This window comes from Oryctolagus cuniculus, chromosome 10 (genome assembly GCF_051225735.1).
Source record: "Oryctolagus cuniculus isolate XC-2025 breed Fujian yellow rabbit chromosome 10, ASM5122573v1, whole genome shotgun sequence".
NCBI classification, from domain to species: Eukaryota; Metazoa; Chordata; class Mammalia; order Lagomorpha; family Leporidae; genus Oryctolagus; species Oryctolagus cuniculus.
In genome coordinates, this window is record NC_142876.1 from 84759559 (window position 1) to 85627477 (window position 867919).

Consider the following 867919-nt stretch of genomic DNA (forward strand, 5'->3'; position numbering starts at 1 on the left):
GGCCCAGCCTGGCTCCACCAATCCCACCACAGCTCACACTTAGTCAGGGATGGGGGTAAACCATACACTCCAGGGGACTCCCCTTTCCTCCCCGTGTAGCTTCCATCACTGACAGATAGGAACAGAAATCAGCCCCCCAGAGCTGCAAAAACAAAGATCAGTGCCACCCCTAGAGTTCCCTTGGGACTTGGGAAGCAGCAGCCTTGTCTGGGCACCACCTTTCCTCTCCTCAGAGGAAGACAAGGTCGCAGACCACGAGAGGGCCTGCCAGAGCCTTGGCAGCCCCCAATCCTCACCACCCACCCCCACAACCTGGAATTCCACCAGGAGGCTTGGCATGAGGGGCTCGGGATCATGCCCTCTGTGCGGCTATTTTTAGATTTTGCTCGGCTCACAGCTGAAAGCACAACATGAAGTGTAATATGAGCACGGATGGTTCTCCACCTGTGTTCCTCCAGCCCTGGTCTGTTGCTGCAATACAGAATTAGGGGCCATTTGATCAGAAGAAACCCCTAGATGACTGGGTCACACTCCACATAGGAGCCATCAATACTTGACGGCATGAGGCCCAATAACCTGCATTGTAAACAAGCACCTCGTTCATTTTTTTTTCCCAAAGTCCTTTTTTGTTTAATAAAAGACTTATTGGTTTACTTCACAGACACAGTGACACAGAGAGAGAGGGAATAGATGGGCTCTTCCATTTATTGGTTTACTCCCCAGATGGCCACAATAGCTTGGGCTGCTCTCCAGGCCTAAGCCAGAAGCCAGGAACTCCATCCGGGTCTCCCACATGGGTGGCAGGGGCCTAAGCACTTGGGCCATCTTCTGCTGCTTCCCCAAGCACATTAGCAGGGAGCTGTATGGAAAGTGGAGCACCAGGGACTTACATCAGAATGCATAAGGGATGCTGGTGTTGCAGGCAGCGACTTAACCTGCTATGTCACAAAGCCAGCTCCAGGCACCTCTGTTAATTTTGAAGTACACTGAAGCTTGAAAACCACTTCTCTCTACTCCACGTTCTCCTACCAGTGTTCCAGAACATATTGCAAATACATCGTTGGTCATGGTTCTCAACCTCATGGATATCAAGGTTGTGGGCCACATAATTCTTAGTGTTGGGGAGAGGAGATTTTCCTGCACTTACGAAGACATTGGGCACCATGCAACCAGACTCACGTCAGCAATAACTCCCTTCCAGTTGTGCAAGCCAAAAAAGGCTCCAAACATTGACAAATGTGGCCTGCAAACCCCTCCTCCCGCTGAGACTCACAGTTTCAAGTCAGCAATTCCCCCTGTAACCACCCATTAGAGTTTCTTGAGTGTCTTCTTTCTTAAGTTATGTATTCATTTAAGAGAGAGGTTGAGGACAAGAGGTGGAGAAGGAAAGAGAAACAAAGTTCTTCTAGCCCTTGGTTCCCTCCCTGAATGCCTACAATAGCCAGCATTGGGTTGAGGCCAAATGGGAACCCAATCCAGATCACCCATATGAATGGCAGGGACCCAAGGGCCTGAGCCTTCATTTGCTGCCTCCCAGGACACACATTGGCAAGAAGCTGAAATCAGGAGACACAACTGGGAATCGAACACAAGCTCTTCAATGTGGGATGAGGGTATCTCAACTGGCATTTTATTCTCTGAGTGAAATGCCCACCCTACCAGCAATCTTCTCTTTCTCTCTCTCTCTCTCTCTCTCTCTCTTTTTTTTTTTTTTTTTACAGGCAGAGTGAACAGTGAGAGAGAGAGACAGAGAGAAAGGTCTTCCTCTGGCATGGGTTCACCCTCCAATGGCTGCCGTGGCCAGCGCGTTGCAGACGGCACATCGCACTGATCCGAAGCTAGGAGCCAGGTGTTTCTCCTGGTCTTCCATGCGGGTGCAGGGCTCAAGGACTTGGGCCATCCTCCACTGCACTCCCGGGCCACAGCAGAGAGCTGGCTTGGAAGAGGGGCAACCGGGAAAGAATCCGGCGCCTCGACAGGGACTAGAACCCAGTGTGCCGGCGCCACAAGGCAGAGGATTAGCCTATTGAGCGCGGCGCCGGCCAGCAATCTTCTCTTATAACTTGGAATAGTGGGCTGCGATCCAAGCAAAATTTCTTATTTTTCTCTTTTTAAAAAAGTTTTCATTAACATGTCATACTTGTACATTTTAACCTAGGAAACTCTGATTTATCTAGGGTAAGAACCAAACACCCGTGCTTTTAAAGTTTCCCAGGTGGTCCTAATGTGATAGAGGTGAGAATGAGTGCTCTGGGTAGGCCCTTGGAGGCCAGGGTCCTTGTACTTGACTATGATTTTGCAGACTGTGCAATGTTTAGGCCACATGCATGGCAACCTCTGAGCCATCCAGTCCACAAGGACCAGGCACCCCAATAGGACACCATCAGCAGCTTCCTCTGAGGCTAGCAAATGGACAACTGCTGGCAACTCAACTGTACATTCTCTCCCGACACACCCCACCTACAACCTAGGTTCATCAAGTCACAGTTGGGAACAGACTCTTCTTGATGACGGGGCAAATAGATGATCTCTTTCCTACTGGAAGGTTCTATGTGATGTGATAGCTGCAAAAGCTGCAGTCATTTTCCCACCATCAAGGGAGTCATCAACTAATGCATGAAAAGGACACTGAGGGAGAGCAGCACCAAGGGAATGACAGAGCCACAGAGCTGGAACCTTTATCAAACTGAGCCTGAATTCAATTTTGTCACATGCCTGTTCACTTATATGACAAACTAAATCATTATTTTTGGAGTAAGCCAGCTCAAGCTGGGTTTGGAGCCCAGAGCATTCTGATATATCACTCTAAGCCAATATCCTCACGCAACTGCTCTGTATCATTGAGTCTTGCTACTCAAAGTGTGGTCTTCGAGCCAACAGCCTCAATATCACCAGAAACCTTGTTAAAAAATGCAGAATATGGGGTGGGCATTTAGACTAGCAATTAAGGTACCCATGTCCCACATCAGAATGCCTGGTTTTGATTCCTAATTCCAGCTCATGGTTCCAGCTTCCCGCTACCCAAGACCTTGGGAGACAACAGTAAAAACTCAAGCATCTGGGTTCCTGCCACCCACATGGGAAATCTGGATTGAGTTCCCCGCTCCTGGCTTTGGTCCTGCCCAGTCCCTGCCACTGTGGGCATCGAGAGAATGGACCAGAGGATAGACACTGTCTCTGTCTCTTAAAACTTAAAATTTAACATAGAGTCTTAGGCTTCTCTCCAGATATACTGAGGCAGAAGCTGCCTTGTAACAAGATATATTTTAGAAGCACTGGCTTCAATAGCTGATCTCCCAGGCTCAGAGCTAGGCAATAGGTAGACAGTGATGAGCAGCAGGAGGAATAGCTACAAGCCCTGATGCATACTTACTAACAGCTCACCTTCATTCATTCATTTATGCATTCATTCATTCAACATATACCTAGCACTACATTTATAAATTTAGCAAAATACTTAAACGTGAGCAAAGGATGAGAGGGAAGGGAAGTGTCTACTCTTAAGGATCACACTGTCTATTTGAAGAGACCAACATTATTTAGTCACATAAACAAAGGTTAAGCACTGGGGGCCAGCTCTGTGGCACAGCAGGTTAACGCCCTGGAAGCGCCGGCATCCCATATGGGCACCGGTTCTAGTCTTAGTTGCTCCACATCCGATCTAGCTCTCTGTTATGACCTGGGAAAACAGTAGAAGATGGTCCAAGCCCTTGGGCCCCTGCACCCACAAGGGAGACCTGGAAGAAGCTCCTGGCTCCTGGCTTCAGATCGGCGCAGTTCTGGCTGTTGCGGCCAATTGGGGAGTGAACCATCGGATGGAAGACCTCTCCCTCTGCCTTTCCTTCTCTCTCTGTGTAACTCTGACTTTCAAATAAATAAATAAATAAATCTTAAAAAAAAAAAAAAAGTTAAGCACCAGTGACATCAGTATTTCCCTGGAGAGGTACACGGGGTCTTGGGAGAGGTTTAAATCTGAGCAGGTGGTCAGGCATGACCACTTAAGAAGATGGAAATGCTGAGCAGGTGAACGGGGTGGTACCCAAGGAAGAAGGGTGGTGAGTGGCCCCTCCACGCAGAAGGCCAAGAATGAATTCAGTGAGCCACTAGGAAGGCAGGGAACCGAGCGTGCACAGCTGCGTGGGGAGGCTCATGATGAGCTTGGAGAGATGGCTTAGAGCCAGGCTGTGGGACACTTTGCACTCCACCTTAGGGAGTTTCATTCCTGAATCTCCAAACTAAAACAACAACATTTTTGTTATTATTATTATCTTGGAGACAGGCAGAGAAAGTTGTTATCTACTAGTTCACTCCTCAATAGTCTGCATTGGCTTGGGCTAGGCTGGGCTCAGATTTCTCACATTGGTAGCAGAAACCCAATTGTGGGGAGCAACTCGGACTAGACTAAGTTACTGGAATTAAGACTTATTCTATGCATCTGCTCTCCCACAATATGGCGCTGGGAGAGGAGTAAAAACAACTTTTACACAGCTGCCTCCAGTTCAACCAGTAACCTGCAGGAGCTGATCCCGCTCCTGATTGGAGGAGAGCAGCATACTCAGCGTGTGGGTAGCAGAGTTGGGATTGGTGGAAGAGGGCTATAAAGGAGGAGAGAGACAACATGCACCAGGAACATCTAAGGGGAACACCTGAGGAACATCTGAGCAGCCCCCCGAGAGAGCTGGCCGGCTGTGCTCCCCCGCGGAAGTGGGGAAAGTGGCAGGGGGAGCCACCCTTCCACGGAGGTGGAAGGACAGCAGCCAACCCGGGAAGAACCAGCAGCAAACCCGGGAAGGGCCGAGCAGACAAAAGAACAACGCAGGGTCCTGTGTCGTTCCTCCGTGAAGAAGGGGAGCGACACCCAATGACTCGAGCCATCACTGCTGCCTCCCATGGTTTGCATGTCCAGGAGGCCAGGGCCAGAAGGTAGAGCCAGGAATAGAAACCAGCTACAATGAAGCACGATGTAGGCATCTTCACCTAAGTCCTAAATGCTAGGTTCAACACACACCTGCCCCAAATGATGCATTTTAAATGCAATGCTTGCTGGCAGGGCATATCTTATCACCTGAGAGCAATATAACTTGAACTCATCCTCCAACACCTTCTACTCTTGTCTTCCTCCCTCTTGCCTCATAACTCAGCTGAGTAGACTAGCATCGCTTAGCAGGTTTACCCCTCCCTTGGTATTTTGGGCTGACAGGCAGAATGGAGCACTGTGGAGTCAAGTGGACTCGGAATTTGTCTTGGCTGTCAATGCCATGATAGCAGGAATTCCTTCCACGTGACATCATCATCACTCTGCACTCAGCACTCCACCACACATCTTGGCCCAAAGGAGGTGATAAATACGCTTTGGATGAATGGCCCAGTGAATTTCAGTGACACTTTCCTTGTCTGCCAAACAGGATAATCACAGTACCTGCTTCCCAGGGTTGTGTTAGTGATATGACCTTGGAGCACAGAACAGAGTACTACGCACACAACTACATGCTCCCCTACCCCACCCGACCCCCAACACACATACCTCCAAAAGAAAGATGGTATGAACAGCTGGTTCCCATCACTGCTATTGCGATCTAAAGCAGAGGGTCGGAGTTGGCAACTGGCCTAGCAATTAAGATGCCTGTGTCTCACATCAGAGTGGGTTCTATGCCCACCTCTGGCTCCAAGTTCTAGTTTCCTGCTAATACAGACCCTGGAAGGCATGATGGAAGTGGTGATGACTCAAGTAATTGGCTTTCTGCCATCCACATGGGAGACTTGGATTGAGTTCCCAACTTCTAGCTCTGGCCCTGGACCAACCCCAGCCATTGTGGGCAACCGGGGAGTGAACCAGAGGATACAAGCTCTCTCTGTGTGTGTTTCGGACTCTGTCTCTTCTCTGACTTTCAAATAAATAAAAAGTCAAAACAGGGACTCCATGGAATATTATCCAAATAACTCCTGAATAATCCAGATAATATGGTGAATGAATGGAAAGAGGCGTGTTCATTTCCAACTATCTCAGAGTTCCTAACACAGTCTCAATTTTATCCTGCAAATTATTGCTCTCACAAGTGCCATGTTATAAATATTTTTTAAAGTTCATATTTTTTAAAAGAAGATTTATTTGTCTGAAAGGTAAAATGACAGATGGAAAGAAACAAAAATAAGAGAGAGAGATCTTCCATCCACTTGTTTGCTACCCAAATGCTTGCAACAACTGTGGTTGGGCCAGGCTAAAGCCAGGAGCCAGGGGCTCCATCCTGGTCTTCCATGTGGTTGTAGGAACCCAACTATTTGAGCACCTGCAGCCTGCCATGCACATTAGCAGGAAGCTGAGTCAGAAGCAGAGGTGGGACTCAATCCCAAGCACACCACATATGTGATGTGGTGAGTTAAGTGGCAGTTTAACCTGCTGTGCCACGATACCTGTCCCTACACACAGATTTTCTTTTAAAGATTTATTTGTTTAATTTGAAAGTCAGAGTTACACAGAGAGGAGAGGCAGAGAGAGAGAGAGAGAGAGAGAGAGAGAGAGAGAAAGGTCTTCCATCTGATAGTTCATTCCCCAATAAACCCCAACAGCTGGAGCTGCGCTGATCCAAAGCCAGGAGTCAGGAGCTTCCTCTGGGTCTCTCATACAAGTGCAGGGAGCCAAGCACTTGGGCCATCTTCTGCTACTTTCCCAGGCCACAGCAGAGAGCAGGCTCAGAAGTGGAGTGGTCAGGACTTGAACCGGCGCCCATATGGGATGCCAGCATGCAGGCAGTGGCTTTACCTGCTATGCCACAGTGCTGGTCCCCACACAGGTTTTTAAATGGAAAGTTCTCAAAAGAAAACTACATGTTAAAAAAAAAAAAAAAGAGAGAGAGAGCTTTCTTTTCCTGTTAAAACAGGCAATGGGGAGGGGGGGCATCGCCATGGCGCACTAGGTTAATCCTCCGCCTGCGACACCGGCATCCCTTATGGGTGTCAGGTTCTAGTCCCGGTTGCTCCTCTTCCAGTCCAGCTCTCTGCTGTGGCCTGGGAAAGCAGTGGAGGATGGCCCAAGCGCAGGCCCCTGTAGCCGCATGGGAGATCTGGAAGAAGCTCTTGGCTCCTGGCTTCGGATAGGTGTAGCTCCAGCCGTTATGGCCATTTAGAGAGTGAACCAGTGGAAGAAAGACCTTTCTCTCTGTCTCTCCCTCTCACTGTCTGTAACTCTGTCAAATAAATAAATAAAATCTTAAAAAAAAAATAGGCAATGGGAAAGTAATATTTCAAGTCAAACTTCAGTCATAAAAAATCAGCTTTCTCTAGCCGGTGCCGCGGCAGCCATTGGAGGGTGAACCAACGGCAAAGGAAGACCTTTCTCTCTCTCTCTCTCACTGTCCACTCTGCCTGTCAAAAAAAAAAAAAAAAAAATCAGCTTTCTGTTTGTATCACAGTTATAATTGTGATAACTCCACTTTTTTTTTCAAAACAATTACAAAATAATTATTTTCAGATTCTCTCTTAAACAAGGATTTAACTTCCAAATTTTACTCAGAGTGGGAGAAATAAATGTGGGGGCTATTTTTGGGTAAGAGTGCTATTCAGTGAATTTCCTCAACTATCATGATAGAAGGAGGAAGGCAGAAAATCAAAATGAGATGGAACATTTCCTAATTTCTATTTCCATCTGTAGGTGTATATTTAGTTCTAAATGAGGATAGAACATCTCCCTAGATATTTAACTTTGAAAGAATAAAAATGTTGCCAAGTGCTGATGAGTATTTTAAAAAACACAAAAGTTATACACTGCACAATTGGAATAGAATGCTGATTTAGCAAATCTTTTTTTGAAAAGAAAAATAACTTTCTCTGCTTTGCAATGAATTTTTAAATCCACAATCATTTAGCATTTTTTAAATTTTCACTTTATTTGAAAAGATAAGGAAGACAGATCTTTCATCTGCTGGTTTACTCCCCAAAAGCACACAACAGCCAGGGTCTGGCCAGAGACAGGATTCAGGAACTTTGGTGCCACATGGGTGGCAGGGACACCAGTTCTTGAGCCATCATCTGCTGCCTCCCACAGTGAACATCAGCAGGAAGCTGGATCAGAAGTGGAACTGGGATGCAAACCAGGCTGATACGGAATGTACACATCCCAAACAGCCCTGGCCACCAGCAAAGCCTTTTCCTTTTTCTTTTTTTCGTTTGTTTGTTTGTTTTTTGACAGGCAGAGTGGACAGTGAGAGAGCGAGACAGAGAGAAAGGTCTTCCTTTGCCGTTGGTTCACCCTCCAATGGCCACCGCGGCCAGCGCGCTGCGGCCGGCGCACCGCGCTGATCCGATGGCAGGAGCCAGGTACTTCTGGTCTCCCATGGGGTGCAGGGCCCAAGCACTTGGGCCATCCTCCACTGCACTCCCGGGCCACAGCAGAGAGCTGGCCTGGAAGAGGGGCAACCGGGACAGAATCCGGCGCCCTGACCGGGACTAGAACCCGGTGTGCCGGTGCTGCAAGGTGGAGGATTACCCTAGTTAGCCGTGGCGCCGGCCTTCTTTTTCTTTTAAGATTTATTTATTTGAAAGGCAGAGTGAAAGAGAAAGGGAAGCCGGCACCGCGGCTCACTAGGCTAATGCTCTCTGCTGTGGCCCGGGAGTGCAGTGGAGGATGGCCCAAGTGCTTGGGCCCTGCACTCCATGGGAGACCAGGAGAAGTACCTAGCTCCTGCCATCGGATCAGCGCACCGGCCGCGCCGGCCATTGGAGGGTGAACCAACGGCAAAAGGAAGACCTTTCTCTCTGTCTTGCTCTCTCACTGTCCACTCTGCCTGTCAAAAAATACAAAAAAATAAAAAAATAAAAAGGGAGAGGGGGAGGGGGAGGGAGATCTTACATCTGCTGGTTCACTCCCTAAGTGGCCATAATAGGCAGATTTGAGTCAGGCCAGAGCCAAGAGGCAGAAACTCCATCCAGGTCTCCCCTGTGGGTGGCAGGGACTGAAGTACTTGAGCCATTACCTGTTGCATTACAAGTGTGCTTGCTGCTAGGGAGCTAGATCAGAAGCACAGGCCAGAATGGATCCCAGGCATGCTTATATGGTATGGGCATCCCAAGCAGAAGCTTAACCCTCTGTGCCACCTCACCTGTCCCAGCAAAAAAAAAAAAAAAAACCTGGTATAGCAAGTTAAGCCACCACTTGGGAAGCCCATATCCCATATGGGAGTGCCACTTTGGGTCCTAGCCACTCAGTTTCCAATGCAGCTTCCTGCTAATGCATCTTGGGTAACAGCAGATGATGGCTTAAGGGCTTAGGCCCCCCAACACATATGGGAGACCCAGAGAGAAAATCAGGCTCCTGGCTTCCACTCAATTCAGTCGTGGATGTCTCAGCATTTGGGGAGTAAACAAGCAAATGGTTGATCTCTGTCTGTCTGTCTGTCATCCTGCCTTTAAAATAGACAAAAAATATGTTTTAATTTACAAATAAAAAATAAGAAAAAAGGACATAGACCCTGTATCCTCCCAAGAGTTATATTATCATTTAGATCTCATAGCTGAAATCAATCACAAATGATGTTCTCATCAATCAGTAAATCTACAAATGAAATGAATACACAGGGCTCTTCAAAAACTGACATAGTGGGGCTGGCACTGTGGTGCAGTGGGTTAAAGCCCTGGCCTGAAGCGCCGGTCATTCCATATGGGTGCCAGTTCTAGTCCCGGCTGTTCCTCTTTCGATCCAGCTGTCTGCTATGACCTGGGATAACAGTAGAAGATGGGCCCCATGTCCTTGGGGCCCTGCACCCACGTGGAAGACCCAGAAGAAGATCCTGGCTCCTGGCTTCAGATCGGCTCAGCTCCGGCCATTGCAACCATCTGGGGAGTGAACCAGCGGATGGAAGACCTCTCTCTCTGACTCTACCTCTCTATGTAACTCTGTCTTTCAAATAAATAAAATAAATCTTAAAAAAAGAGAAAGAAACTGACATGGTGGGCCAGCATTGTGGCACAGCAGGTGCAAGGCTGACATACAATAGGAATGCCACTTTGAGTCCTGGCTGTCCTGTCGCTCCCCCTCTTCGTGGAGGAACGACACTGAACCCTGCGCTGTTCTTTCGTCTGCTCGGCCCTCCCCGGGTTTGCTGCTGGTTCTTCCCAGGTTGGCTACTATCCCTTCCACCTCCGTGGAAGGGCAGTTCCCCCTGGCCGCATTCCCCACTTCCGCAGGGGAGCGGCACACCGCTGGCCGGCTCTTCTCGGGGGCTGCACAGGTGTTCCCTCAGCTAGATGTTCCCCATAGATGTTCCCGATGCATGCCGTCTCTCTCCTCCTTTATAGTCCTCCTCCGCCAATCCCAACTCGGCTGCCCACACGCCGAGTACGCTGCTCTCCTCCAATCAGGAGCAAGTCCTACAGTTTATTAGTTGAACTGGAGGCAGCTGTGCGGAAGCTGTTTACTTCTCTCCCAGCGCCATATTGTGGGAGAGCAGATGCATAGAATATGTCCTAATTCGAGTAACTTAGTCTAGTCCGGATTGCTCCCCACACTGTCCCATTTCCTATCCAGCTTCATTGCTAATACAACCCCGAAAGCAGTGTAAGATGACCCAAGTGTTTCAGTCCCTGCCACTCACATGAAAGACCAGAATGGAGCTCCTGGCTCCTGCCTTCAGTAGGGCCCAGCCCCAGTTGTTGTAATCATTTGGAGAGTGAAACAGCAGGTGAAAGATCTTTTTTTTTTTCTCCTCCTTCTCTCTCTGTCACTCTGCCTTTCAAATAAAAATAAATAAATAAATCTTTTTAGAAAAGTTTAAAAAAGAAACTGATGTAGTGCCCTTTAAAATAAGTTTGAGTGGGGCCAGTGCTGTGGCACAGTGGGTTAATGCCCTGGCCTGGAGCGCCAGCATCCCATATGGGTGCTGGTTCGAGACCCAGCTGCTCCAGTTCCCATCCAGCTCTCTGCTATGGCCTAGGAAAGCAGTAGAAGATGGCCCAAACCCTTGGGTCCCTGCACCCACACGGGAGACCTGGAGGAAGCTCCTGGCTCCTGGCTTTGGATCGGCACAGCTCCAGCCGTTATGGCCAATTGGAGAGTGAGCCATCAGACAGAGGACCTCTCTCTTTCTCTGCCTCTCCTCTCTCCGTGTAGCTCTGACTTTCAAATAAATAAATAAATAAATCTTTAAAAAAATAAGTCTGGGCATACTGTGGGCCCACATTATTCAGAGTGATCTAAGATAATGAAGAGTTTGTCCCCCAAAACTAGAAAGCATTCATTCATACAAACCATGAGGACCACTGAGCCACCCATTCAGTCGCTGATGTGACCTGGCATCCTCAGCTTGTCCTCTCGGGTGAAGACATTTCTGGTTCTTCCCCTTCACTTTGGACTACCTCTTAGGGGAAACGTGGAAACCATAGATGTCCCCTGCCCCTTGCTAATAGTCTCTAGCCCCATGAATTCAGTTTTCTAAGGCACTGATGCTACAGTAATTCCTAAGGGAATTCTTTGGCCCTGCACCATCTCTCTGACTCACTCACTCCTCCTGCATGGCTGGAAAAACACCTTGGCCTGCATGCAAATCCTCCTTCTTGGACCCGCCCTTCCCCAGCTGTAGAGACCTGGGACTCTGCACCTATCCAGACCTTGTTAGTGTTGTCTAGAGTCATGTTCTCCACGTTTTCTGCTTCCTGAAACACTCTAAGCCTCCAGCAATGACTGCAGTGCCGTGTGCACGCCTATTGAGCAACATCTGGGGGCGCCTGTGAGAGGGCACAGTAATCAGTCCACTCTCTCAGCCACAGGTCAGCTCCTGAAGTCTCAGAGCTCTGCCGTCTGAAACCCACGTGCTCTGACCATTGCAGCAGACTGTCTTTGGCACTGGGTTGACATTACAGTGTGTGCTTCTTATTACTCACTGGCATCAAACTGCTCTCCACACACTCTGCATCCTGCTCCTCCCCTGCTCAGCATCCCTCCATTTTTTTTTTTTTTTTTTTTTGGCCAGGCAGAGTGGACAGTGAGAGAGAGAGAGACAGAGAGAAAGGTCTTCCTTTGCCATTGGTTCACCCTCCAATGGCCGCTGCGGCCGGCGCGCTGCGGCCGACACATCGCACTGATCTGAAGCCAGGAACCAGGAACTTCTCCTGGTCTCCCATGCGGGTGCAGGGCCCAAGCACTTGGGCCATCCTTCACTGCACTGCTGGGCCACAGCAGAGAGCTGAACTGGAAGAGGGGCAACCGGGATAGAATCCTGCACCCCGACCGGGACTAGAACCTGGGGTGCCAGCGCCGCAGGCAGAGGATTAGCCTATTGAGCCATGGTGCCGGCCATCCCTCCATTTTTAAAATTTGAGACAGAGATACAGAGACAGAGACACTGATGGAGGCAGAAATAAAGAGACAGATAAAATTCCCATTTGCTGGTTCACTCTCCAGATGCCTGCTACAGCCAGGGCTCGGATGGTCCAAAGCCAAGACCTAGAAACTTAGTCCAGGTTTGTCACATGGCTGGCAGAGACACAGTCACTTCAGCCATCACTTGTTGCCCCCTGGGGTCTACATTAGCAGGAACCTAGAGGTAGGATCTTGAGCTGTGATGTAAACACCTTAAATGGAATCAATCTCTCTCTCTCTCTCTCTCTTTTTTTTTTAAGATTTATTTTATTTATTTCAAAGGCAGAGTTACAGAGAAGGAGAAAGGGAGAGATAGAGACAAAGATCTTCCATCTGCTGGTCTACTCCCCCAAATGGCCACATTGGCCAGGGCTGGACCAGGCCAAAGCTAGGAGCTTCATCCAGGTCTCCTACATGAGTATAAGGGCCCAAGCACTTGGGCCATCTTCTGCCACTTTCCCAGGTGCATTAGCAGGGAGCTGGAGTAGAAGTGGAGCAGTGGGAACTCGAACCTGTGCCCATATGGGATGCTGGTATTGCAGACAGAGGCTTAACCCATTACGCCACAACACTGACCCCTTACAGCACAGTTTAACTGCTAGGTCCAATGTCCACTCTGATCTCTGCATCCTGACAGATACTGTGGGTTCTTCATGAAGCAGAATAATTTGTACACATTAGGCAAAGTCTAGGCCGCAGCTGGGGAGTGCCTGGGGAAGAACAGGGTACTGAGTGGTGAGACCCACAGGTCTAGAGTCTGATGTCACCATGACTGATTTTCACCAGCTTCATTCCAAAGAACAGGCCTCAAGCTTTGATGGCTTAGAAACGAAAATCTTGGGTGCCTTCTGCAAGGAGTGTGGGTTAGAAACCATACCCAGACTCAGGCTGAGGCTAAGCAGGCTCTAGCAACAACAGCCTGGCCCCCTCTCGCTCCTTACCCATGCCTGGTGTATTCACGCTCGCAGGATCTGCTCCAGCTCCCCACTCTGCTTGGTTCTCTGCCCCGAGACCGTGACACAAGCTAGCTTCTTTCCAACACTCAGGTCTCAGTTTAAACACGACCTCCACAGAGAGGCCTTGTCAGGGAAGAAGAGTAGCTCACTCTCTGTCTCACTGTTGTACTCTGTGTACCCAAGGCTGCCTGACATTGGAAATTAAGTGCATCTAGTTTTCTTATTGTTAGCATCAGCTTCATGGGTTAACAATGACTGTAGTCTCTGAGGGCCTGCACCTGGTTTAACACTCAACTCTTGCCATCTTGAAATTCTTTACAACCCTTTAAAACCTTGTGCTTATTTATTTGAGGCAGAGAGACAAAAAGAGAGAGCTCCCACCTGCTGGCTTACTCCCCAGTCTGCTGGGGTTCAGGCCATGGTACCCCACACCGTGGCATCTCAGAAAACTGAAAGGGAAGGGAGGTGACATTCACTCCCCTCCCACCCGTCTGCCCTCAAGCAGGCCATGAAAGACTCCTCTGAAGTTGATCTAACAGCCCTGCTCCAAGGTGCCCTCTGGTCCTCAGGGAGAAGGAATGTCCTTATCTCTGAAGACAGAAGGCAGGGAGGAATGTGCACAAACAGGACCTGCCAGGAGCTCACCACTCTGTCCACTCCTGCTCCCACACCACCAGCTGCCTCTCATCAGCCTGAGTCTGAAAGCCCACGCTTTCCCTGTTTCTTTGGATTTTCACGTCTGAAGGCTCCCGCGTCACATAAATGCATGGGAAGTTAAAATTGTGTGCTCTTCTCTTCCTAGGCTTTTATTGCAGGCACTCAGTCCCGAACATAGCAGAGAGTGAGAAAAGAAATCTCTTCTCACCCCACAACTTTCTTTAATGGCTAAATCATAGTCCGTTGCAGGAACATACCACAATTCTAAGTCCATTCGTCCACTGATGAACATTTAATCTGCTTCTACTTTTTGGCAGTGGCGAATAGAGCTGTGGCAAAGCTTGTGTACAGGTGTTTGACCACCTGTTCTGTTGCCCAGAGCCACAAATTCAACCCATGTAGGTGGGAGGACCCAGTCACCTGAGCCATCACCACTGCCTCCCAGGGTCTGCACGAGCAGGAAAGAGGAAACAGGAGCAGAAGGTGGATGTCCAACCCAGGCCCTCTAGTGTGGGAAGCAATCGTCCTACATGACATCTCAGTCACCAGCCTGCCCGCTTAACACAAGGCACCTGTGTGTTCATTTTGCACCGTCAATTGTGCAACTCTCCTGCTTACAGTTTCTTGCCTTGCTCTTCCCCATTAGAGTATAAGCCCCAGGAGGGCAGGGATCTTAACCCTCTGGATCAATGTTGTGTGGGCAGCACTTACGCACCACAGGGAATACTGCAGTTGCTCAGCTGACATTTGCTCTGTGCCACACAGAATGGTCATATGACCAATGTCACTGGGATGGGTATACTCAAGAGAAGCAGAAACAGGTGACCAGACACCTGTCCACACACGTTGTAGCAGCTCTACTCACCGTTGCCAACAAGTAGACCCAAACAGGGAAAGCGTGGGCTTTCAGACTCAGGCTGATGAGAGGCAGCTGGTGGTGTGGGAGCAGGAGTGGACAGAGCGGTGAGCTCCTGGCAGGTCCTGTTTGTGCACATTCCTCCCTGCCTTCTGTCTTCAGAGATAAGGACATTCCTTCTCCCTGAGGACCAGAGGGCACCTTGGAGCAGGGCTGTTAGATCAACTTCAGAGAAATCTTTGGTGGCCTGCTTGAGGGCAGACGGGTGGGAGGGGAGTGAGTGTCACCTCCCTTCCCTTTCAGTTTCCTGAGATGCCACGGTGGCCTGTTTTGGGGTACCATGGCCTGAACCCCAGCAGACCACCACTTGTGGATGAACTCTGAACACATTACAGTAAGTAAAAATAGGCAGACACATACACAACACACACACACACACACAATTGCATATGGAATGGTATTTATATAAAATGTTGAGAAGAATCTATGGAGACAGAAAGTGTACTGGCTGTTGCCAGAAGCTAAGGGTAGGAGTGTGGAGTCACTGCTTAGTGGGAATGGGTTTTACATATTCTGGGGGTGATAAACATGCTTGGGAATTGGATAGAGACACAGGTGGCATAAGGGAGTGAATGTACTGCAAGCCACTTTGATATGGTTAATGTTATGTGACTTTTGCTTCCATTTTTTCAAAAAGGAAACTGAAAAGTAAATATGTATTTAAGTAGGTACCTGGTGAGAGGGCCTTGTTCAGGAGTCTCTACTGAGACTCAGGGAAGCGTATTGTAACCCCAGCCTAGGGCTTCAGGGGCCTCTGTCCAAAGCTTTTTGGCCTGCTGCAGGGAGGTAAGAACGCATTCACACCCTTATTTGGAAAAACATTTCGGGTATGTGCTTTGACCAAGACGACACAGCACAGGGCGGAAGTTTGGCACAGTGGTTAAGATGCCATGTGGAACACCCACATTCCAAATCAGAGTGCCTGGGTTCCAGTTCTGGCTACAATTTTCTTTTTAAGATTTATTTATTTGAAAGGTGGAGCATCAAAGAGAGAGATCTACAGAGAGATCATCCATCTGTTGGTTCACTCCCTCAAATAAATGGCTGCAACCACCAGGCTGGACCAGAAGGAAGCCAGGAGGCGGGAATTCCATCCAGGTCTCCCATGCAGTGGCAGATGCCTGAGCACCTGGGATACCATCCTCTGCTTTCCCAGACACATTAGCAGGAAGCTGGATGGGAAGTGGAACTTCTGGAACTCAAACCAGTACTCCATTATGGGATGTAGAGACTTAACCTGCCGCTGTACATGCCGTCCTCCCGCCACCTCCACACACACACACACACACACACACACACACACACACACACACACTTCTGATTTCAGCTTCCTGCTAATGGGCCCCCTGGGAGGCAGCAGCGATGGCTCAAGTATTCGGGTCTTTGCCACCCATGTAGGAGACCTAGATTGAGTTCTGGGCTCTAGGCTTCAGCCAAGCTTAAATCTTGGCTGTTCAGGCATTTGGGGAGTGAACGGGCAGATGCTATGAGAGATCTCTGTCCATCTCTCTCTCTCTCTCTCTCCCCCTCACCCTCACCCTCACTCTCTCTCTCTCCTCCTTCCCCACCCCTCCCTCTCTCATTTTCTCTGAATTTCAAGTAAATAAATAAATAGAAATGTTTTTAAAAAAATGATTACATGGTGGGCCCAGGAGGGTAGGTGGGGAGCTGCATCATGGTGTACAGATTAAGCTACCTCTTGAGAACACAGGCATTCCTTATCAGAGTGACAGCTGGAGACTCAGCCACTCCACTTCTGATTCAGCTTCCTGCTAATTCTCCTAAAGAAGATAGGGGAAGGCGGCTCAAGTACTTCAGCCGCTGCCACCCATGTGGGAAACCCAGATGTAGTTTCTGGCTCCTGGCTTCAGCCTGGCCCAGCCAGGGCTATTGTGGCCATTTGGGAAGTAAATCAGCAGATATAAGATCTCAATCTCTCTTCCTCTCTTTCTCTGCCCCTCTACCACTCTGATTTTCAAATAAATAAATAAGCACATCTCTTAAAAATGACACAGAACGTCATTATCATAATGCCAGCCCTATCTTTTTTTTATTATTATTTGAAAGGCAGAGTTAGAGAGAGAGAGAGCTCTTTCATCCACAGGTTCACTCCCCTAAATGGCTGCAACAACAGGGGGCTGGGCCAGGCTGAAGCCAGGAGCCTGGAACCCCATCAAGGTCTCCCACATGGGTGGCAGAGGCCCAAGTACTAGGGCCATCATCTGTCATCTTCCCAAGCACATTTTCAAAGAGCTGGATTGGAACTGGAGCAGCCAGGACTTGAACCGGTACTCACATGGGATGCTGGCATTGCAGGTGGTGGTTTAACCCACTGCTCCTGCTCCACAACACCAACCCTCTTACTACTATTTATTCTATTTTTTTCTGCTATTTTAAAATAATTATCATGAAATGTTTGTAGGTATATTTCCAGTTGTAAAAAACATATACAGAAGGATTCTGTGTAACTTTTCCCAGTTTCCCCAATGGTAACATCTTTCAAAACTACAGTACAGTATGACAAGCAGGAAGTTGACAAGGATACAATGTATCTGTCTCCCTTGGATCTGGACTTCTGGATGTGTGTGCTACTTCTATATTGAAAAGGAACAACAGCTTCTCTTCGTGTTAGGCTGTAGACTAGTAAGAAATTCCTGAGAGATGGTGGCACCACCACATGGACCACAAGGAAATGGACCAAAGCACAAATTAAAGGAAATCATTCTCAACTCACGACAGGGGCTGCATAGCCTGGAATCTGTTAGTCCAATTGTGCCTCTGACTTTCACTTGACCCTTTCATCACAGGGATTCCTAGAAGGGCTGCCATACATTTAGTTGAATTCAACAGAATGAGGGAAGTGGTAGGGAGGTGTTTCCAAAAGTTTGTGGAAATAGAATTAAAAGATACACTTGTGCAGGTGCAAAAAACTTTGAAACCCATGCATAACTTCCTCTCTTTTTAAATGAAAGGTTTTGTCACCTTAAAAATATTTTTATTTATTTTCACTTTACTGGAAAGGCAGAAAAATATAGGTAATAGATGATAGATGGATTGATAGATGGATAGATAGATACATAGACAGACAGATGTCTTCCATCTGCTACAACAGCCAGGACTGGGCCAGGCCAAAACAGGAGCCTGGAAGACAATCCATATGGCTGGCAGGGACCCAAGGACGTGATCCATTGTCTGCTGCCTCCCAGGCCACATGTTAGTGGGAAGCTGGATCAGAAGCAGAGGACCAGGACTTGAACCAGGCACTCTGATATGGGATGGACAAATTCCAAGGGATGTCTTGGCCACTGTGCCAAATGCCTGCTCTCATAGTTTCTTCATAATATGAATTTTCTGTGAATTTTTTGAAGTTGTTGTACAATAAGACTTTGCTCTCTCAGAGGAGAAAATGGGAAATGTAAACCTGGCAGCATTGAGCAGTACCAGTGGAGAAATAAAAGGTGGGTACCTGTAATACTGTTTTTGCTTTCGAAGAACACTTGCGAGCTCAGCCTGCTATAAATGTAACTGGGAAATGAAAATACCTGCAGGGGAATAGACTTGAGAGAACATTCTCGAGTGTTTCCACAGGGGCCATCCTGTGCGTCACCTGACCTCAGTGGAAGGGTCTCACAAATACACCTTTCTCAGCTGCTTTGGCTGAAGAACCAGCCACCCCCTTTCTGCTTCTTGGCATCACGTCCCCTTCTTCACTAACAGTATGTAGACTTTCCTTTGTGGAGCCATTCTCCTGACACAGCTCTTTTGCAGGTGCCATCTCCATTGCCCCGCCCCACCCCCCAGCACTGCAACCCACAGGACAGGTTCTTGACTCTACACAGAACCTGTGGTTCCAAAAAACCCACACATCTTGGTCAGTCATTTGGCTCAGAGTTATGACACCACTCGGGACACCTGCATCCATCGCTGGAGGACCTGGGTGCGAGTCCCCACCTTGCTTCTGATTCAGCTTCCAGCTACTGTGCATTAGGGAAGGGAGCAGGTGGTGGCTCAAGTAACTTAGTCCCTGCCATCGATGTGGGAGATCTGGATGGGATTCTGGGCTGCCAGCTTTGGCCTGGCACAGATTTGGTTGTTGTGGGACGAGAACCAGTGGATGGAAGGTTGCTCACTCGTGCTCCCCCACCTCCCCCCCCATTCAAGCAAGTAAACAAAACTTAAAAAGAAAGGAGAGGGAGGGAGAGAGGCAAGAAGGAATAGAGTACACCTGATCACCCTCCCAGAGTATCTAGAACCACATCTCCCTAAAGCTCAGAACTTCTCAGTTACATGAGCTAATCAGCTAATGAATTAATCACCTTTCTGAGTGTACTTAAACGGATTTAATATTTTTTGCTCCTTTGCAACTGCATGAGAAGGATCAACAGCAACATCTCTGAGGTTAAGCTCAGGGCCATAAATCCTTAAGCTCCTTTAGTATTTGTCCTCGCATCACTCAGCAATGCCCTTATCCTCTCATCTGTCTGCATTACTGCCTGCAGTAATTTGCCTGACCCACAGCTTGGTGTCAAAGAAGTAACCCAAGTAGAGTAAATAAATGGCACGAGGAGTACATGAACGCTCCTGACCCTCTAACGTCCAGTCTTAAGTAGGTTATGCATGTGTAACGCTGCAGCCCACCATCTGCACTGCTTATTTAAGTTCTGTAATGAAATGGCCAGAGCCCTCATTGTTTATTTATGGGACTCAGGCAGCCTCCCTCCAAACCTTAATTCAATCTTCAGCCACTGTTTGGGAGGCAAGGATTTCTGGGGACGGCAGAAGAAATGTTTGCTGCTTCAGATGGTGCTATTAAAAGAAAATCATTCCCAAAGAAATTCTTCTCTCCTGATGGGGGCCGGGGTGGGGGTGGGGGGACTAAATCATAAATTATGGAAAAGGAAATGGCAAATGTGAGTTGCTTTCTCTTTATTGGGGTTGTTGTTTTCTCACAACTGTCAAGCAGAGTGTGCACCTATTTTGAAAAGCTTTTTACAGCTTTGAATTAAGCACAAATGGGGAAATAAGAGGCTGTATAATTAGAGAAGCCCATGGAAGTCTGTTTTACAAAGCCAAGGCAAGTTTCACCATTTCGCTTTTGTTCACAAATGGCACCAGCAAGCAGTGGGGCTCTGGGGTGGGGTGGGGTGGCACAGGTGAGACAGGAGAGGAAAATTGCAACAAGACACAGTTAAGACACAAGCTCACCCTCGGTCTGGCAGAGAATGCCAAGAGCCTTGCAAAAGCAAGCTGAGACGTCCAGTATTTCACTCCCCTGGGGCAGGGGAGGAGGGTAGGCGGCACAGGCAAGGCTTCCAATCTGTTTCAACTCAGTAAGCACAGCCTGTCAACCCACCAATGTGGACGTACAGTTTGATCTTAGAGAAATCACAGAAACGGTGACTCTATCTCACGCAATTTCAATGGACTCAGGTCTGTTGTTCAGGTTATTGGTGCGTGAGTGTTCTCAGCAGTGCCAGCAGAGGGAGCCCAAGATTAATGGGTGGGTTCCAAGGAACCCAGTTCCATTATCAGGGATCTGCCCATCTGGTTCATGACCGTGAACCTCTCTTTGTCCCAAGCCTCCTCTCTGTCCCCTTCTGTCCAGCTCCCTCTCTTTCCCTACGCTGACCGCCCAGCATTCTTGCCCAGCTCACTCCCAAGGCACAAGGCACACGTGAGCATATACCCTCCCACTCAGAACGGGCATTTGGAAATATTTTAATTGACGACTTCACACCTTGATTTTCCCTTGGCAGATCCCATAATCAGTGACAGGGAAGGAGGGACTCCTTGTGGGTAAAACACTGAAATCCACGAGAATAGGAGAATTTTGTCAGCCAAGTAAAAACGCTTATGATTGATTGTTAAATGAAAATAACAGATTGCAAATGTTTATACAGTAGGATCTCAAGTGTTTAAAAAATTTTATTAATTGAGAGATGAAGAAACAGAGAGAGACACCCAGAGGGAAAGAGAGAGAGTTCACTCCCGTCTACCGGTTCACTCCCCAAATACATGCCACAGTTAGCAGCTGGGGACTCAATCCAGGGTTCCCATACAGGTGGCAGGAGCCCCATGCCTAGAGCTATTATCATCTGCTTCCTCCCAGGGTGCGAGAGTTAGGAGCCAGAGCACCGCCCTGAACCCAGATCCTCCCATGTAGGATGCACATCTTAACCAGCACTTTAACAACCAGGCTACATTTCTGCTCCAGGATTTTTTTAAATCATAGAGAAATAAGAATAGACATATTTTCAAATCACGAGTGATTGCTCCAGAGTGTGATGTGTAAAAAGGGGTCTCAGACGTGAAGGATGATATTTTTTATTGCTTCCTTATGTGCATGAACTTCAAGTATTCTGGCATCAAAATAAACTAATCTTTTAATTAAATTTTCCACAAACTTTGGGAAATACCCATATATTTCTCTACTCCAAATATATATACTGAACATACTCAATATATGTAATGTAAATATTGGGGATATATAGCTTTGATCATTGTAGGGAAAAATGAAAGGCTATAAATGTATATATTTTATGGGATCACATGCAATATTTACTTTTCAAACTTTTCTGTATATTTTTTATTTGTTTGAAAAGCAGAGAACAGAGACAGATGAGAGAGAGCAAGCAAGCTTGCATCACTGGTTCACTCCCCAGTTGCGCACAACAATCAGAACTGTGCCAGGCTGAAGCCAGGAGCTTGAAATTCAATCCAGTTCTCCCAAATGAGTGGCAAGGACTCAAATACTTGTGCTATCACCTGTCACCTCCCAGTACACATTGGTAGGAGGCTGGAATGGGAAGCAGAACCAGTGTTACGGGATGACAAAGGTGATCTTAGTTGAAGAATATCCATGTGGATAGCGACCAAAGCAAGATTTTAAGTGAGAAACCTCTTGCCACAGCAGTCAGGAGGGGGGCTCCAAGGGAAGAACTGCTCTGGGAAGCCTGGCTATTTTTATGTACAAAAGTGGAAACTTAGATTTAATCAATCAGTGGAGAGGCAGAATAGCAGCTAATAACCAATCAGAGGGCTGGATTAACAACCAATCAGGCCGGCGCCGCTGTAGCTCAATAGGCTAATCCTCCGCCTAGCGGCGCCGGCACCCTGGGGTTCTAGTCCCATTCGGGGCACCCGATTCTGTCCCGGTTGCCCCTCTTCCAGTTCAGCTCTCTGCTGTGGCCCAGCAGTGCAGTGGAGGATGGCCCAAGTGCTTGGGCCCTGCACCCACATGGGAGACCTGGAGAAGCACCTGGCTCCTGGATTCGGATCAGTGTGGTGCGCCAGCCCCAGCGGCCATTGGGGGGTGAACCAACGGAAAAGGAAGACCTTTCTCTCTCTCTCTCTCTCTCTCTCTCTCTCTGTCCGCTCTGCCTGTCAAAAAATTAAAAAAAAAAAAATCAGAGGAGTGGGATTGGTAATCCTGTCTATCCTGCTATCAGGATAAAAAGCCCTCACTCTCCCAGAGAGGTGGGGGAGTGAGGGCTTTTTTTTTTTTTTTTAAAGAATTGTTTATTTATATTTATTGGAAAGGCAGAGAGACAAAGAGGAGACAGATCTTCCATCTGCTGGTTCTGTTACAGGTGAAGCATTGGCGAAGAGATTGTTATTACCCCGGTTGTCTCTCTCACATGGAAGAAGAGTTTCTAAGTGGGCAAGCAGAGAGATGGAAAAGCGAGAGTTATTAGAGTCAGAGACCTCCAGCCAGGTGGCATGGAGCGGGCTTCCAAGTGAGGAAAAACCTGAAGGGCCCCAAAGCACTGGGGATTTTTAGCACAATTTTGGGGAAAAAAAAAAAAAACTTGACAATCACATTGACATTCAGTTACAAGACAGAGACAAAACCCATCTAAAGACCTGATTTTGCAATCCTTTATCCTGTATGGCTTGCTCGGAGATAAAACAAAAGAGCCAACACAAGGGTGCGGCACCTAATGGGTGAGGGTTCTAATCCATTGAGGTTGGGCCTGAGAGGTGCATGCTTAGCTAGAGTCCAAGTTCTGGGTTGGTCTGCAATGACAGGGGCCCTCTTTCGATTGGTCATCAATAACATGATCGGGAGGGAATTTTGACAATGGTACAAGGGGCCTCCAGTCAATGTAGGGACTATGTGCAGGTGCCTGTTACTGTTTGCTTGGGGCGGGAGTTCCTGGGGGGAAAAGCCCTCAAGACAAGAATGACCATCAAGACATGATGTACAGAGCAGATAAAGGATCTCCTTAGTCACGTGATTAGGGAGCCTGTAGGGCCAGCTGCACCACTGCCTCAAGTCAGTGAGCCAGGCTGAATAAGAGGCTCATTTGCAATCACAACAGCAGGACAAATAAACTGGTCCCTAAGGAGGCAGGCTGCCCTGAAAGCACTGTGCAGGGGCACACTGGTGATGAGGTTTCAGCATATAAATGCTAAGGAGGCACATTCAAACCATAGGCCCAGTGGTAGGGAGCCGCACCCTCAGTTATACACACACGTAAGTGACCAGGGGCCACTTAACTATTACACAACTGATTATTTGAGAGGCAGAGTTACAGAGAGAGAGGGAGAGACAGAGAGAAAGGTCGTCCATCCGCTAGTTCACTCACCAAATGGCCGCAACAGACACAGCTGGCCACAGCAGGGAGATGGATAGGAAGAGGGGCAGCCAGGACTTGAACCAGAGCCCATATGGGATGGTGGCACTGCAGGCAGAGGCTTAACCCACTACACCACGGTGCTGGCCCCTACACTTTGACTTTCAAGACATTTCCCTTTCCCCAATTTTGAGCCATCTGAGAGTCATGATTTTTTTTTTTAATTTTTTTTTTAAATTTTTTTTTTTTTGACAGGCAGAGTGGACAGTGAGATAGACAGAGAGAAAGGTCTTCCTTTGCCGTTGGTTCACCCTCCAATGGCCGCCATGGCTGGCACACCGCACTGATCCGATGGCAGGAGCCAGGTGCTTCTCCTGGTCTCCCATGGGGTGCAGGGCCCAAGCACTTGGGCCATCCTCCACTGCACTCCCTGGCCATAGCAGAGAGCTGGCCTGGAAGAGGGGCAACCGGGACAGAATCCGGCGCCCCGACCGGGACTAGAACGCCGTGTGCCGGTGCCGCAAGGTGGAGGATTAACCTAGAGAGCCGCGGCGCCGGCAAGAGTCATGATTTTTGATATTTCTTTGCTCATAACTATTATCTGAGCTATATAAGAATTAATTTATATACTTTATCTCACTGATTTTTTTTCAAAGTATTTATTTATTGATTTTTATCTGAAAGAGAGACAAAGAGACAGAGACAGACCTAGATGCCGATTCACTCTCCTGATGCCTGCAATGGCTGGGGCTGGGCCAGACCGAGGCCAGGAGCCCAGCACTCAGTCTCCCACATGTGCAGCAGGAACCCAGCAAACTGATTCATCACCTTCTGCCCCCCAGGGTGCACGTTAGCAAGCTGATATGGAAGCAGAGCTGGGACATGAATACAGGCATTTTCATATGACATGCGGCTGTCCCAAGGCACTTCTTAGCGTCTGGGCCAAATGCCTTCAACTGAAATTCATTTTAAAATAGGTTTAGTGCTATTACTGTAAGTGCAAATCAGAATTATTTTCCATAATCAAAGACAGTCAATAAGACAAGTCAATACACACACACACACACACACACACACATATATAAGAGCACTTCAAAGAGTTCATAGATGGGGGGATGACACTGTGACGTAGCAGATAAAGCCCTGCCTGCAGTGCTGGCATCCCATTTGGGCTCCTGTTCAAGTCCTGGCTCCTCTACTTCCAATCCAGCTCTCTGCTATGGCCTGGGAAAGCAGTAGAAGATGGCCCAAGTCCTTGGGCCCCTGCACCCACGTGGGAAACCAGGAGGAAGCTCTGGCTGCTGGCTTCGCATTGGCTCAGCTCCAGCCATTGTGGCTATTTGGTGAATGAACCAGTAGATGGAGAACATTCTCTTTCTCCCTTCTTCCCTCAATCCCTCCCTCCCTCTCTGTAACTTTGCCTTTCAAACAAATAAATAAATCTTTTTTTGTTTGTTTGTTTGTTTTTTTTTGGACAGGCAGAGTTAGACAGCGAGAGAGAGAGACAGAGAGAAAGGTCTTCCTTCCATTGGTTAACCCCCCAAATTGTTGACACCCCCAGCACACAGCACCGATCCGAAGCCAGGAGCCAGGTGCTTCCTCCTGGTCTCCCATGCGGGTGCAGGGCCATCCTCCACTGCCTTCCCGGGACACAGCAGAGAGCTGGCCTGGAAGAGGAGCAACTGGGACAGAACTGGCACCCCAACCGGGACTAGAACCCGGGGTGCCGGCGCTGCAGGCAGAGGATTAGCCTAGTGAGCTGCGGCGCTGGCCAATAAATTTCTTTTTTAAAAATGTATTTATTTATTTGCAAGTCAGAGTTACACAGAGAGAGGAGAGGCAGAGAGAGAGAGAGAGAAACAGAGGTCTTCCATCGAATGGTTTACTCTCCAGATGGCCGCAATGGCTGGAGCTGCGCTGACCTCAAGCCAGGAGCCAGGAGTTTCCCCCTGGTCTCCCATGTGGGTGCAGGGGTCCAAGGACTTGGGTCATCTTCTACTGCTTTCCCAGGCCACAGCAGAAAGCTAGATCAGAAGTGAAGCAGCTGGGTCTCAAACCGCACCCATATGGGATGCCGGCACCCCAGGCCAGGGCGTCAACCCGCTGCGCCACAGTGCCGACCCCCAAATAAATAAATCTTTATATAAAAAAAAAGGTTCATAGATGGGCCAAGCAGACTAAACACTGCTTGTGACGTCAGCATGTCACAGTGAAGTGCCAGTTTGAGGCCCAGGTGCTCCATTTCTGATGCAGCTCCCTGCTAATGCACCTGGGACGGCAGCGGAAGAGCATCCAAGTACTTGGGCCCCTGCTACCTGGCCCCTGCTACCTGACTGGGAGACCTGGTTGGGGTTTCAATCTCTGGCCTGACCCAGCTGTGGCCGCTGTGGCTATGTGGGGAGTAAACCAGTGGATGGAAGATCTCTTTCTGTCTCTCTCTTTCAGTTTGTTATTCTGCTTTTCAAATAAATAATTTTTTTAGAAAAGAGGTCTATGGAAAAATGTTATGAAAAGATAAATTTATTTTGGTGCTCCAAGTTCTTTGAATCCATGCATAAAAGAAGTCTACAAAAAGTTAATGAAACCTCCATATCATAAAAACACTATGCATAGATTTAAAAGCTTTTTTTGCACCAAAGGAAAATTATCTTTTAATTCCATTTTCTTGCAGATTCCCCACCTGCGATGGCCAAGGAGGCTTTGCTTCCATGATCAGAACTTAGAGGGAATAGCTTTATATACAATGTAATGCATCCCACACATGATACTCAAGCAGGCTTTCAGAAACCTGGTACCACACGATGCAAAGCCAAGAGAAACACCCGAGCCAAACAGAACAGAGAAAGCAAGCAGCCAAGAAAGAATATATAAATCAAATGTCACCACTGAGAATCTCAAGCTTATAGGAGTATTTCTGGTATAACAAGTAATTATTTTGGAAGCATATACATCAACTGGAATGTGACAATAAAAGCCAGTTTTTAAAGATGAGAATGTATTTGTCTGTGAGGAGGCTGTGCAGTGAGACAGAAAGAACAGCAGTTCGGGAACCAAATAGACTTGGATTCATATCCAGCTGAGCAATTTACGACATGTGTGCCCCGAGTTTCTCCAAGCTTCCGTGTTCTCAGCTGCAGGCCGAGGTAGAGGATGAATAGTTTTCTATTAAGGAATGGTCGTTTGTACAACTTGGGCTACAGAGTAGTGCTCCCAAAGAGAAACCATCATGACTCTCATATAAAATAACACCTGGAAAACATTGTATGTGTCACAAATGAGAGAATGAGGGAATTGGTACAACCCGGTCAAAGGAGAAGCAAACAGCAGAGACCTGGGTAGGAGGGAACCCTGAAATGAACTCTGAGGTGGGACACAAAGCTGTCTTCTTTCACGGGCGGAGAGAGAAAGCAAGAGGCAGAATTTCTTTGCATGACTACAGGTAAGAAATGTCTGCAAAACTATTGGTTTTATCATTGATTTCTGAATTGTCCAGGTCCATCAGAAATCTATAATAAAACAGCTTTCGAGTTAATTTTTTTCTCAACAGACCCGTAAAACAGCCTAGTCAAAGACAAAACCATTTGTCTCTGGAGCACACGATGCCCAGCGACTTCGATGTTCCTCTTAAAAAATGCCAGCGATCCTTTATGTACTCCAGAGTCGCACATTTCTTCCTTATACTTGTGCTCAGACCAGATCGGCTGCAGTTATCACCACTTTTCAAAACAGCAGATGTATAATACAAAACATATCTAATAGAAAATAATTGTTCACATTTAAAATATCACCAGTGTGTATGATTTTGCAGTCATCATTTAGATGACAAAGATGGAATAGGTGAACTTTAAGGCTCCATCCAATTCTAAAGTTGTAGGATTCTGTCATCCTTCATAATATGATATTTACTTGGAGCTCATTAAAGCTAAGACTAAAAAGGGTTAGATGCAAACTGACATATAACATGAAACAAAGATAGCAAACATTTCTGAAATTAAAATGCAAGTTAAGAAAAATAAAAAATTGAGAATATTAAAAGAGTCTCAGTAAAATTTGAATGCCATCAAACCCAGGTTTCACCTTATTTTAAAAATACCGACGACAACTATCAAAGATGAAAAAGTGACAAAATCTCGAAATCAGTGTCTTGATCAATATAGAAATTTATAGCCAAACAATTTCTAACACTTTCCTCCAAGTGACGTATATAAGCCTTTTTAATGATTTTAACTCAGTCCATTGCAAGTTCTGAAGCAGGGTTTCAAAAACAAGATAACCCAGAATGCATTTTTCTAAAGAACTCAGGTAGCCAGAGGGTATCTGAAAGTTGATTTCTAAATTTCATGGTGACTCAAACTCAGATTTTGCAGGAAGCTCTGTAAGTCTCTTAACATGTTGCCCCTGACCCCAGATTCTCATGTTTGGTATGGGGCAGTTCTGAATGACAACCCAACTCAATAATTCTTTTAGCCATTTAAACTTCTCAAGCTTTTGAATAAATTTAGTGAACACAGCAAAGGAATTCAAATGACATTTCCTCCAATTCACAAAAACTTCAACTTTTATGTTCCATAATTAATGGCTTGCTCAACCAGGGGGAGCATTAGAAAATAGGAACAGTTATTATTTACCGTGGCCGTGTAATATCGTGTCAAAGGTTACCCCAGCAGGATATCTGTGTTTAAATGGAAAGAGATAACGAGACAAAGTCAAGCTAGTTATCCCTGTTCTGTTCTTCAGCTGGGGGGAAGTCCACTAAAATAGACTCGGGAAGAGCTGAGACTGCCAGCTCAGCATAATGGCAATTCTTATCATTCCCGCTCTTCTTTGCTTCCGGTTGTGGATGACGGACAGCGCATGTTAGAACGGGACAATTCCCATTAGTACCTGCAATGGGTGGTATTCTCCTGGCACTTCCTCACGATCTGGGGCAGTATGCATTTTTCTTAGCAGGGTGGGACCAGGGCGACAAAGCCTCCTCTGAAGCTTGACGCGTGAGCCTGAACCTTGTCAAAGTCCCAATTTCACCACCTCTTCTGTGTATCTCCTCTCATGACCTTGCATCCTCAGAGTCCTTTAACTTTTTTTTTTTTTTTTTTTGAAAAGTAGAGGGACAGAGATAGACAAAGAGCTCCCATCAGTCTGATTCACTCCTCAAATGCCCACAGCATCTAGGATTGGGCCGGGCCAAAGCCAAGAGCCTGGAACTCAAAACAGGTCTCTCTCACAGTTAGTAGGGGCCCAAGTCCTTGGGCCATTAGCTGCTGCCTTCCAGGGTGAGCGTTAGCAAGAAGTTGGAACTAGGAACAGAGCCAGGACTTGAATCCAGGCGCTCCAGTGTGGAAGCAGGCACTCCAAGCGGTGTCTTCACGCCATGCCAAACCCCTGTCCCTCCTCTGACATCTTTTCACTGTGATCCTAACAGCTGCCACCTCAACCCATCATCTGAATACTGACTGCAAAAGATACAGCTGTTGGAGAACCACTGTTTCCTTCCCCTGGATTTGCAGATGAAGTCTTGGGAGCTCTGAGAGCTTTAGGTGACATGATAATAGACAGTCACATGCACTTGGACCCACATCTGCTCAGCTCCAAGCTGATGCTTTTCTCTCTCACCCGTTGTCTTCAATAAATGTCTGTTCCTTTTTTTTTAAAAGGATTATGTATTTGGAAGGCAGAGTAACAGAGAGGCAGAGAGAGAGATTTTGCATCTGCTGGTTCACTGCTCAAATGGACACAATGGCCCAGACTGAGCCACACCAAATATAGGAGCCAGGAACTCCGTTCCTATCTCCCATGCGGATGGCAGGGACCCAAGTGCTTGGGCCATCCTCCGCTGCTTTCGCAGGAGCATCAGCAGGGAGTTGGATTGGAAGTGGAAAACAGTCAGGACTCAAAGTACTGCTCCAATATGGGATGCTAAAGTAGTTCAACCTGCTGTGCTACACCACCAGCCAGATTTCTGTTCTTTTCTGAAATCAATGTGTTGTGCTCACATTGTAAGAATATTCAAATTATACAGGATAATACAAAATTAAAAAGCACTCAGATTTCCACATTGCAGTCCTTAATACTTGGGTATATTGTTTTCAAGTTTATTTTAATGCATCATTCAAAACTGTAATCATGGGGCCAGCAACATGGCACAGTAGGCTACGCATCCCATATGAGCACCGGTGTGAGTCCCAGCTGTGCCGGTTCAAGTCTTGGTCGCTCTCCCGCTGATCCAGCTCCCTGATAATGGGCCTTGGCCCAAGTGCTTGGGCTCCTGCCACCCACGTGCTAGACCCAGATGGAGTTCTGGGCGCCTGGTTTTGGCTTGGCACAGTCCTGGCCATTGAGGCCATTTGCAAGTGTACCAGTGGATGGATGATCTCTTTCTCCTCCTGTCTCTATAACTCTGCCCTTGACATAAATAAATAAATAAATATGGAGGAAAAAAAACACAAAAAGCAATAATCTCTCACTGATTGCATTCTATGGGCTTGTTATTTCATTCAAGATCAAAACTATTTTCTCATTAAATATTTTAACAGCATGGTTGCTAATCATAAATAACTCTATATACTAATTTATTTAAATCATTTAAGTAACCTTTTAAAACCTCTCAGAATCTTTCATCTTTGATACTTATTCCATAAGTGGAATCACTGCATGAGCAAATGATCCTGGAGCAAAAGGAAAAGAGTAGGCATTTCCAAAACAGAGAAAATTATTACCTCACCCAGAAAAAGAATTTTACATGCAATAAAGATCATAATATGCCTGAATTCATTATAATACACATTTCTTATAGTTAAAAAGAAAAAAATTAGAGCAGGTTGTCATCCATACTGGAGCACAGGGGTTCAAGTCCCAGCTTGCTTCCAACTCCAGCTCCCTGCTAGAGCGCATCCTAGGAAGCAGCAGGCGGTGGCCTAGGCACCTGGGTCCCTGTACTGCCATGGGACACCTGAGTGGACTTCGTGGCTCATAGCTTTGGCCTGGCCCAGCCCGGGCTGCTGTGGGTGTTTCAGCTGTGAATCAGCAGGTAGAAGACCTCTGTCTGTCTGTCTTTCAAATAACCAGAAAGAAGAAGAGGAGAAAGAGGAAGAAGAGAAGGAGGAGGAGGAGGAGGAGGAGAGCTTTTCATGTAAGCAGCCATTACACAATACCAAAATAACTAGATAAAAATAAAAAATGCTGGATAAAGATGAAAAATCATGTGAATGTGACAGTTTAGTAGACATCCTAAATCATCTCTACAATCGTGGGGACATCCTGGGAGAACGTGTATTAATCTTTAAAGCAAAAGGGGAAAAAAAGCAGTATAACAACACTACAGCCTACAAATGAAATACAATGGGAGGCATTCTGAGCATTTCTACACGAAGCATAAAAAGCACTGATCAACGTTATATATTACATCCATGATGCCCACTGACATTTTCCCACTCTCCTCCGTGCTGGTGGCATGCACCTGCTAATTCTCTCCTGGCCAGGATTTTTTAGGGGCCATAGTTTTCCACTTACATAAAGGTGTTTCTATCTGTAGCACATATCAGATAAAGGGTAGCTAATTATAGTATCAAAAATACGAAGGGGAAAGAATGGTGGCAAGAAGCCATGCAGCAGTTGAGTTGCAAGAAAAATAAACAAATATGATAGAATTCAAATTCGTGTTATAACCAGCAGAACTTCCAAACACAGAATGCACACTTCTCTGTAAGAATTGACTTACATACAACACTTGAAGCAAATGAGGTAAGGTCGGAAGTGAATTAGATTGTAACAAAAGAATACTTTTATTCAATGCCTCACAGAGACTCTTGAAGTCAAAACACTTATTACCTAAGTTTACCAGACCGGCTTCTGGGTCAGGGAAAATCTCACAACAATTACTCCTCTCTTGTAAGTTGTCCACATCTGGCTTATTTTCCTGGACTATTTTTTGTGGATTTTAACTTTGCTACATTTTTTAAAATTAATTATATTTATTTGAGAGAAAATCTCCCAGTTGCTGGATCATTTCCCCAGCCAGGGCTGGGCTGGGCAAAAGCTAGGAGTCAAGAACTCAACCCAGGTCTCCCACCTGAGTGACATGAACCCAGTAACCTGAGCCATCACCACTGCCTTCCAGAGCTGGGAATTGAAGCCCGGTACTTGTCAAACACCCACCCATTTGCCAGACTGATAGGACAACAGCAAACAAAACCCCTTCCCACCCTCCCTCCCATGATCCTTTACCGTTGTGTAGGAACAAGCTCAATGTTTTGTTGTGTGTGAGAGGGAGAGAAAAGACGCATAGAGGGAGAAGCATTCTGTCACCACACTGCAGGAACGATTAGGAAGGATGCTCTAGCCCACATCTTAAAGGCTGGATTTTAAAGAACTGGACTGACATGGCTATATTGCTCCGCTGTCTCAGACTGAATTATCACCAACAAGCAATGAATAAAATCACAGTTGATGTTGGCAAGGTTGTCTGCCTCGTCATCCAGAATTCAGCTCCAATGTCACTTCTTAGTAGAGTCGCTTCTCTAACTTCCAGGTATAATAAACACAGAATCTGAGTCAACGTCTAATTTCTCCTCTTATTTTACTCCTCTGCACAGTGTTTGTGGCTATTTGGCACAGTCTGCAAGTGTCTGTGTGCTTGCTTGCTTATTTTCCATTTGCCTACACCGTAGTACCAACACTGCGAGAGCACACTTCGCATTAGTCTTACAGCAGTTTTGCTGGTCACTTATTCAAGATGCATTCCATTGTGCCTGTCTTCCCAATTTTGTTTACAGAAGCAGGGAACCCCTCAAAGATAAGAGAAAAAAAAAACAATCACTACATTCCTTAACCCATCTGCTGGGTGGTCAGGAGATAGAACCAGGAACTGCTGGGGGCCGTTTTGCAGGAAGGCATCCTCAAGTGAGGCAGGAGTCCTCTGGAATGCAGCCCTGCCTTTTGCCATTCCCCTCTTCTGCCTGGAATGCAGTGTGTAGCAGGCTCGGGGCTACAGTGAGGCAGTAGAAGCACACACCATCCCTGATGGCCCCTTGGAGCCACTGTAAGATCGTTAGGTCACCTGTGTTAAGACTTCTAATTACATGGGGGAAAAAAAAAAAAACTCTCTTGCGGCGCCGGCACACCGGGTTCTAGTCCCGGTTGAGGCGCCGGATTCTGTCCCGGTTGCCCCTCTTCCAGGCCAGCTCTCTGCTATGGCCAGGGAGTGCAGTGGAGGATGGCCCAGGTGCTTGGGCCCTGCACCCCATGGGAGACCAGGAAAAGCACCTGGCTCCTGGCTCCTGCCAGGATCAGCGCGGTGCGCCGGCTGCAGCGGCGGCCATTGGAGGGTGAACCAACGGCAAAGGAAGACCTTTCTCTCTCTGTCTCTCTCTCTCACTGTCCACTCTGCCTGTCAAAAAAAAAAAAAAAAAAAAAAAAAACTCTTGCTTGGTTTAAGCCACTGCTTTTGGTGTTTCTGTCACTTCCCACCAAGAGCCATTCCCAGCTGAAATACTGCAGTTCCCTTGTGCTTGAATGGTGCCTGGCACATGGCTGATACTCGACATCTGAGAAACAGAGAGGAGGGGCATTTAAAGCCGTTCACAATCAGTTCTGACTACAAAATAATAGATACACACTGCGTTTGAAGATGGGAAGGAATCATATTTTTATTTTTGTAATTTTAAAGCTATTTATACTTATTTATTTGAGAGAGAGAGAGAGAATCTTCCATCCTCTAGTTCATTCCCCAAAAGCCTGAAATGTTTGAGGCTGCATCAGGCTGAAGCCAGGAGTCAGAAATTCAATTCAGGTCTCCCACAAGGGCAGCAGGGACCCCAAGTGCCATCATCTGCTGCTTCCCAGGTCAGTTAGCAGGAAGCTGGATCAGAAGCAGATCTCATGCACTCCTATGTAGGATGCAAGCATTCCATACAGTAGCTTAACTCATTGTTCTACAACTGCTGCTCACATTGTATCTTTCACCCAGAAAAAATTACAAGTGTATGTGCACGTGGTTGTGTGCTTCCTTGCTCATTTTCTGTTTGACAAACACAGCTGACTGGTAGACACCGGAGCCGAACAGAGTTTTTTTGTTTGTTTGTTTTTTAAATGATCATTCATGCATTCATTCACTCCTTCAATATTCACTGAACTTCTACTGTGTACCAGACACCTGGCTGGGGCCTGGGGATAGAGTAGCAAGCCTAAATGATCGGCATCCCTGCCCTCTGATGCCTCTCTTAGACTCACATGTTCATTAGGAGTGGGGGTGAGTTAGGAGAGGTAACCAGATAAGGCCTTGCTGAGGAATGAGCAGAGGAGAGCTTGGAGGAGCAGGGTGGGAATACCCATGGGAAGAGTGTTCTAGGCAGCAGGACAAGCACACTCAGGGCTGTGGGGGATCCTTTCAGGGTCCTGCCCACGCACCTCCAGCGTTACCATTTAGTGCCGGCCTAATGTCAAATAACCAGGACTCTTTTTGCCTGAGGGCTCTCTCTGGGCCCCAGACCCTGCTCTGCTCACACACACAGCTGGCTAGGACTGGAGGGAATTAGCACAGGCCAGGAACAGGTGAGAGCTGGTGTATAAATAGCTACACCAAGACTTATACGCTTATCCCTGCCAACCCCAGGAGAGCCTGTGATGTGTGTGGACTACTCTGGCCCCTGGGCTTTGCCAGGGGAGTGAACACTCATTGCCTGCAGTGGTAGCTGGCTTAGAACGCAGTGCAGCCCCTTTTCTGCCTCCTTTCCAATTTCCTAAACTTTCCAAATATCAACACTCAAGTCTTGGTCTCCAAGTCAGCTCTTGGTGGGAGACACAAGCTGACGTGGGGGTAGAGAAGGGACTGGCTACACTGGGGCTGAGGGAGAGAGATGCTGTTATAAGGGAAGTCTGAGACTGGCAAAAGGTCACAAGGTCCAAGGCTCTGCAGAGTGAGGGAGACTTCAGCTTTTATACCAAGTAAAATAACAAGCCTTTGGAGGGCTGGGCTGGAAGAGAAACAGATTCTGACTTATGTTTTTTTTTTTTTTGGGGGGGGTGGAGATTGTTTAAAAAACTTTCTATTTTAGTGTCTTATTCGATCTATAAACTAACATTGTTACTGAGTGCTTTACATTATTTATTTGAGAGACAGGACAGACAGACAGAGTGCCCATCTGCTGCCTTGCATCCCAAAAGCTTGCAGTATCTAGGGCTGGACCAGAACAAAGTTGGGAGCCAGGAACTCAGTCCAGGTTTCCCACGTGGGTGGCAGGGACCCAGCCATCTGAACAGTCACCTGCTGCTTCCCAGGCTGTGAACCAGCAGGAAGCTGCAATCGGGAGTGGAGCCAGGACTCAAACACAGGCACTCAGATATGGGACACGAGCATGCCAACTGTCATCCAACCACTTGGCCACTCTCTCCTGATGTAGTTTTTTTTTAAGTGTTGCTGTTATGTTGAGAACAGATTATAGAGGTAGTAATGCTGGAAGCAGGGAGACTTAAATGGAAACAATTGCACTATTGTAACTAAGGCAGAGAATGAGAATTTGGACCTGGGCTGTAGCTTTGTGATTGTCAAAGCTGGGGTGAAGAACACTGCCCAGACACAATGCCAAAATGATCTCCTTGTCCCTCTGCACTCCAGAGGACTTCATCCTCCAACAGAGCATCCTTCAGCACCAGGAAGTCAGCATTCACTAAATTTCACACCCTTGGGTTTGAGTACTTGCTGCAACGCACACTATCAATGTAGCTCTGCACAGCTGCCTGATTTACTGACCATCTATGGCCGCTGTAAAGATTAAATGATGGAGCAACTCATTAGCCTAGCAGTTAAGATTACACATTACGGCTGGCACCGCGGCTCACTAGGCTAATCCTCCGCCTTGTGGCGCCAGCACACCGGGTTCTAGTCCCGGTCGGGACGCCGGATTCTGTCCCAGTTGCCCCTCTTCCAGGCCAGCTCTCTGCTGTGGCCAGGGAGTGCAGTGGAGGATGGCCCAAGTACTTGGGCCCTGCACCCCATGGGAGACCAGGATAAGTACCTGGCTCCTGCCATCGGATCAGCGCGGTGCGCCGGCTGCGGTGGCCATTGGAAGGTGAACCAACAGCAAAAGAAGACCTTTCTCTCTGTCTCTCTCTCTCATTGTCCACTCTGGCTGTCAAAAAAAAAAAAAAAAAAAAAAAAAAGAGAGATTACACATTTCACATCAAAGTGTCTGGGTTTGACATCCACTTCCAGTTCCTGGCTCCAGCTTCCTGCCAGTGCAGACTCCAGGAGGCAGTGGGGTGGCTCAAGTGATTGGGCTCTTGCCACCTGTGGAGAAGATGTGGTTTTTGTTCCTGGTTCCTGGCTTCAGCCCTGACCCAGGCCCTACCACTGCATGCGTTTTGGTAAGTAAATGTGCAGTTGGAGGCGCTCTCTCGTGGATGCTCTTTATATGCTCTTTATTTCTCGCTGTCACTCTTTTGTCTTTCTCTCAAACAATAATAAAAAAGATTAAATTACATGAGAGAATGTTTCTAAATTACTGAACATAGTGCTTGGAGCAATAAATAAATGACAGCTCTCATGTTATCATTCTGATTACCACATTTCATCAACTATAAAATGTTTTTGTGATGAAATGCATCGCTATGTACCTACCTTCAGCGAAGAGTAAAAATGCTGCCAGTGAAACTATGACACAAGGCCTGAATGACAGTCCTGCATGACGTGGGAGTGAGGTACACCCACTTCTCGCTGCTGTGAAGGGTGTTTTTTGAGTCCAAGGAATCTGGCCATCTCTCCTGCCCTCCGTGCAGAGCTTGATGTGTGATGGGGAAGTTTCCAATGCATCTGAGGAAGAGCATGAACTCAAGTACAACTGGCAGCTTCATCTCTCGAAGGGCTAGGCCTCCTTAGGGTCCTTGACTAAAACACTGAGAGGAGTGGATGGTATTCCTCCTGTGACAGATATTTGTTTTCATAAAATCACTTGCACCTGACTACTGGGCTTCTGTATCCACAAAACTGTGGAGATAATACTTTTAATTTAGTGTTGAATCAGTGAGAACTCTTTTGTAAAGTTCTGTGTATCAAATGTTGAAAGAATTCTACCTCAATGTTTTTAACAATAGGCAAAACATCACACAAGCAGCAGCTATGAACAGAAACACCCACGTATACAGATTCACAGACAAGAACCAGTAGACCATGACCTAACAGCAATGCACGCAGTGGAAGGTGTTTGCCCTATAGATTAAGATACCCGCATTCCAGACCTGGATTTGGGTCCCAACTCTGCTCCAAACTCCCTGTTCCTGATGTTGCACTTCATAGTACATCATGGGGACAGGTCATGGAGTTGGGTCCCTCTGCACACATGGATACACAGACTGAGTTGCTGGCTCCTAGCTGCAGCCTAGGCCAGACCCACCTGTTAGAGCCATTTGATGAGAGAACCAGAGAATGGGAGCTTTCAGTATCTTTCTCTCTGCCTCTTAGACAACTATCTATTTTTTTTAACTTTTATTTAATGAATATAGATTTCCAAAGTACAGCTTATGGATCACATTGGCTTCCCCCCCTGCCCAATGACTTCCCTCCCACCTGAAACTTTCCCCTCTCCCGCTCTCTCTCTCTCCCCTTCCATTCTTATCAAGATTCATTTTCAATTTTCTTTATATACAGAAGATCAGTTTAGTATACATTAAGTAAAGATTTCAACAGTTTGCACCCACATAGAAACACAAAGTGAAATATACTGTTTGAGTACTCGTTATAGCATTAAATCACAATGTACAGCACATTAAGGACAGAGATCCTACATGAGGAGTAAGTGCACAGTGACTCCTGTTGTTGACTTTACAAATTGACACTCCTATTTATGGCATCAGTAATCTCCCTATGCTCCAGTCATGAGTTTCCAAGGCTATGGAAGCCTATTGAGTTCACTGACTCTTATCTTATTTAGAAAAGGTCATAGTCAAAGTGGAGGTTCTCTCCTCCCTTCAGAGAAAGGTACCTCCTTCTTTGAAGACCTGTTCTTTCCACTGGGATCTCACTCACAGAGATCTTTCATTTAGGTCCTTTTTTTTTTTTTTTCCAGAGTGTCTTGGCTTTCCATGCCTGAAATACTCTCATGGGCTTTTCAGCCAGATCCAAATGCCTTTAGGGCTGATCCTGAGGCCAGAGTGCTGTTTAGGACATCCGCCATTCTATGAGTCTGCTGTGTATCTCGCTTCCCATGTTGGATCGCTCTCTCCTTTTTTAATTCTATAGTTTAGTATTAGCAGGCACTATACTTGTTTATGTGTTCCCTTTGACTCTTAGTCCTTTCATTATGATCAATTGTGAACAGAAATTGATCACTTGGACTAGTGAGATGGCATTGGTACATGCCACCTTGATGGGATTGAATTGGATTCCCTGGTATGTTTCTAACTCTACCATTTGGGGCAAGTCAGCTTGAGCATGTCCCAAATTGTACATCTCTTCCCTCTCTTATTCCCACTCCTATATTTAACAGGGATCACATTTCAGTTAAATTTCAACACTTAAGAATAACTGTGTATTAATTACAGAATTAAACCAGTAGTATTAAGTAGAACAGACAAAAAAACTACTAAGAGGGATAATGTATTAAGTTGTTCATTAACAGTCAGGGCTATGCTGATCAAGTCACCGTTTCTCTTAGTGTCCATTTCACTTCAACAGGTGTCCTTTTTGGTGTTCAGTTAGTTGTCACCGATCAGGGAGAACATATGATATGTGTCCCTTTGGGACTGGCTTATTTCACTCAGCATGATGTGTTCCAGATTCCTCCATTTTGTTGCAAATGACCGGATTTCATTTTTTTTTTACTGCGGTATAGTATTCTAAAGAGTACATATCCCATAATTTTTGATGCGCATTTAGGTTGGTTCCAGGTCTTAGCTATTGTGAATTGAGCTGCAATAAACATTAGGGTGCAGACCGCTTTTTTGTTTGCCAATTTAAATTCCTTTGGGTAAATTCCAAGGAGTGGGATGGCTGGGTCGAACTGTAGGGTTATATTCAGGTTTCTGAGGAATCTCCAGACTGACTTCCATAGTGGCTTGACCAGTTTGCATTCCCACCAACAGTGGGTTAGTGTCCCTTTTTCCCCACATCCTCGCCAGCATCTGTTGTTGGTAGATTTCTGTATGTGAGCCATTCTCACCGGGATGAGGTGAAACCTCATTGTGGTTTTGATTTGCATTTCCCTGATTGCTAGTGATCTTGAACATTTTTTCATGTGCCTGTTGGCCATTTGGATTTCCTCTTTTGAAAAATGTCTATTGAGGTTCTTGGCCTATCTCTTAAGTGGGTTGTTTGTTTTGTTTTTGTGGAGTTTCTTGATCTCTTTGTAGATTCTGGTTATTAACCCTTTATCTGTTGTATAGTTTGCAAATATTTTTTCCCATTCTGTCGGTTGTCTCTTCACTCTCCTGACTGTTTCTTTTGCAGTACAGAAACTTCTCAATTTGATGCAATCCCAATAGTTGATTTTGGCTTTGACTGCCTGCACCTCCCGGGTCTTTTCCAGAAACTCTTTGCCTGTGCCAATATCTTGCAGGGTTTCTCCAATGTTCTCTAATAATTTGATGGTGTCGGGTTGTAGATTTAGGTCTTTAATCCATGTTGAGTGGATTTTTGTGTAAGGTGTAAGGTAGGGGTCTTGCTTCATGCTTCTGTACATGGAAATCCAATTTTCCCAGCACCATTTATTGAATAGACTGTTCTTGCTCCAGGAATTGGTTTTAGATCCTTGATCAAATATAAGTTGGCTGTAGATGTTTGGGTTGATTTCTGGTGTTTCTATTCTGTTCCATTGGTCTATCCATCTGTTTCTGTACCAGTACCATGCTGTTTTGATTACAACTGCCCTGTAGTATGTCCTGAAATCTGGTATTGTGATGCCTCCCGCTTTGTTTTTGTTGTACAAGGTTACTTTAGCTATTCGAGGTCTCTTGTGCCTCCATATGAATTTCAGCATCATTTGTTCTAGATCTGAGAAGAATGTCTTTGGTATATTGATTGGGATTGCATTGAATCTATAAATTGCTTTTGGGAGAATGGACATTTTGATGATGTTGATTCTTCCAATCCATGAGCATGGAAGATTTTTCCATTTTTTGGTATCCTCTTCTATTTCTTTCTTTAAGATTTTGTAATTCTCATTGTAGAGATCTTTAACATCCTTGGTTAATTTTATTCCAAGGTATTGGATTGTTTTTGTAGCTATTGTGAATGGGATTGATCTTAGCAGTTCTTTCTCAGCCGTGGCATTGCTTGTGTATACAAAGGTTGTTGATTTTTTTTTTCTTTTTTTTTTTTCTTTTTTTGACAGGCAGAGTGGACAGTGAGAGAGAGAGACAGAGAGAAAGGTCTTCCTTTGCCGTTGGTTCACCCTCCAATGGCCGCCGCGGCCGGCGCGCTGCGGCCGGCGCACCACGCTGATCCGATGGCAGGAGCCAGGAGCCAGGTGCTTTTCCTGGTCTCCCATGGGGTGCAGGGCCCAAGCACCTGGGCCATCCTCCACTGCACTCCCTGGCCACAGCAGAGGGCTGGCCTGGAAGAGGGGCAACCGGGACAGAATCCGGCGCCCCGACCGGGACTAGAACCCGGTGTGCCGGCGCCGCTAGGTGGAGGATTAGCCTAGTGAGCCGCGGCGCCGGCCCAAAGGTTGTTGATTTTTGTGCATTGATTTTATATCCTGCCACTTTGCCAAACTCCTCTATGAGTTCCAATAGTCTCTTAGTAGAGTTCTTTGGATCCCCTAAGTAAAGAATCATATCGTCTGCAAAGAGGGATAGTTTGACTTCTTCCTTCTCAATTTGTATTCCTTTAATTTCTTTTTCCTGTCTGACGGCTCTGGCTAAAACTTCCAGAACTATGTTAAATAGCAGTGGTGAGAGTGGGCATCCCTGTCTGGTGCCAGATCTCAGTGGAAATGCTTCCAACTTTTCCCCATTCAATAGGATGCTGGCTGTGGGTTTTTCATAAATTGCTTTGATTATATTGAGGAATGTTCCTTCTATACCCAATTTGCTTAGAGTTTCCATCATGAAAGGGTGTTGAATTTTATCGAATGCTCTCTCTGCATCTATTGAGATAATCATATGGTTTTTCTTCTGCAGTCTTCTGCAGATAATGTGGTGTATCATATTGATTGATTTGTGAATGTTGAACCATCCCTGCATACCAGGGATAAATCCCACTTGGTCATGGTGGATGATTTTTCTGATGTGTTGTTGTATTCTATTGGCGAGAATTTTATTGAGGATTTTTGCGTCTATGTTCATCAGGGATATTGGTCTGTAATTTTCTTTCAGTGCTGCATCTTTCTTTGGCTTAGGGATTAAGGTGATGCTGGCTTCATAGAAAGAATTTGGGAGGATTCCATCTTTTTTGATTGTTCTGAATAGTTTGAGAAGAAATGGAATTAGTTCTTCTTTAAATGTCTGGTAGAATTCAGCAGTGAATCCTCTGGTCCTGGGCTTTTCTTTGTTGGGAGGGCCTTTATTACTGTTTCAATTTCTGTTTCAGTTATGGGTCTATTTAGGTTTTCTATGTCTTCATGGTTTATTTAGGTAGATTGCATGTGTCCAGGAATCTATCCATTTCTGATGGATTTTCCTGTTTGCTGGCATACAAGTCCTTGTAGTAATTTCTGATGATTCTTTTTATTTCTGTGGTGTCTGTTGTTATGTTTCCTTTTTCATCTCTGATTTTATTGATTTGGGTCTTTTTTTAGTTAGTTGGGCCAATGGGGTGTCAATTTTGTTTATTTTTTTCAAAAAACCAGCTCTTAGCTTGTCTGATTTTTTTAATTTTTTTGATTCAATCCTGTTAATTTCTTCTCTGATTTTAATTATTTCTCTTCTCTTACTAGATTTGGGTCTGGTTTGTGGCAGTTTTTCTAGGTCCTTGAGATGCACTGAAAGCTCATTTATTTGGTACCTTTCCAATTTCTTGATATAGGCACCTATTGCTATAAACTTGCCTCTCAATACTGCTTTTGCCGTATCCCATAAGTTTTGATATGTTGTGTTGTTATCCTCATTTACTTCCAAAAAGTTTTTGATTTCTCTTTTGATTTCTTGAATGACCCAGTGTTCATTCAGGAGCATGTTGTTCAGTCTCCATGTGTTTGCATACTTTCCAGGGTTTCCTGAGTTGGTAATTTCCAACTTCATTCCGCTGTGGTCTGAGAAGCTGCATGGTATGATTCTAATTCTTTTAAATTTGCTGAGACTTGCTTTATGGCCTAGTATGTGATCAATCCTAGAGAAGGTTCCATGCGCTGCTGAGAAGAATGTAAAGTCTTTAGATGTAGGATTGAAAGTTCTGTAGATATCTGTTAGATCCATTTGGGCAATAGTGTCGATTAAATCTGCTGTTTCCTTGTTGATCTTCTGTCCGGATGATCTGTCTATTTCTGAGAGTGGAGTATTGAAGTCCCCCAGTACTATTGTATTGGAATCTAAGTTTCCCTTTAAGTCCCTTAACATATCTTTTAAATAGACTGGTGCCCTGTAATTAGGTGCATATACATTTATAATAGTTACATCTTCCTGTTGAATTGAACCCTTAATCATTATATAGTGCCCTCTTTGTCTCTCTTAACCGTTTTTGTATTAAAGTTTATTTTGTCTGATATTAATATGGCTACACCTGCTTTTGTTTTGTTTCTGATGGTATGGAATATCTTTTTCCAACCTCTCACTTTCAGTCTGCATGCATCTTTGTTAGAGAGATGTGTTTCTTGTAGGCAGCAAATAGTTGGGTTTTGTTCCTTAATCCATTCAGCCAGTCTGTACCTTTTAACTGAAGAGTTAAGTCCTTTAGCGTTTAATGTGACTATTGATACATAATGACTTTGCCCTGCCATTTTCCCGAAGATATTTTCTAGTATACACTTTGAGCTTCCTATGCTCTTTTAATGGTAAGTTTTCTTCCTTTACCTTCTTTCATATTGATGGCCGTGTTTCTGTGTTTCTGAGTGTAGCACATCTTTAAGTATCTTTTGCAGGGCCAGACGAGTGGTGGCAAACTCTTTCAATTTCTGTTTGCTATGAAAGGTCTTTATTTCACCTTCATTCACAAATGAGAGCTTAGCAGGATATAATATTCTGGGCTGGCAATTTTTCTCTCTTAGCACCTGTGCTATGTCTCGCCATTCCCTCCTAGCCTGTAGTGTTTCTGATGAGAAGTCTGCTGTGAGTCTAATTGGAGATCCTCTGAGAGTAATCTAACGTTTCTCTCTTGCACATTTTAGGATCTTTTATGTTTCACTGTGGTGAGTTTAATTACAACATGTCGTGGTGAGGATCTCTTTTGGTCATGTTTACTAGGGGTTCTATGAGCTTCCTGTACTAGGATGTCTCTGTCCTTCTCCAAACCTGGAAAGTTCTCTGCTAGTATCTCACTAAAAAGGCCTTCTAATCCTTTCTCTCTCTCCATGCCTTCAGGAACTCCTAGAACTCAAATGTTGGTTTTTTTAATAGTATCCTGTAGATTCCCAACAATATTTTTTAGATTTCTAATTTCCTCTTCTTTTCTTTGGTTTGACTGTATGTTTTCCTGTGCTCTGTCTTCTAAGTCCAATATTCTCTCTTCTGTTTCACTGACTCTGTTTTTTAGACTTTCTAATGTGTTTGTCATTTGATCTATTGAGCTCTTCATTTCATTTTGATTTCTCTTCACTAGCACACTTTCCTGTTCTACTAGTTTCTGCATTTCATTTTGATTCTTCCTTAAAATTTCATTTTCACGAGAGAGATTTTCAATCCTCCCCTTCCAGCGCCGATGTGTGGACTCGGAGCCGTGGGCGTCCCTGCTCTCCCCACTGGTCGTCTATGTCACATCCACTCCCAGATAACTATCTAAATAAACCTTTTAACAAAAAAGAAAAAAAAAAGAAATTCATTCACATATGTTCCAAAACTCACATACTAAAGTGTAACTTTTCCTCACCCATCACAAGGTTCATTGCTGAGGCCTCAATAAGAGAGATGAACACAAAGTAAATATACACATTCAGTGTGGTTTTTTTTGTGACAAGAGGGCCTAGAGAAAGGAAGATCCAAAGAAACAGGGAAAATCATGCATTTTCATGGAGAATCATACTCCAGTATGACTGGCTGACAAAAGGGTGTGATGTAATGGAGACAAATTGGGGGAAACTTAACAATGACTTGTTCAGCTTTGCCTCCCGATAGAGGGAGGTGTCTGGAAGAAGGGCTATGACCTATGGGAGGGCTAGGTCAACCAGACCTTATGAACCACTTCAAGGGAGAAAGGTAACTGAAGGTTATGGAGCTCCTGCCTCTGTCGTTTTCTCAAACGCCATGGTTCCCTGTTTTGGGACAGCTTATTCTGAACCTCATCACAGTAATATTTCTAAGAACTTCAAATTTTTTTATAATTCTTTTTTTAAACTTTTATTTAATAAATATAAATTTCCAAAGTACAGCTTATGGGTTACAATGGCTTCCCCCCCCCCCCAGCCCCGTAACTTCCCTTCCACCCGCAACCCTCCCATCTCCCTTGCTCTCTCCCATTCCATTCGCATCAAGATTCATTTTCAATTCTCTTTATATACAGAAGATCAATTTAGTACATATTAAGTAAAGATTTCAACAGTTTGCACCCACACAGAAACACAAAGTATAAAGTATTGTTTGAGTACTAGATATAGCATTAATTCACAATGTACAACACATTAAGGACAGAGATCCTACATGAGAAGTAAGTGCACAGTGACTCCTGTTGTTGACTTAACAAATTGGCACTCTTGTTTATGGCGTCAGTAATCACCCTAGGCTCTTGTCATGAGTTGCCAAGGCTATGGGAGCCTTTTGAGTTCACCGACTCCAGTCTTTTTTAGACAAGGTCATAGTCAAATTGGAAGTTCTCTCCTCCCTTTAGAGAAAGGTACCTCCTTCTTTGATGGCCCAAAGAACTTCAAAGTGAAAGCTTCCCATGATGGGAGAATACAGTTTAGTAAATGTATGCTATGAGATACACAGCATGGAGAAGGGATGAAATGTCCATCTCACAGATATAACAGGGAGAAAAAGAAGCCAGACAGCAGAATTCTACTCCATCCATAGGAAGTTCAAGAACAATCAGAACTCATGCATGTGATTACAAGTCAGCAGAGTTATTATTTTGGAGGGAAGTTTAATGACCATATTAGGTAAGGCTGGAGCATTTAGGGTGTTGGTAAAAGTCCGGTTTGGGAGCTATGTGCTGCCTACATGGGTGTGGGTGGATTGTGAAAATAAAAATTCCTAGAGCTGTACATTGAAGGCTTGTGCATTTTTTTGTAAGTATAATATATGTCAAAAATTTAAAATACTGAAGACCTTTTGTGGGTATATATGAGGGTACTTCAGAAAGTTTGTGAAAGTATGAAATTAGAAGCATGGCTTTAGGGAGCCGGTGGTTAGCTCAGCAGTAAGGACTCCTGCAGCCCCCATCAGAGTACCGGTGTTCAACTCCAGGCTCTGGTTCCTGACTCCAGTTTCCTGACAGTACAGACCCTGGGAGGAAGTGCTGATGGCTCAAGTAGTGAAGACCTGGATTACCGGTTCTTGGTTTCCACCCTGACTGTTATGGGCACTTGGGGAGTGAATCAGCAGATGGAAGATCTGTCTCTGTCAATCAAAAAAATTAAACAAAAAAAGTTAAAAATATGAGATTGTTCCTGTGCAAAAAAAAAAATCTAGAAATTGAAGTACAGCTTTTTCATAATACACATTTTCAATTATAAAAAACAATTTTACACCAAAATAAACTTAAATTTGATTCCATTTTTCCACATTTTTGAAGTTCCTTTGTATATAACACAGAAATATATATACACATACACACACATGCATACATGGGGTGTGCATGAGTATATGCAAATGCAAAACTTATCTTTATTAGGGTGGAAAAGTGACACTTGAATGAAGGATTTCTTGTCACATCATTTCATAAAATGTTATTGATGGCCAAACAAAACAATCAATATTCATTTCATTCTTTGCTTCTTATATGTCAGTGTTATCACAAGTAACAGGTTATCGAATAAGAAAAAAATCATTTGACTTTCCTTTTCTCTCAAGGTGATGTCCCACTAAACGTGCCCTTGCCCCCACGTGATGCACTGACACTTGCTCCTCCTTGAATGCGTCTTATCTAGTGGCAGTGTTCTTCAGAGAATGAGGACTTCCTGTGAGGAACACAACACAAGAAACAACTATTTCCACCCAGAAAAGTCTGGAAAGTATCCCCGAGAAGGGTGCAGAACTGTGGCTTGCAGCACACGAATTTTCGGCCCAGGAGGTCAAGGCTCAATCGTTAGAGGAGAGAGTGATGAGCAAGTGGCAAGCCCACGCTCCCATGGGATTCTGATTTCTCTATACACTGCTGAAGTTGTCTCTACGTATGGATGCTGCACTTTACCAAACTGCTGGTCACGTCCCTCCACTCCTGGAATGGGCCTGGAGGCGGAGGAGAGGGAAGGCTTCTCCCCAGGAACCCGCAGCCTTTCTTCCTGCACACCACAGAGTGTCTTCTTTCATCTGCTCTTGCATGCTTAACTGCAAGGTGCAGTATACATCCCTCCTTAGTGCAGATGTGACTTCCTGCACCAGCTGAATTCCACCGCTAGACGTCCAGCTACCCCAAGTGGATCAGAAGAATCACCCAGCCCAGCCTAGTCCATACTGTGCACCTGCAAGATCACGTGATACAATAAGAAAGCGGGTGATTTCAGTTTTGGTGAAGTTTGTTATTCGCTGATAGATAACTATAACAGGCACAATTGGGTGCAAATGATGAATAATTACAAAGAAATTAAAAGAAATACACTGAGTTTGTAGATAGAGGGAAAGACTGAGGAACTTAATAGTATCAAGAGGACTATGTTATAAGACTACCGAAATGCAATTTTTACCATAAACGTTTCTACGGCTCTGTTCTTGTTCCTCTCCGCTAAACAAATTCAGTGCTTTAGTAGTTTATTTCATTCTCATAGCCTTAAAAACTGTCCATATGATGGTGCTGGCATTGTGGCATAGCAGATAAAGCTACCGCCTGCAACGCTGGAATCCAATACGGGCACTGCTTTAAGTCCTGGCTGCTCTATTTGCAATCCAGCTCCCTGCTAATTGGCCCAGGAAAGCAGTGGAAGATGGTTCAAGTCCTTGGATACCTGTTCCCATGTGGGAGACCCAGAAGAATCTCATGGCTCATGGATTCAGCCTCACCCAACCCTGGTTGCTGTGGCCATTTGGGGAGTGAACCAATGGATGGTTCTCTGTCTCTCCTTCTTTCTCTGTAACTCTTTCACACAAATAAATAAATTTTTAAAAAATTATCTGTGTGCTGCTAGTTCCCAAATTACCTCTAGCCAAGACCTTCTCCTGAACTCTAGACTCACCTATGAAACTATTTACTCAATGTCTCCCCTGGACTTTCTAATAGATGCACTGGAATTAGTATGGTTCAAACTGTAATTCTGTTCCTCCACCCCACCTCTGACATATTCCATGTGCAATCTTCCATAACTCAGCAAATTTCAACTTCCATCTATCCAGCTGCTCTGGCTAAAACCTTGGATTCATCCTTGCATACTTTGTTTATCTCACTTTCTACTTCCTGTCCATCAGGAAATCCTGTTGGCTGCATCATCACAGTGTATTCAGAAGCCAATCACTTCTAACACTTCTACCAACACCACCCTGGGCCCACTATCATCATCTCTCAATTGGAGCAAGCCACTGCTCACAGCAACAGGAAGATGGATAGCCTTCCAGGTAAGGGCAGGCAACAAATGCATGATCTGTGGGGCACCATATGGGTGCTGGTTCGAGTCCCAGATGCTACACTTCTGATCCTGCTCTCTGCTATGGCTTGGAAAGCAGCAGAAGAAAGCCCAAGTGCTTGGGTCCCTGCACCCACATGGAAGATCCAGCAGAAGCTCCTGGTTCCTAGTTTTGGTCTGGTCCAGCCCTGGCTTTTACAGCCATTTGGGGAGTGAACCAGCAGATGGAAGCACTCTCTCTCTCTCTTTCTTTCTCTCTCTGTAACTCTGCCTTTCATATAAATGAAATAAATCTTAAAAAACAAACAAACAACAAAAAAAACAAAAAAACAAAAAAACAGGCCGGCGCCGCGGCTCACTAGGCTAATCCTCCACCTTGTGGCGCCGGCACACCAGGTTCTAGTCCCGGTCGGGGTGCCGGAGTCTGTCCCGGTTGCCCCTCTTCCAGGCCAGCTCTCTGCTATGGCCAGGGAGTGCAGTGGAGGGCACTTGCACCCCATGGGAGACCAGGAGAAGTACTTGGCTCCTGCCATCGGATCAGCGCAGTGCACTGGCCGCAGCGGCCATTGGATGGTGAACCAGCGGCAAAAGAAGACCTTTCTCTCTGTCTCTCTCTCTCACTGTCCACTCTGCCTGTCAAAAAAAATAAATAAAATAAAAAAATAAATAAATAAAATAAAATAAAAAACAAAAAAAAACATGAAGTAGGATGATATCACACAGCTATACCTGTCACCAATGTCTTCTAGCTTTCTGTGTTAAAGTTCTTTCAACAAGCATATTATGAGCACCTATTGCATGCCATTCACTTTTCCAGGCACTATGAACACTGAACTGAGAAAGGACTGTCAGGTACATTTCTTGGAGCTCATGAATAGACCCCCTTGTAGTCTAGAGTAGGTCACAACAAACCTGAACTCGGTAGTGACACTATTGGGTTTTTACTGTGTCTAGGTTTCAGTCAGAATTATTTTAGAGTTTTCCTTATTACTCTGTGCAGTCAAGTGATCTCCAACTGAATAAGAAAAAATATACTCATATACATATTGTGTATATGTGTTTGTATATACAGTTGTCTCTCCAAATCCATGGGTTCTATATCCACAGGATCAACCAACAATGGATTGAAAATGTTCAGGAAAAAAGCTGCATCTCTCCTGAAGAATGACAATTCCTTGTCATTATTCTTTAAACAATACAGTACAGCAACCGTTTACATAGTATTTACATCATGGTGATACTGTAAGTGATACAGAGATGATTTAAAGTAGATGAGATGATGCACACAAGTTGTATGCAATTACTACACCATTTGGTATGAGGGACTTCAGCATCTGCAGATTTTTGTTCCCATAGGGGTTCCTGGAACCTGAGGATACAGAGAGACAGTTAAATATGTGTGCATATGTGTGAGAGAGAATATGAGGAGGAAACAACATGTATATGTATATATAATTTTGAGTTTTCTCTGTCTATAAACATTTTCCTGACTTCTGGTACTATACAGTATATACATACTCACCTCTCAATGTTGGCGGGCCTTAAGGAAGATCCTAGCTTGGTCCACTGTCTTTTTTTTTTTTTTTTTTTTTTTTTTTTACCTATTACTCTGTTTTCACCCAGTCCCTTCACTTTTAAATTCACCTACTTAATTGTAGATTACTCTTGATAAGGAAGAAAAAAAAAGATACAGGCATTCCTTGGTACTATGCATCAACAGCTGAGGGGAAAAGGTTTAGATTTCACATGGTAGCAAAATCTTCAAGTGAACTTGGTGAACACAGAACAGACCCTGCAAAGCCTTTCTCCAAAGTCAAGTGCCATACAAAGGGTGTGGACTGGAGTGAAACTGGTTATCCTATCTTCATTTCCCACCAGAAGGATTTAAGGACTTTCATGTGCTCCACTGGCATATTTGTAGGACAGCCCAGTTGGGTGTCAGTGAAGTTACAGATACACAGTAAACCCAAGCCCTTGGCAATGGTTTTTAACTGAGGGAGAGAGAGGGGTTAACCTCTGAGGACATCTGGCAAAATCTGGAGATATTTCGGCTGGCATAGCTGGAGGGGAGATGCTATTGGCATCTAGTAGGTAGAGGCCAGGGATGCTGTTGAACATTCTACAGCAAAACCCTCCACACAACAGCCTGACCCCAGAGTCAACCATACGAGGTTGCAAAGTCTTAGACTAGGAGTAAGAACATTTTTTTCCTCCCCCTCATCCCCAGTGATGTCCCACAAGAAATCTCTCGTTCCTCCAGTGATCTAATTTGAATAGTATGACTCTCCTGGCTTAGACAGCCAACTATCATGGTGTGGGTCTCAGTTTCTGTAAAACTGCAAGATTGTCCCTAAAAAGCTTTCCTCCCACTACTTATGCCCATGAGTAATCGTCTGTCCTTGAACTGAGATGGTCCGCTGACTCATTTTATTACTTTCTATTTATCTAGTGAAGAGTCAGAGAGACTGAGAGAGAGGTCCATTGACTGGTTCACTCTCCAAATGTCCACAATGGCTCAGAATTGGCCAGCCTGGAGCTGGGAGCTGGGAACTCAACCCAGGTCTGGCAGGAATCCAATCACCCAGGCATCACTGCTTCCTGTCACAGTTTGTATTAGCAGAGCTGGAGCCAGGTATCAAACTCAGGAATCCCAATGTGAAGGTCAGGGTATCCTAATAGGCATCTTAACCACTAGGGAAAATGTCCGCCTCCTATGATTCATTTTAACCAGTAGGATGAAGCAAAAGTACCACTATGCCAGATACAGGATCAAGCCCCAGGAAGGCCTGGTAGTTTCTCTTTGGGGCTTTTGGGAGCCCTGAGTGCCGTACGGGAAGTTCAACTTCCTCTAGCGCGTCAGCCAGCTGTAGAGACCAAATGGAGAGGCCACAGACCGGAAGCAGCTCTGACATCGTGTGAGGAGGAAGGCCTGGTGTCCCAGCTAAGCTCAGCCTTCCAGATTTTCCTTCTGCTCCTGCCAAGGCATTAGGTCAATGAGCCCACTGAGGCTTGTGATAGCTGGAGCCTCAACAACCAGCCAAAGCTGCAGCAGCAGAACCAGCCAGCTAAACTCAAGACTGCAGAACGTTAAGGGGTAACCAAAAGGCTGCTATTAGAGCCACTGAGATTTCAGGTAGCTTTTAATGTAACAATAGAAAACTGAAACTGTCTTCTTATCTCTAGGATGAGATCACGGTCTTTCACTTTCTTTTTAGCCTCAGAATCCTTGATCTAAACAAAATCTTATCTGAAAGCACAACACGTGTCTATCTGTTGGGATGCAACTGACAGGAAACTCAAGTAAGGTGGCTCAGCCCACAGTGGCTTCTTCCTTAGGTGGCGGTTGCTGGAACTGGCTCAAAGGCTCCCTCAGGCAAGAGTCACTGTTCCTGTGTGTCCCGGCATTCCCATCATGCTGACCACCACGGGGCCACCAACCTGCTGCTGCAGTGGCGGACATGCGATCAGCGTCAAAGGGAGGAAGAAGAAAGGACGGGTGGGGAGCACCAGCCACACGCGTCTCTGTTAAATAAGGAAATCAAAGTTGTTCTACAGACACGAGTAATAGCTGGCTTCTTCTCGTGTTTCAGGGGCCAGGGAGCCTGAGAAATCAAGAAATAGGACTGCAGTGAATGACCCTGACCACGCCCCACAGCCTCTTAAGGCCATTGCCACTGCAGACAAAATTAGGATCTAGGAAGGAAGAAGAGAAGGATGGGTACTAAAAAAACAAGTAAACAGCTCCTGGAACAATACACAAAGCATGGCCAGAGAGCTCTCCAGGAGCTGATCTGATTGAATCAGGGAGGAAGGGCATGGATTTCTGTCAAGTCGGCTGTCCCTTCCTTCACTGTTCCTTTCTCTTTAAAAAAAAAAAATATATATATATATATATATATGTGTGTGTGTGTGTGTGTGTGTGTGTGTATTTCATTTTGACCAAAACTCAATTCTCATCTCCCAAGCAGGTAGCAGGAACTCAAGTACATGAGCCATTACCTGCTGTCTCCTCTCCCAGGATGTACATCAGCAGGAAGCTGGATCAGAAGTGCAAGAGGCAGGACTCAAACCAGGCACCTTGATATGGGATGCAGGCATCCCAAGTGACAGTTTAACCACTCTGCCAAATGCTTGGCCCCTCTGTGTCTCTTTTTACTACAATAAGTCCCTGGGGGTTTCCAAGAACACTCAGGACTTCAAAAAGTCAAGTTCAAAATAACCTGACTATACTCTGACATCTCTTCCTGCTTTGACATTCTGGAATCTGTATAGTCAAGTGATATAATTTCCTGCAGTATCCTCTTCCACACTTTTTCTTTTATTGGTGGGATGAACGTGTTAAATCTGATCCATCTCAAATTGTAAGCACCCTCTCCAGGATCGTGAAATTTCATTCAATACTTCATGTGTCAGGAGCCCTTCAGAAACCCCGATCAGTGACAGATTACAGAATATTTCCAGTATCGTTGTCCCAAAGATCAGGAACATCCTCCTGTTCCAATTCTCCCGGAAGTAGGCATCATCATTCCCCTTCAGCAGATGAGGGCATGGACAAAGGAGCTGAGGCCACACAGTGCCACCGGCCCAAATCATCTGAGCCCATGCCAAGTGCTCATTACATTCACCAAATTCCAATGTGTCTTCTAGCATCCAAGAATAACATGCTGACAAATCAAATGAGACTTTTGCACTAATGGAATGTATGTTCTCGATTGGGAAAGATAGAAAACAAGCCAATGGGTAAGTGAATAAAGCCACAATTGTTGATAGTATAATTGGTTAAGGAAACAATGAAACTGTGTGAAGTACTGCAGAGATGGAGTGGGCAGCTCCTTTTAGCTGGATGGTTAGGGAAGCTTGTGGAGGAAGGGGTGGTTTGAGATGAGAAAGCACCAGCCATGGGCAGTGGTGGGAGGAAGAGCTTCAGGTGGTCATGGAAGAACTGGTACCTCTGAGGAATCATAAGGAGACCTGTGTGGTTGGACTGCAGGGAGGGAAAGCGCATTGAGAGGGAAACAGAGAGGTGAGAAAACTCCAGCTGGGCGTTTGCCCGCCACTGTCTACTTCCCAAACCTCATCTCTGTGAACAACCTTTTTCAAGAGCTTGTTCTGGTTTCACTTTGATCTTCCTAGAAGGTTTGGGGCGGGGGGTGTTTGCGGCAATGCTTTAGTGGTTGGTTGGGACACAGGCATCCCCCATGAGAGGGGCTTGGATTTGGATCCAGTTCCAGCTTCCTGCTAACACACACCCTGGGAAGTGATGTCTCAGGTAATTGGGCTCCTGCCGCCCATGTGGAAGACTTGGTTTGAATTCCCAGGGCCTGGCTACAGCTTGGCTTATTCCAGTTGTCACAGGCATTTGAGGAATGCCTTTCAAGTAAATAAAATACATTTTCAAAAGAGAAAGAACTAGAAACGTCAGACCCAGTGTTGTTGATTCTGGAACCGAGTGGTTTATAAAAGAAGGCTGGGAGGACGAATGGCTAGAGATTCTATGGATGCTTCCTCCTAATGATCTTTCTTGCTCCCTTCTCATTTGGAAGCTGGCATTGGTCAGATAAATCACTGTGTCTGCAGCTAAGAACTGCTGAGTCAAGAAAAGATGGCACTTTACTATACGGGACACACATCCCAACTAAAATACAACTGTCCTGGGCTGAAGGGACTCAACACAGTGATATATATGCTCCGAAAAACAAAGGGAGAGCCCTCAGTTCTTAGTATCACAGCTGCAGGATTGATGGGATTTCTCCCAGATACCAACAAATGCAATTTATAACTGCAATATCATCCCAGGCTAACTGTAAACAAACTGATGAATGGTGCCTGCTAGGAATTAGCAGTTCTGCAGGATTATTGCCTGCACTGTCCACATAAGGTGCTGTGTTTTGCTTTGTTTCTATGATAGAGGCTGGGAGTAGAAGACTGGATGTGCTCCTTTTGGGCTGCAGCAGCAGAGCTAGTCTCAGTGGACAAGGTGACTCTGAGTGTGCAGGTGAGACCAGGAATCTTCCCAGGGTGTGCAGCAAAGCCCTAACACCACTGACTAAGCTTCCTGAGAAGGCTGCAAAATTAGGTAACCACGTGTGCCCCGTGATAGGAAGAGCTAAGATACTTTAAATGAAGTTCGAGATGACGGTACCATAACCTGTAACAAGCCAATGCCTGAAGGCTGATACTCTGCAGGCACCAAGCTGACACGTCTCACATGCCCTGTAATGGCTGTCACTATCCCCTTACCAAAAGGAAGGGTCACAAAAGTCACTCATGTGAAATTCCTTGACCAGAGTTACATTTACTTCCGAAGTTCTCAATGGGACAGTAGTGAGCCAGACAACAAAATGGCAATGATAATGATGACAAAGGTAATAGCTCCTGCCATCTACCGGAAGTGCAGTGTGTGCCGTGAGCTTCACATGCTTTTACCTCATTTATTCCTCACAACATCCTGGTTCAGAACAATGTTGTTATACTCCTCATTGTACAGAATATAAAATTAAGGATCTAAGCATTCAGTAGCATGCTCAAGGTCACTGAGACATTTAGAGGAAGACCATGAACTTGATTGTGGTCTTCTGAGTCCCAAAGTGTGAGAGTAACCACTAAGCATTCTCATGTCAAACAGCATTTATGCCAAGAAGATCAAATCTCTGCTTTCAAAGATCCTTTGAAAGCATAGTTAGATTCTTCAAAATCTACTACACTAGCTTCTCATTTAGGGGAGGTCTTTGGTTAAGTTTTCCTTTAGTTTCTTCAGAGTTCACAGGTTCACAGTAAGCAAACATATCAGACACAACCAGAAGCAACCTTAGGTATATTGTGACTGTTAGCCAGAAATCCACACCCAGTGCCACTCAGATCAGTCTGTACACTGGCTGCCTTCCAGGAAAAATGTCACACTGAGGAGTTCAAACTTCCCAACAGAACAAAGGTCATCACACACCAATCTCCCTCTTGGCCAGAAAGAAGGAGGTGGGAGAGAGAAAACTCTGACAGCACCCTAACCGGCACCCACGGGGTGGCAAGGGCAGGGTCAGAACACCCTCCTTTAGGTTTCTGAGATGCCTGACAAAATCCCTACAGAGATGCCACCTGATGTTGGGAGAATTCCTGACCAAAATCAGGGAGGCTCCTTTCCCACTATCAGCTTCTGATCAATTAGATAATTTTTAAAGATACTGAGCAATGAACAGGTTGAGAACTTGGAGAAATCAGTTTAAAAGGTTTTCAGCGGGGCCAGCACTATGTCGCAGGGGGTTAATGCCCTGGCCTGAAGCACTGGCATCCTATATGAGTGCCAGTTTGAGACCTGACCACTCCACTTTCAATCCAGCTCTCTGCTGTGGCCTGGGAAAGCATTAGAGGATGGCCCAAGTCCTTGGGCCCCTGCACCCACATGGGGAGATCTGGAGGAAGCTCCTGGCTCCTGGCTTCAGATGGACACAGCTCCAACCATTGAGGCCAACTGGGGAGTAAACCATCGATGGAGGCCCTCTCTGCCTCTCCTCTCTCTGTGTAACTCTGACTTTCAAATAAATAAATAAATCTTTTTTTAAAAACAAGGTTTGCAGCCACATTACTGTTGTTTCCACCCCAGATGACATAAAGTCACACAGTGGAACACAGCTCTGTGCACCAGCTTAGATCCTTTCCTCCCTTCCGATCATGTCCAACTCACAGGGGGTCACCCTTCCTCTTCCAGGGCACAGAGTCAGCGCCTGAGAGGAGAATGATCTCCCTGTGGGGGTGAACCTCCAAGAACGGGAAGTGGGAGGGGGCAGAGCAGCAGACACACCTCCCCACCTCTTCCTCTTCCTTGGACTTCCCAGTCACAGTTCCTCCTTGCAAAACAGGGCCATGTGCAAATCAAACACGCCTATGGAGGGCTCCACATGTCTCATCATAACCCACCTAAAAGGCAAAGCATCACGTCAACTTGACCTTTTTCTCTGCCTGGTTTCTATTTTTCCCTCACTGCCTGCCCAGGCTTTAATCTCTTAAACCACAGCTTCAGGGCACTGGACAGGGCTCTGTATGGTTGTTTGACCAAGTTGTTTATAGTGGGACACGAGCACAAGTGGTACATGCAAATTTAGGTCTTGCCTTTGCAAATGATTGAGTTTATGAGTCTGCCTGTCTCTCTCTCAATCTCCCCGCTCCTTTCCTTCCAACTCCCCAACCCACTGGCTAGGAAGTATCAACAATGGAAGCATCTTGGAGGCTACAAACCAATGACAATAATGGACTATTCAGCAATGAGTTTTTAAATGAAAAAAAAAAAGTCTATGTTTAAAAGGAAACTGTGGGCTAGTATTCGGCATAGTGATTAAGCTGTGGGTTGGCATGCCCGTATCCCATATCAGAGAGCCTACGTTTCAGTCCTGCCTCCACTTCTAATTCTAGCTTCCTGCTAATGTGCACTCTGGTAGGCAGCAGTGAAGGCTCAAGTAGTCGGGTCCCTGCTATTCATGTAGGAGACTTAGAATTGAGTTCCGGGCTGGCGCCGCGGCTCAATAGGCTAATCCTCCACCTTGCGAAGCCCGCACACCAGGTTCTACTCCCGGTTGGGGCGCTGGATTCTGTCCCAGTTGCCCCTCTTTCAGGCCAGCTCTCTGCTGTGGCCCGGGAGTGCAGTGGAAGATGGCCCAAGTGCTTGGGCCCTGCACCCTATGGGAGACCAGGAGAAGCACCTGGCTCCTGCCTTCGGATCAGCGCAGCGCACCGGCCGTGGTGGCCATTGGAGGGTGAACCAATGGCAAAGGAAGACCTTTCTCTCTGTCTCTCTCTCTCACTGTCTACTCTGCCTGTCAAAAAAAAAAAGAATTGAGTTCCAAGCTCCCAATTTTGGTGTGGCCCAGTCCCTGCAATTGTGGGTGTTTGGGTAGAGAACAAGTGGATGGGAGATCTCTGTCTTTCAAATAGAAACAAAATTTTTGAAAAATAAAATAAAATATTAGATGACCCAATCATTGCTTCTGCCTCTAATTCCAGAATAACTGAAGCCAAGAGCAGGAATGATCAGACATGGCCTGCATGGTACTTGTTAGCTAGCTTCTTGTGAGGATTCCTTTTTCTTTTTTAAATTAAATATACTAGAAGTCTCAGCTGAATTGGATGTGCCACTCTGACTGAGGTGGGCTGAGGCATCTGAAGATAAATTCTCCCATGGTCAAACACACATTTAAACTTGAACCCAGCTTTCCCCCTGCAGGGTGACCAACATCTATGTTTGAAATGATGGACAGATGATATCCAAACGCAGTATCTTTCCACCTCTTTGGAGTACGGAGCAGTTGGTTGAAAGGATGATCAAATACAGAGAAGGACAGCAAGGCCTCTGAAACTGTGAGGCTCCCATTCTCTCCCTGGTAATGGACAAGCTCGGGGCTGGCAATGCCATGGTCTCTCGAGTTCAGTACTTTGAACATGAAAGAAAGACTACTTCAAGGCAAAAGGCCAAGGTCTTGGCCTGCAGAGGCAGCATCACCAAGAGGTCCCTTGGCAAAATTTCTAAAGCTAAGAGCAGTATAACTAGAAATAGATGGTTATGAAGCTGGTGTGAGAAGAATAAAATCCAACATTTTTCCCTCTGATGCATCAATTTTACTTTTAAAGATTTGTCTTACAGAAGTCACTAAACAGTCAGTATAAATATAAAATGAAAATAATATAAATATTTTAAGAATTTCAGAGGCCAGCATTATGGGGTAGCCGGTAAAGCCATCACTTGCATCAAGGGCATCCCATACGAGCAACGGTTCATGTCCTGACTGCTCCACTTCTGATCGAGTTCTCTGTTAATGATCTGCAAAAAGCAGTGGAAAATGGTCCAAGTGTTTGATCCCCTGAACCCACTTGAGAAACCTGGAAGAAGTACCTGGCTCCTGGCTTCAGCCTGGCCCAGCCCCAGCCATTGTGGCCATTTGGGGAGTAAACCAGTGGATGGAAGATCTCTCTGTGTGTCTCTCCCTCTCCCTCTGTAACTCTGATGTTCAACTAAATCTTCTTTTTTTAAAGTCAAATTAGTATAAAAAATGATACTAGTGTCAAGATTATTCATGTTTATGTGATAATGCAAAAAATTCCATAAAGTAACCAAAATATCTACTATTAGTACATACAAATATAGTATTTTATATATTTTGATACATTTTTATATTATATACATTCATGTATACAAATATGGCATTATACAAATTCTGGTATATCTATATAACATAAAACTAGGCAATCATTCAAAACAATGAGAAACACTCATATTTCAAAAAGTTTGTGGGCAACAGAAATACAAGTTTATTGTAGTGCACAAATCCATGCACAGTTTTTTTTCATAATATACATCTTCATGAACTTTTCTGATGATCACTTTTCTTTCTTTCTTTCTTTTTTTTTTTTTTTTTTTTTTTGAGAGGCAAAAGACAAAGAAACATGCACTGAAACTCTGATCTGCTGGTTTACTCCTTAAATGCCCACAATGACCAGAGCTGGGTTGGGCCAAAGCCACGAACCAGGAGCTCAATTCAGGGCTCCCACATGGGCGGCAGGGACCCATCACAGCTGCCTCCTGAGGCTGCACTGGCAGGAGAGGCTAGAACAGGAAGTGGAGACAAGACTCCTACACAAGTACTCTGATGTGGGATGTGGGCATCTTAACCACCAGACTAAACATCTGTCCCCTCCTCGTATTTCTTGACATGAGAAAGCAGTCCATGACTTATTTAACTTTTGCAAAAACATGTTACTGGATGCCATAAGATGGGGTCTACATGCTTCAGCAGTAGTGCTCCAAGTGTGGTCCTTGAAACAGCAGCCTGGGCAACACTTGCAAACCTGCTAAATATGCAGATTTCTAGCCTTATCCCACACCTACCGAATCAGAAATTCTTGCAGGAGGGTAGGACAAGCAAGCTGTTTTCAAAAGCTGGAGTCACTGTGCACTTACTCCTCATGTAGGATCTCTGTCCTTAATGTGCTGTACATTGTGATTTAATGCTATAACGAGTACTCAAACAGTATTTTACACTTTGTGTTTCTGTGTGGGTGCAAACTGTTGAAAGCTTTACTTAATGTATGCTAAACTGATCTTCTGTATATAAAGAGAATTGAAAATGAATCTTGATGTGAATGGAAGGGGAGAGGGAGCGGGAAAGGGGAGGGTTGCGGGTGGGAGGGAAGTTATGGGGGGGAAGCCATTGTAATCCATAAGCTGTACTTTGGAAATGTATATTCATTAAATAAAAGTTCTTTAAAAAAAAAAAGCCCTCTAGGTGATTCTGATGCAAGCTGAAGACTGAGAATCACTGAGCACAAAAAGAAAGCCCCCATACAGACATGCAAGCAATAAATCAGAGCCCAATACCTGGAGTACGCACAGGTAGACCCATCAGTAGTTAAAACAAATGAACAAACAAAATCTCAGCCCAGATGGCTTCAGACAACCCATGAATTGCTTCACGCAAACTCGTGGAGGGGAGAGGCAGACACTCAGCCTAGCAGTTAGGATGCTGGTTAAACTCCTGATTCTAGCTCCCAATTGCAACTCCTTTTTTTTTTTTTTTCCACAGGCAGAGTTAGGCAGTGAGAGAGAGACAGAGAAAAAGATCTTCCTTCCATTGGTTCACTCCCCTAATGGCCTCCACAGCCGGCGCGCTGCACCAATCCGAAGCCAGGAGCCAAGTGCTTCCTCCCGGTCTCCCATGGGGGTGCAGGGACCCAAGCACTTGGGCCATCCTCCCTCCCGGGCCACAGCAGAGAGCTGGACTGGAAGAGGAGCAACTGGGACTAGTACCCAGTGCCCCAACCAGGACTAGAACCCAGGGTGCTGGCACTGCAGGCGGAGGATTAGCCAAGTGAGCCACGGCGCCGGCCCCAACTTCTTCCTAATGAAAGCCTGGGCGTGGGCATAAGGTGATGGCCCAAATACTTGAGTTTCTGCCACTTGAGGTAAAGACCAGGATTGAGTTCTTCGCTTCAGCCCTGGCAACAGCAGGCATTTGAGGAGTGAACAAGTGGGTGGGAGTTTCTCTCTCTTCCTTTCTTTCTCCTCCTCTCCTTGCTCTTCCTCTTCCTCTCAAATAAATAATTTTAAAAATTTTTCTTGAAAACTCTTGGAACAGGGCAGGTTCTGGTCCCCTGCTTAGCCCTCCACCTGCATTTGTTCTGCTTCATTCCTAGGTTTGATGCACTTCAGGCCGGCAGCCGGAAGGCTGCAGAAGCTCCAGGCATCGCAGTTATACCTCAGCCAGAGGCAAAAAGGGACTTTCCGTTCTGAAGTCACCTTAGGAACTGCTGAGACACCCTCCCCAGGAGCCCTCCTCTGCCCCAGCGGGCTTTTCCTGGGCCATCAGCCAGGGCGGACTGGGTCACATGCTTGTTCCTAAGCTAATTACTGGGGAGAGGAATAGGAAAACTACAGTTAGCTTCAATCAACCCAGAGTCACCTACAAACTGCAGACAGGATCTCTTTCCCTGAACAGTGCATGCTAAACAAAAGTGAGGTTCTGCCAGGAGGAGGATGGGAAAATGGCAACAAATTCTCTGCTGTATCTGATGTAGGCTGGTAACAGCTCCTCTGTATTTCCCGCAAAACCTAACTAAGCAGGACCAGCACTGTGGCATAGGGGGTAAAGCTGCTGTCTGCAATGTTGGCATCCCATATGGGCACCAGTTCCAGTCTCAGCTGCTTCCACTTCCAATCCACCTCTCTGCTATGGCCTGGGAAAGCAGTAGAAGATGGCCCAAGTCCTTGGGTTCCTGCACCCACGTAAGAGATCTGGAAGAATCTTCTGGCTCCTGGCTTCGGATCAGCACAGCTCCAGCCATTGTGGCCATCTGGGGAGTGAACCAGCAGATGGAAGACCTCTCTGTGTGTGTGTGTGTGTGCCTCTGCCTCTCTGTAACTCTGACCTTCAAATAAAATAAATCTCAAAAAAAAAAAAAAAAAGCCTAAGTATGCATCACTGATGTGAGTAATGTCCTAGGTGTGTTGAAAAATGGAGCCTGCTATTGTTTTTCTTTTTAGGATATTTCTGGTTTTGGAAATGGTTCTTGATTCTCAAGAGGAAGAATAATCTATGTTATTCAGGCATCTTCAACAACTGAGACTACCAAGTGCCCATCGGCTGTGGAGCAGCTGAGAATCTCACGCACGGCTGGGGGACTATCATTCTAAACACTTTGAAAAGCCGTTTGGTGCTGTCTACTGAAGCTTAACACACAGGGCCGGCGCTGTGACGTAGCAGGTAAGGCTGCCGCCTGCAGTGCCCTGCATCCCATATGGGCCCCAGTTAGAGTCCTGGCTGCTCCACTTCCTATCCAGCTCTCTGCTATGGTTCAAGAAAGCAGTGGAAGATGGCCCAAATACTTGGGCCCCTGCACCCACGTGGGAGACCTGGAGGAAGCGCCTAGCTCCTGGCTCCTGGCTTCGGATCGGCGCAGCTCCAGCCGTTGTGGCCATCTGGGGAGTGAACTGGCGGATGGAAAATCTCTATCTATCTATCTGTCAATCTATCACAGCCTCTCTGTAACTCTACCTTTCAAATAAATAAAATAAACCTTAAAATAAAGCTAAACATACAAGTGTCCCATAATTGAGCAATTCCACTCAGCAATTAGGAGAGACGTGTGCTTGGATATGCACAAGAATGTCTCTAGCAGCTCCCTTTCCAACAGCACCCAACTAGAAAAAACCTGAGGGTTTGTCAACAGAAGAAAGGGCACAAAAGTGGTACAAGTATGTAAAGGACTATTGCACAGCAATGAATTAGCTGCTGCTACATCCAACAGCATGATGCACCTTGCAGATATAAGGCACAAAGTAATGGATAGTCTATGCTTCCATTTAGAGGAAATTGAAAATAGATAAAATCAACCTATGATGACAGAAGTCAGAACAGTTCTTGCCTACGCTGAAAAGGAAATATTTCAAAGGTGTTTTCTTGTTTGTTTTGATTTTAGGTGTTTTGTTTGTTGGTTTGTTTTGGTGTTTTGTTTTGTTTTGGCAAGGAAAGAGAGAGAGAGAATGTGCAAGAGAGAGCAAGCACTTTCATTGGCTGGTTCACTCCCAGCTGCTGACAACAGACTGAACTGAGTCAGATGGAAGACAGGTGCCGGGCGCTCCATCTGGGTCTCTCATTTAGGTGGCAGGAACGGAGTTACCTGAGCCATCACCACTGCCTTCCAGGGAATACTTTAGCCAGAAGAAGCTGGAATAGGGTGCAAAGCCGGGACTCAAACACGGAAACTCCAACATTGGATGCTGGCATCCCAACCAGCAGCCTAAATGCTGTACCAAATGCCTGCCTGCCCTGGGTCATCTTGCCCTGTCAGACAAACTGCTTTATAATCAATAGAGTGTGGTGCTTGCAAAAGGCAAACAGAACAGTGGAGCAGAATGCCTCACAAATAGATCCAAGTATATATGAGAATTTAGTATGTGATAAAGGGAGCCCCTCGATTCACCAGGGTAAAGAAGATTTTTACAGAGTAGTGCTCAGATTACCGGGTAGCCAATTTTTTTTTTTTTTATTTGACAGGTAGAGTTATAGACAGTGAGAGAGAGACAGAGAGAAAGGTCTTCCTTCCGTTCGTTCACCCCCCAAATTGCCGCTGCAGCCGGCGCTGCGCCAATCTGAAGCCAGGAGCCAGGTGCTTCCTCCTGGTCTCCCATGCGGGTGCAGGGCCCAAGCACTTGGGCCATCCTCCACTGCCTTCCCGGGCCACAGCAGAGAGCTCAACTGGAAGAGGAGCAACCAGGACTAGAACTGATCCCCATATGGGATGCTGGCAACGCAGGTGGAGGATTAACCAAGTGAGCCATGACACCGGCCCCGGATAGCCAATTTTAATAGAGAGATTACATGTCTACCTCCCACCACATATAAGCACAAGCTTCAAGTGCTTGAGGGAGACCAAATGGAAAATAAAAAAAAAAAAATACATGCAATCACATAAGGAATAGAAGGGAAAGACTTGACAACAATGACTCAAAATTCCATAGGCATTATCATAATTACAAATTCTGTGTTGTAAATTTAAAATTAATGATTAAAATATAGAATCTGCAATCCATTAAAAGTGAAAATTTTGACTACATAGCACTAGCAATTTTTTTTTTGAACAAAGTCAAAAGACAACTGACAAGCTGGAGAAAGTATTTGTAACATGTATCACAGATTAACATCACTAATATGAAAGAATATTTTCAAATTGATTTAAAAATCTAATAAAAGGAGAAAAACACATGTGCAGACAATTTACCACAAAAAAATACATGTATATAAAGGACCCTTAATGGTAGCTCAAGGTATTCATACTCTCTCCCAATTAGATAAATGTAAATTAAAACACCCAAATACTATTTCTCAACATCCAAATTTGCAAAAATAACAAGCACTACCCATCGTTGTGCTAGTGGGACTGTGAGAAACAGGCATTGAGATGTGTCGCTAGTGCCCACCTGATGGAGGGGAACTGGGAACTATCCAGTGAAACTATGTGTCCATGTACCTTTCAACTTGGCAATTCCCCTTTCCTGGGAAATCAAATTGAAGATACATTTCCAACAACACAGAAATACACACCAACAAGTTGTAATAGCATTGCTTGTTACTGCAAAATACTGGGAACCACCTACACCCCCACACGGAGGAGAGAAGTTCAGTAACTCACAATGGAGCACTGTGTGGCTGTAAAAGAATGAGGAAGTTCTCCAGGAACTGGTACAATTTCCAAGAATATGCTTCAAGTGAAAAAAGAAGAAAAAAGCCCAGAGTATCTGCAGGATGCTACCTTTCCTGTAAGAAAGCAGATGTAAGAACACTTGCCCATAGTAGAAGATGGCCCAAGTCCTTGGGCCCCTGCACCCACGTGGGAGACCCCGAAGAAGCTCCTGGCTTCGGATTGGCACAGCTCTGCCGGTGCAGCCATTTGGGGAGTGAACTAACGGAAGGAAGACCTTTCTGTCTCTCCCTCTCACTGTCTGTAACTCTAACTCTCAAATAAAATGAATAAAATCTTAAAAAAAAAAAAAACTTGCCCAAAAAGGACACCATGGAAACCAACAAGAACAATTAGGTACAAAGGCAAGCAGAAAGAGTTGGCAAGAGTGGGGAAGTGGGAAAAGAGGTAGAAGAGGTGAAGGAAGTGACAGTTCTGAGTGAGGTTCTAGATTTCTACCCGTTAGTATTTCTCAAAAATAAATATGCAATTGAAATCAACTGGGCGGTGGGGGTTATCAAACAGGACACAAAAAGTAATAATTGAACCTATGTTATAACAGGTGCATAATCACCAGCTGATGAGGGCGAGAAGAAATAAATGTAGAAAACAGTTTTGGGTTTTTTTGTTTTGTTTTGTTTTGTTTTGCCATACATCACAAAACTAAACTGGACACAAATATCATCTTCTAGCTCAATTTAATTTTTAGAGCAGTGTGGATCAGTAAATCTGAAACTATGTCATAGATAATCAAAGAATGAGCAAGCTAGTGAATATATTATGGATGGGATACAGGTTTCCTCCTGACAGAGAAGGGAGTCACAAATTAGAAAATGAGGAAAGGTAGAATAATCCCAGGGGTGTTGGACTAGAATTGGAGTTACCAGAAAGGGCCAGTGGTTATATATACATACCTATACTCTCATACAGTGAGATGGACACAAAAACAGAAGTATGTATGTGTGTATGTGTGTACATGTATGTGTGTGTAAGTGTATTCCATAGAGGTCCCCAATTTACAGTGGTTCACCTTACGATTTTTCATGGTGCTGAAATCATATATTTTCAGTAGAAACTATAGCATGAACTTTTTTTTAAAATTTTTGACAGGCAGCGTGGACAGTGAGAGAGAGAGATAGGTCTTCCTTTACCATTGGTTCACCTTCTAATGCCCGCTGCGGCCAGTGCGCTGCGGCCGGCACACCACGCTGATCTGAAGGCAGGAGCCAGGTGCTTCTCCTGGTCTCCCAAGGGGTGCAGGGCCCAAGCACTTGGGCCATCCTCCACTGCACTCCCTGGCCACAGCAGAGAGCTGGCCTGGAAGGAGGGCAACCAGGACAGAATCCGGTGCCCCGACCGGGACTAGAACCCAGTGTGCCGGCGCCACAAGGCAGATTAGCCTATTGAGCCGCGACGCCGGCCAGCATGAACTTTTAATCGGGATCTGCTTCCTGGCTAGTGACACATGGTCCAGTCCTCTCCTGGGATGTGGCAATGAACTCAGGCATCAGGAGGGGGGACAACTGATGGCCCACAGTGCACTGTGTCCTGAGTTAGCACGTTCGGCAGGTTAGGTATATCAGCAACTTAGAGCTGGTCTTCCAGAATGTAACCCAGCCTAAGTTGAGAAGCATCCATATGCATTTCCCAGCGTTTTCCGCTCGGAGGACGCAGAAACAACAAAAGCAGTAACATCCTAGGAGCAATGTGCACATGCTGAACCCGAATCCTGCTCTCTGTGCCACACCCCAATGAAAAGACCAAAGGCTTCTTAAACAAATGCCTGACTCCAGGGCTAGGGCACTGAAAGCACAACAGGAACCTGGAACATGTTATGGTACAAGCACTTAGGGAAGCACCAAAAAAATAAAAATAGAAAAATGATGAGGCATGTTTTACAAAGACAGGAATGAACTGAGAGGCATTCCTAATAACCAAAGCTGGGACTATTTGTGCAATAAACACTAACACTAATGGATTATAACACACAAAATAACTATGATACTAAATAACTGATAAATACATAAACTATATAATTGAAAATAAATTAAATATAATTTTTATTTACTAAAAATTTACTTGCTAAGTAAAATTAATAAATCAAAAATTGATAAATAACAGAATAGGGGCTGGCACTGTGGCACAGTGGGTTAATGCCCTGGCCTGAAGCACTGGCATCCCATATGGGTACCTGATCTAGTCCCCGATGTTCCTCTTCCAATCCAGCTCTCTGCTATGGCCTGGGATAGCAGTAGAAGACAGCCCAAGTCCTTGGACCCCTGCACCCATGTAGGAGACCCAGAGGAAGCTCCTGGCTCCTGGCTTGAGATTGGTGCAGCTCCAGCCATTGCAGCCATCTGGGGAGTGAATCAACAGATGGAAGACCTCTCTCTGTGTCTCTACCTCTCTCTGTAACTCTGTCTTTCAAAATAAATAAATAAAACAGAATAAAGAAATAAAAAGAACAGTTCTTTCTTTTTTAAAATTTATTTATTCATTATTCATTATTTTAGATTCATTTATTCATTTGAAAGCCAGAGTTACACAGAGAGGAGAGGCAGACAGAGAGAGAGGTAGAGAGGTCTTCCATCGGCTGGTTCACTCCCCAGATGGCCACAATGGCTGGAGCTGTGCCGATCTGAAGCCAGGAGCCTCTTCCGGATCTCTCCTCGGGTACAAGGGCCCAAAGACCTGAGCCATCTGCTACTTCTATACCAGGCCATAGCAGAGAGCTGGATTGGAAGAGGAGCAGCTGGGACTAGAACCGGCACCCATATGGGATGCCAGCGCTTCAGGCCAGGGCATTAACCCACTGTACCACAGCGCCAGCCCCGAACAGTTCTTTCGTAGAGCAGATTTTTACAATCTTTCATGATTATAAAAAGAATAATAAAAAGTAATAAGGGATGCTGAAATTAGGTAAATGTATGATGAGTAACAAGATATTAGCATGTTCCCAGAATATCTCCCGACAAGACATTTAGTATTTATGCAGAAGGAAATAAGGGGGCAGTCACTGTGGCACAGCAGTGAAGCCACGTGCAGGACACCCACATCTCAAGTCGGAGTGCATGGCCTGAAGTCCCACCTGAGCTTCTGGGCCAGCTTAGTGACGATGTGCATCCTGGGAGGCAGCAGGTCAAGTACGTGGGCTTTGCCACATTTGTGAGAGACCTGGAGGAAGTTCCTGGTTTCTAACTTCAACCTGGCTTAGCCCTGGCTGATGTGGGCATTTGGGAAGTGAACAGCAGATGGAAGAATTCTCAATCACTTTGCCTTTCAAATAAAAAATAAACCTTTTAAAAGATAAACAAGGGGGAATTAGTAACTCCCCATTTGAGAAATGCAAAGAGCACACCATCATCATGTGATCCAAGCTAGTGTCACTAAGAGCGAGACGTTATCACGTTATCTCTAGGTAGCAAGCATAAAGAAGGGCACAAAATCACCCTGTTGCATCTTGGGAATTTATTCACGAGGAAGCATCGCACAGACTTAAATTGTACAACATAACTGACCAATCTCTTTGAAAATTCATGAATCCAGAAAGACAAAACGTGCATCCCAAATTGGAGTAGACTGAAGAGGCATGGCATAAGCGTACCCTGTACACAACTAGCCTGGATGCTGGAACAGAAACAGGACATTAGTGGAATAATTGGTGAAGTAGGAATGAAGTCAATAGTTTCTAGTATAATTTCAATGTTAATTTCCCGGGTTTGACAGTTGTCCCATGATTTCGTAAAGGTGGGTGAAGAAGGGTAGGCAGGAATTCTTTGTCTTGCTTTGCAATTCTTTATGTAAGTCTCAAATAATCTCAAATGAAAACATAGAAATGGGTGTTTGACCCAGTGTTTAGGACACCCACATTCAACACGGGAGTGCCTGGGTCCAAGTCCCAGCTCCACTCCTGACTCCAGCTTCTTGCTAATGCACAATCTGAAGAGTAATAGGTGATGGCTCAAGTAATTGGTTCCTGCCACCATATGAGAGACCTGGATTGAGTTCCCAGCCCTGGCCATTGATGGTATTTAGGGAGTGAATCAGCACATGGAGAGTCTGTCTTGTCTGTTTCCTCTCTGTTTCTCTCTCTTTGCTTTTCAAGTAACACCTCTGATCCAGCTCCCTGCTAACTCCCATTGCCGTCATCTGGGGAGTGAACCAGCAGATAATAGATCTGTGTGTGTGTGTGTGTATGTGTTTGTGTTTGTGTGTGTGTCCCTCTCTCAGTGTAACTCTTTGAAATAAATAAATCTTTTAAAAAAAATAAAAAGCTAAAACAGAAGAATACTTGAGAGAGGAACCAGCCAGTAGGGGCATAAAGAAACTCAGGTGCTGGGAATAGTCTCTGTCTTGGGTGGGGGAATGTGACTGTGAACACATTTAAATCTCATTGAGCAGTGAATGTTGAAGATTTATGTGCTTTTCCGCAGAATATTATTCCTAAATTTTTTTTAAAAAGTGTTTTTAGAAAACCAAACACAAATCAACTTTGGCCAATAAAGCTAAAGAGTGTGCTCAGTGATTTATATTGGACTAGGCTCCTAATAAAAGCCCAGAACGTACTATTCATCATTATAGTGCTATCAATAAAAGTGGCAAGTCCCCAGAAGAGATGTCAAATGCAGGGGCCGATGCCGTGGCACAGTGGGTTAAGCTGCCACCTGCAATGCCAGCATCCCATATGGGTGCTGGTTTGAGTCCCAGCTGCTCCACTTCAAATCCAGCTCCCTGCTAATGGCCTGGGAAAGCAGCAGAAGATGGCCCAAGTGCTTGGGCCCCTGCCGCCCACGTGAGAGACCCAGAAGCTGCCGGCTCCTGGCTTCAGCCTGACCCAGTGCCACCACTGCAATCATTTCAGGAATGAACCAACAAATGGAATCTCACTCTCTCTATCTCTGTCTCTCCCTCTCTGTGTGTAATTCTGACTTTAAAATAAATTTTCAAACAAAATTTTAAAAACCGAGAGAGTAATACCAAATTCTGACTTCACAGCCCAATTCAGCATTTAAAGGGTGCTTATAATTGACACACAGAGCATGAGGGGACTTTTAAGTTCCTTTTTTAAAAAAAAAAATTTTTATTTGAAAGGTAGAGTTACAGAGAAGGAGACATGGAAAAAGAGATCTTCCATCCATTGGTTCACTCTCAAAATGGCCACAATGGCTGGGGATGGGCCAGGCTATAGCCAGAAAGCTGGGCTCCATCTGGGTCTCCCACAGCCCTTGAGCCCTCCTTCACTGCTTTCTCTTAGGCCACAAGCAGGGAGCTGGATCAGAAATGGTGCATCCTGAACTCATACTGGGGCCCTCAGGGATGCTGGTATCACAGTAGATGGCTTAACCAGCAACACTGCAGTGCTGGCCCTAAGTTTCATTGCTTGTTCAAGGCGTAACAGTAGAACAGCATTTAATACTCCCACCCAGTGAGAAATAGGTAAACCCAGCATTTCAAAGTCTGTGGCAGACTTCTAAGCCCAGGAAAATTGCTGCTACCCCATTCTTTCTCAAACAGAAAGATTTGGACTGAACTTTTTAAAAATAAATTCTAGGAGTGGGCATTTGGCACAGCAGTTCAGATTCCCACACCCCGAATTAGAATGTCTGGCTTTGAGTCCTGGCTCTGCTTCCAGTTACAGCTTCCTGCTAATGCACGCCCTGGTAGCCAGCAGGTGATATCTAAAGTACTTTGGTCCCTACCACCTACATGGGAGACCCAGATGGAAAACTGGGCTCCTGGCTTCAGCCTGGCCCAGCATTGGTAGCTGCAAACATTGGGGGAGCAAATCACCAGATGAAACTTTGTCTCTGTCTCTGTCTCTATGTGTCTCTGCCTTTCAAATACAATGAAAATAAAGAACAAATATCTAACTTAGTTTAAATAATTATAATTGTTTTTTAAGATTTATTTATTTATTTGAAAGTCAGAGTTACACAGAGAGAAGGAGAGGCAGAGAGAGAGAGAGAGATGTGTTATATCCGCTGGGTCACTCCCCAATTGGCCACAATGGCCGGAGCTGTGCCAATCTGAAGCCAGGAGCCAAGAGCTTCTGGGTCTCCCACGTGGGTGCAGGGGCCCAAGGACTTGGGCCATCTTCTACTGCTTTCCCAGGCCATAGCAGAGAGCTGGATCAGAAGAAGAGCAGCTGGGACTAGAACCAGTGCCCATATGGGATGCTGGTGCTTCAAGCCAGGCCGTTAACCCACTGTGCTATAGCGCCAGCCCCATTAAATCATTATAATTGTTAAAACCTTTGTTACAGTCTTGAGTTTCAGCTGCACGATATTAAAAAAAAAAAAAAATCTTAACCAAAAAAAGTTGGAAACTTAAGTCTTCATAAAGAAATGTGATTTCAAACTCTGAAAGAAAAATTTTGAGTTTTTAAGTATCAGCTAGACTTTTCCACCTCCTTTTGCTAACTTTCAGGTTTTACTTCATTAACTTTCTCTTGAGTTTAAGTTGAATGCCTGTCATTAATCATAACGAAGTAACTGAAGAAGTTCAGATTCACTGTCAAGTCAATGCAAAATGGTTAACTCTTTCACAAAGTGATCCTGCATCTCTTTGCTATACATGTATTAGAGGCTGATCTATTGCACCTCAACCAACTTTTAATCCAATTAGTCCAGGTATCCTTAAATCATTTCACCCCATCCACACAGTTTAACAGTCTTCTCTGTGGGCAATGCAACTGGTGTTTAAGACAAACAGTTTTAAAATCTTATATTCCTGCTTCAAGTCCTGACTATCATTTTCCAGTGGTATCAACCTGGGACACATTATTTAACTTCTATGAGATCCAATTTCCCTATCATGAATTCTGGACTATGACTACTTTTTGTCCTTGGGTTGGAGGAATGCACTAATCTGTTTTCTCTTACTTTAACAAAACACCTGAGGCAAGGCACTTTATAAAGAAAGCAAGTTTGTTTAGGTCACAGTTTTAAAAGTTCCAGGTTACAGTATCAGCATGAGTTAAGCTCTGATGAGAACCTCATGGCAGATAGTGTCACATGGTGGGAGTACATGCAGGAAAGAGATCATATGGTGAGACAGGAAGCCAGGGAGACAGGGAGGGGCCGGCCTTGGTCTTATACAACATTGCTCTCTGAAAAACTAACAAGAGTCCCATAAGAAGAGAGAGCGAGCAGGAGAGAGGAGCGAGAGGAGCCGAGAGAGAGGGAGAGGAGAGAAGGAAGCAAGCCAAGAGAGAGCAAAAAGAGAAAGAGAGAGCCATGTGTTCAGGAATAGGTCCTTTTAAAACTTTGCCAGAGGGCGGGCAGGAAAGCAGGAGCAGCGAACCCCATTAGGATGGGGGTGGAGCTTGACACCGGTGGTTGGGCCATGGGGCCACCTGGCTTCCAGCAATGGTGTGGGGGGTGGCTAGAGCCTAGGATGGAATCAGTGTAGATTGTGCCATAGATAAAACTGCACCATTTTCCTAACAGTGCCCCGACTGGTCCCTATCTCTTAAAGTCCTACTCCCTCTTATCACCATCACAATGGGGAACAAGCTTCCAGCACCTGAAACTCCAGGGGACACATTTAAATGACATCCAAACCAGAGAAGGAGAAAATGAGGTACAGGAAGTAGAACGCTTTACATATTCCTTGTCATGTGATCATTGTCAACTCTTACCTGGCACTAATCAAAACTGATTCATTCTGGTCATCATTGAAGAGTTAGTGCCAGGTACTGAGATTTTTTTTTTTTTTTTTTTTTTGGTTGTTGTTGTTCCACTTTTTTTACTTATCTGAAAGACATTGAGAGAGAGAGATGGAGTTCACTGTGAAGATATTGAATGTGTCTACAACAGCCCAGCCATCATATCAGGTTTGATAATGACGAGTCAGAAAGTCCCAGTACTCCTGAAGCTTACAGTCTCTGGGGAGGAAACAAACAATAAACAAGTAAACAAAGACACAAGATGACTGCAGTTAGTGGCGAGGTTTCTCTGATGGATGACGCCGTAGGGAACTGCAGGTTCACTATGGAAACCTCTTGTGCCTTCTTCGTTCTGCCCTGAACTTTCTCACGGCTCAACTGCTGTGGACAGCGGCATTCACAGCGGACACTAGCATTCCAGCAGGAGACTCAGAGGGGCCATCGAGCCTGGGCACCACACCACACCAGCTTCTCGTGTCTAAGCTACTATTCATGTTTTTCCCATTCAGAGGCCAGCTTAACAGAACCCAGCACAATTACTCCCTTCTGAGATCATTGCTGCACTCAAATGTCAAATTGGAAGTTTAGAAGAAATCCGAATTTGATGAATGAAAGTCAATAGAACAGAGACTAAAGTAGCAACAGTGTAGGTTAATCAGTCGCTCAGCAAATCCAATGCATTTCGACTCCCCTCTTATGCATGAGGGATCAATGTCTTCTGCTGGCCACCTGTGAATCTACACCATGGGACTCTTCCGGGATTGTGTAAGCTTACACCCTCCTACGTGCCCACCACCTTGTTGGCAAACATGACTGTAGCGTCAAGTGTGTTACAACCCACCAGATTCAAAGCGCACTGAATCACAATAATCTTCACTGAAGGAAAATGGAGAGATTGGCTGTAAGGATGATGGTTTTTACACTGCAATGGGTAACTAAGGTGAAAAGGGGCACCTGGGCTTTATTTTTGAACTGGCAGAAAACTGTAGTGATTGCATTATTCAGGAGTAATATAACACTCGCCTACACTTACTCCCGGAGAGGAGAACCTGGGGCTTAATCATTTAGTAATGCACTCGCGTCAAATCTTGCAAATTTGCCAAATGCCATAAACGAACCACAGTTTTCTATTTTGCACTTTGGAGGCCACTTCAATTTTTCACCTACAGTGCCAGCAGCTTGAGGCAGAGAGGACACATTAGAAGGGAAATTACCTGAGCCTCCAGGTGCTGGGCCAAACTGAGAAATAATTTGGCAAGGGATTTCAGACACCACCCAGAACTGTTTCCCCTGGGACCTCCTCCATGGCAGCAGGGGCAGAAGCAGCTACCACATTTAAACAGGTTCCAGGTCCCCAGTGGGAGGCCGGCCTAGGAGAAGCATACTTGATCCACGATGGTCACATGCACTTTGGGATGCCTGAGTTGGTATGAGCCCTCTGCTGTGTAATTTAAGCCACTTGTCATGTCTGCCTTCAGCCACACTGCCATGAGGCCTTCCTGCGGGTAACACCAACATTCTTGGGGCTCAGTCACCATATGGCATGGCGGGCTTTCATGTCAGCTAGGCTTTCACATCACCCAGCCTGAACCGGTGCCACGTTCCTCCACCACCTTGTGTGTTTGAGAAACGAACATCAGTGTGAATGAGTTGACACTGGCCTCCTCCTAAGAAAAACAGCAATACTGGATGAATAAGAGGAGCGACTTCAGTAGTAAGACCAACTTGGATCTGAAGATCACTTTTGCCTCTTCCTGGCTGTGTGCCCTGCAGTCAGTTATGGAGATATTTTGAACTTCAGTTTATTCATTTTTATAAAAACCTTTTTTAAAAAAAAAAGATTTATTTTATATATTTGAAAGGCAGAGTTACAGAGAGAGAGAAAGAAAGAGGAGAGATTTTCCATCTGCTGGTTCACTCCCCAAGTGGTTTTAATGGCCGGGGCTGGGCAGGCCAGGAGCCAGGAGCTCCATCTGGGTCTCCCACAAGGGGTAATAGGGACCCACACACTTGGACCATCTGTTGTTGCTTTCCCAGGTGCATAGCAGGGAGCTGGATCTGAAGCGGAGCAGCTTGGACTTGAACCAGCAGCCATATGGGATGCTGGCATTGCAGACAGTGGCTTAACCCATATGGCGCAATGCCAGCTCAAAAAAAAAAAAAAACTTTTTATTTACTACTTTATTTATTTGAGAGAGAAAGAGAAAGCTACCATCTGCCTACAACTGCCAGGGCTGGGCCAGGCTGAAGCTGGGAGCTGGGAACCATGAGGGTGGCAGGACCCAGTTACTTGAGCCATCACCTGCTGCCTCTCAGGGTCTCCAGTAGCACAGCTGGAACTGGGAGCAGAGCTGGAACTCAAACCAGGTTCTCCAATATGGGATGCAGGCATCCCAGCTGATTTTATGACCACTAGCACAAATGCCTGCCCCTCCTCATTTTAAAAATGCGTCGATAGTACCCAACTTCCAGGCTTGCTGTAAGGACTAAACGAGTATACACATAAAAAGAATGTAGCTAAGTTCCTTATAATAAATGTTTATGAAGAGTAAGTTTATCTTCTAGAAATTGTGTAGGAAAAAAAGATCAACAAAGCAATAGACATACGAATGAGAAACACCAGCATGTCACAGAAAAATACAAAATTGCTCTTACCCATATAAAAAGATGTTCAACTTTGCTTATAAAAAGAAAAATACAAGTCAAAACTGAATAGGGATATCACTTTTCACCTATTAACTTGGCAAAAATCCAATCCCAAAATTTTACAGCACATTTTGTAATATATAGCAGAATTAGGCACTCTCATACATTGCTGGCAAGAGTGTAAAATGGGATAGCCCTTTGGGGAACTAATTGGCAATCGCTAACAAAATTACAAATGCATTTACTTTTTACTCAGCAATTTCACTCCTGGGAATAGGTTTTACAGCTATGTGAGTACTTAAACCAGCACTAAGTGAAGTGACAGATGCACCCTCTAGCCAACTGCAGAGTGGGTGCATGAGCTGGAAATACCTGTCTACCCAGACGCCAGTGGGCAAAGAAACCATGGCACCTCTGCACAACATCACAGAGCCAGGGAAGGAGAATGAAGAGCCTGTGGAGTTATCTCAGGAAAACATCTATGTGAAAAAGGCTTGGTATCAAACAATGCCCCGTATCCTCATTTCAATATAAATGGGGGCAAGTAAGAATATAGCTTCACTCACACAAAAATAAACACAAGAGTGCACAAGAGATTAAAAAGAATAGTTGTATATAGGAGGCCAAATGGTGGGAAATACAGTAGGTAGGTGGTGTGAGAAGTTAGAATAAGACTTCTTCTGATTTAATTTCTATTGTTGAACCATGTGAACATATTGCCAACCCAAATAAAATAAAAACCAAACTCAAATGTTTAGCATATCCTAAAATAAAGGACTTCTGAAATCAGTTAGAACTCAGATTTCAATGATCTGTCATTTAGATTGTATTTATGGATTGTAAACCTTGAAGAGTGGCCCTGTCTTATGTAGCACTGTAACTTGGGAGGCCAGCCATGTGTCTTACATTCAATCAGAGAGTTAGATGAATACTTTTTATTTGACCAACGAATAAATGAATGAACAGATTATTTTCAGTTGTGGAGAGAATAATCATTAGGTGATTGCCTATGGGCAATCCATACCACATGGGATACCCACATACTATAATTGAGTGGCTGAATTTGAGTCTTGGCTCTGCTTCCAATTCCAGCTTCCTACTAATGTGCACCCTGCGAGGCAGCAAGTGATGACCCAGTGTTTGAGTGCCTGAAACCCACATGGGAGACCTGGATTGAGTTCCTAGTTCCCTGGCTTGGGTTTGGCCAAGACCTGGCTGCTGTAGTCACTTTGCAGAGTGGACTAGTAGATAGAAGATTGATCCCTCTCTCTTGCTTTCTCTCTCTCTCTCTCTCTGCCTTTCAAATAAATAAAAATAGTAACAAAAAGTTCCCCAATTCACTTTTTAGAAAAAACAAACTATTTAACAATCAAAGAATTATATGAAAGCTATGAAATTCTTTTTTAAAAAAATACATATTTATTTATTTGAAACATGGAGTTAAAGGAGAGCGAGATCTTCCAACCACTGGTTCACTCTCTAGAATACCACAAATCCAGGGCTAAACCAGGCTGAAGCCAGGAGCCAGGAGCTTCATCCAGGTCACCCACCTGCCACAGTCCTGGCATAGCCTCTGCCACTGCAGCTATTTGGGGAGTGAACCGGCACTTGGAAGATCTCCCTCTCTCTCTCTCTCTCTCTCCCTTTCAGTCTGTAACTTTGCCTTTCAAATAAATAAATATTAAAAAGGGGGGGAAAAGATAAGGAGAAAACACAGCCCCCTAGTGAGAACTCAGACAGAAAAGGGAGCAATCCACGCCCACACTAACGGTACATGTATTCCTTCCCTGAACTGCTTTAATCCAGTTTCCTTTGGGGGAGTTAGATTTGCAACTGAGATCCAAACAGCGCTTTCTCCACAAAGCTGGAAAAATCCACTTATCTACTCTGGTTGTGTTAAACCTGAGGAGGGAGACTTGTTAGGTCAAAGCCCGAATTTCTCGGGGGAACTTTCAACTCTTTCCCCATTATCAGTTCCCTTAACAGAAATGGGGACAAGATCCTCGCACAGAGATGGCTGATAAAATGGCACGCCAAGAAACCGGTAACAATTTGTTCATCCACGCTTCAACTTCCCCAACCCACAATAATTTATAAAAAAACGCCGTCTTCCTTACTGCAGGGTGCCTGATTTATAGACTGGGCATCTGTTTCATATAAAGAGCCCTGAATGGAACAACAATCTATATTCTAACAAAACAGAGGATTCATTTCATAAATCATTTTCCACCTATCAGATATCTCACACTAAATTTCTCTGAAATCCAAGCACATTTTTCTTCTCTTCAGAGTTTGTCCTGCATGTTGCTATCAAGAACACAAAAACACATGTGTATTTCAAGCTGTTAAAAGACTCCAACACAGCCAGAGAAAATCTAGAGATCAGTCTACTTCTCTTCAGTTTTATCCTATAATAAAACCCTTTTATAAATGTTTTCAGATGAAATATTTAAAACAGTCCATGTCCTCAGAGAACTTCCAGCTCAGGAAATTGCAAACAAATGGAATTTACTTGATCTCTCCTTCTCCCTCTGCTCAGAGCAGACATTACTAATTGATCAATTATTTCCCATTAAGCTTGCTTGAGGCCCTGCTGTACTTCTCAACCTAAGGATCTAAGCAACCTCTAGAAAGCAGAAATTAACATGCAGGACAGAGTAGTCCAATCTAATTACTTTAAAGAAATATTTATTTATTCGAGAGTCAGAGTTACAGAGAGGGAAAGACAGAGAGAAACGTCTTCCATCCACTGGTTCACTCCCTAAATGGCTGAAATGGGCGGAGCTGGGCCAATCCAAAGCCAGGAGGCAGGAGCTTCTTCTGGGTCCTCACAATGGGTGCAGGGTGCAGGGTCTCAAGCTTTTGGGCCATCTTCCACTGCTTTCCCAGGCCATACGCAGAGAACTGAATTAGAGGAGGAGCTGCCAGGATTTGAACCAATGCCCACCAGAGAAGCCAGCGCTACAGGCTGAGTTTAGCCCGCTACGCCACAGTGCCACCCCAATCCAATTACTTTTAAGGCAACAAAACTGAAACACAGGAGGGGAAAGAGACCTTGCCAAGGCAATACACGAGTCAATCAATCATGTACCTGAAACATTGCTTTTGAAAATTTTATTTATTTATTTGAAAGGCAGAAAGACAGAGAGCTCTCATTCACTTTCCAAATGCACACAACAACTGGAACCACAACCAGACCAAAACAGAAAGCCAGGAACTCAATACAGGTCTTCCAAATGGGTGACATCAACCCCATCACTTGAACCATCACTGTTGCCTCCCAAGGTCCACATTGGTGGGAAGATGGAATTGGGAGCAGAGCAGGAATTCAAACCCAGGCCCTCTGATGTGAGATGCAAGCATCTTAACCTCTACACTAACCGCTGCTGCACTAACCTGTGATCAGCATTCAAAAGGTCTGATATGTTTGTTTTATGTGCGATTTTTCTTTTTCAACAGAGAAATTCCTCTTTTCTTAAAAATAAATTCTTATGCAACAAAACAATCCCAATTAGCCATGTTTTTCAAATAAAGCATTTATTCATCTTCTAATACAAATTATTCGGAAGCACGGGCAGCCTGCCACTTTAAATGCAATTTTGTTTTACCAATAATCTTTCCTTATCAAATATGCTTCCTCCTCAGTGCAGAAACTATAATTACTATTAAACAGGAAATTACTTTTCACAGTAGCTCACACAAAAGACTGTGATTGAATGTACTGGAGATCTCTGTCTCTCTGGCTGGCCTTTCAAGTGACATTAAATATCTTTAAAAAAGCAAAAAAGGAGTATCAAACAGAGTATTACTCTTGTGGCTTGAAACCCCCACGTTGGTCCCTGGTAGGACTGAAACACATTTCCAGGATGGGTTATAACTGACAGTCACACAGCGGTCCTGATCCTACCAGCACTATAGCTGGGCTCATTGACATTTACTGTCTCTTCAAAGCTAACTCATAAAATAACATTTCTAGGGGGCTGGCACTGTGGCGCAGCAGGTTAACGCCCTGGCCTAAAGTGCTGGCATCTCATACTAGCGCCGGTTCGAGACCTGGCTGCTCCACTTCCAATCCAGCTCTCTGCTGTGGCCTGGGAAAGCAGTAAGAAGACGGCCCAACTCCTTGGGGCCCTTCACCCATGTGGGAGACCCAGAAGAAGCTTCTGGCTCCTGGCTTCAGATCGCTGCAGCTCTGGCCATTGCGGCCAACTGGGGAGTGAACCATCGGATGGAAGACCTCTTTCTTTCTCTCTGCTTCTCCTCTCTCTTTGTAACTCTGATTTTCAAATAAATAAATAAATCTTTTTAAAAAATAACATTTCTAGCTTAGATACCAAGCTCCAAACACTTGGCAAAGAGGTAGGATACCAAGTCCACATTTCAAGGAGATGTCTGTTGTACTCTTTTAACAACTGCAGGTTGAACGACGGTGACAACAGTCACGGGATCCTTTGACCAATGCTGCTTTGTCTGATCCTGGTTAAGGGACTTCAGCAAACCAGCCAATGTCAGTACAAGCCTTACTCAGAGTCCGTTTGTAAGATATGTCTGCCTTCCCTTAGACTACATTCGAGAACCATGTGGGGCCCCATCACTCTGCTCAACGCTGAGTGGAGCTGACAAGAGCAATTGAGCCCGCAGTAGCCGGTCGTAAGCTGGACAGTGCTCTGCTGATGGTTTGGTTCAAGAATTATAGAGGCCCCTGATTACTTTAATTTGATTTTTCCTTAGGGATACCCAGCTTCTTTTCTGGAAGATAAAACCCTGAATTATCTTTCAGTCTCAACTTGTCAAAAAACTAACAGGAGGTGGTGGAGGGGTACAGGGGATAATCCTACCCATAACCATATGGAGTAAGTCATACTACAAGTAAAGGGTCCCGACAGCTGGGGGCTTACTGTTGACAGTAAAACAAAAACCTGGGCCAGTGCCATAGCTCACTTGGTTAATCCTCTACCTGCGGCGCCGGCATCCCATATGGGTGCTGGGTTCTAGTCCCGGTTGCTCCTCTTCCAGTCCAGCTCTCTGCTGTGGCCAGGGAGTGCAGTGGAGGATGACCCAAGTGCTGGGGCCCCTGCACCCGCATGGGAGACCAGGAAGGAACACCTGGCGCCTGGCTTCAGATCAGCGCAGCGCCGGCCATAGCGGCCATTTAGGGGGTGAACCAATGGAAGGAAGACCTTTCTCTCTGTCTCTCTGTCTCTCTCTCTCTGTCTATAACTCTACCTATCATATAAATTTTTTAAAAAAAGTAAAACAAAAACCTAACCAAAATGGAACTATATCAATCTATAATTTTGCAGCTCTGCTATCTGGCCCAAGAATCCTATTTCTAGGAGTGAATTCTAAAAAAATAATGAGGCAAGGACCAGGAGATGTGTGCATGAGGTCACTGACAGCAGTGGAATTTTCATAAGAAAAGAAAAAAAACTGCAATCTAAATCAGGATTAGATGGGATAAATAAATTAAAGTATATTTATGTGAGCAGGTGTTTGATGTAGAGGTTAAGATGCCACTAGGACACTTATGTCCCCTATGGAGTACCTAGGTTTGAGTCTTGGCTCTGCTTCCAATTCCAGCTTTTCATTAATATGACCTTGGGAAGCAGCAGGCAATGGCCCAAGTAGTTGGGTCCCTGCCATCCATGTGGGAAACCCCATTTGGGGTCTGGTTCCAGGTTCCTGGCTTAGGCCTGGCCCAGTCCTGGCTGTTGCAGGCATTTGGGCATAGAACCAGTTGATGTGAACTCTCTCTCTCTCTTTGCCTATCAAATATAATAAATAGATAAGTAATTTAAGATGCATTTATATAGTAAGGTATCTACCTATACATTATTAGGGAAAGAAGTCAATGACAGATTCAGAAAAAAAATATGGAGCAGACTATATACATGGTATATGTACTTACATAAGTTATATATAGTTTATAGGTTTATCAGTCACAATGTTAATGAAAATGTTGACTCAAATGAGTTTTGCTTCCTAATTTATGTTCTTCTATATTTCTGATTTTATTATTATATCATAATATATTCAAAATCAGAAAAAAAATTTAAAAACAACTTATGATACCCTGAAATGTAAGCTCCAGTTTTTTGCTTTGTGGACATCTTTTTGCGAAGAACCTGCAACACATCAGATTACCCTACCTAACAAAAATGTTACATGACCTACAAGTAAAATTTTGTAGATTTTAGCAATTCCAATAATATATTTTTAACTCAGCATGTTCCCCAAAGTACCATTTTAAATATAACCAGTATAAACCAGCAAAGGCATTTACATTCCTTTTAAAAATTTATTTATTTATTTCAAAGATAGAGAATCCTACCCACTGATTCACTCCCCCAGTGCCCACAACACTGGGAGCATGGAAACTCTAGTCTCTAACATGGAAATCAGAGGTTCGACTACTTGAGCCATCACTGTGGCCTCCCAGTGTCTGTATTAGCAAGAAGCTGGAGTACACAGTGGAGCCAGGACGAGAACCTAAGTACTCCAATATGGAATGTCGGCATCTTAACTGCTAGGTGAAACACCCACCTTTAGTGGTTGTGGTTTTTTTTCTTTGCTTGTTTGTTTTTGCTCCATATGAATAGATCATTAAAAAAAAAAAGGTAAGACATGCTCAAGAGTTACCAGTGGTGACTTTGGATGTTTTTAATTTCTGAAATTGTTTGAATCTGTACGAGTAATTGTGTGATGTATTGGTAATCTTTAAAAGACTTTTTTAGTGGTTTTTAATTTTTATTTCTTTTGATTTACTTTGTTTTGTTTTAAAATAAATGCTGGTCTCATGGGCCCCATTTTTGGTACACGTGCATCTTGAATGAACTCTACTTTCATTCTCAGTTGTGGACCAGGGAGATCAACAGTGAGAATCCTTAGCAGATACAAGTGTGGCTGGTCCACGGGGGGAGGAGGAGGAGGAGGAGCAAGGAGACAAGCAGAGGAGGTCACTTCCTGCTCTACTCGAGAATGATGGACACAATCAGGGTTTCCTAAGTCATCAAAACAAATTCATCTCTAAGGTCTGATTCCTGCTCAATGGCTAGTCCTCATTCTTTTCTTCATTATTTCACCAAATCTAGCACCACCCACAGCACAGAGGATTCAGGTGGAACCACATTTGAGGGCCTTGGAGCTTCCCCGCCTTCGACTAGAGAGATCATAATATATAACCTACTTCAAAAGGTTGACTTTTAAACAGCTTTTTCTGAAGAAGGGCAGGTATGCTTTTCTCTGCGTGTAGTCTAGATGTATAGCACGATGAATATTTACAAATTAAATACACTCAGATAAACTGCCATGTAGACCAGAAGAAAGAATGCTCCAAGTGCCCAGCGCCCCTGCCAGTCCCCACCACGTGTGTTAGTTTTTTATGACTATGGAGCCCACTCTCCCAACTCAGTAGCTTACACAGCACAGATTTAATGCCTCAGTCTTTGTGGGTCTGGAGACAGCACATAGATGATCTGTCCACTTCAATGGATCCTCTGCTTGGATCTCACATGGTGGCATTCTAAGGGTCAGCCTGGTGCTCCCATCTAGGACTTGAACCCATTCAACTTGCTGGCAGAATTCAGTTCTGGGTGGCTGTGTAACTAAGACCCCATTTTCTTGCTAGCTGCAGATCGAGGACCAGTTTCTGCTTCTTCAGGCCATCTACAGTTGCTTGCCAGTGGCCCACACAGGCAGTTTAGGGCTGTTCCTTCCTTCCAACCAGAAGGAGCTTTCTCTGACCTCCAACTGCTCGTTTATGAACGCACCTGATTAAGTGATGCCCACCAACTGCCTGGGCAGTTAGGGACCTTAATTATAGAGTGACAGCCCATCAAGTCAGATTCCACAGATACTCACGGGGCAGGGGTTATACAAGGGAGTCACATTATGGTGCAGGAATTTTATGCCATCTTAAAATTCTACCTCCTACACTATCCCCTATGGCTAAGTACTATCTCTTGCCTAACACAGTATTTTTACCTGTCTTTAACTATAAAAATGGAATCATATAGTATGCTCTTATATCTGACCTTATTGGTTGAATATTCCATATGTGAAATACTCTTGTTCCTTTTCATTGCACAGTGTTCCATTGTGAACCAACCACAATATCACGTTTCACTCACACATTTAAAAATTGATGGCATTTGAGTAGCTCCTATGTGGGTGCTATTACTAACAATGCTTCTGTGAACAATCTAGAACATATTTTTGCAGTAGCCACATGAATGCATCTTTGTTTATATAAACTGAGGAGTAGAATTTTTGGGTCATAAGAGGCACAACTGTTAACTGTTTAGCTTGGGAAAAGCTACCAAGCTGGACATTCACCAGCAGTGGAAGAACAGTCCAGTATTTTCCGAGTTCATTAATTATGATAAAGAACTTAGGAGGATCTGGGATATCGTAATCACTAAATAAAAATATTCTCAATAGAAATTAATGTTCAGTGTTAGTTTCTGCAATACTGGTAAGTCTACAAGGTGTGTATATGAAGCTTATTGATATCACTTTAGGGACTAGCCAAAATATATAAACAGCCAACGGACACATCCACGTTGTACAACCTTCTGACTATGAAGGTCTTCAGATTTGCATTTACTTTCCTTTTCCTGGGCTCCTGCACACAGTAAGAGAGTCCTAAGGGCTCTTCAGTACTCTGCTGTGAAATGATTCTACAGGGGACTTTGTCAGAGTGCAGTTTCTTGGCAGGTGACAAGATGCAGACAAGGCATCATGGAGCCTTTGCAGAAGGCAGCTATTTCTACAACCAAGAACACTCAGCCTGTGTCTTTGCAAGATGAGATTTAAAGAAAGGGAGCTCAGTTGCTGGGATCATCAAGCTACAAAAATACCTGGCTGTGGTTGGCGTTGTGGCACAGAGGGTTAAGCCACTGCCTGCACCGACAGCATCCTATATGAGTGCCGGTTCCAGTCCTGACTGCTCCACTTCCCATCCCGCCCCCTGATAATGCACCTTGGAAGGCAGTGGAGGTTGGTCCAAGTGGAAGACCCAGATGAAGCTCCTGGCTTCAGCTGCTGCAGCCGTTTGGAGTGATGAACCAGGGGATAAAAGATCTCTGCCTCTTCCCTCTCCTGTGGTAACTCTGCCTTTCAAATAAAAAAAAAAGAAAGAAAGAAAGACCCTGCTTTATAATCCTGCCTAGAGAAAGCTTTTGTCTCTTTCTGCAGGGGATAAAGAAGGAAGTGAAACTCGGGCCACAGAGCAGCGAAAAATGCTAATCTGTACTTGGTTATCTTTTATCCAAGGGCTCTGGCATGTTAATCAATTCTTCCTAATTGTTTGTTAGTCATTATTCCTGAGAGGGAATGAGTCATCAGCTTCAGCAGCTTGATGCCAGGCCTCCGAAGGCCAAGCGAAATCAAGAAGAGTAATAATAGGGAGCTCTACAAACCCTTCCTGGGATAAATCAAAGCTCTTACCTAGACTCAAAGCTCTTTAGAAACTGATTTTAATTTGATGGTCACTTAGCCTCTCAAACTTCTGATTCCTCATTTGTAAAATAGGACAAATGATGGCGACTACCATGCAGTGATTTAACAAATATTTAATTCCCACTCTGCCAATGAATACGTATTTATTAAAGGCTAATCATGGATCAGCTATTCTCATTGTCAACAATTCATTATTTGCATATCAACCATCAACCTTGAGGAAAAGAAAAAAAACCACATTTTTTAGATGAAGATTTATTTTAAGTATTTGAAAGGCAGAGTTACACACAGAGAGAGAAACAGAGAAAGAGAAAGAGCGAAGAGAGATCTGCCATCCACTTGTTCACTTCCCAAATGGCCTCACTGGTTAGGACTTGCCAGGCCCAAGCCAGGAGCCTGAAAATGTGTGGTTTTGAGCTGGCTCTATGCTCTCTTCTTCCAACTCACACCCACTCCCACAAACAATCACTAGTTCACTGTCCGCCACTGGTGTGGACTCAACTCAAGCCTGAATCTTCAATTATCGCCGTCAGAAAATGCTAACTAACTTTATTATCAGTCCAAATGCTTCATAATTTAAAAAAGACAAATAAGCCACATTTCAGTCACAGGGGAAAGTTTTGGGGATTCAAAGATATCTGATGATCTGCCTCACATGTCACCTTCCATTAGCTAACACTTAGTGGGTACATCATTAGGGATGGCTGACAATATACTCACTTTGGGAGCAGAAAATCTATTATCCCCAACCCCCTCCTGGGATGGTAGTGAAACTGTACAAAAACATTTCCAAAATTCCTCCCCTCCCCAACCCTTTGATTGAGATGTCACAAAGTTTGCTTTCAGCCTGAGTCATATGGTTGAAGACCAAACATTAAATTAATGTTGGCAGAAGAACCAAAGAAGACCAAAGAAGCAAGAGAATAGGGCTGAATAGAATATTCATGTTTTGGAGGCAAAAATGCTGAGGTTCAAATCTCAGTTGAGAACTGACCGGGTTAAGGTTTCCACATAAAATGCAGGACACCAGGTTACATTTGAATTTCAGATAAGTAACAAGTACATTTTTAGCAGGAATACATCCCAGATCCACAAAAGAGCTGTATTTCTACTAAGATTATTTGTTGCTTATCTGAAATTCAGATGTAACTGTATGTTCTGTTATGAGCTGCTAACCCTACTCCCTTCACTAGTTTTGTGACCTTAAGGCACGTTCCTTACACTCTGTGTCTTCTCGCCTGTAAAAATAGGAATAATACAAGCATATTCCTCATAGAATGGTGGCAGTAGTCGTTTTTGCTGTTTAACAAAGATGACCATACTTTTAAAAGTTCATGGGAAATATCTATTAGGTAAAAACTGTGCACAAATTTCAAACTTTTTGCATCAAAAAATTTTTTAAGGTTACCTGTTTATACAAGAGTGAGACAAAGAGAGTGAACTCCTATCCACTGGTTCACTCCCTAAATGCCAGCAAGGGCCAGAGCCAGAAACCAGAAACACAAGACAGGATTCCCAAAAACCCAATTACTTGAGCTGGCACTGTTGCCTCCCAAGGTCTGGAGTGAGATACTAAAGCCAGGTACTGAATCTAGAGACTCCAGTGTCGGATGTAACCTTCTTAATTGCTAGGCTAAGCATCAACTCTGAATCTATTTTTTCATTCCATTTTTTCCCACAAACTTTCTAAGGTGCCCTTGTCTGTCTGGGTCTCCTCCTTTGAGGAACATGGTCGGCAGGGCAGGTGCGCAGCTCAGCAGGTCAAGCCGTTGCTTGGGCTGCCCACGTCCCACACTCAAGTGCCAGTTTGAGTTCCCTACGGCTCAGCTTCTGACTGAGATTCCTGCTACTGCATCTGGGCAGCAGTGGATGATGGCACAAGTACAGGAGTTCCTGCCATGTGAAAACCAGGATGGAGTTCCTGGCTCCTGGCAGCAACCGGGCCACCCTCCAGCAGCTGTGGCCATGTGGGGAATGATCTGCCTGTGACTGTCCCTCTGTTTTCTTTCTTTTTCCTTTTTTTTTTTTTTTTTTTTTTTTTTTTGACAGGCAGAGTTAGACAGTGAGACAGAGAGAAGGATCTTCCTTTTTCCGTTGGTTCACCCCTCAAGTGGCCGCTATGGCCATATGGCCGGCATGCTGAGCTGATCCGAAGCCAGGAGCCAGGTGCTTCCTCCTGGTCTCCCATGGGATGCAGGGCCCAAGCACTTAGGCCATCCTCCACTGCACTCCCTGGCCACAGCAGAGAGCTGGACTGGAAGAGGAGCAACTGGGACAGAATCCGGCCCCCCAACCTCTGTTTTCAAATAAACAAATTTGGAGGGATAAAAGAGAAAACAACATGGTAAGAAAGTACTTCTTCATCCCCCTGAAATGATGGCTGTAACTTGCATTATTCAGTCAATGGTAAGTGAGCAGGAAGGATTTGTTACTTCCCAGTGGAATTTTCCCACCTACCTTCCCCCACCAGTCTCCAGATACGAATATGATGAAGAAAGACACACAAATGTGACAAAGATTATAAGCTCTGAAGTGTGGCAATTACTGCAACACAACTTAGCCTGCTCTGTTCTTCAGAGTTCTTCAGAAGATTGCATTTAGATTTAGAACGAGTCCGGCACATAGAAAGCACTACACCAGTATTTATTAGGTTAAGGAAAAAGTGGTATGAGTCAAGTTGGGCTGTCGTAACAAAATTCCAAAGACTAGGTGGCTCAAACAATAGCCACCCCCACCCCCAAACACACACACAGTTCTGGAGGCTGTAGGATGAGGGCATCAGCATGGTCGGGTTTTAGTGAGGGCTCTCTCCCTGGTTTACCAAAAGCCACTTTCTGCCTGGGTCCCCCATGGTCTTTCAGTGCACAGAGTGCATGAAAATAAGCTGTTGTCCCTCCTTATGTAAGGCCACCAATCCTGTTGGATTCGGACTGCACTCTTATCACCTCATATAACCTAATCACCACCTTAAAGCCCTCTCTCCATATACAACCACACTGTGGGTTAGGGCTTGAACACATGCATGTTATGAGCACACAATTCAGTTCACAGCCCTGTACACATCTTGGTACTAAACATTTATGGTCTGGTTTTCTGTCGCCGGGCCTAGGAAACCAAACCCACCCCTTCTTCATAGGGTTTGGTAATAAACCTTCTAATGCAGCAGCAATTAGGTGAGGGAGTTTCTTTCATCATTAGACAGCATTTTTATGTCTAAAACACTCCCAACGTGGATGCGCTCAAATTGCAGCATGCGTTGAAACAGAACAGTGGACTCCACTGCCGATGACCGAGGCTGAGCAAACTGCAGAAGCCAGCCCGCGCACAGTAATTCAGAGAAGGGCAGAGAAACCGGATCCAGGGGAGGGGAAGTCACAGGCAGCTAATGAAAATCAGATGCAGGATAATTCAGACCGCAGCGCACATCCCAATCTCTGGGCAGAGGGAATTACATCCATAAACAGATCAGACTTGATTGTGTGCGGCACTTACAGCCCCCCAAACATGCTCTTCTTCCTGGCAGCTCAGGGATGTGCAAGGCAAACAGGGAAACGCTGTGTTCACAACTCAGAATCCGTGCCATGCGCATAAGCCAGCTTGCAGGATGCTGGGCGACCCTTTATTGTTAGGAGAAATTTGTTCTTTTGTCCGTTTAGATAAGAAGCATGCTCATAAAAGAAATTCAAATATGCACTAAAAAGGTTTGCAAACTCTGAACATGAACCACCGTAAAACATACTGCGCCTGGGAATATAACAAGCTCTCTCCACATCATCTGATACAGTTTCAGACTCTGAACATACATATCTATCTAAATCTATACACGTATTTTCATGTACAACAGGATAAAAACGTCTCAGAATTATCACTTGCCCTTATTGTATCTGATGTATTTTGATGTTTTTTCTTAAAAAATAAAAACAATGACCAATACTTGTTGATTTTGCAATCCACTTCTGTGTTGCATCTTCGATTTTGAAATTCACGTCCATACAAGACAGATGCTCTCTCCATGAAAGAGAGCATCAGACTCTGGTACCATGACATTCCCATGACACCACAGCATTAGGCCCTATGATGGCCACTTTGTCTTTTCAGGTCACTAACTGCCTCAGATTCCTCTGTTACAACAGGCTGAGATTTTTATGTGTGACAATTGTGTACAGATAAAGCAAAAAACACTCTGAAATCATCTTCACATGATCAGATTTTTTTTTTTTTTTTGACAGGCAGAGTGGACAGTGAGAGAGAGAGGGAGAGACAGAGAGAAAGGTCTTCCTTTGCCATTGATTCACCTTTCAATGGCCGCTGCGGCCAGCACACGACACTGATCTGAAGCCAGGAGCCAGGTGCTTCTCCTGGTCTCCCATGGGGTGCAGGGCCCAAGCACTTGGGCCATCCTCCACTGCACTCCCGGGCCATAGCAGAGAGCTGGCCTGGAAGAGGGGCAACCGGGACAGAATCCGGTGCCCCGACTGGGACTAGAACCTGGTGTGCCGGCGCCGCAGGCAGAGGATTAGCCTAGTGAGCTGCGGCGTTGTCCCAGATTATTTCTTAATGCTTATTTTATTTATTTTCATCTACCAGAAAGGTAGAGAGAGACAGAGAGAGACATTTTCTAGCTGCTGGTTCACTCCCCAAATGCTCACACTAGCTAGAGCTGCACCAGGTTGAAGCCAGGAGCCAGAAACTCCTTCCAGGTCTCCTGCATGAGTGGCTGGGATCCAAGTACTTCAACTATCATCTGCTGCCTTCCAGGAAGCATTAGCAAAAAGGTGGATGATAAGCAGAGGTGCCAGGATCCAAACTAGCATTCCAACACAGGATGCGGGAGTCTCAAGTGTGACTTGACCCACTGTATCACAATGCCTGCCTGAGACTATTGTGGAACCCTGTGTTGAGTCAGCCATGGGGGTTAAAAATAGGCAAAAGTCCAAAAATTAATTAGGTTCCTAGATCGGTAAGAATTTTTTGGTTGCATGTAAAAGACTCTCCCTCCACCCAAACACTCCATCAGGTCAGCCAACCAGTCGAACACACAATACATTGGTTAATCCAAGGTGACCCGAGCACTTAAATTTGTAGGCAAGCCAGCTGCAGTAGAACCATGGAGGCAATTACAGCATTCTAAACACAGACATAAACTTAGAGAGATGGTTTCTAAAAGGCCTTGAAGAAACGATTGGCTCAACCAAGAGGGGGCCAGGGACTCCAAAGGCTTCAGCATAGCCGGCCCTGGATGCTGAGATGACGGCTCTCATTACCATCTCCAGAATCAGATTCTTCCAGCCTAGCCATCCAAGTTCAGCCTAGTAGTTAGGACAGCAGGCTCCAGCTCCTGAGCCCAGCTTCCTTCCAATGCAGGTTCTAGGAGGCAGTGGGGCTTGTCCAGATATGTTCAATTATGTGGGAGAACGGGATTGCGTTCCCAGATCCTGGCTATGGCCCTAGCCAAGCCCCAGCTGTTGCAGATATCTGGGATATGAATCAGCATATGAGAGCTCTCTCTTTCTGCCTCTCAAAAATTAAAAAAAAAAAAAAAACTAGAAAAAATTATTTCATCCTAAGAACTCAGAGGAGAGAGGCCTCCAGTCTTCTCACTATCCCAGCTTGGATCAATACCCATTTCTGAACGCATCACCATGAACCTATTAGGGGCCAAGTTTTGGTCATGTGCCTACCCCTGGGGAATAATGATGAAGCCAGGCCCACCAACCCACATGAACTTGAGAATGGCATTATTTTACAAAGGAAATTAAAGGAGACATTTCCATAAGTTGGAGACCAGAATTTTAAACAGATAACGAAACACATGCCACTACCAACCTCCACACAGATGTATCACCAACCCCTAACCATCACTCAATCTCAGACGTAGAGAGAGGAAGCTGGAGTTTCATAACCACATAGAGAACAGTTTTCATCGAGAGGGATCCTGATATTTTCTCTCTCTGATCACTTTTACAAGTTGTAGCAAGGGATTCTCGTAGTCTTCAAATGTAAAACTTAATGTGCCATGAACTGCTGGTTGTGAGCCTAAGCAGTAAAAACTCTCTTTGGGCCTTTTCGAAATCATCTCCCAGTACTCCCGTGGTTTAGAATGTTGTAATTGCCTTCATGGCCTTACTGCTGCTGGCTTTGCAAACAAATTTTAAATGTGTAGGTCACCTTGGATTAACCAACGTATTTTGTGCTCCACTGATTGGCTGACCTGCTGGAGTCGTGAATACTTGTTCTGTCTTGCACTGAAAAGCACACACAGAGAGGGAACACACATGCGCACAGCAACTTGAACGAAATTTGACAAAAAGGGAGAAAGTATAAGCATACTGGCGAAATATGGCTTGGCTGTGATTATTTCCCCATTTTGCTGAATGCCGTTTGTCTTTTGGGAAGCAGGGCAAACAGAGCTGTGGCTCTCAGACTCTGCAAATATTATTGGTATGCATGAGAGGTAATTAACTTGCCGAAACACAGAAAGAGGAGTACTCATGGAGTCTTTCTTTGGCACCAGACTATCAGGGCTGGAGGTTTGGCTAATGTGCTTGCTTGCTTGCTTTACCTGGTTTTTAATTAGCTGTGGTTTTTAAATTTGATTTCCCATAGAATATTTCAATCCCAACTGGGAAAAGAAACCATGCTGTGATACGAGCACATTTATCATCTTCAAGGAATTGACGGATTTCCTTTGATAATGGTATCCAGCCTTGGGTTTTAGATGCAAAATGCAACAATTATTTCTGCATAGTGTAATCTAAGGAACATAAAAAAATATGCTTTTCCCACTGCCTAGCCCACTTCGTTTGCATTTCTCTTGGCTGTTGCTTTTCTTAGCATTGACTTGTTTCTTAAAAAGTTTCTTAAGTTAAGCTGCTGCCTGCAGCACCAACATCCCATACAGGTGCTGGTTCAAGTCCCTGATGCTCCACTTCCAATCTCACTCCCTGCTAATGGAGGGAACCAGTAGATGGAAGATCTCTCTCTCTCTCTCTCTCTCCCTCCCTCCCTCTCCCTCTCCCTCTGTCTCTCCCTCTCCCTGTGTAAGTCTGCCTTTTTTTTTTTTTTTTTTTTTGACAGGCAGAGTGGACAGTGAGAGAGACAGAGACAGAGAGAAAGGTCTTCCTTTGCCATTGGTTCACCCTCCAATGGCCGGCGCACCGCGCTGATCTGATGGCAGGAGCCAGGTACTTCTCCTGGTCTCCCATGGGGTGCAGGGCCCAAGCACTTGGGCCATCCTCCACTGCACTCCCGGGCCACAGCAGAGAGCTGGCCTGGAAGAGGGGCAACCGGGACAGAATCCGGCGCCCCAACCGGGACTAGAACCCGGTGTGCCGGCGCCGCTAGGCGGAGGATTAGCCTAGTGAGCTGCGGTGCCAGCCTAAGTCTGCCTTTTTAATAAATAAATATTTTTAAAAATTCAGCAAAAGTAAACAAAGTTACCATACAATCAAGCAATCCCCTTTCCAGGTATCTACTTCAAGAGAAATGACAACATACATTCACATAAAACTTCATACATGACTGAAGCAACACTACTCCCAATCACCACAATGAGTGGGCAACACCACAATCATTACATGAGTGGGAAAACAAAATGTAAATGTGGCATAGTTATATAACAGAATATTATTTAGCCATCAAAAGGAAAAATACTGATACAAGCTGCAACAAGGATGACCCTAAATCTCAACATGCTAAGAAAAAGAAGCCAACACAAAATATCACATTTTGCGGCCGTCATTGTGGCATAGCAGTAGAAGCCACCACCTGCGATGCTGGCATTCCATACGGGCACCAATTCAAAATCCGGCTGTTCCATTTATGATCCAGCTCCCTGCTAATGTTCCTGAGAAAGCAGCGGCAGATGGCCCAAGTCCCTGGGTCCGTGACCCATGTGGGAGATCTGGAAGAAGCTCTTGGCTCCCAGTTTTGGCTGGCTCAGCTCTAGCTCTGGCGGCCTTTGGGGAGTGAACTAGTAGGTGGAAGATTCTCTCTTTGTCTTTCCCTCTCTGTAACTCTGCCTTTCAAATAAATAAAAGTAATTTTTTTTAAAAAGATCACATTTTGAACAATTTCATTTCTGGGAAATGTAGAGGAAAAGCAAATTTGTAGAGACACAAGACAGATTGCATAAAGCTGGAGGGAGGAATAGGGATTAACTTCAGATAGGCCTGTGAGATTTTATTGCAGGTGACAAGAATGTTCTAAAACAGAATTTTAGTAATGGTTATGCAATTTGGTAATTGTATTAAAAAATAACTCTAAAATGAATAAAAACAACACAGCCAGGTCTTCTTCTTTCTTAAACCTGAGACTGAATGCAATTTCCTTGCAATTCTCTCTTCCTGAAAGCCTAGCCACACTTTAAAGTCCTTGGACTTGGTCTCCGCCATGGCTGGATGCTAGTCCCAGCTGTGCCATTTACCAGCACCACCTAAGACAAGTCACTTTCTCTCCTTCAATCCTTACCACTACAGCAACCAGGTGCATTTGTACTAAATAATTTGCCCCTAGCCTCGAAATGTTATGTGTGCTTGTGTTCTTTCTACCTAATAGACCAACATTCAAGGCCTACTCTTTCATGGTTCTCAACTCTTTTCCAATGAGTATGTTAGGTCTTTGGGTCACCCAGCAAAGTGAGTACCAATTCTGGCACCAGGAGTGAATCCATTCCCTAGTTGTATTGCCATGGGAAGGTTATTTAACTCAACTATCTCATCATTAGAAAATGGGAGTTTTGTTAAGATACTCAAGTTCTTATGAAAACTAAGTGATACACTTATAAATGAATACACTTGCAATACTTCGAACAGCACCTAGTCCATAGATACATGGCTACATACTTATTGGCCATACCCCATATCTGCACTGCAAATTAATGTACGAGTGGTGGGCTTGCTACTGCCTGGAAGTGTCTGTGTCCACTACAGACCTGCAGCCTCACCAAACAGGATGTGAAACACCCTTCAGCAGCAAACGCTCGCCCTGGCTCAGATCAACTTTGCAGGTCATGCTTCCCTTCCAACAGACCTGTTAACGCCTTGCCTTGGTTTCTTGAGAACACAGTTCATCTTTTACTAACAACTCAAGTCTTTTGTGCATTTATTACACTTACCTGTTCATCGACTCATTGAATCATTGATTGAATATGCATTAACTGAATGCCAATCACATGCCAAACAATGTCCCAAGTGCTGGGGGTTAAACACAGAACAAACCGCAATCCCTGTCCTCTCAAAGTTTACGGTCAGAATCAGATGTTTCCAAATATCGCTAATGTCCCAAAGAAACAGCAGGGTGGTAAGGTGGAGTGTGGAGGAGGAAGGACTTGGCAGTTTTCCCTGCCCACAATAAACTCCATCAACTTCACAAAGCTACTCCTAATGCAGAACCCTGATGGGAGAAGCTGTGAATGAGCACTAATGCCAGCTAAGGCTGCAGTGGACAGCGGATTCAGAGCCTGGTGCACAGTGGCTCAGCTGTGTGTGAAGACGACCTGGGCTCCTGCAGCCGGTCACTATTTTCCAACTCAGTAGAGCTTTAGGAACGGGAACAGAGGCTCAGCCAGTGTTTAGCTTTTCCCCATTTTCAAAGAGAAAGAGTCCCAACAAGCAAATGAAGAGTTCAACAAGATTTACAAACGGAATATTTAAACCACTTCAAAAAACAAACTGCTCTTAATCACTTTCAAACACTTGAAAAGCACTGTCTGTAGGCCAACTGAGGAGTCGATGGAAAACTGTTCCTAACTCTTTATTAAATCAGAGCTCTGGGCCATCATTTTAGAGCCTGGTTCTGCTTCTGGGAAATAATAAACCTGTTTCCTTTCAGATGTTCCACCATGCCGCCTTTCCCTGCTTCTGACTTTTTCCTGACAAGGAGTTGATGACGCTTTGCTGGCTCTTTCCTGCCACAGCTGTTGTCCCAACACCTGTCCCTGCCAGGTCTGGCAGAAACCCAGGGCCAGCCCTCGGCACCATCCATACCCTCGTCCTTACCAAATTCATCGCCAAAACCTGATCAACTCTGTCACTTTCACTCTTCTTCAAGGTTTATTTATTTGAAAGGCAGAGAGAGATACACGGACCGACATCTTCTGTCTGTTGATTGACTCCCAAATAACTACAACAGCTGGGGCTGGACCAAGCTAAAGCCAGGATCAAGGAACTCCATGTGGGTCTCCCACATGGGTGGCAGAGGCCCAAGTAAGTGAACCACCATCTGCTGTTTCCCAGGTCTTTCAGAAGGGAGCTGGATTGGAAAAGGAGCAGCTGAGACTTGAACCAGCACTCCAATAAGGGACGCAGGCAGCCCAAACAGCAGCTTAACCCACTGTGCCACACAGCCTGCCTCATCTGTCACTTTCTTCTATCTTCATCTTCCAGAAACATTTTAAAATTTTTGTTACAGAGACACAGTGACAGAGCAAACTCCCATTCGTTGGCTCAGTTTCTAAATGCCTTCAATGATGACAGGATTCGAGATGAGCCAAACTTCAAGTCTCCCATGAAAGTGGCCCCAATTACATGAGCCATCACCACTACCTCCCGGGGACTGCATTAGCAAGAAGCTGGAATCAGGAGCTAGTGCCAGAAATCAAACCCAGTTCTCCAACAGGGGGATATGGGCATCGTAACCACTAGGCTTAACATCTGCTTCTATCCTCACTTTTGAAATTCTAGCCCTGGCTCCCATCACCTCCTAGACAGACATCCATGACAGCTCCTCTGGTCTCCTGCATTCATTCCACTACTCCCTCCCGGTGACAGCAAATCAGATGTACCCAGAACGAAGTGTAACCTCCAGAGTGAGAAAAAATGAATCATCAGCTGTGAGAGTCTGGCTCAAGAGCAGTCCTGAGCCTGATTGTCTTCATCTAGAAAACCAGATAATGACAGTAACTGCCTCTGAGGTTTGTGGTGAGGATTAAGCGAGAGCCAAGTGCTACCCACAGTGCCTACAAATAGCAACTGCTCGGTAATTGTTAGGAGTGCTTATTATTAACACTGCTCCTGCCCACCAGCCTATCAGGCAAGACAGTGTCATCCCAGCTATTATAAACGTGCACATGTTAACGATGCAACATGCATTCATCTGCTTATATAGGTAAAGTGCAAGAGGAACCTTAAAGACTACTTACTCAATTTTAGGAGCCTGCCTGAGTAAGAGACAAGGCATATATTTAAATGAAATCAATCTTACTTATGAACAATAGATCATAGATATAAGGAAGCATATAAAATATGGTGGATGGACAAGTTCATGATTCTTCCCTGAAACAAGTTAACTAAATTCCTTTCATAACTCCAGCCAGCCTCTTCCCCCAGCTTATTCCCCAATGGCCTTTGGTTAAAAAAACACAAGAATGTTTAAAGAAATAAAAATCAACTACAAGCAGAGTGAGCTTTGAAGTACTGAGAAGGCACTTTATCAGCACACGAAGACAGAATTTAATCCTTAGCTGACCACATATAAATGAGGAAAAGTCAGATGGTAAGGCTGAAATGTCCATTGCAAGTCGCCCCACACACAGACGTGTTTTCTATCAGGTGATTCCGTTTATCTGTGGCGCTCTTGTAATCGCTCCAACTGTGCTCTGAGTTTCATCATTCAAGAGCAAAGTCTCTCTCACAATTGCCTTTTGCAGGAAAAGCTCATTAACTCCATGTGAGAGAATTTTTCTCCAAAGTCACAGAAAGGATATTTTTTAGTGAAATGCAGTTGTATTCCTTTTAAAGCACCCAGGGCTGGAGTTACAGCTTTAAGGGCACTTAGAACTGAAGAGAAAATGATGGCCACATCCCACATCCTACCTTGTATTTAAAAATAAATCAACCTCAAAATAACTGAAAAGGTGTCCATGGGTCCAGTGCTATGGCGTAGCAGGTAAAGCCGGGCCTGCAGTGCCAGCATCCCATGTGGGCATGTGTTCAAGTCCAGGCTGCTCTACTTCCCATCCAGCTCTCTGCTGTGGCCTGGGAAAACAGTAGAAGATGGCCCAAGTCCTTGGGCCACTGCATCCACATGGGAGACCCAGAGGAAGCTCCTGGCTCCTGGCTTCGGATCAGCGCAGCTCCAGCCATTGCAGCCAGTTGGGGAGTGAACCAGCAGATGGAAGACCTCTCTCTCTCTGCCTCTGCCTCTCCTCTCTCCATGTAACTCTGACTTTCCAATAAATAAATAAATCTTTAAAAAAAAAAAAAGTGTCCATAGTTCTTCGTTTTCCCACAGCACTATATTACTGATTTTTCTGAAACAGTATACACTTAATTTTTGTTAAAAATGTGATGTTGTTGTTGAAATTGCTTCACTAGGAGCTAAGCATGTGACTCTAAGCACCTACATATTCAAAAAGCCTAGTGCACAGAGGTCAAGCAAAGGTGGGACTCAGAGACTGGGGTTCCAGTCCCAGCTGTATAACCTTGGGCTAATTACTCTCTCCAAGCATCACTGTTTGTGGTTGCAATAGCCATGTTGGGGTTAGAGCAAATTCAACCAAAACAGAGCAAGTGTCCCCTAAAAAGTAAGTAATAGCATGGGGTTGGTGCCATGGCTCACTTGGTTAATCCTCCGCCTGCAGCACTGACATCCCATATGGGCTCTGGGTTCTAGCCCCAGCTGCTCTTCCAGTCCAGCTCTCTGCTGTGGCCCAGGAGGGCAGTGGAGGATGGCCCAAGTGCTTGGGCCCTTGCACCCGCATGGGAGACCAGAAAGAAGCACCTGGCTCCTGACTTCGGATCAGTGCAGTGCCAGGTGTAGCAGCCATTTGGGGGATGAACCAACAGAGGGAAGACCTTTCTCTCTGTCTCTAACTCTGCCTGTCAAATAAAAAAAAAAAAGTAAGTAATAGCATACAGCTAATTGCAGTTAATCTAGCACTTGTATGGAAAAGGTGCCAAAGCAAAGCAATACTTTAAACTAAGTGGGGGCCCTTACAAATGTTTCTTTTTACAAAGTTTTCTTATAGGACAGGTATGGCACAGCAGGTTAAGCTGCTGCTTGGAATGTCCACATTCCATATCCGAATGCCTGTTCCAAGTCCTGGCTACTCTGCTTCTAACCCAACTTTCCTACTAATGTGATCCTGGGAGGCTGCAGGTGGATGGCTTAAGTGGATTAGTCCCTGCAGCCCACTTGGAGGACCCAGAAGGAGTTCCAGGCTCAGCCGGCCTAGCCCTGGCTGTTGTAGGCATTAGAGAATAAACCAGCAGATGGAAGATTCTCTGTCAGTCTGCTTTTCAAATAAAGAAATTTTTTTAATTGCTTATCATGTTCAGATGACAGAGAACTTTTGAAAACCTCTACAAGTTTCAATTTAGCAGAATCTACGTGAATGAGTTTTGGTATCCTTATGTGCAGAGAGAAGGAATAAACAAAGATGGGAAGAAAATTACATATAATGTCTAAGGAAAAGGTAACAGAAAACACACTGTGTCAGTGGATGTCAAGCAGTTCAGAAGTCAACAAAATTTTCTTTGCAGGAGTGTGCCTGATGTTTTCTGGGAAAACCCACTTCTCTAACAATATAATGGCTTTCAATGCCTGCTCAACTATTTTATGGCTTGTAACTATTTTCAGGGTGACTAAGAGAAAAAAAAAATGATGCAGTCATTTAACACATCTGAGTGTGAGGTGTACTACCCCTGTGGTACTCATTCATTGAACAAACTATTGGATCTACCAAACATCAATCACTTGACAGACGATGTGGAGAAAATGACCAGTGAGACTCGGGGTGCCCCTCACTCATTGGAACATAGAGTTGGTAGTGGGGAAGCTACCCCTGGGGACATTTATTGGGTAGTAGCCGTGTGCCAGGTACACAGTAAGAGTAGATTTACGATGGACTTCACTGATGTTATAATTAAGCTACCTAGTTTCATCTTTTTCTTGCATTTGCCACTCAAAGCTGTTAGGTAGAAAACAGCAACAACCATAACACCTAGATGTCTCAAAAGATTTTTTATGTAATCTATTGTAAAACTTCTTTGTATTCTTCAAAAATGCCACTGTTGCCAAATACAAAGAAAGGCTGAGTAAATGATCAAGATTAAAAGAGACATAATCACAAAATGTAATATGCAATTTCAGTCTTGAGCCTGTCCTAGATGAAAAAATCCAATAAAAGGCTTTATTGGATCAATAGACAAAATTGGAATATAGACAGTCAATTCAATAAAAGCACTGGTCCCTATTTCCCTAAAATAGGTAACCGTATTGGGTTGTATAAGATGTCTTTGTTAGGAAATACACACTGAAAAATTAAGGGCAAGCCAGAATGACAAATACAGCATAATTACAAATAGTCTGGAAAAAATCTTTTTTTTTTTTAACTCATCTGACTTATTTTCAGAGGTGACAATATTGATTTTGTTGAAATTTTTTTCATTGTATATGAAAGGCACAAAGACAGAGATAGAAACAGGCAAAGGTCTTCCATTAGCTGGTTAACTGTCTAAATGCCTAGAACAACCAGGACCAGGCCAGGCCAAAGCCAGGAGCCTAAAATAGTCAGTGTCTCCCACAGGATGGCAGGGATCCGACTACTTGAACCACTACCCGTTTCCTCCCATGGTGTGCATTAGCAGGAAGCTAGACTCAGAAGCGGAACTGGGACTCCAACCTAGGCACTCAAATATGGCATGTGGGTGTTCAATGCAACATCTTAACTGCTGTGCCAAACTCCCATTTCCCCCCACATTCTTACATATGACAAGTGGTAAAGTAAATGGGGCAAAATGTTAACAAATTGTGAATCTATGAAAAGAGCCTGTGGGAGTTTTTTGTACTACTGCAATTTTTCTTGACACTTATAATAATTATTTGTGAATAAAAATTTAAAAACTGTGCAAATCTAAAATTAGGATCTCTGACAGCACAGAGGTAGGGATAAAAATTCCAAGCACATACGCTCTGCAGCTGGGTATCATTAAGAATGATGTCCTGTTGTGACCAGATATTAAAAGTTTGATCTGCCATGGTGAATTTCCATGGATTTGGGCAATAAAATGAAACACTCTCCCAGTCTAGGATTTTATTATCATTCCTCTGAGACTGTATTCTTGGTCAGATATGCTTTATTTTGGCTCCAGGTCACCTGCAATTTCAGAATGTGTCCTGAAATCAATTCATCTCTTAGGCCATCCGAATATCGGAAATGTTATTAAAATATGAAGTAGAACCAAACAGTTTTCTGTCTTGAAATCCCTCCAATCGCTTCCCATTTGCACTCCTCACTAGGGAATTTTTGCCTGAAATCTGAAGCCTCTAATAAGCCTAATCTCTTGATAGCCCAAACATAACTTTGCGCTGAGTTAAAGTTTTTCCAGCGTCACAGTGAGATTTATGTGCTAACTTACACATATCTCCGGAGGTGAAGGAGTCAAACCCCAGCCGTGACTAGGGACCTTGGGGGAAATAATTTTATGTAGGTTCAGTTATAAATGGAGGAAAAAATTCTTACCTCAGAGGGAATGATGTCAGAGATAATTATCATTTGCAAAGTCTCAAGGTGCTGAGATGAAAGGGTCCATTTGGGTGTATCAGATTGTCATTTTTATAATAGGCTGATTTAAAAAAAGTTTATTTATTCATTTTTTATTTATGCGAAAGGCAGAATGACAGAGAGAAAGAGAAAAAAAGAGAGTGAGAGAAAAAAATACATGTACTGGTTCACTCCCCAATTGCCCACAACAGCAGGAGCTGGGCCAAGCCAATGCCAGGAGCCAGGAACTCCATCTGAGTTTCCCATGTTAGGGCAGGAATCTAAGTACTTGAGCCACACCTGCTGCTTCCTGAGAGCTTTGGCAGGAACCTGGATCGAAAGCCAGGGCAGGACTCAATCTCAGGCACTCCAATATGATATGCAGGCATCCCAAGCAGTGGCTTACCCTTTCCCATGGGCCACAGCACCTACCTCTGTCTTACATTTCTTTGACAGTATATAGAGCAGAATCATTTAATTTTCCTTAAGTTTTATTTATTTATTTGAAATGCAGAGTAACAGAGAGAAAGGGTGAGACACGGAGAGAGACAATTTTCCTAATTTTTTTTAAGATTTTATTTATTTGAGAGGTAGAGTTATAGACAGTGAGAGGGAGAGACAGAGAAATAGGTCTTCTTTACGTTGGTTCACTCCCCAATTGGCCACAACGGTCAGAGCTGTGCCGATCCGAAGCCAGGAGCCAGGTGCCTCTTCCTGGTCTCCCACCCGAGTGCAGAGCCCAAGAACTTGGGCCATCCTCCACTGCTATCCCAGGCCACAGCATAGAGCTGGATCAGAAGAGGAGCAGCCGGGACTAGAACTGGTCCCCATATGGGATGCTGGCTGATTAACCTACTGTGCCATGGTACTGGCCCCAGAAAGACAATTTTCATCTGCTGGCCCACTCCCCAAAAGGCTGCAATAGCCTGGGCTGAGCCATGCTGAGGCCAGGTGCCAGGAAATTCTCCTGGGTCTCCCATGTGAGCGTAGGGCCCCAACCTCCCGGACCATGTTTGGTTGCTTTCCCAAGTGCATTAGCAGGGAGCTGGATCTGAAGAGGAGGAGCTGGATCTGAAGAGGAGCAGCTGGGACTAGAACTGCTACTCCTATATGGGATTCTGATGTGCAGCTGGTGGCTTAACCCACTAAGCTACAAACCCAGTCCCAAACACAGTTAGTTTAGGTTGTTTCCTGAGAAGCCTGTGAAATCTCATGTCAACCCTTGAACCAACTAATTATGTGCCCTTGGCCACAGGTAGGTTCCTGCCAAGGGAATACAGAATCAATCAATGCCTCTCCTTCATGTTCACTGGTTTACTGAGTTGCTTGTTTTCGATTTATTCCTTCCCTTTAATTTTTTTATTACTATGTTAGTTTAATTTAATTACACAAGCCACTCTTGTCTTTAGGTTATTTGAATAACAAGCTCATGGCCAAATACATTGAGTCCCACCAGTACATACTAAGCACCTGTCATGTGTTAAGCCCTGAGAGAAACCTGCTTATTCTTACAAAGCTCTCAGCCAGCGGAGGAGAAACACAAGAAATCATCACTCAGTAAGTTTCTGTAGACTCTGCAGCCACAAATCTAACCAGCCATGGATCTAAAAGTGATTAGGATGGCTGGTGCTTGGCTCAGAGGTGAGGATGCTGGCTGGGATGCCAGGGTCCTGTATGGTGGTGCCCAAGTTGAGTAGTACCTCTACTTGTCATCCAGCTTCTTGTTAATGCATACCCTGGGAGGCAGTAGGTGGTGGCTCATGCCCTTGGTCCCTGTTACCCAGGTGGGAGACCTGGTTTGATTTCCGGCATCATAATTTTGATCTGGCCCAGCCTTGGATGTCACAGGCATTTGGGGAATGAACCAGCCTCACATGGCAAATTTCCCTATTTGCCTCTTTCTCTTCTTTTAAAATAAAATGAACAGGGGCCTGGGATGTGGCGTAGCAGGTAAAGCTGCCGCCTGCAGTGCTGGCATCCTGTATGGGCACGTGTTCAAGTTCCAGCAACTCCACTTCCAATCCAGCTCTCTGCTATGGCCTGGGAAAGCACTAAAAGATGGCCCAAATCCTTGGGCCCCTGCACCCACACTGGAGACCCAGAGGAAGCTCCTGGCTCCTGGCTTCGGATTGGCGCAGCTCTGGCCATTGCGGCCAACTAGGGAGGGAACCAGCGGTTAGAAGACCTCTCTCTCTGCTTCTCCTTCTCTCTCTGTGTAACTCTGATTTTCAAATAAATAAATAAAATCTTTAAAAAAAAAAAAAGAGAGAGACAAGAAACAGCACCAGCAGACAATGAATTTATCAAATAAAATAAAGTGAGTAGATTAAAATTTTAAAAATGTAGTGATACCTATATCCATTATACCTGTACCAAACATTTACAAGCTTTTTCCATTTGCATATCATTTACACTGTATTAGGAATTCTATGCAACCTAGAGATGATTTAATGCATGTAGGTTATATGCAAATGCTTAGACCATTTTATCTAAGGGACTGGAGCATCAGAGGGTTGTGGTACCTCTGACCTCCCAGAACCAATCATCAAGGGATACTGAGAAATGATTGCAGTTCGTTTTCAAGCTTGACAAAAGTCATAAACAGAAAACAAAGGATGGCATCTGAGATTATCAAGAAAGGCCTGACATAAATTAACATTTAATAATAGAGATTTCCAGTTCTGCTTGAAGTGACTATGATCACTGATTTGTTAGAAACAGTGTATCTTGGGGCTGGCACTGCGGCATAATGGGTAAAGCTGCCAGCTGCAGTGCCAGCGTCCTATATAGATGCCGGTTCTAGTCCCAGCTGCTCTATTTCTGATCCAGCTCTCTGCTATGGCCCGGGAAAACAATAGAAGATGGCCCAGGCCCTTGGGCCCCTGCACCCACGTGGGAGACCCAGAAGAAGCTCCAGGCTCCTGGCTCCTGGCTTCGGATTGGCACAGCTCTGGCCATTGCAGCCATCTGGGGAGTGAAACAGCGGATAGAAGACCTCTCTCTCTCTGCCTCTGCCCCTACCTCTCTGTATATCTGCCTTTCATATAAATAAATAAATACTAATAAAAAGAGAAACAGTGTATCTGGGCCATAGAAAGAGATCAGCCTCATTTTCTTAGCAATGTTTCTTGTTTCCTCAGATTTGTAATATTTTTGATAATCTTAACACAGAATAGAATACTGCAACTGTAGAAAAAACTGCAAATGCTGAGCCAAAGATTGTTTTTTTTCCTAAGCTCGACAGCAAGAAAATCAAGAGGAAATTAAACATTTTTAAAAGCACAAAATAAACCATACTGCAGTGATGAATCTGGGGACAGACTAGGGGACTCCTTGCTGTTCTTGAGATATCATCAATTGTACAGAGTAAGGGTTCAATCAATGACGCCCCTACTACAGTGTCCTTTGGGGGCCCATACTGCCTCTTACTCTCAGAGATATGGAATGGTCTAGCAGAGAAATGACTCCTTCTGATACAGGTCCACAAAGTTGGTTTGTACTGAAGTAATTTGAACAATGTTAAAACCAAAGCCCCTTCAGTATTCATGTGTCTAAAAACCCACACCTGCTTCTCAAATGAGGCTATGAGTATAATGTTAGCCCCTAAAATGGAGAGCTAGCCCCAAATACCCCCTTGGTATGGGGAAAGTATCCAAGAGATATTTGCTTAATAAATGAATACATGGATCAAGGAATGAGAAGAAGGAATCCAACTATTTGTAAAAGAGAGCTACATGCCAAATACTAGCACCACCACCAACAAAAACCAATTGAACTCTTTTACTATTTTCTAGGTAAAACTTTTGGTTCGACACCTTATTTTTCACTTACATTACTCAGGCTGTTGTTGTTAAGCATATTTTATACAGCTGTCGAGCAAACCAGCACATGTGACATTTATTGCAGCTTTGTAAAAGGTAGCTAAAGGTTATAGCCTAAATGATTCTCTATTGCAGCTTGGTTAAATAAATCACAGAACCAAAAAAAAAGGAACAGTTTGCTGCTGCTTAATAATTTTAAGTGAGCTTCTTCAGCTGTCTGGGAAGGTGTTTATGGTTACTTCATTTCACAGATTAAACAAACTAATCTACTCACCCCCTATTTGCAGGTAAGGCTTGTAGTAATAAAATGAAGAATAAAATATTTCTAGTCGTGTTGTCATATTTAAGCAGCAGCTTAAATATTTTCTGATATGGATCAACCTCTAAGATATATTTCTAAGCAAAGCAACAACTAGGTGACTGGCATTGTGCCATTTGTGTAGATTAAAATGGAGATGTGTGAACATGGTATTTTAGGAAGTAGGCACAAGAAACTGAACAACTGTAGTTAAGGTGTTGCCTGTGAGGAGGGGAACTGAAAAGAGTGGGAATGATGCTCTTTTACGACTATTATGTCCCTCTGTAATGTTGGCATTTAATTTTAAAAACCACTGCTGGGCTTTGGGCCTAGCAGTTAACTTACTTGCATGCCGTATTGGAGTGCCTAGATTCAAGACCCAGTTGCTACTCCTGACTCCAACTGCCTGCAAATGCACACTCTGGACAGCAGTGTTGTGGCTGAAGTAAATGGGTACCTGCTACCGACTTGAGAGATCTGGATTTAGTCCTTAGCTCCTGGCTTGGCATGGCTCAGTCTTTATAGTTGTGAGCATTTTGGGAACCAATGGATGGGAGTCCTCGCTCTGTGCCTCTCAAGTAAGATAAAATCCAAAAACTACAGCATTTTCACTTATTCAAACTTTTGTTAATATATTTAAGACATGAACTCTTGGAAGACTTCACTTAAACAATAATTAAAAAAAAAAACCTTAAGATGAACGTGGGAGGAATTCCATCTATATTCTGTTTCCTCATTCATGCTGTTACATTTTTAGGGACAACAAAATTGTTCCTCACTTTCCATCATCCTTGCTACCTGGACAATCTGACCACTGGTTACAGAGGTCCCAATACAATCAACTGAAGGGATGTATGAACTTACTCAGTGGAAGATTCCAGACACAGGCCACACTTCAGATGTGATTTGATTCCAGGTTCCATCACTGCCTTCCTGCTGTCAGCTCCTGATCTCCTCTACATTAGCACAGACCCCAAGCTGGCGTCCCCTGTTGATAGCACCATGGGCCCAGCAGGCTCTGCACCACCAAGGGGTGCCGACTGTGAAAGAAGGTGCCTCTGTCTCAGCGTTCCCAGTACAACACAGGAGATTTGCACCAACGCCCCTGCCGCAGGTCAGCGACCACGGCCAGGAGAACCGAGCAGGCCTGCCTGGCTACACCTGTTCTGACTTTCCCAGCCGCCAGACGTATCCTGTAATGGAAGACGAGGCTGCTGGGAAGGCGGGAACAGGGGAGTGGAGGCTCAGAAGACACACTTCAGATCCCATACATAAGTCCCAAAAGGCAAATCTAGATCCAAAAAGTTGATCTTCGGGTTTACGAAAATAAAGGTTTGACTGCATCTCTGCACATTTTCCCAGAGTCGCAATAAGAGCCCCCCCCCTCGCCCCCACACAGTGACAAGACCTTGGAAGTCAGTCTGCTGGGTGGATGGCAGGTGTCTTGGATAACGTAAGTTCTCAACAAAGTTTTAACTGAGCCAGTGAGCTCCTGTCCAAAAAGTGTGCTGTCACCCAGTTGTGACATGAACCGTGTCTCATCCCAGTAGTGTGGAGGGATCAATGGACCTGGGTTCTGCTGGAGTTCTCTATGGCTATGGGCAGCTTTTATCTGAGAAAACACAGCTTTGAAAATAGCTAACTCTATTGGCCTTTTCTCAACCCCCAGTCTGCAAAACCAAATACTTGGAAAACTCAAGCTGCCTTTCTACTATTGAGGCTTTTGGGTGGTTGGGTCAGCCAGGCAGTCCCTAAGAACAAACTACACCTGTGTTGGGGAGGTGCTGGGGATATTGTTGCACCCTGATTCCACCTCCTAGCAGCTTGGTCCCTTGGGGAAGAGAGACAGCGAACATATTTGAATAGCTAAACAAATACAGAACTGCCCAACACCCTGGGTGATTTGTCTCTGGCTCTTACCTTCCAGTTCCTAGGAATGGCTTCCTCCCCATTCTCTGCAGGCCATTCACCCTGATCTTTGATTTCTTAGAACCACTAACCTTGTTTCCTTTCATCCCTTTAAACGTACTTGTTCTTTTTTAATGGAAACACTTTCCCAATACCTTCCCAGTCTCATTCCACTTCACCAGAGTAGCCTCTACTTCTTTGGATTTTGGAGTAAATGCCATTTCCTAAAGGAATGCTTCCCTTAAATTGCATCAGGTATGTTTATTGGCTATTTCAACCCTACTTTCATACATAGCCCCTTTAGAAAAAGACATCCAGGGGCCGGCACTGCGGAGTAGCAGATAAAGCCACTGCCTGAGATGCCAGCATCCCATATTGGAGTACCAGTTCCAGTCTCAGCTGCTCCACTTGCAATCCAACTCTCTGCTTTGGCCTGGGAAAGCAATGGAGAACAGTCCAAGTACTTGGGCCCCTGCACCCACATGGGAGACCTGGAAGAAGCTCCTGGCTCCTCGCTTCAGATTGGCCCAGTTCTGGTCATTGCAGCCATTTAGGGAGTGAACCAGCGGATGGAAGATTCTCTCTCTCTCTCCCTCCCTCCCCCTCCCCCTCCCTCTTTCTTTTCCCTTTCTCTCTCCCTAACTCTGCCTTTCAAGTAAATAAATCTAAAAAATAATTGATCTCTCTCCTAACTCTGCCTTTCAAATACATAAATCCACAAAAAAAGCTGAATTCATGTGTATAAAAAGAGAAAAAAGATATCTATAAGGGAGAAATTTGATTACTGTTTGTTTCTTCAACCAGACATTTCACTCCATGAAGATAAGAATATTTGCATAATGCTTTCACTGTTGTGTTTCCAATGTACCCCCATTGTCCTCGCTATGGAATAGGAAAGAGGGTTTCAGCCCTGTTGTGTTCGTCCAAGCAGGGCTGGGAGCTCTACTCCCACATACCCCTGTCTCCCACCCTCCTTGCTCTTGAACATACTTTCACTCAGCTGGCAGTGTTTGTGGCTCTGCAGTTCCCTGCCAAGAACGGAGATTGAAAAGTCTCATGGAGAAATTAGCATCAGGTTTGACCAACTGGAAGCCAAAGCCTGCAGCTATTTTCCGGCATTCCTCAACTCCCAGGAGAAGCAGGGAGGAAAAGGAGCAGAGGTTAGAGGGAGGGTTCTAGAAGTGTCATTCTCTTACTGTAATGGCTGAGTTGTGTGGGCGGAGGAGTTGTGTATGGAGTGGAGCAGAGAGTCCTGTGCCTGAGGGAGGAATTTTCTTGCTTTAAATGTTTTGGTCTTTTAGTTACCACCAATACTAAAGAAGCTACATGGTTTCTTCCCACGCTGGGTTAGGATTCACTCCATAAACTACCTGGGAGGATGCCATATGCAAATACAGGAAGACATAGTAGTCTTGATATTCGTGGTGACAGGTTAGTTATCCTCAAGGGGAAGGGAAGGAGAAATAGGTGTCTTTTTTCTTAATAAAGTCTTTCCTGTCAAATCCCAGATCCCATGACTGCTCTTAGTTGGTTGGGATCAGTCTAGAAATTTTACTAAAAGCAATTTGATCTAAATTTCAACACAATCCTGCATGGTAGTTGGAGTGGGTTTCTATACTCCTTTGGAAACTAAAGACCTATGCACAGAAAAATTTTCCCAAGTTGTAGGAAGACTCTTAGAGAGATAAAAGCCATTCAAAATGGGATTGTTATCTCCCCAAACCCAGATTACTTTGCTTTTAAAGTAATGATCACTGGAAAGATTCACAACACTCAGTTCACATTACAAAGAAAAAAATGAATGAGTTTTACATGAACCTTCATCATTATTGTTAAGCTAAGAGATAACTTACCTGAAAAGTGGTTTATGATATCCAAAAGCAGTCTTACTCATTTCTACGGGTGAGGACGCTGGGGCTCAGACAGATGATAAAATCTGTCAGATGAGAGATTTTTGCGTGGCAGAACAGGGATTTTGTTCTAGAGCCACCAGCTATAAAACTCTGCTTCGGCTGGGCTTTTAGACCAGTGGCTAAAACCTCAGTTGGTGGGGACTAAGTGGGTATTTGGCACAGCGCTTGAAACACTGGTACACCTGTATCCCATCCTGCCTCCCCCTCCCATCCTCTTTTCTCCAAATGAGTATCCAGGGAGATAGCAGATGATAGCTCAAGTACTCAGGTCCCTGCCACCCACATGGGAGGCTCTGAGTTTGGGGCTCCTGGCTTTAAGCCTGACCCAGCACTGGATATTGAGGCATTTAGGGAGTAAACCAGCAGATGAAAGATGTCTCTGTGTGTGTATCTACTCTCTGTCTCTGTCTCTCTGTTTCTCTGCCCCCCACCTTTGAGTGTGTGTCTCTGCTTTTAATACAAATCAGAAGATAATAAAAAATATATACAATGGCCAGCATTGTGGTACACTGCATTAAGCCACTGCCTGCAGGGCTGGCATCCCATATAGGTATTGGTGATACACCTGGGAAAGCAATGGAAGATGGCCCAAATGCTTGGGTCCCTGTACCCACGTGGGAGACCCAGAAGAAGGTTCTCTTTCTTGGCTTTGGTCTGGCCCAGCCCTGACCTTGTAGCCATTTGGGAAGTGAACCAGCAGGTGGAAGATTTCTCTCTCTGTCTGTGCCTTTCTAAGTAAATAAAATAAATCTTTTATTATTTTTTTTAAAGAAAAAGCTACTGTTTTGCAACTCTGGCATCCCATATAAGCACTGGTTTGAGTCCTGGCTGCTACATTTTCAGTCCAACTCCCTGATAATATGCTTGGGAAAGCAGCAGAGGATGGCCCAAGTGCTTGGGCCCCTGCACCCACGTGGGAGATCCAGAAGAAGTTCCTTGCTCCTGGCTTCCACTTGACCCAGCCCTGGCTGTTGTAGCCATTTCGGGAGTGAACCAGCAGATAGAAGATCTCTCCTCTCTCACTCTCGCTCTCACTCTCTCTCTGTAACTCTGCCTTTCAAATAAATAAATAAATCTAAATAAATAAATCTTTAAAATTAAATAAATAAAATCCCAGTTGGTATATCTGTGTCCTGTATTGCAATGCCACAGTTTGCTCCCTGACTTCAGCATCCTGCCCAGGGAATGGCTCGGATGATTGGGTCCCAGTGATCCACACAGGAGACCTGGATTGGGTTCGGGTCTCGTGGCTAATGTCCTGGTGTATCCCCAAACATGGAGAGTCTTTGGATAGTGAACCAATGGATGAGAGCTCTCTCCTCTCTGTCTGTCTCTCTTTGTTTCTTTGCCTCTCAAAAAAATAAATAAAATTTGAAAAATAAAAAGCCCAGGCTCCAAATCAAGTCAATGTACTGAGCAATGCTATTTCCAGTAATGTTTACTTTTCCTTTTCTAAGTTATTTTCTATATCCTAGCACATTTCGTATAATTGTAGTGTCACAATTTTCAATGATGTCACTGTGATTGTTTTAAATTTTAAGTAAAATTCACAAAAAGTTTAACATTTTAACCATTTTAAAGTAGACAGTTCCATAGTATTTAGTGCATTTATAACACTCCAACCACCTGTACTATCAAGTTCCAGAACCTTTTTCAGCACCCCCCCAAAAGAAGTCTCCTGTCTGTATCCTTGCTCCTCCCTGAGCAACCACTTCCTGACCAACCACTCATGCAAATGGACATTTCATGCAAATGGAATCATATGATATGTAACCTTTTGTATTTCCTTCTCTCACTTAACATCATGTTTTCAGGATTTTTCCATGCTTTAGTCTGTATCACTACTTCCTTCCTCTATGTAGGTGAGTAATAATCCATTGCAAGGGTATGCTGCATTTGCTTTACCATTCATCCATTGAAGGACATCTGGGTTGCTTCCACCTTTTGACTATTTTGAATATTGCCACATGAATATTCATGTATAAGTTTTTGCTTGCCCACCTGTTTTCAATTCTTTTGGGTATATATACCTAGGAGTGGGATTCCTGAGCCATACCATAATTCTAACTTTAACTTACTGCCAAACTGTTTTCCACAGAAGCTAAACTATTTTATAGTCTCATCAGCAATGTATAACAGCTCCATTTTCTCCACATCCTCATCAACATTTGTTATATTCCATTTTTAAGAGTATACCCATCCTAGTTGGTGTATCGTGTATCTCAGTGTGGTTTTGATTTGCATTTCCCTAATGACTAATGATGCTGAACATCTTTGAGTGTTTTTTTTTTTCAGGTTCTATTTTAATTTTAGAATGGTTTTAGATTTGTAGAAAATTTTCAAAAATTATATAACAGATTTTAGTAATACAATCCCCTATAAAATGTGCTAGATAGAATCCCTAGGCCTCTTATTTCACATTTGGTCATTACATTGCATTGTAGGTTTTTGGTTTTTTTTTTTTTAAAGATTTATTTATATATTTGAAAGGGAGGGAGGGAGATATCTTTCATCTGCTGGTTCACTCTGCAAATGGCTACAATGACCAGAGCTGGTCCAGGTTACAGCCAGGAGCCCGGAACTCCATCCAGGTTTCCTGTGTGAGAGGTATGGGCCCAAGGGTTTGGACCATGCTCAGCTGCTTTCTCAGACACGTTAACAGGGAACTGCATCAAAAGTGGAGCAATCAGGGGCCAGCACTGTGGCTCACATGGTTAATCCTCCACCTGCGGCACCGGCACCCCATATGGGCTCCGGGTTCTAGTCCCAGCTGCTCTTCTTCCAGTCCAGCTCTCTGCTGTAGCCCAGGAGGGCAGTGGAGGATGGCCCAAGTGCTTGGGCCCCTGCACCCACATGGGAGATCAGGAAGAAGCACCTGGCTCCCGGCTTTGGATCGGCACAGTGCCGGCCATTTGGGGGGGTGAGCCAACGGAAGGAAGACCTTTCTCTCTGTCTCTCTCTCTCTCACTGTCTATAACTCTACCTGTCAAATAAATTTAAAAAAAAATGTAGCAATCATTGTTCAGACTGGTGCTCTGTTATGGAGTGTTGGCATTGCAGTAGGCAGCTTAGCCCATTGTACCCCAATGCCAATCTCCACATTAGAGTTATTTATGAAGGTTCTGGTACATTATTTATTTTGCTTATAAAACTATGGGGAAGATACTATCACTGTAAGATCATCACACAACACATCAAACACCGGAGTAAGGGAAAGGGTTTATTGGAGAAAACCCAGAAGGCCGGAGGGAAGGGGTGAGGAAGGAGAAAGAGGGAGAAGGAGACAGAATTTAGGAGATGGAGAGGAAAAGAGAGAGTGAGAGATTGAGAGAGAGAAAGAGAAGAGAGAGTGAGGAGAGAGGAGTGAGCAAGAGACGAGAGGAGAGAGAGAAGCTGAGAAAGAGAGAGAGGAGAGAGTGAGAGAGAGGAGGAGAGGGGAAGAGAAGAGAGCCACGTGTTCAGGAACAGGTCCTTTCAAAACTTTGCCAGAGGGCGGGCAGGGAAGTAGAAGCAACGAATCCCATTAATATGAGGGTGGAGCTTGACACCGGTGGGTGGGCCATGTGGCCGCCTGGCTTCCAACAATGGCGGCGGGGGCTAGAGCCTAGGATGGTGTCAGGGTGTAGATCACACCATAGATAAAACTACGCCATTTTCCTAACAATCACAGTGATGTTAGAAGTTAATAAATGGAAGTTAATAGCACAGTCACTAAGCACATGGTCCCACTGCATCTGAATACCGGTTGTGTCACTTCAGGCAAGCTACTTAACCACTCTGAACCTCATTCTCTTTATCCCTAAACCAAAGATAGTATCTACCTCATAGTGTCATTATGAATAAGAGCCGGTATTGAACTCATGGGTTTGCGGTGTTTGGTAATTAGGAAGTCCTCATTAAATATTTGTTATGTTTTGTTATTTTTAAAAAACAGAGTAATCCCCTAATTTGTCTGTTTCTGTAGCTGGTCAGAATCCACAGAGGACCATCATTCTATCTCAGAGTCCTTCATTCATTCGTGTATATGTTTATTCATTTTTTAAAGACTTACTCATTTATTTCAAAGGCAGAGTTACAGAGAGGCAGAGGCAGAGGGAGAGGTAGAGAGAGAGAGAGAGGAAGAGAGAGAGAGAGAAGTCTTCTATCTGCTGGCAGATAGATGGCCTCACTGGCCGGAGCTGGGCTGATCTAAAGCCAGGAGCCAGGATCTTCCTCCGGGTCTCCCACATGGGTACAGGGACCCAAGGACTTGGGCCATCCTCCACTGCTTTCCCAGGCCACAGCAGAGAGCTGGATAGAAAGTGAAGCAATTGGTACACAAACCAGCACCTATATGGGATGCCATCCTTGCAGGTGGCGGCCTTACCTTCTATACCACAGCGCCGGCCCCTATTCATTCCTCAAATATGTCTTGAATCCATGCAATGTGCTATGTTGTGGGCAAGAGGCCACTCCCCAGGTGTGTAAATTATAAACATCATCTTGTTAATCAATCTTCTGTTTCCTTATCAGTAAAATGGAAATTCTAATAGCTCCTGCCTTGCAGAATGGAAAAGATTGAGTGAGTGCAAGAAATAAAGCACTTACCAAAGTGCTCAGCACAGTGAGCACTCACTGAAACACTGTTAACTACCATTGCTATCACGGTCATGGTTTTGACTGAGACAAAAACAAATGATTGTGAAGATTTAATGAGACAGTAAATACAAAGATGTACAGTGGTGTGTGCCGTGTTGTAAATATGTCGCCATGAAGACGTTATTCTTCTTTTATTTCAGTTTAAAATCTGTAGCCATTCTCAGCTCATGAGTCAAAGAAACAGGTTAAGGAATGGGTTGGCTGTGGACTATAGCCCTTGGCATATGTGCAGAACGCCTAAGAATGGTTTCATGAACTGTTTGTTTGAGAACTTTGTCTATGTGCATATGCATGTACTAAAGAGTGATAAAAACACATTTCATGTGGTGAAGAGCAATCAAAAAAGTTTGGAAGACATGAGACTACAGAAGTTTTCTAGCTAACTGCAGAGCAATGTCAGGAAATACCAGCTTGCCTTAGCAAGTGGATGGCATGGCTTTACTAGCCTTAGGCTTTAGTGGTATCAATTCAGAAAGTACCGTTATACTGAGACTATATGTTAAAATAAAATTAATAAAGAGTCTGTCTGAAATGGGGTAACCCTGGGTTTACATGGGAAAAAAAGAGAGAGAAATAGGCAGAGGATTAAGAAGGAGAGAACCGCTTTCTGTCTAGTTTTTGCTCCCATCACTCAGCTGTGAGTGTTCCCAGCACTCTCAGAGTTCTAGAGGCAAGGTCGAAAGATCAAGGTCAAACATCTGAAAAATGCAGATGCTGTGAGTTTGGAAGCAGAAACGTTCCCAAGCATATGCCAGCTTGTGTATTCACTACAACAGAGGGCTAACTAAATAATTAACGCTGCAGCGTCTTCCAACACTTAGCTTCACTCGGCAGCTCTGGAGCTGCTGCATCTGAAATCCTCGGGGTACTCAAACTCAGGGAAGCCGACTTTCTCAGCCAGTAGCGGCAGGAATGTTCCGGATACAAGGACTCCAAATTTGGGCACTGACTCCCTGAGGGATGTTGCTCAGCACCACTCTGGGTTTGGCTATGTCTTCGCTCACCTGGGCAACGGTCCATAAAAATGAGCTTAAAATTCTAGGAACGTGCTAAATCCGGAAATTGAATAATACATTTTTTTTTTTTTTTTTTTTGGCGTCCTTGTTCAGCTGGCTGCACGATTTGGTGGGGAACAATTTCCCAAAGATGGCACAGTTCAAGGAGCAAGGTCGCCGAGATTGCCTCCTCATCCTGAGTCATTTTGCAAAACCCAGACTGGCTTGCTGGCTCAGCGTCGTGCAAGATAGAGTTGCGCTTTACAGAACCATATTATTCACGCTCGGGGTGACCACAACCACCTGGGAACGCAATGGATGACTCCATAAAACACACCTTCAAGTACCTTAATGGGATCATAAAACTGGACTTGGTCTGTCACTTCTTAAAGTACTGTTAAAATAAATTAGAAGGGAAGAGGCAAGAAATTCTCCTAACAGTGGCACCTTTAATTTCTGAAGTCCCGTTTATGAATTGCAATCCTCTCTAATGAGAGCTCTTCTAGGATCAACATGGATGTCTGTGCCATTGACCTTACCAACTACTGGTCCTTTTTCTTGTCTGAGTACCAAATTACGAAGCAGATTTCCTCTGGGAGAAGATAATGTATCTTTTAGTTCTGTACCAGGAATCGACAAAATAAGTATTCAATCAATATTTGTTGAAAGAATGAATGAATGAAAACAATCTGGCAGCTGTCCTGTGTCATTCTGGAATATTTAACTTTCTTTTTCAGCTTACCCGCAGAGGAAATTCAAGACTCGTTTTAGAACTTTCAAAATCAATATTCCGTAGTTTAACAAGCCATCTGTACTAAACAAGTACACCACTCGGCTGGCTTCCACTGTAAAGGGTTCAATCCTGCGTTGTCACCAGACTCAGAAGATCTTCAAAATATCTACAAAAATATGGGCCAACTACTGTAGCTTTGATTGAAATCAGACTCCCACTGCATTTGATTTCTTGGAACTTTTTTAGGTGACAGCAGACAAGAGTCTGCAGAGGAACACCTCCCTAATGAGGTCTCCCCAAGTCATCTCAAGTTCACACACTCTGCCAGCTTGATCAGGCAACCGAGGATGCTCTTGTCTCACTTGTCTTGACTGCCAAAGCCCCTGGAAATAGGCAGACCCTACTACTAATCCACTGAACCAGCTGTACCAGAGACTGGAGTTTCTCCTGTTGCTTTTCCCTCCTGTTAGGGAAAGTGTCCTTTCTGCTGGAATTGTTCAACAAGCACTCAGCAAACCACTTGCAAGTAACTCTCCTGGCTGGCTGGAGAAAGTCAATCTGTTTGTGATAGAAGAGGATGGGGAAACAGACAAATAAAAGCAGAGTCAAGAGATGGCAAGAGAGAAATCTGAGGCTACCACTTGAACCTCTTCATCTAGACATGTGGATAACTACTTTGAGCACTGGTCTTGCCAGTTATATGGGAGAGGGAGAGGGAGAGGGAAAGGGAGAGGGTGAACACATTTCCTATTACAAATGAATCTTAAATGATTATTCACAGGGATTTGGTTAATGCATTTTGGAACTTTCAGTGAAGAGGATATTATTTGGCCATGGAAAGTGAGAAGGAGGTTTATGTTTACAACTAGAAAAGTAATGATATGTTGATGAGCACAAAAGGATAACAATGATTACTTTATTTTATAACTTAACAATGAATCACAAAATGGAAAAGAGAAGAATTTAAGAGGGTAGAATGTGTGTGTTAGAGAGAGAGAGGGAGAGAGAGATTTTGTTGGGAAAAGCCTTTAGGGAGATTCACTCAAGTGATTGGTTCTTAGTAGTATGATGGTGAATGACTTAATTTAATATGGCCTTTTTATTCATCTGTTTTTTTCCCAAAGAAACATTTTATTTAAGGAATACAGACTTCATGCATTTCATAAGTACAGCTTTAGGAATATAATGATTCTTCCCACCATACCTGCCCTCCCACCCACAGTCCCACCCATCCTCCTCCTCCTCCCTCTCCCATTCCCAGTCCCATTCTCCACTAAGATCCATTTTCAATCTTTATACACAGAAGACCAACTCTATAGTAAGTAAAGATTCAACAGTTTTCACACACACACACACACACACACACACACACACACACAAACCTGTTCCTCAACAGTCAAGACAAGGGCTTTTCAAAGTCATTGGGTCTTGAAGTTAATTTCACTTCCTTTTTGTTTTTTAGAAGCTTAATTAACTTTAAAGAAGCACCCAAGAATGATACATCATTTGTGAGCATTTAGACATAATTTATGAAACATAAGAGTATCCTCCACTTAATACATTAAAAGAAAGTAAGTCTTTGAGAATGAGTTTTATCATTAATTAAGGAAGCACCTAAGAAAATAAGCAATGGAGTTGGACACTTAGGCATAACTAAAATTTATGAGACATAAGAATATCCTCCACTTAATAAACAAAATAAATCTTTGAGAGCAATTTTTACCGTTAATTCTCATAATACAACTCTTTGAGTGCAGAGGTCCTGAATGGGAAGTTAGTGCACAATGACTCCTGTTGTTAATTTAACAATCAACACCCTTATGTATGACATCGGTGATCACCCAAGGCTCTTAACATAAGCTGCCTAGGCTATGGAAGAGTTCTGAATCCACCAACTCCATCAGTATTTAGACAAGGCCATTAGCAAAGTAGAAGTTCTCTCCTCTCTTCAGAGAAAAGTACCTCCTTCTTTGATGACCACTTCTTTCCACTGGGTTCTCACCCACCGAGGTCCTTCATATAGGACATTTTTTGCCACAATGTCTTGGCTTTCCATGCCTGAAATGTTCTTGTGGGCTTTTCATCCAAACCAGAATGCCTTTAGGACTGATTCTGAGGTCAGATTGCTATTTAAAGCATTTGTCATTCTATGAATAGTCTGCTTGTGTGGACTGCTTCCCATGTTGGAAAATTCACTTATTTTTAATTCTGTCTGTTATTATCACCAGACATTTAATCCTATCTATATGATAACTTTGACACTTAAGATGGTGTTTTTACCACCCAGCTTAAGGGGATTTAGCGTCTGATGGCAAGTTTTTAAACTGTACCCTTAGAAGTAAGTCTGTAGGAATGTATGCAGATCTATACAGCTTTACAGTTTCAAACTTCACAAACTTCATAATTACAACTTTAGGAACATGGTTATTCCCACTGTGCCCACCCTCCTACCCATACTCCCACCCCTCTACCTCCTCCCTCCCTTATTCCCACTCTTATTTTTTGCTAAGAACTATTTTCAATTGACTTTATACACATATGATTAACTCTATGCTAAGTAGAGTTCAACAAATAGTATGGAAAAAAAAACTGTTCCTCAACAATCAAGACAAGGGCTGTTCAAGTCATTGCTTCTCAAAGTGTCAATTTCACTTCTACAGATTGCCTTTTAGGTGCTCTATTAGGTATCACAGGTCAGAGAGAACATATGGTATTTGTCCCTTTGGGACTGGCTAATTTCACTAAGTATGATTTTTTTCAGATTCATCCATTTGGTTGCAAATGACTAGATTTCATTTTTTTACTCCTGTATAGTATTTCATCATGTACATATCCCATAATTTCTTTATCCAGTCTTCAACTGATGAACATTTGGGTTGGTTCCATGTCTTAGCTATCATGAATTGAGCTGCAATAAATGTGGGGGTGTGGATAACTCTTTCATATGCTGATTTTATTTCCCTTGGTTAAATTCCCAGGGGTAGGATGGCTGCGTCATATGGTAGGTCTATGTTCAGATTTCCGAGGTATCTCCATACTGTCTTCTATAGCAGCTTTGCTACTTTACATTCCCACCAACTGTAGATTAGGGTACTTTTTCCCCCACATCCTCACCAGCATTTGTTGTTTGTTGATTTCTACATGAAAGCCATTCTAACTGGGATGAGGTGAAACCTCATTGTGGTTTTGATTTGCATTACCCTGGCAGCTAGTGATCCTGAACATGATTTCCTCTTTTGAGAAATTCCTGTTTGAGTCCTTTGCCCATTTCTTAGCTGAGTTATTTGTTTTGTTGTTATTGTTTCTTGATCTCTTTCTATATTTTGGTTATTAATCCATTATCAGTTACATAGTTTGCAAATGGTTTCTCCCATTCTGTTGGTTGCCTCTTCACTTTCCTGAGTGTTTCTTTTGCAGTACAGAAGCTTCTCAATTTGATGTAATCCCATTTGTTAATTTTGGCTTTGGCTGCCTGTGCCTCTGGGATCTTTCCCAAGAACTCTTTGCCTATGCCAATGTGTTGCAGGGTTTCCCCAATGTTCTCTAATAATTTGATGGTATCAGATCATAGGTTTAGGTATTTAATCCATGTAGAGTGGATTTTTGTGTAAGGTGTAAGGTAGGGTTCTTGTTTCATACTTCTGCATGTGGAAATCCAATTTTCCCAGCATCATTTGTTGAAGAGACTCTCTTTGCTCCAGGAATTGGTCGTAGCTCCTTTGTCAAAGATAAGTTGGTTGTAAATGCTTGGATTGATTTCTGGCATTTTTATTCTGTTCCATTGATCTACCCATCTGTTTTTTTTTTTTTTTTTTTTTTTTTTTTTTTTTTTTTTTTGACAGGCAGAGTGGACAGTGAGAGAGAGAGAGAGACAGAGAGAAAGGTCTTCCTTTGCCGTTGGTTCCCCTCCAATGGCCGCCGCGGCCTGCGCGCTGCTGCTGGCGCACCGCGCTGATCCAATGGCACGAGCCAGGTGCTTCTCCTGGTCTCCCATGGGGTGCAGGGCCCAAGTACCTGGGCCATCCTCCACTGCACTCCCTGGCCATAGCAGAGAGCTGGCCTGGAAGAGGGGCAACTGGGACAGAATCCGGCACCCCGACCGGGACTAGAACCTGGTGTGCCGGCACTGCTATGTGGAGGATTAGCCTGTTGAGCCGCGGAGCCGGCCTACCCATCTGTTTTTGAGTCAGTACCAGGCTGTTTCAATTACAACTGCCCCAGAATATATCTTGAAATCTGGTATTGTGATGCCTCTGGCTTTTTTTTTTGTTGTTGTTATAAGATTAGGGTGTAATGTGTTGTTATAAGATTACTTTAGCTATTTGGAGTCTCCTGTGTTTCCATTTAAATTTCAGCATCATATTTTCTATTTCTGAGAAGAATGTCTTTGATATTTTGATTGGTATCATACTGATTCTTTAAATTGCTTCTGGAAGTATGGACATTTTGATGATATTGATCTTCCAATCCATGAACATGGAAAATTTTTTCATTTTTTTGTATTTTCTTCTATTTCTTTCTTTAATGTTTGTAATTCTCAATGTAGAGATCTTTGACATCCTTGGTTAAATTTATTCCAAGGTATTTGTTTTTTTTCTGTAACTATTGTGAATGGGATTGATTTTTAGAAGTTCTTTCTCAGACGTGGCATTGTCTGAGTATACAAAGGCTGTTGATTTTTGTGCATTGATTTTACATCCTGCTACTTTCCCAAACTCTTCTATGAGTTTCAGTACTCTCTTAGTGTTTTAATGTTTATTTTCTTCTACTTCAAAAGCAGAGTGACTGAGAGAGAAGAAAGAGACATTTTTCACTGCAATGGTTCATTGCCCAAATGCCTGCAACAGCCGTGGCTGGGTCAGGCCAATGCCAGGAGTCTGGAACTCCACCAGGATCTCTCATGTGAGTGGCAGGGGCCCAAGCACTTGACAATTCACCTGCAGCCTCCTAGGATACATAAGCAGGAAGTTCAATCAAAATCAGAGGAGCCAGGACTTGGAGTCCCAAGAGGTAGCTTAACTTACTGTGCCATTACACCCTAAAAATTCTCCCACAGAAACTTATACAACTAGCATACTATTTTTAAAAAAGATTTATTTATTTGAAAGTCAGAGTTACACAGAAAGAGCAGGAGAGGTGGGGAGGGAGGAGAGAAAGAGAGATGTCTTCGATCTGCTGGTTCACTCCCCAGTTGGCTGCAGCAGCCAGAGCTGTGCCGATCTGAAGCCAAGAGCCAGGAGCTTCTTCTGGGTCTCCCATGTGGGTGCAAGGGTCCAGGGACTTGGGCCATGCTCTACTGCTTTCTCAGGCCATAGCAGAGAGCTGGATAGGAAGTGGAACACATGGGACTCAAACCGGCACCCATATGGGATGCCAGCACTACTGGTGGCAGCTTTACCCATTAAGCCACAGCGCTGGCCCCTAGGGCACTTTTCAAACTATGGGCATTCTAACCTTGGTTTTGATGCGTACATTCCTCCTCTCCCAGTCAGTTCTGTTTTGGTGCATACCTTGACACACACACAGGAAAAGGAGGAGTAAGAACTGTCAGACAGTCAACGGCTTCAATCCCAAACTGCTGTTTCCTCAACATCTACTTTGTGCAAGTAACTGTATGTTTAAGAAATTCCTGGAAGATGGAAGAAAAAAGATAGACAAATGTCTGTTCTCAAGAAAACTGAGTTCCTGTTCTCAAGGAAATAAACACTATTGTTAGGTATATATTTGCAGTGGAATTATGTAGGATTATATGCTCATTACATATTTAATATTTTAAATATCTGAATCATTGGGGAAGTTTTAGGAGAGATACGTAGGATAAAACTGAGGGTTCTTGTTGGTTCCCTGGACTCTCAATATAACTTCAAATCTTGCTGTTATTATTATTCACTTTTTGAAGAACGTTTGCAAAACTGTTGGTGTACCAGAGCACTAACCAGTAGATAAACTCTGGAGTTCCTTCTCTGGGGTATTAAAATAATGGTTCACATGTGATGTCTTGAAAGGTCACAAAGGGGCCAGCCCCGTGGCATAGCGGGTAAAGCCACCACCTGCAATGCTGGCATCCCATATGGGCACCGGGTCAAGATCTGGCTGCTCTACTTCCGATCCAGCCTCTGCTATGGCCTGGGAAAGCAGTAGAAGGTGGCCAAAGTCGTTGGGCCCCTGTACCCACATAGGAAGACCCTGAAGAAGCTCCTGGTTCCTGGCTTTGGATGGGTGCATCTCTGGCCATTGCTCAATCCCAGGGACTCTGATATGGGATGTGGGCCTCTCACATGGCCGCTTAATCCACTGTGCCACATCACTTGACCACCTGTGTGGTTTTCACTGTGTTATTCAAACAGGCAAGGTTGAACTCTTTTTATGTAGTTACGAGCTATTTTATATTTCTTTTTCTGTGACCTTTCAGTGTTTGTCATTTATATTTCTGTTGCTCTAATATTGCTCTCTGAACAATTTCTAGAAGAAAAAGTTTCTCTTCAGCATGAATACTTATCTAAGGATCTAAGCTAAATCCTCTTCATATGTGCAGAGCTGGGACTCCAACCCAAGCGCTCCAACATGAAATGGAATTGTCCCAACCAACTGACACGCAGAGTTAGTGAGAGAGAGAGAGAGACAGACAGAAAGCTCTTACTTCTGTTGGTTCACCCCCCAAATGGCTGCTACGGCCAGCACGCTGCACCCTTCCGAAACCAGGAGCCAGGTGCTTCTCCTGGTCTCCCATGCAGGTGCAGGGCCCAAGGACTTGGGCCATCCTCCACCGCCTTCCTGGGCCACAGCAGAGAGCTGGACTGGAAGAAGGGCAACTGGGACAGAATCTGGCACCCTGACCGGGACTAGAACCTGGGGTGCTGGCGCTGTAGGCGGAGGATTAGCCTAGTGAGCCGCGGTGCCGGCCTGTCCCAACCGATGTTTTAACCACTAGGCCAAATGCATGTCCCTCCTCATTTCAAAATCGGACCTGCAAAACCCAGCTCCCAGGCTTGCTGTAAGGGTTTGATGAGGAAACTATGCACCTGCCTTCCAGGTGTAGAAAAGAACAGGTTATCAAGTGAGTCATAAAAATACCATCATGAAAGGACTTGGAAAATAGCCTATGCTGCTACTGACCATGTAGCTGCACCAATGGCTTCAGTCTTCCCTTATGACTTTCTGTCTGAAAATCCTGTTTTACTGTCTATAAAGAATTTATATGAACATCTCTGATGTAAACCTCTTGATAGCATGTTTCTGAATTCAAAAGATAACCAAATTATATGTCTACCTCTGTCCCACAGTCAACCAACTCATTTTCCAAACTCGCATTAAACACGATTAAAACACTTTAGACTGCAATTATAAATTTCCTGGGGCAGGCATTGTGGCACTGTGGGGTAAAGCATCATTTGGGATGTCTGCATCCCATATCAGAGTGTCTGTGCTGAGTCCCAACGACACCATGCTTAACATCCAGCTTTCTTCGCATGCATACTTGGGAGGTAGCATGTGATAGCTCAAGTACTTTGGTCCCTTCCACCCTGTGGGAAACCTGGACTGAGAACTGAGCTCCTGGCTTCAGACTGGCCTAGCTCTGGCTGTTGTGGGCATTTGGGGAGTGAGCCAGTGCTCTGTCATTCCCTCTTTTCTCTGTAACTCTATCTCCCAAATAAATCTTAAAAAAAAATAAGTGTCTTTAATAACAGCTGGAAAACTTAGGAAGAAACGTATTTGAGAGAAGAGGCATTGCACAATCTGTACTTGTGGTTTGCTTTTCTTCTGTCTAGTAGAAGTAGCAGTACAAGAATCAGATCTTAGCATGTTGAGTGCTTATTGTGTTGCCGTTTACTTCTCTTCCAAATCTACCGTGTTTATTGAGTTCATTGTTGAAATGCTTATGTGATAACAATATACGGATGTTTGACACATCACCTGTACTAAGGCCCACAGATTCTAAACACTGTAGAAATGTTTGCAAATTAATCCTCTTTACATTCCTGTTAATTATTCCATCTTTAGAACCTACAGATGGGTACTGGGAGATTAGATTCCAGAGTGGAACACTGTAGTCCCGCCAACTAAGGGAAGAGAAAGGAGGGTGACTTAATGACTATGCACATACTATGTGGAAGATTCCAGAGCCAAAAAAATGCTGCTATGCAAAACATGCTAAACAGACAGGCCTTACACTCTCAGGGTGCAGCGGTTTTTAGTATGGGCTCTGGATTGTGCCTTTGGGTTTATGAATTTCTTCACTTCTCCAGCTGCAAGTTTCCTCAATGGTAAAATCAAGGTCATTCCTGATCATTCTTATCTCACACAGCTGTTGTATGAATACAAAAAATAACACATATAACTGTCATGTACATATCCTCAGATTTAGGCATTTTATGCATTTCTTCCATCGGAGCTTTCTGCCAAGTGGCATCGTGGTGCAGTGGATTAAGCTGCTGCTGGCAATGGTGGCATCACATATGTTAAGTCTCTGCTGCTCTGCTTCTGATCCAGCTTCCTGTTAATGTGCCTGGGAAAGCAGCAGAAGATGGCTCTAGTCCTTGGGCCCCTGCTACCCACGTGGGAGACCTGGATGGACCTCTGCGCTCTTGCCTTTGGCCTGCCCCATCTCCAGCTGTTGCAGCCACTTGGGGAGTGAACCAGTGGATGGAAGATCCCACCCCCACCCCTCACCCCCCACTCCGTAATGCTGCATTTCAAATAAATAAATAAATCTTTTAAAAAAACCAGTTTATTTATCTCAAAGACAGAAAGATGGAGAGAGACAGAAAGACAGACGAAGATCTTCCATCCACCAGCCCATTGCCATGTCTGCAACTGCTTAAGCTGGGCTAGGCTGAACCACGAGCCAGGAACTCCATCTGAGTCTCTCATGTGGGTGGCAGGGACCCAGGCACTTGAGCCATAGTTTGCAGCCTCTCAGAATGTGCATCAGGAAGCAGCTGGAATGGAAGCAGAGTAGCTGGACTTGAGCCATGCACTCCAGTATCAGAGGCTGGTACCCCAAGCAGCAGCTTAACCTGCTGTGCCATAATGCCTGTTCTTGTACAGTCAAATTCATAGCATGAATAACAGAATACTAGAATCCTGCTTTACGACTACCTGAGGAAAAAAATCTACTTAAAAATAAAGCACCTCTAAGTTCTTTTAAGAAAATAATCAAATTCATTGGTTTTAGGTTTGGGTTCAAAGTCACTTCTACAACTTAATGTCATACTTCATTCATTCATGTGTTCATTCAACAACTGGATATGGTGCATACTCCATGCAGGGCATGATTTTTTGGTACTGAGGATTCCTTCCAGTCTGGGGCAGGGCACAGGAACTAGCCCAGGTGAAGCAGAGGGAACATTCCAACCTTGGTGCCTAGAAACTGCTAGCCTGTGGAGCTTCCAGCTGTTGTGTTTTCCCAGATTGTGATAAGCCACTCCCTTCTTCTCTCCATTCTGCCCTCAAGCACTCCTTCTCTGGGGGGGTGGGGGGGGGTGGGGTTATTCCACATCTAGACCCTGAGGCATGCCGAATTTCTAGTCCTCTCCCCTTCTCAGCCCTTGAGGCCACAACTGGAATCCCAAAAAGGGAAGATACTGCTTCCGTGGGAGGAGTCACAGACCCCTGGTTTCACCTCATCTCTTGGATGTGTCTGGTGGGAGTGAAAGTCCAGTGGGAAGGCCAGGACCACTACTTGTGGTAGGCAGGAGAATTCTTGGCAAACAGGTTACTAGCAAAGTGGGAAAGCATAGCAGGTCAAGGCTACTGATGATTTACGGGGAATCTGCAACTCCTCTCTGACAGGGGATCCAGAAATGTACATTTTCCTAGGAAGATTTACTTGACAAACATTTGAACATTCACTAAGAACCAGATGGGATTCTAGGCACTGGGATTAAAGCAGTAAACAAAACGTTAAGGCCTCTCCCCCCCCCCCCCCCCCCCCGCCCTCTTGGAATATACATGCCTGAGAGAGGTGTGGATAACAGACTTCTTATCTAAAAGACCATGACGTCAAAAACTGTTTAGGGAGTGGGTGTTTGGCTCAGTGTTTAAGACATTAACTGGAGCGCCCGGCTCAATAGGCTAATCCTCCGCCTAAGGCGCCGGCACACCGGGTTCTAGTCCCGGTCGGGGTGCCGGATTCTGTCCCGGTTGCCCCTCTTCCAGGCCAGCTCTCTGCTGTGGCCCGAGAGTGCAGTGGAGGATGGTCCAAGTCCTTGGGCTCTGCACTCCATGGGAGACCAGGAGAAGCACCTGGCTCCTGCCATCGGATCAGCGCGGTGCGCCGGCGGCAGCGTGCTGGCTGCGGCGGCCATTGGAGGGTGAACCAACAGCAAAAGGAAAGACCTTTCTCACTGTCCACTCTGCCTCTCAAAAAAAAAAAAAAAAAAAAAAAAGACATTAACTGGGGGGGAGGGCGGTGCTTCGGCATAGCGGGTTAACGCCCTGGCCCGAAGCGCCAGCATCCGATGTGTGCACCAGTTCAAAACCTGGCTGCTCCTCTTCCGATCCAGCTCTCTGCTATGGCCTGGAAAAGCAGTAGAAGAAAGCCCAAGTCCTTGGGCCCCTGTACCCAAGTGGGAGACCCAGAATAATCTCCTGGCTCCTGGCTTCCGATTGGTGCAGCTTTGGCCGTGTGGCCAATTGGGGAGTGAACCAGTGGATGGAAGACCTCTGTCTGTCTCTCTCTCTGCCTCTCCTCTCTCTGTGTAATAAACCTTTAAAAAAAAGGACATTAATTGGAACACCCACATCCTGTATAGGTGCAGAACTTTCACTGATTCAACTCTGCTTCTGAGTCCAGCTGCCCTGTGAGGCAGCCATCATGGCCTGAATGCTTGGATGTGTGCCGCCCATGTGACAGACCTGGATTAAGTTCCCAGAATGGCCCACCCTAGGCCATTGTGTGCCTTGGGGCAAGTGAACCAGAGGAGGGAAACTCTCCTTCCTCCTCTCTCTCTCTCAAGAATAAACAAATTATAAGAACTTTAAGAAAAGGAAAAGCTCAGGAATTGAGATACTAAATTTATAAGCATCTAAGCACGACCTCCAATGTCTAGGTGGCATTGCTCATCCTCGGGCCTCAGAGTGGCTGGATTTGGGATTGGGTTTGGGAATCCATGTTTTGAAATCCCTGCTAATTTTCATCCATCAGGATTGAGATAGATTGTTTCCAAAACTGAGGCTGAGATGAAGTTCCTCTGACCAAGAAGGGTCATGGAAAATACAAGGCAATGGCATTTTCAGATCTGGATATCCCAAGAGAGAAGCATTTTTTTTTTTTTTTTTTGGACAGGCAGAGTGGACAGAGAGAGAGACAGAGAGAGAAAGGTCTTCCTTTGCCGCTGGTTCACCCTCCAATGGCCGCCGCTGCAGCCGGCGCACCGCGCTGATCCTGGCAGGAGCCAGGAGCCAGGTGCTTTTTCCTGGTCTCCCATGGGGTGCAGGGCCCAAGCACCTGGGCCATCCTCCACTGCACTCCCTGGCCATAGCAGAGAGCTGGCCTGGAAGAGGGGCAACCGGGACAGAATCCGGCGCCCCAACCGGGACTAGAACCCGGTGTGCCGGCGCCGCAAGGTGGAGGATTAGCCTATTGAGCCACGGCGCCGGCTCGAGAAGCATTTTTAGTTTAAAAAATTATTTGAGAGAGTGAGGGAGAGAGAGCTCCAATTGGCGACTGGTTCACTTGGGCCTGGGAAGCCAGGAAGCTGGTGCAGAGACCCAAGTACTTGAGCCATTACCTACAGCCTACCAGGGTGCACATTAGCAGGAATCTGGAAGCAGAATTGGAAACGGAGTTGGGGCCCCATGCAGGCACAGTGATAGGGATGTTGGAGACCCAAGCCAGGTGTCAAAACGCTGTACCAACAGCTCATCTCATTTTTATTAGCTCAGCATCCTACAAATCGTGCTTAAAAGTACATCGAAATGTATTCTCCTAGTTCTCAAATTGTAGAAAGTAAAGGATGAATTATCATCACCACTTAATCCAAAATCCCAAATGATTTCCTACTTCTTTTTCGAAACACTAATACTGCGGCTCCCAATCCTGTTAAAGTTTTATTCAACGCCACTTCATTAGCATTCACTCTACAGGCGTTCTCCATGGAATTCTCCCAAGACCGCGGTGACGTACTGTTACACGGACCCCTTTAACTGTGCAGAAGTGTAGACCCTGAGAGGTCGCGGGGTACCCGCTAAAGGTCACACCTAGGTGCGCCAGGGGGAACCTCAACCCAGAGCCCAGCTGTCCACCTTCACCGTTGCAGCAGCCCATCCGAGTCGCTTCAAAAGTCATCTCCCTTCTTTCTTGGACTCTTTTCTGTGACCAAAGATGAGCAAACATCTTATAAATCAGCGAGGAAAAAATTAGTTGCTGGGAAGACACCTCGCAGCCCGGAGTGGGGCGCATTTGGCCAGGGCCACTTCCAGGCTCCGGCACTGGACTCCCCGGGACTGACGGCCTCTCTACCCAGCGCGGTGCGGCTGCGACCCCGGGGCTGCGGGTTCCGAGCTGTTCCCCGAGCCCTGAGCCCTGGTGCACCTTATCGCCGCCCCGTGAGCTGCTCTAGGGTTGTCCGTCGCGCTGGTCTTAGGTTGAAGATCATCCACGCTTTCTGGCTGCCCTCTCCTCATCTATAGTTTTTTCTGCGTCCCAAAAAGTTGGCCCCCAAGTTTTAACTTTACGCGCGCGCATGTGTTTTGGAGCAGGGGGACGCGTGACCCGCAACGGGATGTCTGTTATGGGCCCGGGGGAATGCAATGTCCAGGAGCTCCCCTGGGACACAGGGACACCGGCAGGACGCCGCGGGCGCAGGGCAGGCGGGCAGCAGACGCGCGCCTGGGGACAGGTCCTGGAGGTTCCAGGAGGCAAGGCGGCAAGGTGGCCGCGGGCAGGCCAGCTGCGTGACCGACAGCTTGGCCAGCCACTGGCCGAGGGCGGCTCAGGCCGGGCGAGGGCGGGCGTGCGAGCCTCCCCAACCCCGACCTGTTTGCGATGGCTTTAAAATGCCCAAGTTCTTGAAGTTGCAGACAGTGGGAATGAAACCTGTGCGAGGCCCTTAAGCTCCCAAAGGGACCTGTGGCGTCGGGAGCTTTGGAAGAAAAGAAAAAGAGGAACGCGACGGCGCACTCGGGATAGGGCATCCCGCGGGGTCGGCTTTAGGACCCAGCGGGCGGCACGCTGGAATCGCTGCCTCTGGGGAGGAGGGGTGGGGCGTCCAGGCCGGCAGGCGGCCGCGGGGCGCATGCGCGCGCGTCTCCCCTGGCCGGCCGCTGCGCTCCGCGGCGCGGAATAGAATGAACTGTAACAAAACAAGCCGAGCCTTTGTATCTGCTTAAAGGGGCCGCGGGCACTTCCCTCCGGTCGCCTCCACCCCCGCCCCGCAACCGCGTCTCCCGGGCTCCCAGCAACTGGCTGGAAGGGCTTCCCTCGTCTTCAGGAACAGCCCGCCCGCCGGCGAGGAGAGGCGAGCCAGGCGGGAGGCAGAGAGAGGACACAGCACATTTCCAAAAGGCAAGAAAGAAAGGAAGGAAGCAAGGGGGAGAGGAAAAAAAAAAAAAAAAAAAAAAAAAAAAAAGCCAAGCGGCGCAGAGTGGACTCTGACCCGGGAGCGCACGGGCGGGCGTCGGAACGTGCTCCCGGGAGGCACCGGCATGCAAACAAAGCTGGCGGGCGCGCGTGCGGGGCTCGCGAGGAAGCCCGGAAAGTTTGTTGGGTGATGGCTTGAGCGCGCGAGCGCTTGCGGGGAGCGAGCCTGCTAAGTTTCCCGCTCCCGTGTGGCTCTTTGGGGGGACAGATGTGCCTCCCGTGAAAGCCCGCGCACCCCTGGAGGCTTCGGCCGTGCTGGTGGGGGGCGCACCTGTCTTCGGGTTACTTCTCATTATTATTATTTTTTTCCTTGGGGGGGTGGGGTGGGGGAGGAGGGTCGTAACGCATCATGTCGAAAGTGATTCAGAAGAAGAACCACTGGACGAGCCGGGTTCACGAGTGCACCGTGAGACGTGGACCCCAGGGCGAGCTGGGGGTGACGGTGCTGGGGGGCGCCGAGAACGGGGAGTTTCCGTACGTGGGAGCGGCGGCGGCCGAGGCGGCGGGGCTGCCCGGCGGCGGCGAGGGCCCGAGGCTGGGCGAAGGCGAGCTGCTTTTGGAGGTGCAGGGGGTCCGGGTGTCCGGCTTGCCCCGCTATGACGTGCTCGGAGTTCTCGACAGCTGTAAGGAGGCCGTCACCTTCAAGGCCGTCAGACCAGGTAAGACGGGGCGCGCCCTTGGCTGGGGGCGCCCCCTGCCCCCTACCCCTTGGCTTTCCCGCCTTTCTCTTCCCGAGCGCCGCCGAGGGGGAGCAGTCGAGGCCGCACGCCCTGTGAGGGTGAAAAGTTGTGGCGACGGTGCGGGTTGTTGGCCCACCTGCGTTGGGAAGGGGGCGCTGGGTCTGCGCAGGGCAGCGGGGAGACGTTGCCCCAGCCCGGGCTTGCGGAGCTGTTACCCAGCGCCCAGGAGCGGCGAAGCCTCCCCGCCTCTGCCCCCACGCCGGACTGAAGGTGGGCGCTCCCCGGGCCCTCCGGGGCTTCCATGCAGAGCGCGCCGCTGCCCGCGGGCGTTTGCCAACACTCAGTGTCCAGACCTGGCGAGTGGGTCTGCCGGCCAGGGTTATGGTTATGGTTATGGTTATGGTTATGGTTATGGTTATGTTGGATCTCCTCCATGGGAATGTGGGCCTCCCTTCGCCAGAAACTCCAGGTGGGCGGGCGGTGAGCGCCCGGCGGTCCCTAGGCCGGCCGCCTTGGAAGCTGCATTCACCACCTCTCCGCTGATGACGCGTGCTGTCTCCACGGTGTGGCCGCAGCACAGGCTTGGGCTGCCGTGGGGGAGGGACGCTGCGCCCTGAGCTCCGGTCCAGTCTGTGTTTACCCTGCTGCCAAGTCCGCCGAGGGCACTACGGATGACAGGAGTGCGGGGCTGCTCTACGTGTGTAGCTTACTCCCTGTCCGGCTCCGGGTGCAATGCTTGACCTGCAGTGTCCCACTCTGATTCACAGTTCTGAGTTGCTCCTATAAAGCTCATACTGCAGATAAGGAAACCGGCACTGATACTGGTTAAGTGACTTGTCCAGGGTGACGCAGGGACCAGAAGGGAGGGTTTGAAGCTCACTGCAGAACCAGAAGACTGAGGACCAAGGAGTTTGGGGAGAGGTGATTGGTGAGGGAGGGGTAGGAAGCACATTCCCCCACCCCACAGCAAGTGTGTACAGTGGGCTGCTGTTGGTGGTAGGGCCCTTCCCTGTCCCTGAATGTGCCCAACACAGGTGACTGGGGCCCTTTGAAGGGTGCCTGGAGCCATCAAGTGCCGTGACTGCAGAGTCTCCCCAGGAAGGCACGGAAGGAGGTGGTGGGGCTGAACGTGGTGAAAAGTTCCCATATGTTTCCATAAGGACAGGCGGCAGCTGGAGGAATGTGTCACAGGAAAGGAGCCTGGGCTGGGCTGGGCTGGGCTGGTCCCCTCTTGGAAACAGACTTGTTCCAGATGAAATGGGGGAGGGGGCAGGGGAAACAGCTTGGCCTTTTGGTCGCTTTGAGAGCCGAGAGGCTGTCACTCAGCCTTGGAAAGCTCTTTCCGTTGGTATCCTCAGCCTCCGCTTGAATGCTTCCTCCAGGAAGCCCTCCAGCATCCTGCCAGGATGAACAAATTCTTCATCCTCTGAATTCCCTTAATGTGTGCCTTGTGCTTTTTTTTTTTTTTTTTAAACTTAACCCTGAACTGGGAGTTAGGTCCTTATTTCTTCATTTCCACAGAAGCAGGCAGAGAATGTGCCCCATTCATTGCACGCTGCCCCGGGCTTTGAGGTCCTACAGCATGCCTCTCCTGCCAGGGAGTCCTTAGCTGTAAACTGGCTTCCCTATCCGTGTTATGCAAGCTTAATATGTGCCAAGTGTGCAGAATAGTGCCCGTACCTAGTAAGTGCTCAGTAAAAATTAGCTGCCATTGCTATGTCTGGGTGACATTTGAGCACTTATTTATTTCTGAGGCTTAGCTTTTAGTGTCAGGAGCGATGATTTTGACTTGCTAGCGCTACAGAGAAAATACTGGATCATGGGATTTGACGGGTGCTACTGCAGGTCAGGCGGTTTGGGAGAAAAAGGGAGGAGGGAAGGCGGTCGGGGTTGGGGGACCTGCTCATCTCCTGAGGTTGCCTAATGGGCCTTGAGTGGAAGTTTGCTTGCAGCGTGCAAGGTTCCGTGCATGGCTGAATCTCCTACCAGTGATCAAAGAGCTGGGGGCTACTGTCTCAGGGCTGCCTCCTCCATGGTGCTTGAAAGAGTTGGTGAGTTAACCACGTGGGTTTGGATCCCGATGCCTCTGGTTTGGAAGGACTCTGTGGTGTCTCCAGGGTTAATTCCCTTCACCCAAGACCATTTTTTTTTTTTTAAAGAATTTTTTTAATTTGAAGGTTACAGAGAGAGAGAGGGAAAGAGCGAGAGATCTGCTAGGTCTTTCCCTAGATGGTCACAATGGTCAGGGCTGGGCAAAACCAAATTCAGGAGCCAGGAGCTTCTTTTGTATCTCCCCTGCCAAATGTGTGGCAGGGACCAAGCGCTTGGGCCATCCTCCACTGCTTTCCCAGATACATCAGTGGGGAGCCAGATTGGAAATGGAGCAGCCGGGACTTGAACTGGTAACTGGTGGCTTAACCCAGTAGGTTAAGGCCTTAGGCCCCACCCAGGACTATTCAGTGGGCACAGGAATGTTCATACCAGGCACAGGTGTGTGTGTGTGTGTGTGTGTGTGTGTATGTGTGTGTGTGTGAGAGAGAGAGAGAGGGAGAGAGAGAGAGACACTGAGACTCTACTTGGAATGGAATAGGAAGGAGGACAATTTGGAAAGTTGAGTGGCCTGGGATCCACTGCACTATGAAAGCAATTTCATGTAGTAACCACGCAGGTGCAGTTAGCTCTTCTGATGTAAAGATGGCCTAAGCCGTTTCACCCAGCTTTTCTGCTTCCTTCTTTCTGACTGGAAATATGATTTAAGTTACAGGGCAGAATTGCTCTTGCTGTGTCTCTATCGTGTCTTAATCATATTAGGCCGGCTCTTACTTGATGTGTGGAAAAGAAGAGTGTTACCCCTGTGTCGTCTGCACCCGAGCTAGCCGATCACAGGGACACAGCTCTCTCTGGGGACTGTATGGAAAGGTCTTGTGGGAGTACACTGTGCTGTTTCTATTTCCTTTCTCTGGAAAGATGCATGGACCGAAATAGTCTGTAGCAAATGGTATTATATGAAGCAAGATTGCATTGTGAAGGAGTCAAACTAAATGGATCTATTGGATTGAGGTGTTTATTTTATTTTTAAAAGGTTGTGTTTATTTGAAAGACAGAGTGGCAGAGGGAAGGAGGAAAGAAAAAGAGAGGGAGAAAGAGAGAGGGAGAGAGGGAGGGAGGGAGAAAGAGAGAGAGAGAGAGAGAGAGACCCCTCTTTCATGTGCTGGTTTACTCCACAGATGCCTGCCATAGCCAAGGCTGGACCAAGCTGAAGCCTGCCAGGAACTCTTCCACATCTCCCATGTGGATGGCAGGAGCCCAGGGACTTGGGCATCTTCTGCTGACTCCCAGGCACATTAGCAAGAAACTGAATAGGAAGTATGAAGTAGCCAGGACTTGAACCGGGCACTCCCTTATGGGCTGCTAGCCTCCCAAGCCTGTTAACCCCTTGTGCCACAGTGCCCACCACCAGAGTTGGTTCATTTTAAATGGAGAAGATGGTTGTCCTGTGTTATAAAATGACTTAAAAATCATATATATCCACAGAGACATATATTGCATAATGATGTTTTGGTCAACAGTGGAGCACGTAGTGGATGGTATTCCTGTAAGATTTTGGCACCTACAGATGTTGGAGCTGTCCTCATTTGTACAGCTGCATTCTGATGCTTCCACAGTGCCAGCATCACCTAATGACACATTTTCCAGAACTCAGCTCTATCACTGACACACAGTTCTGTGTGTGTATAAATACATTAAGTACATTAAGATTTTGTTTACCCATAATAGAATGCACGAATATGTTTTTTTTTTTTATAAGATTTATTTATTACTTTGAAAGGCAGACAAAGGGACAGAGGTAGGGAGAGAGAAAGATCTTCTCATCCATTGGTTCACTTCCCAAATGGCTGCAGCTCTTGAGGCTGGGTTAGGCTGAAGCCAGCAGCCAGGAACTCCATCCAAGTCTCCCACGTAGGTGGCTGGAACTCAGTTACTTAGTCATCATCTGCTGCCTCCCAGGCACATTACCAGGGAGCTGACTCAGAAGTGGAATTGCTGGAACTCCATGCTGCAGTCCATTATGGGATGCAGGCATCCCAAGCTGTGTGTGGCTTAGCCCACTGCACCACAGTGCCCACCCCAAATGCGCAGCTGTTAAGCATCTGATGAGTTTTGATGGTGTATATGCTTATGTTATTACTCCTTATGTTTTTTGTTTTTTGTTTTTTTTTTTTTTTTTTTTTTTTTTTTTGACAGGCAGAGTGGACAGTGAGAGAGAGAGACAGAGAGAAAGGTCTTCCTTTGCCGTTGGTTCACCCCCCAGTGGCCGCCACGGCCTGCGTGCCGCGCTGATCTGAAGCCAGGAGCCAGTTGCTTCTCCTGGTCTCCCATGTGGGTGCAGGGCCCAAGTACTTGGGCCATCCTCCACTGCACTCCTGGGCCACAACAGAGAGCTGGCCTGGAAGAGGGGCAACCGGGACAGAATCCGGTGCCCCGACCGGGACTAGAAGCCGGTGTGCCGGCGTCTTAGGCGGAGGATTAGCCTAGTGAACCACGGCGCCGGCCCTAATTTTTTTTTTAAATATTTATTTATTTATTTGAAAGTCAGAGTTACAGAGAGAAAAGGAGAGGTAGAGAGAGAGAGAGAGGTCCTCCATTCACTGGTTTACTCCCTAATTGGCCACAATGGCTGGAGCTGTACCTATCCAAAGCCAGGAGCCAGGAACTTCTTCTGGGTCTCCCATGTGGGTGCAGGGGTCCCAGGACTTGGACCTTCTTCCACTGCTTTCCCAGGCCATAGCAGAGAGCTGGATAGGAAGTGGAGTAGCCGGGACTCGAACCGGCATCCATATGGGATGCTGGCACTGCAGGCGGCAGCTTTATCTGCTATGCCACAGCGCCGGCCCCTACTCCTTATGTTAAGATACAGAACATTTCTTTTTCTTTTTTTTTTTTTTTTAATTATTTATTTTTTGACAGGCAGAGTGGACAGTGAGAGAGAGAGACAGAGAGAAAGGTCTTCCTTTGCCTTTGGTTCACCCTCCAATGGCCGCCGCGGCTGGCGCGCTGCGGCCGGTGCACTGTACTGATCCAAAGGAAGGAGCCAGGTACTTACCCTGGTCTCCCATGGGGTGCAGGGCCCAAGCACCTGGGCCATCCTCCACTGCACTCCCTGGCCACAGCAGAGAGCTGGCCTGGAAGAGGGGCAACCGGGACAGAATCCAGCACCCCGAGCGGGACTAGAACCCGGTGTGCCAGCGCCACAAGGCGGAAGATTAGCCTAGTGAGCCGCGGCGCTGGCCCAGAACATTTCTTTTATCCCAGCAATTTCTTCCCTGCCCTTTCCACTGAATTCTCTCCCACTCATTTCAGAGGCAAAGCTTGTTTGATTTCTTTTCCATGGGTGAGTTTGTCCTGCTTTGCTTTATCAACAGGAAATAATGTAGTCTGAAGTACGCCTGACTTTTTTGATTTGACAGAATGTTGGGGAGCTTTCATGTTGTTGTGTGTATTACTGACTTAGTTCTTTTTTGTTGCTGAGTAGTATTCCATTGTGGTTCTTTTTTGTTGTTGAGTGGTATTCCATTGTAGACGTACACTGATTTGACCTTTTGCTTGTTGCTTGACATTGGGACTGTTAACTGCTATAAATGTATTCTTGCTCCTTATCTTTGCCAGTTTCTTATCTGTCTTGACTTTTTGCTAGTCTAGTGTTTTGGGAAACAAATTATTAAGGAACTATAGGAAACAGTTGGTATTTATTAAGCATGTGACTTAGAATTCGTTGAGTTCTCTGCTAGGCATTTCTCTGCTTTGTGGGCATTCTCTTCTTGACCTCCTAACTGGACTCAGATGTGGGAAACTGAGGTTCAGGGGATTTGAGTAACTTATTTTTTAAGGGTTGTAGCGCATGTGGCAGGAGGTAAGCTATAAATCAACTGTGTCTGAATCTAAAACCCATGCCCTAATTCCTGACCGATTGGGTCCTCTCGTGGGGTTCCCTGACCAGTGGCATTAGCATGGCGTGGGGGCTGGTTAGAGATGCACATTCCGGGGCCTCCCCCAGCTCTGCTGATTTGGACACTTGTGGGCTGTGGTGGTGCCTGGGGGATGTGTCACTGAGCTCTCAGGGAGTCTGGTGCTTGCTCAGTTTTGCGAGCCCCTGCCCTAGGGTAAAGACAGAAGTTGAGGCAATGACATCACATGAAACAGATGACCTGGCTCCCAGAGCAAGCCCTTGCCAGCTCATGCTGTCATCCCAGCGAGTCAGCCCCTGTGGGCCCAAGTGTCTTCACTCCAGACAGCAGTGGGCGTGCCGCCTCTCTTGTCCACAGGTGTGCAATGCTGCGTTTCCCTGAATAACCCAGTCTGCAAAGGTTTTAAATGGTGTGACCGAAGTTTCCCAAACCGGTTTATTATGGTCATGCTTCCATATTTGTGTAGGTGAATTTTGCGGTTTTGCAAATGACCCAGGAACCAGACCTGTCTCTCTTCTTTTTTAAGGCAGAGAGGAGGCAATGCACAGGATACAATTTAAAAGCCAAAACACCACCACAGCTCCTTCCCTTACCGCAGTGAGGGTGTTGCGACCACATCCAGTTAAAGATACTTATTTGTTCCATTCTTTGGTTTTGCTTTGATGTCGTGTGTGTGTGTGTGTGTGTGTGTTTTGACCGGTTGGTACGTAGGACACAGCTCTGTAAAATAACTGTGTCCTTGCTATAAGCTACAGTGTTTTGTCTTTATCGGTTCCCCCCAGGCACTCGCAAGACTGCTTCTTTTCCAGGAAGTCTGTTCAGAGAGACTCATGGATTCCCTTGAAGAGCTCTTCCTGGTGTGATTCTATATGCACCAACAGCCGACTCTCGTAGCTGGGAAACCGTGATGAGTGGTATAGCTGGAGCTGGTTGGTTCTCCAAGTTTGAGCTGATCACAGCACATCACTGACTCCATATCACATAGTTCCCTGAGTCTTTGCGAGCCCTCTACCTGTATGTATGTATGTATGTATGTATGTATGTATATATTATTCACTATATATATATATATATATATATATATATGAGTGATTTATTTGAAAGGCAGAATGACAGGGAGAGGGAGAGATAGATTTCGATCTCCCATCTGCTGGTTCGGTCCCCAAATGAGCTCAACAGCCTACTCCATTCAGTACTTCCACGTGGGTGGCAGGGACCCAGGTACTTGGTCAGTTGTCTGCCACTTCTAGCACATTGTAAGGAAGCCGGGTTGGAAGCAGAGTGGCTGGGCTTTGAATCTGCGTTGTCATGTGGGAGAACTGTGTCTCAAGCATCAGGTGTGCCACAGTGTCCACCTCCCTGTTCTGTTTCTTTCAGAGCTTTGACACAGTCTTACATTATCTCCTGTTTCTTCTTTATCATCGGTCTCCTCTCCCACTGGAATGCAAGTTCCATGAGAACAAGAATCTAATCTCTTGTTCAGTTCTCTTATCTCCCAGTGTCTAAAATAGCTTCCAGCAAATAATAGATGCTCACTAAAATCAGTGGGATGCATGAATGATCATTTCATTGTTTCTTCTTACTGAGATAATTGCTGCTTGGCCGTGCAATGTCTTTCTTGCTTTGCTGTAGTTCATCTTTACTTCTCATTTAAGATCCCAGGATCTTCACTTTCTCATCACCAGCTCCTCCAATTAGCTGACACCCTGTGTCTTATAATGCATACTGGACTACAAATGACAGATATCTAGTGTTTCTGCCTACTGGCTGTACCTGAAGTTTAACAAATGGCTTTTGCAGTGTGAAATTTCAGAATTCAGCAGGTAGGATGATGGAGGGATTTCTGTTTTATGTGAATGTGGCACCTGCTCTGTGTCAGGATTTCTAAGAGTGACAATCTCCCTCTGTTTTTGCAACATTGTCCATGTGTACAATTTTCTCAGCTAACAGTAAATGAATCCTTGCTACAGAAAGCAGTCATGTTTTAGTTCTCTTTCTAGATTGTGCTTTGTATTTATATGTCTTTTTAATTTAGACTTTTAAAAATCAATTAGTTTTTGTTCTTGGTGCCAAAAGACCACTCTCAAAGGAGTATTTTTAGGTTATGCTGTAGAACACTCCACAGCTTTTACAAAAAAAAAATAATGCAAGGACAGCCAATCCAACTGGTCCATTGTTTCCACAGTAAGCACCCTTTGCCACTGGCTGTGTTCTTTAAAAATAGATTAACTTGACCTTATGAGGCAATGGCATACGGTTGGCTCACTGCATGTGTTGGCATTCGTTACCCGGCTAGTTTTGGATGGCAGAATTGATGCTATCCACTAAGGGGAATTAAGTGGTTTATAAGAGAAAACATTCTGACATCTCCTTACCACAGGGGTTTACATGAAGGATGTTGCCTTATAAATGATGGTTATTTAATGCAAAACACCGCTGTCTGATGTTAGTGGTCTTTTCCTTGAGTTTGTATATACATGTAACGGGATATACTGATTTTGTATATACTGAGAATAAAGGCTGTCAAATTCGTTAAGGGCTGACATTCACATCCTCCCCCCAGAAAAGTAGGTTACTGCCTTCTTGCCTGTTTTTATGCAGCTCGTATGTGACATCTGTAACCTTGAACAATCCCTAGTAAATACTGGAGCTTTGCTGTACTGTGCCCCTATGGGTGTCAGCACGCATCGCTTATTTCTTGTGAATTCCTTTGTTGATTTTGCAGTTGAAACTCATCGATGTCAGGGACGTTCCCAGCATGGTGACTTCAGCCTTATAGTAAAGTGTCCTAGGAAGAGTCCAGCATGTTCTAGATGTCAGCGTTTCTGAGGGCATGGAGCAAAATTAGAAACTGTAATTTGGACAGTGTCTTTTATGATTAAATGGTCATCTTCTCTTCTTATAGCCTAGTAATTAATTAATGGAATAACTCATTATTTATAATCGTTTCTTTAGTCTCTGTATCAGAGTGAAAGTCAGAGTCCTTGCAGAAGCTCCCAAGGCCCTGTGATCTGTCCAAGGATATTATTTCTGTTCCCTACCTGTGGCCTGCTGATCCCCACATACACATCTCACAGGCTCACTCCCTGGTGAAGGTCACGTCTTTGTCAAATGCAGCCTTCTCGCTGAGGCCTGCTCTGACCACGTAATTTAAAATCCTATCCCCACTGTCGTTTGCCATCCCCTGTTCCCCTCTTCTGCCTTCTTTCACTCCATTCCATGTAGACCAGTTCAGAATATGTAAGTTTTTGATTTTCTGTATCCCTCTAGAATATATATTCCCAGAGGGTAAGGTTGTTGTCTTTTTCCCCTGCTGTGTCTAAAGTACCAAGAACAGCGTCTGGCACGTGGTAATGGCTGAAGTTGTTGTTGACTGTCCATTGTCCAGACTCAGAGCTAGAAGGAATCTCCCCTCAGTTCATTTGCCTCTGGAAGTCACAGATTTGAAAGTCTCTTAAAATTAAGGTAATGTGAAATGGGTCACGTTAAGCTTTAGAAGAGTTTGAGGTTTGCAGTCTATGAGGCTTAATAGAGCTTAGCTGATTGATCCAGGAAAATTCTGTCTCAGAGATGCAAGATGGAGCAAGAGTGAGTGAGAGAGAAGAATGAGTTTCCGTGTTTCCATCTGCTGGTTCACTTCCCAGATGCCTACTATGGCCAGTGCTGTGGCACGCTGAAGCTAGGATCCAGGAGCTCCATCCAAATCTGCCACACAGTGGCAGCAGCCATCACCGTCGCCTCCCAGGGTGCGCATCAGCAGGAAGCTGGACTCCGGAATCAGGAATGGAGCCAGGCTTCCAAAGCAGGCTCTCTGATATGGGTTGTGGGTATCTTCAGTGAGGTGCTAACCGGCCCTTGATCCAGGAATGCTCTTCCAGACACTGAGCATTGTTGGCCTGCATCAGCTGGTCTTAATATGATGTATGGGTGTACTATAGTAAGAAGCTTGGGTCCTGTAAAGAAGAGGAGGGCAGAATCCATTGCAGTCTCCTTGGGGTTAGTGATGAAGGTCCCATGTAGCTTATAGTTCCAGTTCCTTGCATGGAAGAGGACCTTGACTTTTTTTTTTTTTTTTTTTTTTTTGACAGGCAGAGTGGACAGAGAGAGAGAGGGAGAAAGGGCTTCCTTTTTGCCGTTGGTTCACCCTCCAATGGCCGCCGTGGCTGGCGCGCTGTGGCCGGCGCACCGCGCTGATCCAAAGGCAGGAGCCAGGTGCTTATCCTGGTCTCCCATGGGATGCAGGGCCCAAGGACTGCACTCCCGGGCCACAGCAGAGAGCTGGCCTGGAAGAGGGGCAACTGGGACAGAATCTGGCGCCCTAACCGGGACTAGAACCTGGTGTGCCGGTGCTGCAGGTGGAGGATGAGCCGATTGAGCCGCAGCGCCGGCTGAGGACCTTGACTTTTAAGAGTTATTAAGTACCCTGATTTTGGGGTTACTTGGATTTGGAAAATGGCAGTAACGGGAGTTAGCAGGTGGTTGATCCCAGCAGGAGACTTAAGGCTATTCAGGTCACCATGAGGATCTTGTTGACTTATGCACAGCATCTCTAGCATAGCCAAATCACTGACCCCAATCCACTTTTAGTATGTCTGTCCTTTACCAACATCCTTGTCTTAGACTGAATCCCTAGAAGCAGACTCATGGTAAGGATTTGAACGCAAGCAGCTTATTTAGGAGGTGGTCCCAGAAAGCTCTAATAGAGGAAGGGGCAGGTGAGACGGGGAGGCCACGAGGCCAGCAGAGGTGCTTGAAAGAGCCGGTTGCTCCCCTGTGGGGGTGAGTATTGGGGTAGGGGGGAGTAATCCTTAGGGCAGTCCTGTGCTAAGCAGGTCAGGGAACTTTGCAGTCGTTGCAGACTTTGGAGAGGTTCTTCTGCCGCGTGGGTAGACTTCTATTACCATCTCCAGTATCCTGAGAGCCAGTTATGTAAGAGACATTCATGGCCACAGCTATGATCGCAGGAGGCATTTGTATGGGGCTTTAATGGGCTGCAGTTAGGTTTGCCACAGGAAGGCTCATCCTTTAGCCTGTTAAGAGACGGAATACAAGCCTTTCTTTACAGACAGTGGTGTGAGGGTGCAATTAAAAGGCGATTAGGCACTGATTATAAACCATGTTTTAAAATTATTGCTATGTGCAATGTTAACCTGCCTGCAGTGCTGCTCATAAAATCATCCACAGATACCAGTTTATTGATGTGTTGTAGATTCAGATGTTAGACAAAGGCTGGCTTGAATTATGCAAACCTGGATGGCCTGGGGCAAGGTGTCTTTGAGGCAGGATTTGCCCCCTCTGTAAATGGGGATAATAAAAATACTATTTTCTTCGGTAGTTGGAGAAATAAAATGAGAGTTAAGTAAATCAGACAGTGCATGGCCTGGCGTAGGGTAAGCGCTCAGTAAACATTGCCCCGTGCTACTGCCTGGATGTTCCTTGTTTGAAAGCACGTGGGGGAAGAAGAAAGAATCTCTTGAGAGGTAGAGATTGTGCTACAGAGTTCTCCAGAGAGCTTTTCACAGCTAGAAAAAAAGCCCTTGTTTTTCCCGGTGTGATTCGGTTGCTGTCTTTTTAAAAGGCTGAGGCAGGGTTAGTTGAGACACATTGGAAGGAAGCCTGTCGAACTCATCCTTGCTCTCCGTGGAGGTCCGAACCACCCCTCCTTCTCTCACGTTATCACTGGTGACGAATGGACTCTATTTTTATTATTATTTTTTTTATTTATCAGGTAGAGTCAGACAGTGAGAGAGAGAGAGACAGAGAGAAAGGTGTTCCTTCCGTTGGTTGACCCCCCAAACGGCCGCCAGGGCTGGAACTACGCCCATCTGAAGCCAGGAGCCAGGCGCTTCTTCCTAGTCTCCCATGGGGGGGTGCAGGGCCAAAGCACTTGGGCCATCCTCCACTGCCTTCCCGGGCCACAGCAGAAAACGCAGAGAGCTGGACCAGAACCCGGCGCCCGTATGGGATGCCGGGGCCACAGGCGGAGGATTAACCAAGTGGTGATCCACGGGCTCTGGCCCCTGACGGATGGACTCTAATGATGTTTCTTAGCTTCCAGGTCGTGGCGGAGTGAGGAGGCAGGGCGTGTTCTCTGATACTGGGGTGTCGCAGGCAAGCCAGGACCAGCCACGATGATCTTTGCCAGTGTGACACTGAGAATGTGCCCCTGTCTATAGCAAGCATTTTGAAACTGAACACGAATCTGGGTTTCCTGGGGCTATGTCTGACCTCCCAGATCAGGAACAGCTGGTGAGATAATTTGGAGTTAGGCTGCCGTGGTTCAAATCCAGCCTCTGCCATTTCCCAGCTGACCCCAATGAGCAGGCTAACCCCCCAGCACCTCACTCCTCCAGTTGAAAATGAGAAAACCATTTCCCTTGTAGGATGACTGTGAGGACCCAATGAGGCAATGTATGTAACACAGCACTGAGTTCTAAAGGGTGGCTCGCAACTGGGGGTACTTTTGCCCCTTGGGGACATTTCACAATGTCTGGACACATTTTTGGTTGTCCTGGTTCAGGGATGGGGAGCTCTTGGCATCTTTTGAGTAGAGTTCAAGGATACCACTAGACAATGTTCAATGCCCAGCACTACCCCCACAACAGAAAATTGTCCAGCTCCTGTAATGTTGAAGAACCAAGCCAAGGTTGAAGGATCCTGCTCAAGAGGCGTAACTCCATGGCTGAGACTGGGAATCTGAATTAGGGCTGGGAGATGCATAATCCTAGTGGTGATTTATTGATCTTCTGACATGTCATCAAGGCCCAAGTTTAGAGTTTTGCCTGGGAACATGATCCTATTCTCCTTTTAGCCGTGAGAAAGTTAGCTCAAATGGTCAGGTTATTCATCCTGACGTGGGAGACTGGCACTCAGATCTGAAATTCTTATCCTTGCTTTACGTGTTAGAAGGATCTGACTCTGTAACATGGAGCCCTCATGTCCTTGGCACTGCCTAGGCCCATGTGGGTGCCTCTGTTGTAGGTTGGCCCTATTGCTGCCAGAGACAGGCCCATAGGCCTGGTGACTCCACTGAAGATAGTCCTAGAATCAGTTTGGAAGCAGATTTCTGAAGTATTTGCCAGGCAGGAAATAGTGTGCTGCTACATATTTTCAAGCAATTCTGCTTAATTGCTGCCTTCTCCTGTTCTTCCTGTCTGCTGCACCAGCCCCGTGCATCCCTTGCTCTCCTGTGCTCCCTCCATGTTTGGCATACACGTCATTATTTCAGTAGTCACAGCAGTGCTTTGTAACCGTAGACTTACCCGCCTTTCACCTGTACAGCATCTTGTGTTTCTTGAAGCCAACATTCCTGGATTTTTTTTTTTTTTGTATTTTATTCAATTTATGTATTTCAGAGAAGGGAGCTCTTATCTTCTAGTTCACTTAATTCCTGCTAACGAAGGAATGGCTGGTGATGGGTGGCTATGGGTGGCGATGGGTCAGGACGAAAGGTTGCAGCTGGGTGCTCCATCGAGGTGTCGCATACTGGATGTCAGCACCCCAACTGCTGGAGCCAGGAGCCATCTGTGCTACCTGCCAAGGTTCACATTAGCAGGAAGCTGGTGTCGAGAGTCGGAGCCATGTATCAAACCCAAGGATTCTGAAATGAGATGTGGGCGTCTGAACTGCTAGGCCAAATGCTTGACCTTTTTTTTTTTTTTTTTTTTAATATATTTTTGTAATCTCTGTCCTCTGTAGGTGCCCACGAATATCTGTTGAATTGAATCTTTTTGAGGGTAACGAGTAGGCATGATTTTTAAATAAAAAAAAGTTCTTGCCTAAGATCTTTGTTGGCTGGAAAATCCGTGTCTTATTTTTAAGGCGTATTAAATATACTTAGCCATATGTCTGACTTTTCTGTAATGATTTAAGATGGTTGCCTGCCAGTTGTTGTAGCATTTTGAACTACAGAGAAAATATTGAGTTAATTGTGTTGAGGGTCTTTGAGGGCCTTTATCCTGCCCAGATGTGTGTGGTGGCTGAGCCTGTCATGGATGGAGTGCAGCCATGGCCGGTATCCCTTTGGCTTGTTTTAAATAGCCGCAGTGTCGTACCACCTGGATTCTTGGCCTCGCGTTAGGGCTCACATCTGATAGGCAGTTTGTTCATTTCCCCCTCCAACTATCAGCCTGTTGAAGTCTGTGTGACTTGGTTAAGAATCCAACGCTCGCGACCAAGTTGTTAAAAAATGCTCTAGTGTTGGAAAATGCATTTTTTTTCTGAATATAAAAAATACAGGCATCTTAATTTGAGTTTCTAACTTTTAAAAACTCAGGCAGTATTGTGACCTTATGGGACTATCCATTGCTTTCCAGAGTTGATCTCTGCTTCCATAGTTTATGTTTTTTTTTTCTCATGAAATTAAGATCTTTTCCCCGTCTATAAATCAAGTACACAATACAGAAGGATGTAAATGTGGAAGGAAAATATATCCACATTGCCCATCATCCCAGCCCAGAGAAAAACATGTGCTAACACTCTATTTTTATCCAGAAATACTCACATACATACATATGCAAACTTGTAAATTTTTTGGGGGGTTATCTTGTTCTTATGAAAATGAGACTGGCTAGTATATGCTGTTTTGGTGGGTTTTTCTTTGTGTCTGACAATATATCATGGACTTTGAACATATTACATATAAATTGACTTTACCATTTCAATGGTGGTGGAACCTATTTTTAGTTGTTCTGTAATATTAAACCATGCTTTGAGGATAGCATTTAGATTGTTTTTAGTTCCTAATTTTATACAACATATTGATGAGTGTCTTGTACGTATATTTTAGTGAACATCTTCAGATGTTTTCTTTGGATAGATGTCTAGAAGTAGAGCTGTTGGCTTATATGAATTACATCATTTTAAAGCTTTTAATAGCCACCATCATATTGTCCTCCAGAGAATTTATCAATTTCTGTCCCTGCTGCCTGTATTTGTGAGTCCTGTGGGTTGTCATTTTCCTCACTTGTAACAGATAATACCTACCACTCTGATGGTTTATTTATAGTGGTCATCATGAACTCAGAGACTGAGTAGGCTTTTAGAGGGCATTAGGGAGTGGGACGGTCTGGGCAAATTGGAAGCACTTGTCTTGTTCAAAGGGGAAAGTTGCCATTCTGCTTTAGTCTGTTGCTTCCATACATGGACATTGGCCAAGTGTTGCTAGTTCTTTCAAGGTTTTAAGAGAACTTAAGAGCTTAATTTTTTTTTTAACCAGGTTTGCCAATTTTTAAATGTTGGCTCAAAGTTCCTTGAGAAACTTGGGTGAACCAAACAAAACACATCTGGGAGCCATATTGGGTCTTTAGGTGACCAGCTTGTAACTTCTGGTTTATGTGTCTTTGTTACCTAATGTCTCTCACCTTTCATCTCATCTGCAACATATTCACTCTCAGGGCCAAGGATAGGGACTGACTCATAAGAGGGGCCAAGAAATGTGTGCGGAAATGAATCTTGTATTCTGGAAGTACTAGTCTGGTTTATCACTGTGCTCCATGTGGGTTTGTTGGAAGCTGATGGGGGATGGCTCCCTAGTTCCAGTTGTGAAGAGCTGAGGAAATAATCTGTTTTGACAAAATATTCTTTGAATATTTTGCTTTAGGATTCCCATTCTGCTGAGTCTTGGAATTGGGTGCAAAATCGTGTCTTGAAATTGATGTTCAGGGTCCGGCACTGTGGCATAGTAGGCTAAGCCTATGCCTGCAGCTCCGGTATCCCATATGGGCACTGGTTTAAGTCCTGGTTGCTCGTCTTTTAATCCAGCTCTCTGCTATGGTCTGGGAAAGCAGTGGAAGATGGCCCAAATTCTTGGGCCCCCACACCTGCATAGATCTAGAAGAAGCTCCTGGCTCCAGGCTTTGGATCAGCCCAGTTCTAGGGATCATAGCTGTTTGGGGAGTGAATCAGCAGATGGAAGACCTTTCTGTCTCTGTGAGTCTGCTTCTCAAATAAATAAAATGTTTAAAAAATTGCTGTTCATAGGAATATGCATTCCCTGTATGGGAATCAGATCAGATCTATTCTGTGCTCCGAGTTGATTTTAGTGTGAACTGTGCAGCCTTGCAAATAAAAGAGTAAATGAACTTTATGTATACCACGTAGGGAGATCTTAAATATAGAAGGAAAGTTTCTCATACTGCAAGTTGTTCAGACACTCTAGAGATGAATCAGGGCTGTGACCTTTATTGAAAGAGTAGGCGCTGTCAGAACGCTATGGACTTCTAAGGCTGGGTGTCTGTTCCTTAATGCCAGCATTACATGGTAGAATTTTGCATTTGAAAACCAGTGCAGCCCTTCTTGCTTTCCTGCCTGCATAATGGATTGTTCTGCATTGCATAATTCATGTCGGGCACTAGGTTTGCTGCACTGGGATCAGGAAAGGGACTTGAGTTATTCTGATGAGAAGTTTTGTCAATGTAGTTTTTCTACAAAGGAGCCAAGAAAGGAAAGCCCTCTATGAAATTAAAATTATAAAGTAGTCAGCAAAAGCATAGCTAACGTGCAGTTTAAATTTTCCTAGGTTTGGATTTGGGTTATTCATCTCCTTTCACCTTCTGGTCCCATTATCCCCCCTCTATATCCAATCAGAATGGAATATTCCTCTGCCCTGTCTAGGAATTCAAATTTTAGATAGGGTATTCTATATGTAATCCAGAACTTACGATGCGAGACAAAACTGAAGAGAGTTTCCAGGTTTAGATTCTTGTGTGTCCTGACCTACTTTCTTCATTATGTAAACCACTTTTGGGGTGCTAAGAAGTCCCCCAACTTGGCATAAAACCTGGCTTCTGCTGGCTACTTTAAAATGCTCAAGGTTTGAGATGAGGCATGGAAAGATAGGTTCTGTGGTCTTTTAGCTGGGCTGTCCTTGATAAAATTTCTGTGCTTTAGTCTTTGTTGAAGAGATGAGTCTAGCTGTGCCATGGTGCAGACCTGCAGTTAAACACCTGCTCAAGGTGTATGAGAACTGGCTGGTCTTCCTAGCCAACCCTGTGCAAACCTTTGGTGCAGGTGTAATAAATGCTGATGGTGTATGCCACTGAGGTTTGTGATTGTTACTGTGTAGCATCGTCACAGCAATAAGTAACCAAGGAAGTGGGAGTTCATGTCCATGTATCTGACACATGGCCTAAATTAAGGTCCGTTTGGGACTTGGACTCTTGAGTTTAGTGAGGCAGAGGTGGCAAGAAACCAGTCGTCATTCATTCCAGCCGAAGGACATCAGACCAGGCTGTTTCTGATAGCTGCTTCAGCGTTTCCCACATGGGTGCCGGAGCCCAAGCACTTGGCCATTTTCCGCTGCTTTTCCTAGGCGGTTAGTAGGGAGCTGGATCAGAAATGGGGCAGCCGGGACTCTAACCGGCACCCATATGGGATGCTGGCATCCCAGGAGGTAGGTTTTACTCACTGTATCTCAACTCCAGTTCTGAAAGAAGGCTTTTGAAAGCACAATATGTTGATTTCTTTATGTATATATTTAAAGATTTTTATTTAGTTATTTGAGAGGTAGAGTTACAGACAAGAGAGGAAGAGACAGAGAGAAAGGTCTTCCCATCCCTGGTTCACTCCCCTATGGCCGCAACGGCTGGAGCTGGGCCGATCTGAAGCCAGGAGCCAGGAGCTACTTCTGGGTCTCCCATGTGGGTGCAGGAGCCCAAGCACTTGGGCTGTTTTCTACTGGAGCTGGGCCGATCTGAAGCCAGGAGCCAGGAGCTACTTCTGGGTCTCCCATGTGGGTGCAGGAGCCCAAGCACTTGGGCTGTTTTCTACTGCTTTCCCAGGCCACAGCAGAGAGCTGGATAGGAAGAAGAGCAGACAGGACTAGAACTGGCACCCATATGGGATGCCTGCGCTGCAGGCAGAGGATTAGCCCACTGTGCCACAGCGCTGGCCCCGTTACTTTCAATTTTAATGTTTTATACCCATATCATTACTTGTAAGAGAAAAGTCAGGCAAATAAGATACCCAGAAAAGGAAAAATTCTTGTACGTGCTGCCTATTTATGTCTGTCTAACTCTCTGGGAACACAGGGCTGCCAGGAAGAAAGACCCTGTGTTGCTCAAGCAATGTGTATGTGTTTCTGTGACATCGCAGCTAAAAATGTAAGCTCAAGCTAGAAGCTAGTCTCTGAAATAAATTATCCCAAAGAAAGATAATTGTGAGAAGGCGGCATTAATGGGAATAGGATAGCTGGCTGTTACTCTTGGAGGTTTTTTTTTTTTTTTTTTTTTTTTGGTGGAAGGAGCCTGTTGGTGGGGTTTAGTGAAGCAGAGTGAGTCACCCTCTGCCTGAAGTCCTGAGGGAGAAAAGGCTGCAGGGAAAATTTGTGCTCCTGTGCACCTGTTACCAGGCACTCACATTCACCTGATGGCTGCAAACAGATTGCAGGCAGAACTGCCTGGAGAAAATGATCAGCTCTGGAAACATTGGCTCACAAATTGGCTTGGGTAAAAGGAAGTGCATGAGAATTACCTAGGAGAATTGGCAAGTTACACGTGTCTGGGGGTGGCTTCATTAGTGAGTCCCACTCAGGCCTCCTCCCCAGCAGTCCTGAGGTCCCAGCTTCCAGGAATGGTTTTGGAATGGTTGATTCAGGGTTTTGCAGAATGTTCGTTAATTAAGGGGATTCCTAGTCCTCAGGCCAGACTCATGGGTCAGAGTCCTGTGTGTGTGTGTGTGTGTTTTGGATAGGGGAAAGCCCTTTGAAGCCACGATATTTTAAGAAAAGTTCTGGCTCATTTTAGGAAGTCTGGAGTTTGAGGCTCTAGACTCTAAAATACTACTATTTTTCAAATGACTTCAACAGCTGGGGCTGGGGCGGGTCTAGGTGGAAGCCGAGAGCGAAACTCAGTCTCCCACTTGGCTGGCAGGAACCCACCTACCTGAGCCATCACCTACTGCCCACCGGTCCAGGCACTACAAGAATCTAGAATCAGAAGCAGAGCTGAGATTGAACCCAGGCCCTCTGATATGGGATGTAGGCATTTGGGGTGGTGTCTTTTTTTTTTATTTTATTTTTTGACAGGCAGAGTGGACAGTAAGAGAGATAGACAGAAAGGTCTTCCTTTGCCATTGGTTCACCCTCCAATGGCCGCCACGGCTGGCGCGCTGCGGCTGGTGCATCGTGCTGATCCGAAGCCAGCAGCCAGGTGCTTCTCCTGATCTCCCATGGGGTGCAGGGCCCAAGCACTTGGGCCATCCTCCACTGCACTCCTGGGCCACAGCAGAGAGCTGGCCTGGAAGAGGGGCAACCGGGACAGAATCCGGCGCCCCGACCGGGACTAGAACCCTGTGTGCCGGCGCTGCAGGTGGAGGATTAGCCTATTGAGCCATGGCGCCGGCCTTGGGGTGGTGTCTTAACGAATGTACCAAAAAGCCCGCCACAGTCCTGGCCTTTTCAGTTCCAGTCACCTAATACCTAATTCCAGTTGCCCAGTCTGCCCTTGAATGAATATTAATTGGGGAAGTGGATCAAGAATAGAAATACAAGCTGAGTTATTTGAGCTATTTGTTTTAACAGTCCTAAATACTGTGTGTGCATGTGTGTATGTCATTTCCTTGTTGTAGGGCCCCCGAGGCAGGCTCATAACCAATACCCAGGACATTTCCCTGTGTACCATACAGGAAAAACAGTGTTGACTATTGGGACATTTTGTGATGATGGAATATTGATCTACATCATCCAGTATTTTATCTATAAGCTGCATGTAGGGCTTGTACACTGGAAATGTGGCTAGTGTGGTTGAGAAACTGAATTTTAAATTCGCTTTTCACATAGCCAGTTTAAATCAAAGTAGCCACATGTAGCTGGCATCCACCATATTGAACAGGACGGAAAACAGGACCATTGCAAGTGTTGAGGACAGGCACAGATCTTTAGTGTAACTTCTGATGAGGTTAGAGTGCCACTTGGGGTTGATGCTTCTTAACTTTGAAAACTTGGGATAGGTTGTGTTTTAGTGGCCTTTTTGTAACCAGTGCATTTGCCAATGATGATGTTTTTGAGTTCAACATGGAGCAGTGTGCCATTCTCTTAAAGAAGGTAGTTTTTGTAGAGCAGTTGTGCTCCATGAGGCTGGGGATGACATTTCTCCTGTTGACTGTCTCCAGCACCTTCTGCAATGGATGAAGGTAGTAGAAAGTCAGAAGATGATTGCAACATGACTGTATTATGTAGGGAGGCTTTGAGCTATCCTAATGTTGTATCGCTTGACACTTTTGATTGCGGTTAATTAGAGAAAAAAAAAAAACCAAGTGGCTACATGACAGGGAGATTAGCTGATGCACATAACTTAGAATTTCAGCAGGACAGTTTCAGGTAGTGTTTGATCAGGGTGATTTGCCCATCACCCATATGGTGCCCATACTCACTACCTGTGAGGGTAGAATCTGCCTATCTGTACGGCCAGCCTGGATTTTCTTGATTCTCCGTGCTGCTCTCTGCACTGTCCTGCCTTCAGCCTCATGAGGGCTTCTCTTGTTTGCAGATGGGTTACCGTGGCAAAAGAGATGATATGTCTTCTTATTCACAGCCAGAGAAGGAGAGACCCATGGGAAATGCCACGCGTGTGCTAAGTGGCTTAGTTCTGCAACCCACAGACCATTCAGTGAGGCTTAGACAAATGTGCCATTTGCAGGAGAGTGCCAGCATCCCTGGTCTGGGCTGTGTGATTGTTGCACAGTGCGGGAGAATGGGTTCCCTAAGGACCAGGTAGAGGCTGTTAAGAGGAGGGTTAAAAATTAGTAACACCTTCTATGTATTGACCCTTTGTGACCCCAGTCCTGTCAGACTGTTTCCAAACATTACCTTATTTTTCTCCAGAACAGCTGTTCAGGTAGGGAGTATTTTAGTGATGGAGAAACCCAGACTTAGGGAGGGTCAGCAATTGGCTGTCGGTCAGCAGCTTGTAATCTGCTGTTCTCTGGTTCTTGCTCCAGTGTAAGTAGCATTGAAGACTAGTGGTTTTCAGTGGGAGGGTGGTTACTTGAGGGCAGCGCCTGGACAGGTGAGCCGCACCTACATGTTTGGAATGAGTGAGTAGACCAGTCCGGGAGGCTGCCTTCTTAGGGTGGGTGGGTGCTTTCCCATGTGGAGAAGGCTCAAGGAAGACAGAAGAATTAGCCAGAATCTTTGGGCAGTGCTTAGGAACTCTGGAGACTCAGCCTGGGTTCCTAAAGGGTCCAGTGAGGAGTGACAAGAAGATAAGTTCTCATTGTGCCGGCAAAGCTCAACACAGAGCAGCTTGAAAGAGGGGAGTGGGGAGTAAGTAATTGGGATCAACTCATGCTGTGCAGGGTGAGGTGAGAGCATGAATCAGAAAACTGGTTAAGAACCCTTTGCACTCACAATGCAGGGATGTACAGAGGGCCACCCATCCTTCTGAGGCCATCAAAGGTGGTGGCAGGTGCACGTGGAACCTAGACCACCAGGGGCTGTGGTCCCTGTGAGACAGGATAGCTTAGAGGTTGTAGTGGACTTCCATGGTGTGCAACCTTGAGTGCTCTCCTTAACCTCTCTGGGCCCCAGATTCCTCATCTTTAGTGAAAAAGAGAACAGTGTCTGGTTCTCAGTGCCTGGAGGTGACTGCAGAGCTCTGTGCTTTAGAGTTTTGGAGTGTCAGGGTTTAAATGTACCTGGTTGGATGATGGATAGGAGGAAGTCATCTTTGGTGGGGAGAAGGCATAGCCGAATGCTGTCCACCAGGCCCAAAGTCTTTGGAGGAGAAGAGTCTGCTCTTACAGTTCCTGTGTGGTGGCAGCAGTTATACATATGGAAGTGTGCAAGGACTGTGTGTGTGTGTATTAGTGGTTAAGGGTGTTGTAGGCTTGTAAAAGAAAAGAACGCTAAATGCATGTGTGTTCACACACATGCACACCCCCCCCACCAAAGTGTCCTTATCTTGTCCTGGTTTCATATATGTTTGTATGAAGCATATCCAGCAGTAATTTACGGACCCTATCTCTGACCAAGATCAAAGGAGAAGTAAATGATTCTAAGATAATAAAGCAATTTGTAGCTATTAATGCCCTCAAAAGCAGTGACGCTGTTTGCTTATTTTTTTAATCATGTTGGTTCCTGACATTCTTATTATTTGACTGCTGTATCCTCTCCCCTTGTGGTTTTTTTTCTCATAAGTCTTTGTTTCTTTCCAAGGTTGGAAAGACTTCTAGCTCTCATCTGCTCGTCTTGTCATATCACTTACCTGTTGGGCTTCACATATGGGAGTGGAAATTGAGTGAGAAGGGCCCTGTTGCTGCTGATCCCATCAGAGAGTTTGGTTCTGTTCCTTTCAGCTCAGCTTCTCTCAGCAACGTGCACCTGTTTCTAAATCTTCAGCAGTAGGGGTGGGTGTGGGGCCTAGTTCTTAAGATACCATTTAGGGGCCAGCGCCGTGACTCAATAGGCTAATCCTCCGCCTGCGGCGCCGGCACACCGGGTTCTAGTCCCGGTTGGGGCGCTGGAGTCTGTCCCAGTTGCCCCTCTTCCAGGCCAGCTCTCTGCTGTGGCCCGGGAAGGCAGTGGAGGATGGCCCAAGTGCTTGGGCCCTGCACCTGCATGGGAGACCAGGAAAAGCACCTGGCTCCTGGCTTCGGAACAGCACGATGCGCCGGCTGCGGCAGCCATTGGAGGGTGAACCAACAGCAAAGGAAGACCTGTCTCTCTCTCTCACTGTCCACTCTGCCTGTCAAAACAAACAAACAAACAAACAAAAAAAAACCCACTTAGGATGCCCGCATCCTGTATCAGAGTGCCTGTTCGAGTCCTGTTCCAACTTCTTGCTGAGACACACAAGGAAAGGTTTTCCATCTGCTGGTTCACTCCCCAGATGGCTGCAACGGCTGGAGCTGAGCTGATCCAAAGCCAGGAGCCAGGAGCTTCTTCTAGGTCTCCCATGTTGGTGCAGGGGCCCAAGGATTTGGGTCATCTTCTCCTGATTTCCCAGTATGTAGCAAGAGTCGGATTGAAGAGGAGCAGCCAGGACTAGAACCAGCGACCATATGGGATGCCTGCACTGCAGGTGGAGGCTTAGCCCACCATAGCACAGCGCCGTCCTCTGTTGTAGCCATTTTTAAGTTTACTGATAGCATTAAGTGTATTCACATTGTTGTGTGACCATGCCAAGGTGCATCTCCAGAGCTTTGTCGTCTTTGCTAACTGAAACTCTATCCAATAGCAACTTGCCATGCTGCTTTCCTCCTAGTGTCTGGCAACCTCTAAGTTTGTGTTGTCTATGTATTTCACTTCTCTAGGAGTTTCATGTACATACAATTTCATAGTGTTTCACTTTTTGAAATTGTTGCCTTTTTCTCTTAGCATAGTGTCTTCAGTATTCGTCCATGGTAGTGCCGGTGTTGTCACGCAGTGGGTTGAACTGCCGTTTGTGACATTGGCATTCCCATATGAACTCAGGTTAGAGTCTCAGCTGCTCTACTTCTGATCCAGCTCCCTGTTAATGTGCATGGGAAAGCAGCAAGGGAAGGCCCAAGTTCTTGCGCCCCTGCCACTCGTATTTGGGAGACCTTGGTGGAGTTCTGGGCTTCTGGCTTCGGATGGGCCCATCCCTGTCCATTGCAGCCATTTGGGGAGGGAACGAGCAATTGGAAGATATCTCTCTCTTTCTTTACCTTTTTCTCTCTGTTACTGCTTTCCAAATAAACAAATTTAAAAAAAGAAAATATTCAACCATGGTGTATCGTGTATCAGAATTTTCCACCTTTTTTTTTTGAAGTGAAGATGCATTTTATTTTTGTTTTAAAGATTTATTTATTTATTCAAAAGTCCATTACAGAGAGAGGGAGAGACAGAGAGAACTTCCATCCACTGATTCACCCCGCAACTGTCTGCAATGGCCAGGGTGGAGCCGGGACCTTCTTTCAGGTCTCCCAGGTGGGTAGCAGGGGCCCAAGCAGTTGGGCCATCTTCCATTGCTTTTGCCAGGTCAGTAGCAGGGAGCTGCATCAGAAGTGGAGCAGCTGGGACATGAACCATGCAATGTTGGCATTGCAGGCAGCAGCTTTACCTGCTATGCCACAACGCCAGCCCTGGAAGTCCCTTCCTTATTAAAGCACCAGGATGTTTCACTGTATGGTAATGCCACATTTTGCTTATCCTTCATCTCTTGATGGGCATTTGGATTCTTTCCACCTGTTTCTGTTTGACCTTTGTCTTACCATGCCTCTTAGAAACAGTTGTCAGATTCTCTTAATGTCTTCACCTCCTCCCTTCCCTTTTCTTCTTTTCTTGCTTTGCCTGCAATTCTGGGGCCTTTTTGGAAGCACCTGCTTGCCTACTGTACTGTGTTCTGCAGGTGGGGTCTATATTGCCAGGGAAAGCTATACCAGGAAGGTTTCCTTGTTGTTTCTTTGGTACTTAGAGCAGTTTGCACAGGATGTGTGTTTGTCATCTGATCTTCAGTCTTCATTATCTTTCAGTGGGTCAGCCTTTCTTCCTTTCTGGGTTGGAAGCTACGTGCTCAGTAGTTGTGTGGCTAAGATTTGGGTTTCATGTAGTCCAGGTTCAAATTTAGACGTTGGGAACCTCATTCTGCTTCTGTGATATGGCAGTAAGAGTACCTGTCTTGTGTGGTTGTTGTATAAATGAAATGATTTAGTGGTCTGTTTGCATGGAACATAGAGCCAAGGCAACACTCAATGACTAATATTGATTATTGTGTGAAGTTTGTTGGTTTTCTTCCTTTGAATCTGATAACTTTTGATTTTAGGTCTGTGAAGGCACTGAATTGACTGTGTAATTGACTCAAAACACTTCTGTTTTACACTCTGGGGTTTATAATCTTTCTGGCACCACCACCGCCTCTGAGATTTTATGGAGCTGAATTTGTTGGATGGAATTACATGGAGCAGATTTGATAGAAACACATTCTAAGTATACCGTCTTTATGGTTCATGTTATTTCCCTTAGATCTCTTAAAGTCTGAATTTAGTCACCCTTCTCTGTAGGAAGCTACAAATGATGATAGGGCAATGAAATGATCCCCATGTCTTCAGTCTTCTAGAATGATTGATGTAAAGAGAGAAGGGTAGAAAATGCGTATGGACATTTTCCAGTAAACTGGCTGCCAGGGTCCTTGTCTGTCCTGTTCAGTTTTTCTTTCTGTCCATTATTCTGGCTATGAATGGGATCAGAAGTCAGCCACTAGACTCTAACGTGCCAGCCCAGGGCCCTGTGGTCCGAGGACTTGTAGCCGTCTACTATGGTGGTTGTACACAAGGCTCACCTTGGAATTGTTCCAGAAACTCTGCAGTGCCCAGCCCACGTCCCCTGCTTAGACTTAGTGTACCGCATGAGAGCTCTGTGACTGTGCCTTTGGACCCAGAGCTACAGTGTGAGGTCAGGTCTAGGATCCATTTGACTGCAAGAGGCCCGAGTTGAGCCTTGCCTAGAAAGCATGGCATTCTCGTACCACCCCCTATGCTGATTTATTTTGAGATAAATTATTTTTATCATGGGGGGAGATCTGGTGGGTGTGGGTGAGTAAAATGTGGGGAATGGATGAGTGGTAAATGCTTTAAGTGGTAGGTTTTCCCTTCATGAGAATGCAGGCTACATAACTATAGAAGTATCTATGTGTGCTGTAAAACACTGTGTGGGCAGAACTAGGAGTTGCCTGTTCCTCTGTGTCTAATGTGATATTTGATGCCATGTGAGGTCACAGTTAAGGGGGTGCAGACTTCAGAGTAAGGCAGGTCTGGGTCTAAATCCTCTATCTACCACTGGCCTTGGTCTTGCCCATAATTTCCTTAATCCTCAGTTTCCTTGTCTGTAAAAATACCTTGCTCATATAATTGTGAGAATTAAATGGCATAATGCATGAGAAATAGTTGTCAAGTATGCCTAGTATGTAGTAAGCATTTTATATTAGATACTATTATTACTATTAATGTTTTTTGACCCATTGAGCGATTAATGAATGGCTATTTTAACAAACATATATAAAAGTGCTTCAAAAAGTTCTTGGAAGATGAGATTTAAAGATAAGTTTATGGGAGCAGGCATTTAGTATAGCAGTTAAGATGCCCTTGTCCCACGTTGGAGGACCTGGGTTTCACTCCTGGCTCCAGCTCATGACTCCAGCTTCCTGCTAGTATGGCCACTGAAAGGCAGCAGTGATGGCTCAAGTGGTAGAGTCCCTGCTTTGGCTCGAGCCCAGCCTCAGTCATTTGGAGAATTAGGCTGCAGATGGGAGCTCTCTGTTTGTCTCTATCTCTGTTTCTCTCTTCTCAAATAAATTTTAAAAAGTATGTTTTGGTACCAAAAGATTTTCAAATCTGTGCATAGCTTTTTATACTATGCATCTCCCATGAACTTGTTGAAACCTCTCATATTGTGATTTCTCTATCCAGAATAATAGACCAGTTACAGTTGAATGAAACATGACAGGGGATCTGTCCTGTTGCTAGTCAGTATTCAGTTACACTGCTACCAATTCTTGGTCTCGTATACGCACTTTGTACATTTGGTCACCTAATCTTCAAAATAGGCCTTGGAGTAGGTGTTACTCTAAGCCCCTACTTTACAGGTATGGATATCAGGGCCCGGAGTTTGGGGCAGGTGATTTGGTCCAAGTAAATGGTGGAGTTGGGAACCTGCCCTAGGTTTTGTTGATTCTGTACCTGTGTGTAGCCACTTGTCTCTGTTCCCACGATTTTGAGTTAGCCATGGACTCTGATTTGTGTTATAGGGTAGGTGTGGGTGTGGGGGTGTAACAGTGCTTAGGGCATTCCCAGGAGAGAGGATTATGGGAATATGATTTGTAGTCAGTTGAGCTCAGCACTGGCCTTTTGGAGGAGGTTGTATTTGTCATCAGTAGGACATTTATAGAGATGGAGTGAGATGTTGTTCTGAGTGGAGGGAACAGTAGGCGCAAGGGCCTGCAGGCAGGAGCATTCCAAGTGTGCCCTAGGCTTAGTGCACGTGGAGTTGAGGCAGCAGGCAAGGAGATAGTGGAATGAGCCACATGTTTCCTTTACCAGATGGGCAGAATTTCAGAAGCATACATTAGCTCTTTGTCCTGAGAAGATTTGATAAAGCCTTTTTGGAGAGTATTTGGCAAGAGTCCTTTGAGATTTGTAATGCTTTGGCCTAGCATTTCTACCGTGATAAACTTTTCTTTGGAAGTGTTCAAACTCAACAAAGATCTTTGTCATGTTCCATTCTCAAAAGCATTACTTGAAGACCAAAAATTGAGGTTGACATGGATGTGTTACAAGTGTTAATAGAATTATGATATTTCCCTGCAGTGGCATATTCTGTAGTCAGTTTAAAAAATGAGATAGATCTCTGTGCCCTGACATGTAAACAGATGATGATATATTATTATTTTTTCGTTTGAGAATCAGAGTGACAGAGAGAGAGAGAAAGAGAGAGAAAGAAGTGCAGATAGACCGATCTCTCATCCAGTGGCTCTGTCCTGAAATGCCCGTAATCATGGGGTCTGGGCCAGACTGAAATTGGGAGCTGGAAACTCAGTTCAGTCCAGGTCTTCCATGTGGGTGGCTGGGACCTAATTACTTGAGCCACCATCTGCTGCCTCCCAGAGTCTGCATTAGCAGAAAGCTGATCAAACCCAGCATTCCGATGTGGAATGTGGGAGTCCTAACTGGAATCTTAAGTCGTAGACCGGGGCCAGCATTGTGGCATAGCAGGTAAAGCTGCCACCTGCGACACCGGCATCCCATTTGGGCACCAGTTGATGTCCTGACTGTTTCACTTCTGATCCAGCTCCATGATGATGATCTGGGGAAAGCAGTGGAAGGTGGTCCAAATGTGTGGACCCCTCCCAAACATGTGGGATACCAGAAGAAGCTCCTAGCTCCTGGCTTTGGCCTGGCCCAGCCATGGCCATTGTAGGCCTCTGTAGAGTGAACCAGCAAATACAAGATTCTCTCTCTCTCTCTCTCTCTCTCTCTCTTTCTCTCTCTCTCTCTCTCTCTCCCCCCCTCTCCCTGTCTCTCTGTCTTACCCTCTCTCTCTGTAATTCCTTTAAATAATTAAATAAATTTTTAAAAAATTGTTAGATCAAACCCACCCAAATAAAAATATAGATTTAGCATCTATGGGATGGTCCTGTTAACATAATCACAACTGATCTGTTTAGGTGTGTCTGTGTGTGTCTTAAATGTAGACTGATCTGGAACAGTGTGGGTCCCTTACCCATGGCTGCTCTGAGAGGGGCGACCATATGTCTCAGTTTGTTTGAGGAATATCTGGTTTACACCTGTTGTCCTGGTGAAACTCTAGTGTCTACTTTTCTCCTTCAGTGTCCTGGTTTAGATGGTGAATTATATGGTTACTCTGCAGTTTTCTGAGGACTGGAATTGAGGCAAGAGTAATGTGAAACTGAGCCTTCCACATGTCACTTGTTGGTGTAGTTTGTGGCAAGAAAGTATTATTTTTTTTGTACGGTAAATTGAGAATTGTGGCCCTAAAACTTTGATGTAATGGGTTACTGCTAAGCCACCATTGCATAGTTATTACTAAGGGAGAAATTGCCTTTTTTCTCTTTTTGTCAGAAGTGCGAGCATCTGTTTTGTTCTCCTTACATAAACCTTTGATTAAATCATGGAAGATTTGCCTTGTCTTTGAAAGTGTGCCTTTGCCACCAAAGACTTAGTGGGAAATTTTGCATTTCCTTCTTTCATTTGGCTCCTACGTGGTTGAATAGAATTCTCCTTTGGGAAAACAACACACCTTTTTAAAAAATATAAAACTGTGGCCTTCCCCACCCCCAGGTTCCTCAAACATAAATTTAGACACAATGTGAGTCACAATTAATAAATGAGCTCCATGCAAACGACCTAGAGTGGGCTTTACCGTTGGCCGCGTTCCTCTTTTCTTTGCTTCCCGGTAAAATCCCAGAGGAAATGAGGATGGGTGGGAAATAACTAAAGTTAAAAAATAGCAGTGATTCAGATTTACCAGACGTCATGGGCACTTTGGATGTGTCGGGAGTGGACCTAGGTGATTTCGCATCTCTCACCTCTTTTGTGTTGTTGCTGACGCTCTTGAGAAGTGTTACCCTCATTTTATATATCTGGAAACTAAGGCTCAGAGAAGCACCTGCTGAAGGCTCCTTTGTTTTGGGATTTTAGTGTGCTTTTTGCTACACCAGAGTCTTAACCTTGGCACTAATGACATTTGGAGCTAAGGAATTCTTTGTTGTTGGGGTCTTTGATGGGTGTTGTAAGACGTTTAGCTACATCCCTGGCCTCTATCCACTACATGCCGGTAACTCCTACGTCTCAGTACTCACAAGTTGTGACAACCAAAAAATGTCTGTAGACGTTGCCAGAAGTCTTCCAGGGGACAGAAGAGTCTCTGGTTGGGAGTGACTCTAGTATATCGAAATACAAGAACCACATTGCATCCACACAAATCAGGAACTAAGAATAGGCGTCAGGAATGGGCATTTGGTGATGAAGACCCTGGCTGGGACTCCAGTGTCTCACGTTGCGTACCTGAGTTTGGTTCCCACCTCCAGCTCTGGACTCCAGCTCCTTGCTGATGCAGAGCCTGGGATTCCCTCTTTCTTAGTGCAGTGTTTTTGTGAGGCTTCCTAGAAAGCAAGCCCAGAGATGGAGATTACCATATGGCAACCTAGAAAGCAAGTTGATGCTACCGAATGTGACAGTGAAAGAATTTCTTTGAGCCAGTGTGAGGATGGCCACCCGGAAACACATGTTCTGAGTGCTCAGAATAGGTGCTCCCAAGTGACGTCTGAGCGGTTTGAATGCATAGACCAAGGCGGAAAATAAAAGGAGGCGCTGAGGGGGCTGCCACACATTGAGTGTGACGGTTACATTGGTTAAGAATATCCTGAGCTGCTTCTCGTTCTCACTTACTTCATGCTGTAGTTTCCAAGAGAAATAGCACTAAGGGAGGACATGCACTTTCCCTGATCGATTTCAGAGGGCACATGCTTTCCTTGAGTTATTTGTTATCCAGCTGAGATCAGTGAGTCTGCAAGGATTAACCAATACTGTCGTGTCCTACATGAGTAGGGTCCCCTAACCTCATCCCCGCCCCCATCCAGGCCAGTGATTTCATTGAGTATCAATCTTGTGTAGTTTCAGATATTCCACACACACACACACACACACACCCATGATTAGGATTTTTGTTGGGGAATGCTGTTGGGATCAGCCCCTTGGAGAAGTTGGTTTGTGAGCCACACTCTAGGAAGCAGCCACATTGAGATGGTTCGTCAGCGTTGTCCTGTGTTGAGAGGAGCGTGCTGGGCTTGTGGACCCTGGTGATAGCCAGGCTGCAGCTGGGCTGTCCCGGGAGGGGGTGTGACCTTAGGGAAGGTGGGTCCCTCTGTAGCCAAGGTAGGTCCTGACTAGGGGGGTGGGTCTTGGAGATGGATGGCACATTGTAGCACAGCATTCTGCATATGAGCTTGTGATGTATGTGTGTGTGTGTGTGTGTGATTAGTGCCACTTTATTCATTTGACAATCCACACATTTCTGGGACTTGGATGTGGACTTCAGCTCATGTTTGAGTAGCCCTCAAATCTGTATTTTTTCACGTTAGTTGCCAAGGAAGGAATACGTAGGGCAGTCCTTTTCCTATTCCTTTTGGCTTTGTGCACACTGCCTTGTAGGGACACCCTTGAACTTTGATGAATTGGCTTTCTCCAATGTCTCCAATCTTTAGTGGAGAGGAAAGGTAAAATCATTTGTCCTAAATAAAGCAGTAGCTGGAAGAAAAGTCTGAATTCTGGCTTTCTGTTAGGTTCCCCAGCCAGGGGTGACTTAGAGCAAATTGATGTCTGTCTAGTTCCCTGGGGAAGCACTTGCCTCAGCAGGCCCTTTACCATTTAGGTCCTACAGGTAGCGTCTGGCCTACGAGAAAGCTTTCAAGTCCTGGTCTTTAGCCTGCAGTTGCCTGGCATGCCATGTACCCCTACAGCAACACCATAGAATCAGTCATCACATAATCACCCTGTGCTTTTATCTCTGTCTGGAAATCCCAAGGATACAATAGTGCTTTGTTAACACCAAGTTGCGGGTGACTGTGGTATGCACAAAATTTCAAAGTACCATTCAGTTCCTGATTGGAATAGAGCAGGAATTCTGCAGCTTCAACAAATACTGGACTGCAAATCAGAAATGTCAAGAAGGAAGTTAGTTTTTTTTTTTTTTTTAAGATTTATTGACTTGAAAGACAGAGTTACAGAAAAGCAGAGAGAGAGAGAGAGAGAGAGAGAGAGAGAGAGAGAGAGAGAAAGGTCTTCCATCCACTGGTTCACTCCTCAGATGGCCGCAACAGCCAGAGCTGGGCTGATCAGGAGCCAGGAGCTTCTTCTGGGTCTCTTACACTGATGTAGGGGCCCAAGGACTTGGGCCACCTTCTACTGCTTTCCCAGGCCATAGCAGAGAGCTGGATTGGAAGTGGAAGCAGCTGGAACTGGAACTAGCACTATATGGGATGCCGGCACTGCAGGTGTGGCTTTACCCACTGCACCACAGCATCGGGTTACACTCTTTTTTTTTTTTCCTTGTCTGGTGTAACCTGTTGATAACCTCCTCAAGGATTCCCTTTGTTCTTAGGATCAAGTCTTTAATCAATCTACAAGAGCCCACATTGTGGGGGTCCACCTCCCTTGCCAGTCAGTCTTAACTGTGGACATGCTGTTGTTTCCTTGTTGTTCTTTTGGTGTGCTATGGCATGGGGGCTTTGGTCATGCCTTTGTGTTCTGCCTGGATGCTGTGCCCTCCGCTCCATAGCGCCTTGATGTCGCCTCATCTTGCCGATCTCAGTTCTAACATCAGTGCTCTTATAAGACCACGTGCTTCCCTTTTGCAGCTCTCATCACATGGTTACACTTGGGAGTGTGTCTGTGGTTTCCCGAGTCTTGGCTGGTCCCTCCTGTGCTCAGCTCTCTGCTGCATGAAGGAGGGCCCTCACTGGTGTTTTCCCTTCACTGCTGGTTTCACAGTGCCATTACGTAGCGGGTGCTCTAATTTTGGGGACCAAATGAAGCAAGAGGCGATGAAAAGATTGAATCTTGTGGACTCACCAGATGTTGGACGGGTCCAGCCTGGTGTGTCCTCAGCTGGGCCATACAGGCGAATTGTCTGGGGATGCAGCTGTTGCAGGAGGTCCGGGTGGGGTCTATCTCCAAGGTGATGCTGATGCTGATTCTGGGACCACACTTGGAAGAGTAGAAATCAGTGGAGCCAGGTGCGATATAGAGCACAGCTGTGGGTGATGCTCCCTCCTCTCACTTCCTGCTCTTTCCTCTTCTGCCCTGAGAAAAGCATCAAATACACTGAAAAGGTGGCCACCACGCTGTGGCTTGTGTCACTTTGGCGTTCTCTGCGTTCCTCTTCTCTGCAGCATATTTTCTCATTTGCATCAAGCCCATCCGTTCTCCTGCCGCAGTGCCCTTGATAAATGGTCCTGATGTGTTTGCTCCAAAACGATGACAACAAAGCTAACTGATAGCAGCTGCTTGCGATGCATCTCAGAAAGTTCTGTCCTACACTTGCACCATTTCCTTCCACCCGTACCCTTACACAGTTGCATTTCCTTTTCCTCACTCTGCTCCTCTCCACTGGACTTCAGCTATGTGAGAGATGTGTTGTCATCTTAGGCAGTTTGGGGTCCGCTCTGGATTTCTTAGGAACCAGTTGGGTTTTGAGTGTGTTGCCCAGCTTTTCTGACTCTTGGTTTCCTGATTCTGTTGTTTGCAACTTGATTCTTGCAGGTGAGTAAGTAATAGAGGAAAAGAGTGCATCACGGGGAAGATATAAGATACGAATCAGATAGATATGGTCCCGCTTTACCAGGGCAGGGCCATGCTTTGCCCTCCCCTCCTAGGCTCTGGCATCTGCACTGACCCCTGGGTGCAGTGGAGCTTCATTGAGTTTACAGCTGTATATGTTCTTTGGAGATGGGCTTGCTAAGCTCCAAACAGGCTGAAACAAAATCCCAATACCATTCCCCAGTAGTATTTATGGGCCTGTGTTCTGTTGTTTTTAGGTCATACTTTCTTGAAACAGCCATGTTATTTGTGACATTATTGGAAATGTCCTAGGATGGTCAAAGTCTAAACAAATAGAAAATAAAGCATTCTGTCAGCCTTACATAGGGTTTGGCATTTGCTGAAAATAAATCATTCTAGATTGTATCAGTTATCTGTATATATACCCCACATATATATACACACACACACATACATACATACATAGCTACATAGAAACACATACAGTTTTGTAGATACATAGGAAAGTACTTCAACAGATCTGTGGAAAAATGAGATTAAAAGATAAAGCTTGGCGCAAAAGCATTTTGAAATCCATGCTTACTTTTTTTATAAGATGCATTTTTCATGAATTTTTTGAAAACTTCTCCTGTGCATGAATTTCAAGTTTGTTTTTGCACTAAATTAACTTATTTCTAATCCCATTTTCACAAATGGCCTCAATATGTGTAGTAAGAGGCAAGGCAGAGGGGTAGGAGGTTGAGGAATGTACTTAGTACTGAATGGGAAATGCCAAAGATGTTCTTTAGCAGGTGAGGAAAGACGAAGAGGCTGTGAATATGGATGATGGAACAGCTGGGGGTTGGAGCTGTTCCTTCCTCCAAAAGAGGGTGTTAACCTAACACGGGATGGTCTTGGGTAGTGATGCAGCCAGAAGTCTGAACAGTGGGCTGTTAAGTCTTTGCAACACAGAAAGGGCTGGAGATGGCTTTTAAGTTTAGGAAGTGGAGAAAAAAGGATGCTGAACATCAAGGTATGGGACCCTCATTGCAGATTGTCTTGTCTGCCTCCTGTTCCCCTGCCTGGCTTGCTGAAATTGCTGCATTATTGAAGACTGAGTCTTCCTTGCGCCCCATCCAAAGATCTGTAGGTCACATCAGCTCCCAATTAAACCTAACCCACGGCTTTGCATATGCGGCTGCTTTATAAACAGCTGTTCTCTGTGTTCCATTAAAAATAAAAAAGCTATTCTACATGGCAAATCCATAGTTTCATAGATTTCATCTTGATGTCATCTGAACTTTGGAGTTATAATTCCGCAGATGTTTTCCTATTCTTGTACACTACATTCAAATCACATGTCAGGGGATACAGAAGGGACCCAAACAACAGTGAAGTGGCAAGAGACATAGTATATATGTTGGGGACCCTTTTTTTTTTTTTTTTTTTTTTGACAGGCAGAGTGGACAGTGAGAGAGAGAGAGACAGAGAGAAAGGTCTTCCTTTGCCGTTGGTTCACCCTCCAATGGCCACCGCGGCCGGCGTGCTGCGGCTGGCGCACCGCACTGATCCGATGGCAGGAGCCAGGAGCCAGGTGCTTTTCCTGGTCTCCCATGGGGTGCAGGGCCCAAGCACTTGGGCCATCCTCCACTGCACTCCCTGGCCACAGCAGAGAGCTGGCCTGGAAGAAGGGCAACCGGGACAGAATCTGGCGCCCCGACTGGGACTAGAACCCGGTGTGCCGGCGCCGCTAGGCGGAGGATTAGCCTAGTGAGCCGCGGCACCGGCCTGGGGACCCTTCTAATTGCCACCAGGACTAGCATTTGTAATCATGCCTTCAAAGGCCTTGGTGGGCTTCTGTGGGTAACATCCCATTCCTCTAGCTCTCTGTCATGACATTTTCCCTAGCTGAGTGTTTACTTTAAACCTGCAATAGCCAAGGCAGTATGAGAGGCAGAATGTTTGGACTCACCTTGTTTGGAGATTCTTCTCCCAGTGGTCAGGCACCAGGGCAGATTGCATTTTCCCAAAATGGTACAAAAACAAACCCCTGGGGCCGGCACTGTGGCACAGCGGGTTAAAGCCCTGGCCTGAAGTGCCGGCATCCCATATGGGCACCAGTTCTAGTCCCAGCTGCTCCTCTTCTGATCCAGCTCTCTCTGCTATGGCCTGGGAAAGCAGTAGAAGATGGCCCAAGTCCTTGGGCCCCTGCACCCATGTGGGAGGCCCGGAAGAAGCTCCTGGCTCCTGGCTTTGGATCAGCATAGCTCCAGGCGTTGCGGCCATCTGGAGAGTGAACCAGTGGATGGAAGACCTCTCTCTCTGTCTCTATCTCTCTCTGTAACTCTGTCTTTCAAATAATAAATAAAATACATCTTTAAAAAAAATACTCCCCATCCCTTGTCTTCTAACATGACAATAACTGCCTTCCCATGGTGGTGTGGGGGGGCTGTATCCCCTTCCCTTCGTCTGGGGAGAACTTTGTGGTTATCTTGACCAACAAGAGGGTGACACATTGTGTGACTTTTGAGAACAGACTGTAAAAGTGCTATTCACTCCTGCCTTGCTTTCTTGGGATGCTTGCTTTTGGAACCCAGCCACCAAGCAGTCAGGAAGCCCAAACTGAGCCCACACAAAGAGACCACAGGGAGAGGCCATGTGTAGGTGTTCCGGCCCACAGCCAGCATCACCCTGCAGACATGTGACAGCGGCTGCCTCCAGACACTCCAGCCCTGACCAGTGAAGTCATGCACAGCTGAGGCCCTGGAGCCTGCAGAGTCCCACTGTCTGCATTGCAGTCTGAGTTCCTGAGCCGCAGGAGGTGTGAGTGTAATGAGATGGTTGATTTGCCCCACAAAGTTTTGGAGTAGTTTAATTTGGAACATTTGTAGCAAGAGAGGAAGACTGGGGAGAGGCTTCACCTTCTTGAGAAATCTGAGTGGGATGTTTTTCCCACTTGAATATTTTGGAGCACTCAGCAGTACTTTATGAACTGTGTTGCTCGGGTTCCCAGATATAAAGGAAGACAGAGGACAGGGGTAGACAGTGTACACAGAGCTACGACTCAGTGTCTGGCCTCCTGGCTCTCAGATGAGCACTTTTTTTGGGACACTGCGCTGTTCTTTTTCTTAAAATTTTTTAAATTTTTAATTTAAATTTTTTGACAGGCAGAGTTAGTGATAGAGAGACAGAGAGAGAAAGGTCTTCCTTTTCCATTGGCTCAGCCCCCAAATGGCCGCCACGGCTGGCCTGCTGCGGCTGGCGTGCTGCGCCGATCCGAAGCCAGGAGCCAGTTGCTTCCTCCTGGTCTCCCATGCGGGTGCAGGGCCCAAGCACTTGGGCTATCCTCCACTGCCTTCCAGGGCCACAGCAGAGAGCTGGACTTGAAGAGGAGCAACCAGGACAGGATCCGGCGCCCCAACCGGGACTAGAATCCACGGTACCGGTGTCGCAGGCAGAGGATTAGCCAAGTGAGTCGCGGTGCTGGCTTGGTCTGTTCTTTTGACCAGAGCCGGCCAGGAGCTGGGCTTTGTGTTAGTAAAGGTTCTTTGCATTCATTACAGAAGCCTTGGAAACAAATGTGTTGCTTTCTTTCCTAGAACATGAATAAGTAAATACATTTTAATAATTGTGTTTGCAAAGAAGAGAAATGTATAACAAAGCATTGAGTTTTCCCATATTCTGTGTGGGCAGAACTCTTATGCTTACCCCCTCTTAAGCTCGAGTCAAGAAGCCGCGTCTGCACGCCGCACTGCACTGTGGCCAGCTGCCCTGGGTGTCATATGTCCTGTTTCCATGCACAGTGGGAAAGGGGTGGCAAATGGCTGGGGAGAAGGCAGAGGGAAGGTGGCGATTGGTGGCAGCTTCTTAGGACTGTACTGTTCAAAGACTTTGCAGTTTAGCACCAACATTTTTATTAATTTCCAGGCTCATATAGGAGACAGTTATTGCTGCTGCCTTCATATGTTCAGGGCAGGCAGGTCAAAGTAGTTTAAGGAAAAGTTTTCCCTAACTGCTTGTGTATGAATATAGATTTTATGTTGCCTGTGTGTGTGTGCGTGTAGTGGTTGTTATCATTCATTCCAACCCTATTCTAGTTCTCCTGTTAGTGTCAATCATTAGATGGCATTTACCTTCCTAGTAAATGGCCTGTCCCATGCCACTTGTTCTTGAAAACATCGGGGAAGGCAACTTTGGAGTATAGTGAATCAGAAGCACTATTTTTGGAAAACAGTCCATCTGGGACAGATGAGTCTTAGCACCAAGTCATTTCAGAAGAAGATACACATCTCCCCCCTCCAAAATGTCTTTTGATTAGGCTATAGTTCTTGCCTAAGAGCTGTGTCCTTACAAATCAAATTGGAGCTGTATATTTGCATTAAAAAGAAACAAAATGTCAAGTGATTAAAATGGGTAGTTGAGGGAATTCTTTGTTAGACATTTAACATTAGTGAGATATCCCCTCCCAATCCATCCCCTGTTTCCAGAATGCTAACAAAGAATGCTTTATTTGTAAGCTAAATATTAAAGTTAATGTTTTGCCTGAAGAGGACTGATACGGGTCCCTTTACTGGCCAAAGCTTTCTGTGCGGGCATTTGGTTTTGTTTATGAGACTCAGTGTATGAACTAGAAACAGCCAGCCGTGTCACATGGCTTCAGAGGGTCTGAGCACACTGGGGCTTAGAAGACTGGAGGCAGGAAGTGGTTTATCAAATCTGAGCTTGCTGTTGGCAACAAGTACAGAGACAAGGGGGAAGATCTGGACCTCGCTAGCCACCATATAGGGTAGCTTTCTGTTTTGTATAAACGAGAGCTTTCGACATCCATCTTTCTCTGAGGGCTTTAAGAGCTTGGCCTGTGGGCATCAATTATTTCATTACAATTGGCACAGATGTTCCAGAATGTCTTTGGACTTTTTTTCTTTTTTTTTGATTAGGAGGACTCATGATTATGAGCCAGACAGGAAGCAAAATCAGAAGGGCCCATAGGAGTAATCTCGAAGCCCTGTGAGTTTCTGCATTCTGTAGGGATTTATGGGATCACTTACTCATCAGGTGATTTTAATTTCAACTCTCCAAGCCTCAGTTGTTGCCTCTGTAAGATGGGGTTAATTATAGGGCCTACTTCCTCCAGTTATTGTGAGGATTACAACAGAATGTTTATGACAGTGCCAGGCACATGATAGTCACAATAACTTTTAGATGCTATGTGTATATTTTGAGTATTAAAAATTTATTTCAAGATTTTATTCTCAGCCGGCGCCGTGGCTCAATAGGCTAATCCTCCACCTTGCGGCGCCGGCACACCGGGTTCTAGTCCCGGTTGGGGCGCCGGATTCTGTCCCGGTTGCCCCTCTTCCAGGCCAGCTCTCTGCTATGGCCAGGGAGTGCAGTGGAGGATGGCCCAGGTGCTTGGGCTCTGCACCCCATGGGAGACCAGGAAAAGCACCTGGCTCCTGGCTCCTGCCAGGATCAGCGCGGTGCACCGGCTGCAGCGGCGGCCATTGGAGGGTGAACCAACGGCAAAGGAAGACCTTTCTCTCTCTGTCTCTCTCTCTCACTGTCCACTCTGCCTGTCAAAAAAAAAAAAAAAAAAGATTTTATTCTCGGGGTCAGTGCTGTGGCGTAGCAGGTAAAGCTGCATCACCTATGGGCGCCGGTTCCAGTCCTGGCTGCTCCACTTCCGATCCAGCTCCCTGCTAATGTGCCTGGGAAAGCAGCAGAGGATGGTCCAAGTCCCTGGGCCCCTACACCCACATGGGAGACCCTGAAGAAGCTCCTGGCTTTGGATTGGCCCAGCTTTAGTCATGTGGCCGTTTTGGGGAGTGAACCAGTGGATCGACGATCTCTGTCTCTGCTTCTGCCTCTCTGTTACTCTGCGTTTCAAATAAATAAATAAATCTTTAAAAAAAAAAAGTTTTTCTTCTTGAATGCCCTGTTGTTTTCCTTCTTTCTGAGAGATTTGGTTATTTGCTTCCTCTATCCTAATTGCACCAACCCCTGCTTGCTCTTTAAGACTGAGTTCAAGGGTTAGCACTGTGGCATAGTGGGTAAAGGTGCTGCCTGAAGCACAGGCATCCTGTATGTGCACTTCTTCGAGTCCTGGATGCTCCATTTCTGACCCAGCTCCCTGCTCATACACCTGGGAAAGCAGCAGAGGATGGCTCAAGTGCTTGGGCCGTTGCACCCACTTGGAAGAACTGGAAGAAGGTACTGTCTCCTGGCTTCAGAGCGGCCCACTGCTGGCTGTTGTGGCCATTTGGGGAATGAACCAGAGGATGGAAGACATCTCTCTCTCTCTCTTTCTGTAATACTAGCTTTCAAATCTTAAAGACAGTTCAGGGGCCGGTGCTGTGGCGTAGCGGGCAAAGCTGTTCTCTCCAGTGCCTGCATCCTATATGGGCACTGGTTCAAGTCCCGGCTGCTCCAGCTCTCTGCTATGGCCTGGGAAAACAGTAGCAGTTGGCCCAGGTCCTTGGGCCCCTGCACCCGTGTGGGAGACCCAAAATAGCTCCTGGTTCCTGGCTTCAGATCGGTGCAGCTCCGGAAGTTGCAGCCAGTTGGGGAGTGAACCACTAGATGGAAGATCTCTCTCTCTCTGCCTCTCCTTCTCTGTCTGTGTAACTCTTGACTTTCAAATAAATAAATAATATTAAAAAAAAAAGACCAAGTCCAACCATGGTGGTCTGAGAACCTCTACCCTGAGTGCCAGTTTGGGGGGCCTCTCTTGGGCAACTTGTGCTTACTTAGTTTTTTTTTTTTTTTTACTTTTTTTTTTTTTTTTTTTTTTGACAGGCAGAGTGGACAGTGAGAGAGAGACAGAGAGAGAAAGGTCTTCCTTTGCCGTTGGTTCACCCTCCAATGGCCGCCGCTGCAGCCGGCGCACCGCGTTGCTCCGATGGCAGGAGCCAGGATCCAGGTGCTTTTTCCTGGTCTCCCATGGGGTGCAGGGCCCAAGCACCTGGGCCATCCTCCACTGCACTCCCTGGCCATAGCAGAGAGCTGGCCTGGAAGAGGGGCAACCGGGACAGAATCCGGCGCCCCGACCGGGACTAGAACCCGGTGTGCTGGCGCCGCAAGGTGGAGGATTAGCCTATTGAGCCACGGCGCCGGCTCTGTTTTTTTTTTTTTTTTTAAACCAATTTATTTATTTGAAAATCACAGTGATATATACAGGGAGAAATAGAAAGAGGGGGAGATAGAGACAGGAGCCAGGAACTCTGTCTGCTGGAACCCAAGTACTTGGGCCATCACCTGCTGTCCTCCAGACACATTAGTAGGAATTTTTCAGAAGCACAGAGTAGCTGGGACTGGATCATGGCAGTCTGCTGTGGGATGTGAGTGTCCCAAGTGCTGGCTTAACCAGAGCACCACCATGCCTGGCCCTGTCTCTTGGTTTTTCTTGCAACCTTTTATTGTCCGAAAATTATGATAGCAGTCCCCTTGGGAAAACCATTCCATCTTTTTCTGTTTTGCCATCTCCTACACCAGGGCTGGGTGTCTTCCTAGTATCTTAAGTTGAGAACACATCACAAAGTTCCTGGGAAAAATCAATTTAGTTGGGCATAACACACTTGGCAACCTGTGTGTTCAGGCTGACAGCAACTCTTTGAGGCTCAGTTTGTAGACTGCTCACCAGGTCCTTGGGGTGATTGGATGGAACAAGAATGTGAAACTGTTGGGAAGAGACTTAGTATGCAACAGGTAGACTGAGAGAATTAGCGGTCACTGTTCTTCTGTAAAAACCTGGTAGGGAAGAGTTAACTCATGTTGCAGGCCATTGCCCTGGTGCTGATAGGGGATACATATTTATGAAGTAGCCGCTGTGGGCATAGGCTGAGTCCTCTTCCCCAACAGGAGGTGAGAGGAGAAAGCCTTGTTCTCAGCCACCTGCTTCCTTATTGAAATACCCCAGTTTGGAACCCCTTTCATTGTGCCTGGTACCTTCAGGCTTTGTGTCCCACCAGCCCTATCTTGTACCATTATTTACTCTTGGCTGGTAATCAAGATATAAATATCAGACTGTGTATCAGGGTTATTTTTGTCTTAGTCATATTAGATTCTTTTGAAAAAAGCCTGTTTTTATTGCCATAAGACGATTTAATAGAGGTGGGGAGAAAGAGAAGCAGAAGTAGGGATTAAAATTAAGGTTGGCTGGCAGTCTGGTTTGCTGAGGCCATGGGGAATCCTTCAAAGGTACTTGGGCCAAGGAATCTTGAGCTATTTTCATCATTAAAAAAGAACAAGATCCAATTGAGAAGAGTACATTTTCTAACGATTTAGTTACCTGGGTTAACCACAATGTCACGTTTCTTTGCTTTGAGGTGGAATTATCTCAGCTCTGTGTGGTTACCCTGGCTAACTCAGGGGCACATTGGTTACTCATTAGCTCCTAAGTGCATTTGGGGAATACGGATTTCTCAACCCCTGGACTGTATTTGCAGAACATGATGCAATTAGTTCTAGATGGCCAAAGGATTGTGAACATCTGATGCTTCCCATCATGGCTTCAAAGGGACTTTAGCAGCCAGATAATAATAATAATAATAATAAGGACTAAACCAACATTAATATCATATGTCCAAAAGTGATTTGAACTTTACCACATGGAGAAAAATGATGAATTTCCCAAGATGGCCTAGAAAACATTTTGAATTCATCTGAATTTTAGGTAATTAAAATGTATGTAAAAAATAGATTTGCTTTGTTCATGGAGTATTTCACCATAAGGCCTGGGCACTCTGCTGGCTGCTTGGCAACTCCTGGGATGGAAGGAAAGATCTTAATTGGTGGATCATAGTTAATCTACCAACTAAATGTGGTATTTTGAAATTTTGGTATTTCATATGCTTGGCACGTTCAGAGTGATCGTTTTAGTACCATAGATGTGGAAGCATATTGGGCTCAGACTTTATTGGTCCTGTCTCTTTTGTGTCCATCTGTCTGTTTTCTGCCTACCTACACCCATGTTATAATTTCTTTCCTTTTTTTTTTTTTTTTTTTTTTTTGACAGGCAGAGTGGACAGTGAGAGAGAGAGAGACAGAAAGAAAGGTCTTCCTTTGCCATTGGTTCACCCTCCAATGGCCGCCGCGGCCGGCGCACTGCGCTGATCCGAAGCCAGGAGCCAGGTGCTTCTCCTGGTCTCCCATGCAGGTGCAGGGCCCAAGCACTTGGGTCATCCTCCACTGCCCTCCCAGGCCACAGCAGAGAGCTGGCATGGAAGAGGGGCAACTGGAACAGAATTCGGTGCCCCGACCGGGACTACAACCCGGTGTGCCAGCGCCGCAGGCAGAGGATTAGCCTATTGAGCCGCGGTGCCGGCCAGCCCCCCATGTTATAATTTCATGGAAAAACAATTCTCTCATAGCCATTGCCTTGAGTGATAGGGTCAGAATGAAAGAGCCCTTACAAAATGTAATGTGGTTTTATCCCCTTTTAGCTATGATTCTATTCTCAGGTAAGAAATGCAGTAGTTTTAGGGTGAATATTGTGGTGCAGGGATTAAGTCACCCCTTGTGATGCTGTGTTGGGGTATGTGGGATCGAGTCTCACCTCTGCTTCTAATCCAGCCTCTTTCTAATGCACGTGGGAGGTAGCAGGTGATGGCCTTAGTACTTGATTTCTTGCTACACATGGATGAAGTTCTTGGCTCCTGGCTTTAGCCTGGCCCAGCCCTGGCTGTTGCTAGTATTTAGGGAGTGAACCAAAGGATGGAATAGCTCCCTCCATTTGTCTCTCCTTTTCTCTCTCAATTACTCTGTATTTCAAATAAATAAATCTTTTTTAAATTAAAGAAATGAAGTAATTATAAATACAGTATGTAAGTGAACTGTAAAACGACCTCCATTAAGTGTTTTCAAGTAATGGAACTCCATCAACAGTAACCTATGAAGCTCTTTGCTTTAAAAGTTTACAGCCTCCCTCAACTTTATGAGCTTCAAGGCTTTTTGCACTAGATGAAAGGAATACTGCCCTATAAAAATTGGTAACGTACGGCATTTTAGGAAAGGAGAGGATAAAGGACATCAAATGGCTGCAGAGTATCATCTACAAATGGGAGAAGTGGTCGTTATCTTTTGGCTCTGGTTAATCACAGAAAGCCTGCAGGATTAGTCTTGCTCTTAAGTCCCACTTCCAAAATATGGATTTTTCATGAAAGAAGTACATTCCAAAGCAAAAACTAGGCTTACTACTTGGTGTGTTGTGTAACTATTGCAAGTAAGGGGGTTTTTGGAGGTCTGATTACAATGATGTCTTTTCATTTGTGACCTCAGTAAACGTCTGTTAAGATCCCTCTGCATCGGTTGTCTCAGCACACAAGCGCTGCTCAGTAAAGCACCCTGAGCTCTGTGAAATTCAGCAGGATTTCTTCTGCCAGGTCTGCAGGTTGGCAGGAGAGCCCTGCTCTGTGTGCTTCATTCCGGGGCCTGATGTTGGAACTGGCATGGCAAACAGTATGCTCCCTTCCTTCCCTGAAAATTTATTTGAAAGTAGAGAGACAGAGGGAGAGACAGTGACAGAGATTGGTCTTGCATCTGTTGGTTTACCTCCTAAATGCCCACAATAGTTGGGTCTGGGCCAGACCAAAGCCAGGAGCCTGGAACCTAATCTGGATCTCCCACATGATTGGCAGGGACCCAACCACTTAGCCCATCACCCAGTTCTTTCCAAGGTGCATGCTAGCAGGAATCAGAGCTTGGACATGAACCTAGGAAGTGTCTGGTATCTTAAGTGCCATGCCAAACACCCATGCTAACACTGTCATTTTAAGCACATGTCCAAAGCAAGTCACTGAAGTGTATTCTTCCTGTACAAGTTAGAGGAGGAGGGAGACAATATTTGCCACAAAATAATTGAATCCACCACAACCACCATTTGCTGTGTCTTGGGAGACCAGAGTTGCAGTGGGGAACCAGACTGGAAGTCCTTGCTCTCAGGAATCTTACATTCTTGTGTGGAGTGACATGAAGGGAGAAGTTGGGAAACACGAAAGCAAGTAGTTGCACAAGGTAATTTCCAAGAGTGGGAGCCTGTGGGAGCAGTAGGATGTGACTCATTGAATTTAGTTGCATAGGTGCTATTTTCTTAGTTTTTTTGAGATCTTTAGGGCTGGTAGTCTCTTCTTTCTAGGGAGGCACTGCTGTAGTTTTGCACGTCTTGGCACATCTGAACTTGGTCTGAGGGTGATTTGTTGGAGGTTACAGTGGTTTGGATCTTGGAGAAAGTCTTAGTGCTGATCAGTGTCATTGGGAAGTGGCTGCCAAAACCATACCATGAAAGGGAGCGTGTACACATCCATATTTTTAAAGTACTCCCTACAACAGAGACTTCCCCAGGAGTGCAACATAGAAGGAAATCTGAAGAGCTATATATGAGGGTGCCACAAAAAGCTTGTGGGAAATGTGCATTAGCGTGAATTTCAAAATCACTTGCCCTAAGACAGAGTTATTGTTTAGTTTTTTCTCTTTTTCTTTCTTCCCTCCCTCCCTCCTTCTTTCCTTCTACAGACACACACACACACACACACACACACACACACACACATCTTCTACCAGCTGGCTCACTCCCCATACATAGGCTGCATTGGCAGGGACTAGGCCAGGCTGAAGCCAGGAGCTTCTCCTGGGTCTCACACCCACGTGTGAGGGCCCAAGTGCAGGGTGCAGGGCCCAAGCACTTGCCCTGTCTTCCACTGCTTTCCAGAGCATAGCAGGGAGCTGGATTGAAAGTGGAGCAGCCAGGACCAGAACCGGCGCCCACGTGGGATGCCAACGTTATAGGTGGTATGTAGTCTTACCCATTATACCACAACAGCAGCCCCTTCTGTGAGCTTTTTTTAAGTCCCCTCATATATCCCACTTATAATTCTTCCTCTAGAAAGCCAACTGAGTAGCGTAACAGATGAGATTCTTGTCTGCTGTGGAGGGCCTGATAGTAGATCACCACACAAGGGGTGTGTTGACCGTGATACCTTTTCATACCATGGATGACAAAGAGAGTGGGCTTAAGATGGCAAGTGTGCCAGTGGTTTGATGACCTTGCCACCTCGGCGGGGGTGCTCTCGCAGCTCAGGGTGCTGGTTCCTTCAGAAATAATCCAGAAAGGGGCAGAGAGCTTCCTGAGCTGCAGCCTCCAACCGTCCCAGCTGTCCAACACAAGCTGGAGTGTGTCTTGCTTCACCTGGCAAAGAGCGCCCAGCTCAGAACAGGAAATGTGGGAGTTCTCCACCCAACCTTGACAGACAGAGAGGGAAGGAACAAAGCTAAGGAAGTGGAACCGTGTTTTGGTTTTCAGACTGTCAGTCTGGAAGGATGACTTTCAGTGGGATCCCTGCCCCCCTCTAGTTTTTCATTTATAGTTATCACTAAATATACTCCAATGATGGAAAATTACGGCTTTTTACTTGCCATTTGGCAGCTGTGCCTGTCTTGCTTTTTTAGTTTTTGGTTGGTGTGTATTTCAAATCCACTTAGGCTTGAATGGGGTGGAATTATGAGACTTAAAAAAAAAAAAGGAAATGTTGCACTGTTAATTTCAGGTTAGGTGCAGTATAAAAAGACAAGTTATAATAGTAACCAGCAATTATTGAAAGCTTACCATATGCCATGTTGTGGATGAAGCACCTGACATCCATGGGATTATTTTTGAAATCCTCCTTATCGCCCTATGAGGTGTGTGCTATTCTTATTCCCATGTGGCAGAAGAGAAAGGTGAGGCCCAGGGCATTTCAGTAATCGCTGATGCTGCCTAGCTAATGAGTGGTGGGTCTAGATTTCAACGCACATTCATATTTTCTGAAGAGAGCAGAAAAGATCCTTTACAGTTGATTCACAAACTTTCATCTGGAAGGCTCTGTTCTTGAAATTCCCAGGGCACAGACTCAGGTAGGTATTGAGTACAATAGAAACAAATGCACCTGAATAATTGCAAATGGGACTAGAAGGGTCCAGCCAAGCAGTGCTCCTTCAGCTGGAAGAGATTATAGGAGGCTGTTCAGTTTGCTGTCTCAGGAATGTGCCTGCTGGCTCTGGCATTTCCCCCTTCTCCCCTGACAATAGCTTGAGGAGGATTTGAATCCACCGTTTGGAGCCTGATGACACAGTTTGGGTCTTACTCTTATCTTGAACAAACCTTTAAGGGAGCTGTAGGTCCCTATAGGGAAAATGGTTGCAGAAAATGTATCTTCTTGTCTCTAGGAGTTATACTGTTGAAAGGGTATTTTAAATTTCTAATTAACTTGAGGTTTCAGTGGGACCAAATCTATTTATCCTGGCTGCCCTGCACAGGGACCATGGGAGCCACTTACCTACTAACAGCTCATTGTAGTTCCTGCCCATTGTGGGAGCCCTCTGGACCGCCCGTCAGGTAGCAAATCCATCTCCAGACCATATTTCATTTCTTTCTGATGTTGCTGCTTATCTCAGCACTTTGATGGAAATGTGTTTTTTGTTGTCTGCCTGCACCAGGGAGAAGCCAAGGCCAAGTGACTCATCGAAGGATCAGGATTCCTTCCATGTTTGTCCAGGGTATGCAGTGTGAGTGAGAATTGAGGATTAGTGGGCAATAAGGCCATGTTCTTGTCCCCAAAAGCTCTTGTGTTGGTGGAGGGGCTTCCTGTCTAAGGACTCTGCCCCTGATGCGTGGCACCTGACCACGTAACCCTTTGTTTCATTCCCACGACATGATCAAGGGAAATGACAAGTTCATATCCTCTCTGTACTCATGACTCATCCCATGGAGGACAGCAGGAAGGTGACTGCATGTACTGGTAGATGGTTGTTTGTTCCTTTATGTGTGCAGGTGATCCTCAGTGAACCCCACAGCCAGGTCTCCATAACTGTCTGGTGTCCCCATTCTTGAATGTTGCAAGGCTTGTCAACTGCTGTAAGAGTGTGGCCGAGTGACTCCAGTGAGGCCATCCTAGCCAGCTGCCAGCTGTGTTGTGTGAACCATTCTTGCTGCATCCCCAGGCTTGTGAGTGGAGGCAGCAGATTGTTCCATCACCAGCAAATCTCCCAGGGAGCTGAGGCTCAACATCCTGTTGTCCCTTGTCCAAAGTCTGGATTGGCAGAGTTGGGAGTAATATCAAAAGGCAGTTGGCTGTTCTAAGACACTACAGTTTGGGGGTAAAATGGTAGATAATTCAAACAGATGTGTTTAGGAAGTATTTGTCGGCAGCTAGAGTGGGCTCATCACGTAGCTGGTTTCCCTCCTTGGTGTGTGCAGAGTGTGAATGGGAAAGAAAGATGCTTAAATAGCATTTCTCAGCTGATGGGTTGTGAAAAGGGTAGTGAGTTTCACAATGGATGCTGATTTCTAGAACTTGCTGCCTTGGGACCATTCACTTCGAGGCTTTAGGTGTTGACCATTTTATGTGATTTCTGGCTTTCTGGTTGTGAGCCATCCTCCCTTTTTCATGAGATGGTAAACTTCTTGTGGGCAGTCAGGGAATCCCTTTTCAGCATAGGGAGCGCAGACGAAGTTAAGGGTGTGGGTCTTGAAGTCAGGTGGAATTCTGTTCCCTTTCCAGGGTGTTGGCACTTACTAGTGGTGTCACCTCAGTGGGGCTTGCTTGATGACCTCAAGTTCTCTCCCTCTCTCTTTATCTCTCTCTCTGTGTGTGTGTATGTCTCAACTAAAGAAAGTAGACTTGGAAAGTTGTGTCAGATGGTGTAGCACAGTGTCGTGATAACAGTTGAAATACTGAATTCACAGGGGTGTTGTGATCAACTTTTGTTCAATATGAAAAAATAAGTGTCCACCAAGGGTGCCAAGTGTATACTGGTGAAGAAAACATTTGAAGTTATTCCGTGGAATGTAGAATGGGACATAGGACATGGTTGGTGCTCCGCAGACATTTGTTGAATAAATGAGTAATATGTGTGTAGTCTATATTGATGTGAGTTCTTTATTTAAACACACACACAAAAAAAAAAAGGCAAAGAAAGAGAGAAGGAGCGAGAGAGTGTGCTTCGGTCTGCTGGTTCAGTCCACAGATCCCTGCAACCACTGGAGCTGAGCTGGGAACCAGAGCTGGAGATACCTTGTCTGGGTTCCCACATGGTTGGCAGGGACCCAGCTACCTGAACCGTCACCTGCTGTCTCTCAGGGTCCATGTTTGCAGGAAGTTGGAATTGGGAGCCAGAGCCGGGCTCTGAACCCAAATACTCAAAAATGGGTTGCTGGCATCTTCATGGGCATCTTTCCCATTATACTGAGAGCCAGCCCCCTGCCTGAAGGTGTTGTCTTAAGGATTGCCAGTTCTTTGTATTGCCTGTTCTTACACACTCTGTACTGGAATCTCCAGCCTGTTGCTCTTTGGGTTTTTGTTCTGCCAATATTTTCCACATCCTGGGAAATCAGGGAGGCAGAGCTGTCGTTTTGAAATGTCATTGTGGAAACTGGCATTAGGTGGGTTGCTGGTGAAATGATGAGAGGCAAGCAAATTAGTAATGTGTCGTTATAATCCAGTGCGTGAGGCCTGTGGCACTGGTGCTCAGGTAACCGGGACATTCTCTCTGGTCTGGAGCACCTGTAAAAAAGCTGAAGTGATGCCAGGCTCTTGGAAAGAGAAGGAAGTTCGGGAAAACCTGGTGCGACCTGTGCACCTTCCTCTCTTGTTCTTGTGGAATCTAGAAGCAGAGGTGATATATAGGGTTTTGCTGCTTAGAATGAGGCCCATGGACAAACAGCTGCTTGAGTAACCCCAGATTGCTGACTGTAGACTCAGTCTTCCGCTTAGACCTGTTAGATGAGAATCTGTGTTGGAACAAGATCTTCTCAGCCTGATGGTGGGAAAGTTTTGGCTGGATAATCCTGGTATGGAAGTGATGGAAATCAGAGAAAAAGCAGTCTTTTTAGGAAGGCAGGACGGAACTGTTATAAAACTGGTCGCTGTGTTTTGCTCAGGTTTCCTTGAATAGAAACTCACATTACAGGGGTTGGAAAATTATACTCAAAGAGCTAAAGGAGGAGAAAAATTCATAAAGGGTTTCTAAAAGTTCACAGTGCATATTATGAAAACACCATGCGTGGATTTCAGCATTTATTTTTTGCACTAAAATAAACCATTAAAAAAATTTTTTTTTTTTATTTGAGAGACAGAGTACATTACCATCTGATTCCCCAAATGCCTGCAGTGGCTGGGGCTGGGCCAGGGCTGGAGCCTGGAGCCAGGAACATAATCCAGGTCTCCCACATAGAGGCAGGAACTCAATTACTTGAGTGTGTCCTGCCTCCTAGGGTCTGCACTGATGCGAAGCTGCAGTCAGAAGTGGGAGCTAGGAATGGAACCCAGGCACTCTGATGTGGGACCCAGGCACTCTGATGTGGGACACAAGCATCTTACTTATTAGACTGAATGGCTGCTTTCCTCATACAAGTGCTGAGTCTTGTCTGCTCATTAAATACTGTACATTACCAGTGTTACAGAGGTGGGGAACCCCTTTCTAGTTGGAAACTTTTTGGCCTGCTAAGCTTCAGAATCACCAGGGGTTGAAGAGAATTAGAAAGGAAATAACTTTTTCAAAATGTGATTTATTGTCATTTGTTTCTGTGCACATATACCACTTCAGTTTTTCCTCTGCATATTAGCAAACATATTTGGGGCTAACTATGTTTATAACATAGATAGTGCCTTGGTTGGATCTGAAATTAGAAGAATGAGACTTGATGATGGTCATGTGCTCAGGGATGGTCTGGTAGCTATGTTCATGTGGTTTTATTTATTTATTTATTTTAAGATGTGTTATAGACTTTTATTAAATTAAGGGATCAGCTGATTTTCTTTCTAAATGTAATTTATTTAATTGAAAGGCAGAGTGACAGAGTGTGATAGAGCAGGAGAGAGAGAGAGAGAGAGAGAGAGAGGGAGAGACAGAGAGATAGATAGATAGAGAGATAACATCAGCTAGTTTGTCCCCCGGATGCCTGCAAGAGCCGTGGTTGAGCCATGCCAAAGCCATGAGCCAGGAACTCAATCCAGGTCTCCCATGTGGGTTGCAGGAATCCAAATACTTGGGCCATCATCTGCTGTCTCTCAGGTATATTAGTAGGAAGCTGGATAGGAAACAGGGGATCCTAGGCATACTGATAGGGAGTGAAGACATATCTCCAAGCAGCCACTCAACCCACTTTGTCATAATGTCTGTCCCGCGCGAGGTTTTAGAAGTTTCTACTAAAGAAGGAGAGCCTGCCTTACCGTGGGCCTGCTCTTTGACGGGCAGCCGTGGTAGGTGGTTCCCATTGTCAGGCAATCTGTTGATGATTCCAAGGGAACAAGTCTAAGCAGTTGATTTAGATGTTGGTTTTCCATCAGTAACCTCCTTATTAGCTTTTCCATTCTGCTGATGGTGGGTTGCTTGTTGAGAACCTACAAGGTGTTTCTAGTGTGTGGAGCAAAGTGCCGAGCCCAACTTTGTCCTCCTACAGTTTGCCTGGGAGTTGTGTGAGCTCTTTGTTCTCTCTTGTCTGGAGTTAGTTCCTGCTTTCCCATACTTCTTCCCCCGTTGGCTGCTGTTTCTTCTGCCCTCAGGACCCTGTTATCATCATCATCATCATCATCATCATCATCATCAGTTGATACCTAGACTTTGGTTGAACCATCTTCACAGTTTCTTCTCACCTGTGTAGTATCCAAACTAGTTTTCACCTATCGTTTTCTTTTGATCAACTCAGTTTCTAAACTTTAGCCTGTAAAATCTGTAAGACAAACAGAAAAAGATAGCTGATCTTTCCCAAATAGTCATTAAAAGGAACACACAACTGTTAGTTGTTTTTTTTTTTAAATCATTGCTGTTATCACACAGTGATGTCACCTGCTACTCCTGACCCAGGTACTGTTTACATCAAACTTTGACTTGTGTGGTGGTTCTTGTTCATAGCATTACGTGGGAGTCAAATGGGGTAGGTCTAAAACAATATTGACTATGTGTAAAAAAATCATGCTTTACCAGTTAAATCAAAATGTCTGGGAATGGGGAATGGATATAGGTAGGTTTTTTAAAAGATTTCCTTGGTGAATCCAGTGTGCAGCCAAAATTGAAAATGCAGATCCTAGAGTGTGATCATATAGCCTTATTATCTTTAGTCTCTGCCTGCTTTAATCCATGCTTTACATTATTTTTTATTAATCCTTAAAAACTGCCATTTTTTGGGACTTATTGGTTGTTCAGAAATAATTACAGTGCTCTCAGTGGTGTCAGAATAGGGGGCATTTGGAATGAATAATTTTGTGATAGAGCATTGGAGTAAAAGTTAGCAGTTTAGGTTCTAGGCTCATTTGTTGCCACTTACTGGTCCGAGGATCATAGGCAATTGTCTGCATCTTTCTGAGCCTTGCTAAGTCAGCTGTCATAGAGGGATTAATCCTTACTAACCTGCTTAGCCCCCAAAGTTGAGTAAGGGACAAATGAGAAAACATATCCTCAGAGCGCTGGTAAGTATGTTAAAGCTATCAGGGCATAAAAATACTATCAATGAATGAGTCTGGGCAAAGATAAAAAAAATATATATCCACTAGGAGGAGTTTGAGGAGAAGCTATTTCACATTAGTGGTGACGCTTTAGAAAACACGACTTCTTTCTAATTATGCTTACAGAACTTAACCCTGTGTAATTGCTCTTGGCCTTCTGGTTGTCTTCAGAGTGGGACAGCTGGGCTCATATTAATGCTTGAACTGAAAAACAGCTGCTAATTACAACGGAAGCAAGAACTGCAACCTGGTCTGATGATGAGGTCCAGAGGTTCCTTTCACTGTCTCTCAGTGTCGTTTATTTATTGTTTTTTAAGTTTTTTATTTTTGGCATAGTGGATAAGCTTGGGATTTGTCCTCTTTTGTAGGTGGCAGGCTGGCAGTTGCAGGTGTCCACATTATTGGTAGAAATCTTGTTGGTAGCAGGTGGTGGCTCTGATGGGTGAGGAAAGTCTTCCAACCCTTCAGTCTCCTGCCGTCTGGATTACTTTGTTTATTAGTACAAGTTGCCAATGGTCAACAAGTATGCTTGTTTTAAACTTCAGCTCACAAATAGCGCCCAGCTTCCAGGAATCATAGGCTTAAAAAACGTATCCCCTGAATTTGGGACAAGTGTCGATGCAAGTACCGTGTGCAGAGGTTCTTGCAGGTTTCCAGGTACTGCTCTAGTTTTGTTGCTGGATTTTTATGTCCTGAGCCTCCACTAACAGGCTCTGAAAAGCTGAGTTTTTGTTTTGCTTCATTTTTTAAGTTTTAAGAAGTTGTGTGCAGATAACAACTTGGACTTGTCTTCTGTCTTCAATGCATTTTCAGTTTCATGTATCATTTTATCCTTTTAACACTTGGAGGTAATTAGGAAGGAAATTACTCAGGCTTAATGATACTAGCAAACTCTGTTCGTGTTAAGGTTTAAGTTTAAAAAAAGCCAGAGTCCATACCTACATGTTTTAAATCCTGGCTCCTGACATCTTCTGACTTTGGGCAAGCTACATAGCCTCTCTGAATCATATTTCCAGAGACTGTTGAGAATGCAGCTCGTGGGTGTAGGAGGATTAATTGGGTATCCCATGAAAACCATCGTGACTTAGGACACAGTTTCTCATCAGTAGCTGAACTTCAGACTTGTTAAATGATGGATGTAACAGGATGAATCAGCACACATGACTTCTGAAGTTGGATTTGTGGAAATAGCATTGGCCTGAGTTGTGCTCACGTTTTACTGCCAGTCCTGCTTTGGGTCACCCTGTGTTCTAGAGCTTACCTGGCCAATGGGTATGCTACTTAAAATGAAGTAATTACAGGTGAATGGGATAAAATGATACATTTAATTCCCTCACCACACTAGCTCCATTTCAAGAGCCCAGTGGGCACTTTTGGCTCTTGGACTTCTCTGTTGGATAACTGAGCAGCAGAATGCTGTAGACTCCCTGAGTGCTGCTTCGGACGATGCTGCTGTAGCAGGTGGGAGGACCTTTTAGCTCTCACTTTGGCTTCTTTGAGGACTTATAAAATGTGGCAGCCCACTGTTCTTGGGAGTTATGCTGACTTCAACTTCTTATTGTGGTTTCTCTAACCCCAGCTGACTAACATTGTGCAAGTGACTTGGTCTCTTTGAACTTCAGTTTGATTCCAGTAAAATCGGGGTAAGAGTAGCTCCCTTCCTGACTTTAAGATATTAAAAAATGTAGTATTAATTCTGTGTCAGTGGTTGGTACTGAGTGCCCTACAGCGGGCATGTGTGTATTTTGCATAGGGTTTCTCGGTTGCATCATGTATTGTAAGTGAGGGCATCTATCTGCCCGCCGCCGAGGCCAGGCTCTTAAAATCCCTCTTAACCTTGCAGGGTTGGAGACTTCATTATGTAACTTAAAATAAAAAAAGCAAAGGACTGTTTCTCCTGCAGTGCCGTTTTGCCTGGAGCTGGATTGAATCTGAAGACAGGTGGCTGGGCTTCTTGGCTGAGTTCCTTGGTCATCTGGCCCATCCTAAGTGGCTCTGGGAGGAGGTCTTGACCTAGGCAGAGGGCTTTCCTGACCACTTGAGCTGAGACTGGCCTGGGGTTCTAATTCCCACCCTCTGCTCATCTCTTGGCTGAAATCTGGGCAAGGCACGTGCTCCTTCACTTCATCTGCAAGGTGCAATTTAGAGAAAAGAGGCAGAGGCCCTTTCTGTTACCTCTCTCCTCCAGGCCAGGGAGACGCTGCATCCCTTCCAGAGTCCCGGGCACAAGTCCAGAGACACTCTGGCAATTTCCATGGTGCATTTAAAAAGGGAAGAAATGCCAAAACAGAGTTATAAAAATGATGGTATACTTTAAATATTTATACCTAATAAACCAGTGCTTTTAATGCACACATAACATACCATGTGGGGTGAATGTCATGATGAGATAATTACGGTTTCATAAAACATATTAATTATCAATGCCTAGGAGAGTGTGTGGTCTGGCAGCAGGACTCCTGTGTCACATCATGATGACTGCAGTGTGTTTTCAGTCAGGTCAGTGGATTATAGTGACTGTAGATTTGAACTTGGGAGAAGTTGAAGTTGAAGCCCTTTGTGATTGACAGAGCAGGACTCAAAGCTCCCCAAAACTCTGATGTTGATACCCCGAGAATGCACGTTCTGTTGTATTTAAAACAAAGCAAAATAAGCACAAAAATTGTCTTTCACAGCAAGGAGCATGTATGCTTTAATGCTTGGTTTTCTTAGAGAAGAGGGAGATTCCAGAATATATCATAAAGTGAAACTTGTTTGCCTTTTGACATAAATATTTGCTTCTCTTTTCTTTTTGCAGACTTACTATTTATTTCTGTCGTCTTTCTCTCTGCTTCATGGTTACTGATTTATGGACCATTGTTGACTTGTGTTCCCCTTTGAAGTTGTGAAAATCAAGCAAAGTCCTTTCATCTGAATGGTGTGGAGTACAATGAGGTTCTCTGTGAGATGATTTGGAAACCGCTGGTGAGCATTCCAGCTCTGGACTTTGCTGTCTTAAAATTGGCTCACATCATTTGGATTCAAAACCGTTGAACACACAGTGAGATCTGAATAGCATTATTCCAAATATGAATAATTTTCTCTTAAATAGATTTTCTATTTAGATAAATACTGTGTTTTTAGAATTTCCAAAGAATCTAATTGAAGAGTTGGGTGAGCAGTCTTTGAAATTAGTGCTTTCTTTGTCTTTCTTTATATCTTTCCCATCATTTATTCTTTCATACCCTCACGCGTGCAGTCACCCAGTGGTCCTCCCAGAGTGGATGAAACGTTAGGTGGGAACCTCTGTTCCTTTTTTGGATTTATAAAGTGGAGTCATGGTGGTGCCCATCTCGTAAAGTAATCATCAGTACACCTTTTAAGTTGCTGGAAGTTTAAGTGGATTCAGGCATATGAAGTACTTCCAGGAGTACCTGGTATGCAGGGAGTACTTAGTATGTTGTTGTTATCAGTGTTGTTGTTACTGTTATCATCAACTGTTCACTCATGGCCTACTTTAATCATCAACTGTCGGTTGAATGCCTTCTTAAAGGGTAAGGTGCTGGGGATGTAGTGTTTAGTAGTAAGATGTTGTTTTGTGTTTGTGGATCCTCAAACCTGGTATTTATTTATTTCTTTACACTCTGTTCATACACAAGCTAAGTGCTTCATGGAACTGCAATGGCCAATTGGATGTTGTGTTCTCACCCTTCCCCCTTTAATAGTTTTTATGTAATTTTTTCAAGATAAAATGCCATTTTGTTCTCAGAGTAACTTGGTGCTGAGGGAGTTGATGTACAGATGCAGCCGTCTGTGGACAGTGACTGGCAGTTCTTGAGTGAGATTTGGTTGAGAGCAGGGTGCAGGCCAGAGGCCTTCTACCTCTCAATCCAGTTCTCTGCACGTCCCTCCCAACCCTACCTTTGGTGCTGTTCGCAACTCCACAGGTTCATCATTTCTTGAGCGTGTGTGACTTTCAGAGGGTTTGTCAGTGTCTTGATTTGCATGGGGGACAAGCTCGCCAAGCTCTTCCCCTGAGCATATACCTGGAAGCACGCTGACTACAGGACAGAGACATTGCAGGTGTTGCAGGAATGTGGCAGGCTGTTCTTGATGTCATCTGAAAGGGGTAGCAGGTCAGCGAAGGCTTCCTGCAGCAGAAGCTGAGACCTTGTTCACGAGTTGAATTTTTTCCAAGGATGTTGAGTGTGATCACAGTGGCCAATTTGGTAGCCTTATCGTTTTAGACATGCATAGGAATGTTCTTGATGGACTCCAAGAATTAGTTTGTATTCCTTGTTTGGAAACATACATGTTAAGATTAAGAAAAATTTGAAATGCCTATCTGTCCCAAGTCTCATTGCAAACTCCTTTAGATACCCTATTCCTGAGAGTCAAACACAATTGAAGATTATTGCAATGAGCCCGAGACAAATTGAACTTTTCAGGTAGTACTGTCTCATCTTTTTTTCCCTTGTGCTTTGTGAAGCGAAAATGCACTTCATTTCCAGGATTTAATTGTTTGTTTACTTGCTACCTGTTAGGAAGGAAATGACGCCGAGTCCTAGGACAGCATCCCCTGTGGTCACCATAGGGTGGCGAGGTGTTATGGAGCGGTTTGGCTCACGTTTTTTTTTTGCATCTTTGATTCTAGGTGAAAAAGATAGCAGCCTTGTAGGAAACCTGAGAGAACTGGAATGGGCCACTGAAGCACTGAAACTAAACCAGTTAAAACAACCCATTTTGAACACGCCCAATGACTTGATTTAGCACGATTAGTTAAGAAGAATGTAGCAAATGCTTAAAATATTTGTAATGACTTCTACCTTCAGTGATAGATCCCTTATGCTTAATAGCTTTTGGGAAATCAGTTCCAGGAGCAGGGAGTCGGATGGGGGAGCAAATAGATTGGATGTGTGGGGTCATTTTCTTGCTATGCAGCTAGAGAGCTGAGTGACCATGTCATCGTTTTCACCAAGTGTGTATGTGTCTGTCTGCAGGGTCATTCTCATATTGGAATTAGCACAGGAATTGAACTGTGGATGCCATTTCTGATATGGGATACTGTTTCTTTCTGTTGATAGGCTCCAGATTGTTCCTATATTAACATTTTCTTTTTAAAAAAAGTTTTATTTCTTTGAAGGAGTGAGTGACAAAAAGAAAGGGAGAGAGGGAGGAAGAGAGAAAAAGAGAAAGAGAAAGAGATCTTCCATCCACTTATTTACTCCCTAAATGGCCTCAACATCCTGGTCTCCCACATAGGTGGGGGGCTCATATGTGTGGATCATTGTTCTGTGCTTTCCCAAGAGCATTAGCAGGGAGCTGAATTGGAGGTAGAGCAGCTGGGATTCAAATGGGCACTCTGGTATGGGAGGCTGGCATTGTAAGCACTGGTTTAACCCATTGTGCTACAACGCAGGCTCCTACATAAGCTTTTTGAAAATGTATCATGTGACATTTGTAGATGAGTTACTGTTTGCAAGCATCCTGAGCTCAGCTGAAGAAATAGATTCTATACATACATTTACAAGCTATACTAATTTTACCCATAGATGAGTTGGGGTGTGCATTGAATTTGTCTCCTTTGTCAGAATCAGGACCAGTCTCTCAGCTGAATTAAGCAGAAGTGTGTAATTAAGGTAAAGGGATTCCAACAGGGCAGCCAGGCCTAAAATTAGCTCTTGCTTTGATGTTTCCCAGATGCAAACGAACACACCCCTGGTCCTCTTCCCCTTGATGCTCTTGATTTCCTTGTCTAAGATGTGTGCACACCTCACCAGGATCTCAGCACATTTGGCATTAGCTCAGGCTGGGGAGCTGTGATTGTTTTCTCCTGTGGTGCATTAATCATATTGAAGTGTTGATGGGAACCTCAGCAGCTTATTTGTGTAAGTATTCTTTTTAGGGTAAGTGTCATATGACTTAGGTTTAGCTTGAGATAGTCTAATAATCTTTCAAGCTGCGTTTGGGCTGGTATTGAAAATAATCTAGGGGCCAGTGCTGTACCATAGCGGGTGAAGCTGATGTCTGCAGTGCCAGTGCCGGTATCCTATAAGGAGTCCTGGCTGCTCCACTTCCCATCCAGCTCTCTGCTGTGGCCTGGGAAAGCAGTGGAAGATGGCCCAAGTCCTTGGGCCCCTGCACCAAGGGCACCCTGCACCCTGTGAGGCCAGAGGGAGGCTCCTGACTTCAGATAGGCACAACTCTGGCCAATGCATCCATTTGGTTGGAAGAGTGCTCTCTCTCTCTCTCTCTCTCTCTGCCTCTGCCTCTGCCTCTCTGTAACTCTACTTTAAAACCAATCAATAAATCTTTTAATCAGTAAATAATTTTTTTTTAAAAAAAGAAAATAATGTAATTGTCATCAGCTACCATTTGTTTATGTACTTATTATTTGAGATACAGAGAGAAAGAGTGCTTCGATTTACTGGATCACTCCCTAAATGCCTATATGGATGGAATGGGTCTGGAGCTGGGCAGGAGCCAAGAGCCAGGAAGTCAGTTGAGGTCTACCACATGGGTGGCAGAAGCCATCAGTGCTGCCTCCCAGGGTCCACATCAATCAGGAGCCAGAACTGGGGACCAAACCTAGCTTCTCTGACGTAGAATGGGGACATCTTAAATGGCATCTCAACTGCTAGAGCGAATGCCCACCTCTCCCCTTTCTTTTAAAGCGAAGGTAGGTAGTGGAGTTAAAGAAGGGCGCTCAGGCCTGCCTATGAAGGGATAGTGACCAGGATGGCTGCAGATCCCAATCTGCTGGCTTTGGGAGTGAAGACCTTGAATTCTGCTCTTCATAATGTGCATCCTTGGGCAAGTTACGCAGGTGGTCTGGTGCTGAGTGACTTGGGTAAAATGGAGATAACAGTGGTACTTAGCTCTTGGAGCTGCTGTGAGGATTAAACCAAGCAACATGACTGACAGGTATGTATCAGCAGTCATAGAACCTGAAATGTTCTGAAGCTTGGGATAGGACATAAGCTATTACTGACTGAGCTGAGACCAGGGCTGAGACTCGGGTGAGGCAGATGGGTCCCTTCCTTCAGGTGCAAAATTTCAGGGACACTAAAAATCCCAGTCATCATGACAAATAATAGTTCATGCACTTAAAACTTCATGACAAAGTCCATGAGGAACAAAATATCACAGTTGTCAGTGCGTTCAGTGGCTGATCCTGCACTGGTCCATCCCGCCTCCCTTGTCTCACTCATATACAGGCCCCGTGATTGCTCCCTGAGGGCCATGGACTCAGCAGCTTTTACAGGGGCGGTGAGCGCTTCGTCCTGGTCCACGTTATAGGTCAGTTCCTCTTGAGTCACCAGCACATACTTTGAAGATGACTCTCTGGAGTCAAGGGTACAGCCGAACCCTGGCATCTTGCTGAGCTCATGGATTATTAGGGACTGATTCATTATTTCTGGTCTCATGGCCTGGTGCTGGAACCATCTGAGCTGTGCAGCCCCAGACAAGGGAGTCATTGGCAGGTGCTGGTAACCTGAAAGGCTACACTTGTGAAGAGCCCCTTTGGACCAGTCACCATCAGGTTCATCGACCAAGCTCTCCTTGGGAGAGGTAAAGCATCGTTCCTAATCCTGGTCTGCATTCTCACACACAAAGTCCGGTACAAAGAAAGAGGAAGACTGTTCTACAAGAGGTGTTAATTTTTGCTCATCTCTTTCTGAGTATTTTAAGATTGTAGGGAAATAGAAGTGCTGCCATTAAAATTCTCTAAAGTGAAGAGAGCGGTGACTTTTACAAGCATGTCCCCAAAGAAGCCAATCAGGTTTCCTCAGGATTGCTGGGCTAGGTAGCTTTGGGGTAAAATAGCACTACCCTGAGGAGTAGGAATAGCTGCATCCCTGACATCCCAGTGAGCTTTCAGCCAGCAGCTCCCGAAGGAGGGGCACTTGGGACGGCAGGGTGGCTTTTGCTGGGTGGTATAATGGTGAAGCAGCCCTGGGAATGTGCTGCCTCCTGAAGACAGAAATATAATGAGACTGGGGTTGCAGGAGCGGCTTGTAGGCTGCGGTTATGCCTGATTTGATGAATTGCTATCAGGAAATTGGCCCGGGGTTTGGTGTTCACTTCTTATTTATTGGTCCAGAGATCCGGGTATCTCTGTGCATCGTAGCTGGGGCAAAAACAAACGAACAAAAAAATTACAAGCACATCAACAGACCCTGCTTGTTCTCTCTAGCTTCACTCCTGATTTGGAGTGAAAACTGAAAAGCAGTGAGTGAGTAAGAGGGGATTTGGGTGTGTTGAATGAAGGCGGAGATGCGTTCTGCATCATTAACATCACTGCTCTGTGAATGATGCAGTTGCCGGCAGAGTCCCCCCTGCTGAATGACTTCTGAATGACATCTGTGATGGAGGATCTGAGTGCGGTGCTGGGAGTGGGCATAGGGTCCCTGTGTTAGAAGAGTTTGGGTGTGATCAGGGAGAAGGCCATCTGCCTGCCTGGGGGAGAAGTTGCACCAGTTGCCTTCCTCTGTCCCTGCCTGCCAGGCTTTGGGAGACCAACAGTGAGCAGGACCCTGGTGTGGGACGTCTTCCCAGAGGGCTTGCATTTTATTCCCAGCTTTATGATTTAGTTATTGTGTTTTAGGGTTCTCCTTTTTATGATGAGGGTCATACTCTTCCTTGCTTTATAGGGTGGTTGTGAGAACCGAAGTGCTTAGAATTATGCCGGGCACTTTGAGCCTTCTCCGTCACGTGAAAGCCTGAGTTCTTGTTGCCTGCTGGTTTTGTAGAGGGTACTTTGTAGGTACACATGTGGCAGATAATAGGGATACTGAAGAATATATGCAGACAGAAACCACAGCTGGTGATAAGGGGTGGTGGGTGATGTGCAGTTTGGCCAGGGAAGGCCTCTCTGAGAAGTAGGTGTTTGCGACAGGATTTGGATTTCTGGTAGAAGTCAGCCTCAGGATGAGCTGGGGGCACAGGGCCCCAGGAGAGAGCACGGTGCCAACAGTCTGCGGGACAGAACTGGATCAGCTGGAGAAGAACTGGGAGAAGCACGTGGCTCAGATAGCGCACACATGGGAGATGGCTCAGAGGCGAGGCAGGGGCCGCAGGAGGAGTGTGGAATAATATACTTTGAGAGTGACAGTGAGTGATCAACCTGCACAGCAGGCTGCTCTGGGAACTGTACCCAGTGTGCTGCTGGAGTGAAGTCAAGTGGACTACAGGGTGACAATGACATTGACTGCCTTCCAAATGGACCACTGTGTGGGGGGCTCAGGGGACAACAGGGTTAGACTGTGTGATGACCTGTGGTCTCCTTTCTGATGCTGAGATACCCAAAGCACAAATTAAGCAGAAGGATAGCTTGTAATGTCACATCACTTGTAAACTGGTATTGAGTATTAATTACTAAATAGGCCCAGGGTTAAGTGCTTTAATTGACATGTTGGTTTCCTGGAATTAGGACTTGAAAGGTTGCCTGCCGGGATGGTTTCTACTTCTTGTTAACTTGAAATATTCAAGCAATTCCTGCTTGAAATGCCTGGAAGAGCATCTGCGGAGAATGAAGGTGTCATTCGAGGACCCCTTCCTCCGTGGAGCCTTTGAACAAAGCAAGTGTGAAAATGTGCCATTTGAATTGGGGCAGGTAATAAAGCTTTTGCTAATTCACGATTGCCCTGTAGCTCCTCATGGTTTACCTGTGCTTTAAGCAAAGAGTGTTTTGATTGATTTCTGTGTGTAATTGAGTTTCAGTCGAACAAAGTCAGATGCAAGGGTAATTAATTCTAGAACGTGATTAAAACTTTTTCTATTTATTTATTTATTTATTTACTTTTTAAAAAATATTTATTTATTTATTTGAAAGGCAGAGTTACAGAGAGGCAGAGGCAGAGGCTGAGGCAGAGAGAGTATGTGTGGGGTCTTCCTTCTGCTCGTTCACTCCCCATAATGGCCAGAGAGAGGCCGATCTAAAGCCAGGAGCCAGGAGCTTCGTCTAGGTTTCCCACATGGGTGCAGGGGCCCGAGGACTTAGGTCATCTTCCAGTACTTTTCCAGGCCCTAGCAGAGAGCTGGGTAGGAAGTGGAGCGGTCAAGACTCGAACCACCGCCCATATGGGAAGGCAGCACTGCAGGCTGTGGCCTTACCCACTGTGCCACCGCGCCGGCCCCTTATTTATTTAGTTTTACCATGAATAAACTCATTGTTGAGAACAGTATTTTTAATGAATTTTTTGTGTTAATTTTTAACAGCCTTTCCCTACTCTGTGCCCTTCCATGGAGGGTGGTTTTAGGTCTCCCTTCAGATAAAAAAAAAAAAAATCCCCTAATGTTCAAGTCCATTGTGTAAAATAATATGGTATTTACCTGTCATCTTTGCACATCCTCTCATGTACTTTAAATCATGTATAGATAACTTAAAGCACTTAGAGCAATGCAAACTTTGAAAATAGTTGTTACACTGTATTGTTTAGGGAACAATGACAAGGAAACTTTGTACATGTCTGATATAGATGCAGTTCTATCTCTCCCCCACTTAATATTTTTGATCTTTAGTTGGTTGACTCTTCTGTTGTGGAACCCTCAGATACACAATCCTGGGACCAGCATTGTGGCGCAGTGTTAAGCTGCTGCCTGCAATACTGGCATCTCTCATCAGAGCCTCAATTCCAGTTCTTGATGCTCCCCTTCTAATCAAGCTCCCTGCTAATATGCTTGGGAATCAGTAAATGACGGCTCAATACTTAGGCTCCTGCCACCGACATGGGAGACCTGGATGGCGCTGCTGGCTCATGGCTTCTGCCTGGCTTGTGGCCATTTGGGGAGTAAACCAGTGGATGGAAGATAGATTCTCTCTCTCTCTCTCTCTCTCTCTCTCTCTCTCTCTTTCTCTTATTCTCTGTCACTCTGCCATTCAGATAAATAAAAATAAAAGATGCACAGGGCTACCTACACAGTAAAATGTATCATCTAAGGTGTTAGTGATGGTTTATTGATTGTGTGAATATATTAGAACTCTGAAGCTCTCCTGGTGTCATCTCATGTCACAGAGGGTCTGAGAATGGCAACAGGAGGCAGCCATACATCAGGACTATCCATTCTCTGTCACTCAATGGCTGCTTAGTGTAGTCGCCATTTCGTTCTCTTCAATTCCTAGCTCAAAAATATAATCTATTAGTACGCAGTGGCTCCTCCCACCATCCTCTTGAAACATCTGGAATAAGGAAGAATGTCTCAAACAAGGACACCCAAGGGCTGGATACAGCCATAGAAGAGATCAAATAACGGAGACTCAGCATCTAACAGTTATGACTTCATTTTATTCCAGCTCTGAGTGACAAACAGGACGGAAGTCAGTGCAAAGCTCTTGGTGATGTCAGACTAGTCTTCTAATTTAGCCTTTGTTCATAAGGTACTGGATAAAGGTGTTTCCTTGTATTTTATGCTGGACATCGATTGTGCAAGAGCCTGTCTTTTGGTGCAGCTGCTGAGAGCTGGACATGATGGACTCCTTTGTGATTTGAACTCTTCTTCCTTTCGTTCTAGTCTGTTCCAGAAGGCAAGAGAAGGGATTTTGGAAATTCGCCTTCTGGGCACTGATGTGTTTTCTGAATCAAGTCCTGAATTTTAAGAATGAAAAGAATTATTGCCATGAGTTGGAAGTTGGGCAGCAAGAACATTTCAGTCATTTTTGGGTCAGGAAGAAAATCCAGATTGACATTGCATCAATGGATGATTACTGTTTCTTCTTTATGGATATTTCCTTTTTTATCTTTGCAGCATAATATGAGTGATTTGTGTGTGCTTTTGCAACTGTGCAAAAATACCCCTGCCTGTGGTGCTGTGTTCATTTGTAGCTGTCTGACCTTGGCTTTCGGATTCAGAAGGTTTGATGACCTTGAGGTTTGCATCCTCCAAGACGTCTCCCAGTGGCCCCTGCCTCCTGATGTCAGACGCTTGTACCTTCTGTTCCCACACCGTGCCAGCATTGGCCTGTGTGATCTGCAGCGTTGTGGTGGTGTGTTGCTTCCAAGATCTGATGGCAGAAGTCTGTCTTTGGTCTCAGTTGTCTTTCTCTTTTCCTCTCTCGTGGATTTCTTGCTCTAAGGGAACCTTGTTGTTTGTACCATTGTGGAGAAGCTCCTGGGGTGAGGGACTCCTCCATTGACAGCTGCCTGAGTGAGCTTGGGTAAATTTCCTTTAGGGCCCTGTAAGCAGCCCCACTAGAACCTTGACTGCTGACATGTGAGAGATTTTGAGGCAGAACTACTTGGCTCAGCCACTCCTGGATTCCTGCTCCATAGAAACTCCATACTCAAATAATAAATACTTGTTGGTGGAATACAATAAGATGGAGGTAGTTTGTTGCACAGGAATAAATAACTAATGCAAATTTGCAACATAAGATTGGTTCATTTGTGCTGGCTTCTACATATCTACCATGGATTCACCTACTTGCCCACCACATCCACCCAAAAAACTCCCACACACACACACACACACACACACATTTATCCGTCTACCTACACCCCTGTCCACAACCATCTTCCTTCCCACTCATCCATATACCTTCTCCTTCTCCCTCTTTTCCCTTCCTTCCCACCCATCATGTTTCTAACAAATGATGGAGGTCCTGCTATGTCCCAGTAACAGCGCTTGGTGACTCAGATGCAAAGGTGAATGTCACAGTCCATGTTCTTAAGGAGCAAAATGGTGAGTTTTCTGCAGCAAAACTTGAGTTGCATTCCATCTTTTCACTTTTCTAGGATTAAATTTGACTTTTATAAGAAAATCAGTCCTACCCTTGACTCCCTCTCCAGCAGAGGCCTATAGAGGATATAGATAACTAGGGAACTGGCATGCCAGCCTTAAAGTCTGCTCTGTACATGAGAACGTATTAAAAGCAAGCAGCTGCAAGACCTGCAGACTTCAGCTTCTGACACTGGTGAAAAAGATCTCTTTCACTTTGTGGGGGAGTTCCTGGAAAAGTGAAAAAAAAAAAAAAAAAGGTAGATGATCTGGAATACCATCTTGCCTGTATGGAGAAATTAGAAAGGCCTGCTGAGGCGTCAGCTGAATGTAGTGGGTCCCAAGTTCTTGGTAGCTTCCACTTGCCCAGAGATGGCTTTCCTTCTTATCTTCATTGTTGTGCATGCAAATAAATCTGCTTTGTATTATTAAAAAAAAGAAATCAGTTCTTAAAGAAACATCTTAGTTTTCCTCTTTTTTTGGAGGGGGTATTCTTGGTGCTGATTCCAAACAGGAAACAACCAACATCTAAACCATACTTTGTTTATACTACAAAAATGAATTTTAGATGAAATTAATACAAAATATATTTTATGACATCAGCGTGTATAAAGTTGTGGTGCATTAAATGGATTGTTTATCTTCATTGTTTACATTTTCCCCCTGATTGTATGAGTTGTTTTGAAAATGAAAAGGTACTAAGGCATTTGAGAAGGAAAAGGGAACTTGAGTCAAATCAGTAATAAATACTAGTAGGGATGGAATGCTTTCCCTGTGCCAAATTCTGTGCTAAGAAACTGATATACATCTGTTCTATTAATCCTCACAAGATGTAATAATTATGATCCCTGTCTTACGGATATGAAACTAAGATGAAGAAGAATTAACTAGTGGTTGGGCATTTGTCTCTGCAATTTAGATGTGGGTTCAGATGCCTGTGTCCCAAGTCAGAGAGCCTTGGTTTGATACCCACCTGCGGCTCCTGATTCCAGCTTCCTCTTAACGCAGGAAAACAGTGGTGGCTTTAGGGGTTCTGCTATCTGTGTAGGAGACCTGGATTAAATTCCTGGCTCCCAGCTTTAGTCCTGGCCTAGCCTTGGGTGTTGCAGACATTTGGGGAATGCATATGTCTTGGACAGCAAATGAGAACTTTATATATTTCTGTTTCTCAAATAAATAAAGAATATTTAAAAAGAAAAGTTTAGTTAGCCTCCAAATCAGTAAGAATGGGAGGTGAATTTTAAACTCGGATCTCAAGCTCTTAGCTACTGTTCAGTACGCACTTGTAGATGCATCCATACAGATACACTGTGCCATGCTCCGGCAGTCTGTATTTGTCTGAGAGACACTTGTCCTGGTTGCTGTGTGTAAACAAGACTCCTTAAAGTGTAGCTTGGTCAAATTAACTGTCACAGGAACTGTAATGGTCAGAACTTGGTTGAGATGCCATCAAATTCTGTGCATCTCATCTCCAAGGACCTTTTTTTTTTTTCCTGTTATCCTTTCAAAAGGTGTTGAAGGTAAAAAGAAGGGAAGACCAAATTCCAGGTCTCATGAAAATGTATTTCTTTAAAGTTTGATCCCTGTGAAGAGAGGAGGCTGCGATAAGTGAACTTAATGATGTCTGTTGGGAGGAGAGCCACTTGCTTTACTTTTAATCTTCATCAAAGTGGACCGGACACCCACCTGGAGGTAGTATACTAGTGAAGAGGTTCAGAGAACAGTACTTGAATTATTCCTCCCTGGCTTTGCTCTAAGTACTATTGTCTTCCATGTGAAGGACCTCAGCCAACTGGCCTAAGCTTTCTTGAGCTTATTTTTTTCCTTGTATGTTCTTATGTAAAATAATATGAAAAGAAACCTGTTTTTCTGTTGTCCTGAGATTTGAGTGTGCACGTATACACATGTAATGGGTGTTCACCATTAGTAGTTGCACACGTCGTCCCTTTTCCTGATGCTTTTCTCCCTCTTCTTTTTCTGTATCCTATTCCTCAGTAGCAGCCTATGCCATCCAACCCTCACCACTCAGGGGGAAGCCTAATGATTTTTTTTAAAAGATTTAATTATTTATTTGAAAGGCAGAGTTACAGAGAGGCAGAGGTAGAGCGAGAACAAGAGCGAGAACAAGAGAGAGAATAAGAGAAAGAGAGAGAGAGGACTTTGATCCGATGGTTCACTCCCCAAATGGCTGCAGTGGCCAGAGCTGGGCTGATCCAAAGCCAGGAGCCAGGAGCTTCTTCAAGGTTTCCCACGTGGGTGCAGGGGCCCAAGGACTTGGGCCATCTCCCACTACTTTTCCAGGACATAGCAGAGAGCTGGATCAGAAGTGGAGTAGCCGGGACTTGAACTGGTGCTCATATAGGATGCCAGCACTGCTGGCAGCGGCTTTACCTGCTATGTCATAGCACTGTTCCCAAGTCTAGCAATTTTAGCAAGAATGCATGTGATCGCAGGCTACATAGGTACTGCAAATGAAAATCAGGGAATGAAATGATTTCAACCACATGAAAATTGTATGGTGTCTACTGCCCAGGAGGCTATGTAAGAGACTTGAAATGAAAGGGAATGCGTCATTCATTAAATTGAATTAAATTGCAAATAAAAGAAGAAACAGAAGTCTGTGTCCTGTGCATATGTCTTGGACAGTGGAATTTTACTGTGTCAGAATATGTGTTAAAGTGCCAAGACATACTCAGTTAAGCAGCAGAAATTTAATCTGCTGAACATATTTTGGTGAACATATTTCTAAAATATATTCTCCATTTTTTTTCCTTCTTAAATTTATTTGTGTGTGTGTGTGTGTGTGTGTGAGAGAGAGAGAGAGAGAGACAGATAAAAAGAGACAAGCTCCCATCTGCTGGTTTATTCCCTGAATGCCCACAACTACTGGAACTGGGCTGGGTCTGAAGCCTGGAGCTGGGAACTCAATGCAGGTCTCCTATGTGGGTGATAGGAATCCAGGTACTTAAACCATCACTATTGCCCCCCCCCCCCAAGGAATCCTGGTACTTAAACCATCACTATTGCCCCCCAGGATCTGTGTTAGCAGGAAGCCAGAGCCAGGAGTTGAACCTAGGCACAGTGATGTGAGCATCTTGGGTCTAACACCCACTCCCCTCTGCACCCTTTTAACATGTTAACAATTTGGCTGGACGACCATGGCTTCGTTTCACAACTCCTCCTTCCACAGTCTTCTCCATCCCACTGCTTTCTCTGCTGCTGAAGTGTCTGATGCCTTGTGCCCCTGTCAGTTTTCCCAGGGAGGGGTGGAAACCTCTGTGCCATAAGAGGTAACAGGATTAGGGACCTGTTAGGTTGCAAGGCTGGGGGTGGATCTGAGAGAACCTTGGGTGTGAGTACCTTCCCTCCTGCCCCTCCCAATCTCTCCCTGTTGGCTCTCTCTGACTTTCCCTGACTAGGAGCTTATCCTATCTGCCCTTGGAGCTTCTGTGTGCTCCTTCTTGCTAGGCTGCCCCTTGAGTATTGATTGAGCCCCGGAGGAAGTGATAGTGAACGTGGAGCATACCAGGGTAAGAAGTCTGCTCATTGTGAGGAAAAAAAATAACTATTGCCACTCCTTGATTACTGGTTCAGTGGTGGAGAGCAGCTGGAGGAAGGCCTGTAGCACTTTAAAGCCCGCGGCAAGCGCACCCAGCAGGAAGCTGGGCAGGTGGCCTCCCAGCAGGGCACAGGAAGGCCCCAGGGATTTGTGGAAGTGGTGGTGAGCACGAGTCTGCTTCACAGATCTTTGTGAGTGATGCAGGGCTCCTGTGAGCCCTCCCATTGCTCACGGTTTGATTTCTTTGCATAAAAACATGTGCTTGACTTGGATGCGGATTCTCTTTCCTCTCTGGGTGAAGGGTCTCAGACGGTAAAGTATGCTGGCTGCCAGCTCCCAGGGACTGCCAGGGCCTGCTGAAAGCAGAAATATTGAAATGAGAATGCTGAGTCCTGAAGTGCTTCAGGGAGCATTCCAGATTGGATCCTTAAAAAAATCAGATGGTCCCTAGGAATGATAATAAGCTATGAGCAGGCCAGGATTTTTTTTTTTTTTTTTTTTTTTTTTTTGCAGGTGCAATCCCACTTAAAACCATAAGACCTTTAAGGAATGTAGTCTTGCTCTGCCTTGAACACGCTGTCTTCGAGGCTCTGAGACTTAAGTGGGGCTTTTCATTGATGGTTCATAAACTTTGTTGTATTTGTTAAAGGAATGGATATATTTGATCTTTCAGCACCCTGTGTTGAGAGTTCATTGTTCTTTGATTATCCTGTGGTTGGTAGCTCCTGTGTAAACATGGTGTGCACCATACTCCCTCCAGAAGCCAGAGCCTGCAAAGAAAGAAGGTGTCTGTCACTCACAGTTTTATGGGGTGATGTCAATCAGGCTTTGAGATGCCTGCCCTTAGGGCCAGAGTGTAGGGTTGGGGTCATGTCTCTTTCTTTTGTTTCCAGAATACAGGCATGGTATGAAGTCATGAGTGGGGGTGCAGTCTACCACCCCATGTTAAGTTTTCCTGGTACTCTTTTTCTTTTCTTTCCTTTTAGTAAAAGTGGTGATAACATACACCTGAGCTAAAATTGACCTTGTTAACCATTTTTAAGTACACAGATTGTGACATTATATACTTTTGTGTTGTTCTGGAGCCATCACTACCAACCATCTCTAGAACGTTTTCATCTTCCCAAATTGAAACTATCCAGTAAGCACTGATTTCCCTCTCCCCTCCCCCTTGCCTGTGACAGCTGCCATTCTGTTTTCTGTCTCTTTGAGTTGGACTACTCCTGGTACCTCATACAAATGGAATCTTACGGTGTTTGTCGCTTTGTGGTTGGCTTATTTTACTTAGCGTAATCCTTTGAGATTCATCCACATTGTACCATATGTAAAAATTTCCATCCTTGCTGGGGTTGAAATATATATATACACACACACATATATACAATTATATATGTAAATATATACATATATGCACATATATACATTGATTATATCCAACATGTTCCTAATTTTTTTTATCCATTCATCTGCTAATGGGCACAGGGGTTGCTTCTGGTTTCCTCACTCTTTGAGTGAGTTCCCGTTTTCCCCATGACTAGAACCATCTGTCTTGGTTGAGACATCTTTACTGCCCCAGACCCTGTATCTTCCCATACCCATTCATTTATTCAACCGTTGGGTCCCAGTAGTTGTCTAAAGGGACCTGAATTCTCTTAGTACTTAAAGTTGTGCTCTTCTATTTCGTGGCCTCTAGTTACAATCAAAGTCAACTAATAGTTTTAAAAATACAATTCCTTAGTCATAGTAGCTGCATTTCTAGTCCCGGCTGCTGTGTTGGACAGTGCAGGTGCAGAACACGTCCAACCATTTGCAGAGGGTTCCTCGGAACGGCACAGACTTAGAGGGCATAGGGAAAGCCGTAGAGCAGTAGTCAAGAGGAACGCCTCTCTCCCATGTAAACCACGAGCCTATCAGAGGTCAGCTTGTGGATGCTGGCTTGCCATTGCCCATCTGCCAGATGTGAGCAATAAGATGGCCAATCAGAGCTTTTTTCTGAGCGCTTAGGAAGGTAACTTGAGCAAGCAATTCAAGTTCTCTAGGTCAGCGGCAGTTTCACCCCACAAGGGGCGTATGGCAATGTCTAGAGACATTTTTGGTTGTTGGGGGATGCTGCTAAGTGTCTAGTGGGTGACATCCAGCAGTGCTTCAGTCTCAGGGTATCTGTCCACACCACAGAACTCTCTGGACTAAAATGACAAGAATTATAAGTGTGAGGCCTGTGTCTGGTGCTGGTGAAATGGTTCCAGGTTTGGGCTGGGAAATGGTGAGAGCCAGGTTTTCAGTGTGGAAGGTGGAATACTGTGGGGGGAGGGGAAGCCACAGAGATGGCAGTTTCCTGATCGGATTGCAGTCTCCACTTCCCATGTTCCTGGGGTCAGCCTCTGCCCTTTGCTTGGGGTTCTTCGAAGGCTCTCGGTATGATAATGATTTTATTCTTTTATGTGAATTATTTTAGTTGGACTCTAGTCTTGTGTTAAGTTTTCTGAATATAGCAAATTATTTAGCAATTCTTTTTTTGAGTTGCATCCTTTGTAAAATTTGATATACAAATATATGCCTTGTACCCTGTACATTTAAGTAGTTTCGTGAACGTCTCACACATGGTAGGCACTTTACTGTAGCAAACTCTCAGACATGTTAGATCTGAATTCAGAATATACCATTGCATTCCCAGCAAATCAAATACTGTTTCAAATATTTATATATATTTATCTGCATTTAAAGTGAAAAAGGACTATATGTGTAGTGTAAAAAATTAAGGAGTATGAGTTTACTTCAAAAAGTTTTTAGAAATTGGAATTGCATTATTAAGCTATAAAAAAGGACGAAATTCTGCCATTTGCAGCAAAGTGGATACAACTGGAGGACATCATGTTTAGTGAAGTACGCTGGACAAGAAAAAAAAATACTGCTTGTTCTCCCTTATATGTGGGAGCTGAAAGAAAGGAAAGAAAAGAAAGAAAGAAAAAAGGAAAGAAAGAAATGCCTAATTCAAAGATAAAGTTGTTTTGGTACAAAACACTTTTGAAATCCATGCATATTTCTTTCCATAGTATGTGTTTTCTTGAACTTTTTGAAGACCCTTCATATGAATACATGTGTGTAAACAATGTGTGTGTGCACAGTCACTTACTTTGTATTTTTAAAATTATGGGTACATATTAGTTTCTGCTCCTTATTTTCATGTAATCAAGCTCCCAGTAATATGCTTGGGAAAGCAGCAAATGATGGCTCAATACTTAGGCTCCTGCCACCGACATGGGAGACCTGGATGGCGTTGCTGGCTCATGGCTTCTGCCTGGCTTGTGGCCTACAATTTGACCCTGTTATTTTGTTTGCATCCTTTCCTTCCCATTTCTCTCTGCAACTTCACTTCCCACCCCGTGACTTGGTCTGGATGCTGTTGAGCCTTCAGTTCAAGTGCTTGTCTCGTTGAAACCTGGAGAGCAAGAGTCCCAGGAGCATTCTTGAAGGCCCCACAGCTGTTGCCTTTGAGGGCAGAACCTGAAATGCCTCCGTAGCAGAGGTCTGCTTGGCTGCTGGCCGCTCACCTGGTCCTGCCCTCCACTGGTTGGCTCCGCTTCATCTGGGTGGAATCTCCTTCCTCACTCTTTTCTTCTTTCATTCCCTGGGAGGCTCTTAAGAGCTGGTGCTCAACGGCTGAGCCCAAGGCACCGCGATCTGTTAACATGTCTTGGGTGCTTGCCAGCGCTGAAAGGCAGGCATGGTTGGAGAGCTGCATTCTTTGCCATTTTAGAAGCAGCTGTATCTGGTTCCATGCTCAGTGTCACAGAACAACTTCCAGTGGATGGCTGTGGCCTGGCATTTCCATTAACACTTTCAATGGGGGAGATGGTTGCTTTTCTTAGCTGGCACTGGACCCAGTTTTACAGTCCATTTGCTTTTCTCTCTTTCTCAGCCTTGTGCCGCTATTGGAATAACCTGTAACTTGATTCTGTGGCCCGGGGAGGTTAACTGGGCGAAGGGGCAAGGGAGGGGCGAATGCTTTCATCCTTGCATGAGTGACATCCTCTCTTTAGTGCCCTTCCATTTTTGAGCAGGAAGTGACATTCTGGGCACTTCTTGCTCTCCCAATGTTTTTTTTTTTTTTATTTTTTTATTTTTTTATTTATTTATTTTTTTTATTTTTTTTGACAGGCAGAGTGGACAGTGAGAGAGAGAGACAGAGAGAAAGGTCTTCCTTTGCCGTTGGTTCGTTGCTGCGGCCGGCGCACCGCGCTGATCCGATGGCAGGAGCCAGGAGCCAGGTGCTTTTCCTGGTCTCCCATGGGGTGCAGGGCCCAAGCACCTGGGCCATCCTCCACTGCACTCCCTGGCCACAGCAGAGGGCTGGCCTGGAAGAGGGGCAACCGGGACAGAATCCGGCGCCCCGACCGGGACTAGAACCCGGTGTGCCGGCGCCGCTAGGCGGAGGATTAGCCTAGTGAGCCGCGGCGCCGGCTTCCCAATGTTTTATTATAAAAAAAAATTAATGTTCTGCAAAGTTGAAATAGTCCAGAAAACATCCACATGCCTACTTCTTAGATGATTCCCTTGACATTTTACTGTATTTGTTTTATAACGTAGCTGTCTGTCTCTCTGTCCCTCTCTGTCTGACTTTCGGTGGCACTCCGAGGCACCTGGCATGGCGAGTTAGGAGTATGTGCTGAGGAGCCAGATTACCTGGGTTTGAACCTTGCCTCTGCTAATGATTAACCCTGTGACCTTGGGCAAGTTGCTGAACCTGATTGTACCTCAGTGTTCTCATCCATAAAATGGAGATAATAATAATAATGCTTATTTCACAGAATTACGTGAGATTAAATGAGTTAGTACATCTATAGCATTCAGAACAGAGGCAACCATGTATTAATGATGTAGTATATAATGTCAGATAGCAAATGCTGAATTAGTATGAATTTCATCAATTTAAAAAAAAAATCAAGAGATAACAAGCACTTCCTTCTGCTGCTTTATTCCCTAAATGACTACAAGAATCAGGGCTGGGCTGGACCAAAGCCAGGAGCAGGGTGTCTAAGTTGGGTCTCCCATGTGGGTGCAGGAACCCACTTCGTTAAGCCATTCCTACTACCTTCCAGGGTATGCATTAGCAGAAAGCAAGTCGAGAGTAGAGCTAGGACCTGAATCCAGATGCTTCTGATGTGGAATGTGGATGTTTTCACAGGAATCTTTTTTTTTTTTTTTTGACAGGCAGAGTGGACAGTGAGAGAGAGAGAGACAGAGAGAAAGGTCTTCATCATTGGTTCACGCTCCAGTGGCCGCCGCGGCTGGTGCGCTGCAGTCGGTGCACCGCGCTGATCCGATGGCAGGAGCCAGGTGCTTCTCCTGGTCTCCCATGGGGTGCAGGGCCCAAGCACTTGGGCCATCCTCCACTGCACTCCCTGGCCACAGCAGAGAGCTGGCCTGGAAGAGGGGCAACCGGGACAGAATCCGGCGCCCCGACCCGACTAGAACCCAGTGTGCCGGCGCCGCAAGGCAGAGGATTAGCCTAGTGAGCCGCGGCGCCGGCCTTCACAGGAATCTTAATTGCTGGGCCAAATGCCTGCCACCATGTCATAGCTTTCTACAGGACTCAAGGATCTTGTGGAGTTTAGGGAGAAGCAGCTGCTTGCCTGCTCTGCGCCGGAGTTTTATGTGCTTGGCCTCAGATGGCCCTCACAGCATCCGTACTCCCCATTTTCAGATGAGCATCCTGGGGTTTAGGCTGTACCTTTGCTATGAGTTTGTGGGATTGATCACACATAAATCAAACCATAGCAGAATTTAAGCACAAAATCTGTCACGCTTTAGTGGCCATCATTGCCAGACTTTTCCTTTTGCCTTTTGGTCCCATGATGAACTTGAGGATTCTATAAAGTGGCAGAGATTTTTGAGGTTGAAAAAGAGTCTTCATCTGAATTCTGAAAAACAGCTGGAAGCATCTCTGTGTTTTGAGCTCTTGGTGTGACTTTGAGCTATTGAAGGTCCATCTTGTAGAACAGAGAGTATTTTGCTGTTCCTTGTATCTTGTCAAAATACTCTCCCTCCCATTAGTGTTTCCAGTCCAGGGTGGCCCTCGTGTTGTCTGGGTGAACTGGCAGATAGGAATTGCCTTGGGGTGTTTTAGCAGTCCTGGCATTGGTCACTTCTTCACATCTGAGATGCTATGAAATGACTCTGACTTTGATGTCTGAGATATTTCATGGAAAGATGATGTGAAAACATTAATTATAACTGTTGACCCTAACCTAAACATGGATGTTTTGAGGAGAAGTTACATCCTATTTGGTCATTTCAGAGTGAGAGTTGTGACCTTGGGACTGTCTTACATTTCTGAAAGCAGCTCCCAGTAAACACTGTTAGGCCTGTGCCTCAAGATGTAATAAGAATGCTGAAGCAAAGCCCTCACATTTTGTCTTCTCACTTGAGTACCTATGTCAATTCATATAAAGTTCTTTTAATCTTTCCTCTTCATTCTTCCTCATTTCTTCTCTCTTAGGTGCTCATATGTCCTTTATATCCCCTGATGTTTGCTTATCTTTGTAATTGAGAGATCATGGTTTTTGGTGGCATCTTTATGCTTTCATTGTGTTTATATTCTGGTTACTTTTTTTTTTTAAAGATTATTTATTTTGAAAGTCAGAGTGAACAGAGAAAGAAGGGAGAGACAGAGGGAGATCTTCCATCAGTTGATTCATTTGGCAGATGACCATAATGCCCAGAACTGGGCTGGGCCTAAGCACTTGGGCCATCTTCCACTGCTTTTCCTAGCTCTAGCAGGGAGCTGGGTCAGAAGTGGAGCAGCTGGGACTCGAACCAGTGCCCACATGGAATGTTGGTGTTGCAGACAGCAGCTTTACCCTCTACATCACAATCAGCCCAGGTGATTTTACTTTTGTGGCAACTGGTTTTGTCTGTCCACTCCTAGAGGAGACACAAAGTTTCCATGTACAGCATATTTAGTTAACTTAAGAAGAACTAGTTTAAAGCACAGGCAAATGTGGAATAGTAGCAGTGGTGTTCCCATGTGGCAAAACTCATGAGAGTGGGCTGCAAATGATGGGCGTTTCTACAGTGCAGAACTAAATGATCTCAGTGTTTGTGTGTCTGGCCTGCACCAACGGTGGATGCTCTGGGCGTAGGGAGCATTCGCCAGGTCGTTGCATCTGTTTTGAAGGTACTCAGTGGAAAATTGCTTATACCCTACATCTGTTTCTTGGCTAAGAAAAGTGTATGCGGTAGGATCGGGCCTCTGTGGAGGGTTTTAGAGCAAAGATAATTATACCTTGGGGATTTGGCCTAGTGTGCTCATCTTTCTGAAGCAGTCCTTGGTGCCGTCAGCACCCAGAAGCAGGTGAGTTGGATGCACATGGCTTCCTGCGAGTTTTCCATTGCAATTCGTTGTATCTCCTGTGTGGTGCGGACATCCAGGAAGTGAGTCCTGCCTACCTGTTGGAATGGAGACTGGCTTCAGCAGGCAGAGGAACATCCCAAAGGCAGATCCTCTGGGAGTACCCTGAGAGGGAATCCAGGATAAGCCTGAGGATTTTGCACAATTCCTAGGGATTCTGTTCGGAGAGAAGGTGTGCAGCTGCTCAGAAAATCTGTCTGAGCTGAGCTAGTGCCAAGCAGCCTGGAGGTGGAAGGGAAGGTCAAGGTCCTTGCCTTGGAAACAAAACCACATCTTCATTGCTTGCTGACAATTCATGGATCTCTGAGAATGGGAGCAGATGGGGGGGGGGGGTGAGGCAGAGAGTGGGGTGGAGGGGAGGTAGTTTTTTCATTGGTGTGTAAAATGATCTTCCCTTCTTTATATCTCTGCAAGCTGGGATCCAGTGACTCATGCCCCGACTGGGGAAGAGTTCTCTGTTTGATTCCTTCCCTGACCTAGGACTGTGAGGCTCTGTTTGGAATTTCAGGATGAATTCAGATGAGCTTCTCTTTTTTCTTTCTAGGATCAATTAAAAAAAATTTTTTTTAACTTAGTAAGTGTGGGGAGCAGCCGGACTAGACTGAGTTACTGGAATTAAGACTTATTCTATGCATCTGCTCTCCCACAATATGGCGCTGGGAGAGAAGTAAACAGCTTCCGCACAGCTGCCTCCAGTTCAGCTAATAGACTGTAGGACTTGCTCCTGATTGGAGAGCGGCGTACTCGGCGTGTGGGCAGCCGAGTTGGGATTGGCGGAGGAGGACTATAAAGGAGGAGAGAGACGGCATGCACCAGGAACATCTATGGGGAACATCTAAGGGAACCCGTGCAGCCCCCGAGAAAGCCGGCCGGCGGTGTGCCGCTCCCCTGCGGAAGTGGGGAATGCGGCCAGGGGGAACTGCCCTTCCACGGAGGTGGAAGGGATAGTAGCCAACCCGGGAAGAACCAGCAGCAAACCCGGGGAGGGCCGAGCAGACAAAAGAACAGCGCAGGGTCCTGTGTCGCTCCTCCACGAAGAGGGGGAGCGACAAGTAAGGAGATCACTGCCTCCCAGAGTTAGGAGCCTTTATACCCCAGCAGGTTAGTGATTTGGCTGATCTCAGGTCCTTACTGTCTTTAGGTTCCTCTGCTGCTAGGAAGGTTAGTGGGGCCAGAGAGACACTGAGTGAGATCTTGAAAGCTTTGATGTGGGAAGATGGGGCAGCCAGTGTCTGTGCTTCATGGATTAAAATTGTGCTTGTTTTTCAGGCTGCAGGAAAATGTCTTGTATCTGCCTGGCAGAGATGCGATTTGATAAGGATTAATATTAATACTCTGAACAACAATATTAGAAGGACCAGACTCCCAGAGGAGCTTTGGGCGAGGATCCAGGAACCCAGCTCCCTGCCCTTCCCTGGAAGCCTGGCACAGCCACTCAGGCAGGCTTGTAAAAGTGTTTTGTGAGTTATGTGTGTCTCACTTAGGCAAATGTGTCAACCTTCAGTCAGCAGGTTTTGTTAAGTACCTGTTGTATCTCCAGCACTGTGTCAGATCTCGAGAGAAACAGATGTGCAGAACAGGCAAAGCTTTCTGCCCTTTGGACATTTTCCTCTTTTCTTTTAGAATTCTTGTAAGATTTAAATTAAAGTGTATAAAGGAGGACTTGGCATAGGGTTTTTCTAAGCATTATAAAGCAGGGGCAATCATGTAGGATTTAGGTAAAGATGCTTCACATCCAGTGTCCGAGTAGTTGGGTTCAGATTCCATCTTCCCACCAATGCAGGTATTGGGAGGCAGCAGCGACAGCTCAGGTAATTGAGTTCCTGCCACCCACCTGGAACACCTGGATTGAGTTCCTGGTTCATAGCTTCTGCCCTGAACCAGTCATGGCCATGGTAGGAAAGTGAACCAGTGGAGTGTCTCGGTGCCTCTTCAGTATAAATAATGATAAATTAATTAATAAAAATCGTAAAACAATATTATGAAAAAGTTATTAACTGTCCAGTCTGCATTAGGTTGTGATTGTTTTCACAACAGATTACTTACTAATTTTACATGCATTATTTTTAAAAAACTAGAAAACTCTTTGAACTTTTCTCCTTTTTTGCATGTTTATCTACTTGAAAGACAGAGTGCCACACACACACACACACACAGATCTTTTTAAAATAAAGATTTATTTTTATTTATTTGAAAGACAGAGTTACAGAGAGAGAGAGAGAGAGAATCTTCCATCTGCTGGTTCACTCCCCCATTGGCTGCAATGGTCAGGGCTGGGCCAAGCTGAAGCCAGGAGCCTAGAACTCCCTCTATGTCTCCCAAGCACTTGAGCCATCATATGCTGTCTCTCATGCACTTAACAGGAAGCTGGATAGAAAGTGGTGGCTACAATACCTGCTCCTTCTCTTTATCTTGCTCATGAGATGAAAGTTAATTTCTCTGCCCATTGTGTCTTAACTTCCTAATGGACATTTTGAGGTAACAAAATGATCTTGATAAACAGCTGAGTTGGAAAGTACATTTGGGGTGTGTGTGTGTGTGTGTGTCCATCCATCCTGGAAGAACTTGAATATACTTGCAGAATACAGTTCAGAGACATGTCTGTGAGAACAAACAGGCCAAATATGCTTACTTTAATATGTGAAAGATAGGAGAAGAAAAACAACCTTTGATGAATATTGTGCTACATCAGACCATGGACACTTTCCCGGTGGAGAAAAAGCCTTTTCCAAATCACTTTAGCTGATGGCTCAGATGGTTCCCAGACACTTAGCTCTATGATAGCAGTTTTCTGTAAGCGTCTTTCTTCTCTGCACAATGGAACATTCATGATGTTTATCTGGCAGGAACTTTATTAAGGGAAACCTGGCAGGAAGGTCAGGGGAAGAGGAATGGACTCTGTCTTTATTGAGACATGCGAAATGACATGGATGGATGTCGTTCTTTGATATCAGTTCGACTCTTGAATGAGTTGAGCACGATGAGGATGCCGTTCTCTGTAGAGTGCCTTGGAAGGCACTAGCCCTTCTCATGTCATTGTTATCTTCAAGGGGGCTCCTTTTTCATCTTATTTTCCAAGGTACTCAGAATTCTGTGTTTTCGCAGGTGTTATGGCCACCGATGTTGAATGTAAAAATTATTTTTCAGTGGATTTTGGGGGATTTTCCATTTTCCCTTAATTTACATAAGGCATCTTCAGGACCCACTTATTCAGCGCCCATAGTGTGCGTTTTGTTTATGTGTGTTCTGTGCTGCATAAAGAACTTGTATTGAAAATAATCATACCAGTCACCTCCTAGGAAGGGATGCATGAATAATTCAGTGAATTCCAAGAGGTGGTAAGAAGTGCATTGTGGTGCAAACTCAAGGTGACTTTCATTTCTATAGAGTTGTGTTGGATGATTCTTTGACTGTACCAGAGACTAGTTAGTTTCCTGGCTGTTTGTCCAATTTCTGATGCACTCAGCAGGTGAAAGTAGCCTCTCCCAGGGTTCTGTTCGATGGAGACCAGAATGCCTTCTCTTAATTCTCTTGTCTCTAGAAGCATGGTGGGATGGAAATTCTAAAGGTTATGCTGGAATTTCATGTGAGTGCAAAGCATTAAAGGAACCTAATTCACACATTCATCCATTTAGCCTGTCACTATTTGCATACCTGCCACGTGAGACTCATCCCTGTTCTCTGCTGTCTATAGCATGGGAAAGATAGATGGGTCTCTGTCCACCAAGTGCTTATAGTTTACAAACAGTGTTCATGGGCAGGTATTGTGGTGGTATGGGTTGAGCTGGTGCTTAGGATGTCTGCATTCCATGTATCTGAGGGCTGGTTCAAGTCCTGGCTGCTCCGTCCTTCTAATCCAGTTTCCTGCTAATGTGCCTTGGAGGCAGTGGTAGATGGTTCAAGTGCTTGGGCCCCTGCCACCTATGTGGGAGACACAGATGGAGTTCCTGGCTCCTGGTTTTGGCCTGGCCTAGCTTCTGTTATTGCAGACATTTGGGGAGTTACCCATCAGAGAGGAGATACTTCTCTTTCTTTCCCTTTACCCCTTTGTCTTTATTACTCTTTCAAATAAAATAAGTATTTTTTTTTTTTAAAGAAACAAGGTACAGAAATCAGTGGTAGGGATGTGTTATTAATAGACTAGGTAGGAATCCATACAAGTGACATATTTAAACTTGTTTCCTGGAATTTTTCCTTTTGGCCACGTGCAGGCGAGTATGGGGAGATTTTAGGGAGAGATGGAAGAATTGAAATGGGTGAAGGACACCTAGCCTACCTTCCCGCACAATTGTGTTCAAGGACAAGTTCGTGTCCATTTGTGTGTACGATGAAGTCTGTTGGTCCAGCTTCAGGTGTGGGTGGTTTTCTCCTCTTGGATTTCAGGATGAAATATGTTAGTTCAGTTCTGATGAGGTACATTAACCCCTTTAGAGTCCTTCCATAAAACAGACCTCCACTCTGTTTGGGGATAGGGACGGCTTTGCGTTGACTGGTTTGTTAGAAGCCACTGGAGAGACAGATCCGTGCCTGCCCTTCCCTCTGCTTGCTTTCTGCCGGGATGTCAGGGCCCTGGTAAGGAATCTGTGAAATGTGAACTATGACTTGGTGATTGAAGTTCAGTGCAACAGTTGGAGGTTTTCCCAGTAGAAGGCTAATGCGGAACTGTCTAGACAGCACTTTGCCCTTATCAAGGCTTTCTGGGAGCTTTTCCACATGGGGAGTCCAGGCTCAAAGAAAAATCAGCTTGACAGGCTAAAGCCGCATCTGGGGCGAGTTTAGGTCACTTCTGTAACACACAGCACCGTGGTCAGTGCTTGGGGAAGAATGTAGAGATACTTGGTGTCTGTTGTTGTGGGTGGTACAAAACGAGAATTTCTTCGTTTGTCCATTGAGTGTTTATTAAGCACCTACAATGTACAGATTGACATTGTGCCTTGTCCTGGGGGTTCAACAATGGGCAGGAGAGTGACTTTCCCAGTGATGAATCAAATATTTGTGCAGATAAGAGTAAAAGGACTATTTGTATGAAGGGCGAGTAGGAAAGAAACAGCATCAAAGAGAGCAGAAGGCAAAGGCCCCCCCTCCCTCCAGAGGAAGGGGAGATCAGAGAAAGTCTGAATGCAGTAGGTGTAAGGTAGATCTGAAATATTTTGCAAATTTAGCCAAAAGAAGAGGTTAGAGGACCAAGTCAGTTCGGAATTCCTGGGTCCATGCATTTTGGTGTTACCACCCCGTGAGACCTTCTCTGTAGTTTAGCAGTTGTGGGAAGCTGTTGAATTCTTCCTGCACTGGCCAAGGGGCACTGTGTATGTTTTTGCTCGCTAGGGCTGTGCACGTGCAACTCTGTTGTTTTCCGTGGGACCATTGGGTAAGGGGCAGACCTTCTCTGGTGTCTTTTAGCAGCCCTCTCAAAGAATGCTCAGTCTCAGGCGATTTTGTACCCAGACGTGAAAAGACTGGCAGCGCTCTCAACTCTGGTCACCCTGCATGTGAGTCTCCTCTTGATTGTGGCTCTATCTCTTGATGCCACAGTCAGCAGGTCTGTACTGAATGCAGACAGAGTTTAGAATAATGTTCAGACGGACTTTGGAGGCTGATGAGTTTCTCCTTCATCATTGAGTTGTCTTTGGAACGTCTTAAGTTGTACTGATTTTTTTTTTTTCATGTGAAAGTCTCAGAAACTTGGTTTAGATGTCAAGGTTTTCTGAATGTCCTTCCTTAGTTATTTGTTATCTTTTTGAGGGGTGAGAAGGGGGGTGGTTGTCTGAAAGAGTATTGCATAAATCACAGAGTGAGTTAGCTCAGGGGCAGCTCTGCTGGCAACGTCAGCCCAGGCTGGAAGTAGGAGGTAGTAGCCGTCGAGATGCACCCGCATGGGCTCACTCCCTTATCCCCAGTGGTGACCCTTGACCTCTGTCCACACCCATGCATTTTGCTTCTCTTGTAGTTTTTTGTGAAAATGCATTCACTCAGTAAGAATTCTTTTGTGCTTGCCATTATGTTGAGGTTCTTTCCTGTTTATTCCTGCCTAACAGTATAGCATGTGTGTGTATGGGTGTATATACATACATCTACTCATGTTTTCTACTACTTTCAAAAAGATTGCTTTATTTATTTGAAAGGCTGAATTATTGAGGGTGGGAGTGAAAGAGAGAGGTAGAGAAAGAGAGAAAGAAATATCTTCCATTGGTTTACTCCCCAAATGGCTGCAATGGGCAGGACTGGGCCAGGCCAAAGCCAGCAGCCAAGAGCTTTGTCCAGGTCTACTACATGGGTGGCAGGTGGCAGGATCCCAAGGATTTGGACCATTTTCCACTGCTTTCCCAGGCACATTAACAGGGAGGTGGATGGGAAGTGGAGCAGCTGGGACTTAAACTGGCATCCATATGGGATGTTAGTGTCTTAGGCAACAGCCTTACATGCTACGGCACAAGGCTAGCCCTTCTGCTTCTTTTCAAAATTTATTTCTTTTCTGAAGACTTATTTAGATGAAATGCAGAGTTACAGAGAGAGAGAGAGAAGGAGATACACACACACACACAGAATCTTTTATCTGCCGGTTCACTCCCCAAATGACTGCTGTGGCTGGGGCTGTGCCAGGCAAAGCCAGGATCCTGGAGCTCCATCTGGGTCTCCCATGTGAGTGGCAAGGTCCCAAGTACTTGGGCCATCTTCTGCTGCCTTCCTAGGCACATTATCAGGGAGCTGGGTTGGAGCAGCCAGGACTCAAATCAGTGCTTATATGGGATGGCAGTGTTGCAGGTGGTGGCTTAACCTGCTGCACCACAGCACCAGCCCCCTGCGTTCCACTTTTGAAGACACTTGTTTCTCATAGTTTGCGACGTTTATGAATAATGTGACTGCGGTTACGGTCATGCATGTCTTCTGGAAATGTGTATTTCCCTTTCTCTGGGGTGTGCCCAGAGAGGACTTGTGGGTCCGTGCCTCAGTGGAACTGTACCAGACAGTTTCAAGTGGTGCTCCCAAGTGGTTGTTTGAATTTACATCCCCAGCAGCACAGAATATGTTCCAGTTAAATTTTTTTTTTTTTGACAGGCAGAGTGGACAGTGAGAGAGAGAGAGAGAAAGGTCTTCCTTTACCGTTGGTTCTCCCTCCAATGGCCGCCGTGGCTGGCGCGCTGCGGCCAGTGCACCGCGCTGATCCGATGGCAGGAGCCAGGTGCTTCTCCTGGTCTCCCATGTGGGTGCAGGGCCCAAGCACTTGGGCCATCCTCCACTGCACTCCCTGGCCACAGCAGAGCTGGCCTGGAAGAGGGGCAACTGGGACTAGAACCCGGTGTGCCGGCGCCGCTAGGTGGAGGATTAGCCTATTGAGCTGCGGCACCAGCCCAGTTAATTTAATATCCTTTTCAGGCTCGGTGTTGACCATGTTTCAGCTGCTGCTGTGTGAAAGTGTGGCCGGGGTAGGTGTTCAGCATTTCGGGGAAGATGTTGCTGGGATGCCTGCGTCCCGTATTGAAAACCCCAATTCCTGCTCCCTTTGAACACAAACCCTGGGAGGCAGCAGGTGGTGCCTCAGGTGGGTGGGTTCCTGCCACCCTCGTGGGAGGTGTCAGTTGAATTTCTAGCTCCTGACTTTGACCTGGCCCATTTGGAACATATACTGTTAGATGGAAGCTCTCTGTTTCTCTTCCTGCCTTTTAAGTACATAAAGTAAATTTTAAAAATAGGGCTACTGAAAAAAATTTAAATAAACGTTATTGTGGAAAGAAATGAGGCTGAGATTTGGGGCCCAGAAACTTTGAAAGAATTTAGCTTGAACCCTGCCTGGCTGAGGGGTGCAGGATGAGCATGCGAGGATTTAACCGAGTGTAGGAAGATTATCTGAGACTTCTGCCTCCACCAGGGCAAACTGTGCGAACCTTCAGAGTTGCTTAACTTCCACGAGCCTCATTCTCCTCACCTGCAAAATGGGCATAGTTTAAAATTCCTCACAGGGGTGGTATGAAGAGTTTATCTCTCCTCCCAGAAAAAGCACCCAGTTCCTGGCCTGTGGTTATTATAAAAAAGCAGTTATGAGGTTGCTGTGAGTCACAGGAAGGACTGGCTGGCTTCCTAACTATGGAACACTCCTGTATTTATTTTAGTTTATCTATTTTTAGACGACACAAAGTTATTTCACCCAGAGCATTAGATGTGAAAAGCGGATATATCCTTTCTGGAAGCGCCTGGCATGTTTCGTGTTGGGAGGGGTGGGGGGATGCCTGTGTGTTTGGTAGGATGGCAAGTGTATGGTCAGCAGAGCTGTGCACTGTCCTGCAGTTGTGTGTCTGTGACACAAGGGCAGCGGAGGAGGAAGCCATCCTCAGCTTGTGTTTTGACACCGAGGACTTTTGTTTTTCCTTCGTCAACTGTCTGCATCCTCCACTGAAAACAAAGCCGAGCCCTCCAGCGTGGGTCAGTGTTGTGGCTGGCAGCCGCGGTGCTGCCGTTGTGTTCCATCTTTTCTCCAGTGGCCGGTCGGCCCTGGGGTCCGAAAGAGGACTGTAGAGCTCCAGGAACTAAGGAGTGACGGAAGGAGACATCTGAGCCACGAGGCACATTTTTGTTGGGAGGGAGACTCTGAGGCATTAGAGGGGGCAGGCTGCAGTGGGTATGTCCTTGGTCCCCCAGCACAGGCCTGAGGACAGACCCTCAAGAAGCAGGCGAGCTTCCTTTATTCAGGTGGGATTTTTCCTGTCCTCCGGGCACTGCCCTCCTCTACCTCATCGGCTCTGCCTGGTAAGACTCCAGCTAGAGTTTAAGCATAGGCCAGGCCTGGAGGAGAGGGGAGAAGGAGCCCTTCATTACAGAACTCTGAGAGTGTTGAGTTGATGGGATTTCGTTTAATAAAATAGAATAATGAGGTTGGTGTTGTGGTGCAGTGGGTTAAGCTACCACCTATGATTCCAGCATCCCATGTGGGTGCCGGTTTGAGTCCTAGGTACTCTGCTTCCAATCCAGCTCCCTGCTAAAGTGCCCAAGAAAGCTGTTGAAAATGGCTCAAATGCTTAGGCTTCTGCCACTCATTTAGAAGACCCAGGTGGAGTTCCAGGCTGCTAATTTTGGCTTGGCCCAGCCCTGACCATCGCGACCATTTGGGGAGTGAACCAGTGGATGGAAGACCTTTCTACTTCTCTCTTTCTCTCTGTCTCTGCCTCTTTGTAACTCTGCCTTTCAAATAAATAAATAAATCTTAAAAAAAAAAATGAAAAGAAAAGCCAGATGAGATGGAGTTAACACTGCTGGCTTCTGATCTCACTCAAGCCCCCTGGATCCCACCACATAATTTCATCAACTTCCTGATAGAGGCCAAGTTCCTTTGTCTTTCTAAGCCTCATTTCTGTCACTGCAGTGGACGCAGTGGTCATCCCATTAGCTGCGAGGGTTGTGTTGATGGTGACAACAGGAGAGTCGCAGCAGTCACAACCGCCCTGACCTGATACCTGGTCAGTGCCAGGTGCTGTTCTCATTATCAGTTCTTTCCAGTCTGTGAGTGGGGCGCCTTAGTTCACCGGCAAGGAAACCAAGGTGGAAAGCATTTAAATCATGTTGTAAGTAGCAGAGCTGGGATTTGCAGGAGGGCCACTATGTAGGTGTCCTAAGTGACAGTGTTTCCCATTGTTTCCCCCAACCCTCGTTCTCTGCCCGAATGTGACTGCTTCACTGCCTGCCTTCACTGTTACATTGTCCAAAGCTGCAAACCTGGGCTGGGAGCATCGTGCATGTTTCCTGAGACTCTGCCTCTCGAACAGGTTCGCTGCCAGAAACTATAGCTCTACCTAGGGAAGCCATTAACCACCCTGGCCAGAGCTGGCCGAGGTGCACAGGCGGGGCACGGGCTGGCTCGCTTTCAGAGCAACCCAGATCTCTCTGGCTTGCTGCCTAGGACCTGGCTTTCTTTCCCACAAAGTAGCTTCGGAGAAAAACTGTGGGAAACAAATGACTTCAGAGGTTTTCAGAAACAGAAAGTGCAGGCTCTAACAAATGTCATCTGGCCCCCAAAATGTTATTCCCTCAAATCTTGAAAATATTTTCTTATGGGATTATTCCCCCAAGGTTGTTAATCTGAGAATGATCCTGGCCTAATAGGGCTGACTTTTTGCCCCCTGGCATTGCAGTCTTGTGTGTTGGAGTGCCAGAGAGAGGGAGTTGAGGTAAAAATATTTCTCTGGAGGAAATGAAGTCATTTCAGTTAATATTATAGCTACCACTGGGATTCTATCATTTCAGAAAGGGCATGCCAGTTCACATAGCTGAGATGCAGCTTTTAAATTAGTCCAAGAGACCTTTTAAAAGGTAGTATTAGGTTTTCATAGCTCCAGACGTTTATCAAGTTGTATCTGTCCTGAAGATTTTTGGCTGTAGTTAAATTTTACCTAAAGGACATGGTCTTCCTAAATGTTATCTCTCTCTCAAGTTTTTAAGCTTTTTATTCAGTGAGAGAAATGCACAGGGAAGTGCGGGCTTCATTTAGGGGAGAAAGAGAGGTCTTGAAGCTAAGTTGGGTCCGTACCAGGCAGAGAGCAGGCCAGGAGCCATGTGGAGCAAGCATGCAGACGGCAAAGCAGAGAGTGGGTGGTGTGAAGGCCATGCACCCACAGTGCAACAAGAGGAGGGTCCATCATGTTCCAGGTCTTTATTTACTCCCAAAGGGAGAGTGGTTACGTGGTCTGACTGGTGGGTGGGTGTACAGGTGGGATCAGGTAGGGGCACGAGATCATACAGGGGCTGTGGTCTTCCAGCTTACAAATCTAATCAAGTTTACCCCATCTGCCTGCCTATATCATTGTCCCCTCGGAGAGATTCCAGACCTTAATTTTTTTTTATTTTTTAATTTTATTCTATTTTATTATTATTTTTTTTGACAGGCAGAGTGGACAGTGAGAGAGAGAGACAGAGAGAAAGGTCTTCCTTTGCCGTTGGTTCACCCTCCAATGGCTGCTGCGGCCGGCGTGCTGCGGCTGGCGCACCACGCTAATCTGATGGCAGGAGCCAGGTACTTATCCTGGTCTCCCATGGGGTGCAGGGCCCAAGTACTTGGGCCATCCTCCACTGCACTTCCCTGGCCGCAGCAGAGAGCTGGCCTGGAAGAGGGGCAACGGGGACAGACTCCGGCGCCCCGACCGGGACTAGAACCCGGTGTGCTGGTGCTGCAAGGTGGAGGATTAGCCTAGTGAGCCACGGCGCCACCGGCCAGACCTTAATCTTAAGGGATGCGGAAGGGCGGAGATCACCATGTCTTCTATAGCTGCTTCCAGTTTAGGAGGGGCATAGCGCAGGCCCTGCCTGTCCTGGGTCTGGAAGTCTCCACCTATCTCATCTAATGAATTTGTTTTATGAGCTGGAGAATTTTCGGTCACCACCAGTGGCTGTGTGCCCTGCATGGTCAGTTATTCAGCTTAAGCAAACTGGAGAAAAAAAAAAATCAATTGCAAGTGGTTTGCCCCTTAAGATGGAAAGAACATGTCTTACAGACTCCCAGATAGTGGGTAGTGATAGGCTACCCTTATGTAGATTATAAACCCATTTAGCTTGAGCATAGAGAATTATAATAGAAGGTTGTCAATAACAGCTCCCAGAGAGAATCGAAAGAGGAGGCAAGTATAGCATGTCTGCCTTAAGGTGCAGCAGTCTTGATGTGATGAAAGCAAAAGCTTTACTTACCTTATTGCGTTTTGAACAGGTGCTTAAGGTCTAGGTTGGCTTACAGGATTAATTGCTTCTCTTTTTTCATGCTGGGCATTGGAAAGACATTTTACTTTTGGCTCTACAGCATGTTAGGGAGCTGAAATGTTTTTGGGTTGAAGCTGTTGTCCTAAGAGTGAGGCTTATCTGGCCCTGTGTGCTCAGCACAGCAGAGAAACAAACCCTCGTTTGTTCACTGGAGGAAAGAATGTGGCTTGTGCACCTGCCTTCCTGGATACACCTGTAGGGCTGGTTTCCTTGTTGAAACCTCAGTGGTGAGCTCTTGATGCTGGTGGCATTTGCTCAGCCTTGGTAACCAAGTATGAGAAGGCTTCTGTGTCTTTCTCTTGCTGGCGAAACCCCAAGTATGTGTGTAATCTCCCTTAAGCCGGTGGTGTGAAGGCGAAACTTGGTTTTATCGCTGGAGCTAGATTCTCCTGGAGCCTATGTCAGATTAAAAAAAAAAAAAAAAAAGAGCCAGGCCCAGCATTAGCTGTCTTAAGATAGGCGGGGTCTTTATGTTTCTTCACAAAGAAAGGTGTTTGGTTTGGTTTGGATACCTGCCCATGAAAAGGCCAGAAGGTATGAAAGTGGCTTTCCTTTCCTCCTGTCCTTTTAAGTTCTCAACACGTGATTTGGAAGCAGGAGTGCAGGGAGTAATAACCTTTGCTCCTTTGTAATGGGTGTTGGTGTGGCCCTAGCCTTGAAATGTCACTGGCAGTGAATCCTTGTGAGCAGGATATCTAAGTTTTCCTCTGTGCCTCAGTTGTCTCATCTGGAAGACGGGATAATCCTCACAGTATTTTTTTTTTTGAAAGATTTATTTATTTATTTCAAAGTCAGTGTTACACAGAGAGAGAAGGAGAGGCAGAGAGAGAGAAAGAGGTTTTCCATCCGCTGGTTCACTACCCAATTGGCCACAACAGCTGGAGGTGCGCCGATCTGAAGCCAGGAGTCAGGAGCTTCCTCCGGGTCCCCCATGTGGGTGCAGAGGCCCAGGGACTTGGGCCATCTTCCACTGCTTTCCCAGGTTATAGCAGAGAGCTGGATTGGAAGTGGAGCAGCTGGGTCTTGAACCGGCACCCATATGGGATGCTAGTACTGCAGGTGGCTACTTTACCCACTGTGCTACAGCACCGGCCCCATCCTCATAGTATTTAACTTATGGGGTTGCTTTACTGATGAATAAGTTAGTAGTTAAAGTACTAATATTAGTAATATTAGCAGCAGCCCTTCAAACAGTACCCGGCATATGATAAGTGTCACAGAACTATTTGCACATGGAAATAAACAATGGAAAATTCTTTGTATAATTCCTGATGTGAAGTGCAACCAGTATTTATGAGGGGTTTCTGGTTGCTCACTATTCAGTGACAAAAACATCTTTAGATCAAAAGCATTGTTTGGGTACATGCTTCAGATTTTTTTGTGTTTTAAATATACACTCCTGGCTGGCGCCGTGGCTCACTAGGCTAATCCTCCGCCTAAGGTGCCGGTACTCCGGGTTCTAGTCCAGGTCAGGGTGCCAGATTCTGTCCCAGCTGCCCCTCTTCCAGTCCAGCTCTCTGCTGTGGCCTGGGAGTGCAGTGAAGGATGGCCCAAGTGCTTGGGCCCTGCACCCGCATGGGAGACCAGAAGGAAGCACCTGGCTCCTGGCTTTGGATCAGCGCAGCGGGCCAGCCGTAGCGGCCATTTGGGAGGTGAACCAACGGATAGGAAGACCTTTCTCTCTGTCTCTCTCTCTCACTGTCAAAATCTTCCTGTTCAAAAAAATAAAAAAGAAAAGAAAGAAAAGAAAAAAAAAATATACACTCCTTGCTGTTCTTTCTGTTTCCATTGCAGAGTAAAAGTATTGGGAAGAAGAAAAAAAAAAAAAACCAAGTGTGTGTGCTTCCTTATAAATAATGTTAGTTTGGTTATGTCATGAACACCTAATCAATAGGAATCAGCCAAGGTATCATGACACCCTAAGGGTAGCAGTCATCTTTGACCAAAGGACTTAGGGATTCATCAGGTGTTGAGATGGCATTCTTTTTTAATTTTTTTGAAGATTTAGTTATTTTTTTGAAAGGTAGAGTTACATAGAGAGGGGGAGAGAGAGTGTGAGAGATCAGTCTTTGATCCGCTGGTTCACTCCCCAAATGGCCCAGCTGGAGCTGGGCCAGCCTGAAACCAGGAGCCGGGAGCTTCTTCAGGGTCTCCTACGTCGGTGAAGGAGCCCAAGCACTTGGGCCATCTTCTACTGCTTTCCCAGACCATAGCAGAGAGCTGGATTGGAAGAGGAGCAGTGGGACTGGAATCTGTGCCCATATGAGATGCTGGCTTGGAGGCAGGAGCTTAATCTGGTACACCACAATGTGAGTCGGCATTCTTAACTGGAGTCCAGGGCTCCCCAAAGAGATCTATGGCTGGAAATCAGGGGATCCATAAAACAGGGTGGGGTCAAAGTCACAGCTCCATTTTCACTAACCCTGACTAAACTTGAGCATTTCCTCCAATTATGAATATAGGAAACAAACCACAGTGGCATAAGCAATACTTACGACTTTGTCGTCAATAGGAATCTTAGATATTTTAATATTTCATTATGCTTGTCACTCCTTATAATTACAGTAGTCATGAGACTCAGCACTGTTATTGTTCTGTGTCTTAATTAAGAGAAAGGGTTATTGTATCACTTTTGTTTTCTTTTTTTTAAAAAAAGATTTATTTATTTATTTGAAAGGCAGAGTTATAAAGAGGCAGAGGCAGAGAGAGAGGTCTTCCACTTGTTCACTCCCCAGGTGACTGCAACAGCTGGAGCCACACCGGGCTGAAGCCAGACCTTTTGGGGGCCTAGGAAGACCTGCCATTCCACTCTGAGGGTCCTGACCTGCAAGAATCAGTGAGTCTCCATGCTGGCAGCTGGCTTGTTGGCTGAAGTGTTAGCAAGTGGCTTTTCCCTTCCAGGACTGCTCCCTGAGCTTAGGCTTCAAAATTTTGGCCAATTTTAATTTAACCACCTTGGACCAGATAGCTGTGCTTTTACTACCTACCTATTTGTCTAGTTGGAATGGTGGATGTGCCTTCTACATTTATTGTGATAAAAATTGACAAAATAAAGTCAGTTGTTGGTGAAAAATAATGAACCAGTATATTGTTCATCTTGATCTAGTTTAAATATACAATTGGGGGCAGGTGTTTAACTTAGCACCTTAGGTTGCCATATCTTAATATCAGAGTGCTTGGTTTGAGTCTTGGCTGTGCTGCTTCCCATCCAGCTTCCTGCAGGTGCACATCGTGGGAGGCAGTAGTAATGGCTAAAGTGTTTGGGCCCCTGCCACCCATGTGGGAAACCCAGGTAGCGCTCCAGGCTCCTGGGTTTGTCCTGGCCCAGCCCTGACTGTTGTGGAGAGTGAACATGTCACATGTTTTGGGTGGTTAAAGAATTCACCAGAGCAGGCAGACAGAGTGAGCAGCATTAGGTTTATGAAATATGCATCAAGGACGCAGTGGGCGGTTAGGATAGCTAGGGGCTACCTGGCTACTGTCAGGTGCGGCAGGAGACAGCAAGACAGGCGGGGCAGCTGGAAGCTGATAACTGCTGCAGAGTGGGTTATAATCTGGGAGATAGATGTCTGAGGTGGGATTGCCGCTGGCCGGGGGCTTTTCTATCACTGGGGATTTCACTAGGGTTTTCCTTATAGCCAAGGTCCCAGTTGACCTGCATGAACCAGTACATAGAAGATTTCTGCCTTTCAAATAAAATGGAAAAAAAAAAAGTCTCTCTGACTATCTAGATTGGATCTTAAATAGCATAGTTTAAGAAAAAATTTTCCCCAGATATGAAAGTTTGAAACCTTAGGGTTTAAGGCAGATACGGAAGCTGAGGTTCAGACACTACCAGTAAGTGGACTTTGCTCATGTGTCACTCGCACTATGGTTTCACACTTAGGAGAGAAAGTTGAACTGTTCGGGGCCTTGGAAACCAGGAAGCATGCCTCCTACCTGAGCTGAATGCTGACAGCATCTGTTGCGTGTTTTTCTGTGCTAGGGCAGCTGAGAGAGAATAAAAGGCACATTTCTTGCTCTTGTGGAGTTTTGTCTTGGTAAAATAAAGCAGTAAACCTGGAAAAATATAAATAATAATTGAGAAAGAAGGTACAGTTGTCAGTAGATTGTGTTTTTATTTCATTTTTTTTAGTCGACTGCTAAAAAAACTTAACAATTTGCAACTAAGTAGCAGTAATAATGATGAAAATAGCAGTTGATATTTATGAATTCATTCAACAGATATTTAGTGGGTGCTTACTAGGTGTCAGGTGCCCTTTATTTTTTTTAAAGATTTATTTATTTATTTGAAAGTCTAGAGTTCCGCAGAGAGAGAGAGATCTTCCATCCGATGGTTCACTCCTCAGTTGGCCGCAATGGCCAGAGCAGCGAGGATCCAGAGCCAGGAGCCAGGAGCCTCTTCCGGGTATTCCATGAGGGTACAGGGGACCAAGGACTTGGGCCATCTTCTACTGCTTTCCCAGGCCATAACAGAGAGCTGGATCGGAAGTGGAACAGCTGGTATTTGAACCGGCACCCATATGGGATTCCGGCACTTCAGGCCAGGGTGTTAATCCGCTGCACCACAGAGCCAGCCCCCAGGTGCTCTTCTAGAATATTCTGATATGACAGACAGTAGACATGGAGCTTATATAGGCTTGTTATGCAATTTTGAGGAATGTACCTGATGGGATACATGCTCTGGACCAAGTGACTAGCATTGTATTTAATTGATTTATTCTAAAATTTTTGTTTGTGAGGGGGAGAGAGTGAAAGAGAGAAAGAGAATAAAAGGAAGGGAAGGGAACATACACACAACTCCTGTCTGCTAGTTCACCTCCTGAGTACCTGAGATGGCTCTGCTGAACCTAGACACTCATTCCAGTGGCCTGGACCATCACTGCTGCCTCCCCAAGTCTGCGTTAGCAGGAAGCTGGAGGTAGGAGCATGAGCTGGGGGTGAAACCCAGGTATACTGATGTGGGACTCAGGTGTCATAACAGGCACATTAACTTCTAGGCTAAATGCCTGATTGGGTACTTGCATTTCAATGAATTGAGAAAATAAAAATTTCCAACCAAATGTCATCATTTCTGTGATGGAAGAATGCTCAGGACATGAGGAATGCTCACGCTTGGGGGTAGAGAGTGATGTGTCCAATGAGGACACCTCGCTTCCTTGCATATCTTTTTCTTAGTGGTTCATTCATTCCACTCTGTTGGCCTTCTCAGACTGCTTCCTGGGGAGATTGTGGATGGATTGGTTCATTCATTTTGTTTTGGGACATGAATTTGAGCTGCATGATTCATGGAGAGTGAGTGTTTCTATAGCATCATCTTCATGTTCTTTAGACTTTGTTTTTCAAATGACTGCTGATAGATTTTTATGATCCTGAGATCCTAACAGATTTTAACAGTCACTTGAGTACTATTTGTAGGCTATTGTGAGTGATCTTCACAGAATTTGTGGAAAAAATGGTCGTTATCTTTCAGTTCCATTCTTCCAGGAAGGTTTGTAGTTCCGTTTGTATAGCTTTTTACATCTGTGGGTTGCAGATAGATGTCCAGGCTTGAAACACAGTCATTTGTTTTACAAATACATTGAATGAGCTGAGCCGCATTGAATTGTGTCCTTATCTTCTGAAGGAAAGATTTCTGAAATTTAAACATGGATTTAGATGTTTATTGGGTTAGCCCCTGCTGAACTTTGCAAAAATTTCAGGCTTCTGAGCCTAAGTCATATTGTAGTCTAGTGTAGCTGGCTGAATGATTTTAAAATCCTCTTTAAAAGTTGCCATATGCTCTACTTGGAAAGTTCGGGTTGTTTTATAATGAAAGAGCACATGTACTGGGTATTTTATTCAGGCTATTGCAATAGGAAGAACTTTCGTAAGTGAGGCAAGTCTCAAACAAGGAGAAATCTTGGGGACTTTATAAAACAAAGGAGTTGTTGAAGGAGAGTGGATATGGGGCTTATGTTAAAATGTTTGCTTGCTATGGGTATGTATTGTACAGAGCTTAGATGAAGTCCACCTTTATCAGAATAGACATTGCAGATTATTTTTAAAAAGCTACTGCTGATTAAAGCTTTTACTTGAAATGCACAATTTATACTTGGTGTAAATTGAGCATAATAATTTCATTATAGCTTGTTTCATTGTTTTCATTTGATGATTTTAAGGTATAAATACAGGAATTTCTATCCTTACAATGTATCTTATGTCAGAACTTAGAAAAATACTGTGTTTATTTTCCCATCTTAGAATGATCATATGATTTTTCCAGGTTCTTACTTATGTCTCAGGATTGTCCTTGTCTTGCGTGTTCCTGTTCTGCTTGGAATTTTACGTATTCTAATTCTAGGCTTAGTGTACATAAAACCATAAATACGAAAGGACACAGTTCTGGGTCCTTTGTTATGGGGTAACAGGTTAATCTGTGGTACTGGCATTCCAGCCACTCCACTTCCGATCCAGCTCCCTGCTGTGGCCTGGGAAAGCCGTGGAAGATGGCCCGAGTGCTTGGGCCCCTGCACCCACGTGGGAGACCTGGATGAGGCTTGAGGTTCCTGGCTCCTGGCTTCTGCCAGGGCCAGGCCTTTGCAGCCATTTGGGTAGTAAACCAGTTTTTCCCTTCCTATCCACCCCAGAACCTTTCAAATAAATTTTTTTTTTAAACAGTCCTATGTTATGTAGAATTTTGTTGATTTGCTTTCAGGAGCTGTTAACTATGGCTTATAGAACTAATTCTTTTGTAGCATTAGGATTCTGTTTCTTTCAGGGACTGCTGGAAGCATAAACTAGGGAATTACTTTACATAATGATAAGGATACAATGTTATTTATTTATAGGTTACTCAGAGTCTGAAGGCCTTAGGGCAGCAGACCTAACACAATATAGAAAACGAACAAATTTTCCTTGACATTTAGCTGTAAATTGAAATTAATTCATATAAAATACCCTAGATGAAACACTGCAGTTGTAGGATTTTTGGGTACTGCTTAGCTGTCATTATAATTTAGTCATTTTAGGTTTAACTTCACAAGTTTGTTGCATAAACTCATTAGCTGGATAAAATTCACCAGCCATCCACTTTTTTTTTTTTTTTTTGATTTAATTATTGTATGGCTTTTTTTTTTTTTTTAAACATGGATCATATCCTTTCTTCTTCTTCTTCTTCTTTTTTTTTTTTTTTTCCCCTCCCTCTTGTCTCTGATACAACCTCTTCCGGGGCAAGTGCAGGGTAGTGGGTACTTTGCTGGAGCGGTGCTCCTGCACGCATGCGTGTGATCAGTCCCATGTGCATGTGTGCATGCATGCCGTCAAGACACCAATTTCGGGAAATGGGTGACTGCAAAGCAGTGAGGCCTGCTTGTGGGTAAATGACATAACCAACAGCTCACTGAGTGCCACTGCCAAGACAAATAGGGCTGGGCTGTACCCTGTTGGAGTCCACTCTCTCATCCATGCAGAATTTCATTGCCACCCTTGGCTCTGCTTTTCTGTAACCTGGAAAAATCGCTTTGAAATTTACACTCAAAGATGGGGGTGGTGAGGAGAGACCAAAACAGAATGTCCTAGAGTTTGAATATTCCAAATTAGGAGAGAAGTGATGTAACCCGCTGGGCGGGCAGCAGATTCTGGCCAGCACAGAGTGGGGAGGTCAGTGTCCACAAGCAGTACAATATCGAGGAGGACCTGCAGTTCCCACAAGCTTTTTAATTTTACCTTTTGTGAAGTTACACAGTTTTTATTCATTCTCTGTCACCATCCTTTTCTGATTTCCAACGATGGCCCTGAATTCCCTAGTAGCCAGGAGCTTCGAGGGCTGCAGGAATGACAGGAAATGTGAGGGACTCAGGTTTAAAGATCCTGCAGGTGGCTGCTGGCTCCCAAATTCCACTGCTTCCAGGGTCCACGGTGAGGCCGACCCCAGGGTCAGGCCCAGCGAACAGCCAACTGTGCTTTTCCTCTAAAGTAGAAAACAAATTGGAGAGCAGGGAGATTTGGTGCTTGATTAGAATTTGAGGAATATTATTTTAATATTAAGGAATTAAAAATAGATTTTACACTTTAACATATAAGTATAAATAGTACTCCATGTGAATGTAAAATGCTGTGCTTGCATGTACCAAATACTATTTTGATTTTAAGGAATTAAATATGTGTATTTAAATATATTTATGTATATACACCCATACATACACAGAATAAAGTATTTATCACACTTGTCGAGTCTAAGGCATTTCTTTAATAGATTGAGATATTATTTCTCTACCAAATAATCTGGGATAGACTCATATATCATATGAGTATATGACATGAGTCATGAGTATATGGCATATATATCATATATACTATATAGATAGATACATACATACATAAACCTCCCTAAATTTTTTTTTTGACATGCAGAGTGGACAGTGAGAAAGAGAGACAGAGAGAAAGGTCTTCCTTTTCTGTTGGTTCACCCCCCCAATGGCCGCCGCGGCCAGTGCACCACGCTGATCCGAAGCCAGGAGCCAGGTGCTTATCCTGGTCTCCCATGGGGTGCAGGACCCAAGGACCTGGGCCATCCTCCACTGCCTTCCCGGGCCACAGCAGAGAGCTGGACAGGAAGAGGAGCAACCAGGACAGAATCCTGTGTGCTGGTGCTGCAGGTGGAGCCTATTGAGCCTCGGGTGCCAGCCCCTAATGTTTGTTTTTCAATTGTGCCTTTACTCACTGTGCTCTTTCCAGCTCCAAGAACAGGAATTTGGCAGATACTAGAAACCCTGTATGTTTTTATAGAATTGAGCATTCAGGGCACTTCTTTTTTTTTTTTTTAAACTTTTATTTAATGAATATAAATTTCCAAAGTACGATTTATGGATTACAATGGCTTCCCCCCCCATACCGTCCCTCCCACCCACAACCCTCCCCTTTCCCACTCCCTCTCCCCTTCCATTCACATCAAGATTCATTTTCGAGTATCTTAATATACAGAAGATCAGCTTAGTATACATTAAGTAAGAATTTCAACAGTTTGCTCCCACACAGAAACATAAAGTGAAAAATAATAGATGATTTTTTTTAAATGATGATGAAATCAAATCAGACCTATTGTCATGTTTAATCCCAGTGAGAGTCAAGTTGGGAGTTGATAATTTCTTTCTTTCTTTTTTTTTTTTTTTTAACAGAGGATCAGTTTAGTATGCATTAAGTAAAGATTTCAACAGTTTGCACCCCCATAGAAACACAAAGTGAAATATATTGTTTGAGTACTCGTTATAGCATTAAATCTCAATGCACAGCACATTAAGGACAGAGATCCTCTTACAAATGCAGATTCCTGGGTATACCCTACGCCTTCAGAACCTGGGTATCTGGGAAATCAGCCAGGGAATCTGCATTTTCAAAACGCCTTCCCCAGGAGATTTATTGATGCCTTCAAATTTGAGCCCTGTTATCCTACAACACATCAGCAATTTCTAGTTGCAGTGTTGGTTTAAATGTTTGTTGGAAAATGAAGAGTTGAGTTCCTATTCTGTATTTCATGCTTCCTACCCCAATAATGTAATAGAGGGGGTGCTTCGAAATGTTCATGGAACATGGATTGGAAAGATTATGTTGCTGCAAAATTTTTTGAAATTTGTGCATGATTTTATGGTAATATGCATTTTCTATGGACTTTGGGAGGTCCTTCATATAATGGATTCTCAGTAGAATGAATCCCAATATCATATAATGAATATATATTGATTAAACACTTGAATGCTATTCAACAACGTAGGTACTCGTGTACCCTATTGTTTGAATTCACTCCTGCTCCCGGTTTCCTCCTATTCTGTAATGCTGAGAAGAGCAAGTAATTTATGCATATACTCTTTAGTTAGAGCTGTTTACTTAGTGACTGGGGGTTCTTACTATAAGTTTCTTGCACAGAGGAGCTATATAATATCCAAAGGGCTCCTTGCCTGGCTTTGAAAAGCTATTTGCATTTATATAGCACTTTCAATCTTTGCTATCTTATTTGCTTTAACTAGTACTTTCTTTTTTTAAGGGAAAAACAATACAGGGTCACTTTTTCATTAAATTTACAAAGAAATCTCAAAACTGCTTAGTGGAGTACAACTAGGATTTTGAAGCCCTTGCCGCAAACACAGGGTTAGGCACTTCCTGGGACTTAGTGGTTGGTTTTTTTTTTTTTTTTTTTTTTTTTTTAGAAATAAAAAATTTAGTTTTTGATTTCTCAAGCTGTGTGACACTAATGTGTTACTAATACAAGAAATAAGTACTGAGTTCATAAATAAGTGCTGAATTCATAAATAAGTTTGAGCCTTTTGGGGTCTATAGAATTTCTAGATCTCTTAATTGCGGAATTTTTTATTTTTTAATTTTTTTTATTTTTTTATTTTTTTTTTGACAGGCAGAGTGGACAGTGAGAGAGAGAGACAGAGAGAGAAAGGTCTTCCCTTGCCGTTGGTTCACCCTCCAATGGCTGCCGCTGCAGCCGGCGCACCGCGCTGATCCGATGGCAGGAGCCAGGATCCAGGTGCTTTTCCTGGTCTCCCATGGGGTGCAGGGCCCAAGCACCTGGGCCATCCTCCACTGCACTCCCCGGCCACAGCAGAGAGCTGGCCTGGAAGAGGGGCAACCGGGACAGAATCCGGCGCCCCGACCGGGACTAGAACCCGGTGTGCCGGCGCCGCAAGGTGGAGGATTAGCCTATTGAGCCACGGCACCAGCCCTAATTGCGGAATTTTAAAAAGACTTTGTGGCTGGCACTGTGGCGTAGTAGACTAAGCTTAGCCTGCTTGTGGTGCCGGCATCCCTTATGGGCAGTGATTCTAGTCCCGGTTGCTCCTCTTCTGATCCCGTTCTTTGCTATAGCCTTGGAAAACAGTAGCGGATGGCTCAAGTACTTGGGCCTCTGCACCCATGGGGAGACCCAGAAGAAACTCCTGGCTCCTGGCTGTGGATAGGTCTACCTCTAGCTGTTGCGGCTATTTGGGAAGTGAACCAGTGATGGAAGACCTCTCTCTCTCTTTCTCTCTCTCTCCTCCTCCTCTTCCTCCTCTCTCTCTCTCTTCTACTCTGCCTTTTAAATAAATAAATAAATCTTAAAAAAAGACTTGCACTGTTGTGAGGGTACACAGCATAAAGTGTTTGCCACACTTGCTTGGCCATAAATATTTTCTTTAACAGATTAAGGTATTACTTCTGTACTGAATATTCTGCGGTGTACTCATCTAAAGCATTGTTTTCCAAGTGGCAGGGCAAGATTCGTGACTGTCATGAAATCTATACAGTGATTACAAACCAGAATTTGCATTTACATAATCTCTCAAACACACCATTCCTGCATCACATATGGTTGGGTATTTTTTCCTGAGATGTATCTTTCCCCCGTGCTGAAGTGTGAGCATGTTATAAGAGGTACAGTGAATTTGGAGACAGAAAGGAACATGTCAAAAGGCTGCTTCCACATCCCCAGAAGAAAAATGGGACAAAAACAGATAACACAGCCAAGACAACATGAAAAATGCAAGCGAAAAAAATAATTTCTCTTTCACGAAACAGAGCTGTGTTAATTGTATGTGTTTAACATGCATGCATCTCCTATTCACTGTATTGTGCACCTTTTACATTTAATGATCCTCAAAGCTAGTAAGAGCCACATGCCAGCTCTTTGTGTGATAGACGGAAGTGTAAAAGCAGAAAATGGCAATGATGATTCCTCTAGGACGTGCAATTTTGACCTCGTGGTTAATTAAAAACCAAAAAGAGAAGTCTGTCCTCTTCTATTACAGTTGAGATTGTGCCGTATGTTCTTTCTAACCCCACAGTTGTGGGACTGAGGGCCCAGGCAAACTGTATTTACAGTCCCAGAACCATCAGCTGTCTGGCTGAGGGCTGTTAAAAGAGGAGAATCCTCCAGGGTATGGAGAGCAATTTCTGGAGATGTTGGGGCAAATTTCTTGCCATAGCTTGTGATGGCCGGTCATCCTCAGTAAAGTTTTTTTTTTTTTTTAAGGTTCCCCCCACCCCTTCCTTCCTTCCTTCCTTCCTTCCTTCCTTCCTTCCTTCCTTCCTTCCTTCCTTCCTTCCTTCCTTCCTTCCTTCCCCTCTCTTTGTTTCTTTCACAATTTATTTATTTCAGAGGCAGAGTTACAGAGAAGAGGTGAGAGAGAGAGAGAGAGAGAGAGAGAGAGAGAGGTCTTCCATCTGCTGGTTCAGTCCCCAAATGTTTTCAATGGCTGGAGCTGGGCCGATCCAAAGCCAGGTTCCAGGAACTTCCTCTGAGTCTTCCACTTTGGTACAGGGGTCCAAAGCTCTGTTGCCATCTTCTGCAGCTTTCCCAGGTGCATTAGGAGTGAGCGGGATCGGAAGCGGAGCAGCCGGGACTTGAATCGGTACCCATATGGGATACTGGCACCACAGGCATGAGCTTAACCTACTACACCACAGTGCTGGCCTCAAATAAGGGATTTTATTTTATTTTATTTTATTTTTTTCATATTTATGTATCTACTTTGGAAGTCAGAGTTGAGGGAGGAAGAGTGTGAGAGAACTGTCTCCCATCTGCTGGTTCTCTTCCCAGATGTCCACAAGGGTCAGTGCTGGGCTAGATCCAAGATGGGAGCCCAGAGCTTCATCCAGATCTCGCACATGGGTAGCAGCGACCCAAGCACTTGGGCCGTCTTCTACTGCTTTTCCCAGGTGCATGACAGGGAGCTGAATCTGACGTGGAGTAGCTGGGACACAAACCAGTGCCTGCATGGGATGCCTGTGTCATAGTGGCTTTACCCTCTGTGTCACAATGCCCGCCCTGGGGTTTTTGGTTTTGTGTCTGTCCTGTAGATGGTGTTACTGAAGCCATCAGTAAAGGTTACATTCTTGCACTGGGTGGGAGTTTGTGGGAGCAGGTTGTATGGTGAGGACAGCAAGTGGTGTTCTGTAACAAAGTGGCTGCTCTTCATGCAACGCCTCAAAGCCCTAGGGAAGCTCTTTGCATTTCTAAACAACGTGTTTTCCTCACTTGTGACGGAAGGGAAACCTAGAGCGTCAGATTTCAGAGCTGGGTTCTCAGTTCAGTGTGGTTAAAGTAGCAGTGTTTCCCTCAGTGGGCAGTTGGCAATGTCTGGACACATTTTTGGTTATCACATGTGGGAAGATGCAATGGGCCGGTACTTGGTAGAGGGGCAGGGATCCTGCTTAAGTGTCTCACAGTGTATATGACTGTTCCCCATGGCAGAGAACCAGCTGGTCTCAAATGCTGGTGGTACTAAGATTGAGAAAATCTGCTTTGAACAACTTGGTAAGTGAACCATTACAGTTTCACCGAATGGCCATAGGGTTCTATTCTTTGCAGGTGACTCTATTAACATTTTTTTTAACTTTGGTTGCTGTTTCAGAGCAAATTGCCATCTTTTTTGTGGGGTGCTGGAAGTGGAAGGAAGAGGTAAAAGATGGTGTCAGTTGCCAGAAAAATTGTAGTATATTTTAGAATTTGCTTAATTGTTGAACTTTGGAATAAGAAGCAGCTATTGGTGATTTGTGAGGTGTTGAGGAGTCATCCATGGAAGTGTACCATCAACAAACAAAATGGTGGTTAATGCATTGCGGTTGTCAGTGGGTTGCATAGTCTGATAAGTTCCTTGTATAGGTTAATTTGTATATGGTAGTGCAATGAAATTCATGATTTTACCAGTTTGAAACAGGAGTAAACAATCTTATTAGTAGAAAACTACACTCCTCTTGTGGATGGAACATTTTTGTTCTTCCCACATCTCTGTTGAAACCTCAATCCTCAGTGTGATTTTAGAGATTGGGTGTTCGGGACGTTTGGTAGGTAATTAGGTCTTTGGGATGAAGCCCTCATGAATGGAAATCGTGCCCTTGAAGAGAAGACGCCCAGAGAGCTCCCAGCATTCTTTCTGGCCTGTGCAGCTACAACAGAAGGCAGTGGCAGCCTAGCAGAGAGCCCTGACCAGAACCCAGGTGTGCTGGCACCCTCATCTTGGACTGCCAGCCTCTAGAACTGTGAGAAATAAATGTCTGTGGTTTGTGTCACACCAGTCTGTGGTACAGCAGCCTGAACTGAGACTCCTGCTGATGGTCACTCATTTTTAAAACTTTTTTAAAGAGACAGAAAGAGAGATATATGGATAGAGGGAGCACCCATGTGCTGAATCACTGTCAGATGCCCACAACAACTGGAACTGGGCCAGGACAAATCCAGGAGCTGGAAAATTCTTTTGGGTTTTCCATGTGGGTGACACAGTCACAGTACTTGAGCCATCGTCCCCTTGCTGCCTCGCAGAGTGCACATTAGCTGGAGGCTGGAATCAGACGAGGAGCTGGTACTCAATGGCAGGTGCTCTGATATGGAATGTGGACATCCTAAGTGGCACTTCTAATCGCTGCACCAACCCTGTCTCCCTCACCTGCCCAATTTTTGGTCGACATGGCAGAAGTGGTGAATTCTTCCCACAGCCCTTGCTACAGTGGCTTTCTTTATAAGCTCCGCTTTGCTTGGGGTTAAGAGTTGAGGTTTGAAGTGCACCCTCCCTAAGTGTCACTGCAAGGGTTTCAGGCTTTCCCTGCTGAATAGCCCAAGACCTGATCCAGGTTCACTGACGACCTAGACGTTGTTACTGAGGGTGGAAAGGGGTGGGATAGACAGGTCTCTGCCACACTGATGCCTTTAGACTCTCCTTTGATTTTTTTTATTTAGTCACTTAAGAGTCTTCCTTCTTGTTTTATTCTTCTTTGATCTCTGGAGACTATAAAATGATGCAGAGAATGAGAAATACTATGAACAACCCTTTGTCAAGGTCCACAGTGTGACTGCTCATGTTCAGGGAATATGAGGAAAGTCAGTTATGTTTCCAGACCCTCATAACCCCAGACTACTTGGTTTCCTTACTGCTAAGTCTTTTTCCTCCTCCAGTTAATCACCCTTTCCTTTCTTAGAGCACTTCAGATGCAGAGGACACATTCCACGGAAGACTGGAGGGGCTGTGTGTGTATGGAGAAGTAGCAGTTGATGTTTTATATTGCCCGTGTCACTCTTACTTCATGACTTAGACGGGTTCATAATTTAACATTGCCTTGGAAATATTTTCTTGCAAGTTTGAAAACAAGCCGTCTTTAACGTCATTTGACAAAATTTCTGTGGGGTACTTCACATTATTCATTGTGTGTGTGAGTAATTCAGGAACAACTGTAGTCATCTACATTTAGCTGTTTGTAGTTTTGCAGAGTTAACATTGCAATATTGATTTTTCCCCACCCCACAGTGTAAATATGAGATTATGATTTTACTGATAAACTATAGTTTGTTATGTTTTTTGATTATAAGGATTATGTATCTGGCCTTCTTGGTGTTCCTATTAATGGTAATAGAAATTGAAAACCTGCAGGCATCCTAAAAGGCAATTAAGAAAAACAAGGTAGATAAAAAGACCCTTCATGTACAACTTTGGGGTGCTAGTAAGGTTGTAAGGGTGTATTTCATTGACGACGAGACTTCTCCATTCAGTGTGTCCTCTGTGTTAGTTGTAAATCAAACTAGGCTTTGTTTATAATTTTCTCCTTGGCTCAATAGTCATAAAAAATGACCTCATTACCTAAAAAAAAATCACTAGTGCTACTGTTTACGTTAGTGGCTTAAGGCCTCCTAAATTAATGAGTTAAACAGGACAGGATATAGCATCAGGAGAGAGTTCCTGTTGTTTACGTACAGTTGCTGCATCCTCACAAAAAACAAGGCACTGCCCCATGCTACAGAGGCAGCTGGCAGAACCTCGTCCTTTTGTCTTTGAGAACCTTTTCCCCTGTGTGCTGCCAGCCTATCACAGTGAAGTGACTTCAGCGATGTGGTCGCCTATCAGGAAGCATTTAATGAGTCTCCGGAAAACTATAAATAAATCTTATGTCACTGTGACACCAGAGAACAAGTAGGACTTCATGCCTGAGATAATTGGGACGTCCCACCTACAGTCCTGACGAGAGGTCTTCAATCTGAGAAGTGTGTGGTTGACACTCCATTTTAGTTTATTTAATTCTGATTTTTAAATCGTCCTGTCAGAAGGCAGGAAAGGAGGCAGTTGTAGGTCTGGATGTGATTCATGGAGAAGTTGTCATCTTTTACCAGTGTTGTAGCACAGAATGGGGCGGTCAGAGGTCAGTCTTGTCCACCCCATTGGGTGTGTAGTACTTGAATCACCTTCAACAGAGACAACGGATCTTGTTGATGAATATACCTAAAGAGGCATATTTCATACTTTATCCTCTAAGATTTCAGTTAATTGAATTGAAGTAAATTATTCCTGTCTGCTGATCAAGTTCTTTCTCATGGAAGCTGATTTTATTGTGACTTAGATAATTGAAGTAAGTTCTTAGTAGCTTAGAATTGTCTTCCTGGTATGTATTAGAACTTGACAGAAAGCAAGTTCCGGTTAAAAGTTTATTCCTTGACAGAGTTTGTATTCTCTTGATTATGACATCTGATTTTTTATTAAAAAAATCAAATTATAAATAACAGAATTACCATATTTTGTTTTCTAATAGATTGAATTGTAGCCCAAGGCTACTAAATTGTAACACTTTTGCTCTAAAGTTATCACCTGACAGAATAATGTCCCTTAGGTAAAATCTTACTTAATTTTGATGTAATCTTACTGTCTTTCTTACCCCTTGTTTGTGTCAAATATTACTCTCTGCAGTGGCCCTCCTATTTCTTAGCAATTAGTCAAGTTGGAATTAAGGACAAAAAATAAAATGAAATAAAAGATGTGGCCTGAAAGTTCTACTTAAGGCTGGATGTTTCGCTTAGCAGTAAAGACACAGGTTAAAATGCCCATGTTCCACATCTGAGTGCCCACGTCTGATTCCTGATTCTGGCTCTTGACTCCAGCTTCCTGCTAATGCAGACCATGGAGGGCAGCAGGTGTTGAAGTCCTTGGGTCCCTGCCACCTATGTAGGAAACTTCGATTGAGTTCAACCTTGGCTCAGCTCTGGCTATCAGGAGCATTTTGGAGAGTGAGTTGCTGGATGGGAGGCCTGCCTCTCCCCACCCCCCAACCCCCCCACCCCCCAAAAAAAAGCAATTAGCAGATGAGGCATTGTGTGCTGTGTTTGTTTTGTTTATCTCCGAAGCAAGCTGTATAATAAATGCAGTGTGCTGCCTGTGGCCACCCTGTTGGTGCGATGGCCAGGGCAGTGCTTTCAACCCTGGAGACAACCTCATTCCCTCCCTGTGGACAGATAGGCCATCTCCAGGATAAAGCTGACTTCTAAATAATTTCCTGTGAGCCAGCTGGGGAAGGAGAGGATTTCCTCAGCAGAACAGTGAGCACTGCCATTCAAAACAGACAAAGCCAGCAGGCTTTGAAAATGTAAGGCCAAAGGGTAAGGGAGAGGTGACAGGGAAGGACTGGGTGGGGTGTGCAAATAGGTTGCAAGCATTTTCCAGGTGTGTGTCAGGCTGTTGTTCTTTAAACAGCTGTGTTTTTTGTTTTTAATAATATTTCTTTGCTTAGTTGAAGAGTGACAGAGAGAGGAAGAGAGCGATCTTCTGACTGCTGCTTCACTCCCCAGATGGCTGCAATAGCCATGACTGGGCCAGGCCAAAGACAGGAACCTCTGACTCTCCCACGTGGGTGGCAGGGGCCCAAGCAATTGGGCCCTCATCTGCTGCCTTCTCAGGCCTATTACCAGAGATCTGTATTGGAAGTAGAGCAGCCAGGACTCTTAACTGGCTATAGGATGCCGGAGTTGGAAGTGCAGCTTAACCTGCTGTGCACAATGCTGGCCCTATTGATGGCTCTTTGAAATCTCCTTATTTAAGACTATCACGGAACCAGGAACTTCCGAGAGTGACCTTTCCATGGCTAATCCGACACATTAAAATGTACTTGCCTTCCAGAGAAGGTATAATAATACATATGACTGTACAAGAGATGATCTGCTCTTGAGTTGTGGTGGATGGCAGATACCTAATGAAAGCCTTAGACGTTCTGGAGCTTTCGTTTTCTCTTTGTGTTTTGTGCCCCTCCCCTTTCTGCCACACCCATGCTCATTATATTACTAGGGCCCTGGCACGTTTGTTGGCGTAGGTGTTATATCTTAATGTTGGCTGTCGCAAAGCACACCGGACACTGGAATAAGGGAAAGGGTTTATTGGGGAACAACCTACAGACCGGAGTGAAGGGGCCGCGAAGGAAAAAGGGAGAAAGAGAATATAAGAGAGAAACAGAGGAGAGGAGCTAGCAAGGAAGAAGATAGAGCAGAGAGCAGAAGGGAAGAACCAAGAGCCAAGAGACCAGAGGAGGAGGCTGGAGAGAGGAACCGAGAGAGAGCAGGAGAGAAGAGCCAAGAGAGAGCACGTGTTCAGGAACAGGCCCTTTTAAAACTTTGCCTGAGGGCGGGCAGGGAAGCAGAAGCAGCCAATCCCATTAGGATGGGGGTGGAGCCTGGCTCAGGTAGCTGGGCCATTTGGCCACCTGGCTACAACTGCGCCAGTTTCCTAACAGTAGGCGCTTGTTGCTTGTCATAAAGGATTATGTTTCTCCGTTCCTGAACCCTTTGTCTGGCTCTCCATTGGTTTCAGAGTGAAGACTGAAGTCCTTGATCTGCTCACCTGTCATTTGGTCATTTTCTAGTTGCTGCATCTCAGAGCCGTCAGAACTCACAGGTTTTATGAAACCAGTGGCTTTTTATCTCCAGCAATTGGATGGGTTGGCCAAATAGTTGGTGGGCTGGATTCACCTGGGCCCCTTTGCCTGCTGTGTTCAGCTCGCCGAAGACTGAGCTAGAAGTTCTGACGTGGCCTGTCTTGCACGTCTGGCTTTGCTCCTGTCTGTCCCCCGAGCTCTTGGGTTCTCTTTCACATGGGACCTTTTCCTTTCATGGGTCGACTGCCTTCCTTGCTGGGCAGTTTGGGGACAGAATTCCTGAAGACTGAACGTGGGAGTGAGAAGGCGCCTTGAGAGCCCTGTGCTGGAGCCCACACGGCGCTTCCTTCCCCCGTCAGTAGCAGGCTCTGCCTGGTGATGGGCTTTGCTGCAGTGGATTCAGCCACCCAATCCTTTCCTGTCTGTTCTTCCCTCTTCTCCATTCTGTGCTGATGAGTAAACTTCTTTCAGTTCCTTAAGCTCACCTTGCTCTTTGGCTTTTCACCTGCAAATGTGTTTCTTTCCATCTGGAATATTTTTTCTTGCCTATTTTTTTTTTTCCCTAGCTAATGCTATGTATACTTTAGACTTTAGCTTCAATGTCGCCAAATGTGCCCTTCCTTTCCTTATACACCCTTGACTTGGGGACATGGTACATTTCTTCTGTGACTTAGGTCGCCCTGGTTTTCCTTGTAGTGCTCATCATTCCTTTATTAGCTTTTTAATTTCTTTTGTCTTCTCTGATAACCTGAGTAATGTAGTTGGGTAGGACTGGTGTCTTATTCTTATCTGTGTCTAGGTACCTAGCACAGTGACTGGCTTATAAAAGCTGGTATGAAATAAACACTTGTAGTATACAGATCACATTGGTGCAGATCTTTTATTGGCGTTTGCTTATAAAATGGTTTTGATTTTTCCTTTTTAAATTGTCCCCTCCCTCTTTTCTTTTCTTTTCTTTTCTTTTCTTTTCTTTTCTTTTCTTCTCTTCTCTTCTCTTCTCTTCTCTTCTCTTCTCTTCTCTTCTCTTTTCTCTTTTCTCTTTTCTCTTTTCTCTTTTCTCTTTTCTCTTTTCTCTTTTCTCTTTTCTCTTTTCTTTTCCCTTCCCTTCCCTTCCCTTCCCTTCCCTTCCCTTCCCTTCCCTTCCCTTCCCTTCCCTTTCCTTTCCTTTCCTTTCCAGTTAATCAATCAAGGAAAATAGTCCATAGAAGAGAGACTTTGTTTTGTAGTTATATTAGAAGGCTTCTTCTTGTATTTACTGAGCCATTAGTTTTTTTAGATTATTTTCTAGTAACAGTTGTTTGGGAAAAGTCCTACCTATACTCTAAAAAATAGGTGGTTAAATGGACAAAGGAAGACCTTTCTGTCTGTCTCTCTCTCTCTCACTGTCCACTCTGCCTGTCCAAAAAAAAAAAAAAAAAAAGTGGTTAAAGATGCTACCTTAAGCTAAGTTTTAATTTAAGGATGAAGAAGGATTTTACCCTTACTCACCCAACCTATTATCTTTTCCTCCTCTGAACTTTTCTTGCATTTGGAATTAGTTTGTCACCCTAATTACCCTCTAATTATTCCATATTCAAGTCCTGGCATCTCACCTGGATTGAACTCTGAAGGAATAGGAGTACATTTTATACTTGATTTATTTTCTTCCCTGTTCATGCTGTCATAAACAATTGGTAAGCACTGACTCATCCAAGAAATCTGTCTTCTTTCTCCTTTTACTCCAAACACTCTGTGTAGTGGTAATTTAATAGTTTGAGTGGATATATGTTCTTATCTGGCCCATTGTGGTAGCCAGAGTTTTAAGACTCTCACCTTCCCTCAATAATTCTTACTTCCTGTATGCATGCCACTGAATAGCTCCCTCCCACATAGGTCTGACATGAAGCCAACATTGGGTGAGGGTGGGTGATGGAGGTGGCAGGTTGGGTAAGACATAGCGGCTTCCGCCTTGCTGTCTTCTGTCTCTAATGCTGGGGAAAGCCAGCTGCTATGTTTTGAGCAACCTTTTGGAAAGTCCACGTGGTGAGGAGTAGAGATCTCTTGACAACAACCCTGTTTGTGAGTGATCTATTGGTCCCTATCAAACCTTTAGATGACTGTGGCTGCAGCTGACATTTTGACCACAGCCCCTGAGCCATAACCATCTGGATGCACTGCTTCTGACTCCCACAATCTGTGAGATCAGAGGTGCGTGTGGTTGTTTCCAGGCCATGACACTTCAGCAATTTTGCATTCTCTCTGGTCTCCAAGGCAAGGACAAGTAAATGGATTGCCCATGTTTGGTCCTGGTAAAGGTACTCTTAAGCCACACGCATGTACTCACAATAGTTACTGAGAGGGGTGTAGCTGTCAGCTTCCCTGAACGTCTGGTTTTCAGTGGAGCATCTGGTTAGGTGTTACCTGGGGGTTGGCGGGATTGTTTCTTCCTTCATAGCATCTTTTCTTCATAAGGTTAAAAATTTGAAAAGATCAAACTGTTAAGTAAATGTGGTCTGGTATAGGATAGTATGACTTTGAACTTTATGAAAACTTAACTATGGGGGCCAGCATTGTGGCACAGCAATGTAAAGCCGCCACCTGCAATGCCAGCATCTCACATGGCCACCAGTTCCTGTCCTGGTGACTCCATTTTTGATGAAGCTCCTGGCTCCTGGCTTTAGCGTGGCTCAGCCATCACTGTTGCTGCCATCTGGGGAGTGAACCAGCAGATGGAAAATCTCTCTGTCTCTGTTGTCTCTCCCTCTCTGTCTGTACTCTGAGTTTCAAATAAATAAATAAATAAATATTTTTTAAAATTATGTATCAGCTTTGGTTACAAGTGATGTCATAAGCAGGAAGGAGAATTTATTATATAAAGAAAGAGAAGTGCCATGGAACCCAGGAGGGCGGGCGGAGACGGGACTGGAAGAGAGTGTTTCGAGGACTCTGGCTTCTCTCTTCTTTCCTCCCAATATTTTTCTTTCATGATGGTCTTCTCATTTTCCATTTATGACATGGCATTTAGAAGCCCCACAGTCCCCAACTTTATTATATGACAACTTTATTCACTGAGAGGTTTTGTGTCTAGTTTCCGCAAAGGCAATATTTGATTGGTCAGGTTTCAGTCATGTGTGCATTTCTAAGCCAATCCACTGTTGCCAGACATTCCTGCAGAAGTGTGTGTATGTTAGGGGGAGCGCAGATGTTGAAGGGGAAGAGAATAGGTCCCAAAGAAGAAATTTGTGGGCAAAGAGATCCCTCAAGTATTGCTACTGTTTAGAGGGAGCCAGTATTAAAAGGCATAATATTATTCCATCTTATGGGGCAACAACTTCTTAGCCTCTTGATCTTCAAAGCAGCAGTAAGTGTCCAAAATCCTGAATGTCATTTCCCTCTTCTCCCTCATCTCCTCTGTAATTCTGTGTTGTATCTTTTGCCATCAAGAGCTTTTGTATTCTGGGGTAAATGGGGTAAAATACTAGCTTATGACAGACTCAAATACCCACAGTCAAAGACTGTATTGGTAATGTACTTGTACGGCATTTATCAGGAACGCTAGTGTTCCTCGCCATTGTACATGATTGCTAGTAAACATCTATTTGGAAGAGTAGATGCCTTCCTTCTGGCAGATGCAGAGTCAAGTGCTGTGTTAGTGATTCTAATTCTTGTTAGGCACATCCCGGTTAGGTCAGGATGCCTGAAATACTTGTGATTTAGCAGAGCAATAAAGTAATGTGAATAGAGCGCAGTCCACAGGTACCTTAAGAAGACCTTCTTTGCATCATTTTAAGTAGAACAGATGAGAAAATGCACAAGAAATGACATACAAACAAGATCATAAAAGGCCAAGTTCAAGGCATTCCTTGGTAGAAAGTAGTGAAATCTTTTGAAAGGTGTGCAACTTCTTGTGTCCACAAAGAGAAAATTTAGTAAGAAGTCCTTCTTTTCCAAAATGCTTGGACTTTCTGTCTCTGTGGTTTATTTTTTGGACTGTTTGGCAACTCCAAGTTTTGGTGAAGTGTTATAAACTGTGAATGTATGCAATGGGGAGAGGGCATTTCGACACACAGTTTAACTGATGTCATAAAGCTTTTCTATGAGCGTATGCATATGCTTGCTCTGCTCTAGTTACAGTGCAATGAAAACCCGATCTTATGAAAATATAGGTGGAGATTTTCAGAACTGGGTTCAAATATACATGTAATGGCAAGTTTTTATGTGACCTGAGAGGATAGTGCATAAGGTGCTATTTTAACCTGTCATATAATTTGAAAAAAAGTTGAAGAGAATACCAGATTGTGATCTTTCCAATCAAGGCATGTCTGTCTCATTCTAGAAGATGGTAGTGAAGGCTGAGACAGGATGGGGAGAATTTGATTTTATGTGCTTTTTTTGTGTCATTTATTCTTCCAGGGATGCTGTAAGATTCACAGAGAAGTCTTCCTCTTGTGCTAATAACAGAAACTACAGCTTGGTTTAAATGATTTGCCCAAAGTCATAGAACTATTAGTAAATCAAGAATAGACCAGAATCAGGGTTTCTATGTTAGCGGGCCCTTTGGGTCCCTTCAGTTTCTTACCCTGAGTTATTACTCAGGGGTGATTTGTTTTCTTGTTTGTGACTTGTGGTATCTTTGTTCTGGGGATTTGTAGTTTTGTTTATTTTTATTTATGTGAAAGGCAAGTGGGTTGGGAGTGTTGAGTGGGGAGACAAACAGACACACAGATCTCTCATCTGTTGGTTTTCTCTTCAAAGGGCTGCAACAGCTGGCATGCGGCTGCTGGGCCAGGCCAAAACTGAGGGCTGGAAATCTTATCCGAGTCTCCAGTGTGAGTGGCAGAGACCCAAGTATGTGAGCCATCATCTTTTGCCTCCCAGGGTGCACATTAGTAGGAAACTTTTATTGAGAGCCTAGCTGGGACTCCAGTCCAGGCCCTGTGTTAGGTCATGTGGGCAACTTAACTGCTGGGCCAAATGCCCACCCCTGTTGTAGTTTTCACATTTTATGGCTTTTGTAACATGAAGGATCTCAAGTTACTCAAGGTAGAATTAATTATGCAGTATCCCATGTGGATTGCATTGAGTTCATATTTATAAAATTCTTATTCTTTGCCTGTTTGGTGGCTGCATTTTCATCATTTCAGGAAAGGATATTTAGATGTGATGAATTTTGAGTTTTATTGAGGTGAAAGGGTGAATGAAGCTTATAACTAGGTTAGAGGACAGATGCTCTACAAAACTCGTTCTTTGTCACAGGTGTTTTTCTTTGAATGGATTGATGGAAAGCATCAGTGATAACCTCTTACGTTCCTCCCACCCATTATCATTTTGTCATGGAAAACTCAAGCTTATTGCATGTCTGAAACCATTTCAGTCATTGTCAGGGTCCTTCTGAAGAACACACACACACAGAATCTCATTGGTTGGTCAAGAGATGGGGATGATGGGCAAACTACAAAGTGTGGTTTTCCTGGTATAAATATTTCTGTTGTGGTTGCTCTTTTATTGAAAAGGGAGAGTTTAACAGAAGAAACGACACTTTGCACATGTAAAGGAAGGCACTGATCTATTTTCTCTAGTAATAGAACCAGGGAAATTAGACTTAATGTAGTTGGATGTGTATTACAGAATTTTGGAATCAGGTGGAAAGAAACAATCGGATACATGCCTACCCGCGTGGTGATGTGGGGCTATGCAGAGCTATGCACAGCTGAGATACTTGCCCGTACAGAGCATCTGAGTCCAGTGGGAAAATAATGCTTGATTTCATCTCACATGCTCCTGACAAATGATGTCATCCAGTTTCTATTTAAACAGTGCTGGTTCCATCTGAAAAGCTCTCTTGCTTGTAAGTTCATTCTTGTGTTGTTGTGGTCCCAAATGCTGTTCTCAAGTATAACCAGTGGTGTGCTGGTTAATGGTTAACTCTTCTGGGTAGGTGGCCCTGATAGGTGGTGTTTGCCAGTTTCTATTGTATCAGTATTGCCACCATGGCCAGTGTGAAGTCACTGAACATTGACCTGGGAAGAGTTACATGTAGATGGCTCTGTAGTGTCAATCAATACCAGCAAGCTTCTGCAAACAGGGACTCCCCTACATAATAACTTACCATGACAGAGACCATGATAACCTTAATTGATAATAGATAATGGCTCTCGGCACTTTGCTACAGGTCAAAAGGCTCATTATTAATTAATCACCGCAGCAACGGTGGGAAATAAATGCTAATTACTTTCTCTCTTTTCGTAGTGTCTCTTTCCATTCCCAAATGCTTGGGACTGTTAGTCTCTCTGGTTATTTCTGAGTTTATCCAAACATACAAACTGTAGTTACTTATAAGTGGCAGATCTGAGAACCAAACCCATTTTTCCGGTCCACAGTCTGTATTTGAAAACACCCTAAAATATAAATTATTATTCACATGTGTTAAAAAGTTGGTTGTAGTTCACCAAAGCCTTCTTTTTTCCAGTGTCAACATCTTCAATTCTTAGGAACAAATTCATTAATTCATGCAGTTTGCTGAGCATCTGTTATGTGTCAGGCATTGTTCAGTGCACTGGGGTACATCAGTGGCCAAAGCCATAAAATATCCTTGTCTTCGTGGATATAGACAGGTAATAAATTTAAGTAAAAGCAATTTATGTGGCACATGGAGAGGTAAAATGCTTTTGAAAAAGAGTAAGGAGAATGATGTACACTGGAGGGATGTGGGTTGCAGTTTTAAAGTGGTTGATCCTGTTCCTGCAAGGGCTTTGTTTTCAGATAACTTGCCCATTCCTGATTGCTTTTTCTGAGGTAGACATGCTGTGCTAAGTAGTTGTGTGTAGTGAGCACCAGGTGTGGTCTTTGTGGCTCACTGTGAACACAAGATCTCCTTTTCTTCCTGTGGTTTGGTCACCACTGGGGTAAAAGCTGCAGCCTAAGACTCCTTCCTCTCTCCCAGGTCTCCTTTCACTCTCCTGGCTGGTGTTGATCTTGTGGTCAGCCTAAACCACAAGTCCCTTTCCTCAGGATCACCTGCCACCCAAGCTAGGCTTTCCTCATTGTATCATTTTACCCGTTTGATTGATTGAACCTAGGAATGGTACTTTGCATTTATCTCTGTGGTTTCTCATTATGTAAAAAACCTACAGGGGCGGCCTGATTTATTGGCAAATAAATCTGCATTTGTGACATCCCTAGTTCTTAATGCTCCTTCAAGCAGTGTTTGCCAAAGTGGGGGCCCACTCGTGGTACGTGAGGAGATTGGAAGCATAGGCGCTCCTGATATTAAATGACATTGGCTTCTCCAATGACACAGTCATGCCCTGTGCAGGTTTCTTTCTGTGGGTGTGGCTGTGTGGCGAGATAGTATCATTTCCATGCTAGTTAGTCATTCGTATCTTTCAGCACTTGCTGTTCTACCTTCTTGGGAGCCAGGGAGGGATAACAAGAGCTGAGGAAGGAAAAGGGAGGAAGACTTCCATCTTGGATCCCTTGCAGATAACAGAATTTTTGTTAGAAGCCAATGACATTATTTATTCTGTATTTGTCTTTCGGGTTGCCTTCTCTTCAGGGTAGGTGATACAGATTTTGCTTTCACAATGATGAAATTTTTTTTCAAATGAAATCTGCTCAAGTTAAAAAAAAATAAGCTCATTTAAAGAAATATGAAATAGAGAAGTGGGTGTTTAACCCAAGATGCGTGTGTCTCCCACCAGGGTGCATGGCTTGGGTGCCCAGCCCTGAGTCCTTTGTCCTGCTTCCCCATCACTGTAGGGCAGGAGGGCAGTGGTGACGGCATAGGTAATTGGGTTCTTGTCACTGCAGACCTGGGCTGAATTCTTAGCCCCTAACTCCAGCCCCAGCCTTGGCCACTGTGGGCATTGCAGAGTGAACCAGTGGATGAGTACTCTCTGTCTCTCTTTGTTTGTTTCTCTGTGTCTGTTCCCTTTTGCCTTGCAAGTAAAAAACAATTAAAAAAAAAAGCGTGACAAATTATGAATGTGACTTTTCAGTGTATGAAGTTTGGTTAACATGCCTCTCCAGATAATGCTACAGGGTTGGTAGTGGGTATAAATCCTTTTAAGAGCCCTACTTCTTAATTAACATTTTAAAATTAGAAAATATCATATCATGTTTAACTAGGGGTGGACAGCATGAAATCTGGAGCCAAACTGTATTGATCTGAGCTCTTCTTTTACTGACTCTGTGATCTTGAGTATGGCACTTATTGTTTGGTGCCTGTTTGCTCATGCATATAATGTGGATAAAAGTGTTTATCTAAAAGACTAGTTGTGAAAATTAAATGAGTTAATACATTAAGGATAGTTATGGCTCAATGACTGGGAGCTGTTATTTTTTTTCAAAACTGTAGAATTCTTTAGTTTTATCAGTCTAACAAGAAAACACATTGTTAAAGGATGTTACTTGAGTTCTGGGTTATGTAAATGCAAAGAGGAATAGCTCACTGTGTTAGTTCAGCAAACAGAATTCCATTGTCTTCGTCACAGCGCTTCACCAGGGAAATATGTGGTCCCTGGCCTTGGGTTGTTTATAATTGTCCTGGTGGGGTCAAGGTGGTTTTTTCACAGCACATCTGGGCCGGGTGCCCTTTATTGTCATCATGTTTGACCTTTCAGCCAATTTCTTATGTATAAATAATACACAAAAACACCACCTGTATTTGAGTCCTTTTGACTTGGATTAAATTCCAAAGGAAATATCAGGAACAACTCAGCAGATGAGGAACTAGAGACTGGAGATGCCTCAACATGGATCTGTGTTTTTTTTTTTTCCCCTTCTTCTGCCGTCTCATGGCTTAAATAATGCACAAGGTCTCCTTAATTGCAGAATGAGCGGTGGTGATAAATGAGATGCAAAGCTCAAGAGTGGCACGTCCACAGTGAGCTTTAGAGGACTTCTGCTCTCCCAGTGAAACAATGTATTTTTAGGGGCGGGGGATGAAAGTATCTTGTGACCACACACATGTGGGTAAGACTGAAGTATAAATAGCGCAACAGATTGATTCTTTGAATCACTTCTCAGGGGGTTTTATGGACAGAAACAAATCAAGGTTCTCTAAAACAGAAACCAGTAATCGTGACCTTTTATTTAGCACTTCCTATGTGACTGGCATGATTCTGATCACTTTACACGTATTAGCAGGTAAATCCTCACAACTGTCTTAAGAGGCATGGCTGTTTGTGCCCATTTGATGTAACAGGAGACTGAAGCATGGAGCAAGGAGGGCGAGTGTGGAATGCAGAGTTTCCCAATTTATCTGCGCGCAGACAAGTTTGTGATGTGTACTGTGAACCAGCTGTCGGCCACTAAAACAAAGCACCCAGGAGAAGCTAGTTATGAAGGAAGGAGGTTGAAGGTTTATTTTGGCTCCCGGACTTGTAACTTCACAGTCCAAAGTCAGGTAGCCCATTGGTTTGACCTCTGGTGAAGGCGGAGGATGAATTGGAGGCAAAGAGTAAGTGGAGAAACGGTCCTGTGGCGAGCTGAGCCATGCTTTTGTAAGCAGCTCTCTCTGGCTCGCTCTCTCTGTTTTGAGATTTATCCTGTTAGACCCTCTGAGTGGGGATGCTAACACGTCGAGAGGCACACCCCAAAGACTCAGAGTCCAGACTAGCTGATGCAAAAGCAAGAAGATTTATTCGGCGTCTGCACAGACGGGCCTCCTCAACTCAGGAGTCCAGAGAGCGCCCCCAGCACAGAGCCACATGGTTTATATACCTGTAGCGACCAATCAAAAGCACTATAGTGTCCATGCACACAGCAGTCCAGTCCGAGAGCTGATCATGTGAAAGGCATGCGTCTTCTATCCAATCAGCTATGGGATCACATGGGAGGCATGCACCTCGTTGCCATTTTGTTGTTTACTTCTTTAGCAGTTCCTTTCCCTGTCAGCGTCATCTTGTTCACCCTGAGGGGGACGACGTGTTGCTCCCCTCGTTCCCCTGGAGAGAGAGCAGCGTCCCGCTTCCCACACCGTTATTTGAGTATTAGGAGGCATACAAACTGGGTTAGGTCTTAGCACAGCCAGGCACAAGTGTCGCAGCTAGCTAAGCATAGGGTCCCTTATTTTTATAGCTGCACCTAATTTTAGCTTTGGGGGAAAAAGTTTAGGCCTATAATTTTTAAACTTTAATTTTATTTGGGGTAAAGGTGACTTCTTGTTTTTAATAGTGTTAGCTTAAGTCACTACATCTTGGTTTGATTTTTAAGGTTCTTCAATCCATTTATTTGAGAGGCAGAGCTACAGAAAGAGAGAGACAAAGAGACAGAGAGAAAGGTCCTCCATCCACTGGTTCATTCCCCAAATGGGTGCAGCAGCTGGAGCTGGGCCATTCTGAGGACAGGAGCCAGGAGCTTCTTCTGGGTCCCCCACATGGGTGCCGAGGCCCAAGCACTTGGGCCATGTTCTGTCGCTTTCTCAGGCCACAGCAGGGAGCAGGATTGGAAGTGGAGCAGGTGGATGCTGGCACTGCAGGTGAAAGCTTAAATTATTTTCCACAGTGCTGGGCCCAGGCAGCTCTCTTGGGAGAGCTCCCTGCTGACGGGTATGCCCCCAGTGATCTAAGGACCTCCTGCTAGGCGCACCTCCTCAACACCATAGTGGGATTAAGTTTCTAACGCCTTACTACAGCTAACGTGATTTTGGGTTTAAATGTTTGCCTGAGTTCGAAACCACATTATGTTGTAAGTGTAGCATGTACCTTATGATTCAGGACCCCCTGAGCCCCTCTGGGGAGCCTGCTGTGATGCTCCAAGCCAACTGGGACTCACAGGTAGATAATTTTGGATGTAATGAGGCTTTACATTGTTGAGCTCATCCTGGTTTCCTTGGCCAGGAAATGAAGGCTTCTGAGAATCTCTGAGTAACAGAAATTTGTTTCCCAGTGATTTTCTTGCCTGATTTGATGTTACAAATTCTTGAAGTGGAACTTATCCACCTTAAAGTGAAAGGGTTGATTTTTGAACCTCACAGTCTCATAGATGGGGAGATACAGTCTCACTACTGCAGATTAACCCTTCTTAATTGGGCCATTTTAGTAGTTTTTCTTGAAGAAAATAACTTGATATGTGCAAAGGGAAGACAGTTTGAGTCGGGTCCTACTTTAGGTCAGTGAAATAGCTTTTAATTAATAAATCATTTAAATCCTCCTATAGTTAAAAGGATAGAAAAAGGTACCCTTTACATCAATGTTTTAAATGCATGTCAGTTGGTAGAGAGCCAAAATGGCCTTTCTTCGCAGATGGTCTTAGCTTCAATTATTTACGCATCTCCTTGAATTATTTCAGTATTGTACAAATGACGAAATAAAGCTGGGAAATTACTATTTCTGCTTCCTTACATAGCTGAGTCTAATACTTAAAAACTCTTTAATTATTTCCTATTACTTTTTTTTTTTTTTAAAGATTTATTTGAAAGAGTTACACAGAGCGAGAAGGAGAGGCAGAGAAAGAGAGGTCTTCCACCTGCTGGTATACTCTCCAGATGGCTGCAGCGGCCGAAGCTGTGCCAATCCAAAACCAGGAGCCAGGAACCTCTTCTGGGTATCCCACTTGGGTGCAGGGGCCCAAGAAGCTGGGCCATCTACTGCTTTCCCAGGCCATAGCAGAGAGCTGGATCTAAAGTGGAGCAGCTGGGACTCAAACCGGGGCCATATGGGATGCCGGCACTGCAGGCTGAGGCTTTACCTGCTACGCCACAGTGCCGGGCCCCCCCATCTCACTTAAATTTACTTCTTGAATGTCTCTTAATAGAGAGTAAGACTACCTTAGTGACAATCCTATATTTGTCATGCTTACTACTGTATCTCTAAGGACAAGCAAACTTCCAGGTACCCAATGGGCTCTCGATGTTGCTTGTTGAATGGCAGCTTAATATTTGTGTACATGGGTCGATGGATGGATAGGTACATAAGGAATGAAGAGAGCAAGCATAGGTCCTGCATGGAAGACTCAGAAATCTTTTGCTGTGGTGGGTGTTGTGGTCCAGTGGGTTGAGCTGCTGTCTCATATTGGAGTACGTGATATTGAGTCCTGCATCTGCCTTACAATCCATCTTCCTGCTAATGCGCCTGAGATGATTGATCAAATGCTTTGGTTCCTGCCACCCTTGTGGGAGATCCAGATGGAATTCTCGGTTCCTGGCTTTGTCTTTGTCTAGACTTCTCTGTTGCAGGCGTTTGGAGAGTAAACCAGTGGATGGAGGATCTCTATCTCTCTGCCTCTCTCTCTTTGTCTCTATAACTCTGTTTTTCAAATAAGAGAAAAAATAAGCGGTGTCTTTTTTTTTTTTTTTTTTAAGAAGTCTTGTGTGATGCACCTGACCCTGGGGTCTTGGAATCGTGCTTGCAATGCTGGTCTGTAAGACTGTAATTTGCAGATTTCTTCTATTGTGAATCTCTTGCATTCAGTGTAGCCAGATGCTCCTGTTACAAAGAGAAAATATTATGTTTTTCTATTATATGTGGTGCTACCTGAGCTCATTACAGATAGGATTGCAAGCTGGGGCTTCCAATAGCTGTTGAAAGGGGCCGGAAATGCAGCATTGGTTGTTACTTGCCACGAACCTGGAGTTCTGATTGGCTGATGCCTGTAGCTGTCCCTCCGTGCTGCTCACAGGTTTTCTTTGGGGCTGGAATTGCCGGCAGTGCAGTACTTTGATTCATGACTTTCTCTTCTGAGGTATAATAGTTTGCTGGAGCTGCCGTGACAAAAGACCATACACTGCATGGCTTAAAAACAACAGAAATCTCTTGTCTCGCAGTTCTGGAAGCTCGGAGTCTGATATCTTGCAGGACAGTAGGTTCCTGCCTTGGCTCTTGCTGGTTTGCAGTGGTAGCCAGCAGTCCTCAGCGTTCTTTGCTGTATTACACCTGTAGCACTGCGATCTCTGTCTCCTTCACAGGGTTGTCTTCCTGCTGAGTGTGATCGCATCCTCAGTGTTCTCTCTCCTTTAACGTGCATTGGTCCTGTTGGTTATAGACTCCCTCGTCATCTAGCATCGTGTTGTCATGACTTAACTATCTCTGGAAAGATTCTATTTCTTTTTTTTTTTTTTTTTTTTTTTTTTTTATTTGACAGGTAGAGTTACAGACAGAGAGAGAGACAGAGAGAAAGGTCTTCCTTCCGTTGTATGGCCGCCATGGCCGGTGATGCGCCGATCCAAAGCCAGGAGCCAGGTGCTTCTCCTGGTCTCCCATGCGGGTGCAGGGCCCAAGCACTTGGGCCATCCTCCACTGCCTTCCTGGCCACAGCAGAGAGCTGGACTGGAAGAGGAGCAGCCGGGAATAGAACTCGGCGCCCATATGGGATGCCAGCGCCGCAGGTGGAGGATTAACTAAGTGAGCCACAGCGCCAGCCCCCAAAGGTTCTATTTCTAAATAAGGCCACGTGAGCTTCCAGGAGGACCATATTTTTGGGGAAATGAGGGTGGGGGAAGGAGGAGGAAGGGACACTGCTCAAAGTATCAACTCTTCAATTGGCTGCTAATCCATCATAAGCTTAGGTCTAGATCCTGCTGCTCTTTGTGTGACCTTGTGTGCATCATGTCTTCTCTGAGAGTCTCAGTTTTGTAAAAGGAATTGATAGTGATTCTTGTGTCTTAGGAGGTTTTGAAGGTTAGATGAGAAGATGCAGATGAATCATGTAATTTGTTTGTATACACTTGATACAGTCCCAGAATTATTCTCTTCTTTCATCGTGAAGTGAAATGTAAGTATGTTTGCTTAATCTATGTTTTTTCTAGTTTTCAAAACCAAGCTTGATTTTTTTCTGTGCTTTTTAACCTTTCACTCATAGGCCATAGCCAATTATTGATTATTTTGAGGGACTCTTTGATTGATTTCATGGGGTGGCTACTCTTTGAGGAGGAGTGAGTTGCCCAACAGAAATTAAGAGTCTCTGTTGATTGAAGGTTATTCAAATATGGCAGTGAAGTTTTAAGAAAATCATAAGTCAGTGTTGAAAAACATACTGACTTAAGAAAATTGCCATCTTTTTTTTCCTAAGATTTATTTATTATTTGAGAGAGAGAGAGAAGGAGAGAGAGAGAGAGAGAGAGAGAGGTCTTCCTTCCGCTGGCTCATTCCTCAAATGGCTGCAGTACTGGAGCTGGGCTGATCCGAAGTTAGGAGCCTGGAGCTTCATCTGGGTCTGCCATTTGGGTGCAGGGGCCCCCATGTGGGTGCAGGGACCCAGCATCTAAGCCATCTTCCACTGCTTTCCCAGGCCATTAGCAGGGAGCTGGATCGGAGGTAGAGCAGGCAGGACTCAAATCAGTGCCCATATGGGATGCCAGCACCGCAGGCAGAGGTTTAACCTACTATGCCAGAGTGCCAGCTCCAAGAAATCATCTTCTTAAATCAAGTTTTTCTGATTGCATAGTGGTCTGAACAAAATATCATCTGGTAGGATTCTTCCAACATGAGAAAACGATGTTAAATAATTCTGCAGTGGGTTGAAGTGTTAATGAAAGTTAAAATCATGTATTCACATTTTCTTTATGGTTATAATCTGAACTGAACTTAGCTTGGCAATGCAGTCAATTATAACTGTAAAATTGCAGCCTGATTCTATTTTGTTCCTACCAAATATAAGTTGAATATAATTTAAAACCCATGGGGGGTAATTCAATTTAATCTTCATTTTCATTTTCTTCTGAAATGTGAAATTGAATAAACATTGTTGAGAATATCTTTAAGAAGATATAAAATGGATTGAATTTAATTATATTGTATTGTTTTAAGAATATTTTCTTAGGTATCAGGGATAGATGCAGCTTGTAAACAGGGAGATCCTTGGGGTGGTTGGATCCAGGGGCCTAGAGATTAGATATTCACCTGAAACATATATTATAACCTTAAGAGATGGTGCAGGATTAGAAATTCATACGGTGTTTGTGTGTGACTGTCAGAATTTGATGGAAGATCCAATATGTTTTGTTCCATACTGTTTAAAGAGAGAAAGAAGGTAATTTTAGAACCTCTTGTTTTTGAATATCACTTTAATGACTATCGCAGAGGTCTTGGAAAAATTGAGGGTACAGTCTGGAGTGTTTAATTGGAAGAGTCAAATACAGCAGAATTGGGGGTTGAGACCAACACTTTATTTATGTAAAGGGTTATTTACTTGACAGGCAGAGGGAGAGAGGTACCTTTCTTCTACAGGTTCACTCCCCAAATGGTCACAGTGGCTACGGCTGGTTCAGCCCAAAGCCAGGAGAGTTGAACTCCATCCAGGTCTCTCACATGGGTGGCGACAGGGGCCCAAGTATTTGGGCCATCTTTTGCTGCAGTCCCAGGGACATTATCAGGAACTTTGGTCTGAATCATCGTAAATGAGTGAGGAGTGAATAGAGTAAAATGAAGCTGAGTTTGTGTGTTTCCCTGGGGAATGTGAACAGGACAATGGGAGTTATTTGTGGCACATGAAGCTCCCTAAAACAAGTGTGACTGCCTAGAAATGGGATTTATTCCTGGATTCTGAACTCTTGAGTGTGGACTCAAACATTGGTCCTTAAGGTGAAGCAGAAGAGTATCTTGATTTCTGTCATTCCTAGGTTTCCAGTGAAATTGGTGACCAATGGCCTAAGAGTGAATAAAGTTAGGAGGAGACAAGATGATTAGCAATCTGAGATATTTGGCTAAAAATTAGAGTTTTGATATTCAAAACAGTAGCTGGACGTTAGGAAGATGGCTGAGAGTGTATTAGGGAAATTATTCCAGCAGTAAGCGATTGCTTGAAAGGGGAGAATTACTTTTCTGTAACTTAACCCCAGAGAGGGAGAGAAAGTCCAACGAATAAGAAAATATCAAGTTATCTCCTGGCACCTTCTCTTCGGTAAGCATTTTGGAGGCTAAAAAATGGAAAATCATGTTGTTCTTACCCTTATAATTTTAGAATGAGAAGCCAGCATTTCATCTCCTGGGGTAAAAATTCATTGAAATTAGTTTGCTCTTCTGCGGAAGAAGGGTGGATGAAATTCTGTTGAGCAGGGATCATGAAAACGGATGGTCTTGGCAAATCAATATTTACCTTATTACCTGGTTTCATGTGTGGCCACTGCCCTTGTAAACACACTGTTGCCTGCAAGAATAATATGGGACTCTGATTTTACTGTTCAGCTAGTGCTCCTTTTGTTTTGAAAATGAGTTTTATCATCCTTCCTTAAGAACAACACATCTCTCTGCCATGCCATTGAACTCTTTTCCAAGTCTGTGTAAGCATTCTCCTTATCTTATGTTTCTTTGTTGGTAGGACAATTTGACCAGAAGAATGTTTAAAGTTTGCTGAGCCTCATCAAGCCGTTATCTGAAGCCACCAAGCTACAGGATAAAAGCAGCTCATTTATTGTTTAAGACTGTTACAGCGGGGCGGGCATTGAGGCGAGCAGGTGAAGCCCCTGCTTGCCACGCTGGCATCCACGTCAGAGCACTGGATCCAATCCCTGCTGCTCTGTTTCCTATGCAGCTTCCTGCCAGTGGGCCTGGGAAAGCAGCGGAAGATGGCCTAATGAATTGGGTCCTTGTCACCCATCTGGGAGACCAGGCTAGAGTTCTGGTTTCTGGCTTTGGTCTATCCCAGACCTGGCTGTTGAGGCAGTTCTGGGAGTGAACTGGAGATTGGAAGATAGCTCTCCCTTTCCCTCATTCTGTCTCTCTCTCTCTTTTTCTGTCTCACTGCCTTTAAAAATATAAATCTTAAAAAAAAAAAAAAGGAAGTTGTTGAGTGACTCCCTAAAGAGTATACTGTAAGGTGAATGTGTCTATCCCCAGAATGTTAACCAATACAGGAAATTAACCTGATAGAAGTGTTGAAGTTGGTTTTTACATTACAGATGGTTTTCTGGGATTTAATAAAAAACACTTAATGATAGGGATTTTTTTTTTTACAGAGAGACAAAGGCAGAGAGATAGAGAGATGTCTTCCATTCACTGGTTCGCTCCAAAATGGCCACAGCAGCCAGAGCTGGGCCACTCTTAAGCCAGGAGCCTGGAGTTTCTTCTGGGTCTCCCTCATGGGTGCAGGGGGATCCTCTGCTGCTTTCCCAGGCCATAAGCAGGGAGCTGGATCGGAAGTGGATCAGCTGGGACTTGAACCAGCAGATGGCTGCTTAACCTGCTGTACCACAGCTCCAGCCTCTCTGTGTAACTTTTTAAAAAAGAGAATTCATTTGTTGGTTATAGATTCATAGCAGATATTTCACATATACATATTTCCCATATGCTCTCTCTTAAAAGTCTTCTGCACTGCCCCTTTACACCCCTGACCCTGGCATCCTGCTGATCTTCTGCTGTCTCCATAGATTTGCATTTTTTGGAATGTCACATAGTGTAGTTAGAATCAGGTAGTGTGTAGTAGTTGTTTCAGGTAAACTTCAGTCACTTCTACATTTGTGTTTTATCTGCATGTTTTCACTTCTACATGGGTCATTTCTCTCTCTCTTTAAATGAATTATTTATTTATTTGAAAGGCAAAGGCAGAGAGAGGAGAGCGAGCGAGCGAGAGATAGATCTTCCATCTGCTAGTTCATTCCCCAGATGGCTGCAATGGCTGGAGCTGCACAGATCAGAAGCCAGAAACCAGGAGCTTCTTCCAGGTCTTTTACATGGGTGCAGAAGCCCAAGGACTTGAGCCATCTTCTACTGCTTTCCCAGGTCATAGTAGAGAGCTGGATCAGAAGTGGAGCAGCCAGGACTCAAACCGGTGCCCTTTTGGGTTGCTGGCACTGCAGGTGGTGGCTTTATCCGCTACACCACAGCACCGGCCCCATTTGGTTTTCTTAAAGGTAGTGACAGGTTGCACTGATGTATATAACAATAGATACTGTGTGTGTGTGGGACCTTGTGTGGATATGTACATATTGTATGTATCTTAAATATCTACAAATAATAACATACACATGCAGTTGCATTGTGTTTTTTTCACTGATAGCTTGCTTTGAGCCTCTTGTTCCACCGCTATTTAATGATTTTTAGTATTAAGGAAACAAAGCTGAGCTGGGATGTCCACAGGGAGGAAAGCTAGGAAGCAGAAAATGCCATTAGTTACCTGCTAGTCATCATTTTACTAAGCAAAGAGAAGGCAGTTTTCGGGAAGGCATATGGCGTCTGGCCCTGGATAGAAGTCCATGCCACTTGAAGGATGAACGTGGGTGAGCCATGGGGATGATTCACCACCCGTGCAGCTGGAAACTTCTCTTTTAATTAGGTAGGAAGCACCTGTGTGTTATTACTTCATCGTTTTTCCTCTCTCAATCCAGTCTCTTTAGGGATTTTTTGAAAAAAGTAAACCCAACAAGTTGGAATTTAAATTTTCTGTAGGGGATTGCATTCAGTGTCTAAAAAAGGGCAGGTGTACAGATTGTGAGCTAGAAGCCGATGTGGGAATGGTAATGTGAACGGGTGTGAATTGTGGCGGGAAGTCACTATGCAGGCTGCAAGGTGTTTGGCAAGGGCCAAGGATTAGAATCGCGGGTATGTTTGGGTTTGCACTTTTGAATTGAGTGTTTAAAAATATTTGGCGGAATTAATGCTAAATGTGTAGAAGCTGTTGTTCAGATGTGAGCAGTGCTAGTATTTTCGTCTCCTCTGGGATCTGAGCATTTTCATGTGATGGCACCAGCATCCTTTCATGGTATCTGCCAAGTGGCTCAGCCTGGCCACACAAGTAGCAGCTTCAGCCAGATGCAGGGGCATCATTTACCACACAGTTTGCCTGTGACATTGACTGTCCTCGCTTGAGTCATTTTCTTCAAAAAAGATTTATTTATTTGAAAGAGAGAGAGAGAGAGAGAGAGAGAGAGAGAGAGAGAGAAAGATCTTCCATTTGTTTGTTCACTCCCCAAATGGCCCCAACAACTGAGGCTGGGCCAGGCTGAAGCCAGGAGTTTTGGATTCCGTACGGGTCTCCCACATGAGTGCAGGGGCCCAAGCACAGTAGCAAGGAGCTGGCGTGGAAGTGGAGCAGCCGGGAATCAAACTGGTGCTCTGATATCGGGGTGCTTGTATTGCAGGTGGCGGCTTAACTCGCTGAGCCACAGCGCCAGAACCCATCATCTTCATTTTATGGATGGGAAAATGTTATCCAAGGTCACTCAGAAGTGACCTTGAAGGCACTGAACTCAGTTGTACAGTGCTGTAAGTCTATTTGTTTGCACACCCTGAAAACATCCTTTCACCATAAGTAAATTTGTTTGACACGTCTGAATTGACACTATTCTCGTGTTTATTAGGCAATTGTGGAACCTTAAGTGTAGATCCTCTTACGGATGGTAGCCCTCCCAAACATCTCAAACAGGCAGCTTGTGGGCCAAATTTGAACTGCACCTGTTTGGGTTGCTTGTGTTTGAGGGAGGGGGTGGTTGGGGCGGTGGAGTCAGCACTGTGGTTTTATTGAATTCAGAGGGTGAATGCCCTGAGGCTGCATCCCTTTAATTCCCTGTTTGCCTGAGCTCTGCCTGCTTTATTCATTATGCCTATCTGCACGGCCCCTGCTGGCATCTGAACTTGTGATGGCAGAAACCACGAAACCCGAAAGTATTCCCATCAGGATGTGTGCTTTTGTGAGTTCAGATTAATTAATGCTAACAGATTGATTTTTGCTCTGAACTGAACTGTGCTGGTATTTACATTACTCAGTGTGAAACAATGAGTTGACTTTATTAGCAGTTGAGTTTTATCAGTTTCCCCAGAAGGTCCTCTGTTGGTAGAATTCCCTGAGTAGTCTGTTTGCTGAGTATCTGTCAACTGACCTGTGGACACAGCCGGGTGGGAATCTCCTAAAGGCTGATGTTTGGTTAATTGCAGGAGGCCCAGAGGTGATGTTGATCATGAGGCTAAATCTAATGAAGAAAAAACAAGAACAAATTAGTTGTTAATGAGCATTTAGTGAAAACAGAGGGTCTATAATTTCTCCCCAGCTTTGGAGAGATTGCTTTCTGGCTGCACATGGGTGTCTCCTAAGTCATCAAGAGTGTTCTGGAATGTTTAGGACCTCTTGAACAGAACACAGAGAGCCTGGGTTACTAAGTCAGTGGTAGGCAGAGTTCCTCTTCACGTATGTGGCCTACCAAAACTGCAGTATGTTCTTATGGCTTCTCTTTGGTGCGTCGTCTTTGACTGTCTGCTGCCGTGTTTTCAGTGTGTTTCCCATGAAATGCTTGCCTGAAGAATGCTCTGTGCAAATAAATTTGGGAAATGCTTTATATTCCATCATCTACTTAGGAATTTGAGGCACAGCATATTCAGGGCTCTGAGCTATGCTTTGTTCAAGGAACCTATTTTGTTTTGGGCAGTCCCATGTTTCCCACACGTGGTTGAGTAAACGGCCTCCTCTGGGATCTGTCCTGTGGGTACTTCACCTCTCTGTATTGCAGAACAATCTGTGTCTATGATTTTCCTACAGACCATTCTTGGGAATGCCTCTCCCAAGTTTCTGAAGTTACCTGAAAGCACTGCTCCATGTCTTAGTTTTGTTGTTTTTTTTTTTTTTTTTTTTTTTTTTTGAGAGTGAGAGATTAATCACCATAATCTCAGTTCCATTTTGATGGATTAAGTTTGTGAAATGAAGTTTTTCAGATCTGAAACAACTGATGAAGTATTGGAATGCATGACTTGGTTACATCTAAAATGATCAGCCTGATGTTTACGTCATTCTTGATGCAGTCTGTTAGATTGATTGCTTGATGAGGCACGGACTCTGTCTCTGTTTTGGGCATGTAAACCTATTGCAGCCGTTTATGGTGTGTTGGACAGACTTGCCTAAATGTAGACTCAGGGGACCTGCTCTCTTTCCTCTGGGCATTTTGTGTAGTATCTGTTACAAAGCCGAAAAGCTTGTCCCATATATTTGCTTTCTTTTGATTCCCATCATCTAGTCAGGTACTTTAAAAAAAAGAGGGAATTCAAAAAGTTTGTGGAAAAATGGAATTCAAAGATAAATGCATTTTGCTGCAAAATACTTTTGAAATACATGCATTGTTTTTTCATCTTGTGCATCTTGCATCACCTTTTTGAAGAGCCCTCAGAATTGCCTCTTGTATTAAGGACACTTGTCCTAAGAGGTGAAGCCCCTTGCCTGGGGTCTTATGGGGAGCTAATTCCGTGAATTTTGTTTTCTGTGTGCTGGTATTCGTTCCTGAAGCTGAAAAACAGTTTCCTAACTTGAAAACTATTTTCCTGCTCACTGAGAGGGAGAGGGGGAGGGGTTGGAGAGAGGGAGAGGGAGGGAGCTTGCACTTCATTCACTGATTTACTTCCTGAATACTCAAAACAGCAAGAACTGGGCCAGGCTGAAGCTGGGACTGGTGAGCTGAATCTGGATCTCCATCGTGGGTGGCAGGGACCCAGCTCCTGAATTGTTACCTGCTGCCTCTCAGCATGGCGTTAGCAGAACCTAGGCACTCTAATAAGGATGCAGGTGTCTTAACTGGTGCCTTAACCGATAGACAAGTGCGTGCCACTTTCTTGCTTTGGGGCACTTGTTTATTAGACAACACAGGGAGCCCAAATAAAACCCGATGTGGGCTGTTCTGAACCATGCCCAGATCTTAAGGACCCATGTGTGAATTATCCATTTGTTGCTGATTTTTCACCCTGCCCCTGATTCAGCCAGGCTCTCGACTTGCTGTTCACATACCCCTGACCCCTATTCTGGCTTTGTCAGGGAAGGTTAGAAAAATTTAGCACATTTGGGGACATAATGTGTCTGGTTTAGGAAGAAGGGCTGTCTTTGCTGTCATTTTTTTTTTTCCTCAGTCATGTTGGGGTTGTAGCTTTAAAGAGCTTGAAACTAGTCAGGGACTGGGTTTTGGTACCAAAATGTGACAGTGACTTTGGCAAGCATGAGTTAGGATGTGTTAGTTGCAAAACCTACCCTGTGTTCACTTTAAGCAGAAAAATAACGTGTTATGCACAAACATTAGGAATATGGAGTAATTAATAGAATCTGAGAAAAATCAGAAAAGTTGGATCAGAAAGTTAGAATAGGGGTGACTCCAGGACTGTTGGTGGAGGAAGCATCATCTCAGCATCCCTTGGAATGAAGCAGTTCCAACTGTGTTCTTCTGGTTGAGCTGTAAATTCCATGGACAACTATACCGATGTCCCTGTGTGCAAACAGTGCTCACACAGAGAACCTTGACTTGTAGTTGCTAGAAGCCCCTGGAGGTAAGGCATTTTCTCTGGACAAAATTGGAGTGGGGGAAGTGCATGCTGGATAGCAAAAGGCTGCCCTGCCCCAAAGAAGTCTGAAGGCAGACATCTGTGATATGTGATAGATGATGAGTAGGAATTAGGCACGATCAGGACCTTGTATTGGCAGGATGTTGGAAGGAAGATTGGAGTGGCGAGTTGAGGGTTATGTCCTGACAACAATAGGAAGCTATTGTTGGGTTTATTTATTTGAGAGGCAGAGAGGAGTGTGAGAACAGGTTCACTTCCTAAGTTCCTATGTGGGTGGCAGGAATCCAATTATTTGAACCATTACTGCTGCTTCCCAAGGCCTACATTAACAGGAAGCTGGAATCAGGAGCTGGAACTAGAAATTGAACCCAGGTACTCTGAAATGGGACTGCATTAGTAACCGCTTTGATTGATAAGCGGGGACTTCAAAAAGTTATTGGAAAATGGAATTAAGATAATCTTATTTTATGCAAAATATTTTTGAAATCCATGCATGGTTTTTTCATAATAAGCATCTGCTATGACCTTTTGAAACACGCCTTGTATACTAGTTATAATTAACAATGAGGACACTTGCAGTGGTGGCATACTCTATTATTTTTCACTGCTTGATTTCTAAGAGTGTTTGCTTTTTCTCCCAGGGTTTGCTTATTTATTTAAAACCCAGAGTTGTCAGAGAAAGTGATCTTATGTCCACTGGTTCACTCCCTAAATGGCAGCAATGGCCAATGCTGGGTCAGGCTGAAGCCAGAAAGGAGCCTGGAACTCCATCTGGGTCTCCCACATGTGTGGCAGGGTCCCAAGCACTCAGGCCATCTTCCACTGCTTTCCCAGGTGCATTTGCAGGGAGTTGGGTTGGAAGTGCAGCAGTTGGGACTCAAGCCAGTGCTAAGGTGGGTTGCTGGTGCTCATATGGAATGCTGGCATTGCAAGCAGTGGCTTAACTGACTATATCACAACTCAGGCCCTGGGGTGTTTGTTTTTCTTCTGCAAAGTGCATTTGAAAGACCTGTATGTTACCAGCATACAACACTGTATCTGTTGTCATTTAAAAATATATTTGCTTTTGAAATAACTGGTATGTTCTTGTTTTAAGAGAATATAAGATCTTCTCTCTGATTTTGACATTCACAAATATATGTCCGTCTCGTAAGAAAGATACCCCTTGAGTCTTTGACAACCAAAACTACTTAAAACCATGTATTGTTTTTAATGCACTTAAGGAATGTAATTTTATCCATACATGGGCATATGGTTATGAGCTAGGATTGTGCAGATGTTACTTGGATTTGCTTCCCTTGCTTGGAATCCCCAGATCCCTGGAATAAAGCTGGAAGCAGCTATTTCAGGAAGAGGTACATTGTAGACGATGATGTTGACACCAGCACTTCACTGGTGGCGTCAGTGCAGGAAGATTTTGTATTCGTTAATGCAGGGTGAGGCAGGCTCATGAGCAGACAGCTCTTGGTAATACTTGGAAATAGTCACTCTTTAACTTGATTCCCACTGGTGCCTGGAGCTGGCATTATAAAAGGTCATCCCTAGAAAATGGATTCTTTTATCACAGCTGGAACTCATCCTCTATGTTTTAAAACCATAAACTTACCACTTTTATTAAAAAATTGATCCACATCCGCATAACACTCTGGGAATGAGCCGACTCCTGAGTTTCAGCCCCACTGGTTGCAGATGGAAATGTAGCCGGTGAATGGTCATTATGCTTAATGACCACGACAGTCCTCTAATGACAAGCATGCTGGAAAGTTGCCCTGCGGAGTCTCTTGAAAAGAATGATCCACAGTTTCTGGAGGGAAGTTAGCCATGGAGCCCTAATGTACTTGACATTGGATAGCTTAGACGTCAGTTTACCATAGCTGACTTTTTTTTTTTTTTTTTTTGCAACCTGACCTATTACCTAGAGGGATAAATCTAGAGGATAATTTGCAGGAATTAAAATCTTAGGAGCAAACATTTAGCCTGGAGGTTAAGACCCAGGTTAAGATGCCTGCATCCTGTATTGGGGTACCTGGGTCCAATTATCCTCTTTGCCTCCTGACTCCAGCTTACTGCTAATGCAGATTTGGTAGGCAGTGGTGATGGCCTAAGTGATTGGGTTCCTGCCATGCATGTGAAAGGTGTGCATTGAAACCTTGGCTTCCAGCTTCAACCCCAATCCTATCCTGCCTCCGCCACTGGGGGCGGGGGAGGCATTTGGGGAGTGAATGTGCAGATGGAAGATGTCTTTCTCTCTCTCTGCCTGTCAACTAAACAGATAAAATTTGAAAAAGTTGTCCATTGTAGAAATAGTATGGATTAATGTGGACAATATTAGTGACCAGAAGAGGTTGGTGTTGTGCTATAGTTCCTGTGTATGCCACCTTTGACTGTTTCCTATTGTATGTCTGTGAGCCAGCAAAAGATTCAATATTTGGTTTCTTTTCTTTTGAATTTATTTATGAGTACTTTTCCTTCAGGGTGCAACTATTGATGTGTGGCATCTGGTTTATTTATTCTGCATTCACTTTTAATCCTTTTTAAGGTCGTACATGTGTGCAATGTGATAAGCACTAGAAAGAAAGTAAAACAGGGGAACCCAGTGGAATATCGGGGAGACCTGTGAGGGAGTATTCCTCCCTTGGTGGTCCTGGCATACAAGTTGAGACACAGATATAGGGCCTCTGGATATAGGAGTGGAGAATGTTTCATGAGGAGAGAATGGCAAGTGTCCAGGCCCTGAGACAGGAACAGGTCTGACTGAGGGTGGTCATTTGAGGAGGGTTAAGGATTAGCTTGAAGCAGGGTTGGAGGACATTAAAGTGAAGGCAGAGTGGTGGCTCTAAAAAAGGATTCAGGACGAGGCAGTGTGAAACCCAGGTCCACTGAAGACTTCAGACTGGAAAATGCAAAGCCTTGGCTTGTCTGTTTCTGGAGAGCCGAGCAGTCTTATATTTTGAAGCCAGTCAGTGCTCTTGCCTTTCATGTGTGCTTTGCTTTCACATTTGTGCATATTTCAGGGGTAAACTTTGGCTGGCCCAGTTGTTACAAGGCCTAGGGTGGCAGTGGGCGTGAGAACACTTTGCCAACTTGATCTCTCTCATCCCTGGATTCCCTTAAGACAATGCAGCCGGCGCCGTGGCTCAATAGGCTAATCCTCCACCTTGCGGCGCCGGCACACCGGGTTCTAGTCCCGGTTGGGGCGCCGGATTCTGTCCCGGTTGCCCCTCTTCCAGGCCAGCTCTCTGCTATGGCCAGGGAGTGCAGTGGAGGATGGCCCAGGTGCTTGGGCCCTGCACCCCATGGGAGACCAGGAAAAGCACCTGGCTCCTGGCTCCTGCCAGGATCAGCGCGGTGCGCCGGCTGCAGCGGCGGCCATTGGAGGGTGAACCAACGGCAAAGGAAGACCTTTCTCTCTCTGTCTCTCTCTCTCACTGTCCACTCTGCCTGTCAAAAAAAAAAAAAAAAAAAAAAGACAATGCGTCTGTCTTTCCTGCTTTACTTCTGCTTCCATCTTCTGTTGTCGTGGTGGGGGGAATTGGTTCCAGGATCCCCAGAGATAGCAGAATTGGTAGATACTCAAGCATGCATAAAATACTGTGTAACCTGTATGCTTTAAATCATCCCTAAATTGCTTATAAGACCTAGCACGGTGTACGTTCTACAAACTTGTTTTACTATATTTTTAAGACAAGAAAAAGTCTGTTTTGTACAGATGCAGGTTTTTTAAAAAAATATTTATAATACATAGTAGGTTGCAAAAGTGGAGCCAGCAGCTACGCAAGACCACCTGTATTCTCTTTATTGCTAGATGCTGTCATTTTCAAGATGTGCCTTGATGATAGCATATTTTCAGGGAGAAGAATGATATGCTTCTATGTTATTAATAATAAGTAATGCAAAACACATGCTTTTACACAGACATTAAAAAAAAAAAACCAAGTGAACAGAAGCAAGGTTATGTTTTTGAAAAGGGAGTATCTTCATTGTGCACAAAGCATTCCAGAAATTCTGTTATTCCTGCAGTTTAAAAACTCATGGAGAACTCTTGTCTGTTGCTGGAAGATGCCTGCCTTTTGTGGTCTGTATGACAGGGTCCTGTTTAGAGACATAGTCATTTACTGCCGCTGTGATTTATTTATTTGAAGGGAAGAGTGACAGAGGAAGAGAGAGAGATAGATACCGATACCATCTGCTGGTTTGACTCCCCAGATGTCTCCAATAACTAGGCAAAAGCTGGGAGCCCAAAACTCATCCAGTCTCCCACCTGTGTAGCAGGAACCCAAGTATTTGAGCAATCCTCTGTTCCTCCCCAGATGCTTGCCCAGGAAGTGGAATTGGAAGCAGAGTAGCTGGTTTGCAAATTGGCAGTCTCATATGGGATGTGAGCATCCCAGTGGTGTCTTAACCTGCTGCACCGCCACGCCTGCTCCACTGCTCGTATAATTCAGGCTTAATTCAGAGGATGTGCAGTCCTCAACTCAGTTGTTAGAGGACATTTCCTCTTTTCCTTTACCCTCTGGGCAGTGCTACTCTAAATGTGCTCTGTGGACCCCAGCTGGGTACACAGTTTTTGTTCCCTTGCACCATGGTATAAATACAGACTGAGAGTAAGCCTTGTATATCTGTTGAATTTAATCATGAAAAATTTGGGCATTGCATTGTGTATATGTTTTCCTTTTTAAATTCTAATTACTTTTTGTTGTATTTGGAACTAAACAATTGGTGCTAAGTAGTTTAAAGCGATTTTCTCACCTTGGATAAATGTTAGCATTTAAATCAGATAAAGCTGCATATCAGTTCAATCTGGAGCAGTACCAGACTTGAACCCAGGCTTTCTGATCGGAACACTCACACCCTTTTTGAGTATTCTTTTAAGCTTCCCTAATTATTGTAATGTGAGCTCATAGTTGAGATTCCCATATAGAGTACTTAGTCTTGTGGAGATGTTTGTGAATTGTTGAATTCTGTAAGAGATGGAGGGGTTCCAGGACACAGCCTCACCTTGACTTGTTACCTGCTTAAGCTTTCTTTGAAAATGCTGTCCAGGGAGCAGGTGGGCAGTTTCGGAGGCAGTCCCCACTTCCCTGCCTGGTCACTTTGGGCCAGGTGCTGCGTCTGCATGGTGATCAGCACCTGGCTGTGCCCTGTTCTGGCTTCCAGTTTGGTAAGGGTGGGAGTTAGGCCGCAAACAGGTAAACATCAGGATAGTATTTCCACAATGACTGATGTGAGCTGAATGGGTGGTTTGGCTCTGTTAGACAGGGTAGTCCGATACCTGGAGGAGGAGAAAGCCAGAGACAGGAATAACAGGAAGGACATTCTAGGCTCAGGGGTGGGGCAACAGAGACCTAGAAGTCAGCAAAGCTGAGAGTGTGGAGAGAGGGCATGCCTAGGCAGGGGGTTGGAACTGTAATAGGCAGGACAGCCACAGGGTCCACAAAGCCAAGTGAGGGGTTCGCATTTTATTCCAATGACAGTGACTATCCATGGAGTTTTTGTAAAAAAAAAAAAAAACAAAAACCAAAACTAACTATGTACATATGTATGTATTTACTAGAGAGAGGAATAGAGATCTTCCATTTATGGGTTCACTTGCCAAATGACTGCAGCAGCTAGGGCTGGGCAAGGCCCAAGCCAGGAGCCTGGAACTCCATCTGGGTCTCCTGCCTGGATGGCAGGGACCCGAGCACCCCAGCCATCTTCCAGTACTTTCCCAGGCACATATCCAGGGAGCTGGATTGGAAGAGGAGCAGCTGGGACTTGATCCGGGGCTCAGATATAGGATGCTGGCAATGCAGGTGGCGACTTAGCCCATGCACCACAGCACTGGCCCCTTTGGAAGGTTTTAAGCAGGAAATGAGCTTCCTGCTTCCTGATTGATACCTCTGGGGCTGAACATCCCTTTGGAGATGTGTTCGAGGAGGAGGGTGTTCAGATTGAATTGCTACCTCTCCTTGTTGTGAGAGTCTTTGATGTCATGCCCAGCAGATCCAACAACAAACAAAGTAGGGCTGGTCCTTCCAGGGTTCCCTGGCCCTCACTGGCTATCCTGGCTCTGTGATGTCTTTGGGAAACATCACCCTATGTGGTGACATCTCTGCACTGTTTGGCCTTAGCTGGAAAGATTTTAGCAGAATCACAAATTTGCTGTCAAATCTCAACAACTTCCACCAATATGGATTCATCTGTGCTCCTTCGTCATTCACCCAGTTTACATGATTTTGCAGAATGTGGAGTTATTTTCTCTGTCTGATTTTAGGCCAGTTGAAAACTAGGCCATGTATAAAAAGTGCCGAAGAGCTTTGGTAAAAACAAACCAACCGGCAAGGAGAAAGCCAAAACCTTTCAGAAGTATCTTCTTTTCCTCTCTCCTAAGGAAGCTCTTTTCTGTGGACGTCTGCGTGTGTGTGTGTGTGTGTGTGTGTGTAGGCTCTTATAGTTTCTCCTGTGTTGTAGTACACTTGATAGTGACTTCGCATGGGTACCTCTGTGTGCCAGGAATTTGATTCTGGCATTGCCCTCTAAGGTAGGTGTTGCTGTTACCCCTGTTTTGTAGATGAGGAAATTGAACCATAGGGACAAGTGACTTGGCCAAGTTCACCCCTGGCTTGGAAATGGCAGAGCCAGTTTATGCACCAAACATCCATGGCCCCCACCCTCACTCACTGCTCCTGCCCTGCATTCAGACCTCAGGCTTAGAGACCCTGGCTGAAGGCTGACAACTTGCAGGGTGCCTATGGCCTCAGAGCAGCCCTCCAGTGACCCTGTGACCCCTTTTGCTCTCTTCCTTTTGATCCCTAATTTCTGATTTCAGTAAAGCTGTGAGTTTGCGCAGAGGGAGCAAGGTCCTGCCTGAGCTCTGTGCCGTGAAGGGGGAGCATGCTCTGTTACCTGCATTCAGGTGCAGGCAGCTGCTCGGGCGGCCCCGCCCCACTCCCAGAGTTGCAGGAAGAACCCCGTCTGGCTGCCTGTCCCAAATGGGAATAAGGGGGAGGGAGCCGCAGGCTGGTACAGGTAAGAGAGCCCAATCTCTGTCTTTTCACAGCTAAAACTCAGCTCTTCCACGTGGGACTGTAAGAAAGCTGTGGGTGTTTTCACGTGCGAATGGCTGACTCCATGTAGGGACTTGCTGTATTCCAGGGCCTGGCCTATCCCTGCTTTCTGTAGTCAAGTGTCTGTGGGCTGTGTGTTCCTGTATTGCTTGCAATTCTGCTGTGAAGAGGCCATCTTTAACTCATTCTGCTTCTGGCTAACAGTAAAGTGGGACTTGCAGTCAGAGATGTGGGGGCGATCTGTGGCTTCCCTCCTTCTCACCCAGCCTGGCGGTCTGAGTGGTTTCCCAGATTGATTTTTGGGGAGGACCCAGTGCAGAGTGGCCCGGGATGTCTCTGGCTTCCAGGGAGCCTGCTTGTTGGCCTCTGTTGGTCATTGCAGAGTAGTGAAATGTCGATTAGATGCGTATTCAGTAAACGGGTGCAGATCATGGTGTTACTGCCTGTACTGTGTATTTGAAATTGTCTAGTTAACCCACCTTCGAGGACTATCACAGAGACGTGTTATTTTTTGCATTCTTTAGTGTTTTAATAAATATCATGGCGGGGGGGGCGAAATTGCCGGGTGTGTTGTCATTTTGAGAACAGTTTTGGTAGTTCTTTTTGTACGGTAAAAGATTTAAAAAAAAATAATAACGAATTTTAAAACCTGGTAAGTATCCTTGGAGGCAGAGAAAGCATGTACTAGTAGAAGTGATAATTACGGAGCCTCTGGGATGCTGGCGTTTGTGAGTGGTTTTAAGCATTCTTAGATGCATCAATGCAAATTCATGGAGGGCACTTAGGAAATGAGAACAGTGGGATCAGGCTCTACAAAATTTGCCTTCCCAGAAACTGGGAGTTGGCCCTGAGCCCTGGTTTGGCTTGAACAGAAGGTATTTGTGAATGTAGATAAATGATTTTCACCATTCTGAGGCTTAGCAGAAATATTTTTCAATGGGGAGGGAAAAAAACAAAACAAAACAAAAAAACCCTAAAACCCCTTGCCATCGCAGTGCTTTGTTTTCCCCAGCAGTGGCAAGCAGCGAGTGAGAGAACGTTTTTAATTGAAATCACAGAACTTCATCACAGCCAACTCTCAATGGCTTCCTCTGTGCAGCGTTTTGCCAGAGTTTCAAACAAGACTGTACAAGAAAGGAAAAGAATGTGGTATTCACAGATACTCAACCTTGTAAAAACAACTCTGATATCTCCAGCCAATGTATTCACTGCAGTAGTCTAACTGTTTCTTTGGAGACGAACAGACATGTAACTCTGCTTCCTGTGGGCCCACGTGGTGGGTTCCTCGTCTTCCTCGTCTTTGCTTGGACCCCCTTGAGTTATTTCGCGTTGCCTTCCCTGCAGCCTGATTTTTTCTTTCTGGTCTGTTGATTATTTTGGTTAGAGAAGAATCATCGTTACGAAGCTCAGAGTTGCATGTTGTCTAATGCTCTTGGACAAAAACATACAGGGGGCATCTCTTTTAAGTATGCAGGGTTGAAGAGAGAGCCCAAGGAGATCCGACGTCATTAAGTCTCAGAAGCGCCCTAGGACTGAGCACTTTAAACCTTATCAGTGTTTTCTGTAGGTGTCTGTCATTTCCTGGTTGATGTGTTTTTGCTTCATTCTTGTCTCCCTTTCTCAAAATAGACTGATCATCTGACCAGAGCCTGCCTGCTCACACTTTCAGCACTCATTCTTTCTCTCAAGGGCCCAGCCAGATGGAGCCTGAAGTCTCTTAGCCATTATTGTGAATTCCAGGGAGAGGGATTTGGACTGCCCCGTGATGGGCTAGATGCCTATGCCTGTGGCCAGTGCAGGGGCGTTCCATGCGGACGTGATGGCTCCTAGTGTGTCTTTTGTAACCAACAGGTTTGGGTGAGAAAATGGCTAGAAAATTGGGCAACCCAGCTTATTTGTCTGGCAACCCAGTGGTGGTCACCACAGCTGATTTTTATGCTTCTTATGTTAGACTTCTTATCGCCTCCCCGTTTAAAAGCATTTTATTGAAGTGCAGTGTACATACCAAGAAATGCACATAAGTATACTGATAAATGAATTTTTGTCCACTGATCATGCTCATAAGCTGCACCCACATTAAGAACAAAACATTAAGAGTCTTCATTATTCTCCCCCCCCTTTACCACCCCAATTTTAAGCTCATCGATTCCTAGTCATACTGGTGAGTGTTTCCACGCAGGTGTTGGACAGATAGGCATAGTAACCGTGTGCTACTGTTATTACTAAGTGAGCATTTATTGAGCGTCTGCTGTCATCTCAGCCCTTTTTCAGGTCTAACACTAGACACCTACGACATGATTCATTCAGTTTTCTTTGGCATTTTGATTACCTCTTCCCAGTTGTAGCCCTGTGTTCTCCGTCTGTCTTTTCCCCATCATGCATGTTATATTGAATGAGAAGTTCTTTCGATGGTTGCTTAGTGATGTTGTGATTTAGACCTTTATGTCCTGGGTGGTGGATGGGATTTTTAAATGTTAATGAACTCCAGGGGGCATGACATATAAGAGATGAGGTACTGCACGTGTCCTGGCAGTAACTTCCGAGGCATCACTCTTGTGTAGATCCTGCCTGTTGCCTGCCCGGAAGGACAGTGAAGAAGCGTGCTGCCCCGGTAGATTAGGTAGCTTATTATATTTTGTGGCCCAGGTAATTGTAATCTTGGGGAATGTGATGACGTGAAAGCTGATCTGAAATTCTTTTGGAACATTATTTTTGATATAAGCATGCAAGTGTTTGATTGCAAGATACATGAAGAAACGTTTCTGTCTACCCCTCTTTGGAAGCAAGGTCTGGTTTTCTGTGTTTAAGACTATTTTTGCACTTTCACTTTAGACTTGACCAAGCAGACTTCTGTGGCATCTGGAAAAGTCATGTGTCAGGGAATCTGTTTTAATTTGTGTCCCTTAATCTACTTCCCAGTCTAATTTGAAATGTAAATAAGTTAGGGGAAGCATATTAGAAACTGTATTAAAAATCTCTGTGGAGGTTTTGGTATACATATGGAGAATTAACTTTGACGCTGGGGTCCTGATGCACGTTCATTTTCTGCTTAAAAAATGAGGAAAGCTTGCAACTGTTCTTTCTGTTTCAGACTCTCTGGATTTTATTTTTCTGGTGGTGTTGTCCGTAAGAAGTTCGACACACCCTTTGTGTCAGACAGGCATGGTAGTGTTTGGGTATGGTGATGTTTCCACTGTCAGCCAGCACCTCTGAAATGATGTTTTTCCTGAACTTGGCCTTCTTCCTCTTCCTGTGTTCTTCATTCTTTTCAAAGGGGCTTGATCTGGTCAATGGAATCGTCATAAAGGTACATGTTATTAGGGAAAATTCTGGCAAGAAAATGGACCTGAGTAATTATGAACTTCCTTCCTTAGGAACTGTTTGCACAGAGTTGAACCCTCATAGTTTTGGTTTGACACTGTGAGAGTGTTTTTTATTTCTCAGAAAACATCCATTTACAATGTATACTTTGTCTTTGGGGTTTCATTTGTTGTTCTATGTCAGTATATTTTGATGCACTTTGTGTAGTAAGTGTTGCAAGATAACAGGAACTTTTGTGACACGAGTTGTACAAATGAGGGAGCTATCAACTCACACCTTATCACTCACTTATCAACCATTTGAGCATCAGACTATCCTTTTATTTTTGTTTACATGTTTATGGGTATGGGTAATTTTGCACATATAATATACATGTACATACAAGTAGGTGTATGTGTATTTAATTTTTATGAGTGAGTGGCTACTTTATTTGTTGCCACATTTACCTCTTCCATTTTGCTGCTTCCCCTGGGATTTTGTCAAATAGTAGTTTATCTCTGAACCACTCTCTTGCACCCCTTATTCGAAGTTTTCAATGAGCTCTTACTTGGGAAGTGTTAAAATTTGATGCTGTATCGTAGTTGAGCTTGCATATCTATGTGAAGCACCTGGCAGAAATGGTTACACTGAGAAGACTGCTTTTGAGTGGGGGTTTTGTAGTTACTAAAACCCCTGATGTGTCACACTCTCTGGCTTTGGGCAATCTGATCTTAAACATTTATTCTTAAATATTCTACAGAGAGGAAGAGTTGTTTATGTCTATACCTGAAGTTAAATATTTGGATTTGGGTTAGAAGCTAATATGCCAATATGACATTAAAAGTCATAATTTTCTTTTCTTTTTTTAAAAAAGGTACTAATCTATTTGAGAGTTATGGTTAGAGAGAGCGAGAGGCGTCTTCTATCCATTGGTTCACTCTCCAGCTGGCTGCAACAGCCAGAGCTGGTCCCATTCTGAAGCCAGGAGCCAGGAGCTTCCTCCAGGTCCCCCATGTGGGTGCAGGGGCCCAAGTACTTGTGACATCTTCTACTGCTTTCCCAGGCCATAAACAGAAAGCTTGATCAGAAGAGGAAAGCCGGCCCCTCTATTAATTTTCTAATGCATTATTAAGGGACTTTAAAAAAACATTAAACCTAGAGGCCAGTGCTGTGGGGTAGTAGGTTTTGCATCTGCTTGCAGCACCAGCATTCCTATGGGCACCTGTTCAAGTCCTAGCTGCTTCACTTCTGACCCAGCTCCCTGCAGATGGCCTGGGAAAGCAGTGGAAGATGGCCGAAGTGCTTGGGCCCCTGTACTCATGTAGGAGACCCAGAAGAAGCTCCTGGCTCCTGCCTTTGGATCAGCCCAGCTCTGGCCCTTGCAGCCATTTGGAGAATGAACCAGTGTATGGAAAGACCTCCTTCTCTCTATCTGTAACTCTGATTCTCAAGTAAATAAGTAAATCTTAAAAAAAAAAAAAAAAAAAAAAGGCTATTACGTAGACTATTAGATTCCCCAAATCACCTTTAATCCCATCAAACTAGTACTACCTTTCGGGAATGTTATTCCAGATATACTCACCTTATGTGTGGCTGTATAAAATCAGAATTTATATTGAGGATTATAAATTTTGTTATTTGCATTTTCACTTCCTACTAAATCATAAATATGTTGCTGTGTCCCATGTCATTTTTAAAATATCATTTCTTAAAAGGTTTATTTACTTATTTAAAAGGCAGGGTTACACAGAGAGAGGGAGAGACAGAGAGCCTCCATCTGCTGGTTCACTCCCCAGATGCCAGTAATGGCTGGAGCTGTCAGGCCAAAGCAAAGAGCCAGGAGTTCCATCAAGTCTCCCATGTGAGTGTTAGGGGCTCAAGCATTTGGACCATCTTCTGCTGCTTTCCCAGCACATTAGCAGGTAGCTGGATCAGAAGTGGAGCAATCAGGAATCAAACCAGTGCTAATATGGGATACCAGCATCACAGGTGGCAGTCTAACCTACTGTCCCGCAACACTAGCCCCTTGAATAGCATTTTAAAGGTTTGCTTAGTATTCCATTGTATGTTGTATTATCTGTATCACTACTATTGGGTATCTAGGTTTCTTGTAGGTTGTCATGTTTTAAAGAACTGTGATGGCTATAGTAGCTAAATCTTTGCTCAAATGATAAGTAATTTTCTTGGATGTGCTCTCTGGATGTGGAATAGCTGAGTGTAAGGTTCTGATAATTTCAAGTTTGTGTTTGTTTGTTTGTTTGTTTTTTTAATGTCACATATAGGGGCCAGTGCTGTGGCAGAACGGTTTAAGCCATGGCCTGCAGCACCAGCATCCCATAGGGGCACTGGTTTGAGTCCTGACTGCTCCCCTTGCCATCCAGCACCCTGCTAATGTGTCTGGGAAAGCAGTGGAGGATGGGCTAAGTACTTGGGCTCCTGCACCCATGTAGGAGACCAGGTGGAAGTTCCAGGCTCCTGACTTCAGCCTGGTCATTGTGGCCATTTGTGGAGTGAACTAGCAGATGATAGATCTTTCTCTTTGTCTCTCTCTCTCTCTCTCTCTCTTTCTCTCTGTCTTTCCTTCTCTTTCTCTGTAACTCTGCCTCTCAAATAAATAATAAATAAATCCTAAAAAAAATTCACATATAACTGAATTTTTCCAGTGTTGATAACCCTCCTGCCAGTACAGGGCATGTTTCTGCTTTTATTGTTGTGACTACTGTTGTTAGTAGTGTTAATCCCAAACTCTTGAGAGCACGAGTTCTCTGAAATAGTAGGGTTCATTGAGCCATTATGGAAATTAGAAAGAACAAAGTGGCAGGTGCTGGGACAAAGCTGTTTAGCCCCAGAAAGCAGAGACTATGTCCACTGAACCAGGGGACTGGGAACATTCTTTAAAATTTATTTTAAATTTTTATTTGAAAAACAGAGGACAGACAGAGAGAGATAGTTACCTATTTACTGGTTTACTCCCAAATGCCTGCAACAGGTAGGATTGGACCACATGGGTGGCATGGATCCAAGTACTTGAGGCATCACCTTCTCTCTCCCAGGATGCACATTAGCAGGAAGCAGGAATGGGTGGTGAGCTCAGGACTAGGACCCCTCTGTTATGGGGTGTAGTCATCTCGGTGATGGGGTAGCTATTGTGCCAAATGCCTTCCTCCAACTTTAGTTGATTATTGAATCCTTTCAGAGGATAAAATTATTTGTAAGTGAGTGTATTGATGGTATAACAATGCCTTGATGTACAGTGTTAATATGGAGGGTAACTTAGTCTGGGTGTAGCTGCACCATCTGCATGTCTTTGTTTTGATTTTATCTATTAAGTATGCACTTGGCACTTCAAACTCTAATGAATTTAGGTTGTTATTCCCTTTGATAAAGAAAGCTGCAGGATAGATGGTAATTAATCTTATCAAGACTCTTTGTAGAGATTTGGAAAGAATAAATTTGATTACCTCTTGAAGACAAAAGTCCTGTCTGCCCTGCCTTGCCATCTGTAGTGAATGACAGTCATTTTGAGAATTCTGGCTTGTGACTTGGAACTGACAGCTTAATTCCTGAAACCTCAAGGTGTCTCAAAAACTGAGACCAGTGAACCCCTGCGTGCTTCTTGTGTTACATGCTATAGTGTCCATGGTCGAGGTACTGGGTGGAGGGAAAGCTGCGGAGGTCTCAAGCAAGACATTCTGTGCTTGTACTTGCTGTGACCCTGTCTGGGGAGCAAGTGCTGACACTGACCACTTAGGACAAGACTCATCTGTGGAAGAGGTACACTCACTTTCATGTCTGGCTCTGTAGTCAGCCCAGTGGTGAAGTCAGGGACTGATGGATTTATTGTCAAGTTATGCAAGACCATACACGTATTGCTAACCTCCCTCTTCCATGAGCATCACGAATATGTAAAAATGGAGAGAGGTTTTGATTTGTTTGAATAAATGCCGTAAGTTAACACCTCTATTTCCTATCCTTATTGTCCCAGGGGACTCTTTGGGAGTGCCACAGTGATGGGTGTGTGTTGTTTGGATCTCTTGTGAAGGTTCCATGACAACAGTAAACACGCACAGTGCAAGTTTTCATAAGGCAATAAATCTGGATGATGCAAGTGGCCGTGGCCTGCAATACGAAGTGTTGTGAAATTTCCCATGCTAGAAGAGACACAGAGCTGGGATTCGTCCTTCCACAGCCATGGATGGGGATGACTGAGAGCTCTGCTTTCAGACTTGGCATCAGACACAGCCTGTGGCTCACTGGCTTCATTGTGCTGCTTGGGAATCTCCTGCTTAGACTTAATTGAGTGATTTGCACCGCAGTCCTGAGTGGCTCCTGTTCTGCTCAAGGACTCTCCTTGCAGAATACTTTAGTTTTTTATTTTTCTTTTCTTGTGCAGATCCCCAATAAAACAAAAACAAAACCCCTCCCATTCATCACCACCCCGGTAAATGTAAGAATACTTTATCCTGGGATTTCTGTTTGTTCCTTTTCCCACTCTGATAATACATATTCAGGTTTGTATTTCAGCTTCCTTTTGGTGAAGATATACTTTCATTATTTTTATTTTTTAAGGAAACATCGCTGTGTCCTAGCTTTCACTAAAAAGCTATGCAGTTTCCACAGACTGTTTTACAAATAGGGTGTAATGGAAAGTGCACAGGAATTGGAGTTACATGGTCCTATGATGACATTGTAGTGACGTTCTTTATTAATTATGTGCCATTGGGCAAGTCACATGGCATGTCTGAAATTCCATTTTCTCACTGTCAAGTGGGGATAATTATGTTGATTGTGTTGGAGGGGCTGTGGCAGACATTGACTGTTGGCACAGCTCCCATTCCACATGTTGTTCCTAAAGTGTGACCCTGATATTCTTCACACGGGAGGTGGGTGGTGCTTTTTTTTTTTTTTTTTTTCCTTTTTTTGAAAGGGGGAAAGAGTGTTTGTGATTAAAATGGTGCTACAAGAATTCTAAGATAGGGTCTTTTTGTTTTTTTTTTTTTTTTTTTTAAGATTTATTTATTTATTTGAAAGGCAGACTTGAGAGAAGGAGGGAGAGACTGAGAGAGAGATCGCTTTTCTATCCACTTTTTTTTTTTTTTTTTTTTTTTTGACAGGCAGAGTGGACAGTGAGAGAGAGAGACAGAGAGAAAGGTCTTCCTTTGCCGTTGGTTCACCCTCCAATGGCTGCCGCGGCCGGCGCGCTGCGGCCGGCGTACCGCGCTGATCCGATGGCAGGAGCCAGGAGCCAGGTGCTTTTCCTGGTCTCCCATGGGGTGCAGGGCCCAAGCACCTGGGCCATCCTCCACTGCACTCCCTGGCCACAGCAGAGAGCTGGCCTGGAAGAGGGGCAACCGGGACAGAATCCAGTGCCCCAACCGGGACTAGAACCCGGTGTGCCGGCGCCGCAAGGCAGAGGATTAGCCTAGTGGGCCGCGGCGCCGGCCTCTATCCACTTGTTTACTCCCTAAATGGCAGTGCTAAACCAGGATGGAGCCAGGAACCAGCAACTGCATCCTGTGGTTGGCAGGAGACCAGTTACTCGGGCCATCGTCTGCTGCTTTCCCAGACACGTTAGCAGGGAGTTGGATCAGAGGCAGAACAGCCAGGACTTGAACCAGTGCTCCGATATGGGATGCTGATATTGCAGGTGGCAGCCGAGCGCACTGTACCACAATGTCAGCCCCCAGGTTGATTTTGAAATTAGCCATCAGGCTCTGAAGAATCTCAGCTAACTATATGGAGAGACCACGTGTAGGGATTCCAGTGCACAGAGCTTTGGCCCCGAGTTATCTGCGCCTTCCTCATGGAGGCGCCACACTTCGAGGACCAGAGACAGAACATTTCACGTGTGCTTTATCCAAATTCCTGACTCAGAATTGTGAAGGATAACAAATAAAATGATTGCTGTCTAAGTTGTTATGTCTTAAGGTGCTTTATTATGCCACAATGGATAACTGGAATAAGGACATTATGAGCTTGAAGAAACAGTAGTTTTTCTAGGTTTGGATATTGTATCCACCACTTAATAACTTTGTGACCTCAGACAAAATATTTAACTTCTTTGTGTTTGTTTTGTTAACTGTAAGTGTGCCTAACAGTAGTTCCCTCTGTACTTACTAAGAGAGCTGGAGGTTTAATATTTGCGAGATGCTCAAAAATGTGAGGCTTCCTTATTTCCTCTTAAACTATATTGTTGGCATTTGAGAATGCATGGTCAGATTTATGTTAATTGTGTTTTGATTTTAAAAGAAGTTATGCAAATTTTGTGTAAGTGCCTTTCTCTAGGCAAGAAACCACTTTGAAAGCAATTTTCCTGAAATGAAAATCATAAAAGAAAAATTAAAAATGTATCTGATCCTAGTATCTGCCCAACCTGATCTCACCCATTTTGCTAAGCTTGTGCCTGTCTGGGAGCCTTTGCTTGCTTGATGAAAGGAGGCAGCGTGACCGAAGCCAAGCAGGGTGAAGGGCAGGAGGTGGGAAGATCTTACTTCATGCAGCTTCTGTACCTACACCTGCGTAGGACTTGGCTGGCAGCACCCATCGTCCAGTCTTGGATAATGAGAAAAGAGTGGATTGTGAGTACATCTTTGTCCCAGAAATTGCACTAGTATCCTTTGTTTTGTTCCATGGAGAAAGAGGAAGAACCATAGCAGTTTTGCTTTCCAGCTGAGAAAGCTCCAAGGTTGAGCTCACATTTAAGAGTTTGTTAATGCCTCTGACCTGACTAACTTGGTGGCCTCTTAAGCCTTGATCTTTTCTGCTGTCAAATGGGTCTAACACTGGCTCCTACTTCCCAGAGTTGGGAAGATACCATGAAGTATTACTCGGTCTCCCAGCATTATCACATCACAGGAATTACCTTAACATATTTGTTAAAATAAGGGGACCCATTTCAAATATACGGAATCAGAAATTCCAGGTATTTATTTATTTGAAAGGCAGAGTGACAGGGACAGACACACAGACACACACACACACACAGAGGGAGAGAGAGATCTTCTGTCCCCTGGTTCATTCCCTAAATGACTGCAATGGGTAGAGTCAGGCCAAGCCAAAGCCAGGAGGCAGGAACTCCATCTACGTTTTCTCTGAGTGTAATGGGGACCCATGAACTTCTGCCATGTTCTGCTGCTTGTCCAGGTGCGTTAGTATGGAGCTGGGTCAGAAGTGGAACAGCTGGGACTGGAACAGGCACTCTGATACGGAATGCACCGCAAGTTGTAACTTAACCTACTGCACCACAACCCTGGCCCCGCCATGACTTTTTTAGCTACCCCAGGCATGATTAGGCTGGTTCAGGATACCCCTGTGCTAATACATTAGATTCTATTAGTGAGGACTTAATAAATAAATACTAGCTGCTGCTGTAATTATTTATGTAGTTGATGTATCATTGAGGTGGATTCTTTGAAGTTATTGTGTTCTTTATAAATGTATTTCTTTAGTTCTTGAGAATTATTGAAAAATAAACCAGAGACTGTCCACAAATATTGTTGAGTCACTTACATAAAATCTGTTCCTTTTATCATTTTATTTTTAAAGATTTATTTATTTGAAAGCTAGAGTTACAGAGAGAGAGAGAGGGAGAGGGAGAGACAGAGTGAGAGATCTTCCATCTGCTGGATCATTCCCCAGATGGCCACAACAGGCAGGGCAGGGCCAGGCTGAAGCCAGGAGCAGATGCTTCCTCCAGGTCTCCCATGTGGGTGCAGGGACCCAAGCACTTGGGCCATCCTCTGCTACTTTATCAGGCACATTAGCATTAGCAGGGGGCTGAATCAGAAATGGAGAAGCTGGGACACAAACCAGCACCCATATGGGATGCCTGTGTCGCAGGTGGTAGCTTAACCTGTGAGCTGCAGCACCAGCCCCCCATTATTATTTTATATTCATCAAAAACCTATACATATTGTTTGCTTTTTTCCCCTTTCTTTTCTGTAGTGTCTGCTGTTGTAACTAAGTTAATGAGTTCCTGAGCTGGTGAGGCTTAGGGGGACCATAGATGGAGACGTCTTTTTCTGTAACGTAATTTAGGAAAAATAGCTTTGCAGTTAGGGTCACTGAACCTGAAGGGAATTTGCACACTGGGTGCCCATCTGGCTGTAACCAGAAGTCTTCTTGCTGTGTGTTACATGATAATCAGGGATGGAAAATAGCCAGCTACATTGGTGACTCTAATTAAAGATGGTGTTTTTAATATAATGAGTATCTATGAGTATCTGTTGTGAGTTTTCTATATGAAGTATCTGTTTATAACAATACATGTACACACTTCATTGTTCAGCATAATCCTTTTATAACGGGTTACTTGTCATGAATTTGAACTGGAGCCAACATGGTTTTGTCTCAGAGTCTTCCAACCCCCTTCAGGCTGTGGCACATGACAGCTGTGCATATTGTATGTTGTTTGCAATATCTTTTGCTAAATACATTGAAGTGTGGTCATTGCTTTTGTCACTGCTGGTTGTATAAGTGTATCATGTTGATTCCAGCTAACTAATGGGGAAAAGTAACATAAGTATTATATAATTATAAGGCAGGGAACATTCTATCTCTTAATCTAACATTTTAATTTATAGTGTCTTAATGTTTAGCAGCCTAGGTTTTTCTTAAAATGTGTGTTTTAATAGTATTATTGATTGTGCTTACCCAAGGCTTAATTCAGTGATTGTTCAATGGTGGGTGGAAAGGTGTGACATATATTTTATAATGGTAGCTCAGTAAATCACTTGTTGCCATTATCTGACTCATTGTTTTAAAGAACAAGTTTTGTCCAAATTGCAAATCCATTAGGAGGGTTTGTTGTCTAAACCCACAAGGTGATAAATTTCACCTTTTGTCAATAAGTTAATTTTTGGTGCTATTTCTGCTGCTTATTAACAGATATAATGGGAGATGTTCAAGCAATTTAGCTTTTTGAGATAGTTCTAAACTGGAATCTAGTGTACAGTTCCAGCTATATGACTGATTTGGAGGCAAGTTCCTTAAATTTACATGCTCCTTAGCTTGCACCTGTGTAAATGAGTGGGCTAGTATTTTGTGGTTTGTTCAACTCCTATATTTTTGGCTATGTGAATCTGGTTGTTATTTTTAAATAGTGTTTGGGTAGTGGTAAAGTTGCCTTTTTTTTTTTTTTAAAGATTTATTTTATTTATTTGAAAGACAGAGTTACAGAGAGAGGTAGAGACAGAGAGGTCTTCCATCTGCTGGTTTACTCCTCAGATGGCCACAACGGCCGGAACTGTGCCAATCTGAAGCCAGGAGCCAGGAGCTTCTTCCAGGTTTCCCACGCTGGTGCAGGGGCCCAAGGATTTGGGCCATCTTCTACTGCTATCCCAGGTCATAATGGAGAGCTGGATCAGAAGAGGAGCAGCCGGGACTAGAACTGACACTCATATGGGATGCCGGTGCTTCAGGCCAGGGCTTTAACCCACTGCGTCACTGCACTGGCCCCGTGGTTTTTTTTTTTTTTTTTTTTTTAAATTCTTATTTGGGAGGAGGAGAGTGAAGGAAGGAGGGAGAAAAGAGAGGAAGAGAGAGAGATGGTGGAGAGAGAGAGAGAGAGAAAGAGAAAGGCAGGCACACCTCTCATCTGCTAACTGGAAATCCTTGGCTAGAGTCAGGAGCTGGAAAGTCAATCTGGGCTTCCCAATGTGGGCGGCAGGGACCCCAATACATCAGTTGCTGCCTTCCAAGGTGCATATTAGCAGGAAGGTGGGATTGAGAGCCAAGCTAGCACTCCTATATGGGATGTGGCTATCTCAGCCTCTAGGCCAGATGCCATGCCACACCCTCTAAAGTTGGAATGTTCTTGCAGCTTCTTTGGGAAGTTGGTTCTCAGATATTTGTTCTTAGATTGGCTCTTGGGCAGATTGGATCTGAAGCAGGAGCCAGGAGCTTTTTCCGGGTCTCCCACATGGGTGGCAGGGGCCCAAGCACTTGGGCTATCCTCCACTGCTTTCCCAGGTGCAGAGCAGGGAGCTGACTCAGAAGTAGAGTGCCTGGAGGCCGGCGCCGCGACTCAATAGGCTAATCCTCCGCCTAGCGGCACCAGCACACCAGGTTCTAGTCCTGGTCAGGGCGCTGGATTCTGTCCCGGTTGCCCCTCTTCCAGGCCAGCTCTCTGCTGTGGCCCGGGAGTGCAGTGGAGGATGGCCCAAGTGCTTGGGCCCTGCACCCCATGGGAGACCAGGAGAAGCACCTGGCTCTTGCCATCGGATTAGCGCGGTGTGCCGGCTGCAGCGTTCCAGCCGTGGCGGCCATTGGAGGGTGAACCAACGGCAAGAGGAAGACCTTTCTCTCTGTCTCTCTCACTGTCCACTCTGCCTGTCAAAAAAAAAAAAAAAAAAAAAAAAAGTAGAGTGCCTGGGACTCAAACCAGTGCTCATATGGTATGCGGCACAGCAGATGGAGGTATGTCACAGCTGGCCCTGGGGCTTTTGGTTTTTAACATGGAGGATTAGAATGGATTTCTGGAATATTTCACTTGCTTGCATTAGATATTTTGTGAGTCTCTGCTTGATACTTCTCTTTGGTTCTGGCCCTGGAGATGAAAGATGGGGTCCTCCTTTCTCAGGCTCCCTGGAGCCTTGTGCTTTTGTGAAGAATTCTAGTTGCTTATCAAGAGCGCTAGATTGTGAGTCCTAGAAAGATTAGGAGCAGTCTTTTGTAAGATTGTTTCAAGTTGGTGACCTTCACACACAGTTATGTGACTGCCTGTTCTCTCACCATCGGGTTGGGTGGTAGAAGTGGTTTTTACAGTAAAAGGGTGATTTAGCTACTTCATTGGGAACCTTTTACTAAGACTGGGCGCTGGATCCCAAGAAATGTTAATTCAGTGATAGATTTTTTTTTCTGAAGTATCACATACTGGATTAACTAATGGGAGCACTTTTTCCATCTGGTCCATTTACTATTAGAGTTTTTGATACTATGTTAGACTAGTGCTAATAGGGGCTAACATTCAGTGTGATTGTTAATGTGTGTTTGATGTGCATTATCATTGTAACATATCTGTACTGTGTCTATGTGGGAGTAAGTACTTGGCAGTGAATAATCTGTCAATCGATAAGTTTCATAAGGGGCATTCTGCACTCCTTACAGAGTCTTAATAACTTGAAGGCATTGATGGTATCCACCTTGAAAACATTATTTGTTGAAAGTCATGGCCTGCACATGTAAGCGTATTAACATCTTTCCTAGACACAGAATGAGTATTTTTCTATCCTGTTAGTTTTTTAACTTTCTTCTCTCTCTTGCCCTCTCTCCTCCCTACCCCTTCCCCCATCTCCATTTCCCTCCCTCTTGACCCCCTGCCCCTTGCCCTCTTCCTGTCTCTTCCTCTTCCTCCCTCCCCCTCTCTCCTTCTTCCCTCCATCCCTCCTTTTGTTTACTGTCTCTGTCTCAGAGAAGTTGTACTGTCAAAGGCAGGAAAGTTAAAGGAATAGACTCAAGTTTTATGGTATGTTATAGCCTTTTTAATGTATAGTAGAATTTTCAAGTGTATAGATTTATATCATTGAATTCTGAAGACCGTGGTTTTATTTGTAGTCAGAAATTTCATCACCTGTCTGCCTACGTGCCTTTTTCTTGTGTTATTGAACCTCACAAAATTCTAATATATGTTTTATTTTTTGTATATTATTAAAGTAATATATGTTTATTGCAAAAATTCAAATACACATAGGTGTATAAAGTAGAAAAGTAAATTTTCTGTCTTACCGCCTTCTGTCTCCAGCCTAAAATTCTAATTTTCTGGAGGTAACTAGTTGGAGATCAATTTTTTCACCTTTTTACAACATCTGCAAAAATATGTGTGTGATCTTTGGAATCTTTAATCTAGTTGGCACGTGTACTGATTTTAGTGTTTGAATTTCTTGGTTCCAACTTGGACTAAGTGCACCATGTGTTTTTTTGTATTTGTGCAGAAGCTGTTGGCATTAACTAGGCACTTTGTTTTCTTAAATGATGAAGAATTGACACGTGCGGCGCGGGCACACCGGGTTCTAGTCCTGGTCAGGGCGCCAGATTCTGTCCCGGTTGCTCCTCTTCCAGTCCAGCTCTCTGCTGTGGCCTGGGAGTGCAGTGGAGGATGGCCCAAGTGCTTGGGCCCTGCACCCCATGGGAGACCAGGAGAAGCACCTGGCTCCTGCCTTCGGATCAGTGTGGTGCGCCGGCCACGGGGGCCATTGGAGGGTGGACCAGTGGCAAAAGGAAGACCTTTCTCTCTGTCTCTCTCTCACTGTCCACTCTGCCTGTCCAAAAAAAAAAAGAAAAGAAACAGTGATGTGTTGAGCAATATTTTATGCATGCAGTGTCATATGTTTGTTGAACTATTTCCTCAAGACAAATACTTGTTGACTTGCTTAGTGATGGGATTTACATTTTTGAAGGTTTTTGGTACATAATATTGTAGTGACAAAAATTGTTTTCAACTTTAATCTTTGTTCATCATATCCAAATTCGTTGTTTAATTGCTCAGGATTTTAATAGCCAGGAAATTGATCAAAGTTTTCTTAAAATTTCTCTTCCTTAGTTTTAGCCATTATTGAAACTATGTCGTTTTGTATTACAATAAAGTACTTTTTGTCCACTGTTGACATGTTTTGTGTGTCTCTAGATGATGGCTTAGTCTAGCTCTCTCTCTGTTCTACTCCACGTGGTCCAATTTATCCTGTTTTACTGATAATGAGCCTGCGCTTGGATACCTCATGCTCTGTGGTGCTGTTGTGAGCTCCTTGTCCTATCTAGGGAGATACAGCAAGTGGCAGGGTGGTGGGGGCAGGGAGTTGGTAGGCATAGCTTGCTTTCTGTTGTGTTGTGAATTAAGCAGTGTATCTAGTTACCTATAACGTTTGATTTCTTCTTCCATCTTCCACTTTCATTCTGACTCTTTCCCCTTGAACATAGTTGCGTTCTATCTTGCTGTTCTACCAGAATCTCATTTTCTTTCTTTCTATTTTATTTTATTTTATTTTATTTTATTTTATTTTATTTTTTGACAGGCAGAGTGGACAGTGAGAGTTAAAAAAAATATTTTGGGGAGGTTAATTTAGGGTATGATTCTAAAATAATCCCCCCCTCGCTCCCCTTTTTATTTTCTTGTTTTCTTTTTGGGAAGACTGGGGAGTTAAGAATGAAAAGCTTATTCCTTCCCAATGAAGGAAGTGGACTGACCTAGTGATTTGTACTGTGTGCCCATAGGCAACTCATGTCTACACTGAAACCCAGGAGAAACAGTTGGTAAGGCTGCTGCCTCTGTCTTCCTGTTGTCTGAAAGAAAATAAGAATGAGCAGGAGGTTGGAAGAGCTGGAAAGCCTGTAGCAATTGAGGAATGTATCATTAATCTCGGGGCTGGATATTCTGAGGCCAGTGTTTAAAGCAGGGTAGGGCGTGGCTAGGCTCACACCCGTGTAACAAGGGACAGGTTAATGAGAGAAAAGCTTGACAGATTATTTGCTAATGGTTTTATGGGACTTAAGGGTGGACTCTGACTGTGCTTAGGCCCCTGAAGCAGGGGTGACAGTATAGAAATGTGACTGGGGAGATAGACTCAGCTTGTGCTCCCAGCTGGGCTTGTCTGCTCACATGGTTTTCTGCCCTTTGGTTGTGTTTCTTCCATCCTGGGGTGGGAGGCAGGGTCTTTTCTCTAATGGGGCTGGGGTAGGGGTGGGGGTAGGATGTGGGGTCAGTGACCTCCCATCAAGCAAGAAAAGGATTTCTTTGTGGCTAACTCTTAGACACAAAGGTGGAAGAAAATTAGAACAATGATTTTAGGTTTTTATGGCTGGCTTTGGGGAAAAGGGGTGTTCCGGTTTCTGTGTGTGGCCTTGGGGAAGAGGGATTCTGGCATGTGTGGTTTACTATGGGTGAGAGTGAGGGGAGAGAGACAGCATGTCAGGCACAGGCTGGAAAGAAACTTGGTTGGCTTCGGAGGCCTCTGCTTTGGCGCATTGTTTTCTAAACTCCAGCAACAGCCATCTCTTTGAAAGAATACCTGTTGAAAGCTGTATTCGTGATTCAGTAACTGACATAGTCTGATTAAACTGGGTGGTCTTCCTGCTGTAGAATCTTTGAGCAATGTGCCAGTTTCTGTAGAATTGTAGAAGTAAGTCTTTTGTTGTCATTGTTGCAAAGAAGTATTTTTCTAACCAGTATTAAATTCTTCCTTATTATGACCCACCCTGCTTGTAAAATAGTTTGTCTCATTCATTCTTGAAGGTCACATTGCAGAATTATTTCAACTTACTTCTTTTAGACTAGGAGTTGCTGCATCAGTAGGTGTTCTGAAACATTTTTTCCGACTTATTTGAGCAACAGAAAGTCCCAAGTTCAACTTTTGATCATGAAATGCCTAAATTCTTCTTTTATGACATCTGCTGACTTTTGAGCACTTTTTTGTTTTCCCCATGTGAGAGGTGGAGGGAGGGAGAGAGGGAGAGGAAAAGGGAGAATGAGATAGCTAGTGAGCGAGCGAGCGAGAGAAATGGAACTCCCATCTGCTTGTTGACTTCTCAAATGCCTTGAACAGCCAAGGCTGGATTTGAATTGGGCTGGGCCTGAACCTTGGAGCCAAGAACTCAATCCAGGTCTCGCACGTGGATGACAGGGATTCAGATACTTGAACCATCGCCTGCTGTCTCCCAGAGTCTGCACGAGCAAGAAGCCAGAGCCAAGCATTGAACTTGTGCACTCCTACTGGAGATGCAGGCATCTTAGCTGGCATCTTAACCTTTTGGCCTAATGTCCTGGCCTCATTTTTTTTTAATTCCTCATGTAATAAAGTCTTCTAATATGCTTCTATCTTTTTTTAAAAAATTTTATTTATTTATTTGACAGGCAGAGTTGCAGACGGAGAGAGAAAGGTCTTTCATTCACTGGTCCACTCTCTAAATGGCCACAACTGCCAGAGCTGGGCCAGTCTGAAGCCAGGAGCTTCTTCCAAATCTCCCACACAGGTACAGGGACCCAAGGACTTGCACCATCTTCTGTTACTTTCCCAGGCCATTGCAGAGAGCTGGATCAAAAATGGAGCAGCCAGGACTCGAACCCAGTGCCCATACAGGATGCTAGCACTGCAGGTGGTAGGTTTACACATTATGCCATGGCTCTGGTCCCCGGCTTCGTTTTTCATATGTCATCTCCAGCTGTGCCTTTCTCAAGAGGCAGTTGTGCTTCCAGACCTGTAACTTCAACCTGTGGAGTGTAACCTGCCCCACTAGCTCACTGGGATGTTACAGAAACTGGGACGAGGGATGTGCGATTTACTGCTGAAGGGCATCTTGCTACCTGACTACTTATAGATGAGCTTATGCATTTTCTTCTCTGATTTCTTCTTATCATTTCTTTCGTTCACCACCCCCCTCCCTTCTTCCCCTTCCACTTAGGAATAGATAGTTGGCCATAATTTCCTGCCTTCCCATGATTGAGAGAACATGTGACTTAAGCTAAACAAGCCAGACACACCATTCTGGAGGTTGAGTATGGAAACAAGGTAAACACCACCCACCCCACAGATGAGAGGAGACTGCTGGGGTCTGTTGCGGGACCCTTGCTTTTGTTTCTGTCATAGGTTAGCTTTTCCCTAGATTTTGTGTCTGTATCATACACGTTGTCGTCTTCTGTGTTTAAAGTTGGCTGGAGTTGGTTTCAGTTGCTGACTCAGGAGACCTGTCTGAAGCGAGCTTCTCCTCACGATCCCAGGGACCTCTTAGGGAATGGTGAACGTAGCAGCTTAGCCTCACCTGCCTCGCTCAGGGTGAGACACAGATCGGACCGATCACCTGCGAACTGAAAAGGTGAATACCCACTGTCAGGATATAGGGCTCACTGCAGCGTTTTCATGGTTTTGCCCCCGGCTGGCAAGCCCCACAGGAAGTCAGGGATTTCCCAAACACACGGCTGCTGGGTGAGTAGGGCCAGTCAGTCGTGTGCTCCCTGGTCGCAAGAAACCTGGGCTCCCCTTGACAGCGCCTGACTGGCACCTTCCGACGGCCCTTGCCCCAGCGAGCTTTCCTAAGGCTTTCGTGCCTTTCGACCGCAGTCTGCTTGGGTGACAGAAGACGTTTTAAGCTTCCTCTCCTATTCAGCTCAGTTGCTAGAACAAGTAATTGCAAGGACTTCGATGGACACCAGGAGCTACATCCCTCTGACACACTCGAGAACACATTGTCCTGTGGGTACCCACACGTTCTTAAGGCTCAGTGTAAATCATTTGATGAGCTTTCTCTAAATGTGTGATGAGCTTACTAAGCCACCTGTCATTCTGCAGTTCCAGGGATCAAAACCAGGACGCATGGAGTAGATTTGGGATGTGAGTGAATTCTTCATGACCCTTTAGAAGGATTTTCCTGTTCACACCATCACATGGCTAGTCACTGCCCTCCCTACCATTGATTTCTTTTCCTCCCAGGATCTTGAGGGACACCTGATAAAGCGGCTCTGCATTGTAGTTGGTCAAGAGAACCAGCTTCCCAAGAAGAAAGTCAGCCGTGGTTTCCCCAGGGCTTTCTCATCCTGGGCCTCAGTCTGGTGAATCCTAGGGACGTTAATTCCACTGCAGTTTCTTTGCCTGGCTCTTCCTTTTCTTTCCTCTGGATTACACTCATGGGTTTACTGGGTACCACGAGTTGAACTGAATTTGGCTCCTGAACTCATTGATGTTCAGATTCACAAAGATATTTGAACGGCCATGAAGGGTTGGAAAAGTAATGCAGTTATGATTTAGGAGTGGTTTCGGGGGTGCATTAAGTCCCTGTGGGTATGCCCTGGGAGGGTAGTTCTCACAACAGGGAATGAGATGGAGGGGGATTGTACCTACTGTTCTCTCTCTGCTTCCTGACTTGTCATATTATGGTTATTCTGCATATATCCTACCGTTGCCATTCTCCGGTCACCTGGGGCCCACCTGGCTTTAGACTATGAGCTTCCAAAACCATGAGTTAATGTAGACCCCTTTCTGATTCCAGCTTCCAGCTAATGTGTACCCTGAAAGACAGCAGGTGATGGCTCAAGTTCTTGGGTACCTGCCTCCCACTCCATGGGTGACTGGACTGAGTCCCTGGCTCCCAGCTTTGGTCTGTCCAGCCCCAGCTCTTGCGGACATTTGAGGAGGGAGCCTACAATGGCAGATTTCTTCCTCCTTGCCTTTCAAATAAATTAATTAAATACCAATTTAAAAATTATTTAAAAAAAAAAAAGACTCCCTTAGTTGGCTGGCTGTTGCCTATCAATTTCATAATATAATGGACAAAACTTACTATAGTGTGAATAAGAGTACAGAGTAGGTATTCAATAAAAGGTAAGTAAACTTAGGCTGAGAAATTAAAACTTGGATTATCCTGTGAGTGACTATTCATTCAATGTCTAACATATGTGTAGTTCTTTTTACTGTGCTAGGTAAAATAGTGCAAAGAATAGTTGGAAAAACTGTAACATGTATTAACTCCTATAATCCTACCAATAACTATGTGAGTGCTAGTCACTAACCCCTATTTGCAGATGATGAATTTACAGTACTAGGAGATTAAGTCATTTACCTGGGGAAATCAATGCCGGACACCTGGTATCCACACTACCTTGCCTCTACAGAAATGGGACTGCTGTGTTTTCTGAAGCATGGGAATTATAGGATCAAGGTAATGTCTCTGGAAAAAAAAAAGCATACTAACAAAATGACCCAAAAGGAGGAAGCTAGCCTCAGGGAAGCCAGGTGTACTCATTGACTTTTTATTTTTATGGTGAAATGCCCCCAAACAGGTGCAAATATGGACAAAGCTACAAATATTCACAGTGTTCGCTGTTACTTCTGTTACTAAGGGTTTGATCATTAGATCATCTTTGCTATTTCTTTTGGTTGTAAAATGTATTTTAATGAAGCTAGGCGTAAGGGTGGGTAGCATAGGGGAGCTGAATAACTGGATGGGAGGAGTGGCTTCTTTTTATTATTATACTGTTATTCCTTCCTTCCAATGAAGTATGGAATCAAGTTTAAAACTCTGAATCCCATCCTTATGACTCCACTCTGCCCCGACAGGGAAGCAATCTTGGGTTCCATTCTTTTTCATTTTTTGCCTCAAAGAGTTTGAGTTTTGGTTCATCTTCTTTTAATGCATTTTTTTTTTTTTTTTGACAGGCAGAGTGGAAAGCGAGAGAGAGAGACAGAGAGAAAGGTCTTCCTTTTGCCATTGGTTCACCCTCCAATGGCCGCCACGGCTGGTGCGCTGCGGCCGGCGCACTGCGCTGATCCGAAGCCAGGAGCCAGGTGCTTCTCCTGCTCTCCCATGGGGTGCAGGGCCCAAGCACTTGGACCATCCTCCACTGCCTTCCTGGGCCATAGCAGAGAGCTGGCCTGGAAGAGGGGCAACCAGGAAAGAATCCGGCGCCCCGACTGGGACTAGAACCCGGTGTGCCGGCACCGCTAGGTGGAGGATTAGCCTAGTGAGCTGCGGCACCGGCCTCTTTTATTTATTTGAAAGGCAGTGCAGCAGAGAGGGAGAGACAGCAAAAATTCTTTCATCTGCTCATCACTTCCCAGATGGCTCCAGTTGCCAGAGTCTGGCCAGGCTGAGACCAGGAGCTCCATCCGGTGTTCCCTCGTAGGTGACAGGATCCCAAATACTTAGGCCATAATCTGCTGCATTCCCAGGCACATTAGCAGGGCGCTGGATCAGCAGTCGAGCACCTGGGACTTGAACTAGCATTCTGATATGGGCTGCTGGTGTTGGCAAACATTGGCTTAACCCATTGCACCACAGTGCTGACCTTGGATTCTGGTTCTAAGAGAGGAATTAACAGTGATGAGCTAGGAAGTGAGGAATGTTTTCTGGTGCCTCACCTTTTCTATTGTGTAGTTATTATCTTCTCTGGGGAAAAATGTTCAGTATCCCCACAATAAAGTTCACAGGGTGTGTGTGTGTGTGTGTGTGTGTGTGTGTGTGTTTGAGAGAGAGAGAGAGAGAGAGAGAGAGAGAGAGAGAGAGATTGGTTTCAGTCTTTCTTCATGTTTGGCAGCAAGGAACTTTTTATGAAGTGGTTTGAGGCAAATATACAACTTGTTCTTTCATCAAATGCTTTGCATTTAATGTTGCTTAGCTTTATGGGGGATCCAAGAAGGAGATCAGTCCTTCCGTAGTAAAAAATAAATAAAATAATGATAGTTCTCATTTACACATTGCATGCTTAGTATGTGCCTGTTAAGAGATTTAGATGCATCATTTATATGTTCAGTGCCTTTTCACAAGGGGGTCTTTTAGATGTTCATGGAAATGTGCGTTAGGGGGAAACTGCATGGATTTCAAATTTCTTTGCACCCAAATATGCTTGTCTTTCAATTCGATTTTCCCACAAACTTTTTGAAGTACCCGCTTGTTATCTGCTGCCTAGTACATACCAGGTACTGTTGTAGATAGTGGGTATAGAGCAGTGAATTGTGACTCAGTGCCTGACCTAGCTCAGAATGTAGATGAAGAGCTAAAACCGGAAGCCATAGACCTCATTTCCTAAGATAACATGGAGGAATATGAAAGTGATGAGAAGTTGTTGCGATGCGTCCCAGCCCAATGGTTCCATCAATATGTTTAGGAAGTTATACACAGTTTCTTTGAATTTCACCTTCAGTTCAGTGAGAATAAGTGGCTGAGAACTATTCAGGCCGTTCCCACCTTGCCTCTGCCGCTGTGATGGTTGATAAAGGACTACTGCTTGTGACCTGTGGTTGTCAGCCGTTCATCCTTCTCTCCAGTTTGAAGTGTGGCGTGATCGCTTTTATGTGCTGATGCTCTTCCCCCATCTCTCATAAATATACTTTGGGGGCACTGTTGAGTAACATTTCTTGTTCATGATTGTCCTGTCCACACACAGCCCTCCCTCTGTGCTGTTACAAATTCCTGATGTTTTAGCTCACTTGTCACCCATGGGGACTCCCCAGACAGGGTGATGAGACGTCTATAAACATTGTAGCCTACCCTGGCATACCAGGGGCCATTAACAATTACTGCTGCTCCCGAGACAACCATCATCACCAACTACTGGGAGTAGAGTACTACTCCTACCACCACCACCACTGCTACTACCACCATTACCATGATCATTCCACTGTGGGTTTTAAGGGGAATTTTCTTCCAAGACTTTTTATCACATAGACGTCTAGGAGCTGATCTTACCTGTTTGTTAGGGATGAAAGGAGGAGAGGAGGGCCTGTAATGTGTGTGAGCACTGGACTCTGTCACATCAGTCCTCCTCCTCCTGAGCTGTGTGGCTCTAGACAGATGTGTCATGGTTTTGAAGGCTGGTTTCTTTATCTGTAAAATAGAGATACTAAAGATAACCATCCTAAAATCATATCCTCCCTGGACTGCTTGTGGTACCAGGAGTTTTGCCAAGACTGACTCCCTTTTGAGTTGTGGGGTTGTGATTATTCCCAATTTACAAATGATTCTGAGCACAGAGAAGTTAAGAATTTTGCCCATGGACACACAGCCAGCTTGGAGGGAAGCTGGAACAGAGACTGGAGGTTGTTGAATGATGTAAGGTTTGAGCCTGATGTCACTTGGTGCACAGAGCGTTCATTCAAAGATGTTCAGTATTCTTACAAGGTAGGCTGTGATGGTGACTGTAGATGCTGCCCTGCACGGAGCCTTTCCTCCCCGTGTTCAGACTTTGCCCCCTGCAGGTGGGGGTGGGCATGGTATTCCACCGTCCTTAAGGAGATGCCTAAGGATTCCTTTCCAGGATTTGACTGTGGATCCTGGGACCCCCTCAACAGTGATGCCAAATTGCCTCTCTTCCTTCTCTGTTTCCACCTTCACTCTGGCTTTGCATCAACACGTTGAGAAATGTTCAAGGAGTGTTTCAGCCCCAGTCTCTGGTGCATTGATGAGCTGACTCACCCCCAATTAGGGTGCAGGCCGCAGGCCTGCCTGGTGGGGATACTCTTGTTTACCGAGGAGTTTCACTTTTTTTTTTTTTTTTAAGGCAAATTGATGGCATGAAGGCATGCCAAAAATGAATTCTGTATTGACTTTCAAAAAAATTTAAAATATATTAGAAAGACAGAGAGACACAGACAGATGTACCATCCATTCATTTGTTCCCCCAATACCCTGAATAGCTGTGGTTAGGCCAGGCTGCAGCTAAGAGCCAACTACACAATCCAGTGTCTCATACAGAGGTGACAAGGACCAAACCCCTTGAGCCACCACCTGCTACCTTCCAGTTTGTGCATTATCAGGAAGCGGAAATCAAAAGTGGAGGTGGGACCTAAATACTCCAGTATGAGATGCGCATGTCCCAAGCTACATCTTAACTGCTGTATTGCATTTGATCACTGTATTTCCCGGCTGCAGCTGTGGTGACAGGGGCAGCTGGGAGGTGATCAGGCAGGCCCACGGCCAGAAGGCCCTCAGAGAAAGAAACCATCTAGTGCAAACTACTGTTTCAACCTCTATCACCTCCCAGCCTCCCCACACCTCCCCGAATTGTTCTAAGATAAATTGGAGGCAGCTTCTGCTTTGAGCTGGTCTTTAAATCAGTCCAGGCCGCCTGCCTTTGATCTGTGGTCAGTTGCAGGGCTCAGGGCTGTTTGTTAGCAGGCTGCCCAGGATTGAAGTGCAATATTTAAACTGTCAGAAATGTAATTTGTAGTCCTGGGGGAAACCTGTCCACTTTGTCCATGGTGTGCCTTATCTTGTACTTTCATTTCTTCCTCCTAGTGTAATAAATGTAAGAAACACTTATTTGAGGATGGAAGAGAAGGATAATTTATTTTTTCTTTGTTTGGTAAATAAAGAATGGGCCTTCGTTCTTACATCCAAACTTCTGAGTTGAAGATTGAAAACCCTGTTAAGTGAGGATTTCTTGCATAGCCAGAATCGTTTCATGATATATCCAATGCTCTTGTTCTTTTTTTTTTTTTTTTAATTTTTTATGTCCTTATATGAAAGGCAGAGTAACAGTGAGAGAGGGAGGTGAGGGGAGAGAGAGAGAGCACGCGCGCAAGCGAGCATGATTTTCATCCACAAATTCACTCGCCAGATGGCCATTACAGCCAGATCTGGGCCAGGTTGAAGCTAAAAGCCAGAAACTCCCTCCATCCTTTCCCCCCACAAGGGTGGCAGGTGTACAAGCCCTTGGGCCATCTTTTGTTAGCAGGGAGCTGAATCAGAAGCGGAGCAGCTGGGGCTTGAACCTGCCTTTTGATAATAGGATGCCAGCGTTGCAAGTGGTGGCTTAACGGACAGTGCCGCAGTGCCTTCCCCTGTGTCTTGTTCTGTTGGTGTAGGGGATCAGGTTGTTTTCTGAAGATCACAGAGCTTCTGAATAGCAGGTAACTGTTCGGGTGCTAAGCTGTTTCTGCACCTTCTTCTCATCCAACTGATTCATGTTTGAGAGCCAAGACGCTTTCCCCAAGGATGAGGCTGGCTTGCTCCAGTAGGATTCAAACTGAGTTTGTCTCTGGGGAACCTGTCCCCATGGGTGGATGTGGAGAACAACAGAGGACTGTGACTGTGGGCCTCTAAGAGCTGTTCATATTTACAGGGAGGCTGCCAGCAATTACGGCTGTGTTGCAGTGCCTAGTGCTGCCCATGCCTGTTTGGTAATGGCAGAGAGAAGTGCTGTGCCTGGATGGGTTTTTCCTGTGTGATGAATTGATTCTTTTGGGTAACGCTGCACAAAATGACTTCATTTGTATATAGACGTTTCCTTAGGCGTCTCCCAGAGCATTTTATATAAATATCATGTGGCCAAAGGCTCCATAAGGTTAAATCAAAGAGGATATTGGTCATGGCATGAGTGTCAGATTCAGCTTAATCTTGGATAAGGTTTTTTGTTTTGTTTTAATTAAATTTTTAATCTCAAATTTAAAGTAATGTGTGGATTATTTTCAAAGAGATTTAAAAACTACTATAAGAATTATCATCACACATACTCAGCAGACTCATAGAATGGCAGATGTCCTAAATAGCACTCTGGCCTCAGAATCAGCCCTAAAGGCATTCGGATCTGGCTGAAAAGCCCATGAGAGTATTTCAGGCATGGAAAGCCAAGACACTCTGGCAAAAAGATCTCTGTGAGTGAGATCCCAGTGGAAAGAACAGGTCTTCAAAGAAAGAGGTACCTTTCTCTGAAGGGAGGAGAGAACCTCCACTTTGACTATGACCTTGTCTAAACAAGATAAGAGTCGGAGAACTCAGAGGGCTTCCATAGCCTTGGAAACTCATGACTGGAGCATAGGGAGATTACTGATGCCATAGACAGGAGTGTCAATTTGTAAAGTCAACAACAGGAGTCACTGTGCACTTACTCCTCATGTAGGATCTCTGTCCTTAATGTGCTGTACATTGAGATTTAATGCTATAACGAGTACTCAAACAGTATATTTCACTTTGTGTTTCTATGGGGGTGCAAACTGTTGAAATCTTTACTTATTGTATACTAAACTGATCTTCTGTAAAAAAAAATATCAATTCCCAACTTGACTCTCACTGGGCTTAAACATGACAATAGGTCTGATCTGATTTCATCATCATTTAAAAAAATCATCTATTATTTTTCACTTTATGTTTCTGTGTGGGAGCAAACTGTTGAAATCCTTACTTAATGTATACTAAGCTTATCTTCTGTATATTAAGATAATCGAAAATGAATCTTGATGTGAATGGAAGGGGAGAGGGAGTGGGAAAGGGGAGGGTTGCGGGTGGAGGGATGGTATGGGGGGGAAGCCATTGTAATCCATAAGTCGTACTTTGGAAATTTATATTCATTAAATAAAAGTTAAAAAAAAAAAAGAATTATCATCACACACAAAAAAATCAGTCTCCAACATGGTTTCTCTGTTCGGGGACTCAGGTTCCCACTTTTCCTCTGTAAGCTACTGCTTCTGGTGTTTCCATTTGTGTTAGAAATCATGCATTTGTGTTTTAATTTCCTACAATTTTAGGTGTTATCTATTTTATTATTATTTATTATTCATTTTTATTATTATTCCTTTTAAGGAAGTTGTGATTTAGTTTTCTTATGCTCCCAAAAACCCATGCTTTCCTCCCTCTGCCTGCTAGGATCTGCGTTATCAGTATCAGTATGTCAGCATTTCTGGATGAATATTCACAGCTGAGCCATGTAGCATAATGCAATTATATTGCTTTTAAAATGATGTTAATAAAGCGCTTTGCTTTTTCTTTGGCTTAATTTCCTTTGTACCCATCTCTGATTGTTCCTCTCATGCAGAACTGAACAAACCAGTGCAGGCAAACCAATGAAAGTCCCATTGTATGTCCAGCAGTGGGAGAGCTTAGTCATTATTAGCTGCTGTTACTCCCTTCTCTATTTGTTTTTCTCTTCTTCCTTATTATGTTATACTGTGGTTGCTCATCTGCAATGCATCCTTAAGAATCAGGAGATATTAGTACTGGAAGAGAACTACGATGTAATGTGTTATAGTCCTTCAGTTTCAGAGAAGAGTCATTGGCTAGTTGATAGTGAGAGGCAGATCTGAGGTTGGATCCTTACATGTCTCACTTTAGTCATAACCACGTCTTGTTGCTGAAAATTTCCTCATGTAACCTTTGTAGACTGGAGGGTGTTTTGTTGCTGTTTTTCTTTTTCTTTTTTTTTTTAATGTCATAGCCTTTTTTTAATCTCATTTTTCCTAATTTTTTGTTGGAAATATGTAATAACTTTATTAACTAAATCACATACCGTGTGAATCACCCATCTAAAGTTTAAAATTCCATAACTTTTAGTATAGTCACAGAGTTGTGCAGCTGTTACCAAAATCTAATTTAGCATTTTCATCATCTTGAAAAGAAACTCCACAACCCTTAGCTCTCACTTCTGTAATCCCTAGCCCTAGGCAGCTACTGATCCCCACCCTCTCTCTAAAGGTTTACCTTTCATTTCATCGTAATGGAACCTGCAGCCTAAGGTCCTCTGCGGCTGACTTCTTTTCCTTAGCATAATGTTTTGGAGATTCAGCCGTGTTCTAACATGTATCAGTAGTTCATTCTTTCTTATGGCTAAATAATACACAGATATACTTGTATGTTTTTCCATTTCATCAGTTGGTGGACATGCTTGGAATTTTTCCTCTTTTGACTTATAAATGCTACTACTATGGGTATTCACAAACAGGTTTTTGTGTGGACACGTGCCAGCTTTTCTCTTGGGTATGTATTCAGGATTTGGACTGCTGGTTCAAGTGGAAACTCCATGTTCAACTTTTTGGGGAATGCCAGACTGTTTTCCAGACCTGCTGCATCATCTTCCATTCCCATCGGAAGTGTATGAAGGATCCAGTTTCGTCACATTGTCACTAGCACTTCCTGCTATCTGTATGCTCAGTGGAGGTGTAGCAAGTGGTATCTCATTGTGATTTGATTCGTATTTCCCACTTGGCTAATGATGCTGGAGGCTAGTGTTGTTGAACATCTCTTCGTGTGTTCTTGTGGTTATTTGTGTATCATCTTTGGAAAAAGACCTACTTAGTTGTGTTGCCCATTTTAAAATAGTTTTTCTTCTTCTTATTGAGTTATATAGTTCTTTATATGTTATGGGTATAAGTCTGATGAGTTGAGTGATTTGCAAGTGTCTTCTTCCATTCTGTGAGTCATCTTTTACTTTCTTGATGATGTCATTTGCAGCACAGAAGTTTTATTTTTTTACCTGTTTTCTCCCTTTTGTTTGTTCTTTTGGTTTATGGAGGCTTTGCCTAACCCAAGGTCATAAAGACTTAGTCCTGTATAATCTTGTAAGAGTTTTATAATTTGAGGTCTTGTGTTTAAATCTGTGATCCATTTTAAGTTAATTTTTTGCATGTCATATGGAAGGGGTCCCAACACGACCCCTTCAGATGTGAGTGTAAAGCAGTCCCAGCACCGTTTATTGGAAAGACTGTTCTTTTCCCATGGAATTTTCCTGGCTCTCTTATGGAATCAGTTCTGCAGGGATTCTGACACACTGTCATTGTCCCATCTCCGCATTCAGCATTCAAGGTCCTTCTGTCCCACATGGTGTGGGGAACTCAAGTAGCAATTGGCTTGATATTGCCTAAAGCCTTTGAGATTAGGATGAATAAGGATCTTGGACAGATGTCTGTGTGCTCACATTAAGATTAGACAGAGAACCAAAGTACCATACCATCCACCTAAAACCATCACAGAGAATATAAAATAGGAATTCAAACAGAGGGTTTTCCCAAGAACATCATGTAGGGTTAGTGCAGGCAGCTGAGCTGTGCTTCAGTTTTTGCTGCAGACCTCTGTGGGCCTGTGAGCTGGCTGCAAGGCCAGCTAGTAGCAGATGCACTTGGCTGTGAGTCCATTGGATGTGTTGTGGTGTACGCTCTTCCCATTCCTCCACACAAGAGGAACTGTCTCGGGCCTCAGCCAGTAGTTAAGTCAGCACTTTACCTGTGGAAAGCACTGTAGCTTGCCACCTTGTCAACTGTCCGAGATCCCTGGAAACTTTAGCATGGAATGGATTCTGATTTGTTTTTATTACCTTTTTTGTTTTCCTTTGAAGTCTGGACTACATACAGCCCATAAAGTGCACCAGAATTAAATGCAGCTTGGTGCATCACCCTCTTGTGTATCTGTCTCTTGTGTATCTACCAGATCAAGATATTGAACAAGGCAAGCACCCTCAAAGCCCTCCTTCCCAAAGAGGACAGAAATGTCCTGCCTTCTCTTATCATACATCTTTTATGTGCTCTTGAATTTTAAATAGATAACAGCTCAGTAGTGTACTCTTTTATGTCTGACCGAATTTGTTCAATTTGTTTGGGAGATTCATCCATTTTGTTATGTGTTATCAGTAGTTCATTTTTAATGGTTGTATAATATTCATGTGAGCATACCATGATATATTAATTTATTCTTCTGTTCACAGGCATCTAGGTAGTTTGCAGTTAGGAGCCATTTTCAGTGAGGGTACTACTTGTTCTTGAAAGAGTATTTGGGTAGATATAATTGCTGCTTTCTCTGTGTGTTTACATGGATGTGGAACAGCTGGGTCTTAGGTTAGGTGTCCGTTTAGCTTTGGAAGATACTAAGTGGGCACTGAATTTTTTTTAAATCCTCTTTCTGTATCTCTCTAGGCTCTGGACTCAGAGTGTGTGCTATGGCTTCAGTTGTATAAAGAGTCAGGTGTAAGAAAGAGGAAAAGAGGCTGATGAAGGCAGAATGGGGAAAGGGGATTACTTAGGAAAATAGGAAGGCAGGTGGACAGAAAGACATGGAGACAGTGTGTGGTGCTAGGAACACAAGTTTATGTTGTCATTCAAATTCTAGATCTTCCATTTACTGGCTGTTGGTGCCTCCAAGGCATATTTTCCCCATCTGTAAAATGGGATTTAAAAAGCCCTTATGACTCTGAGCAGTATAGAAATTACTGCATACACCTAACAGTTAGTAATTATGTACGGCTTCCTATGTGCTTGTTACTGTGCTAATGTGATTATCCATCTTGATCTTCAAAACAGCCCTGTGAGCTGTACACTCTTTTCCCCGTCTGTCACTTAGGAAGCTGAAGGTCTGAGAAGTGCAGTGACCATCCCCAGGCAAGTTAGTGACAGTTCAGAGAGGCTGCCTGCACTGTATTGATTGCAGTAGACGGTGGCAGGCAGGCAGACATGAAAGGGGACGTCCTTGCTTATAGACATGAAAAAGTGGAGAACGATTATCCATGGAGGCTGGATAAAATACCAGGGAGTGGTTCATCTAGGGTGTTCTTGAGGGTCCTAAGAAGGGACAGTGACTGCACAAGGTGCAGGAGAAATGGAAGCTGGCATATCTCTGTCTGTAACAGCCTTGTCTCCGGGCCATGATTTTACATTTTCCTCTCTAGCATTCACTAGGAAACCTTGCATCAAGGTGATGTTGAATAGTTCATGTTCCTTCTAACGCTCGCTTCCTTCTGAGGTCCTCCAGCTGGCTCTCTCTGAAGTCTGATTCCCGAGTGTGGTCCTTGGTAAAAGTACCTTCCCTGTGCGTTCGTCTCCGTCTCGGCTGCCCTAACTTTACAGCACATCTTACCTGGTGAGTTCTTTGTCTTCCATGATTTAGTGCTGGCTTCCTGGGAGGTACCCAGAATTTCATCATCATTTTTTTCCATTTTCCTGCAACAATTTCCAAAATTATCTTCTCTTAGAGCTATGCTCTCAACTGGAGCTTCTGCTGCAGAACCAGAGTGCGATACTGGAGGAAGTCAAATATTACAGAGGTGCATTAATAAAAAATGAGTGTAATCTCCTCTCCCTTCTCCAGTCTAAGCTCTTTCTCAGCACCACTCCAGGACATCCAGTGTTAATGGTTGAATATCTTCTGTTTTTAAAAGATTTCTTTATTTATATGAGAGACAGAGGCAGAGAGAGAGAAATCTTCTATACACTGTTTCACTCCCCAGGTGGCCACAACAGCTGGAACTATGCCAGGAGCCAGAGCTTCTTCCAGGTCTACCACGCAGGTGCAGGGGCCCAAGGACTTGGGCCATTTTCCACTGATTTCCCAGACCATAGCAGAGAGCCGGATTGAAACTGGAGATGCCGGGACTCCAACTGGCGCTCATATAGGATGCCAGCACTGCAGGGAGTGGCTTTACCAGCTATACCATAGCCCTGGCCCCAAGGGTTGAATATCTTTTCACATATACAAGAAAACATAGAAGCATAAAGACTGTCTTCTTTCTTCATTTCTTTTTTGTTTTCAGTGCAGTGGTCAAATCTCAGTATACGCGCAGCCTGGTTTTCCCTTCTACCTTGCTCCCCTCCTTCCCTCTTATCCTCATTCTCCATTCCTCATTTAATGAGTTGCTACTTTGGTCTAGTCACAGGACCTATAAATGCATTAAAATGCTGCCCTTGCCGTGTAGGGGATCAGGGGCCCATGGGGAGATCAGAATGGGAATAGCTAATTGTTGCAATGGTTTTCCCTGTTGTTTGGACAATATTCCTCATTCATTTACAGAATGAAACTAAAGGCTCATTGGAGGCCCAGGATTTCTATATTGAATTGACCTTGGGTCTTGGATATTAAAAAGAAAAAAAAAAAACCAATGTTCCAGCAGGCTGTTAAATCAAGCCGGGTCCCTACCTTTCCCATGTTTGTTTACCAATCATTGCAGACATTTTTCAACATTATAGGCTCCTGTCTGTGGTAGAAATAAATGCTCAGTCTCCTGCAGTATAAATAGTTCTTTCTCAAAGGAGTTACATTAATGAAGGATAGTTCTCCCAGCTTCAGAAACAACTCAATCCATTGTAATGGTAGCAACCAGTGACCTAAACTAGGAAACCAGGTACAGAATGCAATGCAGATTTCATTTTTCTAGGTTAAAGAATAGAGAGGATGTATTGAGTGCTGGCTGTAGCCAGCCACAGTACCACATGTTCCACGTGTGTCTCCTGCCCTCTCATTCTTATGACCATGCATGAAGCAGTCAGCACCAGCACTGCCTAGTTGGAGACAAAGAATGTGAGACACCGAGCCTTGAGTTTCTTCATTACTATTCAGTTTCATTAGAGATGTTGACTGAGTGCCTGCTCTGTGACATGCTCTGTTGTAGGTACTTGCAATATAGGAGTTAAAAACAGGGCAGCATGGTGGCATAGTGGGTGAGCCTCTGCTTGGGACACTGGCATCCTGTATTGGAGAGCCCGTTCCAGTCCACCCTCCTGCTAAGGCACCTGGGAAGGCAGTGGAAGGTGGCCCAAGTACTTGAGCCCCTGCCACCCATGTAGGAGACCCATATGTTGTTTCTTGTTCCAGACTTGGGCCTGGCCCAGACTTGGCTGTCATGGCCATTTGGGCAATGAGCCAGTGGATGGGAGATCTCTTTTGCTCTCTCTCTTTCTGCCTGTGTCTCAAACAAATAAGAAGCAACAGCAGAGTCTTACTTTTGGGAGGTGTATGTTTTTGTTGGGGTGGGCATGTGGGATAGGATAGATGATACGTTGTGAACAAAGTTGGTAAGTTAGTAATGAGGCATATGAGAAGTTCATAAGGGTTTTGGTCTAAATAAAAAGTAGAGCAGAGTTAGAGGATATTGAAAATGGCCAGGAGGTGGCAGATGGACTTCACTGAGAAGTCAAGAATTTGGTAAAAGATATAAAACATTAAATTAAAAAAGGGCTTAAGAACTCATTGGACAGATCTTTGTTGAACTTGGCCATCCAGGAATAGTTCATCCCGTCCCCCTTGCTCCCTCTTGGCCTTTGGTTTTATGGGGGAAATGAGTGAACCCTCACAAGGTAATGAGATGTTCAAGGGTGGAGAGTGACAGATTTCCAGTGGAGCACAGAGTGGGATAGACTGGCCATCAGTGAGCTACCCCCTAGAGGAAGGTGCTGGGCCCCTCGAGACCCCGAGTCTTTTATCCAGGGTGCAGAGGCTGTCTGGGCGGTTACATGAAGGGGTTACACACCCTCTTCTAGTGAGGCCACCCATGGAAACTGGGCTGTGCCCTCGCACGATTGGCCTGTTGCTTTACCTCTTTGAGATTTGTTGGCCTCCTCCATGAAATGGGAATACTGATGCTTGATTCAAGGGTTCACATAGGGTTGTTGACAGCATTTAGTCTGGGTCTGCCTGTGTTCAGTACTCATCCACCCTCAGTCCATGGTCCTTGCTGGTTTTGCCCTAAGATCAGACTCACTGCTGAGAGGGCTGTGCGCTCCCAGGCACTCTGGAACCCAGGGCAGAAGAGTGGTGTGTGATTGGGAGCCTGAGGCTGCTTGCTTCCTCCACCCGCCATGTGGCTGACTTTCTAGAACAGCATATGGACCGAAGGGGCTCACGGGCACTTTTCTCAGCAGGGAGACTTGTAAGCAAATGACAGCAAAGGGAGGGGCGGCTTGTGGGTTCCTGAGAGATGGGCGGTGCCGAGGAGGTCCTCCTGGGACTGCCATCTGTTCCCTTCCAACCGCCAGACTCTGCACCTCCCGAGTTCCCCAACGTGGAGTGGAATCCAGAAGGCGCAAGTCAGTGGCGGGGACAGTCTTGGAGGGAGAGGGCTCACTGTGTGAGAAGAGGAGATCTGTTGTGGAAATGCCAGACTTTGCAGAGCCGGACTCTTCAGGAACTGTGCTGTGACTGAGCCCTGTGTGCAGAATACACGGCTGCCAGCAGCCTACCAACTGCCGTGCCTGGGGGTGGGGAAGAGAGGCAGCGGAGGCGCAGCCCTGCCCCCACCCCGGGGCCTTCTCTCGCCTGCAGGGAGTAGTAATTCAGGGACCGCCTGCCTGTGGCCTCTGCATGGCAGTGGTTGGATGATGACAAACCAACCTTAAATGTTTACCTTGGACCAGGTGATTTTCTAAGTATGCTGCAGGGCTCAACTTAGCAACAACCCCATGAGACAGATATTATTATAGCTATTTTATAGATCAGGAAACTAAGTGTGAGAGAGGAGTTAAGAACCTCACCCAAGGCCACACTTCCATAGTCACCCAGACGTCTGGTTTTTTTGCTTCTCCTTAGGAAGGCCTGAAGCTGTATGGCTGCTGCTGAGTTTGCTTCCAGCAGCCACCGAGCAGCTGTGCGACTTGCTGCTTGGCTGCAATCACCCTGTCAGCTTGTCCTGGGTGCCCAGCCCTCTTCTTGGTTTGCTGAGTGCTTGGCTTATCCCGTACTTGGCGAGCAACCCCGAGTTATGTTGTTGTTCTAGTTTGTTGGATGAATTGGCTCCACGCCACCTTAGGAAAACACTCAACTCAGGCACTAGTGTGGTGGTACCCACTTACAGAGCCAGTGTCCTGTTTTGGAGTGCTGGTTCCAGTGCCGGCTGCCACTTATTGATGTACCTGGGAAGGTCCAAGTGCTTGGGCCCCTGCTACCCATGTGGGAGACCCAGATAGAGTTTCTGCCTCTGACTTCAGTCTAGACCAGGTCTGACTGTTGTAGCCATCTGAGGAATGAACCAGCAGGTAGAAGATCCCTACTTCCCTCCCTCTGTCTGGTACTCTTCCTTTCAAATAAATGAATCTAAAACAAAAACAGTTAACCTCAGAAGACTGTGAAGTTAATACTTCTGGGCTGAGCAGAGGATAGATGAGGAGGAAGGAAGAGTGTAGTTGGTGATACCAATAATGTAGGTCATACCTTGGCTCTTTATATAGATACACAGGATTCTATAGTTCTTTTGTTACAAAGCCCGAGTTGCATAGATCGTTCTGTCATTACCTGGTCTTTCTATGTTTGGGTAGCACAGGGGGCTGGCCTGAGGTGGGAGTTTGTGTGTTCAAAGTGCCCTAAGCACTCAGATCAGCTGGCTGTTTTATATCGTAGCCGTAGCCCAGGATTCTTTTTTTTTTTTTTTTTTTTTTTTGTAGTTTACTTTCTTTTTTGCCACCTTTCCCTGCTTTTAAATGCACATCTTGTTTGTGAAGGAAAAAAAGACTAGAAAGTAATGGGAAAAAATTGAAGACAGTAATTATCAGCAGCCCTTCTTAACCGCAACCACTTCCTGCATATATAGATAGCACAAGGGGCTTTGAAAAAGTACATGGAAAATATGTGTTATGAAAAATGCACATTATGCCTCCTGTGAATGGACTTCAAAATGTTTTGCACCAAAATGATTGCATTTTCCATGAACTTCTTGAAGTTCCCTTATATGTCTTTATGTATTATGTATATTTGTATGTTTGACATGTTTATATGTCTATCTAGAATCTCTTGAATGAGGTCTTGATCATCTCACACAGATTCTTTTAACCTAATGTGTTTATCATATATACATATGAAGTATATATGTTTATATTCTAAAAATTGTATCTAATAATGTGTAGTGCTTCAAAACCTGTTTTTATCTTCTTCATAATTCCATGTCATTTGCAGGCCTTTGAGGTTTTAAAAGTTTATGAAATGCTTCCTCTTTTTAGGTTTTCCATAATTTTTTTCAACATTTGCCATTTATGATATTTCCAAATTTTATGTACTGACACCTTCTTAAAAATATTTATTTATTTATCTGAATGTTACAGAGAGAGGGAGAGACAGGGAGAGAGAGAAAGAGAGAGAGAGGAATTTTCTATCGGCTGATTTGGTCATTCCCCAAGTGGCCACAACATCTGAGGCCAGGCCAGGCCAAAGCCAGAACCCTGGAACTCCATTTGGTTTTCCACATGGGTGAAGGGGCCCAAGTGCTTGAGCCCTATTCAGCTGCCTTCCCAGGCTCATTAGCAGGAAGCTAGATCGAAAGTGGAGCAGCTGGGACTCAAACTTGTGCTCATATGTGATGCTGGTGGTGCCCTGGACGGTTGCTTAACTTGTTGGACCACAGTGCCAGTCCCCTGGTGCACATCTAAGAGTATTTATTTGGTAAATATCCAAAGGAATTATTGTGCCACTAAATGGCAAAGACAAGAACTCAGTTTCCCTTACTTCTGATTTCTAAAATAAATATTAGAGGTTTTTTTTTTTTCATTATACAATCTATTTACGTCTATATGTATTGGTTTTGTATCCTCACTGATATACACTTCTAAAATTTTAAGAGGAGCTGCTGCTTAGTGTCTACCATCGTGATTACGGTGGGCACTTACACATACTTAATCATGCTTGTAGAAGCCTTGATTTTCCTAATATTTGCACCATTAGTAAAGTCTCCATTTTGTGACTGTAGTTTGGATTTGGACAGTGAGTGGCAGGATCCGTAGCAGGCAGAACTTCCAGTGAAGAGCCATGGTGAGCCACCTGCTGTCCTTCCAGACAGCCCTGAGGCAGGTGGCAGGGGAGAGCCCAGAGTGTTTTAGATCCTGCACTCATCATCTCTTCCTCTCTGCAGTGAACCAGCTCAAGCTGGGCCACTGGAATCAAAATGCCAGTTTCTCCAACCCTGCCATGCAGCTGTGTAGTGCTGCCTGTGGCTGCTGAAGCAGCCACTTGGCATGTGGACTCAGAGATCTCACCCTGGCTGATGGATGCCCTGCAGAGACCCGACTTCCCCTTCAAAGCTGCTGGTGTTGTAGTTGGCGAGCAAAGCAGGGAAGCAGGCCACCTCCTCCACCTGCTCACACAGAGTATCCATTTCATCCATCACTCAGCTGGAAGCTACCGTGGACTGCACCAAGGAGAGAGAAAAATCTAGAATCTCTTGAATGAGGTCTTGATCATCTCACACAGATTCTTTTAACCTAATGTTTTGATGAAGAACCTTCCAGGTGTTTCTGTGTGGGGGTGTTTAGATTGGCTGATGGGTATAACATTCTTCCTTTGCTAAATAGGGTATGGTATATATTTGCTACTATGTAACTTAATGTTTTACAAGTGCATGTCATTTAATGCTATGTCTTAATTCTGTTGTATGTTTGTTCATTTGTCTAGAACCTATTTAAAACTTAAAGAAATGTTCTTTTCATTTTCATTACTCTAGTAGTGGTTAGGGACTTAGACGATGACCAGATAGTCATACCAATGAATGTGAAAGAAGTCTTAAGGAAGGTTACTGTGTGAAGTGGAGCAGAAGGGATCAGTTCCTCAGGAACTGACATTTCCGCTACAATCTGGACACTGAGATGTGGAGATGGAATTGGGGTAGCAAAAGAGGGGACTGTACTTATTTTTTAGAGGATTTATTATTTATTTGTTTACTTATTTGAAAGGCAAGGAGACAGAGAGGAAGAGATAAAAGGAGATCTTCCATCTGCTGGTGCACTCACTGAATGCCTATAAAAGCCAGGTTCCAGGACAGGCTGAAGCCAGGAGCCAGGAACTCCATGCTGGTATCCAAGATGAGTGTCTGGGGCCCAAGCATGTGGGCCATCATCTGCTGTCTTCCCAAGTGTTATCAGGGAGCTTGGTAGGAATTGGAGCAGCTGGGACTTGAACCAGCACTCTCATAAGTGATGCCAGCATCCCAAAGAGCAGCTTAGCTTGCTGTGCCACAACAGAGGACCCCATATCCATTTTGTCATTGTATAATATTGCATTTATGGATGTGCTGTTGTTTCTGTCACTAGTCATTTTGGGGTCATTTCCATTGTTGCTGATTCTTCATCTGCTTTACCATTCTGCTTATTAGATTAACTGCTTTGAGACCTTGGTCTGTAAGTAGAGTGGATCTGCCTGCATTTACCAGCGCTTTCATTTGGCTTTCTTTGCCCAGTGATTCAGATTTGCACATCTCTATCTAGGAACTAGACAAAGGTAACTGGGCAGTAAGACAATTACGCTAGGGAAGTGGTATTCCTATTGTGATGGTGATGCCAAATAATCATGGCTGGACATACTGCCTCTTGGGTAGATGGAGTATGCCCTGGTTCCCTCCTCATGTGGTCATTCACTTGTATCACATTTGTCAGTCCCTGCTCCTGCTGCCTAGCCTGTTCCATGCAGAAGCACACAGTGGGGTGAGAATAGAACACTTTGACTCTATGATAGTGTCCGTGATCTCCTGTGTAGGGTGATAAACCTCATATGTGCTGTGTATTCTGGTTGCCTGAGGACACGGTGACCAGTTCCACTTGAGCTTCTCCGCAGAGGTGGTATTTGAATGGCTCCTTGAAGACTGATGAGAGTTTTCTCCAATATTAAGGGACTTGGTGTCATCAGAGAGAATAAACTCTAAGAACAGTGATTACAAGGATTGAGGAGTTCCATGAATGCCACTGTCACAGATCCCAGAACCTCTGAAGCTTACCCTGATACAACTTCATTTATGGTCACAGTTGATAAAAGAGCTGTTTCTAATTAGCAGGCAGCTCCTCCAAGTGGTGATTCAGGGTCCCAGACTCTTCCATGGTGTGGCTCTGCCATGTTCAGCGTGAGGCTTCCCTCGGTGAATCCTGCCCAAAGCTGGTAGAGAGGGCGAGAACATGGAGTGTCAAGAAATGGTCTCACGTCGCTTCTCTTCTCCAGTTCTGTGGGCCCACAGTGCTGCACGTGAGGCTGTGCAGTGGAGCCTGGAGGTGGTGAATGGGACACTTGCTATGATTGGCAAGTTCAATGTGATGGTGGAGGTGCTGTTGACTGATCTAGAGGAGGGAAGGCACAGAGCCAAGGAGAGAAGAGAGCCCATGGCGTAGCCTTGTGTAATTAGATAAATTAAGTCTGACATCTAGTGAATACTAACTGCGATTGAATACTTTGAAAACATCAACCTGTGAGGTTGTTCTGGCTGTTGCCTCATTTTACAGAAGGAAAAAGTGAGCTTAGGGATAACTTGCTGAGAATGGAGGAAGCAGGAGTTGCAGACCTAGGCTGGTCTTGGTCCAGTGCCTGAGCTCTAGTCACCCATGTCTGCCTCTTGCGGGCAATGCTGTCTTTCTGGGAATGAACGCAGAAAGAAGAGAAGGTGGTGCACCAAAGGACCAGGTCTTGGAAGAAGTGGACGTCAGGCAAAAGGAGAACCCAAATTAAACCAGATGTGAACTCTGGGAGCCTAGTGATGTTGATGAGAGAGACATGGCACGTTCTGTGACTCTCTGGGCAGGAGGCCTTACCAGTTGTTCCAGATCTGCTGTCTCATGCTGCCTGGCCCTGAGTTAGCACTGTGCACTGTGTAAGCCCGTGGATGCCCTGACAAGCTTCTTAATAAGAGTTTTTATTGTCTGCTTTAATTTGATTGTTAAAGGAAAGTTAGATCCACATTTTTTGGTGGGACAGTAGAGGCACAGTCCTTGTGATTCAGCCTCTGAGTCATTCATTAAGTGAGTGCTGCACTGTGTGAGTGTCTTTGTCTCATGGTGCCCCTCCCCTCTGCACGCTCCTCCTTTATAAGACCTGGGTCAGGTGGCTCCTCACTCCGAAACTTTCCCAGGCTTCCCTGGGCAGAGATGGGGTTCCTTTACTCTGTACATGCTGTGCTGTTGCATCTTGTCCTCCTCGGTCTCTCCCTCTCTCGATATCAGCAGACTATCACGCACAGTTGTAGGGGTTCGTGTGGAAATCAGGTGTTTTACTATTTCTTCCCCTTGAATATATGATGTTGGGATTTGCAAGGTCCCTAGGAACCAGGGAGGTGACCCCTGGCCTGGCTGCGGAAGTCATACCTTGTGGATGGGACTATGGCCCAATAAGGGAGTGTACATTTGGTCTAGGAAAGTATAGACTCAATTAAAAATTAAAGCACACACGTACACAGACACACAGCAGCATTGTGTTGACAAACAAGGGCCCCGTTCAGCATCGCAGTTTGCACTTTGTGACCCCACGATAAGGAATTAAGCTTGCTGAAGAAATTTTTGAATCAATGGGGGCAGTCTAAAGAGGCCTGAACCAGGCTCCCTGCACACAGTGGGAGTGCTAGAGTGAGAGGAGGTTGCTTTCTTCAGTCTTAACCTAAAGGGTGACCCTGTGCCTGTGGTCACAGGTGTGTGGTGGTCATGCGGAGGCTGGCCTTCTCTCCTCTGTGGAAATGCTGCCCAACAGGGGGACCACCATTGGAGCACACCCTAGCCATCCTGTGTGAATTCTGGGTTACTCTGGAAGCTTTGGGCCAATGAGGTGGAAAGCAGTGAGTGTTGTTCTTTACATGGAAGTGGCCTGAAGAATGCGAACCCAGTGTAAATCTATGGGGTGTGGCTGCCCTTCTCCAAGATGCTGACGGGAAGGGAAGAGGGGACATCACTCACTGGAAGCCCCTGCATGCATCCTGCTTTTGCCCACCGAGGAGTCTGCTCAGAGCCAGTAGCCACCCTGGGGAGGGCAGGCTGGCCAGAAACGCAGTCCTAGGGGGATGGTCCGTGGCACCTGGGTGCAGTTGCCATCACCATGGTAAATCCCACAGCCAGGTTACGGATGGAACTAGGCACCCCGGCAACTGACCCCAAGGATCTGGAGGGAAGGGAAGCCAGGCCCAAGGACTGTAGGCCTCTCACGCTAACTGGCTTTGAGGCTTCTGCCACATCCCTCCTCTACTCCTTGCCTCCATGTCTGTCTGTCATGGTGCCTCTGTCTGTTTGTCTGTGGTTCTTGTGTAAGGATTAAATGAAATTACATGTCTAAGGCACACAGTACAGTAGCTGGCACATAGCAGAGTTCACAGTATGATTGATCCTTCCTCCTCCTCCTTCCTCCCTGCCCAGGCTAATAATTTCCTGCTCTGTAACTTTGACAGCTCCTATTGTGTTTATGGTGGATGTAAAGAAACTTGGTGTTGGCTCATTCCAGAATGAAGATGAATGAAGTCTGAAATAAAAACACAAGTCCATCTGAACATGGGTTTTGATTGGTTACCATTTTGCTTTATATACAATTGGAGCATACATATTTGCGTAAAATAAAATGTTTGAAGTTCTCAATGTAGTTTCACCCCATGCGATTAGAGATAAGGGGTTTCTTACAGAGATGACAAGACCAAGTGGTTTTAAAAAGAAGAAGGGTCTTATCACAGTACTAATCCCTTCCTTTCTTCTTCCTCAAAGACCAAGATATTCTTAGTTCTGGTGAAGAGAAAAATAGTGCAAGAGAGTTAAAAGTAAAGGAGCTTTTCAATTCCTGCTGGAGGAAGCCATGATTTCATTTATCCCTTATTAGAACTTTGAAAATCCTGGTTCTCATCTTTTCACATTTATTAATAGCATTACCCAGCCAAGCAGAGTCACAAATCTACGAGATTAACCACAAGTTGAATGCAGCAGAGACCTATTGATGTGTTGTCTCCATAACGACTGACTGGCTTGTATCATAGAGGGGGAGGCACCGCTCTTTTTCCTAATCAGTCTGTCTACAGATTGTAACATCATTTGACATTGTGTCATCTTGAAGCACTCAGTTCTTTCTGAAGTCGCCTAGAGACTTGTTCGTTGTGAATGTTTGGTGGTCGTCACCATGCTCTTGTTCAGACTGCTGTTAGGATGTTATCTGTGTTGTCACCATTTTAGAATTAATACTAATTAAAACTAGGATTTCATGAGTGTCTGCTTAGATGCCTGAATGCTGTGAGTTAGACCCATCTGTTCCTTCGTAAGGGACATCCTCAATGTGTCTACCTTAAGAAAATGTCGTAACAGGCAGAGCAGGGCCTACCTTTGTCCTATCTGTGGGTAGCAGACTGTAGCACCACCTAACTGGCTGCCTTGTGCACAGCACTAGGAATTCCACAAAAGACAGGCTTGCAGATTTTTGCCTTTTTGGGATCTTTCTGAAGGGAAATAATTACCAAGCCAAAGAGTTGGCGACTGGGCTTAATACCTGCCTCTGGATTCCAGTTTACTGCAAATGTAGACCCTAGGAGGCAATGGTGATGGCTCCAGTAATCGGGTGCTTGTGGGAGCCCTCGATTGAATTCCCTGCTGTCAGCTTCAGCCCCAGCCATGGCCTGTTGCAGGCTTTTGGGTAGTGACCCAGTGGATGGGAGCTCTTTGTCTGTCTGCCTCCCAAATTAAAAAGAAGAACAAAAAGAGACCTAAAAACCACAGCCTTGCTGGTCAACTATCTACAGTATGATGCAGCAGATATCTCTGCTGTAGATGTGGGAGCCATTCAGCTCTGAGTTCTGTGACCCAGGAAGGACCCTTGACTCTTGTTTGTGCATGTGTGGCTTGGGGGTGATACTTGTCTGCTGGTGGAGTCATGTGAGCCCTAGCAGGTGTAAATTAGAGATTAGCTATGACAGTGTTCGGATTTGCAAACATCACAGGGTGATAATTAACAAAATCTCTTTAGTGTTTAAGTTCTCAATACGTGAAAAGCAGGATGTGTCTGAAATAGGATTATTTGGCTGCATGTCTGTGTTTGATGGCTGATGAAATCTTCAGCAGTCTTAGACTTTTGTCCAGCACTCTCATGTTTCTTCTGCCCAGAAACTACTTGCCAGTCCTCGTAAAGACTATGTCTGTTCCCTGCTCCGAATGCTACTGACCGTGACTCTGGCAACTGACCTGTGAGCAAAGGCCAACTCCTATTGAGAAGCAAGGGCTGCCTTTCGGCCAGGTGCGGTGTGTATGTGTGCAGCTGTGCTAAGCTCCATTGCCTTAGTTGGGGCTGGCTCTCTAGTAAACAGGGAAGTTAGGCTATGTTGGTTTTTATGTGATGTCTGTGTTTTCAGTAGGCTTGTTGAGAATTTCTAATATATTGTTGGCTTAAGAGAAAAGAAAGTCTGGATCTGTGGGCGATTTGAGTTCCTCTTCTATTATGCATCCCGTGGACTTGATCATGCGTGGCAGCTTTCATGGAGAGCCAAGGTGTCCTTCATGCTGCTGGCTCGGGTGAAGAGAGCTTTCCAGCTTTGCAGAAGGGCTTGAGGCCTTCAGCTCCCAGTTTCTCTTCCCTGGGTATCTATGTAGTGGGAACACATTAACCTCTCTAGTAGGTGCTGTTGACACAGAGGGGTACAGGTGCCTGTCATCCCCACATATTCAGCTGACATATATCATAATGGAGGGGAGCAGAGCTGTGTGTGTTGTTGTAGAGCCCTTGTTTTCTGAAGCAGTGTGGCAGCTGTGTGCCCCGATGTGAAGGTGACCTTGTCATTCTGTGTGCAGGGGTGTGTGTTAAGGACACGACATTAGGCAGCATGTGTTTGGAGTCGGTGTGGATTGGGCACCTGAATGTACTGACTCTGATCTCTGGTACACAGTTTATTGAACATCTTTTTGGCTGTTGGTCACCATTTCCATTCATGTATAACTTCTGTCATCTAGGAGAGCCTGTTAGAAGATTGATGGGGGTGGGGGTAGGAATGGAAGAATTGATCCCTTGTTCTATACAACTGGCATAGAAAGCTGAGAGCATACGGAGACACGCAGATAAGACCTGGTTTGCATTCTCCTGAGGTCTTCAATCCTCTTGCTTTTCCTTCTCCCCAACATGAGGCAGCACCATACTTAGACCTGATGCTATCCAGTGTCGTAGCCTTGAGCTATTTAAGTTAAATATTAATTCATTGAAATACAATTAACAAGAAAATCCTCATTCCTTCTGTCTCAATAGTGATATTCTAAGTGCTTGATAGGTACACATAGCTATCGTATAGGACAGATCTGAGCTATTTCTACTAGAGGTGCTAGAGACAGTCCACTCTGCAAGAATAAGGTCCTGATGTGGAGCGCTATCAAGTCCCAGGGTAGAGCCAGGGAGAGTCTTCAGTTGAGTATGTTGCTTAAGCAAGTGAGAGATATAGTCACTGAGAAGATATACTTGGGTCAGTAAGTGTAGGGCTTTTATTCCCACTGTGCCTGGGTCAATATTTTCCTTTCCTTCCTGCCCAAGAAGAGTTGGGGTAATGGCCATCCAGGCTTAGCGCATAGGACTTTGCATGAGCTGTGTGCACCCTTCTGGCTTCATTTATTTGATTAAAGTTCTTCCAAATTCTTTGGTGCTGTTGAACTCTTCTGTAGGTATCAAAAGAAATTAATTCACAGGCCATTTTGCATCTTGTGGACTCACTTGAGTTGCTGTTAACCTTGGGGTCTTTCATCGGGCCCATTCTGCCTGGTGGGCATGCTGAGTGCTCGAGGATCATGATTCAGGGCACTCTTGAACATTTCTCTGCAGAGATCAGTCCCAGTTTTCTTCATGGTAGCTCAGGCAAGCCAGATTGCAAAGCTTGCCCAAAATGAGCCAAGTTCCATTAGACCCACCTATAAGATTCCAGATCCCCTGGGTTGACTTGTTTCTCTTTGTGCTCACTGTTTGTTCATTTCCATGTTGTGAGTGAAGTTAGACATACCCAAGGCTCTCTGTGACTTAGAAATTGTGTTGGGATGAGACTACATAGAAAACAGTGGCTAAACAGATTTGCCTTTCTTCCAAGAAATGAGAGGTCCCAGGGAAGGGGGTCTGGGGCACTTCCTGCATGTCAGTATCACTGTATTTAATTTGTGTTTTACCACCCCTCAGTTGGGACTCTTGTCCTCCCCTAAAGTTAGGCTCCTGGATCCAGTTCCAGATAGGAAGGAGGGAGGAAGAAGAGAAGAGGGGACAAGAGCAAACGCCAGTCATTTGTCCCTTTTCAAGAAGCTTTTCTACAAGTCCCATTTAACCATTTCTGAAAAATACTTTCATTTTATTTGAAAGGCAGAGTTGGAGGGAGAGGCAGAGAGAGATCTTCTATTCACTGATTCATTACCCAAATGCTTGTGACAGTCAGGGCTGGGCCAGGCTAAAGCTAGGAGCCTGGAACTCTGAGTCTCCCACTTGGGTGGCAGGGACCCAGGTCCCTGAGCCAGCATCTTCTGCCTCCTAGGGTGTTACCCCACAGGAAGCTGAAATGGCAGCGGTTGAACTAGGACTCAAACCAGAATTCCGATACAGGATGTGGGTGTCCCAAGAGGTGACTTCAACTGCTGTGCCAAGGCCTGCCCCAGCATTTTATGATTTCATTGGTACCCCACCCTGCATGGGAGGCTCAGACTTGTAGCCTGTTATCTGGGCACACTGCCTTCCTATGAAATTTGGCATCTGTTCACCAGTACTAAGGGAAGAAATGAGGCACTTTGCAGACTTTCAGCCCGTGATGTTGTTTATAAGCTCATGCCCCATTGATTTGGGCAAGCTTAATTTTATCAGCCTAGGATTTAAAACAGTGCTATTATTATTTCTAAATATTTAATTATTTGAGAGGTATAATTGGGGGGAGGGGAGAGAGAGAAGGAGAAAGGGTGAGGGAGAGAGGGGTATCTTCCATCTGCAGGTTCACTCCCCAAATGGCCATGTGGTTAGGGATGGGCCAGGCTGAAGCCAGGAGCCTGGAACACAATCCAAGTCTCCCTAATGGTTGGCAGAGGCCCAAGTACTCTGTCCACCTTTTGCTGCTTTCTCAGACACCTTAGCGGGAAGCTGGATTGGAAGTGGGGCAGCCAGGGCTCGAACCAGAGCACATAGGATGTCAGTTTTGCAGGTGCCAGCTTAAACCACTGTGCCACAATGATAGTCCCTAAAGCATTGTTTCAAAAAAACTTGATTTTAGAGGTAGAGAGAGAGAGAGAGCAAGCAAGAACAAGCCCCCCCCCCCCCCCCAACACTCCATGCTCTGGTTTACTCTACAGATGCCCTCAAGGACTGGGACTAGGTTAGGCCAAAACAAGGAGCCAGGTCTCCCATGTGGTTTTCAGGGACCCAATTAGTTGAGCTATGGCCACTTCCTCCCAGGGTATGCATTAGCACGAAGTTAGAGTCAAGAAGTAAATCTGGGAATTGAACCACCGTGGGACATGCATCTTAACTGGCATCATAGCTATCCGGCCAGATGCCCACCCCTAAATAATCACATGTGTCCTTGAGATCTGGCATACCCTCTATTGATGAAACCATCTCATCTCCTCTGGTGCACTGCCTAGCAGTAGTTGTGTTTATGTATGTTCTCTTCCTGGTCCCCATAGACATCTGAGCTCACAACTTCTCATCAGAGGATACTGTTCATGGCTCTCAGGTGCCATTCTTCTCCCTTGGCTTGTGGACTTTTAGTAAGTGTTTCCCTTTTCAGTTGTATGGCCCTTTGCCCTAGATGGCTGGGCACCCTGGGTGGTGTGTGGGAAGGCCATGTAGCGCAGCACCCCATTTAGACGGCAGAGCCCAACTCTGCAACACCCACTGGTGCAAAACATGCACACAGAACCCCCTTGATAGGACCTGAAAAGCCAGTGTGGAGCTTTTCCATGGGTATGTTGGAAATTTATCCCTTTTTACAGAATCACTGATCCTTTTAAGTCTGGCCTTTGAATCCACTTTCGTTTATTGGGTGGGCTGTTTATTTTAATCACGTGGAAGTGGTGAGAGTCCAAATGCTGGCTGTGGAATTCCTGCCTTGTTGAGAGTGGAGAGTTGGATGCACATCATTGCCTCACTGATACAGAGATTAGATGTCCTGTATGTACAAGGCACTGAGTACTGGCCTAGCAAAACCCTAGAGCGGCAAGGAGAAAGTGTAGTGCATTTGTTCATGTTTTCTTGTTTGTTTTGTTTTAAAGATTATTTTTAAATGGAAGGTTAGAGTTTGCATACCACTAACATAGTTGTGTCAGGGGCACTTCTGGCAGTTTTGGTTAAGGTGACCCCTTTCCTCCCAAGGGAGGCTTCCATGTTTAGTGTTAGCAGTGAAATGCATCCAACAGAAGGAGGTGTTTTGAAACAATTTAATAAACTAGTCTCACATAGATAGAGATTGCCCTTGTTTCCTTGTCATTGAGCTGCCCTTTTTGGATACATCTTAAAGCTTATTGATTTCTTAAAAAGATGTATTTATTTATTTGAAAGAGTTACAGAGAGGGAGAGGTAGAGAGAAGGAGAGAGAGAGATGTTTTCCATTTGCTGGTTTACTCCCTAAATGGCAGCAATGGCTGGAGCTGCTCCATTCTGAAGCCAGGAGCCAGGAGCTTCTCCCAGGTCTCCTATGCAGGTGCAGAGTCCCAAGCATTTGTTCTATCTTCTACTGCTTTCCCAGGCTGAAAGAGAGAACTGGATCAGAAGTGGAGTGGCTGGGACTCAACCAGAGCCCATACAGGATACTGGCACCGTGGGCATCGGCTGTACCCCCTATGCCACAGCGCCAGCCCAAAGCTTTTTAATCAATACAGGAAGCCATCATATGTTTCTCTCAAATTAAGTTGATGGGGAGGGCAGTGTGGGCAGAACAGAGAAAAGAGTAAGAGTCTGGTACAGTGTGATGTGCCAGTAGCGGAGATCAGGATGGTGTGTGTTTTAGACTTTTGAAAAGGAAACATTTTTTAAAAAGATTTATTTCCCGGGAAAAGGAGAGAGAGAGAAAGGAGAGGGAGAGGGAGAGAAAGGAGAGACATAGAGAGAGTTCTTCCATCTGTTGGTTCACTCCCTGAACGGCTGTAAGTCAGGAGCCAGGAGCTTCTTCCAGGTCTCCTGTGTGGGTGCAGGGGCTCAAGCACTTTGAGTCATCCTCTGGCGTGTTCCCTGGAGCATTGTCAGGAAGCTGGATTGGAAGTGGAGTGGTGCCTGTGGTGCTTATGGGATGCAAGCGTCACCTGTTACACTACAATGCCAGCCTCAATAAGAAAAATTAGAGGGATAAAACTTGTGTTAGTATTTTTATCAGTGCAGGACATACATAGAGGAAAGAGCTAAGCAAGATCTTGACTTTGGCAGGAATTTACTTATAAATACACTGAATATGCACCTGTAAAACTATTTCTCTCACACAGCAAAGAAGTATTATAGCTTTTCATGAACCATTCCAGCATAAGGTTGGACTGGGCTATCTAGAAATTGTAATCAATCTTACAACTTCTTTTAAAAAATATCAATTTATTTGAGAGAGGGAGGAGGGAGGAGGGGAGGAGAGGGATAAGACAAGGCAAGTTTAGGCAAATGTTCTTCCTTTGGCTAGTTTATTTCCCAGGTTGCCACTGAGTTCTGCTGAAACCAGGAGTCTTGAACTCAACCCGTATCTCTCATATGGGTGGGAAGGACCCCACTGCTTGAGCTGTCACTTGCTGCCTCTCGAGATGTGCGTTAGCTGTAAGGTAGAATCAGGTGTGCAGCTGGGACTTGAACTGAGACATTCTGATATGGGATGTAGATGTTCCAAGTGGCATTTGTATTGACTGTGCCAACCACCTGTCCCCACAGACCTCATTTTAGATCTTGAATTATGATTCCACAAAGGATGCTAGTGGTGTGTCTCAGAATAGCATCACAAACATTTTCTCAAGTGGACTTTGCCCTTGACCTAAAAGTGAGTGTTGTGTATGTCTTCCATGACTTTTCTGTGGTAGTCGGGGTGTGTGTAGACACAGTTCCCTAAGATTTGTTTTTACCTCTTGGGGAGGGTTTCAGTTTGATTCACCATCCTGAACCTGATACTCTGGCAGTGGTACCAAGTGAAATTCGGTTAACCACTATCCTCTTCTTCTTTGGGGTAGGCTCAAATCTGATGCTGACCAGCGGTGGAAAGGCCCATCTTAGACTACTGTGCTAGTCCTGTCGTTAGCTGCCGGTATCACCTTGTGGAAACCACCAGAAGCATAACCTTGCTCAGGATTTCTTCCCTAACAGAGGGCAATTTAGGAAGCAGGTGTATATAGCATTGCTGCATGAACTCATTTGGTGTGTTGGCTGTTCCCTCCCATGGAGGAAAAGACAAAATGTTACCTGGACCCAAAATGCTTTTGAACACACCTACTCCCAGCTCAGTGTATTTTCTTTCATCCCGGCTTGAACACTTTTCCCACAGGGTTCAACTTCTGGCCTTCATCTACGCTCCTCTTAATTGCTTTTCCAACTATTCTCTTGGAGACGTAAAGTGCAGTTCCTCTTTATGATGCCGATGTCAACAAACCGTTTTGATTATGCTCTATTTTATATATATTGTATAAAGAAATTTCTGTCTAGATATTTTAGAAGATATTTCTAAATCTCTGACCATATATGTATATTTATAGATCCATACATACGTGATCATCAGAGTTTCATGGATAATGGGTAATTTGAAGAACCTGTGCTTGAATTCCAAAAGGTTTCTGCATCAAAGTAAATTCATCTTTCAATCCCATTTTCCCATGAACTTTTCAAAGTGTTTTGTGTGTGTGTGTGTGTGTGTGTGTGTGTGTATAAACATTATTTTATTTGCACTTGTTTTACTTATTTGAAAGATTTACAGAGAGAGAGCGAGAGACAGGTTCACTCTCCATATGGTTATGATGACCAGGGCTAAACCAGGCTGAAGTAAGGAGCCTGGAATTCCATCCAGATCTGCCACGTGGTTGGGAGAGCACCAAGCAGTTGGGCAGTCTTCCATTGTTTTCCTAGGTGTATTATCAGGGACCTGGATTGGGAGTGGAACAGCTTGGACTTGAACTGGTGCTCATATGGGATACCAGAGTCACGCAGAACAGTTAAATCCTATTTGCAACGATGCTGACTCCACCTTGTACATAATTTAACCTAATGGATTTTTCCCAAGTTATTGGGTAAGATTACACTCCATTTCTGCTACCCATCAAAATTGAAATAAGGCAACAACATAATATTTGCAAGACAGGAACTGGGGAAAAATAGAGATTTGTGAAGCCATAGAAACCACTTTCATATAGCTCTGGCATTTAATATGCAAAGCACTTTTACATATATGGTATTCCTTGATATCCTTACATGAATATTAGTTTTATCCATGGTTGTGAGATTTAGCCACTCATTTGGTGAAGTGGCATAGAGTGACTCTCTTCTGTATGCCAAGTGTAGTTCTGAGTATGAGGCACACTGCAGTGACCAAAGAAAAGGCCCTGTGTCCAGCAGGAGATGATTGTTAAATAGAGGAAGCACGATGGAGGCCTTGAGAGGTTCAATGTCTGGTTTAAGTTCATGCAGCAAGGAAGCTGGGGGTTCCCCTGTAAAAATCGAGGATAAAAAGCTCGACGTTATTTTGACAGCTTGAGTTTTATCCTGGGAGTTCATCCAGAGTTTATATCGTATTCTATTACTTATCTGTGTTTTAATGGAAAACTCTTTCACATGATGTAATGTCCCCGCCTTGTACCTTTATACACCAAGATGATGTGTCTTGCTTATCTTGACACTTTAAGGATGTCTTTGCATTAGTATGACTGACCATCCTGGTTTGTGAGTGTTCCTGGCATGCAGGACTTTTGATGATAAACCTGAAGAATCCTGGACAAACTGGGACACAGTTTACCTGTGACTAAAACAAGACTTTCGGTGCTACAATTGGGCAAGTCCCTGGCAAATTGTAAGTGCTCATTCTGGTTTGCGTAATGCAAGTGGAAGAGGGCTAAACTTAACAATTTAGAACACTATGCATACTGCCACACATGCACGCATATACACACAATCAGAATCTTAGCACCTTCCCCAAATAAGTGCACTTAAATTAGCATTATTTTTTTTTAATAAAGAAATGGTATCCAGATGTGTTTGGCAATATTTTTATTTCACTTCTAATATCAGCTATTCAAAAGAAAAATCGCCTTTGGCCCTAAACCATGTAAGTGCATAATTTATATTTTAATTTTGTGTAATATTCTGCCTGGTACCAAAAAATGGTGAAGCAATGCACATATAAGCATTGCAGAGAATTTCTGTGCTTTGAGGGAGATCTGGTTTCCTTGGGGTTAGATGTTGACAGGATTCCAAACACTGACCTTGAATCTATATTGAAACATGGAAAGAAGTACATGAGAAAATATTTGTAGATTTATGCTTTAGTTTAGTTAAATTCTTTCTCTAGTGGTATGATTTAAAATAATATGCAGTTTTACCGTTTTGTCCTCAAGTAGAAGAAATGCTTGCTCCTTTGCAACAAGCAAGACTCCGTTTTGTGAGCATTCACTGGCCTTTTTCCCGGCTTTATTTCTTTTACTTCTTACAACCAGCTTATGAAACAGTCTGTTGGTCAGTATTCGACAATTATCACTAACAGATAACCAACTCCTGGATCACAGTGTTCATCCCCATTCAAAATACTTGTTTGTATTGCCGAACAACACCCAAAACTAGTTAGAGGTGTTGCTATAGAACCCTTGCTCTCCATCCGGTCCACTTGCCCAGTGTGCAGAAGGCCCATCGATGATATTGATGATGGAACAAAGTAGGTATTTATGGCAAAGCTCAGAGCAAGGAGCCACACAGCTGTTGCTTAATTCTCTGGCTCCCCAAGAAATTGGGGTGCAGGCTCTTATAGATTGAAATTAGGGCTGAGAAATGCATGATTAGCTTGTGTCCAGTTCCCAGTTGGTCAGTGGAGCTTATGACCTTCCTTTGATTGGTCAATGATGCTGTGTTCTTTAGGGAATTTATGATGGTTTAGGGAATTTATGATGGCCAGGTGGGCTCCAGTCGGTTTGGGGCTTACTAGAAGGTCGCAGTGACCTTCTGCCCAGACCTGGGATTCCCCTAAATTAACTCTTCTAGAAAATCCTGGCCATCAAGGTTCTTACCTGGGAAGCAAATGACTGCTTGAGTGGGATGATTAGAACCTTGTAGGGGCTGGTGCCGCAGCTTACTAGGCTAATCCTCTGCCCGCGGCGCTGGTACCCTGGGTTCTAGTCCTGGTTGGGGCGCTGGATTCTGTCCCGGTTGCTCCTCTTCCAGTCCAGCTCTCTGCTGTGGCCCAGGAAGGCAGTGGAGGATGGCCCAAGTGCTTGGGCCCTGCACCTGCATGGGAGACCAGCAGGCTGCACCTGGCTCTTGGCTTTGAATCAGCGCAGCGCGCTGGCCGTGGTGGCCATTTGGGGGGTGAACCAATGGAAGAACCTTTCTCTCTGTCTCTCTCCCACTGTATAACTCTCTCTCTCTGTCTCACTCACTGTCTAACTCTGCCTGTCAAAAAAAAAAAAAAAAAAAAAAAAAAAAAGAAGAAGAACCTTATGGGGTCAGCTGGATCACTCTCTCAAGTCAGTGAATTCCTTATGATGAAAGACGGGCAAGGACCCCTTGGGATAAGGGAGATAGAGAAGGGCTGGGTGGTAAGGATACTTGTGCTTCCAGTGGGTCCTCATAGTCACTCAGACTGATCAGATGGCAGCATCCCAGCTTTGCTCATTGCTGCACAGAAGAGGAAGGCAGGCTGTGGCTGGTTTCGAAGTGGTGGTAAGCGTTGGGACTGAAAGTGACAACTTCATGTGTGCACACAGCTCACTGACAAGAAGAAATCACATGGCTCCACTCACTCCCAAACCAGGAGCCCAGGAAGTGTAAACTTCACGGCCACAACAGCAGAGAGCTGGAACAATTTGCTGAGTTGCTTTGATGCCAGCCACATTTGAAGATGTGAAACTTGAGGCTTAAAGAGTTTAAATAACTTGACCAAGAAGTGTTCAGCTTGCAGGTGATGATGAAGCTCAAGCTCAAGACTATCTGTGTGCAGCAACCAGGCTTTTTTTTTTCCAATAGATTTATTTGAGAGACAAAGTGAAAGCGAGAAAGGAGAGAGAGAGATCTTCCATCCACTGCTAAGTGGCCTCAACAGCCAGGGCTGCGCCAGGTCAGAGCCAGGAGCTGGGAGCTCCATCTTGATTTCCCACATTAGTGGCAGTGGCCTAAGCACTTGGCTATCTTTTGTTGTCTTCCCAGACACTTTATCAGGAAGCTTGATCAGAAGGGGAACAGCTGGGGCTCAGAGCTGGCCCTCCCGTGTGAGATGCCAACATGGTAGGCGGCCACTTTACCTGCTGAACTGTAGCTCTGGGCCCCGCACCCAAGCTTTTAACTGCTAAACTATAGTGCTGGCATTCCTTTCCAACCCCTTTATAGATTTTTATCTCTTTATAAATTATGAGGTCAATTTGTTCTTTTCAGTGAAAGCTCTTAGCTTAAGAGCAAACTACAGAAAAGAAAATGGAATACAAATACGTTGGAAAATTTAACCAAAGGGATGGTTGTTTTCTTTGCACAAATGGTGCCTTAAGTTGTTGATGCATTTTAATTAGAGATTGCCTGTCAGCTCTTGGGAAGTGTTGTAGTATTGTAACCCGAGCAATAATGTGTCTGTGGGCCAGGAGAAAATGTACTGCAATGCCAACCCTCCCGCCCCCATTGGATATCAGTCTAAGCGTCTCATTAAGACTGTCTAGGGAGGCAGTCTTGTGGTGTAGCAGGTTAAGCTACAGCCTGTGATGGCAGCATCCCATATGGGTGCCAGTTCAAATCCTGGCTGCTCTACGTTCAATCCAGCTCTATGGTAATGCACCTGGAAAAGCAGCAGAAGATGGTCCAAGTCTTTCGATTCTTGCACTCATGTGGGAGATCTGGAGGAAGCTCCTGGCTCCTGGCTTCAGCCTGGCACAGCCCTAGCCATTGAACATCCATTTGGGGAATGAACTAGCAGATGGAAGACCTCTCTCTCTGTCTGTGTCTCTTCTTTTCTCTTTGTAACTCTGTCTTTCAAATAAATAAATTAACAAAAATTATTTAAAAAAAAAACTGTTCAGAGCCCACATGGGATAGACAGCATTTTAGGTCATTTTGCTTTCCTTTGCTTAACTCTTTAACTCTCCATGTGTTTCTCATTTGGTTTTATTTTATTTGAAATTTCATTCAAGATAACATGCAGTTCTCATGTTCACCATACTTCGAGAAATTCAGAGACCCATGGCCTGACACAGTGAATTTCTTTGGTCTTGTTTCTCCTTGCAATAAATTTGACAAATGTCTTTCCTATCCTTTAAGTAATTCTTATCCTCTGATGATATCTTTTGTGCTTCTGTGAGGAAAGGTTATTTATTGCTTTAGAGCTATTGAGGTCAACTGCATGAACATTTAAACTAATCAGCAAATATTTGAGCACCTGTTAGGTGTTCAGTACAGCTATACCTTCAGTTATTGGGATTGCCATAGAGGGAAAATTTCAGAATAACTTCCCTAGCTAGTGGGATTTAGGAGTGCTTTAGAATGGGCCAGTTGTGTGCAGTTATGTCAGGATTAATCAGTGACATGGTTATCATGATGAATCAAATTATGTCAGTGAGGATTGTCAGCATGGGCAAAACTATTTCAATCCTAGTTCTGCTATTTAGTAGTTTAGCAAACTAGTGCGAGTGTCTTAATCAGACTGAGACTCAGTGTCCCCATTTAGATGGTGAAATATACCCCAGTACTCAGTGGAGTTTCTTGGTTAAAGGAACGTGTGATTTACCCAGATTATAGTAAATTATAATTCTGTATCATCAGCATAAGTGAGTGAGTGAATGAGAGAACAGTGGTGAATGATATGAGTTGCTCAGAAACACTTGTATAAAGTGATTTCTACAACCTCGCCATAAATGACTGAATTAATGAAGTTTGAATGATGTATGAGTTCAGGAATGCTTTGTCCATACTAATTGTAAAACTTGGGGATTTTGAATATGTTCACTTTGCTATTTGTCATATATGTAGATAAATATATTTGGAGGGAATTTCATTAAAGATGAGAGTATGTCTGTATGGATAAAAACTAAATTTGTTAAGTGATCTAGTTAAAATGATATGAATAAATTATAAATTAAGGATTGCTTGTTTTCTAACAGGGATCACTTTGACAGCAAGAATGCTCTTTCTAAATTTTATGGCACATGGAAGCTTTGCTTTTAAAAGAAAAAGAACCAGCAGGTGGTGCCAGCCATTTTCTGATGCAGAGAGAAGAAACAACAAACCCAGCCAGGGAGTTTCCATCCAGGATACCCTTAACAATTTGAGATTTTTCAGGCATTTAGCCATCTGCCTCAGATTTAATATTATTAAGTACATTGAAATTCTTGAGCTTTAAAGCCTCACGTAGAAGGCTCTGTCTCTGATTTGTGATTTGTCATGCTAAACTCGTTTAGCCAGTAGAATTTTTTTGTACTTAAAAAGCAAAAATTGCCTCTAGTGATCAGCTGTTGGTTTTTGCATACTCATTTCATTTGTGGCAGTGGTTAAATAAGTACCCATCCTCAGGGTAGGAAAAATTTGTTCCAGGAAATAATTGTCTTAAAATTGGTGTAAACAAATGTGCTTGATTTTTAATAAGATGCTACTCCTCTACAATCTGTAAGAACAAGTCAGTGTTTCCTCTCTTTGTTGGGAAGGGGGAGATTCGACAGAAATACTAGATAATTACATTTGTTAACCCAGCCATCTTTGAAAGTAAGTATTAAATGTTTCCCCCAGGGAGGCAATATGTGTGATGGCTAAGAGCTCAGGCCCCAGAAGCCAACTGCCTGGATTTGAAACATAGCTCCACATTTCCTAGCTTCCTTGGGTAATTAACTTAACCTCTCAGACCTACAGTTTTTCCATCCATGGTGGGATATTAGCAAAACCTATTTTGGGGCTGTTATAGGGCTAAAAAACAGGAAACACATTTTGTTATGGAGTAAGTGCTGAAAACATATTGGTGATCATGAGCGTTGGTTCTCTGAGGCACTTCCTACTTAGATTTAACATAATGACCCTCCTAGGGCCAGAAGCCCTATTCCAGATTCACTGCCTTAATACGCCGTGCGTGGCATCGCCTCGCTGAACTCTAACAAGGAAGAAGGTCTAGACCTTGACCTTCACTTTACAATGAGGAAGTCTTACTTAGAGTGGTTAAGAAATTATGTTCAGGCTGCCTAAGACCACACTGCCTGCATTGTCTGCCCTGCCTGAGGTTTGCAATGCTCTAGGGTCTGGAGTGATGTTTCCCATTTCAGTTGCTCATCATGTGAGACCTCACTACATCAGGGCTTGTGTCTCCAGAAACCAGCTAGTTCTCAGGTGTTGCCTAACCAATGTTAGGAATGTTTTCCTGAGATTTTAGTGAGCATCTTGAAAATAATACTTTTCTGTAACCACTTCCTTTGGTGGATGGGGCTGTCGGGTGCTGCATTTGTAGCTGCCCGGACCCTGTTCCTTTGCTCTGTTTGCACCTGTGCACCAAGGCAGTTTGTGTGGCTGCTGAGCTTGCCAAGCGAAATGCTTGAGTACGGCAGTGGTACTTTGTGCTGCTAACTTTGATTCCTGAGTTGTATAAAAAGAAAATTAAAGCATCTTTAGGTCGGTCTACCTGTGTTGTGTCTTTTTTTTAAATGAGAGTATTTTGAGAGGTAGAGAGAGTACTCCCCTCTATGGTTACCCCTCATATGAACATTGGCTAGAACCAATCAGGAGCTGGAAATTCAATCCACGTCTCTCACATGGGAAGCAGGAACCTGGTTACTTACACCATCACTGCTGCCTCCCAGGGTATATTTTGACAGAAAGCTGGACATAGGAGCTGGAGCCTGATACTCGAGTGGAGAAGTGAGCATGTAAACTAGTAGGCTAAAGGCCCCACCCATGCCTCATGTCTTTGAACTAGATAAAACGAGCAGAAGGATCTGATAGCCTTAAAGGTTGAACTGTTTGCTCGATCATAAGGCCAGCAAAATACAGAGTAACATCATGAATGGTATTAAAAGGAAAACAATAAAGCCTACCTTTTGTAAAAGACAGAACGTTCGTTCCATAACTGAGCTGGTTGTGGAACTACCTGTGGTTTGGAACCAGAAACAGTTGAGACAGGTGTGTCTGGAACAGAGGGGGATTGCAGAGCCATCTACAAGGAACTTAAAATATCGGACTCTTCGGCTTGTGAGTGCAAAGGCGTAGCAAGGCCATGGCATCTGCAGTTTTGAAGGATGTGGCTGAACCATACTGAGATGTTGGATCTCTATTAGAAACATACACTAGTTGACTTGAGCTCTGATGCACTGAAAACAGAATCAGTAGATAGCACTACTCTTAGTCAGGTGCTGTGCTAAAATGGAACATGAGTTACCTTGTGTATTCCGCTGAAGAGATATTGTTGCCCTGTGATGGTGAGGCTCAGAGAGGTTAGTCAACCTGGAGAGTGAGTAATGGAGCTGGATTGCAAGTTCTAAGTTACTCTAGGTGCATCGTCTAAACCATGACTTTACACATTTCTAAAAATTTCAGTTGTAGAAGAACTACTTATGAAAGAGAGGGTTGAGTAATTTAATGCATGCCCACAAAGAGTGCTGATGTCCTTCTAGACTTCAAATCTTCAGTGAGAATGGACCTGTGGCTTCTTGGTTTGTCTTTTAGAAGTGAGTTGGTAAATGGTAATGAATTGTCACTTCATTCAGACCTTAATTTTGATGTTTCTAGGTAGGGTCGAATCTGCATTGGAAAACACACTATAAATTAAGACCTAAGATGTGTATGAATTGAATTTTTACTCTTTTTTAAAAAAATATTTATTTATTTATTTGAAAATCAGAGTTACATAGAGAGAGAAGGAGAGGCAGAGAGAGAGAGGTCTTCCATCTGTTGGTTTACTCCCCAGTTGGCCACAATGGCCAAAGCTGCACCGATCTGAAGCCAGGAGCCAGGAGCTTCTTCCAGGTCTCCCACATGGGTGCAGGGGCCCAAGGACTTGGGCCATCTTCTACTGCTTTCCCAGGCCATAGCAGAGAGCTGGATCAGAAGTGGAACAGCTGGGACTTGATCCGGTGCCCATATGGTATGCTGGCACTACAAGCAGCAGCTTTACCTGCTACGCCACAGCGGGGGCTCCAAGTTTTCAGTTTTTTTTTTTTTTTTTTTTTAAAGCCATACTTTGAGAACCTCTGCTTTGTGCTTTGTACCGTAGAGCATATCATTCAGACATGCCTCTTCATAGTGGATGCTTTTGTGTGTGGAGGATGTGTTCAAGTTGTGCACAGTTCTTCTGCCCAAATCAGAGCTTTCAGTATGCTAAGGAAACTGTGGGTTTCTCAAGAGGATGACATAGCTCTTATTGTTCCCCCAACATTTTGGACCATGAAATCTTTTTTTTCCTCAGAGCTCCTCTGTGACTACTATTGAAAACCGACTGAAAGGTTGAACTTGTGATTTTATGTAATACCTATTTTGGTTACTTCTATGTAAAGAACAAGCTAGCCAAGAAGCTAATGAGGAGAGCTGAGGTGAAGGGGTCCTGTGAACCCAGAGAGTCTTTGGAAATGAGTGAGATGAATGACAGGTAATGAAATCAGTCTTGCCTGTAGAGGTCTCCAGCTGAGACAAAATGCTTGTTATCCATTGCCAAGCAGTATGCATTTAGTATTTCATAGTTTCTGTGGTTAGTAATCTGAGCACTGCTTGATTTGGTCTCTGGAGCTCAAGGTTTCTGATAACGTTGCAGTGAAATGATCAGCAGGGCTTATCTGAAGGGTTTGCTGGAGTGATGGAGGAATCGGCTTCCAGGGTGGCTCTCTGGGTGTGCAGGCCTTGGTCCCTCGCTCCCTGGACCTCCCCACAGGCTGCCACATACAGTGGCACCCGGCTGCTCCCAAGGAGAAGAAGCCAGGGGTGGGAGTGAGAGAACCTCCAAGAAGACACTATCTTTGATCACCTTATCTTGGAAGGGACACCTCATTGCTTCTACACAGTTCTTGTGAATGAGTAATTCTGTGCAGACCCATGGGAAGAGGACCATTCAAGGACATGAATACCAAGAGATGGGAGTCATTGAGAGCCCCCACTATGGTGACTGCTGCCACCTCTCTGTAGAGAGGGGCTGAGTTCTCAGTTTTCATTTATGGTGAGAAGATGGAGAAGAGTTTAATCAAAGGGTTACTTTATCCCACTGTGAAGATCGAATGTCATGGTCAAAGTGTGCTTTTAGAATTGAATGTCGAGCAGGGGATCACATGGCCTCCTGCTGGCTCCTTGTGGGCTCCAAAGTTTGCTAGAAGGGAGGAAGAGAACAAGGAAGAGAAGAATGGGTGAATGAATGAATTGCAGATACTTCTTCCAGCAAGAAACAACTTTAAGTTAAAACTTGACCCAAGCAAAATTTGAAAGAACACATAAGTTTAAAAAATTTAGAAAACAAATGTGACTTGACTAAGTAACATTTTATGTGTCCCTTCTTATTGGAGTATACATTGTAAAATAGTTATAGATGGACACATAGGTCAGTGGGACAGAACAGAAAACCCTACCCTTGTCCCACCATCTCAGGTGCATTTTGCTGCATCTAGAGAGATCTTAGGTTTCGTTTCTGGTGAGCGAAGACTGCTGCTGGTAGGGCTGGCAGTGCTGCTCAGGATCCTGCAGGCAAGACTGATTTCATTACCTGCCATTCATCTCACTCATTTCCAAAGACTCTCTGAGTTCACAGGACCCCTTCACCTCAGCTCTCCTCACTAGCTTCTTGGCTAGCTTGTTCTTTACATAGAAGTAACCAAAATAGGTATTACATAAAAAGCCATAATGACTTCTCCACCCCACAGTGTTGGTAGTCTGACTTTGAGAAACCCTATTCTGGACCCTGTAAAGACATCCCAGGAAGGGAGTGTGAAATGTAAGGTTGTGCCTTGAGGAACCAGACAACACTGCCAGACGGATCATGAGAGAGGAGCAGAGTGCACAGCTTAGATGGAAACCTCTCTGGTAAGCCTGAAGGAGATGAAGCTTGGCAGAAGAGAAAGGAAATGGCAAGTTTGAGTTGTTCTGCACTCCATGCTCCTATGTGGCTTTTACATCACAGAGAAGATGCGCGTGCTTGCTAAGTAGTGGCAGGTTGGCTGCATCTTGGGTAAGCAGCTGCTTTCAGTGGCTGTATGAGTTGCACATGCAAGGGGAGAAGATACCCACTGGTTGGGGCCTTCCTGTGTGGTGAGCACGAGGGATAGATTGATGGTCCAACTTTGCAGGTGTATGGGCCCTGGAGATTATGGCTGGGAAAATTCCAGAATCCATGTCCTACCTCTGGGAGGTCATTGAACCCCTCTCCTCTCTGGTGTGAATAGCATGCTGTGCCTTTGCTAAGCAGTCATGGCGACTGTGCCTGATGTTCACCTGGGAGGCTGTTCAGCCACCTGCTGTAGAAATGCCAGATTGCCCAGGATGGAGGTGGGCAGGTCCATGAGGCATGCATTTGTCTTGAAAGATACCATTTACCTTCTAGTATGGTGAGTCCCATTGTCCCAGTGTGTCTCTTGAAACAGAGATATCACAGTGCCTAATGAGGAGCAAGTGTTCTGTTTTTGAGTTTTAAAAAATATTTCATTTGAGGAATGGGGAAGGGGGGAAGAGAGAGAGCGAGAGAGAATCTCCCCTCTGCCATTTAATTCCCCAAATGCCTACAACAACTAAGGCTGGGCTACGCTAACAAGCCAGGAGCTGAGAACTCCATCCAGGTCTCCCACGTGGGTGGCAGGGACCTAACTACTTGAGCTGGAGTCAGGAGCCAGAGCTGGAAGTCAAACCCAGGCACTCTAATATGAGATGTGGGCATCTTAATTGCCAGGTTAAATGCCTGTTTCTGGTGCTTTTTTTTCCTAACTGCAGAAGACCCTCTTTATTTGTCCTTTGTTGATGCTGTAAGTAGTTTTTTCTTAGAAACAGTTCCCAGGGGTGTCATGTTTAGGACTCCTGTAAGCACAGGTCAGAAGGATACAAAGTGTCAGTGACTTCATTAATATAAAGAGGTAGCATGATTTTTGTTATTTCAAGACCCAGTGCTCAAGTGAGGCAGGGCAGGTGATTTTAAGCATGGTGTTTGTGGCAACATGAAAATGCTGACTTGGTGGCAGCACAGTTCTTCCCCCTTGTTCCGACAACCATCAGCTTCCCTATTTACTTCTTGAAACCTACCTTTGTCCTTTTGTCACTGTCCCCATCAATCAACCAGTGATCCTCAACCTCTCTGTGTTGGAGATCCCTTCAGAAGTGCAAGGAACTGGAGCAGCATTGCCCTCTGCCTGCAGATGGGGTTAAGTTCTTTGCTATCATCCAGCCTATCACTGAGTAGAGCACTCTGCTGCATACATGGATCAAAATTTTCAGATTTTCCTAATGAAAACATCGTCATTCTTTGGCTTTATGATGGTGGATTCTTTGCCTTTTATTTCATGTCGGGCCAGTTGTGCCTCCTGTGAATCCTTGGTCTGGCCCCTGGCTTCATGTGGTGTCGGGTTGGTGGACGATACCACAGCATTGTGCAGTTGGCATCACGTGCGTGACCCACTCCAGCCATCAAACCAAGTGTCCAGGTCCTGGGTACTTAGATGGAAAGGCAACACCCAGCTTGCCTGCAGTGATACAGATTTCATTTCTGCTCTCATCTATTATCCACGGATCTAATTTTATAATTAAAGCAGGAGTAAACAAGAAGCTTAATGTAATCTGCAAGGGGGGAGCAGGGCGGTTGAACAGCAGGGCTGCATTCTGGTTTCAGGCAAAGAGTGACAGACTCTATGTGTTGTACACCTTAAATTGTAAAAATAAGTTCTTAAATCTGCCAACTAATGGCCCCTAATTACTTAATTTCAAATAAGCACGCTCTGGTTTACGTTTAAATGGTTTGGATTTCTTAGATTTTACTATAAAATATAATAATAAAGCAAATGTTGTTTGGAAATGAAATTTAATACACTAGACAGCATCATTAATTTTTTGTACTTAGTAATCTGTTTCAAATGTTGACTTATCTCAAATAGGCTTTATCATACTTGTGAGTTGTAGTTATTAAAGCAGCAAGCATCAGGAACCAGGAAATGCAGGTGCACGAAATGTGAAAATGCATTGGCTTTGGATTACACGTGAATCTTTTCTCCAATTGCTTGATATAAATTAGCTTGCTGGTACATTTGTCGTTGCTCTTAAGTGAACCTTTTCACGCTTTTTTCTCCCCCTAATATGTGTAAACCTGTGAATTTTTTAAAATGTCCTTATGAAAGAACTATAATCTCTTGATGTGAGTAGTTATATAGCACTTAGTACATAATACATTTCTGGATAAAATTAATACCTGTATTATATTAAATTCCAAAAAAGGCATTCCAAAGTACTATCAATAAGCCAAAGTGGAATTATAAAAAAAAAATATTCAAGTAACTCACAGGAAGGCTAGAAAAAATAAAAGAGAGAACAAATGGGGAAAAAACCAGATAGGTAGACTTAAGACCCAAAGCATCAGTCATTTCTTTATAAGAAAATTATCTGAATATACACGTTTAAAGAAAGGAATTGATGGAGTACACTAAAAATGTGACTCAACTACATGGTCTCTTCAAAAAACTCATCTGAAATGAAACAGTATAGTCCAGTTAAAAGTTAAAGGATTGTCAAAGATATATAATACAAATGTTAATCAAAAGAAAAAAGCAAGAGTGGCTGTATTAGTATAAGATAGGGATAGAAAGGGACATTTTATCATAACCATTTCCAGGAAATTGACTTAGCAACTCTAAATGCCTATGTACGAAGCAACAGAGCTGCAAAGTATAAAGTAAAAATCTATAATTATGTAAGAGAAATAGATAAATGCAGAATTATAGTAGATAATCCTCAACAATTGATAGACTAATAAGAGGGAAAATTAGCAAGCCACATCATCAACCAATGGGATCTTGTTAGCATTTGTGGAGAGAGAGAGAAAGAGAAGGAGATATAGATCTTACTCCCCAAATGCCTACAACAGTTCATACTGGGCCAGGGCCAAGCCAAGAGCCAGGGATTCCATCTGGGTTTCCCACATGGGAGGCAGGGACCCAAGTACTTAAGCCATCACCTGCTGCCTCCCAGGATGTGCATTACAAGAAGCTGGGTTGGAAGCAGAGATGAGACTTGCTCCCAGGTACTTTGATACGGGATGCAGGCATCCAGAGTACGACTTAACCTGCCATGCCACAGCACTCTTCTCTATACATTTTCTTCTCAGGCACCCACAGGTCATATACATGATAAATCATATCCTTAGCTATTAAAATTTACCTCCCTAAATTAAAAACAATTGAAATCCTATAGATTGTGTTTCCCAACCACAATGGAACCAAAGTAGAAATCAGTAAGAGCTCCAGCTAATTGGGTTACCTGTTTTGTGAATTGAGCACATTAAATCCATTCCCACTGTTTATGGTTTCTGTATCAAATATTCTTCCCATTTCTTACTCATTCTGAGCATTAAATTCAACACTGTCTCCAAAACCCCTGTAACTCCCCAGTCTACAGTAACCCCTGCACAGCCTTCTCTGGCCCCCTGTTCCTGCTTTCCCTCCTCTCTCACTTTCATATCACCTGGTCATTTACTTCTTAGCATTTAATTAATATCTGATGTGCTCCCCCCTTTGGTTAGTTTATTAGCCAGTGCTTCACACAAGAATGTCAGCTCTGGGAAAGAAAGAATTACATCGGGGTGCCGGATTCTGTCCCGGTTGCCCCTCTTCCAGGCCAGCACTCTGCTGTGGCCCGGGAGTGCAGTGGAGGACTGCACCCCATGGGAGACCAGGAGAAGCACCTGGCTCCTGGCTTTGGATCAGCGCGGTGCGCTGGCCACAGCACGCCGGCCGCGGCGGCCATTGGAGGGTGAACCAATGGCAAAAGGAAGACCTCTCTCTCTCTCTCTCTCTCTCTCTCTCTCTCTCTCTCTCACTGTCCGCTCTGCCTGTCAAAAATAAAAAAGAAAGAATTAAATGTGTCATCTTTAATATGGTATCCCTACAGCTAAGGCCATAGATACTGAGCAAGAATTTGTGGATCTCCTCCCTGGCACGAGGGATCTTTCGAGTTAGTAAGCAGCATCTTTGTGGTATACAAGTACAGCACAGAGATCCACCCTTTTCTTTTCAGCTAACCTTTGGTTTCATATCATTGTTGACCCAACTAAGGAAACTTTCATGGGAGCTCCCCTTCAAAAAGCTTGAATATTCTGGGGCCAGTGCTGTGGCATAGCAGATAAAGTCGCACCCTGCGAAGCTGGCATCCCATATGGATACCAGTCCAAGTCCTGGCTGCTCCACTTCCAATCCGGCTCACTGCCAATGCACTTGGGAAAGCAGTGGAAGATGACCCAAGGGCTTGGGCCTTCTGTAACCACAGAAGAAGCTCCTGGCTCTTGCCTGGCCCAGCTCTGGCTGTTGGTGGCTGTTTGGGGAGTGAACCAGAGGACAGAACATTACTCTCTCTGTCTCTCCCTTTCTCTCTAACTCTGCCTTTTGAATAAATAAATCTTTTTCTTTTTTTTTTTTAAAAAAAAAGCTTGAATATTCTAGTCACCCTGCCAACCTAATATGTGGAAAAAGACTAGTAGTTCCCGAAGTCTTTTGTAATAATGAAAAATCTCATTAATTCTGGGATTTTCACATGAATATTCTCTAGTTTATATGACATAGTAAACATTTGCACACAGGGAAGAGATCTGTGCTTACCCTATTAAATAGATGTTTAAGCATATATACTTACCTCTAGTGAAATGTCAGCTCTTCAATTTCTCTGCTTTGCATTGAAGTTGAACCTACACCCTTGGGTAACTTGTATGCCAGTTGTTCTGGGTTCCAGTCTTTGTCACTGAATTACTTGTTGGGAGCTAACAAAAATGTCATTTATTTACCTTCCAAAGACCTCTTCACTTAACTCCTAAGGAAAAGCATGATTAATTTTATCACTGTAGATTCGTGAAGATTTTATTGAAGAACAAAAAATAATGTGTATTTTGTCTCTTCCCTTGTAACAGTTGTATGCTGGGTGAAAGCAGTGAGTAGCATTCTAGGTCACCCATGTTGTAAAAGAATCTTCAAACCTAGAAGTCGTGCAGTACCCATGGTGGCATGCCCTTCTCATCAGAGTGGATAGACAGCATGTGCAAAGCAGGTGCTTTGTCTGACTGGCAGGTATTTCTGTCAAGACGAAGTATCTGGAGCTGTGCTGGGCTGTGGAGGTATGAACAGCAGCTCAGGTCATCTGAAAGAGATGTGCAGGAAAATGAATGACTGTGTACTGTGTGGTGTTTTATAGAAAGAGCAGCTCCAAGCCAAATCTTTCATGATACAGAGGATCACCTTGCTTCACCTGGGGATCCTGAAGGATGGAGGCTGTTTATCCTACAGAGGCGGAGGAATCCAGGCCGAGGGTACTTGCAAAACAGGCATGGACGAGCACATGCCATTCACAGAAGTGCTTGTGCTTTAGTTATGAAGAATTTCTCATCAACATTTTATTCTGTGATTCTTCGTCTCGATGAGTTGTAATGCATTTAGTTTTGTTACATGTGTTAAAACACACTGAAAGTACTCTGGGAGCCGGTGCCTCTCTGTAACTCTGCCTTTCGAATAAATAAATAAATCTTAAAAAAAAAAGTCACTCCCATTTTTTTAACATTTTATTTATTTATGTGAGAGGTGGAGTTACAGACAGAGAGGGAGAGACAGAGAGAAAGGTCTTCTATCCACTGGTCCCCAAATGGCTGCAATGGCTGGAGCTAGACTGGTCTGAAGCCAGGAGCTAGCAGCTTGCTCCAGGTCTCCACATGGGTGCAGGGGCCCAAGCACTTGGGCCATCTTCTGCTGTTTTCCCAGGCTATAGCAGAGAGCTATATCAGAAAAGGAGAAGCTGGGGCTAGAACCAATGCCCATATGGGATGTCGGTGTCCCAGGCAGAGGCTTAGCCCACTATGCCACAGTTCTGGTTCTTGTTACTGCTTTGAACCGTCTCTTTCAGCTCCTCTCTTGGCACCATCTGGAAAGGACTTGACCCAATTATAAGTCACAGGGATTGTACAGACCAGCTGTATTTGCAGACACTGATTTGGGAGACATCAATCCTGCCAATTAAATGTGTTGGTTCATGGATCTGAAGTGTGATTTACAGGGATGGCTGTGCAGTTGCTCACTTTCCAGCCACCATTAAGCATTTGTCTATGGGCAGACAGGAGAGAGGTGGTCTCAAAAAGAGGGATGACTGGAAACATTAGACCAAAAGATACTCTTGAGTGATGACAGCAAACTGTTAAAGATCTCCTGGTAAATCATAGTCTGAGGTCTCTCAAGAAAGGATTGGCACAATATTAAAAGCCACACCCCCATCACTGTTTCTCAGACACACTAAGTGCAGGAGTGGACAAAGAATGTCTTTTGCAACTCTGACAGCGTTCTCACCATTACCTTGCAGCTCAATTAGAGAATGGCACATTTCAGATTTTCCTCTGTCAGTTCCAAATTTGCCATGATGATGGGATACCTGCTATTTTTTTTTCTTCTTCTACCATCAGTGTAATTGAAATGGACATTTACTCTAAAACTCCCATTCATACTAGTCGATTTTTTTCCAGTTGGGGTTTTTAAAATTCTCCTTTGCTAAAAGTCCATGTGGAATTTTTTTGTTTTGACTTCATGGGTTTCCTGCCCAGATCTTGAGATCTGGAGTCATTTAGTTCTTTGCTTTTTTGTTCAAGAACTTGGTATTCTGTCTTGTGGTTGGATGCAACTGTCAAGGATTGGAGGCTTTTCTTCAAATCGACTTTATGGATTAAGTGTTCTGTTTTGTGTACTTTGGAAGAAAAATGGTCTGATCCTACACTATGCTTTGTTATAATGCAATGCTTTGTAGCCTCCACACAGTCCAGGCTTAGAAGCATGGAAGAATTAGAACTGATTAGCTTTGGGTTTTAAGTTCATGCTTGTTTTAGTTTACATTGACAGTAATGCTACTTGGGTCATATAGAAATTTTTTCCTAAGTTATCTTTTTCCTCTTCCTCATAATTAGAAAAGAAGCCTGTAGCAAAGGTTGAGCTGAGGTTGCTGGGAATCTGACACTTGCTCCATGTTGCCCAACACTTCAGGGGCAGAGTTCAGAGCAGTGCTTCGATGTGTAGCCTGGAGTCAGAAGGTGGGAACATCATCAGGAATCGAAGATCAGTCTTAAGGACGCTTCTAGTCTGCATAGCCTTCATGAATTCACGCTGTGTCAAATGCAGACGAGGCTCTTCATTTCTTATAAAAAGCAAAATTGCTTAAGCTCAGCAAATCCCAGTTACTTGCCTAACCCTGTACAGCTAATGATTGGTAGAGTCAAATGTTAGACTGTTTGCTTAAAAAACTGTATAATCTTTATTTTCTTTTAGAAAAAAATGATTTTAAAGACATAGAGAGAGCTCACTCCCATCTGCTGGTTCACTATCCAAATGCTTCCAACAGCTGGGGCTGGGACAAGGCTGAAGCCAGGAGCTAGGAACTCAATCCTAGTATCCCACATGGGTGGCAGGAACCTAACTACTTAACCCATCACTGCTGCCTCCCAGGGTCTACATTAGCAGGAAGCTAGAATCAGAAGCTGGAGCCAGGTATCAAGCCCAGGTGTTGGGGCTGGCACTGTGGTGTAGCGGGTAGGGCATCTGCCTGCAGTGCCGGGGTCACATATGGGTGCCGGTTTGAGTCCCAGCTGCTCCACTTCCAATCCAGCTTTCTACTGTGGCCTGGAAAAGCAGTGGAGGATGGCCCAGGCCCTTGGGCCCCTGCACCCATGTGGGAGACCCAGAGGAAGCTCCTGGCTCCTGGCTTTGGACCAGCACAGCTCCAACCGTTGCAGCCAATTGGGGAGTGAGCCAGTGGATGGAAGACCTCTCTCTCGCTCTCCCTCTGCCTCTGCCTCTCCTTCTCTCTCTGTGTAACTCTGACTTTCAAGTAAAATAAATACATCTTAAAAAAAAAAAAAAAAGGTGTTGTGATATGGTATGCCTGCATCTTAACCATGGGGCCAGTCACCTGCCCCAGATTCTACAGAACCCTGCTAGAACTGTCCAGGGACACCCTCTCCTCTGTGGATTAGCAATTTTTTTTGCATCCTGGTCTGCTTCAATTTAAATACTGCAAACCTTTTCATTTGTGCTACCAGACGTCACAACAGGGACTCCTGAGAAACAATGGAAATATCCCATCTCTTTCTGTTTTACTTTCTCAAAATGTTGGAGGTATCACGACCAGGATAAGGCTTAGACAAGTGTTCTACTGTTTAATCACATGTGTATGTGTTTATTTTCTATACATTGCCTAATAGAATACTGTGAATCATAATTCACATTGAATATTAATTGCAAATATAAGTTGGTCTTTTTAATCATTTTGGGGTGCCTCTTTTGATAAGTAGCCTGCTATGGAATTTGGCTGTGGTGGTCTGAAAGGGAAGTGGTGTCTGCTGCATGAACATGTCTTGTGGCAGCACATTTGCCAAGTATTGCCTATCTGTGGTTGAAAATTCAGAGAGATAATGGAACCCAGTGGATATTTTGCTGCTTATTTTATGTTTTCCAGGAGAACTTCCACTGGAGCCATGTTTGAATCATTCAGTGGTTGGCAATAAACCAGCCAACTACATGGCTGGCATATCTTTATTTGGAAATGAACCTTTTATTTCTACACTGTTGTTTTTCAGATGTTGCTTTAGCAGGACATGAATAGCCTCAGGAAGAGCTGGGATTGTTCATTAAGCGGGAAATGAGAAAAATGGTGGTGCCCTTCCCTCTAACACGGTGCATCCCAAGACCCTCCTTTCAGTGCTCAGTCCATGACTCTGGCTCCCATGGCATGGATATGGGTGGTGCTGGTGGTAAGAAATCAGGTGGTCTTTGTGTGTGTGCTATGCTTTCTCTGCATCAATAATTATTTTACTTACTTCTGGAATACAGTTTTCCATCTGTTTGTAGATCCTCTTGTGATGAATAAGACAATCATTTACAAGCATTGATGAAACCAGAGTAGAGTTGGGGGTTTATTCATTTTATCAATCAATACTGAATGAAACCACAGCTATTCATGTAGGGGTCTGTGACACATTTTTATCATTGTTAAAACACATTTTACTACAACAATTCGGAATTACTGCCCAATGTTCATTATTATTGCTTTGCAGAATAGTCTGGAATGTTTTGATATCTTTGATAGTAATCTCTCAAGGACTTTGCCTGACACCAACGGCCTCCTTTGGCTTTGCAAATTTGGTTTTGTACAACTCTCACACTTGTTCGGGAACATTTATAAGTACCTTACTATGTGTCTTAGACAACTGGGACTGTTATTCAAATCCACCTTATCCTGGATAACTTACTAATAACAGAAATTAGGGATCAAGGTGCCTACATATTTGGCATCTGGTAAGCACCTGTTCCTCATAGGCACTGCCTTCTGAGTGAGTCTTCTCTCAGCTCTATCCTCACAATGTAGAATGTGTTGAAGGGAGTTTCTTTTCAAAGGACACTGAGTCCATTCATGGGAGTGGAGCCCTCATGACTTTTTCTTCTCAAAGGCCTTACCTCTTAATGTGATCACTTCAGGATACAGGTTTCAACATACGGATTTTAGGAGGAAACTGACATTTAAGCCCTAGCACCGTGTTGCTCATTCCTTTTGATTTTAGTGACCTGGGGACCCAAGATATTCAGAAAAGTGGTTATGTTGTGTGAGCATATCTATTTCTTTTCTGTTGCTGCTGTAACACATGACCACAAACGTAATGATTAAGAAGCACACATTTATTATTTTGTTTCTGAAGGCCAGAAGCTTGACATTACTCTCACTGGGCTGAAAATCAAGATGCTGGCAGTGTACTTGGGGAAGGTCTTTCTCCTGTTCTTTTGGGTGATTGGCACAATGCACCCACGGTGGTTGTAGCACCAGGATCCTTGTTTCCTTGCCAGCTGTCAGCTGAGGATCATTGTTGGCTTCTGGAAGTCAACACTTGCCCACAGCTCAATCTGGTCTCTGCCCTGTTCCCATTCTCTAGGGCAGTATCATCCCTAATCCATGGCTGCATTTCTTTAAACAGCCCCTTTTGAGTTAGCATCAAGATAGGGTACTGAAAGCCAGGATGAGAGCATTGTTGATATAACTGGGCATGAATAAATACTCTGTTCTCCAAGTCCCAAGGGCTGAAAGAGATGACAGATGTCTATATCTTTCTTGCTTGCTCTCTGCCTCTCAGATTAATTAATTAGCAATTAATTAATTAAACAAATAACCCAATACAACACAAACAATTAAAAATAGGGGAGATAGTTGCCATTTAAAGTAGAGCCATTCCAGGCTCAGATATCCCTAAAGCTGTCTTGAATTCCAACTCTGTCGCTAGGAAGGCATACGGGTTCTTGTCACTGCAAAATGAAGCCCTGTTGATTAATATATTGTGGGACCCACTCAAGTTGAACGTGTATGTTGTGTGAGCCTGGCTTTCCTGGTTTACCTGGAAGGAAGTGCTCAGGGAGCTTTTTGGATACATTGAAGCCTCACCATTGTCATAATAGGAATGGGCAATGCTGCTTATATTTACACGTGATTTATACAAGTTGTCCGGTAGGCAAGCAGAATGATTTGATAGGAAATTAGATGTTTTATACATGTGAGTAAAAATGTACTTTTGAGCATTGAATTGAACAGGAGGAAACTTATCCCCCTATAGTAATTAGCTTAGCAATCTTTCATAACCTCCATGCAAAGAGCACATAGCTTTAGAATTAGCACTTCAGTGTGTAGTAGAGGGAACATAGATGAGAAGCGCTTCAAGCACCAATGCACCTGACATGTTTGTGTTTGACCCTTGTTAACTTAGTCTAAAACAAAGGCATTTTAAGGTGTAGATCTTGGACTAGTTTGGGGCCTCAGAGTATAGGTCTTTAAAAGGGCTTTGGACCAAGGTCAATTTAGCTCTGTAGTTGAGTAGCTATGTATGACTTTGGTGTTATCTTGCTTAAATTTCTTAACTGCTGAGGCATGCACCTGCCTCATGAATTATCTCATTTTGCTGAGTAAGTTCTAGATGATAATATTATGTTTCAGAGATTTTTAAGTATAGAGAGATTTCATGTTTTTTTCTCTCCCTGCAGGATTGTTTGCTCTGCGCCTGACATACAGTAAAGTGATCAGGAAATGGCAGTCGTTTTCTTCTCTGTTCTTCACTCGCTACTGTACCTCCCAGTTTGGCATGACGTTCTGGAAGTCTGACAGATCTCTTAGGCTCTTGGTCCTGAATGCTGCTTTTCTTTTTATCAGCCAAAGACAGGAATATGGGAAGGAATAAAGGAGAGCTACTCAGATAGTGGTGAAGATTTAGGTTTGTGACCAGTGCTGGATTTTCTGGGACTGGCTGAAACAAATCTTTATTTTAAAACCCTTTTATGCAGGCAGCTATCTTGGATTCTAGAAGTGAATACCCCTGAGAGTAGCTGAACCTAAGTGAGAAAAAGGAAGCATTTTTATGGGAGTAGGATACTAGGGGAGGCAACACAAATTCACAGGTTAAGTAATATGAGGAGAAATTGAAGGATGTAGCTACAGGCACTGCTAACAGAATGGATTCATTTCCTCTCATTCATTTTTAAAGACTTTCTCATTTCTCTCACTAATGTTATCATTGATAATACATTTAAAAGTTGTTGGAGAGAGAAGTCATTTTTGAAATATGAAGTTGGTTATGCGTTCTGTGTTTAAAGCCTACTATAGGGGAAGCATTTGGCCTAGCCCTGAAGATGTCTGTATCATTAGGGTGCCTGAGTTCAAGTGCATCTCCACTGCCAGTTGCAGCTTCCAGCTAATGTGTACCCTGAGAGACAGCAGTGAGGGCCCACGTGGTTGGGGTCCTTGCCACACACCTGGGCCAGCTGGATGGGGTTTGTAGCTCCTGGCTTTGGTCCAGGCCAAGCTAAGCCTTTCTGGGCATTTGGAGAGTGAGCTAGCAGCAGGGAGTTCTCTGTCTTCTCATCTCTTTCACAACAACAAGAAGAAAAAAACTAACAGAATGGGGTTTTGAACTTTCAGATGTGGTTAGGATATCCTAATTGCAGAAGTACTGATGTTACGTTACAATGTGCTTGATGCAAAAACAAACAAACAAACACCACAGTGTGCTTGATGCGGTTAGTGAATGAAGAAATACCCACACTTACATGTGTCAGGTTGGCCTGGCCTTATAAGTTGGGTGCAAAATGTAACAGGTTGGGCCCAGCGCCATGGCTCACTTGGTTAATCCTCCACCTGCAGCTCTGGCATCCCACATGGGCGCCGGGTTCTAGTCCCAGTTGCTCCTCTTCCATTCCAGCTCTCTGCTGTGGCCCGGGAGGGCAGCAGAGGGATGGCCTAAGTGCTTGGGCCGTGCACCCACATGGGAGACCAGGAGGAAGAACCTGGTTCCTGACTTTGGATCAGTGCAGTGCCGGCCGTAGCGGCCATTTGGGGGTGAACCAATGGAAGGAGGTCCTTTCTCTCTGTCTCTCTCTCTCTCACTGTCTAACTCTGCCTGTCCAAAAAAAAAAAAAAAAAAGTATGAGTTTAAAGGCTAGCGCTGTGGCATAGCGGGTAAGGTCGCCACCTGCAATACCGGCATTCCATATGGGTGCCAGTTTAAGTCCCGGCTGCTCCACTTCCGATCCAGCTCTCTGCAATTGCCTGGGAAAGCAGCAGAAAATGGCCCAAGTACTTGGGCCCCTGCACCTGTGTTGGAGACCTGGTAGAGGCTCCTGGCTCCCGGCTTCGGATTGTCTCAGCTCCAGCTGTGCGGCCATCCAGCGGATGGAAGATCTCTCTCTCTCTCTCTCTCTCTCTCTCTCTCTGCCTCTCCTCTCCCTGTGTAGCTGTAACTTTCAAATAAATAACTAAATCTTAAAAAAAAATAGTATGAGTTTATTTTGGTTCATTTCATAATAATGAAAAATGCATATTATGAAAAAACGGTGCATGCATTTCAAAATAGTTTTTGCATCAAAATGTTAGTACTTTTATTTCTCCTTTTTCTTTATCTTTTTAAAATGATTTTTAAAATGATTTAACTTATTTAAAATTTTGTTTTCTATTTGATATGAAATGTAGATGAATGGATAATCTGCCATCTGCGTCTTCCTTCCCTACATGCATTCAACATCTGAAGCCAGTGTCAGGAACTCAGTCCAGGTCTCTCATGTGGGTGGCAAGCACCCAAGTACCTGAGCTGTCACTTGCTGACTCTCAGGGTGCCCCTTAGGAGGGAGCTCAAATAGGGAGCAAACCCAGAACTTACGCTCTGGTGTGGGATGGTGGTGTCCCAAGCAACACCTGAACCAGTGGACCACTCATCTGCTCCTCCATGGACAGTTTGAAGTATACTCATACATGTACATATAGCTCACTGAAATGGGGTCCTGCATATAAAACACAGATGCACATGTATGTACAAATTTTAAATTACATATAATTTTAACTCAAAAACACTATGAGCATCTTTTCTCCTTAATAAAGATAGTTTTGTGTTGCCTTTCTGGGTGTTTTGGAAATTCATTTTATGATTGGTTCATGATTTATTTAACAAGTCCTGTTTGATGATGAACATTGAGCTTGGGCAGTTGATTGGGAGTGTAACGGCAGGCTGCCCTGTGAAGAAAGGGCTCTGCTTTGTAGCACTTGCTGATTTCCACAGCTCCACTACAGCTGACTCTACCCACTGCAGCTGATGTTAGCTGAAGTTACTGAATTGGGAGTTGGGGGGTGGGGGGGGGGGAGGAGCCAGTGGGAGCCAGCTTCAGCAAACCTCTGCTTAGGATAAAGTTTGTAAATAATTGATTTTAAGGATAGTTCTTTAAGTGAAGTATCATTTAAATGGTAGACAGATTCCAAAGATGATAAGAGTCACTATCCACTAGGAGGGAAAAAGACTGTGCCATTGGCCAGAATGTTTAATTGATGAGCTGCAAGCTCTTTTCTTTTCACTGCTTAAATTAGTTTTCCTGCTAGTAACCCCAGGCTTAGATTTTCACAGATAAACTTTTAAAACATCTCACACCAGCAGACTCTTTAAGAGTGGTAAAGATGCTTTCTGTGTCTGTGCTTTTGAAGATAAATTGCTCTCACTTGTTCGTTACTCCTTGGGTGCTGTACCTTAAGCTGTGTGTGTGTGTGTGTGTATTTGCTGGTTGGTTGGCAGAGATGCAGATCGGCCTCTCACAGAGCATCTTTAAATATTTAGTATCCATTTAATCTTAACAGTGTTTCTGTTTTTTTAGAGTCTGAGTCCTAAAGAGGTTAAGACAGAAATTGGCGTTTTTCCGTCAAGAAAAATTTCCTATAACTTACTTAGAGATTAAATTATTGATAGGCAAGAGAAAAGCCATTCCTTTTAGTAGCATTGCCTTCCTGCATAAACACTCCAGGCTCTGAATGCTACGTGAGATGTGAGAATTGTTTAGGCAGCAATCATCAGAGGGAAATAGAGGTCTATTGTGTCTTTTTGTTGTTATTGTGAGCTCATTATTGATGGGAAGAAGTCGGGTCAGGCTAACAGCAGTGGACAGATGTATTTTTGAAGATAATGAAATATAGGCAGAATCGTTGCTACAACCTGTTTGGCTCATATCCTGTATGCAGCTCTCTTAACAGGTCTTGGACACGATTGGTGTGTTTCACTGTGCTTATTGTTTGGGGATTAACCGAGACCTGTCGTGACTCCCCCTCACCCACGCAGTGTTTGTTCATTTTCCTCAAGGAGCAAATGCACAAGGAAAATGCGTGGTTTTCTGGCTGGTGACGTGCCCGTGTCCACCAAGCGTTGGAGAGGAGGCCAGATGCAGTGGGTAAACAAGTCCTGCTATTTGCACATCTGCAGCTCGGGCACTTCTCTCTCCTCCCAGACCCCACAAGGGCTTAGGGGGAAAGCAGGCCAGGGATTCCCAGTATGATAGCAAGTTCCAGATTTGCAGGGGCAGTGAGTAGACATCAGTGGCTTCAAAGAACTCTTAATCCCCATTTAATGAGAAGGTTAATTTTAGAAAAAAATTGGTACAATAATAGTCAGTTTAATGATTGTTTTGTGTTGCGCATTGTGCTCAAGCGCTTTAATTCCAATGACAACTCTGGGAAATAGAGGTTTAAATGTTCTCCATTTCACCAGTGAGGACACAGAGACAAAGAGTTTAAATAATTCATCTAGTGTCCTACCATCTGGTAAGTGGCAAAACCAAGATCCATGCCCAGTCTTTTTAATTTTAGGGCCCAGTGTGCTCAGTTCCCTCCCTGATGGTGAAATTGGAGATGGAGTATGCCAGGCATGTGCCCATCATTCAAAATGCAAGCTTTATGAAGCTTCCTCAGTGCTGAGCTGACTCTGGCACATAGTATAGGCTCAGTAAATAGCCAAGCCATTGTTAAAAAATAGTTTGCTTTGGATAGGATTTTTTTTCTCATGTTTCTTGCATTTCCTCAAAAATGGAGATTATGTACTAAGCTATGAGTACTGCAGGACGATAGGCTTCAGTTTTTGAATTCAGGATTTCATAAGTCTGGGGAGATATTGACCCCATAGGCTTTTATTTATTTATTTATTTTTATTTTTTGACAGGCAGAGTGGACAGTGAGAGAAAGAGAGACAGAGAGAAAGGTCTTTTCCATTGGTTCACCCCCCAGTGGCCACTGCGGCCGGCACGCTGCGGCTGGCACACTGCAATGATTCGAAGCCAGGAGTCAGGTACTTCTCCTGGTCTCCCATGCGGGTGCAGGGCCCAAGCACTTGGGCCATCCTCCACTGCACTCCCGGGCCACAGCAGAGAGCTGGCCTGGAAGAGGGGCAACCGGGACAGACTCCGGCGTTCTGACCGGGACTAGAACCCAGGGTGCCGGCACCACAGCCGGATGCACCGCAGCTGGAGGATTAGCCTAGTGAGCTGCGGCGATGGCCCCCCATAGGCTTTTGACCCTTGAGGGTGAAGGATCCCTGATGTGTGTGTTTCTCAATGAGAGTGGAAGCATTACTTCCTGGTTTAAACAAAAGAGATCACTGGCCTTTCTGTATATCAGCCCCTTGACACAGAGGAGGACACTGCTATGTGAACAGAAGGGCTGTGGTTGCCACAGAATCGCTCTAAATTTCAAGAAAATCCTGGATAAATCTCAGATGGTAATGAGCAAGGTTCTGCAGCAGAAACACTGAGGCTCATCTCGGAGGATCTCCGAGAAAATGGTAAAATTATGCAGTGTGAGTTGAAAGGCAGAAAAATATTGCTACAGTAAATAACACCACTTTCCAGTGTGCTGGTGGTTGTTTTCTCTTGGAAATGCTTGTGCAGTAGGAAGGATTTGTTTCTGTTTGGGTGATGGTTGTCGTTTAATAAAACCCTTAAAAGGTCGATCATCTGATTAATAAATTATAGGAAAATGCCAAATGTGGTCCAGTGGGTTGATTTGAGATATATATCTGGTGCTGGGTATTTGCTTAGCCATGCAGATACATAATTCTGGTCCACAGTTTTTGAATGGATAAGCTCTGTTGACCTAAGCAACCTTTGTTCCTCAACTTTGCTTTTGATTATCTTCATGGTGAAGTGGGGTCAGCATTCAACTGATAGAATCAACTTTGCAAAAAAAAAAAAAGAAAGAAAAGAAAAAACACAGAGTTAAGTTGGCTGTGGAGAAGCATGCATAGATGGGTGACATGAGGGGTGTGGGTATGAAGGGATGGAGTTATCATACACAAAGTTTAGGGCAAGTGAGTTCCATGAGAGTAAATCCCTTATGATTCTGCTATAAGAGCGTGTGAGGTATTGGTGAAGGGTGTTGGAAGTATACATTGTTCTGGGAGAAGAGGTAAGTAGATACTTTCCAGTTAGAATGAAGTTGAATCAGCATTACTGATCTTGTATTGGGAGATAGTCTTGTAGATTTCTGCTTTCCACTGCAGGAGGTAATTTTTTAATTATTATTTATTTATTTATTTGAAAGTCAGAGTTACAGAGAGGGGGGAGATACACAGATATAGAGAGATCTTCCATTTTCTGATTCATTTCCCAAATGATTGCAATGGCTAGGGTTGGATTAAGGCAAAGCCAGGAGAATGATAGGTATCGCCATCTGCTGGTTGACTCCTCCATGGCCACAACAGCCAGGGCCGGACTAGGAACTCCATCCAGGTCTCTCATGTGGATGATAGGGACCCCTGCACTTACTAGGAACATTAACAGGTAGCTGGATCAGAAGCAGAGCAGTGGGGACTCGAACCAGCACTCTGATAAGGGATATGGGTATCCCGAGTGGGAGCTTAACTTGCTGTGCCACAGTGCTGGCCCCTCGAGCAGCCTTGCTTGGACTCATCAAGGCCAAAACCCCCACCCCTAGCCCTACCCCCTTCTGTATGTTCTTGCTTCAGCTGTTACTCAGGTGTATATCTAGATATTGTTCTATGAGACTAGGAAACATTATATATTTATTATCCAGTCTCCAGCACCTGGTATGGTGCTTGGCAAGCAGAGCCTCCATAAATATTTGTTTAGTTAAATTGAAGTAGATGTGTAAACCAAATACAGAGTACACAGTCAAAGTATGGGGAGAGACTAAGACAACCTATAGAGGACTACTTAACCCATGTTTTCTTCACTGAGACGGTGTTTGAATAATAAAGAATATTGTCATTTTTAAATGAGTTAAAATACTTTTTTGAGTTTAAAAACATTATATTGAGTTAAAAATTCTATTTGGAAAAAAGAAAATTTCCAACAGCTAAAGAGAGAGAGAGAGAGACTGACTGACTGACTCAGATAGCCAGAACCTCAATTTGTTATTTCATTACAGTTGATGTGTATGTCTTTTGGCTTTCACCATTTACTTGAAAGAACAATTAGGAGATACCATGGTTGCTTGCATTGGAATGGACTATTTTAAACTATTATCACAGTCCACATTTCTTTTAGGTTTTGCTTTTCCTTTTTAAAAAACTGTGGTGTCTTGTTCTGTCATATTTGCTATGTCATTAGCTTAAAAATATAGGCAAACCCTTTCTTTACATTACTGTCATAAAAATGATATTTACCGAGGTCCAAGCAATAGTTGTTATTTAGATGACCCTGAGTGGAAGAGAAACGGTCAGAAGAGTTGTGTCCTCAAAGCAGTGGATGAACTGAGCGTGTGGGGTTCATTTTCTGTGTCGTTAAGGACTTTGCCTCTCTCTTCTCTACCCATTGTTAACTTGGCTTCACTTTGGAAAATGGGAGAAAGCATATTATTAGATTAACAAAAAGTTGACAAGTTTTTGATTTTTATCTCTAAACAACTTAACTTGACAGACTTATTTTCTTTTAGATTGGTTCCATACCCAGATTTCAGCATTACAGCAGTTTCCCCTTAACCACAAAGGATATATTCTAAGACTCCCTTATAGGAGCCTATGTATACTATATGTATACTATATTTTCCTCCATATACATTAGTATGATAAAGTTTAGTTTATAAATTAGGTACAGTAGCATATTAACAGCAGTTATCCTAAAAATGAAGTTATCAAAATATACTGGAATGAAAGTTGTGTGAATATTGTCTCTCTCTCAAAATATATAATATACTCACCTTTCTTTTTGTGATGATGTGAGATGAATGATGTCTATGTGATGAGATGGAGAGACAGTGAAGTAGGCATTGTGACATAGTGTTGGGCTACTACGTAGGGCTACTTGAACACAAGCACTTAGATTCCTTGACAGTTGGTGTATAATGAAGACCACCATGAAGTAACTAATGGACTAGTAGCATATCAAGCGTGGATGTATATGCTGGAAAAAGTGATGGCTCATTTTCCAGGCAGAATATGATGGTATGGTATGTGATTTCACCCACAGTGGTGCACAATTTCAAAGGCATGAGTTTATTGTAGCAATTTTCCATTTCGTGTTTTTTGAACTTCTTGGTCATGGATAACTGAAACTACAGAAAGTAAAGCTGTGGATAAGTTTGAACTACTGTACTGCCTTTAAAAATAAATATAGAGTCATAAATGATTGCATTTCACAAGCTCCATTCAGAATTCAATAATTTTAAACTGGTAGTCTTCACGTACATATACACTTAGCTAAGTATAATATACTGCAAAGCATTTCTAAATGAGATTAAATTGAACATCTGATGTGCAAAATTCAAGTATTTTTTAAAATGAATCATATTATGACAAATTTTAGGGAAACATATCTCTGGATATGTTGTCTTGCAGTTCAAAATAAGGAATGTGTAGTAGTTTGACACAAAGGCATGTTCTGGAGATTTAAAAACATTCTTTATGAATAAAAATGAGATATAGTGGTACTTTTTGTACACCATAAGGTCTTAGATTCCTTATGTATGATTAGCTGAGTATTCAGGATAATAGGTAAATGCTCCATCATTAAATTATTAATTCATTCACTGAATCTAGAAAGCACTAGAGTAGGGTCCAAAGATAGGAAAATCAACCAAAACATTTTTTTGACTCATCATGGCAGTAAAGCTTGATACTCTCTGTCACTTCTCTGAATTCTCGTTTATTTTGTGGTATTGTAGTTGCCATGAGCTCCATCCAGGAATCCAAGACTTGAGCTGTCTTGTGCTTCCTCCCAGATGAATCAGCAGCAAGTTGGTTGAGAAGCACAGTGAGTCTCACTACCAGTTCCTCCAACAGGGGATGCTGGCATCCCAAGCAGGAGCTTAACCCGTGATGTCCTAATCCCGAGCAATTGGTTCTTGAATTATGGAGAGCACATTGGGAATGATCTTGAAGAACTGCATCCATAAATTAAATTAAATTGCATCCTTAAAGCTAAATGTATTTGACATGTTTTCAATGACATTGATCATCGTTCTCCATGTTAGATACTCGAGTATCTGAATTGTTGACAAAGCTCCTCTCTGGACCACCTGTCATGTCAAATAATTGACACTTAGAGCTCATCAACTTTGCCTCTTTGCTTACAGTCAATGTCAGGCAGCCTAGGGGCTGGCACTGTGGTGTAGTGGGTAAAGCTGCCGCCTGCAGCACTGTCATCCCATATGGGTGCCAGTTCAAGACGCAGCCATACTACTTCCTATCCAGCTTTCTGCTGTGGCCTGAGAAAGCAGTGGAAGATGGCCCAATATCCTTGGGCCCCTGTACTCACTTGGGAGGCCGGGAGGAAGTTTCTGGCTCCTGGATTCAGATTGGCACAGCTCCACCGTTTGCTGTCGTTTGGGGAGTGAACTAGTGGATGAAAGATTCTCTCTGCCTCTCAAACAAATAAAACTTGCAGCCCAGTAAAGCTGAGGCATACTGATGGATCTCTGGACCCCTGTTCTCTCTGATCTGCCACATGTGTGGCCATTTAAATTTATATAAATTGCAATGAAATACAGTTTGAAATAGAGTTTCTTAATTATATTAGCTACTGTAACTGTTGGCTACCATGTTGGACAGATTGTAGAGCTGTCCATCAGTGAAAGAAGTGTTGGAGATAGCAGTGTTCTAGAGATTCCCAGAATGCCATGTGCTTCATCTACCGATATGGAAGTTCTACTGCAGACCCATACAGATGGTGCTTTCCAATCTTGACTCCCCATTACAATCGCCAGAGGAGCATTTGAAAAGCCAAACACTGAAGTCAGTTGCATGGTGGCTGGGGGAGCTGTACTCCTTGATGAATCCAGTCAGCATCCCAGCACTTAGGATACTTTTTGTTTTTTTATTTATTTTTTATTTTTTTCACAGGCAGAGTGGACAGTGAGAGAGACAGAAAGGTCTTCCTTTGCCGTTGGTTCACCCTCCAGTGGCCGCCGCGGCCGGCGCACTGCGCTGATCTGATGGCAGGAGCCAGGTGCTTCTCCTGGTCTCCCATGGGGTGCAGGGCCCAAGCACTTGGGCCATCCTCCACTGCACTCCCTGGCCATAGCAGAGAGCTGGCCTGGAAGAGGGGCAACCGGGACAGAATCCTGTGCCCCGACTGGGACTAGAACCCGGTGTGCCAGTGCCGCAACGCGGAGGATTAGCCTAATGAGCCGCGGCGCCGGCCTTTTTGTTTTAAAGATTTTTATTTATTTATTTGACAGGTAGAAGGTCTTCCTTCTGTTGGTTCACTCCCTAAATGGCCACAATGGTCGGAGCTACGCCTCTCCGAAGCCAGGAGCCAGGAGTCTCCTGGTCTCCCATGTGGGTGCAGAGGCCCAAGCACTTGGGCCATCCTCCACTGCCCTCCCGGGCCACAGCAGAGAGCTGGACTGGAAGAGGAACAAGCGGGACTAGAACACGGCGCCCATATAGGATGCTGGCGCCACAGGCGGAGGATTAACCTAGTGCGCTATAGCGCCAGCCCCGATACTTTTTGTTTTAATAGACACATCATGGTCTCCTGAACTTGGCATTCCTCTCCTTTTGTCTACTTCCTTTGGCATCTATCTAGAGACAATGAACTATACGTTAGAGGTCAGAATTGAGAGTTGGCTTTGTCCCTTGCCAGCTAAGTAACTTCTACTCAGTTTCTTAACCAATCTATGCTTTTGTTACTTCATATATAAAATGTGTATTATAATTATAGTATCTGCCCTGAAACCTGTGCAGATTGAGATAAGGTATATAAAACACTAAAGCGCTGGCACATAAACCCTTAATAAAATGTTTTATAACATAGTTTTATTATGGTTTATATAATTAAATTATTTTATATAACTACAGTAATATAAAAATATAATATTTTAAAGTCTATTTTATAAAATTCTGCTAAAATAATACTAAGTGATCTGTCTTCAGGTTTTTTGCTCTCCCTGTTAGGTAACTATTTTAAATAGTTTCTTTAGTATGTCCAATGGCACATCAAGGTGGAAATTTAGGCACCCCTGTCAAATGAATGGGGAGCAGAAAGGTTTCTGTAGAGTGTGATCTATCTACCAGAAGTTGCTCTCTTTGCTTTTTTGAAACACAGTTTCCTTAGCACCTTGAAATTGCTCATTTGGAATGAATTAAATGCCCTTGGCAGGTGTTTTCTCTTGAGAAATGAGGAGGGCTGGTAGTACCTCCATTCTTTAAAGCAATCAACAACTAGCTGTTGGCTCCCAGCCCCCGCATTAAGCCAGATCAGGTCATTCCCAGACCTTGGGGCCCAGGATTGTTAGACTTTTGGAGGAGAGAAATTCCTTTCCGCTTCCTTCAGTCCTTCAAAGTTGAAAGGAGAGGGAAAGGTGGACATAAAACGCTGCAGGGGCTCTGGCTCCTGGCTCCCTGCAGAGAGGAAGTTCTCCTAGCAGCCACTGGCCTGGGAACTGTCCCAGGTGAGACTCGGAAGTACATTTGTGGATATATGGACTGCGTTTCCCAAGTGGATGATCTTATAGCTTTCCCAAATCAAACTAAAAGGCAGTTAAATTTTATGAGCTTCATCCATCCTTTTCCTCTTTGTAGACATCAGTATTTTCTTTCAAAAGGTATGTTTTCATAAGCCACCTATTAAAATGCCAGGACTCTTAGCAACTGGTTATATCAATGAACCATTTTATGTCTGTGTTTTTAAACGATCAAATCAAATTACTATAGAAATGAAACCTGAATTACCATCATTTCTCAGAGAGAGGAAAACAGAGCGGCCATCTTTTTCTCCATAAAAGAATTCTGTAACATTCTGTGACGCTACCAGGATTCTGTGAGCGGTCCTGGGGTTGTGGTGGAAAGGCAATGTGTTGGGACTGTGTGGTTGCTTAAGAAATAAAGTGCTTCGTTAGCTGAAAAACAAAACAGAAAGCCCACACTGCGCTGCTTGAAGACTGGAGTCCTTTGAGCAAGAGAGGGAGTTAGAGTGGCTGACAAGAGAATTAGAGCTGCTACCTGCTTGTTCATGCCTCACATACCTGCCACTGCCAGGGCTTGGGCCAGGAACTCAGTCTAGTTTTCCTAGGTTGGGGGCAGAGTCAGATGCTTGAGCCAACACCTGCTTCCTACCAGGGTCTGTATTTACAGGAAGCTGGAGTTACAAGCAGGATCCCTGATTCAAACCCTGGCATTTTGATGTGGGACCCGGGTGTCTAAGACTGGCATGTTAACTACAAGGCATAAAGCTCATCTTTATTAAAAAAAAAAAAAAAAAACACCACTGATTTCAAAGATAGCTTCTGGGATGTCTTCTTAACCGATGATGGCATCAAGAGCTACGTGAATGGAAGGTCAGGGATACCTCCTAGTAAATTCGAACTTAACAGTAAGTATCTTCAAAGAGCCTCTGTTAAGGAGTGTTCAGTACCAGTCATCGAGGTAACCACAACTCTATGGATCATTTCAGATTTTCCTGCCATTTGAACAAGGAGGTTTTATTATTGCCTTATGCAGATGAAATGTAAAGATTACACCATTATTAAGAGTTGCCTGGCTGAGAAATTGATACTGAATACCTGTCTTCAGGCAAACCTCCAAATACTGGGGAGCTCTCCCTTCTTAAGTCGTCTGTATTTTTATAGAACATGATTTATAGGAGCTATACAATAGTCTGTAGTATTCCGTGACTTTGTCTTTGTTTCTTAAGTAGCAGAAACGTTTCTTTACATATAATTTTTGGAGGATGGCTGTTACTTAATATAGGTTCAGTTTGGTTAAATCTGTGATGAATTCACCCACTGGAATTTTTTGGTCGTTCCTGCAGGGTAGATTTAGATACATGTGAACATCTCGTAGAGCTTTACAGAACACAGCTGGAAGAGTCCTGGACCTCAGTGGGTTGCTGTATTTCAGGACCCTACTACACCGCTGTGGAATGTTGAAGGTGGTGCTGTGTTCTGCCTGTGATAAGTACAGTTTATCGTCACACCTGTGTCCCTGATAAACTGCGTCTGTCTGATGCTTTCGGTAGGATGAGTTTTTAGAAGTGGTATGGCAGGGTAGAAGAGGATGCATATTTTAAAGACAGGCACGTTGCCACTACTCCCTCCAAAAATGTTGAAACAGGTTACCCTCCCAAGCCATTAATTCTGATCTTGTTGTTTTTCCGTAGTCCTGCCATACTATGTAGTGATTTTTTTTTCTAACTAGCTGCCAGTTTAATAGGCCCCAAATAGAGAATCATAGTGCCTGTTTGATGTTTGTGACTGTTTTTTTTCATCAGTCACCCCCACCTTTCTATTTCTTTTTTTCTGCCCTCCCTTTCCTCTGAATTACCCTCCGTCTCCTTCTGTTTGAGAGTGTTCCTGCCATGCTCTGGCATTTAATGGAACAATCACATGGGTAGCCAACGGTGAAAGGAGCCTTGGCTCTTCACGGTCTCACCCAGCCCATGACAGATCCATCAAAAGCTGCTGGGAATAGAGGTGTGGGTCTTAATGAGCTAAAGAGAGAAAAGCTTGGAAGGCTGTTCCAGGAACCATGCTGAGGCCGTGCTGCCTTCCCACTGCTTCTGGACTTCCTCAGAAGCATGCAGAAGCTTCCAGTTCTTTGGCTGCCACTGTTATTGCATGTATTTGATTGCTTTTCAATAAATAATTTAAATAAACATTGATATGTGAATATTTATATCTAATATAAATAAAATTTATATCTAATATAAATATAATTTTTATAAATTAGATGTGTATGATTTGTATATTTAATATACATATAGTTTATATATCATAAATATAATTTATATCTAATACAATATAAGTTAATGTATAAGTTATTTTTAAGAAAAATATGCACCAAGGGTAACCAGTTTGTCATTAATTTTATGTGATCTGAAGTTCCTTTGGAATTTAGAATGCCAGGTGTTTTTGCTAACTTATAACTAGTCTGTAATTTTATTCCATCCTTGCTCAGAGACGTTCCTATGGAGTTACGGTCACAAAATCCTGTGCATAACCTCCCACCATCACTGCTGGAGAGCCCTGGGTTATAAGTAAATACATCGTGATAATAATAATTATGATGGAGATTTCTAGAACAGCCACTTTGAGCTAACTTTTATCTTGCACCTACACTGAGGTAGGGATGTGATAAGAATGTCCGCTTGGTGTTCCCTTATTCACCCTTACATTTAAAAAATGATTTCTCGTGTGTCTGGTATCTCAGAAGCAATGTTTCCTGAAAGCAGTTTAGGTTGGCTCTGAGTTACGGAGAGACACAGATCAGCTTCAGGCTGCATTCATTCAGCGATCCTAAGATTATCTCCCCTACCAGAGAGTTTCTGTGGGAGTTTGCACAAAAGGGAATAGTTTTGCGTTTGTAGCTGTGTATGGGATTATGTCCATACACACCCCTGTATATAGAAGCCTTTTCTGCTCTCAGGAAATGCAAGTATACATAGTAGGTGACAGTCAGTGCAGAGTTGCTTAAGTGGAAGAAGAAAAAAGTGGAGCTACCATGTAGATGGAAGAGCAGCTCCCGTGACTCAGGACTAGTAATGCACTGGTACTTGGGAACTGCTTGGAACACAGATCTGGACGACCACCAGAACTTTCTCTCTGTCTTGGCTCTGCTTTTTTGTTTGACTACACTTGTCTTCCACTACAGCCCAGCTTTCATGTGGAAGAAAACATGAGTAACCCTTAGCTCCTTCTGAAGTTCCTGCCACCCACAGCGCTGACTAGTTGGCTCCCACTCGCATTCCCTGCAAAGAGACTGAGCTGAGCCAAGCTTGTGTCAGGTGACTGCTCTTGGCCTATGAGTGGAGTTTGGATTTCCCAGTCCCAACATGGCTGCCTGAGGCGCCCTGTGGAGATCTGGCAGGAAGCTTCTCAAGAGGAGGGCTGGCTTCTGGGCTCAGCAGACAAGGCAACGGATGTCGAACAGAATAAGGAGAAAGCAACCCACGTTTAAGACTGATCTTCTAGGCTCTTGTTGAGAAAGTTAGCAATCTCACCTACCTTGTTTTTCCATGCCAGTTGGAGCCATATGATGACTAAGGAAAACTCTTACCACAGAGGCATTGTGGCGTAGCAGGTTAAGCCTCATTTGAGTCCTGGCTGCTCCACTTCTGATCCAGCTCCCTGCTAATGCACCTGGGAAAGCGACAGAAGAAGGTCCAAGTGCTTGGACCTCTGTACCCACGTGGGAGACCTGGAAGAAGCTCTTTGTTGTTGTTAACTTTTTTTTTTTTAGAAAGCTTTTATTTAATAAATATAAATTTCATAGGTACAGCTTTTGTAATATAGTGGTGTTTCCCCCCATACCTCCCTCTTTTCTCCAAACCATCCCACCTCCTACTCCCTCTCCCATCCCATTCTTCATTAAGATTCATTTTTAGTTATCTTTATATACAGAAGATCAATTCTATACTGAGTAAAGATTTCAACAGTTTGCACCCACACAGAAACACAAAGTATAAAGCGCTGTCTGAAGGCAAGTTTTATTGTTAATTCTCGTAGTACAACTCATTAAGGACATGGGGAGCAAGTTCACAGTGACTCCTGTTGTTGATTTAACAATTGACACTCTTATTTATGACGTCAGTGATCACCCGAGGCCCTTGTCATGAGCTGCCAAGGCTATGGAAGCCTTTTGAGTCCACAAACTCTGTCAGCAGTTTTTAAACAGAACCATAAGCAAAGTGGAAGTTCTCTCCTCACCTCAAGGAAAAATACACCCTTTGTTGATGGCCCCTGTAGAAGCTCTTGACAGCTAGCTTTGGCCTGGCCCAGCCCCAACTGTAGTGACCATTTGGGGAGTGTACCAGTAGATGGAAGATTGTGGCCAGTGCCGCGGCTCACTAGGCTAATCCTCCGCCTTGCGGCGCCAGCACACCGGGTTCTAGTCCCGGTCGGGGCGCCGGATTCTGTCCCAGTTGCCCCTCTTCCAGGCCAGCTCTCTGCTGTGGCCCGGGAGTGCAGTGGAGGATGGTCCAAGTGTTTGGGCCCTGCACCCCATGGGAGACCAGGATAAGTACCTGGTTCCTGCCATCGGATCAGCGCGGTGCGCCGGCCGCAGCGCGCCGACCACGGCGACCATTGGAGGGTGAATTAATGGCAAAAGGAAGACCTTTCTCTCTGTCTCTCTCTCTCACTGTCCACTCTGCCTGTCAAAAAAAAAAAAAAAAAAAAAAAAAAAAAAAAAAAAAAAGGAAGATTGATCTATTTCTCTCCCCTCCTCCTTCTCCTCTCTCTGTCACTCTGATTTTAAAATAAATGGATAAATCTTTAAAAAAAAATGTTACCACAACAATAGATGCTCTTCAAATACTAAAGAATTCGGATGCAAGATGATTCTATACCACTTAGTGAATGAAGTTTGTTTGACAACTCTTTGCTTTTATGCATACATACCTTGACATTGTAAAATACTTTCTGCATTTAGTTTCCAGAAGTTACAGTCAGATAACCTGGGGCAGACATTTGGTGTAATGGTTAAGACATTGCTTGTGATGTCCACATGCTGTATCAGACTGCTTGGATTTGAGTCCCAGCTCTGCTCCTAGTGCTGGCTTCCTGCTAATGGAGACCCTGGGAGGCAGTGGTGATGGCTGACATAGCTGGGTCCTTCTCACTGATGGGGGAGAACCTGTTGGAAATAGTACTGAGGAAGGGTATAACTGGGGTTCTAATTGCCTTTTAGGAGATGGGTAGAGGTTGAATGGAAGGAGAAGCCATCTGCTACCAGACCTCCAAGGCAGTCTCTCTGTGGCATGATTTGAAGATCTGTAGGAAGAAAGGTCAAAAAAGTACTGTGGTATCTGGAACTCCATCCTTAGCCTACATTTCTTCAGTTACAGGAAGGATGGTATTGGTAGCATGTTTTATGTTTTGGTGAATGAGTTCATGGACATGCTCATGTTTTTGTAATTGCAATCATAAGATAATGCAGGAAAAAAGAGATCCTGGTATGAAGGAATGATACAGAAAGGTGTGTTTGTGTAGGGGAGTGGCAAGGGAGAAAAAGGCTGTGTGTGCAGGAGTAGTGGGAAAAAAGCTGAGGGGGCCTTTACATGGGGTGTGTTGCAGAAAAGAGAAGAAAGGAGCCCCGTGAGTTTAAGACTGACAGTGAACTCTTCCACGAAGACCAGGGGCAGGTGTTGTGCTGCAGTTGGATAAGCTGCCTTTGGGATGCCCACATTCCATATCAGAGGGCCAGGGATTGAGTCCTGCCACCTTCTCTGCTTCCCATCCACCTTCCTGCTAATGTACGTGGAAGATAGTAGATGATAGCTCAAGTGTTTGGGCCCCTGTCATGTACATGAGAGAGCCAGATGCAGGTTCTGGATCCTGGCTTCGGTCTGGCCCAGCCCTGGCTGTTGTAGGGGAGTGAACCAGCAGACGAAATATTTCTGTCTCTTTCTTTCTTTCTCTTTTGCTCTGCCTTTCAAGTAGATGAAAATAAATTAACATTAAAAATACTATTAAAAAATAAAGAGTGATGAATAGGTGTTTGCCATTATATGGCCATGACAAGGCTGAGCTGAATCTCCTGTGTATTAGTCAGTCCTGCACAGCATCCATTCCCCCTTTCTATGTAGTGAGCTCTACTTTTTCTTTGGCCGGTATCCCCTCCCTTGACTCTAGACTCTTTCTGGCTTAAAGAGTCTAGTGTCTGGTTCATGGCTGAGCCAGCTTTTGAGAATGTCCCATGGTCACTGTGATTGTGGCTTTCCACCACACAGAAAAAGCTTTCCATTGTTTTGGATTTATGTTGGGTGGTGGGACTGGAGGCGCAGTGTAAAGAGTTTCTGAATGACGCATCATTTGTTCTTTGCACTCCGTTGATGCTCTCCATTGCTTTATGGCCTCCAGTCATTCGACTTACCCAAGCTGTCTTCTTTCCATATCACATGGGAGATTGAAAATGGATCACCTTAGTGAACTGAATTTCTGTGACCCAGACAAAGGTTTCCATAGAACTCTCTCACCTACTTATTCAACATCCTGTTGGAAACGGTGACAAGAGTTACAAATCCCAGTGGCTTGAAACTCTCCTGTACGTTGGTGCTACTGAAGAGTCCGGAAACAAGCTCTGGGTCCCAGTGTGGTCAATTATCCCAGCCATTAGAGCATATCATCACTGTGTGTAATGGGAATGCCTTGTGAAACCTCAAACAGTACTTTTACACCATTCTGGTGTGGTTGTGTGTGTGTGTGTGTGTGTGTGTGTAGCATAGTATTTCAATGTAAGTGCACTTTTTAATAGCCTACCCAAAGGTCCTCTGCACCATAATTGTAGGCTCAGTTCTCCTTTGAAATTCCCAGTATCCTAATATTTCTCTCAGATTAAATATCTGTACTTTAGGTTATTCTCGCCCTGGGCATTGCACTCATTTTCCCAGCATAAATCTCCCTTTCTTTCTCTTCCCATCTGGACTATCCGTGAGACACATCATTGCTGGACCTCACGTGTCCCAGCTGAACTTCAGCTGTGAACTTAATTAATGTTATTGTAAGGGGAGAATGCGCTTTAAAATCTGGTTCTGCTTAAAATGAGATTTAAAAAGCTGAGACCCATATGGGTCCTGAGTGAGTCCAGAGTATGTCATCTTGAGTGACAGGAAGGTGTTGTAGGCCCCAGTTGGTGAGGTGGTGTGGTGGTAAAGCTGAAGATCTGTTTGTTGAATGAGTGTCTCTCACTGTGCAGCGGGGCCCAAGGGTGTCATTTCCCCACGTTGGCCACTTACATTGTTATTGGCCCTCAACCTATAACATTGTTCCAAGCAGTTGTGATTGAGCAGTCAGACTCATCATATTTTAAATCTTGGCTCCATCCAGAGGACCAGCCTTAGATAATTTATTCAATTTCCTGCATTCTTTTTTCTTATCTGTAACATGGGAATACGGATACCTATCTTGAGGAGTAATCAGGTTAGATGGCAAGAGTATGTTGTTAATAGGAGCCACATGAGAGTTCACTATCAACGGTGACCTGCTTTAACGTCCACTGTCCATCATCTCTTGTGTCCTTTCAGGTCCATGTGATTCCTCACTGGGGACATCCAACCTGTAGTGCAGCCACCTTCAACCCTCTACCCCGTGCCACTCTGTCGTGACTTAATTGCCTATGTGGTAGTATTAAGAGATGGGACCTTTGGTTGGTGATGATGTCTTGAGGGTGGATTATGAACAGGTTAGTTCCCTAGTAATGGAGGTTGAAGGGAGTGCCCTGGTTCCTTTTTAGCCGTCTTCCATGGGAGGACGTAGCAAGAAGACACCATGGTGGGAGCAAAACTCAGGTTCTTGCCAGGCACAGAATTTCTTGGCATCGAGAGAGAGAGAGAGAGAGAGAGAGAGAGAGAGAGAGAGACTGACTGTATTCTGCGTCCATGTTTTTCTCTTTCTAAAGTTACTAGAATTCTATCCGAGGTTCTGCTCACTTCAGGAACTTAGAATCTAATCTAACTTCATACACTTAATCTTCCCAGAAGCCCCATCTTCACACACCTTAATTCGTTAACCATTCACATTAGACTTGAGGTTCAAATGTCTGTATTAGGGAACCAAAGCTTGTTTGACTCATAGTAATGCCATTTCTGCAAAGTGTTTCAAGTGCAAAGGCCTTCTCCAAACTTGGTAGTCATCCTAGATGACATCTGAGATCTCAGCATTTTTAAAGAATTCTAAGACTTTGCATCGAGCTACTTTTTCTGTTTTTGAGGTTCAGTTTTTTGTTTTATTTGGAGCTAGACATTTCCTTTGGGTGTGCTGCATTAGATCCTAAAACACTCAAACCATTGGTATCTTCTGCATTTATGTTCTTATTTCACTGAAAGCTAAACACCTGTTGCTTTTGAAATCTACAATTTCCGTCTGACTTTCTGTGGTTATTCCCTACTATTTCAAGCTGTGTTTCTTATTGGAAACATTAATGTATAACATTATCGCAGAAGAGGTTTACCCAGAATTGTTTTTATCTCTGATTTTCATAAATATCTAAAATGTAAACCAACAGTGCCTAGAGAGTCCTTCCTCATCATCTCATTCCACCCTCAAAATACATCAGTTTTAGGTGCATGCTGTGTAAGTGAAATCTCTCTTGATGAATGTCTACATCCATGTAGCCACTACTGCTGCCACTGTTGGGATACAGAACTTTTCTATGACCCTTTAAAATATCAAATACTAGTGATTGGGAGTTCGAAATAAATGTAAGGGGACTGGGCTTACATAGAAATTTCCTGTGTTATTGTATGGCGAGAATGCGCTTTAAAATCTGGTTCTGCTTAAAATGAGATTTAAAAAGCTGAGACTCATATGGGTCCTGAGTGACCCATATGATTTGTTCAACTCTCTCATCCAAGGAAAATTAAAATAGAAGTCTATAGCAAATGATCCAATGTATGACAAAGGAGGAAAATATATGAGAAAAATATCAGTAAACCATAACAATGGATAAATAATTTTTATGTTTTTTTAGGATTTATTAATTTATTTTAAAGGAAGAATTACAGAGAGGCAGAGGCAGAGAAAGAGAGAGGTCTTCCATCCACTGGTTCACTCCCAAGATGGCTGCAAAAGCTGGAGCTGTGCAGGTGCACAGCCAGGGAGCCAGAAGCTTCTTCCAGGTCTCCTGTGTGGGTGCAGGGGCCCAAGGACTTGGGTCATCTTCTACTGCTTTCCCAGGCCATTGTAGAGAGCTGGATCAGAAGTGGAGCAGCCAGGACTCGAACCGACGCCCTTATGGGATGCTGGCACTCAGGTGGTAGCTTTACCCATGATGCCACAGTGTGGGCCCCAGCTTTTGGTTTTAAAAGTTATATTATTCTCTCTTTCTCTCTCTCTCTCTCTCTCTCTCTCTCTCTCTCCTCTCTGCCTCTCCTTCTCTCTCTATGTAACTCTTTCAAATAAATAAATACGTATTTAAAAGAATTTATATTATTATTCCTTCCCAGAAACAATGATTTTTGCTAGTTTCATGTTTGGGATTTTTTTTTTTTCTAATTAAGAAACATTTTCCATGGCGAGAGTTCATATGGCCATGGAAGTATCAGTAAGCAGTTGAAGAAGTTCATGGCATGCTCCACAGTGTACCTGTTCACTGGATATATTCCATGCATGATAAGCAGAAGAGTGTGAGAGAGGCCAGTGGGAGGAGCCAGCCTTTCCTATGTTACCCTCTAGATCTTTGTAGCTATAAGAAACTCACAATCACTAGTGGTTATCCTTCTGTATACATAGAATACTGTGAAGCAAAGAAGGAGTGATGGTATTTCATGCTTCACTCCCAAAATTTTAACCTGCTCTCACATGGAACTGCCTGGCACTTTTATCTTAGTATTTTTCGAGATTTTTAAAATTTATTTGAAGGGAGGTGGTGGGTGAGGTTGGACAGAGAAGGATTTTCTGTCTTCTGGTTCACTCCCCAAATGGCTGTGATAGCCAGAGCTGGGTCAGGCTGAATTCCATCCTGGTCTCCCACGAGGCTGACAAAGGCCCAACCACTAGGTCATCGTCCCCTGACTTCCCAGGTGTGTTAGCAGGGAGCTCGATTGGGAGCTGAGCAGCAGAGACTTGAACCAGCACTTTGATGTGGGATGCTGACGTTGCACGTGCAGGCCTCAATGCTGGTTCTTACTATGGCACCTTTAAATGTAGGGACCACAAATTAACGATGAAGAAGATGGTAATTGCCTCTTCCTGAGTGCTTGCTGTGTGACAGGCATTACTGTAAATGCTTTTCATGTGTTTTGTCATCTGTTCTTCATTAGAACCTTATATGGGGCTGGTATTTTTAGTATCACCAATTAGGGAGGCAGAAACCAAAGCTTTGGAGATCAAGTAACACACCCAATATTATTCAGCTAAGTTAGCAGTAGACATGGAATTAGCCAGTCTGAATCCTCAAGATCTTTGAAAAATTAGGAAACACATTATAAGCTTATTTTTAAATAGTGTGGTAGGTGTATGCTCACATAATGTATTCATTTTTTTTTTGAGGATTCCAGACTTTTCAGTTGAATGACATTTAAATATAAAGCACTGGGTATAGTTGTTAATCTGGGGGGAAATGTACAATACAGAATTTCCAAAAATTCTGGAAACACAAGTTAAAAGAATATCCTTTAAAAAAGTATATGATTAGGGGCTGGCACTGTGGCGCAGTGGGTTAACGCCCTGGCCTGAAGCGCTGGCATCCCATATGAGCACCGATTCTAGTACCGACTGCTCCACTTCCAATCCAACTCTCTGCTATGGCCAGGGAAAGTAGTAGAAGATGGCCCAAGTCCTTGGGGCCCTGCACACACGTGAGAGACCCAGAAGAAGCTCCTGACTCCTGGCTTTGGATCAGCGCAGCTCCAGCCGTTGTGGTCAATTGGGGAGTGAACCATCGGATAGAGGACCTCTTTCTCTCTCTCTGCCTCTCCTCTGTGTGTGTAACTCTTTCAAATAAATAAATAAATCTTTTTTTAAAAAGTACATGAATAAAGATTTTGGTGTTCATTTAAAGCAACAGTTAACTGACTTGTGAACCACTCTATTCATTTAGCTGTAGCATTTCCAGAAATTCTTGTAATTTAGACACCTGTTTCACAAACAGGATTGTCTCATATCTTGGGAATATTTATTTTGAGTGCAATTAGCATGGTTCTATGAAGTTTGAGGATACTCTAGGCATCCTTCCAAATCCGTGGTCCAGAGCTAAGAACTGTAGCAGCCCTGGACCCAACCTTACCTATGTCGAATGCCTGGACTCTTCCCTTGGAATGTCAGCGTGTCTTTGATGTACATTCAGAGTGAAGTTGAGATAATTACAGATTTACAGGTAGCTCGAAGAAGTATGGTCGGGCCATCTCATATATATCCTTTATACCGCAATAGTCCCAATGACAACGGATTTTTCATAGAGGTGAGATACAGGATATTCCCATGTCCCCTCTTGTAGCCTCTCTCTGTGCCAGTTTCTGTTCCTCTTTCATGATTTTGCCATTTCAAGCATGTTGTATCCATGGGATCATATTACATGCAGCCTTTTGGGATTCGCAATTTTGTACTTTGCCCAAGCACCTCAAGGCGTTATTGTGTGCATCAGGAGTTCAGTCCTTTTTACTGATGAGTAAGTAGTGTTCCATGGTTTGAATTCCCACATTTATTAATTTATTTTCATTTTACTTGAAAGGCAGAGAGGGAGAGAGAGATAGACACAGATTTTTTTCCACTCACCTGTCACTCCCCAAATGCCCACAAGAGCTGGGATTGGGCCTGTCAAAGCTAGGGGTCAGGAATTTAGTTCACATTTCTCATGTGGGTGGCAGCAGTTCAACTACTTGACCCATCATCTGCTAGCTCCCAGGGTGAGCCGGAAGTTGAAGTCAGAAACGGAGCTAGGTCTGCGACCCATGTACTTTGAAACTGGATGCAAGTGTCTCAAAAGCTGCATCTCTAGTATGTTCTGTTGAATTGTTGTCTTTTGAAACATTGGTAGGTAGTAGGCTCCATGAAGGCATAGATCTGTTGTGTTCAGAACTGAGCCCAGCACTTGCAAAGCTTCCCATAGAGTGTATAAATAAATGACTGTTGAGCAGTACCAGAATATATGAATCACAGCTCGCTTGAGCAGTCCTATGTAGCTTGTCATTTAAATCTGGGCCCAGTTATCCTTGGCATATTAGCAAATTAGTCCAGTCATTTTCTTGATAAAATTTTTCTTTGATATAGTGTTGTTTTACAAGGTAGAGGAGTCCAATTAAACAATATTTTACTGAGAAAAGGAATCTATTCAAAGGAGCTTCAGCCCAAAATGATATCTAGGGCAGGACACCGAAGACCCAAGCCCTAGAGGAAGAGAGTTGAGCCCCACAGGGTACTTGAACCAATTGGTACAAATTCAGTAACCATAGTTCTACTTTTGTCTTTCCTTATTACTTAATTTTTTTTTTCATCTTTTATCATGTCTATTCCATTTTCCTTAAAAAGGAGCTTTTTCTCTTTTTCACATATACATGGTGGAAAAATGGCCAGCGCTGTCCTGGAACGTTGCAGCACAGAACCATAACCAGTATCTGGGATTTGTGTTTGCGTTCTCATTACCGGAAGAGACTCTCTGATGAGTCCTTCAGCTCTGAAAGGGGCGGAAGGGGGTGGGGGGGGGCTTGTGGGGGTGATGTCAAGTGTTACTAATGTGGGCTGCACCAATCACTGGAAGCTTGAAGTGGGGACACCGACAGTCACAGAGCCCAGATGTCAAGCCCTGTGACAGGTGTCTGTGTGGACAGCACATGTGGATTTGAGAATTCTTCACTGCTCTGACCTCTGACCACAGTGCACTTGGGAGCCTCGGCCACATTTCTCCCAGGAGGCTGAGGTTGTTAGTGTGAAATGTTAAGAGGCTTTGAGTCCGGGCTGTCCTTTCCCCCACTTATTAGCTTAAGCTTAAGTGTTCATTTTATTCCATTGCTGACTTCACAGGACTAATAAAATTCTGTCTTATCAAGGTCTAACTCCATGTGTCTTAGAGAAAAATAGGTTGTTTTTGTCCTTGGCCCAGGCATTCAAAAGCATTAACCCCTTGTATGGCCAGTAGGTTTGGGTTTTAGTCAAAACAAAGACTATTAATATACTTCAAAGTATATTGTATGAAAAACTGGCTGCACTTGGGTTAATAAAGACAAATTTGGCCCAAGTGCTTCAACCCCTGCACCCACGAGACCCAGAAGAAGTTCCTGGCTCCTGCCTTCCAATCAGCCCAGCTCCAGGCCATTGTGGCCATTTGGGGAGTAAGCAAGTGGGTGGAAGATTTCTTTCTTGGTTTCTCCCTTGCTGTGTCTGTAACTCTGCCTCTCAAATAAATAAATATTAAAAAAAGAAGAAGAAGAAAAAAACTAATTCAGACAGAGCTGTGTTGGGCAAATATTTTGCAAGGAGACCTCAGTGGGCTTCCTTGTCAGTTTTTGTTCGTTGCTTCTCATTTATATGGACTGATATAATTAACGAAGGCAGTAGGATCAAAAGCATTTTATCTTTTGTTTTCTTTTTTTTTTCATATTATGGTCCAGTAGTTTTATACTTGTTAATTTTCAATGTTGCATCTTGAGTTTTTTTCTTTAATTGATTTATTTGAGGTGGAAGGAGAGAAAAGGAGGCAGAGAGAGAGAGAGGGAGAGAGAGAGGGGGGGGGAGAGAGAGAGAGAAAGAATAAATGAGTGAATGAATGGATCTATTAAATCTATCAAGTGGCTTACTTCCCAAATGCCTACAATGGACTAGTCTCAATCCAGGTCCCCCACATGGATGATTGGGGTGCTGTCATTTGAATTATCATCTTTGCCTCTCAAGGTGTGCCTTAGCAGGAAGCTGGAGTCCTAAGTTGGACCTGAGATGAGATGAGGGCTTCTTAACTGCTAAGGTGAAGGCTTGCTTCTGATCCTTCTTTGTAACTGTTGCGTTTGTGAGTGAAATTGGGGTGTGCATGTATTTGCTTAGCTCATAGGAGTGCATGGAAATAGCTTTTTCTCTAAATATTTGCTTGCTGTTTAAGAAGAGCATCTTTCTGATGCTCATCTGTATGTCTGCAAATTATGGAAGAAAAGATGGGCAATCTATTATTACATTAACAGTGATTACATCTGATTATGCCTCGGATAATAGGGTTTCTTGTTGTCAGCACTCTTTGCAAGAACTTCATCTTGTGAACTTGGAAAAGTTTTGTTTATTAGCAAGATGCTTCCTTTTTCTGATAAACAGAGCAAAGATGGGAAAGTTTGTCCAAATTATTAAGGTTATTCATTATTCAGGGACCTTTTTGTTTGTTTTTTTAATTACTTGCAAAGCTCTCCATGCATCTCATATACTAATTGGGGACCCTAATTGTGGGACTCTGGCTTAGAGAGATCCTTGCAGTTTGCACCCCTGGAGAGGTTTTTGTTCTGTCACAGGACCTTCAACTGGGTCAGGGCCCACTGTCTGGGGCCATGTAAGACAGAGATTTTCTACAGAGAGTTGAGAGTAGGGGCACATTTTATTAAAAATGACAGAAGTGACTTGTCAAATTTGGACTCAGAAACTTGGGTTTTATTTTAGACTTTCCTCTAACTGGCTGGCTGACTTTAAGTTACCTAACTGCTCCGATAATCATCTGCCTGCCTGAATTGGCTCAAGGATTAAATGATACTTAGAAATTTGCAGAATTGAGGCGCCTTGTGGCCAAGTAAAATGTCCCGTGTCTCGTGTCTTCAGGAGGTGGGAGGGCATTTGGGGGCCTGTGCCAAGCGTAGTTGTCAGGGGCTTTTGTGGCAGCCTGCAGGGGCTCCTGACCCAGGAAGGTTAAGCATCCTTGCGGATTGGCAGGGGAAGACACCGCAGGCCTGGTACAGCGTTGCTGCTCCACCTACTCGCTGTCTTTTTCCTTCCTCACTGACAGGACATTTTTGATCATCATTTATTTTTAGTTCTCTGTTTGTTGTGTGAGTTTGGTATTTCTGGAATAAATAAGCTGCTCAAAGTTGTGTTTTTCTTCTCACCGAGCAGTCCCCACAGATAATTATAGAAGCCATCTTGGGCGTGAGCTGTTTTCCTCTGAGGCTGATTGATTGACTTTCTGAGATGCTCCAGTTTAGAGAGAGCTACTGTGGGGTGGATTTTTCTGCACTGCAGGGTCTTGAGTGTAGGCCGGGCATGGACTGGTTTGGGAGCTGTTCGTAGACCTCTGCAGTGCAGCTGGTGATGAGACTCATTGGGAGTGGACTTGGGCAGAGCACACTGCAAAAGCTGCTCCCTAAAACAGCTTGAAGTGAATCATCCGAACGCATAGGAAAAGTGATCATAACTTATGTACCTACGAGCGATTGCTTCCAAAGGGAAGCAGCTGCTGTGCTGCTAAATAAGTGGTAGTTGGAGTAAGACCAGAGTTGAAGTCCAAGTCCCATTAATGGAATTCATTACCTTGGCTAGTTCTCTCTCCTTTCTCAGCCTCGGTACTCCTATCTGTAAGACTGCAATGAGACTGTCCGTTCTGTGGGAAGGTGTGTAATTCCTAAGACAAACTGTATTTGAAAACCTTTTGTAAAATCTGTAAATGCTTTTAGCATGTATATGATTTGCTTGTCTTGCCCAAATGGGTTTTTTGGAATGTCTTAGAGTGTTTTGTGTGAGTTCACTCAGGCATAGTTGAGTGACAGTGTATGTTAATTACTGTTTAAGGTTTGTGGTTTGACCTCAACGAAGTTGAAAAGAGTCTAGAAAGTAGGGGTGGGTAGGGAGGCAAAAAGCACCTGTAGACTTGCAGGTGATGACTCCCAAATGGTTAAGAGAAAAATGAAGTTTTTGTATGCTTGGTGTGTGCTTCGCTCCCTAACCCCCGGGTGTCTCCAAACTTGGTTGCAGTCACCCTGAACTCTTATTTCTTGTAATTGTTAAGCTGTGTGGCTTTGACGCTTTTACACAGGCTTTTGTTTCTGCCTGGAGTGCTTTTTCTACTCATGTCTCCATGGCTAACTCCTGCCTTTCACTTGTAGCTAAATTATCACATCCATTTGTAGTTATTATTCACCACCCAAGGCTAAATTAGGCGGTCAGCCTATGTTCCCGTAACAGCATGTACTTGCCCCTGACATTCCACTCTTTGTATATGCCCCTTTATTTGTTCATCTGGTCTACCAGGTTGTGTAGTCTTACAGGGCAGCAAATGTGCCCCATTTGTGGTCTTATCTCTAGCACTTAATATCATTCTGAGTTCTGTGGAATCATTTTTAGTGAAATAAATGAATGAGCTGTTAGAGTTAGTTCACTTGTCGTCCAGATACAATGTGTTTGGGCGTTCTATTTAAAGTTTCTGGGCTGCCTAGAGCTGACTAAACATAACATCTTTGTTTTGACAGTAGACTGTTCCCTGAAAAATGGCAGAGGAAGACTTTGCAAGTTGAGTTTACCATTCAGTGATCTGGTTTCTTTTATTTTCGTAAGATTAAATTTTTTAACTTATTTAATAAGCACAGAGAGAGAGAGAAAGAGAGAGAGAGACATTCCTGTGTATCAGATATAGTCCTTAGTTGACTCCCCAAATGCTCACAACAGCCAGAGTTGGGCCAGGCTGAAACTTGTAGACTGAACTCAATCCAGGTCTCCCATGTTGGTAACAGGGACCCAACTTCGTGAGTCATCACTGCTGCCTCCCAGTGTGTTCAGTAGCAGGAAACTAGAATCGGGAGTAGAACTGGGACTTGAACCCAGCACTCTAATACGGGGTCTTAGTGTCTATAGTGCCTTAACTACTATGCCCAATGCCCACCCCAGTTTCTTTTAGAGTGTATTGCTCTAACGATATTCCAGGGGCTTATTATTAACTATAGGTATCTTAAAGATGTGAATGATAGCCCATCCTTCACTTCTTTATTAAGTTCCTAGTAAAAAGATGTACTTATTTATTTGAAAGTCAGAGTTTTGGGAGAGGAATGGTGGGAGGTGCGGGAGTGAGAGAGAGAGAGAGAGAGAGAGACCTTCCATTCATTCCTCAGGATACAGGAGCTTCATCTGGCTCTCCCATGTGGGTGGCAGGAGCCCAAACACCTGGACCATATACTGCTGCCTTTCCCAGTCCATTAGCAGAGAGCTGGATCAGAAGTGGAGCAGCCTGGACAGGAACCTGTGCCCATATGGGATGCCAGCCTCACAGGCGGTGGCTTTATACACTATGCCGCAACGCTAGCCCCTGGAAAAATCTGAGATTGTGTTCCCGTGCTTGATTTTTATTGTGCCTGAACTGAGGGTGAAGTCGAATTTTCTAACTGAATATGCCTCCCTTCGAGAAAATGTATAGGGCCAGTGTTTCTTTGCCCCAGAACTTGTTCTGATGTCATACCATGTGGAATTGGAGATGGAAGGAGGAGAGTTGATTTCCTCTCATGAAAAGTCTGGTTTATTGTGAGTTGCAAGGTGAGAAAAACTTGCAGTAGGAAGATCAAGGACCTTGCAACGAGAGAGGTGTATCAGTCAGTTTTGCAGGGTTCTTGGGCAAAGTAATTATACTTAACACCACAGGATGTCTCCATGAACTTGTTTGGGCAGTCTTTCGTCAGAGAAATGACTGTTTTGTTATATAATATCTGTGTTAGGGATGAATAGAAATATTTTGATCTGGTCTCCAAGGCACAGCAGGTAAATTTGTTTCTGAAACTTATGAAATATTGCTTTCTTTCATGCATCTAATTATCTCATTCATTTAATAAAGAATTATTAAGTGCTGGCTATGCCCGGCATTGTTCCAGGAACTGGAAATAGAGCAGAGAACCAGAGGCCAAGTATTTATAACTTGTTTCATTTCTTTCAATGATTTATATTATCTCAATGAATTTTATCCTACATAAATAACTCTGTATAGTCTCTTGTGTGACTAGAGGGGAAGGAAGTGAGTGCAATGCAGGTTATCTGTACTTGCTGTGTTTGAAGAATATTTTAAACATTTACTGTTTATTGAGTTTAGGTTGTGATTTCTCAACCTGTCACAGACTTATTGGTTTCGGGACATTGGATGCAATCTACTAGCATCCTCTTTCTTCCACATAAAAGGGCCCAGGAATGAAATCAAATTAGTAAATACTACCCAGGTAATTTAGAATATCCTCTTTCTGAAGCTGTGAGGAAAGCGCCCTCTTGTGGCTTACTGTGGTTCTCTTAGAATTATTTCTCAAATAACTTGCTTCCTTAAATAAAAATTGTTTAGTAATTCATAAGCAGGTGAGAGATGCAGAAGTTAAACATCATTTTTACCAGCTTTATAAAGGTATAACTAGTGTACAATGTAATTAATTCTTGTAATATGTACAAGTAAGTAGGGTTTAAAAATTATTGTTTGGGAGGCAGGGCTTGTGGGTGGGGGATGAGATAGTGTGAGAGCCCATCGAGTAGTTCACTCCTAAAATGCCCACAATGCCCGAGGCCAGGCCAGATTGAAGCCTGGAGCTGGAGACAGTCCAGGCCTCCCATGAGGGTGTCAGGAACCTAAGTACTTGAAGAAACATTACCACCATCTTCCAGGATGCACATCAGAAGAAAGCTGGAATCTGGAACACAGTTGCGCTCAAATGCAGGAGCCCCATATGGGATGTAGGTCTCCCAAGTGGTGATTAACTGTGAGGTCAAACACCTGCCCCGATTCAGTGGTGCTTTTTTTTTTTTTTAAGCTATTTGTTTATTCAAAAGTCAGAGTTACATAGAGAGAGGAGAGGCAGAGAGAGACAGAAAGAGAGGTCTTCCATCCACTCGTTCACTCTTGGCCCATGATCTGCCTTTGTAAATAAAGTTTTATTGGAATACTGGTATCATAAACACATTTTTTTAAAGATTTATTTATTTGTTTGAAAGTCAGAGTTACACAGAGAGAGAAGAGGCAGAGAGAGAGGTCTTCCATACGCTGGTTCACTCCCCAGATGGCCGCAACGGCTGGAGCTGTGCCGATCCGAAGCAGGAGCCAGGAGCTTTTTCTGGGTCTCCCATGCGCGTGCAGGGGCCCAAGGACTTGGGCCATCTTCCACTGCTTTCCCAGGCCACAGCAGAGAGCTGGATGGGAAGAGTAGCGGGGACTAGAACTGGTGCCCATATGGGATGCCAGCGCTTCAGGCCAGGACGTTAACCTGCTGAGCCATAGCACCAGCCCCTCAGTGGTGCTTTAAAAAATTTTTTTTTGTTGTTCATTTGTTTTCATTTATTTGAAAGGCAGAGAGAAAGAGACAGACAACATAAGGTCTTCCATCCACAGGTTCACTCCCCAAATGTTTGCAGTGGCTGTGACTGGGTCAGGCTGATACAGAGCTGGGAATTCAATCCATGTTTCCCACATGAGTAACAGAGACCCAAGTGCCCGACGCATCACCCTGTACCTCTCAGATTCAAAGGGTTGTCCAACCATTACTGTGCCCTAATTTTAGAACATTCTTGTCTCTTCCAAAAGGAATTTGTTGGTATTCACCATGTTGTCTAGCTCTGCCTATATCCTTCAGCTCTAGGTAGTCACAAATCTACTTTCTGTCTCTGTAGATTTGAGCATTCTAGACATTCCTTATAAAGGAAATTGTGCATTATGCGATATTTTGTGATTTGTTACATACACCTTGTTTTCAGTTCTTAGTCATGTTGTTGTATATGTCATAGTTGGCTTCTTTTTGCTGAATAATATTCCGTTGTCTGACTATGTTACATTTTGTTTCTCTGTTGATAGATGTTTGAGTTGTTTCTGCTTTTTTACTTGTTATGATTAATGCTGTTGTAAATATTTTATGTACAGGTTTCTTTATGGGCATATGTCCTCATTGTGCACACACACACACACATAGACACACACACACAGGGGTAGAATTGCTAGGTTGTGTGATAACTTGATGTTAATACTTTTCAAAAAACTCATAGACTGAGTTCTGAGGTGGCTGCTTCATTTTGTGTTCCTATCAGCCTATGTGTGAGGGTTCCAACTTTTCCATGTGGCTATCAGTACCTGTTTTGGTGCCTTTTTCTTTTTAGCCATACTAGTGGGTATGAAGATACAGTTGGTGATTTGCAGTTCCATCATTTGTCACAACGCTGGACATCTGCTTATGTGCTTATTGGCCACTGGTGTATCTTCTTTGAAAAAATGTCTGTTAAAGTCCCTAGCCCATTCATCAGTTTGCATTAGTTGAATTGCCTTTTTGTTATTTTAATTAAGAGGTTTTTCTTAAAAAAAAAAAAATAGATTTTACTACTTCATTTGAGTAGAGTTACAGACAGAGAGAGGGAGAAACAGAAAGGTCTTCCGTCTACTGGTTCACTCTCCAAATGCCTACAATGGCCTGAGCTGGGCCAATCTGAAGCCAGGAGCCAGGAGCTTCTTCCGGGTCTCCCATGCAGGTTCAGGGGTCCGAGCACTAGGGCCATCTTCCACTGCTTTTCCATGCCATTAGCAGAGAGCTGGATCAGAAGAGGAGCAGCCGAGACGAGAACCAGTATCCACATGGGATGCCGGCGCAGCAGGTGGAGGCTTAGCCTACGACAGCATAGCACCGGCCCCATCTAAGAGTTTGTTGTTGTTGTTGTTGTTGTTGTTGTTTTGACAGGCAGACTGGATAATGAGAGAGAGAGAGAGAGAGAGAGAAAAGTCTTCCTTTTGCCGTTGGTTCACCTCCAATGGCCGCCACGGCTGGTGCGCTGCTGCCGGTGCACCGCGCTGATCCGAAGGCAGGAACCAGGTGCTTCTCCTGGTCTCCCATGGGGTGCAGGCCCAAGGACTTGGGCCATCCTCCACTGCCTTCCAGGGCCACAGCAGAGAGCTGGCCTGGAAGAAGGGCAACCGGGACAGAATCCGGTGCCCCGCCCGGGACTAGAACCCGGTGTGCCGGCGCCGCTAGGTGGAGGATCAGCCTGTTGAGCCGCGGCGCCGGCCAAGAGTTTTTAATACATTCTGGATAATGGACTCTTGTTAGTATATGATTTATAAAGTTTTCCCATTCCATTTTTTTTCACTTTCTTGATGGTATTGTTTGCAACACAAAAGGCTTGAAATTTGATGTCCACCTTATCTGATTTTGTTTTAAGTTGCTTATGCTTTTGATGTTGTATCTGATAAACTGTTGCTTAATTTAAAATAATGTGATTTATTTTTCTGTGTTTTCTCTGAAGAATTTTACAGTTTTAGGTCCTGCTTATATAAGCTGGGCTTATGATCCATTCAATCACTTTTCAGCTTGACCCAGTAATCATAATATCCGCCAGAGTGATGCTTATGAAGACTTAATAAGCAACACTTGCACCTCTGACATAGTGAACACTCAGTAAGTGCTAATTGTTGTGGTTACTGATCCTGAAAACAGATCAACTTGTTTGAAACAAAGCCCTTTAGTCTGTCGGGACTATACCCTGAACTCCAGTATTTCAAATCAGTTTCTTTAGAAGGCAGGTGTTTTGAGGAAAATAGAATAAAGTGACCCTTTCATCTAACATTTAAAATATTTTACTAAGAAATAATCTATGTGACTCTTAAAATAGTTCTTATTTGCCCTTGTTCCCAAAGCTGTAGTGGGGCCAGTGCTGTGCCATAGTGGGTAAAGCCGCTGCTGCAGTGCCAACATCCCATATGGTTGCCGGTTTGAGTCCTGGCTGCTCCACTTCTGATCCAGCTCTCTGCTATGGCCTGGGAAAGCAGTAGAGATGGCCCAAGTGCTCGGACCCCTGCACCCACTTAGGAGACCCGGAAGAAGCTCCTGGCTCCTGTCTTCGGATCATCATAACTCCGGCCATTGAGGCCAGCAGATGGGGAGTGAACCAGCAGATGGAAGACCCCCGCCCCCAGCCTCTCCTTCTCTGTATAACTCTGCCTTTCAAATAAATAAATAAATCTTTAAAAAAAAAAAAAGCTGTAAAAACAATTTTCCTGTTGTAACAAATGGCCACCAAGCTAGTGCCTTGAAACTTACCACTGTAGTATCATCAGTTGTTTATGCTGAAGGTGTGACAGCTGTCACTCTGGGCTGACCTCAGAGTGTCAGCCGTGCTGTGCTCCCTCCCGTGGCTCTGCGGGAGAATCCTCAGTCTCCATCTTGCCCACCTTCACAGCTAGCAATGCTGGGGCGTTCTGGGGCTTTCTTTTGTAGTCACATCAGGCGGTTTTCTTCTCATCTGTGCCTCCTGTGATCACAGTGGGCCTAGGCACATAATGCTACCTTAAGGAAACCTTGATAACATCTTCACAAATCCTGGGGGTTAAGATGTGGACATCTTGGGGGCCATAATTCTGCTTGTCATGTTCCTAATTAAAAATTCCTATGGCTGTAATGGAGAAGTGTTTCTCTTTGCTAATCAGAGGTTCTGGGCTTGCGGCATGCCTGTGCAACCAGTGGCCATGAGACCCACCCCATCATGCAGACTCGTGGGGACAGTGGACTTTTCTAGCATGTCCGAAAGACCCCTGAGTTTGCCAGCCACACTCTGCTTGCTCAGTAATCTCATATTTACAGTGACGGCTCCCCAGGCAGGTGGTTCACCGTCCTGCTGACTTGGACTTAAGGTTTCTGTCATTTCAGAGGGGCGGGGTGATGGGAGATGAGAGATGAATAGTGAATTGCACTCACACCTTTAGCAAATCCTTCCGCAATAGCTGTTATAATTTGTGATGTTGCTGATGTCATCCTGAAGCTCTTTATGGTTCTGTCACACCTTCTCAGCCATGAGGAAAATGGAATTATATGTAATGTGAGTTTAATGTTAAGTCGGGCTCATTGTATCCTCTTTGAAAAGTAGCAGTAGTGGTATAATTTCTATAATAATTCTTTAAATGAGCCCCTTTGTGTAAAGCAGACTGTTTAAGTTTGAGAAAGATGGACTCTTTCCTTCTCAGGGTGGATAAGGCAGTAGTGAAGAAGGGTAATTAGATTCTCACATGACCCAGTGAAGCCAGCATGTGCCTAGTGTCTGGCACATAGAATGTTCAGTGTGGCCTCTAAGATACCTAGGAGTATGTTTTTGAGCATGATGCGTGCAGGCAGTATTCCATTTTCCTTCCAAATGTTTTACAGTAATAAATGGAAACAACTGAAAAACCAGGCCCATAGAATGTATACAGTCAGCAGAGTCCTCCTTCTGTCCCACGTGGCCTGGATTCTCTTCTCTTCCATCATCAGCCTCCCCCTGCCAATGTGGTACCCATCCTTCTCGAGGTTTTCTGAGTTTTTGCAAGCATGTCTGCACATGATCTCAAAATATACAGTGGGCTTATTCATCCACTGGATCAAAGTACTGACTTATTTGAAATGTTAAAATTGGTTTTCAAAAAAATGGATTCTTCCCTCCCAGACGAAACTTCAGTTGAGCTGTTGACAGTTTCTGACCCTGTGCAATCTTGAGGGTGAATATTAAAACTTCCCACGAATAGATGTGCAAATGAGCCCTCCAAGCCTCTTCTTTCAGTAGTTTCTGATCTCCTTGTTAGTGCTTTGACTCGCCATCGTTTTGTGGTTAGAGAACTTGGGCTTTTCAATCTTCTATGGTGCTTTTGCGAATCTTTAAGGCAAGTGAGGAATGTCAGAATTAAATATTTATTTAAACGAATCAGCGTGTGTTTGAGAGGGGAAGGTTTCTTTGTGCATAGTTGATAGCTGTCACCTTCAATGAACTGTTTTCTTCTTTCTGCCTGTCCTTAGGGTACATCGAATTAACCGCAAAGTCACAAAATCAGTGCCACCCTTTTTTTAAGTTTGTCAAATGTGTTGGAGACAAAGGACTGTATCCTAAGTGTAATTTTTTTTTTTTCCCTTTTAGCACGGTTCTCTGTGTGGCAATAAATGCTGCCGTCACAGTAATCAATAATAGATCTAGCTAGTAAGCAAAAGGTTAGAGTTAGTGGCTCCTCCTTTGGTTTAACAACATCCGTGTCACTTTTAAAAGATAGATATTTTCTGGAGACCTTAAGGGACCAAGATATTTTCCTCTGTGGTATGAATATAATTTATTAGACTATGACTTTAAACAAGGCTATATGCCCCAGGAGAACAGTTTGTCTAAGTAGACCTATAAATCTGAACTTGAATTTTCCTGGGATTGGGCAGATGCTATCAAATGAAGGAATACATTGATCTAAAGATCTGCTCTTAGAAAGCCAATTCAGTTTTACCTTCCCAGAGTTCAATCTTAAGTCATCTCACAGTTGCTTATGTCAGAAAACACGGGCATGGGAGCCTGCATTGCTGGGTTGAAGATGCTTCGTGATTGGGAAAATGTTGGGTGCTTCAGTTACGGCATCTGAGACGTCTCCTCCAGGCCTCCCTCCCCTTGGACAGAGCCCTTCCGGAATCAAAGCAGGGCCCTTCTTTTCTTTTCTTTTCTTTTCTTTTCTTTTCTTTTCTTTTCTTTTCTTTTCTTTTCTTTTCTTTTCTTTTCTTTTCTTTTCTAATAGAAAACTTTAATAAATATAAATTTTGAAAGTACAACTTTTGAATTATAGCAGTTCTTCCCCCCTAACCACCCTCCCACCCACAGACCATCCCATCTCCTACTCCCTCTCCCATCCCATTCTTCATTAAGATTCATTTTTAATTATCTTTCTATACAGAAGATTAACTCTATACTGGGTTGCACCCACACTGTCACACAAAGTATAAAGTACTGTTTGAGGACTAGTTTTACCGTTAATTCACATAGTACAACACATCAAGGACAGAGATCCTACGTGGGTAGCAAGTGCACAGTGACTCCTGTTGTTGATTTAACAATTGTCTTGTGTCCACTTCCAACCACAGTGCGTCCATTTGTGCATATCTTTGCAGAGAGGAGGGCTACTGAAGTTAATGCTGGCTGAGCCCAGGGTGTGCTGGAAGATGTCATCCTGGCAGTAATGTGTGCTGAAGCAGAAACTTAATAGTGGAGGAAAACTGAGCGAGGCTATTCCTGTGGAATCCGAGAGCATGACTAAGCACAGTGTGACTTTGGAAAGTCAAAAGATTTTCATTTTGTTGATTAGTGCAGGGTTTCTTTACCTTGGTGCTGTTGCCATTTTGGATCATTGTTTGGGGCTGGAGGGAGACAGCTGCTGTACGCACTCTAGGCTGCTTAGCAGTGTCTCTGGGGTCCACTATCTAAGACAGTTGCTCCTTCCCTCTGTGACAACTCTGGACTCTGTCAGAGGGCTCCCAGGGCCCTCCGTAGTTGCCACTGGTTGAGAACTTCGGGGAATATATTGGAGTCTTTGGAAACTTGCTCATGGGATCACAGTTTTGTTTGTTTTAAATAAAATTACTGAAAGCAAAGACAAGTTTTGACTGGCTTCATTCATCTTTGTGTTTTTCAGGTCAGCGAATATTAAGATGGGTACAGAGTCACAAGATGTGGTGTGTGGTCAGGTGGATCAGAGTCTGAGCTCCAGCTCTTTGACTACAAGGGTCTGGGCAAGTTGCTTAGCTGCGGTTTTCCTAGCCTGTGTGTGTGGGTGCAGTAATGCCCTCTCAGTGGTCCAGGTGTTTAGTGAGGATTGATTGGAAATGTGAACAGCCTTTTGGCCATTCAACAAATGCTATCTTTTATATATATATATATATATATATATATATATATATATCCCTCCTACCTTTCTTTGAAAAGTTTTCTTTTTAAGCTACTGTTTTCTGCTTAAAGTTTGGGCTATAAACCATCTCACATGGTTGTGGTGTGTAAAGCATTCAATATCTAAACTTTCATTTTACTTTTATTTGAAAGGTAGTGAGAGGCAGAGGCAGATGCAGACACAGAGCAAGAGATAGATAGATAGATAGATAGATAGATAGATAGATAGATAGACAGACAGACAGACAGACAGATAGCTAGATAGATAGGTCTTCTGTCCCCTGGTTCATACCCACAGATGCCCGCAACAGCCAGGGCTGAGCCAAGCCCAAGTCAGGAGCCCAGAACTCAATCTGGTCTCTCCACAGGGACCCAACTGTCTGAGCCATTACCTCCTGCCTTTCAGAGTGTGCATTAGCAGGAAACTAGTTAGGAAGAGGAGGCAGGACTCAAACTCAGGCGCTCAAACCCACCCTAGTACATAAGGTTGTCTAGTATGATATAAGTGCTCATTAAGTAATGAATGCAAAAACAAATGATGGCCAGCGTGGAAGTTATTATGCATAACTGTCTCCTCATGATGCCACCAGATTCTGTTGTAGTACTGTGAGATAAATGGTATTGATTATTAAGTATGTGGCAGATATCTTAAGTCCCACAAACCTGTTCTTTAATTTAATTTTCACAAAAATGTCTGATGACAACTATTAGTATCTTAATTAACCAGATGTTCCCTTAGAGCTTGAGACATTATGCAAGGGCTGCTTCAAAAGTTCATGGAAAATGGAGTTAAAAAGTATATTTTGGTGCAAAAATTTTTTGAAATACATGCATATAAGAAAGTTTCCAAAATTTTCATGGAAATGCGTATTATGAAAAGACTACTTGTGGATTTAAGATATTTTTGCAGGAAAATATGCTTTTAATTTGATTTTTCCATAATTTTTTTTGAGAAACCCTTGTACAGTCCACCAAACTGGTGAGATTTGAAGCCAGCTGGTACATTTTCTCCCTGTCTTCTGGGAGACTGAAGATATTTTTCAAGTCTTTTTTTTTTTTTTTTTTTAAGATTTATTTAAAAGGCAGAATGACACAGAGGGAGAGGTAGAAGAGAGAAAAAGAGAGAGAGAAATCTTTTATCTGCTGGTTTACTCCCCAGACCTTACAACAGCCCAGGTTGGGCCAAGCCAAAGCCAGGAGCTAAGAATTCTATCCAATTCTCTCACATGGGCCGGAACACATGTATTTGATCCATCACCTCCTGCCTCCCAAGTGCACTGGCATGAAGCTGGGTCAGAAGCTGAGTATCTGGGCCTCCGCCTGGCATTCCAGCATGGGATGCAGGTGTCCCAAGTCACTGTTTTACCTGCTGCACAGCATCACCTGCCCATGTATTTGGTATTAATGCCTATATGACTCCTCCGTTTTAATAGCAAAGTAATCATGAACTTGATTTCTGTCTGTGTTTACTTAATTTTTCCCCTTGACCTAGAGCATTTATTCTATTCTAGTCAGTCTTCTAAGTACTTTATAGTCATGAATTTAACCCTCATAGTAATCCCTGGGAAGGTACCATTACTATGTCTATTTTTTAAGTTGTTATTTATTTTATTTATGTGAAAGGCATAGAGAGAGAGAGATCTCCCATCCGCTGATTCACTCTCCAAACACCTGCGTTAGTCCCAGGTCCCAGCAGGCCGAAGCTGGGAGCCTGGAACTCAATCTGGGTCTCTTACGTGGGTGGTAGAGACCAAAGTACTGGAGCCATCACTGCTGCTGGCTCCTGTGGTGCACATTAGCAGAAAGCTGGACTTGAACGTGGAGCTGGGACTGGAATCCTGGCATTCTGATGTGGCATGCTACATCCAAACCGGGGGTCTTAAAACCACTACACCAAATTCAGATGAGGAATGTGGAGCACGAACAAACTAGACATTCTCTGCAGTTGCACAGCTCGTAAGCCCATTAGCTGCCTGCGTAGGAAAAGTAAATAGTTGCTTTTAGAAGATAATCAGCATTAGAAGCAAGAAAGTCTTTTAATTTTTGCTGTTTGCTTTCAGTTTATGCACGTTTTATCCATCCACTTCCTCCTTCACGGTTCCCATCTACTCCCAGCCTTTCGATCAGGGTCTGGGCATTGCATGAAGCCCTGAAGCCCTTCAGGAACTCCAGGAAGAGTCAAGCAAGGAGAAGGGCGAGTCCTTGCTGGAACCGGAGCAGAGGCAGTAGCAGGGTTCAACACAGACAGAACCAGGCATGAATGAAGCACCAGGCGGTGGGTGGGTGCAGGGTGTGAGTCCACAAAAGTGGCTGAGATGCAGAGCGAGGTCTGGTGGGGGAGATCCGATGAGTCTTTGTTCATGCATCCCACAAATGTCTTTCAGCTGCTCCAGCCTGGAGGCCTGGCTTCATGTTTTATATTAAATACCCAGTTATTGGGGGTTGGGGGAGGGAGGGTGCTGTGTTTTGTTGCTGTCATGAATTTTTTTCTTTCATCATGATGCCTGAAAGCTGGCATTAGTTACTGGGGTGGTGTGTCTGCCCAGAGAGCTCTGGCAGCTGCCAAGAAAACCATATATTGGAGGAGAGTCAGAAAATCACCCCAGATGTGTTCTATTATAATTTAGAAATCGGCCTTTAGAAAACTGATGTCCAATTTATAATTTAATATGTTTGGCAAGGAGATCTTGTTTTATTGTGTGTTTAAATAAGGGTTACCATTAAAAAAAATATTTCCTGTGACTTAGAGACAATGAAAAAAATGGGAAACATAACTTCCATTTCCTCCCCCCTCATCACTTTTTTTTGAGATTAATATTTGTGTGGCTTTTTTAAAAAGTTGAGAGTAAGATTTAATTAATGAAAGGTAACACATTCAGAAGCCATAAAAAGCCCAGCTGTCTGCCAGTCGTGTTTCCTGCAGCAAGTCGTAAAGAATGTGGCATTGATTTCTTCTACCCTGTCTGTGCCACCTACAGAGAAGATATGTCAGTGTTTTTATTTCAAGGGAACGGATTAAAGTTGCAAACTGAATAGTAGGGCTGCCAAAAAAATACATTTGCATAGTCATTTTTAAAAAATTTTATTTATTTATTTGAAGGGCAGAGATACAGGGGGAGAGGGATGGGGGGTGGGGGGAGAGAGAGAGAGAGACTGACTGACTGACTACAATGGCCAATGCTGGGCCAGGCTGGAACCAGGAGCCAGGAGCTTCTTCCTGGTCTCCCATGTGAGTGGAGGGGCCCAATCACTTGGGCCATCTTCTGCTGCCTTCCCAGGTCATTAGCAGGGAGCTGGATAGGAAGCAGAGCAGCCGGGACCTGAACCGACACCAATATGGGATGGTGTTATGGCAGGTGGCGCTTTCAATCCTCTATGTCACAATGCTGGCCCCAGCATAGTCATTTAAAAAAAAAAAAAAAAAAAAAAAACTACATTTTGGGCACACTGTAGGTTGGGGATTTATGTTTTATTTCCTTTATGGAAATAAATTTTCTTTCTCAAGAATTACAAGTTCCTCAAACAACAATTAGAAAGTACTATTAAGAGACCCATAATATAGGTCCGGGGGGGTGTTGTAGTGGATGAACTTACCTCTCATGATGCCCACATCCTTCCTCGGAGTGCTGATTTGACTACTGGCTGCTTTGCTTTGTATCCAGCTCTCTGCTAAAATACCTGGGAAGGCAGCAGCAGAAGGCCCCTGTGCTTGGGCCCCTGCCACCCACGTATGAGACCCCAGGTGGGGTTTCAGGCTCCCGGCTTCATCCTAAGCTAGCTGTTGTTGCCATTTGGAGAGTAAACCAGCTGATGGAGATCTCCTTCTCTCTGTGTGTCACTTTTCCTTTCAAATAAATAAATTTTTAAAAAGACCTGTCATTTTCCGGGTGCTAACCATATTGAATGCTTCAGCATATAGTACCATGTACTTTTCTGGTACATATCCGTTTAGTAAAGGCCATGCTTCCTTTAATACAAGATGCTTATTGTATTGTATGTCACTGTTTACCAGAGTAAGCAGCCAGTGTGTGTGTGTGTTTACAGAGGGAGAAGAAGAGAAACTATTATAAGATTTCAGAAAATGTAGGATAAAAGTGACCTTTGGATGCTAAGACTGATCATGGGACTTCTAGTTTTGATGAAATCTGTTGGGCTTTTCCTCCATTGCAGGCACTGTGAATGTCGTATATGTTGTCTCTGTAAGTTGGCACTTGCATCCTGTGATCTTGACGCTTCTGTCCCATGGTGTCAGTGAGGATACTGAAGCTTGGAAATGTGAAGGAACTGACTTGCAGAACTGCTGAATGCAGACACGGAGTCACAGCTGCCTGTGCCTGCTGGGGCTGAGCTTTACTTTTGTCTCCCTGCTGCCCAAGGAGAGTCAACGAGTCTCAGTGCCCTCCGTGAGGCACAGGGCACCGGCTCATCTACAGCTGACTCTTTAGTTGAGTTTCTTGACCACCTTCTTTTTTTTTTTTTTTTTTTTTTATTTTATTTGACAGGTAAAGTTACAGACAGTGAGAGAGAGAGAGAGAGAGAGAGAAAGAAAGGCCTTCCTTCCATTGGTTCACTCCCCAATTGGCCACAATGGTCGGAGCTGCGCCGATCTGAAACCAGGAGCCAGGAGCTTCTTCCAGGTTTCCCATGCAGGTGCAGGGGCCCAAGGACTTGCACCATCTTCCACTGCCTTCCCGGGCCACAGCAGAGAGCTGGAATGGAAGAGGAGCAACCGGGACTAGAACCCGGTGCCCATATGGGTTGCCGGCACCGCAGGCAGAAGATTAATCTAGTGTGCCACCATGCCGGCCCCATGACCACCTTCTTTCAAAAACAATCTCTGGTGGTCTTTATGTTCTTCGTACTGGTTGATCACCAAATTGGAGTATATTTTGAGCATGCTGTTTCTCCGAGCAGCACATATTGAATGTCAGGGTTAAGGATGGGTGCACAGTGTTTCCAGAAACTCTGAGAACACAAGCTTAATAGATTGAGTTTTTAGGGGCCACAAGTCTTGAGTCCTTTTTCAACCAAACTTGGGTGTTCAGAATAATAAGGGTTTTTGCTGCAGGGATTTTAGAAACTGGTTATCCCAGAGGCCTTACAGAATGAAAAGTTTGCTTATTTCAATTTTTAAAAAGATTTACTTATGTATTTCCAAGGCAAAGTTGAGAGAGAGAAAGAAAAATCTACCGATTTGCTTCCCAAATGGATACAAGCTAGGGCTGGGGCAGACTGAAGCCAGGAGCCTGGAACTCCATCCGGGTCTCCTCTATGGGTGCAAGAACTCAAGCACTTGGACCGTCTTCTGCTGCTTTTCCAAGCACATTAACAGGGAAGTGAATTAGAAGTGGAGCAGCTGAGGCTCAAAGAGGCACTCATATAGGCTGCCAGCATTGCAGGAGGTGGCTTAACCCACTGCTCCACAATGCCGGCCCCTCCCATGTTTTCAAAATTCCATAGATGAGAAAGACCACAGGGCAGTCATGCAGATAACCGTGATAACTGCCTTCCATGCCTTTTAAATAGCGTCAGATGAGGTAAACTGCCATTTTACTCTGCTCAGGATTTCTGTGCTTCTGAAAAAAAATTTTTTTTGGTCCAGCTTGAATTTCTTGTTGGATACAGACGTTCACATGGAAATTTCCCCCAGTGTTAGAATAAAGCTTTATTGTTGCCACCTTATTGCATTTTGTGTGTGTGTGAACTAGCGATCTGGGACTGTGAATATAAATGTCCAGGTGCCACCACTACATTTTGGGGTTAGTTAGCGTCACAGGCATCTTCCACGTGGAATTTTTGCAGCAAAGCTTTTTCTCCTTGGGAACTTTTTCTCTTCCTGTGAATTTTTTCTTTAGTTTTGTTCTTTAAAAGAAGTTATTCTAATTTGTAGCTTGTTCAGCAACCACAAGTAATTCGGATTAAAAGAAAAGTACAAGGGGATATAAAAATTCTAATCTTTGTATCTAATTACAAAAAGTCATTAAAATTAATGACTTCAGTATAATTAAAGCATAGGCAGCCCAGTCTAAGGCAGTGTGAGACCTGCGAAAGGCAAATTATCATGGTTGTATTTTCTTTCTGAGTTCTTCATGTTCTCTAGGAAATAGTCCTGTGAACCTGTAGATCAGAGGCAAGTTCAAAGGTGATTGTTACTTAGAATTCCTAGGCCTGTGGATCAACACGCCCGCCCCAGGAGCTTTTCAGACCTGTAGCTCTCTTTAAGCAATCGAAATGATGCGGGCAGATTTGGAGCCAGAGTATCTTAGTGCTAGCTGTCAGGAATCTACCCTCATTACTTAGTATCATTAATCATTTGGCATTGGCTGTTTGTTAATAGGGTATTTCTTGATTATAGTGATTCAGGGTTGGTGACTTGGGACTTTCTTTCTTATTTATTTATTTGAAAGGAAGAGTTACGGAGAGGCAAAGGCAGAGAGAGAGAGAGAAGTCTTCCATCCACTGGTTCACTCCCCAGATGGCCTCAACCTCTGGAGCTGTTGCAGTCAGGAGCCAGGAGCTTTCGCGCGGTCTCCCATGCAGGTGCAGTTGCCCAAGGTCTCAGGCCATCTTGTTTTGCTTTCCCAGGCCATAGCAGAGAGCTGGATTGCAAGTGGAGCAGCCAGGTCTTGAACCGGCGTCAGCTTTACCCACTATGGCACAACATAAACCCCAACTTGGGGGTTTCAACTACACACTGAAGAATCAAATAACTTTTGCAAAGTCAGGCAGCTGATATGAGGCAGTTTGTGGACCTTAACCCTGTTCTGCAGACCTTGAACTGTCTGCAGTGGCTCACGACCTTCATGCCCGTGACTGATCTTCCAGTTCCAATGTCTTTCCTGCTTCCCCTCCAATTCCCATGAGTTTCGATGACCTGCTTTCTGTGTGACTTTTCTGTTAACTTTTGAAGGCAAGGAATCCTCCCAGCATGTTCAGTCGTGAGCACTCAGGTCCTGAAGTGAGGTGCCTGGAAATGTGTACTTTCCCAAACATGAAGTCCTTGACAGATGTCACCCTGGTTTGCCTGGAATGTGTCTACTTTGTGAGGCTTCATCTTTGCATGGTGTCTTTTTCCTTTTCCCTGCTCCCTTTCTGCCTTCCCTGTGTCTGCCTCAATTTTAGGAGTGTGTTCTCCACAGGCAACTCCTGGCATACTTCTTTGTCCCTGCTAGTGCTCCTAGCTGTCAAAGGAAGGCCCATCACAAAGGAAGGGGCCCCTTGCTGTATTGCATCATTGTCTTTCTCTGAGTGGATCAGCTGAGTCAGTGTTGAATGGCTACCCTAGGTCCCATGCCCACTCTGGTGGCAAGAATGGCCGGGTCCTATGGTGGGTGGCTGTGCCTGAGTGCCATGAATCAGGGCAGAAGAGGCAAGGAAGGAATTTTCCACAGTCTGACAGTGCCGATGGATAGATCCTTGAGTATAGAATCAGAGTATTAAAAAAAAAAAAAATCAGAGTGTCCATTGTGATAAGGAAAGAGAAAACTGACCCCTGAGGGCAAGAGCCTAGGCCCAGCAAGTTGCATTTAGAATAACTGTCTGTCCAATCTAATCTAATCTATGTCTCATCTGCTGTTTACTATGTAATCTGAGACAGGCAGGGAGCTCCCAACCTCTGGTTTACTCTTCAGGTACCTGTAATGGCTGAGGCTTGACCCCACTGAAGCTGGGAGCTGGATATTTATTTTAGGTTTCCCATGTAGTGGCTTGCACCCAACCACCTGAGACATCACTGCCAGCTCCCAGAGGCTGCATTAGCAGGAAGCTGGAATTGAGACCAGAGCTGAAACTCTAATAAAGTACTCTAATGGGAGGCGGGCATCTTAGTTGGTATCTTAATTCCTGCTCCATTTTTATTCTTTTAATATATTGATGACCATAAATCGAGATCTTCAGTGTTTTAGAATCTTGAAATAAACTTTGGATGCCAACTAGGCCCCTTGTTCTCATAGCAAAGTGCCACAGCTCTTAGCATTCAGAAAGTACACTAAAGTAGAGTAAAATAATGACAGGTGTATGGGGGGAAACACAAAATCCATTACACTTTTTCTTTGATCAGAGTTTCTTAAATGTTTGGTCTCACTCCAGCTTATTTGCTTTTGAATGCTAGCAGGAAATAAAACAAGATGAGGTGATAGCAAATAACTATTAATCAACACATTTGGAGAAGGCTGGTTATACCTTCCTTTGATAGCTAGTTTTTAAACAGAAATTGCAGACATGTAAACTGGTTGTTGAGATTTTCTGTTACACACATAAATTTTTCCATATTTATGGTAAAGTAAAATATCTCTGTATTTTCCCCTGTGTTTTTTAAAGAGATCCTCACTGCTGCGTACTCTGTGGCATGAAAGAATTGAGAATTATCAGCAGGATGTATTTTCCCACATTTACATGGCACCCGTGCTGATATTTGCTTAAAATTCTTTAAATTGATTTCTTTGAAGTGAAAATAACATGCTAAAGAATGAGAAAAACATATTTCTAGATAGGATAACCAGTATTTTCTGAGTGCAGATTGCCTGTGAGAGTATCTTTCATAGCTGCTTCAGCCCCCATGGACTGTGAAGCCCACATAGGTGTCATTTTCACAAGTGTACACTGTGGCACGTGGATTGACTTGCTCCCATCAAGGTTTGCTAAATGTGATCAGAAGAGAGGCTGACCAGTAGGCTTTCCCCCAGCTGTCTCTTTTTGCATCTGGCAGGAGGGATAGCAGAGTAAATGTACCAGGTGATGCCCTGTAGCAACTGGGAGGGCTGTGAAAAAATATTTTTTTTCTTTTGCACACTTCTTATAGTGCTTTAACAACTTTGATGAAAACTCTCAATTTCAGTTTTCTAAGAGGCAGTCTTTGAAACTGGGAGGAGGTATATAGTCCTGGGAGGATTGAAAGGCAGTACAGATCTTATCCCAGAGGTTGCATTTTTTTCTGTACACAGCAGTTTAGGAAATCCATAGTGGGCAGCCAAAGCACTTCCATCCTATGATATGTATGTATTTTTTTTTTTTTTTTGGCACTCTTACCTTCTAGTGACTTTACTAATCAAGTTTTGTGTGGTGCAAGCTTTTGGCACAGTGGTTAAGACATTGCTTGCGTTGCTTTAGTGCTGGGTTCAAGGCTGGTCTCCACTCCTAATTCCAGCTTCCTGCAGAGGTTGGCCCTGGGAGGCAGGCATGACTCAAGTAATTGTGTCCCTGTTACCCACATGGGGGAGCTGGATTGAGTTCCTTGCTCTTGACTTTGGCCTAGCTCAGCCCTGGACCTTGCTGTTGTGGGGCATTTGGGGAGGGAACCAGCAGAAGGGAGCTATCTCTTTCTGCTTCTCCAAGAAGTAAAATAAATTTAAAAAATAAACATGATACATGAAAGCAATGAGAATGTCATGGACTCAAGATAGCATTAAATTTGCAACTGAGGCCAGTGCTGTGGCTCACTTGGCTAATCCTCCGCCTGCGGCGCTGGCACCCCGGGTTCTAGTCCTGGTTGGGGCACCAGATTCTGTCCCGGTTGCTCCTCTTCCAGTCCAGCTTTCTCCTGTGGCCTGGGAAGGCAGTGGAGGATGGCCCAAGTGCTTGGGCCCTGTACCCACTGGGAGACCAGGAGGAGGTACCTGGCTCCTGGCTTTGAATCGGCACAGCATGCCGGCCGTAGTGGTCATTTGGGGGGTGAACCAATGGAAAAAGGAAGACCTTTCTCTTGGTCTCTCTCTCTCTGTCTAACTCTGCCTGTCAAAAAATATTAAAAAAAATTTGCAACTTGAGGTTTTGCTGGTGAATTTTGGAAATGAGCATCTCTATCCGAGGGCCCTGTTGGATACAGTGACTTCCTTGTGAGTGACAAGGGAGGCCACTTCATTGATAATATACAAATAACTTTATGGGAGAAGTGATGCATCATGGGAAGCTCTTCCCACTTGCTCTCCATCCCCTAGTCTTGACCTTGAAGGGACCTTTTTCCTCACCTGTCAAACAAGCATGGGGAACTTAGTGCAACAACCTCAAATGAGGTAGGAAATTGCTTGCATGAGTTCTGCATTTTCACTCAGCACTTTTGTTTTCACAACACTGTAGAGGTAAGAGACAGGATCATCTCTGGATGTGTTCTGAAAAGATGCACAGCCTGCTACGTTCTCAAAGGCATTGCTACATAAAGAGTCACTTCACATGGAAAACAAGGTGGATGGTTATTTTCTTGGTGCCTGGAAACACCTGGATCAGTGTCTTCTCATCAAAGCTGAGCAGGGAATGGTGCTTTTTAAAAGTGTCTCACAGCTTGATTTTTTATTTGCCTACCAATCAGTTGCCTTGGAATGTTGTTACAATGCAGCCTGTATCTGGAGTGGGGCGTGAAGTTGTATACTTCCGATAAAGTGCCATTGCGCTTTGCGTAAGGAAAACAGTACATCTATGGGGTGACCCCATTTTTGTAAAAATCCCTCGAAAGGAAACTGACAAATAAAAACCCTTGTACACACACGTATAGGCCGTTATCTGCCACCTCTCAGGTGCATTAGCAGGAATCTGGATGGGAAGTGGTCAGGTAACTTGATCCCAGCACTTGGATATGGGATGCAGGCATCCCAAGTGGTGGCTTAGTCCACTTTGCGTTAGTTCCCACCCAATACTGACAACTTTTTAGGAGTTTTCCTGTTTCTAAATTTCAGTAATAAAGCAAATATTGAGTTCATCTCTTTAAGTTATCAACAGGCTGTTTACTGTTTTTTTACTTCCAAGGAGTTTTTAGTACCGAGGTTGGGTGGCAATGTTTTGCCAGAATCCCTGTGGGTGATGGTAAGATGACACTGGAAAATGTGCTTTGTCCCTGGAGTTTATAGGGGAAGCCATTATTCTCTGTGTGGAACCGTTTTTATCTTTTTAAACATGTTTCTCCCATTTTCCAAAAGATAATGATTTTTTAAAAGTACTGCCACTGTCATATTTTCTAAAGCAGAGATATTAAAAATTAAACTCCAGGAAGGTTTAAACCTGGACTCCTGTGTGCTCTGCCTTAACTGGAAAACACAGACCTCCATTGCTGCATTTCATCTTTGCCATTTACTTAATAGATGTGAATAAAGTCATTCTATCCCACAGCTGGCTGTTATTATGAAAACCCTGCAGGAATGATTACTTTTTCAGAAAGCATTCTACCTTTCTGCTGTTTGATTTCAATAGATTTTTGTGTGTGTGTGTGTGTGTGTGCTCTTCAGTAAGGCCAAAAAAAAATTTTAAAGACATGTTTGAGTCAAGTAACCTCTACTTTACTGTTTTCTTGGATTTGATGTTTTGGAACCAATGTGCTTAAATAATTTTTCAGCAACCTGTTTAAAGAGTTTCCTGCAGGATGAAAATGCTTGCCTATTTTGGTTGTGTTGAAAAATGATACTTCAGAGGGTGAGTGTTTAATATAGCTGTTAAGACACAGTTTGGGTGGCTGGCGTTGTGGTATAATAAGTAAAGCTGCCACCTGCCACGCTGGCATCCCATATGGTCACGAGTTCATGTCCCAGTTGCTCCACTTTGGATCCACCTCCCTGCCAATGGCTTGGGGAAAATAGCAGAAGATAGCCCCAATGTTTGGGGCCCTGCCACCCTCGTGGGAGAACCGGATGAAGCTCCTGGCTCCTGGCTTCAGACTGATCCAGTGCTGGCTGTTTTAGCCATCTGGGGAGTGAACCAGCAAATGGAAGATATGGAAGATCTCTCTCTCTCTCTCTCTCTCTCTCTCTAAGTGTGTGTGTGTCTGTCTTTCCTTCTGTCTCTGTAACTCTGAGTTTCAAATAAATTACTAAATCATTAAAAATATTAAAATTAAAAGACACTTTGGCTTAGAACACCTATACACTTGTTTGGAGTATCTAGGTTTGGGTCCCAGCCATGCTTCTGTTTTGAGGTTCTTGCTTGTGCACACCGTAGGAGGCAGCAGGTGATGGCTCATGAACTTGGATCCCTGACACACACATTGGAGACCTGGATTGAGTTCCAAACTCCTGTCTCCAGCCTCACCTAGCCTCAGCTGTTGAATGCATTTGGGGAATAATCTAGCTGATGGGAGCTCTTTCTGTCATCTCTGTCTCTCTGCTTTTCAAATAAAATAAAAAGAAAGAAATATTACAGAGAACTTTTAAAACAGTATTTCACTGACTTTAGTTTGGTAATACAATTGGCTTGTGTTAACATTTTGTAAATTGGCAAAACATCTCTTTTTTTAAAAATTTTTATTTAATGAATGCATTTTTACATAGATACAACTTTAAGAATATAGTGGTTCTTTCCCCCATACCCCTCTCCCCAGCTCCCATCTCACCTCCCATTCCCTCCCCCTTCTCCTTCTTCATTATGATTCATTTTTAGTACGACTTTATATACAGAGGACCAACTCCAAGGCATCTTTTATAAATGTTTAAAAAGGTGTTTGGTAGAGCAAGGCAGAACAGTACGTTTCTGTGAGTGAGCTTGAGCAGGAACAAGAAGACAGTGTAATATAAAAAGTGAGTTGGTTAACATCAAGTTCACTTTTTTGTTTCTTTAACTAAAATACTGAAAAGGAGCTTCTTTGGAAAGATGGGAATTATTTTGGGTCACAATTTGAAGGTTGAGTTCAAGATCAGATAGCCCCATAGTCTGATGTCTGTCAGGAAGGAGAGAGAATAACTAAGCCAAACTTGAAATCAAACAATTAACACTCCTTTGAGAACCACTGTCCAATGCCAATGCCACATACACCTTTCAGAGAAGTCTCCACCCTTCATCCGTCAACCAATAAGACTTCAGAGTTTAAACACCTGTGAGAGTTTTGGGGCAACAAGTCCTATTGTACCTAGGAAAAAGCTACTTCAGGTTTCTTTCTGTGGCAGGGACCCTTCCCCTGGAGGAAGAAAAAAACTTACTAAGGCACAAACAATAGAGGCTTTCAGGCAGGGGCTTTCTGGGATCAGGGGAATTTCCTGAGAAATATCGCAACATGACTCGATCAGCTGTAGTGATTTCGATGCGTGCAGGTGTGGTGATTGTGTATGTAGTGCTGTAGTTCTAAGATATATAATCAAAAATTGCATAGCTGATTATCTGTTAGAAAGCTTAAAGTAATCTGTGCTGGGGTATACAGGACAACACCCTGCTTTGTTCAGAGTCCAGAATTTGGAAGCAAAACTATCCCCGCTTCTGCCAGCAGGATTAAAAGCTGTTTTTCTGTTAAGAGCCTGTTAAGTGTCTCTGTCCCAGAATCCTACTGCATTTCCTTGTAAGAGACAGAGCATAGAGAAGTTCTTCTTGAACTAACCCTGGCCTGTTTGGGGATTTAGCTATCATGTCTGTCCTGATTTCTCTCAAGGTCAAGTAAACAACTTAGCTTCAGTTCAGCGATGGAGAGTGTTAGCATGAGTGACTCCATTCTGTTTGGTCTCTTCTGTTAGGGACTAGTACGGGGACTCAGTCCAAAACAATGCCTTCTTATAAACTTCATTGCATGGTTGTCAGGGTGACTTTTGGGGAGAGTTCTTTTCTTGAAGGAAGTAGATGGCTTTCAGCTAAGTCCTATTATAAGTAGTCTTTAATTTAGGATGAGATTTTTGGAAATAATTTGTCGTTCTTACAAAACAAAACTATGGGTAATTCAGAAGGAGTTACCATGTATGTTTCTGGATCTGAAAAAAATGTTACAGGATTTGAGGACCATATGCTGGCTGGGGTCTGGGAGGATAGGTTAGTAACTAGGTGCTTATGAACAGGAGAGGTGGATATGGTGGTGATGCAGTGAGTACTCTCTGGCCAAACAGAACCTGCATGCAGATTAATTTGCATGCCAAGCTTCTGCCATCCCTGCTATATAATCTCCACCAAGCCCTAAGTATAGGAGAAATGAAAAGGAAATGGAAACTTAGAGGGCAGATTGACTTGTTCAAGGTGCGGTCGGGGACCCATGGAATTGGGACCAGAGCCAAGCATCTTTATCTTCAGGATCCTGTTTCTTTTGCTCCTTTACAGTAGTGGCTGCAATGAAGATCCTTTCAACAGGTTGCAGTCTGTGTCCTTTTCATTGCCATCAGGCAGTCTATAGTTTGTCATGTCAGACATCTTTGGCAGTTGCCAACTATGGTATTACTGGTGTAGGCAAGGTACAAAATATAAACCATCTGTTTCCTAAACAAATTCATCATAACACTAGTATTTTTTTTGTAAAGTCCAAGAGAAGAATATGATGTATAACATATTGCTTCCTACTCTCTTTACATTGAGACTCTCTCTTTCTTTCTTGCATTTCATTGAACTCATGTTTTAACTAATTTATTGCTTTAGCTGTACACCTGTGTTTGCTTCTACTTAGGCTAGCTGTAGAATCCTTTATAATAAGTTCAAGTCTCTTTCATCCTCATCTCTTTTTGTACACACTTCTGTTTCTGTTCTTAAAATATTGTAGCCAGAAAGAATCCCAATAACTTGGGCGTACTGTTGATATTGCCTACCAGGTCATGTATCATTCCCCCTTGCTGAAGGTAATAAGCTCCATTATATGCAATCAAAACTTGTTAAAATAGCTTTTGGTTTGTTGAAGCAGGTGTCCCTCATTTAGCCAATTGAAGTTTTCTGAAGAATCTGTGAGTTTTAATTAGTATTAAATACATTAGGAAGGCAAATGTGAATAGCCATAGTTGTATGTGTTGAAGAAGCAGAAAAATGCTTAGCATAAATCATTCTTCCCTGTTCATCTCCATGTAATCAATAGTGAGAAGAAAGTCACAGAAGGGATCAAGGGTTGGGGTGTGGCTAAATCAAGTTATTTAGTGAAGTGGCTGGTGCTGTGGTGTAGCCGGTAAAGCCACTGCTGCCTGCAGTGCCAGCATCCCATATGGGCGCTGGTTTGGGTCCTGGCTGCTCCACTTCTGATCCAGTTCTCTGCTGGTGCACTGGAGAGGGCAGCAGAAGGTGGCCCAAGACCTTGTGCCCCTGCACACATGTGTAGGACTGCAAGGAGGCTCCTGGCTCCTGGCTTCAGACCAGCCCAGCTCCTGCCATTGTGGCCATTTGGGGAGTGAGCCAGCAGCTGGAAGATCACTCTCTCTGCCTCTGCCTCTTTGTAACTCAGCCTTTCAAGTAAATAAATACATCTTTTTAAAAAACTTTTTAGTTAAGTGCTGCACATGTTTTGGTTATCATAGCAGAATTCCCATATACACTAAGAGTTGGGGCAAATCTTGCAGTATTGTGAGTATTGTAAAGAAGAGTCATTGACTTACTTGGAAAGAAGGTTGGGTGGCCGGCACTGCAGCTCAATAGGCTAATCCTCCACCTGCGGCACCGGCACCCCAGGTTCTAGTCCTGGTTGGGGTGCCAGATTCTGTCCCACTTGCTCCTCTTCCTGTCCAGCTCTCTGCTATGGCCCGGGAGTGCAGTGGAGGATGGCCCAGGTCCTTGGGCCCTGCACCCACATGGGAGACCAGGAGAGGCACCTGGCTCCTGGCTTGGGATCAGCGCGGTGCGCTGTCCGCAGCGGCCACTGAGGGGTGAACCAACGGCAAAGGAAGACCTTTCTCTCTGTTTCTCTCTCTCACTGTCCACTCTGCCTGTCAAAAAAAAAAAAAAAAAAAAAAAGAGCTTTCAGACATTGGTGTATTTCTAGTTGTCATGGCCCATTGCACCATTAAGTGTTTGGTTTCATCTCACTTGAAAAATCAGGCACCAAATGCCTTGTCAAAAAGAAAAAAAAAAAAATCGAGCCCCTTAATAGCAGTCCTCTTATTACCTTCCCTTGGGTGTGTATGTAGAGCTATCAATGAGCACCAGAGCTATAAATGAGATTCATTGTGTTTGAACGGGGTTTGATTCTATGGGAGTTGATTGCAGGTGTTTTTCTGTTAGATGGCAACAGGAAAGTCAGGTTAGGTTGCTTGCTGAATTCTGTAGCACCGAAGGATACCATCTTGAGGGCCAAACCCTAGACTTCCACAGTGGAATGTGTACGTTGCCTGCCTGGGACCACGGCCCCTTTATGAAAACCATCCTCGCCATCCAGTTGACTTAAGTCAGTCCCTACCATTTCTTTGCTAAGGTAGTGTCCACATTTCTGCCTTATTCTTTGCTCAGTGCTGCAACCCCAAGGAAATGATACCCTGTCTATTGCCATGTCACTTTGTGAACTGACTGATAAAGGAGTAACCAGTAAGGAGTAAATAAGTACTGGTTCTAACCATCTAGAAGAAATCCATAGGCCCCATGTATGTACTGAGGCTGTGTGTGCACCTGTGCTTACTCTGGGGAGTTGATTTCTGAAATTCCTTTCAAAAAGTCATGCTGAATGAGAGTTTTCTCACCATGTTCTAAAGAGGATGTCTTTTAAAAAATGGAAGCTGATTTATGGTAGATGTCTGTTGTCTAGAACATATAGGGCTTTTAATGAATTTTACCCTTAAGCAGTCTGTTGAGTTAGGTAATCTTTCTGCAAGGCTTCCAATGTCAGGCATCCTTTAAAACTTTCAGTTAGGGACTGGGCATTTTGCTGCAGCTGGCTAAGTTGCTGCTTTTGATGTCAGCATCCCATATTGTAGCTCCAGTTCCAGTTGTAGCTGCTGTACTCACAATCTAGCTCCCTGCTAATGCACCTGGGAAAGCAGTGGAGGCGAGCCCAAGTGCTTGGGCCTCTGCATCCATAGGGGAGACTCAGATGGAGTTCCTGTCTCCTGGCTTTGTCTTGGCCCAGCCCTGGATGTTGTGGCTATTGGGGGAGTGAATCAGCAGATGGAAGATACTCCCCACCCCAACTTTGTCTCTGTCTCTCCTCTCTCTGTCATTCTGCCTTCCAAATTAACAAATAAGTAAATCTTTTTAAAGCAACTTTAATTAACATCGGCTTTGAGTAAAAAATGAAGAACCATATTAAGTAGTTGTTGTTTCTTTGGTTCTTTTAAAACATTGATTCTTTTGAAAACCCAGCCAACAGTAAAACAGTGGCAAAGCTGAACATTCACATTTTCCTTTCCTTTTTCAGTGGTGGGGACTGGAGAGAAAGGGCAGGAGCCGGGAGCAGCCAGGGAGAGTGATTCTCAACAATTAGTAATGTTCTCCAGGTCCACCTTACACTTCTGCCTGGGAGTGTCAGGCCATTTTTACATCTGCATTCTTTTTTCAAATGGGATTCGGTGGAGTCAGAAATTCACATAACTTTATTAAGTGTTTCTTGTTCCTCATATAAGGAAAACAAAGGTCATCTTAATACCCAATTATAACTTTTTTTTTTTTTAACAGTCAGAGTGGACAGTGAGAGAGAGAGACAGAGAGAAAGGTCTTCCTTTGCTGTTGGTTCACCCTCCAATGGCCACCACGGCTGGCGTGCTGCAGCCGGCGCACCGCGCTGATCCGAAGGCAGGAGCCAGGTGCTTCTCCTGGTTTCCCATGGGGTGCAGGACCCAAGCACTTGGGCCATCCTCCACTGCACTCCCTGGCCACAGCAGAGAGCTGGCCTGGAAGAGGGGCAACCGGGACAGAATCCGGCGCCCTGACCGGGACTAGAACCCGGTGTGCCTGCACCGCAAGGCGGAGGATTAGCCTAGTGAGCCACGGCGCTGGCCCATAACTTGTTAATAACCAGGAGTTTTTTAGAAAGTGTGTATGTGTGTATACACAGTCACAAATATATGTACATTTACAGCAAGAGGATTGTGCTGTTTTTTAAAAATTTTTACTTGTATGAGAGAGAGAGAGAGAGAGAGATGAAACACATGTACACACACACACACACACACACACACAGAGCTCTTACCTGTGGGTTCACTTCCCAGGTGGCTGCATAGTGCTGGGCCAGGCCAAAGTTGGGAGCCAGGAACTTAATGTAAGTCTACCATGTGAGTGACTGGAACCCAACAATTTGAGCCATTACCTGCTGCCTCCAGGGGTCCACATCAACAGGAAGTTGGAATCAGCGGCAAGACCTGGGACTCAAACCCAGGTGCTCCAGTATGGAACATGGACATCTTAAGTGGCATCTTAACTGCTAGAAAAAATGCCCTCCCCAGGAGGGTGCTGTGTTGTTACCAGTAGTGCAGGGTAATGCTTAAGAGCATGAACTCTGAATCTAAATAGCCCAGGTTAGAATCCCAGCCCCTAGAGTTGGCCGCTGTGTTCCTTGGGCAAATCTCTGCTTCTCTGTGCCTCCGTTTTCTGGGGTTGTTGTGAGTTGACAAGTCATGAGTACTACGTAAATGTTGATGTCATTGAACTGACATAAGACAGATTGACAGGAGGAAAACACACATTTATTTCATACATGTTTATATGGCACAGGCATGTTCATAAGGAAATGAAGTTCCAAGAAGTGACAAAAGCTAGATGCTTTTATATTTGGCGAGACAGAGGCAGCCCTGGAAAAGTAACTGAGCTTTGTGGAGAGCCTAAAGGAAGACAGAAATTTCACATCTATTGGAGCAGAATTTTCCAAGTCTCAACTTCCTGTCCTTGATGATAACAATGTTATTTTCCTTCTGGTACGGGAAGGATGTCTTCCATATGGGAGTTCTATCTCCTGCTTCAGGAAGAAAAGGAGGAGGGTCAGAGAGCCCTTCTTGTACCTGCTGTTTTTCAAGTGCCAGAATTGCACATCAGAGTGGCTCGTTCTGTCTGCCTTCCTTATCGCTCTTGCTTGGCTTTCCTTTGTCACGCCTGCCTATATTCCACTGTGTAGCTGCGCCATCATCGACTGAACCATCCCTACTTTGGGGAATAGATGTTGTTTCCATTTTCTGGTTCCAAATTGTGCTACAAGTGGTAGACTAATTCACAAACTAAGTACTGTAGTACAAACCAGAGTTCCGACCCTTCGCAACCACTTAGAACCATGTGACCTAGGAGGAGACATTGAGTCTCTGGGGGCCTCAGTTGCACCTACTTACGCAGTTGTAAGAATTAAATGGGAAGTGTGTTGAGCTCTTTGCAGAGTGCTATCCCATAATAATACACCAGATGTGATGTAATTAAAGAAACAAATTCAAGCTGTTATTATCAGTGATGATGACATCCTTGGTTCCCCAGAGTCCTGTTCATGGAAGAGTTCTTCAAAAAGTTCAGAGACAGTGGATTACAAGATACTCATTTTGGTGCAATTTTTGAGTTTTATAAATAGTTTTATAAATAGTTTTTTTCTCACCAGTTTTTTAAGGCCCCTAGAATGCATCAATATCATATTTAAACAATTTAATCTTTTGTTTGAGAGACATAGTAAGGGAAAGAGAGAGTGCTTCCATCTGCGTGGTCACTTCCCAGATGCCCACCGTGGCCCTGGAATGAGGGCTGAAGCTGGGACCTGGGAACTCAATCTGGGTCTCCCACATGGGTGGCAGGGACACAAGTACTTGAGCCATCACTGCTGCCTCCCAGGGCGCACAGCAGCAGGAAGCTGGAGTCAGGAGCAGAGCTGGGTGCTGAATCCAGGCCCTCTGATGGCGGGATTTGGAGTATCGTAACTGGTATCTTAATTGCTAGGCCAAATACTTCCTTCTCAAATTTATTTATTGCACCAAAATACGCTTATCTTTTAATTCTTTTTTTCATGAAATTTTTTTAAAAGATTATGTATTTATTTATTTGAAAGGCAGAGTTACAGAGAAGCAGAGGCAGAGAGAGAAAGAGAGAAAGAGAGAGAGGTCTTCCATCTATTTTTTTTTTTTTTTTGACAGGTAGAGTTAGACAGTGAGAGAGAGAGACAGAGAGAAAGGTCTTCCTTCCATTGGTTCACCCCACAAATGGCCGCTACGGCTGGCGCACTACGCCGATCCGAAGCCAGGAGCCAGGTGCTTCCTCCTGGTCTCCCACATGGGTGCAGAAGCCCAAGGACTTGGGCCATCCTCCACTGCCTTCCCAGGCCACAGCAGAGAGCTGGACTGGAAGAGGAGCAACCGGGACTAGAACCCAGCGCCCATATGGGATGCCGGCGCTGCAGGTGGAGGATTAACCAAGTGAGCCACGGTGCCGGCCCTGGTCTTCCATCTGATGGTTCACTCCCCACATGGCTGCAAAGACCAGAGCTGAGCTGATCTGAAACCAGGAGCCGGAGCTTCTTCCATGTCTCCCACACAGGTGCAGAGGCCCCAAGGTTTTGGGTCATCTTTTGCTGCTTTCCCAGGCCACAGCAGAGAGCAGGATTGGAAGTGGAGCAGCCAGGTCTCAATCTGGCACCCATATGGGATGCCAGCATTGTAGACAGCTGCTTTACCCCCTACACCACAGCGCCGGCCCCCACAACATTTTTTATGTACCCTCCTCTTCTTTGTTGCCTGAATACATGAACAGTGTTGGGATCATTATAAAGTGAGTACAATAAGGCTGGCATCCATCTGAGAGCCACACGTTTCTGATCCCTGGTATTCTCCTCTCCCTGTCTCTCCACTTCACTTCTACATCTGCTCTGCAGTAATGGGGTTCCTCAGAGAGCCTAGTGTGTGAAGAATGATCTGGTGCCCCAGGAGCCATCCCTGCCACATCTCAATCTCTCTCTATCTCTCTCTCTGTTCCCTTTCACATATGATAATGGAGAAATGGAAGCTCCTGGTGCTGTCGGTGCAAGCCCCACCCAGGACCCAGACTCGACACTTGTTGGGGAGGGAAAGGGGGGACCACTTGAGCTGTGATTGTTCGTGGGCTGCCTTCCAGAATGGCCCTGGGTGTTCCAGTGGCTTCTGTCTGGAGGAATGCTGTCATCCTGGGAATGGTGAGTGCTGGACAAATGGTAGTGGGTGCCAGTCAAGGAAAATGGGGCCAGGTCCCACCACCGCACGCTGACCTCCTGGACACTTCCGAGCCCCCTCTCCCCATCTGCTGTGTTGGGCTGTGGGTCCTGAAGAGTTAAGCAGCCCTCATTTTGTGTCTGCCCAGGCCCGCTTGAGAACAAGATGGAAAATGCAGCCCTGCATCCTGTCAAGACCATTTTTCATTTCTGTGGCACCGTCCGTACACCTGACTTGTTTTCCTAAGCACCACAGCGCTAGGCAGCCCTGGAAGGAAGGGTGGAGATGAAACAGATCTCCTTCCCTCCCCACTGGTGCTGAGAGCCAGAGACAATGAGTTTTACCTGCAGCCATCATGGGCATCTGTTTGCTGTGATTACCACAAAATTGCGTATTCCAGGCTCATTCGAGGCTAGCTAATGAGGAGCAGGTTGGCTGACAGAATAGAGATTTCTTTTGCAGCATTGTGCTTTGGGTTTCTGGCTTGTTTGAAACAAAAGGGCTCGCTCCTCTTAACCTCGTGCCTTTGCCACTAGAAGAGAGGCAGACATAAAAGCATTTTGAGAGGTTAGAAATGAAAGCTTATGTGATTGCTCTAGGAAGTGGCTTAACAGGGCTGGAACTTGGTATTTTGCTGATGTTCTGATGAGCCCTTATTTATAGGATTTGCAGTAGGTCTATTGAAATACAATTATGGTTCCTAATAGTGTTTAACAGTGTTATTAAAAAAAAAAGATTTATTTATTTGAAAGGCACAGAGAGAGAGAAAGAGAGAGACCCAATGCTAAAGAGATCTATCTGCTGCTTCACTCCCCAGATGGCTGCATCAGCTGGCACTGGTCCTGGCTGAAGCCAGGGACCTGGAACTCCATCTGGGTCTCCCATGTGAGTGACAGGGGCACAAGTACTTGGGCCATCTTCTGCTGCTTTCTCAAGAGCATGAACAAGGGAGCTGGATCAGAAGTAGAGTAGCTAGGATTCAAACCAGTGCTCTGTAATGGGATGCCAGTGTTGCAAGTCGTGGTTTATCCCTCTGGGCCGCAACACTGACCCCCAAACAGTGTTCTTAATATGACTTTGGTTCCCTTCTTTAGCTGTATGGTTCAGGAATCTTGTATCTGATAATTGTTACTCTGTAATTTAGTTTTGAATCAGATAATAAAGATGCATGGTTTCAGAGCTGTGATGTCTAAAAGGTATTTTCCTGCAGACATACCATCTTTTGCCTTCTCCATCCCAGGGACCCCCTGGAAACTGGAGCTGCCTCTCCAGAGTCAGGATGTGCTGAGGATTTCAAGTGACCATGGCGGCTTAGCTGCGTCCATCATGGGAAAAGGCCCCATACTAGTCAGCTGTTTGTCACTGTAATGAAATACCCAAGGCAGCGAACCCTATAAAGAGAAAAGGTTGGGGCCGGTGTTGTGGCATAGAGGGTTAAAGCTGCCATCTGCAACATTGGCATCCCATATGGGCACCTGTTCGTGTTCTGGTTGCTTCCGTTCTGATCTAGTTCCCTACTAATGGCCTGGAAAAAGCAGCAGAAGATGGCCCAAGTGTTTTTGAGCCCTTGCCTCATGTGTATGAAACTCCTGGCTTGGCCTGGCTCAGCTTGGGTGTTAACAGCCATCTGTAACTTTGACTTTCAAATAAATAAATAAGTAAATAAATCTTAGAGCAAGAGAGAAAGAGGAGAGAGAGAGAAAGAGAGAGAGAGAGAGAGAGAGAGAGGTTTACATAGCTTGGAGCTTTGGAGGTTCGTGTCCAAGATCGAGTGACCCCATTAGTTTGGCCTCTTGTGAAGGTGGCAGGTGGCAGTGGTTAATAGTGCACAGAGGAAGGCTCATATGCTGAGCCCGGGAGCAGAGAGGGGAACTGAGCCCAGACTCAGGACTCTGCTTCAACTCTGTCTTACCAGGTCCAGCTCCTCAAGATCGGGCTGTCTCCCATAACTGCCAATGTAGGCACCAAACCGTTAACACATGGGCCTTTGGGGACACCAAGACCGGTGTTCTAACTGTAAGTGTCCTGCTCTTTGGTCCTCAGTGACCTGCTGTTCCAGTGATTGGTCTCCAGGACCCGGTCTCAGGTCGCCTGTGTATACACAGCCCTAAACACAGTGAAAAGGGCAAACCAGCCACTCGTACTCAAGGCCGTCCCCACCTCCCTCCACCCCGTCTGTCACGGAAGTCTTTCTAGGAAGCTTGTCTCTGACAGGCACCTCAAGCCGGAGGGTTTGCCCCTACTGTTGAGGTGGGTCTTACATGCTGGGATTCTGCGCTCAGGGGGCACGGTTTCTCAGCTCGACCTCTTTCCCTTTTCCTCCGTTCTAAGGCAGCAGTGTGACAGCTGGGAGCAGAGAGCTTTGTGGGCCTGACATCCCCAGCTCAAAATACAGCTCAGCCACTTCCTCACTGTGTGACCTCACGTGAGTTTCTTTCTTTTCTTTTTTTTTTTTTTTTAAATATTTATTTATTTATTTATTTGAAAGGCAGAGCTACAGAGAGGCAGAGGCAGAGCGAGAGAGGTCTTCCATCTGCTGGTTCACTCCCCACATGGCCTCAATGGCCAGAGCCGAGCTGACCCTAAGCTAGGAGCCAGAAGCGTCTTCCGGGTCTCCCACGCGGGTGCAGGAGCCCAAGGACTTGGGCCATCCTCTACTGCTTTCCCAGACCATAGCAGAGAGCTGGATTGGAAGTGGAGCAGCTGGGACTTGAACCAGCACCCATATGGGATGCTGGCGCTTGAACCCGTGCCCATATGGGATGCCGGCGCCGCAGGTGGCGGCTTTACCTGCTACACCACAGCGCTGACCCCCCACATGAGTTTCTTAACCTTGCTGGTATCGCTGGTGACATTTTCTCCTTCTAAAAGGGGATAATTAGTACAACTATGTTATAGAACATGCCTGGCACAGAGTGATCAGTTAGGATGCAGCGGACTGTAGTTGAGAGCCTGCCGTTAGCGGGATGTAGAACTGACCATGGCGGGGAGGAAGAGGACCCAATGACAGCAGTAGTAATAGAGGTGATCCACATTCATTCTTCATGTCTGCCAGGCCCTGGATTCACGGTGTGACGTATATCGTATCATTTGACTCACAGTTGTATGCACAGTTCTGTGAAGGTGTTGCTCCAGCTGAAGGTTATGAAGGGCACATAGCTTTCTGTTCGAGCTCCTTGGATAGAGCTGGGATTTGAATGCAGGCCAATGCTAGAGCCCTGAGTTTTCATTTTGAGTACTGTATCTCTCAGAAGTGAGCTCTATCATGAGTCTCTTTCATTTCCTCACTGTCCCTTTAAATAAGCTGATTCAAGGGCAGGTGCAGTGGCTGAGACACCTCTTGGGATGCCTGCAACCCAAATCAGAGTGCCTGGTTTCAAGTCCTGGATCTGCTTCTGATTCCAGCTTCCTGCTAGTGTGCACTGGATGGCAGCAGGTGATGGCCCAAGCACTTGGGTCCCTGCCATTCACTAGGGAGACCCATGTAGAGTTATGGCTCCTGGGCTCAGCCCTGCCTAGTCCTGAATCTTATGGGCTTTTGGGCTTTTGGGGAGTGAACCCGTGAATGGAAGATCTCTGACTGTCTGCCTCTCTCTGCATTTCAAAGGAAAAACAAATAATTACCTGACTAAGGAGGTATAGACTCCGTCAGTTTTACTGGGACGAAGATCTCTGTAAGTTTGTGAGCCTCAGCTTTGCCCCCTGACTTGGAAATGAAGCACTTTGTTTTGCACTTTCAGTAGTAGAAAAGAAATCCGGGCAAATACTGAAGACATCTGATTTTTGGGGGGGGTGTTGGGTCCCTTCTAACTAAATGCACCCCCTTTTTTTGGGGGGGACAGGCAGAGTTAGACAGTGAGAGAGAGAGACAGAGAGAAAGATCTTCCTTCCGTTGGTTCACCCCTCAATGGCTGCTATGGCCGGTGCACTGCATCGATCCAAAGCTAGGAGCCAGGTGCTTCCTCCTGGTCTCCCATGCAGGTGCCTTCCCCGGCCACAGCAGAGAGCTGGACTGGACGAGGAGCAACTGGGACAGAATCTGGTGCCCCAACCGGGACTAGAACCCGGAGTGCTGGCACCGCAGGCGGAGGATTAGCCAAGTGAGCCGCAGCGCCTGCCTAAAGTCACCTTCTTTTTCTTCTCTCTTTCTGCTTACTCAGAAGGTGTTTTGCAGTAGATGCTCTTTCCATTGGGTTTCCTAATCAGCCTTGTGATTGCTTGCTCAAATATCATCCCGTGGTAATTCCACATACTGACCTGGGACCTCACTAGTTAGAACATCAATTACTTTTTCTTGTTGAAAGCGGATTTTGTGCTGAGCAAATGCCATTCTCTTATAAGTCCCTTACTGACCTGGGATCCCACTAGTATGAATAGCACTGACAAGTACCTTTTCATCTTGAGAGCTGGTTCAGTGCTAAGGAAGGAACATCATCATGTCTATTCCTCACAACACAACGCCCATTTTACAGGTAGGAAAACTGAGACTTGGAAAGATTTAGTGACATCTGAGACTGTTTGGCACAGAAGGCTTGATTATAGTTTTATGAGCTCAGTTCTGGAGTCAAACAACTTTCCTAAGAACAGAGCACCAGGGGATAAAAAGAACACGAGTCCTAGGGACTGGATTCAGTTCCTTGCCCTCTTGCTTAGTCATGGAAAATCCAGACAAGTTGCTTTGCTCCCCTTCAGCTCAGCTTCTCTGTCGTCACAGCAGACCTAACAGTTCTCCTTTCTGGGGCTGTGCTAAGGTATGTGTGAAAACGCATCCATGTATTACATAGATCACATATTTGAATTTTATTTAGGTTCCCAGGCATGCAGGGGTCCTTCCAAAAGTTCATGGAAAAGTAAAATTAAGTGTGTGTTGATCTTCACACAAAATGTTTTTGAAAAAATTGTGCATGGATTTCAAACCAAAATTTACTTTTAATTTCAGTTTTCCACGAACTTTGAAATACTCTCATGTATGTTGATGGAATATCTTAGTTTTTAAATAAGTAAATGCCTGTTTTTCAAAGTTCTTGAGGGTATGTATGGAAACAATGAAGAGTTTTGAATTGGATGATTTAAACTTTTGAGAAACATCACTCTCAAGGAATAAAGACAATAAAGTGCTATTAGTTGATTCCTCTCAGTTTGGGACTAGATACTCCTTGTTATGGGGTCTGTAGCAGTATCCTGGCCTCAGCTTGCTAGATACCAATATCATTCCCCCCCTCTGCCCCCGGCTTGGAACCATTAAAGAAGCCTCCAAATAGTGCCAAGTGTCCTCTGGGTTGTGTCATCCCAGTTGCTTTGGGAATATATATATGTGTGTGTGTGTGAGTGTGTGTGTGTGTGTGTTCAAAATGATTGTGGGGCCAGCGCTGTGACTCACTTGGTTAATCCTCTGCCTGCGGGCCAGCATCCCATATGGGCGCCAGGTTCTAGTCCCAGTTGCTCTTCTTCCAGTCCAGCTCTCTGCTGTGGCCTGGGAAGGCAGTGGAGGATGGCCCAAGTCCTTGGGCCCTGCTCCCGCATGGGAGACCAGGAGGAAGCACCTGGCTCCCGGCTTCGGATGACACAGCACGTCGGCCGTAGCGGCCATTTGTGGGGTGAACCAATGGAAGGAAGACCTTTCTCTCTGTCTCTCTCTCTCTCTCTCACTGTTTAACTCTGTCAAATTAAAAAAAAAAAATGATTGTAACAGGCTCAGGAGAATGTGGTCATAGGCTTAAATTGGAAGTTTGCAAAATCTGAGTGGATCTAAAAGGTCATATTCTCCAGGCATTTTGAGAGTGCTAATCTCAGAAACAAGCAGCAGGTGTTTAAAAGGGGTAAAGCAATAAGACATTCAGGATGTCTAATATTTGGATAGTTTTTAATATAATAAAATCAATAGAGTAAGCATCTTTGGAAAGAATGGAAACCATTACTCCCTGCTTTGCCTGGTTTTCTTTATAAACTTCATTTCTCCCTCTCATGATTCAGTTAAAAATTCTGTCTTGGGCAGTCTTTGTGTCTCTCTGAGAAGATTCGTCTAGACTAGAGATTTATCTCCCTGAGAGTAGATGACCTCTACAAGTCAGCAAATGTCTTCTGTTTGTTTGATTAGGACCCAGTTAACTAAGTTCCAGGATTTCCAGGCATCTAGATTTCTATCTCTTAGAAATGAGTATCTGAAGCCAGTTTTCCTGAGAAAAGGTTCTGGGAAAGGAGGAAATGCTCTACAGTATCTCCCTAGAGCAGAATATGTGCCCTTGTTTTTCAAGGGAAATTTTACATGATATATTTAGTTAAAATTCAGATATATGTTCTTTTATCAAAAGATGAAAATTTAAACTTATAAAGCAAAGAAAACTGGAGTATTTGATTCTTTTATATTCCCTCTTTAATTGGCAAATCACTCTGCTCCTAAATCTGTATTAATGTAATACATGAAGTTTGTTCTTCTTATATAAATAAAAAAATTTTTAAAGATTTTATTTATTTATTTGCAAGGTAGTTACAGACAGAGAGAGGGAGAGACAGAGAGAAAGGTCTTCCATCGCTGATTCACTCCTCAAATGGCTGCAACAGCCGGAGCTAAGCCTGTCTGAAGCCAGGAGCTGCTTCTGGGATTCCCACATGGGTGCAGGGGCCCAAGCACTTGAGCCATCTTCCACTGCTTTCCCAGGCCTTAGCAGAGAGCTGGATTGGAAGTGGAGTGGCTGGAACACGAACCAGCGCTCATGTGGGATGCTGGTACCACACGTGGAGGCTTAGTCTACTATGCCACAGTGCTGCCCCCTCCCCGAATTTTTTAAAATAAAGTAATTCCTTTTAGGTCTCAGATTTTTTTTTTTTCAACCTCACGGTAGAACAGTCTGAAAGTTGGAATTGTTAGTTGTCCTTGTGCAATGTGAAATACTTTGGAGAAGGTGGTTGAGTTCATTAAGAAGGTATGGTTTATTTATAGAAGTTGAATGTATGTTGCATTAAAAGCAAACACACAAGTGATCAGGGTGCAGACATTTGGCCTAGTGGTTAACACACTCATTAAGGCATCCATGTCCCCTATCTGAATGCCTTGGTTTTGTACCAGGCTCTGCCTACTGACTCCAGCTGCTTTCTAATGCAGGAGCAAGTTGTTAATGGCTCAAGTAATTGGGTTCCTGACACCAATGTGAGAGACCTAGAACGAGTTCCTAACCCCTGGCTTCTGAGCCAGGTCAGCCTTAGCTGTCCCAGGCATTTGGGTGAGTAAAACAGCACATTGAGAGCACTCGTTCTGCCTCTCAAATAAATAAAAAAAAAAAAAAAAAAAAAAAAAAACAACAACAACAACCAAAACCTGGATAGAGCAACAGTGAGGTATGTTTCTTTCCAAATTTTAGAAATTCTCTTTTCTATAAAAGCTGTCCCCCTTGTCCCCAGCTTTAGTTCTTTTTAATGCTTCTAAGTCAGTGCTTGTCACCTCAAACTCATTGAAAATTAAGAATCCAACATATAGGCCATCAAATATGTTTTCTTTCCAAGCTACTGTGAAATTGTAGCGAATGGAGAGCTATATAAGTTGAGAAGGGCTCTTAAATGATTTTGTAAACCACATTCACAAAGATAACATTCCAAAGCTATGATAGACTCTGAGCTTTGGAATTGTATTTGCTTGAGTGTGAATAGATTTATTTCAGCGTGGTTTTCAGGTTTCACTCTTGGACTGACACGCTTTCAAGTTTGACATTCCATGTGTGGGTGCACATACAAGCTCCTCATTACCAAAGGAATGCTGCTTTTCTCAGGGTGGTAGTAGAGCTGAACATTCTACTTCTGTGATGATAGGTTTGTGTATGGAGGTACTACTTGGTTTTAGTGAACGCTCAAGTGAAGACAGTGCCCCCCATCTTGTGGCCCTTTTCTCTGAGTGTTCTGTATTGAAGATAGGGATGCCCAGTGGTGACCTCCCAATGTGTCACCTGGGAACACAACCATAACTTTTCACGTGGTAGTTTACGGGAAGCAACTGGGCCACTGTCATTGGCTGTAGAGAGTGTGCAGGTGGCACAGGACATATTTCAGGAAGGATGGCAATGCTCAGCCAAGGCTTGTTAGAGCAGGGTCTTGTGGCACCAGGAGCCCAAGTCTGGGATGAACTGGTGGCATGTATGAGGCTGTACCCTGTTGGTCACCCTAGGGGAGTGCTGTGTTCCGAGCGTTACGACCCCTGCTGGGTTTTCATGAGCTGCATCATGACAACTCTGCTGAGACCTTCGTTGTCCTCCACGCCATTTTGCACTGTCTTTTGACTTCCTTATCTATGCTGCACCGGGTGTGCATGGTGTTTCCCCATCTGGCCATACTTCCCCACTGGGGTGCAGCTCATTCTTACCCCTTCAGGGATCCACTGGAGAAAAACACGAGAGCATCCCTTTTCTTTTCCACATGTGGGTGTCTGGGAGGAGACTAAGGTGGCACAGGAGAGGAAGGAGGCCATGAAGACCCACACATTAACTGCTTGCACTGTGGGAATATTGTGTAACTGCTCCCAGATTTAGAATAGCCTTGGGATCTGTCAATGTGAAATTGCAGTTATTTTAAAGACTTACAGGGGGAGCTTATTCTGAAGTGGAGAAGAGAGAATGATGAAATCCTGTGGATGCTGTGAAATGTGAGACATCAGAAATGACAGATTTTGAATTTTCTAAGTTCAGATTATTGGGTGTCTGTATGATAGCGTAATAATGCATAAAGTTTCCTTGAAGGTAATAGTTTCCTCAAATTGGTACTAGCTGAAATTAGCTGGCACAAGGTTAATGAGATTTTATTTTAATAATTATGATAACTTTGCGGAATAGCTGTTGCTTTCCTTTTTTTAGAATACTCGATTGTGTGAGTTAATTTCATTATTCACATGAGAAAATATTAAAGCATTATGCTAACATTCCTGAAAGGCCATAAATCTATGTGGTTGTATCCTTGGGTCTCATTTACATTTTCTTAGAAGACTTACTCATTTTACATGCCTGGATGTAAATTCCTCCCTCCTCACACTGAGTCCCTTCCCAGCCTCTCTAGTGAAATGGATTCTAAGAACCACACCGTTCCTCTGCCTCCTACACCACTCAGTACACAATGGTGGTTTTTAGTTCAAATAAACTTCCACATGCATGAATAAATATGCCAGTATTAGAGACCACAAGTATAAGGCAAAGAATGTGGGTTGGACCTGGTCAGAAGTGACTATTACCTGGCTATGTTACATATATTCTAAGTTTTTTTTTTTCCCTCTTCAGTTTTCAAAAGGAAATAATTACCCACTTGGGTAAAATGTTGTAAATATTAATGGAGATGAGTACACTTGAGGGTTTAATATTTGTTCAATTGATCTGTTTCTACATCTCATTATATGGAAGATACTCCCTTTCAAACATTGGAAACAGTAACTAGCTGGTATCTACCCCAAATAGGTTCAGCCTTTAGACAGGTGCTTACTGTCTGAATTGGTTGGCAAATGACTTGCTATATGTTTGTCTAGAAGTTGGTATATTTGGTTTGGGAGAGTGAGAATTAAGTATTTGAAACCCAGTGGGGTTCCTCCAAGGTTTTAATTCTTGCAAACTGCCAAGGGCTTCAGGGGAAACCCAATTTGCACAAGATCACAGGAGTCACAGAAGTGTATCATGCTGGATGGAGTGTTTACAGTCTAGTGGTTCAGGCAGCTCAGTCCCATTTTGGAGTGCCTGGGTTTGATGCCTTACTCTGCTTCCTGCTAATGCAAACCCTACAAGGCAACAGATGATGAGTCAAGTAATTGGATTCATCTCACTCACATGGGAGACTTGTATGGAATTCCAGTTTCCTGAATTTGGCCTGGCCCAGTCCCGGCTCTTGTGGGCTTTTGGGGAGTGAATCAGCAGATGTGAGTACTCTGTCTCTCTGCCTCTCAAATAAGTAAATAAAAAGATTTTCTTTTTCAGTAGCACATCATCAGATGCATCTAATAAAATGCTTGTTTCAGAAGCTGTGTAATAACTTTCTTCTTCTTGGCAAATTAAAAATATGAGGACGAAAACAAGTGTGTACGCTTATGATTAAATAAATGTGTTTTCCTATGCCCTATAAGCCCTTGATAGTTCTTTCTAATAGTTAATTTTTTCATTTTTTCACTAATTAGCTCTTTTCCCCCTCTCTTGCAACTGCCACTTGTATGGGAACGGGAATTAATTTTGAATGTGCTTCTTAGTTTTCATTTCAGATAAGGACATACTTGTTTGATTCACTGTTTGTGGTACTGATCAAAATTCTTTCTCTGAGATCAGAAGGAATTGGGAAGTTTGCTCTTTTTTTAACTTTAAAATAATTGGGGCAAAGTTACTGAATTTAGCAAAACTCATCATTATATACATTTCAAGTGAAGATGGGAGTGAGAAGAGCCAATTTCTCTGGCAGGAATATTTCTGTGACTAATGAGAAGGACTTTGTGTGGTTACAACTGATATGGCAGGTACACTACATTATGCATTCTTGTGGACATTGTGTCCATTCAGGAATATCCGCATCCTCTGCCTGCACCTGTGGCCAGTGTCTGTCTGCTGTGGTGTGGATGTGATTTAAGCATGTACCCCAAAGGTTTCTGCATAAGCTTCGACCACATCCAGATGGTAGTATTGAGAGGCGGAACCTTGAAGAGGCAGGCGGTTAGACCATTGAGGACATTTGTCCTCAGAAGGAATTAATGTGGTTCATCTGGGACCCCAGGTAGTCCCTGTGAGAGAAGGGACACACACACACACACACACACACACACAATAATGACCCCAGGGTGAGTGTTGTGGTACAGCCGGTTAAGCCATAGCTTGGGAACCCCATATCCCATTTAAGAGCTGTGGTTCAAGTCCTGGCTACACTGCTTCTAATCCACCTTCCTACTGATGTACTAGGGAAGCAGCAGGTGTTGGCTCAAGTACACCAGGTAGAGCTGGGTGGAGTTCCTGGCTCCTGGCTTTTGCTTGAGCCAGCCCCTCCTGTAGTGGTCATGTGGGGAATGAACCAGAGGATGGAAGATTGATCTCTGCCTTTCAAGTCTATGTGTGTGTCTGTCTACCTGTCTTAATCAAATAACAAGAATGAGCCTTTCTCCTGAATTTCTTTGACTTCTTGTCTTGCTATGCGATTTCTCACTTCTGAACACAACCATTTCTTTTATCATTTGTTTGTTATGTTGTGATCTGGCCAAGGAGGTGGTCACCAAAAGCAAACACATGGGGTTATCTGATCTTGAACTTTCAGCCTTTAATACTGTGATCTAAGTAAATCTCTTTATACATTACCCATCCTCAGGTATTTTGTGATAGCAACAGGTAATGCACTAATACACCACGTCTCTGAGCCCTCTGCTTTTTCTGGAATTTCCACTTTATTTTTCTCCTTTCTCCTGAATATCACTCCCTGGGAGGCAGTTTTGTGTGCTGATGAAAAGTGTGGGCTTTGGTATCAACCTGCCTGGGCTTGGGTCTGGACTCCACCAGTGGCCACCTATATAACTTGGCATAGATTACCTTAGGGAGGGTAATAGTCATACCAAGGCCATGGGTTTTTGTTTGTTTCCTTGGTGATAAGTCTATGAGCTAATACACATTGGAGGGCTTCATGGTAGTCTTTTTCCCATTGGCTAGTGATGGCTATGTTTCTGTGGCCCCACAAATTCTGACAAGCCTGGACAGGTACCTGGGTATGGTGTGTTTGCAAATGTGCCTTTAGTTTTCAGGCACTCCATTTCAATTCAGGATATATGGACTTTTCCAAAAGTGTATTTATTTAAAAGGCAGAAAGACAGAGAGAGAGAGAGAGAGAGAGAGAGAGAGAGAGAGAAGGAGACAGAACCTCCCATTCTTTAATTTACTCCCCCAAATCCCTGCAGTGATTGGGGCTGGGCCAGGATTGGAGCCTGGATCTGGGAACTCAATCCTCCCTTGTGGATAGCAGGAATACAATTACTCGAGTCACTACTGCTTCCTTCTGGGGTCTTCATTGGCAGGAACCTGGAGTCAGGAGTGAGAGCTAGGAATCGAACCTGGTTAATCTGATACAGGCATCCTAACTGCTAGAGTCGTCTCTGACTCCCTCCTAATTTTTCTTAAGTTAGTTTCTACCTTTGTTGGTTCTGTGCGTGACAAGAGCTCACTCTTTATCTTCTGTTTCTTTTTTTTTTTTTTTTTTTTTTTTTGACAGGCAGAGTGGACAGTGAGAGAGAGAGACAGAGAGAAAGGTCTTCCTTTGCCGTTGGTTCACCCTCCAATGGCCGCCGCGGCCAGCGCGATGTGGCCGGCGCACCGCGCTGATCCGATGGCAGGAGCCAGGAGCCAGGTGCTTTTCCTGGTCTCCCATGGGGTGCAGGGCCCAAGCACCTGGGCCATCCTCCACTGCACTCCCGGGCCACAGCAGAGGGCTGGCCTGGAAGAGGGGCAACCGGGACAGAATCCGGCACCCCAACCGGGACTAGAACCCGGTGTGCCGGCGCCGCTAGGCGGAGGATTAGCCTAGTGAGCCGCGGCGCCGGCATCTTCTGTTTCTTTTTAACACAACATTATTCGATTGCTTGCTATTTATAAAGCACCTTCCCACACATTATTTCATTTACTCCATGCAACACACCTAGGTAGCTATTTTGCAATGCATAGAAGAAATTCAAGGGGGCCAGTGCTGCGGCTCAGTGGGTAAAACCACTGGGAAAGCAGTAGAAGATGGCCCAAGTACTTGGGCCCCTGCACCTGCTTGGGAGACTTGGAAGAAGCTCCTGGCTTCGGATCAGTGCAGCTCCGACCATTGGGGCCAAATGGGAGTGAATCTGCGGATGAAAGACCTCTCTCTCTCTTTCTCTCTTTCTCTCTCTCTCTCTCTTTCTCTCTCTCCTTCTCTCTATGTAACTCTGACTTTCAAATAAATAAATAAATCTTTAAAAAAAGAAGAAGAAAATCAAGGTTTACGGAGGTTAAGTAACTTTTCCTAACACCATATTAAAGTCAGTGACTGAACCTGAGTTCTGAGTCCAGTTCTAAAAGATACCTGCATATACCTTTAAAGGTACCTTTGAAGATGCAAAAGCTTTTTACAAATTCTTCCATAAGAAAGTCTGTATGTGTGAAAGATAGAACAAAGAAGGAAACTAACTTTTAAAAAGATTGGTTAGGGACCAGATCTTTGCCTGAAAATGTTATACATCTTCTCAACTGTAAAACTGTTCATTGAACTTCAGTGTAGAATTTTTAGGTATTTCAGTGAGGGTGAGAAAAACATAGGTCCACACCTGACGAACACCTTTGACTGTGTGATACTTTACAAGGGCCATTTTCTGGTGACCTTTGGAAACTGCTTTTGGCATTGGTCTCTTTCCAAAGCCACTATTAAATGATGTCATCATCATCTTGTCCTCTTGGTAAGAAATGCTGCTAGTATCCAGGAAGTGTTTGTAGAAAGCAGCTTATCAGCACCGTGTAGAACAGTGCCCTTTTCTCTGAAGGTCGGTGCGACATCATAATCTTGGGTTGAAAAGAGACATCAAAGTAGACAAAGACTGCGCAGTTTGCTCGGTGAAGCTGACCCCGCCACACAGTGGGAATGCTGCAGCCCAGCTCTTACGCCGCCTTTTTCCTTTGTATTCTGTGTTAGTGCTTCTTTGGCCAGCAGGGGGCAGGACAGTTTCTTTCTTCTTGTGAAGCCACCTGCCTAAGGGGCCCTTACATTTGTTTCAGTGCCTCTGAGCTAAATTAAGGGAAAATTGGAGGGCAAAAAAGTATCTCATACTCTTCTGTTTTGCTTGCAGGGCAGGTTACAATGTTTTAAAGAGATCCTCTTTCTCCATAATTAAAGCTGAGGTAGTTCACTACTTTCTTTGTGCCGGGTATGTTGCACTTAGTAAACTTATTAGCTGGGTCAGTCCTTATAACCAGCTTCTGAAACTGCTTTTAATTTCCATTTTAAGACGAGAAAACTGAGGCTGGGAGGTTAAATTAGTTGAATACTGAATCTTCTATAAATGAGGCTTCAGAGATCTCACCAGGCTTCTTCAGTGGCTCACCCCACTGTCTAGTGATACCTCCCGCTATGCTGTTCTTTCTTTGTTACAGAAATTCCAGGTGCTGCTCTATTTCTTGTGTTGATTGAGAATAGTTGAAAATGTCGGAGTGCTTCTCTCAGTGTCTGTGTGCTTTCCCTTGGTGTCTTCCAAAGTTCACTGTATTGTGGGATACCTTAAATCTTAGAGCTCACCTGTGAAAGCCTAAAGCCCAGTGTTCTAACATTATAAACCTGGAACTGAGCCTTAAAGGATGCCTTTCCCCTCAAGTAGGGATATGCAAACTGTCCAGTGTCCACGTGCAGGGAAATTCTGATCTCTATAGCATATTTGGAACTAATTCTGCCTCTTCCTAGGTGTAAATCATATTACATACGTTTGTAAAATGGGTTTTGATGACCAGTATTTGTTAAGTAAGTGAAATCACACTTGAGAAGGACTGCATTGTCAAGTCTTTTATGAACTTTTATAACTCGTTCTCTAATTGGTCAGTGTGTGGGTTTGATTGCCTCTGGTAGAATTTTGTCTCCTTGGGAGGCAGTATTGAAGATCCCTTTCTATTTAGGAATTCCAGTGCCTTGATCCCTACTCCGAGAGCACATTGCCCAGTCGCTTCATCATGAGTGTGTTTCCTTTCAAGTTCTCCAGATTTCTGTCCCTGCCTCATCAGTTGACCAGAATTACAAGGGCAGTGGCTTTGCATCCTGAACATCATTGTTGGTGATTACTGGTTTGTTATGCTGTTTGCCTGCGAGCTTCCACCTTCTGCTTCCCATCTGTGGCACGTGTGCCAGCCTCAGCGGCTGTGGGAACCCCTCCTACTCCACCTTCCAGTGACCACAGCTTTGGTCACCAGCAGCCCGAGTTTTTCTCGTTGGTGGCACAGCAGTCTCTCTGTGCTGTATCATCTGAATCTCACCCAAGGAAGCATAAGCAACACTTGTATATTTAAATAAGGGTCCTGGAACATATTTTGAATCCTGTCCCTTTGTTGCTTGGCCAACAGTTGATTCAGAAATTGTTCACAGGTCTTACTTGGCTTTAACCCTAAATACCCACTTGCACGGTAGATGGTTGCTCCATAGGATGATTTTACAACTGGTTCTGGTCCTGTTTTACAAAGCATACAATCAGATCTTACTTATTTGACAGGGTGTTCAATTACAGGAATAGCTATGGTAATAGTGGTAATCAAAGCTATTGTGAATTGCATTAATTATGCCATTAGAGGCATTCAATGTTCTCTCCTTTCATTTTCACCATTACCTTCTCTGGCGTTCACTGGCAGCCACCAAGTCCCTCGTACTCTTAGGTGACTAAAGTGTGGAATTCCCTCACGTTTCTTGAAGGGGCAACTTAATTACTATCCCAAAAACCACATTGAATATACTCCTTGAATCATTGACCAACTCAGTAGAAGAGGGGTAAACTAACATCACCATTTTCTAGGAATTCCTGGGTAAAGAGAGAAAACACTTGAACACAGTTTACTTCTCTGTTAGATTGTCAAGTCCTTGATGATTAGGATCCTGTGCTTTCCCTCTGTATCATCAGCAGGCATAATTTGTGCTCAGTAGATGTGCTGAGTGAATGAATGCATTCAGGGGTTGATGGGATTTCAAGTGGGAATTAAGAGTCCATTTGATTTTAAGATTATTGTGTCCTTGAAATGACTAATTACACTGTTAATGCTGTCGACACCAAGTTCGGTTTGATACAGTGATTTTTATATGCTTTCATTAGGAGCGTTTATTAACTATATATCCTTGATAGGAACATTTATATCAGATAGTATTAAATCAGGGACGAATGTGCATTGAATAAGAATTCAGGATCCAGTTGCCTTTGCCAGCCTGGCATGAGAAGAAGAGATAATTGATTAAACATGAGGTTTAAACTACTAAGAAAGACATAAAATTATGCCAATAGAACTTTAATATGTGTTATGTGTTTATGTTTTTCAGGTAAGGAATTACATTTGGTTCTGCCTGGTTTCCCAAGAGACTTGACAGATGCTGCTTTCTTGTGTTCATTTGTAACCTGCCAAATCATGCAAAATAGGCTCTCCTGCAAAATTAGGGCGTCCAATTGTAAGTAATGTACTCTGTGTTTTTGTCAGCGGAGTGGATCTCGCGGTAAAAGCTCTGTGAGATGCTCTGGGTTCCTTCTCTTGTGTTCTCTGTTGGCTGCTGTCAGCGCTGCGGACTGACAGTGACGGCTGCTCATTCACACCATGTCTTGTGCCTTTCTGGAGGTACTGCCCGCACCGTGCTCTCTGCCGTCGTGTCTGCCCCCTTCTCCTGCTGGGGCGCCTTCTCTTTTCTCTTGGACTGCACTTTGTGTCCCTCATTATTTAAAATGTGAAGACTTCTGCCTTCCTGTACAGAAACCCCCAATTTGTGGTGGAATGGCACAACCCAGTAAACTCACTGTAAGTTAGAAATATCGTAAGTTGAAAATACATGTAATAAACATAAGCTGCCCAGCATCATCGTGTAACAGCATTGCACACCATCGAGTCAAGGCTGTTTCCCCTGGGGACCATGGGGCTTACTGGAGCTGTGCTCACCGCTCATGCCAGCATCACCAGTGAGGATCAGTCTGCATGTTGCCAGCCTGGGACAAGATCCAAGTTCAGAATTTCAAATATGGTTTCTGCTGAAAGTGTATTATTTGTGCCCCATCTAAAATTCAAAAACTCATAAGCCAAACTGTCATTGAGTGGGGGACATCTGTGTATAACATTTCCATTGTAAATAAACAAAACCCAAAACAATGTATAAAATTTTTCAGAAAAAAAAAAAAAACAGTGTTGAGTGATCATTAGAAACAGTAAGATGAGTGAGTAAACCAAGCCAGACACAAAATGACCAACATGATAGAAATGCACTTATATGAAATACGGAGAATGGGAAAATAGCTGAAGGTTGCCAATGCTAGAGGAGGAGAGAGGGTGAGAAATTATTGCTTAATTGTCACATGATTTCTTTTGGAAATGATGAGAAAGTTTTGAAAATTAGTAGCAGTAGTTGTACAACATTGAGAATGTCACTGAATTACATACTTACAAGTGAGTGAAGTGGCAAATTTTATGTTTCAGATATTTTATGTTAACAGAGTAGGCAAAAGTAATTAATCACCCATATTCCTATTCTTCAGACATTTCATTGTTATTATTTTGACATGTTTTTCTTACTTCTTACAAAATATTATTTCCTGATAGTCTTTTCTTATTATTGGAATTCAAATCATCTACAGTCAGGGGCTGGTGTTGAGCCTGGTGTGAAGGTACAGGTCAGGATGGCTTCTCATTCTGGAGTACCTGCATTTGATGGCTGGCTCTGGTTCCTGACTCCAGGTTTCTGCCGATGTGGACTCTGGGAGGCAGTAATGATGTATCAAGTATGTGGGTCTCTGCCACCCACCTGGGAGATGTGGATGGAGTTCCTGGCTCTTGGTTTCAGTGTAACCTAGTCCACTCCAGGCCATTATGGGTATTTAGGGAGTGAATCACCAGATGGGAACTTTCTTTGTCTTTGCTTCTCTCTCTCAAATAATTTTTTTAAAAACAGAAATAAAGGAAATTCTATATAGTCATGTGTTACATAGCAATGTTTCAATCCATGATGGGCCCTGTGTGCCACGGTGGCTCCATAAGATTATGATAAAGCTGAAATATTTCTATAACCAGTGATGTTGTCACCATGATAATATTGTAATGAAATTCATTACTCACATATTTTTGGTGGTGCTGGGGTAAACAGACCTGTGCTGCCAATCGTATAAAATTATAACACATGCAGTCAAGTGTACAGGACATAATGCTTGGCAATGATAGTAAATAGATGTACTGTTTTGTGTATTTACTGTACTATACTTTTAATCATTATTCTAGAGCATATTTTATCTACTTATAAAAAAGTAAATCAGAATGCCTTGTTAGGCTGGCAGCTGCCTTACACATCTCGTATTCATCATGTCTCTTCATTGTATAATGTAGTGGTTGACGTATACCAGCTAGGCTTGCGTAAGTGCCCTGTACATTGTTTGCACAGCAATGCACAGCAATGCAGTCTCCTGATGATGTTTCTTAGGATGCCTGTTCTGGTAAGGACACTTGCCTGCAGTGCACCACACCCACGTCACCCTTTCTTTAATCCTTACTCTTAAGCCCTATATTCATTCTGTTGGAACCTTTGCATCTATAAGGTCAGCCACTTAAGATTTCATTCTCATTATGTTCCTTAATTTAAGACCATGTGCTTCTATGATCTTTTTCAGCCTTCTCTTTGTAAGCACTCCTCTTTCTCATTCATTCAGTAGATATTTATTAAGCATATATCAAATGACAGTCATACTTCTGGGCTCTCAGAGAGATATAAGCCATCCTTAGGTTTCTTTAAAAAAAAAAAAAAGATTTATTTATTTATTCTAGAGTCAGAATTACCAGACAGAGAGAGGGAGAGACAGAGAGAGAGGTCTTCCACCTGCTGGTTCACTCCCCAGTGGCTGCAATGGCCGGAGCTGAGCTGATCTGAAGTCAGGAGCCAGGAGCTTCTTCTGGGTTTCTCATATGGGTGCAGAGGCCCAAGCACTTGGACTATCTTCCACTGCTTTCCCAGGCCATAAGCAGAGAGCTGGATTGGAAGCGGAGCAGCTGAGACTCGAACCGGCACCTGGATGGGATGCCAGCACCACAGGCAGAGGCTTAATCTACTAGCCACAGTGGCAGCCCCAGCCGTGGGGTTTGAACAATACAGTCCCAACTTCTAGCTGATGTAATTAGTTCTAAATGATGAATTTGGGGAGACACTGGCTGGGTGATCTGGTAGTTCTATAACGTTCCTCAGGTCTTTAAACTCCCTGGTGTAGGACATCTCATTCTGGTGCATGAAAACTCCCTGTACGTCACTTGGTCATGAACAGGTATTAGAACCATTTTGTGGAGCCACCTCTCCTCCTCTGTGTTTTCAGTCATATCCCCACCATGCCTTTTTTTTTTTTTAAGATTTATTTATTTATTCATTTGAAAGGCAAAGTTACAGAGATAGGGAGAGACAGAGAGAAAGGTCTTCCATCTACGGTTCCTTCCCCAAACGGCTGCAATGGCTGGAGCTGAGCTAATCTGAAGCCAGGATCCGGGAGCTTCTTCTGGGTCTCCCATTTGAGTTTCCCAGGCCATCAGTAGGGAGCTGGATTGGAAGAGGAGCAGCCAGGACATGAACCAACACCCATAGTGGATGCCGGCACTGCCAACGGAGAGTTAGGCTACTACAGCACAGCGCTGGCCCTCCACCATGCTTTTGACCACTGTTAAAAACTGATTTGTGGGGCCGGTGCCATGGCTCAATTAGCTAATCCTCCGCCTGTGGCGCCGGCATCCCATATGGGCGCCAGGTTCTAGTCCTGGCTGCTCCTCTTCCAGTCCAGCTCTCTGCTGTGGCCTGGGAAGGCAGTGGAGGATGGCCCAAGTGCTTGGGCGCCTGCACCCATGTGGGAGACCAGGAAGAAGCACCTGGCTCCTGGCTTCGGATGGGCACAGCGCCAGCCGTAGCAGCCATTTGGGGAGTGAACCAACGGAAGGAAGACCTTTCTCTCTGTCTCTCTCTCTCACTGTGTAATCTGTCAAATAAATAAATAAATAAATAAATAAAAAGAATATATCAGGGTTTGATTCCGTTGGCTGATTTTTCAACAAAAAAAGGGAAAAAAAACTGGTTTGTAATATGATGAACTGTGGAAGAGTCATATTCCAACAGCCAAACGAATGAACAAACCCAAAGCCTAAGGGCATCCTCTTATTAGAAATCTGATGGAGTACACATTCCTCCTTACTATCTTTTTGTAATGTAGAGGGACAAAGGCCACACAAAGCAACAGCTTCTGTGTGAATGTCTATCTTTCTTAGAGCTAAAATAATTGTTGTCAGACTTTCTTATGTTACAACATATCCCACTCAAGATTGATAAACCAACATGCAAAATGTATTTAGGATAGAAATAGAAAAATATACGTATTTTGAAAAAAGTCTTCCTGAGAGTAATGGAAAGGGTTTTTTGTGTAGATTTTTTAAGTAGTGGCAGGGACTAAGTGTTAAGAACTTAGGTAAATTTGCTGCTCATCCCTCCCCATCAAACTCTGGGATGCCAATCTTTTTAGAAGAAAAAGACTTTATTACCAGCCAGTAAGAGACAAGAAAAATGGCTCAGATTTGCCTCCTGTAGGGCAAGAGGGAGGGGCTGGGGAGAGCTTTCTGGATTAGCTAGGAGGGCGCTCTCAGGCACAGGTGCCGACACGGCAAGTTCTGATCGGAGCGGTGGGCACCCTTCGGAGCAGTGTGGAGTTCTGTTAGTGATTTTCCTGAGAACGCAAGCGCTTGAAAGGCAGTCTGATAGCTTAGCAGTTGCTTCAGAGATATCTTTCTCATTTCATTTAGAAGGAGGGTGGTGGAGTATGAAGATCTGGGTGGACACACCTCGGGAATCTTCTCAACTTTGTCCTTATTTTGTAATCTGAGGCACAGAGTAGAAACGTGATGGTTCAGTGAATGAATGGAGTTTGAAAGCACGGAACTTTTTGTACTAAGCTGTCATTATAGGGTAAAGATATATTATTTAATAAATGTGCTCGCAAGAAAATTGGAATGGTAATGATGGGTAGGTGTGGTAGGAGTCATATTTTTTTCAAGACTCATTTATTTATTTGAGAGACAGAGTTACAGAAAGAGAGAGGGACAAATGGAGAAAGGTCTTCCATTGGCTGGTTTACTCCCCAGATGGCTGCAACAGCCATCGCTGGACTGATGCAAAGCCAGGAGCCAGGAGCTTTTTCTGGGTCTCTCAAGTGAGTGCAAGAACCCAAGCTCTTGGGCCATCTTCCACTGCTTTCCCAGGCCATAAGCAGAGAGCTTGATTGGAAGATGAGCAGCTGGGACATGAAGCAGTGTCTATATGGGATGGCGGTGCTGTAGGTGGAAACTTCATGTACTGTGCCATAGCCACAGCCCCCAGGAGCCGTATTAGTATGAGTACATGCGCCTGGCATCCTGGAATATATGCATTTACCTTTGTATATAAAAAGCATATAGGATCTTTTTTTAAAAACAATGAATAAAATGAGACTTATTTTATCCTGCTTTCTGTGTACCCCACAAAAGTTGATTATCATATCTATTTTTCAGCTTGCATGTGGGCAGATGTTTTGGAGTTTGTTTACAAACGTTTCCCAGACATATTGTCAATCAGCAGGTTTCTTCAACTAAACAGTAGCTTCTCAAGCCAGGTTTCTCCGTTCTGATAAACTGTGTGACAGACGCTGGAGGTTTTTGCAGATCCAGGGATATAGAAGCCTGCTGACTTGACAGAATCCAGTGGTGGTGTCCTGAGCCTTAGGAGGACGATGCAAAATGGAATTTAGTGGAGGAAAGAGAGCTCCTGGAATAGTGGTCTTGTAGGTTGTATCTTGAGTGAGGTCCTCTGAGCATAGTTCCCATTCAGAGGTATTGCCCCGCCTGTGGCATTGTGTTTAATTCTCTCAAGAGTGCTGGGAAAGGGGTCTGGATGAGGACAGAGGGGCTCAGAGACCACAGAACTTGTCAAAGTGCACAGGATGAATTCACAGTGGAGCCTCAGGTTACACACTGATGTGTCAGAACTCCAAAGGCCTATGTGCACTGTGTGAGAAAGGATTTTTAAAATGAGAAGCAGGCTCTGGAATGTGTTGATTTTTTTTTAAATTATTTGTTTGCATAGAGGCGGTTGGTGAAGAGAGAGAGAGAGAATATGCTCTCCCAGCCTCTGGTTTACTTCTCAAATGCTTGCATTGCCAAGGCTGAGCCAGGTCAAAGCTAGAAGCTGGAAACTCAGCCTTGGTCTCCCACAGGGATAGTGGTGACCCATCCACTTGAACCATCACCACTGCCTTGCAGGGTGTGCATTAGCAGGAAGCTGGAATTGCTAATGGAGCCAGAACTTAAACCCAAGTACTCTGATATGGGATGTGGGTATTTTAACCAATAGGCCAAATGCTATTTCCATGCATTAGAGTTTTTCAAAGGAAAAAAAAAATGCACGCATTATCTCAAAGTATTCTAAGAATCATCTTTTAAATGAGATGATGATGCGAACTATTTGGCAGGTTACCTGTTGCATTGAAAATGCTCCTTGAGTCATACCTTCCATCACTATTGTTTTGTGTTACTGACATGTCACATTAGGAGCCTTTGAATAGCAGCCTTTGTTTTTCTTCTAGATTTACTTATTTATTTGAAAGGCAGAGTGACATGGGTGAGGGAGACATAGAGAGAGGGAGGGAGATCTTTCATATGCTAGCTCACTCGCCAGATGGCTGCAAAAGCGAGGATTGGGCCACCTGAAGTCAGGAGCCAGGAACTTCATCAGGATTTGCCACATCAGTGAAGTATTTGGGCAATTATCTGCTGCTTTTCCGGGAGCATTAGCAGGAAGCTGGATTGGACGTGGAGCAGCCAGAACTTGAACTGGCACCTGATCCGGGATGCCAGAGTAGCAAGCAGGGGCTTAACCCAGTGTGCCGCAGTGTCAGCACTTTGCACTTGGTAAGGTGATAAATATTATAGAATTCTAGACCTTTTTGATATAAATATATTTAACTGTCCTATCACCATATGTGGATGAGTAGAAGAAATGAAAGGCATGTAATGTGATCCTGTTATGCGTTTTCTGGCTGGTGGTCTGGTAGGTTCTGACCATACTACTTGATTGAAGGGTTATACCTTATTTTCTAGACCGAGTTCAGGCCTGGCCTTGAATAGTTATGTATTGACTGAATGGGTGGTTGAAATAGGTCGTGGACGTTTACTACCTGTGTATTTCCTTGTTGAAAGCTTCATGCCTGTATATAATAAATTCTGTTAACACAACAGAAATATTGGTTGATTTTCATGACTTGGAATGATCCTATTGGGTGTATTTTTCAGTGTTGAAGCCATTTTCAGGGGCACTGTTTTAAAATTGGGCTTCTCAACAAGTCTTTACAACTTCCCAAACTGTAGCTCAAGGAAAATAGACCTACTCCATAGTAGATTTTTAAGTTCTTTTGAAACTGTTAAATGTTGGCCAAACAACTGAATGTGCCAGTGAGACAAGTCCTTTTTATCTCATCAAATGTTGTAGCTTCAGAAATGAAGCAGAAATAGCAGCCTCTTTTATTTTGGTAAAACTGTGGGTTCCACAGCTGATCAGGAATACACAGTCTGCCTTGTCATAACTGTCGTCTTTGATTTTGTTCGCATCATTACAGGAGCTTGAAAATGTGCGTTTCAGAAGCGGCCCAAATGGTATCAGACTCTGCAGTGTGCCCCTTGAAGCTGCCTTGAGATCCTCTTTTCCCTCAGTGATTCTGGGTCACGTAGGGAAGGTAGAAAAGCCTTGAGAAGGGAAAATAATCAGCTCAGAGACAGACTAAAATGCATGTGTGTGTGTGTGTGTGTGTGTGTGTGTGTGTATTTTATGTTTGTGGATAGATGTATACAAAAGTGGGATTTATAACTTAGCTGTATATTCGTTACACATCAGTAAGGACTGTTTTCCCCAGCCTCATTTTAGTGGCTTAAAACAGTTGTTTTATAGAAGTACAGATCTATTGGCATTTTCAACCTATCTCTTGGCAGTCATGGAGAACACACTGTTTCTTAGTTGATACAGATGACTAGTAGCAGTTAAGTTTTCCATGCCTTCTCCCCACTGCCTCTGGGGCTTTCCTGAGACCCAGAAAATATATTTTCAAAGCAGTCATAAGGAGGGAAAGAACATGTGACTCTAAGATGTGCGATCCGTAGTTGCCCTTAACACCACCCCACCTACCTTCCCTGGGACATAGGCGTGAGCATTAGACTTACTGTGTTTGGATTCAGGCTTTTTATTATTATTATTATTATTATTATTATTATTTAAGATTTGTTTGAGTGGGGTCAGGATAGCTGCCTTCTGCATTCTAGGGGAGTCTGTGGGAGGAGAAAGCCCCAGGACCCCTGTGGTGCCATCAGACAGTTCTCTGCTATGGGCTGGGAAAGCAGTAAGAAGATGGCCCAAGTCCTTGGGCCCTTGCACCCTCATGGGAGACCCGGAAGAAGCTCCTGGCTCCTGGCTTCGGATCGGTGCAGCTCCGGCATTTGTAGCCAGTTGGGGAGTGAACCATCGGATGGTTCTCTGCTTCTCCTCTCTCTGTGTAACCCTGACTTTCAAATAAATAAATAAATCTTAAAAAAAAAAAAAGAAAAAGATTTGTTTGTTTATTCAAAAGACAGAGCACAGGGTGGTGAGGAGAGAGGGGGTGGGGGAGGGGTTGATCTGTCAGTGGGTTCACTCTCCAAATGGCTGCAACGGCCAGGGCTGGGCTAGGCCAAAACCAAAGAGCTAGGAACTCCGTCTGGGTCTCTCACATGGGTGACAGGGGCTCAAGTACTTGGGCTATCTTTTGCTACCTTCCCAGGTGCATAAGCAAGGAGCTAGATTGGAAGTGGAGTAGCCTGCACTTGAACTGGCATTTCACCACAACCTCTAGCTTTATCCACTGTGCCACAGTTTTGGCACACGGATTCAGACTTTGCAAGCTGAAATCCCAGCCTCTCAGTTTCCTAGGTGTGTGGCTGTGGAAAACTCATGAACAACTCTAAGCGGTGGTTTCACCTGTGAGGGTGAAGTTAGATGGGGCAATTGCCTTGCACAATGTCTGGTGGGGAAAATATCATCAGTCCAGTCAATTGTTACAAAAATGGAAAGGTACCTCCTGCAGATGCTGGCCCTGCCTATTTCCTGGCAGAACTATGGGTTGTTGTTTTTCTGTGCGTGTGTTTGATTGTGTATTCCTGGGTATACTGCATGTACATTCTTCTACAGGCTTCAGATGCACTAGTATGTGAGAGGCAATGTCAGTCTTCCATGAGGATATTGATGGGATGGGTGCTAGTTCAAATGCAAACCTATGATTTAAACACTTGGGTAGCAGAGTGAGAAGATGTAGCCTAAAGTCATTGGCACGGAGAGGAACGAGAACTGGAGAGCTTTTGAAAGCGTGAGCTGCTTACAGTGAGTTTTCCTGTTTAAGTTAGAAAATTGTTAAGGAAACGCAGAATCTAATTTTAGGACGCCTAATGAGGCAGGTTTCACAGGCTGGGGATGTGTGAGTTCTTAGTAACTGGGTAAGTGAAACTGAGTACTTCCTCCTTCGCCCCCTTTAATCCATCAGCCACCTGCAGCTAGACTGATGTTGACACAGTGGAATCCAGTGATCTCACTGCCTGTTTGACATGACTTGCCTGGGTCTTTGTGACTTGACTTTGGACACCTACCCATGTAAAAAAAATTTTCTGCAGGACCTAGTACCACGTAATGCAGAGTGGTGGTGAGTGATGAGTGGCTGAATCCCTGGGCCCAGGTATTCAAACCCTAGGCTCCTTGATGTGATTTACCTGCCCTGTAGACCCCAGCCTTGAGTGAAGGAAGGTGCCCTTGCTGACTTGAGGACAAGATTAGAGCTCCCCCTGCCACACTTCACAGCACTCCCTGCATAACCACATCAGAGCTGCATTACATGATTCTCTTACCACTTTTTGCCTCCCTAATGTTAAGCCTATTGCTGGGTTCTTACTCAAGTAACAAATGAAGTGGTTCAATACAGTAACTTGTCCCTTATTTGAAGAAGTTGCTTTTATTTATTAATTTTGGGGGACATATCTACCCATCCATCGTGAAACTTTTGAATACAGTGTGTTAATATTAAAATTCTGTTCTGGCTGGTGGGCACGCAGGTGTTTGTGACTTTCCACGAGTGAAGATGTTTTAGAACTTAATGGTGTGGTGGTTAATTTTGTGTGCCACCCAGATTGGGTTAAGGGATACCCACAAAGCTGGTAACACAGGATCTCAGTATGTGTGACAATTCTGTAAGAGATGATCGTTTGAATCTGTAGGCTCAGTTAAAAAAAAAAAAAAAAAAAAAAGATCCACCATTATCCATGATGGCCTGTGTCATTTAGTCCTTTGAAGACCTGCATAGGACACAAACGTGGAAGGTAGACCAGTTACTTGAGCTGGGACTCTCATCTCCTGCCCTCGGACACTGGAACACCTTGTTTTGGGGCCTTCAGATGCTGGGGAACTTGACCAGCCCACCTTTCCTGCCCCTGGTGTTCAGTTCTTCAGCCTTGGATGTGGAATTCACACCCTCAGGGACTGAATTGCACCACCAGTTTTCTTGGTCCTTCTGCTTGCAAGGCAGCATCTTGTAGGATTTGTTGGTTTTCGTAATCACATGAGCCAATTCTCTTAATAGACCTTCGCTCACATTTCTGTATATATCTTATTGGTTCTGTTTCTCTGGACGACCTCGAGAGATACCACTAGTATTCTGCTAAATGGAGCCTGTGTTCTTGTCACATGGAACTCCACTGTTTTGTCTAAAGATCAGCCCTGATGGGTAGCATATAGGTGAGGCTGTTCCTTTTCCTGGGACTCTTACGAACTGGAGAGAAAATGACAGCAGTAAAAGTGCCCTTGTGGGGGCCAGCGCTGTGGCGCAGTGGGTTAGAGCCCCAGTCTGCAGTGCTGGCATCCCATATGGGTGCCAGTTCGAATCCCAACTGCTCTATTTCTGATCCAGCTCTCTGCTATGGCCTGGGAAAGCAGTGGAAGGTGGTCAAGGCCCTTGGGCCCCTGCACCCGTATGGGAGACCCAGAGAGGAAGCTCCTGGCTCTGGCTTCAGGTCGGCATAGCTCCTGCTGTTGCTTCCATCTGGGGAGTGAACCAGCAGATGGAGGATCTTTCTCTCTTTGCCTTTTTAACTCTGATTTTCAAATAAATAAATAAATCTTAAAAAAAAATTCCCCTTGTGGTGAGACCCTGTAACATTTCAGGTGAGCTGAATGATGGAACTGTGGAGTAGGGATTAGCTAGATTGAAAAGCTCACTGTGTGCCCCCTCTCATCTTGCAGAGATGTCAGTGTTATTCCAGAAAGTTCTATGGCTAGGAATTTTAATTGTTGGAGGGTCTTAGGCAAGAGTTGTACCTTTGGAGGTGAAAACATGGGTTTTGGTTGCAGCTAGGGCCTTCCCTGGTGTTGTGACTTAATCTGGCCCTATGGGTTTCCATGAAATCTCGCTTCGGGGTTAAGAACAACAGCTGCCTCACAGAGGCATTGTGAGGAGTGACTGACATGGCGCCTGGAAAGTGCTTGCAGTGCATGTTGGTTAATTTCTCTCCAGTAGGCTGTTGCTAATACTTAGGCTGCTGTAAGGCCTAGAGAGTGCATTTTTACAGCAGTCAAAGGATCTTTTGAAGGATGGGAATGAGCCCTAGGGAGAGCCACAGATATGAATTCAGTGCTGTGTGACCACCAGTGCTGCCCCCACATTGCTCTTATCTGCTGACAGCATGGCTGATTACTGTGACTTGTGCGTGGGTACACTTTTCTTGGAAAAGTAGAATTAAAAGATTTATTTTGGGCTGGCACCGCAGCTCAATAGGCTAATCCTCCACCTGCGGTGCCGGCACCCCGGGTTCTAGTCCTGGTCGGGGCACCAGATTCTGTCCCGGTTGCTCCTCTTCCAGTCCAGCTCTCTGCTGTGGCCCGGGAGTACCACATCCCTTGGGGAGGGTGGCCCAAGTCCTTCGGCCCTGCACCTGCATGGGAGACCAGAAGCGCCTGGCTCCGGGCTTCAGATTAGCACAGTGCGCTGGCCACAGCGCGCCACCAGAGCGGCTATTTGGGGGGTGAACCAACGGAAAAGGAAGACCTTTCTCTCTGTCTCTCTCTCTCACTGTCCACTCTGCCTGTCAAAAAATAAATAAATAAATATTTTTAATTTTTTTAAAAATTTAACAAATGGCCCTAAATATTCTGACTCATCTTGACATGTAACAGGAGACAAGAAAGTTGCTGCTTTCTTGTTGTTGTTGTTGTTGTTGCTCTGTTTGTTCTACATAAGACCACTGGTTGATTTCTGTAATCAATGCACAATCATTCTTAGGCATTTAAAATTAACGGAAAAGTGATCTCTGTTAAACATAGGAGTGGGAATAAGAGAGGGAGGAGATATATAGGTTGGAACATGCTCACTTGGACTACCTCCAATAGTGGAACTAGAAATGTGCCAGGGGATTTCAACTCAATCTTACTAAGGAGGCAGGTACCAAAGCCAGCACATTGGTAAAGTGATAAGTATAAATACACAACCGATCAAAAAGATAGGGTATGTGTCAATGAGATTTCACAAATAAGACCAGTGTAAGCAACTAATGAATGATAGAATTAAAAGGGAGAGAATGATCCTGCAGGGGAAACAGGACACACAGCAGACTCATAGAATGGCAGCACTCCTGCCTCAGAATCAACCCTTGGGACATTCGGATCTGGCTAAAAGGTCCATGAGAGTCTCACAAGCATGGAAAGCCATGACACGGTGGCAAAAAACAATCTAAATGAAAGATCCTGGTGAACAAGACCCCAGCAGAAGGAACAGGCCATCAAGGAGGGAGGCGCCTTCCTCTGAAGGGAGGAAGGAACCTCCACTGTGATATGGCCTTGACTAAACAAGTTCAGAGTCGGTGAACTCAAGGGGCTTCCATAGCGTAGACAGCTCATAGCAAGCGTCTTGGGGGATTACTGACGTCATAAATAAGAGTGCCAACTGTTAAATCAGCAACGGGAGTCACTGAGTACAGGCTCCCCACGTAGGATCTCTGTTCTTAATGTGTTTTACTATGAAACTTAAAAACAACACTACTAGTCGAACAATACCCTATACCTTGTGCGGTTGTGTGAGTGCAGCCTGTTGAAATCCTTGCTTAGTGTATACTAAGTTGATCTTCAGTATATGAAGTTAATTGAAAATGAAACATGATGAAGGGCGGGATGGGAGAGGGAGTGGGAGAGGGGAGGGCCACGGGAGGGAGGGAGGCTGGCAGGGAGCCACAACAATACGAAAGTTGCACTCTGTAAATTCACATTTATTAAATAAAAAAAAAACTATATAACAAACAAAAAAAAAGAAAAAAAGAACTTAATACTTTACCCTTTTACTATTTTTTATATTCTACTTAAAACTATTGGTTGAACTCTATAATTAATACACAATTACTCTTAGGTGTTTAATTAATGCTATAACTAGTACTCAAATAGTATATTACACTTTGTGTTTCTGTGTGGGTGCAAACTGTTGAAATCTTTACTTAATATATGCTAAATTGATCTTCTGTATATAAAGATAATTGAAAATTAAAAAAAAATTTATTTGGTTCAAAAACTTTTGACATGCATGTACACTGTCTTTATAATATATATTTTCATTGAACTTTTTGAAGACCTCTTTTAACATCCATATGATATATCAACAATGATCCCTGTGTCAGTCTTACTATCTTATGTAACCTTAGAAATCGCTTCCAGGGTCGGCACTGTGGTGTAAGGGGTTAAGCCACAACCACCAATGCTGGCACCCCATATGGCTGCCTGTTCGTGTCCTGCCTGCTCCACTTCCAATCCAACTCCCTACTAATGTGCCTGAAAAAGTAGTGAAGGGTGGCTCACATACTTGGGCCCCTGTACCCATGTGGGAGACCAGGATGAAGCTCCTGGCTCCTGGCATTGGCTTGGCCCAGCGCTGGCCTTTGGGGAGTGACCAGTGGATGGAAGATCTCTTCTTTTTTTTCTTTCTCTAACTCTGCCTTTCAAAAAAAAAACCTAAACAAAAAATTCCAAAATTTTCACTTTTGAAAAGTTTCATCTACTTTTAAAATGAGAAACTAAAATGATGTGTAAATTCTTCTTCCATTTGTGTATTATTAGAATCCTTACTGTCACTAGGCTAGAAAGTGAAATTTAAAACAAAGTGTTCTACATAGCTCTCATTGTTTCATATGAAGGGAAAACGTAAATGCAAGATGTACAGCACAATTCTAGTGGTGTTGAGGAAACCATCAGAAGTTAAATGACATTAGTAGATCTTTAAATTTAGCTTTGTGTGCCTTTTAGGAATAATTTATCGTAAATAATAATGGTTTTTTTTTTTTTTTGACTGATTTTCATGTCATTTAGTTTGCATGCACTGGTATATACTTTAAAAATTACTTGAGAGAGCCGGCGCCGCGGCTCACTAGGCTAATTCTCCGCCTGTGGTGCCGGCACCCCAGGTTCTAGTCCCGGTTGGGGCGCCGGATTCTGTCCCGGTCACTCCTCTTCCAGTCCAGCTCTCTGCTGTGACCCAGGAGTGCAGTGGAGCATGGCCCAGGTCCTTGGGCCCTGCACCCACATGGGAGACCAGGAGAAGCACCTGGCTCCTGGCTTGAGATTGGCGTGGCACATCAGCCGTAGCGGCCATTTGGGGGGTGAACCAATGGAAAAGGAAGACCTTTCTCTCTGTCTCTCTCTCTCTCACTGTCCACTCTGCCTGTCCAAAAAAAAAAAATTACTTGAGAGAGAGAGGAGAGAAGGGAGGCACTCCCACCTACTTGTTACTTCCCAAATGTCCACCATGACTGGGGCTGGATTGGGAACACAGTCCAGGTCTCCCATGTGGATAGCAGGGACCCAGTTACATGAGCCATCACCTCTGTGTCTCAGGGTCTCCAGTAAGCAGGGGATTGGAGTGAGGCACGAGGAATCAAACCCAGACACTACAGCACGAGACCTGGATGTCATAACCTCTGGGCTTAAAATATCTGCTCCCATACACTCATAGGCAAACATACAGGGAGAAGTTTTCGTGTGTGTTTTCAGATAATTATTTCTTTTCTGTCTTTCCCAGAGCTCTTAATCCAGACATGATGCAAGCTTTTGTCCCCATGGAAATTTCTAATACACACATGCCTGTATTCAGGGGGACTGGGTCCTTTGATTAGACTTGAGGGACGCCGCTTCTTCAGGAATCTGCAGAGGTCGTATGTTTGAGTTGGGCACAGCCACTAAGGAGTTTTCAGTGCAGCTGAAGCGGAGGTCTGACTAATGGAGGTAAAGGTTATGTAGATAAGACAGTGTATTTAACCCGCAAATGAAAATGAGTTGGCGTCTTGCCAGCCCTTCCTCATCTGTTCTCCAGGCCTGGGTCTGTGAGCTGTGGAGAACATGGACTGCGAGTGTGTCCTTATTTTTGAAAAAGATAAATGGACCTAAGAAATGGCCATTATGGCCCATAGGAAGAATAGATTGGGATATAAACCAAATCCAAGATGGGGGCGGGGGAAGTAACTTAAAATTAGGCCAAGAATTTCTGTGCTAAAAACAAACCTGCATCCCCCTTCCCCGTGCTTTGGTTAGTAACAGCAGCGGTGACGTGGCCTTCCATGCACACGTGCCAGCCCTTTCAGGCCACCGTCCCCTCCTTGCCAGTGTCCATCCCACTATCTATCTTCTGTGCTTGCAGGCTGAGCCGGCTGTGGAAGAAATAACACAGGCTGTTATGGTGATTTATTTATGCTTTAATACACCCTACAAAGCCACTTTGTTTCAAAATTAAGATGAAACACCCAAGGAAGGGACTGGCTGAAGATTTAAGCAGTCGTCCAATTACCACATCTGCTGCATCTGTCCCTGCAGACCAGATGGTTCTTTGATAGGATGGATCTCATTGTGCAAGAGATGGATGGGGCTTCCTTCTGGTTTTCTCTTGAATTGCCTTTACCATGGACAGGTGATGTTGTTGCAGAAATGTTTGCTGTGATGGACTAAGTACAGTATATTGTCCTGGTTTCTTTTTTTCCAGTGCAGTGTTTGGAGGTCATTCAGTATCTAGAATGTGGAGATTTTATATCAACTTATCTTTTCTGGCTTGAAAATAAATAAACCTAACTGGATGATCTTTGTTTTCACTGAGAGCTCAGTGAGCCAGAACTTAGTACATCTTCACCCCTTTAGGAGGGCATGAAATCTGCAGCTTACCACAGCCCCTACTGTTCCCTGGTATTTTACAGCTAGTTCATTTCTCTTGTTGAGTTTCTGATTAATGAACCCAAGAATCATGGAGGTACAGGTTTTTGTTTTGCTTATTTGAGAACTGAGAGATGCCGGAGTGCTTATAGTCTAATGTCTTTAGTTAGCAGATGTGCAGCCCAGAGTACACTAGGCCTGGGGGGGTGGGGGTTTATATGCATGAATTATGCCATATATATGTGTGCATAGATGGATAGTTAGATAGATATATCATCTGTAGCAAGATTTTTCTGTGATTATCTTTTGAGATTTGAAATGCAAAAAGAAAAAATAAGTTCCAAAGGGGGTCTTATGTTACATGCAAGAATTCCTATGTAAACTCAATTCCACCTTCTTTTTTAAAATAAATCAGCTTTTTAGTTTTTAACAGATTCAATATAGTTCATAGATACAATTCTAAGAATGTATGTCTGATCCATGCTCTTTTGCAAGTTGTCAGAAGTGTATTTACTGAGAGTTGATGGGAAAGCAGGTACCATCAGTTTTCTTCTTTTCTTGCCATAATCTTGAGATCCTCTAGAGGGCAAGAGAGAGCAGCTTGGTGGTGGTTGAGAGCTTGGGGCAAGGAATAACTCGGAAACCTTTGCTTTGCCTGTTTTCCTGGCACAGCAGATCGTGAGAGTACAGGGAGACCATGGAAGATACGGAGGAAGGGTGACACGTGTACTCTGCTGGCTTTTGGTTATTCCTATCCCCAGGATTCTGTCAAACGAGTAGTGTATGTGTGTAGAGTCTTGGGTGTTCTAGGTCCGAGTAGCCGGGTCTAACCTGGGTGTGTTTGGCTGCTCAGTGGGAGCAACTGGGCTGCAGTCCCAGCACAGAGTCTCTGGAAAGGACGACAGGAGTGTTTCCTCTTTAGATTTTGCTTCTCTAAGGTCTGTGACCTCTTCTTTAGACCAACACTGAATGAATTTATTTTATTCCTGCACAGGTTACAGGCGTTAATTTTCTAAATTGATTTACATGGATGTTTTCTACCAGGAAGTAATGTAATTGAAAGGGGAAAATTTTTCAAAGACTTACAGTAATATTGATTGATTATGTCACTGTACCATCATAATATGATATCTGACCCCCAAATAATCACAGCCAATAATGTTACATCTGGAAGTTTCTAACATGGACAGACTTATTCTGCCTGTGCTTGTCAGAATAGAGGTTGTGCTTTGCATTTCCATTGTGGCTACTATCACCAGTCAGTGATCTTCTCAGTATCAGTCCTTGAACCCTGGAGATAAGTAAACACAGTGTGCTTATTGGCTGAATTTTAAGAATTTACTATTTAAAGTTCTGAAATTGCTAATGTATGTATGATAATGTAAATTTCTTCGTATGTTGCTGGAATTCAATTTTAGCCAGATTGTAGCTAAATGTTAAGGTTGACTGTGTGATGATGTTTTTAGCCATAACACAAAAATTACTTGTATGTGGGCATGATTTAGCAAACAGACATTCTCATATTTGCTTAACACAGTACAGAGTTTCTTTAAATATCACTCATTTCATCATTGGAGTGTGGGTTATATGTTTTAAATGGACATTTAAATTACCCTTCAAAAAGCTGGAAGAAATGCCTGTGCTCTGGTTACAATTTAAGTTATGCAGTCATTGAAATCTGGGGTAGAGGTTGTTTCTAGAGGTGACTTGATTCATGCTGTTTCTTTTCATTTAATATGTTAAGACTTGCAATGGAGGTGACCATCTTGCCTCTTAATAAGGAAAGATTTAAGGAAGAGAATTAGATGGTGACTCCTTGTGTTCTACAGCTCTGTCAACACTTCAGTCCCCTTTAGTACTCGAGCTTTAGAGGAGACACAGGATGTTGTCGCTCCCCGTCTTCGTGGAGGAACAACACAGGACCCTGCGTTGTTCTTTCGTCTGCTCGGCCCTCCCCGGGTTTGCTGCTGGTTCTTCCAGGGTTGGCTACCGACCCTTCCACCTCCGTGGAAGGGCGGTTCCCCCTGCCACATTCCCCACTTCTGCGGGGGAGCGGCACACCGCCGGCCGGCTCTCTCGGGGGCTGCACAGGTGTTCCTTCAGATAGATGTTCCCCTTAGATGTTCCTCGTGCATGCCGTCTCTCTCCTCCTTTATAGTCCTCTTCCACCAATCCCAACTCTGCTACCCACACACCGAGTACGCTGCTCTCCTCCAATCAGGAGCAGGTCCCACAGTTTATTGGTTGAACTGGAGGCAGCTGTGTAGAAGCTGTTTCCCTTCTCAGCGCCATATTGTGGGAAAGCAGATGCATAGAATAAGTCTTAATTCCAGTAACTTAGTCTAGTCCGAGTTGCTCCCAGTTGCTCCCCACAGATGTGCCCTTACTTTTCTTCTGCGCTAGTCATTTGCTTATTTGTCTATTCGTAGATCCTTGCATTCCGAGAAATCCTTGAGGGATACACTGCTGTCCTCGTCTACTTGTTCCTGCGAACAGACCCCTGGTTTTGTGTTTACTCAGAACAGCTCGTTCATTTCAGGCATATGGTGCCTATCCTGCTCCTTGCTGAATCTGGATTGGTCTAAGCCGTTCTGGCCAGCATAGCCTGTTTCAACAGCGATTGGTCTAGAGTTGTACATGTGGCCCTAGTTCAGCCCAAGAAACCTAAGGGAAATAGGGGGCATTCCCGTCCTGAATAAAAGTGGCAGACATCCATGAAGGTACCTCATTTTGCTTTCACTTCTGCTTTCTACTGTAAGTGAGAATGTGTTGTGTGGAAATATGATAGCCATCTTGTGGAAAGGAGGTGACAGGTTTGAGGAGGAAAACTGACATGTGGAGAACCGTAGGACCAGAGGGATCTGTGTCTTTCACAGCATTGTGGAATGGCTGAGGCAGCTCCTGGGACCACCTCCCTCCAGATTCCTGTTAGAAAAATGAGCCTCTCGCTATTTAAGCCACCCTGACACTCAGGGATTGTCTAATTTGCATCCAGGAACCTTCCTGAACCACCCAAAAGGCAGAGAATGTAATGAAGATGCTCACCACCCCTACTGGATGAAAAGACTTAAGTCTGTTTTGTCTCACTCTGCTGTTCTACAAATATTGTTTTCTTTTGGCCTGGAAAGAAAGGCAGATGTTGAAAAATGTAATTAGGCTCTTGGTATATGTGGCCAAGTTTTAATTTTTCATTGAACATGAGACTGCAATGTGTTTGGTAACATAAAGTAATGAATCCAGCCTTTCTCATTTAATGACATGATTCTGAGCTCCTGTGTAAGCAGACATCAGAGGTAGTAGGGTTGCATTACATGGCGATTTGAGCATCACTGTCTTTTATTGCTAACCACTTGCTAAAGAGAGTCTAGTCTGGGCTGCTGACTAGACTGCAATACTGTACTTACAGTGTGCTGATTCATAGTTTCTCTCTGTAGACTCTGGTTATGGCTAGATTCCCTGAGCGGCTGGAAAAGTCAGGAGGCAGAATTCACTTCTGTTAGTGATAGGAAGCCTTTAAGACAGGGAGGCGTGGATATGTTTAGATAAAGCAAGATAGGCAGTGGCTCTTCTCTGAGTGAGAGTCCAGGAAGGCAGTGGGTGATGGGTCAAGTCCTGGGGCTCTGCCAACCCTGTCACAGACCCGGATGGAGTTCCTGGTCCCTGGCTTCCCCCTGGTCCAACTTTGGCTGTTGTAGGCATTTGGAGAAGTGAGCTAGCAGATAGAAGATCTTTCTCTCTTTCAGATAAATAAATAAAATCTTAAAGCATTCAGTATAATTTAAAGAAAAATACTCATAGGCCGGCGCTGCAGCTCAATAGGCTAATCCTCCGCCTGTGGCACCGGCACCTTGGGTTCTAGTCCCGGTCGGGGCGCCGGATTCTGTCCTGGTTGCCCCTCTTCCTGTCCAGCTCTCTGCTGTGGCCCGGGAGTGCAGTGGAGGATGGCCCGAGTGCTTGGGCCCTGCACCCCATGGGAAACCAGGAGAAGCACCTGGCTCCTGCCTTGGGATCAGCGCGGTGCTCCGGCCGCATTGCACCAGCCGCGGCGGCCATTGGAGGGTGAACCAACGGTAAAGGAAGACCTTTCTCTCTGTCTCTCTCTCTCTCACTGTCCACTCTGCCTGTCAAAAAAAGAAAAATACTCATTTGAAGGGCAAAGAGAAAGAGACAGAGAGAGATTGCATCTGCTGGTTGCTTCCTGAAATTCCCAATACAGTCAGTGTCTCCCACCATGGGTGGCAGGATCCCAAATTCTTGAATCATCACCTGCTTCTCCCAGGGTCTGTATTAACAGGAAGCTGTTATTAGGACCCAAGGCTGGGTTTTGAATCCAAGACCTCTGATGTAGGACATGGGTATCCTAACTGGTCGGCTAAAAACCCACTCTCATTATAATTTTTAAACTTTTAGCTGGAGGTTAGTCCACTTGTGAATTTAGATCAAAGTAAATACATAAGTGACTATATGAAATGTTTGTTTTATATTATTTGTTGTGTGAGAATTTTAATAGATGATGATTTAATTGGAACCAAGCCTACCTTAAATATTTGTATGAACTGTGTTTTAACACTAGCTAGAATTATTGGAAAGTTTCACCTGGGAAATGTGTTGAAATGACTAGAATTTGTTTTACTTACACTAGTGCTGTCAACTTCAAAGTCAGCCAGCAGTATAATAGAGATCTTTGAGTGACCTGCTAAACTGAATAGATAAGCAGTTTGTCCATTAGGGTTTTGATTCTGTGTTTATATGTTTCTTTTTTTTTTTTTTTTTTTTTTTTTTTTTTTTTTTTTGACAGGCAGGGTTAGACAGTGAGAGAGACAGAGAGAAAGGTCTTCCTTTTTCTGTTGGTTCACCCCCGCAGGTGGCTGCTATGGCTGGCGCATTGAGTCTGGCGCACTGTGCCGATCCGAAGCCAGAAGCCAGGTACTTCCTCCTGGTCTCCCATGCAGGTGCAGGGCCCAAGGACTTGGGCCATCCTCCACTGCCTTCCCGGGCCACAGTAGAGAGCTGGACTGGAAGAGGAGCGACCGGGACTAGAACCCGGCACCCCGACCGGGACTAGAACCCAGGGTGCTGGTGCCTCAGGCAGAGGATTAGCCAAATGAGCCATGGCACCAGCCTATATGTTTCTATACATCTTGTGTTTCTCTCTCTCTCTCACATTTATTTATTTAAGAGGCAAAGTTAGAGAGGCAGAGAGAGAGAGAGAGAGAGAGCGAGCAAGCTTCCATCTGATGGTTCACTCCCCAGATGGCCACATGGCTGGAGCCATGCTGATCCTAAGCCAAGAGCCAGGAGCTTCTTCTGGGTATCCCACGTGGGTACAGGGGCCCAAGAACTTGAGCCATTTTATACTACTTTCCCAGGCAATAGCAGAGAGCTTGATTGGAAGTGGAGCAGCCAGTACTTGAACCGGTGCCCATATGGGATGCCAGCACTGCAGGCGACAGCTTTACCTGCCTTGCCACAGCGCCAGCCCACAGCTTGTTCTCTTGAGAGTGAATAATATACCCTATCCATTCTTAGTTGCTAATTTGCAGGGAAGAATTTTTAAAAACTGAATAAAGGAGAACATATTCAGACCAACAAGGTCCAAACTGTTTCAAAATCTGATTAAATCAGGTTAGGAATTAGTCGGGTTTTACTGTTTCATTTTTTTCAATCTTAAGTGTCATAAACATGTCACTTATTTAATGGGGAGATATCATATGGGTATTGATTAGGAATTAAGGGAGAGCCTTACTGTTTTTCTTTTTTTCTTTTTTTTTTTTTTTTTTTTTGGTAGGCAGAGTGGACAGTGAGAGAGTGAGAGAGAGAGAGACAGAGAGAAAGGTCTTCCTTTGCCGTTGGTTTACCCTCCAATGGCCGCCGCGGCAAGCACGCTGCAGCTGGCGCATCACGCTGATCTGAAGCCAGGAGCCAGGTGCTTCCTCCTGGTCTCCCATGCAGGTGCAGGGCCCAAGGACCTGAGCCATCTTCCACTGCACTCCTGGGCCACAGCAGAGAGCTGGCCTGGAAGAGGGGCAACCAGGACAGAATCTGGCACCCCGACCGGGACTAGAACCCGAGGTGCCAGCACCGCAGGTGGAGGATTAGCCTATTGAGCCGCGGCACCAGCTGTTTTTCTTTTTTATTTATTTATTTGAAAGAGTTACAGAGAGGCAGAGGCAGAGAGAGGGAGAGAGAGTGAGACAGAGAGACAGAGAGGAAGTCTTCCATCCGCTGGTCCACTCCCCAAAAGGCCAGAATGACAGGAGCTTGGCTGATCCAAAGCCGGGAGCCTGGAGCTTCCTCCAGGTCCCCCACAGAGTTGCAGGGGCCCAAGGACTTGGGCCATCTTCCACTGCTTTCCCAGGCCATAGCAGAGAGCTGGATCGGAAGTGGAGCAGCCGGGATTAGAACTGGCACCCATATGGGATGCCAGCACTGCAGGCAGCAGCCCCACCTGCTATGCCACAGCACCAGTCTCCGATCCGTACTGTTTTTTTTTTTTTTAATTGGCTTTGATTCACCCTTGAGTTCTACAAGAATAGAGCTAATGCAGTTCAAAGAAAAAGTTTTATCCTTTAAGATCCAAAAGAAACTTGGATTAAGAGGCCATTAAGATGCCTGCATTCCACATTGGAGCGCGTAGGTTCAATACCCGGCTCTGACTTTTGACTTCTCCTTCCTGCTAATGCAAATCCTGGTGGGTAGTGGTGATAGTTCCACTGATGAGGTTTTTGTTACCAACATGGGAGACCAGGATTGTGTTCCAGGCTCCAGCCCTGCTTCTGTTGTCTCAGGAGTTTAGGGAGTGAACTAGTAGATCTCTTGATCTCTTTCTCACTCTCTATGTAGTAAACAAATCAATAGTGTTTAAGAAAATAATCTTAAAGCAATTTTTTTGTGTATTTCTCTAGGGCAATTATGTTTCTTTGGACAGTACCACTTGAAGGAGAAAAGTGCACCTGTGTGACTGACATCTGTGTTGCTTAGCTGGATGAATGTCAAGTTCAATCATTCTTGCAGGATTTGGAGTTTCAGGTCTTGGGGTTGGAGAATGTATCCTACCATGTTTAGGTGTGAATTCCTCGTCTTCCTTTCTTGAGCCTTATCACCTGCTATTTACTCCATGGCATCAGCTGTTTCCACAACACAAATCAAGTTACAGTGTTTTCCTGCTTAGAACCATGCCACCAGTTTCGCTCAGATGGAGCTCTGAGGTCTGTAGCATGGGCTGTACAGTCCCAATGTCGTGTCTCTCTCTGAATCTTCAGCCTCATCTTCTAACACCTTCTCCCGCTCACACATTGCCCCCTGTTCCTCATGTCACCGGAGTGTGTTTCTGTCTCAAAGCCCTGCACCTCCCCACTGCCTGGAATAGGAAGCTCTTTCCCCAGCTCTGGATGTGTCTGCCGCCTTCTGATAGCTCCAGACGCAGCTCCTGGGTCACCTCCTTTGCATGGCATCCAGACTCCTCCCCACCCTTACTCATTCTCCATCATTTCACCCAGATTGAGTGGTATTTCAGGCTTACCATGTAATACGATGTCACTTCTGAATTTAGTGTATGTGTCTATATTTCTCTCACCGACTTCTGTGAAAATGGAAGTTCCAACTTGCCTGCCTTGTTTATCTATCTGGTCTTTCACTGTAAGGGAGATTGGATGCCCCAGTGCCCATGGCATATATGAAGGGACTTCATAAAGTTCATGGAGGTGCAGGTGCTGTGGCATAGTGGGTAAAGACACTGCCTGCAGTGCCAGCATCCTATAAGGGTGCTGGTTCGAGTCCTGGCTGCTCCACTTCTGATCCAGCTCTCTGCTGTGGCCTAGGAAAGCAGTAGAAGATGGCCAAAGTCCTTGAGCCCCTGCACTTGACTCCTGGCTTTGGATAGGTCCAGTTGTGGCCATTTGAGGAGTGAACCGGTAGATGGAAGACCTATCTTGCTCTCTCTGCCTCTCTCTAATTCTGCCTTTCAAATAAATAAACAAATCTTTAAAAAAAAATCTAACGTATTTTAGTGTGTTAAATGTTTGAAATCAAAGTGACGTTTTTTCATAATACACATTTTCTGTGTACTTTTTGAAGACCTCTCATATGCATGAATTCAAAATTTCCTGTACCAAGATAACCTTATGTTTTAACTCCATTTTACATGAAATTTTTGAAGTACCTTGTACTGTCTGTAAGCACTTCTCATTACTCCTTCAATCAAGTTCAAAAAACAAAAAAGGGAAACAATACGTGAAGACATGTGGGGTGTTTTACCAGTAAAATGGCAACATTAATTTAGGCCATCGAAGTGTATTACTTCTTCCATGTCACATTCAGTCTTACTTACTGTTAAACATCTACCTCATTGAAAGTCCCATTTAGAATAATTCTTTATTTAAAAAAATTCAGATATAGCTTGTGTTGAAATCCCTTCATCAAGTCACCCAAGTTAATTATTTTTTTTTTTAAAGAGAGGCAGACGGAGAGGGAGGGAGGGAGAGGCGGAGAGAAACAGAGGTGTCTTCCATCCACAGGTTAACTCCTCAAATGGGTGCAACTGCTTGAGCTGGGCCAATCCAAAGCCAGGAGCCAGGAGCTTCTTCAGGGTCTCCCACGCAGGTGCAGGGGTCCAAGCACTTGGGCCATCTTCCATTGTTTTCCCAGGCCATAGCAGAGAGCTGGATTGGAAGTGGAACAGCCATGACTCGATCTGGCACCTGTATAGTATGCTGGCATTGCAGGTGGTGGCTTTACCCACTATGCTACAGCACTGGCCCACAAGTTAAATATTTTAAGTAGTGATTCTCAAATTGTATATTCTGTGAATTTTTAACCCTAATGAAACACATTTGAAATGAATGTGCTGTCACATACATTCGTGAGTCACAATGGTATCATATTCCTTTAGGATATTCCATCAACATATTAAAGCATGTTTTTAAGTCCTGGAGGCAAAAAATTTTGGTTTGTCTATCTGCTATACATATTTGGCCACAGAATTTCTTCCAACCCATGCTTGTTGTTTTCTGTTAACTGTGTATAGAAATATGTCCTCTTGAATATGACTCTTGAATGCCACGGCTGTAGTAGATAATCCTTTGCATGACCATTGTGTGTTGTGTGAGGGGATAGAGATTTGGAGCCCTTTTAAGGTGGTCACAGAATAAGGGGACCATGCTAGGGTTCTTACTACTCAAAGTCCCACCCAGGCCCCCAAGGGCTGAGGGCATCAGTATTTCTGGGAACCCTATTTGAGAAGTTTTGCCTTAAAAGTACACTTAAAGGTAGTGATCTAGAGAATTTATGGCCTTCTTCAGATCCGTGTGCATAAAATACCATCATTCTCTTTTGGTATTTTTGAGACATCATCTGTGAACTGAAGATGGCATTGTTAAGAGATCTCTGGACTTTGTGAAGGCTACAGAAACTTGGTGCCCAAACCCAAAAGAAAAAAGAAACCAATACAGTGTACTTATGTCTGTCTCCAAAGATTTGGTAGAATTTCTAAATCTACTTCTTGATTATTAGAAAATGTACATAGTACTAGTTGTCTGCTGTCAAAAACTCAGTCTCTTTACCAGACTGAATGGTTAGCATCACACACTGTGAGTACTCTATTCTCCTAGATTTCCATTTTGGCATAATTTAATTCAAAAGCAAGACTTCTCATTGTGAAATATTAAGCCAAGGTGTTTTATATAAAAAGCATTGAATTATCTTATTCTCCAGGTGGCATGGCTTGAATAAGATGGAAGTGTAAATCTAATCAGCTGCAAGACTATGTCTATTTTATACTGTATGACTTCTTAAAAAAAGACTGATTCATATGCAGCAGTAATTCATTTAATCTCAACAAGTCTTTGCATAATTTTTTATTTCTCTACTGTACTCTTTGCCAAGAATATGTTCACATAAATCACTTTTCCCTTGCGAAATTGGCTTCTGGAAATATTTGAGAAGCGTAGACTGTTAACCCTTTATTTAATAGTTTATTTCTCTTTCCTTCCTCTATGTTTATTACTAACTCATTTACCTGTATTCAAATTTTTTGAGCATGTGAGTTTCCATGTTTTTCCTGTTGTTCACAGACCTTTGTATTGTTATGGTGGCCAGCATAGAGAGTCTTGGGATGCTGACCTTTCAGATCTTCTGTTGATTCTCAGAGGCTGAGAGTGTGCTCCTCATATTTTAAGTTGGCTGGAATGAAATGTACTGCCATTCATAGCCAAATCTGGGAAGCAGGAAGGAGATGCACTGATTCTTGTCTTCCAGCACCTATGGCTTCATGTTTATAAGGTTCTTTACATTTCTTGCATTCCATCAAAAGGCTATCACACATATCCACTTACCACCATTCATTTCTGAGTCCCCAGGCCATCAAACCCCCACCACCAGCATGTGGCAGCATTAACAGAAGACTCTCTGATGATTGTCCCTCTGTCCTTGTGCTGTCATGTCATAATATATGATACATTTTCTAATATAATAAGTACTGGGGGATATTTTATTAGCAGGATATAATAAGTACTGGAGGATGTTGTATTCATCTTTGTTTGTATAATGTGTGCTCAATGTAGTAGTTAATGTTTGAGGCAGGTCTTATTATTCCCAATTTTTTTTTTTTTTTTTTGACAGCGATATTGGAGCAAACAGGCTAAGTGCTCCTTTCAAGGTCACGTGATGATATAGCCAGCTTTTAAAGCTAGCACTCATGGTTCCAGCATCCATGCATTTAACCAATGCACTCTCCTGCCATAGTTGAATGATTTAGTGTAACTGGAAGGGATAAAGAGTAAAACTTCTTCATAGAAATCTTATTTGGAATTTTTTCCTTCTGTGTGATTGACATGTTGAGTTCTTCTGACCTAAATCATGGGCCTTGTGATTTTAAAAATTAATGGAAGGATTGAAACTTTGATTTCAATTAATCCTGTGATTTTCATGATGATCAAATAAAGGGTTCATTTATTAATTTAGCAGTGTTTTTTGAATACCTGTTAGGTGCTGTGTATTATTTTAGGTGGAATTCAGCAATGCAGGGAAGAATCTCTCCACTCAGCCAGTTTACAGTCTTGTGGGCAGCACTGATTGATCTGAGCCAGTGTGCAGTCAGATTTCCTACCCAACAATTTTGTAGTTGTGGCCATACCCAGGTGATTCAGAACAATGGAAGTCCTGTGCCTGTGGGTCTTTGCTCTGGATGGCTGACAGATAACCTGAGTGAGTCATTGTGACAAGAACCTGAGAGAAGAGACAGAATCACTCAGATGTCTTCAGTGTGTGGCGATCTGTGTTGCTATGGTAACTGCTCCTCTGAGCATCCCTCAGCTGCTACATCATAATTTTGACAAGACAGTGTGTTTTTGTGCAGACACATGTGCTTTTGCACAGCTTGGTTCAGATGGAAGAAAGCCTTAGTGCATATATAATCTTTTTTTTCTAAGATACACAGAATTCAGGCTGAATAAACCTGTCTGTGCAGGTTTATAATTGTCACTGCTTTGCTTGGAGTAAAATTGCTGTGTGTGTGCAATTGATGGCATTTAAAAAATATAAATGTTCACAGGTATACCTAGCAAATTCTCACATTTTCTAGTCCAAAAAACATGGTAATTTTCATGCAAAGTTGCCTCTCACTAACGATTGAATACTTAAGGCTCTAATGAGGCCCTCCTATGTAATTAAGATTTTGTTACTCTCACTTTAGCATAAATTTTCCATGAAAACTGTGATTATGATATGCATTTTACGTGTCAAAATTACTATTTTTCTTATTTGTTGCTGTTGTTAACTTCCTAAAATGAATCAGAAAGCACTGCTTAAAGAGGAGGATGTGTTTTGGGAAAACACAGATCATTTGGCTACATTGCTGGATATGTTTCAAGTAGAACATCGGTAGAGCCAGGTCCCCATAATGAGAATCACTGGAAATAGGAAAGAGAGCTTGTTGGGGATAGTTTTGAAGGGTATAAAAGGGTCTTGAGACTGAGAACTGCTTGAGGAAAGACCACAGCCTGAGGCATTAAGATACGACCCTTACTGTTGTTTTGTTGTTTGGAGGTCTAGAGATGGTTAGGTCTCTTTGGGAGCCATCTTATGGTGGGGACATTCACCTTGAGTCAGATTTGTTCATTACTAAGAAAGAATGTAGGGCAAGAATTCCTTATATTGTCTAGCTCCCAGCTATTTAGCCACTCTTGATGTCATCTAACTGTTGGGGATTCTGCATGAAAGATCTATTATTTTGTTTTGAAGTTTTTTTTGTTTGGGAGAGAGAAAAGGAGAGACAGCAGACAGAGCTCTCATTCACTGGTTTACTTTCCAAATGCCTGCAAGGGCTAGGGCTTCGCCAGGTCAAAGCCAGCAGCTAAGGAATCTGTCCAGAACTCCTACCTAGGGAGTAGGGACCCAAACACTTGAGCCATCACTTGCTTCCTCCCAGTGTGCACACTAACAAGAAGCTGTAATCTGGAGAATGGAACCAGGACTTGCACTCAGGCACTCTGATAATGGGATGCAGGTGTCCCACCTGATGTCTTACTTATTAGGCCATATGTCTGTCTATATTAAGAATTTTTGAGACTTATATGTCACACTAACATTTTCTGATTCAGATAAAATCTCATCTTTGTCATCAAGGAGTTTAACATCCAGGTAGGAAGAATATGGAGTCAAGCTAATTTTTTTTTTTTTTTTTTGACAGGCAGAGTGGACAGTGAGAGAGAGAGAGACAGAGAGAAAGGTCTTCCTTTGCCGTTGGTTCACCCTCCAATGGCCGCCGCGGCCGGCGCGCTGCGGCCGGCACACCGCGCTGATCCGATGGCAGTAGCCAGGAGCCAGGTGCTTATCCTGGTCTCCCATGGGGTGCAGGGCCCAAGCACCTGGGCCATCCTCCACTGCACTCCCTGGCCACAGCAGAGGGCTGGCCTGGAAGAGGGGCAACTGGGACAGAATCCGGCGCCCCGACCGGGACTAGAACCCGGTGTGCCGGCGCCGCTAGGCGGAGGATTAGCCTAGTGAGCCGCGGCGCCGGCCTCAAGCTAATTTTTTAATTTTGTTTTATATTGTCCAGTTCCTCAACTGTTTGTTGGAATTTTAACATTCACTAGGTCATTTCATCTTGACTGTAGGAGTGGAAGAAACAAGCTCTGATAAGGTAGGCACTGATGAGTAAATCTTAGTTTGGATGCTTGTACCAACTGTGGCTTACCAGGTTCAGTCTCCTGATCTGTACAGTGGGAATTCTCCCTGCCATTCACTGTTGCACAGATTGGCTGACTTGGTTAATAGTCCAGGAAAGTCCTCTCTTTGTGTAGTAACATAGGAGAATACTGTATGTGGAGCAGCTGGCCTTGAGTAGGAGGACTGGGTGCAGATGGGGGGCAACCAATAAAGACTCAACATTGAGAGCAGAGTGAAAGGTAGGGGAGCCTTCCAGGGAGAAGAAACCACATAGCAACAGCCCATGGCTGAGAAACACTATGGCAAGTGGGGAGATAAGAATTACTTAGGAAACTGCCAAATGTGTGTCTTTTAATTTGTTTTTCTTCCTACCACAAGCTTTGGAAAACCAGAAGGCTGCCTCTTGGTAATCAAGCATGTGTAATCCTACTTGGAAAAGAAAAAGACCTAATAAAATAACTGAGGCCATGTGTAGTGATTTAATTCTGTGGGTGTCCATTGCTACGTTGTTTAGAATAGTGTTGGACTTCTGAGTGAATTAATATGCTTTTCTCTCTTACATTTCTGTGTATGTGACCTTCTTTTCCATCACCCACAGGCACCCATTTGCCTCAAGGGATTAGAATTCTGAAAGCAGAAAGGCAAGAATGAATCAGTGCTCAACTTTTGTCTACTGAAATAAGATTTTCTAAATCCCTTAAGCCCCCATTAGCATATCAAGAACTAGGCCCAGTGAACTTGAATGTCAGGTTTAATATTAACTGGGGTGACCACTCTTACTAGCTTGCCTGGGACGGCTCCAATTCATATCCATTGTCCTGACCTAATTATCAAGAGCACTCCTTTCATTCTCAAATGCATCCTGGGCTGGATGATAAATTATAGCAAGGAAAGCCCCTGCCTCAGAGGAGGTACAGCCAGAGGGAGCCCAACCCAGAAGCCCAGTAGAGAATGGGGACACAGGCAGAGGCTGGAAGGGGAGGGGAGTGATCACACGTGTCCATGTGTGTTGTGAGTCAGAACTCCAGCGTGTGTGTGTTGGGGGTGATTGTGGGCATAGTAGCTAAAAGCAGTAGGTGTTTTTGGCCTCAATGTCTCTGGAACTCCAGAAAAGCTACAGTGGCCCCATGCATCAGCTTAATAATAACAGCAGCTGATCAGGCACAAGCAGAAAGAGGACCAGTGAGAGCTATGAGTCCTGAGCTTCCTTGGGTCCAACTTGGTGTGGGAGGGAACTTGACTACACTCATTGGGGGGAATTTATAAGGTTTCTAGGAAAGAGCTAGTGGACTTGCCCTGGCAGATAATGTAGCAAGCATGAGGTAACATCCTGGAGGGTACAGTCTGGGTGGATCAGGGATTGGATGGATGTGCAGACCAAGGCAGGTGGCTCATCAGACCTTGAAAGGGTTAAAGTAGGACAGAGTTGGGACAGGAGTATAAAGGGGCTCCATTTGTGCCTGGAGAACACGGCTGCATCAACCAGGACAGACAGCAGTGGCAGGGCCTGCATAACCCTGGGCAATCTCGTGGGTAAGGTCCTTCCCAGCACAGAGCCAGGATCCAGCGGCCAGCCCAGGTCCCCTTCTCCATGCTGCAAGATTGCCTGGCACTTGGATGTCAATTTGGGGTTAGCAGGGATAGGAGGACAGGGAGCAGGCTTGTATTTACATGACAAAGTAGATTCTTTTACTTAAAACATATTGATTGAGCACGTACCATATGCAGGTACTACTGTAGGTACTGAGGGCACAGCAGGAAACAGAACAGACAAAACTTCCTGTCTCTGTGGAATTTATATTCCATTGGCTTTGGCCTGGGTCCTCATGTAAACTGCAAGAAATTGAGATGCTATCAATGGTAAGTTCATAGTACTTGGCCACTGGTGAAGGTGGGAGCTCTGAACGAAGCTTAAGTAAAATATATAAAGTTATCAAATGGCTTTTAGTTCCACCCATCTGAATACTAACTTTTAAACATTTGAATCTGATTACGAAGTTGACCCAAACCTAAATGTATGGGATAAAGGATTTAGTGGGGGCATCATATACTTTAATAAAGTACCAGTTTTTAATGATGTCCTAGATTCATATCAATTGAACTAGAATTGTGTTCACTTTGTCGTATGTGTAAATTATAAAAAGCAAGTTATAAAATAGTTCATAATATGCCATTTTTTTAAAAATAGGCAGAGTGGACAGTGAGAGAGAGATAGAGAGAAAGGTCTTCCTTTGCCGTTGGTTCACCCTCCAATGGCTGCCGTGGCCGGCACGCTGCCGCCGGCGCACCGCGCTGATCCGATGGCAGGAGCCAGGTACTTATCCTGGTCTCCCATGGGGTGCAGGGCCCAAGTACCTGGGCCATCCTCCACTGCACTCCCTGGCCACAGCAGAGAGCTGGCCTGGAAGAGGGGCAACCAGGACAGAATCCGGCGCCCCGACCAGGACTAGAACCCGGTGTGCCGGCGCCGCTAGGTGGAGGATTAGCCTAGTGAGCCACGGCACCAGCCATAATATGCCATTTTAAAATTAAAATACCTAATATTTGTTATGCATAGTATAATGTCCACATTTTACAAAAATGGAATTTGATGTGTGTGTATGTATTAAGGCTGGATATATGTGTATGTCTGGCATACATTACATTCAATAAGTAGATATATGTGCATAGTTTGAATGAATCTGTAGCAGAGTGCTTGTATTGTTTATCTTTATGTGGCTAGACTACCATTTGTGGGGTCTTTGTATCTTCTGATCTTATTTATGAATATGTAGTGTCAGTTCTAAAAAGTTATTTTTTCAAATAATTTTTTTCTTAATTTTTAGGATCCAGTAGTTTGGGGCATTTTGCTTTGTGTCTTTTTTTTTTTTTTTTAAGATTTATTTGTTTATTTGAAAGTTATAGTTACACAGAGAGAGAAGGAGAGGCGCAGACAGAGAGAGAGAAAGAGAAAGATTCCATCTGCTGGTTCACTCCCGAGATGACCGCAGTGGCCAAAGCTGTGCCCATCCGAAGCCAGGAGCCAGGAGCCAGGAACTTCTTCTGGTCTCCCATGCAGGTGCAGGGGCCCAAGCGATTGGGCCATCTTCTACCGCTGTGACTTTCCCAGACCACAGCACAGAGCTGGATCAGAAGTGGAGCAGCTGGGACTCAAACTGGCACCCATATGGGATGCTGGCACTGCAGGCAGTGGCTTTACCCACTACGCCACAGCGCCAGCCCGTGTCCTTTTCTTTACAGGGCTGTGTACTACTGGGCAGAAGTTGGGGAAGGCATCATATAAGGTGGCATGAGGAGCAAGGGAGTAGGAGTTAACAGCATCTCTCGGTGCTTTTTAGAAACAAGAGCAGGAGGGACAGAGAGAGTGAAGAAGTAAAAGGAGAGGAAAACACTGTGGTCCAGTTTGACAGATCTGATGGAAATCTATAAAGGATGCCCAGTGGTACCTGACTGGGGAAACCTGAATCCAAATATGACATCTGTAGTTTCTGGAAGGTTCCTCTGAAGAAATGAGGATTTTATTCATCTCACCATTTATGTTGTCCTCCTTAGTGTTATATCAGCTCCTGTGCTCTCCTTTAGTGTTTGCATATGGATCCCATAATAATTTGACTCCAGAATATGCTCAGAGATCTAAGGTATCGTTGATCCCAGGCTACTTTGATTGTTCTACTAGAGTTATGAAAATGTGAAGAAACTTAAAAGAAAGGTACATCATGAGTGCATCACTAAAGTGAACTGTGCATGCTTTGCAGAGAAAAGAAGAGTGATGGGAGTAGGTTTGAAAAGGTAGAGCAAAGGCACAGTGTTGCATGGTTTGGTCTATGACATTGAGGTTATTTCTATTTCTCCCATTTATTGATATCACTGAGCAAAGATTGGTTCATGTCCATCTGTTCAAGAAACATGTGTCAGGAAGAGAATGCATTGCACCAAGTTCTCAGAGTTACCATGTTTTCAGCATGTTGGGAAGCTGTCACTTAGATCCAGCTAGAATGCTTCTGGCAATATTGTAGAACTTGTTGCAACTGTGAGCTCTTTCACAGTGACTGGTTACCACGTGGGCCAATAAGGCACCACATTAGTCACTGACATCACAGTCTACTGGTTGTATCTTTCTGTGACCTGGTGCAGACACCTCTAACAGCAGGAGTTAGTTCATAAACCAATCAGTTTAAAGTTCTGAGTGCAGGTACAAGATTTTGTGTGGAGAAGTTGTTATATAATGTAATAAAAAGCCCCTCCATTGTATACAGGTAGGCGCTTCTTTATGGAGGGTACGTTCCAAGACCTCCCAGAAGATTCTTAAAACTGAACAATAGTACTCAACCTTATTTCCCCCACTTACATGTAGCTATGATAGTTTAATTTATAAGTCAGGCATTAACAGTAATAACTAATAGTAAAATAGGATAGTTGTAACAGCATACTGTAATAAAAGTTATATGACTGTGGCCTCTCTCTCCTAACATATCTTATTATACATTCATAATTCTACTTTTAAAAAGCATCTTACAGCTTCTCTTTGGCATATCTGAAATGCCAGCACCACTACTCTTACACTTAGGGGTCAATGTAAAGTAAAATTGGGTTACTTGAATCCAAGCACCATGATACCACTATGGTCTTACAACTGACATGGCTTTACTAAGTGACTGACAGCCAAGTCGTGGGTACTCTAGACAGGAATGTTCACATCCCAGTCCAGATGGAGCTGGGTGGTGCAAGTGTCATCACACTATTCAAATAAGTTTGCAGTTCAGACTTATGAATTGTTGGTTTTGGAATTTTCCATTTTGTGTTTTGCTACCTCGGTGGCCCTGGAGTCTCGGGTACTACAAAGTGAAACTTTGTATAGGGAAGTCCTGTAGTCCTGTTGGCTTGGTTAGATGGGCTCCACTAGGGCAGTGGATACTTACTAGCTTTGTTAAATTGTTTCCTTTTGGTGAGCATCCTCTGCATTGGGGTGATGGTGTTAGTGGACTTGGGACTGACTCCATCCTTTTGGCCTTAGGGGAGGCCATGTGACCCAGCTTGGCCAGTTGGAATGGTCCTCCATTTTCATGGTCACTGCATTTGTTCAGGAGTCAGTGAGTGATCCAAGCTGGAGCTAATCAGAATCAAGTCAAGGACTTTTGCCAGACCTATAAGGAGGGAATTTCTGAGAGTACACGTTGGGGGCTTGACGCTGTAGAGGGCTGTCTTGGGCCTTGTAGGGTGTTTAGTAGCATCTCTGGCCTCTACCTTTTAGATGCCAGTAGCTTCCCCCATGCCACCCCTTAATAAAGCAGTTGAGTTGTGATAACTGGACATTTCCAGATATCTCCAGATGTTCTCTGAGGGACAAAACTGGCCCCTGGAGACAACCGATGGAAGCAACTAATTGGACTTACAGACAATCTTTGACTTCTTAGTTATTTGTACTGTGTTGGTCTTCTGTCATTGACATCTGTATGGCGCCACCCTGTCATCATTTTGAAAAGGTTCTCCTCTTTTAAATTTTCAAGGTGTTTAGCCCAACCAGAACAATACAGAAGTTTCCCCATCTCGAGATCCTTTGCACTGGGGATGGGGAACTTTTTCTTCCAAGGGCCATTTGGTTATTGATAGCATTATTTATGGCCCTACAAAATGATCAACTTAAAAATCAACCTGCAATAGATTTATTGAATTTCAAGTCCCACCTGCAGTTGCCTTGGCAGAACCAGAACAAATGAGGCTGCAGACCTTCTATGGTCTGCTGGCCGGATGTTCCCCAGTCCTGCTTTACTTAATCAGTTCTGCACAGACCCTCTTGCTGTGTCAAGTGACGTATTCACAGGTTCCAAGGAGCAGGTCATGGATATATTTGGGGAGCCATTATTCTGCTTATGACATCTGGCAGTATATTTTTCTCTTTTGCTTGAGCTAGTGGATTTGAGTTTCAGTTACTACGACAAGGAGTTAATGATGAAGTGTGTGTCATAGTTTGGGAAATCATTTTTGAATCTTGCTACAGTTCATCGAATCAGAATTCTTTTTTTTTTTTTTTTTAAATCCCAGCACCTGGAGCAGGTGTTTGATGCAGTGGTTAAGATACCACTCGAGGTGCCAGTATCGTGTATGAGAGTGCGTAGGCTGGAGTCCTGGCTGTGCTCCTATTTCCAGCTTCTTGCTAATGCATACCCTGGGAAGCAGCAGGTGATGCCTCATGTAGTTGAGTCTTGCCACCCTTGTGGAGATCTGGATTGAGGTATGGGCTCCTGGCTTCAGCCTACCCAACCGTGGCAGTTGCAGGCATTTGGGGAGTGTACTGGGAGATGGACCATCTATCTGTTTCTTTCTGTGTGTGTGTGTGTGTGTGTGTGTGTGTATGTTTCTCTCTGTGTATCTTTTTAAAACCAATAAAAAAACTAGCATCCAGCACAAAGCGTGGTACGGGGTAAGGCCCTCCTCCATGTGTACTCATTGAATGCAGGGCTAATTCTTTCTGTTCACCTTGGGTCCCATGAAGAAGAGTCATTAGGAACTCTACCATGTGAATTATTAGACTGAACTCTGGGAGAGTGCAGAGAAAGGAAGCCAGCACTCTGCAAAGATAAGCAATTAAGTGATTTGAAGGCACGGGGGATTTCACAGTCAGGTAGGGAGGGAGGAGCTGCGGTTCCCCACTGTTCCTGCAGCTCTGTGAAATAAGATTGTCTGCCTTTGTGTCGGCCTAATTGCCGTTCTTCTCTCCCTTTGTTTTTTGTGCAGTGCATGTTGAGGTAAGTGACTGATAAATTAATCCTGGGTGGAAAACAATTTATTTTTATTTTCCTTCTCAGAGCAGTTTCTGAAGATGAAATATATTTGTGTTCTCAGCCTTGTGTGTTCTGGAATCCGTGGCTTTTCTAACAGCAAGATTACACAAATCCCTTTGGGATCGCAGGTCACTGGCTCCCAGCATGTCTGGCAGCCTCCACGGCGCCCACTGTGTCTTCAGGAACTGCCCCAGATTCTTGAGCTAGCCCTGCATCAGTTGGAGCACCTTGCGCCTAGGTAGATGGGGTCTGATAAATCAGTCCCAAAGAGGAGGACAGGAAAACACCTTTAATTAAAAAAAAAAAATCTGTTTGATATGCAGAGAGAGACAGACAGACAAACCCACCAACAGACAAAGACAGAGAGCTCCCATCCACAGTTCCACTCCCCAAATGCCCACAATGGCCAGGCCTGAGCCAGGATGAAGCTTGGAGTCAGATGCTCAATCCAAGTCTCACACATGGGTGGTAGAAACCCAACCACTTAGGCCATCACAACTGCCTCCCAGGGTGGATATTAAGAGGAATTAGGGGGGCTGGCGCTGTGGTCCAGTGGGTTAACGCCCTGGCCTGAAGCGCCAGCATCCCCTATGGGCGCCGGTTCAAGACCTGGCTGCTCCACTTCCCATCCAGCTCTCTGCTATGACCTGAGAAAGCAGTAGAAAATGGCCCAAGTCCTTGGACCCCTGCACCCACGGGGGAGACCTGGAAGAAGCTCCTGGCTCCTGGCTTTGGATTGGCGCAGTTCTGGCTGATGCAGCCAATTGGGGAGTGAACCAATGGATGGAAGACCTCTCTCTCTCTGCTTCTCCTCTCTGTGTAGCTCTGACTTTCAGGTAAATAAATAAATCTTTAAGGAAAAAAAAAAAAAGGAATGGAGCTGAGACTAAAACCCAGGCAGTTGGATGTGGGATGTGGGGGTCCTAACTGGTGTCTCAACTTCTAGGCCAGACACGTGCCCAGTGCTTTTAATTTAGAACAGTCCAAGAGAGCCTTAGTTTAGGAAATGCTTTTGTGGAATCCAGTTTTTCAACTTCAAAAGATTTAAGGCACAGAGAAAGCTGAATCTCATGTACCTTCAACTGAGCAGGGAGTTTTTGAACCTCTGCCAAACCGGTTACAACACGTCTGATTGCTCAGTGGGACAGCTGAGATGGGCAGCTGCCTCAGCTTTGGTTCACCTAACTCCAAACCAGAATGAAATCTCCTACTTCACTTCTCCCAGCTTTCCTACTCCAGTGGCACAAAAATGTTGATTATAGATTCGGGTTTGTCATATATAGAATGCACATAAATATTTCATTGATGTAATTATCTTTGACATGGAATAATTCCATAGCATGGCTAGTACCTGGGAGAAGTGATACATCTGCTTCTTTTATCCAAGAGATTTGTTTTAAAAGATTTAGGTATTTATTTGAAAGTCAGAATGAGAGAGAGAGAGAGACATCTTTTATCCACTGATTCATTCCTCAGATGGCTGCAATGGCCAGTGCTGGGCCAGACTGAAGCCAAGAGCCTGGAGTTTTATTCAGGTTTCTCTCATGGATGGCAGAGGCCTCAACACTTGGGTCAACTTCTGCTTCTTTTCCCAGACCATTAGCAGGGAGCTGAATTGAAAGTGGAGCAGCCAGTACGTGAGCTAGTGCCTGCTGCCCCCAGGGGATGCAGGAGTTGTAGGCGGCAGCCACAGTGCTTGCCCTGAGATTTCTTTTTTTAAAAAAAGAAGCAAAACCTATCTGATGCTGTGGCTCTTCTGGGTACGTGCCTGTTCTACCTGCTGTTTCATTCTCTGAAATGTGCACCTGCTCCCTAGGAGTGAGTGGTAATGAGAGGAAGAAGCAGGGCTGCTTTCTGTTGTCAGTATGAAATAGACAACTGCTACCCGCCTTGGGATTTCTGAACTCCCAGCAGTATACTTAATTGAAAGTGTCAGTTTCAAACTCAGAGTTTTTACCATAAATAGTAAGGATTAGCAAATTCAACTTATACCTTTGCTTGTAAGATAGATAGATAGATAAATAGATAGCCTGGAAAGAAGGAAGAAAATTTTATAAGAGAAGCAAGAAAATCTTTATGACTCTGCAAAAAGGTATCTGCTGTCTGTGCACTTTTTACTGTCATGTTGGTTACAGGAGATTGTTACATTCCATTTTGTCATCTGATAAATGTGATTTGCCCTTGACAAAATGTCTTTTTGCAAAGCCCTGCTGATTAAACCTCACACGTCTAAGGTCATTTTTCTTCCTAGGTGGGTCTCTATTTTGAGAGCGAATCTGTGTACAATGCTGCATTTGAAGATTTCGCACCATCTTTTTTCTGATGATTCTCCCTTCCTCTGTACCTCTCGGCCTCCTTCTGCTGTTCCTCCTTTTCATCATTTTATATCTTTATCATTATCCTTTGTGCTGATTGTAAAGCTGACCTGTTTTCCCTCCTCCTTCTGGGATTTTGGTAGAACAAAATGTGCTCATTCATATCCACAGTATGTCTCCAATGTTGCGGACCAGAAAGAAGGTCCCAGGTTCGATGGCAGTGGTCAACAGAAATGTGGGATAATTTAACCTGGAGTCATGGAGTGGCATTTGTGTGTATTCCATGGTGTTGACACTTATCAGTAAAAGAGACTGCAAGGGTTGTGCATTTGGACTAGTGGTGAAGATACGAGATAAGGCCTGAGTTCGAGTCCCTGCTCTGGCTCCTGACTCTCTAGCTTCCTGCTAATGCATATCTTGGTTGGCAGCAGTGATGACTCAAGTAATTGGGTTCTTGCCACCCATATAGGAGAACTGGATTATGTTCCCAGCCCCTGGTTTTAGCTCAGTCCTACCCCAGCCATTGCAGGTATTGGAGTGAACGAGCTGATGAGCACTCACAAACACACATTCTGTAGCTCTAGCTCTTTCTCTATCTCCATCTCTTCTTCTGCTGCTCAAATAAATAAATGAGTACATAATTTAGGAACAGCAGCAAACCAGAGTGCACTGTCTGGGAAGAACTGATTGAGGGAGGGCCTGAGCTCATCTGTAAGAAACCCTGGTGATGAAGGTCTAGGATATTCCTTTATTTACAAGCTAATGGATTCAGTACTACAGATTCATGTGACCTGGCAGAACACATGAGGCTCTTGTGTCAAAGATAAAGGACTATCAGCACTCATAATACAGTAAGCAACATGAGTGTTATGTCTGCGGGGACACCCTGTGCCCAAGCCTTTGCCTGCCAAGTCCCCAGGGCACAATTGGAAGGGGCCAGGTGGATGTTGCACTGTGAGCTTGCTTTGCAGGTGAGAAACCCTGAGGTTGGGGAGACCGAGTCTTTCCTGCAAGACTACTTCTTCCCTGGGTGGAGACACGACCCAATCTCTTGAGCTTGTTCACTGGCAACACTACCCTGAGCACTGGTGAAAGCCAAAGGCACTTAGGGCCTAGCATCTTTGCAGGGACACCCATGGGTCTGGGCCCTGGAGGGTTGTCTCCCCAGGGTTGTCACCCAAGCTACTTTTACACGTTACAGCAATAATCCCAGCATGAGGCCGGCATTTGGTGTATTGATGAAGTCACCACATCAGCATTCCATATTGGAGTGTCTGGTTTGAGTCCTGGCTCCACTCCCAATTCCAGCTTCCTGCTGATGCCCACACAGGGAGGCAGTGGTGATGGCTTAAGTAGTTGGTTCCCTGACACCCACATGGGAGACCTGGGTTGAGTTCCAGGCTCCTGGCTGTGGCCTGACCCTTCTTCAACTCTTGTGGGCATTTGGAAAGTGATCAGTGCATAAGAGATGTATTTGTATCTGTCTCCTTTCTCTCTCTCTGCCTTTCAAATAAATACTTATATATAGGCCAGTGCCGAGGCTCAATAGGCTAATCTTCCACCTGTGGCACCGGCACCCCAGGTTCTAGTCCCAGTCGGGGCGCCGGATTCTGTCCCAGTTGCTCCTCTTCCAGTCCAGCTCTCTGCTGTGGCCCAGGAGTGCAGTGGAGGATGGCCCAAGTCCTTGGGCCCTGCACCCGCATGGGAGACCAGGAGAGGCACCTGGCTCCTGGCTTGGGATCAGTGCAGTGCGCCGGCCGCAGCAGCCATTGGAGGATGCACCAATGGAAAAGGAAGACCTTTCTCTCTGTCTCTCTCTCTCTCACTCTCACTGTCCACTCTGCCTGTCAAAAAAAAAAAATATATTATATATATTATATATAACATATAATATATATAAATTACATATATATATGTAAATAAAAATCACAATAGGAACCATTGAACTCCATTGTGTGCAAGCCCTGTGCACATGCTGTCTGTGGGTGAATTATAATCCTTGTCACAATGCAGTGTAACATCCTGCCTGTTTTATGGACAGAGAAAGGAAGACTTGCATAGACTAAACAACATTGTCTTCTCTGATCACAGCTCTAAAGTGAAGCTTTTGTCTTAATTTCTCTGAGTTTCTGTGTGTTTCAAGAGTCTTGCATGATGATAGTTTTTAGTTTTTTTCCCTTTGTTTCCACTACTGGAATGAAAGTTCTCTAAAGTCAAAGTGTTTATTTCATTCATCTGTAATTTCCAGCAGCTAGATTAGTAGTGTGTGGTAAATATGGGGATAATATTTAGGGGTTGTCTCTGTCTCTTATGCAGGTTGTTTAACGAAGTGACCGCACAAAATATCTGCATTGAGTGAATCATTAAATGTTTGAATGAACTTGCCCAGATCTACATAATATGGCTAAGACTTGAACTTGGGCCTGTTAAGCCTTGTGCTTGAGGATAATCTCTGCCTTTCTCAGTTAGGAGTAAACTCAGGCCAGTGTTCTACAGCCCCTGGGGTTTGGCATTCCAGCTGAATTTTTTTCAGGAATTCCCACAAGGTAAGCAGTCAGTATTATTTTTGAAAGCGAGAAATGGAGTGTTTCATTTATTATTATTTTTTTGAATCTCTCTTGTAACTTGATCGGGTGAAAACAAGGGTGCCTCCCAGAACCTGAAATAACCATTTTTACTTAAATACAAGGCTCTCTTTCCACAGCTCCCTGCGGGTGACAGCACAGACGGTTTGACCAAGAATGTTGAGTTTCTTCCCGGACTGGTTTCCATGGTGATGGCTGCAGCTTTGATGAGGCTGGTGCATGGCAGGGAGCGAAGGCAGAAGGCAGGGTGATGCTGTATCACTCAGGCAACCAGAGTCCTTTTATGGCCACAAACAGTGGCGTCTGCTGCAAATGACAGTGGACAGAGCGTGGAGGAAATGGGCTCTAAAAGGCTGTTCTGTGTGAAGAACTTTCTCTCCTTCCTGGTTTTGAAGATATTTGCCTGTGTTTCAGGTCAAAAGCTAATAGTAAGATTACTTTTCTAACTATGACTTTCCTGGACATGTATGTTGTTAGAGAGTCCATCGGTGAGGGAATAAAGGTAGGCTGAAGCTCTTCGGCTAGGAATCCCAGGGATAGCTCAAAACATTTAGGGGGCAATTTTCAAGAAATATCTCAGAAAGCATACCGGTGAGAGACTCTTCATGTAGAGTGCTGTTCACGTAATCTGTAGCTGCATGACAAACTCCCAAGCATAATGGCTGAAAACAATAGTTTTCCCATTACCTCTCATGGCTTGGGTTTATTTTTTTGCTTAGCATCCTTGCAGTTAGATGGTAGTTGTGGCTGGATTCACCTTGAGGGCTTCCTAACTCGTGTGTCTGGCAGTCATTGTTGGGAGTAGATTGGGACTGTCAGCCGGAACACATACACCTGGCCTCTCTGTGTGGGCTGGTGTCCTCTCAGCACGTTGGTTGAGTTCCAAGAATGCTTGAGTGTCCAAGGGAGAGGAACTTGAAATCTCTTTGTGCTCTTGACCTGGAAACTGGTAAGACATCATCACTTCTGCCTTAATCTGTTGGTCATCTCCAAGAGTCCAAATTAGAGAGATGGGCACATAGACCCCATGTTTCTTTCTTTTTTTTTTTTTTTTTAATTTTTATTTTTGACAGGCAGAGTGGATAGTGAGAGAGAGACAGAGGCAGAGAGAAAGGTCTTCCTTTTTTGTGTTGATTCATCCCTCAGTGGCCGCCGTGGCCGGCGCACTGTGGCTGGCACACCATGCCGATTCGAAGCCAGGAGCCAGATGCTTCTCCTGGTCTCCCATGCGGGTGCAAGGCCCAAGCACTTGGGCCATCCTCCACTGCACTCCCGGGCCACATCAGAGAGCTGGCCTGGAAGAGGGGCAACCGGGACAGAATCCGGCGCCCCAACCGGGACTAGAACCTGGTGTGCCGGCACCGCAGGCGGAGGATTAGCCTAGTGAGCCGCGGCGCCGGCCATAGACCCCATGTTTCAACGGGAAGAGAGTTGAAGGATTTTTAGGCTGTGTTTTTAAAAGTTTGTTTGAAAATTTTATGTGTTTGTTTGGAAGTGAGAGATAGAAATTTCCCATCAGCTGCTCCCAAATGCCCTCAGTGTCTGGGCCTGGGTCAGGATGAAGTCAGGAGCTGGGAACTCCATTTGGATTTCCTGTGTGGTCGGTAGCAACCCAAGTACTTGAGCCGTTGCCACTTCTTCCCAGGGTGCTCATTAGCAGGAATCTGGAATTAGAAATGGAGCTAGTGCATGATCTCAGGCACTCCATTATGAGATGTAGGCATCCCAAAAGGCATTTTAACTTGCTAGGATCCATGCGGCTCCCACGCTATGTTTTTAAATCATGATAAGAGCCAGCTATTTGCTAGGCACTTTGGAGAAACATACTCTGTTTCTGTCTGTATGGTGTTTATAGCTTGGGAGATAGTGTCCATCTAAAAAAAAAAAAATCACACAAATAAAAGGTAAATTGCAACATTAACAGCAATGAAGGGGGCATGCTCTTGAGAGTCAACAATATGGGGATGGTATTAGTGTATTAAGGATGCCATGACTACAGCAAGAACAAGAAAAGATGAAAAAAAACTTTTATCATATTCCTGTTATGTGTGTGCTTTTTTTTTTTTTTTTTTTTTTGTCTGTAGATACATCTTACAGTGAATAAAACTTAAACTAGTAGGTTTTGAATTATTCGTGCTGGCCCCTGTTTTTAGGGATTGCTTTCTTATGTATCTATTTTTTACATTTAAATAAAATGTTTAAGAGTGGACATTTTGGCATAGTGAGTTAAACTAATACTTAAGATGTCTTCATCCCATATTGGCATGTTTGGGATCAAGTTATGCACTTCCCTGCTAATGCACCTGAGAATGCGGCAGATAACGGCCCGAGTACTTGACATCTGCCACTCATATGGGAGACTGTGATGGAGTTCCTCACTCCTGACTTTGGCCTGTCCCAACCCTAGCTGTTGTAGGCATTTGGGGGAGTGAACTAACAGATGTAAGGTATCACTCTGCCTTGTAAATTCATACATATGTAAATAAAATATTCACATGATTCCAAAGCAAAATCTAGAAGAGCAAGTATATTCAAAGAAATCCAGCTTCATTCTTATTTCCTCTGGAAGTTTTTAATCTAATCCTGGCTCAGACTCAAGTAGAATCTTTTCATCTGATAAACATAGCATGGTAGAATTTATAGAATTTGCTTCTCACTAGAATTTTTTTCTCCTGTGCTAAACATCAAGCTTCAGTGACATAGGGTATTTTATTTTCATGCTCCTAGCATCATTCCTACATACCTAGCACTGCTGAGAACATTGCTGGCTTTTGGTGAGTAGTTGTTCAACAGGCATGTGGTGCTGGAGTTCCAGGGCCGTGAACATGATCGGGAACATCAAGTGGAATGAGCATAAAAGAAAAGGCAAAAGGCAGAAGGTTCATCTGTAGAGGAAAGAGCAGAAGAGTGAACAGATGGCAAAAAGAGCAACAAGAGAAACTCCAAGGAAGTCCCTGCCTATGGGCTTTGAGGAAGAACACATTCAAACTGGAGCCAGTGGAGTCCATGGGACGAGAGCTCTGAACTGCTTGTTAGGACACAGCGTTCATGTTTTCTTCTACCCTTGATTGGTTGTGTGACCTTGGGCAAATGAGGCCTCTGAACACCGTTCCCTTCATGTATGAAGTAAGAATATGGCCGGCGCCACGGCTCAATAGGCTAATCCTCCGCCTTGCAGCGCTGGCACACCGGGTTCTAGTCCCAGTTGGGGCGCTGGATTATGTCCCAGTTGCCCCTCTTCCAGGCCAGCTCTCTGCTGTGCCCAGGGAGTGCAGTGGAGGATGGCCCAGGTGCTTGGGCCCTGCACTCCATGGGAGACCAGGAGAAGCACCTGGCTCCTGCCATCGGATCAGCATGATGCGCCGGCCACAGCATGCCGCCCACGGCGGCCATTGGAGGGTGAACCAACGGCAAAGGAAGACCTTTCTCTCTGTCTCTCTCTCTCTCACTGTCCACTCTGCCTGTCAAAATAAATAAATAAATAAATAAATAAGAATAATTGTATCTGCTTTCTGCCTCATTGGATGAGAGAGCTTCCAAAGGATGATCATATTGATGCACATCTAGAAATGACAATGTGTTCCAGAAACTTGGGTGGAAAAAGTGAGTCCCCACACCGAGAATCTTCTACACTTACCTCGTTAAGCCTATGTCCTTTAAATTCCCCCTTTATGCTCTGCCTTCCATTCTGCCATAGTATTGTGTTTTCCATTTCTAAAAACCATGTCTCGCATCAAGGAGCTTCTGGTGAGAACTTTATAAGGTCACTGGTTTTGGATGAGGAGCCCTCATAACATGAATCACACTGCATACTTCTAGGCAAGAGAATATTAGGCCTGACCTGAATTACACCATTTTACAGTGTGTGTTTCGGTTCCTGTAGCGGCTGGTGCTGTCTGTAAATTAAAGCCGTTCCTTTCAAATTGCTTGACAAAAGCCTATCTTGACTTTTTAACTTGTCGAATGTGACTCGTGAAATGAGCAGGTTTCTCATATGCTGGTGGTGCAATCAGGTATCATTGTGTGAAACACTTCTCTAATGGGTACCACGCAGAAGGTCTGGCTCACTATACCACGCTCACTATGGCACAGAAATGCCATAAGAGTGGAATGTTTTCCCATTGTCGCTAGTGTCGCCTCTTTGTTTTTCTGAAACTCAGCTATGAGGTTTCTGAAAGTGCTCTCAGTATTTGTCCTCCCCTCGGGTTCTCTCAGTAGCTCTTCAAGCTGGAGAGGGACCTCAGAAGTACTAATAGAGATGGGTGAGCCTACTCACTTTTCAAAAAGAGACACAGCTTCAGGGCTCTGTTGTGCAGTGTGCTAAGTAATTGCTGGACTGGAAACTCAAGAGAGAGGGTTTTCACTCCTGGTATTCCACCAGCTGCTTCTGCTTTGGAGGCTGATTTCAGAAATGTAGCAGGTTGCACATTTTTTTTTTTTTTACCCCATTTAATACTCCGGAAAAGGCACATGCGAGGAGGTGATGTGCATTCCAAATACCTTTCTTCTGCACCAAAGGGAACAGAGATGTATACCCATCTCCATCTTTATTTGAAAATGACTGAATAGTTTTATTCTTAAATTCTGTTGTGCCAAAGCCCAGGTGTTTGGGTCTGTCCCCTCTACTGGGGTCTTATTAAATTAAAATGATTTGTTAATCTTTATTAAACCTCAGATTTCCCTCCTCTAAGACCACAGAACTTGTGGAGCATTGACAGGTGGGATGATAGCATTGGACATGATTCCTCCTTATGTGGCTGGACTCACCGTCCACTTTATTCCTCATCTTCTTTACCTCCCTGGCATTCGGGAAGGAGAAAAGAAACGAAGAGGAAGGCTGACTGAGGAGAAAGGCAAGGTCTCCTCTGCAGCTGGGAATGGAATGCTAGCTCCTGCCTCGTCTTCCTTTCTCCTCCTCCATCATCTTTTTCTCCTTTGCCTTCTTCTCTCCTCTCATATTTCTCTCCTTCCTTTCTTCTTCACCCTTTATCTTCCTGTTATTTTTTCCCTTTCCTCCCCATTGCCACTAACCCAACTGCCACCTTCTGTGCTCTCCAAGTCCGTCTTAGTAGAAAGCAGTGATTGACTTTTTTCTGCTGAAATTGACCCTTAAGAAGAGAAAGCTTTTCTGGATTCATGAGACAGTGGCAGCTCCCTGCTGGTCTTTGCTAACTGCATGCAGGCCAGGGCTCTTACCTCCACCATGGGATGCCAGGGCTGCTCCTTCTGGGACTGTTCTGTGTCTCTGCACAGGAAGGGAAGGGCTCAGCTTAGACTCCTTACTTGTAATTGAAAGTGGCCAGATGTATTTACCCATGGAAAGCTGGCCTTCCTCCACTCCTGACCCACACTGTGTTCGCTTCAGTAGCTTAAAAAAAAAAACTGTTTCCATGTTTAAATGCTACTGATTGCTTTTGTTTGTTTAAAGAAGGATTAAGCCAACTTGGGTCTCGTTTGGAAATGATTGAAGCAGTCTTGAACCTCAAGGTATGGAAAGTTTGTAGGGGAGACGTTGGTTTTGTCAGGCTGATTTTTAGGTGTGTTCTAAACTGGATTGCATTTATAGAATGATGATTTTGGCAAATAGAACATATGTAGAACTATGTCCAATTCCATACTCTTTCATGATGAATGCTTTTTAAAAGTATGTAGACATTGATCTCTCTCAAATGATGCCTCACTCTTTGTATCCATCCAGTTTTGTGTTTTCTACACAGTCACCGCCCCAGGTTGGATTGACAGGATGATGACTTTGGATTTTTAAAGGTCTCCTAATCGTCAATGTTTTATCGACTTGTTTTCCTCTGCTTCAGCTTTCGACGAAATTTAAAAGCTTTCCTGAGAAAGAAACGCGAGAGGGAAGTTTGAGATTCACAGCTGGTGAAAGGTCTTTTATCTTTGTAACTTCTGTCTTCTCCAGGGATGCTTTCGCTATCTTGATTGCATTTTTTGATCATTTACAAAGTGCTTCCATGTGCCACAGCCTGAATCCTGCAGCATATGAGTAATGAAATATTTAATTTGGAAGTGTGAAATGGCAGGTTCGGTTTTGAACTTCCACCTTAGGAGCCCTGTCAATCAGCAGTGAAGAAAAGTGGCCTCCATTTAAGGTTCCGGCAGGCTTTGGGGCTAGACGTTCCTACCTCATCTCCAGGAGCTACGGCAAACACATTCGAGTTTGATCAATGAGCTGTCATCCACCAAATCCTTTGCCAAGTCTTTAGTTTATCCAGCTGCCATACTGAGCCAGTGGTTCACTTGAAGTGATAAATGAAACCCGCAGGTGGTTTGGGTATGGAAATTTTTAGTTTATGCTTTGGGAAGATGGAATTATAGGACTAGATTTAAAGCAAATTGAGCATCCCGAGAAAAGGCCTTCCGTGCCTTCCTGTTGCACTTAAAATGAAGTGCTGAAACTTACCCGTGGCCAAGAGGGTGTCCCGGAACCCGATCCCTGCTGCTTTCTCATTTCCACCCCAGTCCATTACACCTTAGTCAACAGAGAGGCAGTGGGCCAGGCTCGCCTTGTCTCAGGACTTTGCATTCCTGGTTCACCTTTCTAGATCTCCTTCTCTTCTCCTATGCTGAATCCTCTTCACCTTCCAGTCCGCTCCAGGCTGTTCCTGGATGCTACCTCCTGTGTGTCCCTCTGTCCTTAACACTTGGCAGGGTCTCCTGTGATGCCATCCTCCCAGCTCACTGAGAGAAAGGACATGGGTTCATTTGACAACCAGAGCACCGTGCTTGACACTAGAAGGAGCTCAGTGCACAGTAGTTAAATGACTAGGGCCTGGGTTGGTTCTGGCAAGACAGAGGCTGTGGTGTGGCTCCTTATGAATTTTGCAGTAGTTGTTAAATATTCTGGTGAGGCTGAACAGTCTGCTCAGATTGTGCTCATTCGTGTACATAGTGGCCATAGTTTGCTATTTCAGGGCTTTTTGTTTTTTGTTTTTTAATTGTTGTTCTTTTCAGACAGTCATTGATTTGATAAAACTAGAGTTGATTTTATGTAAATCCCATTTGTAAAGCAAGGTGAAAATTAAATTCACCCCTGTGTATCATCTACTAATGGTTTTCTTGAGAAGAAGACAAAAGCGCTATAATTTTCATTATATTGATTGGAAAAAAATTAATTGGACAGCTAAGCTTGCTGATGCATTGAGTTGAAAGTATGAAAGGCATATTCTTGAAAACAGAGTTTGTACTTTTAGAGAAGGATTTGTTACTCAAGGACTCTAGGTTGAGTTTTTTGCAAAATCACATCTCATCCACAGAAATGTACAGAAGATATGGAAATATCTGTCCATTTTGAGAATTTTCCTGTGTTAGTCAATAAGAAGCCAACTTCCCAATAGCCTCTCTAGTGAGAGAATGGGTAGCCCAAACCTGTATTCCTGCCCTCTCTGAACAAAAAGCTTGAAAACTTGTTTGACATCAGTGAGCTCAGCATTTAGTGGTCATTTGATTTTGCAATTCCTTTTCCACTCCCAAGAAATCTTTGGAATGGGACATGTTATTGTCACATCATTGAGGGGGAATGTGAAAATGGCCAAGTTCTATTATGATTTAGCTTTTGAGAATTATCCAAGGCCATGACCTGGAGATTCTGAAATTGAGTATGATGGTCATGCTGTAAACATTGGATCATTCCCTGAATGTCCACAGTAGTCAGGGCTGAGCCAAGTCAAAGCCCAGGAGTGGAGAACTCAATCTTGATCTCCCACGTGGGTGTCAGGGACCCAAGAATGTTAGTCATCCTTGCTGCCTCCCAGGGTGCGCGTTAGCAGGAAGCTGAATTAGAAGCAGTGGAGATAGCTGGGACTTCAGCCAGACATTCTGGTATGTTTGGGGGCATTCCAGATGGCATCGTAATTGCTGAGCCAAACACACCCCCTCCAAATTAACGGCTTTACAATGTAAAATTCAGTCTCTAGGGGCCAGCACTGTTGCACAGCTGGTTAAAGCCCTGGCTTGAAGCGCCAGCATCCCTTAGGGGAATGGTTCTAGTCCTGACTGCTCCTCTTCTGTTCCGGCTCTCTGTTGTGGCCTGGGAAATCAGTAGATGATGGCCCAGGTCCTTGGGCCCCTGTACCCACATGGGAGACCCGGAGGAGGCTCCTGGCTTCAGATTGGCACAGCTCCAGCCGTTGTGTCCATGTGGGGAGTGAACCAGCGGATGGAAAACTCTCACTGTCTTAACCACTCTCTGTCACTCCGTCTTTCAAATAAATAAAATAAATCTTTAAAAAATATTCAGTCTACAGACACTTTTTAAAATCAAAGTATATTGGTCAAACCTACTTATGTTTTGGGTTTACTTAGATACTCTTTAATTAGACTTTCGGTAACTTCCAAAAATTTGTCATAGCTGGCCTTGGTGTACCACTGAATGCCTACCACTATGTGAAATTTTATAGGACAGAAAATGTATTCATTTAAGCTAACACATTCCAAAAATGTTAAATTACTTAAAATAACACTTTATTATCTGAAGGTAAACTTAGGAATCGTTTTCTTCTTGTTTCAAATAGACCTTGGTAAGAACACAGCTTGACTTAAAACCATGAGAATGAAAGTTTTTATAAAATCTCCTGAAAGTCTCTGCATTGGTGTCCTACCTAGTATTTGTGTGAAAGTAATATAAGATGAATTGTGACTGATCCTGAACCTCAACAAAGGTCTCCAAAAATCCAGCCAGGCAGAGCCGTTTTTAATTGATTGGGGATTTGGGAAAGCCACCGAGGAGTTTTTGCAGCAGGCAAAAGCTGTTCTTTAAGTCTAAAAGGAAAATAGGGATTATTGGGAAGGGTTGGTAAATATGAGAAGCTGCTCAGGGTGCACATGAGCTGCACCATGGAATGAGATGGTGTCTAGTGGATAACTAAAAAGAAGGGGGAATATTCAGCTCCCTGCACAGGTGCATTGCTATGAAGTGAGAGTTGATTACGCCATTTAAGCAAAAATGAATCTTTACATGGCATGTGATGGAATACACAGGAATTCTCGGGAACTGACTAATACAATTGTCGAAAAAGAAAACTGAAGTGACCTACAACAGCATTCCTAAATTTAAAGACCACATAAGCCCCACTGACTCACTTGTCAAATGTGCAAGCACTTGGTGCCAAGTGAGACGAGAGAAAACCAGTCCAGTTCAAAACAATCTGTCTGGACAGAGATAACTGGAAACAGAGAAGGTCAAGGGCAGGAGAAACCTGGCAAGTGGTATCATCCCCCACTTCCCGAGGAAACATGGGAAAACGAGGCAGGAAAGGACAGCCAGTCTGATCTGTGTTTCCTACTGGGAGTGTTGGATGGTCCTACTTGGACAAGCCAGCTGACCTCATACCTGGGGCTGGTGCTCCTTTGGTGACAACTGCATCTAAGAAACTTGTTAGAAGTTGAGTCTTGCAAGCAAATTGCAGAGGAGGAGGCTGCTCAGTGTGGCAGAGCTCCATGCAGGGGTGAGGATCTCTCTAAGCCTAGCGGTGGTGAGCTCAACACACACGAGAGAAGAGGTGAATAAGCCCCCCAGTGGCCTTGGAGATTGCTGCTCAGGACGTGGTGTTTTCCTGTGAGTGTTTTTAAAAGAGAACAGTGGATTCGTGACTCCCTTCTTCCCCCTCTCCTGATCCCCTGTGCTGGGAGATACTTCATTCTTTGAGACCCTTAAAAGGCAAAGTAAGTAATCAAAAGAGCTGTTGGCTGAATTCTAGGCAAGCGAGTGTCTTGATCCAACTTAAAGGCCATCAGTGTCTAAGAAATCCCCAGCCAGCACTGAAGTCAGCAGTTCTCTGGGTGAATGGGAGGTTTGGTACCATTTTATTGACAGTCTTCATTGCCATCAGTGATGTAGAATGCATTTTCCCAAGGTTCATTTACCCAGGCAAGTCAGTGCCGTTGCAGCTTCCGTTCCGTTCTGCCCCTAGGCATCCTGACAAGGAGTGGAAGGCCACCAGGCACACCGCATGCCTGTGTTATGAGTATATTCTTTGGTGTCATCTAAACCTGAAATTAACCTGCCACTGTCTATCACTATGACTCCGAGTGAGCTGTGCACATTTTGAGCTTGAGATGCCTGCAAGATATCCATGTGGCATCATCTACAGAAGCATTGTCTATGGGGGCAACTGAATTTACGGGAAGAGCTGGAAGGTCCTGGCTAGAAAAACGGACTCATCAGCGTGGTGACAGTAATTGATGCCGTGGGCTTAGATAGGATTGCCTGCGGGCATTGCCATCTCATGACATGAGCAAGGGCATCTGGAGCGTATTTAAATGTTCTCAGACAAGTTTTTCTTGGGTCTTTATTGGAATCCCTGAGAAAAGTTGTCCAGGGCAGTCTAGCTGGCATTTGAATAGATAATTGATTCACCCGTCATGGGTCCTCACACCCCATTCCTGGGTCCAGCGAATGCCCTCGTGGTGTTCATTACTCGAGTTAAACTCACTCAGCATTGGAGCGGTTGTCAGATTTGCTCATCTTCTGGTTCAGTAACCATGCAGCACATCCAGCAGCTAAGACTGAAAGCCAGCCACCCCCTGCCAAAACAGTAGGGAGACAAGCACCATGCCTTGAAGGCCAAATGAGGCAGATTGTCAAATGCAGGAAGGAGCTCCTGAACTTGGAGTCTGAGCTGTCTTTCCCTGCTCCAGATTCTGCCTGCAAGTGTTGTACAAAGGCAGGCAAATTCCTTCCATCCTTCTTAGCGGGGGTTCGTTCTGCATCTCATGTATCTGAGCAAGAGTTTCCCACCGCCATATGTTGAGCCTAAGCTTTTAGGAGTGTAAACAGAAAGGGAGCGCTTCTTTTTTCTTCATTCCTTGGATAAATGTGCAGTAAAGACCAAGGCTTTAGAAATACCCTGGTGGCCAAGACAAACAAGATGCCTGCTTTCCAGGAGTTCAGATTCTGGAAGCAATAAATAAGTAAAGTAAATAATTACGCCTAGTCAGGTACTTGGCTAGAAAAAGCACTGCCTTGCTTTCTTCAGCTGGGGAAGGCCTTTCAGAGTAGAGGATGTGAAAGTAGAGCCTTGAAAGATGCACATGGGATAAGATGTAGGCGAGTCGGGTGCAGTACAAGAACAAGGGAAAGGGCGTGGCACGAGAGGGCTGGGGGATTCTGGGAAGTCAGAGGAGACTGGTAAGACCACTTGCAGCCTCTGGTGGGGACTCTGTGTGTACTTTTTGAGAATTTATGCCTTCTTGCCATGCCTTTCACCTGTGCTGTGTGAGAACCATCTCGGGGGTGCTCTGCAAATTGTGCTATGATAAAGTACAATGTGGATCCAAAAGAAGGTTACGGTGATATTGGGCTCTGCTGTGAAAACACTTTCTGCCTAATGAGTACATCCAAGGGGTGGTTTGGTGTTTCTGTGTGTCTGTGTGCATTCATTGATTTTTTTTTTTTAAAGCAGGGTGTCAAAAGACTGCCTGTAACTAAGCTGAGGCATTAAAAGCTGACACTTAAAAAAATATAAGTATACAAATTCTTTTTGACGTTTGGGTTTAACACTGCCGTTGCAGAAGACCATGGGCTTACTCGGAAACAGATGTACCGAATACTGATCAGAAACCTGCCTCAGATTTATCACCTCCACTACAACAAATGTTCCATCCTCCGCACTGAGCCACAGGGGCAATTGCAGCTCTGCTGCTTCTGCCTGGATTTCCCAAGGGCCACATCCTGGGGAGAGGAGAAAAAGTAACAGGCGTGGGGGAATATATGTGAGCATTGTGTGGGATTTGCATATGATTTGCATAGCGCTTGATAAGCTGAAATCTGTTCTCAGAAAATGTTCAAATTAAAATTTTATCACGGGTACCAGTGCAGCCATTTCTTACTGTTTTTCCTCCTCTATTTTATTCTTTTACACATACTGACCGTCTGTGATTCGGAAATCATTTTGTTGGAAACGTACAGCTGTGATTCCAAGCGTCAATGAAGAGAAAAGGGAAGAATCTAGGTCCACCAGACTGTTTCTTGGCAAATGAAGTTCTCATTGAGGCCCCTCAGACTCACAGGTTTCTCAGCCCTGTAATAAAAGGGCCTTTATTTGGGACTTGCTTTGGAAGCTCTAGGGAGTCATATGTATGATAGGGTAAGGAGGGAGAGGGAGGGAAGGAGGGAGAATCTTGCATTGAAAGATATTTGGATTTCAGTTCAGGCTTTATTCTTATGAACTCTGCAGTTTTAGATAAATTAGTTTATCTTTCAGGACCTTAGTTTCTCCCTTTGTAAACTTGGGATATAAAATAACCTCATAGGACTCCTGTGAAAATTAGATAATACACAGACAACACTTTGTATAAGGCTGATAATTAATATGGCTGACCTGTTTATCTAACCTGAAGCTCTATTGCGAGCATGATTTTTGTCTCTCCAAATTGGAAATGAGCCCCTCGATGGTTGCTCCAGTGTGTTACGAAGGGGCTGTTGACCGATTTGCAGATCAGCGCCCTCCTGTTGTGTAAGGTGGAGTGTGGCTGGAGCACTTTGGGATATGAGGAACTATGTTGCAGCTTAGAAGTACTCACATTTGCACTTAATATTTAATTAGCACATGCATTGGCTTCATTAGAAGCAATTAAAGAAACAGCTTCAGGTTAAGACATTTTGTGAGGTTTCTGGACTCCGGGCTGTTAGAGATGCAAGTTTTCTATCCTTCGTCTCTATCCTTCGAGGATGTTTTACAGTCATTTTTTAATTTGCTGATTCTTGCTAATTATCAGAACTGCTACCCGAAACAGTCACAGCATTAGGAGGAAATTAGATGTGGTTGTTCAGTTTTATTTATAAGTAGATCCAGGGCATCCCTGGAATACAAAGCTTGATTTAGAAACACATTAGATTGATTCATGTACGATTGTTATTCAAAATGATAATTCATTTTAATGATCCTGTGAACTCTGCTGATTATTTAAAGGCTCTCTTACCAACCTTATAAGGAATCATGTTTTTAATTTACAAGCCCAAAGTTCAAAACTGTTCCTAGTGAAAACCAGATTCTAAAATATTCTGTATTTCTCCAGATGGAGTGTGTACCAGCATCCTTCGGAAGCTTTGTGAGAACACGGGTGTCTGGGGCCCACCTTCAGAGCTGTTGCACTATGAGGTGTGGGTAGTGCCCAGGAATTGCTTCTACATTTCTAGAAAGTGCCCAGGGGCTCGCATGGTGAGTCCAGGGGTCACATTATTAAGAATGATTGCTTCAGGGAAAATTTTAGAGTTACGCAGAAGTTTTTCCCTGCTCTGTGTCTTTATTAGGTGTGTTTCATGGTGAGAAAAAGTATATTTTTATTGAGAATTCAAATGTTTATTTCTGTTTAGCTTTTTTCACAGTAGCTTCACTTTGGGAAATTGTTTATGGGATCAGGCAGGAGGGAAGCAAAATAAAAGGCTTGTAACCATAAACTTTTATGGGTAGATAAACTGTTCTTTTTTTAAAAAAAGATTTTATTTATTTCTTTGAGAGGTAGAATCACAGACAGGGCAAGAGAGATACAGAAAGTTCTTCCGTCTGCTGTTTCACTCCCCAAAAGGCCACAGCGGGCTAGAGCTGGGCTGATCTGAAACCAGGAGCCAAGAACTTCTGGGTATCCCACGTGAGTGTACAGGCCTAGCACTTGGGCCATCTGCCACTGCTTTCCCAAGCCATAAAGCAGAGAGCTGGATTGGTGGATGAGCAGCTGGGACATGAACTGGTACTCATATGGGATGCTGGTGCCACAGGCGAAGGCTTAACCTACTACACCACAGCACTGGCTCACTGTACTGATATTTATATTAAAATGAGCTTAATCATTTTAGTTATTGGGAACTGATCCATTCAGTCCCATGTATCTAATACTGTTCTACGTGTTGAGGATACACCATGGCTAAAAAGATGAAATTCCTTTCCTAGTGAAGTTAAGTATGGGATGGAGGGCAGGAAGGGGTAAAAAGAGGAAACAGGGCTGTATTGTAGCTTAGTGGGTAGAGCCGTTGCCTGGGATGCTTGCATCCCATGTGGGCACCTATTCCGGTTCTGGCTGCTCCATTTCTAATCCAGCTCCCTGCTAATGGCCTGGGAAAAGCAGCCCAAGATGGCCCAGGTGTTTGGGACCCTGCCATTCATGTGCGAGACCTGGAGGAAGCTCCTGGTTCCCAGTCCCAGCCATTGAGGCCATCTGGGGAATGAGCAGGAGATGGAAGATCTCTCTCGGTGTCTCTCCTTCTATCTCTATAACTCTGACTTTCAAATAAGTAAATGCATCTTTTAAAACAAAAGAAAAGAGGATGCAGTATAAGTGAGTATATGTCAAGTGGGATAAAGAAGACTAAAGCTCGATGAAATGACAGGAAATGACGGTGAGGGAGGGCTGTTTGCAATAGGGTGGACAAGGGAGGCCTGCTTGGCAGAAAGATAGTTGAGTCGACAGCTGCAGCCATTGAGGGAAGTGTGCTTGTGGATGTCTAGAGGTGCAGATGTTTGTGGTGAAGCATCTGGTGCAGGAGTGGGCTTGCTGGATTTGAAAAATAACAAGGAGGCCAGTACAGTTGGGAGCTGCTGGGTAGGTGAGGAAGTGGATGCTGACTGCCCATTGGATTTCATTCTGAGAGAGAAGAGATGCTACCAACGGAGGGAGGTACGGGGTAGGTTCTGCCTTAACTTGACACTGCGGCAACAGGGAAAGCATCCTCACTGCTGTAAGATGAATCGAAGACTGTGACTGCACTCTAGGCAGACATCACAAATCAATCACAGAGCCCTTTCTTGGTGACTTGAATTTGATTGGGATGGCATTCCAACACAGTATATAGCCAGAACTGAGCCCTTGGAGTCTGCACATGAAACAAAATTTCTTCATGGATGTCCCAAAAGCTCACATATCAAATGGCTTTCCAGTGCCTTATTATACTTCCATGAAGCCTAAGAGCCAACTCTAGATTTCCTTTATATACTTCATCCATCAACAGTTCATATTGAGTATTAAAGAGGCCAGTACTGAGGTGTAATGGGTTAAGTTGCCTCTTGTAGTACATCCCATATCAGAGTACTGGTTTAAGTCCTGCTTGTTCTGCAGGACTTTGTATCTTGCTTTGTATCTAGCTTTCTGCTAATGTGCCTGGGAAGGGCAGCAGATGATGGCCCAAGTACTTGGTTCCCTGCAACCCATGTAGGAGACATGGTTGGAGTTCTTGGCTCTAGCTTCTTGGCTGGCCAAGCTCTGGCTTTTGGGAGTATTTGGGGAGTGAACCAGCAGATAGATCTCTCTCTCTGTCTTTCCCTGTTCCTCTGCCTTTCAAATAAATAAATAAGTCTTTTTTTTTTTTTTTTTTTTGACAGAGTGGACAGTGAGAGAGAGAGACAGAGAGAAAGGTCTTCCTTTACCGTTGGTTCACCCTCCAATGGCCTTAGTTTGCACAAGTTCTTGTGTCCTACTCCCATCAGTGTAGCCTGCAGCCCTCATTTCCCTGGGCTGAGATTAGCAAGTCTGTGATTCCGTCCCGGCATTCTCTCAACAGTTTCCCACCCCAAAGAACCCTCTTCTGCTCAGCTCACTTCCATTTTGTCTTTTTGCCAGCTCAGTTCTCCCCACCTTCCTTTTTGATCTCATCAGCTACCTATGTGGAAGCAGATTGTTTGAGAATACAGGAGTGAATGTCACATGGCATTTATGTATTAATGAGATTATTAGTTTGGAGACCTTATTCCCTTTCTCTCTGCACTTTTTTTTTTTTGTAGTAAATGCCAATCTAATTTAGTAAGTTTTCCCTTGAGCAGGAGCAACCTTATATACAAAAGAAATTTCTCATTTTGTTCCCTGATGTGGTAGTTGCTAAAACACACACACACACACACACACACATCCTAGTCAACAGGATAAAGGAAACCAATGATCCCAACCTGTTTAGAGAGCGAGCTAGCCAGAGTCTCAGTACAGTTAAGTAGTAATGGCAGAATTTTATTATGGAAGCCCGGGGTTGTAAATAATGGGTTTCTGTCTTTTAGGACATGTGTTTTATTAGAGGGCCTGGCTGTGAGAAGTGCAGCCAGGGGGTTGGTAACAGGAGCACAGGTGAGGTGACAGTGTCAGGGCACCAGGTATGGTTGCAGTGAGGCAGAGACTGAGCCATAACTCTCTGTTGGTGATTTAAGGGACTGTACTGAGTCCTTTTTTTGTTCTCTGTCCCCTGGGGATGACTTGCCAGGCATTGGTTTTTCCATCTGTAAAATGGAGGTTTATTGGCTCCACCTGGGGAGTTGTTGTGAGGACAGAGCCAGAGCAGTGGTGGTGAGAACGGTTCGCACTTGTGAGCGCTTGCTACTTGCCAGGCAGCTTGCACTCCACACACAGCATTTCCCAAATTCTCACCCAGGCCTGGTGAGGTAGGCACTGTTCTCCCCTCGCTCCCGAATCATGGCACAGAAAAGTACCAGTGGTAGGCTGAAGGCATACTACTTAGTGCGATGCCAGCTGCTTGTTAAGGAGTTCATATAAAAGTAACAACCACAGTTGCAATGGCTTAGATTTAATGTGTGTTAAGGAGTAGCTTTTGAGTATCCTGCACAGTATCAGAGGTCTGATTCTTGTTTTGTTCTCAAATCTTCTTTTTACTTATTTGAAAGGCAGAGTGATGGAGAGACAGAGAAATTCTGTCTGCTAGTTCCTTCCCCAAAGGGCCACAGTGGCTGGAGCTGGTCTATGCCGAAGCCACGAATCTGGAACTAGATCCGGGTCTCCTGAGTGGGTACAGGGGCCCATATCCTTGTACCATCTTCAACTGCTTTCCTAGGTGCATTAGTAGGAAGCTGGATTCTAAGTGGAGGAGCCAGGACTTGAACTGGTGATCGCATGTGAGATTCTGGCTTTGCAGGTGGAGTCTTGACCCTGTATGCCACAGCGCCAGCTCTGCAGGTCTGATTCTTGATGCCTCTTGTTTTCTGTCTAGTGATCTGACTCCATTTCACAGCCATGGTTTTCATTTGTATTTTTTTCTGCTGGGTTGAAAAAGTAACCTTCTGTTTATACTTTTTACCCATTTCCGCCCCTGCTGTAAATGCTGTGAACTTGGCCACCCTGGCTGTCAGACTGCAGCACCTGCTGCTCCTGCGTGCCCAGGCCTCTTTTTCTCACTCCTGGGAAGCTCACCGTGCTTCTTCTTTGGTGTCAGGACAATAGACGTTTTCAGTCCGACATTCAAGGTCCTCCAGAGAATCGTGATGATGGGCATTGCCTCCGCTTTGTTCAGTCTCGCTCTTGAAACATGGTCAGTGCTCCTGCTCTCTTTATGCTCTGCATGCCTGGAAACCCAGTCGTGGCTCAGGGACACAGAGACACGGAGTTGTCCCTCTTAGGAAAACCTCTACAACACGGGGTTGATGTTGATGTGATGTTGGGGGTAGTAGTCATCCCACAGTGGTTTGTGGATGACGTTAAACTGTGCAGCGCTTGTCAGGACCGCCTTTGTGTCCTCTTGCAAAAAAGAACACACTTCACTTTCTGTATGTTCTCATTGATATCATTGACCTCACCACGTTCCTTCCTTCCCTTCCTGTTCCTTTCTTTATTCTTTCCCTTCCTTCTATCTTTCCAACAGTCTGTCCGTCTATCCATGCATCCATCCATTTTTATCCATTTCTCTTCATTTCTACCCCTCTCCCCTCCCGGGTGTCTCCCTCACTCCCTTCTACCCTCCTTCCCCTCAACCCCTGGTACTACTTTGGCTACATGCCCTTTTGAACCCTGGGTATACAACAGTGAGCAGTTCCTGCCTTCCTGGAGTTTCCTTTCATTCCCCCTTGATCCCATTATGCCTAGGGATTAAGTGTGATTTTCGTGTTATAGATCAGGGCTCAGAGTCTGGAGCCACGGTGCCCTGTGGATAGGTTTTCTGAGGAGACCACTGCAGATGAATTGAAGTTGGAGCTGGATGCCGTGCTGTTGCGGAAGGAGGCCTTGAGCCAGCTGGCCTGGCTAGGAGGTTGAATGAAGGAAGAGGAACATTGTCCGAAGAATAAGATAAATGCACAAAAATATTAGAAGGGGGAATATACAATAAATGGAAACCAACATCAGTATGATAAAGAGATCATCAGGTACAGGAAATTCAGGGGAGCTGGTCTAGAATGTTGTCACAATCAGATTGTGATGCCAAGAGGTAAGACGTCCCATCACCTGCTATGGTGTGAAAGGTTAATCTCTACGGTGACCCTCTCCGTATATGTTTCCCTTATTTTGTGTTTTCTGCCTCCTGCTCCCTGCCTGTATTCCTGGATTTTTCACTTATGTTCAAAGTATATCTGAATCCCCAGTGTACAGAGCAGTGCCTGGCGCAGAGGAAGCACTCGACAAATATTTATGAATACATGAATGACTCTCTCCTGCAACTTCACATGAAGGCATGTTGAGAAATGCATAATCCTGCAGTTCACAGGAAGCATTTTTTGACATTTTGACAGGCTCAGAATCATGCTATCAGAAGATAACTGAACAGTTTTTAAACCGGGCCCTTCATAATTGGGGGGTTTCTCGTAGGGGTCTGAACAGACGTTCTGGCCCAGGAGGGATGCTGAGCTGCTAAGACTCAGGGCTGTCACAGTGACTTCAGTGTGAGCAGCTCTGCTTTCCCCTGGTTTGTATACCTGACTTCTGCAGAAGATTTGATTGCAAGAATGGATTTCTTTACTCAGAATTTTATTTTGAATTAGCAAGTTCTTCAAGACAGCCCTGCTTGAATTGTCTCCCATTTTTCTCCTCTCTGGCCATTTTTAGGCATTCTCTACATTGGACTAGATTGAGCTTTCCAAGGCTCATTAATCATGACCATCCTGCGCCTTTCTACTTAAAACACCACACTAAGTGCTCTTCTGTAATAGAAACAATGAAACAAAAAACCCCAGTTCATTGAGCACTCCTATGTCCTAGCCTCATCCTAAGCATTTGATGTGTATTAACTGCTGGATCCTGAATTTGTGGGATAGATGATACTGTAAATCCCCATTTGGCAGATGAAGAAACCAAGTCTCAGAGATCTTAAGTAACCTGGCCTGATGATGCTGTTATGTTAAAATAAAAGACAAGGCAGAGCTTCTCCTCCTCTCATTAGGACACAGTCATCATCCTGGAGTCGGGCCCAGGATGATATCCTCTTAACTGAATTACCTCTTTGAAGACCCTGCTCCCAAATATAGCCATGCTTTGGGGTACTGGGAGGTAAGATTTCAATGTATGAATTGGGGCTGGCACAGTTCTCTCTAGACCATGGGTTAAAGGAAGAAGGCTGTTTTTGTTCACTATTCTGTCCCCATCACCTAGCACAGAGTAAGCCATCAGTAGAAACCTGTTAAATGGATGAACCAATGTGAACAAGCAAGAATGAATGAATATGTGATACCTTATCTTTTAACTGTTGAAATATTTAAAACATGCATGTGTGTATAAGTTCTAATATTGAGAGTTCTTAGTGCTTATTTATTCCTGGTTTCTTTTTTTTTTTCTGTATCTAAATTATTGCATCTCATCTATAAATGTCCAAATCACATTTTTAAAAAATCTCATGTACCTATACTTGTCTTTTTGAATTAGCTCAAGTCGTGTATGAGTCCTGTCATTAAATCTCCATTACAGAATATTTAAATGTCTACTCTGGAGTGAATTTTATTCTATTCTGAATTGTAGTGCTCTTTGATTTAATAATAGCTATTGGGTTGCATAAGGCAAATTTTTAGCTTCCACGAGAAGCTAATTAGGTTGGAAATGGTTTAAGCACCTGTTCCCTGGAACAATTACACTGCAGTCAGTGTTGTTTCCCCTCACTCGTAATCACACACTGCCTGAGCAGTCTGATACACAACTGAGAGATACAACGCGACTCTGACCATGCAATTCCTGGAGGTGTGTCAGCTGGGGATGTGCTAGGATAGTCACATTTAAATTCTGTTAGACTTGAAAAGTCAGGGTTCTTACTATATTTTTATTGACAAAGCAGCAATAGGAACGTTCTTAAGATGCAATCAGTGGCCCTTTGAGTTCAGTGTTTTTTGTTGTTGTTGTTGTTTGAGAGACAGAGAGCTTGCATTCATTTGTTCACTCCCAAAATGTCCACAGTGACTAGACCTGGGCCAGAGCTGAAGCTGAAATGTTATCAAGGTCTCCCACATGAATGGTGATCACCCAGCTACTTAACTCTTCATCCTCCCGTGATCTAGACTGGCAGGAAGTCGGAATTTTGAGTCAAAGCCAGCATAGAACCTAGGCATTGTGATGGGGGAAGTGGTGTCTTTAAATCCTAGGCCAAATGCTTCCCCCAAGTGTTTTTCTAAATATAGTATTCTTTCAGGTGTTATATTTGTGATAAGTAAATAAATAAGATTGTAAGTATGTGATCAAAGAAGAAAACCAAGTGTCTCAAATGCAGAGTATCACAGAGCTCTTAATGCAGGGGTCTGCAAAAATTTTGCAGAAAATGTGTACTGTGAAAAAGCTATGCGTGTATTTCAAGGTTTTTTTGCACAAATATAAACTTACCTTTTAGTTCCACTTTCTAGGTACCTTTGGATGCTAATGTACATTGCTGCTTTCCAAGAGGGGAATGTGGTATGCAGATTCAGCCACACATATTTGCCTGAAACCCTTTTTTTCTTAAAGCACTGGTATCCTGAGGAAAATGTTCTTAAGGTGATGACTTTGGATAGTCTAAAATTAATTCATGGGCCCGGTGCTGTGGCAGAGTAGGTTAATCCTCTGTTTATGCACCGGCATCCCATATGGGTACCAGTTCTAGATCCGGCTGCTCTCCTTCCAGTCCAGCACTGGGAAAGCAGTATAAGATGGCTCAAGTGCTTGGGCTTCTGTACCCATGTAGGAGACTGGGAGGAGGCTCCTGGCTCCTGGGTTCAGATCATCCCACTTCCGACCATTGCGGCCATTTGGGGAGTGAACCAGTGGATGGAAGACCTCTCTCTCTGTCTCTCCCTCTCACTGTCTGTAACTCTACCTGTCAAATACATAAATAAAATTTAAAAAAAAAACTAAAATTAATTCACATATCTTGTTAGTTGGATATGTAGGGTATATTTAGTAGAATATCATCTTGTGCCATTCAAAGAATCATAGTATTACATCGTGATATTTCATAGGCACCACTTTAAGTAAGTTAGTTTTGTATTTTAACAGAGGAAGAACAAACTAACTACCATCCTCTGGTTCACTCCTTAAATGCCTGCAGTGGCTGGAACAGGGACAGAGCCTGGAGCTGGGAACTCAGTCTAGGTCTCCAGTATGGGTGGTAGGGACATGAGCCATCACTGCTTCGTTCGAGGGTCTGTATTTGCAGGAAACTGGAGTCAGGAACCAGAGCTGAGATTTGAGCCTAGGTGCTCCAGTATGTGGATATGGGTGTCTCAACCACTAGGTCAAGTGCTCTCACAGATACCAGTTTTTAATATTGACCATTAAAGTGGTTAAAGTTTATAGATCATGATGTCTCTCTCTCAATAAAACTCAGCAATTAAATAAAAAAAAAACAACTCAAAGCATCCGTGTTAAGATTCTCCTTGCAGGTGTTAGGAAGGTAACTACAACTGGCTTTAGCAAAAAACACAGTGGGAAAGTGTGTCAAAGGAAGGGATTTATTAGCTAACAACGTGTTACCAAGACTCAGCTTGTCTGTCTACGTTTTTTCTTCCTCTATATTCATTTGTTTCTCAAGGAAGATTTTTGTCGGTGTAAGAAAATGGACTGCAGATAAAAAAAGAGAGAAAAAAATAATAAAATAGACTCCAGCCAGTCTACCCTGTAGGTACAGTGGAAACTGAATGTTTCTTTTTTATTCTTTCAGCAAAGCCCAGATTTAAATTTCTTTGGCTTAGTTTGGGTCCTGTGACTCTTGTGTTCTTCCAATCCCTCCATATCTGTGATAGGCAAAGCTGTTTTCTGCGTGGTCTCCTTTGCCCGTGAGTAGGTATGGTCTTCCCCATTGACGCCACATGCAGTGAGCCGGGGAGCTGGTGTAGAATATTATGCCCAGATGAAAATAGAGATGCTGTGGTCCGCAGCAGCAGAAATATGCCTGGGAGGTTGAAATAATAGGATCCCATGTTTCCTGCCTTTAGCTTGTGTGCTTGTGAAAACCTCTTTTCCCATGTGTGGAATGAAAAAGATTTCCATTAATTGAGCTTCTAGTGAGTTAGCTGCAGCTCAGTAAGGTTGTTAAATGATTAGGTGCTAATAGAGTAAACAAATGGGTGCATGTCACAGGCATAAAGTCCACAGGTCCTGACAGTTGATTAAATGTGGGATGCATGTGTGAGCGGGGGATACAAGATTTTAAATACTTTGGACTGCTTCACTAGCCCAGGAGTTTTCCTTGTCAGCGAGCCTGTCCACTAGGGGGCTCTGTCTCTTTCTTGTTGCTATCACCATGACTTGGTTCTTTCTCAATGGCTTTTATGTTACTGTAGAATTAGGAGATTGGCCGGCCTCAGAATCAACCCTTGGGGCATTCGGATCTGGCTAAAAGGCCCATGAGAGCCTCTCAGGCATGGAAAGCCAAGACACTGTGGCAAAAACACCTGAATGAAAGGTCTCGGTGAACAAGACCCCAGCAGAAAGAATGGGCCATCAAAGAAGGAGGCACCTTTCTCTGAAGGGAGGAAGGAACCTCCACTGTGATATGGCCTTGACTAAACAAGTTCAGAGTTGGTGAACTGAAGGGGCCTCCATAGCCTCGACAGCTCATGGCAAGAGCTTGGGTGATTACTGATGTCATAAGTAAGAGCGTCAATTGTTAAACAACAGGAGACACTGGGCACGTGCTCCCCACGTAGGATCTTTGTCCTTAATGTGTTTTACTATGAGAGTTAACGATAACACTACTATTCGAACAGTACGCGGTTGTGTGGGCGCAGTCTGTTGAAACCTTTGCTTAGTATATACTAAGTTGATCTTCTGTATATAAAGATAATTGAAAATGAAACTTGATGAAGAGTTGGATGGGAGAGGGAGAGGGAGAGGGGAGGGCCGCGGGAGGGAGGGAGGTGGGGGGGGAGCCATAACAATGCAAAAGTTGCACTTTGTAAATTCACACTTATTAAATAAAAAAAAGAAAAGAAAATATTATATTAAAAAGCAAGTCACAAAAGAAAAAAAGAATTAGGAGATCGGGATATTGTGGAGGGGATCATTAACTGAAATAAGGAAATCAAGGAAAAAAATAGAGTTAAGAGAAAATATTGCATGTGTATCTGAAGCTGAAATGTGTTTGAGCTACTGGTGGTGAGACATTTTGGTAGAATTGGGCAGTTTAGAACATGGAAGGCAGGATTGTTTTATTCTGTCTTGAGGAAATCCAATCTTGTCTTCAGTTTGTTGCTCGGCACTGAGGCGTATTTCTTTGTGAGAGGCAGTAGGTGGAATGCTTTATGAAGTTAAAGACTGTGCGAGGGAAGCATGCATGAAGCATTTGTTTTCTCTTCAAGAGACTGCTATCTGGGTCTCAGAGGAATTATGTGTTTCAAAATGCCACCATTTGTGAGTGGCAAATTGCATTAGATGCCACATTTTAGTGACATAGCATCACATTGCCTCAATGAGGACAATTTGGTACCCAAAGTCAAAGTTGAGGAAAATACACATGTGTTTCTCTTGCAGTCTTCTGCAATTCAGTTACTTTTCCAGGGCTAGGGATAGAATGGAAAAATGAAGCTACGGATGGAGCTGGTGGTGAGCAGTTTCTTAGTGATGCTCAGCCCAGTGCCTCACTCTTCACAGTAAATATTTTTAATTTGCTTTCTTTGTCACCCTAAAATGAAAATAACAGATAATGCATCCTATTAGTATGCCACATTCTTAAAAATTATATAGTGAATCAACTTTCTATGCATAATAAAAGTAAAACTAAAGTAAATCACAGGAAATGATATGTATTATAGTGTATATAGATTTGAAGGTACTTCTGAAGTGTATGGGAAAATGGAATTGAAAGGTAAGTTCATTTGCTGCAAAGTTTATTGAAATCCATGCAGAATTTTTTCATAATGTGCATTTTCAATAAACTTTTTGAAGGCACCATGTATGCATGGATTTCAAAACTTTTGTACAACAAAATAAATGTCTTTTAAGTCCATTTTCTGTGAACATTTTAAGTGCTTGGGCACAAGTTCCTTAGAGTGGTGCTTCATCCTGGGATCTTAAAATGTATATTTTGTGGCTGGTGCTGTGGCCCAGTGGGTTGAGACACTGGCTGCAGCACCATCATTCCTCATGGGCACTGGTTCAAGTCCTGGCTGCTGCACTTTCCAATTTAGCTCCCTGCTAATGCACCTGGGAAAAGCAGCAGAAGATGGCCCAAATGCTTGGGTCTCTGTACCCGTGTGGGAGACCCGGATGAAGGTTCTGCGCTCCTGGCTTCAGCCTTGCCCAACCCTTGCCATTAACAGCCATCTGGGGAGTGAATCAGAGGGTGGATCTCTTTCTCTGCATCTGCCTCTCTGTAACTCTGCCTTTCAAATAAATCAATAAATCTTAAAGAAAAAAAAAAGTGGACTCTACGTAGAAGCTCTGGTGTTGGGGGGCCTGGGAGTCTGCATGCGTTTCTACCAGCTTCTCATGCGAGGGCAGTACTGCTGGTGTAAGGCCAACCCTGGGATCACAGGGCTCTGGAGGACATCATGCAGTGGTCAGATGCTTGCACCTGGGCGTAGAATTGTGAACATTGCAGCTCTGAGACAGAGGCCACAGATGCGCAGAGAGGGCTGCTACTGCTAACTCACAGCAGCATTGCTGTCGGTGATGCCATTTTCTGAAATGGTAGACGACCCTGCTATTGTAAATCTAAGCCAATCAAGTGAGCTCTTTTTTCTCACTTTGTACCATCTTGTGTGCAGTGTGTATGCAAAGCATGGAAATCATACTTGGCATCTGCACGTGAGATAAAGGAAGATTCTCTGCTCAGATGCCTGGCGTTCCGTTTACTGTGCTAGTACAGGCTTGAGCCATGGATGCTTTGACTGTCAGTCTTCAGAGCGACACTGCAAACAGAATCCTGTTTGTGCCCTCCCGTTGCTGTGACCACCCCCCTCTCTGCATTCAGCTCCCCTCATCCCCTGCCCCCTGACCGGTTCCTAAATGTCCCACAGGAAGGGATGCCATCACTTGAGAGTTGCTGAACCCAGGACTTTGGTGATGATGGTTGATGGGTGTGGTGTCACTGTGCCTACCCCTGGCTAATTCCAGCCAACGGTCCCCTGAACCAGAGCCAGTGGAGAGCCCAAGTTACTGCACAGCACATGACAGCAGGGCGATCCGTTCCTTTTGGAGACGTTTTCTGTGCTGTTCACTTCGTTACCCTAGTAATTGGGGGAAAAGTTGCTATGGCCATATTTGCAGCTGACAGATTTGTTTTGCACTGAGCTGCGAGAAGGTGTTAAATGAAGGCCTGTGGAGAAGCTGAAGCAAATGGAGATAATTTTTGGGGGAGGGGGAGGCACAGGGAGAACGTGTAACTTCCTTGTAACCACAGGCAGATTTGTATTTCCCAGCTTGATTCCCATCCCTCCCAGTAGCCCCGTAGTCCCTCACCGTGCAGTCCCCACATTAGCTTGACTAGAGAGCAGCTGTTCAGGGCTACACAGTCCTCTCAGTCTCTGGGTGTGTACTTTGTATTTCCCCCAACACCTTATTGCTAAAATAAAAAACCATGGAATCAAGCAAACCAAATGAGCAATATGTAGAGTGGGTTCCATTAGTTGCATCACAAAAGGTATTTACTGTGATGGACGTTATGGCTTAGTAGGTGAAGCTGCTGCTTGGGATGCCTGCATCCCATGTCGTATGCTCCAGTCCTGCCTGCCTCTGCTCTGCTTCTGACCCAGCTTCCTGCTAATGCATCTATGAAAGCAGAGCAACATGGGCCAAGTCCCTGGGCCCCTGCCACCCATGTGGCAGACCCAGATGGCATTCCTGGCTCCTGGGTTTGGTCCAACCCAGCCCCTGCTGTTACAGGCATTTGGGAGTGAAAACAAAAGGTGGAAGATCTCTCTTTTTCTCTGTCTCTCGTTCTCTGTCATTGTGCTTTTCAAATAAATAAAAATGAATAAACATGAAAAAGTATATTTACTTACATTTAAGGGGTTACCAGATATAAATTAAACACAGAGTTTCTTAGCTGCAAATCTTTTAGCTCCCAGACAAGCTACATTCTGACATACTGCTTGATATGAAATATAGACAGCCTAGATTTTTCCCTTTTTGGTATCAAACATTTTTCTTAACACTAGAGTATGAAAACAGTATGTTCATTATAGACTATCTGAAAAATGTATTACAAATTGAGGGAAAAAAGTTAAGCAAATAAGTGTATGCAAAATCCTACCACCAAAAAATGGTAGGCATGGATGAAAATTTCTTCTTTTATTTTTTTAAAGATTATTAATTTATCTATTTGAAAGGTGGAGTTACAGACAGAGAGACAGAAAGACAGTGAGAAAGGTTTTCCATCCGCTGGTTCACTCCTCAAATAGCCATAATGGCCAGAGCTGAGCTGGTCCGAAGCCAGGAGCTAGGAGCTTCTTCCTGGTCTTCCATGTGAGTGCAGGGGCCCAAGGACTTGGTCTATTTTCCATTGCTTTCCCAGGCCATAGCAGAGAGCTGGATGAGAAGAGGAGCAACTGAGACACGAACCAGCACCCATATGAGATGGCAACACCACAGATAGAGGCCTATTATGCCACAGTGCCGGCCCCTATTTCTTCATTTTTTTTAAAGGAAATATTTATTTATTTGAGAGAGAGCAAGCTCTTGTATCTTTTGTTTTATGCCCTAAATGCTTGCTATGACTGTGGCTAGGCCAGGCTGAAGCCAGGAGCCAGGAACTCCATCAGAGTTTCTCATGTGGGTAGCAGGGACCCAAGCATCTGCTGCCTCCCAGGGTGCATTACCAGATAGCTGGGTGAGAAGAGTTGAGTAACTATGACTCTAACCAGGTACTCTCGCCTGTCACACAGGTATCCTAATTGGTGCCTTCATTTGTTGTGCTACAACACTTGCCCCCTACTAATTTGTTTTTTAAGGCATAGATAAACAAATGCATGTATACATTTTGACAAAATGAGAATGTTTCCGTTTGTTTTGTGATCTGGTATTTTCACTTAATATTATGAAGTATACATCTTAATGATGCTCATTTTTTAGCACTTTTTAATCTTTTTTATTAGTGGGAATTTTCGAACTGGTAGTAAATTCACATGCAGTTTTATGAAATAATACAGCGGGATCCCTTCCACATTTAGCCTGGTTTCTGCCTACTTGTAGGAAGATACTGAACAGGTCTGGTACAATAAAAATCCCATTTATAGCTACAGCCACTTCCCTCCTGTCCCCTCTTCCCACCCCTGACAATCTGGCCTCAATTTATAAAATTTTGGCACTTGAGAAAGTTTGCATTTGAATATCAAATGCTGAGTTATTGAGTACTATCTGATGATACATGTGTCTGTGCCATAGTTCACTCACTCACATGTCGAAGGACACCTTGGCTGACTCCAGTTTTTGCCTGTTAGGAATAAAGCTGCCATGAATACTCATGGACAGGTTGTTGTTGCGTTCTTTTATTTTTTAATGTAGGTTTTCCTCGTGGGCATATAAATGTACATGACTATAATCTTTGATTGAATTTTAATTTTACAGAAAGACTCACCAACTGTTGAGTAAACAGGATTGCAGTGCCATGTTGCATTACTGCTGGTGATAGATGAGTGTAGTCCGGGTTCTTCTTATCCTCACGAGCCTTTGGTGTTGTCTCTCTTGTCACTGTATCCATTCTGGTAGGTGTGGAGAGATCTCATGGTGGATTACATTTGCATTTTCCTAATGCCTAACGATGGTGATGTTTTTTCATGCACTTGCCATCTTTAAAGCCTCTCCAGTCACATTTGTGTTCCCATCTCTGGACTATTTTCTATATTTTCTAATTGAGTATCCTGTGTTTCTCTTTTTTTTTTTTTAAAGTTTTTATTTATTTATTTGAGAGGTAGAGTTACAGACAGTGAGAGGGAGAGACAGAGAGAAAGGTCTTCCCTCCGTTGGTTCACTCCCCAGATGGCTGCAACGGTCGGAGCTACACCCATCCGAAGCCAGGAGCCAAGTGCTTCTTCCCGGTCTCCCATCTTCCACTGCTTTCCCAGGCCATAGCAGAGAGCTGGATTGGAAAAGGGGCAGCCAGGACTAGAACTGTTGCCCACATGGGATGCCAGCACTGCAGGCAGAGTGAGTTCACTGTGCCGGGGTGCCGGCCCCTATGCTTGTCTTTTTATTTTGTCTTTTGAGGGTTCTTTATGTGTTCTACTAGTTTTTCATCACCTGCATGATTAGAAAATATTTTTTCTGGGGCCAGCTTTGTGGCAAAGCCTCCCTATTGGTGCTAGTTTGAGTTATGGCTGCTCCTCTTTGGATCCATCTCCCTTCTAATGGCCTAGAAAAAGCAGCAGAAGATGGTCCAAGTGTTTGGATCCCTGCCATCTACATGGGAGACCCAGATGAAGTTCCTAGCCCTTTGCTCCTGGCTGTGGCCTGGCCCAGCGCTATCCATTGTGGCCATCTGGGGAGTGAACCAACAGATAGAAAACTGTCTCTCCCCATCCCTCTCTCCCTTCTTCCCTCCCTTTTTTACAACTCTGACTTTCAAAATAAATAAATAAATACTTAAAAAAAGAAAATATTTTTTCCTAGTTGGTAGTTTGTCATTTTTTAAAAAATTTTAAATATTGTGTTGAGAGTAGGTTTTAGTTTCACAACAGAATTGAGCAGAAGATACAGAGATTTTGCATTGGTCCCTGCCCCTACACGTGTATTAATTGTACCATGATCAACATCCCCCACCGGGGTGCTGCTTTTGTCAAAACTGATGAATCTACATTAATGTGTCGTGTTCACCCAAAGTATACACTTTATGTTATAGTTCACTCTTGGTGGTGCAGATTCTGTGGGTTCAGACAAGTATATAATAACACATCTCCACCATTGTGGTGTTGTACTTGGTGTTTTTGCCATGCTAAGCATCCTCTGCCCCTTAGCTTGTCTTTTCATCTTCTTCATGTGGACTTTCCCAGGGTGAGAATTCAAAATGTTTGTTAGGCCCACGTGGTTCAGGTTTTCCTTTTATGGGTCATGCCATCGGTCCAATTTCATACATTTTCCTCTGGCCTGACATTCTAAAGATTTTTTTTTCTATGTTTTCTCCTGAATGATTTATAGTTTTATTTTTTTCCATCTAAGTCTGTGATCCATCTCAAGTAAAGTTTTGTGTAGGGTGTGAGGGTTAGGTCAGTGCTTATTTTGCGTCCTGTATTTGTCCGCCTGCAGTCGCACGTTTTGTTGAAATGCCATCCTTCCCCCATGGAGTGCTTTTTGTACTGTCAAACATCAGCCAAGCATATTTTTTGCGGGCCTGTTTCCAGGCTTTGTATTCTCTTGATGTGTGCGTGTGTCTCTGTTCTAGTACTGTGCTGTCTCGATTATTGTAGCACTGCAGTGAACCTTGCTGCTGGGGAGAGGCACTCCTTCCCCTTACTTCTTTGTGAGAGTGCTTCCAGCAAAGGCAGGCCTGTTGTTACTAGGTTCCATTTTCTGGCTTGGCCTGCCTACTTGTAATTTTCCTGGTTTCCCATTTAGAAAGTATTTTGTTTCACTGAAAGAATGTTTTCCCCTTTCCCTAGGGGATTCTTTATTTTATTTTTTTCCCACTCTGAGTACTCTAAAAATTGAGATGCTGGGTGGGAATGCTTTTATTTATGCCTACTTAAAGCTGCCTGACTCTTAAACACCTTGCTATGAACTTGTTGTTTTATATTGTGTGCTCACTTGGACATCTGATTCTTACATTCTTTTCAACATGAATGAGGATGGGTGAAAAGATGGAAATCATTCACTTGCCATCTATTGGTGCTCTTCTCTTTTCAAAAGCAAGATGGTTTTGCATTGCATCTCAGTGAACTTAGGCATATATACAATTGCAGAGGATATGCTATTCTTTATCTAAATAGAAAATATTTTGGGGGGGTATCATCTTTGGAAAATGTTTCCAAACAATGTGACAGTAAAATGATAGTGTAAATTGTAATGTCTGTCTCAGTTGGATATATACACACATGAAAAGGTTTTTTCCTTAAAAATGTTTGGATTTTTCATTACAAGTAAAAATGATCTAACTCACATTCTAAAATAATAGCAGGATATAAGAATTATTTTGTCCTTCAGTGTTATCTAGGTATTTTATTACTTTTCAGGAACTTTAGTGAGAAAGTAGAATTAAGGAAATAGCTTATATCGCTTCTCAGCCTTTTGGCTAAGATCAAGTGTAGGAAATAGCTTAATTTGGGACACATGTTTCCAGACTGTGGTCTGTGAATGAGACCTAGGCCTAAGAGAGGAGGAATAAATTCAGGGAGAAAGGATTTACAGTTCTTCTTCTTTTTTATTATTTATTTATTTATTTATTTTTTTTTTGGACAGGCAGAGTGGACAGTGAGAGAGAGAGACAGAGAGAAAGGTCTTCCTTTTGCCGTTGGTTCACCCTCCAATGGCCGCCGTGGCCGGCGCACCGCACTGATCCTATGGCAGGAGCCAGGTGCTTCTCCTGGTCTCCCATGTGGGTGCAGGGCCCAAGCACTTGGGCCATCCTCCACTGCACTCCCTGGCCACAGCAGAGAGCTGGCCTGGAAGGGGGGCAACCGGGACAGAATCCGGCGCTCCGGGACTAGAACCCGGTGTGCCAGTGCCACTAGTTGGAGGATTAGCCTAGTGAGCCGCGGCACCGGCCTACAGTTCTTCTTAATGCCCTACGTTTGGAATGGAATGGCTGAGGTGAGGACACAAGAGGGTATAGGAATCCAAGGCAGGTGGCAGACCTGTACCTCCTGCTTCCAAGGACGAATAGAGAGTGTGTCACCATAGTGTGAGAAAAGTGGCCTTTTTCTATAGGATGTTCGTCTGGTTTTGTTGCTCTTGTATTTAGAAGGGGAAACACTTTGGGATAAAGGAGAGAACTGTGCTTTCTGTGTTCTCAGTATGGGCTCTATCTGCCTTCATCCCACTTTTCAAGAGAAGAAAATGGCCCAAAAGCTGACAGTTGCCTGGGCATGCCGTTGTCAACTTCAGCTGCCATTGCCACCTCCCGGTCCAGCCTCACAGAAACTCAAGAGATGGGAGTGATTCCTTTCCCCATGTGGTCAACATTTAACAATCAGGACGAAACCCCGTTCAGTCGTGGCCACCAAAAGTCCTTCACACTGGCCAGCTGAAACAACGGTCTGCTTTCTGCAGAGTGGAGTGCAGGTGGGCGGTAAAAGGAGCTTCCTCAGCAGCTACACGTCACACCTGTCCTTGGTGCAAAGTTCTGGGATCTCGGTGATTCTTCTGCCTCCAAGGAATGGCTCGATGACACCTTCCTAGAAATAACACAGGGTAAGGTGGCATCATCACCCTTCAGCAGCAGCATCACTCCATGGTGGGCCGGGGGCGGGGGGACAGGCAGCACAGAGAAATTTCTGCAGAATACTGCCTCTGGGTAATCTCTCTCTGTATAGACTTGTGCTCCATTTTTCTTAGTGATCTGGGATGGTGGGGAGAGACTTTAATTAGGCCATAGGATGCTGTTAAGAAAATAGTGAGATTTACATAGAATCCCCCAGGAAACACCAAGTCTGGTTCTTTTTATTGTGAGTGCCTGCAAAGGGGTGGTTCTCAGATGCAGTAGTCAGTGTGTTCTGGATTTGCAGACTGGACTCGCTTTATGTAATTCCTGTCTCATTCACAGTGCAAGCACAGAACACTGGTGATGTTGAGTAGAGTACATTTGTATTTTTGAGCCAAAGGATGTAGGCAGGTGCCTGGAAAACCTTCACGGCAGAAGTGGCACAGTCTAGGAGAAAATTGCTTTGTTAATCCAAAGATTTGCTTAGCTGACAGGAAATTAAACAACATGATTGAGGAGGGGAAGCTGAGTGAGTGGAAAGCTAGCACTGGAGAGGGCCCCTTATTCACACTGGAAGATTGGATGGTTCTTAATGATTCTTCTGGGTGTGGATGAGAATAGAAAATAACTACCATTGAAGTAAAAAGGGTAAGCTGAAATGAGCAAAATTTACAGAGTATCAATGTGTGGAATTTTGCAGGTGTTCAGGAGCCTGTTGAGTTTCAGGGTAGGAAAGAGATTTTGACTTTTTGTTGTTTGTTCTCAAGGAGTGTGAGCACAGCAGGCTGGTAAAATTTGAAGATTTACACTGATGAGGAAAAAAAAAAGATGGTTCTGGCTTCTTGCATTGAATAGAGCCAGGTGACATAGTGTCCCTGGAACCAAAGTGAAGATGCTTGCCAGAGCCTGAGGATAAGGACACAGGGTGGACCCATGGAGGTGTATTTGTCTCTTCCCTGACACGATCTGTTCCCTCTACTTAGGACGAGAAGATATCTGCATGTTTTTCTCAATCTCATTATGTTTTTGACTTGATCTCAAGTAACTCTGTTAGTTAGCATGGAGTGCTATCATTTGTTCACTTACTTAAGGAGAATGCAAAAGTGCTATCAATTTGCAGTGTAAGTAGCTGATTTTCAGTAAGAAGCACCCACCACCGTCTCATGAGCACTCTGGGATGAATTTTCACTTGTGGTTTGGCATTGGGCAGAGGTGGCTCACTGGAGATGTGCAGTTTTACCTGTGGCCCAGATACAAAGGGCAGAGAGAGTGGAGAGGTTTTCACCACACTTTACTGTTGGCTGCACATAGACATAGGATGTAGAGAGTGAAGCGGCAACAGTTTCCGCCTAAGAAGGTGTTTGGCACAGTGATTAAGATGTTCTTTGCGGGGCTGATGTTGTGGTGCAGCCAGTTAAACCACCACCTACAGCACCAACATCCTGTATGGGCTTCCAATACAGCTCCCTGCTAATAATGCACCTGGAAGGGCAGCGGAAGATGACCCAAGTGCTTGGGCCCCTGCAGCCACGTGGCAAACCAGGATGTAATTCCAGGCTCCTGGCTTCAGCCTGGCCTGGCCCTGGTTATTGCAGACATTTGAGGAGTGCACCAGTGAATGGAAGATCTGTCTTTCTCTGTCTCTCTCCCTGGCTTTCTCATTCAGCCAAAATAAATAAATATTTTAAAAAATTTAAAAAAGAAAAATGGTGCTTAAATCATAACTTAATTTGATGTAAAAATTTTTAAATCCATGAATGGTTTTTTCATAACACACATTTTCCTAGCGCCTTTAAAGACCTCTTAGCACCAAAAAAGTAATAAAGAAAAAATAACCAAAAAAATGCAAAATGAAATTTAAAATACCTAATTTAAAAAGCTAAAAAATAATATTTTCTCTTCTCACCCTTATAAGCTTAATTTCAATCCTATAGATCTTATTAGTGCTTATTTAATAATTTATGATTACATTACCCAGGAATATTTTTTTCTTTCTTGTCATGTGTCTCCCTCCCAACAGTAGACTTTTAAATTTCTGAAAAGGTTCTCGGCAGCTCATAGAATAGCAAGTACATGGGAGACGTAAAGTAATACTTGTTCAGTTAAATGAAATACATCTGGTAAAATCCCTTTGTCTTATTAGTAAGGCAGCCTGGTATGTGAGGAGCAGACTGGGATGTGTCATTTTTATTGTTAAACACAATATTGTCCCTCCAGAAAAGCTCTGTTGGTTTTGTGTGATTCGTTGACAAATTCAAGGGATGGTGTGACCATCTGTTTTCTGCAGCTCCTGAGCAAAGAACAAAAGGAGTGGGCTCTGAGCTGAGAATGAAGGGGAGAGGGAGATACAAGCAGGGATGTTTTCACTGCCCAGGTTGTTTAGCAGTCAGCTCAACTCTGCAGTCCCCTTCTTTGCTGGAGTCGGGATGAAAAGGAGCATCTCCACGTGGAGGTGGTGGACGCAGCCTCTCCCACGTGAGCTTCCTGGCCTGGTCCAGTTCTCTGTCTTTAATTAAAAATCTCTCCCTTTAGTCTCCAGATTTATTCGTTTTGTTTTTAATTACAAAAGAAGTACGGGGCCAGTGCTATGGTGTTGCAGGTAAAGCCACCGCCTGCAGTGCCAGCATTCCATAAGGGTGCTGGTTTGAGTCCCAGCTGCTTCACTTCTGATCCAGATCTCTGCTATGGCCTGGGAAAGCAGTAGAAGATGGGCCAAGTCCTTGGGCCCCTGAACTCACAGGGAGACGCAGAAGAAGCTCCTGACTGCTGGCTTTGGATCGGCACAGCTCCAGCTGTTGAGGCCAGTTGGAGAGTGAACCAGTGAATGGCAGACCTCTCTCTCTCTCTCTCTCTGTGCCTCTCCTTCTCTCTGTATATAACTCTTTCAGATAAATAAATAAATCTTTTAAAAAGAAGAACACTCAGCCAATCCTGTCTGTGGTGTACACCTGCTGATGCAACCTGTTGATGGAACACAGTTGACAGGAGTTGGGCCTCTGGCCCAGCTGTTAAGCTGCTTGGGATGCCTTCATCCCATGTCTCAGAGCTAGGTTCAAGTCCCCACTCCACTTCCAGTTCAGCTTCCTGCGAATGTGCGTCCTGAGAGGCAGTGGTGATAGCTGAAGTGCCTGGAATCTTGCTCCTAGTGTGGGAGACTCAGATTGAGTTTCTGGCTCCTGGCTTAGGCCTGGCCCAGCCTTGGCTGTTGGGAAAATTTGGGGAGTGAACAAGCTGATGGCAGATCTCTGTCTCAAACTCTCTTTTTTCATTTTCTTCCTTTCAAAATGAATTAGAAAAACAGGTTTTAAAAATTAAAGCACGTGGAAGAACATACGTAAGTTATATACATCACTTTATATGAGAAACTTGAGAAGCTGAAGGTTTTCAATCTGCGGGGTGTCCTGCGTCTCATCCCCTTTGTGTACCAAGAATTGTGTGTGTTTTTAGAAAAGTCTGGGATTTCAGGACTTCATAGAGTAAAATGCGAACGTTCCTTCTTGTATTTAATCCCCCGGAGCTGGCTCCCACTTGTGGCTTGATGTAGTTGTGTGTCTTTTTCATGCTTTGTGCTTGTGCTATGGGAACAAGTCCATGTCCCTGTCGTGGCTTATAAGCATGTGATTGTGTGTGGTCTCTGTGCTGCTCTTCCATTTGCTTCTCTCCTTCTCATTATCTTGTGTGAGTCTCTTTTCTTTTTAATGGTTACCAGCATTTCCTGTTAAGTCTAATTGCTACAAATATCCTTTGTGTTTTCCTAGAAGCTTGTCAATATATGTGCTCAATTTGATAAAATGTTTTCTTTGCCCTGTCTGCTGATATAACCACTTGGTTTGGTGAGAGGAGGGTGTTAAAGTTCAAAGTCATCATCAGAAGGTGAAACTCAAGAGCTGCCCAAATCACTACTGAAAGCCCATTCACTCTTCCCTGTTCCTGCCTTCCCACTTGTTAGAGAGAGTGACTCAGCCACTTTTTCCCTCCAGTATTGGAGTTGAGCATTGTTTCTTTGGTTGAACCTGTGTGAAGTGTTCAAGAATCTTCTTTTATTTTTTCTCAAGACCATGTTTTTCTCAGTTTTCTTGTTTGGTTTGGTTTTCAGCTCAGCTTCTGTAGTTCGGATTCTACCTTAGAGGTGTGTGTGGTGCTTACCATTGTCCTGAGCGACCTCATTAATTCTTGCTGTTACACTTTTCCTTGAATTTTTGGTCAGACCCTACCTGGCTCGTGATGGGTTTATTCTTCCTTTGCATTTTTCATGGGTGGCTGAATTCCTTGCGCAGCCTTTTTCTATAAGTTTATCTAGATTTTTCTTTGTGTATTTTCCACAAGTACTCTCATAAATGATCTTTATATGCATCCTGTAATGTGCTATTCCTAAGACGTTCAAGTGGTGTTTTTCTGCCACTTCTCTCCCTGGTCTTTAACTCACCATTTCTACCTTGGCAGAAATTACTTCGAGATTGATGACGGCAGCTTTCCAAATTGATTTATTCTAAGCAAGTGTCTCCCGCTATCCTTGAAGTTTAGACAGGCAAGGGTTCTGTTTCTAGGCTGATATGTTGCTGTTTCAAATTATGCTTGAAATTCCAGATGTAGGGAGCTTTTCAACCACCCTTCCATCTTGCGCGTAAATGAATATCGTCACTTTGTTTTCATTTGTCATCATGAATCCCAGTGCCGGCGGCTTTGAGATTGAGCCTGATGGCATGATTGAAGCTTTTCGAGGGGCGGGGGGACTGGATCAGAGAGTGTCGCATCAGGATTTCCTTCCCCCTCTCATTTCTGATTCTTTTATCTTCTGAGATACACCAGAGCCTGCTGCTCGCATACTTAGGGAGTGTGGCTCTAGCATATCAATAGAGCCTTCTCTCCACTTTTTATTGTGTGCAGGAAGTTTGAAGTTTATTTATTAATATTAACGCATGTGTCAGGTTGCAGTGATGAGATTAACCCTCATTTTTTTAATATTTAAAATGCAACGGATGAGCCCCTGGAAGTTTCTGTTGCACATATGCTGATGACTTTTGTGCCTGGGTCATGCCCGAGGCGCGGGTGTGCACAGAAGGCTGTGTGAAGGGCATGTGTCAGTCCAGGGAACACCTGCAACTGGGCACGGCGGGGAGGACTGAAAAAGTAAAGGCCACCCTGGAGTTTGTTCTGTTTTCTTTTGGGGTGACTCTGAGCGGGAAGGCCAGGATGAAACTTGTCTGAGAACATAACACCCTGGAAATAGTTGTGTCGGAAACTAGAGAAAGGGGGATGATGTCAGGAAAACGAAGGGATGTATCGACTCTGACACCTTGGCCCCTTTCCTAAAAATATAGTTTCCATATGTGGAGTATCACAGGCACCTCATGTGCGTGAGAATGTCCACGATCACAGTGGAGAAATAAAGTAAGTGGTTTGGTTCCTGAAAATATATTTGAAGATTTGTGTTCTTCAAAGTTGGCAACAGTCTTAACTGAAGTCTTAACTGAGATTGTGTGCTGCTGAGTTTCCTTGTTAGAATTGTCAGAGTATGCAAAATACAAAGAACCATCATATGGAGACATCCAAACTCCTTAGCTTCATTTCATTCATTCATTCTTTAGGTAAAGGGGCAAAATTTCCATCTACTGTGGCTGGGACTGGATCAAGCTAAAGCTGGGTGCCAGGAACTCAATCCAGGGCTCCCACATGGGTGGCAGGAACCCTGTTACTTCAACCAGCACTGCTGCTTCCCAGGGCCTGCATTAGCAGGAAGCTGGAGTCAGGGGATAGAGACAGAGAGCAAATCCAGATACTCCCCGGGGCCGGCGCTGTGATGTAGTGGGTAAAGCCACTGCCTGCAGTGCCAGCATCCCATATGGGCGCCGGTTTGAGTCCTGGCTGCTCCACTTCCGATCCAACTCTCAGCTATGGCCTGGGAAAGCAGTAGAAGATGGCCCAAGTGATTGGGTCCCTGCACCTGCATGGGGGACACAGAAGAAGCTCCTGGCTCCTGGCATCAGATCAGCACAGCTCTGGCTGTTGCGGCCATCTGGGGAGTGAACCAGCAGATGGAAGACCTCTCTCTCTCTGTCTCTCTCTCTCTCTCTGTCTCTCTCTCTCTCTGCCTCTCCTCTCTCTGTGTGTAACTCTGACTTTCAAATAAATAAATGAATCTTAAAAAAAAAAAAAAGAAATCCAGATACTCCCATGTAGGATGCAGGCATCTTAATTGGTAAGCGAAATGCTTGTTCCTTAGCAACATTTTGAGACCTCATTTGAGATGATGATTGCTTGTGTCTTTAATGTCACCTTTTGTCCCACCCCTGAATGCCAGGCCTAACCTTATTGAGTTACTGTGTATGGTTGAATATGAGGTGGTGCCCTCTAGAAAGCATGTCACCATTTTGCTAATGATTAAGAATGAGAGACAAAAAGCTTATATTTTGCCGACTTGAATGCATAATATAGAAATAGAGATCAAGTAGGAAATGCTTATGTATAATATTTATTAAGCTGGCAATCTAGTATAAATAAAAAGAATCTGTACATTTTCTCGTGGCCTCATTCTTGGAGAATGTATCCTCAGGGCTCACTCAGAGAGAGAGGAAATCAGCTTCTGTCTGCTGCTCTGAAAGTCTGCTTTCTAGAGACTCGGAGCAGGAAGCACCCGTGGAGCCGAGATCCACGGTCTTTGCCGTACAGAGAGAACTGAAACTCAGAGCGGGCCCTCAGCAGCCCGTGGCAGAGCTGTGCTGAGCTCCTCGTTGTTCTCAAGCTGGAGCCAGAGTGTCCCTGGCAGTACCCATCATTCATGATATACCTAAGAAGTACTACTTCTTACTCAGTCATTAGCTAACCCCATTATTTGGTGATCTCAGTTTATCCCTTGAACTGTAATACCTGAAAAATTGTTTTACATGAAAACAAACTTGGATTACTCTGGTATACAGTACATAATTCCTAAGAAAAATTAAAAAAAAATTTTTTTTTGACAGGCAGAGTGGACAGTGAGAGAGAGAGAGAGACCGAGAGAAAGGTCTTCCTTTGCCGTTGGTTCACCCTCCAATGGCCGCCGCGGCCGGTGCGCTGCGGCCGGCGCACCGCGCTGATCCGATGGCAGGAGCCAGGTGCTTCTCCTGGTCTCCCATGGGGTGCAGGGCCCAAGCACTTGGGCCATCCTCCACTGTACTCCCTGGCCACAGCAGAGAGCTGGCCTGGAAGAGGGGCAACCGGGACAGAATCCGGCGCCCCGACCGGGACTAGAACCCGGTGTGCCGGCGCCGCAAGGCGGAGGATTAGCCTAGTGAGCCGCGGCGCCGGCAATTCCTAAGAAATTTTAAGATAACAATACGCGGTATCAGGACAGTTGAGGCAGTTCCTTCCATCTTTATCTCCAGATTATTAGGAGGCATTAGTTCGGCATTTGGTCACGTAAAGAGTACAGAGATTTGGAGAAATGCTTAAGCGCTTCTTTGGCACACCGTTTGGGATAGTGTAAAAATGCTCTTCCACGTGGAAGACGTCCATCAAGGAATCTTAGTGAAGATGCCCAAGCCCATCACAAGTGTGACCACTTTGCCTGCCACCAACAGATGGCGCTAGGGCTCGTGGATGGCATGCCCTGCTGGCCTTGAGGACAAGAAAAGTTTTTAGCACCTTTTTAGAACCTAACACCTAAATTGGGAAAGTAAGATAGAAGAAAGCAGTGCATCATACCTGATCCTATCCTGGGGGCATATCACTTCAGGTCTTCTGTGTTTCCACATTTCCCCAGAAAATTGGAATACGTCCTTTAACCCCTCAATACTGGGCAGGTCTTGCTCTTGAGAGGAGGTGCTGGTCATCCATCTTTTAAAGGAATGGATTTGGAAAAGAATAATTAAAAATAAATAATAAATTAAGGAATGTACTTACACCTCCAAATACACTTCCTCTGACATCATTGTGCAGCCAAACTAAATGTGGACCCAGAGAAAGCAAAGCTCACAAACTACCTGATGCGGGATTCCCGCTTCTTCTTCCTTCCATCTCGTGAGAGGTAAGTAAGGGCTGCTGGGGCAGTGCGGGGAGTGAGCCTGGCTCTTTCTTTTGCACCATCTTGGCAAAAAAGTTTTAGCTAGACTGTAAGTTTCTTAAAGGTAAAGACTTTTGTTATAATGGAATGCTACTCAGCCATGAGAAAGAATGAAATCCTGACATTTGCAAAAATTAGATGGTATTGGAGATCATTATGCTAAGAAATAAGGCAGACACAGAAAGATAAATACCACATATTTTCTCTTGTATGTGAAATTTTATATATAAATAGTATTTTAAAGTATGTTGATGCCATAATATTTGGGAAATAGACATTCATAAATTTTTTCCTCACTGAATTATATGGCGTACATACTAATTACATAATGCCCATTACATAATAGTTGTTATCACATAATATATTAATTAAAATACAGCTTTCTTTCCTCACTTAATGATTTTTGTCATGAATCCTAAATTATGTCATATCAATGTATACACCTCAGCTTTCAATAAATTGTATGTGTGTATATTTATAATATTTACACATGATGTGAATATGGCAAAATATTAAATTTTTAATTTTAAAAATTAAAATTGTGAAACCTGTGTTTATCAAATCATTATTATACTTTTCTATATTAATTTAAAATAAAAATAAGACAGAAAAAAGAGTGTCCTTTCTTAGACTTCTCTTGGAGCAAATAAAGAATAGACCTCGGCCGGTGCCGTGGCTCACTTGGCTAATCCTCCGCCTGTGGTGCTGGCACCCCAGGTTCTAGTCCCAGTTGGGGCACCAGGTACTAGTCCCGGTTGTTCCTCTTCCAGTCCAGCTCTGTGCTGTGGCCTGGGATGGCAGCGGAGGATGGTCCAAGTGCTTGGGTCCCTGCATCAGCATGGGAGACCGGGAGGAAGTACCCGGCTCCTGGCTTCGGATTGGCGCAGGACCAGCCGTAGTGGCCATTAGGGGAGTGAACCAATGGAACAAAGACCTTTCTTTCTGTCTCTCTCTCACTGTCTATAACTCTACCTGTCCAAAAAAAGAAAGAAAGAAAAGAAAAAGAAAAGAAAAAAAGAATAGACCTCTACCAGACAATTTTCATAGCATTTTGAAAATGCAGATGGCCCTCCACTTACACTGGTTTAACTGAAAATTTTCAATTCTATGATGGTGCAACAATGAACCTATATAATGATTTTGTTTTTCAGTTTCTGTATAGTAGTCAGTGAATTACAAAAGACCTTTAACACTATAGTAAGAAATAGTCTGAGTGAGGTGATTTTGTTCAGGTCTGGGCTGATGTCAGTGTTCTGAGCATGTTTAGTAGCCGAGGTGAAGCTATGATGTTTGGAGCATTAAATTCACTGTCTTAGGGATATGTTTTCAGTTTATGACAGGTTTTTGGGGCCTAAGCCGATTGGAAGTCAGGGAGCATCTGCTTTTGTTGTTGGGTTGAGGAAGCGAAGGCAGTGTCTACATTTCATGTCGCTTGTTAAAAGCCAGGAATATAAACGATCCGTTTCTGCTTTAGTTATGTTGAAAACGGGTTATGACAGCAATGATGATAAGCTCTTGCCTATGTACACATATGTATACACGTGTATACGTAGGTGTGTGTGACACAAAAAGTAGACACATGCTGTGTGTAGTGTATGTGTGTCACGTGCAGGTAAATGTTTACCACCTGGCTGTGGCAGGAGATAACTGATGTTGCTGAATTTTATGCTGGAAAGAAACGCCAGCATTGGACTGTCCTGAGCCAACGTAAGCCTACCCGAAGAGTGTGACTGTTTAAATAGCCTTCGTGTGCCAGCTACTATGCTAAGCACTTTAAGTGTATTAGTACATTTCAACCTCAAGTCTGTGGTGGACATACTATTAATCACACCTGTTTTGCAGGTAAGACAACGGCAGTGCTGAGAGTTTAAGCAGCTAACCAAACGTCGCACAGCTTCTAAGTGACAGTGTTGGGATGGGGACCCAGGCAGCCCTGGTTCAGAGTTCATGCTGTGTACCTCAACGTTGTACTGTTATTTCTTGGGAAAATCTAGCATTACTAATTACAACTTTTAAGTTATAATGGAAGTCCCACGGACGGTATATGCTGGATCCTAGCTGAACTTGCTTAGTGGTTCATGCATGGCACAAGCCCTCGTTCCCCAGTCCAGTTGTAAGTGGGGCTGTTAAAAACAGCTCCACCTTCCTGAGCCCAGAACGATCCCTGAGAAAGACCCTCATCCTCCTGGCTCTCACTCCCCCCGCCCCCACATGCGGTCCTCCCCGGCCCAGCATGTGCCAACCGCATATCACACTCCTCATTCGGGAGTGTCTCCAGTGGCCTCGGGAAGCATAATTACATTTTACCTTCTGGCTGCTTTTCTCCCAGGAATCGGCCACCATGGAATTCAGAGGAACCAAACTCTTTTCTGCATTGCATTTACTCATTCTCTGTAAGCCATTTGGAAGTCGCCCCTCCCAGCTTGCCTTCCCAGCGCTTGTACCCACATACTCTGAATTGTCTCTAAGGCTTTTCTTCGTGGCAGCCTTCCTCATGTCACCACGTAATTTAGACAAATCCCTTTTGAAAACGAAAATGTCTTAATTTGAAGACTGATTCTAGGCAGAAGGAATACCTTTGTACTTGCTGTGGGCACACAGGACAATGCCATTTTTCTTATAGAGGAAGGTTCTCGTATCATGGTCTTCTCTCCCTGTGGGATCCTTGTTTGTATTTCCAAGAGCTTTGCCAGCATTCTGTCATCCAGCTCAGGATGATTGGTACTGTAAGGTAAAGGTTCTCCTGATGGCAGAACCTGACCATGGTCTTGCAGTCAATGTTGCAACTGTGGCGTTTGTGAAGGGGCCCAGAGCTATCTGTGTGACTGATGTGTGATTCAGCCTTGCATTAAAGAAATGATGCTGAGGGGCCAGTGCTGTGGCATAGCAAGTTAAGCTGCTACCTGCAATGCCCGCATCCCATATGGGCACCTGTTTGATTCCTGGCTGCTCCAGTTCAATCCAGCTCTCTGCTAATATGCCTGGGAAAGCAGCAGAAGATGGCCCAAGTGCTTGGGTTCTTGCACCCACATGGAAGACCTGGAAGAAGCTCCTGGCTCCTGGCTCCTGGCTCCTGGCTCCTGGCTCCTGGCTTTGGCCTGGCCCTGCTCCTGCCCCAGCTGTTGTGGCCATTTAGGGAGTGAACCAATGGATGGAAGTTCTTTTTCTCTCTGTCTCTGTCCCTCTCTCTCTCTGTGTCTGCCTCTCTCTCTCTTTCTCTCCCCCCCGCCCCTAACTCTGCCTTTCAAATAAAATAAATAAATCTTAAAAAAATGATGCTGAGGATCACACAGGATCTTTCACAGCACTGAAAGGGCCCTGAGTGTTGAACTATTAACATCTTTCTCTGTGGCCTCTGCTACCAGGATAACATTATTCAACATTGTTCCATGGATTTCACACGTATTTAAAAGCAAACCGTGGTCTGAGAACTGCTCATGGAAATGTATTTTTAGAAAGGTTTCATTCCTACCTTGCCTGCAGGGCTTCTCAGTGCCTTTGCCTTGGCAGTATGTGACTGAGCCACTACAGGGTCTCATCATCTCCAGTGTTTTTCCTTCTCATCTGCCCCACAGTTCTTCTCAAAGCATCTTCTGTGACTTGTGTTCGGCGGAGCAGCCTCCGGAGAATGCTGTATTGCAAAGAAAAGTTGGTAGATCATTCCATGGGGCATGACCCCAACCATCTCCCCTGAGTTGGAGTCAGCCATTGTTCTCTTAAACAAGTATATTTGCAAATCACTGTTTATTGTTGTGTCTGTATTCCTGATGATCTTTTAAATATTATTTGTGCATTGCTCCAGTTGCTAATATGACAGTATGTGTGAGCATGCTGGCACAAATGGAGTTGTAAAGAGTAGGAAATTTTCTAAGTTGGTGGTGAACTGTTAACTGAATATGCTTTATCGTTACTGGTGTTGATGTTAGACCTGGAGACAGTAAATCTGCCTGTAGTGTCTGTCTGGGCCACCTTATTTAAGTGGCTTAATTTTGCTAGGTCTCTTTTTCTCTTCCATGCAATATATAATAATAATGAGTTGGCCTGGGCTTTGTGAGTGTCTCATGAAATACTGTAGGTGCCAGAGTTTGGTTACCTCTGAAGCCCAATACAGTTGAAAGGTTTTGTAGTGTCATAGAGCAGTGTGGATATAGTCTATCATTTTCCTAATGACCGTAACTATCATTTAGTCAGAATATAGATTTTATTGGAGACATTATTTTTCTGTAAAGGTTTACTTAACATTTTGTGGTTAAAGCCGTGTCCACACCACTTGACATGTTATAATTCACAATCACTGTGATGATCATTCCTCAACTTTTGGCCAGTAGCTCACAGTGGAGGTGATTTTGATACTCCAGAGACATTTGGCAATATCTGGAGATATTTTGGTTGTCACTGCTAAGGGAGTGATCCTACTTTGATTTAGTGGGATGGAGTTTAGAGATGCTTTTAATCATCCTGCAACGTACAATGTTAGCCCCATAGCCAAGAACTCTACAGCCAAAAATGTCAGTAGTCTCAATGGTAAAAAAACCCTGAACTAACTGGAGGCTCCCTGAGGGCAGGCCCTGTGACTTGTTACCCTGGTATCCAGCACAGGCTCTCAATAGATACCTTGTGAATGAAGGAATCTACAAGCACACCTAGCCCTTTGGTTTGGCTTTTCTCCTCTGAATTTTAGGGTCCAGTCTTTGTCTTCTTTCCAACTTTCTGATTTTATTATTTTTAAAATAATAACTGTGCCATATTTCAAACATCAGTAAAAAGTAGGATAAGCAGTAGTCAAAATGGGATGTGTGAACATGTGTCACTCTCAAACTGTCCATCTCAAGGGAGGCCTACGGGTCAATGGGTATGAAGTTGTGGTTATGTAGTATGACTAAGGCTAGTGACTGTTGTGAATATTATTGTAGTATACACTGGAAGTGTGCCAAGAGAGTAGATTTTAAATACTTCACACAGACAGACACACACAACTATGAAATGATGGATATGTTAATTTGCTTGACTGTAGTAATCACTTCACTATGTGTATCAAAATATTTTCCTGATGCATACCTTACATGTATTCAATTTGTAGCTTACAGTTATTCAGTAATTCATTTATACAACAGTAACATCACTGGGAAATACAATGAAACAAATGTATCCACCACAATGAGTCCTCAAGCTTCTTTTTTTATCAGCAATTTGTAAACTGCCTGTTTTAGTAACGTTTGATTACAACACAGTCATGTCCAGTGGCTCCTTGCTGCCCACAGCTGCGTTCACCCTAAATGATAGAATCAAGCAGTTGCTACGGAGACCGTGTGGTCCACAAAGCCTAGAATAATTACTGTCTGGCATTTTTCCAGAAAAGTTGCTGATCCCTAATTTAGATGAATGCATTGTCATGTAAAACCAAGCCAGGCTGCTCATTTGAATGTCAAATGTAAACAATTCGGCTTCTCCATGCACCCAACAGGTCTTGCTTGTTAACTGGGGGTGAGTGCATGTGGGAGCCTATCCAGTCTGCTGACTTTGGTTTTCTTCTTTTCCCTCACCTCTTCGTTTGTTCTGATTCAGCTTCTATCCTGAATTCATTAGTAGAGTTGATGGTAATTCTTGTTTTATTTTTCTTGGTTGTGGTCATGAGGAAATGCAAATATAATAACAAGAATAATAAAACAGGTAACACTATGAGTGCCATGGGCCAGGCTGTGACAATTGGTTATGTGTCACATCAGCGAAAGTCCCTCAGCCCTGATTTTCACGTGAGGACACTAAGGCTCAGAGATGAGAACTGGCTTGCCACAGGTGTCCAGACCCTGACACTGCAGGAATCCACCTCGAATGTCTTGACTCAGTGTGGTTTCAAGAGTTAGGTACTAGGGCTTGTTGATTATTGATGTATTGCTGCTAAGGCCAAAGACGGAAACGTCGTTTAGACTATTAATTTTTGGGGCCAGCACCATGGTTCACTTGGTTAATCCTCTGCTTGCAGCGCCGGCATCCCATATGGACGCTGGTTCTAGTCCCGGTTGTTCCTCTTCCTGTCCAGCTTTCTGCTGTGGCCCGGGAAGGCAGTGGAGGATGGCCCAAGTGCTTGGGCCCTGCACTCACATGGGAGAACAGGAGGAAGCACCTGGCTCTTGGCTTTGGATCGGTGCAGTGCCGGCCATGGTGGCCATTTGGGGAGTCAATCAACAGAAGGAAGACCTTTCTGTCTCTCTTTCTCTCTCTCTCTCATTGTCTATAGCTCTACCTGTCAAATAAAAAAAAAAGAATATTAATTTTGGACTTTTAAAAAACTTCTGACAAGCAAGATGTCATTTTAAATGGCTTCTTTCCTTTGACTTTCTCTTTATTTAAAAATGAAAATGACTTGTGTGTTTACTAAGATGCCACGGTCAAAACAACAAATGGAATTCATTTTGTTGACAGGAAATGCTTTACTTTGTAAGTTACATATGATAATGGGAGGTATTGCTAGAGCTTTTTTTTTTCTCCACTCCTTCACAGTTCTAGAGTGGAGATCCAGAAAGGCTGGTTCAACCCAGTGGGAGATGGGAACTTACAGTTAATCTACTTGCATGCCATTCCATAAGCAAATATGTGTAAGAATATACATGGGACCCATTTTAGTTTGTTTTCTTTTTTCCTCTCTAGAGCCCAAAACCAATATTAGGAATTATATGTTATTGTATTATTATATTAGGAATTATTATTATTATATTATATAAATTATATAATATACTATATTATATAATACAATATAATACATAATATATATAACATATATAATATATATTATATATTATTATATTAGGAATTATGTGTCCTTAAAGGGAGCCTAATTTACTTGAGAAAATTAGTATTCATGTTGGAATCCTGGGTGTTGTTTAGTGCTTTGTTTGATGTGCCCATGAAGTTCCAGTTTGATGCGTACAATTTTATTTGAACTTGATGATTTTTCCCTTCTAGTCTGGTTCCCAGAATTAAGATTCTGGTAATAATTGGTCCTTTGGCATCATACATGTGATTCCAAAGTGTTATAATGGCTTATTATGGAAGACCAGATGTGGCTTCCTACAGAGACGATGTTCCCTGTTCATCTTGTCCCATTATAGGAAATTTGTTTAATCTGAAAGGGAAAAGCATGGTTAGAAGACAGATGTCAGAAAACGTTGACACTCCAGCTTTCTGTGATTTTAACCAGAGATTGAAGTAATCATACAGTAAGAGCAGAAATCTGGCCCATTTTCCCCCTAATGAGAGCTGGAAACTTTTTTTCAAGAAGACAATAACATTCCTTGTTTCCATTTGATGCATTGATTTCAGAGTTGTCAGAGAACAGTCACTTTGTGTAGATAGACTAGAAAAAAGAAAAAAAGACAAATGAATGTGTATGAGAATTTGTCTTTTCTTCAGATTTTTCTAGGATGTCTTGTTTGTGCTCCCTGACAAGGCCAGTCTTACAGCCCATGTTGTACTTGATACTGTTGAGATTCTTCATATAATTGTGTGTTTAATGCCCATCTTCACTGCATGAATCTAAAATTGGAGAGCATAAAGCCTGTGTCTGAGATTGCCTTTATGGCATTAGTACCCTACATGGTGCATATGACGTGGGGTAGTTGTTTAGCAAATATCCGTGGGACGAATCAGAGAATCAGTAAAATGAGCAGGTGCTTCACTTAGTGAGTCGGAGGCCCACATCCCATGTTGAAGTACTCAAGCTCCACTTCTAGCTCTAGTTTTATGTAGTCAGTACAGAACCTGGGAGATGACATTGACTGCTCAAGGAGTTGGGTTTCCTGCCACCCGTGCTGGGGACCTGGATTGAGTTCCCCGCTCCCAAGTTCAGCCCTGGCTCAGCCATTGCAGGTGTTTGGGGAGTGAACCATCGGAGATGGGAGCTGTGTTTCTCTGTGAGTCTGTCTCTTTGCCTCTCAAAAATTTATGGGACCAATAATAAATCTGCAAACTCTTGCTTACCAAAAATGTTGGGTCCCTTTGGTGGCTGATCCAGTACAAGAACAGGTACTACTAGACTTTGGAAAACTGCTCCCTTTCGTATCCACTCATTCAGGGGATGAGACATGTCGAACCTGGGGCCAGCACCACTATGATGCTCTATTTCTCCAGATAGAGAGTTGGAAGTTGCCAAGCAATGGTGCATCTACCATAGTGGTTCAAAACATGAACTTGGGAATTGGACTCTGCTTCCTATGTTGGTGATGTTAGATGAGTCATTTAGTTTTTGGCTCATTTTCTCTCGGTATTAGAGGTATGTAAGGGACCAGTATGAAGCACAACAAGAGGGAGCAGCTATCATTCCTTTCCTAAAGGAAGGAGATATAGATGGATGTTGTAGTTGGTTTCTGCTATTTATTGTGCCTTCCTCCATCCTGATGTGGAAGTGCTGAACTACAGGGCAAGAAAACTCTCAGATTTAGACCAGGCACAACTGTGTGCTCTGCAGGTTTTGGCAGTGGAAATTGACAGTGAAAAAAGTAACTTGTGAGCTGATAAAAGAAAAATCCAAAGGCAGATTTTACAAAGAGAGAGATGATTTGTATCTCATAATCTTGATGCTCAAAGTGTGTTCCCTGTAACTGCAGCATTGTTATCACTTGGAAGTATAGTAGACATTTACAGTTTCAGGGCTGGAGTTATGGCATAGCAGGTAAAGCCATAGCCCATGTGGGCGCTGGTTTGTGTCCTGGCTGCTCCACTTCCATTTAAGCTGCATACTAATGGACTGGGAAAAGCAACAGAAGATGGCCCAAGTGTTTGGACCTCTGTCACTCACGTAGGAGACCTGGATGAAGCTCCTGGTTTCAGCCTGGCCAGCACTGGCCATTGTGGCCATCTGGGAAGTGAACCAGCAGATAGATGATCTCTCTATCTCTGTAACGCTGACTTTCAAAGTAAATAAATCTTTATTTAAAAGAATTGCATGATTTCAGGTGTCAGCCTTTCTGTATCACAGTCAGTATTTAAGCCTAATCCTTAGGTGACTGAGATGCACATCTGATACACTTAGAAGAGCTGTCCTAGAGAATTCATTCGTTCAGTACCTTAAATAGGTTACTAACAAGTAGAATCTTGGTGCTTAAACATTGTGTCAGAGAACAGAGCAGCTAAAAATTGTTCAAAAGTTAAGCTGGACTGTTAAAATAACATTTTACCATACCATTAGGTTTTAACTGAATAGTAAGCTGGAAAATTTGTTCTTGCACTGACATATTGTTATTTTTTTTACCATTTCCTTATGAGAAGTCAAGCTTTTAATGTAGAATTTAGAATAAAGAGAACTGTAAAATTCTCTGGAGCCCAAAAGGAATTGTTTTTAGTGATTATAAGCCAAGAAAAAACATCGGTTAATTTTAAATATCGTTTCATTCAGTCCTTTTAAGACAAATGATTCTTTTCAGCTTTAAATCTCTTTTCCCAGGAAATATATGATAAAGCCTGCACTTGTCCTTGGTTTGACTTCTGCATCACTTTAAGTTCTAGCGTGCTATACTGACTTAACGTGAAACACTGAATAATGATTCATTAATAATTACACAGACATTGTGCTAACCATTTCACATGCCTCCTCTGTTAACTGTGACCCTCTGAGGAAGTTTTCGTAATGCAGGTTTGACAAGATGAAGAAATTACACTCACCGAATATCCCTTCCCCTGAGGGTGATTATGCAAGGTTGTTTTTGGGAGCAAGTTTCATTGCTCCCAGAGTTTGGCTGTATAAAGCTTGGGCTAATTAGAATACAGTCAAGTAGAGATTTTAATAGAAACCAAAGTTCAGCCAGGCTGTAGAAGTGAGAGGGTTTCACTGCACTGTCATTCCTAAATTACTTGGGGATCCAGCTTCCTGAACCCTGTGACAAAAGTGTTCATTTGGGCAATAAGTATACATGACTCCTTGAAGCATAGCTTCCTCTGACTTGCTTTGCTGCTTGCTCTTGTGTGTACAAAATGCAGAGCACTCCTTCCCACGCTACTTGATTCAAAGGCACATTTTCTGTTTGTTCTACCTACTTGGCAGGGTCAGTACAGGCTCTGGAGTTTGAATCCCAGCCCCACATTTGCTGTATCTCTTTGGGCAAGATACTTAGCCAGCCTCAACATCTAGTTCCTTGCCTCTCAGTTGGGGATAGCAGTAGTACTTAGCTCCTAGGGATGGTGTGGTTTCAAGGTAGGGCTATGTCTGTATAAAGATCTTAGCCCCATACTTGGTGCTTAGTAGGAATTGATAATAACTTGCGGTATTGTTATCCTTTCCTCGTGGTAATTATTTTTGTTATTGTATCTCTTTTTCAGTACCTCCTGATCCTGTCCTATGTTTGGGGTTTAGCACAGTGAATATTCTTTTTTTATTTTATTTTGAGTTTTTATTTATTTAACAGCCAGAGTTACAAAGTGAGAGAGAGAAAGAGAAAGAGAGAGAGCAATAAAGAGAGGTCTTCCATCTGCTGGCTCACTCCCCAAATGGCTGCAAAGGCCGGAGGTGAGCCAATCTGAAGCCAGGAGCCCGGAGCTTCTTCCAGGTTTCCCGTCATTGTGCTGGGGCCCAAGGGCTTGGGACCATCTTCTACTGCTTTCCTAGGCCATAACAGAGAGCTAGGTTGAAGTGGAGTAGCTGGGACTTGAACCGGCTCCCATATGGGATGCCAGCACTGCAAGCTCAGGCTTTAATCTGCTGCGCCACAGTGCTGACCCCAGTCAATAGTCTTTGTTTTCACCTTTGCAAGATGACCTTCTTCAATCTCCTCCTCCCTGTTAGAATGAGAAGTTAGTACTCAGAGTCCACTGATGGTTGTCTGTTCTCATTAACATATTTTACTTTTCATAACATTTTATGTGCATAAGATTTGAAATCGCAAAATGGCTAAAGGTTATGCAGGAACATTCATGCAAAGCATTCGTAGTAAATTTGCATTATCGTTGAATTCCAGTTTTCCATGAACTTTTCGAAGCCCCTTCCAGTATTATTCTGTATTGTGTGATTGTTTGGTGTCTGGGGTTTGCCTTCCTTTGGATCTAAAATAGATTTCAAAAACTGACTGCAGACTTCACCTGCTTTCCAGGATTAAGTCTGCTGAGAGGCCGACTGGCAAACACAGGTGGGACTTCTGCTGTACAGAGTCTCAGAGGCAGTGAACTGCATCACAGGCGAAGGGATGGGTGCGAGCTTTCAAACTTCTGACTAAGATGAATGAATTTTCTCAAGATATGGCCTTTATGGAGGGAATTTTTTTTTAAAGTTAGCACTTCTGAAAGCTCATTTCTGTGCCCCTGATATGCACGTAATGATATTAGGAGATTATCTGTTTACGAGGAAACTGAAATCTGGAATGGTTACGGAGGATGTGTAGACAACATTAATATCTTTTGAGAAGAGACCTAAAGAAAAACCTAGGGAAATCATTTCTTAGTAAACAACACAGTTTTTCACATACCTGTTAAAGAGTCTGGACACTGGAATTCAGCTACCTAAATTCCAGTCCCATTTCTAGCTAAGCTGTGTGAACTTAAACAACTTTCTCAACTTGTCTGTGACTCAGTTTCTTTAAGACACAGATGATGGTAGTTCCCATTTCAAAGAGTGGTGAGGATTCTGTTAAATAATGTATGTAGGCACTCAGCCCAATTCTGCAATAAATTGTAGTCATCATGGTGATGGATGATGATAACCCAGAGTTCTCTCCTACATGTCAAATTGAGCAGAGTGGAAAAACTCTTGGAATTAATAAATCTGTGTGAATTCTATGGTTCCAACCATGGAAGGAAAAACAGAAGAACTCTGTATTTTGTCATCTGTGTTTTGCTGGAATTTGACTTGGTGATATTTCAGAAGTCACAGTTGACTGTGTATATAATAATCTGTACCATAACTATATGTGGCTGGATTTAGATTTTTTTTCCTTTTAATTAGTGCATTGCTTTATGTGTTTTTTAAGCCTTTATGGGTTTACAGTGAAGCATCTTCCAGTGCCATCTGGGACTACAGGTGGTGAGATACTGTTTTTTTCTCTCTCTCTGCTCTGTCTGTATTCCCAGTTGTCATCTTGCTGTAATGCTGGGGAGTTGAATACATTCCCCTACCCCGCTGGCCTTCTCACTGTAGGAAGATGCACTGTGTGTAGTAAAAATGACAGCTGGCTTGCTGTTCCAAGACAGTGATCAGTTTTCACCTTTTGAAACTGATATAGAAGAAAGAGGGTAATGGAACGAGGCATTTTTGTGTTTAAATTTAAATTCTTTGACCATTGCAAAATACTCGTAATCACTCCATATCCAGTCTGTGCTTAAAATTCTAAATTTCAATAACAACCAGGCAATAAAGTCAGTGTAGCTTGTATTCTTATATTTGAGACCTATAACTCAGAAACTGAAGAAAGGAAATGTAGTGGGCACACAAAGAAAGAGCATGGTTGGTGGTCTCTGTACAAACGTTCATTTCACGCCCTAACCAAGATCGACGTTAGGTAAAATTTGGTAAATGGGTGTAATCATGCCCATCAAGTCGTATCCATAATGACAAAGATATTCTTCAATGCAAAAAATTACTCACTACTCAAATATCACTTGCACCCAAAAGAGACTGGACAGGGTGTATTGAAAATTTATTCAAGACTTGAACTTGAGGCTATTAATATTATAGAACCTTGGCTTTCAGCCAGCTGGCAGGGGAACCTTTTTTCTGAGTGTCATGAGGCTCCCTCCATCACTGCCCTTCTCCCTTTGTTTGCCTTCAAGACAGGTTACCATTCCCCAGTGCTGCACACATCTACTAATAATCTCCTACAGCCGTTTAAGTTTTAGTGGGAATTTTTGTGGCCCAAGTTTTTTGTTATTTTTGTGTGTATTAAAATCTTCAGAGGTGCTGCGCTGTGGCATAATTGGTTAAGCCTCTGCATGCGGCCCCAGCATCCCATCTGGGCACCGGTTCATATTCCAGCTGCTCCACTTCTGATCCAGCTCCCTGCTTTATAGCCTGGGTAGGCACTGGAAGACGGCCCAAGTGCTTGGTCCCTCGCACCCACGTGGAGACCCGAAAGAAGCTCCTGGCTTCAGGTCAGCTCAGCTCCAGCCGTTGCAGTCTTTTGGGGAGTGAACCAGTGGATGGAAGATCTCTCCCTTTGTCTCTCTTCTCTGTGTGTAACTCTTTTTCTCAAATAAATAAATATTTTTTAAAAAAATGTTTAGAGATGACTGATTAGTGGGATAACTATGATGGTACCAAATGACATCAGTTTCCATTCTGAGACTTGTTATCTGGGCCCAAAGATCTGCAACATAGAAGAATAAGGGCAGGTGATAAATCTTGCCATTCTAAACTAAAGTGATACTCCCTTTGCTGTCTGTCCTATATCTGGGTCTATATATAAAGCCTTTTTAAAAAGTAACCTTTTGAAACTTTTTTCAAATTCCCTTATTGGTAACGGGAAATACATGAAAATTTTGAAAATGAATTTGATCATCTGTAATCTCACCCTCCAGACATATTCCTGCTAACATATGGCTGTTTCTTTCTAGTTCATCTGGCTTGCGTATTTCACTGTGTGGAACAACCCCCTCTGTCCTCATGGAAATGTAATGCCTATCTGTATTCATATTTTGAACATAGTTGGAGTTGTATTTTATATACTGGAGTCACATCATAAGTGTAGTTAGATTCTATCCATGGAACTAAAACACTTTATAAAGAGAACATGAAATTCCTTTAATTATACCTATTCTTTTTTAACTGTTACTCCTGCTAGGTTTAAAATAACCTTTGTGTAATTTGCCTTCATAATCTCAGGAAAAGGAAGGGCACAGCAGGAGCACAAAGAGAAACTAGAGGGGCTACATTGTGTGGTAGCTGGTTAAGCCACTGCCTGTACTGCCAGCATCCCATGTGGGCACTGGTTCAAGTCTCCCCTTCTCCACTTCCAATCCAGCTCCCTGTTACTGTACCTGGGAAAGCAGTGGAGAATGGCCCAAGTCCTTGGGCTTCTGTGTTCACGTGGAGACCCAGAAGAAGCTCCTGGCTCCTGGCTTCAGCCTGACCCAGCCATGTTTGTTGTGACCATTTGGAGAGTGAACCAACAGTTGGAAGGTCGATCTCTCTCTCTTTCTCTTTCTTTCTCTTTCTCTCTCTCTGTCTCTGTCTCTGTCTCTGTAACTGTGCCTTTCTATTAGGATAAATCTTTAAGCAAGAGAGAGGGAGAGAGAGAGAGAAAGAGAAGGAGGGAGGGAGGGAAGGAGGGAAAGAGCGAGAGAGAGAAATCGGAGAGGCTGATTAGGCCTTTGGGTTCCTAAAACTTCAGATCCTAGAATTTGCAGGAATTTGTGGATGTTATTTGTATCATCAGTGATTTGGGCTCCTAAAACTCCTTTCAGTACTAAATCCTCTATTCGTCTGGGTTTCTTGCATGTGACACTATGTTCTGTGCTCTCCACCTCGCCACCCTTACATGAAATCATAGTTTGCAGGTGTTTGGATTTCATTCTAGGCACATTGGGAGGCCCGTGAAGATTCTATTGTGTCTGGTAGAAGTGGCCAAAGGGGAAGAGAAGGGACTTTTTAGGGGTCTTCAGTAATAGTCCAACAGTGGAAAGTCTGGTGGGAAGAGGTGAGTTGCTCAAGGGACCACAGGAAGTGGAATTGGCACAGCTGGGTAGTCAGTGTGATGTGGGAGCCATGGAAGATGACGAGAGTCCTAGATGACTTTCAGGTCCCCGAAGCTGTTCTTTATTCCTCCTTAGGTTGTGACTTGACCGCATGTTCCCTTTGGGGAACACAACAAGAGAAAAACCCATACAGGCTTGCTCACTTCTTTGATGTTATTCTAAAAGCACTAGTGACCTGCCGGATTACTGCTTGATGACTTAACACACCTCGTGGACCTCTGATTACCCAGATTTCCTGGACTTAGCTTCATAGGGAACTGTGCTTCTGGTAGTCACTTAGGCCGGGATTTCCACCCCCTTGCCACAGTTTGGGGCACTGTGGTTTTCTCAGGTATGCGCTAAGACTCTAGTCATTGGCTTCAGCCTTTAAAATTACACCTTCTGTCTCTTGAAAGCCAGTGATCAGCTCACAACTCCGTTATTTCAGTCCAGGTAAAGAAGGAGCCCTATACCTCTTTATGGCCTTGTATTACATGAAATCTAACACTCTGTTGATTCCTAAAATGTAGTCATTGCAAGCTAGACAGGTACCAGTCATTCTGCTGGGTGTGCAAACCACTCACCCTACAGAGGGTCAAGGAAGAGTTTTTCTGTTACATCTCAGAGTTTAAGTAGGTTGTCCTATTTCTTAAATTAAAGCAGTGGTTCTCAACTGAGGATGATAATTTTTTCCCCAGGAGACATTTTTGGTTGTTACAACTGATGGGAATAAGTACTGGCATCTGGCTTCCCCTGGGAAGAGGCCAGTGATTCTACTCAATGTCATACAGTTCAGAGCAGAGCCCCTTCCACAACAAAGAATTCTCTCCCCCTGTGTCTGTAGTACGAAGGGTGAAAGACATGAATTGGAGTGATATATATTTTTTCCTCTTATTTCTCGCCCTTACTTTGATTATGAATTCTGCTTTCTTCTTGAAATCTTAAATAATGACACTGACAACATATTCAGGGATGAAAATGGATTTTTCTCAGAAGAGTGTTGAATTGTTTATCTATCCTTTGATAATTAGAGTTTGAAAATATTTAGATAATGACATCATGGCATGGATGTGACTAGTCTAGGAACAATAATAAAACTCATTTTAACTGCATCTCATTTAGTTTTTGTTTTGGATAGCATGCATATAAATAATTATTCAAGGTTGGAATTGAATATCATTTTGTTTATCCAACTGAGCATTATGCTTTTAATTAGAGGGGCCTTTTTTCTCAGCATAATAGTGAAAGAAGATAGGTTTTTAGCTGTTTACATGTAAATATAGCTAGGACATGTTTGAACTGGAATGATACCTTTTCTAAAGATGAAAAGGTTGTCTGAAAGGTGGTCATCTTACAAGGAGGAGGGAAAAATTGGGTCACAGTCCAAATTATTTGAAAAATTAACTTTGGATTTGATTGAAGCAGATTGTTTCAAGTTTGTGAAAAAAGATTATCTGTTGGATCTTCAGAAAATCTGGTGGTGTTTTCTTGGTGCCATTTGCAATGATGGCATGCCTGGGATGTCTGCCTAAGTAAGAAAGAAAAAGGAGACAAAGAATGTAATAGCCGACTCTCTGATGAACATTGAGCAATTTCATTGTCTGATGAGTGCTAACTCCATGTGGCTGGACGAGTAGGCTTAACATGCAGGTCTATGGCCCTCTTAATGTGCTTAGGCAAGTGCTGGCACACTCAGGACGCTAAGTACTTCCTGGGGTTCAGGTTGCCAGCTCTGCATCTGTAGCAAAAATCAGCTCACAGTCTTTGGACTCCAGGAAATATGACTGCACTGGCTACCCGGCCTTCCTGTAGAGTTTGTTTGAGCTGCTTTGTGTATTTCTTCAAAAGAGAATCCCCTGGACAATTGTCTTGCTTTTTTTCTTGAACGGGTTGAATCCACTAAAACCAAGTGATTTCTTTGTATGGCAGGCTGTTAATGAGCCTTCAACTTGTGGAATTTTATTCCACCTGTTGTCTCACGATCCTAACAGAGGTGTGACTAAAAGGGGCAGTTGTTGGTCTGCATGTCAGCCTCTTGCTCTTGAAAAATTATCACACATTAAATTAGCAGAAGCATAGAGAACAAAGTGGAGATGAGAGGGGCAATAGTCTGTTGCTTTTTGATTATTTCCTTTCAGACTTCTAGTTTATATACATAGCAGAATCATACTAACAATATGTGTTTTCAGAAATGTACTCTGTTTATTTTACATACAGTGATCATCATAAATGCCCTCTGTGTTAGCACAAAGCATGACTTTAATTGGTAAGCACTGTGTCGTAGTTTATATCAATGCCTCTCAAACTTTGTGTTCTCCATTCTTATCACATGGGGACATTGCTGAAATGCTGATGCTGTTTCACAGTGCTCCTGACAAATTGCCGTAAACTTGGTGGTTTAAAACCATAGAGAGTGCTGAACTTCATAGCTGAGATTCTGCGTGAGATGCTTTCCCGTATCAGAGAACCTGAGTTCTAGACCCAGCTCCGTTGCCAAGTCCAGCTTCCTGCTGGTACCCTTCCTGGGAGGCAGTGGTAATGGCTCAGGTCGCCGGGTCTCTGCTACCCACATGGAAGACCTGGATGAATTCTTGGCTCACACCTTTGGCCCAGAGTTGGTTGTTGTGGGCACCTGGGGAGTGAACCAGTGGATAAGGGATTCTCTCTCTCTGTGCTTTCTCTGCCTCTCAGGTAAATAAATTAAAAAAAATTTTTGTAAAACCACAGAAACATCCTCCCACAGTTCTGGAAGCCACATCTGGGAATCAAGGTGTCAGCAGGCTGTGTTCCCTGTCAAGGGGGATCTCCAGGTGCCTCTTCATTCTCTTATTTCAGTTCGGGTCTCCCTCGTGAGTGGCAGAGTCTCAACCATTCGAGCTGTCACCACTGCCCCCTGGCGTCTGCATTGGCTGGGACTTGAACCCAACACTAAAATGGGATGCTGGTCTCTTAACCACTAGGTAAAATGCCCACCCCAATAGTTCCTTTCTGTTATTGGATAGTGTTCCATGGTGTGGAAGTACCAACTTAACCACCTACTCGCTGAAGGACATCTGGGTTGTTTACTATTTTTATACTATTTCAAGTAAAGTTACTAAAAGCATCTATACACAGGTTTTTGTGTAAACATGAGTTTTGCTTTGGAACAAGTGTCTAGGAGTCCACTTGCTGGTCACATGGTAGTTGCATGTTTAGGTGTGTAGGAACCTGCCAAATGTCATCCAGAATGGCGGTTGCATTTTGCATTGCCACCACTCACATAGGAGTACCCCATTTCTCTCTATACTAGCCAGCATTAGGTGTAATTAGTTTGGCCATTTTGACAGTAGTAATAACTCTTTGTGGTTTTGATTTTCATTTCCCTAATCACTAAATGGACATCTTTGTACTCTCTGTGTCTTATTTGGTACCATATTTACTGTCTGTTTAATCATTATTCACATTTGTTCCTATGTTTTATTTGGATTTTTTTGCTCTTGTTATTTTTGTATATCGAGAGAGTTGTCAGATATGTAGTTTGCATGTATTTTCTCCCAGTCAACGGGGTCCTTTTTTTGGAAGAAAATTGTTTTGTTTTCATAAAGCCCAATTTGTTAACTTTTTTCTTTTTATAGATCATGGTTTGATATCAAGTCTAAGAACATTTTGCTTACCTTTAGATATCAAATATTTTACACAGTTTGTGTTTTTCCATTTAAGAATTGAAAGTTAAAATAAATTTAAAATTAAAAAATTAAAAAAGCAAACTTAAAAAAAGTAAACTTAGTAAAGATTTCAATTTTTGTCAAACTGCTGTAATATTCAATGTAATGCCTATCAAAAATCCATGAATGTTTTGGGAGATATAAATGATATTCTAAAATTCATATGGAAAAGCAAAGGAATTGGAATAGGAGAAATCTTCTGAAAATGAAGAAAAAATAGACATCTGCTTACTTGATTTCATGACTTACACAGCTACCATATTCAAGGCTGTATGGTCAGGGTCAGTGCTGTGGCACAGCAGGTTAAAGCCCTGGCCTGGGGCGCCGGTTCTAATCCCGGCTGCTCCACTTCCGATCTAGCTCTCTGCTATGGCCTGGGAAAGCAGTGGAAGATGGCCCAAGTCCTTGGACCCTGAACCCGTGTGGGAGACCCAGAAGAAGCTCCTGACTTCTGGCTTTGGATTGGTGCAGCTCCGGCCGTTGCGGCCATGTGGGGAGTGAACCAGCGAATGGAAGACCTCTCTCTCTGTCTCTACCTCTCTCTGTAACTCTGTCATTCAAATAAGATAAATCTTTAAAAGAGCTAGACACATGCAAGCGAGGAGGGTTTAGACATTCACTTCCCAAATGCTTGCAACAGCCAGGACTGGGCCAGGTCGAAGCTGAAAGTGAGTCTTGGTCTCCCATATGAGTGTCAGATACCCAAGTACTTGTCCTCACCAGCTGTCTCCCAGGGTACACATTGACATGAAGCTGGAATCTCGAAGGGTAACAGGATTTGAACACAGGCACTCTGATTATGGGATGTGGGATTCCCAAGCCACGGCTTAGGCTGCAGCAAATGCCCACCATGATGTTGACTTTTAAAAACTAAGTCCTTGCATTAATTCCTGCTAAATTGGGGGTTTTTGCTTTTTACTTGTTGAACTGTTTATTTGGTGGAGCATTAAGCCTTTGACTGTAATGTAAATTAAAAGTATGTTATCTCAAAAGCTAAAGAAAGAAAAGAGAAAGAAAGGCAGGATGGGGGAAGGAGGGTGGAGGAATGGAAGGAAGAAGGTAATATCATATTATTAGAATTACATTACAAACTGTATTGAATCCGTTAAAATAAATAAATTAATGTTTTTTAAAGTTTTTTTAAGATTTATTTATTTGAAAGTCAGAGTTACACACACACACAGAAACACACACACACACACAGAGAGAGAGAGAGAGAGAGAGAGAGAGAAAGGTCTTCTATCTTTTGGTTCACTCCCCGATAGGCCACAATGGCCAGAGCTGCACCAATCCAAAGCCAGGAGTAAGGTGCTTCCTCCAGGTCTCCCAACTGGGTGCAGGGTCCAAGGACTTGGGCCATCTTCTACTGCTTTCCCAGGCCATAGTAGAGAGTTGAATCAGAAGTGGAGCAGCCAGGACTCGAACTGGCACCCATATGGGATGATGACACTGCAGGCGGTGGCTTTACCCGCTACGCCACAGCATCAGCCCCAAGAAATTAATTTTAAAAATGGTTTCTACCTATACTTTTTTAGGTGTTCTTTCATTTGTTTCATCACTATTTCCTAGTTTTTAGCATGCAAGTCTTATATGTGATTTACTAGATTTGTACCTCAGGGTTGTGTCCCTCTTGAGCAGTTGTGGATGGTGTTCTATTTTTAAATTTAAATTTCTGGGCCGGCACCGTGGCTCACTGGGCTAATCCTCCAACTAGTGGCACTGGCACACCGGGTTCTAGTCCCGGTCGGGGCGCCGGATTCTGTCCCGGTTGCCCCTCTTCCAGGCCAGCTCTCTGCTGTGGCCAGGGAGTGCAGTGGAGGATGGCCCAAGTGCTTGGGCCCTGAACCCCATGGGAGACCAGGAGAAGCACCTGGCTCCTGCCATCGGATCGGCGCGGTGCACCAGCCGCAGCGCGCCGGCTGTGGTGGCCATTGGAGGGTGAACCAACAGCAAAGGAAGACCTTTCTCTCTGTCTCTCTCTCTCACTGTCCACTCTGCCTGTCAAAAAAAAAAAAAAAAAACACATCCATTTTGGGGTGTGTATCTTGTAACCTGTGACCTTTCACACCTCTCATTAGTATTAAGAGTTCTTTAGGCTTCTAGTAGGCTCTTTGGAGATAATCATGTTATCTGCACATGAGGCAGTTTTATTTTTCCTTTTCTGATCTGCATGTCCTTTGTTTCTTTTTCTTATGTTTTTTGGCGTCATTTTGCTGGCCCTTGCAGTGACTCATTAGAGTGGTGCAAATTTTCCAGTTTCCAATCTTACGGGTGTGCATGTGTTCTGATTTTTACCATAAAGTAAAAGGTTTTTAAGTGTTCTGCATCAACTTGAAATTCTTCTCTGTTCACAAGTTTCTGAAAATTTTTCTCTTTTTCATGATTAGTGTTGAATCTTACCAACTAGTTTTCAGGGAGTTGATGTGATCATTTGATTTTTCTTTAATATGTTAGTATTGTAGATTACAGTGATTGATTTTCAAACACTGAATCAACCTTGCATCCCTAGAAAAAACACCACTTCATCATGGTGTATAATTCTTTTTATTGATGCATTCCGTTTGCTAATTGTTTTTTAAAGAATTTTTACATCCAGGTCGACTATGTGACATAGAAGGTTAAGCTTCCACGTACAGTGCCGGCATCCCATATGGGTGCCAGTTCCAATACTGTCTGCTCCTCTTCCTATCCAGCTCCCTGCTAATGTGCCTGGGAAAGCAGTGGAAGTTGACCCAAGTATTTGGGCCCCTGCCATCCATGTGGGAGACCTGGAAGAAGCTCCTGGCTTCCAGCCCTGACTATTGTGGCCATTTGGGGAGTGAAACAGTGGATGGAAGATCTCTATCTCTCTCCTTTTCTCTGTATCTCTGCCTTTCAAATAAATAAATAAATAAATCTTTTTAAAATAGTTTTTACATCCAGGTTTGTGGGAGATATTTTCCATTTTGCTTCTGTCTTTGGTTTTGTATTAGTGATACTAGCTTCATGTAATAAATTGGAAATGTTCGTTTCTCCTCATTTTCCTTGAAGAGAATACATAGGATTGGTATTAATTCTTTGTAAGCATTTGGTGATGTTCTCTAGTGATGCAATATGGATTAAGAGATTTCCTCTTTGGATTTTTAATTTACAAATAAAGTTTTCAAGGGTGGCCTTGTGGCCCAGTGGGTTTTATGGCACAATACGTTACAGCTTGGGATCCCTACATTTTGTTGCAGAATGTGAGTTCCAAGTTCTAGCTCTTGCTTCCAATCCAGGCAGCAAATCATGACCGAAGTGCTTAGGTTCCTATTACCCATGAGGAAGACCAGATTGGAGTTCTAGGCTTCTGGCTTCAGACTGTCACAGCTCTGGCTGTTGCAGGTGTTTAGGGAGTGAACCAAGGGATGGCATCTCAATCTCTCTCTGCTTTTGTCTCTTGTTCTATTAAGTAGATGAAAATGAATTAACATTTTTAAAAAATTTCCACTTTTCTCATAGTTCTAGGGCTGTGTTTCAAGTTGTGTGAATTGTGATTGCTTGTGTTTTTCAAGCTGTTAGTCCATTTCATCTAAGCTGTCAAACATATGTCTGTAGATTTGTTCATAGTATTTCCTTATCCTTGGATGCATGACAATGTTTAGTGATACTTGTTTAATTTCTCTTATTAGAAATCTGTGTCTTGTGCCTCCCCCACTCCCACCCTGATCAGCTTTGCCAGGTGTTTGTCAATTGTTTGATGTTTTCAAAGAACGGATCCTTATTTCACTCATTTTTCTGTTTTTAGTTTCATTGATTTGTGCTCTTATCTTTATTATTTTCTTTCACCTCCTTGTTGATTTTGTTTCTTTGGTAAGTTTTTCAGATGATTGAAAATGATATTGATTTTAGACTATTTTTAATGTAATCCTTTCCTCTCAGCCCTATTTATGTCATAAAAATTTTGATGTATTTTGATTTGTGCTCAATTTTTATTCAGTTCAAAGGTTTTGTAAATTTCCTTTGAGACTGTTTCTTTGACCCATGAGATGTATGTGCACACACGTGTGTGTTTTAAGAAGTGTATTAGTTTCTTTTCAGCAGTATTCATGCTAGAAAAATATTATTTTAAGTTTTATTTATCTGAAAGGCAGAGTGACAGGGGGGAAGAGACAAAGAGACAGGACTTCCATCCATTAGTTCACTTCCCAAATGACTACAATGGCCAGGCCAAAGCCAGGAAAGAGGAACTCTGCCCTGGTGTGCCACATGGATGGCAAGGGCTCAAATTCTTGGACCATCTTCTGCTGCCCACCCCCCCCCCACCCCCCCCAGTGCATTAGCACGGAGCTGGATCAGAAGCAGGGCCACTAAGACTCCAACTAGCATCCCAACATGGCATGCTGGTATCTCAGGCGGTGGCTTAACTCACTGTCCCCCAATACGGCCTTGCTAACAAAGTTTAATGAAGAAAATGCACCTAAAAGACCATGTAGACGCCTCAGCAAAGAACTAAGGGGGCCCAGTCTAAACCCAGGCTGGAGTGTTTATGGATATGGGCTCCCGGTTCTCCCCTCTACCCTTCTTACTGGTATTGCCAGGTAAGAGGTTTTCTAGGCCAGCATAATGTTAATTTACACGTGTTTAGAGGTTTTCTTCTTTCCCTTTATTGGCTTCTAGTCTGATCCCCTTGTGATTACAAAACACACTCTGTATCCTTTCAGTTCTTTTTATTTTGCTGAGATTTATTTTATCATACACAATGCTCCTGTGGTCTTTCTTGTTACCTCTTCCGCAGGCACTTGAACAGAATGCACCTTCTGTGTGGCTGGGTGGAATGCTCTGTACACGTCTGTTAGGTCCTGATGTTTGAGACGTTGAGCCTTTCTCCCTCTTAATGGATTCTCTGTGTAATTCCTACCAGGTGTTAGGGCAGGAATGTTGAAAATTTTTTTAAGGATTTATTTATTTATTTGAAAGGCAGAGAGAGAGAGACAGAGAGAGAGTGAGAGCGAGGTCTTCCATCCACTGGTTCACTCCCCAGTTGGCTACAACGGCTGGGGCTGCGCTGATCCGAAGTCAGAGCCAGGGGCTTTCTCCAGGTCTCCCTTGCAGGCTCAGGGGCCCAAGCACTTGGGCCGTCTTCCCCTGCTTTCCCAGGCCATAGCAGAGAGCTGAGTCAGAAGTGGAGTAGCCGGGACTTGAACCAGGGACCAGATGGGATGCTGGCATTGCAGGCAGCGGCTTTGCCCACTATGCCTCAGCACTGGCCCTTGGTACATATGCATTTAGGATAGCTTTCTCCCTTGGGGTTTGGTTCTTTTACCAGTATTTAGTACCTTTCTCTTTCTGGATGCACTTTGATTGCTCCTAAGTCTACTTTATCTGAAATACTAATATAGCATTCCCGCTTTCTATTGATTAGCATATTCATGATAAACTTTTCTAGTGCTTTCTTTTACCACACCACAGTATTATATTTTAAGTGAGTTTTCTGGTAGACAAAATATAGTTGGATTATTTTTTCTAATTCACTCTGTTAAGTCCTTAATTGGTCTATAGGCCACTTAGACTTATTGTCATTAGCGATATGTTAGGACTTTGGTCTGTATTTTTATCTTTTTATTTCTCATTATTTTCTTATTTTCCTATGGGCAAGAAATTTTTTAACATTCTAATTTTTTTCCAAACAATATATACGTGTTTTCTTTCACATGCCTTCCTGTGGGCTGAGCATGTTTTACCAATCTAAGTTTTCCAGATGATTTTGAGTGTATCTCTTTTTAGTAGTTTCTGTAAGCGTCGTGTTATATCTCTATATGATTTATCCAAGTCTACTGACTTGGTCCTTTTACTGGTTTGGGTGGAATTGTAAAAGCTCCCCACCCTTCACGTTCCTGTTTCTAACATCGTCAGAAATGATTCCTCCACGTACATTGAGAATGACTTCAGACAGTGTTGCTCTTTTTGTTTTGACCTTCAAATTGAATCACTGAAACTCAACGGGAGATAGAACATGTTTTTACCTATGTCTTCACCCTTGGTATTGTTTTTCTTCTTTACTTCCAGATTTCCCACTTTTATAACTTCTTTTCTGTCCAGAAAAGTTACTTAGCAATCCTTTTCAGGGTAGATTTGCTGTCAGCAAAGTCTCTTTGCTTTCTTTCATCTGAGAATGTCTTGCCTCCTGCAGAATATTTTCACTGGATGTAGAATTTGAGGTTGCTAGTTCTTTTATTCCGGCACTTGAAAAGTGTTGTAACCTTTTATTTCTGGTTTCCAAAGAAAAAATCTGTGGTCACTCTGCTTTTTTCCCCTTTTCTATGTTAAGGTAGCATGTCTCACACTGTTTTTTAAAGACATTTTTCTTTTCATTTAGTTTTCAGAAATGTGATTATGATGGATTTTGGTGTGAATTTAAATTATTTTAATCCTGTTTTGTATTTCTCTCCCTTTTTAAATCTGTCCATTTATGTCTAGCAGAATTTGAGAAATTTAAAGTCATTATTTCTTCAAGTAAATGTTTATGTCTGCTCTCCTTTACCTCCCTTTATGTCTCAGACAAGTGATAGATCTTTTTAAATAGCCCATTAGTTCTTGAGTGTCTCTTTGTTCTGTTCCTCCTCCCTTATTTCTTCCCTGTCTTCCTTCCTTCTGGTCATTTTCTCTCTTTAGATTGGGTAGTTTTTAATAATCTGCCTTCAAGTAGGCTGATTCTTCTCTTCTCTCCATTAAGCAGTTGAGTCCATTCATTGAGTTTTTTATTTTATGGATTATATAGTTCTAGAATTTCTGTTTTATCTTTACATCTTCTGTTTCTTTGCTCGGACTTTATACATTTTTATTCTTTCCAGTGTGTTTGTAGTTGGTCCTCGAATCTCTTTCTACAATGACTGTTTCAAAATCCTTGTCAGGTACTTCTAATATCTCTGTCTTCTCAGTGTTGGCAACTGTTAATTGTCTTTTTAATCTGGCAGAGATTTTTCCGATTCTCTTTATGATAACCGATTTCCTATTAAAATCTGGGCATTTTAATATTTTGTTCAAAGACTCTGAATCCTACTTACGCCTTCTGTTTTAGAAGGTTTTGTTTGACATTATACTGGCATGGCAAAGAGGGACATGACACTTTGTTATTGCCAGGGACGGGACGGTAGAAGTCCAGGTTCCCCCTGCTTCTTCTTCATGTTAGGAAGGAATGAATTCTTACAAAGGTACTTCATAAAATTCATGAAAAAGTGGAATTAAATGGTAAGTTTATTTGGGTGCACAAAAATTTGAATTCCATGCGTATGAGGGGTCTTCAAAAGGGTGATTGGAAATGCATATTATGGAAAATCTATGCATAAATTTCCAAATTTTTACACCCCCCCATGAACTTTTAATTCTGCTTTTTGTGAATTTTTTGAAGTGTCCTTGTATTACTGCTCAGTGAGGCAGGAGTTCTGGATTCCATGATTTCTCCACTCGTAGGGGAAGGAAGAAATGAGGAGACGGGATTGAATTCTGTCTCTCTGCTCAGTCTTGGAGTACCCGTATAAAGAACAGACGTCTAAATCTTATGCAGTCCTCACAGACCTGAGGGCTGCTGGAACTGTAGGTCTTTGTTGCAGTAGAGCAGTTGAGGTCTGCATGTTTTCTCACTTGCTTGTCTACCTCTTTGCTAGTTCTTTAGCTGGAGAGAGCCGACATTTTTGGGCCTTGTCCTTTCTGATTTTCCTTTGTTTCATTGGTTTTTATTGTTTCATTGGTTTTTAACAGTTTTTCCCATTGGCTTCTTCAGCTGCAGTTGCTGTATGTATGAGACAGAGTGAAAACCTGTGTGACCACTCTTCATGCTGAAGTGTGTTGAGAGGTTCCCAGTGGGTTTGCCTGTTTTCCTTTATGTTTCTGTCTCCTTGTTTGTTTTGTGGATGGCATCCAAGGCCTTTCGATGTGCTTAGTGGCAAGCATAGGGAGATGAACATCTGTCCTTTTGCTGCAGCTGGAGCCCTGTTATCCCTTTAGGCTTTGTAGACAGGAGGTGAGACAGAGACTTCCTGTGTAATCCAGTACTGTAAAAAAAGTTGAATTGGCATGAGGTGCTTGATACTAAATTCATTTTAAAAGAGATAATAATTACAAAGAAAACAACTTTTATGCATTTATCCGGTTCTTTCCTATCTTTCCAAGGGATCCTAAAGCGGGAAGTCACTAATGGAAGGGCAGAGAGGGAGAGGAACAGAGAAATGAGTAACCAGTGCAGCCGTCTGGCCTCCTGCCGTTCAGAAAGTCACATGGTGGCACCAAGTTAGATCTTCTCTGTGTTTACTTGAGGTGCCAAATGCTATATTTAAGCCAAGAACGGATTTTGAAAATATTTTTCTACTTCTGTTTTGTCACACGTGTTCCTTGGCATATTCTGTTAGGGCTTGTTCTGCTAACGCTCAGCAGAGCCTTCTGTTCCTTCAAGCTGATTTGGCTTGCACAGCTCAAACATTAGACCCTCGTTTTGGAACCAAAGACTTCGCTGGAGATGGCACAAGCTACGTTTTAATTTCTGGGCAGGTAATACCCATCAGGTGAGAGATGGAGCTTTTATTCTTTAATTGTTATCCTTTTATGTATGAGATGTCTTTTTTAGCTATTTTCTGCTCAAGTCTGACTACATTTTCTGTTTCCAGAATCTTTCTAACTATGGGGAGAAAAGCAAATGTTAAGTTAGTCTTCTTTTATCAAGAAAAACGAAAGACGGTAGAACTGGTTGACTTCCATAATTTGATTCTGCTTGAACTTTGAAAATACCAATGTGACTTCATTATGTCTAAATGGATTATACACATCAAGATTATGGGTAGATGTCCAGATAAGCCAGCATAAAACCATTTTATGTAAAACTTTGCTGCCTGGATGAAGAAGGTGGATTTCTGCTAGACTTACCTGTTTTTAGTTAGCAGTTGGAAAGTTCCAGAAGCATTTGCATTCTCTGAAGTCTTCTGCACGGAGGACATGATTGCCATGGCACCTGTATCTGACAGTGGCAGAATAATATCTCCTTAAAGGAAATTCATTGTTCCTGTGAGGACTAAAAGGCTTGATGCCTGTGCATGGGAGTGGCTGCAAACACTAATTGGTGTTGATGCTTGAAGACAACTTTTGAGGTAGCAGATGAATCAGTGTTAGCCGAGCGTAGAATCCATCAACAGAATAATTACTTAGTTCCCAGCAGTCACACTGAGTGGTGTTTAGTTTGGGGGGAGCCTTCTGTTGTTCTTTCATCTTCTCCAGCTCTCTTCACATGTGTTGGGACTCTTTGTGGCTTCAGAAGTCAGCCAGCGCAAACATTGAAGGCATCATTATTTTGATTTCGGTGTGGGAAAGCCCAGCCTCGGTGCTCTCAGCAAGCCCCTTCTCACCTTGCCCTTTGTGGTCTAGCACAGTGAGGTGGAAACCTCGGTCCCTGCACCTCCTTGCCCACCCTTGACATTTTTTATGTCCTGTATTCAAACTACTGATGGCTGTGCTCAGGAATTCGTGTGAAAGCGGAAAGTGTGGTTGAACTGCAGTGAGACATCAAAGTGTGCAGGTCACTTGGAGTCCCCTGAAGTCTCAGATGAAATTTCTACCCAGCTCATTTGAGTTTTCTTTCCTTGGCAGGGCTGGCAGAAACCCAATTTAAATTCCCAGTGCTGTGACTCTAAGAGGGTGTTAGAATTTTTTCACTTTTGTTGCTCCTTGATGTTCCTCCCTCCCAACCCTCTCTGCTGTTCGTTCTGTATCTTCTTTGAAACTCGGGGCACTTCGTCTTGGGGGAGTTGTGCAGGATGCTCTAGAAATAGAAGTTTCTGTGTAGCTATTCTGACAATTAGTGAATCCACTGGGAATTCGGGATCTGAGAAACAGGCTAGTTTTAGAACCCTGACTATATAAGGAATTGCCAGAGGAGATTAAAAATATGTCTACTGAGGTTTTTTTTCTATTAAAAAATATAAAAAATACCTGTGTATTTTTTTTTAGCTGGTCTAGTCCCTCTCCATAGATTCTTACTTTCCTGGGCTTTGGTGGGGTCCTGGGCACTGGTACTATTTTATATATACCCCCAAGTAATTCTGATGTTTAATGAGGTTTGTACCCAAGTTTTAAGGTAACAACACTCAGATCCCATTTACTTGGCTGATGACCTGTAATTAAAAACACTTTGCAGCCCAAGGAGAGAGCAGCTCTCTGCTTCTTCTGTTGGAGCCTTGGGGGGAAGCCCAGTGAAATGATTCTTTGAGATTCTTGCTCTAACACTCTATCAGCTCCACCTTCGGTTCTTTTATTTTTTTAAAGATAGTTTTATTGTAAAGTAAAAATTCCCACTGGAGGCTTAGCAGTTCCCTAGAGCATGTGTTGAGCTCAAAAGACACTGCAGAATTTACTTTAGGTCACCTTAATTCCTGCAGATAAATCTCCCATCAGGGCTGGTCAGACAGCAACAAACAGGAGAGTGTCACAGTTCCCACAGGCTGAGGTGTTGACCTGCTTTGGTTTGTTCGTCGACAAATGTTTGATCACCTCCTAAGTTTTGCCAACTCCTGTAGCATGCCAAGGACCTGCTTGCCCTTAGGAGTCGAGTTTATCAGGCTCATTTGGCATCCATCACAGTTGCAGTTTTGGAAGTACGACTTCAGGAGTGGGGTGGATAGAATATGTCCATCAGCGGTGTGCTTGGAGGAGAAGCCGTGTGTATTCTGCTGCTGTGGGTTCCTTTGGAACAGGAAGGGGCACGTGAGGCAGCCGGGTTCATGTGTGGCGGGACTGTGGTGGGGTTGCTTCTGAACCGAGAAACTGGGAGGCACTAAGTCACCTTTGCCGAGTTAATTTTAATAGAGGACACCTAAGGGAAAAGACATCCTGGGAAACCAAGATAAGTATCAGAGATTTTTCAGAGAGAGAGAGAGAGACCTCTGGGCATGTTGAATCTCACTGATTCATTTACAGATAGGTGAACAGGGCTGATTTTCTGGGCATTATGCATCCAGCAGAATGCTGCATGCTATTTTAGAGCAAAAGGAGGATGCTAATGTATTAGGGCCCTCTGAGAAAACAGAACGTACAGGTGGATGTAAATATAGCGAATGTGTTGTAGGGACTTAACCCATGCATTTAAGGGGGTGACCCACCACCCAATCTGCAGTTGGGGAGACCCCAGTGAACCCATGGTGGTTGCTGTCTGAAGGTTGGCAGGCTAGAGACTCCAAGAGAGCCTGTGTTCCAAATTTAGTCAGAAGCAAGATGGAACTGACTCCCAGCTTTGAGTTGGGGGTGGGGAAGAATTCCCTTTGGTTTGGGGAAGGGAAGGGTCAGCCTTTTATTCTATGCAGTTCTTGAGCTGATTGAATCAGGATCACTCCCCTTCTCCCCAACCCTCCCCCAACCTCCACCTTTAGGGAAACCAAATCTCCTTTATTCTGTCCACTTATGTGTCAACTCACCCAGAAACATCCTTGCAAACACCCAGGTAATGTTGGTACCCCCTGGTCCAGTCATAGGTGACAAGTAAAACTAACCATTGTGGATGACTCCCCCAGCACAGACATCACACAGACTTGGTTCTGAAATCCAGGTCTCCCGACTCTTGCCCAGATATCCTCTGTTTTGTCACATTGTTTTCTGACTTGTCTGTGATAAATGAATAATGAAGAAAAACCTTAAAACTTGATAAATTAGACTTCATTAGCATTGAAAACTTCTGCTCATCACAAGATATCATTAAGAAAATGAATAGGCAGCCACTGACTGGGAGATTTTGTTTGCAAAATATAGTTCTGTGAAAAACCTGCCATAGAGGATGTGGAAGGAACTCTGGCAAGTGGATATTAAGATAACCTGATAAAAATCAACATGCAATTGGAATGGAAACTTAGCAATGAAAAAAGATTTCCATTAGCACGTGACAAGATGCTGAGCATCATTAGTTGTATAGAATGCAAATTACAATAATAAATCAACAATGTAACACAAAAAGAGCTTTTTATTTATTTAAGTGTCAGACAGATAGAGCTCGCATCTGCTGGTTTACTCTCCAAGTGCACACAGCAACAGGATCTGGACTGAGGATGGAGCCAGGAGTCAGGAACTCAATCCATGTCTCCTAAAAGACTTCAGCACTAAACCCAAAACCTGCCCCTAAAGAACATATAAATAAGCTGTGGAATAAAAAAAAAAATTCCAGATTCCCTTATTTCTGGTGCTGGAATAAAAGGCAAGAGGCTGATTGATACTCGGCTCCATCGCCACAGTTCACACAAAGCTGGAAGGTACTTCTCCCTCTTGGCTTGCACACCTTTGGCCAGGCAGTGCACTGCACACAGGAGGGTGGGTGTGGGAAAGCAATCTGGCGATACCATGTTTGTTTCAATGAGTTGGCAGTCTGGAGATATGGAGAGGCTGGCTTGTTTAACTCATTTGTTTTATACATTCAGTTGTAATCACGAAAATTCCAGAAAACAAAAGTTCCTTTCTCGGAGAACAGAATCTCATGAAAGGTGTTTCTGTATCACGTTGATTTCAAGTCGGGAGATGTGGCTTGAAAGTCGGAAGAGGGAAGCTTGCGTTTGTTCTGCATGCTGTGTATCCTCATTGAGCCCAGTGTGGTCGATAACGCTATCAACACGTTTTGCTGATGATGAAACTGAGATTCAGAGTGATTAAGAAACCTGTTCATGAACATGCATAGCTGAGCCGGGTGGGGACATGGGCTTCGCTGGTTCTGGTTTAGCTACTGCTTGGACTGTTATAATTAGTATTATTATTATTCATTCGGTCAGTCAATTCCTTGAACTCTAGCAACTTCTCATCTGGGTCAAGAACATCTTATCTAGGCTTAGAGGATCCCAGATCTCTTAGGAAACTCTCATAAGGGTTTGGGAGATGAAAGATAATCAACAGGAAAAAAAAGAGAGAGAGAGAGAGAAAGAGAGAGAGAGAAAACAGAAAAGATCATTTTAAAGAATGATTCCTGCCATGAACACAGATTAGAACACCAGACTGGAGGCTGATGGGGCTGCAACTTCTCTGTAGAGTGACATGGAGGACCTCTTCTGAGCCGTGATGGGCATTGTCTCAGACCTGTGATCCCTGCTCGGCTCTCTGCTACCTTGGAGTCGGCAGCTCTGTACTAAAAGCTAAGTGTGCCCAGTCGGGGCACCGGATTCTGTCCCGGTTGCCCCTCTTCCAGGCCAGCCCTCTGCTGTGGCCAGGGAGTGCAGTGGAGGATGGCCCAGGTGCTTGGGCCCTGCACCCCATGGGAGACCAGGAAAGGCACCTGGCTCCTGGCTCCTGCCATCGGATCAGCGCGGCGCGCCGGCCGCGGCGGCCATTGGAGGGTGAACCAACGGCAAAAAGGAAGACCTTTCTCTCTGTCTCTATCTCTCTCACTGTCCACTCTGCCTGTCAAAAAAAAAAATAAATAAATAAAAATAAATAAATAAATAAATAAATAAAAGCTAAGTGTGTGTGTGTGCATAGCAGATACCTTCTTAGTAATTTAGAGTCATCCTCAATATGTGCCTTCTTGGCCATGTTCTTTTCTAATATGCTCTTGGATGTAAAAGAAAAATAAGAAGGAGAGTCCACGATGTGTTAGGAGGCAGAGTAGCACTGTAACTGTCCCTGATTTATTTACATAACCCCATCTCCTGGATCGAACTGCCCTATAGTGGCTGTCACAGTGACAGGGTGGAGGGGACACTTCATGCATTTAGCTGGGGGCTGCCAAGAGCAGGGATGCGCAATGTCCAGGTTCATGGCAGACACCAGCAGTTCACCTGTGCCAGGTGCCTGTGGTTCTGCTGTTAAGGAACACGTGCTACAGCGTGCAGCCGAGCATTAGTGTGTGGACGCTGAAGCCTCTTTTGCCGAAGGGATTTGGCCAGTCAGATCTGAATTTTGCTTTTGTCCTTTGGTTACATTTAGGTCTTTCTCATTCTACAATAAAGTCCACACATCCTCTTTATTTTGACCTGATCCTCTTTATTTTGTTCGATCCCTTTCTTCCTTTCTCTGGATGTGGGATATAGCAGGACAGAAAAAAGTTGATGGAGTGTATTTTTCTTTCTTTGTAGGTAAAGCTAAAATAGCTGGAGCCTTTTGGCTGGCCGGTCTGCTCTCTGCTCGAGGCAGAATGGTCATTAAGAGCAATGTTAATCTGAGACCAGCTCACCCATCAGAGGGAGAAGCAGGCTGGCAGATGTGGTGGGGTTGCCGCCATAAATCACCTTGCTTTGTGGAGGTTGGCATATGGCCAGTGAGTGTCCTAATTACGGAATGGCTTTTATAGCCCCATTATTTATAATCATTTTTGAATAGCAGCTGCAAGACTACAGTGAGGTGGAATGAAAATAGTAGAGTGAGAAAATTATAATCATTTGTGGAACTATGGAGGTTAGAAATCTCTCATGATCAGCCTATTATATAAGAATTCTTTCCATTAAATATTTTTTAACCAGGTATATGTATACTGTGTATCCCACTCTTTAAAAGTAAGAGCTGTGGTCTGTCTGGTGACAAGAATTTAATGGGTTGAGAATTTTTAACTTAATGGGTTTGTATCACAAAATAACTTAAAATCATGCACACAGCCACATTCAGTTGATAGGCGCGCGCGCTCTCTCTCTCTCTCTCCCCACCAGCACACCCCTCCCCCTCCCCCCAGATCACTCTTTGCTTGCTCTCCTATCAGGGACTGTGGCAATTACTTGTCTTTCTGTTTCGTTTGTGACTTTGAAACATATGTAAAGGGGCACCATGCAAAGAAGAGACTCATAAGGATGCTCGGTGGATATGGGATTGTTATGTGTTTCAATGGTGTGCTCTCTTCTCTGAGTCCAGTAGATATCTAAGTGGTGTGCTTAACTGCAGGGCTGTTTGTATGATGTTCGCCAATGTAGGTCAGAGCGCGGGGATTCTGGCCCCAGCCAACTGTTGCATGAATGAGATGAGGCCATAATAGAATACAGTTTGTAACCCAGATGATCTATTCCTGAGAGTAAATTGGGGTGAGGCTGGCAGAACAGCTGTGTTAATTACTATAGATGTTCAGGGTTATGGAATGCCAGTGGGATCTCAGTTGTATTTGCATAAAAACATTTAAAGTGTCTCACTTGTCTGCAGAGCCCTGAAACCTAGACTAGGACCAGGCTTAGTCTCAGTGATGGTTCCTGAGCGAGCCTGGCTTCCGTGCCCTGGATGAGTGTTCTCTGGAAGCCAGTGCTGCTCAGATGTCACCTTCTCTGTTTCACTGCGTGACAGACATGGAAAGGGATGGTGGGGCAGCTTTTTCCATGTAGCAGTTTGGAAGAGAAGTCAGTCTTTGGGTTCATGTGGAGATTCACAGCCGTGTTTTCTAGTGTCATAGTGAGTAACTGCTTTAGAAAAATGATAATTTTATTTTTTATTTATTTTTGACAGGCAGAGTGGACAGTGAGAGAGAGAGACAGAAAGGTCTTCCTTTTGCCATTGGTTCACCCTCCAATGGCCGCCGCGGCTGGCGCGCTGCAGCTGGCGCACCACACTGATCCGATGGCAGGAGCCAGGTACTGATCCTGGTCTCCCATGCAGGTGCAGGGCCCAAGGACCTGGGCCATCCTCCACTGCACTCCCGGGCCATAGCAGAGAAGCTGGCCTGGAAGAGGGGCAACCGGGACAGAATCCAGCGCCCCGACTGGGACTAGAACCCTGTGTGCTGGCTCCGCAAGGCGGAGGATTAGCCTATTGAGCCATGGCGCTGGCCTCTTTTTATTTTGAAGACTTTCAAACCCATACTAAGAGCAGCTTTCCATTGCCTCCATTGCCAGTATTCACCAGCTGTTAACACCCTTCCCTCCATATTCCATCCCTTTCACTTGGCATATACCAGGGTTTCTGGAAGTTTATGGAAAGTGGATGTGAAAGATAAGTTCATAGGGCCGGCGCTATGGCATAGTGGGCAGAACCTCAACCTGTGGCACCAGCATCCCATGTGGGTGCCAGTTCTAGTCCATTTTGGGGACTGAATCAGTGAATGGAAGACCTTTCTCTCTGTCTCTCCATCTGTCTGTAATTCTACCTCTCAAATAAATAAAATCTTTTATAAACAAAAAAGATAAGTTACTTTCAGGCAGAGAGTTTTGAAATTAGCACATATGAGAGGCCTACATTAAGCTCTTGGAAGCGACTTATTATGAAAAAACTATGCCTGCATTTCAATGTTTTTTGCACCAAAATAAGCTTACTTTTTAGTTGTATTTTTCATGAAGTTTTGGAAGTATCCTCATGATCCGAATGTAGGCTATAAATATGGTGATGCTTCATCCCTCAGTAAGCAAGCATCGCCCCCAACAGATCACGTTTTCCCACAAGCCATGATGCAATTGCCACATAGAAACATTCATTTAGTAACATCATCAGACTTTCAGCACATATTCAACATTCTCCCAGCTGAGATATAAATATCTGTGTGTGTGTGTGTGAGAGAGAGAGAGAGAGAGAGAGAGAGAGAGAGAGAATATGAATGAGGATCCAGGCAAGCTTACACACTGCTTTATACTGATTCTTTCTTAAAGGAATAATAATTCACAGAGCCTTTACTATCCCTAGGTATTGTGTTAACGCATGATGTCATTTGGTTTCACAACAACTCTTCTGAGCAGACACTGTCATTATCCCCACTGATAGATTAGGGAACTGAGACTCAGAGAGACTTAGCAACTTGCCCAAGGTCAGCTGGTGGATGTGGAGCCTGGAGCTGAACTCACTCAAGCTGGCTTCTTGCCACCTACCACAGCGAGAAGCATGCTCTGTAGGGACAGTGATCCTATCAATACATTTCCACTTTCCCAAGACAGCAGCAGTTTAAAAAGACCTTTAAACTTGAATATAGAAAAATACACACGGGTATTTCAAATGGAATTATAAAAGACAAGTGTTTTTTTTTTTTTTTGGTACAAAAAATTTTGAAGTGTATGCATAGCTTTTTCATAAAATGCATTTTTCTTCAGCTTTTTGATAGCACCTGTATGTGTTGCTTTTGTTGCCTTTGCTGGTGCTTCCTGGGTTGTCCTTTTTGTCATTCTTACTGTGAACCCTTTCTAAAGTACCTTTCTGATTGGGGCCTGCAGTATGGCACAGGGAGTTAAGCTGCTGTTTGCGATGATGGCATCCCATACGAGCACTAGTTTGAGTCCTGGCTGCTCCAGTTCCAATCCAGCTCCCTGGTAATGCACCTGGGAAAGCAGCGGAAGATGGCCCAAGTGCTTGGGTACCCTGTCACCCACATGGGAGATCCAGGTGGAGCTCCAGGCTCCTGGTCTAGCCTTGGCCATGGTGGCCATTTGGAGGGGGGTGAACCAGCGGATGGAAGATCTCTTTCTCTGTCTCTCTCTAACTCTGTCTTCCAAAGAAAATAAATATTTTAAAAAGAAAAATGTCTCTCTCATTAAGAGTAAAAGAATACCAACTGACATATGACCCTGGATGTGAGTACCACCTCTGCCAGTTACTTAGCAGGGTAATAGGACAATTTCTGAGTGTCAGTTTCTTCTTCTGTGAAACAGGGCTGGCAGTAGAGCCAACCTTACTGGATTGGGATAACATCTGAGTGGATTCGCAGTGCATGTGGCCTTTTGAATGTATTCCATCAACGTTCACTGTCCAGCAGGTCTGTTAGAGATTGGGAGAGTGTCGTTTCTATAGAGTGTGATTTTTTTTTTAACACCCATCTACACAGATCTTTGCATTTCTCTCCGGGTTCCACATGTGGAGACGTGTGACTTTGGCTTTTGATGCAAACATGCAACTGTGCGTTAGCGCCAGGCACTGGCCCTCATCAGTCGAACTATGACACCAGTAGGGCAGCACTGGCCATGTATAAATCCTTTCTTCTTATTTTTTTTCCTGAGCACATGTTTTTTCCTCCATACTCATTGGACTGGAATAAATATAAGAAGCCCCAAAGGCTATAAATAATGAAAAAAATAGAGATGCTAGAATTTAGACCTAAGCTTACTTTTCTTCCCATGCTCAGTTGAAGTTTCTTCTCACTGTGGGGGATAAAATTTGTTACAAAAGATTCACCAGGAGAAAAAGAATGGAGAAGGCAGGGAGGTAATAAGGATAACGCGGGTTTCTTGAAGTGCTAGCAAAATGTTTTGTGCCTGTCCATGTGAGAAGTTGTGTAGATGGTTTCTGAAGCCTCATCTCCGTGTGTGAGTCCCTCCCACAGCCTCCAGGGCAGTCACTGACTCCCCTTGTGCTTTTTATTATGGTTATTAGAGGTTTTCCAGAAACACAACTGTGACGCAGTCTTTGTGCTGCTAGGGGAATAGATTGGGTCTCTATGTCTGTGGAGGTACTACATGTCTGGACTTGAGGGGGTACACCTGATATGATAAAGCAGTTTTACTTTTTAAAAAATATATGTATTTAGGCCGGTGCCGTGGCTCACTAGGCTAATCTTCTGCCTTGTGGCGCCGGCACACCAGGTTCTAGTCCTGGTCGGGGCCCTGGATTCTGTCCCGGTTACCCCTCTTCCAGGCCAGCTCTCTGCTATGGCCTGGGAGTGCAGTGGAGGATGGCCCAGGTCCTTGGGCCCTGCACCCCATGGGAGACCAGGATAAGTACTTGGCTCCTGCCATCAGATCAGCGCGGTGTGCTGGCCGCAGCGCACTGGCCGCGGTGGCCATTGGAGGGTGAACCAACGGCAAAAGGAAGACCTTTCTCTCTGTCTCTCTCTCTCACTGTCCACTCTGCCTGTCAAAAAAAAATGCATTTATTTATTTGAAAGGCAGAGTTAGAGGAAGAGACAGAGAGATCTTCATCTGGTGTTTCATTCCCCAGATGTCTGCAACAGTCAAGGCTGGGCCAAGCCAAAGACAGGAGCCAAGAATTCCATCAGGGTTTCCCATGTGGGTGGTAGGAACTCAAGTATTTGGGTAATTGTCTGCTGCCTTCCCAGGGACACTAGCAGGAAGCTGGTTTGGAAGTGGAGTAGCCAGGACTTGATCTGGCACTCCACCATGGGATGTGACTTCTCAAGTGGCAGCTTAACCCACTGTGCCAGAGTGCCTGCCCAACACCTGAGGGTTTTGAGAAATGGAGAATACTGTGAGAGATGGAGGAAGAGGTTCATTCGCAGATCCCAGCTTTGCACGTTTTGTTAGAGGACTTTGTTGTGGCACAGACTCTTGTTTCACAAATGTTGGCATGTAATAGAATCGTCTGGAAGGCCTGTTAAAATGCAGGTTACTGGGGCCAGTGCTGTGGCACAGTGGGTTAATGCCCTGGCCTGAAGTGCTGGCATCCCATATAGGCGCTGGTTCAGGACCCGGCTACTCCACTTCTGGTCCAGCTCTCTGCTATGGCCTGGGAAAGCAGTAGTAGATGGCCCAAGTCCTTGTGCCCCTGCACCCATGTGGGAGACCTGGAAGAAGCTCCTGGCTCCTGGCTTCGGATCAGCGCAGCTCCGGCCATTGTGGCCAATTGAGGATTGAACCATCAGATGGAAGACCTCTCTCTTTCTCTCTCTTTGCCTTTCCTCTGTCTGCGTAACTCTGACTTTCAAATAAATAAAGAAATCTTTAAAAAAATAAAAAATATTTAAATAGTGCAGGTTACTGAGCCCTACCCTTGGAGTTTCTGGTTTGGTCAAGTCTAAGTGGGATCCAAGAATTTGCGTTTCAGTTAAGTTTCTCTGTGTTACTCTTGGTGTTGGTTCTCTACCCATACTTTGAGAACCACTCCCTTCCTTCATCTCAAGAGTTAACTTCACCTCTATCCTAGGGATTGTTTAAGGAGGCTTGCTCACCCTGATGTGCAGGGATAACATGTAAACCAGGAAATAGCAAATTGTGGCCCATGGATTAAATCCACTGCCCATTGTTGTGAATAAAGTTTTATTGAAAAATAACTTTATTTTATATAATGTCAGTGGCTGCTTTCATGACCAGAGACGGAGTTGAAAATCTGGGCATGGATGCTGTGCCCTCAAGGCTGGAGTAGGTACTTATTTAGCTCTTTGCCTTTTACAGAGAAATCAAGCTGTCCAGTGCTTTCATGCTAGTTGGGAAGAGGGAATATGGAAGTTCTTACATAGGGAACTGGTACACTGAAAGTTTCATTTTGTGTGTGTGTTAGATGTTTGAATTTGCTTTGTTTTCAGTCTTCTAGTTCTATACCTCAATACAGTAATGGTAAACATTCATTATTTAACAGCCCATTCTCCAAATTTCTTACTGGAAACCAGTCGTTTCTCAAAATTTAAGAAACATAGCTGTACATCCATGCAGGCTCTCTGAAACATTGTTGACATCTATTTGAATTATTGATGGAAAAATTTAAAATCACATAATTAAAAGGAAAATCATTTTCATTTTGACACCGTGATTGTCAGTTGAGTGATGTTGAATTTCTTCCAGACTTCAGTGGACACTGGTGTGACCTTTCTGAAAGGCAGTTTGTCAATACATTTTGAAATAATGTTCATACTCATCAGTCTAGTCAATCTCCTGCTAAGAAATTTTATCAAAAATATATGTTCCAAATTTTCCATCACAGCATTATTTTAAATATTTTTAAAAGGTCAGCCCTTAAGGCATTCGGATCTGGTTGAAGAGCCCATGAGAGTATTTTAGGCATGGAAAGCCAAGACACTCTGGAAAAAAAAAAAAAAGAATAATAATAAGAAGACCTAAATGAAAGATCTCTGTGAGTGAGTGAGATCCCAGTGGAAAGAACGGGGCCATCAAAGGAGGAGGTACCTTTCTCTGAAGGGAGGAGAGAACTTCCACTTTGACTACGACCCTGTCAGAATAAGATCGAAGTTGGTGAACTCAAAAGGCTTCCATAGTCTTGGCAACTCATGACTAGAGCCTAGGGAGATTACTGACGCCATAAACAAGAGTGTCAAATTGTTAAGTCAACAACAGGAGTCACTGTGTACTTACTTCTCATGTGGGATCTGTCCTTAATGTGTTGTCTAATGTGAAGTAATGCTGTAACTAGTACTGAAACAGTATTTTACACTTTGTGTTTCTGTGTGGGTGCAAACTGTTGAAATCTTTACTTAATATATGCTAAATTGATCTTCTGTATATAAAGAGAATTGAAAATGAATCTTGATGTGAATGGAATGGGAGAGGGAGCGGGAGATGGGAGGGGTGTGAGTGGGAGGGAAATTGGGGGGGGGGAGCCATTGTAATCCATAAACTGTACTTTGGAAATTTATATTTACTAAATAAAAGTTTAAAAAAATATTTTTAGAAGGTAAACAATCCAGGAGCAGACATTATGACACAGGGGATTAAGCTGCCAGACGGGATGCCTGCGTTCCGTATCAGAATGCCTGGGATTGAATCCTGCCTCCACTTCTAATCCAGCTTCCTGCTCATGTGCACCCTGAGAGGCAGGAGAGAATGGCTCAAGTACTTGAGTCTCTGCTACCCCACGTGAGAGTCCCAGATGCAGTTTTGGGCTCCTGGCTTCCATCTGGCCCAGCTGTGGCTGTTACAGCTATTTGGGGGAGTCAGTCAGGGAACGGAAGATCTTACTTTTACTCCTGCTCACTCCCTCTCTCTTGTTCTCACTCTTGGAGTTTCAAGTAAAAATAAGTAAACTTTCAAAAACAATCCCAAAGTTTACTACCATGAAACTGATGGTAGTATTGTGACTGTACATACCTATTTTGGAGCCATTTAAAATCAAGCATGACTAAGGGAAACTAATACAATCTTTTTTGCAGGGAATCCATATCAAGAATCTCAAACTTTTTTGTGTGCCTTTTGTCCCATTATTTCCACTGTAAGGATCATGAGAAAGCAATCAGAGATGCAGATAGATTTTGTCAAGGAAAATAATCAGAGTGGAAATAATTCATATATTTATTAATTGGTGTCGTTAAATAGGTAGTGATGAATTGATCAGATAAAATACTATGCAGCTCTTTAAACTTTATTATTGAACATGAATAATATACTGCAAATGCTTATGAGTTGTTAGAAAATATGCATATAAGTGCATATACATGGCATGATCTTGTACATCTCATATTTAATTAGTAACTAATAAAACTCTGTATTCCATATAAGCTTGTTTGTCGTCAGCTTAGCACAAACACTGGGATCAGTTTTGACTCCCCTCCTTGCATTTGTTGTCTTCCTCCATCACATTGGCTAACAGTATCTGTTCCAGCTTTGAATGCTGGCTCCTCCCTGCCCTTCTTCCCAGCCACCTCCCAAGTCCAGATCACTTCAGATCTTGCATAATCAGCTCTGCTGACTTCCTTCTGGCACCGGCATCCACCCTTGACCCACTGCACAGCTGCCAAAGCAGCCTCATGGTTTTGACCACCTCTTCCTCTGCATGACTCACTCCCTTCAGTGTGCATTCCTCCTGTTTTTAGAATAAAATGCAGGCCGGCGCCGCGGCTCAATAGGCTAATCCTTCGCCAGCGGCGCCAGCACACAGGGTTCTAGTCCCACTCGGGGCGCCGGATTCTGTCCTGGTTGCCCCTCTTCCAGGCCAGCTCTCTGCTGTGGCCAGGGAGTGCAGTGGAGGATGGCCCAAGTGCTTGGGCCCTGCACCCCATGGGAGACCAGGAGAAGCACCTGGCTCCTGGCTTCGGATCAGCGCGGTGCACAGGCCAAAATGTGCCAGCCGCGGCGGCCATTGGAGGGTGAACCAATGGCAAAAGGAAGACCTTTCTCTCTGTCTCTCTCTCTCACTGTCCACTCTGCCTGTCCAAAAAAAAATAAAATAAAATAAAATAAAATAAAATGCAAGCTCCTTATTGTAGCATGCAACTTACAAAATTGTCCTTTTCTCTTTTTTACCTCAACTTGAATCATCCTTGTCTGAGCTCCATGCTCTTTGCAAAATGCCAGCTTCTTTTCTGCTCCCACACCTTTTGTATATACCATTCCCTCTGCCTGGAAAAGCCTTCAGAGCAAACTTGCTTCTTGTCTTCCTTCACTTCTCATCTTAGCAAATGCCTCTGTGCAGAGCCCATCCCTGTCTGTCCTCACTGAAATGTGCAGGCTGCTTTCTGCTCCTGGACTCCTGTGTTCTCACTGCTGTAGCTTCAGGCAGGGCTCACACAGTATTTGGCTATAGCCACTTAATAAATATTTGTTGAGTGAGTGAGTCTCTCCAAGTATATAAATGTATTCTAAGTGTGTGTGTTGGTGGGGGTGTCTGTGCGTGCATACATAGGACACAAGTGCACAGAACCGACATGTTGATTGGGCTGCACATGTAGTTGCGGGTGATTTTACTTGCTTGGTTTTCCAAAGCTTGCAATTGCAATGAATGAATTTTACTTTTTTATCGTGGTAAAATAGAGGGAACATACAGTGTATCATTGTAACCATTGGAAGCATACGCTTCCATGGCAAGAGCAGGTTACACATTGTTGTGCAGTCATCGCCACCATCCATCTTTACACCTTTTTCATCATCCCTCACTGAAATTTTGTCCCCATTAAATAGTAACTCCCTGATAATTTATATTGCTGTTACGGCAAGAAAAATGTTAGGGGAAAATGTATTAGAAAAACAAATAGCAAACATCTTTTTTCACAGCAAGCTCACTTAAATTAATTTTGGATTGTAAGTTTGAGTGGCCATAAAACAAGTTAATTTGGTTTTCGATTTATAATTTTGTGTTAAAGAAAACCTTTCGGAAGTGCTGAACTGACAGAGATTTTTATTTGCTCTAATAGCTGCACTGCAGTACAAACCATTTGTGTTTCCTTAATAAATGGCCCTTTCCTGCAACGATCATCATTCCTGAGGGGACTGCGTGCTCAAGCAGAGGCACCTGGAAGTGTGATTAGCTCTAATATCCTTATGCGAGTTTCCCTCGCGTTGGAAATGTGAAATGCATGAAGGTGTCAGTTCTCATTGTAAAGAAACACCACTGCACGACCTCTTAGATGTGGATATTCTAGAGGGATGGTGAGGGAGTTGGTTACAAATGGAAGCGTTGGGGCCAGCGCTGTGACACAGTGGGTTAATCCTCCGCCTGTGGCGCCAGCATCTCACATGGGCACCAGTTCTAGTCTGGGCTGCTCTTCTTTCAATGCAGCTCTCTGCTGTGGCCTGGGAAAGCAATGGAAGATGGCCCAAGTGCTTGGGCCCCTGCACCCATGTGGGAGACACGAAAAAGCTCCTGACTCCTGGTTTTGGATCAGTGCAGCTCTGGCTGTAGCAACCATTTGGGGAGTGAACCAGCAGTTGGAAGACCTTTGTCTCTGTCTCCTCTTTCTTTCACCATCCATAACTTTACCTCTCAAAGAAATAAATCTTTTAAAAAAAAAATCAAATGGATGAGTTAAGGGGGCTTACAGATGTTCTCTCTGGAATTCTTGTTTCCATGAAGATTATTTCTGCTAACACCCTACCCCCACCTTAGGATCTGTATCCTGGGAGTTAGGAATCCAGCCAGGCAGAGTTCCTTCATAATCTATCACCTTCAAATGATGCTTCTGATTGGCAGAGAACTTTGTAACAGGTGAGAGGAAAGGCTGAAGAAGCTACACAACCAAATTAGGTTAGGAGATCATTTCATGTTCCTATAGTTACAAGTACCATTTGCAACATAAATAATTGATAAAAGAATCCTAGCCTGTGTGTGTGTGTGTGTGTGTGTGTGTGTGTGTGTGTATATATATATATATATAAAGAATCTTAGCAAGAAGATCCTTTAGGAAAATGCATAAAGAATATGAAGAGGCAAGTCACAGAAATAGAGATACAGCAATTTTTTGAAACTGGGATGGAATGCTTAGTCTCACTAGTAAGTATAAATTAATATAAAACTGTGGTGTCATTTTATCTTTTTTTTTTAAAGATTTATTTATTTATTTGAAAGTCAGAGTTACACACAGAGAAGACAGGCACAGAGAGAGAGAGAGAGAATGGTCTTCTGTCTGATGGTTCACTCCCCAGTTGACCGCAGTGGCTGGAGCTGCACGAATTCGAAGCCAGGAGCCAGGAGCCTCTTTCGGGTTTCCCACATAGGTGCAGGGGCCTAAGGACTTGGACCATCTTCCAGTGCTTTCCCAGGGCACAGCAGAGAGCTAGATCAGAAGTGGAGCAGCTGGGTTTTGAACTGGCGCCCATATGGAAGGCCGGCACTGCAGGCCAGGGCGTTCACCTGCTGTGCCACACTGCTGGCCCCTTTACCTTTTTTTTTTTTTCTTTTTTATTGTATTTATTTGACAGGTAGAGTTACAGTCAGAGAAACAGAGAGAAAAGTCTTCCATCCACTGTTTTACTCCCTAAATGGCCACAATGTCTGGAGCTGAGCCAGTCCAAAGCCAGGAGCCAGGAGCTTCTTCCCGGTCTCCTACACGGGTACAGGGGCCCAAGCACTTTTGCCATCTTCTACTGCTTTCCCAGGCCACAGCAGAGAGCTGGATCAGAAGAGGAGCAGCCAAGACTAGAAGTGGCACCCTTATGGGATGCCGGCACTGCAGGAAGAGGATTAACCTACTGTGCTACAGCGCCAGCCCCCGTTTTATCTTTATTACATTGAAGAGTATGTGGAAGATGGGCTGTGTAGACAGAGTTAATGGCAGCTGGTTTGAGATCCACCTTGGTCCTTAGCTGGTATCTGAGGACTTGGTTTGGGGAGGAGCATTTCCATTCCCTAAACCCATGAAAATGGCTAAGAATTCCTTGCTGTCATTGATACTTTTCTTCTGAGAGCCTGGCATCCTGCTCCATGCCAAGCAGAGGCTGCCTGTGTGACCAGCCCTCAGGAAAACCTCTGGACCCGGGTGTCTGAGGAACTTCTCTGTAGACAGTTTTTCACACCTGATCTTTGGGAATTTTTCTTAAAATTGTATTATCTGTTTGAGAGTCAGCAGGAGAGAGAGCTCTCATCCCTTGGTTCATTCCCCTAAATGCCTGCAACAGCCCATAGCTGGGGCTGAAGTTGAAGGCTGGGAATTCAGTCCAGGTCTCCCATGTGGTCAGCAGGGGACTCACATCACTTCAGCCATCGCTGCTGCCAACCATGATCTGCGTTAGCAGGAAGCTGGAGTCAGGGGCAGGGGCAGGGAATTAAGCCCATACACTCTTGATAGAGGAGGCAAAAGCATCTCAATTAATAGGCTTTAACTGCCTGATCCCAAGTTTTTGTAATGCTTTTAAAGTGGAATTATTATATGTCATTGAAAATAAAAATTGCATTGGTCAAATCTGGTAAAAATTTTACACACTAATATGATTGAAGAAAGCAGAGATATATTATTGCTAATTTAAAAGACATAAAATTCCAGAATTCCAGATATTTGAAGGAATTTCAACAAGTTCACGGAAAACTAACTAAATGATTATTTTGGTGACAAATATTTTGAAAACCAAGCCAGTTATTTCCATAATATGCACTTCCACAAACTTTTTGAAGGTCCTTTATATAAATTAAAGGTAGAAATATAAATTAATGATAAGTCCAGATGGATTCTAGTCCTCATTTTCACCGCTTAAATTATAAACTTTGTCTTACGATAAGCTCTGAACCATTTTCTTGGAAAAAATTCCACACATTCGTGACCTGTCTGCTCTTTTCCGTTTACAAAACAAATCTTGGATTTCAAAGAAAGTGAGGATGTTATGACACATTCACTGTCCGGCAATTTATTATTTCGTTGGCTCACTGCCCTCGACAATTAGAAGAAGATTTATGGACATGTCCCCTGAATAATTGGCAATTAATTTGAGATTAGATGCCAAAAAGTACAGTATTCTTAATGGAATGCGAAGGTTGAGGCTTTTCACATCCAAATGTCATGGAACAGAGAGTAAATGTTAACCGGCAGCATGGTTAACCCTGCCCTTTTGCACATCCGCCGTAGAGAGGAGTTTTAGTTTTGTGATCATAAACCCAGGCTGGCTTGGCTGGTGTGAATATAAAACTGAAGTGTAACCCACGAGTGTCTTAACAATGTTTTCCACTCTGTATACCCATAGTTTATCTCGACAGTTACCAATATAATCCATAGGTATATGGATCTATGTTGTGTATGGAATAATGAGATACTGTACCCTGAGTCTGACTTGAAATTTTCTTTTTTTGATTCAGTCCATTTGGATTATATAGACATCTTTTGCTTTTCTTGGTGCAAATTAAAACTGTCAGAGCCTTTTTTTTTTTTTTAAGATTTATTTATTTGAAAGGCAGAATGAAACATACAGATAGAAGTGGCAGGAGGAGTGGAGGGAGGGCTCTTTAATCCTAGAGTTCATTACCCAAATGGCTGCAACAGCCGGAACTGGGCCAGGCTGAAGCCAAGAGCCTGGAACTCCATCCAGATTTCCAACTTGGGAGAAAGGGGCCCAAGCCTTCCTAGGCCCCTTAGCAGGAAGCTGGATCTGAAATGGAGCAGCTGAGACAAGAACCAGTGCTCCTGTATGGGATGCCCACATAGTAAGCAACAGCTTAACTTCTGCACCATTGTGCTGGTCCCATCAGTGTGTTTTTAATGTTCAGAGCTGTTGTCCAGGGGCCGGTGCCGTGGCATCCCAAATGGGACTGGGTTCTAGTCCTGGTTGCTCCTCTTCCAGTACAGCTCTCTGCTGTGGCCTGGGAGGGCAGTGGAGGATGGCCCAAGTCCTTGGGACTTGGCACCCCATGAGAGACCAGGAGGAAGCACCTGGCTCCTGGCTTCGGATCGGCGTAGCTCCGGCCATGGCAGCCATTTGGCGGGTGAACCAATGGAAGGAAGACCTCTCTCTCTCTCATTGTCTAACTCTATCTGTGAAGAAAAAAAAAAAAGGCGCGGGTATCCCATACAGGATATGGGAATTTTGCTAATGGTAAACACTGTTGTTCTTTTATTCAAATTCTAGAGTGCCTTTTCACCTCAAGCTAGGAGTCGCAGGTGTGACTATCAGATGTCAGCGATTTCTGCTGGGTTTAGTTTTCTAACCTTTGGCACCAACACAGTGCCTGGAGTGCATTAAGTACACTTTAAGTGTTTGCTTACCAAGCTATTTATGTCCACACCATTGTAGTACAAGTAAATGTTTCTCCACTTTCAAAAACAGTAGAAATATCCATTAATCCAAATTTCCTTAGACCTGTATTTTATTTCTGGCTGCTTTTAAGCCCATAGGATAGATTCTGTGTTTATGTGCATTTTTACAAAAAGAGCAAGTGTTGGTGCTTGAACTAATTTTAGTTCTTTCCCTATTCACCTCAACAATTGCCTGCTGGACATCATTGTAATTATGATTTCCATCTCATCGAGTGCTTTCTCTTTGCCAAGTGCTGTCCGAACGTGTCACCCCATTAATCCTCACGATAGTCTTGTGACAGAGCTCCTGTTATATCCCTGTTCTATTTTTACAGTGAGCAGAGTGAGGTAAGGAGAGAGTAAGTCCACTGCTCGCTTTACCAGCTAATACTCATGAAGCCAGGATTCAGACCCAGGCTGGTCTGTCCTTATTACCAAGATTTACCTTTAAACATGTTCTCTTTTCTTCCTTTTTTTTTTTAAGATTTATTTTATGTATTTGAAAGACAGAGTTACAGAGAGAGGTAGTGACAGAGAGAAAGGTCTTCCATCTGCTGATTCATTCCCTAGATGGCCGCAACGGCCGGAGCTGTGCCGATCCGAAGCCAGGAGCCAGAAGCTTCTTCCGGGTCTCCCACGTGGGTGCAGGAGCCCAGGGACTTGGGCCATCTTCCACTGCTATCCCAGGCCACAGCAGAGAGCTGGACCAGAAGTGGAGCAGCCGGGACTAGAACTGGCGCCTATATAGGATGCCAGCACTTCAGGCCAGGGCTTTAACCCACTGGTCCACAGCACCGGCCCCACACATGTTTTCTTGCAGTTTGGCTCTGTAATGGGAAACTGAGAACTAAGCATCTAGGACAGTGCCAAGCACAAAGGAGTTGTTCAATTACTTTGTATATTTAAACTCTCAAAATCAACTATTGCAGTGTTATTTAGATACAATAAAATGCTCTCATTCTGTAATGTTTTTGTAAGTTTTGGCAGATATATAAACTCGTGTTATCAATACCACAGTTAAAGAATTCTGTGTCCCCCAAAAGTTCTTTTGTATTTACCCTTTTGAAAAACATATTAAAATCAGTATAGATACCCAGGATATTATAACACATAGTTGTGGTACTATCCAAACAGTCATAGATCTTATTGCCACATATTCCTTTGTTCTTTGCTGACCTTAAGTTCCAGGTGACAGCTATCACTGTAAACAAATTTAGCATGGCCTAAAACTTTATATGTAAATGAATCACACAGTGTGCTCTCTTGTATCTGGCCTCTTTTACTTAGCATTGTATGAGAGAACTTTAAAACATTTGTGGGGGGCCGCCTCTGTGGTATAGCTGGTAAAGCCGCTGGCATCCCATATGGGTGCCAACTATGGAGTCCCAGCTGCTCCACTTCCGATCCAGCTCTCTGCTATGACCTGGGAAAGCAGTAGATGGCCCAGGTCCTTGGACCCCTGCACCCACGGGGGAGACCCAGAAGAAGCTCTTGGCTCCTGGCTTCGGATCAGCTCAGCTCTGGCTATTGCAGCCATCTGGGGAGTGAACCAGTGGATTGGATGAAAGACCTCTCTCTCTCTCTGCCTCTCCTCTCTCTGTGTAACTCTTTCAAATAAATAAATCAATATTTAAAAAAATTTGTGGGCAAATGGAATTGAAAGATAAGTTTATTTTGGTTCAGAAATCATATTGAAGTCCACGCACGGTTCTCTCTTAAAACGCATCTCCAGAACTTTTTGAAGACTTCCCTGAATCTTTGCGATTCCTTAGTATGAGATAGTTGTTCATTCTTTTCCATTGCTGTGTAGCACCCCATTGTTTGAGATACCACAATTTGTTTATTACTTTTTAAAAAACATTTATTTTATTTATTTGAAAAACAGGGTTACAGAGAGAGGTAGAGAAAGAGAGAGGTCTTCCATCCTCTGGTTCACTCCCCAGATGGCCGCAACAGCCGGAACTGCGCTGAACCGAAGCCAGGAACCAGGAGCTTCTTCCAGGTCTCCCACGCCGGTGCAGGGGCCCAAGGACTTGGGCCATCTTCTACTGCTTTCCCAGGCCATAGCAGAGAGCTGGATCAAAGTGGAGCAGCCAGGACTAGAACCAGCACCCACTTGGGATGCCGGTCCTTCAGGCCAGAGCTTTAACTCACTACACCACTGCGCCACAGCGTCAGCCTAGTATTTATTACTTTTTTGGTGATTGTTTGGGTTGTTTCCAGTTCGGGCTCTCAGGAGTAAAGCTGCTATGAAGATTGATTGACAAGCTTTTTTTCGGACTTGTTTTCACTTCCCTCCTGGATATTGGAGTATAGTTGTTGGGTGACTTGGCTAATGAAGTTGTAACTTCATAAAATACTGCCAAATTGTTTTCCCTAAAGTATGTCTTATTTTATATGCTGGCCAGTAGTATTTCAGAATTCCTGTTGCCCTACAACCCTGCCTACACTTACTACTGTCTGTCTTTTTTGGTTCCTGTAGTGGGTTTTCAGTGAGATCTCATTGTATTTCTCTGGTGACTCATTATGTCTAACTTTTTTTTTTTTTCATGTGCTGAATGACTAGTCATATATATTCCTTTGTGAACTGTCTGTTACAACCTCGTTCCTGCATCCGGGAGGGGGGTTGTAGAATGAGTGGGTTTTCATCTTTTTCGTTCAGTAAATCCTTGGTGAGTGATTGAATGACCTTAGATTAACTCAAATGTGTGTTACCCTTTTGGCCATTTGAAACCTCGAATATAATACAACTCATATGAAATAAGCAGCGTTAGTAGTAGATTTTTTTTTAAATATGATATTAAAATAAAGATCAGTAGTTTCCTGCCTTTGGTAGGAAATATTATCTTCTTAACCATCACTCTTATTCTCATGGTTTACTCTTTTTGACCTTGAGGAAGCTGTAGTCTACAGACAAGAGTTTTGTGGCTCACGTGGTTACTAGATTGCTGCATTGTTTCTCTAAGGCTAAGAAATGCTCTTACCTAATTTTTATCTTGTCTAAAAATGGAAGGAGAATCTTAGCCTTTTTATTTTTAACTGTCACTGAAGCATCTTTGCCATTAAGGGTGAAGGCTGATCTGTAATCCTTCTGCTGACATGTACACTGCACCTTGTGATTCTAATATGAACATTGTGTCTGCTTTCTGCATTTTTTAGCTATTTTCTATATATTTTAGCTTTTGCTTTGTTTAAGTGTGGAGAATAGCAACGAAATAAACACATAAACCCACTCAGAACTATGGCTAAAACAACACCAGCAATAATCAAGCAGTACATACCTGGTATTGGAAAAGTGCCAGAGGTACCCCTTGGGTAAGGTGTTGCTTGGGGTGCTTATATCCCATATCAGAGTCCCTGGATTAGATAGCTGCTCTGCTTCCAATCCAGCATTCTTGTTAATGCATACCCTGGGAGGCAGCACTTGATGTCTCAGCTACTTGGATTCTTGCCACCCACGTGGGAGATCCACCATGAGTTGCAGGCTCCTGGCTTCAGCCTGGCCTATTCGTAGCTGTATCGGGCATTTGAGCACTGGACCAACAGATGGAATTTCTCTGTATGTCTTCCTTTCTTTTATGTAAATATATACATATGGGTTTTTTGAAACAAGAAAAGCAACACAGAGTAGTGTCATGTGTCTACCTCTGTAATTAGGAATGAAGTCTGTTTCCCCAGTTCATTCTCTTTCCCTAAAAGATCTAGCTGCTCAAATTTCTTATGATTCCTTCTACTAATATGTGATCTCTCCTTTTATTCTTTTAAACTTTTCTTTTTAAGACTTTATTATTATTATTATTATTGTTACTATTTGAGAAAGAGTGAGAAAGAGAAACAGATCCATCACTTGCTCACTCCCCAAACACTTGCCGTGACCAGATCTGGGCTGCCCCAAGCTGGGGACTAGGAACTCAGTCCAGTTCTCTCATGTGGGTGGCAGGAACCCAATTGCTTGAGCCATCACCACTGCCTCCCAGGGTCTGCACCAGCAGGAAACTGTAGTCAGGAGCTAGAGCTGGATGTTACACCCAGGCACTTCGATATGGAATGCTGGCCTAAATGTCTGGCCAGTCTCTCTTTTTTATTTTTTGTTATCTAAAAAAGTATATATGAGAGGCAAACAGACAGAAACATACATATACATGCACACACATACAGAGGATGGAGGGAGAGAGGGAGTGAGAGAGAGAGAGAGAGAGAGATAGAAATGGGGGGGAGGCAGGGAGGGAGGGAGGGAGGGAGAGAGGGAGAGAGAGCGCTCCAGCCCAAGTGAGCTAGAGCTAGGGAGCAACAGGGGGCTCCATCCACTGATAAATTCCCAAGATGCCTGGGATACCTGGGGCTTGGGAAAGGCCCAAGGGGGGAGCTGGGAACTCACTTGCAGTTTCCCAACTGTGTGGCAGGAACCCAGTGACTTGAGCTGTCTCCAGTGCTTCTTAGGATGGTCATTGGCAGGAACCTGGAGTCAGGACCCAGATCTGGTAACTGAACCGGGCCTCTCCTGCATGGCATGTGAGTGCCTTAACTGTGAGGCTAAATGCCTATTCCTATGGCACATGTTCAATGTAATAGCTTAGTTTACATTCTTTTTATTTTAGCCCTCTAGTATTATGTGATATAGGACACCCCCCCAATTAATACTATTTCTTCCTTTTGTTAAAATGATGTATTTGTTCATTTATTTGAGTGGCGGGGAGAGAGAGAGAGAGAGAGAAAGAGAGAGAGAGAGAGACTGAAAGAGATCTCCCTTGGCCAGCGCCACGGCTCAATAGGCTAATCCTCCACCTAGCGGTGCCGGCACACCGGGTTCTAGTCCCGGTCGGGGCACCGGATTCTGTCCTGGTTGCTCCTCTTCCAGGCCAGCTCTCTGCTGTAGCCCGGGAAGGCAGTGGAGGATGGCCCAATTGCTTGGGCCCTGCACCTGCATGGGAGACCAGGAGAAGCACCTGGCTCCTGCCTTCGGATCAGTGCGGTGCGCTGGTCGCAGTGCGCCAGCCGAGGTGGCCACTGGAGGGTGAACCAATGGCAAAAGGAAGACCTTTCTCTCTGTCTCTCTGATCTCCCATCTACTGGATAGAGTTTATTCCCCAAATGCCCACAATGGCTAAGGGTAGGCCAGGATAGAGCCAGGATCCAGGAACCCCATCTGGTCTCTCACATGAGTGACAGGAACTCAAGGACTTGAGCCAGTGCCCGCTGCTTTCTAGATACATTAGCCCACTGATTTCTAGGTGCATTAGCAGAGAGCTGGGTCAGAAGCACAATAGCTGTGATGAGAACTGGCACTCTGATATGGGATTCGGCCTCTCCAGCAGTGGCTAAACCCACCGTGCCACCGTGCCTGCCTGCATGTCATTTCATCTGGACTACTCTCTTGCTTGCCTTTTCCCCTGCAGAGAAAAATCTCACTTCCATTCTTTTGATGACTGAGGGCAGCCAAGGAGAATTGCATTGTGTGGTTTTCTTAAAACTTTCAGGCTGCTGTAAACAACTTTCAGCCCTGTTGTTGATGTTTTCTGTCTGATGTGTCTTTTGCAGGAGGAAGGCTGAACAAGGACCTGCGACATTTTCTCAGTCAGCGGTTCCAGAAAGGCTCTCCTGACCATGAACTCCAGCAGACCATAAGGGATAACCTTTACCGCCATGCTGTGCCTTGTAAGTAGCCAGTTTCTGGCATCTCACTGCTGGGTGAATGTGTAGAAAGTCAAGGGAAAAAAAAGGTCACTGCTTTTTTAAAAGGTTATCACTGGTTCTGGAACACTTGGCAGCTTTCCCGCTCAGCTGACTTGCTAGGTTGGGTGAGTCGTAACAGGCAGTGGGACCAACAGCACAGCTTCACGGTATGCCTGGATGTCCTTCCTAGCTTTGCCACTTGCTGGTTTGCAAAGATGGGCAAATTACCTTTCATAAAGTCCTCTTTTCACATGAGTGGAAAGGGTATGCCAGTAATACTAGCTTCATCGAACTATAATGAAGGCTAAATGAGATGAATTGTGTAAGGCATTCTCCAAAGTATTGGCATGGTGCAAGCTTCTGTAAATGTTAACTCTCATTGTCATTAATGAAATGGGCCAATCCAGAGACTTTTAGACTGACTTGGATGGAGACCAGTGGATCCCTAATGGCCCCTCAGGGAGCTCTTTCTCCCCCTACTTTCTGTCCTTCCATCCAACTCTATTAAATTTGTCAGTAAGAATTTCTTATATCTCTTTTTTTTGGAGGAATGGTTTCTACAGATTAAAATAATCCCAAATCCCCCAAAATGTTGGATTAGATCAAATCTAAGACAGCAGGACAGAAAACCTAGGAACTCTGAAAGCTGGGTTTGTGTTAAGGGAAGGAAGAAGGCAGTTGGTTGATCTGTAGATTAAGTGGCCCTCAGTTGTAGTGAAGTATTGCTGTGCCTGCTGCACTGTGGTCCTGCATAGCTGACCATAATGGGTGGATGCAGGGAAGACATACATCGAATTTTACTCAAGGCATGAGGGGGACCGGCGCTGCGGCTCACTAGGCTAATCCTCCGCCTTGCGGTGCCGGCACACCGGGTTCTAGTCCCGGTCGGGGCACCGGATTCTGTCCTGGTTACCCCTCTTCCAGGCCAGCTCTCTGCTGTGGCCAGGGAGTGCAGTGGAGGATGGCCCAAGTACTTGGGCCCTGCACCCCATGGGAGACCAGAATAAGCACCTGGCTCCTGCCATTGGATCAGCGCGGTGCACCGGCCGCAGCATGCCGGTCGCGGCAGCCATTGGAAGGTGAACCAATGGCAAAGGAAGACCTTTCTCTCTGTCTCTCTCACTGTCTACTCTGCCTGTCCAAAAAAAAAAAAAAAAAAAAAAAAGACATGAAGGGAGAATGATTCTTCTTCTATTGCTTGGAATTTTCCTTTTCTTCTGTGCTACCCTATCTTTCAAAATTTGAAATATTTTGCTTGGAAATAACATTTTTTTAACGAGGCCAAGAAAGGAGAAATCCATGTTTAAGGTAAACTTCCTATGAATGTGTTTTGTTTGTATAAATGGCTTCCTTTAAAAAAAAAAAGTTTTTGTGAGTGACTTTCTAAAGGGCTGATATGTCCTTAAACTTCTGTAAACTGATAAGCCCAAATAATCAGACATTTCTGATGCTTATAACGACTTAGGTTGTACAACTAGGCTGATGCCTTGAGAGATCAGATTCTAGATTAGCCTCTTGCCCTCCATTTTATTTCTTAATTAAAGTCAGGTTCTAAGAGGAAAGGCGAAGAGGTAAATTGCCAGTGACATGGGACAGGGCTTCATGGTTGCCTCTTTCCACTGAGAGGCAGGGCTGCACTTGACAGAGAGAGACTGTGGCAAGGTATTCATGTGAGTGCATCTGTGACACTCAGCATTTGCATTGAAAGCTGACATTCTAATAGCATCCTCTTCATAATCCCCAGTATTTTGGAGTAATAAGAATGGTAGTCATATTGGTGGGGCATGGATTATCATTCTATTTTTTTTAAAAGATTCATTTATTTATCTGAAAGTCAGAGCTACACAGAGAGAGAAGGAGAGGCAGAGGGAGAGAGGTCTTCCATCTGCTGGTTCACTCACCAGTTGGCCGCAATGGCAGGAGATGCACCAATCTGAAGCCAAGAGCCAGGATCTTCCTCTGGGTCTTCCCACGCGGGTGCAGAGGCCCAAGGACCTGGGCCATCATCCACTGCTTTCCCAGGCCACAGCAGAGAGCTGTATCAGAAGTGGAGGAGCCAGGTCTCGAACCATCACCTATATGGGATGCCAGCACTGCAGGCGGTGGCCTTACCTGCTACGCCACAGCGCCGGCCCCTATCATTCTATTTTTATACATCAAGAAACTGCGATAGGGGCCAGTATCCCATGTAGGTGCCTGTTCAAGTCCCAGCTTCTCCACTTCTGATCCAGCTCCCTGCTAATGTGCCTGGGAAAGCTGTAGAAGATGGCCCAAGTGCTTGGGCCCCTGCACCCATGTGGGAGACCCAGGAGATGCTTCTGGCTCCTGCTCTAAGCTTCAAATCAACCCAGCTCTGTGCATTGTGGTCATCTGGGGAGTGAAGCAGCTGATGGAAAATCTCTGTGTCTTTTCTCTCTCTCTCTCTCTCTCTCTCTCTCTCTGTAACTCTTGTGTTTCAAATAAATAATTAAATCTTTTTTTTTTTTTTTGACAGGCAGAGTGGACAGTGAGAGAGAGAGAGACAGAGAGAAAGGTCTTCCTTTGCCGTTGGTTCACCCTCCAATGGCCGCCGCAGCCAGCGCGATGTGGCCGGCGCACCGCGCTGATCCGATGGCAGGAGCCAGGTGCTTCTCCTGGTCTCCCATGGGGTGCAGGGCCCAAGCACCTGGGCCATCCTCCACTGCACTCCCGGGCCACAGCAGAGGGCTGGCCTGGAAGAGGGGCAACCAGGACAGAATCCGGCGCCCCGACCGGGACTAGAACCCGGTGTGCCGGCGCCGCTAGGCGGAGGATTAGCCTAGTGAGCCGCGGCGCCGGCCAATAATTAAATCTTTAAAAAACCACAAAGAACCTGAGGCAAGCGAGACTGACTGGTGTTGTGGTACAACAGTAAAGACAATGCCTGAATACCAGCGTTCCATATTAGAGTGCCCGTTTGAGCTCTGGCTGCTCTGCCTCTGACCTAACTCCCTGTTAACGCACCTGGGAAAGAAGCAGTAGATGGCTCAAGCCCTAAATCCTCTCACCCACGTGAGAGTCTTGGATGCAACACCAGCATTCCATATTAAAATGCCAGTTTGAGCTCTGGGTGTTTTGCTTCTGACCCAACTCCCTGTTAATGCACATGAGGAAGAAGCAGAAGGTGGCTCAAGAACTTGAAATCCTGTCCCCCATATGGGAGTCCCGGATGGAGTTCCTGGATCCTGGCTTTGACCTGGCCCAGTCCAGGGTATTGCAGTCATTTAGGGAATGAACCAGCCTTTGGAAGATCCCTCCCTGTCTCTGTCCTTCTCTCTTTCTGCCATGGTGCCTTTAAAATAGATAAAATAAACATTTTTAAAGGGAATAGAAACTGAGGCACATAGATAGGCCAGTAGAAGTAAGGGTGCAGGTGGCAAAGGCTTGGAGTCTCTCAAGCCCACCGATCGTCTTGACTCAATGTCAGGATTTACTGTTGCAGTAAGCCCTTGACATTGAAGGTCTTTTATGCCCATTTGACAAATCAAGAAGCAGCGTCTCTAGGGGATTAAGTAACTAATAAATAGCAGGTCCTAGTCTTTATGACTCAAGCCACTGGGGGCTGTTTCAGTAGCTGCACCATACCTGGCTCTGAAGTTACAGTATAGTGTGTTGAATACACTTTTGCCGAATTCGGTGATTATAGAATCATGATTGTTCTGTGTAATTTTTCCCCTACTCAGATTCCAATTTAAGAAATGGGAATGAAGCAAATGAGCACACCATTTCTTGATGCATCTGTGGTGTTACCATGGTTACCTGTGGGCATGTTTTCCCATTTATTTTTTTCCACTGATTTATTGGACCTGACTGTGAGCTAAATGGCTTGATTTTAAGCTTACCACTCCGTAGGAATTGGGGCAAAAATGACTTCAGTTGGTGGAAAAATTATGTTTGTCTTTGCTTGTATAAAACTCTTGGTATTGATGTTTTATTTCTCCAAAACCAGTAAATCAGGAATTTGGAAAGTGGAAATGGTGTTCAACTGACAGAGAAAGCAAGTACCAATTCATTTTACATTTCCTTCATAAAATGGAAAATAACTGAGTCTGGGGCAGAGCGCCTGCCTTTGAACAGGAGGAGACCAGAGGTGACTTGGGATTTGGTTTCAGGCTTGGATTACTCTGGCCTCATTTGTGTTTATTTTGGTTCTTGAGCTCACGTGACTTGTAAAGCAGAGCTCTTACCAACGCTTGTGCTAATGGATCCGGAAGCCCAAGATGTGGAGAATGGAGCCTCCCGCTTCCGTTGTCACTGTGCCATGGTGAACAGAGCTCATGTCTCCTGTGTTTTCAGAGCTTCTTGCTGCAGATGTTGTAGGGATGTCAGTATTTTTTAAGAAGGCATGACTTCATGAGCAGGTGCTTGGGAGTGGGAAACCTTCATGCCCTGGACATTTTAGGAGGCTCGGGGGCCACCTGCAATGAAGACTTAGGGCTCCCTCATTCTGCAGTTCTTTTTAGTGTCGCCATAGTGTAGTCTTCTGCACTTCATAATGAACTTGACCGCTTAGGATTCAATTTTATCCCAATTCCTCGGTAATGACAACACAGACAATAGCACCCCTGTTTTGAGGCTAAGATGATGGATAAAAATTAACTTCCTCAAAATCATACCACTTCTAAATACCATATTACTTCATTTATCCAATGCTAGTTTTATTTTTCAGAATTTTCACAGCTTTATTGAAATAAAACTCACATACCCTAAAATCCGCCCATTGGAAATCCATCCGGTGCTATTTTTGTGACAGTTACTATCTCCACTTGCCTTTTTATTTTGCCTTCATTCAAGAATTTGTATTGTTTCTATAATATGGAAAAAAGACATTTTAGTTGGAATTTAATTATACTTGCTGCTGAAAACCACCACCACCCAATGGGAAAAAAATGACAGAAAAGAGAACCAGATGCAGAATGAGTCAGAAGGGGTAGTGGGAGGTGGGCCTGGTCTGCTAACAGAACTTCTTGTTACTCTTTGGTCAAATGACAATAGAAGCACTAACTCAACCAGTGTCTCACCAGATAGGCACAGAAACTGTTAGAGATGAGTCTCCTTGAAGGAAATAGACTCAGAGAGGTTAATAGCTTGCCTAAGGTCACCTGGCAGATAGAATAGTCAAGGTTAAAGTAGGTGTATTTAACTCCCAAGTTGGGTGTAATTAATAATGTTCTAATTAGACTAAAATAGAAATAGGCCTTTGAAAGTAAAAAGGGGAAAATGTTTCTGATGGCCAAATTTATAGTCTTAACTGTTTAAAATGATAGTGTTTTATGTCTTCGGGTGAGAGTGATGTGAGGCACCATCCCTCAAAAATATTTTTAATTTTTAATTTAATTTTCTGATTTCCAAGAAATTCCCTGGTTTGATTAATAGAATTAAAAAAAATGCATCCTTTTTATTGTTAAGTCATAAAGAGGTATCAAAATTAAAAGCAAAAATTATAGGGCAAGATTAACAAAACTACTAGAAGCATCAAAGGAGTGAAAATGGGACTAGGTGCAGAGCAATATGAATTAATGAACATGGGAAGGACAAGATTGGGGTGAACAGTGAGCATGTGCTGAAGATACTGGGGAGAGGATCTGGTGAGAATTTTCATCTTAGACAAGCGCCAAGGTAAAGAAATAATGGGATAAGATTCCTAAACCCCACTATGTGCTTAAGAGTCATCCTTGCCGTTGGCGCTGTCTGTGTCATCCTCTCCTTCCTCAGCCTCATTTTCATCATCCTTGATCAACTCCAGCTCCTTGTTTGGTCTGCTGCTTTTCAGTTTTTTCCAGGCTTTCCAGCAGAGAATCCACTTTTTGTTTATCTGGGTCAACTCCTTCTTCATGGCCTGGAGGTCATCTCCTTTCAACTTCCCAGACTTGGAAGAAGATCCTCGTTGTCCACTCTTAGAATTGCAACCACTTTTTCCCCTTCTTGAGGTGTTTCCTGATAAACACGCTGGCGTTTCGAGGGCACTGCAGCCCGAGCCAGGAGCCAGGAGCTTTATCTGGGTTTCTCATGTGGGTGGCAGAATACCAATGACTTGAGCCATCCCCTGCTGCCTTCCAGTATGCTCATTAGCAGGACGCTGGGGTTGGGAGTGGAGCCAAAGCTTGAACCGAGGCACTGGAATAAGGAATGTGGGCATCCCAGAGCAGCAACTTAACTGCTGGGCCAAATGTCCATTCCAGGTTGTCTCCTTTTTATTTGACTGGTTTCCGTCTTCTAAATTTTAGCCTGAAGGCTACTTCCTGCATGAAGTCCTCCGTAGCCTCCACAGATTGGGCTTGCAGCCCTTCTGAGTATTCCCAGATCTTCTTCCATGGCTCCCTTCATGCATGCCCAGTGCCGGTTATGGTGTTCACTATATATTTGCGTGTCCTGCAAAATCTAACTTTCCAGGGCCAGGCATTGGATCTACCTTAGCGACTAGCCCACACCTAGTTCTGCCTGGACCACAAGGTCAGTGTTTGTTGAATGAATGAAGAAATGGAAGACCACACTCTGCAGATGTTTTATTTTTTTTCCCTTGTTCCCTAGTATTTCAGAGAAATGGCAGACTTTGGCTGGCACCGCGGCTCACTAGGCTAATCCTCCGCCTTGCGGCGCCGGCACACCGGGTTCTAGTCCCGGTCGGGGCGCTGGATTCTGTCCCGGTTGCCCCTCTTCCAGGCCAGCTCTCTGCTGTGGCCTGGGAGTGCAGTGGAGGATGGCCCAAGTGCTTGGGCCCTGCACCCTATGGGAGACCAGGATAAGTACCTGGCTCCTGCCATCGGATCAGCACAGTGCGCTGGCCACAGCGCGCTGGCCGCGGCGGCCATTGGAGGGTGAACCAACAGCAAAAGGAAGACCTTTCTCTCTGTCTCTCTCTCTCACTGTCCACTCTGCCTGTCAAAAAAAAAATAAATAAATAAATGGCAGACTTTTAGAATGAAAGTCATCAGAGGAGCTTGGGCCCAGAGAAGGGTCATAGTTAACTAATGAAATCCCCTCATTATGTGGCCAGTAATGTGAGCCCCAAGGGAAAAAGTCCAAGCTCCTGCAGGCTTGGAGCTGCAGAGCCCGTTCACAGCTCCCCCTAATTGCACTCTAGATGTGGCTGTACCTCCTGCATTGATAGCCTTTCTGTTTTATGACTTCCTGTCCTAGCTGATGTGACAACATCCACGATTCTTGCTCTGGAATGGCTGCTTTTCCGGTGAAGATGAATGTGTTACCTGACAGGGCTTGTCATTTAGTATACTGCTGCTGTCGAAGCCAGCTACAGCTCACCCAGCCGTGCCGCTCCTCTGGAATGCTCCACAACGCTCCTCCCATTCCTCCTCACTTCTCGGGGCCCAACTCTCAGGAACTCGTCTTTCCTTTTAAGCAGAGGTCATCTAGGATAAATTGATTTTGTTCTGTAGCTTAACACTTTGTTGATCAAGGCTCTCCCTGATGCCAAGGCCTGTCCAAGAGGCACTGGTCATTGATGGAAAGGAGTTTGCGAAGAGATGAGATGCATTTGAGCTGCAGGACAATTTAAAGTTGCTGTGGTGAGCGTAAGTGACCCTGTGCTTTAGTAACAGAGGTGCCGTATTCCAGTGGGAGTTTTCGTATCTGGTAACGTTTGGCCTCATTTCTTATTTTCATCAGGGCCAAAGTACCTCTGGTGCTAGCTGCGCCTTATTTTCTTGTAAGTGCAGTTGTTTCTAGTCCAGCCTGTCTGAAATCAGCCTTTTCTGCTTTCTGCTGTGCTTCGTAGCAGTTAGAGCTGAGGACACAAGCCAGACCAATTTATTAGCCAAAGGCCAGGGCGGGGACTGGACTCAGGAAGATAGATTGTCTTCTGGATCATGCAACCCTGGGTTCAGGTTGTGTTTCACACTTGGGGAATGCTTCCAGGCCTGTATCATGAACTAGAAAATTCTTAAGCTGCCATAGCACTGATCAGGTAGAGCTCACAGGGAACATTCTCACTGTCATTAATGTCATTGTCCTCTAGCCAAAGGAAGGGCTGTCTAAAATTAAAAGTTTACAAAGCCTGGCCTGTGAGTGACAGTAATAGAATCTCTCCAGTTTTTGGACTGTGTGCCAGGAGCTTACAATAGTCAGTCTGTGTCTGTATTACCTGTCTGTCTGTCTGTCTGATTCTCTTCTCCACTACCTTTCTTCCTGTCATCCAGGGCACCAAGACTCGTGAGGATATGAACACAGGCCGCTTGGCTCGTAAACTCTGCCTCTCTTCTGTGTAACCACAAATGGTTGTTGCCTGTGGTACAGTCAGTGCTTGTCTCCTTCTGTCCTCTTGTACCCATCACTAAGGTATCCTCTAAGGCTGGTCTCTGGGCTGGGGACCCTCCCCACAAGCCCACCCGCCCTTTTACTACTGACACGTGTCCCTTTCAGCCTTCTGCAGTAAAACATTTTTTGCTTTGCGTTGGTTTCATATTGAGCTTCTGAAAAGAAGCCAAGAATTAGAACAAAAAATGAACGGTTCCTGCTGTGCTGTGAGCCCCCTCCTCCAATAACATGGGTATGAGACTTCAGGGGGTTCATGGGAAAATAGAATTAAAAGATGATGCCCATTTTCTGAGCAGTCTTGAAGCCTCTCCTATGTTAACAAGGGACTTAAACCAGTACTGATAAAAAACATGCTGTGTGATGGGATCTCCTATCAACAAAAGCAGATTAGTAGGTAGTGATGGATTTTTATATTTTTGATTTGTTTCTGTGTTTTGTATAATGCTTATTACATTTTTCCATATATAGACAATAACCTTGGGGGCCGGCGCCATGGGGCACTAGGTTAATCCTCCACCTGCGGTGCCGGTTCTAGTCCCGGTTGCTCCTCTTCCAGTCCAACTCTCTGCTGTGGCCTGGGAAGGCAGTGGAGGATGGCCCAAGTACTTGGGCCCCTGCAACTGCATGGGAGACCAGGAGGAGGCGCCTGGCTCCTGGCTTCGGATTGGCGTTAGTTCCGGCCATTGTAGCCATTTGGGAAGTGAACCAATGGAAGGAAGACCTTTCTCTCTGTCTCTCTCTCTCTCACTGTCTGTAACTCTACCTGTCAAATAAATAAATAAATCTTAAAAAAAAAAAAAAGACAATAGCCTCCATACATGATGGCCTGTGTTTTTCCTCCACTGCTTGTTTGCTGTTTTGATGTGTTTAAGGGGAGATAGCACTTAATATAGTAGTCCAGGCAAGGAGTTCTGTGCCACATTTAAACATCGTGGAGTTAGAGGAGAATTTTTTTTGGATGAGATGCCACTTGGAGTTAGAGTCTGAAATCAGGTGACTGTTAAACAATTGAAGGGCCATGAGGGAAGCAGGAAGATTCCCTGAGATTCTGGACTGTCATTCGTTGAAGAACTTTGAGCATCCTGAAACCTGTGGATACACACCAGCAACCTACCTCTTCTGTGTGACAACCCGTAACAAACCACCAGCACCCATTTCTAAAGTGCCCCTTGTGGGGCAGGGAGGCCAGCAGGGAAGAATCTATGTTTCCTTTTTGCCACGGGAATTTTCCCAACAGCGAGTTTATGAGAAGGGCCTAGATCTTCCTGAATGAGACACTTGTTTTCTCTGGGCTCTGCTGCTCCTAGGAAAGCACGCAGCCGCCGTCCTCTGTGCTGTGAACTTGATTTCGGCAGATCTTCCTAGGAGGACCATGGTTTCGAGATCTTCTTGGGAATGGGCTGAGTTGATTTTGGAAGTGATTTGTGAACTGAGATCTAAAGCCATATCCTCCCCTGTAGCCTTAATTAGTAATAAAGCTGACATATTGATTAATGGAGCATCATGCTATTGGTTCTAAAGACATCATTTATTTCAGTCCATGTCAGTCACTTTTCCTGGTGCTTTGCTGTCTTATTTATCTTTTTTTTTATTTTCCTTTTTCCCATCTCATATAGTTTTTCAGTCGTTCTCCTTAGAGGTTATCTAGACTCTTTGCTTTTTGAAAGCTTCAAGAACTTCCATGAAATTCTGAATTCTGCAGGAGACATGCAGCCATTGTTAGTTGCACTGCGTCATAGACAGCCTAAGCAGTGTACAGCTATCACTTTGTTCATTCCACCAGTGGTACGAGACGGGTACTGCAGTCATTATACAGATGTGGCAGAGAGGGACTGGAGAGGCTGAGGAACTCACCTGACATCATGCTTTATAACAAAAATGCAAATGTTTATGAGCATATGTCACAAATTCTACCAAACATACGTTACCTCCTTTAGTTCTTAATCTTTTGAAGTATGAGTTGATATTGTATCCCTTTCCCAAAAGAGAAAATGAGACCTAAAATGGCCCAAGGTTGTAGATGCTATTGAGAGTTGAATTTGAATCTGATAGGTCCATCCCAGCGTCATTCATTGTTTGATGCTAGAGCTGTAGTTTGTTGAAGCAACATGGCATTAACAGAAAAGAGCACTCCCGGAAGGGTTGTGCCATCCCTCTTAGGCCACCACTGGAGCCCATTCAGCTTTGCACAGCTGGACCCACTCCCTGTCTTTGTGTCTCACTTGTCCCTTGGCATAGATGAGTTGGGCCCAGAAGAGGTAGGTGTGATGAACTTTCAGACATGGTGGACCCAGGAGGCTGGCAGCCTCTCCCAGTTTCCTCGTGTGAGCTAGTGGTGCATGCTTCCCAGAAGTCCAGTTCTTCATTAGCTTTATTGCTGTTGATGAGAACTGTGTAAGCCATCAACAGAGAGCATAGCGCTTCTTGTGTCCTCTGTTTAGACCTGCTACTTAGAAGTCTTCTTCCTTCTTCTGGACCTCTTTCCCTTCCCTTAAATTTTTTTTTTTTAATTTGTTTAAAAGGGAGAGGCATGTGGGAGGAGGCTGGGGTGGGGAGGGAGGCAGAGAGAAAGAAAGAAACTCCCCCATCTGCTGGTTCACTCCCCAAGTGCTCACAGTAGCTGAGATTGGGCTGGGCCAAAAACTAGAAGGTGATAACTCAGTGCACATCTCCCATATACTTGGGTGGCAAGAACCCTATTACCTGAGCCTTTTCTGCTGCCTCCCAGGGTCTGCACTGGCAGAAAGCCAGAGTCGGGAGCCAGAACCTGAACTTGAACCTTAAAAAAAAATATTTAGGGGTCAGTGTTGTGGTAGTGGGTGAAGCTGCCACCAGGGGAGCCAGCATGCCATAGCGGCTGCTCCACTTTGATCCAGCTCCCTGCTGATGTGCCTGGGAGAGCAGCAGGGGATGGCCCAAGTGCTTGGGTCCCTGTACCCATGTAGGAGACCCAGAAGAATCTCCTGGCTTCAGATCAGTCCAGGTCTAGCGGATGTGGCCATTTGGGGAGTGAACCAGCAGATGGGAGATCTCTATCTCTGTTTCTGTCTCTCCTCTTGCTCTCCTGTAACTCTGCCTTTCAAATAAATAAATCTTTAAAAAATTATTTACTTGAAAGAGTTATATATAGAGAGAAACAGAGAAACAGAGACAGGGAAAGAGAGATATCTTCTACCTGCTGGTTCACTCCACTGATGGACTCAATGGATGGGGCTGGGCCAGGCCCAAACCGGAGCCAGGAGCTTCCTCCTGGTCTCCCACATGGGTGCAGGGGCCTAAACACTTGGGCCATCCTCCACTGCTTTTCCCAAGCCATTAACATGTTGCCGGATCAGAAGTGGAGGGGATGCCGATGTTGCAGGTGATGGCTTTACCCGTTTTGCTACAATGCAGGCGCCAGAACCTGAAATTCACCCTGAGGCCAAACACCTGCCCCTCTCTTCCCTTTGTACATGATTCCCCAAGCCCAAACTTCTTCCTTTTCTCTTTCCAAATTCTCTGTAGGTTTTGAGCCATACTTATATGAAGATTCTACTTTTAATTTTTTAATGAACAAGCTAAATTTAAATAAAAAGATTTTCCAACAGTTGTTGAGTTAACAGCCCAACACTAGATGCTGGGCAAGAATACAGTGAAGATTAATAATTGGATGATTTAGCCAATAATAGGCATGCTTGAAGCAGCACATTTTCTGCATATTCTCAGCATCAGCTAATTCCCCAATGTTCTTTTTCTTTGTGTTTCTTATTATATGTTGTTAACCCTAATTGCTGTTGTAGACTGGCTGAGTGGATAGTCCTAGTGGAGAAAAAAAAAAAGGGAAAATATTATAAACTTAAAAGCTTGTCACGCTGGACTGTTAATGTATTCAAGTAAACATGGTTTGATTGGTGTTCTTTATTCTAAGGTTCTCAGGGGTGTAGAAAAAAGAAAGCTTTAGGAGTTTAGATTAAGTTTAATTACAGTTGATGTAATTTATAATCTTCTTAGGAAAATGTGTTAGACCAGGCCTCACCACGTAATAACAGCATCTAGTGTTAATCGAGTACTTACTATATGCACAGGCTCTGTACTCAATGATTTACAAGGTTTATCTCTGACTCTCTCCAGCCTCTGAGAGACATGATGTTAGCTTTTCTGTTACCTGTTAGCGTTCAGCAGTTGAGGTGTGGAGAGCTTAGCAGTGGTTTGCCCCAGGATACATGGTTTAATAATGATAAAACTCGAATCCAAACCCCCTTTAGAACTGCAACCCTTGGTTGATTTCTCTGCCTGCGGTCACTGAAACTGTTTTTTTATTATTATTATTATTATTAATGTATTGGATTTTAAAAGGAGTCTTCTCTTAATAACATATGGATTAGTCCAGGGCTGGGTGTGGGATACTAATCTATCTATTTGGCAGCCATGTTAATTTATTTAATTGCTTTGTAATTTTAGCTGACATTTTTCATCAAGATTCGTTGCAATTATAAAGCAATTTCCATAGCGATTTATGAAGGTACATGAAAGTTTTTGTAGTTTCACCACCATTTATTATTTATTTTAAGAGAGCGGTTCCACACTTTAGTTTCCTGAGAATCATTTAAGTCAAAAGAATGAAGTATACTGTATTTTAAAAGAAAGGCATGTGTTTGATGAAAATTAAGTACAGACAAATGTTCCAGCTCCCATCATGTGTATTTATGCTAAGATCCAAATAGGGATGCTTTGCTGGTTGCTATCTGATTGGTTTACCATTGTGGTGGACCATATGCCCAAAATAGTTGCCTTAAATTTAAAAAAGAAAATGTCCATTGCATCATTTCAACCATAATTTAAATAAAATAGGGTTGGGTATTTGGCCTAGCCATTAGGAAGCCCATAACTCACATCAGAGTACCTGGGTTTGAGTCACGGTTCCAGCCTGTCTTCTCCAGCTTCTTGCTAATTCAGACCATGGCTCAAGTAATTGGGACCTTGCACCCATTTAGGAGAAATAGACTGAGTTATCAACTCCTGGTTTTGGCCTGGCCCAGTCCTGGCTGTTGTAGGAATTTGGGGAGTGAACCAGAGATGGAAGATCTCTGTCTGTCTCTCCGCTGCGGCCCCCACCCCCAGCTTGTCAAATATATTTTAAAAATATAGGAAAAAGGACATGGAAACACTTTTTAAAAAATTTATTTAGGAGCTGGCGCCATGGTGTAGTGGGTAAAGCTGCCGCCTGCAGTGCCGGCATCCCGTATGGGTGTGGGTTTGAGTCCCGGCCCCTCCACTTCCCATCCAGCTCTCTGCTATGGCTTGGGAAAGCAATAGAAGATGGCCTAGGTGCTTGGGCCCCTGCACCTGCATGGGAAGACCTGGAAGAAGCTCCTGGCTCCTGGCTTTGGATTGGCACAGCTCTGGCTGTAGCAGCCAGTTGGGGAATGAGCCAGCGGATAGAAGACCTCTCTCTCTCTCTGCCTCTCCTTCTCTCTCTGTGTAAGTTTGCCTTTCAAATAAATAAATAAATCTTTAAAAATTTTATTTAAGTTTTACAAGTTTCATATAGTTCATATACACAGATTTAGGAACATAGTGGGATAACCCTCCCTCTCCCTCCCTCTTGGATTCCCATTCTTAATTTTTACAGTGATCTGTTTTCATTATACTTAATGATCGTATAGTTAACCAGACTCTAAAGGAGTTCAACAAATAGTAGGAAGCAAAAGCAAACAAAGCAAAACACTGTTCTTCAGTCGAAGAGACAAGGGCTATAAATAATCATCTATTCTCAAAATGCCTATTTCACTCCAATACATTTCAGGTATTTTATTAGTTACATAGGATCAGGGAAAACATAGGATATCTATCTTTTTGGGACTGGCTTATTTCACTAAGTGTAATGGTTTCCACGACTATCTTGTTGCAAAAGACAGAATTTCATTTTTTTTTAACAACTGAGTAGTACTCCATAATGTATATATACCATAATTTCTTTATCTAGTCAGCAGTTGATAGACATCTGGATTGATTCCTTATCTTTGCAACGGTGAACTGTACTGCAATGAACCTGGGGATACAGATAACTCTCATAAACGATTTCTTTGGGTTTGGGTAAATTCCCAGGAGTAGGATGAGCTATGTTTGTAAATGTGCAAAATACAAAATGTGTGGAGAAAGGGAGAAAGCAAGCATGATTAGCTAGTAGACTAAAATGTTGAAGATAGATGAGTCTGGGTAAAGGGTATATGATGTTTCCTGTCCTGTTTTTATTTTGAAACTTCTTACAAGTTTGAAATTATTTCCTAATAATTTTGTTTTTGAAAAACATAACACACACCAAAAGAATTACCCGGTTTGGTGGACTAGGAGATTATATGTGCATGTTGTATTTTTTATTCCCTCTTCCCCCATTTATATCAATGTTTTTAGCTCTGAATTGAGATTTTATTCCTTAATACATGGAGAGAGAGACTAGCTTGAAAGATGCTGTACATGTGTTGAAAGAGAAACTAAAACACTGGGTCTGGCTTTGCGGTGTAGCAAGTTCAAGTCCTGCCTGCTTTGATCCAGCTCCCTTCTTATGTGCTTAGGAAAATAGTGGAAGATGGCCCAAGTACTCATGTTCCTGCCAGCCAGGAGGGAGAACTGACTGGAGCTCCAGGCTCCTGGCTTTGGCCTAGCCCAGACCTAACTGTTGTGGCCTTTTGGGGAGTGAATCAGGGGATGGAAGATCTCTCTCTCTCTCTCTCTCTCTCTCTCTCTCTCTGTCACCCTTGCCTTTCAAATAAATCTTTAAAAACAATCAAAATAGAGAATACCATGTTCATGCTCAGTGTTTTAATTAATTACAGTTTCTCATTTAGCCCTTTTGGAAATATTATGAAATATGTCCTACCATTATCTTTATTATAGATGAAAAAAAAACTAAGACTCGGTCATATTTCGTGACTTGTCCTATAATTATGAATTAGGATTGAAACCCTGGCAATCAAGTTGGATACTAGACCTTCCACAAATAACCACATTTTTGTTGCTCAGGCTCTATGTGTGTATCTGTATATATAGATACACGTGTGTTCCTGAACACATTTAGAAAATAAGGAAAAATCATTTTAAATGGATCTTTAAAATCTGCTAATAAGATTCTAGGTAAATATAAAAGTACCCATCTTAATTATAATACTCATTGTTATTAATGTATATTGAATACCTGCTTTCCATGTGCTTGGTTTTATTAACTAACGGTGTCATAACTCACTTAGTCTTTATAATAGTCTTATGTTGTATGATATTTTCCTTCTCCTCATTCAAGGAAATTGCAGCACAGAGAGGTTAAATAACTTGTTCAAGATGTCACAGCAAATATAGTAGAGCTATACTATGTTGTCATATGAATTTCACTCTTAACCAGTGACTCATATTGTCCTTATTTTTAGCTTTAGAGAATATAAAAGTATAAATAATATAAAAAGTATAAATAATATAAAAGATAAATAATCAGTAAATAAACCTACTCTTTTTCTTGGGAAAGGGTGTCCTTTGCTGTTCTCTCCACTGTAATTCTTTCCTGGTCTTAGGTCGCACCAAAGCCACCACATTACACAGCTCTGGGGGCTGTGTGCATGCTGCCTGTTGTGCTACCCAGTGGCCCGACTGCATGGCCTAATGCAATGGCCATGCGAAAGATGCAGTAGTTGATTCTCAGCTGGCTAGAAGCCTGAAAGAGTAGAATCAAGTCATCATTCATTTTGGAGGGATGTATCTCAACCGTGCTTGCCAAATATGTGAGGTTTGCCTTACTGCAGTGAGGATATAGTTAGCTGAATAATTGATCACCAGAAACCTAATCGAATATAGTTGGAAGATCTCTCCCTCTTTCAAGTTTTATTTAAGGTAAACAAATTTCTTGTATTTTATATATTTCATCATATTTAGGAACAGAGTGATGCATCCCATGCTACCCTCCCTGCTGCCCACACTCCCATCCATCCTCCTCCTCCTCTCTTATTTTACAGTGATCTACTTTCAGTTTACCTTATACCCATAAGATTAACCTACTCTAAGTAAAGAGTTAAGCAAACAGTAAGAAGATAAAAACACTGTTCCTAAACAGTAGAGACAAGGGCTATAAATAATCATCGAATCTCAAAAAGTCTATTTCACTCCTATACATTTATGATACTCTATTAGTTACCACAGATCAGGGAAAACATATGGCATTTGTCTTTTTGAGACTGGCTTATTTCAATAAGTATAACGATTTCCAGTTGCATCCCTTTGATCTCTCCCTGCTTTATGCAACTCAGAGGATGGGTATAGTGTTAGAACTGGATCTTCTTGCTGGTGACTGTTGTTTTTTCATCCAGCCATTCTCTATTTAGATACTTCTCTGTGCTTTGGACAAACATGTATTGAATGCCACTATGAGCAGATGACAGTGTTGAACATTCAGCATTTAGGGGTGAGCTGGATACATTTCCTACTCCCAGGAAGCTTACAGTTAGTGGGCAAGACAAATAAAAAGGCAGTTGCAGTAAAATGTAGTAGAACCCATAATAGAATGAGCCCAGTACTGACCTACAAGGAGGGCTCAACCTTAGTCATAATATCTGTGGATCATTGTGACACAGGAAGATAAACAAATACCAAAGCAGAGACAAGCTGAAAAACAGTAGAACGTTTTCCCCAGGAAGAATGAAGAAGCATCTACCGCTGTGACTGTGGGCAGTAGAGTCCACTCAACATCTGCAGTCCTTTTCTCTTTTTAAAGGAAGCTCTTTACTAGCAGAACAATAGGCACATTAAACATCCTAAGATGCTAGTCTCAGTCCCAACATCATCTAGTACTTTGGATGGGGCTTTCTTTTTAAGCTCTTTCAAGTGTTGAGAGACCGCTTCTATTATCTCCAGAAATATTCAAAACAGTGGTACAACAAAATTCAGGCCATGGTTTTCTTGTTTGCATTTAATGAATGCTGTTGAGTATACACAAAGTAGGATCACTGTGCTATCTACCAGTTGCAGTATACATAAAACATGAACTCACAATGTGTGAAAGATGGTGTAATCTGGTAATGGTTGCCCAGTTTAAATATCTTTCATTTGTTAACATGTATTTGTACTGTAGATATAACTTTTATTGAAGAAAGGAAAAAAGTCTAAATTTGAGGCCCTTTATGAGTTGCAGACTTGGGGCAAATGGTCTTTCCCTTGTCATCCCTTTACACACTGACTAGGTGTGGGATACAGTGGGGTGACTCTTTGGACTGAGGTGTGGCTACATCAGAATCACCTGCAGTTGCTTGTTAAAGCAAGAAGCCTAAGGAGGCAAAGTGACAGATCTCCAAGGCTCAGCCGTCCCTTCTCTTCTCTTTTCACTGGACCCCTTTTGAGATTCCCATAATCGAAATCGGGGCTTTTCTACTCTTACCACCTGCCTATGAGAAGTGGAACCATTTTATTGTCTAAAAGGCCTTGCTTTGAAAAGTGAGACAAAATTTGGTTACACTAGAAATGAAATCATTTTGGGGTCCAGTGTTGTCGTTCAAGGGCTAAGCTGCTGTTTGTGATGTCAGCATCCCATACTGGAGTGCCAGTGCAAGTCCCAGCTGCTCCTCTTCTGACCCACCATCTTGCCAATGCACCTCAGAGGCCATTAGAAGATAGCCCAAGTACTGGTGACCACTGTCACCAGCAGTGGGGGACCCAGATGGAATTCTGGACTATTGATTTTGGCCTGGACCAGCCCTGGCCATTGTGTTTATTTGGGGAAGGAACCAGCATTTGGAAGATATCTCTTTCTCTCTCTTTCTGTCACTTTTGCTTTCAAATAAATGAATGACTCAAAAAAGAAAGGAAGAAAGAAAGAAAGAAATGAAATCATTTCAAAGGTCACAAAGCTGCTGACCTGCAAAAGATTTATTACTTTGCCTTTCTTGTTATACTTGTTGTACTTCAATGAAGTTGACCTTTTTCTCCTTTCCCATCTCATAGGATAAAATCATTACTAACAGACCTTACAGAATTGCTCAAGCTGTAATATCTGTGTTCTTCGTTTTTCATCAGCTGATTTTATGGCTTTATGTTCCTTATTTTCATCTCTTAAATGGTTTCACAGTCTCAGCTTCACTTTATTAGTGATTGGAGGGAAAAATACACATCTGTTTCATGGAATTTTGAAGAAACAAAGTTGCTGAGTTGTTGATAAAATGTTCTTTCAATATATATAGTGTGGGGGCCGGCACTGTGGCACAGTGGGTGAACACCCTGGCCTGAGGCGCCAGCATCCCATATGGGCGCTGATTCAAGACCTGGCTGCTCTACTTTCTGTCCAGCTCTCTGCTGTGGCCTGGGAAAGCAGTGGAAGATGGCCCAAGTCCTTGGGGCCCTGCACCAGCGTGGGAGACCTGGAGGAAGCTCCTGCTTCCTGGCTTTGGATTGGCACAGCTCCAGCCGTTGTGGCCAATGGGGGAGTGAACCATCAGGTGGAAGACCTCTCTCTCTCTCTCTCTCTCTCTCTCTGCCTTTCCTCTTTCTGTGTAACTCTGACTTTCAAGTAAAATAAATAAATCTTTTAAAAAATAAATAAATAAATATATTCCTATGATGAACATCATAGGAAGTCTCTAGGTGGAATGAAATTTTGCCCTAATTCTGATAGAAGGACCTGCAGAACCATAGCTAATTCTAGGAATCTGGGTAAGTTTTTTAAAAAGACATTTATTTGAATGGTAGTCAGACAAAGAGAGGGCATAGACAGAGATTTTCCATCCTCTGGTTCACCTCCCAAAGGGTTTTAATGACAAGAACTGAGTCAGGCTGAAGCCAGGGAACTCTATCTGGGTCTTCTGTATGGGTGGCAGGGATCCACGTGGGCCATCTTCATTGCCTTCTGAGGTCTATTAGTAGGGAGCTGGATTGGAAGTGGAGCAGCCAGGACTCTAACTAGCAATCCAATATGGAAAGCAGCCTTACAAGCCATGGCTTTACCTGCTGTACCACAACAGTGGCCCCTGTGGGTGATTTTTCCCAGAGGGACAGAAGTTTGTTGCTGATAAAGGTTTGACTGAGTTTGTGTTTGCTGCTCAGTACTTGTCCTATAGAAAAGTATTCCGGCAGCCTCCTGCATTCCTTCATAATTACCTGCCTCATGTAAGTCCACTCTGATCTGGGACCCTGTAGGCGAATTGTATCCCTTCTCAGTTCACTGTAGGATGCACCACTTACCAATCAAGAAATGGTCAGGTGTATCTAAAAGACAGTGTATCTCTGAGGAACCTGGAGCAGCTGGAAGAAAATAGCTTGTTGAGGTAATAGCTGCTGTTTTGTTTTGAACACATATTATATGCTTTGGGGATCAGACTTGTCCTGTCCTGGCACGTCAGCCCTCTCCTTCGCTTCCTCAGTTCTTTGCTCTCTTCCTCTCCCCACTTCCTTGCCCCTGTCCTCCCTTTCCTCCAAGCACAATGTGGGCTGTTTCTTTTCCTTTTTCAGATTCTGGCAATATGACCTCACAGTTATAAGCAGGTACTACAACTAGACATATTTGAATGCTAAGAGACTTTTTTTCCCAGTGGAAAAAAGAGAATAAAATACATGTAGAAAGTTATACAAGTCTTAACTACATTGTTTGTTGAATTTTTATACATGTGCACACATGACCATTACCCAGATCAATATAGACACTCCAGACATTCCAGTAGTTCTTCTATTAAAGACTTTGATTTTCTCAAAAGTAACCATGATTCTGATGCTATCACCCTAGATTACTTCTGCCTGAAATTTCAGATAAATGGAATCACACAGTCTGCGTTCTTTTTTTTCTAACTTCCTTTGCTAACATTCTCTTATGAGATTCATCCATGATGCTTGAAGGTAGCAGCAGTATGATTTTTTTCCCCACTAGCTAGTCCTTCGTTCTTGAATAGACCATGATCTACCCATTGTTTGATTAATTTGCGTTGTCTCTAGCTTTTAGCTACTGCTGTGAACATTCTTCCCCAAGTGAACATATGTGCTCGAATCTAAGAGTAGAAATTCAGCATCATGGTGTAAACATATGTTCAGTTGTCATAGATATCATCAAACAGTTTCCAAAGTGGTTGTACCATTTGCACTCACACCTACTCTGTGTGAGATTCCAACTGCTTCTCATCCTCCCTGGCATTGGGTAGTGTCAGTATTTTGGATTTTTTGTCATCCTGGAGGATGTGCAGTGGTATCTCATTATGACTTTTAATTTGCATTTTCCTAAAGTGGAATGCTATTGGACACCTTTTCAAATGCTTATTTTCTCCTTCTTGAGGTTTGTTCAAGTCTTTCCTCATTTTTCTTCTTAATTGGATTGTTTGTCTTTGTCTTTCTGATTTGCAGAAAGAGTTGGGTTTTAGATTCTAAATCTGGTGCCTACTAGCACATAGACTTGGACAGGTTGCCCAGCCTTTTTTGAGCTTTACCTAAAGAGTAGGGCTAGTGGACCTGATTTGTAGGTCGTGGTGAGTGATATGAGTAAGTCCACACTCATCACCAGTCACAAACATTAACTACTTTGTTCCAGGCAGAGAGAAGGCAAGAGTGAATCATATCTAAAACTTAGAAGAGTCTGCTATTACATGAGCTGTATATTCTCACATTTCTTTCTTCCTTCTCTTCCCTGTGTGCTATTCCATGTGTTTGTTTCTAGTACAAAACCGGAGACCTTGGCCACATGCATAGTACACAGTTGGCTAATGGGAATGACTGGTGACAGAAGCACACCATAGATCATACGAGTTCCCCTAAGAATTTTATCTTTGCAACTGGGACAAATAAGAACCAGAAGTAAGTTTCTGAAAAGGAGAGAATAAGAGAAAATATAGATAGGATCCGGTTAAAGAAATCTACCTGCCCTGACTCATGGTGGGGAACATGCAGGAAGGGTAACTGGGCCATGTCTTTTTCTTCCTCCTGCCTTGGTAGTTTTTCAGTGACTCAGTTTCCTCATTTGCAATACAAAGATAATAGTCCCTCCCTTAAAGGGCTGTTGTGGGTAATAGCACAGTGCTTGGTCTCCTGTAAGCACTTCCTGGATGAGCATTGCTGTGATGGATAATGGTCGTGGTCAAAGCAGTGACGATGTTGAACACGGTGAAGATACTACTTCTGTTAATGGAGACGTTGCCTGCCTTGACCAGTGCTTAGCCCAGCTGAGAGGCTCTTTTGGAGGCAGAGGTAGTAACAGTTGCAGAGAGGGGTGTGACCTGCATCAGGAAGAAGGAAGTCAGAGGGAGGAAGACTCCTCTGCTCCAGGAGGAACCAGTGTAGGCACCAGCCAGAAGGCTGTGTTCCAGGATGTCCATTTGCATGCTAGGCTCAAGAATGTTGGGGATGACCTGGGTATCCCAGACCATGTTATAGTGGATTGCATTACTGTGAATGGTATGTGTTTGCCCTGCATACATGGAAAACAACCAGAATGGGAAACTATCATACTGGCTTAAGCAGTTACTGCAACTGGCCTGAGTACCCCTGTCAGGGTTGACCAGAATCCGGAATCATCTGAGGAAGCAGGCTCCTTCCATCAGCTTTTGGGGGGCACAGAGAGGCATGGTGCAGTGGTTGCTAAGTAAACAAAGGTTCTGGCTGTGGACAGATATGGGTTTGACTCACAGGCCCTCTACTCTCTGGCTTGATGATCTTTGAGAAATTACTTCCCTATGGTTTTCTAATTTATAAAATTAGAACTAAGTGATAGAATACATGAGAAGAATCAGCAGACACTCCGGCACATAGTAGGTGCTCCAACCACAGAAATACATCTTAGTAAACGATGAGTAGAGAACGTCCAGTCTGGGCAAGAGTTTGGTCTTACGGTTAAGATGCTGGCTGGGATACCCATCACCCACATTGGAGGACCTCGGTTTGATTCCTGACTGCAGACCTGGATTTCAGTTTCCTGCTAATGCAGACCCTGGGAGGCAGCATGGATGGCTCAAGTAGTTGGATTCCTGCCACCCACGGGGGAGACCTGGATTTGAGTTCCTGGCTCCCAGTTTCTGCCTAGCTCACCTTCTGCTCTTGTGGGCATTTGGGGAAGGAACCAGGGGATAGGATCCCTTTCTCTCTATCTGTCTCCCTGTATCTGTCAAATAAATAAAATTTTTAAAGAAAGTTTCACACTCTATAAATATAATGATAACTATTTCACGAGCAGAGTTGAGTGAGGCAGAAGAGGAGGAAGAGGTCATTTGGGTGTAACTACCCTGCCATGCCTTAAGGCTTGCTGGACTTCATCTCTGTGTTATGGGTGAAAGTGGGCCTTGCTCTAGAATTTGCTTCTGTAATTCTGCCACCAAAATGTTTAATGTTTATTAGAGCAATTGCAGTGGAACTAAGTCTGTACACCATCCAGGCTGAGTTGAACAATTTATAATTTAGTAACATTGGACCTGCTCTAAACATCCATGAGGCACCCTAATATGATCTGGTTGGCCTACAAGGGCTGGTTTTCCTTTTTTTTTTTTTTTTTTTAAGTTTTATTTGTTTATTGATTGGAAGAGGGGAGAGAGAGAGAGAGAGAGAGAATGCATACTCTCAACCATTGGTTCACTCCCAAAAGCCTGCAACAGCTGGTGCTGGTCTGGGCTGAAGCCAGGAACCAGGAACTCTGTCTACATCTCCCAGTTGGGTGGCAAGGACCCAACTATTTGTGGCAACACCTGCTGCCTCCCAGGGTGCACATTAACAGAATTGGGAAGGTAGCCAGGACTTAAACTTGGTATTGGATGTAGTTGTCCCAAATAGTGTCACAGCTGCTATGCAAAACTCCTGACCCTGGTTTTTCTTATACTGTCGGCTCATAGGCTCTCCGTCACTGAGTCTTTGTCTTCAGGAAGATGAGCATCCCCACAATGCTGCATGGCCTCCATGAAGCACAACTCCCCCTTTTTTTAAAAAAAATATTTTTATTTTATTTATTTGAAAGACAAAGTTAGGGAGAGTGAGAGAGAGGGAGAAAGAGATTTTCCATCTGCTGGTTCACTCCCCAAAAGGCCGCAATGGGTGGGGGTAGGCCAGGCAGAAGCCAGAAGCCAGGAGCTTCTTCTGGGTCTCCTACATGAATGCAGGGGCCCAAGGACTTGGCCATCTTCCACTGTTTTCCCAGGCACGTTAGCAGGGAGCTGCATCAGAAGTGGAGCAGCTGGGACTCTAACCTGTGCCCATATGGGATGCCGGAAATCCTCTAGGCCATAACCTTGACTCCAGGAACTTTTATTTGTGATAAAAAGTTGAAGAAAGATTCTCATTAGCTAACTTAAACTGCACCTTTGCATTCCATGAACGATTTTAGGTATTATATGTGGAAGCTTGCTGCTTCTACGTTTTCCTGGAAAACATGTAATAAAGCTCATTTGTGTACCATTTGAGAAGATGGTCATGTTTGGCACCTTGGAGAGAAGTAATACTAAGAAGTGAAACTCCAGAGAAATGCTGTATCTCTCTTGTGCCTCTGTTCACATTTGCATGTTAACATAGCCATAGGAATTCTGTTTATTCCCCCATTGAATTAAAAAACCAAGAGTTGTCCCTGAAGTTGTTTTTAATAAGTAGGCCACTTCCTCACACATTTTTGACAATTCAAGTTAAAATCCAGCTGAATACTAGACTGCAAGCTGGTCTTTTGGTTTCACTTTTATTTTCTTTCTTGTAAGGTAGAAATCAAAGATGTGTATGATTTTTTTTAATGAAGAAGGCATCCATCCTGTGTGTATAAAAATAACTGTGAAGTAATGTAGCATTTGTCTTCATAAGTCATATTTCATAAGCCAAGAAGACTTATCAAAAATAGCAACTCTCATCTCACTTCTCTGTTATACGTTAATATTATGATCAGGTCCTTGGTGAATTTAAAAAGCATCAGATAAATTGGGGTGCTTTTGTTTTGCTTCCCTTTCTGCAGCATTATTAGCTATTTCTTAAATAATCGTTATAAATTAATGTCAGTATCTAACAATATCATTATCCAAGCAGAACTTTGCTGCAGAAATTAATTTCTGCTTTTTTTTTAAATGAATTACTCAATCTTAGTTAATTTGTGATAGCACACAGACTAGAACACAAGACTATGCCCTTTTGTTATTTCTGCTTTAGAGTTATATTCAGGCATGCAAGTCCAATATTTAGGAAGCTACAGTTCCCTGGGGATTTTGCCTACAATTAGAGTAAGTTGCTGTCCCTAGTGTTATCTTCCAGGATTCCATGAGACACATATAAAATACAATATATGCTTTGAATTAATAGCTTAATTTTTTCATTACCAGTCATTGTCCAGTTATTTTTATCACATGTGATATTTAATTTTATTAACATAGAAGTAGAGCGATAAATGCCAGGGCCCTTGTTGACCATCCCAATCCCCAGGTTTTTGTTTTGTATGGTAACTGTAGATCATCATTTAAAAATGTTATTTTCTTTTTTTTTGAAAGAGTAATTTATTCATTTGAAGTCAGATTTATGCAGAGAGAGAAGGAGAAGCAGAGAGAGAGAGAAAGTGAGAGAGGTCTTCCATCTGCTGGTTCACTCCCCAAATGACTGCAACGGCCAGAGCTGAGCCTATCCAAAGCCAGGAGTCAGGAGCCTCTTCCAGGTCTCCCACGCCTGTGCAGGGGCCCAAGGACTTGGGCCATCTTCTACTGCTTTCCCAGGCCATAGCAGAGAGCTGGATTGGAAGTGGAGCAGCCAGGACTCGAACTGGCACCCATATGGGCTGCCAGCACTGCAGGTAGTGGCTTTACCCGCTGTGCCACAGTGCCAGCCCCAAATGTTATTCTTTTTCTAAGTATTCACAAATTTGAACCCATAGAAAATTCATAACGTATAGTGGAGAGAATGTATGTGTTTGGGGTGCCCTACTCTTTTTGAAGGCTTATTGAAATCTGTCCATGAAATATATTAGCCTGCTGCACAGCTTTTGTTGCTGTTACAGCCGCTAGGACAAGGAGGGAGATCATTCTTCAGCTCCCCTTGATTTCAGTGGTAACCATTGCCGTGTTCAGGTTTTCTACTGCTTCTTAGAGGACAAATTCAGTAATTTATTATCTTTCTTTCTAGGTTTTCAAATTAATTGGTATAAAGTTGTAGATAGTATTCTTTCATATATGAAAGTAAATATGTTTTATATTTTTAATGACTTCTCTATTTATTCCATCAGTTGACTTTATCAGGGTACTTTATAAAGTTTGTGGAAAATAATTTCATAGAACAGTTTTTTCTCTTGATTGCTATCTTTAATTGCACATAGTTATCTTTTTTGGTTTCTACCTTAATCTCATTATTCTTTACATTTTTAAAAAGCCTTATTGAAATATGTCATGTAAAACACCATTCACTGATTTTAATAATCATTCTTTTTTTAGTACACATTCATATCTACAGATAGCACGTGGATTGTGTACTATGTAGTTAGGCCGAGATGGTTGTATCCACACTGACACATACAGACTTTTTCCTTGATGTTATTCCCTAAACACTGCAGTGTAACAGCTACGTATGTAGTATTTACATTGTCAGTAATCTAGAAGTGATTAAAATAGAAAATAAATGTAGATTATATACAGGTATTATGGCATTTGGGGGATGTTTCTTCCCCCTTTTAAAAATTAACAATACTGGGGCTGGGGCTGTGGTGCAGCAGGTTAACACCCTGGCCTGAAGTGCCGGCATCCCATATTGGTGCCAGTTCGAGTCCTGGCTGCTCCACTTCCAATCCAGCTCCCTGCTATGGCCTAGGAATGCAGTGGAAGATGGCCCTGCACCCACGTAGGAGACCTAGAAGTTCCTGGCTCCTGGCTTCGGATTGGCGCAGCTCAGGCCATTGTAGCCAATTGGGGAGTGAGCCTGGGGATGGAAGATCTCTCTCTCTCTCTCTCTGCCTCTCTGCTCTCTGTGTAACTCTGACTTTCAAATAAATAAATAAATCTTTTTTTTTTTTTTTTTAAGACAAAGCAGACCTGTGTGCCATTCCAATACCAGTACACCAAGCATACTGATCAAATGCAGGTGATCCATATTTCTGTCCTTTTGACACTACTTTATGACTGGAGGCTTGGAGCTGCTTTCTTCTCTTTCTTGCTAAGATATATACTATATATAATAGTTATTAGGAACTGAAGTCACCAAACTGTGCTGTGTGAAACTGCGAACTTCTTCCTTTGTTCTGACTGATTTGGTACCTATTATCCACATTTCCTCTATCCCGCCCTATTCTTCACAATCTCTCATAGTCACTCTTCTGTGTTCAGATTGAGGCTTTTTTGGGTTTCCTTGTTGTTATTTTAAGGTCCTACACAGGAAGGAAAAGGTGCAGTGTTTGTCTTCCTGAGTCTGGCTTATTTCACTCAGTGTGATGTCCCCCAGTTCCATCCATTCTGCTGCAAATGACAGGATTTCGTTGTTTTTTATAACTGTATAACATCCCAATGTTAATATATACCACATTTTCTTTAACCATTCATTCAATGATGAACACCTTGCTTGATTCTGTTTCTCTATTGTTATGAATAATGCTGTTATAAACATGGTAGAGCAAGTATTCTCTTTGATACAGTGATTTTTTTTCTAGTTTTTAAAGACATCTCCATATTGTTTTCCACAGTGGTTGTATTAATTTATGTTCCTACCAACAATGCATAGAGTTGTCTTTTCTCCATATCTTGATTGGTGTTTGTTACTTTCTGTCTTTTTTAATAGTAGTCATTCTAACAGATGTGAGTGCTATCTTATTGTGGTTTTCATTTGTATTTCCCTGATGGCTTGTGATATGGAATATTTTTTCATCTATTTGTTGGCCATTTACGTTTCATCGTTTGAGAAATGTTTATTCAGGTTTTTTTGCCGTTTCTTGATTAGATTGTTTGTTTTGTTGTTGATTTTTTTGCATTCCTTATATATTCTGGATGGCAATTCTTTGTCAGATAAGTAGGTTTTAGATATTTTCTCGCATTGTGTAAGATGCCTCTTCAGGGTATGGATTGTTCCCCTTGCTGTGCCGAAGCTTCTGAGTGTGATATAATCTAGTTTGTCTAGTTTGGCTTTCATCGCCTTTGCTTTGAGGATCTTATCTAAAAATTATTGCCTACAACAATGTCTCAAGGTGTTTTCTATTCATAGTTTCAGTTGCATAATTGTAGGTCTCTGGTCGAACTTGAGTTGATATTTGTGTATGTTGAGAGGGAAGGGCCTAATTTTCATTTTTGCACATATATAATCCATATTTTACAGCACTACTTATTAAAAAGTTTTTCTTTTCTCTGTTATATATTCTTTTCTGTGAGGAAGTTGAACATTTTGGGGTTTTGGTATCTGTGAGGAGTCCTGGAACTAATTGCCCATGGATATCAAGTAACAAACCTTATACACAAGGTTGTTTACTCGTTACCATAATCTTTTTTATCATCCAAGAAAGAAACCTTGTACCCATTTGCAGTCACATACCATTTCCCTTCAACATTCAGAGCCTTAGGTAATTTCTGTCCTTATACATCTGCCTGTTACGGACATTTCACATAAACAGAATGATGTTGTACATTTTTGTGTCTCATTTCTTTTACTTAGCGTGGTATTTTCAAGGTTCATCCACGCTGTAGCATATATTGCTACTTTTTTCTTTTTTATTGCCCAGTAATATTCTTTTGTGTGGTTATGCCACATTTTGTTCATCAGTTATGGGACATTTGAGTTGTTCTAGTTTTTGGCTATAAAAGCTGCTATGAATATTCATGTACACGTTTCTGTATAAACATGTTTTCATTTCCCTTGGGTATATATGACAGAGAGGAATTTCTGGATTATATCATAGATTTTACTTTTTGGGACACTGCCAAGCTGTTTTCCAACGTGTAGGAGAGTTCCAATATTTTCAGATTCTTGCCAATATTTGTCTTTTGGATTATGCCCCTCTTAGTGGGTATGAAATTGTATCCTACTGTGGTTTCGATTTGTATTTCTCTACTGACCAGTGATGTCAGACACCTTCTCATATGTTATCAGCCACTTATATATTGTCTTAGGACAAATTGCTATTCAAATTCTTTGCCTATTTTTTTAAATTATTTTTTAAACTTTTATTATTTAATTATAGGTGTTCTTGATATATTCTGCATACAACTTCCTTCTCAGATGCGTGATTTATAGATATCGTCTCCTGCTCTGTAGGTTATCTTTTCACTTTCTTGGAAGTTTCTGCATAAAACTTCTGAATTTTGATATTGTGGGGAGCAACCCGGACTAGACTGAGTTACTGGAATTAAGACTTATTCTATGCATCTGCTCTCCCACAATATGGCGCTGGGAGAGGAGAAAACAGCTTCTACGCAGCTGCCTCCAGTTCAACCAATAAACTGTAGGACTTGCTCCTGATTGGAGAGCAGCGTACTCGGCGTGTGGGCAGCCGAGTTGGGATTGGCAGAGGAGGACTATAAAGGAGGAGAGAGACGGCATGCACCGGGAACATCTAAGGGGAACATCTAGCTGAAGGAACACCTGTGCAGCCCCCGAGAGAACCGGCCGGCGGTGTGCCGCTCCCCTGCGGAAGTGGGGAAAGTGGCCAGGGGGAACCGCCCTTCCACGGAGGTGGAAGGGACAATAGCCAACCCGGGAAGAACCAGCAGCAAACCCGGGGAGGGCCGAGCAGACGAAAGAACAGCGCAGGGTCCTGTGTCGTTCCTCCACGAAGAGGGGGAGCGACAGATATAGCCTAGTTTATCTATTTGTTTTGTTTATTTGTTTCTTGTGCTTTTGGTGTCATTGTTTTCTTCTAAGGGTCTTAAAGTTTTAGGTCTTATATTTAGATCTGTGAACCATTTTGGGTTCACCTTTGTGCATGGTGTGAAGTGGTGGAGATCTTTTTTTTTTTTTTTTAGATTGATTTATGTATTTGAAAGAGTTAAAGAGAGCGAGAGGGAAAGACGAGAGAGAGAGGGAGAGAGAGAGAGAATCTTCAACTGCTAATTCAGACCACATTTGGCCACAAGGGCCAGGGCTGAGCCAGGCCAAAGCCAGGAGCCAGGAGCTTCATGTAGGTCTCCCACATGGGTGGCAGAGGCCCAATTAGTTGGGCCATCTTCTGCTTTTTCCAGACCATAAGGAGCTGGATTGGAAGTAGGGTAGCTGGGATTTGAACTGGTGCCCATATGGTATGCAGCTAGTGGCTTTACCCACTATGCCACAATGCTGGCACTGCCCTCCCCCCATATACACACTTCACATTTTTTACGTGTGAATATCCAATTGTCCCAGCAATATCTACTGAATTTTCTACTTTTTTTTTTTTAGTTTATTTCATTTTTATAGCTGCACAAGTAGAAGTTGTAATTGATTTATTCTTTGTCTCTCTTATCCTCTAATACATCCATTTAAGGCTATACTTTCCTTCTGTGAAGCAATTTGGATACATCACACAGATTTTATTGTTAATTTTGTTTTCCTTTTTTCTGTTAATGTGTGTTTTTATTGCAATTTACTCAGTGGCTGTGGCCTATATTATGTCAGTTCAATATAATTATATCCAAAGGACTTTTCTATGACACAACTATGCAGCCCTTTTTCCAACCCTGTAGATGCAGTGTACCTCCTTAGGAGATCCAACAGAGCTATGTGCTTGGTATGTGTCCAATAAGCGTTTGTGGAAAACATGTGGAAAGCATGCGTTACACCTAAGTGTTAGCTGTGATTGAGGTGACACTAACACTTAGGCATGCTGAACAAGCTCTTCCTCCGTGCCAGCCTCAACCAAGTGCTTTAACGTGCATCCAGCGATGTTGTCTTCTCAACAGTCTCAAAAGGCATGAACTCTATTCACTCCCCTTTCACAGGTAGCAAAGTGGAGGTGCTGCAAGGTGATGTCGTTCAAACCAAGAGAGCCAGGGTAGTTCTTTTTTTCTTTTAAGATTATTTATTTATTTGAAAATTAGAGTTCCAGAGAGAAAGGGTTGGGGGAGACAGAGCAAGATTGTTCATTCACTGATTCACCCCCAAGATGGTCTGGGCCAGGGTGGAGCTTCATTAGGGTCTCCCACATGGGTGGCAGGGGCCTGACTACTTGGGCCAGCCTCCACTGCTTTTCCCAGGCCATTGGCAGGGAGGTGGATCAGAAGTAGGCAGCTGGGACACGAACCCGTGCCCAGATGGGATGCTGGAGTCACAGGCACTTTATCCGGTACGCCACAGTGCCTGCCCCAGGAGTGGATTTTGAACTAGTCTGCCCCCATCCCATTGTATGTTCCACTGCCCCCCAGTTGGCCACTTCTCTACCACATTTACTTGGTCCCATTTCTAAATGTTCACTTATTTGAACGTCTTCCAGGAACAAAATTCTTGCCTCTTTGGTCACAGTTTGGTAAAGTTTGCTAGAGAGGAAGTGTTTCTACATCACTGCCACCATGACCTGTGCTCTCAAGACACTACATAGTCTAGAAGTCAAGCACCCATGAAGGGAGGCTAGCCCAGGACCTGCTAGGTTTGATGTTTTGTGTATAATTAAAGAGATCTCAGAGGGTCGGTGCTGTGGTATACTGGGTAAAGCCGCCACCAGTAGTGCTGACATCCTATATGGGTGCCAATTCAAGACCCGGCTGCTCCACTTCCAATCCACCTCTCTGCTATGACCTGGAAAAGCAGTAGAAGATGGCCCAAGTCCTTGGGCCCTTGCACCTGCGTCAGAAACCTGGAAGAAGCTCCTGGCTCCTGGCTCCTGGCTTCAGATCGGCACAGCTCCAGCCATTGCAGCCAACTGGGGAGTGAACCAACGGATGGAAGACCTCTCTCTCCTGTCTCTGCCTCTCCTTCTCTCTGTGTGTAACATTGACTTTCAAATGAATAAATAAATCTTTTTTTTAAAAAAAGATCTCAGAAGAAATGCAAGTGAGCATCTCTCCTGCCTTGTGCCGAGACCCCACAGGCTCAGAGAGTCTTGGTGTCTGAGATGCAGTTTAACTGTCAGATAAAAACAGAGTGGATTTTCGTTGACACTTTCTTGGGCTTCTCTTGCATGTAGAGAAAGAAACCTGGTCTCTGGAGCTCTGATTGAAAATAATTTGTTATTGTTACGGATATTTCCAAACCAAATGAGGGCTATTTTTCTCCCCCTATTGAAGATTGGAAAGCTACATCCTTGAATACTTATTGAATAAAAGTTCCCTTCTTTCTTTCATAAAGAGAATGGCTTTTGTACTTTTGTTCCCTTCGGTGCTGTCTCTGGGCAGCTTCCTTGCGAAAGAGCGATTTAATTTGTCCTGCACAATCATTTTCCTGTGGAAAACTAATAAAATACAAATTCCATTTTTTAGCATTAGCTTGTGGCTAAAGGCTTCTGAAAGTTTCATGTAATATCTGCTTTGCTTTTCTTCTGGCTGATGACTGAGAGGGGGAAATATGTAAATACGTGTGTTATATCCATGTTTGATGGAGACACTATTCCCTGCAGGTCATTGTTTTCCTCAAACTGAAATTGTGAGCTCATACTTTGCATTCATCTCGCAGGGCCTTTTCATCCTGAGGAGGAAGTGGATGGATGTGTTTATCTTCCAAGGCATCTTGTTGGCTTTGCTCACATGCTCTCTGAGGTCCCGTGTCCTGGCGTCTGCTCACCAAAGCCCATCCGAGCTCAAGGAGGTTCACGTTCATTTTGTTGAGAGGCTCTACCTAGAAATAGTGATTAGCATAGTGGCAGTGAGACCAGGTGACCTCTAGTGAGTGCATTTTATATATGAGTCAAGGGCCAGGCACTTTGCCTGTGTTCTGACAACAAATAGATATTTTTTATTTGTTTTTTAATATTTTTTTTGACAGGCAGAGTTAGACAGTGAGAGAGAGAGACAGAGAGAAAGGTCTTTATTCTGTTGGTTCACTTCCCAAATGAGCGCCACGGCCGGCGCGCTGTGCCAATCCAAAGCCAGGAGCCAGGTGCTTCCTCCTGGTCTCCATGCGGGTACAGGGCCCAGCCACTTGGGCCATCCTCCACTGTACTCCTGGGCCACAGCAGAGAACTGGACTGAAAGAGGAGCAACCGGGACAGAATCTGGTGCCCCGACCGGGACTAAAACCCGGGGTACCAGTGCCGCAGGCGAAGGATTAGCCTAGTGAGCCGTGGCGCCGGCCAAAGAGATAGTTTTAATGCCATTTTTTTTACACCTGGGGAAACAGGCAAGAAAGTTATCCTCCCAGAATGTGGGGTGTGGGGATTGGAACTCAGTGAGTCTGAGGCTAACATTGAATCTTTTGGACCAGAAGGAATAGGAACGCATTAAATATGCCATCCATCTTGGCCTTGGGTTGTTCAGGGAATACCGCATCAGCCCTGTATGCACACAGGGACACTCTCCTGAGTAGCAAATGTAAAGAAATTTCCTTTTTTTTTTTTTTTGTATGCTATGAAGTCCCGCTGATTACAGCATTCTAAGGAGAGATCTGTGCCACGTTGTTATCTGAAGGGCTCTGCTCTCCTCTCATCTCATCCTTTTCCCTTCTTATCCTTTAAAAAAATTATTTAGTTGAAAGGCAGAGTAACAAAGATAGAGCGAGAGACGCACAGAGAGAATTTTCCATCCACTGGTTCACTCCTCAAATGGCCACAACAGCCAGGGCTGGGCCAGGTCAAAGCCAGGCCATTCTTCCTGGTCTCCCATGTGATTGCAGGGGCCCAAGGACATGGGCCATCCTCTGCTGCTTTTCCTAGGTGCATTAGCAGGGAGCTGGATCAGAAGTGGAGCAGCCAGAACTCAAACTGGTACCCCTCGGTGATGCTGGCATTGCAGGCGGCAGCTTTACCCACTACACCACGACTTCAACCCCTCTCTTCTCATCCTATGGCTGCTTTGCTGTTACCTGAGGTCTCATCGACTCTGTTTGTAATCTAGATTCTGTATTGCCTTCCCCTCCAGAAGTAGCTTATGTTGCAGGGGAAAAAAATGTTCCTTGTTTGCTTTTCCTGCTTTCCTGATTTTCTTGTCACTGTCATCTCAGAACATCCCCAGCCCCTTTATCTCCTCCTGGCCGAGGTGTGGCGTGGGATTCCTGGAGTGGAATCCACCTGGATTGTGGAAAGGCTGTGGTGGACACACCTCAGTCTGGACATTTTCTGTCTTGCGAAAGGACGTAGGGTCAGTGTCTTTCCAAAGCCAGAACTCCTCAATAAAGCTTTCTCCACAGCAAAGGTGGGAGCCTCCTGAGGAGCTGGCTGGAATTGGTACCATCAGGTTCCTACAGATCCTTAAATGCCTGGTGGTGGATAACAGAGAGAAGCAGTTAAGAGCAGCTTGGTCCTGAACCAGATTCTCCCCGTAATTCTGAAAGTGTCAGTTCCTTAAAAGCGAATTCTTCAAATTCACATCCTAAGCCTCTCCATCATCGTTTAGCTCCCAGGAAAACAGTTATTTCAAACTTCCGACTCATTATCTCTGCAATTCCTTCCAAAGTTGAAGCAGAGGCAGGCATGAGTCTCACCAGGTGTTTGAAGACTTGGCCCCCGGCTCTTGGCAAGTCAGGGCTGCTTCCCTCACCAAGAGAACCCCCCACCTTCCCTCGCCCGCCCCTTCCCACCCAGCCCCCAGCATGTGGCACTTGGGGGCAGCCCCCATTTCCCGCCTTTCCCTGGCCAGGGCCTCCCCCAGGACTGAACGCGCCAGGGAGCGGACACGCCCGCGGGCAGAGGCCGGCTGGGCCCGCCCCCTCCGCAGGTGCGGCCCTAATCCCCGCTGGCCTAGTTATCCGGCAGCCTCTAGGAACCAGGGCCCTGTGATGTAATGCTCTTTTTTCACACTCGCGGCTTAAATACAGATGGAAATTGTTGTCATGTGTTAGAAATGTCGCCAGTAATATAAAAGGCGCAAGCTCCTCGCCTTTCTCGCACCATCAGCTGCTCCTGCGCCTCTGCCCTCGCCAAACCGCTGTGTGGTCAGGTGGCCGGGGCGCCCCCAGTCTCCTAGGAAGGGGTTCGGATCCCCCCCCAACCACCCCCACCACCCCCGCCTCTCTTTCCAGGCGCTGCAGAGCCGAGGACCAGCGTGGTGGGAGGCTCTTGCAGGCTCACAAAGAGGAGGATTAATCTTGGCGACTAGGCTGGGGTTTGCAGGCAAGTACGAGTGGTCCAGGATCTCCCTCTCACCACCCCTCGCCGCCTCCTGCCCACCTCTGGATTCGAACGCTCTGCCGCCGGAGGAAGCCCGGGCGCGGGACAGGCGGCGGCGAGGCCGCGGCCACCTGGAGGTTTGCGCTCGGGCTGTGGGAACATCCTTGGAGGTGAAGGTGCCGTGTGGGGCGTGTGGACCAGGAAGGCGGGGCGGCGAGAAAGCGGGCCAGCTTGGGAGGGCCAGATGGCTGAGGCTGCTGCGTTTTAATTCACCGGGCAGGCCCGTTTGGCCGGGCCGGGAGGGCGGGGGAGGGGGAGAGAAGAAAAATCAGGGGTCATTGGGTAGAGGAGAGGCCGGGCTCCGGAGCAGATGCCTGGCGAACAATGGGGCTTTTGAAGGGGATGCTGGAGGAAGTGTGGCGCGCGCTTTGTACTGCCTCCTCCGCATTGCAGGTTGGAATCGGGCAGCTCAATTTTAATGAAGTGCATTCCAAAGTGTGCTCGTCAGCCTGGGCTTTCGGAGCGAGGGGCTCGGCTGAATGGGGACTGGGGGCGGGCGGGGGAGGGGGCCGGCCGAATGAGTTCCTGATGGATGGTAAAAGAGGAGATGAAAGCCTGCTCAGTGTGCAGGGCAGGGGGAGGGAGGAGGGAAAAATCAATACGTCCCCGTGCATATTAATAGGCTCCAGCAGGTGTTGGTCAGTGTATGTTGCTGCATTGTTCGGGCGCCCAGGCTTGGGAAAAGGCTGGGGGCCGCCGGAGCTGCCGGTCCCTGGCGGGCGCAGTGGGCAGATGCCTTTGCACTTCGGAGGGCTTGGCGAGCTGCCGGGAAAATGAGCAAGGGAGGAACTGCGAGGCGCCCCCTCCCCTTGGCTCTGTTTTTCAAAGGAAGAATGTCCGTGCAGAAGGCTTTTTAAGTTTTCTTCCTGGAAATTAACATGTGTTTATGAGAGCACTGTCTTACCTAGGTAAGATATGCATGCCTGTGCGCACCGGAAGAGCAGAATCTGGAGTCTGGCTAGCTGAGTGCTTGGAGCAGAACGGCTCTTGGGGCTATGAGGTCAGACAGGAGGCTAGGGGGTTTTAAAGAGGCAGTGGGGCTGGCTGGCCCCTCCTCTTCCAAGGTGCCAGATCTAACTGACCTGGGTACCTGGTGGCAGTGACAGGTGCAAAGGAAACTGTCTTGGCCAGTATTGGTACCCAGTCGCTGTCCACACAAAGGGAGTGGATTTACGCCTGAACTCAATGATTGCAGGGTGCCAGTAGCTTATTTATAAGGATTAGGTTTGGGGTGCCCTTTGCTCATCCGAGAGTGTACCGTACTGGGGGCCCCGTCTGCTGGGAATCCCATAGGAGACTTTTTATGAGCATGTACTGGCCAAATAATGCTTGCTGGCTTTTGTTGTTATTGTTTGTTTGTGTACTTCTCCGCTTGTATTCAGTGCTTTCAAGAGGTTCAGACATATTTGTTGGGGATTTGGATTCAACTGGAAGCTCTTGGAGGAGAGTGCTATGACTTTTGATGGGGAAAAGCATTTAAGTGTGGTGTGTATTCAGTGCATCTGAACTGTGTGTGCAGATATGGTAACCCACAGAATAACACTGTCTTTTAGCTTCTTGGAAAATAAATGCATTTCTTAGTTGAGAAAGCTCATCTCTTCTCATCTGTGAGGCTAATTCTTTCTGAAAATTGGTGTTTTATGATCACTTTGGAAACCTGTATTGATTGGCTACACGTTCAAATTCCTTTCATGATGTAACTTGCACTGTAAGTCATCAGCAGCGCAGAGCTCATCACTCCCCAGTGAATTTCAGTGCTGTTGAAAGCTTTAACAGATTCATGGTAGCCACGGAAACTCAGTTCCTCCATTTCTCAGCTGGGCAAACAGAAGCAGCCTGCCCTTACCTCTCATCGCCTTTCCTGGTTGGACTTTGGGAAAGGGGACGAGGCAGAGGGAGAGGATTTCTGTGGAGGACGCTCCTCTCACACCCTCTACCCCACCTTCTTATTCAGTTATGCGCTGACGGTTACTGGTCTGTTTCCCTATGTGAGTTTCTGCATACCTCAAGTTGTATTTCTGTGACAGTGTTTAAGGGAATGTTCAAGGTTTAATGTTGGGATTTGGTTTGTTTGTACCAAACATGCAGAATCAGTCGGTTTGTTACTGTGGTTCTTAGATCTCACTGTGTTATCACCTGTAGAGCTGAGGCTTACCTGCTGATCCTCACTGAGCAAAAGCATGGGCAGTTGCGTTTGTTAAGGAGCCCACCCCCTGCCCCCAGCAGCCTCAGTGCCTCCTCAGCTCATTATGCCAGAAGATACAGGTTGTGATATGGCCGGTGTGTCCGCTGGCACTCCCACTCCACTGATCCCAGCTGCTCTCTAAGCTTGCAGCTAACAGCTTTGTATGGGGTTTGTTACTAGAAAGTACTCCTTAAAGCACTGTTTTTTTCCTCACCCCACAGTACCTAAGACTGTGTGATAACAGTTGTAGATAGTTGACATTACTATGTATAAGAACAGTTGCTATAACCATGAAATAACAACACCCCAGAAATAATGACTGTAGCTGAGTCCACCAAGACAGGAAAACAGAGGCAACTGATGGCTCCCATTCACTCTTCAGTATGGACAGGGAGTAGAGATAGGAGATAGGAGATAGGAGAAAGAGAGAGAGACAGAGAGAATGAATATAAAATCTCCATACTTAGGAAGGAGCATCTCGATTAACTGATACCAGTTACTGAAAAATTGAATTGTAATTTCTCCTTGACCCTGTACTGTCACATTTAAAGCAGGTGATGTGATGACAGCTGAGATTGCCTATTTAATGATTCCAGTGAGTACGTTGAACCATGTTTTTGTTAGATGTTGGCCTATTATTTGGGAGACGGAGATAATGCAAGGTAAAATTATTTCTAAAATGTAAAGTGAATTTAGAGGTGATAGTATTAGAACAAACTAAATGAAAGGATTCCACTCAGTCGGAACACTCCAACTATTTTTTCTTTGCATCCATGTTTTCAATGCAAAATCCAATTTTACTTTAGTATCACCATTTTCTAAGAGTGTTTGTTTCTTTAAAAAAAAAGTTTCTTATGTTGCTAATCAGACCCCAAATATTTAAATGTAAGCACATCCTCCCCAGTCACACTGACACCCTCTGGCACCAGGGAAGCTGTCAGTCTTTTTTTTTTTTTTTTGAGTCTGGTGGGAAGGAAAGACAGCAGTGCTGGCTGTAATTCAGTAACTCTGCTGCTATCTCTCCGACAGCAGATCGGCTCTGGATGACTTGCGGCCTTTTGAAGTGTTACAAACACTAAATGCAAAGATCTTCTCATCCCTGACCTTCCAGGTTTTCATTATTGACAAGTTTCTGCCATTGGCGTCCTCTGGGACATCTGTATGATTCTCTGGGATGACTAGACCCTTGGAAACTATGCCTGAACAGTGTCTCTGAATAGTGTGCTGTGCCAGTTGTCATTGGTAAACCAATTATACGACAGGTTCCATATGAATAAAAATGGCCCTGCATCCCTTGGCTTCCCAGGAATTTGATGCATTGATGATTAAATGGCCTGCAGATATCTGTGCATTTATTATTCTCCTAATACAATCCTTGAGGTGCTCTTGCTGAGTTTTGTTTCTTTTTCCAAGAAGATTGATGTCACTTTAAGTTTCAGTAGGCTGTGAGCTCCAAACCCTAAAAACACAATGGGAAAAGTGTTTCCTAACTTACACCAAAATGTTTGTGAAGGCCTTAGCATGAGAGTAAATAAGGGAGGGGGGTGGGAGAGTGCTTCGGCCTTCAAAATGACTCATAGGCCAAACATTCCTCAGTGAAAAGAGTTTGAAAGTTTTAATGTTTGTGGTTATCTGACTTGAAAGGGCAAAAGAAAGCATAAATATAATGCATTTAATTCTATCCCATGAGGCATAAACCTTTTGTGGAGGTTTTTGATATTTCTCTTTCTGTATTCCAATACTATGCACAGTGTCTAGCACATAACATGTGTTCAGTAAACACTTGACTGAGTGAATGCAGCTGAAGCGTCAGTTGGTCGTTATGAAGTTTGTGCTAAAACCACAATGCCCTTGCTGTTTGCAAAGCAAAGCAAAAGAGTACAACTCTGTGAAAAATCATTTTGAAAAAGGGAATATTAGTTTTTATGTATTTAATATTATATATATTTTTTCCCACAGCAGATTTTATATTCCCTTAGGGATTTTTAAAAAATTTACGTTCCTGCTCATTGTTGAATTGATTTTCAAAGTTGATGCTGCCCTCCTAATTAAAGAATCTTCATCTCTTTCTACCCATATCATACTCAAGTAAGCTCTGGCTCTGAATCATCTCATGGGTATAGCTTTTTTGCTGCAATAAAGATTAGATTAGTGGAAATCTACAGATCTGACAACAACTGTAGACAATAACTTGCCTGTAAGACAGTAAGTTCCATAATTTTCTAATTAATTGTGGAGCGCTGCCAAGGAGAGTTGTTTAAAAAAAATACATAGTTGTAGATAGAGACCTGAAGGGGAAGCAAAAATGCCTGTAAATGTTTAACTCCTTTTTTTTTTTTTTTTTAATGAGGCTTAACACTCAGTTTATAGAGGCCTTTTCTATGTTTCTTCATGGCTTTTTGGGTCCTTTTATTTACTACATCCTGTCTTACCTGAAAGTGATCTCATATTGGAAATAACGAATTTTACAAATATTTGCATGCCTATGGGGTGCCAGATACTGGTGACAATAGAAGAGTGAACAAAACCTACACAGTCCATCTACCCTCCTGGAGCTTGTATTAGAACCCATGTTAATTTAGTCCTTATAAGATCAGGGAATAGGGAATAAGGAAGAAATGATTACTTACAATGAAATCCTTTAGCTATGAGAAGTTTTTTTTTTAAATTTTTTTGTTTATTCCCCCCTCCCCCAAGAAACCTTTTATTTAAGGAATATAGACTTCATGCTTTTCATAAGTATAACTTTAGGAATATAGTGATTCTTCCCACCATCCCCGCCCTCCCACCCACTCACCCACCCGAGAAGTTTGTTTCTAAAAATTACTATGGTTCACAAAACAGAAGTTGGCCTGATTGCTTTACAAAAAAAAATAAATAAATAAAGTACAACAGAACAATGCAATATAGAACTATAACACTCTGATTCTCATCTCATTCCCTCTTCCCAAAAGTAACTGTTTTCTTAAGAGAGAGCAAGAATGTGAGGTTCTCTCCCCCCCACCCGTCTCTCCCTCTTTTTCTCTCTCCCTCTTCCGTGTCTCCATATATTTCTGTAACTCTGACTTTCAAATAAATAAATAAATCTTTAAAAATATAATTGATTGATTCGAAAGGTAGAGTGGCAAAGAGATCGAGGGAGCGACAGAGACAGACAGTAAGACAGAAAGATCTTCCACCCTCTGGTTCACTCTCTAAATGGCCAAAACAGCCAGGTCTGGGCCAGGCAGAGGCCAGGAGCCAGCAACTCTATCCTGGTCTCCCAAGTGGGTAGCAGAGATCCAAGTACTTGGCCATCATCTGCCACCTTTCCAGGGCACTAGCAGGGTGCTGGGTTAGAAGTGAAGCAATCAGAACTTGAATCCACACTCTGAATAAGGGGCATGATGACTTAACCCAGTGCACCCTACCCCAGCCTCTCCTATTTAATTCTTAACAACTCCCTGGTGTTGTTCCAGTTAGGGAACGGGGTATAATTGACCTGACTGTTACCTGATGGTGCGACTGTAGGTTGTTCCCCTTGTCCTGTAGTACTAACCATGCTGTAGGAGCTATCTTTGCTCACTCGTTCAGCTGGTTTTTCTTGCTATTACATCTGGGCACCCTTCCATATCAGAACATGTTTGTCTATGTCATTCTTTCTGAATACAACTCATATTTATCAGGTTGCTACATGCTAGGGCTGGCTGATTGAGTCCTGAGATAAATTTATTCATTCAGCAAATAGGTATGTAACAATCTTGATGTGCTAAAAAATTTTTTGAGTGCTTAGGGTATATGATCACTCAAGACACATGAAGATCCTCTTGTGGGATTTATGTTCTCGTCACAGGAGATAGATAATAAACAGCAAACGTAGTGAATAAGCACATTATTTAATTTTTTAGGAGGTGATAACTGGTGTGAGGGGAAAGCGGTATGAGCTGGTATGATAACTGGTATGAGCAGAGTCAGTGGTCAAGGGTGTGGAGATTGTTTAAGGTTGCATGTTGAAGTTTGGTTTATTTTTACTTACTTGAAATTCAGAGAAGCAGATACACAGACAGACAGACATGCAGGGGGAGAGCCTCCCTCCGCTGCTTCACTCCCCAAATGCCTGCAACAATTGGGACTGGACAGAGCTGAAGCCAGGGGCCTGGAACTCCAGCCAGGTCCTCCACGTGTGGAGCAGGGAACCCAACTCCCTGAGCTGTCATCTGCTGTCTCCCAGGGTGTATGTTAGCAGGAGCTGGAATCAGAAGTGGAGCTACCACTCAAACCCACGCACTCCAGGCTGAGATGTTGTCCTCCCAAGAGGTGTCTTAACTGCTGTACCAGACACTCCACATTGCAGTTTTAAATGGGGTAGTCAGGGCCGGCGCTGTGGCACAGTGGGTAGAGCCACCGTCTGCGGTGCCGGCATCCTATATGGAAGCCAATTCAAGTCCTGGCTGCTCCTCTTCTGATCCAGCTCTCTGCTATGGCCTAGGAAAGCAGTGGAAGATGGCCCAAGTCCTGGAGCCCCTGCACTCACGTGGGAGACCCGGAAGAAGCTCCTGGCTTCGGATGGGCACAGCTTTGGCCATTGAGGCCATCTGGAGAGTGAGCCAGAGGATGGAAGATCTTTCTCTCTCTGCCTCTGCCTTTTGGTAACTCTCCGCCTATCACATAAATAAATATTAAAAAAAAATTGAGGTAGTCAGGGAGTCAGAGTAGACCCTTCTGGGAAAGTACTACAAGACACTTGAATGACTGAGAAAGAACCTTATACATATCTGGTTGAAGGCCAACGCAGTGCAAAGGCCCTGTGGCAGAAGCAATACCCACATTTTCTGATGAATAGCAAGAAAGTTAGTGTAGCTGGACTAGAGAGAGCAAAGGTAGAACTGTGGAAGGAGAGTCAGATCATGTGGACATTGTATTTTAAATTTTGTTTGAAAGGCAGAGAGAGAATGAATCTTCCATCTGCTGGCTTACTCTCCAAATGCCCCCAATAGACAGGCCTAGGGCTCTGCTAGGGCCAAAGTGAGGAGCTTCCAGGTCTTCCAGTTGGTTAGTTGGTACCCAAGTTCTTAGGCCATTATTGCATACTCCCAGGGTGTGCAGAAGCTGGAAGATGGAATTGGGGGCAGAGGTGGGAGTCAAACCCAGACAGTCTGATAGGAGGCGTGAATGTCCCAGGAGGCTCCCGAATGGCTGCATCACATTGCCTGCCCCATTTTAGACTCTACCAGCACTGCTCAGAGTGAAAACAGAAGCTGTTGCAAGGTCTTGATTAGAGTAATGATACACTCTCTTTTTTTTTTTTTTTTTTTTTTTTTTTTTTTTTTTTTTTTTTTTTTTTTGACAGGCAGAGTGGACAGTGAGAGAGAGAGACAGAGAGAGAAAGGTCTTCCTTTTGCCGTTGGTTCACCCTCCAATGGCCGCCGCTGCAGCCGGCGCACCGCGCTGATCCTGGCAGGAGCCAGGAGCCAGGTGCTTTTTCCTGGTCTCCCATGGGGTGCAGGGCCCAAGCACCTGGGCCATCCTCCACTGCACTCCCTGGCCATAGCAGAGAGCTGGCCTGGAAGAGGGGCAACCGGGACAGAATCCGGCGCCCCAACCGGGACTAGAACCCGGTGTGCCGGCGCCGCTAGGTGGAGGATTAGCCTATTGAGCCACGGCGCCGGCTGATACACTCTCAATTTAGATCTGCAGAGCCTCACCTAGATAGCCTGTTGAGACAGGCTGGAGGAGTGGAGGCAGACAGCGTATCTGGGAAGCCTTCATTGTCATTCTGTTGTAACAGGTTGCTGGCCATAGCAGAATAACAATACTAGCAGCCCACAAAGTGGTTGGGTATGTCTTAAAAGTAGACCTGGAGGATCGCCTGGTAGATTAGATGAGGAGTATGAGAAAAAAGAAGTTGAGAATGATCCCAAGTTTATCCTTTTTTTTTTTTTAACCTGGAGAACTCGAAGAATGACATTGCTATTTGCTTTAATGTAGGTAGTTTTTGATTTAAGATCAGGGTTTCACTGTGGACTTAGTGCACTAGACAGAGAAGAAAGCTAGCAGGAAGAATGTGTTTATAGAGCCGGGCATCGGGGAGGACTTGTTCATCACAGGACTTAGATTATCATTCTTTAGTTTTTGGACATTAGCAGCAAGGTTAAGGGGCAAGCATATAGCCTAGCAGTTAAGACACCAGTGTCCCACATTGGAGCAGCCAGGTTTCATTCCTGACTCCGCCAATTCCAGCTTTTTGCTAGTTCACACACTGGGAGGCAGCGGTGATGGATCAAATAATTGGGCTCCTGGCACAGGTGTGGGAGACCTGGATTGAGGCCCCAGTTCCCTGACTTTGGCTTGGCTCAGCCCTGGCTATTGTAGGTATTTGGGAAGAAAACCAGCAGATGAGAGATCACTGTCTCCTTGTCTCTTTCCCTCTGCTTCTCAAATAAAAATTTAAAATGTGTCAAAAGAAACCATGAAATTATCAGTGAAGCAATGCTGAAAGGAACATTCATGCATGCTTAACACTGGGCCCAAGTGTGAATCTTTCTGTAGATTAAACTCCCATAGTCACTCGGTTCAAAAGAGTATACTTTAAAAAAAAAGATTTATTTATTTGAATTTATTTGAAATGCAGAGTTACAGAGATGCAGAGGCAGAGTAAGAGAGAGGTCTTCCATCCACTGGTTCACTCCCCAAGTGGCTGCAAAGGCCAGAGCTGGGCTGATCCAAAGCCAGGAACCAGGAGCTTCTTCCAGATCTCCCACATGAGTGCAGGGACCCAAGCACTTGGGACAACTTCAGCTGCTTTCCCAGGCTCCAGCAGAAAGCTGGATTGGAAGTAGAGCAGCTGGGACTCGAACCGGCACTCATGGGATGCAGGTACTGCAGACCGGGACTTTAACCTGCTGTGCCACCGTACCAGCCCCAAGAGAAGGGTACATTGTAAGAGCAGACTATGTGGAAATTGGTCTGTAAACAGAAATGTATAATGTACTCTCCCTTCAATGTGTACGAGAATATTCATTTCCTATCATCTTTGCCGAAACTGAATGTAATCAGCCTTTTAAAGTTTTGCTTGTGTAATAGGTGAAAAGCCATTTACTTTTTAGTCTGTGTTCTCTAGACTCAGGCAGGGACTATGTCCAGATTCTGGAAAATGTAGCAATTTCTCAAGATTTGCCTACCATGGGCATCGTGGTGACATGGGTCATTTTATTGGATAGAGTAAGTGCTTTCCGCCAGAGAATATAACATATTCAGCATTGTTCACCAGTTAATTCATGACAGTAATGGGGGAGACAGCTAAGCAGCAATTTTAAAAAATACATTTCCCTTAAAATGGGTGCGTTTGAATTCTACCAACCTGAGAAAGAACAGTTCATTCTGACATTTGTCAAGTTTTAGTACCAAGTGTTTAATTAAAATAGTTTGCACAACCAAGATTGTTAAAGTGAATCCAAATTTTCTTAAAGTTATGCAAAATTGAATGAGCCACATGGAAATTTTAATGATTTTTTTCACTAATTAATCAAACAAAAAGTTGTATGACCCAGCTGTGAGCTAGTATTTTGCTAGATCCTGAAGATGGAAGGATGTTTGTTGCCATGGAGTTGGTGTTGGGTTGGTGGGAGGAACATATATATGGCTGATGACAGCCCAGTGTCTTATACTCTAAAAGAAACATGTAAAGGCATTTGGCCAACAGAGAGATTGGCCTGGCTTTGTCTAGAATTCAGGCCAGAGAAAGTCATGGAAGAGTAGATAAATAAACAAGAAGTTGCCCAATTGGGAACTGGCACATTCCAAGCATATACAAATCCAAGTGTAGAGGTTGATATTGCTGGGAAGCATGAAATCACTGGTGTTCAATGCACGGTTGTCAGAACTGGGAGGTATGGACAGAGGGAGGGTGGGAGGGAGGGAGAAAAAGAAAGAAAGGAGAAGGAGGGAGAGGGATGCAGCAGTGCTCCTGTGTCCTGCCAAGGAACTTGGAGCTTACCCTGAGGGCAGTGGGACTTTTGGAGGTGCTTATGCAGGTTAGTAACATGGCCCTGAATATTTTTTGAAAATCACTGTGGCATCATGTGATGTAGAAGTGAGCAGAGTCTGGCCTTTAGGCAACTTTTGGCCCATGATCTGCCTTTGTAATAAAGTTTTATTGGAATACTGGTATCATAAACACATTTTTTTAAAGATTTATTTATTTATTTGAAAGTCAGAGTTACACAGAGAGAGAAGAGGCAGAGAGAGAGGTCTTCCATACACTGGTTCACTCCGCAGATGGCCGCAATGGCTGGAGCTGCACCGATCCAAAGCCAGGAGCCATGAGCTTCTTCCAGGTCTCCCACGCGGAGGCAGGGGCCCAAGGACTTGGGCCATCTTCTACTGCTTTCCCAGGCCATAGCAGAGAGCTGGATTTGAAGAGGAACAGTCAGGACTAGAACCGGCGCCCATATTGTATGCCAGCACTTCAGGCCAGGGCGTTAACCTGCTGCGCCATAGCGTTGGCCCCTCATAAGCACATTTTTTTGTGACTGTTACTGTGACACAGTGGCAGAGGTGAGAAGCTGGGACAGAGGCTGTATGGCTTCCAAAGCCTAAGCGATTTATTCTCTGGCTCTTTACAGAAAAAGGTTTTCAACCATGATTTAGGGAATGATGCAGTTAGTGCAAGAAGGTCAAAAAGGAAACTGTGACCAAAGTGGAAGGCGTTGGAGGTGGGAGAGACACAAGAAGTACTCACCAGAGAGAACTAAAAGGACTTAAAAATGCCACGGGAGACGGAAGGATAGGGAGGAGAACATGACGACGTGCTGGGTCCTAGGAAGAGTGCCAGGGAGGGGAACGTCACTAGGGGCATCTCAGTGGAGCTGTCCAGCAGGGTGTGGGAGGTGTGAGCCTGTGGGTGTGGCTTTGGCGGGTGTCAAGTTTGGGGCTGTTTGCATAGTATCTTCTTGGGGCATTAAAGTCCAGAAACTGCCCCATTGTGATAGCCTAATCTGGAAAAGAATCCCCATCTCTGTAATAAGAATGGTCAATTTTTCTTGACCATTTAGCATTTAGCAGGAAGCCACCCCTACAACGCTGCAAGTTGTACAGCCTGACCCTTCCTTATCAAGAATCATTCGGAACTCTTTACTGGCTACATGATTCTTTTTTGCAGCAAACGTTTGTTGTTTTCCTCTCTGAAATAAAATTTAAGCTGAGTGTCTTACGTATCTCTGTGTGCCTACCAGGGACTACCATGAAATCAAAATTTGGAAGTTCAAATATTTACTTCTTAATTATACAACCTGATGGTCCTGTAATGAAGCAAGGGAAAGTTACTCTGCATCTACTGTCATTCATTCATTTGAGAAAAAAAACTGTTATCTTGTGTATGGCAGGCCCTCTTCCAAGTACCAAGCGTATGGTGACTCACAGTCCTTGCCCTCGGGAAATGTATGTTTTAGAGGGGGAAGACAGATAATACATTGCCCTCTTATATGTCCCCAAATTTTAGAACTTTAAAGCATAATGTTGCCAAAAAAAAAAAAAAAAAAAAAAAAACCCTGAGATTTTATTTTTGCCCTACTGTCCTGCTTGGTAGATATTTAAAATGCATAAGAGGCTGGCGCCACAGCTCACTAGGCTAATCCTCCACCTTTCGGCGCCAGCACACCGGGTTATAGTCCCAGTCGGGGCGCCAGATTCTGTCCCGGTTGCCCCTCTTCCAGGCCAGCTCTCTGCTGTGGCCTGGGAGTGCAGTGGAGGATGGCCCAAGTGCTTGGGCCCTGCATCCGCATGGGAGACCAGGAGAAGCACCTGGCTCCTGCCATTGGATCAGTGCGGTGCGCTGGCCGTGGCAGCCATTTGAGGGTGAACCAACGGCAAAGGAAGATCTTTCTCTCTGTCTCTCTCTTTCTCACTGTCCACTCTGCCTGTCAAAAAAATAAATAAATAAATAAAAATAAAATAAAATGCATAAGAATAAAAGTTGAACAGTAGAGAGGCTACATTTTGAACAGTGGAGACTTACATATTTGTTGTCCTCATTGAACCACGTTCTGTGGTTCACATTGTAGGGCATTGGTAATTCATTGTTTTAATGTGCCTTTTACATACTGGGAAGAATTTGTCACCTTTACTCTGCTTGGTGTTGGTTGTGAAGGTTGTGTCTTTTCTTTGTGTTATTAATGCAACCCTACCAGATTTGCCTTTTACTGCAAAAGCTCTGCCTTAATGGGGTCATATTAAGGGAGGAGCATTTCACCCTTAGTGCATGCTCTTATCTCCTGTAACACGCTGCCGTCTGTATTCTTGAAAACTGACGTGGAAAATGAGGGAACAGAGTTTCTGGCAGCTTCCCGCTTTCATCGTTCCAGGAGGTGAAAGCATCAATTTTCATTTCATGCTTTGAATTGCTTGTAATATGGGTTTTCAGTGCGTCTTTGGTAGGCAGATGAGCCAGAGCTCTGGGGCCGTTCCGAAGGGGCCCTGTGTAAGGAGGCCGAGAGAATGGGCCCCAGAGCCCCGGGGGAGGAAGTAAGCCTGTGCTACAGTGTCGCCGTCCGGAAGTCTCGCTCCCTCAAGACACCAGTGAAGGTGAGCTGCTACTGGGCTTGCCGGACAGTTGGCAGTAGAATGTTCCTGTGTCCTGTCTTTGTGTTGTAAAAAGAGAGTCCTTCAAAAAGTGAATGGAAAAAATAGAATTAAAGGTGTTTATTTTGCTTCAAAAATTTTTTGAAATCTATACATATCTTTGTTCATCTGCTGGTTCACTCCCCAAATGGCCCTAAGGGCTGGGGTTTGGTCAAGCCAAGAATTAGGACCTGCATGGAGGTCTCCCATGTGGGTTGTAAAAGACCCCAATACTTAATCTATCCTCTGTTTCTTTCCTAGAATCTTTAGCAGGGGGCTGGATTGGATATGGAGTAGCCAGGTCATGAACTGCTGCTTTTATGGAACCTGACATCAACAGGTGGAAGCCCCTAGTGATATCTTACTGGGCTGAGTAGTATCTTTCTGGGGAATGTCAATGTCACTGGATGTCAAAAGGAATATTTGCTAGCAGTAGATTGGGTGTACCTTCCAGGGCAATTGGCTAGGTTTTTCTTAGAGTCCTCTCTCTCAATGGGAAAGCCCAAGGCTTTAGGAAATTGCAGCTCCTCCTTTGTGTAGACATGCATTCCCTACAGCAGCTTGGCGGCTTATTATAGATGGAGGAGAAAGCTACAGCCCCCAGTGCAGGAGCTTGGCTGCCCATGTTTGCATTTTCCGGAGCACAGACTGAGGGTGTTGGAGCGAGATGTTCCACTTGCCAAGACGTGTGAAGGTGTTAAAAAAAAAAGTCAGTTACTTGCCGGTTGAAAAATAGGTATGTTCGAACATTTTTCTCATTATAAAAAATTTTTGTAGTTAAGAATGCCTTTAATCGAGGTAAATTTTACGGATTTTGTGTACCTTTGACAAGTCACAGTTTTTTGAAGTGAATTTTATTTCCTGTTAAAATTTACATACAATGAAAATAATTTGCGTTGGTGTAGTCATGTTACCACTACTTGATTCAAGAGACAGATTGGGAACTGCCATTGTGACATAGCTGGTTAAGCCCCTCCTTGCAGTAACAGCGTCCCTATCAGAGCACTGCTTTGAGGCCCAGCTGCTCTTCTCAGGATGCTGCTCCCTGCCAACGTGCCTGGGAAGGTAGCAAAAGATGGCCAAGTACTTGGACCCCTGCCATCTGTGGGGGAGACCTGAATGGAGTTCCTTTCTCCTGGCTTCAGCCTGTCCCAACCTCAGCTGTTGTGGCCATATGGGAGGGAACCAGCAGATGAGAGATCCCTCTCCTTCTCCTTCTTCCTCCCCCTCCCGTCTCTCTTCCCATCCCCCTCTGCATTTCAAATAAATAAATAAATATTTTAAAAGAAAAGAAATAAATAGGATAGTACTATTACCCCTAAAAGTTCCTTCCTGTCAGTGGAATTGGTTAGTATGAAGCTTTTGTGTTAAGCTTCTCTCACTCAGTTACATGGATGTGCCGTCCGTGTTGTTGCTGTCCCATTTCACGGATATGCACACGTGTGCTTATCTGTTCACCAACTGAAGGATTATGAATAATGTCTCCGAAGGAACCTCCAAGGAAAGCAAGAGGCTAGGCCCAAAGCCTCAGGGACAGATAACAGTGGGGGCTGGAGAGGTTCATGTCCCACACAGGTGGTGTGGGTGAATGCTTGGGAGTGAGTTCGCCAGGTTCCATGGTGAGTGTGGATTTAATATTCTAGGAAGCTTCCAAACCCTTCGCAAGTGGCTGCCCCATGCTGCATGCTTGCCAGCTGCACAGAGTCGGAGTTCTGCTTCCTCTGTCTTCACCAGCTCTTGGTGAGGGTTGGACATCCTGCATTTGATAATCCAGAACACCCCAAAGATCAGAGTGTTTTGAGTGCTACTCACATTTTGTATTTCCTGCTTTAATGAAGTCCACCTAAGTACCCCAAAATCTGGAAAACTCCAAAATCACAAAAACTTTTGGTCCCAAGCATTTTGGGTTAAGAATGCTCAACCTTTACTGTCAAATTAAAAATATTTTTCTTAACATTTCTAATATTTCTCTGTGATTTTTAACTTGTATTTTCCAAATGTTGATAAGTGTTTAACATGTTTCCATCTGCTTATTTGCTTTCCCCATTTTTTCTTTGGTGAAGTATCTATGTCAATCATTCACTCATTTATTTATTTTTAAAATTTTTTTATTTGAAAGGCAGAGAGAGAGAAGGAGAGAGAGACAGAGAGAGAGCTGCCCCATCCACTTGTTCACTCTTCAAATGCTCACAACAGCTAGGTTTGGGCCAGTCTAAAGCCAGGAGCCAGGAATTCCATCCAGGTCTCTCCCACATGGGTGTCAGGATCCTAAACGTTTTGATTCATTTGCTGCATCCTATGTAGTGTTTTAGAAGGAAATTGAATTGGAAGCAGAGGTAGCACTTGATCCCAGACACTGTAATATGAAATGCCAGCATTCCACTCCTACCCATTTTAAATTTGCTTGTTTACAATCACAGATTTTAATGTAATGTACTCACTCATTCCTTCTAATCATTGGTTTGCCTGATTTTCTAAAATAACAAGATGAGAAACTATTTTCACACAGTAAACTGGTGGCAGGAGTTGGACACTTACATACTGGCTTTGTCATTAATTATCTAGACGGCCTTAGCAAATCATTTGACCTCTGTAAGGTTTACCTACCTCATCTGTAAAATGATCTTACTGCTTTGTTTCCTATGGCTATTAGAAGTAAGCGGGTGCCTTCCGTAGAACTTGACACATAGTAGTCATTCATTGAATTATTGCAAGCCAGACTGACCGAAGTGAATTTATTTATAATTTATCTGCATTTCTCACAAGGGAAGGCAAGTCCTTGTTGCATTTGGCTTACTGTTACAGCACCAGCGACTTGCATTGTACACAGTTCATGCAAAGCTTAAGGCAACTCGTCACATTATTAAACGAACGAAGTAAGGAATGAGTATGTTGGTGTTTGAGCCAAGAAAAATATTACAAATGTGGTTCTGTTAGGCACTGTCCTGAGTCTAGGGTGTTTATTGAGTTGAACCTGTTTTATATTCATTGTCCATTTATTTCAGTGCTTCAGTCATTCATAGGCAACTTTTTACTGCACACTTCCAGTTTATTTTTAGGGAGGCTGAAGGCTTTAAAGTTTGGGGCTGTGATATGCCCCCTTACTTCTGTTTTCTGCTATGATACGCTTTTTCAGAGGTCAAGAGGACTGTGACCTGAGACTCATTGCTAGGCTTCCCCTCTGCTTGAATATGATATCTACGAGTAGTTGCAGACTGACTCAGTGGCTTCCCAGCTGTGGGCCAGACTCTGCTTATCCCTCCGGTATACTGCGATTGCTCCCATTGTTTCCCGGCTGTTTTTAGGGTACTGGATATTTTGTAGGCTGGTCTTTGCATTCTCCAAGAATCCAAGCCGGTAGATAGAGCATCTGGGTTCCTACAAGCTGACCCCATTTGTAAGAAATCGCTGACTTGGGCAGGGTTATGTCAGAGTCTGACCAGTCCCAGCAGTGGACTCTTGAAACCATTGTTTCAGCTGCTCTTGGCTGAGTCAGCTGTGAGATAGAATTAGGTCAGAATAGCTCTTTCTGTAGCTTGAGCAATACTTGAAGCCAACCAAAAGTTAACTTTAAGCCAATTTGCTCTCTTTTTCACAGAAAAGGCATTTTTGAGGCCTTGAATAACAGAATTAGAGTTTGAGAATGTCAGAGTCTCTGTGATGTGTTAATTACTATTTTATGTTCCATGTAGCTATGAACGTCACACCATTTGTGCTGTGGAAAGTTCTCCAAGTTGAACTGCCTTTCATGTCCAGCTGATCCGTTTCACCCTTGAGAGGTCAGGAGAAGCAGTAATCTCACCTTCAAGGAGAAGGTGACAGAGCTTGTCTCGGTACACAGCTTCAAAGCAGTGCTCAGCACCTAACCTTGAATGTGATTTTAGCTCCTCTTCATTAAAAGCTTGGTTAGACACCCTTTTGAGTCTTCAATGAGCTGTGTGCTGCTTCCACTTCCTCTTGGTTATAGTTTATTGGAACTGTTTATAAGATCAGTTCTTGGACCTCTAAGTAGTGTGAATCTGCTAGCCACACTACTAACCTGAGTGAGAAGATGCTTAGTGCCTGTACTGTAGCTACCCAGGTCATGGGCTACTGACCGCAAGTGAGATTTGCTTCATTGTAAAGTAGACTCCAGATTTTGAAGATGTTATTAACATGAAAAAATGGAGGTTAAAAAGATCTCACTAATCATTTTTACATTCATTCCATGTTGAAATTACAGTAGTTTGGATTTGTTGGGATTCAGCAAATGCATGATTAAATTAATTTTACTTATTTGATTTGGTCTTTTTTAATATTATGTAAGAGTACATATCTGGTTCCTATTACAACTTTATTGGACAATGCTGAAAGATTGGAGTGACAATTATATTCATAATTTAAAAAGTTGTAGACATTGTATCTGTATCTCATGTTTAGCTTTCATTTGCTGACAAAGCATACCCATTTTCAGAAAGCTCATATTTAGGGACACAAAGCCTTTGAGAGTTCTGGCAGATGAGAGAGGCTTGGCAGTAGATGATGGCCAAGGTGCCTTCCATAGACATTTGGGCTCATGATGGCCTTGGGGTGAACTTGAAGACAGAGAAATGAGGTAACAAGGTCAGAATGCCAAAGCAAGTCCCAGCAATTTCTCTGGAGAAGCCTGCTTTCCACAGGAGTTTTTCTATTTGACCTCAATTTCGTGCTTGGAATCTCAGACATGTCAACATCAGGGAGCCTCTCTTTGATGTGATGCGGCTAATACAAATTCCAGAGGGCTATCACCTGAATTTCAGTGCTTATGTAACACGTTTAAAATCATGTCCTTTGCTAATATCCCAGCTAATATTGAGAGAGACTGTGTGTATTTCTACCTCATGTAATTTTTTTAGCTGCTTGTTGGTGGTCTAGGCAGAATTTAACTAGAGTGAAGCCACTCATTTGTGCCAGGTAGGGTCAGAAGCTTTATTCCTTGTCCACACGAAATTCACTTATTTACTAAATAGTAACTGCATGGCAAGGGGCATACAAGGGCAGTGGAAGCAGTTGCAAGAATACTGTCTGAAATTCTTGCCTTTAGGGAGCTTGTTTTTGGTGGAGCTTATCCTACAGTTTAAAACATCCCTTGGAATGAATTTCTGAGCTAGAGAGGAACTTGGGAATTATGTAAGCCAACCTATTTATTTAACAGAATACCTGTTGTACATTTGTAATCTACTGAGTTAGCACAGTGCCTCACATCTTGTAGATACCAATTGTGTATACTCATTTATTCAACAAATATTTATTGAGTGTTGACTATGTTCTAGGCATTTTTCTAAGTATTGGGAATATATTAATGGCTGAAAGGGGTATTGGGAATGTTGGGAGAGAAGCAGCAATTTTAAATTGAGCCCTGCTGGGAAGGGGATGTTTGTGCAAGAGTTGGGAGCAGTGAATGTTGGCCTTGCAAAGAGTGGATTTGAGGAATTGCAGGTAAAGGGAGCAAACAGTACAGAGTCACCGAGGCAGCAGGTGGAGAATGTATGACTTGTTGGAGAAGCATTAGAGGTACCAGTGTGGCAGGGCTAAGTGGGCATAGGGGAGAAGGAGTATTGAAGACAGAGTCACATAGGTTACAAGGAATTAGATCTTTTGGCAACTTTGGCTTTCACAGCAGAGGTTTTTGAGCAAAGAACTTTTGTTATCTGATCTCTCTTGTTATTTTCATAGTTTTTTCTTTATTCTTTTTTTGGTCCAACAGTAAAATTTTCTTTTTAAAAATGAATTTTAATTTATTTGAACGGAAGAGAGAGAGAGAGAATATGACAGAGATCTTCCATCCACTGGTTTTGTAGCCTCTTGGGCTGCAGTAGGCTGCCAGGAACTCAGAACTCAGTCCACGTCTCCCACATGGGTGACAGGGACCCAAGTACTTGGGACATGCCTGCTGCCTCCCAGGGTACATGTTAACAGGAAATTAGTATTGTAAATGGAACCAGAACTGAAATCTATGAACTCCAATATGGACTGCAGATATCCCGAGTGATGTGTTAGTCAGTGTGCTAAATTCCTGCCCCCAAATTCCTTCTTGTTGTGCAGTTCCATGAACTGTGAGAAATGCACAGTCTTGTAATTGCCATCACAGTGAAGACACAGTCATTCCATCACTCCCGAATTTTCTTATGCTACCCTCTTTGAGTTATGGATGCTCTGTGGATAGCAGCCTGTAGACAGGCGAGCTTGGGTGTGGAAGACAAGTTTGGAGGTTCATGCAGTGGCAAAGTGAGTACTGATGGAAGCTTGCCCAGAGTGTGTAGGAAGAGGGCAGGTTCTGGATCAGTTCTGAAAGATGAGTTTTGATGGAAGGTTTAGGAGGAAGGGATGGCATCTTGCCTTTTCCTCCTGGTCCCTAAGGAAAGCTGGTGTTAGTATTCACAGAGGGAGCCAGTTTAAAGGGGAAGAGTGTTGTTCAACTCTGCATATTTTGAGATATCCAAGCACAGATGTCAGTGGGCAGTCTGCTGAATTGGAATGCACACATTAATGTGTGCAAACCCTGTGCACGTCACGAGAGAATCAGAAACAGCGTTGGCAGTTCAGAGGGGCTTAAGGAATCTGCTAACCAAGATTGCCGTCTGCCACATCTTTTGTGTTGTCCTTCTTTTACTTCTTTACTCATTCCTTGGCAGAGAGATCTATTTCTTTTCTGTGCAGGGACCACCATGGAGTCCAGTATTCATTGTTGTGTTGCTTGCCTGACTTGTTAATTGAAAAAAAAAAAAAAAAAGACTTATGATAGGAGTAGGGAAGAACTGGTTCAGAAAGATGCTTTTTATTCTACCCAAGTTATTTAACTACAGGAAGAACTTTTGGTTTTTGCCTTTGGGTCCCTGTGTGTTGATTTACACACATCTAATGATTTTGGTTGCCGGTGCACTTGAATTGAAGAAGAGAGAACTGAAGAGAAGGTTAAAATTAAAAGCAAGAGGGTGGAAATCTAGACCCAACAGTTAAGATACCAGATCAGACACCTGTGTCCCATATTGGAGTGTCTGGGTTCAATACTGGCTCCAGCTCCTGCTCATGCAGACTCTGACAGGTAACAAGTAATGGCTCAAGTAGCCAGGTTCCTGCGACCTGTGTTGGAAACCACCTATGCTGGGTTGAATTCCCATAAACTGGCCTCTGCCAGTCCTGTCTGTTGTGAGCATTTAAGGAATGAACCAGTGGGTGGAAGTTCTCTCACTCAGTCTTTCTGTTTCTCTGTCTCTGAAATCAGTTTTTTTTTGAAATTAAAAGAATAAAAAGTAGGATATAAAATTCTGTGCAGTCTAGTCTCATTGGTTTGAAAACTTGTATGTGCATGTGCAGGACACAATGTAGAAAGAATAGTCTAAAATAATATCAGTTGGGGTTGTGGAATATTTTTTTCATGTTGGGAGGACTTTCTTAAGTCCTCAAAAACATGTGTTTTTCCTTTTCTTTGTTTTTTTTTCCTTCTTCTTTTGTAATTTGTTTGGGGAATGTTTATTCAACTTTAGATTCAGGCCTGGGCTGGGGATAGACCAATGGAAGAGACAGAAAGAGGCCTTGCTCTCAGAGAGTTGACAGTCCTGTGTGATCATGTGCAGTCATTGCAGTGTTTATCCTCAGAAAAGACAGGGAAATTAATGAAGAAAAATGCAGTGAACTTGTCTAACTCTATTTGCATTTAAAATATTACTTCCGTGTTTTTAAATTTATTTAAAGGACGTAAAGAGCTCCTATCTGCTGCTTCTTTCTCAGATACCCACAATGACTAGGACTGGCCAAGCCAAAGCCCAGAGGTGGGAACTCAGTACAAGTCTCCCACATGGTTGGCAGGAACCCAGTGTCTTGGGCCATGATTTCTGCCTCCCAGGATCTGCATTAGCAGGAAACTAGAGTCAGGAGCCTGAGCCAGAGCCAGGTGTTGAGCCCAGGTACTTCAGTGTGGGATACGAGCATCCTAACTGACCTCGTAACCATTAGGCTGAACACCCCGAGGGAGCTCTTTGTGATTCTATCTCCGTCTGCATCTCTCCCTCCCATGGGTGGGCCTTTGCAGGTGTGTGACTCCTGGCTGCGTTTCAGAAGCCACTGTGTAAAGTGTCATGTCCTCAGGAATCGTGTAAGGGCCACACCGTGTTCCAGTCTTGGCCTCTAATGTACTACCTAGGACAACAGAAAACATCAGAGTTCTTGGGTAGACATTGGTGTGCATGGTCCCACCTGTTGTTATCCTGATTCAAGTAAGACAAGACACCTGGCTTTGCTGAGCCTCTGTTCCCTCACCTGGTGCAAACCTGGGGTGAACTGGTGGAATCCAGTGCCTTGTGAGTCTAGGATTCACACAGGGGTGGGGATAGCCAGTATGATTTGAACTTTAAGAACATTCATCTCTTGAATAGTTATGTGAGCATAACTTCTTTGTTTTTGCCATGGGAGGCTCAGGGCCAGGTTTGTATTTTGTATGAGTGATCTAAACCATGGAGCTGATTTGGGAAAGCTTGCGGGGAATATCTGTTCTCATTGAGACTTGGAACTGGGCTGGTTCACTTTTTCCCCATGACTCTCTCTCCATGGAGATTTAAATATGGTTAATGGAATTGGCATCCAACTCCTCTATTAGTTGCTGACTGGCTCGATGCCACAAGAGGGAACAAAGACAAATAGGAGAGAATATTTTCTCTCTCAGGATTTAGAATCTGCAAAAATCATTTTGTTACATATTCTCTATACTGGATGTCAGAGCTGGTGGATTTTTTTTCCCTTTCCTCTTTTTTTCTTTTTCTTGTGTGAAAATGTTGGTATGGTGACTTCCTTCTAATTTTATCAAACACAGTATGTCCAGAAACAAAACAGAGCCATGTTTCCGTGTGTGATTGCTGGCAGCAATGGTGTGATTGCATCTCAGGGTAAAACTGTGAATTTGTGGGAAGCAACATGGAACGGGTCCTTAAGGAAAAAGAAGATGTATATAGCCTGGCTGCCAGGGTCGCCTTTGTTTCTGTGGGCTGAGGAAGGCACTAGCAATTGATGGGAGCTGAGGCTTCCTGAGCGTAGAATCAGGACCCATCCTGAACAGCCAAGACACAGGCAGTATTTATTCATCCCAAATATACAACTCGAGTGTGTTTATGTGAGAGAGAAAGAGACAGAGGTGAAGAGAGAACACAAAAAAGATTCAGCGTAGACAGATAAAACCATATAATTTAGTCTGCCTGCCCTGGAGACAATGCCTGGAGTAAGAGTGAGATGGGAGACGTGGTTCTCTGTTCTCAGTTTCTAGAACCTTGGCTCTGGTGTGTGAAGATATATGTTCTGTATACAACACAGTTCCTTACATGTAAGCCAACTTCTTGATCCAGGTGAGCTGTTACCATTCTGGAGACAAAGTGGTGGTTGAGAATTTACTGAGAGGAGAGGATTATAATCCATGGACAGTTAAAGGGGTTCTTGAAGGACAGTTTTGACAGCTGAGTGAAGCCAGGATTGGGTTGCTGTAAGGCAAGCACCTTGGTCACAGAATTTAAGGGCATGCTAGGTAAATAATATTTTCATGTGACCTTTTTTAAGATCAAAATTATTTGGATTTTTCTGTTAGCCCCAGGCTTTAATGCGGCTCATGATGGCATTGTTAGCAATGTTTTCCTTGTTTAAAGCTAATATTTTGTTTAAATAGATTCATTGCATCATTTTTGACTTTTAAAGATACATCACATGAAAGGTAGATGTTTGGACTCCTGCATCCCATATCGGAGTACTTGGATTTGGTTCCCAGCTCTAGCTCGTGACTCCAGCTTCCTACTGATGCACATTCTGGGGAGGCAGCAGGGATGACTCAGGTGATTGGGTTCCTGCCACTTCCGTGGGAGACCTGGAGAGTTCCTGGCTTCTGGTGTCAGTCTTCCAGTGGGCCATACCAGCCCAGGGGCTGTTGGTGGGCATTTAGAAAGGGGACTGGTGGATAGGAGCTCTCTCTGTCTACCTCTCAAATAAAATATACAAGCAGTTTTTACAAATAGTTCATGAAATACTCTTTTTCTCATGTGCTGACTTTTTTGGTGCCCCTTGTAATTTGTGTACCAGGGTTGTTTGTCATTTGCTTTTCCTTAGTCTGACTGAGCCCATGGCATTTGTCTTCACTTCTGACTTTAGAAAGCTGTAATAAAATATGATTCCATGGGGCCAGTGTTCTGGCACAGTGGGTTAAAGCCCCAGCCTTCAGCCCTGGCATCCCGTATGAGTGCCGGTTCAAGTACTAGCTGCTCCACTTCCAATCCAGCCCCCTGCTGATGCACCTGGGAAAGCAGTAGAGGATGGCCCTAGTCCTTGGGCCCCTGCATCCAAATGGAAAACCCAGAAGACGCTCCTGGCTCCTGGCTTCATATTGGCTAGCTCAAGCCATTGTGGGCATTTGAAGAGTAAACCAGCAGATGGAAGACCTCTCTCTCTGTAACTCTGTCTTTCAAACAAATAAATCTTTAAAAAACATGATTCCAAGGAACAAAGAAGGTGTCTGGAGTGACTGTTTTCAAGCAGGTCAGTTCTGTTAAGATACTGACTGTGGGCATGGGTTTTTATGTACCATGATATGTGAAAGATTTTTTACAGATTCACTTATTTGGTAGCTGCTTATTGAACAGTTACTTTGTACCTGACACAGTTCTGGGTACTAGGGTTATATAAGTTAGACAGAACTCCTTTACTGTTGGAACTTACCTTCCTTGAGGTAGCCATACTGCATCTCCAGTCCTCGCACAACTGTGTGATATAGGTATCGATTTCATCGTTTTGCAAGTGAGAAAAGTGAGGCTCCGAGAATAATCCTGGCACCAGATAGCTAAGTGTGGTATTGTCTAGCAAACAATGTGGTGTTAAGCAGATTCAGAAAGAGTCAAGCTCATTGTGACCTGAGCTTAGTCAATGAGAGGCTTCCTGGAATATATGAGTACAAAATTGCCTCTTCAAGAAAACTGTTATTTAAATGCAGATAAAATGTGGCTGGAAATGCAACACCCGTTTTCCTTGATTTTCAGTAAAGCAACAAATGGCACAGAGAAAGTCAGGTATAAAGATGGAAATGGAAAAGTATTTACCTATCTCAGTCATTTGCCTCTGCTGCACTGTTGTGTTCACCTTTTCTACTAACTAGCTCCAATGTGTTGGAGTTGGTATCCTTACCCAGGCTCACAGAGTGCAGTGGTTGATTAGCCTGGCCCGCATAGCATTGACCAGGAACATTAATTTCATGCTAGTGTATCACACTTGTCATGAGACTAGCGTTTCTAAGTTGATTGCCTAGTACCTGAACTGAATTTTTAGATGACCACTTGAAAACTGTGGCGTGACTGATGGACAAGCTGGGAAGGAAACACAAACATGAAATAGAAAACTTGGTTAAAAATATTGAGCAAGCATACTACAATTACAGTTTTTATAAAAATGCTTGTGTGCGTGATAGAATATTATTCAGCCATCAAAAGGGAAGGAAATGTGATCAGTTTTGACAGTATGGATGAACCTGGAGGACATTATTTTAAGTGAAATAAGCCAGGATCAGAAGAACAAGTACCACATGATCCCACTGAGGAGGAACCTTAAAAAGTTTGTCTCATAGAAGTGGAGAATACTAGTGAAATCTCAGTCAAAGGATGCAAAATTTCACTTCGTTGGGGAAACTATTTAATGCAATTTGTTGTATACTATAGTGACTGTATAGCCATATGCAACATGAAGTTTCAGCATGTATCATACACATATATCTGTGGTCCCGAAAGATTATATACCTAGTGGTGTAATAGCCATCTTAGTCTGTGTCAGTACATTCTGTGATGTGCGCATGATAAAAATCTTAACCATGTATTTCTTTCATTCACATTGTGTTTTATATTCCTGAAAAATACAAGAACAGTGGATGCCAAGTGTTCTCATTACAAAAAAAAAAAAAACAAAAACTGTGTGAGATAATGCATGTTAATTAGCTAGATTTTGTCATTCCACAAAGAACGTATTCCTTAAAACTTCATGATGTGCATGATAAGCACAATCTTTTCTGTCAACTGAAAACTAAATTTTAAAATCCCTGTGTGTATGTGGGTAAAGCAATTAGAAAACAAAATCCAGTGTATACCTGCTGACTTTCTAAAAACATTTTAATGAGGTAGAATTGATATACAGCATCTCATACACATTTAAAGTGTGTAAGTTGATAAGCTTTGACACATATGGAACTATCATTGCAATTAAGAAAATGCTCAAGTCTGTAACCTGTCCCTCACCGTCCCTGCCGATGTGTCCTTATGCCCCTTTGTAATCATTCCTCCCTATGCTCAGACAACCAATGATGTGGATTACTCTTCAGAAAATTGTACATGAATGAAATCATTCACAGCAGAATAGTGAATTGTACTTCATTTGAGATCCATTCATGTTATAAGGCATAATAATAGCTGATTACTTTTATTGCTGAGCAGTGTCGTACTATGTGGATGTTCTATAGTTGATCCAGTCGCCTGTTGATGGGTGTTTGAATTGTTTTCGCTTTGGCACTGTAACAAATAAAGTCGGATGTATGCTTTTGTTTCTGTTGGACAAGAGTCTAGGAAAGTAATGACAGAATCATATGATCATCTCAGCTTTTTAAGATACCTACTAGTTGTCCAGAGTGGATTTACTACTTCACATTCTCACCAGCAGTGTGTAAGAGTCCCAGTTCTTCCACATTTTCACCAGTGCTTGGTTTAGTCATTCTTTTTAATTCTAACCTTTTAACAGTGTATAGTGATCTCTCATTATGGTGTTAATTTTTAGTTGTTATGTGTAATGATATTGAGTCTTTTCATGTGATCTTTGTAGACTTTGTGGAAGTATTTCTTCAAATTTTTTACTCCATTTTTTTAACCTATTTGATGTTTTGTTATCTTTCAGAATTTTCAGAATTTGTTCTATATTCTGAATAAAAGTTCCTTACCAGATAATTCGATTTGTAAATACTCTCCCTATCATGTGCCTTGTGTTTTTATCCTCTTGATAATGTCTTTTGGAGAACAGATGTTTTAATTTTGATGCAGTCCAAATTAAGAATTCTTTGTGTTATGGAATATGCATTCAGTTTCATATCTAAGATGTTTTCACCTAATCTAAGAATTACATAGCTTTCATTCTATGATTTTTGGAGTTTTTTTGTGTTACTTTTATGTCTGTGATCCATTTTTGAGGCTTTTTTTTTTTTTTTTAAGCATGGAAGTCCAGTTTATTTAGCAACAGTTGTTGAAAAGATGGTCTTTCGGGCCGGCGCCGCGGCTCACTAGGCTAATCCTCCACCTTGCGGCGCCGGCACACCCGGTTCTAGTCCCGGTCGGGGCGCCTTGATTCTGTCCCGGTTGCCCCTCTACCAGGCCAGCTCTCTGCTGTGGCCAGGGAGTGCAGTGGAGGATGGCCCAAGTGCTTGGGCCCTGCACCCATGGGAGACCAGCATAAGTACCTGGCTCCTGCCATCGGATCAGCGCGGTGCGCCGGCCGCAGCGCACTGGCCGTGCGGCCATTGGAGGGTGAACCAATGGCAAAGGAAGACCTTTCTCTCTCTCTGTCTCTCTCTCTCTCTCTCACTGTCCACTCTGCCTGTCAAAAAAAAAAAGAAAAAAGAAAAGATGGTCTTTCTTCACTGAATTGCCTTTGCATCTTTGTCAGTAATTACTTTTCGCCATATGTTACAGTATATTTCTGTGTTCTCTCTTCTTTCTTATTGGTCCATGGGTCTCTATTTACACCAATACAACACAGCCTTGATTACTGAAAATTTATAATTAGGTCTTAAAATTAGTTGATATTAGCCCTCAAGCTTTATTGCTTATTTCCCAATAAGTACTCTAGGTTCTTTAATATCCCTCGTGAATTTTAGAATCACTTTGTCCCTCTCTACAAAATGTGTTGGGAATTTTGATTGAGTTGTTATCTTGAAATATATCAACTTGGGTAGAGTGTTCACATTTAATTAATACTGCCCAATAATGGTATATATTTTTAAATTTTTCTCACAGTAACTTTTTGAACATATATATAGATCATTCACATCTCTAGTCAGATTTATTCCTGGGTATTTCATATATTTTTTGACATTAGCATAAGTGCTGTTTTATTTTATTTTAAAGATTTATTTATTTCTTTGAAAGTCAGAATTAGAGAGGAAAGACACAGGTCTTCCATCCACTGGTTCATTTCCCAGATGGTCTCAACGGCTAGCGCTGGGCCAGGCTGAAGCCAGGAGCCAGGAGCCAGGAGCTTCCTCTCAGTGCAGGGGCCCAAGCAGTTGGGCCATCTTCTTCTTTCCCAGATGCATCAACAGGAAGTTGAATCAGAAGTGGAGCAGCCGGGGCTGGACCCGGCACCCAAATGGGATGCCAGCACTGTAGACGGCTGCTTACCCCCTTGTACCACAGCGCTGGGCCCTATAAGTGCTATTTTAGAAATTCATTTTCTTATTACAACTGGTAAGTATATAGAAATATAACTGATGGGGGCTGGCACCATGGTTCACTTGGTTAATCCTCCGCCTGCGGCGCCAGCATCCCATATGGGTGCTGGGTTCTAGTCCCGATTGCTCCTCTTCCAGTCCAGCTCTCTGCTGTGGCCCAGGAGGGCAGTAGAGGATGGCCCAGATGCTTGGGCCCCTGCACCTGCATGGGAGACCAGGAGGAAGCACCTGGTTCCTGGCTTCAGATCAGCCCAGCACCAGCCGCAGTGGCCATTTTGGGAGTGAACCAATGGAAGGAAGACCTTTCTCTCTCTCTCTCTCTCTCACTGTCTATATAACTCTACCTGTCAAATAAGTAATATATATATATACACACACACACATACACACAAAACTGATGGCTGTATAATGATGTTCTGCATTGCCGCTAGCCTTGCCTGTTACTTCTAGTAGTTTCTTTGGAGATTTTACCAGATTTTCTCCATAAAGACAAGAGAGTAAATGTTTCAATCCTGTGGCTTGTGTGCTGTCTGGGCAGTTGACCGTTATAGAAAGCAGCTGCAGGTAATATGTAGGTGAATGGGTATGATTGTGGATTTGCAAACTACGATTAATTACACAAACTGACCAAGCCCTCAGATAGATATCCATGCTGTCAGAGAAAACGATAATAGTTTTACATCTCCTTTTTCCAGTGTGGATGCCTTTTATTTCCTTGCCTTGCCTTATTGCATTGGCTAGAGCCTGTCCTTAAGTGTTGAGTAGAATTTGAGAAACTGAATATTCTTGTCCCTTTCCTGCTTAAGTATGAGGTTTGCTGTAGGTTACTCATACAGGCAGAAAAAGTTCCATACTACTTAGAGTTACCAAGTATTTTTATGTTGGAATTTGTCAGATTTTTTTATGCCTACTGAGTTGATTATGTATTTTTTCTTTGTTACTGTGACTAATTATACTGTATTTTCTGATGTTAAATCCATCCTGCCTTATGGGGATAAATCTTACTTGGTCATGATGTGACATCCTTTTTATTTATTGTTGGATTTGAGTTGTTAAATTTTTATTTACAAATTTTGCATTTTTTCTTGTGAGGCATTGATCTATGATTTTATAATAATTTGAAAATATTCCTGTAAGATTAACTGAAAAAATACATTGTGTAATCTATACAGTTAAAATTAATTTTGATTAAAAGAACCTAACCCTGTGTGTGTGTGTGTGTGTGTGTGTACTTTAGTCTGAGGGAAGAATATGAAACATCAAAATAACAACTTCAGTTATGTTGTGCATGTGATAGAGTATAGGGATAATATTGTTAACTTTGCCTTTGTATCTCTATAATACTACTTTTTCATTTGTAAAAATTGTGCAGGTCTAAAATTCTGGGGTAGGTAACTCTCTGGGAACAGTTAAAGTTGGAGAGAAGCAGTCCATTTTGGGGGCTAGAGTTGATCCTTTGGGCAACTGTTGAAAACATCCAATGGTCCTATGATGTGTTTGAAGGGAAAAGTGATATAATAGGTGTGGATTTTGTGACTAGACTGATTTGACCTTGAATCCTGGACTTGGTATGTGCCTTTGATTTTCTTGAGTTTCAACATGGGCATAACAATACTTATTGGACAATATTGTTATAAGAAAAAAAAGATAATGCAGTAAAACAGCTTATGATACAATGCATGTAGTAAATGCCAATGTCTGCTTTTGCTCCTGCTGCTGCTTCTCCTTAGGGCATCAAAGGAGGACAAGGTCTGTAGTTTAACTTGATGCTCAATGCTGGGTCCTGTTTCCATGTTTGACAGGTGACCTCCTGCCTCTTCTGAACCATTTTTAAGGATGGATGGTCCTAACCTTTTGGTGCAGCAGCCTGTATTCCTCCACTGGGGCAAACAGCAGTAACTCCAGCTGGGCAACCAGTTTCTCTTATTTTGTGCCATGTGCTATGCTCTAGGAACATTAGCCTTTTTTTTTTTTTCTTTCCTTCTAACACTATTAGTTTGTTGCTAACTTCTGAATTTGCATTAACTTGCTCCTGTAGCCTTGGCTAATAATTCTTCCCTCATTTAAAGTCGTTTGACCTTGGACTATCCTTTAACCTCCTTGATTCTTAGTGTATTTATCCATATAAAATGATGTCCTGCTTGTAGGATGGAATTGATGAAACACGACTCTTAAAAGTATTGAGTGTTGTTTGTTGGCACCTAATAAATACTCGGTACTATAAGGTAGTCTGCTCTGCCTCATGCTTGCTAGTCGAAATTAAGTAGTATTAGTACATTCCTTGCTTTTCAGAAAATTTCTCTATTAAAGGATAATTACTTTCTATCCCTTTCTCCTAAACGTTTTTACTTTCCAATTTGTATATAAACAATTCAATTTTTGTTTATACAAATAATAAGACTTTTCTTTTTAATCTTGTGATTAAAAAATTGAGCATATTTGCCCAAACTGACAAAATGTTTATTTATTTATTTATTGGAGGAGGGGAGGTAAAGTGAGAGGGAGTGAGAGAGGAGGGGGAGGGAGGGAAACAAGGAGAAAGGGAAGGAAGAAGAGAGCTATATACCTTGATCTACTCTGCAAATTTCTGTAACATCTAAGGTGTGCTGGGCAGGACTGAGATTGGAGCCAGGAATGTAATCCAGGTCTCCTCACATGGGTGGCAGGAACCCAAGTACTTGAGCCATCACTGCTGCCACCCAGCATCTGCAATGGCAGGAAGCTCAAGTCAGGAGCCAGAGCCAGATATTGAGGCCAGAGACTCTGATATGGCACGAGGGCTTCTTTACCTATAGGTTAAGTGCTCATTCCATTGACAGAATGATTTGAAATTATACTTTTATGTATCAGATTGTCACAGTGTTTTTGGTCAATATATGCTCTTTGGGTTTTCATTTAATACATGTATGTGTACATGATTGAATGGGACAAAATCAAACGTTGAGGCTGGCGACACCTCTCAAAATTGATCCATCAATCAGTAGCGTTTGAGTGTGTTTTTCCAGTCACCTATGGCGTCTCCTTAAACCCTGTAAAATGGCTTGTTGAAATCCATTTCCCATTGCTACGTTTTTTTTTGACCAGTCACTTATAATGAAGAACACAGAATTACTTAAAGAAGTGGGCTGTTTATGGCTTTTTCTGGATCAGCCTGTGATATATCCTAGTGATCATTACTTGAGGAATATATTTAGTAAGCCTATGAAATGGAAAGATTTACTACTCTTCTGAAATTATATCTAAGAATTCAATTAAAGATCACTCTGCTATTTTCTTTGAGAGATAGGACTTATTACATGTATCCATAATTTGTTTTTTAAATAAAATTTACTTTTATTTCTTTGTTTACATTCTGTTTGGAAGGCTAGGAGACCAAGAGAATCAAAGAGACAGAATTCTTTCATTTGCTGGTTCACTCCCCCAATGCCCACCAAAGCCAGAACTGGGCCAGGCTGAAGTCAGGAGCCCAGAACTCCATTGAAGTCTCTCATTTTAGGTGGTAGGGGCCCAAGTACCTGAGCCATCATTTGCAGCCTCCCATGATGCACATGAGCAAGAAAGTGTATTGGAAGTGGAGTAGCCAGGAATAGAACCAGGCATGTATGAAATGCAGACATCCCAGGCAGCAACTTCCCCACTGCGCCAAACCCCCACCCCTCTATTCACAATTTTAAAAACCATCTAAAAACTCTCACTGCTTCCACATTTTCCAAAATATAAAATGTATAAAATACATTTGTATTGTCTCAGTAGAAAATGGTATAAAATTGTTTACAAAGAATTGAGTTTCAGCCCCTGCATTTTTTAAAATAGAATTTTCCAAGCAGTGAATTCCAAATGTGGGCAGGTGCATTTGGCTTTTTCATTTACCAGAACATATTTCATGTTTAAAATTTTAATGAAAAATTGTAAAAGCAAATTGGTTAATAGGTTTCTGGAAAGAGATGACCTTTCTGTCTGTTCTGAGTTAACAGAAACAGTAAATCTGATTTTTAAGGGTTTTTTTTTTAGTTTAAACTTTTCTATGGATAGAATTAGCAAAATTGAATTTGTTACTTCATATTATGGTTTGCTTGCTTTTTTCTAGCACTTCTTTTGAATCATGGGATTTAAAGGATTCTAAATAACTAGACCGCCTCCCACTAGAGTAGGGCGGTGGAAAAAAGAGTGGTTTCTATTCAGTGCTTATTGTGTTTTCTATTTTAGCTTGATTTGGATTTGTTTCTATAAAAATAGAAGGAGTGGTGTAATGAATCTAGGTATCCTTCACTGAATTTTAACTACGACCAACTCTTGGTCCTTTCCATTTTATTCTCCCTGCCACTGGGTCATTTTGAAGCAAATTCAGGATATTGTGCAGTTTCTTTTGTAAATGCACCAGTGTGTAGGATTTGATTTATAAATCTTAAAGACAAGGGACAGGCTTAATGCTTGGTATTCTTGGTATTTTAGTACATCTCTTAATTTCTGACTTGTATATAGTTCTTTTTTTATTTTTTAGTTTTTTAATCTGAGGGGATTAAAAATATATTCTTTAATTTTTTTTCTTTTTTAATTTGAACGGTCGAGAGACAAAGTAAGAGAGCTTCTGTACGCTAATTTACTTCTCACAGCCCACAAAGGCCAGGCCGAGGCTGCAGCTTGGAGGTGGGAACTCAGTACATTGGAGAACATGTATTCTTCAGTGGTGTTGAGGATCTGAATTGAAGGCGTCATGCTGATGGGGCTGAGATTGGCTTCTCATGTCTCAAGCTGAGTAATACTCCATTGAATGCCTATACCAACTTCATTTATACTTTCATTTGTTGATGAATATTAGAGCTATTTCCACAGGTTATTTTTAATAGATTAATTTACTTGAAAAGCTGAGTGTTAGAAATGGCAAAATGCAGAGATCTTATGGCCACTGGTTCACTCCCCAAATGGGTACAATAGCAAGTCCAGGCCAGGCTGAAGACAGAAGCTTGGAACTCCATCCTGGTGTCCCACACGGATGGCAGGAACCCAAGCGCTTGAGCTGTCTTTCACTGCCTTCCCCAGATGCGTTAGCAGGGAGCTGGATCAGAAAGGGAGCAGCCAGAACTCAATACTCCGTACTCCAATATGGTATGCCAGTGTTGCAAGTGATGGCTTAACCCACTACACCATGCCAGCTCCAAGGTTATTTCTTAAAGTAATGTAGATGTGTACTTTGTGTTGTAGTAATTAAAAACAAAAATGAAACAACTCCAGATAACTTTGATTTGGAGAGTGGTCACTGTGCTCATTTTCTTATGTGGAACAGAAGATTTGGCAAAGTCTGCAAGTGCACACGGTTCACGTCTGCAGCCAGGACAAGGGCTTCCAGCTCTGTCATGCTAACAGTGATGCACCACTGTTTGCTGGATTCCATGAGAAAAGGCTTTTTGGGAGCTGGTGGTTAACATCAACCAATATGTTTTCCTTTCCTTAAATTCAAGGCCTTTTGGCCATTGGGATGAAAGTGTTCCATTGTGTGACCTCTCTCAAGTATGAGAGATCACTTCATGTCCCTGCTTCTGCCCATTAAATGCTGGTACTGCCCACCTTCCATCATGTGACAATCCGAAGCATATCCACACATTGTTTAAAAAAGATTTATGTGTTTATTTAGTTGAAAGGCAGAGTGATGGTGGGGAGAAGAAGGGAGGGGAGGGGGGAGACAGAGAGAGAGAGAGATCTTCCATCTGTTAGTTTACTTCCAAAATACCCTCCACAGCCATGGCTGGAAAAGGCTGAAGCCAGGAGCAAAGAACTCCATGTTTCCCACCTTTTTGGCAGGAGCCTTAAGTACTTGGGCCTTCTGCTACTGCCTTCCCAGATGCATTGGTAGGAACTTGGAGCAGAAGCAGAGTGGCCAGGACCTATATCAGGTCCCCAGTAGGGTATTTGGACATCCCTGGCAGCGGCTTAACCTGCTATGCACACACAGTATCCTCAGAATTTTTAAAAATGCCTCCTAGGGGCAGGCCTTGTGGCTCAGTGGATTAAGATGCTGCCTTTGATACTGGCATCCCATGTGGACACTGCTTCTATTCCTGATGGTTCTACTTCCAATTCAGCTCCCTCTTCATACAACTGGGAAAGCTACCGAAGATGGCCCAAGTGCTTGCGCCCCTGCCACCCGTGTGAGAGTTCCAGGTGGAATTCTGTGCACCTGGATTCTTTCAGGCTCAGCCCTGGCCATTGCAGACATGTTGCGAGTGAACCAGCAAATGGAAGGTTGCTGTCTCTCTTTCTCTCTCTAACACTGCCTTTCAAATAAATAAATAAATCTTAAAAAAAAAAAAAAAAAGCCTGCTAGGAGAGGGGGCTGGAAATTACCCCTTTGTCAATGTGTAGGGAACAAGAACTCCAACCTTTTGATATTTGTTCCCTGCTGTGAGATATAGCATAAGATGTATACTGATCAGAAATCATCTCCCCAAGTGACTTCTATTATGATTGAATGAGTCCATGCAGTAAAAGGTGGTCCAACATGAAATGAACCTACATAAGCAAAATCTTCATGTTAATACCCACCAGCCACACCTTGGTTACAGATCATCACTTCTGGGTGTCTACAATGACTGTAGGTCACCATGGAGAAAGTGGAGTGTCTTTGTGTTGCTAGTGGTCACTGGGACTGTCACAACACACTGGCTGTGATGTCAGGGCTGCAGGCAGAGTGTGCTCCAGAACTTCTCTGCTCAGCAGATGAACCTGGCAGCTATAGGAGAGCAAAAGGCTGCATTGATCCTGGCAGTGGGAGTCCAACTTTTGAAATGTCATTGATTTAAAAAAAAGCTTGAGGTGGCTCATTTTTAGCTCATCCCCATGTATTGGTCTCTGCTAACGGCAGTTACACATACTAGCTGTCTCAGCCCATCCATCGAGTTGCAGGCCTCATGAATATGTAAATCAGGCAATCCTGATATGTGAATCCTGATGATACGTGGTGTCCTTCTCTGTGCACACCTAGCTCTTACAGGTATTGATAAGGCTGTCTGACTAGAACTGGGGTGAAGATTTGTAATTCATGCACATCAACACTGCACACCCTACTGAGACCTCTTGACATCATTATTTGAATACACAGATACTTGTGAATCTGCTGTGAAGACTGACAGTGGGGGTGGTAGGGACTTCAGGGAACTGGAGCATGGCAAGGGGGTAGCATCCTGTGCTTCAGCACCCAATGCCAGGCAGCATTGCATGTCAGGTTTTGCCAGACCTCCCCAGTTTTTAAAGACAAGCTGGAAGTCTGGAATTTTTTCCCTATGATTTACCTCAAGTTTGTAGGTACTGCCAACTATTTCTTTTAAAAGATTTGCTTGTTTGAAAGACAGAGTTACAGCAAAGGAGAAGCAGAGAGATAGAGAGACCTATGAGCTCATTCACTCCCCAGATTCCTACACCAGCCACGGTAGGCCGGGCTGAAGACAGGAACCAGGTCTCCCATGGGTGGCAGGAGCCCGAGTACCTGGGCCTTCATCTGCTGATTCCCAGGTGCATTAAAGGCAAGTTAGATTGGAAGTGCAGGACAAACCAGGCATTCACTACGCGATGTGGACTTCTCAAGTAGTGGCTGAATGTACTGTACCACATGCCTGCCCGACAATTTTTTTCCTAATATTTATTATTTATTTGAAAGTTAGAGTTACATAGAGAGAAGGAGAGGCAGAGAGGCAGAAAGAGAGAGAGAGAAAGGTCTTCCATCTGCTGGTTCACTCCCCAAGTGGCCACAATGGACAGAGCTGCACCGATCTGAAGCCAGGAGCCAGGAGCTCCTTCTGGGTCTCCCACGTGGTGCAGGGGCCCAAGGATGGGGGCCATCTTAACTGCTTTCCCAGGCCATAGCAGAGAGCTGGATTGGAAGTGGAGCAACTGGGACTTGAACCGGCACTCATATGGGATGCCGGCGCTGCAGGTGGCGGCTTTACCTGCTACACTGCAGTGCCGGTGCCCTGACAATTAATTTTTAAAAGGAACTTGGGGGTTGTTGTTTGAGTTAATGTTGAAGATGCCAATTGGGATTCCAGCATCTCACACTGGAGTGCCTGGGCTTGAGTCCCACCTCTGCTCCCAATTCTATCTTCCTGCTAATGTGCACCCTGGGGGATAGCAGGTGATGGCTCAAGTAGTTGAGTCCCTACCACCCATTTGGGAGACCAAGATGCTTAATTCCCAGCTTCTGCCTAACCCAACCCTGGCAGTGGTTGGTCTCTGTTTACTTTTCTCTCTGCCTCTCAAATGAATAATAAACAACAATAATAAAGTAGTGTAAGCACTGTGTGGACCAAAGAAAATCATTTTCAGCTAGCCAGACTGAGTATGTGTACCGCCATTCTGTGTGGGCTGCCTTGTACAGCTAACAAAGCCACACGTGGACATTATTAAGAACTCATTGCTATGGGTCATGGAAGCCTTGGAAACTCAGAGGATGCAATAACCCTGGAAATCACACTAAAGGGACAGACCTCCTTCTGCTTCAAGGCCTGACTAATTAGAAATTTATGGAGCATTACCAAAGATTTTTCCTGACACTTTGTACTCATATTCAATAACGTGGCTAAAACCCTAAAGCAAACTTGGCAGCAGTTCTCCTCTCTTGGGAACCAGCACACCACACCGTGCATGGAGCTTTGCCCAGAGCAGGTGCTTAACAGGTAGAGAATGTATGAATACCTTTCAAGCTGGACTTACATAGCTCCTGTTATCCAGTCCACTGCTGTAGAAATTGCATCTGTTGGCACAGGAGCCAGTCAGAGCTCCTGGCCTGTGCTCAGTGACTCCCCAACTCAACAGTTCCACCAAGGTGACCGTGTTATATGCCCTGGTTTGATTATGATTAAGGATCTACCTGACCAACTGTAACAAGGAATCACCTACGTTGCTTCTATGGGTGTAATAAGGACTCTAACTGCCTGTGCATAACCAAGAGGAAAAAGAAAATGTGTGTTTCCACTAAAAAATCATTTTATTTTTGTTGCCAGAAAGCGTGGGGTATAAGCCTGGGTAGCAAGGAGGAATGAGATGGGAAACAGTCCCTGACGCGCAGCCATCGAGTCCATCACCTGCTCCCTGCCCAGGTGTGCGTGAGATCGATGAAGAGCTGGTCTGCAGGTGCATGTGTGGCCCTTCACCCTCCTAATTGCCTCTCTGGTTGTGTCCTTTCCCTGATAAATAGGTGCCCTGGGGACAGTGCTTTTAAAGGCTTCCATGTTGGTGTTGACATGGATGCTGACATCGGGATTTATGCCCTGACATCGCTTTGAAGCAAGCATTTAGCTGCTGGAAAGATGTTTTGGAGTCACGTTCTGCCTAAATTAAATGTAAATATAACATGCCCATGGGATGTGTGACAGCAGTGCGAGAAGATGGCCTGCTGCTTCTCCTCTTTCTTCTCCTTCTCTTCGTTCTTTAATTACCTAGATTTGGTGAAACTGTAAAGGACACAGCCATAAAACCCTCCCACTAATGCTTTTAGTAGCCTGGCTTTTTTATTTTTTTAAAGAATTATTTTATTTATTCGAAAGAGTTACAGAGAGAGGTAGAGGCAGAGAGAGAGGGGTCTTCCATCTGCTGGTTCACTCCCCAAATGACCGGAACAGCCAAAGCTGAGCTGATCCGAAGCCAGGAGCCAGGAGCTTCTTCCAGGTCTCCCATGTGGGTTCAGGGACCCAAGGACTTGGGCCATCTTCTACTGCTTTCCCAGGCCACAGCAGACAGCTGGATTAGAAGAGGAGCAGCCAGGACTTGAACCGACACCCATATAGGATGTTGGCGCTGCAGGCTGGGGCTTTAACCTACTGCACCACAGTGCTGGCCTTAAGTAACCTGGCGTTTTATTTTTGAATTTTAGCAGTTGTCCCTCTGCAGAAGTGTTTCCCAGTTTTTATCCAATGAGTCTTGCCTGATCTGGGGGAGAGGGCAATGAGGGATGATCTATTCTACACTTCGCAAGGACTCCTGGTGGGCGTGAAGGGAGTAGGGTACAGCAGTGGCTGCAAATATAGACTACTGTCGTTATTTTCAATTCAGCCCTACGGGTACAGTCACAAGATTGTGGTTAGTATTTTTAAAGATACACCCCAGCTTTTCTAACTCTGCTTGGTTCCTTCATACTAATAATGGGCCATCCTGAAAACCCTGAGAAATTAAAAAATAGGCACAACCTCATCTCATGTTCTATAGCAACCTAAAGATTGATGAGCTTAGCATTTTGATAGTCTGTCAGTAGACTAACCTATAGTCAGGGTCTTGAGCAAAAGCAATGTTTGTCAAAAATGCTTTTCCATAGCATCACTAATGTGTGACCATCATTTTAAGACCCCTTTTAATGTTTCAGAGGCACTGCCAGGTTTGCCTGCTTTTAAACAAGTGTTGCTAATTAAAAATATGTAGATTGTAATTTGGATTGCTTTTTGCCAATGCCTAAACTCTTGAGCACAAGTATGTAATCTGCATTACAAAAAAGCAAACAAACAAAAACCCAGTAGCATGGAATTTGGGAAATTGATCTGTGGGTTATCTTGTCACTTGTGCTAAAGCCTTAGGTAACTTTGGGTACAAGTTTCCTAGGTTTGAAGTATCTGTGTTTCGCCTCTACTGCTGTTTATTTATTTATTTATTTTTTTGACAGGCAGAGTGGACAGTGAGAGAGAGAGACAGAGAGAAAGGTCTTCCTTTTGCCGTTGGTTCACCCTCCAATGGCCGCTGCTGCCGGCGCGCTGCGGCAGGCGTACCACGCTGATCCGAAGCCAGGAGCCAGGTGCTTCTGCTGGTCTCCCATGGGGTGCAGGGTCCAAGGACTTGGGCCATCCTCCACTGCACTCTCAGGCCATAGCGGAGAGCTGGCCTGGAAGAGGGGCACTCGGGACAGAATCTGGCGTCCCGACTAGGACTAGAACCCGGTGTGTCGGCGCCACAGGTGGAGGATTAGCCTATTGAGCCGCGGCGCCGGCCTCTACTGCTGTTTATAAGTAATGTAAACCACAGAGATCATATATGTTACCTGTGAGAAAAAAAAATAGGGATAACAGAAATAGAGGAAAGAAAAGTCTCCTTGAATCCCATCCCACCACTTAAGTCATTGTTGATACTTTGAAGCTATTTTTTATTTTCTTGACACATACATGTGGCATGGTGGGGTGCAGAGAGAGAGCAAGTATTATCTACTAGTTTACTACTTCTCAGTGCACTTAACAGCTGGAACGAGCTGAGCCTGGGCTGGAGCCCAAACCAGGAATAGGGAACTCCAGCCAGGTCTCCTTTGTGAGTGGCAGGACTCAAAGCTAAAACATTCCACCTCCTTTGTTTTAGCTTTTTGATTTTTATAAAAATAGTGCATTATTGTTATCTGTTGTCACCTTACAATACAGCAAAACACCAGAGCTTCTTTCTTATAGTACATTTTTAGTTTATTTGACAGATAGAGAAACAGATGAGACACACATACACAGAAAGAGAGACCGAGCTCTTAACTGCTTGTTCACTGCACAAATGCCCAAATGTCTGGGAAGGGCCTCTCTGAAGCCAGGAGTGAGAAATGCAATCTGGACTCCTATGGAGGCGGCAGGGACAGAACTATGTGAACCATCACCTGCTGCTGCCCAAGGTCTGCACTGGCTGGAAGCTAATGTTAGGGCCAGAGCTCTGACTTGAACCAGGCACTCTAATAGGGGATGTGTCTTAACCACTAGATCCGACACCCTTCCCCAGGATGTCTATGTTAATGAGAGTGACATTGCCTAAACTGAAGGATGCTGTCACTCTGGAGAAGAGAAGGATCTGAGAAGCTGAGTCAGCCAGCACACTTTGCCCATTAACCATGAATGCAAATAACCACTGCACCCTGTTTTTCTCCCTTCACTACTACAGTGTTGTGAAATATTTGTTACACGTGAATATTCCTATGTATTTTCTATTTAGTACTGACATGCTAGATTTAGCTCTATACTGTGGATTATCAGTAAGGAAGATGATAGGTTATTGATAGAAATACTGAATTTCTTTTTCATTGGAGTTTGCCTACGTATGATATAGGCCACAATATCTGATAATGAGAGAAAAAGGAATAGGAAAAGGTGTCTCTATAAAATTTTTTTTTATTTGACAGGTAGAGTTACAGACAGTGAGAGAGAGAGACAGAGAGAAAGGTCTTCCTTCTGTTGGTTCACCCCCCAAATGGTTGCTACAGCCGGCGCTGCCCCGATCCGAAGCCAGGAGCCAGGTGCTTCCTCCTGGTCTTCCATGCGGGTGCAGGTGCCCAGGCACTTGGGCCATCCTCCACTGCCCTCCCAGGCCACAGCAGAGAGCTGGAGTGGAAGAGGAACAACAGGGACTAGAACCCAGCACCCTTGTGGGATGCTGGTGCCGCAGGCGGAGGATTAACCAAGTGAGCCACGGCACCAGCCCCATAAAAGATGTCTTAAGTCAGGCACTTTGTTTAGTTTGTTTTTCCTCAGTTGTCAATAGAGATGTGTTTAACCCTTTAATGAACTGCCTATGTACACGTGTCTGGGTGTGTGCACTTGTGTACCTGTACCTGTATGCAGGTGCATGTGCTAGCTAGCCAGTGTGTTGGTACCCACTTGTGAGTATCTGAGTTTGGGGAGGGTGAGGCAGTTCAGTTGGCCTTGACTGAAGTTCTATTGTTTTTTATGTTCTCTGGGGAACTAGTACTTTGGATATGCAGGCTGCTGGCTCATCTCTATTTTTAAGTTGTCACCTCAACTGGTCTAAAGCCCTTGGAACATTCTGTGTTTTCTACCGTTGACAAGTTGGTTTGCAGTGAGGGGTAAATTTGTCCTCTCCAGGCATTTATGATGACCAAACATTAGTGATGCCATTTAAGAGCATTTTTGACAAGCATCCCATGTGCTCCAGACCCTGACTGCAGGTTAGAATACTGTTAGGACATCACAGTGTTAAGCACGTCAGTCTTCAGGTTACTGGTGAACAGGAGATGAGGCTGTGCCTATTTTTAAGTTCCCAGGGGAGTCAGGAATAGCCATTGGATAACCCATTGTTTTTGTTTTTTATTTTTTCACCTGCATGATGTTAGTATTATAAACTGGGTGACAATTCCTTGTCCACAGTTATTTCAAGATTTCTGCAGGGAGTTATTTTTAAGGATCTCTTTTTTTAAAATAAAAAAAAAAATCTCATTCATTCTTTCCCCATCTAATTGTCTCTTTGCCTTGGCTAGATCTATTCAGTGAACAAGACACATCAGAATTAGATGTGGAAGGAGGCCAACAGCAGGGGCAGAAGATAGCATTGGAAATATCAGAATCATGGTGCTTGGGAAGCGCGTCATGATTGTAAAAGGAAGGAAGGAATCTCTAAAATAGATTTGTTCTGCCCCCTGGGTTTTTTTTTTTTTTTATTTCTTAAAAGAAGCATAATCTATTTTTGTAGCTTTGTCTAAGGCAGCAGAGCTGGTCCAGGCTTTCTGAGGTCACTTGCTGTCCCCACACTCCATTCCCATTGGTTTCTCCCCAGTCTGGTCCAGGAGTGTGGCTCTGGGAGGAGCAAAGAGAAAGAGGTAAATGCAGAAGCTCAGTGCTCCACTGGGTTAGTGGGGACCTGCATTCTGGTTTCCCAAGAACCGAGCCTCCAGTGGCTTGAGAGCCTAAATATTTTTTAAGATTTATTTATTTATATGAAAGGCAGAGTTACAGAGAGGCAGAGAGAGAGAGAGAGAGAGAGAGAGAGAGAAAGTGTTCCATCCACTGGTTCATGTTCATTCCTCAAATGGCTGCAGTGGGTGGAGCTGGGATGACCCAAAACCAGGAGCCAGGAGCTTCTTCCAGGTCTCCCACATGGGTGCAGGGGCCCAAGGACTGGGCCCGTCTTCTGCTTTCCCAGCCCATAGCAGAGAGCTGGAATTGAAGTGGAGCAGCTGGGCCTTAAACCAGCGCCCATATGGGATGCCAGCACTACAAGCAGTGGCTTTACCTGCTACGCCACACCACCGGCCCTGAGAGCCTAAATGTTGTTATGTGTGCTGCGGCTGGAAGCTGTGTTTGTTATGTATTTCCTATCTGAGTGTGTTTGATGCATCAGTTACAGCACAGCCTGGGATATCCAAGTGCCTGGATTTGAGTTCCAGCTCCACTTGCCGTTCCAGCTTCCTGCCAAAGCAGAGCTTGGGAGTCAGCAGGGAATGGCTCAAGGATTTGGGTCACTGTCACCCATGTAGGAGACATAGATTAAGTTTGAGGCCGATGACTTCAGCCTGGCCCACTCCAGGCTATTGTGGGCATTAGGGGAGTGAACCAGCAGATGAGAGATCTCTTCCTTTGTCTCTGTCTACCTCTGCCTTTCAAGAAAATAAATACAGTATATCATGAGTGCCAGGGCCTGCAGTATGTTCCTTTGTAAGTGGGGTGATTAAGGATTCTGAAGGCTTCTCACTGTGGTGATAATAATGAATATGAATATGAAGGTGTGCATGTGGTAACTGCTGGTGGCCAGCAGTATTTGTATTGAATTTATAACAACACTTGAGAACAGTCCTAGGAGTAAGCACAAACATCAACCCCATTTTCTTAACAAGATCACAAAACCTTAGGGAAATAGACTGCCCCACCCAGGGTTACCCAGTTACTAAGTGGCTGAGTCTGGGCTCAAACCCAAGTTGGTCTGATTATAAAACTTTGGCATCTAAGCATTAGTACAATTAGTGATTGGTGCCACTGGTGTAATGGGTGCTTGTTGTTTGCAACTGCTATATGGATATTGTCGCTTAATTTTTATGATGTTGTTCTTCATTTGACTTGCGCAAAGTCACAGAGCTTATAAGAGGTGAGGCTGAATTTTTAAATTCAGTTCTTATTTCTACCTTCTGTGCTCCATGTTGATTTCTTTTAAAAAATTTATTTTAATTTTGTTTGAAAGGCATATAGAGAGATAGAAAGGCAGAGATCTTCCATCCACTGGTTCACTCCCAAAATGCTCACAACAAGCAGAACTGGGCCAGGCCAAAGCCAGGAGCCTGGGAGTCAATCCCAGTGCCCCAGGTGAGTGGCAGGGACCCTACCCTTTGAGTCCTATCTGCTGCCTTGAGGATGCACATCAGCAGAGTGCTGAATCGGAGCAACGGAACCAGGACCCAAACCCAGACACCCCACAATGTAAGGTGGGCATTCCAAGCAGCATCTTAACCCTTGGACCACATGACTACCCTCTGGAGGCTGAGGAACTAAGGGTGAATTATCTGTATTTTTTCCAAATTTAGGCTGCTAATATTGATCTGCAGTTCAGCTGTGGTTTTTCCCCATCAGCTCTCCCTACAGCCAGTGCAGGAGACTGATAGTTGAGGGTGGCTGCCACCATCTCAGATAACTGCTCCACGGGAGTGCCAAGGACAGAAGGGATGACAGGGAGTTGTCCGTGGATCCAGGCATCAGCTGCCCCCACCCAGGGTTTAGTGGAGAAAAATGGATGCCCTGAAATTAGGCTGTATGTTGCATTTTGGATGAATTCTTTATTTATGTGCTCTGTTTTTATATCTGTAAAATTGAAATAACAATATTACCTTGTGGGATAATTGTAGGAAATAAAGTATATATCAGATGCACCAGACCCATGGCATCTGTTTCTGTTATTGCCAATCAACCCTCCCCTCACCCCCAACTCTTGCTCTACTGAGGTCTTAAATGCTTGTTTCACCCAACATAAGCTCATAACATATTTTAGCCCACTTTTTCGATTTCACAAAACAGATTTAGTTAGCTAAGCCTTCACTGGGGGATTTGCATCAAATGTTGGTAGTTTCTGTTAATTGCTTTTTTGTGTGTGTGCAAGGATGGATTGAATTGCATGTTTTGAAATGTGTCTGTTTTCTAGATCAGTTTTCTCTTGTTTCCTCTGCCCTTGTTTTGTTGTGTTTGAAACAGATTTTTATGGGAGCTTCAGAGACCCACTGTCTTGCAGTGTCGACCTCTGAAGGTGTGATGTGGAACACAGGGAGAAAGCCCTTGGTTAGCAGGCACTTGCAGGAAGTGAGGTGGAATGACCGCGTGTGAGTGCTGATTGGCTATCCTGAAGGCTGCACGTGTCAGGGTGGGTTTGTTTTCTTCATATCCACCTTTCTAACCAGTTTGCATTTGAGTGCAGGGCTCACTCATCCTTCACCCAGCCCTGAAGGTGCCATTAGCACACTCCCTTAGTTTTCTTTCTCATCCTTGATTTAGTACCTTACAAGGAATTGGGGAAAAAAGACTTGCTTATAAAGGATATTTGGTCACCTCCAGCTGTAAAGAAATCCACAGAGCCTCTCTAAAGGAATGTCCACTTAACCTTCTTGCCCTTGACCCTAAAGTCACACTCAGCTTGCTATCTGCACATGTTGGCTGGCAGGCTACTGTGTTGATTGTCTCTCCTTTTGTGACAGATTGTGTTACTTCCTCAAACAGTTTCTGTAAGTTCAGGATCTAAGGGTAGCTTAGCTGGGTGACTCTGGGCCAGGGTCTGTCAGGAGATGGCAGTTAGAGCGTCATCATTGGTTGCTGTAGTTCTCAAAAGGCTTGACTAGCTATGGGTGACCCCTTCTCAAAATGTGTGTCTGGCATTGCTGGTTGGAAGCCATGGGAACTTACCAATAGCACTGCTTGAGTGACCTCATAACACACCCATTGATTTCCCTGGAGTGATGAGTGAAGTAATGAGAAAACAGGTTGGAAGCTGTAAGGTCTTTGGTGACCTCACTTTGAGACTCACAGGCCATCATTTCTGCTGTATCAGATCAGCCCTATTCAGTGTTGCACTGGAGTGCACAGAGCTTGAAGACCTGAAGGCAAGAATCATGGGCCAACAACTTGAAAGCTGGTGTCTATCTGCACACTGATGTCTCTGCTACGAGTTGTGTGCTTTCCAGTAGTATTTTGCTCGTCCCCCTGCATGCCCATCCCAGTTATTTTGCTAATATAGAATATAATTTCATTACATATCATGTAAACCAGTGAAATGCCAGTGATGGGAGGGATGTTGCTATTTCCTAGAAGACTCATTTGATTCCATTAGGAAGACAGGATAAAGGCTGGTGGATTAAAAATTGCTGTTAAATAAGGTGCAGATAGGGACTGTAAAATATAAAGGAATGTCATAAAAGATCTAAAGCCCTCAAATTCTTTTGTAACTGTCTTTACGTTATCATTCAATTTCAAATAAATTGGAAATCATAGACTCTGAATTCTAAGTATGGCTTGTGTCAGGAAAGTTCTCATAAATTCCCAGAGAGAACACAGATTCAAAAAAGTTTTCAGTGTTCTTTAAAAGATGGATGAAAGAATGAATACTCTGCACACATGTGTATTGTTTCAAAATGCTTTCAATGTTTGAATAACTGTGTATAATTTCTTACTTTGTGCACCTCTTGTTTGACTAGCATGAACTCGTCTCAAATATGTGGGAAAGAGGGCATTAATGTATGAGATATTCAGAAGTTGTTTCTTACCTATTCATTGTTACAAAAGGAGATTTACCTAGTTTTTCTTTCAAGAGTCCTATAAATCAAGGAAGTACATTTTTTGCAATACCATATTTCATCAATTCGAAGATGCATAATTTTCAAAATTTTAACATTTCAGAAATCCAAACTCATTCTACAGTCAGTGGCATTTTATGATTTAATTGGCAGTGTTTGTTTTTCTTCCTGGTGGCTTTATAAATTATCATTGTTGCTATAGCTAAAATAAAACATGTTTGTGACTTTGTTTTCTGGAAAATATGCTAAATGCATGTGAATCAGAGGCTTGTTACAGTTAAATTGGGTATTTCTGTCCAGTTGTGGTTTGACTGAGTCTATTTCAATTTATTAATAAAATTCTGTAAAGCAGTGGGTTGATTTTGAAAAGAAACTTGTATTCAGTGTTCTGTAAATGAAGTCAGCATCACATTTGCTCATGTGGAAAATGAGAGAATTGATGTAAATTATTTCCAAAGTCTCTGTCAGCTTGAATATCGTGATTTCAAATCTTTTCTGAAAGAAACCATACCTTTTAATTCTTAATCTGTTGGGGGATAAGGAGTCTTAGATGTCTTATAAAGTAAAATAAAGCCCATCAGACCTGTTCAGTACACTGTGCCCCATCTAAGTTAGTTAGAGAGAGGAAATAAGTTGTGCTATGCTAGTGCATGTTAGTGTGATTGTAGATAATGGTAATACCCTGTGCATTTCAAAAATACAAGTAGAAGAAAGGGTTCTGAATGTTTTCACCACAAAGAAATTATAAATAGTTGAGCAGATAGATACCCTTATACTGATTCTACCATTACAGTGTGTTCATGTAGCAAAAAATCACATAAATAGGTACCATTTGTGTGAAAAGTAAGTTTATTTTTAAAAATAGAATGAAATCCACCAACCCTTCTCAGTACAGACTCTGAGGGCACTATCCCAAAATCTGCCACTAATGTGGGGGTGTTAACAGACTCCGCCCCCAAGCTTATACCCAACACCTCAGGATCCTTTGAGCTCAAGTTAAGCACATTTTTAAATTTGATTTGAGTTTGTGTTCTTCTCTATGGTATTTTTTGGCTTTGTGAAACTATGTAAAATAGAAATGTTTGAATTCATCTCAGCCGATGGATTGTTCCTTAAGGCTCGAATCCTTGCTAGAATCTTCCACCTTAGTCCTTCCTTACGTTTGCCCAAGCCATGGATATTCTGAGTGCCCTGGTGCCAAGGGTGAGAGAAATACAGGTTAGAAGGGGAAAGTGTTCTCAAATATTTTGATGAAATATCTTTACTATAATGCAAAGCTCTGCCAAATTGAGAAGAGTTGTTGATAGATAAAGAAAATCATTGTTATACTTTCCAGATTTTCTTAGTAGTGTTTAAAGACCTATAAAAGCCTTTTCTACCTGGAGGTACAAACAGTTATTAAGAACCTCAGGTATAGAATGCACTTTAAAATATAGGAAAATCGCTGGTGTCAAGGCTCAATAGGCTAATCCTCCGCCTTGCGGCGCCAGCACACCGGGTTCTAGTCCCCGTCGGGGCGCCGGATTCTGTCCTGGTTGCCCCTCTTCCAGGCCAGCTCTCTGCTGTGGCCAGGGAGTGCAGTGGAGGATGTCCCAAGTGCTTGGGCCCTGCACCCCATGGGAGACCAGGAGAAGCACCTGGCTCCTGCCATCGGATCAGCGCAGTGCGCCGGCCGCAGCGGCCATTTGAGGGTGAACCAACGGCAAAAGGAAGACCTTTCTCTCTGTCTCTCTCTCTCACTGTCCACTCTGCCTGTCCAAAAAAAAAAAAATATATATATATAGGAAAATCATCAGTTATAACTCTTCAGTGCCTCCAGCTGCATCTCGTTTTTTTCTTCTCTCTGCATCTTCTCTCTCCATCCTGGTGGAATTATATCTACAAGAATTACTGAAGGAAGGATGTACTGGCATGAACACTTCCTAATGCAGGCCTTATTTGTATTCATGCACAAAATGATACCTCCATGGGTTGTATTCTTGGGTGTTCAGATTAGCTGATTTGATAGTTTCCATCTGGACTAATCACCACCCAGGCTTCTCCTCAGACCCTCCCAGTGTTGGGAGATTTTGCCACGTGACTCTCATTGTCTTTAGTGGGCTTGATAGCAGGAATCCCTCCACATGTGTGACTTGCCCGTGTTGTGACTCCGGATGGGATGCTTTCATTGGTGACATTTCTCTTTCCCTCTCTATGATAGGTCTTTTACGTATCCATCTTGCATACGTAGTAATGTCAGTTTGTTTCCATAGCTGGAAATAGTCCCTGTTCACTCCAAACCTATGAAGTTAATTGCAGGTGGCTAGCTCATTTAGCATCCAAAATGGCACTTTAATTTTTTTCCTAGTGGATTTAGTGTTTTCTTATAAAAGGAGAGAATAAGTGATGGGAGTATATTTTCCATTGCACCATTGTAGTGAATGTGCTTAAAAAGAGACTGAGTGGTTATAATGTCACTTTAACCAGAGTGGTAGAAAATCACTGTGTCTTAAAACAGTATTTTTAATATCACAATGTGAAGATATAAGTCATTTAATTCTTTATTTGTGGAGTTTGGTACTTCACTAACAATAACAACAACAAATAAACAGCTTTGCAGTCAGAGTTCCTAAAAATATGGCTCATCATCCATGAACTCTATGAATTGAAACAAGTTTTTTTTTTTTTTGAGATTATATATTAAATTTTTTTTAACTTTTATTTAATGAATATAAATTTCCGAAGTACAGCTTATGGATTACAATGGCTTCCCCCCTATAACATCCCTCCCACCCGCAACCCTCCCCTTTCCCACTCCCTCTCCCCTTCCATTCACATCAAGATTCATTTTCAATTCTCTTTATATACAGAAGATCAGTTTAGCATACATTAAGTAAAGATTTCAACAGTTTGCTCCCACACAGAAACATAAAGTGAAAAATACTGTTTGAGTACTAGTTATAGCATTGAATCTCAATGTACAGCACACTAAGGACAAAGATCCTACATGAGGAGTAAGTGCACAGTGACTCCTGTTGTTGACTTAACAAATTGACACTCTTGTTTATGGCCTCAGTAATCACCCTAGGCTCTTGTCATGAGCTGCCAAGGCTATGGAAGCCCCCCTAAGTTCACCGACTCTGATCATATTTAGACAAGGCCATGGTCAAAGTGGAAGTTCTCTCCTCCCTTCAGAGAAAGGTACCTCCTTCTTTGATGACCCGTTCTTTCCACTGGGATCTCACTCACAGAGATCTTTCATTTAGGTTTTTTTTTTTTTTTTTTTTTTTTTTTCCCCAGAGTGTCTTGGCTTTCCATGCCTGAAATACTCTCATGGGCATTTCAGCCGGATCCGCATGCCTTAAGGGCTGATTCTGAGGCCAGAGTACTGTTTAGGACATCTGCCATTCTATGGGTCTGCTGTGTATCTCACTTCCCATGTGAAACAAGTTTTGTAACCTCTCTGAACCTTCACTTTCTGGTGTATATTAAGGAAGTATCAATCCCTACTTTACCAGACTTTGGAACGCATGAAAGGAAGTGATGGGTTGAATCACACAGTGCAGCAGTTGGCTTTATACACTAAGTACTGTAGGGGTATTAGAGTGTTAGAGATAAGCACATTTCACCAGAAGGGGAAAAAAAAACTTAAGTAAACATAAATTTAAAATGTGAAGCGGTACACAGGTAAATATCTTCAGGAACCAGTTTTGGAAACTGAAAATATTGCAGACTCAGACATCCTATAGAAATACGGCTCCATTTTCACACAGGCTTATTTAAAACTGGTTTGGAAGTTGGGTCAACAACTGCTTCTTCTGCATGACTCACGATAGGATAAGAACAAGTGATTATGTGTAAGGATTCTTCTGTCCTGAGCTTCAGAACACAAGTGACAAGTGCGACTTCCTGCCAGGGCTCACCTTTTTCCAGAGAGATTACAGTGGGTTTATTCTTTGAGTTCACCAAGCAAAATGAGCTCCAAGGGTCTGGTGTTGCACAGTGGGTTAAGCTGCCTGCCATATATGACATTCCATGTAAGTGCCTGTTCAAGTCCTGGCTGTTCCATTTCCAATGCAATTCACTGCTAATGTGCCTGGGAAAACAGTCAAACATGGCCCAAGTACTTAGGCCCCAGCCACTCACATGGGAGACCCAGGCTCCTAGATCTGGCCTGACCCAGACTGGGCCATTATGGCAATTTGGTGAGTGAACAGTAGATGGAAGCTCTCTCTTTCTCTCTGTCTCTCCCTCTCTCTAACTCTTTCAAATAAATACATAAATCTTTTAAAAAAAATAAGAAGACAGCAAAATAAACTCCAAGAAGAATATTTGTATTATCATTTTTATTGGTGTTTTTTACTTTATAATTCACTTATTACACAAAGGATTTTAGCTGTCTCATGTGTGTTGTGTTTATTTTGTTCCTTTGGTCCCTTTGTGAGAAGCCTAATCTAACACAGTTATGGTACTACAGAATGAAGTTCCAAAAGTTGTTTTGCCTTACAGCATTCCTTGTTTTCCTTGGTCTGTCATTTGCGTTAGAGCAAATATTTGTATTTGTGATCTCAATGCTCATTATACTAGAAATGCTTCTAGGTCACATACGAGCTTTTGGGCCTGGTAATAAAATCTGTTTTTTTTTTTTTTTTTTTTTTTTTTAAGATTTTATTTATTTGAGAGACAGAGTTCCAGACAGAGACAGGGAGAGACAGAGAGAAAAGTCTTCCATCAGCTGGTTTGCTCCCCAAATGGCTGCAACAGCCAGAGCTGGGCCGATCCAAAGCCAGAAGCCAGGAGCTTCCTCTGATCTCCTACATGAGTGCAGGGGCCCAAGCACTTGGGCCATCTTCCACTGCTTTCCCAGGCCATAGGAAAGAGCTGGATCGGAAGAGGGGCAGCCAGGAAATGAACTGGTACTGCAGGCAGAGGCCCAGCCACTAAGCCGCAACACTGGCCCCATAAAATCTACTTCTTGAGTTAATTGTTTAAAATCCAGATTCCTAGTTGCCTCCTCTGGAAATTTTGTCTCAATCCAGAAGGCATACTAAGTCTACAGTTTTTTGTTTGTTTCTTTTTTTTTCTGTCTCTGTTTTAACCAAATGCCCTAGTTGAAAAAAATCTATAATCAGTTAAGGCTAGGAAAACCCTACCCTCTACAGTCAACCTATTGGAAATGTTGGCTAAAACACTTCTTTGAAGGGAAACTTGAGTTTTCTGTCACTCTAAGATATGAATTTGGGGAAACAGCTGAGAAGAAACAGTGCAAGGGGAAAATAAAATCTGCTGTTCTTTTTGATTAAACATTGTGTATTGATGACCTATTTGTTCTTTTTGTGGTACTGTTGGCTCCATTTTACTTGGAAAATTATTCCACTTACAAGCAGTAGTTACAGTATTTCAGAGGAGACACCAATAAAGTGTGTGTCATCCATGAAAAATAAAAATCGGCCAATTAAAACCAGAAACTTGTCGACATAGATAGGGGGTGCTTGCTCCCCTGAGTGGGTGCCAATAGTGTCTAGGCTAGTATTTCTGAAGACAGAGAATGATAATTGTCCTTCATGGGTGAGAAAGTCCTTCAAGGGTGAGTAAGCCCATTAGTGCCCTGGACTTCCATAGATCTGCAAGACAATGACAGAAGAGAGATGCAGTCTGCCCAGACCTGGATCAGATGCTATTTTATTGTTCATAATTGACTCTGGGTGCAAGGCAGCTTGGCAACTGGGTTCGCTTTTAAGGGCATGCTACAGAGTGAAATTAATGGTGGATGTGGCTATAGTTAGGAGATTTTGTCAGCATGCTTATCTCCTATTAATTACTGACTAATTGTAAGGTGCACATTACCTGTGTCAATTCCCTACCTAAAGCAAATTTAGCAGAGTGATTATGTTACTGAAGGAGAGCCTCCTGGGTGTCAGGCTATGGCAGTTAATTGAACTAATATTTTTGAGGGTCTACCTTTTGGCTGTTAAAAAATTCTGGAAATAATCATGCAATGGCGAGATAAAATTGATGGGAAGACTGACATTGGTCAATATAGTTCAGTAGTATATAATTACCAAATAAGATATAGACAAGGAAGGAGAGGAACAGTGTCTCTGGGAGGGTGTGACATGACTTTCTAAGCATGTGTACCATTTTCTGTTGCCAGATAAGAAATGCTCCCCAAACTTACCAACTTGTACTAGCATGACTGTTAACTGTCTCACCTGTCAAGCATTGAGTCATACTGTTGCTCAGGGCCACAGTCATCTGAAGGAAGGAGTGTGTGTTGCAGGAAGTACATGGTGAGAAGAATTCAGCAAGGGAGAGCATGGGCAGAGTTAGATTGTCCGAATACACTGCAAGGAAGCAGCAAGAAAGCAGGTCGGCTAGGGGCTGAGTACTGCCCAAACATGGAGCATACTCTGAGGGGCATACCTGCAGCAGTCCCTTCTTGGTTAGGGTAACTGTTGCCTTATGCTTGCAAGGGAGCAGGGGGCAGGGCAGCCAGTGGCTGGCTGTGACAACGTGGACCGCAGTCAAAGAAGTAGATTCGTAACTACAGTATTGCTTCCACTAGGTTGAGTTTGCTGTCGTCCATGAGGTTACCCCAGGCAGGTGATTTGTTTCTCTGGGCAGAGCTGGGGAGCTGATAACCCCCTCTGCCTTAAGGGACACCACCAAATGCTCTGCAGCCACCCTGCACACTGTGAAGATCCCTGGTGGTAGGAGAGGCTTTAGTTCTTCACTAAGTGTGTCTTTGCACAAGGCTGATCAGAATGTAGCACCTGGGTCCCCCCAAAGCAAACAGTTCAAGAGGGAGACAGAGAATATGCATGTGGCCAAGATGGAAGTAGTGCTGTCCTGTAACCTCATCTTAGGAGTGTCAGGCATCACTTTTCCTGTGGTCCATTGGTGTTTGAGGCCAAGCCTCCTGCACTGTGAGATGGCAGTACACAGGAGTCTGAACACCAGAACCAACCATCTTGGAGGTCCCCCAACACGCAAGTCTCGGGGATTGGTGGAGGGTGCTTCTGAGGAGGTGCTGCTGAAGCTGAAACAGAGAGGAAGAACAGAATGAGGGGGCATTTGGTGCTGAGCCTTCCCTGGGTGTTTGGAGTGTTGAGTGTTTTGACACAGTGAACAAAGATCAGAGCAGAGAGAGCCCGGAAGCCTGTGCTGAGAGGTGATGCTGAGGAAGTTGGCAAGGGCCAGACCTTCCCTGTCCTTTTAGGTCACATTAAATACTTTGTTCTTTGGAGATTTAAGCCTGGGAATGATGTAATCATATATATATATATATATAAAAATTTTTTTTCCTCTGTCTCTCTCTGCCTGCTGTGAGCAGTATGGATAGGTAGGGAAATCAGCTTGAAAGCTTTTATAGGGGCTGGCATTGGGGTGCAGCAGGCTAAGCTGCCACCTGCAAAACCAGCATTCCATATCAGAGTTTTGTTGGAGTCTTGGCTACTCTGCTTTGGATCCAGCTTACTTCTCATGCATGCTCCCAGGAGGGCAGTGGGATGATGATCTAAGTATTGAATCCCTGCCACCCACTTTGGAAACCAGGATGGAGTTCCCAGCTCCTGGCTTCAGTCTGGCCCACTCCTGGCTATTGCAGCCATCTGGGAGTAAACCAGTGGATGGCATATCTCTGTGTGTCTGTCCCTCTCTGTCACTTGGCCTTTGAATAAATAATTATTTAAAAAGAAAAGAAGCAACTTCTTATAGTTGTCCAGGCACAAGATCGTAATGCATAAAAACACTGGCAGTAGAAATAGTAGTGAATGTATATAAGTGTATTTAGGAAGAAAACTTGTCATAATTTCCAGATGGAGTGAAGGAGTTATCTGTGGTGATTTCTCTGGTCCTGGCTTCTAGAGTGGGATGGATGGAGATGACATCTGATGCTAGAGGGAACCCTGGAAGAGAATTGGCTTAGGGAAAACATCACAGAACTAATCTTGAAATCAGAAATATCACTGCATGCAGCAAGTAAACATATAGGCTCAGTGTCTAGGGGAAAGTAGGGAGGTCTTTGCCAAGAAAAATGCACTTCTAGGCAGATCTACAGAAATGCACTGCATTTTTAAAACCGTATGACAGGTTTTGTTTTGTGTTTTAATTTATGTGTAAGTAGCTAACGTCTGGCAGAGGACAACTGGGAATTCTTGATGTTTCTCCTTTGATGATCATTCTTGTCTTTTAAACCACGTTGATGGAGAGTTTTAAATCACAGCTATTTTTTTTTTTTTTTTTGAAGTGTTAGACTCCACTGAGAGGTGTTCATGCTGGTCTCAGTTCCTTTTACTGTATTATCTCCAAACTAATAATTCTTTTTCTGACACCTCCTCACATACACATGCGTGCACAGACACACACACAGTCTTGATTGTCAAAGAATTAAGGATGGGCTGTCCTAAAATTACAGCATTTGAGAGTCCCTGGGGAACAACAGCTGATCATTCATTCTTGTGTTCTAGGCCAGAAACATGGTAAGTGGACACCTCCTTTGTACAGGCTCTTGTGATTGGAGTTCATGTATTTTTTTAAAGATTTATTTATTTATTTGAAAGAGTTACACAGAGAGAAGGAGAGGCAGAGAGAGAGAGAGAGAGAAGTCTTTCTTCAGCTGGTTCACTCCCCAATTGGCTGCAATGGCCAGAGCCACGCTGATCGGAAGCCATGAGCCAGGAGCTTCTTCCAGGTCTCCCACGCGGGTGCAGGAGCCTAAAGACTTGGGCCATCTTCTACTGCTTTCCCAGGCCATAGCAGAGAGCTGGATCGGAAGTAGAGCAGCTGGGACACGAACTGGCGCCCATATGGGATGCCAGCACTGCAGGCTGTGGTTTTACCTGCTTCGCCACAGTGCTGGTCCCAGAGTTCATATTTTATAAAATGCCACCTCCTCTTTCTGATCAGAGACCTACTGTGTACCAAGCACTATTCTAGGCAAGTGCTGCATGCCAGAGCTCACTTCTCCATCCACCCTGAGTGGAAGGAAGACTTAAGTGTCATACTGTGCCCTGAGCAACTTAATGCCTTCTCCATGGGGAGGCTGGATAAGGACATTGAATTTGGCACAGCAGTAGCAGGCAGGATAAGGCCCTAAGGTAGGTATTGTTCTGTAGGTACTGCTCTATACCTCTTAGAAGAGTGAAATCCCTAGAATTAGTGAGGGACTTTAGTTTTCTTTTGTTCAATGCAGATCTCTGAGTCTTTGCAAGGGCCTAACATGGTGCAGACCTTGCCAACATACTTGAAAGAGTTGAGTGGGTAAATTACACATATGTTTAAAAGCTTTTTATTTTGAAATAATTTACACTTGGAGAAAATTTACAAAATTAGTATAGAGAATTCCCATATAACTTCCTTCCAGCTTCCCTTAACGTTACATAATCATTGTATGGTGATCAACAACTAGTAAATTGGGGGCTGGCATTGTGGCATAGTGCTTTAAGCTGCTGTCTATGATGCCTGTATCTCATATGGGTGCTGGTTCATGTTCCAGCTGCTCCACTTCTGATACAACCAGCTTCCTGCTGATGCACCTGGGAAAACAGTGGACAATGCCCCCGGTGCTTAGGCCCCTGCTACCCACATGGGATACCTGGAAGAGACTTCTGGCTCCTGACTGCTGGCTTCAGCTTGGACCAGCTCTGGCCATTGTTGCCCTTTGGGGAGTAATCCAAAGGATAGAAGACCCATGTATATGTGTGTGTGTGTGTGTGTGTGTGTGTGTGTGTCTTCCTCTCTTTCTATAACTCTGCCTTTCAAATAAATAAATCTTTTTTTAAAAAATAGTAATTAAATAACATTGACAAAATACTGTTTTTTATTTTTTTGACTGAACACTCTTGGGTTATGGAAAGGACCAAGAGAATTTGATTTTTATTTATTTGAAAGCAAAATGATGGAGAAGTCGAGAGAGAGACAGCGAGAGGGAGAGAAAAATCAATCTTCCATCCACTAGTTCATTCCCCCAAATACCAGCAATAGCCAGGGCTGGGCAAGACTGAAGCCTGGAGCCAGGAACTCCATCTGGATCTCCCACATGGGTGGCAGGGAGGAATGCATATAATTGAGCCATCATTAGTTGCTTTCCATGGACACTTTATCAGGAAGCTGTATATGAAGTGGAGTAGCCAGGACTTGAACTTGGGATGTGGATGTCCCAAGGAACAACACAATACCTGCCCTGAAACACAGTACTGTTAATGGACACTTCAGGTTGCACATTCTTACTCCCACTGATGTCTCTTTGTTGTTGTATGATCCAACCCAGGATTCCACATTGCATTCGGTTGTTTTGTCTTCAGCATAAAACTTTTTCAGTCTTTGCTCATCATTCATGACTTTGACACTTGTGAAGAAAAACTGTGGTCAGTTACTATAGGAATGCCCCTCAGTGCCAGTTTGTCTGAAGATTGAAAGCCCTCGTGTTGTAGAAGACTTCCCAAAGGAAGTGGAATTTTGGGTGCACTTCAATGAGAAGTGATACTTGGATGGATAGAGGGGTGGAAGGAGAGTTTTTAGGCAAGGAGAACTGTGTCCAAAAACATTGATTCTAGAGCCCTTTGCTGTTATCCTGGCTCCTCTTTGCAGGTACAAGTGATTGGTAGCATCAAATGACTTGCTGAGAGTTGTAATCACCCTTGTCCAGCTGCCCTGCTGCTTTGGGTCCTGTGTCTTGTCCATCCGCAAGAAGCTCTTTTGATTTGTGCTCAACAAAACCTCCATATGTAACCTGCTCTGCTACTGGTTTTGGGCTCCAACTTCCTGGGTGCCAGCTGATGTTCCCTTTGTATCTTTGTACTGGACTTTATTCTGCCCTTTGGTAGTCTTGGGACATAGAATCTTACATTTATTTAATTTTCCTTATTGTTATATTTGCTAAAACTGAACCAGCATTATGTGGTAGCCTCTTTACCATGCCTTCTCAATAGGAGGTGATGTCACCCCTAAGTGTTTGTATGTTGGTTCTTAGGGGAATGAAAAAAAACTTACTATTTTTATGTATAAATACAAATCTATCTACAGTACTTAAGCATATTGCAATATTTCTGTTGCATTACATTTTATTGGAAGCAGGGGTTGGTTGGGGAGAAAAAAATCTAAGAAAGCTCTTTGGTGGGAGCCATAATTAAAGAAAAAGATGTTCACAATCACTGTGATAAGTCCACTGATTTACCTCTATGATCCTACTTAATTCACACCACTTCAAGGAAAGTATTCTTAGCGCCTCAGTTTAAAAAATACAAATGAAGAAACTGAGAATTAGCAAAATTGAATTATTGCCCACAATCACAGAGCCAGTGGGTGTGGATGGGAATATCCACCCGAACAGGAGATCTCAGAGTACAAGGTCTTTGTTTATCCATGCCAGTCTACACCCATATTCCTATCACCAATTAGAAAGAATATAAAGCATTTCCGAAAACCAGAGAGAGACTTTCCTGGGCTTTATTTATTCATTTGCACTTCCCATTATAGCACCATTACTAGGGCAGATAATTGTGGGTCACCTCTTTATACATTTGCAATATCGATGTTAAGATTTTAGCTGGACACAGGTTGTTGTGGCTCTAGTATCTAGAAGAATGTACCCTTGCAGGAAGTGCTCAGAACATAGGATAGAGCTTCAAAAAGTTCATAGGAAATGCAAATTATGAAACAAATTATTCATGGATTTCAACATTTTTTTTGCACCAGAATAAACTTACGATTTAATTCCATTTTATAAGAACTTTTTGAAGTACCCTCCTGTCTGTTGAATGGATAAAAGGGAAAGGATGTTGTATTTGAAGACAAAACTTTCAAAGCCAAGCTGAATTATTTCTGTTTAATGTTAGGGCCATAATGTTAGGTCTTTAAAGAAAATAAACACCAACGACAAAAGTGTAGGATAAGATTCATACCTACCGCAGACAAAGTTAAGTTCTGGGTGGCCAGTTGGGTTTGATGTAGAAAGTGCCTGTAGCTACTCAAACTCCAAACATATGACTTAATATTGTTTTACCATGCATAGTTGATAGAGATTAAATCAGACTTAATTTTTCCATCCATCTTGAAGGGCTCAAAAGAAAAAAGCAATCAGTATTGTCATTGGAAATAAAATGATGGCGGTGCCTTGAGTGAGCAATAATGAGTATGACTTTTTTCTTCCTTTTTCAACTGGGTTTAGAACCCAGCTTCTTATGTTTGAGCAGGGACTCAATGTCCTTTAGACAGAGTCCTTCCACTGAACAGAAAAGAAGAAATCTCAAGTTACAGGAGAATGTAGAAATGTTACAATGAGCATCTCTGTGAATGGCAGACATAAATTGATTGGTGTATTATTCAGATCCTATGAATTCATCTCAGTATCTTTATTAAGGCATAATACATTCAACTGGTTGGCATATGTTGAAGGTTCATATGTGTTGTGTTAAGATTGGCTATGGACTTATGATTGTCTAAACTAGGCCGTACAGATAGATGCAAATTTCGGTTTTCACAGGCACTTCCCAAAGTAAGTAATTCAGGACCTCAGAAAAGCTAGATGTGTTCAAAGGAAACTGTTTTTAATATATATGAGTGGAGACAGACAAAAGAATGGAGACAGCACTACCAGGCCCTTGTTTTCTTGTTCCCCGAAGCCTTTACCCGTAACAGGGTGAGAGCTTCTAGGAAAATCTGCTCCAAGTGCAGATGTAACCAGAAAGTTGTGTAACTCAGAATCAGGAAGGCGGTAAAGAATTTCTCCAGCTGCCTCAGAGAATAAGCTATGCATTCACCGCCATGACAGATGCAAGCTTCTTTGGAATATGTGTTCAAATATCTTTTTCTAAATCACGCTTCTTAGAGTTTTGTGAAGTGGGCTTTTTTCTTGTTGTTTCTCTGCTGCTTTTAATTCTCCTTTTCCTACCCCCTGAAGCTTGTAAGACTTGGCCTGCTAAGATCTCAGTGTTGAGAAATTGGGACACACACACACACACCTATTACCTGAGTAGGGTGCATGCCAGTGCTCTTTATCAGAGATGGTAAGTGCTTCAGATTTCTAATTACAGGTTTTCTGGCTCCTCACGCTCAGCATTTGAGATCCTCAATGCCAGAATACCAGGTGCTTCAGATACTCCACTCTAGCCATTGAAAGACCTAATGTAATTATGCAAAATTGAAAAATCACTTTCTCTCCTGCAGAAGTATCTCGCGGCCTTCTCCATTTTGAAGTCACAAACTTAGATTTGCCTGCATCTTATCAGAATCAGACTTATCTAATCCTCTGATGAGCTCCACAGAGAGGAATTGTACCAGCTCAGCTTTGGGGGAATGCCTCATGTCATATCTTTGCTCTGTGACTGCTTAAAATTAAAGACACAGGAGTAGACAGTGCTATTATTTACTCTTCTAGCTAATGCCTTTCCACACCCAGAAGGGAGGCCTGCTTCATTGTTCTCTGATTCTATAATTCACGTGGAAAAATCATTTTCATAATTTTGAAGCATATCAAACAATTGGCTTGTGCTTTCTTCTTGGGAGATGATTTGCTATTTCAGGTATTGATGTGAGTGAGCTAGGGGCCAAAGTAGTCCAATTGATAATTTCCTGTGAATACCCCACTACTGCCTGTGGCCAGGGTCCACATAAAATTAGTACTAAAATTGTCCAGAGGGGCTACAGGTTCAAAGGGGGCTCTTGAATTTTTTTCTTGGCCTGGGGAATCCAATTTTTTTTTTATTTTTAAGCTTTATTCTTGTCAGTGAAGAGGTAAAATATCTTCCAAAAGTCAAAGCACAGTATCGCAGGAAGACCAAAATCCAGGACCTTCAACTTGGGCAGACCTGCCACACTGCTGAGGCTTCTTAGCTGAGTGACCTTTGACATTTACTTAACCTCTGGGAGTTTCATCCTTCTCATCTTTCAAAGGGAAAACAAATAGGTCACCTCTTCAAAGGCTGCCTGGAAGAGATGCATCAGCTTGGGGGCTGGAGCCTAGGGCTGGGAGAGCTGTTTAAGGCACTCTTGGAAAGCCAGCTAAGGTGGTTAGCTTGTATCTTTGGGAGCCAAGGTCAGTGTAGTTTTTCTATCAAAAAGAGTGAAGATAGGTTGGGATTTGTGTTAACCAAAGTGGACATAGCACACTGCTTTCAAAATGGTCTGTGCCCAAAGAGAATGGTTTCTTAGTAATCATCTCATAAAATAATGAGTTCGGGGGTCAGTGTATGTGACCCAGTGGCTCCAGCCTGGCCTTAAAACCCCTATTGAGTCCTGGCCACTCCTCTTCCCATCCAGTTGCCTCCTAATAGACCTAGGAGGCAGCAGATGATAGCCCAAGTTCTTGGGTCCCTGACACCTATCTGGTAGAGCCTGATGCAGTTCCTGGCTCCTAGCTTCTGCTATTTGAGGTAGTGAACCAGCAGATGGAAAAATGCCTCTGTCACCCTGTCTTTCAAATAAATACAATAAATAAATATTGTAAAAATAAAATGAAATAGCAAGTACTATTTACTCATTATTATAAGGTGATGATGATGGGAGGTTCAGCTGTGTTTCTGCCTTGTTTCTAAGTAAACCCACACCTGGTGTTTGGCTTCTCCACGTGGGCCTATTACCCAGGTGGCAGCAACTCCTAGTGGGCTACCCTGGGCCAGGACCACGTGACCTCCTCTCCTAGTGGGTGCCCTCAAAGTCTGGCTCATTCCCCACCCCCACCCACCTTGGGCAAGGCCACGTGGGTAGGGGCAGCCAGGCTCGCACTCTTGGGGGGAGAGGAGGGAGGAGGGGGTCCGGCAGCAGCCCCCGAGTGTGAATAGCGCGCTTTGACGAGCGAGGCTGGGGACGCCCGCCCGGTCTGTGCCTCCTGCCTGCGGGCCCCATAAAAGGAGCAGCTGCCGCCGCCGGGCAGCTCAGACGCGCGCGGGGATGAGGCGGGCGGCGGCTGAGGGCGCGCCTGGGCTCCGGCAGTGACCGACGCGGACCTCGGTGCGGCTAGAGGCGCGCAGGTAACCGCGGGCGAGCGGGTTTTGTCCTCGGGCTTGGAAGTGACAGCAGCAGCAGGGGAGGGGAGTCGGGCAAGCAGGAAGGAGACTGGGCAGGGACCAGGAAGAGGGGAAGCAGGGAAGACAGAGCAAGGGAGGAAAAGGAAGGAAGGGAAGCAGGGCGCAGCCGCGCGGGGGCAGCTGGCATGCGCTGCGCTTGGCTTTGGCCGGGGCGTTCAAGTTCCCCACCTCCGACCTCTTCTGGCCGGCGGCCGATCCCTCCCTAGACGCTCCCTCGCGCGCCGCTCGCCTCGCAGCGCAGCGCACGGCAGCGCCGCGGCTCCACCAGCCATGTTTTCTGGGCAGGCGTCTCGGCCGCGCAGCCGAGCGGCAGGGCCCCACGCTCCGGGAGCGCCGCGGCTGCAGCGTGGGGCAGGTGGAAGGAGACGCGGGCGGCCAGCGCCCGCCAGGCTGGCTGTGCTCTCGGCCGTGGACTGGGGGAGGAGTCCTTCCGAGGATGGTTTACTTTAGCTCTTCCTACGGACCCTGGGCCGACGGCCTGCTGCTGCTGCTCAGTGAACTGTTGGCTCACCGCAGCTTCTGTATCTTTGAGCTGCTTTAGGAGTGGTGTTTGCATCAAGCTGGCCTCAGCTGGAGAAAATAGAGGGACAGAGAAGGGGCCGGGTTGGGGTGGGGAGCTTTTGTGCAGAGCCCTGTTGTAGGGCCTTCGTCGTTCTCCCAGGCAAAGGCAGTGTGGCATAGCCCAGGCCTTTTTGGCCTGCTGTGTGCCAGTTGCCCTCTCCATACCCTCATGGGGGTTGTTGATCTGTGGGCAGAAGGTTGCCCCGAAGGCGCGCTCCATCCACCTGCGATGCCCGTGGGTACCCTGTGGCGCTGGTTTCCTTGGCTTTCCTGCCCAGCCCCAGGAAATGTCAGTGTTGGCAGCCGTGCTGGCTGCTCTGAGCAGCTGTTCTCCCCCCCAGACCACAGTGGATCCCTATCAGCAAGTGTGTGGCAGCTGTTTTGGGCCCCGCGGTGATGCGAAACCCTTTCTTGCTTGAGGAGCTGTTGGATGGGAGGTCCGGAGTGCCTCTGCTTCTCTTTCCTCCTCAGTTGAACTTCATCCTTCCTATTCTCCTAATAAGGAAGCTCCGTCGGCCTCTTCTGCAACCTGTGTTGTGTTTGAACTCCAGGCTCTGAGATCTGTTGTGTGGGATAGAGCAACACAGGAGATTGAATATGGGGGTGTAGCCATCACAGCAAGGTCTGTAAAGATGGTAAATATAGACCAGACACTGTTTTCCATTCTTTCCATATATTATCCTCTTCAGTACACACATGCCACCAAGAATAGCATCCCCACTTAACAGATCAGCAGAAGCAGTGAGGTTTGTCCAGTGTGCACAGTGACGGAGCTGGGGTTTGAATGGAGGTAGTATCACCTCAAGGTTCAGCTGTGTTCATCCTTGCCTCCTTGTGTAACACGTGTGTTAAACCTTCCTCATGGGCTTCCTCCTTCTGGGGTGCCTTGAATAAAAAAGCACCACACAGGCCGGCGCCGTGGCTCACTAGGCTAATCCTCCGCCTTGCGGCGCCGGCACACCGGGTTCTAGTCCCGGTCGGGGCGCCGGATTCTGTCCCGGTTGCCCCTCTTCCAGGCCAGCTCTCTGCTGTGGCCAGGGAGTGCAGTGGAGGATGTCCCAAGTGCTTGGGTCCTGCACCCCATGGGAGACCAGGATAAGTACCTGGCTCCTGCCATCAGATCAGGCGGCCATTGGAGGGTGAACCAATGGCAAAGGAAGACCTTTCTCTCTGTCTCTCTCTCTCACTGTCCACTCTGCCTGTCAAAAAAAAAAAGGCACAACACTCACTGTGAAGTGAGATAGATGTGGGTTGAATCTTGGATCCTACCTTTCCAGAATTCATGAGTTATCCCATATAAATCCTGCATGATGTGTTAGATGGTAATCGGTATAAAATGCTTACCGCGTAATTCATAGGCAGGTGTTATCAGATGTATTCTGAAGTTATGGTAGCACAGTGTCACAGTACTTAGAGATTTTTAAAGCCAAGGCAATCTGTGGGCCTTTAGATTCAACTCTGTCACTCAGGAGTTGAATGAACTTGTCAAAGAACTTAAACCTCTCACAGCCTCCATTGTTACATGTTTAAAGATCACTTATTTATTTGAAAGGCCCAGTGATAGAGAGAAAACAGTTTTTGCATCTTTAGAGTGGGTTGTATTGCATAGAAGATGGACTTAAAACAGCACTAGGCCTGGTACACACAAAGTAGATGCTCAAGAAATATTCAGATGATGTCTGTTTTGGAAATGGGTATAGTCTCCTGCACTTGGGTATGTTGTTACTTTGTAGCATAGCATAGTGTAACCATGGCTTAGCATCATCTCTTCTTTGATGGTAGTGTATCACAGACCTGCCACAGTCATCACACACTCGCACCACCCACACAGAGCCCAGAAAGTCTGCATTGGAAATGTTTAAGGATTTGGTGAATTCCGACTCTTTCAGTAGGAGCTCTGTTTGTCTTGGCAAAGTAATCACTGACTTTTAAGGGTTAGGGAAACTTCAAAGTTAATTTTAAAACTGTCTGAAAACCAGCTGGAAGAATTAGCACCACACTTAACAGTTGCAAGGGAGAAAAAAATGGATTGACTATGACATTTACTTTCTTCCTAAGCTCTTAAAAACTGTAATATAATCTGCAAAACTGTTGCAAATAATCAATTGGAATCTTACTTTAGCAATTCTAGAATAAGTATGTCCTCTGATGTGGCTTTATAGATGTTGGCAAACTAAAAATAAGTCATGGAATGAAACGTTTTGAAAATACAACGTTGACATAGAGTAGCATGTTTTGAACAGCTGTTGAGGGTTTATGCAAAATATTTGTTTATGAACGAAGACATTTTAAGCCCAATGCTTACAAAAAAGCATGTGTTAAATGGAAATAAACACAGCAATCAATAAGTGGTTAAATTGTAGCACATATAGATGCTCCTGGAATTAAGATGAAGTTCTCTTCTGATAAATCCCTCTGAAATTGAAATGCTTTTGATCCATGTAAACTATCATACTGTCATAACTTAGCAGTTACTCACTCATGTGACTTCCATAGCTGACTGGGTACTAGGTTTTGCTAGTGTTGCCCAATATTGCCCGAGAGAATCAAGCCATATATTGCTAGCCTGGGGGAGATACTTACATTCAGACTTTGAGGTATGGTTTTCACTGATGCCATATCACTGTAACACCACTGGAAAGTTGACAAACTATAAGTGTAACCATTGTAAGTTGGGGACCATCTGTCCTTACAGTAGAGTGAATTCACAGCCATTGTACAATGCCCTGCTGTGTATATACTGTTAGGGAACAGACCCCGAGATATGAAGACAAGACTTGTGTCTCTTTTGATCACCTCTCTGTGGCTTTAGAATAGTGCTTGCTGCTCAATAGTTGCTCAATAAATGACTGAATGAGAATGTTGTTCAGTCAGACAAAGCAAGATATTGAATAATGTTTGGAGTTAGTTACCATTTATGTTTTTAAGTAAATAATGCAAGTGTACACAAGTATAGAAAACACTGGTTGCCTCTGGAGGGACTGGAAGAATAGAGGAGTTTTATTCTCATTGGTCAGAGTTTTGCTTGTTTTTTTAGAACATATCCTACCATGTGCGTGCATCAGTGAGAAGCGAAAGTGTTCAGAGATGTAGTTCTGCCGAGTTCGGTGTTATTATTTATTCTGTGTAACTTACTCTTCCTGTGACTCCTTTATTATGGGCTGTTTGGTTTCTTATCCCTGGTCGAGTACCTACAGCCCTTAGATGGGATTCGAAGTGTATTGGTTGTGGGGAGGGTGTCTGCCAGATGGAATTCCTATGCAGCCACTGGTACATCACCCCGCACATAGAGATGGCACATGCGAGAGACCCTGTTAGTGTTGTTTGGACCAGACTTCATAGGCTTCTGATACTTTGCACAGAATTTGATCCTTCTCGGGAGCTGTGCAGGTATTTTAGAATGAGTAGATGGCTAGAGTGTGAGTCACCTAAGAATTTATGATTGCGTTACAATGAGCACCAGTTCTAACACGTCTTTGACGCACATCTTACATTCACTTCCACAATTCTTCCCTGTCATAAGTAGGTCCATTAGAGAAATGGTTTCTTGAGTGCAATATGATTGATGAGAGTATGGGAAGAAACTATTAGGAGTTCTATGTATATATAGTATATTTTTAATGTCATCTTTTTTGCAGAGTTTTTTTAATTTATTTGAAAGGTGGAAATGGAGGGTAAGCTTCCATCTGCTGGTTCACTCCCCAAATGATCCACGACAGCTGAGTCTAAGGCAGGCTGAAGTCAGGAGCCAGGAACCTGATTCAGCTCTCCCATGTGGGTGGCAGGGACCCAGATACTTGGGCCATTATTCGCTGTCTTCCGAGGCACTTTACCAGGAAGGTGGATCTTAAGTGAGTAGCAAGGACTGGAACCAACACTTTGAAAGAGGGTGCAGGTGTCCCAAGAGGCAGCTTAACCTGCTGTACTGCCCCAGATTGTTGCGTTGTAAATAGCATATGTACACCCAAATGTTAGTACTGGGCCACATTTGCCTTCATTTTTTCATTCTGTTTTGGCTGGACCACTGAAAGTAAGCTGCTGAGATGGTGCCCCTCTTAGCTTTGCCCACTTTGGACAATTCTTTGATTTCTTTTAAGTTGTTGTGTTTAGGGATAGGTGTTCAACTTCATTCCTTTGTACGGCTTTGTCAACAGTAACACGTTAAAGAGTTGTGAAGGGATGTCTGTGTTTTGAATTGTGACCGTTTCTAAGATTCCATCTTAATTTCCATGATCTTTCATCACCTTGGTAAACAAACTAAGGCATAAGTTTCTGTTGCAGCCTCCCCCACCCTGAAGAAACAGATCCTCCTATGTTAGGATTGATAGAAATGACAATGATGTTGAAGATGGTAGCCAAATAGTAACATCTGTCTAGCAGTGCCTGACTTATAAATCACACTCATGTATGTTACTTAAGCTGAAAAACAACTCCATCATGTTGGTATTACGCTTGTTATTAGAGATGACACTAATCACACTGCATAGTCCTCCATACAGTCATGTCGTGAGAGCCTCAGAAGGTTGCTTCCAGGACCCCTCATGGGTACCAGAATTGATGGACACTCACGTCCTTTTTATAAAATGAGATACTCTTTGTATCTAATGTATCCTCCCGTGTACTTTAAGTCATCTGTAGATGGCTTATAATTCTTAATACAATGTAAAGGCTGTGTGGATTGCGGTTACGTTATTTAGGGATTAACAACAATTTAAAAAAAAGTCTGTGCATATTGCGTACAGATGTAGGTCTGAAGTTGGTTGAATCTGCCAATCATGGATAGGGAGGCGGCCATCTTTATTTTGGAAAGCATATTCGAGGGTACATCAAAGTTGTGGGGTGACATTGGATTCAGGCTTGGTATGCCCACATTCTATGGGGGAGAGACTCAGTTTAGCTTCCCCTCTGGATTGCTTCCAACTTCCTGCTGATGTGCGCTCCGAGAGGCAGTGGTGATGGTTCAAATATTTGGATCCTTGCCAACCACCTGGGAGATCCAGATTGAGTTCCGTGTCCCAGAATTTGTCCTGGCCCAATCCTAGCTGATGTTGGCATTTGGAGAGTGAACCAAGAATAGAGATGATTGATCTCTCTCTTTCTCTCTCTCTCTCTTTGCCTTTGAAATGCATACTTATAAATAAAAATAAAACTGATCTTTCATTTAAAAAAAGATAGGTTTATTTTGCAAAAATTTTTAAAATCCATGCATTTTCCATAAACTTCTTTGAAAATCCCTCATATGCATAGCTTCAAGAGCTGGCTTGGTAGTATCACTTGAGCTTTGTTGTGTCTACTGGTTTGTTTATGGTCAAAAACAAGAACACATGTTTTTAATCACATCTTAATACAAACAAAACATGAAAATTATCAAGATTGCAGAAATGGCCAGACATCCTCATCTACTGGCTGGTGTGAATGATGGCTGCTGCTTTACCTGTTGGCAGTTGTTGTGTGGCTTTGTGCTTCCTGCTTCCTGGGTAAGATGTATGTGGATACACAATCACAGAAGTACTCCTGCTTCTTAATAGCATCCGGTCTAGGACAAAGCCCTGCTTCTCTGAACCCCCTCCAGGTCACATAAGTTACCTGACAAGTGTCCTGATGCTAAGCAAGTGCCTGGCAATGTCCTGTTACTGAGATGGCCCAGACTTCTCCCCAGTGTGTGTTCTCCCTGCTGCAGGGAGTGATAAATACAGCCTCGCTCCTGATGATCTTTGAGGCATTTCCTCTTTACTTACTTACAGACACAAGAACTTGGAGTCTTTGGATAATAAAATCCAGCATTAAAAAAATAGTAATCATTTATTATGGAGAACCTGGAAAATATACAAGCGGGTAAGGATAAAAGAAAGTCTTATTACATCCATAATCCAGGAATAATCTTGAACATTCAGGCATGCTTATATCTACATCTATACCTGCTTCATCACCTCTCTTACACACAGAGAGACCACTGCTGTTGTATATATTGTTTTGTATTCTACTTTTATTTACTTACGTAGCCTAATTGTCCTCAAACATAAACTTTTTTTTTTTAAAGATTAATTAATTTATTTATTTGAAAGTCAGTTACACACAGAGAGGTCAGGCAGAGAGGGAGAGAGACAGGTCTTCCATCTGCTGATTCATTCTCCAATTGGCCACAGTGGCCAGAGCTGTGCTGATCCAAAGCCAGGAGTCAGGAACTTCTTTCGGGTCTCCCAAGTGGGTGTAGGGGCCCAAGGACTTGGGCCATCTTCTATTGCTTTCCCAGGGCATAGTAGAGAGCTGGATTGGAAGTGGAGCAGCCGGGACTAGAACCGGTGCCCATATGGGATGCCGGCAATGCAGGTGGCAGCTTTATCTGTTATGCCCCCAAACATACACTTTTAATTATTAAACTGAATTTTACCACGTGAAAGTAAGTTCTTCATTGGTTCTATTACTTACAGTAATCATTGTCTTCTTTTGATAGCTCTGTTAAGAATACCTTCATGTATTCATGAATGTCCACATTTCTTGTATTTCTTTAGGACAGATTTCCTTAGAAAAGTACATGCTTTTAAAAAAGCTTTTGGTATGCATTGCCTGATTACATTTCACAATATCTTGAAGTTTTTGGTAGGTATCACGTAATTATATTTCCAACAAAATGTTTTTGATGATATGCTTTGGAAATTTGGTAAAATTGGGACCCTAGGCTTGCCGCACCTTAGGGAACTCTGCAGCCCTGTCTCAGGCTTCCTGCTGCTCTGGGCACATCTGCCTCCTCCCTTCCCACAGTGGGAAGTGTTCTACCCTTTCTGTATTTGCTCTTCCTATGTGGAATAATGGGGAGGGGCAGTTATCAGGGAACGAGGAGTGATAGTGCATGGAAGATGCAGTCCAGTATGTGTGAAGTAAAACTTCTTTAAGGGTGGAATCTGATGAATCATCACCCCTTTTGCAGTGTCCAGCAGGTATCTTTCTGAAGCACACTGTGCAGAAATATTTGTTGCATAGGTAGATGACAATTCTATCTTGAGCATAAAGCAATCTACAGTGTCAGCAATCCTTTTAATAAATACATCTTCTTCCCCCCCAAACATAACATAACAGTGTGTCACCCACTGTCTTTTTTTGGACTTAAATTTAGCCCACCATCCTGTAGATACCTATGGAAGACCTGTTTTTGCCAGCTACTATTTCAGGTACAGGGAATGTAGTCATGAGCTCAACTCAGCTTACGTTATGGAGCACGAATATAGAAAAGAAACCCAAAATAAATGTCAAATGCCAGGCAGTGATACACTCTGCAGAGTAAAGTAATAAAGCTGGGAGAGGGGAGAGAGAATAAAGGGGTTTGTCATTTTAGCTGGAGTGGTCCAGGAAGGCAAATAGGAATTAAGAAATCTCTTAGGGGTTGTGATCATTGATCTACAGTGTTGCTCATAGCTTACATGGTACTAAATCTGTAAAGAATCGTTGTCGGGGCCTGACTCTATGATGTAGTGGGTTAACCCTCCGTTGTGGCACCGGCATCCCGTATGGGCGCTGGTTCTAGTCTCAGTTGCTCCTCTTCCAATCCAAACTGGGAGAGCAGTGGAAGGTATCCTGAGTGCTTGGGCCCCTGCTCCCATGTGGGAGACCCCAAAGAAACTCTTGGCATCAGATCAGCCCAGCTCCAGCCATTGTGGCCATTTGGAGAGTGAACCAGTGGGTGGAACACCTTTCTCTTACTCCCTCTCACTGTCTGTAACTCTACCTCTCAAATAAGTAAAAAACAAAGATTCATTGTCAGTGTATGGTGTGACTTTTCCTTTGGCCCCATCTTTGAGATGAGCACTTTGCCTATGGGATTTCATCACACTGATCTTAGGGGAAAGTTAATGTCTCTGCTGCAGGAATGAATGTATGGGGAGTGAAAGAGGTTAAGTCACTTGGCTCTGTTCACACAATTCAGAAGGGGTAGAGCTGATACTCAAATACAGACTTGGTTTCAACCCCCCCCCCCCCCAAGCCTGTCCTTGGGGAGGTGGAACAAGTCTGTGGGTTAGTCCTTTCCTAGGTTCCTGAGGCTAAGAAGGAAAATAGGATGTGGTCAATACTACTGGTGCAAGGTTAATTAGAAACCATTGGTATGTAAACTATTTATATTGAGGACAGACTGCTTTTGTTTCCAGAAAGTGGGCATGAGCAAGGGGCTCTCTTCATATGCTAACTAGTTGTACACAGTCTGCCTAAGTGCGAAGGAAGCCGGCTCTCTTTGTGTCTCCGAACAGGGAGCAAAGCCCTGCCCTGCTTTTGATCCAAGTGGTGCTGTAGTGAGTTATTTAACATATGTTTCCTTACACCCCAGTTATTAAGCACATATGCTTTGGCCCAGGATCACAAATGCGGGTCCAGGTTAAAAGGACACAGACATCTTTTTTTATTGTTGTTCTTGTTCCCTAGAGAATAGGATATCCATTTCAGATGGCCCCTTGGCAAGGTTTTAGGGAAGAATGTTTTCTCTTTGATCGTAGGTGGTATGTATGTCTTGTTTCATAAAAGAAAAGGATTCAGGACCAAATGGAGAAAAAGTAGTCACTCTGAGTTTCTAGTTTTTGTTATTCATTCATTCATTTTGAGAGGGAGAGAGAGTGTGAGTGAGTTCCCATCTGCTTGTTCACTCCCCCAAATGCCTGCATTGGCCAGGGCTTGGCCAGGCTGAACTCCATCCAGGTCTCCCGTGTGGGTGGCAGGAGGCATTGCCATCCAGGGTCTGCATTAGCAGGAAGCTGGGGTGCAGAGCTGGGTTAGGGCCTGAAACACTCCGGTGTGAAACACGGGCACCTTCTCCCCCAGGGCGAACGCCCACTCTGTGGCCCTGGATTCACTGCTGCCTGTCTGGCTGGGGCCGCAGCCTTGCTCCACGAGGGTTACACGAGAGTGCAGTGTCTAATGGATCCTCATCTAGGAGAACCACATTGAGGCTGGAATTAATTTTTCAGCTCAATTACATGCTCCTTTTGATACCCTTAATATTTTATTTGCCAGATTTCTAAGAGCTTTGGGACTATTACGGTTAAACTCGGTCTAACTTGTTCTGGTCAGAAAATGCTTAACACAAGAAAAAGGTTTTGGGATGAGAGAAAGAAAAAAAGATATATGACAGTGTTTCATGATTACACTGAAAGTTGATATGTACCTCTCAGTGTGGTTCGAAAATTTCCCTTGAAAGTATTTTTCTTTTTTTTTTTTTTTTTTTTTTGACAGGCAGAGTGGACAGTGAGATAGAGAGACAGAGAGAGAAAGGTCTTCCTTTTGCCGTTGGTTCACCCTCCAATGGCCGCCGCTGCAGCCGGCGCACCGCGCTGATCCGATGGCAGGAGCCAGGAGCCAGGTGCTTTTCCTGGTCTCCCATGGGGTGCAGGGCCCAAGCACCTGGGCCATCCTCCACTGCACTCCCTGGCCATAGCAGAGAGCTGGCCTGGAAGAGGGGCAACCGGGACAGAATCCGGCGCCCTGACCGGGACTAGAACCCGGTGTGCCGGCGCCGCAAGGTGGAGGATTAGCCTATTGAGCCACGGCGCCGGCCCCCTTGAAAGTATTTTTCTTAGCTGTGGTATTGATTTCGGGGACCTTTACTCAAAATCTTACAAATTATTTTAAAGTTAATATTTTGAGGATTTTTGCCATATAGTTAGATAAGAATCCTAAATATCGGTTGCTTATAAATGAAACAGGCAACATGGTACAGTTTAACATTGATTTAGAGAGAGAAATACACAGGAAAGTGGGGACTTCATAAGAGGGAGAAGGAACTTAGAAAGTTACCAGGCTTTTCCAGGGAGTAGACCAGAGGCTGCAAGGGGGAGAGGGCACGTGGGCAGGAGAGCCCAAGTCAAGAGGTGTCCAGACAAACAAGAGAGAGGCACTCCAGTCACTTCCAAAAGGGAGTAGTTACCTAGTCTGATGGCGGGTGTGTATAGTTGAGGTCAGGGAGGGGTGTGAGATCACAAAGGGGGCAGCGTGAAGTCCTGGTCTCCAGTTTACAAATCTAATCATTTTAATCCTGTCTGCCTGCTTATATCAGTATTTTGTTGACTCTTGAGAATTTGGAAGTCTTGATGCCATTGTTAACCTTACACCAAGTAATGCTGCTTTCTGCTTTCGACCTTATTTTGCTGCCTACAGATTAATAAAAAAGGCAGAGTAAAAGAGAGTTGTGGGACTGGTGCTCTGGCATTGTGGACTAAGCCTCCATCTGCAAAACCGGTATCCTGTATGGGTGCTAGTTCTTGTCCTGGCTGCTCCTCTCTAATCTTGCTCTCTGCTAATGTACCTGAGAAAGCAGTAGAAGATGGTACAAGTACTTGGGTCCCTGCACCCGCATGAGAGACCTGGAAGAAACTCCTGGTTCCTGGCTTTGGATCGGCCCAGTTTGTGCCTTTGTAGCCATCTGGGGAGTGAACTGGTACATGGAAGACGTTTCTCTGTCTCTCCCTCTCTCTCTAACTCTACCCCTCAAATAAATAAAGTCTTAAAAGAAGAGGGACAGTTGTGTTAACATTTAAAACATCATTAAGTTCGTGATCTGTCTCTTCATTTATTTTTTTAAAGATTTATTTATTTGAATGACAGAATGAGGGAGAGGGGGAGAGAGAGAGGGAGAGAGCGAGCTATCTTCCATCCACAGATTCACTCCCCAAACATACAAAATGGCTAGATCTGGGTCATGCTGAAGCCAGAAGCCTGAAACTCTGAATCTCCCATGTGGGTGCAGGGGCCCGAGGACTTAGGCTGTCTTCTACTGCTGCTTTCCCAGGCCATAGCAGAGAGCTGGATCAGAAGAGGAGCAGCCAGGACTTGAACCAGCATGTGGGCACCATTGCTGCAAGGCAAGGCTTAACCCAGTACACTACAGTGTCTGCCCCATCCTATCTTTTTAAATGTGTGATTTTTAGAGGATTAGGGGAGAGCGTGGACTCCTAATTTGATTGTTTCCTGTGTAATCAACACTCTAATGATTCTTCCTAGGAAGGTGAGGGGTTGGAAGGTTGTTTTGAATATGTGAATCTAATGCTGATCTCCTGATATTTGCTTTGTTATATATCTCAGCCAGGCTCTGGAGACTGCTGCTCTGAATCTATCTTTCTTCTCTGACCCTCTTTGATCGCTTCTCTTTCCCACTCACTGAACATTAAGGTTTTAGGAAACAAAAGATAATAAAGAAAAAATTGGGGAGAGACATATGAATGCATAACAGTAAACCAGTGTGGCAGTTGCCATAAGAAGGGACAAATATAAGGGGAGCACAGAGAAGGGAGTGATTATTCCTGTTTGTGACTGCTGGGTATGGCTCCACGGGGTGGGGCCAGGGGATGGGCTTTGTAGTAGCAATAGGAGTTTGCTAGGCAGAGAAAGAAGGAAGGATCTCACAGGGAGAGATAGTGGCAGAAGCAAAGACATGTTGGCATAAATATTGGTGATGTAGTCGTGGACTACACATAGAATTTAAATGCAAGGAATGGATGCAGAATAAAGGCAGATCATGTTGGAGTAAGTGGGTGGGGAGATACTGTGAAAGATTAGTGTAGTGAGCCTGTACTATCCTCAATTAATAGCCATGTTTCACGAGAAACCCTGTGGCCATAGTTCATATCTGAATTCAAACTGACTCAGCCAGAAAAGAAAATTTGTTGGCTCCCCTAATGACAATGTCTCAAGATAGACTGCCTATAGGCATGGCTGCATCTAGGTATCCAAAGCGTCTTAGGAATCTGTCCCTGTATCTCTCCTACCATCTGCTGTGTTGGCGTCTTCTGTCTGGTGGGAACGGGATTATTCCTTGCAGCTTTAGATCCCCTTGCTTGCAACGTAACAGCCTGCATGAAAAGTGAATTTCTTTTCATCAGTGGTTACAACCATAGTCCTCAGATAGTATTGCTTCTGATTAAACTGGGGCACATGGCCACTCCTGAACACCTGGACTAGGGAATGGGCTGTGCTAGTTAGCTAGGTCAGGGGCACATGGACGGCAGTATCTAGAATGTAGGAAAATAGGTAATGGAGACTTGATAGGCACGAGCAGTACACTTACCATCTAAGTCTCAGCTCACACTGTTGGAAGGATGGGCTTCTTCTAGAAGGCACAGGAATTTATTGTGATTTATTTTACCTTTGTAGGTGTTGCAACAGGCCCATTATATACATACATACATGTATATATATATAATATATACATATTATATATTATGTATTATATATTATGGGTTATATGTGTAATATGCATTATATACATATATACATAATGTGTATATTATATACATAATATGTATATAATACATACATATTACATATACGTATGCATGTATATATGATACATATATATATATATATATGGAAACCTCCAGGAAAAGTAAGCTCTGGAAATATTTTCAGGGATGTATCACTTTTTGTTTAATTATCAATATCCATTACCAGTTTCCTGAGACCCTCCTATTGGAAGTGTTGGAAGCTAGGAACCTACCGTATTCTAGGACTTAATATGAATCCTGCCTTTTCCTCTAATCTACAGCTTGGTAGGGGAGATAAAATTAGAACAATACTGTGTAGTAAAACATCATATGCTGAGATATGATATTCTGTATGTTTATGTCAAAGTTGACAACATGTGCTAGCTTAAAGGTCGAGGGAAAAGCACACAGATACTACAGTTGGTGCCGTGCCTTTCACATGGTGGGTGAAGGTCCCAGAGTGAACAGGAACAGAGACACAAGTCAGCTTTTTCTGTTCGTGTTAGTTTCCATGTGCCCCTTATGGTGTGAACATCTTATCCAACAGTGCATGCGATTCTGGTGGTTATTGTGTGTTTTTTAAAAATTCAATATGATCCTTGAATCCAAGCCAATTCCATCAGCTGCAGTTTAACCAAAGCAGCAACAGTCAAGGGTGATTTTGACTGTAAGCTGTCAAGAAGAAATATTGAGGTGTCATAATTAAGATAGAGATTACCTAACTGAACTCTATTTTAAGAAATATTAATTTCCATTCTGCCAAATACAGGGCTTAGCTTTTTTTTTTTTTTTTTGAATCATCCTTTCATAGTCAAATGCATAAAATAGCTTTCAGCTCAATGAATGATGTTATTTAAATGTCATTGATAGTTTAATTCCATTAAAAGAGAAAGACACGGAACATTTGGATTACTTTCCACATTGAAAAGATTACTATATTCGTTATTTTCCTAGTTGCAAAACATACCTGGAATACTTCTAGAAATTCTTGCTCCGTGGTTTTCCCCTCGAATCCAACCGTGTCTCAGAGACTGGTCAGGGTTGACTGCGCAGCTTCCTTCCTCCCCTCCCTGTCACCCTCTCTGGCGTGGTGCCTGCAGTCCCAGGCTTATTTCAGAGCTGGGAGAGTCGAGGCGTCTCATCTTGTTCACCTGCCTTCCTTTGCACACGTGGAGAGGGCGGTTGTTAGCCTTCTTCAAAGTTACCGATGATCTTCTCTTAAAGCTGATATTCCCTTTGAAGAGCTGTTCCTGCACCAGGCTTGTAGCAAAGGGGAAAATTGATTTAATGACCTGGTATTAGAAATACCCACTATCATCAGACTTGCTTTTCATCTTTCAGATCCGTTTCATATTCCTGGTAAGGAGGGACAGCCAAGGCCCTTGGGAAACAAGAACACAGAAGAAGCTGGCCTGAGCTGACTTTTCTTACCATCTATACTGGGTTTTGCCAGGGTTGTTTTTGCCCTTGGCATTCTTCTTCCTCCCTAATTGCAGGGCCATATGGTGCCTTGTCCCCCACATGGAGAGCTGGCACTCACCCTCCATTCAGTTTTTGTCCTTGCTGCTATAGAAATTACCTGCAATGGAGATGGGGTTAAATAAACCCACCCTCTCTCCTGCCAGAGGCCCTGCAGCTTTCATGCCTTCAAAATCAGAGCTGAAGCCTCCTGCAGGTGCCCAGGGTTGGCGACCAGGAATGAAAAAATTGGAATAGGATTTCGTATTGAACTGAGGTTGGCATTTGAAGTCAGCCAGACCTGGATTCAAATCCTGGTTCACTCTTGCTAACCTTGTTGACATTACAGTGAACCTTGACTCAGTACTTGCTGTATGCAGTACACTGGTCACTGTAAGCTTATTTTCTGATTTTTTTTTTTTTTTATTTATTGCAAGTAACTGGGGCATGGAATAGTTACCAAGACACTTGCCCAAGTCACATGGCTCAGCCCAGTCTCAGACTATGGTCTTTCTTTTAAAAAAAAAAAAAAATGTTGTTCATTTGTTTGAAAGGCAGAGTAACAGAGAAATAGAGAGAAACAAAAGAAACAGTAGTTCACCCCCTAAATGGCCTCAAGAGCTAAGTCTGGGCCAGGTAAAAGCCAGGAGGAGCCAGGAACTCCAGCCTCGTCTCCCACGTGGGTGCAGGAGCCCAAGGTTTTAGACTGTCATTTGCTGCTTTCCTAGGCACATTAGCAGGGAGCTGGATCAGAAGCAGTGGTAGCTTAACTGCTCTGCCACAATGCCAGACCCATGTATTTCTCTTTCTAAAACACTTAGCCAAAAATGCCTTCTAACTCTGAAATATTACTTCAAATTGTATTTCAAATTAGACAGTATTCCTGCCCTAACATCATCCACAAATTAGACTCCCAGTGACCTTTCTTTTTGAAAACAGCAACGACAAACTTTTGTTATCCCGTGGGATTTCTGAGGGTCACACATCTAGGAACAGTTTAGCTGGGCCGTATGGCTCAGCAGCTTCCGGGTAGTTCTTACTCTTGTGAGCTTGTAGTCAAATTGTCAGAATTCAGTCATCTCAAGGCTTGACTCTGGCCAGAGAATCCACTTTTGAGTAGTGATTGCGTTTTTTACAAACACTCCTAGTCTAGAAATGACATAAGCAATGCATGCTTTCACATGTTCTTGGGTAGCAGTAGAAAAATTTGCATTGAATGGAGGTAATATTTGGAATGATATCCTAAGGCTTTGCAACTTTCAGTTTTCAAATCTTCCATCTTAATTAAATTGGACCAAGAGACTTATCTTCAATACCCAGACAATTCCTTTTAAAGGCCCAGAGAAAGCTTTGAAAGATCTTTTAGGATTCATCTGTTGTGGTTTGGTTAAAGGACTGTGTGTATAGCTTTCAGCATGAGTTTGGTAGAATCCTACTTGCTACCCTTCTCAGAAGGTTTGCCAGCATCTTCGAAGTTTGGAAAGTGATTTTGAGAGGATGATTTTGAAATGACAGAATTCTTCAAAAATTGGGTATTTAATGACATATTGAAACTGTATTTTGGAAGATACCCATATTTTGTGATAGTCAAAATACTAAACAAATAATTGCAGTGTGTGACAAAACTGATCCAAAAAAGAAAATAATGAGTAAGGTTTGAGCTTCTTGAGCTTCTTACTGTTCTTTTTGTTTTTGAGATTGCTGTTCTGCCTTTCAAATAAAATGTATCAGAGAGAGAGGAAGAGAGACAGAGAGGGGAGAAGAGACAGAGAGAGCTTCCATCTGTTGATTTACCTCTAAAATGGCTGTAATGGCCAGGGCTGGGCCAGGCTGCCAAGAATCTAGAACTCCATCTGGGTCTCCCATGTGGGAACTCAAATATTTGAACTATCATCTATTGTTTCCCACATGTATTGACAAGGATCTGGATCAGAAGCAGAGTAGCTGGGACTCCAACTCGCATTCTCTTACAGGATGCAGTTATCTCAAGCTGCGACTTAACCTGTTGTACCACAACACTGGCCGTTGAGTTCCTTTCTAAGCAAAGGCTGAGCAGAAGTTAACAGCAGCTCACTCTGCTCTTTGAATGTATCACATTGTGCTGAGAATGTGGAGTGTAGTATTGTCAGTTCTAAAACTCTTGTTGCCAGTAACCATGTCTCCTCTATGTGTGTTTCTCTATGGTCTCCTGCAGTGCCTCCATCCAGTAGGAGCTCAATAAATGTTGGGTTGTATTCAGTCCACTGACTTGAAGGAAATGCAAAACCAGGCGACTTGCGGGGGAAAAAAAAATAGGTGTTCCATTCCTTATGTTTGCTGGGAGCTGTCCGGAGTGCACAGGGGAGCTCCAAGTAGCTTGGATGAAAAGCAACAGGTATTAAAGAAATAGATCTGCACTTTCTTGAGTTATCAAGTGCTGCAAAGAAAGCCTAGAGCCATGTGATAGAAACTGGGGGAGAAGGAATGGTCCTGCTGAACCCGGGCACCCCTGCGACGGTGCTGTTGGAGTGCAGACGTGGCTGATGAGGGAGGGGCATCCTTGCAGGAATCTGGGAGGGCAACTGTTCTACCGAACTGGATGGGAGACATCAACAGAAGCAGAATAGGAGTGCACTAATGCTGCCTTAGAGGTCAGTAACCTAGAGCTTAGTACAGCTGGTTGATCACCTGACCCCAGAGTCCTTCTATATTTTAGCTTTGCCTTCCACAGCTTTTGGCTCCTTTTCTCTTGTTGCGTTTCATTTTTTCCAGCCTCTTGCTCCAAGCTTGAGCTGTCATATTTGCATTGCATGCAGTCGGCCTGAGGAAGAGCTAAAGAGAGATGTGCCGTCTCCATTTAAGGTCTTCTCCTGAAAGTTACACATACTATTTGTGATTAGCTCTCATTGGCTGGAATGTAGTCGCTTGGTTATGTCTAGCTGCAAGGCAGGGTGGACATGTAGTGTCTATTCCAGGATGCCACCCGACCCTGAAAAATTGGGAATTCTGTTGCTTAGAGAGGACAGGAGAATAGATGTGTTGCAGATCAAGTAGCAATCCATGCCACCAACAGCAAGTGCTAAAGCTTTGCCACGTTCAAGGCCATTGTGTTGGGCAATTAGTAAGAGTGGAGGCAGATGAGATCAGAAGAGGAAAGCAGGAGTGAGCTCATGTAGAACTTTTTAGACTACTGTTAGGATTTTTTTTTTTTTATTTTGTTCTCAATAGGAAATCATTAGAGCGTTGAATGGAAACCGCTGGAGTAGAAGAGGAAATGATTTGATTTAGGTTTTAGGAAGTTTACTGCACTATAGAGAATGGATTGTAGGGAGGGGAGTCTGGGAACAGAGATGTAATGGGATTATGTGCAGATTCCTGGTGGGTGAAGATGGTGGCTGGTTATTATAGTTGGTGGCTGTTGAGGGGGCAAGCAGTGATCAAGTTTAGAATAGGTGTTAGGTCTGGGTATAAGGCTAAGGGAAACTAATAATAATAGTTACATTTTTATTAAATACTTATAATGTGCAGTACATCATTTGACATACTTGAGTGTATTGGCCCCACATATCGTTAACTCTACACCACAGGTCTTTTTCTCATTTTATAGATGAAGAAACTGAAGTATGGAAAGGTCAAATAACTTGACCAAGGTCACAGACTGGAAACTTAAGGAACCACGATTTGTACCCTGCAGTCTGGTGGCATGACACATCAGGGCATAGGTTCTTTTTTAAACAGCTTATTTATTTATTTGAAAGGCTCATGCTCGCTTTGGCGGCACATATACTAAAATTGGAATGAAAGGCTGAGTGATAGGCAGAGACAGAGATCTTCCATCTGCTGGATCTCTCCCGAAATGTCCACAGCAGCCAGGGCTGGGTCAGGCTGAAACCAGCAACACTTTCTGAGTCTCCCATATGATTGGCAGGGGTACAAGTTCCTGGGCCTTCATCTTCTGTCTCCCAAGGCACGTTAGGAAGGGACTGGATTGGAACCAGAGGTGGAAATCGAATCCAGGAATTCCTATGTGGGATGCTGGAGTCCCAAGTAGCAACTTTACCCTTTGCACCACCATGGCCGCTGCAGGTCATGTGTTCCTAACACTGCTCTTTACCAGGTGAGGAGCAGGCCTAAGTGCTGCACCCGAGTACTTGTTTGGACAATGGTTCACTTTCTGAGAAGAATGTGGGGGATGGCAAGCAAATTAATGCCAGTTCAATGTGGGCCATGTTGGCTTTATTATCATTATAAATAAACACTATAACTGTAAACTAATAATATATCAAGAAATTATAAATAGTAATAATTACTTGTAAAAATTACATATTAGTATTATCATTTTTAATTTTAAAATGATTTAAGACCCAGAAAGTTGCAAGCATAGTAAAGAGTTTCTGTGTAACTGCACCCAACTTTCCCCAATGGTAAGATCTTAGCCATGCATTCTGTTAGTTCTAAGGTGTCTCAGAGATCTAAGTGAAGATTTCACATAGGTATTTGGGTAATAAGCAAGTCTGTAGGTCAGTTGGCAGCTCTAGGTATAAATTTGAGATTTGTTGGTACATTGATTAAAAACCCGGAGGTCTAAATTGGAGCATTTGGAATTAATTTTCCAGACATTTCTTTTGTATTTTGTGAGAATTTACTGGATGGAGATCTAGGTTATGCTCTGAACCTTCCAGTTGAATGGTAAGAGGTATGATTAATTATCCTACCTGTATGCCAAGCACTTCATTAAGCAGTTCACTTGCATTACGTCATTCAGTTTTCATAGCCACTTCAAGGCACGGGGATTATTGTCTATTTCTAAGAAGGGCAAATAGAAGCTTATGGGAACCACATACCACAACATTGCCAGCGTGGATTCTAGCATGGAACTGTGCTAAATTTTGACTTGCTATACAGTTCTGGAGAAGTTTTGTGGTAGTAGAGTGAAGTCAAAGTCAGTCTTAGCACTTGCCTAATGCAGTGACATGGGTGACGCTGGTGACATTCAGTGGTTGACATTCAAAGGACACTCTCCGGCCGCTGCCGCGGCTCAGTAGGCTAATCCTACACCTGCGATGCCGGCACACCGGGTTCTAGTCCCGGTCGGGGCGCCAGATTCTGTCCTGGTTGCCCCTCTTCCAGGCCAGCTCTCTGCTGTGGCCAGGGAGTGCAGTGGAGGATGGCCCAAGTGCTTGGGCCCTGCACCCCATGGGAGACTAGGAGATGCACCTGGCTCCTGCCTTCGGATCAGCGCGGTGCGCCGGCCTCAGCGCACCAGCTGTGGCAGCCATTGGAGGGTGAACCAACGGCAAAGGAAGACCTTTCTCTCTGTCTCTCTCTCTCTCACTGTCCACTCTGCCTGTCCAAAAAAAAAAAAAAAAGGCACACAGAAACAAAAACAAAGGAAACTCTCACCACTGGAAGATGACCTGCTTTGAACCTTGACTGTAACTATGAAGTGGGTCTTGGTGCAGCAGATTATTCTGTCTGTGCTGTATGTAAGGTGATACTGATTCGCCTGTTCATTCAGTTAGGGGACTTTGACCACTTACTAGGAGCTAGCCACTGTAAGAGATGTTTGCATGTTACGTAAGCAGGTGGAATATGGCAAGGATATTAAGAGATTATAAATGCAAAGATGGGAGAACGTCAAGATCAGCTAGTGCTGTAGAAAGAAGAGAAGGCCTTAAGCAAATGAATGCATTAAAGGCTTACTACTGCCCACATTATTTGCTATGTGTATATGTGTTTGTGTAGTAACCACTGATCCATTATATCTACTTGTGTACTTGTATATGTGTATGCATCTTATGCATACATATATATGTTCATATGTATTATATATGTTGTATGTATGTTTAAACCTTTAAAACTTGTCCTATTGTATGGCATACACTGCAAAGAGTGGACACCAGGTGTTAAAACACAAACTTGCACGTCAGTGCTCCTGGCAGCATACTATTGTAATTGCTGAACGGTGGGAACAGCATAGCTATCTAAATACCTTTGGAAATGTGCTTTATCCATATTACAGGGTACTGTCAAGTCATGAAAAGGAATGAAACACTGATACATGTTACAGTATGCCATTGAAAACTTCACACATCGTGAGAGAAGCCAGACTCAAAAGGCCATGTATTGTGTGATTACAAATGTATAGGAAACATCCCAAATGGGTAGGCCTGGAGTACCTGCTAGCAGTTGGGGGGAGAGAGGGAAATAAAGAATGAATGCTTAATTTTTATCGAGTTTCTGTTTGGGGCCAAGAAATGTTTAAGAAGATCGTGGGACAACATTGTGAATGCATGCTTATAAATGGTTCAAATGGTGACTTGCTTGTTCTGTGTATTTTACTACCATTTAAAAAAGTATTCAACATCTTTTCTTTTTGGGAGTAGAAATTCTAAGATTTCTTTCTCATTTTTAGAAGAAAATGCATTGCAATTACGCTTTAAGTAATGGCAGTAATTTGAATGGCAAAATGGTGTATTGGCACAGTGACTGATTTTTGCCTTGGGAAGGGAGGAAAGAAATGAGAGTTGACATTTGCTGAGCATTTGCTTTCTGCCAGGCACCATGCAAAGTACTTAACTGGATTATCAAATTTAAATTATTGCAACAGCCCCTTGTGGTGGGTGGCATTTCCTTCATGTTACAGACTCAGACATGGAGCTGCAGGTGGTTCTGTAACCTGTCCAGTGTCTTTCAGAGAGTGGTATACTCTGTCAGTGCCAGGTCCATTGAATGGCCCACTCTGTGGGGACAGTACCACACTTGCTTGTGTATCTGTGGTGACCTTAGGCTCTAGTCCCTGTCTGTGCCATGGTGCGTGGTGCGTGGAGTCATCTCAGATCCCTGCAGTGCATAGATGAGGGGCTTCTGCTACATTAGGTAGCACAAATTGGCTGGTAATTCTACTGCATTGAAAAATATCAGTTCAGAAAAAATGCTAGATGCATTTAGCACTGTTAGAAAAATGCTGCCGTTGAGGCCAGTGCCGTGGCACAGTGGGTTAATCCTCCACCTGCGGCGCCAGCATCCCGTATGGGCACCAGTTCTAGTCCCGGTTACTCCTCTTCCAGTCCAGCTCTCTGCTGTGGCCTGGGAAAGCAGTAGAAGATGGCACAAGTTCATGGACCCCTGCACCTGCATGGGAGACCGGGAAGAAGTATGTGGCTCCTGGTTTCGGATCAGTGCAGCTCCAGACATTGCGGCCATTTGGGGAATGAACCAACGGATGGAGGACCTTTTTCTCTGTCTCTCTCTGTGTGTCTGTAACTCTGTGTCTCAAATAAATAATAATAAAAAAATCTTATAAAAATGTTGCCATCTTAGGTGAATTTGTGTCAGTATCATGGAGGAGAAGAAAAGTGAGAATAGGTAACTCTTAGTTTTATGAAGCCTAAATTTCACACCACCTTCTTCAAGGTGTTCTAATATTTCCTTGATGTAGGTCATGGGTGGGGGCAACCTGCCTGTGGGTCATATAAGACCCACAGGATCATTTGATCTGGCCCTGCCAAGGCAACTGCAGGCTGGACTTGATCTTCATATATCTATGGCTGCTAATGTTTAAGTTGCTAATTTTGTATGGCCTGCAAACGAGGTTGTAAATATCCAAATGGCCCTTGGCAGATAAAAGGCTCCCCAAGCTTGCTAAATGGTAGCAATGAGGAATTAATCAGCAGTACGCAGTTAAGTCCTCTTGGGATTTTTAAACTATGTCAACGTAATAAAGGTAGTCCATAAAAATAACTTACTTTATGTAAGGAGTAATAGTCCCCACTTTTGGGGAAGCTGCCACTTGGTACTTACCATCTCTCAGAAGCACAAGGAACTTGGGAGACGATGTTGCAGAAGTTGGCTCAGTGTCCTTGTGGTCGCATCCCAAGCTCAACAGCGACGAGGGCTGGGACTTGCTTCTTCAGAGGCACTGCTTGTGTCGCATGGGAGCTGTTGCTTGTCCTCTGTGACTCCAGCCCAACAGCAGTGATTTTAGGATGGATCTTTGCAAGAAATCCAGAAATCGGCAGAGGTAGATGAGAATACTCAGATGTGTGAATATTAGCCTTCTTGAAATATCATGAGCTTTGTCCAGTTTTTTTGGCGCCTGGCTTCTCAGCTTTGTGCGTGAATTTCCAGCCTGGAATTGAGGGCCTGAAATTCCTTTTTCGCCTTTCTCACTCCTGCTTGCTGGCTGCCTTTGAAGGTCTCAGGACTTAATGTTAATGATCGATGGCAAAGCTAGGAGCTAACAGCTGTGAGTTTGATGGCCGTTTAATTTTTTTAACCTTTAGAGGATTGTGGGAATATTTAATCAACCAATTACCCGTGCTGTCAGTCGAGGGAGTGCTTCGATCATAGCACTGAGTCAAGTCGGTGTAGGTAGCCTAGAAATTCCCCATTCGATTTTTCCTGTATTTATTTAAAGTGATGGGATGGTGGATGGAGTGCAGCCCTCCGGGCGTGTGAGGAGGGAATTGAGCTTTTGAATTGGGACGCGGTTCCAGGTATGTGCAGTGTGTTATTAGAGTAATTGAACTGTGTTTCCACGAAGTGGATAGTTTCATTATCAAATTCTCATTTGAATACTGTCATAATAGCAGCTGTAGCACATATGAACTCATTTGCATGCAGATAAAGAATTCTGGACAGCTTGGTGGCGTAATTACTGCACAACATACGTTGCTAGTAAGAGCTGGGGCTTTCACTAGAGGTAGGCTCGTGGGACCCATCTCCCTGACTTTGTTAAATTTCAAATGAAATACAAGCAAGAAGTAGCCGTCTCAGCGACGCCTCATTTGTTTTACAGGCAGTAACTTCCCCAGTTTCCTTAATTTGGGCAGTCATTTTGGCAAAAGATGGCAAAGATGTCAACAACACCTTCACAGTGCACTGAACACCAATGAGCGTAGGGGAATAAAAAAGGGAAAATGAAACAGTCCAGTGCCCTGCCCTGCCACTGGAGTGGGAAAACACAGTAAATATTACTCACTTGAAAGCCCAATTGTGTAGGTAATGTAAATTATACTAGACTTAAATATATATAATAAAAATTCTGTGTTTTTTTGCAGAGATTAGAAAGTCTGTTTCTATACACATTTTCTCAAAGTTGATCTCTGACTGTGATTTGGTAGTTTCTCAAGTCCCCGCGGAGTAAATGATGAGGACAGGGGACCATGTCTGTTTGCCTCCCTTGCATGGGGCATGGTGGTTGGATGTAGTAGATGCTGAATCATGTTAGTGGTTTCAGGTACATTCTTGGAATGCGATTTGTGACCTGATGATCGTTTTGTTCCCTTTTTGCTTTTTCACGAATGTTTACAACCCCAAGGCTTTCTGTAACTTGTTTGGAGTATCATGGATAGAAATCTCAGATACTACTACAACACTTACTTCACACACTAGCACACACAGAAAGCAAAGATGTCCTTTTATTTTACCTTCTTACAAGCTTTGGTAGTGGATTTGAAAAGAAAACATTCTCAACAGAATACTGCATTCAGACATTCTCAACAGATTACTATTGATTCTTTACTGAGAATGGAATCTTCGGGTATCATGAGTTTATCTTAGTTCCACAGATTTTGAAAGCCTTATAAAAGCAAGTCTTATCTCAGTACAGCAGATAATATGCTTGGTTATAAATACCCTAAGGAAGAAGTGAGGAGAAAGCCCTGCTGAGGGTCCATGGTGTGTGCCAGGGCAGTGTCAGCATGGAGGGCTACTGCAGATTCAGGGAGTGTCCGTAGGAAGAGGCTTGGGATTCTCCTGGAGTGTGAACTCCATGCAACGAGCTGGAACATCTAGGAGTCTTACAGATTGATGGCAGTGAACTGGAAAGGGACCACAGATTTGTGGCAGGGTGATAAGAATGTGTAAATTTAAGTCTAGGGACACAGATCCAAATAGGTGCTTTAAATGACAACTGAGGGAGCTAGATAAGGGTGAGTGGAGAGGAGACCTCTCTAGTAAAGGAATTGTTTCTAGAAGACAGATTTGAGGTTTTACCTCCAAGACTTGTGGCTTGAGCTTATGATGGGGAGGGGATCACTTGCAGATTATTAATGGGCTGGGCTGGGTGCTTGACGAGGTTCCCTGTTAAGTTTTCAGAATCTTAGTCAAAACCTTATGGATGACCTTGAGAAAACCCCGTGGAACTGAGGGAGACTTGGAAAGTGAGTGCCCACAAGGCCCGAGTTGTCAAATATCCACCTGCCATCATCTGTCAGTTGGCTCCTTTGGTTCTACAGGAAGATCTCCACACTGTGATAATTGTCCCGTCTTTTCATTCTCACACATCAGGGCAGCAGAGTAGGATGTGTTGACACTTAGCTGAGTGGGCTGCATTTGTTCAGGGTTCCTTTATCCTCATCTTACCTGGTTCCAATCAATCGTGGCGTGCTCAGGGTCAGCCAAGGAATTGAGCGATGCTCTGATACACCTCTGCATTTGCTTTGGGAATTTGACAACAGACAATCCAATCCACCTTACATGCCTGTCACTTTTCTGTCTGCAAAAACGGAGTAATAGAACTTGAGACTCACATTTATTAAGTCCTCTGTGCTGCCTTGTCCTGTGTATAAGAAACTTCCTATTCATTATCTCTTAGAATTCCTAGGACAATTTCATGAGCTGCTGATTAGAAATGAGTCCTTCTGTTCTGCTTGTGGTCCTCCCTTTTCCCATTGTTTCTAGATAGAAGTTGTCAGATATTTCCCATTGCACCATGTTATCTATATCCATTGCATATCATCATTGTGATTTGAGAGTACAGAGTAAAATTTTAATTCTGAAAGGTTGCTGTGAAATTGCAAAGCTTTCTCCAAAACTGCAGACAACTTTGCTTCCTCCCCCCTCTCCTTCCTTCTGTGTTCTTCTTTCCTTCCCTCAGTCCCCTTTTCCTTTGTCCTCTTTCCCTTCCCTTCCTTTCTCATTTCCTGTTGCCCGCAGTTTCTGCGCCTTTCCTGGGTAACAATAGACACTGTAGCAACATGAGGTCTGGCATTTTACATGGTCTTTACATTTGAATTTCTGATGGTGTCAGGTGTAGCAGGACATCATACACTCTCCCGAAGTGAGATTTCCAAGGATTGCACCCCAGACATACTTAACACTTGTTATCTTGAATGCTACAAAACCGTAGAAGGGATATTTTAACTCCTGTAGCTTATTTGTGTTTGCATTTCAGTGTTAGGCACCACTTCCAATTCTTTTAGCACTAAGCGGAGGCTTATTTCTTAGCATGCCCGTGCAATTGTGTCCTAACTTACATGCAGGTCAGCTTTCAGTATGTGAAACAAAATTGTTTAAGGTCAAGATTCCCCTTGAAATTCTCTTCGTTTGTACATAATCCAACACTATGGAGCAGGAGGCTCGTTTTGAGATGACGCACAGCAGAGACCAAAGGGACAACAACAAGTCTCATCTCCTGGTTACCTCCGTGCAGAAATTGGTTTCACAACATCTCTCTTTTCCATTGCCTTTGTTTTTCACTTCTTTTCCTTCTTTTCCTTTCTTCCTCCCCTGTATCACTCCCTTCTGCTCTCTTCCTTTTGTTCATTATTTATGGCCCCACTCATATGATTAAGGGTACCCACATTAAATGGCATTTGTAGTGACTCCACCAGCCTTCTGTGTAGACTACGTCATTGCCTTACTAAATTTAGTTCATGGCATCTAAGTTTGAGCTTTCTGTTCATACCTGGTGGGTATGCATGGGTTTGACAGCATTTTGTAAGGGGCCAAAAGGGATTATCATAAAAAGATTCTCTATAACTTCATTGGTTGGCTGATACATGTCTCTTTGGTAGACAAGATATTTGTGGCCAGACTCCATCCTTAATCCCCAGGGAATATATGTGATGGTTGCAAAGACAAGTAAACAGGTTGCTCCTGTGGAGAGTCTGAAGTCGTATGGCATGGGAAAGGAGCAGATGCTGTGAGAACCCGTAGTCCTGCTGCCCAGCCTAGCCTGTGTGTATCAAGCAGTGTTCTGGAGGAAGCGATGTGTAGGCTGAACCTAGAGCCAAAAGAATGTTTGGGGCTCCTCACCCCCACCCAGCAGGAGTTGGGGACCTGTTTTCTGCAGGAAGAACAGCAGACAGTAATGGTGTGTGCCACATTCAGCTGTGTTAGCTTGGACTCCTCTGCCTTTAGAGCATCTACTTGGGATGCCGAAACAGCCAAACTGTGATCCCAGGTGCTAATAGCTATGACTGGGGAAGAAACCAGTGGTCACTCTTGGGGAAACTTTGAAAAACTCTACAGAAGTTGTGTTTAACCTTGTAGACTGGACAGAACTGCAGCACTTTCAAACAGGTAGATGATGTAATTCATCAGATTTGGTTTGTGCTTATTGCCTTCTGGATCTTTGAGACTTTATCTTAACTTCTGCATTGTTGTAGAAGAAACAGTAAGAATAAGAATTCTTTCATGATAAAGGCGTTTCTTTAAAAACATGAGTAAGCTGCCTGTGGGGTTTGGGAGAGTGCTTCTCCCACTTCACCAGCCTGTCATGGTGTTTCCCAAAGTGCACCTGGAGGAACACCAGTCTGGTGAAATGTTCTGAAAAGAGCTTAGTAAATACAGCGTAATTTATCTTGGAAAACTCTCAATATCAGCATGTTAAAGACCTTTGGGAATTAAAGAACCTGCCATATTCTGTTTGATTGAGGTAACCTGCTGCTTTGGAAAATTATTGGATCTCTTTATTGCTAGGACTAAATGAGCATTTTTATGCCAAGCTGTGGAATTAAATATTGCTCTTGTTGAAGGCCGTTGTGAGAGTGAAGGAGGAATGAAATTGTATTTGGATTTTTTTTCTTCCTCTGTGATAGAACCTCCTCTCTATTGCTACTTTACTGTTGTAATAAAGAGAAGTTTAGGATCCTCTTGCTACCCCAAGCTTGGGTAGCTATGAAGAAGAACAATGGAATTGATGGAGGAATGCATCCCAGACAAATTACATTCCATTGCAATAGTCAGTAAGATTAGTGGCCATTTTAAGTTTTTTAAAATAACATAGCATTGGTTCATGTATCAGCAAAGAAGTGGTGCTTTCTTTGTAAAATTCTGTTTTCTGTTAGCCTGTAATGACTTCCTAATCCTTATCAATGTAAGATTCAACTTTTCATGAAGTTCATATTGTGCCTTAAATCACTCATTAACATATGGTAAGGAGTTAGTGTTTATCATAATCTTAGTAACCCTCCAATCTGAAGCTAAATCACTCAGGAACCCAGGTAGGCATATTTATATTTAACATAGTGAATTAGCATGGTTCATGAATATTCATTGTGGTATATGTTTGCTTACTAATACAGTATTTAAGTCAATATTTTCTTAAATCTGTATTTCATAAACTAATGACACATTGGCATACATATTTAAATATTTATTAAGCCAATTCTAAACATTTGTTGTACTTGCTCCTGAATTGTGGGCTGTGTAATTTTTTTTTTTTTTTAAGATCTATTTATTTGAAAGGCAGAGTTAGAGAGAGGCAGAGGCAGAGAGAGAGAAAAAGAGGTCTTCTATCTGCTGGTTCACTCCCCAGATGGCCGCAATGGCCAGAGCTTGTGCCGATCTGAAACCATGAGCTAGGAGCTTCTTCCTGGTCTCCCATGCAGGTGGCAGGGGCCCAAGGACTTGGGCCATCCTGCTGCTTTCCCAAGCCATAGCAGAGAGCTGGATCAGAAGTGGAGCAGCCGGGACTTGAACCAGCACCCATATGGGATGCCGGCGCTGCAGGCAGTGGCTTTACCTACTACACCACAGCAACGACCCCTCTATGATATTTCTAAGACAACATGCCTTTCCTGTACCTTTCCATCAGTGTATCTCTAAGCCTGCTTGTGTAATATAGAGATTTGTGACAGTAGGCTTCTCTGTTTTGCTATAGCTGTTGGGTCGGGATTTTATTGCTTCTGGCTAAAGGCCACAGAAAGACTGTTATTGTTAAAGTCAGCTCTCTATTCAGTGTAATCTCTGTAATAAAGTGGAAATGGGACGTGAGTATCTCAAACAGTGATCTGTTATCAAGCTCAGGTTAATAATGCAGTAAAGCGATCCTTGTGTTTGAAGTCTCTTCCACTCGCTGGTAGATATTATGTCTTGCTAATCTCAGCTTTTGTAATGAGGTTTGCACTAAGCAGCCTCAGCGGCAGCAGAATTTGGGATGGAATGATAAAAACTGTGCCTTTGCCTTTCTGAGTTTCTAGAATCTCATCAAGTGGTGTCGTAATAGTTTGTTCTCTACAGAGAGGCTACAGTCCTTGCCCGAATAGCGGTGATGGTGGTAACAGTTGGGAAAGGGTTGTGCTGAGGCTGGGACTGTTCAGTTAGCTCCCTCTGTGACTGCCATGCTTCAGTAGCCAGAAGGGGCTTCTGACAGGCTGTTGGGCAGAGACTCCCCGGGCATCTTCATGAACAGTTGCAATGCGCAGAAGATGCCTAGTCAGCTGTGCTTCTAGCCTCCCCTGGGACCAACTCCTATTGCATCTATAATGGAAGCCAAGGAACCATGCCACAGAAGCTACCACTTAGCGAATGTGCAATGGCAGGGGGCCATGTTCAGAAGGTAAAAAGTCAGTGCTATTAATAGCTCACTCTTTTTGTTTCTTTGCATCCTCATTTGGTGTTAGGCACTAGGCTAAGTCTTTAACATACATTTTCTCCATTGTAACCTTACGGCGCCTCAAGGAACTGGGACCTTGTTTTATTCTGTGATGGAATTAAGGCTCAAAACTCATTGGTTAAAGGTTGGTTCAGATACAAATCGTCCTGACTCTAAGACTCTGAGTTATTTACCAGATGAATATAGGGTCTACTGAGTTAGTACCCAGGAACTTGTGGCTGATTTGATCCTTTGTGAATTCTGTTTTGTTTGTCTTTGCATATTGCTGTGTCACAAGTCACTTCACAGTGGCTTCAAAGAGTAGGAAGTGCTTATTCTGTCCATCCTCTGTGATTGCACTAGGGCTCCAGGTAGTGACTTGTAGGTGGGGCAGCTTAACAGGGGGCTCCTGGAACCACTTCTGAGATGGCTGACTCAGGTTGCTGCCAGACTCTGCTGGCTCTTGCCTGGGAGTCTCAGTTGCTCTCCACATGGGTCTCTCCGGCTTCCGTCCAAGCATAGACGTTGTTCCAAGAGCCAGTGTGCTGAGGAACCAAAGTAGTAGCTGCAAGGATTCCTTCAGCCCCACTTTGGAAGTAACCCAGCATCAATTCACCATTATATTTTTTTCCCGTGAAGCAAGTCACTAAAGCCAACCCAAAATCAAGGGGAAAATTTGTAACCTGGAACAGTCTGTAACTTCCATTGCGTAACAACCTCCTAACTGCTGTTCCCCTTTCTTCTCTACTCTGTCAAGGAGTTTATTCTCATTGAGTAAATGGAGTGATCTGTTTAAAATCTAAGTCAGATCATGACACCCTGTGCTGAGAACTCTGGCAGCTTCCCAGAGCCCTCATGGTGGCCTCTTTGTCTTTGCATGGCCAAGTCTGTGATCTCTCCGGTCTAATGTCTTACTCTTCTCCCATTGCCTCTTACTGTCATTTAAGCACCAACCCTTGTGCCTGCCTCAGGGTATTTGCTTTTGATATAAAGTGCTATGCCTAGACCACTCTTTTGGGTATTTTTTTAAACAATTCTTGATGTTTGTTTTTTCTTTACTTTTTAAATATTTATTTATTTATTGTGATTCATTTGAAAGTCAGAATAGCAGAAGAGAGAGTTTCTGTTGATTGGTTCACTCCCTAAATGCCTGCTGCAGCCAGGGCTGGCCCAGGCCTAAGTCAGGAGCCAGGAACTTCATCTAGGTCTCCCATGTGAGTGTCTGGGATCCAAGTACTTGAACCATCACCTGCTGCCTCCCATGGTGTGCATTAGCAAGAAGCTGCGTAAGAAATGGAGGCTGAACTTAATCCCAGGTACTTTTTAAGTTGTGGCTTAATATGCTGTACCAAAAAGCATGCCTCTTGCAGGTTTTCTCTATGGCTCCTGCTCTCATTGCCTTTAGTTCTACACAGATGTTTTACCCTCTCAGTGAGGCATTCCCTGACTGCAGAGAATTATAATTCTGCTTCTACCACCCAGAATCCACTACCTCCCTTATTCTGTTTGTTCTCTGCTACATTGAATAGCATATTATGTATTTATTAGTTTGTCTATTATGCATCTTCACCCACTAGAGTATAAACCACATGAGGATAGAACTTTGGTTGTGTTTGGGGTTTGGTTGTTTGCTTATTTTTTGCTATAATCCCCCATTGCTTTCCAGGGTGGAGACACTTTTATCTGCCAGTAGCCTCTTTGATGTTCATAACATCATTCGTGGGCCATACAAAATTATCGTGGACTTAAAAATTAGCCTGCTATAGATGTATTGCAGTTCTAGTCCTGCCTACAGCTGCCACAGCAGGACAAGACCAGATTATTTCATGGGCCTTATATGAACTGTGTGCTGGGCATTCCCCACCCATGCTTGAAACAATTCTTGCCATATAGTTTATATTTAATAACTATTTGTTGAAATCATGGAGAAAGATTTCAACTACTTTAATTTTTCATGACACTAATGGTTTTGAAGTTTTTTTAAAAAAATTTTGGGAGACAAACACAGAAATAGAGGAAAGCACAGAGACAGACATTTGTATTTATTCTAGAGGAAAAGAACTTGAGAGTGAGCTGCTGTTTTACTCTCCAGACGTCTACAATAGCCAGGCCTGACTTGGGATGAAGCCAGGAGCGATGAACTCAATCCAGGTTTCCCAGGTGTGATTCAGGAACTCAGCTACTTGATCCATCACCGCTGCCTCCCGTAATCCCTGTTGGCAGGAGGCTAGGGTCAGGATCTGAAGCCAGGAATAAAAGCCAGGTACTCCCATGTGGGACACAGGTATATTAACCACTGGGTCGGATATCTACCCCATGAAGTCCTCTAGCTTATGAATACAATGGTGTCTCATAGTGCTATTAGTCCAGAATTTAACAGGTGCCCCTTTGCAGTTCCCAGTCTCATTAAAGAGTTCTGTTTTAGAGGATCCTTCTGAGATCACTACTGATTCCCCTTCCTTCCTACCATGTTTTTCTGGAAGACCCGTAAAAGCATTCCAGTGGATTATTCTCAGTCAAGTTACCTGAGCCTCCGTGCACCTTTATTTCCACAAATAACTGTGAAATTACTTTGTTCCTGATCTGTGTTACTCACTAAGAATATACTGGGACAGACACATCCAATTCCTTATGGCGAGAGAATTTACAGACTGTGTAAAGTGCTATGAAAGAACTGTACAGTGAGGCATGTAGCCTTTACAATAACTAGCTTTAGGGACACGTTTTGGGTCATAGTTAAAGATGCTATTTGCGATACCCACCGATCATATTCAGAGTACCTGTGTTCAAGTCCTGACCACGCTGCCAAGTCCACCTTCCTGTTAATGCACATCCTAGGAGGTGGCAGGTGATGGCTCAAGTAATTGGTTCCTTGCCACCCATATGGGAGATAATGACTGAGTTCCCAACCTCTGAGCTTTAATTTCTTTTTGTTTTTTTGAGATTTTTAAAATTTATTTGAAAGGCAGAGTTAGAGAAGAGAGAAAGGGTGACAGAAAGAGAATGAGCTCTTCCATCTGTTGGTTCACTCCCCAAATGGCTGAAATGGCCAGGGGTGGGCCAAGGCAAAGTCAGGAGCTAGGAGTTTCTTTTGAATCGTCCACATGGGTCCAAGGGCCCAAGCACTTGGGCCACCTTCCACTGCTTTCCTGGGTGCATTAGCAGGGAGCTGGATCGGAAATGGAGCAGCAGGGACTCCCTTTTTGGTTCCTGGCACTGCAGATGGCGGCTTAACCTGCTGCACCACAGTGCAGGCCCCTTAGTTTTAGTTTCTTAATCCTCTTCCCAGGTATGTATTACATGTTGAGATTGGAAGACGCTTCCTGGATCACCCAGCTGATGCCTTTAAACACTCTTACTTTGGTTTATTTTGAAAATCCAAGCCTTTGGAAGGCCATGGCAGTAGCCTTTGGATGTATTAAAGGTGTTGACTCTTGGTTCCCCTCTGAGCAAAAATGTGGGTTTCCCCAAAGATGAGAGTGGAACTGCTGGGTAAATAGGTTAAGAGGCAGGTGCCTAGTGAAAACTCCTTGTCAGAGCTGCAGGAACATCTATCATACCACCAGGTCTTCCCCTGCTGACAGGAAGCTAATGGCAGTCAGACCTCGCTGCTACCGCAAGGAAGTCAAGATTGCCTCTCCCCTCTCTGTGCCCTTGATCAGCAGGTGCTGTTGACAGGGATGACAGATTAGATGAAACCCAGGAGTGAGAACCAGCAGGCATCCTATGATATGACATTTAATTAATATATGTGAAACAAAGCAAAGCAACAAACAAAATCCTTCTATATTTTTTTATTCGTTAGATGCTAATGTGTCGCAACAAAGGTGCCTAGTGAATCAATTTAAAATCTCTTATCTCCAGTAAAGATTAACTGATTTGATCATTGATTGGCTATTGTCTGGTCTGACATATGGTCCTGTTGGTATGGAGGATGAGGGCATCATTTGCATTCTTGGGTTAATGAGAATTCTGCGACCATGTCAAAAGCCAGAGCCCTCAGTTGACATCTTTGAAATAAGGCTTGTTTGAAAAAGGCCAGTTTTCATTAGAATGTATAGAATTATTTATGGTCTTTATGTGGCAACTGACTAAAATAACTTACAATTATAAAGATTTCTGCTCAATTTTTTTTTAATTGGCCACTAAGTTTCCGATAATACCTTTGATCTCTTTTAGAGTGTTCTAATGAAATGATATTTTTTTTTTTTTTTTTTTTTTTTTTTTAATTTTTGACAGGCAGAGTGGACAGTGAGAGAGAGAGACAGAGAGAAAGGTCTTCCTTTGCCGTTGGTTCACCCTCCAATGGCCGCCGCGGCCGGCGCGCTGCGGCCGGCGCACCGCGCTGATCCGATGGCAGGAGCCAGGAGCCAGGTGCTTTTCCTGGTCTCCCATGGGGTGCAGGGCCCAAGCACCTGGGCCATCCTCCACTGCACTCCCTGGCCACAGCAGAGGGCTGGCCTGGAAGAGGGGCAACCGGGACAGAATCCGGCGCCCCGACCGGGACTAGAACCCGGTGTGCCGGCGCCGCTAGGCGGAGGATTAGCCTAGTGAGCCGCGGCGCCGGCCATGAAATGATATTTTTAAAAGTCCATGCAGGTGAAGACAAGAATTTAGGTTTATTACACTAGCATTTTCCAAGCCAATATGTGGAAGCATTAGTCATTGCAATTTTTTTAAAGAAAATTTCACATCTAAAAGGAACCTAATTTGATACACCAGTCAGAATGAAAAATAATAATTTGTATGACTCATCTACCTAGAAAATGTAAGTGTGTAACATGAAATGAGCTGTAGTTGTAGCAAGAGATGTACTCTATAATGTGTGAGTGTAATTGCTCTCTGAGAAATGAACTAATTGGAATGAGGGCAATAACAGTTGATCAGCTGGATCTGGATCATTTTGCAATTACTTGAAGTCCATATATTTTTGGATGATGATATAAGGTTGCAGAGAGATAATTGCCAAGCATTAGATAAGGTAATGGAGATTTTGGGAATGGGGTTGAGGAGTCTAGGCAGCAACTCAATTTTCTGAGAATCTGTTGATGTTATCATTTTTGAGAGTGGGTTCTGGACAATAGCGCAGTCCCAGGGGTGAATTCAACCACCTGGGAACCCATCCTTAGGTGATCTTCAGTGCAATTGTTTCTTAATCTTTGCCCATGATACACTTTTCCAATGTAAAGAGATTTCAGTACCGAATCTAAAGTCTTTTCGAGGCAAATACTGATATTAAAAAAAAAGGAACAAGTTATTTGTTAAAATATCGAAAGAAATATTTAGAGTTTATGCTATGCTCTTTTTCAAAACTGTGCTGCTGTTTGGGGAGAAATTGTAGTGTTTCCACTCTTTTCAGTTATACCATATAGGGCATACAGAGATAGTACAATGACACACCCTTCCAAGCTGTAGCATGATATTGTACTCTTGTTTTTTTCCTCCCTCCTTCCCTCCCTCCTTCCCTCCCTCCTTCCCTCCCTCCTTCCCTCCCTCCTTCCCTCCCTTCTTCCTTCCTTCCTTCCTTCCTTCCTTCCGAGAGAAGGGGAGGCAGAGAGAGAGAGAGATGTCTTCCAGGAGGTTTTTCCGGGTCTCCCACATGGGTGCAGGGGCCCACGGACTTGAGCCATCCTCTACTGCTTTCCCAGGCCATAGCAGAGAGCTGGATTGGAAGTGGAACAGCAGGGACTCGAACTGGCGCCCATATGGGATGCTGGCAGTGCAGGTGGCAGCTTTACCCGCTACGCCACAGCACTGGCCACTCTTTATTCTTTCAAAATGTGATATCCCATACTACACACTATTCTCTTATTTTGTCAGGGCAGAACTTGATGGGAGCCAAAATAAGATTTATACATTCATGAGGGTTTGCCTGTACACCTAAGAAGACATCAAAAACTATCAAGCCTAGGTTCACCAAGAATCAGTGCATTTATTAAATAATATGAATTCTTTTTCTTTTTTATTAAAGATTTATTTATTTGAGAGGCAGAGTTAGAAACGGAGACAGAGTGAGAGATCTTCCATCTGTTGGTTCACTCCCCAAATGGCCACAGTGGCCAGAGATGTGCCCATCTGAAGCCATGAGCTTCTTCCAGGTCTCCCACTCGGGTGCAGAAACCCAACCACTTCGACCATCTCCTACTGCTTTCCCAAGCTGTAATCAGAGCTGGATAGGAAGAGGAGCAGCCGAGACACAAACAGGCACCCATATAGAATGCTGGTGCCACTGGTGAAGGGCTTAACCTACTATGCCACAGCTCTGGCCCCTTGTTTTTTCTTTTTTTTTCTTTTTAAACAATATATATTTATTTGAAAGGCAGAGTTATACAGAGAGAGGAAGAGATACAGAGAGATCTCTCATCTCCACTAACTCCCCATATGGATACAGTGACTGGGTCTGTGCCAGACTGAAGCCAGGAGCCTGGAAGTTCTTCCAGGTCTCTGATGTGGATGCAGGGGCCCAAGCATTTGGGCTGTCTTCAGCCACTTTCCCATGTGCATTGGCAGGGAGCTGGATTGGAAGTGGAACAGCTGGGTTTCAAACTGTGCCCATGTGGGATGCTGGTTGTAAAGGTAGCAGCTCTACCCACTATGCCACAGTACCAGCCCCTCTCTTTTTCTTAACATCAACCTTGTATTGCTGTGACAATTGCTCTGTCTTGGTGCTATTTATAAAATCACTTTTTTATATGCAGTCACATAGCATTTGTCCAATAAGTATTATATTGATTCAGTTAGGACAAGTCGATCATGTGAGGAATAATATGGTTAATATGGAATTAGGGGAATTGAAATCCTCAGACTTAGAATTCGTGTTCCTGTAAATAGGCATTTTCTGGTGGTTCGATGCTAGGGACTAACGACAAACGATGATCTAGACAATGATATTTACAGAATGTATTGACTGTGATTTCTTATTGAAAGATAATTTGAAGGGTTTTGTGTGGGTGTTTTGAAAATTTGGTGTGAGAGGCTTCAACAGTGATGATTAAAGACAAAAAATTAACATAGAACATCTTTAGAGAATTAGGTTACATGTTACATGTAGAAAACCTGTGCTCCATGTCAGCAGTTTACTGGGATCCATAACTTGATTCTTTTCTTTCTTTCATATGCTCTGCTGTCATGGTCAGTGTTGATGGAATGCATACCATGACCAGGCTAAGCACAGTCCATCCTATATACTTCTTGCGCCATCTCCTGAGGCAGTTATTGTTATTGTTCCAATTTTAGAGATTAGGAAACCAAGGTCCACAATGTTGAACTTGGCCATGGTTGCAGCTTGTAAATAGCAGAACTGGGATTTGAACCCACAAGTCTGATTTTGGACTTCAGAGTGTTTTTCTCTTTGACCATTCTAGAAAAGCTCTAGATACCTGCAGTTTTTTGTTAAATCCTGTAAAAGGATCTGTCATTTCTGATGGCAAACTCCCTAGATTCCAATTTGGGGGGCACTAACTAATGGAAGCAATTCTTAAATTATTGAAGGGGGGAATGCATTTGGCTTAGTGGTTAAGATGCCACTTGGGGTGCCTGCATTACATGGAGAAGTGCCTGTTTTTTTTTTTTTTTTTTTTTTTTTTTTTTTTTTTTTTTTTTTTTTTTTTGACAGGCAGAGTGGACAGTGAGAGAGAGAGACAGAGAGAAAGGTCTTCCTTTGCCGTTGGTTCACCCTCCAATGGCCGCCGCTGCAGCCGGCGCACCGCGCTGATCCTGGCAGGAGCCAGGAGCCAGGTGCTTTTCCTGGTCTCCCATGGGGTGCAGGGCCCAAGCACCTGGGCCATCCTCCACTGTACTCCCTGGCCATAGCAGAGAGCTGGCCTGGAAGAGGGGCAACCGGGACAGAATCCGGCGCCCCAACCGGGACTAGAACCCGGTGTGCCGGCGCCGCAAGGTGGAGGATTAGCCTATTGAGCCACGGCGCCGGCTGAAGTGCCTGTTTTTTGTACTTGTTCTACCTCACATCCAGCTTTTTGCTAAAGCCCATTCTGGGAGGCAGCAGGTGGAGCTTGAGTGCTTGAGTCTCTGCTACCTATGTGGAAGTCTTGGATTTGGTTTGGGGTTTCTGGCTTATCCTGGCGCAGCCCTGGCTGTTGCGGGCATTTCTTTCTCTCTCCCTCCTCCCTTATTTCCTTCCTTCCTCTTCTCTCCCTCTATCTCTCAAATACAAAAATAAAGATTTAAGAGTAAACTATATCACTAATCATTACATAAGAAATGGTAACAACCCCTACTAAATGGTAATACCCACAAGTGCAGAGACTAATTTTCTGCATCTCTATAGGGTAATATGTTAGCGGCTTTATTAATACACAATTTACAAACCACAAAATTCGCTCTTCATAGTATATAGTTCATAGCTTTTATTTTCACAGAACTATGTAACCATTATACTGTTTAATTTTAAGAGAATCTTCAGGGGCCAGCGCCGTGGCTCAATAGGCTAATCCTCCACCATGCGGCGCCGGCACACTGGGTTCTAGTCCCGGTCAGGGTGCCGGATTCTGTCCCGGTTGCCCCTCTTCCAGGCCAGCTCTCTGCTGTAGCCCGGGAGTGCAGTGGAGGATGGCCCGAGTCCTTGGGCCCTGCACCCCATGGGAGATCAGGAGAAGCACCTGGCTCCTGCCTTCGGATCAGCGCGGTGCGCCGGCCACAGAGCGCCAGCTGTGGCGGCCATTGGAGGGTGAACCAACGGAAAAGGAAGACCTTTATCTCTCTCTCTCTCTCACTGTCCACTCTGCCTGTCAAAAATAAAAATAAATAAATAAATTTAAAAAAGAGAATCTTCATTATCCTGAAAAGAAGCCATGTGCCCATTAGCAGTCACTCCTGATTTTTTTTTTTTTAATTAAGAAAACAAGGTAGCAAATACTAAAACTATTCAGAACTCTGCATTTGATGTACAAAGTCATCTCATTTGTTGAAACCTGGTATTCTTAATTAATCATAGCTTTTCACCAAAATAATCATTTTCTTTCCCTTGCTTTTGAAATGTTTCTGGTTAAATCATCAAAATTAGTTCATTCTACTTCATACAAACAGTTGCTGTAGCTAGTTCAGAGAAAGTAAACATGCTACCTGTCAGAGGAGAAAGTCTGGTCTAAGCTCCTGTCGTCACAGACAACACTCAATGCCAGGATGTGGCATTCCTGATTTCCCCTCAGAACAAAAGTACGTCAAGATAATCCTGCCAAGTTAACTTGATAAGCAGGTGTTTAATGTTGAATGTTCCTCTCCTGTATTTCCTGAATGTTTTTTCTTACTGCTTGAAATGAAGCAGTGACAGCTTGAGAATTTTCACTTTCCTGTTTTCAATGAGTGCATGCTTTCCATGAGTTTGTGCCAGAGTTCCTTCCCCTCCTAGCAGGCAGAGAGCAAGAGTGACTCATGCTCAGGTTCACGTTGTGACTTGAATGTGGTTTACCTTGTTATTCTCGTTAAGAGGCAGTGAGACATAGTTCCTGAACCCTTGGGTTTGGGATCAAGAAAGTGTGGCCAGTAGGGACTTCATCAGATTGCTTCTCCCTTGCCCTCAGTGCCAGGGGCTGGGACCTTACCTGCCTTGGTACAGGCAGTTGCTGATTTAGTCACTCCTGGGTGAGGAGCTATGAAACCCCAACCCCCATCTCCTCCTTCTTGGTCCCTCCCACCCTTACACCAGGGGCCTTTATTATTGCACTGAGCTTTTATTGCTCTGCACAACAGAAACCCAGGTCCAGGTGCTCCACCACCACCTACCAGCTGTGTCACTTTGGGAAATCTCTCTGAGCACATTTTCTCATCTGGGAAAATGGGGTTAATGGTGTTACCTGCCTATAAGGGTGTGGTAAGTGTTAAAGGAGATGATAAATAGAAAGTAAATATATTGGCTCCAATAGATTTCTTTTAATGAACAAAGCTTTGAAATGCCTAAAATTTATGTAGCAAGGCTATGAATTGATTTTGTATTCCATCATCACTCTGTTAGGATCAGAACAGTGGGTTTGGGTTTCCTTCCAGTTTTGCAGATATGGGCCTTGAGTGCATGAAAAGGAATAGTCCAGTGTTAACAACTGGTTTAATTGGTTTAGGGTCAGAGCTGGCTTCTTAAACCAACTCTTTCTACACTACCTGTGTACATGCAGATGACGGGGAAGGGGCACACAGACCCTTGGCCTCAATAGTGATATTCCTTACGTAGATGGGCACAGCACTACCCTGGCATGGTTGGAAGAGAAACTGAAGTATAAACACTATTTAAGTAACATGAGAATACGTTAAAGTGACATATTAGCCAGCACTCATTAATTCGGACGCATTCTTTCTACACCAGCTCCTTCCTTGTAAACTACTCTTCTTTATGTACTATTGAAGCCATTTGCGTGTGAGAGTCAAATTTTGAAATCCATATAGTTATTTATTCACGAACTTTTTGAAGACTGTGTGCAAGGGTTTCATCATTTTGTTCACCAAAATAAACTTATCTTTCAGTTCTGTTTTCCACGAACTTTTTGAAGTTCCCATGCATTTACATTCTGTTTGTGTCATCATATGGTTCACTCAGCTGTCTGAGGTCTACCCTTGGCCTTGTACCCTGCAGAAATCCTTGAAAGTTCACATTTCTGAAAACTGAGGATGACTGGTCTCTAGGACAAGGATGTTTGGATAGATTGAAGAGTTCTCCTTTCATTATTTGGATTCAGCTCTCAAAACTTTGCCTTATTTCCTTTCATCCCAAGTCCAAGTTGCAGAGAGAAGATCATGGAAACCAATGTAGACGCTTCTGATCTGTAATATGTAGGTCTCTTTTCGGAGCCATCAGCACAATAGGGTAAATACCAGGTCCTTATTTATGTTACTTTTTGTAGGTCTATCCATTTACCAGTTAAAGAACTTTTGGGTTGTTTTCTCACCAGTTCTGAATGAATATGCATTAAGCTACAATGAACATTTGTTTGCAGGGTTAACATTTTAAGAAACTGACAAGCTCTTCTCTTAAGTGGTTGAACCATCATTTTATATTGTTACCAACAAGATGGGAAAGTTCTACTTTGGCCAGTATCTGGTATTGTAAATAAAGTCTAAATCGACTGAATTGGCTATGTTGCAGTTAAATGTTTCTAGTTTTTATATAAAGATATCTAGTTTGTTTGCAAAGACGTTGGATGTGAAGGAAAATGTTGTTGTTCTTCGAGTCTGGCAAAAGTGCTGTGAGATGTAGAGTAACTGAGTGCATTTGGGGGAACAACACATTCCCTCGTCACCTGAAGGCTGCATGGCCCAAAGCGATCCTGAGTGTCGCAATGGTACCCGGGGTGCCTGACAAGTGTAAACAAGGGTGTTCCTCACAAAATGATGGCCTGCCTGCCATGTGGGGACAGTGGATGTGGATTTTCATAAGCAGGAACCAGATAATTTAAGAGCAGGTGCTATCTGAGTATTTGCAGTTTAATCTTAAGGGGACCTTGAAGCCATTGGGATAGTTGTTGAGTGAGGTCTCAGTCTAGATAACTTGTGCTGAAACCTGTTGGTGCCAGGGACATGATACAGTATAAAGTGGCTCCTCACGGTTTCTCAGATTTTTTGCTGCCTCAACTCTGTATCTCAGTAGAATTTCTAGAATAAGAAGAGCGAGAGAGAGAGAGTGTGCCTGTGGGCTCCCATTCCTCTTGTCTTCCCATGTCCATGGTTTTTGGAGTTTGATGATAAGGAAGGTCACTTTCTGATTTCCTTGGCAGGGGTCACTGAAGCCAGGTGCACTAAAAGTTTATGAACCATCAAATATGCATAAGGAGCAAGCAGCCCCTCAAGCTTCACCGGGTGAACTTTGGGGGTACTGCTAATTCAGACTGAGACATTCACTGGGGCATCACTCAGATTAATTTGTTAAGTTACCATCTGGTGGCAGAAAGGGTTGAGTGTTTGCCATGCTGGTGCCAGTCTTGTAGGTGCTTGAACACTTCAAAAGGGCTTTGCTTACTTAAGTGATGAACAGTGTGAGGTGTACAAACCAGTCAGGTGGAAGAACTGCACCACTCTCTTCAATGTTCCTTGTAGTGTCGTCCTCTTCATAGCTGAAGGCAAGTGTGGTTGACCTTGATGGTGACTTTGATTTTCTGTTTTGCAGTGAAATGTAATGCTGATTTGCATATCATCCTGTAACCTGCTTGCGTCACTGCAGTGCGTGTTAGTGATTTATCCTGGTATCTGCATGTAGATAATATCTTTTCATACTATTTATCACTACATAGCTAAAACCTTTTTCTGTGACTGGATCAACCATGTATCATTAAGCCACTCCCAGGTGTAGGCACTCATTTTTGGGTTTTGGAAGTTTGGTTTTGTTTTATTCCTGTGTTGTTTGCTGCAGACCACAACTGCCATGAATACCTAAAGAGATTTTCCCGCACCCTAGGAGACCACAGGCAATAGGAGTCAAAATGTGTTTTTTGGACAAAACATAGAATTTGTCCAATTTTCCAAAGTATCTAAGAGTGTTTAAAAGGGAGGTTTCCTTGTATCATGTCTTGCTGTTTAATATGTTCCTTGTTAAATTTTGAGAGCTGGAGTGCTTTGGAGCATTGTATTGGATGTAGTATAGCTAACTTAGGCAACTTGGATATTCTTATGGTTTACTGCTGCTCTTCACCAACCTGATTGCCACTAGCTACATGTGGCTATTTAAATTAAGGCAATTAAAATTAAATGAGTGTCCGGTGCCATGGCTCACTTGGTTAATCCTCCACCTGCAGTACCAGCACCCCATATGGGCGCCGGGTTCCAGTCTGAGCTGCTCCTCTTCCGGTCCAGCTCTCTGCTGTAGCCCAGGAGGGCAGTGGAGGATGGCCCAAGTGCTTGGGCCCTACACCCGCATGAGAGAACAGGATGAAGCACCTGGCTCCTGGCTTTGGATCAGTGCAGCGCCGGCTGTAGTGGCCATTTGGGGGGGTGAACCAACGGAAGGAAGATTTCTCTCTCTCTCTCACTGTCTAACTCTGTCAAATAAATTTTAAAAAATTAAATGAAATTTTACATTCAGTCCCTCCATCAGCCTGGCCACATCTCAAAAGCCACATGTGGCTAGAGGTTCTCATGTTAGAAAGCATGGATAGGGAACATTCCCATCAAGGTAGAGAATTATATTGAACAGTGGACAGTGAGGGTTTAACATGAGCACTAAAATATGACTGCATTCAGATCATGGCTCTGTCCCGCTTCCTTGTTGTGTGACCGTGGGCAGTTATTTTACCTTTGTGAACCTCAATTTCTCATTAATAAAATGAATGTGATAATCTCTGGCTTCAGTGTTTCTTGTGCAGATTAAATACAGTAGCACTGATCACCTGCTTAACACCTTGCCTGTAACATAAATAAGCATCCAGTAGATGGAAGCCTTTGTTCTTTGCCTAGTGTTTACTAATTCCCCTTTTCATCTTCTTTTTTGAAAGCAGGGACCACTGTGTTTGTTAGCTTAAAACTAATAACTGCAAGATATTGTTGGCCCAATTGCTAAGCAGACAAACAGAAGGGAGTATTGTAGGTTGCAGAAAAACCCCAGTTTGTCAGCCAATTTCTTTTTCTTTTTTTTTTTTTTTTTTAAATGCTGTCCCTGAGAAACATGATAGAATTTGTTTTCCTTCTCTTCTGTCGCGAAGTAACCCTTCTGGCTTTGTTAGAAGCGTGGATTGTAATAATTGTACCCACCCCAGATGGCTCCTGAAAACCCTTTGAAATGCCATCTGCCAGGCGTGTGTCCAGCCGGCAGCCCGTCATTCTGCTCCAAGAAAAGAAGAGGCGGGCTCCCCTCCCTGGGTGCTTTCTCCGCCATGTCACTGAATGGAGCCTGGGCAGGCTGGCCCCGGCCCAGGCAGGTCGTCCAGAGGATAACCAGGCGTACACCTCCTGCTGCCCGCAGCTTGGGAAGGTTCAGTCCGGGTAATAAAGCCTGAGGGTTTGGTGGGCGGGGACTTGCCTGCCCACCTGCACACCTTCCCTTGCTACTCCAAGGCCACTGGAAACCTGTTTGTTTTGATGGGAAAATGGTGTCCTGTTGGTTTCAGTTTTCTTCTAAGATGCAGCATTTTTGAAGTCCTTGATTATTTCGATGCTTTCAGGAAACGAAGACCCAGGGGGTGACTGTTGTCTCTAAAGCAAGTCTGACAAATCAGAACTGAAAACATGGATGGAAAGAAATGGCTAAGATAAGATGGCTACAGGAGGGGGGAAAAACCCCAATGTTGTTTGGTTTGAGAAGACTTTAAAAATCTGTTTGGTTTTATTTTATCCTCTCCTCTCTTTCTTGGGGGGAATGGATTAAGTTAATGGAATTTTGTTTGGGAGCCTGAGTACCAGCGTTGCCATATAGAACATGTTTAGGACAGATTCTTTCACAGCAAGTTTCAAAGAGATCCTATTCTTGCCGTGTGCTGGAATTTCCCAGTATGGTGTAGACTGTCTGTGTTTTACAAGTAGCCGACTGAGCAGCTTGTCCTGCTTGGCTCCAAGACGTCGCTGCACCCCACCCCGTCCTCCTTTGCTCCTGCCTTGCTGGCTGTCCTGCTGCTTTGCCTCCTCCGAGAATCTTCTTCCCTTCCTTTCCCCAGCTTCTGCCAGTTAGATGGTCTTAGTGTTCCATCCACACTCCTTGGCTTCTTTTTCCTATACTCTTTTTTTTTTTTTTAAAGATTTATTTATTTATTTGACAGGTAGAGTTAGACAGAGAGAGACAGAAAGGTCTTCCTTCTGTTGGTTCACTCCCCAAATGGCCACAACAGCCAGAGCTATGCCGATCTGAAGCCAGGAGACAGGTGCTTCTTCCCGGTCTCCCATGATGGTTGCAGGGGCCCAAGCACTTGGGCCATCCTCCACTGCACTCCTGGGCCTTAGCGGAGAGCTGGACTGGAAGAGGAGTAACCGGGACTAGAACCGGCACCCATATGGGATGCCGGTGCCGCAGGCAGAGCCCCTTTCCTATACTCTTTGCTTGGGTATTTGTCTTGCCTCCCATGCCGATGGCTTGCTGATAACTGATCACATCCAAGTTTCTGTTCCAAACTCCACTCTGACCGTCAGCCTTCAAGGTCAGCTGCCCTTCAGTTCTCTGTGCTGAGGTAGACTGAGGCTTCTCGCATTTAACATGTCCAAAAGTAGACTCTTGAATTTTTTCTCCCCCCAGAAACCATTTTTCCTAATTCTCCCAGTCTCTGTAAATGGCACACTCCTTTTGCCACAAAACAAGGTGTCAGTCTTGATTCCTCTGTGTTACATGATATGTCCAGGGCAAAAGCAAATTCTTTTAGTTGTTTTCAACATATGGACCCATCACACTGTCATGAATTGACACAGATTTGTCTATCCTGTGGGTCACCCTTCAACTAGTTAAACTATTCACATTTTGGAGTGGCTGTTGAACTTAGCAATTAAGACACCTATGTCCCGTAACAGAGGACCTGGGTTTGATATCTGGCTCTGGCTTATGACTCCGGCTTCCTGCTAATGGAGACCCTGTAGTGCAGCAGGGGATGGCTCCAGTCGTTGGATTGCTACCACCATGTGGGAGACCTGTATCAATTCTTGACTCTTGGCTTCAGCTTTGTAGGCATTTGGGGACTGAACCAGAAGATGGCAACTCTCTCCCCGTCTGTCTTTCTGTATCTCTCTCATATTAAAGGGAGAAAATTTCATGTTTCCTTGTAGAAATCTGTTGGTTTCTTATCACCTCCACCCAATTATTTTAGTCCATACTCAATTGCCTGTTACCTGGACACACTGTGCTGTCTTCCCCGCTGGTCTTCCTGTCCCTGTTCTTGCCTCCTCTCTACTCTGCCATAGCCCTGTCTCTATAAAGCCAGAGAACTGTGGAGATGAGTATTGAATCTGGGCACCACCTTACTAAAAGCCCTTGAATGACCTATCATCCTGTGTTCCATCACTCTGCTTACAGACATGCGACCCTTTGCCCTTCCCCCAGCAGGCCAGGCCAACCCCACATCAAAGCGTTTGGCTGTTCCCGCTTCCTGGAATGCTCTCCCCATCACCTCTGCCTTGCCAGGCCTTCTTCCTGATCGCCTCCTCAAGGCTGGTTTCCTGCTCGGCGCCTTCTTCCCCCTCTGAGAGGCTCTCTAGCCCTTCTCTAAATCACTCTGAAATGCTTTCTCATCTTTTCACTCACAGAAGATGACTTCCACCTGAAATTGTATACTGTACTTATTCACATTTATAGTTATTTGCTGTCTCTCAGAATAAAATAAAAATACCAGTGTTGCTCAGCAGGCAGCATGCATTGAGTTCTTAAATATTCATTAAATGAGGCCGGCACCGCTGCTCAACAGGCTAATCCTCCACCTAGCAGCGCCGGCACACGGGGTTCTAGTCCTGGGCGGGGCACCGGATTCTGTCTCGGTTGCCCCTCTTCCAGGCCAGCTCTCTGCTGTGGCCAGGGAGTGCAGTGGACGATGGCCCAAGTGCTTGGGGCCCTGCACCCCATGGGAGACCAGGATATCACCTGGCTCCTGCCTTCAGATCAGTGTGGTACGCCGGCCACAGCGCGCCGGCTGTGGCAGCCATTGGAGGGTGAACCAGCGGCAAAGGAAGACCTTTCTCTCTGTCTCTCTCTCTCACTGTCCACTCTGCCTGGTTAAAAAAAAAAAAATTTCATTAAATGAAACATCTCTCTCTCACACACACACACACGCATTTACACATATGGTCTTCAGAAAGTTCTTGGAAAATGCATATTCTGAACAAAACTAAGCATGCCCTTGAAAAATTTTTAATATCAAACTAGATTTATCTTTTTTAAGATTTATTTTTTATTTATTTGAAAGAGTTATAGAGATAGAAGGAGGGAGGGAGGGACAGAGAGAGAAAGAGAGAGAGGGAGCTTCCATCCACTGGCTCATTCCCCAAATGGCCACAATGGCCTGGTCTAGCCCAGGTTGAAGCTAGGAGCCTGGAGCTTCTTCTGGATGTCCCATGTGGGTGCAGGGGCCCAAGCACTTGGGCCGTCCTCCTTTGCATTCCTAGGCACATTAGCAGGGAGCTGGATTGGAAGTGTAGCAGCTAGGACTTAACCGGTGCCCATATAGGATGCTGGCATTACAGACTGAGGCTTAACCTACTGTGCCGCACTGCTGGCCCCTACATTTATCTTTCAATTCCATTTTTCTTGAACTTTTTGAGGTTCCCTCTTATATATGCATATATATGATTTAAGATTATTGTAGTAGAATTTGAACGATAATATTTAAATACTGCTAACATTATTTCCCAGTGGGTTAAGCCACGTGGAAGACTCAGATGGAATTCTAGACTACTGGCTTTGGCTAGCCCCAGCCCTGACTGTTGCAGGGATTTGGGGAAGTGACCAGCAAATGGAAGATTGTCTCTTTCCCTTCTCCCGCCATGACTGCCTTTCAAATAAACAAACAAATCTTAAAAAAAAAAAAAAAAAAATTTGAGCAAGCCATTTCATTACTCAATAGCATAAACTATACTATCTGCTAAAATCGATTCAGAAAGCCCTCCAAAGGGATTATCTCATTTAATAATCAGAATAAACTTATTGTGTAAGTACTATTATTATCCCTGCTAAGTAGACAAGGACACAGGAATAGCTAAAGCTAAGGGTCCAGCCGGGGCCCCAGATTGGAAAACCAGACCGTGACATTCCGACTGCAGAGCCTTGCCCTGCAGCAGTACGTAGTACCATCTTTATGTGTCCTCAGCACCTACTGTGTGCCTCATATCTGAATTACAATTCTGCAAGTTGTGAAAGACTTCAGAGACTCGTCATCAGCTGACAGGGGAGTTAGAAATCAATGGGAAGTAATATGCGAGAAGAGTTCTAGACAGGATAGGGCAGACTGCTTTCCCCAGAGAGCCCCAGCTCGTGGGGTATGGGAAGCAGATGGTTGTGATGCACTGTTCTATACATGATTTGGAGCTGTTGGAGACACTCGGATTTCAGGTGCTGGAAAAGTTGGGTGCATCTAGTCTGAATAAGGTATGCAACAAGTATCCAAGAGTATGGGTGCCCAGTGAAGTTGCGTGGATGTGATTATTCACATAGGCATTGATCAGAGACTACACGGTGGTGATAACTTGAGAGCTGCCAGCTACATACAACTGGTTAATTCGTCGCTTTTCAAGTTTGACGAAGAGATCCCAGGAAAGGGAAAGCTCCTTGCTCATTATGTGGGAAATCATTCACTTCACATCATAGTTAAGGACGCCTTGTAAGCTGCACTATGTTGGTCATGTCCCTAATTTGAATATTCTAGCCAGCTGAAGCATTAGCTCTTGTTGGTCTGCCCTCGTGTCTAGCATAGGTTTCTAGTATTTTCTGTGTCATTTCTTCCAATGTTTGATGCTCAGTGCTTCCACATCTTTGGTTGAGACGAGGCTTGCGTGATAGATCTGCAGCCTAGCATCTAAGCCCGGTGGCGTCCATGCTCAAGAGGCTATAGATGGTTTCATAAGAGAAGCTGTTAAATGTGTTAGCTGTTCACAAGATGAGCAGACTTAACTCAGGGGACAATTTTCTACCAAATGTGATGTCCTCTCTTCCTACTCAGAACTCGTGGGTGGCCTTCCCCCCCCCCCCATATTAATTACATGGAGAGCAATGGCATTTTAATCCCTGGGAGATGTCCAACCGCAGATCTTGGGCAATCACATTTCTCTAGTGATGTGTTTATGCAGTGGGTGTCATTTTCTTCAAAGGGCTTATTACATTGGAACTTGCCACTTCTATTGAGGAACACAAGGAGTTTGAGGCCTGTGATGAAAATATAAACCCCTTAGGCTCTGTACTTAAGGTGGATAACTTTTTAGTATGCACTAGAGCTTCAAAAAGCTGCTGATTGTGTGTTGTCTGTATATAAAATCCAGGTCGCCTCTTTCATTCAGTGCATTTTTAGAAACAGTAAATTTCTCTGTGGATTACCTAGCTATGCCAGGCTTTCTCTTTCTCCTATTTGGGGGTTCCAGGCCCTGGAGGGTGGAAGTGAGGTTACCATCTGACACAGAGGAGTCGCCTTTACCAGGTTGGTCCCTGTCTGAACAGATAAAGTCGGCGGACTCTCGGGTAGGCCAGCCTACTGAACAGGTTATTTTAATTACCCCTGGATGGGGAACTTCCTGGGCGAGTTGACTGACGTTTTCTTGTCCGTGGTTTTTCATCCTGTAGGCACGACCCGGTCTCCGAGAGAGGGAGAAGTACCCGGTGTGGACTATAACTTTCTGACTGTGAAGGAGTTCTTGGAGCTTGAGCAGAGCGGGACGCTGCTGGAAGTTGGCACCTATGAAGGTGAGTTTGTCCACAGAGTGTCAGTGGGGCTGCTTCTCTCCCTGGTGTTTCAGAGGATCTAGAGCCGTCAAAGCACAAATGTGTTATGGGCAAGGGAGGTCTCAATAAAGGACAGGGACTGCAGTTCCCTTAACGTGGTACAATATATGGAGTGAAGCTTGGTGGGCCCTTTAAAATTGTTTTTGTATTTCTCCTGGAGTTTTTTTGTAACTTACTAACTTAAATGTGTGTGTGTGTGTTTAGTATGACCCTGTATCATATTTAAAAGAAGAGGAGGAAAAATTGTGATTAATCACAAATGTGGCCTTATAGGAATGATATTTCACTTCTAACTGGTTTTTAATGTGTTTTTGAGCAGAAAAGAACATTTACATGGTTTATAAAGTAAAATATTTCAGCAGTACTCAGTAGGTCATCTTCTTCCTATACCTGCTCTCCCATCTGCCCAGTTTCTAATTCAATAGTACAGTGTGTGTGTGTGTTTTATGTATCTCTTGAGTACAACATTAGGAACATAGTAATTCTTCCCATCGACCCATCCTCTTAACCACTCACCTGCTTCCTACCCCCTTTGCTCTTTAGTCCAAGAAAGAAAACGAGGAAGGAAGGGAGGGAGGAAGGAAGGGAGGGAGGGAGGGAGGGAGGGAGGGAGGGAAAGGGGAGGAGGAAGGAAGGGGGAAGTAAAAACAAACTAGGAGTGTTAGTACAGTGTTGTTGGTAACTGCTAGTTTCTGATTGCTCTTCTGAAGTTTCTTTTTGTACCGTCATGTGCATCTCATGTGTGCTTGCTTATTTCCTGTTTTTTAGAAAAGGTCGCATATGAAAACTCAAAATTTGGTGTCTTGCTCTTCTTTTTTGACATTGTGTCTCGAGGCCTGCCTAATGGGTTAAGCCACCGCCTGCTTCAACGGCATCCCATATGGGTGTTGATTGGAGTCCTGCTTCTCCGTTTCTCTCCCAGCTCCCTGCTTGTGCTTGTGGCCTGGGAAAGCAGCATAAGATGGCCCAAGTCCTTGCACCCCTGTACTCATATCTGAGACCTTAAGGAAGCTCCGGGCTCCTGGCTGTTATGGACATCAGGGGAGTGAACCAGTGGATGCAAGATCTCTCTCTCTCTAACTCTACCTTTCAAATAAATAAATTTTAAAAAAGAAAAAAAAAAAAAACTATGTCTTAATAGGTTTTTGCAATTCAGTAATAGAGTAGTTTTTTTTTTTTTAAGACTTTATTTAAATTTTTGAAAGGCTGAATTACAGGGGGAGACAGGAGAGGTCTTGTATCTGCTGGTTCACTCCCCAAATGGCCCCAACAGCCAGAGCTGGGCCAGGCTGAAGCCAGGAGCCAGGCACTTGCTCCATTTTCCCCACATGGGTGCAGGGACCTTAACACTTGGGCCCTCTTCTGCTTTCCCAGGCACATTAGAATGGAGCTGGATTGGACATGAAGCAGCCAGGACTTGAACCGGTGCCCTTATGAGTTGCTGGTATCACAGGCAGGCTCTGAACCCTCTATGTCTTAACGCCAGCCCCTGTTTTCTTCTTCCTCTTTTTTTTTTTTTTTTTTGACAGGCAAAGTGAGCAGTGAGAGAGAGAGAGACAGAGAGAGAAAGGTCTTCCTTTGCCGTTGGTTCACCCTCCAATGGCTGCCGCGGCCGGCATATTGTGGCCGGCACACCGCGCTGATCCGAAGGCAGGAGCCAGGTACTTATCCTGGTCTCCCATGGGGTGCAGGGCCCAAGGACTTGGGCCATCCTCCACTGCACTTCCTGGCCACAGCAGAGCGCTGGCCTGGAAGAGGGGCAACCAGGACAGAATCTGGCACCCCGACTGGTACTAGAACCCAGTGTGCCGGCGCCTTAGGCGGAGGATTAGCCTAGTGAGCCGCGGCGCCGGCTTTTCTTTTTTAAGTTACTGTGTAATTTCTGTGCATGGACATACCATAATTTGTTTCATGAGCATCCTGTTCATTTTGATATTTTGAAACATGCTGTGTTTAATACCATGGACATAGATCATTTCACATGGGAATACATCTACTGGAGGGGATACCACAAATAGCATTGCTAGGTCAAAGCCAAATGGGGAGTGCATTTTCTTTTGGTGGTTGTATTGTAATTTTTAAAACTGTTTCTCAATACATAAGTACTTATGTACGTTACTTTAATATTTTTAAAATTTTAGTTGACACGTGGTAATTACATATTTGTGGGTTGTTTCAAAATATGCACTGAATGTGAAATCATGAGATCATGATATTGGCATTTCCATCACGTCAAACATTTTCCAGAATTCTCACTACTAGCTACTCTGAATTGCACAGTTAATTGTTGTAAGCCACAGCCAACTCATCTGTGCTATGGAATATTAGAAGTTCTTCCTATCTTCCTGTACCCCTGGACTCATGCACAATCGTCTTTCCATCCCTGCCCTGGTCCCTCACCTTTTCCAACCCTGGTAGTCATTGTACCATGCTCTACTTCCATGAGAGCAACTTCTTAGCTTTCACATCTGAGTGCGAGGAACTGTGGTATTTGTCTCTCTAGCCCTGGCTTCATTCAACCCAGTGCTCTCTAGGCTCCTCCATGTTCCCACACATGACTGGATTTTTGTTCTTTTTTTAACCTCTGAATAATATTCCATTGTGTTCCTTTTTTATGGCCAGATAATATTCCATTGTGTGTATTTACCACATTTTCTTTATCCATTCATCAGAGGTTGAACACATAGGCTGTTTCTATTTCTTGGCTGTCTTGAAAAATTAAGCAGGGGAGTATCGATACTGCTTCAGCACATGTTTTGGGATGTGTGCCTCGTCCCGGTGTGACTGGGTCATATGAGGGTCTTTTTCTAGTTCTCTGAGAAGCTTCCATACTGTTTTCCATAATGGCTATACTAATTTATTTTCTGATACATAGCGTACAACAGTTCTTCTTTTCCCACATCCTTTCCAACATTCGTCCCTTTGTTAATAGTTATCCTAATGAGATAATAGCTTATTTGATTTAAATTTTCCTATGATGAATAAGTTGAGTACTTTTTCACCATTTGTATAGCTTTAGAAAGTTATATTTTATTTATCTTTTAAAGATGTATTTATTTACTTATTTGCAAGTGAGTTACACAGAGAGAGGAGAGGCAGAAAGAGAGAGAGAAGTCTTCCATCCAATGGTTCACCCCTCAGATGGCTGCAACGGCTGGAACTGTGCTGATCCGAAGCCAGGTGCCAGGAGCTTCCTCTGGGTCTCCCATGTGGGTGCAGGGGCCCAAGCACTTGGGCCATGCTCCACTGCTTTCCCAGGCCACAGCAGAGAGCTGGATCGGGAGTGGAGCAAGCGGGCCTGGAACCCACTATGCCACAGCGCCAGCCCCAGAAAGTTATATTTTTAAAAAGCAATGTAGTAGCTCTTTTAGTGTGATAGATGGACATAGGAAACTATTAACTAGCCCAATTAATTTTTTTATAATTATTACATTATGTATCCTTTTATGAACTTAATATTTGGATTTGTTGGATGGTCACAGGGGCGTTATAAAGATGAGGCTTAAAAACAAAGGGTAAATACAAGGTAGACTGTTAGGGAGAATACAGCTTTAATGTCACAGGCAGTGGCTGCCGTTCAAGTCATGCTCATGCGTCTCGGGTGTGTGGTTTCTGGTGTGACACTTTGGAAGGGAAAAGGAAGGAGCATATTGTTGGTTCCTACTGCTCGTTCCCAAGTCGTGCTTGTGCATTGGACAGTGTTGGGATTTTGTTCAACTTGCCAGTTGGGAACTCAGGGGTATTTTCTTCAGAGTATGCCTGATTCCCAGTTGGCTGAGTTTCCTGGAAGCAGGTGTGACTGAGCGGGCTATGGCCAGGCTCGGGGAGCTGAGAATGTTGGAGGTCTAGGATGTGGGACGGGAAGGGGAGGAGGGCTGTGGGCTCCTCCCTGATGTTGTCTTGCACGTGTGAGTCCAGTTTAAGATGCAGTGGCTGCAAACAGGGAAGGAGGAGCCCTCGTTTGGAAAGCAGACTCTGAACTGTCAGTGTGTGAAGTTCATTGTGCTCACCTGTAGAACCTGAGTCCCCCCTCTCCGAGGGCGGGGTCAGAGAGGAGAAACTTGTGACTGAGGTGACAAATGAACCTGGAAAAAGGAAAAGAAACTCATTTCATTCAGATATGTCAATGACAAATTATATATAGGTGGAGTCAGTTCTTTTTCTCATTGAATTTCATCAGTGCGACAGGAGTAGCTATTATCACTGAAGTTTTAGTTGGAAATGCTGAGGCTAAGTGACATGAAGTAACTCACTCAAGGTCGGACAGCCTGTTCAGATGTAAGAGCAGGAACCAAACCCGTCTCCATTTGACTGTCAGATCCTACTGTCTTTCCTGAAAACTCACAAGAAGAATTTTCCCTATTTAACAAAAAGTTGTGACATCACAACCCATGAGTCCTGTAACCTAACTGTCTAGTGGGTGGCAAAAGGGAAGTATTTTTTCAGAAATAGCTGATTGTCTTAAATAAAACTGTTTTTGTGAATGCTTTATTGGTTATTTTCAACTTGCAGTGTTCTCAATGCCCGGGATTAATTCTCTCCGTTTTTTACCCATTTGACTGTACGGTGTTCCTCAGCCTCTGACCTTTTGGTGGCATAATTTCCTACCATGTGAGATGGCTCATAATGTTTCAGAACCACTCACAGTATATTATGTTGACTCTTAGAAGCTGCAAACAAAATGGAATTTTCATTAAATGCCAGACACCGTCACAGGGCTGGGGAGCTTTTTGGAGAGTTTCCTGTCTATGCCTTCCCTGGGCAAGGCCCGGATGCTGTCTGCCTCTGCTGGACACAAGGAGCAGCCTCCCTGCCTGCCTTTGATTTCAGCCCCTCTGCTGCAGCACCGCGGGCCTTCCGGCCAGGTGCTTAGTGCTCAGTGTCTCCATTTCCCTTTGGTGAAATGAGGGTGATAATCATGCTTCATCGTAGGGACGACTAAATGAGACAATAATTGGAAAGGGCTTAGCCGAGTGTCTGACACGTGTTAGCCCTCCCTCAGCATTAGCTTATGTTGACACACTCTGCTGGTCCAAAGCTGCTCCTGTCCTGCATTCCCTCCCTGTTCTGGGGTTTTCCAGTACATAGCATTCCTGGCTCCCCAGTTCCTCCCAGCATTTTCTCCTCCCCACCATTTCTTTCTCTTAAACTCTGCTGATTGCAGACAACCACAACACAAAATACTCTTTTGTGTTCTTTAAAGATTTTGTCTTGATTTTTACGTTGTGTAGGTTTTTTTTTATGATTTTTTTTTATTTGAAAGGCTGAGAAAGGAGAAACTGCCTTTCAAATAAACAGATCAATCTTTTAAAAAACAAAACAAAAAGAACAGCAGCTTCTAGAAACAGTGGAGAAGTAACCATTTCAACTTTGTGTAAAACCAGTGCTGTCCACTGAGAACTTTGTTCAGCACTAGAAGTGTTCAGTATTCTCAGCTATCCTATATGGTCGGCACTAGCCCCATGTGGCTGCTGTGACTGAAAAGCTGAATTTCAAAGTATCTTAAAAGTTAATAGAACTTTCTTAAATCTAAGTAGCCACATATGGTTGGTGGCTGTTGTATTTTACATGACAATTTTAGAATGAAACATGCAGAAAAGAAGCGTGCGAGTTATTCTCCTGTCTCACCAGCCTACTTTTCAGAGCCAAGCGTGTCTCAAGAGTTAAGGTCCTCTTAAAAAGCATAGTTCTGGCTGGCGCCACGGCTCAATAGGCCAATCCTCCACCTAGTGGCGCCAGCACACCGGGTTCTAGTCCCGGTTGGGGCGCCTGATTCTGTCCCGGTTGCCCCTTTTCCAGGCCAGCTCTCTGCTATGGCCCGGGAGTGCAGTGGAGGATGGCCCAAGTGCTTGGGCCCTGCACCCACATGGGAGACCAGGATAAGCGCCTGGCTCCTGCCTTCGGATCAGCGTTGTGCACCGGCCGCGGTGGCCATTGGAGGGTGAACCAACGGCAAGGGAAGACCTTTCTCTCTGTCTCTCTCTCACTGTCCACTCTGCCTGTCAAAAAAAAGGGGGGGGTGCATAGTTCTGAGTCCTCCCAAGGCCGTGGAGAGGTGATCTTGTGTGGACACACTCCGTGATATGCAGACAAGGAGAGTGAACCAAGAAAGGCGCAAAGCCTGCTAACCTGGAGGATTTTCTTTCAAGCCCAATATTTGTTTGACATTTAGATTGGCAGAGTTGTAGGATTTGAGAGTGGAACTGCCGTCCAGTTCATCTCTTCAGATGACAGAACTAAAATCCAGAGAGAGATGGGTCTGAGGCACTAAAGGGAATGAAGGACCAAAACCTGATCCGATGCCTGGTACCTAGGTCACGTGGCAGGCAGGGCCGGGAGGCTGGTATTTCCTGCGAATGAAACCCGACGCTTCTTTTGTAGCTTCAATGACTCAGGTGCATGTGTTCATTAAAGATCAGTTGCTGAACAGCATCAGAGACAGGGGAGAGACAGGCGTTCAGTACAAAAGTATAGATGCCGCTTGGGATGCCCACATCCAGTATCGGAGTGCCTGGTTCAAGTCCTAGCTCCTCTGCTTCCTTCCATTCTAGCTTCCTGCCATTGTGAACCCTGGGAGGCAGCAGATGATGGCTCAAGTGTTTTGGGTCACTTAAGAGGCCCAGCCTGAATCCTGGATTCCGGGCTTCAGCCTGGCCTCTCCGTTGACTGTTGAGGCTATTTGGGGAGTGACTCAGTGGATGGAAGATCTCTTTCTATCTGTGTCTCTGTCTTTCTCATTGCCTTTAAAATAAAATTTAAAATAGACCAAATTTTTGCAAAGTAGGTATGGTCACTTTATGGGTCTTATTGTCTAGTGGATGAGACAGCTTGTTCAAATAGCTAACAGATATCCAATTGTGTGTTAAGATCTTTAAGGGAGACCTTAAGATGGAGAGATTTGTTGTCTGTGGAATTGGTAAAAATTTCCCGAGTACAAATAGTAATTGGGGTGAAATCAAATGAGTGGGCTATATTTAGGATGCTAGATTTACCAAATAAAAAACAGGACATCCTGTCTTGCGTTTATCTGGCAACTCCAGTTGGAATTGGCTTTGGACATCATTACTGTTGGTTGTACTAAACACTTGACTGAACTGGAGATAACTGTGTGGTTAAAAAGCCGCATTTGGGGAGCCAGTGCTGTGACGTTACGGATAAAGTCACTGCCTGGGGTGCTAGCATCCCATATGAATGCCAGTTCGGGTCCCAGCTGCTCCACTGCCAATCCAGCTCTCTGCTAATGCACCTGGGAAAGCAGCAGCAGATGACCCAAGTCCCTGGGCCCTTGCACCCATGTGAGAGACCAGGAAGAAACTCCTGGCTCCTGGCTTCTGCCTGGCCCCTCCCTTGCCATTGGAGGGATTTGGAGAGTAAACTAGAAGATAGTAGACTCCCAACATAATAGACAGCCTTCTTTCCTATATATGGAAACTCACAGTGATCCCTCACAAGATATAGGAGAAGTCCTGAAAAAGTTCATGGAAATATGTATTATGAAAGAACTTAGAAGTGGGTTTCAAACCTTTTTTTTTTTTTTTTTTACATTTTTATTTAAGATTTATTTTTTACTTATTTGAAAGGTGGAGTTACAGAGAATCTTCCATCTGCTGGTTCACTTCCCAAATGGCTGCAGCAGCCAAGGCTGGGCCAGGCCAAAGCCAGGAGCCAGGAACTTCTTCCTGGTCTCCCACATGGGTACAGGGGCCCAAGCACTTGGGCCATATTCCACTGCTTTCCCAAGTGCATTAGCAGGGAGCTGGATAGGAAGTGGAACAGCTGGGTCTTGAACTGGCACCCATATGGGATGCCAGCATCACATACGGAGGCTTAACCTGCTGAACCGCAATGCCAGCCCCTCAACACTTTTTGCACCATAATAAATGTTCCTTATAATTCCATTTTCCACAAACTTTTGGAGGTGTCCTTGAAGAACTTACTAGCAGAGTTTGTCATCTCCGCGCTTTGAGCCGACTTGTCTTTGTCACTGGGCTGAATTGGCAGCAAGGCAAGGTAAAAAATGGTAAGACTACCTCCTTGGCTCAACTTCCTGGTTGTGGAACTGAGCTAATTTATTTGATAGGCTACATGAAGTAAATCAGCTGAACCATCTCTCCCTTGCCTTGCTGTGGTTTTGTTTTGTTTTTGTTTTGTTCCTGTTGACACTAAGCTCTGTGAGACAGGTTGCTGCCTCAGCCAGCCCTGGGGACTTCTCAAGGAGAGAGATTACAAGGGATGAACTATTCAGAGGGGGTGGTTCCAAACATGCCTGTTTTACAAATGCCTCTGGGTAGATGAGGCTGATTATTTGCTTTGAGCAGTGCGAAGGTTTTCCTTCAGCATAGACGTGCAATGCCAGGTGACATTTTAGATTGGAGTTATGGGTTGCATATTTCTGCATGTTAATTAGGAAAGGGATGTCAGTCTTCAATAATGTGACTGTTGTGCTTCCTAGAAGGTCTGCAAAAATGCAGCTGCCAGTGGTATACTTTGGGGGACACAGCGATACCGCGGGGTTGAAGAGAGTTCTTAGTTGTCATTGAGGAAAACGAGACTGTCTAGAGTCCTACTTTTTGGCAGGCCCTGGAAGCCATCTGTTGTGATAAGCTCTGTTGGCAAACTCGACCATGGAATGCTCTCTGTTGATAACGCAAGTAACCGAATGAAATCTGTGCTGCAATTGGCTGTTGCTCTGCATGAAGCTGGAGGGAAAGGCTGGAGCTGGCCAAGCGTTGCTCGCATTTCCTGCTCAGATCTCCAAGGATTCCTTGAGTTAAGAGCAGATGTTGGAGATGAATGCATGTTTAAATGCCAGTCATCATTTATGAATTGTGTGCATCTCAGTGTCTGCATTAGAAAATGGGAATATTGATGCCTTTTTTTTGTTGTTGTTCTAAGATGGTTAGGAAGAATAGAGTAATTGAGGCAGGCCTTTGGCACAGCAGTTAAAGATACTACTTGAAGTGCTTGCGTTTCATATCAGAGTGTGTGAGTTTCATTTCCAGCTCTGGCTCCTTTACTCCAACTTCCTGCTAATGTTCAAGAGGTAGCAAGTGATGGCTCAAGTACTTGGGTGCCTGCCACCCATGTGAGGGACCTGGATCCAATTGAGTATGGCCTGGCCCAGTCCTCACTTTACACATGTTTGCTGAGTAAGCCAGTGAATGGAATATCATTTATATTAGTAAATGAGTGGGTAGTCACGTATAGTAGGTATACTTTTTTAAATGCTCTTGGAATCTGTGTTCTCGTATATTCTATGGCTCATATGCATTAAAAACATTTTTTAAAAGTTCATGAAAAATGGTTTTAAAAGATAAATTTATTTTGGTGCAAAACATTTTTGAAATACAGGCAGAGAGGACTCTTCAAAGAGCTCATGGAAAATGTGTATTATAAAAAAGTCAGCATGAATTTCAGATTTTTTACACCAAAATAATTCTTTTCATTCCAATTTTCCACAAACTTTTTGAAGCCCCTTGGTATTTTTGTCTTTACCCTGTGGATAGTGAGGCTGAAAAGGAAAAGATCCTTTACCTTGCTCAGGGGGACGTAGCTGTTAGCTTCTTTTGTCCTGCAGGCATTTGTGTGAGAAGCCTCATGGCACTGGCCAGGACACACTTCTTATTACAGGTCAGTGAGTTCTTGGCCCGTGGTGCATGTAGATCATATTTTTCAGGGTGGGGCAAGTGGGAGAGGAAGAACAGAGAGAAAGTGCTGGTCTCTGTGGATGATGGCATCACGGGCTGAGGAGGCAAGTGGTGAAGTGAAGTGATGCGGATCTGCAGCAGTGCGGATGAAGTAAGTTTTGGGGCTGGGAAGAAACTGCAAAAACCAGATCTGCAACACAGGTGTTTAGGAGAATCCCAGGCTGGAATTCCTGTGCACTCTCTCCACTGGTTCATTTACTTACTCTGCAGAGAATCGCCTCGTGACAGTGTGTGCATAATACTGTTAGGCCTGGGGACACAGTTGTGCACAAAACTAGGTCAGGCCCCTGCCCTCATGGATGTGAGGGGTCTAGGGGGAAAGACTTTTTTTTTAAACTTATATTTATTTATTCAAAGGCAGAGTGCCAAGTGATAGAGAGATCTTCAGCCCACTAGTTTACTCCACAAAAGCCCACAGCAGCCAGGACTGGGCCAGCCTGAAGCCAGGAGTCAGCATGACATCTGGGTCTCCCCTGTGGGTGGCAGGGACCCAAGGACTTGCACTGTGATCTGTTGCCTTCTTAGGTGCATTAACAGGGAGCTGGATTAGAAGCAGAGCAGCCAGGACTGGAACCTGCCCTAGGATGCAGGATCCTGACCTTGCACATGGTGGCTTAACCTGCTGTGCCACAGTGCTGGCCCCTGGGAGACTAAGACTGACTAATGAATTAGACTGGCAAATACAAACAGGGGCATTAGGAAGGAGAGGTTCATGGTTCCCTGAGGACATAGTAGAACCATTCAGGACAGCTTTGATCTTGTTCCTGGGCTCAGAGGCACTGTCCCTGAGTCCTGAGGATGAGTAGGTATTGCTGGGGTGAGGGACAGATGGAGGAGTGGGACTCGGAGCTGTAAGACAAGAAGGCTACATAGTTTGCAAATAGGAGCTTAAAGAGGCCCAGGAGGTTCAGAGCAGAAAGAGCAAGCAGAAGGCAGCTGGGAAAAAGGGCTTGGCGAGTGGGTGAAGGTCTCAGCCTCGATGTCCAGGGAGAAACAGATCTGTGCTGAATGCCTGTGTGTCCGTGTACTGTGTGCATATGCGTACTTTCTATAGAAAGAGACAATGATTTTGACAACCATTCCCTAAAAGCAGGGAAGCCATGTTTGTCCCCTTGGGAGTCACATTGCCCATGGTGGAAAGGTGTCCTCTGGATTCCCAGTCCCTGTGGTCACTGCCGTCCTGGCTTCCTGTGTATTTTCAAAAGCTTCCCCTGCAGAGACAGCTCCTCTGCTGCGCCTGGTTGCCATTGGCTGCTCTGAGCCTCCCCCTTCCTCGTCGTCCATCCACAGAGGGTGATCCCTGGACCAGTGAACGCAGCATCACCTGTGCACTTCTTAGAAAGTCCCAGTCTAGGACCCATGGTGGCCTATGGAATCTGCAGCTGCATTTACTGTAATCTCAATGTCTGCACATTACCATTCAAGACAACTGATGCACACCGTGTAGAACCACTGTGAAGATCATGGTGTAGTCCCAGTTTTACGTTTTTTATTTCCAGCTTCTGGCTCAAAGAAGTCTCTCTGGAAGTGATTGAGTGAATGTAAGTGTGTGTGTGAGGTCATACAGATTTGATTCATTCTGACTTAAATCCAGGGTTATAGGCCCCCTTAAATATTTTATAAAGCTCTAAAAATTGATTTGAAGGCCCTATTAATTTTTAAATGTGTGTCAGAAGGTATTTTCTTTGGCTTGGTCGTGGTCAGGAATTGTGCCTATTAATTAAGGCCAACAGGGCCTTCCTCTTAGATCTTCCGTTGTCCTTCCCTTCCCTCCCTTGCTGCCAGCCCTGTTGACTTCTGTTGTAGAATCAATTCTGAGAATAGCAGCAGATAGGAACACATCCCCGCTTGGGAGGGAGCCGGGCTACTTAGGGAGCTGTGTGTTGGGTAACATGGAAGCCCTGGGACATCAGACTCGTGGCTCATAGAAACTGTCAGCCTGTCAAGTGCTAGCCTTAATTAACTTTTTAGTCATTTATCATTTTTACAATAATTTTTATTTAACACTGTTAAGTGATCAAAATATTCACATGAAGTCTCTTGTGCATGGTGTGTGTTGTCTGTAAGGTTTGTGTCTTGATCTTGCCAAGATTTTGCTTGATGATGAGCAGAGTAGAAACTTGATCAAATAGGTAATTTTCCAAAAGGTGTAGCGGTCATGAACTCAAAGGCCTGAGGGGCCAGGCAAGTTGAGTAAGAGTGCATAGGCTGGTAGAGGCTGTGGCATTCGGGAGTGTGTGACCCATGCTGCCTGTGTTCCACAGCAGAGACAAATCAGAGCACCCTAACCCCCCAGCCAGAAACCCAGGACTACGGATGGACTCGCCAAAAGTCAGTTCGTTCACTGACCAGTTTGTGAGTTATTAAGGAATTTTTGAAGCTTTAGATTTTCTTACATGCTGACTCGTGCCTCTCTCTATCCCTGTATCTGCCATGCCTTAGCCGTGGAACAACCTTAGGGACGTGTTCTACTTTGGGTGCAAGGGATTTGTTTAGCAAGGGCTGGGCAGAACTGAAACACTTGTCTGTGCAAGTCTTTGATTGACTGAGTGAGTTGGGAGTGAGCTGACTTTAAACTCCTACACTTGCTTATCAGCCTTGCCTATAAGAGATGGAGTCCATGCAAGCAGACCTTGCAGTTTATCAAGCAGCATTGAGAATTCTGATTTTAGTTGGAAATAGCACATTTCTAAATGTTGGTCACTAATTCAAATTACATAAAAGTGATGTGTAGGTAGAAAAGTCTCAAAATATGTCTCTCAAGGTCTGATGCTCAGTGGATAGAAGACCACGAGGTAGAAGCTTTTCTGCAAAGTTTGCAGTATGAGAAATAACAAATGCTGGAGAGAGTTGAATAATAACATCTCATATTTGTAACACCTTGTATATTTTTTTAAATTAGCAAAAAAATTGTAGTGGAGGGCGTGGTGCTGTGGCATAGTGGGTAAAACCACCATCTGTAGTGCTGGCATCCCACATGGGCGCCAGTTTGAGACCTGGCTGCTCCACTTGTGATCCAGCTCCCTGCCAATGGCCTGGGAAAAGCGACAGAGAGTGGCCTAAGTGCTTGGGCCCCTGCTTCCCATGTGGGAGACCTGAAGAAGCTCCTGGTTCCTGGCTTCAGCTTGGCCTAGCTCTGGCTGTTGCTGCCATCTGGGGGAAAGAACTAATGGGTAGAAGATTCTCTCTCTGTGTGTGTGTGTGTGTGTGTGTGTGTGTGTGTGTGTCTTGCCCTCTCTCTGTAACTTTGACTTTCAAATAAATAAATAAATCTATTTTTTTAAATTGCACTAGCTGATCATCTCAGTCATCGTTGGAGGTCACTACAGCTAGTGCTTCCATTTCCATGGCAGCACTCAGGAAGGGTAGAAGATACGGCTCTTTGGGCCAAGTTTGCTTGCTTTTTCCTTCATAGCAGTGAAAGACAAGAACACAGTTACCATGTGCCACACCCTTCAAATACTTTATCTCTCTAGAAATGGGTGATACTGGTATTCAGTGGCACTGGCTCTCCTGGAGGACTTCAGTGTGGGCAAAAAGCACTTAGTAGACGATCTCATTTTTGTCCTCAGAAAAGTGTCCTCAGTGTGAGCTGCGTTTTCAGAGAATCCTGATTTGAAGATTGAGGACAAAAGCTTTTTTTTTTTTTTTTTTAAAGATTCATTTATTTATTTGGAAGGCAGTTACAGAGAGGCAGAAGCAGAGAGAAGACTTTGATCCACTGGTTCATTCCCCAGATGACTGCAACTGCCGGAGCTGTACCTATCCAAAGCCAGGAGCTTTTTCCAGGTCTCCACATGGTATAGTGGCCCAACGACTTGGGGGCTGTCTTCTACTTTCCCAGGCCATAGCAGAGAGCTGGATTCAAAGTGGAGCAGCCAGGACTCGAACTGGTGCCCATATGGGATGCCAGCACTGCAGGTGCTGTACCAGCACTGCAGGTACCCTCTACAGCACTGGCCCCAAGGACAAAGCTTTTTACAAAAGGGTTACATGAAGGCTGGTGAGTGCCAGTTTGCATCCCAGCTGCTCCACTTGCCCATGCAGCCGGCCGCAAATGCTCCTCGGAAAGCCCTGGAAGATGGCTCAAATATCTGGGCCTGTGTAACCCAGCCCACATAGAAGAAAAGGATGGAGTTCCAGGCTCTTGGCTTCAGCCTGGTACAGCCCTACCTATTGCAGCCCTTTGGGGAGTGAACCCACGGATGGAAGATCTTCTCCCTCTCCCTCTCCATTTGTCTTTGCATTTCAAATAAATAAATGAATAAATCTTTTTTAAAAAATGTTTAAATGACTTGACTGTGGTCACACAGGTGGTCAGTAGTGAGATTTTGAATTCTGGGCTGACTCTTCTAAGCTCTTTATCAATATGAGGGCACTTCCCAAAGTACATGGAAAAATAGAATTAAAAACTAAGTTAATTTTGGTGGAAAAAATTTGAACTGATTTCTAATTTTTTTATGATGTACTTTCCATGAACTTACTTTTTTTTTTTTTTTTTTTTTTAATTCTAGAGGCATGGAAACAGAGACAGACAGTTGAGGGGAGAGAGAGAGAGAGAGAGAGCGAGAGCGAGTGAGCGAGCGCAACAGAGTTCCTACTCACTGATTCACTCCTCAAATGCCCATGATGGCCAGGGCTGTGGCTGGGGCCAAAGCCAGGAGCCAAGAACTCAACCAAAGTGTTTCACATCGGTGGCAGGGACCCAATTACTTGAGCTATCAATGCTGCATCCTACAGTCTGCATTGGTGCAAAGGAGAGCCAGAGCCAGGAATTGAATCCAGGCACTCCAGTATGAAATATGGACATTTTAATCCCTGTCTTTACCGTTAAGCCAAATGCCTGCCCCTCAAATTTTGTTTGGGGGGTGTGAGGGAGAAAGAGAGAGAGGCAGACAGAAGAGAATGATCCTAATGGTTTACTCTTGATATGCCCACATTGGCTGTGGCTGGGTCTAAGCCAAAGCCAGGAGTCAGGAACTCTCATCACTGCTGCCTCCTAGAGTCCACATTAGCAGGAAGCTGGAGTGAAGAGCTGGAGCTGGGTATTGAACCAGGACACAGGGATCCTAACTGCTAGGCTAAACATCTCCCTCCCATGAGCTTTTAGAAAACCGGATTACTGAGGCTTCTCAGGATTGTTAATTCATAAACATGAGATTAAGGCGAATGAAATTGTTGGTGTTTGACGGTTTATGTCTTCTGCTGTACTGATTTCATATGGCTCAACCTGATAATGTTCACTTCATCTGTCTCCCATCAGTCTCAAGCTAATTCCAAGAAAGAGGCAATACTGCTAAACAAGTGGATTGTTCCAAGGCTGTATGGTGTTGAATTGACAGATGTGTTAATCACTTTACTAATGAACTTAAAAACAAGGGTGGTTACCTACTGGGTAATTGTGAAAAATAGGTGTTAATTTTATTTTCCAGCATTTGTTTCTGGTATGAAATGAATATTAATGGTTTAATTGATTGTTAAATAGTAATGTTTTTGAGTGGGACTTCAGTTTCATGGTATTGAAACAATGTGGTTATAAATTATAATTGAGTAAAGGGTCATACACTGTGGTCACATCTTTCAGGGGAAGTTTCTTATTGATATTAGCCCTAATTTAACATCTAATTCTAAAATGCACATGTTGTTTCTGTATGTTAGTGGTTGGAAGGAATTAAAAGTAAATTCAATAGATTTTTTTTTTCTCACTGTGATGATTTTTTAATTGGTTAACCATCTTAATTCCATGTGTCACTGAAGAATCTTTAGTCTATGAAAACATTAGCCCTTAGCCTATTTAGATCATCAAGGAAGGAGGGGAAGTCCTTGAACCTAACCTCTGTCACAGTGCAAGGTGAAGTGCGTTTTTGGCCTCATAGATGTGCGGATTTTTCCTTGCCCAAGTGTTTGCCCCTAAAAACACAAAGAAGATGCCCTTCATCCCTTCATCAAGCTGTTTCAACTGATCCCTGTGCCTTTCACTTGGAGACATGAGCAGAGTTTCCTGAACAGTGTGATGGATCCTTTGCTCTGGGAAAACGTCAACACTTGAGTACAAGGCTCCACCTGGGATCCTTCCCACTGAAGCGTGATGTGCTTGTATCTATTGCTTTTATAAAACTTAAGTTTCCCCTGCTGCCACACACAGACTGTTACACCACTCTTGAAGAAAGTGGGGGTGTGTGTTAAATCAGATGATGATTCAAAAGAATGTTTTAAAGAAATGTCAAACCCTCTTCTGTAGAAGAAATCTTTTTTTTTTTTCATTTTTTATTTATTTATTTATTTTTGACAGGCAGAGTGGACAGTGAGAGAGAGAGACAGAGAGAAAGGTCTTCCTTTTGCCATTGATTCACCCTCCAATGGCCGCCACGGCCTGATCCAATGGCAGGAGCCAGGTGCTTCTCCTGGTCTCCCATGGGGTGCAGGGCCCAAGCACTTGGGCCATCCTCCACTGCTCTCCCTGGCCACAGCAGAGAGCTGGCCTGGAAGAGGGGCAACCGGGACAGAATCCGGCGCCCCGACCGGGACTAGAACCTGGTGTGCCGGCGCCGCTAGGCGGAGGATTAGCCTAGTGAGCCTCGGCGCCGGCTAGAAGAAATCTTAACTACAAAGATAAGGCAGCTAATTATTTACCACCTGTACACCTTAGGAAGACGAAAATGTTGCAGTCTCCATTTGCCTTTTCTTTATGCTTTTGCAATAAAATGTATGTTATGGAACTGGCACTGAGGTGACCAGTGGAATTGGGTCCTAGGAAAGCAACAGCATAAATAGGATTTATTATTGCTTACAAATTCTGCTTTACTCAGCATAGAATTACAAACATTGTTAATTCTAGGGCTTAACATCATCTTTCTGGCCTTGATCTAAAAGACAAAAAATGTGAATAAATCATTGGCATACTAATGTTGATGTGTATAATTATGTAGTTACTGAATACTATTGATTATAAACTGTGCTTTTTAAACTTTGATTTCTTTCTCAATGTCTTTCCCTCTTTCTATAACTCTGCCTTTGAGATAAATAAAATAATAAAATAAATCATTTTTGAAGAGGGAGAGAACAAAAGGAGAGAGGTTTTCACCCAGTGGTTTACTCCCGAAGTGGCTGCAAGGGCTGTGGCCGGACCAGGTCAAAGCCAGGAGCATGGAACTGCATTCAGCTCTTCCACGTGGGTGATAGCGACCCAAGCACTGGAATCATCTCCTGCTGCCTTCCCAGGCGTATTAGCAAGGGAGCTGGACCTGCAGCTGAGCAGCCAGGACTGGTGCTCATATGGGATGTCAGTGAGTTGTGCCACAATTCTGGCCTCTAAAGCTGCCTTCTTAAGCTTTAAAAATAAGTTAGTTCTTTAGAGCATTGCACTTTTTCCTAATTTTAAAAGGCAAACATTTTCCTTAGTGCTTTAACTTGTTAAGCTTTTTCTACTGCAAATGTAAAATACATGTATTTATTTTGAAGAATGCAAAAACGTGTTTCTGTACCACTCAGAATCATATAGCACACTATAGTGGGACAGGTACCAAACTTGGGAGAAATATGGCTGAAAATGGCCAGAAGAGTAGCCCCAAAGGGATGCCCGTAGCCCCCCAGGGTTCTGTGTTACCAGTGACAAGGGTTTGTCCCCACCCCTCCTGACTCTGAGAGGCAAGTCTGCCACTCAGTTAAAGAGGCGCCACGTGCAGTTCACTGTCCTCCCTTTTCAGTATTGCCCTGGTTCCCTCTTGAAGAGTCCCTGTATTCAGGGATGGTGACCTGAACTTTTTAGCCCTGTAAGGATGCCAGCAGCAATGAATTTTCTATTTTCTGCGAGGCTCACTCTAAATCAGATTCCAGCATTATGCTGGTGCATATATGTAAAGAGCCGGGCAATTGAGATTCAAATGTAATGAGCATGAAGTTTGCCTATTGAGCACGGCTGCCTTTGTTTTGCCCTGGTAGGTTCTTGGCCCCCAGAACAGTGCAGCTTTCCTTTTTGCTTCTGAAATCACCAGATCTAGCTACACAGGAAAAGATACCTTTTCTAACCAACCCAGAAATGAAACACAATCTGTTCTGGTTTCCTAGATTCATTTTTTTTTTAAATGATCTGAGCGATTTGGTTGTGAAGTCTTGGGAAAAAACACCAAAGTATTCTTTTTGAAACATGCAAATGTGTCTCTCCCATCACCTAGGAAACTATTATGGGACACCCAAACCTCCCAGCCAGCCAGTCAGTGGGAAAGTGATCACGACGGATGCCTTGCACAGCCTTCAGTCTGGCTCCAAGCAGTCCACCCCGAAGCGCACCAAGTCCTACAATGATATGCAAAATGCTGGCATAGTCCATGCGGAAAATGAGGAGGAGGATGATGTTCCTGAAATGAACAGCAGCTTCACAGGTAAAGGCCAGGCTGTGTCCTCATTAAAGGGGTGCGGGGAGAGGGGTGGCAGGAGGGGTTTGCAAAGACTTAAAAGAAGGATGCTGTTCTTAAGAGGAATTCAGTGAGGTTGCCAGAATTCTAGCTCTCACCACACGGTGCTCAGGGAAGAGGTGGTCCTTTCCTGGCCTACTTTTTGTACTTGTTCATAGAATTTCGTCGATGCCAACTAAATATCTTTAAGAGGCTGGGAGTTTAATGTGTGAACAGTGTCAGAATCATCGTGGTTTCGTTCTCTCAAACATGATATGGTATACAAGAAAAAAAGTGTGGATTTTGGCCTTGGAACATCTCTGTCATTATGACTGATTGCTGTGAAGCAGTATCTGAGAATTCGTTCCACAGGTTAATGTTCACTGATACTGTCAGGAAGGCCAGGAACATCTCCATGTCTGATCCCTTTATAGAGATATAGTGGGAATGTATCATGTGTTCAGTTAACTCATGCAGATTTTTGTCTATGCTTTAAAAAGGAAATATTAATATTGTGAAATACTAATCTTGTGAGGTTATATGTCACATAGGTATTCTGTATTGTATGGCCTATTGTGTTGATTGTGTTATGTATTTCCATCTACACTTGAGGCTGTCTGCCCCTAAGCTTAGGTGCGCTGTAATTTATGAAGGGATTTTCAAGAACAGAACCATGTGACTCTGTGTGCCAGACAGTCTGGATGTTGGTTGTATGACTCCAGGAGCACCAGGAGGCTAGGATCTGTGTTCCCAGATTAGTGCAGTGACCCTGAGCCATTCAGGAATATTTTTTTCACCATATGCATGTTTGACTTTTGGTAATAGCTCAAATGCAACATCTGCATGAGACATGAGTAACTTCAGTCTTCAATATTGTGACTAAGGAGAGTGTCTTCTTTTTTCCGTTTTTCCTGTATAATATTCATGTATTGTCTTTAATGTTTTATTGTCATGGATGAGTTATTTTCAACATAGGAGAACTTCTCATATCACCATACTTTGACTTGAGAAAAGCTGACCCTGGGAAGGGGCTCAGTATTTCCTCTATGTGTCACCCAGTCTGATAGAATATTCTGGAAAACAATTGTTTCTTGTTGAATGCTATCTATAGGCTTTGTAGATCTTTCTAAAGTCTTGCCATTCATTAAGATGGCAATAAAAAATTTTTGGAATGACTTCGTCATAGCAGCAGCATAGCCCAACATTTTGTGTTTGTTTTTGATATATTTCAGTTGTTTTGTTGGCACATAATAACTGTACACACTAATAGATTACAGGTGACATTTCAGTACATGCATACAAATTGTAATGTTCGAATTAGACTAATAGACATACTCATTACCTCAAACATGTAACTTTTTTTTTTTTTTTGCTTTGAGAACATTCAAAATCTTCCTTACCATTTTCAAATATACAGTTCATTATTGTCAGCCATAGTTACAGTACTGCACTGTTCAGGATTCCAAATCATTTCTCCTGTGTATCTGTACCACTGTACTATGCACTAGCCATCTGCCTTCTCTCTCTTCATTCCTCCCTCTCTCCTATATGCCCTTCCCAGACTCTGAGCCACTGTTCTACTTCTACCTTTATGAGATCACCTTTTCATTTCCATGTACATATAAGTGAGAACATGTGGTGTTTGTCTTTGTGACTTATGTTATTTGCATCAATGTGAGTAGAACTGGAGGGCACTCTGTTAAGTACAGTGGACCAACCCTTTTTCAAGAAGTATTGGGTAAAGAAGGAAGGGGATTGTTTGCTATCCTGGTTTGGCTCTTGACAGTTTTCTTTTTATGAATGTGTTGTTTGACTTCATTCATCTGTAGAATCAGTAGCTAGGATTAGATCATTTCTAAGTTTCCCCTTTTAGCTCTGAGATTTAAATGCATGAAAATTTCCATTTTCTCAATAAGAATGAGTTAGGCTGACATATAGTTGCAGTATCTGGAAGAAAGTTGTCATCTTTTTTTTTTTTTAATTTTCTCTTTGAATAATTTTATTTAATATGTTGCTTTTTCAAGGACATAGGGCGGGTTTTTTTTTTTTGCTATTTTTTGAGATAAAATATATTTAATTTACTTTATATAAAGTCCAATGCTAGTGGCTCTGCTAAATAAAGAATTCAACAAATAATTTGTCATCTTTTATATATACTTTTTTTTGAAATTAGCTAATTCCAGAAATATGGTTCAGCCAGTTACGGTAGTTCTCACTGAAAGAAGAAAAGAGAATATGAAAAAGTGTTACCTTTCCTTTAAAAATATATGATATTTTAATGTCTTAATATTTCAACAATAAGAATAGCAAATCCTGACATAATAGACCAAGACACAGAACCCTTGGGAGATAAAACTTTACTTGTACTTCATGAGTGTAGAGTTGCATTGATAGCCCAAACACATAGTTAAGTAACTGTTAAGTATACAAAGAACACCTTTTGTGAAAGTGTTGTGTTCGTTATGGACAGCATGGAAACTGTGCAATAAACTAGTACAGCTGAGTCGCCTATTAATCACCTCCAAGAGACATCAAAATGTTGTTTGTGTTTCTCCCTCCTCCAAAGACCACTGTTGAACACTAGAGTGTTGGCAAGCACTTCCTTTTTATTGATGAACAATGGAAAAAACATTGCTTTGGCATGTCAAGAAATAATATTTACTGTGGGATCTATTTCTCAAGGGTTGACCACATAATGACAGATACTTTTCCAAGGTTTTTATTCACAAACCAGGTAGTTCAAATAGTTTTTCCAGTATAATAAAGCTAGTGAGTATCAGAGCTGCTTTTCCAACTTAGAAAGCCAGTCTCTAGAACCTAGGTGCACATTCGCTGTTATTTGTGTTGTAAATCAATTCATCAGCTCCATGGTGCTCCAAAGATTTTGAATGGTTGTTCATTGAGAGATATACATAAATGTAAAACAGTGTATAATTTTATTGTTTCTTATAGGTTTATTTATTTATTGGAAAGAGTTACAGAGAAAGAGGGAGAGAAAGAGATATTTCATGTGCTGTTTTTTGTTTTTGTTTTTGTTTTTGTTTTTGACAGAGTTAGAGAGAGAGAGATAGATACAGAGAGAAAGGTCTTCCTTCCTTTGGTTCATTCCCCAAATGGCCACCACAGCTGGTGCTGCGCCGATCGGAAGCCAGGAACCAGTGCTTCCTCCTGGTCTCCTATGCGGGTACAGGGCCCAAGCACTTGGGCCATCCTCCACTGCCTTCCCGGGCCACAGCAGAGAGCTGGACTGGAAGAGGAGCAACTGGGACTGGAACCTGGCACCCATAAGGGATGCCGGCTCCTCAATGCGGAGTATTAACCAAGTGAGCCAAGGCGCCGGCCCCATCTGCTGGTTTATTCCCCAAATGGCCACAATGGCTGAGGATGGGCCAGGCCAAAGCCAGGAGCCAGGAACTTCTTCTAGGTGTCTTACATGGATGCAGCGGCCCAAGCACTTGGGCTGTCTTCCACTGTCTTCCCAGGTGCATTAGCAGGAAGTTGGATCGGAAGTGGAGCAGCCAGGATTTGGACTTGAACTGGCACCCATATGGGATGTCAGCATTGCAAGCTATGATTTTACGTACTACAACACAATACCAGCCCCCAAGAATGTATCTTTTTTTTTTTTTTAAGATTGATTTTATTTATTTGAAAGCAGCATTACAAAGAGAGGTAGAGACAGAGAGGTCTTCCATCCACTGGTTCACTCCCCAAATGGCTACGGTAGCTGGAGCTGAGCCAATCCAAAGCCAAGAGCCTGGAGCTTCTGGGTCTTCTGCATGGGTGCAGGGGCCCAAGTACTTGGGCCTTCTTCTACTGCTTTCCCAGGCACATTATCAGGGAGCTGGATTGGAAGTAGAGCAGCCGGGACTCGAACCAGTGCCCATATGGGATGTTGGCTGGGACTTTAACTTGCTGCACCACAGCGCTGGCCCCAAGAATGTATCATTTTAAAACATGTATTTATTTGAGAAGTAGAGCGAAAGAGAAAGAGAGAACACTTCCGTTGCTTGTTTACTCTAAATGCAAGTTGATCCTAGGCTGAAGACAGGAACCAGGAATCTAATTCAGGTCTCCCTTTCTGGATGGCAGAAAGCCATATTTACACCAGCCATCACCTGAGGCCTCCCAGGGTCTTTATTAGCAGATAGCTGGAGTCAGGAGCTAGAGTGTAGTTTCAAACCCAGGCAATCCAATGTGGGACCTGGCTGTCTTAAGCACTAGGCTGAATACTTGCCTCAAACATTTATATATATAAATTTTTTTTTGATAGGCAGAGCTAGACAGTGAGAGAGACAGAAAGGTCTTCTTTCCATTGGTTCACCCCCCAAATGGCTGCTACGGCTGGCATGCTGCACCAATCCGATGCCAGGAACCAGGAGCTTCTTCTGGGTCTCCCATGCAGGTGCAGGGCCCAAGCACTTGTGCCATCCTCCACTGCACTCCCGGGCCACAGCAGAGAGCTGGACTGGAAGGAGCAGCTGGGACAGAATCTGGTGCCCCAACCAGGACTAGAACCTGGTGTGCCGGTGCTGCAGGCGGAGGATTAGCCTAGTGAGCCACGGCACCGGCCTCAAGCATTTATATTTTTAAAAGAAGCTTTAGAGGGGCCGGCGCCGTGGCTCACTAGGCTAATCCTCCGCCCAGCGGCACCGGCACACCGGGTTCTAGTCCCGGTTGGGGCGCCGGATTCTGTCCCGGTTGCCCCTCTTCCAGGCCAGCTCTCTGCTGTGGCCAGGGAGTGCAGTGGAGGATGGCCCAGGTGCTTGGGCCCTGCACCCCATGGGAGACCAGGAAAAGCACCTGGCTCCTGGCTCCTGCCAGTGCTCCGACCGCAGCGCGCCGGCCGTGGCGGCCATTGGAGGGTGAACCAACGGCAAAGGAAGACCTTTCTCTCTGTCTCTCTCTCTCTCTCACTGTCCACTCTGCCTGTCAAAAAAAAAAAAAAAAAAGCTTTAGAGAAGTTTTTCTTATGTGACTTTATGTACTTGGAGTCACTTCCAAAAGTTCTTGAGTGTATGTGTGTTTGTGTGTGTGTGTGCATGTGCTGGTGTGTAAGTGTGTATAAATGCTTGAAAGCTTCTGATTGACATAAATAAAAATGCCATTCATTTTCTGTTATGGTTTACAAACAGTTTTCACAAGTGTCCAGAAAACGTCCTGGAAATACGAGAGTTATTACCTTCTCAGGTATTACCTTCCCAGTTCTGTGGAAGAGAATTCTGAGGAAGAGTGTGTATTCACCACTGAACCATAGGAGAAGAGACTCCCTGTCTGCCCATTCACTCTCCTTGCAATATTCCAAAGTCCTCTTTGGATTCATTGGCAATCTTGAGTAAGAATGTGGCAGTAGAGCTCCTAAATGTTTGGTAGGTTAAATGAAAGATTTTTTTTTTTTAAATCACAGTGTACATCAAAGTCCAAGCCCTGATTGAGCCTGTGGATTCCTGAGTCTGCCCTATGTCTGCCCTTCCTGTACTTTCCATTTTACTCCAGAAGATGTGGTGGTATACGTTCTTTTTAACTGGAAATAAGACACAGAAAGCACACAAAATAAACATGAATATTGGATAGTCTAAAGTCCTTTTGTTGGAATTATATGTTTTTTTTTCTCTAGGAATTGTAACATTCTGTTATTCCTCTCCTGTGGCTGAGATTTGGAGACACTGGGAGTACTTTTTTTTTTTTTTAAAAAACATGAATTTTTTTTAACCCATTGTTCATCTGAGTCCCTCTGATTTCCTTTGTGGTGTGTTCCACTCATTTCCACTACTCTCTCTAGTTTTTATTAAAGGGTTTAATTAGCATTGAATTTATTCATGTCTCCTATTGTGTTGGCAGTTATCCGCCTCTTAAATATTATATTAAAATATCAGTGGATTTCGTTTTTTATTAACCTGTACTCTTGGATACAAGTTACAAAACTGACTCACATTAATTTAAGCATAGATAGGACTTTGGGGGAATCAAGCAGTTGTAGAAGAAGAGAAGCTTTGATTTCAGGCACAGAAATATTGGATAACTTTTCGCATCTTTAACCTCTGCTTTCCTCTGTGTGGACTTCATTCTTGCAAGTCTTGCCAAGATATATCAAGATGGCTTCCACACATACAGCATAAGAATCCATCAGATAAATAACCCCAGCATCAACAGATTGCCTCTTGCTGGAGTAAAATTTTCATGCCTGATACCCGTTGGTTTGCCTTAGATCGTATACCTATTGCTGAACCAACCACAAAGGCAAAAATGATGGAGTACTCCTGACTGGCCAAGAGTGTTACCTGGAGCCAGGAGTTAGTTCCCACCTGGACTACATGGACCTGGAATGTAAGGGGTGCTTTCTACAAGGATGCCTGAGTGCTTCTAGCAGAAGAAGTGGGGATGGTTACAGTGCTGGGAAAATTTCCACGCAGCATCCTTCACGGGTGGTTTCGGTGGAAGTGGTTGCCGAGTAGGCTTGACATGTCCTCCATCCAACTTTTGTGTGCTCCTCATCAGAGAAAGCTTTGCCAACCATGTGTTATTATCCTCCACTCTGCGTTTATGATGTCAGAAATGCCCGCAGGACGATTACTGTGGGAGATATAAAATCATTCTATCCCTTGATCAATGTGTTTTAAAGCCTGCTTGACATTTAATATCATCAGCCTCTATAAAAACTCACCCAAAATGTTAACAACCGTAATGCTGTTTGTGGCTACTTTGATGACATCACCCCTGATGTTTCTAGTTAATGAGAGGGAGAGGAGACTCGTGTACTTAGAGCCTTCCTTAAAGATCCATGTCAAATCAGTCCACCCACATGGCACTGTTATGAGGGTAACTGTCTTGATTTTCACAGGAATGTTCTCGACTTCTCCAAAAAAGGCTCCAGTGTGACTCACTGGTATAGCTGTCTCCATATTCTGAACTCTTTTTTACTTTCCAGCTTACTTTGTCAGTCTTTGATCTTTGCCAGTGTCTACCAAAAATATTTTCAATGAATGACTTACATAAAAATGGATGATAATGCCACCCTGTGTCTTCAGCATGGAATTCTTTATTGCCCCGAGAAGTCTCTTATGTGTCACGAACCCAAACCTACGGAATGAGAGTGCCCATCTGTTTGGTTGGATGACTTTCCAGTTTACAGACTCTTGACTTTGAGTGTTGCCTCGGTTTCACCTTTGCATCTTCAAGGTTGTGAACACTGCTTATCCAGGCACACTTTTCTCTGTGTTCCTTTTAAGTAAAATAGGTTTGTTGATTGTTTTGACGCAGTCTGTTGGAGGAACATCATTCTAAAAAGTCAGAAGTCACAGTGGGTGCCCAGCACTTAGGAAAAGAGCATTTTAAAATTCAGAATATGCAGGTAGTGCACTTCCCAGGTTTGAGACGTGATTGCTAAATATTTTCTTGTTTTCTCTCCCTTTGTTTCTCCCGACCTGGTTCAACAGCCGATTCTGGTGACCAAGACGAGCACACTCTCCAGGAAACAACATTACCACCTGTGAATAGTAGCATCATCTCTGCTCCCATCACGGACCCTTCTCAGAAGTTCCCTCAATACCTACCTCTTTCTGCAGAGGATAATTTAGGTCCTCTACCTGAAAACTGGGAGATGGCCTATACCGAAAATGGAGAAGTCTATTTTATAGAGTAAAGTATACCATTATTCCTACCTGACTTGCTCCTTCTCTTCCTTTTCCCTTCCTTCCTTCCTTCTCTCCAACAGTCAGGGATGTAAATTAAAAACCGGGGGATTGCTCACCCAATCATGGTCTTTCATAATGTTTAACAAGCTTTGCATGAAAAAAATGTAATTAGCCATATCATCCTAGTTATTGAGTCTGAAGACTTTGAGAAAGCGGGAGGTGAGTAACTTCCTTGTAAGGTTACACAACTATTTATGATACATATCAGTTGGACTAACACTGAAGGTTTTATTTAGCCATTAAAAATAATAAACACTTTTTAAAAAATAATTCACATACAGCCTTCTTACCATTGACTTTTAAGACTTCTTCATATGAATACTTCAAAAAGTTCATGGAAAATGAAAGTAAAAGATAAGCTTACTCGGTACAAAAAATAAATATAATTTATTAGAGTATGTGTTTTCCATGAGTTTTTTTGAACACTTTATTTATTGTTATAGGTATGATTCCTTTGTCATATTTGTGATTGGCAAGCGCTTTCTCCAAGTCTGGGTTGTCCATTTTATATATATATATATATGTGTGTGTGTGTGTGTAATATATGTAATTTATATATGTGTGTGTGTGTGTATGTATATATATATATATATATATAAATAATTTGTTTTTTGAGAGAGAGAGAGACCTCCCATCTGCTGGTTCACTGCTCAAATGCTCAGAACCGGGAACTCAGGTCTCCTATATAGGGGGCAGGAACCCAATTAGTTGAGCCTTCACCTCTGCCTCTCAGAGTGTACGTTGTCAGGAAGCTGTAATCAGGAGCCAGAGCTGGGAAGCGAACCCATGCGCTGTGATGTGGGATACAGACATCTAGCCTCTAGGTCACACACTCACCCTTCATTGTTCTAACAGTCTTTCCAAGACCAAATGTGTTGTGTTTTTTTTTTTTTTTTTTTTTTTTTTTTTTTTTTTTTTTTTTTTTTTTTTTTGACAGGCAGAGTGGATAGTGAGAGAGAGAGAGAGACAGAGAGAAAGGTCTTCCTTTGCCGTTGGTTCACCCTCCAATGGCCGCCGCAGCCGGCGCGCTGCGGCCGGCGCACCGCGCTGATCCGATGGCAGGAGCCAGGAGCCAGGTGCTTTTCCTGGTCTCCCATGGGGTGCAGGGCCCAAGCACCTGGGCCATCCTCCACTGCACTCCCTGGCCACAGCAGAGGGCTGGCCTGGAAGAGGGGCAACTGGGACAGAATCCGGCGCCCCTACCGGGACTAGAACCCGGTGTGCCGGCGCCGCTAGGCGGAGGATTAGCCTAGTGAGCCGCGGCGCCGGCCGCAAATGTTCTTGATCTTCATGAGGTCTAATTTGTCAGCTGTTTTCTTTTGTGGATTATGCTTTTGCTGTAGTAGCTATGGAATCTTTGCCTACCTCAAAGCCATTAAAGATTTTTATTATATTTCTTTTAGGAGTTTCGTAGCTTCACATTTTACATTTAGGTCCATGATCCCTTTTAAGTTAAATTTTTTTACATAATACAAGGTGTATGGATCAGTATTTGAGAATATATATATGGATGCTAAAGTCTTTCAAAATGATAAAACTTAAATCCTGTGTAAACATTTGATAATTAACTTTTTCTAAAAAGCTAAAAAATTTTGCAGTTGAAGTGATTCTGAAAGATGTATGATGAATATGATTTTTATAACCAATAAGAATTTTTTTAAATCAATTACTTTGATTCTATTGTTATGTCATTAAGATTCATCTTTTTGGCCGGCGCCGCAGCTCACTAGGCTAATCCTCCGCCTAGCGGCGCCGGCACACCGGGTTCTAGTCCCGGTCGGGGCGCCGGATTCTGTCCCGGTTGCCCCTCTTCCAGGCCAGCTCTCTGCTGTGGCCAAGGAGTGCAGTGGAGGATGGCCCAAGTGCTTGGGCCCTGCACCCCATGGGAGACCAGGAAAAGCACCTGGCTCCTGGCTCCTGCCATCGGATCAGCGCGGTGCGCCGGCCGCAGCGCGCTGGCTGCGGCAGCCATTGGAGGGTGAACCAACGGCAAAAGGAAGACCTTTCTCTCTGTCTCTCTCTCTCACTGTCCACTCTGCCTGTCAAAAAAAAAAAAAAAAAAAGATTCATCTTTTTATATACTACTAAAAATGAAAAAATAGTGGTCAAACTCTCAGGAGAATGAAAGCATAAATGAGTATTCATATGTACATATAGATTGAAACTGAACTACTGTTTGGGCCAGCGCTGTGGCACAGCTGGTTAAGCCACCACCAGCAGTGCTCCGATTCCAACCCAGCTCCCTGTTAATGCCCCTGAGAAACAGCAGAGGATGGCCCAGCTCTGGCCACTGTCACCATTTAGAGAGTGAGTAGATAGAAGATCCATTTGTCCCTCCTCTTACTGACTGTACCTCTGCCTTTCAAGTAAATAAAAATGCTTCTAAAAGAAACCAAACTACTCTTAAATGGCCAGTAAGAAAGGAGAGCATTGCAGAGGAATATAGGAAGGATCTCTCTTTGATAAAGTATATGCTTTCATACCCACATACCGCATATACGGTATGTGTGCATTTGTTTCTGTGGGTATGTAGACAGAATTTCCAGAATTTATGAACAATGTGCATTACGAAGAACTGCACGGATATCAACAACTTCCTTGCATCACAGTAAACATCTTTTAAGTCCATTTCTCCATGAACTCTGTGATGTATCCTTCTATATTTCTTTATGTAGAAAACATCTACAAGTATCTATAAACAGTTGGGTTTGAGTTAAGTAAAAGGAGTTTATTTTCTAATCACATTATACATTTCTGTAGGGTTTTAACTTTTTTTATCTTTAATATGTGTTTTGTAATTAGAGAAAACAATGAAGTTAAACTCAATTTTCCTAAACACATGAGAAAGAGGGAGAACACTTAGGTTCACAAAGCCTGTGTTTTAGTCCTATCTAGGAAGAAGTCTTAGACAACCGAATTAGAGCCCCTGAGTCGTCGACCAACCAGAGGGAGGAAATAATTCATGGTTTCTTCGTATTCCTGGAAAATGCTTATTAAAGAAAGGGATACAAGTTCTGCTCCTAATTCCAGTTTCCTGGTAGTCTGTACCCCAGGAGGCAGCAGGTGAAAGCTTAAGTAGTTGAGTCCCTGCTTCCCGCAAGGGAGGCCTGGATTCGGTACCTCCCTCTCAGCTGTAGTCTGGCCCATTCCCTACCATTATAGGCATTTGGGAAGTGAAGCAGTGCATGGGAGAGTTTCTCTCTGTGTCTATTTCTCTGCTCCCTGTGCCTCTCAAAAAACAAACAAACAAACAAAAAACAGAAGGACTGGAAGATGTCATCTTTTCCCGGGAATTAGGGAAGTATAGTGGTTAAGAACTCACCCCAAAACTCATGCTGTCCACCTCTTTCTAGTTGGTGACCTTGGGAACTTGTGGGGACCTCTTTGCATCTCAATTTTCCATGAGTGGAAAAGGAAGACATGAATGTCAAGAGTCGTACTTACCTTGTCAGTCTGTTCTGAGAATGACAGGAGACAGTGAGCATAAAGTACTTAAGTACTTAGACCAGTTCTAATCAGTGGCCGCTGTTGTCGTTATTACCATTTTTGTCACCATCTTCTGGTTATTACAGAGGAGTACAGACATTGTTAAAAAAAAAAAAAAAACAGGATGTCAGCTGTAAGATCAGGATTTTGTACTTAGCTTTTGCAATAAATTGCCTTTAAAATTATTTCCATTAGTGAGGAAGAACAGTGCTGAGAAAAGGAAAGTATAACAGAGGCATTCTTAGTAATAGAATACAATGTGAGACTCAAATTACTGGAAGAGAAGGCACTAGTAATTTTGCTTAAGAGTGGCTTAATATGTTTGAAAAAAGAAAGTTGGACATGTTCACAGTTAATAAGATGGTGGCCCCAAACTGGCAGCCTTCCATAAAAGCACAATGTTCTACCTACTTCTCATGATTTCCTTTAGCTTTTAGCTGATGTGAAGCTGTTGTTTCATTGAATTAATATTTAATAGAAAATTATATAAAAATGGAGTTTGACAATTGTGAGACTTTTGTCTATAGCTGTCAAAATCCACAGATATTGATTAGTTACATACTATTTATATCTTTAACTTAAATAACCTCGTTACTGAGTTGTATGTTTCATTCTCATAAACTGCCGCTTAGATGATTGTTTATTTAAGATTTATTTTATTTACTTGAAAAGTAGAGTTACAGAGAGATTAGGAGACAAAGAGTGACCTTCCATATACTGATTCACTCCCCAAATGACCATCATGGCCAGGGCTGGAACAGGCTGAAACCAGGAACCAGGACCTTCTTCCAGGCCTCCCACATGGCTGCAGGGGCCCAAACACTGGGACCATCTTCTGTTGCTTTCCTAAGCACATTAGCAGGGAGCTGGATCAGAAGTGGAACAGCTGAGACTTAAACTGGTTCCCATATGGGATGCTGGCATCACAGGTAGTGGCTTAACCCACTAGGGCACAGCACCAGCCCCAGATGATTTCACATTGAATAGCAAGTTAAATTTCATTACAATTGAGTCTGCTTTGTTTTATGCATGTGTATATATATTTGAGCATGTATTAGTTTTGTGGTTTGTGGGAAACCTAAGAGATTTTGGAAAGCAAAAAGCACATGTAAATATCAAGCATGAATTTAGAAACTCTGGATATTGTGTGGAAAATGAACATAAGACTCTGAAAGGAGAAGCAAATAAGGCAGACCGGCTAAGGAGCTTAGGATCAACGAACAACAGACAGGGAGTTGCTTGACCTTTCTTTCCTGGTGGGGTGGGGGGAGGAAGAGAGAGAGAGATCACTCCCTAAATGGCCACAATGGCCAGGATTGGACCAGGTTGAAGCCAGGAGCCAGGAACTGCATCCTCATCTCCCAGATGAGTGGAAGGGGTCCAAGGCCATCCTCTGCTGTTTTCCCAGGAAAGAGGCCTCCTTCACAGCAGTGTTATTTCAACAGTGGCTGTAGTGCAGCCAACCCACAGAATAATCTGCATTTGCAACCTCACCTGCACCAGCCAAGGTCAGGTGGGGAACCACAACAACGTGCTACAGGGTGTGACAAGCAGCCCAGCCCTCCCTGGCTGCTGTTTCCACAAAGGCTCAGCATCCAGCTGGCCCTGTGATTGCAAGTGGGCAGTAAGAGTAGACTGCAGAGCCCACGTGCTGGGGGTGTGGACCTCCACGCCCACCTGGCATCAAAGACACACCCTCTGCTAACTCCCCACTGGCGTGGTGTCAGGATGTTTAGAGAGAAAAGAATCAGAACAGATGCTGGTACCTGTAAGTGGTCAGATGAGTAGTCCTGGTGGCAGTGGTTGTTACTGTTTTTCAATTTTTAAAAAAGATTTATTTTTCACTTGAGAGTCAGAGTTACACAGAGAGAGGAGAGGCAGAGAGAGAGAGGTCTTCCATCCGATGGTTCACTACCCAATTGGCTGCAATGGCCAGAACTGCGCCGATCCGAAGCCAGGAACCAGGAGCTTCCTCTGGGTCTCCCATGTGAGTGCAGGGCCCAAGGACTCTCTCCATCTTCGACTGCCCTCCCAGGCCATAGCAGAGAGCTGGATGGGAAGAGGAGTAGCCGGGATTAGAACCGTTGCCCACATGGGATGCTGGCGCTTCAGGCCAGGGCGTTAACCGGCTGCACCACAGCGCCAGCCCCATTTCACTTTCTTCATTGTGTTTTTCCTTTTGTTACAGTTTTTAAAACAATTTATTTATTTGAGAGGCAGAGTTACAGAGAGAGGAAGAGAGAGAGAGAGCAAGCTTCCAACTCCTGGTGTACTCCCTAAATGGCAATAGCATGTGCCAGGCTGAAGTCCAGAACCTGGAACTCCATCCAGGTCTCCCATGTGGGTGGCAAGGGCCATTTTGCACTGCCTTCCCAGACGCATTAGCAGGGGGCTGGATCAAAAGTGGAGCAGCCAGGACTCCAGTGCTCATTTGAGCTGTTGGCATCACAGGTGGTGGTTTAACGTCCTGTGCCAAAACACCAGCCCCTCTATTAGCACAACTGAATTGACATGTTTTTCACTTAAGACAGGATTTTATTTTTAACAATTAATATGATTTTAGTCCAAAGTAACAAATAATGCCACTTCCTTCTAACCCCATATTTATAACCTAAACTAAGAGGAAAAAGTTAAGTAACTGACTAAATTTCAAAAAAATTTTGGATCCGGCACAGTGGTATAGTGGGCTAAGCCTCCGCCTGCAGCACTGGTATTCCATGTGGCTGCTGGTTCTAGTCCAGGTTGTACTTCTTCTAGTCCAGCTCTCTGCTGTGGCCTGGGAAAGCAGTAGAAGGAGGCCCATGTCCTTTTTGCCTCACACTCTCGTGGGAAGACTTGGAAGAATCTCCTAGCTCCTGGCTTTGGATGAGCCCAGCTTTGGCCCTTGTGGTCATTTGGGGAGTGAACCAGTGGAAGGAAGATCTCTCTCTCTTTCTCTGTCTCTGTCTCTGTCTGTCTATAACTCTGCCTCTTAAATAAATAAAAAAATGTTTTTTTTTTTTTCTTAATTGATTTTTATTTCTGGTTTGTAGCCAGAATGAGTAGACTTGGAGTTCCTTCCCCCACTCGCTTTGCTGCATGGGGTGGATGTGGAGGCCCTGGCAGAACTTTGTCCCCGTGGTCTCAGTCTGCTGTGGAGGCAGAAAAGCTGTGTCTATGTAGCCGTCCTCATGATCTTCCCAACGTGGTGGAAAAGCAGTGTCCGTGTGGACATTTTTGCACACTTTGATCTTCAAGGCTTGGCTCACTGTTTGTACAAACACTTCATCCAGAGTCAGGCTGTGCCCTCTGGAAGGCAGTTGGGGCACATGCTTAGTTGCTTGGCCCCGGTGCTGTTTATGATAGGTAATTTGGAGTTGTCCTCAGTATGTCCCAAGCATAATTCAGGACACTATGATTAATGGTGTGTTTTAGTCACTTTGAGCCACTTGAGAGAGTTGAGGGAGTCTCACACTGTCATTAGAATTCTTATATATCGGCCGGTGCTGCGGCTCACTAGGCTAATCCTCCGCCTTGTGGCGCCGGCACACCAGGTTCTAGTCCCGGTCGGGGCGCCGGATTCTGTCCCGGTTGCCCCTCTTCCAGGCCAGCTCTCTGCTGTGGCCCGGGAAGGCAGTGGAGGATGGCCCAAGTGCTTGGGCCCTGCACCCCATGGGAGACCAGGAGAAGCACTGGCTCCTGCCTTCAGATCAGCGTGGTGCGCCGGCTGCAGTGCGCCGGCCGTGGTGGCCTTTGGAGGGTGAACCAACGGCAAAGGAAGACCTTTCTCTCTGTCTCTCTCTCTCACTGTCTAACTCTGCCTGTCAAAAAAAAAAAAAAAAAGAATTCTTATATATCATGGGGATAATGAGTAAAGTAGCAGCCTTCCATGTGAATTCCAGGACTTAAGATTTAAGTCATAGACAAATTTAAAATGATGTTTTCTCTTTGACGAATGTGAAGATTAGAAAATAAGTCTAGACAAGAGCAGACAGGATAGGCAAGGAGTATCATTTGTAACTCATTTTTTGTAAATAAAAACTGGTATTTCATTTCCAGCTTTCAGTAAAGGGGCAATTAATTATACCTTAAGAAGGTAAGAAGCCTGCTCAAGACCTTCCCCAAGCCAGTGTGTTATTCCAAACTCAGGCTCTCCTCTGGTTTGAGTTTGATGTTGGAAAGTATCTTTATTTTGGTTGGGGAGCAGGTATTTCAAAATTTCTTCTGTCACTGGGCTTTTGGCTATTTTGGTTTTAAACAACTTTCTTGTTTTTGTTCCTTCTTTGCAGCCATAATACAAAAACAACATCTTGGTTAGACCCTCGGTGCCTGAATAAGCAGCAGAAGCCCCTGGAAGAGTGTGAAGATGATGGTAAGGACAGGGAAGGTCTTGGGTTCAGTGAGGTGGGGGCGTGTTCCCAGGTGCAGGTTCTGAAGGGTGCTAAGAAGGGCAGTGGAGTTGTAACAGTTTTGGAAAGGTAATCCAGTTTCTAGTAAGTGTGCTGTGGTTTACCAAAGTGGAGGAAGTCAGAATTGCTGCAGAAGAACCATTTGTTCACATCTAGAAGCAGGTGCACAGCAACAACTCCATCAGAAACAGAACTTCAGCACAGTCTGAAACCATTCAGATGCAGGCATGTCTTCCCACTCGAGAGACCAGGAGCCTCTAGAAAATTCTAGAAACATAGAAACCAAAGATGTTGGGGCCACTCACACTGGACCTTCAATCTACGTTTTGAAAATCATTGGGGATGGCCGGCGCTGTGGCCCACTTGGCTAATCCTCCGCCTGCGGCGCTGGCACCCTGGGTTCTAGTCCTGGTTGGGGCGCTGGATTCTTTCCCAGCTGCCCCTCTTCCAGCCCAGCTCTCTGCTGTGGCCCGGGAAGGCAGTGGAGGATGGCCCAAGTCCTTGGGCCCTGCACCCACCTGGGAGACCAGGAGGAAGCACCTGGCTCCTGGCTTGGGATCGATACAGCACGCCGGCCGTAGCAGCCATTTGGGGAGTGAACCAATGGAAGGAAGACCTTTCTCTCTGTCTCTCTCTCACTGTCTAACTCTGCCTGTCAGGAAAAAAAAAAAACAAAAAACAAAAAACACTGGGGACAAAAATCAAGATGCCCTCTTGAATTCTATGTATTTTATGACTCTATTAATTTCCCCATCTTGAGTGTAAATAATGCAGATACTGCATTTAATTTAGGAATCACTGTACAACTTAGAACATACCTAGAGTATCTGAAAAGTGTATGCTACCAAGAAAGAGACAAAGGTATTAGCCAGAGCCCTTCCTCCTGGTTAATCTCGGAAACACACTAAAAATCAGAATTTTTTAAAAAGATTTATTTATTTATTTGAAAGTCAGAGTTACACAGAGAAAGGAAAGGCAGAGAGAGAGAGGTCTTCCATCTGATGGTTCACTCCCCCATTGGCTGCAGTGGCCGGAGATGCGCCGATCCGAAGCCAGGAGCCAGAAGCCTACTCCAGGTCTCCCATGCGGGTGCAGGGGCCCAAGGTCTCGGGCCATCTTCCACTGCTTTCCCAGGCCATAGTAGGGAGCTGATCAGAACAGGAGCAGCTGGGTCTTGAACCGGTGACCATATGGGATGCTGGCACTTCAGGCCAGGGCCTTAACCCGCTGTGCCACAGCGCCAGCCCCAAAATAAGAATTTTTGTTAAAAAAGCTTATTTCAGAGCTTTGGAGTTTGTAATTCCTTCTGTTTTTTTCCAGTTTACAGATGTTTATCCTAAGTTCTATGAAAATTATTTTTTGACATGGACATACAGCTTACTTTGCATCTCATTATTCACTTGATACTTGAACTAGTACAATTATTGAATAAAAATTCAAGTAAGATAACATAATTTTATTAGTTTGTCCCTTAGTGCAGAGGTATTGTATATATACATTTGAGGTTTGTTTTTGAATGTATTTTTTTTTTAATTTTTTAAAAACTTATTTGACAGAGAGAGGGAGAGAGAGAGAGAAAGGTCTTCCTTCTGTTGGTTCACTCCCCAAATGGCTGCCACAGCCGGTGCTGCACCTTTCCAAAGCCAGGAGCCAGGTGCTTCCTACTGGTCTCCCATGCGGGTGCAGAGGCCCAAGCGCTCGAGCCATCCTCCACTGCCCTCCCGGGCCACAGCAGAGAGCTGGAGTGGAAGAGGAGCAACCGGGACTAGAACCCGGTGCCCATATGGGATGCCAGTGCCCAAGGTGGAGGATTAACCAAGTGAGCCACGGTGCCGGACCCCTGAATGGATTTTAAAGTATAACCCTGTTGAAATCTTGTCCTGAAAGATCTCTTTGTTTCACGAGAGTACTTCCAAAAATTCATGGGAAAATAGCATTAAAACATAGGTTTATTTTGGTGCAAAAATGTTTTGGAATCCGTGCATAGGTTTTCTCATGAAAATTTCATGAAAGATACATGTTGTGATAAAACTATGTGTGAATTTCAAAGCAGTTGTGCACCAAAATGAATCCGTCTTTTAATTCTGTTTTTAACACATTTTTTTTTAAAGTGCATTTATACAGAGTTTGCAGATGACATTGAATTGTGTGCAGTTGTGTGCTCATATTTAACTGAGTAACTTCGAGTGTAAATACAAGTCCTCTGACTTAGGAGACATGACTGCCATGCTCATTCTATTTTGGTGGCTTGCTCCATTTCCTGTGGAAAGAGTGGGACAGGTTTGGTCAGCTCTTAGTATTTTGCCTGCTCAGAGAATAATGAACTGTCTTGTTTATTCAAATGTTCTGTTTAATATATAACACTTAGGTGACCAATTTTCAAAGATCAGAACATAAAACACATTGAACCATAAAACTTCACAGAACAAAATTTAATCTTTATTTGATGCCTGATGATTTTGAAAGCAATTTAGACACTCTTATTACAGTATCTTCAATGTCAATACCCGTTCTAATTATACTGGGACTGTATAAAAATGCCTGTTAATATAATTTCCTTGATGTTAGAAGACTGCAGTAGCTTTTACTGAGAAACCACTATTGGTGGAATAGAAGTATTGAGTAGAGTTAATAACTGTTTTTGTTACCGAATCTTGTCATTTTTAATTCTTGGAATTCTTATCATTTGTGCTAATGTTATTTCCTTTGTGGTGTGTCTTCATACCAAATGCAGTTAGTTTAGTTAATTATCCCCTCAACATTAGCATTCATGTATTCTGTTTCTAGTTGAAATTATATGTGTGTCTGTGTGTCTGTACACACCAACAGTGTAAATATATAAACAGATCATGGCAAGTATCAGTGTGCACTTTCTGTTGCTTGTTAACACACAGCTACTTTGTGTTATTGATTATATAATTACACAAAGCAGAAAAATGGGATTGGTTATAAATATTGTTCTTGTCCCTATAGGTCATATGCACATGGACTATAAGTGTAGTGTCATACTTAATTATTATAAAGATTTTATATTTGTTAATTTCTGTCTCAAAAATAAATGAAAAGCTAGTTGGGGATTTTTGATCTTCAGTGTGTAACATGTTATTACTGTTTGTCTTGTTTAACAAAAAGTCTTCCACCTAGCCTTTGAGCCCCAGACCAATACTTTAATCTACCTGGTTGATAGTACCAACTGGTTGTATCCAGGGACTTCAAACTGAGTCTGGTTAGGGCTGAACTAATGGTCTTTGTCCCCAAAATCTGGTCCTCTCTAACTGTTCCCTAACTCTATTTAGGATAGATCCATGCATATTTAAAAATTCCCTTGATCTACCTACCACCTTGTTGACACCCATTTCTAAGGCATGAAACCATCTGAATTCTGAGCCCCGAGATGTCACTGAATTCCACTCACTGTGTTTTTCAGCACTCTGCCACCACTCGTGACTCTTTCTATGCTGCATACAGAGCAGTCTTTTAACGTCAGTGGGATGATGTTATTGCTGACCAGCCCCAGGACCAAGCCCTGTTCAGTGCCTCGCTTGTCTGCTCAGTAACTGTCAAATGTATAACTTGCTTGTGAAAGCCTGGTGTGGTTCAGCCTCGCTAACTTCTCTCTCCCTCCTGCTTTCGGCTCTCTGCTCCTCATCCCTGCTCATCCTCGATGAGTTCCCACCCCATAACAGTCGGCTGTGCAGTTCTCTCTTCTTGGGATTCACATGCAATCACACAGAGTCACTGAACCTCTTCCATATTCAAGTGCATTCTCAGACCTTAAGATGTATCAAGGAATGTGACGCACAAAAGCCTTGCTTTTGCAGAGCTTATGTTGTAATCATTTTTCACTCAGGCCTTTTTGTTACATTTTGCAAGTTCTTCAGTTTGCATCCCTGGGATTTTTTCCCATAATCTTGCCCCCAGATGTGATATAGTCACCTTATTATGAATGTTACTCTAGAGCACTTAGTGTGGTCCTAATTTATTGAAATGAGCTCTGGACTCGTCTCCTCTTCCACAAGGTTGGGAATGTGTCTGATTATGCTCATTTTGATATCTCTGTCACCCAGCACGGTGACTGACACCTTATAAGTGCCAGTTCATTGAAGAAGTGAATGTGTGTTCCCAAAGACATTCCAAGCTAATATACAAGTGGGCATTTTCACAAGGATTTTGTGTCAGAAACAATGTCAGTCAGAACTCACTATTGGCTTTGAGTAGGGCTGTTTGGGTGACTTTTGATTGTCTCACTCATTCAAGAAATACTGAGTACCTAACATGTTCCTGAAGCTGTAGTGGGCACTGAGCACATGGCTGCGGGGAGAAGAGGCTGGATCCCTCTTTTCCCTCTCTCTGTGGGCTTGCAGTGGAAGGGACAGCCACCTGTTCTGTAGCCATGGAGACTTTGATGGCAGATGACTTTGGTGTGCTGTCCTGTGTTCTTGGCAGTAATAAAATGTTGTACTCCCAGCTAGAGGAGACCGAGGATGGACAGGTTTTTGACTTGCTTTGCTCACTGAAATTATTGAGAGCATTTTCATTCTAATATTTCGGAGCTGTTTGACATTGAAAACGTGTACACATATAAGCATTAAACAGTGAACTCTGCTCCCTGTGCTCCTTTGGGGCAGCTGTCAAGCCTCCTTTCCTTGATACACATCGTCGTGACATCATGCATCTTTCTAGCTCCGTTTTGGAAGACATTGAGCTCATTAGACCATCTACATTCTCATGTGGACCTCATGTGCCATTGCTCAGCAGCTGTATTAGTTGTAAGTTAAGTAATGCTTTCATGGTGAGTGTAATTGCCTCCCTGATTAGAGGCTTATTGAAGGATTAAAAGAACTGATATTGAAAGGTCTGTAACAGCTTTGTTTGCTCCAAATAATTTCTGTTACAAGTGACTTCCTACTTAAGAACATCGAAACCGCAAAAAGTGTTTGTCATCTTTTACAACCAATCAAATCCTGTTTTGACATGCAAGGAAATGAGCCATGTAATTATTTTGTCAATATCGGCTCTTCCCCTCTTGTGATTTACACTGAGGCCATGTGAGTTTACTAGCCAAGCCAATGTAATAAGCCACAACACAGGTAAGGACAAATTAAAAGGGGTGTGTGTGCTGCTATTTTTCTGAAGGAAATTTCTTTCTTGGTGCTGGTATCTGAATTTTTCTTTGTCTCTTTTCTGTCTCATTCCTGTTATTCCTTTGGAGAAGAAGGGGTACACACCGAGGAGCTGGACAGTGAACTAGGTAAACCCTCCCTTGCTTGCTACAGCTGCATGACGGGCCCTGCATTGGTTTGTCCGTGGTGAATTGCTTGATTTCTCTGTGTCTTTAGTTTGCACTTCCCCAATCATGATTTTTCTCTCCAGCTGATCCACAAAAGGTCAGTCTCATAACCCATGTGTCTGCCAACAACACAAAGGGGTGTAATGTGTTATGTCCACAAAGAAAAAGTCAGCGAATTGAGTCTAGAACGAGAGCAAAGACTAATGTAAGGATTGCTGCAGGGGTAATTGCAATAAAAGAATTGCAGTGATTAATTGAGCAGTTAATAAGCCTTCAGGTCATACTGTTATTAAGTCACGGACCACATACTCTTGACTTGGTCACTGTGATGGATGGCTCGGCGACCAGATGCATTCTTCCTGTGTGCTGTTTTCCTCAGAATATGTATGACAATGTCAATCCAGTCTTGACTGCTCCAGCGGTTGTAGTTCAGGAATCATTCACATTAATGCATGGTGCCAAACCCTTTTTCCTTTATTATTAGAAAATACTGAATTCTGTTCCCTGCTAAGTTACGTGGTTTATGGTTCAACTTTGAACAGTGTTAACCTTGGTTTGCATTCCATCTAATGCATCCACAGAGGGATACAGAGGAAACCACAGCATTCAACTCTGTTGTAGATAAAGCCCTTTGCTGTTTGTAAATTGACAATAGTGTTTGTTTGGTTTTGTTGTTAAGGATTTATTTTTTATTTGTTTGAAAGGTAGAATTGCATAGATGGAAGGAAAGGAACTGGGGAGGGAAAAAGTGGGGAGAGGAGGGGTGGGAGAGAGAGAGAGATTGAGAATCTTCCATCCACTGACTCACTTCCCAAATTCCTGCAACAGCCAGGGCTGTGCCATGCCAAAGCCAGGATACTAGAGCTTCCTTTGGATCTCCAACATGGGTACAGGGGCCCAAGCACTTGGGCCATCTTCTGCTGCTTTCTTGGATGCATTAACAGGAAGCTAGATCAGAAGTGGAGCAGCTGGGACTCAAACCAGTGCCTATTTGGGATGCTGGCATCTCAGGCGGAAGCTTAACCTGCTATGCCACAATGCCAGCCCCAGTTTTTTTTTTTTTTTTTAAGTAGAAAATTAATTAACATCAGTATGAATTGAAATGTCTTAAGCTTATTTAATATACCTAGTCTTTTTACAATTGACTTAGGACCTGAAAATATATACATATTTAATGTAGATTATTGCTTTGATTTGGTTTTGTTTTTCTTACATAATCAGTCATGATTGATTTGAATTATGATATAATAAAATTTAGCTCTTATATAAAAATCTAATTTTTCTTATTGTTTGGAAAGTATCCTCTTGCATGGACATGCAAGAGAGAGTCAATAACTATTGAAGGATTTATTTTTTTTTTAATGTTTAGTAAGTTACCCTTGTAGTCATGATGGTAGGATTACCCTGCAGCTCAATCTGTGTGATAAGATAATTGGAACCTAATTTTATTAAAAATGAACTATCAGAGCCAGCCCTGAGTTATACCAGGTAAAGCTGCCACCTGCATTGCCGGCAGCCTATATGGGCACCAGTTCAAGTCCTAGCTGCTCCACTTCCAATCCAGCTCCATGCCAATCCTGGAAAAACAGTGGAAGATGGTCCAAGTGCTTGGGCCCCTGCACCCACATGGGAGATCTGGAAGAAACTCCCGAATTCTGGCTTCAGATCGACCCAGCACTGGCCATTGCAACCATATGGGGAGTGAACCAGCAGATGGAAGACCTCTCTTTCTCTGTATCTCTCTCTCGCTCTCTCTCTTTTTTTTTTTTTTTTTTTTTTTTTTTTGACAGACAGGTAGAGTGGACAGTGAGAGAGAGAGACAGAGAGAAAGGTCTTCCTTCTGTTGTTTCACACCCCAGTGGCCGCCTCGGCCAGCACATTATAGCTGGTGCACCATGCCAATCCGAAGCCAAGAGCCAGGTGCTTCTCCTGGTCTCCCATGCAGGTGCAGGGCCCAAGCACTTGAACCATCCTCCACTGCACTTTCTGGCCACAGCAGAGAGCTGGACTGGAAGAGGAGCAACTGGGACAGAATCGGGCACCCCAACCGGGACTAGAACCCAGTGTGCCAGCGCCTCAGGCGGAGGATTAACCTAGTGAGCCGCGACGCTGGCCACTCTCTTTTTCTGTCTCTGTAACTCTGCCTTTCAAATAAATAAATCTTTTTTTAAAATGAACTTAGCAACCCATTGATATTAAATTGTGTAGATAAAGTTGTATAAGACCTAACTCAATTTTCCTTATGCAAAACGAGTGTGTTTATTGTTTATTTCCTATTTCTATTCTGTTAGATTTTTCAGTATCTCAACAGTAGTACCTTCTCCCTTCAATAGGAGCAAGGGAGAAATGTGTCGTACTATAGACATGGTCCCAGTGTGTGCTGCTAGGAAGAGTAGAGATAGGACCCTTGATTTTTGTCTACACATGTGCACACGTATGCTGTGTTCCATTACATTCATTCCAGATTCCACTGACAAGCCCACTGCCCATTTTCTTAATAAGAGGCTCGTAATTTCACACAATAGCCACTGTCAGGTTTTCTGTGAACAATGCGATTCCAGATGTGACAAGGAAACCCTCTCTCTAATCTGCCTCTGGGAGGCGTGGGTGGTTGGCTTGGGTGTTGGACACAGATCATTTGATTATAGAGTTGTCATTTCTGAACTCTTTTCTGTGAGCTGGGTCAGTAGCTCCATTATGCACTTTGAGTTTGCACAATTTATCACCTGTTCTGCAGATATCTCCCCAGAATTCTAAAGCACCCGCAGGACCTTCATTGGGAACAATAGGGGATTCATGTGATGAAGCCAACCAGGAGCAGTAGACATGAGAAATTGAGTTCCCCTCTCAACCAAAACTAAGTCAGCATTTTGATGTTTATCTCTGATATTCCCATCTGTACACTGACAAATCTCTTTAGAAAAGAGCTCAGAACATTTACTCAATATTTGCTTCTGTGGTGACAAAGTAGGGCAGCATGGGATTTTCAGAAGGGAGAGTAGTAGCAAGCACCAAGGCCCTGGAAATCTGATCTGTCCCTTTTGTCCTTTCTTGGAACAGCTGCCATTTTTTTGGGAGCACTTCCTGTGTTCCAGGCACTGTACTGTGGGTTTTACAAGCTTCTTTGCTTTTAATGCATCGTTGTCTTTTGAGAGAAACCCAAGAGAAAGACTTAGGTCCAAGATAAGTAACAGATAAGACCAGAAGGGTTAGTGCTAAGGCTCAACACCCAATCCGAGCAATGCCAGAAAAGTCGTAGCTCCTCCTGAAGTCTATGTTTTAGATTGTATAGTCTGGTCTACTTCCTGGCAGTGTTTAGGTAGATGCCTCTCTAGGATTCTTCAAAGCATTCATTAAAAAAAAGAATCATAATGTTATCACTTTCGAGGCTTACATATTTTCTGCCATGTTCAATTTTTTTAGAACCAAATGGCAAATTGTAGGACAAACATCTTCCTTTTTAAAATCCATGACCCATTTCTATTTTCAGCTTTAGAAGACTAATTCCTGTGATTAAGTTAATCACCACATTGGAAGTGAGAAATCTATCGTTTCAATGTAAAATGAGTTTTAACTTGAGCAACTGGAAGATGCCTGGAGTTTGTGGTATCTGTTCTGGAGGATGTGTTTAAATTGAGGCATGTCCAGTAGTGTCAGTTGACTGGCTCCATTTCTGGACCCCAGAATGTTAAATTGTCGACTAGGTGACAGGTGAAAAGGCAAGAGTAGCTTCTTTTCCTATACCTTCCTTAGAGTTCCATCAAAACACACACAATGTGGTTAGATTTTCTGCTAAGATAGTGCCCTTGTATTTATCTTTGTATCCCTAATAGCTAACACATTCTCAGGCAAACAGTAGGTGCTCAGTAGATGTTTTTCAGATTAATAATGGAGTGAATTGAATGCTTAATGTTTTTCCTGTTTTATCTGAAGACCATGAGGTCAGATATTTCAGATTGTCAGATTGCTGATTTTGCAGAGAGGTCTGGTTTAATTAAATACAGTGCAATCCCCTCCAACTTCACCTACTCTTCTACCCCATACAAATGTGTGACTGTGCACCAATTTGCATTTTTTTAATCTTCGATTTTTCAACTCTTTGGAAATATTTTCCTGATTTATTTTCATTTAAATGGTAATTTCCAGCTTTGTAAGGGGAAACCATTTTTCAGGCATTTGATTTGCATCAGGCCACAGGACTCGGTATATAAAGCAAGTCAAGTTGTATCAACATCTGCAAATTGGACGTGTCTTGCATTTTAGTAGCTTATGTCTTCTAGAATTCAAAGACTTTTTTAAAACTTGCTAAGTTTAAAAAAATAAATAAATAAATTAGAAGAAAAGGGGAAAACCTGTCTCTTTGTGTGCAGATAGGTAACATGTGGAGCAAAAATCATGAAATTAACATCTCTTGATGTACAGCCAAATCTTAACAAAACATAAACTTTGAATGATTAGTCTGTGTTGATGTGCACCCGGCTGCCTTCATTTCCATCTGCAACTGTTTATGGCATTTGTAAGCTCTCTATTCTGATGAAAAGGACATTATTTGAAAATAGTGACCACCCAGTTCCTTGAATTGAGAAAAGATGATTTTGAAATAACTGATATTTCAAGTGTTGGTAGTATTCCATTCAAGTTAGTCTTAACCAGCTACTTCTAGGCATACTGATTCATCTTGGAGTAAGCTGTTACACAGGCTAGCTTTGACTACGTATATTGAAACAGTTTTAAAATTGAGTCATTTCATTGCTGCCATGCCTGAAAGGATTGTTTAATGACACAGAACACAAAACAGTTAATTCTTTCACTGAATGAATTCATCTGAGGCAATGGGCCCTCCCATAGTAACAGTCTTGTTCATGGAATTCACTAATTTGTAGTTGGTAAAGTTATGCTCTTTGATATGAAACCTTATAAAGTCCAGTCCAGTAGAACATGATTGAACTTTCAGAGGGGCACATACATTCCCCCTGTGCCACTGAAGGATAAAGCTATCCCTCATAAGTAGTGAGTTCTTGGGGAGCAGGACCTGTGTTCCTGCTTTCATAGGTAAAGCTCTAGGGAAGATGGACTGGCCCACACACAGTAGTGAAGTGATTGATTCCTGCAATTCAGAAACCCTACTCCATGTAGGCATTTTATTTACTCCATAGCTTTCTTAAATAGGAACCAGGAGAAAATAAGATGCAGATTTGATTTTATTCCGGTGAGAGCATAACAACACTATTGTATTGCAAATGAAAAGGTAGTCTAGAAAATGTTAAGGTAGTCTAGAAAGAAAAAGGAATTGTGGATACTGAAGGTAGGAACAAGGCACTCAAGACTAGTTTCAGCTGTAGTTCCATTGAACTGTAACTTAGTAGTTGCTTTAGAATAAAGGCGTATGGGAACTGCATTTTATTAAAGTTTATTTTCTTGAGAAAAATAACAGTAGATGAAGGATGGCTTTTCATGTAGAGAATATACTGATAAAAATAATACATGCTATCGGGGGGAGGCAGTTAGGATGAATAGTTTGAATTGGCGTTAAGGCATTTGGTTGAGGCTTTCTCTTTTTGTCTAACTCAGTTGTTGAAAATCTCTAAATTTTTTTTGAGAATGTACACTTTTTGCTCTAAACATGGTTTATTTTTCAGAACTGCCTGCTGGTTGGGAAAAGATCGAAGACCCTGTCTATGGTATCTACTATGTAGAGTAAGTGCCTGTTTACAATGTACATGGTTCTTTGTGCTCCTCTATTGATTTACATGGATGCTAGACAGACTTCTCATCATGGCAAGAGTCACACTAAATAACCATAAAATAATATTAATTTTATAATGGAGATGTGTGTATATATATTTAAGATTTATTTATTTGAAAGGCAGAGTGACAAAGAGGGAAGGAGAGAGAGACAGACAGAAATAGATCTTCCATCATTGGTTTACTCCCTTGATGCCTGCAACAGCTAGAGTTGGGCCAGGCTAAAACTAGGAGCCAGGAACTCTTTCTGGGTCTCCCACATGGGTGGCAAGAACCGAAGTACTTGGGCCAACATCGACTACCTTCCCAGGCACATTAGCAGCAAGCTGAATTGAAAGCTGAGTAGCTGGAACTTGAATTGGCACTCCAATATAGGATGTGGGCATCCCCAGTGGCAGCTTAACCTGTCACCACAGTGCCCACGTATGTGTACATTTTAATGAACAAGAAAATATATGCAGTTGGCTGGCATTGTGGCACAGCAAATTAAACTGCTGCCTGCATTGGTGTCATGCTGGTTCAAGTTCTGACTGCTCTACTTCAGATCCAGCTCCCTGCTAATGAACTTGTGGAAGATGGTCCAAGAAGTTAGACCCATGCCAATGACGTGGGAGACCTGGATGGAGTTTCTGACTCCTGGCTTCCTCCCTGACCCAGCCTTGACTGTTGCAGCCATCTGGAGAATGAGCCAGTGGATGGAAGATCTCTTTCTGTATCTCCCTCTCTCTCCCTGTCACTCTGCCTTTCAAATAAATAAACATAAATCTTCAAAAAAGAAAATATGCAGTAACTCTGAATTTAACATGCCATGTTATTAAATTTAGAAGAGCAAGATCCGTTTTGTTTATTTCACTAAGACCCAGCCAAGTCAATTAAGAAAAGAGGGGTTTGTTGGACTTGATGAATAAGAGTTGTTCATCTTCAGGAGGACAGGGACCTGTTTAGCCTCCTTTTTGCCCTGCCCAGATCTGAACTTCTCATTCATTGTTATTTCTTCGCTCACACATTCTCCAAAGGTAAGATAGATCTTAATCATTTATCAAATGTTGCCAAGAACAAGCAGGAAGTGGCAACTCTGGCTGAGCTACAAGGCCTTGTGCACCCCATGCCTGTCCCTTGCTGGAGAACCCTACACATGACTTCTGATGATTTCCAAGCCCTTCTTGGGTCCTGTTCACTATGTGCCGTATTCCAGCATTGGGCTCACTCTGCTTTCAGCAGAACCACTGATGATAGGAAAAAGATACTCAAGAGATAGGACATTGACAAAATAGGCTTCGTGCCATTTCCTGTAAGAAAGATGAAAGAGAACTAATAAAAGACAAATAAATGCCAAATAAATGTATCATCATAACATTCTCTGTTAGGATGAAGATGGGGTGTCTCAGCCTCATGTTGCTGGCTGTGAAATGTTATCTGTACAATGCCATGGTAATGGGAGCATATGATACACAAATGCCAGACCGTAAAATGCCCAGTCAAATATTGTGTAAAATTATGAGTTCAGAGTAGCAAGTGTTCTTGGCCAGTCCTAATATTGCTTCCTCTTTAACTGACACAGTGGATTGGCATTTTGGGGTATGATGAAGAAGCAAATGCGGCCATTATCTCGCCATTTATAGGAGTAAAATAATGTCCTTTGTTTGCCCCCAAAGATTATTTTTCTTGTAGGTGTATGGTGAGGTTTCTCCTATTTGGGGCTCCTTTTGTCTTGCCCTTCATCTTGTTTGTGCATTAAGAGAGAAAAAGGAACAGGTGAGAACAGCTGTGACCACCAAAGAGACATGGTTTGAGAGGCAGGTTGCCATCCTGCCCTTCAGTTCTCGATTCTGTGTCTTTTAATATGTGATCTCCATGTTTATTAATGTTTCTTTGAAAATTGCCAGCAAGAATTAGGACATAAAAAATTTTAATAGGAATTAAAGGTAATCAATTTATCTGTTTTGACACAGCTGCTTTTAAAAATAAAGCCTGATTTTAAAATATATATCTTTAGTGTTCTAAATAAGTATATGATAAGTATATTCCCTAACTTCTAAGAAATAAAATGGTTTTGAATTAAAGTATAAACACACAAACATATTGGGACTTTCAGCTTAGCAGTTACGGTGTTTGTTAGCATGTCCACATATGGTTTTGCAGTACCTGGTTTCTATACTGAGCTTCAGCTTCTGGCCTTGAGAGATAGCAATGAGTAACCAAGTGATGGGTTTCTGCTATCCATATGAGACACCTAGCTTGACTTCCCAGCTCCTGGTTTCAGCCCCCTAGCCAATACAGGCATTTGCAGAATGAACCAGAAGATGCAGGCTCTCTCTTGTTTCTGTCTGCCTCTCAAATAAGTAAATTTAAAAAAAAATTTGAAATTCATACTTTTTTTATAATACTTGTTTTCCCTGAACTTATAGATGGCCTTCATATGTATGGATTTCAGAAACTTTTTTTGCCCAAATAAACATACCTTTAATTCCAATTTCCATAACATTTTGAAATGTATAGCCCATATATACACACCCACACTAAATAAGGCCATTGTAAAAGCCATCTTTGTGTATATATTTTCATATGTGTGTGTGTGTGTGTGTGTGTGTGTATTTGCCATGACCTTACCAATCTGGAGGCCATTCAAAAGTTCTGAATCTCTGCCACTTTGAACACGTCACATCTGCTTAGGTCAGCTATATTTGCAGTTTCTTTGCCTTACAGCTATACTTTTAATCCTTTTCCCAGGTCTGTTGATCACAATAGTCAACAGATGTTGTAAAGTCCTTTTAAAAACTCTGTTCTTTGGCTAAATGCTTATGCTTCTGCAAAGCATATGGTAGAAAATTTCACAGCAGTTCCTGCCCTGTATGTCACAGACAGTATGTCACACCTGCTTGGTTTTTATTTTTCTTATTCTATTTCTGTTTCATGTAGAATTAAAGCAGATTTCCCTTCTTGAGAAGGGTCAGTGGTTAACATCCTAGCGTGTGAAAGCAGGCAGACTGGAGCTTGCACGCTTACACTGCTTACAGGTAGCTTAGCTGAGTTATTAACCGCTCAGAAACTTACTTCCTTATCCATAAAATGCAGTAGTCTCCCTTACTCAGTTTTGCTTTCTGCTATGTCAGTTAGAGTCACCTGTGGTTCAGAAATACTCAGTAGAGAATTTCAGAAAAAAACGGTTTAGAAATTTTCAACAGTGCGCTGTCCTGAGTCACAAGAGGAGATCTCATGCTGTCTCATTCTTGCTGCCTGATCTGTCAGTCATCCATTCGTCCAGCATCCCCGTGCTGTATACACAGCCACCTGTTAGTCACGTGGTAGCCCTCTCCGTTATCAGGTCATCCACAGAGGTGTCCCAGTGTCTGTGTTCACGTAAGCTTTATCTTACTGACTGATGCCCCAAAGAGCAAGAGTGAGGACGCTGGCAAATCGATTTTGTCAAGAGAAGTTGTAAAGTGCTTCTTTTCACTGAAAAGGTGAGAATTCTAAGTAAGGAAAGAATGAAATCATGTACTGAGGTTGCTGAGATGTATGGCAAGTTGTTAATCTCTTATTGTACCTAATATTGAAGTTAAACTTCATCATAGGTATGTATATGTAGGAAAAATTACATGTCTACATGTAATATATATGTCAATCATATATATAATATTTACATAAATCCCATGTCTGTAATATAGCATGTCAATCATATATAATATATATTTTATACATATATATATATACGTATAATTTGGTACTCCCTACAGTTTCAAGCATCTGTGGGGTATCTTGGAACATGTCCCCCACAAATAAGGGGGGACAATCTTGTGGATAAAAGTAGAATTTACCATGCTGTCAGTTACTGGGAATTTTCACGTAAATGCATGTAAAACTGCTAACACAGTGCTAGGGGCATATAAGCATTCAGTAATGGAAACCATTTGTTTTTATGGCCTCTTCCTAATGGTGCATTTTGACACTGGAGGGTCAGCCTCTCAGACCACCCACTTACCCAGTACTGGCCTGATTGGCATTTTGCTGGTGAAATGCAGTGTTGCCTAGCTGAATATTATTTTCCTTCTTCCCCAGCCACATCAACAGGAAGACACAATATGAGAATCCAGTTCTAGAAGCCAAACGGAAGAAGCAGCTTGAGCAGCAGCAGCAGCAGCAGCAGCAACAGCAGCAGCAGCAGCAGCCGCCGCCGGCAGAAGGTTAGCCCTTCCCGGGAGACTTCTCTCCAGCAAGGAACCTAGGGCGAAGGCTGGGCAATGACACCCCCGTGTGGTCAAAACTGGCCTTGATGGTTGATTCGTTCTGCCACTCTGAGTTGATGTCCCGGCAGCAAGAATACAGAGCTGCTGCTGAAATCCCAGCAGCCCCGCTGGATAGCTGCTGTGGGGTCCCAACTCAAAAGCTCCCAACCTCCACCTTAACTAGACAAGAGCGTCCTTTGATCCAGATAACTAGATAAGAGCATCCTTTGATCCAGGAGCTGTCTCGTGGTTGATGGATTCGCCTTGCCGTGGCACGGTTCTTCATAGCCACTGTCTCATTCCCAGCTACTCTTAGCATTTCCCCGTTAAGCTGAGTTCCTGGACATGAGACTCACTTTTAAGTTGGGGGAAATGACCTATAAGAATCAGAAAGAGATGGTAATTTTGAGTGCTTTTAAAAAGTGACGGGTTACTTAATGTTGTTTATAAGAAAAAAATCTGAGAAGGTCAGGGTAAAGAGAAGGAGGTTCTTACCTGTTTGCCCTATCACATTCTCAGAGGTAAACACTGTGCAAAAGTTTCCCAAGGGTTTGCAGATTTTCATGTGTTTACAAAATCAGATCATAACTATACATAGTTTGCTCACTTTTTATTTCTTAGACTTATCAGAGTCATTTAATATATATTTTTATTATATATTTACTTTTTTTTACAAAATTTATTTATTTATTTGAAAGGCAGGGTTACAGAGAGGCAGAGGCAGAAAGAGGTTTTCCATCTGCTCGTTCACTCCCCAAATGGCTGCAATAGCTGGAGCCATGAGCCATGAGCCTGGAGTTTCTCCCAGGTCTCCCATGTGGATGCAAGGGCCCACTGACCTGGGCCATCTTCCACTGCTTTCCCAGGCCATAGCAGAGAGCTGGATCGGAAGTGGAGCAGCTGGATCTCAAACCGGCACCCATTTGGGATGCCGGCACTGCAGGCGGCGGCTTTGCCCACTATGCCATAGTACAAGCCCCTATTATATACTTTTAATAGCTACATAATATTCCATTTTATGAATGTCTTCACCACTATTTAACTATCCATTTATTAGTAGATAATTAGATTTTTCCAATTTTTGATTAAAACATTTTAATGTTATGGGTTGAGTACCCCTTCAGTATGTGAATATCAAATGTATGAAGGTCAAGTCTAGTACTTCTGGATACTGTAATATTGAATAAATACAATACCTTAGATTATGGGTTCACAAACTTTTCTGTAAATGGCCATATAGTAAACATTTCAGTCTTTGTGATTCATGCAGTCTCTGTGACACCTAATGTTGCTGTTGCAGATAAAAACAGCTATGGACAACTTGTAAATGAGTTGGTGTAGCTGTGTTTCGGTATAACCTTACTTCTGGACACTGTCATTTGAATTTCATGTCATTTTCATGTGTCATAAAATATTCCACATTTTTCCCCAGCTATTTAAAAATTTGAAAACTGTTCTTGGCTCCCAGGCTGTATACAAGCTAGCTGACTGCTGCCCTACCCTGTGTAATTTAAAGAGTGTGTAGATGCATGTGTCTACATTTATTTGCCCATTATAAAGTTCTCTTCTATACCTTAATTCTTTTTCTATTTAAAAAGAGCCTCTAAAAGAATGTGTTTTCTAAGGTGTGAATCCTGGTAGTGTTCAGAAGTAGTTTGTGGAATGGGAACAGGCGATTGAATGTGTTAGCTGCACTAGAAAGTGAAGCCAGGAGACCCCCAAAGCACACTCACTGTGAATTACTTCTGGGCCTCCAAGGTGATTAAGACTAGAGGAAAGAACTTTAGGAAGTTCATGGTGAATGCATATTACTAAAAAAAAATCTATACATGGATTTCACAAGTTTTTATCAAAATAATGTGTTATTCCGATTTTCCATGAATGTTTTGAAGTACTCCCGTGGTTAGGATCAGGATTAGAGTCATGACACCCCCCCACCCCAGGTTTCAGAGTTGCACCTGAACAACCTGCTGAGAGTGCCTTCCTCTGCCTGGCTCCCTCTGCAGTTGGTATGAATCACATTAGTGACGTTTCTCCTTTGTAGGACTGTCCTGGGTGACTGTCTTCCCTGGTGTTTCCTATTTATTCCCAGTTGGGATTCTAGACAGAGAAGTGGAGCTTTTGTTGGTATATATATCTATATATAGTTAAATATATTGATCACCAATCAATATTTCTTATTCTCACTTTGGACTCTGGAGAAATAGAGGTTTTGTGTGTTGAGATCAATACATCAATTGATTGATTGATGGGTGAATAGATAGGTATCACAATATTTGTTTCCATGACCATCTGACAGGAGAAAAAGAGGTCAGACACCAATTTCTTTTTCTCTTTTTTTTCCAGAAGAATCATGGCTTTTATTTTTAGACATTAGGTGGCCTCCTAGTGGCAGGATCTTGCTTCTGCCTGCAGCAACTCAGTGGCCCTGTTGAATCTGTGGAGCTGGGAGGCTTAGGATGCGCTCACAGTTGATGGAGCCATCCCTGTCCTCATACCCCGCCTGGGCAGGCTCAGCCTCCTCTGTCATCTAACCTCCCGAACCCCAGGCGCAGCACAGGGGCCCAGCCTCCCCTCACCAGCCCACACCACTGTATTCCCTTTTCTACCGACTCAAAGCTGCTTTTTTTTTTTTTTTTTTCTACTTTTCTATGGACTCAAAGCTCTCTGCCTTTGATCTCAGTGCTTTGGGTGTTACCAAGAAGGAGGGGACTCGTCAGTCGTCCAGCCATTAGAAGGAAAAACAGGAAGCTGTTTCTGTTCTTTATTCTAGAGTGGACGGAAGATCATTCATCCCTTGTGCCTCCTGTGATTCCAAGCCACCCCCCGAGCAATCCGGAGCCAGCCAGAGAAGCTCCACTTCAGGGTATGGTGTTTTTGTGATTGCATCTTGGTTTTATGTAAAAAAAATCTTGTTATTAAAAAGTGGGCTTTTGTAACTCTCAGATCATTCCTTTGATAGTGAAAGCCATTAATAATGAAAGCAGATCTGGATGTATTGTTAATCAGACTTGTCCAAAAAATTTTTCTGAGTCAGTTTCTTTAACTCTTGGTGATACTCTCAAAGTCAGGACTACTTGTTAAATGAACAATTAAACTAAGAGTTTTCAGCCTCAGCACTATTGACATTTTTTGCCAGATAATTGTTTTAAAAGATCAATTTTTATTTGAAAGTCAGAGTTACACAGAGAGAAGGAAAGACAGATCTTCCATCGGCTGGTTCATTCCCCAGGTGGCCACAACAGCCAGGGCAGGGCCAGTCTGGGTCTCCTATATGGGTGCAGGAACTCAAGTACTTGGGCCATATTCCACTGCTTTTCCCAGGTCATTAGTAGGGAGCTGGATAAGAAGTGGAGCAGCCAGGATATGAACTGCTGCCCAGTTGGGGTGCCGGCATCCTAGGCAGCAGCTCTACCCACTGTGCCACAATGCTGGCCTTGCCAGATAATTCTCGGTGTGTGAGACTTAATTATGGGAGGGTTAGCAGCACCCTGGCCTCTGTCCATTAGTTGCCAGGAGCATACACCCCATCTCCTACCCCCAGCTGTGACAACCAGAAATGTTTCCAAATATTGCCAGATGTCCCTGGGGTGCAGAACCATTCTACACTTGGGAATTGCTGACTTGGAATCTGTTTATACTATGTTGAATAAAGCAAACTCAAAATTCAGCATTAAGTATTTCAGAATGCTTATCAATATATTTGCTTTTATCTGAGATCTTCCTGTCAGTGTAAATGGTTTAATATTGCACTTTTCAGTTCTTATCCCCTGTTCGTGCCACAGTTTTGGCATTTAAAGAATAATTTATTTATTTGCTTGAAAGGAAGAGTGACACTGAGGGAGGGAGAGAGAGACAGAGATCTTCCATCTACTGGTTTGCTCCCCAGATGCCCACAATAGCCAGGGCTGGACCAGGTCAAAGCCAGGAGCCTGGAATTCCATCTGGGTCTCCCACATAGGTAACAGAAGCCAAGTACTTGGGCCCCTAGCCACTACTTTTCCAGGCACATTAGTGGGGAGCTGGATCAGAAACAGAGAAGCCATAACTTGAAACAGCTCCCATATGGATGTTAGCTTTGCAAGTTGCTGATTAATCTGCTGTGCCACACGCCAGCCCCAGTTTTGGCATTTATACCTGTTTTATTTTTCAGTGGGTCTCACTGGTTTACATTCACAAATAGTTTAAACCCCCTAGAGGGGTTCATTCTTGAACATTGGAGGCTCCAGAACCATGCTACTTCAGGCCTCCTTCCTCTTGAGTACTTCTAAGATTTGCCTTCTTCCTGTATGCATTTTTAGAGAGTTCAAGTGTGGAAAAAGCTAGGTGGGGGCAATGCTCTGGCGCCACACATAAAGCCACAGCCTGCAGCACCAACATCCCATAGGGGCAATGGTTCGAGTCCCTGCTGCTCCACTTCCAATCCAGCTCCCTGCTAATGTGCCTGGGAGAGCAGCGGAGAGCAGTGGAGGATGGCCTAAGTGCTTGGGCCCCTGCACCCACATGGGAGACCTGGAAGAAGCTCCTGGATCCTGGTTGTGGCCTGGCCCAGCCCCAGCTGTTGATCATTTGGAGAGTGAACCAGCTGATGGAGGATCTCTCTCTCTCTCCCTCTTTCTCCATCAAACTGACTTACAAATAAATTTTAAAAAATTAGACTGCAGTTTAAAAAAAAGAAAGCTAGGTGGGATACTCTTTTCTGATTTTTATTTCCCTATGATAATTTTTATAAGGAAGAAATTCTGTGCTGACATTGCCCTAGATTAATATTGAAATTAGATAGAAATAATTTCTTCTGGCATAAATATACTTTTTTGTGGTGATAGTAACTAGAACCTAGTAGATAATATATTAATATGAACATGATTGTGGCTTCGTTAATATTTTTTAATTATCAGATTCCTTCTGCAGGCTCCCATAATCTTGCCCTTCTCTTTTTGACAGTCCATTAGTGACACCACCCTCTGTTACGCCCTTGTATCGGTGCAGCTGGACCATCTCTTGGCTTTTGCATGTGTACAGCTGTCTTTCCTTCCAACTCCCTCCTTTGCTAACCCCTGCTCTTCTGAGGTCTTTCCTTGATTCCCGTATCATATTCACTCTTCACAGCACCCTGTCTGTCTCGCTTGTAACACTTAGCAGGTATGGTTCATGTTTGTTTGTGTTCTGTTATTTAACAGTAATTTCCTCATTAGACTTTGGGTCCCGTGGAAGCAGGAGACTGTGATGATTATTATATTTTTTCCACTGTGGCTAATCTCAAATCAGGCTCCAATCCTTGGTACCTAATTTCTGCTGAAGTTGATAATTGAGTGTAACAATATATATGTGTATGAGGGTACCTCAGAAAGTTTGTGGAAATGGGATTTTAAATTTATCTGAGGGCTAAAATTTTTGAAGTCCATGCATACAAGGGGTCTTCAGGAAGCTCATGAAAAAAGTATATTTTGAAATACAATGCTTGGTGGCCAGCACTGTGGCGTAGTAAGCTAAGCCTCCTCCTGCAGTGCCAGCAACCCATATGGGCATTGATTCATGTCCTGGCTGCATCTCTTCTCATCCAGCTGTCTACTTATGTCCTGGGAAAGTAGTGGAAGATGGCCCAAGTGCTTGGACCCCTGCACCCACATGGAAGATCCAGAAAAAGCTCTTGACTCCTGGCTTTGGATGGGCCCAGCTCTGGTCACTGGGGCCATTTGGGGAGTGAACCAGCAGATGGAAGACCTTTCTATCTTTCCCTCTGTTTCTGTGTGATTCTCTCTCAAATAAATAAATAAAATATTTATTTAAAAAAAAACAATGCATGGCTTTCAAAAACTTTTGCACCAAAATGAACTTTATTCATTCTGTTTTCCCATGAACTACATGAAGTACTCTTGGATCCACCCATCCATCCACCCATATGTATATGATAGGTAGGCCAAGCTTCTTTAAAGGATTATCAGTAATTCCATAAATTAAAGTTTTAAGGTTTGGGTTCTGGGTGCTAAACGCTTAAGTCACCAACTGAGTAGAGTCGAGGTAGCATTTACCTGCATGAGAAATGTCCTGTCAGATTTTTTTCTTCTCTGCTTTTTGTTTTTCCTTTCTTCATTAGTCTGCTTGGGTTTGATAGTGGCCTGGAAAAGTTTCTGCTCTCTGAACTCTCCTGGCATTGGCTCATTTGTCCTTACAGTCCTTCTACTGCATGGTTTCCATGTTGGTTTTTGTCTTTGAATCTTTGGAATGTAATTGATACCAAAGAAACCTTTTAGAATCCAGACCTTTGTAGTCAAAGTGTAATTGTGATAAACACTTAGACTTTATTCTCATTGGTTGAGATCCTCAGTTACCCATTTGCTAGTCCGCTATCTAGTCTTGTGTGTTATGTACCATGTGAGTGTTGATAGTATTATCAGAAGAAGCTGTATACCTAACTCGGTTAGAGTGTTTGATGTGAATTTTGCTAAATTCACTGCTCACCTGAACTCTCCCCGGATCAAGAAGACACTTCTCATCCCAGCATGTAGTGGATTTAGAGATGTGCTCTCAGGCAAACTCTCCAGTTTCAAGTGTAGGCTCGAAGGGAGATTTTTGGAGCCACCCTTCTGCTGTAGTCACTCTACCAAGAACACTGTCAAAATAAAGACCTCTGAGCTCTTCCTGTGTGCGAGGCACCTGCCTGAGCACTTTATTGGCATCGTCCGCCACAGTTACTCATCACAACTGTCATGTGTGGTAGGTGCAAAACTTAAAGAGAGCTTTAGTAATTTTCTCGAGGCCACACCGCAAGTAAGCAGTTGAGCACAGATCTGAAGGCTCATTGTCACTGGGATTGGTTTAACTTTTGTCTAAAACCTTGGTGTGGTTGTTTTTCACATGATGCCTCATTGCATAGTCTGTGTTCCATACTGTCTGGTAAGGTTGCCACAGGTTGTATGTTTTCCATATACGTTTTTTATAATTAAAAAATGAATAACTGAGTTCCTCAGTCCCAGTAGCTGCGTTTCAGGGCCTCCGTTACTACATGTGGCTCGTGGCTGCCATATCAGACAGTGCAGGAATGGAGCATTCCCATCGTAGCAGAAGTGCTACTGGACAGCACTGGTAGAGGGCATTTGAGCTCTAGTATCAAACACAGTGCCAGCCCAGTGGGAAACAAGCACTCAAGTGTTGTTCAAGTACAAGGATTACTCAGGTTTTGAGCTAACACCCAAGAGCTCCTGATAAAGTGAGTCTAGGGTAGGAATTAGAATTTCTAGACTCTACCCAGGTGATTTTTATGTATAGCTAGGTCCTAGAACTGGTGGATGGTCAACAGAAGGTGGCGTATCCAAACATTACATGTTAATACAGAGCTGCAAGCAGAGAACTCCAAGTTGTACTGCTTGGAGAGAGAACAGCATTTGTTCCCCAAAGCTACCTTAGATAATGACCCACCCATTCATAAAACATAATAAAGTGTGCAAAATGGGAAAACCTCTGATCATCTCTCCCCAGTTACACATAGGATACGGGATTCCATGGTACAATTTCAAAGTCTGTTCCTGTCTCTATCAAGGTGAAAACATTCTAATCCCAGAATTGGTTAATGGTATTCAAAATTTTTTCAGGTAGACTCCCAGGCACATTTTCACATCTTCTAACTGTGTCTGTTAGAAGTGTACAAAATTCTAATACACAACATCTCTTTTTAGGCTTCTCAAAGGTAGGTTAAGTCTCACAGCTTTGTGCTTTTGTTTGTTTATTCATTCACTCAGCACCTAAAATATACCGGACCATATTCCAGAGGCAGTGAACACAAAAAGGAATCCTCGTGGTGCTTAGATTCTTGCGGATTTTCACATGTGCGCAGGGCCGTGGGCAGTGCCCCCTGATGCTTGCGAGTGGGGACAGTGAGACAGGAGAGCAGCCAGTAGCTCAGATGTTTGGAAGGTGGTAAATGCTAAGGACAGAACTAAAGGAGGGAGGAGGAACCACAGCCTTTAATGAAGTAGTCGGGGAGGTCCCCCTGGAAAGTACAGCTGTTGATGTCCCTGTGTAAGTGAAATGCTCTTCCCTCAACTCCCAGCAGCCTCTGCCGCTGGAGTCTAGGCCTTCCCACCCCAACTCCTGTTGGATCACCTGTCCTCAACTTTCCATCCACTAATTGCCTTGGCAGCTGTCTCCCCAAAGCCCTTGCTGCAGGTGACATCACCCTCTTGGTTTTCTGGCAGATGACTTCGCACTGTGCATCCTCCTCAGGCATCTCCTAAGCCATAGCGACAGGGCTGGATGGAGTTTGTCAAGCTTCCAATAAACCTTGGGACTGTGTTAGGGAGGAGGGTGTTGTGAGCTGGCCTTCGACTTGGGCAGTTGAGAAGAACCTTATTGTTCAGAGCCAGAATCTTTGAAAATATGCAATTAAAAGCTGTATGCAAGCCCAGAGACCTTTTAAGGCCTTTTAGATGGAGCTAACCAAAAATAACTTTCTTTCCTGGGTGCCAGGCTCCTACTACAGGGGTGTGTGTGTGTTCTTCTGTTGTTTTCGTGGCTAACGTTTTTGGTAGAAGAAGGGTGGAACAGATGAGGAAGCAATAGCAAGGGCAGGACTAGGAAATGAAATTAGCAGAGAGGGAAAATTCTGCTCATGGAATTGTGTCCACTATTTAAGTAACTAGAGAAATCCCAGTTTCTCAGAGGAATGTCTAATAAAACCAAAATGAAACTTTGATTTGTGTCCAGAATATTATTTTTTACTACATTAAGAAAACTCAACAATTCCTTGTGCAGTGTTTGGAAGTTATTTAGCTGTGTGTATATAACTTTTTTTTTTGAAGATTTATTTATTTATTTGGAAGGCAGAGTTAGTTACAGACAGAGGCAGAAAAAGATACCTTCCATCTGCCATTTCACTCCCCAAATGGCCACAATGGCCACAGCTGGGCTGATCTGAAACCAGGAGCCTGGAGCTTCTTCGGGTCTCCCATTTGGGTCCATCTCCTACGTGGGCCATCTTCCACTGCTTTCCCAAGCACATTAGTAGGGAGCTGGTGGAGTAGGGACTCAAACCAGTGCCCATATGGTTTGCTGGCACCGCAGACGAGGGCTTTACCCACTATGCAATGGTGCTGGCCCCATCTAACTATTTATTTTTTTAAAGATTTATTTCAAAGGCAAAATCACAGAAACAGAGAGAGGAGACATGTACAGAGAGAGAGAGAGACCCATCTTCCATCTGCTGCTTTACTCCCCAAATGTCCACAATAGCTCAGGGTGGCCTAGGCCAAAGCCAGGATTCTGACACTCCATCCGGGTCTCCCATGTGGGTGGCATGGGCCCTTTTACTTGGGCCACCATTCACTGTTGCCCAGGTGCACAAGGAGGGAGCCAGATTGGAAGTGGAGCAGCCAGGACTTGAACCTGCGCTTATATGGATGCTGGCATTGCAACCTGTAGCTTAACCTATTGCACCATGGTGCCAGCCCCTACTATTAATATGTGTTAAATAAGATGGCTGAATTTGGAGTTCTGTGGCTATTGTTAGTAACTCTTTAGTTTGGGGGTTTTCTCTTAAGTATTTTTATTTATTTTTAAGACAGAGTGATGGAAAGAGAAAGGGAGAGAGATCTGCCATTCACTGGTTTGCTCCCCAAATGACCATAATGGCTGGGGCTGGGCCAGGCTGACTTCAGAAGCCAAGAGCGGTATTTCTGCAAACACATCTCCCTAATAGCCCCTGTGCACAAGCTTGGAGAGTTTTATCATGCTTAGTTCACCTCTTCAGAAGCCAGGAACTCCACCCTGGTATCCCATGTGGGTGGCAGGACCTGAGTACTTGAGCCATCACCTGCTGCTGTCTGAGGCACATTTGAAGACAGCAGGATTGGAAGCGGAGCAGCCAGGACTCCATCCAGCACCCTGATACGAGATGCAGACATCTCAAGCAGCGGCTTAACCCACCATGCCGCAATGCCAGCACCTTGTTGAGGGTTTTGTGTTCTGTGTGTGTGTGTGTGTGTGTGTGTGTGTGTTTTTAAGATCCCAGGTCACATATCCTTTTAAACAGTAAATGTTAGCAGTGGACACGTGTTGGCTAGTTCACAAATTGTTAAAAGGTGCGAATTAATAGGGAAAAATCAGCTAATTTAGAGAATTATTTTTTAATAAGTATTTTTTAAGGTATATTATTTATTTGAAAGAGTTGCATAGAGAAGAGGAGAGACAGGGAATCTTCCAGATGCTGGTTCACTCCCCAAATGGCTGCAACAGCTGGGTCTGCACCAAGCCAAAGCCAGGAGCTAGACGTGTCTTCCCAGTCTCCTCCCACCTGGGTGCAGGGGCCCAAGCACTCAGGCCATCTGCTGCTTTCCCAGACTATAAGCAGGGAGCTGGATTAGAAGTGGAGCAGCCAGGTCTTGAACCAGTGCCCATATGGCATATTGGCATCACAGGTGGAGGCTTAACCTGCTACGCACAGTGCTAGCCCCAAATTTAGAGATTTAGAAGCTGATACAAACTAAAGTTATGAGGCTTCATTTTCAAAACAGTGACTTTTTTTAATGTTCTTGTCAAATTTGTTTTTGTGACTCTATTTCCTAGTTCTATCTGTGCATTTGCAGTGTGAGTTTCCTGTTTGATTAAAAACTGATGATTTTGCTCAGCTGTTTTTCCAAGTGGAAGCCAAGCCCAGAGTAGCACGTAGGAAGCACTGTTGCAAAATCAAAAATGAAACAAAGCCAAAGACAGAAAACAAAGAGCAATCATATTTTCTGTGGAGGAGCTTGTCACAGTGCAGATGCTATCAAACTCCATCACGTACCTGAGACCTGTTTCATTTTCTAGATTTTTCTTTTAGGCCTTAGAGGTGATGTGCTCTGTATATTATTTCCCTCTGCTGAACAAGGGGGTCTAGGAATACTCTTTAATACTGAAATCAAGAGGAGCCTTCTAAAAAATTTTGATTTATATATTTGAGAGACACAGAGCCCCCATCTGCTGGTTTACTCCATAAATGCCAAAAAAGCCATGGGCAAGCCAAGAGTGAAGGGGACTCAATCCAAGTTACCCATGTAGGTAGCAAGAACCCAATTACTTGAGACATCAGTCCTACCTCCCACAGTCTGCATTGGCAGGAAGCTGGATTTTGGAGCCTGTGCCAGGAATCGAACCCAGATACTCTGATGCAGGATGTGGGCGTCTTAACCGCTAGGCTAAAGACCCACCCAGGAGAGGTGTTTCTGAAGACACATCTTCCCAAAGGCCCCTGTGCACAAGCTTGGAGAGCTTAATTCACCTCTTCAGTCCTGCTGATGTTCCATGTACTTTTCTTGTTTTCATCCAGGCAAACCCTTTTTTACACGAAACCCTTCTGAATTGAAAGGGAAGTTCATTCACACAAAGCTGCGGAAAAGCAGCCGAGGCTTCGGCTTCACCGTGGTCGGCGGGGATGAACCTGACGAGTTTTTGCAGATCAAGAGCTTGGTCCTCGATGGTCCTGCTGCTTTGGATGGCAAGATGGAAACAGGTAGAGTCCACATGACCTTGGCACATTCTGTGTGGTGCACCTGCTACCCACACCCGGACAGCAGCAAACAGCATCATGATTTCATGGGTCTGTAAATGTCCTTTAAATACTTGGAAAATGTGTTGGATTTCTCTATTAGAGAAATGCATCCCTTGACACAGATGGAAATCTTTGAAGCTATTTTAACTTAGGGAAAGCTATTAGGGTGATCTAGAGTACAGCTAAGCAATAATTTACTAAAAATGTGATCCATTTAAATAAATGAATTCTGAACTTGAGTTTTTGCAGGAACATTTTTTTTTTAAAGACTCAAGCTCCAGTGTTCTCACAATGACTACTGCATTCTTACTGGCAGGAAAGGCACTGGATGCTAACAGCACACTTTATTTGTAGTTAAAATAAGTAATAGAAGCACTCTATGTGTACCAGGTATCACCCGCAAGTCTAGGTTCAGTTCAACTTTGTATTGCCAATGTGGAGGAGGCAAAATTTTATTGCTTCCCTGTTAGGGTTGTTGCCTGGGCCTGAGAAAAACGTACAGGTTTATTTACTTTGAGTTTTATGTGAGAAGGGACCCTATGAGAAAGTGAAAACCAGAAGACTCATTATATACCAGGTTAGATACAGAGTAGTTAAGCTGTGAAAATGTGATCAGGCAGAGTAGTTTGGGTTGGGTTAAACAGGCAGAGACATGGGTAGAAAGATAAAGGGTGTTGAACCCGGTGGGTTTGCACAGATTTCTCTTGACTTGGACTCTCTGTACTTGATGACAAGAATGTTACTCTTCTCCTGATATCAGGGGGGACATCTTCCACGTGGGCTTTTTCTCCTCTCGGGAAGAATAAAAGTGTCTTTAACTGCAAATAATCTTGATGCCAAAGTGTCATATGAGTGTGTTGCAATGGTCTGTTCTGAGCTCCTGTGTCACAGGGCTACAGTAAGTGACTCACCTTTGCAGGGTGCTGTGTTTTCTGACCCCAAACTCTTACATTTTCAGGGGATGTCATTGTCAGTGTGAACGACACTTGTGTTTTGGGCCACACGCATGCTCAAGTTGTGAAAATCTTCCAGTCCATCCCCATCGGTGCCAGCGTGGACCTTGAACTGTGCCGAGGTTATCCCTTGCCTTTTGACCCAGATGACCCCAATACAAGTTTAGTGACTTCGGTGGCCATTTTGGATAAAGAACCAATTATTGTGAATGGGCAAGAGACCTACGATTCGCCAGCTAGTCACAGTAGTAAAACAGGCAAAGTCAATGGCATGAAGGATGCCCGGCCGAGCAGCCCTGCTGATGTGACTTCGAACAGTTCCCAAGGTTATCCCAATGACACTGTCTCTTTGGCCTCCTCCATCGCCACTCAGCCAGAACTCATCACCGTTCACATAGTGAAAGGGCCGATGGGCTTTGGTTTCACTATAGCTGACAGTCCTGGTGGTGGCGGCCAGAGAGTGAAGCAAATCGTCGACAGCCCGAGGTGCCGCGGCCTGAAGGAAGGGGATCTCATCGTGGAAGTTAACAAGAAGAACGTGCAGGCCCTCACGCACAACCAGGTGGTGGACATGCTGATCGAATGTCCGAAGGGAAGTGAGGTCACGCTGTTGGTGCAGCGAGGAGGTACGTTGTTCTGTGATGATTTTTTTTTTTTTAACCCTGAATCCATTGCTTATGTGGCTGGTCTTAGGGTGACTTTGGAGTTTCGTGTCTGTTCCTTTATGATCATTTTTATTTCAGTATTTGCAAATGCATTTGGAGCATCTTTTTGATTTCTCCAAATCAAAACAGATACGGTTTACACAAGCAACGTAAGCCTCTGGTTTATACATTCTGTTACTCATGTATAGCTGGATTCGTACTTTCAATTATAAGTCATATTGTGTCTTTTTTCAACCATTAAGATTTTAAAATTTTTATCCTTTAAGTCTCTTGAACCTGTCCCGCAAAACCTGCACAATGCGATTCCTGTGCACTCTCGACCTTGTTTCACTTTCCTCTCTCTCTTCTTGCTGTGCTATAGCTATGGTGGCTTCTCTGAAGTTCCTTTAATGCTTCCAACCCTTTCCTACCTCAGGGCCTTTGCACTGCCTGGAGTGATCTGTTTGGCTTAATCTCCTTCAGGTGCCCTCCCTGAGAGGGACTCTCTGATTGCTCTGACGTAGCCCCCTGACACTTCCCTGGCACCTCTTCAGTGTCACCCCGTTGTGATGTCCTTTGTCACATCATCATTATCACAGGTATTATTTTGTGTAATTGTTGTTGGATCTTTATCTCTCTTTCACTAGACAACCAGCTTCATAAGCTCAGGACGCAGGTCTACAGGTTGGCAGGATTTTCCCTTGCATTGAACACAACACCTGATTCCTTTTGGGTATTCATGAATGAATGCATTTTGAAATGAATGACTTGGTCTGTGGTTATTCATACTTTCAGGAACAGCAGCGTCACAAATCAAATTAAAAACATACCTCACAATACATCTTAGAGAAGTGGTTGGGAATCCCAGAGAGCAGGAATACTCTCAATATTGAGATGTTAGTCTACTGTCTGAGTCTATGCCAGTCTTCCCCACTCTGTCCCCCATCAGAACTCCCAGGACCTCACACTGAGAACCACTGTCCACAGTTCGGAAATGCCACATTCCCCGGATATGTATCTGTGACCCACTGTGACTGCTCACTGCACGCAATGTGCCTGAGACTCTACTTTTCCCAATCTTTCTTGCATCATTTGTTTGTGCACAACATACTCAGGCCCTCTGCAAAGAGATTCAGACCCCGATTATTATTTCCCCTTGATTCCATTGCACCGGAGGAGTTAATTCATGTCACAGCAGCCGCATTCTCCCGCTCTCATGAAGTTGTATGTTCTACCATCAAGATGATTGGGGTCGTTAGAAGGAAATTCAGAATTGAGAGCTACTATTGGCATGAATCAGAATGCTCAATCAACCCTTCCTGAGCTGTTACAAAAGCCATTGTGAAGATTTTACTTTTAAAAATATTATTTGCGGCTGGCGCTGCGGCTCAGTAGGCTAATCTTCCATCTTGCGGCGCTGGCACACTGGGTTCTAGTCCCTGTCGGGGCACCGGATTCTTTCCCGGTTGCCCCTCTTCCAGGCCAGCTCTCTGCTGTGGCCAGGGAGTGTAGTGGAGGATGGCCCAAGTGCTTGGGCCCTGCACCCCATGGGAGACCAGGAGAAGCACCTGGCTCCTGCCTTCGGATCAGCGCGGTGCGCCGGCCTCAGCGCACCAGCTGTGGCAGCCATTTGAGGGTGAACCAATGGCAAAAGGAAGACCTTTCTCTCTGTCTCTCTCACTCTCTCACTGTCCACTCTGCCTGTCAAAAAAAAAAAAAAAAATTATTTGCGCCAATACAATTTTGAAGTCTCTCTTTATACTTGGATCTCTTGATTCCCAAATAATTGGCTCTTGAACAGTGACCGAGATGCAGTAGGAAGTGACTTGTACGTGGGCGTGGCAATGGTGGCAGCCATGGTGATGATGGTGATCCTGCCTTTCTTAGAGATGTGTCTCTGATTGGCAAAGCACTTTCACAGCTGTGTGTGGCTCTCACCCCATCGGTACCCCTTCCCCTTGAGGTAGGAAGGTGCCAGCTCATGGTAGGACTGAGAAATTCGTCCTGACTCCAGGGCCTCCAGTTCAGTTTTCTGCCCTGCCAGAAGAACACTGGCTTTTACATAGTTGCTGGTTTCTGTGGCCATCTACCTGGGAAATTTTAGACTGTTCTTGGTGTATCTATCAGGCATATCTTTGCGTCACACCCTGCTCATCTGATAGTCACAAATCACTCTGCTTTCTGATCTAATCCCTTTGCTGCTTCATTTCTGTTAACCATACGACATCTAGAGATTTTCTCTTCTATTAGAGTCACTTTTAAGGAAGTCAAAAAATAGTCTCATCACAACACACTAATTTATAGCACTTACTGGAACCATATTGTGATGCATTTGCCCAAATTAGCAAATATCTGATACAGAAACATACTCCTTGATTTGAAATGTGTCTGTATTATTTTTTCCTAATTCCTAAAATCATCTTTGTGTTAATGCCATCAACTTTGTAACATTCATATGCTAAGCTCCAAAATATATATGTCACGTTAGTCAACATCTACATAAGTTTATGCCAGAACCTGAGTAATTTAAAATCACTGTAACATCAGCAGTCTTTAAAATATGCTGTATGCCTGTGTGTGATTTATGTACAGGATAGAAAGTTTGTACATCTACAGTTGGCAGGCCGGGACCAGCTACTATTAATCTTTCTGGAAAGCATATAAATATATTTGTTTCTGCCATGTCTTAGTTATTTGAATCAGGGCTCACGTTTAATCATCCCTCCTGTGTGCTGAGGTATAATGAGGAGGTTTGATGAAGGAACGAGACAGCAGCGAGGTTAAATGAGAAAGTAAATGGTCACTTCGTTGATTTCTTTCTAATGAATCTCATTTCTGTTTTAGCTCCTACTAAGCAGATTGACAAACTCATTAAATCTACACTCCTCATGAATCTCAAGGATTCATATCATGAGGACCAAGCCTTCTCAGCTTTTCTACTTTGGGGCAGAATGGGCTATGTAGGCAGTGTGTGTTTTAATTCTTACTCCTCGAGCCCATTGTTGACATTTGTTTTCGTTAAGATCCAGTACATTCCATTTGTAGTATTTTGAGTCCATTTTTCCCCTTTCCATTCCAACATAGAGGTCAGCAGAGGGTGGAATGTCATTTGTAAATTTCTGGGTTCAGACTGTTTCCCGGGTCAGCCTTGCAGGCTGGAGCCGGTGCATCCTGGTGCCTGAGTAGCTGGGGCCATTGCTCATGTTTCCCGAGTCTTCTCTGCATGGACATCTGCCTGCTGGCTGACCGTTCACCCATGTGAGGGCAGCACATTGTCCCTGTGCCTTGGTCCTGGTCTTCTCACCCTGTGTCCTTCTTCCTTGTCCTTTGCTGTCCATTCAGGACAGTGCTTTATCATTATCATCATCATCATCATCATCATCATCATCATCATCATCGTTTATTTGAGAAACAGAAGGAGAATGCTCCTATCCACTCGTTCTTTCCTCAGATTCCACCATGGCCAAGGCTGAGCCAAGATGAAGCTGGGAGCCAGGAACCCAGTCCAGGCATTCCACACAGGTGGTGGGGATCCAAGGACTTGAGCCATCCTTGCTGCCTCCCCGTTTGCATATAATACCCTGAAATTGGGAGCAGAGTAAGGAATTGAACCTAGGCACTTGAGTATGGGATGTGTGCCTCTTAAGCTGTAGGCTAAATGCCCAGTTGTAATTTTTTTTTTTAAATTTTTTGACAGATAGAGCTAGTGAGAGAGAGAGAGACGGAGAGAAAGGTCTTCCTTTTGCCATTGGTTCACCCCCTAAATGGCCACTACGCCCGGAGCTATGCCAATCCAAAGCCAGGAGCCAGGTGCTTCCTTCTGGTCTCCCATGTGGGTGCAGGCGCCCAAGCACTTGGGCCATCCTCCACTGCCTTCCCGGGCCACAGCAGAGAGCTGGACTGGAAGAAGAGCAGCCGGGACCAGAACCTGGTGCCCATATGGAATGCTGGCACCGGAGGGGGAGGATTATCCAAGGGAGCCACGGTCCCGGCCCACTTGTAATATTTTTAACATAGAAATGCTGTCCAGAAATTCTATTGTCTGATGTCTATGGAAATCTAAAGACAGAGATGATTACTTTTTTTGAATATAGAAAATATAGAGAATTTTTCCTGTAAAGGTTTTCACATTTTCACCAAAGAAATTTTATTGTAATTACATAGTAAAACTACCTGTGCCCCTTTCTGTAAAGGATCTTTTGTATTTTGGTGATTGACACCTATCAATAGGTATGACAGTCTTTAAGAAGTAATTTTGTGAGGCCAATGTTGGAGTGGGAAACGCCACTGCCTGTAACACTGGCATCCCATGTGGGCTTTGATTCATGTCCCAGCTGTTTCATTTCCAATCCAGCTCCCTGCTCATGGCCTAGAAAAGCAGCAGAAGATGGCCCAAGTGCTTGGCCCCTGCACCAGTGTGGGAGATCAGAAGCTGCTGGCTCCTGGCTTCAGCCTGGCCTACTGCTGGCTGTTGAGGCCATCTGGACAGTGAACCTGAGGCTGGAAGATTTTCTCTCCCTCTCTGTCTTTCCCTCTCTTTCTCCTCTCTCTCTCTAACTTTCAAAACAAACTTTTTGAAGAGTATTTTTGTGTTATTTCACAGTACTCTGTTTAAAGTGAAGATAAGCAATGCTTTATGAAAGTGGAAAATGCAGGTTTTGTTTTTGAGAGAAAATAGCTACTGAAGTGAAACCTGGGCTGGGGGTGTGAAGAATTGGCCTCTACGTCAGACTCTGCCCCCCAGCTGCTGTATGCATCTGGCCAGCATTTCTTTCTTGACCCCAAAATGGATGTTTCAAACATGAGTATCTCTCAGATAGCCTTTCTGGCTCTGACTTTGTGTGAAGAATGACGTCATTATTGTGTTGAGGAAAGACCGGGTGATTCTAGGGTCAGAAGCCTGAATTCCGATTCCTGCTTTTAATGGTTGTGTGGCATTTGGCAAGTCATTTACCTTCTCTGAGCTTAGTTCAACTTCTGAAAAAATGTCTCATGTGCATAACATTAGTTTAAAAAGGAGCATCGTGTCAATTCCTGACATAGAAGTAATTGTTCCATGATAAAGCGCAGGTGTTTTACTGCTCTTACCCATTATCAGAAGCGGTTGAGTATGGGTGGCTTTTTATTTAAGAAAAAAAGAAGAAAGAAGGCAGGCATTGTGGTGCAGCGGGTTAAGCTGCCTCTTGGGAGGCCCACATCCCATGTCCAAGTGCCTGGTGAAGCCCTTGGTGCTCTGCTTCCAATACAGCTTCCTGCAAATGCATCCTGGGAGGCAGCTGATGATGACTCAGCTACTTGGGTTCCTACCACTCATGTGGGAGAGCTGGGTGTAGTGTTGGCTTCTGGCTTTACCTGGCACAGTGCTGGCTGTTGCAGGCATTGGCAAAGCTAATCAGCAGATAGAATAACTCTTGCTCTCACCATCACTCTACCTTTCAAATAAATAAAAACATCATTTTTTAAAAGGAGCTGTACCTGTTACCTACAGAATCTTAGAGTATGATGTTCAAACATTAGTATTTTTTAGAAATTCCTACTGGTGATCCTGATGTGCACTTGGAGTTGCAAATGTTAGGCTCTTGCCTCCATAGTTCCTTCTAGTTTTGCTTCTGTGACATGCAACTTGGGGAAAGTAAGTTTATGAAGCTTAGATTATTTTTCGTTGCTGAGTAGTGTTCTTTTTCTTTTTTCTTTTTTTTTTTTTTGGGGGGGGGGGGAACAGGCAGAGTTAGACAGTGAGAGAGAGAGAGAAAGGTCTTCCTTCTGTTGGTTCACCCCCCAAATGGCCGCTACAGCCGGCGCTACGCCAATCCAAAGCCAGGAGCCAGGTGCTTCCTCCTGGTCTCCCAGGTGGGTGCAGGGCCCAAGGACTTGGGCCATCCTCCACTGCCTTCCTGAGCCACAGCAGAGAGCTGGACTGGAAGAGGAGCAACTGGGACAGAATCTGGCGCCCCGACCGGGACTAGAACCCAGGGTGCCGGCGCCACAGGCGGAGGATTAGCCAAGTGAGCCACAGTGTTGGCCTCTTCTTTTTAAAGTCAGTTTTATGAGCAACAGATATCTCCATCTTCCCTGAGGTCTCATATTAGCTCCAACATTCTAGGTTGTTCTGTTTCAGAGGAGGGCTTAGTATCAGAGATGCTTATATTGAGCTCAATCTTCCACTGGCTTTTGCTGATCCCAACTCTCATAGAAGTAATGTTTTGCTTTCCCAATTATACTGAGTGCTTTTGTCAGCTCACTAAGTCATTGTAGAGTCTGAAGATAAAATGATAAAGTGCTAGAACGCCCAGAGGATAGGACTGGGTCCAACTTTTCCTCTTGTATCCCATGCACCTCATGGGAAACTTGCACATATGAAGATCTTAGTGAATATCACCTAAATACATGCAACTTGATCCTGAAGCAACAATGGAAAATAACCAACCATACAGCCTTATAGGCATGCATTTTTAACTCTAGTGTGATGATCATGAGAGTTAAAAGGCAAAAAGTAAATTTAAAAGTGATGGTCATGGTAATGATCACTTTCCTACTATTGTTTGGGATGTTACCATTGATATAAGCAGGACATGTACACACACCCCTGTACACATATGTAAATAAAAACCCTCAGCACCCCATGGTTGTGACCAAATTTATAACTGCCACCAGTTTGCATTGTGATTCTGTGAAATGAAAGCCGTGGTTCTTAGCTCCTATGCCAGGAAAAAAAAATAAAAGAAGAAGAAATTGTTTTTGTTTTAGGCATTGAAACCCCAGAGCTAAATTTAGCTAGTATAAAGCAAAGGAAAAATCTCTGATTTGATTGAGAAAACATGTATATGACTGGTAATAAAAACAGTAAATTCTTCTACAATGTGCTGGGCACAATTCTTAACCTTTTATATCCCATTGTTTCTGTGAGAGTTTTCTTAGCCCCATTATAGAGAAACAGAAGTTGAGACCCAAAGAGTTTCAGTATCTTAGCCAGAACCATGCAGTTGCATATTGGCAAAGCAAGGATTCGAACCCAGGAATTCTGACTCCAGAGACTGCATTCCTCTTCCCTATGCTGAATGGCCTCTTAGGTTATTGGCAATAAACTGCTCCTTTAAAGAGTCTGTGTCCCACATAAAGGAAGCAAAGTGGCCTGAAATCCATGGGCGAATTGATGCCATGTAATTCTCATTGAAATTCACTAATGACATTTCATTCATTAAGTCATGGTTGATCAAACAGGGAAACCGATATCTAATGTCATCAAGTAAGCGCATTGTTCATACCAGCTTGTGTGTGTGTGTGTGTGTGTGTGTGTGTGAGCGCACACCCACACTATCTGGAATGATGCAAAGCCATCATGATAGAACCACAACAAGCTGTGTGCCAGGGAGTTAAACCCTGTTGGGAGGTGCTTCTCTTCTCTTTGCCCTCTAGTCTTGGATGGAAGAATGAATTGCAAATTTACAAATTCTACCACTTCAGTGTTTCTCTGCCAAAATGTCTCAAATTGAGCAGCAGAGCCCCCGAAAGGGGGAATTTGAGCTGCTTCTAGAGTGATAGCCCAGTAGCGAGTCATGTTAGCATTTGCTGATGTTGAGTCTACAGGATGCCGTCGGCTCACTCTTCTCGGGATACCCAGAACTCGGTGCGCATCCCCCTTCTTCCCGGCCTCTCCATCCATCAATGTGGCCTCTGGTCTTGGCATGACCTTTTTGATAACCTTGTAGTAGGTCTCTTCTCTTCCTATGGTCCTTCTTCCAGTTAGACTGATTTAAAGTAAAGTGGGTCAAGTCACTCTTTGTGTCCAAATGACTCCATGTCAATAAAGTGTCTTCCCAAGTCCATTGTCAGGGCCCTCCTACTTGCTTTTCCCCTTCTTCTCCCTGGAGAATTCTGGAACTCCCTCATTCACATCCTTCAGGGCTGTGCCAGAAGGTTCTTTTCATCTGAGAATTGCTCTGCCCACCTCGCATAAAATAACGTGGCTACCACCACCATCACTTTCTCCCCCTCTGTCTCCCTTCTGACACTTTCTCAGGAGTTCTCCCCTTGTCTCCCTGGGGGAATGTATTCCATGATCCCCACTGGATGCTTGAAACCACAGAAAGTACTGACCCGTGAACAGCCATGGTGTACCCTGAGTATTCTGTTTTTTTCCTATACATCCATACCTATGATAAAGTTTATAGCTTAAACACAGTAGGACATTAGCAGCACTAGCATAATAAAATAGAACAATTTTAACAGTATGTGCTACTCAGCACTGTGTGTAATTTAAAACTTATGAATTGTTTATTTCTGGAATGTTCTGTGGGTGGGTAACTGAACTCTCAAGAAGTGGATGTGCAGGTCAAGGAGGATTAATGTACTTATTGTGAGCCCTCTCTGAACCTAAAGCTGGTCTCAATCACTACTCCATCCCCACTGCCCAAAATAGTGCCTGGCACTTTGTATTTATTCCAGAAATCATGTACATCGAATGCAGTAATACTAGATCATTCTTTAAAGTTTATTTCTTTTTATTTATTTAAAAGTCAGAAAAAGAGAGAGAGAGAGAACTTTCATCTGCTGACTCACTCCCGAGGTCCTCACAGTAGCTGGAGCTAGACCAGGCCGAAGCCAGGAGCCAGGAACTGCATCTGGATCTCCACCCTGAGTGACAGGGACCCAAGCACCTGAGCCATCGCCGTATGTCTCCCAGTGTGTGCATTAGCAGGAAGCTGAAATGAGAAGTGGAGCCAGGACTTGAGCCAAGGCACTCTGATCAGTGACACGGGCATCCCTAGTGTTGTCTTGACTACTGCATGAATTACCCATCTGCCTGTTTGTTTTCTTAAACACAAATCCTCAAGAGAACTTTGGGAATTGTGAGCGCTTACCATGATAGGTGAAGAATCAGGCAGCAGACTGACCACCCAGCTAAAAGTTGACAGAGCCTGAGTCTGTACCCAGGTCTCTTTGCTGTGTCATCTGTCGTCGGATCTGGAGGCCAAGGTACCAGAGGATTGTACCAGTGCCTCATGTTATGCCCAAAGTATCTTCTGCAGAATCTAGTAAAGTAGCAATTATCTCATGAATTAGAATTAAATAAAATTTAAAAATTTAGCTTCTTGGTCCACCTGGCTACATTTTGAGTGCTCGGTAGCCACTAGTGGAATATATTGGGCAGTGTAGATAGGAAACATTCCCATCATCACAGAAAGTGTTGTTGGACTGCTAGAAATGTTAGCCATTTTACTCTCAAATGTGAAAAAGTAGGGACTGGTGCTGTAGCTCAGAGGGTTAAGCCACCGTCTGCAGTGCTGCAATCCCATATGGGCACCACTTTGAGTCCAGGTTGCTCCACTTCGAATCCAGCTCCCTGCTAGTGCACCTGGGAAAACAACAGAGGACAGCCCAAGTGATTGAGCCCCTGTACTCACGTGGGAGATTCAGAAGCAGCTCCTGGCTCCTGGCATTGGCCTGGCCCCCAGCCCTGGCCGCAGCAACCATCTGGAGAGCAAACCAGAGAATGGAAAACGCTCTCTCTCTCTCTCTCTCTGTGTATGTGTGTGTGTATGTCTGTCTCTTCCTCTCTCTCCTCTCTCTCTCTCTAATTCTTACTTTAAATAAGTATTTTTAAAAAGAGTGAGATAGTAAATATCTTTTATTTTATGTCTCCTCTTATTATACCTTTGAATAAAACAAAAATGAAGGCAGCTTCATAGTTAATGGGTGTTTTTATATAGATAGTAACAAAAATTAGTCTTGTGTAGTAAATTCGTTCCATGTGTAGGCACTGCTGTGAATTCTTCGCATGTGTTGAGTAGGTGTTGGGTAGCTCAGGGAACTTGAGACGTGTACAGTGAAGCACTTGGGGGCAATGTCCACTTTGACCTATGCTGCTTCATCTTTCTAATAATTCTGGGAATTAAGGGCTCTATCAGATCCATCATGCTGCCTCCTATCTCCTTGCTTGCTAAAGCTGTTCATGGATGAGCATGTAGTGCAGCAGTTAAGAGACCACTGGTGCCACCCACATCCCGTGTTAGAGTGCCTGATTTGAGTCCTGCTTACTCCGCTTGTGATCCAGCTGCCTGCTGATGCACATCTTGGGAGGCAGCAAGGTAATGGTATAAGAACTTGAGCTCCTGCCCCCTTCCTGGGGGATTCTGATTGAGTTCCAGCCTCCTAGCTTCAGCCCAGTCTAGCCCCAGCTGTGGCAGCAGAACAGAGGTCCCTCTCCATCTGTCTTGCTGTCTCTAACTTTCAAATAAAATGGAAAAAAGTTTGTAAAAGTTGTTGCAGTTAAAATTAGCAAGCTTCCTAGCACTTCCACAGTGCTAAACAGGGTGGCATTTGAGTTTGCTATTAAGGAGCTTTCTGGCCTGTGGTAGGGATGCAGTTTTAAGTTGCTATTTTGGTTTATTGCCACGGTTTAAAGTTATCAAGGATTTTATTTGAGAATTCTTTATAGAATGTTAGTTCACATTTATATTTGCGATGACATAGCTACAGCAAGTGAGGAGATTAATACAAAAATATTTCTATTTTGGTTCTGTCTTTATGTAACACTTAAAAATTACCCCTCCCTGTCACAACTTAAGGAACTCTACTTTGTGCATTTTTGGTCACTTCATTTTTAAACCTAAGTAGGCTTTACATACTTGTCCGAGAGTTCGTGTTTCAGACTTCATAGAATGATCTGAGTTTTATTTTTATTATTTTCATAATTCACAGTGGTTAGCACCGGTGAAACTTCTTGTTTCCTACAAGGCTTTTGGCATATGTAGACTTAATGCTCTGGGTTGCATGTGTGTTATTTCTTACAGTTGTGTGTGCTTTATGATTGTCATTAATGATGGTTGTTCTTTGTGGAAGAGTAATGGGGTTCTATTGCCATGGTTGGCAGGCTGTAGAATTAGTCTGTACTCTACAAGATTGAATTTGATTGTAACTATGTTGTTTTCTTGTCCCTTTTTGGGGGACAGAGTCATGAAGATCCTGTGCCAGGCATTGTCTGGACCCTGGGAGTAGAGAAGAATCCTGTGTACTCAATGCCAACTGATTTCATGAACTTTTTTCTTACCCCCTAGGGGAAGGAGAGAAAGAGCAGAAATAAACAGATGAAAAGAAAATACCAGAGGCAAGTGTGTGAGGCCAATCAGAGGTGAAGTGAGCAGGTGTCACAGGGGGCAGGGAGAGGGCTCCTCTAGATGAGGCAGTGAGACTTGAGTGGCCACAGGGACAGGAACAGTATTTCAGCAAGAAGGGACAGCTGGTGCAGACGTTGAAGGGAGAGCAGTGTGACCAGAGACAGGTGCAGTTCAAGGACTGGAGACCAGGTCAGGACTTGGAATTTCATTCTCCGTGTTGTGTCCAAGTAGTGAAGGGATTTGCTCCCATTAAAATTTCTAGTTGGTCCCTCTGGTGTAAATGGAGAGCAGCACCTTCCTGGGCTCCATAGTGAGGGTGGAACGAGACAAGGGCCTGCTTGCCCTTCCCTCTGCGCCACGCTGCCATGATGGCAGGAGGGTTTATTGCATTGTGGCCACTGGCTGTGTTGGATGGGATGGTACTCAGGCCGGAGCAGCTGAAGGAGACAGCTGCGGTCCTGCACTTGTATGGGGTGAGGAAAAGATCAAGGGAGGCAGAAAGGAGCCACCAGGGAAGAGGTGGCAGAAGATGTGTTTCCCTGTGGTCCATGATGTCGTGTCCTTTCAGCAAACAATGAACTGAGAAAAATCAGGACAGGGTAGTGGGTTCTTCAGGAAATGACGTTTGTCCAGTGCACAGGGTTCTCCTTAATGGCTTATCTTTTCCTTCTTTTGCATATGAAATAATTGTCACTTGTCTCCCACTTTCCCATGTTCTTGGTTTGCAGAATTGGGAATTCGTAACTTACCATAAATTGTCTTATTTTCTGTTTTTTAAAAACGTGCTTGTTTGTAAAAATCTCAAATCCAGGGATTGCTGCTGTGGAGAGGCGACCAGAGGAGGCTGAGAAGGGGATAGGGCCAGAGAGCAGAGCCACTGAAGTGCTGGGTGGATGCAGCTCTGCAATCCAAGCCACAGCACAGCCGCGGGGACTCCTTGCTCCTGCTCACCATTGCTTCCACCGTCTCTCAATTTGGAAGAAGCAGAGTTCAGGTTCTGGGCCAGGATAGAGTTCATCGCTCTCCCATGCATTGCCCATAACTAATACTACATAATTGGTCAGAACTTTTCATGAACTTCTTTTGTCCTACTCAAGTTATTGAGGTATACAGAATGTCACATCCAAAAGCTTGAGAAAAAATGAGTGATGTGGGCACGTGCATTGTGCTCCGGGTGTCCCATCATATCCATGGCTGATTTCCTGTGTGTAAAAAGCTGTCGCAGAAACTTCATGACAGCTTTTAAAAATTCACTCTGGGTGTGTTTGCATGTCTTAAGGTCACCCTCTACATTGGGTCTCAGTCTGGTTGGAGCTTTGTCTCCCAGAGTAAGAAACAAAAAAGTAAGAAACAAAAAGACATAGGAAGTAGCCAAAATCATACAGGAAAGAGAGAAAAAGGGTCTTGGCATTTATCTCCACTACAAGAAATATGTTAACTTGAATGCCGACCAGGTCAGCCTGTATTTCGTTTCCTACTTACTCTGCACTGCCATTAACACAGAGCTCTGTTACACATCTTGTTCCCAGCTAAAGTACTTGATTAAGTGACCTCACAGTCAGGGATCTTTGCTGCACCTTAAATGTACTTGACCTGTAGCAGTTATTTCTAACTGAGGCTCATCCTGAGGGGGACAACGTGGGTGTGTACGGCTAAAACTGATTCCTGAACTCTGCATTAAGTACATCCGGTTGGTGCAGTATTGACTCACTGAAACCTGAAGTCCCAAGCCTCAGCTTCACCTGCCTCCCCATAGCCATGGAGATGGCTTTACTCCCCCCTGTAATTCACATAATCACTCAGGCCATTTCAGATACTTTGCAGATGGAGGATTTCAATGATATTTAATATCTCCATTGAAAATGAACAGGGCTGCACAAAATGTGCTTTGCTCCCTGGAAAAACCCTTGCCCCTTGGTAAATGGCTTCTTTGGGTGTGACCTCCAGACTTTGAATAATGCAGTACTGCAGATGCTCAAGTCGAATCGCCTGGCTGACATTAACCATGACCTGTGCTTTTTAAGGCTAATAACGATTTTTTAAATGTAAGAGATTAGAATACAGTTGAGTGTTGTGCCAGGGATGGCCCCAGTTGCAATTAAGCTGTTCTATAATAAAGTTCAACAAAATTGCCAAATAGTACATACCTTTATAGAACAATCTGGAAAACTTCCCTCCTGGTTTGCAAAACTGCACCCAAAGAATGATTGTCATGTGAGTCAGGTTGTTAGAACCGCTCAGAGAGGTTCATGGATTTGTCTGAAGAAAAGGACTTGAAATACTCTTGTATCATTGTCTGTTTGCTTTTTGAGGGGAAAATGTACAGCTTTGGAGACCTTTTAAGTAGGTTTCTTGATAAAAGTTGCTTCTATAAGGAAGGATGTAAAGGCCTTTATTTTCTCAGAGTCCCTGACAAGACATGCCTTTGTTGAGGCTGGGACTTGGTAGGGTTTGGGGTTTCGCTTTGAGCTACCAGCTGGTGCTGAGAACTGTTCCGTTGTGATGGGAAGTCGGGACACAAGGTGGCACAGTGGAACCTTGTTCTCTGCGCTCAGCGAGGCAGCTGAGAGTGAGCCGGGCCTGGCAGCTCACCAATAAATCAGGGAGCAGACCAAGGATCAGGAGCTGTTAAATAGTCACCACAGTGATGGAGGCGATAAAAAGGAAGGCCAGGCCGCCCCTCCCCTTTGCCTCATCAGCTTTTCCTGCAGCCTTCAAGATGGAAGTGACTTCATAAGCTCTGCGTATTTGTGCATCCATTCGGAAGGTGGTAACCGAGCTGGGGAGAGGCTGGTCAGGTCGCACAGTTCTCTGAAACAGAGACAATAAGCAAATTAACAGTAATAAAGAATATGAATCATGAGCAAATAAGGTAATTATAGAGAGTGGTGGGGCTTATACACACTAGGAAGGTAGACTGTGTGCATAAAGTGTGACCCAGAAGGGTCATTTCAGATTGACAGGTGGCCTGAGTCCCTGAAGAACTGACCTAAAGGAGAGGCCTGAGTAGTGACAAGAAGTCACCTACACAGATCTCCAGGCTTAGTGTTCCAAGCAGAAGGAGCTAGCCTGCAAGCAGATGCAGAGGAGTGAAAAGGAGGAGCCAGAAGCAGAGAATGCCAGCCTAGCTATGGCCATGGGGCAGAGAAGTAGGAAATAAAATGAAAGAAGTTGTTAGGATCAGATCAAGGAAGGCTTGGTGGGACACAGAAAGGAATCTACATTTCATTAAAATGGTGTTGGGAATCCGCAGGGACCTGCAGCCAGGAGACCATATAATCCGATTCATGCTGTAGAAAGCTATGTGGCCTCTGTGGATAATAGATTATAAGAGGATCAAAGAACAAAGCAAAGGGCCTAGCATTTAGGTGCTTGTGTTCCTATAGGCAAGGAGAGGCAGTGGCAAGGGAAAGAATGGACAGGTGTGGGTGGAGTCAGTCATTTTGGAGACATTTATGGTGGGAGAGAAAAAGGAGCCCCTGGGGCGGTGAGCGTCGTGGTATAGCAGGTTAAGCTGCCACTTGGGATAACTGCATTCAATATCAGAGTGCCTGGTTCTAGTACCTACTAACTCTGCTCCTGCTATCCAGCTTCCTGCTGATGAGCCTGGGAAAGCAGCGGGTGATGGCCCTAGTGCTTGGGTTCCTGCTCCACACATGGAGGACACAGATGGAGTTCCTGGCTCCTAGCTTTGGCAGGCCTAGCCCCAGCTGTTATGGGCATTTAGGGAGTGAGCCAGTAAATGGAAGTTCTCTCTCTCTCTTTTTCTCTCCAATCCTGCCCCCTCCTCTGCCACCCCTGCTTTTCAAATACATGCATGCATGCATACATACATATATCTTTAAAGAAAAAAAAAAAAAACTCTACAAAGGGCCTTGAGTTTCAGGGGTTTGGTGTCCTGTAAGGATAAAATTTGAGCTCTTCTGATCTCTTTCTTGGTCTGTGCTAAAAATAAGCAGTCGGGATAATAATCAGCCTGAAAGTCAGCAAGTCTGGTGAAAAGGGCCCCTGTGTGTGTGTGTGTGTGTGTGTGTGTGTGTGTGTGTGTGTGTTTAACCTGGAAGCTTCTCAGTACCAGTTACAGTGATTGGTTTCCCTTTGGGGCCAGTGACCTTAAAATAAGGCCCCACACAGCATCCTGTTTGGGACAAGGAATCCCTACCAGCTTTTTCTTTCATGAACTATTTTCAGCTGTTAGTTCAGAATCCCTGACCCCTCTGTATTAATAATCAAACTGAAATTTGGAGGGGCTGTTGTGGACCTTCCAGGCTACCATCCTCTCACCTTTCTATCCCAGGGAGACCTCTAGGAACAAATTATGGATGAGAAGAACAAGGTCAGCCCTTGAGCATTCAACAAAAAGCAATTCAGATGAGAAACATAGGTAATAGAAATGCCAAGCTGTCAGTCTGGCCATGAAGGAGTTTCCTTAGAAGTAGAAGCATTTTTGGACTGAGGCAAGACTATTCCCAAAACAACATAATTAGAAAAACTTTGAGAGTACATAGAGTTAGCGAACTTCCTACTTGATTCTATAATAAAGGTTAGAACTTGATAGGAATATTCCTTGGAGAAGAAAGATTGGCTACATCGTGTAACAACAAATTAGTGGTCTTTTTAGGTTGCAATTTTTTCTCTTTCTCTTTTGGTGGAAGTTACCATAACTCACTCTACTTATGACTCAATTCTTCTTTTCTCTACCTTTAATTTAAAAAAAAAAATTATCATGTAGTGTCAAGGAACATTTGCAAGCTTGATCAAGGTGCTACCTACTTGTAAAACTGTCTCCTAGTTGCAAAGCTTTGAAGACTTGCTTCATTGCCCCAAATCAGAGTTCTTACTCGACTGTTAGCATGCATAGTTTTGAATGGCCAATGATGTAGAAATAAAATAATTATCTTTGAATTTCATTTTATTATCTTTTTGAAGTTCCTGCATGGTTTAGGGCCCTTTGAATGAGACTATACAATATTTGTATTTGAAAGCCTAGGCGCTTGGCTTTAAACAAAATCCCCTCAACCATTTACCTAACTGTGTGACTTTACCTGTGTTATTTAACCTTCACCTGTGTCTCAGTTTCTTCATCTGCTGAGTAGAGATGGTACTAGTGTGTAACACACAGAGGAGTTACAAGGAAGAAATATATGTCAAAGACAAGCACTCAACACTCGTTTTTGCACAAAACCCTTGTTTTGGAAGACCCACTTTCTGTCAAAATGAGAAAAGAAACCAAGTTTTCTTTCAGGGTATCCATCACATGTTCTGGAATCAACAGCAGTACAGTGATCTGTGCATTTCAGTGACAGCTTTTCTGAAGTGACCATCTATTGCTCTAGCATGCCATGAAGACAGCTCATCTGTCTTCCCTAGGTCTTGGAGCAGCCTGGGCTGTGAATGACTCTGGGTATCTCCTCACCTGTGGCAGTCCAAGGCTTTTGACTTTGAGGTTGAAAGGCTCTGTAAACCATTAGCAACCGCCAGCTGTGCAAGCCATTTATTTCTCCTAGGGACATATTTATTAGGCTATATGTACTGTGTAATTGAAGCAGACTTCTCCGTCGCTGTAAAACCTTGACAACTACCATCTTCATCTTCTTCACAAAATGCCACCTGACACGGCGGTGGGAACGGCTCATTCCAGACATCTGAAGTACAAGCATCCCTCTCAATTATGACAGTCACAATATTTCATAATGACCATTATTAGATCCCCAAAGGAAAGAGTGTCTTCATCTTTTTGGACACCTTGGGCCTGATGATCCTGTTCTTGGCAGGTGGCATAATATTTGTGCTGAAAAATTGTACTGCAAGGTCGATGATGGTATTTGGCCAGGGGAGAAGGGGGGGTGGAGATCAAACGTATCCAAGCTAGGATCATCTTTCATTTTGTTTTATAGATTCAGTTCTGTGATATGTAGTGTTTATAAGATCCTTCAGTGAGAATGTGCTCTGGTTTAAGCTTGGCCTTGAGTTGATGTTGGCACACTTATCTAGCTTAAAAAAAAAAAAAAAAAAACTTAAGAGTCATCATCATTATTCACTGAGTCATCAATCCTTGCATGTCATTCCTACCTTTCCCCCCTCCGGATGAATAAATGCTGGTTGTCCTTCAATTTCAGCCTGTCTCTTCTGCCCCGTTCTTTATGTTGGGTTCAATTTCTTGTCTCTGTCTTCATAAGAGCCATGGTGCTTTTCCTTTGACCATGGCACTTCATGCTCAGCGCCCCGCATTACAATGCTTACATTGCTGCTGTTCTCCTTCAAAACATGCTATGAGCTGCTCCAGGGCAGAAACCTCAGTAAGTCCTATATGAATGAATAGAACCTTCTGATATATGAATGAATAGAACCTTCTGATTGAGGACAAAGCTGTGGTTGTGCATCTTCCAGGCAGATTTGCTTGAGCACCTCGTGTAGTAGCTCTGCATCCCAGGTGTGGCCTGAGTCTTCCTCCTGCTTCATTTGCACCCCGGAGGTTCTCACTCTCTGAAATCATTGGCCTCGTTGTTGATTCCCCCCTGCTCCCAGAACGTGAGCGCTGTGGAAGCAGGACCTTGTGGTTCTGTATTCCAGGCAGCTCCTGGCTCAGAGAGGGGCGCTCTGTACAGTCTGATTACTTGAGTGGGTAAGTTTTCCCTATTTTCCTTCCAAAGTTCAGTAGGAAAAGTTAGAAGTGACTGTACCTTCCTTTTTCTGTTTTCTGGACTGTCCTTAGCATTTTATCAGTGAGGAGAGGTCAGTGTCGGTGTATCTCCTTGGTGCTGGGCATTGTGGCGCAGCAGGTTAAACTGCTGCTTGGGACGCCTGCATCCCATATCATAGTGCCTGGGATCAAGTCCCACCTCCACTTCCTGTCCAGCTTCCTGCTAATGTGCCTAGGAGGCAGTCCCAGTGCTTGAGTTTCTGCCATATACTTGTGAGTTTTGACTGGTGCTCCTGCTTCCTGACTTTAGCCTGGTCCAGTGCCTGCTGTTGGAGGCATTTGGTAAATGAAACAGCAAATGGAAGATCTCGATCTCTCTCTCTTTCTCTCTTTCTCTTTCTCTCACTCTCTTTCTCTCTTCTCTCTCTCTTCAGCTTTCCTTCTCTTCCCCACTCTGTTACTCTGTCTTTACAATAAATAAAAATAAATCAACTTTTAAAAAGTTTATTTCATGGTTTACATTTTCTGAATTGAACAAAGAAGACAGACAGAATACAAGAAGGCAAGAGGTCGGTTTTAGGAGGAATGCAGGCACCAGTGCTCACTGTTCAGTCACTGGTTTGTAGTCTGTCATCAACTCGGGTTGGCTGGGGAAGTCGTAGCCTGTTGCCATTTCTTTTCCTGCATCCCTGACTGTTTCTCTGTGATCTCCCTCCCTTTCTCCCCCCACCCAGAAACCTTTTATTTAAAGAATATAAACTTCATGCTTTTCATAAGTACAACTGTAGGAACATAGTGATTCTCCCCACCCATACTCTACCTCTCTTCCTATCTTACTGTTTTGATTCATCAGCATACTCTTATGCACAAATAAATTCATTACCTGGCAGACACATTACTGTTTCATGAGCATCATTTTTACTGGTAATATTAGCATTCCATGTGGTCTTTAACTCAGTTTCTTGCCTCCTAATTTTTTAAAGATGTGACCTTTAGATCTTTCCAAGAAAGGAGAAGCAAACCATGCAACTTTTCCCTTTCTGCGTGATCTTCTCATTGCCTCCTGTATTTGTAGACGCAGTATTTTATATTTGCTGACCTCACTGAAGATTAAAACTTAGTGAAGTAAACATCACCTTGAAAATTGCTTGCAACCCCATAACGTGTGCATGGACAAGGATGGTTTCACCTAAATTGCATAGGGTCCAATAGAATGAGCACCTCAGGGTCACTGTTCAAGGTTTCACGGACTTTCTGAAATTCTATGGAAAAATGTGTGCTTCTGTTCACCTTTGCTTCAGAGAGTCTCAGTCAGCTTTTTATTCCATTTTCAATCAAGGCCGTGACCTGATAATTTAGTAGTAAAGGTACTGGAGTGGGCATTGAGCCAAGATAGAAGTAGAACAATCTCTATTTTCTAATATAGCACCACACTAAGGCCAGTAAGTGCATACCATTGTCCCACCACACTCAGTATTGACTGTCAAATAATGCTTAGATGTTTATAGAGACAGCTGTATTATACATAAAATCTAGAAAGTTTAAAAATAAGGCTGTCAATCACCCATTAATCCCAGTGTTGAAAAGCTGTATTTTAATACATTTCCTTCTGGTCTTTGCATGTGGAGTATGTATATGTGAATACATATCTACTGTTTTAGCAGTGACTGTGTATATTCTCTTTCTGCTTGTTTACCTAGCTTCTATGTCTTGCTTACTGTTTTTCCACTTGACTAAGTATTCTTTATTGTACTCATTTTTTCATGGATTCATAATTTTTCACTTTACTGATCTAGCAGTATATTGGTTCAGTCCTCTGTAATCAAAGTTTGGATTGTTTCTAATTTTTGTCTTCTTTGAATATTGCTGTGTTGAACATCTTTTCCTATGAGTCTGTGTAAGGCTGTTTGATTCTTTCCTTAGTGCAAACTCCAAATGTGGAATTGACAGTATCAGCTGTACTCTTGGGGTCCTGCGTTGAAGATTACACACTGGGGCTGGTGCAGTGGCCTAGTAGTTTAAGCCTCCACCTGCGGCATCACCATCCCATTTTGGCACCAGTTTGAGTCCCGGCTGTTCCACTTCCTGCCCAGCTCTCTGCTAATGGGAAATGAGTGGTAGATGGCCCAAGTGCTTGGGCCCCTGCATGTACCCGGAAGAAGCTCCTGGCTTTGAACCAGCCTAGCTCTGGCTGTTGCAGCCCTCTGGGGAGTGAACCAGAGGATGGAAGACCTCCCTTTCTGTCTCTCCCTCTCTCTGTAAATATGCCTCTCAAATAAATAAATAAATCTTAAAAAAAGAAATTTAATCCCTGATAAACTTTTTTTTTATTAAAAAGGATTACACATTGATAGATTTTAGAATACCAGAGAAGGTTGATGGAATCAGATAAAAATATGCTTGGGAGTATTATATCTTCCTTAGTGTCTATGAGTAACCCTTTTGCAAGCTCTCATAGTCTTCTACTTTGACAGGCTTTTTTTTTTTTTTCTAAGTAAACTTATCTTTTAGTTCCATTTTCCACACCCTTTTTTTTTTTTTTTTTTTTTTTTTTTGGTAAGATTTATTTATTTATCTGAAAGGCAGAGTTTCAGAGAGGCAAAGGCAGAGATAGAAATCTTCCATCCACTGGTTCACTCCCCAAATGGCCGCAACAGCCAGAGATGGGCTGATCTGAAGCCAGGAGCTTCTTCTGGGTCTCCCATGTGGGTGCAGGGACCCAAGGACTTGGGCTATCTTCTGCTACTTTCCCAGGCCATATCAGAGAGCTGGATTGGAAGTGGAATAGCCGGGACTCAAACCAGCGCCCATATGGGATGCTCGCACTGCACACAGTGGCTTTACCCTCTATGCCACAGTGATGGCCCTTTTCACAGGCTTTTGATGATCTATATAAACTCTCTCTCCCTCTCCCTTCCAAGCATCCATTATGTGTGTGTGTGTGTGTGTGTGTGTGTAGTCCCCTGCTCCTTGCACATTGTATTACTTGATTCACCTGGGAGTACAGTTTTCAGCACATTTTGCCTTGCAAAACTCTAAAGAATCTCACTTGTTTCATGACCTATGGATTTGTGACACAGTGTTTGTTAGAATCCTTAGGAAAATGCATCTCTTAAAATACTCCAATCTAGAGCCCTGTGCAAAAGGGAAATGAATATCACAATGAAAAAAAATGCAAATCAGTGACCTAGTACATTTTTGTTATTTGTAGCTCTACTTTCTATGCCACAGTGGCTTTCAAAGTTATCCCCTCAAAAGCTCTTTGCACATTTTTCTTGTAGTTAGTGAGTCTGCTTGGGATTCTGACTTGCTATAAACCTGGGGAAATTGAGGTCCAAACAAGTCCAAGGTTTTATTAACCTCAGTGCCAAAATGGCAGTGCTTGGTTTCATTGCTTTGCTTTGCTTTTCCCTCCCACCTTACCTCCCTCCCTTCTTTGTTTTCTTTCTTTTCTTTCTTTCAGAGTCACAGAGAGAAAGGGAGAAAGGGAGAGATCCATCTTCTATCCACTGGTTCACTCTCTAAATGGCCACAATAGCCAGGGCTGATCCAGGCCAAAGTCAGGAGCCTGGAACTCCATCCAAGGGACTGGCAGGGACTCAAGCACTTGAATCATGTCCCATTGCCTTCCTAGGCACATTAGCAGGGAGCCGGATCAGAAGTGGAGCAGCCGGGACTTGGACACTGTATGGGATGCCAGCGTCTCAGGAAGTGCCACACGATGGCCCCTGGCAGTGCTTGATTTTTTTTTTTTTTTTTTTTTTTGACAGGCAGAGTGGACAGTGAGAGAGAGAGAGACAGAGAGAAAGGTCTTCCTTTTGCCGTTGGTTCACCCTCCAATGGCCGTCGTGGGTGGCGCGCTGCGGCCGGCGCACCACGCTGATCCGATGGCAGGAGCCAGGAGCCAGGTGCTTTTCCTGGTCTCCCATGGGGTGCAGGGCCCACAGTGCTTGATTTCTGTTTGGCTTCCCTGATAACTCAGCGGGGCTAACCTGCTTCATGGTTCACGGAGTAGGACAGACACCAGGATGAGTCGAAACAGGGTGCTTTAAAATCGTGTAAGCGTGTATGCATTCCTTTCAGGGAAAAGAAAGAACTGATAGAGGATATAGAGGTGGGTGATGGCTCTAGAGGCTTAGAAGTGCAGTTTGCTGCAATTGTATTACTTACAAAGGTAGCATAGATTTTTGTTTATTGTGGTATCTGTGTGTTTATGTATCTGTTTGTAACTAAATAAAGCTTTTCTTGTAGAAGATGTTACAATGGGTAATAAAGCCACTGATGAGGCAGAGAAAATACACTTTTAGTATATAACCCTTTAGTCTTTTGTGTTCCAATTGCATGTGTATTCTGTTATGTTCCTACTCCTTTCCTATAAATAACTTGTGCTCCACCTTTACGCAGTTTCACCAAGAATAACATTCTGCCCTTGAGTTACATGAGAACATGTTTATTGGCAGTGCATGGCCTTGGTATTTGAAGGAAAAGAGATCCCTCCTCCTCACCTTAATCCATCAGGTCGAAGTCATCAGCAGAGAATTTGCCCTTTGCTTTCTTTTTTTTTTTTTTTTTTTTTTTGACAGGCAGAGTGGACAGTGAGAGAGAGAGACAGAGAGAGAAAGGTCTTCCTTTGCCGCTGGTTCACCCTCCAATGGCCGCCGCTGCAGCCGGCGCACCGCGCTGATCCTGGCAGGAGCCAGGAGCCAGGTGCTTTTCCTGGTCTCCCATGGGGTGCAGGGCCCAAGCACCTGGGCCATCCTCCACTGCACTCCCTGGCCATAGCAGAGAGCTGGCCTGGAAGAGGGGCAACCGGGACAGAATCCGGCGCCCCAACCGGGACTAGAACCCGGTGTGCCGGCGCCGCAAGGTGGAGGATTAGCCTATTGAGCCACGGCGCCGGCTGCCCTTTGCTTTCTTCAGTGAGACGCCTCTTTGACAGCAGACTTCAGAAATCCAGGGCCCATGTTTTCTGCCTTCAGAGGCTGCACTGAGTCACGCTTTCGACTTCAGCTTCCCTGTAGAAGTTGTCTGGGACCACTTAGACGTAGCAATTGCTGTCTTCTCTGCTCAAGGAGCAGATAGTACCGTCCTCAAGCTCGCTCTCCTCCATCTTTGGAAAGCTCCCCTTGGTTACCCTGAGTGGACCAAATGAGCCCATTAAGACAGGTGTGGGTTTTGCCTGTCTGCCTCCCGTGTACTACGGGATGAGACTGAGGAGCACAGACTTCCTGCTGCTGCAGGGTACACATGCTGTGCTTTAGTCCTTAGGAGAACCACTGGCATGCTGTGAAGTGTCGGATAACGCTGCTTCCGACAGCCCATCTGGGACATGCAGCCTGCAGTTCACGCCCACTGGACCAGGGGCACAGCCTACGATTTCTAGGTCTTGGAGAATTCGGCCAACCAGTGACCTTTCATGTGGGTCCTATTAGGTCTCCCAGCTGTTTTCAATTCATCTGAATTATTTTGGCTAAAATAAATTATAAATTTTCCAAAGGAGGTTTCTTCCAGCATTCATATTTATTAGATTTTAAGATTTAATGACCATATGGGCCTAAAACAAATCCTTAATTTCTTTTCTTTTTTCAAATGCAGTCAAGTGGAGTGTTTTGGCTTTGACTATTTAAATATTAACTGGTGGGCATAACCCACTTTGGGCTCCTGGAAAAGGTGTGGCTTTTTAAAATGCAGCTTTTTGGCAATCAGCAAGGAGGAACAAATGCCTCTGTGAATTTAAAGAAACATTTTCTTATTATAAAATGCATCCTGTGGTATCATTGCAACAGGGACACTTTCCCTGGACCGCTGTAATGAGGAAATGGGCTTTTATTGACCATACCCTATCCTATACCCCACTCCCCACCACCTTTCAGACTGGTTGATTTTGTATCTTCAACAGTGGGAATTTTTAAATTAATGTTTTATTGCCTCAATGAGCTGTGGATATAGTATTCTTGAAAAGGAATTCGGAATAAGACTAACATCCCGCCTTGAACTAGTCCCTCTGGTCCCCGCCCTCCGTGCCTCCCCTGAAGTATCTGTGTCACTTATTTGGTGTGGACGGTGGTGTAAGGCCAGAAACCATGCATGTGCTTGGGTGTATATGTGCCTGCCATTCTTCAGCATTCCGTCACATAGCGAAGTGTTTAGGAGGCCATCTTTGTTGGGACCATAGAGATACATCATTCGTTTTAACCTCCATGGATAGCCTTCTAGGTTGACTAACTCCTAGGTTAATCTGAGCTTCTAGTTGTTTTTATTTTTTTCTTTCTACAGCAGTGCTGTCGTGCACATCCTTGTGAATGCACCTGTGAACATACCTACAGGTGTTACTCTAGAGTAGAGGACAGACAGTGCTCTTGATTGTATATAAGAAGAGCTTAAGAGTCCAGGAGCTTAAAACTGTGCGGTCTTGTAAACAATTATAGGTCGGGATTGAAACCATTGCCATTGATTCTACCTACCTAGATGGAAATTATTTACAAAACATTGTAGAGAGCACAGTCAAGTTCAGTAAAAGCCAGCTACAGTGCAGTTTTGCTTATTCCAATGAACAAAGAATGTCTGAATTAGGTGACAATTTGAATTTAAAGATGTAGTATAAAATTTTGAATACAGTGATGCACATTAATATAACTTGATATGGATCATATTATTGCACCAATAAAAGCACCCAAGAATTATGTGCAAGCAGAAAGACAAATCAGAATTTTTCGCCTTATCTGTAGATCAAATAGTTCTCCTCCCATCTTTTTTATATTTTAATATGCTTATAGAAAAATGTTTCTTAGCTGGAGTCACATAATCACATCCACTTGATTTCTCAATTTTATGAATTAGCCAAGGAAAGAGAAAGGGCCAGGTCCTGGAGAAAGTGTCCTGTGCCAGGGACGAGGCTCTGAAACATTTTCTCTTAATTACCTTCACAGTCTTGTGAGGTGAGCCGGGGTGTTTCTGTTTCATCCGTGGAGACTGGGCATAGAGGGCGCTATAGGAACCTGCCGAGGGTGCCTGGGTTTGCCTGACCTGAAAGTGTCACCCTCCACTGCGTCGTAACTTCCTTAAATGGGGTTCTGAGACCTCTTGTGTTGGAAGCCCCAGGAAAACTTCTTGGGACTGCAGACTTCTGGGCTCCTTGGGGAGGGGCCTGGGAACCTGCATTTTCCACAAGCTGCTGTGTGTTGCTCATGCGCTCTGAAGTCTGAAAGCCACTGTGCCAGACCGTGGTGACCTCATTTTGCTGATGCGACGAGCCTTGCCCAGATAGCGCTCTCCCCACCCCCGCACCATGCCTCTTAGGCTAAGTAATTCGTGTCGTGCCTCACTTGGAATGGTCACATCCACGGTGCTCCTCGGAGTGGCTTCTGCTGTCCTCACCCACTTCTGTTGCCTCCTATTACTTGCGCTGAACTTGGCAGGGCTCGCGGTTTGACGAGTCACTTCCCAGAGATTTGAAATCATTGCAGTGTGTGGGGATCCCTTTCAAAAACAGGTTGGAATTTCCTGTGCAAAACCCTCGGAGCGCACTCTTCTCTGGCACTTTACGCAGATGGAATCTGCATTGAGCATTGTGACTCCTGCCCCAACTAGAGGTGGCAGCCTGCACAAGTGATGACTTTCCCAACACACATTTGTGCTCCATTTTCCCTTTTTTTTTGGCTACTCTTCCCCATTCTCTGTTGCTGACAGATTCTCCATAATCTGCCACAAATTTGTACTGACTTTCCTAAAAGTGAGACAATCACTGGCCCCTCCCACTAAGGACAAGGCTTGGGCACAGACTTTGGGGCTCAACCTTCTGTCTTTCTCTTTCTCCTTTGTTCTCATTTTTTTTTTTTTTTCCCACAGCTCTGTGACTTTTTTCCTTTGCACTCCCAGATGACACGGTTCCTTTCCCCTGGAGGGGCTAGCCCAAGCTCCAGTACTTTCCAACCAGCTGAATAGGAGGTTGAGTGCTTGATTGACAGGCACCGAGACATGTGCTGATGAACTGGAGGGGATCTTAGACCAACATGGACTTGGCTTCCTATTTTATCCTGTGCTGGCAAAAGAGCATTGTCTTTGTTTTGGTATTGAGCTCATCCAAATAAAGAAGGCATTTCCTCTCCTGAACGGCAGAGGCAAAAAGGAAAGAAAAGACAAAAAAGGAAAAAAAATTAATTTTAACCATGTACTCCTTTGAAACTAAATATATACCCTTTCCTCTGTCCTGATTGGTCCACTTCATGTGACAAGTGGATCGTGCGGAAAGGAAATATCCCGGACTTAATTGTAAGTTAAGTCTCTCTTAATCCAGAAGAGCATTTGAGATTCTGTCCAAGTGTTCAATTTCCCAGGCCGCTGAGGTCTGTGAATTTCTTTCCCCAGCCTCCAGGCTGCTGCAGTACAAGTCAGCATAGCTAATGCAGATAGATCTGCCTCTCGCTCTCCTCCTCCCTCTGCTTTGATTCGATATGAACAGCCTGGTAACTCCGATGCTGGGGAGAAATCTGACATAACTCTGCAGATGGCTAGGTTGCCATGAAACACCTGGGGATGGTTCTTTAAGGAAAAGGTAACATTGCTATGCTAATGATTTCTTTCCCCCTCCCTCCCTTGTTGCTTTTTTTCCCCCAGGGCTGCCAGTCCCCAAGAAGAGCCCAAAGTCGGTAAGGACTTGTCAGTTCCTTGGTGCTTGTTTGGAGGTGGGGGGCTGGCCGGCTGGTGGTGGGAGGGTTCACGGTCCAGCTTCACTTCATTAAATGGGTTTTAGAGTGGCTGGGGAAGAGACAGGGGCCAGGTCTCCTTTTATTAAGTTCTGGGGATCTGCTTGGTATAGAAGGTATCTGGGCTTGCCTTTAACTGTGTGGTGATTTGTGGGCAGGTTGCCGGAGCCGGGGTACAGAATGCATGTTTGGAATCGTCTCTGTACCATTGCATCACAACTCTCCTTCACGGGATGAGTTTCTTAGCTGTTTGAACTTGATGCAAATGCTATTGTCTCCTCTGGAGGGATGGGAAGAGGCAGCTCCACCTGTTCCGAGTAGCTTTGCTCTCAACTGGTGTTCGCAGCCGTTCACATGGCTGCCCGTTCTCTCCCCGAGCTGCCTTATGCCCTGGATGGTGAATTATTTACAAAATACAAAGCCGATTGGTTTGAGGATGAATTGCTCTGCCCTGCATGTGTGTCCATGCTCACATGCAACAACATTCAATGCCCAACGCTGAGAATAAGACATTTCCTTGCTGTGCAAATGTCCTTTGTTGTTTTTCCAGGTTTAGCAGCATTATGCTGCAGGTAGAGGATTCTTAAAAAAAAAAAAAAATCAATGTTTTGCTGTCCTTTCTAATCTGGTTTCTCTGAAGATGCATTACCTAGTTGACATGTTAGCTAATAGCTTAGAGATAGTGCTTTGCTTGGTGTATGGGCTTTTGCTCTTGGGGCACTGACAACAAATTAGAATGCTGTTGAAAAACTCAAAATCTGGAGCTCCAATGAAATTGATCTGGGTGGAAGGGGCTTCCTAATTCATTAAAATTAGGATAAAGCTGGGGGTGTTTCCATATGGCTTAGAAGATTGGAGGGAGGGGAAATTTACAGCTTTCTAGCATCCAGGAAAGGAAAAGCTTTAAAACTTTGCGGCTTACAGCGCTGCAGCTGAATTCTTTCCACCTGTCTCCAAGCCTGGCAGCGCGAGACAGAAGTTTATTAAGGAGATGAGAGAGGGAGCTTCCTGCATTCTGAAACCCCACTCCCAAGTTCTCCCGAGAGAAAAACCTGCAATAATTGCTGTGATTCTGATAGCATAGCGCCGTGCTGGTTGGAAGCATTGACTTCAGGGCTGCGGCCCCTGTCAGTCTGTGTTAATGTCCAGGCAAAAAAGGGCTGGCTGGTGCCTAAGCTGGAGCCACAGAGATGGCCGAGTGTGTGCATGGGCACATGTGTTTCTCCCTGGCCCTGGGTCATAGTCAGAAACCCATTCAGCCTTCAGACAAATAGACGCAGATCTGGCAGGTGCAGCTCATGAGCTTAAGTTAGCATGAGCCACCTTTTTTCCCTCCTCCACCCCCACCCCAGCCCTGCTTGGCTGATGGATGGAGTCTTGGCAAGGAACCTACTGTGGGGAGCATAGCAGTTTTGCACAGGTAAGGTGACATCAGGTAGCAAGGTGTTCTTTCCTGTGTTGCATCCCATTTGCACTTGCAGTGCCAAAAAAGGATTTCTGTAGTTCATTTACATCTTTTCCTCCCCAAAGTGTTTGGAAATTATTTGGTGAACTCAAAAGGTGTATCAAACAGGTATACAGCCTGCCTTCAGCAAGTCGGTTAAGAGAATTCCCTATGACAATTTATTTTTGTAGAAGCCTTGCCATTAGCAAGCAGCAAGCCAATTACTTGGGCTGCATTCCTAGGGGAAAAAAAAGCTCTCTTAACTGCTTTGCCCACAGTCTGCTGGCTCTTAATTACCACAAGCTAAGAGAGTGGTGTGTTGCTGGGTTAGCAGAGAACAAGCCCCCAGCTGGAGGCTCGTCCTTCCTCGATTTCTGTGCCAGGACAGGGATGATGGTTTTCACGCCATTACTGGCACGCTCTAGCAGCTGCCGTACAAAACGTGGGGGGCATCTGCCAAGGTCTGCTGTTGGCAGAGGAGCGTTGCTAACATCTGTGACCAGTGGGGGCTCTGTACAGGTGGATGGAAAGCTTTGCCAGTTTGCACTGGGATCGTGTCCTGCCAGAGACGCAGATGATGATGAGATGTTTCTGGTGGGGGTCAGGGAATCCACGAGGAAGCGGGATGTCCTGGAACCAGAAAACCTTTCAGTTAACCGCAGACAGGGTCCCTTGGAGAGGCTGTCTGATGAGACACCACGGGTTGTGCTGGGTTAGATCTGCTCACAGCTCCGTGAATTTAGTGTCTTAACCCCGAGCCATGCTGTTTTCTGCTTAGAAGCTCCTGCGATTGTCGCCTTGCTCCTGTGACTGACCGCTCCTCTTTGCCCTCATTCCTGTTCCCCGCCCCCTCCCCCCAATAATTCAGTCATTGGGTTTTTATTGGAAACGAAGGACTTACCTTTTTTTATCTTATTTCCCTCCAGGGTGGTCCCTATAGCTTACTCTTAATAAGCAATTTCGCCTACTAGATTGAGTTTAAATGTTGAATTTATGGTTTATATACTCACTAGAGACCATGACAGTGTCTTAATAAAATTTTATTAATTCAATACCTGGGCTTCCATCCCATTGGACATTTTCCTGCCAAATGGCAGAGACAAAAATAAGACATATTTGGTGTCACGTTTTAGACCTCTCTGGAAAACTGATTCTGTTGCCCAGCTTAATCAGCCAGACTAGAAACTTGTTTAACTGAGACTTTCAGTCCAAGTTACTCTAAGACCTAGTGAGTGAGGATTTAAAACTCGGAACATCACACCAAACCATAAATTTTAAAATCAACATCTATTAATATATTTATTCATTAAAAAATACTTTGAAAGGTAAAGTGACAGGGGAGTGGGTGGAGGAAAGAGAGCTTCCATCTGCTGGTTCACTCCCCATATGCTGTCAGTGGCCAGGCCTGGTCCAGCCAAAGCCAGGTGCACAGAACTCCATCCAGATCTGCCATCTACTTGGCAGAGGCCCAAGCATGTGGGCCATCATCTGCTACTTCCCCAGACACATAAACAGGGAGCTAGATTAGAAGTGGAGCAGCCAGGACTCAAATCAGTGCTCTGATAGGAGATGCCAGCATGTGGTTGGTTAACCCACGGTGCCACAACGCTGGTCATTTTCTGACTCCTCTTTTACTTTCTCCCTTTTGTCTGTCTGCTCATCTATTCGTCTGTCCACGCATCATCTGTTCATTTGTCCATTCTTTACACTCATCTGTCATTTACTTACCCATTCATTCATTTATTTAGTAAACTAATACTGAGAACCTTTAAGTATTAAGTTCAGAGCAAGGCACTGGAAATACTTCAATAAGTAAAAGGGTCATATCACTTCTCTTCTTCCTCTTAAGATTTCTTTCTTTATTTGAAAGAGTTAAAAAAGAGGGTAAGACACACACACACACACACACACACACACATACATACAGATCTTCCATCCACTGGTCTACTCCCCAAGTGGCTGCAATGGCCAGGGCTGAGCCATGCTGAAGCCTGGAGCCAGGAGCTTCATCTGGATCTCTCACTTGGGTGGCAATAGACAAAGCAGTTGCATAAATTTCTGCTGCCTTCCCAGGCCGTTGGGAGGGAGCTGGATTGGAAGTGTAGCAGCTGGGACATGAACCAGCACCCATATGGGATGCCAGTGTCGCAGGCGGTGGCTTTACCCGTTATGCCACAATGCCAGCCCCAACGCCTCCCTTCTTTCAGCTTGCAAACAGATGGTTTATTGATGTCTCCTTTTAGAAATAGAATTCAAATTACCAGAACTTCTTATGGATTCATTTTATCAACAAGTATTTATGGAGTATCTTCTGTGTCAGACCGGTTCCAGTATTCAGCAAGAGCTAAAACAGAAAACATTCCTGCCTTCTTGGAACTGGAAAGAGAGAACCAATAACCCCATCTGCAGGCAAATCCCTAGAGACCCTTACCTTATGGAGATGAAAGTCTGTTGAGCATGGAGTTTCCAAAGTAAATAGAGCGGAAATATAATATGGAACCAAGTACACACATAACGAAGAATCAGTCAGCTGCTAATTACAACAACCTCAGTGAAGTAGTCCTACAAAATCCAGACCCAAGATTGAGTTCAATGCCATGATGGAGTATGGAATTCTTTGGAGCTCCCCAGCTGCCCAGGCAGCACAGGAAGGGAAGCATATTCTTTGGTTGCTGCTGTTGTCAGATAAAAGAAAGTGCACCGTTTCAGTGAGGAGACACAGTTTCTTCAGTTACTAAAAATCTTCTTGCACAAATTCTCATAGAGAGACCACAGAGTAGCAGGCAGGGCACTCCCTTCAGCAACCTCTTTTTAGCAAACTAAAGAGTAGGCATAGTGACAAGTCTCTGCAGCACGGTCCTCTGTCCCTTTCCCCTGCCAGAGGTGCTAACAGGAGTTTCTGAAAACCAGTCAGTAAGAGATGTGAGGGGAAGACACACAAAGGCCTCTTAGAAATGGTGCACATGACATGACCCTGGCTGACTCATTCGGGTTTATGAACCCTGTCTCATTCTCCGACTCTCCCAGTCATCTTGGAGTCTGTCTTTCTTTTTATTGACGCCAGGCATCTGACAACCGGCACAGTAATAGATCCCATCAAAGCTTCCCCAGTCTCCAAGGAGAAGCAGGGAGAGGAGTGCTTGGAAAAGATACAGGGTTACTTAAGTGAGCCCCCTGGCTCCTGCCTCCCACAGCAGCTCCTGCTCCCAACCCTTTGGAGCCCTCCAAAAGACAGACTTGGCCGTTGTCTTAGATTCCTTTAAAACATTCAGTGTGAACCAGGGTTATTTTCATATCCAATCGATGCATTCCCTTTTCTTCTCCGCTAACTCCTCTTGCCTGGCTTTTTGGAGGAAATCGTCCCATAAGTGATAAAAGAAGTAGACAGACAGTTAGGCCGTGCTGTGTTTTGGCTTGGATTTGGGTGTCAGATTCTTGTACAACCTTTTAATGACATTGGCCTCATACCTCATCCGCACTTGGAGTTTTTCCTGTTGTCCATGCAAATCGCTGCAGTGGCCTTCGGTCTTGGCAGAGAAGTGAACTGTAAATAATTTTGCTTTAAAATGGATCGATTTGTCATTTTTAAGCCACATGAATTCTTTTCATCATTTAAGCTCCTAAGTGCTGTCTGTATTCATTTGCTCTTCCGAGCAAGTATTTTCAGTTCACTGTATAAGTACCTCCATTTCTAAATCATTCTGTGAAATACTGATGAGTTGATTTTTTTCCCCATTTCCATTTATAAAAACCAGTGTATCTTCCCAGTTTCCCTGGCCTGACAGTAAATAGTAAGGAAATAATTCATTTCAAGGAGGTGGGTAGTTTTATTTTAAAAGGTCTTGTAATGCAAGTTCAGGACCCATATATGGCCAAGGACCTTTGTGGAGTTTTGTTTTGTTTTACATAGAGCCCCCTCTCCCCCAACACTGCCTTCTTAGTAGGTTGTGATTTCAGACTCCAAAATAAAAGTCTTGCTCTGGGGCCGGCACCATGGCTCACTTGGTTAATCCTCCACCTGTGGCACCAGCATCCCAGTTGGGCACCGGGTTCTGGTTCCAGCTGCTCCTCTTCCAGTCCAGCTCTCTGCTGTGGCCTGGGAATGCAGTGGAGGATGGCCCAAGTGTTTGGGCCCCTGCACTTGCATGGGAGACCAGGAGGAAGCACCTGGCTCCTGGCTTTGGATCAGCGTAGCTCCGGACGTAGCGGCCATTTGAGGAGTGAACCAATGGAAGGAAGACCTTTCTCTCTGTCTCTCTCTCTCACTAACTCTATCTGTCAAATAAATTTAAAAAAAAAGTCTTGCTCCATGAATATCAGCATAGTGAGGCATAGTGTCAACTGTTAGCATTGGCAATACCCGTCTTAAATACGGCAGCCCTGTCCAACTGTTACTCAGACTGGAGACTTGCTTCTCCTCTCTCCCATTCAGAAATTCAACACTGCCTATTAAACCTGGCACCAGTATATCCTTTGATCTCATTTGTTCCTCTCCATCACTGCTGCTTCCCCAGTATAAGCCACCCCAGGTGCCTTGCGTGGAGGGAAGGAATCGCCTCCTGACTGGGCTCTCCGATTTCACTCCTCTCCCTGTCAATCCATGTCCTACCAGTAGCCAGACCCAACTTTCTGGAAATATGCTGGCTGTTGGCACATCCATACTTTGAATTCATGAATGAATTCCCCTTCTTGAGCTAAGAATGAAACAGAGACTCTTTATAGTAGCCCCCAAGTCTTTTGCATTATTTGGCCTCCAAGTTCATCTCAGGCTGCTACATCTCCTTGTTATGCCACAATAGCCTTTCAGTTCCTCAAACAGCCCCAGTTCATTTTTGTCCTGGGGACTTAGCTATGGCCATTAATGGAATGTTCTTCCTAAGGCTGTATGCATGTATTTACTTCTACTTTACTTCAAAGGTAGAGAAACAGGCAAAGAGGGAGAACTTCCATCCGCTGGTTTGTGCCCAAAATTCCTGCAACAACCAGAGTTGGACCAAGCCAAAGTTAGGGGCCCAGAACTCCATTCAGGTGTCACACATAGGTGGCAGGCATCTGAATTCTTGAGCCATCACCTGCTGCTTCCCAGGCTGGACCAGAAGAGAGCCAGGACATGAACCAGCCATGCTGCGATATGGAATATCACTTCCCATGTGGTGGCTTAAGCAGTATACCAAACATGTATACCCAAAGATTTCTTGTTACTACTTCTCTAAAGGACACTGGAATATGTTCTCAAAGTATTATGGATACTTCTACAGACATACATATGCACACAGTTAGATAAAGACTCAAGAGCTCATTGTTTCTCTGTCTTACGTATCCATTGTATCCCTCCATTTCAGACATCCAGTAAACGATCAGATTGTATTAACTGGATGTGTAAGTAAGTGTGTTACAGGAGGGCCAATTTCTGGCATTGCTGTGCTAGATGCTTCTGTCCTTCTGTTAACAGAATTGAGAGTGTGTCTTCTAGTGTAGTTTCTTGTCTTGGAGCTGGTGTTTTTACCTAGCAAACTAAGGTAGAAGATAATCACATTAGTTGTGAACCTGGTCCTGTGCTAAAACAGGGAGCTTATTCTCATGCCTCAAGTCTTCTGCGAGGTCATTCAGGCTGCTAAAAAGGCATGCAAGTGGACTGCAGACTGAGAGACCTAGAAACATGGCTTTTCTGCTCCAAGATTCTGGGCTCTGGCCAAATAAAGGACAACATCAAAACTAAATAGCATGCTGAAAGAAAATGGAAACTTCTACACACATGTACAGTATAGCTTCCGAAAACCCAGAGTGCCCACAAGATGTGTAATGCAGAATGCATCTTCAAATTAAGGAGTTTTCATAATTGAGTTTGAGAAGGAACATGGAGTGAGGGCTCAGTTTTATCCACAGGAAAAGCCAAGATGCTTCGGGATTGTTGTTTATTTAGCCCATGAGTGTGCCATTTATATAATAACGGTTAGTGACAGTTCCGTGGTGGTGCAGTTTTTGGAGCACATTGTCAGGGTGCTCTTTTATATTTATTTTCCAAATGGAGGGACAGAGTTGAGGTGGCATTTAAAAAGGACTCCAAGGTACAGTTTGACTGAGAGGCAGTGAGCTATTTCATCCCAGAACGTATCTGTCATTTTGTGTTGTATTGGGCCTAAATGAGTCATTTACTGCGGAGGTGAGAAACGGTGTTATAATTTGGAAAATGACCCATACATTTGCGGAAGACTTCATTTGCACACACAGTTTGTGGCAGAGCCGTCTCTCCAGTTAAACTGATGAGATCTGGACTCTCCATGTCAGAGAGAGATTTGTCCTACCAGGACAGACATCCAGGAGTCTTGCAAACCCCTGATGTGACTTGCTAAATCTGTATGCATGGAGATCTGGGTATATGTGTGGAAGCACACAGACATTTCTATAAGAGAAAGTCTGGAAGTTTTATTAGACTCTCAATAGAGCAGGGCTGCTGCCAGTGAGGTGTTTTTCTCCAGTTCTGGAAGAGAAATCCATTGGAAGAAGTTCAAGTTAGATTTCAAGGACAATGACCCAAGGAGGCAGTAGCACAGGGACTGCCAAATAACCTCACAAAGAAGCAGAGTGAACGCTGCTCTCGGGTGGCCCTGCAGTACTCAAGCTTTTGTGAAGTCAGGGACTAGAGTTTGCAGTCCAGGAACCCATTTTTAACTATGAAGTGAATTTTGTGTGGCTGGATCCATCCTAGAATCTTGGATCTGCTACTTACTTGAAGAACCAAGAGTAGATGGGCATGTACAGGAGACCTACAGCTCTAAGGTAGATGCAGAGATCTTTACTGGGTTACTTGCTGTTAATTTAAAATCTCCACCTCCCCACCACCACCACCACCACCACATACAGAGGGGACCAAAAACATAAAGCAGCCATCTTCGTTCTATCTATTGAGATTCATTCATTGTGAAAGTAACTTTAATTTGGGTCTTGATTATAAAAATATTCTGTGTGTATTATTTTTTTAAAAAAAATAGGCAATACAGGAAACTCTGAGGATTATAGGGGAAATGCACTCATAATCTCACTTTGCTGTGTGCATTATAGCGTGGGGTTCACATCATAAATGAGGAAAACCCTTGTAAAGACTCCGTTGAAGAGAAAAACAATGGGAAATGCAAAGAGAATGGGTATGGTCTTCATCATTAACATTTTTCTGACACTGAATATCTTCATTGTGTCTGCCAGGTAGCTAGAGGGCAGGTAGCAGTACCCTTCCTGGGACAGGAGTCAGATCCCTAACCCTGAGAGCTGAATTCACTGTTGCAGAAGACGCTGTTGGAAGTTGGCAGAGCCAAGTTCTATTTCAAGTGTCCGGAATGCTAATCCATCCGGGGCTGAGCTGGGCATTTCGCCTCCAAAGACAGCAGTAGTGATGAGTTCTGATGACCCCTCCCTCTCCCAGCCAATGTCAACCTGCTTTGCTGGCCTCTTCACCAAAGTTTGTTCTCCTTTGAATCAGAGTGAATGAAACAGTTTTACTAAGATCCCTCTGCCACCTTAGAATATGGTCCTCAATTTTCTCCATCAGGCAAACCATGTATACTTTTAAATGGTCTGTCTTACTTTCACTTAAATATATGCCCAGTTTTTCTCAACTGTAAATTCTTGCCAAAGCCTGTATTCAGTTCTGTAGTAATCAAGCACAAATGAAGTCTTTGTCCTCCTTGGGCTTTGTTTAAATACTTGTTTCAAAGAAAGGACTGGCAGGGACCTGAGAATTTAATGACTTTGGAAACTTCTAGCATAATTCCTGGGGAAGGAATAATGGAGGGTACTTGGGGAGGCAGCAGTGATAAGAGTCATTGTAATACCAGGTAGAAAGTTTGGACACTGTCAAGAACTTGAGGGAGCCGGAGTGCTTGAAGTCAAAGATCCTACAAGATACTTTTTAATACGTAAGCTATATAGGACATACAAGAAAGGATGCAGATAAATACCTCTCCTGTCTGTCCTCTCTGTTTTTGATGTTCTTAAGCAGGTGTGCATTGTAGGAGACACTATTCCAGGATTTTTATTTTGAATTTGGGAAACTAAACACCAGATATTGTCGTAGTCTTTTATTGGACAAAATTAGAACTAAAATTATTTTCTTTCCTACCTAATGTTTTTCTTCCCATTAGATTTTGCTCTCTGTTCAGTCACCCTTCAGACAGAGCATTTTGTAAAATGGGAAGGGTCTTTGCTAAGCAGTTTTAATGAACAGGAACTTGCTTATTCTACTGAAATTTAAGTGGAATTCTTCCCTTTTGAATACATTTGGACTTTGGGCAAGTTGCACACTAAGAAGACTGATCTAAGAAGACTGACCCCCAGAGATCAACCCAAGTATAAAGTTGGATCTTGGTTTTCAACCAAGGCTAGTGTCAGCAGTTCAAGAGGTGACACATCATGCCAGCAAAAGTAGGAATTAAGAAACTCTTGGTTGGATTGTTACTTTTATGCAAGAGTACTTCAGAAGCATTTGTGGGAAGAAAGGAATGAAAAGAGAATTATTTTGGAACAAAAAATGAAACCAGTGCATAGTTTTTTTTTTTAAATCATATACATTTTCCATGAATTTTTGAAGACCTCTTTTACCTGTAAGCACTAGTGCACTGCTTAATGCTAGGCATGATTTTTTTTCAAGTTCTGACCTCTGTTTCTTGTAGTCAAGAAAGGCTAGTGGCAAATGCATAGAAAGGAGTATTATTATTATTATTAAAAGGTGCAAGACCTGGACTCCCCAAGAAAATCCTCAGACATGATCTTATTTTTCTGGATATTATAGCCTTTAAGTTAAACCACTCGTGGTGTTTTGTGTCACATATTTTGGTTCAAAAATGGGGATATTAAAACTAATAAATCTTGCAAGAAATGAGCCCAGTATCTTAGCCGGGAACCTGCGTTGAAAATTGGATTTGTTTTCCGCTACAGCCCAGAGAACTGTATGGTTTGTGATTATGTGTTTCTCTCTAGCCCGCCCCTCTGTCTGTCTGCCAATCACCTGGGGATTTATCTGCATTCAGCCTTTGCTGAAGAAAGGTGGAAGCCAAAATGTTGTTGATGTATTGATGTCTGTGTATGCAGAAGTGCTGAACAAAGACGAGCTGGTGGAAAACACCCACTGGTGGAACCCAGTAATAATCTCCTCTCACCCCTCTCGCTTGCTCTCAGCAACCACTGGAAAGGAAAGACAGCCAGAGTAGTTCGCAGCACAGTGTTGCGAGCCATCGAAGCCTGCACACGGCGTCCCCAAGCCACAGCACTCAGGTGCTCCCCGAGTACCCACCTGCGGAAGCCTCAGCTCCAGACCAGACTGACAGCTCTGGGCAGAGAAAACCAGATCCTTTTAAAATCTGGGCCCAGTCCAGGAGCATGTATGAAAACCGACGTGAGTAATACCCTGATTCCTGCCTGCCCATGGCCCCTCCTGGGGGAGGCTCCCGCTTTCTCTTGAGACTTAAAGAAAATGGAAGAATTTCTGGGTGTATCCTGGGTAGAGGTCAGGTGGGGTGAAAGGCTGGAGCTTCCCAGAACACATAGAGTGGACTAGAAATTCTTGGAAACTCCGTTCTGTCTTCTGTCTGCAGTTTGTGTGTGTGTGTGTGTGTGCGTGTGGGCGTGTGTGTGTGCATGGGAAGGGGGGATGCAGAAATGAATGGTCACCACAGAAGTGATCTGCATCAAAAATGGATTTGATTTCCCTTTAAGTTACAAGAAGGGGCAGATAAGAGCTGCTGTGTCATTAATTCTCCCCTAAGCGCAGATGGGGGCACACGCGGAGCTCAGGTCTTGGGACGTGGCCCCGAAACACAGGAGAACCTAAACATGATTGGTTCATGTGGCAGGGGTAATGAGAAGAAATGAAATGCTTTCTTAGCAGTCTCTTTCTTGGTTTTGAAAAATAGTGGTGATTTTCTTGGTAACCATTTTCAGTCTTTCTCAACATTCCCCTCAAGAAGAAAAAAAGAGAAATAACAGTGAGTAGTTGGTGCTTGAATTATTTATACAGCAGTTCAATCTGTTCCTTTGGTTTTACCGTTCTATAAATATGAGCTAGTCATGGTGTACCTTGTAACTTCTTGGCTCTGAGAAACTTAATGTCCTCTTCTTTAATGTCGTGCTACTTATTCTCAAGTAATTTCTAAAGACTCTTCATCATGAATCATCATTATTGGATCTTAGCAAATGGACTCCTAAAATGCTTTAGTTTCAGATACAAATTGGGTGTTTTTTTGTTTTTTGGGTTCTTTTTTGCTGTGTGTGTAGGTCTTTTTGTTTGTTTAGTTTTTGTTTTTGGCTGTTGCTGACTTTCGATGAGTTTGGTTGGCCTAGGTAAAAGAACCGCAGGGTGAGCACCCCTGGTTTCCTGTGGTTGCCATGGGACAGGAGAGAACAAGTCTGGAGGGAGGACCCTGGGTTCATGAAGGAGCCAGAGGAGAGGAAAAACAGAGGAGAGTCATTGTGCCCACCCTCTCGGTCCCTGCCTCACCCAGGCACGGGTTCTGCTTGGATGTATGCCTGAGGTTCAGAGAGTCACGGTGCAGAGAACGTGAGGTGCCGCATGGCCTCCCCTGTGCTGCATCTCCTCTGCTCACTGAGGCTTGAGTGAGGCCAGCATCCCTGTGTGGGAAGGAAAGTTGGCCCGAGGTCCTGCTGAAGATCAGATGTTTGATGCTGCTCAGGGTCCTGCCATCCTTTTCCTCCTCATGGGAGAACTGTTGTACTGCCGCCTTGCTATAACAGCATGTGCAGCTAAAGAGGCGGTTTGGGTTAAGGGTTCACGATGCTGACAAAAGCCAGCTAATTTGAGCTGGGATTTTTACAGTCCTTGGACTAGAAACACCACCCACCACCCCTAAAATGCCCTGGAAGCCAGGCCAAAGCAGATGAAGCTGGCATTTGAAATATCCCTCCTATACAGTAGATGCTAAGTATAAACCCGGGTCTGTCCTCACTGGGTCTCCTCACGAGTTGTACCAGTTTCACTGAAGAAAGCCATTGGACAGATGTTTTCCAGAGGGGAAGAGTGGTGCTTTCCCTTCGCTGTTAAGTGTGTGGCTCCTCCGATCAATGGCCCAACTTCAATGGATCTTGAGCTATTGCTTTATTGACCCCGCTCCTGCTTTTCTCAATACGGCACACATTTATGATTGAGTTTTCTGCGTATGAATCACTTTGTACTAAAATAAATCGTGTTCTCAAGTGCCAGCAGAGACATCGTGAATCGACAATTCTAACTGACTGTTCAAGAGAAGTCTCAGGCTCAAATGCCATTTTGACCCTAATGGAAGGAAATGTTTCTCCAAATTTGTTCTCCAAATTTTTAAAAAATTTGCACCCCCAAAAATGGAATATGTTTGTAAACATTGAAGGTAGTTCAAATGGCAGCCAAACCAAAATATTTGTAATGCTACCAGTTTTGTTTCTTCACCTTCTTTCGCATTTAAGGAGTGGGATATAGCAGCAGAAATGAGAATCAATGTCTTTGTGATGATTGGAAACTCCGTAATTGAGTGGTGGTAGCAATCTAGTTGATGTTAAATTCATAGGGATCTCTTCCTTGCTGCTAAAAGAGGATCATGATGGGAGGATTTCCTTCCAACAGTAATTATTCAATATCTGTCACAGATTTTCTTCTTTTCACAGCACCCACAAAAGAACTTGCATCTATCTCATCTTTGGATCAAGGTTTTGTTTTATCACAGTTTCTGCCATCCCTCTAGATTGTTCTGTATCTTGTCTTCGGAGAAAAAAAATACAGTGTGTGGCCTTGATAGATGCCATTCTGTGTCCCCTTCCTTCAAAGTGAAATAGGAAGAGTACAAGCGGGAATACTGAAGGCAGCAATAGCACCTTAGCCTTTTCATCCCCTTTTTGTTGCAGATAGTTTGTTCTTGCATTTCATGTTATTGAAAAGGGCAACATGGATATTAATAAATCTCTGATCACATTCCTTCATGTGCTCTAAGTATTTTGCAAAATACCATAATCTCGATATGACCATCTTCAACAAAACAGGGTCAAAATGAATCACTCCGAGTTACAGATGTGTCCGTGAAACGCTATGAAGGATTTCACTGTTTAATTAGCAAACAAAGACACACATTGAGGTCCACTAAAAGCCGTGTCGTCTGTTTTATCTTTTCTCTAGCTCGTATTCTATTTGTTTCCATATCTTTAAAAATGACATTGGTGCAATCTTATTAGTAAATGTTTGGGAAAAGTGACATGTATGCAGTAGTGTTTACTACAAAAGAAATTCTAAAGTTTTCAGTTGAAATTTGGACTATTTATAGTATAGTCAGGATAGAAAAATGCTCAGAGTTGCCACATTCACTGTCATCTTCAGCCTGCATGCTTTGAAGATAACTTGCTTCCAAGGTGGAGTTGATGAGTGAGCCTGTTTATCATAGTGAGCGTAAGGAGCTTGTGTGTACTTTTGTATTTTTATATCCATTACAACAGCTCCTTTTTGTGTGTTTGTTCAAACCTCCGATAGACCTGATGATCTGCATCTCTAAATATAAAGACTGTTCTGGTTGGAACTGCCTGGAATTAACCTGAACATTTGTTAGTACAAGAATGAATTCTACTCAGGAACTTTATAGTCTTTTAAATAAATGCTGGAGTGCAACAATGGCACAGACATAATTTTTTTTTTTTTTCCAAAATGCAATAAGGATTCAGGAAAACTTTCTATGGTGCATGATGTGACTGGAAAAGGTCATTTGAGAATGTGTGCTTTTGGTTATAATTAAATATGAGGCATTTAAGATGGTAATGGGGGTTTTAGGAAACTGAGTAGTACAATTGTAAATACTAGTTTTTTGACTGTGGAAAAAAGAAAGAAGAAAACATAGATGAAACTGTTGTCATTTACAGTCCATAGCAGCCAGGATCTTCATTGTGAAAGCTAACCTACACACCCCTGATCAATCAAAACTGATTTAAAATGAACTAAAAGAGAAAACACATACATTAAGCTTTGCAAAACTGTGAAATTAATATTGCAGCTATGTCACCTTCGCCTGCGTCGGGATTGAGCAAGGGTGAAAGAGAGAGAGAAATCAATTCCACGAATTTTGGAGAATGTCAGAGTAAGGATATACCGAAAACTTTTGTTTCTCCATCATCATTCATCCTGTTCAGTGTGCCCATTGGTCTGGAGGCCTGGGGAGAAACTCGGGAAAGGAGGGATGGGAAACACCTTGGAGGAAAGTACTTTGACGCGCTTGTTGACCAAGCGTAAGCCAAAGGCCGCATGAAATAAAAAGTTATGTGCATGTTTTTGCCTAGTCTGGAAATGCATTGTATGTCTGTAGTAATGGAGACATCAGGGGATTTCTCTTAAATCCTGGTGATTCCATTTTTTTTTTCTAGTTATCAAAGGAAGTCTTTTAACTGCTTTATTGAGTTGTCAATGGCATTACCCAAAGATTAACCATTGAAATGGTTCCCTGTACAAGGACTTAAAAATGAAGAAAATGGCAGGTGATTTTTCTCAGCTCTATTTGATTTAACCTCACTCGAAGGAAAGTATTATTAGTATCAGGAAAATCTTATTTCTAATAAAATCTGTCTGAAGTGAAGAGGAGAACAAATCATTTTCTTGGAGTAATTTAGAAACATCAATGCTTCTATGAAGATAAGGTGTCAGAGATTTTATAATCCCCTTATATGTATGACTACTGATTTGTCACCAAAGTGATAGACTTGGGTAAATGGCATTTAGCAGGTGGAAGAGGAAACATATCTCATCGCTAAAGTACTAAAAGACTTTCTTTGTAATATGTCTGTGTGTCAGTGTTTGTGTTTCTCGGTGTGTCTAACGTCCATTGAGCATCTTCCTTATCTACAGAAAACTCTTGAAATAAATTGGCCATTTCTCACTGATTCCCAGAGCAAAATAAACACTTGTTTTCCTGTGGTCTAAACTCTTTGATAAGTTTGGGGATTTTTTGGCCACAACCTCCCATACCATGAACGCTTCTATCTTAATGAGCAGAAGAAGGCAGAAACTTGCTACGTTTGTTGTCCCTGTAGGATGGACAGATATCCTTGTGTTAAAGGATGCTGAGAAGGATGGGTCTGGGCTGGAGGCCTGTACAGATGCCCCTTTGTTATTCACAGAAAGGGCGCTCACTTAGCTGACCCAGAACCCCTGCCAAGGAACGCATCGCTGCCTGTAAGGCATCCCGTACATTTGGGTGATAATCCACCAGCTGAAGTGAACCAAATGTGGAGACACTTGGTTTAATTTATTGTTTCACAGAGTCTATTACAGCAAATCCCTTTACCCAGCTACTCAAACAGAAAGCAAATAGTGTTACCGTAGTGTGCTCAAGAAAATACTACTCTCAGATTGTGTTTGTGGGAATCCTGTGAGGTAGCTGAGCTCCTTGTTCCGTGGTGTTCTGCAGCTTAGCTTCAGCAATTACAATAACAAAAGGATTGGATCAAAAGCACATGTGTAAGGCTGGGGCATTAAGCAGCTCAAGCAAAAAATATTCAACCCAAACTCTTCACTTGTGTTTACCTGGGCATTTAGTTTCTTGGCATCTTCATTCACCCTTCATCTTAAGCTGTGGGTGAGTCACTAAAAATGGATAGCTCTTACGGACATGAAGTCTAAACCACCACCTTCTTCCCCCTGTCCCTATGTATGAAAGTGGAGAAGACAGGAATCTAATGCCCAGGCCTACATGCTCCTTTAGCCCAACAGGGCAGCATTTAAAAATCTCCTTTAGGTTGCAGTTCATTCTAATGTAATTGCAACTCATTTATATTCTCTTCAAATACAAACTTTGTCACTTTATAGGTCATAAAACACTATATGCATATATTAAAATATTAAATGGGAATTAAACAGAAATAACCCTTTTTATTATCTTAGTGAAGGAACAGACTAGTATATACAATAGTTTCTTATACAATAAACATTTCCTCCTGGAAATTACTTCTCTGTTTTTAAGATTTATTTTATTAATTTGAAAGGCAAAGTTAGAGAGAGAGCGAGCGAGCACTTCTATCCTCTGGCTCACTGACAACATGGCTGCAATGGCAGAGGCTGAGCTTGGCTAAGCCAGGAGCCTGGAATTCCATCCGGGTCTCTCACATGTGTGGCAGGAGCCCAAGCCCTTGCACTATCTTCAGCTGCTTTCTGAGGTGCATTATCAGGGAGCTGGATCAGAAGTGAAGCACCTGGGACTCGGCATTCCTATGGGATGCTGGGATTATAGGTGGTGGCTTAATCTGCACGATAACACTGGCCCCACTTGTCTCCCAATATATAAGATTTTTGAAGTTTCAAGTCCTAGATCATTAGGGAGTATTGAAAATAAAATCAAGTTACTGGATAATAAACAATACTTAATAATGTTGAGATAACATAGGCAAATCCTAGAGTAAAGCTGTTATTTTAACAATGAGAACCTTCTTATTATTATCACCATGGGCTTACATGATGTGCAAGTTTTGCTGTTTTTTGCTAATTATATTGAAATCATCATAAACTTGATAACTGGAAATTTTAGAGTGTTTGACAGTAAAAAAATTTTTTGGCAAAAAAACACGCTACCAAATCGATTTATTAGCATTGCTGATCTTGTTTATTTTAAGGAGGAAAAAAATGACTTAAAGATAAGTTGCAAACTCCTTTTAACCCAAGCTGTTGCCTTCCATCCTCTGGTTGCTAAGATGTCAGTTGACGTAATGGGACTTTGGCATCCTCAGAGCCCACTAGTGCTTCAGAGGGCCCCTGACTTAGCGTGAAGTCTTTTCCTGGACAGAGACACCCACTTTGTGGGGTTGGGCACATAACGATTTTAATTCATTTAATTCCCCCTTGCAACAGTACTGAGGAAGGTAGTTCCTGCTGACTTTGGCTTCGTTGGGGATAATGGCCTGGGGTGGACGAGGAATTACCCAATAGTGCTTAGTCCTTTGAAGCATTTAAGCACTCAGTGAGACTTCCTCTTGGTTTTATTTCACTCCTTGTCTTCTCTGATTTCACCTGTCCAGGTGATTTTGTTTCTGTACCTGGGATGCAAGCTTCTATCTGCGCAAGCCCCATCCTTGTCTTGTCTCGTTGTGTGCATGCTCCGGGTGCAACCCCTTCTATCAGTCGAGTAATCTTCCTGCCCTCTCCCCTCCCTGCAGTTCCAGATTACCAGGAACAGGACATCTTCCTCTGGAGAAAAGAAACTGGATTTGGATTTCGGATTCTGGGTGGAAATGAACCAGGGGAACCTGTGAGTCTTTTGTCTGCTTCTCTCCCCAGAGCTGTTTTCGAAGACTTCAAAGCAGATCAGTGGCAGTGACAGATCACTAAGATGCGGGCCTAGCTCGATGCTACACTGAGTCTGCCTTTCATCTGGGGCAGTGTGGGCTCTTCACTGACTTGTGTGGAAGCCGATCCTTTTTTAAAAAGTGTGTGTTAATGCTTATGAAAAGTGCAGTGACAGTGTTTGGAGACCCCCAGTGAGGAAAAGGAAAACCAAAAGAATAATAGAAAAAGGCATCACTCATAAAACAGTGGCCTGATTCTTGTCAGTCCTGCTCCATCTGCCAGCAGGAAGTGGCCGTGGAGTGTTGAGTAGCTGCTGCCTAGAGAGCTCCATGGGGCCGTATGGAAGATGAGAGAGAGCCAGACCCCTGTCTTTCCAAAGCGGAGAAGGAGTCCTGAGCAGGGATCGGGAGACCTTTCAGTCTCCCTGCACCACTGTTTCCGCAGCTTTAGAATAAATTTAGTCCAAGACCACAAGGTTCTTTTGAAAAGAACAAAGACAACTGAAGATAAGTACTTAGATTGTTGATTCTCTCCTGATAATGACAGCTATTACTCCTTGAGCACTTACTGTGTGCCAGGAACTGTACTAAAGGCGTTTAGTATACACATGCATTCTGTCCTCTCTCCGTCACATCCGGGAACTAATCCCCATTTTTTTCCAAACTGTTAAGACCATAAGAAAATAATTGTAGCATCATCATCTACTAGAAATGCAAGGCAGGCACAAATATTATAGCCCAGGGTTAGTGAATGGTGACTTTGACAGTCACTAAATATAAAGTCCACATTGCTTCCAGATGCTACAAGTCTACAGACTTGAGATGTCAAAGCAGATTTGGCTCCATCCACTCAACAGTACTTACAAGGACACTTTAAAGTTTGTGGGAAAATGAAATTAAAATGATAAGTTTATTTTGATGTGGAAAAAAATTAAAATCCACGCACAGCTTTTTCATGATCCACATTTTCTTCAAGGTTTGGTGTTGGACTTTATTAAGGAAAGTAGTATTAATATGATGATTTAGCAGAATTTTATGAAAGTGAAGTTCTTAGGCAGATAGGAAAGGAGAAAAGGTTTTACAAAGGAAGGGAAGTCACATGATTTACGAGAAAGCGTGAGTCCTGAGAAGACCACAGGATCCCAGCCAGAAAGAGTTATTCTTGCCACCACTTAAAAATTGTTGCAGTACCTGGCACAATGCCTTGTACCCAGTGCGTGCTCGGTATATGTTTGTGGCATGCATGCAGACATGAGTACATGAATTGAATTTTTCCGGGGGATGTCAAGGCCATCAGTGCAGTAGCAAACCACCAGGGCAGTGTTTCATCCATCATCTGATTACTCCACAGATTTATATCGGGCACATCGTACCACTGGGGGCTGCTGATACTGACGGCCGCCTGAGGTCTGGAGATGAATTAATCTGTGTGGATGGAACACCGGTCATTGGAAAATCACACCAGCTCGTGGTCCAGCTCATGCAACAAGCTGCCAAGCAGGGCCATGTCAATCTCACGGTGCGCCGTAAGGTGGTGTTTGCTGGTAGGTTTTTCTTTCAATCCTTCCAAGAGCACATTGTTTGTTGGTTTTGTTTGCAGCCTTGAGTGTCCATCTTGGCAAATATGATCAAACTCTGAACGTCCAGCCGGTGTGCTGCCCTCATCCCCACCAAAACGACTGTCGTTCTTAAGTACTTTTAATAACGTGCCATTTGCATCTATTGAGCACAGAATTCTAGAAGGCTGGTAGAACGTAGGTCACCTCTCTCCCATCTCCTTGCTGACCAGAACATAAGTACCCTCTTCATTCGATGATCATCCTCAATAAGCGAGGTCATGATCAATGTCAGATGAGTTGTAGCTTTAAGAGAACAAAACCTAGGTTTGTACAGCAAAATGGCTTTATGAAAAGTTAGCGATACTCTGTTGTTTTGCCTGTCCTATTTATTAAAGAAAGATTTTTCCTTCTGTACAAGCAGATTGTGGAGCTGGGCCCTTCTGTCTCCTGGAGACCTCCTTCCTGCAAGCATCAAACTCTAGTTCTCAAAATACTACAGACCCTTTTAGGATCACCTCAAATAGAGCCTTCCTCCCTCAGAAAATCTCCTTCCTCCGGCTGCTTGCAGATGTTAGCGTTCCTTCTTTGTCTTTCTTGTGATTCATGCTTTACTGCCTATCGGAGTCTACCATTTGAGACAGCTAATTGTACCAAGCATCCTTTTGGTGACTTACAGCTGCTTGGAAGCACACACCTTGATTGTTCATCTTGAAGGGTCCCTCAAAAAGTTTATGGAAAATGCATTATGAAAAAGCATGCATTTCCAGAGACTTTTGTACCACAATATGAATAAATTCATCTTCTAATTCATTGGCCCATGAACTTTTTGAAGGGCCTTCATATGCAGCCCCACCCAGACTCCTTTCAGACAGACCCCAGACTGCAGAAGAGGCAGGAGAAGTGTCCTATCTGTGAATTACTGCAGAAATATGAAAAAATATTATGGATTTTGCACAGCGTTGATATTAGTGAGATAAATACCTATCATATATATCTGTCTTGTTAAACAACAGGTATAATCAAGTCCTTAATACTTTTTTTTTGAGATTTTATTTATTTATTTTACAGGTAGAGTTACAGACAGAGAGGGAAAGACAGAGAAAGAGGTTTTCCATCTGCTGGTTCACTACCCAAATGGCCCCAACAGCCAGAGTTGGGCCAATCCAAGGCCAGGAGCCAGGAGCTTCTTCCGGATCTCCCACGTCCAAGCACTTGGACGATCTTCCACTGCCTTCCCAGGCCAGAGCAGAGAGCTGGATCAGAAGTGAAGTAGCTGAGACACGAACCTTACCCATTTGGGATGCAGGTGGAGGCTTAGCCTACTACACCACAGCGCCGGCCCCCAATACCTCGTATTTTAATACTGTAAAAGGCATGTTAAATCTATAAAGAGGGGATATGTTAAATGAAATCAGCTTTTCATAAAAGGGACAAGTACTGTGTAACTCCACTTCAGTGAGGTGGCGAAATCATAGAAGGGGACAAAGTCCTGGAGGGTGACAGTGATAAAGGCTGGACAAAGCAAGGATGTAGTTACGCCACTGAAGGGGGCACTTCAAGTTGGCTAAAATGGTAAACCTTACCGATAGTTTTATCTAATTAAAACAACCTGGGGCAGGTGTTTTGCCTAGCAGTGAAGCTGTTGCTTTGAACACCTGCATCCCACCATAAGTTCCTGGTTTCAGGCTAGGCTCCGCCTCCAATTCCAGCTGCCTATGAATACACTTCTTGGGAGGAAGCAGCTGATGGCTTAAGTGGTTGGGTGCCTGCCACCCATTTGCAGGACCCAGATAGTAGTCTAGGCTCCTGCCATCAGGCTGGCCGGCCCCACATGTTACAGGCATTCGTGGATTGAACAAGCAGATAGAAGATCTCTTCCTCTCTACCTTCCAAATAAAACTAAATGAATACAAAAATTGTGAAAGAACTCGTCATTCCTTTTTTTTTTTTTAATCTATGAAAGCAGCATTGGGGAATAAAGACAGTTTTATCCCAAATCTGGACATGACACAGATTTTGATTTTGGTGAGGTTGCTACTGTTTAATGTTTTGGCTTTTTAGCAGGATAAGCCAGCGGTGGTAACTGAATTCAGGAGGAGGCTGAGGTACCCTGTTTGGTATCCAGAGTAGATCTTGACATCTGGAGGCTAGGGAGAGAAGCCATGTACGCCCCTCACAGGTGTCACAGATCCCCCATAGGGTATCCACAAGGGCTCGGGCAGCTTAAGGACCCTGGCTTGGTGGAAAAGAGGAAGCTGAGCACCAAGGAGACTGGAGGTGATGACAACATGCCTGAGCAGGTGTGGCTGTGCCTCGGACAAGGATGGTGGTTAGCGTTGGTGCAGCCCGCACCTGCTTTTGGTATCCAGTTTCCTTTGTGCCATGTGGAAATAACTTGAGAGCTGATGTGGCCGCAGACTGGAGTCCCAGTGTGGCTGTTGACACCTAGCATGTTTTCAAGGACACATGATTTGGGACTGGTCTTTGGGGTTTCCTGGGGCTCAGTGGGTACTGAAAGGTTAGTATTTGTCAGGAGCTCCTGTTTTCAGTCCCTTGCGTCTCAGGTCTGTGAGGCCAGTTGCCACCTTCCTTCGCGTGGGGATGCCAGGTAGACTGAGACACGCATCTCTCTCTAACAGTCCCCAAAACAGAAAATGAGGTGCCCTCGCCAGCCTCATCTCATCACAGTAGCAACCAGCCCGCCTCGCTGACGGAGGAGAAGCGCACCCCGCAGGGCAGCCAGAACTCGCTCAACACGGTGAGCTCAGGCAGCGGCAGCACCAGCGGCATCGGCAGCGGCGGGGGCGGGGGCAGCGGCGTGGTGAGCACCGTGGTGCAGCCCTACGACGTGGAGATCAGGCGAGGCGAGAACGAGGGCTTCGGCTTCGTCATCGTGTCCTCGGTGAGCAGGCCCGAAGCAGGCACGACCTTCGGTGAGTGCTCACGATGATTTCCCCCAGGGCTTCCTACCACGCGGGGGTGGGGGGGGTGGTGTGTTCTCTCCAAAGGGAAAGTCAGTCGGCCAAACTCTGATTAGCACAAATGCTTTAATGCTTTTCGCTTTGGGTAATTAAAGTCGTAATTGGGGATGGAATTTGTTTGGTAGCTCTTTTGCCTTCTGAAGGTTGGAAACATTTTTAAAAACTATTTTCAGCTACTTTACTGAAAGATCACACACAACACACAGCCCCAAACATTCATGAGATTTGCATAGAATTTGAACAGCAGCTCCTTGTCAGTGGAGACCCAAATTTTTGCTGGAAGAAGACTTTTGAAAGGTCTTAGATGTGATGGCATGAATAGCAATGGCCTCAGAAGGCCTTAAGAGTTTATAAAAGACTCAGATGCTTATAAAATGCCTAGGAAAAGTAGAAGTAAAAGTGCTGCATGAGATACCCTGCTATCTGTTTTTATTTTAAATACTCTGTTTACTTTTACTTGATGAAGAATAGTTAAAAATCTGACTTCAGAGTGGTTTGATTTTCTTATCTCATCTGGATGTTGGGTACTTCAGCCAAGTGTGGCGAAACAGTGTTACCAGTAGAAGGTTCATACTCTGCTGGTTGCAGTAGCAAAGACACATAAGAGCCCAGATAATTCCGGAAGCTGGTCACCTGTGAACACATTTCCCACTAGCACGAATTATGGCTGCACACTTCAAAAAATGACTCACCCTCCCTGTTAGTTAGAAAGTCATCTGTCATCTCCCAGGCTAATTTGTTAATTGGCTTGGAATTTGATAGTAGAAGGGGAAGGGCATACGGACTTTGACAGTTGCCACAGCTCTGTCCCAGTATGGCCTCTGATGACTGTTGGCCTAGGTCACTTGTGGGCTAATATCAGCAAGGTCCTCTGTCCCTTTAGAAATCTGACCCCTTAGAACTCAACTTCACCTCCATTAAGCAACCAAGGTACATTGCTTCCTGCTACAGCTGTCTTGTCCCTAAGTTTTATTTGGGTAGGGGACAGTGACTCAGCCAGGTGTATGCATGTGTGGCTGCAGTAACAAATCCCCTTACTAACAGTGCTTCTGTGAACTCCATTAATAAAGTCATCGCAGCATGTTGTGGATGGATGACCTGACATTGATGGCTAGGAGGGTTTTGGTTTTGTTTTTCAATGAAGTTTGGAGAGTTGTCTGCTTGCTTTAAAAAGAAAGAGAAAGCGAGCAGGGGAGAAGAAATCATCAGTTTATTTCTTCAGATCTATCATTTGATTGATCTCCTGAACCCTGTGATGTTCTCAGTTATTTCAGAATTCTTAGTTTTACCTTCTAAAAAGAGATGGCAAATATGTCAAGTGTCAAGCTGTGGGTTACATAATGAATATTGGATGTTTTCACTCACAATTTGGTCTTTGATTGTTTTCCTTTGGCTCTTACAACAAACAAATTAAACTTACTTGCCCTAATACCTTGCATGAGACTTCTGAGCTATGCAGAGCTTGCCTTGTATCTGCTGCTTGCTACCTTTGTCTTGCCAGTTGCGCTTGGGGATGAGCTAAACTTAATCAAGCCCTTGAACTTGAGTATGGCAGCTTTCCACTACCTCTACCTGCTGAATTCCAAGTTTTCTTTTTAAAAATGCTTTGACCTTGACATCATATCCAGTGACGCAAAGTCAGGCCAGTTTGCAGAAATTCTAAGGAATTAAAGTGTATTTTCCTATACAGCTTACCCTCAAGGTCTAGACTTACCCTCAAGGTGGAAGAACCTATTTAGATTCTAGGTCTTCCATGTTAATTTTATTTTCCTTTCCAAAAGGTGGCTCAACTGCGTAACTGATTTCATGGTCCCCCAGATTGGCAAATTCTCAAAATAAGTGAACCTGCATGAACAGCTTTCAAACTCAGTGTATGGTCAGCTAGAAACTTAACGCCAGGCTGCAGAGCCAGTTGCCCACCACTCTCTAGAAGTTAACAATAGCATTGAGTGCCTCAGAGTGCTCACACAATCAGCCTTCCTCTTCAGATGCCCTTTTCCTGGTTTTTCTTAATGTGGGCATATGGTAACTGGTGATGAAAAGGACGATCATGAGAGGGAAAGGGTTGGGGAATTATTCGAACCTTACTGTGAATCAGGTACTTGATTTTCATCTTCCCTTAAGGTTATCTTTGCGAGGCAGGAGCAAGATTTCAGAGGTGATGAGAGCCAATCCAGCCCTACCTTGGAAGCACCCAGGATGGGCTGATTGAGCAAAGATCCTGAAAGGAAAAGTGAGGTTCAACGTTAGGTGTTCTCTTGGTGCATCTGTTGTCATGATGCCCTTTGCCTAAAGCTTTGGAGAGAAGGTACCAAGTGCCAGTGTTTGCCCATCAGGTGTTCGCAGATGGAATTTTCTGTGCTAGCCGACTCTCATGCCTCACCACAGAACCAGGGATTGTTTTTCTAAAGGGAAAAAGAACTAAACATTGGCAGAAGCTTGCACAACAGCTGGCAAAAATGAAGTGATGGGAACACACAATGAGTGAAGGCAGCCAGCCTCCCTCTGGGTTTCACATTGGCAGTCCCAAAATAAGCTGGCGCTGAGTTATTTAGGGGCTCTTGAGAGAATTTCCGAAGTTGCCAGATTTCCCAAATTTTGTAATTGCTGTGAAGAGAGAAGCTGGGGTTTTCCGTCCATGTTGAATCAGGAAAGACTGCAGCCGTGATGTCTGGTTTCGGGGACGCACTCCTTATTAGCCAGGAGTTCGCCAATGTTCGGACCATGGGCGCCGAGCTCTCCTTTGAATAACATTTGCTTAATGCTTTAATTAATTAACACTTAACCTTCTCTTTCCCTTTTCAACCCTTTTTCTCCTCCCTTCACTATATTCCCACGTAACTTTAAAAACAATTAAAACTCGATATCAAAGCAGGCAATGCATGTGTGGCTATGCCTCACAAAATAGGTCGGATTATTGAGGGGAGCCCCGCTGACCGCTGTGGCAAGCTGAAAGTAGGAGACCGGATCTTGGCAGTAAATGGATGTTCCATCACCAACAAATCCCATTCAGACATTGTCAACCTAATCAAGGAAGCAGGAAACACGGTTACCCTTCGCATCATTCCTGGGGATGGTAAAGTATACTAAAGCCTACCTTTTATCCCTCCCCCTCTCCCTCTCTCTCCCCCCCGCTTCTTCCCTTTCTCTTTGTGTGTGTGTCTCTCCAGGTCTCTCTCTCATTAGTGTTAATGTAATTGGATAGTGTTGACATAGAAGCAGCTCTACCCACTCCTCACTAAACATACCCATCAAACAAACATGAACCATTGTTACTAAACTATAGCTCACCTTCTTATTTAATTAATCCTCTAGTCCCATGACCCTTACTTACTGCGGATGCCAAAGTTGCATAAATTCTTCAGCTCTCTCCCATTTATTTTGGTTTTGATGTTCAATAGAATAGTTTCAGTGCAGGTAGGAAATATCACTTGATGTTCTCTCTAGAAATCAGATATGGATTTTTTTAAACAATAAGCTAAAATTGAGCTATATAATATGATGACATCACAAAACCTAGTTAATGGCAAGGCAGAGCCAATATTATGTTTTTTTTTCTTTTTTCTGAATGAATGAATTATAATAGTTTGTATTTAATAGGAGCGTCTTAGGGTTTATGCCTACTTGATTTGTTCCAAATGTATAGAGAAAGAATTAAATATATATATTTTCAATACATTTTGTCTGTTAATCCAGGTAGGTGCTCTTTTGCTTGAGTGGTTAATTCAGACTTGGGGTTCTTTTGCATTTGTGGAATTCTACCTCCCAGGGAACATTTGGCTTCATCTGCAGTGGGTGCCAATAACATCCAGTTGGTCAGACCACATCTTTTCCCATAGAAATGTTATGCAGCACAAAATAGCAATATTCATCCTCTTATTCAAATCTAATAAAAATGAAGCTATAAGTATTGATTCCTTGAAGAATTAAGCCCTGAATGTTGACCTTCATATTAAGATGACTTTGTCCTCGGGAGAAAAGTAATACTCGTCCCAAAGTGTTCACTTTTTTTCATTCTTGCTATAGATATTATAAAATAAAATTCTCAAAGTATGATTTCCTCAAGAGGAAAATGTGGTTTATATGGATACTGTGATAAAAAGTCTATGCTGAGGATCTGTAGAAGGAGAAGATCAGTGAAAGTTATTCAGCAAATGAATAATTTTGTATATTAGTTTTAAGAAAATGAGCCTTATAGTTCAAAATTGAGTGGTCTAATCAGGACTTTCCAGGAATTTACTTTCAGAATAAATATTTGAAAGTTGTTGATTTCAAGAACAAAAAACTTTGTCAAAAATAGCACACTGGTGGTGAAGGGAAAATGCATATTCTTGAATGGTGGTCTGCTTCTCCCTCCTCCTGCTAAGTTGTGGATAGGAACTTATGGTGTGTTCTGGGGCCCTTCCACCAACTCACCACTCCGGAAAGTTATTACCCTGTACAGAAGCAATTGCAAGATGAGAGACTATAGATTCCTAATGGAACAAATGAAGGAAATCAGAAAAATAAAGCAAGAACTGGTTGAGAGCGCCACATTTACTCTGTAAATTTAGATACATTTTTTCTATGTGCCATGGAGAGACTTCAAAAACAAAGTCAGAAGAACTGGGTCTGTTCTAGTCAGGAGCTTGAAATCGGGAGAGACATGAATATGCAAAAGCAGCTTATACTGAAGCGCTCGTGCGCGCACACGTGCACACGCGCACACACACACATTACATTTGACTTAATCAGGTATGATGGAAAATATTTATGAAAACTTGAACACCAGTTGGAAAACGGGCATATTTTTTTAACCTCTAGTACTTAAAAATATAAAATTCAGGTAGGCATCTCGTGTGCTGCCTTGGTTAGGACAAAGTGAACATGAAGTAGGTGTAATAAAGTGAAGGAGTGATTTTTTTTTTTTAAGGCAACACATGGTCTGCTGTGGTTGTGATCTCATTCAGACTTTTTCAGGAGATGGTTGTTGTGAAAATTAAACTCTCCACCAGTCACTTTATAACTGTCAGATGGCCGGTAAAGGGAATCAGGTCTGGCAAAGGGTGGACATGGGTTGCACATATTTTAAAAGGAGCTGAGAATTGCCATCTTGGAAATTGGAGTCGAGGCAGAGGAGTTAGATTGGTGGAGGGAAAATCTTGCTGAATCCGCTTCCATTCTGAAGATTTGTTGGATGTGTTTGCTTGTAGGATGAGAGGGAGGTGATCTCTGCATTAGGGACTTCCTGTTTCCTTTCAAACATTGATTATAATATTTACTTCATCGGGTCACTCGAAGATGATTTGTTTCATGATACCGACAAGGAGGCTAAAGTTCTTAGGCGGGTTTCTGAGGTCTTAGAACTCCACTGTGTCAGGTGCACTGCTCTTGGAAACCCCAGGCAGCACTTCAAGAAGGGGCCTGCTTGCATGGGCAGTGCTTGGAAATGTTCCTCTGAATCCACTTCTTTAGTCCATGCTGCCTAATTCTTTTTTTTTTTTTTCTTGTCAACAGTTGCCTCTTTTTTTTCTTCACTCAAGTCAGTCTTTGATTTCTTCACTCTACTTCTCCTGTTTCTCTTTTGCCTCTTCAACAAAAGCTCCAAAATATGGCTCCCATTTGCTTGGCGTTATTGTGCTATTAGAAGGCCAGCTTCCAGCAGATCTGGGACAGGCCGTGCTCAGGGGAGTCCTCACCCCTCTGTTTTTACTGTCTTTGGGGCCAAGGTGGGAGGTAGGGTGTGGCCAGAACCTTTTCTCCCATGAGGTACAGACAAGGGATATAAAAAATATAATAGCAGTACAGAAAGTCCCAGAGACAAGTGGAACTGACTGAATCTGAACTTGAAATTGACCATATCAGATCACACTCGACTTTGTATAGAAATGCCCTGTGTGTGCTGGGTGAGGTGAGTCTTAAATCAGAACAGCACCAGAGTGAGCCAGGCTAACATGGAACCAATCAGGCTGAATCAAGTTCAAGATAATTAAAATATTTATGAGCTTAAAAATGTATTATTTAAGTCGCAATCTTCAATTTGCACATTCTGGTTCAGAGTGTTTGCTTGTATAGGAGGAGAAACTTGGCAACAATTGCTGTTTCTTTGACAAACGCATAGAATGGTAAAAACTCTCCCAGAACTCTTCAAATATTTATAAGGATTCAAATTTTCCCTCAGATATTTATTACATGTATGTTTGTGCATTGAAATATACATGAAAAGAATGATCACATCCTTTGTTGATTTGCTTGGCTTTTTGTTGTTGATTCTTTAAGGAGGGGGCAGTGGCTAAGGATACAGCAGGAGAACAAAATTAGAATTGTGATCAATTGTCTGGGAGACAGGCTGAAATTCAAGACAGAAACTCCTGTCGCAAGAGCAAGGGCCCTGATTGAGAACAGGTGGTGACAGTGCCCTGCGAGCCAAGGATGTGCTCTCTTGACACCTGACTACTAGGGAAAGTTGGATACACATTTCCATGCCTGTGGGAGAGCTGCAGTAGGTGTAAAGTTGTACAGTTGCTTCATAAAGGACAGAGGGTACCTTCTGGAATTTGTCATGAAAATATCCAATCTGTCCATCTTGCCTCGGGGTTTTAAAAGTCAAACATATTGACACCCTTCCTAATGGACTGTGCTGCTGGGGGGCAGGGAGATTCATCCTCTTGTTTCAGGCCATTCTTTGTTGTTTGTTCTGTGATACAGGGCAAAATCTGCTTTGGGATAGAACTCTTTGATACTGGGTTGTGTCTCTGTATTTTCAAAGCTAAAGAGCATCGAAAAGCAGGATGGTTTAATTCCAAGTGAAGATTTTAGGTTCGTTAAAAATACTTAGAATTTTACTGATGTTATAAAAGCATCTTTGACATTTAAGGTATGCTGGATATTATTTTGGTGCTCTGAAGAATGCCCATCTAGCAGTCAGAGAGGGGTAGTTTGTATTTTAATCAATCTTCGATACTGCTTAGTGACCTTGGGGCTATCTATCTGTTGGAAAAGAAATATTACTTATACAGAATTCCCAGGTACACAGAATAAAAGTTAGCTGTCAGACAGGCTCTGGGACTAATTCTACTTGTTCTTGGGTGACCTTCGGCCTGTTATCTGTCTTTCTATGCCTCAGTGTCTCTACCTGTGGAGTGGAGCCATAATTGTACCTGAAATGAAGCAATATATATGATAATGAACTTTGGACAGGGCTTGTTTGGCACTGATCATTATAAAATGATCAAAAAATGGTAGCTGTTTAGATAAAAATAACAAAATGAGGACAATTCAGCAACTTCAGATATTTGCATAGGAAATGTTCATTTTAAAAATACTCAAAGTTAAGCTTCAACCCAGAAAAAAATTTCATGTCACTATAAATGGAATAAGGAGCAAACGAGCAATAGAAGGAAAATGAGTAAAGGAATTTGTTTTTTATCTCATCAAATCATGAATCAGCAGAAACAGAGTAATTTTCAAGAATGGGATCTGATGTGACTAGAAACTGGCTGCCAGCAAGACACGAGAACTTTAAAAGGAAAACCATTGCACTGTCCACTCATTATGATGGCTTCATAAGGAAACATTCTTTTTGACTTACTCTGATTTCTCCATGACCCAAATGATCTTGTCCATAGAGTCTTGTCCAGAGAGTCCATAGCATAGTTTCAGTGAAGTTTGTTAAAAGTCTAATCCCCGTGTGAATCAGAGTTCTGGAGAGTCACATTGACATGTTGTGCCCTCGGTCTGATTCCTGACAGGGTGGGCAGGCAGGCTCTATGAAATATCACCCAGGATCATCATTTGGGTCCTGCTGGCTAGCTGCCCCTTAACTGGGAGTGATACCCCTTCCAAGGCTCAGGAAAGAATTTTGTTAAGACAGCAGTCACAAAAGCGTACTTATATTGTGCTTGTAATGTTATAATCACAATCATCAGGACAAGCTACCAAATATGTGCCGGTCATGTTTTGAGCAGTTTTTGTGTGCCACGCACTATCCCAACCATATTCCTCTTGGTAATCTTTGCATCAGTGTGTTTTGATAATTCTGTTGTCCCCCAGGTACTGTGGAGATAGCTGAGGCTGCAAAAGTTCAAATCACTTTGCTGAAGTCCCAGACAGTAAATTGCAAGGACCTAGGGCACAAAGTCAGACAGACTGACTCCAGAATCTGACCTCATAACCATTATGCTCCACTGTGTCCCAGTGCTAAGCACTGCCTCCCCTCCTTGGAGGGTCACAAGGCATTTGGGCATAGTAAAAGCAGAGTAAAGCACAGACGCACAGAGACACTTGTTCTGTCTTTTCTATTGGGATGCCGTCTGTAGTTACACTCGCGAGGGTTTTCAGATTCTGTACCGCCAAGCTTGTAGAGATTAATGACGTTGCTTAGGACTGTGATTAGTGGAAAAGAAAGTCCATTTACATAGGAATCTAATCCTATTCATTACTTGAAGGTGGCTTTATGATTTATACAGCTGGTATTTACAAACTGTGGTTCTAACGAATGCGAGTTTTAAAATTAATCTTTCATGAGTGATATTAGATGAGATCTGTCAGGAGTTCCATATTTTCATCTGTGCTTCATTAAAAGTAGCAGGGAAGAAAGTGGATATTGTGTGTGTGCTTAACAAGACGTTAGCACACTTCCGATCTGAATATCTGCATGAGGACATCCAGCAGACTCACTAAATGCTGCTGATAAATTGCAGGAAACATTAGCAGAGGAATTCTGGAAAATAAGTCTAGGGTGGTGTAGTGTTTTGATGGGGCTGCCAATTTTCAGTGGCAAGGGAGGAGGGAGAGACACCTACCTTGGCCATGATCTTAAAGCAGCAGCGTATTCTTTATTTAGCAAACACTTCATTTCATTTTGGGCGAAGTCTGGTTGGGATCCTTGAAGTATACACAGCCCAGCACACCACATTTAGAATGGTTCATGTTTTAAGCTCCTGACGGTTTAGAAATTGGAGTCCAGTCATTTGACATGGGGCTAGGGAAGTCAGACTTGCTGTTCCGATGCAGGGCTTCTGCACGCCTCCCAGTTGGGCCAGGTCTAATTCAGGGTCTTCATTGCTGTGTGTTCTCGCTGTCCCTGCAGAGTCGTCAAATGCCACCTTGCTGACCAACGCGGAGAAGATCGCCACCATCACCACCACGCACACCCCTTCCCAGCAAGGGGCCCAGGAGACAAGGTCAGCTGTGGCTTTGGTTTCCTTCTGGTTGAAAGGGGAGATGTGGTCCCCAGCGTGACCAACCATGCCCTTGCCTTGCTCTCAGTTTTCCCCATCCATTTCTCTCTCCTCAGCAGGAATACCACCAAACCAAAGCAGGAATCTCAGTTTGAGTTCAAAGCACCCCAGGCAACACAGGTGAGAGCTGTCTCCCCTTTTATCTCTGCATACTTAGCACATTTCCTTCTAACTTCCTGAAGGTGTTTTTACAAGTTGTTTTGTAAAAGGTGTCCTTAATGTAAAGTAAATAACCTCTGGGGAGGTGAGTTACTAAATACATGCTCTCATTTCGTTGTCTAGGAAATGTTTATTTTACTAGCTTTGAAAAACATTCCTAAATATCCTTTTTGAGGGAAAAAAAATTACAAAATGAAGAGCCACTCCAAGGATTGACAATCAAAGCAAGAGTAAAACTGCTAATATCTACTCATGCTTTTCATAAATATATTTCTGCCAAGAAAATGTCTTTCTGATAAGGGGTTTCTCAGGCTTGTGAATTTCACGCAACACCCTAAAATAAGAGTGTGCGTGTAAGAGCAGGTGGAACAAAATTGAGAAGCATGGGGTGATGTAAAGTTCAACAGGTTCCTGTTTTGCTAGCTACCCTGGGAGCGTTCAGTGATCTGTCTGCCATTCTCTTTTACCAATACAGGAACTCCTCCCTATATGTGTAGAGGTAGTTGGTATCTACATGGGCACTGCTCGCCTTTATCTGGTATGGGTCAGGGGCATTGAACTTCCTGCAGCCAGTGAGACTTTACCATGCCTTGGAGTCTTCCTGCCCCAAATGCATATAGCACCCCCAATGATTACATCTTAATACATATGTGTTGTAATGAATCCATGTGTCCGTGTAGGCATGCTCATGTTTTCAAATTCTTGCTCTCCACCTTCTGAGATGAATGACTAAGATTAATAGGCAATTAAGAAGCACCATGGAGGGAACAGAGATTATACCTTTTTACCAAGTCAACGTAATAGGGAATGCTTTGGAAGAGATGTGGGTGTTCTCCCAGAATGACTGAATTTAATTTCTTTAAACAGGAGCAAGATTTTTACACTGTGGAACTGGAAAGAGGAGCCAAAGGGTTTGGCTTTAGTCTTCGAGGGGGCCGGGAGTATAACATGGACCTGTATGTTCTGCGCTTAGCAGAGGACGGTCCTGCTGAAAGGTGTGGCAAGATGAGGGTAAGTAGGGGTTGGAGTCTGGAGTCGATGTCAACAGATCTCCTGCAGGGACCTGTGGACAAACATGGCCACAAGGCTTACAGTCATGGGAATTATTTTCTGCAGCTTTCAAGATTCTTAACTGCCACCATGTCCTGTATTTCTCCCTAAAACATAGTTGCAGCTCCTGACGTTCAGTGATTCCTTTAAACTCTTTGGGATTAAACGAAGGATCCAAACAACTTAAAACATATTAAAGTCGATATGTTCTGAATCCCATTTCCATAGTCCCTGTGCGTACTCCCATGAGGCAAGCGTTTCACAATTCCTGGATATCCCAGGATGCTCACAGAGCAGGAAGCCACATGGCCTAGAATATTCTGGACCAGGAGCTCCGTTTTCTTCCAGCTGCCTCAGTCTAGCCTGAGAGAGAATGAGTTGGCTCTTAGCACAGGGCCAGTGACTCCATGGTGTTAATATTCAGGGTTGCTTGGAAGTAATCAAAGCTGCAAATTTTAATTACACAAATGCCAAAAGTTACTGTGCTCTGTCTGATACATGTTACTGTGGATGAGTGTGTCAGTCTCCTGGGCAGATGAGATGATTGGGAGAAGATGAATTATATACTCATTATAGGTAAGTCACCTACACGTGGAAGCCATTGGCGACCAACTAAAAGGAATCAAGACAGCTAGGTCAGGAGGGACCCAAGTGAATAAAATTAGTGCCCCAAGAGAAAAAATACTGAGTAATTGTGAATGCTTAATGCTGTACTTGTACTTCAGGTGCAATTTTAATTTTTAAGCTTCTTCAGACTGATTTTTTTTGCTTTTAAAGATTTATTTATTTATTTGAAAGTCAGAATTACAGAGAGAGAAAGAAAGAGCGAGAGATGGGGGTAGGTGGAGAAATCTTCCATCCGTTGGTTCACTCCCCAAGTGTCCACAAGAGCCAGAGCTGGGCCAATCTGAAGCCAGAAGCCAGGAGCTTCTTCCTATGGGTCGTCTTTGAGGGTATGGGGGCCAAGGACTTGGGCCATCTTCTGCTGCTTTCCCAGGCACATTAGCAGGGAGCTGGATTGGAATGAGCAGCCGGGACTTGAACCAACATCCATATGGAATGCTATGCCACAGCACCAGCACCAGACTGAAATTTTTTTAATGTTTATTTATTTTCATTTTATTTGAAAGGCATTGAGGCAGAGAGAGAGTGTGTGTGTGAGTTGAAAAGAGATCTCCCGTTTGCTGGTACACTTACCAAATGCCCACATTAGCCAGGACTGGGCCAGTCCAAAGCTAGGAATGCGTGACTCAATCCAGGTCTCCCACATTGGTGTCAAACACTCAAGTGCTTGAGCCCTCTCCTGCTGCTTCTCAGGATGCAGACTTCCAGAAAGCTGGATCAGAAGAGGAGTAGGCAGGACTCAAACCAGGCTCTGCTGTATGGGAGGCGAGCATCTCAAGTGGCAAATTATCCATTGACCCAAATGCCGAGAAACTTCACATGTGCAACTCTGCAGACACTCTCTGTAACCCTGTCCTTCTTAGTTTACTTTTGAAGGCTTCATTGTTTAGAAATGATTAATTAAATGATTGGCCATTGGTGATCAACTTAGCCTTTAGCCCCTCACCTCTCCCTGGAGGTTGGATGTGGGACTGAGAGGTTTTTTTGTTTTGTTTTGTTTTTTGGTTGTTTTTTTTTTTTTTTTTTTTTTTTGACAGGCAGAGTGGACAGTGAGAGAGAGACAGAGAGAAAGGTCTTCCTTTTGCCGTTGGTTCACCCTCCAATGGCCGCCGCGGCCGGCGCGCTGCGGCTGATGCACCGCGCTGATCCAATGGCAGGAGCCAGGTGCTTTTCCTGGTCTCCCATGGGGTGCAGGGCCCAAGCACCTGGGCCATCCTCCACTGTACTCCCTGGCCACAGCAGAGGGCTGCTGGCGCCCCAACCGGGACTAGAACCTGGTGTGCCGGCGCCGCTAGGCGGAGGATTAGCCTAGTGAGCCGCGGCGCCGGCCGGGACTGAGAGTTCTAAACCATGTCCTGAAGCCACCCAGGGGCTTGGCACATTAGCATTCAGAAAGACACTGGAACTTTGAAGATTCCAAGGATTCTAGGAGTTGCAGGGCGGGAAACTAGATGAAGACCGAATTGATTTTTCACAGTGTCACTGTTCACCCTGTCTTAGAACATGGTTCCCTTACATCAAAAAGACATACAGCTGAAGACAATTCCACATAATTAGAGTCCCATTCAGTCATTAGTCTTATCCGTCATCATTTTGAATGAATATGTCTTCCAGTGTGAAGCCACTCAGCTTTGCTTACTTCCATTCAGTCTTGTCAGGTTCCCCATGTAGGAGAGGTCTCAGAAAATGTGTAACTTTGTCCTTTCAGGCATCTGATATAACTGAGCTAAAAGACAGTGTCATCTCTTGCTCTGAACCTGTCTCCTTGGCTTGTAATAGTTTTTTTTGAAGTTTCAGATTGAATGAAATATGATTGTCATGGTATTTTCCATAAAGACATAGAGTTCACACATCACATTTATGTGTGTTGTTCAGTTGGATCATTGCAGTTTTTTTTTTTTTTTTAGATTTATTTATTTATTTGAAAGAGTTACACAGAGAGAGGAGAGGCAGAGAGAGAGAGAGAGAGAGGGAGAGAGAGGGAGAGAGAGGGAGAGGTCTCCCATCTGCTGGTTCATTCCCCAGATGGCCGCAATGGCCGGAGCTATGCCATTCCAAAGCCAGGAGCCAGAAGCCTCCTCCAGGTCTCCCACATGGGTGCAGGGGCCCAAGCACCTGGGCCATCCTCCACCGCTTTCCCAGGCTATAGCAGAGAGCTGGATCGGAAGTGGAACAGCCGAGGCACGAACCAGTGCCCATACGGGATGGCAGCACTGCATATGGTAGCTTTACCTGCTACACCACAGCGCTGGGCCCAATCATTGCAGTTTGGTAGACGTGGGTGTCTGCAAGTGAGGATATGGACTCCAGGAAGTTAAAGGACTTGCACAAGATGACTTTACTGACAAGTGGTAGGATTCCAATTCAAGGCTTTAGCCCCCAAAGCCAGTGCTTTTCCCTTTTCCTTAAATAAGGGCCATGCGAGCCGCGATCGGGCCTTTCTTGGTTCCCCCTCATTTCCAGTGCCTACAGAAGGGACTGACACGTAGTAAATGCTGTTTGAAGTGAGGCATCCCAGACCCGGGTCTGTCGAGAAGGCCATCAGAGGAACGGGTGTTTCTAAGGTCACTCACATGGTTGTCAGCAGGATTTAGTGTCTTTTGGGCTGGTGGCTGCAGCCTCCCATTATTTTACTATGGCACTCCACAGGGTGACTCAGAACGTCATTCAGAGACAACAAGGGAGATGGGATCCAGGGCTGTTTGAACTGACGTCATGTTTGCCATATTCCAGTTAGTAGAAGCAAGTCACTAGATCTGGTTCACATTCAGAGGCAGGACATGGCTCACAATGTGAGCAGCCGGGAGGCCAGGATCAGTGGAGCCGCCCTACAGCAGCTTACTGCAACCTCTTTCCCTCAGGAGCTAACGTTCCCCTTACTGCTTTGCATTTTTTCTTTAACATTTCACATTCTGTAGCACAACTGTTTTTGCCTCATTAGGCAATTCTTAATTGTCTTTCCATATTAGAATGTCACCTGGGCAAGCGTTGGTTGGTTGGTTGGTTGGTTTTTTACCATTACAGCCTAGCAATAGAAAATTGTCTGATGTATGTTTAATAAAAGTGAAAGACGTTTAGGAGCAGGCTTCGTGGTGAGCGACTGCTAGGGACGTCTACATCCCCTCTTGGACTGTTGATTCAAGTCCTGGCTACTTTGTGCTCCTGATCCAGCTTTCTGCTAGTTTGACTAGTCGGCAGTAGAAGATGGCCCAAGTACTTGTGTCCCTGCCATCCATGTGGAAGACCCCGTTACGGTTCTTGGCTCCTTGCTTCGGCCTGACCCAGCCCTAGCCATTGCAGCCATTTGGAAAGAGAACTGGTGGATGGAGGGAGGGATTCTTGCTCTGTCCCTCTCCTCTCTATTACTCCACCTTTCAAAAAAAAAAAAAAAAACTTATTTAAAATAGTTGAACTCAAGGCCAGCGCTGTGGTGTAGTGGATGGGGCCGCTACCTGCAGTGCCAGCATCCCATATAGGCACTGGTTTGAGTCCCAGCTGCTCCTCCTCCAATCCAGCTCTCTACTGTGGCCTGGAAAAGCAGTAGAAGATGGCCCAAGTCCTTGGGCCCCTGTACCCACGTGGGAGACCTGGAGGAAGCTCTTGACTCCTGGCTTTGGATCGGCACAGCTCCAGCCATTGCGGCTAGTTGGGGAGTAAACCAGCAGATGGAGGACCTCTCTCTCTCTCTCTCCCTGCCTCCCTTCCTCCCCTCTCTCTCTGTAACTTTGACCTTCAAATAAATAAATAAATCTTAAAAAAAAAAGTTGAACTCATGAAGTCCCTGAATAGCCGGTAGAAACCTCCTGCAGCTTTGTCACTTTGTTCTCTCTCGCTTGGCAGATCGGTGATGAAATTTTAGAGATCAATGGCGAGACCACCAAAAACATGAAGCATTCTCGGGCGATAGAACTGATTAAGAATGGTGGCCGCAGAGTTCGCCTGTTTCTGAAGCGGGGAGACGGCTCGGTACCAGAATATGGTGGGTCAAACTATGAAAACCTTCCTTCCTTCCCTGGCATGACTCCATGAATTTGTCTCCAGAACGGCAGCAGGAAAGGCTTTTTTGTTTCCCCCTGTTCACCAGTGTCTTACCAGCCTCTCGCACCATGTGATTATTTGCCTCGCTTGTTCTGAAATCTACACACATGTCATCCTTTTGCTTGCTTCTGTGGACTGGGGCATGGCCTAAGACAAGATCCGTAGAGCCCCGTTTCTGATAATCAGAGAGAACATTTTGTCTAGTCCGACCAAGAGCCAAGGAATGTTTGTTTGAACTGTGCCAAACTGTTTCTCAGCTCCAATTGTTAGCACAAAATGACTATCCTCCTTTGACGAAGCAGGAAAGCAGGTTTCCCGAGTGGTATGTTGAGGCACAATTTTTTTTTTTATTTTTATTTTTGGTTCCTTGATGTCGTAAGAGGCGTGAAATACTGAGCTGAGTTGGGTGCTCTGCCCATCTCCCTTCTGCTCTGTCTACAATGATTCTCCATCCCCCTTGCTGGTCCCTTACCCCCCAGTAAGACCACTGGAGCCCACTCCTGTCAAACACAAAAACTGTTGATACATTTAGCCATATGTTCCTAAATGATAAAGGATGAAATCAATTCCCAGTGCTTGTCATGAGGGAAACATGTCACTATACCTTTCCTATGAGGAAAGCCAGGTTGTACGTAGAGTTCTTCCTTTGTCATATCTTTAGACATGATTTGAGTAGACAGCAATGATATAGCTTAGTATCCTGAGGGCAAAATATTGTATATTGTAATAATCATGTCCTATTTATTTGAAATGCTTGTTTAAATTTACTAAAAGGAAGCTATGCCCTAGATGTAGGGCTTTTTTTTCCCAACCAAAGGTCTACAAAAGTTTCTATAGAAACTGTGATTGAATGGTCCCCATATACATTGGTCCCCTTTATTAGGGATTTATCTGTGATCCCCCTCTTGGCTGGAAGTCCTTCTGCACAATTCCCGCTGCATTTGGGACTGGAGGAGACCCTTCATTCAGATGCAGCTCCCCACATGTTGGACATTTATTTGTACAGGTGCAAAATATAGGGGGTCCCAGGTGGTGGGGGGTGGAGTGTGGTGAGTATCAGACAAGACCCCTTTAGATACATATGGCCAGCCCCAGAAGTATTTTTGACAACATGAAGATGCCATGGCTGTGCACTGTACTAAACTTTTGACCGTCTGGTGTATTGATGCCACTGAAACTGTGTAACACTGTGTCCCTTTTCTGTCTCCTACGCTTCTGTTGGATGTGATATTTCATTTGAGAGTCATCGTCAGTAACCTGTGTACCTTCTCAAAACCTATGTCTGTTGCACTGAGGATGAAAATCCAACACTAACAAATGTTCTTTGGGCTAAAAATAAAGATCGTTTAAATACACGGTTTTCCAAGAAGGGTCGAACTTGCCAGGGTTGTGCTGCTGTAATGTCTCCATGTGTCATTTGGACTGAAATCTCTCTAATTCTATCGATTAGAGTCGCAAATGGGTTATAATATGTTAAGTTCCAATATTTTTCTGACATGATTGGAACCTGCTTCTCTGTGAGGCTATTTTTGTAATGAGTTTTTTGTACTTAATTTAACTGCCGCGGTCTTGGGGTGGGGGGAGGAAGGGGAGGGGAGGGACCGAGGGGCCTTTGTTCTTTGGTTGTTTATTGTTAATGCTCTCCTATGCCAGCCTGTCATTGTTCCAGTTGTTTCAAAACAAAACAAAAAAAAAGGATGCATCTACTGTCCGGGTACTCGAGTCACCTGATGGCTGTGTAAAAATGTCACTGTCCCCAATTGCGGTCTCTGCAGCCTTATTTGAGTGTTGCCTTAGACTGTCTGACTGGACAAATAAACTCTCTTTGCCCTATGTTAACAAATGCAGATTTTTTTTTGTTCTTTCCTTTTTGTTATAGGGAATCTAAATGTTCAACTTCTTCTCTTTCTCTCTTTCTCTTTCTCTCTGACTGTTCTTGGTGCTGGGCCCTCCTCCTACAGCGATGATACCTCCTAATATCGCTGCATGTATGAGAAATGAAAAGCTCGGGGAGGCTTGCTTCTACCTTATGGGCCATAATCAAACTACGGTTTGTAGCTCAATCAATACTAGGTGTTTCTGTGCTGTGGCCTAATTTCCTCATTGCTTCTGCTTAGCTCTATTTTGATATGTTTGGCAATTCATTCTGAGCACCCCGCGTTCTTGGAATTGTAAGTACACCGCTGACCCTGTGGAAGTCTTGCTATGCCTTGTCTTACAAGTAGACAGAAGAATCCCACCTTAGATTTAGGATAGCGAAGGAGGCACCTTCCCTCACCCAGATCTGTGGTTTTTGTCCAGAACCTGTCTGTGTTTTTGTTCTAGTCGTCCACCCAGCATTTAGAAAGAATGAACCTTACGTGAACACAGAGTCCTCAAACCAGGTAGTAGGGCTTGCTGGTAGCTAGCGCTAGGTGAGATTTCCTGGGGGTCCAGCTCTCGCTTGGCCCACTACAGCCCGCGAGCCCAGTCCTATGCACAGCCCATTTTTGTAAACAGATTTTTCTTGGCTCGTAGCTGCACTTGTTTGTTTTATGTGCGGCCTCGGTTTTTTGCACCACAGTTAACAGAGTTGAATGACTGACATTGAAAAGCCCAGAATGTTTACCATCCGGCCCATGAGAAAAACCTGCTGACCTTGTCCTAGGCTGTATTCCAGCTTTGGTGAACATGCACCCTGGGTTTTCGGAGATCATTCCTGAAGCAGATTAATTGCTTACTCTTGACCTTGTAGCCTCATGGGAGATCCGTAAAGAGCCCCAGGGATTGCTTTGTCTCACAGTCTCAGGCTGGCACAGCAAGTCTGGCCTGGAATGGTTTCACTCAGTTTGACTTGCTAGCTTCTGTTATAACAGAGCGTCCCTGCTTCTCTTAAACTCAGGAAACCACCGGAAACATTTGCAGGGTTGTTTCTGATAGTTTAATAATCATCAGTATGGGCTGTCATGGGCCTCCCTGCTTTTAAGATATCTTAGTGTTGTAAGAAGCAGTCCAGTGACTCCACAGCTCCTAGAACTCATTTTGGCTGCTTTGTATGTCACAGAGAAAAAGGACCTGGAAACCTGAAGGGTTTTTTATCTGAGCCTCATGGAATTTCAGATGTGTAGCTAACGACCTCATCTCCTCCCTTTTTCTCCAGAAAGTCCACATTTCAATAAAAAAGTTCCTTATTTTTAAATGTACACAAAAGGAGAGTGACAGACACAGAAGCAGCATAGTTGAGCGGCCCTCGTGTGCCTGTCACATGTGCCACTTGTCAGTGTGGCCCAGGTGTTGCCGCCACACCGGGTCCTTTTTTTAAAACGGAAGCATGCGCCGCAGCCAGTAAAATGCACAGTTCCAGGCAGACTGTGCAATGTGTCTGCCCCGCCACCCAGAGAAGAGGTATCCTTTTTCCATCCCCCAGGAAGCTTCCATCCTGCCCCTCCAGGTCAATATGCCAGGTTATTCTAAGCAAATCGAACAAGTATTCTATTAAGGAAAGAATATCCCTTCCAGAGGGGTGGAGGAGGGTTGAGGGGCAGAAGAGAAAGGGTGGGGGAGGAGTGCAGAAGAGCAAGGGTTAATGGAGGTGGGGCAGTCCTGATGTCTGGCAGTCCAGACAATCCGGGCTGCGCCTGTGGAAAGAACAAAATCATGACCGATTTCCTGCATCCTTTACTGATCTCTGTCCTGAGTCAAGCCAAGGCCCCCAGTACTAGTTAGTAACCCTAGCTAGATGCAGTCATCCATCCATTAACCGAGGGTTAGCGGCTTCCAGTCTGACCGCTTTAACAGTTGTCTGTTGGCTGTGACTAATGAGTCAGGCGTGGGTGGGCGTGGGGACAGGCGCTGAAGGTCCCTGTACCAAACCATGCCTCTCCTTTGTCTTGCTCGCAGACCCCGGCGGCGACCGGAACGGCGCCCCCTCCGGTGCACAAGGGGTTCCGCAAGTGAGGGCCGCGCCGCCCGACCGCCGGCCGCATCCGTCATTGGAGTCCAGTTACCCACCCGATCTTCACAAATCATCACCCCATGGGGAAAGGCGGGCCCACGCGAGAGACGCAAAAGGCATCAGAGAGTATGGCAGCAGACAGCCCAGCGAGCACCACACCTGGAACGGAACTTCTAGAAAACCCGACGGCGGGGCTTGCCGACCCAAGGACCGGGCCGCCGCCGACGGCCGGAGAGACGCGCAGCCAGAGCGCTCGGCGGCCAACGGCCCCAAGAGGAGACCCCCGGAGAAGCGCAGGGAAGGCACCCGCAGCGCCGACAACACCCTGGAGAGGCGCGAGAAGCGACGAGACGGGTCTCCGGAGCGCCGGCGGGAGCGCTCCCCGGGCCGCGGCAGGGACAGCTCCCCCAGCCGTCGGAGGAGGTCTCTGGAGAGGCTCTTGGACCAGAGGCGGTCTCCGGAGCGCAGGAGGGCGGGCTCGCCCGAGAGGAGAGCCAAGTCCACCGACCGGCGGCGGGCGCGCTCCCCCGAGCGCAGGCGCGAGCGGTCGCTGGACAGGAGGAGCAGGGAGGACAGAGTCGGCCCCCGGGAGAGGGAGGAGGCGAGCGGGAAGAGTTCCAGACACCCCCCGGAGCAGAGGAGGCGACCCTACAAAGAATGTAGCACCGACCTCAGTATCTGAGGCTCTGGATCCCGTTCCAACCTTTACCGTGTCAAAGGTTCTACGAGGCAGGTCACGAACCTGAAATCATTCAGTGTCTTACCTAAGGGAAGCATCCGGCCCCTGTGGATCCTGTGAAGAGCGATGGACATTTTATGCGTTTGAAATCTTTTAAGAAAAAAAAATATATATGAAAAGTGTTGTGCCTGATGTATAAAATTAAAGAAAATATTTTTAAATGCATACCTTTTTTTTTTCTTTTGGAAATTATTTGCCAAATTCTGGCCCAAAGGGATATAGATTTTTGTCTCTACGTGCACTGTAGAACGATCAAGAATTAATCCCTTTTGGGAGGGCTGCCTTTTTTCTCTCCTGGTTAAATGGGGCTGTTGGTCGTTTTCTCTAAGGGAAATTATTAAGTGTCATTAATTTGATATCGACTGTTATGTAGTGATGTAGGGCTATACTATAGTCAGGAGTTTTTCTTCAGAGCGGAGAACAAAAAGGCAAAGTTTTATTTGTGAAAGCTGAGGACCCTTGGGGATGAATTAGGATTGCCAATGATCCTAAAATAAAGCGAACAGTATGAGGAGACTACTATGGCAAATGAAGGATATTTATAGCTACAAGACACAGCTCAAGGGAATTTTATGTTCTTGAATTCTGGTTGGTTCAAAAAAACAGTGGTTACCCTTCCTGGTCCAAGAAAGCACAGAGAAGCAAAGGTTGGCCGCCATTACCCAAATGCAGCCCGAGCACGGGTCAGGTTCATTGGCATCTCCAACATCTAGTAAGGTCTCACTTCGGGCAGTGCCCTCGTGGCTTTGCTCACCTCCTAGAAAGGACAGACACCTTCTGTGTTGCCAGATTTGAGGCTGTGTTTGTCAGATGGAGTGGGGGACAACATGCCCCCACATGAGGGAGAAGCCCATGGCTGCCTTGCCCAAAACTGGGGAGGAGGGAATGAGCCCTGGTGGAAGGGACCTCTCTGTTGATACTTAAAGAAGTGAGGGTTGGGGGTGCATTCTCAGAAATGCCCATCGCACGTGGAAACCGCAATCCAAGCCTCTAGGTTGATGGCAGGGGGAGGAAGAAGGTGATCCCAGTGTTCTAGATCAGTCTGGGGAACGGCTGCCTTCAGGACCCTGTCCTTTGAGTCTTTGGACAGCAGAACAAAACATAACATTCCTTCTTTCAGAAAAGTTCCATTCTTTTTTTCAATCCCGTGGGAGGTAGGGTTGGGTCGGCGGTAGCACCAGGATGTGGTTTGAGTGGATTACTGCCTAGCTGAGCCAAAACGTTTGCTTGTACCTGTTGGACCACTACAGCAAACCGCTGCTTACAGTGCGTTGTGTATTTCTGTAGTACTGTTCTGCATTTTCCGTACAAACACAAAACTTTGCAAGTCAATCACTGTTGTTCCCATGGTACTGTAAAAAAAAAAAAAAAGACATAAAAAGAGAAAACCAGCCAATCATAGTGTGTACAGACTTTAAAATTGTATTTAATAGAGCCTGTTGAAAAAAAAAAAACAACTGTTGCCTTCTTTTCTTGTACAAAAGAGAATTTATGACAAAAATTTAGCTGTGAGGAATGTGATATGTGTTTATATTTCTGAATATGGAACAAATTGATTCATGGGGTATATTTTAATGTAAACTAAATCAGGTATGTAAAGTTGTTTTAAACCTGGAGACTATATAAGTAATTCTCTAAAGCTTTAGTTGGTTTGAATATCATCACTTTCTCCATGGTGAGCCTGCTTGTGAATTATTAAGCACTTGTTTGCATTCTCTGTTCACTCATTTATTTCTTGCAGTGTGCTATGGACTTAATGCTCTTTCTGTATTGATGAAAAGCAGTATGGGGGCCAATCTTTTTATAAAACACTATGCATATATAAATACTACATTGTTCATAGCTTTATTTGACTTATGGGTTTATACACAACATTAGAATGAGTAGCTATAGCTGTGTGGACATGTAAAAAAACAGGTTCCTGGAACAGATGAAACGTGCGTTCTGTAGCTAACAAGGGAAAGTCTATGAAGGCTATTTTTATTATCAGAGTTTTCTGTACAAAGCATATATTGACTGCAGTGATAAGGCTAAGAGTACAACTGAATGATGATGTTCTTTTTCATCAATTTCCTCAGAGCCAGCTTTGGAGATTTTATCCCGAAGGCTCCACTGCTAGGATTTTTTACTGGTTCTCGCAAAATCTGTGATGTTAAATGACTGATGCTCTCAATTGTGGTCCAGAGTTTTAACTAAATGAAATCAAGGTGAATTTTTGGAGTCCATCCTGAAGTTAACATCATGATGTCTTTGTTCTTGTAAGAGATGACATTTGACATCTTCAAAATTTATGTCCTACCCACCTGGGCTTGTCTGAGTCCGTGGGCATTTGATGTGATGATTTCACCTGAATTCCACACACCAGATTTGCTTTGGAAATACTGTACTGTACAGGGACTTTGCATTCAGCAGAAAGATATGAGTTTCTTTGAACTACTGTAACCTTGAATTGAAAACCGATTCTTGTGAGCCTACTTTCCCTAATCCCCCCACTTCATGTCAATGTCTTGATGCAAGATGATGGATGAATATTTTGTATGATTCAGTCAAACCATTTAGGAGTTCCTCTCCTTCCATTACACAGTGGATGCCTGAAAGAATGTTGGGGGGAGGACTCACCACTCTACTTGTATTTTTTAAGTTTCTTTTGTGAAAGATTTTTTAATGCATTTTTACTGTAAAAATACATGGAAATGTATGCATTCCATAACCACTATTGCTTCTGGATTGGTATCTTTCTTGTCTCCGTGTTGTCTCAAATTAGGGTCAAGTTCTCAGTTGAGGGCTTCTGACTCAAAGTCAATGAAAGACCATTCCATTGAAAGAGAAGGAGCTGCCATACAGTGCCTTGTTCATTAAGGTATGGTCAGTGGACCAGTTTCCTCCTCATGCTTGGGGAGCTTGTGAGAAATTCAGAATCTCACACTCCACTCCAGACCTACTGAATCAGAATATACATTTAACAGAATCTTCAGCTAATTTGTATGCTCATGAAAGTTTGAGCAGCATGGGATAGCATAGTACCCTGGTAATACAGCAAATCCTGCCTGGCCAGGAATTTTATCATTCCCTGTGTGATTCTTGGGCAGATTGCTTTACCTCTTTAAGCCTCAGGGTTTCATTATTATTCTTATTTTTAATCAGCAAAGAAGCATACACCTAGAGTTGACAAGAATGAATGCACAGTACTTAGAATACCTCTGACAATTAGAAGGGTCCACAGAAAATGACATTAACAATTTTTATTGTCGATTTTCTGCACAGTGACGGGTACCCTAGTCTTTTTGCTATCTTAGTTTATTTTCCTATAAAGCTGAAGAAGAGCATTTCTCACTGTGAAAATGGGGAAGAAAGCCGTTAGTTTCAATCACAAAGTTGATGAATGGTATGGCTCATGGCTACATAACAAGTATAATGCTGCTTACCATTGTTTTAGATGAAAGCAAAATGCTGTGATGTGAAAGTTGACACAGTTAGAAGCATATCTTTTGGAAGTAGGTATGTATGTGGAGTTAGATATACTCTGAATTTGCTTCAATGGGAATGTTAGTCCCTTAGTGGATGACTTAAGAGGCATCTAGATTGATCACATAGTTCTGAGTGACTTTCTGATTTCCTTCTCAGAGGTTTTGGGTTGTTCCTCTGCACGATATGGTGATGGGAGTTTTCTATACAACCCAATTCCTGGGCGTTGAAAAGGGCATGGTGCTGAACAGTGGTCTTTCCTTACAACCATCTATTTGCTCTACTTTGTCACCAACATGATTGTTATGGACACTGCTCATTTCCCTAGAATGTCTTTGTTAAAAGTAGCATCTAGAAATGGTCCTTGGCTTCACCGGTAGTTGAAGCTGAGTGTGAAGCTCTTAGAGGTGTACAAGGTCTTTAGCCACACTAAAAAGATGTGCTGGGCCTCAGAGCTGTGATTTTCCTAGCAGGCAGTCTGAGATCACCTGTGATGATCTGCATCAATCTCGAAGAGCCCTTTCAGATTCCTCTGGGTGGTTTTTCTGATAGTGAGGCAACACTATCAGAATTTCAATTGTTCAGCACAGTATTACCCAAGTACTTCTTTTGGATACATAACTGCATATTTAGGGGGTACAGTGTGATAAGGTGGTTCATGTATACATCGTGTCATGATCAATCCGGGTAATTACCATGTCCCCATCCTTAAACATTTATCATGCTTTTGTGTTGTAAAGTTTTAACTCCTCTCAATTCTTCATAAAATCTATAATAAGTTGTTGTGACCTATGGCCACTCTACTGTGCTATAGAACACGTTGGGACATAAATTATTACTGGCTTGTTAGAAGGGAAGTGAGAAGGCTGAACCTTTTCTAACCCAGAACACAATTACTGATGATTTTTTTTTTCTTCAGGAGACTTTCTGTGAAGCGTTCTTTACCAGTTTTCCTGTCTTTATCCATTGCTATCACTGTCAGGGTCAAGGGGAGTGTGGCTTTATTTCATTAGTGCCGACATTAGGTGTGCTAGGTCCAAAGCACAAGGTCTCCTTGAAAGTACAAGAGTTTAGACAAGATGCTATTAACCTTTGCATTACACCATAAATATTCATGTACTCATTTAACTGCTACCTTTTACTACAGTAACTGCACACCCAATGGAAAAGTCTTTATTGACATGTCTCAAAAAAACAAAAACCTGGTCTACACAGCCTGTAACTCATGCAACTCATAATTACCACTCCAATAAGCACTGTCCTAAGTATAAGAAGGAATTCAAAAGATTCATGGAAAATGCATCCTAGGAAAAATTAGGCATGATTTTGAAAAAATTTGTACCAAAACTTAGCCGGCGCCGTGGCTCAATAGGCTAATCCTCCACCTTGCGGCGCCGGCACACCGGGTTCTAGTCCCGGTTGGGGCGCCGGATTCTGTCCCGGTTGCCCCTCTTCCAGGCCAGCTCTCTGCTATGGCCAGGGAGTGCAGTGGAGGATGGCCCAGGTGCTTGGGCCCTGCACCCCATGGGAGACCAGGAAAAGCACCTGGCTCCTGGCTCCTGCCAGGATCAGCGCGGTGCGCCGGCTGCAGCGGCGGCCATTGGAGGGTGAACCAACGGCAAAGGAAGACCTTTCTCTCTCTGTCTCTCTCTCTCACTGTCCACTCTGCCTGTCAAAAAAAAAAAAAAAAAAAAAAAAAAAAAAAAAAAATTTGTACCAAAACTTAACCTTTAATTCCATTTTTTGTGAACATTTTCATGTTTATCCCTCAATAAATCCTCTTTGAGCTGATGAGATCATAAAATTGAAGTGAAAATAGCTAAGAAAGGCAGCTAACTCCTGGGTGTGTAATAGGCAAGGCTTGATACTCTGTTCCTCATTCTCTAAGTTTATTAAAGACCAACTCTGCTGGGTACATGGTTGGGCTGGAATAGCTGGTGCCTGGTTTGGAGAGGGCAGAGACACAGGTTAAACCACTGAACGGAGAGGCACCATGCGCTCTGTTAGTAATTAGTAGGGGATTTAGCCAGATTGCTGAAGGTTACCACTGAACTGAGGCCAGAAGGAAGTGAAGAAGTTAGTTGGTAAAAAGAGCCAAGTTCAGGCTAAGATAAAGGCCAGATGGGAAGAAACTGGTCCACAATGGAACGGTGACACCAGAAAGGGATGGGCTAAGCCTTGTTCTGAACTCCAGATTTCAGAATAACAGGAGGCTCTTGAAGAGTGAGCTGTGTGTGTTGGGGAGGAGGATGGAGACCAGCTCAAGCTTAACTTGGAGAAGGATGACTTCTGCAGGACTGAGAGCAGATGGGAGGAGCCAGCAGTGAATCCAGGTGGGCAGGGTTGCTAGTCCAGGCAGCCCCCCTTAGCATGATAGCTTGTCCTCATCACACATGAGTTGCCATGGCTGAGAAGGTTGCAGGCCCATGTTTGCCACCCACTCATTAAGAGACTTCATCTTCTTTCCAACCTAAACCCCCTACTGCACTGTATCTTAATATATACCAAACACTTTGTACCCAGTTTCTCCTCTTCCATAAGGTTGACCACTGACTACTCAACTTGGTCTACTCCCAGTTTCAAAGACCCAGCCTATTCCACCCCCCCTTTTTTTTTCAGATCCTGCTTTTAAAACTTGAAATCTTCTTTTTACATTTTTTTAGGTTGACCACATCTTCAAGTACAGAGCCTATGTAAATAATCCACTCTTTGTCAGACATTCACATTTCAGTGGTAAAAAAGGAGCCCTCTTCTAAAGAGAAGTGTTTTTTAATTTATTTATTACAAAACCAATGCACACTTGTAAGAAAATATTAAAGCACTGCAGGACAGTTCAACATAAAACGTGACATCTTTCCCCTTCTACTTCCCATTCTCACTGCTCAGAATGACCACTACTAACAACTGGGGTCATGACTTTTTTTTTTTTATGATATATTCATAGTTAATGAACCACTGGGTATGGCTCATGACATTTCTAATCTTTTTCTCCTTGTGTGTACTTCAATAATTTATGGGAAATGGAATTAAAAGGTAAGTTTTTTTTGGTGCAAAAATTTTTGAAATCCATGCAGTTTTCTCATCCTGCATTTTTCATGGACTTTTGTAGGAAATCAAGTGCACATGGTTTTGTTTTTATGAAAAAAATCTTAAGTACTTGATATTTTATGAAATCTTCCTTTATCTTATATATTGTGGATATTTTTCAGTGTTAAGATTTTATACACACACACACACACATGCATACACATACATTAAAATAAAATCTCAAAGCCTCATTCAGGGACTGGCATTGTGGCATAGTAGGTAAAGCTGCCACCTGCTGCATCGGCATTCCATAGGGCGTCAGTTTGAGACCCAGCTGCTCCAGTTCTGATCCAGCTTCCTGCTAGTGCACCTGGGAAAACAGTGGAAGATGGTCCAAGTGCTTGGGCCCCTATTTCCTTGTGGGAGACACAGAAGGAGTTCCTGGCTCCTGGCTATGGGTTGGCCCAGCTCTGGCTTTTGCAGCCATTTGGAGAGTGAACCAGCAGATGGAAGATTCATTCTCTCTGTGTGTAACTCTGCTTTTCAAATAAATAATAAAATCTTTAAAAATAAAAAGGTCTCATTCAGTCCCATTTTCTCCGCTCCTGTCTGCAGTAGCGGGCGCTACTGTTAGATCAGCCCTTGGCCCCATGCATCCCTACCTACAGATTCTTCTCTCTGCAGCCATGAGATTCACCCAAAATGCTGAGTCAGTGGTAGAGTCCTTACATGGGGCTTTGAAGCCCTCTGTGATGCCACTCCCTCTTCCCTTCCAGCCATACTTCCAGCCTGGGCGGCTTTGCTGCAGCGTGTGTCCTGCCTGGAATGCTGTTTTCCAATCCACGCATTGCTGACTCCCATGCTTTACTCAAAGTCTTCTCAAATCTTATTCTGCAGTGAATCCTACCCTGACCACCTTATCCAAAATTGAAACTTGGTTCTTCTACTCACTCTACCCCTTTCCCGTCCATAGCACTTCCCTCCTCTGACCTGCTGTGTAATCTTTGTGCATAGCTGTTATTTCTGCTGGTGGCCGGATCACAGCCAGCTCTGTGGATACAACCCATGCAGTCATCCAAGGGCCTTCCCTTCGAAGGCCCTTTTGCTTCGTTTAATGCTTTGCTGTCATGATTTTCAAGTTTTAGTATTTTTTTCCCACAAATTAATTATTTATTTTGAAGATTTATTTATTTGAAAGTCCGAGTTACACAGAGAGAGAGAGGAAAAGAGAGAGCAAGAGATCTTCCATCCATGGGTTCACTCCCTAAATGGCTGAATGGCTGGGACTGGGCCAGGCTGAAACCAGGAGCCAGGAGCTTCTTCTGGGTCTCCCATGTGGGTGGCAGGGGTCCAAGCACTTGTGTCATCTTCCGCTGCCTTCCCAGGCACATTAGCAGGGAACTGGATCAGAAGTGGAGCAGCCGGGTCCTGAACGGGCACCCATATGGGAAGCCGGCATCACTGGTGTCAGATTTACCTGCTATGCCACAACACTGACCCTTAATTTTTTTTAAATTTTTAACAAGGAGTCCTTCAAAGTATGCAGCTGGCTTTGTCTAAATGTAAGCTTCACAAGGGCAAGGTTCTTTGCTCTGAACTCTGATGAATTTCAAGTTCCTGAAAAGGTGCCTGCAATTGTTGGTTCTCGAGAATTGGCTTTCTCGATACCACATATGCTGCAGTTGGCTACAATTTATTTAATTAATCCGATATGGACTTGCAATTGCCTGTTACAAAAACACACATCAATAAACAAAGTTATACTTAAACTAGGTACCCTTGAGTGGTTTGGCCTAAATACTTTTGAGGGGATAAACTGTGGCTCTTAGTTCTTATTTATTTCTGGTAACGTGGATATTCTTGAGAATGTGCATGCTTTCATTAGGAACAGCTGTTCATAGCAAAATACTTGCAGGTTGTGGGATCTATTTCCCCTCTGATGAAAGTTACCAACACAGCATCGCTGCTAACCTATGCTCCCGTAGCCTTGGATGCACAGTGCGGTCACCCGGGGAGCTTAAAAATGCTGCTGTCTGCAGCACACACCCTCATTCTGATGTAATTGGTCTGGGTCTAGCCTGAGTTTATAACAGGTCCCAGGTGAGTCTAGTAGGCAGCCATTACCTTCCCTAACAGCTTTGACCTCATAGGCTGAGCCAAATGGGGTGGGTCAGCTTCACTACTTTCTCTTTTCTAGAGTGTCTGCACTGGCTTTAGTTTGTGATGATTCAACAGCGCAGAGGAAACAGTTCAAAATCATTTTCCCAAGGTGAGCAAACACTTTCCTACTTGCATGAAATAATAAGCAAAATGTTTACACTGGGGGCATCTATGTATCAATTGTGAATTGTTTTATGTTGCTACCATCCCTGAATTTATTCATTAATAAGGATAATTGAGGAACTCTTACATTCTCAATGAGAAGACGCTAGAAGCACCATTCTTTAACCAAGGTTTAGCCAAGTAACTTCTTCACTTAAATTCTTTTGAGAAATGTGTGAATGCTCTTATTGAAATGAAACATGGGGTTTCTTAAAAAACATGGGTTGAACAGTCAGCAATTAGAAGCCCTGAGGAGGAAACACTATTTTCTAGCAATTCCTTAATTCCCAAAATATTTGTGATTTTTCTGCTTTCCACCCTCATTGACTACATCTAGCAGGCAACTTTGGGGCTGAAAATAATTGTGTTATGCCGAATAGAAGCGTGAGATATTCCTATGACCAAAATAATTTACAAGCCTTCAAATTTGAGGGAAAAACATTCCTGGGAAAATTCTGCTGGCAATAAATGCTCTGATATTAATGTAAAAGATTTTAACATTGGTCAGGGCCAGTGATCCAGAATCCACCACTGGTATTATTAGCTGATTAGCCCTGGCTCTGGAATAAGAGAACTCAAGAATATGTTTGAAATAGTCCTGAAGTCTAGAACTAGATAATATCCCTCTTTCTCTGATGGCTGAATGTGGCAGGACTACTGAGTATTTTCTTTTTCTCTATCTCTTTTTCTCTCTGCCATCAATTTGACAGCTATTTCTCTACAGAACCACTCCTAGGAGGATTTTTTTTAATTTATTTTTTCATTTGAAAAGCAAAGTTAAAGAGAGAGAAATCTTCCTTCCATTTGTTCACTCCCCAAATGTACACAAAGGCTGAATCTGGGTCAGGCCAAAGCCAGTAACCAGGATCTCCATTTGTGTCCCCCACATAGGTACAGGGGTCCAGGCACTTGGGCCATCCTCCATTGCTTTCTCAGGTGCATTAGCAGGGAGCTGGACTGGAAGTGGAGCAGCCTGGACTCCATCCAGTTCTCAAAGGGATGTAGGCCTTACAGGCTGCTTAACCTGCTGCACCACAGTGCAAGCCCATCTAGGAGGAATTTCATGAATCAGATTCTCCATTCACCCTTTGTGAGTTATAAATTAGATGACTTTAACTCCTTCCATTATCTCCTGCATTTATAGCTTGGTCCAAAGCAGTTAGTTAGCAAATAGGTACTGGGGTTGTGCTATTTTCCCAGCCTGGTGGTGGCACTGATTGTCATACAAATACTCCCTGAAGTTCTGAGTCTGGCAGGATAATTGAGTTGAATTGTGTAAGAGCTATAGAGGCAAATGTGGTGCTCTGGAGTTTAAAACGGGGGGGCTTTATTGGATGGTGAAAGGGGAGGAAGAACTCTCCAAGGGGGAAGCAAGACTTGAGCAAAGGGTTTATGGCCAAGGGAAGGCAGAGTATTTCTAGAGTGCAGGGAAGGCCTGTGAGACTACAGATGCAGTGTAGTCCAGAGGAAAATGTGGAAACAAATGGAATGTGTCTGTAAACCTTAAGGAGAAAGACCCACTGCCTGTCCCCATAGTGGAAGAGAGACCAAAGGAACAGTTGACACAGGACCAAGGGATGCTCAATGCAAAATAACTGGTACAACAAGTAGTGAGAGCAACCCACATTCAGCCCAATAGAATGCCCACAGATAGGTGAGGGAAGAAATCACACGTTGGTTTTCTTTTTATGGAGGAGTAAATACTTCCTTTATTCTTCCTACAAGAGGCGGTATTGGGAGCACAGAAAGCACACATAGGCTGTGAGTACCTTTGCTGCTATCTTCCTTTGAACTAGTCTTATTGGAACTTTGTCACACAAGGAAACGTTTCCTGTCAATAGATGGACCAAATTGTTGAGTGCTGTCGTGAGCCCCGTGAAATCACCTAGTCGACCTTATGATGTTCTTTTCTCTCAGCCTCTTTCAGCTTTAATTTGGAAATCTATTTCATGGGGGTTTATTTTTATTACTTTGATATTTTGTCTAGATTGTTTTTTCTTTTTTTTTTTTTTTAAGAACTTATTTCCTCTCCCTGAACCCCTTTGAAATGAATTAGAAATCCCAAAGGTGTGTGACTAGATGATAAAAGTGTCTTTGTCTTCCTTCCTATTAATGAAATTTAATTTGGACTTAGAGAAAAGCGTTCTTCCTTTATTTGCCTCCCCCATTATGTCACCGATGGTTATGCTCAAATGTTAGAAAATGTTCTGGTGCAAAAATAGAATTTAGAGCAGGAAGAATTCCAAATTCTCTAATTTTTTGCTACTTTTAGGAAGGCCTTGACGTGGTCATCATTGAGAACATACTTTAGTCTGAGAAGACTGAGATGAACAATTGAGACAAAAGATCTGAAGTTTTTATTTGCTTTATGATACACGTAATATGTATTACATTAGTTTTGTTTAGAAAATCCACATAGGATCTGATAAAAATTCTTGTCCCCCCCACAACAGTCCCAGTCTTCTTTAGGTGCCCATCATGGCTGTCACATAGGTGTCTTCTCCTGAACCCATCGCCATCCACAGGCAAATATTCAATGTGTATCTGTGTGTGTGTTCTGGTGTGTGTGTGACTAGTTTGATCTGTAGGGTTTGCCACTTGCTACATCTTGCTGATCTTACCGGATCAGGGAGTATTCTCATGTTCCCCCCAACTACCACCCTTTTTTTCCAAACTGCTGAATAGCACTGAGTAGTGTTCTAGTCTACTCAGGTTACCTTAGCAGACTACCGCAGACTAGGAGACTTCAACAACTGCCCTGTATTTTCCCATGGCTCTACAGACTGGCAGTTCAGGATCAAGGTCCTAGCAAGGCTGGTTTCTGGTGTGGGCTTTCTTCTGGTTTACAGATGTCTGCCTTCTTACTGTGTCCCCACAGGGCTTTGTCTCTGTGTGTATACATTCCTGGTGTCCCTTTCTCTCTTTTTATTTTAAATTTTTTTATTTGACAGGCAGAGTTATCGACAGAGAGAGAGAGAGAAAGAAAAGTCTTCTTTCCGTTGGTTCATTCCCCAAATGGCTGCTATGGCCGGTGCTGCACTGATCCGAAGCCAGGAGCCAGGTGCTTCTTCCTGGTCTCCCATGTGGGTGCAGGGGACCAAGTACTTGGGCCACCCTCCACTGTCCTCCCGGGACACAGCAGAGAGCTGGACTGGAAGAGGAGCAACCGGGACTAGAACCCGGTGCCCATATGGGATGCTGGTGTCTCTTAAGGACATCAGTCCTAACAGATTAAGACCCTACCCTAATGACCTCACTTTAACCTTTATTACCTATTTATAGGCCCTATCTCTAAGTCCACTCATATACAGGGGCTCAAGAGTCAACATATGAATTTGTGGGGTATACAGTCCAGTTCATAGCATTTATAGAATGGCTGTCCTCCTATATTTAACCTACTTATATAATCTACTTATGACTGCTGTGGGATAAATTTCTTTACTTTTTAAAAAATATTTATTTTAAAGGCAGAGTTAGAGAGGCAGAGAGCACGAGATCTTCCATCTGTTTGTTTACTCCTCAAATGGTGGCAATGTCCAGATCTGGGCTGGTCTGAAGTTTGAAGCAAGGAGCTTCTTCTGGGTCTCCCACAGGGGCCCAAGCACTTGGGCCATCCTCCTTTGCTTTCCCAGGCCATCAGCAGGGAGCTGGATTGGAAGAGGGAGCAGCCAGGACTCGAACTGGTACCCATATGAGATGCCGGCACTGCAGGCAGCAGCTTCACCTGCCACGCCACAATGCTGGCCCCTACTTTTTTTAAAAAAGACAACTTAATTACAGTATGATTTTTGTCCCCTTCATCCATAGTGACCAAAATTTCCTTCACCTCTGAGGACTGATGGGAGGTAGGAGAGAGATAATGGGGACAGAAAGAGAGGGAAATGAGAGATGGATGTTTAAAAGGCTGATATCCAATTACTCATTCTCACTAACTGGCAGAGCTTTCAGCTTCTTCTCTCCCTTTTAAGCTACAAAGTGGGAGAATGTGGCATTTGAGCACACAAAATTGGAAGAAGCCAGCAAGGCCAGAAATGTCCTGTGTGGGCTGCAAGCCTTCCTTGAAAATTAGCATTGCTATTCGGAAACTGCATGTTATGATTGGATAATACTTTGGGTGGCTCCCAAAAGCCCACATGTTGAAGATTTGGTCCCCAAAGTCTTATATTAATGGTTAATGGGTTTATGTTAATGATGAGTAGATAAAGGATAAAGACTTGATCCAATCATAGTGTCTTGTAGGAGGGTCCAAGGAAGATTTTGAGATCACTGAGGTCTGCTCTTGGAAGGTGGATCTCACAAGAGAGTGAGTTACAAGGTTCATTTGACCTAGCTGCTCTCTGCTTCCTGATCACCACCTGGTCCTCCCTCCACACACTTTCTGCCATCTCTTGCCCTCAGCAGGCACCAGACGAATGGTACCACATCATCTTGGACAGGTAACCTCCAAAACTGTAGGTCTCAGTTCAGCTTCCTTCCTAAGAAGCTCCTCTCGGGTATTTGTTGTAGAGTACCAAGCTAATATACTTGGGGAAGCTATAAAAGCTTCAGGTCACAGACAGACACCCCGGGACTGCTTCCATATACTTTCCATACAGAGTTGTCCCCTGGAGTTGTATCCAGGAACCAGACTGCAGCATTCATCATTCTGAGCATCTTTGAAGGACCCTCTGTGTGCATGTTTACCCAAGTCCCCTTATGTCATGGGAAAATCTGGAATTCTTAGTTCATTTAGATCCAACAGTAATGGTACCGGGAAAAGAAAACATTCTTTTCTTGGTCAGTCTGCAAGGACCCTCTGGAGGCATGCAGTATTGGAGAGATATGCTTTGCTCTCTCTCTACTATAAGCCAGGTTCACATCTGGGCTGTTTTTATCACTGAGGGGACATTAAGCAACAACTGGAGATGTTCTGATGGTCACATTGAGCAAAGGATTTGCTTACTGGCCAGGAGCCCTCCTGTCCTGTGCATTGCCTACTACTAATTTTGCAATGTGCAGCCCAATTATCCAGCCCAAAATATCAATTGTGCCAAGGTCATAAAACTCTGACGCTCGCTAAATGATAGAAATTTTCTGGGGCACTGCCAAGTGGGGAAACAATTTCAGAGACTATTGACATCTTTATTTTGAAGGAGATGTAATTTCAGACAAGGCTCCGTCCCTTTGAAATTGTGGATTTGTATGTTTCTTTGAAAACAGTGGGTATCTCAGTAAACAATTTCCTTTTCTATTTTGCAGATGGCTACTAAAGCAGTCATTAAATTTCTTAGTCACAGCACATAGGATTCTTGGGAGACCAGTTTGTGATATCTACTGCCATCCTAAGTTTCGTTACAAACTCCGCTGGGGTCTCACCATCAAATAGCCTTTTTCAAATCATAGACACTAACTGATGCTTCACTTGAGTTAAATAATAATATATACTTCACAAAGTGTTATCAGGATCAATTAATTAAACTTTATAAGGTGCTTTGAAGATAAAACCTACACTGACTTTCATAATTGGGCAAATTAGGCACTTTTTAGTCATTTCTGGTGGCTTTGATCCTGCCTGTCTTCTCATGTGCTTAAGCAATCTACTGGAAGGAAGGATACTGAAGGAAGCAATAGTGGTGGTCAGTGGTGGAAAAATGCAAACTTAATTTGTGATGGATATTTTCAGATTCTCTTTTAATGGAGAGATGAAGAGAAAGATATCTCAAGGGAATTGAAAAGCTTTTTGTAGTGATGGAAGACTTCTGAAATACCAGTAAGTTAGCAAAATGGTGTCTTCTCTCATTCATATTCACTCATTCAGTCTGTCTGTACCTCCCTCTTCTGCCCCCACCCTTGCCATTCCTTTGAAAAGAGTAAAGTGTTATTTAAAAAAATTACTTGAAATGCAGAGAGAGAGAGAGAGACAGTGAGACAGTGATCTCCTATCCAGTGGTTTACTTCTCAAAAGCTCACAATAGCCAGGGCTGGGCCAGGCCAAAGCCAGGAGCCAGGAACTCAATCTAAGGCTTCCACATGGATGGCAGGAACCCATCTATTTTAACCATCATCCTTTGCCTCTCAAGGTGTGCTTCAGCTGGCAGCTGGCATTGGAAGTGAGCCAGGACCCAAACCTATGCACTCTGATGTGGCAGGTGGGTATCCCAAGATAACCCCTGTGACAAACACCAGCCCCAGGAAACATGATTTTGAGACTCTGCTAAAACTCTTTAAAGTAACCTATAACCTAACACCAAGTGATCTTTATTTGCTGTTCAAATTCTATCTTTTGACCCCTATGATGATAACTTCTTATTTTATGATCATCGCCATTGTCATCATCCTGTATTTGCCAAGTCCTTTGTCGATGGGAAACAATTGAAACTGCAAAGTTTCAGGCACTGTCCTGGGATCCCATCTAAGCCTCCGGCTCTTAGTGCAATCCGTGTGATTATCCCCAGTGTGTGGTTGCCAGAACTGAGGTTCCCAGAGGCTAGCACCGAAACCGTGGTCACTGAGCTAGGATGACACCGGGCTGTTTCAAAGTCAGTGTTGGATTGTTCCAGAATCTCAAGGTAAAGATGCTCTGCCTCTCCCCCGCCCCTTTTTTTTCCCATGTGGCTTTTGTCTCCCTGGGAAGCTAAGAGGGAAGATAGCATTTTCAAAGAAAAAGAGGAAGGACTTGCTCATGAATATCAGCAAGTTAATCGGTGAGTCATGGCCTCACCTCTTATACATTCCATAGCTCCTGCTCCAAGGCACCCACGGTGACCCCTTGACCATGAGCCCACCGGGGGCCACTGATCCAAAGTCACAAGTTCAAGGCTGCTTTAATCTCTTCCCTTTTCTGTAGTATGGGCAGAGCTGGACCCTCTCTCCTGGATTCTCCTCTTTGCTTTGGTGGTTGCTTCCTTACCCTCCAACCAGGTTGCTCCTTCCTTCCTTGTCCCTGGGTACCCCGTAAGGGTTGGTGGTTCTCCAAGGACCATCCCGGGCCTTCTTTTTCACTTAGGTGATTTCATATATTTCCTTGGTTTAGATCAGTGATTCCTGAACTTTGCTGCCTATTAGAATAACCTGGGGGAGCTTTTAACTTCCCAGGCTATGCTATAGGCTAATTAGCTCATAATCTGTAATCATCAGTAATTTTTTTTTAATTTTTTTCAAAGCTCTCTAGATGGTTACAAAGTCGAGGAAAGAGAACCAGAGATGTGAATCATTTTCCGTGTGTGGTTCTCAGGTGTGTACTTCAAGCCCTGCCCTCTGCCCTCAGTTTAAGACCCTTATCTCCCTCCACCTGTTTCCATAGCTGTTACAAACCCAGAATGTCCAAAGAGTGTGGTTGCCTGATTTACCAAGTAATTCAGATAGACAATGAATAACTGTTTAGAATAAGCATGTACCAGTAAATGCATAGAACATATGTACCTCAGTGGTTATTTGTTACCCATCTGAAATCCCAGTGTAACTAAGCCTTCTCTGTTGCATCTGGCAACCCTGCCAAAGAGAAAATGTCCCCTCTCTGCTGGTGCTCCTTAGTCAGGATAATGCTTTACCATCCTCCTATCCATCCAGCAGTGAGCCTCTGACAGCGCTGGATCCGGGTCTTCCTCTTCCACCCCAGCCTACAATCACTGGCTCCTTTGACTCTACCTCTGGGACTCTGAGATTCTCAGATCTTTCTACCTTGTTCCTTTGCTTTTAACTCTGCACTTGCCATTTAATCCATCAAGATTAGATTGGCTGCCTCACTGGACTCCTTTCCCTCTACACTCAAATACTCATCTGAGTGTGTTTCCTTGGAAACATCCACAGTGGCCACCCAGGGCTGAAAGACAAAGCAGTGCTTGTGGCTCAGGACCAGACCTGGGGTTACCTTTCCAGCATTTCTCCCCTGGAGAGCCCCTGGCTCCTGCTTGGCCTGGAAGGCCTTTCCTTTTGTAATGAAATTCAACCCATTCAAGTCCAAATAAAGCAAAACAGTCATGGAAACAACCAGCCCACCTTGGAGCCATCCTTGCCACTTTCTAATCCATTAGTAATTCCTGTAGACCCTTGTCCACAACACATTCAGCCATCAATCTGTCTCTTAGCATCCCCACTCATGCCCTTAGGCTACCAGCATCTTGTGCCTGGACTCAAGTCGCAGTTTCCAAGTTAGTCTCACTGCTTCCACACTTGCCCAACCCCCCCCCGCCCCTGCCCTGCTGTGGCCTTTCTAAAGTAGGGGAGATATTGCCACTCATCAGCCTGCCTGACCCCTTCCTCTGGTCATCTCCATTTTCCTGGCTGGTACGCCAGTTTACTATTTCAGCTGGATTTCCAGCAGCTACAACCTGTGTTTCAGTGCCTGCACGTTTCCTCTAGCCAATGGAGCTGGCTCTACCTGGGTAAGCAACAGGCTGGCAGCACCTGGCATGAAATACCTCCCATCTCTACAAACCAGCACTGACAAGCCTTGGTTGTGTGCTTTATGCTTTTTCCTCAAGTTCCCCAGCAGGATGAAGTACAGTTGCCTTCGGTGGCCATTTGTTGGGTAATTCTCCATTCATCAGCTCTTTCTCTGTTTAACTTCTTCATTGCTTTTACATGACTGAAATAATGATTTCACGTAACAGAGATCTGCTGGGATTGCTCACTCAGAGTCTATTGCTTGGAGACCCTAAACTAAGACAAAACTTCTAGTTGTGTTTCTCAACGGTTTAGATCATTAACACTAATGTGCCTGATGAGTAGGAGAACATAAAGATTTGAGGACTACCTAGACTCCAGGGAGATTGAATTAATCTCTCTTGATGATACCACAAATTGAACTTATAGAAATCCTTCCTAAAATGAAGATTTCTTCCTCTCTTGTTTAAGATTTATTTATTTCAAAGTCAGAGTTACACAGAGACAGAGATAAGAGATAGAGCTCTTCCATCCCCAATTAATTCCCCAAATGTTTGCAACAGCCAGGGCTGGGTCAGGCCAAAGCCAGGAGCCCAAAACTCCATCTGGGTTTTCCACATGAGTGTCAGGGGCCCAAGGTGGGGACCCTCTTCTGCTGCTTTCCCTGGTACATTAGCAGGGAGCTGGATGGGAAGTACAGCAGTTGGGACTTGAACTGTCACTCATATGTCAGTCATCATAGCAGCTTAACCTGCTACAACACTACACTGGCCCCAGCTGGGGAGAATTTATATTGTAAGTTCTTTTGGGGGCGTTCCAGTGCCATTCCCACCAACTCCTTGGGTGCCTCCTTCACCTTCAAAAGAGGGGCCTTAGGAACCTTCTTGATGGTCTCCGACCTCACTATAGATGATTGGACCAGAATGGCCAACTGACCCACACTGCACTCACCCAGTCCATATTCAGGAATATGAAGTCAGGACATAGACATTCTAGGTCAGTCCCATACGGAAAAAGAAAACAAGAAAAGCAGAACATATTCAGCTATATATTTTCTACTCTGCAGACTAAGTAAGGGAACAAGTCAGTCTGCAGAGAGAAAAATGAAGTAGGCAGAAAGGAAAGAGCGTAGTGTTCTGGGTCCCTAGCCGAAGTCTGACCACAGCGCTGTCCAATACTTGTAATAGATAACGTGTACCCTTATATGGCATTTTTCCACTTTCAGAGCCTTTGCTAGTTCAGATTGGTTGCTGTACTTGGAACCAGGGTGTTCTGATGAATACAGGTTCTGAGAAACTTGTTACAACGGAAATGAGATGTGTTGCACTTTGGTGGTGGGAGAGTCCCTATAAACCCTCAGGTGGCAGCAATAAGCTTTCTTTGCCAATTAAGTGGGCTTTCTGGGTGAATGTAGGGAGCTTGGGACTTCGTGCTTGTTTCCTGATAAGATTTTCAAGTTTTCGTTTTTCTTTCTTAAGTTTATCCATATAGCCAGAGTGTTTTGGAGCCTTTTTACTTCTTAAGATAGCTGTCCCTTGTAAACCCTGACTTTGGAATATGCATCCTATGACAATCACCCTTAAAAGCACTTCTCTTAAGAATGGTTAAACAGAATAAAATGAGCAACACCATCTTTTGGCTATTTTAAAAATTGGATATATTGGAACATAAGTTTTTAAAGACTGAGTCATTCCTTGCCTAAGCGATGCTCCATTCCTGAGAACTGTGTGCCAGTAGGGAGCTGGTATAGGGAGTCGTAATGATACACTCACTGCATTGATGACCTTGGTTAATGGCTCCTCTGTATTCATTCCATTTGCCCTAAGCTTTTATGGCCCTTTTCCAATATGATTCTGGGCTAGCCTTGCTACTTGTTTTAGCTAAAAGAACCTGTTAAAAATGATGACATGATAGTTCCAAGCTTAAGTCTCAGGGGGCCTAGTATATTTCATTTTTTCTCCTGAGCAGTTGAATTTGTCCAGTCGTATGGTAAGAAGTGTCCTTGGTTAATGTGCTGGGTGATGAGAGATGGTGGATGGTGGATCCATTGGTAAACAGGGTCATCTGAGACCAGCCAGCCTTTAGCTAACTAACAACACATGAGCAAGCCCAGTCAAGATCAGCAAACCAGGTGCCTGTCAGCCGAAACATCTGGGTGATCCATAGGTGTTGGAGAAATGATAAATGGTTGTTTTAAAAAATTATTTACTTGAGAGGCAGACAAGCAGAGGCGTACCATCTACTGGTTCACTCTCCAGGTGCCTAGGAGGCGGGAATACAATTCAAGCATTCAATATGGGTGGTAGGGACCCAACCATTTGAACCATTACCTGCTGTCTCCAGGGATATATATTCAAATATAAGTATAAATTACATAATCAAACATATAAATATAAATTACATAATCAAATATATTTTCCAGCAGGAAGCTGGAACTCAGAGCATAGTTGGGATTCCAACTGACACTTAGATAGGGGATGAGGGCATCTCAAGTGGTGTCTTAACTGTTATGCCAAATGCCTGCCCCAGAGTTTGTAGTTGTGGTGTTACTTGTTAAATAGCCTCATTGTGGTAATAAATAGAGCTGATATGCTACTCAGTCTTTCCTTGATTAGAATTATATATGCTTAAGCCACTAACATGGAACTTGTAACAGTATTATAATTCTATGCATAGGCATCACCACAGATTTTCAACAGAATTGGTGGTTATATTCCAAATGATTGACTTAGGAATCATTCTACAGGGACTTGGATATCATCAGAGAGAAAGAGAGATTAGTCCTCCCTTCACAGTTTACAAACCATAGCTCAGGGGCCAAATCTCACTAGAACAGAGTTACAGTCCCTTCTTTTCACTGCATGCAGTTGATTTTGCAAACTTCTGATAGAGACTGTAAGGCCTGAAAATTTAAAAAAAAAACCCTCACTCTCTGGCCCTTTGCAGAAACCATCTGCCAGCTTCTACTCTGGAAAATCTCAAAGTTCCAGGTGCTAATAACTGGGAGCGATGTGCCACCTGGATTAAGACTCCCAGGACAGGGAAAGGCACTGTAAGGAGCACAAAAAGGAGCAAAACACCTGCAGCAGTAGGGGTGGATGCCTCAAATGGCAGCTGCTTACATGGGGCAGAGGCGCTTTGCACAGGGAGCCTTGCCTAGAGCCTCCTCCATGGAGAAACAGCAGGGGGTTATGGAATTAGTGACCAAAACTAACTCATCTCCCTGACAATAGGGAGCCTAACTTGTTCTAAATATAAACTCACCCTTATGCTCCTTAAAAATCAGTTTTCCCTGCAGTCTACAGCCCTGTCTGTCATCCTTTTCTCCAGAGTGCTACTTTTTTGAAATGTAAGAAACTTTGAAGAAAAATACATTGTAGAGAGATTTATTTCAATTAGCACTGAGGCTGATTTACAGTATAATAAATAAGCAGAGGGAGATTCAGGCAGATTAACCAAGCTTCTCCTGGATGATGGATCCCAAATATTCATATAATTCATATAATTCATATAATTCTTCCTCTCCCATTTTAGCTTGAAAATAACAGGAGCAAAAAGGTATGGGTGACTGATGTGGGTAAATTTTTTTCTCTCAATTTGTCGTCATTGCAATGTAGGCAGGAAGTGCATAATCCACATAAACAATTCATAAAACTTGGTGAGGGAAATAATTTTATGCTGTGCTCACCCAGCAGTATCTGCTTTTCTTGTCTTCTTCCTGCCCCGCTGATGTAACCCTCGTTAGGTGTCAAGCATCACGTGACAGTCCTCACGAATGTCAGAGACAGGTATCAGAGTCCACGTGTCCAGACAGCACTGTTGGTTCCTCCACCCAAATCTGGTCTTCCCCAGCCCCACTTTAGGGCAGTGGCCTCATCCAGTTGTTTGTATTCCAAAGTAGGACGTCATTGCCTTCTTTTACCTTTCCTTCTCCCGTCTATTCTGTCATCAGATCCCATCAGTTTTTCCACGGAAATAGACACCAAATCTGAGAGCTTCTCTACACCCCTCTTGCCATCACTCCAGTCTAAAGCCCAGCATTTCACATTGTGTGGCTTGGGAACATTTTATAAGTGGTCCCATTGCTTCCAGGCTAACCTTGTCTGTCAGTTCTCCCCACAGCACCCAAGGTGGCCTTTTAAATATGTGAATCATAGCCGGCGCCGTGGCTCAATAGGCTAATCCTCCACCTTGCGGCGCCGGCACACCGGGTTCGAGTCCCGGTTGGGGCGCCGGATTCTGTCCCGGTTGCCCCTCTTCCAGGCCAGCTCTCTGCTATGGCCAGGGAGTGCAGTGGAGGATGGCCCAGGTGCTTGGGCCCTGCACCCCATGGGAGACCAGGAAAAGCACCTGGCTCCTGGCTCCTGCCAGGATCAGCGCGGTGCGCCGGCTGCAGCGGCGGCCATTGGAGGGTGAACCAACGGCAAAAAGGAAGACCTTTCTCTCTCTGTCTCTCTCTCTCACTGTCCACTCTGCCTGTAAAAAAAAAAAAAAAAAAAAAAAAAAAAAAATATGTGAATCATGTCAAATCTCTTTCCTGTCCCCACCTTCCAATAGCTTGTCTTACCACTCCAGTTCCAAACCTCTCATGCCCATCCCTAAGGTGCTGTGTGATCTGACTTCATCTGTGCTGATAGTCCTCCTGACTTCTAGCCCCTCTGGACTTCTTCCTTTTCATCCAAACTGCCTTAGTCCTTCTCCAGTGTCTTTGTTCTTGATCTTATTTCTCCCTAGATGATTCTTCCCTAAACCACTTCATGATTTTTCTTAGTCTACTCTGGTGGTTCTTAACTAGAATAATTTTGCTCTGCTGGGGACATTTTTATCACATCTAGATGAAGGGGTGCTTCTGGCATCTAGTGGGCAGAGGCCAAGGATAGCCCCAAATATCCTGCCTCACACAGAACAGCCTCTGCAGTAATTTGCTGTCTGCATGGCAATGGTGCTAAAGTGGAGAAAGCCTGCTCTATTCTGTTCTCCATTCAAATTTTTTTTTATTTAAAAAAAATTTTGATTAATATTTGTACAGCTTTCTGAGACAACATGTGATATTGCACAGTTGGCACTGTGGCTTGAGTCCTGGCTGCTCCTCTTCCAATCTGATTCCAGCTCTCTGCTGTGGCCTGGGAAAGCAGTAGAAGATGGCCAAAGCAGTTGGGCCCCTACACCCACATGGGAGACTCAGAAGAAGCTCCTGGCTTTGTTTCAGCCCAGCTTCAGCTATTGTGGCCATTTGAGGAGTGAACCAGAAGATGGAAGACCTTTCTTTCTCTCTCTACCTCTCTGTCTCTGTAACTCTGCCTCTCAAATAAATAAATCAGTCTTTTTTATTTTCATTTTTTAATTTAATGCATTTTTACATAGATACAACTTTAGGAATACAGTGGTTCTTTCCCCCATGCCCCCACCCTGCTCCCTTCCTGCTTCCCATTCCCACTCCCATCTCCTTCTTCATTATAGATCATTTTTAGTATGACTTTATATATAGAGGACCATCTCTATGCTAATCATAGATTTCAACAATTTGCCCCCATGCCCACACACAACATATAGAGTACAGTTTGGGGACAGAATTTGCAGTTGATTCTCATATTGTAATTCAATAGGGACAGAGGTCCTACATGGGGAGCAAGTGCACAGTGACTACTGTTGTTCCTTTAACAATTAACACTTTTTTTTTTTAAGATGTCAGTGATCATCCGAGGCTCTTGTCGTGGGCTGCCAGGGCTATGGAGGCCTTTTGTGACCATAGACTCCATTGGTATTTGTACACGGCCATAAGCAAAGAGGATGATCTCTTCTCCCTTCAGAGAAGAGTGTCTCCTTCTTTGATGACCCTTCCTTTCCTCTGAGGTCTTGCAGAGATCCTCCGTGTAGGATTTTTTTTTTCCACAGAATCTTGTCTTTCCATGCCTGAAATGCTCTTGCAGGCCTTTCAGCCTGACCAGGAAGCCTTATGGGTTGATTCTGAGGTCAGAGTGTTATTCACTGTGAAAGTCATTCTAGGAGTGTGCTGTGTGGACTGCTTCCCATGTTGGTTCTTCCTTCCTTTTTTAATTCTATTATTTTTACCAGGTACTTGATGTTATTTATGTCACCCCTTTTAAACTTAGACCAGTCTATCTGTTGCCTTTAACATTTAATATGATCATTGAAACAGTGGAGATGGTGTTTATACCACCAATTCTTATGGGTTTGGAGCCCCATGATTGGTTCTTAGGCTGTACCCTGAGAGGTAAGTCTATATGCCTGTATGCAGAACTATACTGTTTCACAGTGTTAGACTACCTCCTCCATCTCCTATTCCCTCCCTTGTTTTTAACTGGGATCTTCTTCCAATTGCTTTAAAATACATATGATTAACTCTGTGTTACATAGAGAGTTCATCATATACTGTGAAGTAGAGAGATGAGAGAAAGAGAGAGAAAACAGAGGAAAAAACTGACAAAACAAAAAGGGTATACACAGTAAAAACTAACAATGGTTAACTGTCTCTCAACAATCAAGTCAAGGATTCTTGAAGACATTAGTTCTAAAAGTGACTATTTTGCTTCTATAGCTTTCATTTTGCTGCTCCACTTCTGATCCAGCCCTCTGCTGTGGCCTGGGAAAGCAGTAGAAAATGGCCCAAGTCCTTGGGCCCCCGCACCCACGTGGGAGACCTGGAAGAAGCTCCTGGCTCTTGGCTTCAGATTGGCACAGCTCTGGCCGCTGTGGCCAATTGGGGAGTGAACCAGTGGATGAAAGACCTCTCTCTCTCTCTGCCTCTCTCTGTGTAACTCTGACTTTCAAGTAAATACATAAATCTTAAAAAAAAAAAAATATTAGTTCTTCTACTCCATGACCATGGAGATCTTTGTATTTTTTGTATATGTCTCTATAATGTAAGCCATTTTAAAAAGATTTTATTTATTTCTGAGAGGTAACATCACAGACAGAGGGAGGGAGAGAGAGAGAGAGAGAGAGAGGGCTTCCATCCACTGGTTTACTCCCCAAATGACTGCAATGGCTGGAGCTGGGTCAATCCAAAGCCAGGAGCCAGAAGCTTCTTCCAGATAGCCCACGTGGGTGCATGGGCCTAAGCACTTGGGTCATCTTCCAGTGCTTCCCTAGGCCATCAGACAGCACTAGGTCGGAAGAGGAGCAGCCAAGACTAGAACTGGTGCCCGTGTGGGATGCCAATGCTACAGTCAGAGGCTTAGCCCCCTATGCCACAGTGCTCGCCTTATATATGTCTCTAATTTCTCTCATAAGTGTTTTTTTTAAAGAGTTATTTATTTATTTGAAACACAGAGTTACACAGAGAGAAGAAAGGCAGAGAGAGAGACAGAGAGAGAGGTCTTCCATCCGTTGGTTCACTCCCCAATTGGCCACAACGGCTGGAGATGTGCCAATCTGAAGCCAGGAGCTTCTTCCGGGTCTCCTATGTGGGTGCAGGGGCCCAAGGGCTTGGGCCATCTTCTGCTGCTTTCCCAGGCCACAACAGAGAGCTGGATTGGAAGTGGAGCAGCCGGGACTAGAACTGGTGTCCATATGGGATGCCAGTGCTTCAGGCCAGGACATTAACCCACTACACCACAGCGCCAGCCCCATCTCATCAGTGTTTTAAAATTGTCACTGTGTAGTTGTTTCCTACCTGTATTTAAATTTACTTCTGGGTATTTTATTTCTTTGTAGTTATTCTGAGTGGTATTGCTTAATAAAATTAGAAATCAACAACAAAAGAAACTTTAAAAAATGACACAAATAAAAGGAAACAGAACTACATGCTACTGAAGGAGAGAATAGGTCAATGAAGAAATCAAAAGGAAAATTTAAAAATTCTTTGAAACAAATACAAGTAGAAACACACATACCAAAATTTATGAGATATAGTAAAAGCAGTACTAAGAGGGAAATTTATAGTAATGGGCTCCTATATCAAAAAAAATTGAAGGATCTCAAATAAACAACCTAATGAAAGATCTCAAGGATCTGGAAAAGCAAGATCAAACTAAACTCACAATGAGTAGAAGGGAAGAAATAAGACATCAGAGCCAAAGTAATTGCAATGGAGACCAAAAAATACAAAAGTTAATTGAAATCAAGACTTCATTTTCTGAAAAGATAAAAAAAAATGACTGACTGTTAACCAGGCTAACCAAGGAATAAAGAAAAAGAAGCCCAAAATCAATAAACTTAGAAATGGGAATGGAATAGAAATGGGGAAACAGACACTGAAACCCAATACCACAGAAATATATAAAGAACCATCAGGAAATATTATCAACAAATATACACCAATGTATTAGAAAATCTAGATTAAATGGATACATTTCTGGACACATACAATTGCTAAAATTAACCAATGAAGACTTAGTAAAATTGGACACACCAATAGGAAGTAATGAGATTGACTCATTAATGAAAATTCTGTGAGGCCAGCTATGTGCCATAGCCAGTTAAACTGGCACCTCTGATGCTGGCATCCAGTATGGACACAGATTGAGTCCTGGCTGCCCTACTTGCCCTCCAACTCCTTGATAATGGCCTGGAAAAGCATCAGAAGATGGCTCAGGCATTTGGGACCCTGCACCCATGTGGGAGACCCAGATGAAGCTCCTGGCTTTGACTTGGCCCAGCTTTGGAGGTTATGACCATTTGGGGAGTGAATCAGCAGATCGAATCTCTCTTACTTTCTTTGTCTCTTCCTCTCTCTGTGTAAGTCTGTCTTTCAAATAAATATGTCTTTTTTTGTTTTGTTATGTTTTATTTGTGTGTGTGTGTGTGTGTGTGTTTTTCCCATAGACAGCAGCCACTAGGGTACATTTATTTCCTGCTCGGCCTCGCAGGCTGGGGGCAGAATACAAAGGCACTGGGTGTGTGGGCCTGGGATGGCCTGCAGTGTGTTTGGCTGCCCGGGTGGTAACCGAATCTGTGTGTCAGGGTGTGTAGGGACCGGAGTGATCTTTCCAGAGCTGAGAGAGGGCCCTTGGGCATGGAAGCCACCCAAGGGCTGGGCTTGGCACAAACACAGGACAGAGGTTATGCAGAAGGTATCAGATAGGTGTGGCAGGAGTAGGGTGACAGAGCATGCTAGAATGTCTTGGAGCCAGGGGTAACTTAGGGTGTGGCTCGCTGGGGCGTGTTGGGCTGTGGGTATTGCCTGAGAAGCTGGATGCCAAGGGCTGAGGGAACCAAAGGCCTGTGGGTCAGCAGGACCCAAGAAGACGCGAGGACAGACAGGACCTGCCCTGGGAGAGACCAGGGTCCGAGGTGACTCCTCCGGCGCGGCGGAAGGGGGCGGCTCTGGGGTTTCCACTCAGGAGTACATCGTCAGCTGCAGCCACTCCTGGATGTTCACCTGGATTTGCCCAGTGCCATCTTTGTCAAGAGATTTGAAGGCACGGAACATGGCGTCCAGCCTGACCAAGCAGCTGATGAAGTTGTCAAAATCCATGTTTCCTGCCTCATCTGAATAGCGTCGGATGATCATGTTGTAGAGATGCTCATTCAGGTGGAACCCTGCTGCCTCAAAGGCTCCCGGCAGTTCCCGGCTGCAGATGGTCCCTGATCGGTCCACATCAAACTGTTTGTATATGGCCTGCCACTTTTTGATGTTGTTCCACAGGTACTTGAACTCCTCAAAGCCCAGCTTGCCCATGGTGTCGCTGTCCATCACGGCCACCATGCTGCGACATGTGTCAAGGCCAAAGCCATCGGTCTTCAGATCAGGGTGTCGGGTCACGACCTTGTTGAGAATGTTCATGAGTTCTGTGACACTCACCTCCATGTCATCTCCGGCCAGCTGGGCAAACAGTCTCCGGAACTGCCGGACCTCTTCGCTCTCGTTGGCCTCAATGTTGGAATAGTGGGTTCGGGGGGGGCGGGGGCTCCGGGTTGTACTGCGCAGCTGCCTCGCTGATGGCGCTGATGACTCCGCCCAGGATGCGCATGGCTGTTCCGCCGCCGCCTGCTCCCCCGCCGCCGCCGCTGCCGCCACCGCCGCTGCCGCCACCGCCCCCAGCCCCGCTGATCAGGCCTCCCAGAACATTCCCTAGCCCCCGCCCAGGCCCCCGCCTCCCCCCGCCGCCGCCGCAGCCCTTCAGGAATGAGTTAACCAGGAACATGGCTGCGGCTCAGACTCTCGTCCAGCGGTCCGTTGGTCTGCGGCTCCTGGGCCTCCCGCTGCGTACGGCCTGTTTTGTTATGTTTTAAAAAGAAGTCTTTTAACAAAGAAAATCCCATGATCTTATGGCTTTAGTAACAAGTTCCAACAAACATTTAAGAAATGACTAAAATCAACTCTTCTCCAACTATTCCAAAAAGTTGAAAGGTAGGGAACCTTTCCAAGTTCATTTGTTGAGGGTATCATTATCCTGATAACAACAACAGATAAGGATACACACACACACACATACAAACTATAGACCTATTACCCTGACAGTTACAGATGTAAAATTCTCAACAAAATGCTAGCAAATCCAATCCAATAACAGATCAAAAATATCATCCAATGTGATCAAGTGGCATTTATCACATGCAAACATAACAAAGGCTATATATGACAAGCACACAACCAGTATAATGAAGTTCACGATACTGGATGGGGAAAAACAAAGCATTTCTTCAAAAATCTGACACTAAACAAGGTGTCCACTCTCAGCATTCTTACTCAAAATAGTACTGGAAGATTTAGCCAGAGCAATTAGGAAAGAGAAAGAAATAAAATACATATAAACTGGAAAGGAGGAAATCAGATAATCCCTCAGATATGTAGAAAACCCTAAAGACTATTTGATCTGATAAAAAAATTCACAAAAGATGCAAAATAGAAAATCAACATATAAAATCATTCACCTGTTTATATGCCATTAGTGAACCTGCTATTCAAATAGTCTCTCCTTAGAGAAAGTTTTTTGATTGCTCTTTCCAAGAGTTTGCTGTGGTCTGGGTATTAGTTTGTAGGTTGAATATTGCTCAAAGGGTCTGTGTGTGAAAGGCTTGGTCCTCAGTGTGCTGCTGTCGGGAGAAGGCAGGAGGGTGCTCCGTCATTGGGACTGTGCTCTTGGAAAGTAGTTCTCTGCATACTAAACTGATCTTCTGTTAAAAAAAAAAAAAAAAAAAAGAAATTATCAATTCCCAACTTGGCTCTCACTGGGATTAAACATGACAATAGGTCTGATCTGATTTCATCATCATTTAAAAAAATCATCTATTATTTTTCACTTTATGTTTCTGTGTGGGAGCAAACCGTTGAAATCCTTACTTAATGTATACTAAGCTGATCTTCTGTATATTAAGATAATCGAAAATGAATCTTGATGTGAATGGAAGGGGAGAGGGAGTGGGAAAGGGGAGGGGGGTTGTGGGTGGGAGGGACGGTATTGGGGGGAAGCCATTGTAATCCATAAGTCGTACTTTGGAAATTTACATTCATTAAGTAAAAGTTAAAAAAAAAAAAAAGAAAAAAAAAAAAGAAAGTAGTTCTCATGAGAGGGTTGGGTATAAAAGCTTGAGGTGGGTCCAGCCACCCCCTGCTTCCAGGCTCACCGCGTTACCCTTACTCTGCGCATGTTCCACCATTGCTGTTCCCTGCTCCCATGAGAGGCCAAACCATTGGGATTGCCTGATCTTGGACTTGAACTTTGGAAACTATGGGGTAAATAAACCCTTTTGCTTTTTAAAGTTAGATATTCTGGGTATTTCATTATGGTGACAAAAACCTGAGTAATACAGAGCTTTTCTCCTTCTATTCCCCTGTCACTCTGTAGTCCCTTAACCAGCTGAACACTACCTGAAATTAGTGTATATTTCTACTTTGTTTCCATTCAACCCACTTAAATGTAAGCTCCCTAACACAGAAGATTAGTCTGCCTCACCCTTGCTTCTTCAGTGGCTAGAATACCCCAAAACACTGACTTCTGAGGTTTAGAAATGTTAATTGGACCACGGCACACAAGGCAAGTAAGAAGCAAAGCTGCCCAACTGCCTATCTATTTCTTTTAGACACTGTACGTTTGCACATAATCCAGAGAAAAGTGTAGTGCTGGTTATGCAAGCACCACAGTAAGACATTTTCCTTATTTTTTCCTTCCTATTTTCCATGTTCTCTCCATACCCTGTTCCAGCCTCTCTTAAGTAGAAATTGTAAATCCATCAAAACCTAGATTCTCATACCCCCTTGACAAATGTTTGTGTATCCTGGACTTCTATTCTGTATCCACAAGTGGCTGACAGAAGTGAAAGGTAGAACTATGATGCAGCCAGGAGCCCCACCAGACACAAGCTGTCAGTATCGGCAAACCCCACGGTCAATATTGGATTAATTGCTTGCTTAACCTCCAGTTCTCTGTAGCTGTTCCCTCGCAGACAGAATTGCCAGTCTCCTTCAGTACCAACTTGGCAATCACAGAGGAAGCCTTGAAATGATTATCCTAATTTAATGACAGCAGGAATTCCTGGCTCTTTCTTATGAACATAAAATTGCGAATGTCCTTTGTTCTTGCAAAAGTGATGAGCTTTTAAAAAAAAAGTCATTTATTTTGCCTTCTGGACTTTTTCTGTACTTGAAAATAACTTCAAATTGTATGTTTCAAAGACTTGGCATTTCTGCACAAGGAGTCTTCAAAAAGTTCTTGGAAATGTATATGATTAAAAAAAAATATCCTGTGCATGGATTTCACAGGTTTTTGCAAAAAAAAATCAATATGTCTTTGAATTTCTTTTTTTTATAGGAACTTTTTGAAGTCATCATATTTTAACATTGGACATTTTCACTTTGACCTTGTCACACTTCTATAGATTTTTCTCTTTTCCACTCCTGATTCCCTTCTTCTCCCAACCACCCCCACTGCCCTGCTCAGATTGACTACTCATTTCTCATGCTGAATAAATAGCCATCATTATTGTGGAAATGATCTTACAGAAGGAGCCCTCTACCAGACACCCCTAAACTTTGAGAAATGAGTGACGCCATGCCCTCCTCAGAGGAAGTGCCAGGTTTCTGGCTTTGAACTTGCCTTTCTGCCGGTATCAAAAGTCCTGTGCTTTTCACTGTTCTGAACCCTATTCCTTAATGGATTAATTTCTTGGCAACCCTGTCAGTGTGCAGCTGAGCACTTCAGTTTCTCATTTGGGATTTCCTGTGAACTTTGACCTCTCATGGCTCCAGCTGGGAGAGCAGCTTGCACACCAGGCTGACTCGAGCCTTGGTTCCTCTGAATTACCTCTTTCTTAGTAGACAAGCTCCATTTGTTCCCTGCCACTATCCTGTGAGATCTCCATGTTGAGAGGAGCTCCCTGAATCATGTTTGTGTGGTCTGCAAAATGTAAATTAGCTAAGCAAAGGTGAATGGCTAAGACAATGGTTTCTTTTTAAATTTTAAGATATATATATATATATATATATATATATATATTTAAGAGGTAGAGTTACAGACAGAGAGAGGGAGAGACAGAAAAGAAAGGTCTTCTAACCTCTGGTTTACTCCCCAGATGGCTGCAACAGCCAGAGCTGAGCCAATCCGAAGGCAGGAGCCAGGAGCTTCTTCAGGGTCTCCCATGTGGTTGCAGGGGCCCACACACTTGGGCCATCTTCTACTCCTTTCTGAGGCACATTAGCAGGGAGCTCGAAGGGAAGAGGAGCAGCTGGCAGCTTTACCCGCTATGCCGTGGTGCTGGCCCATAACACAAAGTTTCAAGCAAGTAATTTGGATGAAACAGCAGTCAGGAAGTCACTGAGTGGTGGGCTACTTGAGCTTTGAAACAAGGTAGTTCATGTAGTATTCTGCTGTGTGCATGCTGTGTGACCCATGACAAATCACTAAACCTCTCTGGCCTTCAATTTCTCCCACAAGAGGGGATTTGTAATACCTACCATTTTAGAGTCCAGAGAAGGATAAGAATGGAGTATGCATTGCACCTAACAAAGTGATGGACTCATACAAGGGGTTTAGTTGTATTGGTACTGAAAATCTTAACTATGGAGGGTTTCTTTGCCATGAAGCATTCCACAATTGGGTTCATTTTTGTTTGTTTTTTAAGGTTTATTTATTTATTTGAAAGTCAGAGTTACCACACAGAGAGGAGACAGAAAGAGAGAGAGGTCTTCTATTTGCTGTTCACTCGCAATTGGCCGCAACGGCTGGAGCTGCACCAATTGGAAGCCAGGATTGGTGCAGGAGCTTCTTCCAGGTCTACCATGCCGGTGTAGGGGCCCAAGGACTTGGGCCATCCTCTGCTGCTTTGCCAGGCCATAGCAGAGAGTTGGATTGGAAGTGGAGCAGCCGGGATTCGAACCGGCGACCATATGGGATGCCAGCACTGCAGGTAGCAACCTTATTTGCTACACTATGGTGCCAGCCTCATAACTGGGTTCTGAGAAGGCTTCTCCCACGACTTCCCAGTGTGACCGTGAGTCATACACTACACCTCATAGAGCCTTTGGAATGCCCACATGAAGGATTCTGAGATGTCTGTTTCTAAAAAAGATTTATTTATCTACTTTAAAGTCAGATAGACACAGAGGGAGTAAGAGACAGAGAGTGATCTTCCATGCACTGGTTCAGTCCCCAGATAGCTACCACAGCTGAGGCTGGAACAGGCTGAAGCCAGGAGTGACAGGTTTCCCATGTGGGGATACTTGGTCACCATCTGCTGCTTTCCCAGGTGCATTAACAGAGAGCTGGATCAGAAGCAGAGTAGCCAGAACTCCAACTGGCTTTCTGAGTGGGAACGTAGGCATCCTAAGCAGTGGTTTAATCAGCTGCACCACAATACATACCCCTCTAAGATATCTGTTTAGTGTGTACAGTAATGTGGCTCCATCATCCATGTGGCCCTGTTGGCGGTTAATTATTTGAGTGACAGACCAAGCTTTTAGCCCAATTGTCTGAGCACTCTGGGCTCAGTTGTGGTTTTACTTCATCAGCCCAGCCAGTTGGAACTGACTTTGAAAAATAACAGCCCTGGGGCCTGCTGTGTGGCATAGTAGGCTAAGTCTCTGCCTGCTGCGCTGGCATCATGTATGGGCACTGGTTCGTGTTCCAGTTACTCTTCTCCTGATCCAGCTCTCTGTTATCACCTGGGAAAGCAGCAGAAGATGGCATAAGTGCTTGGGCCCCTGCACTGACGCGGGAGACTCAGAAGAAGCTACTGGCTTCTGGCGTCTGGCTTTGGATTGGCCCAGCTCTGGCTGCTGCAGCCATTTGGGGAGTGAACCAGCAGATGGAAGACCTTTCTCTCTGTCTCTCCTCTGTAACTCTACTTCTCAAATAAATAAATGGTTAAATTATTTAAAAAAATAACAGCCCTCCCATTTGTGTTGAGTGCTGACTCTTTGCACGGTGATTTGACAATAAAATGTCTCATTTATAACTCACCAGAGGTATGAGAGGTGTATGTGATAATTTTGTTACCATTTTGTAGAAAAGGAGACAGGATCCTCAAAGCAATCTGGCCAAGGCTGGATGGCTAGAGAGTGAGAGCCACGTTTCTCTTCCCCACTGACCTGCCTACTCCAATGTGTGTGTGGTGCTCTTCAGGTTGGGCTGAAGGATCCCCTGGCTTCTGAACCTCAGGGCAGAATAGCATTACGCTCATGTTCAGTCTCCATTCAGGCATCGCCTCTCCACAGCTAATGTTGGATAATGTGCTGGGCCATATCTCTTCACATTGTGGGTGATATTTCTGGCTTGCTTTCAACTTACAGTCAGTAATGACTTTTCAACTAAGTCTTGAATGCCTTATGACAGGGCATGAATGGATAATGATGATGATGGTGAGAATAATAGCCGCTAATATTTATTCAGGGCTTTCAGAGGCACTTGGGTAAGTGCTTTCCTGAGGTGACCTTATCTGATGCTCATTTAATGAGCTCCCTAACGCAGAAAGGCTTCTTTGCAGAAGTTGGTGTGTCTGTTACCATGTGACAGAAGAAATGAAGATTTGGCGAACCAGAGAAACTTGCTCAGTATCACAGAGCAGGTATCTGGAAAAGCCAGGATTGGAACTCACATTCTGGAGCTCATATACTTAAGAAATTTTTGCTGCTTTGGCTGTAACAGCTTGAACTTTCAGTGGACAAACCCATGCAGTGCAATTTCTCCATGTGCCTGCTTACTGGAGGAGTTGTGAGCTTCTAGAGAAATCAGCCAGATAAGCATGTCATTCCAACTCTGCTAGCCAAGCATCATAGTCCAGCAGTGCACGAATAGTTTTGAGGTCATAGAAAGGGGAACAGGTAAGTTTCCCTGACAGTGTTAAGAACAGTGTTGCAGGGAGACTTCATTAGGAAGAGCAGCAAAGCATGTTCCAAGGAGGCACAATAGTGGGCATCAATCCCAGGCTAAAGCATACCATGTCTTTGGAAATGGTCATTGTTTTTCAATTTTGATGTGACTGGAACTCAACTAATAGGGTGGGGCAAGGAAAGGGAAAAAAATGGAGGAGGAAAATCTAAGGCGAGAAAGGGAGTGGTGGTGCAGTGTCATGGAGCAGCAGATGAAGCTGCCACCTGTAGCGCTGACATCCCTTGTGAGCACTGGTTCATGACCCAGTTCTCTGCTAACATACCTGGGCAATCAGTGTAAGATGACCCAAATCCTTGGGCCCCTGCCACCCACATGGGAGACCTGCATGGAGTTCTAGACTCCTGGCTTTGGGCTGGCCCAGCCTTGGCTGTTATCTCCCTCTTTCTCTCCATCTCTGTCACACTACCTTTCAAATAAATAAAATAAATCTTGGGGAAAAGGACAGGAAATGGTATTGCATACAAATCCAGAAAGTTGAGTTGGCTGCCAAAATGCATACAACATGTTAAACAGCAAAGCAGAGTCAATACGGGGGAGATGATTTTGTGGACTGGAAGAAGGACAGCAAAGGAGAGAATAGTGACAGACTGCCCAGTTAGAAGTCTCTGCTGAAGTCCAGTGAAAAAAAATGATGTTGGCCATATCTAAGACTGTGGACATTAGGAGGCAAAGAAAAGAGGATTTGGAGAGATACTGGTAGAATTTATTCACTTGCAGGTTAGGTGGGGAGATGAAAAAACCAAGATGTTAATCGTGCGCCTAGCTTGTAGGGAATGTGTTGATTATTGTACTATTTAAGAAACGACCACGAAGTAGGGGACAGAGGAGAGTGAGAGAAGGAAGGTATGTATAGGAAAAAAAAGGGGGGGGGGAATGAGGAGGGAGGAGTTCAAAAGGAAATACTGTGTTTATTTTGGTTTTATGATACATAGGGTGGGAATGTCCATGGGCACTGGGAGATTTTGATGGTCCATGCAGAAATCTTTTTAGTAGACCCAAACTGGGATGCTGTCAAATTCACACCAAATATCCAGTGACAATATTGGTGCTACCTGCTTTCAGCCATATCTGATTAGTCTAAGGGTTCTCTCAACCAGGGATATTTGCCTCCTCTTTGGGACATTCAAGAATACTCAGAGCTGATGCAATACCATTGCATTTAGTGGGCAGAGGCCAGGGTTGGTGCTCAACATCATACAATGAATGCACCAGACCATGCCACGCAACAAAGAATCATGATGACCCAAACATCAGTAGGGCTGAAGTTCAGAAACCAATGTCTAAGGGGCAAGGTGTCTGACCCAAGAGTGCCAATCATAATTTTTTCTCTGAGGAATTCGAAATATCAGATCATGGTAGTTGCAGACGGAAGGCAGCTGGAGCCAAGTCATATTTCAGCGTGATCCCTGAAGCAGGGAGAGTAAGCACCTGCTGATGCGTTCCTCAAGCTTCTCTGGGTGTTACGTTTTTTTCCTTTGCCTCTGTGGATTCTCCTAAGAGCCTTCCAGTACACTGACATTGTGTTCAGGATATGTTTTGGTTGGTATATAACCAAAGAATGTGTACAGGGGCCTTCAGAAAAATTTCTGGAAAATTGAATTAAAAGATAAATGTAGTTTGGTGCAAAAAAAATCTTGAAATGCATGCACTGTTTTGCAAAATGTGCATTTTCCACTGCCTCTTTGAAGACTCCTTGGAAGCATGGATTTCACAATTTTTTACACCAAAATAAACTTTTCTATTTCTGTTTTCCATAAACATTTTGAAGTACCCTTGTATTAATTAGTCCTGTTGGTTATTAGTAACAGAAATTCATTTCAAAATAGTGAAAGTTAAAAAGCAAAACAAAAATAAAACCATCAGCTCATGATCCTGGGAAGTTTAAATATTTGAATCCCGGGTTTCAAATAATGGCATCCAGGATGGATCACCCTCTCTCCTTACCTAGGTCCTGTTTGTATTCAGTGTTGGCCTTACATCTTTGGGTTCTGCAACTAGAAGACAGAGAGAATGGCATGTTACACATGTGCAGAATACAGCTTCTGCTCCCTCTGCAGAAAATCAATCCTGTTATTTGGGCAAAGAACCACTGCATTGTTTTCATACATGTGAGTGTTTGCTTTTGAGAGTTAGAGCTGGAGGCAGCCTGAGAACTCTGCTGTTGCTGTTATTTCCCCCTCAACACCTGTGTTGTGCCATATGCTGCCATCTGCGCCAGGAGCCTAGCGCCAGTGGTTTTTAACCAGCAACACACACCTGGGGGGCACTATTGGCTTCTCACTGTGTGGTTTGAGAAATTTACTCAGAATACTTCCATACACTCCATATTTCATATTGTAAACCCAACTCAAGGCTCTCATTTTGACTCAGAGACATTGAGTTCCTATATTTAGGGTAGATTTAGATGGTAATGCTCTACAGTAAAAATCAAGGCATCTGCAGGTGACACTCTTGACTGCCTGTCTTCTCTCCTTCCAATTCTATGAACTACAAGCTAGAGTTCTAGTCAGTGGACTGAGGGCAAAAGTACGAACTCCATCTCAACCCTGGCCACCAATCTCTGACTCAAGTCCTACAGGCTGCCTTCCCTGCCAATTTTGGCTCCAAGGCAACCACGGAAGGCACTTGTTTGAGATGGTAGAGGCTCCACCCATCTGGCTCCTCAAATAACTGTATCCAGAGACCCCCTGCTACCCTGTGTACCTATACAGACATGTTATGCAAGCAGGAAGTAAGCCTGTAAAGTATTTGGGTCTGTTCTAGCAGTTAGGCTTCCCTTAGACAGAAGGTGTGAATTTTCTTGTTTTACCATGCCATGTTCACTCTGTTAGGCAGGTCCATATAGGATAACAAATAAAAATTCCTTCTGGCCATGTTTTGGAACAAACAGCTTGCTGCTCAACACCCTGTTGAATTTCCTTTGTGGATTTGACTTGCCCTGATTACAAAGACTATGGAGAACAAATGACATAATTTCCTCAAGATCTTCAGCAAATTGCAGTGAACTCTGAATCAGAAGCAGAGAACTATGTATCATTTTGCAAGAAGCTTTAAGACTTATCACAATAGCTCTTTTTTGAGTCTTCCTTGGGCCTTGGATGTGTTCATTAGGCTTCTTCCCGAGGTTATTTTGTGCACTCTCTGTTCTTAGAACACTATTTTTCTTTCCTCTCTCAGTGTTTCAAAGAAAAACTCCGAATGAATCTCTTGTGATGAAAGACAACTGCTTGCTTCTGTAATCCTTGGTGGTAGAGAGCCTACCACCCAGGGAAGAGCTGCAGGAGGCTGTGACCGTGGAACAGGGCAGGCTGTTGTGTGACCGCAATGTTATCATAGCCCCGGATTGTTCAAGTCTTCCCTGCACCAGTGTGTGTGATACAGGCTTTGCATTGTTTCATCATCATGGCTTTGTTAAGAGAAGTAGTGCTACACCATTCACAGGTGAGAAAACTGAAGCTGAAAGCACCGAAACAGCTTCCGTTTTTTAGTGGTGGCCTCACACCGTGGCGTTGAACCAGCTTGTTGGACTCTAACGCTTGTGGTCAGAATCATTCTGGTGGATTTCCCTCACCACAGGGGACTGAGGTTCCTAGGTAAGCAATTTCTCTGTGAAGAACACTTGAGGAGAGGGAGATTTTTGCAGGTGAAAAAAAAAAAAAAGCAAAGGTGTTTTATGATGCTGGCAGAGTTGTAGGTAAGCATCAATGGAGTGAGGTGCTGTGTACCCCTCCCATGTTGCAGAGTGGTATGGATATGGGTGGGATGCAGTGATTTTGTCCTTGACTGAAGGTCTGGCTCAGAGACAAGGGTGGTCCTTCAACCTGATATTATCTTGTCCGAGTAGCTCCCAGTGACCCATTTTGTACTTTGTGATTCAACTCTTTGGGATGCACTGGTTGCCTCTATACACTGTCTGAGCAGAGTGTTTTACTTTGTAATTTTTCTCATTGTTTTATTCCTCCAATTCTCCCCTGCCCTTCCAAACACTCACTGTATTGGTGGCTGTCTTAGTTAGTGCTCTCCCAGAAGCTGACATTATGTAAGTGATTGAGTGTAAGTAGCTGATTCCAGGAAGTCCTAGGAAGGTATGAGGAAGACAGACAGGGAAATGAAGGAAGCCAATACAAAGAATGTTAGAAGCAGACTATTTTTGTGGGAAACTGGGCCTCAGTGACAGGGGGCCATCCTGCTACACAGGGTGGGACAAACCTCCAAGACATTCTACTTGATGCAGACATGATCAGAACAGCAGTGAATGTTGATGGATAATGGCTGGGGCTCTGTAAGCATCTGCTACAGTGGGACAAGTTTAAGAAAACAGTATCTAAGATTGAGGAGTGCTGAATGGTAGCAGAGAGGCAGAGCATTGTTGGCAAAAGTGCTCCAGACTAGGAAATCAGGAGGACTACTTTCTTCCTCTTCTTTTTTTTAAGTGTCTTGTACTAATTTGAGAGGCAGAGATGCATAGAAGGACAGACAGACATACACACACACCACACACACACACACCCCTACCACTTAACTTCATAAGTGCTGTGGTCAAGTCTAGACTGGAGCTGGAGCCAGGAGTGCAGTTCAGGTCTTCATCATGGGTAGCAAAAACCTAATTATTTAAGCTATCACCATTGCCTCCCAGGGATGGCACTGGTGGGTAGCAGGAGACATGAGCCAGAGACAGGTCTTTAACACAACAGGTATTCCAATGTAGGATGTGGCTATCCTAATGGCTAGGTTAACCACCCGCTACCCTGGAGAACTGCTTTTAAATCCCAGTTCTACATCTACCCATTGGGTAAGCTTAGGCAAGTGACTTCTTCTCTTTGAACCTCAGTGTTCTCATCTGTATATAAAGAAAATAATGAGCCTCTTCCAACTCAGAGTCTATGGTTCCATGAATCAGAATCCTGTGATGGGCTCAAAGTAACAGGTCCATGTTCTCCCTGAGCTTCTTGGCTAAAAGAATACACTGTGAGGGATGCCTGAAACTGAATAGTTTCTCTGCACAAAACTAAAAATATAATACAGTATTTTATTTCATATTCATAGCAGCACTAGGAAACTAGGCGAGAAAAGTAAGGTTGACTAATTTGTACACACTGCATAAATAATAAGTGATGTTGCTGGGATTTGTGTTCAAGCCAGTCTGAGTCATAAGCACTATATTCTGCTGCCTCCTACTTTTGTGCTGGAGGCCCAAGACATCTGTGATACAAAATTATCTCACATGCAGGTGTGAATGCGGAAATGCAGTGGAGCCCCTAGCTCTGGAATGTGTAATAGGATATTTGAATGATGAACACAGTTCACATCTGTCCAGTGGACATCCATATGACAACCTGTGTCCTAAAATAGATGTCTGTAACTAAACTACAGTCTTCCCAAGACCATCATCATCATCATAGCATCAGTGACTGTCTGACACTACCCACAGCGCTTTACTTTTATCCACTTGTTCATTCTGTACAAGCACACCATGACATAGGTACAGTCATTCCCCCTATTTGGCAAATGAGAAAACTAAAGCACAGAGGAGCTGATCATTTGCCAGGGTTTCCACTAAGGGGCAAGGCCAAGAATCTGGCTACAGTGTCTATATTCATTCCTCACCACTAGTCTACTTTCCCAGTGACTCATGGACATTTGCATTAGCATAGTGAACTACAAGGTCTCATTTCACAGTGTCTTCTAGAAGTGAGTAGAGAGGAGTGATGGAGAGCACCTTTGGTAAAGAGTTTCCAGTGCTAATATGTGGCTTAAAAGGGAGCACTCCCAGATAATCTCTCTCTATCCCTCTCTCTCTCTCTCTCTTTTTTTTTTAAAGATTTATTTATTTGAAAGGCAGAGTGGGGAAGAAAGGAGAGAGAGATTCTTGTTATCTACAGATGTATTCCCCAAATGGCTGCCACAGTCAGGGCTGGGCCAGGACAAATACAGAAGCCAGAAATTCCATCCAGATCTTGCACTTATGAACAGGCGCTCAAGCACGTAGACTATCATCTACTGCTTTCTAGGTGCGTTAGCAGAGAGATGGATCAGAATCGGAGCAGCCGGGACTTAAACTGGCACTCCAATTTGGGATGCCAGTGTTGTACTCTGTAGCCTTAACCTGCTGCACTGCAACAGCGACAACCCCAGTTGTCTTTGTTCTTGTGCATTCTACCTACAGCAAATGCCTTTAGTCTAAAAGTTGGATGAAGTCCAAAGATAACTTTTTTAACCCATTCAGGGATATAGCATCTGCCTAGGTCCTTACAATTGAAAGATGTGTCACTTCCCAGTGCTCTCAAGAGTGCCTGTCCTTCATCTGCTGTCAGTTACTCCACAGCACATGGAGCTATTACTTATAATGAAGTCCATTGATAAATGTGTTTCTGGCTGCAGGATCTGAGAGAATTCTTCATAGACATTAGACTGGATAGTCACAGGCATTTGTAATGATTTTTTCATGTAGTTACTCTGATATGCATTCTCAACTTATTCATTCATTCACTGAAGAATCAGATACCAATTTGCTGTCAGTGTCTATATGAAGTACCATAGGGAATACAAATAATGACAAGACTTCTGTCTAGAATCCTCAGAGATCCTTTGTCCAGCCTACTAAAACACAGACCTGAGGTGTGGATAAGGTCAGCATCAATTTATCAGAGAAGGAAATTAAGAGACAATAGTGTTATTCATGAAACATAAATGAAATAGTGCAGATTCACCACATTAAAAATACAGTAGAGGGCCGGCGGTGTGGCACAGTGGGTTAACGCCCTGGCCTGAAGCGCTGTCATCCCATATGGGCGCCGGTTCAAGGCCCAGCTGTTCCTCTTCTGATGTAGCTCTCTGCTATGGCCTGGGAAAGCAGTAGAAGATGGCCTAAGTTCTTGGGCCCCTGTACCCATGTGGGAGACCCGGAAGAAGCTCCTGGTTCCTGACTTCGGACCGGTGCAGCTCTGGCCGTTGCAGCCAATTGGGGAGTGAACCATAGGTTGGAAGACCTCTCTCTCTCTTTCTCTCGCTCTCTCTCTCTGCCTCTCCTTTCTCTCGGTGTAACTCTTTCAAGTAAATAAATAAATCTTTTAAAAAAATACAGTAGAAATGTTTTGACTCTGAAATAGTAAGTGTCTTGACCTGAAAAAGGGGAAGGGGTACAGCATGGCATGTGTAATAATAAATACCTTTTAAGTGAAATTTAGAGGATATCATTAGGGGGTTTTTGGGGGAAGAAGTATGCTCATTTTTTATCCTTGGTTGCTTAATAGCGACACGATTAGGCCAAACTGTACCTGTAGCTCATTCAGACTGAACCTCTGATGTTGGCCTTCCACAGTCTAAGGCTTATTGCCAATCAGGTCACATTTATAGTTCCTTCGATGGCACTGAAAGCAGTTTGCAATTAAGCAAGAAGGAGAGAGCCTTCGTTTGTTCCTGACGCTGACAGAAGTGTTGAAGTTTGGACTTCTTTCAGCAGAGCAGTGACCGATCTGTTTGTCCCCTGGCGAAAGGAGAGCTGTTGAAGGCAGGTAGGGAAAGCACCTCCTTTCTAGGTGGGATCACCCACTGTGACCCCTGCAGGTGGCTTGGCTGAATTCAAGACCATTAGAGATGATGCATATGGGAGGTGTTAGCAATGAATTAGAATGTGGGTCCTATGACCTCCTGAAATGAAAACTGAAGACAGATGTTCCAATTCATGGGCCTTTTCTTCTTGTGTTGCCAAGACACACCAAGCTGTAAATAACATTGTATACGATGTTCTTCCTGTTTGTTTATCTCATAATACAAATGCCCCTGAAGTTGTAATACTCTGTCCACCCATCTTCATAATGGGTCTACTTCCTGTCTTTCTGTCAATTTATCCACTTTCTAATCTCTGGCTCCAGGAGAATCTTATCCCATTCCTATCTTTATTTTTGACAGTTGTGCTATATCTCTGAAGACTGGCAGAATAGAGTTCTGGCTTCAGGAGGCAATTTTTATGTGACAGTGGTGGCAGTGTAGATACTGTTATCTGCAGGGCATCTACCCTATAAACTCAACACTTTGGAATATTATTGAAAATCCAAACCCAAGAAAGAAAAGATAACATAAAGATCAGAAAGCCCAGACACAAAATCCCATTGGGGAATTCTTGAGACCTTGACTGATACTCAGCTGGCTCTTGTCATGGATGGTTTTAACAAGCTCGTCTAGTTGGCCTCTCCTCTCTGCAGATTAGATACAGTAGTTTCTTTAGTGTGGCCAGGATGGATAATCTAGACCAGGCTGGGCAGTAGAATATTCAGCAGTGACAAAAATGTCTGTTCAATATGGTACGGAGCAGCCTCTTGTGCCTTTTGAGCATTTGGAATGTCATTGTTGCACCTGAGGAAATGAATTTTCATTTTACTTAATTTTAATTTGCTTACATTTAAATCTCAGCAATTACATCTGGCCAGTGAGTCTCATATTGGACAGTGCAGCTTTGAACAGATTCACTGACTAGAGTGAAATAACCAGAGCACTACTGGATGTAATTTAGTAAAAAGACAAAAATTCTTCTTAAACTCTCTAAAACAACCCATAAAGGTAATTAAATTATACCCCTAAGCATTTGCTTACTTCTCCTTTATTTTGATAAATGTTTATTAAGCACCTATTATGTGACTTTGTTGTTCTAGGTACTGGGGATGTAACAGTGAACACAGTGGATAGAAATGCTTGCCCTCATGCAGCTTACTACATTAGCAAACAAATAATAGAAGAATGTAGGATGTCAGATTATCCTAAGAAATATGTGCAGGTCAAGGGAAGTTGAAAATAATACCTAGGAAGGTCTTACCGAGGAGATGAAGATGAGGAATCAAGCTTAGAGGTTGCCTGGTAAGAGTATGCAAGTTAGAGGGAACGATGAGTTAATACATCCTGAGCTGGGAGAATCCTGACAGGTGCAAGGGACATTAGTTGGGGCATATGATGGCAAAGAGAAAAGATGAAAACACATGGTGGTGACTTCTACCAGAGTAGCAGCAGCAGAGGCAGATGTATATGTTATGGTAAAGTCATTAGTACTTGCCAAAAATTTGATTGTGACAACTCAAAGTAATAGAGCATTCCAGGATGACTACAGAGATTTTGGACCATGCAGGTAAAATGATGGAGTTGTCATTTACTGAGATGGCGGACCAGTTTTGCAGGGTTGTCTGGAGTTGTCCGGGAGAGGCTAAATCAGATATCGTCGGTTCCCATAAGGGAACTACCAACACTTTATGCTGCATTCATGGCAGACATCGAACATGGGCCTGGATGAGGCCTTGGAATTCTTAGCATAGTTCTGCAAGACAATATGTATTCAAATTGGCATTCAAGATAGAACTGTAATCAGATTCAATTATGCATATGATCTAGTTAGGAAGGTGGGGAAATATGTGATCCAGTTCATGAACAATTCTACCAGAATGATTTCATTTATATACAGTGTAATTGCTTATATTAATGTGATTCGATTCTTTGGAAGTCCCTTTTACTTGGAATCAATGCCAAGAAAAGATTGACAGAACTGTGCAGAATTGATTTAGGTTCCTGGGCTGTAATGTCTTTCATCGTTGAGTAGAATCTTCTGTGTTGTGGGGCTGACTTGTATCCCTATAGCAGGGCTCTCTGAAGGGCAAGAGCCATCACATTAATAGCTGTCCCTTGAATGCTTATATTATTGCAAATGATTAATAGATGCTGATTAATGGGAACAGTTCTGAATTAATAAAGGACCTGGTTTCAAGGTGACCTTACTACATTAAACGATACTATTAAGCATTTGCTTAATACTGTCCAAGAAGTCTCATAGTGACAGTCATAAGTAGAGGAGTATGAGTACTAATCATAATTAAGCTACTATTTATTGGGAATCACTGTTTTTTCACAAACTATACTGGACGCTGATAAGCAGAGCTGCATAAGATTTAGTTCTTGCCTTCAAGTAGCTCAGAGTTTAGTAGGAATGCTTTCAATGCAGTGTAATTGTTTCATTGAGTATTATAGAGTCATGTAAGCATGATGACTGTTCACACTGTGAACAGAAATTTTAGAGAATCAAATCATCCAACTTACAGAGGTAAACATTTGAGTTTTCATAGAACTTGTTCTCAGCTAAGGCAAATTTCTCCTCCAGGGAACACTTAGCAAAAGGAGACATTTTTGGCTATCGCAGCTGGGAAGGTGCTCCTGGCATCTGGTAAGCGGAGGCCAGGGGCAGTGCTAAACACCCTGCAGTACACAGGACAGTTCCCACAGCAAAGAATTATGCAGCTCCCAATGTCAAGCATTCCAAGGTGCAAGAACCTAGCCTACTGCTTACCTTGCAGAGCATCAGAGTTGTGGATCCACCTACTTCACATGTGAAGGAGAGGATGAAAGAGAAACCCATACTCTGGTGCTTTGCCCCTTTAACATGTAAGGACTCCTGGGTGTGCATTCTGGAGAACGTGGCAGTGTTTGCTTACACAGGTGCTCTGGATAGGTCAACTTTGTTTTCTTCTGACTGAGCTTTGGGCTTTATTTTGTCTAGTGTTTGTGTGTTTTTAGTCAAAGTAGATAGTGTTTGTTCTGGGAAAAATCAGATTTGTTTAGAAAAAAAAATCTCTTTTATTTTTATTTTGCTGGCAACTTGTTGGTGACCTTCAACTTGCTCTTGAAGCCAAGAAAGCAAGCACAGGCTTTGGTGCAGAGAGCTGAGATTCATGACAGTGAACCTTGCTGTGTGACTAAGCCGTGCACCGATGGTTTGTACATTCTCAATCCTTTGAAATAGATAAAGGAAAATCTGTCAATGTTGAAACAGTGGTAAGGGTCAGAGAGTGCCTCACAGTTTCTCTGGTCTCTCACTATATGACAGGCCTTGGAAAGAAACGCTTTAACTCTGTGAAGGCTCTGTGACACTCTCACAATAGCCAAGTCCTTACTGTGGTCTGCAAGGCCTTGCCTGCCTCTCTGGCTTCCTCTCCTCTTGTTCACTTCCTCCATTCCTCACTGTCCTCCTTGCTGTTCCCTGAGCACACCAGACACAGTACCACCTCAGTGCTTTCACATTTGGTTTTCTCTCTGCTGGAAAGCTGAAACCCTACATTTTCACGTGGACTGCTTCCTTACTTCCTCCTGCAACCATTACTTCTCCAATGTCTTGCTCTGTTCTGCCCTGTTGATCACCTGATGCAATTTACATTTTTAGTCTGTTGGCAGTCTTTTTCTTCCATTTAGTAGGCCAAATGGTGAGAACAGGGGTCCTTCTCTGTTAGGCATGCTGTCCCCCAGCACCCAGGACAAGGCCTAGCACATTGTAGGCATCCTATTCCCACGTGTTAATTGAATGCCTGTGGCAAGACAGACAACGTTAGCTCCTGTGCTGAGGCAGAAATGTGATGCGTATCTCTATTCTCCACCTTGGCTGCTGTGGAAGCTTGGGTAGCAGGCAGCTTCTGAAATTAATCCAGTGATCGCTGCTGCCTCACATTCATGCCCTTGGGTCATCCCCTCCCTGTGACTCAAGATTGGATCCAGTGACTTGCTTTAATGAATACTATATGGCCAAGATGATGTGATAGCACTTTTAAGAGTGGCTGTGAAAAAATTTTTTCTTTCCTGAATTGCTTGTACTTTGTCCCTTTAACTCCTCTTGCTTATTCCTTTTGAGGAAGTCAGCTGATGCATTGTGGATTGTAAAGAAGCCCATGTGGCAATGAACTGAGCACAGCTGCTAGGCAATAGTGAAAAACTGAAGCTTTAGGTCCTACATACTACAAGGAACTTAGTCTCCTTAACAGCTGTGTCAGGGAGAGCGGAAGTGCATCCTTCCCCATTCAAGCTTTGAGATGAGACTGCTGTACCACAGACCCTGTGTTGCAGGGTTGTGAGATGATGTGCACCACAGCTTCATTCATGCACAGATTTTAGACTCACAGAAGGTGTGAACAGTTAATATGATTGTTTTAGGCTGCTAACTTTATAAGCAATTGTTAGCAGTCAATAACTAATACAGCTCATGTAGGAGTTTGGTGATAAATCAAGAAGAAAAAGAATGGTTAAGTTCCTTTTCTGTAGACCTCAGATAAAAATAGTACCTATGTCCTAGACTTATCATGAGGATCAAAGGAGTGAATGTGTGTAAAGTGCTTGCAACAAAGCAAGTCTCTACAAATGTTAGTTAATATTAACATCCCTGGGTATTCCCTGCCACACTGCATGTACCACCGTGGGTCTGAGTGTGCACCACCTATCACTGCTGCTGCTGCCCACCACCAAGGTGTACAGCAGGGGCCCTAAGCATGTGACCTCCAACATCATCCATTGCCAGTGGTGCTCACCCTACATGGGTTGAAGACTTGGCCACCATGGTCCATACCCTGGTATGCCCACTATGGCTTCCAGATGCTAATGCTTCAGCCATACTCATCCAAATGAGACCTGGGACACAACCCCTCTGCTCCACATCCCAGCATCACTACTGCCACTTTTGGAATCCTCCTCCATGAGTCATACTCACACCTGCTGGTATTGCAGACATGTCCCCCATGGTACACATAATGTCCGGGGCATGTTGCTGTCATTGCCGGAGGCCCCCAACAACAATAGTGCTCACCCTAGTGGTATCTGAGGGAGGGTCTGCCATGTTCCTTGTCCTCAGGGCTACCATTCCTATTGCCAGAGTGAGCCATGCAGTGGTGCACCATCACTGCTGCATGTACCTCCCCTTCCTGGGCTGCCAGAGTTCCCCTAGTTTCATATATCCTTTGGAGATACACATGATGTCCAACCCTACTACCATATTTGTCATACCCCAAACCATAGATTATAGCTGAAGAAATTATAGGAGGGCTAAACTGTGGTGCCCAACTAAAGATAAAGTCAACATAGCTGACCAAACTGACACCCTCAGTTAAGACACAGCTTCAGGAGAAAGCATTTTACTATGAAAGCCACCTTGGAAAATTGGTAGTTATAATTGATCTACTAGATGTCCAAACATCAATACAGAGATGAAAGAAGTATGAAAAAGCAAGGTAACACAATGTCTCCAAAAAAACAAACAACAAAAATCAACACAATAACACGCTAGCAAGAGACTCCAAGGGGAAGGAAATTAATGAAAAATCTATCAAAAAGAATTCAAAAGAATGGCTTTAAGGAAACTCATGAAATACAAGAGGATATAAAAAGACAAGTCAATTAAATTAGAAAAATAATTCATCATATGAATGAAAAATTCAGTAACAAGAGACATCATGAAAAAGAACAAAACAGAAACCTCAGAAACTTAATAAACTGAATAAGTAAATCTTGGGGTTGGTGCTGTGATGTAGCAAGTAAAGCAGCCGCCTGAAGTGCCAGCATCCCATATGGGCGCTGGTTCGAGTCCCGGCTGCTCCACTTCCAATCCAACTCTCTGCTATGGCTTGGGAAAGTAGAAGATGGCCCAAGTCCTTGGGCCCCTGCACCTGTGTGGAAGACCAAGAAGAGGCTCCTGGCTTCGGATGGGTGCAGCTCTGGCTGTTGAGGCCAATTGGAGAGTCAACCAGTAGATGGAAGACCTCTCTCTCTCTCTCTCTCTCTCTGCCTTTCCTCCTCTCTCTGTGTAACTCTTTGAATTAATTAAATAAATCTTTTTTTAAAACATTAGTAAATTGGGAATCTTAGCAGCAGACTAGATTAAGCAAAAGAAAGGATTTCTGAACCCCAAGGCAAGCTTCTTGAAATATTCCAATCAGGCCAAATCTCTAAACCAAATCCAAAAGAATAAAAAAAAAAAAAAAAAGAATGAAGAAAGCCTCTGAGACTTGAAGATACCATTAAATGAACAGATATTCAAATGACAATTTCACGTGAGAAGGGAAAGTGCATAAAGAACCTAATCAATGAAATAGCTGACTGATAATAAAATCTTGAACAAGACAGACTTCCAAGTTTAGAAGACCCAAAGAGATTATATTTAGAAAAGGCCCCTTAACTTTTTATACTCAATATATCAAAACTCCAAGACTAAGAGATAATTGTATCAATACCAAAAAGAAAAGTGCCAGGTCACATTTATAGGAGCCATCAGATATCTAACAGCAGATACCTCAGCAGAAACTTTACAGGCCAGGAGGAAATCGAGTGACATATTCAAAGTTCTGGGGAAAAAGCAACTGCCATTGAAGAATATTGTATTCAGCAAAATTATTCTTCAGAAATGAAAGACAAATAGACTTCCCAAACAAACGAAAACTTAGGGAGTTCATCACCACTAGGCTGGACTTAAAAGAAATGCTCAAATGAATCCTACACCTAGAAGTGAAAGGATGATTACCACCATTATGAAAACATACAAACCAATAAAATTCACTGATAAAGTAGATATATAACTGAAAAAGGGAAAATAATCAACCCTATCACTACAGAAAACCACTAAACCACAAAAATAAATAGCAAGACAGCCGGCGCCATGGCTCACTTGGTTAATCCTCCACCTGCGGTGCCGGCACCCAAGGTTCATTCTAGTCCCAGTTGGGGCACCGGGTACTAGTCCCAGTTGCTCCTCTTCCAGTCCAGCTCTCTGCTGTGGCACAGGAGGGCATCAGAGGATAGCCCAAGTGCTTGGGCCCTGCACCCTCATGGGAGACCAGGAGGAAACACCTGGCTCCTGGCTTCGGATTGGCGCAGCGCTGGCTGTAGCGGCCATTTTGGGGGTGAACCAATGGAAGGAAGACCTTTCTCTCTGTCTCTCTCTCTGTCTATAACTCTCTCTCTCTCTCATTGTCTAACTCTGCCTGGCTCCCCCCCTCCCCCAAAATAGCAAGAGAAAAAGGAACCAAGAATATTTTAAAAATTAGCAAATTAAAATGGCAAGAATAACTGTATTTAATAATAATCTTGATTATTAGTGGATTGAATTCCTAAATTAAAAAAAAAAGGCAGACTTGACAGATTAAAAAAAAAAATCCTAGTGACAAGACCTGCCTTCAAGACACACATAGACTAAAAGTGAAATGTTGGAAAGTGCTATTTCACACACATGAAAACTCCAAAGCAAGGAGTAGATATAATTACACATGGCAAAGAAGTACACTATGTAATCATAAAGGGGTCAAATCAATACTAGGAAATAATTATAAACATATATGCACCCAGATATAGAAAGCAAATATTACTAGAGCCAAAGAAGGAGATACAGTCTAATGTAATAAAAGCTGGGGACTTCAATATCCCACTGTCCTGGCTAGATCATCCAGACAAAATATCAACAAAGAAACATCAGAGTTAAACTAAATCATACATTAAATGAACCTAACAGACATTTCCAGACCATTGCATTGAACGGCTGAGAATACACATACTTCTGTGAACATCAAGCATCCTCCAGGGTATCCCATATGTTGGGCCACAAAGCAAGTCTCAACAAATTTTTGAAAATCAAAATTATATTATGTATCTTTTATCATCCAAAGGAATAAAAATCAACAAGCGGAATGTGACAAATGATATAAATACTTGGAAATTGAACAATATTCTCTTGAATGACCAATGCATCATTGAAGAAATCAAAAGGGAAATTAGAAAATTTTTTGGAATAAGTGAAAATGAAAACAGCATCCAAAACCTATAGCTAAAGCACTATAAAAGGGAAGTATATAGCAATAAGTGTCTACATGTAAAAAATGAGTAAGATTTTAAATAAATAACCTAATGGTACAACTCAGAGAACTAGAAAAGCAAGCAAAAAAATCAAAATCAAATTCAAAATTAGAAGTGAAGAAATAACAATGATATGGAAAAATAATTGAAATAGAAATTTTAAAAATATAAAACATCAACCAAAGAGATGGTTTTCAGAAAAGATAAACAAGGCAAATATTTAGCCAGGTAAACCAAGGGAAAAAGAGAGAAGACCCAAAAAAAATAGAGATGACAAAGGAGGCAATACATTGGATTGCACAGAAAAACAAAGGATTATTAGAGACTATCATGAAGAATTACATTGCAATGAATTGGACAGCCTGGAGAAATGAATAGATTTCTGCACACAAACTCCCTAGCAAAGTTAACTATGAAGACAGAGAAAACCTGAACAGACCAATAACAAACTGTAATTTTGAATCAATAATAAAAAATCTCCTACCAAAGGGAAGTCAAGGACATGAAGACTTTACTACTGAATTCTACAAAGCATTTAAAGAACTAATGGCAATTACTATAAAATTATTCAAAAACACTGAAAGGGAGGTAACTATGCCAAATTCATTCTGTAAAGTTAGTAATTACCTTGATACCTAACCCAGATGACACAACAAAAAGGCAACTACAATTCAACATCCCTGATGAAAATAGAAGCAAAAATTCTCAGCAAAATGCTGTCAAATGTAATCCACCAGAAGATGGTAACAATCCTTCATCACGGGCAAGTGGGATTTATCCTAGGGATGCAAGGCTTATTTTGGTCATATGTTCAACATATGCCAGTCAGATAAGTATTGTATAACACACCAATCAACTGAAAGACAAAAATCATATGATCATCTCAATAGATACAGAAAAAGCATTCAGTAAAATTCAGCATCCCTTCATGATAAAATCCTCAAATAATTGGGTAAAGAAGAAACGTAACTACTCAATATATTAAAACTATGGCTATGACAAACCAATAGCCAGCATCATGTTTTGTGGGGAAAAGCTGATACAGGAATAAAACAAAAATGTCCACTTTCATCATTTCTATTCAACGGAGTACTTGGAGTTTCAGCCAGAGTAAATGGGCAAGAGAAAGAAATAGCAGGCAACCAAATCCCCATTTTCAGATAGTATGATCTTATACATAAAAAACCTAAAGACTCCACCAAAAACTTTGGAACTGATAAATCTGATAAAGTTGCAGAATATAAAATTAATATACAAAAACAGAATTTTTATATATCAATAATGAACTGGCTGAAAATCATCCCATTCACAAATATTCATAGACACACACACATACACACACACACACACACACACACAAAACCAAGGTAAAATTTAATCAAGGAAGTGAAAGACCTCTACAGTGAAAATTTAAGACACTAATGAAAGATTACAGAGGACACTGCAAAATGGAAAGATATACTTAGGGATTGGAAGAATACTGTTAAAATGTCCATACTACTCAAATCTATAGACTCAGTACAATTCCCATCAAAATACCAGAGTATTCTTAACAAAAAAAAAAAAAATCCCTAAGGTTGTATAACAACACACATTTACAAACACAAATAAACCAGAATGGACAAAGCAGTCCTGAATGAATAAAATAAAACAACCCCCTAAAACCCAATCAGAAAGCTTGAGAAATCACAATATTTGACTTCAAAACATATCACAAAACTTTATTAATCAAAACTTCATGGTACTAGTATTAAAACAGATGTGTAGATCAATGGATTAAAATAAAAAATAGAGGAATTTATCTATTTATAGTCAAGTGATTTTTTTTACAGTGAACATATGATGGAGAAATGACAGTTTCTTTTTTTTTTTTTAAAGATTTATTTATTTGAAAGTCTGAGTTACACAGAGAAGGAGAGGCAGAGAGAAAGAGAGAGAGAGAGAGAGAGAGGTCTTTCATCCGCTATTTTACTCCCCAGTTGGCTGCAAAGGCTGGAGCTACACCCATCCGAAGCCAGGAGCTTCCTCTGGGTCTCCCACATGGGTGCAGGGACCCAAGGACTTGGGCCATAGCAGAGAGTTGGATCAGAAGTGGAGCAGCTGTGATTCGAACTGGCGTCCATATGGGATGCCAGCAGTGCCGGTGGCAGCTTTACCTGCTATGCCACAGCGCCGGCCCCCATAGTTTCTTTAATAAATGCTACTGGAAAAACTGGAAATACACATGGAAAAAAAGAAACGATACCTTCCTTCCTCCCAAATCTCACCATATACAAAACTCAGCTCAAAACGGATCAAAGATGATGTAAATGTAAGGCACACAACTATGAAACTATTAGAACAAAACTTAGGGGAAATACTTCAGGATACTGCGAGAGGGAAAAATTGACTAAGACTCCCCAAAGAGCAGACAACAAAAGCAAAACTTGATAAACTGAATTATATCCAACTAAAAATGTCTGTTTAGCAAAGAAAACAGTGAACACAGTGAAGAGATAACCTACAGAATGGGTGAAAATTCTTGCTAACCTTTCATCAGGAGAAGGGTTAATATCCAGAATACATTGGGAGCCAAAAAAAAAAAAAAAAAAACAAATACGACTTTACAGTGAACAAATACTGTATAATATGGATGGATAGTTCTTAAAAGACAATATAGAAATGGCCACCAAGTATATGTGAAAATGCTCAACATCACTAATCACTGGGGAAATGCAAATCAAAATCACAGCTGTATGTCATCTCACCCAGTTAGAACGGCTGTTATCAGAAAGACAATAAAATAAGAAATGCTGGCAAGAATGCAGAGAAAGAAGAATTCCTAAAGACAGTTGATGGTTATGTAAATCAGTATTGCCATTATGAAGAACAGTATGAAAGTTCCTCAAAAAACTGACAGTAGAACTGCGCTATGAGCTAGCAATTCCTACACTGGGTGTACAGCCAGAGGGAATGAAATCATTATATTACAGGGCTACCTGCATGCCCATGTTTATCGCAGTATTATTCTTAGCAGACAAGATACAGAATCAACTATATGTCTATCAACAGATAAAAGGATAAAAAAAATGTGGTAAATACACATTCTAGAGTATGAGAGTGCTTAAAATAGTTTATGAAAAATGGAATGGAAAGATAATTTGATTTTGGTTTAATTTAATTTTAATTTTATTTGAAAGATACAGAGAGAAGGGAGACAGAGAGAGAGAGAGAGAGAGAGAGAGAGAGAGAGAGGAAGAGAGGTATCTTCCACCTGCTAGATCTCTCCTTAAGGGTCCATAACAATTAGGTCTGGACCTGAGTGAAGACAGAAGTCAGGAGCTCAATCCAAGTATCCCACATGGATAGAAGTAACCCAAGTGCCCAAATGTATTGCCTTCCCAGGTACACATTAGCAGGTAGAAGGATCAGAAGCAGAGTAGCAGGAATGTGAACCAGAACACTCTGTTATGAGATCTATGCATCCCCACTGGTGTATTAATTGTGTCAAATGCCTGAGCCAGGCATAAACAATTTCAAAATCCTAGTTTTTTCATAATGTACATTTTCCAAGAAGTTTCTGAAGATTCCCCATGTCTTTCCATCATAAAAATGATGAAATCCTGTTATTGTCAGCAAGATGGATAGAACTACACGACATTATGTTTACAGAAATAAATCACACAGGAAAACAAGTATCACATTACTTCATTCATTTGTGGAAGCTAAAGAAGTTGATTTTCAGTAAAGAGTAGGACAGAGGCCACTAGGGGGCTAGGAAGTGTAGGGGCAATGGGGGTGCGTGAGAGGGTGAGTAATGCATACCAGAACACACTTCAATGGGGAATAACAGTTCTAATGTTATAAAGTGCAATAGGTTAACTACAGCAAGTACAAAAACTCCACACAGGTGGGGCTATGCTGTATATAATGTTTTCAACCTACTTTTAAAAAAGTACCTGTTGGAGGCCGGCGCCGCGGCTCACTAGGCTAATCCTCCGCCTAGCGGCGCCGGCACACCGGGTTCTAGTCCCGGTCGGGGCGCCGGATTCTGTCCCGGTTGCCCCTCTTCCAGGCCAGCCCTCTGCTGTGGCCAGGGAGTGCAGTGGAGGATGGCCCAGGTGCTTGGGCCCTGCACCCCATGGGAGACCAGGAAAAGCACCTGGCTCCTGGCTCCTGCCATCGGATCAGCGCGGTGCGCCGGCCGCAGCGCGCCGGCCGCGGCGGCCATTGGAGGGTGAACCAACGGCAAAAGGAAGACCTTTCTCTCTGTCTCTCTCTCTCACTGTCCACTCTGCCTGTCAAAAAATAAAAAAAAAAAAAAAAAAAAAAAAAGTACCTGTTGGTAAGCTTTGAGACAGCATTCTAGTTTTTTATAAACTTTTTTATCTTGAGACTATTGTAGACTCATACGTAGTTTAATAGAAGATACAGAGATCCCATGGTAACACCTTGCAAGACACAAGTATTTCACAACCCAAATATTGACACTGATAAAGTCACAGTGGAACAGTTCCATCTCCACAAGCATCTGTCCTGTTGCCCATTTATAGACACACCTACTTCCCTCCTGCTGGCACTTGTTCTTTAAAACCTGGCAACTATTCATATGCTATTTCTGTAATTTTGTAATTTCAAAAGTGTAACACATGTGCACACTGTTGTGTGTAACCTTTTGAGATCGACTCTTCATTGTAGTACCATTCTCTAAGGTATTCATTCAGTTGTTGCATGTATCAGTAGTTTTTTCTGTTGGTGAGTAGTATTCTATAGGATGGATATAACACAGTTGGCTTAACCTTTGTACTCACTGAAGGACATCTTGGTTGCTTCCAGATTTGGATCATCAGGAATGTTACAAAATCCAGGTATAGATTTGAGTTGTTGACTTGTTAAGCTCCAAATCTTGGATGTACACAGCAAAAATAAAACCAAAAATAAACTAGGGCATTTACTATCATGTCATTCTGTAGGTCACAGATTCATGTAGTCCAATGCCCAGGGTTTTTAGTTTTACTAAACAGGAGGAATACAAAAAGTATATCTATTATCTGTTCCTGGAAGCAGGCATCTTAGTTGTCTTCTCAACTGCTCAATATCACCTTGTATAAACTCTTTATTTTGTTATATTGTCCAAATTACCCTCCACAAAGGCTTTTCCAGTTCACATTTTCACCTGCCTTAATACGCATTGGTTGATATTTGTGGCCACTGAGGACCATCTGTACACTCACCTGATGTTTATTAGATGCAGATGAGGTAAGGTGAGGATGATCTGGATGCGGATTAAAGCTGGGCTCATTATTTTGTGTGTGTAGTGCTGAGTACTTCAAATGGCAGGCAAATATTTGATGAAGGGCTGGTGAAGGCCATGTTGAGTTGATTTGAGAGCAGTGTTGACTAAGGGGAAGAATCATAACCAAACCCACACACCTTCTCCCAGACTTGGAAGACAGTGTTTGGTTGGCTGGGGAAATGGGAGGGCTGGTATCAAGAAGAAACCAGGCTGTGAGTGTGGAGCTGCGGGTCTCTCTCTAGCTCCAGAGTTGCTAGGGACTGCCTTTACAGTCGAGGGGAGCTGAGTGGTAGACAAAGGGCCCAGGCAAGCAGGACCAAAAATATCATGAAGGAATTACCAGGCAAGAGAGTAGATGACTATATATGTGATATCATGATTCATGTGGAAATTTATAGAGAAATTCATGTGAGACACTGAGACCCAAAGTCTCCCAAGTGGGAAAGGGGTGATAGGAAGAGGCTCAAAACAAACATTTTGGGGAGGTCTTTGGATGAATGTTCAGCTTCCAGTGAGAAAATCGTGAAGAAGAGATGTTGGATCTGATTGTTTGCAGAGGGAGAGCGTGTTAAGGAAGAAAGGAGAGCCTTTCAGAAAGAGCACAGTATTAGCCAAATTAGTTTTCTTCATTGTGTAATAAATTTAGCAACTTAAAACTATACACATTAACTGGCTCATGGTTTCTGGGCAAATCTTAGGTGGGTTCTTTGCTCAGGTTCTTGGGGTTCTCATCAGAGGCATGAATGGGGAAGGATTCACTTCTATGTTCTGTTAAGTGGTTGACAGAATTAATTCCCTTATAGCTGTAGGAGTCATGGCAACTTGCTTATCTGAAGTAAATAGGGAGAAGAAGAAGAGAGAGGGAGACAAACAGGACATGGAAGGAGTCTACAAGTAATAGAGTTTTATATAACATAAGGTAATCCCAGGAGTAACATTTCATGGCCTTTCTTGCATTCTACTTTTGGAAGCTCATATGCAAAAGGAAAGCATGATAGGACGATGTGAAGACCAGGTGTTGGGGAATATGGTGATCATCTTGAAGTGTGCAACAGCAAAGACATGGCGGGTTAGGACAATGTTAGGTTTAAGGAAGAAAAGTAGACATAAGCTGCCTGTTGAGGAATGTTGGAAATAAGATGGATATGAACTTTGGGGCTACATTTTGGGGAACCCTGAAGGATATTTGGAAAGACTGATCCTTTTGGCTTTGTAGAACTTGTTACTGGATCTTTCCATCTTTGGCCTCCTATTGCTTCCTGAAGTCAATGTGCTTGCTAAAAAACTCATTTTGGTTTTTAATTCTCTGCTCAAATACTCATTTTCTAAGCATTCATTTCTTTTGAAAACTGTTTTAGAACTTAAATATCAATGTGTTTTAAAAAGCATCTGCATTGAATTAATCTTAATCATTTTCTATAGTTTTATTATTTGGGGAGTTGTTGAAGCCCAACATGCAAACTACTACCTTGAGAATCAAGACAATAGATGACCCCTTTCAACCTTGTGTTTAGCACAGCTCCTCTGTGGAACTAATTGTGGAGAGCAAAATGAGCTACCTGCTAAGTGTACCTTGTTTTTACCATCTTGTATGAGCTCTGTTTAGGAGCTAAGCTAGGAAAGAAAAGATTCTTGTGGAACTATTCAGGAAGGTAAAAACGCATGGAGTTGGAGCTCATCTGGACTATGCTGGAAATAGCTCTCAAATATTATAGAAAAGATAAAAAAAAAAAGCAGAGCCAACTGGAAAAGTTCTGTGTAGGTGGAATTTGTAAGCCTCTAAAACAGCAAATTGTATGTTTCTAATTGTCAAAATGTTTTATGAACTTCCATATGGTGGTAAGTCTGTGACTGTTAACATTGTTTGCTTGATAAGGTATATATTGACCAATAGTAGAATCTTTAAAATGAATTTATTATTTTTTTAAGATGACAAGCACAGGGGCCAGTGATGTGGCACCGTGATTATGCCTGCATTGCCAGCATCCCATATGGGCACTGTTTCACATCTCAGCTGCTCCACTTCTGATCCAGCTCCCTGCTATTACAACCAGGAAGGCAGCAGAAGATGGTCCAAGTGGGACCTAGACGAAACTCTTGGCTCCCAGCTTCTGACTGGCTGTTGCAACCATCTGAGCAGTAAACCAGTAGATGGAAGATCTCTGTCTCTGTCTCTTCCTGTATATGTAAGTCTGTAAGCTTGCCTTTTAAATAAATAAATGAATCTTGAAAAAAAAAAGAAAAGCCAGATCAAAGGTTCTTTTTTCTTTCTGTTTTTGGTGGTGACAAGGGCTCCTTTGGGAATCCTCATGAGACCCACGGATTTTCTCCTACAAAATATTTATATGTAAAGAATTATATACAGTTTCAAAAGCCTGTTGAACTCCCAACACTATCCACTAGAAAATATGTGGACTCTACGTTAAGAAATCTTGAGTAATATATTTTTGAAAATAATAGTAAATCC

At 43.9% G+C, this 867919-nt stretch overlaps 1 protein-coding gene, 2 long non-coding RNA genes and 1 pseudogene across 47 annotated transcripts; 2 read left to right on the forward strand and 2 right to left on the reverse strand.

Annotated features, from left to right (window-relative positions):
* Positions 1-44018: 44018 nt before the first annotated feature.
* On the reverse strand, positions 44019-103655 carry LOC149124321 (uncharacterized). 2 transcript variants are annotated; one of them, XR_016214233.1, is made up of 3 exons: positions 103199-103655; positions 70600-70714; positions 44019-45087 (listed from the first exon to the last, which is right to left on the reverse strand). It is a non-coding gene; the product is annotated as an uncharacterized LOC149124321 (long non-coding RNA). The 2 variants fall into 2 exon arrangements; XR_016214234.1 differs by lacking the exon at positions 44019-45087 and adding an exon at positions 66434-66587.
* A 22059-nt stretch (positions 103656-125714) lies between these two features.
* MAGI1 (membrane associated guanylate kinase, WW and PDZ domain containing 1) lies at positions 125715-813788 on the forward strand. 43 transcript variants are annotated; one of them, XM_008260898.5, is made up of 25 exons: positions 125715-126762; positions 538059-538175; positions 680365-680484; positions 698405-698611; positions 706060-706261; positions 714072-714154; positions 719404-719442; positions 725121-725178; positions 729286-729410; positions 732226-732318; positions 740755-740937; positions 741935-742555; positions 768950-768981; positions 779654-779870; positions 783496-783579; positions 786641-786732; positions 788121-788313; positions 790968-791261; positions 794182-794385; positions 800380-800473; positions 800587-800650; positions 801557-801700; positions 806204-806342; positions 808363-808451; positions 810281-813788. In XM_008260898.5, the coding sequence occupies exons 1-25, from the start codon at positions 126453-126455 to the stop codon at positions 810335-810337; spliced, it is 3861 nt and encodes a 1286-aa protein (XP_008259120.3). In that variant the 5' UTR covers positions 125715-126452; the 3' UTR covers positions 810338-813788. The 43 variants fall into 43 exon arrangements, with proteins under 43 accessions (XP_008259120.3, XP_069906729.2, XP_069906730.2 ...); XM_070050628.2 differs by having other exon boundaries at positions 794185-794385; positions 800590-800650; XM_070050629.2 differs by having other exon boundaries at positions 794218-794385.
* Positions 813789-819674: 5886 nt separating this feature from the next.
* LOC149124322 (uncharacterized) lies at positions 819675-867696 on the forward strand. The gene is made up of 2 exons (XR_016214749.1): positions 819675-819835; positions 867382-867696. It is a non-coding gene; the product is annotated as an uncharacterized LOC149124322 (long non-coding RNA).
* LOC149124323 (calpain small subunit 1 pseudogene) lies at positions 837028-838424 on the reverse strand (annotated as a pseudogene). Its single transcript, XR_016214729.1, has one exon. The product of XR_016214729.1 is annotated as a calpain small subunit 1 pseudogene (transcript).
* Positions 867697-867919: the final 223 nt, after the last annotated feature.

Bases quoted from the DNA above. Each gene is read 5' to 3' on its own strand.
- MAGI1 (XM_008260889.5), top strand. From the start codon at position 126,453: ATGTCGAAAGTGATTCAGAAGAAGAACCACTGGACGAGCCGGGTTCAC. The intron at 732,319-740,754 runs GTATGGTGTTTT...GTTTTCATCCAG, and splicing joins CAGAGAAGCTCCACTTCAGG to GCAAACCCTTTTTTACACGA. The intron at 740,938-741,934 runs GTAGAGTCCACA...TTACATTTTCAG, and splicing joins GGATGGCAAGATGGAAACAG to GGGATGTCATTGTCAGTGTG.